General features: G+C 36.8%; 4 protein-coding genes and 1 long non-coding RNA gene across 14 annotated transcripts; 3 read left to right on the top strand and 2 right to left on the bottom strand.

The window, feature by feature from the left end:
* Positions 1-91,362: 91,362 nt before the first annotated feature.
* Positions 91,363-154,326, bottom strand: LGSN (lengsin, lens protein with glutamine synthetase domain). 5 transcript variants are annotated; one of them, XM_020583686.2, is made up of 9 exons: positions 128,479-128,599; positions 127,364-127,461; positions 122,473-122,561; positions 118,533-118,603; positions 113,031-113,110; positions 107,288-107,347; positions 105,240-106,236; positions 95,654-95,832; positions 91,363-94,015 (listed from the first exon to the last, which is right to left on the bottom strand). In XM_020583686.2, the coding sequence occupies exons 5-9, from the start codon at positions 113,058-113,060 to the stop codon at positions 92,816-92,818; spliced, it is 2,466 nt and encodes an 821-aa protein (XP_020439275.2). In that variant the 5' UTR covers positions 113,061-113,110; positions 118,533-118,603; positions 122,473-122,561; positions 127,364-127,461; positions 128,479-128,599; the 3' UTR covers positions 91,363-92,815. The 5 variants fall into 5 exon arrangements, with proteins under 5 accessions (XP_020439275.2, XP_039425967.1, XP_020439277.2 ...); XM_039570033.1 differs by having other exon boundaries at positions 128,483-128,599; XM_020583688.2 differs by lacking the exon at positions 107,288-107,347.
* A 29,982-nt stretch (positions 154,327-184,308) lies between these two features.
* On the top strand, positions 184,309-198,290 carry PTP4A1 (protein tyrosine phosphatase 4A1). 2 transcript variants are annotated; one of them, XM_039569229.1, is made up of 6 exons: positions 184,309-184,578; positions 191,184-191,733; positions 193,230-193,322; positions 193,703-193,833; positions 195,430-195,504; positions 196,684-198,290. In XM_039569229.1, the coding sequence occupies exons 2-6, from the start codon at positions 191,629-191,631 to the stop codon at positions 196,799-196,801; spliced, it is 522 nt and encodes a 173-aa protein (XP_039425163.1). In that variant the 5' UTR covers positions 184,309-184,578; positions 191,184-191,628; the 3' UTR covers positions 196,802-198,290. The 2 variants fall into 2 exon arrangements, with proteins under 2 accessions (XP_039425163.1, XP_039425164.1); XM_039569230.1 differs by having other exon boundaries at positions 184,378-184,578; positions 191,187-191,733.
* A 9,547-nt stretch (positions 198,291-207,837) lies between these two features.
* On the top strand, positions 207,838-257,541 carry PHF3 (PHD finger protein 3). 5 transcript variants are annotated; one of them, XM_039569293.1, is made up of 16 exons: positions 207,843-207,942; positions 225,156-225,231; positions 225,487-225,648; positions 226,749-228,567; positions 239,383-239,704; positions 240,751-240,928; positions 242,448-242,598; positions 242,725-242,881; positions 243,931-244,047; positions 246,102-246,233; positions 246,865-246,997; positions 247,498-247,690; positions 249,274-249,421; positions 250,519-250,608; positions 251,854-252,049; positions 253,211-257,541. In XM_039569293.1, the coding sequence occupies exons 3-16, from the start codon at positions 225,507-225,509 to the stop codon at positions 255,382-255,384; spliced, it is 5,952 nt and encodes a 1,983-aa protein (XP_039425227.1). In that variant the 5' UTR covers positions 207,843-207,942; positions 225,156-225,231; positions 225,487-225,506; the 3' UTR covers positions 255,385-257,541. The 5 variants fall into 5 exon arrangements, with proteins under 5 accessions (XP_039425228.1, XP_039425227.1, XP_039425226.1 ...); XM_039569292.1 differs by lacking the exon at positions 225,156-225,231 and adding an exon at positions 217,351-217,619 and having other exon boundaries at positions 207,844-207,942; XM_010405775.4 differs by lacking the exon at positions 207,843-207,942 and adding an exon at positions 217,542-217,619.
* Positions 257,542-258,158: 617 nt separating this feature from the next.
* Positions 258,159-1,110,998, bottom strand: EYS (eyes shut homolog). Its single transcript, XM_019287512.3, has 49 exons — positions 1,110,871-1,110,998; positions 1,012,543-1,013,399; positions 1,010,241-1,010,354; positions 977,549-977,742; positions 975,570-975,697; positions 970,246-970,360; positions 955,979-956,138; positions 940,183-940,287; positions 939,775-939,914; positions 936,000-936,166; positions 924,959-925,212; positions 912,584-912,688; positions 834,509-834,622; positions 832,135-832,257; positions 819,028-819,132; positions 795,721-795,843; positions 793,975-794,088; positions 792,682-792,795; positions 792,120-792,233; positions 776,546-776,743; positions 774,080-774,201; positions 743,583-743,704; positions 719,573-719,832; positions 709,211-709,307; positions 707,942-708,049; positions 707,228-707,373; positions 686,172-686,343; positions 685,571-685,649; positions 672,097-672,296; positions 612,045-612,169; positions 608,357-608,481; positions 604,796-605,048; positions 532,883-533,073; positions 531,084-531,175; positions 514,808-514,958; positions 483,642-483,754; positions 456,727-456,956; positions 408,960-409,124; positions 401,549-401,702; positions 369,938-370,046; positions 366,878-367,098; positions 313,298-313,470; positions 299,808-299,990; positions 294,459-294,625; positions 294,116-294,260; positions 287,653-287,827; positions 279,540-279,712; positions 270,182-270,343; positions 258,159-260,285 (listed from the first exon to the last, which is right to left on the bottom strand). The coding sequence occupies exons 2-49, from the start codon at positions 1,013,294-1,013,296 to the stop codon at positions 259,087-259,089; spliced, it is 8,853 nt and encodes a 2,950-aa protein (XP_019143057.3). The 5' UTR covers positions 1,013,297-1,013,399; positions 1,110,871-1,110,998; the 3' UTR covers positions 258,159-259,086.
* LOC109144987 lies at positions 797,401-810,870 on the top strand. The gene is made up of 3 exons (XR_002046084.2): positions 797,401-797,440; positions 808,549-808,604; positions 810,647-810,870. It is a non-coding gene; the product is annotated as an uncharacterized LOC109144987 (long non-coding RNA).
* Positions 1,110,999-1,153,433: the final 42,435 nt, after the last annotated feature.

The following is a 1,153,433-nucleotide window of genomic DNA, read 5'->3' as shown; positions in this document are numbered from 1 at the left end:
TGAAGCAAGCCAGGAGCTGGCTCTTCAATGTATGGATCTGATATTCCTCTTCCTTACCCTTTGGTAAATCAAGACGTATTTGCTTACACATATGTCGCAGGTTCGGTTTGTAACCGGGCAGAAACACCAATTTAGTGTAGTGGTTTGGTCCAAAATACTCATTACTGTTTATCTGCTGTGAGATAAGAATTAGGAGAAATGCAAAGCAGGCACCAAACTTGAAAGAATATAAAGAAGTTTATTAACAGACCTAAAAGAAGGAAAAAAAGAAAAAATACCACACCTTCAGAACTCTCCTCCTCCCCCCACCTTCCTCCCTTCTCCCACTGACAGTGTAAAAAGACAACCCTTAAGATGTTCAGTCTGTTTACCACTTCCATAATAACCTTGTTCAGTCTGTTTAGAAAGAGAAGTCTCTTGCTCATGCTATGAAAACATTATCACAACGAGACAGCCGCCCACTTCCAAATATTGTTCAGTCCATTTAGGAAGAGGAGTCTCTCTGCCTGCGTGTGAGTCCCTTCCCCCGACTTGCAGCTTTTCCCGCAACTGCTTTCAAGGGTCCACTCTTGAAGTTTTTTTGGGGTACAATTTTAAGGTTGAGCCATTCAGAAACAAAAACAGAGGCCCTTCTCCTTCCCTGGGAGCAAAGGGTCTTCATCATCTTCATCTCTAGGACTATCTCTGGGAGCATCTCTAGGGACTGAGGTTTTCTCCTTTCCCGTTTGGAGCAAAAGTCCTCATCTGGTCCATCTCTCCCTGTCCAAAACTTCCCATGAAATTACAGCTGCGTCAGCATCTGCCTTTCTCAGCGCAGGTGCTTTTGCTTACGAGCTGAACACTCCACCCCCCATATCTTCATGAAATTACAACGGGATACTCTGATATATCATAGCTTCACAACAGAATTTCAGCTTTAAGCATCTCCTCTCTCTCTTCCCTCAGGTTTTCAGCTCTTCACAGCAGTAAAAGGGTTAATCTCACCTCGGCCTTGCAGCTCTGCAGCTGGAATGTTGAATTTTTCTTATCGCAGTGGAGAGGGGGGAGAGCCAAGCCACTCCGGCTGCCCATGGCAAGGCAGTGGGGGGGATTCCACGGCTGGAACAGGTCCATGGCTCCAGGATGGCCATGGCCCAGCCCGGCCTGGCCCGAGCAGGGCCTGGCCGGGCCCGCTGGCCACCACACGGGGCCCGCAGCCACCTGTGCCAGTGCCGGAAACGAGAGAGAGCTTGGAGGGGAGTTTGTCTATTCTTAAGTGTGGATCACAGAGGTGGTCACAACTTTAAGTGGCTTAGAGAATTGTCCATATTCAAACTGACCAGCTGATAGGTTCTATCAATTCCCAGAGGAAACTGTAAGCGCCCCTTAGCAAGGACATCCCTTCCGGGACTATGCTTGCTAACCTATGACAATGTAATTGCTTACTGTGAGCAAGCAGTGGATCAAATCTGGCAAATAAGTACATACAACAAATAAGTTGTACTGTAAGATATATATACCTCAACCTGAACCTTGAAAAACATTTAAATCCGAATGCCAATCTATTATATATTAACATTTGAAAGACTGTTTCCCTGTTGGGGTAGCTCAAATAAATTGTCCTAATATAGTACAATTGAAAAGAAGAATGCTCTTATATGCTATTCTGTCAAGAGAGATTAAGAGACCAAGAGAGATTAAAGGGCAGTGAAGTTCACTTAAGACGCTCCTGGACAGTTAATGGCATTGCCTGAAGAACTTTTTATTACAAGAGCTGTCATATATGATGTGTGATGGACCTAAGATCTCTCCCTTTCCAAATATTCTCCCTTTCCAAATCTGAGCCTGAACTGGAAGGCTGAACTGAACTTTTCTGTACACATCTCCCTTTCTTTTTCACTGTACTGGGTCCTGACTAGGGAAAGGCTGCAGAGGTGCAGTATCCATGTTTATATTTATCATGTAGTGTTTGTATTGTGACAGCGGCAGCTTGATAGGCTTTTCATTGGTGACCTCCATCCCCTCTGAGTGATGCCGTGCAGCAGTGAGGTGCCTTCCCTCCCAGCAAGTGCTTTGTGCTTAGTGTGGTACAGTGCTGGGCCACTCACTGTGTACACGCTGTCTGCCCATAGCATGGGGCAGAGGCAAGACTGAAAAAAGGTTGGGAATCTGTAAAATGCTGATGGGGACAGACCCCACTATCTCTGGTGCAGGACAATTGCATTGCATCAGTCCTCGGGTATGTCACACAGAGCTGTGTCCTCATTGTGCTTGGATCATCAGTCACAGAGTAATTCAAGTGTGGTCTGCTCTTGGGCAAAACAAAAACAAGGCCAGGACACTTCCAATTGTGTAGCATCTCACAGAGCGGAGACCGCAACTATTGGTAAGAGATGATGCTTTTATCATGGTGTGTTGGAAAACTCAGTCTGAGGAGAGGAAAAAAATATTTTTTTACAGTGTAGCATGTCAGAAATTGCAGTAGGAGAACAGATAACTCAGGTCCCAGGTCTCTGTTCCTCCAATCCCCAGCACAGGGCACAGAGGCTAACAATTCATTGGGACAAACCATCACTAATCTCCTGTGATCCTAGGGAAAGGAGCAGAGATTAAGTCCAGTGAAGGGTAGATTATCTGGAATGCCAAGGATGAGTGTTTTTTTAATATTGCCACGTTACTGTCTTTTATAATAAGAATCTTGTATTTTTATGACTCCTCCTCTGACAGGGAAAAAACAGCAAGCCAATTATCTAACTGTTTAATAACAGAAATTTGCCCTGTTTTATGGTTATATCAATCTGCTAGGACTGTTTTAACTAATGGAATGTATTTTAGGCTGTAACACAAAAATAGTAATTTACTGTGTCTTTTTTTCCTGTCTCATCAGATCATCTTTCACTACTTTCTGGAACAATAAAGCTTTGACATATTTTGTAAGTGAAATCCTTAATAGGGAAGACAATTAAGAGTTCATTTCAGTAACTTGTCTGTTGGCTGATGATGTAAGTTTTAGAACTGAACAGATAATGCACATTTTCATTGTTTTTCTTAATATCTAGCTTATTTCTTATAATAGAGGCACCATGCATTTTACCCTGAAGTAAACCTAATGAGGAATTAGACACCCATCCTTGTTTGATGTTGAATATTCTGCGTCTCTTTTGACTGAATTAAACAACTATTGTGTTTTAGTACTAAAACTCACAATATTTTGTTGGAGATATTATAAAACCATGTTTCAGTTACTTTTATTGATCTGCTAACAAATCAATCAGGGTTTTTACTGAAACAAAATCTTCTAATTTTTAGTTGAAATTATAACACACCGAGCATAGGTAACAAAACAATTTTAAACTATGTCAAAAGGTTTAAGAATTTAAAAATAATCATATGGATACCTAAGAAAGACCCAAAGATCTAAATTCCTCATAGGAAGAAATTAAAAATGTTTCTAATTTAGCCAGATTAATTTTAATTCTGTTTGACCTTGTAAATTATTTCTCAGTTACATTCCTGCAAGTAGTTTTGCTGATGTGGGAGACCATGGCAGTTAAGCACAGGACTGTGCAAAAAAAATGGGTTAACGCCATGCAAAGGTCTGGAAATTCCACAAAATCATGCAAATCATAATTTTCTACAGGGTTTAATTATTCTAAAATATATGGTGAATGCGAATAAGAAGCAAATTATTTGTTGCCTAAAAAATGTTTTCCAGGCTATTTTTAATTTGTTTCTCTCAAATGAAATACAATGGACAAGGATTTGTTTATGTAATGTTCAATAAAATTTTTTTTAGTGTGTCTATTTCTTAGTTTAAGGTGATGGAGAAAATTTCTAGCTGAATGTGAATTATGAAATTAAATATTTTTCATCTACTATAGATATTTCAGCTGCAAAGAGTTCTCTCAAAACAGGGAACTACCTTGGAAAAAAGGAACAAAGCTCTTAAAAGTAAAAATGTTCTTTCAATGCAAATTCATTATAATAAAATATCAGCCACGATTCTTCTGTTGTGCTCTGGGTTTTTGATACCAGAATCAACTATCACAAACAGAGAATTGGAATGGAAGTGAAGTGTTTGGTCATGTGTAGTTCTTGTCCCTATTATATATAATTATTAATTATATGTGTGTGTGTGTGTGTGTATATATAAACTATACATTATATTTTATATAATTTTTTCTCTTTTAACAGGAGATCAGCAATGTTTTTAAGAATCTCCCTGTATTTCCCAGAGATCGTTGTATAGGCTAATACTAGTTTGTCCCTTTTCAAATGTTATTTGTCTCCATTGGTAGCACAATGCACAGCTGATCATTCTAATAACTGTTTTGCCTGTTTTTTTCCAGCCATTTGTTATAGTCTTGATATTTGGGGAATACATATTTCACTTGTTTTCTCTTATAAACTATTACTCTCATTTGCTTCTTTTATCTTTCCAAGTGTTTTTACGAGGAACATTGTCCATCACACCTGTTTAAAGACACGTTTATGCCACTCAGAATGTTGACTGGGAATTTCTATTGCCAGAAAATTTTCTGATATAGTGACTTTTTCACAGAATATGTCAGTCCATCAACATCAAAGTGTTCTGTGAGAGAGTGCCAGCAGTGGTCTGAGGAGCTTTCTCTGCCAGGAGGGGTTTTGGCTGGTTCACTGTCCAGCTGCTGCCTAATGTGATGCTGAGAAGCCCTGCTCTGCTGGAAATTAGGTCCTCAGCATCCTGACTGATCTGCCAGGCAGGATCCTGGGATCCCAAGGACCCCAGTAGCAGATTCTGGCTATATTTGGCAGGTGGACCATTATGGATCTGGGACTTGAAAACCAGGAAATTAAAAATTTTCATCCTTAGGTAAGAGGGACAAAAGGAACTGGGAAAGCAATTCTCTACATTCTCAGTAATTCAGCTGCTTGAGAAACTTGGCAGATATTCTGCCATATGCTGTGTGATACTGTTCATGGAGAAAGCCCCAAATCTCCAGAGTTTCCCATTGCAATCTAATTTTGATAATATTTCCTTATTTTATTTTTTTTTTGATAGTTAAAAATTTCTATAGCACATCAAATAAGTCCATTGCTAAAAATACAGTCACACTATTTTTTATATTTTTAGGGAAGTTTGATATTAGTGTCATTTTTTCATCCTTTCAAATTACTTATGCACTTTCTTCTCTTTCCATCTCATTAGAAGCAACCAGATTCTTGTTCTCAAAATATATTAAGTAACACTGTAACATTTTCCTTCTTTCATGCTATTTTTTTTTTTTTAAGTGTTTTTTCTTTTGTCTATTCCTATACTAATTTTACAATTCTGGGAATTCACTTTGTCCTTTCTGGGCCCTTTGCAGGTTTCACAACAGTCTCCAAATTCTGGGGCTGGTCAATGAATTAACTATGATGTTTTCATATTAGGAGAATTTTTCTTTGTTGGTGACTGAAGGGTGATCTTCAGCTTACGCATCGCTTTTTTTCCTTTTGTAGAACTGTTTGCACTTTTTTTCCCTGGGCATGTCTGTGCTTGTGTTCCATAATCTTTTATCTCAAGCATTTCGCTGCTCTATGATCAAGAGATTAGTGCATAAAACACAAATATCTCATTTTCAGGCTTATCAGTAATGCATTATGTAAAATGGAGATTAGACTAGTGCCTCCGAGTATCTGTGCTTTGTAGTAGGAGGTGGAAGTTTAAAAGATGAAACTGACCTTAGGGACAGCTGTGTGTGTATAAAACAATCTGACCCTCTGACTCTTTGAAGCTTGAATCTTTTGCTGCCTAAAATCAGACCAGCTCCAGAGAAAGAAAGGAAGTTAACAAGGAATTGAAGAAAGTAATTTTAAGATTTAGAGATGAATTAAAGACATGCCTTTGAACTGAAAACAAAGTATTTGCATTTGTTTCATAACATTTAAAATAGACTGTGTTAGATAATACTTACAAGATTTATAAAATTAGTAGATTGTTGTTACTGCTCTTTTATAGCCAAACCAAAGAGTACCAATGTACATGTTTAAAAATCTGGGAGAGCAGGGTAAGTGTAGACTTGATAGACTTAAGTTTATTTTCAGTATTTTAGTGAGTGGGGAAAACTCGTATAGCATGAACAAATGAAAGTATTTTTTTTTTATTTTCCTTTATGGAAATATTCTTCTCTTTTACTGTTCTATAAGAACAGGCTATGAAACACACTTTTCATGGGAACCTTCTCTCCTATTAAAAAAGATGGTCTCTGCTGCTGTTTCTTGTATTTTCCAGAAGAGAAGGGACGGTGTTAGGAGGAATGGGTTAAAAGCAGAACAATGGCAATGTGGAATATAAAACAGTGAAGTGACCTTGCAGCTGGGAATAATTCTTGATAAGCCTGTGTGAACTGCAGGCCAGTGATCTTCTAGCTTGGACTGAGTTACCTTGGTTAGAAAGTTAATAGAAACAAATTTACTCTGTGAGTTCTAACCATGAGTTTGTGGTCGTTCCTACAGCCTGTGTGTGTTGACACATTTGGAGGAGTTACAGGATATGGGAGCAATCATGCCATGGCTGGTGAAGAAGCTGGGGACTGGGGAGGCTGTGTCAGAGAACAGTTGGTTCTGTGGGGGGTTGTGCTCAGCCTCGTTCTTTACCTTTGAGACAGCATAAGAATCAACTACCAAACAATTGTCAGATACATAGCTCTGCTCTGGCTATGGATAAATCAGTTCCTCTGATTTCTTCCAGCTGTTGCTGGCAGTGCTTTGCTTTATCAAAGGAGCAGCCACAGTAAATGAGTACTATTCTTTTAAAATCTTGAACTTATATTTACAGCAACTAAACATCTTGCCTCCAAGTTCTACTTGATTCTGAGGTAAGTATGGTCTCATGTTTTGCAAGAACATGTCCTGTCTTTAAAACTATGTCCTTTCTTCATATCAGGACAAGAACTCATCTCTTCTTTCTCTTCTTCATCCTCAAGCTCTGACCACCTAAAATTCCTGGACAGCATATAATACCATCAAATGCAGTATGAACTACACAGCCTCCATGTGGTCTGTTACCTTCAGCCCATGCTGAAGTACCATTACCTTATGGTTACCCTTTTGGAATTACGTATTTGCATGAATTGCAAGCTTGTCTTCCAGGAGCTATATTGTTATATATAGGTATACTCTCTCTATATATGGCTTCAGAAGAATTCAGTCTGGTTTTCTAATCCTTTACCTCACTTTTTCCATTCTATTGCACTACATTTTATGGCTTTTGTCACCAATTTGCTGGCAACTGCAATTAGAATAATAGATTAATTATTTTTTTAAGGGTAAAAACATAATGATGCTAACACATAAATTTACTTCCAAAAGGTCCTTTCAATGACTGTTACCACCAAGAATCCAAGACTTTTCTCTTATTTGATGCAACCAAATATAGATTGGGCCCTCTGCTTTGTCTTTGCTCCTAAACTCTGGGTTCAAGTGCTGCAGGGCTGAAAGGAACTGATTAAGTCAGAGCAGTGGCTGGGGGTAGTGTTCTGGTGTGATGAATGAGACTGCTTACATAAGTAAAAGACAGAGATGAGACAATAATACTGGGATCAAGTCACACCCTTTAACATGGCAGCTTCAAGTAAGGTCCAAGGCATGCCTAGAAGCTGTTGTAGATTCAACAGACACCCTGGCTTTTTCACTACACTATGATGAAATACTCCAAGACTAAAGGGGTGGAAAGACACTTCTCAGACAAGTTTGCATTGCACTTCCCAAACATGTAGCACAGAGTACCATAACAGCAGCTAAATTCTGTGTCCAGTAATGTGATTGAAGTTACTGTCCAGTAACTGATTGAAGAATTTACACAGAATTTACAACCCTTAAGACCTTACAGGCAAGTCTCTATCGGATTATAAATCTACCTGTGGCAGAGGGCAGTAAGTCCCCAAATATCATGTCTACAGTGTGCTTGTGTTGCCTCCCAAAGTAATTATTCTGCAGGGATGAGAAAGAATAGATTCCCTGACTGCAGCTTCCCTGCAATGGCAGAGGCCTTGGCTGGCACAGGTGAAGCAGCACTGCAGAAGAGGTGATTTGTATTTATTACAAGGTTTGCACAGACTCTTGTCTCCCTGGAACAAGAAAGAGACTGAGAAACTCTTTACTTTCTTTTCTACCTTGTCTTTAATGGAGAATATCTATCATTCTTTCCTCATGCTGATATTCAAGTCAGCTCTCTGCTGCACTGGTAGGTACTGAAGATAATGATAACTAATGGTCATCACTGAACTCACTTTATTCTTGAAAGTGGAGGGGCAACTCATGTGCCTTTTATCGTCCGTCATAGCCTTTAAAGTTCCAGGAAAAACAAAATAAAGCTATTATCACCAATAGCAATGATGCTAAACCAAACAGAAAGCTTTATTACTTTAACAGCTTCAAGTTCACTATGGAATGATTAAAATTTTACGTATCTAGAATTTAGAACAATTAAGTTACCTGTGATAACAAGCCTCTATAAGTCTTTGAATTTTAAACATAAATATATAAAAATATAATGCTTCCTGCTTTACCAAGCTAGGCAGTCCACAACAATCCTTTATATGCTTTAGGAGAAAAATGTTTTTTAAAGCCACATCTTCCAGGCTCCAGATCAGAGTTATATTCAGTTATTCCAGGGTTTCACCCTCAGCTGCATTTCCTTTATGCAGTGTCCCAAACAGTATCTCAGAAAGCATGAGGTGCAGAGACCATTACAAAAATAATTTGTTCTTGACAAGCAGGAAATGAAACAACCTGTCTTAACAATGTCAAGTCAGTTAGTCTTGCTCCTGACACAACTACATCCAAGGTGGTTCTACAGTGTGTCAAGTGAAAAGGGATAAAGGGAAATATTGTCTGTCATTGGGGTTCAAGAGAAGTGTTAGCATGTATTAGATTTTATTTTGTGATTTTCCTTTTTAATTATTAGTCTTATTTGCAAAGATTCTTGCTTTATAAAACCAAGAATTAAACTAGAATTTTGTAAAATATAGTGCAGCAAGAAAGGTAAACAATTCTTTCACCTATAAATTCTTTCACTGGAGGTGTAAAACTATGGCAAGGACTCAGCATGGAAAAAACACCACTACACAGAATTCCTCCTTTGCTTACTACCAGCTAGGCTCCAGTGTTGAGAATTGAAGGGAATAACATTTAAATTTAGTAGCCATTCTTATAACTGGTGAAAAGCATATGAACAGCTTCAGTGATTCTGATAGAATTGCAGACTTTTCAACAAGTTTGCGCTTAGTACATTGATCTCAACATTTATGTTACTCTGGTGTGTCATTACATGGACCGCTTCAAATGGGAATTCAGCAATACCCTTATGGACAGTCTGAAGCCTCCTTGCTCTCAGACCTCCTCATTCCATTTCCTATCTTACACTTTGAGTGCCAGGACATAATATCAGCATATACTAGTCCTATTTCATATCTGGTCACAGTTTTCCTGTCTAATCCTAGGCATTTGGTCCTGCACTACAAAATGCTGGTAGGTGAGATTCTGCCTGACAAAGTCCAGAGCAGTGTGCTGAGATTACCAGAGTATTAAATCTCTATGTTTTGCTGTATCTCTAAGCAGAGCTAGCAGTACCTCAGCCTGAGGGAGTGTTTTGTTGCTGGATTTAATGAAGACAGGGTTTCTGTGGCAGCTGGTGTGGGATCTGTAGCTCAGACCCAGGAAGCCGTAACCGGTCCGGAGAGATGGTCCCACGAGGAACTGTCTTCCCGGGGCCCGTGCAGCTTTCCCTCAGCCACAGCTGGAGTGCCTGTGCAGAGAGGTGCCTGTCTCAGCAAGCTAACAGCTCCTGTAGTGATTCTCAGCTCGTGATTTCAGCTCCTGCTCTGCGAGGCAATCTCCAGGCCAGACCAGGAAAGAGCGACGAGAGGCCCATGTGGCATTCCCACATAGGCGACTTTATTGTCTTGCACCCGCGAGAGGTGGCCAGTGACGGGCTTGCTCTCCCAACTGAGCTAGCTGGGCTTCTTTTATGGGGAGACGGAGGTGGGTGTGAGAGGGTAAAAGCCAATGGGTTACAAAGGATCTACATAGGATCTCCCAGAGGATCACGGTTCTTTGTCCTCTCTTGCCGTAACTGAAAGGTGCTGCCTTTTCCAGGGGGATTGTGTTGGGAGGTTATGCAACCTCCTTATCAGTAGGCCTCCCTCCAGGGCAGGGGCTGGGCATATCCCACAGGTTTCAGTCCCAACCCACTGTGTTCCCCCAGTTTATAATGGTCCCAAAGTGGAAGGGCTCAATCTTACCGCTGTCCGCCAGCAGAATAATGTAGTGCCAGCTCTAACACTGGGTTAGGATAGTAAGGACCTACTTACTTCCAGTTACTTCTTCTAGATCTGTCTGATCATCTATACCAAGATTCCTTCAAAAGGTCAGGACATTCCCAAGTAGAAATAAAAGGTTAAAGTCAAGAACAAACATACATCTTAAATATATAATTCTACTAGACACAATCAACTGCTTTAGCACCTTGCTATGATCAAAACTAATAGATCCTGCTCACAACTCTTCTTCCTTCCTTATGGGAAGAGTGGGAGAGATGAGATGTAAGGAGGAAGGAAGGATGAGACCTTCATCCTTCAGCAAAGCAGACAATCTGATCAGGGTAGTTGCTCAGGCAACTGCAGCCCTCAAAATCATTGAAGGTCTTGTTCTAGGGAAACCTCTAAGGAAATTAACTTTAAATATGTCTTTCTATGATGCAAGCTATTTCATACACCTCTTTATTTAAGACTATCAATATATATGCAAACATGTATATATGCATATATATATATACACCTCTCAATAAATAATTTCATTTACCTCACTGCCCATGAAAACTTTATTGGTGTTGTCATGACCTTAGAAATACTCTATAGAAATCTTTGATATCAAAACAGCTAAGCCTCATAGATTTGGTAAATATTAAAATATGCTGACTGTCTCTGACCAACTAAGACTTTTTCAGCTATTCTAAACACCTTCTAATCCAGCAACTTGCTTAATTGCCTTGCTATTCTCTTAAATTTTTTGCCTATTATTCTCTTAAAAAACAAATGCATTGTTCTCTACCAAAGACAATAAATTTCTAGTTTTATCTCTATTAAGCCAAAGATTCAAAGACTAATGAGGGTGTGGGGTTTTGGTTTGTGGTTTTTTTTTCTAGAAAAGCTGAAATGTGGAAATAACATTAATAAGGGCATTGATCATTGGAAAAAATGTGAAAAGGACATTCCAGTTTTACCTGTGTTCTGTAAATACTCAGCTTCACTATAGACCAATTTGTCAATTATTGTAAATTTATACAGATCCATTTAAACCATTTTATGTTCCCTAAAGTTCTTTTCCAAAAAATGTTTCTGAGAACTAGTGCAATTCTAATACATGGCCTGTCATCCACAGAAAGATTTATAGAAAGTATTTTGTCATGACACTTTTCTGAGTTTTTCTTTTACCCTAAGAAAGACAAGCTACAATTAAAATCTTCAAATTAAACAGCTACTCTTATTTAAATTAATCTAACAAACAAAAATAAAGTACTATTTGCAAGTACAAGTGAATGAACAAAAGTGAAGAAATATCTGTTAATTGGTTTTGTGAATTAAAAGAGTGTGTTCTTTGTACTTGAAGGAGAAGCAGAAAATTGCAAACATTGATTTCAGAATAGAAGCTATTCCCTTTATGGTCTGGAGAGTACCCATCAGAGAACAATAAATTTCACTCAGAAGGATCTCTTTGCATTCACGTCAAAAACAACCCAACCCCCTCCCCCCCCCAAAGAAATCTAGTCAGAAAATAGACTTCTTTGCTATGCCTGTATTATCTCCAGTTTTGAGGCCTCTTCTATGTTTACTGAATTCTGAAAATTAATAATAATAATAATAATAGTAATAATACTGTGGTAAATAACTTCAAAACACCCACAATTAAATATATACACTGTTGAAAGTCTAGAAACTATAAAAGCTGGTCTGTAAAACTGTCAAAGTATTCTGGGGAATGTAATCAATCAGGACATTGATTAGTTTTCCCTTTGCAACCATTATCTTCAGGTAAAGAAATTTGGAACTTAATGAGCTCTTTAAACCAGAATTTTGTACCCAGTTAATTTCTGTTAACTTCAGTAGTGGTGCCTGATCATGGGAATCGACCTGTGTTCACTTGATTATCTGTTTAGAGCTATGTTGGCAAAAGTCAAAATTATCTATTATAATAAAATAATCTAAAACAGAAATAGTGCTTCTGTATCCGAGTTGCTCTAATTTACAATGGCATAGTCTTCTCCATGCAGGGCTGTGACCACTTAGCAAGTTGTCCCAGACCAGAAAATACTGAAAATACACATTAAACACCTATTACCTGATCATTCACACCCAGAAACTCATGGAACCCTAGAATACTTTAGGTTGGAAAGAGCCTCTGGCACTGAACCCATTGCTCAAAACAAACTGCAAAGCTACATCAGCTTGCCAAGGGCTCTCTTCAGTCAAGTGCTGAATATATTCCAGGGTAAAAGTTTCACAGACTCTCAGGGCAACCTAGTTCAGTGTGAAAAGTGCTGTTCTGAAATTAAATCAGAATTTCCCTTGCTGCAGCAATCTATTCTCTGCCCCTTTCCAGGATGAGTCTGCCATCTCTAAAATTGTTATGTACTTGCAGACAGCAATTAGATTCCCCCTCAGCCTGTTCTTAAGTTGCACAAACCCAACTCTTTCAGTCTCTTCTTTCATTCTGCACACGACTCCTATAGTCACTGTGTTTGCACCTCTTCGGATTTTCTAAGCCTTTCTTGCACCAGGAAGCCCATAGCATGCAGCAAATATTGCAAGATAAAATTCTTCACCGATAAAATGATGAGAAATGAAACATTCTACCCACTGCACTCACTCAAATGTGCCTGTGCTTACTCCCTGTGGAAGTAAGTACCTGTAAAACAGCATTCAATCAGCTTATTTCCAGAGTTCATCACAGAATCATCATATAGCTCAGTCTGGAAAGGACCTCAAAGATCATCTGGCCTACCCTTTCATGGGAAAGGGAGTCTAGATGAGATTTTCCAGCACCCTGTCCACTCACTTCTCTAGTTCAGAGTATCCCCTCTGCTAAGCCTTGAAAATGAAACTAGACCAAGAGAAAACTGGCCTTTCACACTCAGGAGCAGGTGCCAGTTTTCATGTGAGTTCACTACCAAGGATGTGAACTGTCACAGGCTGTGACCTGGAGACATTGTTGGGTTTAGCAGCTATGCAGCACAGAAGTGCTAAAACTTCTTACGTTTCCAGTGTTAAACATGTTCTTACATTTCCAGCATCGAAACTCCATGGACAGTAAAGTAAGAGATCATAATCTTTTAAATAATTCCTTGAGGATTCACAGACAAAAGTGGAGCACTTCATCTGTCAGCTTCACCCTCTGTCAGACAGAGGGTAATGTGATCTCTTAGCAGCCTCCCAATATTGTCTCACTTGAGCTTTCTGTTGGGGTTGTTCTGAAGTATATGTGAAATGCAGAAAAGTGAAGTGCAGGAAATTAGCTTAGATACATGACTAGCAGGTAGTTTTAAGTTATTGTAATTTTAAAGGAAAAATATTAATTGAAAAATCATCAGCTTTCTGCTTTCAGCTTCCAGAAGGAGTTTCCTAATCATCCTGTTTCCATTTCAGGTCCACAGATGATAAGTATAATGTTTTAATTTTAATCCTGGCAGACAACTTGCAGAAATGTGATTTGATTGAACTCTGTTGTGACTGAAGATCTCTTTTGAAGATCCAGTGCCTTACTGAGAATATTGAACTCAAGTGAATAAATAAAACACGAACATCAATAGGAATGAGGAAACTCAAAGTTAAATAAGATGTTATAAGAAAACCACAGGGTATTTAAAAGTGTAGCACAGATTTTACAGTGAAAGAAGAAAAGAATGTAATTATTTTATAACCACAGAGGCTGTTAATAATTGCAGGAGGCAGAAGAAAAATTAGTTGCCTGTTTTAAAAATGTTTTGTGGCCATGACAAGATAGGATAAAATGATGCTGTGCTGCAATTGTCATCCTGATTTACCTGACAGGAGGATCTGCTGCAATGTTTTGTAATGCTCACAATGTATATCCTACAGAATTACATTTGACTGTACACTAAGAGGCAAACTGAGAGGCAACTATATTTGTTAGACCACTCAATGTAGCTGGAAATAAATGGTCTTGCTTGCAGGTCCATGAAATCATCTTCAGGCTTTTTAAGGAAGTCATATCCCACGATAGTTGCATATGGAAATACAAGGTACTCAGCCATTTTGACTATGCTTCTGGATTAGAATAAGATCATATTTTGGGTAGGACTGCTGCCCCTGCCCATGTGAAGCACAGGGCTTGCTTTTCTCCTTATCTCATTTGTTTTGTCATATGCAACATGAGTTTCTGTTGTTCTTTACAGAATAAATCTGTGCAAATGACACAAATTTTTGCAGCTGGATCTATGCTTCTCCTGCCTTACAAGCAATCCAGAAATCACTTCTGTTTCATTTTCCTGTGTACAAGTTTTTATTTACAGTGTATTGAAAACAACCATAAAATATGAATCAGATATATTAAGATTCTTCCATACACCAATAAATTATGGCCCTGATCCCTCTGGAGGAATGACAAAAGCTGTTTTCTGTGCTTCACAGGGAATACATGGAGAAAGAAGTAGATTACTAACCACAACTGACTAACATTTTTTTTCTTTTGGTAATCCAATTTATTCTGAAATACAGAGCAATGACCATCACTGATACTTTGTCATTGTCATCATGGCTGAGAACATTTTTTTAAAAAAATACATCTAGTTATTCCAATAAATGCAAGAATATTTATGGCTGTCTGCCTCATTCTTGCAATGACCAATGCCTGATGGGACTGGCATTTTGATGTAAGATTTTTGGGATCTTCCTTTGTAATTAATTATGATGAAACCTCCAGTGGAAGTCCCCAAAAGATTTGGTAGACCTAAAGGCTGCAGTCAAGACAATAAAACAATGACTTGCAAAGGATACCTGACACCATACTTACATTATAAACACCTTTAGAGGCAGAGTGGATTTAGGACTGTAACACAACTGCTAGACAGTTTTTGATCCTAGAACATATCAGATGTTCTAAGATTAAAAAAAAAATGTTAAATGCACCTCTGATCATCCATATAAAATATTCTAACACTTTATGATAATATAGCCACAAATATTATCTGAAATGTCAAGTTTCATCTGCCTATAACACACATACTCATCCATGAGCTACAGAGACCTTTTGGCTGCATTTCACACAGCACTTGTTTCAATGTACATGAAGTTTCTGAAAATTGCCTTGAGACAGTTGACCTAGGTTAGGGAATTGTTTTGACATAAAAGTGTTGCTAAAACATGATGACATGCCAGGGGATATGCCAGAAACTGGAAGCAAGTCTGAATTGCATAGCACAGCACTTGGCTAAGGATCAGCTTGGGGGCAAAGCTCTGTAGCTTGACTGAAGTGCTGGCAACCCTCAATGTGCTCTGAACTTAAACCAAGGACCAGGCAAGCCTGAAGTGCAATGAGACAGATGAAGGAGGACTTTCATGTAGATAACTTTAACACCAAGTTAAATTTTCCAAGGTGGGATTCTCCCCTCCTCTAATGCTTAAACATGAACAGCTTTATTCTCCAGTGGGAATTTAGAAATCCTAAGCAACACAGCCACTAGAACTTCCTCAGATTTAACAATACAGTAAGTCTAAGTATCCAAATTATGTCTAAATTCAGATAGCATGAATGCTCACCAAAGTTCCTTTCCTTTTCATTTTTGCTCACAGTAAGAAAGAACAAGTGATGCTCAAATATTGCTTGTTGAGGCTGGGAAGGAGGCTTATAAAGCAAAATGAATATTTTTCCAGCTTCCTCACCACTTACATTTCCCCCCCACCCCCCGTAAACCCCAACCCCTTAATTCCCAAGATTTATTTATCCATACTCATCCTTCATGGAAAAAAAAAATTGCATTGATTCTCCTTTTTGCCTTTGTAGGAAAAACTGGGTTTGTGTTTTTACACTAGGGTAAAACCCCATGGCAAGCAGAAGTGAACCTGATAAGGTTAACCTCAGGTAGTACTAAAAGAGAGTTTACCAAAGACATTGCAGAAGCTTTTTGCTTTCACAATTTTTTTGCAAACAAGCCAACAATTCTCTTGAGAGCAAAACCTGTCTAATACTGATCTTTTTGGTCAGTTCATCGTGTAACAACAAATGAACATTATGTTGACATTCTGTGCATAGTTATTCTCAGTTGTTGATATTGTCACCTGCTTTAAGGTATCATGCTGAACACAGATTCAATTTCTAAAGCACCTGAAGGTGCTGTCAGTACTGAAGAAGCATGTTAAACTTGCTATCAAGTAGACTACAAAAAAAGATGGTACAAAGCTGGGCTGTAAATCAAAAATTAGGCATCCTCAAAAATGTTTGACAGGAAGTAATGCAGCTGCAGGGTTTTACCCAGCATAAAATCTGCTGTAGCAGTCACAGTGAACATAGAGGACCAGAAAGTACATTCTGATTGTGTTCACAGAGGAGATTTTTTTATACAATATATTGATTCCTTCCTGGAAAATATTTACTTTTTTATTTCCTGAAGACTGCCACAGAAAACAGTCAGGTTGCCAGTCTGGGGCCCACTTGAACTATCTTTATGCCTTAAGAAGGTTAATTTAACTATATACATCCCCTGCCGTGGGGATATCAGTGTTTCCCTCCGTAGTGTTTGTTATTTTATAGAAAAGGTGTGATATTCAATCACATTTGCTCTGAAAATATTAAACTCCTCCTAATCAAATTTTCATGAATTAACAAAATTCTAAGCAAACATCAATGAAGCATTTCAATTCAATTTAATGCTAATGAGGATATCCAGTAGAACTTCTTTACCTTCTTTGGCTTGCATGGATTTAGTATCAAAAGAAACCCCATTAAGGTACAATGTATACATATGCTTTTATTATTTTGTAAAGGCTTATGTGATGAGGGCTTGACAAGAAAGCATTACAGAGATCTATTACCCTCATGTCCATCATTGTTTCTATTAAGGAATCTGAGAGCCAGCAGGAGGACAAAGGGTACTGGAATGGTATGCATATACTTGTATTTTCTTTAGTTAAAAAGGTAACTTGGCATTAGAAAAGAGTTGTTTTATGGTGTTGATTGCTAAGTACATCTGTAACCTCTAGAAAAGATAATTGTATCAGCAAAGGCCACTGTAATTCTTTTTTCTTAATGTAACTCAAATGACCTGATAATTACTATCTGACTCATGGGATACTATTATGTATTATGTAGGCTACTCAGTTTCTAATAGTAAATATTCATTAAGAACGAAAAAAAAAGAAAGAAAAAAACCTAGCATATAAACATGCAATAAAAATTGCTGCTTCATAGATACCTTTGCAGGTTTGTCATGGAAGCCCTTTTTACAGACATCACCCTTTTCAGATTAGGTTTACTTTACTCTGGGCACAGTTTTTTAAATAACTCCAAAATTAATTAACCTTTTTATTTTTAATTTTTCTTGTTTTTTTCTGATGTTGTTCTGGATCTGTGCTATGAAGTGAGGAAGGGAAATGTAAGGCAAACTGAAGCAGGGCAGCAGTGGGGTGGAGCAATTATAACCAAGAATATAAGAATGTTCTTTGCACGTGTCCAGATAAAGCAGTAGAGTGTCAACAAAAAGCTCACAGGATCTATAGTTCAGTCTGAGCTACTGCATTAAACAGAGTTTATAAGAAATATGAGACATTGTTTTCTTATTTAATGTCCCCAATGGACTGACTCTCTTGTAGTGGAGTAACTCATAGTTCTCCTAGAAACAGGTGGGTATTTGTGCTAGGAACACCTGATGGACCAAAACTCAGGCTGTGTCCTGACTTACATCTGTCTACAGTAAGATGAAATATGCTGGAAAGTCAAAATCAAAGCAGATAAACTCAGAAATTGCCTTTTGCAGAATAAAATATACCTGAGCAGGAAAATAGGTCTAACTGTTGGTACTGATCATGCTTTTATAGAAGCAATAATTTTTCTACTTAGTTGTTGGGGGTTTTTTTAACAGGCTTGCAACATAGACCTTATTGCAGCCAAAAAAAAATCTTTATACTGCAACATCTTGTTCAAATCTATATATACAGCAAACACCTCAATTTCTGTGATAGATCAATGTTTCATATGTTTCATATAGATTCACTTCATAGTCTAAGTGCAGTAAGAAGACAGCTGTTGGAAAATACGTTGATCTTACAAACTGTGAAAGCGTAGAAACAATAATTCAGGATTCTTTTTGGTGTCAACAAGATTCCTCAGCACTTCAACAAATCTGTTCTGCCTTCTGCTGATCCTTGCATTTTGCTTTGACTTGCTAAATGAAAGCCTTTCCCTCAGTGACCAAAATGACCACAGTACATGAGTGATGCTTTTTAATTTCTCTCTGTTACTTTGGACATGTATTAGAAAACAAATGGTTATCATTTTACACTTATGGAAGCATAAATAAGTGTGCCACTTACACAAGGAACATCCACAGTGAATAGCTTTTACTAAATTCAGCAGAGCTTTTTGACCTTGGAAGCAAGTACTGCGCTTTGTAAGATAACACATGAAAACAATTTCAAAAGAAAACATATTTCCAGCTCATCAAGAGTGAAAAGTCAATCTATTTAAAAGCTGCTCTTTTTTTGTTTTGTTTTGTTTTGTTCCTCTGCACAAACCAAAAATACACATGTATCAAAAATATGTGTGCAATAAAGAAAGGTGTAAGACTTATGGCTTTGTTTTCCTACCTTGACTCCAACAAAGACCAACATGCTGTCTTTGTTAAAGACTATTATTAAATGTATCCAGTTGCAAACATAAAATGTTGGTTTTGTTTTTATTAGGGTTATAAAATTTTATAGGTTAAATGGAACATAAAAGTGTCTCAGCGACTCCAACACATTTTCTTGGGAAGAGTCAAAACGAGCCCAGTATGCACCAGAAAGTAAGAGCCAGCATTCTTCTTCAGTTGTACATGCAGCTCTGCTATTAAATATTCTGCTTGGGTTGCTTAAGTCTTTCCAACTGTCTAGGCATACATAGAAAGAATGTGGTAGAAAAATGAAGCTGTATTTTAACATATTTGGCTAAATTCTAAATCAAATACTATCATCAGAGAGTTACATCTTGCTGTTAGGTTTGATGAAGACAGATTTTGGATCATTATAGTGAGAATTGGTGCTTTTGGTATCTCACTTGCAGTCCTGACAGGTAAGTAAAAAACATAAGGGCCCACAATTTCAAAGCTATTTGGGCTCTGTGGCCTACTGAAATGGGTAAAAAATTTGTTAACTAATGTCTAGAGAAATAAAAAATAGTATTTTATATGTATTACCATGCTGTTCAACCACAGTATACTAATAATGATGTGTAGATAATTCCATTTTTCTAGTATATAATTTTCAGTTCACTGTTTCCCCCTTTTTTTTAAGGAAAAACTGTCAGTTACCCACCACCTTCCAGATCATCCAGGTACACATGTAATTTAGTGGACTTGTCAACACACATTACTGGGAAACTGAACCAAGTTTTTGTTCATTTTCAAGTCGTGTACCAAAGGTGGAAAGACTAATGTTGGCACAATAGAAATAGAGAAAACCAGCAGAACTGTTTTATAAATTTTATCACCAGAAGGCAGAGCAGCTGTTACTACATAATAGCTCTGCCTTTAAATTCTTTAACATGCTTTTCCTTATATGGTAGGATATTTACTGTATCCAGACTGGATATCACCACAAGATGAATGTTTTGAGCCCATCAAATGTCACTGCAATGTACAAATGGACAACAAAATACAACAAAGATTTTCACAGATGCTGTGATGATAAACGCTTACATTGTAATTATTCTGTTTTCCTATTTTGCAGTTTTCTCTTCTGCTTTCTAATTCCATGTTTCTTTGTTTCTGTAATTATGTACAAAAGAGATCAGACACAATGTACAAAATAATGCATAATAATCCATTTTCTTCACACTTGTGTGTTCTTCTTTTTCTTTTTTCCCTTTGTATAACCTCTATATTCTTTTAATACAATGTGTCCTATTCATATATCTATATATATGTATATCCAATTTGAAAGACTTCTGAGAAAGGTTTTTTTTTAAAGTTGGTCAACTGGATTAAATTCTGTTTTCCTAAACCAGTTGTGCAGGTACACTGTGTAAGTGTAACTATATCACATTAAAAAAACCCTCCAAATACAACTGTACAACATATTCAGTGGTTTACACTGGACTTCATGTGTACCTATCGGTGAACTGGAAACTACAACATGAGAAGTTCACCAATATCTTCAATGAAAAAGCAGATTGTCTATAAATTCTTCACTCTAGTTTAGTTGTAAGCCATGCTCTGTTCCACTCCAGTTGTTAAAACTTCAAACTGTGATTGCAAACAGAAGAAAAAACCATGGAAGAGTGTCACAGAGTTAAAGATTTTGAACTGAAAATAGCCAATTATTTGACATGCTTTTGAGCAGTTCTACAGAAAAACGAGGAAAGCTAATTGTGGATTTTAATTGTGACAAACAATTTATGGAAACACATCTAATCTAACTAATTCAATTTGATTTAATATTATTATTCAGTGTGATTGGAAAAAAACCCAACACTGTAAATATTTATAGTCTGATTTGTGTTAAGCAGTGTGACTTGCTAACAGATTACATTTCATTTTCAAAAATGAATACTACAGCATATCATTAGAGCATGCTTTCAGTACTTTATGGAAACCAGACTGACTAACCAGATCTCAAAAATCATTACTTCGTGTAAAATTATCAAAGAATTTCACAGTAGGAAAAAAATACAGTCTTCCAAAGGAATCCTCCTCACTCCAGCATTTTTCAACACCTTCCATTTGATAGAGCAGTATCTCCTCCTCAAAAGGCTGACTGTCATTCGGATCTGAGCCAGCTGAAATAAGGGAGAACTTCGATAAAATTGTCTTTTTCCAGGAGCATGCAGCCCCATGGAAGACTACCAGTACCAGTCCTCAGCTCCTCCTGCTTCTCCCTGCACCCACAGTATGAAGCCTTAGCTGCATAAAAGTCTCATATTTTCTTCCTCTTTTCCCTCCACCATCCTTTCTTCCTTGAATTGAGTCTTTCTTTGGATCTCCATATTAGGAAGCAACACTCTAATGAAGAAGTAATTCCAAATTTTGGACAAAACTGTTTGAGAACTCTCCGGTCATTATAATTTAATATTTTAAATAATATTTCTCTAATTCTGAAATCTCTGACCACAGAAAGAAAAAGGATCCTCAGTCTCTCAGCCAATTTTTCTGCAAAAATAATCTTACTCAAAAGAGATATTTTATCTTAGTAAATAGTATTATATTGTCTGAGCTTTTCTCTCTCTCTGGTCAATAATCTCCAGGGGTCCTTTGGTATAGGTTAGGCTTCTGAAACTTAGGAGGACACTGAGGAGAGACCTAGTTACTAAACAGTCTTCTGAGTCTCTGGAGCTACAGCCTGGTAGTGCAATACAACCACTTTGCTGCATTTTAATGCAATGTACAGCGGCTGCCCTCTCTTCTTAGTATTGCTGACAATAAAGTGCACCTCCCAGTTTCCAAGGCTGAATGACAAAGGTATAAATGGACTTCAGCACTTTTCTACCCAGTCCAGTATGCATTGCCAGTTTGCCTGTAAAGTGAGGATTTATTTGAGCACAAGCCAGCACACGTAAGTATTGTCTTTCTATTAACAAGTAAATGTAGAAGAGAAGATTTGAAGATTTTTACTTAAGGACTTTCAAACTATAAAGTAGGTATAATATATGCACTATTGACTGAAACACATTCCATTTCCTAAGGAGAAAAATATAATGGCAAATCCACCCACCACACAACGAAATTTACATCATCCACAAAAGAGAAAAAAAATTAAAATAATACATATGAAAAAAATTTAATCCATTTTATATTGTACCATTTATCATAGAAATCTAAAAAATAGTGTATTTAAAAAAAAAATCTTGTGATTTGAAAAGAAGTTAATAGCTTTGTGTTTGAGAGTATTGATTTTTTATAAGAATCTGATCCAGAATCAAGGTCTTACATTTGCTTCCAGCATCCAATACTGAAGAGAGATCCATTCCTTCAAATAAACCCTTAGATATTATTTATTACTGATGAAGGAAAGCACAAAAACATACAGCCACTAGCTACAGTAAGGAGAAAAAAAGGCAGCCACAGAAACCATAATCTACATGCTCACACTACCAATGAGATTTTAGTTTAAACCATCCATATCTGCAATTAAGGTACACAAAATGTATCTATGATCAAATCTGCACAGACTGAATCTTTGCCCATAGGCACAGCTTCATTCACATCAGTTAGCTGCTCCATGAATACAAGTATGCAATCAAACAGAATACTGTCCCTAATTCTTGAGTGAAGTCCTACCTAGACAGAAAAGAAGGTTGAAGCACAGACTACAGGCAGAATAACAATACATACTCCTCACAACCATGTATACAGTCTGCACAAACCAATGCCTTTCTATGACAAAAGGAGGAGGTTCTAGAAAGCAAAATGGGGAATACAGCCAACAGCTGGGAGTGTCAGTCACTCCACATGACACAATGATGATGGTAAACCCTTCTGATGTTATTAAAGGATGTGATTTACAACATTAAAAAAATTTTAAAAATTAAAAGAATTAAAAGTCTGTAATCTTACTTTCTTTGTAAAAAGTTAAAAATGAGATTCTTCCCTGCAGATGCCTTCTAGACCTATTTCCTCTGCTTTAGAAATTTTCTCTACATCTTCTGTAAATAACTTTTTTTTAATTTTCAATTCAAACCATTCTATGATTTATGATTTTAGGATTCTATACACCTTTGTAAGAGATACTTTCTGAAGTACAATTAATTTGTATTCTAATTCACTAAAACTGATAATGACACCTGTTAAAAACAAAAATAAAAATGCTGTGTAGCTCATAATCAACCACAGCACTGTGATTTCCTCATATAGACTAAAACTTAGCTGAGATTCTGATCTGTGCTTTTCTTACTGCTGTTAGTGCTCCCAGTAAAATCTTACTAATCATTCACCAATAGATTCTGTAGTGGATGACAAGAACAAAAGAAATGTAAAATTTACTTTTTTCATTAGCAATACTCTTGCACAATTATTTCCCACAACAATAAAAAAAATCAAAGAAATAGTATTTATGTGAGTATTTGAGGAAGGACTTAGCACCTTAATAGAATTTCACTGATTTTATGACTTCATCTAGTCAATGGAAAAATACACGTGATTGGATTATGTTACAGGGCATGACCATCTAGCCTGTTCTCCAACAAAACACAGGCTACAGAAACCCTTGAATTAATTCTTGTTTTATCTCAAGCATATTGTTTAATAAAATATCCAGTATAGATTTATGAATATTCTCCAGAGATGGAGAATCCATTAGCTGAATGCTTACTACAGACAATTACTTTCCCTCTTTCCTAGTTCTCTGCTAATAGATTTCCATTCACAGGAAATTATTTATCGATTATGCTGGGGTCACCCCCACAGACCTGTCTTTTATTAGAGAAACTGTTTGAGCTATATATTTCAGTGAGAGCCATGTTTTTCCATCCCTTCATCATTCTCAAAGCTCTTCTCTGAACCTGCTCCAATATCAACATCCTTCCTATGGGGGCCACAGTATTACAACAGAAATCACTGCAATTTCAATACAAAATACGCTCACTTGACATTTCCTCAGAATATTTACTCCTTTGTATCCAAAAGGGGGTTTTCCTCAAGCTTATTAGGTAGTTCAAATCCATTTTTCCACCACTGTCAAAAAAAAAAAAAAAAAAAAAGGGTAAACTAGCCAAGAGCCCATTCTTCTGGAACTCCATATGAAGCACATCTCAAGGTAGATATTGCTACCTGCCTTGCAGAAGTGTAAGACAGATTCAGCAACCCTATTACCTTTTTTAAGCCACTTTGTAATTAATTGGAAGGTTGTTTTTTCAGTATAACACTTATATTTCCTTATTCTCCTGTTAATCAGTGTTTATTTCATTATCCTACATTAAAAGCTAATTAATAGAACCCCATCTTAGCTCAGACTCAGTCATGTCAACACAGTTTACAATTAGCATGGTAATATTTTCCTTCCCTTTTGAATACTGTGACATCAAGTCACTTCTCAGAGGGCTAAACCAACATCCCAACATCAGCTGCTGGGTGGATGGGTACAGACCATTTAAACAGATGAATCAGATGTGTTAGGTTTCAGATGGAAGATACAGAAGACTTAAAATGTGGATAGGGGCTTAAATCAGGCTGAGCTCCTTCTTCAAGTTTTCCTGCTTAAAAATGATACAAGGAGTAGAAAATGAGTGACTTTACAGCCTTTTTATGTATGTTCTACTTTTTGCTAATAGCAATGGACTCCCATAATTTGAAGCATCAGTTAAGCAAGACATTCTGTGGTACTGAGAATTAATTTCCAGTATTTCCTATGTCAGTCATTTAAAAACCCTTTTTATTATCAAGATACCTTACACACGCTTCATTTTAACCATCCTAAAATTATATCCTGTCTCAAGTCTTGTGAGTCCATTACAAGAGGTTGGAACTTGGACTTGGTGTGAATTCTGCTATCAGAGTCTGAGAGAGCTCACCTTAATTCCCAGCAACTATAGGTACAGACAAAGCTCTGTAACATTAAGGTTCACATCAAAATTCCAGCTTCTGTCACTCTCATAGGCTTGTCCATCCCATTCAATGTTTCACATCAAAGCCTGAAGAGTGTTTTTGCCTGAAAGAGACCAAGAGATGTAAATGAGGCATTTTGTGTGCTTTCTTGAAAAGGCCAGTTTTCTGTCTCAGTCTCAAATATCTGCCTAATACCATCTAATGGCAGAGACTATAATATTAGACAGAAATGTTTACTCAGTCAGGAGTAGAGCTCATCCTGCTTTCCATGTGCATTCCTTGGCCAGTTGTGAATCTCTGCATCAGGAATACATGCGGCTCTTTTACCCCGGGGTCTATTTGCAATATGTGCCTCAAGTCAGGAGGCTGGAGCTTTATTTCTCCTTGGAAGTAAAAGTAGTTCTTTACCTACCAGTAATTGCTTTATCCATTGAACTACTGTGTAGAAGAGAGGGAATGGGACCACTTGACCTGCTATAAAAACGAATCTCTGGGACTGAATTAAATCACTTGCACATAACAGAACCTTACTAGGTCTCTTTTTAGACCACTGTAAGTTAGAGACTCCCATGCCACTGTTGGTTGAAGTGCTCTGCAAAAAGTAGTACTTGTTAAAAGGCTCCTAATTCATTTGCTAAAGCTTCTTTTGTGAAAACAGTTTTGTGACTTCCCTTGGAATAAATTGTAACAGAAAGAATTTCATATTAGCAGTAAAAGAGAATTTTTAATTAACCATTCTACCCTGCTCAGGTAGCAATATAATCTTTCTGTGTTTAGACGTTTCTGGACATTGCAAAAACATAACCTTTTCTGAATCTAATTACATCTACAAAGCTGGTAACTGAACCTAATTCTTGGGTGCATTTTTCATTATTATGGATATTAAAAATCATCCTATACTTTCAAAGATTTTTTTAATACAACTAAAAAGCAGTCCAGACCTTTTTATATCTGCTCTTAATAATCTAAAGGATTTTTATAGCTAATCTATTTCCTGTATAATTTCTCCAGACTCACTTAACTCTATTTGACAGTTGTGGAAGAATTTGTTTCTGCCTGGGACAATTTGTAGCCGTACATGTATCCATCAAATTATTTTATATATATATGTGTATATGTTTATGTATATGTATATTGTAGGTCAAAGTTGACCTGAATAGCTGGCATGGTTGCCATCCACAGTCTTTCAGAAGACCCACATGCAGGATAGCTGCCAGTGTTTTGTATTAAACAGCTGAGGTTTTTAATGTTTCACTTCATTTCCAAAATCAGGAGGTATAGGATACATAATGAGGGAAGTGACAGAAAAACAAGCCTAGAAAAAATAAATCTCAGAAGCCTGACTGGACCTCAAAAGGTGCTGTTTACAGATGTTGCTGTTCTCTCTCTGCTACCAGTAAGTTTTGTGAATCCAGTGGAGAAAAAGTGTTTCCTCGCTCTCCAGTGAGATCTCCATGTAACAAAGACATCCAGCACAGTCTGCACTCACACTGTGGTCTCATCTAGGAGTAGTTCTTGCCATTGGGCCAAATCTGTAGCTTGCAGTGGAAGAGTGCAGAGGTTTGTATTGTTCACATGGAGAAATATCCAACCCACTCCAATGGACTCTGCCACAGGGCACAGCTGACCTCCCTGGATAAGGTAAGGCCACCTCAAACCTATGGGAAAGCATATAGAAGAGATAGCAAAACACTTCCTGGCAGAGAGGAGTCAGGTTAAAAAGTGTGAGAAACAGCCCTGCAGACCCCTTGGTGTGAGTAGAGGGAGGGGAGGAGGTGCTTCAGGTGTTGGTGCAGAGATTCCCCTGCAGCCTGTCAAGAGGAGCCAGGCCACAGCATTTCATGGCCTACAGCCTGTGTGAAGGACCTAGACCAGAGCAGGGGCAAAGTGTGAGGAGGAAGGAGCAGCAAAGAGGAGCTGTTGTGGTCTGTCCACAGCCACTGTTCCCCATTCCCCTGTGCTGCTTGCCATGAGGACATAGAGGAGTCAGAAGTGAGGGAGCAAACTTCCTCCTGGGCAAGGGGGTGGGGGGAAGAGAAAGGATTTATTTTAATTTTTGTCTTTGTTTCTCTTTGTCTATATATTTTTTACTTGGAAATAAATTAAGCTAATTTTCCCCAAGTCAAGTTTGTTTTCCCTATAATGCTCACGGGTAAGTGATCTCCCTGTCTTTTGCATCCCCTGAGCTTTTTCAGCTTATCTGCCCTCTGTTCTTCTGAGGAGGGAATTGACCGAGTGGCTGGGTAGTCATCTGGCCCTATTACTAAATAAATTACTAGATAAATTACTAAATAAATTACTAAATAAAGCTGAAGGGTGTGCATCAGTTGGAAAAAATGAAGAAAATGATTAATTGTTACCTACCAGCTCAGTGAGGTAAGATTCAGTGGTGAGAAATTATTATGCAAACAAATAGATTAAGATTGTGATTTTGGGCAAATACAGAAGGACAGTGTTAAAATTGTGCAAACAATCATCATTCTTGCTCATTTTTTAAATAAAGGTGGTTTTACCATACCTTTTAGGATATCTTACAATTATCTAGCTCTCTTACTATATGTATACTATGTACATATGTATATCTCTGTATCTGTTTACTAAGATATCTGTTCATAATGCTGTTATTCTTAAATATTTATGTTATTCACATCCTTAATTTACTACTATGCCAGAACAAATATATTAGAGGATTTTTCAGTAAATTCTCTACTTCTGTAATGGAACAAATGCTTCTTTGACAGCATAATTATTAAAAGAGAGCTCTAGCTGTTTACAACATTTCAGATATTTGGAATGTAAATGCATGTCCTGCAGACAGCTAATGAGATTGTCAAATGTAATTTAACATGTCTTTGATTCTCAGAGATAGCTTCACCATGTTACTGCTATGTCTGTATACTGGAGCTGAATTTATCTGTTTGAAAGTGACCAGCTAAGTATGACTCTGAGCCACCAAGATATATTTGCACTAAGAATGCTTTAGAAATTCAGGCCTAGCACTGCAGAGGTTACTCTTCTAATCTCATTCTTTGACAAAAAGAGTCTTTCTGCAGTAATTAATTTTAACACTTTGACCAATCAGTTCTGAAGTGACTGTCACTCTAGGCACTTATCCTCTCAGCTAGGAGACCTTGCAGCTAGTCATCATTAGCTCTTTCACCAGACTGTCACTTAGCTCAAAGTTCCTATTTTTTTCTCAAACTCTGGATCTGGGTGTTCTAGGGTTTTTAACTAGCCTAGAATAAAACTGCTTAAGAGCACAGAGGCTGATTTACCTCATTTTCACTAATACATCCTCAGTACAATAGAATAGGCAATGATTTTCTTTAGCTGTGAAAGAACAGAAGAATCAAAGTTGCTGTCAGTAGAAGTCATCATTACTGAAAATAAAGGTGTAAGTAGCATTATGTTTTTACAGCAGATTCAGAGTCAGCTATTTGCAGCAGCATAGTGTCAGAGTTGAAATGAATGCGCTGCATGAGCATGCATACAGTCACATGGTTATCAGGTGTTTTGAAACTAGCAAAATGCCTTTTCCTGCTATGTCAAGAGAGGCCTTTCAGTCAGTCTTGGGGTTCACACAGAAAACTCCCAATTCTTTAGTAATCCATTCAACAGCATATGAGTACTAAATTCAGTGATTCTATTTTAAAACCTATGTGTGTCTGATGTTGCACATTTTCATTTCCTGGATCTCAGTCTGTGAAAGGTTAGCCACCTCTGCCACAAGAAGGATTTGCTCACCAGTATGACAGAAGAAAACCAGAAAAACCTAATCAGAAAAATAGTAATTTATAAAACTTCTTTGTTTCTGCTAAATGAAGGTTTGAGAATTATAATTTATTCTCCACTTACCTGAATAATGGTAATATCTTGAATAATGATTTTATGGTATGTCCTAAATCTGTAGAATGGCGCAACAGATTTTTATGAGCAAAAATATATCTAAATTAAAGGAGCGATAATACCTGACTACTATGATTGTGAAGTGAGAAGGAACTTGAATCTGAAATGCAGTTCATGAACAATAACTTCTTCCAACTTATCATTCAGTATTTGTCATATATGATTCATTCCCCTAATAGAAAGCTTAATTTTCCCGATGAGACCTGACAGTTTTCTTGAACTAGTTTCACAGATGATATATCTGCCATGAGTATAGATTGATGTGTCTCAGGTGGCATTACAGATACAATTTTCTGTTGATCTGAAAAGGAAAGAAAGAAACAAGATCACAGCTTTATAAAATGTTCATAGATTTTTTTGGCAGAAAATGAAAGAAATTTCAAACTGACCTTTGGCGTGAAAAGAGACAACATTTCAGAGCACCTTGACCAGTAAACAAACTGACACTTGTGCAATAATACCTACACTATGTACATTGAAAGATTGCTTGATGTTTAAATTGATCATCTGACAATAATATGTCAAGATGTTGTTCATAAGAATGCAGTTCATTCTGTCCAAGAGTTTTATTAAGAATATTTCAGAATTTTAAGAATAAAATTCGTAATGGGTACATGCCTGAATATCAGTACACCACTGGGCTGTTGCACATGCAAATAACTGATCTCCATTTAGAGATCAGATATGAGTTGTTAAAGAAACCAAAAATTAAAAACAAAAGGAAAAGCATAATTATATTATTATTAAAGTGAATATTAAGAAAAAATTAATTCATTTCTCTTGTGTTGGATAAGCTTCCTACGTATGTTAATAGGGCTTTTTTCCCCCACAAAATAAAAAGCAAGCACATATCAGATTGTAAGAAATGCAGGATATGGATGAAGAAAAAAAAGATGTGTAATCACTAATATTTTAACAGGTCTAGTTCTATGCTGAATTTTGTTTGCACTCAGAATCTACCATTTGCAATGCTGGGCATCTAAAGAAGCCTTGTGCTGAAACACTTATCTGAAAGATTCCTTTGAACGAGACCTTTTAAAATTTCTTTTCTTACAAACAGGGAAAAATATTACCAATCTATAAGATGAAAGAGAATATAGATATTAAACAGACGTATATCATCAGACTTCCATATGCAAAATTTAGCTTGTAAACTCCAGTTCTATACAATTATATTCCTTCAGTTGAGTAAGTTCCATTGTAGTGCTGAGTTTGAAGGTATTCAAAATATTTTAATTCCAGATGACAAATGGTTTGCAAATATAAAAAAATGTGCTTATCCTTTAAAAAAATGTAATGCTTGGCTTCCCCTGTAAAGCAAGCTCTTTCTGGACATTAGCACTCTTCAAAAACGGGATAAACTCATAACAACAATATATTCTATAATGATCACCTTGTCTGTGCATGGCCTGTAAGCTGAAATGCTAGTTTACCTCAATGAATACTTTAGCTGCAGAGTAGCTTATGTAAAATCTTGCTTTGGCATTCAGCCATATTTCTTTTCTGCATTCAGCATGAAAGCCACATTTTAAACCAGACATTGTCAAACAGCAGAAGGGCTAGATAAGAACAATAAAAATTACTAAATCCTCACAATCTACAACCTATAGAACAGGACAGTTTAGTCTGTTAAAAAATGAATGGAGAACTGTCTACAGTTGTTTCAGGTGATATAATGAAGCGAACTAGGGTCAACATGGAAATTTATAGAAGGGGCACTTGGGGTAAATAAAACTTTCAATTGAGCATGGAAACTGAAATAATTTCTAGGAAAAAGTGCGGTTTCACCATCCCCTCAGATTTAAGGTCTAGGTAAGTTGTTATTCTTTTCAGGTTTGTTTAGACATAACTAATCCTAACATGTTTCACTCCCTATCAGGGAGTGAAAGAGTGGTTCTGCAACCCAAACCAATTTGTGATTGCTGAATTGTAAACTACATTGCTGAAACAAGTCCTGTATGTTAATATCATCTCTGTTTTATGACATCTGATAACTTTGTGGCTGAATGCTTGAAGGTACTCATTAATTTTATTGATATAAGTACAAATTGCAACCTTTTCTTTTCTGGAACAGATGCACCTTATTTGACTTTTATAGCTTGAAAAATACTTAAATGTAGCTTAATGTAGTGATATGCCAGGTTTCTATACCTGCCAGCAGGACGTTAAAATGTATAAATTTGGCTAGCCTTTCAAACAGATTTGACCTCTTTACCTTAGTATTCATGTATTTCTAAAGTGTGCTCAAGATACATTAATTATCTTATGCACCTGAGATTTATGTACTTTAGATAAAGCCTTTAATTTCCTGTGAGAAAACAGAAACAAAATCAATAACTATTTCTAGTTCCTATGCTTACCTGGAAAGAACCATTACTTAATAAACAGAAAAGATAGCCCAGCATTTTCTCCTGTGATAAAATGATAAGTCTGTGTCATATATCTTTCTGAGACTATCACACCTTTGAATGAAACGAATGTAAATTCACTGCTAGGACAGCAAAGGTAAAGTCTGAGACCAAACAGGCTGAGCATTGGCAAACTCTTGTGAGAGTTATACATGCACGCAAGATTTTGCTGTTCTCTTTTCATTTATTTATATCACATTTTAAGCTAATTGCCAAAAATTTCTATGAATACAAGTCTGTATCCTTTGGTATGTTCCCATTGTTTTCTGTCATTAAGAGTATTCTGATTTGCTATTCTTCGTCTAAGCACAAGCCTAAAAGCAACTGAGAATAAAAAAAGTATAATAAATGTTATACTGCTTTAAACTTTCTGAGTTTATTTCACAAAAACCTAAAGTTCATTTTTCTTTTATGTTGGATATTTTTTCTGTTTATGACTTTTCTATTAGTGTCAAATTAAGATTATTAATTTTAGCTGTGATTGTCCATACTTATTCTTTTAAATATTTTCTAATAGATAATAAAGAGCATTAAGCCTTCTGCATATAATCCCTATTTTCCTATGCAAAAAATTTACTAGAATTTGGTAGAGACTAAAGACCACTAAAATTCTTATTTTTTTTCTTTTATTATTGCCAAATATCACATTAGAACCTAATGCTGGATTCTTTAAAGTTGTCGGAATCAGAGATGCGCAGGTTTTGATGGTACAGACAACAGAAATGTCCATTTGAACTTATGATGTAAAATACAACCATAAGACTGTGAAAGGTTCAGCCACTTTGTCAGGATTTCACTTGAAAACTAATTTTAATGTTTGGAATTCTCTTTAATTTTGTGTGGAGCAGTTTGAATTATAACTGTTGCACCACCACTGATACTTACTGGTTTGGTATTGTATGTTTTGGATTGTCCAAGCCATGTTCCAGATACATATATTTGTTACATTTCTTTTTGCCACTTTATTGTATAGTAAACTGCAGGGCTATGGCTTAATCAGTATGATAAAGCCACTAATGTTTTTGTGTGTCAGTGACATGTGTATTACAATTTTTGTGGCCTAGTAAAATGGGTGATAAATGTGTGTGAGGTTACACCAGCTGTAAAAGGGAAAGAAGAAATACAAACATAGATTAAAGGAAATCTTTAGAAGCCTTTGGAAACATTATTTGTACTAATGACACTTGAAAGAGATGATTTAATGTATGAAACTAAAAGAATGATCGATGACTGGAACCCATTTCTTACGAGAATGCATACTACCTGACATGGCACTAGCTTGGTTTTGATGAAACAGAAAAGCTGTTTGAAGTCAGAACCTGCCTTAATAAGCACTCCCAAAACCAAATAGTAAAATACTAAACTCATAAGTCTAAAACATTTGTGTCATAAATAAAGAAAAAACCAGCAAGTAGTACATGAAAGTGATGTGTTAGCCTGTCTAGAATCACTGATATAGTGAAAGCTTGACATTTTTTAAAAATTATTGTCAACAGGTATTACAGTTCTAAGAATGCTCTTTTGAAAAATGTATGTTAAAAGACTTTTTGAATATTTATTGAATTCACTGTACACAGCTCTATAAAGATTCAGCTAATGCAACACTCGTTTTCTTTATACTTTTAGCTGTCATTGTAATAATGACAGATTTTTTACTGTAAGGTAACAGAGTACCCCACACAGTCATTTGTACTCCAGAGTTTGTCAAGTCTGGTTTCATAAATGACAGCCTCGGTTCAGAAGTTCTATTAATTCAAGATGTGTTTAACTCACTGAAACCTCTAATGTTGAGTTAATTCAGACTTTGCAGCAAAAGCTGACTGGACACATGATTCCCAGAGTTATCTTGGAAAATACATATGTAGAATGTTACAGTAGGAAAATACAGTTATACAGTATTTGTGAGATAAGCTGTACATTAATGAAATAAGAAAGGTTTTTTCGATTCACTCTAAGTATCTGTTTAGTGGAAGCTTAAAGATAAACCCATCCAGTGGTGTCCCTGCACGAGACACAAACTTAATTATGGAGACTGATCTGCTCAAGCATGCAGGTAGATGAGTTCTTGTTACTTCACCTGTGCAAGGTGATGACCAAACTACAGAAACGTGGAAAAATATGCACATGGTGTAACGGGACATACCTGTACTGAATAACCAAATAAGTCATGTCCTTCATTCACAATGAAAATTCACCTACAAATGTAAATTCAGTCTCTTCTTCACTGGATATTTATTTGTGAATTCAGTTGATAAACTCTCCATTTGAAAGTAATCTTTTCTCATTTAATTTAGTCCCACCAATCTGTATGTTTTTGCATGTTTTTTAACAAGATCACATATTTGTCCAGGGATGGCTATTGAAATATTGAAAAGCTTATAAGGTCAGTATACTGTATTTGTAGAATGCTTTGTTAATGTTCATTTTAAATATGTGGAAAACTGACATCTCAGAACATGAATTTTGGTCTAATATTTATTAGCTGGCAAAGTATGATCCATTGTCCCTGCAAATAGAAAAAAAAACCCCAAAGACACAGCTCTTTACCTGACATTGGTGGAGCATTGAGATAATGTCTCATGCTTCCTCTTCTGTAAAGTTGCCCTGGAATTGCAGGACACATAAAATAGCTGCCTACAGATCCTTTCCTAGCTACTTACAGATCCTCTTAACAAACTGCTGAAATAATTCTGTTTAATATAATATATTAAGCAGAGGGTAGAAGACTGAGAGCGTGTTTTTTTATGCTTAGGAGAAAGAAACAGCATGAACCCTTCGTTCATAGACTTCATTGTGGGAAACCATCAATGTCTGGAACATAGGATCTTCTACCCTAGGTCCCCTCTGAACACTCAAGATCCATCACTGGAAATTTTCTTGCCAGAATGGCAGATTTATAATGCAGGGACTAGTAGAATTCCTTAAAGGCAGAGGTGGCAAATCCTGACTAGACTAGATGTCAATGTACCCATTCAGGTGTACATGAACCACTCAGTTTCTGGGGAAAAAAAAAAAAAAGGAAAAAAAAGACCTTCTAATCTGTTTCTCACTGTGGAAAAAGGAGCACTGAATGTGTTGAAAAGATTTATAGTGAAAATCTGGTTGATTTCTATCTGGGAAGCACAAATTATTATTAGGAGATGTGTACCATGTTAATGAGGAAAATTAATATCTCATTAGGGTTAACTAACTCAAAAGGAAAATAGTAATCATACCAATTTTGTGAATGTCCTTTGGTATCTATAATAGTAAATGGTAGGTAGAAAAAAAGAAAAATCCAAGAGAGAGTACAACATAACAGAATGATATCTACAAAGGGAGGAAGAATAATATAACTACAGTGAAGTAACTAGTGTGATAGAAAAGAGATCAGCCTAGGTTTTTTTCATTTTAATTTTACTTTAAATCTAAATAGTGATCATTGTTACAAATGCTTAAAGTCTGTAAACTTGCCATTAGGTCACGTATAACACCACCACTGATATCAAAGTCTCTATATATGTGTCAGAGGACATATGCATTCCAAAAATGCAACTGTTATATTTATCATATTAGAAGTCTTCAAAATCAATGAAGAGAACTCTGTGTTTAAGAGGGAAATTAAGAAAAAAATACAAGCAACATCTTGCATACTTGAAAGGCAAATGAAAGACTGAGACTGAGCAGATTTTTCTCTAATATGACTGCAGATTTTTCATGTTAATCAACACACAGCCTGGAACATTTTATTTTTGAGACCAAATTTTTTGCTTTGCCAGATCACTGAAGAACAAATGACTAAACCTAGTTGAATCTTTGCATCATTACAGTCTAGTCTCAACAACTCAAACAAATGCAACAAAAACATCATTGCAAATTTAGGTGTTAGAGTGGCACCTTAAAAAAAAAAAAGAATATTTCTATTAAGAGAGTAAAACTGGAAAGAGGGGACTTTTTAGTTGATCCATGCTTAGGTCTGTTAGACCAACATCCCACCTGACTGCTACAAAACACTAAGGAATGTTCTTGCTAAGCCCAGAGCCAGAGTAAAAAGGATAAATGCATGAGCTGTAGATGCAAAGTAAGGGTTAAAACAAAATCCAGAAGACTCTGTAGTCATTGTGATACACATTTTATTTTCTACTACATGTTAGCATGAGTTCTTCACTTATCTGGAAAACATAGTTTGCTTTATCTCATTGTTTGGAGTTCTAATTGTGAAGAAATAACAATTTCCTCCAGTCTGAATTCAGCTAAAGTTATGCCATACTATGTATGTATTGAATCTATTTCCCTTAATATACTGTATTCTCTTCCTTCCTTGCATCTGACAGAAAAAGCTGCAAAACTGAGTCACATCCTTGCTTTTTGTGGGTAAAATACTGCAAATAAGTATGTGTGAGAAAATAAAGGTTAGAGAAATATTCTAATAAACAGGGTCATTGCAGAGGCAGAGTTCCTCAGGAAAGTACTTAAAGTACAGAAAATCTGTTTTATTTTGATATTTTAATGACAAAGACACTTAAATATAGTTGATCTGGTATTAATAACATTATCCCTTAGAAACAAACAAGAAAAATAAACCCCAAAAAACTTAAGTTGAGCACAAAAACCATTGGGAATATACACTCAGGGAGTACCAATCCTGTTATAAGAATCCTTCCTGTCTTGTAACCTGAAAGTTGGTCAACAGAGTTGTGAAGAAATTACTCATCTCATACAAAACAAATTATATTTGTCTTCATTTAATAAAGCATTAAATCAAAACATTGCATGCAATTGGAATGGTCTGGGATCTCACTCTCAGTGTAACTAGTGACACTAAGGTTGTTGAACTAGATGTACGAACAATAAAAAGAAAGTCCTTGCCTCAAAGAAGTTAAATCTACATTTAAAAAAATAGGAAACAAGCTGATGGAGCATGAAAATACAGACTTAATGAGGCAAAGAAGAGACTGCTTCATGTCTTAACATGTGAGAAACAGAACCCGCTCAACAGGGATGAGGAGTAACTTCTTGATACTGATCCCTGAATTGCACACATAACTATTGCCCAACATAAACATGCACAGAAGAGCACACAGCAAACTGTCAGCAAGTCAGCAATGATCAGGAAGGACAAGCAGACTGAAGGAACAGATTACTAAGAACAGGTTACACACCTGACACACGCCTAGGCTATGTGAACATTTTCTATAACTGGACAGTAAGTCTCTCCTTTGTCATACCAACAAAGCATCTAAGCAGAACTGACAAAGGTGAAGCCAAAAGAAAGATGTTATGTGGGTTAGAGGAAAAGAAGGAATATATCTAATGAAGAGTCTCATTCACTGCTTGCAGTAAATGCAAATACTCTTAATGACATTATTTGGAGGTTCAGGAAGGTAGGCTAAGGGTAAGCACAAATGAACGCTGAAGATCATATGAACCACGGTACTAAGCCTTTAATTTTGTGAGAGGCTTGCTGGGGGCAGAACAATTGGTTGTTTCCCATTGTCCCACACAGTGAACTGCTTGCAAACATCAGTTTACAGAGAAAAAAGCTATAGGACGACCTGATCCATGGTGTTGCCCCTAAATCTGAGATCTCAGATATTATTCTTTAAAAGATACAGGATTGGAACTATTTCAGTAGAGTGTCTCAAGATTTCCTGCTGAGGAGCTGAGGTTTGAAAGCATGGAAGTCATGAGAATCCCAGTTAGGTGCCAGGCAAACACTTTCCAGGCCTCTTACCATGAATGTGGCAGTCACAGGGGCTACATCATACTGAGTCAGTTGATAATGCTTAGGAAAGCAAGGAAGTGAAATTTTTCATCCCACTCATAAAAGCTAAAAGTCTCTTCTGAGGCTCTATTTTTTTTAAATCTTGACTTCTTCTAGTAATTTCTTCATTACACGCTTTTGTACAACTTACTTTGCTGTGATTTAATTCACAATTGCTAATACATCAAGAAAAATTTCTTTTAAGAATGTTTTCTTTTGGTGAGCTGTCCTAGAAATAGGGCTCCTCTGATGTCCAATCATGTATGCACAGTGCTCATTTCTATCATAAAATACATGAGATCTCTAATTTCAGCTTTGATGCATGACTGTAAAAGTACTAAGATTTAAAAGCCTTGAGGTGATGTTGAGTTCATTATAGGAAGCTGGCAGCACTTCTTCCACCAGATAAAAGAAATTTAATTACTGGCATCTACAGGAGACAGTTGTGTTGACTTTGAATGATTTCTTTTATAATCTAGCTATTTATAATTTCTGTGCTGCGCATTTTCCCTGAATGGCTCTGGTACTTCAGACAAGGTTTTCAGCAAGAAACCATCATAACAAGAATATCTTTCCTTTATTTTCTTATCAGAAGAATAAACATTAATTGGATGTTTGAAAGGTTTCTGAAGCCTAATGGCAGAATTTCAAAGGTCTTATTTATTAGAGATTTTCAGCCAAATTCCCAATGTGTTCTCTCATTCCTGACTTTTGGCTCATGTAGAGCAAAATCACCAGCTATATAAAATGTTGTTTATTCTGTATATAAAATATTTCATCAGATTGAGGTTGCATCATAAATGGGTTGTAAAATTTTGGGGTGACATATTCAATAAATTTTTTACCAGACTTGGTTATGTCTAAGAAGAGTTCTGTAGTCTATCTACTTCTTTTAAGGAAAGAGGGAAATATATATATATACACAAAGTCTGGCTGGCCTTGTTGCACATATTTTTGACTACTGAGTCTCAGGAATAAACCCAGCTATTGAAAGCTCAGCCAAAGAACAACTCCAAGTGCTGGTATTGAGAAAGAAGGACTGTATAATAATTTCTTGCAAGCCAGAGGGTAGGGAAAAAGTAGAACTTAAGCACTCATTTTGGGATGTGTGTATATATTTGCTTTATGTGGCATCTTTCGGGAACTTAAAGCATTTTTTGGCCTCAGTCCAGCAAAAGCTGCACAGGTGTTGAATAGAAATGGAGGTATATTGTTCCTTGGTTTTAAATATGATGCTTTTCTGAAATGGACCTTTCTGAGCACGATGTGAATATTGATCAGACTAAAGTTATCACTAATTCCTAGATTAAATTTCTATCTTTAACAATATAGGTGGAATTTAAACAAAATCTGTTGCTCTGCAATGGGAATGGCATGCATACTGCCAGTCTTCACAGCCTGTTGGTAGCTCTATGTTGCAGCTGACAAGCCAATTTGGGCAATATGCTAATTTATTTTAATGGAATTTTTGCTTGTTTAAGAATGCAAAATGATTCTTATTATGATTAGTGGCATTCTGAGTACTCATTAGATGAAAGCATTAAAAAAGCTTAGAAAATAGTTTTGAGTAACACCTAACAACTGAATCAGAATCACAGAATCACAGAATGGATAAGGTTGGAAGGGACCAGCAGTGGGGTCATCTGTTCCCAGCTCCCTGTTCAAACAGGGTCATCTTAGAGCACATTGCATGGAAAAATACAGCCACTATCTTCCGTACTGGATCTTGGACACAAGCATTCAGATCAACACAGAGCCTATCAGAGAATCATAGAATCATTAACGTTGGAAAAGACCTCCAAGATCATCAAGTCCAACCTTTGCCCAAGTAACACCATACCCACTAAACCATATCACAAAATGCCATGTTTCCTCATTTTTTTGAACATTTTTTGAACAACCCTACACAATGTTGGGATTTGAATTTCTTTTACTGTTTCAAAGTAATTATTAAACCAATGAAAGGGATTGGGACTGCTTGGGGATCAGCTAATTTTATTTACCATCTTTAACTATTGCTGTAAACAAAGGCAAATTTTTCAAAAACTTGTAAAAATCCAGTCTCTTGTTCCTGGTTGATAGAGTTAATTCAAGGCCCATTGTTTTTTGTGCAAAGTTCAGGTTACTTTTCCCATTTGCACACTTTGGGTTTAATGTTGTTGAATTTTATTACTTACTGTCAGAGATCCTGTGCAACTGTTCTAGGTGGTACCTATTTGTATCATTCCGGATAAGTTTGCATTATCAGCAGAGTTCTCCAAGGAGAACTTTCTAAGGATATTAAAGGATTTTTTCTAGGGATACTAAAAAACAGGCTGTTACACAGACCCCTTGGGGTTAAACTGGTGTCTCTCCTTCACTGAAAGAACTGTTTGTCTCTTCCCATCTTTTTGTTAGCACGTTGCAAGTTTGAAGGAAGTGAACTTGGAGGATGGTATACAGGCATTTTTGGAAGAGTGCTGTTTTGGGATATGTCTTGAACTTTTGAAAGGGTTTTGATGTGATGTCATTGCCTGAAATGCATTAACATTTGATCCATGCCAGAGCATCTGGAGGTAGAATGAAACTAGACAGTAATATGAAATGGAGAAGCAGATGTTAGATGGAAGAGTAAATCACCATCTGTAAGAAGAGCAGTTAACACAGAAGTACAAATGTTCTGGAGTTTAATAATGAAAGAGGTAAGTGCAAAATGTGAACCAAGAGGGTTGCCAGATGTAATAAAGTCATGGATGGAGAAGCAAATCCACCTTTGCAAAAAGTCCAGTAAAAAGTAAGAGACACTAAGTGTAAGGGCTTGGATAAGGTGGGAAAGACTAGAATGGAAAATAGAATAGAATAGAATAGAATAGAATAGAATAGAATAGAATAGAATAGAATAGGATAGAATAGGAGTAGAATATTGAAGTTGGAACAGACCTGCAATGATCATTGAGTCAAACTACCTGACCACTCCATGAATGATCAAATATTAAAATACATTATTACAGGCATTGTCCACACATCTCTTAAACAGTAACAGGCTTGAGGCATTGATTACCTCTTGTAAGACAATCCTGTTGATACAGAAGTAATTCCTAATATCTAGTCTAAACCCCCTTGGATACCAGGGACAAGAGAGGAGCACCTCTTTCTCCATATCGCCTTCTCACGAAGCTGTGGAGAACAATGAGGTCACACCTCAGCCTACTTTTTGCCAAACCAGACAAACACCTAGACAAAATGGTCTAGGCCCATTCAGCTTGGAGACAGACAAACTGGGGGCAAGATTGTAAAGGAATAGAATATGATTAAGTTCATGGATGAATTACTAGGGAAAGATTTTCACTGGTCATAACTCAAGATTTAAAGGAGAGCAAGTAGATTTACAATATTTTTAAAATTGTTTTTCATACAATGTGCCTTTATTATGAAATTCAATGCTACAAAATGTTACTGATGAAAGGATAAAATTAATTTGTCAATTGCTATTAGACAAAAATGTGTAGATGTAACCTCTGACTCCAGAATCCCTAGGCTTGGAGGCCAGCAGACAGAAGTCAGAGGCTGGCCCTGTGCTTTAATTTTTCCCCATTGAAATTTCAAGTGTCTGTTTTAGAAGATGAGATATTGGGATAACTGAATTTTGATTGGATGCAAATTTTCAAGATACGGAAAAAAAATCTTTAGTGTATTAAAACTGAGGAAGTGTTTGATGTTAGTGAGAATTGGAAGAGTTTTAAAGTGAAACTATAATCATTATTAAGAAAGTCAGACAGGAAATACAGGTAGAACATTCAAAACGTTATCTCAAAAAAGGAAAATTAATTATGTGCACCATTCAAATGAAAGGAATACAAAGCAGATGATTTCCATCATGCTGTATGTCCCATTACATTTCTATTCAGTTCCAAGTACATTACATTCTGTCCTTTTGTCACTTGTTACATCTTTAGTTGTAATTGTTTTTCTGTTTCAGGGGATTTGTAGGGCTTTTTCTCTGTCTGATTGTTCCTTTACTTCACACTCTGTCTCTTTCACATTGTTTTATCTTTCCATTGCTCTGTTTCTTTTCTCTCCTCATTTAAATAATCCATCAAACAACGGCATTACATGTGACCACTATTTTAAGTTTGATATTTTTATCTGATTTTAGCTCATGTAGATGCAGTCACCTTTGCACTGTTATTTGACTAACTTGCTTCCTGACAAGTACCATAAGAGAACTACTCATCTTGCTGTGTTTGGGCATTTTTCTCAAGTCCACCATTTACTTTTTGAAATATTTAGGGAAAAAAATTTACTAAATATATGAACTACTATGCATTAAAATTTTTTTATATTTAAATTTAGAACAGATTTTCAAAAACATAATTTTGTACCCACAGATTCTTATTCCAGTGGTTTAATTTTACTGGGTGCCTACCCTCTAAGTGTATTCAGGAGAAGCAAAGGTTTTTTTCTGTAGAAATGGGTTTTGACAGTTCCTTTCAAGTCAGAGTGGAAAAGAAAACAAAATTAAGTATTGCAAGGTGTGAGTAGTTTTGCTCAAACTATTTCCCAAGATACAATACAAACAAGTTAACTTTCATGAAAAAGCTCAGAGTAAGCCTCTGAAACTCAAAATGCTTGATAAATTTTAGGTTTATTTGTCTAAGGAAAGGAAGGAGAATACATTCGTGAATTACTGCAATGAAGTTAATTTTGTCGGTGTTCCAAAGAGTCTCTATTATACACTGTACATATTGACCATCTGCTGAAATCTCATACCTAGTTAAAGAGTAAGATTAGATCAATGAGTTCTTTTATGCCCCAATTAGATGGAGACACAAGTTGCATCTATCAACTTCATAATAAATAGTAATAACAAAGAAAGAGCCTCAGAGCCTCTAAGCTGTGAAATAGAGGCTCCAATATTTACATCCAAGAGGCTGTGACTGCACAAATCTAAAAATCAGAGTGCAATTTAGCATGAGGATTAGCCCCAAAATCAGTAGGTGATTCCAAATTTGCAATAAAGTGTACAAACTTTCCATGGAATAGATTTAGCCTGGTCTAGTGATGCACATTCCTTAGCTGGGGAACAGAATGGTAACTTCTTGTGATTAGAAACTTCATATCTACTTTGATTTAAAAAGTCTTTTGATTCTGTGCAACCCAATGCTTGCATTTGCAGTTGTAACAGCTGGATGCCCTGAGGTCATATTGGGCTTGATTTTTTAATATGCTGTATCTGACAGAGAGAATTAACAATTTAAGTATTTTTTTATTTGAAAGAAAAATGATTGCGTAGTAAAGTGACAAATTCCTACCAAGAAGTACTTTTTATGTGCTACCCCAATATTTAAGCAACAAAACCCGTAATCAGCCACTCACATAAAAGTGATCCTGGATCTTGGTATCTCAGCAGAGAGCAGAAGATGTAATGATAAAATGAAAAAGGCAGGCTTGGGTTGTGCGAACCTTTAGAAAGAGGAATGTTCAGGAGATCTGGATCTGTAACATCTGTTAACCTACTCAGGATTGCTACAGAACTAAGAGTTCCCAAATTCAGGAGAATTAAAAATGAACCATTTGCATATTGCATTGCTGAGAAGCAAGTGGGAAATCTAAGGCATCACTTACAAACACTTTCCATATGTTGATTTAAAACAATATTATCTTACCCAGTGGCATAAGGCTGGCTCAGAACACACTAAACAAATACTACTAGTTGGCTGTAAATTGACCTACCTTCATGTTTCTTTTTTTGTCCTGAATAAGCAAACCTCAATCCTTAGCAGACAGAAATCAATCCAGGTCTATCACAGTATTTTGGATGATCTTATATCCAAAGAGTGCTATAGCAGAGAAGTCAATAGGAAATGACCCTAATAGTAAAGAAAGAGGATTGACACTGGTATTTCAATATCTTAATGACAAATGAGGAAGAACTCCTAACAAGGGAACACTCAAGGATACAGCTGATAAAGTTTATTCTACCAAGGAGGCTCTGGGGCTCAATAGTAAAGCTGATAAGGATAGAAAGGCTGAAGGTTCATCAGTCTGTGGAAGTCCTTGGAAAGAAGCAGCACTGCCCCAGAACTCCATCTTTTCCAGAGACAGAATTAGCTGATTTAATCTGTCAAAATTTATCAATGAATAATTAAGAGAAAAATGCATATAGAGATATATTTATATCCTATAAATTTTGAGCTGAATAAAAATGTTTTCTTCTGAAGATAACAGCTTTTATCACTGTAATCAGACATTGACAATACCCAGAAGAAAAGAGATGCAGATGCCAAACTATGTTAATCATGTTAATTTGTCTGAGAATATCACTGCACCTTTGAGAAAGGAGCAACTTGGTCTTGGGCTGTTGCATTTGAACTGAATCTGAGTGATGCAAAGATTTAAGAAGAACCTTACAGCTCATGCTCACCCCACAATTATGGTATCGTTTCCTGCTCCTTTCCAGACCAGGACAGTCCTTTTGATTTTTTTGTTAGATGTGATGTAATTCTTGGGTTCATTTTGGGAGCCTTGATCTAGCTGGTTTTGTTCTGCATATGAGAAGAGAGGATCTCTAGTTCTAGCTGTTTGGGGGGGTTTGCCGTAGAAGCATAAAGAGTAAATGTGGTGTGAAATAGAAATACTGGACAAAACACTGGCATATAAGAACAAACTTTATTCAGAATGGTCAGAAAAGTTCAAAAAGTGACGCCTTAGAGTAACAACTATGAAATCTTTTCTATCATTTATAAAACTGGTCCAGCTCTCTGAAAATCCCGTGAGTTTAAAGATAATTTTTTGTACTGAATCATTTTGCATATTACTAGTTATAAAACTAGAAACCATATTATCAACCGTGAAACTAAATAATTAGTTTCTTTATGGACCTGCAGTTTTTGCCAGATAAAATAAAAACTGTCACCAAATGCAGACGCCATTACGAATATGACAGGTCATTTATGGAAAAAAGGTTGTGTAGAATAACATTTGATAATTTGCTGGGAGCATTAGCATATAGATGGCTATGGAATGTGAGAAATATTATCAGAAGAATTCTAATCTAAATTGCTGCAATGTCCAAATAGGATTTAGTGTTTTGTTACTCTAATGCTCATAGCAATTCAGACTTAAACAATTTATAGACCTAGCATTCAGCTGTGAATAAAACCATGCATTCTTTCTCCCTGTTAAAATATTGAAAGCTGTTTAGTTGAGAGCATAGATTATTCTTATTATACAAAGATATGTGATCTAATGTTCAGAAGTGACTAATAACCCTGAGGAGAAATTAAGGTTTTTTGCCCCAATACATTTGTATAGCAGAAGAAACTTTTTTTCTAATCATATTTTCTAATCATGTTTGACTAAAACTAGTAGGAGTGCTTTTACAGTTCCTGCATGCAGAAGATTAGGTCAATATTTCCTGAAAAGGAAGTATTTTTCTGTAACTATGCACCATTAGGGATTATGTTAGATAGAAAAAAACCCCAAACCCTACTTATCTGCAGAGCCAGTGTCTGTGAGAGGGACATAAAAAACAAGAGATGATACCATTTGATGTGTAAATGGAATGGTTTTATGCAGGCCACCCTCACCTATGGATGAAGGTGATTCATTGAAATGGAGACCAGAAATTTCCTGGGCCTGAAATCAAGATTATACCCAACCCAATAAAGTAAAGGAGCAGTAAAAAGTTGGAATTCTCTTCCTGACTGCTCAGGGAACAAACATCCTTCATGTCTCCCACTGCTCGCATGGGCAGTGTAGTTCTTGTCAATTTTGAGCTCAGTGCTAGGAGCCCTTTGTCAGATCAGAGATAACACCTAATTTTTCATAAAGATGCTTGAAATTCTTTCTAAGAACTTCCACAAGAGCATTTTTAACAAAACCAGCACTCTTAAGAGCTGCACATGTGTATAGTACTTTGATATCTTTGTTCTAACACTCAACATGGGAATGTAAATTCCTTTGCCCAAATGCAAATGTCTTTCACAAAACAGTAAACTTGAAAAATCCCACAGTGCATGGAAGTTATAAAGATTACGAACTTCACTTCTGCCTGTTAAATAGGTTGCTCTATCTCCTCCAAGTTTATGATTTCTAATTAGAATTTCTCTCCATGAGTTTGTTTGGGTTCTGTAGGCCTTATATTCAATACTAATATAATTGTATTCCTTGAGTTTTAAGGATTTTTGTATTCTTTCCAATGTCTGCAAAGATATAGGGAATATAAATTTCTGCAGTTAAGCACATCTTGAAAGAGCTGCAGAGTAAATATAAAGAAACCAGATTCCTTCCAGTTTATTTAAAAGAAAACTCTCTTTAATCATGCCTTTCAGTAATGGGAAGTAAGGATTAATTCCTCAATAAATGAAGTAATTTTACTTATTCTTGCACGTAAGTGGGTCAGAAAACACATGTAATTTCTATGATGGGCAGGATCTAATTCTGAGATGATTTGGAGGAAAATTAAGCTTTTAATTATGAATGTAATTTACTGTGAAAAAATGTAATATCGGCTTCTGATTTTCATCTAGATCAAAAACGAATAAAACAGTAAAAGTTTTTTTCTATTACTTCCCTTATTTAGGACAGGAAAATTATTTTATGGAGGAAAGACTGATGAAAGATACACGCTGGTTAGATTTCTTTGTTTAGATTTTTGTTTTTAAGAAGGTGGTTAATTATGGAATTAAGTCTTGCAAGAGAAAGAAATATCACAATTGACCTTTGAGGCATGCATCTCAATTACAACTGGTATTTGTATTTCTGGAAAAACACCTACCTAGATTACAGCTAGAAGAGCTTTCAACTCATTAAAAATCCAAAATGTTTTAAAGACACTTCTATAATTAATTAGGATCCCAAAATTGCTCTTTTTGAAAATACTGGGCTACAGTGCCTGTTCTAAATGCATGGATCCATCTTTTTGGCTGCAATTTATCAATATCTCAAACAAAGCAACACCATGTGGTCTTGGGAAAAAAAGACTCTTCTCTAGAAGTGCTGTTGTTTTCCTGCAGCTGTAATGTCTTAAACTGTGTGTCCTTCTCTACCAGGTAACCTGAAGGAGTACAAGATAATAAAGCTCCTGTTAATTTGAACGATATTGCATGCTCTCCAAATTCCAGACATCTAATGGTGAATCTGTATTATATTGGGAATAGGGGAAAAAGGTAGCTAGATACAAGGAATTGTGAAGATGAGACACCATTGCGTGTTCAGTCCTCAAAGCAAGCATAAAAATATAAAATGAAACAGCTTCATTCCTCTCTGAATAGGTCAACTAATCCCACTGGTTAAATGTTAAAATGAGTGTTAAGTGACTTCTCTTTCAAATTTTCCAATGCAAGAGTAACAGAGAGTCATTTGACTTGATTACCTGCTGTATTAATTGGTGTTTTGAGCATTTGAATGTGTTGATTTATTGATTCAATTTAAATTGTGACTTTGATTATCACAGTTATGGGCATCACCCTCTGCCACTTTTAATTAGTTCTCTGAAACTGGAGTGCATCAAATTGAGAATGTGTTTGTTTAGTTTTAGTAGAAGGATGAACAAGCAAATATAAAAACCATAAAAACCATGAGTTTGGATTTCCTCCATCAAATTGACACATGGGTCATGTAGTCAATGGCAAAGACAACATTAATGTACTTGCAAGCTCCTTAATTCACTTTCTAAATGAATATTTAGTCACTCATATTTTGACTTGGTCAATAGAAATGAGAGTGGAATATGTTTCTTTAAAGATTAGATCATGTATATGAAATGTTAGATGTTCAGATATTTTATGATGTGTTCTTTCATTGTTTTAAAGCAGCCTGGTTTTGGACAAAAGTTTTTTTCAAATAAAATTAGCATTTTAATAAATTTTCTTTTTTTCTGATCAAGCAGAAACTAAAATGAAGTTATCTTTGGGTAAAAACTCTGAAATCTCCCTAAAACTTGCAGAAATATCGGCATCAGATTTGAAAATCACCATTGTGAGTACTTGGGTTTCTCTCAGAAAATAATACACTGTACTCCGTGATGTAATGAATCTCAGGAAACAGAAGCTGGACTTTCAGGCCCACTCAAAACAGTATTTTAATCCATCAATATTGCTCTTCTACTTTGGCCTCATTGTTACTAACAAGGATGTTATGTCTCCATTGCATCTTCACAGAGCATGGCCATGATCCTCAGGGAATAGTCTAAGTTCACTCCAGTAACAAAAGAATCTTTCTAACTGGGAAATCACAACTGTGAGTAATCTGGCTTTAGGTGCCAGAGGTGAGCTGGGGAGGATCTACTCTGTGTCCTTCTCCTGTCACTTTTCTGAGACATGAGGGTTGTGTGAGGAGCAGGAAACCAAGACTTCAGAGTGCCTGATGGGTTTGCATCCTGGTCTCATGCAAGAGCACAGTAAGCACAAGTTAGCAGACTTCTTTATCTTTTTTCATTTACTCAAATATTCATTTAAAACTCCCAGCTGCAACAGATAAAATAGTGCATCTTATTTCAAAGCATCTCAGTGTTCTTCAACACCACCATTAATGACCTGGACGCAGGACTGGAAGGGATACTAAGCTAGGTCACAGACTATAGAAAACTGGGATAAGTTGTTGAGCCCTTTGAGGGCAGGGATGCCTTGCAAAGAGACCTCGACAAGTTGGAGGACTGGGCAAACAGTAACCATATGAAATTTAACACGGGAAAGTGCCATATTCTGCACCTGTGATGGGGCAACCCTGGATGTACGGACAGACTGGGGAATGAGATGCTGGAAAGCAGTGCCACAGAAAGGGACCTGGGAGTCCTGGTTGATGGCAAGTTGAGCATGAGTCAGCAGTGCCCTGGCAGCCAGGAGGGCCACCCCTGTCCTGGGAGCATCAGGCACAGCATTGCCAGCCGGGCAAGAGAGGGGATTGTCCTGCTCTGCTCTGCAATGAGGTGGCCTCATCTTGAGCAGTTTTGAGTGAGCTTCCCTGTGGGAAGTTTTGGGTGCCACAATATAAGACAGATATTAAGATTTTAGAGAGTGTCCAAAGGAGACCACAAGGTGGTGAAGGGCCTTGAGGGGAAGCCGTATGAGGAGTGGCTGAGGTCACTTGGTCTGTTCAGCCTGGAGAAGAGACTGAGGGGAGACCTCATTGCAGTTACAGCTTCCTTGTGAGGGGAAGTGGAGGGGCAGACACTGATCTCCTCTCTGTGGTGACCAGTGACAGGATGTAAGGGAATGGTCTGAGATTGTGTCAGGAGAGGTTTGGGTTGGATATCAGGAAAAGGTTCTTCACCCAGAGGGTTGTTGGGCACTGGAACAGGTTCCCCAGGGCAGTGGTCACAGCACCAAGCCTGACAGAGTTCAAGAAGCATTTGGACAATGCTCTCAGTCACATGTGACTCTTTGGGACAGGGCTCTGTAGGGCTGAGAGCTGAACTCAACAATCCTTGTGAATCCCTTCCAACTCAGCATGTTCTGTGATTCTGTGATTCTGTGACATGCTACCAAAGAACAGTTTATGGTGACCACCTCCCACTGCTCTTCCCACCCTGCAAGGGGTCGTGAGGAAGCATCTGAGGATGTATTTCAGCTGCAAATGATGATGGGCCAGGGTCAATTTCTAACAGGCACCTCAAGATTTATCACTTGTCAAAGTACAACAGCACTGTTATTTATTCAAAGAACCCTAATATTTTGCCTAGTTGTTAAGTAGGCAATGCTGCATCATTGTAACATCATTATGTTGTAGTTTTGTTTACAACTTTTGGCTGGATTTCAGACTGAAGACGAAAAAAACCGTTGTTTCTGAAGACATTAGTGAGGCTATTGAGCTATTCCTCTTCTCTGTCCCAGTGACAGGGCCCGAGGAAGTAGTCTGAAGTTTTGTCAGGGAAGGTTTAGGTTGGGTATTAGAAAACGGTTCTTCACCCTGAGGGTGGTTGGGCACTGGAACAGGCTCCCCAAGGAAGTGGTCACAGCATGAAGCCTGACAGAGTTCAAGAGTGTTTGGACTATCCTTTCAGGCACAGGGTGTGATTCTTGAGGATGATGCTGTGCAGGGCTGAGAGTTGGACACAATAATCCTTGTGGATCCCTTTCAACTCAGCATATTTTGCGATACAGTGATTCTGTGGTTCTCCTTTCTTTCCATTAATTTATATTATTGTATTATGCAGTGCTAAAGCACCAATTAGAAAACTTCCAGATTCTCATGATCATTAATCTCTACTTTTCAAAGAGCTGAGCTACTGTTGTGTAAACCCAGAACATTATTCATGAGGCTCTGGCTGAAATGGCATTTCTTTCAGTTTTCAACAAGATCAACTGTATCCTTAATGAACAGGAGCAAATGGGAAATAAATCCAACAGAGGATTTTGATATTGAATTTGAACAGACTTCAGTCTATCAGTCTTGGCAAGAAAATTGCATAAAAAGAGAGAAATAATGTTTGAATTATGCATGCTGAAAAGAAAGAAGGAAATGTGTCCTAGTTGCATGAGAACATTAGGAATATTTCAATGCTCAACTTTGCTGTATAAACCAAATATCACTAGGTACATCATTCCTACTTCATAGCATATCACATCAGATAAATATAACTGATTATTATGACTGCAAAAAACCTTCAAATTTCCATGAAGCCTTGCTTTGTATCCTCAAATAAAATCTCATTGATTTTTTTTCCCCTTGGACCCTCTAGTATGTTTAGAACATTACGCAACAAATCTGAGACAAAAAATGAAAATAAAACAATTTCCCTCATCTTAAAAGGACAAATTTAGGCATACTTTTTCATTACATTCTTTCTATTAAGCCAATCTTTGCTGGGAGATGGTGAAATTCATGATATAATAGGAAAATCTCCTTTTTTCTCAAATTCCTTTTCATAGTAAAAGTGAATCTGCCTCCATGATGACCAGTTTTCCAGGATAGGCACCATACCATAACACTAGACTTACTCACTGCTGTTAGTACTCACCAGTAAAAAGACAGCAGGTCTTCGCATCAAGTAGCAGCCAGGTTGAGAGGGTCATTGCTGTTTAGTGCTACCCTCCCACCCAATATACACACGGAGTTAAATCCTTGCCACCAATATAGGAGTTCATAGGAAAGCTGGGGAGGCACCACATGCCCCTGCAGGGCTGCAGCAGAGGTTTCTGTCCCCCTCACTCTGGCAGACAGGTGCCCCTTCTGGAGACCTGAAGCTTCCATAGTCTCTGTTCTGGCTGTACTGGACTTTTCTGTGCTTCCATGAGAAATTTACCACTAAGCACCTGATCTTTCAGCAGAAATAGAGAAAACCTGGCCACATCTTTCAGCTCCTTGAATGCCTTTTTTACCATACTAGTATTCAGCAGCAACTGGCTATTCTACATTCCACCCAAAATACATTAACACGTCAACCACTTTTTTCTGTTAATCGTCTTTTCTCTGTACTACGACAATCACAGCTCCTTTATGTTAGTCACTGTGTATTTTTTTTAAGGTCTATTTACTTGAAAGATCTTGCCACGCAGGCATAAAATAAGAAATGGATAGCAAGAAGATCGGAGAGTCCTGAGGAAACAATGAAGTTATTATAATTAAGGAAGGAAAGATGCTAATGTCAAAACCAGCCATTAACCCAAGCAGCTAATTTGAAGTCTGAAACCATATAAAATCTGCACATGAGGGGGGATCATACCTGCAAGATTCTGCATGCTGGTTTGTCTGAGAGTGTGTTGCTAAAACTGTATTCCCATCCCTCTGTAGACGAGTAAAGTTATTTTAAAAGCAAATTAAGTTTTCATAATTTTGAAGAGATGAAAGTGACTGAAGAAACTAACACACATAGAAAGCACTTCTGTCAGTTGCTGAATCTGCACCTTTCATAGAAAAATTTATTTGGGGCCTAAAATTTCATTCTGTTGGCAGAGTTACTCTGGCCACGGACATGACCACACAAGATATTCTTGCACCTCACTCAGATTTGTCATCTAGAGCAGAATAATCCCTCATATCTGATTTGGCAAACCACCAATGAAGGCTTATTCTCAGAGATGTGCAGTGAATTTATATAAACAAATAATTAAATAGATGTGAAATAAAACCAGGAGACAACATACATGCAGAGCTGTCACCAGCTAGATTCACTCTGTGGCATTCACAGCTTCCTAAGAGGTTTGGTTTTTAATGGTCTTAGCATCTATGCTTAGGTAGAGTATGTTACTGAGGCACTATTAAGAAGAGAAAGAAAAAGAAAACTTCTGTATTGGGGGATTTTAGTTCCAGCTAATTTGTGCAATATTGCCACATCATTTGTACCCAATTCAGCGACAAGCTCATAAAGGGACTTTATTACACTCTGTGCCTGCAACCAATTAAGGGAAAAAGAGCCTTTGTTCAGCTAATCATCTGAGTGTTATCAAAATGATCCTTCTGGGCCCCATTTAAAAGTCTAAATACCTCTGGCAGTTGAAGTGTACTGCATGTAAATAATTGAAATTATAAATATCTCTAAACAAATGAAATTGCTAGTGATCTGGTAACTTGCCAATAAACTCTTGCTCAGTGAATTCACTGAGTTGAGAATGAAAAAAGAGATGTTGTAATCGGACAGCATACGGCAAAGTTATGTTTAAAGTTTCCAAGTAGTGTTTTGTTTGCTGACTTCTTTTTAAATGGTGTGCTATGGAAACTGAGGGTATATAATTCTGCTTGTGGTAGATGTTCCAGGCAGCAAGAAATTAAAAGAATATTCTTCAGCTGTCTGACTTTATGTTTTTCTTTGTATTTTCAGGCCCCAAAAGTAATACCTCAGGTGTCGAATCTAGAACTTTCAGTAATTTACTGCAAGAAGTAATTTTACATTCTTTAAGAGATCACACCTTCCGTTTAAAAGAATCCAAGGAACTTAATGAATTAAACATTTTACAGCTGTAGACTCTCAATTTTTGTTTACTTGTACTATAAGTAGTAATAATATCTTTATATGCAGTAATATTTGATGTACAAATATATCTGTTTATTTATTCATCATAAATAGCCAGAGCTGAATTAAAATCAAACAGGCAAGCAAAGGACTTTTCACAACATTTATGAGATTGTTATTTGGTCTGGAGTGATAGTTTATGGGTCCAAACATTTTTTTCTGTGCACTATTTGGAAACATCTGTGGATTTTGGTATTCAAAGATGTGAAAATTCACTTCCACTTAAAATGCTTTACATTTCAGGTGCTTGAGCACCATTTTAAATAATTAATTTCTTTTTATATTTGAATGGGATTTTTTCCAAATTTTTTTCTGTGAAATTTAAATAAACACACTATTAGTCTCAGAGAATAAAGAAAACCAGACCCCATTCACATATCACTTCATTTTTGTGCATCTTTGATTAGAAACAGTGCTTGCAGAAATGAGATTTACAACATTGCATCAAATCCTGGTCACCTACCAATGACTGTACTGGATGAGAAAAATGACCCCCCATTATCCTATCCCCAGCTGTAGCATTGAACATGAGTTCTAGGGAAAAGAAAAACAGCGCACATTTTTGGTATCTCCCACACAGCCTTTGCCTGTTTTATGCTGAGAGGGGTTCACGAGACTGATGTTGAATTGTCATTTAGTTCTCTTTATTGGATGTCTCTTCCAAGAACTTTTTAAGTATCCTGTGATTCTACTTCCTCAAAATCCTTTGGAAAGGATTTCTACCGGAGCAACACTCTCTGCAGTGCCCCAGCTCTTCTACTGACAGAGGTAATGAACAGCTTCTAACCCTGCTCCCTGTGTCTCCCATAATTCCACCCATCTCTTTCATATCCCCTCTACATCAGCTCTGGGCTGGGCTGCAGCAGACTCCAAGTAAGTCCTGCCTCACACAGAAACTGTTTCCTATTTTTGATCATTCCCATCAGCTTTCTCTGAATCTCTTAATGTGTCTTTTACTGTGATAAAGGGATCAGAATAGCACACCATGGGCAGGGTGGACGGATGGGGGGCAGAAATAAATAAATTTATTCCCATGGCATAAGTGATCTCTTTTTTCCAGAAACTATAAGGCAGAACCTCAAGTGTCCCTCCTAAGTGCTAACAGCACATTTCTACCAATGCATTATTTTGCATAAAATGGATTTGCATCTCTTATTTAACTACCTAATCATAATATTTCATAAAGTCCTTGGTAATTCTTCACAACCCGCCCTGGTCTCATTACCCTGAATAATTACAAATTACCAGTATACTTCCTTCCCTCACTTTACACCCTATTTTATAGATCATCACAATGTAAAATTTCCCTAGACTTCTTCTGCCCAAGGTGATATGACAGTTTATGATGGAACAGGTTCCCAGATCTGTGTTTTTCCAAGTCGCTTCCTAGCAATACACTCTCCCGTCACCATTTGCTGTCTGTTCTCCTAGTTATTGTTGGTTTTTTCTGCATAAGGTCAGCACATGGAAAGGAAATATATTTATCAGGCTGACTGAGAGGAATCTTCATCCTGGGCTGTAGTGATGAACGACTTTCCAATCGCAAATTCTTGCAAATTTTGATACAAAATGTATTTGATACATTAAAGTCACACTTACAAGTCTGGGAATCTTGGAAACAAATTAATGAAATCAGATAAAAGTCTGCCTTTAAAACTGCAGTAAGACAAGTGTGATTTCTGTTATTGTGGAAATGGTAATTAGTTACATTACATCTTTTAAGCCTTGGACAAATTTTGGTGCCATTGGTTGAGACAAAATGATATTTCTTGAAAACCTCTGAAAGACTATATGCTGGAAGGGCTGCTATTCACCACTATTAACTGTCTGAATTAGCCTGGCCAACATTCATATTTATTTCTTTGCTTCACAGGATTCTTCAGACTGCTGATAAGATTATTTTTCTTGTCTCTTTTGCTATCAGTATGACAAGATAATTTTATTCTTTCTGTTTGCTTTTTTTGGTGCTACTTTTATTACGTGAATTGTTTTCTGTCTTGTCTGTTGGTTTTGACAAACATTGACATCATTATATGGGCCAAATTCAGTAAATATTTTTTTTTTAAGTGGAGACTATCATAGTTGTTTACATCTCTGTGTATGGTAGAATTAGGTAAAAAAGTTTTATCACACTACCATTAAAATAGAAATACTGGGAAAAAAATTAGATAAAGAGTTCTATAAATGTAGCCTTTGCAGGGCTTCTGACTTTGGTTCTGCTACTGTTCTTACTGTTGTTGCAATTTTATGATACATTTTAGCTAATTAATTTTTTTGACTCTGTAAACATACAATATTCAAATTATCAGGAATATGATAAGGAAAGAGCCCCCTATTTAAAAAAAAAAAAAAATTGGTGAAATAGTTCCTCCTTGACATTTTGACACCGGAGGAAGACACTGGTTTCATCCGTCATGAAATAATAACTCCAGGGGTCACATCAGATGTGACAGAATATAAAAGAATTCAGTGTGACTTATTCATCTCATTCCTTCAGAAGCTGAACAAATCCATAGGTCAAGGTTTTCAAAGCAGGGTTACAAAGGTCTAGTTCTGATACATATATATACGAATGTATGCTGAATAAAGGTCTTTGACCTTGTGTCCTAACTCCAAAATTCCACAAAGAGTTACTGAACTGAGGAAGAGGTTCCAAGCAGACCACACACAGAAATGAAGTCTTACTGACCTGCTTTTCAGAAGATTATTGGTTCAGAAGTTCCCACTGAGACCAGCAGGGCCTGCTGAGTGCTTGGCAATTCTGACAGTGCCACTTTCTATGGATCCAACAAGAAGTCAGGAGTTACATGAAAGACCTGATAACACATTCCCTATATGCAAAGAGAGGATGTGGGGATTTCTGATTTCATTTAAAACATCTTTACAGATGTTTCAGAATTATTTGCCCATACTGCACACAATTTTCATTTAGTGTGTTAACTCTTAAAGCTAGATTCCTCTCTTCATTTCTGCCAAACACTATTTTCATTCTCCTAATCTAAATTGAGCTGTGTGATGCAGCAAAGTACATTTCCTCAATGATAACTGCAGACTTACATAATTTTTCTCACATCCTAAAGTCTAATGTGAAGGATACATCATGAAGCACATAGATGGGAAAGCAAAATTAAGATGAAAATGTCATTACTTCACTTCTGGAGAGAATGTAATTGCAAGACTTGAAGAAATTTGAATATTATTTGAGAAACTGGATGACTGTGTGCAGAGCTCTGCAGGACATGACAAATATACTTGTAACTCTCTTCCCATTGAAAAAGGCAAAAGGAGTTGGCCTTAAAGTGAAAGGCATCTGGGGTTCATTTACATTATTCTTACATGGTTCTCCACCTGACCATGATGACAATAACTGTTTTTTTTCCCTGGAAAAAACACCTACTTTACTTTAAGTTGCACAGGAAAAGGAAGTTTAATGACGTTCAAGACAAAAATTAACAGGAGTTTAAGTAGGCAAGGGATAGAAAATTTCAAGAGCCAGGCTTCAGTACTGGGTTCAGAGACAGTACTGACCTACCTGTTTAGACAATAAATCCTTATTAAGCTGTCATAACTACAGTCTCAAGAATCAAAACTGATCTTGTATGTATATGTCAGTGAAAAATGGAAGTAGTTTCTCCATATTAAACAAGTAAGGAACTGAGTAATGGAGAGGTTAAAATGGCCTTCCTAAGGTCACACAGGGCATCTGAATAGGGACTTTCTCATGGCTCTTCTTTTTACTGTTTAGGCTAAAGTCTATTTGGATTAGGTGCTGAGGGTTTTTTTCTAAATCCTACGTATGGCCTAACATAATGTGACCTTAGTGCATGTCTGCACTTCTGCTCAGCATAAAAAAGGTGAAATCCTAAATAATGTAATTCATCAGAAAGTGAGAGCTAAGGAAGTACTGTAGAAGAAAACTAGAAGTCTTGATTTAATTTTAAATGTTTTTTCTTTTAATTACTCAAGAGAAAAATCAATTTAGGCCATTCCACACTTCATTTGCTTTGGAGCATGTAATTTTAAATTCTTGGTTTTGTACTTTGTCTCACTTTTTGTATTACTTCTACTGGAAAAGTATAAAACATAAGTTAGAAAAAATATGAAAATTACTTAAACTTACCTTGCATTGTTTGAAATTTTTTCATGGAAAAAGAAAGAACACTTTTCTAAAAGTAGAACAGAAAAGAATTATTTTTCATGGAAAAAGAAAGAATCTACTTTTCTCCTTAGTTACAGGTTTTCCAGGCTTTCTAGTAGGAAAAATTAAGAAAAGGGAAATTTGAAAATACTAGTAATAAAATTATCCCATTATTACTAGCAACATACATTTTCAGAATTTCTTTATCAGATGTGAAAGGCTTGCAGCCTCTTAAAGGGACTCCACTTGTAGTCTGCTGCTTCTGTGAACTTGTTTGGGGACAGGCAACAACAACATTTTGGAGTCAACTTAGAAAGAACGACAACCCTCCCAGATGTCCCCAGTTTTGCTGAGTATGTTATCCATTCCTGGTGATTGCTAGCACCTTCAAAGGACTCAGGATAAACAGTTTACAGAATAACACGTTACTGATAATAAAAAACCAACAGGTTAAGGTTCGATGGTTGCCATTGATAGTGACTGACTGCAGAAATGGATTTATCACAATATACAGACAAGCTCTAATCACCAGTGAGTTAGCTCAAGGTAATAATTTATGGTGCATGGAGTGAGGTTCTTCTTCAATAGCTGTCCCTATTAGGCTGGGGGAGAGGCCTGAGGAAGGGAAGAAGTCAGGTTCAAGCTGTCAACTAATCCCAGAAGGTATGATTGAGTTTTCCTTAACTTCTCCCCATTCTTAGATTACTTTTATACTCTTTCTTTACATTTAGGTGGAACCTGAGTGACTCTGGTCTTACATACTTTCGTTACTGATTGTTGTAAACTTCTCTCACTTCAATCACAAGATATAGTCAAGAAAATGTGGAATGCATGCTCAGGGAGGGGTGGTCATATCTTGCAAGTGGGTAACTTTGGGATGGAGCTCTGTGTTAGTATTACAATTTGGTTAAAATGGACCAAGTTCACCTAAGAGGAGCAATTTCACCTCAGTTGTTGATTCAGCAGTAGGACGTCTCCTATCTCCCTTGGCTGGCAGGTACTTTGTGGTTTTTTGGCTATGTGGAAACATCAAGTTCCCCCCTGAGAGGATTACAACAGAGCCTGGCCATGGTTTCTCCACTCTGCTCCACCCTCCATCCCATCCCTCTAAACAGGTGCTTAATTTTGCAGGCTGTGTTGTGTGGGGAATCATGGTGGAATAGACTTTGTGCACGCCAGCTGCGTTCCATCCAGGAAGCAGCAACTGCATTTCACTGTAACACCTGTACTGTTACAACTACTGTTAGAAAGTGAGTATAACTGCCCAGTTTTCTACCATTTTACCACCAGTCATCTTCCCACAACATGAGACCATCATAACATTAGACGTGGTACAGATACATGGAAATAGAGTTCTTCCTCTCAGACTACAACCCTAACATTCTCCTTCATCTTAGCCTAGCAAGCATGCTGAATACTTTTTCCCCAAAATATATTTTTATATGGAAAATAATTCATTTATCTGTAGAAGCAAATAAATTATTCTGCCAAACTGATCTATGGAAAGGAGAGCCATGAAAAAAAAATCAAAACAAGAAGCAGTCCCAGATTTCAAACACTTTTGAATACCAAAATAGTCCAATGAACATAATGTAAAAGCACACACCATCTGCAAAATTCATATTTCCTATAGACTGATTGATGTAGAGAGTGGATACTTGGTTCCAGACCATGTGTGAATGGGTGGCAGGTTTTGTTCTCTACCATATATTTAACAAAACCCACACTGACATTTTCTAGCATTGTCATGTCAGCACATGGCATTATGAATAAAGATTAAAAAACATTTAAGGCATTTAACTGACTCAATTCCAGCAAATGACCTTTGCTGACATTACTTCAATGCTGTTTGACAGTGAAAACAAAAAATTAGGTTCAATTGTTTGCAGCCTGTCAGCATTTTAAATTACTTCAGGAACAAATCTGATTTTTAGAAAACTGGCACCTTTCCCTCTGATGCCTGAAGAGGCCACCTAGAAACAGAGACTAGACAAGAATAAGGGAATAAAGGTAGGCATTTATTTGAAAGGCCTTCAAAGGTACACCCTGGGGAGCCAGAGGCTATTGCCAAGATGGACCCCAAGATGGACGACAGGTCACGAGTTCTTCACAATTTATACTTTTGGTTCATTTGCATATCAGGGTTAATTCTCCAGTTAAAGCTTCAGTTAATTATGTAATTCCCCTCAGCTTGCCCCCTTTTAGAGGCTTTGGTTTACATTTTGGGCCTGGGACGGTCTGGGTGTCCTTGGAGAGCAGGCACGGAGAGGCTTTGTTATGTCTGCCTAGCACGAGTGAGCAGAAGTTAACAGGCTACAAGAAACTTCAGAGTTACACACTGGGCAGTACAGGATTTGAAAAATATGAAAGTTAAAACCTAAGGCATCACCACTGGCCTGGATAGGGAGCTCTTGAACAACCTCAGGCACTGAAGGAGCTAAAGGAGATGGTGATAATGCTTTATCACCATCTCCTTTATACCTTTACCAGAGGTAGAGGTATATTTATCTCTTTTTAATACCTTTACCAGAAAGGTTTTTCTCCATAGGCTGACTGATCTGCTGTCTTCTAGCTAAGCTGAAACTTCAACATGCTGATACTTTTTTTGTCAGAGACCCAACTATATCTCCAGTTTTTCTTTCCATTATTTTTGGTCTAATACCACCACTTGACACTTCCAGGTGTTTGTCTCAAGCTATGTAACAACACAACAGCAAGGTGAAACTTCTGAGCTCCTTCTCCTCCTGTATACTACTGTGTTCTTACATGGAACCTCCCACTTACCATAACTACTTTTGTTTCCTTATATTTGCTTGTTTTGAACAAGAAACCATCATGAATAAACACCAATCCAATTTCTCCTGGCATCCTTCTGCTCCTTTCACTTCTGGCCTAACAAACTTGGAAGAGCCCTTTTTTCTGTTTGTACATTTTCATTTTCATCTCACAAGTACTTAAAATATGTTTTTAAGCTTTAAGTCCTACACAGGTTTACCTTTCAGACTTACATTAGAATTTCTGTGCCTTAAGTCTCATTGACAATTAATATTTTTCTAAATTTGAATATTCTTGTCTGCAAGGATCAACGAAGTTGACTCACACAGCATCAACTTGCATTTCTAATACCTGCACAGGTCATTACACATCCTATTTAACCCCTAATGACAATGATTTGTGTGCATGATCTTCTTTTTCATTATCCTTGCCCATCTCCATAAACTGTTCTGTCTTGGTAGAGAGCTGCCTGCTTCAGTAAAATTTTCTCATATAAAACTAAAGAGAATTTAATTTATCATATTATTTTAAAGAAGGATTTGGGCATGCAGAAAGATGCAAATTTTCCAAAGAAAATTAAAGACAATCAAAGGCATGATGATGTGCCATCTCCCTATTAGTCTTTTGCTAGGAACAAAACTGGTTTTCAGCTAAAACAACACTAGCAACATGGAAGGTCTAATACATCACTGTAACTTTAGAAGTGTTTGTTTGGGCTTGTCTCTCAATTTTCTTTAAAATTTAAGTTAGAAATTAGAGTCTGTTAATTTTTAAAAGATAATTTAACAAAGAACCCTCATTTTTAGTTTAAATGAGAGCCCTGCTCTGGTGGATGCATATCAGCAAAATGGAAGTCCCTTTGTACTGACAACAGCTAGATGGAAATGCAGAGGGGCTGATTACTGATGTTTGTATGCTTTAGGTTTGTTAAATGCTGCACAGCAGCTCGGCATTAATAGCTGTGCTGCCTGGTAGCTTTGTCTTTGTTAAGCTCAAGTTACTGTTAAACGTAGTGATTTTTCAACTCCATGGCATTTTTAAGTGTGAGTTGGTACCAGGACATGCATCCTCTTTTGAAATCTGTATGGGATCTCTCTCTACCTGCTGTGCCTACTTTCAAAGCTCAATGCTATCATTAGGAAAAGAAAGTTGTTTTCTCCTTTGTCTGTGTGCTCTACTTCACATCAATTTCAGCAAAAACCTCTCATGACTCTTGCTATAAATTGATCTTGTCAGCCCTGCCTGACCTTCAGACCTCACAAAGTTGTATTTTTTCAAAGTTTAAAACCTTTTTTTATGACAGATCGAATAACCTGGGACACATTTGGACCCATTATAATTCCATTGAAACTATTTTATACCCAAAAGGAATGAATTTTTAACCGAGCAGTGCATTTCTCTAGCAGTCAGTACAGCCCCGCTCGCTGCAGTATTGTACAGTGTGCAATCTGCTTTTATCCATTGGCTGAAAAGAAAGAAGGAAAAGGAGGAAAGTAATTCCAGGCCTCACCTGGTGGTTGCTGCACAGACAAAAGTACTTTATTTGACACTTCTTCAGGTGGCTGACTTGGAAGATTTGCTGGATTTGCATGGACCTCATAGCTGTATACAGCCTACACTGTTATATCCTGGAATCCATCTTGCTCTTCAGTTTGTCTTATTCTGCAATTTATACTTTCACACTTTAGTGGAAACATCTGTTTATAATACCTGCTCCTGCAAGAGACAATTTTTATATCCTTTTCCTAATGCATGCCTTCTTTAGACTTCTAATTGTAAGGTCTGTTACTTGGTACAGCTGTTCATCAGTTTTTGTTAATAGAGACAAAACTGAAGTGCTTTTTTGCCACTCCCTACATGTCTTTGATAAGCAGTATACTTAGGTACATTTCTGTATTTCAACTCCAAATTGGGATATTTCCAATCTTAAATACAGGGTTTGGGCTTTACCTGTTACTAGGAGAAAGGTATTTTTATGATTAAATAAATATTATCAAGTAGTGGTTTTGCACAACATTTTTTTAGAATATATTGTTATCAGATACTAAATATACTGGTAGGCAAAAGCAGAGTAAAAAAGGGGCTGAACAGAAAAGAGAGGGTTCTTGAATCCCAGCACAGGCACAGTAGCTTCTACAGCTCCTCTTCATGGGACACAAGCTGCTTTTGTAACGTTAGAAAGCAGTGACTTTATCAGTGTTCTCCTAATACCTCCTGTGAGCCCAGCATTCCTGGAAGAAAAGAGAAAATGCAGCCTGCGAGGCTCTTCAAAAATACCTCACACTGTCTTCACAAAGAGGAAGAACATTTTTGACCGGTTTCCAGAATGTTTCTGAGTAGCTCTGATTTTTTATTATTATTGTTGTTGTTGTGGTTGCAATTACTAACTTTCTATGGTTTCTTATTTGTTTATTAGTATTATCTCACACAAAGATTATGTCTGAAAATATGTCATATGTAAGAAGGGCATCTGTTATAAAGACGCTGTTAAAATAAAAATCCTGGAGTTTCTTCAGATGGCTACGTAGTGAGTTTTAGAGGTTACAATCAGACAAATACCATTAACTTCATTGCTCTACTTCTTTCACCTCACTCTGCAGGTCTGTTTAGACAGGATTTCAGTGGGAATTTCTCTGGAACTGGAATACTGGAGTCATGCCCGCTTTCTCTGCAAAGGCAAAAAGGCGCCTCAGATTACTAAACACGTCCATTCATGTACCAATGGATCCATGCAATATTTGCTCTTGTATTTGCTTTGAGAATGTCACAGTAGCACAGATGGTGCTCATAGGTGCTTGGCTTTGGTAAGTTGCACCTGCATTTATGTTCTTAGAACATAATGTCTCTGGCCATTTTATTTCTTGAAATAAGTTTTCAGCCGGTGGAAAAGTACTTGCTGTTTGCATTGGGGTCCTTTTATGGCAGCAAACTACATCTCTACAGGAATTTGGGGCCACTTTTTGATTTACTGATGCTAATGGGACCATATGACTTTTACTGGCAGTTGGAAAATGAGGCCACAGTCCGATGTGAAAAACAAAATTGCATTTTGTACTCAAATGCTTTTTCTCGGTGAACTCAAAGAAAGCCTGCAAAGACAAATGTTCTGGCTAGTAATGACAATCTATCTTTTTAAATTAAAATAGAACATGTGTTTTATAAAGGAGTTAAGGAAAATAAATGATAAAATGTGCTAAGTGCTGCAGCTAAATTAAAACTCTTTTTTCCAGGTGAAGCACTTTAATTTATTTCCCTAGACTACAAGGACTTTTTGACTGCCTTCTGCTATCAGCTAAGAAAAAGGAACTTTTTATTTTCACAGTGGCACTCCAAGCTTTCCCAGATCTCTGGAATGAGTCATCCAGATGTTAAAGGACACAGCAGGACTCAATGGGGTTTGGAGAAGACTGGCAAGTAGGTAAGGTCATAGCTTAAAGAGCAAGGATGAGTCTGTCTAAGTTTGAGAAGACTTAGGAGCTCCTATAACTAGAAGAAACTTTGGCAGCCCCTGGATAACTGCTGAATGAGCCCTTTTTCCAGGGGAAACACTCAGATTTGGTGCAACTACTGGAAGTAAATGTCTTATGGAAATCCTGCTAAAATTTCCTTTCCTTTAGATAACTAATAAATAATAAGCTTTTCCTTAGTGTAGTGTCTTTTTCCCAACTCAGAGAATTTTACTGTGTCAATCAAAAGACTTTTCTAATCATATCTCAACCCTCCACAAAATTCTGAGAAGTATTAATTATAGTCTATTAAAATGTAAAATGTAAATTAGAGTTAAAATAGCAATCAGAAGGATCATATGCATGATTTTTAACACACCTTGCACAAAACACATTTAAACTTAGCAATTTAGCAATTAGTTAAATTTAGCTGATATTTTAAAGACTGAATTAATAACAAAGATCCCTCTTTCAACATGATTCCTTTGTCAGTATATTTAAAAATTGAGACACTATCAATGAAATCATATAGCCTTTTGTCTTTCCATTTTTTCCTCCAGTTCTTCAGATGTATATATTCTCTCAAAAGTTTTTATAATGCTTGAAAATTGTACAGAACAAAACATACATAGTTGCCTGATTTCCATTTTGAACAAGCATATGCAGCATGTGTTCAGATTTGTACTCAAGTGTTTAATCTCTCCAACACATTCAACTGTGGGAGTTATAGCAATGGATAATAGGGAAATGTAACTTAAAATGCAGAGAAAAAAAAGTGTCTCATGTCCAGCTGGTAGCAAAATTAGACATGCAGAATATAAAAACCTCTGTTCTTCCTTTTTCTTTTACATCTGCCTCCAAAACACACAAGCAGATCAGCAGTTTGTTTCCTTGCTATTTCTCAGACCAGCTGAGTGTTCTTTCAAGACTAACTCCATGCTTTCTTGTAGTTTACCTTGCACCCTAATATCTTTTCATAGGAGGATCATGTCTATTAATTGCTTCTCGGAATCAGCATCCACAAAACACACTGCACAAGCAAGTCCAAATCCACAGAAAATTAAATATATATCAAGTTATATCAAGTTACAGACTCAAATGTAAATGGACAAGGGAAGAATATCCAGGCCTCACCTCTTAAATGAAAATTTGGTAAACCACCTATATAAAAATGTGTTCTCTACATGTGTGTGCATGATATTTATGTATGATACCTTTATATTGTGTTATATGACTTCTCAAGTGTTTATGAATGATGAGCCAATTAGCCTGTCCGGGGAAGTGGACATCAGTGTTTTTCCACACAGTGTGAACTGCAGATATATTTGTTTTTTCAAAATAGAAAAGAATTATTTTTTTTAATAGCCAAGAAACATAGAAGTTATAAATAGCCATGCATGTCATAAATCAATGCATCTAATATGTTATTGGACATACATGTGACCAAAACACTCCCCCTCCTCGACAGGAAAGGGTGAGAAAGTAGATGAAAAAACTCCTTGGGGAGGTAAAGACAGGGAGGTCACTAACCAGACCCCCTACTACCAACACCTTGACAACTACACCAAGTACAGGATGGTAATGTGGAACAGTGTGTGTGAAGGGACAGCCAGACCCCTCTGAGAGAGCCTTCCCCTCAAATTAATAATGCTATGGATGAACTCCAAGACAACCGTGAATCAGATCAAACAGTAACTACAAAATTAGAGACAGATTATTGAAACTGTCTGCAAAGCACTATGAAAGAAATGGAAATTTCTATAAGGTGTTGATAGAGGCCTTGGAGCAGGAAAACTCTGATGGCACTGCCATCCTCCCAAGACATCCCCGTCCTTGGGCTGGGCTCAGCAGGTCCCTGTGGGGTGTAGGAGCACCTGCACCTGGCAGTGACCCACAGTGAGGGGGCGTGGGGACACCCCTGCTCAGCAGGCACATCAGGACACCGGGGTCACCTGTCCCTGGCACCACCCATGGGACTTGCAGCCACACAGAGGGGAGGGAGGTTGCCTGTGCTGCCAGAGGGTGCAAGGGTGCATGCAGATATAGGGGGGCATTACCTATGGAAGGGGGTTTGGAAATCTGTAGGGCTGTACTAATGATTTTCAAGCATCTGGAACTGTGGTTTATCTGTTTTGTCACCAATATTGATCCTGAATGTATAGTTCACTGATTGCCAGTTCACTGATTGCCAGTTGCAGTTACCTCTGTCATTAATAAATCAACAAAACACTTTAATCTTTATTTGATTTAAACCACATGAGATGAGTAGTTTTTCTCCACGACACATATGATCTATTTCTATACTCATTCAGAGGCCTGAGACCCACAGAAGAGGATACAGGACCATGCTTATGTCCATAAATTAATAAAGGTTCTTAGCTTAAATTGTCCAGCAGTGGCAGGGTTAAAAAATAGTGGAATATGGAGGATATTATGATCTAGAAAACAGAACTTATAACTCTATTGCTAGGGAGAGCAATATGAGAAAAAATTACACAGTATGTTTTGCAAACAGCAAGACTCCATATGTTTAGTAGTTACTATTTTTTCAATTTATTGAAATATCACAACTTCCACCTATTCACTGTTGATTTATAAAGAAGTTAAAACGTTTGTGACTATTTTGGCTTCTGCAAGCACAGAATGGGTTTCACTTATTATTTTTGAATGTCAGTGCTTTGTTGCTGAGTGTGATTTCAAACTGGCAAGTTTGGTTGTCCAATGCTACATGGAGATGCAATGGTAACCACCATGTAGAGCAGACAGATTCAGCTTTCCCTAGGAAAAAACCAGTCCTGCAACAGGGCACAGAGTCAGCCCAACAGAGACATTAATGAGGAGAAAAATCTGAACCATGTTTCTTACTCAGAAATCAAATTTATATGAAGAATTGTCTGAATATTTATCAGACAGAAGAATCAAAAAGCCGAGAAAGATAACTAAATTTTAGAAAATACTAAAACTGATCAAAATTCACATGGAAAACTTCTGCCCTGAATCATCCCTAATATAACAAACTTTCATGTGAACAAAGTTTCTCAGTGCTTCTAGAACACAGAAACAAAGAGATCCTTATTGACATCTCAGATACTAAGTAAATATTGTGGGGATATTCAATAGTTATTGAATAATGAGACCTTGTGTCTTAAAACATCCTTCTGTCCTACAGTAGGCTTTAAGAGAAATGTTTGCATGAAGAACAAATATTTTCTGTCATTACTTTGTCAAAAAAAAAAAATTGATTCTCTCTGCAACCCAGGTAATAATTTAAATCTAGAGCTACCAAACCCAAAAGTGCAATAGTTTTGTTTCTTGCACATATATCTGTCGGTAATTGTGACCCAGAGTATTCTACATGAATATAAGAATATAAGACATTTCAATTTAGAAATAATTTAATTTCATAAATTTAGTCTTTAATAAATGCAAGATAAACATTCAAACTTGAGGGGTTTTTTAAGCAGTAACATCCAACATTTCTATTAAATAATTAATAAGAATATTTGCTTTTATTTTGGACAGTCTGGTTTTGACAGATTCGTAGGGAAAAACATATCTGTAATTAATATTTTTTCTTACCAGTTTAGTTCTGCTGCACTTCAACCCTAGATAAAAGAGCTATTCATTGCCTGATGTGCTGAAAAATCTCAGTTACAAATGCCATCCCTCCTTACAATCTGAAATACTATAATTAATTAGTTAATATTAGAGCAAGATAAAAAGGTTTGGTATTCTGCTTACATTCAGATGTGAAAAGAGGTGGGTGTTTAATTACAAAAAACACCAAACAACTGGAAAATGCACAACTGGACAAGATTCTCTTGTAAAGGGGCTTCTGAATGCAGTTGTAATACTTCTGTCTAATGCCTAAGGTAAATAACAAATTTTGTTGGATTTTGACATCTGGATTCTGCATAGTGCCTCCTACAGAGTGAGAATTTTAGAATTGCTGATGTATTCATACAAATGAGAGATACTCATAGCTTCACCCCCCCATCTGTTTCTATTCTGATTAAAGTAGAAAAAAAAAAAAAGCAAACGGACAAAATTACTTGTCAAGACCAAATTTACTGTTATTCTTTATATGCATGACAACTGCTGATGAATCTGGATATAGCTGCCACTGATAGAAAGCTGAATAAAGTGCCATTGGAACGATGGGCAGTATTATCTGTGGCATGTCTGCAGGCTCTCTGGTAAATTCAGTACCAAAATGCTGTAAACTAATTCAGCACCTTTGTAGCAAGAGAAAGGTGAAAATAAAGTGTCAGAATAAAAATGAAGTACTATGTCTAAAAAAATTGGTCCCTTTAAGATCAGTTGGCTGTTCTGAAGAAAGCTTAAACTAGTTTAAACCAACTTAATCTCACCTTACACTTGGCCACAGGTTCCCAGTCTATTCCTTGTGTCAGTACAAGACTTTACGCAATCAAGCACATGGCTACATCCTACTGGCCCTACTGAAAGAAACATTTTTCTGCATTAGCTTTTAGCAGAATGAACTGTCTGAGCTGGCTGACTGGAAAGCTAATGTGAGTCATGCTGGCAGAAGTGCACAGCAGAAACACACCGTGGAGAGCAGGCTGAGAAAAGTCCACTCTGAAATCCCAGCCAAGTAGACCAGCTGGAACCAAGTTGGCTTTTTAAACTGGCTCTGCTCTGGACTGTGTAGACTATTGTATCATCCATGTCAAGCAGCTCCTGTGATAGTGTGATAAATAATATGAACAAGTAGGATAAATGTATTATCCTCTGTCATGATCTGCTTAAGAACTGAACAGTATGTACTCTATAAAAATAGATCTGGGAAGATGGAAGGGTTTTTTGTGTCGTAAAAACAGTTGCTTTTGAAAAGAATTGTTGATGAGTATGCTAACACAGCTGAGATTAGGAGAGATCTTGTTAAGAAAGGAACTTTGCAACAGGCTGAAATTTTGTATTTTTATTTTTTTAGTGTCACTGACATGTGAATCTGCTTCTTAAAGAGCACAGGTTTCAAAGAGCTCTCCTTAATTGTCTTATTCAATTCCTTGCCATTGCAGTCACCCATTCTACATAGTTGCTTTCAGTGTTTATCAAGATGAATTTTTTCAATAAATTTGTTAGGTTTCTTATCCCCAATACTTCTATGAGGAGAGTTTTAGCCTAGGTTTCAGTGATAACTAACAGTAGACAAAACAACTGAGTATGTTCACATAGTTCTCAAGTATTATTTTCAAGCACCAGGAAAAGATACCTCATTCTCTCTTCCAAATCACAGTAAGATCTCTCATGCTGACATTCTTATCCTTCCCTACAGTTTCTGTAGTTAAAAATGTCTCTTCTGTATTTCTGTTTCTTGAGCTTCTCTCTTATAATTTCTTTTAGTTCTTCCAGAATCTCAACTTCAGTGATCTTTTTTGAAAAATCAGACTGGAATTTCTGAAATATGTAATGTAATAAATACTGATGATCCCATCAAATTAGAATATGGCATCAGGATATCACCAGGCGATTCAACAAAGGTTTTTCAAATGAGAGTTTTAGAAGCAGTTTTAGAAGATTTTCAAAGAAATATTGTCTTAATTTTCTCAGATACAAATATGTACATCAATATCAGAAAAATAATTGTACAAGTGCATGTTCTTGAAGCTAGCAGGAGGTATGGCTTAATCAAAATTGATTATCATTTTGATTATCCTTTCACAGACTGTATTTCCGTATCAACATAACTAATAGTATGTAATACTAAATAATTGGATCTATTTTGCAATTTAATCAATCATAGAGTCAATTATTTAAATCAAATGTATCAATTTCTTCTCCAAAACACTTAAACTGCTTGAAAGACCTGCAGAGAAATGGTTACAAAAACATGAAAAGGAAAGTAAGGAAATTCATATATGCTATACATCACCACATGCATGCAAAATGGTTCAAGATGTTTGTATAGCTCATGCTGAGCTATACAAAAGTCAACAAAATCCACTCCTCCCTAGAATTATCAGTGTAGCAAATAAAAGAAAAATATGCAATAAAAAAAACCCTACCAAAAATATAGCTATTAACCTCATTTTAGTACAACAGAAATTACTTTTAAATCAAATTTTACTTTAATATGTAATAGTGGCATTAGATACTGCTAGACTGTTATGCAATGCTTCTTGTTATTCTGTAAAGTGTGTATCCGAAAACTGATATTCCAGAATTACTCAGGAAGAGAAAGTAAAAAATATGCACATTGAAAGAGAAATAGTCTTGGTCAGAAGAAAAAGTGGAAATTAATCTTCCTGAATACCACATCTCTCTCTTCTATTTGCAATCAAGCCAGCCACTAAAGTGAGTTCTTTTAAGGCTTTTGGTTCATAATTTATAGCACCGACTATTGTTGGCTCCCAGGGAATGTGAAAAGAAAAAATACTTTCATGGCATTTTAAAAGAATAAGTTGTGTGTACTTTGCTCTTCTGCACAGTCTACGAGAGGATTTTCATCAAGTTCCACAGTCCTGAGCTACTTTGTACACCCATTTTTGGAAGCAGAGCATTGCACCTTTGGAAGATGTAATTTCCAAAACATTTTGTCTTAATAAATATGGACAGTTAATTTACTGTCCATTTTATGACAATGAAGTTCAAACACTTGAAAAGCATAATTCATAGCACAGATTTCCCTCATCCTGCCCTCTACATCATCTACCTTCTTCATCCATGCTTCATCCAGGCATAACAGAATGCCAAGCTACTAAAATTGTAATTGTTTGAATTTAAAAATCGACATGAATCTTGACAGAACAAATAAAACACGTTATCTCTATGAGGTGTACGTTTCAGCCAACTTAAAAGAAATAAAACCTTCAAAAGCTGCAATGCATCTTTCATACCTGTAAGAGAAGCATTACACTCACACCTCATGGGTGAAATACTCCGTATTTATGTTGATTCATTCAGGCATACTTGGGCATTCTGGAGTGACAGGGCTAACTGGACTATTTTTTTTCTCAAGCACATAATAGAAAACAGAGCTGAAACACAGTGAGCACAAACTGTGATAATTTTAACTGGGAATTCAAAACCTATGCTGCAGTGGTGTTATGAGCACCATGACATTAACTAGGGAAGTGCTAACAGCAACTTGCATGTAGCGTGGTTATTTGGATGCCTCTGCTGGGTTTTGTTTTAAAGAAAAAAAAGCTGAATTCCACATTACATTTTGGCAGTTTGCTTCATGTCCTAGACACTTAAAAATAAATATAGATCTTTAAATTTGTGTTTATCAGTGTGTGAAGTATTAAAAATGCAAAGAAGATGTGGTGGAAGATACAAATACTTACTTTTGCATTTTTTCTACACAGTAACTTTTTCACTTCCTGAAAGAGCCTAGATGTGTTTATTTTTCATGAACTACCACAGAAAAGATACACATAAGCAAACCAAATCACTCTTTAATGAAGATTAGTCAGCTTTATGTTGCTTCAAATCATTATAAATATTAAGAATAAGTTTCTGGACAAAGACTAATGAAGAAAAGTGCACTGGAGTGCCTTTTCTAGCTGAAAACCTGAGTATTTGGAAAACAGGGTGATTTTCAGCCTTATTGCCTTGTTAATGTCTTGTCTGACATTTTTCCAGCAACACACAGTAGAAGATTATTTAACAGGACATGTATAATCTAAAAAGAAACACACTTTTTATTTGAATTGCCATTATTGATCCAAATATCAGGTCTCCAGTCTGAATACATTTAGCTTTGTAAGGAAAACTATGGTATCTTACATGTGTAGTAGATAATTCAGTAATGAACAAGTGCTAAATAGAGTTTGCTGGAGTTGAAGTGGTAGTGACAGAGTTTTTACACATTGGTTTCAGCAACTGAGTGTAACAGCATTATTCTTGTCACATAGATAAGGCATAAAAAGTAGATTAGACTAGCAGGATTAATCTGTCCAAATGAAGTTGCCTACAGTATGAATGTCTGAATTGGAGATAGACCTTTTGGGATCTCTTTATAGTGAATGGAGAGAAAATAAATGCACTGGAGTGCAATTGACTTAATGCTGAACCTAAAGTCAGCACGTTCAGAACAGGTCAGATGCATGAAAATCAAGAAGGACTAGGAACCAGCACAACTATATTAGACGTAGACACAGGCTTTGTACTCTAATGTAAAATGAGATTATTGATGTCCACTTCATACAGGAAGGACCAAGACTGACATAGTCCAGCCACATGCCTCAACTTCAGCGAAGATAATGCCCAGCAGAATTAGCTCCATGGAGAAAAGACATTACTCAAAACAGTTCCATCTGAATTCTGGGAGTTATTGATTCCCATACAGCTGGGTTTTTTAAGAGAATTCAAAATTAATTTAAATCTAAAAGAAAGTAGTACTAAACAAGAGAAGAAACATAGACATGAAAAAATATTACTCAGATTGAGAAAACAGCTTGGCAAAAGAAAATATGTTATATGTCAAATGAATACTCTTTCAATTGCAGCTTTCTTCCACAGGTACGCAAGAATGTCCTCTGAATTACACAGTTTAGTAAACTGTGATTATACCGTCCCCAAATCAGGAAATTGGGAAAATATGGAAAAATGTCTGAAGGCATATTGGAATGTTTATGAAAGAAAATAGAAGAGAGTCAAATTTCTAGTGTGTCTATATAATGGTAAGCCTGACAGGACATAGGACCCACTTTTCTCATTTAGAACTAATGAGCAAAGTCTTTTATGTCTGGCTAGACATCGAGAAATTGGGACCAGCAGAAAGAGTTTGTATGTTCAGTAGTCTCACTGAGGATAGATAGCATCAGGTTCTGGGCTAAGTCTGTGAAAAAAGATGGCTGGGAATGATACAGATAAATACTGAACCCTTTCACTGAAAAGAGAATCTCCATCTCAGCCACCGATGAGGGAAATTACTGTCTTTGATCTTGTCAGTAGCAGTTCAGTCTGCAGTTAGTATGTTCATGAAATACTGAGAACCAAAACACAGATAAGGACACTATGGCTCCCAGCAGGGTATATTATGTCAGTAAAATAACATGGGAAACTATTGCTCATCTCACATGAGAAATATGTGTTAGCAGAAGATCTGATGTAAATTTCCTTAGGCAGAAACCCTGCATCACAGCTCTACCTGCCAACCTGAAAGTCACTGGCAAAAATACTTAGCCCTAGAGTTAAATACTATGCTTTTTCATTCAAGAAATTTCTGTGATGTGTCAGAAGTTAATGTGTGAGTGTGTTTGTACACATGGTTCTTTCGAGAGAAGGATTTTGCTAAAAAAGCTGTAAAGGGAATTTATGCTGGCAAACCCTCAGGAGGAATAGAGGGAAAAATATTTATACAATACTAACATTAGTTCCATTCCTGTGCTGGGGTTTGTGGGTGTACTTTAGTGAATAAAGACATTGATAAAGTGGTACATAAAGTCCCTGGATTGAAAGCATAATGTGATATCACCAGGAACAGAAACATATTTGAGATTCAACTTTTCTAACACACTTATTAGCATGATTCTTGCAAAAATTTCAATATGAGAAACACTGACCTGAATACAAAATTATATAAATAAATTTATTTATTTATATTTTTATTAATAATTAAAATTATTATTTTATAGTTTTATTAATAATTATTAATATATTTTTATATAAATATATATAAAATAAATACAAGTTTAGTGGCTATTCGTCATTATCTTGCTCTGTCTCCAGGTTAACCACATGCAAGGAGTGAGACTGTACTTGAAAACACCTGGAGAACATATGTGTTTTCAAGGAACAGCACAATTAAGCTCTCTCCTTTTATCAGCAAGAGGCTACACTTTTACTGCATAACATTCATATATAGCTTTTCTTTTATGATCATCAAAAATAGTGTACAATGTGCAGAATCTACCATGGGAAATATGACGTGTGCATTCCCCTTCTTCACTGAAGAGATTGGAAAGAGATGGAAATCCATCCTAATTTAGAATCTGCTTTTGCCATCCTCAACATTTTGCACTCCATGTGCTGTAACTCTTGCTTTAAAGCCTGTCAAGTTTGTTTACAGAAGCATCACCCCTAGAGCAAGCAGGATAACCAAAGTAACCTGGTCAAAATACAAGGAAGAAAAAACCTCAAATACAGGATGTTGGGGTTCTGCAGAGGGAACTTGGATTCCTTAATCACTCAGTATTGTTTCTCAGGGGAAAGTTTCTCATCTGTCCCTTTTTTTCCCCCTCTTATCCACAGATAGAGCCCCCTTGCCTTTGCATGCCTACTCTTTCCATCCTTCCCTGCTCAGGCATTTGAATGCAGTTCTTCTGTAAAACACAAGCAATAAACTCGGAGGAGGGGGAAAAAACCCCGACAAATATAGATAAACAGGAATATTCAATTTTCTCAAGCACTGCACTGATAATTTTCCCTCAAATGTCTACTTTTTGTTCTGTCTGTCCCTGGTTGCTCTCATGGTGTTGTTGAAAACTTTCTAATTTGGAGCCAAAGAGGAGGCCAGCTGACTGCAGGCAGGGCCTCACCTCCATCTGCCTCCTGCAGCTTCGGCCTTCTCTCAGAGAGGTGGATTGCTTAATAACAATTATGTTGTGCCAGTGTTCGCCTTTGCAAGTGTAGCAACTTTTGGGAGAGCGCTTTTCAAACATAAGGGATAAGTACAATTACAAAATGGAGCAGTCTGAAGCATTCTATTTAATTCAATAAGACGTAATGGCAAATGGTATTTTAAAAAAACCCCAACTTCTTAAGAAGGTATAAAAAAATCGATGGAAATCTATTTCCCTAGCTCTGGTTGCATCATTAGAGAAGCTATGCTTTTTGGATTTCATATCTGTGCGGCTTTACTGGTTTGATCCCAATTCAATCTTATACTATTCTTCCTTGAGGAAGGAAATAAAACTGACAAGGGAAAAGAAAAATTCCAAAACCCCCCAAACAAATCCCCAAAAAACCCCAAAACATCAAAGCCCACAAAATCTCAGAATATGATGTTTAGTTTTGCATTTCCGTAAAATATTTGCTTACTGTCAAGGCAATAAAGGTCTAATAATGAGAGACATTAAATTTCAAAAGGTGTATTTTTCAATGGTTATATTACCTCTTTTCTTAGTTATTTTGTCAGGTAAGGCAAAAAAATATGTCTGATAAAAGATTTGAAGCTGTAATGCCCCTATTAACATGAAGAAAGGCAGAATATATAAGCCGTATCCTACAAACAAAAAAATTTTAAAGGATAAAGGAAGGAAAATATCACTTTTTATTTTACTGCCCTCAACATGTCATTCAACACATGATATGAAACCAGCTTTCAAACAGAGAAACCTACCCAGATCTGTGAATGTGTTTGTTTACATTTTCAGAACAGAGCAGGGGAGCCCAAGGCCATCAGGCAGGAATGACAGGCGTGCCATGCCAAGAGCCTTGCTGCCACACTCGAAGTCCCTTAGCTCTCTCTAGTGGATGGAAAGGAGATTCTGCTTGCTGGGCAAAAGTTGCTTAGTGCTTTTGCTGTATATTTGAATACAATACAAACACCTTCTCTTTTCACTTTTAGTGTAGCTATGCTGCCTATAAATTGATTCATGCAATAGCAAAACTGGCTGTATTATTTTATATTACTTCTGTTTTACTCCTCTTGCACAAAAACAGTGAGGTGGGATTATAGAGAGAAATAATATTTTATTAGGCAACTGATATTATTGGACAAAAGCACAAGTCACATAAGTTCTTTGGAGTTAAACAAGAAATTTTATGTTTTGGACCAAACTAGATCTTTACTGAAAGGTATTATTTTCCTCTTTTCCCCCCTCTTTTTTCTTGCATTATCAGTTTCTGGTTATGAATACTTTGTTTACAAAGATACTGCCTGTCTCCTCTACACACAGTCTTGCATAAAAATCATAATGACTATAATACCAACATAAAAAGTAATATTTTTAAACTTTTCTTAAGGCAGTTTAATATGGCATCTTTGTCGTAATTTTTACATATTATACCTATTAAGACAAAATGAAAGACAATAGGAGATGAAAATGTTTACACATCTATTAGCTAATAACAGTGTTCCCTCTTGAAACTTAGCTGTAAATCCAGTCCAGGCTTCCACCTACTCCTTCCTGCAAAAGCTTGTGCAAGGAGGAAGACCTGCATGGGGGTTGCAGCACTTGCTGTGGACTCAATGGATGCCCAAAGGCCTGGCATGAGGTGAGGGAGAAAAATTTTAAGAGGATCTCCTAACACTACAAGTGAAAAATCACACTTTTCATTAAATTTGAGAAAGGGGTTGAAACTAATTGTTAGGTCCCCTCACAAAAGCAAGAGGAGTTCAATGAGATTTCATGGGAGGTCCCCTCTATACCTCACTGAGCAAGTATGCTCACCCATTTCTTAATAAGATATTTGCCAGACTGAAGGATGTGAAAGCTCAATTACATTCTTCGTTATCATCACACACTGCACAAATTTATGCGTATTTAGGGTCTCCCAAATGAACCGATGAGATGTTTGCCATATGAGCTATTTTTTAAGGCTTACAGGGAATTTATGCTTGTGCTGAATGTAGCTGCCAACTTGCTTACTGGAGTGAGAAATGTCTTTCTCTTCCAAGAACTCTTGTTTAACTCTGAACAATGTTCAGCTTTTCCTTTTGATCAGTAAATCCCTCTGTAGTTGAAACTTTCTTCACTGCCAAAGCACTGATCTGCTGAAACATCTTGACTAGCTTCCTTTAACTTTTGCACAGAAGAGCTTTCAATCTAGAAAAAAACCTCATTTGAGAGGCCATCAACTTCTTGGTGTATTGTGATTTCAGCAACGGACCAGCATTGTAAAAGTTTTGGAAGTATAACTGCAATAAAAATTACTCAAATCTAAATAGATCAGGACCATGTCAGGAAAGTAAAAGAGAAGTGAAAGGAAATGAAAGATCATTGGCTTAGGTAGATTAGAAGAAGATATGTTGTAAGAAGAGACAATCCTAAATTAAACACACCTTTAGGCAATGTAACATATACACCTTCACTCCAACTAATTAAAATGCACTGGTAAAAATCTTTCTTTCCCCATGTTACGATCCGGTTTAAACCCAGAAAAGCAAAGCAAGCTAAATCTCTGTGCATAAACCAGAAAGAACTTAGAAGGTTCAAAATATTCCCAGAAACGAGATTAAAACCAAACGAGGTTAGATGTTGATGCCAAAAAATGGATGTTTTTTATTTAATAGTAAAAGAGGCAAAGAGAAGGGAAGAGAAAAGAAAGAAAGAAAGAAATGGAAAAAAGAAGTGCGCGTGGGGGGTGGGGGAACAGGGAGAGGTGATGGGTTAGATGGAAGCAATCACCCATCCGAGGGTCCCAACGAGGTCTCGTTGCTCCCCTCCATCCGGTCTGCTGGTGGTGAGGGTCCCCCGTCGCCTCCGTGGCCACTCCGCCACACGCTATGCCACGCCACCACACCCCAGAGAGTACAGAATCCTGTGCATTAATACGTGTTTTGGCCAGGTGGGAATGCCCACGTGTCTCCTCTTGCAGGGGCCGGTTTAACACTGTCCCTTGCAACACTGAGGGTCTGTTGCATCATCTCTGGTGCAGGGTCTGGGGACCCCTTTGAGGGGGCCCCTGTGCTGGGCCATGTCACCCTTTCTGCTGTGGATAAGCTTCCCCCCCACCCCATCAAGACCCCTCAGCTGGGCTCCTCTGCACAGTGGAGGATGGGCGGTCACTGCACCTCTGACCAGGGGCTTTTCCAGGACACCCAAAGGCTCTCCTCCCCCCACTCTTTTGGTGCAGGGAGTCTATTCGAGCCTGGCAGCTGATAGCCCTGGGGCTGTGGTCTCCATCTTGGAGGTGTTAAGCCTGTGCTTTGTAAATGTCCCCAGCCCTGAGTTGTTACTTTATCTTATTCATCAGGGAGCGGTGTAAGGCCTCAGTCAGGGCACCATTCAGGGTGTGATAGTCTTCTCTGCAGCTTTTGTAATACAGTCTTAAAAGTCCTTCAAGAAAATGTTTAAGCCATAAACTATAATATTTCAGTCCCTGACACCCCAGTATAACTGTGCTTACATAAAGATTTACAACAAGAAATATAGAAAACTGTACTGCTAAGTGTTGTGACTTTTTTAGTTGATACAGTGATTTTTTTGGCTGAACTGACACAGCTTTATAAAAGTAGACAAGTTTTATTTATTGAGAATATATGTCATTAATTTTAACACAGAAGTATTTCTAACAAAGATACTCCTCCTCCCAGGCTTCATACCCTTACAACCTGCAACTAGAATCACCATAACATAAAAAGGTTCTAGCATGGACCTAGCTTTAAATCAATACTTTTTAAACCTTTCTTTCCAAGTGTTTTTCAAAGTATAGACACTTTGAAAGGTCTTTCAGCAGAGATAATGGTTCCTGTAAAGCAAATTTCACCTTAATGTCCTTAATTAGCTTTAGCAGACCTTTGTTTAGACCAAAGATCTTGAGAGTACCATGGAAGCACAGATTTTAATTAAGTTAATCTATTTTGAAACAGTAGACATACACATCATAGTTTTCATAACATGGAATTTTACCTACAATCAGTCTGAAAAATTGCTGAAGGTCAGAGAGCAAGCAACTGGCAGAGATGAGAAGAGGCAGTCCTGTTTAGTGCTTAACTGTACACCACTCAGGTCTTATCATTAATTAATGCTTTTGCCTGAAGCTGAAGAGAATGTCAGAGGAAGTCTGGTGAGAGCGGAGCACAGTCTTGGCAAGAGGGGATGCTCAGAAAAAAAATGTACTACAATTAAGATATTACTATGCTGGGGCTGGGAACATTTCTGGGCTTTTTGGTGCAAGACAGTGATCCACTGAAATAATATCAATTCTAAGATATTGTGATATTTTTGATAAATACTAATATTTATCTGTCCCATTAATATTGTATACACTTTCAGGTCTTGTTGATTTAGCTTGTTTCCTAAATCAAAAAATATATACCCATTTAAACAGTTGATGTTACATAAGCAATTAGCTGAATTAAAAGCTGGAATGAAAATAGGAATATTTTCACCATTTTGCAATTCAATGATTTCACAGTCAAAACGCTACAACATGAAGAAGGATTGTACAACTGGACACCTTAGTGTACTTTGATTAAAACTTTCAAAATTCCTAAGACTTTTTTGTCCCTTGGTGAATTTTCACAGAAAACCTGAAAAGTCTAAATATAAGTAGATAACAGGATTTTTTTCTACAGAGACTGCCACTTAATTGAATGGTAACTAGCATAGTTGCAGCTACACCTTTAAAAATGAGGAATGAACCCATCAGACTATTTCTTCTAGATTAGGAAAAAAGAAGTTTAAAAGCCTCTACAAATCCTCAGTCCTTTTGTCTACAACAGGAAGTAGCTGTGCATAATGCAAGGATACTGATGAGGCATTTATTTGATATACTGAAACACTGCTACTTAACAGCTTGCAATGTATCAGCCTCCCAAATGGAGGTTCAAGCTATGATGCGTCCACATAGACTAATTTTATTTGCACATTTTGAAAATACTCACTAGAAAACTCCCAGGGAGGTGAAATGCTCCTGGTCTTCAGATGAGGCATTTCCAACATTTATTTCTTGGACCTTTATATGACTATTCCTTACATTGCTGCAGGGATATCATTTCACCTCCACCTTTTTAAATTGTATAAATAGCTACATAGATTGTAACCCATATATTCCTGCCTCCAAGTGCTATCTCTATTGCACCTTGCCTATTAGGATTTAGTCATTACTAGAGACCATGGGCTTCATTCCCAGATTGTTTGTGACTGCAACTTCTCTTCATGCTTGCCTCCAGACACACAACTGCAAATACAGTAAAAAATAGCTGCATTTCTTACAACACTCCCTTACATCTCTTACTGTCACTCTGCTTCCAGTTGTAATTCCTGATTTGTAGACTACTGCTGCAGGCACTCCTGCAACACAAGTAATGAGTCATGCAGAGAAGTACAAAGTGCCCCGGCAAACAGGGGAGATCAGTTACACGCTCAAGAGCGCTGCAGCCAGTCAGGCAATATGTAGAATTTAGACAGTGGCAATATATCTAGGGCATAGCTGAAGATATAAGCCTAGCCTCTTTCACCTAGTCATAGCACAGCTGGGGAAGATAGAATTCATGACTGGAGCCCGGGCCATCCCAAGAGGGCAGTAACAACAAATCAGCAAGAACAGCCTGCCAAAGGGAAATCAAGCATGGGGTCCCTGTCTAAAATATGCTAAATGAAGGGAAAGAGCACGTGGTAGGGATTGAATCCCTTGCATTGAAAAGGAAACAACTCAGCAGTGAGAAAGGGGAAAAAAGGAAAGAAACTCTCTTTTTAAGGCTCAGTATACACGTGGAAGTTGATATATTGGCACACTTCCGAGTTGCAATATACATGGAAAAACTAGCATACCTGATTCCACCCTCTCTCTAAGACAGATGGTTATGCTAGTGAAGGAACAGCTGCCAGTGTGCCTCAGGCACAGATGTGCTCTTCAGGGATATGTCTAAACTGCTAATTGCAAGAGATCTTCTGGACACCGGGACCTAGCCCACACCCTGTGCTGTCCTTTACTGGGATGAATATTGATCACAGACTGGTTTGGGTTGGAATGCACCTTTAAGGGCCATCCAGTGCAACCCCCCTCAATGAACACTGACATCTTCAACTAGATCGAGTTGCTCAGAGCCCTGTCCAACATGACTTTGAATTTTTCTAGGGACAGGGCACCTACAACTTCTCTTGGCAACCTGTTCCAGTGTTGCACCACTCATTGTAGAAAACTTCTTTCTTAGGTCTAATCCAGATTGACCCTTGTTCAGGGTCAATCAGTTCTAAACCATTACCATTACAATGATGCACACTAGCTTCCTCTCATCCTGTTTCACCTGCGTTTGTGTGAAGGGATGGAAACCTGGGCATCCACTGCCAGTAAAGATCCAAACAAGTTATACTCTTTTCCCATTCTGGATAATTGGGGAACAAAGATTCTTTTCCTGTTGATTCTTGTAAACACAAACATATATATGTGTCATGACTTATATTCACTTAGCTCTTAATGGGAAAAATGTAATCTACTCTGCTAGTAAGCACAAAAATCACTCTTCATCACACCTCTGACAACATCACTGTGTTAGTAACACCTTCTAAGACATTATTTGTACAGTGCTGGTTTCAGAGACCCAGGGCTTCCCCTCAAGTGCAACAGTATAAAAGATGAGTCTGTATCATAAAGGGTGAGAATGCCAAAGCCTGTTCTTCCTGAGAGCCATAACTTGCAGTAGACTCCTCTGATTGTATATCTTCAGGTTGCTGTGTAGAAGAAAGCAACTAAGTAGACCACACATGAGGATCAAATTAAGGGCTGAACTGTCGGAATAAATTCTGTCATCACCATGGTGTAATTACAGAGAAGCTCTACTCATGTTGGTGGATTTAAACTGATATAAAACGAAGGTAAGTAAAACAAGGGGCAATGCTCCAAATAATAAGGAGTCTTCCCACTCCTTGGGATAGTATTATGTAAAATTAAGGCATGCAAGAGCTGAGTGTGAAAGAAAAGTCTCTGAAGAAAGAGTGCCCTTGCATTTTCACAGTATAAGGTCCGATATGCAAAGAGCTGAGATTGTAGCCTACTATGTCAGGAATGGGGTTTAAAATGTCAGATGAGCTAGAATAAATCTTTTTAAAGATAATAATTTCTTTAATTGTTATTATTTACTCATCAAAATGATGTCTTGATTTTGAAAAAGCAGAATGGGTGGGGTTTTTCCACTTCTATCTTTAAAAATATAGAATCTTACAAGGCAACAGACAAGAGTTCAAAGAGGTTAAAAGATATCAAGGACCAGAATGCTGTGATTATTTGGGGTCATTGCACTAATATAAGTAAGATTCCATGTTTCTCAATGGAGGTGAGATTTGTTTTCTGTAAGAATATTACGGTTTTTTTCTTAATAATAGTGTCTGTTCAAACTGGTTTTAGAATTAAATACACACAGATTGTGTCTACACTATAACAGGTGAAAGAAACGTGATATTTTAAAACAAAACAACATTTGTGTCAGACAGAACTAAAAGCTATCTCTGTCTCCATGCTGTAGTGAGGAATGGCTATGCAGTACCTCATTGAAAATCCTGAACAAAGATAAAAAAATGTCAGCAGTTATTATGCACTTAGTTGGCAGAACAGCTCTTAACAGCAGAAATGACATGCAAGAGTGATGAAAAGAGGATATTTAAAAACCTTTTAGTTTTACATAATCTGTAACAGAATAATTAGTCATAATTGTGATAATTAATAGTGCTGATTTTAATTGGTATTAGAGAACATATAAATATTAAAAAATTCTGTTCTTGCATGGGAGAAAAAAGCATGTTTAAGACACAGTGATCCACACACAGAAGACTACAGAAATAGATTTTATTTTTCTTCTTTCCAAGACCAGGATCCAGCAAAACAGAAGGAAATTAATGAGAATAAAAATATTCTTAAAGTTCTTTCCTGTCTTAGTAGGTGGAAATTACATTTCTTTTTTTTTAGACTTAGTACTATGTTGCTTAATTATCCATTTATTCATGTTCCCATCTCCACTTGTAACACTGCTGTAGGGAAAAAATTTTATGGTTCTGTTCCAAATAGTCTCACTTGAATAATTTGGTTTTACTTAAAAAAAAGGTAGATAGATATTAGCAGTACTTTAAGTTTGCAAGTCAGCAAGAAACACTGCAGAGTTAAACCTCAGACTAATTTTTCTTCTCTTACCCAAGAATCTTTAAAATAAAAGCCTCTTCTGTGTTCACCATTCTTGGAAGTATACTTGTAGCCACCAGGAAAACTAAGCTGGATACAAATGTGAATGCCATCAAATATGTGAGTCTGCTCCCTCAAACACTGAAATCTGGTCAGTAAAAACAGCAAATTACCCAACTGTATTGTCTTTTCATTAGATATCTCACCTAAGAAACAAATTTCATTGGATCTTTTGGGAAATGTTTCATTGCTTCAGGAATTGTGTGCTGTATCCTGAAATTTGCTGGATTGACATTTGGCAGTTTGCACAGGACTGCTGGGATAGTCATCTATTGGATGAGACAAAATTAAGATGGTGCCAATATTTGACTGTCAGCTTGTATGTGTGCTGTTTGGAGTTTCCCAAATTTAAATCAAATTTAAATTTGATTATTGAAATATGTTTTGCCCTTTGAATAAGATGTGATGTGACAGAAGCAAGCTGTATGGACTTTTCTTCCATTTATTTTGCTCTGAGTTTGTGGGCATTTATCCTGTGTATGGCTCTGTAGGAAGAATCTGTCCAACTTCATTTTTAAAACAAATTATGCATATGATGTGTGGGGAAGCTATACTGTGCTGGATCCAGTGGCCCAAGAGAGGCTGAGCAGAGACACCCAGTAGGCACATACACACAGAACACAAATATGCACCTCATACATACTCCTGGAACAGTCCTGTGAGGGGCCCAGGGAGAGTGTCCCTTCCTCTGAGTCCTTGTGTTCCAGTATGCCATGGGGTTCTCTCCCCCTCTGGGGTTGTGAGGTAGGCTTGTGGTGAGCTGATGAATCCTGGATAGCCCTAGAAGGACCCAGAACAGGGCATTATTTGGATTTTCCTCCATGTACCATTACTTCTCTGTGTTTCTGTGTATATAGAAGAGCTTTTGTGGCATAACATACAGATGCTGGTGCTTACACAAACTAATTTTGTGTCTAGTCTTTGATCTGCTTCAGGAAGTGCCACACTGAGGATGTGTGGAAGACAGAAAATGTTAGAAGAATTTGCCTTTGGGATCATCTTTGACAAAACCAATATTTCAATACCTCTTCCAATGTCATTTCCACAAGGTCATGATTTTATGAAGGAACAGGTTTCCAGCTCACACAGTGCACCCAGAGAGACACATCCTCTGGTGTCACAGAACAGTGGTTGCAAGAAAATGCAAGGAAGATACTGTGTGATTAATTAACTGGTTTCAACAAGACAAAACAGACCTTTTTTTTTGTCATTTGTGAAGGTGCATAATGCAGTACACAAGCAGTATGAGCTGCATGGTTGGTTCTGACAGGATCAATGGAGATATCTGTCCCACTGCAATCAGGCTAACAGGTGATAACATAAATTTCTGTTCATGAAAGCAGCAAGGTGGATAGTGCAGACTTTTCAACCATGTATTTTCCTCTGAGCAAATAACCCAGATCCACGTGATCCTCTGATGCTCTGTGGCATCTCAAGAATTAATTAAAATGATACAAGATGACATTGGCATTTCCCTCGTCATGCCACACAGCTCCTTCTGAAATCAGTACTGAGCATTTGGTTTTAATGGTACAACAAGCAAAATGACAGCACAGTGATGTTGCTGGCATCCAAGTCTTGCTATGACAAAGGCTACCCATGGGCTCCCAGAAATGACCTGTACAGTTTCTAAATTTTAGGAATATATTAATCCCTTTTATTCCTTCAGAAGAAAGCAATAAACAATGTATAGATCAGTGGACACTGAAAGGGACTTTGGCTGAGCCCTGATCCAAATGATAGGTTACATTGTCATTTCTGGAGTCAAGCACAGAGGCAAGGGGATGACAGCAGCACTTCAACTGTAACACTCATGGGACAGAGCAAGGATCTTCAGGCTTCTCAGATCCAGCAGTACTCAGCTGAAGCAGCAGTCGAGCAGATGGAAAACTGCTATCTGCTGGATGCCATTTTAGTACCAGCCTTTTTTGGCTCTGGTGAGTTAGGAGAGATCACACATCGGTCCTATGGCATGCAGTGACTCTTCCAGAGCTTTGAGTACTTGGAACTTTGACCTCTTTAAAGTGTCAGATTAATTCATCGCTTAAGTGTACAACAACTCTGGAGAAGCCAACAATTAACTGAGTGACCACTGGTCTCTATGTGGCTTCTTTAACTAATATTTGATGTCTCAGTGCAATGATACCATTTGACACTGTTGGTCATGTGTACTTCAAGGTCAAAAATATGCTCTGAGTGGGGAAGCTCCATATTAACCCTGATAGGTTAGTTGTTTACAAAGTAGCTTTGTAAGCTATCTCCAAAATAACTTCCACTTGGAAACTGCCTCTAGAGGCATCCTTCACAACTACTTCTTTGTTGATGGGTCATGGCCAAGTATTTAGTTGGATGAAGGATGAAGCCTTTTGCCTGAAGCAGCCACATGGTCTCTGTTTTCTTTTGCTTTTCCACAATCAGCATCAGCTTTTCTTTCTCATTCTTCTTATGGTTTTATTTGATGCCTGTACATGAATGTTCCCTTTCCCCTTCCAACCCTCAGCACACTAAAATTAGAGTGCAAACAGTTCTGTGTGTGTATATCCTTAAGAGCACTGCCCTAAGTTTTCAATGAAAATATTAGAAAATATTAGTCACAAGAAAATGTGACTGATCTGAAGCTATTCGTCAAAACAAAACTAAGGTAAGTTTTAAACTGATGTTTTACAGAGTCTCCTGTGAATGCTGTTTTCCTGGTGTCTAGTGAAGACTTCATGGAATGGTAAAGTATCCCCACAGGAGAACTGAAAGTTACTTTCAACTATTTACTTAAATGCATATGCTGTTACAGCAACCTACAGAGCCCTAGGATTAGTTCATCCTCACTGTCAAGCAAGTTCAGCAGGTCAGCAGTGGTGGAGCAATGTGCAGAATACCTGTGCTAAAGAGACCACCTCACGGCCCTTTGATGTTTAAAAATCTTTTGTTCATATGTCCCTGTGTGTTGCAAAGCTACCACATTTCTAAGCAGATTTATGAGCATCCCAAAGGAAGGGAATTTGAATCAGTAATAGGTGGCCACATTCCATGTACATCCTCAAAGTCAAACTGATTTACCATTTTACCTAACTCTTCCTGTCAATGACAGATACCCCCATATCACTACAGCAGTAGTAATAATAGCCCAAGTAAAGCAAGGTGCTTGCTGGGCCTTGCTATAACTTAGTGATTTATTTTATATTACATGGGAGCTTAAAGGTGAACCTTATCGTGAATCTCCATGATTTAGCACATATTACAGAGACGCTTAGCATGTAATTCTGTTGTAAATTTATATTGATTTGCTGTACAATATATAGAACCTTATGATGTAGCTTCATTGTGAGGTTCTTCTTGCTCACTTCCAATATCATGCAGCTGTGACTGTAGCTCTGGTGTGAAATGCTCTGATTTACAGGGGGCACAGACGATTTCACTGTGCAGTTCTGCTGTGACCCTCAAATGATGTGCTCACTGAGTCCCACTGGAGGATAAGGCTGGACTTTAACAACCCACTGATGCTACCATATGGCAAAGTATCTGAAGCCAATGAAATACTTAAATATAAAAAACAGGTTTAAGAACATGGAATCTGGATTAAAGCACACTTGCTTCTGATCCAGACACTAACAAGGTGTCATAAAACATGACTTGTTCACCTTTTCCACAAAAATCCTAGTATCACCAACACTAAAAATCAATTACTCCCCTCTCCAAAAACTCCAAGATTTTTATCTTATGCACTGTCTTTCACCTAGGCTTGTCTTAGGCCAGGGGCACAAGTGTTCAAGTGACAGTTTGTAGGAAGTTGACTGCAGTCAGCAGCTAAGCAACCCCACAGCCGGTCACTCACCCACCCTTCCATCAGGATGGTGGAGAGAATTGGAAGTGCAAACACAGGAAGAATTTGTGAGTAAAGACAATTAAACATGTACAAGGAAAAAAAAACTCAAGTGATGTAAAGAAAATCACTCACCACCTCCCACAAGGAGATCAGTGTGCAGCCAGTCTCCAAGCCACGACTACTTTGAAAAGGCTCCGTAATAATAATAAATAATAAATCCAGATTTATTCCTGATCACGTTATATTGTCTATGATATCACTTTTGTCAACTTGGGCCAGCTGCTGCAGCTCTGTGCCCTCCCAATTTCTTGTCAAGCCCAGCCTACTTGCTGGCAATGCAGAGTGAGGAACAGAGAAAACCTTGATGCTATGTAAACCCTGCTCAGCAGTAGTTAAAACACTGATGTGTTACCAACACTGTTTTACTCACAAATCCAAAACATGGCACCATATGGGCTCTTGTGAAGGAAATCTACTCCATCCCAACCAGACCCAGTGCACTGTTGTACAGTATCTAAGAAAGCAAATTTCAGTATAATTGTCATCAGCCTTAATTTTGAGAATTAAACAGTACCGTAAAAAAAGAATGGAATATTTTTTGCCCTTTGGCAATTTCTATCTGTGGCAACAAGCAACAGCCAGAGGTGCATGGGAGCTAAGATCCTAACTGAAGTGTGCCACTAAAGTGCCTAAAATTCTCTGGGGTGAGTTTGAGCCAAATAGCCTTGAATTCAATTTAATATTCTACAGAAAGTCCATGTAGAGTGTGTATGGAAGAGGCACAAAACAGTGTCAGTATTAGCTGTGATTCTGTAAGTGGTAACAGCAAAACAAGAAACCCAAAATGAAACAACAACAAAAGCAAAAAACTAAGGACATAACATTTACCAGGACAGAACATCATAGCCAGTGTGAGATGGTAGGAGGCTCTCTTTGTGGATGTTGTTATGATGAGAGCTTAGCATCAGCAAAGAAATAAAAAAGCACTCTGAAATCACAGATTAAATTGAACAATTGTTATTGTATACCTTCAATCAAAAAAAATTGCTCTGTAGTTGCAAACTCATCCAAGTGATGTCTCAACTTCAACCAGTCATTCTTCATCCAGGAGCTGGTCTTTTTTCTCAGGTGATGAATTACAGTGAAAGCATTCTCACCTGCTCAGTCCTCTGCACATCTTTCTCCCATTGCTCAAGACTAACACGTATTTAGTAGAATTGCTTGCAAATAGTTCCTCTCCTCTTTACTTCCTTTACTGCCATACCCTGGGACCACATCTGTAGATTTTCCACAGATGGTGTATTCAAATATGCTAAAACAGGAGAGTTTCAGAGCAGCTAAATTAATGCTCTGCAACAATCTTGCAGGATCAATTTTTATTTCAAGCATTTGAAGACTTTTGAACATAATTGAGCTCTTTAGTTAAAAAAAACCAAACAAGTGAAACCAAAAAGCCATGGTGTTGCAAAGAAAGCTTTGGAGGAAAAGGATTGCTAAGACTGGAATACTGCAACTTTGTGAAGAAATTCAATATTGAAAAATGTGGTAGCAGGCTTGCAGAGCAAAGCCATATAGATATATATAGTCAGAACCACTGAAAAAATGGCTATCCCATGTGCTGACAGATATCTAGAATGTGTATCTAAATTTCAATAATTCAGATTCTGCGTAAAGTTATGTTTCTGCTCAGAAATAGAAAGGTGGTTACAATAGGTACATCTAGGGTGTGTTTATTCTCTATGCATTTACAATTTTCCTCCAGCAGACAGGAAAAAAATAACACAACAGTATAGGTAAAATGGAAGTCCCTATAAGCAAGCAGACTTCCCAAAGTGTTTGAGTAAGATGGAAACATGAAAGAAATTCCAGTGATGGCCTACATTAAATTACAAAAATGGAATACTGCCATTAAGTGACTTGTACTTTTGTTGCAATGTTATTAAAGATGATACACCTAAAGATGATACACACACGTGAATGTAGATACAAGCCTTTTAGTAGATTAATATTTAAATGCTGTTATCAAGAATGAAAACCATTATTTTGGATCTCTGGTCCTTTACTGAAAAGTCCATGCAAATTCAACAGATAATTAAGCTTAGCTAAACAAATGACAAAGATATGCATTAGTTTTCAGCTGCCACACTATCTTTTTTAAAAAAATATTGTAAGTACATATATGAAATATATGGGGTGGATTTTAATGGGGTGTTTTTCAGCACGACAGTTTGAGATCCCAGAGGAACACTGCACGGTGCACTGCTGCCCTCTGGCTGGAGCCTGAAAGAATAAAATTTGAATACTCACTTACATACATGGTTTCATCACCTTGACATGCTGAAGACATATTAGCTAATAAATTCAATTCTCTTTTCACATCTCATGAAACCTGAAGTCTGGTTAGAAACATAGCATTTCCAAATTGAAAATAAGCTACTGTATGGAGGTGTCTGTAGTTTTTGTATTATTTTTCTGATCCTACATCACAAAAGAGACCAAGTCATGTTGTGTAGCAGGGGTATGAGGTACCTTCATTTTTCATTGCATACTTTCAACATAAAATTTACCTGATCAATGATAGTATAGTGTTTCAGTGCATTTTCACTGTGTCCCTAGTGTTCCATTACATGATATGTCTAACTGTAGTTGTACACCAGTTTTTCTGGCTGCTTTGTTAGTCTGTGTCTTCTGGTCTGTTTTCTTCTGGCATACCTTCATTATTGATAGATTTTTTCCATTAAAAATAATGTGATTTAGCTAATTTTTTATCTCCTAAAATACATAAAGTATTTTCCCTTCCTATAAACTCAGCTAAGACCACAGTCTAAGAGTCAGTTCAATGATCACACAGCAACATGAGACCCAGCAAACAAGGAAAATGAGCCATCCTATTATACCTGTAAACACTATGAAGGTACCATGCATCAGGATATACTATCTCAATATATCATAAGTTACCCTTTGGAGTCCCTTATCAAAACAATGCCACTTTCCACAGACATCTCCCTCGTTCTAGTTTCATTCTCTTTAACACTCTGACATATTCCAGACTGTCTAATCTAAATCTTCCTTGATGAAAACCTGCTGTTATGTTCTAACTGCAATGGACAGGAAGAAAAGATATTATTCTGCTCCTTAGCTACATCTTTTACATGCCTGGAAACCATTAGTAAAACCTATAGTCTGTCTCCCCTTTCTGAGCTGCACACAATAATTCAGTTATTCCTAGTAAATAGGTCCTAGCTAGATGTGTTTATTTGCTTAGGTCCCCAGGATTTTCTCCAATAAACCTGAATGTGTTTGAAGTGTGTCACCTCATTATCAAATCCTGAGAAGAATTTAATTGAGCAAAATGATCGGGTTTTTGTTCTTGCAAGCTTACCCTTGTTAATATTTCCTCATCTGCCTCTTCAGTGAAATTGCTGAGCAGGTGAAATGAGCACAACCCAGACTCCTCTCTGAACAAGCAAAAACTGAGGCGCTTCACATCTTTGTCTCAGTGTAGTGTCCTGCATTTACTCTTACTCAAGTACATATTTTTCCCAGAATGTTGTTGGTAACAGCCTTTTTTCTTTTTATCTTGCTCCCTGACACAAGTAGCAAAACCAAAAACAACAACAACAACCAAAACCAAAGTTTAATGGTTTCAAAGACAGTATGCCTGTTTCATTATCTGTGATTAGAGAAAACAATGAACACTAGACTGCAGGACAGATTCCCATTGAATCCTATTTTATATGTTCTTCAGTTTTGACAAGTAAATATTTTATATTTATCCATTTATCTTTTTACATTTTTTCTTTAAAATTTACTTCATTTCTTGTTCCACTGAAATCTAACACTAAATTCACTAAATCATGTTTGCTACTAGTTTCAGACAAATTGTTTTTATTAATAAACTACTTGTGAAAAATATCACTTAAATTTATCTCTCTCTCAGGCATACACTTTCTGTGGAAAAACTCCCACTTCACATTATAAGCAAGACTGGTAATGATGCAAATGCTAAATAGGAAATACAACTTATGGGATATGGAATATTCTTTCATAAGAGCTGATATACCCTAGATGTTAATTATAGTCAGGGCTTCTAACTTTTCTAGAAAAAAGTTATTTCACTACTCTGAATGATATTTATTTAATGACTATTATTGGTATTGATCAAAAAGGCTTAAGTAGCCCAGGAAGTGTTTAGTTACCTGCATTTATGGAACCACAAATTTTTATAATGCCTTTAACATGCTGGCATTGTGAAACCTACCTTCCAGAATGTTAGACAGCTTACATGTTTATAGAAGTCCTCCTTGTAATTCTTCTGTGTTATGGAATGAAAGCTGGCACAGGAAAACATAGAAAAAGCAGTCATGATGTAGCTCAATGTCAAAAGTACTCCCACTTTGCCAACAAAGATATAAATACACAGTCTGCTTAAAAAGATTTAAAAATGCTTTATTAATATCGGGAATTTCTTATTTCTTTTCTGTGCAACCTCTGACTGTAGTCTACAACCAGTAAGTCAGCTTCATAGGGCCCCCCACTTAAATGCCTCTGTGCCAATGTACATAGTGTGGGGAATAAATGAGAAGAGTTAAGGATGTGCACATGCCTGCAGTGCTGTGATTTTATTAGTACCACAGAGACATGGTGGGATGGCTCCTGTGACTCTTTTAGCAGAAATGGTATGGGCTGAATTACATAAAAGAGCATTTGTGTACAAAAGCACCACGAGAAGGACTGCTGGTGGGAAGCTCAACACGACCCTACGCTTGCAGCCCAGAAAACCAAACAGCCAGAAAATCAAAAGCAGCATGGCCAGCAGGCCAGGGGAGGTGATTCTCTCTCTCAAGTCTGCTTTCATGAGACCCCACCTGGAGTGCTCTGGGGCCCCAACATAAGAAGGGTATGAACCTGTTATAGCAAGCCCAGAAGAGGCCATGAAGATGAACAGGAGGCTGGAGCACCTCTCCTGTGAAGACAAGCTGAGAGGGCAGGGGGTGCTCAGCCTGGAGAAGAGAAGGCTCTGGGTAGACCTGACAACAGCCTTCCAGGAAGGCTGGAGAGGGACCTTTTACAAGGGCATGTAGTGATAGAGCAAGGGGAAAGGCTTTAGACTGAGAGACGGTAGGTTAGAGTACATACTATGAAGAAATTCTTTACTGTGAGGGTGGTGAGGCACTGGAACAGGTTGTCCAGAGAAGTTGTGGAGGCCCCACCCTGGAAGTGTTCAAGTCCATGTTGAATGGGGCTCCAAGAAAACCTTTTCTAGTGGAAAGTGTCCCTGACTATGGCAAGGGGTTTGGAACTAGATGATTATTAAGATTCCTTTTAACTCAAACCATTCGATGGTTCTATGATTTTATGATCCTGGAAAATCATCAGGAGCTTATGCAAAATTACAGATGCCTTGCTTTTTTATTTTATAACACTGCACATATTTGTATTATCTAACTAGCAATGCTCTAGACATTGACCTCAAACCTGTAGAAGAGTGAAGAGTATTTTCAGGCAACACTTGAAGATGAAATGTTAGTGATACAACAGTCAATAATAATTAATTTCAGTTGAGCAGAGTGAAGTAAATATCTTTTTCTTGTGGTCTTTCTAAGGGACATGCATGAAAACTTAGTTGGGGATACATGCAACTTTAAAATTCATAACTGCTCCTGTTGAAATAAATGTTTTAATGCTTTCCCACAGAGTTGGAGTTACTTTATTTTCACTATATAGAATATATTTAAGAAAAAATATTGAACAATATATTGACAAAAATTTGGGGCACACTAGCTTCAGGCTCCATCTGTGAACTTTCTAATAATAAAATAAGAAGGGTATTCATTTGCCAGAAACAAGGAATGTTTCAATTTAATGTCACTGTCATCAAGTCATCAAGTCACTGTCTTTTCAGAGTCTATGTCATTGAGGACTACTTAGAAAATACCTGTAGATTTATTTTATTGATTTACCTTATCTTGCTATAACTGTTTAGAACTTGTAAAGCACCAGTTCTAGATAGCTGGGTTTTTTGTTTGTAGATAATGTCTTTCTATTAATCTAATCAGGTAGTTGGACATATACAGAAAAAGGTTTAGGTCTGATGTTGATAAGAAAACAATATGGATAATATATGTAGTATATATCATAAACTTCATGTTTATTAAATTCAGTTACAGAAGTCCATTATATATTATCTTTTTAAAAGTGAAAGTATACAGTGGCAGTTAATTATAAATCCAAGACAAATGAAAAAATGTCTTATAAGGCCACACCAACAAATAACTGTAAATCTGTATGACTGCTGGGACTAAATATTAAGTATGGTAAGTAAGCTGTCTGAGCAAGGAAATAATTTTTATGTGTGTCTTCTGCCAAAACCTGGGAAAATGTAAGTAACCAGAAAGAGAAGAGAGAGGACAGAGTTCCAGAGCCCCTGAAGTGTTAGGGAAGCAAATTAGAAGAATTTTTTTCAGAATGGGAGGTTCTGCTTAAATGCAAGGCTAGACCTGGCCAATGCAAATTAGCCTGTAGCAAAGAAAAATAGTCCTATATATGCCCCAAAATTGCTCATTCAAAAAATATATCATGTGAGTAAGAGAGAGAATCAAATTCGCCCACCAACCAAAGACTGAGACAAGGGAATTCATCATGATTCTTTAGATTCTTTATTTCCTCTTGCTACCTGAGTAAAAAATGAGTTCTTTGGAATCATACGAAAAGCTTTAGCATACCAGGTGCTACATTTGAAGTATAGGACTCTGTAGAGGAAGAATGGAATATCCATCAGTAGGCAAGTAGAGCATTTCTGTTCACACCTTTCTAATTCTGCAAGTTGACAGAGGCATTGACTGAATCTTGTTTTTACTCCACTGGTGACCAAACTCTTCTACTCACAAATTCCTACACATAGATCAAAATATTGTGACAAGATAAAGAACACCAGAAACTACTGGTAATGTGGAGGTGGTGTATGAAACAAGTGTTATCTTTAATAATAAAGGATGAGAGTAGGAGCAAAAACAAAGAGCAAATCTAAACCCCACCTCCTCCCTTTCCTAAAAGATTATTTTTCTTTATACCAGCTGCCATTTCTAATTTTAGGATTGGGTCTTCCGTCCCTCTGTTTTAACCACAATTTGTCAGTCTCTGAATTTGCATCTTCACTCTTTCTTTCTGGTTTTAACTTACTCCTTCTGCTCCTCTCTTCTCAGTCATCTTCTGCATACTTGATAAAATCAGGTTTCCCAGTAAAGTACAGTTTAAGCTCTAAATCCTTAGGGTTTTTTGCCCTTTTTTCCACATTTGCCTTTTAACTCTGAATTAACCCAATAACTGTCAAAACAGACATAAAATGAGCTAATTTTTTATTGCACAGTGGCCTGACACTGCTGCCTTTCTATGAATTATTTTGTCTTCAAGTCACCATTTGATTTCTTTTAGTATCTTTATTAACTATAATTCTTGAAAACTCCATTCAGCAGCAGAATTCATGATTTATAGGTTACTATATAATCCCTCTTGTATTTTTTATTTATGTCCATTAAGACACTGATTCCTGCCTCTCAGGTTCTACAGCCTCAGTCCTTTGCCCCTCTCTCTACAATGCTCATTGTTCTAGCTTAGGTTTTAAATCAAACTCAGATTCTTCTTGTTTAGCAACCCATCAGTTACTGAATAGGCTGGGACAAATCCCATAACCATGCTGAACAAGAAATTCCCTGCCTTCCTCAGTTCTAAACCCCACCCCTCATCACTGTCCCCACTACTCCCACTTTTCTGCATGTTATAGTCCTATGACAGTTGTGTAGTTGCTCTTCATTTCACCTTCTCTTTTCTTCTTTTCACCAGCAGGTCTGCCCAAAAAAACTCCACCTGTTTTTTAAAACCGTGTTAATATTATTTCATGAATATATCAGCTTTTTACTGAAGACCATGAATGTACATGGACAATAAAGTGTAATTACCATGTACTATACAAAGGAGGGGGGAAAAATCCCAAAGCACTAAAACATTTTTAAATATATGTCCTAATTTCAAGAATCTTAACCATTCACTGTATGCATTTACACAGCACCACTACAGAAGAGTGCTCCTTCTAAATAAAATATCCCAGGCATTTATTCCTTTCACTATCCATTTCTTCAGTTTCTAACTCATAATGTTTCATAGCAATAAAGTATCGGATAAAAGTTTCGCCTAATGCTTCCTTAATGCAAGAATCTTTCTCAAGAGCAACCAGAGCATCTTCTAGTTTCAGAGGGATTGATGAATGTTTCAGATCACCAGTGTGATTTTCTTCTTCAAGCATGTCATCATAGCTAAGTCCTCTCTTTACTCCATCTAGACCTGCAGCAATAGTAGCAGCAAGGACCAGGTACGGGTTTGCTGCAGCAGAACTTAATTTATTCTCTATGTAAGTGCCTTTTCCACCATGACATTTGACATTAAAGGCACAGCTGTTATCATTATATGCCCATTTTGCATTTACAGTCTCTTTTGATTCTTTACTGTATTTAGAGTAAGGCTTACGGCAGCTGGTGGTAGGAGCCATCAAGCAGCTGATAGCTGCCGTGTGTGCCAGGAGACCTGATAACCAATTTTTTCCAAGCTCTGAGAGCTCCTCAACTCCATAACCAGCAGAAAACAGATTCTTCTGGCCATTCAGATCCCACAGGCTGTGTGATAGAGCCCCCGAATTGTAGAATCCTGATTCTGAGAAAAAGCTAGCCACATAGTTATACTTCTTAGCCACTTCTTTAAGGCCTGTTCTAAACGTGAAGGCACTGTCAGCAGCATCTAGGCCAAATGCTGGATGAAAAGTGATCTCCATTTGCCCAGGCCCACTGGAAGAAGAAAAGCTTTCAATGTTGGCACCAGCATAATACATTCCTTCAATGAGCTCCTGAATGAAAGTCTGATCATGGTTATTTAGTATCGTGGCTGCAGGAAAGGATATTGTCTTTGAGTTTACAACCTCAGTAATGCCATAAATACAAAATTCGTAAGTGAATGCAGACTGCAAAGAAAAGCCATTGTCCTGAAGCTGGCTCAGCTGTCTCTTGGCAATGTGCCTTGGGGAGGTCATTAGTGGGGTGCCCAACACAGTGAAGGAATCACATATCACTCTCGCAGTCTGCTCAGTCCAGGGTAGTATTCGAAATGTTGATAAATCAGGGTTCAGGATTATGTCACAATTGAAATTGGTTGCATTTATGTAATCTAGTTCATTATCTTTAGGATTCAGCGTCAGTTCCAGGTAACTTCTGGGCATGGCAACACCATGAATTGCTTTCTCCTAAACACAGAGCAGAATGACATATTACCAAATCAGAAAAGAGCTCAGTGGTATTTTTATGTATATAAAATATATTAAATTCAGATTCCCAGGTAGAACGACAACATTTTCATAAAGAACACTAAAATGCAATGATCACTGACATGAAGGGTAAGAGACAGTTACTGTGTCCTTATAAAGCAGAACAACTTTCTGCAAGATTGGTATGAAAACTATGGCATCAATTATCACAACGATCATTTTTTAACTTTCCATAAGGAACTAAAAAAATGTTCAACACTTTTCTTGCATGGTCTTTAGACATTTATGGGTATCACCAGTTAGGTGCAAATTTTGCAAGTCAAACTTTTATCTGTAGTTAGTCTATTTAGCTTCCACCCTCTGGCCATTTTGTTTACATAGATGCAAGTGACCACAAAAGACTCATATTGATACAGTTCAGGCTGTAACTTCACTTTGAATGCCATAACATGCACCTCACTGTTTTTCAGATGCAACATTTAGCAGAAAAATCTCACTTTCTGGACTTCAAAAGTTTGGGGTAAATGCAGGGAAGCACTTCCAGGTGAGAAAAACTCATAAATATACTTTCTTCTCCATTTGAATAGAAAGCTGCAGCTGATGAAAATGAAATGCAGGTAAGACCCCAAGGAAGGATCATCTACCTTCAATCAAGCACCTTTACAACTTACCTTATGACCAAGTATTTTTCTGATGAAAGCTGCAATTAGGCCAAGTTCCACCAAGTGAAATTTGGCTCCGGTTTACATCTTACCTTTATTCTTCTAAGCGAAAAGGTTGCCATTTGTGTCAGCAGAGGAGACAGAACAAACCTAGAAAGGGGCAAGCTCAGAGCTGGAAAAAACCCAATTTTGCATATCCAGATGACAAACTGCATATGGTAGCTTCTCTTAATATGAATGAATGAATGAATGAATGAAGTCTGTCTTCTCTTAAGCAGGTGGCAGTAAACGGTATCAGTATGTGTGACACCCAAACCAAAACTGCACACTCTGGTGAACTCTGTTCCAAGATGTCTAAGCTGTCCATTTGGCACTGAAAAAGGTGTCAAAGGTGACTACCCTATAGCAGTACTTCTCCCTTCTCTAACCCTGCTACCTAATTTATCCTGCTTCCTAATGTGATTTTTATTTCCTGAATCATTACTGTGGCAAATATTGCTGTTAAGTCATCTTGCAACTCAGTGATATTTTCCTATGTGATTGATAACTATAAAATTTCTCATAACTAAAATGAACTTATCTTCAGTCATTTTATTTCTTTCAATGTTTACTCCTTTCTTTTTTTGCAATTTAGAGATGTTCAGCAAACTAAAATTTTTATAATGTATTGAATCTGAAAAGATATTTCTGAGGGAAGAGATGATTAGAACATCAAACAACTGAAATTTTTAGCTTTACCTAATTAGATTACTATTTGGAGGAAAAGAGGAATAAATGATTGGAATGATGAAAGAAGTCTAGATCCTTCAGGAACATGAGCAAGAGGAGGGAGCAGATAATTTGTTCTAAGCTGGAGTTGCTGCCTGCACGATGGAGAAAATATAATTTAAGGATGGGGATGAAAATACATAAAGGTTAAAAGGAAAACACATAAACTGGAAACAAAAAAACTTACGTGAAAAAATCGAGAAGGAACATTCTTTGATCTTGACACACCATGGAGGTCTATTGATTCAAATCTGACAAACTGCACGTTGTCCCTGGCCATCTGCTGCTTAATAAATTCAATATGAGAGAATAGGTGAAGGAGAGTTGGGTTTCCAAGGCCGTTTACATCAGGGTCTCTGTTGAATGCTAGAAGTGAAGAGGAATGTTCACGTCAAACAAAATGAAGAAAGCTGGAATACGGCTCTTCTCCTAAAAAGTGCAAAAGTGGGAAATTGTGGCATAGAGTGTAAAAACAGAAATGAGAAAAAGATATGGAACGTGAAAGAGATTTTTAAATAAACACATGTATTTTTCCCTGACATCCTGTATAAAATCTCTTATTTTTTGGAATGGTCTGTAATTTAAACTTTTTTCCATGTTAAGAAGAGAACATGTGGTAAAACCAGGAGTTTATGAGGTTTGTTGAGTGGTTTTAGGAGCAAAAGTAGTAACTGGATACCTATTTCCCATGGAAAACTGACAGAATACAGGTGCTGTTTCTTCTATGACTTTGTAAAGTGCGTTGATACGGAAACATGATAAAAAGGGCACTTGTCTTCTACTAAACCTTTCTTGAGGCCTCTTGAGGAGGATTGCAGTCTCCTCCAGTACAGGCAGTGACTTTCAAGGGAAGTTTATGCATTTATGCATTTGGTGTTATGGAGTTATCTTCTTAACTGTATTGCAGAAGCTGTAGGGCTCTATAAACTTCTTGACATGAAGGTGATAACACCTGAATATAACCTCTATAATGGAACAGAGAGATGGGCAAAGTAACTTCCTTTCACCAACCTCTTGATCTCTCAGCCTGCTTTTCTTTTTGGTATCTAACTATTGTTTTTACTCAAGTTAAACTACACACAGCATTAACTTCCACTTAGTACAATAAACTAAGCAGACCAAGAGTAAAATTTTATATTAACATGCAATAAACTGTGAAAAATATATTTCTTTTTGCATTTCTGGGAGAAAAGTCCTCCATTCTTCCTGAGCATGTGGTCAGATGAATTTTTGCAGGTATTTCAAAACCACAGCGGAAGATCACCAACAGCAACCATTCACCACCAGCCTTCAAGTGGAAGTTTAAAGCTTCATGCTGAGGTACTCTGAAGGTTGGTGGGGGCAATCCTCATCTCTCTGGTAGCAAATTACCCAGACTAGAACAGGTCTCCTCTAGCAGTAGCCAGTAGGTACAAACACATCTTTTTAACCTCTCCTTTGGGGCAAGCAGGACTGCCAGTTGTGGGGCTGTAAGAAGGCTCACAAGCTGGCCCAGTACAAGGCTATCAGATTATTCCCTGAGAAGGCCACAGATTCAGTTGTAGTCATAGATGTCTCAGAATCCTTGACTATTGCTGGATATTACTGGATCCTCCAGCTTCAGACGGCAAGGAGGATCCTTTAGGACAGACAAGTAAGAAAAAGTTAGTAACTGTGCTCTCTGAGGTATGGCAGCTGAAAGTACAGAACAAAATTCAAGTAAATAGGAGAACAGAGTAAAAATTGAATAGACAAATCTAGAAAGCAATTCTGTCATATCTACTTCTCATGACATCTTTCCCTTTGGTCTGTTTCAGCTCTAAGCTCCTTATGGAAACAGTTTTTTTTCCAAAAGTCTTCTATAAACACTGGGGCAATATGTCCTTTAAAAGATGAATATCAAATAAGGAAGCCCGGTTTAGATGTTTTGTGTAACACTCACGCTGTTACAGGTGCTGCCAAAACACAATAGCAAGCAGGGAGGACTGGTCTTGTCTTGCTTATGCCACCAAGTAAGTTATTTGAATACCACTTCAGTCATCCTGTAATGTTGTTTTACAGCATAGATGTTTGCTGGCATTTACCAGATTCGACCTCTTCATGAACATGACATTTATTTAGAAGTTTAATAACAGGCATAAAATGTGACTGTTCAGTAGAGTAACAGAACTTTAAAAGATTCTGAAAATCTTCCAAATTTTATATTAAGAGAAGTTTTTTTTCGACTCCAGGGACAGAAATCTGAGGCTTTTACCTTTAAAGCAGTGATCAATGCCTTATTCCATACAAGTTTCATTTCCTCTGCAAAGATGGTAGACATTTCCTGTCAACCACCTGTCGCACTGAGATTTTTATGTCTTTGTGTTATTCAAAGTGAAGCTTGGCTGACAATCATTGACATCAGTCAGCTTTTGATGTAAATCTTGCAAGAATTTCTTAAAATGTCCTGAAATGTCATCTGTTAAATTTCCATCTACTGAACAAATATTTTTCAGGTAAAAACATACAACTCATGAAAAAACTGTAACTTTAATTCTGATCATATTAATTCTTTAAAACAGTATTCCTAAGAGATATAGATTATATAAATCAGTATCTAAGAAAAACACAAATGTTACAGGAATTCATATTAATGCTGCATAAATTCATTTAAAAAATAAAGCTACAAGTATACTTAAACATCTGCCAATATCAGGTAATTTTCCAAATTTTATATATATGTGCTGTCTTTGAGCTAAAGGTATTTGAATAAATATATAATTACATGATGTGAACAAACATTAACAGAAAATTCATAAACAGAAAATGTTTCTAAAGAAGATTAAGACGGAAAATATTAATAACTAAAGAAGCAAGAAATTTTCTTCTGCAGTTGGATCTTTTATGATCAAAGATATATCTTGTTAAATTATGAGACTAAATTATACATATTGGTCTAGTATTAGATTAAAATTAATCTATATGCCAGTGTAGACACCCTGCTAGTCAAAAGACACTTATTCATTTACAAGAGCCTTTTCCCAAAATCTTTTAGAATCAACAGAAACAGTCATGTAGCCTTCACATACTTTTTAGAGTTCGTCTTTTATATCATTTGCAGATTAGCTTTCTCATTGAAATAATGTTTCTGTAAATTGTATGATAGATAAAAATGTCACCCTGACTTAATATCTCTGATTGATTTTGGGAATATGAGAGGGGATTTGTTTCTGAAGTAATAATTACTGAATAACTAATGACTATTCACTTTTCTACAGCACAGGACCCAAAATATATTTTCTTTGGAGCCACTCAAACTGCATCCATGATGCCAATAATTATTTAAGTTTGGAAAGGCATAGGAGGGAACTGAGTACTCTGTCTTTACTCACTTCATATAATCATTATCCAGAGCATTAGTTACTGTAGGTAAAATAGCTAATAAATAAGTATTTGACAGGCCTTGCTGATTTAGAATCACAGTCTAAAAGTTTTATATTCTTCTGAGGGAGGATTCTGTTCATGAGTAAAACTTTTTCTCTAGGTTTCTGGGCCTCTAGGAAGAGGGGCATCTGCCTTTTCATTTCAGAAAAATCTCCTTAAAGAAACATGTAAATTCAACAAGATGCTCAGATTTTTGTTCAGATTTTCATTTTAAAAATCAAATAAAAATCCAGACTGGTCATCTTTCTTTAAGCAGATCATTAAATATCTATATCAGTTTGGCAGGACACAGAAAAGAACCTAATGTTGGTTTGTCTATGGTTCTGTCTGCATTTCCCATTTAAGTTACCATTGAGAAACAATTGGTAATATTCCTGTTTCTACTGTAATTAGTACAAAATACCTACAAACTGTCTTCACATATTTAAAACATATTAATCACACAATGAACTAAAAATATTACCAATAATAATGATAACAATTACTATTATTATTATTACTATTATTATTTATAGAAGAGTGTCATCTTTCTTAGATTATTAATATCGAAATCACCCAGATTGCTAAGAGCAGCTAGGGCAAATAGTTGACATCAGCTTTCCCTTTTCAGCAACAGGAAAGTGCCAAAACAGAAGAAAGTACACGTCCCAGATCAATCTTGTTTTCAACTTGTTCAAAGGAACCCTTTCCCGTGATCCCTTAATAAACCACATCACAACTAAAGTACAGTGTCTCGGGCCTAGAAGAGGTGACTGTGTTAGAAATCCAGCACAGGGTGCTCTGAAGATCTATACTGACCCCCTTTATAAAAACAGATACCTTGTGTTGATGATACTCACTAGTGAAGAGTCCCACAGGGTAATCACACAACTACACTTCTAAATCCTATGGAAATTCCTGTCAGCACTAATTTGAACATGTCTGTCCTTCCTTACAATACTCTGGTTTTTATATTTAAGAACAGTCAGTTTACTTGCTTTGCACAGCATGTTATTTACTGTTCTCACTGTTGTCTTCAAACGTTAACCACCTTTATTTCTCAAACCTTATATGACAGCTTTTCCTATGCCAGATATCATTCTTACTGCTACTTTTCTATTCCCATCTGGTTTTTTGACATGGTAAGTAGACATGAGTTGCATTTGAATGCGTTATTGATGTGAATAGTGACCAGAAGCGTCTTCAGTTGAAAAAATATGCAATTTCAATTTCTTTCTCACCTAAAAAAAAAGCTGTGCCAAAACTGTTTACTCATTTGATTTCTGCAGTCAAGTACATAAAAAGTTATTTCCTACGTTGTATTTTTACTCACCTATAAGACTCTTAACAGGGGCATAACTATGTAAGCATACTAGAAACTCCCAAAGGATAGGAGACAGTTAAAATATTTCCCTGATCTGTTTGACAATGAAACTTTCAATGTGTTTTCCATTCATTTCTTTGTCTCATGACAGTCTGCTTTCTTTTCTAAACTTAATTGCAAAGCAGGCTTTTTACCAGCATGACCATGGAGAAACTCAGGTTTTTCTTGAGTTCTATAGCTAATTTAGAGACTGACATAGAGCTTCAATCAGTCATGAATTATTCTTTCCAAACTGGATGACAACAACATGACACAGCTTCTCAGACAAGATACATCTTCAAGAGTCAAATGCAAAGTAAGTTTTTATCTCTCAATAAATGAAAGATAAATAAATAACCTATATTTTTGTACATTCCAGGATATTTTATAAAAATGGCTCTTCTGTAGTGATGAGAAAATTGTCACAGTTGTAGAAAATTTAGAGGATTTGAAAACAAAATATGCAGGTGTCTGAAAGAAATTTAAGTTGTGTAATACCCAATAGTACTACCTAACAGATAATCCTAAATAAGATGAAACTACAGTGGCCTATCTTTCTTCAAAATCAAACAGAAAATTTGGATTTATGGAAGGAATCACTGATCAAAGTTGCGTGAAGCAAGGCATACGCTATTGCAAACTAGGAAGCCCCCTCTGGTCTAAAAATATTTGTCCTATTTTAAAAAAATCAACTGAGAATCATAGAACAGTTTGGGTTGAAAGGAACCTTAGAGATCATGTAGTTCCAATGCCCATGCCATGAGCAAGGACACCTTCCACTAGACCAGGTTGCTCAAATCTCCATCCAGCCTGGCTTTGAACACTTCCAGGATGGAAGAGATCACTATGCTAAATGGGAAGCAAGGTTATTTAGGGAAGAGATTTTGTACAGTATTGAAGGTAAGGACTAAACTTTTCATGAATATACTGTAGAAGGAGAGGCAGCTGGCAGACATAAAAAGCAGAGAATACATTTCCCTTACATTAGGTCCAATCTAACTGTTTTTGCAACCTATAACTATTACTATAAAAAAAGTAAGGATCTCCAGTGGGTGGGAATTATGGTCAGAATACACACCTCTTTCTCACACAGAATCACGGGATGACTAGCTTACTACAAATACCAGAGATAGATGAGTTGAATCTCACCTAAAAGAAGACAAAATAGATCAGAAAGACTGGATAGAAGTCCTGTCTGAGCATTTTTATTTTATATAGATCAAGAGGAAAAATGGGAAATCATGCAGAATCACATAGCAGGAAGATTTCAGCTATTAGTATGGAAGATAAAGGACTAAAGAGCTTTTGGTTGCTTTGGTTTGTTCTTAGAGTTTGTGAGGTAAAAAAAATATGATGAGTTGTATATAGCTCAGTTCAGAGAGAAAAGGAAAGAAAAAGAAAAAAAAATATGATGTTTTTTCCAACAGAAAATAAGTGCAAACAAGAGGCTCTAGAAAGGAGCTGAGCTTCAGCCCTGCTATGCTCAAACTCAGTTCAAAATATAGAAGAAGAAAGAAAAATGTTGTTGGCATAAGCAAAGAACATGAAAGAACAGTATGGCTTCGGTTCTTCACCTTAAGAGAGCCGTAAGAATGGCACAGATTGTGTAAAATACAAAGCGGAAAAGGGTACCAAGTGAAAAAGATAGGCTTAAGTCCCAAAGTAAGACATCGTTATGGTCCAGGAATTAGAGCAGAGGCAGTGACTATGAAGTGACCACTTATATCTCCTGATTGTCCACTTACAGGTCCCAAAGAGCCTCCATTTCTATTTCCTTGTGACTGACAAGATTTACTGAGCAGAATCAGTTGGGGCAGACATGTCTCCTCCAGGTGTGCACAGAGGACAGCCAAACCACATGGGGAGTTCAAATTTGGTTCAGAGTATGTGAGCAAATTTTTGTATGTCAATAGAGAAAAAAGCCTAGGTTATTTCTTTGTTGAAGGATTCATCATTCTGTCCCTGGCTACTATAGTATTAATATTCTAATTTAGTAGCATGCAGAGCAGCACATGGCAAGGTTTGAGTTCAGAGAGGTCAATATACACCTACCTTACATGCTCTTTACACTATACATATAGCACACGCATGAATTCATCCTGTGTGCATGTACATGATGGTTATTTAATACTACATGCATGAAATTTCATCTTATTCTTTACTGTTTGGAATCATCCCTCTTTGTCCAAGAATGCAGGCATTGAACAGCTTAAGAAGCACCTGCCAATTAATGACTACATATCAACTTGCAGAAATGTGCATCATTATTAGATATAGACACTTAGGCAAATAAAATTCCTAAATTCATGTTAGTGCAGTCAGTGTATTCACCTAATCAGCTGCATGTGTTAGTTTCTATCTTTCCGTGGAAAAGAGCTTAAGAGTTAAGAGCTTAAGGTTAAGAGTTTTAGCTTCAGCTCCAGTTTCTCTGACACTGTTCAAGTAACATTTTTTTTACTAACCCAAATATCTGACATGTCTGCTTCTTTTCTATTATTTTTTTCCCATGTCCAAGCACTTCTTTTACAAAAGAGCTGACAAGAAATGGACAAAATCCACATACAGTAATATTTCCACATTTTCCAATCAGTATTTTAGAAAAAACATATGGATTTATTATTTTGGAGAGATGTTTACCGTGTTACTAACATGACTGTATATAAATCCTCTGAATTACTGACACTCAGACATATGTTTTAAACTTTCTGCTGCTGATCTCTAGAAATTGTCCCTTAACTCTGTACTTTTAACAACAATAAAGCATATTCCTGTTTTGGCTGTATCTCAACACGTAGTAGATCTGATATATAACCTCTTGTAATTTTTCCAAACATTTTGGATGAAGTCTTCTGATTTAAGCAAGTTAAACTATTTGAAAACTTGTAAATTATTGGGGTTTGTATTTCAGATCTACTCAGTGTTGAGATATCTTTAGATCCAAGACTTCAGGCACTCTGGTAACTGAAATATTTAATGTAATGTTTTAGTAAAAAAAAAAAAAAATTTAGGACTTGATCTTATCAATCAATAAATTACCATGGACAGCAATGAAATACTGTTTATGCAAAGGCTCATTAAACACTGCAGAATTTTATCCAAATGTTTCTTTTCTTCAGTTAAGTTACTGAACGTCTTCAATGAAAATTAATTTTTGAACACATACCATTCTTATTAAGTGTAAACTCCTGTGCATTCCATTTACTAGTAGAAATGCACAGTGAGCACTACAACTTTTTTGGTCAAACCCAAATGGAATCCAAATCTCATGAGTTTCCAAAACATTTGATATGGAATACTTTTCTCATGAGACAAAACAGTTTTCTCCCAGCTCCCCTCATAGTTTGCTCTCATCTGTAGGTCTCTTACAATCATCACTACCACCAGTGATACAGGGCAGGATTAATCCCAGGTAGCTTTAGGCATCTCAGAGTCAGACAAATGATCTAAGCTAATCATCATGGGGCTTCTTCCCCACTGAGTGGAAACACACTTCAGAGGTCATTTTTTCATCCACCTCTAATACCTCTTTGAAGACAAAATGCCTGGCTTTACTGACTAGGTAATAAGCTTGGATTAGTTACTTCGTGCTGAGTGGCTACAGCTGAGTTGAAATCTCCCTGTGGAATCTACAATTAATCTCATCAGTTCCCTCTACCTTGTAAATAGTGCTATGACAAAGAATAATTACTCCTGTGTTTTAAAACATATTTGCTGGTTTTGCAGACAATGAGAAAACAGTAGTGTTATAAATTTGATAATCATTTCGCTCACCTTTTAGAAATGTGAAAAACAATGTAGTCCGGAGAGGGAACAGCATCAAGTGTAGGCTGCTAATTAATGCTCTAACCTTTTTATTCTAATAGATATGCATAGAGAATGGTTCGAGCGAAAAATATCTTTTCAAAGCTTTGTATTTCTCATGCAGTGCCCCGAGTAAACACTGATAATGTTCATGGATATCTTGTTCAGACTCGGTCAAACTGGGTAACACAAAATGTCTACCAAGAAATCCTGCAGTAGCTAACAACAATTGACATGTTCAGACTGATTTTTTTCAGAGTATGCATAGGTGGGTTTCTACCGATCTGTCAGGAGACTTGAAAAAAGCAGGATAAATTAATATTATTGTAAACATTTGATTGTTATTATTATATTTTGTTACATAGTTAATGATGACTAAAGTATTTTATCAATTAAGAGGTTGGTATTTCTTGTATCAGTAAGATAAATCAAAAAGAAAGATATCTATCCTGGAAAGCTGATAATGTGATCTCAGACTGATGCTCATGGAAATGTATTAATGTGATATCTATACAACTGACAAACTGGTGTTTTTGTGCTTCCTGGAAACAGAACAACAAACTGTTCAAGCCCATTACATTATCACAGCTAATAATAGTTTTTGGTTTGTTGATCCAGCTAGCCCAGAAGCTTTTACAAAGAAATCACAGCCTATTAGTAGCAATTAATTGTCTCTATAAACACTTCCAAAATGGACTTACTGAACAGCATGAAAATAAGTGGAAGTTCTCTCTGCCTCATTTGCTTTTTTTCCACTATAATTTATAAGAGATGTTTTTGCATTCCAGTCCTCTCACAGGACAAATAATTGAAAACATCATCCCTACATGGGACCAATTTCTACTGCTGGAAATGTTAAAAAAAAAAGGAAATGTTAAGAAGCATAGATGCCATCAGAGCTTTGCAGTATCTAGCAGACTTTCGGGAAGTGCTGCCTGCACTCAGTTTAAATGAAGAAATATTTCCGTTTTAGTGAAAAAGACATGACCAGTTGTGCATGGCATTTTTTGGCAGGCAGTTGGGCTTTATAAATGCCTTACTTCAAAAAAATTTAAAAGCAGCATAGATGTAGAGCACAATATCCAATCCATCCTGATCACACAGAAACCACAGGTGTCAGTTCTCTTGTGCACTAGCTCTGACTTAAGTTTGCAGCTTAGCAAAACACCACAAAACAACAGGAGCATTTTGTTTAAGAGGAGAGCAGGTGATGTTTAAGTATCCTTACCGGTGTGGCCTGTGGAGGAGTCAAACTGAACCTCAGGAGCTGTGCTTTCTGCAGGTGTAGGAGCTGCTGGTAGTCCCAGAATAAGTTGATCCACATTGCTTCCCACTGGTTGCTGCTGATCAGAGCCAGCAGAGCTGAGGACCAGGACGGTTTTGCTCTGCTGCCCCACTCCCTCTTTGTGGAAGCTGAGATACTTTTGCTTTTCCTCTCCAAAATGGGGAGTAAAAGTCTCAAAGGGCCCGCCCTGTTTGTCAGCTGCTTTCTCCCGGGGTTTCAAATTTTTCTGAGCAAAAGTGCCACCTGCCTTGCCACAGAAAATGGACCCATGAGAAGGCAGATGACCTTCACTAAGTAGGTTTTTCAACTCTTGTAGACTTCGTTTAGAAATGCCAGGTGCTCCTGTGAGGGACTCGGCAGTATGGCTCCCTGGCATGGATGCAGCACTGCCCAGGGAGCCCATCTTTGTCACATGAAACTTGACAACTTTTTCTTCCATCCCAGACTGTCCTTCTGGCTTACCCCCTCTCTGCTCACTGTCCATTGCCCTCTGTACAGCCTCTGTGCAGCCACCTTTCTCTGCACACCTCGCAGGCTGCACACCTGTGGACAACTTCATCTGAGCTGCTGTATCTATTTCCTCGTTCATTTTTCCCACTATTCTTTTCCCAATTTCAGCATTTTCCTGGGTTTCTCGTGTTTCTCCAAACCTGTCTTCTTTACCATCACTGCCAGAATTGGAATTGTTGTGACCTCCTCTGTCCTTTTGTACTGGAGGAAAGGTAGTGGGGTTTTGGAGAGACTGGTCTGATGGCAGTTCTGAGCAACCAGTGGTTCCTTTAAGGGGACAAGGATCTGGGACTTTTGAGGTGCGGGACAGTTCCATCTTCTCATTTTCTAAAGGAGGAATATACTTTGTAGGACCTTTGTTTCCCTTTTTCTTTCTGAAACCACATATATTGTTGCCATCAACTTCATCATTGTCACTTTCAGATGTGTTCTGTAACCAGCAATAAAATATACAACCAAACAACATGCATGAATGACACAGAACATGGCAATGGAGTACTACCACCAGCTGCTTCCATTACTTCTTGGTGATGGAAGCCTCTGTGAACACTTATTTTGAGCTTTAAAATATCTCACAGAATTCTTTTTCTTATGTTTTAGAACAAAATTGGTGAAAATACCTTCATAATACTGTTTTTAGGCAGATTTAGCATTGTAAGACATAGTACTTTGTGTGACATCATTTGCCAAACATGTCCTTTAAATGTGAAAGAAATGTATTTTAGTACTTACAATTAAGTATATTCCTGTTCATATTAAAAGTATTTGTATTTATAAAGGAAATTTATTGCCCTGAAACACAGAAAACTGGCAATTCTTATAAATGTGAGGACTGAAACCTTAAAATAAGCAACTTTTAGATTAATTTCAGGACCTAATTTGGACAAATAACTGAACTTAGAGCAGTAGTCAAAAGGAAAAACTCGTATTTGGATGTTTAAACAGGAAAGAACCCAATGTTTACCTTTATATATGACATTGATATAGTTTATATTGCAGGGGTGGGAGCAGATTTTAAAATGGATGTAAACATGTGGAAAAGGTACAAAAAGGAACTACAAAAATTAATGTGTTTGCATTATCCCCAAAAATATCAAGAAGTGTCTGGATCACCATCCCTCCTAAGTATCCTAATCCTACCTGAAGATTGATTAATTTGATGGTGACAGGGAAAGGGACAGGAAACCAAAACCAGACACTTGCAAATTAAAAAAATAGCACAAATTTCAATACTGTGAGTGATTATCAAGGTAGTGATGGAATTCTCCCTCTCACAATGTCTTAAAAAAGACTGCCTGACATAGTTTAACCAAAATCACTGCATAGCCAATCCCAAATTATTATATTACTTATGAATACCTACTCAAGTATGCATTGGAGAAATATTAACAGTGCTTGGTTTGCTTGGGTTGGGCTGGAATTAGCACCTGTAAAAACACTGGGAAATCAAGGGATAGCCTCTGAATGAGACCATTCTTTACCTTTTCCACAAAGGAATAATCTGCACTCTCTCCAATTTCTGATTTTCCAGAAGAAGGGATCTGCACAAAAGCAAAGTGAATGCCAGTCTGGATAAGGCAAAAGTGATTTCTGTTGGCAGACAAAAGCACGTAGAAGGAAAGGCAGCATCATCCATTGTGCATAGGGAAGGAAGCAGCTACACGGCCTACATTAATTTCATTAACAACTCCCTTTTTCCTCATTATTCCTCCCTTTCTTCACTATTTTCTCACCATGCTATTTTCCATTATTATGTAGTCAAAAGAGGTTTATGGCTTCTCTCCTAATGAAGAGCTCATAGAAATGTTTCCTCTGTCTCTCCCGCCTGCTCCAAAATTCCATGGCCGGCTGTGTGTACAGCTGCTTCGGGAGCTCACTGGGACACTGCAGTTAGTGTGGCAGGCAGCTGGCCAGCAGCCCTGCAGGGAGGATGAACCTGTCACTCCCATGCACGTATCCTGACAGGAACATGCCAGTGATGCCCACTTGCAATCTAACACAGTTACTGGCGCATTCACAACAGAAGTCCTTGGCTACCCCAGTTTTAGCCCTCAGTGTTTAATAAACCCATTTCTTCACCCAAGGGCTTTGGTTTATTCCCACAACACACCCCATAAAATAACTCCGGGTGTTTGCTGATACCCCTATACATTCACCCATGTAGAATAGACCTAATTCCTACAGCTCTCTATCATTATGGAATAGAAACGTAATAAAATAACTTCTTTGACAGGCAAAGTGAAAAAAACCAGATTATAATTCAGAATTATAATTTTAATACTTTCCTTAGTAATTAAAAAAGGGAATGCCACTGGGGGAGAAACAGTAGGGGTGGAGGAACCAGTGTCTGCCAAATGGAAAACCACAAATTTTCAAATAAAAGATTCATCATATTAAATTTCTAAGCATATAACATTATTTTTTGACAGAAATAGGGAAGAGTTCCAGCTATGAAAGTTACAGTCATTAAAAAAAATGTGTTTTGCGATTTATGACAAATATTTCCTGCCATTTTGTGGCAGAGCCTGCCATCATCAAAATATCTTGATTTAAAATTTATGAGGTTTTCAGAATTCATCTGTTTCCTTTGAATAACTTGAAACCAGTAACATAATCATAACGCCATATGCATTTCTGCTTTATAATGTATGCTGACAACTACTGAAAATTTTAAAGTTAGGTTAAATTTTTGCCTGCTATCTATATTTTAGATCTCTGAAAAATGTTCAGCAAAATGACCAAAGGAAAGTTGAGCACATCCTTTTTTAGGACACCTGTACTGAAGTCAGACAAAGGATTGTTCATGTGTCAAAAGCAAAATGTCAGAAAACTGCTTATTCACATAACTAGCCATTCCAAAGGATTTCATGAACACAAGGTACCATCCCCACATTATAATCCTTAACAAAACAAATTCCTTCTGAATAGAGGTGAGCAGGATAAGGACTGATCACTTGTAAGTTCTTTAATGGAAATGCTCCTTCGCAACAAATCTCTAATGATGGATGTATCTATAGATGTTTGCAAAGGGTATATTTTCCATGAAGAACTAGGCTGTGGTACTGCAGTTTGATTATAGACCCAAAAGAAATACTGCACCCATTACTCTTAAACAAAAACTGATCAGTTTTACTTTCAAATAAACAAAACTCTTACAGTCATACAGAGAACAACCTATGCATTACTTTGGGTCCTCAGCAAAAGGCACATTGTGATTTTTTGCAGGAAAATTACTCTTAATTTCCAAATAAAGTCAGACTTTATGGATTTTAATTTAGAAATCATTCACAGTATTTTCTGCAGTGAAACAAACATTTCTTTATTCGTTGCAAGGTACTGCTACAGCATCTCTTCATATTAAAGACAGTCATATGCATGAGCTATAACACAGACTTAGATTTACTTGTCTAGTAGTTTATGTGGTGTCTGCAATCAGAAAAGGCTCAGTACCTGGGCACAGAGGGGAAAGCACTCAGGAATAGGACTTATGAATTATGTGTTTAACTTTTTGTTTCTTGAAAGGTTTTTTTTCCCTACAGAAGATGGAGACAGTTCAGAGAAATAGTGCCTTGTATGAGATACAGTGCATGTGAGCTGGCTACAAACCATTACTTAATTTAATTGAACCATGTGTCATGCTGTGCTGAAAGCAAAACAGTCATGGCATTAATACAGCAAAAATTTTGACTACTTTTACATTCCTTCCTGAAAGTTCCTACATTTTTGTTGCTGTGCAGCAACAGTACCAGTTTTTTTACCCAACATTTGTTTCAGCATCAATTAGGTTTTTTTGCTGATTTTCAAATATTTACTTGCAACTTAAGTCAGAGGTCTTGGCAGTTTTGAAGTTTGCTTCTCTGTCTTAGCAATTGAGCATTTGGGCAGCAATTCAAACATTCCTGCCAGAAGAATTAGGTCCAAAATATAAAGAATGTAGGCTGCATTGTCCAACGAATCTGAGATTTAGGTTTTTCTTTCTAAGGTTTTATCTGATGCTATTTTTCATTGATATTTGTTGGTACTTCCCCAGGTTCTGATTTCTATTAGGACTACTTGTCCCAGTGCTGCAATTTGTGCTCATACATCGATCCTCTCTGCACTGGAGTTTGCACCTGGTAAGGCTTCAGGTAGAGTGGACCAGTGCAAGTCCTACAAGAGGCAGGAAGAGTAGGGCTGGATCACACTTAATTTCCCTTTATGGATAATCTCAACTCATACAAATAACAGCTTTACTTGCCTTCGCTACATGCCTGCTGTGTCACTCTGAGTACACAAGAGTCTGGATGTCTTTGACTATCAACAGATAAGGGCTACACTTAAGCTTTGCAGTAGCATGTTAAAGCACCATTCAGGTAGGAAGAGGAGAGAACAGAGGACAGTAGCAGCAGGTAAATATTTTAGCACTGTGCAGATGAAATTGCTTGCTCTACTTAACCAAATTAAGTTCCACTTCTGGCATGTGGTCAGGATTCTGCATCTGAGGGACATTTTATATCTTGTGGTAACACAGAAAATATAAATCTAAAGCAATTCTTCTTAATCAGTTTGTGTTCATTTTTAGGCTTTGTACAGCTTTGAAGTGGAGCATTAACTATATCATGAAATACAACACTACCAAAAGGCTGTTCATCTGTAAACCTGCCCAGCTGAGAGCATTGGAAATGTAAAGTGTTGCCTTTGGGAGGAATAACAAATACTGAGGTTTGTGGTGTGTGAAACAGGTGAAAATCCAGGGCAATTCTTGAACTTTTGCCTTAAAATGATTTTATAGGTGACTGAAAATATATCTGCAGTGTTCTGTGTGGCAAATTCAGATGCTGCAGAAGGGACCTTCCATTTTTCTCCTACTTTTTGTTTGTGTCATGACTTCAGGCAAGACGGCAAACACTACTGCGGTTTATAAACCTCTCTCAAAAACAGGCTGACAAAAAGAGACATGGAAATGAGAAAAATAAACTCTCAGTAAGGCATTTGAAAGGGGAGAAAAAGAGAGAAACTGAGTTAGTTTAAAATGTGCTCTGAGTAACTGTAGATTAATAGCTGCTGAAGGGTTTCTATCAAAGGAAAAGGTGAAAGAGGCAAGCTGCAATTCTAGCAGGAGCTTTAGTATATCTAATCAACAAAATAACTCAATGTTCCTGCTACTGGCTACCTAAAAAAGTGATGCAAGAATTCAACAAATTACGATAGGGGCTCACTCACATTCTCTTTTTTTGTTTCATATTGTTAACTGATTGTTAAGAGGTCCAATTGTGATGATCCTTCCGAGTTGGTGCTACAGATTTTTCAAAAATGAAAGATTATTTTTGCAAAGAACATCAAAATGTCAAAATCTGGTAAACCTAAGAAGTAGAAAAACATGGGAAACTAAAACAAAAGTCAAAAATATATAAGGTTTCGTTGACTGAATTTTCTATATATGAAAAGTTAATTGCTTCACTTATGTTTGGTTTGTTTGGTTTTTTTTTTGCATCATATAAAACACTGTTGAAAAACTGAAATTAAATGTTTCCAGTCTAAAAAAATGTAAAAAATATTGTTCAGGAAATGCTGACATGTGACATTATTCACATTGTTTGAACTTTTTTCCAGTTCTAATTCAAAAGTCAGTTTTTCAGAGTTACTGAAATACTGTCATACTCTAAATGCTGAGGAACTTTTTCTGTCCCACTCTAGCTGTTACCAGGTTACACTTTAGAGCACCCCCAGGTTGGTACATCAAGTTTATTTAATCTTTTTGTGTATTCAAATTTCAAATGAATTTCAAATACTTGAAGCCAAGTCAGCAGGAGGTGCTGCTTAAGACCTCGTGCAACAGTACCCATAAAGCAAGTAGTTCTGCTTCCAAGTGCTTTCCCTGCCCCTTTCCCTGGCATTGCCCTGCTGCTTACCCAGCAACCAGGCAGCAAAGGAGCAGAGGATGCAGGAACAATTACCTACTGCTGGGAATTAATGCAGCTTCACTGGAGTCACTGGAGTTAAAGATTTGAACCAGGACAGAATCTGGCCACGGAGTTCTACCAAGGACAACACAGATATATCCAGGGACTATCTCCAAGCACAGAGGGGGGGTTTGGCTCTTGGGTGCAGTGCTAAAACAAGGCGTGTGATGATAAACAGACACTGGTTGTTTGTAAGTGAGAAACATGAGGATCACATACTTTGTCAAGATATTGCTGTGACTAATTTCTCCCTCAGTGACCTTGTTTGATAAAGTGGCTCTTTAAGAGTGATTTACTGCTACAGAAACCTCACTGTGAAGGATGCGAAAGTGGCATAAACATTAAGTACATCTCATTATTTTGCAGTTGGAGAAGTTGAAGCACAAACTTGCCATAGGTCAAGGGAGATGTGTGGACATGTGAGGAGCAGAAAAAGTCTCCTTCCTTCTTTGAAACTTTTAAATATACTCAAGATTGTTAGCATCCTCCACGTGAAAATGAATGGAGTGAGGCTCGCTCACAATATCACGCTACTTATTTTCACATCTGACACCTGCCTTTGTCTGTTACACCCACTCAAAGCCTTCATACTACATACACAATTACCAGATGGGCTTCTCAAGGTCACTGATTATCTTGCTGCTTCAAAGCAACAGAGTTGTCCTTGTAACAAGATTATTTGTAATTACTTTCCCTTGACTATGCCACCTGCACTGTGTAAAAAAAAAATCCCTAAATAAGGCAGAACCTCCAAATGAATAAGCTGATCCTTCCTTCACAGTGGTTTGGGACCACAGAAGTACGAATTCAGGACCAGAATCTGCCAAAATGCACTTATATAGAAACTGAGCAACTTCGCTTGGGTCAGTAGCCTGACTCAAGAGTGTCACTTTCTAATCCAGGTCAGATCCTGATCCACAGATTGTAGTGCTTTCATTTACATTAATGAAGTCAAAGCAATGTGTTTCCCCAATAATATTAATAGGATCAGATTTAATATATCTATTTCTGTTACTTTTGATAAAATTATGAATGAAACCAATAGGAAGTTAAAATCTGTTAGAGTTGCTTCTTAAAGCAAATGGGGTTTTTTCAGCTTAAGCAAGAAGCCTTTCTTTGACCTCCATTTCCTTCAGAATTAGACCATGGTCAACATACATGCATGAAGAGCCTTCTACATAATTCACAAGGAACAGGCACTCACTTGAAATCTTGAGGTAGGTGCAAGAAGTATTTTATATCAGTATATCTGCTCGGAAATCATTCATGATCAGTCTCTTACCTGCTGAGTAAGATCTTCCTTTTTGTTCATGTCCACTTCATTCTAGTTCAGGTCACCATCAGAAATGGCCTAGTAAAAATCTAGTAGAAAGATATCCCATATTTATAGGCACAGATACAATGAAGGTTAGTTCAAACAGAATTGCTGTAAAGTTCTTTTCCCAGAAGGCCACGCAGATGATGAACCATGAAGAGCAACCCCAACGAGTCATGCCCAAGAGCACTGCTTTCTGGAACAGGGCTGAAGTAGTAAACTGACAAACACACATTATTAGCTGCCTGCCTGGAAACAAAGACAACTGAGCATGAAACTGGTTTGCTCAACTTTTCTCCTCACAAAAGGCTTTTGTCCTGTAACAAGCCATTCCTGTTCTGGAATAGAAGCTATTGTTAGGCTCCTTAGAGGTAAAACCTACACTGGGCATTATAACAGCAGTATGTTTTTGAGGCACATGAACAGGGATTTGAAAGGCACAGCATACTGCAAGAACAACATGCAGCACCAGCCTGTTATTCTGGTTTCCATGTTCTAAATTAATAGTGGTGCATCTAGTTGCGTTAGAATTGGGGAGGAGTCTTTTTTGCATTAGATCTCTAAAAATATTTCAAAGATTAGATAGTTAAGATTGTCTTTTTTTTTTTATTATTATTTTTCAGGTTTCATATGTATTCAAAGGACTGTTTTTAAATGACATTTCATTCATTCAAGTTCCTTTGGATGACATAACATTAAAGGATGGCCATATTGTTGTCCTTACAGCAACCCTACCTGACAAACCATCACTCAATAAACTCAAGTAAACATGATGTTCAGATTGGCATTCATCTATGTGAAAACTCAAGTTTGGCATTTTTTAATACTCAAAAAAAAAAAAAAAAAAGTTTGTTAAAATTACCCCAAAATAATGACTATGCATTGGGAGCTATAATTCACAAAAATCTTGAGCATCATTGGTCAAATGCATGAATATAAGTGCCCAAGTCCAAAACTGGGATTCTGAAAATCCTTCCTTTTCTTGTAGCCCAGAGACCCAACATTTGTGAATCCATCTATGCAATTTCTGTAACTGCCCCATTCTGAACTGCCCCACTTGTCACAAACCAGAGCAGGCAACAGCTGGAAATTTGCTAGTATTCAAGAAATAGGCTTATTTATAAGATTTGACCTTTTGTCACCCAGACATTAAAAAATGTCACCCAGACATTAAAAAAGTCACCCAGACCACTCAACAGGACCAGGCTCCTACAAGACAGATGGGATGGAACTCAGCATTTTGCTTTCAGAATAGTTCTTTCAAAAATGTTCACCACAGAATGCCATCATACCATCAGTAGGCACAATTGCAGTTTCTTTTCTAGGCAATGGACAGGTGTCATAGACCTACAGTTTGCCAGGGCAGAGTTGCTTGTGAGTCTATGTTAGGATGAGCTATGTCCAAAGGACACTTCTGAGCAGGACTACTCACACCAAATAGTCTGAGAGGCAGAGGCCAGACAGCAACAAATCTTCTGGCTTCCCATTTTTACCATTTTGAATACAAGCAGGAAGAACCTCAGTTCTTAATTTGAAAAATACACATTTCAGGTTAAAAATCTCATTTGTCAGGGCAAGAAAAATATTCTTCACAAGAACAGTGGTCAAACACTGGCACAGGTTGCCCAGACAGGCTGTGGGATATCCATCCTTGGAGGTATTCAGGATTTGACTATACAACGCCCTGAGTAACTTGAGACATGTTCAAAGTTGGCTCTGATTTAAGTGGCAGATCAAGCTTGGTAACTACCACAGATACTGTCCAGAATAAATTCTCCTATGATTTTACATCTGATTAATTTATACATATTTTTATTTACTTCATTACATTCTTCCAAGTACTAAGCACCTCTGGCACACTTTGCATTCTCTTCTACTCTGTTCCACTAAACAGATCATAAAGACAAGAAAGAGCAACCTCTGCCTCAAATAGTGTAGTTTTTGAGGCACCAATCTTGCAAACACCATTAGCAAGAAACAATATTTTCATTACTGCTGGAAGAATCAACTATTTCCATCTCAAGTACTTATTAGGTCCTCCTAAAAATTGTTGTTTTGTTTTGCTTTGTGAACAGAATGAAAGAGGAGAGGGAGGGGGTCCTCTGTCAACATGTCCTGCTGCAAGATGCTGCTGGTTTCAGAAAAACTGTGCTGGTTGGAGAATCTGAGAATTGGATCCAGAAACTGACGAAGCCCATTTCAGATCTACCACAACACACAGACTACTGCAAAGAGCATTGTTTGGTCAGTAACGCTCATCATCTTCCCACTTTTGGGAAATAGGATAAATCAAGACAAATCTACTGTATCTCATGAGAAAAATCCAGGCGTTTATAAAAAAATGGCTTTTATAGATACTTTCAGAAAGGCAGTTTCTGTAACTGAGCTTTTGCAAAAATCTACTTTCACACAGATGTGGGAGTATTCTTCCTAAAACAGACCTCTCTACAGTCTTTCAAAAAAAAAATTCCAGAGGAAGGCATCCTAAGAGGGAGAAGTATTCTGACAATAGAGACAAGGGAAGATAAAACTAATGGAATCATGTTTATTTTACATTTTTCATTTAATTCTGCATAAGAAACATTATAAGTGGTGAATTCCAACTTCCTGAAAACCTAGTTTAGCATTGGCCACAATAACAAAGGGCTAAAAAGTATGGAGTAATGTTCACTTCTTGATGAGGAACACAGCTGTGAGAAACAGCCATGCCATGCTCATCCACCCCTTGTTTCCAGGCAGATAGATGGGTTGGAGCAGACCTACCTCTTAGGCTTGTCCTAAAATGCTTGTCCGATCTTTCATCCCCTCCTCCTTTTCCACTTCATTGCAGGAGAACCTTTTCTAGTCCTTAAACCCTTCAGGTAGGTACAGCAAAATTCATCTTCCTTGCTAAGTGGCCTTGAGATGGTTTCAGTTTGGCATTAGCATAAATGTGCTAAAAATGTTCTTTTTCCAGCTATACTGGCAAAAAAACAGTTTTTAACATCATTGTAAGTAAACCAAATTCCTCAAGGGCATGTGTGGTGCAGACTAATATTTTCACAGCTATATATTGTTTGTGGCATCACAGAAAAGGGAGCCAGAGAAGAACAACTCAAAAAGGTGTTTTCTGGAGGAGAAACAAAGATTTACCCAAAATAATCCCTTTATTTTAGAATGTAGAACTGATACCATGAGTTTGCATAATTATTTAATTTAAATAATTAAATTGAAGCAGGGCTTCAACCACAGTTGATCAAATACCAATATAAAAGTCTGGACACTTCAGAAATATGACACAGAACAAACATCACAAAAGTGGTTACTTAATACTTCAACTACAGATACTTTGTATGCGCTATCTATGATGAATAAGTGCTAATGAGAAAGTGCAAGCTGCTCATTATCCCATTAGTAGCTCTTCAGCAGCTAAAAAAAGGGACTCAGCTTCTCTGGTGACAGCTACTGTGGCAAACAACTGCCACCTCAGGGGAACGATCAGTGGGTGAGTTGATGGCAACCTTCAGACAGACTTCACCATCATCGTGGCTTATAACTACTTCTGATTTCATCTACTGACAAAAAGGTGGGTTTTTTCATGTATTTTCCAACAAAAAGTTATCACTGCATGTACTCTCCTCCCATTTAATTTGGTTCTCCAAGGGGGAAAATTTCTGTATATTCTGAATTAACATCATTTTAAGCAGCAAAGAATCAGACTTTGAAGCATCCACCAGGAAATTGCTTTTTCTCCTAACTAGTGCAGGTTACGTTGAACTGCTAAAAAATGTTTTTTCCCATTTCAGAAGCCTTCAAAATAAAAAGCCTATTAAAGCTGTTTAGCATTCTTATAATGTGGAGATTTCCAAATGGATGCCAGCTGACTAGTGCCAACTACCATCCACACTATACAGTACTGTACAGATATACAGGTTACAGTGGGTTTTGCCAGACCTATCACAGGAGCTTTTTTAGAACAAAGACTTTTGAGCTCTCCAGTTCCAAGGCTGGCAATTACACGGCCAACAAAACGAGGTGTTCACTAAGTCTCTCCCACACCATCATAAATTCAAAAAATTCTGAACTAATACCTAAAGGCTGGTATTACAAAGCCAGAAGAGAAATTTGAACATTGAAATTCCTTCAAGAAATCTAACCTAATGTGCTCCTTCACCAACAGGATATATTTCTTTTACTTCCAACCCTGTGCATTGCCATCATTACTAAAGAATACTATAGCTTCTATTCAGTGTCTTTTTCTTTGCATTTTTTCACAGCTGATATATTATTCAGCATCAAGATTTACAAAAGATTTCAGCTAATTAAATTCCATATTGCCACCTAGTAAAACAGATTATTAGACCTTAGATTTGCACTGATCCATCTCAATTATTGTAGCTATGTTTCTCCTAGGTCCCCTTTTAAATCCTCCTCATACGGTTTTCCCTTCCTGCATTCTCAAAAGGTGGGCACAAATGGTGCTCACATTGAATTGGAACCAAAATAAGACCATGACTAGAAAAAGAAATCCTGTACCCCGAGCTCTACCCAATGCACCTTCCTTCTCCTCCTTCACCCCTGTGGCGGCAATGTACGCTCACTTCCCTGGCAGTCATGCTTTGCCACAGTGCAGCTGCTGGACTGGCTGAGCAGCCACAGAGCCATGCAGCAGTCTGAGACTTTTGTCCTATTTTCTGTGCCTCTTCCAGCACAGTAGCACATGGGAAGGCTGCCTTGCACTGTGGCCCTAAGCAGAGCTCATCACCCCACGTGGAACCATGACCTGTGACAAGGTCTGGAGAGGTGCTCCAGCAAGCAAGGCACAAAACACTTCTTCCAGTGAGCCTTGTGGCTGCACCTGGCCCTGCAGACTGTAATTAGCAATTAATATGGATTACAGTAAATCCAGGTAGTGCTTGAAATTCCAGTCCTGCAGAATACATCATGTGAGCATTAGTACCATTATTCCAGTTTTACAGCTACCCCTGTAATTCTGTCTCACTATGACATGCTCCCTGAGGTGAACTGCAAGAAGCTGCACAGCAGAAACTGCATAACAGAAGCCCTAACACCATCTGTGGCAGCTGGGATTTTCCACATTAATATACTGTTCAAATTCCTGGCAGATGTAACAGACCTTACTTGACACATCAACGCAACAGTGTCACTGGCTGAGGTTCTGTAACTACAGATCTTGGCACTCTCTGTAAAGTCTTCATGATTTAATCTGGAACCACACTAGTTTGGGAGGCTGTGAATCCATGCTGGAAGAAGATTAGATGGTTGCCACTAGTTGTCAGCATGGACCGTGACCAGTGCATCATCATTCGATTCTTGTTGCCTCTTGTTACTTGCCACCACCCTCCATGTATATATACACTGAGTCTTCAAGAGCCTTTTGATATTACGCCTACTAAACCCCTTTTAGCAGAAGGTTGGAGAAAATTCATGGCATCTTATGGTCTTACTCACATGTCTTGCATTTCTTACCTCCAGGTAAACACAGCAAGGTGTCCATCACGCCTCAATCATTTCAATTTTTCCAGGATTATCCCTGCTTGCTGGAAAAAGAGGAGAAAAATGTCACTTAATAGACTTGGCCTTTTACTTAGACTTAAGAAGGGAGTTAAGATGTGCCTCCAAACAGTTTCCAAGTTGTCTCACTTTAAAGCAGATGGCCAGCTGCCATTAAACTGCATTAATGTTACAGTGAAAGGTGGTCCATGGCAATACAGCAACAAAAGGTGAAACATCCCTCAAGTACAATGGGATCAGACTGACCCAACCTCTCTGCAGTGTGAAAATATAGCCTGCCTGGTAGATGATTTGTCAAGTATTTTTCCTGAGGAACTATCAGTGGTTTCTTAGTACACAGTTATCTGTGTATCATCTCTGAAAGCACTATGTAAAAAGAATCACTGAAAGCACTATGTAAAAAGAATGAAATTTAGTATGCAATCTGAGTATACTAACAATATTCATGCCATTCATTCTCCAATCCCAAATTTTCTAATTATATGTCCAAAAAGAATAAATTTATATACATGAGATAAATAATGATAAATTAATAGTGTCTGTTACTTTGATTTGCACTTATAAATTGGCAAAATCAAAGAAATAAACAAAAAAGTACATATTTGCCCACATTATATACCTGCTTGTAAAAAACTCTTTATATCCACTAACTTTAGGGTCTTTCTCAGGTAATTCTCTGGAATCTTAAAACAAGTCTAGAGGAAATTATCTTTAAGGTTCTCTTTGCAATAACTTTTAGCATACTACAGCTGAAGAGGAATTCCGCACTGGGTGTTATGCTTACTTTTAACTTTAGTATTTCTGATGATTAAAACTTGACACAAGCTTTATTAGCCTAACTATCTAGATCTTTTGATATATTTGTGTTATTGCACCACAACTCCAGTTTTCTTTATTTTATTTCCTCGGTAAATCTGTTTACTCTGGAAGTAAATTCTCCTTTATGTTGTCTGCATGCACAGAACACTCTGGTTTACTTGTATTCATACTCCTTTTTCCTTAGTAGATTAGTTACACAGAGAGCATATACTCTTCTCTCATTCAATAAAGTGTACTTATCTAGGGTACAATAGATATGGTTTGAAATCAGCTTGTGCCTGGATGGATTTAGATATGTAATTCTGCCCCCTTTACTGACTCCCTTAATAATCATCTTGAAAGGCTTAGTGATTCAAAGCCGTAGCAGGCGAGGTTCAAACTCAAAAGTAGGAAGCATTTCTTTGCCAAGAGGGAATCAAGCACTGAACAGGCTTCCTAGAGAGGTGGTCCATGTAACTAGACTGTCAGTGTTTAAGAGGCATTCGGGGAATGCCCTCGATAATATGCTGCAACTTTTGATCAGTCTTCAAGTAGTCAGGCAGTTGGACTAGTTGGATTGTACATCACTTCCAGCTACAACTATTCTATTCTATTCTATTCTATTCTATTCTATTCTATTCTATTCTATTCTATTCTATATTATGCTAACCACTGCTGTTGCTAAATGAATAGACGACAAAGGTGCTTAGTCCTCCTTGTTAAAATTGTTCTGATTGATGTAAACTGACTGAAAAATCATTGGGTCAGATAAAGAGAAGAAATATAAGCTTAAATCTCTATCACTAGTGAAAGATTCTTCCAGACAGAGGGAAAAACGTGTTTAATCTCTGCCTTGGTAAAAATTATATACTTTATGTTGAGGTTGTCTTCCAACTACTTTTTCTGCCAGTCAAGTTTTGAATGCTGTTAGCATAGAATAGATTCAGTGGGGTAAAATGAAGAATCTCTACTTTAGTTTAAAATATGTATTTCTATCATGTTTTCAAGGAAGCCTTGAAAGCAAGCTAGTGCGAGAAGAAACAGAAAGGATAAAGGAGTACTAAATTCCTAACCTTTCAATCCCTGCTGGTAATTTAACAGCATCAAATAAAAAGTAACTGCCATGTTCTCTAGTTACATTAGGTGGCACCATCCTCACAGATTTATTGTTTATGTAAAAAAAGCTTAAAAACATTAATTCTGAAATTATGTTCATTAATTCGAATATGAAATACCTTGATAAAGTTGATGCCTGATTTACAACTAATAGGAACATCTGACATTATTTAGAGAAGAATGAGTATTCAGTTTCCATGTAAAAGAAATCTCCATTGCTGAAAAAAAGGTGCAAGGAATAGCTAGCAGGAAAGCAGGAATGCTGATGGATTTACCCATAAACCTTGCTCTGTAATAGGCTTATTATGAAGCCCACAGTTCACTCGTCATCTCTGAACAGCTTCTGTTCCCAGAAAAACAATAGCTAAAACCCCCTTATGATTCAACTTACTTAGCTGGGTTATGATAGTTTGCCAGAACCTTTTCATTCTTCACTTATTAATGGAGGAATTTCTCAAAAAAGTTGAGAATTGCCAATTTCACGTTCGCAACGTTCATCACTTTTACACAGTGTGGCTCTCCTTGTGTTAAAATGAAGTCAGAACTTTTAGAAATGGAATGAAGGAGAGGGTAAGTGGTGAGAGCAACCAACATCAAATTCAATTAAGATCAGCCTCTTCTCAAATCATCTCTATGGCAGGCAAGGCATGGACTTAGACATGGATATCCAGTGTCTCTAGGTTGTGTCCCAAAACCAATGGAAATAAGTAAGAATATTTACTGTCTTTTAAGGGAAAAAAGTAAAAACAAACCCTTCATATATTCTTAAACGTGTTTCTGTTAAATGTTTTCTCTTTGATGTATTTCAGCCCTTTGTAACAGTGTTCCAGGTGCCTGTAGTCCTGTTTCCATGCTGTTAACTTGCCATGACAGTTGAAAATCTCATTAGAAAGAAATTCTTACAAGACTGATGACACTAGTGCTCCTGGTCATGAGGAGAATTCTTGTAAGAGCTAAACTTTAAAACTTAATTTTTAGTTTTACCAAATTTGGAAAATTACATACAGTCCATCAGATAGAAACGGATGTGAACTGCCTAAGTATTTTAGGACCTCAAAATAGAAGTGACTTTCTGTTTCATTGTTCCATCTCTAGGTTAACATACTAGGAGCTCATTGTCACTCTTTGTCATGGCCTGAGTAGCTAGAATCAAATTTATAAAGGCAAATGATGCTATTTGAAGTTTTCTTCCACGTACCTTACTGCTCTTATTGCTGATGATCCTCTGATACCAAATTTCACCCCAGTGTGAATTCATGCCATTTACCAACGCTCACAGAGATAGGTGACCCAAACAACCTGTGATGAATATCCCTCCACTCTGTTTATGTCAACACAAAACAGCAATGACAATTCAAAGTTATGACTTTGGGTTGGTGATTTAGGTAGAAAGCATGTTAAAGTATGGAAGGCCCTAAATGCCTAGCCATGAAATTATTATTAAAGCTATCAGAATATTTAAGTACTAAGTAAGACTGGACTGATTATAGGACACACACTCTGTTTTCTTGCACATATTGCTGCTTCAGAGCTGAATTAAGGATGACTGCTCTATTTATTTAAAAAAAAAAAAACAAGAACTTGTCTCAAATAACAGAGATAAAGGTTAGAAAATATTGCAAAGTAACTGAGTATGCTTCTTCTATTTCTCCAAAAGAAACTACATTGGTGTCACTGTTAAAGCGTTTTCAAAGATGTGCAGAAAAATCTTGCTGAAAATGCTTTTAGACAGCAAGGGTTACCAGGTCACCCTAAAGTATCCTTCTGAGTTCCTACTGTTTGTAAGAGCTTTTACAGAGCAGGTATAATGGGATTTTCAGTCAGTTGGAGAATGGTAACATGTAGCTGACTAATGCATGGCATTTATACAACTTACAAGTAATCTGGATGTATTTTCAATAGAGCAAACCATAGTAGTCCTGGAAAACTGGAAAAATCAAAAGATTGACTCCCAACACCTGTGTATTTCTTACACACTTACTGGGGTAATAACACAGCCCAGACCTAGAAGGCGGAGGAAAGAATCAGAGGCTTGTTCCACAGTTTATGCTGCTGGGACTGTATCTGCAGCTGTAAAAAAAAGGCTTGGCTATAAAAAATCAACTACATCAGTTAAAAGGAGTCAACACATACAGCAAGACATACTGCAGTACAGAATATAGTGAGTGTTCTTCTTGCTGCAATTTTGCACATTTACTTGAGCCAGTTAATAGAAGTTGATTTCACAAATGTCATTTGTCATTTGTCCTAGTGCTTCAAGCAAACATCCTTGAGGCTGAGCCACTGAGTGAAATACTCACTACCTACTGGAGGTAAGAACTGGACAAAGTGAAGCTGAGTGCTGCCTCTGATACCTTCTAATACACACATTAAGTGCTTCTACCTTAACCACTAAAAGACCACTGAGTCAAGGCTATACAAATAGATTCATACATTGTCATTACTGTTCTTTTAATCCATGGGGATGATTTAAACTGTAACAGGTGTTCCAACAATGGTATGGAAACTTCCATGTGCACAACGGATGAATGGATTGAAGGCACACCAAAATCAGTTTGGGAGGCCCTCTAGTAGTGCACTCATGGCCCATCATCCTTACTTGCCCATAGTGGACTGTGTTTTGTACATGCTCGTGTGCCAGGTGGCATTCAGGGCTCAGAACAGGCCAGGGACCATTTCTAATAAATGGTTTAAACATGCCAAACCTATTTTGGAAGGCATAAGCTATCAAGCATGAGAGCATGAGTCAAGCAGTTCCAATCAACCTGAGGATTCAAGAGCTGTTCTTGGCTGTACTTATGTACTGATTTACATTTAGTCTGACAGCCCAGTGTGGGTAAAGGAGGAGATGGTGCAGCACATAGGAGGCTATCAAATGAGTGGCTCCTATGAGCTCTGCCATGACCCTTTAAAAGAATTTGGTTACCAGATCAGTTCCTGCACCTCTGATAAGAGCAGTGAGGGACTCGCCCCTCTGTGCCATAGTCCAGAGGTGATCACTTAGCACATTTTGAATTTCTGTAAGCTTTTTGTAATAAGCTGAACAACACTGGTATAGATTGTTAAATAAAGGCATTGTGTAGATGTAATTTCTGACTGATCTTCCTCACTGCCTTATCAGGCCAGTTCACACCTAACATGTCTTCACCAAGCAGATTAGTTGCAGTGCCATAGGCAAGTTTTCTTTCCCATATCCAGTCCAGTGGTTCAAATTTCCACTCACAAATAAGTCCCTCTACCCTGTAGATATTTCTAATGATGGATGAATACTTTTTGCAGACAGTTTCATCTTCAACAAGTACCTGACCTTCCAAATATAATCCGGAGAGATAATGAGGAAAGATTCCCTATCTGCTTAGATGAGAAGGTGCCAAATCCCCACTTCTTTGTTATTGATTCAGTGTAATTTAGAAGACAATTTTTTTCCCAGTGATCCATATAGCAGGTTGATCTAGTCGAGCATAAGAACTCTAGATGTAGGAGCCAGAGGCAAAAGTCATTACAAAAACAGCAAAGAGGAGCCTGACCTGCATTGCAGTGAAGACTCCAAGGCAAACTGCATGGGCAGAAGTGCTCTGCAATTCTTTCTTTTTCTCAGCTAAGCACTACTCTATGTTGCTTCTAGGCACAGAAAGCCAGTATAGGGTTAAAAGTGTTCCAAGACACGGAAAGATTTTCTGAGTTCCCCCAAAGTCAGTGACAGAAGCATATTTATACTGTGAGAAAAGTACACATTATACACCTGATCAGCCAAGAGTAAAGCAACAGCTTAAAGTAACAATGAAGTTTGCAAATTTCTGTGGAAGATATCTAAAAAGCTTAAGGCTACAGCTTTCTCACAACTTTTCTGGACCTGTATGAATTGCAATTGACATAATCATTACGACTTCAAAAAAAAATTGGGAGGATTTTCACAGGCAGGAAGGAAGGCAGGCTTATTTTTGACATGAGAGCTATCTCTCTGCCAAACTTAAAATACCTGCAGGGTGGTGCTGGAGAATTTTACAGAATAGATCTCAAAGTATTAACATGAGCAAAGTGGCATTTTTTTTCCTAGGCTCATTTATTGAAGGAGCTGAATTATTTGGCTGAAATATTCTGGAGTTCAGTCAGAGGCACAGGAAAGATACGAAACATTTTGGCTTAAATTTGGTGCTTCAGAAAGGTATGAACAACTAAAATGAGTATTGTATAATGGGAATGGAGGCTGTTTTCAGCGGTGTCTTCAGTGGTGCATACCAAGTGGCGCTGCTTGCACTATATGTAACAGACACACAGAGTTCTCACCCTGGTGCTTCACTTTCCATTATTGCAGCAGGGAAAATGATATTTCAGCAGAAATACCAGACTAGCGTAAAAGGTCATTAATGACCCATTCTATATAATATTCATTTATGCTCCACTTAGCATTTCATTTTAATTAGGAGCTCAAGAAGCAACCAGGAAATAACCACCATCTGAGGGCATTCGTAACATTACTCTCAAGGACATCACCAAAGTAGACCACAATCCTCCCAACAGCCTAAGAGACAAGAAAAGATTTGAGAAGTTAGAGGTGTATATCAGTCTTTCCTGTATGCCAGCTGAAGCTAACATGATGTACATGCCACTGTGACTCAGCAACACTAAACCTGCAATTTCCTCAGGCTTTGGGCATTTGACATTAGAATGACTCATAGTCCATATGGAGAGTCAAGGAGTCATTTGTACAACTGCACCAGAGTATTTTGAAAAGAATTTAGGGAAATAACTGTAGTTCCAAGGTGTTCTTTTTCTTATAACTTTTCTTAGTTATTTCAGTAACCTCTCTGTGGTTGTTTCTACAGTGAGATACAACTCCTGGTTGTGGCTCCACAACTCTTACAAAACAGTATTGCATCTCTTCTTAAAAGTTGTTACGGAACTATCTTTCCACCAGATCTTTGATATTTGGCAATACTAAAACAACTAACACACAACTGTGTTACTGTAGGGGGTCATCACTGAACTGTGGAGAAAGGGAGCTGAACCATATCCTACAGGCCTGGGCATTTCACATGCCTAGGAATGAGAAGCAGATCCCACTGCACCTGAAGAACAGCCTACCTTCAGCACTGGAGCAATGCCACGCTTCCTGGGACAACCAGGAGCGGGCTTGAGGACCTTCCAGCTCCAGTGAGGAGTTGAAATTAAAAATACATGCTAAAACAAGCAAGTCTCTCCACCCATGCTCTGAAAGGAGGCCACAGCTATCCATCCTCAGTCAAGAAGTGCCACACAGAGCACAGATTTATTCCACAGAGCAACCACTGTTTGTTACTCTTTCTCCTTCATAAGGGCATCTAAGCATTAGCACATGGACTAATATTATCACAAAAAAATAACAGACCCTTACTGTCCAAAGATCACCTACATCAAGCTTTGACATCAGTGATGTGAAAAACAAGAGGGTTCAAATCTGATGGAGGTTCTTAAACTGTTACATAACAAAAGATTTCAGCCACCTTTTCAAACCAATAAGGTAACTAACTACAAAACTAAAACGTGAATATAATATCACTTAGGTTGCAAATTCTTTTGCTGTCATTTACAATTTTGGCTGTACAACTACGGGACTGCAGCTGGTGTGTGATCATCCATTGGGGAATGCAGGCTGAAAAACTGAGGTCTGACACTGGAAGATAGGAAATACCAGATAAATTATTTCCTGGCAACCTTTATTCTGTTTCTTGTGTATTTGTGTTTCAATACAGTCTTTAATTATGTAATCATATCCTATTCTTCCCCTTTTTCTTTGCCTTTTAACACAGAAAATTAATTCCCACTGTAGTTAAATTAAGGTCTCAGAGGCAACTCTTGGTTGTGGTGATCCCTAGTTTCTGTGCAACTTGATCTTTCATCCTAATCTATATTTTTTGCAGGTTTAGTTTTTATTATGTGTGAGTTTTTATAAACAGATAACATCAAAGTTAGGTGAATTTTGAGTGTCTTTTACCACAGCTCTGCAGGTGGCTAGCAAAGGCACTTTTTGCTTTTTGTGCAGCCCAGGCTTGAATAACAACACATGTGAAAAGTTTCAACGGTTCATTGGTCTGTTTCCAGAAGAAAACTGTTTCTACTAAACAGTTAAACATGAAAATTTTTCATGTGGGATATTGCATTTTCACCGATGATTGTGAAAAAAAAAAAAAATGGGATACAAGCAGCTGAGCTGCAGTTCCCACAAGACATGAAAGTAACATTCAACATAAAATCCCCATAGTTTTAAACATAAAAGTCTGAGGTTGAAAATTGATGAGGTTGAGCTCACACCTGAAGCATTCAATATTTCACTGAAAAGCCAGTATGTTCTTCAAGGGAACAAAATCAATCCTCCTACTAAGTCTGATTCTAAGTGTCAGCCTGCATTATGTGAAAATGTTACCAGGCAATGACAAGACAGCAGAGAACAAATAAAACAAAATTCTCTTCTCAGTGTACTTTAGCTTCCACATGAATTTTAAGAGAAGAAATTGTTTGTAGCTTTGCTTACTTGTATCAGCTCCTTTCTTTGTAGTTATAATGAACTTTTAGGGGTGGGATGACCTCCCTGAAGAACACTATGTTTCTGTCCCTGCCGGTCCATGTCTCTGAGTATTGGAAATACAACCTTTTTTTTTGTCTTGGCAAAGCAAGAAAATTTGATATGTGCTGTTTATGTTCAAGGCCAGTTTAAAAGCATCTTTTCCAACACATCACTGTTTAAAAATCCTGTAAGCTTTTTTGCATTGTCCTGAGGAAGTTCATTCATTCTCCTCTAGTCTATGGATAATACAATCCAGGTCTCAGGTTTGCACTTCATTGAACTGTGTGACTCAGCTGTCATGGCTACTTTTATTTTGGTGTGTCCATACCTTCAGCCTGTGCTCCTGGGTTTGCTGCAGTGTGTGTTTGGCTGCATTCAAGCAGATGCTCTTCATTTTGGCTTCTCTTCTCAGTCTCATAACTAAGCCTAAAGTGAGAACATAAAAGAAACCAAATACTCCAGGATTGTGATGAAAAACTCTTAGATGTCATTAACCTGTGAACCTATTTAATCAGTCAAGAAGATTCGATGCTCCCATGGAACTTGGGAATAATTTGAGACTTACAAAGTTTTATTATGATACAAACTTTTGGCTGATGGGCTTTTATATGAAATTGTTTTACAAATATTTAGGAAAACAGATTTTTCAATGTACAGCTCTGAGAGTTTGTTATGGCTCACACCAGTTATCCTGTGCCTGGAGCTAATAAATAGCTGCAACAGCAAAATTTAAAAGGCAATACTGTAGATTCTTAAGGGAGTCTTCCTTTCCAAAACCCCTTCATGCTACTGAAATGCCTTTTTCTCCACTAAAATCAGACTTTTATCAGATGTCGTTTGATATAGATTGCCTATACTATCTCATTGCTGTATTAGTTTATGGGACAGGGAACCTACTGCCCGCAAGAGGCACCTCTAACTAATCTGTTCAAGAAATGGCAATTAATAATGGCTTGTGCTTGTCCTTGTCAAATCCACTACTGTGCACTAAATATGACTCTTTCAGACAATCTCTGTTACTTTGTGGAAATATTTCTTGAGAAAAACATTCTTTGTGAGGGTTACAGGGTCATTTTGTTTTTATTATGGATCTCAATTTTATTATTATAAAAATAGACATATGCATGAAAGCAGGATTTTTACTATTTGAGGATTATTCAAAATGCCACCGGTTTTTTTGCATTAATGTAATAATTTTTATATTTGAAGAGCTATAAAACATCTGTTAACTATCTACCATAATATTAAACCATAATTCTTTTTGGTTTTTTTTCCATGAACATCATAAAGGTATATGAAACATTGCATGAAATGAAAAATACTATTGTAACACACATGTTTATGATAATTTTATATGGGAAATAACTGCATGCCAGGAGGTGAACTTTTACACAACTGTTTTTAATAAAACTGAGGAAAAACCAGCAAAGCACAAAAACTTACTGACTTTTTCTGCCTTCAGACAATTGTTGTTTCCTGCAGTCCTTCTTTGGAGTTTTAATGTCATGTGTAAGTGAATCTAGGGCTCAGGAATAGGAATCCTGCTTGCAGAAGATAACAAAGGAAAAAAAATATTTTACTAGCATACTTTTGCCATTGCAAAATTGCCACAAAGAAAGAAGAATTTTTAGAAATTAATTATCTATGAGAATAAATCATATTGTTAGCTTTTAGTGAACAAAACATTATGAAAATGACTCCATCTTTTTTTGTGCCTAACAAAGCATCAGACAGTTATTAATTTACAGAGGTACAGCACTGTAATCAAAGCTACTGTCCCTTTAATCTTTACTTTCTTATAATCAAGGCCTTGAACCCAGTTTTTAATTTTCTAGTATAGTCTTCTTTTTATAAATACAGACTAACTGTTGTCAAGGACGTAAGAAGTACAGACCACATCATGTATCCTCATTATGATGTTTCCTATCCCTCAATACGAGTATAACTCAATCACCTTAAAAAAGCCCCAGTTGTTGGTGCTTGAAATCCCCATGAAAAATGGATCATATGTCACAAAATAGTGTTTTCTTTACATTGATCAGTACATCTTCTTACCTATAAAGCAAATATTTCATCATTCATGCTCTTTCCCTTTTCTTTACTAAAGCATGATTTCCATGTAAAGAATTTCCACATGATTTAAAGTATATTTTGGACTTTTCACACAATTCCTCAAAAGCTTGCCAAACTCCATGCCCCCAAGCCAAGTTTCAGGGGTATCATAGAGGAATCTTCTAGTTAATTCTTTCTTCCCCACAGGAATGCATAGAAGTACTTTGCTTCTATGTGCTTGAAAAACTAAATAACTAAAACCATTTTTGAAAAAACCTACAACTTCTTCTGGTACTGGCCCTCTGAAATTCACCTGACTAACAATTCTGCCTTTCAATTTTGAAGATAGAAAATAAAATTAGTGCAGAAAAATAGCTATTTTTTATAGAAAAAAAACCAAAACCAAACATATTTAGTTCTATGGGAAGGTAAAAATTCTGGAGCACTGAAATATCTGTTTCTAAATGTTTTTATTGTCATGTAAATTAATCTTCTTGGCCATCTCTGGTCAATGTACCTTCTTTAGAAAATCTTCTGCTGTTGGTGGTTTGCAAAAGTAATTTGCCTACCAAGTTTGAAGGTCATGGCCAAGTCACCAAGCGGTGCTTTCCTGCTGATTAAGCTGTGGGACACTTTCCAGTGAGCAGGTCTGAAAGCACATGCTGACCCTGTCTAAATCTTTAGCCAGCTGAAAACTGGGAACACCTCAACTCCCTGCAGCCTCCACCTGAAGGCAACCTGGGCACCTGGTCCAGGATGTGGTCCCTCTCCACACCAGCAGCACCCCAGCCTGTGCTGTGGGTCCTCACAGGAAATGCTTCTTCCCCCTTGATCAGACATAGCTGAAGCCTATGCACACATACGAAGGAGGAATTTTGTTAAAACAGCTTTTCATGACAAACAGAAGTTCTGCAAAATCTGAAAGCTCAATTGAAAAATTATTTTTTAATGAAAAACACTGAAACATGACAATTCCCTTTATCATGAACATAAATGTTTCCTACATAATGAATTCTAACTATGTCTTCAGGAGCCTTGTGATCTAGAAGCTGTTGTTCCCCTTTGTCTCCTATGAAGCTTCCTGGACAGATTACATTTCTCATGATTAACTGGAAACATCCTTTACTATAGTGAAGAATGGTATTTCCTTATAAGAACACAGATTTCATTTGATGAGGTTTTAATTCTATTCCTCTCTTCCCCCCATATTACACCCTGTTTCTGAGGTGGAGAACTGGGACATCAAGGTCTGAAATTCATTCACACTTTACAAAGTCTTCAGGCACTGCTAGGACTTTGAAAGACATGAGCTGCAGATTGATGTACCTTCCCTACAGTAAATTCACAGTATCAGTTGAGCACCCTGTCATCTTTAGAAAACCCAAAGTGGTGCCTTACCCATAACACTGGATATAAAGTAGAAAGCATACAACACATTTTCTATGACTTCCGCACACCACCCATCGGGAAGTTCTGGATCCCTCAGCTCAGGCACTCACCTGGAAGTCTTGGATTACTTACAGAGAACAGCCACACAATTCCCCCCTTCAAAGAATCCAGAACCCAGGAGCCTCAGAAAGCCAGCAGAATATTTTGACCGGAGGCTCAGGTCCAGAGATTAAGAATACTGATGATGGGCAGAGATCACTTGCTGGTTTTCCTGCTTAGGAGCATTAACACAGAGAATGATAAAATCTGTTAAAATGTATTCAATCTGGGCAGGCTGGGTAGATGGGCTGAGACCAACACTGTGAGGTTCAATAAGGCCAAGTGCCAGGTGCTACACTTTGGCTGCAGCAACTTCAGGCGGTGCTACAGGCTGGGGACAAAGTGGCGGGAAAGGGGCCCAGTGGAAAAGAACCTGGGTGTGCTGGTCAACAGTGGCTGAACATGATCCAGTGTGTGTGCCCAGGTGGCCAGGAAGGCCAGTAGCACTTTGGCCTGTATCAGCAATAGTGTGGCCAGCATGACCAGAGAAGTGATTGTCCCTCTGTACTCAGCACTGGTGAGGCCACACCTCAAATGCTGTGTCCAGTTCTGGGCTCCTCACTGCAAGAAAGACACTGAGGGGCTGGAGGGCGTCCAGAGAAGGGCAACAGAGCTGGTGAAAGGTCTTGGGGGTAAGTCCTATGAGGATCAGCTGAAGGAGCTGGGGGTGTTTAACCTGGAGAAGAGGAGGCTTGGGGTGACCATATAGCTCTCTGCCTGAAAGGAGGTTGCAGCCAGGTGGGGGTTGGCCTCTTCTCGCAGGCAACCAGTGACAGAACAAGAGGAAATGGCCTCAAGTTCCATCAGGGGAGGTTCAGGCTGAAAGTCAGGAGGAATTATTTCACAGAAGGGGTTGTTAAACAATGGAATGGGCTGCCCAGGAAGGTGGTGGAGTAACCACCCCTGGAGGTGCTCTGAAAATGACTGGACACGGTATCCAGTGCTATAGCCTAATTGACAAGGTGGTGTTTGGTCAAAGGTCGGATGCCATGATCTTGGAGGTCTTCTCCAACCTAATTCTGTGAAATGCAACTCCTTTCACTCTTTAGTCAAACTACTGTTAGTTCAGTAATATCCACTTATCTTCTTAATGGATGACTCGCATCCATGTCTGAATTTCCACATATTTCAGTCTGACTCATCACAGTTTAAGTTGGAATTCTTCTGTCTCACAGTTTTTGCAGCTACACTGTTAGTCTCTTCTTACTCACATTAATAGCTTTGCTATGGCCTCATGTCTCCCCCCTCTGTACTGTTCCAGCATCTGTGGGCACAAGCCAATTTTTTTGTCAGAGGCAGACTGGAAAACTTATTGCCTCCTCCATGAAAGAGGAATCTTTGCTCCTCAGAAAAGCCAGTCACAGATTTATCACTACTTGCTGCTGAGCGTACACTACAGCTGATCTAAAAAAGCCTTGGAAGGTGCTTGAGAATTAGAGCTGCTGGCAAGGCAAAGAAGTGGCAGTCACTCCCCGCCGCCTTCATGAATTCACATTCTGCAAGGGGGTTTTTCCTCTCATTTAAGCCTGAAAACATTCCTGAGAGGAACAGTTTGTCCTCAAGTTGGCATAATGTTGCATTAAACATTTGCCACTTACTGTTCTGCAAGCTGTTAAGCTTCCTGTGAAAGCAGTAAGATACCACAGAAGCACTCTTTTGTAAACAGAGTCCTACATCATTTTATGGAAGCACTGTGGCAATACTTATCTGGGAACAAAACAAGGGGAAGTTGCATCACTCTGTGGGCTGCAAATGAGGCAAGGGGAATTATTAGCCTAAATTAACACAGGAAAACAAATTATATTCAGCCAGGAAGTGCTTCACAAGGAAGAACATGTATTAAGGAAATATACAACTTTAATGCTAAGCATAAGAGATAGGACATAAAGATTAAAAGAGAGGAAGGGTGTAATTTGAGTTTAGTCCTGACTTGCAGTTACAATGCGAAATAAAAAGAAGAATACCAATGAAAATTTCCACATGCTCTGAAAAAGGCTTAGAAATAAAGGAGAAAAACTTACTAAAAAGATTCTGGAGAACATTCCAAGTGAGCAAGAAGTCCCTTCTTTTCTAACTGCACAAGGACAGCAGCATCATACTTAGCAACACGGGCCCTTTGGTTTGCTAAGGCCATTGCTATCCTTACTCAATAAACTGTAGAGCTTATTTGGAGTCTTGAATTATAACCCTAATTGCTATGTGCTTCACAAGCTCCCTACTGCTAACAATCCAATTACAACACAAAAATTAACAGATAAACACAGATGAACATCATCCAGTGAATCCATGTGGTACTTTCTAGCTTAGCAACTTCATAAAAATGGGAAAACATGCTGGAACTTTCTTATTCCCCATGACAGACATTGGTTGAAAAACACCTGCATCCTAACCACTACTATCTGCACTCTAAACGCATTTCTTGCAGGTTTCTGTTTTTCTGAGTGGATCTCAGTAAATGTAGTACAATGAGAATCCTGTACTTGTCCGTATCTCTGCAAAAATGCTCAGGCTGAACCTGCTCAAGACGTGGCAAATAAACAATGTAATAAGCAGTTAAAGCACTGCACTACTTCACAGAAGATTAAACATGCCCAGAACTTTTTTTCTACTGAACCTGGCTATACCAAAATGTCCAGAATGTCAGCACTAATGACCACTTTGTCTGCAAAGCTTTCAAAATGCCTAGAGGGAATAGTGTCTGTTCTGTACTAACTCCCAAGCAGTGCCCAAGAACTGCTAGGAGGAGTCTGAGCTGATCTGGCCCAAACCAGGGACAAGGTTAATGACCTAGTACTACAGGCGACTGAGTTTATTAAGGTGGCAGATTCAGAGTAAGAGACACCTCCCATGGCACTAAACTCAAGGAAGTCATGAGCAAGAATTAATCAGAAAACAATGGTGCTTTCAAGGATTTACTTCAGAAGCACTTTAATTGGACTGCACCTCCTGTATGTACCAGATCAATACTCCAGAAAGCAACCTCCTAAAGGAGCTCTTGTTCAGCAGAACACTGTTTGGAAGGGCAAACTCAGGACTGTAAACTCAGAAACGATCTTCTTTTGTCTGTTTCTACAGCAAGGCAGTTGAGTGCTGCATCAGGGAAGGCTGAGGAGGAGGAAGACAAGGGCATCCCTATTTACAGGCAAGATTGCACCAGAAGTGCCTGACTTACATAAGCAATTTGTTCTCTTGTTTGTGTAAGCAACCCAGCTAGACCACAAATACCATCCTGAGTGCTCAGGTGAAAAGTACTTGCAAGTCATTGTTCTGAGAAAATGCTCTGAAAAGCAGAGCCCAAGGCTGTGACATCAATTGCAGACCTCTGTGTACCATGACTGGATGCTGGTGAGTCATGGCATGCATAAACCAGCAGCATTTGAGAAGCCCTTCATAAGCAGGTCCAGTAAAATTTATTGTTCTTAATTTGCAATTAACTCATCTTAAATTGACATAATTGGAGAATCTGACTCACAGCCTTTTTATAAGTGTATTTTTAAATCTCATTTATAAGACAAATGCATCTTCTGTTTCTGAAATGACATAAATATTACTTTTTTTTTAAATGAAGCTATGCTTCATTTCACCCAGTAAAGGAGCCAAACTCTAGTTTGTTAGTACAAACCCTAGTTTGTTTGTTGGTCTATGTCTGGCTGAGAAATGAATCAATACCCTTAAATCCTACCCTAAATGAACTTTTGTGCAAAGTTGTGTCACAGCACAAGTGACGATTTACATCAACATGCTGACTCAGATCCTGCCTGGAGCCACAAATGGGTTTATGTTGCTGTTAGAGAGACCAGAGTCTTTCTTTGGCCCCCTTCCTCTTTCTTTTTTCATATAAAACCACCAACTCTAATTCTAATCTGGACTGCAGAGCAACTTCTCCCATGTCAAGGGAGCTGGCCTGGGGTGGAGGTGGATGGGGCTGCACGAAGCAGCAGAGGCAAGAGCAGGCGCTCGCTCAGCAGCGTAAGGAGGTGTCGCTAGGCAACGAAAGTAACCATGGATACCTGCATCCCCAGCGGCCCGCGGGCTTCTGAGATTAGTCACTCATCTGGAAAAACACTTTAAAAAAAATAAATAAAAATTCATGCGTTACAATGCAACGCTGTCTCTGCATAAATGTTGTTGTAATGATGAGATTCAGTTTAATAGAGCTTACTTTACTGGGACCTGATGTTTGCTCCACCCCAAGACTCGGAGAGCTCTAGGTCATAGAATCATAGAAAAGTTTGGATTGGAAGAGAGCCTAAGGGTCATCTAGTTCCATGCCCCCTCCCCCCCCCGCCGTGGGCATGGACAACTTCCACTAGACCAGGTTACTCAAAGCCCCATCCAGCCTGGCTTTGAACTCTTTGAGAGATGGGGCATGGTCACGCACTTTCAAACATTTTGGGCTGCAGCATTAGTGGCAGAACCAGATCTCTGGCCAAGGGTCACACGTTTTTAAATCCTTCATTAGGGAAATACCCCGAAGCTTTAAATGCTACAAGAAAAGCAGTAGAGCTCCTTTACATATGAATTGCCCAGGGAGATTGACTGTCCCCTCCCCAGAAGGCTGGCATTGGTGTTTGGTTGGTAGGTATGATTTCTTGCTGATTAATGTCAAAGTTGTCAGTAATCATGTGCCTACAACTAATGTTTTCCCATCTTTCACATGCTGGAGGTTTCCAATTAGCAAAGGCAGCTCAGAAAGAGCAGCATCCTGGAGACCACAGCAGCAGGACAAAGAGCAGCCAAGGTCACCAACCACCTTCTTTTCGGCTCTTGCAGGAATGTGATTGTGTAAATACACGCGCATGATTCTAGCAAAGCCAGAAAACCTCCAAAATCCTTGGCAGTCTGTGGCCACTACACCCTGAGCAAAATTCCCTCCCAGTTCCAAGCCTGGGAACCCATTCAACCCTACGCTTATGTGCCTCATTGCACACATCACCTGCGATACTGGTACTACCAGTCTCTTTCCTACCACTTCTTTCACCTAATTCAGAATACTTGAGTCAATAAAATCAATCTGTAGTTAGCACTGGCATTCACAGGAGCATGGATTTGTCCTTGCACAAGGGGTGTACTCAAAGTGATTAGTTCAGTCATTCCTGATGGGGTCTTATAAACAAACGATTGATTCCTGGGTGTTTGAGGGATGTTGATTAGAATTAGAATTTACAGCAACAGCTCAGTCTTACTTCATCAGAAGAAATTGTAAAAACATAAGGAGATCAGCTGCTTAATAAAATGTCATCTTTCTTATCATCTGATAAGATGATATGCTGGCTATTTAAAATATGAATGTAAAGGAATAAGCAAACCAGACAATGATAATACACATGCTACATATATTACCTATCTTGCCTTAATTAAAGTAGTTTACTTTGTTTACCATTGGAATGAGGCAGGCCATGTGACCCACAATCTGCTTATTCAACTTCTTTATTAAAATCATGCTTTTCAGCTGTGATCACTAAGCCAAATAATACACAGTATGAGCAAAAAGCTTATGAAAATCTGTATAAACTATTTTGATCAGTCTTAACCAAAAGTTGAATTTGGCTTCAAACAATGAACCTTTTTCTCTATGAAGCCTTTTAGGAAATCCCACTGCAAAAATTCTTAAGCTTAAATGGTAGCTACTGAGGATACCATTTGCTTGCTGGAAACATTTATAAAATTTGATTTACTGTGCATGGTAGAAAAACAGAGAAAGGAGAAAAAAACCTTTTTACTCAGTTATATATTTGTGATACTGACACAGTCATAAACTACACTTTGATCAATCTTGTGGTTCAGCTTCAGTGATGTCAACTTCCTTGGACTAAAGCATTTGTAAGTAGCTCCATAATTTAATAGATTTTTCTTCATGAAGCCTAAATGTATATGCACATATATACAATGTCCTTGCACTCTCACATGTACTTGCACAGTTAGCAGAGATTCTGATTTAGCAAGCAGGAAAAGGCCTTTCCTCAATCAGAGATGTGAAGAAGGAGCAAAGTGGTTGAAGCCCCAGAAACAGGGGGTTTCATTGTAAATGATGCATTGTGGAGAGAGAAAAGTCTTAGACTAGATAATTAGGATTAATACATTTTATATAAAGGTAACAGCCATCTAAAAACAACCCCAAAAAAGACTGGAACAAGACACATTATAATGGATGCATATTATCAAAACCTATTTGATTTAGTAGCTGGGCTACAAATCTCATCACAAATTTATTTTCACATGACTGCCCAGACTTTCTGCTTTAGCCTGGCTCAGAAATGCCTTGGCCTTTCTCATAGTGTTACTGAATTTCTTCTCCCAAACCCAGTCAAAATCACATCAGACTGTAAGAAACGAAGGAATAGATTATTTACTAAGTAAAAAACCTATATTCCTAAACATTGAAGCTGATAAAGCCTGTTTCCCTTACAAATCTGTGCCTTGAACTTGTTTGATTTTGGCCAGACAAGGCACAGGAAACACTGCTTTTCACAAACTGTGCTGCCCAAATGAAGTTTTCATTCCAAGCTTCAGGCCTTCTTTTTCATGCACATTCTAATCGAGTATACATGCTTGGTGCAGACTTTAATTAACAGACTTTCTCTCCTCTAACTGTTCATTTATTTGCATGAATCTTGGGGCTTAATTATCTTTGAAACGTCTACCACTTTGAAAAAAGTAGTAGAAATCAGACAGAACTTTCCAGCTATTAGGGAGGATTCGAAAAATCACCATACATGCAGAATTACCTCAGCACATGCAGTGGTATAAACCTCATTTCTTTTTGACAAACAGACAAAAAACCCAAACCTAAAAAAAAAAAATTAGAATTGTGAATTCCAAGATTGGTTTAGCTGCATTAATCTGAAGGTTGCTACATAAGACTGCACTGTAAAAGATGCAGATCTGTACTTAAAATGTGAGGAATTTCTGGACCTTACAACCTGGACCTGACCACAGGAACTTACAAAAATTTTATTTAAATCTGGTTTAGTCTTCTTTGTGCCATTATCACCTGGGAAGGTTTTGAAGACCGATTCTTGGTTCAGATTCCCCAGTGATAGCTATTAATCTCTTCATATCTAAACTATCTCTTAAAGGATGGAAAGATTCTTTCTCCCATCTTCTCTTCATTATTACCTATTCACAGAAGTGTTGGAGTTGGTTCTGAATGATAAGGAGAAGCAGCACCTCTTAACTTGCTAATGAGGACAAACACAACATCAATACAACTGTGACTAGCTTTAGAAGAATTTTCTGAGGTGATAAAACTGTTTCTTTACACAAAAAGTTGTTGAATTTTCCCACAGGGGAAAAGGTTGTATATGTGTTTCTTGTACGTCTCTGCAATATTTATTTTTGAACACAGTGTTGGAGCATAGACTTCATACAATGTGATCAAGTCAGTGCTTTTACATTTCAAACTGCATGAAATGGACTGCATTTCACCCCTGCTGAGCTTGTGGCTGAGCACAAAATAGATTTCTCCCCAGGAGAATGCCTGGAATTGTCTGTTTTTCTTAATAATTTATTTCACTACTTAATGTCCTTCAATTTAATAGGCCAGTATCTGTAATAAATTGCATTATTAACATCTGTTTTCACAACATTTTCCTCATGGGCTTCAATGATGTCCAACACTATGGCACACAGTTTGTGAAATACAAGAGTTCATGGACAAATTCAAGCACACTAGAGTCAGGGTGGCCAAAATTGATCCCACCCACCTATAATCTGGATTTTGGGGATGAATGTGCCTGGACCGGAAGCGACCTCTCATGCTGCTGAGATTCCTTCACTTGCAAGAAATATTACAGCTGCTGGACACAAACAGGGCCCTCGTTTACACCTCATCTATACCAAGTTTGTCTACATTTGGTGCCTTAGAGTGTGCAGTAGCCTGGGAGGGCAAACATGAGGACACATGTGTCTGCAGCCTTTTTTAGACAGTGTTTTCCTAGTTCCTGATCTGAGCTCTGCAATACCCATTTAAGAGACATGGGATAAAAAGCACAAACAGTATTGGGAGTACATATTTCCTCATTTTATATGAGTTTTTCTCTTCCTGGGTCCATGAATTTGTTTCAGTCTTTTTGGCACAGTGGTGCAACTCCATCTGCACTGTTGATTGTCTGGCAGCCTGGTTCTTCCCCAGACTCTGAGACAAGGAAGATGTGGTATCATCATCTCCCAAAACAAAGGTGATGGCCAAGGTCTTGCATTTCTTGGGCAAGTGCTCTAATTCCCTATCTGTTGAACAAAACCAGGGATTTCTTCAAATGCAGCTCAGGGCTGGGAGACTCCAAGGTGATGTACCTGCTTGCAGTGAGTCCCCCCATGACAGTGCTCCAGCCACTGAACAAAGTGTAGTATAGATGACCAGGCTGTGTCTAACGTCCATCTTGCTGAAAATAGTTTTTCAATCTCAGGAAACCTCTAACTTTTCTTCAGAGGTAAAAATCAACTCTGGCTTGTTGCAGCGGGGATTACTGCAACACGCATATATCAAACCAGGAGTCTCGTGGAAAGCGAAGTATATATGGACAGATTCGTGGAGAATGTTTCAGAGACGTTTATTTCTCCAGCCGCATGGCCGGGGCTCTGCTCAGGAACTCTCAGTCACGGGACCCGAGGGTCCTTGGCGTTATCAGGGAACCCAAACCAACCAATGGGGAATGAGGCTGACCAGGGGCAGGGAAACCCCATGTCTCCCCTCAGGGCCCATCTCCCAGGGCTCCATGGCAGGGGAGGAGACCCCAACACTGGCTCACCTAGCAAACACAATGGAAAATTGCCAGAGCTTGGCTCCTCAGTGATGGGCCTGCTATAGTGGAAAAGTAACAACCCCCCCTCTAAGATATTTAGAAACAATATGATCTGGCAACAAATCAAGAGTGGTCTTTTCTGTCCACTGTAAAATATTCTAAAACACCAATCAATTCTCAATTAGACTACGGGGGGAAAAAAGCTTAGAAAAAATTTGTTTGCTTTGTTGATTGATTAGAGTTTTGTAGCTTTTTTTTTTGAGGCTTAACTTGTGTAGGTTGCTGACCTTGGCAGGAATGTAAATGGCATCTTGTAGGAGTGTCATCTGACTTACTTAGCTCTGATCTTTTCTTTCTATGTGAAATGCCAAACAAACCCAACAACTAAATCAAAGATTGACCCCTACGAGAATTCACTGCAAAAACGTTAGCTAACATTCTGAAATTCTTTTTGTCTGTGTAATTCACTTTCAACTTCTATATTCACTAAAAATAATACTACTGCATCATCACAAATACTACCTGCCCATGGTAGCACACGCCATCTTTCACATCTGTAGGACTGTAAACTGAATTGTTGTATGATATCTTCCATCAACATAAAGCGTTAATGTAACTTAACTGAAGGAAGAATTTTTAAGAAATCATAGAATCTTAGAATCACAGAATCAGTAAAGTTGGAAAAGACCTCCAAGATCATCAAGTCTGACCTTTGGCCAAACAGCACCTTGTCAACTAAACCATATCACTAAGTGCCATGCCCAGTTATTTCTTGAACACCCCATGGGATGGTGTCCACCTCCCTGGGCAGCCTTTTCCAACATTTGTTATCATCCTCAGTGAAGAAATTCTTCCTGATGGACAACCCAAATTTCCCGGGCACAGCTTGAGGCCATTTTCTCTTGTTCTGTCACTGGTTGCCTGGGAGAAGAGGCTGACCCTCACCTGGCTACACCCTCCTTTCAGGCAGTTGTAGAGAACAGAAAGGTCTCCCCTGAGCCTCCTCTCCTTCAGGCCAAACAACCTCAGCTCCCTCAGCTGCTCCTCATAGGACTTGTGCTCCATTGCCCTTCTCTGGACACCCTCCAGCCCCTCAATGTCTTCCTTGCAGTGAGAGGCCCAGAACTGGACACAGAACTCGAGGCGTGGCCTCACCGGTGCTGGTGCCAAACACAGGGGAACAATCTCTTCTCTGGACCTGCTGGTCACACTATTGCTGATACAGGCCAGGGTGCCACTGGCCTTCTTGGCCATCTGGGCACACACTGGATCATGTTCAGCTGTTGTTGACCAGCACCCCCAGGGCTTTTCTGCTGGGCAGCTTTCCAGCCACTCTGCCCCCAGCCTGTAGTGCAGCCTGGGGTTGTTGTGACACAAGTGCAGGACCCAGTACTTGATCTTATTGAACCTCATACTGTTGGTCTTGGTATATCAACCTGGTCTATCCAGATCCTACTGCAGATGATAAATCAGATTAAATTTTCATTGGTGAAATGTATGGAAAATTTGATATCTGTCCTGATATTTTATTCGTTATAAACACGAGTGGAACACAATAGAGACAAGCAAATAGTCTACTTTTGTATGTCAGTATCAGATATGTATTTTTACATATCAAGTACTCATATACACATAATGAAAAAGGAGGTTAAAATATTTCCCCATCTAGCCATCTTAAATTAGGAGTCAGGCTCATACATTTCACCAGAGATGGGATATTGAGAATCCTGGAGGATGAGCAATTGGCAGTTGAAATTTACTTCAATCAAATTGCAAGATAACTGTTGTTTAATATTCTTTTTTGAAGTAGCTTATTTTCTGCTTGACACATCTGTTAAGCTGTAAATTCAGAACTGTTCTTAGCGAGTGTCTGAGAGCACGGATTACTCATTACCACCTGATTTGCTATGGATCACAGGAAAGTACATTTGTATTCCACTGTATTTACACCACATCTGCAACATACATATTGTAGTTTGGGTCACCACGTACATGACAGTGAAAAGGTAGCATTACAAACCTAATGAATTAGACAGCCATGCTCTTTTGTTAGATGGTTGAAAACATTGGCAGTCCCAGGCTGGTCATCTGTCTGTCTGTCTGTCTGTAGGAGGCTGTTGGTGAAACATGTGAGCAATCCCCAACTGACTTCAGGCAAAGGTGTTTGGGCTGATATCACCTCTGTCACAGGCTATCTTGTCAGTCTTGTCTGAAAGTGGATTAGAAATTGAATGCACAAGTGTTTTGATAGCCAAGTCATAAAGAACTAGATAGCACATTTGGGGCCATTAATGGCTTCAGCTGAGACAGGTTTAGAAGAGACATTTTCCCACAGCCTGATTGATGCTTTCATGTAATTTATGTTCCTCATCCAAAGAGTCTGAGTTTTCTGAAGGCAAAAGATTTGTATTGGAATGTGTTTTGAGTACCTTTCTGAGGTCAGTAAATAAAACTTTTTTTTTTTTTTTTTTGTTAAACAATCATCTCCCTGTAAGTTTTCTAAATACTTTTTCTTGGTTGTTTAAAGCAAATGGGACCACATGTGGTCATATTCATGGGCTGTGACAGTATATGGTACAAGGAACTTCCCTTCCAGGAATTAAATGGTGGTGCAATGTCGGGGTATCGCTTTCTAAGTCACCTGCACACACATGACCCCATCAGGCACGGTGCACTCCAGGGTTTATGGCAGAACAAAGCAGCCAGACTTACTGACACAGAAACGGATTAGCAAAAAGTAAAACAGTGCTGAAGAAACACCACTGCTTCTGGTGGTCAAAGAAATCACTTTAGAGCAGCTTTCCTCATCACCGAGACCTGAATACTGAACTGCTTGTAAATGCTTCTGCCATAGCCACATCCCTGGACAGCATACACTGAGCTCTGCAGAACACTACTCAACTCATTTTATTACAATTTTTATTACTTTTTTCCTTTCAGAAGGAAATTTTTTTTTTTTAATCTAATGTTTAAACATGACAGTATTAGGTTATGCAAGGCAAAGAATTAGTCAATAAAAAGTGGCATTTAAACGTTCTGTGAATAAAACATGCTGACTCTCTTTTCTTATTTTTTTAAAACTATCCATAGACTATAATCTCTGCAAGGTTGCCCTTTTTTATTTTGCAATTCTGGCAAAAATTTCCCTTTGAAATTACCGGTTCTAGCTACAAACAGAGATGAAACCTTTGCTCAGGCACATTGAAACACAGCCAACACAGAAAGGTGAGCTGGAGCCCGGGGTGGCCCCAGCATAGGGAGCACCCCATCAGTGGAACACAGCCCCGTAGGAGCTGGGAGCAGGGTTACTCAACAGCCACAGCCAAGCACGGGATGTGCCAGGCCCAGGTGCACCCAGGGTACTCAGCCAGGAGCAAAGGAGACAGGCTCAGAGAGGCATCTGAGGGGTCCCTCCCAGGACATCAGCCACCTACAGCAGAGGTCTGAGGTCCATCCAGGAGACAGGCACACCTACACCACAGCTCAGGATTAAGGAGAGAAATAAAGGGCAGGGATCCCTGAGGAAAAGGGTGAGGGTCCCAGGGAAGGCTCATCAGAGCCATTAAAGTCAATTCATGCTCTCAGGGCCCTGAAATGTCTCACCATAAAGCTGCAGCAACACTTGTAATAAGTCTTTCTTTATTGCAGCTTTCCTACAAATAAAAAAATCAGTCCAAGGGCTACACCAGTATCAGTGGTATCAAAAACATTTCTTACAAGATTGAGAGTAGGAAGTTTTATCTGACATTACATTTCATCTATCTTGAAAATCTTCTGAATGACTATTTTATATCTTACTACTATATGTATATATATATATCAACACTGGACATAATTTCTTGTCTTGCCATGTATTAAACTATTATTATCTATCCCTTACAGGTGTGTCAGTTAAGGTCTATGCTGCTGGTGCTGTACAAGCATAGAAAAAAAAAAGAGAAAGCCATTTTCTACCTCAGCAGAAGTTAGTTTCTGCCCACAGTAAACATAGCACAAGGCACTATAATAAATACAGTATAAGAAATAGAGTAAATTGTAGGGAAAAATGGAAAAGGAAAGACAAAGCAAGTCAAATTGTACATTAACAAAAGGCAGCAAAATGAACCTGCATAATTTTGGTTTAATTCTTCAGTTGAGAATCATACCTAATTGTCAGAAACCCCCTTTGGATGTTTATCTTCAGCGATATTTCTGGAACACTTTCAGCTCAGTGTAAAATTCAACTCACACAGTTACTGTTTTATTTCTTTTCCATCAAACATATTCTAGTAATAAGAATTCCTGGTACTGCATTTAAAACAAAACTATTTTCTTGATTGCCCTAGGATCTGACCTGGCGTTACTCAATGTCCCCTCTGCTTACTGGCTAAGGCAGTGTCTTGCAATAATGGAAAATGTATACAGATCTGCTGTTTCTGAAGAGAAGCAGCCAAGGAATGTGAGTTGTACAGCAGATACTCTGCTCTTTTGAAATGAACTGGGAACACAGATATTGCTGAGATACTCTCAAATTCTACAGATCTATGAATTTGGGGGAGGAAATATATATTAGCAACAAATGTTTAACTTTTATAGAAGATAAACATTAATGTTCACCTTAAGCATCTGATCACCACAGTAAGTACCTATTCTGCTAGATACCCTGAATTTGTAAATAGCCTATAGAAAAAGGTAGCAATAGAGAAAATGGAATCACCTCCAACCCCAGTGTACAGGCTAAAAAGAAGTTTTCTAAAGTCAGCCAAAAGGAGCCACTTGTTTCTCAAAAAAAGGGAAGTCTGGTCTCTCTTTTGGAGATTTGATTCCTTTCCTAAACCAGCAGTTAAGTTCATCTATCCCCAGAGATCAAAAGCTGAGAATTATCCATGGATGGCTTGTATTTAAAGCCACATTTTTAAGAACTAGGCAGTGAAGCTTATATTTAAAACAAATGAAAACTGAGTACAAAAAGCTACCCTTTAATTTTTATGCATGAACATCAATTTGATGCCACATTTCTTTCAGCAAGGTGGAGGTGCAACCTCAGCACCCTCCACTACTTGAGGAAATTTAAGCCCAAATAATTTCGGATTGTACCTTAAGCACCAAAGAAGGGACTAACTTGATAAAAAGGGTACTTGCCATCATTTTTGCTCTAGTTGTCGTTGTACACAGAAGAACATCGTCATTTGGCCACAAAACACAATTGCATGAGGGAACATGACAAAGTAGGCATAAACACACTTTTGGGCAAACGAGAGCAACCAGAGCTCTAAGCACTGATACTTTTCCAGAGGTGTTTTACATATATTACCTATGATGCTCTAATATCAACATTCATCACAGAAACACCTCGAAATTCAGGTCACTCTTCTCCCAGTGTACAACCTAATTATGAGGTCAAGATCTCTACTGTCTTCAGTCTTCACAGCCCAGTGAAATGGTCTGCTTTCATTCTCCAAATGCTTTATTTCCAGAAAAAGCATGAGCAGAATAATTTGTTGCTCATACCACTGTCCACAGTGGGCTGAAAGCAGACTGCAGCAGAACAGATAGAAATTATCCTATCCTGGGATTTGCACATCTTTTAGACATAGTATAGCATCAGGCCTACAATAAATTGAAAGATAACAATTATTATAAAGAATATAAATAAAATCATTAATAATAATAAATTCCCTGAAATCTGAAGTGGAAAAATTCTGACTGTTTTTGTTGGAACCTTTACTTACTTTATGCTCTTGTGCTCCTATATGTGTAGGCCCTTTCCACAGGCTAAGTGGGTCTGATCTATCCATAGCATCTGTACCTGACCGAAGGACAGGGAGCTTACAGCACTGCTTCTCACAGAAGGAGGAAAATTCCAGGCAAAAACAAGGCATTTGGACCCTTAATGCCTTAGCCTCTATTATAGTTACTTTTGGCAGGAAGAGGATAAAGTGTACTTTAAGTCTTGAGATTTACTCATCCCAGAAATAAATATAAGGCAGTCAAAGGTGTAGCTCTACAGAGTCCAGGCCAGCACAGTCATGGATGTCAGCTGATATTAAAGAAATCAGGTATCCCTAAAGTCAGCTTGTATCCTCCAAAAATATCAGTAACAAGTACAAGGGCAAAAGTTACTCAGTTTTAGATTCAAACTATTGCAGACTGAACTGCTGAGCTGCTTGTGTATGCAATTGGGTTAGAAAATATTCCACTGTACAAACTTCTGGAATTCTGTATGCTTTTCTGAGAGAACAATATATGTGAATACTTACAGGTCTCCAACATTTTTTCCTGTGTGAATCAAGCATACTGTTTTTCCCTGTTTCGCTTCTGAATTCAATATGCACATCTACTTGCCTGTCCAAACCCTGGGCAAGGCAGCCTGGCAGCCTGCACTAAAGGAGAGGCAAACAAAACTCCATGGTGCATGGCTGGGGACTTCAGCCTTTCTTAAATGAACATGGCTTCTCTCAAGGGAAGAACAAATTGTGGCTGAGTTTTTTTATATCAGTTAATCCTTTCAGAAACTGCATTGAAAGTCAAGAAATAAAACTGAATTATTATAATTATTGTATAGTTTTTCTCAAAGAAATAGCTCTTCCTTGTAATCATCATGCAAATAACAATACAAGCGATTGCTGCAAGGTAGAACAATAATTGTTTCTAATAGGAGGTTCAGCTGGTTTTCTAAATGTGGGTTTTTACATAGGAACTCAAAATCTGCATCTGACATACCAGCAAGTTTTCAGCAAATTATGCTAGGGTTTCTTTATCCTCTTAATAACTTTTTTTCCTCTTATTTCTTTACTGTCTTTTCAGGGAGAGCCATATGTACATGCAGTGTTTATTAAAATGGAATCTACAGTTTTTCCTCAGTTTGTGTTGCTCTTCACACATATGCAAAGGACTACAGGTTGATAAATCAAAAAGAATTGTAGATTCTGAAAGTTTAATAAATTTTTGTGTGAATTATGATTCAATTAAACTTTTACTGAAAGTATAAAATTTAGTCTTCCCCTTTCACTTTACTCTTCATAAGTAAGTATGTCTTTCAACCAGGTAGTAGAAACAATATCTCATGACTGCAATCTCTACACATTCTCATCTATACTGATACAAAAAGGAAGATTCTGTGCTTACTGGCCAGGAATGTTTAGGGAATAAGGCAGAATTGGGAATTGCCCCAAGTACTGGTTGAACACAAAACTGGTGAATTTCCAAATGGCAATTTTCTGATTGTCAAACACAGTGACTAGAAAAATATTAGATGCAGCGTCAAAGACAGCACTTTAGATTACAGATTATTTTTTTAGCTTTATTTGTGAAATATCAGAACATTAAATATGTTTGAATAAGTTAGGATTACTCTGGTGACAGAAGCAGACTACATTTGTCCTTACGTAACAGAGACCTTATTTAACAAGGATGCCGCTATGTCAGCAAGTCCTTATCTGTGTAAAAGCTAACAAATGCATCTCATGAGTTTTTATTTTATTATTCTAATCTCAAAATTCAGTGTTGAAGTCCACAATTCCACTCTATTCCTGTAATGAGTTCTTATCTTGCATAATGACTTTGAATCATATATGACCAAATTTAGGTGCATAACTGAAGTCCAAATGGTAAAGCACCACCATAGCGAGACTCCAGAGGTTCAATAGAGTTAATAAATAAATATCTAAACTTGTAAATATTACTTTTATGTTGAATGATAGTTTAAGAAGCAGTGCAGCTTTACTACATATCTCTATTCAGATATGTTTTCTTCTATAGATAGTATTGAATTTCAGCCCCTTGAAACCCTCATTTTTATTTATGAATATTTTAGTACAGTACACCTTTAAGAAAATGCCAATTACTGATATTTGCTTTGTACTGCTAAGATGCAATTTCTTATGGATCAATCTCCAATTCCTGTTCCCCATCTAAACCTTCCTTGAGTATGATATTTTTCACCCAAGCATTTCTACACATAAACAGCTGATACTTGCACAATATACTGGCATCTTTTTCTAGACAAAGAAAATTCAGTCTCCACAATAAAGACGGGTCATAGTAAAGTTTGTCTATTGCTCAGAGATTAAAATCTTATTTCCAATTAAGAATGACTATCAGGCAGTAAAATGAGAAAAAAAAATTAGAAGGTTTGGCAAGATTTCATCTGCTTCTTTGATTAAATTTATGTATTCCTTAACTTGTCATGTGTCACACAGTGAAGCCAAGATACATTTGGTACCTATTTCTGGTAACCTGCAGTTAAGACCATATACATGCACATTTTGTGACATCTCTGCTTGTCTGTTATCCCACAATCCCAAATGGACTACTTTTATCAATGTGCCCCAGTATGTCTACCCCATAAGGTTGAAGAGGAATAAAAGACATCAAGAGAGGCCTACAGGAGAAAAAAGTATCTATATTGGGTAAACACAATATCTTGTGGAGCCAAGAATATAAAATATAGAAACTGTAGTTCTGGTGTCCCAGAAAATTGGAAGAGATTAATCAGAACCTCAATCAGCCAACTTCCCATAAGTTTGCAGAGGCTATGAAGCTGATCAATCTTAGGAAACTACTTCTGTCAATAATCGAGACATATTAGTTGCGGTGATGCACACATGGACATTTATCTCTGCTTACAGTGATAGCCAAGTCCTCTAAATTGGTAGTTACTGCAAATCTCTAGACACTTCCTATCTGAATTGTGATTTTAAAAAATAAATTTCCCATCTTTCATCCTCCCATGTTAATCACCTACAGGGTTGCTTGGCCCACGGAACCACAGACAGGTTATCAGCTGAATACATTGCTTGGAGATACTCAAAAACCAGCTTTCTGCTACTTCCTTGAGCTTTTCTTCATGATAGAATAGAGACTGGCTGGTGGCAAGTCAGGATTTTTCAGAAGTGTAAGCGTGGCTGAATTCTACCCCCATGGCTGAATTCTACCCCATAGAACTATAAATTATTTATATTGTAATGAACAATAATTATCTTAAGGAATCAGTATTTAATCTCCTCAATGAATTTAGATTTTCAAGAAGCTTTTGAAAAGAATCTGTCAAAAAGGCTCTTTCAAAAAAGTTCAGTGTCAAGAGAGGAAGAAGAAAATTCCTCTCATGGTAACTGGTCAAAGAACAATCAACTAATATTAGAAAGAAATGGTAGATTTTTCACAAAGAAGGAAGGCACCAGCAGAGTCCCTCAGGTAGCTGTGTTTAGACATATGATACTAAACTAATTCTTAAATGATCTGGTTAAAAAATAAAAAGTGAGGGGAAAAAATCTCCAAATGGAACAAAATTAATTACAAGAATCAGCACTGGAAATGACAAGTTGCAGAATGGTCTTATATGCCCCCTTATCTGCGTGATAGAGGGGCAGTTAAATTCATCATTCATGAAAGGAAATCCATACCTATCATCGTGAAGGGGAACAAACCATAAGGTGACAAACTTAAACTTATAAATACTAGACCTCAAATGACCATGAGGAAGGTGATTCTGGAAGTAGATCTTATGGAAAGTTCTCTGAAAACATATTTTCAATATTAAGAAATGATCAAAGCCAAAAATAGAATATCAAGAACTATTACGAAACCAGTAAAGAATCAAATGGAAATAATCCATCACAAAATGTGATTCTATCCCAAAGAGACACAGTAAAATTAGAAAATAAGTATAATTGGAGATTTGGAATTAAATAAACTAAGACTTATGGGGAAAAAAATGAGGAAATTGTAGAAAATTATGAAACAAAAAGAGGAGGAAATTAGAGAAGCATATAGAAACTGTTGAAGGCATAAGAGAGGGTGGATAAGGAATAACTATTGACTGTTTCCCATAACATAAAGGCAAGGTGGACCACAATGAAATTACCAGGCAACTGGTTTAGAACAAAAGGAAGTATCTTTTTGTTTGACATATAATAACACTGTAACATTCATTGCTACAGGATGTTGTGGATACCAGAAGTATAAATAGGCTCAAAAAGCAAGTAGACAAAATTAATGGATGAATTAATGCAAGATATCCATTCTGAAAGTCCCAAAGACTAAGACTGGCGAAACTTATAACCACAGGAAAAAATAATTATGTCCTTGCCTTTCCCAAAATATCTACTAGTAGCCATTGTCAGAGGCAGATCAGTGAGCCAGACAGATCTAACAAAGTTGTTCTGACACAAGAATTCAACTCTTTTTTTATTGGAAGTATGAACTTCACTCCTATTCTAAAGTGAGCATTTTTTAAAGAAAAAGTCAGACTTTCTTTTCTTTTAAAGAAAAGTTAGACTTTCTACTAGTGTCTGGATAGTGGTTGGATGGTGGTTGCAAGCTAGTGATGAAATTACTGGTTTGATGCTGTCTCAAGTCTGGAAATGAGTAGAAGCTTCTGTCATTTGATGGCTGATTTGTATGATGGGGTCAGTCTGATTCCCAGAGATGAGATCATTCCATCCAAAAACCATACTCACAAATAAAACTCCAAATGAAAAGCCCATTAGTTCAGTATAATTCAGCCCTCTTCATTAGCAAGACATATGGATTGGGGTACATCACAAGGCTTGTCCTGACAACCTCGTGTGTAAGGTTGGCACAGGCAATCTTGTATGCAAGATCTCAGGATGTGCTTCTGTAAACCCTCAGTAATGTAATGGAAAACTAATTTTCCAAAAATTATTGACACTATTCAGGATTATTCCCTGCACCTACCAGTTTTCAGGACTGGGGCCCTTGTCTAATTTTAAGCAGTGTATGGAATGAAAATTTCAGACTATTTCTCCTTTCCATGGAAGAGCTCCAATCTAGACCATAGCAAGTGACCAGACAGATATTAGTGGAGGGAGTATGAATGGAGCCCATGTTAAGAGACTTCATTACTTTCAGTGATGAGGCTGAGCTGCAGTTTTGCCTACTCTTTTAGTATGTGTTTTCCTAGTAGATAAGAAGGTATTGTGCTGTTGAATAGCCATGGGAAGGTGATGGGGTAGGCAGGAAAAGGAAAAAGAAGCAGAGATTCTTTCACATTTTCATTACTAATGCTTAGTTTATACAATGCTTCCTGAACATAGTGAAGGATTTAGAAACTATTGAAAATAAATCATGGAATCACAGAATATGATGAGATAGAAGAGACCCACAAGGATCATTGAGTCCAACTCCTGGCCCAGCACCGTCCCCAAGAGTCACACCATGTGCCTGAGAGCATTGTCCAAACACGTCTTTAACTCTGTCAGGCTGGTTCTGTGACCACTCCCCTGGGGAGCCTGTTCCAGTGCCCAACCACCCTCTGGGTGAGCAGTCTTTTTCTAGTATCTGACTTAAATCTCCCCTGACACAACTTCAGGCCATTCTCTTGGGTCCTGTCAGTGGTCACTGCCTTTGGACGCCCTCTAATAGTTTAACATCTTTCTTATATTGCAGCGACCAAAACTGCACACAGTACTCAAGGTGAGGCCACATGACTAGTTCAGAAAAGACAGTACTACTGAGGTTTCTTGCTAATAATAAACATTTTATTTTTTCCAAGCTGTGTAACTCTGTTTTATTTTTCTGCATCTTTTTCATCAGAGTGTGCTTCCTCCTTGACTATTGTGAGAAATTTAAATATGGTAATAATTATTTTGTGGAATATAATTGTTTTTCATCAATGTCATTACATAGTCTTGCTCGGAAGACAGGCAGATTGCAGGATGTGTGGATTCTGAGGTGTATTGTGCTCTGCAGAAACCATCACTAGCAGCTCATGGATGAGAAACCAGATACAGACACGGAAGAGATTTTAGATAGATCAAGTTTAGATGGTTTCAACACTGACAAATCCACACTGACAAGGTTCCATGAGAGCAGAACAAATAAGGCTGTTTAATAACAGTTTAGCAAGTTTAAGTTGTTAAATATATTGAGAAGAGACAATCCCTTGATACCTGTTAAATTCCAGATAGTCTGAGATTTGACTGAGATGCTTTCTGCCAGTTTGTGCTTACTGCACAGCATCTTTGTAATTCAGGCACCAGAAAGTTGTAAATTTGTCAACAATGTCAAATCTTTACTTACTGCTGAAATGGGGCTATAAAATCTGAGGTCCAGAAGAACAGGCAGCAGTGGGAGGATGGCAGGAACTGCTTGCACAGACATGGCATGGGGGTTACATTTCACCGTGATCAGCATCTGAAAGACATCAGGAAGCAGCTAATTGTCTATAAATGACTGTATTTACCAGTTCAGCCAGGCAAATTCTAACCTAATGATACTTAAACTCAATAGTGTGCTACACAGTCAGACAGACTAAAAATAATTTCTTTTAAAATTACAGCTTTCTCACAACAAAAGTAAACAAATATGAGAGAAAATAATATTTTAATTTGTAGTGTTTGCACATTGATGGATTTCTGAGGTTTAGATTCACTCAAATGCCACTTAACCCTTCTGCACTCAAACAGAAATGGATTGATTTAGCTGAAATCTTGTAAGAGGTTTTCACTCCAGCTATCCATTTCTGCCCTCTCAGGAGATAACTGCTTACTTTGCACAAAGTTGCAAGACCAGCATACCACTAAATGTTTTGAACATATTTTCTTAACTCAGCTGTTTTTCTAGTTTTGCTTTTACTTGTTACTTAAAACTGAAGTGCATCTGCAAAAGGGGTTAATTCTGTTACGCAAATTTTTGGTAGGCTGCTCCATCTATAAAATAGGAAATAACATATTTAAATCCTATTTCATATTCTCTCTAAGGATATGAACACATCACTTTCCATCATACTTCTGTCTTGAGCCTTCCCCATTGGTCTGAAATAAGCCTGTTCATCAGTTTTATATTTCTATCCTGCTGTGTCTTCTATACCTCGTGAGGCACACAAATAAACCGTTTAATCTTGTAAATACCACAGAAGTGTTTCTGCTTCTACTTTGGCTACACTTTATTGCCTTTGCCATGTATTAATTGCTTATTCAAAATCTTTGCAATGATGTTTCACATTCCCTGAGCAAAGGAGTAAGGCAACCATCTTGCCTCCCATTTTTTTCCTGTTAGGTTTTTAACACTGAGTTTTTTGCAATTACAACCTGATGGAAATGTCAGAGCTTATTAGACATGAAATACTTCACTGGCAAAGCAGATCTACACCAAACATTTTGATAAACTGCTAATAAATGCATTCTGATAAATGTAAGCTTACATCCTGAATAGACAGTAAATATAGTAAGATATAGCTGCACGTTGGTGTCTTTCAGATGCTGATACCTCACCTGGAACACCTTCCTCTACACAAGTTCCTTGCCTAGGCACAAGTGGATCAGGCAAACCACAACAGTTCCCTGAGAGCTGAATAGCATAAGCTCTGAGATACAGAGCTGGTCTAATGGAATTACACACTTCTGCTGACGCTTTTTATCTGCATCCCCTGTGAGATATTAAAGCTGTATTCAGGGTAGTAACTCAGTGCTCTTAAGTGATGCCCTGAGTGCAGCAGAGGATTAAATGAATGTTTGAAGCTGTGACTAACTTCAGCTGTTTGCCTCACTCTTTCTTTGAAGGACCACCATGGACACCTGATGATGTCAGGAAAGAAAGGGCATTTTAAAGGTTTGCGGCAAACCCTATCAAATCTTCCAGATTATATGAAAATGGCTTCATCCTTTCTGGGGATGATGACCTTGTTTCTGGCTTTTTTAATGACTTTTCTGAAGGGCACACAACCATCCCCTAATGTGTAAGGCTATTTGCTACAGCTGAAACCAAGGAAAATTACCTTCAGTGTCCATAGGGAGCTCTACGGCTAGCCCAGGTGGGCAGCACTATCGCTCCTCCTCCATGAGTATGCAAGGGTATCAGACTGTATATGCTTTAGTTTCTAACTTTTTTCCATTTTATGGGCACACAACTGGGCTCTGGGTGTTCTGCAAACAGGGACATCTTACTGGTTGGATTTAAAACCCATTCTGCCTCAAGAGATATAATTATGAAGCTATCACTATGAACTCCTGGCCAGAATTCTACCTCAGGTTCCATTTTGTCTATGGAACTGTGGCTTGTCTGCACAAAGACCACACATATCCCATGTATCAATGTCCCTGTCACATTACAGCCATTCAATGACTGATTTCACAGATTGAACACAGTCTTTCCTTCATGTGCAGGCACCAAGCTTGTTCAAACAAATCATCACTCTCTTCCACTTGACCTATCCTATTATCTCTGCAAATTTCTCACCCCAACCAGAATCAGTTAATCTCCAGGGAGCAATAACCCCCTCCTTGCAGAAGGATTTCTAGCAGAAAGAAACCTATTACCAATCATGGTAATGTGTGGTATGCACACTTTGAAAAACTTTGCTTTTCCAGTGACACCATATTCCAGATGGTACTATTTCTTGCCTGGGTGCTTGCCTGTCCTTGCAGTATCATGTTTTGATACACTATTAGACAAATTAATCCAGTCTTCTCTTGGATTAAGCAAATGGGTGTTTTCATATTCTTACCTGAAACAGGACACTTGCCTCCTTTGCTGTGCTAGGGTTCACCATGGCCTTAGGTACTCCAGGATACCAAGGTCAAAGACACTCCTGAGCTCACAGCAGAGCATGGCAGGAAATTAAACCAATTCTCCAATACCTAACAGAGTCTCAGGTAAAAAATTTCTAGCACTCAGTCTTTCTTCCTTAGCATGTGAAACATGGGAATGTCATTGTCCTCATTTAAAACTTTTGCATCAATTCACAGTCATTACAGCAAAACTAACACCCATTTTTCTCTAAAAACTCAGAAACTGAGTGGAATGAGGATGGGACCAACACAGGTGGTGATGAAGCTAGCATGTCCCAGCCAGCCAGTAGGTCTGGACTGCACAATTTCCATGCTCTAAGTGTCCCACTGAGCTCAGAAGTGATTCAGAGGCTGGGCGCATATCAGTACTTACCTGCGAAAGTCCTTCCAGTGCAGTGTTTATGCTCTCACTCCAACCCAGGTGGGAAGTCAGATAGAAGCAGTTGCTACATCTGGTAGACTCAGCTTCCAGTGCAGCTGCCTCCTGGCACAGCACCTGAGCTCTGAAGCAAAAAGCATATAAGAGAAGTGCTGGATATGGTAGATTCATGGAAAGTGAATAGAAGATTAGGGTGTTGGTTTTGACTGGGACAGAATTAGACACAAGACAAGAATGATCACATGAAATACACAAGATAAACTAGCACAAAATCATAATACGTGATTTTTCCAAGGCAAGCAGTGACCATTCATGACCTGACCTTGCAAGTGCATATTGAATGGGTCCTAATCTGCTCTACCAGATAATCTGGCTCTGCACAATAAAGCATAACTGCTCTTATCATTAAATTTCGTATCTATGTCTAAAATCAAATAAACCATATGTTCTCAAACCTGCAAGTTTTATAAATTCATATTCGAATTCCCCCAGAGAGAAAACACAGACTGTCTTGTGTAATAGAACACCAGATTAATTTTTTTACCACTTCCTGAAAAGTATAATATGAGAAAGCTTTTGCTTTTATATCTATTTTAAAACACCAATTTGAGAGCTTTTTCCCTGACTAACAAACTGTGTGTTGACTAACAAACTGTGTTGCCCAGAGAGGTGGGCAACACAGAGTTCAGAACCCCATCTAATCTGCTCTTGAATACTCCCCCATCCCTGGAAGTGTTCAAGGGCAGATTGGACAAGGCTCTGAGCAACCTGACCTAGTTGAAAATGTCCCTGGGCGGGGGGGTTGGATGAGATGGCCTTGAAAGGTCCCTTCAAACTCAAACCATTCTATGGTTCTATGAGAAACAATAAAGCAAGAGCTAAAAGAATGGCTTGTGTTGATGGCAAAGAACAAAACTGACAGCAACCAAACTGGAAATGACTGAGGTTTTGTCAAGACCAGAAGGTCTGTTGTCTGATAACAGAAGAATGGCAATAAAGATAACATCATGTTGTATGTATCACTCCTGTTATTCTAAAAGGAAGGCAGACTGTAAGCTTAAAGATACCTCAAATGAGGAAACATATACGAAGGGCAACCCATTCTCTAAGAATTATGAAAAGAGAAATTAAATTCTGAAACAGAAGAATCACCCTGAAACAATGTTTGATTTTGAAATGGTATTGAACAGCAGTCCAAAAACCTGTTTGATATCGCCAGTAAGTAAAAAGGCAAGAGACATAGTGAGGAATCAACAACCACATCCTTTGCCATTGACATAAACCACTGATGATCCTTTCCAGACCACTTAAACATATTTTTGCTTTTATGTGGGTATGAGTGAGTGAAAATCTAGGGTTGACTGAAATCAGGGGGTTTTAAATAATTTTCTCTAAGTTCTCACTAGTAGTTTTCTCCATAAATTTCCCACAAAGCCGAGGAGAAAAACCATGGCTGTGAGCACGTTAGGACATCAAACACCTAGATTTAAGTATTACAGGTATCTAAGATGTGGAACTATTTTATTTGCTAGTAAGGTCATAGCCTTAATGTCTGCTCTCAGGTGAACTAAATTGCTTTTTTGACTCCAGCTGTGTTGATTAGATTTCCATTTACTATAATGGGGCCATAGGCATGTCTATATGCATCAAAACATAAAAAAATCTAAGTTGAAGGGTCTTAATATCTAGCCCAGTATCATTGTCTTTCATATGTCTTGTTCTAGACGCCATCTGTATTTTTGTGTGCCTCTAAATCACAGTTCAGCAATGCTTTTTTATTAATGTCCCTCTATCTTAAAGTACAGACAACATTTTTAATGTGAGCAATTAGTATTTTTTATGACTTTGTTCAAGTGACAGCATTAAATATTCTCAATCCATGCTTAAATTATGTATTTCTTGAACTTATGTTTCATTTTGTGCAGTAGAACTGTTTCACACATTTAAAAATTGACATATTCATAACTGCTCTAGTTCTTTGGTGTTATTTATGCTTAGTACAAGAGGGTTAATGTAGCCTGGGTTAATATTTTCTGAAAGTTTAACAATGTAAAGATTATGTAATGTGAAATCCAGTATATCTGGAGCAATTATTTGCTGTTTAGCTCACATAGATTTTCCATTTTTCACAGATAACATGCCATGGAAAAATGTTCAGGTATTTCCATTGAAACAGATCAGATTGCATTTTACTTTTTATAGTAAGAGTAAACTCTTGTTCTTGAAAATTCTGACAACAATGATATCTGAAATCTTTTGTTTAGTCACATAGCAACATTCATATCTAATGATAAAGTAAATTTGCCCCTTATTTGGCTGGCGATAGATCCAGTGCTGAATGAAATACTCACAATTTCAAAATAATGTGATTAAAGCTCCCCTTTTTTTCATGGTATTCTTGCCAGCTCACTATGACTATACAGTTGTGAGAGTACACGTAGAAATCAAGATGTTGGGGTTTTATTAGCCAATTTTTACTGTACCTGTGCAGTACCTTAACTTTCATTTCTGTTTCTTTGTGCATGGTGTTTATTATACAGTCCAGAATCTCAGATAATTCAGTATGCAGACAAATTTTAACAAGTCTTGTAGTTTGTAAAATGTTGCTTTTTAAATCTTATTTACCACAGTTGATTTTAGAATGAAGCCCAAATCACAGAATGTGTCAGGTTGGAAGGGACCACAGAGGATCATTTGGTCCAGCCTCCCTGCTCAAGAAGGGTCATCCTAGAGCACATTGCACAGGGTTGCATCCAGCCAGACCCTGTGCCACTGATTATAACCCTCTGTGACCTGCCATTCAGCCAGTTCTCAAGTCCTGATTATTCTTCTTGCTGTTACACACAAAGACCCTTCAAAACTTCATTTTGATTGTGTTTATGTTTGTCTTGATCTGTGTCACTTTAGAGAGCTTCAGGAAGGAGAATCTGCTTTGCTCCCTCACAGTGGTTGTGGTATGAAGCCAAAGAAAGAATGCTGCACTGGAAGTGCAGGAGAAATGGGAATGCTTCCTCCCAAAGAGGCACCCCTTTTCATCCCTTGAACTGGAGCTAGAACCTGTGGAGTTTTCCAAAAGGCTTGGCATCATTTCACCCACACACCTTTGACAAAGCTGATCATGGATGGGGCTCTGAGCAACCTAATCTGGTTGAAGATGTCCCTGCTCACTGCAGAAGGGCTGGAACTAGATGACTTTTCAAGGTCCCTTCTAACCCAAACCATTCTGTGACTCTACACCTTCTCTGCTGTTTATAGTGCTATAGTCTTGGGTATTCCTGCAGAATTTTGGTAAAATTTTATTTCTTTTTATTTACAGAAAAGAAGCAGATGTCTAAGTGCAAGGGAAATGAGCTCTAGAGGTAATACAAGAAGCCTTCCACTAGTCCACATATATCCTGACCGTGGTATAAGGCACACACAAATTTTAGAGTCCCATAATTATTTTTTCAAGTCTGTCAGGAGATGTATGATGCAAAAAACATCTATGGAAAACGAAAGATGAGTGGCAGAACACGAAACTCTTTTCTTTCTTGGTTACAGTAACAGATTTGGCTTATCCTGTTGCCATTTAATTTCGCCAAATATGCCAAAAGTCACTGTGTAAATTACCCTCAAAATGAGTTGTCCTTAGCCTAAAGTTTGAAGTGATTCTTTCGCTGTTTTGCTACATCGGTATCTGTTAATGTTTAATATCTGCCTACTGTGATTTTTGAAATACATGATTTTTTTTAAAAAAGTAGATTTTATCCTCCATAAATTGTTTTTTGTGGTTTGCTCCATTTTGCCAAACTCAGTGTCTTACTTTTCAAATGGAAAAATATAAAGTATACTAAAACTAATCTAATGACTCTCTTATATCCCAGTTTAAATATGCTCTGTTGTCTTTTCTCTTCAAACAAGTAAATAATTATTTGATAACCTGAAAGTGTTTCTATGTGTCTTTTTCTCTCCTAACCCTAACCCATATTCTGTTGATTAAAGTGCTCTCACAGAAAAGGGGAAGACTGTTCCAGACCCTGATATATTAGAATGAAAATTTAAATATACCTTTCTTTTTTGCCTCCCATATAAGTGGGAAAAAAACCCAACATTGCTTTTGAGGGAATTAATATATCCACTTCCACATAGACAGTGAAAGTTTTTATATCATTCATTGGAAATTGTATGAAAGCATCCTCTAAACTGGTCCCCTAAGAAAAGATAGCTGAGAAGATGCCTGGTTTGGCAATCCTGCAGGACATAGTTTTCAGTGCAGGTCCCCAAGCAATGCAGTGATATCCAGTGTAAGGTGGCAGAAGCAGGTCGGTGGCAGAAGTTCAGATGCTACATGAATTGCAGGATAATGCCTCTGCAAAGTTGAAGAAGTTGCCTCTACCTGAAGGAAAGACTTTTACATTAAGCATCTTTTGGTATTAGACATTAGTGCCTCAGATAATGGAGAGAACCATTATCTGCCCATCTTGCAGGGACTGTGGGGAAAATCCATGCCTTAAAAATTGCAAAGCTCTGAGTCCAAAAGATAGTCATTCACCTCGCTTTCTAGGATAACACACTGTGTTCAGGACCTATGAGAAAATGCTTAGTCTAAACAGATGGACAATACAAAATAAGGGGGTGGAAAACTTACAGATGGCACAGAAATATTCTGAGGAATGAAGCCAACATTTTCAAGTGTAAATTCTCAGAAACCATGCACACAGTGAAAGAAGCACCTTCTTTGAAGGAAGTTGCTCAGAAGTGTTGACTCCACCAACACAGACTGCTCCTGGTTATTTATTTCAGGTTTAATTTTAGTTTTAGGACTTAAGTGAGCATTCAAGCTTGAAAATGTTTGTCTGTTGCTCACTTTAATGCTCCAAACTAGGAGTAAGGCAGGTCAAGCAAGTCATGCCATGACTATGAGTCAGTCATACAGCCTGACTCCCAGGTATCAAGATAATTTTCATTATCTAAAGAAGAATTAGAGCATCCAGCACTTGTTATGCACGGGCATCGACTGATCATTTTGGACAAAAATTTGTTGCAGGAAAACAGCAAACATAACAGTGTATGTTGAAATAGAAAAGACTTTACTGCAAGATTCTCTTCTTTTGGTTCTCTTATTTTGCTCTATTTAGTTTATCTTTTCCATTTTTCTCACTCTATTTTTATCTCATTTAACCTCCTCCTGAAACTGTATTCCCAAATAAGCCTCCTATTTCTCTAATCCTCACTCAGTAACTCCTACAATGGTGTAAACAAGGCTTTGGAATCAGTGTACTGAAATTCTTCTGTGATTGATGAGTCAATGGATAAAGTGTATTCAGATTTCTGAAGGTGGTATTTCCTATCTCTGACTGACAGAATGAGTTCAGGACAGATGATTTTAACTTCCTCTCTATTTTTTTTTTTATCTTTTAACCTAGCTTGGATCTTTATTTTTACTCAATGCCTTACAGGACTAAAATTTCTCATTTCTCTTCTTTTCCTCTTCCTGTTCTCTTTCCCAGTTGTCTTCACAACCTTATCTTTTAGCTCTCCTTTTTTTCCTCTTTAAGAAAAATATCAATTTAACTTACACTATATCTTTATGGTTTTTATTCATATTTAAGAAACAAAACACCCTGATGGTGCAAGGAAGGACTTTTTAAACACAGTCATACTTTTTAAAAATTGATGACAAAGAACCACACAGTATTTCACTTAGTTTATGTAGTTCACAAAACAATGTTATGCACTCCAGAATATGTACCAAAACATCTAGTTTATATGTACACAATGAATAGACATATGCCCATATGGAAGGACGGGCAGGTATGCATGTCTGTGGATATATATTATCATTTCAAAAACAAGACTAGGAATATAAAATGGAATTCTGTCATAAAAACACATAAAGGGCCCAAATGGCTGAAGTTTCACTTTCCAAAAAGCAACTGGTTTATGATTATTTTCTGCATTTATTCAAATGAAATAGAGTGGTTATTAAGTTCTACCTGTAAATTAATGCCTTTGAGTTTTTTTCTGTGCAGGTCATATGGCAGTGCATTATTTCTTTGTGAAAAGAAGACAAAGGTATGAATATCAAGAAGATGTCAATATTTTCCCAAATTTGGAATAATTTTGCTTTTGCTGAGGGTAAATTCCATGTACTTTCAGTAAAACTTTTCCTGCAGAGTTGTGGATTCAGTCCCAGTATTTCCAGTGTCTCACCATGACAGACAGAGTACATTGCAGTCATAAATAAAGCCATCTAACTAAACCCTTTACATTTCTTAAATCATAGCATATTTGAAGGGTGCTTAATTTTCTGTGCCAAAGCATTATGAACATATGATCCTTAAAATGGATTCCCAAAGTAAATTTAGAGACAGACAATCATATCATTTTGTGGAAAGAACAAAATTTTTCTAAATGTTGTATCTTCTATTTTAAAGCCTTTGACAGCATGTTTAGAATAACTACATGTCAGACAGTTATTTAAAAGAGAATGAGAAATCACCAGTGTGTAATTCAGAAAGGAACCAGAATACCACTGAGTTTGCAAATCCAGAGAAGAAAGCCCCTCTTCCCAACCAAGTTTTGCTTCATTCACAATTGCTACACAGCAGTACTCCTTCTCCTGGGCAGTAAAATAGATTTTTATGGAACAGTTGGTTGAAATGGCATTTTCACCTTTCCCTAACTTATGATGAAGAAAGAATTGTTTATTTAAAACTACTCATGTAGTAGTTTAAAAAACTTCCTGCACTGTTTTTCTGAATCCACTGTGGGTCTTGGGCAAGCAAATTGGAGGATGGCTTTAGAAAATGCCAGGATAGCACAGAGAGAACATGTATTCTCTTGACAGAAGAATCCCAAAAGGAGCAGCAGAGCTGACATTTGACACACACTGGTTATTAAACTACATCTCAGGGAGTGTAACAGAAGTGGATTTGCCAGCCATGCCTCGGTTAATAAAGATGAACTGCAGTAGCTACTGTACTTAGTAACTCTACTGGAAAAAAGTTAATTAGTGAGATTATATGGAAAACAATTCCATTTGCTAATAGCTTTTGAGATCACTTTAATTTAGATGTAGAATGGAAAGAAAAAAAGGTAGATTTTTTTTTTTCCCAATGAAATTCTGTCGAAACAGCCCTTTAAATTTCAAGAACTCAAGTGCGATCACTAGTAATAATTAGAGAACCCTGCCAGAGATTAATCATGCTATTAAATTCTGCTGAAGATTTCTGAAAATGTACACATCTGAGAAATATTCCAGCTATGGTAAACTGGATATTTCAACATCTTTCCATTTTAATGAAAGTAGTTCTTGTTATAATGTAGAAAATTAACATGAATGCTGCCACTCCTCTCTTGCAACAGTGCAACCACCTTAGTAACATGAATCCTATTTTGCAACTTCTATAGGAAATTGGTTAAAAGGAATAGGAAAAAAATGCAATGGAGAACAGAGATATTTTGTGATCCTCTTTTCTCCTGGGTCAATTCAGATCTCTTGTTTTCAGAAATTATAAAATTTTTTAATTTGACGTTACTTTTATTATTTGCTATCACTTTTTCACTGATATTATTTTGAAAAAATGAAAATATTTTGGACTTGTACTGATGCAATTTGAGGCAGAATGAAGCCCTTAGATTTACAGGGAGGGCAGGTGGCTGAGATAACCATAGCTAACACTTTCCAGCAGAAGTTGGATCAGATAATTTAAACTTGCCCAACACCAGTTGTTTAGGATAATAGTTTCCATGCTGGAAATCTGGCTGAGCCTGAAAACTTGTAGAAAACACTAGCAATAATACTTTGATTATTTGTGAGAAGGAAATAAGGAAACCCAGGTTGTTTTCTACATAATAAAAAAAATCTGAGGTCTTGGCAATATTTTAGCCCTATCTCACTCTTCCTGTCTTCCCCACTTCCTTACTTTGTGCCACAGTTTTGAACTTGAGCAAGATATGGACATTTAAAGGATGAACTTGTCATTGTCCCTGTGAAATACCATCTTAAATGGCCACATTGTAAACTTAAAAGTATCACTGACACATACCCTCAGAATCCTGTGAAAGAGAAGTCAAAATCCTTAGAAATTCCGTACTCACTGAACACACTTAAGTTATACAAGACTTGGAGTGATGAGTAACCTGTTCCTACACCATCTTCACAAAGTGAATGATTTAGCTCACACGCACATTCAGAAATTTTTTTCATTTTCTTGGCTGTCTCAGCTGCTCTGCCTGGGACAAAAAGTGAAAACTGCAATGTTATAACTTGTTTCTTTAAGTATTAAGCACTCACACTGTAACAGTTGTTAGAGGAACCTCTGCTCTAGACATATGGCTTGCTAAAAATACTACCTAATTTGAAAAATGAGGCCTCAGTCTTCTCAGTTAGATACATGAAATTAAAGGATCCCTTTGACCTTAACCTCTCCATACTTCAGCTTCCTTCAAATTAGATAAGGATAAAATATTCCATTGTTTCACAAGGCATAAAGTAATAAATCAATGAATTTTGTGGTGCTTCCAGATGCAAGTGATACATCTCATAGAAAAATCTGTGAGAAAGGTAATGATTCAGAGAAGAATTTCAATAGTATGCACTGTCAGCTGTAATGAATTAGGTAATATTATAAATTTGTGCTTCTATGTCATAATACATAAGCACTGGAATGCCAAATTAAGATTGCAGAGGCATTTTTCATTTTGGCATTTATGAACTTTTTAGTGCTTGGTTTCTCAACCTTACTCACATTTTTATGTTTGTGCATATGTTTGTAGTCTTTAAAACAGTGAATTTTGCTGCTGCAGCACTTTAAGTCTGTAGTTTATGTTAAATTCTACAGACTCTGGATAGAAAAGGACTTATTTCTGAGTGCCACAATTGTTTCTCCTTGTAATTGTTATTAATCACTACTGAGAATATTTTGTATTTACAGTTTTTCTCACTGTATGACCTGCCTTGCATGTTTGCAACTCTTGTGTGAGCTGAAAAGTCACTGAAGAGATAATGTCCCTTACTGTTTTGGAACTTAATCTTTCAGTTGCTGACCATCAGGAAAAATAAATTATCAATACACTAATGGAGAAAGGATTCACTCTCACTACAGGCTATGAAATCACATAAATGAACAGCAGAACAGATAAAAATTTATCATTTCTTGCCCTGTTTCACCTCTAAAGGACATTTTTACTGCCCAGTTGGTTTTAGCATCACTTGACTTTGAAGGTTTGAAATTTTAGTCTGTGCTACATGTCCACAGACTTTATAGCATTTTTAACTGCTGCCAGCTAAAATCAGCCATACAAATATGTCCTTGATGTTAAATCTAGAGATGTGAATGGAGTTAGCAGGAATGTGAATGGGAGTAGCTGGAATGTATTTTCAACTTTGTCAATTGCTTACTTTTACAGGGGTGGCTCTCAAGTAATAAAGGAATAGATTAACCTCGTAAGAAAGTGCCATATTTACAAAAACAGTGTCCAAGGAAAGCCACAGCTTGATACTTCAACTAGAATTGGAATACACTAGAAACTGCAGTATTCAATATCTTAGAGTTGATAGAAAGCTGTATATTCACTTCAATACCAGAGCTAAAGCCACCACAGAAAAACACCAAAACTAAGAGATGCTGTGGCAAATATTGCACATTGTCAGAAGAAGACTTGAAATGTTGTTTTATTTGTATGCTGTTCAAGCAGGCAGATTTCTAGAAACAGCCTTTTAAAAAGTGCGTAGCCAAAAAGACCGAGTCTGGACATAATGACAGCAAGTAGGTCACCAAGAAAACAGCAACACAACAAAAATAAAACAGAAATAATCTGAAGAGGAAAACTACACACAAAAAAACCCCAATAAACAAACAAACCAAAAAACCCCACTCAGGGATATAGCTGAAACAATCATTTAAATCCTAATGAAAAAAAAAACAGGTTAGACAAAATAATTTCTCTAAGAGAGGTCACGATAAATCCAGATCAACAAAGATTAAAATAGAGACAGGAGAAATTCACCGTAGCAAATCACTTTTACAAAGCAAAAGTCCTTTATCTCAGTGTTAAATCAGAGACAAACTAAAAGCATGCAGGAGAAAATCATATAAAAGAATAACTGCAACCTTTGGTGTAACATATCAAAGTTAAATCTGGAATACCATCCATATTTTAGTAAATGTAAAGATCAAAAATATGAAGAGAATATGAAACTTTTGATGAATCCTGTACGTTAGAAATATCCCAAAATCCCAGACAGAAACAGAGTCCTGTGCACAAAGAAACTATTCTAAGCAATACAGTATGAGCAAGATACAAACTCAACTTGTTTTATTCACTGGAACTTTTCCAAGAAATATGATGGGGTTTTTCAATAGATTTACTTTCCTGCTGCAAACTTATCCATAGTGAAGGTCACACAAATTATGGGTGTTATGATAAGATACATAAACATGTGTAGTAGGCATTAATTAAACACAGTAAGCTTCTAGGGAACAACTAAAACACCACAATAAAAGAACAGCTTTTATACATTACAGTCGAAACTTGAAAGAAGTTAAAATTCAATTAACTGCGCACTGCATTGTGGTTCCCCATGTTATATCAATAATGGCAATGTTTTAAACTTTCCTACAAAATACGTAGAGATTTTGTAACTAACTGTAATCAGCATTACAGTTAGAAGAGAGCTTGCATCCAACATTTTAAACATTATAACAAAAATGTTCTATTTGGTCTCCTTCTAAATGCTTCATCAGAATTCCCAAAAGATAAAAGGAACTTTAAAAATATATTGAAAGATAGCAGGACTATGCCATCAGCATTATTCTCTATAAATTCCCTGTAAATACCAACCAGCCAGATGTGCTGTTGCAGACCTGACTTGATCACATTTCTAATCTGCCTGTACTTTTCCAAACCTTCCTCCAGAGATACAAATGGTTTCATTTTGTCAGAATATTATCCAAAAACTGTTCCTCCTTTACACTTTTCTATTGGATATCTGAATAAGATAATGATTGGGATTCCATCAAGTAAGTGTAAAAATGTTTGCAACTCTAAATAGCTGCCATCTTATGACTTCAATTAATGAGAAGGCCCCTTAGTATGGTACAGAATTAACAGAATTTTGAGAGAGGGAGAACAATTGTGAACAGCACTGGACCAACTCAGCTCATGGCGCGACAAATACTTGCAGGATGTAAATCTTCTTCTCCTTTTTTTTATAATCATTTTCTATTTACATCCTATTGATTGAAATACCAAGGTCCTGTCTCATTTAGCGCTGACCTCAAGAGAAAACCTTCACTGGATTATCTGTACAAAGTTTGCCTTGAGTCTTCAAAATCAATTTAGGGACAAAGCATGGATTGTCTATTCTTTCAGTTACTCAACGATTTATTTAAAATTATGCTGGTCTTAAAATATATTAGTATTTTCTTCTTCCTCAGCATACAAATGATTCAGCCTTATCTGGAGGCATGGAGACTTTAGGAGCAAGGAAGAGGAATACAATACATATACAAGCACTGGTATGTGAAAGATAACTTTAAGCTAACTTGGGCAAGAAGTCTACAAGCTGTCAGTACTTCACTTCAGTGCCCCTAAGGCCAGTAGTAAGACTTGCATTTGATTATGGACTTTGGGTTGAAAGAGCACTTATAGTTGGATTCTAGGCTTTTCCAGCCACTAACAAAGGTTTAGGAGGTCTTTACCTGCTTAAATGCTAATGTAGGTGAGCAATCTGTAGCAAAGAATATAAATACATGCAAAAAATTGCTGAACTTTTAGAATACTCTGTGTATTTGTAGCTTTAGAATGTTAAATAAGGGACTTGATTTCCTTTTACCAAAGAAGAAAGAAGGTTAGTTTCAACATGGCATTTTTACACACATAAACAGTTGTTTCTTGTAGTACAATCTCTGGGATTAAAAAAATTCTCAGTAAGGAAGTTTGCTAACTTTTTAATTAGTGTAGCTTCTTTCACTGTTAATGAAATATTAGCAATATTAACAAATAAAGTATTTCTTTATATACCTATTGGAACAAAAACAGCTCTCTGTGAATATCAATATTTGTTAATTTGTATAATTTACTTGCAATTAGCAGATAGCAACATCTTTGGTTTCATTTTGTAATCATATGAGAATACAAGTTTACTTAATCTTCATGGATATAAAAAAGGAAGTTTACCCACTTTTTTTTTAACTTCATGTCTTTATTCTATTTTTCCATTATTTCTCTTGACAATGCACAGCTGAATTGAGTATCTCCCTTTGCCTTTCTCATCTCAGATCTCCAAATCACTAGACAGTGAAAAAAGGTGATTGTCAATTATTAACAGGGAGTTGTCTGTATTTGTTTTACATTTTACAAGTGCTGTATAAGTTGCATTATTCTTAAATGGCATTTTGCAGAAATTGAGAAGCTATCATTTTCTTAACTATGTTTTCGCAGTCATAACCATGGAAGAGTTAAAACCAGTAATTACTCTGGTGCTGACTCACTCTTCACTGCCTCTGAAGACACTTGTGTTAAATGAGTACAAACAGTATGTTTAAAAGGTATTTTAGCCATGAACTGAGCAGTAATGCATTGATTTTAATTTCAGTTCAAAAAGTTTGCAAATCAAAACTGCAAACACTTTTTCCATAATTTTAAGAAGAGAATAAGGCAGGTTGTACTGTTATTTTGCTGCTCTGCTCAAATGAGAGACAAGTATCTTGCCAAATCTGAAGAGTTTTCACTGATTCAAAAAAATTTTTCTTTTGAAAATATAAAATTATATCTTTTAAATACTGTTCTGTAACATCTATATAGCAAAAGTGGGTTGCAGCTGTCTGTTCTAGGAATAAAATCTAATAGTTTGGTAGGAGCTCAAATTGATGCTAGGTCAATCTGCTTCTATCAACTATTTCTACAGCATTTTATCCCAGTGCATCCAACACACATGAAAAAAAACCTTTTTTATTTTCTGCTTCTTCTTTCAAGTCAGCATTTGCCAGGCAATAATTCCAGGCCAAATTGCTCCAAGCCAAACACCATAGCTCTTAGTGGCATATAGGCCAGAGAAGATTTTTCTAAGAATTTTCTACAATAAACCTCTGCAATGGTATCTCCGTTTGCAAGAGCAAGTAAGACTGGAAATTTTAGGTTCCTCACTCCTTTGTGCAGTGTCTTTTTTAACCTACAACAAAAGAAAGAAGAAAAATAATATTTGAGATGGTCATTTGGAAGCATATGCAGACCTGCTAGAACTGCACTGAATTTTCTACCATTGCAAGGTTTTTGGAAGACCTGTTTTTCTCCCTTAATGCATCTAACCATTTCACCCATGTCCCTACCCTCTTCTTAAAACAACTCAGTATTGTAACAACCATATTGTAACAACCACCTTTTGGCCCTTTCTGGTAAATGGCCTACCAACTAATTTCATATTAAAATTAGAAGCCAAAAAGCTTTACTCATCTTGGCGTTAATAAGAAAAAAAAAAAGAGCACAGCTTTTTACCATAACTTTGTTTATTTTTACATGTGAGAACACATAAATTACATGAAACGGAGCCTGTGTCCATGCGACTTCAGTCCCCAAAATACCAGCAGCATTACAATCATAAAAATAGGACTCTGTAGAGGCCACCCCAGTTTAGCTGAAGTATTGCTCTCCTGACACTGTCATCCCATAAACACAAAGCTCTTCCTATTCTCAGCTCCCACTTGCAGTTTATAAATAGCTGTGGTGCTTTGTACATAAACAGGTTGCAAACAAGATGAAAAGAACCAGCACTGGGAAACAACCCACCTTTTTCCTGGGGTCTAATTGCTGTTTGTACTGCTGCAATGTCCAGAGTCAAAGCACTTCAGAGTCCTGTGTGCTTTATAAATGAACTATGCCCTTTCCCTCTTCTTCAGGACTTTGCATCATTAAATTGGGGTCCATTAATGGTAGGTTGATCATAGAGAAGTTGAAATTTAAAATCATTTTCCTTTTTTTTTCTCCATACTACCACTCCTTCATGATTCTTAAGGCAACATTTCTGACTGGCACAAAGACAGGAAGTGAAAGTTTGGTGGGATGAGGACAAAGGGGTACATAACGTCATTACAGTGATTAGGAGGTACCCAGTGGCCCCAGTGGCAGCAGGAGTACAAAGAGGATCTACCAGTTACAGGCACTGGCAAACAGCCCATGTCATCTGGGCTGCCTGAGGAAAGGCGCTATCAAATTAGACTTTGTCTGGCCAAGACTTGTGGGACAAAGAGCAATTTATATAGGAAGCCATGATATTAAAAATCCCAATAGAAAAATGCTGGACTTCTGCCAGTCAGTGTATTCAGAGCTTTGGGAGTTTTCAAAGTGGTAAATTTCCCCTCGCAAGGGAACTGCCCTCCACATGTACTCCTTTGCTTTTATTTTTCACAAAGATGCTATTAACCTTGCAAAAATCCAGTAAGCCTATAGTCAGACAGTTCTTCCCCCACAAAGCTCAACACAGTGTCTACCAGATCTGCTCTTAAGACTGAACAGCACCTGTTTTTCCAATACAGTTTTGCTCCTGTGCCCTCCCTGTCATTGATATTTTCAACTGGAAACCCTTAGCCTAAAATCCCATTGCATCTTCTATTCAAAGAAGATCTGAAAAGAGACCCAACAGAAATATTCAAACAGCTGCTCCCAGGAACAGCTTTCAAAACTGAGGATTTGGCAACCACATGACATATATAGCACATAACAGTACGTAAGTGACTCAGAATGACAACACAACAATGTGATACCCTGCTGCCCAGACAATAAAAAATCCTAGGATAGTGACATGTGTGAAATCCATCCTGTCCAGAAATGTTGTGTGTCATGCCAGACAACATGCCAGACAGGCATTCCTGCCCCTTCATGATCCACAGTCACTCAATTCTTGCTTGAGAGTAGGCTGGATCTGGATTTATTCCTTTCCTTCTACACTGCAGTGAAATGGCTCCTGCATAACTGCCTTGATGTTAACACACTGTTAAGGGAGGGAATGTCTTAGGTTTAATATTTGTCTTCAGCCTCAAATGTATATTTTCTAGAGAATTTCCTAATTGACATGCTAAATAAGGTTCCAAAAAGAATTCTAACAAATATTAAAAGGAGGAATAGAGGTAATTAGGAATTTACAAACCAGTCAGCCAACTGCAGTTCTCAGAAAAATATTGCAATAAACAAGCAAACAATATGAATGCCTTTAAGGGATAGCCTAAAAGTTTTTTAGAGAATCTCCGGATTTAATCCAATTTAATCTCCTTCTAAACCAGGTAAAGATCATATGTATTAACTTACAAGAAGTTTTTTGATACTTCCATATGACCTTATTGAAAGCAATCACATAAAAGTATCTTGATAAAACTAAAGAAAGAGGGGTGCAAAAACACTTGGGAAACCATTTCAACTATTTTCTTTTAATTAAAATTAATAGTTCATTGTCCAAAGGGAGAGATGATTGAGTATAGAACCACAGAAATTTTCTTTATACCAGATACTACTGAATAATGTGAATAACTAAATTATCAAATAAAAGAGTAATTTATTACCGTTGTATTTTATATTAGGTTTTGGAGGGTGTACAAGATTGAAAGGCAGAATCAGAATTTGGATGCTTGAATAAATTGAAGAATAGATTAATAGAAAAAAAAAAAGAAGAAGAAAAATGCAAAGTATTATTCTGTTTAGAGTTTACCAAAAGTACAACTGCAAGATGACTTGGCAAAATTTCCTCAAAAAAGAACCTGCGAGTCACTGTGGTTCATAAACCAAAGTGAATCAACAGTGTCTCACCATTGTGAAAAAATAAGCCATACTGAGATGCACAGACAACAGTATTGCAGACACTATATTTGTAATATTTAACTAAATTAGTAAATATGTTTTAAAAGATCAGTTTTAGCCTTTATAAGTTAGGGGAATATTTACTGAAAACAAAGGCATTTATGCTGCATGCCTCTGTTTTTAACCAAATGACTAGCTGCTACCAACAGGAAGCTGGGCATTAGCAAAGTCTTCCTTACACTCTTTAGTTCAGAAGAAAAACTTTGACAAAAAGTAATTAAAAACAATTCTTTAGCTATTAATACTCAATTTAGACTTTTTAAAAATTGTGCTTCCAATTTAGAAAGGCCTTAATATAAAGATCAGAAATTATCACATACCTTGTCCAGTGAGCAGGAAAACTGTTTACTTACATAAAGTAAATTTAATTTTACATTATTATTTCCATTATTATTTATTATTATTCCCTCCCAAATTACAGGGAGATGTCAGACTTTGATAATCAACAAACATAATTTATGAAAGGTGTCAAAACGTGTGGAAAATGATGCTTCCTAAGGTCTGTATTTCATGTTAAAAGGCCTGACAAATGTAAACTCTTTGTCCAAAATCATGCCTGAATTCTTTTATTTCAACACCATGTGTGGTTGAAACCATATTTTCGAAATCATATTTAAGGACTGAGCTATTGAACCTTTTAGATAAGCAGAGGAAAAGAAGGATTCAATCTGAACGCCCCCAACAGAAGGCAGTAAACAGAACCTAAATTCCTTTTTGTTTCACACTAACTAACATTACATCCATAGTTCGAGTAAATTCACAGTACAGAGCTCCATTAACCCTACAGTTGAGGGATTTGTACCTTCTAAATTGATATTAATCTCAATGCTAGCCTTTTAGTGTTCTGTTTTATATTATGCCAGATTGCTTAAAATGTTTGAAATATATTAGACCTTCTTGCCTTTTTAAATCCAGATATAAGAAATAAATTACTCATTATTAATGCACTTTCCTTGAATGTTTGAGACTTCGGTTTAAATCATTATGCATTAAAAAACTGATGTAACTTCATACTCAGGATAAGAAGATCAGCTACTAGAATTCAGAACAGAATTTGTGATAGGGGCAGCTGGTGTACTGGACCACTGATGACACTGCTCCATTATGATTACAAAACATAAATATCAGTGAGTCAAGGACCAAAAGAGTAGTAAGGTAGACAATTCACTAAGAGCAAAGGTTTTTTATCTTGTTGGAGAGGCTCTAGTCACTCATTATATACTGAAGACATGGTACAGTCTGAGAATTAAGGGAGTCTTCTGAGAGATGCAGATTCAAACACCAGAAGATAGATGAGAGGATTAAATTTAAGGTCTTGCACTCCTATCAAGCACCCTGACCTGCAGTATTAGGCCTATACAGGGACATAGTTGTATTTGAAAACCATGTGAAGCTCTTTTTTTTTTTTTTTTAATTTCCTTAGAAGTACATAAATCATTTAAAGTCAAATAACCTTTTAATGCTGAAAAAATGAAATGAAATTATGATGGATTCTGTTCTTTATGGTTTCTAAATCTTCTCAAGGTAAGGACAACAAAAAAATTAACCCATTGCATAGGACAACTCAAAGCACCAGTCCGAGTATGGGAACAGATATTGTTCGGAACTGAGCCAACACATAGCATGGTTTTAGACACTGATGGGGTAATTTTTTTGGATAGGTGATACATTAGAGCCATTGGTTAGGAGAGTCCATTGCACTCTAGACTAGTAAGATTCAGGTTACCTCGCTAGCAGTTTGAAATATAGGTGCTTACTCTAATTGCCCATTCTTTCTCTACAGTCATGATAAATACTGCTGAAAAGCAATTTATCCCATCTTTAATACTTATGTCAGAACAGGATTTATCAGCCTCTAGAACGACTTCTCTCTCTCTCTCTCTCTGAATTATAGAAAAAGCCTAGATCACTCTCTCACATTTGACACCTAACTCATGGTGGCAAAAGGAAGCTGGATGTCTCCTACTATGGTAGGTTTCTACATGAGGTGCAGTCCAAAATTAGTTAGTCTGGTTTTTCACTTGAAGGGAAATTATTCTGATTTAGCTTTAGTTAAACGTCTGAATTTGTATAAATACCAATTCATAAATTTACTTCTGATTAGGGTATTTTATCATTTGGTTTCCTGTTCTCTAACTTTTATTATGCAGATTAAGGAGTTTCCTTGTAAGTCTCTCTTAAGGCAATGATAGTTACTTTGAAGACAACATTTTACATAGTTTTTTTTCCTAATAATAACATGACAGAAGAGAGAACATAAAGATACAAATATGTAAACTGGAAAGGACAGCTCAGCTCAGACGAATTTTGTAAAGACATTATAGGAGAAATAAGGAGCATAAGAGAGAAGACCAACTGATCCCTAAAACTAAATGCAAAACTGTCGTCCTGATAATTCAGCAGGGGGAAATAGAGCAACATATTTTCTGAGGTTGAAAACTGTAATCCTTGAAGAATGTTCTAAAGAAGACTGAAGTATCTGGGTGCACAAGATGCAGGCTTGAGCTCACAAGAATATATAAAACTAAATATGCAGTCTTGTGGCAAGTAAGATAAAGAAAACAATATTGCTGGTCCCTACAATGCCAGCAGAGAAAAAGCAGAAGGAAGGGGTTATCAAACACAAGAAAGTGAAAACCCTTAAAAATACAGAACTCGTACTGCAAGTAGAGAAAGCAGTACACAAAAGCAGTTAATTCATAATTGTATCAATGAAGAATGTTTAGTTTCTAGAGAATGAACGGATTTGAGTGAAGCAGTGTGTGAACAAGAAAATTGTAAGTAGGGACCTTTAGGACCCTGTTTTTTCATTATTATGATGGATAAGTAGATAATTTTAAAAATTAATTTTGTTAAAGCCATGTTATCCTCATAGTGTTAGACAGGTTGAAAAGCGTTTATCAACTGACAGGAGCAGTCATTTAGTTCACTGATAATTTTCTTCACCTTCAAGCTGTATTGATATCTCTTCCCTTTTTGTGTAACTATTCAGTATTTTTAGAAATATTTTCTCAGAAAACATAGTATCTTTTTAAAATGTCTTTCTCTTTAAAAAATATAAATTTCCTGGTTATGTTCAAGAACTTTTATCTCATGTTTGCCTATTTTTTTACCTCCTTTTTACTGCAGCCTGGCTAAAGAAAGTCAACTTCATCCTCTAAGGGTTGGCCAAGCTAATTTAAGTTTTATTCGTCTCCTCTACAGTTTTTGTCTGCTGTATTTTCCAGTGAGCCATGCTGACTCCTACTGATTCCATTTTTAGTCTCCTAGTCCTTCTCATGTTTTGAACAGGAATCTGTAACATGTAATTAAGGGTGTAAATTCCCTTATGCTGGAACTGTCTAAAGTTGAGCATCCCCAAACGACTATTCCCTTGGAAAACATGACTTATGCTCTAAAATAATATAGATACTTTTGAAAAGTAATCTTTTAAACTAAAGGGCAGCTTCCAAAGGCAAAATATACTTTTTGTTTAACTGTTTGATGAGGGATGAAGTCATAGTTATTTGTTTCCAAAATTAGTATCATATTAGATTGCGCCTGAATAAAGCAGAGCATAATCTTTCAGGCTATTTACTGAAACAAGACTAAGCTAGGATATCATTCTCCCCTAAATAAGGGTAGTGAAATTACATAGAAATTTGGAAATAGTATAGTAAAAAAGCCCCAAAATACGAGCAGTGGAAAAGTATTTATGGCCAGTTTTATTCATAATGGTACCTTAAAAAAAAAAAAAAGTCAAGATTCCTGCATTACCTTGCAATGTATTTTATTCAAATTGGAGAGAAATTGGTAGCCTTTCTCTTGTACAAGCTGTGCTTAGTTCTGAAAGCTTCTGTTCAAGTTGAGGCTTACTGGATCACTAACAGGATGAGAGGCTTCAGAGAACGTATGGAAGAGAGCTGCATTATGAGCCTAACAACAATGACAGCAGAGCATCAACTGAACAGCATAATGAGCTTGTTTCCAGAGGCTGTCTCCAAAGTTTGTAGTGTTAATCCTTAGGAGCAGTGTCTCTAAAGCTCGTTGCCTAGACATTTGAAAATGTCTCCAGACTACTTCTTGCTTGCTTGAAAATGATTAAGTAAAATTAGATCTTGAAATGTACATTGGAATTTTATTATTTTTTCTACAATGGAGTTTATTTAAATACTGGAATTTCTAATAAAATTACAATCTACAAGAACGATGTCAGTAAATTTTGGAGTCTGGTTTCTTTTAGGAGTATATTTTATGTAGAGAAAATGCAAGAGTCTGCTTCTAAGCATCCTTAGTTATCCTAAAGTACTGCAGAAAAAATTATCAGTTTTACATTAATCTTGTCTGCATCCTAAGAATTTTCTTCTAATAACTAGGAGGCCTTTGCATCAAGTTCCTTTTGATATATTGAAATATTTCTATATCTGACATACTGAAATCTTTCTGTATCTGACAGAGAGTCTGAAGAAAATAGTGGTTCTACTGACATCTTGAAGAGCTTCTTAACTTTTTTCTATCATCACAAATACTGTTAATCTGAAATACTTGTTCAGACCTATTTAGTAAGACTAAGCACTTAGCTCTATATCTTTCTACTCCTTTTCCCTCCCTTCCAAAGGTCAGTTTCAAGGATATGAGTTTCACTACATACAATTATCCACAGTGGGGTTTGTCACACGACAGAGTTTTCACATCTACTCAGGCAACCTTAAACCAAACTATCACCAATTATTTACAATTCCATAAACCAAATACATCCTGAATATACAGTGGTGCACTTGCTTACTTCAATGGCTATGCTGATACTCTCCAGTTTACGTACTGCCCTTCTGAGTGGTGTGTCTCCAGAAACAAAGCAATCAGATTATTTTTCCTTTCTGGCTCTAAGAACAGGGGTTATTTTAGCTTGCCACCACACACACCTGAGGTACTTCTGGCCCCTATAGCTCTGACTATTCCCCGCTTTCATCACAGACACATTAAACATGCTGCCCCAGTTCTAACTGTTTATGTTATGATGCAGGCATCCAAGCGATGTTTCATGTCTTTTGGACAGTACCAGAATGTGAAAAGAAATTACCACCATAATATTTTCATGACAAACTGGGCAGCCATGGAAACTGCTGGAATTGTTACTCTATCGCCAAGTATACAGCAGTGTTTCAGGCAGGGACTGTGCAATTCTACAATGGGAACATTTAAACACAGATAGGGAATAGTTGCAGAGGCTCCAGAATTTTGCATCTAAACAGATGTAGAAACAAATGTGTCCCACTTTTCTCGGTGTGGAGATGTTAACTCTCATTACTAAAAAAAATTATCCATGTGGCATCAGAAACATGTTGAAGTAATAGTTTCAGAGAACAGAATTACTGCTGAAATGCATATGCCTGCAGCTGGTAGTGCTGAGAGAACATCTGAGTATGTGAACTGCAGGAATATTAGACAGGAATATACGGTTTTGGGCTCAATGGCAGGTTCAAGAACACTAGTTTGAAAAATTTAAAAAGGTGCATGGCACTAGGGGTAAAAAAGCGGCAGTTCTGCATCAAGAATTTTGCACAAGCAAACTACAATGTATTCAGTTATATTTTCAGTGGGGTAAAGCTCCCTACCATTAGTTTGGTATGTATTATTTTGACCAACAGTCTGCTGACCAAAGTAATATTCTGACTGTGAAACCTTGGGAAAAAACCAACATAATCATACACATAGCAAAGGCTGGTGCAGAGTTCATCTGGCAAGTTGGAAGCAAAATAGCCTAAGACCTGGAGTACCATTGGAATGTCATTTATGTCACAAAAAGTACATGTTTACTGATAGCCTGACACAGTGTACCTGCTCTAAGACACAACAAAAGTCTTTTTTTATTACAAAGACTTAGCGTATTTTTGATTTGCTGGAGCAGTTTACTCAAGCAAAAGGCAAAAGAAATTAGGGATCCAAAAGAATTCCAGCACTAGATCACGAAGGCTGACAGTTCTCAGATGCTTTCTTGTTTAAATCCAAATACAAAAGCCACTACATATTTTTAGGCCATTTTGATAATTACTTTTCCTTACAGCTTACAGCTTGATTTCTAAACATATGTAATTTTCTTCATTTAGAGCAATACTAGTTAATCTCCCTTGTTTGTGAGCTTTAGATCATAAGATTACACATACTTTGGTTTCCAAATGATTTGTTTTTCCTGTTAAATTGAACACAGGTATATTCCTTTTCTAATACACCGGCAATTATAATACTGTAAAAAAGAGAAATGTTCACTAATCAAAGAAACAACAAAAGCACATGTATACATACTAAGAAAATGTAATAATTTATATTTTTTATGACACATTCTAAATTTCCTTCTTGTATAGTAATTTTGTCATTTAATGGTATAAGGTCATATTTGAGCATGGAATACAACTGCAACAGATATTCCATTACCAACTTTAGCTTCTATTTTTCAATTTTTAATTCAAATATCAGAAATAAAATGAAAGGCAATGATTTTTAACAATAATGGGATTCCAACAGTAAATGACAAGAAAAACTTTGAGTCTAGTGACAGTACAGCATATCAGATGACAAAAGAATATAGTGAGTTATACAAGTGGATTTGAAAAATTTTCCTGTGTCAATAAATTGTTATTTTGCTGCACAAAACAAAAAAACCAACAAAACCCACAGAAAAATCAATGAGCATTCCTCCCTAGCAACAGAGGGGAAAAAAATCCAGAGTGGTGCGAAGAGGATGCTGAACAGGCAGTAAGTGACTGATAGCTGCAGTAATATGAACAGACTGAGCAAAGGGATGTCTGTTTATTTCTGGCTGCAGCACTAATAATGCAAGGCAATAAAATATGTGCCTTACATTTTAGAAACATAAATGAATTTTCACCCTCATCCAAAGTAACTTCTCAAAAAGGAAGAGTTACAAATCCCTGTAATTGCTGTATGTTCTTGTAATTGCCATTAACATCGGGTATTACCATTATCAGTTTAGCAGTTTTCATGGATAGCATTGTTGAAAAACTGTAACATAAAAAAAAATATTGCAGTATTTTAACAGCAGCTGTATAGGATCCTTATGACAAAATTTCTTAGAAAGTAATAGGAAATATGGAAAGCACTATTAGCACCAAAGGCCCTGTTTGTCATTCCTGTGACTAGGCTCTAATTTGCCGCTAACATACTTGAGAAAATATTCCCAGGCCATCAGCTCAAACAGCTTTCTGAGATAAATGTTATGATATATCCAGAATGTCAAACCATTGGACTGTTCCAAAAAGGGTTTGGAGAAAGCCTAATTAAATGAAATCAAAAATGTCCAGTCTTCCTAATGTACAGGTGTTACGACCCAGTTTAAACCCAGAAAAGCAAAGCAAGCTAAGTCTCTGTGCATAAACCAGAAAGAACTTAGAAGGTTCAAAATATTCCCAGAAACGAGATTAAAACCAAACGAGGTTAGATGTTGATGCCAAGAAATGGATGTATTTTATTTAATAGTAAAGGAGGCAAAGAGAAGGGAAAAGAAAGAAAGAAAGAAATGGAAAAAGAAGTGTGCGTGGGGGGTGGGGGAACAGGGAGAGGTGATGGGTTAGATGGAAGCAATCACCCATCCGAGGGTCCCAACGAGGTCTCGTTGCTCCCCTCCATCTGGTCTGCTGGTGGTGAGGGTCCCCCGTCGCTGCTGTCACGCCGTCACACACTGCCACACGCCGAAGAGTGTAGAATCCTGTGCATTAATACGTGTTTTGGCCAGGTGGGAATGCCTCTCTTGCAGGGGCTGGCTTGACACACTGTCCCTTGCAACACTGAGGGTCTGTTGCATCCTCTCTGGGGCTCTGGTGCAGGGTCTGGGGACCCCTTTGAGGGGGCCCCTGTGATGGGCCATGTCACCCCTTCTGCTGTGGATAAGCTTCCCCCCCACCCCATCAGGACCCCTCAGCTGGGCTCCTCTGCACAGTGGAGGATGGGCGGTCACTGCACCTCTGACCAGGGGCTTTTCCAGGACACCCAAAGGCTCTCCTCCCCCACTCTTTTGGTGCAGGGGAGTCTATTCGAGCCCTGGCAGCTGATAGCCCTGGGGCTGTGGTCTCCACCTTGGAGGTGTTAAGCCTGTGCTTTGTAAATGTCCCCAGCCCTGAGTTGTTACTTTATCTTATCTTCATCAGGGAGCGGTGTAAGGCCTCAGTCAGGGCACCATTCAGGGTGTGATAGTCTTCTCTGCAGCTTTTGTAATACAGTCTTAAAAGTCCTTCAAGAAAATGTTTAAGCCATAAACTATAATATTTCCGTCCCTGAAAATAGGCTTTATTTACTTCAATGGGAAAAACTAGCAGATATGTTGAAAAAGAGCCTAACAAAAGAAAACTTACTAGTAAGCAATATTGTGCAAATATTTTCTGAAATTATTCATCTTTATAATTACTCCTGTAATACTTAAATACCATCTACTCAGATTATATGTTGCCTAAGGGCCAATTATGAATGTTAAACCTGCCAAGTGACTATTTCAGCATGTGCCTGTAAAGGATCATAATTTCTTCAGTCATGAAAAATCCTTCTTTACCACATCTTCAAAGTTTTAATACAAACTGGGCATTATGAAGACAATTATTTTTTCGAACAGGCAGAAGCAATATGAGAAATTCACCAATTCTTTCCAAAGAACAACTGAAAAAGGCCTTCACATTGCTTGTATTTGTGAAGTCTCAGTAGTAGTTCTCTAATCCCTCTGACCCGTCCATGGCCAAGGCATATAATCAGGGTTCCAGAAAGAAATTAAAATTACTTTCTCTTCAAAATACAGAAACCAGTTTTGGAGCTGAAAATGGAAAATAATTGTCATTATCACAAAAGCAAATAGACAAGATCTAGCCCAAGATCATGATGCTATACCAGAAACCTTTAGCATACCACAGCTTGTACATGAAGTGCTCATTTACATTAATAGTGAAAAAGTCTGTGTTATATCCTCACAATGAATTCAGAGTATTTTTTTATAAATATGCATAGCTGAGGAAGCCAAACAGATATTAAGAATCCACTGTAAACTCTTTCAGTTTTGATAATGTGCTAGAGTATCACAAATAGATCTCCTACAATAAAAATTCTGTATCCCTCTTCTAGCACACCAGCATAGAAATTTCCATAGCAGAAAGGTTCCTCTCGAGTACAGGTCTGTCCCACCAATCTCACAGCAGAACAGTGTTCCTTAGGTGCTATTTGCCAGCAGTACAGGGCTCCATGTGCGCTCTGACCACGTGGGCCCAGGCCATGGAAACAGTACCGCGTCCTGACTGTGCTATTGACTGAAACTTGGGACATAGGAGAGAAATGCATTAATGGTTAACAATCATGAGACTTTTTAAAGAACCAAAGAAAAGAAAGAAGCTTGAAAAAAGATTTTGACTGAAGACATCCATCAAAAAATAAAGAGGAAAACATGCTAGAGCGAAGAATAAATGAGACCAAGCTGCAGAAATGAAGCTGACATAGTAAGAACTGACAACAAGAAACTCAGTAATTTAGAGGGTTTTTATACACACAATGAAATTATAATCAGTGGAAAAATAAAAAGCACTCAGTTAAATTACTGATATTATTAAACTTTAGAAATATTAAAAGCAGAATTTCCAGTTAAGACACAATATAAGAAATTCTACAGCTTCATTGAAATAAAAATGCCATAAAGAGTTTGAACTAAAAAAACCTGAAGTAAAGCATTTTTTACTAAAAGTCTTCTTTTCCTGTTAAATTTGCACTTCAAGATGTAAAAGTCTGTATTTTACAGTTTATGATCTGTACATCATAGCACAGGAAATTTCACCCAGTAATTCCTATACTGAAGCCAGTAACTTGTATCTTCAGTAACTTCAGACCAAGTGAATTTGTCATACATTTATAAACCAATCTATCTTACTCTTCAAATTAAAAAACCTTTAGAGGCCTAGATTTTCTCCTTGTGAGATATCACTGCATCTACTTTTTGAGTTAAACAGGAAGAATCCTTATATGTCTCACTGTTTCCAGTCTTTGAACATTTTCTGCAGATTTGCATTCTCAGAAATTTATCACTCTCTCTTCTGTGACACAGCTGTGGACCTACCACTCTCAAACACAAATTGACACTGTCCTGCAGACCCTTCCATCCATTATCCTGTTCACCAGAGGATCACAGATCCAAGAGATGCCATGGCACTGAACATAATCTGAAGAGGGAGGCAAAAAAGGGTTAAGAGGTGGAGCAGTAAATATAAACAAAGGAGCAGGTAACAGGGTACATGAAAAATGCCACACACAGGCTCTACACAAATTGGTTGGGGTTTTATGTATATCAGAAGATCAGGTAAGGTCGGTGGTCAGATCTGCACATGGTAACTCAATAGTTAGTACTGATGTTATTAAAAAAAAAAATCCCTCTACTCCTCACAATTTCACATTAGACATCTAAGGATCACATAATGATCATTTTTATCGTTACCAAAGCACTGCCCTGGGTGTTCATATTGACTTGTCCATTATAATCCCTATACTCCTTTAAGAGTAACAAAAGTATTCTTGAAAACCTAAAAATCTTGCTTGTGTTTCTTGTTCTAGGTGTATGACTTTGCAAGTGTTGGTACTAAAAGCACATTTTTGAGTGAATGCAAGCTACTAAACAGCCTAGACTACTCTGAAGAACTATGCTGGCATCGTCGCTACTTGCTATTCATCAGTCTTTGCATCAGTGACACTTGTTTTTTAGAGTGATCTTTGATTACACTCCTCTGATAAAACTGTTTGAAAACATGAACATTTAGTGTTACAGTATGCAGTTACTTTTATGCCAATCTTGTAATCTTATCAAAGCGTTAAGTCAGCTTTCTTGGCAATAGCTGTTTTCCCTAGAACTACATTGATTTGCATTAATTACATTATTTTCCCTTAATTATTTTTTTGTTTTCATCTGCTTAGTCATGTATGAGTTTTCTATTAGATGGCAGTCTAACCCAGTGACAGTCAACTCACTTCACATTTTTACACACTGGCATGACACAGGCATTACCACAGCCTTCAGAAACCTCTACACAAAAGGCTACAGTAAATATCAGCAGATCAAAGATCTAACCAGTAGAACCTTAAGTGCATACATTAATTCTATACATATAGACTAGTAATAGACATGACATTGATAGCTATATAAAATCCCCAATTCCACTGAAATTTAAAATAGGAATAGTCCATATAGACACAATGAAACTACATCCAATTGAACAAATTCAGATTGTGACATTTCTTTCCAGTACACAACAATTAGGTTTTTGCCCTAATGTTATGTCACAGAAGACCCAGACAAACATTAGGAACAACTGACTGACTTTTAGAAGGACTAAAGAAGTTAAGTGTCTGCAAAAAACATGCATATTAATTACCAGTACTTTTATTTAGTCTTTGAGTAATATTTATATTAGTTGTTATATAAAGATACATATTTAAACCATAAGAGTAATATTTTGAAGTTTAACTTTCATGAATCCCATAGAAGTAGCATTCTCAAAACAGAACACATTTAGCAGCAATAAATTAAAACCACTTCAAAGTGATACATGGTCTTGGTGAGACTGCATGTTGAAAACTACTTCCTGTTCTGGTCCCTCTGACTAAAAAATAATATAATGAAACTTTTATAAGTACAGAAAGGTTGACAAAGATGATCAGAAGTAAAAAACTTTTCCCTAATTATATTAAGATTCCCTTTCTTTACAAAAATGGCTAGCAAAGCATATAAAATATTTACACTTTTACATAAAGAGTGTGAATAGGGATTTTTTTTCACTATTGTACTTAGGAGAAAAGAAAGCAATCATAAGGTACAACCCACCATTTTGATTTCTGAAACTTTGTATTCTTTAAATTGACTGCTTTACTGCACAACTGCCTACTAAAACTTTCAAAAACTCTTGAGAATAGACAACTAGGTAAGGACATTCAGTCTATGCCCACATTTTGTTTTTCATTCCCACTGCTTCAAAAAATGTATTCAAGCTTTTTCCTATTACAGCCTCTTATCATAAAAGTTGTATTTATCTTCCTAATACCACAATGGTGATGACATCTTTGCTTCTCCTACTGGTAGGATCAGTCTCTTCTGATTATAGCCCACAGATTTCTCTTTTCAAGCATTTATTTTTTTCTTATATTTAAAGTTCCTTAGGAGTCTCATCTCTTTCTGTTTCCTCAACCCACTCTGTTTCATCAGTTCACTAATTGGCATCTTTTAACTATCCACTTGTCTCTCTCCCCTACAAATATCTCAGATTCCTGCCTGTATTATATGAAATAGGAGACTATTGTAGTCTCCAAGCATCTCTTGCCATCTCAGATCATAAAATACAGGAACTGCGTGACAACTTGTATGACATAATTAATCACATTAGGGGGACCACATAGGGTCAATCCAATAAAAATTAATATTAAATCATTAAAATTATCCATTGCATTCTTTACTCAAAAAGAATAAATCCTTTTAGACCAGAAGTTTTCTGAGCTAAATCCTTTCTTCTTTGGGTATATAATTTCAGAGAAACTGCCAGACTTATTTTCAGAGTAAACTACTGTGCTAGAGCACTCAAAGGATGTTGCAGCAGAAAGTAATTTGATTGTAAAATCATGATCAGTTTATTGTGCAATGAAACAGTAAACAAAAGCTTGCATTGTTGGAGGAAAAAAACCCAAACACAAAAACCAAACATGGATTAAAGCAGGTAAAGAGCTGTTTAATCACAGAACTCTATTCAGAGCAAATTCCTCAAACTTTACTAACGATAGAAGATATGTTGACTTTACTTCTTTTCCCCTAAAACCTTCCTATCATTGCAACCACCAAAAAGTAAACAATATTCCAAGCAGCCATTAACCTTGAGATCATCTTATTTTATAGCATTCTGAGCACGTTTTCAAGAAGTTTTATATGGAGAAGTGGAAACAGCTGCAAGTTCACCAGACACGTGCCCTAAGTCAGTAAATAGAAAACACAATGTAAATACAGCCTAGATCTATTTACAGCCCAGAAAAGCTAAGTACATTATCCTAGCAGACACATGGCTCCTGGTTAGAAATTAGTTTATGGCCACCTGAAGCCAAGTGGAGGGAAAGATAGTACAGACATGTTCTGAACAGGACGTCTCTCACGTGTCAGATACCATGAAAACCTCCTTTGGACAAACCACGGTTTATGCAGGTTATACAAACCCAGGACATCTGGGCAAAATCACAAACCAGCCATGCCTTTGTACGGGGCAATACTAACTTGAGGAGGCTCAGATTGGAGCGGTTTATTTTTTAGATCAAAACCAACTTCTGCAAGCTCTTATAATCGGTATAGTAGCAATAAAATATCATGCAGAAGAAAGACTTAACTAGTTAAATACAATTAGAACAGTTCCAGACAAACTCAAGCTAAAAATAGGCTGTTATTTCACAGAGCTGGCACTGACCCACACTGAAATGTTTCCCCGGTTGCCGGTGTCCAGCCAGGGACTGCCGGCCGTGCCGCTATCCCTGAGGCACTGCAGTGATACCGTCGGTGCTTCCCACCGCCGGCTCCACCTCCTCACGTCTGCTTTTCGGGAACCCCTATGCCCTGGGAGACACTTTCCCAGGAGCGAGAGGGAGCACAGGGCTAAGCGAGCCCTGTTGTTTCTCACACCGCTTCTGGCGTACTGGGCTGAGCTCCCATCTGCAACACCAGAATCACGGCTTTTATCTCGACTTAAAAGACACGGGGTAATCTGCGGGCAGAACGTTCTAAGAGCTTCCTGTCGGTATTAAACTCGCCAGAGCGGTTTTGCAGCCCGCGGCCGAAGGGGCCGACAGATTAAACCCACACGGGGCCCGCGTCGCGCCACCCCGCGTCCCACGGCCGGCGCAGGAGCGGCTCTCCCCCCTCGCCCCGCCGCGGCGGGCACAGGGCTGCGGAGCGCCAGCCGGCCGCCGCGCACCGGCGGCGCAGGGAAGAGTCTGGAACTCTCCGTCCCGGGGGAGCTGGGGCTCGCGCCAAGCGCTTCCCGGCGAAGCCGCCTCCACCGGCCCGAGGGGGCAGGGCGCGCGCGGGGTGTCCCGGCGCGGCCCCGGGGGCCGCTCCCCGCCCCGTCCCCATTCACGAACCGGTTCCCGCCGGCCGCCTCCGCCTCTCGCGCGCGCCCGCCCGCCCCGCCTCCGCCGCGCCCCCCGCGGCCTCGCGCCCGCCCCAGACGCGCCGATGGCGCCTTTGATTGGGTGGGCGCGACGCTCGTCAGTGACGTTCGAAAGGCGGGGCTCGGGGCGCTCGTGCGGGAGGCGGCGCCGAGTGTCGCTCCTGGTGCAGCCGCGTCCACCCGGCGCCGCCCGCAGAGCCGCCCGCCCGCCGCAGCCGCTGTATGGTCCTTCCCCGCGCCGCCGCCGCCGAACCCCCGCCGGCAGCTCCGCGGCCTCCAGCGCCTCCTCCTCTTCCTCCTCCTGGTTCTGCTCCTCCTGCCCCCGGCGGTGGCGCCCGCACCCCGGCTGTATGATCAGGCTACAGTCTTCAATGAGTAACCATATTCCTGTGAGTGCCGCCCGCCCGCGCCCCCCGCCCTGGCCCCTCGCTCCGCTGGCCTCCCAGCTACCGCGCCTCTCCTCCCCCTCTCCCCCATCTCCTCCATGTTGTCTCTTTGTTCTGTCGCCCGGACCACGCCGGCTGCGGGTGGCTTCTCGAAGCGCCGGGCTGCGTCTCCCGTCGGGCGGGCCGCTGGGGAGCCGAGCCCTCCCGGCTGCGGCACGGCTCGGCCCCCCTCCCCCTTGGTACCCCTCTCCTGCCCCCGCCTGCTGGCGCCCCTCTTCCCTCCTCTGCCGAGAAAGGAGGAGGTGACGACCTCTCCGCGGCTCCTGGGCGGCCCGGCCCGGGTACAAAGCCGCTTTGTGAGTCGGGCTGCCGCTTACCCCCCCGCGGGGGCCCGACCTTCTCCCTGCCGGGCTCTGTGCGGTGGAGTCCGCCGAGCCGGGCCGCCCGCCGGGAAGGGCAGCGCCTCCGCGGCCGTGGCTCCGCGCCCTGGGCCGTGCCGGGAGCCCCCTGCCGGGGGGAGGCCGAGCCGGGCGGCGGCTCCGGGGGACAAGATGGCTCCGCGTCGGGAGCCTGATTGAGGCGTGATGCGAACCTGTGACCGCCGCAGTCGGGGCGACGGCCCGGCCTGGCCCGCGGAGCGCTGTCACGGCCGGGACAGCGTCTCCGCGCTGGGGAGAGATTGGGACAGACAGGCCGGGAGCCCGGCACCCCGCGGCTGCGGGGCAGCCGTAGCCCGCGGCTGTCCGGGCAAGCCGGGGCTTGCCCGTGGGCGGCTGGCTGCCAGGCTGGTTGCCAGGCTTGGCTGCCGCGGCCGGCGCTCGCCCCCCGCCATAGCCCCACGTGCGCGGCTGCGGCCGGGGCGAAGGCGGCTGGGCAGCTGCTTTGTCTCCGCCGTGCTCGGGCGGAGAGTCGGTGTCGGCTGCGAGCGAGGACGTGAGTCCTTTCCAAAATGAGCTCTATGCAGTAGAGGTGGGGTATGCCCGAACTCGGGTGTGCAGCCGGTATTTTTCGGCAGGAAAAGTCCGCAGAGGAGTCATTTAAGTACACGTTGAAGCAGACATTTCTGTAACAATCTGCCTTGAGCCTCAAAAGCTCACGAATACAGTCAAATACCTTAATTTTGACTGAAACTGCTTTCAAGACCTTGCCATCTGTCTTTTCAAGGAAGGCATTTCTTTCTGGAGGTGATCACAGTTCAGCTTCGGAAGGTTTTACTTGCCGGGTTGTGGTTTGTTTTCTTTTTTTAACTCCCCTAGTAATCTCAGTGCCTGTGCTGCCTAACATCTGTAACCACAGAGCACAGTGTGTATTTAAGCAGAAAAAATCAAACAGTGTATGGCTTGCTGGTGGTAGTACGCCCTCCAAAAGCAGGGAAGCAAAAAGGACAAAGAATTAACAAAATCAAGTCGTCTACGACGATAGAAGCTGGTAGCCAGCTATGCACATTGCAAGTGTTATGAGCTGTACAGTTTGGTGGCGTGAAGGTCCTGTAATCTGGTGTTCCTTACTCCTGCTGGAGACAACTTTCCAATATGTCTACCTGCATCTGGTGAGTCTTTTGAAAGCAGTGACTCAGAAGTATGAAACCTGTCTCTTTGTAATCTCATAAAACTGCCAAGTCGAGACACCTAAGATTACACTTAAATGTCAGCTCATATTATTCCAGTGATGGAACAGCAAAGGGTTTTGAAATTGTCTTCAGAGTCATTTCAGGGGGCAAATGTAGAAGAGGCAATACAGAAATTACACATCCATGAGAGGAAATGTGAGAATGAGAAATAAAAATGAATGACAGATATAACAAGAGCCAAAGGAACAGGATGTCATTGTCTTACTGAAACTAAATGTCAGTAAGATGGGAAATAAATAGAACTTAGCCTTATCTAATAACTTCTATCAAGTGAAACTTTCCTGTTCTGACAAAATACATGCTACATAAGAATGTCGGATCTATCCCAGCATGTTGGCTGACTGTAAGTGATCACTTGTTTTAAACATTAACCAGAACACCCAAATAAGGATATTAGTGAACCATAAACTAACAACAGATTGTCACCTTTTTCAAAAAATTAAAACTCACTCTATTGGATCAATACAAGAAATATTTCTGTGTTAAATGGAAGTCCTTACTGCTTTCTTCTCAGTTGCAACTTTTTGTTAGGCGTTCATGGCTTAATTAAACTCGATGAGATACATGCAGACAGTTATTGCTGTGTGTGCTAAATTTCTCATGTTATTGCTTAAAACATAATGGAATAGTTTTTTAGTAGAATGACAGGATTTATGTAGTTTGCTATTGAAGTGACAGTGTTAAGTCATTTGGAGATTCCTTGCTTTTGGAAACCCAGGAGGTAGTGCTAGACAAGGGGATGGATTGGTTTCTGTGATGTCTAATTTTCTCCAATATCTGTTAGAGCTTCTTTGCATAATGTTTTTGTGGTCCAAGCAGAAGAACTTTGAACTGAGTCACATGGCCTCAATTTCATCATCTCTAAAAGCTGCATTGACTTGTTATACAGGAAGTTTTGAGATAATTTTTTTTTTTCCCCCTTCACTGCATACTTGAACCACAGGAATATCCTTCCGGCATAGAGCATGTCGCAACAAATTTGTGATAAACCTTTGGTTTCTCCCTTCCCATTGGTAAGATGTGAATGTGTTTTCATAGGCAATGGGTCGTCTGTAGTCTAAAATGGACAGTGTTATCACTGTGGATATCATAAGACAGGCATTTATGTGCCCAGTAGATAGGAGGTACATCTTGTCAAGAGCACCTTATGAAGGTGTGCCTCTACCTTGCATAATGACTTCGCAGTTTGTACCCCTTACTCTCCTGTTCTTCCCTGACTGCCTTAGCAGTTGCTGCTGAGGTCTTGAATAGTAAGAGGAAGTCGGTGGTATTTGTCATTCAGTATCTTTTTGTTGGGTAGTAATTTAGAACAATAAACTTCCTTGCAGGTGTTCTCAAATTGTCATGAAACTTAGTTTATTTTAGTTTTCTAGTTTTAGTCCTGTGGTTTCAGTAGGTGAGTGTGTGCCAGGTCTTGACTTAAGAGAATGTGAGACCACATAGTTGGTTCTGGGTATAAATGTTTTTGGTCTATGAGCAGGTGGATTGAGCAACCGTGAACCATTGTGCACATCTTCTGAAGGTAAAGGGTCATTTAACTGTGTTAACAAGTGCTTTTGTTTGCATCCCTTTTCAAGATGCTACCGAGTTGTGAACCAGTATGTCTACAGCGTGGCATAACCTTGCACCTCTCTGTTTTCCCTATATCAATAATGATCTAATAGATTACTTTCATAAACCAGTTTTATCAAACGTGAGTGACTGTTTCAAACCCCAAATTAACATCCATGTGAATCTGCTTGTCAGTGAAGACAGGTACTTTAGCTTTCTGTCCCAGAGAGGGGCATGAATTTAAGCCTTTCCTTTCAAGATGCCATCCTTCTATATGAACAGGCTATTTTCTAACTTCTCCTAGCTTGAATTGTCGTAGGTCATACGATCATAATTAATGCAGCTATAATGGACAGGTTACCACTCAATAGATGGTCCTGGTACATTAACTTTAGCTTTGTTTTCCAAGTTTATTTTGATGGCTCTAACAATCTAAATGTTGGCCTTTCTGTTGGGATGGAAACTGCTACTTTTTCCAAAATCTTTCAGTGTTAAATTTCCTCAAGGAAAATTTATATGTAAATTGAAAAGAACGTGCTGGGGTACCCAACTTGGTGCTACAAATGATGAGTTGGTGTTACTCTGTTGAAGAACCTTCCGCATTCAACACTCTGCATTTGAATCTCACTTATGCAACTTTTTGCTTTCATGCACTATCTTGACTGTTTTGATAGCTTACCTACCAAAACTCTGAGACAATATAGTAATTTCAAAGCTGTATTTCCAAGGCTTTTGAAAGCTCATGACATCGTTTGAGTTCCCTCAAAGTCTGATGTCATCATAATTACTGCAACACTATTTTCACAGCTGATTTCTCATCTTCCAGGTCTTTTTGCTGAAGGTGGGTGAAGCCTTGTACTCTGGCTTAATGCTGTAACACAAACAGCATGCCCATGTACTACTCATCTTTAATTTTTATTTGACTCCTAGAACAGAATGAAACTAGGTTGGCAAAGCTGTCTTGGGATAGTTCAGTGTGTTGCTGCCTTAAGGAGTTGGTCTGCCTATGAAGCTTTCCTGTTAGTGTTGGTGAGAAGTGATGGCATTCACATCAAAGGAAACTGTGAGCTTTGGTCCTTTATAATGTGGCAGCAGTAGTTGCCAAGGCAAACAAAACAGTGAGGCTTAAGTATGTGCTTGGTTAGGTCCTTAGTTGTGTGAATTACTAAGGTTGTGATGTGTCTAATACTGACTGTTAAGTCAGTAATTAACAAAATGAATTCCTTTGTAAGGGTTAATAACACATAGAACTCAAATGTAACATTGCATAATCTACTTGCTTCTACTTTGTGTAAGAACTTGACCTGTGCACCCAGTTTCTAAGATGTCATTAGCAATATGCATTAAAAAGAAGGATTTTTTGCTTAACTAATTCTGTGCTGCCTGCCCTTTTCCTTGTTTACTGGTTTGTCTGGTGTCTTGAGTACTCCTAGTTGCAGACTAAGGGCAGCCTGCCTAGAAGACTGGATAAATCCTGATTACTTCTTTTTACCTACCCACCCTGGTATGGCAACATGTTAAATGTGCATTTCTCCCCAAAATTTCCATTTTGCTGATTGAAAGATTTTCACTCTAACAACTCCATTCTGTGTGCTCAAGCTCACTTGCATGCATTTATGTTTCTGACAGCTTCACTCCCTCATCCTTAACCAGGGCAAGGATCTGTCTGTTACTCTTCTTAGCAGCCTTAAGAAGAGATCAATATGAGATCTTCCGGTGCAGTGCAAAAAGCAGCACAAGACCTTGTGCAGCTGTATCTGCCTAAAGCCGTCCCATCCCTTTTTGCTGTTCTGCTTCTTAAACTAATTGAAAGTGACTTTAAATAAGTTACCTTCAGTTCTTTTTTTCAGTTTGTATTTTAGCTATTTTCTGGATCTGGTCCTAGGAGGCTTTTAAATGCACACCTGCCACCTTGCTAGGGCATGGCTGGTGAGTCAGATGATGACTCTTGGAGTTCTTCCGAGTCTCAATTCTCCTGGTTCCTGTTACTCTGTTGACCTGTGACTTAAGAGGATCCTTCTTACTCTTTTTCTATGCTTATTATACTTAGAGTTCTTGCTGTCTTGCAAGTTGTTAAAGATAAAAACTGAAGTAGCTTTTTTACAAGAGCTGGCAAACTTATTCCTGTAGTCTACATCACTACCAGGTGATGGTAGTATCTCTGGAGTGGCAGCAAAGTGGATGTGAAATTGTCATCTTAGTTTCTTTCTTTTAACTTTTTTCTCGTGTTTATTAGCAGGTTGGGGTTTTCTTGTGTGCTTCTTTATTTTGTTTGTTTTTTACAAGTCATGCCTGTGACATAACACGCATGTTAAAACTCTTACCAGGAAGCTGTCTGAAAACATGAAAATAAGTTGACTAATCAACATAATTTTTTCTGCTAAGTATTTGTAGGATTGATTATGTTTCTCTCTAATACCTAAGTATATTTAGTGGACATGTGGTTCGACTTGTACCTCTCTTCTGGAAAACAGAACTTGCCTCTTCTTCCCACCTGTTCCCTAGGCAGGTATAAGCAGGAGCACTGGTAAAGTAGCTGGGCACAGAATTAACGTGTCTGCTGTAAGGGTTCCACGGTGCATACAAGTACATATGGGTCGTTCATTTGCAGCATCTGCAAATAAATACACAATTTGGAGCACTTAATTTGCTATCTTAATTCCTGGTTGCATCTTGCAGTAATTATATATATAAATTTAACCGTAGCTAAGCAGCATACCACTGGACAGGAATTATCTGTTCAATAAACTTGCTATATATGTTTTTAGCTAGGCTATTACTGCTATCTCAGTATATTAATGAAGTCATGGTGTAAAAAGACTGTTAAAAGCATATAAGGTTGCCATTGATCTTCAGCCTTTAGTGTGTGAAATGTTTCTTAGTTAGAAATCCATGTGTCTCAAAAGCCTCTGTTCAAAAGCATACATTGTATTGCTAGGCCACAAAGACTGCATTTGCTTTCAAGGCCTCCTGTTTGAGTCAGGTGGATTTATACGCATTTTTTTTTCTGTAATTTTAGGCACTGTAACTTTAGTAGATGTTGTGATGTCTCCCATTTCAAAATGGAAAAGGCAGTTGTATGGGTATCCTGGAAGAACTATTCTTTTTATAAATATGGGAGTTCTTAAAACTTGTTGCTATGTTAAGCACAAATGAAATTGGTATTTTAATACATTATGGGATTTGGTGTTGCAAAAACCCTACATGGAAACTTTGTAATAAGTAAATGTATTTATTTTCAAGTAATCCATGTTAAGAAAGGTAACAGGATTCTTACACAGACCTAATTCTTGGAATAAAAAATAAACCTTGTGAAACTGCTTAGTCGCTGTGTTTTTATTTTTTCATTTTGTAAAGCTTGATGTCTTAAAAATAACCTTGTTTCACCTGTACTCATTATGCTTTCCCTCCCCCCCTCTTTTTACAGCAGTTCTGTGGTGTTCTTGGTCACACATTTATGGAGTTTCTGAAGGGCAGTGGAGACTACTGCCAGGCACAGCACGACCTCTATGCAGACAAGTGAACTGTAGAAATTCATTACTACTCCACCAAGAAGCCCCCCTAAGAGTGGTTGACCAGGATAAGAAGTGTTGAATTGAAATTGGCAGAGCATTTAACAACGGAATTCAGACCTGGATGGGGTAAACCTCAGTGCACTGCCTTTCTTTTGCCTCAGTATTACTGGATTGAAGAATTGCTGCTTCTTGTTAGGAGGTTCATTTCATTTCCCATTGCTCCCAACTTCATACTTCCAAGCACTGAGAATTTCACGTGGAGTATAGTGAAGTAGACTTCAGTTTCTCTACATCACTTCTGTATTGGAATTTTTTTTAATCCTTTCATAATCTTGTTGCATGTTTAACTAAATCAATATGGCCCGAATGAACCGCCCAGCTCCTGTGGAAATCACCTACAAGAACATGAGATTCCTGATCACACATAATCCAACCAATGCAACCTTAAACAAATTTATAGAGGTAAGGCCAGTACAGAATTCTTACTGATGTATTTTTTTAATGCTTGAACAGCATGCTGTATTTAAAATTTCCTTTACTAGATGATAACTGGTGTGAAAACCATATGAGGAGATACTGAGGCTGTATATTGATTTTTTTTAAATATTGGTGCTATGCTTCAAAGATCTGCAGACAAATCTGTTCATGTATACTTTGGCCTCCACAAACATCATTCTGAGAGGGAAGCAAAGTAATAATTATACTGTCTAGTACATGGTACATTAAGTACATTGTTTAGGTTTGAAAACAGGAATTATCTAGCAGAGTTATGTGTAGAACAACACAAATATCTCTTAGTGGTAGGAGCTCACATTCAGACTAGACTGAAGTGGTGTAACATTTCCTTGCACTTGCTGCATAGTGATACATATTGTGGGTCAGAACCTTAGAAACAAGTAACAGGATTGCAATATGCTTTCACTGCCTAGCTTCCTTCACTATTAGCAGATCATGGTTTTAGTGTCGCTTAAGAGGATCCTCTGTGTCATAGCATCTACTTGAGTGAAATTTGTGGCATCCAGAGGCTTACTCTGCATCCAGAGCTGCTGAAGCTACTTTAAGTGCTTTGGTACATGCTACTGACTAAAGCCAGTGGCTTGGCATATATTGCTAGTACTGAATTTATCATCTAAACCACGTATTTAGCATGTTGGAACTATAAAGTGCATGGTTGTATAAAGTGTGTGTGTATGCTAATAAGTTCCTTTCAAAGCTACTTTGTGGGAAGGTCCAAGATTGCCAAGTCCCTCCTTAGTAAGATTTTAGGTGTACTACAGCTACTTCTGCATTTGGTGCAGGATTATTTACAGGAAACAGTGAGATAACATTTGCTTGCCTTTATACTCTCACAAATATATTAGGTATGCTTAGGCAATGCTTTAGTCATTACCGTGCCACTTGCAGTGTGACTGATGGGTTGGAATGAAGAGGGATTGCTTTTTCTTTTTTTAATGTAGGGTAACAGCAAAATGGAAAGCTTAATTTTGTTATGACAACTCGGGAACTGGAATAATTCATTGTCCTGTTCTTGTAACTCTTAACATTAAGTGGTCTAGCAAACCTGTTGTTTTAAGCAGAGAGAGAGAAGGGGAGGACTTGAACTTCGCTCAGAATGCTTTTAGTGAAGTATGTAGCTTTGCAAACCAGGAAGCTTCCTGTTCCTTTAAAATGAATGATCTTTTGGATCTGGATCTGATCTTAAAGGAAAAAAGTCTGATCCAACATAACAAAACTTAGTCTGCAGATTAAGACTATGTTTGCAGAAAACCTTAAAGTATTTGGCATTAGCACCCAAGATTTTAGTCTTTTCAGCTTTCTGTGTTCTTTGCAGGATGTTAAGCATTTGCATGAGTTTACTACTGAAAATTTTGGAATGAGTTATTAAGTTAGCTTATCAAGAAAATTAAATGGTAAGTGAAGCTACTTTACTCTTACAATTTTTTTTTTTCACTCCCTAGGAACTTAAGAAATATGGTGTTACCACAGTGGTAAGAGTGTGTGAAGCTACTTATGACACTGCTCCGGTGGAAAAAGAAGGCATTCAGGTTTTGGTAAGTAGTGTAGAAGCAGGGTTCAAAGCCAACCTATTTCCTGCTTCACCCTGCCCCCTTCTCCAAAAAAAGATTATTAGACACCACCTTGTTAATTCTTATGAGTGTATTCCAGCAGCTGATGGAGGAAAAAGATGTGCAGACATCTTTTCTTGTAAGGAAAAAAGGTTCAAGTTTCGATCTAAATCATATGCTTAATGAGAACTGATTAAAAGGAAGGTATTTGTAATCTTGCTTATAGTTACACTATTAGAGAATTGTAGGTTTCAGTGGTTTCCTTAGCTGTCAGCTCTTTGTCCATTGTGTCCCTGTCTTTTTTTGCCTATGCATGCAGCTTACAAGAATTCTATCTTTTATGTATTTGCAATCCCGTTCTCTAGGACTGGCCCTTTGATGACGGTGCTCCACCATCCAACCAGATTGTTGATGATTGGCTAAACCTCCTTAAAGTTAAATTTCGTGAAGAACCTGGTTGTTGTATTGCTGTACACTGTGTTGCTGGTCTTGGAAGGTGGGTGAAGCTTTAAAGATTTGTTGAATTGTCATCCCTGGTCAGACTTGTTAAGATCTAGTGCAAAAGTTTATTTGAGGCAAATGTAAAACAGTCATGTATCCAGTATTGGAGTGACCTCATGCTTAAAAGTAGTTAAGATGGCAGGAAACTTGTATGTATTTATTAAAGGTCTTTAGGTCAAGAGATGATGCTTCTGTCACAGCTCTCACAAAGTCTACAGAATTAAGTTAACAAGTATGTTCTTGTACCCAGTATATTGATGAGTGTCCCACTGATATTTTTGTCTTTTTTTCCTAATGGATTTGTTTTTTGGTGACTTGCCTGCTTCCTCTCCATCTCCATTTCAGTAGTATTGCCAGTATCCTTGAACCAAGGGCATTGTAACTGTTAACCGCAAACAAGTGGGTGGTTCTGGCACATCAAGACCAGCTTTCATCCACCACCTATTTGGGGGATGAAAAGTGTTTTCCAAAGTCCCAAAGCTGTTTGTCTCATTGCTAAGTGACATGAAAATTTCTAGGGATAATGCTAAATATTCTCCTCTTAGCCCTGTTTTTTCTTTCTGCTGGCACTATCTTAAATACAGTTCAACAGATGTGAGAAAATAATGGTTTTTCTACTGTTGTTCAAGACTACCTGGGAACTAGATCTGATCAAAAAGGAGCTGATATATTCTAGCCATGGATTTCAGCATGTCCAGTATAAAATTGAGGTTTCTGGTCTTGTCCATAAGCCTGGCTTATCCACTGCATTGTGGCTTCACACATAACAAAGTTCACCGTAGTGATGAATGTTACCAAAACAAGTCCTCTTCTGCTGCTTAGAATGATACCAGTTGGTTTTTTGTCAGAACTGGGCAGGTAATTAGTTGAAAAGGTGGTCCTAGCTTTCTAGCATGTAAGTTTTCTTTTAAATCCCTGAACATACAAAACCACTTACACTTACCAGTAGATGCACAAGTCTTTTGCTAGTGTGTGGCATGAGGTTTTGCTTTGATTTTTTTTTTTGGAGTCATAAATTGCTAAGGTATTTGAGCTTGATTTAAGTCAAGCTTTTCTAACTGAAACTTGATTCTGTCAGAGGAAGAACACCGTGGCAAACAAGGAAATCCTCAGGGGAGTGCAGCAGCCTGTGGATTGCATCTGTTCCTAAAACTTGTAACGCTAGTTCTAGGATTTGTCAGTTCTTATTGAACTCAGCCCCTCTTCTGACTTCTGCTTTGGCATCCTGACTGCTTCTAATGATGACTCATTGTGGAGAATAGAAACCCATATGCAATTCTTCCTCAGAATCAATTGATTTAAAACAAATGGTTAAAGATGACTTTCATTTTATTCCTGTTGTCCTCTCCTGTTCCTAAAGTCAGAAGAATGAAGCTAAGGTGGACCAGAGTTAATTTAAACCCCTATTTAAACGAGAATGGCTAACTCAAAACCAGGTGATTTAATGTCTCAATGAATGGAGAAATGCCTTCTGCCTTTTCTGCTTTCCCAGAGAAGAAACTTCAGATATGCGGAAGAGAGAACTGGGTAAATTGTTTTTCTGAGTATGCTTTGACAAAAGCTAAACTGATTTTATTTTTTTTTGAACCAGAGCTCCAGTCTTAGTTGCTCTTGCACTGATAGAATGTGGAATGAAGTATGAAGATGCAGTGCAGTTCATAAGACAGTAAGTATGACGCATATAGCTATTCCCAAGATTCAATATGTTGATACATCCTTGGGTAGTGAAGGAAATTCTGAGTGTTACTCTTGTCTTTGATGCCTTTTTTTTTTTTTGGTAAGGTATTTAATTTAGTACGTCTGAAATTGTACTGCACAGTCAGTGTTGTAGGACTTGGACCTGTGGAATGGGTATTTTCCTGGTGAAACCAGAAGCGGTACATAATTATTTGAGGAGGTTTTATAAAAAACCAAAACAACCATTAACAAATCTAACTTTCAGTTAGATTTGCAGAGTTTTCTTTACTTATTTTATATATGAAAGACAGAATACCTGTGGAATTTAGGTTCTGTTTTCTAGCCAGAACTAATACTCGTTCATGTTGATGGATCCTTCCTTCTTTATTAGATCAAAGTGTGCTGTGAAGTTCTTCCTAGTCTTTTCTGGTGGTCTGCTGAAGGCAAATAATTCCTTGGATTTTTTTAATCAATGTATATAAGTTGGATGAGAACAGTTTTAGTCTCAAAGTTTTAATTTCTCAGGATTCAGCTATCTTTAAAAGAAGCTGCATCCATTATAAACAGTAACAGAATACTTCTTGCATAATTGCAGGCCTTTGAAGAATTAAATTCAGCTTGTACTGGTTGTATATGAAATGAGGAATAGGAAGCCAGGTACATACTCCAAACGGTCAGCCAACATGTACCTTTTTTTCACATATTTATGGTTTGAGAAAACAAAGCTTAATTTCTGTTCAGCATCTTATTATGGGAACTTAAAATATTTATTTACTTTCTTACTATTGTAGTATTCTTCATAATTATTTTAAGAGAATGAATAACTTCAGCTCTAAAGAAGACCGTCTTGTATCTGCTCTATAGCTTCCTTTTAAAGTTTCTTCTAAAGATCTTAATGTAAAATCTCTGGCTTGTGCTTATCATAGGCTAGAACACTGTCCAAAATGGTATGTACTCCTTCGAGCCTGTGGTCCAGTGAGGTATTTGTGAAAGGAAGCTACCACCCTCTTTCCTGGCACTTAACTTCCAATTATCCCTGTTTTGGTTACCGCCTTGACTTAAAGGTGGCTTTTTTAAGTGACCTAAAAATATTTTTCTCTGATTGGTGATACTATTTCATTGGGCAGTAGATTAATGTTCTGTTTAAAATCTGTTTTTCTCCACCTAGGAAGCGGCGTGGAGCTTTCAACAGCAAGCAACTTCTGTACTTGGAGAAATACCGCCCCAAGATGCGTCTGCGCTTTAAAGACTCCAATGGTCACCGAAATAATTGTTGTATTCAGTAAAGCTCAACAGCCTATAGTACTTCTTTGGAAATAAAGGATGGAAACTAGAATTAAGCAGACTGCATTCCAAAGACATCAGTCTGGTATTTTTAGTAGTAAAGGAAGCTTCCTTAGGAGTATTTATTAGGCTAAAGGCTCAGTAGAAATGCAACTTCTACGTTTAGATAAATATCTGTCTATTTGGAGACCCAGTAAATGTTTTTGCTGTACCCTGTTTCTGAGCTGTCTCCTTGTTCATTAATTATCGGATGAAATACCCTTTAGTCATGCCATTGAGTCTTACTGACCTAGTTTCAACTGCTAAAAATTGGGGTACTAAAATAAATCAATCTGTAGAGAGATTAGGTGCCAAAACACCCAGCATATCAGCTACATGTTTCTCCTTAAAATGAGCATAGTTCTAATGATGTGAGAACTAGCAGCTTATCTGGACCTTACTATCTTTTTTTCAACAGTCATTTCAATATTGAAGAATATGGCCTCTAAAGTAGTCTTGCCTGCTCACTGTATGTTTTTGTCTCCCACAATCGCACTAGAATTATCAGGATTTGCACAGTCTGTCTTTTTAATACTATGAACTACAGCAGTTTTTTACCCCTGCATCTGTACTTTTCTGTTACCTGAACCTCTCCATTTTACAAGTCATTACTCTAGTTATTCATGTAGAAGATCTTTTAAATTGTACAGAAGCACACAAGTCTTTAATGTCTCCAGACAAAAAGCCTTACAGTAAAATTAATGTTGGCACTTCATGTGCAACTTAACAGAGGGCCTGAAAAGGTTGGGAGGGGCTATTTAATATTTCTAGTAAAATGTTGCCTTTGTCTTGTGCAGGAAGTATAGAATATGCCCTTTACTTTAGTAAATATTTTTTTAAAATGTAGAAATGCTTTGTTATTGTAGCTAAAAATTCTTAATCAGAAAATTTCTGAAAAATCTTGTAGTTTTCTTTTACTGTACCTATTGAGAGTTGTTTACCAACTATTGCTTTGTTGAAAGTGTGATCTTTTTCTTTTCTTTTAGTTTTTCCTTCTTGAGTTTCTGCTATGACTTGGGCAGACCTCTGTAATATTTTGTATGCCTTTCAAGCTGCGTAACTTAATATTTGGATACTTGATAATTTGTTTTATTATGTAATTGATAAAATGGTGATGTGTATTAATGTTAGTTCAACCATATATTTATACTGTCTTGGGAATGTGTGGTTATAGTTCTGTGGGAGAAATACTTTTGCCAGTGTTCACCAGCTTGTAAAATCTAGTGCGAGAGCTTAAAACATCTAAATAAATACTGAAATGCACTTACGAAGTTTGCTGAAATGCTCATCACTTTCACTTATTTTTGTGTACTTTGTCAGCAGTCGAGGTGCCTAAATTCAGAATCTAGTCAGGCATCTGTTTTCTTCTTTTTTAAATCTAGGCCTGAGTGTTCCCTTTGCTGTAATGTTTGCTGTTTGTTTTACTCATAAATAAATGTGGACAAATATTAATGGCAGAAAGTACAGTATTTCTTAATGTAGCTTACTTGTGACTTGCTGTCCCCAGTACTGAAACAGGTTACTTGCTTAGTGTTCTTGGAGCTGTTTTTGCAGTAAAGCAGAAGAGCATATATGCATCAGTAAAGCTTGGAGAATGCTTAAATCAGTACCATTAGAATTCAGGTAAAAATAGTATGATAGTGTGCTTCATTTGTCAAGACTGAAGCTGTGTACAAACAGATGATGTCCCAAAAATTGTGTGAGCAAACACATGTTATGTGAGTTTCCAGAGTGGTGACTAAATTTCCTGACGAGAACTGGAAGGTGCTCTTAGTAGCCAGCTGAGGTGATCAATGCTCATATCTGCTTAAACTATGGTTATACATCTCTTCATTTCTAAACAGTGAGGTGGGAACATAGTACCAGTCAATGAGATTTCTGAAGGATTGCTTCTGGAAAAGTTACAGCCTCATAAAGAGCACTGTATTATTTAAAAATGCCTGAAAGAACATAGCGCAATCTTTAAAGTAGTAAAATAAACTTTGGATCATCTTTCCTTTGGAAGCTGAACATGGTTTAAAAGGTATTTTGTTTAATGGAATACAGCTTCATTTGACTGAGGAAATTAGATCTTTTGGAATGACATCCAAAGTCAATGTTTCTGTTGTCAAGATGGACTAGATTATAGGAACAATGGCAAAGACAAAATCTTCACAAATGCTGTAACTTGTCAGTACGCTGGGCTGATTGATATAAATACTGGTTTAACACAGATTAGTATCCAATTCAAGTTAAAAATCCTGATTTGGTCACTCATGAAAGTAGGAGAAATCTGTAAAACAACTGCAAGTAAAATGCCTGGAATTTTTTTACTTAATACAATTTCTGTACATAGATCATATTTTGCTCTGTCTTTACAGAATTCATCATGGGTAAGGAGGGTTGTGTTTCACTTAAGAGCTCTAACACATTAGTGATGGAAGTTTGGTTCATTGAACTCTAAACTTGAGACTGAGCTTGACTTCAGTTGATTTCAGTAAACAAGAGGAAACATTTGCATAAGCATGTGTCTGTTTAAAGCAAAGAGTCAACTTCTGAACTCTCCCTGTTTAGCCATGACTAAGGAACAGAAAATCTCTTCCTCTTTTGTAATAATACTGGTAGTTTTCAACAGTACTTGAATTGTGAAGATAAGATAGCAGATGGAACTACATAAAACAAGTTGAATGAAATTCCATGTAATTTGTGTATATAATTTTTTTTTTTCACAAATTCAAGTGAAGAAATGCTTAAACTGTATTTTAATTACTGTATCTTAAGGCTAAAGCCTGGCATGGAAGACAGACTTTAATGTAACATTTAATTTTGGATGCTTAGAATGAGTGTATAACTGCTTTGCCCCCTCAAGAAGTATGTTGTAGTACATTCTTGTCATCTGCTAGACTGGTTTGTGCTGGGGACTTAATGGCTTATGTAAGGTGGTTTGTAAATGGTGGTAGTATTTACTGGATTCCTTAGCATGTAGCAGAAATGTTCATGGGAAATGGGTGAGAGGGAGAGTTTGCAATTAGTGCAGCAGAAAATCGATGAATTCCCTATATTCTGTCATGTGGTTGCTAAAAAATGCTGAGAAAAGGTAGTCAGACAAGGTACTTTGTTACTGATTATCCAAAATCAGGGATAAAATTGAATGTAATTTTCTTGAATCTGATTCTCAAAACTGCTGAGCAGTCAGTTTCAACTTAAGTCTGTAAATACTGTACTTAAATATATATGAAATGATGTAGAACTGTGTTTCAGACTGTACTCAAAACTAATTAATACTTCTGGTTGTTAATCTCCCTGTCTTGAGTTCTGGGTGCATAAAAATCCATTCTAGTCCTTACACTGGTGGGGCAGTTGGGGAGATAAGCAGTAATTTCTGAAGTAATCAGATCCATCTACATTATTGCAGAAGAAACAGTGAGAAAACATGTAATTCGGTATTGAGGATGCATCTGAGGTCAGGATCTTGGGCAGCAAGAAAAGTAGTAAAGCACTGCCCATTTACATGAGCATTGTTTATCCTTAAAAATGAGATGGGGGGAAAAATCTTCTGTAATTAAATAAATGTATTTGACAGGGCTAAATTTGAGACTGAGGGTTCATAGATTACCTTACCTTAACCGTTTTTAAGATTCTGAGTGCTTGACTGCTGCATTAAGAACATTTTTTTTTTTTTTAATATGTGCAGCATGATTTAAATAATTACCGAGAGATAGTACTCAAAACAGTATTTTAGATTTGCTGGGATTTTGCTGTATCATTAATAAGTGAGTATTTTCTGTCAGTATTGGGAAAGTTAGCAAACCGGAGATAATGTTGTTCCAAGTAGATTACTATTATCTTTTTGTATGTGTTTGTGTAATCCCACTGTAAAAGAAAAAAATCAGTTATACTTCACAAGTTGAACTCAAAACCAGGCTGAAATTTTGTGGGCTTTATTAACAGCTGGGAGGCACTTAACTGAAGAAATACAGATTTTTACACATTTACACATAAGATTCTCTTAGTGAAAGGAATTTTGCAATTCACAGGCACATGCTTAAGATCTCCTACACTAAGAGATACCTAATATAGGTTAGATGAAGAGCTCTGTAAAGATGAGAGTGTAGTCTGTAAAGGGAGTGCATGGGATGGCAAATTCAGTTTGCAGTGTTGGTATCTACAGGTAGATTAAATAAATTTCACCTAACTTCTTAAAGTGCAATAGTTCAAAGTGTCAGGTGAAGTATTTCTCTCCACATACCCTGCTTTTAATGTGTAATAACCATCGACAATTATAATTGATTTTTTTATTGATACGGGTTTATGCTACACATAACCACAGCAAGTGGCATTATTTTTGTCTTGATGGTCGTGTGCATGACTGCTGTAAATTCTGATACATAATGTCCTAATGCATTGATAATTATCTCAATAACAACACAAGTTCCTTATCGGTGGAAAGCCTCTTTGTGAGGTAATAGTGTTTAAATAGTGGTCTGACAAGAAGCGATAGGGACAGTGCCAGAAGATCAAGTTGCCTGCTTCAATTTCTGATTCAAATGAGAACTCTTAAAGTTTAGCTGAAGAAAATCTGATACCACAGTGTTTAGATACATAATGCTCAAGACAGAAATACTCAGAATGTCAAATAGACATTCCATCTCAATACTACATGTAACCTGTGTCTGTAACAAAACCTAAATGTATGGAATGGGTATTTTCTAGTGGGCTGGATTGTAGGTTTCGGATGGTCGGTGACGAGAGATCTCTATAGGCAGGTCTTGGGACACAGTCGGTTTATTGCAAAGGGCGTGGGTATAGGGGCACTGCTCAGAGCTGCCAGACTCAGCTCTGAGCAGGCCCAAGAGAGCAAGAGAGTAAGCGGGTAAGAGAGAGAGAGAGAGAGTGTAAGAGCAAGGAGAGTGAGGAAGAAGTAGTAAGAGTAAGAGCAAGAGAGGAATGGAATGGAATACTGAAGTCCTGGTTACAATACAATAAATCATCTTCTGTACTGAATATTCTAATTGTCACTAACCAATCTAATACAAGATACAAATCCTATAGCATTTACATACAGCCTATAAGAGTTCTTATATTACCATAGAGTGTTACATCTTAACTTCTAAAAACTACTCTTTGGACCCCTTCTGCTGAGCTAGTAGGGTCTGCTCTGACCCTTGGACCTGCCTGCAAGCAGGGGGTATTGTTCAATCAAGAGGGGATTACCTTCAGTCGGCCATACCATTGTTTTCCAGTTGTTCAGTAACTAAGACTTGGTATTTCAAAAGTGGCTTTCATTTCGATGTTGCCTGTAGTTTTCATATTCCCAAAATCTTTTGTCAGGCAATCATATTTATAAGTCTTTCCTGTTTCATCTTCCCCAACACTGGATTCTTAATTTCACTTTGTTGGTGGAGGCGCAGTTGTTGATTCTTATCCTTCATATAAATTTACTGATGCTTGTTCTGAAAAAGACAGAACTTGAATTACATTGGACTTTAGCAAGAATTGAAGGTGATGAACTCTTCTTCCCTATTCATAGAATCATAGTTATGATAGGATCTGAACAGGACAGTGCAGCTCAGCATTGTCATGCACTTCCACAGTGCTAACAGGAAGCTACATACATCTTAGTTTGCTTTCTTAATTCCCCTGTAAACCTGTGTGTTTTTAGGTAGGGCATGCAAACCCTGAACTTGCCTTTAAAATTTCAATTCAACTCTGTAACAACTTTCAGTTCATCATAGTAAAAGCACATAAAGACAAGGGGGACATAGCAGATGTGCAAAACCATGGAGTTCCCTCATACTGCAAATAAAGTCATCCCTTCGCACTTGATACAGGTTTTCCACAGTAACACATCCCCTGTCTGTGTCAGGGATGGGCTACCCTACTCTCCTCTCCACGTCTTTGTAAAGCAGGACTCTTAATTCTTCCTGCCTTCTAACTGAAGTTCCTTGTAGGATGCTATGCAGGATGGGTACCTGGCAGGAGTTATACACCCCGATGCTCTCAGATGCTACCTCAGGCCACCCTACTTGGAGTATTTCTGCACTATGTCTTTATTCAGACAGAGTTTTGCTAATGAGCAGACTTTTTTCTAGGCAGACACTTGGTGGCTGTTTCCCATTTTAATCTAATCAGTGAGACAATTTTATAATATCCAATTACTTTGTGTTGTTAAGGAGGTTATCCTGATGGAGAGCATGCAAACTTCCCCATTATTTGTGTTGAATTACAAGCTTTTTTATTTCTCCCATTCTCAGGCTTGATTCAGTTGTCGGATCTTGAGTTAGCTCTTTGCTGCATAAGGTTTATTTCATACCTTGAGAGTCTTTACCTCCCAAGTTCTTGACTTTCTTATTTTGTTCCTGTTTTCCCTGTCCCGAAATTCTTGGTAATTTCTATTTCACTTGTCTACTTCTCATCAAAACTTCCTTCTGGACTTCCTTAATTGCAACCTGGTTTTCTTCACTGGAAAAAAAATTAAGTACTATTCAATGGCACTTGATGTTTACATTCCTGTCTCAATTGTCTTTCACCTACCAGAGTATTTATGCTACTTTGAAGTTGGATCTCAGCAAATTCTGTTAAATGGCAAGCCCTTTGCCTTGGAAGAGGTTCTGAGCCAAGTCCAGGAAGGGAACTCGAGAGAATTATCATATATTATTGGGTTTTGAAGCATTAGGATATTTTTGAAGGAAATCCCCTGATTGTGCCATTTAGAACATAGAGTAATTTAGATTGGAAAAAACATTAGGAGGTGATCTCATCCAATGCCATGCTCGAAGCAGGGATAACTTCACAATTAAATCAGGTTATTTAGGAGCCCATATAGTCAAGTTTTTAATATCTTCAAGGATGGAGATAACAGCTCCTTCCCAGTATCTGCCCCCCAGCTGAAAACTCTTCCCTTGGAAGCTAGTTGGAATCTTCCCAGATGCAATCTCCCCGTTTCTCACATTTTTTCACTGTGACCTCCAAGACACGCTGTCTCTTCCTCTCTACATTTATCTTCTAGGTGACTGAGACAGTGGAAATTTCCCTGCTCAGTCTCATCGCAAGGGTGAACAAGCATAGTACACTAAATGCTCCAAGCCTCTAACAATCTCAGTGATCTTCCACCAGGGTTCATTCCAGTTTGTCAATATTTTCATGTACTGGGGAACTGGAGACACACTACCATATGACTGCCTTCACAGAAGATAAAAATTAAGGTAAATAGTACTGGAGTGAAATATCAGGTATTCAGAGAATTAGTAACTAGCAGCAGTTCCATAGATAACTGCCCAAATTAGTTTCGGACATAAGTCTAAAAGGCCTATTTTGTGCTGGCTATCAAAGTTTGTTCTCCTCTAGCACTCCAAAACTTCATCTGAGCATTTTTTTTCCTGTTTTACACCAGTCTCTGCAAAAAAAACTGCAACTCTGTCTCATTTTTTGGGATAACGTGTCCTTTTCTCAGTCTTGAATCTGTGTATTCCATTGAGTAATTCTTAATAGCTTGTAGCTTCTACACCTTTTACCTCTCTACAAATATCTGCCCTTAGTCAAAAAATCAATGGCTAAACATCCTTTGTCTTCAGAACCTTGCCTTTGTCTACCTGGCTGTATGGTTCATTTTAAAAGCCTCAGTCCCTTTCACCTGTGGAATTGAATGTTTTTCTGCTGCTTTCAGAATAGGACACGCAACTTCTGTTTGATCCAACAACCGGCAGCTGCTAATGAGTCTTTTTGTGGGGAAACAGGATGGTCTTGTCGTAAATTTGGTGAAAAGTGTGTAAGGGGGCACGTATTACTGTTCCCGTACTAACTAAAGCAAGGAAAGGAAGGCAATTAAAGGGAAAATAGTGTCAAACCAGATATTCTTAATCAAAAAAAAAAGGATTTCCATTATGGGACTAGAAAATTTTAGATTATTGGCTGTCATTGTTCTGCATTTGAAAAAGTCAATTCTTATTACACAAGAAATAGAAAAGATCTGAGGAACTAACAGTTTTAAATTTTGCTGAAAATATAATTCACAGTAACTTAAAATAGACTTCAAATGAGCTAACTATGGAGCCTCGTGAACTAGCGACACTGGCAAATCCTAGGTACTGTGAACAGTGTCTGCTGTTCATCCTGGGAAAAATCATGGCAAGTGCAGTATGAAAAGCAGTTATCTAATTATTAAGGGGTGTCAATGTAGTAGACTCTTTCAGAAAATAGTCATCAGGAAAAAAAAGAGCTTGTTCAATATTGTAAATTCAGCAGATAAATGCAACTGGTGCTGTAGCACATATACTTCAATTTATTTCAGAAGTCTGACTCTGCTTTGTATGACATTTTAAGTTACACAATTTACAAAGTAAATGCAGCACTTGGGTCTTAGAATCATATAAATCAAGTACCTTGCAGACAAAAGAAAGATGTTCCTGTGAGACATTGTTTGAATAGTTAATGGCCTACTGCTGTAACATATCTCAGCTTTTTCACAGTAGCAAATACTGCCCTACAGCACGGGAGAAAACCTGTTTGTCCACCACCAAACCCAATACATTCTTTATCCAGGTAAGTATATGGAGCAATCTAACTCCTTTCCACATTTTGACAACCAAACAACTAGTAATTAACACTCAAAAGCAAGCCATGTGTAAGACCAGTGTGATCATAATCTGACTCCATATAGCATATTTGAAAAAATTCCATTTAGAACAAAAAACATGGAAAGACTCTAAGGAATATAATTCATGAACCTCTTGGGAAGAGTTGTGGCTGAATACAGACTTGGAACTATAAGCAAAGAAATTACCTTCTGCTGCTTTTTCTTGCGTTCAGGGCACTAGGACACTGTTCTGTGAAAATAAATAGGTTGCTTTCCAATGGAAACAACTTGCAAGATCTGGACTACTACCAAGTAGCTCATGTGTAAAGGGACGACATGATAAAAATATTACTAGGAAAGATAGCAGATGGTACAGTTGTAATTGTGTACACCTTGTCTGTCAGTGTATACAAAGACCTCTGTAATACCTATGAAATTTGCTATTGGGGTGCGTTTGTCTTTTTTATCTCTTTATGCTAAACTGCAACACAGGTGCTACAGATGGGCAAGTTCATTACATAAAGGGAGTGGTCACAGCAAAAAAAAGTGCACAAACTCTGTTAAACCGAGATAGGTCACTGGAGTTATGTGACTTCTGACAGTGTAAAGAAAAAACTCAATAGAGCAATGAACAATGATCAGATTACCAGCAATGCTTTCCCTGCTGCTTGTGTCAAAAGTAATGAAATCAAAAGGGCTGAATGCTGGAAAATCTGAGCAATGTAAATTGTGTTCAACTGAATTTTGCGTCAGAAAGTAATTTCATTTCTTTGTAAAATGTCAACAGTATTTCAGAGGGTTAGCACCTTGTTGAAAGTCTGTGCCTAAAAAGCCTTTGAAGAAATTAGTGTAGCCAGCCCAGTAGCTCAGTTCTGTGCCATCATAAGAATTCAGGGTTTTTTTTAAAGATGCTTGCTTTGGAAAGGAGAGAGTACCTTCTGAAACTGGGAAAGTACAGGTAGAAAACTCTAGAAAGCCAACTTGTGGTAACGTGCATAATTGTAACTTTGGAAGGGCAGGGAGAAAAAACAATGTTGAGTAGGTTAAAAACTGTCCTCCACTTCAAAACTGTTTTGTTGCAACTACCTTGTGTAGTGCCTGTAAATACTGCTGTGTTACCATGCCTTCAGTTTAATGCTTCCTTTCTTAGTGTGATGGTAGCAGGAGAAGTATTTAATGTATTTCAGCCTTCATGGCACCACAGAAGGCCCTAGAGAATACAATCTCACAGACTCAAAACAGAATTGAAAAAAAGAAATTAAAGGAAACACAATCCATTTTAACTTCCTCATCTTTTTTTGTCCATACATCATGTTTGCATTTCATTACAAAATACTAGGAATACGTAAAGGCAGTGCTGATATAGTAATTCATAAGATAATTCCAAATTTTATTTTTAGAAATAATATTAAAAATCGGTTTCTCTTTTGGATGCGTTAAACTTGGTATATGCAAGAACCAGCCTGCACTGCACTTTATGCCAGCCACCAGAACTCAAAGCAGTGTAAGGAATGCTGCATTCAGCTAATGCAGCAACACAAGTCAGGAAAGACAGTCCTGCTCTTTGATTATGTGAAGACCAAATTACTCCAGATGCTGATGTCCCAACAAACACACACCGTGACAGCCCCTTAGGTGACAATTTGTATGAATGTGCGCCAAAGCTCCTGCAGCGCACACGGAGAAACTGTTACGAGGAAACGAGAATAAAGGAAAACGCGCCTGCACCAAAAGGCAGCATGAGACATGTCTGCCCAGGACCGACCGACTGCGGAGACTTTTCTGTTCAATATATAGGACCGACGAACCTGGCACATCGCGAGCTGAAGGAATCTGCCCGGGGCCGCCGGCGCACAGGACAGATTAACAAGCAGGTTGTGTAACGGGGCTGCACCGAGGACGGGGGTGGCAGCTGCTCCCCGAAGACAAAAGGCCACATCACTACACACGCATCGGTCACACCATGTGCGTCCCCAGCCAAAACCCTCCCGGCCGGCCTTCCATCCACCCTCCCGTGGACCCGGCCCAGCCGGGCCCGTCAGCACGGACAGGCCCGCAGTTGCCACCGGGCGCCTCTCGCTGTTGCGGCCCCCGACTCCACCAAGGGTGCCCAGGACACCCGCGGCTCAGCCAGGAAGGCTGGTTCTGCTGAAGGGGCCTCTTCGGAGCCTGTCAGGGCCGGGGCCACCAGCACAGCTCAGCACCGGCCCGGCCCGGGGTCCCGCGGCTCTGCCCCGCCCCGCGCCCCCGGCCCCTCCCGCCCGGCGCCTGCGCAGCGCGCGCGCCCCCGCCCGCCCCCATCCCCTCCCTCCAACAGCGCCGTCCCGTGAGCGGCCGGGCCCGGCGCGCCGGACGCCGCGGGGGCGCGCACCGGCGGGGCAGCGGGCACGCGGCCGCCACCGAGCCGGGCCGAGCCGGGCGCGACCACCTGGGCGGGGGCAGCCCCCGCGCGCGCCCCCGCGGAGCTGCGCGCGCCGCTCTCCCTCCCTTTGGCGCGGCCGCCGCGTCTCTTCCCCCGCGGCCGCGGGGCAGCGCTGGGCGGCGGAGCGGGTGAGTTATCGCGGGCTGCGGCAACGAGCGGGGCAGGCAGGGAGGGAAGGAGCGGGGCCGGAGGACCCCGATGCGCTCCGCGGCCTCCCCTAGCCTTCTCTGCGCTGGGCAGGGCTGGGCTGGGCCTGCGGCGGCGGAGCCGCGGCCTGTGCTGGCCAGGCCCGGCCGGGTGGCGGGGGGCGGCCCGGCGGGACGCGGCTGCTTCCGCCGTGGGGCCGCGGCACGGGCTGTGCGCGGAGGCGGCGCCGCCGCCGGCCCATGGGTGCAGGCGACCTGCGCTCCGGCTGCGGGCCCCGGGGCCGCTCCCCGGCCGAGCCCCGGCCGCCCCGCTCTGCCTGGGCGCGGCCCCGCGGCGCCGGCGCGGTTGTCGCGGAGGCTGCGACCTGCGGGCCCTGGGCCGGCCGGTCCCGGCTCCTCGCCCGGCCACCTGGCATGGCGCTCTGGCCCCGGCCTTGCTGCCTGTGGCGGCCGCTTCCGTGCCGTGTGCGTGCGGGACGCTGCCGCAGGCTCTTTGGTCGGAGCCGTGTTGCTGCTGTGAGGTCTTCCACATCGCCTTGCCTGCCCTGCAGTTGCTGCGTTTTGACCCTTCTACTTTTGTCCCTTCTCTCCCCATGAGCCGCCGATGCTTAGTTGTCCCATATAAACCAGAGAAACAATTACCAATTTAGACCCTGCTGTTCTTGCTCTTGGTCTGACCTGTTCCGGTGGCCTCCTCCCGTCTCCTAAACTTTGCATCGCCAACAATTTCTGTGTTCAACTCCTGTGTATAGTACCCACTGTAGGAAGTGCGAGAGAAAATGTGGTCATCAGCAGTGCTGTGGGACTCGGTGGCCTGGTGGTATTTCCACATCCTGATCTGGGATGAGGTTCTCTTTCTGAGGCAGTGAGCTTATTGCTTGCTACTGGAATGCAAATAATAGCTCTCAGGCTTTAGAGGAGCCGTCTTTCGTGTGATTGCGAGTGCTCACTCTGTATGGTGTGCACAAGGGAGACCTGTTAGAGCCTTGCGGGGTGCGTTTGGATGAAGAGCACTCTGTGGCATAGGTTAAGTTAGTAAAAATAGCCTGTAGAGTGAAGCGTAAAAACCAGTAAGGAAAGATAGGAATGGGGGCTGACAGGAGCTATACCATGGAAATTGTAGTTGTGGTGTCCTTTACGTAGTTGTTAATTCATGATGTAATTTTCATACATTTGCTTTTATAAAAATGGACACTAACATTGCTAAATAGTGGAAATATTTTAGAATTAAATGCAAGGATGATAAACATATGGTATCTCTTTAACACCACTAATTCATGGTTTGTTTTGCTTAATAAATTAATCTGTTATGGTTTGGGACACAATGGAAGGGAGACCTTGAAAATGTGGGTTTTTATACTTAGAATAATTCCAGTGGTGTTTATACTTAGTGTGTATCCCTCAGTGAAACTCTTCTTTTTGCTTTACCAAGTACCTTCTGCTTTTAATTGCTATAGTTGACTTTAAAGATTACGCATATAATTATGGAGTTCTGAACACCTACATCTTTTTCAGCTGTTGGTGCCTGTTACTCAGTCATTCAGTTTTTATGTGCATTTTACATTTACAAACTGAAGGGGTACCTAACTACAAACCGTGGTGGGTAGAGTTAATTCAACACAGTTAGCTGAGGTAATTCAACACAGTGATAAGGTGCTTTGAGGAAAACAGAAACTCTAATAATTCTCACCTGCCATATTTCTGCAACCTCTCTCTTAAAAAGAGGCTCACCTCTACCACCTGTGTTGTGCTAAGAGTTGAGCTGATGAATTTTTTTAGTTGTTATTGTAATTTTTTTCCATTAATTTTTCCTGGTCAATTTAAATACTGTTGAATCCAAGCTTTAAGGGGAGAGCCATGTTATAGTAGAAGCTTTTTTTATAGGAAGGGCATATTTTTGAAAGGTAATATTATGAAGTAGCAATGATAAAGCTCACTGAATTGGGAGAGTTCATTTTATTGAGGCAAAAAGTGAAAAATACGGACAGCTTGTCATATCCTCCTGAGTGGTGTCAGTATAGCTACATGATGAATGGCGTATTTCTATGAAAAACTTCACAAGGCTTAGCCATTAAGCTTTTAACTCTTGCTAAAAAAAATCCCAACAAACAAACCCTAATTCTAATAGGTGTTTCCAAATGAATCATTATGGGAGAGACACTGACAAATTCGAAAGGTATTACAAATGAAATTATTCTCTCGGGTGACTGACAGATAATCAGTGTAACCTGTTACACAGTTTAGCATTTTATACTATGTTCCAGCTGCAAATACTTGAAACAAGTATTCAGGAAGCTGAGGGTGGAAGAGTTCAAGAGAATAGCAGTAGTAATGGAAATATAATCTGTCCTCATCTTTTTCTTTTCAGTGAAATGTCTCTTGGTAGTGAGCTTACAAATTCCCAAGGTATATGCAGCGATCGAGAGATTCATAAAATTATGGATGATCTTTGATTATGCCTAATTTTTGCAGTATTCAGGAGTGTTCATTGGTGGGACAGTCCAGCAAAGAAAAACAGATTGTGAATGTTTCACAATCTAAAAACTTTGCATTTCACATTTTACATTTGCATACTCCACATTTCACAGTGTAAAAATGTTTTTTAACATAACACAAGTTTTAGTACAGCACTGTGTACCTCTTTGAGCTATAAAGTGAGGGTCAGAAAGGTATTTTTTTTTGAGGAGAGGTTATACTGTTCAAAACATAACTGTTAAGATGATTTTTGATGGTACAATATGATATTGTATGATTAGGAAAATGTTTCTCTATTCTTTCTGCATTTCTTTGTCTTCTAAGTGAATACCTTGTTTGAAATTTATTTTTCCTTTCTGCTCACTGAAATGAGGTACAGTTATGGCGGGTGAATGTGTTTCGAATAGGGAAGGTTTAATAAAGCAGGTATCTTGAGCTGTCTTTTCTCTTACATACCGCGATAGCAAGTAGTAAGAGATCTGCTCTGTCAGCGAGGGGAGCAGCACATAACTTTAGATTCTAGTTAGATTTTGGGAGGTGATTATTATTTGTTATGTCTGTTGAGATTTTAGTAGCAAGGGGTTTGTGTCAGTTGGTGTCTGAAGACTTCAGAATGAGGTCACAAAAACAGTGTAGAAGAGCTTCTTAACAATGAATGAAATGCTCAGATTCACATTTTCTGTTTTTTGGTCTTCAGCAAGGCTTTGTTTTGGCGCCACTAAAAGCTATATCTTAAATTTTCAATGAGGGATTAAATTAATAAATAATAAGTCGGGGATTTACATAAGGGAACAGGTGGTGTGTGGATACCTAATGGGTTGATGTTTTGGCATATAAGTTTGTCAGTGTACCTGGCCCTCCTTTACAGCAGTATTGATGTTTCGAATAAACCTGTTTGCCTACATGTTCCTGTTAGGCAGGTTTTTGCCAGTGTCCTGTTTTTTTGGGAGATAGGTGAATGAGGAAGGTTAAATTTGATGATGCTTAAAGACTACTCAGTAAACTGTATTCTATACAAGTGTTGTATCTGCTTTTTTTTTTTTGAGAAAGGACACTGAAATCTTCTTTTAACTGTTCAAAACAAGTTTTTCTGGCTAGATGGCAGTTCATATGCTCGTAAATCACATTGCTTGTTCTGTCAAAAATATTTTGTCAGTTAATTTAGTTCTTGAAGACTGCCCCAGATTATGGGATTTGAGCCAATAAGAACCAGATGAGAAAGCACATTGGTGTGAAAGTTGTAAACTCACCAAAAAGTTGTGAAGTTGATGTCTTCTTACTGCCACTGCTACTGATGCACTATCTGGTATTGATTTTCTGTTTAATCCCATGATGTGTTTGTACTGTGAACTCTACTGGTAAAATCTCTTGCTACAGAAGACGTGGGTCTCAGTTCTGGCTTTTGATGCTGTAATATCCATGAACACATAGTGCACGCAGCTTCTAGTGCCTAAAGCGTGGCAACAAGGACACCTGGCAACTTGCCATTAATTTTCAATTAGGTACTTGCAACCTTAAAGTTTGTGTAGGAAGAAGGAGGAGGATGGTAGTAAAACGTGCATCAGGGCTTTGAAGTAATATTGTTTGGTAGGTGGGTTTCATCAAGGTATCAGTGAGTCCAGGGGGTGGTCTGATAGCACGGTTCCAGTGAACAAAGGTAGACATTTCATACGTTGAGTGCTCCTTTTGGGTACAGTAGTTGCCACACAATGTGGGCAAGGGATTTTTTTTTTAAGCTGTCTGTGTTATTAGCTAATTGCATGCCAATTGGTGCTGTTCCCCTCTTATGATGGAAAGTTTTTGTCAGTTATTGTTACTTACTGATTCTTCTGTAATAGTGCTGAGTCAAAACATTTGTTTTGACATCTAAGGTGCTGGTCGTCCGAATAACTTGTTCCTTTTGTTTACTATCCTACCAGAGTTTACTACTTGAAGAAATAAATGTAATATGGGTATTTTTAATGGAGTCTGTTACAGTTGTTATGACTAGTGCTTGCTGTTGGTCATTTGGTGTGCATAAGCACAAGGTCCAGAGACCAAGTCTTGTGTTTTGAATGTTGCAATGCATCCCACATCATCCAGTCAATAACTAGATGTATAAAAGCTTTTAAAAGCACTAGACAGATTCAGCGAATTGGAAGCGATAGACACTATTCAGAAAGGTACTTCAGTGAAATGGAAGGAATTGTAGCATTTCTATGCTATCTTCAGCAGTTTCAGACTCACTTATTCGGGCAGGTCAATAAAGTAGATAGGTTATTCAACATCTGGGATTTTTTTTTTTCTTTTGTTGGGTTCCTTCAGGTTTTTGCCTTGCCTTGTTCCCAATTCAGGCAATTCTTTTTTGGTTAAATTTCTTTGTAGAAGTGTTTTATTTTTTTTGAAGTCCAACTGCTGAGGACTTTCATAAACCAGATTTATTTTTAAATTGACAATCGTTAAACATATAGAAGCTTCTATTTTATGTTACTAACTTTATAAGCTAAAATATGAAAGTCAAGTTTAAAAGGTAAACTGATATATTAAATTCACCCCCTGGGCAGAGAGGGAAGGAAAGAGTGTAATTACAGTGAAACCTAACATTTGCTTAGTAAAATAAATGATGTGGGAGTACTGTAAAGAGAGAACAAAATGTATGTAAAGGAAAATAAAGAAAAATAATAAAATATCAAGACAAATGTATCTAGAATATATCCAAATATGTAGATGAAAAATGAAACACTTTTGCATGCTGACGTTTAAAGGAGACTTAATTTAAAATGGCAGTCAAGAGTATGCTCAGACTGTCTGTCAGCTAAGTAACACACAGGATGCTTGGTGGTAAATACAAATTGTAATCACCCCTGCCTGAGGTGGATTTTAGATAAGATGATAGAAACATGCGGATGCAGTTGGATATCTCCACTAAATTATTATTCTCTGCTGTGATTAAGCAAATAATACAACAGGAACTGAAGTAATTCTTTGCCTCTTTCACAGACAAACTAAGCAATGAAAAAGCTTAAAGATGTACAACATCTCTTGTCCAGTTTCTAGTCTTCCTTCCATTCTAAGATTAGTTTGGAAGGATATGCTTGTTTGAGATCTCAGTTTCTTTTCTTAGCAAGTGATCATTCTGGTTATTTACCTTTTAATTTTAGAAAGTCATTTAGAACTGTTAAAGGTGTGATGAAAATATGGTAAATGGGGAAAAGATAAAAATCTGCTGTGGCAGATCCTATAGCATATTTATTTCATACCAGATTTGTTGGGATTTGAGGCAATAAATTTAATAAATTTATAGCTTAATAAGCTAATTCAACAATGGAAGAAATTATTTTTTTAGGCTGAAAGACTCAGACTGTAAAAGAAAACAGTGTTGAGAGCATGACGAAATTTTGTCGTAAAAATGTGGGGGAAATTCTGGAAGTCATATTTGATTGTAGTGCTTTCTAACAGGGTTGTTTATAGTGTTGGATCGCTTAATGATGACAGGTGGTTGATGAGTTACTTTGTAATTGTTGCAGTGTTACTTCTGTCACTGTTGCTCCTGTTTTTGCAGTGGAGGGGCTGATAGAAGCAAATCAGTTTCAAAAGTGTAAGAGAAATGTATTTAGGGAACTGAGGAGAATGCTCTCTATACTTTAAGCTTTTCTTGATGGTGAGCTCTTCTTTTACCCAGACTCCTGTATGTTGCTGTGCTGCAGTCTCAGTTCGTGCCCTGATGCTCCAGGAGCCAGAGGGTGGGAGAAGTTTCACTGAGCCTGGCTGGGACTTGCTCCTTTGCCTCATTTATGAGCCCTCCTCACTGGTTCTGCATGCATAATACTTTTCATATTCTGTTGCTTCTGATTAGCTACCTAGTGGGAAAGCACTTGTGAGTTACTGAATGATGGGAGTAGAACTGGTATGTGCGCATCTGCCGGGAGCGTTGCCGAGGCACTGGCCATTAGGGCTCGAGGACACAGCTGTGTTCCAGTGGAGTAATACATTCTTCCTTTCAGGGGTTAGAATTGTCTTTGGAAATGAGTGAGCATGAAAATCTTAACTGTGATTTTACCTGTACCTCTGGCTATTTTTCCTGATGTTCATAGTGTTTTAAATGTAAAGTAAACCATTCAAAATTTATACACTTAAGGCATTGTGCAAGGGAAGATTTTTTTTTTCTTGCAGCAACTGTTTCTAACAGCCAGTTGTCTAGCTAAAGAAGCGTATCTTTCATCCTCAGTCCCACAGATTCTACACTTCTATGATAATTAATCTAGTAACGTTAGAAATAATTTTCTAAAATAGCTTGGTAGTGTATGAATTATGAAAAGAATCGCACAATGGTTTTTTGAACTAGGTAAAGCAAAATTTTATTTTCATGTGTTTTGCTGGCATAAACTTTCCATTTTAAAAATGATAGAAAGAATTCTTTTTGATTAGATTTTCTGGTAGTAGTATTTTTATGTAAACCCGCTGACTTTTTGATGCAAAATTTGGATAGAATTTACACTTGATCATAGGCTCATGCTCCAGAAATAAAGCTTTCAATAAAAATCCTCTTTAATTTTCTCTACTAGCTACTTAGGTGTCGTTGAAGGTGGCTGTGGCCACTGCATGTATAGTTGCTTTCACATTTACTTTACAGTGCTTTTAGTGTTCCGAATGGCTGCATGGTAGTCTTACAAAACTGTAGGTAATCTTTTTTTCTTCATCACATCACTGAAGACAGAGGTTAATTTCTGTCAGGAGGGATTTTTGTAGCAAGAGAAAATGTTCTTTTCCGGTTTTGCTACTTAACATTGGTTTTAATGAAGTGGTAATCACTGCTTTGGGAACAACAATATTTGAGTAACAAATATATAAATGTTCTCAAATCCAGAAGAAAGCTTGGGGTATGTTATTGTAAATGTTTTCAAAGCCTCTGCCACTTTAATGTTGGATGCAAAAGGTTTCTTGCATTTTCACAATATGTAGAACATGTTCTATTGCAGTGTCATTGACACTTGTTAATGAGTGTTCACCATAATTTTATCCTGTGGCTGTTACTCTTGTGCTCATGTAATGCTAATATGAAAAAAACCCTGTCATTGCAGGAAGGTGCTTTAAAGTACTGTATTGGGGCATTTGTAATTATTTCCTTATTGGAGTCACTGCATCTCTTGTAGTTTATCCTGTGTAGTATCAGATTGTTGTAACTACTTGGCATAATAATAAAAACAGATTATACAGTGCAGCATAGTACTTACTCCATTAGTTTACTTGTTTATTGACAGATTTGGAGCTTTAGAAACAATGTTGACTGCTGTAGGTGTTAGTTAGTGTATACGTAGATGCCCTGCATTGCTTGATAAAACAGGTCAATTTTTTTGGTGAGGAAGCTTTCAAATTATGACTTGCTGCTGAAGTGTATTACCTGCTTACTAAATGCATGTGATTTGGCCGAACTTTACTTCTTGCTGTCTGGTCAGTAGGACCTTGTGTAGTGGAGTGCTTTGTTGTGGTTAGTGTGTAGAAATTGGAAAGATACCATGCTCTGCAGAGACACAGTGCCATATCTCACCATTGTTTTCTTCTGAGCTGCCCTATGGGAGAAGGAAGAAAGACTGTCATGTTTGAAAATAAAACCCCAACAACCCAAAACCCCACAAACAAAAAAACCCTAAGAAACCCCACTCAAACAAAATGAAACATTGTTCGTGTCAAACCTGTAGTTTCTGTAAATTTGTGAAATGAAATAAAATAAATGGAATAAATAGGGTTGAAATTGTAACAGAGCCTGTATATGTATCTGGCTAGGGTATTCCCAGTTGATTGCTAAAATAGAATTGTTCTGTTAATGTGTCTAACAAAAAAAACTCTCATGTGGGAGGAGGATGATGAAAGAAGGAGCGGGAAAGTATGTGTGTCCTTTTTCTGTTTCCAAAAGTTTTAACAGCCTTTTGTGTCAAAACTGATCTTTCAGACTATCCAGTATGCCAAATTAAGCCAGGCAGTCCAGCACTGCTCCTTTTTCCTTACCTGTAAGATCATATTTTTTATAGTTATCTCTCTCCACGTTGAGTATATGCTAAAGCAAAGTGTTTTGCTGACTTTTTTTCCATTCTGTTGTTTAGTTATACATTCTTATTAGTTAAGTCTCTGCTGCAGTAGTTGCACTTCTGTTGCATTGGAAAGAAGATCTAGAAAATAAAGAATTCATCTTTGAATACAATTAGTTAGGTAGACTTCTAGAAGGGCACCTAAACTTCTTCAAAACTGAAGTTTCCAAAAGGGTCCAGCTCAGAATTCTCATGTACTTGATTGAGATCAGATTTTCATATAAAATTTCTGTAATTTTTTGACTGTACTGATAGGTGAAAAATAATAGCAATGAAACCTTGCTGTCTAAAAATACTAGCTTGATATGAAGTACTTGGTGGTTGCTCTTTGAACAGAAATATAGTTCTTCTCAGTAGTATTGGTAGTAGTAGTATGGCAGGCTCTGGAACCTTCTCAGCTCCACTTTTGTTAGTGGAAGCTGACCTCACATTTTTACATTTAAAAAGAAGAGTCATGCTCACAGTGCACCTATCCAGGTCCACTTGTTCTTGATATCCTCTTCCTCTGGTGTCCTACCCCCTTGGGTTGGTCAAGGTTTAAACAAATTTTAGAAAGGAGTTTAGTTACCTTTGTTATACACACTCTGTAGAAGTGTGTGTAGAAGCACTCAGGTGCTGATAGAGTAGATTATATTAACCTAGCATGGAATTTCTTTTAAAAATAATTAGGGAGTTGATTTTTAGTTATGCAGAGGGCCTTACTAAGCCACAAGCATTTTTTAGTTTTTAAAATTCTAAAATACCTTAAGCATTCTTTATAAAGCACAACAGCCAAAAAATTTGCTGGTGTCTTAGGTGTTTTACAATTTGTAGCTTATTTTCTTATGGTATTTTTCTTGTCTTTCTATAGGGCTGAAAGACACACAGGAGTCTTCATGGATATAGTTGATACATTTAACCATTTAATTCCTACTGAACACTTAGATGATGCCCTATTTCTAGAATCCAACCTGGAGAATGAAGTCTGTGAGGATTTTAGTGCAAGTCAAAATGTCTTAGAGGATTCGCTGAAGAACATGCTCAGCGATAAGGATCCTATGCTAGGATCTGCAAGTGCCCAGTTCTGTTTGCCTGTTTTGGATAGCAATGACCCCAATTTCCAGATGCCTTGTTCTACAGGTAAATCTTACAATTTTTTAAGATTACAATTTAAAATACAGTTTAACTTGAGTACCAACCCTTTTTCATAATGTAGAAATAATAAACTGGGATCTCTGTTGCCTTGCTGCCCTTTGTAAGCATGAGCAGGTCTTTTTAGTTTTGTAGTGGAACAGTAGAGGAAGGTTCCTTATGTGGATCAGAAATAGCTTAGGCTTTGTCTCTCAATTATTCCCAATGAAAGTCAAGATTTGTTTAGATACTGTGCTTGATCACTGAAGTCTCTGGTTGGCTTAAAAAAATACTGTATTTCTGGATTAGCAGTAGGAGCAGGAGAGTTGGACAAATTACTGCTCTGATGCCAGGGTTATTCTGTTAGTGCTAGGCCTTCTGGTACTGAGCTGATTCTGAATTCTGGGTGCTTTGCTTTGGTTGGCTTCAAGACCCTGGAATGATAATAAAATTCTTTTTTTACTGTTTGAAATACCTGATTTGAAAACAATTTAGAGCGAAGTTTTAAATATAAATAATCTCAGAAGTTTAGAAGATAAAAAAAAGGATGATCCAATCCCTAAAATTATTAATATTTATGAATATTTGGAATAATTACACTGAATTTGATGCAAGAGACAAAAATATACTCTGTTCGTAGTAGTGTTCTTTATTTGACTGGAAGTTTAAAAAATACAGTTTTTAGGCTCATTACTGAGAAGTGTTGTAGATTAATGCAGTTACATGATTATATCAATGTTTAATTTTTTTTTTAGTTAAGTGTTATGAACTGTTTCTGAAAATCTTGATAATTTCCTTATATAATATATATTTTACTAACAGACTAAATTCTCACCTTCACTAAATTAGGTGGTATTACATCATGGAAAACTGTAAATCAAAGATTATATTGATTAAGGCAAGGAAAAAGCAACCTATCAAGCCAAAAAAAAAAATTTGGGTTTTTTCTTCCTGCTGCAGTAGATTTTGAGTGTGAGTTTGTTTCCTGCTCTTTTTCTTATTGCTGCACGGGTGTTAGTTTTTGTTGAGGGTTTTTACAGGCCTGATCCAAAATGGTTACTCATCAATATGTTTTGCTCAGCTTTAGGGTTTATACTGCACATCATTCATCAAGAACTAAGCTTTTTATTAATACTAAGCTCTTTTTATGGTGAGTTACCTGATACCTGACTGTATGTGATGGATGCTGGTAGCAATTGACTGTATGTCCTTTAAACAGTTCAAGTGCATGCCTATAGGAAAACACATAGATAGACACATCCATCCAGAAAATGCAGGTTTGGTAAGTTGAATTACAACTACATGTCTTGGGGAGAATAGTAGCATAGAATCATAGAATGATGTGGTTTGCAAGGTGCCTCTAAAGGTCATATAGTCCAGCCTCTCTGCAATAAGCAGGGACATGTTCAACTAGACCAGGTTGCTCAGAGCCCTGTCCAATCCGACCTTGAAGGTTTCCAGGGGTGTGATATCTACCTCCTCTCTGGGCAACCTCTTCCAGTGTTTCACCACCCTCATTATAAAAAAGTTCTTCCTTACATCCAGTCTGATTCTAGTTTAAAACCATTACCCTTCTCTGTGTCGCTACAGGCCATACTAAAAAGTCTATTCATGTTTTTCTTATAAGCCCCTTCTAAGTATTAAAAGGCTGCAATGAGGTGTCCCCCTATTCTCCAGGCCAAACAACCCCAACTCTCCCAGCCTTTCTTCAAAGGACGGGTGCTCCAGCCCTCCAGTCATTTTTGTGGCCTCCTGTGGACTTGCTTCACCACGTCCATGTCTTGTTCCAAGTGTCTCAGTCAGCAGTACTAATATATGACAAATAGAAGGAGTATGACAGTAGATGTTTGTTGCCTATCTATTGATAGGCAGAACTATATCAGTACCAATAAAGCAGTCTCATGTTTGTTTATCTCTTGGCCTGAATCCAGACTGCAGGATTTAGATGGTTTCTTTAGTTAGGAGACGCTGTTGGTCAAACAAAGACCAAAGACAGAGCAGACCAAACTTGCTGAGCTTGCTCTGTAATTGCCACTGAGTAATAGAATGGGGTTAGAGTAATAGAATGGGGTTATCTTTTTAGCTTTGATTGAATGATTACATATTTAGAGAAGAGAACAAGATTCTTTGCAGGTGATCCTGGTTATGGCTTTGAGCACATGTAGACGTAACTCTATGACTCTCACAACTCTCACGGGCTGGATAGGGTAGAGGTGAAATTATGCTGAAATCCTTATAAAATGTGTTTGTGTAGGGTGATTGCTAAACTATAAAGATGTAGTTAGGTTGCTGGTTTATGAACCTAGACTGAGGATATTGCTGGTCTTACAACACACAGTTAAGAAGTTTTGTTACCTCTCTGAATCAAGGTGCAAACTATCCACATCTTACTCACTGCAGCTCATAGGAAGTTTGCAGTTATGGAGGGCTCTTCCTGTCCTGAAGTAGGTATTAGCAGAAAGACCTCATGTTGATAGTAGAAATTGATATAATTGTTCTCCTTGCCAGTTAAAGGACAGAATTTGACAAAATCAAACTTTGGAGAAATAAATGAAATCTAAATTCATGAAGCAATTAGAAGTGCCCCAGGTCATGTTTTAGGTGCCTCTCTGCTTCTTTTCGTCAGTTTGATCAGGTGGCTGTTCTTCCAATCTGTGCATGGCCAATGCAGAAAATTAGATTGTGTAGAGCAGCTCTTGGCCATCTTAAATGTTTGAGTGGTGTGAGTGGGTGTGGAAGCATGCTCTTGGGGTTGTGTTGATTTTTTTTTTTTACCTTATTGAACAATTCATTGATGAGAAGTGGAAACTCTGAAGTTTAGAATATGACCTAACTCAAAGAGCAACACACTTATTTCAACTTTGAATGGTACCCTGGTGATAGGTTTTCTGTTTTGTTCTGTTCTTGCTGGAAGACATGCTGGAAGCTTATCCACCTGTGAGCACAGCAGGTCATACTGGTCACATGCCAGTGAGCTAAGCAACTTAACATTCATACTAAATTGCTACTTCTTAGCTATCACAAACTCTGTAGCTTTTCAGGATGTCATTTACTGGGGTAGTTTGATTTAGTATACATATAATACAGGGAATGGAATTATAATTGCATATCATCTGGAGACATTTCTAGATTTCATATTAAAATCAAACTTTTAACTAATTTAGTTTATGGGTATGTTTATTAGATCAGGTACTTACTATAAATGATGAAGACTGATGCTGTAAGAATATACAAATGTGTTAGGTACATGTTTTTAATTGCCCTTTTTTTCCTGTCCCTCTGGATTGCTTCTGGGTGTTTCCATCAAGTGCCATCTGCTTTTCCTGATTTTAGCCTGTGTTTTCATGAGTGTTGTTAAAAGCAGCATTACTTCTGCTAAAATCATGATCACCTACTGAATCTTTGGAGTCAAACCAATTTTTCTGACTACAAATACTCTTTTCTTTAGCTAGTGTGATGTCTGGCTGTATTAGGCATTTCAGCCTCTTTTCACTAAAGCCAAATGTACATGTATTTTTCTTCCTACATTTGAAGTAATTTGGAATGTAACTTTGAGATTCCAGCCCAAAATTTGGTCTTCAGTTGTTCTTACCTCTTTATTGCCTTCCTTCCTCTGAGCTGTCCGTGTGAACAGTTACACAGTGTTTTATGACCAGTAACTTTTCTGTATAAAATTTAATTTTACTGTATTGGTATTGAGAATCTGGAGAATGCTTATTTTGTGCCTTTTTCTGTTTGTAGGTGGCAAAATACCTGTGTTCCCCAGCTTAGGTCCTCCTGAAGTATTTAGTTATTTATGCCTTTGGATCAGTTTCATGGGTGGAGAGAGATTGGATCTGTACTGATTTGCAAAGCAATTTAGATTAGCTCTATGATTTGTAAATATGTGAAGACTCCCTTCTTAATAAAAGTAATTAATTTACATTAAAGTACTTGGTTTGGTGCAGTGTTTTTACTTTGTTGTTGAAATTTGTGCTTTACTGCTCCTTATTTCCAGAGTAATGGGCTTGTGTCACTAAAGAACCACAAATCAGTAGGCTTGTGATGTAGCTCCATCTTTATAATAAAATGGGTATGCGGTCCTCTGTCAAGATACATGCTGTATTAAGTTTATTAATCCTAGTTGATTTTCGTATGTCTTTATTCTAAAGACTGTAAAAATACCTCTTTACAACACAGACATTAATGGAGAAAGGGAGCAAATGTTTAGTTAATATTTCATGTTACTTACTATGATTCTTTTTTGCACTGGGGAGTCAGCTCAAGGTACTTGCAGGCCAATTCTCAGTTCATGGGGTTACAGGCAAACTTTAGTAAAACAGTTGGAATTTGATGTTTACTTATGTAAGTTATGTCATCAGTCATGCAATTTCTCTTAAAAATACATATTTTTTTAACAAAAAGTATTTTTAATCCTGTTTCTTGAATATATGCATCACAAATGTCAATAAGGGAAAGGTTTTTCATAGAAAGTATACCATCTTCGTTTACAATCTTGAGACTTACTGACAAAATATCGCTATATATGTTTTGTTGCTTCACTGGAGTTTATTGGCTCTTCTGCAGGCTTACCTAGGTGTGTTAGTTACTGCTTTAGAATGTAACTGTTCTTTTCATTGAAGCATAATGTTATGTCTTTATGTTGTTATTCACATATAACATAGTAGAAATTCTAAAATGTTCAACCATTTCCATATAATCTGTGATGCTTATATGGAAATTGCTGTGGACTTGCACATCCCTGCCCTTAGTGTGATTCAGCTGGACATAGCATTTTACAACAGTGCAAAGCAGGAACAACAGCGATGTTCTGTTCGATGTGCTTACCTAAGCAAAAGAAATCCAGGGCTAGCATCTACAGGAAAGAAATTTACTTCTACACTTGAGACTAACCTTGGTCAGTGTGTCAAGAAACTGAGTATTTCTGTCTTAGTTGTGGCTGAAAATAATCAAGGGAGGTCTTACATTAATAAAGATTTATAAATGTCACAGTTTTTGATGATGTATTTAGGGGTGTTTTCTTCTCCTTACCTCCTCTTTCACCAGAAAGTAAGGCTTATTTTCTTCAGTTTTACATTGCTGAAGAATTAAAAAATGGTCATGGTTTTGTTTTAGCATAGGGAAAACATTGCTTTAAATTTGCAAGTAGACTGTTTTTACTGTGTGTTATTCTGTTACGGTATTAACATATATAAAAATGAGTCAGTAGTACAACACAGTTGTTTGGAAATTTAGATACTTTATAAGTAATGGAGAAACTCAAAATAGTAAGGTGAAGGTCAGTGGTGCCTTTTCAAGTATAAATATGTTGAATGTGACTCACATTTTTCTGATTTGCAGTCTGTTCAATTGTACACTGGTGTACAATTCTTCCTATTCAGATATGTTTTTTCTTTATTTTTTCCTTTTTTATTTTTTCCTATTTTATTTTTCTAATTTCTATACTTATTGCTGAGATAATCTTTAGATATTTGTTACTAAGATGATCTCTTTTTGTTTAGTTCTTTCTGATTTTGCTTTTGTTGGTTTACTTTTCCTAAGGTTGTTTCTTTACGTCCACTTCTCCTTCATAATTTATTTTCCTAGTCTTCTTTGTATCTATTGCTGTTCTCTGCCACTTTCTCTCTTCCCAGCAGGGTCTGTGTGTGGAATGCTCCTCATCGGGGGCCTCATGAGGCTGTCTGTACTAGCTGAGTTGTAGCTCAGGTGGTTTGAAATTAGCAAGATTCTGTGCTTCAAATTCCTCTGTAAAATTAAAGCTACAGCACAGAGTCTTGTAAGTATGAAAATACTTTAATATTTCAAACTGAATGTGTCCCTTCTGTTATTAATAAAGGAGAGTGTAAAAATTCATTAACTTGAGCAAGAACATTGTAAAGCCCAAGGCTCTAATGTCAGCCCTTAAATATACTCCAGAGTTGTTTCAGAAGCTGTCCTAGTAGTTGTTATTTTTCATGTTGTCTTCAATAGCTTAGTAGTTTAGTTCTACACAGAAGGAGCAGAAGTGGATCTGAGTCTCTTTTGTCACAGTCTGTTCCCAAAAACCAATTTCGTGTTTTGTAGGAACACTATGAAAACACAAATACCAAAGTGCAGAGCTGCTGGGAGGATATAATCTTTGAGAACACGAGATTGGGCAGCTGGAGTTAGGGTGAGGGTCCATCTCATTCAGGTTTCCATCTTGGACCGTGGCCGGTATTAGATATTTAAAGAGAAAATAATGTCTAATGGGGCAGTTACAATGTCATTTTTTTTTGCCAGTATGTCCACTATGTAGCTTATAGCAAATAAGTGATTAAGGAACACGCTTGAGTGGAGTAAGACCAACTTTATCAGCCTCATGCACCTTGTGTATGATATCTGTATGTTTGTAAACACACACAGATGTAAAGGTGGTCCTGTGGATTGGAAAGTGGAAGTGCACGGTAATTTCCACAAACACTTTTCCTTGTAACTGATGTGTACCATGCAGTTACTAAAAATTACGGTTAAAATAAAATGAATGACCATAGATTGTTAGCTTAAGAAAGTCCAAGCTTTCAGCTCCTGGCAGCCATCTGATTACAGAGGTTCAGAATGCTGATTGCCTGGTGCCATGATCAGCCTTCCTTAAGAGGCCAATAAAAAACTTTCTAATATTTGAACTTCTAACAGCTTGCTTGGTTACTTTATTTTTTTAATTCTTCATGGCAGGTGATTGTAGATTGATAGACTTGGTTACTGTCAGTCTTTGGCTTCAGCAGTGTTTTACAGCTTCCAATTTTTGTTATTTTAAAAGTATGCTTTTTATCGTAGTGCCTTCACAAGGGCATTGGTTTTTTTTTTAAGTTGCAGTAATATCAGACTTGAAAAGGACCAGGAATTGACAGATTTTCTGAGCTGGTCTAAAAATTCCAACAATTTTTAATTTAACTTCTTGCTTTTTTGACTTCTGTGATTGATGTATTTATTTATATCCATTATAAGTAAGCAATTCTTAGAAATTTGTAGCTATCTTATATGTGTTGTGTGAATTTTTCTTAAAAATTCTTCAAGGTAGGTGTCTTAATAGTGAAAAACAGGCATACTTGATTATTTGGAACCTCTGGTATATTTGTCAGACCTTCCTATGTGTTTTGTAAAATCACTTGGGTGTTTGGCTTGGTCTCACAAATTTTGCATCCCATGGGGACCAGCATTCACACATAGGAACTTTGGATAGGAGAGCCTACCACTGCAAGAACCTAACTTAGAGCAAGTGAGGAGAATGGCTGGTATAGTGACCTGACTGCCTCTTAGCAAACCTGTTTTCAAGAGCAGCCTCTGGGATCTTTCTCAGGTTAGTGGAGGGTAGGAATTCACCAAAGACAATGTTCCCCGTCTCTCCTGGGAGGTTACTGGTTGTTGCACCTAAAGCTCTTCCTAAAAGGCATTAAAGATGCAGATATGTGGTATGGGTGGGGCTGAGAGTTTTAAAATGGTATTCTGAGAGAAAACTGTGATTTTTGAACTCTGCGTTTCTGGATCAGCTCTTTCTGCTGTTTACCTTTCTTCACTTTTTCTTAGGTGGGAAGGGACAGTGAGGGGCAGCTGATCCTCTAAGACTGGGGACCTTCCTGTGGCAAAAAACCCCAATAAAAATGTGAGTCCACAAACAAGCTGTAAGGACTATCTACAGAAGTTTTAAGCTTTGGGTGATAGCTTCTACACTGAAACTACCTCACATGGGAATTTTCTGTCCTTCATTTCTTAATTTTTTTCCCCTGTTTTTTGATTTTAGATGGCCAATTTATTTATTTTTCATTGTGTCTTCCCCCGTCTTGCTCAGCATTATATCTCCAATGCTTTTTGACCATTTTAAGTTTTAGGCTTTTTCTTGTTTGTTTTTTTTTTACAGTTATTGGTCTTGATGATACTATGGATGGAGAAGGAGTTAAAGAGAGTGGTAATGACACCATTGATGACGATGAGCTTGCTTTACCTAATAGGAATTTGAGAAACCGTGCTGAAGAAGCATCAGTCACATCACCAAGGAAATCACCACGTTTAATGGCACAAGGTGATCGTAGATTGTGTTTGCACATTTGAAGTCAATTCAATCTTTAAAATCCCACCCCCAACAAATTATAAATTTAATTTGGTTGTGTGAATTCCAATATAGACACTTCCTTTTTTATACACTGCAGCTAGCACCTGGCATTCATAGGGTATGAGTCAGTTAGAATTCCTCTTTAATAAGTATTTAGTGTCTTCCTTATGGCTTATGGTCATTAAACTAATATTTCAGATTTTGATCCTTTTACCTACCAAAGATTAATAATGTGGTTCTTCAACAGCAAAAGATGATGGAGTTGCAAAACAGCATTGGAATATTAGGTTAGCATGTCTCTTTCCAATTAAAGTTTTGATTCTATTAATTTTTATTTGCATATTCTCTTTTTGTTTTAAATTAGGTTATTATAATTGCAGTCAGAACATCTTTAATCTAAATATCTCAATATACTTAATAAATATTTTATTAAAATATTTTCATTGTTTGTAGTAACTAATTGATTATAGCTAGGGGTTTTCTAACTTGTGGAAGTGGAATTATTTACTGCTATGCTTTTTTCCCCCTGTAGAGCAGTTTGAGTTAGTAAGATAAAATTACTTAATATGGAGATCAGAATTTAAATAAGAGCCTGTGGTACAAAGCTGGTGATTATGCTGTTTAGAAAGGCACTGGAATGGTTGCTTATTTAGAAAATGTAAAAGTTGTCATCAGGTGAGAATGTGACTGGATCTCAGATTCGTAGACTGTTCTCTAAAACACTTTTAAACTTCAGTTATACTTCTAATCACAAAATAGCTTGTGCAATTTTTGTTTGAGGTAGAAAAGTAGAGTTGGTTTTGATTGTCTTTCTATCATCACTTGCATTTTGTTCATACTATTTAGAAATTCCATAACCTGTAGAATAATGAGATTTTACATCCAAACTATGTCAGTTTGAAATTGGAAATGCAAGTAATTTAGTTTTGGGGAGGTTTTTAAGTAAGTTTTAAGTTCTCTTTGTAGCCAGTAAGCTAAATTGGGGTAAGTCAGTTTTATTCTAGGTAAATCTTGTATTTGCAAAGAGAAGGAAGCAGAATAGCTAAGAGACTTTCTTTTTTCCTTCCTAGAACCAGTACGGAGTCTGCGGCAGAGCACGCTAGCCAAGCGTTCGAATGTTGCTCCTCCTGTTAATACCAAGAAATCTTCTGTAAAAAGTGGATCTGCTCCAAAAAATGGACAGAAACAAGACAGAAGTCCAGTTAAAGAGACAGATGTTGCTGCACGCTTGAAAACGGAGCAGCCTAGGGAGGTTAGGCGTAGTACAAGACTGTCAGGACAGGTAGAAGGAGCAGCAGCAGCAGTAACAGCATCTCAAAGTAAGACAAAATGTCTGCCTGGTCCTGAAGATGTGAAAGAAATAAAGTCTGAAACCCCTGAGCAGGCAAAAGTTGAAGAAACATCCCAAGAGTTAAGTTGTGCTAATTTAACAGGACCCTGTTCTCCTTCTCCTGGGGAAACAAAGGAAATAGCAGAGGTTGCAACAAAGACTGATTCTGGGAGTGCTGAGTCTGTTTGTTCAGTATCTGCAGATACTGAAATGATTCCAGTTAAAAATGAAACAAGTGATGTGACTGATTCAATGGGCTTGGAAAATTCTTCAGAAGAAAAGACTGGTAATAAAGCAGAGGAATCAGAGAAGAAAACAGAAGAGCATAATAAAATTGAAGTAACTGGAAAAGATAATGATTCATCTAGTGCTTGCATGAATACAGATGAAATTTGTGAGACCTTTTCAACTTCTTCCAGCTCTGTGAAAGAGGGGGTTGATTGCAGTTTAGGTTCCCACAATGTGGAAGTTCCTGATGAAAATACATTGTCAGGAAAGGAATTTGTAACAGAGGCTGGAGGTGATGACAAGGGAGTGGAGAAAACTGAAGCTCTATCAGAGAAACTATTGGACAGTACAGACTGTGATAATAAAGACTTGAAAAGCAAAGAATTTACTTCTGCTGACCCTGGAAATAGCATTTTAGAAAGCACTGTTGTTGACCAGTCAAGCCAAAATGTGCAGCAGCAGATGAGCAGTGCTAAAGTAAAAGGCCCAGAGGCATCAAAATTTCAGGATGATGAGAAACAAATTGGTATTTCAACAAAATGTGAAAAGAATGTTAGGCCCCGGCATAGTAAATCTGTAGTACAGAATAAACAAAACCTGACTGCAGGTACTCGGCAGAAGTCAGGTACAGTGCAACAAGAAATGGTGCGGTCAAGAACGAGAGCTGGTGTTGCTGTTTCAGGCCTTCACGGTCCCTCTTCTGCAAATCTGAAGCGAAATGCGGATGAGCAAGAGAGTCATCAGCATCCAAATAATCCAGTTAAAATTAGGAAGAAACAATCTGATCTGGGTTTGAAAGCAAAGAGTAGCATTTCTGGGGTGACTGTAAAAAAGCAGACCAACACAAAGCTGAAGAAAATACCCCGAGTCCAGGCTTCTGGGCAAGCCCAGAGGTCATCAGTTCAAAAAGCAAGTGAGAAATCTCCTACTCATCAAAGCAGTTCTAAAGATACCCACCACTCTGTGCATTCATTGTCAGGCCATGTTTCACATCCTGGTCAGAAGCAAGCCAGCAAACACCAGCTTGCAACTGGGCTAAAAGCAAATAGCTCCACAAAGGAAGAGGGAGAGACTAAAGATCCCCCTGTTGTAGAACATCTGAAGGAGGATGATAAAGAAAAAAACAAGCCAAAAAGAAATGATAAGAATCTCCAACCTCGCCAGAGAAGAAGTAGCAAGAGTCTTTCACTTGATGAACCCCCCTTGTTCATTCCAGATAACATTTCAACTGTTAAAAGGGAAGGCTTGGAACATACCTCTGCTAGTGAAAGCAAACATATTTGGGTGCCCAGCAAGCAGTGTGGCTTTTGCAAAAAGCCACATGGCAACAGGTGTGTGTGGCAGTGTGTCTTAGGAATTTATTACTGGTCTTGGAAGATAATTTTTTTCCTTTCACCAAATGTTTCATGCTGCTCATGCCAAAACAGAAAGTCACAGTTTTGCAATAGAAGTCTGTATGTCATACAGTCAGTTAATTTCCTTTGCACTCATACACTTTTTTTGGTCATTTAAATGGAGCATTAGAAACTAGTTTGGCCCAAAAGTTTGAATAGAAATGTTTTACTGTATAAATACCTATTTTGATAAATGTATAATTCTTCTATGCTGTTCAATTATGCGCTTTAAACCTGACTTTTTTTCGTAGAAAAGAAATTAGATATCTGTGTTCCAGGTTGTCATTTCCTTCTTTCCAGAGACCTCTTACGTGGAAGGATCACCATCAACCAAAAAAATTAAATAGTTGCTTACATGTGACTTTTATCTGGTACAGGTGCAATTCTAATACTAGAGATACTGAGGGCTTTTTCACTTTGTGTAATCACTGCAGTGAGGTTTCATGTAACAGTAATTAAGTAGTTGACAGGGAGGGGAGAAAGAAGAACTTGAAAAAGCCCCATTAAACTTCCATGTGGGCGTATCTGAAATTGCCTTTAAACTTAATAATGAGATTGCGTCCGAAGTTGATAATATCCCTCTGTGACAAAAGGTACTCTACACTGTAAGTGAGCTGAAAAAGACGGTAGGGTTTCACTCATGATCTCTCAGTCCAAGAATAAGAATGCCTTTATTACCCTTACTGTGTTTTAATATTGAAGTATTTTTTTTATTGCTGTTCTACCTGCTAACCTACCTTTTGTTTTTTTAATATCAAATTGAAGATATTTGTGATTAGTCGTTTGCTTATGTGAGAGAAAGTTTTAATAGTAAATTTTAGACACTGTGCTTTAGAACTCCATACATCAGAGTGAAATATAGAACAATTACCTTTGGCACCTGGGATTTTTTTGGCATTTGTTTGTATTTAAGAAGCCCTTCCGAGCTTTATTGACTCATTGTATCATGTTTGAAAAACAAATACATGAAAATTCATTTACTGTGCAGCTATAATAACTGCATCATTGTGGCCTACTAAAAGAATTTAATAGTAGCTTTGCTCTTCCTGGTTGCTGAGGATTGCCTGATTGAAGGGGTGCTCAAATTTAGTTCCATGCGGTTTTATTTAAAAAAAAAAAGAATTCCTTTTATTTTTAAGACTCTACCACTTGTGTCTTTGTAAGGGTGTTTAATTTTAAGCAGATTGCATTTCCTTAGTTTTTATCATCTTGGGCGTTACCACGACAGCAGAACGGTGTGGGTAGCCTGTATTTCAGTGAATTGTTTACGTCTCAAAAGGCTGCTTTCTGGATACAAAAATGCTTCTTTGAATATTTTTAAAGCAAAATATGATGTTTGGAATTTAAACTACTTGATAGCTGTTAAAAATGCAGCTTTGAGTTGAACTTGTCCTATATTCTTTCTGTTTTTGCTAATATTTTGAAGCATTCTATGGGTTTTCTTTTTTCAATGTCGTGTTAGAGTTCAGAAAGTCTTGATTTTTTTATTACTAAATGGATCTAACCAGTATGGGAAGATGTGGCAGTGACTCAACTAAATCTGCTTATTTTAGTTTATAACATCAAAGTAGCATTACAGGAGATACAGGGATACACAACAATATAGGATTCAACAAACCCAGTTTTTCATTGCCAGTTCTTACTGCTGCCAGAAGAATAATATAGTGTATGAATCACTAGCTGAGGTTGGATTGAGACAGCCCATGAGTTGCCACAGATGGTGATTAAGGGTATCCTCAGGTTTGTAATGTCAGTCTTAAGTGGTTTAGGGTTTTTGTTTTGGAAATGTGTTAATTTATATGTTTGCATTGCAAAGCTGTTGATACAACCTGCCCTTTCAGCAGAAGATAATCAGATTTGCTAAATGTAGAAAGATTCTTAGCACATAATCACAGAATTTTTGTATATAGAATGTGACTGAGACACAATAGTGGTATAAGGAAGCTTGCAGTATTGAGCCTCATGCCTAATAGCAGAAAATTTGACTGTCAGTGCATCACTTTTTATCATCACTAGTCTAAGTAATAAAGTTCTCATTTGTTCAAATTACTTTGTAGCTGTATGCTACAAATAACTTAAACCTTGTGGATTCACTTGCTATCATTAAGATACAAGAGGGAGCAAAAGTTGTATCTCAAATGCTTTGGCATTTTGTCCTTGTTTAATTATTAGTGCAAGAAAAAGAAAACACTTTTAGTACAATGCAAAAGAGAAGAAGTGCAAGATGATTAATTTGAGTTCTGTCTCTTGGAAACAGATCAAAACCATCAACATTTATGGTAATGAAAAGGGGGTTTTAATTTGCTGTTTGGACTAATTTTCAAGGAATTTTTGTTTCCCTTTTGAAACCAGCTAGATGGTCACTCTTACCCTTTTTTCTCTGTTCATTGTATTAGAGAAAATGAGAAAGTGTAAGACACAAATGCTATCAAATTACTGTTCAAGAAATATCAAAGGCAGAACTAAGATCTGAAACAACATTTGTATTTATATCTTGCTCTATAGTTATTTCAACTTTGGAAATTTTTGTCAATGCTGTGGTACAAATTGCTTATAGGAAAAGAAGTTAAACTGAAGTTGCAGCCCCAAACAGGGGAAATAATTTGCCAAGAGCTTTGCAGGATGTCATGTTAAAGTAACGTACTTAAAATTCAGGATGCAGAGTAGTAGTCACTTGAACCTTTTGTATTCCCTGTAACAAATGCAAAGTCACTAACTTGTTGTTATTGTAATACCAAGCTTGGAGAATTGATTCAGGTTGAAGATAATGTGTGGAAATCGTGTAGTCAGCTTTCTTTGTGTACAGAATTCCCAAAGGGTGATGCTTACATAGGCCTTACACAGACCCAGGGTAATTCTACTCTGCCTGCTAGAACAACAGTAGAAGAATGATACTTCAGTGTTGTTTTATTTCAGATCAGTGTGTGACGAATGGAGTCAGTTTATATCTTGAGGAATACATGCAGTGATTTGCTGGCCACATGCAAAGTCAAAGTACGCTTACCTTGTACTGCAGATACAGTGGGTTTGTCTGGGAAAGGGGGAATCCTGTTTTATAAACATGAGATTTGCATGATCAAAGAAGTTTACAAGTTATACAGCATCTTTCTTTGTAAGAGGCAACGCTTGCTTGCTTTCTGTTAATAGGTCATCATTTGGCACCTGAGCTTTGAACAATGACTTCATGCTCTCTTTTCCATTTGTCTTGAAGTTTATAAGCTGTAACCATCATAGCTGTTTTATATATATTTTTTTCATTACTCACAGAATGGGTTGTCTGTTTCGCTTTAGGGCTGTCTCAGCCTGTTTGCTTGATGTATTGTGATGTACCTTTGCTACATAACTAAAAAAATAGCTCTTTCATATGAAAACTAAACCTTGTGTTTCTGCACAAGTCAGGTAATGACAATTTAACTTTCTGTAATTTTCAACACATCTGAAAGGGTATTTTTTCAGTGCAGGTTTGAATTGTTGTTACTCATAGTATTGTTTTCAACATGTTTGACTTTGCCAGTGTTTTCCCATATTACTGTCACATGTTTTCTAATCAGCTAATAACAGAAATCATATGCAAAAATTTTCATTCATCTGTCTGCAGATGAAACATGTATGTGTATGGATACGCATATCACATCAAAAAATGTTAGGCTGAAGTTACTACTCAAATTCCTAATGAATCCAAGCAGTGTTGAAAATACTAAGCTTTGTCACAAACAATAGTTACTTTCCCAGAAGACAGATTAAAGGTCTTTAAAGATAGTTGAATTTTAAAAATAATATTTAATTTCTTGGCATAGTGCTAGAGGAAGATGGTAGCTCTGCAGACATTGAGAAATATAAGATTTCTTGTAACATCTGTCTGATGTAAGGGCTCGTGTTGTAAATTTATCTGGTTTTCACCATAGATGTTCAAATTCTCTGCAGGCTGGAGGGCTGAACTGGTTTCTTGCTTGTACAAATAGACAAAACTTAACAGATATTTTTCAGATTGTCTCCCTTGTCAGCAGTCTGTCTTCTTTAACAAGAAGGCGGGCTGAACTGGTTCCTTGCTTGTACAAATAGACAAAACTTAACAGATATTTTTCAGATTGTCTCCCTTGTCAGTGGTCTGTCTTCTTTAACAAGAAGTTCGATCAATTTTGGATGAATAATTCATAAAAGACAACTTGAGATACTCTGTTTCTAAGCAAATGTTCTAGAAAGCATTATCACAAAGGAAGTTTGTAACTTTAATTTATTACTGGTGACTTCCTCTTGATTTCAACAGTTCCAAGTAAGATTTTTTTAATAGGCTGTGGGAGTTTGAGGATTCTCTTCTGCTGTTGTTTTGTGGGGGCTTTTTTCTGGTTTTGTTTTGTCGTTGCTTTGGATTTGATAATCCAGTTTGAGTGGTCAGACACAAACTGACCTCAGGCTTCACAGAAAAATTAAGTGATACAGGACTAGATTTTACTTAGGGTATTCCTTTCTCCCCACATTTCAACTATGCTTTAATATAGAGGAAAAGTTAGTAATGTTGTAGAAGGTAATTAGAAAGTGCTGGAGTTGATTTAGCAAAGGTATTCCTGGTCTCTTGCTTACACATAATTCTTACAAAATTTCTTCACAACTGTAGTACAGAAGAGTACTTTGGCTGATTGATGCAAACTGTTTTTACGTGTAATAAAGATTATTATTAGCTCATTTGTATTTTGAAAAAAGTGCTAATTGTCAGTAAATAATATTGGATCCGGGTTATCATACAGTTTGCACAGCCAATACAGAAGAGAGTGGTTCAGAAAGGAGCTTAAGGCTCCAAACTTGTAGCCATCCTTAAGTTACAAACACGTATTTTTTTTTTTTTTTTTAGGGTGGTGGTGCCTGGCATCAGTGGATAGTATACACCAAACAATTTGTTGTGAGAACATTCTTCACAAGGAACTGTAATTAGAATAATGATGGTGCCTTAGTTCTAGTAAATGTTCATTAAATAGTATGACTATGCTCAACTATAGATGATGCAAGATATCATCAGTTTACAGTAACGGATGATGCTTTTAAATTTTCTGCCTCTGTTACTGCTTTCCTCCACTTTGAAAAGCCTTGCAACATTAAAAACTGTCATGCTTGTCCACCCACAGCTGTGGAAAAACAGAATGACATTATAAACAAAACAACATTGTAATGTATAATTAACAAATGGAAGGACTCCACTGTGATTTTTATTTACAGTTACATAATTGTATTAGTAGGTTTTATACAGATTATATTACTATGCTGCAGTATTGGTAGGATTATTATTAATACCAGTAGCATTAAGGAATCAAGCAAATGGATACCATAAGTTGTCTAAAATAGTTATAAAAAATGAACATAAATATAAACTGCTTATAAATGCAGTTTATAAAGCATATGATGCTTATCCTGCAACATGCAATGTGTGTAGAATCAACTGGTAATGGAGCTTCCCTTAATGATTTTATATATGTATAAAATTTTTAGTGCAGATTTGTAATTAACGTTAGGAAATGTACTCATTTTTTTCAGGGTTTTGGGGAAGTTCAGTGCTTTAGGCTTTGCTGTCTGGCATATTTAATGAATTCATCTTTAGTTCAAAAAGCATAGGGTTGTTTGTCTTCCTGCTGCTTCGTTTTTGGAGAGGCTCCTGTAATATGAAAAGCAAAGAAAATTATGCTTTTAAGAAAGAGAAGAACCGTATATGGGATAAAATATGGGTTATTGAAATTTAGTACTTGGGCAATAAGTTTCCAGTGTCTCTTTTGTATGCTGCAAATTCCATGTAAAGAGATCTGCTGATAGTGAGTGAGATAGGTTTGTGGGGTTTTTTTCTAGAGGATCAGAACTTGAAAAATCATGTCACTTGTGTTAGACTTTGTCAAAAAGCAAACAAGTGGAACTGCTCATGTCTCTGTGCTCTGACAAGGTAGTGCAGATTTTTTTTGGTCATACACACATTTCAATTGAGTTTTATATCAAGCCATGCTACTTCACTGATGTGGAACATACACTCTGCTGAAGCTGCCATGCCATGAGTATCTTGTCCCTGCTTCAATGTTGGCCAGACTGTAGCATCAGTGCAGCAGAGAAACAGTTGTAATGTTAATGCAAATGTACAACAGATCTGTAGAAGATTGGTGAACAGTGCTATTAAGGGACAGAAATGGAGATGGGGGACTTGCTTTAAATACTGAAGTCTTAAAAAATGAACAGTGAGTTTACTCCTCTTAGATGAGTTTGGGGCTAGGGTGTTGTTTTGAATAGTTTGGCTTGGGATTTTTGTTTGGGGTTTTTTTGGGTTAAGATTTGAGTCCTGTTGTGGTATTTTTTCCAATTACTATGTACTACAAACATGAAGAATTCAAGAGAAGCAATTGCTTCCAAAATAAATTATTTTTCTGTGGCAATGCAACTTACATTATTAATTAATTTTAAAATGCTAATTACTGGCCTGGACTGAACTACTCTTGACAGCTCCTGATTTTTTTGTCTTTAGTTTTACTCATGTATAGCTTTACAGTGAAAAACTGTGTTATGAATAAGGTGGTTTCTGCTCATTTTACAGTAATGAATTTCTCTGTAAGCTTGCTGCTGTTACATAACTTGAATGTATGTAAGTTAATTTTAAAACATGGCCCATATATTTGGAAAATTAATTGTCCAAGCCTGAGTTTTTCATCTAACAAATGAATGTAGTTTAGTACAAATAACACACCAAAGAAACTCTTCTGATCATAAGAGAGATGGTGGCAGGATTGTGTTGATTATTTTGTCTATTTTTATGTTTCATCTATTACTTTCTGATTTCAAGGTGTCTCTTTTCATGCTGAGATGTGGACTACCAAGGGGATTCTTTAAAGGAATGACACAGTAGCATACTCTATGCAAAAGTCCCAATGAGCTATAGTACTGTCTGCTGTCACCTGTCAGTTATTTTTAAATTTTTCTTCAAAAAAAATTTTTATATTAAATTCCAATGAAAGCAAGTCTTTTATTGAATGTGGCATGATATAATATTTTAAAACATATTTTTCTTTCTCTTTCAGCTTTGCATCTTTCAGTCCAGCCTTACAACATGGGTAAAAGTCCTGCACTTCAAATTTGAAGCTATCTGCAGTCAGAAACTTTGATGTTTTACTAGTCCAAGATATCAGAACCTCTTCAGTCAAAAATAACAACTGTACAAGAGGACATCCTTGATCCTTCAAATCAGGCTTCAGTTTTTCTTGACGCCCCTATTTAGTCTGAGCCTTGCCCATTACCCAATTATAATTGTTACAAATCGTAGTTGTTTTGTGTGCAGATGAGTGAAACAGACAAAGATGTAAAAGTGGCCTTATGGTAAAAAGGATTATTTATATTGCTGGTATCAAAATCAGTATGTTCTCTCCCAGCCTCAAAAGTTGCAGCCTTGCAGTTGACTAGTATGAAAAAAAAAAACCAATTAGTAGAAATAGTGAGTTTTTTTAAGCAGTCAGCACTAGTATTTTTATTACTATTTTGTATAACTAGGTTTAAACAAAGCATTGTAAACAATACATTCTGTTTTATACTACAGGCATCATGGACATTTCCTGATTCTCTTTGTAGTCTTGGTTTCTGAATCTTGAATTCTGAAGTTTTGTTGTGTGTGTTAAAATATAGTGTAATTGAAACCTTGTTGTGAAGACTGGAATGAAGCCAAATGAATCTTCCATCTTCAATAGTTTGCTTGAATGACGTCTCTCTTGGTGGTAGTTTTAGTGAAGAATGATCTCTTCTGAGCCGAATTCATTGTAGGTTTTTTGACTTTTAAAATTTTTATTATTTATTTGATAGACCTGAAAATAAAGATCTAAGACTGGATACCTATCCTAGTGCCTTACTTATACACCATCTCTATTACCCTCTTAATATGTGTGAGCTAAGGTAAAAAATTCCATGTGCTGTCGGTTTAAAGCTGAGGATGTGCAGCATCTTGTGTATTTTAGTTTCATCTCTTCAACAAGTATCTCTTTTCTAAATATTAATCAAAAGTTTATTTTGGTTACTAAATGCTGCAGTCCATCTTCCTCATTTAACAAATTGGTCTCTGATGCCTGAATTTACAAACTGAGGAAAAAAATACATATATTTTTAATAAAAATTCAATTAATGGAAGTTGTGGCTTCATGATGGTGTATTCTTGGTTTCCTTTTATTTTTGAGCAACAGGCATTAGTTCCTTAGGACACCAAAACACCTTTTAAGCATGATGCTATACTGTATGCGTTGACCTTATTTCAGCTTTTGCAGAAAATCTTACACGGGGAATTTTTGTAACCAGTTTCAGTGTTCCCAGAGCTTTACTAGTATTTTATTGCAGTGCTACAAGATGTGTCCTATGTAAAGCACCCGCTGTGTGGGCCCTTGCAGTTGTGAAATAAACACTCATATTTCCTGCCTTTGCATGTTTGGCTCTAGGCTCTTGGAAAGGAGCAGTCAGCTTTGTGTAGAAGTCCTATCGCTTCTTTCTTGTTTTTCTGTTGTGTTTATAAATGCTATGGTATTACTCTGCTGAGACCATCAGAAGTAATTGCCCCCTAACATTACCTTTCTTGTTTTGCACTTTGCTGGAACATGAACCTGAAAAGACTGAGATACTGACAAAATATGAAGGAACCTCTGCCTTCCTAATTAAAATTATGAAGTAGATGAACAGTTATTGTTTGGTAGTGACAATTAATACTATTAATGTACTTGCAGCTCAGAAAAAGAAAATTAAAAATGAGAAAATATTTTTCTTCCCAAACTAGTTTAAAAACCAGTTTCTTCAAATCTGTCAAACATCATCTTAGGCTTTTTCTTAATCTGATGGACCTTTAAAACTTCTCAGATTCATTTTGCATCAAAACAGTATTTTCTTCAGCAGAATGTAATATTTTGAGTAGGGAAGGACAGAACATAAAGACAGATTTTTCTTCTGTTCTCTTGTCTCAAATGTCTGCTCTTAATAAGGATTTTCATCTCTTTGAGATACCAGTAGTTTTTGAATACAATACTTCCATCAAGCCACCTGGAACATTCATTTACAGTTCTGGAGAATGAGGGTTGTTCTAAGCACATCCTGTAATTATATGGTTTTCCAAAGTAGGTAAGTCAGCAGATAGCAGATCCTAGCCTGAGTAGGGGCATACATATGTTAGGAATCATTTGCTTAGAATCATCTTATGGAAGAGATCTATAAGGTATTAGATTAAATAAATAGGGTTTTCAGGTCACTGTACTTAGCTTGTTAAATGTATTGCTGAAACAACCAGGTTTTCCTGAATTACTTTTTAAGTCAGGTTTGTCTTCTGTTAAATTCAAAACCTAGGAATTCAGTAAATAATTTTTCAGTATTAACAAAGAACTTGCACTTTCCTTAATACACTTGCAGTCTTTCTGGATTTTCATCATCCAGACTATATGTAAAAGTACATATCTTGAACATAGTTTATGTAAGTATAAAACAAAATGAAAAGAAGAAAGAAATAAAAATTAAACAAAAAACCCAACAAGCAAACAAAAATGCACACACAAACCAACAACAACCAGCCCCAGCCCCCCTCCCCCCCCCTTCCAAAATATAAAAGGGGAAAGAGAATGTAAGTGGATATTGCAAGAGATCTTCCTACATCATTTGAAAGCTGTTCCTTGTTGCCAGGTTCAGTATTTGAAAAAAATAATTCCTACCATGTAAGTCTCCTGAAGTAGACTTTTTTAGCCTGTGGAACTTTAAAATTCCACATTCCCAAATACTTGGACTAGAAATTGTACCTATCGGTGCAATTTGGTATTCATAATACCTGATGAAGTTTTCAAAATGCTTCCACTAAATGGTCAGAAATTATGCTTTTAGATTAGACCAGGTGATCTTTACAATGCTTTGAAAATACTGTCTGTACCTAAAGTTGATTCTGTTTTTAAAATAATGCAGTTAAGTGACTTGTGAGTTGAAGGGTATCCTTTAAATATAGTCATTTTGGTGTTTGAAACATTCCTTAAATAACTATTAGCTCTGGATAAAATAGCTGAGTAGCACAAAAGTGTGTACCTTGTTTAAAAGAAAACAGTCACTGCAAGCTGACAGGTGGTTTTGGAAGCCAAACTCCTGGCCCCATATTCACCAGTAAAGAGAATGAAAAACAACTTTCTAGAAATAATTTAGTAATAGTGGTCTAAGGAATGAGGTTTAAAGTAGCAACTAATTTAGACTAGGTTGATACGCCTGTACCCATTGTGTTTGTCAAAACATTTAAAGACCTCATACTGCTGTGGAAGATTGCAGCTGCTGCTGTGTTTGTGATGAATGATGACAATCATATTTGTAGGAAAGTGAAGGTAATATTTTGCAAGAAAATTCTCAGGTCTTTTCAAACAAGTTTACTGTTTCTGAGCATTTTTTGGTTTTCTTTTTTAACATTCTTTTTTAACATTCATAAGAACATACATTAATAGTAGTCTGAAAAGAAAGTTGGTAGGATTTAGAAGCAAATTAGACGAACAGTGAGGTTTTGATAGTCTCTTGGACTACTGTAAAAAGCAAAAAGGCCAAAAAAATACCTCTCAGGAGGATCATACCATGTCGTAAGGCTGGAGATGGATGTAAAGCACCAAAGAAAATCGCTTGCTAGGTAAGAACAGATTGTTGAGATGCACAAATCAAAACAAGTATGGTATATCCTGCTGAAGGTGCTGTATCTTTCATAGTCCTCTTTCACAGTTTTCACTGACTTACATCTTATTTTGCTTTCAGGTTTATGGTAGGTTGTGGTAGATGTGATGATTGGTTTCATGGTGATTGTGTTGGATTGAGCCTTTCTCAAGCACAGCAGATGGGTGAAGAAGATAAAGAGTATGTGTGTGTGAAGTGCTGTGCTGAAGAAGACAAAAAAATGGAGTGTTTTGATCAAAATGTACCAGATACACAAATGAAACTTGAGCATAAAGAAGAAAAAGCAATTGAGTGTGAAAAACTGGGGGTATCGAAGCAAACAGCTACTTGTAATCAAAATACGACTGAAAAAACAAAGCAAACGGAGGACATTGGGAAGCACAAAGTCAAAATCTTCAGACGGGTGAGTCTTAATGGTTTAAGTTCTCTTAATTACTGGGGTTAGAAGGTTTCTGCCTGTCCCACTGCCAGTTAATAGACCATGTTTCAGATGTCTTTGTGAATCTAATCTAAAACTTAAATTATTTGCAAAGTTACTTCATTTTCTAACTGGCTTGACTCTTTCAAGATGGTATGGCTAAACTCTTCTTACATCGAGCAGGGATATGTGCATGTGACATGGATATAGAACATCCCGAGTTGGAAGGGACACATAAGGATCATTGAAGTCCTACTCCTGAGTGTGTATCTAAACCTATACATACAGGTGTATGTAGAAATGGTGAAGAACCTAACGCATTTTTCTTCCAGATTTCTAAATGCATTATAGGACATCTGTCAATTTGTTGTATGTTATAAGCTGCAGATATTTAAAGTATCTGTAAAACAATATGATAACAGTATTTTTAGTTAAACCTGTTTTTATTTCAGGTTGTATGTAGAAAAAAATGCCTAGTGCTTTGATTGGGGCCTTTCTACTTTTTATGTTTAATTTTACTAACCAAAGGATAATTTGCAAAGATTATTGAGACAGTTCTTTAGTGTGTTAGTATATAATGTCATATTCATGATAACAATCATCAGTAATCCTATCTTATTTCTGAGTAGTAGTATTGAAATTCTGGAATGTAAGCTGTTCTTTTTAATTTTGGTTTACATATGCTTTCTAAACATCAGTGACCTCTGTGGCTAAAACTGGTTAAGGGATGTTCATTGGTATCCCTGAGTTTTTTAGAATAACTGCAAATTTAGTGGTTTTCCAACACAGAGCTTAAATGCAAATTGCCTGTGCTGTATCTTGAGCCAATATTTAAGAGAGATTGTTAAGCAATGCTTGGCAGTAATTTGGAATATTTTTCAGTAACTCTTTAGAAAATTATATGGTAGCACATACATCCAGGGTATACATTGTACAGTGTAAAAAGGAAAAAATGGGAAAAATGTGGTAATTACGTAGAGGTTGATTGTAGCATTCAGTAGCATGCTTACATATGTAAATGTTTATTTCAGGAATCTGGGGATGGGAAGAACTTACCGGAGTCCAGAGACTCAGATACTAAAAAAGGGCAGCATGTTCCTGCTCGGAAAGGATCACAAACTGCTGTAATTCCTCGGCGGTCCCCTGAAGATAAAAATGAAAAAATAAGTAAAGAATCCATTAGTATAGTGGAAAGGTCCACAAAATCAGGTACGAATGTTTGGGGATGTCCTCCATGCTGCAATTCACATCTATGTAACAGTAAAGGATGATAACTTTGTTTATAGCATCAGTTTTTCAAATCACATGCCATAGTGGAAGTGATGATGATCTGAAGAGCTGTTTGTTCCCATAACATTTATGATCTTTTTTTCTCATTTCTTTTTAAGTTTTTTTTAGTAGGTAAATGTGTCCTAGGTAGATGTGTGTTTGCTGTTTCAATAGTAGAGGATGCTCACATAATCAAAAGTGGGAGAAAAAGTACATCGACCTCTCTGTGCTAAGCTTTATTTTACATTGCATGAGACTTTGAAATACTCTTTCATAAAATACTATGAAATGCTTTGTATATATAAAACTGATTTCAGTGCTGTATAAATTATATTTTGACTTACTGATGGCTTTTGCACAAATTGACAAATAATTTTATCAACTCATTTCAAAGGGGAACATTATATTGCTTGCTGAGTCATCAGATTTTCATCTAAACGTCATTCGAAAAGTTGAAGGGACATATTTTCCCTCACAGCAACCTCCATCCTCTCCCCAGCTTCCTTCCAGGAAGGATTTTTCTTCTCAGATCTTTGTAATGTGAAGTTTTTGTCATTTGGGACAGAAATCTCAGCAGCAAAGCTAGTGAGATTTTGTGTGAGAACTGTGTCTTTACTCTGAAACTCAAGCTTTGAATTTTTGTCTAAAAATGAATCTAATTTAGCTCTTCTGGTCTTTGGCCAATGCTGATGCATTCTAGAAATCTTTATCAGTCTTCAATTTGTTCCTTTTTTTCTGAGTATAAAGTGAAAAAATTAGTATTATTTATTTCCCATGCTTTCCTAAATAGAAGGGTACTGCTGGAAATTCGTGACATGTTCACATGCTGACACAACTGAGCTTTCAGTTGACCCTCTGAAAATTAGTAATTTGGCTTTAATAATTTTAGTTTGATTAGTTATCCATTATTTTTATTATGTATGACACAAAACTTAAAATGACCTTGAGTGTTACCTGAATCAGAAGATGAGATAATTGAAATAATTTTGATGGCTAACAGATGCAGAAATGCTACGTTTAATGTAAAATGGTATTTTAAAGTAAAGCTTATTATGCTTATATGTGCTTCATAGTATATTATTTCTCAGTTTATTCATTGAAAAATTAATCTATGCTGTTACAAAAATTCAGAGTCAAAAAATCATCCTTAAGATCAAGCTAATAAGCACTGGTCATCTTGGTTTAGTGTAGAAGAAAATACCATAGGTCAAAGGGCAAACCCCCTGTTTCTGCTAAGGAAGTTTTTATTCTGTATTAATCTAAGTAACATAAAATCCAAACCAAAGAAGAGAAAAACCCCAACCAAACACAAACCATCCATCCTGGGGTCCACTCCTTCTTGATGGTCAATTCTTAGCAGTTTAGAAGTAAAACTTCATGAAAGTAATTCCATCAGCGACAAAAGTTTATAAATAAAGTTACTTCAGATTCTAGAATTTTTAACTGTGTGTTTTGATAGGTATGCATGAGAAACAAGAAGTTAAGAAAAAAAAAAATGAGAAAGGATCCATTAGTGCAACACACCTGCCAACTGTGCCAGCTTCCAAACCTTCTGCTGATCAGATAAGACAAAGTGTTAAGCAATCTCTTAAGGAAATTCTGATGAAAAGGTAAAGATATATTAAGAAATTAAATTACTAATTTGTGTTTATGAATATTTTCATTTGGAAGGCAGAGGAAAAACTGTTAATTATTTGGATGTATTTTGTAATTTTTGCCATTGTGTTCTCTTACAGATTGACAGACTCCAGTTTAAAGATTCCTGAGGAGAGAGCGGCAAAAGTTGCCACAAGGATTGAAAGAGAGCTGTTTTCTTTTTTTCGTGACACCGACGCAAAGTATAAGAACAAGTACAGAAGTTTAATGTTCAATCTGAAAGATCCTAAAAATAATGTATGTGTGATTTGTCTGTTGTCCTTTGCAGAAATCATTGATTTGCTGTAGATTAAAGGAACAGTTTTCAATATAGAAACATTATAAATCCTCCTGCAATTTAACCTGTTCAGGGAGTTTTTTTAGGTTTCCTTGTTTTTATAATTTTGTTTGCTCTTTGGGCACTCAGTGTCCTCTGTGTTCTTCCGCATTATTAATTCTCCAACTCCTTGCTCCCAGTGTACCTTTTTTTGTTTGGTTTTAAAGTGTAGTAGATACAGCCTGCCTAGTTTGTGTTTGTCTTTACTACTGATCCGTTATTTAGATATTCCTGTTCCCCCCATAATTCTTTGATGTTTACTGCACTTACTGTTTTTCTGTCCAGGATCTTCTCACTGTGTTTTTTCACACCCAGATTTCTCAAGCTTGGTCTTCACTCTCTATTCTGCTTTCTATGAACCCCTTGTTCAAAATCATACCTCCTCAGCTTCTGTCTTTTGTCCTTTATCCTTTATCAGTTATTCTGATCAAGTTGCTTTGTTTATAGTATTTTGCCCTTACAGGTAGCCAACTGTAAATTGTAAGAACTTCTATGTTAACTTTTATCTAACAGCTAACTTCTGTTTTCTCTTTGCTCATACTGCTAAATTAGTTCGTTGTCTTTTTTTTACCCTAGGACTTCATTTAGTTAAGAAGCACAGATATCCTCTTTGGTACTTTCTTCTCTTTCTTGTATGATGCAGAGGATTTGCACCTTTTCAAAAAAAACAGCAAAATGTCTGAGTTACTGCTGCAGTGGGCATAAACTCTCTCTTTTGAAATGGTAGTTAATTATACATTGGATCATTAAGGGTATATGTAGATACATTGTTATGTAGAATAAATGGAGCTCTGGAATGAAGCTTTTTATGTTATAAAATCTAGTACTGCTTCCTGCAGTGGAGATAATTACAAACCCACACACTCCATTTAACTGTACAGAGCATGTTGCATGTTACTTCTCTGATTTATTTCCTGCTTCAAGCTGTTCTTGTCTTGATAGAAATAGTTACTTTTCTTCTTTCTTCTAGATATTATTTAAGAAAGTACTGAAAGGGGAGGTTACTCCTGACCATCTAATAAAAATGAGCCCAGAAGAACTGGCTTCGAAAGAACTGGCTGCTTGGAGACAGAGAGAAAACAGACATGTGAGATTTGTCAACTTATGTAGTTTATTTTATAACCTAAGCATGTTTAACTTCTGTTTGCAGGTTAAGTGTATGCAGAAAGAACAAAATGGATGTTGCACAAAGCAGCTCTGACCAAGCAGGAGGATGTCTATAATTAATTTAGTATTGAAAATCCAAAGATGTTGTTAGGACAGAAGTGAAAGTGTAGTCAAGAGTTTGAAAGGAGGAAACCATGAACTTTCCGTTGCCTTGCAACTTTGTTGCTGCTTGCTCTTTCTTTTTTCTGTCTCAAGAGTGAAGGCTTCTTTGTCCTTATTTTCCGCAAGATTTTAAAGCTGTTGCTGGAGCTTTATAAACACCAGTTTCTTAAAGAGGGAGAGAGATCTTTTTGGACAACCCAACCGAAGCAGACTGATGTTGTTTCTAACTTACTGCTGAAGCGTTACAAATCAGCCCCCAAGAAGTAAATCCAGAGCTGAAAACCTGATTTGCCAGTCGAAAAAGCAGCCTAAAGGGACAACAAAGAAACAAAAAAAACCAAGAAAGTGCAGGAAGTTTACTAGGTTAATTTAAGCATGACTTCTTGAAACAGAAAGTCACTCTCTAAAACTGTGCTGAGAGTTTAGAAGGAGAAACAGGAATAAGAGGACCTGTATTATTTTTATAGAAAATTCCTTTTTGCTAGACATTGCCCCATTTATTGTGCATTTAGTCTGACGATAACTGCAGCTGCTTGGAAATGATCATTAAAAATTTTGTAGTTTACAAAATGTGGATTTATGTTGACAGAATCTTTGGTATTTATATTCCGCATCATAGAACCTAAAAGCACGATATTTGACTAGTGTAAATTCATCTGTGTGCTCAGAATGAATGTTTGGTAATAACTGATAAGGTAGAGTGGGATGCTGTTTCAGAGACTGCAGTGTGCATTGCAGTAGTAATTATTCCTGTGTTTTTTCCTTGTCATTGCACATTGTGGCTAGACCTGTTTATGAATCATGATAACTTTTGGTACTTTCTATGCAAAAACAGTTGTTGATTATCTTGAAGTTGTTTCAAAGACCTATAAAGAAGGAAAAGTTTGTTTATTCTGTATCTATCCAAAGCCCATTTTTTGTAGTGGATCTTTTTTACATTTATTTTTATAAACATCAGGGAAATTCTGAAAACAGACCATGCAAAATACTATTCCACTGCTATGAGAAATATCTTCCAAACAAAAGTGTATGCTGCTCAAAAGATTGCTGAAGGATCCCAATTGTTTCAGAGAAATGCTTCAAAATTACTATAAGCTTGTAAAATAAATAGGAATGTATCATCTGATGGTATTTTTCATGTTACTATTTAAGCAAGGCATTGAGACTGCTACTCACTATTTTTTTTTTTTTTCCCCCAGGATGTTTAAAAGTATGTTGGTATTTTTCGGGCAGATAAAACAATCATAGGATCCTTGTTTCCTTAGTAAATCAGGCTTAAGATATTTGGGACAGCCAGCACAACCCCTTCCTGGTGTAAGAAATGGAAATGTGCTTTAAGAGGCAATGTTAGAAATAATGCTTTATATATTTTATTTTATTGCAAGAAAGCAAAGCAGCAGTGCTGATCAGAATTAACATCTCCATTATTTTTAAGAATACCTTTAGATTTTTTTTTTGAGGTGAAGCATTAGATTTATGTACTAAAAAGAAGCTCTTGAAAAATGATACAAATCTGCATATATTTATATCTTACCTTGTCCCTATTATTATGGGGAAAGAATGGATGTATTTTTTCTTTCTTATTTAGTTCTTGGGAAATCAGAATTGCCAGTACTTTAATTTAGGGTTGAAGGTTTGTTTTATGACTTATTTAAATGCATGCCTGGTAAGTACTTGCTTCTACACTGTAGGAGAAGTTGGACAGGCTGCTTGCATGTTTCCTTTATGAAGCTTCTTGACACTTGCAAAATAAGAATGTCTTACTTTTCTTCCTGGAGGGTTTCCTAATTGCAATACTATTAGCTCTTATATTTCTGGATTTCCAAATTTTACTGTATGGGAATAATTACACATAACTTCTTGTTTTCACAGACAATTGAAATGATTGAGAAAGAACAGAGGGAGGTTGAAAGAAGACCTATCACAAAAATTACTCACAAAGGAGAAATAGAAATAGAAAGTGAGACACCAATGAAAGAACAAGAGGAAGTAATGGAAATTCAGGTAGAAAAGAAAGCATGGCACTACAGTGTATTTAGTTCATAGACAACATGGTTATAAAGTGTTTCGTTTATGATTTTGTTGTTCAGGTCTATAATTACCTGTTAGGTCTGGTTTGAGTTTAATTTTTCTTTTATCTTCTTGGCCTGGTGATTTTGTTGATTCCCTTCCTTCTATGTTGTGTCTGTGACTGTATGATGAAGTAGTAGAAAACAGAAAGTAGAAATTAGAAAATATTCTAAATGTTACCTAAAGATAAAAAAAAAAATCTTCACTGAAATAGTCATTGGGCACTGGAATTATCTGCCCAGGGAGGTGGTGGAGTCACTGTCCCTGGATGTGTTCAAAAAAAGACTGGACATGGCAGTCAGTGCCATGGTTTAGTTGATGAGGAGGTGTTAGGTCATAGGTTGGACTTGATCTTACAGGTCTTTTCCAACCTAGTTCATTCTGTGATATTTGAGAATACTGATTAGTTATTGTAATGCATTTGTAGATTTTGTGATAGAACTTTACAGCTGAAGGAAGTTTATGTCTGAAGGGAGGATAACACCATAAACGTTTTAAGGAATATTAGGAATATTAGAAGAGGGATAAAAAAAAGGCTAACTGAAATGTGTTTGACTTTTCTTAGGAACCTAATATGAAGTTATTTGAGAAGTCAGAGGAAGCTGAAAAGGATAAAGAAATAAACGAATCTGCATCTCCGGACACCACAAGTCAACATAAAAATCATCTCTTTGATCTAAACTGCAAAATCTGCATAGGTAATTTGGGAAAGCACATGAAAATAAATAGATCATGCTTCTATAATTTTCAGTAATAAATATCAATATACCTCAAGAATTAAAATACATGTGAATTTTTACTTAGTTTGCTGACAAAGTTATGGAAGTAGTGTTTTACTTCATAATTTACAGAAGAGACTATTAAAAGGATAGTCTATTGGCATAAACTTGTCTTCTTTTTTAAAAAAATCAGCTTCAGAGAGTGAAATCCCTATAGTGGATGTACATACTACTGTTCATTCCTCATTTCTTTATCCTATGCCATTGCAGTGACAAATTTATGTTTAATACTGTATAAACATATACAATGTATTAATTTATATATTATATAAATATATGTGAAGTATGTGAGTTTCTTATCCTATCCCACTTCAATGGCAATATGTAGTATTTCTGGTGTGTCTTCCTTGTGTTCAGAGGAAGTCCTCTTTTTGTTTCTTTAATAAAAAATGAAAGCCGTTGCACTTGCTTTTGTGCAGGCCGAATGGCACCACCTACTGATGACCTCTCTGCGAAGAAGGTGAAGGTGTCTGTTGGGGTTGCACGGAAGCAGTCAGACAATGAAGCAGAGAGCATTGCGGACGCACTCTCCTCCACATCAAGTATTTTAGCTTCAGAATTACTGGAAGATGATAAGCAAGACTCATCAAAATCATTCACACCTCTCCCAAAGTAATATAAGCTGTAGAAACAGTATTTTTAAATGAAAGACATTATTAATTGTGTTAAGCTACTACGTCTAAAGCTGCTTTTTTAATGGCATTTCATTAATCCATTTGGGTACTTGAAGTTGTACACATTTTAAGAACAGAGTTCTCTGCTGGAGTAAATGATGTGCATTTATATACATAATGCTACATACATTGTTGTCATTGCAAACTTCTAATTACCACATAGTTTACTTTCCCCAAGAAAACAACGTTTTCTGGTGCAACAAGGTTTAAAAAGAGTTCATATTACAAAAAAAATCAGTATATGGATTTCATATTGCCTTTTGCTGTTAAGGCATGTAGTATGTATAATGCTTCATTTAAATGAGTGTGCCTTTGTATATGTGTATATATAAATTCAGGGAATTTGAGATTGCTCTAAACAGAGCATTTACACTGATAAATCAGGCTAGTTTCAAATTCCAAATTAGTGCTTTTCTAGAAATGACGGGTAACAGCAGCTTGTTTGATGTTTTGTTGTATTTGCTGTCAGCTCTCTCTTCATTTTCTTCCACACTCTGCTACTCGCTAAAAAGGAAATTGCAGTTTATGAGACTTTCTTTCTGGTTTGAGGGAGGCTTTTTTAGAAAAACATAAACTCCCAATTATTTAGAATTGACCAGAGTTCATGCTGAAATTTTGCCTTAATCAGGGCAGCGTGATCTTTTACTAAGGACAGTGAACTTTGGTTTTTGAATAGCTTACAGCAGATTCAAGGTAATTTCCAGTGTAGACAGAAATAAACGTAGGTTACCCTGTTACTGTAACAGCACAATATCTGGTACTACTGAGCAGCTTAAAACTGCTAATAGCATGCCTAGTATATTTTGATAGCAACATATTGGGAAATGTTGAAATGTGTAATCTTTTTCATAAGGAAACACTCAGGTTGAGAAACACTCTCCTGTGAAATTATTTAAGTCATCCCATTAATTTTTTCAGCTGCTTTGTTGACAAAACTGAGGCTTTTTTTCAAAGGGAGGAAAAATGGTTTTCTATAGGTGGAGTTGGGAGGAGGCACTTACAGGAGGTGTGGAAATGATGCATAGGTGAGAAGACATGAGGAGCCAGTTTGTGGGACGAGAGAGTAGGGTGACATAGGCGTTCAGGTGGTGGACTGACAGTGGTGGCACAAAATGTAGGAGATAGAAAAACAGGATAGGCCAGCAGGCAGTGTGTTGTCATCTTGTCCCTAGCAGGGGAAGATACTGCTGTCTCTGCAGCACCTGTGCGTGTTTGTGTCCTCTTCAGTAGCATTTGATAATTCTTGGGCTAAACAACTCCTCTGTTTTTAAAAGATAGATTAGTGAACTAATGTGCTGCTTATCTGACTGTCCTTCCTGTACCACAGAGGTACTCCACTGGAAGATGAGAAACATGGTTGACTGCTGGTCTCTTTTTGTTGACCCTCAAATATGCTTAACTGAAAAAGAAAATTCTTGATAATACTGCATTTCTGTGATAAAGAAAAATGATGATTTACACTGTCTTGCATGATATATCATGTTGTAAACCAAGTGGGTTTTTGTTCGTCTTTTTTTTTAGGTCAGAAACACCTGGTACTGTGGAATGTGAAAGTCTGTTTCTGGCACGCCTGAATTTCATCTGGAAGGGCTTTATCAATATGCCTTCAGTAGCAAAGTTTGTTATTAAGGCTTATCCAGTTTCTGGCTCCTTTGAATATTTAACAGAGGTATTTACATTTATTGCAAAGAATGAACAATTCATTTATTAATTTTGCCAACTTGTTTACCTTATACCCTAATAATAGTATAATGACGGAAGACAGTGACGCATGACCGTTTTACTGAATAAAGTATTTGTGGGAGGACATAGGTTAAGGTCTATGTTTGTAAGTCAAGCATTCATTACATGAACCTCTGGTTCATTTTCCCATCTATAACAGAAACCTGCGTAATGGAGTTTATTTTTTTTGCCTATCTGGTGGCAGTTCTTGTCCTAACCTTGCGTTGTGACTAAATTGTCTCTAAAAAAAAAGTTTATGTAATGTTCTCTTCTGTGTCTGAGAGACAATAAAAGCATGCAACTGCTTATAATAGTTGTCTTCATGTCACAAAATATGGATCAGAGAGCTTATAAGGCTCCATTTTTCTTCTTGACAGCTACATAGGATGCATCACCTTTCTAATTAAAGGGGCTTAGGTCTTCTATTAGTAAGATTGTCTTTACTTTGCTGTAGATCTTCAGGGAAGTGCAGGCCATGCAGTAATCCTTAATACTAAAGGATTGTTATATGAGTATGATGCACTTTTCAAAACTCTTCTGCTTTATTTCAAAAAATTATTTTTGTGAAAGTCTGTTTCTTTTTCTTGGGAACAGTGAACTCAATAGTATCCATGAAGAATTTACATCTGTATATACATGCACATGTAGGTTATGTTTTCCCCTCATAATGAAGATGTTGAAAGTTTATTATATACATGGGTTGGAGCTCTCATTGTGGTGTGATCTTTTGGATAGTTTGAGTGTTCCAGAGCACAGTATAGTTACGTTTGCAGTTAATGTTACCAGAAGGAATAGTTTTGGCAAGGTATAGATGAACAGTATTGAACAATAACTAATTTAGTACATATCATTGACTTTGCACTGATATCTTAAAGGTCCAGAGTTTAAATTCTTTTTTCTGTTGTAACTTCTACTGATATTTTTAAATTATAATTTAAGAAACAAAAGAACTAAGTATGTTTTGAATTTATGAAACAGATACTGGATGAAGGACTTACCACAATATTTATGTTGGATTCATATTTCTGTTGTCCTTTCTCATAGGATTTACCTGATAGCATTCAAGTAGGTGGCAGGATATCTCCCCACACTGTCTGGGATTATGTAGAAAAAATCAAAGCTTCAGGGACCAAGGTAAGAATTTTACGTAGTAGACTTGCTGTTTAATATGCATCTTAGTCATTGTAAAGACTTGGTTTTTTTCTCTCTGAAACATTTGCAAAATAGGTGAACTTTAGGAATATCTCATGGTTATGTTGAATGGGATGGGTAGCAACTGCTGGCATTTACTTTCTTCCTACCTAACCTTAAACTGTCATTTGCTGTGTGAGAATACTTGTCTTCCTTTGACACAGTAACTTGCCATGAATGATTGGATACAACTTCACATCTCAAGTGTTACCCTTTCATTTTCAGTAGAGTTACATTGTGCAAAAAAATCCAGCTTTTTGCTGGACTTGTCCCAGTGTGTGCCAGTTGTCCTTGTGCTGGGAAACGTAAAACTAGGAAGTCTTTTCCAGATGCTGTTTCACAAGTGCTGGATAGAAAGGAATAGCCATTTCCCTTGGTCTGCTGGCTACTTTGATTCTGACACCAGATTGCAGTTGGCCTTCTTGGCATGGATACATCACCCGTTCATACTCAGCTTGTCCACCAGGACCCCCACATCATTTTATGCCAAGCCGTTTTCCAGCCAGTCAGTTCCCCAGCCAGTCCTGGTGCATATGGTTACTCCAGCTCAAGTGCAAGATGTTGCATTTTGCCTTTGCTGACATTGACAAAGGTCAGCCTTTTTTTTCAGCCTCCTGAGGTCCCTCTGAATGGCCGCCAGTCCTTCAGCATGTGCACCACTGCCCCTGCTTAGGTGCCGTCTCAGTTTTGCAGAGGGTCTTATGTCCAGACTTCCAGGCTGTTCATTAAGCCATTAAACAGCATCAGCATCATCAACTCCTGAGCTGGGCTTTGGGTGTAATTCTGGGATCTGAAGACTGGTCTTCCACTATTATGAGTGGATATCTTGGGCACAACAGACTACAAAATGCAGCTTTCTAGTAATGTTTAGGGTAGGGAGTAGAATACTTCATTGGAAGCTGGCAGGCTTCCCTAAAACTTGTTATTTAGCTGGCTGTTAAAATATTGTCTCTTTTGTCACGCACTTCAATTAATTTTTTCATCCTAAATGCTTTCTATTTGTTTTATCTAGTTCTGAACTAATTTTGGCCATGTTTCTGCTCCTTCTGTCTCCTCTGTTCTCTGCCTTTTTGGCATAGCTTTTTCTCCTCAGCACTGCTCTTTTAAATAAAGAGCAGTCAGTAAAAAAAATAACATTTCACAGAAAAATATACTTGACCATCTTTTTCTCTCTCTTCTTGTAACCAGGAAATCTGTGTGGTTCGCTTTACCCCAGTAACTGAAGAGGATCAGATCTCCTATGCATTATTGTTCGCCTATTTCAGCAGTAGAAAACGTTACGGCGTAGCGGCCAATAACATGAAGCAAGTGAAAGATTTGTACCTCATCCCCTTAGGTTCCTCAGATAAAGTCCCTCATCATCTTGTGCCTTTTGATGGGCCTGGTAAGTACAGCTTGGAAATTGGAACTTTATTATTGTAACGCTACTTAAAGAAGTTGGCAACAGAAATATAAGAAGAAATAAAATTTTAAAATGCTAGCTATTTTGTTCAAATATGTTATGAGTTTTCCATAGTATTATTATATTAGTTTCCTTGAAAAGACATTAATTACCCCTTGCTAGATTATTCTGATATTTCAAAGACTAAAAGATTAGTGTGTGCAACCTTGTTTTATGTCTGCTACCCTCTTTCTCTAATACAGGTGGCTTTGTAGGTTTCAATGTCAGTAAACTCAGTCACACAAGTGGACTATGGTAGAAGTCATGAGTTCCAAATTGATACTCTCAATTTAAAATAGTATTTTTCATTATTTGAAACATACTAACCTTTTTTTCTAAAGTATTCCAAAGTTCCTTACAAAAAATTCATTGAAAGTTTAAAATGTAGATGGGCAAGAAAGAAAAGGTCTGGAAATGGCTCTCAGTTGTTCTGCTTACACCTGAGTTATTTTGCATCAGTTTATCTTGGTTATAAAAACTTGTAGATGATCTCTCTTTTTGAGATAGGCAGAGCCAAAATGAAGAGAGAATGAGCTACAACTCAGTTTTTTTGCAACTATAAGAACAAAATAGATAGTGAAGAGATAGGTAATAGTGTGCCTTGAAGCATGGTGCCTTTCCTGGAATGAGGGAAATGTTTCTGAAATTTGCTCTTGGTAAATCTTTGAAGAAGTATGTCTAACACAAATTGATGAGGAGACTTCGCTTTTGCAAGTGTTCCGTTTACTTTTTTTTCCTATTATACCTTGCTACCACTGTTAGCATGTTGTAGCTATGTTAGACTAACACAATGTTTAACTTCTGTGCTGTTTCTGATGAGATTAGATGTCCTATATAACTCTCTTGTATTTTCTATTTGGAAGTTACAGTGTATGAAACAGTTTTAATTGGCAGTACTTGAAGTCATAATTTCAATATTGGAAATACATCTTTTTATTATTTTAAGTGTTGTTAATGTTAACATGACAAGCAGAACAATTTCAAATACCATAAGATTATTACTTTCAATAGTACACTGTACGTGTATGGGGGTTATTTTTGTTAAATTTATTACCTTAACCACAATACAAAGAGATGATAAATTGCTGTTACAATTTTGTACAGGGATTGAAATACATCGACCAAATTTATTACTGGGATTGATAATTCGCCAGAAAATGAAGAGGCAGATTACTGCTGTTTCAAGTGTTACCAGTAGTTTTGCAGATGAAGCTGCTGAAAGTACCTTGAGTAGCTTGCCACCAGAGAAGAAAAGCAAGCCAAGCAAACCTGAAGTCTCTCATCATGATTTGGCACTAGAAGAAGAAGAGGAAAATAATTTTTTTAATTCCTTCACAACTGTGCTACACAAGCAGAGAAATAAACCACAGCAGTCTAATACAGATGATGCTCCAGCAGTTATTGAACCATTGGTGGAAAGTACCAAACATGAACCACCAAAGCCTCTCAGGTTTCTTCCTGGAGTCCTGGTTGGATGGGAAAACCAGCCTTCTACTCTGGAGCTGGCAAATAAACCGTTGCCAGTGGATGATATTCTTCAAAGCCTGTTGGGTACGACAGGGCAGGTTTATGAGCACAGCAAGTCAGAAGCAGGTCCTAGTGAAGACATACCATTATTAAATGAACAGGCAACCTTGAAAGAAGAAACCATGGATGTTGCTGATGTAACTGCTGAAGTTAGTGAAGCAAAGACTGGTTTGGATGATCCTCAAGAATCCACTAATGCTGCTGTAACTGTGGATGCAGCAGTTGTAGGGACCTCAGGTTCTTCAAGAAGTGCTGGTTCTTTGATGGGGCTGAGTCTTAAGGGAAAACCTCCAGATGTCTCCACAGAAGCATTTTTAGCAAATTTGTCTGCTCAGTCACAGAATAAAGAAACTGAAGAAAGTAAAGAAAATGACCCAAAGCGACAGTTACTGGAAAAGGATAGTGTTGCACAGGAAGTTAGAAGGAGCACAAATTCCAGCTTTTCTTCCTCATCAAATTCAGGAAAAAAACCCAATGAGAACAGTGTTAATGTAGGCTCTGCTGAAGGTACTACTGCTAATACTTCTAAATCACCACCATTTATTAATCTTAAAAGAGACCCACGACAGGCAGCTGGACGAAGCCAGCAGACTAATATTTCAGAAAGCAAGGACGGAGATATTAGCAGGAATGAAGACCGACAAAATGCTTCAGGAAATGATCAAGGAGAGTCAGAGAATAAACAGCCTTCTGGAGAAGGGGGCTTAAACATGTATCAAAGTGATGCACAAACCAATGAAACACAGTTCAGTTCAGCTGCAGCTAAGGCAGATAACACAGTTGCATCACAAGCAGAAGATACCAAACACTCACAGGAAGATGCACTGATGCAAAACATTGAAACAGTGAACTCATTTAGAAGAGGACCAGCTGCAACTTCATCTCATTTTGAAACTGAAAACTCTTCTCGTTCTGAATTTATTTCCAAAGTCCCAAGCCCTATTGCAAGTGGCAGCTTCTCATCTGTTGGACCTCCGCAGCAGAATTTTCAGCATCCTAAATCTAATCCACCTGGATTTCAATTTCAGGCTCCTGCACCTCATAACTTCCCTCCACAAAACAGCCCTATGTTTGGATTTCCTCCTCATTTACCACCTCCGCTTCTTCCTCCTCCTGGCTTTGGTTTTCCTCAAAATCCAATGATGCCATGGCCACCAGTAGCTCATTTATCAGGTCAGCCACCACAGTATGCCGGACCCATTGCACAAGGGCTACCTGTGGCTCACAAACAATCAAGATTTTTGGGACCAGAAAATTTTTTTCAGAGTAAAGACAGTAGGAGGCCAGAAAGACGCCACAGTGATCCGTGGGGCAGAGAAGAACAGCATTTGGAGAGAGGGTTCAGCAGAGGCAAAAATGATCGACAAAGACTTTACAGTGAAACCCATCCCCAAAAAAAGGACAGACATGAAAAAGAGTGGAGCAACGAAAAATACTGGGAACAAGATTCTGAAAGAAACAGGCGCCGAGACAGAAACCAGGAAAAAGAGAGAGAGCGGAAGAGTAGAGAGGAAGGACAGAGAGACAAAGAAAGAGTGCGATCTCCACACAGTGATAGAGCTGCTGATGGAAAAAGCCCCCGAGAGACTAGAAACCCAGAAAAAAAGACAGAGAAGCCTAAAAGTGATGAACAGGCTCATGAAAAAGATAAGGAGAGGGAGAAAAGCAAAGACAAGCATAGAGAACGAGAAAGTGAAAAGAACAGAGAGAGACATAGGGACCACAGTGACAGAACTAAAAGCAAAAGGTAAAAAGATGCAGGCAGTCTTTTAAAATTATTTCAATAAACTGTTAGAGTAACATTGTAAAACTTTGTATGACAAAAAAAAAAAAAAAAGAGCCTGCTAGGATTGTGCCATCTTTTTTATTCCGTGTTGGTGTTTTGCAGAAACAAGTCTGTGTTTTGGTACCACTCAATGTACCAATACTCATCCTTTTTTTCATTATACCAACTATCGCTAGAAGTAGGAGTTTAATATTTTTAAGAATTTTACATTGCTGTATATTCAAAATTTTAAAGATTTCTTTTATTAATATGCAATAAAGGCTTAGGAATTTTCTTAGCTGAGGAAGTTGGCATTAGTAAAGTCTGCAATATAGTTGCTGCCTTTGGTAATTTGTGCTCTCTTCTGTTTTAAGATGCTCTGATAATTTTAAAGGTGGTTTTCATACAATAACCTTCTTTTTAAATTGCACTGTTTTTAAAGACTGCAGCAAAGCCTCAGAATCCACACATTACAACAAAACATAATATGCTCGGTGGTGTGAAGAGTTTGGGTTTTTTTTTAAATTATTCAGTAGTACAACAAAAAACTCAAATGTATTTCATTATATTATATTTCAAGTATTTCCTAAGCATCTGAAGCAGTTTGTGACCAGAAATTGGAAGGCTGAGCTGCTCAAATGTTACTCCTTTAAACTGCACTTGTTTTAATAAGAAAGCATTTCTAACCTAAATTCTTGAAAATTATTTGTAGTAGTAAATTCATTTCTCCCACCATTTTCCATGCTTCAAAAACTTGAATACCTAAGCTTGTACATTACTTTGTGTTTTGCTATCCTTTTTACTGTAAAATGTAAATATTTTAAGGGATATTTTGATTCTAAAATGATAAAACTTTCTCACATACTGTGTGTGTTTGATTTCATAGCTGTGAAACTGTAGGCTAAATGAATATAGAAGGCTGAGTCACAGAATGCCACATGTGTTGTACACTTCATGGCTCGGTTTGTTTTGAGTTCTGGAGAGCAAAGAGGGGGGAGAAGGGCAGAAGTGTTTGTACCCTTGGAACTTCTGGTAACTTCGTATTTTGTGGACTACCATTCACCAATGCCAAACCACATGCAAACATGAAAACAAATCACCTACTCTTATACTTAAGAGTATACTTATTAAAATACACTGGGCATCTCATTGAGTCTATCAGAAACAGCAAAAATATTCCACTGTATAAAGAAAAACTGAGGTTTATTGTTTCAGTTTTCAGCATTTTGTTTTTCCATTCTGAGTACACAACCTTACTATGCTGCTGACAGAGCATTTTGCACTTTGCTGTAGAAAAGCCTCTTCTTTCCAGAAAGGTCTTCCCAGTTTAACAACACCTTAATTGTTGGTTTTAATTATGAATATATTTTAAGGTAAATTTTTACTTGTATACCTTTCAAGAAACCTCACGGTCAAATTGGCTAAAAATCTTGCACTGAATGAAGGAGGTGGTAGACTTTTATTAAGTGATGTTTCTTAGGCTCACAGTTGAGAAGACTAATTTTAAAAAATCCTCAGTAACTAAAAGAAATATTCAAACATCTTTAAAATAAAATTAGTCTTTTCCAAATTAATTCCATGGTCTGTGTAGCAGTAGTGCCATTGACTATATCTGGTAGTATTATACATGTGTTTTGTTGTTTAAGTATTTACACCAGAGTTCTGTAGGCACAGAAGTGCACCAAAGCATTGTTCTCATTTTTGGAGTAAGCTTTAAATTGACAGTTCTGCATGTGAAGATTTTCTTTCAATCCATTGAAAAGTAGTCTACTCCAAGTCCACTGGTGATCTGCCTCTCACATGTGCATCCATCTCTGCTTTGAAAATAAACTGGAAGCAGTGAAAATTGCAACTGCCTGTATGGAAGGGATGGGAATGCTTTCTGCCAGAAATACCAGAAATAATTTGTTTAAAAGAATATGTAAACATTTTTCAAGTTTGCTGAGTGCTTTGCTACCTGCCTTGTGTATGTAAAACCTGAAGAGAGCCACAGTAAAACAGCTCTTGAGGGAGAGTTTTGTTAAGTGTTTAAATTAACAAACAGCGACAGTCTCCAGGATTTGTTCCTAGGATGTGAGTTAGTGTAATGGGAATAAATCCTGCTACTACAGGAATAAAGGATTTTACTTCTCCATGGCCTTCAGTCACTGTCCTTCCAACATTTGTGTTAGCTGGAAGTACTCCGATTGCTTGTTCCTTGTTTTACACTGAATCACTGCTCAGATCACAAAAGGCAATGTGAACTGCTTAGGAACTGGCAGTACACCAGAAGCCCCAGAGAGAACAGGATAAACCTTAAATATGCTCCCTTCTCCAGCATCACATGGTCATAAAAGGCCCTACTTAGAGAAACTGGAAGAGAAGAATCTGGGGACAGCTCAAATGCCAGGTGGGCTTCATGAGCTGCCTTTTGGGAAAAGGTGCAGAAACTGTTGCATCAGGCTGATCACTTGAGGGCTCAGAGCAGCTGAAGAAGATAGAATGAACCTCCCAAAGATGTTTGCAGATGCTTAGTAAAACATCTGGGGGTAGCTCCCATGCACTTTAGTTATCTTTAAGTCACCTGCAACTGACTTGACAGTGCTTTCATTGCTACACACTAAGTATGGTGATGTGGAAGCAAACGTGTGTCACCTAGTTCTAGATGCTTATGGCCTTTGCTCCATAATGCACACCCCATCCTCACCTCCCTCTCCACCCCAAAATAGTTACTTGTTTCTGACAGGTACATGCTGATGACTTGCTTTCAGAGAATTTCCATGCAAGGAGGTGATGGTTTATTATGTGCTTTTGAGCAATAGTAAAGTGAAAAAGGAAAAGATAGGAAACAATCACTATTATTTTTATTTAATAATTTTACTTACATACTAAGCCAGCAATGAAATGAGAAATGTAGATGCCATCATACATCATGGGTGTAAGCACATTAAAATAGAACTTGAATTTTTTTTTATTGCTTCCTAAAGTAGAATATAACACAGCTTTTTGAGAAGGAATGGAATTTTTGTATTTATGTATGAACAGCTCTATTTACTTTTGAGATTAAAAATTAATGAAAAATATATTCATAGAAATTTGGTTTACTATGACCAAAACCTCTGTCTGTTAACAGACTCAGAAAGGAGGGAGAACAACTTCATTACCTAATTAGTCTTTGTGGGCTTAACAAGTAATTACAGCTGTTAAGATTTTAAAAATTCTCTGCAGTTAATGTGCTTTTTTGCTCAAGTACACCTTTTCTTCCCCCACCAATTTCAGTTTTTACACTTGACCGTAATATTATAGAACTATAAAAGAAACATTCTAGTAAAATTTAAGAGTTGGAGAAATAGGTAACAGTTGTCTGTTCTCATAAAGCAACAAACAACACTTGAATGATGGTTGGCTTTATAAGCTTCACTACCTCTTTGTTTACAAAACTATTAGCAGCACAATAAAGAAAAAAAAAAACCTGCAGACTTTCCCATTATTTTAAAGTAAATGCTAAAGAGTATGTATAAATAATTCTAGGAGTAAAACAGTTGATCATATTTTATATGCTATTAATACTCCACATAAATTTGTCCCTTATTACTTTTTAAGTGCTTTCTTACATTGGTTGCTGAGTCATACACTGCCAGCTAACACAATAAACAGAAGGAAAAGGAATTTTATCATTTTTTAAAAGTGTCTTGGACAGTTTTTTCAATTAATTTCCAGAATTTCCATCATAAATGTTGTACCCTTCTGCTTTCATTAGCTGAATCTTTTTAGAATCTTGGAAGAGCACAACATCTTTAATTTTACCAATGAATTCCTTCTGAAAAAGCCCTGTAGTGACTGTATTGACTTTCCTGCCAATTTCAAACCCACCAAAGTAGCAAATGCCACCGTAGTTTAAAGCAGTGTATTTCCTTTGTGGGTCAATATCTTCAAAAAGGATTAGTTCCTCATCAAGATAAACCTTAATACAAGTTTGGTTTTGGACTACAGTAATGAAATGCCATCTTCCAACAGAACAGGTAAAGTATTTGCTATGCATTAGAGGAACAGAGATTCTTTCTCCAAGATTAATCACAACTTTTAAAGTTCCATTGGCAAGACCAATGGCAAGAAAGTCATTATCTTCATTTTCACTTTTTCCCATCCATGCTATTAAGCCTTCAGTTTGATTGGTAGTAAAATTTAAAGAAAGGCGGCTGTACTGGAGATCTCTTTTTCCATAAAAAGGATCTGTGTATTTAATGTAGGAGTTACCAACAAACTGTGCTATATAAAATTTGATTTTGTTATCGCAGTACTTACCTGTCCAGCCTAGTGCACATACACAGGTATATGAAAATGAAGAAGGTTGAGGAATACAGAGCGCGTGAGACCCACACATATTTTGTGAACAGTGAATAGATTGTTCACACGTGGTCCCTGTCCACTCTCTTGGGCAGGAACAAGAAAAGCCTGAGTTTTCAACTAGACACGTTCCATTATTTTTGCACACAGTGTAACCACAATCTGTTCCGTCACAGTCACCAATGTTGGCTCCACCTTTGGGGTCAGTCACAGTAAGCTTCAGTTCCCTGTTGTTTATAACAATTTCTCGAATACAACCAGTGAAACCTGTGGGTTCATTTTCTATTGCCATTGGATTGACAAGGTTTAAGGAGGACACCCCTCCGACAAAAAAATCTGTGTGTGTGTCTAGTGCATTCATTCCAGGACTAGCTTTTTGAGTAACGTTTACTCCATCCAGGTCCAGGTAGCCTTCATTACCAACTCTTCCTGCACTGAGTGAGTGCCATGTATTTCCATTTGCATGGACCCTCTGAAGGGTCTGTAGGATGATGGTTTTGTCTCCAAGGTTGTAGCGTAACTGTGTAAATCCATTTGCTAATGATATACATAGAAAGTCACCTGTAAAAAACAGTATAAAATAGTTTTAATTTTTAGAGGGGTTGCGCTGAAGAACAACATATTCATAATTCTGATGCTTTTGTGCCTACATTTCCTTGGACCATCCTCATATCTAAATCACAAAAAGGGAAATGTTCCCTGATGAACTGCTCTTGGCCTTTTTTTTTTTTCCATTATTGGAAACTGAGCTCATATTTGCCTCAAAGTAAAAAAGCCCAACCTTCTGAAAAGCTCTGTTTTTGTGCAGAGACTAGGTAAGTGAGGTAGGAGGAAACAGGATCACTTTGGCATCCAGGAAATATGAATCGGTGTTCCTGATTCCACTCTCCCAGTGGAAAAGAATAAAGTTTTGGCCAAATTACAAAGGCAGAAATACTCTCAATATGCTGAATAAAGGCTTGATGGATTTGTCAGTTTAATGAACAGGTTTGTCTGTACCAGACATACTCTGCTTTCCCTGAAAGCTCCTTTTCACAACAGGGATGTTTTGGGGTTAATAATCTGACATCTGGAAGAGCAGATACTCTTTTTATTGCATTGTTCTTCTGGAGGCCTTCATGACCTTAGAAGGGAGTTATCTCTTCTTGTACTACCAGTGTTTCTGGCCTTACAGGCAGTGCAAAAGGGAGAGAGAGTACCACTTCAAACTGTACTTTCAAGCATGAAGAAGGAAAGCTGGGAAAGGTTAGGAAATGAGAGCTGGAAAAGTTTGTAAGAGCAGCAACGGAGTCTAATAGGGGAGGTGACAGGGAAGCAGAAGAGGACAGCAGAAAAGTCTGCAAATTAAAGTTATATTCTCAAATTTTTTGAGGTCTGCCTGTGCAATTTAACTTTTATTTATTACTTTTGGAAATAATAGACATCAGGTTGTTATCAATTAAACCAGTATATATGTTTGTTAAATTTGAATGCAAGCTTTCCTAATAGCTAGCAGTCCAGTTTTCTTAAAGATTCAACATTCCTAAGGGTGGACCTGTCAGTAGAATGATGAAGTTTGCTCTCATGTGTGTTTAATTTCTGAGTATTTCTAATCCTTGAATTACATTGCCTGTAGTGAAATTGAATGGCCTAATTTACTGGAGGCTTGTGAAAGTTGCTAAAATTATACCTCCCTAATCAAGAGATGTTCAGGTTGCCATTTAGGCAGGGTGGGGCTGTTTCAGTTGTATTAGAGCACGTTAGTTCATGCCTCACCTTCCCTGCTCCAGATACCCATGAAAAGAACAAGAAAAAAGCTCTTCCTTCTTTCAACTCTGGTGATGGCAGAGCACTTGCTTGTAGCTTGCTAGTTCCAGTTGTGATGATCTGGCTCACTTGCCTGTATGTGGTGTTCTTTTCAAGGACCTTGCTTGGTTGTTTTTTTTTTCCAAAAAATTAATATAATTTCCTTCACTTGTGATTTCTCCTGCTTAGTGATGTGGCTTTAAGTGTGCTTGATTTTTCAGTGCATAATTTGAATGCACTCGTTTTGTTTCAGCAATGTACATAACCTGCTTGTCTATTTCTTTTATCAGGCCCTCAATCCTAGGGTAAGAAAGGAACATGAGGAAAAGTTTCTGAACTACCTCTTTGGCAGCCTTCAATCCTCTCTCCTACCCAGACATGCAGACTTGCATAAGGACACAAGTACTCATATTTTGCTGTCTAGGAAGAAGGAAAACATCTGACCAGGGCTGCTGTTGCATCTGGCCTGTAATCAAGACCCAAAGAAGCTGGCAGTTCTCCAGGACTTCTGGCCCGCAGGGAAGGGTTTTGGTAGCTTTGCACATTTGATGATGATCTGTCTGTTTTAGAATCTTTAATCTTATCTCAAGAGCAAATCTGTGTTACTGAATCTGCTACCTACAGTGTAAAGAGGTTATCGCTGAGTACTCTGTTCTGGCACAAATTTGAAGCCTCACTTCAAATTGGAGTAACTTCTGCTCCTTATGAACAAAACAATTACTTTCCAGTTTCAACTCTCCCTGAGGCTCTTGATGTACTTTCTTACTCCTCTGGTTAGACCCTCTCTTTTCACAGATGGCTTGCCATTTTAGTCTTTGGCAAGAGCAACAGAGTGCTGAGATAAATTTTAGGATCTGAAAGTTGATCCTAGGGTGCACTCAGTATTTCTCCATGAAGTTTATCATATCATAGGTAATACTAGGGACAACTGGCTGAAAACATCTTACAACTGTGATGTATGTTCAGTGTCCAAGAAACTTCCTCCTAAAGTGAAGGATGAGCTTATCTTTGATCCTTTTCATTTTAGCAGCCAGTAACATTTTCAGCAAGGGATCTCCGTCTTCCCTGTCTCTGAGGGCCAAGTTGCACAGCTGGAGCCTGTGCAGGCCAATGTCATCATAAGAATTGTATCACCAGTTTAAACAGATGTCATTCTTGCCACTGATTTTCTCTTCTTGGCAGTCTCGGTGTAGGAGACAATGAAGCAGGGTGGTTTTTCACTATTTCAGTTTCATCATTGCTCAGACCTGTCTCATATAACCTGTGGCCAGAGACCTTTCTGAGGAAGTCTACTTTTGTTAAGCATGAAGGAGATGACATGCTTAGTTTTTCCAGCACTAGACTGTATAGCTGGTCCCCCCTTTCTTGAAAATACGACCTACACACAGGACACACAACTTTGCTTCTGGCTTTTCAGATTAGCATCTCATCTAATATGGGCTATTCATCTCCATCAGTGGTGTCACAGAAAAAGCAGAGACTCCTGAGGTAGGCACTCACAGTTAGTCTTTTGTTGTGCATGCAAGTCTTTGCCCAACCTGTTGGATGCAAGGAACTGTAAGGCAATCTGTGTCAGTAAGGTTGAATCTCCTTTAGAAATAGACTGTTGTAGCTTAGCTGGGCCTTGAAACTGCAACATGTCAAGACTCTGGGTGTTGAACAAAATTATTACTAGCATTCAGTTCTGTTCTGATGCACCTTCCTTCCCCTGTCATATTCCCTGTTTCAGTAAAACAAAAAGTGTTTTTTTATAGCCCAAATGCTACAAGATTGTTTTCTTCTCAAGGAAAGGGAATTTTGTAGCAGGTATTGCCTTAAGGAAAGACCTGTTCTGAAGATAAAACAGCACTTCTACCTGCAAATCCTAGTTCAGGGTTTTCACCAAGTGACAGAATGTCAAAGTTGCTCTGCCTCAGAGTGGATTGTCTCTATTCCATATTAGCAGCCAGAACTCCAAAGCAGGTGTGAATTTTTCTTTGTAACCTTATTTTCATGGTTTTATTATGTGCACAAGTCGCACCAGCTGCCATATCGGATGTCAGAATTCCCAGAAGCCTAGTCAGCCCTGTGTCTTGAGCAGTTAGTTCCTAAAAGTGGGAGTTAATGAAAAGTCTCCTGTAAGTACATCCAACTGCTACTGCGAGATCTGGATTATCTGTGATAGTGTCTTCTTAGGATGAATTCTGAGTGCATCACAAAATTTTTCAGCTTGCTACTACTATGAAAAAGTATGTAAGTCTCTTCAACAAATTGGTTAGTCACACTGTCAAATTTTAAATTCTTCCAAATGGTGACAATGCCCTTCCATGTTCAGTCTTTATCTGGACATGCAGGTGTGTCTGTATACCCCCATCCAAAGAGGGGATCATGCTCAAGCAATATCAACTCTCCATATTTCTATGTTACCATAGGAAACTCGTGTACATCATAATTTGTCAAAACTTGGTACAGTTGGAAATGCATTCTAGGAATATTGCACTCTACTTGGAGGTGTCATATTCAGGCCAGAAGCATCACCAGAGTAAAAAAAGTGATAATATTCAATTTACACAGCTGTGTTGGGCAAAGATCTCTGCATTTACTGCCTATACTACCAAATATGCCTAATACGGATGTATTTCCTAGGAGGGCTGAATACAATGTCAGAGGGTCTCAGGATGACGCACTGTGAGCTGGGATGGCATCCTGGATGGTATTTTTAACATTTCTGTTTCAAGGTCTCTTCTTTAGTGACTTAAGTCTACCCTTGTGCTCTGGTGTGTGTGTGTGTAAGGCAAGGCCTTTATTACCTATTAAAAGAGTACCTGAGGTTTTTCCTACACTCCACTGCAAATTAAGACAGATTTCCCACTAGTTTGTATGGCCAAAGGAGCTTCCAGAACATACTTTTAAATAACTTTTGAAGTAGTGGATGCAGTCTTGTAGTCAGTTCACTTTTTTGCTGCTTTTATCATCGTCCCAGTGATAAGAGAGATGCAAGTGTCCCTGAAGGCTCCCTGTGTGCTCAAAACTCACATTAGTTCCTGGGACTGCTGAAGGTCTAGGTTCCTTTAAGCCACGTGTTGCTTGTCTTTTGTCTCATCCTGTGTTACTGAGCAGAAGCCTCTATGCTAAGCTGGGGACAGAGGCTTTGATGAGCTCAGTGCCTCAGCAGCTTCTGCAGCTTAAGTGTCCCAGGAGTGTCACTGTGGTTTCCTGGTTACTGAATATCTACAGTCTTGGTTCCTTTAGTTGTTTCGGAGCCCTGAGACAGCATCTCTGGATGTATGTTTGCAGTCTCTGCCTTCTCTTGGTTTTTCCTCACCCTTCTGCCCTCTGGCTCAAGCCCAGAATGCCAGTTTCTATTACTGTGGTATTGAGTAGCATTTCCTCCACTCTCCTTCCACCTTTTTTTTCAGAAGTTGTTATTGATCATTGGTGCCATCTTGGTGGCAGAGCAAACATTGGAACCTTTTATTCTCATAAGCAGTAACATTCATGGGAATCATTCCCAGTTAATGAAACCTTTTACTCAGCAGAACTGTAGGTTCTGCTACGTGCTCATCTTCACTCTAAACTGACCTTGTTAAGCCACCATAGTGCAAGGCCTGTGTCTTGAGCAGTATTACTGCCTCGTGTTGGCATGATGCATCCTATAACCATCACAGCTCCAAGAGGTATCTGCTCACTGCTCCTTCCTGCCTTGCTGAGCTGAGGTCGCATTGCTTTCATTCTTTTTTTTCATCATTCTGTTCTTCATGTTTTCCTCTCATCCTGCTCTCCTGTATGATTTTACATGGACCTGAACCACATCCTCTTACCCTGTCACCCCTTACATATTCTTCCAGGAGCAGAACTTTTCTTATCTAGAAGGGGTTGAAATAGCCCTATCAGCCTCCAACTGAATGGCTACAATCTGTGGCCAAGGAAGATGATGCACTGTGGTGTCCACCTGAGAGGAAACCTGACCGGTAGTTGTCCTTCACATGCCTCCTGAGCATTTCCAGTAGCCAGTCACCCCAAGACACCAGAATAAGGCCCAAGGCCAAGGAGAGAAAACAGGGAAGAAGAGGAAGAGCTATAAATGGATAGAATGAGGGAACGAAGAACAGAGAAGAGATGAGCCTTATTCTCACCCTTCTGCAGCTTCTGCTGTTAATTGCTAGCTGATAATATGTCAGCATGGTTGAAACTGCCTTCCTTTAAGTATTTTAACCTTAACCTTGTCTTTGCCCTTGTCTGAGTGTGTGCATGCAGTTAAGTATCAGCTGGCTGACAATGTGAAGGAGCTTGTTGCAGCTGTTGTAGCTTGATCTTTTACCTCGGGGTGACCATAGCCAGTACCCCTAATGCACACTTAGAGGAGCTACCCATGGATATGCTTTCATGGATGATTATAATTTATTCTGCTCCATGTATGGAGTTCCATCTCACAGCTCATGCAAGACTGAAAACTGGTGTCAAGCCAAGCCTGTATATTTTCAAACCATGTAAAAAAATCAGTGTGTCAATAGGTAGAGTCCAGCTTCAGTTTGGAGCACCATCCCATAGCAGGAAGGGCATAGCTGGGATCCAGAGCAACCCTACAGACCGTGATGCCCATGCAGCTGCAAGGCGTGGGCAGTTATCTATTTGTAGGTCAGAATATTCAGCATCACCTTTCCAAAATGTGTTTCTTCTTTGTGAAGAAATTTTCTGTGCTTCCTTTAGTCACCACTGTTAACCTGGCACATTTTGGCAGCTGGAAGAGCCACCTTCCTTGAGCAGCCTCAATTTGCCAAACTTTTTTGTTTTGCTTGCCAGTGGCAAATGGGTAACAATAATATTTCATATGAAACAGATTTCAATTCAGTGGGGATGTCTGTTCTGTCACACAGCTGGCTGGCAGTTCTGCTTCCTACACTGCTGATTTAGTCCATACAAATAATTCCAAAACTAGTAACAAAGCAGAAATGATGTCCCTGTCAGCTAAGGAAATATGGCTGCAAAGAGAAAAGACTCTAACCACTGAACTTCTTGTTTTAAAAGTGGGTGAATAATCAGTTTCTTTCTGATTAGGAAAACAACACTCCTGCCTTTTGGGTATTCTAGAAATTCTGAATATTTCCAAAAGATTTTAGTCCAGTTCCATGATTCAGTTTTCATCATAAGCAATGTTTTAGAAAATCATACAGACATCACACACTTGTACTGGCATTCTCTTATTTTCATGTTATAGATTTATAAACTGAAATGCCTTAAATATCAGGAGTTAAAGTTTTTAGGTTTTTCAAACCAGGTAGGTAACATCATCTGGCTAGAGACAGAGAACTGCTGTTGCAAATGTGAGTGTTAAATTTAGCATGAGTCATCCCATTCTGTTTATTAACCTGACTTCATTCTTAGTCACCTAGCATGGCTGTTCTTTCTCATCTCTTTGGGGAGCAAACCTTTCCATCACCCTGGCCTGAACTCTGCAATAATGCAGGCAGTCTACGGCACATTCCACTTTTGTTAACAAAGGTAAAGTTTCAGTAATGCTATGACTCAACAAAAAAACAAGGCTCCTTCTAAACTGCCTTTTACCCAGAGTGCCAAGGCCTCCAAGTATATAGAGGGGTTGCTGTGTAAATGGACTGAATTATATACATTCTTCAAGCACTTGGTGGGCATCCAGCAAGCCCTGTCTGAATTAAAGGCTGTTTAATCATTAGGGGTCTCATGCTTTCATTGGTAAAAATAGGATACACTGCCCTTGAGAAAATGTGAAGTGAGCTGGCCTTCTACAGACAGTATGCTGGACTCCACATGAGTTCCGTAATGTTTGCAGAGACCTTGCCCAGAAGCAGTGCATAGAGCAAGTAGTCAGAGGGGAAAAAAAATCCCCTTGTAATTCTATCTTCAAGTTTCTGAACTCAGCTCACTTGTTGGGTTGGGTTATATCCCCAGCTTATTACTAATATTACTAGCCACATACATTTTTCCAGCCTTTGGAAATTATATTCTTAGGGCCTGCAGAAATCGGTAGTACCAGACTTAAAGTCATGAGGCAAATTCGGAAGGAGTTGACAAAGCAACAAAATGGATGACTGGCAATTAGAGGAAATTATGCTAATGGATTCACAGGATGTTTTCCATTTCATGCCAGTTTGTGAGGTGTTTAAATGTGTGTACTAGAGTAGTGATATTTTTAGAGGAATAGAAGCTGAAACTGGCAGATCAACTTTAAAGTAAGGAGACTTACCCTTTCTAGAAAGTTCTGTAATGTTCTTTGGAAAGAACAAAGCTGGAAGAAAACGTTTCAGCAGAAGTCTCATGTTTTTTTCTTCACCTACTAAAGATGTGATTTTATTTTTAATGATGGGAGGATTATTTGATGGGACATGCCCCTGAAGGAAAAGTCCCAGTGTAGTGTTTACATGGGTGACTAACCAAGCTGATATATAACTGTGCTACTCAGTATCATTGCTAAATTAGCTAGTCAGCTCATTTCTTTTAAGAAAACAGCACTGGCTAGTAAGGAAAAAAATTTCTAATTGTTTCCTATTAAAAAGGAGTTTTAGAAACAAAATCCTGTGATTTCAGCAATTAATTTATTGAATTTTACATAACTGTGTAGAAGAAGCTTTATTTAAAATGCTTTCTAAACTAATCCTCAACAGAAAGCTCTATCTCATCTGCTGGCTGCTAAGAATACTTCTGAGTCTTTCATCAATCTAATTCTGCCTGGATTTGACAGGATTATATGAAGGCAAATATAAAAAGCCAGATGATTAGCTTTTCCTAAATTTTTCAAAACTTGAGGACAGTGAAAGTGGAAGTGAGAAATTTGTAAATAAATTACTCTATATAAGATGAATTTTATTTTGAAATGGAATTGCTATGATTCTAGAAAGGGATTGAAAGATAGTATTCCTTCCTGTGCAAACGAAACACTCAGGAACGTCAATAGAATGAGGGCATGCTTGAGCTAAACCACTCCTGGCCCAAGTTAAACATACTTAGCACTCTCTTTGATGCTTCCAAAGAGATACTTAATTTCATTATATGCTAGCTGCTTCCATGACCTCTGACTATACTTTTTGAGAGAGATCCTTCTTTTCTCTCTTCTATTTTTCATGGCCCATGTAATGCTTTAGTTTGTGCAGGAGAGAACTATTCACCAAGAATCTCAGAACTTGGCCTGTAAGGGATAGAATTATAAAAGATTGATTGTAGAAGAAAGAGCCCTTTGCTAATACATGTATTTTTATTACAGATGCTCCATATATTTTTCTTTGAAGCTTCTTCTCTGTATGTGGTTGCAATTAGAGTAAGGCAAACTGGAGGTGCCAGCAGTGTATGATGCATTGTCAATCTGTTGAAACATCTGTGTACACGATAAGGTGTTGGTACATTGGGCATGTGTGTGATAATATTAATTTGTGCCTGAGTATGTTTATTGAAATATCTCAGAGCTTTAGACTTTGCACAAAGGAATGTAAAAATACAAGATCAATAGTTAATTTGTTTTTTGTCTAAGATGATGTTATGGATGACACATAATGCTTCTGTTTGAAAATGTGCAAGTCATCATGTAAATGCAATTGAGTATGGTAATAAAGTAATTACAAAAAATGTACACCTTAAAGACTAAATTTTAGGATGTACTTACACTATCAAAGTATGTTTTCTTGACATGAAGTTTTAGGAATGTTAACTTAGTAAAGTTTAAAATAATTCTATGAATATTTTATTTAGATCTATTTGTCACTCTGCATATCTGGGAAATGCAAAACTTGGATGTTTTACATGCTGCACCAGCACACTTTTCAACATTATATAATAAAAAGCTACACTTCTGAGAAGCTTCATTCGCTCTGTTTACTTTCACTTGTTTGATCAGTTTTTATATTGCTTTGGTTTTGGTCATTTAAAACACTGGGCCAACCCCCCAAACTGAAAATCTTAGTGTAGCTTATAAGAAGCTGTCCGTGGTCACTTTTCAGGGAGAAGTGCTTTCCTGAACCATTAAATAAGTTCATTATGTACTTGCTGGCTTTGGACTAATCTAAAACTTTGATTTTGCATGTTCTTTTCTTATGAACCTAATTATTCACAGTTCAAAACAACTGTACAATACAGTTCTGGTGTCCCCAGCATAAGAAGATATGAAGTTATTGGAGCAAGTCCAGAGGAAGGCCTGGTAAGAGAACGGGAGAACCTCCCCTACAAAGACAGACTGAGAAAGTTGGGGCTGCTGAGCCTGGAGAAGAGAAGGCTGTATGGAGACCTTACAGGATCTGGAGTGGGCTACAAGGAAGTCAGAGAAGGGCTTTGTCAGGAACTACAGGACGAGTAATGGGTACAAACTGAAAGAGAGGAAATTTAGGTTAGATATTAGGAGGACAGTTTTCACTGTGAGCGTGGTTAGACACTGGCACAGGTTGCCCAGGGAGGCTTGATGCCCCATGCCTGGCAGTGTTCAAGGCCAGGCTGGATAAGGCCTTGAGCAGCCTGGTCTAGTGGGAGGTGTCCCTGCCCATGGCAGGGGACTTGGGACCAGATGATCTTTGAGGTCCCTTCCAATCTCCTAACATTCTATGATTCCATGATAAAACCCAGCCAGCATGAGCAGTGAGTTACAGAGACTGAATGCCTGAATGACTTCAATGTACTGCCTTTTTCACAGAAGTACCTGGCTGTATGATAGCAGCAAGCTGGAATCCCCTTACCTGACTGAGTCCCCAAACGCTGTGCAGTGTAGAACAGGATACCATCTGGAGAGAGAGGCTGGAACTGCAATTTAATATGGGTCTTATGCCGGATATAAAAGGGTGCAAATGACATCCATGATGAGTCATTATTTCTGAAGGATGGATCACTAATGGAAATATCTGAAAAATACAAGAGGAAATGTCTTCTGAAACATATTTTGGGAGGACTGCATTATTATGGACCAGTTATTTTGTATAGTACTTAAATGCTGTACATAATACTTCCAATTCTTCCCTTTCCACAGAATAAAAATAACCTAGATACAGAACAAAACTTAGATAATAGCAAAATACCATTGTCTTCTGGATGCCTTATTTTCCTCAACAATCAAGGCTGCAGTTCTAATGCAAAATAAATGTGATTTTGTTAGCATTCATTTTCAAATAAATATAAGTGTAAATTTCACATTGTTTAAAAATTTAAATGCAAGATAGTGTTGCAAGAGTCAAAATAAACATTTATTTCGTCACCATACAGAGGAAAATCCTAGTATTTGTAATGAGGTGCTTTGTGTGTCCTAAGAATGTACTTTTTTAAGTGGGAAGTGTTCATTAATTGTTGCTGAAATTTGTTTTTAGGATAATAATACTGAGATGTTTGATAATTCAAATCATCCTATCTTATTGTGAAAGAGAACACACAGAATTACAGGGAAGATACAGTGTACACTTTTGAGCTATACACAACTTAATCATTATGTCTTACCTCTTCTCTCAGTGCTGATTGTTCATATACCCCTACAAAATCAGTCTGGTTCAACTGCCTTCAGCCAACTGACAAATTATTATACTTTTCTATACTGTTTATGTGACTTGAAACCATTTCCAGTTTTTCCCCCTGTAACAACATTTCATATTGGAGATATAATTATCACAGAATCAAAGAACCACAGAATGGGTTGGCTTGCAAGGTGCCTTAAAGATCATCTAGATCCAGCTCCTGTGCTATGGCTGGGGACACCTTCCACTCCAACCTGGTCTTGAGCACTTTCAGGGACGGGGCATCCACAACTTCTCTGGGCAATCAGTTCCAGTGCCTCACCAGTCTCAAAAGATTTTTTTCCTAATATCTAATCTCAACCTACTCTGTTTCAGCTTGAAGCTATTCCCCCTTGTCCTGTAACTACATGCTCTTGTAAATAATCTCTTTAATCATGTTAGTTAATAGCTAATTCATTATCATGTAGTTGTTAGTTTACTGTATTTTTGGGTTCACTGGAATAAATCAAGCTACTTAGATGTGCAGGGTGTATTTAGACCTGTGTGTGATAAACCCTTTTTACTATTTAGTTAAACAGCAGTATTAAATGCCTGAGTTGTAAGTGTTCCCTCCTCACTTCTCAGTTTCCCAGCTGAAGCTGTGCTGTTTCCCTTCTAAGAGGTCAGCATCTTTCCTTGTTTTGGCGCTCCCAATTTCATAGTTTTATACTAACTTGCTCTCAGTCAAATATACCTTCAGGATGTCCTTGAAGTGCATTCCGAGATACCTTTTGCTATCTTTCCACACTCAAGTTTTCTGAACAGCATCTGCTGGTGAACCCACTCACCACTCAGCAGCAACTTGCACTGCCTATCACAGATGGGCCTCAGTTATTAGGCTGGAATACAGCCAGCATGCTGCAAGCTCTTGTGATTTGTCTATTTGTCACACCACCTCCCTCAGAACAGGGTTCAAGGTGTTCCTGGTGGACTGTGTCCAGCAGGCAGGTGCATCATTATACAGGATCCAGATCTCTCACCTGTTATCAGCAAAACCTGACCATGCCTCTTGGATGGGCAGTGACTGCACAGCTGACCTTTTTATTAATTCCCCAGTAGATTACAGATAATACTTCTGAGGAAGGTACATGGATTTGATGGCACAAAATCTCAGTAAGTCTAAAAGTAAGTTTTAATTATTGGAATATCAATTATAATGGATTATTAAATGCTTGAATGATCATAATCAGGCATTTGATGAGCTGTTATTCAATCTATATATATATTCTCAAATCACTCCCATCCTGAGTATTGTAATAGCTGTTACGCATCCTATCAAGGCTAGGCAGTGTCTGTAGGAATATATTACATAATGTCAAAGGTATGAAGTTCCTGGCATCTATACTCAAAATTTGACAGAAATAAAAGTAGTTTTGAGAATAGCAATTACCCTGGAAGATAAATAGTAATAAAACTTGCTAAACAGATTTGGTGATATACTTTACATCACTAGAACTTATAAACACTATCAGGGACAAAAGACAGAGTAATACTTATTATTCCATATGGATTCCTTTTCAGTAGATAAGGCCCTCCATTAGTAGTTAAGATAAAATCTTTACTTTACTGATGTCTTCATATTTAAAAATAAATCAGTAATAAGAATTCATTTTGTACATAGACATTTTTTCTTCATGCATCATTTGTAAGTCAGTCTCCTCTTATCAGATTTTTGTACAGTGAGACTTGCATGTGGAGGAACTGTGCCACAGTGGTCAATCTTACATGAAAATATGCTGCTGATTAAAAGGCTGCCTTAGGCAAAGTGTATAATGAGGTATCCAAAAGTCTCTATGGCAGATTCAGTTTACTTTGTCAATGTAGTTAATTTTTTGCTGCTTATGGAGGAAGCCTGTACAATGACTAGTGTGAGAGCAAAATCAGCAGGATTGAAATGCTACACTGCTTGTCACTGGAAGAAAGGAAGATTGCTTTGATAAAAAGCCTTGAAGCAGAGAAAGAGAACAAGGATAAAAGGTGATTTTATAGTATCACTCAGAGAAAGAATTAAATCCATGGTTTCTTATTACAGATAGAGTATTAAAAAATAAGACCCACAGCTTCAGCAACAGATGTCAGAATTCTTTACTAAGGAGGTATTATCCTGATTTATAGATATCAAATACAATACTCTATTTAATATACTTCATTCTGAAACTTCTAAGATGCAAATATTTTATTTTCATTATCCTTAAAAAGTAGGCTTATTTCCAGTAAATATATCTTACAAGTGTCAGAAAGTAACATATTTTGCCACAATGCAGCAGGAGTAACTATAGGAAGTACTAGAATGATTTACAATTTTCTTGTAAATGTTCTGTAGATCTTGCAAGTACTGATGATATGCATGGAAAAAAATCTGACTTGACAGGTGCATGGAACCCATATGTGCACCCATATCCCAAACCAGAATGCATTCACTCAGCCACAGTGCACAGAGGTGAGCAGTATGAAATTTCATTTTTGCAAAATTGTTTCTATAGACAGACAAACTTTTAAGGTGAAGAATATGACAATTTAAGCTTTTCAATTTGCTTTCATGGCAGGCATATACAAAGCTAACACATCAGAGGCTGAGGTACTCTAATGCTGTTTTCTAGGCAGCAAACTTTTTTCACCTAAGAAAACAAGTTGTTCAGCTAAACTTGCACAAGACAACACCTGTGTTACATATGCTTACTCCCAAGAAACTCTGCTAAAACAAATGAGGTAAATGGATGCCTGTGCTGATCCTATAAGCTAAATTGGTAGGACCTGTGCTGTGTAACTGCTGCGTTACTCACTAGAACACCCAGCACTGCGGGATGCCTTGTAAGTGCAACAGGCATTTAAACAAATCCTTCTGTTCTGTATCCGATTAATGGCTCGGTTTTCTAAGCTGAATACTAGTATCTGATGATGCTACACAGCACAGTTGGAAGAGACCACAGTGGATCACCTGGTCCTACCTCTCTGCTCAATCAGGGTCATCCTAGAGCACATTGTACGGAATCGTGTCCAGACACTTCTTGAATATCTCCAGTGACAGAGACTCTGCAGCCTCTCTGAGCAATCTGTTCCAGCTTCCAACAAGAATGGGAAAGGAAATGTGAGTCACTGCTCAAAGGAGTGAGGACCTAATAACAAAAGACATAGAAAAATCCATGTCTGGCTCATTTTTCACTTGGTAAAGCCTGATCAAGCCTCCCAAGTCCCCACGCCTGCTTGCTGAGCTTGAGCAAGTGAAACATCAGTTCCACAGTGATGAGGCAGGTGTTAAGGTCAAGCCTGCAAATTAGTCTGTGAGTCAGGGTCCAGATCAAGTGGATATTGATGCTGCTGCAGTGAATTTCAGCGCACGATCAAGGGGTACTTGAAGTTACTCCTCAAGCAATGTAGGAGGAAACTCCTGCTGGGGCTCCTCTGCAAAGCTGTCTTTGAGACCAGACACCAGCCCCATCCCTCCGGGCTGAGAAATGCTCTCATATCTTTAGGCTCATAATAGGAACTTTTATATTGAACTCACATTTAGACACTTAAATCTAGCTGCTTTGCCTTTAAAACTAGTTCCCACCATTAGCTAACTAACTACCTACCTGACTAACTCTGAAAACTTTCACAAAGTAGGGCGGCAAGCACATTTCCAGCAAATCATTCATGCTCATAGAGGAAGTCTAAGTAATTTCAGAGTCATCCTGCTAAGTGCTAGTTAGCTGGCTGTATCTTGTTCTTACTCAGTTGGGTGACTGGAGGGAATAGTAAGTAGATGATTGAATTTTTATTGGAATATCACATTCCATGATGACATGGCTGACTTGGTGTGAGGGTATTATCATCACCTTCATTTTATCATACATGCATTTATATATGATGTATTTAAGTAGGTAACTCACTTTATTCTACTTGGTGTTTTAAATTATACAGATAAATATTACAAATGCATGTTCCCTTGTGCTTGCCATGAATATTAAGTTTACTGGACTGTTAATGATAAAGCTGAAAGCTTAGATTGCTTTTCAGGTAAAGTTTAGACAACACTTTTTATCCTTATAGGACATGAATGCTGTAGTTACTATTTAAAGATTTTCTCATGTTGCCACAAGTTTTCAAAAAATATCAATGGAAACAAAGCATGATGGGATTGGCATTGCTTAAATGACTAAAAGACAATAGTGACAATAGTCACTGTGACTCAATAATAAATTGTCATTATGGTTAAACATAGAAACAAAAATTTCCAAATGATAGCTATGAAATAGACTATGCAAGTCTAACTGCATTGTCAGGTAAACCCAACATATGTGTACATGTATGTGTGCTTGACTGTGTATATAAGGTATCTTTTCCTGTAAAAGTTGATTTAAATCATACTGTGAATTAATTTGTGTTACAATAGTAGTCAAAATATGTCAAGTAACATTCTATACTACGTAGAAAGTAAAAAATATTTATAGTAAAAATTATTTCAAAAGTCAGGGTTTTTTTTCCTGTCAGTTTATCAGGTATTTTCAAAAATTTTCCGTACTTTTATATCAAAATAATAGAATTTGACATCAAAATAATATCTAGAAAATTGACTTGAGCTGAATAAACATGGCTCAAGGAAGTTGCTTGCCCTTTGTTCTTCAGGGAAATGGCTTTATTGCTTGACAAGTATCTCATTAAACCAAGGACGGAACAATGAAAACTCTTTACATTTCTTTCAGTTCTTCAAGAACTGTACATTGACAGGCAGTATTTGTAGCTATGGAATTCAGAGGCTAATATACAGTTGAAGAAATCTATTTATTAAATTGTTTCTTTGTGAAAAAGGCAGTAGCATTCTGTTATCATGCCTTGAAGTCAAGAAAAAATATCATAATGGATTTTATGAACGTATGTGGCACAAACTATTCCTGCGAAAGAAGACTGCTGAATAATTTCAAATTCGTAGAAATACTGTGATGAAAACCCTGTTTACTTTCACCACTGGCAAATGTTCTCCAATAGTGCCATCTATAGAATCTTTCAAATATTACATTGCTGTCCCCTGAAATAAGAACATTATCAGTCTCTATTATCTCACAATTAACTTAATCTGGAGTTGTAGGTCTTCTTCATTCCTCTACTAAATTATCTGGGAAATAAATACACTTAGTACCTATAGAAACTCTATCTTACGTGTAAATATATCTCAATGTGTAATGGAATGTCAGAGGAACTTTACTGACTTAAAATTTATTTTTGTTTAAGTTTTCAATTGCCTTTAGTGATACTCTTTATGCCAGGGTTAGAGACTTGATTTAATCCATTAAGATAAATGGCAAGAAAAAAACCCAAACGGTAAGCCATAAATGTTTAGATATTAAAAGAGTGCTTCAGGGAGATGTTGGATATAGTTGCTGTGTTAATTTTTTCTCTAAACCTCCATTATTGGCCACTGCTGGAGACAGGATTACTGGCCTCACACAGAGACGTGGTTCTTATGAGAGGAATAAGTTGCTAAAATAGAATTTAGTAGAGATTAGAATATAATTGCAGATGGTATTTATGGATAATGTCTGTAATTTTAATGTTCACATCTCTTAATAATTACTAGTTATGTAAAAGATATTGTGTGTTCACGTATGTAATAGTGTCCTGTATAATCAAACTACCTGCAGCAAAAGGGTGTTCCTTCTTTCTCAGGAAGAATCATCCTCAACATCTGGTCTTGGCCACTGCTTCTCACAGTAATAATCACAGTGAAACTAACAGGTCTACTATATACTTGCAGGGAAACTGAAAAAAACAGGTCCTTAGAGACTTCTCCCTCTTCAGAAACCCTTTGAGACATCTAATTACAAAGGTATTCATTGGCACAAGTGGAATAAACTGGAATGTGGCATACAAAGCCATGCAGGAGACTACCCAGACAAACTACTGGAAACTCTTGTTTGTTTTGAATATTGTGTGTTATTGAAATAACTAAATTATATGCTGCTCCAGGCTGAAGCTTCACTTCTTAATCAGAAGGCAAATTAGAATTGTCTGGTACTTCAGTTGCAAACTTTTAAGTCAAATGACCAAAAGATTTTATTAGCATCATGTTTTGGTGTTGTGGAAAACATAGCTACTTTTAAAGAAACCCTAGATAAACTACTCTCCCATATTCCTCATCCTTGTGGTTATGGCAGTGCTAACTAAGAATTGACACTGTGCCAGATCATGGCAATGTTCGGTTGCCATTTATGCACTTCAGGAGCTGGGCTGGCTTTGCTGTGTTACTGTCACAGCTGTGACCTTTTCAAACCAGTGGAACAGCATTATTTGGTGCTTCATGTGTCATGAACAGTCTTGGAAGTGGTTTGAGTCCAAATGGCAATGTTAACACCAAGCGAAAAAGACTCCTGCATAAATCCTCCACTTCCCTCCCATTTCATTACAATCACTCTTGTTTCTTGGCTCTGACATCTAAAGCTTAACCATAATGTACCCTATGTCTGTGCTGACAGTCACTGCATCCTTGGTGGCTTGAGCTGATGCTCTAAGCTGGACACATCACAGTTAAAAACAGCATTGTCCTCATCTGCTCATATGCCTTCATCTCTCATCTCTCAGGTACATAGTTAATAAAGAATCTCAAACATTTTTAGTGTTTGCCAGACAAGTTAGTGCTTGATTATTGCCAGTTTATGCCTGAGTACCCTTAATAATTGTGTTCAGAATACTCTTGTTTATTATTGTGGTTCTACCCCTATTGCCCCATTTATTCACTTCACGTGTGCTGTTCCTCTGCAAACCATACTGTTGTACTGTCTTTACCAGTTGCTATTATCTGGTAAATCCCTATTTGTTCTTACCCTTTGTTATTCTACTCTGTGCTTTTTTTGCCTCATAAATCTCTTCTCACACTTTTTTCCTTCTTTCTTGTACATTCATTAGTCTTCATCCTTTAATTATCCTTTGTTTTCTCCCAGTCCCTTGGGCTGTTCTTTGCTCTCTGTCTCTTTTTCTTTTGGCTCCAATAACCACCATTAATCTAGAGATGAGATACTCAATCTTGATAAGCAGCTGTTTTTTAGCAATTTGCCACCCTCTAAAAGTGCAAACTGCTCTTTGAAAAATCTCATGATAATTCATTACTCTGCCACAGAGTAAGGTGAAATACAGGGCAAAAGGTTTGGTCAGGATCCATAGTACCTATTCATAAATGGAAAGCTTTTAAATAAAACAGAGAGGAGCCCTCTAATGTGTTTACCAGGTGAAGAATTACTAAAAGGAAGACAATCTGTAAGAAATACAATTTTCTCTTGCTCCAATATAAGTCTTGTACTGGTAATGTGGCCATCATAAGAAGATCCAAATGTATTCTGAAACCTAAACACAGGAGTGTTTACCTGATTAATTACCTGCTTTATATATAGCACATGTCCTGATGATCAGTATCCTGAATCCAGATAATATTGCTTTTGAGAACCTCACTTGAAATGAGAATTCAAAATTGAAAGTTCATATAAAGAGCCTTGAACAGTTGTTGCAGCAGAAGCAATAAAGCAAGCACATTCTTGTATGGAATAAGGAATTCAACAGTAACTTTCCAGAAGCTATATTCTTTTTCATTTGAGCCTACCAATTCCACGTGTAATGGGATTTTAAAACTATCCATCTATAGGGTGAGGACTGCAAATCAGGTCAAATGCAGTTCAGCTTGTCAGTTTCGTGCTTCAAACTCACACAACAAGAGAGGCTGGATCTTGACAGGCAGTTTGGAAAGGCAGCTATTTAACAGTAACTGGAGTTCTCCAAAAGTTGTACAGAAAGCTTCCTAACAGGAAGACATAAATTTGTACAAAATTAACATGAATCTAAGAGCTGTGGAACAGAGGGTGTGGACTGTTCAACACTTCCTTACACACAGAGGCACTTTGGGCAGTTGCAGGAAAAGTCTCTGAGCTTGTAGTACCTGTGTATCCACATTGTTGAATATTCATTTGTGCAATCTCTCAGAGAAGAAAATAAAGGATTCCTTTACATGAGGGTAAGAAATGCAAAACCTGCAAACTGAGGACATATTTTGAGGGTGACATGTTGAAAGAAAGCTGGGGAGAATAATCACTTGCAGATTTTTACAGTGATGTTTGCATCTTTTATCATCGTTATCAGTGCATCCCTACCCAGTAGCCTGTGAAGTCAACAGGAACCTCTTCATCAGGATCAGTAGAAATTGGATAAGGTCCCAGATGCTTCCCTCCTCTGCACCACTACTGAAATCTCAAGTGTATTTCCCATCATACTTCATTATGGTGAGCTTGGGAATTGATATAACATTGCTCTGCAATGCTTCCTGTCCCCTTGGTGTCTGACAAATCATGCTTGTGAACTTGGTTGAATGATTCGAAAAAACGGAAAGAAAAAATGGTGTTTAAAATAAGCAGAGTAAGGAAAAATATCTAACAATTCATAGCTTTAAATTACTTTTTCTAACAGAAAGGTGCATGACTTTCTTAAATCTATTTTGTACTTTGTGTCTCTATGCCACATTTAATTGATATATTGCAAAATGCCGTGGTTTTACATCACGTAATTGTGTGTACAATGTACTGTGCATTTGACATACCTTGTTCACAGTAGGTACCAGTTGTTCCAAGAGGACAGTGACATGTGTAGCCATTAGGCAGTGGCACACAGGTACTGCCTTGCTGGCACAGATGCGGAGGATCATGCTCAGGTTCACACACTGACACAGTTTCTGTGCAAAATGCACCTTTCCATCCAGTGAGGCAGTCACAGCTACACAGGGCAAGTGAAACGAAAGAACGCAACAGTATTATCAAAAGAAATCAACATGTCAGTAGCAATCTAATCAAGACTTTCAAGTTTGGATACCTATATTTAATAAAGTGATCCAAAATGGTTAACAAAAAAGAGTATTAACGAAGTTTGACACTGATTGTGCCGTAATCAAACCTCTCCTGATGGGAGAGAGTTTTTAAAGTCCTTGCCAGGAGTTCCAGAGACAAATGGGACTCTCAGCCTTTGCTGCTTCTTGATAGTTGTTTATTAAGTCTTATCAGAGAAACAGAGTCACTAGAGTGATCCAGACATAGCACAAAGCAGAGAATAGAGGAGAAAGCCAAACTATCAAGATTACACTGCCTTTTTAAAGGTAAATCAACCAATGGTTATTAAAAATGTACATTATTTTTACTTTTCTACCAATTATTTAGTAACACAGCCAGGAACTGCGGAATTCTTCATCCAATCATCCCAAACTACTGTTACTGCAGAATATGGAGTAGTAGAAGAAGAAGGAGAAGAAGAAGGTTTGGAGAACAACAACAATCCTCCATTTTGATGTTTTTTGCTCTATTTACTACATTAACAAACCCAAAACCTCTATATTTTTCACCCAGTGACAATCTTACATAGTAGTCTATCACCTAATTTACACTAGTGTAGTTTCTAGTTCTTCTCTAAGAATAGGCAGTTTTTTCCACGGACAGAGGTCAAAAGCTGTGTTGTTCAGGGGGGTGAAACCCCTCAAAACAGGCAGAGAAATATTCTCTGCACTCTGGGTTCCCACACAAGTCCTTAATTTAACTTTTTGGTATTTTCATTTTATTATAAAAGAAAAATGTACTTAATAGGAAACATTTTATTTTAAATATTAACATTACAATATTTACATCTGTAAAGAAAAAATAAGAAAGAGGCTTGCAGCTTTTGTGTGTGAGTTTTGCTCTACAAATAACTCCAAAAGGCCTTGGCTTTATAAAGTAGGAGTTAAAGCAGACATTAAAAGGGAAAGGTAAGCAGCAAAAAATAGTCATAAAAATAAAACCAGCATAAAGGAATTGCTAACAATTTGAAATTTTAGCTACTAACAGGAGCCTGTCAGCAACTGCCTATCACTTAGTCATTATTAATTTTCTAAATTCTTATAACTGGCATATCAGGTGTAGGTTTGTTGAAGCACTTGATGGAAAAGAGGATAGTGGATCTGACCATGAAAGATGTGGCAATCTGGGTTTCATGTATCTATGATTGTAAATCTATACCATAAGTAAATTTTCTAAACTGACTGAATCTTTGGACTTGTTAATGTCTGACACTCTTTATGCCTTTCTTTCATCTAGGCTGGGGAACAAATGTAAAAAATTCACACTAACTTGTAAATTTAAAATTAGTATGAATTCTATAGAAATTTTTAAATACAGAATACACTTGGTATTGATGTTTAAAATACCCTCCTTACTAAATAGTTAAAATTAAATATATTAGACCTATTTTTATGCTAGCATTTAGTATCACTTTATGATTAAAATTTTTTCCTCCTGAATAAAAACACTTATGGATTTTTCCCTGGAAGCTTTTTTTCCCAAGGCTAAGAATGAAAACTCATATATTTTGATTGGGTTTTGATTGGTTCATATTTTTTTGGTTTTTTGTTTTGTGGAAACTCTTGAATTTTTCTTTGCACTGACTGAACTACATATCCTCCATTAATCTGCCCACTGTTTCTGGGTAAAACATAATGAGGAGCCAGTGAAACCGCTGTTTCACTAAACCTTCAGATCAGACAACATGTAAACAAAGCACAGCCAACAAACCCTTCAGAGTGATAAACAGCTATTTGGAATGAAGGGGAAGAGAGGACAGGACCTTGCAAAAGCAAAAGCACCTCAATTCATCAAAGTCAGCATGAGAATGCTTTCTGTCCCAGCTATAAATGTTATGCTTTGATGCATGAAAGATACTGAGAAGGGGAAATGATTTAACTCCCTGAGTGCAAACAGCAGTGCCCCTTCCTTGTGCCACAAGGGAGGCTGCTGGAGCTGATGCTGCTGCTCTTGGGCATCACACATGAGGGTTCGTCCCCTATCCCTGGCTTGTGTCTGCATATATCCATTTACATTTCTTCTTGTCTTTTATGACCTAAGAGAAGTCAGGTTTTTAAATTAACTGAAAATCATTTGCACAGAGCTGACCATGTTTTCTGGCCATTACAGTGGCAATGGTCTATCAACAAATGAAGCCTATTTAACACGCCTAAGCAAGTTCGACTGGTATTGAGAAGCTTAGATCCAAAATTTCCTAATCTTTAAAGAGATAAAGGAAAAGGCAATGTTTCAAATCTTTTCCATCGTGCAGCCTGCCATGCTGGTCTAGTTTTCTCTATATCTTCTTGATTTTGGTTGCTTGTTTTTCCAGACCAGGAGAGCCCAATAGCTTGCACTAGTGACTTGACTCTCAGGGATTTAAAGACTCACTCAGAATCACAAAATACATCCAGGTGGAAGGGACTCATAGGGATCTTTGAGCCCAACTCCCTGCTCCTTGCAGAACTACCTAAAAGTAAATTGTATGACTAACAGCATAATCCAGATGCTTCTTGTATTTCTTTAGGTATAAGAGGTGAGATTCATTCTGAGATCAAGACAGTTAATTTTATGTTACATCAGGTGCCCAGCTGGCTTCCAGTTGCCCTAGAGGTATATGAGAGAGGCAGCTTTTGGCCAGGGAGACAAGTTTCTGACAGAGACCACTGAATGCTCAAGTTTAGGCAATAGGAGCCTTGAGTAACTGCCTGAGCTCATATGGTAATCAGTGATGAACCAGTATGGAGAGGCAGTGGGGAAGTCGAGCAGAAAGTACCGCAGGTGTGGATATCTTGACCTTAGTGGGCTAGAAGTCATGGGAACGGCAGGCAAGTAATTGAAGGATTGAGTAGAAGGAACGTTATGTATTACATTGTGCTTTGCTTAAGAGAAATCATGAAAGATGGTAGTTAATCAATGTTGCTAGGAAACATGAATGTTGCTGTTTTTTACTAAGGTAGTGGAAAGTTTTCTCTGAAGGCTGTAAGAGTATATAAGCCATGCTGTAGAAACAATAAATGGCTTTTGCTTGCATCAAGCTACGTCCTGTCTCTCAATCACCAACAATCCAATGGAAAGAGTCTCAGGAACTGGAGCACTATCCATCCCACAAACCAGCACATGCATGACCCTAATGATAAAGCCCTGCATTCAATTGCCTCAACACAGACTAATTGTATTTGCCTCCTGATCCATGGTGTGTCTGAGAGACGTGTGAGCCAGCAGATAAGACAGAAGAACTGTGGAAGACTTGTGCTCCTCTGGAGTCCTCCTTTTCTGCGCTCCTATGAAGACCAGAAGGGTATCCCAGGACCTGTGCCATTAGAATGCCAGTGTTTAGACAACTGGAAAGGCCTGGATCTCCACTGACTGTGATAGGATCCTACACATTTAGCTTGCCTGGAGAAGGTTTATGTGTCTTAGAAGATAATGTCACTGCAACACAATTTCCTATTTTCAGGCGTTTTGAAGAACATGAATCAAATTAATTCTTCTATACTTCAGATACCAGTATCTCAGGAACAACCACCAAACTGTCTTTTTTTTTTTTTAAAGCATATTTTTAGGTGGGAAAGGATAGAAAGGCTTTCAAATACAACTTTGATAGTGTGTCTGAAAACTAGCTGTATAATCTTGAATCTCCTAGTTTTGCAAAGGACTCTTAACAGGATGCACTCCAGAGTATGTACAGGGCAAATTCAGCCAGCTCAGGATGCAAAAGAAACTCACTTTCAATTCTGGAAATTCAAAAACCACTTCAAGTTCTGACATATTAGTATTTAGGAAGATCAAGAATTGTTTAATTTAATGGCTTTTTCTTCTTTGCTTCTTGTCAAATGCTTAACAGTGTCATGCAGTATTCATAGAATGGTTTTTCAGGTTTGAAGTCCCTCACCAAAGCCAAAATTAGCTCTCAAACAAATAACACAGTTTCTACATAACCAAGGACAACAAGTGTGTGTCACTGTTGGTTATGAACCAAAACACAAAATTTTTACAAAAATTCAGGCAACATTAAAAAAATTCATGAAGAGTAACCTTACACATGAATTATGTAAGAAATGTGTCTGTTTGTTCCTACACAAAATCCTGATCAAACTAGAAGCATTTCTTGAACTTTGTAAGGAAATAACTAAAGGTCCTAAAGGATTTGCAAAGAATTGGAAAGTTTACTTAGATCCTAAACTAAACAAAACCCATTCTTCTACTAAATATAGAAAATATATTGTTTAAAATGTCATTTCAATGCTAGCAAATATGGAATTTCCCACAGTTATGCAAATGTGGTGTCAAATCAAACAAGTATCTTATAGCAGAAAAGGAGGTGTTCAGGTCTGCCCATTCTGACACCTGAATTTGGGATTCTATATGTAAGATGGGCATATACTCAATGGAGATCAGAGGCTTAATTCATTTATCTAATTAGTTAGACCAACTGAGATTAGGCAGATGTTTAGTGACATCTGAAACTTCTTAGGGTATCTTGTCGGACCGCCAACCACTTTTCCAGGAGGAACTGAAACATTTTTCAACATCATATAAGAATCTCAGATAGTGCAGGACATCTCAAATTCATATTGGCATGTATTGGCCCCATCAGGCTGCCCAGTCCACTGGGGATTTCTGGATATAGTTCTTGAATTTGTTTTGTAGTGGAACTGAGAGATGCTGAGGAAAGGAGGAGATCCCTAAATAAGAGTGGTTTTAAATTCACGCTGTGGAAAAACAGAGCATTAACAAAACACAGTCTATCTTCAGGCTAGGAGGTAAAAATGGAGCCTGAAGAAAATGAGATTGGAAGACAATCAACTGTGTCTAAACAAAGAGAATAATGGAATGCTGCAAAAGTGTCCTATTAAATAAGGCAAATTGGATAAAAATTTTAGATAGCAAATTCACCCCCAAAACAGAAATTTGTATTGTTTTAAACCAAAACAATTAAACAGGTAAATATCTTTTCCCTTATAGAGTATGAAAGTATGTCCTTGTGTTACAGATTGATTTTGTCCTTGCACTGCAAATTTATTTTAATTGAATCTAGCCCAATAACGAGACTACAGCAGCTCCTTTTATGGGGCACCCCACACATATGGGGTATGATTTAATTTCTGAAATCTGAGTGGCTATTGCTCTTTGAAAGCTATAGAGTACTGAGAAATCCACATGAAGCTTGGAGATATGACAGAAAATTCAAGTCCCAAGCTCTTCTGAAGCAGCAGCTGATGGCCAAACGTCTACCCAGGAGTGTCTAAAGTGACACTATGTGCTTACATTTAGCAGACGGAATCCTCTCCATTTTGTCTGATGTTCTGTTCAAACAGCACACAAGACACACTTTTTTCTTACTTCACCAACAAGAAGTAGCCATAACACCTCACAGACAATCTTGTTATATGCAATTTTCTATTTTCTATGATTTTGTCCCATAAATAAAAGAGTAGGGGATATTATTGTCCCTTGAAAATGATATTCTTTATTTTATTATTCAAGTACTTCCCCTTTTTTTTGTTAAAACACAGCAGTTGTGCTCTGTTGCTGGCCAGAATGTAAAGATTAATGCAGCATATTTCTGTTTCTATTTAAATCAAAGCATTATCCCTATAGCAACTGAGTCTACAGCTTAACAGCACTGCACACTTTCTGGCAGGGTGGTGAAAGCAAGACATAAAAATAGCTCAAAACAGCAACCAAAACCTCTGGAGAGATCTCATTTCAGCAGAGAAAATATTTGAACACAAATCCAGTTCCCTCAAGGATTCTGCTCTTCAAAAGAACACACATGATTTGAAAATAGAAAGAAGTTCCCTCTGAGAAAATATATTGAGAAAGTATTGACAGCGACTGTACTTTGACAGAAATTATTTGTAAGCTACATCCGTGCCTCTTTGGCAATGCTTCACTTTTTCTGTGAGAGGAAAAAGTGACCATTACTGGTCCATGCATGCACATATACACAGTGTGAAGACCTAGCTGTCCTGAAATACGGGGACAGGAATAGAATTCAGTAGTAGGTCACTATAAATCAAATGCAAACAAGCAAACAAACCCCAGAAAAACCAAATCACACCACCACCCTTCTCCCCCCCAGTGCCCCCAAATTTTAGAATAATCCCTAAACTAATCTGGAACATGAATTGTAATGATGAAAAAGAACATTGCCTATAATACCAAGCTCACAATGTTTTTCTGTCACCAGCTGCCATTCTAGCCTGCCACCTGCTTTCCAAATGTGTTCTCGATGCTGCTGGTGGTGGTTCACCTTACAGATATGAAGGTTACTTAGCACAGCTGAGTAAGTTGCTGAAGAAAGGATTTAGGTGGGTGGATGGGAGTGGGATGCTTCAGACCACATTTATGAATTTTGTCTTTTGGTTTTGTATCTCCTCTAATATGGTCATAAGGGGAAAGAGGGCCATTATCCTTTCTTGTTCCTCAGAAAGATCAAATGCCAAGGGTTTAACAGCTCTGGGAGGATCCTGCAAAGTGCAGGAGTTGGGACATACAGCAGTGCAACAATCAGAAAGCAATCCCAAATCATGTTTTTTTTTAAAATGATTCCTTCATTACTGTATTTAAGAGAATATAAATACACTTATAGGGGAAATGGGGATCAATCTGTGTGCTAATCTTGGGGTCAATTTTCCAAATTTCAGTACAGCTTACTAGCTTTAGAAGCAGGTTTTTTTTGTACCAGTTTTCTTACAGGTGAAGATTTGTGTCACTGGCAGCACAACCAATTACCATATAATACTCTCTCCAATACAGAGTTAGCAGATTGTTTTTAGATTGACAGATATGCAAATGTTTTTCTTTGTAGCACACAGAACGACAGTTTTTTGTTGTTTTAAGAAGCATCATACACAAAGGCTTCACAGTGCAAAGCCTGTTTTCTCATTCTAATCTGTCTTGCTGTCTGCAATGTTTTCAGCCAGTATCTTAACAAGTTTTAAATCAGCACTTTTCTCTTTTTAAAAAATTATGCAAATATGTGGAAATAAGTGAATATATGTGAAAGCACATAAGGGGAAGTGAGTATAATTAATCTTGGCAGATACTTTTAAAATAAAAAATGCTCATCAGCAAAGGTTTTACATCTGTGTTACAAAGTGTTTGAAAACAAGATTTATTACAATGGAAGTGTTGACACTCAATAGCAACTTGGAACTGCAAATGTACTTCCTTCTTCTGTGCTTTACAGCCTGGGCACTCAGCTCCATCTACACTGAGAGACAAGGCATGAAAGACCAGAGACTCATCTTCTGGGGAACCTCTCATGGCTGCCCCCTCTTATGCCATGGATCAGCCAGGTGAGCAGCTTATAGATGCACTGACAAACTTCAAACAATGTTTGGACCTCCTACAGATTTAAACTGGCTCCGAACTTTGTGATGTTGGACAGTCAGTGGTTTACCCCACAAGGGTTTTTTTAATGGAAAATAATAATTTCCAGGAAAAAAAAAAAGTTATCTATTTTTGCCCCATCAACCACATTTGGACATTAACACAGTCAAGCTCTCCTCTTCACTACTTCTTCTCTGCTATCCCAGCCGCTCACTTAGTTTTAAAAAAATGTCACATATCTAATTCTTCCTATGAATTTCCTAGTAAGTTTGGATGCCTGTGACTCCAGTGGAGCAGAACCAGCCCATGGAATTTCTTAAAAAATTCCCCAGAAATGGTCCTAACATAACGTTAATATTTTAATATTTTAATGTGTTTGTCTAACTGAATGAACTTTTATCAGCTTTCTTTCCTTCTTATAGCCTCCTTCTGTTATGAACACACTAAAATAACCATAGTTATTAGTCTAGAGACAGTCTATGCTGTGTCTAAATATATATATACACTTACTAAACAGTAGACCCAGTTTCTATGCACTTCCCACCATTTCTGCATTTTATTAAACTGCATGGGGAATCTTCACATTGTCCAACACTGCGACCAGAATTGGGGTGTCCTTCTGGAGTTCCTGGTGATTTAAACCCTTGATTGAGGCTGGTGCGAACTTGAACATCAAAAATGCAACCTCAAAAGTAGAAAGAAAGAAAGAAATTAGCTTTAAAACAGATAGCAAAAGTCAAACCAAACCTAACAGCAGAACAGTGTCAACCCTCAGTGAATGGGTTCCACCAGAATATCTTCAGTGAATGGGCAACCATACCATCTACAGGAGGAAAAGGTAGGCCAGCTGCTTTCTGTTCAGGCAAATGAGCGGATGATCAGAAGTCCTTCATTTAATGGTGGGTAAAACAAAAGAAATAATTTCTCAGGGAATAGACAGATTATAAAGTCAGTGACTAGGTGCAATTTTGTGTTTACACACTCATGCTCTTACAGGAATGCATCTACATCAGATAAAAGAAGTCACAAATCCCAAAAACACATAAAACACCAAAAAAAAAGAGAAAAAAACAAACCAGGAAAAAAGAGAAGAATATACAGCAAGATCTGCTTAATATAAAATATAATACAATCCAGACAGCACCAAATAATAGAATGCAAGCAAGGAATGTGGACTTGAATTTCTGTAGGCTGAAAAGGACCCCTTCAGGTAATGACTCAAACTCTTCCCTTCTCAAGTCCCTGGTACATGCAGATCATGTCACACGTGACATTTTAAGGTCGATGTAGGCTGCTCCTTCAGGCCCTTAATCTCAAAAAATAATTTAAAAATGTAACATATACTAGTAAAGTAAACACTTCTGGGGCTGTAATAGAATTGTTATCAAACTTTTATTACTTTCCGGAACAGTACAGCTGCATGCAGACTACCACTGGGAAATGGTCCAAAGATTATTCTAAGCCCCTAAACACATCAAAGAATTGTTTAGGAAACCAATAATTGTCACAGACCAAATGTTTGTCAGGGAATATTGTAATAATTTATTTGTAAAGACGGTTGAGTGCCAGTCCCTGGATCTATGCTCTGATTTTTTTTTAATTTCATAATACCTTGGTATCCTGAGCAAAATGAGGAGCTAAAGCTTCAGAGTGAAGAAGAGGTATTCCCTGCTTGCTACTTCCTAGCAGCTCCTGCTTAGCCTGTGAGCTTTCCATGGACTGCCCCTTTGCAGAGTCTTTGTCACAGGTGGTCAGCCTTATGGGTCCAGCTGAAGTCATCAGTATTTCTGAATCATGTTTATGGATCCATGTGCTTATTTCTATACTGAAAAACTGAAAATGATGCCACAGAGTATATATTTTTGGATCAAATCCTAAGTGACTTTTCAAAATATGCCTCAGCATCCAAGTGATGTATAGCCACATTTAAAGGTAGCCTTAAGCAATTTTGAAATGTCATCCAGATTTATACATAAATATATATATAACTTCAAACTAAAAATCAGGTTTTAAACTACTTTAGTTATACTAGTACATAAATGTATTTGAAAATGCTCATACCTTTCTAAACCTGATTTATAGAATTTAGCTGAGACATAGTGAATTCCCACAGTGACTGAAATCACAAGAAGAGCTGGTATTCAGCAGTGCATGCCAGAGGCTCTCTGCTTAATATTACAAGCAGGGAAAGGATATGATATGGAGATTGTAAGTAATCATTACACTGATTTTAAAAACATCACTTAATATGAGTTTTTGCACGATTCACTGAAATCACATAAGGAAAAGGCTTGCATCTGAAAAACCCAATGAATGTACAATGAGATTTTTTTATAGCCACTTAATTTGTTTGGAACAAAATATAAGTAATATCTATAGCAAGATAACTATTTAACTACAGTTTCATGTAGTTGAAAGTAGCTTTCTTCAGCTATTTCTGTATTTCACACATTTTGTAGCTCTGTCTGTATTGACATATAACTTAATTCAGAAACTCATAATAAGCAATTTAAAAATAACCTACTTTGATGATTATTTGCAATCTTTGTGTTATTGCTTTTTTGCTTTTTACAGGGTTGTTTTTTTAGGCCACCTTATGCTTGGTAAATCCTAACTAATGTTTCATCTCTTTTTCAGTAGCAGATGAAGCATGTTCTGTTCTCCTGGATCTTACTGGAGTGCTAAGAAAAAGCAGCCCAGAGCTCTGCGTAAACAATGGAAAGCACAGCGAGTCCCGAAGGACTTAAAGGTCATCATGGAAAATAAGCTGGCTTTTGTGTTGATGATTAGTTTAACTGTACCAACCACAGTTTAACTGTGCCATCTAGGTTAGAAACACTTTTTGAGTGCTGGTAAACAAACCATGTAACAGGTACAAGAGTGTTTTGGCCCAGCTTTCTAAGTTCAACTGAATCTTTTATTTAATGAATCACAGCAGCAATTTGAGCCTGTTGTGGCAAGCACTATAAAACCTTCTGCAGAAGGATCAGCTGATGAATGTGCCTTCTTTCTGACCTGAATTCCCTTTGCTTCACCAGTTCTGGGCCCCTTTTAATGAGAGACTGCCAACTATTCTGAATAATGGAGAGGTTTTCTGACACAGCCAAGTTTGCAAGAGGAACTCAAAGTTCCCAATTTTGTGAGTTAAACTTGGCATGAGTCTGAACATCAGAGTTTTATGCAAGTAAACTGAAATCAGATACCAAGACTGTACACCCACAGATGGTATACTACCTTTTTGTTTGCAATCTTTTGAATTGTGACTCCTTAGACCACACCTAGGCCTTTCTATTATTGACCTCTTTTATCATCAATTTCTTTTATAGCTTTCACCCCAGTCTAGCAGAGCTCATAAACCACTAAAGAGCCACGAACAATGGATTACATAAATTTGATGGATTATCATATAATATATTACTTCACTACTCTGCTTTACTTTTTCTTTATTTCTTCTGAGATATCCTTATCACACAAAGATTTTTTTTCCATAATTTCTTGCTAGAATCCCTTACTCGCTTGTAAGCACTTGGTACTAATTTGACTAAAAAGTACACAAAGCAGGCATTTTCAAGATGTACTAAAAATGCAGCAAGAATACTGACAGAAATAGACACATTGATAAAATATTTTCTATCTGAATGCAGTACTGAATTTACAGATTTCTTAAATCCTACCTATCCTAAAATGCTTTGCTTTCCCCTTGTTTTTCTTTGCTGTTTGTGAGTAGTGGGCTGTTGGTCTAAAAGACGGCCCCCACAGTGACTCCTCAGGACTTCTCAAAGCTGTGACCCAAACACCCAGAGGGCCTGTGTGGATCATACAGCACTGACTAAAAGCTGGTTCAGAACTCACTTTCCTTCTGTGACATCTGTGGTGCAGGAACATAAAGATAGCCTGTCTTTAACCCTGACAGGCTTGCAATGTATTCTAACTTATTATGAACTTAAACTTTGACTGAAAGGCTATATTTGTATCTTTTTGGAACTCAACTGTGTTCTGGGTTTACTCCATGTTTAAAAAGTGACTGCAGTACCTGGAATTTTATTTATTTTGCAAAATCATTTATGTGAAGAGGTGGCTCTTTCAGCATGGAAGAGGTTCTTCAACATTTCAGATTTGTGGTAAGAGTTTCTTTAGCCTATTTACTCCTCCTTTTAATAGTATTTGTTGTCAAACATCAGATTACTTCTATAGCCATGCTTCATCCTGCTTATAAACAGGATCACAGGAACAATCAGTTGCTCCTCTTTCATTGCTCCTCACTTATTTCTAGATGAAAGCCCTGTCTCCATCAATTGCATCTATGGCTAGAGACTGCATCCTGTATTCATGATAGCACCAAACATGAAACCTCAGAACTCTCCCTCTTGTTTTGTCCCTGACACCAGATTTCTCTCTGCCTCTCTCAGAGATGGAAGGGTTGGAAATTCAGCTGTATCTTCCAGCTTTTTCCAAATAATTCTCTGTCTCATTTTGTGTAGGTGAGTCATAGTGCTGAGTTGTACATGAACATGAGTCAGTTGGTTTTATAATCCCACTTCAGATTGTCCATTAATGACCAGTCTGAGTCTCTTTGGCCACAAGACTTTCAGCTACCTACACCCCACATTTTACTTTTTAGATCATCTGCAGTGTGATCAGAAAACTCACAACATACCTTAATTACACTGTTACAGGAAATGAAAAAAAGCTAAACAGTTAAGTAAACCCTCTCATTTACAAAAGGTTCCTGTAACCCCCCAAGGAGCCTCAAATTCAGATGAAGCACAAAGGACCTCAAAGTCCACATGAACTTGGCTGCTTCATCTGACCTCTACCTTTACCAGTTTCTTCACCTTCTCATAGGCACTCAAAGAAATTTTGCAAATTGCTTACAGTACCATCAAACATCCTTCAGCCTTTCAAAAGGATCTCTACATGCTGATTCACACGTCCTAAATTAAAAATTCCACAACTTTTGATTATTAAATGACAATTTATTAAATAAATTTATCTTCAGTTTACTCCTCCTCTATGGAAATTACTTGAAAAAATGCTAAAGGCATGCAGGTCAGGGAGGAAATGGTCTGAAACTGTAGTTGTACAGAGTAAAAATCGTAAATTATTGCACACTGACACTGGGGACATTTAGTCTGCAGCTGTATGGCTGGCCTCAATGTTTCTTCATCCAGTAGTGATTTCTTACAAAAGGAGAGGTACACTCTGGTATTAGAAGCAAAATGGTTTTAATAAATCATGTCTTTAAAAGCAGCCAACAGCAGGTTTCCAAAAGTCTGAGTGGTTTAATCAACTATGTGCTAGATAAATTTATCTTGGCTGTCACTTCCAGGGTTTCTTTGAGTTCCCTACAGCTGTAGATTGGCTGAAGTAAAATAGTTCACAATTTTCCTCTCTGTCAGTGGTATTGCAGTTCCCACTCTGGAGAAAGTCTATAGAGGTTTATTTCTGAACTTGAAGATCCTGAGAGCTGAAATTTGGGAGATTTCTGAGCTAGAAGAACAAATGAGATGCTGACTACTTAAGAAAACATCATAAGAAATTGGTCATAGGGAAGTGCAGATTCCTTGAAAGTCAGTGTGCTGACAGAGACAAGCTACTGCTGGGAACTGGAGCATGGAATGAATTAGCAAATGTAGTAGACTTAATACTGTAAATGATAGGGACAAAGAGAAAACTGTTTATGTGCTACATTTGCCAAAATTTTGCAGTAAATACAAGAAATAGTATGGTAACTAACAGTACACGGGCTTTCTGGTTTTTTAAAGATTATTCATACTGAATTTATAGAAATTTCGTCATTAGAATGTATTTGGAACATGAGGAACCTGGAAAATTCACGTTTGTGGTTAAAGTGAAGCACCAGAGATTCCTATTGGTCACCCCTAACATTAGCATGTTTATAACACTCAAAAGTTCTTCACATATTAAAGTATGAGTATTAAAATACTCACATAGACATTATGCTTTATGATATGCCAATTTGCAACCTGCTAAGAGGCTATGAAAGGTATAACTACACAATCCATACTTCCTGAAAAGACAGAGATGGATGAAATGTTAATTCATATGATATTCTGAGTGAAAAGTTGACTATAGGATATGAAATTGATTTTGAGGAAATTTCAGTGTAAGAAGAAAAAGTAATAGCTGGAAATTAAGTGGTTACATGATCTTAATGGAAATGCAGAGTTTTAGTGTACGAAAGTGAGTTTTATTGCTATGCTTGCCTTTCATAATGTACCCTCACTTTCATAATTGAGAACTCAAACTCTGCTTTACTATTGCAAAATGTTTTCTTTTCAATCGAAAGGCTTTCCAGTGCTCAAAATGAATTGAAATTTTACCTTGCAAATATCAAGCACATTGTTTCTTTGGAAGCAAAGAACAAAAATAAATTGTTATGAACAAGTCTTTTGCTTCATTGCTGATCTGGTAGGAGCTGAAAACAGATTAACAAAGCTTCAAATATCACTTCTGAGGTAAGAATTATTATCTGCTAGATAAATATTTGCAAGAGGAATTAGCTAAGTCCTGTCTAGAGACCAAGATCATAATGCCAGGAAAAAAAAAAAAGATTTCTTTCAGAAAGAAATTTTCAGCATGAAAGATATTACCCAAACTAGCACTGCCAGTCACATTGGGAGAAGAATCTAAACTACTACAGAGAAAGGAAGCCCTTTTGAAGTGATGCTGTAGAACAGGGACACATAAGAAGAGATTACATGGCAAACATTACAATGGCAAACTTCCATTTTAGCAGAAACAGAAAGTATTAAAATTATTTAGCAAAGCCTCTTTTTGCATCGTGTTTCTTAGTTATCATAGTGAAATAATGAAAAAGCCACAGGAAATTCAGCCAAGGAGGTTCTAGTTTGTTTCCTGATAAGACAGAGATTGTTTTGGTTGCCTATGAAAGGAAGATCTACAATATGATGCATGTATTAAAAGGAATTGAAAATGGTGTAATCTTTACCTTGAAAGCCGTTCTTAAATCTGGGTCCCTTTGGTAGGAGTTCTGGAGTATACTCATGATAGCCTCCTAAATAAAACTGACTGAAGACATTGAGTCCAACCAGTCTCCCAGGAGATGTGACAGTTTTATTCTTCTGATCATCCACCTTTCAATGAAACATTAATATTTGTTACAACAAAGGAATTTGCCTTTTTTTAGGAACTCCTAGTGAAGACAATCCTCCCAGCTTTACAGGGAAGCAGAAAAAAAAAATTAGATTTTCTATATAAAATGTGAAAAAACACAGAGAACACTTTCATCTAAAAGCTATCCTTCTATCCTTCTAAAGGAATTGCTTTTTTACCTTCAGCCAGCCTTTCTGGAGATTTCTGCCAAGATGGATGACATGAATATTGAGTGTCAGATCAAGTGGTTTGCTAATGATTGTTGCTGTGCCAGAACCTAGATTGTAGCTATATACCATTCTCCCATTACGGAGGCCTAACTCCAAGAAATCATCTCCATTCACACCTGAAAAGACAAAAAAAAGGATAACTACTTATTCCAGGATTTAGTGAACACCAATGTGTAAGATATACTCCAAATCCACTGAGAAGTTATGTTTAGCAAAATTTTAGCCAGGAAGGTTATTAGTTTCCTATATATTTCTAATATTAATGGTTTAACTTGTAAGATTATTTCCAGTATTCTTGTGGATTTAAAACAGAAACTGCAGAAATTTTAAACATTTATAGGCTTTTTGGAGCAAGATCTTTTTCATACTACAGTTAAGTTAGTGACATTGACAAAACCTGCCAACCCTGGTGGATTTAGCAGTCATTGCTGTTCCTTCTGCCTGGAACACGAATAAATTTTAAACTTTCTCTAAAAACTTGAAAAAAAAAAAAAAAAAAAAAAAAAAAAAAAATTGAAATTTCAAGTTGCATGTGAGAATAGGCCCTGACTTAATCCTATTCCAGGATGCTTTCAGCTATCATTATAAGTACTTCAAGAGCCTCAAAACCAGAGGCCACCTGTTGCTCTGAGGCGAGGGGAGTAACAGGGGCATGGGTGTGAAGAAGCTCTAGCAGCTTCTGTCAAGCTCCTTCAGCTGCCCTTGACTCAACAGCACCTGGAGACTTTATTGCACCTGCCCCCAATTAAGATGGCTCTAGGATGTTCATTGATGGAATTTCCTTGGTCAGCCAAGCGCTTTAATTCTTTAAGCCTTCTTTACTTTCAGGTTAGAACTAATTAATTTGCCAGTTTGCCATAAATAATTTAATTTCTTTACATTTAGGCTTGCATGCTATAAGTGTTTGTGCTTTTAGTAACTATAGTGTAAAATCTCATTTGAAGGATTTTAAATCTGACATAAAGCCCATGAGTGAGAGTTAAATTCCTGGACCTATTCCTGGTCATCCAAATAAACACATTTTTACACTGGCATCATTAAAGAGAATCCAGTCTCTCTTCTCATGCAGGCAAGAGAGGAACCACCACTGCTTAGACAAAACCTGATCAGCTTGTGTCTTTTTATCAACCCCAACCTTTCTTCGGCACACACATTTGGTATGGTAAAAGAACCAGGATACGAACAATGGTGAAAATGAAGAATGTTCTCACTCCTGCCTTAGGATGTCCTGAATTGAAATTCAAAGCCATCCATTTCTTTTCCAACTCTCCTGGGAATTCAAGCAATTCAGTGCTCAATTTCATGCCTGTACACTGTATTTCATTTGATATTTTCTTCTGTTTTCATAAGGCTGTCTTATTTTGTATTTGTTCCAGGGAAGGTCTCTTCCTATTTGTTCTTCCAATGTCACATGGTGGCCCTTATTTCAAATGTGTCTTGATGCCCCTGTTTCAAATTCATGGGAAATTTTTTTCATTTGCAAAAGTCAAACTAGGCTTTTCCCCAGGAAACAATGCTACTTGTATTGTCCTCCCACTGAAGCTCTGTACACAGCTGCTTCACAGACAAAACTGCCGTATTTCCCTTATCTCATATTCTGGAAGTGAACATGCTGTACACCATGCTTTTTCTATACAGAAGTTTGTTTTTTCTATAGAGTTACTATTTTGGTGCAATGGGAATATATAGAAAAAGAAAAGGAAATTCTTATTCCAAAGGATATGAATACACTGCCTCTGTAGAAAGTGTGCAGTTGCATCCAGCTGTATAGAACACAAACACTATTTATTTTTTATTACAATGATTTGTTCATGACTGAATGAAATTCCATTGCTTTTAGTTACACTGGCACATTACTGGTGAAGGACTTCCAAACTGAAAATAACAATTCTTTTTACTCAAGTTTCTATTTTCAGCAGTGTCTGCAATGTACTTCTGTGATCTGACCTGCAAAACTAGAGGAAGCACATGAAAGACAAACTGTTATTTAAAAGGGTTTCTGAACTTTTAAAATGCTTTTTCAGAATTAAAGTGTATTAAAGAAGTGCAACAGTGTCAGCACTCTACAGAACAGACTTGATTTGAAGTGAAAAAAATTGAAGTGAAGATAAGCATAGAATCATAGACTGTTGAGGGGTTGGAAGTGACCCCAAACATAATCTAGTCCCAGCACCCACTGCCATTGGGGACGCCATTGATTAGATCAGGTTGCTCAAGGCCTTATCCAACCTGGCCTTGAACTCTGTCAGGGTTGGGGCAGAATAAAATAATATTAATAGTCTGCATAAATGAGACAACTTTTAACTTTAACTGTTTATTGGGACAGAATTTCACAGTAACTCACAAGAGGTTAGCCATGAAATTGATGCCCATGGTTTGGGCAGAGACAACATTGGAGGGGAATCAGGTAGGGTGCTGCAAGAGAATGCTAACTAAAAGAAATGAGATGAAATGGAGAAAGGGGAAGATGCAAATTAAATATTAAAAATACTTCCTTACTGGAAGATCACTGGCTGTGAAAATCCTCATGCTCCTCCTGTTGAGAGCATTATTGTTCAATACTCAGTAAATTTTTAAAACAAGAGCACTTTCTTGGTGAAATAAGTGATATTCTTTTGATAAGAAACTGCTTTCTGGTAGTTCAAATGTGGGGTGCTCAGTCTCCCCAACAATTTAAACTAATGAGAAAATAGCAAATTACCAACAGCATTTTAGCATCACCTCATTGCTCTGTGCTTGCTGAGTGTTGCCCTTGGCAGGAGCACTGCTGCCCACCCATCGTTGGACACGGGGCTGCAGAAATGCCCGACTGCCGTACTGCAGTGTTCACACACATACACAAATGATATGCAAAGTAATAAAAAGCCAGGTTTCTGCCTGACAACTGCATAATAAACCCAGAATGCTAGTATTCTCATTAATAAAAATGACACCAGTAAGACCTTTTTTTTGAACTCAGTTCAGCCAAATATGATTCCAAGACCTACATTCCACAATGACTTTTGACAGTACGGGGTACACCCTGCAGGCAGGCCTCTGAGACCAATGTTAGTGCAATGTATCTTTTATATTTAAGCAAATTTTTTTGTGTTCTCTTTTGATTATTGTAACTGAAAAAGAATCAGATTATTTCATACCATTGGTGTTCTATTTTTCATGTTTGCATTTTCTCCATTCTGAATAAAGACAGTGAATTAATTGGTATAATTTTTGTTTGGTTATACTTCCTACAATTGGAAATGTTTCAAACAGGTACTTGAAATTCAGTTCCCAAGGTTGCAGAAACATGACTGAATGTGGTGGCTCGTTCATGTCATTGAAAAGAATGTTCTAGCAATTTCTTTGTGTTCGTATTACAACAGAGCTTCTTATAAAAATTTAATGATGCAGACACAGGCTTTTGAATGCTCTTTTCTGAATGATTAGATGGAAAGGTTTTAGGTAATTTCAACTCTGTGCGCTGTTTCTACTCAGCTACCCAAAAAAGAAAGACAATATTTCATCCATCCACAAAAATAAATGATTAGTGAGTGAAAAGAAAAGCTGCCTGGGAGTGAACTGTAACAGCAAGGGAAAGGAAAAGCTGCCTGCGAGTAAATGGTGTCTGTCACAGAAATAAAATGTGGCATGGGGAGTTATACCTGGATGTAGTTAAAATAATGTGAATGTAGTTCAGTTAGCAGGATCAACCAGGTCTGACCATGTCTTTTGCTGAAGTTTGGAAAAACTTAGCAAATTCTGATTTCCACACAGATAGAAGTAGAGTTTTAAATGCATTCAGAGTGGTTAATACCAATTTGTGTTAGGCTAATTTGGGTAAACAACCTGATAAATTAAGTACTAGGGTCTCATGGCACACTAAAGTGCAGCTGATTTGCTGAGCTGCGCTAGCTAAATTTGACAGGATCTTTGCAAATGAAAAGCAGCAGACTTAATTATATCATAGATAAACTGCTGAGCTGTTCTAAGCTAACAAGTTTTAGTTTGCATTGCAATAGACTAACAGTCTGACTCCTGGAAGTCTGCCACAGGGAGAAAGGAGAAGAAGCCCCAGAGGGTATAGGAACTTAAGTAAAGAAATTTAATAGAAAGGAAGACCTAAGAAAATATCAAATGTATTAACATAGCAAATGAAGACATCCTGTAAACTACTGATGTGATATCCTGCAATTGTTTTGTTAGATATATATGTAATTGCATAATGCCTCCCCAAAATTGATTTCTAATTATGCATTTTGGGAGCTCAGTATCTTAAAACAGTAAATAATAATTTCTCCCCTCCTTCATCCTTCTGAAGCATTAATTTTCTGATACTGTTCAGCATAAGTGTAAGGTTCCTGTAGGTCAAGGGCCATTTCTGCAAAACTCATGTGATGTTTTAGATATGGTAAAGCGTCTACTATAGTAGTTGAGACTTCTATTAACATACCTAAATCACTCTCCTGCTCTGATGGGTCATCACCCAACCTCCATCCTAGGCTTCAACAATCCCATAGGACAGCTCCAAACCCAAAAAGTTAGGTCATGATCCAATGGCAGAAACAATTAAGATAAAAATAAGTTACTTGCTTCTTTTGAAGTATCTATGATCTATGACTGCTTTATGTCTGTGTCATATTATATAAAATTTTTCTCAGCTTTCATCAATATTATGGCTTCTGTTTGGAGTAATGCTGAGATGGACAGAACACAAGTAGTATTACTATTTTAGCCCATGCCATGCTGTGCCATGCAGCTTGCTGCAGAGGGGTGCTGTGAGGAGATACCTTCAGTATTGCTAAAATCTTAGTACAAATGCTGTAAGTAAAGCTACATGACCTGCTTCTCAGCTGTGTTAATCAGACCAAGTTGAATGCTTTGCTATACAGACTGTAGCTCAACTTACTCGTAGATAGCCTGGGTTAACTTGCACTGAGAGATCTCAGAGTTTAGGGTCTCCTGTTTTATGTAAATAACACAGAGCTCAATGATCAACAATGAAATTTATGTTTACAACTGAAAAAAAGGAACCTTGACCTCCTGGTTTCCATTTATTGTGTTCAGAAATATACTACGTCACATTAACTGTTGACTTTAATTACTGGAAGCAATTATATTTCTCATTAATGAAAAGAAACATTTATACAACCTGATTGATTACTCTGTCTTTACAAAACAATACAGTTTTGAAGAAATTATTTTCCCACTAATGAAATTATATCCTAAAAATAATCAAGAGAAACCTGTTCATATTTTTATCCTACTTGTTTAATGAGTATTTGAAAGCTTGTAAGGATAAGTAATACAAATAAAGCTTACCTTGGCCCTTCTGTCCAGTGAAAAAAATCAGGTTATCTTGTAAAGCTGAGTGGTGGTTTGCCAACTGAAATTTCAAGCGAAATTCATAGTAGAAGGTGATATTTGGGATTGTAGAATAAGCTAGGAATGAGGTATAGCCAAAGACATCTGTGCCACTGAAACTTGGTTGAGTAATATTAATAGCTGGATAAAAAAATAATAAATTCAATGTTAGGGAAAAATGTTTAACACATGTATTTACAAGTTCTACTTCCTAGTCTGGTTTAGAACTTAAAAACTTATAAATGAAACTAATAATTTGATATGTTATAATATTTTATACACATGCAGATATAGTTTGGCTTTCCTCTGAGGATAAATATCTTTACTTTTCAGCTTTTGTAAATAAGCTTATTTTAAAAAATGAATTATTGGCAACTACTGCCATCTTCTGGATTCTAGGTAACATTGTTACAAATAAAAGTACACTGTAATATTTACTCACGACTCAGACTGACAAAAGAAAATACAAAAAGAAATTTTCCTGTTAAAAGAAATGCCATCTCTGATAAGCATTTGAGTGAAAGTGAGTATAAGGATGTGCTGTTGAAGTTATGGAATAATAATTCTTCACAGGTAGAGGAAATAATAAAAAGAAGCATCATAAAAGGATGAATTTTCAGCACAGTGAATAGGACCTACATGAATTACAAGTAAAATCAAGCCTATACATGTCTGTACAGAAAATAGAGAGCTGGTGCTAAGTACCTACATGGCCCTGAGGGCTGGCACCCAGTAGCCAGGCTGCTGTAGTCAGTTCCTGGAGCTGATGCTCAGAGATCACACAATGCTTGTATTGACAATATGGTTTAGTAAAAAGAGGAGAAAGGGGACTGACAGCTTAATCCTGAAACTGGGTATGGGACTAGATTTAAAAGATTCGAGCAGTTACCTCCAACCAACCTGTGTACCAAATGTAGCTGGATACAGCTTTATTAATGAAGGCAGGATGAGAGACGGGGGGAGGAAGGAATATGGAGCTGCACCATGCACAAACCACACTGGGAAATGCTGGTAAAGAATTATAATACTCCCCAAGTAAATCTATACTAGTCTAAGTACATCCAAGCACCTGAATGTTTACAGGGTGGGAGAAACAATAACACATAATTGTGAAAATGCTATCAACATCTCTAGACTGCGGAATCCATTTCTAAATTTGCAGCCTTGGAAACCTGCTGTACTGGCACTGAAGTGGCAGACACTGCCTTGGTACCTGCATCTGAGAAAAGGTGCAGGCACAGGCATGGCAAACCTTTTCTAGCACAGACTGGGAGTTTGCAGCAGTACAGAGTGTACTGTCCAGTTTATTAAGCTCTACTCCATACATGTGGCACATTATGCCTTGCTCTTGATCTTAAATGGGAGACAGGAAATTTCCATATGGAGCAGTGATTTTGTCCTTATTAGAAGGACACTGGCAATGAGTCTGACTGAACACAACCTCAAGTTTCAGACCTTTGTGATTCATGTGCTGCATTGGAGGCAAAATGCAACTCCCCCATATTTAAATCTGATGTTAGTTTTTATCCACCCATATTCCCTTAGATTACTTGAACATGATTGAAGAAGTTTCAAATTCTGTATTTTTGCTAACTCAGGAAGCTATGACACATAGGCAGCCTTTACTGTGAAGTATTCTTCCTTTTTTTTCTTTCTTTTTCCCCCCTTTTGTTTGTTTCTTTACATTTATTTAATAAACCACAAAATATTTAGGAGACAAGAAAATTTTAAAATAAAGGAGTCCTTTGTGTTTATTGTCTTTTCCTGCTTCGGTTTATAATGGGAAAAGCAAACTCTCTCATGCAGCTCCACAGAGCCAGGTAATTTGGTTTGCTGGCAGAGATCACTGAAGAGTCTATTCCTGACAAGTTATTCCCAACAGGGAATAACCCTTTATCCCCAGCATGAAATACGCCATTGTCTCAGCTGTTTCCTTGGAGCTTTCTGACTGGGGAGTTATTTTCTTGCCTTTCTACTCGCTCCTTCTAGCACTCCATATAAAGCTGGATTAAGATTGGCAAAGGGCCTCCAATGCAAGAAATGTATGGACCTGTTGGAATAAATCCAGAGGAGGCCACTAAGATGATCACAGGGCTGTAATACCTCTCCTATGAAGACATTGGAGAGTCTAAGAGAGTTGACATTGTTTGGCCTGGAGAAGAAAAGGCTCTGGGGAGACCTTGCAGCAGCCTTCCAGTATCTAAAGAGGGCTTACAAGAAAGCTGGAGAGGGACTTTTCACAAGGGCCTGTAGGAATAGGACAAGGGGGAATGGCCTTAAGGTGAAGGAGGGTAGTTTAGATTAGATATCAGGAAGGAATTTTTTACTGTGAAGGACATGAGGCCCTTCAAGAGGTTGGCCAGAGAGGCTGTGGATTCCTCAGGCTGGAGGGACACTGTGGAAGGTGTCCCTGCCCATGGCAGGAGGTTGGAACAGAATGACCTTTAAGGTCCCTTCCCAGCCAAACCATTCCATAACTCTATGATTCTATGATCTGTGACATAGATGTCTACGTAGCAGCTGACCACCTAATGTTGCACTTTATGTCAGTAGAAAAATCAAGCACATTTAGGATATGATTTCACATAAAACACCTTCCTTATACAGGACAGGTGAACGGTATTCCAAAATGCTTACTTCACCCCACTGAGTAAAAAGGTAGCATTGGGTTGTAAGTCAAAGTATTTCAGACTTCTAAAGATAGGTGGGCTGAAGTCTACCTGCTCTGTATCCTGAAACCCCTTCTCATTCTGCATGATCTTTGTCTCTGGTCTTCACCGCCATAAAGCTAAATGGTTGTGAAATTCTGAACTCATTCTCAGTGAAATCAAGGAAACACTTTTTTTTCTGATTTTAAAGACTAACCCTAGGACACTTAGAAATGAAATAATTTACAAAAATTTGCAAATATCTGGGCAAACAAAGACTTACATAATGGTAGCTTATCAGAAGGCCGGCAGTAAGCAGGGCACATTCCTCCAGAGGAGCAACTCAGACCCACAAACAGATTTAGGAAATTTCAAATTCTCTGGTTGGACTGTCCTTATTTGTTGTTGACTTGCAAAAGCACTACCAGCATTTGTTAACCAGATGCCATATCCCAGCCCTGCTCCCCTCCATGCTGGTCCCTCCCTGTGCATGCACGGTGTTTGGATCCAAACTGAAATGGTGCATGAGCACCACATGGAGCTATACCTCTATCAGGCATGTGGTCCTGAAAGGGAATAATACTTTCTAAGGCAATAGGAGTCCCACAGGCACTTTTAATGGAAATCATTGCACATTATTTTGGTTTACTTCTTCACAGTTTTCTCCACTGCGCTGAAGAAGTTTCTCACACCTAGCAGAAGTCAGATGCAGTGTCTAATTAACCACCCTATCTTTAGCAGGTAGGCACATGCAGTAAATGTTTGCAAATAGTCCTCCCTATGCTGGTCTATGGAGAATAAAATGTATTTAGAAATGTTAATTAATACTGAGTAAAAAGCTTATATTTCTGGCTAACTCAATCTATCTAGCTTGACAGCTAACTGCCACTTATAGATTTTATACCACATTTTTAATCATGTTTCTTCTTGACAATAAGTATTACTTATTAAGAGATCTTTATCCAATCACATAAAAAAGTGAAAGTCATCAGTAAAAGTGCATCACTGTAAAACAGTCTTTGAGATTTCTTTCATGTAATGACCTTCATTAGTTTGATTTTAATGCAGACTAGCTTGCCATACTCTTACATATTTTTAACTTAGAAATTGAAAAAAAAGTAATACTCCTGTATGAAAAATACAGTGATTGGCAAAATTGTTGTTTTTTGCTTCACCTTTTCCTTTTATTCTCCATCTTTTCATTATAAAGTTATGGGGCCAAGACTGCAGAAAATTGTATAATCTTTTCCTTGAAACACAGTCCTTTTAAACTTTATTTGTAAAATGTTTGGGGCTGGTTGAAATAGTGGAGGGCACAGCTAACCTCACTGGGTTATTTTTCATTTCCTGTCTGGACAGCATCCAAACTGATTCCTACTCTTGCTCTTGCAGTGCACAGTCTGAAGAGGTAAAGAACGGAGACGTGTCCCAATGTCTTTGATTATGAGCCTTGCTCACACACTTCAAATTAACACCGTGCTTAAAATACACACTGCTCTGACAGAGTACTGAAGTCTTTTATCAACTTTTTGTCCTTGATCTTGTCCTGTGTCCCTCTGCCAGTTCTATGCCATTCATCATTGTGCTTTTCTGCGTTCCCAGTATTGAAGAAGTAATAACGTGTGATATGTCCCACTGACTCACAAACAAATAACGGCAAGTTATCCCCTTATATAAATGTATCAATATGGTTGATTACTTACTTCCCTAATGTTGTACATCTTATCAGAGCTGAGCACAAAAAATGGGAGTTAAAAAAACCAGCTATAGTTTGAAAAATATCTTAAAAAAGAGAATAAAGTGACAAAGAAAAAAGAGAATAATGGTTTAATTATCTTTGAATTTACTGTTATGAGTTAAAATTAATGTTCCTTCAGCATTCACTGGCAATACATCTTGGACCACATCTTTACAATACACTGCAAAAACTAAGACAGATTAAAGGGATAGAAAGAGATGAAGACTTCAGGCTACAGAACTGCAATCAGATTATACACGTTTTTTATATTAACATTGTCTACCTGTGAACAGTTGCCAGCTCAGTATCTGGCTCCAGGATCAGCAGCCATATACAGTGTGGGATGAATAGTATGCAGTTCTCCTAAAGATCTACTCATATTTCAGAGAATCACACAATTATAGAACCATCAAGGTGTGGATACAATATTGCTGCTAGCAAGAATTTTCTTGCTTCTTTCTAAGCCCGTGGGATACTTTTCTCTCTCACGAAGAGATTAGCAGAACTTCTGTAAACTATGAACACCTGCGACCTTGTAGGACTATGTTTATGGTACAGTACATAATATTTTGACAACAGATGTTTAGGATTTCTAGCCAATCCACCCAGGGGGTGGCTGATCCTTTGTCCAATTAGACTATGAAGAAAAAGGTCTATAAAAGAGTTTGTAAAATAATTAAATAAATCAATCTTGCTGCACAATTCCTGCCTGCTGGCTCTTCTCTCCTCTCCTCCCTACGGCTGTGGGACACAGTAATATCAAGGTCTGAAGAGACCTTCATAATCATCCAGTCCCGCCAAAAACCCAGCACCACCACAATCACCGTACCCCCAAGTGTCACAACCAGATGCCTCAAACACTTCCAGAGATGGTGACTCCACCACCTTCCTGGGCAGCATATTCCAATGTCTAACTACTCTTTCAATTATATTTTTTTGGTAATATCTAATCTGAATCTCCCATGGTGCATTTTATGGACATTTCCTCTTGTCCTGCCCCTTGAGACATGGCAGAAGAGGCTGACCCCGACCTCGCTACAGCCTCCTTTCAGGTAGCTGTAGAGAGCATCACTAGCTTCATTGCCCTTCTCTGGACACATTCCAGCACATCAATATGTTTTTTGGTGAGAAGCCCAGAACTGAACACAGCATTTGAGGTGTGGCCTCACCAGTGCTGAGTACAGAGGGACAATCACTGCCCTGGTCCTGCTGGCCACACTATTGCTGGTATGCGCCAGGATGCCATTGGCCTTCTTGGCCACCTGGGCACACATGGCTCATGTTCAGCCAGCTGTTGACCAGCAACCTCAAATTCCTTTCATTTGAGCAGCTCTCAAGCCAGTCTTCCCTAAGTGATACACAGGCCTGTTGCAAAGACAAATTATTTGCAAAGACAATATTGAAAAAGGAATGGAAATTACTACCAAGTATTGTACTTTACAGTCTTCCAAGCTGTGGTGGGTTGACCCTGGCTGGACACCAGGTGTCCACCAGAGCAGCTAAGTCAATCTCCTCCTTAGATGGACAGAGAAACTAGAATAAAATTTTGTGGCTTGCGATAAGGACAGGGAGAGATCACTCACCAGTGTAGCAGGGCATTGCAACCCCCACCAAACTTATCTATTGTTACTTAAACCATCAGATAACTCAAGCAGGGCAAGCTGTCTTGTAGTGAGTTATTTTGGCACTATGGGGTTAGCACTGGTCTGGCACCTCCCAGCTGCCAATGAACATCTTGCTGTTGAAGTGAGATCTGGGAAGATAAGCCAGATTTCTGACTGACAGACACCTCACTTTATGACCATAAAAGCCATTCCAAACTTTCACAAAGAGAAACCTGTACATTTTCCTGGAACTGTGCGGAGTTTCTCCTGTGAGTAGGGACTCTTCACAGTTACTCCCCAGGGATTAAGTGAAGGAATCTGTGCACATTATTGTCATTCCAGTGGTAAATTACATTTGACTCCTAATCAATACTATTTCTTTTGCTAGTTTTAATGTAGGTCCCTTGATGTAGTGCACTGTTTTATGTTATGCTGTAATCTACTAGTAGTTCTTTAGCTTTATACTGTGTAGAAAGTAATTCTGATTAAGATCTTTCACCTGTTGTCTCTTGTCTGTTTAAGAAACTATTCATTTTATTAATAGATCTGATTTGCCATAATTAGAACTTGTAGACCAGAGTGATTCCTTAAATTTAAACTGCTGCTGAATTCTGAGGCTAAGGCAGGGCTTGTCTGTGCTCATCCTGTGACAACCAGTTATTGTCATGGGAAAAATAGGCTTGACTTGGGGAAAAACTGCCAATCAAATGAGAGTAGGGTAATGAGAAATAAAACCAGTTTTTAAAACATTTGCTCCTGTCCCTTCCCTTCTTCCTGGGTTCAACTTCACTTCTGAATTCTGAATTCTCTACTTCCTCCTGCACGACTGGCACAGGGTGATGGGGCATAGCGGTTGTGGATGAGGCCTCTGCCACTCCCTCCTCCTCAGTGAAAGGACTATTCATGGTCTTCCCCTGTTCCAGTGCGGGGTCCCTCCCATGGGAGAGAGTCCTCCATTAACTTCTCCAGCGTGAATCTTTTCCAAGGCTACAGTTCTTCCCAGCGTGGGTTTCCCACAGGGTCACAAGTCCTGCCATCAAACCTGCTCCAGTGTGGGCTCTTCTCTTCATGGGTCCACAGGCCCTGCCAGACCCTGCTACAGTGCAGGCTTCCCATGGGGTCACAGCCTGGGATCCTCCACAGCCTGCAGGTGGATATCTTCGCTATTGTGGGCCTCCATGGGCTGCAGGGGAACAGCTGCCTCACCATGGTCTTAACCATGGGCTGCAGGGTAACCTTGCCATGCAAACCCACTTTTTTCACTAGAAACTCTGGGAAGTCCAAAGAGGAAAAGATAAGGGGTGCTGGTGCAGGGTGGTGCAGTGCAAGATGAGGTTTCAAGGTGGTATTAAAATACTCATGAAGTCAGGAAGACTGTTGTATCAGGAGTTAGTGATCCACTTAACGGGTCATTCAGTTGTATGCCTTCCCCTCCCCACCTCCAGGACTTATGGATTCCTTTTACTTGTCCTGTGGCATCAGTAATCATGGAGTCATCAGAGTTATACTTTGGGAACTGAAATTTGAAATAATAAGTGATTTCACTGCTAAGGGATGAAAATATGATTCTGAAAAACTGTCAGTAGAGCAGTGACATTAATAGTGTGTGAGTGTGCCTATGCATGTTTTTTACAATTTTTCTGACATTCCTCACACTGGAGGGGTGGGAGAAATTAAGGCCCAGTGAAAACAAAATGACCTAGAAAATAAATTCTCTTAAACAGTAAGAAGAGCAACTCTGATTAGCATTCCCCAAGGTCTTTTATCACTGACCAGGAACCTTGAAAAGCAGATTTTTTTAGCTGAGGAAATTCCTTTTGGGCATCTGTTGTCACCGAACTGCACAATTCAGTCTGCAGACCCAAACAACTCTGAAGGTGACATTGTGTGCCAAACATAGCTGCATGGAAACAATTCGCTTGCAGGCTGATTTTCACTCTACAGAACTTGAAGCAAGTGACTATTCCCACTTCAACACTTTGAAATGAATTTTATACATGGGGGAATACACCCTACAGAAAACCTGCTGGAATCCTTTGGACTGTGAAACATTACCATAAGTGTTGCTCAGAAATGTTTCAAGGAAGAACCTTACAGATTGCTGTGAATGTGTGCTGCGAATGACCCTTTTCAGGGTGTGTTTGCTAAATACGGTGTCACAGTTAGGACTCTGCTTCATGTTGTCACATATGTGAACATATGTGAAACTAAACCACTGAAGTTTGGTCGAAACACTGTAAATGACACAATTACTCATCTTAGCAATGCACATGCCTTTGAAATCCTTCTCCCTTCAAATTTGTATTTGTACTTACAAACTGCTTGCTCTTGACTCTTGGCATAGCAAAAGGCCTCATGTTATGACCAACAGCTTCCCAGAAGAGCTCCGTTTCTTGTGAGACATATAATTACCAACAACATAGACAGTTTAGAAGTCCAGGTGTTCATTTCTGGTCTTGGTGAATGGAACATTCCTGCTTCACTTGCATTTACGAGGCCATTACAGCTTCACAGTACAATGATATACTGATATTTACTATTTAAAATTTCTGCATCTTATATATCAAAATTTCTTGCATTATATTCAAGATTATATTCATTCATTATATTATTTCTTGCAATATTTCAAACATACTGATCTTATATTTGACTGTATCAATTTCCTGTACAAACCAGGAAATGCCTCCATTCTGTGTTTAGATAGAAGTGGTAACAAAAATAGAAAAAAAAAAATAAATAAAGGCTGATTACAGAGATGGTAGCAATTTAACAACTGTAATCAACTCCGTGATACTAAACACTGGAGGAGATTTATAGTCAGCAAAAAAGAAAATGCAAGCAACTTTTTACTAATTTAAATATGAAAGGAAATTTATCAGACTAAGGGCTTGAATGCTGGCTGCTTTCACACAAATCTACTGAAAAGCCAGAGCTCAATAACTGGACTCAGTTTAAATGATATAGATCCCTTTATCTGCAGCTTAAAGAAACAAAGTCACTTGGGGGAATTAGTCAATCTGCCCATGTAGACAAAGTCTCTTTTCCAAAGTGTTGCATATTGATGGTGTTCTCCTCCCCTCCACCCCACCCCCCCAGACAAGCTGGAAGTCTCGGAGGCATTTACCTCCACAAATCAGCAGTCAAGTCCCAGCCCTACCCCAGGAGCCACCAGTCCGTCACAGGTCCATCTCCATAATCCCAGAGGAGCACAGAGCACGACAGCAGACAGGAACCCAAATTAAGGATTCAGAGGAAGGAACACCTTGTCCAGACCCCTCCCAGGGCTCTCAGGCTGCCTTCAGCCCTAGTACCAAGGTGTGACACACCCCATGATGAGTCAACACCGGATCACCTTTTGGACAGAGGGGTGTAACTGCCATGGGGTGTGGGACAGATTATGAGATATAGTGAAGAGCATTTTGGAGTAGCACAGGATTTATGGATGTCTAAAGGAGGAAATTAGGTGATTTTGTGGAGGAACAAGTGTGGAAAATAGAGAGATACAGAGACAAAAAGGGCCAGTCCCATGTAAATTGTTGGCTGGTCAGAATGCTTGTCTGGCCCTGTCCTCCACCTGACCAACATAGCCTGTCCTCTTCTGTTTTATATTGTCAACCCTCTCCCCTTGGCCCATTACGCTGTAGCTGCAGAGGTTCTTGAGAGACATTTCAATGTATAATGGTCAACTTGCAGTCAAAGTAATGTGGTCATCTAGTGATAACAGCAAGAAAAATGTGTAGTGAGAGATAATGCATCTTGCTGTGTATTTTTGGAAAAATGGACATGCTTTTAGGAAGCTTTTATTGATGTCTGAAACAAGCATAGTGTGTTGCAGCGGCTAAGTCCACTTTACACCCCCTATGTTACTTCGAAGTGGTGTCTCCGTAAACTACTGTGCTAGAAAGTTCTCCCTTCACCGAGATTCCACTGGCTACCGACTCTCTCCCCCCTCCCCTCCCTTCTCCCATTGGTCCCTGTTATGTCACTCACCCTTGCCTCTGCCCCCTGGCCCTCAGACCATTGGCTTCTGATGCTCTGCCCACCCCTGGGACCCTTCGGGATAAAACTGGCATGGGCTGGGTTCTTGGTTTTTTGTCTCTGTTTCCCTTCAATTGTGTTTGCACCATTAAACACCTCGGAATCGCATGCAGAGAACCCCTCTCGCCTCCCTGTCTCCGGTTCGTGCACAGACTGTGTGTGAGGGGCTGTTCGCGACCGCCTGCGAAGGTGAGATCGTGGGCACGTGTAGGTGCTGGCAGAGCGCTGCCTGAGCGTCTCCATGAGGGATCCTGTGGAATAAACGCGGCATCGAGCCACCGAAGCGCTCATTCCTTAGCACAGCATAACTCAGATAAACTCAGAGCCATTGTTACCAGCCTGCTTAGACTGCAGTATGTTCCATCTGATGCAGAAACGTAAGAAAAGTCCTTGTTACTCCCAGACCTTGTCTATTTTTCTGTATTTGTATAGGTTTGTCTAACAGAAGATACTATCTGTCCTTCCATTTTTGCCTCATTTGTCATATTTTAAATAGTCCTATAGTTTCCTTCACTTTTTGAATGTTATGCATTTCCCATAAAATGATGTATTTTTAACTTGTCATGTCAAGCAATTTGGTTTTTCTTCTTTTTTTTTTTCTACTTTTATTTTTTTTTCATGTAATAGTGGCAATAGTTTTATTATAACTTTTCCTTAAATACTTCTAAAGATTGCTGTTGTTCTTTGTATTGACTTCCAAGCCTTAACAGATGGCAATTGGAGCTCTGATACGTGCAAGATCTGTATCCGTGAGCTTCTTTATGGCTCTGTCCATATCTTTATTTATCTTTTGTCTTTTGTAAATAATCTCTACTGGTAGGAGCAGCCAAGATGGCATGAAATTCCAATTCTATTTGGCACATTAGTTATATTCATTTTATTAAATAATCACTGTGACATCTTGCTTGTTTTGTGATGATGAAGACCAACTATTATTTGATAAACATTTTGATAAACAGCTTTTCTTCAGTGTTTCAGACACAAAGTAGCAAGCATTAGGTTATAATCTGAATAGTAGAGACAATATTATTTCATACCTTAAACAAAAGATGACTCATTTAAAATGTGTCCTTCTATGCCTTAGTTTTTATGGACCACTTCTTTCTATTAAATTTATTATCTGGGACACACATTTTGTCATAGTAAACAATTAACTTTGCCTTCTGCTTCTAAAATAATTTAAATTGTTCTACCATTTTAATTAGGCAATCTATCATTATCTTCAAATATCTCCCCAGAAGTATGGCTTTGATGCTGCTAGGGATATCCATAAGGGTACATCCAGCCTCCACTGCATTGTGGCTCTCTTTCTCCCCTCTTTGTTTTAGAAAATGTGATGAAGGGGCCTTTTGCAGCTCATTTTAAGACTTCTGTCTGTGCTCAGTTTATTTCTATTCTTTCTAAACTCTTAAGACACAGTTCAATAAAATAATTTTTCATATTGCAATAATAGTTTCTTATGTTGCGGGCTTATTGCCTTAGATTTATACTCTGTCCTACAAAGCTGTGTGTTCTTTCCCGTTTTGCTTGCTTATGGTGATGATCCAGACAGTTTTCCCTTTCCACTAATTAAAATTAATTCTTTCTGCGCTTTCAAAGACTCCAGTTTTGTAGTTTAATCAAACTACTGAATTTCTGTAGTTTCTCTCAGTTTAGGCCCTCAATTTTTATGTAGTCTCTTAATTTAGAGACAGTTAAATACAAAGTGTTGCAGAAGAGCCTCATTGAACAAGTACTGGGAAAAAGCATTAGATGATACTCAGTGTTGACAGATGAAAATTGGGTTAGATTACAGGAACAGTCCTAGCCTTAAATACAGAATGGTGGGCTCTGACCTCACCATCAGCATTCAAAGGAAGAGGTGTTAGATGTTTTAATAAGCACTTTCATGAATACATCAGTGTACTCAGACAACAGAATGGAAGAACTAGTTAAGTAAAGGGCAGAGAGTAAAACAGAAAAATGTCAAAGACCACTGTATAAAGCAGTGGCATTAACACACCTTGAGTATATCACCTTGAATCAGCTCTCAAGCCTCATTTTAAAGAGGATGCAGTGGAATTGAGAAGGAACAAAGAAATGCAGCCTGGATGACTAGAAATACAGCAAATGAAGTCCCAGTATATTGCCACTGCAAGCTAGGAAAGGTTGCCAAGAAAGTATCATACATATTTCACATACTCACCTGTTCTATTTGCTATCAAGTATCATGGTTACATGAAAAAAGATAAAACATAAATGTTCATCTACTGAAAATTTTGGAAATAAAAAGTTTACATAAGACTTAAATATTTATATGATATGACAAAACCAACCTGATCATTGTTTAATATTTATTTGTAAAGGCACTTCATGTGCACCACTGAATAAGCTCAGAACCAGTGACTATTTTCTATGTGTAGGTTTTTCCATCATTATTTCTTGCTACATTCATTGTTAGGGGAAAAGAATACCTTGGATGTTCACACACAGGAATTTCTGACCTAGAACTATCATTATAATCAATGCTTAAGGAGTAAAAGTCCTTCCTTTGATAATCTTAGTCAAAGTGACCTATTTACTTTGCTTTATTTTCTTTTCATCCCATCTCCTGTTTCATTGCAAAGCATTTAGTAAATGTTAATTTGTCCTTATTTTTGACCTGAAAAATTAATCAAATTACGGTACATGGTGGTATTTTTATAATCCAGAAAGTATTCTTTATACACTGCATTTTTATGCAAAATGTACAAAGTAATGTGTTACAGCGAGGATTACTGCAACACGCATATATCAAACCAGGAGTCCCGTGGAAAGCGATGTATATATGGACAGATTCGTGGTAGATGTTTCAGAGATGTTTATTTCTCCAGCCGCATGGCCGGGGCTCTGCTCAGGAACTCCGCAGTCACGGAACCCCGAGGGTCCTTGGCCACCCCGGGGAACACAAACCAACCAATGGGAAATGAGGCTGACCAGGGGCAGGGAAACCCCGTGTCTCCCCCCCAGGGCCCATCTCCCAGGGCTACATGGCAGGGGAGGAGACCCCAACAGTAATGCTTCCCTAAGCAGAGGAAAAATCAAACTACAGGAGAAATCAATTTCTTCAAAGGAGCTCTCACTTGAATCTCTTAGCTTTTCTCCAGGTGATTTACTAAAACATCAGATGCTACCTGCTGGTGTTTCCCAGCTTCTCTGAGTAAGGTCTCAGCTTCTTTGATCCCTCTGTCTCCCTTTCCCTGGCTGGAACTTTTATGAAACAACATATGGGAACAGTGATCAGCTCAGCCATTCTTTGTCTGTGATTGGATTTTGGGCTGGTTTTAGGGGGGGAGGTGGTGACTTTCAGTGTTTTACCTTCAAAACATTTGACATGTTTCTTACCACAGCTTCTACAAATGATAGCAATTACGACCAATGCATGAAGGAAATGGTTCTTACCATCACTGCAGAGGATGCCAGACCTTCCATATGGACACAAGCAAACAACATCTTGCCTGGACTTTGGAAAACATGTAGCACCGTTTCCACATGGATTTTCATCACAAGTTGCAAACTGGCAGAGTTTTCCAGTGTAGAGTTTAGGGCATTCACAATACCAATTTTCTTCATCACTTGCAAATTTAAATTAAAACAACAACAAAAAAAATATAAGTACCAAAATGCACTCAAAACAAACAGAATAGGTTTTACACTTACAGAAAATCTGTCGCATCTGACTTATGGTTGTGATAGATCTCTTTATTTTTACTGGTGCTTCTGGCATTAGACATGCCTGATTGCCTTATTGGTGACTTGAGTTGACAGTTTCTTTTGGGTTTAATTTGATATTTTAATTTATCTTTCTTTTTATGGTGAGGTATGTGACTTTTCTAATGTCTCACTAGTTGTTTGTGCTGCTGCTTTCATAGCATAGTCAAAATAACTGCTACAGGAAAACAGATCTTCTATTATGTCTGAAAAAATGAAAGTATGTGAGAACGAAAAATGAAGGCTACTAGTTTATTTTGCAAATTGAAACATCATTTGTGTATTCAGGTACTACATATAGCTTGAATGTATACAGTAGGATGTAAAAAATCCTGAAATATGAACACTTGAAGTAGTGATTATATTGAAATTGAAACAGAATAAACAGGTAATATCTCTGCTATCATATAACTTATGTTCTCAGTCACAGAAAGAATATTAGAATAGGCAAGGGTAAAAATAAGTTATAATCAGTCTTGAGGGGTGAAAAAACCAACATTTAGAAATGTGCATATTCTGGTTGTACCTTTTTTTTTTAATAGTATTCAAAGATAGCACAATGACAGATAAGGTAGGAAAACCAAAAACAGATAGGAAAACAAGAGTCCAAGACGTTTCCATCTATTCCTTACTATAAATATAATTTCACAAAAGGTCTTATTTGATTTTCTCCCTATATTATGGCCGAAATTAGATGACAGCTAGATAGGTCAGTTCATGTGATTGCTCAGTATTCATGTACATCCTCAGTATTGAACAGAAACATGTCTGCTTTATACTTTATAAGGTCACATGTGCCTGTGGGTATGAATGCAGAAGACATGGTGTATATTGTATCAAATCACAGTCATTTTGGTTTTCCAATAATGGTATAAACACTAGGATGCGCACTGAGAAAATGTCAAATACATGTGATTTCTAAAAATCCATTATCTGCTTATAATATCTACGCAATCAGGTTAAAGAAGACAATCTGGAGCTGAAAGAACTTCTGTATTTTTAGCAGAGGGAAATTAGTAAGTCTTGTGACAGTCCTTGTGCAGTTGATTAGTGTGTTCCTAAACTGACCACCCGCTGAGCTGGGGAGTGAGGATCTCAGCTTGAGAGTCTACCAGAATGAGTCTCATGGATAATGCCTCCAGACACCTTGGCAAATGAAAATTGCTATCATCTGCAATAATAAATTTCTGTGTGTAGCCTATTCTATTTATAGATCTGCTGCAGACAGCAGGAGAGGAATGTAAATGAAACACTGCATTGCTTTCATTTGTGCAGCATTGAGAATCATGCTTTCAGTGGTTTTAATATCAACATTACACAGTTCAGCTAATTAAAAAAAAGCATTAATAAACTGAATTCTTCCTGGAAACCTACAATCATTGGTGATGATTTTTAATTATCAAATGTATTTCAGTTTGTTTATAGAAGAAAAGATAGATCACTGCTGCTGAGTGCCATAAGACACAGACTTTAGTCTTCACCTTTAAAGAAATAATTTTCATACATTCTTTCAATGACCTGTATATGCCAACATTGGCTGTTTCTTTTTATAGTCTTGCTTTTGCTGTTGTGGAGAAGATTAAAAATAACAGGTTTCACAACAAATTGTGAGGAGTTTATGGTTAACAAAATGAGCAATGTTATGACATTTCACTATTGGTGCGGTAACATTCTAATAACAAAGAAGCGTGATTCCTGATGAGGCAGAGAAAACGGTTTTTAAAAAGTTCTACAAAATAATATGAAGCTTGAAAATATAACAGCAAACCACAGAGAAAACAAATTATCACAGACATTTCACAAGGACTAGTATATAAAGTCACAAATTTCTTTCAAAGCACACTGTCACTGTACTAGGTTAAGAAAAAGACAGGGTCTCCCATATTCTACTGAATTAATCTCAGATGGAAGGAACACATAATGCTAGAATGACCAGGAACTTCTCCCAGGTAGATTTCAAAATTTCATGATAACCTGCTACTCTTTATAAATGCAAGAAGCAAATGAAAGGGGGTGGAAAATCAGAACAGTAATATCTTTTGCCTGTGCTGTACACCTGTGAATGACTCCAAGCAAAAGTTACTGGATAATTACACACAAGAGCAGAAGAAAGTGAAAAACAAGGAAAGTACCAGAATTTTGAAGCTGCAAAGCAAGAAACAAATTTGGAGTGTTTTGCTGAAATGTGTTATATGACTATATTAGTGTTTGAGTTCAGATCCAGAGAATGCTTTTGAAGAAAACCTCTTGGCTGTCCCCAGTTGGAATGCCTTGTTCCACATTGTGTCTCTAGAGTACATGAACTGAATTTCTTTCTGATGAACCTACACCAGAAGATTGTCTCACACTTCAGGTGCTTCAGATGTATGGATTCGGCATTCAGACCCAGACCAGGTCTAGTGTGAGTCAAAGCTTCTTGCAACGTGAATAATGGGGATATTGGGTCCTCAGCACTATTTGATTTGACCTGCAAATCTATGCCTATTGAACTACATTACTTACTAATATGGATGCAGATTTATTAGCCATCAAAAGAAAATCATGCAGCCATGGTATATGTTACATATCAAAAAAACCTCCAGATTTTACACGAGAACACTGACAAAGTCCAGGAATAAATAGAGAAAAAAAACCCAAAACTGTAACTATTCAGAATCGTATGAAGGAAGAAAGACATAGTGAGAGAAAATGGGAGAAAAGACAGAAATAGTGTAGAAAAGGAATGGAAGAGACAAGAACAGTATTTCTAGAGCACCATCACCTCATGTCTCCAGGCTTATGATACAGGAAAAAAAAGTGTAGGGAAAATGAACTATTCTCTGACATTCTTATAATCATCTGAAATGGTAAGGGACATATTTTCTATTACCATTTCCCATGTTAAAATATTCCTTTGATCATTTGTCTAGATACTAGATTGGAAAGAAAATCACCAAGAAATATTTGCATGATATGACATGGTATTGGTAATTCAGTAACACAATTTCTCTCCTTGAATCACTGATACATCAGTGACTTGATCTAATGAAATCAAAGTTTTGTATAATATTGACAGCTTTGGGATGCCAACACGGGTTGTGGTGAATTATTTATTTTAATATTGCACAATACAGAGGAGACTGGATTGTAATACATTAGTAATACGGTCACAGCTGTATTTAACCAGCTGGTAAAACCCTTTTTTTGACTTTTAAACCATTTCTGTTTTTAAAAGATTATAATCCCTCTTTACAATGTGTCACAGACATCATCTGTACTCCAGTGACACAGTGTATTGTTTGCCCAAAGCAGAGTATAATTTTCTATATTCCTGTGCTTTTTCCATTTCTAAAGTGGGAGTACAATGACAGCACTATACATGCCCTTTGTGTAGTTTTATGCAAGAGGGCTTCCCTGAAAAGAAGCACACTCAACACCCTTTAATCATGATGTTTAAGGTCCCTTCCAGCACAAAGTATTCTATGATTCTATGATTCCATGGTCGTACTGTGTGTCACAATGGGTTCAATATTTAATGACATAGGTTCTTTTAGTGCCTTCATTATATTATCTGCAATGAAGCTGTGGAAGTTGGAGGGAACAGCTCCTTCAGTCAGTAAGTAGCAGATGTAATTCAGTTTATTTTCAAGTTGTTACTATTATTTTTTCCTAGTACTCTTTTGTTTTGAATTGCTGGAAAATAAAAGGACCATCATACTTTTTCAGTTTAAGCTTTAAGTTGAATTATACTTCATGCAAAGAGTCATTAAATTGCTTTCCAGAAAACACCAGCATAATGTAAATGCAATTACAGCCTTCCTTTGAAAGCTTTGTGTAATAGACATCCACAGAAACTCATGGCGGCCAGAAGGATAACCTTATCTCATCAATAATCTTAAAAATAGCAAAAGACAATATATAAAGGAGGTGTTTCTTCCTTGTGCACAGCAGGTGTTTTTTAGTATATAATATATCTGCCAATCTTTCCTTGTATTATACAGCTCCCAAAAATCAATTCAGCTTTCGTGCTGCTTTAGTACTTTTCACTCAGGTTTCCTCAATTACGGTATCTTGTCTAGCTCTGAATGCTTTTGTTATCTTTACTGTTTCGAATCCTTTTTCCCCCGTATGGAATCATTATTCTGCAAGTTCTGTCAGTTCACTTCAATTTTCTTTTCCTTTCACTGTATTGGGTTTGTGTGACCAGGTTTTGGTAGTGGTGGGGTCTTACAGGGGTGGCTTCTGTGGGAAGCTGCCAGAAGCTTCCCCCATGTCTGATAGAGCCAATGCCAGCTGGCTGCAAGATGGACCTGCCACTGGCCAAGGCCGGGTCCCTCAGCAGTAATTGGAGTGCCTCTGGGATAATGTAGTTAAGAAGGAGAAAAAAATGCCCTGGCAACAGCCCATGCTGGAGCAGCATCCTGGCAGGACCCATGGCCCCATGAAGAGAGGAGCCATGCTGAAGCTGGTTTGTTGTCAGGACTTGTGTCCATGTGCCTTGGGACACACAGCAGAGCAGTTCCTGAAGTACTGCAGCCCATGGGCCTTCCCACACTGAAGTTAATGTAGGACTGTTTCCTGTGGGAGGAATCCCACACTGGAGCAGGAGACGAGTGAGGAGCCCTCCCATTGTGGAGGAAGGAGCAATAGAGACTTGTGATGAAATGACCACAACCCACTCTCCCCATTCCCCTGTGCCATTGTGAGTGTGGAGGTAGAGAATTTGGGAGTGAAGTTAAGACCAGAAGGAAGGAAGGGATGAAGGGAAGATGATTTAAGATTTGGTTTTATCCAAATCTTTTGGTTCTTTGCCCTACTCTGATTAGATTGGTAATAAATTATTTTTCCCAAAAGCCAAGCCTGTTTTGCCCATGACAGCCTGAACCATGAGCCTTTTGTTATATCTTCTCTCCCTTGTCCAGCTGAGGAGGATAAGAGCAGCTCTGTTGGGCCCCTGGTGCCCAGCCAGGCTCAACCCACCAAAATTTTCCAAACTGCTTTTCTTTATATGAAGGCTCTCTTTAAACCAAGACCAAATCACTTGTGAATTAAGTTGGTTTAGAAAACTCATAGGGAAAATGTTTCCAGATTGGTTGCGTGCACTCATGGAGAAACTATTTGGCTTAAAATTTTATTTGGGGCAGACTTAGAGTTATACTGGTTCTATCATGGACTAAATAGGCCCTCACTTTTAAATGATGCTTCTGAATTATTTGATTGAGATTAAAATATTGGAGTGGGAAGTGGGATTCCAGTCCCACTTCAGAAGGAGAACATGAGTGACAAAGTGGTTCCAACACCTTGCTTCCCTGCTATGAACACAGGAGAAAAAGACCGTTGTGTACAAACTGATCCAACTCTAGCAGAAAATTAATTTATAGAACCCAAATAATGCTGTATCCATCCCAGTCAGGCAGCAATGAGCATCTGCTCTATCCAATCATTATGCATGAATTTTCTTGAGCAAGAATATACTCTTTAAACAATCCCTAAACTGTGGGAAGTTTACTGGACTTGTTTGAGTTAGCTGTGATTTAAGAAGGACAGAATTTGATTTATGGAAACAATGAAGGAGGAAAAACTTGCTTATTGGCAGATTATCTATTTCAGACCATCAAAAATGCCATTATTTTCAGGAATTCAGGATGTTTTTAATTTATTTTGCAATGTACTAATTGAAATGACTAACACAGTACTAACTTTTCAGGATCATGAAGCCTATTCTGGAGTTTTTTATAAGCACTCTTTAGACTCTGTTTTCCACTCACTTGGTCAATAGGCAGGTGATTCCCCATCCCATGAGGGGTACATATCCATTAAAATGTGTGATGCATAAAAAGTTCTGCCCTGTAATATGTCAATTATGACCATTCCTGTCACAAGAGGATACACAGTTATGGTATCAAGCACTTCTAGATGCATGACACTTAATGACAGATGCTTAAGGATCCCGCAGAAAAAGTACAGCAAGCAGTGGTTGGTGAAAACAATCTATCTGGGCAGCAATCCGTTCCCTGGCCCCATCTAGGAGGAGAAATAATGATCTGTCAGGCTGGATCCATTGCAAGGGCTGTAATTAGCTCTGACATTACCCCTTTCCCCAGTCTCGGTCTTTTCAGTTAAATCTGCATTTTGTCCTTCCTTGTGTTGTATGTGAAAAATAGTAGATAGATGTTGACATATGCTAAAATGTATTTATAAAAATGATTTTTTAAAAGTTGAAAGGCTATGGTTTTGATCATAAAAAAATAGCACGATATGAAACATGTCCAGGGAAGCATATAAATGTTTTCAGCAGCATAAGGTTGAATGCAGATCTCCACATCTTAGTGAAATCACATGCAGCCCAAATTCTCTTTGTCCTTCAAAAATCTATCATAATTCCTTATGACAGAAAAATTCCAATTGCTTCCAGCAGTCCCTAGGGCTTTGTTTCAATATCTCTGCTCTTTGCAGCAGGACTCTTGAGTACCATATCCAAAGCAGTGACACTGAACATTGGTCTGCACCGTATTGCTTGTTGCACTGCTTTCATTAAACTTGCATTGTATACTATTACTAATTCCATTAGAAATTTAAAACAATCTTTAAGCACAAAAACATTCATTACTGCAATTTTAGATTAACTTATAGGTTGCAGAACTACATGACTCAGTATTTTCCAAGACTTCACCCTCATTACAGAGCAACTTCAGTTTGCTACAGTAATCATGAGGAGACAGATAACAAAATAATTGCAGAACAAAATCTTTAATAGTCTGTGAAATAGCAGCATTTACTTTAAATACACAACATAATAACTTTGAACTATAATAGCTATATTCTAAATCCAGACCTGCCTACCTTGGAAAGAGAAAAAAAAAATAGTGCAAATCTAGGTGGTTCTTTCTCTCTTTATCGGTTTCTTACTAATATTTTTTTTTCTGTTTCTAATAGAGGTTTTTTATTTATGTATTTATGATTTTGAACTTCCATAGATGCAAACTATTCCATTCAGAATTCAGCTTACAGAAAGAAGCTTCTATAACCAATTCTTCATTGTGTCATCACTACTACAAATTTGCAACTCTAATAATCAGTGGCTCAGTCCCTCTTTCATATCTATTTAGGACCTGTTACCTTTTCTGTTTTAAAAACATTCTGAATCACAAGGGTTTGATCATCAGTACTTCCTTTTAAGCCTAGTCTATACACATGGCTGGAAGACATGAATCTCTTAAGAGTTCACATAAAAGGGTAAGCAAAGCTTTGAACTTGCAGGGCATCATCACCTTCCCATGGTGATTTTCCCTGTTCATACAGTTAATTTCTGGTACCTCTTGTTAATTCAAACGTAAAGCCTTCTTTTCAATCCTAGGAACCACCTCATGTCCTTTTAGTTTCAACTCTGTTTCTAGCTGAACAAGGTGGAGATAATTTTACCATATGCACATAACCCAGTGTAATATTTACAGATAAGAATCTGTGTTTATAAATCTATTAAATGTATTCTAAGCTATGAATGAAAACAGCAACTACTGAAGGCTCTATAAAAAGCTGACAACATCGTAAGTGACGAGGTAAACAACAGCTGCTTTGGACTGACAAAACCTTTACCATTCACTTTGGATACTCCCTTTTCTAACTATCCTACAAATACCACAAGAGAGAAATTCTGAAGGAATGAACTTCATGGAGGAAAACCTGAATAGAACCTTTCTTTGAGGGTCCATCTTTCCACATGAAATCTTCAACCTATTTTTCTCGGTGATTGCCAAAAAACCTTTGTATGTTGCTTGTTTATTTCTTAATGAAAACACAAAACTGGGTGCACAGGCATGTGCTCTGCTTTTCCTCTGAACAGCTAACAGAGCCACGAGGTGGGTCAAGAGCCACAACTGAGACAGAGCAAGTCCCCATGGATAATGGTTTTCCATGGAAGGGAATGACTATGAGTCATACTTTCACAACAGTATTTTAGCATTAATGAGAAAGTAGTATCTCTCCACTTTGGCTGTAAATCTTGTACGTAGTTTCTAATATTTAAATTCTATTAGTTGCCTAACCACGGGCCTTGGGAGCTTTTGGGTTTTTTTTTTCTGATTCTTTAAGTTAAGAAAGGAGAAGATAATATTCCTCCACACAAATCATGCCTCAAATCAGTAAACTTTTGTGGACTAACATCTGTGGCACAGTAGCCAGTGAAGTGTAACCCCTTGTTTCCCCTGAATATGCATCACTGTAAATATTATTCTTTAATAACATATACTAACTTATATTAAAAAATGTACTTTTACCATAGTAATTAACGTATTAAAAATGCACCATTGATATAATCAGTAAAAATACCACTGCAGAACCCTGCCTGAACTCTAACACATTTTTTGAAGGAGTATTTAAGCTATAACTAAAAGTCATTTGTCTACAGAAAATATTTTTTCAACCTCATTTTTTCAACCTCAAATGAAATTAATGACTATACAGCATACCAGACTGTAGCCTCCAAAACATCAAATCCTAGCAGTGTTGTAGGCTGAGTTAATTTCTATTAACACCTGTATCTAAACCTATTAAGAAGCTTGAGGAGATGCATGAGTGACACAAGCAATTGTATTTGCCATATATTCTACAAATTCATTGCTTACAGAAGATGGTAGATTAGCCAAAATTCCTTGGATGGCACAAACTAGAAAATGTAAGTTTCCTTACCAATGACCAAGGTGATTTCTTTGCCTCAGAAGGTAATTCACACCTCTGTACCTTTTCAATCTCTGTAGTCTCTTTGACTGTCCAGAGCTTTAAGTCTAATACAGATAAGTCCTAGACATTTAAATAAGACTCTGGGACTTTGCCAAATAGCTTTGTACAGCCGTGAGACTAACACATCATCACTCACATGATGTGACTGAATTGGTAGGTCACATTTGAAGAAACTGGTTTTCAGGAATCACCTCACAAATACTGGTACATAAAGTCTAGAGTTAAATCTTATCTCAGCCCAACAGTGGTGTTTCATCATTGGAGAAACATCTAATTACACTGTAAGCATGGAATGTGTGATGCTGAAATCCAGAGAAGGAGAAAAAAATCCAAGCACCCCAGACCTTTGTGTTTCTGTAAAAAAAACTAGTAAAAATTGGCCTCCATCAGGCACTGCTAGCTGTGCTAAGTGTAGTATAAAGACTTCCCACAAAAAAAAAAAAAAAAAGCATTTTCCTTTACTTCCAAAACAAAACATCTCTTAAAGCTTCTGGGTGTCTATCCCTTTTCTGTCTCTTTCTTATCTCTTTGAGATTCACCATGTAGTTCAGGTAGTTTCTTCTACTCTCAGGAATAAAAGAGGAAAAGAAAGCCTCAACACTGTTTTCTTGTTCATCCTTTCTCTGGAGTAACACCAGCTCTCAGGAGCAAGAAATTCCTGCAGCCTAGGATTTTTGTTTATACTTTAACTGAAGTGTAGGAGGTTAAGGAAAACTTCATAGATTCCATTTGTCCATGGCTCTAACCAAATTTCTAAAATTAATTCAGATTAATCTATTTCTTTAAATAACATCAAAGGTAGGTCATAAAAACTGAAAACAAAAAGCAGCTAGAAAAGTAAGTGTGTTGGAAGGACCAAACCTTGGCCTCTCTGTCACAGTTTCGTCCTCCTAAAATGAAAGGTAATGTATAGGAGAGTGCACAAAGCTTTTACAAATAGTAATTGCTTAAGGTTGCACAACTAATTGAACCATGAGAGGGGCAAAAGAAATGCTGACTACTAGAACTGCTGAAAATATTGTCTGAAGTGAAAAGTTAGCAATCGCTGTGTGCTTTCAAATATTTTACAACATGCCCTTTATCAATAGCTTGAGTTGTTCTGTCTTGTAGGTCGACCTTTTACTTTGATTGCTGCCTCAGCTCTGAATTTCACATGTTCCTGGATGATGGCTATGACTTATGAAGGATGTAAGATGCCCTAAAAACTGTAAAATCAAATACTATAAAACTGATTGTTGGCATTTTTCACATGTGCAAGAGCTGTAACTGTTGTGGTTGTCCCATTGCTGAGAATTAGCACAGTCGAGGACACACCTGGATAAGCTGATCCAAAGTGCAACAGAAGAACTCTGATTCACAGCTGATATAATCACAGTTTATAATTGGTACAAAAGGCCATTTGTGTACCATTTTCTCAAAGAGACCTACCTTTCCATGCTGTGAGATTAGTGTCTAGCTTGTACTCAAGAGGACAGATGAGTCAGGTCATCTGACTTATTTGCAGCAAAAGCTAAATTATTACCTTGAAAAAAGTAAATTATAGGAGAATATAAAATGGAAGAAACAGTTACATCATGAGAGTACTGTTACTTGCTTCCAGATTCCCTTCAGAGAAACAACTCAGTTTCTCTTGATATCATGATGCTCACCCATTTCTTTACATTTATGTAGAAGAATAACAGGAAGTTACTCTGTCAGTCTGGCTCTATTGGCTATCTAACCTTGCAAATTTTGGGGAATGGAAATAAGCTGTTCTTTTAAATAAGACACTTGAACTTACAAATCAATAACTGAAATAGCCTAAATTAAGATTAGAAAAACATATGTAACAATCTGCATTTAATCATAGAGGATTTTAAAGTAGTTTTCTGGATAAAGCAGATGACAGATTTCATGTTATTTTCTGGATATAAAGTGTCTATAACTAAGGCTTAGCAAGGCAGTGCCTATGACAATATAAACTTTTGAAAGTAAATTAGTTTCTTCGCACTTTCTGAACATTTTTTATTTTCCAGTGTGCATCAGTATGATGTCTGTCCATGTAAAATGAAAGTACTCGAGCAATTGGTAGTAACAATCTGATATTACACTGTCTCCTTCTAATGTCTGAATATTTTACAGGTAGAGATGTTCACTGCTGGGTGGAATAAGTGGTGCTTCAGCCTCTAATTCATGTTGTACTCTTCTGACAAAAACACTTCTGATTCAGCAGCAAGGATGGTGATTTGAAAGGTGTATCCATATTTTTGCCATAAAGTTTCAATGTGTCTGTGTCTATGTAGCAGAATGAAGAAATCATGAAAGTGGAATTAGATATATTTGACTTTAATATAATTAGCACTGCTACCACCTGCAGTGAGCACATGATGGGATGTTTCATTCTGACTGTTAATTCTTCAAGGAAAATGGTGCTTTTTTTCAGTTTACTAGCATGTATTGATATTACTACTCATTTTATCTTCATGGAAACTGTCTTAGTTGTGCCTTTTCTTCAACCATTATCTCTGTATTTTGCTTTATAGGCATGTCCGCTATGTATCCATAGAAACAAGCACAGAATGAACTGTGATGCCTTGTGGCCACGTTTGTTTTGAAGTTACCACATAAAGGAAGCGAGAGTGCCTTATTTAAATAAAAAAAAGAAAAAAAAAAAGAAAAAAAAAGAAAAAAAAAAAAGAAGACAGAGCTCTAATGCAGCCAGAGGAAAGAGTACATTTTACCTTTTCTGCTTACTTCCTTTAGTCAATTTCTAACGAATATAAGTTACAAAGCCATATTGGCTGCAATATTAATGAAGGAATTTCTTCCTTCCACTCCTTCCTCTTCATTGATATCAATGCTCCTATAAGTGAAATGCACATTAGAGCTAGTAAGGGCAACTAACACCTTAGTTAGTCTGTGAAAGAAACAATCTGCTTGTGGTTACAGAGGGATTTAACAATTAGAGTAGGTGCTTGGAATTTTCCCAGGCTTTCAGGTTCACTTGACCTAATTATGACAGCACTACTGAAAACAGGTGCTCTTGAAAAGTCACAGCTTTTCACACACTGTAACACAAATAGCCGTAATTAAAATCAGAAATTTAATTAAAATTCTCAGATAAAAGCAGGTGAACTGGAATTCCATTCTCTACTTCTGGACTGCTTATGCATGAATGTTGGAGATTTATTGACAAAAAGTAACCTTGGAGTACCAACTAAACCTTAGTTCTCCTAATTTCTGCTATACGCCTCTTCAAAGGTAGGGGCAGATTATACCAATTATTCTGATTATACTGATTATTCCTGGATCAGAACAACAGACTTTTTCACTCTTCCACAGCTGGCTTCAAAGTTCCCAATTTTTAAAGAGAAGGTGAAAAATGCTCCCAGAAATCTTCCAAGACACTTGGGTACTTAAAGGCTAACCTATAACAGGGCCTGCAGTCCAAAAGTTGATTCAGACCTGCACCATAACGTTCCCTAGGATGGTGAGAACTTGATAGAATCTCGCGTTATGTAGCATTTTTATTTTACAAGTGTAAAATTTAAAAATACAAATGTCATCTGTGCTAGCCAAATGAATTACACAACTCAAAAGTGAAAATATTTTCTTTGTTAACTGATTCAATTTTCTGATGTGCTTTCTACAGCCTTTTTAAGAGATTCAAAACTGGAAGGTAGTTCCCTGGAGTCAAGGTCCTACTACATCTGAATAACTTTCACATCAAAGAATATGCTTCCCTTGAAACTCCCACCTGTAACTGAGTTTCCAACATAATAATCTTTAACGTGTTGAAAGGTCAGACCACGGTGTGAATGTTCAGCTTGTCTGAACCAGATGACTGGTTTCATGAGAATCATAATCTTTAGCACAGTGGCAGATGCTTTAATGCAGACAACGATCTCTGTGAAACCACTTAGGAACTACAGAAGCTGGTAAAACAGCTGAATTCTTTGATGCATGTGCTTCTTCTCTTAAAAAAAAAAAAAAGACAAAAAAGTTCTTGCTTTACTCAAGGTCATGTAATCCTGAAAAGTTAACACTAAAAAACCTACTGTTGTGTGACAAATCAGGATGTGATGGAAATCAAATGACTCCAAAATCAAAATAAGAAATATTATATTTGCATGCAGAGTTGATAATTACATTTTTTGTGTGTTGGAGATTGAAGAAAAGGGTGCTAGAAGGTGGGAAATCCTACTGATGCACAGCTACCATTGAATGGTATACTCTGCCATGTATAGCTTCTATACTAAATTGATGGGCATTCAAGGGTAGAAAAGCAGTAAATGAAATATTGTCATCAAAAAAATACATAGTTTTTTATTTGCTTTCTTTTAAAATGTTTTAAATTTAATGTGTAAAATCCTAACTTTGTTAACATTCACCTTGAACATTTTATATGTGATCAGTGTAATCATGGAATATCATAACCACTAATATAAATATTGTCAGTTTGACATTGTATCATATGTGAGATAAGGTCTTTAATAGATCTTTAACTAGAACTGATATAAACCATAGTTGATTATAAACACTTATTAACCATTTTTTTCTACTGGACTATTTCAAACATAAGATCAACACTGGAGTTAACTAGTATCTTCTATTATATGATGAACAAATTGCTTTAAAACCTCACTTTCCTATTGTACTTATGCTATGATTTCTTTTTAAAGGTGTTAAAGAGATGACTAACTGAACCATTTTAAAATATGTTAATATTCATAATATTTTCATTTGTCAAACTGCAGTAAAAATTATCTCACAGTGGTGTTTGTGGAAAGGGGATCTCTGGCATAGGTTTCTGCTAATGCAACTGAACATAGAGTATTTTCTTTGAGATTGAATCTGCATTGTAATTGTGGAGAAAGCAGAGTAAGAGCAGTTTGTGTTGCAGTTGTTGGCTTGAGTCCTCCAGGATTTTACAGTACACAAAATAATTTCTGGCAGAAATTCCTGTAACTCATGTGGCTACCCCTAAGTGTATTTTCTCTGTGTAATATAATTCTATGTCTTCTAAAGAAGTGTTTTTGCCAAGGTATCATTTATGTGCTTCCTGTGTTCCAGCACTTTGGTTTATGTTAGACTGGAAATTGCAGTACTGGAGGAATGGAGTGATTTATTGCTTGTGTGTTTCTATGGTAAGATTTTCCACTGCTGTAATTGTTCAGCTCCACAGGTGGTAGCTATGGCAGCATCACTTGTGCAGAATGAAAACCATGCAGCTTCAGATGTTTTAAGGAAGGTTAAGTTTCTTATTGTTAAAAGCAGTACTATACAGCAGACCACCTACATGTGGCATTAATTACACTGTTACTGTTAAAGCCTAGCTGATGCACAGTGGAATCATCTGTAATAAATGCTAAAACCAGAAAAAATAGATATGGCGTGATTTAGAAAACAAAGAATACTTGAAGCTGTATGAATAGAAGTTATAAGTGAAGGATACATAAAAAGTAGTTGGCATGGCTTTAAAAAGCATATAATATATACAATTGCAAGAAAGATACTGGTATATTTGTCCATTTTATCTAAGGGTCACCTTTATCTTCAGAGTGGTGCAGTTATGCCCCAAACAGGCAAGCTAATCTGTTTTACACAGGACTCCATAAATCTCAAATTTTAGGTAAGACAAGCCTTTATGAAGCTCCTTTAGCACTCTATTTGTTATTTATCAAATATCTTTTTGTATACATAGCTAAGCTGATGTGATTCAGTAAGATGCAAAGAGCACTAGAACTGAGAATTCATCTATGAATCACCAGCATAAATCACACAGGATCACAAAAGGTACATCAATCACTCCTTCCTCCTACGTCACCACCTGCCAGGGGACGCCTGCTAATGTGCACTCTCTCATTCTTAAACAGTTTCAGGCAGTGCCTGAAATAGTGTTATGTTCCATTTTATGAAGGTTAAGTATCCTGGAGAAAAGGCATCATCCTCTTACTACCCAAGCTGTTAAAAAGCCTCATCCCTTATTCATCATAATTTCAACGAATACATTGCTCTGTAGCCATCGTGCACTCCTGCCCAACAGGAAATGCAGCCCTCTGAAGACGAGAGCGTACCGCAGCACATTCATACCACCTGTCACAGTGCAACAGCAGAGCTTTGCAAATGCACGCCAGAGACCCTGTGAGAAAGCCCCCAAACACAATTTATTGCAGCCAATCTGATGACAAGAAAAAAAATCCCTTCCCACTGTCCCAGAATAAATTAACTCAATGTTCATAGAGGCTCGCAGGATGCACAGCTGTGCTCTGACCTATCAATGAAAAACAGCGATCTCCCAGCAAGGGTTGTGGCTGATGAGGTAGTATCACACATGCTTTGCTTTATGAGATATGAAAAAGAACTGGTGATATATCTGAGTCATTTTTGACCTGGCTTATCAACTCACAGGAGAAACTCAGAACCCTTCCTCTGGGCAGACAAAGCTATACTCCCTTTTAGCTTATGTGACATGCATTCTTGAAATGGAATATTTTTGCTTCAAAGAACTGACCTGTGGCCAAGCACAGTGACACCAGGCTATGTCTTCTCCCTAAAACAGTACAGGGTACCAGAAGCATTTGCCATTTTTTTCTTTTACTACCCTGGTAATGTTTCCAATTTTGCACTATTATGAGTGGCAAAGATAAAGGAGGTGAAAAGAGATGGAAAGCCTAGTTATTAAAATCCATCCCATTCATCAGCAAAATAAAAGATTCCCCCCCCCTCCCAAAAAGTGTTTGCAATTAAAAATGCTGATATCTTTAAAGATAACTTTTATTATTTTTATCCAATTATTGTCACCATGACACTGTGAACATTTCACACTGCCGAGATGGTCTGCCTTATGACAGATATTAGAGAAAAACCATAGTTTAATGTTCTTCTGAGTTGAATTTCATGCAGGACTTGAAAGACATGAGGTTTTTTTTGGGAACTAGCATTTGCTGGAGACTAGCTAGGTCCTGCTTGCATTAGATTTAGGTCAAAATTTCTACTTCATTTATTTGTAGTTTCTTGCTCCCACCAAAGAAGCCAATTTCTGCTGAAGGAACAGTAAGGACATTCTCCTTGTAACATCTAAATAAGACAGGTGGATCTGGACATTATTTATGATTTTATACATTGACCTATAACTGAAGTGTAATTCTCACTGCTGGATATTTCATAGTTCACTGCTGTTGCAATAGATCAGAGAATTAGGTTCTCAACATTTATTCCAGCTAGCTGTACTGAAAAGTGTTAATTTTCTTCAAAGCAGAAGGTGTGGTTCTGCATTGTGAATTTGAGACTGAAACAGCGTTAAGGTGTCGGTGTTTTAGATACTGCAAGCAGTGCTTACACAGCATAAGGTTTTATGTTTTCTCACTCTGAGTAGGCTGGGAGTGGGAAAGAAGTTGGGAAGGGATTTAGTCAGGACAGCTGACCTGAACTGGACAAAGGGAGATCCCATACTCTAAGGGACTGTGCTCAGCAGTGAAACCCGGGAGCTCATCTTTCCAGAGTAGCTGTTGCTTGGAGACTGGCTGGGCACTGGTCTGCTGGGGTAAATGATTGCTTTTGCATCATTTGTTTTTTTCCTTTGTTTCCCTTCATTTATTAAACTGTCTTTATTTCAACATGCCAGTTTTCTTGGTCTTGTCTTTCCATTTACTCCCATCCTTCTCGAGGTAAGTGACTAGCTGGGCTGGGACTTACCTGCTGGCCAGCGTGATCCCACCCCACTGAGCAAGTGACAAATTCCAAATGTGTCTGGGAGCTGCTGTGTCAGGAACTGCAATACAGGCACTCTGCAGAAGTTTGCAGTTGGCTAGCTACTCAAGGACAAATGATCTGGCCCAAAGACTGGAAAATCTGGACTTTGCAAGGGACATTAACTTCCTGCAATTCTTCTGTGTTTTGATAACAACAAACATTTGTCAGAGTGAGTTCACTAGCAGGTCAAGATTTGTGTGACAACCAGGCTGCAGCACATTTAATCAAGAAACAGAGAGTAGAAATGCTGCATATCCCTAAAGGCTTTCATACTTTAAATCTGTTCCTGCTGGTCCACAGCAGACTTCTTGCCCAGGTTCTGTGATGGCAAAGGCAGAAAACCCACTCCGTGGAATCTGTACAAATCCCAGGAGCATTCACACCAGGTGGTGAATATGCCCTCAAAAGTGACACTGAGGAGGTCTGAGCAGCCCCCTGGACCAGAAATATGTGGAGACTTTTTTGTTTTTCCTGGTGTAGTCCTTGAAATCCAGGAACAAAAAGGACCACAGGGGAGAGAGGCAGAATGTTATCAAGGGATTCACCTAAGATAGGGAACATGGACTATTATCAAGCCACTTAGCAACTCTTACCTTTGCTTAATATCAATGATCTCAGAATAGTTCTAAATGCTCTTGCACAAAGAAATACAGGTGAGTGACAAGAGAATGGACCAAATCATACCATGAACCTGGTTCTGTGGGGCATTTTGTAATACTTACAGATACTAGTTTTGAGAAGGAGGTAATATTGCTTCACATGCCATTTATAAGAGTATTTCAGAGCTTTCAGAATTAGAAAATTGCTTCTACTATTGGCAAAAGATGGTCAGACAATGTTCTGGACTTGGTGATCTGCACTGGGTGCTAGGTGTGTCTAGTGTTTAGGACAAGAAGTGTCTAAAAGCATTTAATATTGTCTCGAGATTTTTAAGCAGACCATCCAGCAAATTACAGGGACTTGCAGGGAGAACCACAGAGAAATGCTGTACCTGGTGCAATTATATAGGAAGATAGGAATGTAAAAGCAGTTACACCAGGTCAGAACAGTGTGCATGTTTACCATTATCCTGTCTCTGACAGTGGACAAAACTTGCATCTTGCAATAAATGGTAGTTTTAATGCAACATTAAGTGATATTCATCTTCTCATGACCTGCAGCAAAGGATGTCTTGAGTGAGATATATTTCACAGTCCTCAACAGATATTTTTCTACGTGAACATGTCTGATCACTTTCTAAACCTATGTCAACTTTGAACATCTACATTGTGTGGCACTATTCCATTGCTTATGTATGAAATATTTCTTATGCCACTACCTCTGCTCTCTTTGAATTTCTGTCTCCTTTTCTTCACATGATGTACACAAATTTTTCCATTAGAAGACAAATAATTAATGTCTGTTTGTTTTCTTTTGTCTCTCGTGATGTTGTAGATATATCACTCTTCAAACATCCTTTTTCCACACTAGAAAACATCAAAGTAATCTGGAAAAATTCAATTTCTTCAATCATCCTTCTGTCTTCTTTTCCTTTAACCTCATCACTATTCTTTTTGAGAATAAAATGATAAAAAAAAAAAAAAGATGAGGAGTAATGGAGCCTTATCAATTAGTATTTATGCATCATTATTTTCCCCCCTCCTCACTTTCTAAGGATTTGCTCTTTACTTTCATAATTGTTGCTGAGCACAGAGCTGGTGCATTTCATTGATTATTTAAAAATTGTTTCAGAGAATATTAGAACCTTTGAAGTTCCAAAACCTTTCCTGAAGGGTAGCTGCTCGTTGAGATCCCCATCCTTCCATTTGGAAAGTTAAGATCTTCCACTCTTTTAATGTGTTTTACTTGTCAGTGTGATTTACTTTCTTTATAATCTATTTCCATACACACTTATTTATCGTTCGGTATTGTGAGAATTGTCATACAATTTTTCACAGTCATCTTAGATGGCCGTGGGTCAGCCTTTAGAGGTAAAGGATTGGGTAATATCAGCAAAATGTTATAGTGGACCTTGAGCAGGGCCAAGAACCAAAGTGCAGTGGAAAATACTGTAAGGACGGCTTACTTACCATGAAATTCAGGAAAGATAGCAAACCTCTGTATCTAGTAAACCACATGACCTAATTCTTTGGCATAAGTGGAATAAGGGTGGCTTGGTTTTTTTTAATACTTCAAATTTTCAAATATGAAGGAGAACAAGTAAACAATATCATTGCACCAGACACATGCTTGTGCTGGGTTAAATGGTGTGTCTGGTATAGTGTAGTTGCAATTTTGTAAGGACTTAAAGAGCACAGTTGCCTGTCTCAAACACAATTAAGGCCCCAGAAGGATGCTGCCATGAGATAAGTGCAAAAAGGAGCAACAGGATAGTGCTAACTCCAGGCCTGGCAGAAGCAAGATCTGGTTAGCACATCCTGGGTAACGCATCAAGACAAAAATTCCCACTGTGGCAAACTGTGCAACTTCTCGTACGCCTATCACCAGTCAAACAAAGGTCACCCTAAGTTACAGGGCAGATGGCATCTGTGACCACCAGTGACCACCAAAGCCCCCTTGAATATGCCTCTCTGGATACCTGGAACCTGGACTGTAATTAAGCCACCACAGTGGGAACTTGAGATAATATAAAGGTCTGGGTATTATCTCAGACCTAGGGGGAGGCTAACAAGATTGGAGGAGAAGAATTTATCAATGATAATGGACTCAAAGAATGCAGAATTTACAGGGCACAAGCAAAGTCAACTCAGGGACTGTGCTGAATCAGCTCTGATTGGTTTCCATCGAGGGGAGATCATGACCACAAACTCATGGTCCAGTGACCCAATAATGAATTAGGTCAAGTTAAGAAAAGGCTACTTTCTGTATAGCAAAAGTAGTGAAAATTAAGTCTTACTTATTATGAAGCTGTTTTACAAAGCTTCTAAGTATAATCTAAGATGCTTTGAAGTAAATAGTGAATAAAATAATATTAAGTCTGTTTCCAAATGTGTTTCCATTCAAAGCAGATTAAAGCAATGTATCTCAAAGAGCTGTTGTGCAGAGATGATGAGGTTACAAACACACCCTAATTGTAAAGGGCCATTGGCCATTTCTGGAATATTAAGGAAGACATGAATATCAGTTAAGGTTGAAAATTATGATAAGAAAACATGACATTCACCTGGAATTTTGTATATGTACATTTCCATCTATCATGTCATTTTTTCTAGAAATCAGCTAATAGAACTGCCAAGGCAGACACAATTGATAACATGTAACACAAAATTTCTGCTGTCTAGTCTCAAAGTGTCAGTAGCAATACATTCAGTGTTAAAAATTTTCTAAAGGCACGAGGGTGTCTTGTTCTGATGATTGTGATATGTGTAATTTCTCATGATGGGCAGTTGCCAGTGAAAATCACTTTTTAAAACCAGTAAGAAAGCAAAGAATGAAAACTACCAAAAAGAATGAAAACTATCAAAAATGCAGATGGCTGCTGGTCATCTGCATTTTGAATAAATGCTTCCGAGGCTCATTACTGTTCACTTTCTGATAAGTCCTGCTGTACTGATGAAGAAGATAAAGTAGAATTAGAATGTCCTACAAGCTGTATGGGAAAAAATACTTGCTCTTGCTCAGATTTTCAGGCCTTGGGGAAATCTCTCAGATGTTCTCACAAAAGAGCATACTTAAGACAGCAATAGCTTCACTACAACATGCCACCTGCAAAGCAACCTGATGAGATCCCTCTGCTGCCGCTGCCAACTTGAGTTAAGAAAACACCTCCGAAAATTTTTATTAGTAAAGGAATTCAAGTTAGAGGCTAAACACAACTTTGAATCTGAATAATTTTTCAGCTAATGCAAGACAGGGTTTTTTTCAATGCTAAGGCTCTTCAGCTGTGAAACTAGTATAATTTTGTTTTTCTGGGTGGGTTATGAAGATCAGCATGAAGCACTGTGGAACTATGATCCAGATGAGCCCTTAATGCATATTTTAAAAAATTCTGTTATAACAACTTTTGTTGTTTGCTCAAAGACCATCCAATAGCAGTGATTCAATGGAATGAACAAATATTTCTTCTTCCATTTAGCAACATTTTCTTCTTGGCCTTAGTTTCAGAATCTTAGTGAACTGGCTGGAGAGAAACACTATTTTATTGTCTTTCAACAGGGAAAGATTTCTGTTTGCAATGAAAAGCTGAAAATTGCTGAATGCAAAATTACCCTTTTTATTCTGAATTAAGAAAATTACTATGATTACTTTTGTATTTGTGTTTGAAGCCAGGCTCTTAAATGCAAGCTTTCAGAAGCAAAACCAGTAATATTGTAGCATTCCTAATGTTTTGTAAGGAAAACTTATTAAAGGCATTTTCATGCAAATGGATGTGTGACTTCATTAGCGTGCTGAAAATGGCCTTAATGCCAGCCAACTAGCCAAACACCAATGGTGTAATAAGGGCTTCAGAATATTCTCTTACAAGCCTGCCTGAGTTCTAAGTATGTTCCTACACTCCCAGAAAGCTTTTCCTTTAAACTTTATTCCCTTCATTGAAGTCCATGGCAAGCTTTTCTAGCTTTGACGTGTCTACTTGTTTCACCACAATAAACTATTGTTTTAGAAAAAGCATATTTTTTCCCTAAAAGAATGGGAACTGGAGTTAATAGGAGCAAATTAAAAAAAAAAAAAAAGTCTTATATAGAACAAGATAGTCCTGCTTATAAAAAAATCAAATGCAACTCCCCAGTAGTCTGAGACTTTTAACTTCAAGCCACTGCTGATATCTAGGTCAAATCAGAAGGGACAAAAAGGATAATAACTACTCGACAGGTATCACTATTACAAGCAGACATGCAGGCTTATCAAAAACCCAAGCAGATGAACATAAGGCTATACATGATGATATATACTGGATGTAACATCTTAGGAAAAAATTCCCTTCCACTGCTTTTTTGAATAGCTGTCAGTCATTTAAAAAAAACTCACAAGGGTAGTTTGAAAAATGCCATATATCCTGAATGCAGATGATAGCAAAACCTCTATAAAAATAACTTGCAAATAAAGGTTGACACCCAGCAAGTGGAATAAAAATGGTCACCCCCTGGAAGGATACCAGAGTTTGTCTTTCAAAAGTTTTAGTTGGGGAAATTCAAAGTAAAAATGCTGCTGGAAGAAATTGGCTTAACAAGTCTGCTTTCAGCTTCTCAAAACTGACATCAAATTAGATGTGAAAGACTGTAAAGTCAACTAAAATCATTGCAGTTTGTATGGGAATGTCAGACTTCTACCTACTTCAGGTTTTCTCTCGAGTCCACATGAAGACTGTTGGTACCATGCCCATTTAATTCCCTCTGAGAAAACTGTGAGATGGTATGTGCCATAATAGCAAATCCCCCTCGTAACAGCCTCTTAACATTGTTAAATATTACTCTTTATGCCTTCATTTTCTTTCTCCTTTTCCAGATTTAAAACAAGACATGGCCCTTTCCCACTCAATCTGAAGGGGTGTTTCTGTGAAAGTGTGCTAACACTATAGGTTAAAAACTACTCTGGCAGTGCCTTGTGAAACCATTGAGGATTGGGTCCTGTTATAACAGATATTTAACACACAGAAAGAGTCAGATATGGGCAATATAATGTCTGAACACCACGGTAATGGATCTTTTTGAGCAGTTGCTCAATTATGGGGATCTCAATGACATAAACAGGAAGCCTGAGTATGTCAATAGCTTGGTAGCTTTTACAGTTCATGTGCTTCTTTCTCTGTAGGCTGGAAAGATGCAGGGATTAATATCTCACTGCTGGCCCACTCCTCAGATTTGTGTGTAAGCAGGAGTGACATACCTCACCCCTACATTCCTTAATACAGTTCATACTGCTAAACATTTTTTTGCATCTCTTCAGTGTTTTCCACATCCCAGAAAGATTTGTACCTCTAGATCATGATCTGTAAGATTATTTCCTGATGCTTAAATGCTTGAAAAGTTAAAGTCTGGTAATTTCATTGTAGATACAAATGAGGAATGAACCTATTTAGCAACTGAAAATCTGTCCAGCCTGTTACAAATGCTTTGTGCTTTTGCAATTTGTTATTAGAGTATAACTGACTGCTTCTGACTTTGGTATCCACAGCTATAGACCAAAGTACAAGGCAGCACAATTGAGAGCCTTCATCCATCAGGTTTCAGGATTGCGTTATGACAATTTACAATGTTTATGATTCTGGCAGCTGTCTGTAATGCAAACTTCGTGGTCATCTAAATAAAATAATGTTATTTTACTAATATGATAAGGCAAAACGACTATACAGAATTTATTACATATATTATGATGCCCTTGGTTTGGCATTATCTTAATGTACTCCACTGCAATAAGGCTGTGTACATTTGCAGTAATATACTGCAATTTTATACAGTTACATAAAAGCTTTATTGAAGTAATACTGCACAGCTTTTTATGCAATTCTTAAAATAGCAGAGGCATAATGTAACACCAAAATCACGGGCTATTTAATAATGCATGAGTTGTTAAAATTATGCCACTTTTGTATTTTAAATTGTCCTTTTTTCTTCATCTTAGTGTCTCAGATGTTCTCTTCTACATGGTGCTACTTCCCCCTTCTTCTCTGATCTTAATGCAAAGAAGTATCATTTTGCAGCATACTAGTGTTTCGTTTTTCCTACCAATCTGTAATGCATTATAAGAAGCTGTCAAAGAATAAAGGACTTCCTTTTGCCCTGCTTCTCAAATTTCTTTGCTTCATTTGCAAACATTCAGAAAAAGCTGGAGTAGCCAGCATGTTTATCTTTCTGAATGTTATTTCAGACCTTATAAAATCAAGGGAATTGAGGGGTGGTGCTAATCTCATACACAGTTTTATTGTCCTTTAGACACCCTTAGATGTCAAAAGCTGTGTTTGTAGAAATTAGAGACTTTATCTGCAAGTCTAGGAGTCTGTTTTTCAGGCAGCATAAAGATATTGCTGACATCGGTGTTCACACAGTTTACCAGGAGGAAATACCCTTTCCTCTTAACTCCTGAAGTAGCCAGGCGTTATCTTAATGGCAAAACACATTTCAGTCACAAGGCGACCCTAAAGCAGTGCAATCCTTTTGCTTAGCAATATCAAGCAAGCAAGATTAAAAACAATTATCTTTCTCCTATTTTCCTAACACTTGTTAGTTTTCTAAAATATCCACAGGCGTTTGTGACTAAGCCATACTAAGCTTATATCCAGTATGATTTTTTTTCAAAATATGAAAATGGCACGTTTATGAAATCCTTTCATAGAAGTACCAGCCATTATCAAATGTTTAAAATTACTAGACTTGCTACTAAACCAGAATAATACACTTAACAAAAAGCAGCTGTCAAATTCAGATTCCTTAAAAAATAGAGGAACCAATATTGCACCAGAAACAGATTTTATTTTTCAAAGATGAGGGAATCAGAAAATGATTGAGGTTGGAAGGAACCTCCAGAGGTCAGCCAGTCCAACCCCTCTGCTTGGTCACCTACAGCTATCTCCCCAGGACCATGTCCAGAAGACTTTTGTGTAATCTCCAGGGATGGAGGCTCTAAACCACCCAGAGCAATGTGTACCAGGAGTACCTTTAGCTAATAAGGTGATATGAAGCAAATTATACTCGCAGACTGTATTTTATTGCTCATTTCTCTCCTTATTAAGATAGCTATAAGGAAAAATCAAGACAAAGACAGACACTGGCAACCAGACAGACAATCACTTTAATTTCAAGAAAAATTTTAGCTGTTAATAATTACAGCAGTCAGTTAAATGGAAATTGCTTACACAGGTGAAGTAACATTAGATCAGGCCAAATGGACAGTGAAGGATATTCTCTGCATTTTGAGCATTTTCAGTGATGAAAATGCTTACTTGTCAGTTGGCTAACTGGCATTCATAATCAAATTTTCAGACTTGCTGTGCCTTGGAAACAAATGCCAAGCAAGATATATTTTTCAGAAACTTGAACACCCAGCTATTGAACTGAATGCTCCATTTTCCTAGCATTTTATGTTTATCAAACAGTTCAAGTTATATTATCTTAGATTCTACAGGAAGATTTAAAGAATATTCATGAATGTATACCTAACAAGATTGCCCAGATCACAGTCTTAGATTAATCTAAGATGCAAAGAAAGGAAATAAATTCTTTAGATGAAGCAAATGATGTTGAATAAAGATGCAGGGTCAAAAGAACTGAAAAATGCCCAGAAGATTATTCAGCACATAGAGAGAACTACGTTACACAGGGAAAAAAGTCTTTACGGTAGTTAAAAATGTATGCTATTTTTTCTCCCTTTTTAATGATAAATGTCAACACTTTCAATGGTGTGTCCCCTCTTACAAGCATTTCCAGTTTAGCTCGGCTATAGGCTATAAAATACGCTAGATGGCAGCAAAAAGCAAGAGAAAAATCCATACTGCGAAGGTACAGAGATGTGGATCAGACAGCCTGTATGATTCCAACGCGGAATGAAGGTGGAAGAAATTCCTTCATTCCTTTGGTTGTGCTTTCCATTAAGTAGTGCAATGCCTAAGCCAGTTGTCCTCTGTACTATTTATTAATCTGTGTCAAAACTGAGGTGTTCACAATTGCTTTTCAAATGGGATGAAATGCAGAGTCAGTACGTGGCTCAGTGCAAAAAAGGTGGGTAACAAACTCAGTGGTGTTCATAGGGGCAGAAATGACCCTGACATCTCAACACTTTGGGTCAAATATTTCAGTTAAAATGATACTCCATATTTGAATATAAGAAAATGGTGAGAACATATTCCAATGTAAAATTTTCTTTTCCAAATTATTTGTACTGTTGCCTCCTCTTTAATATATTTGAGTTTCTATAATAAGGATTTCAAAATGCAGTCATGCAGAAGATTCTCAGAAGACTTATGGATTGACCAGTACAATCTGATTAAAAGTGGATCTCCTCCCTAAAAATCCAAACAACAAAAACCTACATAAAGCTGTACCACCTAAACCTTGTCTAAAATGGTTGCCAGAATAGTGGGTATAATACAGAGGACAGCTGTAACATTACACTCTGAAAAACATTTAGAAGCTGTGGTATCGTACTTGCCATGGGTCCCTTTAAGGCTGATTGCATGCACTTAACTGCTTGCCTATACCAAGAGATGCAAAAAGTTGCAACTAATTTAAAAAAGAATAATACAATTCTTGCTATTTCACAAGAGGGAATCCCTTAAAAATGTTTCTCTACTAAAGGAAGCAGGAAACCTGCAAATAGAGCAAAGGTTAAGAGGGAAGCAATACCAAAGTAAATATGTAAAGCATAGAACTGGCTATTTATACAGATTTTTAAATTTTTATCTCTTCATATCTTCCCTTCTATCATGGTACTACAGACAATGAACCATTTTCAGTAGCTCACAGTTTACATCCCAACTCACTCTCCTGCATACTCTTCTCCCACAGGGATTGCTTTGTTTAGGAGTGGAGGAATAGGGAAAAAGAAAACAGAACAGAAGGCTCTGTTTAAAAATCATGACTGACTGATTGAATTTCAGTTTCTTCAGTATATACTTTAACAGGTATTAAATAATCTATTGAATAATTCAGGATCAGATATGATAGATCTTTGTCGCAAATTTGTATAATTTAGCAAATTCATCATGTGTAAGAACACAACAATTATGTTGAAATTTTCTCTTTTGGTCATCATATAAAATCTGAATTAACTTGTAGACTGTATATTTAAACTACAGATCCTGATGATTATTCTGTCAAAAAAGTAACAATACATAAGAAACTAATTTCAGTCCCAGTGTGTGTGTAAATTAATAACTGATCTTACACATAATCTTTAATACTAAAGAACATAAGTTTGAAACTCCCATTAGGCTAATGAGGGTAGCTCTTCATATCCAAAGAGGGATTTAACCTGTATTTATTTATTGTAGCATTTTTCATCAACATATTTCCACCCTTAATACTGTGGTTATCCATTTTTGTTTTCAGAAAGGTTGATAAAAATTTCCTACAATATAGACAAAACTGTTCTAATCTGAACAGAATCAGATGGCTTCTGGCATCTCTGTTTCCATGCATGTGGATATACACCTATGTTCTCTGTTCCTGCCCTGCAGTTTCTATACCTTATGCCATGTACAGAACTTGCTCTTCTCTATTTCCCCTTCCCTCTATTTTCCAGGAAGGAGCTTCTTGCTGATGCAATTTTTGCTGAATTCAACAAGTTGAAAGGATATTTCTGTTGAAATAAGCACACACAGAAACACACATCCATGTTTTTTCTAAATGGCTTCTAATTAAGATTAATTTTCTTGAATTATGTGCAGTACAAACTGGCATTATTTCATTTTTCTTCCTGGAAATCTAGTTTTTCAGTGAGGGCTGAAATCTATAAAAGTTTTTACAGAGTTCTATGTGAAATTTTCCTATTTTGAAATGGTTGTTGTGCCTATCTGGATGAAGTTACACTCTCCTCTGGAGAGATGAAGATTACATTTTCTGCCAAAGGCTGCCATGAATTCAGAATCACTAAACACAGCAGATGATGGTAAAGAAATTATTTGTGGATTTTGAAAAAACAAAAAGTTTTCTTCAGCTGATGCTCAAAGGAAGAGAATCATAGCCAGTTACAAAAGGGAAAAAGTCAAAACCTTTTACTACCACTTCTAAAGAGAAGTAACTGTCCAAACACAGTCAAGAGGGAAGATTTCAGCAAGTTTTATCTAGCTAAGAGGTTTTGCTGTATTTGGAAAAAGTGTTCCAATATAACAAATGACACTTCTCAAAGGGCCAATTTTAAAACTACTTTAATTAATACATTTAATTTACAAAAAAAAAACCCAACAAAAACCCCAACTGAACAAAGAAACAAAAAATTCACTTTTAAGTACTCAAGGTAGGGATACAAATTTGGTCATAAATTGTATTCTGACTGTATTCTGTATAATAAAGTGATTGAATGCCTTACTAATGTGTGAAGCTCATCATGACTTAAACTATGGAACACCAAAGCACAATTTCTGAAGTTAATAAATAAAATTGAAAAATATCCTTAAAGGATCAATTTCTGTACCACTGAAGTGTGGCTTTCTTTAGGAAGGAAAACAATAGTGGCTGAATGAGAACTGAACATTTGGACAGGAAATGATAATTGATTTGGGTGTTGCAGAACTGCAACAATCTATCTTGTTTTCCAGACAGTAGGTTACTCATGTATAAATCTGCCATGTGTATTTTTGAATCTAGCAAATTTCTAGCAAACTTCCAAAAGTTTAGCAGCTAAGGCCAGTAAGACTCATGCCCAAGGTCTCACTTGAAAGAAAATTGCCATGTCCCTTGGCATCAGAAAAAGATATTTAACCAGAAGTGATTTAGGGAGATGAGTGTTCCTTGGTGAATCAACAATGATGTTTCTTTGCCACCTGGGTCTTCTGAAAGTGTTTTATATTTGAGCACTAAACCAGCATCATGTAGCTTAAGAGTTTTGACAGTTTCCCTGCAAAACAATATGCCCACCGAACATCTGGACCTCTCATACTACCCTACAACGCTTTTTTCTGAAAGGCAATTGTTTTTCTGCTCCTCTGCTTCCAATTTTAGGTAATGTGGAACTTGTTAAGATCCTTTACTGATATACTATTGCAAACCACAATGTCTGCTCAGGTAAACACATTTATAAATGCAGCTCTAAAAATGCAATGTCATTTTTTTTCCACACATTTCAGAGGCTTCATTGGAAAGAAAGTATATAGGCCTGGATTGAAGAAAATTTATTTTTCTAATATAAAAAATAAATTGAAAGGAAGTTGTTAGGAGTGATTTTATTATCATCCTTGAGGCAGAAACTATTTAGAGCAAAACTGGTAGCATGCAGGCTTCATACAAACTCAAGGAAGCATTAAGAACATTTATGATTGTTGCAGTAGAAGTCCAATTTACATTGAGTTAAAGCATGACTTGGAGTTACCAAGTGTGCACATAAATTGAGCAAGTCAGAACAGGATCAGTGTGACACCCTTGCGTATGTCAGATGTAATGTGTACTAATGCATTATTTAAAGGATTTTAATGAAAAATGAATCAGATGAAGTGAACTGTTTCTAATCTGATTTTCACTGTATCAGGCTCAGCCCTACTCTGAGATAATAAAGCCCATGAAAACTAAAGAAAAATAAATAAATAATGATCAGCAGAGTGTAAAAAACTTCAATCAGCAGGACCGTGAGTCAAGCAATAACTTTCTGTTATTAATTGATTCTCAACTTGCCAAAAGACTTACACTTTCAAGGCAAATTAGCCACTGATAAAAAAGTGCCACTTTTCTCCACCAAGAACTGTCAAGAATTACAACCCCTAGTTAGGATTTCTCAGGCAGAATACACATTATTAGTTTCTTCTCACCATCAAATACTCCCTCAAAACTGGCACTTCTCATCTGTAATTAACAAGCAGAACACAAGGTAAAATGCCACAACTCTCAGTGGTGCAAGTAATGATGTGAAATTGTTTCCACAGGCTTCAGGTCCTTCGAGAGGAATAAAAAGGCTTCGCTATATAACCCTCTCCAGACCATTTCAGACTCTAATCCTGCTTCTCTCCTACAACACAATCCTCTGGGGCACTGGAAGATCGTGAATTAATAATATCGATTTCTTTTTGCGGTCTCCAGTTGATTCAGAAAACTGCATCAATCAAAATCCCTTTTTTTCCTATGGTCTGTTAGTAGTTCCACAGACATTTCAAACAAGTTGCTATGAAGAAAAAATAGCCTCAAGAATGCAACTACATTATGCATCTACATCTTGGCATCTACAAAATAAAAATATGTTTGCAACCTCGAGTTAACATTTGGCTACTTTCAGCCAAGGAGCAATCTGACTTTACTTGACCTAGTGACTTCACAGACTGAGACGTCTAGAAATATTTTGCTTGAACAGATCACTGACCTTGACTGGTGAAAAACATATATTGATGGCAAAATTCCTTGCAACATTTCATTTACCAGTTCTAAATTTTGAAACCTTTCTTGCTGTAGTCAGTAAAGACAAGGTAAGACTGAATAGTGTAGGTACCTCCAACTCTTAATGCCTTGTCTAGTCTTAGGAACTATATTCAGAATGTTTCTAAATTATGAAGGAAACAAAATCTCTCAGTTTCCCAAGGGCTTCAGTCTATATTTTACACTAATCATAATTTGTCTTAGACATTTCCTTCTGATCTGTTATGCTGGCTTGTCATATTTCGGCATCTTCTCCCATCAGCCTCAGAGAAGCTGATTCAACCTTCATGTTTTAGCACTACGCTCTTTTAAATGTTGCAGCTGGAAACAAGACTTCCAATTATTTTTATGCAAATGCATATGACAACACCCCATGTCTATCTTACCTCTCACTAATTAGATTCTAAGTTTTTAAAAGCATTTTCAGCTTTCAAGTTTTGCACCATGCTTGAAAAAGTATTATTTCTGTAACATTGGTCTTCTTCAAGCACTGCAGCTCACTCTTTCTAATAGTTTCCAGATAATTCCTCCTTGACATATTTCTGCTGTATGATATGTCTTTCCCTCTGGGCTTTTTTAAGGAAAAATATTCTCTACAAGAAGCTCAGGAAGACATTTACTGCATAGCTGCAACTGCCAAAAAAATTACTATTACCATATTGCTGCTTCTACAGAAAGAATACAGCACTTTTTTCTATAAACTCAGACATGCCAGTTAAAACTTGAATGCCCAACTTCATTTTTATGTTATTATTTCTTTTCTGTTTTATTGTCCTTGGGTCCCAAGCTAAAGTTTGACCTTGTTCTACATATTTATAAATGCATACCATATGCAGTGCCATGAATCCTTGATGACTATGTAAAAAAAAAACCAAACAACAAAAGCTCATTAAAGTTTCACAACAATGGCAGCAATTATTTAACATTATATCTGTTGTATCCATAGTTTCCAAGAATATTTACTGAGATTTAAGAATAGTACTTGGCACAGAAAAGACAAGGATGTCATCCAAGGCAGCCAGGATGGCTCTACTAAGGGCAAATAGTGCCTGACCAATTGGGTGGCCTTCTATGGCAGAGTGATAGCAACAGTTGACAAGGGAAGACTGACATATGCCATCTATCTAGACTTCTGTCAGGTCTTTGACATAATCCTTATCTCCCAGCTGGAGAGACATGGATTTGATTCATAGACTGTTCAGTGGATAGGGACTGGCTAGATAGATGCAGCCAGAGTCTATGGATGACCTGGATGACTACAACCAGAGTTGTGGTCAATGGCTCTGTGTCAAAGTGGAGGCTGGTGATGAGTGGTGTCCCTTAGGGCTCTGTCTTGGGACCGGTGCTTTTCAGTTTCTTCTTCATTGACACAGACAGTGAGAACTGGGCACCTTATGAAGTTCAACAAGGCGAAGTGCATGGTGCTGCACCTGGGTGGGGGCAATTTCAGACATGAGTACAGCCTGGGAGAACTCAGTGACAGCAGACATGCAGAGAATGACTTGGGGGTTCTCATGGGTGAAAAACTGGACATGAGCCAACAGTGTGCAGTTGCAGCCCAGGAAGCCAACTGCATCCTGGGCTGCATCAAAAGAGGCATGGCTAGCAGTTCAAGGGAGGGGATTTTCATCCTCCCCTATGCCCTCAGGATTACTGCATCCAGGTCTGGGGTCCTCAACACAAGAAAGACATGACCTGTTAGAGTGGATCCAGAGGAGGCCACAAAGATGACCAGAGGGGAACACTTCCCCTGTGACAACAGGTTGAGAGAGTTGAGGTTGTTCAGCCTGGAGAAGAAAAGGCCTTGGGGAGACCTCACTGTGGCCTTTCTGTACATTAAGGGGGCCTATGAAAAGAGGGGAGAGGGTCTTTTTGTATGGGCACATAGTGACAAGGACAAGGGGCAATGGATCTAAACTGAGAGAGGGCAGGTTTAGACTAGATGTTAGGAAGAAATTATTTACTCAGAGGATGGTGAAGCACTAAAACAGATTGTCCAGTGAGTTTGTGGATACCCCATCCCTGGAAGTGTTCAAGGCTGGGTTGGATTGGACCCTAAGCAACCTGGTCTAGTGAATAGCATTCCTGCCCATGACAGTGGGGTTGGACCTAGATGATCTTTAAGGTGCCTTCCAACTCTAACCATTGTATGAATGGTCTTGTGATTTCCAAGCTATACATTTCTATTTGTGCACAGAATTTCAACAGTCAAGAGACCAGCTTCAGAAAGCTATTTTCTGAAATATGCCATCTTATTTGTGTGCCTTGGAGAGGCACTGCACATGTGTACTTGGACCAAAACCACCTGAAAACAAGTGGCACATCTTATGTGATAATTATCTTGGGTTCTGATAATTGAGAAAGGGAACAAACCACTGAAGGGATGTCATTATGTACCAATAAAAACCAAAATTAATTACCCAAACTTTTATTCATTTCATTAACTAAATCTATACCACTAAGATGTAAATCTTAAATGATGTTCAGGAATGCAGGAATAAATTCTTCCAGCTCCTGAGAAACTATATGGAAGTGTCCAGTTATGTTGCCATTATCAAGTATTAAAACTTAACTGCAAAATGCAAAATCCATGAAGGTAAATTCAGGTTTTGCTTAACAAAACAGTAAGGTTTGGCAATAAAGATAGCTCAATGACTCTGCAGCATGTTAAGAAATGTAATTGTGAGCAATTCATTGGGCCATCAATTTACCCAATATTTAGCAATAGCAACTCAGCATGACCAGTTAGCATGTTTAATGAAAAGAACAGAAATATCTTAGAATATTTTAGAATATACAAAGATGGCAGAAGAAAGGACTTCAACCTAATTAAGAAAAAAATTATTCTCTTCAGTTATACACTGACCTCTGAAACCCAGTGCTCTCCTGTACTTATGAGATGGAACACTCATTAATTTTAATTTATGAGCCAGAAGAGTAAGAGTCAGCAGCTATCAAACACAACACTGTGTTTCTGACACTTGTTTTCCAGCAAAGAACAAGAACCTTGCTTAGAACATACTGTGCAAGAACATACTGTGCAAATGGGCAAGAAAGAACAGGATGCAGCTGGAAAAAAGGGCCATGCGGAGATAGGGCAGCAGTTTACTGGGACAAGCATCCTTGTTCAGGCTCCTGGAGAGAAGCCTAGCACAGTACAGCTCAAGCACAGGAATGAGGTCAAAAAGTGGGCAAGGCAAGTCGAAAGGGGATAAGACCACCAGAAACCTCCGAAGCCCTCTGACCCATTCCCAAGAAGGTCTAGAAGAATGTGTGCATGATAACTCAGTTGCATGGAATGTGAGAAATGTAGCCTTCAGGGTGGGGAAAACTTATCTGTAAACAGCCCTGGTGGAACCCCCTGGACCCTGGGCATCTTGCTGGCCAGACTGATGTTGCACCTAGGACGAGTGATGTCCTTTACTCTATGTCTTCTCTCTTTTTTTTTTTTTTTTTAATTCTTTTATTTCTATTGCTACTAGAAGATAAAGAACTAACTTATTCCAATTTCCATGCCAAGTGTATAATTTACTAATAAAACATTGTAAGGTTTTTTTTTTGACGCTCTGGCAACCATGGGCATTCATGAACCCTGGGTGCTCCCTTCCTCTCAGGAGTGGAACAGATGTGTAGATTAGAACAGAATTTAATTTCATATCAGCTACTCTCCCTGTTTCACATTATATGAAACAATACCAGACCATATTTATATGACATCCTTCTTCACATTCTACATGAAATAATTAAACATTATTGTCAGAAAGGAGGAAAAACAGCAAGGCAGATGCAATCTTTCTTAGCAGACAACAAAACCTCAGCTTTCAAATATAATGCTGAATTGTATTTACTGAAGTTTGAAAGAAGAATGAAATGTGATGCATCATCAAAAGGTTAAACCCTTGGCTACACCAACTGCCTCGAGAGAAGAGTGACACTGCTCTATCTCAGGAAAGAGAGAGGTATATTAGTGAATTTCACTGACTGCAAATATTACCAGTCAATACATTCTTGCTGCTAAAGTGTCAGAAAGCCAAAGGTATGCTGGAATAATTAAAAGGACTGGAGGCATTTTACGGGATATGGTACAGATAAACCAAAAATAATAATAAAAAGAAACCTAACAAAAAACTCCACTAAATCTAGCAAAAAACCCCAACAACTGCAAGGGAAGGTAAATTACTGTCCTACTTCTCTAATCTCTGGCTTTCATGTACTTCATTATCAGTCAAATTGGCCAGGAGTCTCAACCCCTCAGTGTCAGTACCATCCCCTGTTGAAGGCAACACCACCTCAGGACAATCACTAGTACAGCATGGCTAACCATGGTTCAGTTGCTTCTTTTCACAGATCAGTACCTCAATACAAATCCACCTGGCTCACAGTAAAACGCCAAACTGGGTGATGAGATGCAGGCATATATTCCTTCATCCAACACAGGAAGTGGAACAGACAGCTTGAACAGGCACTGCCAGCATTATCTGTCAGAGCGTTGAATGAGTTCATCTAGAACTGGAAATTTATACCAGACAAGGGCAAGTTTATGTGACACCTTTCTTTTTGAACTCTCTGTGTGTGTCTAATTGGGAAAACAAATATGACAGATACCTTAAATAGCCCAATAATGCTTATGCAAGTGTATTTGGTTACAGTTTGTCTTAGAAATGTTAAATTATCATTTTCTGCATGCTTTCTGCAGCTATACATACATTATTTAATATGTCAGACTATGTTTCTCTGGTCCTTCTTGTGGTAGTGCATTGCACCATTAAGCTATATGTGATGCTTTTAAAGTCTCCTTCGAAGTTATTTTTAAACAACGGACTCTGATGATCAGATTTGTTCATAAAACTTGATCCTGTACATACTCATTTTAATCTTCATAAACAATTTTTGCAGCTCCTCTATTAATTGTTAAGTGCAAGTCTTTTTTTTTTTTTTTGCTGTTTTTTAATACTTCAAAGAAGTATTAAAAGATATTACTTCAAAAGTGACTGAAATGTTACCGAGATGCCTTGCTTCCAATGTTTTGTATCACCCACATTGCTTCACTCACTACACCATAAAAAGGGTGGGAATTCTCTTTTTTAACTTGAGTTGTCTGAAAGTTACACAGCTAGACCAAGCCAATAATTACCTACATCGGACAGTCAAATATGCAGAAAAGTAATTCCAGAGAAGGATTTAGAATCATGGAATGACCTGGGTTGGTTGGACCTTAAAGAACTTCTAGTTCCAACCCCCCTGCCATGGCCAGGGACCTTTCACTAGACCAGGTTGCTCAGAGCTCCATCCAGCCTGGCCTTGAACACTTTCAGGGATGGGTCATCCACAACTTCTGTGTTCCATGGCCTCACCACGCTCACAATAAAGAATTTTTTCTTAATATCTAATCAAAACCTACTCTACTTCAGATTAAGACCATTCCCCTTTGTCCTGTCACTACATACTCAGCATCCCCATCTCCACAAGAGGGTCTGCATGTGGGAGATCCACACTTTTCAGTGTTTGCAAAATCCACACTGCCTGTGAGGGACTGGTGTACATACCCCGTGTTTGGGTGTGTATAAATAAGTTACAGAAAGTTGGGAATTTGGAAATTTGTAGATATTTATTAATATTATGCAGTGTCTGGTATCGTGGTTTATCAGTGGCATTGCTGATACCGATCCTGAATTCTTAGTTCATTTATTGCCACTCTTCATTAATAAATCAATAATTAAACACCTTTAAAAAAAATCAGTAAATACTTCTATCCCATCAATTAAGCAGCTTTCCTCTGTGAAAAATATCTGTAAAAATTTGAAGATAGGAAAAGAACTGCCAGTGTAGCCTGCATCTAACTTCTTATACTACACAATTCTGAACACGCACAGATTGGTGTGCTTATGCATTTAGGAAAATCCATAAGTCAAAATGAATGTTCCGGCTAATTTTACACACCACTTGGAGCTAGGAAGGGCTTGAAAGCAAGTTATCTGAATTACTGTCTGAGACAACTTAAAGTTTGTCTAAATTGAGAAAATAGGTGGAGACAGAAAAAATTGCAAATGTGGACATCCAAATAATTATTAATATTGCACTGTGGCAAATTTGTTTCCAGCTGCATCAAACACAGATGAAAGCACTTAATGGGAGAAAATCTTTGAAGCATTCAGGTGTCTAAAACCAGATGCAAAGGTTCACGGTGATGTTCTCTGTAGAATAAAGGAGAGCCCTCCCTCTTTCAGGGACTCCCACTTTCCAGAGAGAATTAATTGTTTATTACTTAAATCTGTTCTCTGAAAATAATCAAGCCACATTCTTTCTTTTTTCTTGAAAAAGAACTGTATTCAAACCAGAGAGAATCAGGCAAACATAATGCTATTTGCCAGTGGCTATAGTGACTGCTTGTAAGAAAAGGTAAAATGTTCACAGATGAAAGAGAAAACCTTCACTGTCTCTTCCATAGAATAAAAAAGAGCCAAACAAAACCAGTTAATTTGTTAATATATATTTCTTTACCCAAGTAAGCAGAGTGGGAAGGAAATTAGCTTCCTATAGTTCAGTGCATTAATTGGAAAATTGTTCTAGGAAGAGTGCTGTAACACTTCAGGGATGCTATCATGATATCATCTCCTTGTGCTAAAGATTGCTGTAATAGCTGAAAGCTTTGTAATAATTAACTCCTTCCAGAAAGCAGGAAGATAGTGAGGAGGGAAAATGTTAATAATTCATGAAAAAATCAGTATTATTGACACACTATCATCATAAATAATTAAATCAAGTAAGTCTCCTCTCTGTAACATATCCTTGAGATGTTGGATTCTTGTACATATTGATGTGGGTCTGTGACATAATATTGATTTAATCATCATTATTAAATTATTAAGTCAGATTGGGAAAACTGGCCAATTTTATACTCCTCTATGTATTCATTCTTAAATACGTGTTTATTTGCAATTGCCCTGTTTGCACTGCACTTATTCAGAAGCCATTTCAAGCTGGAGCACAAAAACATTGGTTTGCTTAATCACGAGGTAGTATGTATTCAGCTAACAGTGGGCTCTAAGGAGCACATCAGTGCATTGTATGTCAGCTACATTAAATAGATCTTAATGCCTAAAATATTGAAAGACAAATGTGACAGAAGTGGCTTTATATTAGTTTACAGCTTACAGCCTATCCCTGCTGTTATTCATCAGGCCTGTGTGGATCCCTCAGCCACTCTATAGTAAGGGTTGCAATGTCATCTCATGATGAAAAGACTTTTTTTTCAAAGGATGAATTCTCAGACTTCTCAGCAACACATACATTTATCTATGACTGCTATCACTAGAGGTAGAACAGGTTTTGCCCTTTTCTTTGTTCCAGAAGTGGGAGGCAAGTGGATATCTCTTTTTCCTGGTTTCACTTTATGTTGACATCCACTGATACGACACTCATGCCAGTAGCAGCAAGCTAGTGACACCACAGCAATTTCTGTCTACAGAGAATTCATCTAGCAGTCAAATAGTACTTTATTTCTCTGTTTTCCTTCTCTTGTTATACCACCCTGTCTCTCACCTTCTGGCTGGCTATACTTCTCTGAAAGGAATAATTAAAGATCAACAAATTTTTAATCAACAGGACTGTAGTGGTTTTGGTGGTATCCCCCTCTGCCCCAACTCTTTACCTTCTATCCATAGAAACAAAAAGTTCAAGACATTTTTGTGCATGCTTCTGATTGCAGGTTCTTCATTGATTTCTGAGGATGATCAAGCCACGTCTGGCAATGAAACAAGCACCTTAAGAACTTTTACTAGGTTCTAAATGAGACACTGTTTCTCAGATTTCCTTCCTGTTGTTTTATGTTCAGTTCTATAATGCAGATCAATACACTCCAAAGTTATTCTGGGTGAACAAAAGTTGTTGAATGTATCCAGCTGTGGAGCTTGATTAGATTTTCATTTCAGTGGTATAAATCAGAGTGACTCCACATAAGGCAAGGAGATCTCAGTACTCTCAAATGATGTAATATCAGAGGTAAAACCAGAACCAATTTCCATTTTCCTGCTTTTTCCACTGGCAGTGTTACATCCAATTCCTGCATCAGAAGATGAAACTCCTTTACATGTAAACACTGAACTGTACAATTACTAATTATTAATTATTAATTATCAGAGTATTTAGATGGAGAGGAATATGCTCTGATCATCCACTGTCAAGAAAGATAATTGGAGATGCTGCCTGAAAGAATATGTCATTCAGCCTCTGTGACTCAGATATCAGTGCATAATTGCTGTTAAAAGAAAGGTAAGTTTTCTAAAGAAATTCTGGTTATGGGCATAAGTTAGCTCAAACAAAAGGCAGGCTGGAGGATGAAGGATGTCTGGAATATGTTGATTTTATTTCTTTAATACCATAATGTGTTCCTGCAGTTATTCTTATGCCCATTCTGCTTTCAAAAGTGAAAACCAGGTCTCAAGCTTAATTTCAATACTATAAATGCAAGATAAAAAAATCTGTTTTCTGTACTGCAAATGAAAATAAAGTAGCAGTGCCATGCAGGCTCTTGCCTATGTGCTTACACACCTCCCTATGAAAGGATACTTCCATGAACACAGCATTTCTCCTAAAGTACATAATTTGCTAAATCTCACTGGGACTATTTACATAAGAAATCCTTTATGGGAGTGAAGTAGCCTGATTGGTCCACACAGAGCACTCTTCTTCATTGTTGCATAGAGAGTGAAATCAAATCAGGAGAGCGCAGGGAAAAAAACCCTCAGATACCACAGCAGTAGTGAAAAAAGATGATACACTCAAATAGAAACAAACAACAATTTTCCATCCTTCCCATGCACACAGAGTTTGTCATGCCAGTATTTACTAGGTTAAGCAGAACAGAACAATTTTTAGACTGAAGCAACTCTGTATTTTCCTTATTTAAAAAAATACTACAATAAAGCTCAGAACAAAAAATGTTGGTGCAGTCACAGAAAATGGCACACCACTGCTGGGCATTATTATTCCTGCTCTCCTGAGGTCTTAATCTAGAGAGTGCTTTTTTTGTTTTTCTTTTTAACAACTGGAGATATATAAATGCAGTGGGAGGAGGGACTGAAGTTATAGGGGACAACATTCTAAGCATCTTAAAATATTTGCAAAACACAAAACCACAGTGACTAAATATACTCCAACAGAGTACAATCTTTCTCTTTTTTTTCTTTCTGGTAAATCTCAGAGCATTTCAAATGTTAACTGACACAAGAACTGTCAGAAGCCGAGTTTTTTTCTCCTCTCTATGAAATTTATTTCTGCAAGCTACTGCCAGTAGGAAGATGCTTTTATGAGAAGCAAATTGCTTGAATATGCTACTGGGGGATTTACTTTCTCTGTACCCCTAGTTTTATTTAAATGTCATAAAGAGCTGGCAAAACCCAATTACTACCAGCTCAGCAGAGTCCTCCTTCAGCTCACTTCTGTGATCTACTGCTTTTTGTTCAGAGGGGCTTTAGTGCAGGGTCCATTTCTCTGGCGGGGAGCCAGCGGTACTCCAGCTGTAGGTGGCAGCAGCCCACAGCTCTTCTCTCTCACAACCTGGTGGAAGCCTAAAACCAGCCCAGGGACGCAGAACAGTGTTTTACTCAAGAGGCAGCAGAACAAAATATGGATAATAAGGATTTTTCACAGCCAAGGATTGCAGGATTTTCCTGGCAAAGAAAAGCAGTTTCTGAAGCACCCATTTACTTAAGATTTTGTTTGTTGGGGTTTTTTGTTTTGTTTTGACTTTTTTTTTTTTTTTTTTTTTTGTGAAAAGGGTTATTTTGCACACACAGGCTCTTGGACAGTGTGTATAATTGTATATTCAAATTTCTCCAGAGCATAAAGATGAGATTTGACACAAAACCAACATTTCTCATTTTCTATTCAATTTTATTTTTGTAAGTTTGAGCAATCTGTGGTGGGCAGCCTTGGCACGCTCTGTTTTTTTGGGTTGGTGGCTAAGGGTGCAGTGTTCTTGTCTAAGGAAAGCTAATTGCACAAGTACCTGGATTCGTAGTGTAGCTTGATAGAATACATATGTGATCAGTGTCAAGGATATGAGAAATACATGTGTATTGCCCAAGTTACTAAAAACACATATTATCAAGGCTAGCTTACAGAAAATGCTCGTCAATTTAAACATCCAGGAATTGGGAACTGCCCAATTCATATGAAAACAAGTCCACCCTAAAATATGGGCAAAAACATATTGATAAACAAAACCAATATATATGCATGTATACCAATTTACCTATGAATACACCTTATAAATATATTTTCCCCTTTATACATATTATAAAGATATAATAATGCCCAACTGGTTTTGCTACTACTCAAATATTTACCCATAAAAATTGATCAAAACTGAGGTTTTAACTACCTTAGTAGGCAGACAAAAAAAAAAGATACGTTCATTTGAATTACCACTTTTTACATATTCTGCATCTAGCAAGATTAGTTCCTAACCACAAATTTCATCTTGTTCATATTAAATCACAGCATTTTACATCAAAACACAGAAAAAAATGCTCTCCTTTTAAAACTAAGTATTATAACTCGACATCTGCTCTTAAATCATCACAACAGCTTTATAAACCTGCTTGAAAACAAACAAGCAACTGTCTATAAATAAAAAAGTGTCCAGCTATTGAATCCTGCTCCATCTCAGTATTGACCCTTGCCTTGCAGTAGCTTCTATGTAAAACATGCTCTCCTACAGATGGAATTCACTCGTACTTGCTATTAAGTGAAACACAGCAGGACCCAGAGAGCATTTGCTGAAGCTGAAAACCGACTTTAGAATTCAACCTTGAATTTTGAGCTGGCATAACTACCATGTTATAAATCTGGATGCTAAGTCTCAACACTTTTAAAGCTAATAAAATAAACTCCTGATTGCTTTGTCTTTTTCATTGCAGTTTGAGCATACATAATAAAGTTACATTTCAATGCTAAAAATGTTTGTCCACTCAAAGAATTTTAATGCCTAACAGTTGAATAGGTATCTGTAAAACAGTTTGTCTACCTCATTGTTCTTTAAAGCAGGGAAATAGTAAGGATACTCAAAGACTGCAGCAGTATTTAAAATATGAGTGGCTACATTTAACTTACTGTGAACCCTAATGCATGTTTATATATTGCATTCTTGCTCTATGATCCCTGAAACAGCGACAAGCAAGGAGCTGTTTACTGTGTCCTGTGTCCCACTTCAGCTGTGCTTCTGCAGTTTAAGTGAATCTTAAGTAGGCAAATTTCACCCTGGGGAAGATGAGAGTATAAGAATTGTACTTACTGAATCAGAAACCTAGAGATAGCATCAGGAAAAGGAAATGGTTTGTGACTCCTTTTCTGTGTATTCTCCAAGCTGGGGAGTGGGTGGTTGGCATTTAGACCTTCTGACTAGTTTACAGGATTGGTATTAGTCACCAGGGAGGTTTTTTTTTTTTTTTAAATGCCATTTTTTGGATAAAAGGAGAAGAGGGTTGTATCAGGTGTGACCTGAAGGGAAAAAAAGAATTCATGGAATTATCAGCTCTAAATGTATCATAAAATGTAGAGTAAAACCACCTTATGGACTGTGTGCCTGAAGGAGCAGAATGGGAGATTCCAACCATTTGGCAAATTTTCACTTTAATTTCTGCATGAAATCTACTTGGGGAAAAGCTAAGAAAAGTTTAAAAAAGGTAATCACCTTTACAATACACAATTTATTTGTTAATGGTTCTTAACTGCAAATGATTTTCAGTCCAATTTACCCTAGGTTTTTCTAAACAATTTGTTCTCTCCACTATATTAGTATTTTTTCCCAGGTAGTGACTCTGATCCATGTAACAATATCACGAATACTAATGAATGCAAAGCAAAAAATCTGGCTTGCATAAAATGATAACATGATGAAAATGAGCTTAGCATGAATTTTGGGATTTAAATCAATCTCTGAATATTTTGGTAAGGTGTGATGTCCATAATTAATCCCTGAAGGTATCCAGGAAAGAGCTTAAATCTGGGTTAATGAACTACCATGCTTAGTTTTCAACCTAGAAATATACTGCACTATTTCTGAAAATGGTTTACGGAATGGAAAAATAGATAAATTATTGGGCAAATCTGAGAACTGAAATACAATTGTGCTATACTAACATATTATGTTCTACTGCAAAAAAGAATAATTCTTGGATAATATTCAGGCTACAGATAGCAGTCTTCATGTTTTATTTTAAGACTTGTGTTCAAAATGCTAACCACTGGTAACTCAAACCCTCTTGCCGTGAAGAATTTGTTTAGATTGAACGTCTCTGTTATTGATGATATACCATTTTCTAGCATATTTCTGTGTATTTTCCTTTTTCTTTTCCAGACTCCATGATATTAATAATCCAGAAGAAAAAAAATTAAATTAAAGCTGTGAACAGGAGCCAGTAGTATGCCCAGGTGGCCAATAAGGCCAATGGCATCCTGGCCTGGATCAGCATAGTGTGGCCAGCAGGACCAGGACAGGGATTCTTCCCCTGTACTTGGTATTGGTGAAACCACGCCTCAAATCCTGTGCCCAGTTCTGGGACCCTCCCTCAATACAAGGACATTGGGGTGCTGGAGTGTGTCCAGAGAAGGACAATGGAGCAGGTGAAGAGTTGGTCTAGAGAGTAAATCATAGGAAGAGCAGCTGGGGGAGCTGGGGTTGCTTAGCCTGGAGAAATGGAGTCTCAGGGAGGCCTTATTGCTCCCTATAACTCCCTGAAAGGAGATTGTAGTCAGGTGGGGGTCGGCCTCATCTCGCAGGGAACAAGGGACAGGACAAGAGGAGCTGGCCTTAAGCTATGTCAGGGGAGATTAAGTTGGACATCAGGAAGAATTTCTTCACTGAAAGGGTGGTTAAACATTGGAACAGATTGCCGAGGGAAGTGGTAGAGTCACCACACCCGGAAGTTTTCAGGAAATAAGTAGACATGGCACTTAATTCTATGATCTAGTTGACAAGATGGAGATTGGTCAAAGATTGGACTAGATTATCTTGGAGTTCTTTTCCAACCTTAATGGTTCTATGATTCTAATTACTGTCATTGAGAAATATAGGCACTCACACACCTTGAACACATGCTGTTCATTTATATTTCATTAACAGAATTCATTCCCAGTGTACTTCAGTTCACGTGTCTTTTTGGGATTTTACCTATTTTCTCAGTGTCCTCATCTTTACAACTGGGATGAGATATGAAATAAAAAAAATCGCCCTTAGCACCCTCACCAATAATATACTGTAAAACTCAACAGTGTAATGAAGACAGGATGATTGTGAAGAAAGGAATACATACAGCACAGCTATAGTCAGCATATATAAATTGTTTGAGTGCACATGTATAAACGTGTTTGTGCATATTTGTGTTTTCATGAATTCCTCATTATTACAGCAAAGACCATGATATGGTGACTAAATTATGAAACTTCACATCCTATTAGTAGCTTCAAAGGCTGTTTGGAAACAGAAAAGTGATGTCATGACCAGAGCTTCTGAAACTGAAGGCTTTACACATCCCTCTGCAATCCTGAGAAAATTTGCTGGGGAATGTAGAAAGAGAACTCTAACGTAGATAACGGTGATCTAAGTGATCAGTGACAATTGTGATCTAAGTCAATGACTGTTGGGGTGGATCAGCCTGCTCTCGGGCTGAAACCATCAAATGTCAGTCAAACCAGGGCCATCCACTGGGTGGATTTCCCCACCCAGGACAGTGGATCGGAAGGTGGACCAGACGAGATCACTGAGGTCTAGGTTACCTCCCCCTGGGTGGCTCCCAATCCTAAATTACCTCCCCCTGTTCCAGAAAGTTCTCCCTTTCTTGGTTATTAATTGGTTCTCTGTTATGACTCCTGCCTCCCTGTTTCCCCCATTTGTTCTGAAAAATTGTATCCTCCCCTCTGCTTGTACCCCATTGGTTGTTTTCCCTTTCCCTGCCTTACTCCACCCCCCCATAAAGGGGGCTAGCCCACGTCTCCTCGGCGCTTTTTGCTGGTTCCTGGTCCCTCCTGCAAATAAACCTGTTGGAACTCACACCAGAAGCCCCTCCCGCCTTCTTTGCCTCCGGGCTAACGCCAGCCTGATCATCGGCTGCTGGATGTGCTTCCTCTGAGGAGGAGCCAGCGCACGCACCCATCTCACGCTGATTCCACTGAGCCGTCCAGCGAGGACGCTGTGGAGGCCAACGCTGCGTCCCCTCTGCCCGAGGGCACACCGCGGCTTGCGATTACAAGCCCCCGGTTGCGTTAAATGACTAGTGCTGGACCAGAACAGGGGTGACTCATCCACACTTAGTTGACACGAGGGCTCCTGAAGTTCGTCCCAGCAAAGTGAGCCTTGCTACTGAGCTCCTCCTCAGTTTTCAGCAGCTGGTTGTACTTGGCCAGGTGCTCAGATCAGCGCAGGGCCCAGTTTTGATCTGACCAGTGCAGAGACCCACTGCCAGGTCAGCAATGAAGGTGTCTTCTGTCTCTCCAGAGCAGTGACGCACTATCACACCCCAGCCACTGGACTGGGTCAGCTTGCCAGAGGGGCCCTTCTAACTGTCGGTTTCAATAACTATTTAAAACAAAATTTCTGGTTCTGAGTAACTGATTTCCATCTGGGATTTTCACCTTGGGGGATTCCTGAGGAGCTCACTCCCACTAGAATTTTTCAGAACTTGATCTCATTTCTATTACAACCTATTCAACCTCTTCATAAGTGTGAAAACCTGCTAGCACATGAGTTCTTTTATGTACACGGCAAAGTAAAGTACTCATTAAAGTATTCTATGTGTTAACATATATTGAAGTGTTCCAGGTACAGATATGAGTAGGATGTCCAAAAACTCGTATGACTATGACATCATATATATGATGCGTATCTCTTATAATGACATGAGCTTCCAAGGTGCAGTGGTGTAGTGATTTGTATTGTTCCACAACTAGTCTACAACAGTCTGCACTAATTATGGAGGAAACCAATGACCCAGGCCTTGTGTTGACCTCTTCTACTGTGAAGTAACCTGAGGGAGGTCCTGGTAAAGGACAAAAGGATCTAGGGTTCTTTTGCCTTCATATTTCCAAAGATATAGATTTCAGAAAACCGGTCTTCAAAAGCAGTTTTTTCATACATATTTTTTTGTCCAAGACAGTCTTGCCTGAAGAGGGATGTACTAATTTTCTAGCAGGACACCAGGTAATTCTTAAATCTCTGGATGCTTTGAGAATAAAATAACATATTGATCTTCTATGCTCCCTTTCACTTCAGAGTAATACACAACTTCAATAAGTCTTCCCTGGTGAAAAAAGAAAGCCCCTTCTTCACAACATGCAAAACTAATATATAATCTGATATAACTGGAGCCAGTTGTGAGGAAGACTGTATAAGCACCTTGGGTATTGGCCCATTCCAGTGGGCAGTGAGAAAAAAATGAGGTACTAGTGAGGTTACCTTTGTCTTTGAATAGTCAGCTGGACAATTATGGATCTTTTGGCTACAGGCAGAATATCTCCTCTGTTTCTGTCTTTATGCTTCCTAAAAGCTGTCTTTTAGCTAAGTTTGGCTACTTAAAAGACACCTTATCTAAATTCATTATATGCATACACATGGAGCATGAAGATCTCATGACTATAGGGGTACCACTACTTGTATTTACCTGTTCAGATGATCACAAAGTTGGCTGGTTTTATTAAATCAAAAAACCCTGGTTTCCCATAAAAGCCCATTTTTTATATATCTAAAAGACAAACTTAATTAAATGCTTTCTGAAAAAGAAATAAACTAACCAATCCAAATCTGGTGACATGATAACCTTCTATATCAAGATGATACTTCATATCTAGACTTCTCAAATTCTGTTTGAATATTAAGCATGTTCCTGGAAGCTAACAAGATACCAAACGTGAAGAAAGTTTCTCTAAAGCATAACCAAAACCCGGGGGTTATGTAACCCCCGATAAGCTTCATTGTTTTCTTTCAATGATAAGCTCCCAAAACAAGGTTTCAGATCAATGAAGTTCTAATCCATTCAACCTCCATCAACCACACTAGTGGTTCTCCATTATGCAGTTTTCATTACTTGAAGAGTAGAAATCTGTAAATAGTAAGTAGGTGTGTATGTTAGGTCAGCAGCAAAGGAAGAAATGTTCTAACATGTATTACAGATACTGCAGATTATCTGATGGCTTGACCACTTCCCTGGGCAGTGTGTTCCAATATACAAACTTTTTGGTGAATTTTTTCCCCTTAATATCCATTCTAAACCTCCCCTGCTGTAACCTGAGGCCATTTCCTCTAGTTCTGTCACCTGTTACTTAGGAAAAGAGGGAAACACCTTGTTAGGACCTCCTTTCAGGTTGTTGTAGAGAGCGATAAGGTCCCCACTGAGACTAATTTTCTCCAGGCTGGACAACTCCACCTCCATTGCCCTTCTCTGGACATGCTCCAGCATCTCAAAGTCTTTCTTATAATGAAGGACTCAAAACTGAACAGAGGATTTGAGGTGTGGCTTCACCAGTGCCAAGTACAGGGGGACAATCCCTGTCCTGCTGGCCACACTACTGCTGATCCAGGCCAGGATGACATTGGACTTCTTGGCCACCTGGGCATACACTGGATCATGTTCAGCTACTTTTGACCAGCACCCGCAGGGCTTTTCTGCTGGGAAGCTTTCCAGCCACTCTGCTCCCAGCCTGGAGCTCTGCACTTGGGTTGTTGTGCTGGACCCGACACTTGGTGTTGTTGAACCTCACACAATTGGCCTTGGCCCATCAATCCAGCCTGCCCAGGTACCTCTGCACAGCCTTCCTGACTTCAGCAGATCAACACTCCCACCCAACTTGGTGCTGCCTGCAAATTTACTGAGGGTGCACACCATCCACTCATCCAGATCATCAATACAGATATCAAGCAGGATTGGGCCCAACACTGGGTCTTGGGGAACCTTGCTAGTGACTGGCTGACAACTGGGTGTAACTCCATTCACCACCACTCTCTGAGCTTGGGTCCTTAGAAAAACTTATACTGAAAGGACTATCTGTGGAATTTTGGAAAACCATTAGTACAATGAATATGACACATTAGTCATTTTCATACATATACTACATGATACAACTTATAGCAAACAGTCTCAGCTATACTATTTGTCAGGATTCATAGTGAAGTGAAATTCTTGCTAAGAATCTGCACACTGTTTCTCCAGTTTGAGAAATTTACATGAATAAAGTTTTGAGTATTTCTATTTATGCTTAGACATCTCACTTGCCTTGGAAAAAGCTAGTATTCAATTAATTTTGCTGCTACGTTGTATTTTAAAGCTTCAAACTAGATACCCTTTCTGGAATTAAAGCTATCAGAAATGCTGATTTGGTTGTGCTGTAATTCTCAGAAATAATGCTACACAGTGTTTCTAGGCATTCAGTCAAAACATTCTGAGATGACTGGTATAATGATGGCATTTACTGGTATTTCAATACCCACACTAAAATTTTAGCAATGGTAGTTTCTCTGATTTAAGCAAAATTGAATAGAGATGATATATAACATGACGTGTAAAAAATTTTGTGCATAGCTTGCACATTATCTAAAGAGTCAGGAATTTGAAGCCCTATTTATTTTGGATTCTTGATTTTCTTACAGGCACTGTTTCAGTGTCACTTTTCACACTAATCAAATACTAAATCTATGGATCTGAGAACACAAAAAATTGATTTTCCCACAAACATTTTTAATAGAACCACCACAATACTGCCTAAATTAGAAGCAGAATGGTTTATGGTTTGAATATCACTTTTCCTAACTTGCTTGTTTTGATTATTTTTCAATTGACAGAATTTGTTATTATAACAATATTTCTAATATAAAATTATGTTCTGAAACAAACAAATTCTGAAGAGTGTACCTAATTTTTACCACCAGTAAAGAAGTTGTATATTTTAAAAATGCTTGTTTAAAAAGAACAACAGTTCAATACTCTCTCTATATATATCTGTATATCAAATAAAATTTATGAGTTTATATTTAGCTATGTCCCCATACATTATCATCCTAAAATTTCCTGAGGTCTTACAGATGTTTTGTTTAAAATCTAAAATACCACCACTTAATGGTGTTGGCTTAATGGAACATGGCTTTGATTTCTTTGTCAAATCTCTCCTTCACACTACTATAATCTGAGGAATATAGTGCCCAAGAAATTAAGTATGATAAAATGGGAATCTGTTTCTGATGCCAAGAGTGAGACACGCCTTGTTCAGTGAATTCAGTCTTGAAACAGATATACAAAACTGTAGGTTAGAAAAATTTACTGTCTAATGTTCAAGGGCTAGAAGGCATTAAATTTTAATTTTCTGTTCTGATTTAAGGAAAACTAATGTAGGAGAAATGCAGATTTTATTCAGAAAAAAAATTGTGCAGAGGTTTTTATATGGGACTTAAGCCAAATGCAATTCCCTCCCCCACAAGGCTCAGCCTGGGTAAATGAATTCTCTATCTGCTAATACTTAAAGCTAGAAAAATTGGAAAAGAAATTTTCTTTTTTGCTTATTTGACTTTCTTGTAAAAATATGATGCAACAAACACATACCTAACAGTATTTTTGGTCATTATGGAATTATCTTTCATCCTCCTCAAGTATGATTTCTTTTTCTTAGTAAGAATGGCATTACTTTTTCCAAAGATCATAAGGAACCTAAAAGGATGAACAATCTCTCTTCCAGAAAAAGAAAACAGCTTGGAAATAAATATAAATTAATTCTTTTCTTCACCAAAATTAAATTTGAAGTAAGCAATAGAAAAAGCAATAGATTTCCAAATGCGAATAACTTTCATAAATACCAAACTCCCACTATAATATCTAATCTCATTAAAAGAACAGGACTCCAAAAAATCAAGTCCCCAAACTAGTCTTCCTAAGTAATGGTGTGTGTAACCATGAATAATAATAATCATCATCACAACAACATTTAGTCTCTGGAACTGTAAAACATGACGATCTTTGGTATTGAGAGATCTGCCTAAAAAGCACCCCTTTAAAAGGAAGTAGGTTATCTTCTTCATACAAAGCAGCACTGTATAAGTGCATTTTTTATAAATTCTGAAAAGGTGTGAGAATACACAACTCCCATCTGAAAATCTACTTCATTTGAAAATTAACTAAGATGAAATTTAATCCCTTCGGTTTATCTTTCTGCAAAATGTGAATACAGTGGAAATTGAAATGTTAGTTCTGAACTTAATATGGATGTTAGTGATGTGAACTAGGATTTAATTTTGTAAAAAGCCCAACAAACTGATGTTTTAGATAATGTGTTGGCCTTAGTCTCTTAGTCTACAAGACATACCTATAAAAGGTTTCTTGATATATGATCAATTCTGTTATTTCTGACTAGCTGGTACCTTTCTTACCCAGAAACACTTACATCTAAAGCAGTGATAGAAAATCCATGAGCAATTCTAAAAATTTGGTCTGAAATACTCTTGCTAGTTTTGGGAGATGCTTCAGTGTTCCTTAGTTTGAAAATGGACACTTGCTCATTCTAGAGTAACAATCCTATCTTTAGGTCAAGAAACACACAAACCAGATTTTGCAAGCTGGAAGCAGACTGCAGCTCTGTGCTAGAAATGTGAGAAAAGAATTAATAAAGGCATGCAAGCCTATCCTTACATTAATACCTTCAGCTGAAAACTGACATAACTTGCAGTTTTGGCTTATGGGCACAAGCAAGCATAATGCATTTTTGGCACATGGCTGGGAAAGGATCACCGGGACTAGCCTTTGAAATGAAAAATGAGATGTAACAAATGTTGAAAAGAACATTTTAGTGTCTCCAAGGTCTACGGTTTAAGCTCTTTCTTTTTTCTGCTAAAAATTCACATTCATAATTACTCTTTCTGCTGTTTATTTTAATTAATATTCAGGATATATACTAACAGGACACCACAACATTTGTTAAGTCACTTCATCTGGTCTCCTCAGCATCTACATCATAAGATAGTCTACCACTTAACCAAGTACAACTGTAAAATTATCTTGTACTTACAAGCTAACCTAACCTTTAACTAATTCTCTATTTTTTTTCTTCCTAAAAGATGTTCAAAATGTTATCAGACAAACTTTAGCAAAGAGGTTGAATGGAATTTTTCATTTAGTGATCTGTTCTTAAAGGCTTAAGAGGAATTGCACGATTCCCCAGGATGCAGAAAACAGACAGTTTCTGAAGTGTGTTTTAAAATATGCATTTTTCAATTTATAGCCAAAAAGGTACTATTCAAATGAGACCTACATGTCTAGGAAGGTATCTCTTACATTGTCAGGAGATGAAAATTGAATATTTACATTCCTTGTATATTTTTGTTGATTAGAGATACATGGCAGTTGAAATCTGAAGATAAGTGTCTCTCCATTGAAATTTATTGCTAATTGAGTTTGATTTTTCAGTCTTGGTTAATTGATTAACATTAATGGACCCATCTGCTGCATCAATACATGGGGAATAACAACAGTAAGAATAATCACTGTGAGAATAGTTTGAGACACTGCAAACATGATTGTTTGTGGAAGCAATTAACTTTGAGATTGTACTCTACACTATAAAAGCTAAGCTTGTGCATGTTTACATTTTTTGAGTCTTTATACATTTTAAAACAAATGTATTAATCAACTGCTACAGGTGTAGTGGCTGACATAATTGTCAAATCATTGGTGAGGTAATTTTGTGAGTTTATTTCCCACACACAGATGTGTCTTCTTAATTAACACTAAGCTTGGTTTGCAACATCTGGCTCATATGATCAAGGGGCCACACAGAATATTAAGAGCTTCCTAGATGTCTTGGGGTGACTTTGTGATGTGTATCCCCTATTGCTGCCCTATGCCCAGAAATTAATTTTGTGCCTTTCTGTGCCTTTAAACTGAGCCTGAGAGGGGGGAGAGGAAAAAAAACCTGAGCAAGCTTCTCAAAGTGTTGTTCAAGAACACAGTGATAGGGACTCCTCTGCATTCTTCTAACAGCAGCGGTGGGAGCGGGAGGAAGCAGCTTGCTTGCTTTTCAGCCAGCTTTCAGCTACTTTTTCTCTGGAGATAAGGGGAATACAGAACTTTTGTTTTCCTGGGACTTTGGATTTTTCCCTTTTTCTTTTTCTTGGACTGTTTCAACATCAGGAGGGCTTTCCACCGAGGCCCTGGCCCTGGAGGTCGGCCTGTGACCCAGCTCCAAGGAGAGAGAGAGACCTATGGAAGGACTCTAAAATTTTCCCAGGTTTTCTCTCCACAGCGAGAGGTATTATTATTTAGCATTATTATCCTTTTCCTGTGTGTTTGTTGTGTTTGTTTTTATCTCTTCCACTTTCCTCCGAGGAAAAAAATTTTTTTTTCCCGAACCTGGTGGGGGAGGGCTGGTTGTAACCTGCCTTCTCTCAGAGGATATTTTTCCTCCAAATTTGTCCAAACCAGCACACTAGTTAATCTTTCCATGCCCATTTCAAACACATCCAAATCCAATGAGCTTTGAATTCCATAGAATTATGGGGCATCAAACCCTTAAATTTACTGAATAGTTGTCATTTTCCCCCTCCCAAAATAACCAGTCTCTGGAATTCTACATTAGTATAAATTCAAAGTGCAGTAAAAGAGCTAGGGAACTTGAAAAAGTGCTTTTTAAAGGATTAGAGTATTTACATAGGAGACTACTTTGTTTTTTAATCTAATACATAATGACTATGTAAAGAATAAAAAATTTTGATTTCTACTGAACCATTCATCTGATGCAACATATGTTTAAATACTCTTGAAACCAAATGGGTTTTGTACTCTGATGATGAGAAAAGGCAAGTAACTTTCTTTTAAGAACAACCAAAAAATGTTTCTTAGGAAACACACCTGTCTATACTCAGCAATATGCATTGATAAACTCCAGCCTTCCTTAAAAAACATGGCAGAGAGATTTGCTATGTAATAGTTCATGGTCTTTCAGAACAAAACCCACTAATTAGTTGCCAAGCACCTGAAGAATAAAATGCAATGAAAAATGTATTTTTTTCATTTTGCCACTAAGGAGTGTAATTGAAACACCTGGCAAAAATCTTGCTATGACATCAGATCATTCCCTCAGCTCTCATGTGTGAATCCCATCAGGTCCCATGGATACACGTCCAGTTGATTTAAAAGTTCCCTAATCTGATTCTTGTCTACCAAGTGACAAGAATTCCTTTATTCAGACTTTCTCCAACAGGATAGGAACTGGAGGCCAGTTATCCATGAAGACTGAGGCAAAGAAGGCACTTCAGTCTTTCCTGAATCCTTTTTCACGAGAACTTTTTCCCCCTTCAGCAGCAAGCCTACATTTTCCCAGGTCTTCCTTTTGCTGCTGATATCCTTTCAGAAGCTTCTGGTTTTGCCCTGCATGTCCCTGCCAGACTAATCTCCAGATGGGCTTTGGCTTGTTCCATATCTTTGTAGCTGGATATTTTCTCTATATTCTGCCCAGATCACCTGGCCATGCTTATATCTCTTGTATATTTCCTTTTAATGTTTGAGTCGTCAGAAGCATCTTACTAATATATTCAGGCTTCCTGACACTTGATTTCCTGCTCATTAGAATGAATCATTCTTGGGTTTGGAGGAGGTGATCCTTGAAAATCAGTTGGCCGTTGTAGAAAATCATGAAAATAATGCTACTCCACAGCTGCTTATCCCTGTTTTGCACATGCACAGTCTTCCATGATGCCTCTGGACAGAGGAGAAGTGACCTATTTCAAAACAAAAGCATTTCTGAAAAAGGCCCAGGCCAGCAGTTGGAAAGCAGAAAGGCAGGAAATTAATCCAATCATCATGAATTATTCAGGACACAAATTCAAATGAAACAGTATTCCATAATGGCAGTTGACAGGGCAAGCAGTAGAATGACAGAGATATAGTAAAGACCAACAGAAGAAAAACAGACTCATTACTCTGAAGTACACCCTCAATTTCACCAGACTGGTAGGCAAATTGTGTGTTTTCATAAAACTGCCTTGCTTTCATTTGTGCTCTAGTCAAACAAGACTTAGAGATCAAAGACTTGTTTGGTGTTCTTTGTGTGTTCGCATCAATCAAGAGAGGCAGGGAAGCCCCTCAAAAATTTGTTCAAGTCTCCTCAGTCCAAGAAACACACAGTGGTCCAGAATATCAAAAGGACTTTAGATTGTTCTGTTCAGTATTTGCCTTGAAATATATTTTTTTAAAAACTTGGCAAAAAACGTGCTCCTACTGAACCGTCATTGAATTGAACCATCATCCTCTGTTCTTTTAACCCATATCTCTTTCAGACTCCATTTCCTCTTTCAGCAGGATGCACCTTAACTTTCAAAGGTTCTTTGACAATACTTTTTCACACATGCTGAAGGTGAACAGGAAAGTCACTTATTAATGTTTTCATAGCATGATGATGAACATTTTTTACCCAGGAACACACCATGAAGATATGTGAGGGTACAAGACAGAGTAAAACATGGAGTTAGGCAAAAGAATGACATCTTATGTGCCTTCTGTCCAAACAGTCTATACAAAGGTTCATATTTAGTCTTCTAGCAGAACTGATCTAGTTAGTTGCAGAGGAATTCTGGCATCAATACAGTATATATCCTGTGTGGACAATGTAATTATATTTTATACCACTTTTCATGCAAACAAACAAAATATAAAATCTCTCTGGCTGGCATGAAGATGTCACATTTTCTATTTGAAATTATCAGGACAAAAGATTGGTGATTATTTCATTACAGAGAAAATTATAGTAATTTTTCATTAAGAATGAATGATAAAATGGGTGAGGTAATAACTCTTACCTAGTGCAAGTCCCACCATTGTGACATGGATGATAATCACATATTGGAACATTGCAGTTCTCAACATTCCTTCCTTCAAGAGCCTCATCTATGATGAACAGCTCTTTGTGGTTAACTTGAAAATCCCTAATGCATCCTTTAAAGCCATATATCTGCCCAGCACATCGATGAACCTCCTCATGAACAGGAACCTTTCCAAGGAAGATTGATCCAAAGGTGATCTGCAGAAACAAAAAGAGAATTGTCAGAAAAAATGTGATTTGTGATGTTAATGTAAACAGTGAAAGAATAATAAATACTGATAAAGGAAATAGTCATTACTTGAAAATGGCCAAAACCTCTGGCACTTCCTGAAGGGATTATTTTAAAAAATGTTATTCTCTTAAAAAAAAAATTCCTTACAAAGAGGATGATTTAATGTGTTTTTGTATTTTCAAATATGTAAGACAACATACATCCCATGAAACACAAATTGGAATTTCCAGCCTTAGCCACAGTGAACATGGTAAGTTTTTTACAGAGATGCCCTCATTCTATTTGATAAGTTGTATGATAGAGGTTTGGTGTAGGAACACAGGAGAAGCTGTAGACTTGAAGATATTTCCTTTAGAACCTGGGACCTACGACCTACGGGACCCCAAGATAAGGGGAATACAGAAAAAAGATTTTAGTTTTTTTTTATGAATGGCAGAAAACAGTCTGCTGTACTGAAGCCCAAGGAAGAAAAAAGGGAACTTTTCAAATTTTCAAAAACCTAGAACATCCTAATAAAGGTGCAAAGAAACAACCACAACTTTTTCGCAGTTGGACTGACCAAATCATATCAGTGCTCACTATGGTAATTCCTCTGTTGCCTGACCTAGGATTCAAGCCCTTAATCATCACATATAAAGGATCTGTGACTCATTTAGCACTCTGAATTCCACTCCTCAAGCTGAGGCCTGACTTTCTGGAATTCTGACATGGGGCTTCATCGTTCCTCAGCTCATTTGCTACATGCCTGCCAATTCTTAGGAACTGAAAAAAAAAAAAAAATTCATAGTTGTGCTATGTGCAGTGATGCTTTTATTTGTACAATACCATTAGTCCAGGAAGAGGGTGACGCCTAGCCCATTCAAGTCAAGCAGGAATAAACCAATGGAATCAGAAATATATCACAGCATGCATAAAACATGTGAGGGGGTTATTTTTAGTGAAGAGGCCCTTTACTACCATATTCAAACAACTGTAAAGAAGTAGAAACAGGAGGAAAACATTCCATTGATTTATCTGGAATTCACACATCCATACGATATTTGCTTTGCTGTTTCCTGTATTGCTTTTGTCAGTCCTGGAGATATGCTGCTGACAATTTCAAGTGAAATTTGGCAATACAATGAATGTGAATACTGCCAGATTATCCTCTAGTTAGTGTCTTTTGTTTTGAAGGGAAAAAGAAAAACACCTACTTATTTTAGAGCATGGATAAAATTAAATCAGATTTTTCATATCAAAGTAATTCAAAGACATTGGCTCTGCACTTGTTGAATTCATTTCAGATCACTTGACTTTATCCCCTTTCAAACAAAGCCATGAAGCACTGCAATGATAGAAAAGATTTGTAAGTAGTGTTCTCAGACATTTTCTCTCTGCTTGTGAATCTCTTTCAAGAATTAAGCAAAGCATTGGACTGCATAATAAAGTATCTGTCATTAAGAACAGTGTTTTAAACACTGCTCTTGCAACACAGTCTCTTTTATTATTTGGCTTATTTTACAAAAGCACTAACCTTGGGGGCATATCCAGTGTATCACAGAACAACTTCAGTAGGCTTTGCTCAGTTTGTAGCATCACTGGATTTTATCATAAGGTATTAAATGTTCAAGCTCATGGTAGTACACCGTAACACACATTCTTTCTATAAAGCTCCTGTTCTGAATTTAACTGACTTAACCAGAATGTATTTTAAGGAGGCACAAAGAAAGAATTCCTGTAAGTCTTATTAATAACATAAAAGGCCTAATATAGCATTATATCAATAACTTATCTAACACTCATGTTTAACTTTTCAAATACTAATTTGAAAATATCCTTCTTCGTTTTGAGCCTGAGTGGTAAAAAGGACTATCTTGGGAAATAATGGGAAGATATTCATTAGTCCTCTTAGAGAAAAGAAATGTTTTATTTTCTTTCTTTGATTGTGTACTTTGTAAATAGAGGTTCTGGCAGATTAGGAGCAGATCTGTAAAATGTAATAGTTAATCATGAGGATTTGACATTCATATTACATACCACGCAAGGGAAGAAATTCTGTTACAAACCAGCACTGCGTACTGTGAGATGCACATCAAGATTAGCATCTCTAAAGATAACTGGCCTGTCTTCTAGTGAACAAACTTTTAAAGCAAGCTGTCAATCACAGTTCAAATTCTCATCTAATAACACTTTAAATGTTTCATGCAGAAATAATCCTGTGATGAGAGAACACATAACAAAGAGAGGCAATAAAATGGAGACAAAGAATAACTGAAAAATTCAAGATTTGGGAAAGCTGGTCTTTCGTCCATTCAGAATGAGTCTTCTGATACCAGTTTCAAAATGGAGACAGACATTTTTACAGTACTATTCAGAAGCCAAGTCCTAGCAACAATACTGACACCAGATTAAATCACTGATGATTCATAACTGTCCTCCACTAGACAGTGTGGCATGCAACTAAAAAGTAACCAGAATTACTGCTTAACAATATCTCAGTTCTTTCTAATAACCCCATGGCCTTAGGTAAATGACAGTGCTAATATATATTTTTTTAACTCTCAGAGCATCTGTGTCCTTTTCATGGACTTTGTGCAGCTGGAATAGAAGTTTCAGAGTCAAACTAAGAAATTAATGAATATAGAATGGATGCTGGATGTGAAAAGACCTACTAAAAAGAAACTAGGTACATATAATGATATCTGAAGAGGAATTACATTTCATCCTTTAGAAGAAGCTAGAGTACAAATATTCTCCTTCAAAAATAACTCTAGTGCATATGCTGATGAAATTTTCAAAGAAAATATCTATGTTTTGCAGACTCACCTGAGATGCTCGATGTGAGAAAGAAAGTCTGTGCTGTACAGGAGGGTTTCCATCTGCAGCCATTTCAATCATGCAGTAACCTTCAGGACTGCCCACAGGCAACACATAGCTGTAAGGAAACAGAATATCCCATTGCTGTTTATACTGTTGATCACAGAGTATTCAAACCTCACGTGGCAAAGATAGGGTGAAAGAGATATTCATGCCTCCATAAAGGATGAAAATCTTTGGACGCTACTAATTTCAGTTTCATGCCTACTTGAACTACCCAGGAGACAAAAGATGTAAGTTTCTTCTGCTAATGTCCCTCCTCTATTTGCTTTCTTGCTATTCTTGACTAGTGTTTGAAATACATACAGAGAAAAGAAGAAAGCAATCTTTAAATACATAAGTGGGTATTGATAAATTTTAAGTGCTAACTGTGGTTAACATACAGTCTCCCTAGTGCAGAGGATTGTTGGACTTGTGACATGAATATTGAATGATGCTGAACAGCCTAGGTCGGAATTTCCTTTTCCTGACCTACAAGGGGAGCAGAAATGGAATAAGAAATGAAAGGCTGCATACCTCTGAGCAGAAAAAGTACACTGCGATGCAGTTATCACTACTTGGAAAATGTGTTAGTGCAAACTCTGGTATTGAGCCTCAGAGATAAAGAAGAATGTAAGGTTAAGGGAATTTGTGAAGTAAATACTAGGGGAAGTTCAATAAAGCACTGAGAATTCTTCAGTTTCTTTCTGTTATGAGATTTGATAAAATGCTATTAATATTATCAGCAATAAAAATCCAATCCAAAACCTGATGATTTTCAAAAACAGTGGTTTTATAATTAGAGAGAAAATTTACATAAACGTTATCGTAGCGAATGCAGATTAGGACAATAGTAGTTCACAGATTATTTAAAACTGACCTCTTCTATTTCTGTAGAACTTCTTTCCAATTCCATTTTCATGTGCTTTAAAAGAGAATGTGATGGCTCCCTTTTTGGGAAGCATGTTAAGGTTTACTGACTACATGTACTCTGCACAGGAAGCTCTGCTCAGCCAAATCACCATAATCAGGTTTCCGGAGGATGGCTTCTAACAACAATAATGTTACATTTTTATGGAATATTTCACAAATGTTACACAACAAACGTTAAAAAAGATTCTGAAAAAAATTTATATATTTATATGGGCTGCCAAATTTTCCATTTCTTTTAGCTGAATAAATGACAAAGGACAATGACAGGAATCTCATGAATTGTTTTGTGTTGGGATAGATGAATTTTTATGTTAGGCTATAGACATATGAAAGAGTTAAAATATTTTAAAGCCCATTATGATCTGTACACTAGAAGCATACACTGCTAATCATAGAAATTATTTCAACATTGACAAGGACAAATTTATTCCTGGAGAAAACACATCAAGACGTACCATAGTCTCAAATGGTACCTTTTTATATATCACCACCTGGTTGGTTGTGTGCAGCTGCCATGGCATGATTTATTCCAGGTTATGCCTTGAGCTTTGTGTTTCTGCTCTTGTGTCTAAAGTCTTACTATTTCATCCTCCTGTCTGTAGATTCATTATGAAATATAGAGTCTCAGTTTTCACCTCTGAAGTTGCTGGGAACATGGTATTGACATAAATAGATATAGTTTTAGCCCCTAATGAATATTTATAAATTCACTGCAGTGCAGTGATTTCTAAGAGACCAGCGCAAAACCAATGCATTTACTAACTTGTCTCATAGCCAGTACATCCACATCAGCAGCTGATGCACACATATTAATAAATCCCACCTTTCCAATGGTTATATCACTGCTGGTTCACAGCTAAATCAATCAATAGCAATTCATTGACTTTTCAATGTACTCTGCTGCATGAGGTTGAAATGTGCTAAATTATTTCTACTTTGTAAGTATAAAACACTTTTATTATTTTTGAATCTTTCTTTAAAAATCTGAGATATTTGAATGGCATTTTCTATTACCACCTTCTGAAATGTGATCTAGACTCCTAGACTATTCAAATGAGTTTGAAAAATGTTCATTTTTATTTCTAATTTTAGGTCAAAAAAAGTCATACTATTGAGGTATTTTCAACTGCATTCCTTCTTGAAAACTCTAAAGTTAGCATAATGTTTTGATTTTGAATATAGGAAGCCAGAAGCAATGCCTGTGGTTTTGAAGATCATCTGATTTGTACAATTTCATTATAAATTATGAATTCAGTAAACTGAAGTTTTTCTGTAATGAACAATGGGTATATTGACAGATAGTCTGTCTCCTTTTTAGGTATTTGGAATAAGGAAAATTTTGGAAAAAATACTTCCACTACTGCGTCTTCCAACCAATTCTTGAAATGTAAAATATTCTTTGAATTTGATTTTTTATTCCTACTCATATTTCAGCTGCTGGGAATTATCTAGGTGAATCAGAGTGTATAAAGGCAACTTTCTCAAATAAAAGAAAATAAGCTCATTTAAGATTCTCTCTTGGGGAAAACAAACCCATAGCCTTTCCTTGATGCTTTCTACTCTGAGTGGATACTGTAGTAGAGACCTAACACACGCATGGCAAAGCCTACACTCGACCCCTGCCTTGTCCCTGCTTTTCAGGAAGATTTCTGAAGTCTGCTTCTGTTTCTTTTTCTAAATAACTCCTTATATCACATATTACAATGGTCCAGCCCACAAAGAACAAAAGTTTAAGTGAATTGGCAAAATTAATAAAGAAGAATATAATCTAATGAAAAATAAAATACCAGTGAGGTCTGTGTCAGTTTGACCATCTTCAAGTAATTAGCCATCCATTCAGCATTATAAACTTTCGTTGCAAATGCCTGGTGTACACACATTCTCACTGTTTTGCACACATAGTTTCTATTGTTTTGATCCTTTACTAGAGGAAAAAAAGTGGAAAATTAAATACAGGTGCAACTAAAATAAGCCTTGAAGACTGCTTAATACTGACATGGTCTTCACTTAGGTATTTTTATTTTGACAAGCCCAAGTATCATAAATTCATTTTGACAATAACACAGTCATCCCTACTCAGGCATATCTGGTAACCCCTTCTACCTTTAAAGAAATATGTGAGAAAAAAAGAAAAAAGAAAATCCCCCAGTATCTATAAACAACAGCTATTATACAGTGATTTGGATCATTAGATCTTAACTTCACAAAGGACATAGAGTTTGCTTTTTTTTAACATGCAGCAATGAAATCTCAAAGAACAGAACTGATTTTTTTGATGTCAGCCAATAGATTAGTGACCAAGTTGTGAGAATAAAACCACAGGCTACACGCAGGAACCTACTTCCCTGTATTCTGGAGTGCATGTTAGGAATGCTACCACTGTTTTCGTCAGCATTTGCTTCTTTCTCTGTAAGGATTTCCAAGGAACTAATACTTGAAATTTCTCTCTGTCTTGTCATAGAAAGGAAAATCTGTCATTTGAAATGTGAACAAAATGGATATTTTTCATGCTTATGTTACCACAAAATTGGGATGGTTTGAATTTGCTAGATTACTTAAATATGCCTAGAATAGCTTTTAGAAAGAGACAGAGCATAGAAAATTACAGTCCAAAAGACAGTTTTCTTAGAAAATTATAAATGTATGAAAAAATGGCAATTAAACCATAAATGCTGTCTCTGTCTTTATTATAGCATTTAAACCAGAAAATGCTACAATATGGACACATGAAAAACTTAATCATATTAGTTTTTTAAAACAATGATGGAAAAAAGGCATTTGAAATATTCTGTGACAGAAATGACCTGAACTAAAATACCATTCATGTTGCTCTATAACCTGGTTATAGTTTTATTATAATCTATGTTTAAATCTGTCTTAATCTTGCAACTGAATAAATGCAGTTGTATTATTTCACGCACCTCATAGAAGACTGAAATCCATTATCCACATTGGAAAAGAGAAAATGAAACTGATGATTTATTCCCTTGACATTTTTTCTTTATTTTTCTAATTAACCTCATATTATGAGATACTGACCTCACATTAAGAACACCCGAGATGAAAGTGGCTAATCACTGACATCTTTAAATTTTGAAGTATTTTTAGTTCAGTGGTGCTTTTTCACTCGTTTAGATGCTGAAGGCATTTCAGTCCATCTGCCTCGCATCTCAGTGGCATATTCCGGCTGCATTTAAAGCCAGCATATTTTTCCCTCCAGAGACAGTGACAGAAGAGAATGCAATACGATCCCTATTGCAGGATAATTTTGTCAGGCACCAGAATTCTGATTCATGCACATGACATTCATAATGATATAAAAAGGATTCACAGGGGATTAAAGAATTGGGTGTGTGAGTAGTTATGGGAAATGTGTATACATGGAGGACATTTGGGCATGCTATGCACAGTAATCTAAAGAGGTCTGGAGCCATGTGAAGCCCAACCTGTTACTGGAGATGCTAAGATACAGGCCTGATGCATACAAATATTTATTTCCACAAATTTGAAACAAGAAGATGTTGAGCCTTCTTATTTGCTCTTGGCTTAGAATAATATGATTTTTTTTCATAGCTGCTGTGGACTTTATATAAAGTTAAGAACTGGAATTACAAAGGATTTACTATTTTTTTACAAAAGACTCATGGACCTCAACAGATGCAAAACAGAAGTTATGTACAGTGTCATTACTAGTTGCATCTTGATTAATTATGTGTATGAACACTGGATTTCTAACAAAGTGCAATGTGTACCTCACACACTCATAACACAATTGTGGATATTAGGTATTGGATTAATTTAGGTCTGGAATTGATAGTCAGAGAAATCCTCTTAAAATAGCTAAGATTGGGGCACCTCTAAATCAAGTGTTACCTGGTATGGTCTTGCTCAAGTAAATGTTTTATCTTAAATTGTCATAGACTACTTCTCCAGGTGGAAATAAAATCATACATTTTTTTTTTTTTCCTTTCAAGCTAGTCACCAGGTGGCACTAAAGGAGCACAGTAGAAAGCATGAATGCAAAGTCCTTACTAATGTCTCTTCTAATAATTGGAAAGACTGACTTAAGCTCTAATTGATAGCATGATTGCTTCAGCTTCCCGTTATATCAAGGGAAACATAGTAAAGTATCTTAAACTGATTACATATTTGACAATATGGATGAGAACAGGTCCAGAGACTGGAACTTCTGGGAGACTTTTAACTGCTTTCATGCATTATAACTACCTAATGTAATCATGTAAAAATGGTGCATTCATGGTTATGTAAACATACTTAAGAAAATTTAGTTTTTAGCAATTATATTTTTTATATAATGCTGAAGGTGCAGCCGTATTTCTAACAGATTAAGGAGAGGTATAGCAAAATTAAAATGTCATATCAGCAGGTATAAATATCCCCAGGCATTATAAAGAGAACCTTTGTTTTTATCCAAGCTAAATAATCATGGTAAGACTGTTTCTGAATAAAGACCTCACACTGCTAGCAGACCAGAGTTTCTGGTCTTCTGAAAAATTATTTTATAATTTTATAAATTTTATAATTCCACAATTGGAGGATTACATTTAGAACTACTTGCTATTTTTCTCCCTACAATCTGAAAAATGCTAGCCCAGATTAACATAGGAAAAAATCCCCACAAAAATCCCTTTGCTAAAAAAGTATTGATATTAAAGACACAAAAGAAAAGTGTCCTGCAAAACACTGAAATTGTGGCTTCATTTGCTCCCTTGATTAACCAGACAAGTTGTCAAGGAAACATCTAACCAACTGTCAAGTACTAGAGGATTTTTTTCAAGAATGGTGATTTTACTTTTGACTGAGCATATTCAATTCACAAGTGTGAAAATATGTATTGTTCCTTGCAGTTTTAATAATCTCTTTGTACTTTTCCAAAATTCTTGCACTTACTACCTTTTTTCCCCTTAAAAATATATTTTTAAAAAATTAATTGTTATAAAAACTGTATCTTCACTTCCCAAAAATTACCTTTCAGCATACTTCTTCCATGGAAATGTTGGCATGTCTCTTTACCCTCTTCTATTTCATTAAGGTCAAATTTTAGTGTTTCTTACCAACTTCTACTGCAACACTCCGAAGTGACAATTATAAAAATGAATGCTGCATTTTATGTCTGACATTTTATTTGAAATCAATGAAACATATTTCATAACCTGCAGAAATTCTACATCAATTCTCAGGTTTTCTAGGTGCTGTAAACTGGCCAAACAGTAAAAGTGTTGTGAGAAAGAGAAAAGGAGACCAAGGAGAGGAGTAGATAAAAACAAGGAAGATGAAAAATCCCAAATTACTTTGACTCCTAAACTCCTAAAGTGTCTTGCAGTAGTCCCTTGATGTCCCTTTCTTTAGGAAAAAAAAACCAAACCACACACAAAAAGAGGTATGTGAACTTTGGGAATGCATTAGGGGATGATAAACTCCCAGCTGACCCTGAACTTGTTTGAAACTTGCTGCTCCAGCTGTATGTACATAAATCTCTGGGCCCTGATGGGACTTATCCCAGAGTACTGAAAGATGCGGCCAGGGTCATCACAGGATCTCATTATTTGTCAGTGGTCTTGGGAGTCTGGAGAAGTCCCAGTTGACTGGAAGCTGGCAAATATTGTTCCAGTTTTCAAGAAGGGAAAGAAGGAAGACCCCATTAATTATAGGCCTGCCAGTCCCGCTTCAGTGCCTGGTAAAATTATGGAGGAGTTTATTCTGGGAATTATTGTAAAACATCTGAAAGACAGCACCATTATTGGCTGCAGATAGCATGGGTTAATGAGGGGAAATTCTTGCTTAACCAACTTAATCTCCTTTTAGGACTAGATCAGTTGACCATAAAAAGAGAGTAGATGTGGTGCATTTATATTTTAGCAAAGTTTTCTGTACTATTTCTCACAGTATCCCCCTGGATAAAATGTCCAGCACACAGAGAAGTCCATAATACATTGGCTGAGCAGTTGGCTCAGAGATGTAGTAAATTGGGTTGCATCAGGTTGGCAACCAGTGGCTAGTGGGTTCCTCACAGCTCAGTTTTAGGGCCAGTGCTCTTCAATGTTTTTATAAAAGATCTGGACACAGAAATTAAATGTACATTAAAGTAAATTTGCTGATGACACTAAACTAGGAGGAGCTGTGGACTCCTTCAGGGGCAGAGAGGCCTTACAGAGAGATCCGGATAGACTAGAGAGTTGGGCAACTACCTACCATATGAAATTTAGTGAGTGCCAGAGTCTGCACCTGGAATGGGTAATTGTGGTTATACATACGGACTGGGGGATGAGAGGCTGGAGAACCGCTCTGTACGAGAGAAATCTGAGGGTTTGAGTTCATGGCGAGTATGAGCCACCAGTGTACCTTGGCAGCCAAAGGGGACAACTTGGGTTGCATCAGGCACATCATCATGAGCCAGTTGAGGGAGGTAATTGTCCCACTCTACTCTGTAGTGGAGCAGACCCATCTCAAGTACTGCATGCAGTTTTGGAGATCTCAGTAAAAGGATATCAACCTCTTACAGTGTGCCTGAAGGAGACTGACCAAGATGGTGAAAGGCCTCAACAGCATGACTTAAAAGGAGTGTCTAAGGTCACTTGGCTTGTTCATCTTGGAGAAAAGAAAGCTGAGGAGTGACCTCATTCTCAAGGGGAGCAGTGTAAGGGGAGATCCTGATCTCTCTCTGGTGACCAGTGATAGGACACAAGGAAATAGAATGAGCTGAGCTGCACCAAGGGAAGTTCAGATTGAACATTAGGAGAAAGTACTTTACTGAGAGGGTGGTCAGTCACTGGAACAACTTCCCCAGGAAAGTGGTCATAGCACCAAAGTGTCAGAGTTCAAGGAGCATCTAGATGATGCTCTTAAGTATGTGGTTTAATTTAAGTAGTTTTGCAAGGAGCAGGGAGCTGGAATCAATAATCCTTAGGGGGCCCTTCCAATTTGAGAAAGTCAAACAATATCTTTTTATCATAGAATCATAGATTAATTGATTGGCTTGGTTTACCTTGCCAAATACTATCTACTTTGCACAGAAAATGTAGTTTCTTTACTTAGTGTTGGTATACAGTTTTTTCATACATTATACAGAATCTAAAAAAAACCCCAAATCAATGTTTTTGTAGAAGCATATTAGTAGCTGAAAATGGTAATATCAACATTAGGTGAAACAGATACTGTTTATGTTATGTTCTACTTAGCTTGGTTTGTGCTTCATTTACTCCAGTTCTGCTAGTCCAACAGTCAAGTTTATGATCCTTTAGTAGACTGGCTAATGGGACTCTCTAGTGCATATATTGCCAAGAATACTACAGGCAGCATACACCCAAGGATCATTTATTTCAATGGAATGCTTTTCTTCAACATATATACTTTATGAATCATGACTTTAAAGATATGTATTCCCAGGCTGGATCTTTAAAGAAAAGTGTGAATTCTGCTTTTAATCATATCTCTGCAATTCCATTGACTTCACAGGGACTTCATGGGTGTGAACAATACATCACTGTGCTGTGACAACCAACTGATAGACTGTGACACTTCCATTTCACACATGCAAGAATGGGAATAACACAAAAATACTGGAATAATTAGTACTAACACTTATGCAGGGTTTTGAAGTTGCAACAAAATTGAATTTTTATCATAATCATTACCATAGTCATTATTGTTTTTGTTCATGATCATGACAGTATTGGAAGAATATATTGTTACAAAATTGATCCTGGCAGTAAACGCCAAGTCCCACAAAAACCTTATGTCCTAATCTGATTTTCAGGACACCCACTTTGTACATAGAAGAACACAGAATATATAGTGTGCTTGCTTTTATGTCCTGACTATTCTCTTGGATCATAGCACGCTTCATAGTATATTTTGTGGGTTTTTTTGTCTGTTAGATGAATTAATTGAGATTTCACTGCTGATAAAAACCCTGTGTTTCTAAACCCAGTAATCCACCTTCAAGACTGAATACAGTTGCTTTCTCCTGTTTCTGATTGCACTGTCTCAGGTTCAGGTACCAACTGGGTATCTGCTGCACCTGAACAAGGCTGTTTTAATTTTCATTATGGCTACCTTTAACTTCTCTTTGAGCCTACAATATAACAAAGAGAAAAACTTCTACTCTTCTATTCTTTGGCGCTCCAGAGATGAACACTCCTTAGGGAAGGTGCTAGTAGTCTTTTGCACTGCTCATTCTTGCCCTCTAATCTGGCTTCTCTAATTCACTGATTTTTAATACAGATGTAATTGCATTCTAGCAATTTTATTAAAAATTATATAATGTCAGAAAAGAAAGTTGGCCTTCCTCTTTCAGTAAAAAGCCTCCAGCTAAAGCTTATGCAACAACTAATACAAAATATGTAAGACATGAAAATTCAACTATGATCTTCACTGAAAGAATATTCTGGTGTGAAAAGAGTAAAACCCTTTTTATGAAGAGCCTTTAGATAATAAGTTCTGACCAGTTCTTCCCTTAAATGGAGATGAAATAATTTCAGTGAACAAAATGGCAGTGCTCACCTATTACCTTAAAAGTCATATGCGTTCCTGTCTGAGAAATGGGAAAAAATTGTCTAGGGATAATACGTGATACTAGGGTATTAATTTAGAAAAAGCCAAAATAGTCATCAAATGCAATGATGCAATATTATGCTGATGAAGACTGGAAGAAGTTGGAAGATTTCTGTTAAATAAGAAATAAAATTTGATTTCATGGAACATATGAACACAAACTTTAAAAGAGTACCCAAAAAATATTAACTCAGAGATGTTTTACTCTCAAGAGAAACGTGACTCTCTAACGACTATCAAGCATTTCCTCCTCTGCAAGTACAAGATCACTTGTAGGTAGAGTGATTTTGAACACAATGGAAAGGAGTCTTGTATCGTGTTTCTCTTTAAGAAAAATTTAATATCAGTAGAAGCAGAGTATAACTCCATACAAGAAATATTCAGTATTACCTCCTGGTGAGCAAATTAACACTGTTGTAAGCCTGGCAAAATATGAAAAAAGCACTTGGTAAAACTTCAAACTTCAAAACCTGTCTACATTGTTGCTCAGGTATCACATCTTAAAACTATTTTTATGTCACTTATCTACCTACCAGGTAACTGAATCTCATGCATATGAATAGATTGGTGAAAATAAAGAGAAACAAGAGAACAGTTTATGTACATATAGAAGCAATAGTCTCGTGTGAAGTGGCTATGAGATACGAAGTTTGAAGAAAATATACATATACACTTATTTCTGACAACAACCAATGTTCAAAAATTTTTCTTATGCATACACAACTTATGTATGCATAAATGGTGCTTTATAGAATGGTTAAACCAGAACAAGTAAAAGAATAAAGGAAAATAATAACATATCCAAACCACCATATTTTGAGGGGGGTAAATTTCCCTGAAGATAATTAAAAAAAAAGGTAAAATAAAAAAAATGCTGAGGGTTCAATTATCCTAACACCTCACCAAGAAAATGCCACAAAAAGCCATTGGAAATGTGCTTGAAGAGAGACATAGTAGGCAATGTCTTCAAATTATGTCTCCCTTTCCCTGAGGAGGGCTATCACTCCCAGCAGCAGAAGGACTCTTCTGGAGCCAGCAACAGCTTGGTATTGCACTGGAGCATAGGAATGAATTATCATGTTTAACCACCTTCAGATAAAATCTTCCATTTATTGTCTTACATAAGTCTGATCCTATGAATGAAAATTAGGAAGCCACTTGACATGTGAATAAAGCTGTATCAATGCAGTGCTGTACAGATAATTGCAATACTACAATGATCTCCAGTTGAGGATCTTTTCTTACCAATTACAGACAGAAGAAATACAATGATCAGTAACATATATTACTTCTACCAGACAGCACTAATTAATTTTCTTTTGCATACTCTGATGGTCTAAAATGAACTGTTACCTCCCCTCCACATGGGAAAACTAAGAGGAAAATAGGTTAAACAATGTGGTTAATGAGAAAGTGACTCTTCAATTTGAATGCCAAGAAAAGGAACAATTTATATACTAGTACAGAAAATCCTGGGTGGACTAGAGAATAAAGTCCTTCTATTGCCAACTAGTGCAAACCCTGAGGTTGAGGCTGGCATATTTGCTAATACTCAGGACCAAGAGAAATTCTGCTGTATTTCAGTTTTACACATATAAGTATCAATAAAAAAAAAGTGTTTTGCTTTCAGACTCTTTAAGGTTCATGTCCTCTAATCCTCTGTAACCTTAAGTCTTTGGACTTTGGAGCTACTCTCACATTTCTCTACTTACGACTTAGGCAAGCTTTATGTGCCAGCTTCTCATAGTGATAGTCAAACAGCCTGTTCTTGGTCTCTTCTGGTGACATTCCCAGAAGCATCCCAGTAGGAAAACCAATATAGGCAGACACTTAATCTCTCTTATAATTCAGCAACTACTGCTGAAACAACTATATCCTCCACTTGACTCTTCAATAATTGTCTATGAACATCTAATTCAGTTGAATTACATTAAGATCAACTGAAAATATGGCAAAAGAATGTAAGACATAATGTAAGGGCATACAGAGCTAAAGGCAGCCTCCTAAAACAGGATATTTAGATCCCCACTGTATTGCTTAATTCAGAAAATTATTATCTTGTCTTATTGAAGGTGCAAACATTTGTTATTGCCAAAGAAATGTTCTCTATTTATGACAAGAATTATCAGTAACATATTATTTGTATTAAGCATTACTTATGCTGTCATAAAGAAAGGGCCAGGGACAACTGCAGGGAAGGGTTATGCACTATTTGAAACCCAGCTAAAACTGGGAATGAATAATTGATCTTAGTGTCTTGGGGTGACTTTATGATGTGTATTCCCTATCGCTGCTCTATGCCCAGAAATTAATTTTGTGCCTTTCTGTGCCTTTAAACTGAGCCTGAGAGGGGGAAGAGAAGAAAAACGGAGTGAACTTTTGAAAACATTTTCTCAAGGACACAGACACACTCTCCTCTGCGTTCTCCTGCTGCAGCAGCAAGAGCGGAGGAAGCACCCTGCTTGCTCGTCATCCTGCTTTTGCCTCCTTTTCTCTGGAGGGAGACGGAAAGTTGAACTTTGTTTTTCCTGGGACTTTGGTTTTTCACTTCTCTTCTGGACTGTTTCAACATCAGAACACATCGGGAGAATTTTCCACCAAGGCTGTGGAGGTTGGCCCACATAGACCCAGCTCTGAGGAGGAGGAGAGAGACCACATCTAGAGAAGGACTCTGAAATCTTCCCAGGTTTCTCTCCACAGTGAGAGGTTTTATTATTTAGCATTATTATCCTTTTTCTGTGTGTTTGTTAAGTAAATAGTTTTTTTATCTCTTTTACTTTCCTCTGAGAAAAATTTTTTTTCCCAAAGCTGGTGGGGGAGGGGTGGTTGTAACCTGCCTTCTATCAGAGGATATTCTCCTCCAAATTTGTCCAAACCGGCATACTTAGTAAGCTGTAACACCAGTCAAGAGAGTTATCTCTGTGCCTCCAACCCTCACCAACATTGTGTCTCTCCTTTTGATGGCATCAGTAAGAAAGAAGGCAAGGCCTTGTCATCATAATCCCTTCAGGCCCTCTTCAGTACGGGTAAGAATAACTGATTTTTGGAGAAATGTGAGGCATCATTGCTAAAAGTGCTGGGCATGTTACAAATCTACTTTCACAAAGCATGAGCAACTCACCTGAAGTCAATAATACAAGGCAGAAATTACTCCCACTTACCAGATTTAAGATTTGTTGATTTGTGAAGTCTAATGGCCACACAATGTAACCAATTCATTGTACTTTTAAAAAAAATTGTTTCTTTATAGATACTTATTACTTTGAACACACAAAGGAACAGAACAGGGCAGATCTCTGATTTCAGAATACATGCATAAATACAGAATTGAACAGAACTTGAAGCTTACTGTTGTTATCTAAACTGATTAAAGTTCTCTACTCATCTTTATCTGGACAAGACTCATTAAATGTTTTGTTGCAGTCTGCTTTTGATAACACATATGCTGTGGTTTTCCCCATCAGAATGAAAGTATGAGCTTTAGAACTGCTCTGTCAAAGAAATTAAGATTCTCACAATAATTTCATATGAATTTTGTACTTGAACCTCTCTAAATCAAAGCATCCAACATGAACAGCTAAGAACATTTTATCAAGCTATAACCATCTATTTTTAAAGAAAAAAGAAACTGCTTTATGGTGGTATGTTTATACACATTTTAGCTGCAATCTTGAATATACATGAAAGTACAGGATTATGATGCCTATTACTTATTTGAATATCAAAAGGTAAAATATAGATTATAATGTCAGTTGTATGTGCTTCAAGAGAAACTACCTAAATAGCCAGATGTATGTCTCCTAGTGCATTACAAATGTGTCTCCTGTTTTTTTCAGTCACTTTGTTCAGTGATATTTTTGAGCTGAAATGTATTATTTGGAAAATAAATACTGCACAAGATTCAAGAATATTAACTGCAAAAAAGAAAAGCAAGGTAAATATAAGACATTTAGCTTGTATGTGTAAATGCGTGTTCACAGGCCACCTTTCAGGAATTTTTTGGTTTTTTTTAAACAAGATAGATTACATTCATCAGACTGTAGAAACAAAAAATATGAGGTGTTCATGGAAAAAGCCAATCTTGTATGATGTGAAATGTGCCACATTTCTTCATGGATAGTCAAAATCATACATAGGCCCTTTAACAAGATTAAATTTTGTGAATGCAAGTCATTAAGGAAACTGTGGAAGTGTAAACAAGCACCACAATGCCTGTTACTGTGCATGTAAAATCTGGTTTTGCTCACAGATGAGGTTCTTTATTTCCTGATTTTGATGTCCAATTTTCCACTTATATATTATAAATGCAACTACACACATACTGAATTTGGAAATATTAGAAATCATTTCACTACAAAACCACCCTGTGATTAACTATTTCATTTCAGAGACATGCTTAGTGTTACTAACCATGTAGATAATTTAGATCAAGATTCAAGCACTGAAAAATGTATCAATTTATCAGAATTAATATTTCTAACTGACAAAAATTAACTTCAGATTAAGTTGTCTCTAATTAGCAACAAATTAGGTTTACCAATTACCAGTTATATTCTCTTCTTTATAGTGTTAGCCCTAATGAAAAACATTTTAAATCAGAATTTGCAGAGTGGAAATCTCTGCAAACTGGGAGAGTTAGTGTTCATTATCCTGAAATGTAGGGAACTCTAAAGTGTGGGATCCAGGCCTGTCTCATACTCTGTCCTGCTCCCTACCAGCTTATTCTAAATGTTGCAACTCACCACCTGAGCGTGTCTGGCAGCCTCTGCAGTCAACAGTAAAAATAAACAAATTGCTGAAGTGGCCGGAATGACCCTGAAGGACAGACAATTTTTAGGCACTCTAACACCCAAGTGTTCTAACAGAGTGTTAAGAACAGACAATCTTCTATTATGGCCCACTATAAAGCCAAAGCATACACTGATTTTTACATTTGACACAGAATCACTGAACGGGCCAGGTTGGAAGGGGCCACTGGAGGTCATCTGTTCCAACATCCCTGCTGAAGCAGGGTGCCCTAGAGCATATTTTTTGTGTTTGCATCTGGATAGCTTTTGAGTATCTCCATAGAAGGAGACAATGCCCACAGTCTCTCTGGGCACCCTGTTCCAGTGCTCAGCCATCCTCACAGTAAAGAAGCTCTTTCCCATGTCAGGTGGAACTTCCTGTGTTCCAGGTTCCGGCTGTTGTCTCTTGGGTGTCTTCTGTATGTTTGTATTCATGATTATAGCTGATCCCTTTACAGCATTGCCTTGCCAAAGGTTATTTTTTGTGGTTTGTTTGTTTGTTTGTCTGTTTTTTACTGCAATAGATAAAAGAATACTGCACTCTAGAAAAATGGATGGTAGTGTGATCTCATAGTGGATATCATTTGGCTCAGAGGATTCAGTACTGATCAGTAATTAGGTTTCATCAAATAGTCTGTAAAACAAGAAGTCTTGCTTTAGAATGAAATAAAATCAAAAGAGTTGTCTTTCATTTCAAGTCACTCTTTAAATCTTCAAACACCAAAAATACCAAGAACAAACCAAGCTTATTAAAAACTGATCAAACTAAATATATCAACATATCCCAGCCTATATATCAGATACTTGCAAGGTTTGGAAAAGAAAGTTGTCCTTCAAATTTAAATAGAAAAAGAAAAATGGAATAATTTCAAATAATTTTGTATAGCAAAAATACTTCTAATGTGGTCAGAAGAGCATCCATGAGAGTATACTTCAGACATGCCTCTAAGGCAAACCCTAGGAGGTTGTGCTGGAAGATTCTTTTCCTCTGAAGGGCCCAATGAAATACTTATTTCCCTGGGTCACACTGAGAGCTAATGAAAGCCATGAGTACTGACTGCCAGATAGACAATGCAATGCTGACCAACAAATTTTCTACCCACTTAGCTGGTCTGGATATAAGGGTATTAGGAAAGCCTTGAAAGGAATGTTCTATCTGAATGGCACTGTATTTTAGGAAACAGCTTTACCTATCCAATATAAGTTATCTTTAGAAATTACTTTAGTCTTCATCTATGCACCTCAGAACTTTGTGACTAATAATGAATTTTACATAAAAAGGTCTCTGTAAGTCTTGTATCACAGGGAAAAAGCTGAAGCAGATGGAACAGACTTGTCCAAGATGTTGTCTGAAGAATGCCAAATATGTCAGGCAATGAGTGCAAGTTCTGTGATTGTCATGCTTTTATTGATTGTACATGAAGTTAGTAGAAATTAGAAAGAATTAATCTAAACAAAACTTGCTTTTAAAGGACATACCCATTGCACTTACTAAATTGCAGCAGTCAAATACTTGCCTGTTTTCAGTCAATATTAAGTGCTTTGGTTAATGATGAACCTGGAAAACTTTGCTTGCTGTCCATCTGCCTCTCATTTGTGTGCCAGAGGAAGAGAGTTGGCAGGAAGATAGGGTGAGCAGCTATTGCACTGTTTTTTCAAATTAAAACAAAAAAACCAAAACCATCTTCCTCCCCCCCCCCCCCCCCCACCCCCAAACCAACAAAACAAACAAGCAAGCAAACAAAAAAAAAACCCAACCAATATAGGCTACTATTTGGTCAGGAAGGAAAAAAAACCCATACACCTGTGCCTGACATATGAAAGGCAGGACACCTGCTGATGATTCAACTATAATATGTGCTGCACATAATTAAATAAACAGAATAAATTGCGTGGGGAATCAGTTACGAGAAATCTACTTCATGACTACTTATGTTTTAATTTACCCTGCCTTCCTTTTGTCATCCTTTTTTATTCAGGAAAGGTTGAGGGAGCAAAGGAAGTTCTGTGTTTGTCCACTATTTTCACTGCTTACAGTTTGGGTAGGAAGGGAAGAAACAGACCTTATTTGGTTTGAATCAGATACAAACTCTACACTGACATAAAAAGAGAGTATGATTATTTCTAGAGGGAAAACTGCAAAGGAAAGAGCAAAAAGCTTATTAAGCAAAGTCTTTAATTCTCATTTTTGTTCAACTGAACATTTTGGAATCTACTATCCATGATAATGATTTAAGGCACAGTATTTTTTATAGGAGATGCTCTTTGTAGCTCATAGAAAACCATCCTCAGCTATATGGGATTAAAATGAGCAGGGATACTCTCAGCTACGGACATGTAAAATATTTCAAACAATTGAATATGCAGTTTGGAAGAATAAAATATGTGAATTTTTGTCTACTTTTTGTTTAAAGGTATGCAATGAGATTTTAAAAGTACAGAATATGTACATGAAGTTTTCCCAGTTACTAGGCAATTTAATTTATTTCATCCACTGAAGATGCAGCAGTACTATGCCATGAAAGTTGCAGGTCACAAAATGTTAGTTCATGTTTAGTTCAAGAACTTGTGTAAGGTGAGATGAAATACACTAGCTTCTTGAAGCTCATCTTGAATTTAAACAGAACAATTCTGTGCTGCTTCATTTCCTACTTAATGCAGCTGTAAATGTTTTTGGCCATTTGGTTTTCTGTATTCAGTACTCAACCTTTGGTGTACTTAACTGTCTTCCTGCTCATAACTGAGAAAAATGGCAACAGATTTTGAATAGTTTAAAAATAAAAAGTACGAAAGGAAAAAACACAAAATATCATAGCAAGAATTCTAAGTGAAAGCAAAAATACATGCTCAGAATTTAATCACTACTATAATACTACATGACAAAGGAGATAAAAGCTACCAAAAAAATCCCACAATCTTGCTGCCAACTTGTCAGAAAACATGATCAGCTATAATAAAATTTTTATGGAAAATTACTTAATTACTTTAAATCACAAAGCAATGATATGAAGTGAACTAATTCTGACATTTTTGGATACATTGCATAATGTTTGTCTTCTACACATTAACTCTTCAGAATAAGAATTAAAGGACTTTCCAAGACCTAGGCCTCTTTTTGGATCCAACTGCCATATTTGCTTGAGTCGTAAAATATTTCATATTTTGTAGCATCTATTGTTAATAAGGGACAGTTTTATTCAATACAAAAGTGTGCTGCTACCAAAAATAATGGTGCCCAATTGATGAAACTGTCCAGGGAGTGTGACTAGTGATCTGACCTGACTAAAAACAAAATTCCCAAATCCCCCAAAAGATAATTTTTCAGTCAGATCAGCAGAATTTCTACAGCAGTTTGCAACTAATAAAACCAAATTAATCACTCTTCTGTTCAATTGCTTGCTTAGTAAGACTGACATTATCTTTCTGAACAAAAAGGGCTTTAATAACAGATATTAATTCCAAAAGCTGTAAGATGCTGACTAGTGTAAAATGCACAAGAAAATAAAATATCACAGATATTATATTGTCTGAAAATACATTATGCTGAAATGTAACATATGCAATATTAGACAGCCATTTGCCATTCAATATGAATGAATATTCTTGTACTGGAAAGTGTGAATACCTAAATACCATATGATTACTTTTTAGATTCTGAGACTTTTTGCAATTTTTATTAGAGACAAAGCAAATGGTCATGCTGACTGAATTTGTCTATTATTAAATAGAGAATTTCACAATGATTAAAGATGGGGTTCTGGAAAAACAGAAAAGAAAGAAAGAAACAAAACCCCACAAAATAAACCCAAAAACTTTCTGGCTCAAATTTGAAGTTTCAAAGGAAACATGATGAATTTATATGGACTTTAGAAAGCATTCATAGCCCTTAGAGTGGAGACTGAGTACTTAGCAAGACCAACAATACAGCATTAACCTCAGTGCTTCACCAAACTGAGTTCTAAAATTGAAAAACATGGATATACATCTGGCATAGGCTGCTGCTGAGATTATTGTCTGCATCAAGCAAACAGAAACTCCACTTATGTGTCACCTTGAGTCTTTTTTTTCTTACATATCCCCACCTTAAATTTTCAGTAAAACTGCTTGTGTGCCTGCTTCTCTCCATGGGAATTGAAGAAATGCCATTTACAAAGTGGTAAGATAAAAGTTCCACATTCACTACTTCCATGAAATACATTCAGAAATCTCGAAAGATTACAGGGTTAAGTATTTTGTTGAAAAAAATCCATTAAAACAAAGTGATGTGTTCTTCTCTTTCATTAAAAGTGAAGGAAAAACTCACAGTCTTAATAATAATCAGTGTCTTCCTCTTTGGCTGGTTGGGAAAGAATGCTCTTCGGCCAAGGAAAGAAATGGTCAGAACATGCCTTGGCTTATGTCAGGCACAGGCTGGTGTTTAGTTTTGTATTTTTCACAACATTTGCTGTTGAACAAAACTTATACCTGCCCCAGAAGGCAGGCAAGCATAATCCTGTTATTTTCCAGATGGATGAACAAAAGAGGTTGCAGAAGATTGTTTCTGACAGTGTTGGGAACAAAACCCAGGGGCCAAACCACATGTCAGATTTACATAAAATGTATTCAAATCAAGAGAAAATGTATTTTCTGAAGGTGTTTTGAATGGCTGCTGAGTAATTTAGTAGCGGCACAGCATGCTACACTGTAGCTCTCACATTCACATCTTTCATTACTACTGGTCTGCTAGGTGCTGGCAGCTCTGACAAGACAATGTGAACCGTAGCAGGGATAAAACAATTTCTGTGACAATGTATAGATCCCTAGTCCTGGTGTTCTCACTAAAACCCTTCAGTGCAGCAGGAAGTCACATCCACCGTCACTGCAAGCAGCAGAGCACTACTGCAAATCACATATAAGCTGCAGAAGAAAAACCACAGGGACATGTATCCCAAGGCACAGATGTGAATTGGTGCCATATGAACGCCATTACCCCAAACAGGGAAATGTACAGCAAACATGTGATACTGCACTTGAGCAAAGCCTCCAGAAAAGGCAGTCAACAACCTGAAGAATAATTTTATTTTAATGTACTCCAAACATCTAACAGTTACATGTATATTTAATACAGTTCACTTGAAGTGTGAGCTCAAATGCAGATTTGGCATTATATAAAGTTTTGCTATTTTATAGCAAAGCATAGGGTTTCCACAGATCCAGAGAATCTGTCTGCAAACTGTTAAAACAGTTACTTTATCTGGAAGTACTCTCTAATGCAGCAATATTTTTCACACCTCTGGAAAGACCATAGCACCAGCAGTGTGAGACAATAATTGCTTTTCTATGTTACTATATGCTAACACTTACCATGTGACTACAAGAATTCTACAATATACTCATATTTACATTCTGTTGAACAACAGAATACAGTCTTATCCAGCACAAGACAGCACTACTTATAATTTAAATAAACTGAAGAGGTCACGTATCTGTTACAAAATTTTGACTGCACAACTACACTTGGAACGAATGCAGGAAAATCATGTTCAGTATCACTTCCCTGTTCCTTCTGAGGTGGGTTGACCTCAGTCAGCTGCCAGCTGCTCACCCAGCTGCTCTCTTGCCCCTCCTTCTCAACATGACAGTGAGGGTGGGGAAACATGATGACAAAACTCCTGGGCCAAGATAAAGCAGGGGGATCAGTTACCAATTATCATCGCAAGACTGACATGGGGAAAATTTATTTAATTTATTGGCAATTAAATAGATTTGGATGGCAAAGAAACAAAGAGAAAAGTTAAACCTCTTCTCCCTAACCCCCTTTATTTCAGGCTCAACTTTTCTCCGTTCGCAACTTCTGTATCTCCCCAAAGCAAACAGTGCAGAAGGAGGATGGAGAATATGGGTCAGTACTTAAGAACCTCTCTCTGCTGCTCCTTGTCTCTCACACTTTCCTCCTTGTCCAGTGTGGGGTCTCCATGAGTCACAGTTCTTTCATGAAATTCCCATCTGCTGCAGCCCCCACTGCCAGTGCCTGGGCACCTGCACTCTACATCTTCCTTCTATAACCTTTGCAGGCACTTTGATAAAATATTAAGTTATTAACATGTGGACACAAATCTATGAGCTGAAAAAACTGTTCTATTGCACAGCTTGGTCAGTGCCAGTTTGATAATAATGCCTTTGAAAACTTGTCCTAGATATTTTAAAATATCTATTTTTTTTTAACTGCATGATGTCATACTAGTACAAATCTGCCTGTTTCTGGTGAAGGTCTCTTCTCTCTACTTTCTGTTATATTTACCCACAGCTTAAATTACTGTCTGCAATCAGCCTCCAGTGAAGTGAATTTTGAATAAATTCTGTATATTTCCAGCCAAGGAAAGGACAAGATCAAGTAATGGTCACAAAATGACAAAGCATCTTTGGATGAAGGGGATCACAGATATAACAGCAGCATCGCTAATTCCATAGAAAATAGATCAACAAAGCTAAGGAGCATGGGATAGATGGCAAGTGGTACACGATGGTGAGCAAGCAGAGAAGAAAGTTTCACAGGCACTTCATGGTCTAAGAAAAAGCCAGGTTAATGCGTGCTTCAAAGAATAATTTAATGACAGTGACAATCTAAGAGGTGGAGTAACTTCTCCCACCTGAATTAATTATACCAAAATAAAAATTCCTCACAGAATCGATGTACTACAGTTAAAGGAAGAGAAATACCTTCCTTCCTATGATGTGTTCCACAAATAAGTTTCTTGCAGACTCTCAGAAAGATGCAGTGGATATTTCTCTCTTTCTCTCAGAAAGATGAAGTTGACATCTCTTTCTTTTTTTTCCTCTCTCTCTCATGACTATCAAGGAGTAGTATTTAATACTTGTATGTGTGAATTTTACTCAATATTCTCTTTAATCAAGTGACTCAATTTGCAGCACCAAATTTTCTTACTGCTAGTATGAACCAGCTAGCCTGGAAAAAATTGGCTGCATGATGTCCTGTTTTGTTCTTTCTTCTCTGCATATGTGAAAACCATATATTAAACATTTGCCTGAAATTTCTTTAGAAAGCAAGAATTTAGAAAAAAATAAGGTTATAACAATTAAATAATAATCATTGCTCTTTCTTCTTTCCCTTAACCCCCATGAAAAAGGTTATCCAATGAACTGTATGAAACAAATATCCCCAATATACCTGAGGTCCTGTGAAAATTTTTGGTCACAGAGGTGGATTGAGTATAGCACAAAATACAGATCATGCACCAGAAGCTCAATGTCACATTTTTAAGACTTTTTGCCTCAGAACATTCAGTCTTTCGAATGTTTTTTGGAGATAGGTAAATGCTACTCCCACTTTAGAGTTGTGTGAACTAAGTAACAAGCTAAGACTAACCAAACTTTTTGAAACCATGGTGAAAGTTTGCTGATGAGCTCAGAGCTGGTTACCTAGACCAAGAAGAACTGCTCTCTTCTCAGCACACAGGAGAAAATTCATCTTAACCCCACAGCACTCTGGACTGCATGACTTCTCTGCCTGTTTTGTTGTTTGTGGAGCCCTGCCTTCTGACTCTTCTGCTGTTATTGCTGCTCATGAGAGTAATCAAAGAGAGCCAGACTGGCCTGTTGAGAGACACATACATTTTCTTGCCCTTCCCTCTACCACTGCTTTTTTGGACATTCATGCAAAGGCTGGCTGACTACTGCTTTTTATTTTCTACTGATTTTCAATACCTACAGAGCAAATAACACTTCCTATTGCTCTCAGCTAAAGCAAACCCATAGAGAATTGCCAACTGTTACAAGCACACTGAACCAATTTTGTTTCTGTATTGATCTTTCACATACAGAACAACAGGCTTGAGGAAGAGAATTAAAAAACTGCTTCTTCTTCACAGTTTTATTTTGTTGTTTAGCTCTTCAGAACTCTCAAATACAACAGTGTAAACTACCAACTCACTTCTCAGGAAGAAAGCAACATGGCACCTTCATAATATATTTGGCTCTATACTCCATGTGCTGTGCCGAATTAACAGAAAGGAAACTGTTGTCTGAAAAGTCCCCTGTGTAAATCGCTGGGTGACCAGACACAGATGATGAATTTTAGAGAATTTTATATACATTAGAAATAAATAAATAAATAAATATTGAAATTATAAAAATATTGAACACTATACCAGATTATCTTGAATTTTATTATTTTATTATTCCTTCTGTAATCCAGTGACTCCTTTTTTCCTTCGTGTCACTGATATCTGCACTGTTTCATGCATAATGCCTAGTGTCCCTTCAGCAGTACTGAAATCCCTTTGTACTAACATGTATGTGAAATAACTGCTCTTCCTTCCAAGCAGATCAAAAGGGCCACACATCCCACTTCTTCCCTGGAACAGCGGGAGTAGCCAAATATTTTGAAATCTTTGCTATGTGTTTCACACAGCCTGACCCAGACACAAGAAGATGGAAAAGTGAATCATAGGAGATCACTGTCTATGTAGAGAAACTGCAGTGAGTAAGCAATCACATCAACAGTACTTAGAATACAATGCTTTATGTAGCACACAGAAAAAACAAGACTATGCACAATTCTGCACCATTAAAGCAGTCTCCTTTAATACAGAAAAGGAGAATTCTAAAGAACGTAGCAAATTTTGGAAATTTAGGTTAAATGCAGTTTAGAATTTCCATGGTATAAAAAAAAACCACTTAAGTATGCTTTATCTGCAGCACTGCTGAAAGGCGAATAATATAATTTTCAAAGCAGATGTATCCAGAAAATGGAAATTGGGTTATACAGACTATTAGAACTTTATTCTTCCTATTTTTCTTGCAGAAAGCCAGAGATTTTTTGAATATTGGAATTTTAAAATTATAACACACGGCCAAATCTAAAAATCAAAGATAATGAAATGCAATTCATTATACTTTATAATGTATACCTTAATTCTGGTGAATTCACAACTTACTGTCTTTAGAAGACCTAATAAATTGTGGCATAGATATTCAGTAAAATCTCATAGAGAAATAACTGCTGTTAGCAGCATCACTCACTAAGAAAGTAATAAATAATTACTGCAATTTTCAACAGTGCACTGAGACTGTTTCTTTAATGTGATTATTAATCTCACACTTTCCTTTGGAAAATGAAATTTTCTGGTTATTCTGAAAATTACACTAGCTATTATTTTGTCACGTTTGATAAGAGGGTCTGCTAAACAGGAAGGTTTTAGAATGTTCTGAATTATACAATATTTTAGTCATGCTTTGTGAAGGTTATAGCATGAAAACCTAACAATCTATTCACATAGAGTCTATTCACATAATTACCAACATATTTGTAATGCGCTTAACAATGAAATAAAAAACATATATTAGAGATTACCATGATCATTAAACGTCTTATCCTGTTTAAAGACATTAAAATTGACATGATGGTGTTTTTAAGCATTCCTCATTAGTCCTTTTCATTTTACCACTTCATTTCTAGTAGGAAAAAATGCAAAGAAAATATGCTGTCTTGAACCACTTGGGTCAAGCGGACTTCTTTAAACTTAATAACTGGAATCAATGAAATTCAGAGTATGAGTATGAGGGTATTACTGAAGTGTTTGACTTAGATAAAAATGGACATAATAAAAACATTGCTCCAAACTGATAATACCAGCCTTTATTATTTTCAAGTCTGGTCCTCTACATTAGAGAGGGAGAGTGGTGGAAGAACAACAAAATATTTTGGCAGGAATGCACCTTAACCACAGGAAAGATTGATAAAACCCTTCCATTCTACCACTAGACTATACAGGAACTCTCACTGGGACAGTCAGTATATAAAACATAAAGCTGGACTCATGTCAAAATGACCACTGACATGACAGAATTTTCTTCAGAACTGTGAAATTTTTTTGCTCACCATCACAAAACATTTTTTGTATTTCTTGCAAATTAGTCGAAAGTTAAATCTTCAAGTCTTTGTGGTGAATGATTAATTATTCTGCATAGCTATGACACAGTTATGCCTTTTAGGATGAATTAATTAATCCTACAATAGTAAAAACAATCCAAAATACTGTGAAAGTTAGTGCCTTTTTTGTATGTTACTTGATTTTGCTTTATTATGCTAAATTGAACTTGCTTATAAATACAAATACCCTTTAGCAACACTGGTAATTCAAATGAAATATGTTACATTCTTAAAACAGAAAATATGGTTGAAAATAACAGCTATCCTTTTTCCTATAGGAAATACAGTCATCTGTAGCATCTCTTATTCTACCAATTAAAAATTTAAATTCTGGTGGATACCTTCAGGAATAGAGATTAAATGATGCAAATGATGCTCTCTTATTTTTTCAGGACATTGAAGGGCAAATGAGAATTTACTATGTCAATTTCAAGCTCATGATTGGAGCATCTCTTTAAGCTAAAATCAGCATTTACCCCCAGACAGAATTTGATTTAACAGAATGCCAAATTTGGCATAAAATTTAAATACATAAAATTACCAACAAAATTTAATTTTTCAAATTCCATGTTCAACAGGAGATTGGAAGGTGTGCCACGCTAACAGGACTTTCCAAATAATACTTTCCAGTATTATTTTCCGTGCCACTAGAGACATTTATAAAATATATTTCTTTTATCATTAAGACTTACAACAACAAAATCTTGAATTTTAAGTAGGTTTGAAGCTGCAGTAATTGCAACAGAAAAAAGGGGTTATCAATGGGATAAAAGATTGTGAGAAACAAATAAAGAGTATTTTGCAAACCAATTCTTCTATTTTTTCAGCATGGTCACCATTTAACACTGACCACTGAGGAAGGTAACCTAAAGACAGACTGTCAGCTTTTATCCTAGTGAGCAATAAGTGTCTGAGTACTGTACGAATTTTTAATTTTTGCCATAAATCCACGTACTTATACAGGCAAACTCCTTTAGATTAATACCTTACTTGAAAGTAGGTGAGATTAGATGGAGTAAATATGATTCATCAGCATTTTTCTTAAAAAATGTAAGTAATCAACAGCCTCATATTTTTTCAAATCTATATCTTTGAAATATGGTAAATATACATTGCTTTCTTATGTTGCTTCTATGGTTTCAGGTAGGTCTGAGTCACCTGTGACTCAGAGCCCAGTTCAGCATGGAGGTCTGGATGCCTGCTCCTTCAGGAAAGGCAGTTGACAGTGTTGTACTATTCTACTGCGTATTACTGAACTGTTAATACAGTTCGCATTTTAAAATTTATATAGCTATGAACATCTTCGAAAGAGGCTGAAGTAAACTCACACCCAGCCAGAGAACCCCAAACTTTCTTTGATGCATTGAATTCAGTCAGTAGTTTTAGTTTTTGGAATACACATCCTTGTAGGAGCTCAAATAGCATTTACTGCAACTCTGTAAATTGTGCATAAGAAAACACAGCAGGTATCACTTATTTTGTGAAAAAGCCTTTTCATCTAAGATAAATGTATAATGTTACCCTATGAATTGGAAGATGAAAATATTATGATGCCATATACTATGAACTGGTCTGTGGTGAGCCACTTTGCAATAAACCATCCAAAATTAGTTAATGATTTTTTTTGTGTACCTCCTTACAGACAGAGTATGAGACGCAAAATAACAAGCCCTTGACATAGGATAAACATGATTTAGCAACAACCAAAGCATTAATGTGTTATCAACCTTACCCTCATACTGAATGCAAAACAGCACTATACCAGTTACTGAGAAGAAAACTCTATCCCAGCTGGAACCAGGACACCCAGCTTGGGCAGGAATGTTGGAAGGACTTCAAGAGGTCCTTTCCAGCCTAAAGAATTGTTTGATTCTGTCTTTCTGTGTTCTTGAACCGTTCCTGTAAAGTCAGTTAATGTAAGAAAATCTAGTGTAAAACCAGAGTGCAAAGGGTACAGGAATTCAAACATCTGCTCTTCAAGTCAGTAGTTAATGAGCTTGAACAGCCATAGCAGTTGGTTCGTTGGCTTTGGCAGATCACTGATGAAATATTGCATAGTGCTGATGAATGAAAGCAAAATAACTTCAGAAAGTGGCTTATGTTTCTAAACACACTGAATGTTCTGTTCGTGCACAAAAGCTGAAATTGAAACAAACACAAAAGGTAATCTTTTCTATATTCTTTATGAGAATCCATTTTCTTATTTGAGTTATTCCAGATAGCATGCCACATGGAATGATTTAACTAGCTGATTCCAATGTTCCAAATTTTTGTTTTAAATTTTAATTGTATATACAAGAATTTGTATTCACTAGCTTGATGCATCTCTTACGGGACTATTTTTAAGACTGAGTAACAGATGTAGTGATTTATCTGTGTAAAACTGTAACAGCTGGATTGATGAAACTAAGATTAAGGCTTTCAGAGTACAAACATTACATAAGCATACACTGTAAAAACATTCCTACCTTATAGTGGCAAATGTGATAATTTTATGAAATTTTCAATTGCTATAGAAAATGCAGTAAACATGAAAGTGTGTAGTTGTATATATGTCCTTCTAAAAGTAATCAGAAATTTTCTTCAAAATTTATAAAAATTAATATCCTTCAGTATTTCCAGTTCTATGAAACAAAACATCTACGTGGGTATAATTCATATATGTGCTGACTTAAATTCAAAATTAACATATAGAGTATGTAAAATATTCCTTTTTAAAACCACATCTAAACGTGTTTTTTTAAACAATTTTATAAATTCATTTAATAAAATAAAAATCCTTAAATCTATCCCAGACTTCTTTCACTGTCAATCTTCAAACAATTTTGAAAAGATGAGGTGCAATAAGATGACGGCGATATTGCATGGAGCTGTCTCAAGTCATTTACCAAAACACCTTTCCATTTCTCATTCATCACATAATTGATTATGTTGGAACTCAGTATTGCACATATGAAAGTTAAGCTACACTATATACCTGATACCTGCTGAGATACAAAACCTGCTGCTCAGATGTTTCCAAATCATCAAACAAAAAAATCCTATATTCCTAGGTAACTGGTAAGGTTGGAAATGATAGCAAATCATCAGAAAATTAGGGTTTGGTTCTTTTTTTTGTTTACTGATTTAATGTAATTTTAAGTAATACTTTCATACTATGCAGAATATCCAACACCTGTAAATAACAATAAAAATATGACTTAAAACGTAGGCACTGTTATGAAAACCTGTATATCTCTGAAATAATGAAATGAAATAGGTAAAGGCCATGACTCATTCTGAGTCAACATATTGTATGGATAGTGATTTACATATTCTTTTTAGAAACAAATTTTCAGAATGCACATAGAAAAAAAACTTTGTAGAATAGTTCAAGCAATGATTTTCCTCTTCTGTGTAAAGAAAGGAAGTAGAAGCATAGGTAAAATCATGGACACTGATAATGTAATCCTGTAGCTAGTACTTAATACATTGCATCTTGCCAAAGTTTCCATGTGAAGGTACAAAAACATGTTGAGGACTTTCTCAGTTCAGAATGTGCCATCTGCTTTTGAAGCTGAAAGACCCAATGATAAACTTCAGCAGCTTCTCTACCACTGCCTGGTCTAGGGGAAAGTTGGCCAAATTAACTGGATAATGTATTTAACAAATAAATTCTTTTAAGGACAGCTAAAGGTGCCCTTCTCAGCCATGAGTAAATGCTCACATCCATACTACTAATTAAAGTGTGACAGGAAACTGGAAACAACTGCTTTCAATATGTTCACTTGGAAAATACATGAAATATAAATGTACGTAATATGATGATATAGCTCAGTGGGGATGGGCACTATGTTCACTGAATTCCAGAGAAAAATTCCGAAAGTTCTGCAGGTAAATAACATGGAAAAGAGTGATGCTACACATACAGTGAAGATTTTAATTAATGCTTGCCTGGAATCTCCCGAACAGAAAAGGACCTGCTGTATCACATCACTGTATAGAACAGATAGAAATATAATTCTGAGACAAAAAGCCTAAGATGCCAAAAAAATATCAGTACTCATATTCTAAAAGCTAAAATCCACCTTTTGATTTTCTAGAAAATCAAAATCCTGATGACCTGATTATCTCACTACCTTTCTTGTTAAATTTACCTTCCTTCAGCCAGTGAATTGAAGAAACATCCTTTGCCCCCATGACAGTCATATCACTTTAACCACAAAGTAGAGCAAATTTTACATCAGGCAAATGCATTTCAGAACCCAGTCATGGAATGAAATGTGTTCGAATTAATGTTCTTTGAATAACTTTAAAGAACAAATCCATAAAACCAATCCAAACTACATCTCAAGTATGTGCTCAAAGCTTTAACTGAAAAAAACCAATACAATCTCAATTATGAAATCACAAAAAAATTAAACTCGAATGCACATTTTCAAACCAGTAATCAAATCATCCTAAAATAAACAGAAAAGGAAACAACAAATGAAACTGCATTAAAACAGGTTTCTATTTTCTTTAGGCAAGGCAAAAAAAGTAAGCAATCAGAGCTTTATTGACTTTCTTCTATAAAGTTGCTGTTTCACGAGGACCATAAAGACAATGACTGAACATTTAAAGCACATTTAATCTTCATCAGGTTTGAGAAAATGGCCATATCTAAGGAAACTAATCATACAGTTAAAAGAAAGCAGTAGCTCTAAACTATGTGAATGTATTAGTTTCCTGCACATGTGGATTTAAAAAGAAAAAGTTTGAAAAGAGAAAATCTGCTTCTATAGGTGTTATTGGATGTGTTAATTGTGGTGTTTAACAACTGGAGTCATAGCTGCATCCAAAACTGGAATTACTGTCAAATATGATCTTCAAAATTTATTCAAAGTCAAATGTAACAAATCTATTGCTCCCCAGTTGGAGAGCTTTGAAACAGTAACAAAAAATGATCATTTATTCTACTCTTTGCCTCTTTTCCTGCATTATAGGGAAAAAACCAACACATTAATTTTGCAGGTAAAGCATACAGATAGAATTATCTATCTCCAACAGCCACTGAGAACACAAATCAACAGTTTTGTCATGGATCCATATTTTATATCTTATGATACAAGATCTTGGGAGGCTACAAATGCCTTGTCAAGTTTCCTTTTTCCTTTGACAGAGGTTAAGGATGACTGCTGAAGGATTGCAATTTTATTGCTGCTTGGTGAAGGATATACTGCTCTCTCTACATTTTAGAAGGACTCACAAGAATAATCACAAGTCATTTTGAAGGCCAAGCCTATAAACTCAATTTCATGTAAATCCCTGCCAGTCACAGTCTACAATCACACCTTGCAAGTTATTTAGTATGCCACTGTTTCAAAGATAGCAGTATAAAATTCCAGTAAACAAAGGAAATGTGTAAATTTAACTGATATTTTTTAGTGTAGCAACAAGGAGAATGAGGCCATAAATACAGAGGAGTTAATTTTTAGGTAGAAAAAGAGGGAAATAAATTTTTCAGTGTAAACTTGAACTCTATAACTAGAGTCAGTTTTGTCATTGCCATTTAGCTGCATTTTTTGCTAAGATATTATTAGGCTTTGAAACCTGTACAGCGTTTTAATGGCTTAAGTGTATGAAGCAGAGACAATGCTACCACAGCTGATGCAATGGAGACAGTTATCTGACCAATGTCTCACACAAGAATAGTCTCTGGCATTAAAAAACAACATAGAATAGTTTATTAGTATTGAGCTGTATAACTCTATCAGTAAGTTTTCTGAGAAAAAAAAATCTCTTTACCTGCTAGATCAAAAGGAGAGGAAGGGATATAATTTTCTTTTTTAAACTTTATATACTTTTACAGTCTGTACAAAAATCCTAAAATAAATACGCTGTCAGCTAATAAGATTTCAATATGTGGTTTGTATGCTATGCGACTTTGCTCCATTAATACTAGATGTTAATACTAAGCATAAAAGGAAAAAAAATCCCTGTTTTAAATGGAGAAAAAGAGTAATGCAGAGACTGGTGGCTGAGCAGGAATATAGGATGGAAATGAAACAGTTTCTTAAATGGCAGCTCCTGTTAGCCCTCCATATATTGAAAAGAGAATTTATGTTCTAACAAGTTGGTTTCTAAAAGAAGTGGTAAAGCTTATGGGGTAAGCATACAATCTAACAAAAAAATGCTGAACAGTCTCTTCTCCCCATATCAATCTACTCTATATACTAAGATCATCAAACCACTGTCATTTTAGAATTTATCAACATTTACATCACAGAGAAACAGCTCAGAAGTAAAACAACAAAATTTTCAGAATATGCTTTGATTTTCCTTTTTTGATAGTAAAAGGCAATTTTGAGAAGTCTAATGTGCATGTTTCATGGTGACTTTTGCAGCAGTCTCCTTCACATACCATCTTCTAACAGCAAAAATAGTCCTGGCTAAAACCTCCTTTATTTTAATGATTTGTGCACTACATTCCCTCACATCACAAATGTTTACAGTTCAGGTGCAGGAATTATCTCTAGCACTTAAGCTATGTGGAAAAAAAAAAAAATCTTCATTATAGTAATTTGATAATTTCTGTGGGTGTCAGAATTATTTCTAAAATGTTTCTGAAGTAATGACTGAATACTTACCATTATTTAACATTACTGATATAAATATAACAAAAAAAATCTGTATTATTTCTGTTTTACTTCTTACCTAGCTTGCACATATGAAATTCCATGACTGGAAAAGAGCTAATTTGTTACCAAAGCATGATACCAATACCCTTCTTAAAATGATAAATGAACCATTCTGAAAACTATTGTTTTTACAAGATGAAAAATGACAGTAGTGACCAGCCACTCTTGTATAATACTGATACTACAGTGGCAAATGTAGATATGACAACTTTTAAAATCATAGTTGTTTGGATAAGACTTTTAAAATCACCAAGTCCACCCTGCATTGTGAGATGTTGTTAGCATGCCCATTTTTAATTTTTTATCTTAAACAATAAGTTAGTTTTATATTTAGCACTAAAATTCTGATGACAAATCTAATTCATTCTATGTGTTAATTAATAAGCATAAAATATGAGTCCCCCATTTGTAACCTCCAAACTTATGTTTAAATGGTTTCTCTTCTCAAACTGACTTAATCTGTCTCTGTAAACGTATTTGGACTTTGAATGATTCATAAGTTCTCCAAAGGACTGAAGTAATCTGTGTGAACTAAAATGCTCTTTCAGTCAAGGAGACTACCTTATGAAAAAGGTTTCCAAGTTTGCTTTCCAATATGACTTGTCTTTTTATTGTCAAAAAAGAAAAGTGAAATCACATTTTATTGCTCAATATAGATGACTAAAACTCTTAGTGTAAGCCAGTGGTAAATTCTTACCTTATTGTGATAGGGACAAGTATACCCTTGGTAACAGATTGGTTGAGGGATACAGTCAGAATGTTCTGAGAGTTTCCACAGCCGAATCGAACTGTTGGTCTTCCCTCCACAAGATACAAGTGAAGAAACTGCTCTCCAAAATTTCTTTCACCAGCTTTGGAAACAAAAATGGAGACAGTCACACTTCTGAAAGTGTAGGACCTCACAGAGCTATTTCACACTACTGGAACATCATCACCAGACATGACACCTATGTGACATTGAGGACTCTTCTGTCCATATACAGGACTCTTTTTGAGTGACTGGGAGACAAAAAATCAGAGTCTTAAGTCTCTGTATTTAGCTGATAACAGTTAAGAGTAAAAGAAAATAACTAAAAGACAAAATTGACTTTATACCACTGCAGTTGCATCTATCTTACAGAGATCATTAACTGATCTTTTCTCTATATCCAGCAGTATCATTAAGGCAACAAAGGTGACAATAAAAAAGCCAAATCCCTTTCATTCAGCTTTTCAAATAAATTATAGAAAACAAAAATTATAGGAGAACATCTCTTATAATAGATTTAAAGATTGTGAAAAATTCAGCTTTCCCAATTATTGATATATTTCAGACTTGAAGAAAAATTATTTACAGAACATCAAACATACTGTTACTTCCACTCTTAAAAATATACTTAAGGTCACTTCCACTACATAGTATATTATAAACTGCAAAAATGACAGCAAAATATTTATATTTAAGTGGTGAATGATGCATGGCTCTTCTACAAAAAAAGGACTGACACCTACAGTTTCAAATTATATTGGGTGAATTTGCCCTTTGAATTTAACTGTATTTACTTTTCATAAAAGGTAAGAGTTCCTGTTTACAATTTTTGTTCCCCTTTAACACAAATTGTTAAAACATTAATCTGTTTCTTTCGCTGTATTTTACTATATTTAATTGAAGTAAAAAAGACTCAGTAACTGGGTCACAAAATTGAATTTACTGCATGTATTGCTTGACGTACTATTGCCTCTGAGTAGGAGACCCTGGATGCTGGCATGGGTATCAGATAGGCAGAAATCTTATGCTTGCATTTGGGGGACCCTCATGTGTGGAGTGCCTGGCTTTGGGTGTGTGAGTCTTGAGTGAGTCTGTCCATGACCCATGAGTAGGAGTCCCCTGAAGTGGGTCAAAAGGGTTGGGATCTGGGCTGGGTTTCAGCTGATAGGTAGGAGCCTGGAGGGGCTGGGTAGGAGATCCCAGGCCCAGACCTTTTGGAGGGGGCCACAGGTCAGAACATCCTTTAATAAGAACGAGGGTATACTTGGGTCTTAGAAAACCTTTCATCTAAAGATGAAATTATCAACTTTATTTTGGAGGACAAAACAAAAGACAAACAATGATCTTTTAGGAGACACAGAGAAACAACAGTGCTTGCAGCTGCCTGATCACTTCCTTTTGTATAGTTCCTAGCACAAACAGTTCACAACATAAACTCCCTCCTTGAGAGCAGCTTTCTAGTCAACATTGCATTTCTTCAGTCTGTTACAAATCTGGTGACCTACTGAAGTCTTTTATGCTTAGACATATTTTGTATTCTGAATACCTAATTAACTCCAAAGCTATTTTAATTTGACTGGATTTCATGCCTTTGGCTTTTACAATTTCCTTCTACAATAGTCTGATAATTCTCTTTCAAAAGATATTGCACTATTTCACTGTTTTTTAACCCTAGCATAGCTGATATATGCACATATTGCATTATTTGTTTCCTAATCTTCTCCCCTCCCTGTACATTCTGTTCTTGGCATTTCCAATTTCTACCAGTAAGTAGATCTGTAAGTCACATTGATTCAGAGAGAATGAAATGGGGGAGGGTTGTGAATGTGTATAACATATCTTGAAAGAGTGAAGTTACAGAGGAACAGTTTGTTTCTCTTCTCCCAGTGACTCTGTCTGTTCACATTGCCCACCAGTAAAAACTTGGAAGAAGGTCCTCATTATTACCAGTAAAGTAAAAAATCTGGGACAGCTCTCCCAAAGGCAGCATTACTTCTTGAAACCTCAGTGAGTGCTGCTGCTTGAACTTCAGTCTAGGGAGTGCTTTTGAGTCACACTTAGAGGTGACTAACAGTATTCTTCATATTATTTTCTAGGTGGTATGAAATCCTTTGAAAGGACAATCCTTTAAATCTTTCTACAGTGAACATGAGGAGGTGGGGAATTTTGTTCTGGCAATGTGAAAGAGCATATGCTACCTAGTATACATGGATGGAAGTTGCCTTCATAGGAAAAGCCAAGTCTTAAGCAAAACAGACAGGTTCTGGGAACAGACAGAGATCAGGAAATATCTAAGTAAAAAATCTTGTTGGATATTAGGGGTAAATTATCTGGACCTTATTAGAGATTATGTGAGGGGTTCAGGCTAAACAAACCAGATCTCAGCAATCATCCTTTCACAGAAAACTGCTAGCTGGAAGGTTATTTTTGTACATCAGTATGACAAAAAGCAAGTGGCCACGGGGCTTAAATGATTGCCTATCTAAAAGCCAGATTTGAACTCCCAATAAAATATGGGATAAACTTTATTAAGAAAGAAAATATATTCTCTCACAGAGGAGGAATACTGTGAAATGCTCTGCTTGAGAATGCCAGCTGAAATAAGAGACAGACTACAACTGAAATGCGTGAAATGCCCATATTTAGTTTCAGAAGGGTAAGTAGAATATGGGTAGATCTGGGGAAGAGAGCTTCTGAGAGAACAGGAGATAATTTATGAGCACAACTTATGAAAAGGGAGCTGTTGTCCTTAAGGAATGCTATAAACATGGGCTGTGGTATCTGAAATCCAATTGTCAGAAGTTATAGGATACCATATATAGTAGAAGCTAAACAATCTCCCCTTGAAGAGGTTCTGAACAGCATTATGCTGACTCTGTTAAAAGTGAAAATGATGAAGTAAAACTTTACAACTGTATCAGGTTTTTATGATCTCTAACAATTTATTTTGCTTTGACAAAAATTTGCTTTGACATGTTGATGAAATTTAATCATGCAAACAAATAAAATCATTAAGGAATAGAAAAGAAATTTCATGAAGGCATTCTGTATTCAACAAATAAATGTTCTCAAATGATGGCTAATCTTTATTGGCACAAATGTAATTGTCACATTCTATCAACAACTTAAACATAACTGCAAAAATTCCAGACATTTTTAGTCCATTTACTGTTACCGTTCAGATGTTTCTTAAATACATACTGAAATAATTAGGGAAAACATCATTATCAAGAATGTAAGTAAATTTTTCTTCGTATTAAAACAGATGAAAGTATAGTAATATATAAATCACACATAGAATTCTATGACATCCTATCTCTTTTCCCATGTTTTTAACAGACAATCTATTTCTGGCAGCCTCTACAAGTCCTTAGTACTTGTTAATTTCAACCAACCATTGATAAAATTCTTGCTAATAAAGGCATCAAATAGGAAAATTATTTTTAACAACAGTATGGTATGATTTAGTGAAGTGACATGCCTAGCACATGTAATGATTCTCATATTCTGCCTATTGGTTAGCCTATAGCAGGCTTATTTGTTGTATTTTTTATATGTATTTTATTTGCCTTATTTATATTTGCATATATATAATTGCACTAACTGCTAAAAGGTGTTAAAATAATGCAATGATACTTTAAGTGTTCCCTTCTCTTTATTTTAAGGCATGTGGACATGAAAGGGCGAAGAAGGCACAGATCTTTTTTGTTCTTCACTGGCTAATGTACCAGGTAAAGACAGATGCAAGTTTTCATCCTTTTATGTTATCTTTATGATTTTGACTTTACTATTCTCCTTATGCATGCTTTCTCATTCAAATTCATTTGTATATCAGTAGTATCTTGTCTGAGATTTCTCCCTGTAATTAAATGTTTACTAATTATCTGCCAGAGAAACAGATGTAACCTCACCACCACCTGGTAAAAACAGGTGTGTTTGTAAAATGTGTGATCTGAAGGTGGATTAATTTAAAAAAAACCTAATCAAAATGTGTAACTATTTTCCAGTAAAGTTCATCTGAAAGAAGCAAATCACTGTGATATTCTTCCTATTTAAAAAATTATTTTGGCAAATAGAGAGGTTTTTGCTTTATGAATATGTGAATTTTATTGTAACCATAATTATGAAACCATTGCTAACGCGCATATATTGACAGAATCTGAAAATGTTGGGATTATTAACCCTTAGAAGTGTGTGGTTCTTGTACCTAGTGAGTGCACTAGCCTCAAGTTGACTTTCTGCTGACAGGTCATTCCTCAGATGTTTGATGGTAACACAGCTTCAAAAAAGCAGCAGTAGAAGCAGGAGTCGTAGTACTATTAAAAAGGGAAGAGCTGACAACAGCAGCTTCTCTTTTGTAGTCATTAGAAGCGTGAATGAAAGAGCAGGGAGAAAAAAGTGGAGGTGAAGGAAATACAGAGGGAGCATATGAGGGAACTCACAAAGGATATTTATCTGACAGAAGAGCTTTGTGTCTGCATACAGAAATAATTTAAAAATCCTGAATATTCTGTATAGGCACATGGTGTTCATTCATAAAACACTGGAGAGATTTTTATTTACAAATTGATATAATATTTTATTTTAAATTAATGTAAAACTAAATAAGGATATTGATCTGAACAATCATAGCCAACATTTGTAATGTTAGGAAGGAATCTAATTACCAGGGAGATACAGAACAAAAAAAGAAAGAATAAAAATGAGGAAAAGAAATTGGTGCTGTAGCAAGAGGGGCAGAGATTGATAAAGCAGAAATGTAATGCAAAGATGTATCTAAACTTAACACAGTATCAGAGTTCTACAAGATATAGACTCATCCATTACTTTCTGTGTCTGTGTTCCACAGCCAGGCAGAGATCCAAGTTTCATTTATTTATTTATGTATTTATTTAGCTTAACAGAAATCTAACCTTAATAGAAAACCTACTGGTCACTAAAAGAGTGGAATATTGTAAATCAGTTAAAATTCCATTGTAGGGGTAACAAAGGGAATGAGAATGCAAGTATGGCATGGTACTGAGAACCTAGGAAGAAAAGGTGAGTTTTCACTGTGTGAAAACATGCAAAAATTATCCCAAGTTCCTGGTGTTACCCCAGCTCATGTTAGGGTGAGAATTGAACTCATACCACTCATCCTGACCCACCCTTCCTTCTTTTTGGGTGCATGAAGGGGCAAGAAGTGAGTTGTGACACATTCCATGGAAAGCTCAGATATGGGTAACTGGAAAGAAAAAGCTTCATGGTCTCCACTAATGCCATTCTATCTTTCCAGAAAGCAGAAAGGCATATTCTAAAGAATGTGAAGTCCTCAAATACTTCTGTAACAAAATCTCTGCAAACACCTGAAAAACACCATATTAACAATTTTCCATAGACAGCATGAGCAAATCGCTCAACAGGTTATTAGTTTTTAATATCTAATTAGATTAGATGCAGGATGAGTATATTATCTAGAAAAGAAAATACATAGAGTCAAAGAATCATAGAAAAGTTCAGGTTGGTCATCTAGTTAACCCCTTTCAATGAGCACGGACATCTTCAACTAGATCAGGTTGCTCAGAGTCTTTTCAATCCTGACCTTGGATGATTCCAGGGATGAGGAATCTACCATCTCTCCAGGCAACCTATTCCAGTATTTTGATCCCCTAATTTTAAAAAAATTTCTTCTTTATGTCTAGTCTACATTTACACTCTTTCAGTTTAAAGCCATTACCTCATGTCCTATTGCAACAGACCCTACTAAAAAGTTTAGCCCCGTATTTCTTATAAGCCCCCTTTAAATACTTAAAAACTGGGCTGTGGTCTCTCCAGAGCCTTCTCTTCTCCAGGCTAAACAACCTGAACTTCATTAGCTTCAGAAAACACCACTTCCTCCTGGGTATAGCAGAGAATCTTCAATTTTTTTTTTTTTTTTTTTTTGAGGGTTTTTGAGGGTTTTTGTTTCACAGAGACACTTACTCAGGGCTTATGTGTAGACAGCGAGATTAACTTTGGCTGGAGCCAAATTACTTTGTAGTGATGAAGCAAACAAAATCACTAAGTGCCAAATATATTCAATGTACTTCCAATAACCTTCCTTGAATTCTTCTTCAAGGGCAAATAACTCCTCTCTTGAAATTGAAATAACTAACAAGTATAAAACATTTCAATATAAAGAACTGCCACATCACCACTTATCCATGATCCTTAGCAAATTTTGCAGCACTGTAGCTTAGGCAGCTGCAGCAACAGCCCAGATATAACATACAAGGATGTGAGATACTATTTTGAAAAGCAGTAAACATTAATTTTCAATTTGGGGCTTGAGCATTTCCCATCTAAATAAAGAGTAGTACAGATAATAATGAAGGGCGTAACTAAATATTGCCACAAAGCTTATATTACTTTTAACCCTGGCTTATAAGTAAGTACATAGTTCAGGTGAATTCACATACGCTATTATCAGATTAATATAAATGCAACAAAATTTAATCAAAATTATTTATGGTGTATCAACAAGATTTCTTTGTGTAGAGAAACCCTAGGAAGCTGAATTGAACAGAAAATGCTCCTAATGATTTTATATTTTTGGAATAAATCTATCAAATAATCATATTTTTCTAGCTCTTCTTGGGTTGGGGAAGAAATCACCTCACTTTCCATGTTTTCCATTTGCAAGAAATGGCAAGATAAAATATATAATGAAATACTCAAATGGCAGAGAAGTCTATTTTTTCTTGCTGACTAGTGAAAAGTGTACTTCTGTCTCAGAAGTTTATGCCATATATTGAAGAATGAAATATGCAGGCAAGAAGCAACTTTTTAATGTAGTATTAACAGGCATACATCCAAGTCTGCAAGTATAATCTCTGGGGATCACAAAAGAATTCTCTGAAGTGTGAAATCACAGTACGTACTTCAAAATATGGCAAAATTGCAGAATTTAAGATAGTTCTATAAATCAAGAATTTGGAACCAAGATCACAATTATAAAAAGCAAGACTCAATCCAACTATGGAGAAGCTGTTTCTCTATAATAAATTGTTCAATACTTCTTCAACATTTGTATTTTAGAGCTGTAACACTTACAACTAAAGTCATATGCTTGTATGTTCTTTCTTGTCAGGAAGCAGCATTTTCTGTTGTAAGTTATGTTTTCCTCAGTGAGTCATAAATTAAAGAACTTTCCAGAGGAACACCAGGAACAATGGTTCGAATTTTATAATGCAGCATGCATTAGAATACCAAAAGGCTTCTACTGCACTTTAATGACTCATTTTGCTGTTGAAGAGGAAATGCCAGCTGATGTACATTAAAGTTAATAAGGACCCGAAGGAGCTAAAACTGATACTTAGCTTCAAGTATCTTTGGTACTCACTGTAAAGAATTGTGCCATTTAGAGCAGTTGTTTTCACTGTCAAGTACAGAGTTGTCAGATTGCTTGTTTCCTGCCCAGATGCAGTCCTGGTCTCAGATACAGATGTCAGAGAAGGTAGTTTCAAATAAGAATTTCCAGTGAAGGATGGAAAAAACAGTGCCGTGTCTGAAATGAACAACAAAAAGCTAATTTTATTAATTTATTACAAAGTAAAGTAATAAAATGCAAGCACATTTAAAAATATCCTTTTTTCCCCCATACCTGTCAATAGCATCATCAACCATATTATTTGCTGAGCATGCATATAAATTTATTTAATTTCAAATATTCAAATAAAATATGCAGAAAATGAAAAAGTTCTAGCATCTGCCTATTACCAGAAGTGAAAAGACCATTATAGGAATGACTACTGCCAGAAGATGCAAGTTCAAAAGGCTGTCACAGATTTTCATCTTTACAGATGTGCCAGTGCAGAACTTTTGTCCTATGATATGCCTGTGGAGTACTTTTCATTTTTATTTCTAGACAAGAAACGCAGTTTTTCTCAATTTTCAGGATACTCACATTTTCTGGGTTTGAAATTATAAAGAGGATGTCACTGGGCAGCATATGCATTTTTCCACTACACTACTCTGGAAATGAATAATTGTTAAGAGAAAATTTTTAAGTGTGAAGGCGTAACATTTACAATGTTGATTGTATTCATTACTCTAGTCGTTTTTTTTTTTACCCTGTAGACAAGATAATAGTATCATTAATGCAAGAAAAAATAGACTAAAACTAATTGAGGTTAGGCAGCAGGTCTTCCTGATGCCTTAAGCATCCTATTTAAGCAAAACACCTTAAAGATTGCTCAGACCGATCACCAGGGATATGAGTAAGAAAGAAGCAACAAAAAAAATACTTTGAGTTCAGGTAATATTTTTGCAAAGAAGTTTTTAGTTTAATGAACTATAGCTATACAATGGATCTGTGAGTGATGATTACACATAGGCATGACTAGTACATGTTTTTGTTTTTTTTTTTTTTAAATTTGTATTCATGTTATTAATGTTTTGTTTGTTTGGGAATTTGACCACTGTTTATCCTCTGCTGGTTTTATTGGGCTTAAGAAGAAAGGACAAAAGGAAAGGCCTAGCTAAACAAGCACATGTTGAAGGACAGTTGTTAAAAAGACCCCACACCTTGACAGCAAAAGAAGGGCAGGATGGAAAGCAATTACTAGTTATGTTTATAAATGACAGGTCTGGAAAAGTTAGAATTGTTGGAGAAAGTGGAAAAAACTATGGAGTGAAAAAAAGGTCAGTGGCATTGCAAATCAGAAGCAGACCTACATGATTATGAGAGTGTTGTTTGCCTAATTAAATTCATACTTTCAAGAGAAACAGTACTAGGAGATCTAGCACTGTAGTGCAGGGCCACAAACATGAGTGAGGGGCTGGGTCCTCTTTCACATGAGGAAAGGCTGAGGGAGCCAGGACTCCTAAGGCTGCAGAAGAAAAAGCTTGGATGGATCTTATCAATGTCTATAAAGACATTGGGATGCAAAAGAGGGAGCCAAACTTCTCTCAGCGGTGCACTTAATGGGCAATGTGTTGGGGTCTCCTCCCCTGCCATGGAGCCCTGGGAGATGGGCCCTGGGGGGGAGACACAGGGTCTCCCTGCCCCTGGTCAGTCTCATTCCCCATTGGTTGGTTTGTGTTCCCCGGGGTGGCCAAGGACCCTCGGGTCCCGTGACTGCGGAGTTCCTGAGCTGAGCCCCGGCCACGTGGCTGGAGAAATAAACATCTCTGAAACATCTACCACGAATCTGTCCATATATACTTCCTTTCCCAGGACTCCTGGTTTGAAATATAGGTGTGTTACAGTAATCCCTGCTGTAACAGCAATGGATACAAATCAAAACCCAAGAAATTACACCTGAACACATGAAAACTCTTTTTGACTGTGAGGATGGTCAAACATCAGCATAGGTTACCCAGAGAAGTTTGTCAGGTCTCAATCCTTGGAGATTTTTCAAAGCCTGACTGGGCATGGTTGTGAGATACCTGTTCTAGGTGATCCTGCTCTGCTTGAGCGGGTGGTTGGACTTGAGGGTCTCAAGATGATGGTCCCTTCCAACCTCAACAAATTGGTGATTCTGTTATCCTTCGCAGAGAGGTGCTGTGCAGTCAACCTTAATTATTATTCAAGTGCAGTGCCTTTAGAAACCTCAGTGTAGTTCAGTATTCACAATATAGTGGTACACTGAGCAACTGAAGCTATTAAAAAGTCTTTTATTAGGTACTTTAAAAAAACCCCAAACAGTCAACTTGGAGAGTAACTGTCCACAATTTATATTCTAAGTTAAAATTAATCTGTGAAGTTTCTTTCAGCTAGGTGAAGGGAAAGGGGAGATGAATGAGGAGGGGAAGGGAGCATGGTATATCTGGGCAATCTTGAAAGGAAGGACAATCTCATCAGTCCTTTAGGAAGGATAGCTCCCTTCAAAGGAGAGACCTCCCTTAAAGACTTAAAACTTTCTGGGGAGTCCAGCACCTTGCATCCAGAAGTCTATGCATTAATGTATAGGCAAAATTACTGAGAAAAGATGGTTTTTTGAGTGTTGTGTTTGCACCTGAAGTGCTGCGCCCAAAGCATCCTAGGCCTCCATCACCACTGCTGTGAAGTCCTCTCAGAAATCAGCAGAAGAGACACAGAAAATACAGGAACTGCATCAGAAACAAATGCATACCTGGCCAAAAAAGCCACCCAGAAATGCCAAGATACAGAGAACATCCTCTTCCCTATGGTGTGCAGGCTATTAGCCTGCTGATTCTTAGCAGCCATTTTCTGCCCGAAAGCTGTACAACAGCTGCAAGCTGTTGCAAGCCTACAACACCAGTAAAGAGGTCACTGAGAGCACAGGGATTAGTTTTCTGTTTGGATGAAGGGCCGAAGTGGGAGAAAACAGATTGAGTCTGTGTATTAAGAACCTAAAACCTATGGCTGTGATAAAGTACACAGATAGAAATCTATGGGCAAAGCTGCTAGTCTGGACTAAATTTTTCCACATCCCTCATTCTACTAAACTCTTAATTGGCAGAAATTAGAGTCCCATGCAGCACTGACCAAGACTGCACACTGGTAGGATCCATGAATCAGATGCAAAGAAGGGCATATGTTGAACCACAATGAGCTAATTCTCTACCGCAGTATGAGAGTATTTTAGTACTGCTTTCTAGCAATACTTACAGATCTTCATATTTTAAGATGGTTGCTGGCAATAAATAATTTTGTCTTTAATTCATTACACAGGACAGGCTAACAAGAAGAAATAGTTACTTTATTCTACCCTGGGTCCACTATCTGATGCTGTCACCTCTGTCCATGATCACAAGGGACTGCTCTCCACTGGGGCAGTGGTCTCCAAAGTGAGTGGAGTGCATGTATCCTAAAGGGTTCTCAAAATAATTAATTAGGACCCAGAAACAAATAAAAAAATACTCACATTTTAAGAGTAAAGAAGATTACAAATAATTCAAGAGAAAAAATTTGCAACAGAGACTGCATGCTTGAATTATCTGACAAACACATATTGCTAAGAATTATACTTTAACAATTTAACTGAAGACTCAGATTTTCTACTGAATTAAAAAGGTTTTCTGGGATATTATTTATGACAACTTTCACAATAACACATATTACAATGAGAAAATATTGAGAAACATTGACAAGTTTCTATTATATCCCTACTTGACTTTGTCTTAGTCAGGAAATAAAGAGGAGTAAGGGGAAGAAAAATGCAATGCAAATGCAAAATTTGGAATCAATCTGTTACCAATCCTGCCTCTAATTTTCCCTTTGCATTCTTTGTTTTTATGACAAGTTTGGCTTAGCACTGAATTCTATTAAATTCAGTGGAATTCCATTTAAAATATTTTTCAGTCCTGAAGATGTTGACTCATCAGCTGCACCAGCCATCACTAAATAAATTCAAATGAGAACTAAAAAGACTTTTAACATCACAAAATCCTAGAAAGAGAAGAAATGTATTCATCTTCTGGTAGGAAAATCAGACCAAACATCTGACTAAACTTGTCTACAATCTACAGGGTAGATAACTTCATTGAATGTCCTTGCTCCTCTTCAATAATGAAAATAAATGGGTAACACTAGGATGTGATTATCCTCACCCAATCATGACCTAAACCTGCCTATTTCTCTCTATTTGCTATAAAAGAACTTGAGGGTCAATAGTTTAGCTGTAAACATGTACACCAGCAATATCTGAAGACAGGAACAATTCTCATTCTTGTTGCTTGTACATCAGAGCTAGATGGCCTGCAGAAGCATTTTCTTTAGGCAAAAACAAATTAGTACAGTAGGTCTGAGTTGAAATGTTAGAGATGTGAACTGAAAAGGATGTCAGAATATTTAATCAGGGGTTTAAACTCTGAATTTGCTGCTTATATCTTTCAATTAAAGTGGTAAACATCCTCTGAAACTTATGGACAGATTCTGTGCTTGTTCTTTTCCATCACTCAGAGATATAATAGAAGCACAGGTGATAAAAACTTTGTCGAGCAGTGCAGCAAACCTTTTCCATATTATCAAGAATGGAGGGGTTCCCAGCAGGCAGAAAGTCAGTTAAGCAGCAATATCAAGGGTCTGATGAATACATGATCTGCTCTATCCATCTCATGCTCACAGAATATCCCAGGGAACCAAATTTAACCACCTTAGAGTAATGCATTCTTTTATCTCATGTTCATGGTGTGAAGAAAATCAAAGTGAAATAAATATTCAGAAAATTCCTAGGGATTATGTCTGGTACATATGAAATCTGACTTGAGTGCTTCATAAAGCATCACATGCACCTCCAACAGTACAGAAATACAGTAACTATTTCCTATGAAATAATTGATTAGCTGAGTTCAGCTGTTTCAAGACAATAAAATATGAAACCAAATAAATCTTACCCCTGCTGCTGTCACTCATTTGTCTCAATGCACAAAAGCCTCCTGCCTGCTGTAACTGAACTCCTACATCACAAAGCAAAAAATCCTCAAAAAATAAAATGCATGGCTTCCTTTATCAGGCCAGCCTGGTGCCTTGTTGCTAATGCTCTCTGCTGTCAGCTGGGAGGTCTGAAATCAGATCACTGACTTAATCTCTCACTTTGTAGACTGCTAGGGCCTTTAAATGGCGGAAAGACAGCACATTTAATTTGTAGTTTATTAAGACTCAAGAGGAAGCACTGAGAGGCAATGGGTCACACAAGCAATTTAAGAGCAGGACATCAATTCATTTTCATTGAAGTAAACTGCCATACAAGTGGAGCAGTAAGAGAAGAAAAGATTTAAAAAAATTTAGGAAAATAAAGCAGATGATATTCAGCAAGCATGCATCTGCAAAGGTACAATGAAACAAAGAACAGAAACAGGGATGATCAAAGGGTTGGCGTTGCTTCCAAATGGAGAAAGAGAACAGGCCTATTCACCGTGCAGAGGAAAACGGGAGTAAGAAATGGCAGCTCCATGTCTTGGAGCACAGTAGGTAGGGGTACTCAGTTACTCAATTATTGTTACTATCAGGTCACAGGCTTGAAAAACAAAAGGAGATTCTTATTAACGTTTTTCAGAATGTTTGGTGTAATTTATTGCCAAAAGATATTATGTGGGTCAAAAGTATACTAAAAAATAATGAAAAATTAAGAACAATACAAGAACAAGGGAAACTAATCCACCAGACTAGCAAAAATAATGGAACCACAGGTCAGGAAATCCTAGTCTTGTTGATTGGTGGAAGCTGAAGTAATGCACTTGGGGGAAAATCTCAGTTGTCCTGTTTGATATCTCCTTTTCAAAGAGCAATGGTTTTTCCTCTGAGACAGGATATTGAGCTCAATGTCCTCCTGGCCTGACCTGACTCATGATTTTTGTGTGACTTGTTCTGCTCTGCGTATCAAGACTAAGAGTGCGTGACAGAAACTAAGAGATGCAGACCATTGAACATAAAGGAAATTAATGATTTTGTAGATATCTGAAGCATATAGCAATTGTCATCACCTAGTGCCTAGAGTTACCCTCCTCTTTTGACAACTGTATTGCAATAAGCAGATCAACCCAATGTAAATATGTTATTAGATTTATTTCAAGAAAAAAAATAGTTTATAGCTCTAGCATTCCTTAAATACAAAGAAGTTGAAGAGTTAACGGCATGTCTGACAAAACAAGATCATAGTAAAACAGTCTGATGTTAATGTGCTTTGTGAAAAAGAGAGCCACAAAAAGAAGAAAAAAATATTTTCATATTCCTATTTTGTAGGTCTCAAAATTCCTCTTCCAATCTCAAATTTTAGGAAGGCAGAATCACTTTTTAAATTTTTTTGCCTACACTCTCAGTTTTTGTACATCAGCAAAGGTATAACTGCATTCATTTATAGAAGATGAGAATTTAGTCAATTCTCGTGTCTGTGTGAAAGGATGAAAATGACCTGTGTCAAAATAAGAAGAAGCTTATTCAGTTAATGGGCAACAAACATTCTAAACTGTCCAGATGAGATGTGCTGTGTAATTATTAAGTTCTGTAACTTTTTCTGGATGTTGCATAGACACGTAAAGTCCAGATGTGTCAGCAAGTACAACAGGCTGACATGAAAAAGAAAAAGGAAAAATTTTTCATTCATATTCACCTCAAGATTTTGTGAAAATAGAAATGACACCTCAACAGAAAAACAAAAAATAGCGAAGATGCTGTGTGTTGAAAAAATCCCAAACAATCTACTTATTTTTAGCCCAAATCCACAAACAGAATTAGCCTCTTACTGCCTGTTTTTTGATAGTTTTGAAAACAACACAGTGATTTGTCTTTTTCTGTTTGATTAGTTTCATCTCCAAAATTTATTACTTTTCTCCTAAGTGCATTGGATTTTGAAGCGGAAAGAATGTTCTTAATTGATACTTGTACCTCATCAGATGTATTTTACCACCTGCATTCAAAATGATGCATAAGTGCTTCTCTTTTCCTGAATTTGACATAGAGGAAATTGGGAAGCTATTATCTAACATTTTTTCAAGCTCAACATATTTGACAGGAAATATGATCTTCCTGCAAAAACACCAGAGTTTTATCTATTTTTAAAAAGCACCCCATCTAGGAGGGAAATGAATGTCCTTTATATCTTAATTTATATATTTCTATCTTTCCCAATTACAGGAGAAAATCTAAGGCAGACTTTTAATATGAAACCAGAATTTAAACTGGAGTTGTCATATTGCACTACCATATTTGATGCTGAAATGCTGGTTGCTTTGAAGGTCGCTATGATACATATTATGGCAAAATTTAATGAAGCAAGGCTTGTAAAAATCTTTTGAAGTTCCCTCATTAATATATTTGTTCTATAAAATATCACAGAAGATCTACTTGAACATGAGCTTTCACAGTTTTGATTCACATCTACTGAACTAATAAAAGAAGCAAATGAAATAAAGTATTGGTTTTCAGTGGGAAAAGAGGCAGCTGTCATAATATGTTTGAAAAACTGATATTTTTCACAGAAACTTGATGTACTAGAGATCATATATTACTCATTGCAATGAGAACTGTTTGATTCCACAACTGAATGGGTCAAATAACTTAACTCTCTATTGGTTTGCAGTGAGCCTCAGGTAAATGTGTACATATTTCATTTGTACGTTATAATTCTTATGTTTATCAAAATTCCAAGGCTTTTTTTTTTTTTTTTTTGCTTTGTTTTATGGGATATCAATGTGTTTTCAGTCACTTTAATTTTATCTCTGCCATCTAAGTTTAATTTTATTCTCTGCAATGGTGCTTGAACACATAAACAAACATTCCTATCCCAAAGGATCTTAGAAATACTTGAAGAGTAATTGGCTATAAAAGTTTAATTTGGAAAAATATTCAGATTTTTTTCAGTGTGTGTCATATTTAGTCAGTTGAAGAAGAATCTTCTATCTGGATAACATTGCAGACTAATTTGTCATATGGTTGACACCAGATATTAAATGATCAATATTAAAAGTGAAATGCAAGCTGCAGTTTTAAGAACACTACATTTAATGTGCTCATATAACTAACACATTTATGTATTGCTACATTGTGTATGCAACAGATTTTTATTACTTTTCTGGGAGATTTTGATGAAATTTTGATTAGAATTTCCTGTTATTATTTAGCTCTATAGGTACATAATTTACAGAATTGTGTAAATCTAATCTAATCTGAACTTGTTTTCACAGGTTCAGGATGCAAGCAAAATAGGAATATGAAAGCAATTTCTTCTCCATCTCGTAATTATATTAACATCCTGTTATGGCTTCTTTTGGGAACCATGTAGCTAACTCAAGGGCTTGATGGAAAAAAATCAACAAATAACAAGCAAAGAAGAATATTTAAAGGACAAAATTATTAACAAATTAAGTTAGTATAAGAGCATGAATTAGAATACCAGATATTTCACTCTGTTTGCCCTTTCCTTTGAGGATTCAAAAGACAGAAGTTTTTTGCCTTCTGTTTTGCTAATGTAATTTATTTATTTTTAACCTAAATTGCAAAACTATAAAATGGAGAAGTATTTATGTAGACATCTAACCTATTCCTTTTATTTATTTCCTAACATTTAGCACTGTAATATTAGTTAGGAATTATAAAGCTAGAAATACCACTTACATATAATGATCACTTTAGACATTTACACTAGACCATATGTAATGCTGGTCTTAGAAAAGTATTTTGATTCAAAATATTACAATTGATTTTTAATATAATTACTCTGTTAATATTTAACAATAACAAAACAACAATAACAAATCTGAATTGTAGTAACTTTGATTGTTTTCTTGGCAGTTACACGACAGCAACAATTGGGGGAAGAGTGTAAATTTGCAAATATTCATGTTTGCTTAATCCCAACATCAATAATTTCAAAGTATTTTAATTGGGCTCAGCATTGTAGGTGCACAAACTAGTTCAGCCACATGAAATTTCAAAAGAATATTACAACCAAGTAAGGAAACTTATCTGAATTAATGTAATGAGATGCCCAATTGAAAAGGCATAAACTTGAACAATTCTTAATCTTTTAGCAGCCTTATTCAGCCAAGTTGCAATACTCTCTTGCATCTTAGGTTTTATTTTGGCTACAGTCTTTAACCGTAGTGCCCTCACTCTCCCACTTCCAAACATAACTGGTAGAAGTGGCAGATGAGATGGGTGTTCAGTATTAGAACTTTCAGTTCATCTGCTTGCTTTTCTTCCACTGATTTGGTGTGACAGTGTTAGCAAACCCTGTGGGTGTAGGAGGAACAAAAAAGCAATTGTTCAATATACCTGTACACTGCCTTGTTTGTGCAAACTCTGGCGTGGATTTTTGGGCAGGGCTTTGAGCAACTTGTTTTATTTAAAGATGTCGCTCCTTTTTTTAGGGAGAGTTCAACCAGATGACTTTTAAAGGACTCTTCAACCCAAACCACTCGATGATTCTATGATTTTATTAAAGCAGAAGTGACTGAGCAGTAGACAAGACACTAACTTCCTTTCCATAGCTGCTGCCTCTTGGGTCAGTGTAAATCCCTTCTGAGAAGAAAGGAAGAAAGAGGGGGAAGACTGTTTTCCCAAGGAACAGTAGAGCAAGCTCCATTTGAAGACAAAAGAAGCCTACAGTATGGCTGCGAACACAGCATCCCCAAGCCCATTTTTTCTCCCTTTCTATGCTACTTGACCAAAAATGCCTGCCTAAATTGAGTCCCAAAGGTAATAAAAGGCCTATGAAGAAAGCCACTCCTCTTGAACAGGTCTTTTTGCAGCCCTTTTTTTCTTACTTTGCATTGCGGGTCTGACTTTTGTCTATACAGGGAGTTAGTAATTTATGTTCCATGAAGGATAATTTTAGACAAAGATTTCTTTCATATTTTGAGGTTCTGTCTGAAAGAGCAGGAAAACAGCTCTTCGACTCTAGCTTTACTTGGGAACCTGAAAAGTGGTTACTACCGACTAAAACATCTTGTTTCAAAATCACTTCTGGTACTCTTTTCCTACTTACTGCAAAATATCACATGCCTATTTATTTCACCACATGCTAAAATCTTCCTTTTGTTTAACTGTACAGAATTAGATTTTAGCACTACTATTACCCTCTTTGCATTGGTGTAAACTCCAGCAGGTTGTTGAAATTAAATTAATAGCAAGGTGGTCAGTGAAAGGACAGAAATAATTTTATCCTACAGAAATGTATGTGCACACAAAATATTTCCTTTTCTCTGTGGCTTACTGCAGATTTGAAACACATGAGTTTCAAGATAAGCAAAACTTCAGCTTGATAGCAGTTCAAGTCCAGGTGTCCAAGTTACAGCACCAGGATATAGTTTGGAAAATGCACTAATTGAAATGACAAAAATGATGGAAATCAAATGACAAGTTATTTTCCAGCATCTGCCAATAATTAAGAAACAGTTTCTTGTGTACCTGGATATTTCTGCAAAGGATCCCAGGAGGTAAATAATCATCTCTTCCTGGCAACAATATGAATACAGAAACATTTGTCATGGACTAAAGTAATCCTTGTTCCTCAACACAATGTAAAAGAGAATTTCTTAATCACGGTATGAAACAGAAATAGAGCTCAAGTGAACCTAGCTTCATTATGAAAGACAGACAGGTACTATTAAAAAATTGCTTGATTTTTTCTATTGTTTTAGTAATTGTTGAGCTAAGGAATTCATCTTGTGGTATCTTATTTTCAATTAAATATCTATTTTTAAATAATGTGTTGCATTCTCTCATAAATCTTTAAACTATTTGTTTCATCAATGTCAATGATTTTCTCATGTAGTGGGATGACTTCCACTTTACTTTTAGGGGGAAAAAGTGATATTTCTAGGAATTTTCCATTATGAGACCTGTTTAACATTTGAGTAGCAATTACAAAAAAAGCCTCAGCACTGCGAAGCTGATATTGAACTCTTTGTGGAACAGAGAGTGAACTTAAAATTTAAGATTTTAATGTAATATAAAATCAAGACAGTCTTCCCCGCAACTTGGTAATAAAAAGGATGGGAGGTAAGTAATCATTCTCTTACAGAATTTAGGAAATTATACGTATTTTGGAAGTGAGGACAAAGTAAACAATATGCATTTGAAATATGGATGACCCTTTCTGCTGCATTGTCAAAATACTCTTCCTCACATTAGTACAAATGCCTGTGGATGGTCTGAGAAAAAAGTCCATCATAATATGCACACTTTGCTACTGGTAAGTATCACATCTGAACTCATAGGACAGCAGTATGTTTTAGGTAAGAGATGCTTAAGTACTGATTTACACCACGTGAAGGAATTGTGCTCCCAGCTAGAAGGACAACTGAACTCCCAAAAGAAAAGGAGAAATAATAATTACATTTAAAACATGACTTTTAAAAAGCCCTCAGACAGGCTTCTTAGGTTTTCATCCCCCACACCTGTCCTAAAAAGTTACCTACACGGGGCTGTCCCCCTGTATCCTGGGTTGCAGTGTATTCTATTACCATCCTCATGAGCTGTTGAAACCAGGTGGGGCAGTGTTTCTTTGCCTCCTCCCCCCGGACTATCTTGCTGTTAATGGCCCATCAATGCCATGCATGACTCAGAGATAACTCCCTCCGGACTATCTTCTGTTAATGAGCCTAATCAACACCTGCCTCATGACTCATCATCCCCATTGTGAGATGCTCCACCCAGAGGGAGAACCAAGCATTCCATCCTGGATATAAACTGAGATTCTGAACACCAGAGAGAACGCTCTTCCCACTGGATTTCCAGAGGACAGGAGCTACACAGCCACCATTGGACTTTCTGAGGAAGAGCAGACTCTTTTACTACAGGATCACTGCTTCGACAGAACCACATCCACCACTTCAGGAGGACTGCAGCCACCATTTTATTGGACTGCTACTGCCACCCTGACTAACAGGGTGTCAGGTTGCATCCTGACTCTGTCAGTTTGAACCACTGTTTTCGGGGTTTTTTTGTTTTGTTTTTTTCCTTTTAATTTTCCCATTAAACTGTTATTCTGACTTGGTGCCTCCCACTGGTTTGTTTTCAGAGTAGTACAACCTGTTTCCCCAATAACCCAACAGAGAACAGGAAGTATTTGGAGTCTGTGCTGTCCACTAGGTCAGAGCTCCAAACTCCTTACTTGGGATCCAGAAATCTTCAGATGCCATGGTGTCCAGGTCTGAGGAAGGAAATCCTACACTTCTGGACACCCATCACATCATCCAGGGGTTTACAGATTATGGTCTACTTGTTCCAGAGACTGATGAATTTCTGCAAGACTGGAGAACCACCTGTGTCAAGTTTGGAAAAGCCTTGACGAGTTTCTGATGGTAATAATCTCAAAGTACTAGGTCTCAGTAATCATCTAATTTTGTTTTTATTGCTCCAAATTGAATTTAGAAAAAAAACCTTGAAACTCCTATTTTTTTTTCCCCCACAGTTGAAGAACATATTTCTCCAGCAAAGCTTAAAAACTATCCATGGAACACATTTTGAAAGCACCAACTTTTTTTACTTGTAGTTTTTTATGTTATTCTCCTTTATTTATTACTTCGTCACACTGCACATTTCTATATATGCTGCTTCCAACAACCAGGAGAAGATAAAATAGTCTACTTTTTTTTTCATTCTTGTCTTAAAAAGGAAACTTTTGGCCAAAAGTTTATATAGGAAATACAGGCATAAATCTACCTGGTACATTCCAGTGTTAAAGAGAGAATGGAATTGACCATAAGAATTTATACAAAATACATCAATTTACTTTCCATATTTAGACAGAAATGTTTTAGAAGCTCATAATTATAAATGATTTCATTATCACATCTTTCTGAATAGAACCTTCTCAAGGATATCCAGTGAGCTTTTTTCAATCGAATACATTTGTTTTTATGGGACATTTTAAAATTCAAGCTTAAAATCTGGTATCAAATAGCATAAGAAAAATGGCATTATAATCAGAGCCAGGAATTTTGAGTCTGGATCCATTTTGTAGATGTGATCCAGAAAAAGAAAAGTAATGAAGATAGGGAGAAAAAGCCCATAAAAAAAGTATTTTTTACTCATGGGTAAAAAAGGCACCTGGAATCATCTCTCAAGCCTGAGTAGGTAAAAAAAAGAAAAAAAAAAAAAAAAAGAAAAAAGGAAATGGTTTCACTTGAGTGAACTGTGTAGATCACAACCAAATGGATATTTTAAAAGTATGAATCATGTGAAAATCTACTCTTCACTTCATATGACCCTATGGAACTGCAGTTCAAAAGAGATCTGTATCAGGATATTGTATCAAGAATCCACATCACATCAAGGACTCAAAGAATTTATTTCTGGTTACAGGTGAGTGGAGCAATTGTCTGACTGAAGATGTTGAAAACTACAGAGTCCACTTGTTCTGAGACTTCGTGGTCTGCTGTTCTCTCATGTGTGCCTGCAGTATTCAGCGTTTTTCTTCTTTACTGGTTTGGATCAATATTTTGTACAATAAAACACTGTGGCACATCAGAATCCAGAGTCTCAGAACAAGTAACTTTATATTGTGCTTGACATTTGCATACCTACCAATTCCTGCATCCTTCCTGACAGTCCAAAAATAATAATTTTATGCAATTTTGTCACATCCAAATTAGAGGTTTAATGTTTGTATGTCAGACATTCTCCCAACAAATTCTGAAAGATCATTTCAAAATGAAGATGCTGATTTTGTTGCAACACTTAGGCTGCCCCATTTTAATAAAATCAGAGACAAGTCAGAAGAAAAACTCCATTGTAAAGTTAGGTATTTATTTATTTAAAGTCAAAATAAATCCACCTATATATTTCACTGGAATATTACTTCATTGTTACACATGAAGCTGGGAAATCAGTAATATTTCGTAAAGTAAACTGAGATGCAAACAGTTTCTCAGACTGAAGAGGCAAGCATACTTGCTGGACAAATACTAACTTTTCATTATATTTTGTGAAACTATTCAGGCTTCAATTTGATGTATTAGAATAAAGAAACAAAGGAATGAAGTAATGCCTTCCCTTTCAAAGTAAGCACTTCTGATTGTCTTATCTTCCTTCTATTCGTCATGGTTCCAGAACATATATTCTCACCCATTTCAAGACTGAGAGATTAATACTTTGCCTCATGTTTGGTGTCAGTTTTAGATTTAGCTTTGACAGTCTTACAGTCAGCTGCCTACTAAGGCAGACAGAAATACATGAGGCAAGATGTTCATCAGGATTACGTGATACCAGAAATCCCAAAGTACTGGAGCTAGAAAGTCTGCTACCCTCACTAATGGAAAGCTAAAACCACCTCCAGCTTCTCAGCTGGAGTGTTTCTATTTCTGACCCTAGAGTTGCTGACAAAACACGTTCTATGCAAGAGGGCTGGTCGCATTTTTTTTTACTCAAAAGCACTGATGTCCACACTGCAGCAGCAGTTTATCAGCAGAGAAGGTTTGAAACCCAAATACTTCTAACTATGTAATATGGTATAACTGACATATAGCAAAATAAACCTACACTCTGATGTACCAATGGTAAAATAACAATCTTATACAGATTGCTATTTTCTACTTTGTTCCATTTATCACTGACCTATGGCTGATACACGTTAAATAACAGTTTATCTACCATTTTACACTAACTTATTTCTATTACCTAAGATATTGGAGCATGCTATCAAAATATAAAAAGATTAAATTTGCTTTTGTGTAGCTAAATTAACCAATAATCTAGAATATAATTAATTGTTCAGTGGGCCAGTCTTCTGCCATGTTAATTAGAATGTGTACAAGTTTGAAAACAAACCAGTGGGAGGCACCAAGCCAGAATAACAATTTAATGGAAATTAAAGAAAAGGAAAAAAAAAGTAAAAGAAAACACTGATTCAAAATGTCTGAGTCAAGGTACAACCTGACACCCTGTTAGGCAGGGTGGTGGTAGCAGTCTGATAGAATGGTGGCTGCAGTCCTCTGAAGCAGTGATCCTGTAGTAAAAGAGTCTGCTCTTCCTCAGACAGCCCAATGGTGGCTCCTGGCTGTAGCTCCTGTCCTCTGGAAATCCAGTGGGAAGAGCGTTCTCTCTGGTGTTCAGAATCTCAGTTTATATCCAGGATGGAATGCTTGGTTCCTCCCTCTGGGTGGAGCATCTCACAATGGGGTAATGAGTCATGAGGCCAAGTGTTGATTAGGCTCATTAACAGAAGATAGTCCGGAGGGAGTTATCTCTGAGTCATGTGGCAGGACAATGATGGGCCATTAACAGAAAGATAGTCTGGGGGGAGGAGGCAAGGAAACACTGCCCCAGCTGATTTCAACAGCTCATGAGGATGGTAATAGAATACACTGCAACCCAGGACAAACGTCAAGAGCTACTTCATGAAGTTCAGTACTTTTCTCGTTGTTGCTACTTATAAAGTTATTCTTTCAGTTTTAGACATCGGATGTTCCACAGTAAATTTCAATGGCATGTCTGTACTGGTTTTAGCTGGGATAGAGGCATAGCTGTGTGGTGCTATATTTTGGTCTTGTGATGAAAACAGTGTTCCTCACTTCTACTTTCCAGTTCTCTTCCCCACCCCACTGGGAAGGAGGGAGGGAACAGCTGTACTAGATTGAGCTGCTTCCTGGGCTCCTTAAACCACAACAGTGTTCTAGGAAAAATACTTTCAGACTCTCTAGAAAGCATTGCAATGCAGATTGCTGTCATTTCACAGAAACCAACTACTAATAACTCTGAAAAGAAGGTGAAGCTCCTTGCTCACCCTTGGATACTGGAAATAATAGCTGAGAAGTATACATCTGCCTAGAATCCCAAGACTGAACAGCAAACTTTCAAAATAAACAGTAAAATCTTCATTGACTGGTAACTGCAAACATTTCTAAAAATGTCTGAAATGTCTGAGGTAACAGAGTTCAGAACAAGAGTTTCTAGATTAGAGTTAAATGATGTATCACTCCCTTGATAGTCCTCTTTGTACACCAACTGTTCTTTTCCTCCGGCAAAATCTAAAACGTCATTTTAGAATGACAGGCTTGGCAAAATGCAATGCAAGGGATTGAAAAGGAGAAATAGAGGAGGCAGATAATATTTCTGAGAGTCATTGCAAAAACAAAGTAAATCACACCGTTTTAACTGCATCACTGGTGCAACCCAAGAAGAATAGCTAGAGGCTGCACCAAGAATTTACTATATTCACTTTTTGGTTCACAAGCATAGTTCAAGTAACAGTTTTAATTCTTTACCTCCAGAACTATGGTCTGGGGATCTGTTAATCCATTGCTTTTCCTATTTCACATGTTCCCCCTGTTCCCTGCCCTGGCCTTGGCCACTCCCTTGGTTTCTCCCTATTTGCTCCTGTACCCCAACCCCGCCCAGGGACCGCCCCATGGCCCCTGACAAAACCACCCCGCACCCAGCCCACATGGTCTCTCTACCTCTGAATAGTGTGGGGACAAGATGTGATTAAAGCCATCTCAAACCCTCATGGGAGACCCTTTTTGCCTTCTTTACCACCACTGCATTGTAACGCTGCTGGCTGCCGGAGCCAGATCGAGGGGCTGTCTGAAATGGACTCCGGGATGCGACTGATCACACGGCTCTAGGAAAGCCTCGCTGAGCTCTCAGGGAGCAGCAGCCTGCTAGGCAGAGTCCAGCAGTTACAACACTATGGACCTGAACTGGGCAGAGAGGAGCCCAAGCTCTGCTCTTATATAACAAAGCACAGTTACTAACAATTCCTTTCTAATAGGACATGGTACTTTAGGATGGGAAATTTTATTTAAAGTAATTGGCAGGGCTAGAATTAAGTTTCATTTTGAGAACTACCTGCACTACTGTAATATCAATTTTCTCTAATTTTTCCCAATCTAATGTGTAATCATAAAACAACCTTACAATGTCACAGCTCTGCCACTAATGGCACACAATATCATGGTTCTCTGGTACATGAAAAAGTAAACACGAAAGCCGTGAATAAAACAATACTGAAATCATATTTACTGCTACTTTTAAATACACATTCCCCATCTGCCTTACTAATATCTGCTAGGCTATAAATAGTCAGGTAGGAAATTACTTGTTTTTCTAATCATAGAAGAAAATTTGGTGTGAGAGGAAAAAAAGGTTTAAGTGAACTATCATTCAGCATAGCTCAGATGCAGCTTAGAGCAGTGGCAGTGCTGATTTTTTCTTTTGAAAGAAACACAGTCTCAAGACACACTGAAAGGGTGATGAAATCAAAATATCTTCAGAAGGACATGTCCCAGAATAAGGAACACCTGCCCTTTTAACTTGTGATATCTAATTATTAACAAAAGTACATTCTGCATTTTAGTGCTGTTTTTTTGCTCTTTGAACAATACTTTACGTGAAGTCACACCTCAGACATTTTTTCCCTAACAGTCTCAGTGCTGATGGATTTCATATTGGAAAATGTAATTGCTTTTCTGGGTGTTACATTCATTTGGTTACAAACCTACTAAAAAGTACTGCAATGGGTGAACTGCAGGTAAATTATCCCACACATCTTTAATCTAATTTATCTGCTAAATCACTTTCATTAGTTTTGGACTGTCAGCTATTACTTCCAGATTTTTAAAACAAAAAGATGAATGAAAACACTTATTTAAAAAAAAAAAAAATACTCCTATTCACTTTCCTCAAGTCAAATAACCTCCTACAAATTAAAAAAACAAGTAGAGAAAAAACCTCATGTCATTAGTATAGCACTTCCATTTTATAACTTGGATGTAAGGCACAAAATAACTAACATCTGTCATTTTGCAAAATGCTCTTTACCTTTATTGTCTAATGTCTAGTAGAGTCAGACCGTGAGCAGTCTTATTTAGACTGATTTAAATTCACATTTATTTTAATTCATGCCTATAAAATTTGAAATTTCCATTTGGCTTGTTTTTCTGCTGTGCTTATTTATGTCAGACACAGTAGTATAAATCCAAAATAGAGTCTGTAAAGCAATGTATGATAGTGACTACTAGCACTAAGTGTGGGCAACCGTTATTAAAAATATAAATTATCACAAAAATAAGCTTAATCTCTTTTCATATCTTGGACCAGAAGAATGAAAACTTTCTTTTATGGTTTTTCTTTTATGCTCAGCATGTAAATAAAAAATAAATGTTTAAAACCTCATTATATCATGCATGCTGCTTTGTTTCTGAGCAGCAAATGTTTTGAAAGTAGTTCCATTATGATTATAAAGAACAAATTGTGTGAAATAAGTAGAACATTTTCAAAATTATATCCAAATATAAAATGAATTTGTAAATCATGCTGGCATTGCTAAGAGCACACAGTGGTGGTCGTGCTGAGAGACCATGTTGGCTTCGTTAGGCTTGTTTAAAACTGTAGAAGAGGAACAAGAGAGAAAATTGTTACATGAACATAGACTAGTACCTTCCTCACCCACCTAAGTCTTGCAGGCTGACATAATTGCTTTTTAATCTATGGGAAGTTTTCATATATATTAAGAACTGTGTGGCCTCATTCTTTGGCAATAAATGAATTTAACTGCTGCTATGACTGCAACTCTGCCATGGAACAGAAAGTGTGGTGACTAAACTGAAACTACTGCTGTAGAAATGTATTGCCTGGTCTTCGATTAGATTCTCATATCTACATAAGGAGTTTTCTGGAGCCAAAACATGTTGATCCTTCTTTGCTTGTGTTTACGTATCAAGGAGACAAAAAACCAAAGTCCTGATGGATCAACAAAATAAATTAATCATTTTTTCTCTTCACTTGGATAAGAAATCCTTCTGTTTTCCCAGGAGGAGTGGGAACCAGCATCTACAGGTCATAGATTAAAGCTCTGCTAAGAGAAACATCAGAAATGGGATTTCCAAATGGAGAAATATGAAGGAGGGATCTGAGATATCGAAACTCCAGATACGAGGGATCTGAGGTCAGAAATATCAAGCTGCTGAGTCTGTTCTCAAGTGCTGAACCCTCCAACTGGGATTTACATATGGGGCAGGTAAACACATGAAGAGACTGTTATAACCATCCCATTAATTTTTGTGGCTAGAAATAGCCAAGCTGTAACATAGATGGAACTTGCACACGAGTTGAGCTGAAACCTTGGTGTCAAAAGAACAAGTTGTGCAGCCACAACTAACCCAGGATTCTTTTTATGACAGGGCCTGAGTGGATGCTACAGAAGACAGAAACATGGCAAATACACAGTGATGCTTCTGAAAAGTTTTCTGCCAGCCTTCAATGATTTGCAACTCGTGGACTTTGCGAAACAAAGGTTTTGTCTTTGCATTTAATATCTTTTAAGGAACCTTTATCTCATGAATTTATATGTGATGCTCTTTGAACCCATGTGTAGTGAGTTGACCCTGGCTGGATGCCAGACACTCACCAAAGCCTCTCTATCACTCCCTTCTGCAGCTGGACAGGGGAGAGAAAATGTAACAGAGGGTTCATGAGTGGAGATAAGGACACAGAGAGATCACTCACCAAATACTGTCATGGGCAAAACAGGCTCTAATTAGAGATATTAATTGAATATTACAAAAAAAAAAAATCAGTGCAGGATAATGAGAAGTAAACTAAGACCTTAAAAATACCTTCCCAGCTCTAACTCCCCCCCCAGTAGCACAGAGAGACAGGGAATGGGGATTATCATCAGTTCATCACAAGATGTTCCTGCCACTGTTCAGGGAGAGGAATCCTTCCCCTGCTCCGAGGTAGGGGGTCCATCCCACAGGCAACAGTCTTCTACAAACTATTGCAGAGTGGGTCACTCTTCCATGGTGTGCAGTCCTTCAAGGACAGGCTGCTCCAGCGTGGGTCCCACATGGGGTCACATGTCCCACCAGGAAACCTGCTCCAGCATGGACTTCTCTCTCCATGGATCTGCAGGTCCCTGCCAGGAGCCTGCTCCAGCACGGGTCTCCCACTGGGTCACAGCCTCCTCTCAGGCATCCACCTGCTCCAGCACGGGGCTCCTCCATGGGCTGCAGGTGGATCTCTGCATCCCCTGGTCCTCCTTGGGCTGCAGGGGCACAGCTGCCTCACCATGGGCTGCACCATGGGCTGCAGGAGAATCTCAGCTCCGACACCTGGAGCACCTCCTGCCCCTCCTTCTGCACTGACCTTGGTGTCTGCAGAGCTGTTCCTCTCACATGTTCTCACTCAGCTCTTCTCTGGCTGCAATTACATCTGAGCAATAACTTTTTTTCTTCTTAAATATGTTATTACAGAGGTGTTACCATCATTTCTAATTGGCTCAGACTTGGCCAACAGCAGGTCTGTCTTGGAGCCAGCTGACATTGGCTCTGCTGGACATGGAGGAAGCTTCTGGCAGCTTCTCACAGAAGCCACTCCTGTAGCCCCCCTGCTACTGAAACCCAGCCATGCAAACCCAGTACATTCCACCTGTCACCGCTGTGAATCACATATATAAGAATTATCAGCAAAACTCCACATTCATCACAGAACATGCACTCACATCAACAAAACTAACCAAACAAAGCAAGACAAAAATTCTGCATACAAAAGCAAAAGAACATCATCTTAACACTGAATGAAAATGGACAATTTACACAAAATCCACCCCTTGCCCCTTTGGTGCTGTTACTCAGATGTCATGTCACTCACACCATGATGTAACTTCTAGTATCTACAGTCTCCTACAAATAAAAAGTCCCACTGCTTAGTTGCACTACATGAAGAATACAAGCAGAAGAATCCCAAATGATTTCAGTTAGGCTGAAGGTTTCTTTCTTCTCAGAACACAGAGTCTTTAAAAAGTCAAAACAGTTCAAACCTGTGGGAAAATATGAATTCCATGAAATAGTTCTTTGGACATTCTTCTGGCAGTTTGGCATTGCACTTCAAAACATTAATTCCGGAACTGATTTTTTTTTTCCTGAAAAACTTCATATTTATCTTCAGAATCTGAAAACTCAAAAAATCTATTATAACTTTCAGCACATTTCCTGAGGATAATGATAGAAAACAACCAATTCTACTGTTGCCAATTGCAAATTAAAAAGTCTTGATGACTAAAAAGTATATAGGCATAGCAAAAGATAACAAATTAGCATTTCTAATGTCAAAAGAAATAAAAGACAATATCATCTGTTATGAAAATGGTTTCTACCAGCATAAATTTACAGTCAGAACTCAAGAAGCCCTGAAGCCTCAATTATTTCTTCACAGAGTGTGCATTCTGGTGTCATGGGAGACATTCCTGGTCAAAACTCTCATGTTCATCCAGACTCATCTGTTCTTCATCTCTCTATCTGTAAATGTAATTTAATTAATGCCCCAATTTATTGCATTTTTATTATTCTCAAAAAATACTACCATCTAATGAAAGAATTGAAGTTTAACTAACTCATCTGAAAAAGAATATCAAAGGACATACACAGAGAGAACAAGAAGAACTTGTTAATTTTAAAATGACAGAAGGAAAATCTTTTTCCAAATGAGCTACAATTTTAGAAATAGTGCAAAATGCTGACACTATAGTCATGTTCATTTATGAATTAGATATAGTAGCTTAAAATGTTACTATTCAACTGCTCATTAGTGTGCCCTCAAATAAGATCTAATCATATCAATGGTGATTCCTTTCAGTACATTTCAGTGCACAGTAAAACATTTTCATTTAAATCATCTTACAAATGAGAGTATTGCAGAATCAACTTTTATCGCCACGGATTACAGTAATATCCTAAATTAGGAGAAAAATTAGACAGTAGACTTACAGTTTACAAACTCTTTGAAAAATATCTAAAAATATGCCCCTTGCTTCATGCACTCAATTTTGTGCTTCCAAAAGCTAAATAAGCATTCAGTCTTTTAGAAAACAGAAAACTTTGGAGATTTAAAATTTTACACAAACCATTAAATAAATATTGCCTCAGGGAAGGCATGTGGAAACCATGGGCTTCTAAAGAACCAGAACACCCGTCACAGCTTCATTAGCCCCAACTAAGAATAATGATAATAACCCCTAACACACACTCAGCAGAAGCTTCTATGGTCTTTGTTTCCCGTTCTTCCTTAATTAATGCTTTCTGCATTGGATTATATTTTATATTATTATAGTACAATGGCTATCATCGCTAAACTCAGTTTTTTAAGAGTTCTTACTTTCTCATGCATAAGGTATTTTGGCATGATCCTGATCAGAATTTTTCATACAAAATAAATAACTCTCAAATATGATGAGGTTTGCAGTGGTTTTATTTCAGATAATCAAAATAGTACTATATTTATGTGAGTGTACTGTCACATAAAATAACAGGAATAAATTGCAACACTTTTTTTTCAGGATTCTGTGTTTTACAAAGAAATTTTAGTAGCATCACCTTGTGTGAGAAAGTTTCTGTCATAGTTACGGGACAGTAGATGTGGCACTCCAGCCTCTACAGATATGACATTGAATATTGATGCAGACTGACCACTGAAATTTGATGTAATAAATTTTGTAACAGACTGATTCTATTTCCTTACCTCTACCTTATACATAGAGGTGGGCTAGATATTGTATCATGGTATCAGTGGGGTATTATTTCACATTTACTAAAAATAGAGTTTCAGTTGCTCAGCACTTGGTTAAATAAAAAATACCTGAAAATTTTGACCATGTAAAATCTGACTCATGTCCAAAAGATGTTACTAGAATGCTAGAATTTAACTGTAGAGATTTACAGGAAAACAAGAAAATTAACATTCACAGATTAAGTCTGGCTAGACTCAATTGGCTTTTATTCCTCAGAAGTAATAACCATCATCCACACTTAGAATCATAGAATGGCTGGGGTTGGAAGGGGCCTTTAAAGATCATCTAGTTCAATATTCATCACTTGAGTGAGAATTGTTGAGGGATGTGCAGACAGTTAACATTTCCATGTTGTACATGAGGCAGCTGGGAAGTAGACTGGGCAAGACCATACCTTCATGCTTCAGGAGGTAGAGCTCTGGTTACCACACACTCACAGCACCAGGAGCTGCCCAGTCTCAAGCTGCTTATGCACACCAATTAACCACGTAAAATGTGGCACTGGGGACATCACTGTGAGATTGTGAACTTTCAATGATCCACATAAAAATAAAACGATTTGGTGGTGCTAATTTCTGATTCAGTGTCAGTACCACACCATAACAACTTGTATTACGAATAATTTTAAACCCATCAGTTATCTTGGAGGCAGATTTGCCATGTGCTAGAGATAAATGCTTTAAATATTACTGTCAGTAATTGACTAGGATGCTAGTATTGATGGAGCACCTGTTAAAAGTGCTCTGCTCATTCAGAGAGAAGAAGCGGGGAACTTACAGTTTTGCATGAGACTTCAATCCTGAAAATCAGCCTGCCATTGCAAAGGATAAACAAATCTTAAGAATGATCTGTTTCTTAAATATCATCACAATTTCTTTTCTCCATTTTTTAAAGAAATCCGCTAAGTGCACCAATTTTATAATTAACAGTGAAGCCCAGATTTCTGTCACATAAGTATATGGCTGTGCCAGAGAAGTAGTAGTTAGGACTGGAATTAACTGTTCAGCTTGCAGACAGACACTGCCAAAAGCTAGTGAAGGTGCACTTAAAACTTCTAATAGATTTTCTTTTCAATTTTCCTTCTTTTTTTGACCAAGATGTTTAGTCAACTCTCGTGGCAGTTGTATTAGGCTGCAAAGTTAACTGGTTACAAACAGATTGCTTCCATTCCCATCAACAGAACAAAACCTGCATTTGTTCCTGAAGAAGAGCATATATTTTTGCATCAGTACTCTTTTCAAATTATTGACAGATCCCCTGAAATGGAACCTAAAACCTAAGTACACAGTCAGTAGAATCTGTGCTGACAAATTCTGCTTTTTTGAAGCGTTCATCACTGTAATAAATAAAATACACTTTACCCCACCAAATAAATAAAAATTGCATTATAAGGCAGAACTGATGATGCAGAACTGATGACACAGAGCACTGAAGACAAGTGGAAATAGAATAATATGGAAAAGCAAAAGACAGAAACTGGCTCTGTCATTTTGTCATTCTGTTAAAGGACATATTTAATGGATATTTTAAACATAGTTACTTTTATCATAGTTACCTTTATCATAGTTACCTTTATCACTTTATAAGTGTTAATTGTTAAATCATAGGCAAAATATATAAATAATTAAAAAAATATGGCAATTTATATAAGAAATATATGCAAGTTACCACAAACACTGAGGTGCCTTATTACAGCCAGTGAGTTTTGAGATGCACTCTGCATGACAGTAGTTTTCTCTTTTTCAAATGAGAGACTTTTCTACATATTAACAGCAGTTGGGGATTCTGCAAAGTTTTTATGATTAAGTAATGGTAACAGAAGGCACACCATAAAATCAGTTACAACATATTTCATGGTACATCATTTACTGGGAGATAAGAGGCAGTTTCCTCCTTGAGTGGAAATCATCTATGGCTGGTGTTCTACTGCAATAAGTTCTTTTATTAAAAACTCCGTCAAAAAAATTACCCAAAAAGTGACCAAAGCAAAAGTGCACCAAGTTTTACATCATAAAAATGGGGCATTTAGTAAGAGGACATTTAAAAAGATGACTGTATCACATTCCCCAAAGGATTCGAGCAAAAAATTGCCTATGTCCAAGGTTCATTTGATCGGCCTGGGTCCTAAGTCAGCTACAATTTTTTCAGAATCAGCAAATCCTTCATCTGCATGATGGTATAACCTGATATATCCACATCTTAAACTAGAGATCCCTTCATTAGTGATGGATCTGTATTTTATCCTTCAACCATATATTTCCAGCTGTTCAGAACATTCTCTAAAATGTACTTGTCTAGCCAGAGTGAAAGTTTTCTGCAAACATGCAATATTATAGTCTGTGTTCTTCTTATCTGAAAGCAATTTGGAAATGCTGGTGAAAGGATGGATTCCTTTATGAAGTCACACACAGCTAGATAACTTTGGCATATTTATAAGGTGAAATGTCACAGAAACTTTATGAAAAATAGCAGAAGATTCAATTATCAATGTCTGTTATTCACTTCCTTAGTGGAGGGGTTGCCAGTAGTAATGAGATATAAAATAGGTGTAAGTTTATGTGGGATCATGAAGTTTTATATAATCAAACACAGTATTATACTACAGTATACTACATCCACTTAATGAACATTTTTATTTAAATCCTTTGGAAAGGCTGTCATTTGCTGACAATATGTTGAAAAGGCCCTGCAGTAGAGGATACATGACTGAAATAGCAGCTAAATGTATTGTTATCAAATCCAGTGACAGGCACAGCTCCTTAGGCAAATAGTTTAGGGTAACTGGAATCTGAGATATGCTAGTAATTGATGCTTTTGTGGAGAAAATGACTTTGCAGGTATTGAGGTCTGCCAAAATTGCCTCTGTTATATTCAGACCTCTCTGGTACTTCTGAAGCATGCACCTTGTCTTGAAGAAATCATGTATTGAGGTTTCAATAAAGTAGGCTGCAATAAGACTTGAAAGAAGGCTTAGGTATACTAAGTTACCATTACCTTAAAAAGACTGTGTTCTGAAGTTTTATGAAGTATGGGTGGCCTCAATAAGCAGCTGCTCACGAAATAATTAATCTTTATTATTATTTTTCAGAACAAACACAAGATGATTGCACTGCAACTAGTGCTGACATATAATAGCAGCATACTTTGAATATGAAAATGAAAGAAAACTAGAAAAAAACCTCTACTGTCTATGAAAAAACAAGTGGAGATGTAAGAGTCTCCTGTATCCATGGAGGGAAAAATGGTACAACCACTGAACAGAGACCAGTGATCCACAGGGTTTGAAAGACTTCAGTTTTGTTTGGGCTTTACTATAAATGGAAGATTGGCACTGACTGTAAGTCAAAATTTCCCAGCAGCAGTTGCATCACCGTGGGATAATCTAAGCCTGCTGTGTTTGGCAGCCTGGGCTAGAGTGACAACAAAAGGAAAGGGCAGGGCAACTGGAAGAAGTGCTTTTAGAAGTAAGGTGAGACTTAAGAATCATGTTATATAAAATGGTTATAAAGCACTTGTAAATTATCTATCTCTTTTTATTCTTTTGTATAAATTAAAAGCTTAAATTTTTATCAGAAATTTATGAGTTGTCCTTTACATGACCCTCAAGCATGTTCACAACTTTCTTTATCTTTTAATCCTTCTGTACATCTCAAGTCTTTAAAGTGCATCTGAGGAAAAAAAATTTCTTGTTTTCCTGCATCTTTGCTTCTATTCAGTGTTAGATTAAAGTAATAATGAAAAAATTTCTGTTGTTTTTGCCTTAGGCTGATGCTGCAGCCTCAGTGAAATGAGGGCTCATTATAAAATTTCCTGGTTTATTATTGTTAGTGTTAAAGAAATACAAATAATGTTGATGTGAAATATATGCAAATACTAGCTAAAAAAAATCCAGTGAAATATAACAACATTCACATGTGAGTTTACCATTTCAGCATCATGAAACAATAGAAAATTGCCAAATAATCCTCTTAAATAAGAATAACCTTCATTATATAGTGGAAATGCAGTGTTCCTGCTCAAGTGTTTGCACTCATGAAGAGCAATCAGGGAACCTGCACCTTCAGCAATGGCCCAACACACTACTGTCTGGATACAACACACTGCTGTCTGGATAAACAATCAGAACTCAGATTTTGATTTTAGCTTTGACTTTGACTCTCCAAAGGATGGGTTAAACCCTGTTGACTCTCAGACAACCCATTCTGTCCCTCAGTGCTAAAGGTGGTTTCATTTTTATCTGGCTGTGGAGAATCCTCCAGAGGGAGAGGTGGGGAGTGGCCACACAGTGGCCACCTGTAGCCGTCTGCTGTAGCAACTTGGCTCAGTCAGAGCCAGGTATTCCCTCTCTGCTCCTGTGACTGACAGGAGCTCTGGTCACTGAGGGACAGAGAGCTTTGGGACTCTGTCTGGCTGGGAATGCCGTCCTGACCTGTCCCACCTCCCTCCTAAACATTATTGCCTGGACACCTCCACCACCACTGCTATTGCTGCCAAGGGGCCAGGGTTTTCTGTGAGGAACCTTTACCCTGATCTGCCAGCCTCCTCTCCCAGGCTGTCCCATCTCCCCCACCATGGGCAGGGATACTGGTCCCTCATTAGTGGTAAAGGCAGGTCTGCACTAGCAGTGTCTCTGTGTCTGAGTCCATTTGGTCTCCATGTGTCAGTTCAGACTCAGACAATTTTATATCCCAATATACTGGCTGTTTATAGTGCACCCAAGGAAAGGCTACTAGAAAAGGACTTACTGACAATTATAAAGCGATTGCTTATACTGCACTGATCATATTAAGTTCTAACAAAATGAAGTTCATTGTAAAGTGTGTTTTACAGCAAAGTCCATGGCCAGCGTGGAATCACTACAGACGTTCTTCTTTGGTTCAAAACCAGATTCACACTCAGCCGTCTCCATGGTACAAGCCTGAGTGTAGCTGTAATGGACTGCATAGACACATGCTGTATGTAATACTGTCAAATGAATTATTTTTCTTTAAGGAATAATAATTTAGAACCATATAAATATTTTCAGTGTTTGAGCCTGGTTTTTAAATCTTGATTTGAACTTGTCTCCCATTCTATTTCTATAGTTTTCTGTGCAGATGTCTCACAATTGTCTTCCCTCAGGCTGTTCAGCAGAAGAGTGGTTTCAATCACTGAAGACTCTGGTCTAAGCCTTAATGATCAAAGTCTAACATCTTCTGGAGTAGTGTTCAGTGTCCTGCACTGTTAAAGCTAAATTACATTTACAGTTTCTGTGTTTTCAGATTTGAAAAGAGTATATATAGACAGACACGTAAATGAACATCTTTACTCCCACTTTTTTAGTCACGATGTCCATGAAAAATAACCCTGTGGTGATTTAAGACTGAGCACCTTCATATTTCCTAAATTCCTTTAGCATCTTAATGCTCTTGTAAAAAATATTTCCTCTTCTTTTGTACACCTCTAGGGTACAAATATAGTGATGAATCCTTTCTGCCAGTGGCAAACAATGACAAAAGTATCCAATCAGGCAAGCAAGCAAACATGCAAGAGGGTGTTAGGGCAGTTACTTCAAAAAACTCCTCAGTTTTAAGGATTTTAAAATTGTATTACTTCCCAGAGTAGCAATGCCTGCGCACCAGAGAATGAGGAAGAGAAGGAAAGAAGTGTCCTATCTGCTGTCCCATTTTGGATGGGCACTGAGCCATTCAGAAAAACTGGCTCTGCCCAGTGATGTGTGAAGTCAGAACCATTAAGTTTACAGAGGCTCCAGAACAACTGAGACTGCAGTTTTGGTGATGCAGTGAAATAGGAAGGGCATAATCTAGGAGATCAATTACTGAATATTCCTACTAGAAGGTAAGACAGAGGCCTTACAGGCATATAACTGACTACAGCAGGCTTGGAGTGCAGTATGGTGAATAAAGTACCTAAGTAGCTATGCAGAGATATGGTGGATACAGAAAAACACAATGTACATTCTTAATTAATTGAAACCTGTCTTTTAGAACTGCATGAGCAGTGGGAGTAAAGTAAGAAAGTATTGCCTGCAACTTAACACTAGTGTTTTACTATATGTTTGTTACCAATCCAGCAGGTCAGGCTACCTACTTTTATGACAAATTACACATTTGATCCAAAAGAAGGAAGCACTTGATTTTTGAACTGTTTGAACTAAGAAGTATGTAAAGTTGTCAGAGATTTGATCACAGGATGCTCATAAGGAGACTGTATAGGAATGTATGCCTAAAGGTTCATCAGTAATTTGTCACATGCTTAAAAATGTCATCACATGGTTTCTGTTACTGTTTGCTACATCAATACAGGTATTTACATCTTGTGTCCAACAAAGATGCAACTGATATAATTGTTATGTTAAAAAAATGAAATTTTATGCATACTAGGGAAAAGTGATCCAATAATTTTTTAAATACGCTTTTTCAACTCTTGTTAATTATTAGTTTCCTGAATCCTTCATACCTTGAAATACAAAGACTTGAAATATTTTTCTTGCTAAAAGAGTCTTATTAGGAATATGATTAATATAGGAAAGAAGTTGCAGTACATTGCAAGGTTAGTTTGATCAATTGGTAGAGCAAGCACAGCCTTCTAGCCAATTTTATAGGCTGGAGATAAAGAGAGAGACATTTTTCTTTTAAACTTACAGACTATAGCCTCACTGGATATCAGCCACAAGAGATAAGTCATGTGGGCACTCGCAAAACACCAAATCTTAATTAGTAGAAGAGACACCAACACACATCACATATTTCACTCTATGTTCCCTTCAGTCTAATATAAAAGCAGTGCAACCCCAAAGCCTGTAAAGACCTCTTGTTTCATATGTAAACAATCTGTAAGATAAATACTTGCTCCTAAAATGCTAGGAAAATGTGCTGTCTGGTTAAAAGCTAGTCTTCTCCCATTTTGGTTTTTTTTTAAGAAGACAAATTTTCCTTCCTGTCAGGATACATAGCACTGCACATCAAATAAAAGCATAATTAAAAGGACCGTGGCAGTAGTGACAACTTAGCTGCTTACTCTGCTGTCAAGTTTTGCTTTACTATCTTCAAACTGCTGTACTTACAAAATTGCTGGAAAAACTGCATTACTTTATCTGCTAGTGAGTAATGTTTGCACTGTTTTAGTTGTCCCATGCTCATGCATCTTTTTTTGCCTAGCACTCTGGTTAAAATAAAGCACTCCTATATGGTTTTCCAATGCAACTTTCCATTTTTACTAGTTTTTTAAAGGGCATGCTCTCTCAGGTAATGGATTTAAGTGATTTACTTAGTGTTAGACCAGGGGGAAGAAATCCCTATGTCCCCCAGAGCAGCCACACTTTTAATCAAATATAACTCATAAATCACATTTACAATTTTCAAAGCTCAATCAATACGATACTTTATAGTCTGTAAAAAATTATCTGGAAAGTAGTTGAAGTACAAGAGGAATGTTACTGAGGAACCACACACATCTAGGCTCTGCACACTGTCTGTCTTTAGGGACTACGCTGCCAATTTTAACAATGACTGATTTGTCCCAAAACTCTAATGCATTTATAAGCAATGCATAGTTGGCTGATAATGAAGCAATCTAGGAGGCCATAATCAATAGTACCAAAGCACAGTAAGTTTCCTGTTCCACTTTACCCTAGTTTGGTGACTATTATAAATACTTTTCTCATCAAACTTTACCTAAAGACTTTTGGGCAGAAGTTTTCACGGCTTTTCTCTGAAGCAATCTCCAAGTAAGTTACAGAATACCAAGGGCTTCTCAGTGCTAATTCAGTTACATGTCTTCCTGAAGTTTAATTTACATATTTAATACAGCAAATTTTTCATCAAGTGTTTAATTTGTATACATAATACTGAACAGTCTCCTGTAGCAAAAATTACCCTATTACACAGTACTTCATCTAGGACTGATACATAAGTCAAAAGCAAGATCTGCAAATTACTGCTCAGATATCTGCATAACTTCAATTATATAGTAGATAACTTTCTCATGATTTCTGGACCATGCATTAGAAAATAAGAAATTAATCACCTCATTTTAGATACTTCAAAATGTGTTTTGAATGTTGCCTATTTATATATTCCATTAATGACTCAAACATACTGTGTATATTTTGTATGAAGATTTATTTCAACTTTTTTTCATGCAAAAGGCACCACAGAGTTCTTGCACTCTATGCTAAGAGAAAAAATAACAGAGAAATATTATCTCAACCTCTTGAAGATCTAATGACAGCAGCTTTCATGAAATATAAACAGATGCCTGCAGCTGTTGTATCAATATTCAAATTGAACACATACTCCAGTGATACCAGGGAGTGCTGGAAAAGTGACTTCTGAGTGATAGACTACTCAATAGCAAGTTTTAATTCAGATGAAAATGATCTTATCAGACTGAGTTCAGACAGCTTTGCCTTTCATTCCTTTTTGAGACATCTGCAGAAAGTACATGCAAATATCTGGATGATTTCAGGTTTTAAAGCCAGAAGACTAGAACACAACACAGTATTTAAGAGCTGTTACCAGCTCTTACAACACAGAAAGCAAAAAAGTAGGAAATAGTACTTATACATTAAGACTTTGCATCAGAATGTATTTCTGTTATTACTTTCAACAACTTAGATGTAAATTTCTTGTAAAGATAAGTTATAAGAATAGTGCAATCACAGCTCAGAAATCTATTTTCTTGCCAAATTGCAAGTGACTTTTAGGGTTAGGTCTATGAGGGATCATGCTGTCACTCATTTAAGACAGTTCCATAGGCTAAAAATGTTAATTAAGTTCCTAGCTGTGACCGGGTCTTTAATAGCTTTAAATACTTATCCTTTTAAATAAAAACTGCCAATAATTTTACTTTAACAGAGGAGGGGAGAAATTTTTTTGACATAAATAGTGAAATTGGTAACAGCCAAACAATCTTTTACCAAATTTAACGCCAAATTGCTCTATATCAGTTTTAATAAACTCTCTATGATGGAAGGTACCAAAGTCTCACTGAAATCAGAAACCTACTTGAGGTATCTCCATAAAAAATGTGAAAAGTATCCCTTACACTGCAGGTCCTATGGCTTTCTGATGGAGACAAGTGAACCTGTTTGTGATGTTTGTAAAAGGTTGTCTATTTATAGAGCTTCTTTGTTTTGTGATCAGAGATTCAAGTGGAATAGCAGAATGCTGAGGAGGGGAGCTGAATGGATTTGAACTCCAGAAAACAACTGTTTGAATCCTGCATGACATCCATGTTTTAGGAACTAATCAGAGCCTAAATATATACACACCTAAGGCTATGTCCAAGTATTCAAAATATATATTGTCATATGGAGCCTTTGATTTTCCACTGATGGTATGAAGAGAGTATGTCTGCTAAAGTTTTCTACTATGGTTTTCTGCAGACCCGATGGGTGAGTCAAGGAAAACATGATCTGGTTTGGGGTGGTCAACTTCCAGACAAATCCTCTACTCATCCTCATGGAGAATACGGCATATAACAAAATTACTGTATTTATTTATATATTATCATACTCAGAGTCCTCTGGTATGTAGTCATATATGAAAATGTTGACAATAATATATTTCTGGTATTCAACAATTGGTACCAGCAATTGGATGGATGTACAGAGGCCTGTCTGCATGATCTTGTGCAGAAAAATACTGAGTAATTCAATTTCTTTTCAAACTTGGCAGGGCATGAATCAGATCTGATCTACAAGGCATGATGCTGCACTGATGCACACAGATGGTAGTAATTTCCCCAAATGTGTGAATTCCTATGCTAATAAAATCACATTATTTATGATTTCTTCACACACTGCTTCAAGACAACTGATTTTTCAGACAAAGTCAGAGCATGACCATCTGTCACTGATCATAAGGACATGCATAGAATGGAGCAATCGTGCAGCATCTGGTCAAAGTATGAATCAAAAGGCTAATAAGGAAACATAATCTGGAATATGATATGATAAAAGTTATCTTGTCATGAAATAGACATATATGATAGCAAGCTAATTAACACTTATAGTATGGGACTTGGATTTTATTTCACTGTAAGAGTCTGAAATCTGTACCAAATGAGATAAACTCGGAATTTAGATTTTTCTCCAGAGAAATGACATATCAGAGCTTCTACAGATCTCTTAACATGTTGAAGAAACTGTGTAACTGTGTATCCAACTTGAAAGATGATGTTTTGTCTTGTGTCAGCCAATCACCAAGGAAGTGTGCACCAAGATAAAGACTTTTAAAAATTATTTGTGAGACTGATTCCATTGAAACTGAAAGAAAGTGTGTTTATGTAATTACTAGACTGACAGGCATATTTTCATTAATAACAAATAGGATTTGTTGCCAAGAATAAATTATGGATCCTTGATGTATATGGAGAGTGCTGATATGGGAAAATATGTATTTAAAACTGTTCAGTGCAAATGAATCCTAAAGTTACATTTTCACATTAATGTATTAAATTTTAAAATCCTTGAGGAAAGAAATTTTCTTCTGGGAAAAGAAAGAAGGGAAAAAAGTCACTGATGACCTGTTCCAAAGAAACAAAATTAAAAGCTTGTGTTCTGTGAAAATATATAATGAATCAGATTCTCTGCAGCTGGTCTTAGATACTGGGCAGTGGATTTAAAACTGGTGATCAGAAGTATCTGTATCCATAATCTAATGTTTCTATTGACAAGCATTCTCATGAGAATGAGTTTGTCTGTGCTGACTGTTAAGGAAAATGGGTTCTGACTACAAAAAAACTGACTCCCTCTGGGTGATCTGCTAATCCTTTGCAGAAAAAAGGGTTTGGAAATAACCTTTGTGGAATTTGATTGCTGTCAAATATGTTTCATTTAATGTATGAGACCTGACAGATTACAGCACCTGCCAATTCACTGAGCTTCCTGCTCTTTAGGGTATTGTATTAACTTTCAAAGGCAGCTGATCTAAATTATTAGACATCCCATGATTAGGAAAGGATGTAAATAAGGACCTCCTTGAGACAACCCTAGAAATTTTAAAAGCCATCTAGATAAAAATGGACAAGGGAATTACCAATTAAGAAGTAGAATCACATCATCATGCTCGCCCCCCAAAAAACCCCAACAACAACAACAACAACAAAAACTACAGAAGAAAGTGCAGCAAGAATTGCAGTGAGGGAACAGAATTCCAAGGTCACACAGTGAGTCTAAAGCTAATTCAAGAATATAGGTGAACTTGATTTTTAGTCTCCTATGCTATTAAAAAGTACAGTTTCTGTGTCACACACTGAATTTTTCAGACTACAATAGAAAAAAAAATCCATAACTGGAAAATCAGTTTCTTGCAGAGCATGCATTGAACTGCTTCTAGTGTCCTGACATATTCTGCCTAAACTGTTCCTAGGGATAGGTTTGTGTCCTATGAAATGGCTGTAGGTTTACTTGGAGGTAGAGGCAAGGATGGTCTTTTCACTTCTTTATCTGGTTGCTCTTTCTTTCCTCAAATACACTCTGTGTTGACTGAGAAACAATTGCATTCTTTGATTTGTGACAGTTCATTTTACCTTTCTTTCAGTATATTTGGCTTTGTTATTTCTTTCCTTACACTGAACGTTGTCAGTGCAAGTACCTCTTCCACTGTTAATATCAAACAATTGAATAGTTTGCTTCAGGAAACTAATTCTGCAATGCTACAGAACATCATCTATCTCCAAAACTTATCTCTTTCAAGTCAGACTCTTTCTCTGTATAATCCAATTTAGTGAGGGTATTTTTCTTTACTACCTTTGATTCAGCTCTGTAATCCACTACGTATAGCCAAAGAAAACTATTTTTGTGGTCTCTGAGTGATCCAGTTCATCTCAGAATATATGTACTCTTCCTCCTTAAATCCTTTCCCTGTTGTAGCTCTGTTCTGAAATGTGTGGAGCATCAAGTTACCTAGGGTGGTGGATTTTATTCTCTGCTGTATCATGTGTGTAATGGTCCAGTGGTCACAAAAACAAGGAAAATAAGCAACAAACTCCTGCAGATTTCCAGAGGAGGGCTTATGGAACCATCAGAACAACAAAAAGTATGGGCCATAGGTTTTATGGTCAAAGACAGAATAAATAAACACAGTGACTCCTAGTGTCAAATTGTAACCCAAGTATTTGGATATACTTTCTGAAATAATCTGTCTGATAGCAGTGACAGTATTCAGCTTTTTATTCAAATTCTCCAATTATTTCCTAGCGTTGTCTCTTTAGGTGGTGCATGTGCTAACAAAATTTCAACCCCAAATTTTCATGGAATTTTCCATTTCACCTTTACCATGTTATATTAATTTTGATGATTGCAATGGCTGCTAATTAAATAAAGCCCCTTGCTTGCTATGATATGATATTGGCTTTTGTGAGCCAGTGCTCTGAATGATCAGACATCCCAGGGTTAGAAAAGGAGGTAAATAGGACCTCACTATACTACATAGTGAAGAATTGATTGGAAATCTCACTGGTTTTTTTCTACATATGTTGTCCAAACCCATTTTTTTTCCCCAAATAAAGAAAGAAACTCCATAGTTCAGTCTTCATTCAGTGATGATTATAGGGAAACATTCAAGTACTTTTAAGAAAAAAGTCTAAGTAGGACTTGGACTAAATATTACTGGTTCTGAAATTGCACCCAGATTTGTACCAAAAAATACTACCAATATATAACTGAATTCAGGTTTTGTTTAGTAAGTATTATCTCATTTTCAAAGTTATTTTCATTATCAATTATAAATAACCACAGATAAAACAAATTATGTGTAGATAGGACATAAAAGGAAGGAGAATATTGAGGGAGTATTTAAAGTAAAAGCATTTTATCTGCTAAGCATTCAGTAACACAGTGTTAGTAAAGAATCTCATTTTCACTTCTTGTCTCACCTGCATTCCCTATTAAATGGGGTACACAACCATTCTACTGACCTGACCTCCCCACCACAGGGGCCACTACAAACACCTATAGCCACAACCACTGTGAACACCTTTACCACAGAATGCATCTTCTGCTGACTCATGCAAAATGAGCAGGTTAGTTCAGACAAATGCTTGTCTAGGTGGGTGCTGCATGGCTCAGACTGCCTCTGAAAGCAGTGTGCCAGCAGGTACATAACATATTCACATATGCTTTGCTGCATCTGTAAAATTAACTTGATCAACTTTTAACTATTTAATTAAACTGGTCTGGACTGGAAATCAGAAATGTTTACCACATAGCTGGATTGGAAGAAGAGTGATGCAAGTTTGTAACAGTGGCCAGGTACCAGGAAGAAGACTTCCACCTAAGTGGGAGAGTGTACACATGTAAGAGTGACTCAGCCCTCGTACCTGGAGTAGTGTGTCTGGTTCTGGGCTCGTCAGTACAAGAAAGACAAGGAGCTACTGGAAAGGATCCAGCAGAGATTAATTGGGGTCTGGACCATCTCTCTCATGAGGAGGGACTGCAAGAGCTGGGCCTGTTTAGTCCAGAGAAGAAAAGACATAGAGGGGATCCCACTAACGCATGTAAATATCTTGAATGCAGGTGTCAGGAGGATGGTGCCAGGCTCTTTTCAGTGGTGCCCAGGGAGAGGATGAGAAGCAGTGGCCATAAACTAAAACACAGGAAGTTTCATCTCGACATGAGGAAGAACTTCTTTACACTGCCCTCAGATGTACTGGAACAGGCTGCCCATGGAGCTCATGGAGTCTCCTTCTCCGGAGATATTCAAAACCCACCTGAGTATGTTCCTGTGTTACCTGCTCTAGGTGACCATGCCTTGGAAAGGAGGTTGGACTGGATGATCTCCAGAGGTTCCTTCAAACCCTAAGAGTTCTGTAATTCTGTGACACAGAAATTGCCAAATACAAGATGATAAAAATGTCCCTTTATTTGTACTGGGGTTCAAAAAAAAAAGGATGCTGAGTCAGCCTCTTTTATTTCTGTTCACACTGCCCTGGGGGGGTTGGCAAGTCCAAAAGGACTGTAACAGCTACAACAAGAAAAAGGGAGAATAAACAAACAACAAATGGTGGCAGGAAAAGATACAAAACTATTATGAAGTTGAAATATAGAGATTTTTTGTGTTTTATACACATATTTACAATAGCATATAAATAGTTTATTGCTATTTGGGAGAACAAAGCCACAAAATAAATAAGGATATAATACAGTATTATGTGGCCTGCAACATAACATTAAGGAAGAAAAGGAGAAACAGCATTGTTCAGGGTCAGTGAGAGCTGACATTTCTGGTTTTAACAGTCTACCTTTAATGACATTTCACAGTATTGTCATAGATGCTTTCGACATTTTTCTCCCTCAGTTTTTGTTTTTTAATAGGCAGACATTAATAATAGGTTATTTTAGAGACTCATGAATCAAATGTTTAGAGGAAAGACACTTTTTTTTAGGGAAGCACCTCTTAAAGCAGAAAATGAAAATAGCCATGCTCTGAGCAAAAAATTGTGGCATAGATAAATGAAGATCTTGCCAGAACTTATAAAAACCCTAATGTCATGCAGAGTGACTAAGCCTTATTGATTATTACAAGTTAGCATCATCACTACTCATAGAGTCCTGTATGTTTTTGGCAAGTTGTTCATGTGAAAAATAAGACACAGCAATATAATAGCATAGCATTAATCTACTGCTTCTGAAACTGTAACAATGCAGCAGGATTTCAAAGTGCTACTACTGGAGCGAGGAGAAAGAATGAAGAATGTTGCAGTTCTGGAAATGCAGCAAACATGATGTACTTTCACAGGTACCAGAAAATGCAAACAGATGCAGGGGTTGGTGGTAAAGTTCCATTTGAAACCTCATTTTAGCAACAACAAAGTAGCATTCCCTGCACTGATATAGGATGATTAACACTGCAAGCTGAAAGAGTTTGTGCAAATGGAAAATATAAAACATTAATTTCCTTCCTTAGAGAGTTCTGAATTTTTACTAGCTTTCCTTTGTCCAAGAATATTTTCTTTATCCTTTTAAGAGAACTTCAGCTGGATTAAGTATAATGCTGCTATTTCTCTTTATAACTGCTCATTTTATTTAGCTTTTCTAGATTCGTATTTAAAAAATATTTTCATTGTTCAGCTGCCCTATCACACGACCTCACAAATCTGTCCTGCCTGCTGTTAAGTAACACAGTAGTAATTCCTTTATCTTGTTCCCTCCTCCTTTTCTTAACTGTTATCAACATTGTAGCATATCTAACTGGGACCAAAGGCTTAATAACCTTTTTAATGGACCTAAAATCCTAAACAAAGCAAAACAAACAAACAAATCGGGGTGACCCTTGAAACAGACACATTTTGAGCCAATATTTTGGATCCAAATGTTCAGTTCTGACAGAATTTATTGTTACTGTTCCTTTTAAATCTTTTGCCTCCCCAGCATCTCTGGATAAATTTTAGACCCTCAAGCATCAGCAGCTGGATTATTCATGGGAATGTTCAGGCTTTAAATCTGGGCTGACATTCTTTCCTTTATTCTCAATTGCACTCAGGTTCATCTCCAGAAATGTCAAAAAATGGGAGATTGATTCTGATCGTCTAGAAATGAATTTCATATTCTCAATTCCTCTCTTGAGTCTCTCTGAATTCAACTTTAAAGAAGAAATTTATGCAGCCTGCTGGATTTCAAAGAACAATGAATGAAAGATCCCTTCATACTCGATTTTTTTAATGTGTGGAAGTTCTTGATTTTCTGCACCTTTTTTCTGCATTAATATTTTTATGAGTGATTTAAAATGTTTTTATACCAAGAGCACAATTAATGTAATAGGTTTTCTGTAAAACTCCTACATGAGAACCTCTGAACAGAGAGGGTTGTGTAGTGATTCTACAATGCTCTTAGCTAGACACTCAAGGAAGCACACATGTATTTAGTAAGATACTTCCATCTTATGGGGTTTTTTTCTATTAAAACAAAACCTCTGTAATTTAAACCCCAGACAAACCTGCAGTGATAAGCCTTTTTAGTTTTGCAACTGTGTTGCATAAAACCCAAAACCCAGTAGCACACTCCCTTTTATATGAGAAAATGCATGGGAAGACACAGGTGTACAACAGGAACTGGGCTTCTGCTGTCAAACTCTAAAAGAAACTTAAAAAGCTTGTGGCTGTACTTTATCACATTGTATATATTTTACTCATATAAATCTTTGATTGATTTATGCTCTTTAATTTGCTGACATTCACCAGTTGCTGAAACCAATTGTACACAAGAATAAAAAGAAACAGCCATTCATTTATAATTATTTCCATAAGATAGTGTTAAGAATAATGCTATGTGATGGAAAACAGCTTTGGAAGTCACATGAATCTATAGTTTTCCATTTTGTTTGGTAGAAGCTAAGCCTTGCCTTTTTTTCCCTTGGGTTTATCTTTTATATTTGCATATTTTCTATAGTATTCAATATGCAAATGTCTTTTATTATTTAATTATAATACAGTAGTTTTATTTTTGCCTTGTTTAGGGCTAAAGAATCTATTAAAGAAAATTCTTGATACAGGGAAATACAATTCACGCAGGAAAATTGTTTTCATTTATGGAAGCCATTTTCTGAAGTACAAATCTAACAGTGTCTGGACAATGTTGTTGTAACTGCTGGACTCTGCCTAGCAGGCTGCTGCTCCCTGAGAGCTCAGTGAGGGTTTCCTAGGGCCGTGTGATCAGTCACATCCTGGAGTCCATTTCAGACAGCCCCTCGATCTCGCTCCAGCAGCCAGCAGCGTTACAATGCAGTGGTGGTAAAGGAGGTAGAGAAGGGTTTCCCATGAGGGTTTGACATGGCTTTAATCACATCTTGTCGCCACACTATTCAGAGGTAGAGAGACCATGTGGTCTGGGTGTGGGGTGGTTTTGTCAGGGGCCCAAGGGCGGTCCCTGGGTGGGGTTGGGGTACAGGAGCAAAAAGGGAGAAACCAAGGAAGTGGCCAAGGCCAGGGCAGGGAACAGGGGGAACATGTGAAATAGGAAAAGCAATGGATTAACAGATCCCCAAATCAATTCTTTGCTCTGTTTCATGATGTATTCGGTATTTTCAGTAATTCAACTAAAACACAGGGAGACTACATGCTCACAAGCTTTTGAACCTCTCCATGTTCTTCACAGAACTGATTTACATCCATTTTGAATTTAAGTAGATGAGTATATTGTGCTACTAGGAAATTCACCTTCTGAATACTAGATTTCCTGGGTAACTAAAATGCTAAACAGCTAAAATGTTTTTGTTGTATAATTTTTGCCTATTTTATCACCACAAACTGTTATTACAAAAATATAAAGAAACTACAATGGTGGAAAGAAAAACTGGCTTTTTATATTACATAAAAGGAGTGACTTCCTCAGAGGGAGGCTGGAGGCTTGAGGAGACTTGCAAGAGTAACTTCCTAACACCTATATAATAAATTTTCCTCCTCTTTAAACACCAGCAGTTTAAGATTTTGTATAAATGCAGGCACCAGTGTTCCATGAAGATGCATGGAAAGGAATGTGTTAGGCACTCTTAATTAGAAATAATATGGGGTTTCATGCTTAAGTCAGAAATGTATGCTTAGGCCAGGAAACAGCAAAGCCATTTTCTATGTAACCACGTTATGTAAGTACCCACTATCCTTCCAAAATGGCCACTGGCCTTGGGAGGTGACATGAAAGGATGGGCCAGGTGACATGGTCCTGAGCAGGACATTTTACTGAGGTCTCTAGAGAATCCTGATGTTCACTCCCTCAGCTAGCTGAAAGCTCCTGAGTGTGGTCTGGGAGCAGATGCAGAGCTGCCCACCTTGTATGCAGAAACGAACAAAACCCCTCTGTTTTTAATCACAGCATTCTTGAAATCAAAATGTCAAGGCAGTAGAACATACTGTTATCTTAACTCAGTAACACAGATGATTTCTAGCTAAGGACTAAATTGACTGTGCTGTAAAAGCACACACAGTCTTCTATGTCTCTTTCTCACAGGTTACACAATAAAGCTCAAAAACATTATTTAATACCTCACCTGCTTTATTACACGGTATCTCCTGGGGAAGAACTCAAGTGAGTCAAGCTCAGAAAACAAGCATTGCCATACTGCCAGGGGAGACACATTTTTGCGGATGACTTGATTATCAGCAAGCTAGCACAACAGAACAAATGGCTGCAATTCAGGAGATACTGAAAGAAGATTTTTCCAGAAAATGCCATAAATACAGAAGTAAAGGAAGAAAAAAGTAAGTATTTGTCACTTATGCAACAATGATTACCTTCAAATGAAAAAGGACTCAAAGGACTGGGACATTAGCAGCTTAATATGTTGCAAGCTTTAGAAAGGATAAACTTTATACTGACATTTTCAAGTGGAAAATGAAGGGAAGAAAGCTTGTTCCCTGCAAATTGTAAACTCACCATTATTTCATTTTCTGCTATCTGTTTTTGCCCAGAATAGACTTTGTTATCAAACTGTTACAATTCTCCTAAGAGACAAGAAAACATTCATTCACATTAAAGAAATAGTGATTCAAAAGACAAATGCTAGAAATGGCAAAATTTCATAGGTCTGGTCCATTTGATGAGGAGATGAAGACTTTTCTACTGCTTTTATCAATTGTTTTTTCCAGAAATGCTCATTCATGCAAGTCCTTATAGCAAACTGCTACAGCTATATCAGTTTTAATAGAATCCAAATCAAAATAAACAACTTTAAACGACACTTAAAACCAAGCATTCTTATTTTAAATGGCTCATGACTGGATGTGAATGGATGTGAACAAAGGACAAAAGATGTACCAGCAAACTGACGACTTCATAAAAATTTTCTATAATTATTAACTTTTTTCACCGCAATCTACCAAAGCAACTTATGCCCAACAGGCTCCATAATCTGTTTCACAGAACAGACTTGTGAAATATATATTACCCCTCTGTTAAATAAGAGAACCCTATAGCTCTACAGTATAGCTTATAGCTCTAGATTATATGCTATAGCAGTAGACCCTACAGCTGTTCTGGAACACATTGGTTGTGGGTAGATGGCAGCTGCAATCATAAATAACTATACAGACACCAAGGCAGCAGTTTTTAAGAGTTGGTTGGTGCTTTGAAGAGCTCTTTCCACATCTCAACACACTCTCTTTCTCATTATCCTATCTCTAGGTATAGTTAAGGTGCATCTTAAACTCCCATTTAATCACATATTCAGTCTTAACAGTCATAGAAAACTGTCACATCCCTTTACAACTTTATTAAGTCCTCTGGAGGAATTTGAGATGTAGGCTGATTTTAAGTGATAAACTTACATGGATGACCAAACAAGTAACAGAACGGAGGCATCCTAATTCAGCATCTGACATAGCAGAATACCTGCATCCTGAACATAAATCACATGAATCACACAGATTCCTTAAACTCTTAGAATTAAATACATGTAAAGCTTACATGCTTCACTGAATCTGGGACATAATATCTAAATTAGATGAAAATGAAATATTAGGTTGTATGAAAGCTCATACTGACATTTGTTTTTGAAATGGCAAAATTCTACAAAACTGTTCAGGAGAGCAGAAGAAGGATTAGTTTTGTTTCACCTCTTCCTTGTGAACTCAGCTTCTTTTCCCTCCTGTTTTCCTGTTTTCCTTTGATTTCAAAAACACTTCAGCGAATTAACCTACATTAAAATAAAATTGATAGAACAAGATGCCATTGGATTGGAGATATTTTAGACATCTTGAAAAAGTCTCCATAATTTTGTGAACTAAGAAGGAAAAAAAGCAAGGACCATATGCTAAATCCAGGTGATTGTGTAGCTAATATGATTACTCACAGACACTGGGTATTACGGAGTGTTAACAAGTTACACGTCACAAGGTTTGTCTTATCTGATATCAAAGTGCAAAATTATATCCACAAGTGAAAGTGCAGAGAAGAAAATTAATTTATATGACTCCCTTTTTCATTTCTCAGGCAAGTAATATTTCTGTTGAATTTTATTGAATGGAATAACATGTGGGAATGGCTAGCTATTTCCTATGAAAATTGCTATAATCTCAAATAGTGTATCAAATCCAGCATACAAAGTTAACTTCTGTCTAAATCCTTGATAGTTCTTAACTAGCCTACGGTGTTCTTAATTTTCAATCCCATCCCCTAAAACAAAAAATTAAGTCTGAAGGGAAAACTTCCTTCTTTTTTTCAAATCTAGCCCAAAAACTAGAGAATTCATTCGAAAGTTTTACATACACGAATACAAATCGTGGGATATCAATAGGCATCTCATTAGTCTAGACATAAGCTGTGGTTAATGACATCAAATTAATGACTGAGCTAATTTATAGCTATCTCTAAACACGTTATTTTTTTCCTGCTCACAGAGTTCTACAAGGTATGAATCATTTTGAAGGAGGACAAAATGAATGAAAGAACCCTTGAACCCTGGAAATCCAGAGGCTTTGGGGCAACCACATCCCATTTTTTCTTTCTGGGTACCTCAACCTGAAACTTGAATGTGGTGATGAAAGGGCAATTGTCCTTCCTCAACCTCTTTATATCATTTTCACTGGCTCACTTTTCTTTTTGATGGAAAATGTCACAGACTTGTTTTAAATCATACATACACAGTATAAATGTTATTAAGCAGATAAATAGTTCTACTGGAGACATGAAATTGTTCTAAATATGGTTGAAATAACAGGAATTGGACCAACTACATTTCTTTTCAAAGCCAAATACATAAAGACAAGACCCCCCAGACTTGTCTGAGATGAATGATGGTAGTCAGTGACGCAAGTTAGAAATGTTAAGTTGGGAACAATGTCTAGAAAAGTGTCTATAAAAGAAACTTCCAGTGTTCAGGGTGATATTATCAAGTATTCCTGAACAAATCAGGAATTCAACAAGTATATCCTGGGGAACAAATGTAGCAAAGTCTTTAGTGTGACTGTTCCAACCTAAATGCCTGCAACAGCTTTCCATTTTACTGCTATTTTTGCAGCTTTGTCAAAGGAGTTGACCTTTAAGTAACATACAGAATATACACGGGCAACATATCAAATTAAACAGATTTCCTGGTTTTAACACATGACATTTAAATACTCTTTTTATTGAACAATTTATAAAATTTTTACAGAATACTAAAAATATAGAGACTTTAAAAATGTTAATCTTATAATTAACAGTCAAGGACATACTCTCTTCGCACATGCAAGACACTGATATTCCAAACCTATCGCTATGAACTTTCCAGTAATACACCACCATCTGCTTTTGTGCTAAAGCAGAACCATTGCAGTTTTTTCCACTCATGCAGACAACACAGCTTAGCTAATAAAGAAAGATTGTTACATTTCATGTGAAAGTGAAAAAGCTTATTTATACAGAAAGGTAAAAGAAAAATGGGTAGTGCAGAGTACACTATCTTCATAGTATTCCCTATCTATAAAATCCTCCCTTTCTATTGTATGAAAGCAGTCATGTAGCACTCACCACTGAGTAATGAAGATTAATTTTATGTGACAAACAGATTTTCTATGATGCATTTTAATACAGTTTTTAAAATACATCTTGTACTAACCTCTAATTTCCAATTAACTTCGATAATTTGTAGTTTAAAAACAAAATGAAAAAGGGAAATACCAAAAGCAGTATTAAAGGGAACTGAGGCCTCAGATGGTTGCCCTTCCATGCTTTATACTAAATCCTCACTTTGGCGCTTTGGTATATAACCAGTGTGGATAACTTCAGTTTGAATTTGTCTAACACATTGATTTGAATGCATACATTTCTATTTCCGTAGAAAAATTAAGATAAACTTCCACTTTCCAAAACTGTCATTTAGAGATATTTCAGAGGTATCTGTTTAGAGTAAGTACACTGTGTATTTAGATAAACTGGCTTGGTCTAATATAGCCGTTAGGATAATTGTGACTTGAATGTATTTCTTGTAAGGGCAGAACAACTGCTGGAGTTTACTAGTCAAGGAACAATTGAATAAAAACACGAAATTACATTTAATAACACTCATCAAGTTAAAACACATAACTGATAATGACATCAGTTGCTTTCACTCTAGAAGGTGTTCTTACACTGTAACAAAAATAGTTGTTACTAATAAACAGGGTATCTTACTTTAGCTATTAAATTAGCAAATACACCCATTCTGGTGAAGCCAAGATTTCCACAGAGGGTTTGTATGTAAGACCCTGTGCACCCCAGGTGGACTGTTAATATGCCAAGTGTACGATGAGTTTTTCGCAGAAATTTAGTTAATAGTAGGTATAAGGCAGATCACAAAGAAGATTAATGAAAATATATTGCTGAAATGTACAGGTATACATAATAGCATGTCTAAAACAGATCACAGCTACCTTTAAGGAGTCAAGAGAAAATTTCCTTGACTGGAGCACAATTTCTGTACTGCATGCATGATAATTTACTTTCTCCATTGGAAGGTCTATAGTAAATAATTATAAAATTATTGCAAATGCTCCTATCTCCTGTAATTATAAGGTCTCTGCAGATTTCTTGAAGAACTGGTCTTTGAATATCAAATGATGATTTATAATATCAATAATATTTGATTTGATTATCAATAATGATTTATAAAAAGGCAATTTCTGGTTTCATTAGACTAAGTTATCAATCTCATTGAAAATTAAGGATTAAATAAAATCACACTATGCTGCAGTTACTTTTCAGCTACTAAATACAGGATACATCAAGTCATTTTCTGATCTATAAAAAGATGCAATGTGACAGCATGAGCTCTGGGATGTAGCTGCCCCAGTGAGCTTCCAGCTGATGAGCATGTCAGATCCTGCAGCCCTGGCTGACCCAGGAGCACTAACAAAAAGGAGAAGGCCGTTCCCTGTATTGAACCCTGTATTGGAGTTTTAGAGGGTAAAAGCAGAGCTCTGTGAAAAGAGAACTTATTTCATCTTCTCCACACAAAAAGAAAAAGAAAAGAAACGTTATTCTTCCAGTACTAGAACTATTAGACATCCTATGTGAAAATACATCATGTAAGCTGCAGAAAAGTAAAAGGCATCTCTTCCACTCTTAGGAAAAAAAAATAGATATCTCATGGAAACTGGGTGTTTGACCATTAAAAGGATGATATGATTATTCAGATGAGGTTATGTTCTCCAAAGGAGCTACTTGTTTCCTGGTTTCTTTAAAGCTTCTATTCTGTTTTATTGAATGGAATGGCTACTGGTGTATCTCATGTAGGGAGCTTCAGTCCTAACCCTGGTTACAACTGCAACTTAGTCCAAGGGTCCCCTGCTTTTAATTTGCTCTTTGGGTAGTCATAATTCAGTCATATTTTCACACATGATTTTTGAAACAAGATCACAGAAAGAGAAAGAGAAGGCGACCCCTTCATTTACACAACTGAGATAAACTTCCTTGGAAGACAAATTTCCTTGGAAGTGTAGCTGGAGGTCAGCTCATTCCACTCTATGAACTCTGCTGGCCTGCACTGGTCAAGCTGCAAAGGAGAAAATGGCTTAGAATGCTGTATTTTTGAATGAGCAACATAAAAATATCTTTTCTAGTCCATGAAATAGAAGGTACTTCCCCCAAAGTCTGTGGCATGTGGAAGTAAGTACTCAGCCCAGACAATATCATTCAAACACAGATTGTGTCAGTTATCATTAAAAACACCAAACCATAGAAGACCCCTAGAGACGGACAGATCAGCTGGAAGGTCAGAAGAAAGCAGCAATCAGACACTGGTGGAAGGAACCAGAGGAGTCTCACAGAGTGGTTGTGCACACATGCTGATAATGGCCTATTACCACAGGACGTCTGTCAGACTCCTGCTTAAACTGAACATTGCTTACTCCTGGCATAACCCTTGGAAAAAGCCAAAACCTGCTCTCATTCAAAATACCACAGATGATGCTGATAAAAAGGATGCCAACTGCATTTTTGGAACACAGAAGGAAATTCTGCACATAAAATGCATGTAAATAAATAAAAAAACTTTATTGAAAAGTTGAAAATAATTGAAGCACTAACTAAATCTTTTATGCTTTATGGAATCACCTTTTTTTAGTTTTGTTATTTTATGTTGCAGTTTCCACAGCTGCAGTGTATTGTAAGCAAGTGCAAAGACTATGCCCAGATACTGAATATGTAGAAAATACTCATGGGATTCAATCTTAACATTGAAAATTTTCAAATATATGATTTATTATAAATTTGAGAAAGGCTACATGGTAAAATATTCTCTGATGTGTAAGCAACACATGAGAATTTTTTTTTGAGCTGACAGTCAGTGATTGTTTTCACATGTAGTGAGTGCAATGACATATTTTTAGGCAGTAATACAAGGTGATGCTAGCTCAGATTCACTGGCAGTCTGGCAAGGGCATTTTTAACTGTATTTACTTTTACTTCATACCATGGGAAGTTCATTAGGAGGATGATACTGTTATATAACAACAATCTAGAAAATTTTTTTGTTCTTTTCCTGTACACCAGTAATGCCCTTTAGTGCTATGAGAATTATCTACTGCAATCCATAACCCACGGTACCTTAAAAGTTAAAACAGTTTTTGAAGCCAGCTATGAAATTTATTCTAAAAAAAGAACTTTCTGAAAAGCAATAATGAAAAGCAATTATAATTACAAAACAGAAATATTGATCAGTTTGTCTTATAGCCTTGACTCACGTTACAAAGAAACCAAAATTACTAAAAGAATTATTTTTATTGAAATTCTAATTAAAATATATTCATTTGATTGATCTATGCTTTATGAGCAACAGTAGTAGAAGTATAAATGAGTTACAGAGTAAAAAAAAAAGCCTTTTTCAACAAAGTATCAGACACAGTGATGAAAAAAAACCACTCTGTAGAATGTAAAACATAATCTTTTGAGGAAATCTTCTCCTTATTTTCATAAGTTAACTTTCTTCTGTCCCAGAAATAACACACTGAAAACCATAAATTAAAACTCTGCACAACAATTTTGCACAAATAGCAGAATGTTTCTTTTAATTAACTCAAATCTGCAACTCTTAGGAGTGTGCCTGACTGATAATCACTTAAATTACACTGCAAACAAGTATTATTCAAATTGCCTCAGTGAATTTGCTCCTCAGTTACCAACAGTAACTGGGATGAAAAGCAGAGAAATATGACAATCAATACTTCTTCCCCTTTTTCACCTCCAAAGCAGAATAAGACTTGCATTTCATAACTAATAGGGAAAAAATTAAATGCAATTACCTTTCTCACAGAACCGACCAGTGAAATGTAGTGGGCAGTCACACTGGAACGAGGTGGCCCCGGTAGGCAGAGAGAGAGGATGACATGTCCCTCCATTGTGGCACAGTCCTTCCTGGCATACAGATGGTAATTCAGGGGAAATCTGAGAGGGTACACCAGGGTCAGGCAAGTGAGGCACATCAGAAGAAACCACAGGGAATGCTGTTGACAGATGTGTGGGTACAGAGATTCTGAAAGGAGAGAGACAACATATCAAAGGGAAAAAACCCATGAGATCTAATTTTGTTACTGCACTTAAGCTTCAATTGGTATTAAGTTGGTTTTTTTGTTAATAGAAATTCAGGCTAAACTTAAGAAAATGTGAATACATAAAGAATTCTCAAATCAAGTCCCCATCCAGAAATCTAGCAAAAACACAGTGAAGGTATTTTTTCCTGGGAGGGAGCAAGAAATAGCCTTCATGCAGGTAGCATGGTTTGCACGTGCTATGGTTATTCATTTTTGGTGGGTGTCAACAACGGTTGATAAATAAGCACAGGCTTCACCTATTAAATATCTTATTGCTTGAAGTTACCAAAATTTTTAAGGCAGTTCTAGAAGAGAAGACTTCCATTCAAGTAGATCAATCATGCACAGCAGAAGGGAAGAAGTTGAAGTACAGAAACAGTATCTTTTAATTCACAGAAATGTTGGGGAGAAGGGGGAAAGGTGAAGAAAAAGAGAGGCTCTTTTGGTTTAATACCACCTGTTTGTCAATCTTGTTTATTACTCTTTTTTGTTTCTACCAGAGAGCCAAACTTGTGACTCACTAAAACTGTGCAAAGGTAAGGCTTCCAATTTACCAAGCACAACAACTTATGTGCATGACACAAGTTACTATGGTGAGGGCAAAGAAAAAGGAATCAAGAGTCCCAAGAAGATTCATGACTATTTAATAAGCATTATCACTTAAAAAATAAGTTCTCACTGAATTTTACATAAGAAATATACATTTTTCTTTCATTTTCTGAAGTTCAAGAGATTCTATTTTTTTCCCAGACACCAATTTCTAATTCTGAATTCTAATTTGGAAACTATAACCTAATAAAATATCTTACTATTTATACCTCCTTGGTAATTTAAATATTTGTGAATATTTCTCTTGTTTTAATGTTGTTCCAAGAAAAAGAAAATAATTGGAAGGCTGGAGCACCTCTCCTACAAATACAGGTTGAAAGACTTAGCCTGGAGAAGAGAAGGCTTTGGGGAGACCTAATTACAGCCTTCAAGTACCTGAAGGAGTCTACTGGAAAGCTGGAGAGGGACTTTCTGTGAGAGCATGTAGTGATAGGACAAGGAATGATGGCTTTAAACTGAAGGAGGGAAAGTTTAGGGTAGATATTAGGGAAAAATTCTTTACTGTGAGGGTGGTTAGGCACTGGAACAGGTTGCCCAGAGAAGTTGTGGATGCACCATCACTGGAAGTGTTCAAGGCCAGGTTGGATAGGGCTCTGAGCAACCTGGTCAAGTGAAAGGTGTCTCAGCCCACAGCAGTGAGGTTGGAATTAGATAATCTTTAAGATCCCTTTTAACCCAAATCTATGATTCTATAAAATGGAGATGAGGTTGAACTGAAATGTCATTAACATTTTGGGCAAAATAGTATAGAAATTAAGTGCTTAATACAATGGTTTATAGGCACCACAGTTGGCAAAAGACAGTATTTTTTGGCAATGTGTTAAACATCAATAGTGAAATTCATACTTATTTTGGTGAAAATGGTGGCATAAAGCTGATTTATTAAAAAAAATAAAAAGACCCTATATTGTCCCCTGCTGTGTCCTTCCCTTTCTCTTTGTCACCCACTCTTGTATCAGCTAAAACTTCTGCTTCGCCATATTTTAGAGTTGGGAGTACGTCTTAAAAAGAAGCATTTGAAAGTGATGATGCACCAGTAGATTGCAACTGCAGAAACAAGATAGATGGGGACGCATTCAGAGTGACATTGCATTCACCACTCCATGCATCTGTCTATCTTCTTCTTAAGTCTAGCTTCCAAATTGTTTACATATCCCATTTACTTGAAAACTGATTTTAATAATTGACTTTTTTTGAATCTGTATTTTAGAAAGTACTAAAAAACTTCATAATATTCTGAAAAAAACCCCACCCAACATAACACATCCAAAGTAAGTAAGTTGTCTCTTAATGTCACTATTAAATACTCAGCTCTCTAAATTATCAATACAGCAAAAAAAGGATACATACCCAGAGTCAGTTAGGAAGAAAAAGGAGGTGGACAGAGGAAGGAGACAAATAATTCAGGGCAAAGTAAATCTCTAAGGGAACTCAAAGAAAGCCACAGTAACTGAGAAAGGAGTGGAGCCTGGGAAAGAACAAAAGGGACACAGGGCTTGTGTGACAGTAAAGAGGATATGTGCAGGGCCTTAATAGCAAGGAAAACATTAGAATGGGATACTTATGCAGGGATGCAGACTGCATCCAAAACACAAAATAGCCAAAATACACATACTGTAGTGCTTAGGAATGAGGATTTCAGGGCAGTTAAAAGCTATCTACTTTATATGAGAGAAAAGCATCCAAAAAAAAAATGGCAGTCATCAAGACGGCTGTAAATAAATCCTTAAAATATTTTTGAGGCTGAGGACTTGCTGATAAAAGACCTGAAACTTTAAGAAAATAAGTGACTTACTGTTTATTTCCATTTAGATGAATAGAATAACAACATTTCCTTTTCTATAAATACAATGAAAGCAATGTAATTGCTGGATTTATAACAATAGTTTTCTCCTAAGGGAAATAACTAACATGAACTTCATGTAGGGTATTCCATTCAGAGCAGCATTAAGGGTTCACTAACGTGTGTTATCTTCCACCAGGCTAGCACAGCAAATTAAAAATGCTTAGTCACCTGCTGGGATTACAACCTTTGATTAAAACTAAATAAACCAAAAATCTTGATTTTGTCCCCAAGCACAACCTAAATGTTGTAGAAACTCTGAACTAATAGCAGGTTTACAGAAAGATTTAGACATTTACAGAAGAAATTTATTGGAAGAAATTACTGGTATTTGTTGATTTTTCTGTTACTCCTGAAAAAAAAAAAAGCCAACAAAAACTACTTAAAACCTGGGGAATGAACACGGTAAAAACTAAGCTCTTACTACTAGCTATTAGAGAGACCATTTTTTTAATGACAGCTAATCCTATCTGACCACTGCAAAACTTACTCCTCTGAACGTGGTCAGAGCTACTGTCAGATGTAAAATGCTGAACAAGAGGGAGAGCTGTCTGACTGGCAGGTGCATTCTTGTCTCCACTGAAAGCACTGGTTTCCAGCTGTGGAAGTTTCACATCCCCTTTCTGATGGGAAGCTACTATTTTTCTCTAAAATAGAATCACAGCAGTGTGCTTTAAATGAAATTTTATGAGCTCAAGTAATGCAGCCTTGCTTCATTTTTTGGTTGACATTCTAATCTGCAGAGAAGAAAGAAAGGAAAGCTCTTTGGTAGGCTGATTTCTGCCCGGTTCATTTGCTAATTTTTCACAGGATGTCAGCCTTTGCAGTGTTGTTCTGGATGTTTTGCTTCTAGATGGTGCCTGACTGTGTTCGTGCCAGCACTGCTTCCAGGCACCCCGCAGCTCCCTGCCTTACCACAAAAGCAGAGGAGTTTGCTGGGGCTGGTTACTGGGGCAAACATCTGCAGCTGCGCTCACAAGCCGTTCAAGCTGCTGCTGTGAATAAGCAATGACCTCGGCTCAGTGAGTTTTAACTGAAGCATTATTTGAATAAAGAGCTGGGAAGCATTTAAAGTAAAATAGTAATTGAGGTGTTAAAAGTTTTGACAAAGTGTAACAAAAATATATCAAGCAAAACTTGATTCACTGTTACTGCACAACAAGGCCACAATTTTATATTTGTTTTTTTTTTTTCAGTTTCCCAGCCTGTCACCACCTCTCAGGTCCACAATGCATACGAAGATCTTCTAACTTGCTGCAAGCACCAACACATTGTTTTTAATCTTAAAATGAGCTCAAAAAGCTGAGCTTTAAAGGCCTGTGAGCTAATGTTTCATAGCTGAGTGCATGTAAGCTTGAAATGCTTGTCTAAACACATAGACGTTAGTGCAATTTGAAGCCTTGTTTATTTTATATTACATTGTTTGCCACTCAGGGGGATGTATGATGAACTGAATGGCAGGAATATAGTACTTAGTGGTCATGTTCGATGTTATGTTATTAAACCAAAAACACACATACCCAAACCAGCTGTGCTTCCCTGTGCCATACACTCTCCTCTGTTCAACAAGAGCCTGAAACTATTAGTGTGTGGAGTTAGAGGCACTGCAGTTTAATAAGTTAACAAAACCTCTGGGATGACCAGCTCTGCACTGGCCTGGCAGTGAGGGGCTCAACCTTCAGAGGGGCTTACCTGTTTGCTGCCAGTTTAGTCCCTGCACTGGGGCAGTGACCTGGGCCATGAGAGTTGTACAGCCTGAAGAAAGGAAGTTCTGGGGAATCTGGTCAAGTTGTATAAATACCTGAGGGGGGAGGGAAGGGAAAGGATGGAAGCAGATGCTTCTTGCTGGTGGCCAGGACATATGGCAACGGACACAAACTGAAATGCAAGAAATTGCACCTAAATATAAGAGAGCCTATCTTTTTTTTTTTTTTTTTCAAGGAGATCTATCTGTATAATGGATTTCAAACTGAGACCTGCAAAGAGAGCAGAGTAGTCCCCCAAGTAGTTCATTATCAGGCTGATGGCAGATGTGTCTACAGAAGCACTCTGACATTTCCCATGAAGCAGGCTGATGAGACAGGCAATGGCATGGGAGTCCCAGTGATATGATAACATCTCCACTGCCTTTATCTTCTGGTACTTACACACTTAACATTTTATTACTGGAGTAATGGATTTAGCCTTATCTGATATGAGTGGGATAAGGAAGTTTGTATTTTTATCTTGTCAATAAAATAGTTTGTGCTGAGAAGCAACTGCTTTTATTTGCAGTTTTCTTCTGTGGGGAAGTGTGCATCTGCCATTTTTCTTAGGTTGTGACAGAATATTATTTCAAGTGAATGTTTTAGAATTTGGAGCCAAAAGAAAGATTTTTCAAGAGCATTAGCATGCATGGTATAATATAATTTCAAAGCTTACAAAACTGCAAACAGCTGCACTTCATGGAAATGTTGGTTTAAACAGGAATAAATACCTAGCACCTTGCATGTAATTTGGCAAGAATTAATAAAGACTTTTGTAGGCTGTTTATTTCACTGTTCACAACCAGGTCAAGCAGAGTACTTTAAATGGCATCTCACCGATTTCAATGAATCCACAGAGCAATATATCTGTGTACTAACCCTCCTGGAGATACCATTTACAGCACTCAACACAGTAATTGTGAAAAAAATTCAACAGTTTACCGGATATGGATTATTTATATTCTGCAGTTTATATGTGAATCTGATTTCCTCACTCATAACAGTTTTTGTTTTATTTGGAAGAGTTGGGGATCAGTTTTCAGAGTAGAGATGATTTATGCTCAGGCATATCTCTTAAAAAATTAAATTTTCAATGTGTGTTCCAGACTGTGAGCCCTGCTTCCACTCCTACAAGCCACAATATTTGGTAGCAGAACTAGATAATGTAGTTGCAGCTTTCCATTAAAAAAATTGCAACTGGAATAACATCATTATTTGCAACTGCTTTTGCACATACAGAATCTCATTTAATGGTGCAAACTCTTAGCAATGCAAATAATATTTCAATATACAGTGCAGCAAAAGATGTGAGAATGAAATTAACAGATAGAATGAAGTTACTGAAATCTCTGTTTACAAATACAAAGCAAAAATTTCAACTCCAGGATGCATAGCAGTGCTAGATATAAGAAGAAATGTCAGTTACAGACAGATGAAAGTAGAAACAGGAAAGGGAAATACATGTACTAAGACATATTCCTGTTGTTTCCTCTAAAGTATATAGATTCCATGAACTTTGCAATGGATAAATAAGTTATTGCAGCAAAAATACTTTATGTTGAAAGTTCATAGCAAAAACCTTTCTAAATTAGGCTTTAAATGAGTGTTCTTTAGATGATATCTGAAAAACATTCTTAGTCCCTAAGTTTAGGACAATTGTTAAAACAATAGTTTTGCTAAAACTGAAGAACTGAATTTCTGTACCAAATCCAGTCATCTTTTTACTTGGTTTGCTTGAAGAAATAAAGGAGCATTAAATCTTTCAGTTGTTCACACTGATCTTTACTTAGGCATAAAACATTACATGTACCAATGATCCAAACATTAAACTCAAAAAAAAGGAGAGGTCGAAGTACTGAGCACTTGAGTGGACCAATATGCAAATCTTGCACTTTCTGAAGTTTAAACAAATCTCAAATCTGTCTGAACTTCAGCTTTCTCTTTTACATTTAGTCAACGATCACAGTTGGAAAACCTCTTACTAGTTTCATCTTTGCTGTTTAGAAAAGGAGCACTTGAAAGGCCTAAGTACTGCATCTTTTTGTTGATTTCTGCAACTAATTTTGTTTCTTGAAACTAGTGGTTTTGAAAGGAAATAAATACTTTCATTCTCTCCTTGATGATTCTTTCAGCAGATGAAAAATGTTATTTTGTTTTTTAACATGACACTGTACTTTTCCTTCTGAAAAGGCTCTTCAAAATTATAATATAACCATTCTGTTCCAGTCCTAAATGGCTGAGTAAATTGTACTAGATAAATTGAGTTCCTGTAACGGAGATGCTATGAAAACTATCTCAAAAATCACAATTCCAGAATGGAGTCACTATTGTTTACCAAAGATTCTATCTAAGTTCAAGAAGTAAAGAAATTCTTCCATCTCATTGATGCCATCTACAATTTAGAACCCAAAATGCATGATCAACCTATGCAATAATAATGCACAATGTGTCTGTCTGTGAGGGATAAAAGAGAAGCACTTCTAGATCCTGAATATGCAATTGATTTCCTAAGCAATAATTCATTCAGGCAAGACTTTTGCATTGTAATTTTTGGGGCTATAGTAGCCAAACTTTGGTCTTTGCCCACAGTGAATATTCTCCAGATGGGTAGTGCCCTGCTTTGACAAGAAAAAACCCCCTGAAATGCTTCAAGAGATATATTTAAAAACCAATTGATACAGTGGAAAAATACAAATCTGTACTCAGGTAAATATTTTAGCCCAAGGGATGGGGAACCATATGTGAACAATTTTCCTTTCTCCATTCAACCCAGCCAGTGCTTATTCCATGCAGGACAGAACAGACAAAGGGACTGGTTTTGGGGAGTTCTTACAGCACTGCTGGAAGCTGAGTGGCATGTTTATAATTCCACCAAGCTAAGGACAGAACTGAAGTCAAAAATCTGAAAAACCAGAAGAGTGCTCTTATGACTGGTCTTAAGAATAAAAACAGAAAGAAGGGATGTACCAACACTGGACTTGTCTTTTACAGTCTCATCTCAACTTTTTCTGGGAATATTTAGGAGATATTGTTCTCTCTGAGATACACTTATAAAATAGAGGCATTCTCAGATACTAACAAGTATGAGGAAGACTCTTAAGAGAAAATGCTTCCAGAATGGCAGGCTGGAAATTCGATGTGCCCTGATTACATTACAGATAAAGTGCAGTTTTGAGAGTACATACTCTGCTTTTAGATGTCTCACATAAGAATAGTTTAGGCCTTTAAATAATTTTTACAGACAAACTGCCTTATTTCTTTTAGGATTAGTTTCCCCATGTGCTGAAAATATTTCTTACCTACTTAATAGAAGTAGGGAAGATCTACACTTATGGTTTTGACTGGGATAGAGTTATGGTAGCAGCTGTGGGTCTGTGTTTTGGATTTGTACTGAGAACAGCATTGGTAACACAGAGATGTTTCAGTTACTGCCACACAGTCTTTGCACACAGTCGAGGCCTTCTCTGCTCCTCACCCCACCCCAGTGAGCAGGCTGGGAGTGTACAAGGAGTTGGAAGGGCACACAGCTTGATCCCAGCTGCCCAAAGGGACACCCCATTGTGTCATGCTCAGCATATAAAACCAAGGGAAGAAGAAGGAAGAGGGAACATTTGGAGTGATGGCATCTATCTTCCCAAGTCAATGTGGCAGGTGATGGAGCAGCGCTTTCCTGGAGATGGCTGAGCATCCACCTGCCTACAGGAAGTGGTGAATGAATTCCTTGTTTTGCTTTGCTTGTCCATGGCTTCAGCTTTACCTATTAAACCATCTTTATCTCCACCCACAAATTTTCTTACTTACACCTTCTGATTCTCCCCCCATCCTACCAGGGAGAACTGAGCAAGTGGCTGAGTGGGGGTTAGTTGCCAGCTGGGGTTAAACCATGACATTTTAAAAATATTAATTAGGATTCCTGGATAGAAAGCTTTTTGCTATTCAAGGACTGTGTTACTGGAGAGAAATAGGAATAAAAAAAAGCATTCTGTATCACGCACTATAGAAATTACCATAAAAGCTGTCCTGAAAGCAAGATGAGACAGATACGTTGAAATTTTTAGTACAGAAGGAGTTAAAAATGCAGAGTACTGTTATGTATCATCTAGTCTTCCTTCCAGATTTAATTTCTAATTATATCTTAATGCTGGAGAATGGCTGACATGCATAAACACAAACATCATTTATTCATCAGTAATTTGGCATTTAATTAAAATATTACTGCATTCTCATTGAGTGCATGAGAAAGAGCATTGTAAATATGACAGGTCAAAAAATCCCCATAATATTTACTAAGAAAATGGAAAAAACACAGTACTTGAAACTCCCAAATAGAATTTTACAAGGTAAAAGATAAGGAACTAAAACAATAGGCCTTATGTAATTCTTTTCTGGGAGGAAAAAATTATTTTATAATCAATAAAGTGCATGACGCAAATGAGAGACTAAACAACAGCCCATAGTTAAACTGGGTATTGGGGTTTACTTAAGAACAGATGAGATTAGAGCTGTTATCCTACTTGTTTGTCTCATGCACTCCCATATGCCCTCAGTCCCCCCATGCCCTGTTATGTTCACTGGGTTTCCACTTTCACTTCTAGCAGGGAGGTTGCTGCTGGTCTGGGAAGTTCAAGTGGAAAGTCATTTTGATTCACACTGAGCTGCTGTTTGTTGTAATTGGTCTTGACTGTTACCAGCCACGGTCCCTGTGCATCCCCTGGTATTCATCTCCATGCACCTCTCTTGTCTTCAGTACCCTCCTGCACTTCCAGGATCTTTCTTCCAGCCTGCATGTTTACCTTCTTCTTTCCTGGTCCTCTTCTTTTGTCCAAGACTATATCTTCTTTTCAGGAACTCTTATTCTTCAGCACTCACTTTTTTCTCCAGAATACCCAGCACCCATCTTTCCCAATAAAAACAGAATCACAGAATCAAAGAATAATTATGGTTGGAAAAAGCCCCCAGGACCATTGACTCCAACTTTTGACCAAATACCACCATGTCAACTAAACAATAGCAATGAGTGACACATCCAATCGTTTCTTGAACTCTTTCAGGGATGTGGAGTCCACCACTTCCCTGGGCAGCCTGTTCCAATGCCTGACCACTCTCAGTGAAGAAATTCTTCCTTATGTCCAACCTGAACCTCCCCTGGTGCAGCTTGAGGCTGTTTCCTCTGGTCCTGTCACTTGTTACCTGGGAGAAGAGGCTAACCCCCATTTGGCTTCTAACAAGGTGTAGAGAGTGATAAGGTCTCCCCTAAGCCTTCTTTTCTCCAGGCTAAATAATCCCAGGTCCTTCAGCTACTGTTCCTATGATTTACTCTCTAGACCCTGCCCCAGCTTCATTGCCATCCTCTGGACACATTCCAGCCCCTCAATGTCTTGTATTTAGGAGCCCAGAACTTGAGGTGCAGCCTCACCAGTGCCGAGTACAGAGGGACAATCACTGCCCTGGTCCTGCTGGCCACACTGTTGCTGGTACAGGCCAGGATGCCATTGGCCTTCTTGGCCACCTGGGCACACTCCCAGTTGACCAACACTCCCAGGTCCTTTTCTGCTGGGCAGCTTTCCAGGCACCCTGCCCCAAGCCTGTAGTGCTGTATGGGGTTGTTGTGACCCAAGCACAGAACCCAGCACTTGGACTTGTTGAACCTCACAGCTGGCCTCAGCCCACTGATCCAGCCTGTCCATATCCCTCTGCAGAGTCTTCCTACCTTCCAGCAGATCAACACCCAGATTGGTGTCATCTGCAAACTGACTGAGAGTGCAATTTCCTCATCCAGTTCATCAAAAAAATATTAAGCAAGACTGGTCCCAGTACCAAGCCCTGGGGAACCCCACTAGTGACCGTCTGTCACATGGATGCAGCACCATTCAGCACCACTCTCTGGGCCCGGCCATCCAGCCAGTTCTTAACCCAGTGATGAGTGCAACTGTCCAAGCCCTGGGCTGCCAACATCCCCAGGAGAGTGCTGTGGGAGACAGTATCAAAGGCCTTACTGAAGTCCAGGTAGACACATCCACAGCCTCACCCTCATCCACGGGGTGGGTCACCTGGTCTATAAGAGCTCGGTCAAGAAGGACCTGCCTTTCCTAAGCCCATATGGCTGGGCCTGATATCCTCATCCTGTACATGCTGCACAGTGGAACTCAAAATAATCAGTTCTATAACCTTCCCCTGCACTGAGGCCAGGCTGAAAGGCCTGTAGTTCCCCAGATCCTCCTTCCAGTCTTTCTTGTAAATGGGCATCACACTCGCCAGCCTTTAGTCATCTAAGACCTTTACATTTAGCCAAAACTGATGATAAATGATAGCGAGTGGCTTGGTGAACTCTTCTGCCACCTGTCTCAGTGACCTTGGGTGAATTCCATCTGGCCCATCAGACTTCAGAGTGTCTAAATGGCTCAGCAGGTCACTAATTACTTCTTCCTGGATTATAGGGGGTCTATTCTGCTCCTACCAGCTGAGGCGGCTGGTTGCCCTGAGGATAACTGGTCTTTCTGTTAAAGACTGAGGTAAAGAAGGAGTTAAGTATCTCAGTCTTTTCCTCTTTCTTGGTGACAATGTTCCCCTCCACATCCAGTGAAGAACAGATATTTTCCTTGTCCCTCCTTTTGCTGATAATGTATTTATAAAAACACTTTTTATTTTCTTTCACAGCAGCGGCCAGATTGAATTCTAGTGGAGCTTTTGCCTCTCTAATTTTCTCTCTACATGACCTAATGATATCCTTGTACTCTTCCTGAGTTGCCTGCCTCTTCTTCCAAAGGTCTTAAACTGTCTTTTTGTCCTGAGGTTTTGTGAAAGCTCCCTGTTTAGCCAGGCCAGCCTTCTTCCCCACTGGCTCATCTTTTGGAATACAGGGGTAACTTCCTCTTGCAACATTTAAGACTTCCTTCTTAAAGTAAGTCCAGCCTTCCTGGACCTCTTTGTTATTAAAGACTCTTCTCTAAGGGACTTTCTGAAGCAGAGTACTGAACAGGCACCCAGAATCCACCCTCCCTAAGTCTGAGGTTTAGTTGATCTCCTTCCTTACTTCACTGGGAATTGAAAACCCTCTATTTCATGTTTGCTGTGCCCCAGATGGTCCCCAACCACCAATAGTCTCTCTCTGCAGAAATACAGTGTGAGATCAGCTCCTAAATAATGCTTTTACCTCATGTCACTTTACTGACTGCAGGCTTCAGGATGTGCTACTATTGTTTGGTCCAGACATTGTCAAAATGTACAACTACTGGTATTGATTGAAATAGGAGGTTTCTGTTTAAGAATTAAAAATTCAATTTGGATATTCTTATGTGTGTCCTTTTATCTGCTGGCTGCTATTGCTTACAATTTAATGATTTTTTTTTCCCCTACATCAATATCATATTTTAACGTGTCCCAGTGTAAGATGCAATGCTGTAGATGACTTTTCCTTCTTGGAATGACTGTAAGGGTACACTAAACAATGTTATATTCTTACTAGTGGGATTTTCCTAAAGGAAGACTGTTAAATGCCGGAGTAAGTAATATTTATCTTTCATGCAATTGCAAAGCTATTTGAATTTTGGCCCAAATGTGTTTTTGTAACAAACACTCTCACTTTACCTGAGAGTGTACAAATACTGTAACAATGATGTTGACAGCACCAACAAGAACCATCAATAACAAAATAATTAAGAAATTTGATACTTATGACCTCATGTTCAATCTCTTTTCCATTCCTAATTCCCCAAGACATCAAAATGCTTCCCCAAATAGTCTTTTCCATCCTAAATATTTGAAGAAATTTCATCTACAAATAAAACTCTAGGACAGAATTCACTTTGTCAAACGGTATCTGCATAAGACCTTTGAAACTTGCCTGAACTGATAACCTTGGTTCTGCCTGTAGATGACCTATATGCAGAGAGAGGCACCTCCAGCTCATCACATTCTAAGAAAAGTAACCACCTTTCTCTGTCGACTAGAGATGGTACTAAATAAAACAAATGTGATGAGTGAGGAAAAATTCCTATTTCTACTCACTGTCACACTTAAAATCATTTGTGTTTTGATTATACAGCTGAAAAACCTCCCAAACCACTTTTATGTATTGAAAACATTTTCTAAAAGCATTTCCCATAAATCACATACCTTTACAGCAAAGAATCATGTATCTTTTACAACTGAAATTAATCTTCCTAACAGTTTAAGCAATTCAAGTTTGCAATTAAGAGACTGCTGTTACTTTAACATGTGTAACAGAATGTGACTATAACTTAGGAAAATCTTAAAATATGGAGACATAGTAACAGGCAGCCTTATCAAGACTGAATTTTATTTTTAGTGTGAGGAACTGAAAGAAAAAAATAACAGTTCACAAACAAGAAATAAGGAAACTCCAGATGCCTTGTCAGCAGATTTCTGTCTTTCAACATGTGAGCAATATTCAAGACTGCTCAGGAACTAAGATCAAGTGGAGAAAAAGAACATGCCACTGCTCTGCATTAAACTATTGACTTTTGATTAGGATTATGAATAATTAAGGAATAGTTAAGGAGTTGACTTGTCTTGACGTGGATTATTTAACAGAAAAATGTTATAACTGGATTATTCATACCTCCCATCTTCTTATCAACCTAAAGGCTATGTGACAGGGCATGATCATAGAGAGGTAGAAAACATAATAAAATAAAACTATGTTATATTGAAATTAGGAGGTGGTCATGCTGTTCCAGGGTAACATTGGAAGTTTTGGATGTTTTGCATTCATTGATCCTAAGAGCTTCTCATTATCTTAAACACTACCTGGACCCAAATGCTAAGTCATTGATGATTTGGGTACTGGGCTATGACTTGGCAATAGGCAACACCACTTGCAAAACTAATTGGTCTTTCCAACTACAAAAAAAGTCTCAAAACAAGAGTAAAAAAGAAACCTGAGGCAAAACTGGGAGATTATTCTCAATGGCAGAAAATACTTTTCATTGTTACCTTCAAACTGAAACATGTTTTTCAGCCGTTCTTTCTTGAGTAACTTTAAATCATGAAGGGCAGATACATTTAAAGCATTGATATTAGTGATTTAAGAGGGTCATTATATCAAAGCAAGTCAGATTTAAAAATATCAGCCAAACGTTCATCATCATATCAATAAAACAACTGTATGAATGCAGTCGGAAGGTTAAAAGATATAAGATGTTTGTGTAAGATATGTCTTGCTTACTTTCTTAATTAAAAAAAAAATACTTGGTTTCTTTGTGAAAAATTTAGACAACTCATTTAGTAATCAAGACTTAAAATATCTAAACCACAGATTTAAATTATGAAAATAAAACCCGCCAAGGCAAGTAGATTATGCTTTGCCATCGGCAAAGGGTTTAGTGGGGCTTAGGAGGTACAAATATACCTTTTAATGCAAAAAATAGTAATTTTATTCAATTAATCAAATTTGATGAAAATCTGTTAAAGGTTTCATGGCCATATTCCCAAATCAGAGAACTTGCCTTACTCTGTTTATATTAGAAATTTATTCTGAGGGGAAAAAGTTATTTATTGTAAATAAAACTAATCTCACTTGCAAACGGAACTCTCTCTCCACTTAAAAGTTCTGAATGCTGCCAAATTTCTTTCATATACTTTAATTCAGTCAAGAATACTTTATATCTTCTGGTTTATGAAATGGATTTTATAATTGATAAATGCTGGAAGCCAGTTACTTATGTCACACTTGTTTTTATAGTGCCCAGAAGAGATTTAATTATTTCCTATCATTTCCATATAATACTTACTCAATTTTACAACATCAGTGAACTATGTTAGACAGTTAGTTCTAAGAAATTAATGCATTTTCAATTGACTAATGTCATTTGGCCTCCAGCCTTCATCCTTACAGATGTAGAAACTTCATATTGTAACCTGCTATTTAAATAAGGAATTATTTTGCAGATAAGGAATGCCAAGTCACTTTTTTTTTTGTGAAGTAGGACCTAGTATGGGTTCTAGCAGTGCAGCATCATCTCCTATTTACCTCTTAATTTTAGCATGGGTGTAGAGACAGAAAATGGGGAAATCTGGCTTCAGAAAACTGGTCTGAAGCATGTATATCTCAACAAATCTATTCACTGCATAGAGATAGGTGTTTTCTTAAAATTAATTTTTTTTATGTTCATGCCCTCCTTTTGGCACTGTTTGCAATTTTAACAGCTCATGGTTTTACGAGCTGAAAACCTTCCTTCTCCCCATACATAGATTAATTACTTTAGATTCCTACTACTGCCAACCATTGCTTCATTGAAACTTCAGAGTTTCAAAAGAAATCTGTATACCCATAGCTAATGCTGTGTCTAGAAATTTTCCAATGACTTTGGAAATATGTGTGTAGGAGCTGAATGAGAGGAAAAAAAGCTCAAACTTATCTTTATATGTGTAATTTTGAGCAAATTTTCAAAAATATACATGAAAATGCATGAATACCTACAGTTTAGCACAAAGGAAGCAGCATTTCTCCATTCTCTGAACATTCTACACATTACAGAAATTTGTCTTCTGAGAGTCAGAATTTCTTTCTTTTTTATAACTATTCATTTTAAAGTTTACACATATATTCTGAATTTCTTATGCTTCTGGATTCTGCTTTTCATTTGCCACTGTATTTGAATGTTAAAAAAAATACTTTTTATTCTCACAAATATATCAAGGTCTGTCTTGAATTTTAGGTTACATTTCTGAAGAATTTTTTCTTTACCCAAGAGCTTTGATTTCACTTTTAAAGAAGGAAGGATAAAAAAGGAATGGATACCACAGTATTTAAATCTGTTCTTTTTCTGAATAGTAATTTCAACAAAGATCAATAGCATTGGGGGTTTTTTTTAACTTTTATACTAGTGTTTTAAGGCTGCAGGGGGCACTGATGCACTGTTTACCTACAGTACTGCAGAGCAAGAGTCAGACAGGATATGATTACGGTTCTGAAGGTTACAGATTCCGAAAAAAAAATATAAACTATAATCAATGTAGGTCTTGAGAAATTAGGTAATTGTAAAATATCTATATGAATTTTGGAGGGAAATTCATGTTTCTTTCACTGGTTAATATATTTGTTTTTCTGCTGCAATCCAGGGGTTGTAGGGATAAGACTGTTTTCTTAACTTTAAAACCAAGGGCCTTTGAAGGATGATATATCTTTCTAGTCTTGCATTACTTAATATTACAACCTTAAACAAACAATCCCTATCCTGCACAGAAAATAAAATTCTGCTTAGCAGCTCTCCAGAGAAGCCCATTTATTCACCATAGAAAATAACTTCCTCATATGTGAATCAGCCAATACATATACTACCTAATTTACCAAGTCGTTTAAATAAGAATGTATTAAAATAAGAAATTATTATATTTTTAAAGAAATAATTACATATTATTTCAGTTTATTTAATATTTTATATGACAAGACCTAGGAGTGAGGGCATCTAAGACGCAGAGATTTCTTGATAATAAGAATGTAAGACAACTTATGACTCAGCAGCAGACAGTAGATATGCAGCCATGTCTCATCATATGTTTTGCATCAATTGGTAGTTTGTACCAATTATCATCATTTATACTACAGCTATTTTGGGGGGTTATTACCAATTCAGACCTTTAGTTACAGCTTTCAGCCATTGGTTCTAACATGCTGAGCTAAAGAAACCTAGTCTGCATCCTGGGCTTCTCTTCATTATACAGTGTGTTAATAAATGTGCTGCCTCTGCATACACCATAATCCCCACAGTCATACTTCAGTAAAAAACCCGAGACACTGAATTACCAAAGTATCTTTCTGCACACCTTTTTATAAAAAATATCACCAATTTCTCTGACGGTTTTTGAATTATATCTTTCACCTTTTATGGTTTCTAGGTTCTGCTACATTGCACACCAGGACACAATGAAATACAGTGCAACGAATATCACAATCAATAGTGTACACAGAAAGGAATGTTCCTCCTTTCTTGCTCATACACACAGAAATCACATTTATCATTTTGCTCCAAAGCTTACATTGAGCTACTTGTCTAATTAACTAACAGTAACTCTTCACGACATTGCTCTCCCTTTGTGGTTTGGCCTGTTTAAAGTAATTCAAATATGAAGCTTTGTACAAAGTTAATTTCAAAAAAGTTACTAATATTGCCTTTTTACAGGCTTTTCAACTAAATCTGCAATTTTTGAACAATTTTAGGCGAGCTTCATTTCAGTTTAAATACCTCCTATTAAGTTAATTGCATATTAATATATCAAATTTTAATTTATAGGTTCACAATACATAACATTGTAAAGAACATATTTTTGATTTCAAGAATATAAAGGATATCTTTAAAAAAATCCTGGTTTTGAAATTTTAATTCCTGATGATTTTTAGATTTGAAACAAACCACAGTTATGAAAAGCACTCTGCCAAAGAGAAGCTCAAACAGTCTTTTTAATTGTAGAAAACATACAAAATAGTGGAATATTATATGTAGTGGATTTTATTTTCTATAGAATCACACAGGGTTTTATGATGATTATTATTTCACTTTTAGCTTTGTTAAATGAGATTTTTACACACCCACAAATACTTTAGTCATGAAGTCCATGGTCTATTCACCAACACAGTGAAGGGACATAGAGTGGACACCAGAAGAAAGTTGCCAGTCAGAATAAAACTGAATTTCCAAACTTTTCTCTTTACATTCTGGCTGTTAGCAGTTCAAGGCAACTGTGAAGATTTCTTATTACTTCTGTATAAAATTCTAAAGTCAAAGAGAAAGTATTATACCAATTCAAGTTTCCAGTAGGCAAATTATTTCTTTCAGTGTGACTTTCATTCTTACTTATTCTCTCTAATATGCCTCTCTTCACAATGCAGTCTGGTATAATAACAGGAGCAACTACAGCTCCATTACATGGCACTTTCTGCACATAACTCAGAAGTCATGGAAACCTGCTCCAGAGTTTAATTATTTCTGAGTATATAACAAAACACTTCTTCTCTATTTCCAGGTTTCTGTAATTGGAATGACAGCAATTGCTAGTACTAAAGTTGTGTGACTGTAGTTCAATACAGAAAGCATGCAAGATAATTTCTTTTACCATTTGATTGGTTTTAGACAATTCCTCATCTTATATACTTAGCTTTTCTTAATCACTGCTCATAATACATGTTAGACTAGATACATAGGGAAATATTCTTAAAGCAAAATTTTGTCAAACAATACATGCAGCCATCTTTAAAACCCATCAAGTTTTAGATGGACAGAACAAAACTGAGATTATTTTTTCTGTTCTAAGAAAGTAGAAGAAAAGGATTTTATTATTCACACAACTGTCTGGCTAGAAGCCCAAGTAATTATTTCAGGAAGCTACTGAACCCTACCATTTGATGTCCTGTGTCACTAAGATAACTTTTCTTAAGAATTAGGGTAAAGTTTCCAAAGAGTATTTCAATGGCTATGACACATGATATTATTAATACTGTGAAAAACATATTAGGTAAAATTTTAAGAACTTTGAAAAATGGCTTTAAATTTAGCTTCTATTCTGCGAATCTGCTCAAGTTTTGCAGGAAAGTTGGTACATTCTCAACCTTTTTTTTTTTTTTAAATTCTAGGGAATACCTTCTATCTTCACATTAATAATATTATTTTGATTTTGGGGGAAGTTGTGCTGAAATCTAAAATGAAAAAGTTACATTAATTAATGAAAAAAAATTTAAAAATCATAAATCTTTAAAATATATTTTCTTGTGCTTTTTTATGCTTTTACATTTCAAAAGCTAATAGTGTTCAAGCACAGTGCTTTTTTGAATGAGAGAATTTCCAGGGAAGAATAAATATTCAAAGCAATTTGGCAAAAGGAAATGAACCCTGTTGATAACCTAGAACAACCCAAATGTTGTGGCAACTTGTAGTGTTCCTGGAACTATGATCTTTGATGTAAAACACTCTCACTTGCTGGAGCTAAATATATACAGCTGAAGTCCCACACCTTTCCAACCACTGAATAACCACATAATCCACAGGTAAGAAAAGCTGAAAGATTGCCATATGGCTTTTAAACTATCTCAGCAACCTTCTGATTCTGATCAGTCCTGACAGTGAGGAAGCTCCAAGCATGGAGGATTCACTGTGCTGTCCTTTGGAGTGTAATGCCTCCCAGAATTTCCCCATGCTGGTCCACTGAGCTTTGTCACATCCTTAACTCTCTTATCTCCTACGTAAGAACTTGTGATGACCTACTGAACAGGCATCTGACAGGCAATCTCTCTCAGTTCCATGCTTTATGAACATGCTTTAGATGGATACAGCAACTTTATACAGTAATCACAGTTTGTGGGGCTTTGAATCTACCACTCAATGTAAAGAGGCCAGAGCAGATAGAGACTCTTCCTGTAACAGAAGTCTTTAACACATATTTCTCCTTCCTTAAGTAGTTAGAATCTGAGTCATAGAAGGATTTGGGTTGGAAGGGATCTTAAAGATCAGTTAGTTCCAACTGTCCACTGCCATTGGCCAGGCCCTCCCACTAGACCAGGTAGCACAAAGCCCAATTAAACCTGGCCTTGAAAAGGTGCAGTGATGGGGCATCCACAGCTTCTCTGGGCAACCTGTTCTGGTGCCTCACTACCCTCACAGAAAAGAATTTTTTCCTAACACCTAATCCGAATGTACCCTCCTTCAGTTCAAAGCCAATTTCTCTTATCACTACATGCCCTAATAAAAAGCCCCTCTCCAGCCTTCTTGGAAGCACCCTTCAGGTACTGGAAGGTCCAATAATGTCTCCCCAGAGCCCTCCTTTCTCCAGGGTGAACAGGCCCAACTCTCTCAGCCTGTCTTCATAGGAGAGGTGTTCCAGCCCTCTGATCCACTACATGGCCTCCTCTGGATTTGTTCCAACGGGTCCATGTCTTTCTTGTGTTGGGCACCCCAGAGTTGGACGTAGTACTGTAAATAAATTTGGTTCTATAGTATGAGTGTTCTGCTAAAAGTGATGCACTCTGGTCCCTCCTGGGCTCACTCATCCTGTGTTTCTGTGATTCTGTGATTCTGTGATGCATGAAGGATCAGTTTATATGCAATGGTTTAGCATTTGAGGTGAAAGAAGCTTTATAAATTCCTTTAGTAAATTTAGTAGTCTAGAATAAGAATCACAAGTAACTGGAGATATTAAATATTATATGAATGAACAAAAATAGATCCAAAAGTGTGACTTGAGTGCAAAAGCACTCCATCAGTGGAACCTTTTTTTTAGCACATGAAATCAATACCTTCTAAAATAATAAAGTACGCAGGAGCAGTAGTGGAAAGACAATTACATTAAAAAAACCTGTGAATCTTATTCACAAAAATATTACATTTTTGCATAAATCGACATATATACTTGCAAATGCCTCCTTGATGAAAAATGAAAGGAAAAAATGCATGGTATCCTTTAAGACTTGTCTTATTAGTTTCCGTGCAAGTACCTGGCAATTCCAGCAGACATTCTCATTACAATTGTTCATCACAGACACACACTAACAGACAGTGATCACCAGTGAATTCTGTTGACAGAATGAAGAAACAATCTTTTGGTAGAGTGCATATACCTAAAGTTACAAAGGGATGAGTAAGGTAAAGATAAACATCACCAAATACTATTATTAATCTAGAAATAGAGAGTTTTTCCAAAGAAGATTAATGACAGTTTTGTGGTATGCTGATGAGAGATAATCTTTTCCAGAAACAAGCAGAGAAATGTAATGTTTACAAACACACATTATCTCAACTGCATCTATTTGACACATGGATTTATCTAATATCCATCATATTTTCACAGAATACTTCAAAAGACTTGTATAACATTTTACAGTGATTTTGAGGATTTATAACAGTAGGGAAGATTACTTCTGTCACTTCTTTCTTTCTTCCTGTTTTGTTTTTTTTTTGAAACACTGAAGTCTATCACTGGAAAGTCATTATCTGAACAGAAGTGCCAGAAGAGGAAGAAAAGGTAACAGAAGAAGAGAATTCATGTGCACACAGAGAGCAGAAAGGAAATTGTACAGAACAGCAAAACTCACAGAGGAAAAGAAAATATTACAAACAAATGTAAAAGATGAGGGAAATCAAGAGGAGCAAAACAAGTAAAGAGGATGAAAGCATATGAAAGCAACCCAGGCCATGGAAAAGGAGTAAGAGGCAAACACACGGAAAATGTTATCAGCCAGCAAAAGCAATAAATGAGAGAGGAAAAAAATAACAAAATATATGCATAAAGAAGATCAAATGCTTGTTATCACTCTCTATGTTAGAATTGTACAGAAATGTTATTAACATAATATCAAGCATAATGTATATGGTGAATACAAATGAATGATCTTCCTGAAGCTTTATCTTCAGTTCTGTATTTCAGAAACATTTAGTGCAATCTCCATGTTAATCAGAGAAAACTCATAAAACCTGCTGAATAAATAAAACTAAGTAGTGTCAGTATTCTTCATTTAATAATTTTCTTCCACAGTGTTGATGGGCACTATATATTCCTTTTTTTTTTTTTTTTTTTTGTGTTTCAGAATTAAGCACATAACTTTAAACTGTTAAGGAGAAAATACAAATGCAAGTAAAGTAAGAATTGATGTTGGGATGTGAGAATTTAACTGGTAGTCTCTCACATATAACAGAAGCTCAATGCTTTTTATAGGATCTTGGATTTATTCATCAACTAAGATGTAAGTGGGCAGAAGAGTTTAAGCTTGGTAATCTTAAGCTTAAACTGTGATTTCTCTTTAGATTTTAAGCCAGCTTGCATGTTTGATTGACTGCAAATTTTTCAGTTCAGGTGGATTAATATGAAGAAATTCTTTAAGACAACCTGAGCCTTGTATGGACTCTTAGGATGAACTCTAACATACAGTATGCACCAACATAAACACTTTCCTTAGAAAGTGGAATGGTAACAGTAGGACTTTCACAACTGACTGAAAAATAACTTTCAGCAGATGAACTTTCTGCTTTTTAAAGTAGGCAGTTCATTCCAAAGACAGAAGTCAAACACCTTCAGATGCTTGGTGTCAGATGCTCTGAGTTGTGATGTTTTACAATATACTGAAACCCAGGAAATTCCACAGTGGAAAAAATGCTGAGAAGTAGCACAGGAGACTGACTTCACAAAGGTGTTGGGATCTGTGGAGATTTTTGTAAAAATATCACAGAAAACTGTAGAATGGAAAAGGGAATATTCACACATGAGGAAGGAGATTTGGAGCTTGTTGGAAAGTGCATGAGTAACGAGAAAGTGGAACTGAGGGCTTACTGAAAACATGGAAAGTTCTCCAAAGTGTACTGCATAGCTCCTGAGAAAATTGCCATATATTAGGAAACCCATCAGTCCTCTTGATGGAATGGAACTTGAGTAATGCACTTTCAAGAACCTCTTTCCAAAATGCAAATAGCAATCAGAGTCTTTGCTGAAATAAAGCTCAGTTTCAGCCTGGAAAACACATATTGAGATAAAATAATAAGAAAGTAAAATCTTTTAAAAAATCTACCAATTATCTGTCCAATGGGCAGAAATGAAGAACTTAGCTTATTAGCTCCTCTCTGAGAGTCCAACTCACTCTTGTACATCTGCATCCATCAGTAAAACTTCTCTTAGAAAAATAGTAAGCAGTGTTTTTCTGTTTCATAGCTAGGATTCTTTTTTTCTTTAATGAAAAAATCAGGGCTGGGATAGGTGCAGGTATATATGTATATCTATATATTTTGTGTGTGTGTGTTTGGAACCTTTGAATTTAGTACATGCTGTAAACTGTTACAGTAAACTCTTACAGCAATATATAGCAGTCATAGCTCCCAGACACTAAAACAGAAATGAACTGCAGTAAACACCAGCTTTTAATACTGGCACTCAAAGCTTCATTTATATCTGTCATCTGAACTCTATCTGGAAGTGATAGTCATTTATCCTGCGAATCTATTCCAGTAATATTTTCCGAAACACTTAAAGAAGCTTTATATTGCATTAACACAACACAAGTATCTTCCTATAGGAGAAGGAAAAAAATGAAAGAGATTTCATTTCTTAAAGAATGTTATCAGATATCCGTTATTTTCAATTGTCCTTCTACTACTACTATTGGTCGTTATATAATCTCTTTCAAAATTGTCTATATATTCGTATCTCTGAGACAGGTATAATTTAAAGAGAATCTTAAAATAAACTTTGACAAGACTTACATAACAATGTAGTCTAGCATAATTCTAGAAAACTACTAATTGATACAGTTCCATTATAACCTCTGTTGAAAGCCAAAGCTACATAGCTGAGTACTTTATGGCTGCCAGTCTGCTTTCAGAGAGTTAAACTCCTTCTCCTGCCCATACCATTATTCTGCCATTTCCTGTTTCATCTTGGTTACATTTAATGGCAGGAAGTTCAGATGAGCCCTCAGTGCAGTACATCCCTCCTACCTGCTCTCTGTCCTTGTGGTATCATGTAATAATGTACCTATGAACTCTATGCTTAAACAATGATGCACATGAATAACAGAAGCATCTGGGCCAGATTAACTGAGTTAAAGCCTCATGTCTGAAACGTCAATATTTCTGAGAATGCACAGAAATCTTGCATTTTTCAGAATGAAAAGGATTATTGCAAGTTTTTGGTCTTTGATCTTATCCAATTGTCTGGTGCTGCTTGTATCAATCATCTTCTTGAATTTAAGCAGAATTTAACACCTGCTTACAAAATGACATGAAAGGTAGTTTCCATGTTGCCCCGATCTCCAATTTAGTTCTACCAAATTAAAATAATTCTCTTTCCCTTGTAGTGTATGATATTTGCATTAAAAGTTATGAATTTTAAAGTAACAAATAGCATTCCTGCTCTAATACATTTAGGGCATTTTAGACAGCAGATAGGCAGACAGGTATGCCAGTGAAACTAATGTTATGGTGCAATTTAAAAAAAATTTCTTAATTCTGAACATTTTTTGAACAGGAATATAAATCTTTGAGATAAGGAACATGCAGTATATAATATCCTATGAAAGGTACTGTCTTGTCCTGAAGTATTAATGGCAATGGTTTTGAAAAGGTTAACGAACGATCTCTAAAATATGTTTTTGAAAGCTTTCTATATTCCTTGCACATATTAGATCATACTTTTGGTATTTTAAAATACAAATAGATCCAGTTAGAAAGATGGCAGAACAAATTTAAGTAAATTTCAATCCTATTAAAAAATCATAAGCTTAAAATTTACTCACAGACCCATACATTTTAAGAAGTGTCAGCATGTCCACAATAACGAAGTAATCCATGCAGCTGGGGCACCAAGAAGGGCAAAACCCAGCAGGGTAAATGAATGCCACTAGAGTGCGCTAAATATGTAAAAGCGGTGCATTTGGAAGGATTAGAAGCCTGCAAAGAGGTGATGATAATAAGTATAAGGTCAGTTAAAGAAAAACTACCACAGTAAGAACAGAAACAGTGCCACTGAGTGACAAATACAGGGATGTTCTTGCAGAAGGAATTGGATTGCTTTGTTTGCCACACTGCAGAGTGCTCTGCTACTATTAGGCAGCTCCTACTGTAGCAATATTGCATCTACAGAACCATATGAATTCTGAAAATACAATATAAATTACACCATGCTTTCTAGTATTCACTCGCTACTCATATTTGCAAAGTATATAATCCATTATTTCCCTATTAAACAACTTTCTTCAATCACTTTGTCCTTCCTTCTCAAAACAAATCCATCTCTCCCAGAAGCCTGTCGTGCAAAAGGGGAATGACAGCTGAGCTTCCTAGGTGCTTTTAGGGAAGCAGACTGTATTTAAGGACTGATGGTGTCAAGATGAATGTGTATTATACCTAAAGTGAAAAGCAAACAACAATGTTAGCTGCCAGGTGTGAGCAGGTATGAAATTCATGTGTCACTGAGCAGGAATGAGTAAGGAGAATGTCTGCCAGGCTTCCATGCAGTCCATTCCTACCAATTTCCCTTCCAACCAAGGGGAATTCAGAATAAGTTCAATTATCTGTTGAAATTACTCTGAATTTCAACAGACCAAGTACAACAATTTCCATTATTGAAACTCAGCTTTTCACAGACAGGAATAACTGTGATTTGAACTAGGATGGTGCCAGGTCTGTGTGGACTGCATGAGGCTGGACACTGTTAGGTACATCTACAGCATTCCGAGGAAGCAGGGAGGTAAAAGGAACATGTTGCTTAGCATAGAGAATTGAGAAGTCCCAACATTCTTCCAACATCCTTTTATGTAAAAGATTATATCCACAGTTCATCTATAGAAACAGTCATGTCATTTTACTCACCTAATCCATAACATATGCACCATAAGTATTTGCAAGAAACAGTCCTAGACTGTAATCACTGAGTTCTGATTCAAATAAAGCAATCTTTAATGTCTATATTATACCATATAAACCATATTTGTATGCTAATTAACTATGAAGGGGAGTATCAAATCAATAAAAAATTCAATAAATCTTGGTATATAATTCTATAGATTATAATAGATAATATAGAATTCTGTACTAATAAAAATTTAAAAGGAACAAAGCTAATTTTTTTACATGTCACCACTTTCTTGTCTATATCCCTCTCTATGTTACATACACAGACTGGGCAAAGCTGTTCTCATTGGTCTTTTTGCTTCTTGAAGGCTCCTGATACTTAATGGAATGGTAATATAAACTTCAATGGGAAAAACAGTAAAAAAGAATGGTGTCCAAAAGCTCAAGGATGTAAGCACTTGTATCAGTGACAGTATTATTAAAGAGAAAGAAAGAAAATAGAAAAGATGCTAACAGTCCTGATTTTTGAGTTATCCTGTTTTTACCTAGTAATTTAAAAAACAGAACTACCTTCTTGCCTAGGATTTGGGATATCAAAGCTCTAATGCATATGCAAAATGGAGAACAATTTCCTAATCCAGTAACCAGAGACACCAGAGATGATTTATGATCCCTTTTTCACCATGATTACTTAATTTCTAATGCATAAATACCTCTTGACGTCAAGATTATTTCAACCTATGTTAATACCTGAATGAAAGACATGAGGCGGCTTCCTCACTTGCTTTCAAGCTTATGAATTTCTGTTTTGCACAGAGGCATAGTTTCACAGACAAGAGTACGTGCCCTCATTTTGAAGGACACCATGGTTCTGACTAGGAAAATTTCTGATGAAACTGTGCAGAAAGACAATAAAGGAGACATTGCTTCTTGCTTATCTGGGGTTCATCACAACAGAGGCCAGGGTTTTCTTTTTTGTGCAGGATTTAAACCCACGACCATTTCTTAAACACACTTAGAACATATTCCAAACAAAATGCTTTGGGGAACTTAAAGGGTGCAAAGATTTATTTCTTCATCAGCTTTGGACGAAGAGATGACACTGACCTGCTGTTCTAAATAAAAATGGTGGCAGGTCTGTGCAGAGGCAACAAACTCAATTTTGTGTTCAGAGTAAGTGTTACTGGCAAAAGCTTAGACGCCTAGGACTTGGGACAGGTAGTTCATTAGACAGTGGGTTTACATGCTTTTCATAACTTTGAGTGGGATGTGTGTAGGTTCTTTAAGGGGTTAGTGGTAGCGCTGAGCACAGAGTTCAGATCTCACAGATCTTTAATTAATGATCTAGCAGTTTACCACTAGCTTTCGAGGATAGTGTTTAAGTAAGCACATGAACATTAATTTAACTATTCTGTAAATTTTAGGGGAAAAAGTCATATGTAAAAAGCCATATATAATGTTCTCCAGTAATATAGGACATGTACATCCCACGACTGAAATGATACTCTCTTCTGAAAGACTTCATTATCTACAAATGCAATTCACCTCTGTTTTCCTTTGCTTTCCACTTTTCCATGTTCAAACCTATTATATTACAGAACAGAATCCTAATGTGCACCACTGCTCCTGTATAGCCTTTTATTTCAATCAATGCATGACCAACAGCAATGTGAATATGCAAAACTGAATTCAACCGGGGTTTTTAAATGTATTCAGCAACAATGCTTTCCAGCATTTTTCACAATCTCTTGTAGAGTAAATGAGGCACCAAGTCATCCATATTTGTAACAAGACTAATGGAAGTCCCAAAGTCATGAGTAAAATCCAACCAGCACATCTCCTCACTTCCCAGTCCCATATTTTCCTGCAGATCATCTTTCTTAATACACTGTTTCAGCATTCGGGGACTGACAACTCACTCTAAATAAGCTGTCAAGCTTAATTGAACTACTCTGCAAAAAATACAATCTTTCATAAAGAAAATGCTTCAAAAGCACAAAAGAAAGCAAGGTATCTGTCTCTCTAGGGGTTTTTGTCTTTTTTTTTTTTTAACCATTGTTGAAATTATCTAAAATGGTCACCCAGTGAAGCAAAATCATCACAAACAATTTCTTACAATTTGGAAAGGTATAGAGGGCAGTTTACCTGCAATTGTCAACATTACTTCTTCCCACAGCGTTAGAGAAGCTGAAAGGTCCGACATTATTGATTTCTGTGACTTTTATACAGCCAGTGAAATTGTAGACAGGTCCAGAAATCTACAAAGGAAAAAATGCACACAGTTCTTTTGCTTGTCATTGTGATCAATTTTAAAAATAATTAAGTTACTATAAAAATATTTGTAGGATTATTTTACCTACTCCTGAAAAACCCTCCTTGTCTCCATTTTTCCTCTAATGAAATTCTACTAAAAAAAAAAGAATATGAAAAGAAATCACAGCAAGGTAAACAGTACTGACTTAAAAATAAAGAATAAATTTAAAAACAGAGTTCGGAACATGCAGAGAGCACTACAGGTATTGTGAAACACCAGTGAAAAGTGTGTTTCACTAACTTAGAGAACAATTTAATCAGGTTTTTTTTTTTTTATGGAGGAATACAGGCCATGCAGAATGGTAAACAGGGAAGATTTGAAATTTGTAAGTTTACTATTTCCCTGCTCAAAAGATTTCTAGTATCATTAATCATATTTCAAAGATGCCTAACGACCTACTAAAAATGGGAATCATTGCAGGGGCACTGAAAATACAGAAAACAGTAAGTTGTTATGCACTGCCAAGGACCTGTTTCTAACACTAAACATGAAGTCAAGTTTAGATAGTTGCAGAAAGAAAAGTAAAAATATCTTGAGGAACAATTTGCTGAAAGCATGATAGAAAGCATTAAGTGCTTTTTAAAGCCCAATGGGAGCATTAAGCCTGCCAGAAAGGCTTTAGGGCTAATAGACCATCTAAGTATAAAGGGAATGTTCAAAGAGACAAGGCTCTAGCAGGAAATGTAAATGACTCAAATCAAAATTTAATGAAGAGTAGTTCTGGGAGGTTCTCATGACAGAACCTCTTTTTAGTTGGGGGACATCAGAGATCTGTCTCAAATTGAATTATTACTAGAAAATGTTAAAAATACCTAAAAAAGTGAACAGTGGCAAAAAAAGAGAAAGATCAAATAGTGTCTGCCTGGGATTCCTATGGGAAGTTACTGTGGTCATCACTTAAGATGGCATCCAAAACATGGGAATGGTAGATATGGATTTTTTGGGAGAGGGGAGGAAGGCTTGGTTTTTTGCTTTGTATGATTTTGAAAATGGGAACAAGACTAGGGCATGCAAGGACACATCTCAAACTACAGATCACTAAGTCCCAATTCCATTCAAGACAAATGATTATGAATTACACTGAAGAACAGAATTAACAAATATGTAAATGAACTTAATGTACAGGGGAATAGTCGAGATGGTTTCTGAAAAGGGAAATTGTAACTCACAGGAGGAACCCTATGTGAAAAACGATGCCTTGGCACATAGCCTTTGATTTCCAAAGGATTTCAATAAGTTTCTGTGTTGAAAGACTAAAGTAACTCAGTCCCCCTGGGATAATAAGGAACGCCTTCAATAAATTAGGAGAATGGTAAAAACAGAAGCAGAAAAATTGTAAATAAATGGTGAGGTTTCTCAATATAGAGAGCCCCTAGAAATTCTCTCTGCAAATGTGTATTAAGGTCTGTGGTCTTCAACATATTTAAGTGGCTCAACATTTTCTGCACTACTCAGGATAGCAAAACCAAAATCCTGAGAATAGGATTTCACAACATATATGCACAATATGCAAAAATGTCACAATATGCAAAATTATAAGGTATGTAAGGGCGACGATACATATGAGAGTTTCTGAACAGAGTGACTCTATAGACCAGGAATCTTCAGTCAGGAAAACTCACTGTCAATGAGAGACAGAACAGAGCAGTGTGCAGATGAACAAAGAGTTTTCACAGTTTCTCAAAATACAGGATCAAAAGGACATGAAATGACATAAATCAGTGCGAAGATGAAAGCAAGGTAAAGGGTTTGCTTTTCATACAACTCAAAATTAAGTTGTGGAACTCTGCCATAGCATGTTGTGGATGGTACAAGTGTAAATGGGGTTAAAAGTCAACCATATTAAAGGCAAAGAAGAGCTGTCTCCCTCCCAGCAGACAGATAGGCTGCACAATACAGTTGAAGCAAGGAGAATGGCTTTTCTCTGCACTGCTCAACCACTCTGGAACATAAGACACCATGCCATGCCATATGCTATAAACAGAATGAACTGGCCTTCCAACCCATGGGAGGGCTCAAAGACTTCACTAACAGTTCATTGTTTATTTCCTTAGCAGCTAAGGCTTACAGGAAGTTAAGACTTTAAAAGAGATATTATTACACAGCAACAACGTGGAAAGTCGTGTACCGTCTATAAGGTGGCATTTAAAGCGAACAAAATTCAAGTGTGGCAAAGGGAAGATGGTTTCTCTTTGGAACAAACACAGAGGATTACAATGAAGCTTCCTGGAACTCAAAAAGAAACAAAAAACTCATTCAAGTACTGGATGTGAATGCTCTCCTCTAAGTTAACTTTGTTGATATGCCACAAGGGCTGGCAGAGGTTATTGATGTGGATTACAGACAATAGAACACTCTTTCTCTTCCTCCTTTGCCAGCCACTCTGGCACGGAAATAAGTGCGATGGACTGCCAAGCATTGCAATCAGCAGTCTGCTTTTGCTGCCATCTTCATAACAAAATATACCAGGTAATCTTTGAAGATGTGTTGCCCTACTAAACTTCAAATTTTAATTTTTATAAGAGAAGCTTGTTATTTTTTTCTCTGCCTTTTATAAATAGTAAATAAAATAATTTTCAAATTAACAGGATGCAGGATCTGTTGCAAATTTATTATGAACACAGACAGAAATGGCTACAGGATTCTGAGCTGGAAACTACACGGGACCTGTAACATTGTCTCCTCAGAAATGAACAATTGAAAAATGTTTTAATATTCTCTGTATAAATCAACTTGTTAAAGCTCTTCTGCTTTTTTCTCCCTGAGCCTCTTATGATTTTCTCAGTCATGCCATGCATGTGTTTCAACAAAAGCCCTCTTTCTTGGGATTGTAAAAATGAACAAACAAAAAAGAAAACAAAAGAAATCAATAAATGCAAAGGTCATATACAATAAGATTTTATGATAGCTACTGTGCCAAGTTAAGTTCATCCAAGACTCTGGTATAGGGAAAATTCACTATGTCAACCTATGATCCATTTTGCAGACTGAAGAGCACATTAGTCACTTGGTTTGGAAATCAACATTTATCTGCATATTTCTCCAAACACTATAACATTGAATATTTTAACAACATGGTTTCCTTCCCCTCACTACTGGCTGGCCTCCTAATAATTTCTCTTACATTGTTATGTGCCTATTTTGAAGGTAATGCATTCCTCTAAAGCAATCTTAATTATTATTTTTTTAAATTATAACCACATTATAAACATTTTAGTTAAAAAATTACTTGCATTTGTTCTGCTACGCTATCTATAAAAAAAAATAATATCTTAGAGATATAAAGGAATAACAGCTATTGATATATACAATCAAAAGTAAGCAGCTTTTATTCTGCTGTTTTAAAGAAAAGATCCTTTTTGTGTTTAGCAGAATATTAAAATGTAGACTTCACATGTAGTTGAGTTCCCTTCCATTTACAAAAATACATTAATATGCTGACAAGTTGTAACACTTAAATTGCCTGAAAATGTCAGAGCCAGAGCAACATCAGAAATTTAGTTTAATAAAATTCACTATTCACAATCTATTCAGATATGTTTGACATATAGTAACCATGCTCTTTAAACGCCCTTTATACTTGACAAAAATGAGTACAGATACTTACCTTGTAGGAAAAGTTCACACATTTATGCCGAATCATTTATTAACATCCTTTACTGACTAGCCCAAATTAAGCTGCTGTTAGATAGAATTAACCTAGAATGAGTTCCTAATGAAATGAACTTACATGCTGTCAATTCACAACAGATTCATAAATAATACAATGAGGTTTTGGCTTATGATCTGAGCATTTATTTAAAAATATGAATAACTGGAAAGAAAAAAATCATAGCACAATCTTTCCTCATTTGTCTCCACTCAAGATAAATTTTATATATCTTAAAAATTCTCACTATAGATATTACAGTGTACCAGAATACACTCTTTAGTAGTCTTTCACATCTTTGTGACTCCTGAAATATGTCTGATTTTGTAGTCTGATTAGTAGAATTCTCTTCAATAGACTGCAAAACTTTTCAAATGCAGCATTTCAAACTTAAATAAAATAATTACAGTGCACAGTTTTGAATACTCTAATAAAATTTTAACTGGTGTTTACTAAAACCATGGTGGACCGTTTGGAAATTAATAACGCAAAAAACCCCTCAACTTAGATAACAGCTTCTTTACTCCAGTTTTGTTTTCTGCTAGTGATTAGAATCATGTGAAACAATCATAATGAACTCTGAAATTAAGTAAGCCATAATCTCAGCTCTATATTCTCTTCAAATTAGACATACAAATTTGGCTAACATCTCAGTTTTAACATGCTTGAAGCCTACTGCAACTGAATTTCAATATCAAGCCCACTAAAAAACTTTCTGAAAACCAAAAATAACATTTTAAAAAAACAATACAAAGCCACACCTAAATTCCATGGGTTGTGGTGGTGATGCTTCCCCCTAAAGAAGAATTTGTTCTTTAAAAATGTCATTTTACAACCTATTTTCCTCTCTTAGATACTGAATTACATGCAGCACAAATTAGAACTACACAGACGATCAAATTAGCAGCAAGGCAATGAGAATGGGCTTAATCCAACAGGACATTATTCCATCTTTATATTTTACTTATTGAACACTGAAACTTGCCTGCATTCAAGGCAATATGCTATATATGAGATATGTACTTTCTTCAAGCCCAAAAGTTTTCAAGGCTTTGTTAAAAATCGACATTAGTGACTCAGACATCATATTGCCAAAAAATGTTATACTTTTGTTCTTGTTGATTTAAATTTTTTTAAAATCAATTAATAAAAATTAAACCTTATTCATTTTAACTCTGGTAGTTCAAGCAAAATGGACAAGGTTAGTCTGGTTATTTTGTATAACTACTAATGAGAGAGAAATGCACCTCCCTTTGAGAAGTCCTGCTGAAGTAGACAGTGGCAGGGGAGTGTGTGTCTGTGATGTACCTATGCTGTTCATAAATACTTTCTAATATTTACTTTTAATAAAACTTTCCGTACTCAGTTGAAATTTTAAATCACAAGCATTTTTATTGTTAGATAATGGAGTATGAGCCAAAGAGATTAATGACATTTCAAAATGTGTAAGAAAATGAAAAGTAGTATTAGCTCTCAAACAAAAGTAATAAAAGAAAACACTTAAATATGGGAGAAGGAATATTGCTTCAGCTTCTGTCCTGGTACTAGTATAGAAATGGGAAGGCAAAATGGGAATATATACTGGTAAAATTGCCTACATGCTGACATATAAATAAATTGGGTGAAACACCAAGGAACTGAAATTTTTTCCATCCTGACTCATACTGACTATGAAATGAAATACCGTATAAACCTATACATAACACCAAAAGCTCGTTCAATGAATATTTTAAGGTAATAGAAGATTTTACACTGACACTGTGATTCTGAGCCAAATATCCCAAAATAATTTTGATTATGTTATAGTAACACAACTAAAAAGGGGTTCAAGAGGTGAGTAAAATCCAGGGGTTTTTTTCATCTAACTACCTCTACTGTATTTTAAAAGAATTTACTGTTATTACCCTGAATCTGCTTTTACTGTATCTGCCATGGATATTGAATCCTATTATTAGACTTTCATGAAACAAGAATGGTAAAGCATAATAATACAGGCAGAAGAGAGGGAGAAAATAAATCCCCCAAACTGCCCAGGGTGGTACAGGTTTACATTTCTGCTATTCAGTTCTCATTTGTTCTAGCCACTCAAATCAGGGCTTGTAAAAGTTGCAACCCTGATGGTTTTGCTATGGGAAACCAGCAAGCCAATAGTTCTTCCAGCCTCCTGTGCTGTAGTGCAGGTAACTATCCTCTCACATTGGATCTGAACTGGCAAACCCCCTCCTGCATTGTTGTGCTCCACAGTGGAAACCAGATAGGTCATCTGCCTGGTCCCAGACTGGGGGGAACCAGTTCACGGTATAACAGACATTCACATTCCTCGTGCATCATTTCTTCGCCTAAATTGACTGGCAGTCTAAAAGCTGAGCATGAGTGCTCCAGTGTCAATTTTCCATGATTCTGGCAGTTCTAGCTCAGCATGGTTCATTAAACCACAAAGGATTAATTAAAATCAGTAAGTCTGAAAGATTCAAGAGTACTGAGAAATTCCCTTACCATTTTTATGAAAGTTCATCCTTGGCCACGATCCTTACTTTTTAAACTTGCTCTTGGCTTGCACTTAAACAAGTGCACTGTTGCATTTCAGAACGGATGTGAAGACTCTGATGTGAGGAAGGACCTCCCTAAGCTTTATGGCTAGCAATGTCTGCTCCTTTTCTAAACAATTTCAGTGTTTATACTTATGAACATAATGAATGATTCACTTACTGCATTTGCTATTGCAATTCTTAATAAGTTCAACAACTGTAATTTATCTTTTTCAATTCTCTGTGTTTAATGTGGTACAATACCTTGCCCCTGAGAAAGATGGAAAATATACTGGCCTGAAAGGACTAGAAAATGTAGAGTGAAATTTGGAAAATGGACTTACCTGTCTTGTACAGTGCAGACTCTATCAACTGTGGAAATCAGCTCATCTCCCTGCACTTCACTTTTTCAGAGTGACACTGAAGTTACACGCTGAACACCATGCTAACACATTACAGTATTACAGCACTTAGAGAAGGGTGTTCAGAGTCCATCACCATGAACTAGTTTTCAGTCCAAGTCAGTCAACTTCTGTAGTTCTGGTTCTTGTCCAATCCATAACCAATCACTCAAATCTACAAACATTTAACCCAACAGATGTTTGAATCAAGCATATGTGTTTATATGCTGATGGATTTGATGATTCTCATGTGTCACTTTCAAGTCAGGATAGTCTATATCTAAAGTAAGATTCAGTGTGAAACATGTCTTAGTGAATTACAGATGCTGAGTTACAAAAAAGGGAAGAGTTCTAGCAAGAAGTTGTACATCTGTCTGAATTAGAAGAGATAATGCCTTATCTAAAACAAAGACCTCCATATAAAAGGGTGTCTTCAGAATGAAAAAAATGCCCATAAAAATGAAAATTTTCTGATACAATAGGCTTTTCTTTAATGAACATATATGGTATATGGTATATGGTATTCAAATGGGCCTAATTTTGCCAGACTCCTAAGAAAACTGAAAATTCTCTTCTGAAGAACGGAGAGAGGAGGAAAATTTCTTCATAGATTTTCATGATCTGTGCTTTTCTTATATCATGCCCGTACACCTTCTAGAAACATATGCAACTGGTTTGTCTGGTTTTTTTTACATTTTAAATATGGTTTTTTTCCTTATAGGGCAATTTCTTAAGACAAGAGGTGTTTCAAGGTAACAGAATATTCCTCACGCACTAGGTAAGGCATATGTCAGCTGGCTCATTATGCCTTTCCGCAAATGCCTTCACTTCCCCAAAATACTCCAGAGAATCCAAGGAGGCATATATCAGGACCAGGTGAGAAGTAGTGGTTTGCGGTGTTAGGAACATGGTAACGAGGAGTGCTGCCTGACACATAAAAAGGTTTTTAGGAGCATGTGGGCATTCTAAGGTTACCAAGATGTTAGTCACATGTACTTATGTGATCAAAGGTGTATCTACAGTAGACAGATCACATAAAAATGTTAACCATGATATGACAAGAAGGTGATGAATCCAAAGACTTCCAAAATGCATTTGATTATCATACTATTGTAAAACAACATGAACTGTTGTGTTCTAAACCAATTAAACTCTACCAATAACAAAAAATTTAAAATTTTGGTTAAATTTTAGTGAAACAACTGACAGGTTACTACTCCTTTTTTGTCTGCTCTGTCTTTCAGTTAGTTGTTAGTGCCCCTGTGACAAATGTAGTAGAACATGAAAGTTCATCTATAATTCATCATAATAACATAGATTTAGATTAATGGCAGTTTAACTTGGCACAACTGAGAAGTGGACATATAACCTGGTTTTTTATCTCTTTTGAGGAAACAAAAACTTTTAGCAAAGGAGTGAGGCAAGCTGTTGAATTTGGTTACCTTATTCTTTGGTTTAGCTTGAATTTCCATTTTGAGACATGCAGTTCTGAGAGACTTATGACAATATGTGTTTCCCCAGAGCTTTGAACTGTATTACCTACTCATTGCCAAAGATTGATGTTGATTTTTGTGGAGCACTTCCTTTTGGTCTACCTCTAAATTTTATTTTCCCCACCTTGACTTGTATACTATTCATAAACTTGTCAAAGGACACACCTAATCCTGAAAGTCTCATACTTGCCCTGAGTTCATGCTATTAGACTCCTTGCCTAAAGCATTTACAAATTTTATTTGGAATTGATAGTCCCCAGGAAAACCAGAGTAAACAAAAAGATAAGATTCACATGAAACTACATTATGCAGTATATGATCTAGAGGAGAAATCAAACCATGTTCTAAAAACTGGAAGTTCAAAGTAATCTTCACTTATAAAAAGGAAAACACATATTAAAATAATTAAACATTCATGGCAGATTCTAAACTGCTCCTTTACTTGCTTCCATCCCTCAGATCCTGAAAGTGAGTTCCCTCCTCTCCCTCCATAACATTGCTTTAAGTGTCAATGCTCACCAGTTCTGTTCTTCTCAAGATGAAATCTTACCTCTTTCATTTTTATTATCAACATACCTCAGGCTGTAATGCAGGACAAACACCACAAGGTCAGCCACTTTCCCTTTTCAGAGATTTTAATGCATTTGTATTCCTTTCCAAGCATATTCTTTCTTGTTGAAAAAAAAATTCCAAAAGTCAAAAAAAGTCAACACTATTAAAAGCCCTTTGAATGAGGTTAAAAAAAAAAATCATGTAATATGCATCCTACTAAGATAAAATAATTTATTTTTCTATTCACTCTTCACAGAGATTACAACTGTCATTAATAACAGTATGAAGAGCTGATACTCAGAGGATTCTGAACCCTCCCTTCCACTATTCTGCAGCCATTGAAACTTCTACAGCCACATCAAAGTACATCTGACCATGTGAATTAATTCAGGTTTCTTCTCCTACAATTCTCTTAGAAACAGAAATATTAGACAAGGGTAAAGTACCATCTTCACCAGACACTGAACCTGTATCCTATATCTCCAGTAGCAACCAGTACAGTATGCTAGGAAAAAGAACAGTAACAGATCTCAGCATGGTTGAAGTTTGAAGGGACCTCTGGAGGTCACCTTGTCCAATTCCTCCACTGAAGTAGTGTCACCTAGAGCCAATTGCTCAGGATCAAGTCCAGACAACTTTTGAATATCTCCATGAATGGAGACTGCCATACAATCAGAGCAACTTGTGCCAGTGCTCAGGCACCCTCACAGTGGAAAAGTTCTGATATTCAGATGACACCTCCTGTGTTTCATCTTGAGGCCTTTGCCTCTTGTTCTGTCACTTGGCACAGCTGAAAAGAGCCTGTCTCTTCCCTTTTTGCATCCTTTCTTCAAATATTTGTAGAATACTGGTGAATTTTCCTCCTGAGCTTTCTCCAGTCTGAACAATCCTGGCTCTCTCAGCCTTTCCTAACAGGAGAGATGTTCCAGTTCCTTAATCAACTTTGTGGCCATGTACACAGTAGCTCCATGTCTTTCTTGTATTGAGGAGCCCAGAACTGGACACAGCACTTCAAATGTGGCCTCACCAGTGCTGAGCACAGGATACAGATCACCTCCCTCAACATGCCAGCAGTGCTTCTCCTAATGCAGCTCAGGATACCCTTAGCCTCCTCTGCTGCAAGGGCGCGTTGCTGGCCCCTGTTCATCTTGCTGTCCACCAGGATCTCCTGGTTCTTTACTCTAAGGAATCTATAAACTCTTTCCTGTAAAACTGTAGAAATCACAGGATGCCTGATGATCTCAGGCATTTCTTCATTCATGTTAGTAGTTGGCTATTGGAATTTCACCAGCCATAATGAATAAACTTTCTTATACAAATACACACATACATGCACATGTGCATGCTCACACACACAGGCACACAGAGGTTTGCATTCATGCACTTATCTGTGCAGTTAACCAGGAATCTCTTTTAACTAAACATCTGGCTAATCCAAATTCCTCTCCTCCAATCCCATTAAAGGATTCAAAAGTACTCTGCTATATGGCCATACAAGATGGACAATAGGATTGTAGAATGGACAAACAATTTTCATTTTCACAAACTGATTGTAAGACAGTATCAGTAGCATTATTTTTCAGATCTTTCTTACCTATGAGCTCACAAATGCCAAACAATATAGGCTATGTCAATAGTAAAGATATTATTATTTCAGGTTTACACTGGCATTTTATCTTATATTTAATTTGTGCTATTTTTAAAAACATTTTATGAATGTAATTGGTTTTAATTTTTTCTCTCTTATTTTGTTTTCATAGTATTCAGTCTGTGCTGTAAACAATTGTCTGTAAAGCAGCATTCAGTAACCTAGTACAAGAATCTCTATAATGAGACACGACACAATCATATATTGCTTTTTTCTGCTACTATTATACACAGAGAAAACAACTTGCTGTAGTTGTTTATATGGTTCTCAGAAATTTGTAATTGCAAACACAGTAAAAGTAAGTAAAATCCAGGCAAACAGAGAGTTTTAAACCACAAAACAGGGTGACAGGCACCAACAGAGTAACTCATCTTTACCCTTTTTGCTTTCAAAAAAATTACAATTAATACTAATAAAATTGGCATTGATACTAATAAAATTGGAAATTAAAGATTTTGTGCTAATGTTCCCCACAATTCCATTTCATTAAATGATTCCTCCTCCTCATCTATTCTTTCATTTCTAAATCTCATTTCATTTAGATGAAAGAGCACTAAATAATAGTTGCATTTCCAATGTAGAACAGATGCCAGTTCCTCTGTTCCTCTTTTTTTATGCTGCACACTAAAAATCACAAATTTACAAACAACGTGATCATCATGTTCCTCTCTTAATAATGACTCTTTATATTACAGCAGCTTAGTCAGCCTCTAACTTCAGAGCAGAGTGCATTCCCTGCTGTCTTGGCAAATGTGTTGTTTGACCACTTTTCAGGCTCAGATGTTCCCTGCATGCCCAATAGGTACATTCAGATACTTAGTTTAGAGTGAAGCCATTAAGCAAACAGCACTGAAAGGCTTATTTGCCAAGGATCAGTAATGGCCTCCATTTACTATAGTTTTCTATAAAATCTGCCTCTGCTACATTGTTTGCTATTGGGAAAAGGAATGAAATAACACAGCAAAATGTCAAAGCTGTCAGGAAACACAAAGTCAATTTATTGTTACTGAAATAATGGAAACTTCTATGTAGAAGATCAATGAGAATGGAAGATCCTGTACTAAGAATGAATGCAGAGAAAGATTGTTGATATTATTAGAGAAGTAGGTTCTAGGCAAAATCACATAACTGTGAGCCTAACTTCGCATGCATAATAGGAAACCAAATGCTTTTGAATTTGGTAGTCTCTATTCCTCAACAACACGTTTGATATCTTTTTATTCTCAAATACACAGCCTAAAAAAAAAGCCCAACAAACCTTACATTGTAGATTGATAAATGTCAAGGACACTACAGAAACACTAATCACCTAGATTAACTCTGGAAAGAGCAAACGGGAATCACCATAATTTGAACAGAGTCTAGACAAACAGAACTAACACTTCAGTGATGGCTTTCCTTTTTGGAAGGAAAAAATCACGAAATTAGAGCTCAGATAAAGAACTGAAAACATCAAAGATAGAAGGTGTGAAATTTTCTTAATTAAAATGGCAGGAATGTCTAGCAATCACCTGCTAGAAGAGGGTACTGGGAATAATGAATACACAGAAATCCACACACAAAGAAACAGCAAAGAATATAATATATGCTGGAAGTCGAAAGCATAAAGATGAAAAAAACTTGCCAAAAACTCAAACTGAGCTGGACCTTACACAAGTTTCAAACACATGGAGAAAAGAAGAGTGACAGACTACAAGTGAGAAACAGGACCAAGTTACAAATACTGCAGCTGCCACTAAAACCCTTTGTCTTATTAACACTGGAAAAACAGTGTTAAAACTTCTAGGGTTTTCCTAGACAGTCATGTATCTTAATAGGCTGCACAGTTAATTTGCTTCTATTTTAAAATAACATTATGCTCCCTTAAGCATAAAATTTACACTGGTAGAAAGATAAAATATGATTTATTTCCATAATGAGCCAAAGAGTGGGTTCTGATTAAAAAAAATAAAAAGTTTCTAGGTAACAACCCAGATGGAAGACCATAGGTATAGCAGGGAAGTAGCAGACTGCAGCTTAAGCAGAGAAATTGAAATGACTCTTAGGAGAACAAAGCACAGAATCTGGGCTCAGAGATAATGAAGAAGGAAGCAGGACCAAACAAGATGCAAATTCACTAAATTTCACAAAGGCAGTGAGAGACTAAAAACCTGCCTGTAAGATCATGGTGGGAGGGCAAGGGTTGTGTCTAGCCATTTTTCTTCTACTTTGTCTGACTTCATACTAAGCTTTTATTATTAAGAGGTTAAATGTTCTATTTTCTAGTTTTTTTCTACCAAAACCTGAGATGTTACTTATTTTGAAGACTTTTGGTCTTCTTTGGTTAAAGAAAACCATGCAGATTATCATGCCCAGATAACTTCCTGCAATCTAGGTCAGATCAAGAGTCTACCAGCTGTGAGGGTATTTATGCGTCCTTTTGTTAAGGTTCCATGAGAAAACCCCAGATTTCAACATCCATTTCACTCAAAGATTAGGAGAGGTATATAACTTCATATGACTATTTTCATATAAAATACATAAAAAAAACTTTCTGCTAGCTGTCCTAGTATTTCTTTATAAAGAGATTGCTAGTTCCTTGTGGAAAGAATGGTTCCTATCAGCTGGTCAAGCAGGGGTCTCACTTCTGGAAATACCTTTAGCACACCGAAAAGTCTGCTGCAGGCCTACAAATTATCAATGACAAGTAACAGAATTATAAAAGTGTCCTGGGTTGCAGTGTATCCTATTGCCATCCTCATGAGCTGATCATTGAGATCAGGTGGGGCAGTGTTTCCTTGCCTCCTCCCCCCAGACTATCTTGCTGTTAATGGCCCATCATTGTCCTGCCACATGACTCAGAGGTAACTCCCTCTGGACTATCTTCTGTTAATGAGCCTAATCAACACTTGGCCTCATGACTCATTACCCCATTGTGAGATGCTCCACCCAGAGGGAGGAACCAAGCATCCCATCGTGGATATAAGCTGGGACTGAACACCAGAGACAACCCTTCTCCACTGGATTTCCAGAGGACAGGAGCTACACAGCCACCATTGGACCTTCTGAAGAAGAGCAGACCCTTTTTTCTTCTACAGGATCACTGCTTCAGAGGACTGCAGCCACCATTCTACCAGACTGCTACCACCACCCTGCCTAACAGGGACTCAGGTTGTATTTTGACTCTGTCAGTTTGAACCAGTGTTTTCTTTTAGTCTTTTTTCCCTTTTCTTTAATTTTCCCCATTAAATTGTTATTCTGACTTGGTGCCCCCCCACTGGTTTGTTTTCAAACCAGCACAAAAAGAAAACACTATATGTGATTCTTTGTGAGCACATGATACAAATTAGCCACAGAGCTCCCTCTGAGGTGACAGTGCAGTTGAGGGAATGTAGTGGGTAGAGTCCAGCTGGCAGATAAGATCCCTCCACTCTCTTGCTCCCACCCCCTCATCAGTAGAGAGAATAAGGGAATATGTGAGCAAACTTGTGGGTTGACATTAATCATATCTATATTAGCAACACTTCTTGGTTCACCAGTCTAAAACACAGCACCATACAAGCTGCTGTGAGGAAAATTAGCTGCATCCCAGCCAGACCCAGTAGGGAGAATCAATACACATTGACACCTTGCATTTATCATACAATATTTCTCAGATACATTATAACAGTAGTTGATGCAATGCTTACAGCAAGTCAGTGTGTGGAAACACAATTGCCACTAAAGGTGTTGTTGAGGTATGTGAAGTCATACAAACACTAATGAAAATGGTGACAGAGGTAAGAAATAAAACCCAAAAGTTACTGTACCAGAATACTGTAAAAACACAGCTGTGAGAGCAAAGATTTTTTTATTGTCAACAATTCAGGAGGCACTACGTGGTTATGGAAAATTAAATAAACTACCTTAGTTTACCTCATAGCAACATGGACGTTTTTGGTTACTGAGTTTGTATTTATCAGAAATGGCAACAATTTGCTCCACTTGCCATCCAAAGCACAGAAGTTTAATCGGTAAAAGTAATTTTCAGTGGGATTTAGCAGCAAATTGTCTTCTTTTTTTCTGAAGAGAAACTCATGGATTTGCATTTTAATAGGATGAAGTTATACACCCAAAACTTCATGTTTGTGGCATAAACCTCTCTGCTGCTGAAAATACTTTGAGAAAAATCACACATACATAAAATAGGAACAGATGAATATTCAGATCATTTTTTATCTATTAAAATGTGAAAAGAATTTTGCATAACATGCTTTTTTTCTCATGTAGATTGAGTTTTGTGTTTCGATTGCTACAGTTGACAGCTCAAAATTTACCTTTATCAAACAAAACCAAGTTAATAGACGAGTAAATTGATAGTTAAAGGAGATCAGCTCTTGATTTTAGCTTTGGGTTGAGAGGAATGCATAAAGAAACTCAATGCAATATTTGTGCAGACTCAACAGTTGCACAAAGAACCAGTCCACAAGAGATGAATCTACAGTTACCAAATACAGAAGGAAAGAGCGGGAGACAAATCTAGGGAACTACTGGTTGAAAGGGTCATTTGGGTAATTGCATGAATTGCTTGACTAGTACATATGTGCTGTCAAATATATCTCTGCCTTGTCAAATATCTGGCTTCTCCTGAAGTGGAAAGGGTCCTGCCTAAACTACATGGAAGTAATTGCTCTTGCACAATCCCCCATTCGGTTTATACCATCAGGTGTATCACCTCAAGAACTACAAAGGAAGATTAGAGGCCATGACCTGGTACACGCTGGTCCACGGTCAGCACATTACCTTTTCCAGGGGATAAACCCTAGCTCTTCTTTGTTCTTCTTCATTGCCTATAGGGAGTTGTCTTGGTTTGAAAGACAGGTGTCTGCCAAGGAAGGCAGGAGTCTCCGTTGGAACGGAAGGAAAAAAATTGCAACCCCCTTCCCTCTGAATTATTATAATTTTGAAATTAAGGGGCTTTCAGGCAAAGATATGAGGAACAGGAATAACAGTTCTTTACTATTATATAGCTATATGTGTATAACCAGTCAAACAAACAGCAATAACTATGGCAGTAACAGCAAACAATCACAAACCCAGTGCCAGCCTTCTCGGCTGTCGGGCCCTTTCCCCTCGGGTGCAGTTCCGCTCGCAGCCGGCAGGGGCGCTGGCGGCTCCCGGTGAGCAGGGCAGGTGTGATGGTTCCCCCGCGGCTGCAGGGGGCGCTCCGGAGCGAGCTCGGGGAGCACGCGGCACCGGTGCCCTGGGATCCCGGGAAGGGATGGAACAAAGGCTTCACAAACCCCTGGGCAGCCGATCCCGGTGTCCGGCCAGACCCTCAGGAACAGCAGGCTGGAACAGCGGGGATGAGCACCAATTCCAGGTGGCAGACGGGATCTATCCAAACTCAGGAGCTGCGGTGGGAACCCCCCGGAGGTCTGGGCAGGCAGGGCGTGACGGGGCTACAGAGTAGCGAAGGCTTGAAGCAATGGCAGGGGCAGGGTGCCCGCAGCCCGGCTCCCAGCAGGGCAGGGAAGGCAGGCTTGGGATCCCGGGGTCTCTCCAGTAGAAGGAAGGCAGCCGAAGAAGCAGCCCCTCTCTCTATGTCCAAACGCCAGGAACTGACTGCCCACAAACCCAGGTGAAAGAGATGCACCCCTCTCTCTGTGGCCAGGTCCTTTGTTTTTCTTATGCACCCAGTAATTTGTCCCCCTGGCCACATGTTTGGGGAAAATTCCTTTAAGAGAAAAAGAAAACAGGAGGAGAACTAAAACCCCAACAGGAGTGTAGTGGCCACTATTCATGACTCTTAGATATAATTCTACCTTGAAAAAGAGAGTGAAAGGAGGGGGTAAACCAGACTGATAAGCCATACAAATTTTATGTGTGAAACCTTTTTTTTAGGAAGAAAGTGTGCCTGTATACATTTTCAGTCCAAGTAGATAGTCTGCCATCAAGCTTGTTAGAGAAGATCCCAGAGTACACTTATTCAATGGATGATTACAGCCTTTCCTCCCAGCCTTTGGGACCCTGCTTGGAAACAGTGCAATGTTCAAGTCAGTGTCTGGAAAGAGCTCAAAGTGTTTAGATGACAGACGTCTGGGATGCAAGCATTGAAGAGCATTGTTGCATTAATTCACTTCAACGTAGTTTAAGCTTTGCTGGAATGGACTGATACCAAACACATACTCTAAGGGCTCATGAAAGTTGTCTGCTAACTGCTCAAGCCTTACTTCTCACTTACCATCTTCACAGATGATGCCATCTGTTGAGATCCATTTCTTCCAGAAAAACAGAAATTATTTCTTTTTGTCATTTGTACAGCATGAATTCATAAACCCATAGCTACAACTCTCAAAGGAATATACATTTTAAATTGCATCAGCTTTTAAAATATCAATGTGAAGGCATAGATCCATCAAACACTACAGATCCTGTGTAGCAGGCTGCTTGAATGTGCTGTCCATCCCATAATGCTGCCTGCTGCCAATTTCAAGATAACAATCACTTTATAAAAAGAGCTTCCAGAGTGGACCATGAATAATAGGCAAGATAAAGTGAAGTACCTGATAAGCTACCTGAGAAGGTGATATGCACATACACACCGCCACATTTTCAGGTAAATCAGGAAATTTGGGAACATGAGAAACGATTAGATAAAAAAGACTGAACATGCTCAGCAGAAGGAATCATCCCACATGTCTATAACTGTCCTGGATTTTGCACACTGAATATGAAGAAGAAAAAATTGGTTAATGCAACTAAGGGAATCACAGCTGTCAAAGACTGAAAGCATCACAAAGACACTGAAAATTTTATCCCAGGACAACTCCCATAGCAGCACACACACCAAGATAAGGTATCAAGGAGATGTCTTGCAAAAATGAGCTGTAGCTGTTGTCAGGATCCTGTGGTAACATGCAGGAACTGTGGACTAATTAAGTGTCAACATCAACCACAAACTGCAGTCCTTAACATCTAGTCAACCTGGCAGCTATAGGAAAACAAAAATCCTCACAGATGATAGACAAAATCTGATCTTGCAGGCCTGCCAATATTGTTCAAAGACAAATGATCACCTGGAGTTGAACTTGCAAATTCATAAAAGCAACTTGCATGGAAGTTCAAAACAATGACATCCCTTTCTAAATTGTTCTTCAAAAGAAGGAAATAGAACCATAGAACAATAGAACAGAACCATATCTTTGCATATCATCAAATCATACCTTTGCATACCACCAAAACAGCATCTTGTTTCTGGTAAAATTAGGGTACTTTTGCATAGGGTAGTTGTGAGGGTTGATGAAGAAAAGGCCTGGAGTGATATGATAGGAAGGCATCAAAAAACCAAAAGAACTGTTGCAGCTCTTTCAGTCTTTTCTGATATGAGAGGTGTTTCAAGCCCTTGATAATCTTTGTGGCCCTCTATTGGAGATGCTCCAGTAAGCCCAGATGTTTCTTGTACTGGACAGGTACAGAACTGGTCACATTAATTCAGATACAACCTCACCAGTACTGAATAGAGAGGATGAATCCCCACCCATGTGCAGTGAGGGTGAATAACTGGCTTATAGACAGCTTGCTTCCCACCAGAAATCCAAGGTTCTCCTTTTCCAAGCTGTACTCCAGTCAGCTGACACCACAATGTACTTGCACATGGGATTATTATTCCTCAATTGCAGGACTTTGCAATACCCCTTTTTGAACTTCATGAGATTTCTGTCAGCCCATTTCTACAGTCTATTGAGGTCCCTCTGGATGGCAGCAAAACACTGTGGAGAATTAGCCACTTTCCAGTTTTGAATCAATCTAAGAACTTGCTGAGGGTGCATTCTGTTCCATCATCCAGGTCACTGTTGAAGAAGTTGAACAGAATTGGACCCGCTAGTAAATTCTGGGGGACCTTACTAGTTACTGGCCTCCAACCAGACTTTGTATCACTGATCATAACACTTCAGGCCTGGTCATTCAGACTTTTTTAATCCACTTCACTGTGAACTTCTATATACACCTGTACTTTGCCAGTTTTTCTACGATAATGTCATAGGTGACAGTGTCAAAAACTTTACTGAAGTCATGGTAAACAGCATCTACTGCTCTCCCTTATCCACCAAGCTGGTTACCTAATTGCAGAGGCTGTGTGGCTTGTCAAGTATGATTTCCTCTTTTAAATCCCTGTTGATGACTTCCAGTTACTTTCTTGGCCTCCATGTGTTTGGGAATTGTTTCCAGGAGGCTTTTTTGCATCACCTTCCCAGTGGCTGAGGTGAAGTTGTCTAACCTATAGTTTCACAGGTCTTCCTTTTTGCCCTTCTCAAAGATGGTGATATTTGTTCTCTTCCAGTCTTCAGGAACCTCTCCTAATTGCCATGACCATTCAAAGATAATTAACAGTGACCTCACAGTGGCATCAGATAGTTTTCTCAGCAGTCCTGGGTGCAACCCACCAAACCCCCGAGACTTACATATGACCAGTGTGTTTAAGGGATCCCTAACCTAGTCCTTCTCACAGAATCACAGAATTAACTAGGTTGGAAAAGACTTTTGAGATCATCAAGTCCAACCTATGACCTAACACCACCTTATCAACTAAACCACGGCATTAAGTGCCACATCCAGTCTTTTTTTAAGCACCCCAGGGACAGTGATTCCACCAGTGGTAAGTATTTCTTGCTCCAAAGTTTTCCTCTGCTCTTAGGGACCTGGGATTCCTGAAGGCTGGTCTTATGGTGTCCTGGTTTTGGCCAGAACAGGGTTGATTTTTGCAATAGCTGGGAGGGGGCATGGTCAGGACCCTAATGTTATTCCATACCATCTCACATCATTGCCAGGGGAGAGGGAAAGGGACTCTCTTTCACTTCCCAGGAGAAGGGTGTTCCTTCCAGTCGTAAAAGCTCGTGGGGCAGAGTGGTCTGGCATTCGTTTATTGTTGAGCATTTCAGCTCAGCACAGTGTGAAATGGTAGCAGACATTCTTGTGTTTTTCAGGTTGACTAAGAGGAGAGAAAGAGCTTGAACAAACTCCCTAGAGGCACTGGAATAGAAAAAACTTCTGGTATCACACAGGAATACATGATTTGCACTTTTCATCAAAGAGATTTTTTTACAGTATATCTATTCATCTGAGCATGCCCACCAGTTGCCTTTAAAAATTGAATTATATCAAACTATTTTCCTTTCAATTTATCTTTTGATTCCCAAAGCCTTCCTTCCCTCTAGAGGAAATATTAGTCTAAAAGAAAAGGAAATATTTCTTCCATACTAAACAGAAATCTGAATTCAAATCTCTTATTAGATTCTCCAAATTCAGAGTTTGTTTACATCCCTCTACCCCATATGTTTTTTTAGAAATGATCTCAAAAGAACAAGACAGAGAAATTTTCAGTGATGCCTTGGTGTTAGTCTTTTAACTTGCTGAGGATGCTGTCTGGTTAGCTTCAAGCATTTAGTACACACAAGTCTGAATTCAGCCACTGAAATTATGAAACAATTAAAATGCTTTTGAGAAAAATACTTCCGTAGAGCCAGATTCTGAGGGGATTCAGTGAGAAAGTGGCACAACCATCAGCATTTAAGATCAGCAAAAGACTGCTTTTTTCTTTTCTTTCAGACTCAGAATCTTCTGGAGTTTGATTTCCCCATGCACACAGAGCTCTGGTTATTTTTAGCTGCATAAAAGAGCTTCTAGAGAACACAGTTAAAGCCATGCATATCAAGAATTTAATGTAAACAAGAAACAGGAATAATCTATTTGGCTCAGCATCCTGATTCTGCTGAGAGTTTTGGAGTGCAAACTCATTGCTTTTAATGTTCTGATTCAGTGTGGCTGCTTTTAGCCAAGGCCTGTTGCACAGATGGCCCTGGGCCATGAACTTCTTAAAGTTCACTGGCTTCTTTTCTGCAAGAATACAGTGCAGCTAAATTATCACTAGTTCGGGTGATCTGTAGCTCTGCAATAAGGATAATGATCTTGGTATTTTATCATTATCTAATGAGAGTGAATTACATTTTTAATCTTGTTTATAGTAATCAGTTTATATTGTGGACCGCTGATATATATGTGGAATGCAAATGCTTATTTTTTAATGTAGAGATGTTGACATTAATAAGATTCTTTCACTTTTGTGAAGCACAGCCTTGTCAAAATGATTCAATTTATGTAATCTTAAGTGTCCCCTTTAATTTGATGCAGAAGATAATCAGTGAGAAAAAACCTTGATTTCTCACCAGCAATACTTTCTGGTCTGCGTACTTAACACAGTGAAGATATTTCTTGCTTTCTCATTTGAAGTTATTGTGTTATGGTTTCAGGAGACTTTATTTAAAAGTTTAATAGACATTCTATTGATATAATGTCAGTATTTGCATTACTAATATTACTATTTTTATAATATTAAATACATGCATATGTACATACACGCATTTGTGAAATTATAACTTCTCTAAACTAACTCTAGTGAAATTTAAAATAGAAGCAGTAAAAATATCACAGAATACTGCTGAAGAAATACACATTTTCACAATCAATAAGTCTGAAATTATAAACTTCAAAAATACTTCTCTAAATATCTTCCTAATAAAATATGAGGTGCAACCTGTAACTAACAAAATCATGCAAATTAACATAACTTTTCAATATAGACTTATCAAGAAGCATTCAGGAAATAGTATTGAAAATCTTTATACTCATTTTATGTCTCCCATTCTACATTTTTAATATTATAAATTTGAAATTTATTAGACATACTAAAAACATTTATTGTATATTTTGATTATTTGTCTAGGTTTAGATTTTACTATAACTAGCAAAATTCAAGATTTCTGTGATCTGTATAAGCTGTTCTTGTTTGGGTTTTTTTCTTAAAGGATCACACAGTACTAACAATTATCTTCAGCAAGAATTCAAACTTGTTTCAAGTAGATAAATCAGTAATGAATTATCCAAAACACATACATGAACATACTCAGATATAAGAAAAAGAATTAACAAATCAATAATATGACTATAAGCATACTGATTAATCTAATCAGAAAAAACCAAACAAAATGTGTCACTCTCCATTATAATGCTCCTTGTGCCTACCTCTTTCCTCTAAGTTACTATCTCAAATGCTGCAGTGTCCAAGATAATCATCTGCAGCCTTTTCAACACAGATTGACTTAAAAAGAATAACACAAGACAGCAATACACTGTTACAGGAACGTTTTAGCTTTTCCTTGATGATATCACTTCTCTGTATTGTCTAACCTTGAAGACCTAACAAGAACATGTTCTTAGATAGTAAGGGCTACTGACACACTACTGACAAAGAATCCTACAGGGCAACACTGGATACTTTCAGCAAAATATATGAAGTCTCATACGTATTTCTTTTTCGATCGATGGATTAGGCAAGACTGTCTATTATATAGAAAGACATAATTACAGTACATTGAAATTAGATTAAAACTGGTTTACTGATGTAATTCCATTACAGTTTTCTCTTTACCTGGAAAAACCTTTTCAAAAAAATCAAAAATTCACATTCAAAATATAAGTGACAGAACTAAATAGGTTGCAAAAATTGTAATATGGACATTTGTGTAAGCACAACTCTCTTTCTGCCAAACCACTAAACCATTATTTATTTTCAAAAGAAAAGAAACTGCCTATGGAAAAACACCTGAATTCTAAAAAGGAAAGAAAGTAGTAAAACAATAAGAATATGATAAGCATCTTCATGGTAGAAATATAAACACTGGGATACTATGATGGAAGAACAAAAATCATGTAAGGCATAGGCTACCCCAGAAAAAGGCAATATAAAAAAAGTAGTCAAATAAATATATACAAACTGGCACAAATATTTTTGCACTAAAATTTCATGCAGAAAGAAAAATATTATATTTGAGCTATAATATATATCACCAAGGTGATGATAGCATTTGTTAAATCCTAAAGCAGGTTAGAAGGTGTAAGGCAGAAAAGATGGTAATAACAGAGTTTAATTACTCCCAAGCAGTCTGGTAAGAAATCATGACAAAATATGCTGAAGGGACTACATTTGTAGATACTGTAAATAATGGTTTCTTGGAACCATTAGAGAAACTACAAGAGATATAACTCTTGGTTTTACATTAAGCTAGGCAAAGAATATGCTTCAATATTTCAATATATACTTATTAAAAAACCCCCAAAACATTAAAAACACTGACCATAATATACTCAAATTCAGCATTCTCCTGGGAGCAAATCACACCTAAAAATCCCCCAGAAGGTTTAACTGCATCAGAACAAGGCTAGCAAGGATAAAAACAATTGGAAAGCTCAATGGGAAAAATGCTTGCATGTTACAGAAGAACACTCCCACAGAGTTCCATAACTACATATGATCAAGTAGGAAAAAGTCAAGCATAACTTTAAAAAAAATAGCAAATAAAAAAAGAGAGATTGACTGTCAAAGCAGCAGAATAAAGAAGATGGTTAATCAACATTTTTCAGGCCAAAATATGGGTGAAGATTTAAAAGTAATATCTTGTAAATTAAATCTACTATTATGCATATTTAAAAATGTTCTGGGATATATTTTATTTTAGGCTGAAAAAAGTGCTTAAGCCATAAAATCCATAGAACATCCCAGGTTGGAAGGAATCTCACAAGATCATCTGGTCCAACCTTTCATGTAAAAGGGAATTTAGATGAGATTATCTAGCACCCTGTCCAATCCCATATTGAGAACCTCCAGTGAAAGGGACTCTACCATTTCCCTGGGAAGATTCTTCTATGCTCATCAAAACTTTCTATTATGTGAAAACTAGGAAGTCTGGAATTGTGCAAAAATGTTATATAGATTTTTAATTAAATCATGTTGTAACAATACAGAGGAAAGTGGCAAATACAATACTGGCATTTCAAAAGGGACAATGAAAGGCCAAAATGATTGAGGCAAACTAAAGCCCAGCAAATCTATATTCAGAAGAAAATTCCAGAATGTTGTAATAAGGAATGTAAGTAGCAAAAACATGGGACAATATGACATAAAGAATCTAAAATTTTGTTTAAGGAAGTTATGCTTCCCTAATTATTAGTATCCCTTGAACACTTCAATGGTCCTTTATAAGAGGGTCACCCAAAACCTGAGCCAACCTAATTTCCAAAAACGTTTTGACATTGTTCCCAAGCAAAGGTTCTTAAATAAAATTAGTAATTGTGGGAAATACAGGAAGGGGTCTTTTTGGGTGGATGGTGAACAAACTGGATAAAAGAAAAGACAAAAATTGCCAATACTAGGGGAGTTTACACACTGGTTAGATGCAACAAATATTGCCCACTGAGTCTTATGCTGTTAAACACATTTGCAAATTATCTGACAACGTAAGAAGTACTGATGCTAAAAAGTGTGCTGATCAAAACAAACTATTCAGAACAGGCAAAGCATCTCTTGAGCAGAAAGACAGGACCCCTGATTTCAGGGTAATAATTAATTATATAAGAACAGAGCCTGTAGACCATGACCTATCAATCTAAAGAAGAACAAGTACCAGAATATGTGACAGCAGCCAATGAAATATTGACATGTTGAAGTACTTTTGGTGATGGGACAAATATTTATTTAGTGTATAAAAGTGCATAAATATATAAAATAACTTGAGTAACAGTAAGTGGTGCTCTTAATTAAGATAAGCATTCAGGTGATGCAAAGACAGAGTCAAAGGATATCCTAAGTAGGACAGCAGAAAGTAAATACTTGTCAGGATCCAAGACTGTCATGTCAAGATTCAAAAAGAAGTCAGATGCTCTTCAGGATCCAAAATTCATTTCAAATCAACAAACACTCTGAAATACCCTTTCTGAGTACTGTAAATCACAAACCTGACAACAGAGCAGACTTAGAAGATGTATAATGTGTGTAGGGAAAATCAAATTAAAAGGGAGTAGCATAAATATAAGGACAAAAAATTTCTTCCCATTTTTTGAAAAATACAGATTCTGGAATTGATACAAATGGGAACAACTCACAGTTACAGGAACAGCTCACAGTTTCAGCAACATAGCACTAAAACCAGATGAGAATCTGGATGACAGAGTCAACACTGCTCATTTTCATTTTCAATTTCTGTACAACAGCAGAACCTTAAACTCTAGTGCATAGCTACTACAAGCTAAACACCTGTATTTCACTATACCTAGAGGGAAGACTAATGCTTGGTAACTGGCTTACACTTAGTCTATTGTGAGCTAGAGCTTAAACTGATGGATCAGATAATTCTTTAAATTATATCAAATATGATATATCCTTTGGACAATTCCTAGGCAGATTTATGATCTAATGAAAAAAAAAAACCCTATAACCAGTCTGCCTTGAAAATGATTTCACAGAACATATAATTTTTAATAGTTAAATGTGAAAATTTCAGATATGTTGTGGAACAACAGGAAAGTGTGGACGTTCAAGAACTGGTCCCTCTAAGGTTTCAAACTACCCATTCTTGGTTATACCACTATAGCAAACAGTTGCAGCCATGTAACAGTCTATTATGCCTTGCAGTCCTGTGACAGATTGGATGTTCTTTCCTTTGTTGGCTTTCCCAGGAATCTTCTCAGGCTGAACACTGCAGCCCAGGGAGTATTAATTGGGTCAGGACAACTGTAATTTGCTTACATCCAACGATTACTGGAGCAGGATGTTAAAGAATCATGTACATATTATATTATTATAAATTATAATGTGAAAGATGCTGTCAGAGCCCAAGATTTTTCAGATAAGGTGAATGCCAGATAATCAAATCTAAAACATTGTGCACAGATTGTACTAAATTCTCCCACTGCTTTGCAATGCTCTGGCAAGGGAAATGGATCATAAACTGTTTCTAACTAGACAGTTACAGAGGGGTTACTGTTGTGTTAGTCTATGGAAGCACAGCAGCTGTGACATAGAGCAAATTGCTTTTGGATCATTCCAAATTAAGGGTCTGATTCTATATTTTGTAACACCTGTTTCACATTGTCCATTTCTTCACTCAATGCCATGGAATTGTGGATGAGTTATTAAAAGAGAAAGAATGTAATTTTGTATGTTTTAGCAGTTGGTTATTAAAATGTTTAAAACATTTTTATCTACATATGTACATACTTGAGAATATCTTAAAATTGAGAGGTACATATGGCCGTGATATCACATTATCTCTTTTTCATAGGAAAACTATATGTGTTCTTACATCTGCACAGTGTATTTTACATATTTGTATTTTAAATACAAGTCCACTAGACTATTATGGTCTCCTAGTCTGAGTCTTTAGGTGTATAATGATTTCCATCTCACCTTAGTTACAACATTAACACACTATGATCCTGAGCATATCACTCAATTATCTGTTGCCATTTCCCCATTGGTAACATATTGATGCCCACGTATATATTTGCACACATTCCACCTAATCTTTTATCTTTATTTAGAAGATTACTCTCCTGGTACAGAAGCTTCCTTTCCTTCTGAAACTTCCTTGTTTTAATACTTGCAAAGTTTAATTATAGAGAACTGCTTCAGTTGAAAAGGAATATGAAGATATAATGACATTTCAAATTCTCAATACTAAAATACTATTAAGTCTAGAAATATAAATTACTGGAGCAATTATAGCAGCAGAAATAACAGTATTACTGCAATCAACTGCTGCTGTACGTATTTGAAAACAATCTTTAATTTCACTTTGAGTGTACCAATCTTCTCTGCAGAGAAAAAGCTATTGTAAACAATTAACAATACTAAAGCTAGCATGAAATTAATTATTCTGAAACATGCCTTGAGATTTCAAAAATAATACCTTTTTTCAACTTCTGATCAAAAAGGGTTTTTTTCTGTGTGTAATTTGGTTTCTCTTCCTTTGCTGTTGATTTTTATGTCTTAAGAAACAGTGATCACTAACAGTTTTAAAACCCCAATGTTTTAAAAAGATGATGCTGTTTAACTGTTTAGCTGATTTTGCCATTTACCTGTGGCAAGTCTGAAGTATTCCCATCATATTCTTTATCAAAGAAATAGGATAGAATATAAAAATAAGTAATAAACAAAGCTGGCCCAGAACTGAGGGGGATTTTTTTCACTGTGTAGAGACAGCAGGACAAGATGTCTGCCAGCCAGCTATTTATAGTTTAGCTTTCATTCTGACTGTTCAGCAATGCCTTCGTACACTGTCAGATGAATCCACTAAACTTTGCAAAGAACAGTTTACAGTCACAGAAACCATTTCTTGTTGTACATGAAACAGATTGCGGTGCTTGAACTTGGATGAATTCATTCAAGCTGTTTCAGTGCATGTATTTGTTACCTTGTTTGCTACCCATTTCTTCAGATCCTTCAGAATTCACACCAAGTCAAATACTTTTTCCATCTTTGGCCTGTGGATAGCTAAGAGGACTGTAGATGTGTAAGAGGAAGAAGTGGAAGAGACAAACTGTTATGGTCTGATTATAACCTCCATTTCCCATCTTCCTGTGCCACTCAGAGACAGGAGATGGAGGAGTTGGGAGTGAAACTCTGGGACACAAAGGAAGGATTATCCACTGCCCTCCCCTTGCCCACAGAGCCAGTCATCTCAACAGGGAATGTAAACACATGGGTCAGGCAGAGTTTCCCTTTGGTAAATCCAGGCTGGTTGTTCCCAAGGACCTGCTTGTCCTTTTGTTTCTGTATTTGTCTCAAGAACATAGTTGTGACATTGACCTGATTAGCTCATGCTTACCCATCTTCTGTTGCAGTGCGGATACTGTAACACGCATATATCAAACCAGGAGTCCCGTGGAAAGGAAATATATATGGACAGACAGATTCTTGATAGCTGTTTCAGAGATGTTTATTTCTCCAGCCGCATGGCCGGAGCTCTGCCGAGGAACTGTCCCAGTCACGGAACCAAGGGTCCTTCTGCCCGCGCAGGGAACACAAACCAACCCATGGGAACGAGGCTGAGCAGGGGCAGGGAAACCCCGTGTCTGTGCCCTCAGGGCCCCTCTCCCAGGGCTACACGGCGGGGGAGGGACCCCAACAATCTTCCTCCTTGGCTTTTAAGATGAACATGACCTCACATTTGTCTTTTTCCCTGTCATCAACTCTAGGCTTTCAGAGGTAATGGAGAGTGGCCTCGTGATAACATCAGCCAGGGGTGCATGCTTGTAAGCATCCTTCTGGATCCATGGCACTTTATATGTCTGGTTTACCTGAGTAGTCCATAACTTTATCTTACTCTAGTGTTTCTTGTCACCAACCATAGACACTAGGACTGTGATCTGGGAGGTCTGATATCTTCTGAATAGTGAAGAAATCTATTTGGTATTATGGCATTGCTTCCCCAGATGTTACAGATATTCTTTTAAATACTTCACTGCTTGAGGGCAAGGCTCTGATCTCCTGAAGAGAGCTGTGGCAAAAACTAGGGAAATCAGTAGAATTGTTGCACCTTGCCTTACCTATTGAGGGCATTCTGACTCTAAGGAATACTAAATAATAACGCAGGAAAAAAAGGAAATATGTGGAAAAAATGCCTGGATATTTGAGATCCGATTAAGAAAATGTGTAGGAAATCATCAGGAGACAGTATTTTACCCTGAGGGCTTCATAGATCATCTCAAACTTCAATCAAAATGGAAGGAAGAGGAATCTAGCCTAGAAATTAATCATTTAACACGAGCCAATTCCAGTAACATGGGACTCCAATGTCAACAGTTTCTGGCAGCTAGAAGTTCCTGTTAGAAACTGAAGGAGCCTGGGGTCTGAAGTCACTGTTCTCTGCAACTTCCACGGTATGGGAAGGTAGGAGAGCCAACAGCAAAGTGAACTACTCCTTTGAGAGAAGGACCTAAAGCAAGACAATGTATTATTAGGTGAAGACTGTGGATATCACAAGGGTCATTATCCAACTTGACTCCAAGAGTGATCAGAGCACTTGTCAGAAAAAGCTGAGTCTCAGCTGGAGCAGAAATCTCCCTTGAAGCAAACTGCAGGACGAAGGTCAGAAACAGACCTGTTCTCTTTCAGGGATGATGAACGTTTTACAATAGAAGACTGACTGCCTGGGTCTAAACTGATGGGAAAGAAACTTTCTGGAGTGGTTTCCTACTGCTGAGATTGAAAAGCCCACATAAAGAGTACTTGGACAGGCAGTTCTCCATTCCCTGACAAAAAGGAAAAACCCAGCCTTTATAGACTATATTTGTCTTGTAGCCTACAGACTTTGACATGGAAGCCAAGGAAAATTGAACTTCCCTAAAGCCACAAAAACATAAAACTTAAGCAAAATGAGATGCTAAGATCAAAATGAACACAAAAATCTCAAATAAGTAAAGAAAATTAAGTGAAATAAAAGGCTGATGTAATCTCAAACAGAAAGAAAGCTGCAAGAAAGCTCACTGGAAAACTAGAGAGGACACTGAGAGTAGAGGATATATTTTTGCCTTTTTGGGGAAATTATAGGAATGTATGCTTTCCAAGTACTAATAGAGGTTAAGTATCACTAGCTTAAGCACTTGTACATGTCCCACATCTATTACCTAATTTAGATAACAAGCATGAACTGCAACATCTCACCTATTAATCCTGCATTAAGAATAGACTTGAACTGCAACATTCTCAAAAAAAGAAAGCCCATGTTGATATGACAATCTAACACATGCAGGCACATTTTTTAGCAGTAAATTACCTTTAAACCATTGCATTTCATACCTATTTGAACTTCCCTAAGGTAAATTTATTTTTATGGATTTTATTTGGCCTTCAGCTATTAAAGAGCTATTTATCATCTCAAAATTCATTCTCATATACACATTACTACTATATTCCTCAAATAAATTGCTTCTTTACCTGCTCCAAAAAACACTACATCAATTGAACTTCTCTAAGCCTTCACTATAAATTCTTTGGGGTATCCCCCAAAAATTTCTCTTCACTTCTAGAAGACAGGTCATTTAAACACTGAAAATATAATTTTCATATATCTCATTAGTATAGAACATTTCTTGAAGATACATTTCTGTAGTAAATAAAATTCTATATACAACTCAGGATAAAATATTCCAGATGAAAGTATAGTTTGTGTATGAACATTTGAATTAAGGGAAAAGTTGTATAACTACGAATATTGCTTGATGTGTTCTTTTAATGTCAGTATGAGCTACTTAGAAATACACTTTTTTGCTGAATATTTTACAACCTAAAAAGCACCTACTCACAAGAACTTTTAAGGTGGATTTCAACAGTCTTGTCACAGCATTGATTACTGTGCAATTTATTATAAGGTGAAAGCAATCTAGAAATGCTACATTACAGCAGCATCAAAAACACGCCTGTGCTTGAAATGACTCTATTTTCCTCATGATAAGATGACCTTCACTTACTGAAGAATGGAACAGAAATAAAAAGGTTAAATCAATTGCACAGGGTGAAGCCTACCTGAAAGTGCGGCATAAAATGTGAAAACTGGACTACGTATGTCCAGTTTTTACAGTGCATTGGAGAAACAAAACCCCTGCAGACTAACTTTGCTACAGTTGTGGGGTGACACGAATCCAAAGATCCCTGTTCAGATAAATGAGATCTGCACTACACCAACTCAGCACTAACAGTGTAATTTATTTCTCCACATGTGGAAAACATACAAACACTCACAGATAGTCCTTGTTATGTAATGGTGAACAGTTTTACATTCTGGAAACACATTTGGGAATGAGACAAGAGAGTTAAATAGTCCAGGTAGCAACACAGGTTGGCTTTAGATAAGTGAAAGACAGAGACTGACTTGGAGCTTTATGACTAGTGAGGCCACCGGCATCTTATGTCAACAATATAATTTTAAAAATTTATACATAGCTAGGACAATAGCCCCTTAGATGCAGAGGTGCTCTCCATACTCTGACACCTGACAAGATGCAGAAGGCTGAGCCAGCTGCATTGCGAGCTGCATTGCACAATGGCCATGCTGCTGGGAGCTGGGCTGAGTGTGCCCTGGGTGTATGGTGCCAGTCTCAAATGAATTACAGGGCCTGAGTCTTTGATCTGTGTTAGCATGAAGAATTTGAGTCTCATAAACTGGAATAGAAGTTCCTAACTATACTCATCCTGATTTGGAAAAAAAAAAAATACTGGAAATCACTTAAGTGATGTGTATCTGTTATTGTGACTACTCTACCCCAAAATCCTTGTCTCCAACTCTCTGCATGACCCTGTGGGTATTCTTCTTCCCTTGCTCTGTACAAGCCCCACTGCATATTACTTCTCATCCCTGCATTCCGTGGTTACCTGAGCTGCATACAGATGCTGACAAATTCAAGCTCCTGTGCTATCTCTCATTCATTAATGCACTTTCACAGGTTAGCTTTCTCTTGCCTGGTCTATTTTTACACATACCTGTCTATGCCAGCACAGGATGTAAACAGAGCCTCCTTCATTTTGAAACAGATTGCAGTTAATACTTTTCACGTCTTCACAGAACTAGCACCTGAGGTAACAGGTACCTTCTCTAAATTTGATCATATTTGCTTCTTTACTCTGACTAATCAAGACAATCAGGATTTCAGATAATGAATTTAGACCATAATGCTCTTTTTGTTCACTTTTGTTCCCCACATGAGAAATACACTGCAAGGGACCATACTCATCCCTTAGATGCAACTCTTAAAAAGCTGTAAGTAATTTTTATTTTTTGCATGTTTTAAATCTCTTCAGTTATATAATATTCAACATGCCACTCCTAAAAATAATACAAATTTAAATAAAAATAAATAATAATAATAAAAAATACCTGTTTTGCTGCATAACGATGAGGCAAACCACCAACAAATATGGATCCTGTTTCAAGCCAATAAGAACTGGACCAGATATTTCTAGTTATACTTGTATTTGAAGATATCTTCAGGACTGACATTTCTGCTTCACATGGTACCATGCCCTGCCTGCACAAATTCAGAAATAGGCACATTTTACCACCACATATTGTTTACATTACTGTCTATCTGACAAATTAATTAGGTTGTTAGTAAACCAACAAGGAAAGAAAATAAAATAAATGGCTGTTTTATATTATAGAACTATAAATATAAAAGAAGCTATTTAACAAGCTATTTGACAAGTCTTTGGGGTTTGAAATTCCATTAAAATAAAGCCATATTGTAAATCTGGGCACTGCAATTGCTAAAAAAAGCCAAAGCACACAAATGACTGAATAAAAAGAGTTAGACAATTTTTATCAATACCAAGAAAACTTTGTAATTTGAAAAAAATACATCTATTGAACTGAAATATTTTAAATATCGTTCTTTCTCATCACACACACAAAATACAAACCCCTAAAGCAATTTAAAACAAGCTGCATTTTAGAAAGTGCAGAGGTACTATAACAATCTGTAATACTTATCTTCAAAAGCATCATTCCTAAAGCTGAAGTTGGTAATATTAGGCCCTGAAATTAATATATACATTCCCATTACCCTCCCCCACTCACATATCCTCTTAAAAGTGTTGCTGTTAACAACATGCATAAATTCTCAACAACAAACAGAAGGTACCAGGCAAACAATTTGGTTTCTTTCAATTTTTTTTAATGATGTAAAGGTCATTTGCATTCCAATGACCAACTGGCAGCAATCACTTTATCTTCATGTAAGAAAGGACAGTAAAGAAATATCAGAACTAAACCAGTCTCTCATGGAGGAATTTCTTCCAGCCTATCCTTCTCTCTGTACATGAAACAAATGAGAGTTCAATCAGCTCTATATTTAAAGATATTCAAGTGCCTTTGTAATATGGGTGTCACAAAAAATCTATGTGAAAGTAGTACATATAAAAAAACCCAAAAAACCCAAAACAAAAAAAGCCCCAAACCACAAACCAACAACCCACAGCTCTGTAAAAGCAATTTGGGTAGGATGCAGTAGGTAAAGTATGAATTCAGCTTATCTCTGACAATGTAAAATTACCTTCTGAAAATTCTTGCAAAAAAGAGCATAAAAAGTTTTCTTAACTATTTTCTGTCAGATAGTAATATATGGATTCTCAGACATTATTTCATAAAGTCCTCCATGTGTTTTTAACTGAGAGAATGGAGAGTTAACGTTAGTAACATTTGCAAACAGTTCTCTATGTTTTCCATGTAATTCTGTTGTGAGATACTTTCAGAACAGTATGCAAACATAGTGATATGTATTTAAAGAAAGGCCTATAAATATTTGTGTATGCAAAGTGGCTTGTCCATCCTATAGCAAATAACTTCAGATGAAGAATAAAAAATTTTGGTTTGTGGCTAAAATCAAGAATGAAGAAGAAATAAATTGGGGTTTTGATTCTGTGGACTGAAAACTAGCATCTTAATGGATCTATGCAGGGGATTTTTTTTGTTCTCCCCTCAATATTTTTTGAACTTGATAATTAATAGCTAACATGAATGTGAAAAAGGAGCTAAATGTATCTAGAATCAAGGAAAGAAATCTTTTTCCTACCATGCTTTTTGGATATTATACAATGGCTGTATGTCTAAGCACACACAGAAGGTTCTGCAGCATGCCTTTTTCATTAATGGCTTACAAAGGAGGTTTGCTGATAATGTGTGTAACTGGCACAATCATTCTCTGTAGCTCTATTTGCAATGGTCAAGAAATTTTTACTAGTGCTCAGTAAAAGTCAGTGTGACATTTTGTATATATCATTCTACAGAAAAGAGTGGCAGTGAGACTCAAAGGAAAAAATATGATTTTAAAAATACCTAAAATTTCTTCTTTTCCTGATAAAATGATATTGTAATTATGAATAAAAGCATAATAATAAGATAATATTTCAGAAATATGTTAAATCAGACTTGTTTTAATACAGAATAATTCTTAAGATGGAGTGGAAGAGGGTCAGGGAGGGATTGACAGGCTTTTCTTTTTAACTATTTAACAGATGTGCTAAGTGAAGTACAGCTGCTCAAACAACTTCTCTTCTGTTTTTCTCTTAATTACTATTTCTTCTGCAGGTTCTGAGATGTTAATGCAGTAAGTAGTTACATGACCATGTATGTAATTCTACCACACAAACACCATATTGATGTAGTTCTTTTCACATTAGCTTTAGATATATTTTTTAGCTTGTCCATAACAGCTTATATGATTGATATGTAAAATTATTTTTGTGTGCATACATTAAAAAAAAAAAAAGAAATTAATTCCCAGTATTTGGTGTCAGAAAACAAGTTAATACAATTCAAAGCATGAGCTGCCTTTGCCCTAAGCTTGTTAGAATGTCAGCCATGCACCTCTGATTGTGTTTGATTGAATCTAGCAGGGTCTGGCCAAATTAGAATAATGACTTTAAACCATTATTTTTTAGCGTTTGCTGATGATACAATCACTGGGTCATATATGCACTCTATGAATTTTCCATCAGGATTTTAAAATACTTTTTCTACAATCAGCACACTGGGTGCTTTAAAGGTCAAGTAAGACGACAGGGCTTTTTGCATAATTATAAATGTGGAAATACATACAGCAACTCTGAAGCACTTTTGCTGGGTAAGCTACCAGTAATTGTGCCTCAGTCCAAGCTAGCAGTAATAGTTCACAGTTTCCTCATTTGTAATCACACAAATGTAGTGATTAAATACTGGCCTATTAATTATAACCCGAAGATGAATTCTGTCTAAACACTACTAAATCCATTGCTCAATGCCTCATGGGTTAGAAGGATGGAAAGGTCAGACAATAATTTGATAACTGTTGATATAATAGTCCCTAAATATGGCAATGTCTGTATGAAATCCAAGTCCCTTTACATAATATGTTCACTTTCTGACATTTTACAGTGATGATAAAATGACATTTTTAGGATTATCATAAAATGGTAAAATGGTAACAAAACAAAGGGAAGAGGAGGAGGGAAAGGAGGATGTTCAGAAAAAGTGTTGTGTCAGTTATGCTATGCAGCCTTGTGGGGAATAAAAATTCTTTAACCTGTTTTTTTCTGATAGGAAAGGAAAATATTTTGTTCGAGAAACAAGACTGAAACTTTCACCTGTCTCTAGAAATTTCACTTGAATGTGACCATGCTAAACAACAATAAATAATTCACTGATACCATTGAACTGTTTAGATTGTAATATTAGCATTCAGTCTATTAAACAAAAGCAACAAGATATTTGAAACATTTATACCAAACACGAGTTGTGAACCACCAGAAGTAAAGAAGTTTAGTTATCATATATTATAAAAAATTTCCCAATTTCCCCAATTTTATTGAAGGCAATTGTTTAATTAAAGCTGACAACATATTTCACTTTAATTATGTTTAATTATTATTTATAGATTTCTTAGCTTAAAAAAAATACAACTTGCTTTTCACTCAGTATCTAGAGGTTTACATTTTCTGGTTTCATGCTTAAACTGCTCCTTGCAGTACAATGTTTATTTTTGTAAAACTATGACAAAACAATAAACCTACTGTCACTACAATCAAGAGATACTTTTTATTAATGCACATTTAAAAGGTGGGATCAATTTTGACCTAGCACTTGTTTTGAAATCTTTAAGGCTTTTCAAGGGTGTTTGAGACGAATTTAGGAATGGGACCTCTGGACCTCTCTACTCAGAGAGTTTTGCAGGTGTCAGCATTAGAGGTTTTCAAAATCTGACTGAATAAAGCCCTGACCAACCTGTTCTGACCTTGTCTGGCCCTGCTTTGAGCAGGAGGTTGTGCTAAAGACCTCCTGACGTCCCTTCTGGCCTGAATCACCCTACAATTCTGCAATCCTACAATCCTGAGACACCTTCCTTCAGCAAAGAATACCCCTGCAATCCCATACTAGTAATATTTACAGAATGGGGCAGAATCTCTTGTTACCTGCAGTAGATTTACTTAGATAGAACATATACCAGTTCACTCACAGCCATTACATTTTCACTCTGCAGTAAGATGCATAATTGTAGACTGCTCTCATCTGTTGGTGCTGATTTTGCCCTACTGAGACACCAGGTAATACACACTTTCATGTTGCAGATTAACTAATTAGTCAACAACATATTTTTTCTCATTCGCTCTGACAGCAGACTTGTATTTCCTGAGCCTGAAGCTGATTTCTTGGTCTGGTCCTAGATTTAACTATAACTATGATTTAACTAAACAAATAAGAACAATGAAGATAATGATATAAATTTATAATGCAAGGAGGGGAGAAAATAAACTTTGTTTCGTATTCTAAGAAATAAATAAATAAATAAATACGGCACCTCCTTTTCACAGAAGTTACACTTACACTACTACACTAAATAGGTCCACAATTTGAGTTCAAATCCTGGCATGGAATCATCCCTATTTTTACAAAGTCATCACTGTTTCTGTTACAGTTACCATGGAAGTTAGGAACTAGCTCCAATTCTGAAACTCATAAAGTTCTCTTGTTAGTGCAATTCAGGAATCATTTCAAACTCACGTCACCAAACTATTTTACTGTAAGTGATTTTAAAGACTTGATCTGGGACCTGCCAGTTGGCCTCAGTCCAGAGACCAGACTTCAAAATTTTAGTTTAATTTACTACTGTAGATATAGCTAAAGAAAAAAACATTATCTATTCCTCTGGCCCTTTCTGTCTTTGCAGTTTCTTGCTTCTAGTTTCTTGCTGCTCACATCATAGCAACCACAGATACTACTTGCGGAAATTAAACTTAGAAAACTATATGCACGTATTTAAACTTGAGTTAGATGTAAGTAAAGTGTCACTTAGTGAAAAGCTTGGCTCAAATTAGAGTACTATACTCAAGTATTCAGGCAGTAGAAAGTAGAGTTGGACCTAGACTTGCAACACTGTAATTTTAAGTGAAACTTAAAGAATGTTTCTAATAAGAAGATAGTTACACCGTGGGAATTCATATTTACATTGACTCTGCAGGTAAGAGTCTCTATAGCCTATCTGTGTTCTCCTTAATGTAAATTCTGTGCTTACGACATGTGGCCAAAGCAGCCATAGAACACTGAGGCCACTTTTAGTATCCATAAGTACCCTTTGATGTTCCATAGAAAATAATGCAGAACAAAGTCTGATGTATTGTTATTGGCCTGTTATTAGAGCCCTATTTTACTGTTTTTATGTTTCTATCCTTGCGATAAGTTGTTTCAGAAGATAAAGTAGAAAATTTTCACTCTTATAAGTGACACTAATGATCTCTTTTGAGATCCAAAGCAAAATAAAGTAGCTATGACAGAAACATTTTTAGCATTTTTTTAAGTTAAACAGTCTGAGCAAGAAAACATCACTATACACCACAGACTTGTCACTTGCATGACTCTAAATTTTAGTGTCTGAGTGTCTGCTTTGATGGTAGAGTTCTGAGAATGTGTAGACTGTGATTTGCACCCAAGATGTGGCATGACTAAGTAAGCTTTTATCTTAAAAAGAGGCTGTAAAACAACAGTTTGTTTCAAACTAATTGGTGGTATTAAATCACTATTAACTGTTATTATGACCAATTTAGTATAATTAAATCCATTGCATTCAATGACATTGCCACGAAAAGGCAGTTGTTTATTCTCTATTGATTCATAAGAAGTTTGTGAAAGATAGCCTGTCTGGAAAATTAAAAAAGTATGTGCAACATCTTAAACTTCGATTTTGTAACGGGTTTTGATTCCATTAAGATTTTTTTTTTAACATCGCATTGATGCAAAATAAAATAACATTATCTAGCTGCAAAAAAGTGCACTAAGTTTTAAACTTTTGGTTTTTTTTAGAAGGCTTGATCAGTGCAGGTTAAGGTTTTTCTCCTGTACTCAGACAGCTATGTAAGCAGAAGGTCTACTTTCACTACCCTCAATTTCTGAAAACTAAGTGCAAAATATGAAAATATTAATGTCAAATTTTTCTAATATAACTTCTAGGCTTTGTCCATTTCCACTATTCCTTTCTCCTTGAAATCTTAGTTCTGGCTGAATGAAGAAAGTAATTGCTGTCGTGACTTCAGAATGGCAAAAGGTGTTCTGCCATGTTTGGCAATGCCAGACTGAGACGGTTCAAAAGGAGTATCATGACGTAGCATCAGCAGTATAACCCCATGATTGTTTACTGATAGAAATCCTGCTTTGGAAAGAAAATTAAATTGATCATTTTAAGAAGACAAGCTTCAACCTAACATTTTAAAGAAATTCTGAAGTTAGTGGAGGGCTGTGAATATGTATAGCAGATATTGTGGAGCCTGGATGATCTCACTGGCATTTCTTATATAGTTATAGGCATGGTTTGACTGGCAGCTTAGGCAAAAGACTCTATATGAGCCCTGGAATCATTAGTGAGGAGCCAAAAAAAAGAAAGAAGAAGAATAAAGTGGTTTAAATGTGGAAAAAACAACCAAGCCTTTTGAAGCCAAAGGTGTCCCTTTGAAGGCATTCTGAATTTTCTCCCTTTTGTTAGAGTGACTTACCCAAACAGACATGACGCCCTTCTTTAAGGAAAGACTTTATTTAGCACACAAGATAACTAGCTTCTTAAAATGTTACTATTTTTAGTAATGAAAATATAGCAGTAAGTGTGATTAAATAAAAGCCTTGAAGACAAATTTATTCTCTGACTTGAATACATTTTCTACCAGACACAGTTAGTCCTAAACAAAATCTCCTTTCTTCCATGGCCTTACAAGGCTCACCTTAGTGCTGGCCACCTATAGCAGGCAGACTGCCCTTTTTTCTCCAGGGTTTTCTCAGTCTGCACTGTTGCTGCAGACACTCTGCAAACTCCATCCTGCCCTTCAGGGAGAAAAAGCTTATTTGCTTTCAGAAGAGGTGCATCTCCCTGCCTCCAGATAACTCTGACTGAAAGGGATTCACGTGGGATAAAGTAGAAAGCCGGCTTCCTTCTTACTTAGTAGGAGTTACAGTGTACAGAATTCACACAGCACTGTCTGAGTAAACAAGACTGCTATACTGCTTGTCCTGTTCTTTGCATCTTCCTCCTTTATTCAGTAGAGAAAAGGACTGCTTGCATCATATCTGATGCAGTATGATGACTTTAATAAAATTTATGTCTTCAGGTTTCTGGATGCAATGTAAAGTGCCTAACAGCATTTTTCTCCCACTACAGAACTGGTTAATTATTTTCATTTCTCTATTTTCTGGGACATGTCTCAAATAACAGAGTGGTGAAAAGGTATCTAGCAGATAAAAAGATCTTTGAGGTGAGAGTGAATTACACCTCATATGTCTGTGCTCCTTGCACAGTCCTGGGCATTACCTCAAGACCTGCGATGTAGGGTTAGCAGGGTCAGAAGTGAATCTCTACCCACCTTTTATTTTCAGCTTTTTACTGAAGTACTGGATGGGGTTTTCCAGAAAGAATGAAGTGTATATATAAACTGCCCACCAATGCTGTGGGTTTAGGAAGAGGTGACCAGAGTAAAGCATATCATAGGAAAACATTTAAGAATTAGAAGGGCTTGATTTAACTGAAATCTGTGTTTTTCATAGACTTCAAACAAAATATTGATCATTTAAGACATAGAAGAGGTCAAATTAGTGGTCTCTTTGTGGTCAAATAAGTGTTCCCTTCTGCCCTGAAAATCTAAACCCAAGAAATTTTAGGAATTTTAGCTTAGATAAAAATGTTTGCTTATGTTACCTTATGCTGCTGCGTTCAAATCACGTCATATATTCATCCATAGAGAGGAAAAGAAGTTCAGTAAAATATTTTTTTAAACCTACAGTGTTTGTTTTTCACTAAGCTTCCTTTGTGATAGCTAGTATATTTACTCTTTATTAATATGCATATATTGTATAAAATATATTGCATGTGAAAACCTGTGTTCTTAAAATCACTTTGATTATGAAATCAAAAAGCTCAGTACATTTAAGTGTATAAGAGGAAATACTGGATTGTGTGTACTCTATATGTTAGGTCTGCTTTCTTAAAACCAAAATCAGTTCAGAAATAGAATACTGTTACAGTCTATTAGTTTTTATAAGGAAAAAATATTTAAAATGTATTAAAAAAGTCAGTTGATGATGTTACTACTTTACTTTTAAAAATAGCAATCTGAGTTATTCTGGTAAGAAAATTTTTAATGTTCTGTGAAATTAATAACGTGAACAATAGAGTTAAGAACTATTGTATAGATCACATGGGATAGAATGGGATTTAAATACTCTTTAACAGAGAACCAGCTAAAGACCTGTCCTGAGGAAAAGCCTCCAGCAAATACATAAATGATGGAGACAATATCTCTAACAGATTAGTGATATACAGCAGTCAGTAAGAGAGACATGTTGTTTCTCTACTTTTTCTAATGAAGACAGACAAAGAAAGGCAATTTCTAGCAAGGTAAATGAATAATTTCTGAATCTAGAATTAAACTATACTTTTGTTTTTCACATAAAGACACTTCAAAGAACAGTAGAATCATTAGTTGTGGTACAGTAGTTCTACTATTGAAGTCTAAGATGTTCTCTTAAAAAAAATTCACACTGATATTTTAAAAAATACCTAAGATTAATAGAAGATGACTGCAGTGATACACTGTACTTGTAACTTATTTCTGGTATTTGTGCACAAAAATGATCTTCAGCTACAGAAATCTATGCTTATTCACAAAGGAAACTGGGTATGTCTAAATTCACAGATGGTCTATCTCTTCCCTTAATAATTCTTCAGTAGCAGATATAATGAATGCATTCTCAGTATTCAACCTATGTATGGATCAGTTTGCTTTTCTGTGTTTTTTAGTGAGATCCTGTTATTCCTCTCTAGCATCTACAAAGTCATTGTTTCCACAGTGCTCTAAGCCATTAAAATGGCAGAACTATCATAGAATAATAGAAAGTTAGGTCTGGAAAAGACCTCTAAGATTACCAAGTCAAACCTTTAACCTAATATTGCAAAGTTATCACTAAACCATGTCCCTCGGTGCCACCTCTAAATATTTCAAACACCTCGACTGATGGTGACTCAACCACTTCTTTGGGCAGCCTTTTCCAATGCTTAACAACCAATCCTATGAAGAATATTTCCTAATATCCAAGCTAAACTTCCCCTGGTGCAGCTTGAGGCGATTTCCTCTTGTCTTGTTACTTGGAAGAAAGGACTGACCCCCACCTGGCTACAACCTCCTGTCAGGTAGTTATAGTGAGCAACATGGTCTCCCCTGAACCTCCTTTTCTTTCAGCTAAACAACCCCAGCTCCCTTAGCCACTACCTGAAATATTTGTGCTCCAGACCCTTCACCAGCTCCATTGCCCTTCTCTGGACACGCTCCAGCCCCTCAATATCCTTCATGTAGTGAGGGGCCCAGAACTGGATACAGCACTTGAGGTGTGGCCTCACCAGTGCCAAGTACAGAGGGACAATCACTGTCCTTGTCCTGCTGGCCACACTATTGCTGATCCAGGCCAGGATGCCACTGGCCTTCTTGGCCACTTGGACACACTCTGGCTCATGTTCAGGCAGCACCCCCATGTCCTTTTCCTCTGGAAGGCTTTCCAGCCACCACAAGCCTGTAGCAAGGCCTGGGGTTGTTGTCACCAGCTCATGCCCAGGCTCATTAGGTTCTTGGAAAAAAGTATAATATAAACTGAAAACTGTTATTGATTGAACATTTATTCTTAAGAAGCACCATAATTTATTTTTAAACACTTGACCACCAAAAAGAAAAATACATTTAAATTATAAGGTATTTATGAGATAAAGTAAAAAATAAAATTAGTCCCAGGAGTGAATATTATTGTCTTGGTTCCCCCTCTACTTATCTGTGAAAGGATCAAGATCAAATTAACTTTCTCTAAATGTACTGTGCATGTTAGCAGAATGAACTGCAAAAACATTTATTCTGACTAGCAAAATTTCAAAACTTTTCCTCTGTTTAGTGTTTTTTGATTCTTATTTGGCTTCACTTTCACAGTTCATAAATCAGAATCTTCTTTGATTCTGTTGTTTCAATCCAGCACTACCATTTCTGTGGTAATGTCATGCTCTGCTAGTGGACAGTAAAAGTGTCACCATGTAACAGAAATCTTCAGCCTCTAGAAATTAGTTGCACACTTTTTGAGCTACTTGTGCCAAGAGTCAGTCTATGCTGTTACAAAGTCAGTATCTTTTTCTTTTCACAAGTATTTCATAATACCCTTTTTGGGGATATTGTTCACTTTTCCTGCTCACCTGAGTGATAGTTACCATAAGAATTTTATGTTAAATTTCTTTATCTTTGTCCAAAATCCCCAAGCCAAAATGAAAAAAAAATCCTTTCAATTTTCTTCATACTTCATGACCAACTCATTCCTATTTTCCACTTTACAAATCCAGGTCTTGACATCAGTATCGATGTTTCCAATGTTTTAATTATTTTCATTCTGTATTAAATGAAAAGGCCTCTATTTCTAAACTATATTCCCAAACCAGTTTGTTTTCATTGACTTAGCATCTCTGCAATGTATATTGGACATTAAGGAGCAGATATAACCTACTTAGGACTTAAGATACAGTGAAATTTAGAAAATACAAAAGTCATTTTATTACCAGTGTTAATACATCATAAATAAATTGGACCAAGTATAAACCTGTACTTTTTCCAAGTAAGCTCCATTGATCTGGGAAAAGCTTCAGACCATATAAAAATTAGAAATTATTAGATAAGTCAGCACTTGTATTTCATTCACCCCTAGTTTTACACCAGGCACTTTAGGAGGGACTGAAAAAAAGACCAACACAACTGTGGCTAAGAAAATATGTTTGTGAGGACCCTGTCAATGGCCAGTTTAGAGGTCCAGAAACTTCCTAAACCTTTTGTATTGATAACAAATATAAAACAGACTTAACCCTGCTGTGTCCAAGTACCTTAACTTGTAGCTAATGCAAGTCCATTGACAGATTTCTTGGGAGAGGCCAAGAAAATGAAAAGACCCTGATTCTATTTTATATCAAGAATATATTTCCCACTGCATTTTATAAATATTGAATACACTTCTCTAATTAAGCAGCAGCAATTGCTAATAATATCTTTTGACTCACACTGGTTTTTGAGGATATGGCCCATTAAGTATGTTTTCATTAAGTAGAGTATGTGACATTTACATGGTGCATGAAACAAGAGATGAATGACTTCTTCACCCATATGCTGTTATGCTAAAAATGAAGGTCAGATTTCTGCACCTTTGTGATAAAATAAAAATAGGAATTTACAATAAAAGTGAAATAAAAAGAACAAAAGACAAACAAAACAGAGAAGCATCTGCAGGATTTGCTAACTACTTTATCATCTGCTTATCTTACCTGTCTGAAACCCTAGGGAAAATATGAGGTTTGTAGCATGTTGTGAAGGATTATAAATACAACATACTTTGCACCATATGGATTATCTCAGACCCCCATAAAAAGCTGTCAAAACCAAGCAATATACAAGCTCCTGAGTGAGCATATGTTGCATTACGGCATGATTAGAAAGATCTTTTTCTGACTAGAGGAATCAGAAAACTTTTACATCTAAAAAAGGAAGACAATCAATCATCAAAAGTCCTATAGGTAACTAGTGCAAACCTCAAATTACAAACAATAGGAGTCAAAGGAGAGGAATAAGACACTCAGAAAAGCAACTGCCAGATTTTGCAGTTAGTTTCTAAACTGATGGAGCACCCACACCAGATATTTAATCCTAATGATCTTGGACAATTAAAAAATTTCAAAGTGGATAGACTCATATTAAAGAAGTTGTACTCATGACATCTACTGCATAATCAATTTATAAGTGGACATATTTGCAAAAGCAATTGACAATTCTGATCTGAGACTAAAATGAAAGTAAGAATACTTTTCATGTAATTGAGGAAACTATTTTTATCAGTACTGAAATGGAGAATAGTGGACCAAGAAAAGGCAAATTTCTATATCGCTGCTGCAGTTTGGTTTGTTTCTGCAATTCATGTTATTTTATCAACTTGTTTTGATGACAAAGACTGAAGAAGAAACATCTTAAAGTAGTTAATGGAGGCAGTTTTATAAGTGCTGGAATGAGAAGATTCTGGTTGAACAACCCCTGCATTGCCAGTAAGAAAATTCTATCCTCTCTACAAAACCAAACGTGTAAACCTTCCAGTGCTTGAGTCTAACATCTCCTTCCCTTCAAAATATCCTGCAGTAATCTAGTCCCTGTGGAATATTGCCTATATCTATTTTTCACTGTAGCTCTTTCACTTCCCTGGAAACATTCTTAAGAAAACCAAAACAATAGTCAGAAATGTGAATGAAATATCTGCAATGAACTTTCATTAACAGACTTAGTACACAACTACAGTAGTTTACACGTAAAATGGAAGTCTCAGGCACTGCTCTGAAGCAAACCTTGGCTATGTGTTGCTTTTAGCAGCCAACGCCATAAATTAGACGAATCTGATGCAAAAAGTTATATCCTAACCCAAATTATCCAAGTTATGTCTGATTTTGATGCAAATACGGTCCTTATATTGTATCCAAATTTATTAAATTATTACAGTTTTTTTAGTCACAATATTCCATCATCATGTGCTTCAGCAATGCTGCTATTTTACTTTCAGCATGAATAGTGTGTTGAGCTATGAGAACTGGATAAAGGACATTGTCTGACAGTAATACGTGTGTTTATTTGCAAACATTAGACAGTGTGACATTTCTTTTATTCACATGATGAATTATTTCTGTGGGATAAAGGAAGAAGTAAAATTTTCTCCTGTAAGCAGAAAAGGAAGATCCTATCAGTAATTTTCACTGTATTTAAACTTGTATTAAACAACACTCACTTCTTTTAAGTCTACTTCTTTAATTTAATATGATATTGTAGAGGCAGTATACTCTTTGAAGATGTCTTATCTTCAGTAGCTGAAATGCATTGCTTTTCCTGAATTGAAAAGACAAAACCCTTTCCATCACAGGATTACATCAAAAGAGCTCCAAACAATTAGGATTACATTAAATAGTAAGAATTAGCATTTTCTTTACAAAAAAAAAAAGTATTGTTATTACCTACAATGTCTGTTCATAATACTTAACATATGCACAACAAAGTCCCGTGTGCATATACACTGTTACAATATGCAGTATCTCCTATGTTCCCATTTAACTTTGCCAATTTCCCAGATACCATTGTTCAAAACTTAGCTTACTTATCTCACTGAAAATCAGTTCTGAGAAGATTAAATGTTTGCAAACCTCTAGAAAGTTGCTGAATACGTTACAGAATTTTTTCACCAAAGTTATTTTAAGTTTTATTATGCTGTATTACACTGCAGTTTATTAAATGAAATGGTAACTTTATAAAACAATTAACAGATATTTCAAGACTGACTCTATCAAACTTAACTGTCAACAATATATATTTAATTTTCAATAAAGGAAAAAAACATGTAAAGTATATATATCCAGGATACAGACTTTTTAATTATCTCAAGCACATGTGAAAATGCATGAGATGACAGTGAGAAGCAACTTCAAATCTTTCTGACATCTACATCATTAAGATTTTAAGTTTTAGAATTGTAGAATCACAGAATTGTTTAGGTTGGAAAAGATCTTTAAGACCATCAAGATCAACTGTTTAACCAGCACTGCCAAGTCCAACACTAAACCATGCCCCTCACTGCCGTATCTACATGACTTTTAAATACCTCCAGCAATGGTGACTCAGCCTCTTCCCTGTGCAGACTCTTTAAGTGTTTTACAACCGTTTCTGTGAAGATTTTTTTCCAAATGTCCAACCTAAACCTCCCCTGGTGCAACTTGAGGCCATTTCCTCTTGTCTGATTTCTTGTTAGCTGGGGGAACAGACTGATCCCCACCTCGCTATAGCCTCCTTTCAGGGAGTTGTAGGGAGCTATAAGCCCTTCAGCACTTTTCCTCCCAGCTAAATAGCCCCAGCTCCCTGAGCCACTTCTCATAAGACTCACCCAATTGGCCTTGGCCCATTTGATTCAGTCTGCCCAGATCCCTCTACAGAGACTTCTTACCCTCCAGCGAATCAACACTCCAACACGACTTGGTGTCATCTGCAGAATGTCATCTTAAAACAATGTCCAGAACTATTTCCAGTCTTCTAAAGCGAGTAGAATGATTAATTATTAATTGCTCAGTAACTAGCCTGAATCCCATAAACAGTACACATTCCTGCTTTTTCAGCAGCATAAATAAGCGTGGCTCATTTCCTGAGCTGTCCTGAAATAATTTCCTGCAAATGAAAGAAGGCAACTCTTCCTTCCTTTCTTTTAAGCTCAAAAGGAAAAGCAAAATACAGAGATTAGGTTGGTTTTCTTCTGTCAGGGGCTATTGTCATGGGCTGATTTACAGACTCAAGTTATTTTCTGCTTGAAGGAGTAGGGGGAAAATGCATAGAATAAGTGCATTTGCATCATGGTAACTAGTGGATCTCTGAGGGATGAAAATGACATGGCAGTCTGAGTGCTTCAGTGCCAGGGAAAGGCTGTTTTTCATAAAGATTTCCACGTTACTGAGGGTTCAGGTACTTGTATTTTTGTTATCTTGAGGATCTTCTATCTTTCTTAAAATGAACAAAAAGGAATAACAATTGAATTCCAATGGATTTAAACTATCTAAGTAACTAGATATTTTATGTCTCCACCCCTTATCCTCTTTGTTTGTGTCACTTGAGATTTCTATGGAATCCTCTCTTAGTTGGACTAATGGACTCGCAGAGTACTTGAATATTTAGTCATATTGAATATTTAGTCTCTATTCATATAGAAGCTGCTTAACGATTTTGTCATCTTTAGATCTCTTCTCTAAAAATTATTTTCCAATTTACTTTCTCTATTTTGATATTGAGAGGGTGTCATAACCAGGAAATAAACATAACTCTGTATGTTATTAGATTTTAGAGAATCTCACTTTTATCAGTGTCACAGAGACTGCATTCTATTTCTTCCTGGTCACAGAGGAGCTTACAATTGCTTTTAACTTCCATTAGCATGGTTTGGTATATGGTGTTCCTTTCTGGGTGATAAGCACAACCACAGTGGATTACTGTCTTTTGCTCCTTGCATTAATTTGTGTAATGCTACTGAGTAGTCTGGACCTTGAGTGTGGTCTAACTTGCTGGAAAAAAAATATGATAGCAATGGTAGCTGAAATGCAGTAACAAATTGTGGTTCTTCTCACTGAGTACTCACTGCCGCATCTGAGGGATCAAGGTACAGTATAATGGATACACACTCCACTACATTTCCCATGGAAGGAAAGGGACACAGTGCTGCCCTGCAAAAGTTCTTCATTTAACAATATTTGGACAGATATAGCTATACAATTCCTATTCCATTAAAAGGTTTTTGTTCCTTCTGCATTCCTCCACAAACTTTTTAAGGACTAACTTAGTCCTGAGAGACAAGCAGACAGCTAGCTTATTTTCTTCTTGCTGGACAAGATGATTGGACCTACTTTAAGCTGCCTAATAGGAGCTAGGCACCCAGAGAGCTCACTAGGTGCCTAACTTTCCTATAAAGTGAACCCAAAACTTTCATTTTCACAGTCAAGGCTGCGGATTCTATGAGCACAAATCTTTGGTCATTAGATACGTTTATGTAAAAAACCATGGAAAGCCTACCACAGACCTCATTTTCTTTTCATTTTATTGTCCTTCAGTTGCAAGTATTGTTACTTCTACAGGAATTATATATCCTATTATGAGTTGCAAGTCAGTGACACCAATGAAACTCATGGTGCTGTTTCTGCCTATCTATTTCTTTTCCAAGATTTTTCTATTAGTCACACTCTCATTGTTGGAAATTCAGCTATTTCCTAGGCTGAGTAGCTTGGACCTACTGCACAGCATCTTCCATGACTGAATGTTTATGTCTGCTACAGTAAATTATGTCAATGTGAATAAGTTTATTTCCACATCAGGGATGTGATGAGCACTGTCCAACTGTAGTTATAAACATTCTTTCCAAGGATAGTTGTGGCCCAGACTGCCATAAAATGATTTTACTGTACATGTTCAGGTATCACTCATACTTAATGAGATATAATATCTGTGGAATTTACTAACTGTTCAACCTATATGGTCTTTGAAACAATTATAAAAACAGTCAACAGTAAACTTACCTAATTTGCACATTATACCAGTGTCCATCGTCCACTCTAGCAGTGGTAGTGATGTTTTTGACTTCTGTGGCTTCATCACATAAATACTGGTACTATGGAGTGGGAGAAGGTTTTAATTACATTATTTCTAATAATTAAACAGTTGCAGCCTTAGAAACTTGAATTTTAAAATCATAAATTATTTCATAAAAACCTAAAGGATGTCATGTGTATCAAGAAAAGTTAATGTTTCATTAAAAGTGCCGGATAAGGAAGCCTATTGTACCAGAAATATAAAAGTACACATATATGCTTCCTAGCCTGCATGAAAATGCTTTAATCTTTGTGTATTGTATAATCAGATATTATGGGTCTGATTTGCAAAGAAGTTGACCATCTGCAACCCATCTGAAATTAACACTGGCCACGGGTGAATTTTACTTACCATTTTATGGTTTCCTTGCACTTACAAACACGTAATGTAGTGTGCAGGCTTGAGCATTTTGGAGCACCATTTAATTTCCTGTGCTAATGTGAACAAGCACTTGATTTCATGGTTTGTCTCCTTGTAATTGTAGCATGATTGTGAGCTTAGAACCATTTGTTCATTGGGCTTTAAATCTACATTTAATTGACCAGCTTTGTGAATGATTAAGTGAATTCAATTAGTTTTAACATGGCACACTGGGATCTCTGAATAGATTTGTGTCAATTAAAGTACTTTCATATTTTATGGTGCTTATGATATGTTAGAAAAATATTTTTCTGCATCATTACTTTACCATGAATACAAGTAAGATGAACTTAAAGCCATCAGCATTTTCTAAACCCTGGCCTTCCTGCCCGTGACTAATCTCATTTTTTCTGGACAAAGATAGTCACAGTATAATAAAAGACAAAAAAATCACAATATAACAAAATAAAGTAAAAGGTAATTTTCTTATTTTTCTGTTTATCTTCAGTTTATATATCTGTTTAGTATGGTCATGGTCTTTAAACATAAAGGAAAATATAATACAAATATGCTGTTTCTAACAGACATTTCATAGTTCTTACAGAAGAATATAATTACAGGTACTTTGGGAAATTTTTAGCAGGAAAGTGGGAGATCTGCTATAAGAAAAGTAACTTTTCTTTTAATATCTTTTTACAGCCTCTTTGGTATCTGCCTATCTCTTCATAAAGCTCATTATCTCTTCCTCAGAAAAGATGGAATAATTTGCGAAAGGTAAAGATATACTATGATACACATTTTACTCCTTTAAGTCTATAAACAAATATATTCCTAGTTAGTCTGTCCAAAAAGCCAAAGAAATGTTTTGGCCTTTTTTTTCTGATCCCGTGGGACTGTGATGTAAATAATAGATTAAGTAAAAGGTTTCTACTCAGAGATACATGGTAACAAAGATACCCTCTATTCCCTAACATGGTAACTTTTCCTATGACAATTCACTGAATTCCACAGCCTTTCTGTAGTGGTTTGGTTTTATGACAATTTTAATGAAGTTCCACGTGCGGAAGTTCAGTTAGTTTAGGTATAAAATGCAGTAACGTAATTTATACCACATGGAAAGACAAAACCTACATTCTTTATTTGTGTGTCTTAATGTGTACTCTTGTGAGTCATATTGATCATATTAACCAAGAATTGGACATGACAGATAGCAAGTTTGACAACTGTTTTCCTTAAAATACTGAAGATGTCAAGAATCTTTGTAGTTTTACTATATTCTACAGTAAGAAAAGGAAAAAGTACTAAAATTTTTACAGATTCTAACTTTTATTTACTTCTCCTTCAGTGGGAGATTTTGATGCCTTACCTGCAAAGTACCATTATTGATGACAAGCTGAATTAAAAAATGTCGTATTGTTTCTGGGCTCTGTTCAATATTTAGGAGAAGTCCGTGAGGATTATAGGTCTTAAATTCCAGCTGGATGAAGTTTTCCATGTTCAAATGTAAACCTTGAAATTCCAGGTAAGAATCACCATAGTAGCGAGCATAACTAAAATCTGTGAATAGAATTTTGAGATGTGTAAGGATATAAGCACATTTTTCTTCTTCACACACTGCTTTCTTTTTCTGGTAGGGGTAGCAAAGATATAAGATAATTTTTTACATCCATCAAGGATTCAGATATGAGTCAGAAAACAGATGTTTTCTTCTGTCAAAGGTTAACACTTAGTTGATAAAACTAGACACAAAAGTTTTAGTCAAATTCTATTAAGCAGGCATATAAATCAATGCATTTGTAGCTAGGCTACAAAGATGAAAGCACTTGGTACATATCTACCAGCTTTGGCTCAACATTTTTTTCAACGTTAGGTTTTTTAACCAAACCTAGATGCAAGAATGAATGAGTTTGAAGTCTTTACAGAAACCACACAGTATGGAAAGGAAGGAAGACATTCTACAACCTAATTATGAAATTGGCATCCTAATAAATATGTCAAATATTTTGTGGTGCTAGGATGAAAGCTGAAAATTTCCTTTGTGACTACATCTAGTTTGTCTGATTTATCTGGAAACCTTTTAACATTCAGCACCCTGTGCAATACCTGGCAAGGGCAGATGCAGCTCTTATTTAAATAGAAAAGATATGTGAATACATGGCCTCAAGCCTATCAGATGACATACGACTGCACTTAAAAGGAGCTTCTTTGTATTTTTTATTTCTTCCTATCCCATTCTTTCTTCTCATCTTTCCCCTCCCCTCCCCTCCCCTTCCTGCCTTTCTCCTCTCTTTTCTCCTCTCCCCTCCTTTCTCCTCTCCTTTCTCCTCTCCCCTCCTTTCTCCTCTCCTTTCTCCTCTCCTTTCTCCTCTCCTTTCTCCTCTCCTCTCCTCTCCTCTCCTCTCCTCTCCTCTCCTCTCCTCTCCTCTCCTCTCCTCTCCTCTCCTCTCCTCTCCTCTCCTCTCCTCTCCTCTCCTCTCCTCTCCTCTCCTCTCCTCTCCTCTCCTCTCCTCTCCTCTCCTCTCCTCTCCTCTCCTCTCCTCCCCCTCCTCTTCTCTCCTCTAATTTATATTTGCTCCTTTTCTTTTTTCCTATTTTCTTTCTTTCCATTTTCTTCCTTTCTTTTCCTTTCTTTGTTTCTTATTCCCTCTCTTTTCTCTCTTCTCCATTTTTTGCTGCCTTTCCTTCCTGTTATTTTTTTTCCTTCTTTTTCTTTCCCTTCCCATCCTTTTCTTTCTCTTTCCCTTATTGTGTTTTTACAAGGGAAGAGTATTCAACATGCACATGGGTACCTATTAATACACAACTGCACTCTTGCATTTTGGTTTTTTCACTTGCCAGTATTTAAACTGAGAGCACTACATTTATCTGCTTATAAGGACTTAAAAATGTGGGTCCTCTTCCATACATGTAACATGAGGAGTTAAGTATTTTGATTTTTGTAGAAGCAGGTATATGCTTTCATCTCACAGCATATAATTATCTGTTTGATCAGCTTCATGAGACTGATAAAAATGTAAAGAAATATTAACAATTCACCCACCTTGTGAAAAATGTTGGTGCAACAATATGAACCTGGGCACAATACACAACACATAAGTGAATTCTTCCATTTCACTTTGATCAAATTTCACTGAATCCTCCCTACAGGGGTTTAGAGTATCTCTGAAGGTCACAGATTTTTATTTATTATTTATTCTCTTTTTATTTTCCAAAATGGGTAAAATTTTAATCTGTTGTGACAACAACTCCAATAGCAAATACCTCACTATATATGCTTAAATTCTGAACAAAAATTGTTACAGTGGGGATTACTGTAACAAGTATATTTCCAACCAGGAGTCCCGTGGAAAGCGAAGTATATGTGGACAGATTCGTGGTAGATGTTTCAGAGATGTTTATTTCTCCAGCCGCATGGCTGGGGCTCTGCTCAGGAACTCCCCAGTCACGGGACCCGAGGGTCCTTGGACCCACCAGAGAACACAAACCAACCAATGGGAAATGAGGCTGACCAGGGGCAGGGAAACCCCGTGTCTCCTCCCCAGGGCACCTCTCCCAGGGCTCCATGGCAGGGGAGAGGGACCCCAACAAGAAATGATACTGGGATAAAACAAAAATTATTGATGTTGAACTTTTGTACATCAGTGTAAGAGTATGCTGAATTTTATCCTTTCATAACTTTGCATAAACCTATTTACAAAGAGTCACCGTGGTCAAATCTCAAACACAGATCTTAAGAAATTTTTACTACTATATAAGAATCAGCAACATATGCATACACACAACACACAGTAAAATAGACCAAAAATTTCAAGCAATACCAATCAATAACCAGTACTGCAATAAAAGAGATTTTACAATTTTAAATATATCTAATTATTAAAAGTTCTGTTTTGAACTATAAGTCTGTAGGTGTAAATTTCAGAAAATTTAATTTAAAAAATTTGCACAGAAAGTTTTTTACATTTTATAGACAGGACAATTTCTCTAAGAAAAGGCTTTAGTGAACTATTGCCAATCCCTAACCCTTGTTTGTTTTCCTTCCTGAGCTAGTCACTGAGCTCTAAATCTTTCTCTCATCCTGTTTGCCCTGAATTGCTCCTGAATAGGTTTTGCTTATCCCAAGGAACCAATCAGTCATCCCCACACTCCTGAAATACTGATATCTAACCATCTCTTTTTCTTGATCCACTTAGGAGATCAGCCTGGCTAAAAGACAGCAAAGTTGCACAGAATATCCCCTTCCTGCAGTCCTAAATCCTTCTGCTACCTTCCCAATATTTTGGAGGTGGATTGTTTTTATTGTTGGGTTGTTTTTCTTTCCCATGTTGTTCAGCATATAATAAAGTTGACATGAGAGAACAGGTCAAAACTATGTCAGTTCTTCAGAGCTTTGCTAACATAAGGCACCTGAGACTCTGGATCTCACAGAAGAGTAAAATCTGTAATCATGAGGAGAAAAAAAAAGGTAGGTGCAGGAACAGTTTATTCATGATTCCTGAAACTTTAATTTAACTCTGGTAATTGAGGTCAGACTGAATTATCTACTAAAATTCAAGGAAGACCACAGGCTAGTGGCATCTACCTTTAGCTCTCTGTATGTAATTGTAGCAAGCACACAGAGCACTGCAGACAAAACTTGTTACTTTATTCTGACTGACATTCATTTCTTTTTATCTTCAAATGGCAACAAGTGATGATGCCTTGCAAGAAAATACACTCCACTAGTCCATGGATTTGAGTCCAGTTTGGGTTCATCTGGGAAATACAATTGTGCTGCTAAACAGAAAACTTTTTAAACAAATCATCTGCAGTAAAATTGCTGCAATTGTCTTGTGTCCACAAATATGGAAAGAGTTAATGAGAGAAAGCACTGAAGAATATCTAGCAGGCTCCAGGTTTCTGTAAAACCCATAAAAACATTCTACTTGAATAACAAATAGGCTATCTACCTTCCCACAACAGCTATTAACATAAACCACTGGTGTGGTTTTACCTATTAAGATTCTCACATTGTTTGTAACAGTACACAATCTCATTTTATAGAACATAAGCTTTGCTTATAATCCTTCTATTGCACTTGGAGGCAGTTTTCTCATTTGACCTCTAGAGTTGGCTTCCTAGATTGCTTTGTGTCCTAAAGGAGAGTACTCATCATCCAAGCCTTTAGAACAAAAAAAAAAAGGAAAAATTGAAACTGTATCTTATCTTTCTCTAAGAATGCCTAACAACTGATTTCCTAAGAAACAGGCAAGCCCTTTGGCCTATAAAATCCTCTCAGCTTTAGCTTGCTCCCCTGTGTACATACAGCTCTCCATGGTTTGGTGTTTACTAGACTTCATATTAATATCAGAATGTTAAAAGGTTTGAGATTCAGCTGTAATGGTAAGCAGATACACAGGCAGGTCTGCAACCCAGCTGATAGGCAATCTTCATTAACTTTTGCCACTCCCTACTGATTTTCTCTATTCCAACAGGTATCAGCTGCATCAGCTTCAAAATGGAGGCCTGAAAGTGTAAAATTTTTTGAGAGCTGCACAATTGAGTCTTGGTTTTTAAAGGCAGATAGAGAGATAATAAAAACGTTTAATATGTTCAGGAGCATGTGCTCCTGATGGTTTTGTCTCCATATATTTCTGTGTCTAATGCACCCCCTGTAGTTTGCATGGACTCAGACACAAAGAGGACTATAATAATGCTTTCCTTCTTTCTTCTGCTATTCTTTTTTGTTATGTTACACCTTGGAACAAATTCATCCTGCTAAAGCTATTGGTGTTCCCCTTTTCATGGACATATATTTCACATCTTTTGTTATTTTTTTTAAATTAGAACTATCTTACAACATTCAAAGAGAAGTCATTGTTGCCTATGGAAAGGACCTGTCATGAAAAATCAGAACAATGAATTTGCTATTTGAAATTTGTATTTATTTTTATTAAGAAGGAACACATTTCTTAACAGTGTAAGACTGTGGTCATAAAAACCACTTATGTTTGTTTAAAACTGGATAATGTCAAAAGACAAAAAAATTAGAGAAGCAAAACAAGAAAGTCAGAGCAAGGACTGTTTCACAGGGCTGTCTAAAGACCCCTTGAGCCCAACAGCTGACTTCCAACAGCTGCCCATGGCACAGCCTTACACAAACAGCATGCAAGGAGCAGTGCTTCCCCTGGGACAGCCTGTCAGCTTCCAGGGGAAAAACTGCCATGGTTTCCTCAGCCAGGGTATGCTCATGGCCCATCACACTGGGCATCCAGCCCTGCTACCACCTGCTGTGATCCTGGCTGGCAGGACCCAGTGTCCTGGCCCTCCAGTGGCCACGCCATCAGCTGCTCTGTGCTCCACAGTTCCCTCCCCCCCTCTCTGCTGCTTGTGGTGAGGTCTCTCTATGTGCTCTGGCAGCACCTCTGTGTTGTCTGGTGGGGAAGTTGTCGGGACAGACAAGGGAGCTGCCACCATCATGGAAAATTTTGCACAAACACGTGTGGAGAAGAAGCTGAGCCGGACAGAGAAAGGGAGTAGGAATGGCCAGAGGCCATGTTCCCACAGGTAGGGGTGGGCGGGCTGTTGAGACAGGAGAGGCTGGAAACTTGTGATTGACCAGTAGACATGCAGCTGCTCAGGACATTGCTGAAGGCAAATAAGATTCTTCAGGAGCCAGCTCAGCCCAGACCTAGTATCTGCAGAAGGGGCTAAAGAGAAGTGACACCATTACTGAAGACTCCCTTCTGCGAGATATGGAGTCACCAATACATTAGTTGTGGGAGACTGGAGGAGATTGTTGGCTTGAAACACTTCAGGCACTTGTATGGGGAAAGGAACGAGCCAAGTCTTGCCCTGGAGAGGTGATGTCCTGCTCCACACACCCCACACCCCCAGGGCCTGTATCCCAGCCCCACAGCGGGGTCAAGCCCTGGCATATGGGAGGCAATGCTCCACACTGTGACCGTGGAGCCTCTAACCCAGGTCCTGAGTGGCCAAATGACCAGAAGTCTCACCTGGGGGAGGGTCCAGAAAAGCTAATGGGTGCATAAGACAGAGCATGAGGTACACACAGGTATTGACCTTACCTCCTTGTGGACTTTCTTTCAGGTGAACACAAGTGGAACCAGGAGTGGTGGCTATATTTGTTCTTCTCTATATCTCTTCTCTCTTTCTTCCAATTCCTTCTTCTCAAAGTTTGAGTAACTTAAAGTCAGATGGGTTGGTTTGCTAAGTGGAATGAGCTTAGAGTTTGCTAAAATAATGCTTTGTGAAATGCTTTATGTTGATTTAATGTTGCTCTAAACTTTCGCCAAAGTTCCCAGGTTTTCTGAAGTTTACCAGTAAAGTTTTTATTTGTTTGCCCTCTTGAGAATATCTTGTCAGTGTTTCTCCCTTGCACCTAACTCAAGTTGCAAAAAATCATCTTAAATCCTTTTAAGAGATTCATTGAGCGAGCTCTGGGGCCTTACACCAATCCAACCTGATGTTCTCAGAGGCTTGTCTGCCAGCTTGGCTGTCTGTCAGGGCCAGGATCTGGGATTCTACACAGGGACCAGCAGGCTTGCCCAGCTCACAGGTGGTTAACCCTTGTTACTCTTCCCTGTGGTTATCAACAACACTGCAAAGGTTAGCCCAAAGCACTAAGAGTGACTGCAGAGTTCTAGGTGTTGGAGGAAGGCATGTGGGGCCCTCAGTTGTGCCATCAAGGGGGAAAGTCTTATAAGGAGTTTATTGAACCTCCAGGCAGGCTCTTTGTAGATATTAATAACAGAGGGAAAAGAGAAAATATTGTTAAACTGAAACAGGTATCTTGGTATCCTAACTACAAAGAATTCATCTCCCTATTTTTAATTTTTTTGAAATTTCACCGAATATAAAAGCAGGGTTAAAGGGTGATATTAGTCATATGATGGTTTTCGTTACCACTTTTAGAAACTTCTGTTTCAGGAGGTAGGACTGGGGTTTTTTTTTTTTCACTCTCAATGTACTGAAAGTACCTCAGCTTTCATTCTCCTTACATTTGTTTTCTCTCAAAAAATCTAATTTCTTTAAAGGTTCTTATTTAATACGTCATGTTAATCACTCTCTTTTGCATTCTCAAATAAGGTCACTCTTACCAGCAAATCCTGAAGAACAGCCACAGCAACATAATCCATGAGTTTTATTCTTTACTCCCTTAAACACAATAATCCACTTAATATTTGTAACCACCATTTAAAAGGCTTTAACTTATTTTCAAATGAGTCTCATTTAATTCCATACATTTCATTTAGTCTTTTCAGCTGAAACACCTTAAAGGCAGAGCAGAACAATGTTCTCCAACCATTATTTCTATTTACAGTTGCAAAGCTATTTTACTGAGATGTGCTTCACCTTTGGTTCCGCATAACAAACCCACAGTTACAGTGAACCCATGTTTTATGCTGTCACAGAAGTCTGTGCTGCATGACTAGCAGGGAATTATAGTTATGTTTTTCTCTCAAAGTTGAACTGTTCTCTAATGTGGCGTGTTAGACAACAATAAAATGTGGTTAACATCCAGAACTGTTGCCAGTGCAGCCCACAAGTAGCTTTCAAGCAAAGAAAAACAACAGTCATGAATAAATGCTCTTTACTGTTACTTTTTCATGCTTACACAGAGCCACAGATTTGAGTAGACTGTGAAATTCTTCTGAAAGGAAAACATGACTGTTTTAGAGCTCCTATTATTTCACAATATCTTCACTTCTAGCCTAAAGATACACATATACACATGCACAAACACATACATAGAATTCAGGTGCCTTAAAGGTATGGACCATCAAACCCTAAATCCCAGGAATCTCCTTCTATTTTCCTGAAATTCTTGTGTCTTACCTTTCCTCACACATGCTTCAGTCATGTCTGTTGATCCAAGTTTTGATTCTTAACTCCTACATGTCCAACAGCCAGTCTGCAATGCTGTTGGTAGTGAGGTCTATACTCACCTTCCCTACTCATTCCATGAAGGGGACAGGAGGCTGCATTTTCTATTAATTTTCTGTTTTCCCCTCATTCTGTTCAAGAGTTACAGTTGGAAACAACAAGAAAACTATACAGATAATATTTTCTTACACAATGAAGTTTTCAGATTTTTTTAAAATAAAAATGCTGATTGCGAAGAACTGAAAATATCCTCCTTGAACTCAAGGAAAAGGGGGGCAGAGTCTCCTAGCAATAATCCATTTAAATTATAGGAGGCACCTGGAATGCAATTAGTGCAGGAAATTGTTTTATTATGGACAGAAAGCTATTAATAGTTTCTAAAGCAGGATTCTGTTTCCTGCTGAAATGTAGATTTTAAATTCAAATCTACTGCCTATGTCTATTAATTGCAGTAATAGCTTAGTGAGATTAACTGATACTTGTGTGACTACTGCCTGCCAGTCCCAGAAGGGATTTTCCATCATGTGGGCTAGCTCATCAACATACGGATAATGGAAATAGGTATTATGTTCATGGCAGTCAGAAGTGAATAGAAGAGATTCTCTCACTGAAGGCATGAAACATAAATATATATATAAATCAAGACAAACATCAGCAGTGTGTGGTTCTGCTTCAGTGAAACACTGTGTTTTTTTCCTTTTTAAATGTCCTATAAGAGACACAGAGAGGATCAAGTAGTATTAGAGCAGAAATAAGGAACAGCTCTTACCTTGGGGATAATTTGGCTTGCTCTCAGCAGAACTTCACAAGCCTTGCTAAAATCTTTCTCCCCTGTTGCCCTTTCTACAAAGTGCTGGCACCTGGCACACAGGCAGCACCAAGCCCAGTGCCACTGCTTGCATGTTGATAACCCCCATGGCTAAAATGCATTAGAGACACCACTGGGAGAAAAGCAGTTCTATCCAAATAAACCAAGTTTTTTGTCCTTTACTCATAAAGCAATATGGTTTTTTTCAGTCTCTTACAACTAGACTTTGAACAAACAGAACTGAACTATTTTCAGCAAATAATGACTATTTTAAAGATTACAACAATATTGATGGTCAAAGCAAGAAGTGTTCATAACATGAACTTAATTAAAATATCCGTTATAGTACTACAGGCTATTCCAAAGGAAGTTATCTTCCCATTATTCAGAATAGAAAATATAGATTTGAATAGCAAGATAATCAAGATCTTGCAATGTATTGCAAGATTTGCGCACCTAAAGCAGAATTTTTTAAGCCTAAAATACGAGAAAAAACACGTCAGTAATTATCCTTTACCCCCAATACCAAGTCAATAATATAAGCAAGATTATTTTCTGACTAGAAAACAAACAAAAAAACCCATTGTGACATCCAGAAAAAGACAATATTTCTATCTGGCCAAATCCACATGTAGAAGAGATGGAATTTTTGTAATTTGTTTCATGATATTCTGTTTTTCTATTGCAGTCAAAAAATCACCATTAGGAAGGTGCATGGACTATCCAACCATAGGTATTGCTTTAAAGTGACACGTACAATAATGTTGTCTATTCTGTGCATGGTATCTAGCAGGAGTATAATGGAATTCTCTGAATAATTTTTTCTTGTTCCAGAACCAAATATTCAGAGATCCAACATTTTGCTTTAGCAATTCAGCTTGAATTTGCTTAAGATCATGCAGCTATGGGAGAAGTGAAATTCAGGTGACTTGCTGACAAGTATTTCAGGAGTGTGCTTCTTCCTATTGAAGGTTGTTATAGAACTTCTTGTGAAGGCCTTAGATTCAAGTAATTCTTACCATGAAAACCACATCTGTCAGTCACTGATGAAATGCTGTAGCAAGATGGCAATGTAAGCCTTGTGCACTAGTTATGCTTGTTCCTCATAATTTATGGTAATTACTTTTACCTGTTAATTGTGCACATGCCTCACTAAATTGACAGCTAAGTTTTATCTGTTCTGCATTTATAAGTAAGTATGCTGTATTTACCACAGCTGTGACTTTGCATAAGCTCATAATTGCCCAGTGAGTTGCAGTTAAAGCAGTCAAGTGCATGTTTCTGTCTTCAGTAGGCATTGTTTTGGTCACAGCTGTATATGACATCTCTCGGGGTGGTGGCAAATTGACAGGCTAATATCAGCTGCTGAATCTGTCTTCATCTCAGACACCTGAAGCCTAAAAACATTCCCAACTGAAGTTGTACCTTCAGACATGAATAGTATTAACAGTAGTACCATATCAAGCTGTCTTTCACAAATTGGGATGACACTAATGACCCTGACAGCAAAGCCATGGTACTCTGAAATCATACTTCATTCGCTCCTTCTGGCGACTCTTCTGACTAATATCTTACCTATACTACTGTGTTCAGTATTTCTGTATCCCTCTGCTTTCCTTTCCTGAAAATAGTGCAAATATGCAGCTGTCTTATGAAAGAAATATTAAAGCCTCAATTAAGAGTATGGTGAGCATTATTCCTGCTTCCTTCATCTTAAATAATGTATTGGAAGCCTGCACGCTTCTAATGCATTCTTTTCTTGTGCATTTTCCAATGCATCCTTATTCTAATAAGAATGCACTTTTTTCTTACTTAACTTGTTCTAATGAAGACCTGCATGCCCACAAAGCATCAACAAAAAAACATTCAGCGGATGTTAAAAACACGAACCATTCATGGTATTCTTCAATGATGTCCAATAAAGAAGGCAAAAGATAGATGCATATGACATGTCCCTTTCACTTTCTGAATCCCAGTGGTCTAGGATCTGCTAATGTGTATGAGACCTATGGGAACTAATGTTGCCATGAATACTAAAGAATACAAATAAGGAGTGAATCATTAATAACACACCAAACGGACATTCCAATACATAAAAATCAGTGAATGTTTTCAAGATCACACAAAAAAGCTTTGATTAAAAACAGGATCAGAAAATTTAGTAGTTATCATTTATGACACATAACCTTGTAGAGAGAACCTAAACTCAAAACTTTAAAATAAATGGTTCATAAATTATAAATATAATATATAACACTGGCTGCTTTCCCCCCTGTTTTGTATGTGCTTTAGTCCCTTGCAACATAGAAATACAAAATTGTTATTTGGTATCCTTTTAATATGGGAACTGACAGTTCAAAGGATGGGGAAGATTTAGAATGACAGTGCTGCTTAGGTAATTTATTTCAAGGTATGCATTTGAAGTAATTTATATGCTGAAAAATTCAACTTTACATTTGGAGTCCTAATGTAAGCACTGTGGAATAATTTCCCCTGTGTAGAAGAAGTTACTGTGCAAAAGCAGGCCTTCACACAAATTTTCTATAGCACAGATTCTGCATGAACCATGAAGAGAAAATTAAAGTGTGCAGACACGGGACATCTTCCAAAATAACTACATGTATGGAATTTGTTGGTGATAATGAAAAATGAGTAGCTTCTTGTGCTTCAGAGCAAATACATGTGTTTGTATAGTGCTTGACTAGTGTCTTTAGCTAAATGCAGTTTGGACTCTGAAGTAACTACACTCTTGTTGAGATAGGGGCTTTCTAAACAAGAATTTGTTCAAAGATCCCCACTTTTGATTCTAAGATCAAGTTAAACAGAAAACTAACTGTAAACCTAACTGAGGGGATATGGCTGAAAGCTAAATGACTTAAAAATGCTGCGTAGATAGCAATCAGGGCTGCAAAACAAGTAAGTTACCCATACACCTTTATCTGTGATGGAAAAAAAAAGCAAATAGGTCAAGGTGTCTGTTATCAAGATGACACAGGCAATTAAGGTGACAAGAACAAGACTTTTTGCTTCTGAAGAAGCCATGCAAAATACATAATATTCAACTATGTTGAGAAGGCATATACTATATATGAAGTTTTCCTGTGCATTCAAAAATAAAGATGACAACATCAAAAGCTGGAAACACTGATCAAATTTAGAATACATTCAAAGACACATATGGAGCAAAGAAAATGGTGGTAGATGATAACAGGCTCCCCTCCTGGCTGTGTGTACGTGAGTTGACAAACTAGGAATATACTGCAGTTCAGATAAGCAAGTAACAATGAAGAAAGCACAGCAAAGGATCCTAGACAGTAAGTGAAAGAGAGCAGAGAGGAGAACTCAGGAATGAATAGTAATAGAATCAGTCACTAAAATGAGTGGAATGTAATTGTTAAGAGCTTCAGAATAAAGAGTAATATGGATGGCATTTCTGAAATTGTGAGGAAAAAAAGGCAGGATTGTGTGTGATCAGAACTCAGGCAGAAGTGCATTCTAAGTGTTTACACTATCTGACTATCTGCAACAACAGAAGAACTAATTCAATATGCAGAAGTCCTTGCCAGCTTTATGCTTATAATTGCACTGAAGTAAGATGAGGCAAGTAGGGGCAGATTTAAATTTCATGTCACACATACAAAACAGCAGTAGCTCTTCTAGCACTCATGGTGTGGTTTTGGCTCTTCCACAATGAAGAGGAAACCAAAGGAATCTCTAGAAATTCTAAGACGTTAATGAAAGGTCTAGTATTTAAAAGGATCTTTGTCTGCAAAGGGTCCTTAAATTTTCCAAATAATCTGCCTAGTACTATTGTTCAGATGGATGTATTCAGATATCTTATTCAGATTTAATTCAGAAATGTCATAAAGTAATAGCCAGAATAGAAACTGCCATACTAAAATTTATAGTTAATTCTACTTAGTCTGGAATTACTTACTTTAAGTGCAACTGCTGCATCTTAGAATCAAGATGGAATTAAGAAGATTATTAAAGACAGTGCCTACACTTGGTACTGTTTATCTCTAAGGTAAAAATGAAAAGAAACCTCAATTCCTATTTTGCAGTGAATATGATTACTTTTAGGTCCATAATAGAAAAATAACCCAAAGCTTTCACAGAATCACAGGATGGGCCTGGTTGGAAGAGACCACAGTGGGTCATCTGGTGCCATGTCCACTCTCAAGCAGTGTTATCCTAGAGCACATAGCACCAGATTGTGTCCAGATGGTTTTTGAATATCTCCAGTGATGGGGAAAGAAGTTCTTCCTCATATTCAGGTGGAACTTCCTGCGCATACAGTTTCTGCCCATTGCCTCTTCTTCTATTGCTTTGCACCACTGAGAAGAGCGTGGAAAACTCCTGACACCCTCCCTTCAGATTCTCTTAGACTTTACTGAGGTCCATTCTCAGTCATCTCTTCTCGAGGCAGAACAGGCCCAACTTCCTCAGCATTTACTCATAAGAGACATGCCCCAGCCCCTTAATCACGCTCATAGCCTCTGCTTTGTTTCATATTTCAGCTCTTACCATAAGCAAAATGTCTTCTTTATATAAACAGTCTATCTTCACATATTAGACATCTACAGTCATAGCTACTGTTGTGATGTACACCATTAATTTCTGCTGAATATTCTACCTAGGGGATGCAACATCAACTTCTCCACCAAGTTTTCCCACACATATTTCATTATAAAACACAAATTAATTTAAAATATAAAAAAACACTTGTTCTTTTGCTTAGATTTTGTGCTGACTTTTTCCAGAGCTACAGCAACACTCTGGTGATGTTCTTATTAATCAGAGTCATTCTCTTCCTCTGTTCTAGTATGGATCTAGACCAAGAAAACTTTCTAAGAACAGAAAGAAAAGCGCAAAGTTGCCATTACTGGAAAGATTCTAGATCACTATCTTATCTTGGTCAGTTGGGGAATGACATGTCTCTATATAGAAAGTGGCTTGCCCTAGCAAGAGAGCAGGGTGTTTCGTTTAGTTTTATAAATCTCTGTGCATGCAACAGCAATATCACTAAAACTGCAGTCTGCTTTAGGAAGGTCTCCTTACTGTTGTGAGATTGAAAGGACCATATGTCTGTAATTTCAGGTCAAGTATTTCCTAATATGCCTTCATCCTTTAAAGATAAAAATTAGATAACAATAAGCTGGTTACAGAAAAAATGCTGTTTAAAATGTATTTTTCATAACTTTTATATAATTTTCAGATGATGATTGTTTATATTGTTGAAATTTATATAAAGTAGGAGTAAACCCAATGTATTTTTTACATCTTGTGCATAGCACTAAAAACAGACTCTATATTTATCTTCTAACAAATAAAATCTTTGTAAACAAGGTGAATGTAAAGCACCAACTAACTTGCTTTAGACATCTCCAATATCCATGAAATGTAAACAATCAAGACAGAAATATTTGAGGAAGGACCGAAGTACAAAATTACAATTTGTATAGAAGCTGGAAATAGTCTAATTTCACAGACAAACCTTTGCAGAATTCTTAGCTGTTGCTTTTCTGTTATTTAGTCTTCTGTGTAATTTGGCAATATGCCAAGTACTTCCATCTAAATGTATTTGTTAACTTTCTCAGAAATTTAAAATTCACCTCTGGTAAGCCCATGGTTTACATGGCCTATATAAAAACAATTTAAGAAAAAACATATTGTCCCCAATGCCTCCAAGTAAAGATTACTCAGGAACATCAAACCAAAAATACTGACTTATGCTTAAATACCACATAGCAACAGTCACTGAGAAATTCTTGGCAAACACTGAATTCTGTTTTGAAAAAAAACCAAATCTGCAAAAATGCATTAATTGGGAGCTAGAGCACATTATATTCACTTCTTTTGAAAGTTAGATGGGAATTGTCAGCAGATATAGATAACAATAGGAAAAACCCTAATTTACACCAAATAAAATTTGGGAAAAATGTTTGTTGTAATTTTGGGTGCAATGACATTTCATTCACTCAACTATGTTTAAAATTCTCTTCCAAATCCTAGTTTGATTAATTAGAAATGTTAGGCGCAAAAAATGCAAATGACTGAAACAAGTAATTTCAGACATAGAAAATATAAAAACTAAGAATAGCTGAATCTTACAGCTATTTGCATGATAGATATGATTTTCACCAAAAATATTCATGTGAAAACTGCTTGATTAAAGAGAAGCACTATAGTATTTAAGATTTATTGTTTTCAATCTTTAATATGCCAAAAGTAACAAAATAGTTGCAGTATATTTTATAATGACAGGAGCATGAGCTGTGCACACTTTGGAGGGAAACAGATATTAATGAAAACCAGAAAGACCCTGGAATACAAAAGCTTTGTCCTGAAAATTGATATTAGCTCAGCACACAGAAATTTAGAGCGGAATCTATTGTATGGTGGTATGCAATGCTTGTATTACTTAGGATGGTCATTACAGTGTGTCCTGGGTTGCAGTGTATTCTATCACCATCCTCATGAGCTGTTGAAATCAGCTGGGGCAGTGTTTCCTTGCCTCCTCCCCCCAGACTATCTTGCTGTTAATTGCCCATCATTGTTCTGCCACATGACTCAGAGATAACTCCCTCCAGACCATCTTCTGTTAATGAGCCTAATCAACACTTGGCCTCATGACTCATTACCCCATTGTGAGATGCTCCACCCAGAGGGAGGAACCAAGCATCCCATCGTGGATATAATCTGGGACTGAACACCAGAGACAACCCTTCTCCACTGGATTTCCAGAGGACAGGAGCTACACAGCCACCATTGGGCTGTCTGAGGAAGAGCAGACTCTTTTACTGCAGGATCACTGCTTCAGAGAACTGCAGCCACCATTCTACCAGACTGCTACCACCACCCTGCCTAACAGGGACTCAGGTTGTATTTTGACTCTGTCAGTTTGAACCAGTGTTTTCTTTTACTTTTTTTTCCTTTTCTTTAACTTCCATTAAATTGTTATTCTGACTTGGTGCCTCCCACTGGTTTGTTTTCAAACTAGTACACAGTGTTAGAGAAATATTGATTCTAACTGGTGATGCCACACATTGTGTCTTCATTAATTGGTTTATAAAGGTCCTCTGTTTCTTTCTCTTTATAGGATAGGAAATTTATAGTCAATTTGGTTAACTTAAAATTTCAAGCTAGCTAATATTGACTATGAAGTGAATTTCTTTAATCTTATAAATAAATATTGGAGAAATAATTTTAAAAAAATCCAGAAAAAAGTCAGAAATACTCTCCCACAATTATAAAGAAGAGCTTGTGTCTTTTATAGTCCACTCCTAAATTATTATTTTTCAATTTAATACTTTTTAATTATTTGATGCTATGTGAACCAAAACATCAAAAATTCATCTTATGTCTTTCAAATGTTCAAATTTAAGGCTTTACATGAAAGTAAAATCTCAATATCACCAATCACTAGTAATAAAATGTACATTCTCCTGAAGAAAACTTTGTGGCTTATGTTTTCATGAGGTTCATTATGAAACTTTTCCTTCAGTATAGTTTCAAATCTTATCAACTTTCTAAGGACAGAACCAAATATGGCCTGATGTATATAAATTGACTGTTGCAAAGGTCTAATGAAGATCAGCTTCCCACTCTACAGGAAATGTGTTAACACAGCACTAAATTAATCAGCACATTGAGCTTTTTCTAAGGACTTAAAATCGTCTCCCTTATTTAAAGTACAGAGCAGGCTTTTCCATCCATAAGGAGCACAGTGCTAAGCCCTCTGAAGGAATTAAAAGCATTTTCTCCTCTTCTATGTAGCAGGCATATTGAATACTTGACAACAATTTGCACACATTTACAAGGAAGGTAGAGACATATGTATTACAAAACCCCTCTGCCTGGAGAAGTTTAACCTGCAGCTCTCATCCTCCTTAGACATGTCATGGATCATACACGTCTCAATAATGCCATTCTGCAGAGGTGAATGCAAAATCCCATGGGACAGAGAAAAGGAGGGAGATGTGCAAGACATCTCACTATAGCCTAGTGAATAAGGCTGTCACCTGGCTAAAAACCTCAGAGGACTTGTGTATTGTAAGAGGATTTTGACTACAACTGTATCACCTATACAGAGAAGAATGGAATTTAGGTAATCTTTTAACACTAAGAAAATCTATGCCATAAAAAGAATGCATCATTTTTGTATGGGAGCTGAGAAAATATTTGTAAGAATCAAGAAGAGGAGATATATTTGCAAATGAAGTCTGTGAAAAGCAATGGTCATTTATATCAGTTGCATTATGCCTAGAAAAGCAAAAAGAAAAAAATAACATGGCTTTAGGGGCTTAAACCTCTTACTTAGTCTAAAAAAAAAAGTATAATCAGATATACTGTGCTTCAAATAATCAAAACAACTGTAAAAATACCTATCTAAAAATTCAGTTTACTAAATAATGAATATCCTTTTGTTTCCTTATATAATTCAGGGAATTACTGATTAAACAGCATCTCCTCTAGAGTGATTGTGATCAAATCTCTATACTATGTCTTTCTGCTCCTCAAAATGGGATCAAGAACTATGTAGTAATTGTGAAATTAAGCATTTTCAAGCAATAAAACAAAATCTGAAAATGAAGCAGGAGCCTATCCAACGCTAGATAATAGAAATCAGGGAAGACAGTAGCCAGGACACTAAGCCCTCCTCAGCTGCCAGGTACCTGATTAAGGATTGCACGCAGATCTGGAAACCTGGATGCTGAAGACCAGAATTTTATGCTGTGTGTTGACATGCACAATTGCACTTTCAAAGAACTAAACAGGGATCATTATTCTCTTTTACAGCAGTTCCACAAGGGTGATGGTAGTGGCACTGTTCATCTTTTATGCTACAAAGCAATTATTATACTGCTCAGCCAGCAGGACACCCAGGTTAATTTTTTTCCTAGGTCTAGGACTCAATATCTGTATCTTCTCTGTATTAGTAAATATCCCAGGTACTAGATAGAAAGCTAGCCCAGAGGGCATTTTGTCCCTTGGAGTGGCAAAATTCATGAAAAACGTAAGTGAGGAGGAAAGTATAGATTTTGTAGCCTTAGATGAGGGCACTTATCTGAGAGAAGGGAGACATGGGATGACTCAGATTTGCTTTATGGTGGATGGGGAGAGGGGAACTTCTCTAACATGATTTACCTGAATAATTTTAGATGCTTTTCTTGAGATGAATCACACCCTAAAAACATCTATTTCTCTGCATAGAGACAGTCTAGTGTCAGATTCCATATTCTGCCATAGGCAAAAGAGAAAACAGCATTTACATGGGGACTAGACATCAGTGTTTTAAAGGTCTCATAGCACATACTATGTAATTAATGTGGAAATGCTATATTAACATTAAAATTGTTACATAATAAAGTTTTCCTGTTATCTATCCCTTTTCTTAGCTATTATGCTCATCCTTCCTGTGTCCTGCTGGGTCCTGTGGTTGACTCTTCAGCCTTCCTCAGGAGTGATGGGGGTGAGAGGTTGCAGGGGGTCACAGTCAGCTGTCAACATCCTCAGGTCTTCACCAGAAAAAGTGTCACATTTCTTTCTCCTCAGGCTTGGTCACTGCTTTGGGTTTTTTTTAAATGTTTCTATGTGACAGCCCTTTTCCTTCTCCCAGACTGCCAGCTACAGCCTGACAGTGGCCTCCAGCCCCACGCACACAAAGGGCTATGCATTGTCAGGCAGTGACAGGCAGGGGGGTGTCACCCCTTCCCCAGTGGGGCCACTCCAGAGCTGATGCTGGAGCAGGGGAGGTAGCAGCCATTGGCCCCAGCACAGGGGTAAAACCAGTGACATCCTGACTAGGCCAGAGTGAGTCTAATCCCCCAAACTGCCAGGTCAGGGCAGACAGCATATTTACTGGGCTGCACTGATTACCTAGATCCCATATGGATATCATTAATCTCCAAGGTAAGTCATGATGACATCTAAAGTCTTGCTAAGGACTATAGACTCTTAAAGATCTCTTAATGATCGAGTGTAAGATGAGCAGTATCTATTGCAAATTTAGTCAGCAAAGCTGACTTGTCTGATTTGATTACTAGTTACCTTAAATGTCCTTGAAAGCCAGGAAGAGAAACAAAAGGAGCTGCCTGGGGCAATGTTAGCCCTAAAACTGGTAAAAAACATACAACTGCAAGGTTCTGAGAAGCATCTCTTCACTCATGTGAAGAATAAGAGAAGCTTAGCTGAACTAAATCTTGACCTTCATATTTCTTCACAGTTCCTCCAAATCCCCTAATCTCTCAGAGGAGGAAGCTTCAAATTCAAGGAATGAGAGATGACTCAAATCCAATAAACTTAAGAAATAAGTACTATGGTTTTCCAGATAAAATAAAGAAGTAAGTTGTACTACTGCTTTTCTGGACATTGAAATAAAGAATGCAATACTCAGTTTGTCTCATATATTCATTCAATACATTCCTCCAGATTTTATATCACTGATTCCCTCACCCCATTCTTTGCTGTTTATTTAAAATGTGTCAAAAAACTTCACTCTATTAAATAAACACGTTTTAAAATTGCTAGTAATGCCAAGGTAACAAAACAGGTCACTTCAGTCCTGGAAGATATTTTAGTACATGTTCAGTTTCATCTACAGATCAATAAGGAAAAAAGGCTATTTTAAAGTTAATTCCAAGCTAGCAGAAAACTCAAGAAACCACATATTTTATAATTTGACTACACTGGGTTTAGTGTTGCAAATTGTCTTTCAAATCTCTCTTTCAGGTTTGTCAAATCTGTCACAAGAACTGCTCAGAGGTTTGAGGATGATGAGTCCCAAATTTTATCTGTGTTTTAATCTCTTATGTGATTCCTAGTAGAAACCTAATCTAAGTAAAAACACAGTCTGATTAACCAGTGTCTCATTAGTTTGTGTAAGTTAACATATCTACTTTTCTACTATTAAGAAAGCAGCCTTCTATAACTGTTTAGCGTTGACTTTAAGTATTTTCCATCCTGTAAAGGGGAAGGATTCATACCAAGCTATATAGAATTTTTCTCTATCCTCATCTATTGCTTAGTTTCTGACAGAAAGATAGTGTCTCAAAAATGTCATACATATAATACTGTAACAACATTAAATTTTGTCACAGAAACCTTTCATTTGTGCATTCTGTTGCTCTTTGGACTTTTTCACACAGATTGTTCAATATGGAAAATCTGTAATGCTGAGGAGAACCATAATAAAGAGCTACATTTAAGATGATGAATGTTCTCACAATTAATTTTAAGGCAAGAACAAAAATGCAGTAGTAGTTCATATTGAATACATGTAATGAAATGGCTGTGGTTGCTTGGCAACCAGGATCAGGCTTATGGCAGAACAATAAATACCTACAGTAATCTGTAGAGATTTTCCTATAATACAAAGAGGTAGCTGATATTTTTTGACAGGTTTGTTAACGCACTATGCAAGTTCCATCTGTGTGTCTTTTAGCGATGAAAAGTTTGAATTTACCTGTTTAGACTAGTTGATAGTGTTATATTCACTTTATTTCTTCTTCTCAATCTGTATTGGCAAACAAGCAAACTTCAGGTGAATCTGTTGAGCAGATCTTCTATCCAGCTTCCTGTATGACTTTGAATGTTTTTTGGAGCACTTTCATTTGCTCAATCAAGAAGTAACTAACTTTGGCCACTGTTGCTGGGGAGACTTTTTCAGAATGATGTCTCTTAACGGCAGTGTAAAGGCTTCTGTTTGCTTTTACAGCACATTTCAGACATTGGTGTGTAAAATATACCCAAGTTCAAAACTTTCTGTTTTCTGCACTGTGAGGACCAAAGGACATTGCAAGGTCCAGACTTGGAGATCTGCAGGGGACTATAAACAAGAAGACCTGCATCATTATTAAGCTTAAACCAAAATGTGAACTCACCTTCAGTGTGAAGGGCTGCGGTACTTTGTGCCTGGTCTATGTGGCACACATTTTTGTAGCTTCTGATCTCCCCAGTATGAAAAAGCCCTGAGCTTGTCTGCTGCAAAATTTAATGGGAGTGGTAGACAGTGCTTCTTAGGCAATATCTATAGCTGTTCCCCAAGAACAGCAGCATGCCTTAAAGAGCTGAATCAAGAAGACTGTGACCTGAAACTTCTTCCTGACCTAGCATTCTACCATTAGCATAGATACAACTTTTCCTGTAAAGTGAGCTACTTCAGAGTTTTGGAAGAAGAAAAAGAAACTTGCTCTCAGGAGAAAATACAATATATTCACTTGGAATAACTGCAAAGATGCTCCACTGCTTCCTGTGTTCCAGATGATGCAGTTAATGTGCTGGTAAAGTATTCTCTTCCCTGAAGTAGCAGTAGATCATTTCATGACAGATTAACCTTGTAGCTGCTATTGGGTTTGTCAGGTGTGATACAATTGTGCTTACATCTAGAGGTATGAACTTCACTGAAAATGTGGAGGGATTTTCTTTAAAAAAAACGTAACTCCCTCTAGACTAAGTTGTCATCACCAGTGCAATGAAAGCTCAACATATAAAGGTTAAAAAAAAGCAATCATGGTACAAAGTTAATTTTTTTTTTTTGGTTGACGTTCATTTCTGTAATCAAATGTAGCCAACTCAGAGCCAGTGTCTATCATAAAGTCTTCCCTCTGTTTTATCATTGAAAAGAGCTAATTATTCAGAGCCAGCAAGGATGATAAATCTACCATGGTACCCTGGTACTGGTAGGTAAACCCTAACTTTATTCTTCCTTTGTTTACAGAAGACTGTTGGTCATATAAAGGCATTTGTTCTCTCACAGACCTCCCTTTCAATTTTCACCTTTAAGTTACTGTCTAAGGTTCATATTACTGTGTTTTCAAGAAAGATCCTTGAAAAGGAATATGAATATGGTACCACAATCATAAGAAGAAGAGAATTAATTGAAAACTTACAGCTGTAACTTTCTTTAAGAGAATTTCCTCAGCAAGTTAATGTTCCCGTCCTGTACACAGGTTATCTAATGATAAAGGACAGGAGTTTAAATAACACATTTATTTCTCTTAGGCACTGAGGCAAAACTCAGTAACTTACAAGACTAAAGATTCTTCAAAGGGATTAAAACCAGACACAAAAGTGTAAGACACTGCAGAATAAGCAAGAGAGGGTTTTATTATCTTCCACCTGACTACAGTGGATGAGTAAATCTAAGGTAATGTCATTTGATTTAACTGTCTGTGGAGAATAGTATGAAACTAAAGGAAGCCATAAAACAGTAAGCAAAAGTTTTAAGTTCTCTAGTTATTCTGACACATACCCAGATATTCCACATTTCATTAGTGCATGAATAAGATTCTGGTAGATATGCATCAACACAGACCTTTCTTTTCTGTTCAATACTCTTATAGCAAAAGTGTTTGCCATTAACGGGCACATACAGATGGTGATACATTCCTTATGGCTGTTTACAAGAACAGAACTATTGATGGGAAGTTCAGAATTAGTTTCTATGTACTAATTCCAAATAATACTCTAAGTTTTTATTATCTCCCTGGAGTTCACTCTACCTTTGGTTCCTCATTTAACATAATATCACTGAGCTGTAATACTGTTCCACATATGAGAGGTTCAGCAATTTAACTGCTTTAGTGGTCTTAAAGTGATTATACCTATAATGCAGAACTAGAAAAAGCCTTCTGATGCTTAACACCTATAAACCCGTCATTGTAGATCACAGAAAATCTATTATAGCAGTGAACACTTTCTGCTTCAAATTGAGATGAGCAGGCAAACCTTTTATGGCAATTTAATGGTGTGAATCGCTATTCAGAAGCTTTTTATACATGTATTAAGTCCAGTATAGTACCTGAGCTTAAGAAGGTGACTAACATTAGCTAATAATTCTGTCACTTCATAGATTGTACCAAGTGCTAAGGAAAATGGCATTGGAAGACTTAGCAGAAAACAAAACAAACTATACAATAGCTACCACATGCTGTCATTTTAGAACATCACAATTAAATGACATATTAGAACATTACAGTGCATCTCAAAAAAGGCAAGGAACTGTTAAAAAGGACACTGGTTAACTTTGGATTAATGGAGGTTGAACATGGCCAGAACAGCAAGGACAGATTGACTGGATCTGCTAGATCAACTGGAGAAGGAAGGCTTACAAGGTTGTGACCTCTTTTTACTCATTGCCAGTAGTCTAAGGGGTGCAAGTTCTATTTCATGCAATAAATGAGATTGATTCACAGAAAGCTCTAATACAATTATAGATGTAAATTGCACATCAGTAGCTAGAAGTACACCTGTCAGTTTATTTCTACCCCCTACCTTCAAAATTTACTCTAAAATACACCAAATGTACTTTTAAAAAAGTGATAGTTCCCTGCATAATTTTTAAATGTGTAGCTAGTGTAAAAATATCAGTTCTTAGTTAACTCAACAGATCAGAATATCAGATATCTATTCATAGTTCTGAAAGAGCTGTTAGTTGTCCTGTAGTTTCCATGGTTTTTCAAGGCATTTCACTTGGTGGATGTTCCAGTTTTGTCTGTTACATTTGTTGAGAGTGTGGTGAAACACTCCTTAAAACAGCAGTGTCCACTGGGCCTTGAGGTCACCTCAGTTGACAGAGATTTCACAAGCTCTGAGAGCTTTTTCACAAGAGAGAAGAAATATATTGGGGATAGGATCCAGTTCAAGATGTAAATGCCTAAATGAAAGTACAGACATTCTAAATTCTCATTATTATCAGTACTAACCACATTTCAGTCACTTGAAACTGTTAGCAACACCCTCATTTACTTTTCAAAATTGAGCTGAATCTCAGTCCATGAATCTCAGTCTACAAATTCTTTCCTTTTATTCCTAGACATCCTAAGAAAAATTAGTTTAGACCTTAAGTATGATTAAATACAAAACTGAAAATCCTTTAAGCAGAATCCTCTTTTCTATTTGGAATGTCTTGATTAAATGTTGATGGTGCAATATGTGATCTCTGTTGATATACACAAGGCTACCCTATAAACAGATTTTTAGAATAGAGAAATGAATACTACAAGCATCTCAGTGAAAATATATCTATGGAAATTGAGAGCTGTCACCCTTCCTAGATATTCTCTAGTAATTCTCAGAGTTAAAATATCTTTTCACACTGAAATGTAAAACAGATTAAATCTCAGTATAGGAGGTCTACCACTCTCATGCAAATGGATTGGCTCTGCACAGTGCATCATGACTATAGTGTCAAGAATGCCACTGATGTTTTAGAGCTACACAGGGCACTGAATCATTGTCTCTGCTTATGACTTTCAGCTAAAATTGCAAATCATTATTTTTGAGACATTTAAATCCAACCTGGTATTCATGGCAGAAAAGTTTCCAGTTTCCATTTCCGACCCCCTATTTCTGAACCTTTCTAATCAGAAATGTTCTTGAGATAGATACATAATACAGAAAGGCTGAATTCTACTTGGAAGTGTTTAGTTTCTATACTTAGCTCCTCTCAGTGATGATGTACCATTAAAATTCAGCATTTGTAATAGTTGACATCTGAGGCTATCAATGTTCCCCCCGCCAATATTTTTCTCAGTAACACATCCAAGCCAGGTCTATCATATGTCCATACCATCTATCCCAGAATGTGTCCAGAATTTTCCATTTACATTGAAGAATCTCAGCAGCATCCTAAGATATTATAGGCTCAATATCTTGTCTTACTAGATACCTGATAGCATTCAGGAATAAATCTGTTCAATCAATCTACTTTAGTTGTTAGACTACCATAGTACCATAGTAGTTAAGTATTAGTTGACTACTATTTGCATAAATATATAGAACTAAATCAAACATATAGAACTAAAATCTAGGCCCCATTGTCTAAAAGAAATTCTTCAGCTAAACGAAAAACTTCATGAACCTATCTGAGCTACTCACAATTAGACAGGAATTGTATACAGAACTAACATTCACTCAACTGTCCCAGTTTCTGCCTGGGTCACGAGGATCAGCAGTTTCATTTGATGGCACAAACTTGTTCTGTCTTAGTGAACAACTGTCAGCCTTATTAAATATGTGATGAATACTCAGGGGTAAATAAATGTAACTTCATGGAAGACTGTGTGCAAAACAACATCAGAGAGATGAAACTACAACCCAAGATGAACGTAGGCACAGAAAAAAAAATTAATCTCATAAAGGTGGCATTAGTTGAGGAACTTTCTATTCTCAGCATTAAGTGAGCTCAAGCAGGACTCTGCTGTAGTGACAGACACCACTATTTGTCCATCTGTAAAAAGGGATGCTCAAAGAATGCATGGCAGGAAAAACCCCACAACTGATAATTACAATGCAATCCACGTCCCATAGTCTTGCACCCCCCTTCTCACTTTTGCTAACGCTGTTTTCTGGCCCCCTTTTTTTTCTGATTTACAAGGCAAATTGTCCTTTACTATATTGAATGAGTTTGTAGAAAGCATGCAGTGACAAGACCCCTGATATAACTAGTTAATATCAGTGTTATAGAATATATTGCTTCAGGAGGTGAACTGGAAGGTTGATTGAATGAGTGTAACAGCAAGTACTTAGAAGTGCATCAGGATACAGTGTTGAAAACAACAATAAAGCACTGCTGCCAGTAGACTGTTTACACACCTCTCAGGTGCCATAAGAAACATGTAGCTGGAGAGGTTTCATAGTTGCAAAGTGTAATATTTCCCTACCCAAGCCCTACTGCTGGGGTTAAAATTAAATCTAAATTCTCCTCAATTGCTTAAACCATGATGTTTCAATAATCATATTAGTCAGTAAATTGAAATACTTAGAAGCAACAGGTTGAGTTTCTTATAATTGTAATAGCAGCAGCTTTCCTTTATTCATCACAGTTTGCATGTTGAATACCAATCTTTTGATAGTCACTCATCTACATGTATCAGAAAAACTAGAAAAATAAATCATAATTTTCCAGTTGAGCAAAGGAATAAAAAATAAGCTGGGCTATGTCCCACAACATTAATGCCTTGAAAAAAGAATGTGTTGCAAAATTATCCTCACATGTACACAACTTTTACTTTTATCAAAGATGATTTTCTTGTGGAAATTAAATAATGCTTTAAAAATGGTCAATATGATCATGATAGGTTGTGAGGAAAAGCATAGTTTTTACAGTGAAGAAAGAGGAGGAAATAAAATTCTGTCATTGATATGCACATCATTTTTTTGTTGAACCTGAAGGATTTTTTGTGAAGAATGATGTGCACATCCACAGGAGGGAAAAAAAATCCATTTTACTTTAGTGTGATCGTCCAGCAGAGTAGTACCTTTTTCTTGATAACAGCATGTTTTAAAGTCATGTTGCCAAATGTCAGGTTATTTTCATGACCAGGATACAAAATGAGGAACTGAAAAACCATACCATTCTGTGAGAGACTGAAATGTCAATGCTTAATGACTCCAAACTCCATTTGTGGAGGCCACAGGGTGCTTTTCTGAGGCCAGGTTTGCACCCCCCAAGGGGAAGAGGTGAGTTTTTGGGTGTGTAGCAGCAAGCTTCTGGTCCACATATGACAGAGGGGTGAGCAACCACTGCCAGAGGCCACAAGCTGGGCTTTGAGGCAAATAAGCAGCAGATCCTGTGAGGTGGGTGGGATAGTGCTTTTTATCATGCCAACTGTTGTCCCTCACACCTCATTCGCCTCCTTGGGGAAGGTCACATTGACGCAGAACATTCACATTCACACGTAGGCCTGATGTTATTCATCCTTTCTAATGTGACATAACCTGAGCTGATCTGAGAGGCAGCTGTCAGGTGTCATAACCCATCAGAGATGCCCAAAGTGCCCCCAGACTCATTTCTGAAGCTCTCTACCAGAGAACTGAAAGCTCCTTCCCCCAAGGGTGGTACCTGGGTGCTCCCACCGAGCCCGAGTGTATATTAACCCATTGAATTACATATTTCATGGGCTTCCCCTACCCTCCACAGATCAAGACCACAACCTTCACATCGACAAGAATGCAACCATCACTTCTCAACAACCAAGTCTTATCACAGATCCATGGGTGATGGTATTGTCTACTCGTCTCTTTTCTTTCATATATTTTCTTAAGTGATATTTTTATGCTTTTATATTGCTATATTACTATAGATAGTAATAACCAAAATGGCTACATATCTGCTTTTTATTGCAACTAAATTGTTCTAAAGCAAACCTTACATATGTATATATATATTTACAAACACGGATCATTCAGTGTCCTTTCACTCTAATCCGCCCCAAGGGATCTATTAACAACAACCTGGGTTATGCTCGCCTTCTGGGGCTGGTCGTAACACCATCCCTGGAAATCTCTCTTTTCTTTTCCTGTCCTAAGTTTGCTGATCTCTTGTATGTGCTGAGACATTTACTGCCAGCGCTGTGGGGAAACGGGCCATGTTTACACGTGTCTGTAAAATGCCAATCTCACTTAAGAAGCTGCACAGGTTACAGGGAAAAAAGTCACTGCATCATGTCAGTTAATTGAGTTGTATCCTCGAAGTTTCACACTGTAAGACAGTTGCAGCTGGAACCTAAAGCAAGCAGCTAAAGAAGCCAAAATATATGGGAGAGGGATTTAGAAAGAGGAGAAAATGTGCCCTCTACTACAGTGTATCCTGTTTCAAAGTTTTTGGGGTTTGTTTTCATTTTTTCTATAAAAAGACCCTACAACCAAACAAACCCCAAATATCTAAACAAACAACAAAACAAGTTTCTACAGAGATCAGGGTTATAAGTTATCTTTTATTGAACACTTCATTATGGTATCTCTCCTTCTAATCTCTTTTATCAATTTTCGTCTTCTACTTAGACATTCAACATCTCAACCTATATAAATCCATTCTCTCAGCTAAATGATGGAATTATTGCATCCCCATCTTTCCATGGTTTAAAGAAACTTGGAAATCACAGCTCTGTCTAGTCTAGCCCCCACCCTATGCAACTATGTCATGATTACAACATACTGTAAAAATCCCAAAGACCTGCTTAGGAATCCACAGTGACTCTTTTATCCAACCCCTGGACATCTCACCAAGCTTATAGATTTACCCATCATCTGTAAGTCTTGCAAAATGACTGCTTTTGCCACGTTTGAGTCTGCAAAATTTTCCTACAGAAATTTCTATTCCTATTTTCCTTACTAAATACTTTCTCTTTTTCCTAAGCCTGACTGGTTCAGGAATTTTTTTGCTTGACTGTATCAGTATCACATTTACAGGAGACAATGAGGCAAGAGACATTACAGACACTCATAAATCCCATGATTGTATCCTTGACGGAAGAAATGATAGCAGCAATCACATGAGAGGCACTACATTTTATGTCTTTCTTAAATTCAGCAAACCCTGAGGAGAAGTTAAACACAGGTAGTTTCAGCATTCTTGATCTAACTTTCAACTGAAATAACTGAAAACAGGAGCATGTCATTCAGAGGGATTGCTGTATGCTTGCAGAAGTCCCCGCAATCACTGTAAAAAAGCTGTGTATCCCCAAAAGCTGTGTATCCCTTTACACACACACACACACACTGAGTTAGGCATGCCTGCACCTCAAAAAACTCGGGCCATTCTTGACAACAAAGATGAACTGAACTGATGTAAACCTAAGCATCCCACTTGTTACATTTTATTTATGGCACAAGGTCAGATCACTTGCTTCCCTTGCTTTTGCAAGGTGACAAAGGCTGACTGCTGGGAGAATCTATTCTGCCTGACCAGTCACTGTAATGCACTAATGGATTACAGAAAATACAGCAAAAAATCAAGAGTATACTAGAGAAATCTGAACAGGACTTATCTTAAGGATATGAAAAATCTGCAGCAAGGACACCATTTCCTTTTTAACTGTGGTGGGAAAACTTAACAAATCACCATGGGTAGTGCTTTTGTCAAGACAAATAGTTTATAAGAGTTCTTGGGAAAAGTTCTGGATTTTTTTTTGTTTTATTCTCTAGTTTTAAAAGGAAGATCTTATGGGAAAAATTTTTCTCTAGGCAAGATAAGACATAGCCAAATGCATCTTACAACCTATTTACATTTAAAATCTATTTACATTTTAAAAGGTTGAGATTCTGTGAAGAAATAAATAAGATCAAATCCTTTGTAATGCAAAATGAGCTTTTAACAGCTAACAATCTGGAGATGAAACAAGCATCAGCAGAGAAACAAATCTTTGCATGAAGGTTCAAAATTAATATATTAATCAGGTTATGAAAGAGAACTGATGCAATTAAATGTAATAAATGGACATAAAAAGACAGAAGAATGAAGGGTAAATATGGTTTAGGATGAAGAAAACAGGTAATAAAATGCAACACAGTAATGTAAAGCTGTTGGAATTCAGTCTAAAGCAAAACATGTCTATTCTGATATCAATTTTTCTGATACTAACAGGGCACCTGAAGTGGACATGGAGGTAAATGCACTAGTAAATTGCATGTAAAAAAAGTGTACTCTTTAATATACTTTTAAGTGTCTAACCTAAAAGCTTAAGAATTTAATATAATTTAGCTTTAAACCTATGCTATTTAGCTAGACTAAAATAATAAAATCACGAATGCAAAATATGCAAGTACATGCTACACATGCACTTTCAGATAGCTGAAACAATATACATGTTAAATTTCACTGATCCAAAAACAGATTTATTAACTCTACAGTCATTTGTAAGCAAGTGTCTTTGAAGCAGTGTCATGTTTTCTAATTCTGTCCATACAAATTCTTTCTACAGAATGTATGTATATATATACACACACATATACACATATATCTCCACTATATCACATCACAGGGTTTATCCAGAGCTGACACATGCAGATAAGTGCCTCTAGTGTAACAACAAACTAATTTTACCTAAAAAGGCAGAATTTTGGAATATGTTGTATTGGTTGTTTTGAATACAAAGATATTATTTCAAATTTTGCTATTATGAAACCTATTGGATACATAACTAATTCTCTCTTTACAGCAGTACAGCTCTGAATGTTTTGGGATTGACATGTAGAATACATATTGTTCCCAAAGAACACCTGGCTGGGAATATCATGATGTAAAGCACACTAGTACACATTATTTCTCTTGAAGCCTGACAATCTTCTAATGATTCTATAATAGACCAGGAACAATTTAATTCAGAATGAATTTCATTAATTGTGGAATTTTATTAAATGCTCTGAATAGTTACTGATATGTCATCTGGAAAATAATAACTAAAAAGTGGATATATCAGTTTCAGCCACATTTCCAAGCAAAAGGCTTGGGTTTTTTAAGACATGATATTATGTGCAGCTTTATCAGCTCTGGAATGCATGTGTTACTCAATTTAGTACTTACGTGCATAGAAAACTTAATTTCTCCTCCTCTTAATGCTTATTACTTTGTTTCAAATTTGTCTCAAATATACTCATAAAACACATGACATCTCCTCACAGGTGTATAAAGGTGACAAAGCAGTATTGTAGCCTTGCCTTGACCAGGACTACAATGTGAACAAAGGGCAAATTTTGGAACCCTGTTCAAAAGAACACTAGGAAAAGGACATGAGTACAATGACCCTCAGCATGTGCCACTGACAACTGACAGGAGAACGGTATCAGAAACTGCTGGAAAGATGCATCACTATAGTTTTCTACAGTGCTTCGATTGATAGCCTGTGCTAAAATCTGTCTATGAAAACACCACATACATCCCTTGACATCCCGGTGATTAGAGAGCTAAGCTATAACAAATTACGAGGATGAGAGAGAAACATTTTTACGTGGATGCGGAGGACCTGAGGCACAACTGTTTTGTGTTTGTGCCAAGCTGCTGGCTAGAGCCAAGTGCTGACAGTGGCCATGTTCCATGTTTTCTATCTTGTAATATTTTTTTTTTCCAAAGGTGGGAGAAAATAACTCTTTACATATAAAAAATCCAGAGGAATTAAGAACAGGAACTTGTTTACTTCAGTTCTCTTGTGCTGTATCACATATAAGCTCCCACAAAGCACAAATAATTAAGAATATGATGCTCTGACAACTTCTGGACATCCTGAGAGACAGGAAAATTTCTCTGTTCTCTGCCTGGAGAAAACAAAGCTCTGGGAAGACTTTGTTGTGGCTTTTCAATTCCTAAAGGGGGCTTCTAAGAAAGATAGGGACAAACTTTTTAATAGGGCCTGTAGCAATTGGACAAGGGATAATGGTTTTAAACTAAAAGAGGGCAGACTCAGACTAGATACAAGGAAGAAATTTTTTTACAATGACAGTGGTGAAACACTGTAACAGGTTTCCCAGAGAAGTGGTAGATGCCCCAACCCTGGAAACATTAAAAATCAGGTTGAATGGAGCTCTAAGCATCCTGATCTAGTGGAAGATGTCCCTGCTCATTGCAGGGAGGTTGGACTAGATGACCTTTAAGGATTCCTTCCAAGCCAGATTATCTACTACTGATTCTATGACTCTGCTCTGTTCTGAGCCCAGCACTGCGACTTCAATAATGGAACTAGGTACCATGTATCACAGCCATCCATACAAGAAATAATGATTACCTCTATATCTCCTTTGTAACAGTAGTTACAAAAATAGTCACGGGCTCATCAACTGCAGTGAAAAAAATATCAGAAAGGTTTTTTATAGGTAGTGCTTTCCTTCCAAGCACTTTCCTTTGATAAGGAGATACGCAATAACAAGTTATTGTGTCTGTTTCTATTACCAGATCTCAAAGCTCTTGGCTGGCAAGATCTAATATATTAGGCACACATTCTACAGAGAGAGAAATGGACACGTGCTAAAATTACTTTTATGAAGTCAACACATCAGAAGCAGGGACTGAAAACAGAAACAAGATGGAAACAATTGATGTTTTCACTGAAAAATGATTTATATGGTCTTTTCTGAGAACCTTAGTAAGGCAGCTGAATTATTGGCTTGTACACTGTAGGATTTCACTTGACAGTCCTCAGATATCACAATTTCTATGTGGATCCATTCATCCACGCCTCTTTTCCCTATGAAGCACAACACATGTAAGAGCGTATTCAATCATGACCCTACCCCAGCCACCAATACAACACATGAGACTCAAACGAGAATTTTTTTAAATGAAGCAAATAAAATAAAATGACTGCACTGTCAGACACCATGAATTTATACTTATTACCTGCCCAATTTTTGTGGAATAGACTGCGTTGCATAGTTTTACTCTTTTTTTTAAATACATCTTTATGGAAATCTAATTTCTCCATGGGTTGTTAAAATGTCTAGGAAAAAAGTTCTGAATTGTTGAAACATGCAGTTATATTTTTATTTAAAAAAAACCCAAACAAACACCTCCAAACTTTTTTCTTTTATGTTTTTTGTAAATTATGTACTTAAAAAAAAGAAAATACTATGAGCATCATTTTCTCAATTTAGATATTGAATATGCAGGAAAAATCAGTAAAAGTTGGACTATTTGTGTTTGCCAGTAGGAAGGGGTTTCTGGCTAAAATTAATTAAATTAATGCAAAAAATATGCAGCTAATCTATAAACAGTACTTAAAGACAAGCCTAGCAGTAAAGTAACACCCGTTAATCAGGAGTTAGTGAAAAGAATTAGGAACTGAGTGGATAATACAAGGTCTTATTAATGAATCTGTTGATTACAGTTCATGATCATGAGAAATCTTCTGAATTAGTAATGATTTAAAATTTGTACCCATACTAAATAGCTAGAAAACAGAATTGACCATCAAATGAGCTTTACTCTCTTTTAAATTTGTTCTCCATATAGACTGCAGCTGAAGAGAGAGTGAAAGTTATAGCATTGAACTACAAAAAAATCTAGAACTAATTAATCATTCCTGTGGTAGGTCTGCTGTGCTACAGATATCACAAAATTAAAAATAAAGAAAATGTGTTCACAGGGAGGATTTTCCCCTGGCAAATACAATGTGTAGTTTATACTCTTGTGGGGTAAAGGTAAATTTGTAAATCTTTGAGGGAAAAAAAACCTGGTTAATAATATTAAATTATTTAACACAGCAACAAATGAGCTTTCTAAAACTTATAAGCAAGTATTAGTATCTAAAATGAAAGAGGGTTGGGGAGAATGGAAGCAGCTTAAACAACAAACACTTTTCTCAAATTACTCAAGTGTCTGCCATATTAATTTTTTTCATTACTTTAACTTTCTGCTGCTTGGATCCTGCACTTGAGGTGGACTCTACAGCTGTATTTGCACTCCCCAGCTGTCAGTAAACAAAATATAGGAAGATCCTGTGGGTGTCCAATAATATCAGCCTCATAAACAGCTATTTTGAAATTGAGATTCTCATTATAAGGAAAAATTCCTATGCATTTCATATTCTCCTTATCAGATATTTTTACCCATACCTTTTAATATGTTCTTTGAATTGTAAATTGTTGTGGTGGCTAAGTCCACTTTACACCCCCCAAGCTACCCTAAAAGTGATCTCTCCCTACAACACTGTGCTAGAAAGTTCTCCCTCTGTCTAGATTTTATAGTGTCAAGGAGAAAAAAAAAAAAAATAGAGAACATAGATAAAGCTTCTAAATATCAAATGTCTTAACTGCCAGGCTCCCTTTTTCTTGAAGACAAGAAGGACGGAGAAACGTTAGCATGGATGAATACCTATATATAGGTTTGTATCCTTTACTGATGGTTAAAAGTAAGCATGAGAAAGGAAGGTTTAAATAGGTTGCCAGGATTCCACAGGCCTCCTAATATATCAGAAATTTGTCATCTGTCATAAAATTTGTCAGCTGGCTACTGTAACATCTTTAGACCAGCCACAAAGGATGCTATTAGTCCCTACTGCTAACATTATTCTCATGGATCCTGGTATTTCATGGAAGAAAGGTTTGTAGTAACTTTTCACGTGTATGAAAGCATGCTTAGCGTTATTAATTGGTCCTGACACAAGCAGTATTTTTGCTGTATACAATTGAGCAAAAAGCCTTACTCAGTGAAAAGCTTTCATCAAATTATCTACCAGTGAAAGCTGACAAGCTGATTGAAATTGTCAGCGAAAGGGGGAGGTGATATATAACAACACAATTTTCATCGCACAAAGTGATATTTTTAGCCTTTGCAATTTGTACTGAAACTCATTATTCTTCTCCATTATGGGTAAAGGGGAAACTCTGTAAGTGCCCAAGTCTGTGAATTCTCTAATTTTAAATCTAGCTCAAATGACTGTTTTCTGCAGGGAGATGACTAAGTGATATACAGCCACTCACCAGGCATTTGTCTCCTGTTCACATTCAGGGAAAGCTATCAAGAACTAAACTCTGTGCAGCCATTACACTGGTAAGAATATTAAAGCTAGGACTGTGCTGCATTAGATGAAACATAATGAAGGACGTTGTTGCATTGCAGTCAGTCTAGAATTGATGTCACAGGACAGATGCCTGTGTCAGAAACACAGAGAGCTACAGCGCCATAATTCGGTACCTGCTCTCGGTTGAACATTTCTTGACACAACATGATCACTTGCCATCCTTTAGCCTCCTTTTGGGAATCCAAAGAGGCTGATGGTTTTTTTTCATCCCAGCAGGATTTTATGAACTGCCTGGACACACCTGTGCATAAAATGATCTAACAGTACTCATAATATGTACACATATGAGAAAACTATACTAGCAGCTGATGGGAACATGTAAAATCATTTGAAAAATGTAAGATTTCTTTTTTTTCAAAGTTAAATCAAAGTATCCAAGTGGTAAATTCAAACTAGTAAAATCAAATCATTCATAGAATCACAGAACATCCTGAGTTGGAAGGAACCCACAAGGATAAATGAAGGCCAATTCCTGGCCCTGCACAGGACAGCTCCAAGAATCACAACATGTGACTGAGTGCGTTGTCTAAATACTTCTTGAACTCTGTCACGCTGGTGCTGTGACCACTTCACTGCGGAGCCTGTTCCAGTGCCCAACCACCCTCTAGGTGCAGAACCTTTTTTTAATACCCAACCCAAACCTCTCCTGACAGGACTTTGGGCCATTCCCTTGGATTCTGGTCACCAGAGAGAAGATAGTAGTGCCTGCCTCATATGGCTTCCCCTCTAGGCCCTTCCCCATTTTCCTATCCTAATGTGGACACTGACCATTACTGACCTTTCTTTAGTTTGGGGGTTGTTTTTAGTGATTATTATTGTTCTTATTACTATTATTTTATATCTATGTGCTAGAAATAAATTCAAATCAAGGAATTTCAGACAAGTGTTTTCATGAAATTATATTTCCCATTGCATAGGCAATGAAGCACATATATGAATTCTCTATTTAACAAGACACATCTAGGTACAACAGATGCCTTCAATTAAGAATAAATCATTTTTTTAAAAATTAAAAAATTCTTTCAAAGTAATTTTAATTTATTTCTTCTTTATTTCAGAGTCAGTTATTAAAAGTATTTACTTTAAAGTGACATTATAATAAGACTGTAGTGAAACAAAGAAAGTAACAGTTTTGACTCTGTAGCACTTTTCAGAGGATAATCCCCTAAAGCCACATGGCCATAGAGGACAAAGAAATATCTTATCCAAGGTTACACAGAAACCAAGTCCTGTACCTGACTTTTAGTTCAGTGAACTCTTTGCTAGACTGTGCATGAAAAAAATTCCCAGACTTTCTAATTCACTTAGAAGCAAGAAATATTGCAGGGTGTGGCATACAGTGACAAAGGTTTTCCCTCTGTGTTCCTTCATCAGAGCCCGCATTTTTGTCTCAAGTTCCCCATTATAATGCAAAGTGAACTGAGATATGTCTGTTCAACTGCAAAAACAAAAATGCTTTTGTGTGAAATGTACCAAGCAAAAAAATAAGCTTGCTACTTTCCCTCCTCTAGTTTTTTCTATATTTCAGGGTTGAGACAATTCAGAAAAAGCATATACAGTCCAAGGTTAGCAGCACACACAAAACAAATTCAGTAATTACCAGAAAGAAAATAAAACAACAAAGGTGTAAGTCACACTAGAAGCAAACTGCAGCAAATTCTTTAGAAACCAATAAATTCCCATTAGAAACTAGAAATTTTTTTAGCAAGAAACAGAACCACCTGTCCTCTTTCTCCAGGGTAAGAGAGTATTAAGATCTGAAATTGCCATTGAAAACTTGCACTTGGGACTCTTGTTTTGTAAGGGTGAATTTAAAAACATGTGTTTTCCACTGATGATCAGAGAGTCTAGATGGGATCTTTACAGACCCTTTTCTTGACATCTATTCAATGCTAACAGCATTGTTTGATCATTCCATAAGAATATTGGAACTCAAATGTTTGTCTGCTGGCTCTATGCATAAGTAGACCATTTAGAGATAAAAAAGCCTCCCCAAAACACTGAATAGCAGGACAAAAAGTAATACTGTGTAGCTTCCTATCTTGCAGAGGTAGAACTGAAATTCCCTGCATTGGTAGACAGTGGTCACCTGGTGACTGAAGTCCACATAACAGGGACCAGCAATTCTACCTCAGATATTGCAAGACATGGTTTTTATTCTTGAAAGCCAGAAACTCACCATGCTTTACACCTATAGAAAAAAAAAAACCAAAACACTGAATCATGAAATGGAAATTTGGTTTAGATTATTGTACAGATCCAGAAAGCAGTTTGTGGGAAAAGCCAAATCTCCTTTGGCTTTCTCCCCCTTTTCTCAGTCCGTTGGCAACATTAAACTCAAAAGAGCTTTGCAATACCTGTCACCCTAGCAGGCACTTCAGGCCCTTAGAACAGCTCTGGCCAGAGTCACTGAGGGGATTGACTGGAGTAATGGGTTGTTGGTTGCTTCTATCCCAGTTCTGTGCTCATCCTCAAAACACAGTCCGCTGTACATAAAATGCAGAGATTAAATATTTAAAGCTATTTAGAACTTCATGGAAATTTTATACCACATATGCAAGTTATCCTGCAGTAGTTTGTGGTCATCTGAGACCTGTAAGTGGACTTGAGCCCTATGGCATTGCATTAAATATTTGGCTGAAAGAGCACCTTAACCCATTATAATGGATGGACTTAGATGTAATATGAGAAGAAATAAAGACACCAGAACAGTGTAAGTTCAAGATTTTCACAAAATCTACAACACATTATTATTATTATTATTGAGTTAAATCATTAGGTCAAAGCATTGCCATTTAGAAGAATGTATCATTTTGTTATGCATTTACAAAACTGACTCTAAAATTCTGAGCTGAGCAAGTATCCTTGCTAGATACTAGTATGAGGTGATGGCAAAGCAGCACACCAGTTCCACCTATATCTACCTCACTTCATATTTTTGAGTGTTTTTACCAGCAAAAAGAAAAAAAGCATTGCAGGATGGTGAAAAACACTGGCTGCACTTAGTTTAGTTTTTCTTATTTCATAGTGTACATTATTATTCTAGTCTTGCCTGAAGACTCATACAAGTTGTACTTGCCATTTTATTAAGGTTGATTAAAAAAAAAAAAAAAAAGGAGACAGGGGAGGTATACTTCAAAAACAGATGGCTAAATTATCTTGTAAATTCTGTGCCTGGTGGTGCATGATTGTTCAAAAGTTTGTAAGAAAATTATTTCCTTGGTGGAAAGAGGTCAGGATCTGAAAGTCAACTTGATACCTAATCAAGAAAAAGAACAAAATCACTAGTAATAAAGTTTCTGCAGGTCAAGCATTTCCTTGGGCAACTTCTATGGAAGCTGACTATTCCCAAAATAGACTTTAAATTACATCTTTACAATTCTATTATCTTTCGTATGGTAGAATTTGAGGATGCAATTTGATGAGAAATCAGTTTGATAAAGTACCCTGCAAATAAAATGGAGTTCTGATGACTATATACAAAATAGTGTTGATTATAAAACATCAGACACCAATTCATTGAAAGTGTGCCAGTAATGTACATGGGAGCATATAAACAAGTAAACATAAAAGTGAGTTCAATGACTTTTTTTAATTATAGTCATTTCAGGTCTGAACTATATATTGAGGGAAAAGAAGGGCTTTGTATTTTCTTTCTCTTGTTTGTCCTTTGTCCCAAGTACTGGGCAAGGATTGCTCAAAAATATTGTTACTTATCTGTGGCAGGCAGTCTTCCAAATGAGAGCGGTAAGGTACATACAGGTATTCATACAGGGGGTTAAATAGGTGAGGTTTTTTAATCATCAGCATGTTTTAATGATAACAGAATAAGCCTAGTCTTGAAAAAGAGGACTGAACAAACAAAAGCAGTTCTTAATGCCATTTTATGACTTCATGTACCTGTAGATATAGATGAACATGAAGGAAGACTTGGTAAACAACCAAAAAACTAAACCAAAGCTAATTAAGATAAAAGAATGCAAAAATGAAAGACTGCAGCCTAAGAACTGTAGATAAAATTTCTCTCCATTAATATAAAAAGAAAATGAGAACAGTGACAGGAAAAAAAAAAAGTAAGAAGATAAGAAAACAAGTAAGAAAAATAATGTATGTCCGGAACAAAAAGGAATTGAGTTGAAAAGATTAATAACACAATGGCAGAGTGTCAAAGACAAACTTTCTAGGGCAAGTAATTAGGTAATTCAGAAGCATTTGTTCTCTACCTTGGAATCCTCTGGCAGAAATTGCTATGCATCCTTAACAGATCTTTCTGCTATCTCTGGGTGCATTTAAAAAGGAATCAGTATATTGGTTTTGCTGTCTCTGTCTCAGAACAGTTTTCTGTTAAGAAATTCTCAATGAACTCTCAATGACAATGAAAACTTTAAAAAATGGAAAATATTAATCAATGTTAGCTTGTGAATTATATTTTCCAATGTTTATTTACCAATGGGTGTTTTTAGGGACTTGATTGACAGTACTATTCTAAAATTCAGAAATTCCATATTAAGTCCAAAGACTACTTTGATGATTTTACTAACTTATTGTTTTGGTTATAGAAGTAAAACTGTACAATCAAGTGAAATCACTGTTTCTCAGTACAACTTTGCTTATTCTGTCCAAACTAAGAAACTGTTTATATATCTATATCTATGTATTTATCTTTCTCAAATTGTATTAGTACATGGATAAAGTTAATGGATACATTTAAATTTCCAGGTTGAACAAAATAACCACAAGACAGACCTGGAGCATAAATATATCTATAGACTTTATTGACCTCTCCAAATTTAAAACAGAAAAGAGTAAACTATTGCAAGCAAATCAACTGAACAAGAAAACAAAACAAAATAAAACAAACCTCAACAAACCAAAAGCAGAGTTGAAGGAGATAATACTAAAAGTAAACTAGCAGAACATTTAAGAATACCAAGATCCTGGAGAGGTTTGAATAGCAGCAATGATTTAATAACAACAGGCAGTATTTCAAAAGGAAGTAAAAATGTGCTCAGAATATAGAAAATTTATTAGCATGCTGAAAAATGGCTGTTTAATAAATTACTAATTCTAAAGAACTTCAAAGTCATAATTTTTATATCTTCTTGATTTCTGTTATATCAAATTTACTTTATTTTTAGATTTCATTGGTAATTATTTGGTGCCTTTCTTATGGGGCAATGCCATAAAGGATCATTAATCTGGAGAGCTCTGGTACTTTTTAATTTTCAACTTTTCTGAAAAAAATAGAGTATTTTGTTTTCCACTTTGTCTTTTGAAGTGGAATAGCTTCTACAATATGTACCATAGTGGACGTATTGCAAAATAACTGTATAAAAATCCATGAAATAATTAAGGATTTCTGCTCCTATTTGGAAAATATGCTTTTCTGTCACACATAAACCTTTTAACAAAAAACACTTGGATGAAGATTCAGGAATTGAGATTACATGGAAAAAATATGCAGAGAAAAAGGTCAATTTTGTGACTGAAGGATGATATGCTCTTCATGAGCAGGCCACATGACCTGAACCCAAGCTCAGAGTTGCTTTTGTTTTGGGCCAGTGTGGCTCCTGAACTGCCTTAACTACCTTTGCAGGTTGGTGGTGAGGCCTGCCTAACCTCTTCTGGCAAGAACTAGATGTAGCTGGAAATTTGCATCTGTTTAGTCTCAAATCAGATCGTACAGTACTGAGTGGCACTGAAACCCACCAGAATTTTGATCTCTAGCATGACCATAGAAAGGCTAACATATATAAGACTAAATTGTATCTTTTCCATTAATTTTGTCACTAAAATTTTTATTATTCTGTATTTGACAATACAGAATATCACTGATAATATCACCAATAAGACCTACAATGAGCACCAAACTTCTGTCAAGTCAAGAGACAGCAAAATCAAAGCTGTTTTTCATATAATTATTTTCTAGTTTTGGGGATCAGGCATTGTCTCTTCACCTTTCCTGATGTTAGCCAGTTCTTTCTTGCTGGTTACCTTTGGTCACTGGAGGATTGACCCATCCCATACAGCTCTCAAACCAGTAAAACACAGCCTTTGCAGATACACACCATGATGGTGTGGAACAATTTCTAGGAAATGAAAAAACCTTATTTTTAAGGATTTCCACACAGTTAAGTAAACTTGCATGCAAGATGAAGGCACAGGTGGATAAGAATTGCCAAGAGACACTTCTTACAGAGAAAATGGAATAGAAGTTTTAAAAAATGAGCCAGATTAAGTATGAAGGCCTTCCTTGGATGTTTCTATATGTTGAACTAAAATTCTTTTAGGCTTAAGGTGTGAGAAGAGGTATGTAAAGGCTTCTAATACATGCACAGAGTTTTCTTTCATCTTGTGACAGCCCAGTTTTTCAGTCTGATTTATTCTGGTTCATGAAAGTCTTCTTTTCTTCTGTATTTATGCAGTAACATTACTATGAGCTTCAGCAAAGTATAAGATTATATCTTTTCCTCTTTTCCTTTTGTAAGAGTTTTGATTAGGATTTTGTCATTTCACTTAATGTACAGCTCATTCACTCTGCTTGCTCTCTTCTGCAAACACACTCTGTATTTGGAGTTTCCCAAAATAATTTTTATAATCATCTTAAGAGAGAATTTCTCTCTGTGTGAATGAATCTCAGAAAGATAACACATGAAACAGAAAATTTTAATATTCAGAAATGCATCCTAGGTTGAAAGAAAAAATCTACCCATTTCCGTGTAAGCTTACTTTTAAGCAATCCTGCCAGATTTGGGACACTGCCTTGGATTCAGTGTCCCTTATAATGAAACTTCAAATTATTCAAAGACAAGTTAGTGATGTTAAAATTAGCAGAGATCTTAGTACCATGTCCACAGCTGTAGACTATTAAATCTCTCTACAGTGACTCAGGTAACAGCACTTTAAAGCAAGGGCAAGAGAAGAGGATACAAGATATTACAACCTCAGTACAATGAATTATCAAACCTTAAAATGCTCAAAATTTTGGTGTCATTTTGATACGGACAGAATTTTATTCTTCAGTAAGAGGCAGATGAAGCCATTCTGTTTTACAGAAAATTGAGTACTTTTTGCCAGAACAGTACAAAAGGATCCAAACCGGCACAATTTTCTGTTTCATCAGACTGTAGTGATTTCACTGGAGTTTCTTGTCATATATCTATACATATAAACCTCTGGGGGCTCATACATTTAGCTTTAGTCTATAGAAGATTTTCTCTAGTCCCTTTCCAAACATGGGTAGCTGCTGATGAATGAAGAAGATTCTGTGACAGTTACTATCCTATTTAAAATGTCATGTTTATGATTAGTTTCTATTATGCATCAAGATACACATTTCATATAGCCTGACAAGCTTCTCAGAGTTGTACAGAAGCATTTCTTAGAAATTATTTTGTTGCTTAGATTCCTTTTACTAATCTTCTGGGTTCTTTCAAAGGACCAGATTCACAGAAAGATATAATCAACTACCCATTTGACATGGAACTGTTTAATGTTTACCTTTCTGGTCCCTGGCACAGAACCCCAATTCTCTTTGCAGGTAAATGCTTTACAAATGCCCCAAGTCAATTAGTAGAAGAATCACAGTTGGCACTGAAGAGGATCAGTGCAAAATTCATCTCCTGTCTCATTTTGTCTAAATAATGAAGTAGTGACCTGAGACTGAACACTGGAAAATCACTGTGATGCATTTTTGCATTCATCATTTTAACCTTAACTGATGAATTTCTAACAGATTAAAATATAATTGTTTTAATCTGTAGAGAAAAGTAGTTCTTAGTGAAACAAATTCAAAATAGAATTTGGAGTAACTGACAGAAAAGGTTCTGGTTTTAAAGCCCTTCAACACAACCTGCGGAGATCAGATACTGAAGAACTACTTTTACCTACTCCCTACTTAATATGTTTTCAAATTTTAGAATTAAACATGAGAAGTGTAAGGGCCTGTGAGAGCACAGAAGCACCTAGCTGTATATGGCCGTACTGATGGGGCTTTTACTAGGACTACTTATTTGAAGAAATCCCAGTTTGCCAGCCATCTCCCTTAAAATGAGCACTTTCTCATTCCAAACTATATTTATAACATTTTTATTCATGCTACATTGGAGCATGCTTTCTTTGCACTTCCTGCAAATTCAAATTGGAAACACCAGTTTTCTGTGGCAACTTTACATGTCTTTTGTGTAGATCCAGTTTTGTTCCATTACATATCCCCCATCCCAAGAATATGACTGATAAACAGTTTAACAGGAATTGTTCAAGAAAAGTCTGACAGAGCTCTTAGGTTGCTGGTTGCAGCTGCCTGGAAAGATTTTGCAGCTGTGGTAGAATAGAGAAGCTACTGCCATTCAGAGACCAGGAAACTGCAGGAACGAGCAAAGACAGATTGTGAACATGGTGACATTTCTCATGTAACCAGCCATTGGGGTCATATCATTTGAACAGAAAACCTCCAGTAGGTAGGTCACTATATTTTCAGAATTTCCTAATAACAGAAGCCATTATAGAGAGCTTAAGAATGGTGTATGTGGGTTTGTTTGTTTTTTAAACTACGGTGTGCATTAGGAAGTCTAAAAAGTAATGGCCAACACATTTATTAATAACCACCACATTCTGAGAGTGCTTTCCTCTCCTAAAACAAAGAGGGAAACCTTTTATTGTCACAAGAGGGTATAAAGCTGTCTGTAAGCCACGCATCACCAAAACTGTAAGTTATGTACATTGCTTATAGCTCTATCTTTACCTTTTACTGTGATTGACTGCCCCTCTTTTACCAACACATCTTTTAAAAATATTTCTATTGATCAAACTTTGCCTTCCCTTTCCCTCTTCTAATGAAATGTCAGACTTTTGTTCTTTTCTTTCAATTTCTCTCTGATCATAATTGTCTCCTGCCTCATCACACTTATAAAATTTTCCCTCACGTGCTTCTTGCATATTAAATAGATTGATATTCTAATTGTTTATACAGTGATGGTGCTGTTTTACTGGTATTAAATGCTTTACTGGATCTAGTCCTTGAACAAAGGTCCATGTTTGCACTGAAGTTCATTCCACAAAGCTCATGAGAGGTCAGGCATCAAAACACGTTCTGAAAATTGATGTACTGTGATTGGTAGGATAACCAGAATGTACAGGTACTTTTGATTTACTGCTGCTGAAGGTCGACTCTATCTGTCAGATTCCTTCCTGAAGAAAGGGGTCAAGGTCTTCCTCAATGTACTTGGTAGTTATTTTGTTCTTTTTAAGAACTGCAGTGCTAGAAGTACTGTTGCTGCTACCCACTTTTCATATATTGCTCAGAGTTTATGAAAGCAGATTTCAATCTTTGTGAACTGAGAATAACTTCAGAAGCTTGAAGTTATCACCCAGAACTAGAAAGAGAGTAGCCAACTTTTGCGAAGACTCAAATCTTACTGATGTGTGCTAAGCTGTGAACACAAAACTGACTGTATCCAAGAGAGTAGATGAAGAGGAATGCTGGAATCATTACTTTTCTGCAGTGTGATGAGGACTAGCCACATACTGCAAAATGCTCAGTGCCAACTCTGGTACAAAAAGAAACCTAATATAAGTCTTTCATCAATTTGAAAAAGAGCAGTACTGAAAAGTGGACCATTTTGAAAAAAGCCTACAATGAAACACTTCTAGGGATGAGCAGACATCTGATTCATGACTGGAGGACATACTTATATAAAACACAACAGGGCTGTGATTTAGTATGTTCCTATCTTCCAGTGGCTAGACATTGTTCAACACTAGCTGTATTTCTCTCTTTTTCAAAGAAGCTAGAAATCCTATCATTGCCTTCCACAGCTTCACTTGTGTTCTGGTGTGAACCTTTTCTCTTGGAACTTTCATTTGTGTGGATGTAGAAGAGGGGAAAGAGGCACAAACATTCTCTCTAGTTTTGTTTTTCAGGGCAAGATGTCAGTTGCCGTAATTGAAATTTCTCATCCTATTTAGAGGCTGCTTTTAATTACAACTGTATGTGCAAATACCCGCATCAATACTGATTCTGCCTTTTTTCATATTCTGAGAGCTTAGATTTAAATCCCACTTTTCCTGGGACATTTTTTTCTCAAAATAAAGAATCTCATGTCTCTCCTGCCTCTAATGAAGACCTGGAAATGATGAAGACAGTGACTGAAAAAAATGTTCTGATAATGAGAGTAAAGGATCAAGAGTCTTGACTGAGAAGAACCTGAGACTGACAAAAAGCCTACCTTGTGTATTGTATTCTATCCTTCTGGAGGCAAGAAAAAAATCGTTTGTCTACACATGTGCACACATACAATTTACCTAGATTTATAATAGGAACTATGGTTAAGGAGAAATTCGATCATAAACAGTGTGCCCAGTGGAAAGTCCTGATGTGCTCTGATGTTGAAGCAGTCCAGTAGAAAAGGGAAAAAATCCGAAATTCCAGGGAAGGAAAAATTCAACTCTCAGTCTCTCTCCAGAGAAAAAGCAGATGAACCACTGGCCAAAAAAAACTGTCCCAGGAGCAGCAAGCCGGGTGCTTCCTCCCTCCCCTGCTGCAGCTGGGAAACAAATTGCTATCTGTGTGTGACCTTGAACAAGCTGCAAACTGCTTTGAAAAAGTTTTGCTCAGGTTTTTTCCTTCCCCCTCTCAGGCTCAGTTTAGAGGCATAGAAAGGCACAAAAATTAATTTCTGGGCATAGGCAGCGATATGGGATACACATCATAAGGTCACCCCAAGACAAACAGTGAGATACCTGGCATAAAACAGTTACTAAACTTATTCCTACAGTGAATGGTAATTTATACAGTGCACTCAAAGTCACAGTGACAAAAAATAACCATACTCTTTCACTTTATTCTGTTTTTAAGATCAGATGCCCACTATGACTTTTCAGCCTTCCTGGTAAAAGCTAAAATAACTCCCTCAAACCACAGAGCTACATCTACTCCTTCAGTATTATCAATTGCTTAAGTTTCTGAGCTGATGCTTATAACACCAAGTGAACTGAAAATAATGCAGAAGGCTTTTGCAATATTGACTTACAGAACAACAAGACAAGGAAGCAGAAAGGTCTCATTAGGCTTACATACTGGTACCAGTGCTATGAATACTCAGTCTGGTCCAACATCTCATAGATTGGCAGTGTAGAACTGGGAAAACATAGAAGGATGAACACCTTCTTACTAAATAGAATAGGAAGAATGGAAAAATTGTAGGACAAAGGTCTAGAAAGCTATGGGTGACATGAGAAATGGTAACAAGGCATTCACCATTTCCCAACAGAAAAAGCAGAGGCAATATTTTAAGTCTATATTTGATGATCAAGACAAACTAGCAGGAAATACACTAGTTTATTTTTGTTTCCACATTTTTAAATTTTTCCAATCAATCTATACTTTTCTATTCTCCTAGGATAGGACTTGTTATGGTAGATGTTAAAAATTGTCTTTGGGGAGATGAGGAACTTTATGTTCTTTGTTGAATCTAAGTGACTGAGCAGTGCTTAATAATTGCCCTGAGCCCATAAAGAAGTATATTCATTTTCTTTTTTTCAAATGCACTTGAAATTTAAAGACTATGAAGTGCCTTGAAAAGTGGTACAGAGAAAAAATTAACAAATAAATCAGTTTTTCTCACTTGTGCAATTAAGAAGCTGCAGTTACTAGTCTTTGAAAGCAATAAATATTCCACTTTTATTCCAGTAATTTTCTTGAAATAGAACCTGTGCACTCTTTAAGATGAAGCAATGCTGTCATATAACCACCATTGCACTGAGAAGCCACAATTCCAAAGGGTGAGGGGGAAAAAAACCACTGAAGAAATACTTACAATCTGAGCAGTAATGGACAAAGACCAGTACATTATGTACATATCAGAAAATTTTACCTCCAAGTGTGCAGACTTAGCACATGCTCAGATGAGCAGCACTCCTTGGGCATCCTTTCTGGTGCATAAGCTTTACCACAATAGCCATGCAGTTTTCATCAGGAACAGCTCACAGTCCTTATAGGTTTTTCATGCTTATGATGCTGCTAGCATTGCCTAGAACATGCCTTGATCATGGACAGGTGCTGCACAGTAACTGGTTAAACGGTGTATGTGCATTTTATTGGGTTCTCTAATGCAAAACAAAAGATATACCTGCTAGCTTGAAAAAAGGGGAAAAATGAAGTGGTAAGAATCCCATTGGAATTTTCTTCCCAAAAGAACCCATCATAATGACACCACCAGAATTTGCAGGAAGATGGAGATGAGAATGACAGCACAAGAACAAGGGAAACACACCACCACCACCACACCTGTGCACACTGCTGGCTCACACGCAGCTTGCAGACACCCAGGTTCTTCTCAGCAGAGCTGCAGCCCAATCTGCCGGTCTCTTTTCCTGCTACAGGCTCTAACAATAATTTAATTCCACTGTTTCTACTTCACACACACCAGCACATTAAGTCCACTGGCAGCAATACTTCTTCCCAAGTTTGTGCTTCTTTTGGGTTCTTGTATTCTAACTCCTTCCTGACTAATCTAGCTACCTCTCTGTGACACGCAGACATCTTAATTTACACAGCCCCACCTTTCCCTGTAATTTCAGTGTTTATAGCAAAACCTCCTCAAGTTTAAGTCTTAATTTTGCATTACTTGTATGGTTATGAATTTACTTCTCACAATTTTATCCCTTTTTCAAATAAGAAGATTACTTGGTTTGCTCGGCCTAGAGAAGAGGAGATTGAGGGGAGACCTCATTGTGCTCTTCAACATCTTCATGAGAAGAAGCAGAGGGGCAGGTACTGTCTCTTCACTCTCATGACCAGTGACAGGACTCAAGGAAACAGCATGGAGCTGAGTCATGGGAGGTTTAGGTTGGATATCACCCAGAGGATGGTTGGGCACTGGAACAGGCTTCCCAGGAAAGTGGTCACAGCACCAAGCCTGAGAGAGCTCAAGAAGTGTTTGGACAACGCTCTCAGGCACATGGTATGACTCTTGGGGTGGCCTGCACAGGGCCAGGAGCTGAACTTGATGATCCTGATGGGTACATTCCATCTCAGTATATTCTATAATTCTATGATTTCTCTAATTCTAACTTCTTCTGAAAGCTTCCTGGACATACAAAACCTCCCAGAACTCAAATATTAAGCAGACTGACCACATTATTTATTACACAAAATTATTCTGTCTTTTAAGCTGTAACAACATGTGTTAAAACCACGTTTTTCACTCTGACTGCATGTAATACTATCACCTCACTTACAAAATCAGCAGAGCTTAGCAGCCTGTTTTAATAAAGCTTATGCCAGTCTTCTGCATAATATCCCACAGATGCTTAGACAGCTTATCCTCTGAGAAGGGTACCTCTTTAGTTGACTAGTTAAACCCTGAATAAATATGCTCTACTTGCAGTCAGAATAACAGTCGCCTCTGCCACAGGAGGCGCATAAAAAATTTTAACAATTTGTGTACATTGATTTGGTTTCTACTGTGTATATTTGCAACCAGAAAATTGTTGATTGGGCTACCGCAATTGCAGTTTCTCAGATGTTGTTCAGCATCACTGTGACACATATTTCTGTAGGAATGTTCTTCTCTGTTGTAGAAACTAGAAGGTAGCTGATTGCTCCAAAATGTGGGGATCTGTTAATCCATTAATCCATTCCTTTTCCTATTTCACGTTCCCCTTGTTCCCTCCCTAGACCTGGCCACTCCCTCGGTTTCTCCCTATTTGTTCAGTACCCCAACCCCGCCCAGGGACCGCCCTTGGGCCCCTGACAAAACCATCCCACACTCAGACCGGGCTGTCTCTCCACCTCTGAATAGTGTGGGGACAAGATGTGATTAAAGTCATCTCAAACCCTCATGAGAGACCCTTCTCTACCCTCTTTACCACCACTGCATTGTAACGCTGCTGGCTGCCGGAGCCAGATCGAGGGGCTGTCTGAAATGGACTCCGGGATGCGACTGATCACACGGCCCTAGGAAAGCCTCGCTGAGCTCTCAGGGAGCAGCAGCCTGCTAGGCAGAGTCCAGCAGTTACAACAACAAAACCTCAGGACAATTATGGCAGAGGCATTATGGCCTCTGCCTGCATGAAACCACATCTAACTTTCCAGAAGTAATCAAAGCCACAGATTCCTCAAACATCCCTCACTTCTTCCTGGGTCTAAGCAGTAGCATGGCTATTCTCTAATATGTTAAGCTTTAAAAGATATTTTTAAAAATATGGTAGCATGTATTCTGAGAAAAAGAGTGATGAACTGCAATCTATCACTCAGATTTACAGAGTTGCTGCATGTATTATATGAAGCTGATTTTAAGAAGTTTGAAAAGTTCTCCTAAATACATTTCTACTTGTATTCCTTTGCTAATACTGGAAATAAGTACTTTCACCCCTCCCCTCCCCCCCACCCCCCTCCTTTTTTAAAAGCAATAACTAAATTACAGAACAGCTTATGTTTCAGAATTTTGGATCTACGAAGTATTCTTACATAGGCATACTAGCAAATTTATGTAGGTTTGAAAATCCTTCTCACATCAGATGCTATAAGTTATCACATATTACTTGAGCTCTGTTTAGATTCTAAAGATGCTGAGATCTACTAGAGTGATGAATATCATCTCATATAGATTGAAAGAATAGTAAGAACTAGAGTTGCTTGAGTATTCCTTTTCTAATTCATTCTTCTGTTGTGAAAGGGAAAAAACAAAGGTACTGCTTGCAATCGTAATTTCTGCTTTAAGTAAACAAGAAATGACAGAATTCACAGAATGTGATGTTTGGGCTATAAGAAGGGAGGTTTGTTTCCATCTACCGGTATAAAAAAATAAGGTAAAAATGAATTCAGTATATATTAAAATGTTTTCCGTGTTCTTTGTTTTCTATTAAAAGGTAGATGCTACCTGGAAATTAGGTCAAGTTAAAAAATCACAAACAATAAAAAAGCCCTTGCAACTTCATGTTCTTTTTATGGAATTTTACTGTGTTTGCCAAACAATATAATTTACTGTCACCTAAGATTGACATAATCTTAATTCTTTCTCATTTCAGCCAGTGATTTTGAAATGTGAATAACTAAATCTCTCTGGAAATATGTAAGCAATTGAAATGTAAAATGAAAAAACCTAAACTTCAACTCACTGGTCAGTGTAAAGTAGGTATTGGCAACCAGTTGGCTGAACACTTTCATGCAATCCTGTTGTCTCTGTTAAACTTTTGCATTATACATACTTTAACATTACACAAGAAGCACTCTCAAAATATTATTTAAAAACTAACAGAATTATTAAAAGCACTATTCAGGTGCAATCACCATGCTTTTTTTCAAACAGCATGCATATGAGTGGATTTTTTCACTGTTTAGATGTTTGGACAAATGACAGTTTATCCTTTATATACAAATATACAAACAGAATCTGAATATCTGTACAAATATTCTTTGGTCAGATTATATCTACTGACTTTCCATAAAGCCAATGGATATTAAAGAAATAAAATATGAAGGTGTTTTCTGCTTGATCTCAAGGTTACAAGATAGATATCAATATTTCATAGCTCTGAAATTAACTTTGTGTAGGGTTTTTTGGGTTTTTGTTGAATTTTTTTAAAGTTGTTGACAATAACATTTCAATCTTCATTTTGTATGGCACTTTACAAACAGTTACACTTTGAAGCATTGTTGCACAAAGAAAAGAATGGCATTCACATCCTGATGCTAAAATGTGCTTCAAAATGAAAGCCAATTCAGCTGACTCTTGAAGGAGGACCACTTATTTATTTGCAACAGGAGTATTGGTTCATCAGAATTAGAAATTATGGGACTTTAAGACACATTATACTGTGAATAAATTGATTCACTTTTGGTGAGACAGTTGTAGCAGAAGACAAAGAGATTCAGAGAGACAAGGGATAGAAACACTGAGTAAAGCAGTGAGGAAGGGGGGAGGTCTAAAAAGCCCATACTACCTTTTGTTTCTCTGCCACTTTGCCTCCACTGTATCTGCCCCCAAAACCCACTCGTTCATTCGATCTATTTGATAAGTTTGTGGGTTGATAAAGCACTTAATACTTGTCCTTGATTTCAGAAATACCACTGAAGACATCCACTTCAGAAAATATATTGGCTCAACTCATAACTTCTTGTAAGTTAAAACACTATCTAATTTCTCATACTTTTCACTCTGCAAGATCCCAAGAATACTTAAATTTCTATATTTTGGAGTATTTTCCACAGTGATTGCTTACATGAATAGATTTTTCCATTTAAGTCAGTGAACATTTATCCTCTTTCCCTGACATTCACTTTGTCTCCCTTCCCTCTCCACCTTCAAAAGAGTTTAACCAAAGTTTACTGTGCTCAAAGACAGGCTCTTTAATGCAGAGATTAACTTAGTGGTGGCAGAGGCTTTATCTTCTTTGTTCATAGTTTATCCTTGGAGGGATGACTTCCAGCAGCAAAGAGGAAATACCCATTAGCTTTTGCCCTTCTACTGCACTACTAGTGAGCAGAAACACTCAAGAAAGGAGGAGAATGGTCCTTCCTTCAAAGCAAACCTACCCCATTGGGATAAACATACCAAGATTTACTACCAGGAAAGTTTGTGACAACAGCAAGGACTGAGAAATATCTGGGAAGAGCAGGGAGCAGGAGCAAAGGTGTATTTCAGCAGTGATAGTGACTTTTTTTTTTGAAGGGACTCAGTACAGACTACACAGACATTTTTGTTGTCAAACCCAGCATCTAAGTTTTAAAATAAATAAGACTTAGAGAATGTGAAAGTTCACCGTCCTTACATAATTAGCTTATTTTCAGAGAGACTCTGATTTATAAACCCAAGCATTATACAACTATGCTTTCAAGTAGTCTGTTATCTACTTATATAAGTAGTATTATGGCTGGAAAAATGATGGACGAAGTCCTACATCAGTAATAGCAAAAGCACCTCTAGGTTTCTGGTATCTTAATTTTGCCTCATGACATATAAAAGTTTCTTTTCCTCAGCATAGAAAAAAAGATCACAGTCCACCTTCTCTCTTACACGGGTACTCTCCTTATTCTCAGCCTCTTGATCACCTTCTATTTTATACCAGCAGAACACCACTTACTCTCACTCCTGGCAAAACATCTGGCATATTAATAAATTCTCCGTAGCAATTATGTAATGGAATAATTGTTCTACTTATATTTGCAGAGAAGACTATACTCATTGTTCCAAGCTATCAGTAGACCTCATTTTTGAAGAAAACTCAGAGAAAGGGACTAGAAGGGGCTAAAAATATCTTGTTTAACCTCATAAATATTATTCTTCCATAAATTTACAAGTCCATAAAAGGCCATGCTTTTAGCATTAATTCTGCTCAGTAAAAGTTAATCTGCCCATGATCAAAGAGAAAAATTTGACAGTTATATGAAAAAAAAAAAGGCACCAAAATATATAATAAGAATAAGAATAATATGCTGTCAAAAGGTCCTGCTTGCATATCCTACCTTGTCTTTCCTGCTTCCTGTTCACATGAGTCTTTGCTCTCCTGCCATTTTCCATGATGGTTGCAACTCAGGAGTATTCCCCACTCAGATCTCCACTACCAACCCCTGCTTCATCCCATTGCAACCCTTATCCAACTTCTGTCTTTTAGCCCCTTCATTTTCTTCCACCAAAAAGCCAGGTGTTGTTTTGTCACTTTGTTTCACAATTTAGCTTTCTTATTCTCTTCTCCATCAAAATTCCTGTGTAAACTTGATTTTCCTCTCTGTATTTTCCATCTTCCCTCTACTCCTCCCTGTTGAAGTCTGCAAAGGCTGCATGGATATAAGGAAGATCACAAACCTTTGCATTATGTTTTAGACAGTTTCCTGTGAAGTAGGGTTTCATAAGTTCATAAGTACGGTTTCATAATTCAAAAACCCAAACATACAAACAAAACTTTCTGGATCCAGGAAGACAAGAGCTACTGCTGAATGCTTTCCTGGGGTTATGGAGCCTTCATGTTTTATGTTAAGACACTGTGAGCTTTCCCACATGGTTTTAGTTTACCCATAAATATTTTTTCCACAAATAAAGCCAAACAAAAGACAACCCTGTGGAAAAAAAAATACTAAGAATTTGGGTCTTCATGAAACATTAAAGCTATGACAACTACAGAGTAAAGCAGTATTGCATAGCAACACAGAGCATCATAAGAAGCTTTCAACAATTCCCAGCAATAAAAGAACTTTGTCTTAAAATGTAGGTCTATACAGCAGGTATTCACTGCCATATAAAGGTGCTGTATTTTCAAAGCCTAAACCAATATTTCTATGTTGAGCAAAATTACCCATGATCTTAAAAGGTCAACAAACAAAATGATTCCACATTTCTATGATTTCACTTGAAGTATTATTTCAATGTAACATAACATTTAAGACAAATTCAGTTTATTTTTTACCTTTCTGATAGGCAACAAACTTTAATGGCATATCCAGAAATATAGCATAGTGATGATTAGGGTTTACTACACTTTTCCCCAGCATACATGAAGCCAATATCACAAACTACTGCTATCTTCTCCCCATGAAAGATTTTGTACTCATTCTCTACTACTGTATGGACCTAGAACTATTTACATTCTGAGCATTTTCACATTCACACCTATATAAGGGGTGAAACAGAGTAATTACCTTGCAGATGTCTCAGCTTGAATTGCTCATGCATTCAGCTAATTAGCCATTAGTTGAATTTTAGCCCACTTATAACCTTAAAGTATCGAAATATATTTCTGCTGCCTGTTAATGATTAGATTATAAGGATACTTCCCACCTGTCCTATGAAAGACGTGAAACTGTTGTAACACAGAATACACAATGAACTCCCTTGTCAGGTTAGAAAACACTAAACATTTCAAAGAGTAATGCTCTTTAAGAGTTTACAAGGAAAGATTAAAGAGTTGGCACTACAGTCTGGTTGCTAAGTTTAGAGAAGAGAAGACTGAGAGAGGACCTCGCTGAAACATATAAATATCTCAAAGGCAGGTGCCAAGAGGATGGTGCCAGACTCTTTTTGTGGTGCACGATGAAAGAATGAGGAACAACAGCCATAAACTAAAACACAAGAAGTTCCACCCCAATATGAGTAAGACCTTCTTTACATTGAGGGTGTCACAGCACTGGAACAGGCTGCCCAGAGAAGTCATGGAATTTTCCTCGGTGGAGACATTCAAAACCCACCTGGATGTGTTCCTGTGTCACCTGCTCCAGGCAACCCTGCCTTGGCAGAGGGATTGGACTGTACGATCTCCAGAGGTCCCTTCCAACCCTAATGATTCTGTGAATCTGTGGTTCTGTGACAAGCAGAGACACATTATGAAATAAACATAAAAGACAAACTGGAAAAAAGTAACTTTTCAAATACAAAATAGACCAAAAAAATCCTTGAAGAGGGAGAACACTGGAGTCTGTTTTATTAGGTGGGGATACTTTATTGGTTGTTTTTAACAGCTACATTTGCTTCTCATTTTCCAAGTGATTTTGGTAGAAATCCTGAAACCTTGAAGAACAAGTTTGTATCTGACTGAATAAGCCCTTTTCATCTACAGTTCTGTAACCACCCTGAGGGAGTTCAAAATGCTCATAATGATTTATATAACCAAGTTTACTCACCTCAGCTGTCAAGGACAATTTCAGAACAAATAATGAAACCAGCATAGCTACTGTAACTTTCAAACCTGAGACTGATTTTTTTTTTAAAAAAGCTTAGTTGGCATATTACATTTGTGACTTTAACTGACCAAACATATTCAAAACTTCCATATGGTGCAATTGTTTCATTAGCCCTGCCTTAGTTAACTCTCTGTATTCCTTTTTCACTACACAAACCTGAAGGATTTTCTGCAGGGAAAGAGAATATCAGCTTTTTTTGACATGTACAGTATCTCAACAGCTGTCAAGACTTGGGACAAGTACTGCATTCTTGCTGTCACAAGGAAGCCAAAATTTTAAGCTCTGTTTCTCTAACAAGATCAAATTTTTAGAAAAGGAAGTTTAAATAAGTCCCAGGTTTCATGACACACTTTTCAGTTTCTTAATCATTGTGTCAGTTAAGAACAAGACTCCTAGAACACTTGTTCCAAGTTCTTGCAAAAAATACCTCTTTCCTGGAAACTTCTACTCCAGGGACTGTGAGAGAGTAGAAATCAACTTGTGAAACAATAAGGCCATATGCCCTTGCATGTGAAAATCCCCATTTCAGAGGTTATCTCTTGGACTAGACTTTAACTGATTTTATGCCTTCTTTGAAATACTCATGGAAAAAAATAAAGGTAGGGGAGAGGATAATATAATCAATTGTTCATAGTAGGGTTGCAAGGACCTTAAAGGAAGTGATTAACAGACTTTCAAACAAGTCTTTTTTAAAGTAGAAGCAAAACTATAAAACAATTAATGTTACTGTAAAAGGGCCAGACTATGTTGGCATTTCAAGGTAAAATAAATCAACTACTGAATTGCACCTGGATAAGCCCAAAATGGTTTGTTCTTATTTTTTTGTTTAACATTGATTTATGACAACCAACCAAGAGTTTTGTCATAATGAGGATGGAACTCCAAGTTCTATCACATGAAACGTGACATCCCACAGTGTCCTAAGACTCTTTCTTCTACAGTTCTTCAACAGATTAACTTTATTTCCTCAGTGAACTGCTTTTCATTCCACTGATTATTCCATTTTCAAGGCATTAAAGAACTAACTGGCTTGTAGAGTTTCACTACCCATCTTCAGCTGCAATAAACATTTACTGTTTCCTACCCTCTAGTTGTTCCCTTTCCTTAAAAATCTGGTTTATGGAATTCAACAGCAGCCTTCTGGAAATTTAGAAAGCTTCCATCAATCCATTATTCACACAACAGCTAACACTTCCAAATCTTACAAGAATTTTTTGGGTAGAATTTCTCTTAAAAAATCCCCAAACCAGACATGTTGCTTGTTCCTAGCTAGGTAATATTTAGCTGTGTGCTCATCAATTCTATTCTTAAATATTATTTCCATTACTTTACCTGATACAGCAGGGCATCAGTCTTATGGCTTGTAGCTTCCTGGAGGTCTCCTAAAACCTTTTCTGTCACCACAGTTAATGTCTTGCCTGAAACTTTGTCATTGAAGACATAAAAAATGTCTAATGCTCATTTTCTCTGTTTATTCAACTATCACTCATGCAGTTTATTTTCCAAAAAAGATTTTTTGAAAACTCACATTCAAAGAAGGAATCAACCTAAATATTTTCTCAGTTTCTTGTAAGTGAAGACAGAATTAAGTACAAAAAGATGTAAAGACTCATTTCAGTTTTTCTGTAATATCCCTGGCTTCTCTGTTTTTAAAAAATCTTTATTCATCAACCTTGCTCATTGACATCCTGCTCTTGAAATACAGAGGAAAAATGTGTTAATAGAGAAGACACATTGTGCTAGTTGTTCTCCAAAGCCTTTTTGACCTGCCTTATATTTTTGTTTTAGAATTTATCATCTTTAATTTTATTCATTTAGACAATACTTAGCCATATTAGTTTCCTCTAGCACTTTTTTTAGTCCATTTCTAAGTATTCCACAATAACAGATGATCATCTATCATGGCTGCTTTAGATCTGTAAAAAAGAGCACTAAATACTCAGAGAGGAGGGCACCCAGTTTTCTAGTTCTGTGATTGGAACAGCCAGAACAGACCATTGGTTTCCATCCCTGCTTCCAGAGCTGGTCCACAAATCATAAACATATTTTAAATGCAAGTGTGAATGAGATAAAAAGCGCAGCCAGATAAGCCTTAACTGATGAGGTTCTATTCTCATTCCTTCCCTGGCATATTCCAGCATGTTGCACTGCATAGGAGCTCCTACATGCTTGTATTCTTTTTAGGTGCAAATTTATTACTTGGTGGTCTGTGATACTTGATATATGATAAATAAAGTGACAGGAGATTAAATCAACACCACAAGGCATCACAGTTGGTATGCCTTATAAACAATAAAACATCAGGCAGACTTTAGCTAATTTGGAGACTGGGCTTTGATCATATCAAGCAGAGGAAAGTTATAAGGAATGTGACAAATAAATTATGGATCCTGGCAGTAAAAAACAGTCTCTCATTAAATCCCTTGCTTTGCAAATACTTGAAAGATGTGTGTATTTTACTTTAATTTCATAGCTAACTGCCTTTCTTATATTATTCAATAAATATACCTTCTATTACATTTACTGTTTCTTAAACCATATTTTTTTTCTCTGTATTAGAAAACAGAAAGTATGTAAAATAGAAAGCTATCCTGATGATAACTTTGACTGTCAAGGAATTGGTACCACCATTGCAGAACCCCTGGCTAGGTTTGCACTTTTCAGCTCAGATATTGTACACGCTTCTTTGCAAACATTTTCAGACTCAGTAAGAATCCAGGAAAAAAGGCAAGAGTTTTTGTTAATTGGAACTCTCTAGTAAAATACTGAGACAGTCTTTTTAAACTATGCATTTGTGCTTAGATCATTATCAGAAATTAAGAAAATCTATACATTGCTACTGTTTGCTCTTTTTTTTCCTGTTAAATTTAAGCATTGAAGCATGAAGGATGAGAAATAAATTCAGTAATGAGGGCTGGTATCTTGCCTAGGAAAAAAAAAGTTGCTGATGCTTCTTGTTAAGGAAACTGTCGGGCCCTCCAGGAGCCCCTCTGTCAGCCACACTTGCACACCTGAGCTGGGACGGAGGCCCCTTCACAGCTACACCCCCACACTCACACAGTCACACCAGGCTTCCGAGCTGGCTCGACCCCAGCTTTCCCACAGCAGAGTCTCAGATGAACCGATCTTGGGGCAATAGCTAAATAACAGAAAACCAGCTTGAGCTGCTGCTTCCAAGGAGGAACCCCAAACAAAGGATGCCCTGCACTTTTATCGCTGCACAGTTCAAAGGACCCCCTGGGCTTTTATCTGCACAGTCTAAGCACGAGTCTGGAACCCTAGATTCCTGCCGTGTCTCTGAGTGTCCAGTCCCCTGGCCAGGCTACAGGTCCCTTAGCTGGGCCACAGGTCCCCAGGCCTTTGTTGGGCAAAGGGTTGGCAATTCCCTGCCCAGAACTTAACCTGCAGCTCCCACTGTAGCTGCTCACTGAGATACTGGCAGTGAATGGATTCCTCAACACTTCTCATCAGGATATTCTTCCTTTTCTGAAACAAACTCAAAACAGTTCAGAATGAATTACAGTTTGGTTATGTAGCCTTTTTTAATCAGCTTCATAAACAACCTACAACTGCATTTTCAAGGGCAATTTCTCTTCTCCTTCTGTTTCATACATTGTCAGGAAAGAGTAACTTTCTGGCATTGTGGGTGGTGTACTCAGAGAGTTGATATAAAGCCAGGGACATGAAAGGCAAAAGGGCCAAGTGAAGAAACCAAGAAACCACAGAAGAACTAGACCATCCTAATACGAGAAGTAAGGACCTAAAGGAAATGGTATCACCAATATGCTTAATTATCTTGTATAGATTTAAGTGGAAAAAGCAGAATTTCCCAGTTTGATACCATGACATAATGACATTGTCAATAGATTTTGCTAACTGACAGGTAAATCCTTATTCAGCAAAAAGCAAAGAAAACTCTTGTACCATCCAGGCAAGAGATGTATATATGTTTGATAACAATTAATCTAGAGAAATTTTTTTCAAAGGATAGTGCTAAAATCTCATCCAAATTTCACAAACAACTCCCTCTAAGAGAGGGACTACAGTATCATTTTTAACTATTGTTAACATATGTAATGTAATGTCTATGAAAGAGCAGATTTTAAGATTCCAGTAAGAATTTTCTTAATGGGCCTACACCTATACATTTTTTTTTGTTTTGTTTTTATAATGGAAATATTAGGAGACCAAATGTTAACATGCAAAAAAAGTGATCAATCCTATCTCTCATGTTAGACACCACAATTTCAGAATATGTGGTAGGTGTGACATGCAGGTTTATTGCAGTGATCTGTAAGATCAGATGTTTTATTCAGTTGTAGACTCAGGTTTTATATTTGGTGTTTAATTGCAATGGTGCTTCCACTTAAAAAATAATTTTGCTCATGAATAAAGTAAAAGCCAATGTGATTAATTAATGTAAATACCATTGTATCCATTGTTCTGAGAAAGGACAGGAAAGTCTCTATTTGATTACTACAATGTCGGGGGTTTTGTCCGCTTAATTTTAATTTTACATTTAGAAGCATGCATTATCTGCCTAAGTAAAGCCTGTTAATCTAATTTCAAGTAAAATGTCAAGAAACCAAAAGCAAAAGGAATAGTGAAAGTCCCACAATATTGAAAGGGAGTTTATTCTGAAAAGTCACTCAATGTAGCTCCTTGGTTTTCTACATCTCATTTCAAAGGTTTCATTTCAAAGTCTAGGAAATTCTGACTAGGATCTGAAGGTAGAAAAAAAAAAAAAAAAAGTTGAGTTCTGACGAAGCATTTAAGAATATTCCAGTTTCAAGCCCTTTAATGGCACTACTGCAAAACCAAGGCAGTGGAAATGGCTGTACCCACACAGCAACTTTCTGTGTTGATGAGTAGTACTCTATGCAGTTTGTTACATTAGCAGAAATCAATGTCCTCTACAGGCAGAGCAGAAGAATAATTTCATGCAAAATCTGACCTTAAAAATAACATTTGTGAAACACATATATTACAATGATGGTAAATATAAAGTTATCACCTGTTGCCAAATAGAAAATGCTATTTCAAAGCTTAGTTAGTACTTATTTATTTTTAATTTTGAACCTCACAGTTACACATCTGAATTTAAAGGAATCAAGAACAGATGAATAGAAGGGTACATTAGAATATTTTTTCCCCTTGAAACTCTATGCTGTTTTTCTTTTGAGCCTGCTGGGACTTTCAATTATGAAATCAAATCTCACCTCATCATCTGTCATCTCCTGGGAAACAAAAACACCTTGACCTTACCTCCCACTGCATCAAAGGATGAGTCATTTATTTGCTTCATTTCCACAGATGCAACGCATCTGCGTAAGCAGTCACATTTTATAGGCCAATGTTGTGTTATGCCCGGCAAATTACCTTCCAAGGGATTACTCTATGCATTAGGCAAACACTTCAGTACTTGAGGATTTGCTATTGCTTTTCTTGTCATTTTTACTGTGTTTTTTCCTAACACAAATCTGAATGAAATAGTTACCAGTAACAACCTAATCAAGCTTGTTTCACACGTGCTTCATAAAGGCATTTTAATTGATTGGTAAGTGAAAGCTGCATATAATAGTAGCCTGTAGTACTACAAAACCAAACCAGTTTTTCAAGTAGGGCATTATCTAAAAGCAAAGACTCAGAAAAAAAGCATTCAGAAATTTTATAATGAACTTGTTGATTATGGGGGGATACTTTGCAATCTCAAGGTAATGTTTTATTAGTATAACTACAGTTATTTTACTGCAGTAAATGTTGGTATTGAAAGGTTTTAATTTTAAATTAGTAAAAAGCAATGATTAACCATCCATTAAAAATTTAGCAGAACAAGCTTTAATAGTTCTAGAACATACAGAACAATGTTTATAGTGCTGGAGTTCAGTGAAGTGATTATTTAAACAGCTTTTACAAATTAAGTCTGAGAACATCTGTATCATTTGTATGACCCACGCTTACGCTGCAAACGGGGCATGATACTTTCAGCAGTTGCTATAGCAATAACAGTAATGATTTTTAAGTAGCAGAGAAGCTGCTTCAGTAAAAGTCACTTAAAATATCCTTATCTAATGATAACTCACTGAAGCTTCATTTTCTTTTGTTTTTTCCTTTTTTCCTAATTTAAAAAACTTACCTTTGATAAAGGCAATTTTTAGTTAACCACTCCAAGGCCTTGAAAAAAAAATGTATGTAAGACTGTTATACAGTATACATAAAGAAAGTATCTACATTTTCCACAGGAAAAACTCCTAGACCCTACAAAGATTTTAAAATTGGTGTAACAAAACATATACAGCTAGCTGAGGCTTAGATTCTGCAACTTGCATGCAGCAAAATCAAGTTCGTGACAGGAAGCATTACACCTAAATGCTTGTAGGATTGTACACAGAACTTGCTTTCTTATGAAATGTATGCCCACAGAAACATGAATATTTGTAGATATTTATTATGTAGTCTTATCATAACACTGAGGAGTAAAAAAAATGCCCTTTCAGCTGAGAATTCTGCTAATGACATTGAAGTAGTATCTTATTGTTAACATTAGAGCTCATGTCACAACATTGCTTATATCTGGTGTTATGGATATGGTCCAGAGCAAAGCAGGCACAGAAAACCAAAACAAGAAACCTGAATATAAAATTAAAAGTACCCCAAATGAATGAGTGCAACATCTGCCTTGGGTGGATGCACCAACAAACTTTTTATGCTTACTACATGGGAGACTCCCAGAAAAAAAATTCACTCTGGGAATATTATTTATTTACTAGATGGGAACTGGCAAGTTTAAAAGTATATTGTAAATAATCAGAACAATTAAAATCAGTACTGATTTTTGTACTTGTGCTTTCGAGACATGTTTTATTCATCTATTAAATGGAAGTCTCTCACACACAGTTGTTCCATTTATGTTCAAGTCTAAGTAAATATTTTAGTGAAGTCAACTGGTTACAAAGAAACATAATTCTTAAATGCAAGAGATTTAACTACAACATTATTTAAAGTTGAGAAAGAGCAGATAATAATGGGTACATATTTTTCTCTCATTTCTGAGCCTTTACTAACTTTCCTACCAGTGCTGATGAAGTAGGTTCAACCCAGCAGTTACTGAGACAAGTTTAGGAATGTATATTATGATCATTATTTTTCAGATGTCTGAAATATTTTATAATATGGTAGAGAAATTATAAAGAAAGGAGGTTCTAGCTATCTTAAGAAAACATGCAAAGGGAAAGAACTATTACTGCATTAAAGGCGTGGTCCTGTCTACACTTACCTGCTGTATGTTTCTGACATTCATTTTACAGAGTTACACAGCACTACTTAGTGACTCACTGATTTAAGAATCAAAAAAAGAAAGATCTCCAAAGTCCAGAAGAAATATAGAATATAATGTAACTGTAATTATAAAAACTGAAAGGATAAAAAGAATTCTTTTCAGAAGTTGTGATGCTGGACTTTGCAATATTTTCCAAGACTTCAAAATTCATAAATGTGTTAAGATACCCCAAAGCACAAATTCCATCCAAAAGGTGGAAAGCAACAGCACTTTATTTTATAAAAACTCAAGAATTTCTGAGTCCCAAGATGTCCAAACAATTTATTTGTTCAAGTGCTTCACTGTGCTGCTGTGTCAGGCATGTTAGTATGCTTTCGAAGAGAATAGGAAACAGAAAGGGCATGATGTTAAACTACAAGGGAGTCTACAGCCATTTCTTCCCCATGATCTCAAAGACCCCTCCTGTGACCCCAGCAGTAATTTGGGGATGTAAGCTGGAGTAGGCAGACAAACATAAACCCAAAGATGATAAAGCAGACATAAAATGCAGTTATGTTTCATTCTAAACCAAAATTCAGTGCACACAGTTTCTATGCCAGTAGTGCCCAATCCTGATCAGCTATACTAGTTGATGAAAGAATAACTGAAACAAATGATCTAACTCATTATGTAATATACACTTTGTCCGTAGAAGCAGCTCAAGGAAAATACATTGAATTTATACTGAAGTGCTTCATACTCAGGTACATTCAGGTACAACTTTCACTGCATACTGTGGTTGAAGGATTCAGGTGGCTTTATTCCTTAACCAGGAGCTGGCAATTCTAATACATATAGCATGCTGTTAATATGAATAATCTAAATCTTAAAGAAAAGTTTGAAGGCTGAATTTCTAACCAAGTAATTCTTATGTTCTTAATTATGTGAGCTACTGAGGTTCATCGCCTGGACTATTGACCACATAGGAGTGTAAATTCTGAAATGTTGCCAAGTCCTTGTCATCACATATTATTTTATACAATTCCTGAAGCTACTATCTTTGAGTGAATGGAAGATAAATAACAGAGTTTAACAGTTCTTTACTTGATCTTGAGACAGTCTATTCAATGTGGAAAAAAAATCCAGTGAGGTTACAGTGAAAAAAATCTCCCATAACTAAGGAATTTTGGATGAGTCAGTATTCTAGAACTTGGCTCTATTTTTCAGTCTTGAACAGGAAACTATCTTTCAACATGATGGCTGTCCAGTAGTCGTAAATAAAACTGTAAGATTTAATGGTTCACAATTTCAGAGGTGGTCAGGATTGTAACTTAACAGCAGAGCATCATTGATAGATGATCTACTTCCTTTGTACATTTGAGGTTAAGGAAAAAGGTGGACTATAAAAGGCAAATGATTACTAGAAGAAAAAATTAATGTATCTTAGAAGAATTAATTTAAGAAATAAGTAGAAATTTAAGAGTAACTTAATTTAAGAATTTAAGAGAAATTTAAGGAGTAATTTAAGAAATAGATCTATCTGCTTCAAAGCATGATATGGAAAAAAATCCCATCACTTCTTTCCCAAACTGCTTTTTGATATAGACCAAGGAAAAAATAAGTATAGTAAATGAAGTCCATTTCTAATCCTGGCAATGAAATTCTTAATTTATATGCTTTAATTTTGAAATTCAAGATTTTTAATTTAAAAATACTAAAATAAATTTAATAAAAAATAAATATTTATGGCCTGAAAAAACCTGTGTTGTAACCACATTCACATAAATCTAGTCAGCATGTGAAGCTTGTTTACCAGATGTCATATAGCCACAGCTAAAAGCTGCAGTTGAGTGTCTAAACAGATTGAGTGTCTAAACTGATTCTCCCTCTTCCAAATATTATGAGGACACATGGAGAGATAGGTGGGCTAATCAGATGCAATGCATGTTGGAAAGACCAACATATGGAAGAGTCCTATATTTTCAGAGGCTGACTGTCTTTCAGATTTGGAAGTCATGATCTTTCTAAAGGTCTGAAACATACTCTACTTGTATGCAAAGGGTTTGCAGAAGCCACAAACACCAGAATAACTGAAACACCTGGTGCCAAGGTTAAATTTCAGAGGAACTACTAGAGCATTACGTAGTATGAAGTTTGAAACATGCCCTTCAGAATAAAAAACATGTATCAGATTGTCCAGTATCAGAGACATTTTTTCTCTCTTCAATAGAGAAAAAAAATTGTTTACTGGATAGTTCTTACCCCTCAAATCAAATGCAGATACAAACAGTCATGCTGAGGTTAATTCTTAAAAGAGCATTTAAGGTATCTCATTTTTTATATTGAGGTGTATAAAAAAATCTGTATTTTCTTCCATACCACTAATAATTCTATCTTTCATTTAAAATTCCACTTCCCTCAGAGTGTTTCTATGTTAAAGTATAAAAGCAATTAAACTCCTCTCACCAATAAAAAACCTATTCTTTTTACTAATATTTACAAAGATAAATATATTCAAAATAATTCATTAAAATTGATGATTTTCAAGTGGTCTTTGGAATCCAGAGAGGTCCCAGTTGACTGGAAGCTGGCAAATGTTGTCCTGGTTTTCAAGAAGGAGGACCCTGGAAAACACAGGCCTGTCAGTCTCACTTCAATGCCCACTAAAATAATGGAAAGTACTATTCTGGGAAGTATTGGAAAACACCTGGCGGGTACCACAGTAATCAGTCACGGCCAGCATGGTCTCATGAATGGGGAGTCTGGCTTAACAAGCCTGATTTCCTTCTATGACAGGATAACTCACCTAGTTATCTAGGGAAGCCAGTAGGTGTAATCTTTTTGGACTTCAGCAAAGCTTTTCATACTGTCCCTCACAGTATCCTTCTGGACCAAATGTCCAGCATTCAGCTGGAATATCGTGTTGTGTGATGGGTCAGAAATTGGCTCCAGGATTTAAAGACACAGTGCTACCCATGATAGAAGCACAACACTGGAAAAGAATTGCTGTTTGGTGTAAGGAAAAATATTCTGATTCTTTCGTTCCTACTTATATCGTGAAAGATTGGATAGGAACTCATATTTCTAAAGTGACTATCTTCAGCATATTTTATCCCCTCCAAACTTTCCTGACTTAATTACTGTGATAATAAATTCTGCAGAGAGAATAGTTCTAAATGGTCATTCTCAAATTATTTTTTTAGAGTTAGTAGCGCAAAACCTGCTTGTGATACACACAATGACTGAACTGCCATATGATTTAGTGCCTGTGATACTTTAAACTGCAGCATTTGTTTGGTATTTGAATATATGACAACTTGCTACAATCCAAATCATGATGTAAGTAAAGATTAACAGCCTTGCACCTGCCCAGCCTGGAAGAAAAAAAAAGAACTTTTACAATAAATCATGCCAAGATCAGCTAAATCTTCTTTTTTTTAGCCCACAACACAGAAAATAATGACTGAAAAGCTTAAGTTAAAAACTTGAGATGGGAGCAGCCTTTTCCAGCCAATAAGAACAACAAAACATTTTTCATTTGGTATATTTTTGATCTATTTAGATATGGAAAATAGGCATAGCCTTTTTCTTCTGCAAACAGGCACTTAGCAACTGTTGTACATAAACAGACAGTGCTAGGAACAGTCATTTAAAGCTATTTAAGGCACCTCTAATTACTGAAGCAGAGCTGAGAAAACAAAGACTTGAGAGAAATTGCTCCAGCTCCACATTGTGTACTTACTAATAGTGAAAAATGTGTTGTGCTTTTCTTCTCGAGAAGAAAAAAGAAAAGCTATGTATGAAAAATTGCTGGAGGCCAAGCCAAGTCACAGGGCAGCTTACTGTTAATCAGGCACAATTATCTCAAGAGTATTGAGTAATCAGTTTAATCCTTATGACAAATTGACCCATGTGACATCAAAAGAAAAATAGGATTGGTTTATGAAGTCATTTTATGTTTTCCATAACTGCACATAAAGATTTACTGGCTACCTGAAATAAGACAAACCCTCTGGTCAAAGGTCTGAGGTGCAGGACCCACTGTTGCTCACAACTCTACAAGCCTGTTAAAATTTGAGGTAATGAGAGGGTAAAATGGTGAGGCAACATGACACACTGTAGTAGTGCTACTGCTCTACTCGTGAGAAGATATTACCTCTTGCTTCCACCAGGGTAAATATGGAAATTTTTCAGATTGATACATTGTCAGAAGCTGAGGGGTACCTAGGAAGAGTATAGGCACCTTAGTTTTCTCCAGGCCAATAACATGTACTATTTCAAGTCTTGTTCCTAAACATGCCATCCTGAATATCCTATCCCCAGTTACCTCATGGTGTACACATTTGTTTTGTCTTGTCCTGACCCTACAATGTTCCCCATCCATCTGTCATATGGTTTTTCCTTTTCACCTTCCCCATCCTACAACTCCCTTCATTGAAAACACATATCACAACATTTTGGAAGATTTTCTTTTCCCTTCTTTTATTTTCCAAAGCACACTAGCCTCTTTACATCTGTACAGATATGACTGAGAACAAAACCAAGACTTATAGATAATGGTTAGCCAACAGTTCCTCTATTTTACTGTAATGTCCATGTAAGCAGAGACCAAAGGAAAAAAAAATGTTTTCCATTAGATTTTTTTTTTTTTTCTGAGCAGGAATTCACATTATTTAAACTTCAGTATAGGTCAAGTTTGCTAAGATTTTGAACAATTTTTTTCAATTACAGGACTAGAGACCTTGCACTAGAATCCAATAGTGAAACCCTCCGACTGTACTCCTCTCTTTGGTTAGATCCCAGATACTATCAGAACTTACCACTGCTGGTGAGCAGTTACTTGCTCAAGGGAATCATACAGGAACCTCTTTACTTCCTTAACTAAGCTGAAGGAAAAGCTGAACTGACAGTGTTTACACTTCCTGAATGCTGCTAAATCATCCCTAAGGATAACTTAACTCCAGGGAATGTAACAGTGTCTTTGAAGAAGAACATTTCAGATGCTTTTCATATTATACCAAATAATAGGTTTTTTGAATAAATAACAAAAGAAAGACTTATTCTGAGGTTCTCATTACTCTAAAATCCTTTGTTATTTTAAACTGCAGAAGTTGATCATTATGATTTATTTTGAATATATTCAAAATAAGGTTTAAGAGCAAAGCATAATTAATTCAGTAATTGCACAAACCGCTCCAAAATGTAAAGGGAAAATGTGAGCTGCATGGAACACCTCATATATTTTATTTGATATTCTTCAAAGAAAAGTAATACTAATGGTTTTAGGCTCCTCAGAACCCACTACACAAATGATATTTTAATATTTTCAGAACATTACATTTGCTATGCTGATGAATGTTAGCCCAAATATTACGCAGTTCAGTTGGTTCAAAAATCTACAAATTAAATCAATCTTAACATAGAATGTTGATAGTATTCAAAAAAAACCAAGGAAAATCTTTTGAATTACTGGAAAAATAATAACTTCCCTAACCCAGAAATACTTGTACTAGTCAATGTACCTTTTATTGTTGTTTCGTATTTGTTTGTTTTTGTTTGTTTGTCTGTTTGTTTTTTCCAATCATAAAGAAGGTAACTATGCCTGTAGGAAGTTTCTTGGAGTACTATTTTTCAAAGACAGAAGATGCGATTGAGGATTTCTCTGTTCCAGGAATAGATGATGCTCATAGATCTCACTGGCTTTGAAACTCTAAATGACAAGAGCTACTGACTGGCACAGATACTGTTCTCATACCTGAAAGTCAACACCATACCTGAAAGTCAACATCTGCTATCATTGGCAGGTATGCCAAGAGTTTTATTCCCAATGTCATGATTCTTTCTCCTTCAATGTAGCTGGGAATATCAAGAAAAATGAACCTCTGTGCAGATGGACAATGCAAAGCCTAGAAGACAGTTAAATACTACTAGAACACTTTTGATGGTTAGAAAGCAGAAGATTGTTGTCAGCTCAAAAGGGAATTTAAATTCATTTTGATACAGAAACCTAGAAAATATCAAATTGTGTAGTTTTAAAATGAAAGGTTTAATTTATTTTTAATTTTTTTCTTGTTGTGACAGCCATTTACATAGAATTCCCACAGATTTTCCTACATACCTGGCTTGCTTAGAAGTCTGAGCACAAAGCAATAAGAGTAAAAAATACACTTAAAAGTTACAGACTATCAAAATGCTTTTGCCTGCAGGGCAGCAGGTTGCACTTAAATAAAACCAAAAGCAGGCCAGGCTTGCATTAACACTTCTACATCTTCTTTACCAGAACTCTAGGGAAAATGACTGCTTGTGAAAGAGGTTTGGAAAGTTACCAAGTTCAAGCTTCTAGCAGTTAGAAATATAACACAAATAATGGATCAGTGTTCAAAACACTCACTTTGCATGAAATTCCATGCTAACCTACATAGCTAGTAACTTCACTATGTTAAAAGTAATTCCTGTCTTGATGTACCAGATACAATGTGTTTAAAAACTGCATATGATTACAGATACTGAGAACAGAGAACTTAAAATAGGATGAAAAAATAATATTCTGGCAGCACTGATAAAAGACAATAATGAATAATGGAATAATGAGAGTGATGACAAATCTAGTGAATATAATATAAAAAATTCAATATGATAAAGCATGACTAGAAAGCAAAGGCATAATTTAGTTTCAACATTTTTTAGAAACCAAGTGTACACTTTTTGCTATAATTGAATAGAACTTGATAAAGGAGAAAGCTGAAAAAGCAATACATTATGAAGAAAAACAGTGTGCAAAAAACCAAAACCCTGAGTTTTGCTTTCTGCTAGGAATGTTTAACCAATAACTTAATCAAATTTTGAAATTTTGCAGAGCAAGATTTTAAACAAAAATATACTGAATATGAAGAGTTTTGCAGTCACTTATCAATTTGAGTATTATTAATATTTTCAGAACATATTTCATATGTTAGGCAGTCTTAAAGGAAATAATGAAATATTGAACACATTTTAGGCAGAGAAAGTAGGTGACTTAATAAAGGGATGAAAATCCACTTCAGCAAAGTATTTGTTTAATGTATGTAAAGTAAACCTAGTTAGCTGCTGTGTAGTAGCAGATGTGTTGTTAACATTCATATCTGGTTCCACTGGGTTTTGTCTTTCAAATATTTTTGTGAGCTCCACAATCCACATACACTACACAAACAGAAAAGTCAAAGAAATATTCAATTGCTCTGCCAAAAACAAAAGTACAAAGAAGCAGAATAGTATATATTAAGGAAAGGAGAAAAGTTTGCATCTTATCCCAGAATAGACATCTAAAGCAGATGGTGCCATTTTTCTTTATTTACTACAGTGATATAGTTTACACAGATTAATTAGTGGATAACTACAGGTAAGATGAATCCCACTCTGGGTGACTACCTTGATTCTTGCAGAGAATTCTAAGAGTTTTTATAAACAATGTCTGAAAGGCCATTCTGTCCTAACAATTAGAGGGCATCACAGAATCCCAGAACAACTGAGGTTTGAAGGGACCTCTGGAGTTTATCTAATTTAACCTCACCTGCTCACAGTAGAGTCAGCTACAACAGGTTTCTTAGGACATTGTCCAGTTCAGTTCTAAGTATCTCCAAGGATGGAAACTGCAATCTCTCCAGGCAAGCTGTTTCAATGCTTGGCTGCCCTCACAGGAAAGAAGGAAAAAGAGGGAAAGAGAGGAAGGAAGGAAAGAGAGGAAGGAAGGAAAGAGCAGAAAGAGAGGAAGGATAGAGAGGAAGGAAGGAAGGATAGAGAAGAAAGATAGAGAGGAAGGAAGGGTAGGAAGGATAGGATGGAAGGATAGGAAGGATAGGAAAGGAGGGAGGGAGGAAGGGAGGAAGGGAGGAAGGAAGGAAGGAAGGAACAAAGGAAGGAAGGAAGGTTGATTCCCTGCATTCAGGTTGTGTCAATTGTTGCTTATTGGGCACTTACTTGCTGGCAGAGCATGGGAAACTGAAACAGTCGTACAAAACTTTGCAGAGTGCTAAGAGACATAAGGTTAAGTATTTAGATCATCCCCTCTGGACACATGAAAGCATTTCTATAACTATATATATATATATATTAATAATAAATGTATTTACAGAACATTATTTGCCACAAGCAAAGGCATGGCAATGGAAAAGCACACCTGGAGACCAGATCAAAGAATGTCTTTCTGCCAAATATATCTGATCTGTCATAGTCCTTTTCTAGAGGTCCCTGCTACTCTAAGCTACCTTAGAACTTGCTATAATGTACCTACTTATTGCCAGATGATAATAACTACCCTAAAATATATGAAAAGTACATAGTAACCATTTTGCAGAGAGTATAAATTATATGGGTGGGTCATCAGTATTTTTTCTCAAGTTTTAGTAATGCAGGTTATTAACAAATACATTAAGTCTGTAAGTATAGAAGAGTACATCAGGTTTAACAGCTTGACACGTTTCTTCTACTATGGATACACCAGCGTATTAAAGATCTTACTCATCCAAGAGCATTTCTCACTTGACTTTGTAATAGTCCTGTGTCTTCCAATAAAAAAGACATAGATTTGCTTACGCATCAACATAATTGCAGCTATTATTTTTGGGGATACATTGTTGTTCCTCATCTATTTTTCCCACTATAAAACCCAATCAAAACACAACACCCCCCCCAAACAACAACAACAACAAACCCCAAACAAAATTCCTTTTAGGTCATATCTTGATCAGCTGGAAATCCGCAATGGTATGCTTAGACAACTTGACCTCTTGAGTACAGGCACAGTATCAGGAGGCACCTCTGGCAGTATAAATTTCATCTGTGTATTTATGTATGCATACTGAGAATGAAATCTATAAAGACAAGCATTCACAGGAAAACAATTTTATTCTACACCCCACAAAAATGTTTTATTTGTCTTCTGGCACCTTTATACATATCTTTCCTGATCTAGAATACTTTTTTTTCCCCTAAGGGATTTAAATCAATGATATAAAGCCATTTTTTCCAACACAAGTCCCCAAGCAAAGAATGAAAAGCAAAAAAAAAAAGCAAAATACCTCTCATTGACTTTACGGGCATTCATATTGTTTTATAAACATATAGTATAAAAATGTAGACGAAACTAATCAATATTCCCTAATACTTAATTCCAGAATTCATAGGTTTTCCTGTGTTCTTTTAATTCCCTGAATTTATTTCTGAAATGTTGTAATGTTCTAAAAATACTGCTGCTTTTAAAAAACACAGCCATCATTTTTCTCATTTTGGAATGAGAAATGGCAAGTTAATTATAATACATACAAAAAAATTTTATCTCAGGAGATATACATTTTTCTCTATACCTATTTTACATTCAAAAATGTTAATTATACTTACATACTACAGCTATAGAGATACCTCCTGAGTTTATATGTAAGTGTGATGAAAGGAACACCTGAAATCCTGAAAAGACTATTGTAGTGAGGTGAAACTGTTCAGTTGCTGATCTCCTGTCAGCATTGTAGCAGCCTTCAACCTGCTTCTGTATTGATCTATTAGCTTGTGTGGCAGAATGTGAAGAATAGCCATCTGTGTCAGGTATGGCAGCAGGTGCCATATCAGCTGCTGCTGGATGACAATAAATCTCTTTCAAGCACCTGGGAACTTTGACAGACACTTTTATCTTTGTATAAAAACACCCCACCACCTCAAAAAGTTCTCTGAATAGAAATGAGAACCTCAACAGATAACACCAGCTGATAAAGGCCAGAAACTGACTCCACTGCAGATGTACTGTGAAGTCTAGGTAACAGGGCTTACTCATGAGAAGTTCTTTATCATGCACAGCAGTCATTTGTCTCAGTACAGTATTGCTAATATACTTGTATAAGGCAGAACTTGGAGTAGGATAACAGGTATGTAAAAATAAATGGTTTGTCACTAAAATTTTACAAATTTCTGTTTGCACAGATGTGACTTGTGCCAATAAAACCAAGATATCATCATTAGGGGATTCAAACAATGACAACATTTCAGCGTATCCATCAGTAAGTCTATACCTGGAGTAGGAAGAAGATATATATAAGAACACTTGATCCGATTGTTTTCAAAAATATTTTAAGGGTCTCACCTACATTTATGAATAGATGTGTTTTGAACTCAGAACTACTATTAACTATATTGGTGAAAAGTAGTTCTTGAGAAACACTACTCTGCTGAATGTTACAGAAAATACCCTGACTTCACCAATGACAGATCTCCATATATGGATCATGAAGTTTTTTCTCCAGTATTAGCTGAACTTTCTCTGTTGTCAGCTGTTTAACAGTAGCTTATCATTTTGTCAAGTTTATATTTGTCTCTTTAAAGAACATAAGTGATGAAAATGATGATTATAAACAGATGGTCTTTGAAGGAAAATAGTCAGACAATATCAATCAAAAAATGGAAGATGAGTATGTGATTCTTGTGAAGGAAAAGGCAGAACAAGCAGTTCAATCAATCAATCAATCAATCAATCCCAACAGATTTCTGTATACCAAATCCAACATTCTCTAAAACTCATTTACTCGTTACTTGTTTATCCAAGCAAAACAGGACTCTTGCTTTTTTTTATACAAGTAATCACTTTGAAGAGGTATATAAGCAAAAAATTCTGAAACTGTCTGTAAAGAGAATGCCTGATACATGCTATCTGTAAAATAATATTTTTTAGTAAAGTGAAGAGGCCATAATGAAGGTACAACATTCACAATAAAATGCTGCACTTCTGTTGCTTTTGACTTTTCTGCAAATGCTTTTAAAATAACAGGATAGGCAATTTTTGGCTTCCCAAAAACATCACTACAAACAATTAGAATGGCAGAAACTTTGAGAGTTTTGTCGAATATATTTTTAGTCAAAAAACATCTAGATGCACAGAAGAAGAAACACTCAGAAAACATGTGAACTAGGAGAAAAGAGAATCAAAGTCCCCATGGAGTAAGGCAAATTATCTTTCTCTCCTGCTGACTAGCCAAGGAAGAAGGGAAGATTGGCATTAGGGTCAGAGATTACTGAACACAATATGAGGCATATAAAATTGTACACTCTGGAAAACTAAAAACCCAGCTAAGAGAAAGTGCAATTTTCCTTACTGGATGTGAAAATGCTGGGAAAAATTCTTTTGAGAGAAAAAAGTAATTTTACAGTTACATATAAATGCAATTAAGAAAGGATGTTGGAATAAATAAAAAAGATATAGAAGGGAATAGAGGAAGTAAAAAAAAATTCTCAATAATTAAAATTAATATATTTCCAATATTCTTACCATTTTAGAAGAATTAACAGGGAAAGCAGTTTGACATATATGTTGTTCAGAAGCTCTTTTTACTTACCTTGGGACACCTCTCCTGTAGGAAAATCAGGAGAAACATGTTTAGACCAAAGTTCCATAGACACAGCCAGGGCTGATGGAAGGTCATTGTCTAAAATTTCAGCAGGAAACACTTCAGCCATTTCAGAGCCAATTTTTTTGCTTTGGGGCATAGTAGGTAAACAGGTGATATTGTTTATTCCATCAACACAAAGAAACCCAGTGGAGCAGGAGTGTATAAGACAATCATTGTAATTAAGCTCACAGCTTCGTCCCTGAAAGAGAGTTTTCAAAAAAAAAGCCATTTTTGAAGACAATTTATATTTCATAGTGATGTTAGTTACAATTATTACTTTCTTTTGATTCTAAAATATTGTTTGCTTATATTAAGCTGTTTATGCTTTCAAAAGGAAATATTATGTGGAAAATATTCCTCAACTAATTTAATAGTGTAGTTTTATACATTAAATTTTAACTAAGTGATATTTTGAATCTGTTTATCAATAAAAATAATTTCCCCACAGATTACTAATTGCCAAGAATCAAAGACAGTATTGTCACCAGTAATAAAAACTGGTTAAAATAATAATCTTCAGTTAGTAAGTAGGTTTACAAAAGACTATTTGCAATGGACCTAGCTGTCTAAAAACCTATGGTTTGCTCTGACTTGCCAGCTAATGTGCTTTCTTTTTGTACATTGCAGCCCATTGTTTGTTGTCTGCTTTTACCAAATCCGCACACAGCTCCCTGTTAATACCTTGCATTCACAGATAATGCTTAGAAAAGGAAAAATATAGCAGCAATCTCAAATTGGACCAGGCATTCACTTCCTATTTTTTATCAAGAGTAACAATTCATGGGAAGTCTGAAATATCCTCCCTAGTAATAAAGTAAAAATGTTCATATTCAGTGGTCTGTAAAAAAGGCAAGAAATAATTATGTGAATTAAATGCATTCTTGAAGTGTGAAATAAATATATGCTGAAGTCAGGCTTGGGTTCATTTTATTTTCACTTCTGTTGCAATGAACTAATAGCCTACGTGAAGACAGACAGCTAACAGCTACCCTAGAAGGATCCTACATATTTGGATAACTATTTAAAATAGACCCACTGTCATCCCTGAAGACATACATCTCTGACAATATATCATCATGATATAATTTTGGAGTGAAGCTCCTCCTGCAACTGGGGCACATGTAAAAAAAAATTCAAGCCTTCTCTAGAGCTCAAGAAGCATGTATTCATTCCACACTTTCCTTCAGACAACATGCTTAAATAATCTTTCATGTCTACCTGGCTAACTATTCACACAGAACTTGGGGCAACATATATTTTCTGAGATCTCTGTCAACTCCATTATACTAATTTATGATATTAAGAAACAATAGGAAGGACAAGAGAGAGAGAGAGAGAGGAGGAAATGTAGACATGAAAACTGAAACTACTTTTTTAACAAGTAGTTTAAATTATTCAGGGTTTAAAACAGAAGAGGTTAAATTGAGGGTTTTTGAATGATTTAGATACATTCATTCTTGTTTCAATCAACTTCTTAATTCGTTTTGGCAAGCAGATGAGCTATCTGGTAAATTCATGGCATCTTATAAAATCACTCGCTGTATCGGTATTCCAAAGCACAAAGGAACAACAGGCCAATTTATATGTCAGTTTCAATGCATTTCCTGCTTGCTCTCTTCCAATTCCACACACAGAACAAATGATCGGTTTGAGCACGATCATAATCATTCTTAATCCTATAAATTTACGTTTCCTTCTGACTTTCCCGTGACAGATTAGTACATTTTTATGACTACTACATTTAATGACGAAGAGCATTTGATTACGATTTTATGACTCATAGAAACAAAGCAGATGTGGATAACCTCCAGTGTGCATGAAGGGTACATTAAGTAGTCATAGATAAACTTGATAGCATTGAAAATGACTGTAAATGCTTTAACAGTTTCCATGCAGGTGGATGGAATCATTTAGCTTGTGCAGATTTGTATTTAAAAGTAGGTATATGTCTACAGATGCTTCCAGTTAAAAAGTAAACACTTATTTCATATACCACTGGATATGCTTTTCTTCTCAAAATTTATGAGAGATTTCACGACCCATACTTTATGATCCATACTTTGGGTAGCAGTACAGACACAGACTACAGAAGATTTACATACACACTGTAGCTGGATTTCCTTGAATACTTATTTCTCTGTGAGTTCCACTATTTCCACTCCATACGTACTCATGGTTAGGAACCAGAACCCATTGGGACCTAACAAATATACCTCTTGAGGTGTTTAGACCTTAACTTCTTATCTTTGAAACTGAAGATAGGTATGCTAAAAATCTTTCTATGTGGTGCTTCCCCCACTGTGTTTTCTTACTTTTATATTCCTTCCCAAAGCATAGTGGAATTTGAGGGACTGAAGATGGAACAATGAATAACAGAATAAAAGCAAAGATGATGCATCTTAAATTTCAGCTGCTTCAAAGGTTTGTTACTTTTCCTTCTGTAAGGCCTTGCTTGTTCTGCAATGCACTGTACAATTAATATTCAAGCTATGTACTAATAGAAAAGCTGCTCCCATGGGTCAAATATCTATTTAGCTCCATCGTCAGTGAGCTATTAATGAATACTTGGGGAAGAAAACAGGAAGAAAACAAGCAGAGCTTGCATCTGGTAACTCACCAAATATACCTTTCCAACTTTTGGCAATAAGTAAATCAAAGACTCCCTAGACCATGGTAACATTCAGAAGAGTAATTTGAATAACAATGAATCTATCCTCCTTCTAACCCATTTTTGTGCTTATTTGTACTTCTGGTCTCTACAGTGTCATGCAACACTGACTTGTACCAATAAACTTTGCACTAATTGGAAAAATAATTTCTCTAAACAAATTTTAAGCTTTCTTTCTGGTGCTTTTATTTGACATTCAGAAGACTTTTTTGGGTGAGACATAAATGCTAAAAAAATCGTGTAACTGATCTTCTCCATTACAGTTCATGTAAGATAAGCATAAATATTTAATGAAAAAAATAAGATTATTGTAACTGAGGGTCTGACTGTTTCCCATATAAAAAACTGTGTCCCTCAAGTGATATGTCCCTCATCATCACTTGACATTGTTTAGAAAGCCAATCTGCTTTAGAATACAAAAAGAGAGCAGTTACTGTGGTCTGTAGAAAGTTTCAATGGTATCCATTGTACTCTGTAAAAAACACTCTACAAAAATAGTATTCATTTTTATGACATAGTTTTTTCCTTCTCAGGATAGTTTCTCAGTAAATTTAGTCTGATTATTTGCATTTTTAAGATGCATTTTTGACCTACCAAAGCCTTATGGTAAAAAAAACAGACTTTACAAAATTGCGGGCAAAGAGTCACTGGAAAAGAGGGAAATTCCTCATGAATTCCTTGAACAAAGCATACATCATTCCTGTGATTCCACCTAATTCAAGAAGTATATCAACAATTCAGAGCAAGGTTAAAAACAAAAAGGTTTACATACAGTATTTTCTGTGCAATGATGAATAGCCAGGTAAAGGGAAAGGTAAGAAAGATTTTCAGCATCTCACCACAAATCCTGGTTTGCAAAAACAGGAATAACCAAAGCTGGGCTCCTTCTGAACACAGATACCATGTATGCAGGGGTTGGATATGCACTCATCAACATCCAACTCACAGTGGAGGCCTTCCCACCCTGTCAGAAAAAAAAAAAAAGCAAAGCAAACCCTAAAGCGAGACTCATTAAAATCTGCATCCATTTACTGATTGTCAGTGGAACAAAGGTATGAGTAACTATCACCCATTCTCACATATATAGAGATATATACTATGGGATGAATATGAACTTTTTTGGGCTATGGCTTCTCAAAGTAGGAAAAAAATAAAGAAAAAGAGTTAAAAAGATAAACTCTGAGATTACTGTACCAGATTAATGAGGAGGACAATTTCTGAGCAAATATACTTTTGTGTTTGAACACCTTGAGATGCTGTCTCCTTACAGGTTCTCAGATTACTAGAAATTTTATTGATATGCATTTCTTATGAAAATCTCCTTTACAAGTATACCCATACATTAGAGACTAAATACTCATCTCAAAGCTGTGTTTTAGATCATGTAATTGAAGCCTGTCTTGAACTTGCTCCTTGGAGGCTAAGCTGAACTGGAAGCAGTCCATCTGCTTGGTAAATATAAACCCAGAATTCTGTAAAATATGGCTAGTTATTGAAGAACACCAGACCTTCTTGCCATGACATTCCCACCACCCATTACAGATTTGTTTTTTCTTTATTTTACTATTTCTAAACAAACTGACAAATAAACCCAACAGCACTATAAGCCCCCTAGGAGTCCTCAGCTGATACAAATCTAGTTGCTACCGTTCAGATTTTGCCTCAGACTATACATCAGATGGATCCACTGTTACATTCCAGTCTTGCTTTAGCTGCCCTGGTAGAAGAGCAGCCTGCCCAGCTAAAGACTTCACATCCATGAGCCTGCTATTAGTTCCAACAGCTGCTGTTGCTTTTGAGCTGTCTGAAGTGCAGTTAGAATACAGTTTACATCTCTCCATGCTGCTTCTGCACCTGAACAGCCCGAAGCTGCAGCCACAGAACCTGAACGTGCATCTATTATTCTAAGGGTATGGGGCCTGCTACTGGGACAATAGCTGACAAAATTCATGATCCATTACAGAATGCATTTGTCAGAGCTAAATCAATTCCCTTTCCTGGTATCACATGCTGTCACCACATGCTTCACTTTGTTCTCTGGAGGTTTTTGGAAAGCTGCAATCATCTGCCTTGTTCCTATTTCAGTCCTGGTACTATCCCTTTTCCATTTCATTAAATTACAACAGGGAATCTGTTGAGGCGTATATCAGACTATCTGCCCAGTTCTTTCCCATTGTTGCCTTTACAGACCAAAAAATCCCCAATCCCAGCTCCATGTTTCTACAGAAGCTTAGAAGAGAAATATAAGATTTATTATATGTGAACAGTTAAAGCCTGCCAAAAAAAAAAAAGCAGATTTTTTTCCTAAGTATTTCTATATTCTGGATGATATTTTTTTCTTCTAATCCCTTTCTTCAGTTGTGCAACTTTGAAAAAAGTTACTCCTCTCAAAAGTTCCCCTGCCTCTTCAAATTCACCCCTTTTCAGAGCTGTAACCTTATCTCTTCAGCTATTTAAGAGCCTCAAATAACAGTTGAAAATATGGTATTAATTAAAAAAAAAAGTAAAAATGATGTATATACTTAATGCATGTGGTTCTTTCTCTGTGTTTTAATCTGGTGGACAAATAATTTACAGCTCTTTCACCCCTACTAACGAATGATATTATTAAAAGGAATATAAAAGAAAGGTAGTTTATGGTTGGGTTGGAAGGTGTTTAAAGCATGTTAGCTGTAGGAGTGAGTTCCAAGGCCCCACAGAAGTTTCTCCCACTTATACCAAGAATTTCCATGTTGCACAGAGACAGCAATCACAGTCCTTGGCTAGTAAGCAATTCTTAAATGCCTATTCAAATATCTTTGTTGTATTATTTTAATAAGCTTTAAAAATGAGGGAAAAAATTGGACTTGGCAATGTATTCTATGTGAAGCACTTTAATGACTAAAAAATGCATCTTTTAAGTTTTTAAGTAACTAATATTGATGGAGGGGTATATGGCCATATGCAGTAACAGGCGCATATATAGTACTGAAGTTAGGTCATGACTCAGATTTTTTAAGATCAGAAAGATCTTTATTATCATGAATTCTGTATGACAAAGTCCAAAAATTTTTCACTCCTTGGTTCATACATCAAAAATATAGTGTTTTTCTGAATTATCAAGTATCTTTTTGACATTAAAAAAAAGTTGCTAAAAAAATATTAAGCTGTAAGCAACATAGCTCTAAGCAACATGTAATTACTCTCTAGTAAGCCAAAAATACTTAGTCTTACATTTTAGAGTATCCTTCCTTATTACCAATTAAACAAATTAATAAACTGCCAAATTGACTCTCATTACACATGTATTTGCTTCAGTATCTTCCATACTTTTCTGAATAAGATCTCTTACATATAGTTTTGTTAATTGCCCTCAGAAGAATTCAGAATGAAAAAAAAGAGTAAAATATATTAATATTCAATTCACTATGTGCTTTCTTTTAAATGTAGAACAAGAATGAGTAGAAAGACTCTAGAAAAGTGTAACATATATATGGTCACGACTTCAGGAGAGTTTGGTAAGACGTTTTTACTTGTAAATCAAAACAAACAATGTGAACATACTTTGGCACAAAGAAAGTAGATCAGATGTATGGAGATAGCATGGATTAACAGAACATTTATCATCCAGAATATATCTAAACAATCTCTAAAATAATTATTAAGAAACGTTGAGTCACTACTATCACAGAAATTATTCAGCAGTGCTAGTCAGTAAAATAGTAAATAGATTTAAACTGAAAAATTGAAGTTCCAGGAGGCAGGTACTCATATAATTCTTAATTTAAGAGTAACTTATGGAGCAGGATGCTACTTATGTATAGGGATCAGAAATCCTACTTACATTGACAAAAGGATTTTTATTAGCAGACATGACAGGAGACTGTGAGTAGTCTTGAACAGATTAAATTTGTGATTGCAAGACAATGCAGGCTGATTGTGACTTTTGCTTTTGTGTAAATACAAAATCTCTTATATTTTCATAAGCCACTAGACCTGTTTTAGTTGATCTATGCCAGAACTAGAAAACAGTTCCCATGTTTTAAGAAAGTGCCATCTTTCATTCTATTTATAATGTTTTAAAAAAATTCTTTTAATCCCAGCAAGCAGACATAAGCATGGGTACGTCTTACAACAACAACAATAAGGATAATAATAAAAATGTTAGTTAAACTGCTCAGAATTTCTTTTCAGTCAATCTCATTCTACAGGTAGTGAAATTATTTTGCTGTTAAATAGTGACTATTTGACTGCTTGGTCAGTAAGTTACATTAGTAAAGATCATACACAATAAACCTGTCTCTAATAATACTTCAGACTGCCTCAATGAGCTGATTTTACTTTGAAGCCTTTCTAATATGCTTACTAGAGTAGTTAATTATCTTTAGATTTCATTCAAAAAGCTTGACAAAAAGACAGTAAGTTTTTTTGTACCTTATAGTCCGTATACAACAAAAGAGCTTGATATGATTTGCCAACTTACTCACTAGTAACACTGATAATTCAAAACTATCATTGTTTAAGATTGCTCTGTCATATGGCAGTTACCTTGTTGACATTTACAAGTGTATCCATTGATATGATCAGCACAGGTTGAGCCATGTAGACAAGGTGATGAATTACACTCATTAACTTCTATTTCACAAAATTGTCCAGAAAATCCAGCAAGACACCTGAAGCAAACAACATTCCAGAGTGTTATACTATGCATAAACATCATATAAAATAGACCTTGTGTGGAAACAATGTGTCCAAAGTATGTGCATTAACAAGACATCATTTATTATTTTCTGTTTCAAGAAGTATTTTACTGGAACACTTCCAAGTTTCATGTTGTGATACATGGTGATCTTTTAAGGGATTTATGATGGCAAAATGCATCCAAAAATTTCACATCTGGATCATAATCAAGCATAACAGTCTCAGTTACAGTGTACTGGTTCTATCAATGTGAATACAAACCTTTCTTAACGCACTCTTGGGAGACTGTCTACTAAAATAATCTGGCTAAGTAACTGCAGTCTATGTTTGAAAACCTGCTTGTTGACAAAAGTGTACTATCAAATGTAAACTACAGCATAAAAGCTAATCTTCAGGGATCATGCTTTTATTATTATTCTAGGTATAAAATATTAGTTTTCTTGAAAAAACTCTTCTGTATTTTTGTGGTTGTAAATTCTATGTGATAATTGTTATCAAAATAGTCCCATATGATTTCAACATATAGTTTACAAGACTCACAAGACCTTTAATGAAGTCCAAAAATCCTACTAATCTCATTAATGAAGCACATCTTTGCCTACATACACACAGCTTTATGGATATACTCAAATATGTTCTAAAAAACAGGGTCCCATAATGGTATTAATAACATTTACCCTTTTGAGATGTGTTGTACATGGATATATTTCACATGAAACAATGTTTTCAAAAACTCCTTTTAGTTACCGGCTGGTGCATATCTTGTACGTTGTCTTGGCTCTAGTGAAAAGCATAAAGGTTTATGCCTCACTTAGAAGGAGATGAGTACATTAACAAACTACCTTTGAGTAAATCCAAGTAGTCATGTCACCTGCTCCTCAAGGTGCTACATTGAGTGAATACAACAGATATCATTGGAATGAGGTACCTGCAGTGTCTACCTTAGCTTTCCAGATCGTGAAGCAAAAGAGGAGGATGGACCATGAAACATGTATGTGTGACACCTCCTGAGGGATCATTACACTATGCACCAGGACATATATTTTGGTTTATTTTTGCTTTAACTATTAGACCATGTTTTTTTCATTTTATATCGAATACACTCCAGGTAATGGCAATTTGGAATCTACCAAAACAATGACAACAGAATAGATTTGTCAGTCTGCATCAACTACAGATGACAGCTATGGCACATTGCTTGGAAAATGTACAAACTGGGGCACACACTACTATTTTTCAAATATCTAATAATATATGAGAGAAAAAACATGGAAAATACACCTTAATGAGTGAGCCATAAGCCCACATGTTTTTTGGTTGAAAAACATTTTAAAAAATCCACTGAGAAGATACAGTTTGGTCCTTTGATCTTATTTGTAAATGTCGAAGTCCAGTAGTTAGAACACAACTTCACATACCCAACTGTAATCACCCTAGCATTCTCCTATGCTCGGTGGAATAAGAGATGCAAAGGATGATTCTGCTCACTGTAATCTTAAATAATTTTCTTCATATACCTTTGTCTTCACACTGCCTACATAGTGTATTAAGAAAAAAATATTTAAAATAAATAAATAAAGACCCAAAAAAACAAATTTAAGGGAGGAAATTCTCCCAGATATGAAAAGGGTGGAAAGAATATTCTACTAGGAAAAAAAGGCAACTAGACATAGGGAATACTGTGCCAGTTTAAATTCAATTTATATTTATCTTTATACTTTGGTGTAATTATAAGTATTTTAATAATAAAAAAGCATTTACAGAATGAACTGGAAGAAATATAAAATTATGTAAAATATCTGGACAGGACAACTACACATATGTGTATCTAAGGTGTGTGGGCTTGATTTTTTTAGTCTGTAAAAGTCAAACATTGAAAAATGCTTGAAAAGTCTTTTTAAGAACTCTTCTGTTGGCTGCTTCGATTTGGCACATTTTGATATGTGGTGTGTATACTTGCTGAGAAGTAGACACCAGTAAAGACTAGAGCAGTTTACTGAGCTCCTGTGGTCATAACTATTTGGAGCAAGAATGATTAGTGGATTAGGTTGCTATAACTCCCATGGAGAGAATCAGTAGTACTCTGTGTAATTTCCTACTCAGAAAGGCTTGAGACTTCAGAGACTCAAGGCTCTACAAAGCCTTGAGACTTCAGAGATATAAACTGTGTAACCATGGGCCTAACTCTATAGACACTGAGGTAGAAATATATATGTATATATATGTATGTATAAATGTTTGGCAAAATAACCTATTCTGTACTGCAGGCTTTCCAAATATTTATTAAGTGTGTAATACCATATAGAGTGATTGTGACACCACCAGAAATAGAAAAGTTATATGCCTTCAAATTGAAATTTAGATGGAAGACATAAACCCATGAAAGCACCTAGATATCCAGTATATCAAGTCCGACATATATCAATATGTACAAGGTACTGTTTTTCCCATGTCAGACAATCATTCAACTTATAGAATACTTTAAAATATTGGAAGCTTTTAACATACTGACATGTTATATTTTTTTGGTAAAAACTGGAATATCACAGTATTCAGTTTGCTTCTGTTCAAAAAGCATGATGAGATGTAAACGATGCTTCACAACAGCGAAGACAGCAATGCTATTAACTAAATTATTCTGAGCAATTATGAAACAACTAGAAGAAAGCTAAAACAACATCTTAGTATCAGCAACTTTCACAGATTTCCCAAAATTGCAATAAACTTTATGCTTTATTAAGAGTTTTAATGAAGTTAGCACTTCTTAGGATATGACAAGCACTTCAATAATTTCTTAACTTTTTGTTCACTCCCACCTTCCTTCATACCTACTCCTTTTTTAAGAAAATTGAATTTTTGTTCTGCCTCTTCACATTCTTACTTCCCTTCTGCCACTTCTTTTAGAACATTAGAAGGGACAGAAACAATAGAATTCAAATACAACTGACATTAGAAAGGTTAAGTAGGTATGGAATACACTTCTTGTGCTATAAATAGAAGTAAACCTAATTGAAATACTTTGGAACTTATTTCTGTGTGGTATTTGGGATATGAACATTCTGCAAATGAAAAACAGGGGCTCTTAGATAGCTTTCATATGAAGGTATGGTCACTGCAAGTCTTGTCTGTTGATTGCCATCTAGTAGAAAGCAATTTATGTCTTTATAAGTAAATGCATATAGGTTTATCAGCAAATAACTCCTAGAGCTTGTCTGATAAAGTAAGATAATGCACTGTCAAGGCTGAGCTTTTAAACTTAAAGAAGTATCAACATAAGATCAATAGTTTGGTACTGAAAGGCAGAAAAAAATAGTGCTAATTTGCTGTAAGAATAATGCATTCACAATTTATTTATGACCTGTTTTTGGGATGTTGGCAAAGATCTTTTTCTTTTCTGTCATTCCCTGCAGATTTTTTATCTCAGATGCTGACATACTGTGGTGCAAATATAATCCCTTTTGTCTTGTGCCTTTATATCAATCATTATCAGGAGTAATTATCTTAATTTCAGCATATGCCAATGCAGTATCTGAACAAAAGACTGAAAAGAGAGAATTAAATGAAGGATTTTGATCTATAACAATTATGGCTATTGTCACAGTAAATTTTTTTGTTAGTAAACTTTCTGACTCAGAGAAAATCTACAAGAATCCAAATATCAGCCAAATTTTTCTCTACAACACTGATTTATATCCTCTTGTAACTCACCACTCTTTGAGTCTTTGTATCTCATCTTTTGAGTCTATTTTTTTTCCCTGTACCCTTTTCCTTCTCTCTCCCTCTCTTTCTTCATCTGCCTTGTGACCTTTTACAGCTTATGAATAATTTGTGAATCAGTGAGATATGAGAAACAGAAAAAGCATGGTTTCTACAACAAAGAAGTTTATTAGGTTTATCTGGGAGCAATGATTAACAGCAATTGTATTTAGAAAAGAACGCTTATGCTGTAACCTTTACCTGCCTATGTGACTCAGACAACCTGGTAAAATCAAAGAATTTTGTGGACCAGTATGACACTATGAAATTTTTTTGAGATACCAGTTTTTCTTTGTAAGTATTAACCTCGATGACTTTGGTAATGTTTTGCTGATACCTCTCGGTTAGGTAAGTAGGATGTTGGGCAGAATAACAGATCAATATGAAAAGCACATCTCCTGAGCAACTGTCTTAGCTAAAATAGTCTTGTAAATGTGCAGTCGCTTTTGACATAAGTCATGATTTTTTTATTTTTCAAATCTGCATTTTCTGTCCAAAATAAATCTAGTTAACTTCTCTACTGTAACAGGCCAGATCTGTCACTGCAAATTTACACTGGGATTGCTATACATTATTAACAAGCTATGAAAAGTCACTGGCTAAATGTCATGGACGCTGAGATATAGCAGCACCTTGGGATTCATATAGCAAACAGTTTAGTTTTAATCATCTTGGATCACAAGGTGCCTTGACATTTGCAAGGCAACTTTTTCCTTTTTAACTTCCAGTAGAATCATACCTCTATTATCTCAACCATAATTCTTAACTTCAAATGTGATAGAAAGTTTTACTGTCTAAATTAAAGAAGTGAAAAATCGATCAAACATGAACCTTATCATTCCTTTAATCGATGCTCATATGCCAGCTTGGAAAGGAAAAAAAGAAGAGCAAGGAAAACCAGATAATTTAACCAGCTTCAGGATTATTAGAGACATTTCCTGTGAAATACATGACCCTTATCTTAGCACTACTGAGGCATGGCCTTCATGAGAAGTTTTAGCACTACAAACTTCTGCAGAACCTTTTTAATTTTAAAGGAAAAATGAGTAAGAGCACAGATTCTTTTTAAATATACATATTATTACAACACGATTTTTTAAAGCTTTAAATTTTTGGCACAGGGGAAATTTTTCTACGGTGATAAATAGAAATTCAGTCTTTATCATACTTTACTCTCTAACAGCTAACCTTTTGGATAGTAAATTTCAATTTACTGGAAGCCAATGCATCATTTTTGCCCTTTTAAGTAGGGTTATTCACAGACAAAATATAAAAAACCAAACATTATTTTATTTAACTGACTTTTTTTTCTCAAGATATACAAGAACAAACCAAAATCCTGACATTACCGACATTAGTTTGAAAAGTGAAATGTCTCATTTGAAAGTTATGGTGTGATGTTCATAAAGTTTTGAATGTTCAGATCTTTTTATTTCTTTCAAACTTAGCTGCTCTAATTTCTGTGTGTCCTATTTTCTTATCTTATACATATGTCTATCTGTATTAGCTCAATACAGACATGAAAAAAAAAAGTTGCCTAATAAATGAGTATTTATGTAAAGTACTGTCAACAGGTTACACAATGAATGACCACAACCCCCCATTCCTCATTACCCCTAAACCATGTAGGGAAAGGAGAAAGAGGTACAGGAGTTGGGACCAAGAAGTGAAGTTAAGCCTGTGAAAAAGAGATTGATGGGATCATGGGGCAGAGATGTTTTTTTCTGACCATGCTATTCTATTTAAAATTAGCAATAAATTAAATTGTCCCCAAGTCAAGAATTTTAGCCAGTAGTTTCCCTGTGTTTATTTAGACCCCTGAGCTTCTCCATCTTATTTTCTCTCCCCATCCTACTGAGAAGAAGGAGTGAAATTCCAGCTGGGTGGGCATCTGGTAACTAGCCAAGTTTAAGCCACTTCTATGGTTCATGCTTTTCCAATGATTTCTACACAAGTACTGAAATTCTCAATTTATTTTTACCTCAAGAATTCTGTTTATGGCAATTAAGACAAGGACCAGGCCTCTTCAGGGCTTGCCAGAACCTTGCTAAGGAACCTATCTTAGAAAATAGTAATATAACATGAATTTACTCATGAATTGATCTGTATTTTAAGTATATTCTGTAAAAAAGCAACCAAAAAAACAAATAGAAAAACCAAACAAAAACTTTAAGGCCCAATTATAAAATATAATTCTCAGGTAGGAATGATTTTGGTTTGTTTTTTCCTTCTGTTTCTCACAATACTACAGTTGATGACTGTAACATTGAACTTATTCATATAAAAAAACTATTGGCAGTAGAATCTGTTATAGAATTCTTGTTTCGCTTAGCAGGTTGCTGAAACTTTTGCTATATTTGTTTGATTAAAAGTGAGATCAATAGCTATGGGCATGTTACTGTGAAGCTGATAGAATATTTGGAGAGGAAGTTTTTATAATTACCTAAAAAGGCCAAGCTCCTCATTGCTTTAGAATTAACTTCTATGGGCAAATCACTTCAGCTTTTTTCAAAAGTTCCACTATGTAGGTACAAAAATGCTGTTAGTGAGGATCTTCTTGTTATTTTTCTAAGTCCATGAGAGAATTTTCTCTCTCACAGAAGAGGTAGCAGGGAATGTAAACAACCAAGCCACCTGCAACCTTGGAAAGTCTTGTTTATGGTATAGTAGAAAATTTTGATAATGGATGTTTTAGGATTTTGGCCAATCACCCCCAAGGGGTGGCTGGTCCTTTGTCGCAATTAGACTATGAAGAAAAAAGTCTATAAAAGAGTTTGTAAAATAATTAAATAAATCAATCTTGCTGCACAATTCCTGCCTGCTGGATCTTCTCCTCCTCCTCCTCCCTATAGCTGTGGGACACGGTGATATACTGTAGGAACCAGGCCTGCGGTAATACCATTATTCCAAGCTTTGCATCATGAATTTTAAACAACTTTCATAGTGAGCTTTACCATGGCCTTCAAAGAACACAAAAAATGTGGGTGCTGGACAGATCACGTAATCAGCTTAGCTTGGTAGAAACTGTTCCATGCAGGTTTTACTGGCTACAGATTTTGAGCTTTTATCATATTAATCTCGGATGCAGGAATTTCCTAAGGAACACTGAAAAATGAAAGTACCACATAAAGTAGATTGTCTGCTGTGTGGTCATCCATGTTGTCTGAAGGTTGTGGATGCTGCTGATGAAGCAGCATACAGCCCAATCAATGTGTATGATGTTAAATAAATAAATAAATAAATAAATACATGTTCTATCGCTCTTGGAATCTGAAAAATTGATAGGATGTAAAAAGACCATTGACTTATGTCTTATTGACTTATGTGTGCACATCATGAGTGCATGTGTGTGAACTCTTAGTGATTTCTGGGATCCCACGCTGGATCAGCATAGATCTTTCTGGTACTCTGGTTTCACTAGCGGGTTAAACTGATTGTCTTCATAAGCCAAAAGACTGAGTTGAAAGTAATATCACTCAGCTGCCTTATCACTAATACTACTGAAAACTGCTTCTCCTGATGTACTTTGAAGCATGTTTTTATGGAGAGAACTTGAGAAAGCAGCCACTAAGGAATTTACAGAAGTATCCTGAGAGCTTTTCTCAGATTATTTTCTCTAAAACCCTTCCCAAAGGTGAGGCTGTAATTGTTAATTTTAGAACACTGACAATGAAGCTTCCCTCAAGCTACAAGTATAGCATATCATGTTGCTTTTTTTATTTCCCTTCCCTCTTCTGTATTATCCTTGGATGTACTGTCTAGAATGAAGCAAGTTTATTTACTCTAAAGTAAAATTCCCCATAGAAGGAAGTAAAAATAAATTATAACTCTCCATGGTGGTGAGGAAATGTTAGTTCTATTTTAAAGAATACTAAATGTGAATCAAAAAGGAAAAAAAAATGGTATTAGCACACTTGAATGTATATTTGATTTTAAAGTGTATTCTTCTACTTTTTCACCTAAAGTTCTGTTCCTATCATATCAGAATCAGAGATCTATAACCTGAAATAACAAGTCATCTTTTTCTCTTTCTGCTTTTTTTTCTTAGATTATGGGAAAAGTAATTCAATGAATAATATAATTTAGAGTGGTATGAAAATAGTTAGAGAAAAATTAGGTTGAAAAGAGCAGTAGCATACATAGTCCAAGAGTTCCAAGTTCAGATCTTGTAAATTTTCTGATTCTTATAGTCAGGAACTTCTCCATATTCATCACTTGTTTATATTGAGTATCTTTGCAAAGGTGAAATGAATTTAAAAAGGGTAATTAATAGTGCCATCCTCTTGGAGAACTACTTTTAGAACAGAAGCTACAAACCACAAGGTTGGGACCTTATCCAAATGTTAACACTAACAACCAGAACCTACCATAGGCTTACAGGAGTCTCTGACTGGTTAAAGACATCAGACATTTGCCACTGGGTTTTGACCCCATCTCTACCCCTTATTATTACCTATGAATTATATTCACACTGATAAATGTAAGGAAGAATGAACTGATACATCAACACTTTCTAAAGAATGAAGGAAAGAGAAGCAGCTTATCCTTTATCGTCTTGGAAGAGTGACCCTATCAGCACATTGAGCTGCATACTCCAGTGCAAGGCATCCTTCTTCCCGGAGGAGGAATGTTGCATGTAAAACCCCCAAACAGATTCAGATTGTTTAGACAAGATAGGAGCTGGAAGCTTTGCAATTTTTCAGCTTTCTTCTGTGCTTGTAAAAGAGTTAATAGAACAGAGAACTAATTACCTCTATAGAAAAGAAAGAAAAAGACCATGGAATCATAAGACAGTAAGGACTATATATAGAGCTTTATTCCTGACTATAATAATGTAAGTGCAGTGTGGGCTAAATAAAACTACTTTTTAACTACTTTGGACACACAGTGTTACTCTGGACATTGTCTACACTTTAATTAATGTATGTAAAATAATGTTCTTTATTCTCAAAGAATGTTTTGGGACAATCACAACTCATACTAAACATTTGCTAATAAAAAGTTCCATTCTTTCTAAGGTCATTCTCATTATAAGAGACCTTAAACTTTCTCAGTCCACTTGGATTCAGCCTTTATTTTCCCTATGAGAAAAGTAGATTTTACTGCCAGTAAAAGCTCCCACTGTGCTTAACATGGACGTTCTTATTAAGTGATAAATTATGTACTTGCTAAATCACAGTTGGTGGGGTGTGACAGTGTTAAAGGAAAGGTTAATCTGTGGAATATCAGGCTAGAATGAATACAGTAAAATAACCAGAATGACTAAGCCTTGATGAAAATATATTAGAGTTAACACACTCCTTTCTTTATTTTATTAACCTACCCAATTGCAAAGTATATGCATTTCTTCACACATCACTAGTGTGGGCAGAATTAAAGGAGGAGCAGGAATGTGTATGTGTGTGTGTGTGCACGTGTCCTTGCAGAACTGATGAAAAGCCACCATTCAGCTGTTTGCTAAAATAATCCATATTTGCAGTCAGATTTCATATAGAGGAAAGCTATCATCTGGTCAATCCTTTCTCAAACAGAAGTTTCTCTAAGCTTTTTACTAACAGTTCTTCTACATAAAGGAATAAGTTAAGACAGGTCCTTAGCTGATATAAACTCTTAAAATATCCATTGATATATCTCTCTGCTATCCAGGCACTCATTCAAAATCCTGGATACAGCAAAACAGATTAATATCAGACACCATTTTCCTATTCTTCATTTACTTGTCTAATTTCCTTGGTTTAAATTAGCTCCTGTGTGTGTGACTGTGTGTACATGACTGTGTTGAGAACCATGAACATGAAAATGGAAGATTTTAATTAGTAGAGTTTACAAAATAAGTTAAGAGTTTACAAAATGCTACAGGAGATGTTACCCAGAGAGTTAACCCTTCTGATAGAAAATGTTCTGTACTACTTCAGTTTAATTTTTTAAGTACTATTTAAGACCTCTGTACTTCCCAACTCTGATAATACAGATAAAACATTCATAATGCAGAATTGTGAGCACCTCATTAGCAGGCTGCTATTTACTGTCAAGACCAACCTCCCTACTCCCCATAGTTTATTGCTAGAATCCCCAGGGATCATTTCACAGTGTCTGTCTCAGCTGATTCTTAGTGTTAGTCATTTTGGCTGTGAATTGTTCAAAAATAAGTGAACTGTAACAAATTCCATTTCAGAATATATTCTCAGTTTTACAAATAATATCAACACAGTTTGTCCTGTGTCTCACTTTTGTAGTCCTTTAGCTCAGTAAATATGGTATTGCTGAACAAGAAACCACAGGGTTTGTTCTAACACGGCAAGGCTGTAGACTGGGGCTTATCAAGCCTGATTTGTCTGGCCTTGTCTTACGCTTGCCTGGAGCTTTGTTTTAGCTTTTTTAGGTCTAGTAGACTCTTATCTAATTTGTTCGAGTTTTGCTTTTCTTTGTACAATGGTGTGCTGGTATGTCTCTTTTTATAATAATTCCAATATAGCTCAGATAGTGATAACAAGTACTATTCCAGTGACACATTTTTTTGCGCACAGAATAAATTATGTGGTGTTTTAGAACACAAGTACTGCATAACAGTTGATGCCTTGAAAAATATAAACACAGGATGACAGATGAAGGCTATCAGAAAATGATCACTGAATAACTACTGATCATTGAAGAGATGATACATTTGAAGCTGGGTGAAAATGTCTTTAGGAGTAACAAAAGACAAGCTTCCAACATACATAAAAACACCACTTACATAAAAAAATGCAGATGTAACACAGAAAAACAAAAGAAACAAGGTATAGGACATGTTAGAAAATGCTTAAAAGTGTCCCCTAGTATAAGCCCCTCAAGTACCAGAAAGAAGCAGCCCGCGCTGCATTCCCTGGGCAAAGGATTCAGTATAACAATGCACCATAACCCTTTCTCCCTGAATCAAACCAATGGAAGTATAAAGTTTTTTTATCAGTTTCAAGCATTAAACTATTATTACCATGGTTGAACTTCAGTACTTGGATAACTTGCATGGTAAGCCTTAGTACTTCTCTAACTAGATTAATAATACATTTTTGGCAAGACTTTTGATTCCAATTAGACCTATAGTAAATTCTTGACTTTACATACAAAGCATGTCTCTTTTCCAGTTGAGACACTGAAGTTTTAATGTGACATACTGGGACAGGCAAATGGACTTAAAATTTAATCAAACCTTTTTTTTTCCTCATCTCTCTCTAATATCTCTAGTGCATTCTACACCTACAGGCTCAGCCAGGTACTTCTAGTATCAAGCACTATGAAATTCGGAAACACTGACAAAAACCAATCCCTTCCAAACACAGACTGACTTACAAAAGTGAAGCAATAGTGTCACCTGGAAAAAATGCTACTTCACAGAATACCAGGTTGGAAGCAACCTGAAGGATCATCTAGTCCAACATTTCTTGGCAAAACATTGTTTAGATAAGATTCCTCAGCACCCTCTCCAGCTGAATCTTAAAAGTATCCAATGTTGTCCAATCCATCACTTCCCCATCAAGATTATTCCAATGGCTGATAGTTTTCATTGTGAAAAATTTCCCTTGTGTGTCCAATCAGAATCTCCTCAGGAGCAAGTTCTGCTCATTACCTCTCATCTGTTCCATGTGACACCTTGAAAAAAGTCTCCACGTTCTTCGTAGCCACCCTTTGGATACCAGAACATAGTAATATGGTCCTGCAAGCCTCTCACCTAAGCCTTCTTTTCTCAACTGACCATACTCAGTTCTCTTAGCCATTCCTCATAAGGCAGGCTTACACATCTGTAATCATGACTAATAACTGCTACTGTTTCTTTGGCTGAAGTGAGAAACACTAAAAGTTTTCCCATGGTGGTGATCAGGGAAGAAGGCTGGTGAACTACCACAGCAAGAACAAACTGTGATATATAAAAAAAAGCCCTTCATGACTAGGAAAAACTCATTTGAAATCAAACCTGTTACATTAGATTCCCCAAAAGCATGATCAGACAATATTGAAACCTGTCCAGATTACTGGCATCCGCAGCAATTTCTGCAGTGCAGATATTTTAGGAGAGCATATAGCTTCATTTAATAGTAGTAGAGAACACTGTTAAGTCAGTTTATTTATCAGGGGACACATTTGACTGCCCTCAATGTAGCTAAAACTTAAAAACAACATTTCCACAGCAAGTCAGATCATCTTTTTGAAAGGATGGACAAAGCTATAATAGTTCTTGGAGAGCTAAAAACACAATAAAAGAAATCAATGGGAAAAGAAAGAACTGTGAAGAACCATCTGTGCAAACATTCTACTGACTCTGCTATTTGTAAAGCATTTATTCTTTATTTCAGACGACTGTTGAAGAATCATGTAGAACAATACTACATGCTGCTTCTTGGAAAGATTGCATAGGTGTCAATGGGGATGAAGCAAGAGGTGGTTTTTAACTAAGAGCTCCACACAATACTAGAACCTTAGTTGATTTTCATCTTATACTGTGTAATTACAAGATCCTGCATAGAAACAAAAAAAATCTCTAGACTTTGTTACTAATACATACCTTCCATAAAAAATGCACAGACAGTAAAGTTCTTGGTAAAAGTAAAAAACTAAAATAGATATTAAGGATAAACAAGAACATGTATAGAAACTGGTACTCGCAATTTCTAGTGTAGATGAAATAAAAAATGTCACTTTTTTCCCCCATATTTTGACATCTTTCTTTTTTCTTAGCACAGGATATTCCCCTTCAGGGCAAGCATACCTATTACATATGAGAAGGGAAAATTTACATTTTACATTGTCTAGTGTCTTACAAATACTAATGACTATCTGTGCTAAGTTACCAACGCTGCTGAAAACAGATCACATCTAGCTCCTGATTAAAGCTAAGAACTGGATTCCTTTTCCCATTCCCACTTTTTCTCCCCAAAATGGATAGAATGAGCATAAGCATAAAGATGGTGTTAGGTAGTGCTCAGTTATAAACTGTATTTGCAAAGTTTTTTGTGGAAATAATGTATTATCTATCTTAATCCATCCCTTTTCTGTACCTTTGATGTTTATCTTCCCCTGTCTATTTAAAACACTTCTACTACAATGCAACTACTTTCCTATCTTCTTGGACTAAGTTGGAGGTTCTTTTCAAATCCTTATCTGCCTAAAAAGTGTATCTCCAACCATGAACGTGTGCCTTATCTACTCAACTTTGTACATGCTACTTCTAAAACTGTTTAGAACATTTATACTGACTAAAGGTTTCATTCTTGCCATCTGCAGTGTGTAGTGTATTGTGCTTATTTTTGTTTCCTGGTGTTTGGTTGCTAGCTATAGTGTTATGGATGGGATTCAGTCACCTGCATAGAGATATCAAGGAGCCATTTCAGCAATCTAATGTATTCCATCAGGCTTCCTGCTACTTTTCTGGAAGTGCTTAGCTTTCCCAGAGGTCCCATACCATAGTTACTAGCCTCTGTGTGTCTCAGATTCAGAAGGAAAATAACAACTACACTTAACACCTACTGTACTCCAATGAATGTGATCTGTGCCTTTAACAGTAGAATACAGGCCCTATATTGACCTGACACTGCAAGGTCTCAGGATTTGTCTCAGCTTCTTTGGGTCTGAACTAGATTTGCTTTGTTGGAGCGCCCATGCTGAGCTCAGTGACTGCTGCCTGCCCCGTTCCAGCTTCAGCTCTGGGGATGGCCCCTCTGGGGACAGTGTAGTACTCACTTCCCAAGTGACTGCCAGACAAGTCATAGCCTTTTGTGCGTGAGTGGCTGCATTAAAGAAACCCAAGTGCACCCAAACACTCTGAAGGAAGAAGCCCCCGCCACCAGCATCACGCTCCTCTTCACAGAGAAGACATGAGCATCCTCATGGCTCCTCACAGCCTACACCACATTTTGTATAAGGAAGACTTCAAATGTCAGCCTTTATTTTATGGATAGACATTGAAAGTGTGAGCATAACACCAAATAAAAGACCAACACTTAAAAAAAAAAGGAAATTGTATAGACAACTCTAATTGCATTTGCTAATGTGTTTTTCTGCAGTAACTAAGCAATTCAGAGCACCAGGATGCCAAAACTAGTTCATGGCTCCACTATATATCTTGTGTTCCGCTTTTCCTAACCCAACACTGATTGCAACCCTTGCTAGACAAAGAAATGCCATCAACAGGACAGTTCCCATGCCTTCAGTCACTTCCACTGCACTCCACAGCTCAACCCACAGTGTGAAATGCCATAGACTACACCTGACTTTACTTGATAAGGTAAAAAGTTTGAAGCTACTGTAAAACCTTCTCTGCAAGAAGTGATATTGGAAGTTAAGATCTCATGATTAAGTACTCAGGAACAACAATCAGCACTTACATTCAAAGGTTTGATTTAACTGATTTCCTGTACTTTTATTCATTCTTTCCCGGCGCTCACAGAGCTATCATAAATATCTGTTAAGAAAGTTACCCAACAGTGCTTTTATTTATTTTATAACTTCTTCAGGCCTGAGTCTCTTTGAGTCAGCCATGTCCCTGGTCTGCAGTGCTCCACACCATGGCTGCTCACAAAGGTGAGCCCTTCTCAGGTGCACCATGAGTTCACAGCAGGCAGAAAAACATAGGGATTATCTAGATCTCCCCCCTAACATTCGGGAAAATGCCCTTTAAATGTGTCATGGTGTTGTAATGAAATGTATCTTATTTTATGAGTAGCAAGTTTGACATTTGTCTCTCCACTATAAAAATCTGCTAACAAGGAGTGAGGAGGGAAGGGGGAGACTTGGAAAAAAGGGGTAACTTCCCTACCCCACCAGCTGACCTATCAGGGAACAGCGAACAAGCAGGATCCCACCAATCAGGTAGCGGCTTGCAGAAGCCATTAGCTGCAGAAGGCCCTGGAAGCTGCCAGAAGGGATGGATAGCCACAGCCTGGATCCAGGACACTGCTAACCCAGAGCCAGGGATAACCCGCCTCAGCAGCTGCAGGGGTTGGGAAAGGCTGCTGGACGAAACTTAAAACAAACAAACAAGTCAACCTGGCCCCCAACTCAGCTCTCAAAATGAAAGCACTAAAGCATACAAAAAATAAAATAAGTATAAATAAAAATAACCCCCACAAACAATCTGGGAGGAACACAAGGAAAAAAAAAGAGAGAAAAGGCAAGCAAAAAGTTCTCTGGGAAAAATGCTATCAAAATAAAAAAATATCCACAAACTGCCTGAGAATGGGACCTCCACCCTAAAAGCTGCTGTAAAGAGGGGAAAATCGAACACAAACCTACCAAAATAATTCCCTTTCTTCCTTTCTCCTGCACCTGGAAGCACTGCATGGAGCACATATATGTTGAGCCCATGGTCAGGTGCATCCCCAGAGGAGTTCTCAGACCAGATGGCAACAAGAAATTGTAAGAGACGGTCCAAAGATCCCTCATCTGCCTCACGATCATCGCCGAGGGCAGAGACTGAACACAGATGTCCTAGCCCTGCTGAGGTGGGATGTCTGCCAAGTGTTGCCTGCAGGTGTGCCCACTGGGAGCTGGTACGCATTCCTGAGGAAAATTAGTGCAGGTCACAATGGACTGTGCCGTTCTTGCTGCCCAGGTGGGAAGGACTGCACTGAAGCGGAAAGGAATGACCTGTCCTGTATGCCTGTCCTGTACACCTGTCCTGTACCTGTTTCCCAAAGCAACGGACCCCATAGCAACGGCTGTAGATTTCCCCGCCTCTTGGCCAGCTGCCCCTTGCTTCTGAAAAGGACTATAAAGGGACTTTCTGAAACAACTGAGCTCGAGATCTCCCCACGGAAAGAAGACAAATCTATTGGCGGAAGACCACGAGGACTTCGTCTCATCTGTTGGTAGCTATTGCCCCTCCCTTTTTCTCCCTCTCTACTTTGTTTTTCTTCATCTCTCTCTCTCTCTTTCTCTCCTCTATCGCATTACTGTGTTGTGGGCACTTAATAAAGGTGCACTGTTTTGATTAAAACTGAAATCCCTTGTGTCCTTTTACACTCTGAGATCTATAAACAAACCATCACGACCCCCGCTTGTATTAGCGGATCGTGACAGAAATGTCCTACTTTTTCCTCATTCTGTACCAGGGCTGAGCTAGGTCAGTAGAGACTGAGTAAAATTCAGACACTGTAAAGTTTCTTCTGGGATTACCACAAACATAACCAGTTTGGGGAGATGTTTTGCCAGAAGATGACGCTAACCTGTTTCTTCCTTCTCATGGATTTTGTCAGTGAATCAAATTACTGAAAATCATGTGTCCAGCTCTAAACTTGAACACTTTTTGTCCATATAAACCCCACACCAAACTTCGATCTCTCCAAGCCTTCTTCAGTACATTTTCCAGTAGTGTAAAAGAGGCCACAGACACATATTTTATACTTTTTACTGACTGACACTGTCAACCTTTACAATGTTTATGCCTGCCTTATGCTACTGCTCTCTTACTCCAGTCAATTAGGAATGCTGGGACCTTGCACAACTGAACTAAGTGGCTTTCTAAGCCCAATCTGCTTGTTCTTTTGAAGTCAATAACTACTCACTAGATAGAAGTTATAAGTAATATCTTTCTCTTTGTGCCTCTTGCTGACAACAAGAAAAACATTAATTTAACTTCTTTGGCTGATTGTGAACTAAAGCCTTAAAAAGAAGATGAGTGACTCAAACTACTTTGCTGCTGTTGCCCTGCAGTTCTCAAAGAGAAATGAAGTACTGCAAGGATTCTAGAACAGTGACTTTCACAGGAGAGAATAATTTCAGATACAACGTGCCAAGCCATAAAGAGATACTAGTTCAGCTTTACGCACATTATGTCCCCTTGACCCTGCTCAATTCTTAAACATATACATATATTTACAGGACTTAACAAACACTTTGTTTCCAGCTGATTTCTCTCTGGCAAAGAAACCACTATTGAGGTGTTACTTTTTTCCCTAATGACTCAGAATCCCACCACTGATACATTTATTGTTGTCACTGTTATTATCATTTGTATGAATGTAACATCAAAATAGCCAGTTCACGATCAGTAAGTCTGTACACAGGATAAGAGAAAATGCTAGCAATACAAATAGATGAAGCCAGAGCGATGGGAGCACAGTCAGAGAGAAGTGAGACACTCAAGGTCATACAAAGTACAAGTGAGAAAGAACTGAGGTTTTATCCCCATAAAAATTCCTGAAGCATTCCATATGGTAGCCTTTTTGAAAGTAACATAAACAACTTGCCAAATTAGAATGATCTGAATTTAGGAGGTTATTCTACATAATGTAATGTAGCTCTAGCTTAATTTTTTTCAGTGAATCTGTAGTACACTTGCTAATCTGATCTGATATAAACACAGAATAATCAGAAGTAATAATCAGTAATTGAATAATTCTGATGTTGGTGTATGATGATTTATATATCATAACAGTGCCTTATAGAACATTCAGCAGTGATGCAAATGATTAACCAACATTAGAAGAGGGGACATTGTTGTGAAAATAAACTCCTGCCCTTTTTTCAAATTTTCTTTTTTTTACATATATACATAATAGCACAATAAACAATTAACTAATTCAGAACTGAGTACATTTATTAAGATATGTAATCATTTCATATTTTAACAACTGCTTTTCTCATTCTTATTATGAGGAAAAATTTAAGCCATTCCTTGTGTTTTCAGGCTGCCTTTCTTAAAAACATTCTACAGATGGCATTTTTGACTAGTGCTCTGCAGTAATGATTTATAAAAGTTGCATAGAGGCTTATGAGACCCAGTTAATATTTCAAGCCTGCTTTCATTGGCAGCAGGAAATGATCCATCTATGCCAATAGTAGAAAATAGCAGCAACAAAAGTTTCCTTGGGAGGTCTGCCCTTTTGAGCACAGGGCAGTTCACATGTCTTGTAGTGAACTGTTCAGTGGGTACCCTGGGTGCACAAAGTGCCTCCTCTTTTGTTTAGACTCTATTTATCACACCTCAAATTTTCCATATATCTTCAGTAAGGGCAATGTGGTTAACCTGTGTGATACTTTCTACTCTCCTATCCTCAAGAAGAAATATCTCAAATTGCCCTGATTCCTGCTTGTATTTTTATACTTTTCATCAAGAACAGTGTTGAAAATAGCTTAGGTCTTCTACAAGTTTGAATACAGAGTATACACATTGAGATTTTGGTTGAAGAAAAAACAGAAATTGGGTGTTTAGCTTGGCAAATATCTCTGCAATCACTCTTTTACATCTTTGGCTCTTCTAAGTCCAATGTCTCAGTTGAGAAAGACCCAAAATTCATTTTTCTAAATACAGGTGTCATTCTATATTGCTATATCTAAAAAACAGTCAACAAAAATTAAAATATAGTATGGGATAAAATACATTTCTTGCTACAGTAGAATTCTACTGTCATATAATAAACGTTGATGTGTTAAAGACAGAAACTAAAGATAAATTTTAAAAAGTGGAAGTTTCGTATTTTTCAGTGTTCCTTTTCTCTTTGAGTAATAAAAAATCTTATTCATAAGTGAGCATGCCTACACACACACACAGGCTTTTAAGGTAGAATAAGTCCCTGCAGGTACATAGGCTTCTTCAGGTAAATATTCTAAAATAGGAAAGTGATGAAATTTTTCAAGAGCAATCACTTTCTTTTTTTAAAGCATAAGCAGAAACTATATCTATTTGTATACATTATTAATTCTGTTTCATTTTTAAATACATATGTGCACTTACATCCATATAAACACCTCTGCTCATATTTAAACTGCCTCTATAGAAGAAAACTGATTTACCATTATAAACGCTAACATTTGCAGATGTCTGTTACAATTTTAACACTATGTGTCAGAAGAAGTCCATTTGAAAGAGTTTATTTTCTGTTCTGAGTGTTGGCTTCTGAATGAATTACAAGTTAACATTCTATGCAGATTCTCCAGAAAAGATTAAGAAAGCGCCTCAAAAATTTTAATACTTGGACATATCCAGACATTAAATCTTGTAAATTCATGAAACCTCTTTCTAGGGCAGGCACTTGATTTATGTATGCAGATGTCTGCAACTTGAAAAGTGCATGTGTGTGTTTAAGCACATGTATTGTTGCTGTGGCCAGATGCTTTGATGTAAATTGAATGCTAGATGTTCATTTGCTTCTGAATGAGGAAGTTGCAGAAAACCAGGCAGCAGTTGTCTAAAAAGGCCATGTAAAATGCAGCTGAGATGTAAATCGGCAGAGATATCAGTCTCAAGCACCTTTGCATACACAAAGAAGAGACACTGCTGTGGTTTTATGACAAAAAAAACCAAACAACGTAGACAGTTGTGTTAAATCTAGCAGTCATCAATTATAAAGTTGCAGATGTTTCAAAATCTGATTAGGGCTCACAGTCCTTTTGGTTTTAGGCCACTAATTTCAAGTGTTCTTAGAGATTTGCTAGAAAGCACAGTGTCCAAATCTATATAAATAAAAGTGCTGGCAAATTGCTCAGGATATTAACTAAATTCTCATAATTCAACCATTTTTTTTCTGGGGAAACAAAATACTTGAAGTTTTCTATGAGGCAGGGCTTAGCAGAAAATAAATATTCTGTAGCTCTCTTTTTTAGGTGGAATATTGAAACATATGTATTTTGCATTTATCAGAAATTATTATTTCAGTGTTATAATATGCAAGAGTTCTGATTGTATGGCCATGTAGAAAATAGTAATGAGAGTGGTATTATAATATTAATAGATATATAAGGCTTCAAAAAAGAAAAAGGAGGTATGGTTTAATTTAGTAATTCACCAACACTTTTTTATTTTTCCATCCTCAGTATCACATTAAATTTTGGTAATAAATAATATTTGCAAAATATTAAGTATTGCAAAAAATTAAGTTACAGGTAATTCTTTGTCAGGGAAGCTGTTTCCAGGTTTCTTTTCTTAAAGGGAAAGAATGGATGAGGAAAAAACTATTATTTGGACCTGAAGAAATAGTGAACATGTGTATAAGAAAAGACAAAAAGCCAGAACTGAAGTATGAAATATGGATGCCCAAGGAAAAAAGTAAGTTTAGCCCTCCTTATTAATATTTTGACCTGTTAAAGATATTAAAGAAATTATTGTCATACTAGGAGTTGAGTATATCTAGATTAAAATATTAATTTCAACATGGATCATAATCCCTAATTACATTAGCATTGGACTGTTTTCCTTTCTATCCAACCTTTGCTGTAGCCCTGCAGACTAATGTATTCTAAACTGAGAGGGATTGCAGCCGTTAGCTATTTAGATCTGCGGAAAAAACCCCAAACCCAAAGCAGATCATAAAACTGCCTCCAAAAATTTATTTATTAAGCCTATCAATTTCTATCTAAACAAATGTGTATATAAAGCCTCATTTTTAAAAATATCATGTGTTGAGTTCACTATTCTGCCTTCAGCAGCCAGAAGGATCACTGTTTCAAGAACCTGTTCAAGCTTCATGGTTACAGACAACTACATGTTTTAGAAAATTCCTTCTTCTTTCAGCTGGTTTTCTTTATCACTTGTAGCATAATGTACAATTAAACCTTCTCCTTCCATCTTAAAAATGCAAAAATACTGTATATTATGTTTTAAATTATATAAATCATTATGCATGTTGTTTTAACTTGAGTACTCATAGACTCTGTTCTGATCAGCTAATAATGTATTCTGAACTGCTCAGGTGTTTTATTCTGCTAGTAATGAAGAATCCCAGAGGAAGACAATCTTCATTCAGGTCTACATCCTCTCCTGAGCAAGGGTTAAGCCTAATTTAGTTATTTTGCAGTGCTAATAGAAGTAACAGACAAATAGATTAGTGTTTAAGTATTCAATGAGGCCATATAGTTCTATCTTCAATATTAAACTGTTTGCCACATAACCTGGGTATAGAAAATATTTCATTTATTTCCTCTAACCTTGTGGATACTTTTGTGGGTGTTCAGGGAAGGAGCACTAAGTTGATTCATGACTGTGACTAGCAATAGAGTTGGTAATGATGATAGATTGCTGATGAGCCATCAAATACGCTAAAACTTAGTTTTGCTTCTATTTTCATTGTATGTTCAATTCTGCTATACAGCAAGTACCTTACGTCAGTATTCAGAAGGAATCCCTCTGATGGCTATAAAATGTTACTACAAAAACCATATGTGGCTATACATATAAATATAGGGGTATATTTCTCTGTATACGCACACATACACATATATATATATACATGCACACATATACTGTGTATGTATTTACACACAGAAATTCAAAAAGGTTAGCATAACAGAGAAATGTTCCATATATAATTTACGTGGAATAAATATATCAAAATTTAAAAATAATCTATTAATAGATAAAATTTATTTCTTTATCTGAAAAAAAGTTTGGTAAGTAGTGTTTTCCAAGTGTTTTATGTTCTTTCTGCATTTAAAACACAGATATAAAATAATTGCATTCATTGTATGAAATACTGACTCATTCTCCACAACTGCTTGTGGATGTTGGTCTCTTCTCCGGGAAGAATCAATGGGACAAAAGGAAAAGGCATCAAGTTGTACAGGGGAGGTTTAGATTGAATATTACGAAAAATTTCTTCATTGAAAGGGTGGTCAAGCATTAGAACAGGCTGCCCAGGGAAGTGGTTGAGTCTCTATCCCTGGAGGTATTTAAAGATGAGTAGATGTGGCACTTAGGGAGGTGGTTTACTGGGGGACTTGGCAGTACTGGGTTTGGCAGTGCTAGAGTCAATGACCGGGAAGTTATGGCTTATTGGCTTAGGTGGGGAGAAACTTGTAAAGATTTATCTAGGATGACTTGACCAGCAAGGCCATTGTCCTAACCATTGAAATTAAAAAGCAATGAGTAGTGAAAACAGTGGTCCCTTGGGGGAACATGTTTGCAAACACGTAAGGCTGCAATGATGGTTGAGCCCGAAATAGAGAGCGTCAGGTAAAGGCCAGACTGCCAGCCAGGACTGGGACCAGCCAGGAGTGACTGTTCTGTTACCCCAGCCAGGTCCATGGTGCTGGACACAACCACACCAGAGGATCTGGGCCCTTGGTGAGTATGAATCTGTGTGCGCGTGTGCATGTGTGCACACTGTAGAGTAGGAATTGCTGTACAATTGCTATACTTATCCCACAAAGTAAATTAATCTTATATTTTATGTTACTGAAGAGTGTGGTTCTGTTCTTGCAGCCACACCAGCCTTAATTCCCCTGTTACGATCTGTTCGGGTCAATGCTACACCAACAATCAATACTAATCAAAAATGCAGCTTGCCTCTATGATACAGCTTTAAATCAGTGTTAAAGAAGGGTGCCTAGTAACAGATGGTATATGGACACTGGTAATTAACTTTTTTTTAAAAGCAAAGTCTGATTACCAAACTGAGGAAGAAGTTTTTTATAAGGTCCAGTATAGGTCAGAGTATCGATTATAGCATACAGAGTCTATAGCTCTTAAAGCTGTTAACTTTTTTCACAAAACAGATGCTATAAAGTTGTTGTCTCTAAGATGTCTCCACTGCCTTCACAAATTGAAGTATGCTTAATCCAGTAGGTAGTGTATACTTGGTATTAATATATAAAGCTAGGATCTAAATTTAGCAAACAAATATGCTTGTGCCTAAGGCTCAAACTATGTTGACAGGATGTGATCTGATAGAAGAAGAATTGAAGATCAGATCCTTTGATTCTGAGGATCTCATATTCTTACTGTATAAATTTCATGATTTTCTTCATTTTTTTAAACTTTAAACTAGTCATGATCTAGTCCTGTGGGCAAACCCATTGCATTCAGAGATGTGGTTTTGGAACACATCTTCTGGTTTAGTTTCATCAAAATTAATACTATTTGTGTACTTTTAGACTACTTAATTTTATGAATCAAAGCATAGTAAATCAGGCAATGAAAAGATACTTCAAAAGTGCACTCTACATAAACGAAAACATAATGTATGCCCTTCCTTATATTCCATAATATTTGATAAGCACCTAACCAGCACAATTAGTGAACCAGCTTAGAGAGAGATACAGTTTACTGTCCTTAGGGAAATGAGTCAATGACCCACACCCACTGCTTTAGACGTGAAAGACCCAGGCTTCTACCAGATCTGCCAGAGATCTGATAGGCTGTTTCGAAAGTTTTGGATACTCTAGGGCATTTGCAATGGCATTTATATGAATGCTTAGGCAACAGAACCTGGGCAAGTGAAACAGACACTTGAACTCCAGGTCTCCAGGGAGGGTTGATTTGCCTTTCTGGCTGCAGTGACTGCACTGTTTTTCATTGACTACAGTAGCAGCATAGACATCTGGCTGGCTGTATGTTTACACCTATACACAGGGACATGTGGAAATTTAAATGTATATGTTTTATTCTACAGGTAATCCCACCAGCTGTCTCCATCACACTCAAAAAGACACATCACCTGTAAGAGTGTCTTGACACTTTAAGTACCAAACCCAACATCGTTAATATGGCAAGCTAAGTTTTTTTCATACTAAATGGCTGGTCTTTGCTGAGAGGTAGAATGTTATTGCTAGGGTGATATGCCTGATTTCACAGAATGGTTTGGAATGAAAGGGACCTTAAAGATCATCTTGTCCTAACACCCCCATTGTGGGTGGGCAGGAAGGACCAGAACGGGCAGGAATACCACCCACTAGAACAGGTAATTCAGGGCATCATCCAATTTGGCCTTGAACTCTTCTAGAGATGAGACATCCACACATCTACAACTTCTCTGGGCAACCTGTTCCAGTGTCTCATCATCGTCACAGTGAATAATTTCTTTCTAATATCTAATCTAAACCTACACCCTTTCGGTTTAGAAGGAATCACTACATGCTTGTCCTGTCACTACATGCCCTTGTAAAAAGTCCCTCTACAGCTTTCTTGTAGGTACTGGAAGAGTTCTTGTTATTACTGCCTAGTCTATCAAAGCACAAAAGACTTCTTCTCCAGAGAAATCTGCCTGACTGAGAAACAGCATATGAATGACAATAGCCTTTACAAAGTGAAGTTTGTGGCGATTTCATGCTTAAGTTAATGCAGAAGTGTTACCAAAGCACGGGGCTTCAAATAAGCTGTAGGGGAGGGTGGAGGGGAAGGCTGTGCTCAGCACCTTATGAGAAACACTTCAAATGGATAGATGACATAATTGGTTCATAGCACCTGTGTTTAATCTCTAGGGGTCTGGGTTCAAACACAGAACATCAGTAATGGAATGTGATCCTGAACTAATCTGTAATTGAAATTAACTCACATTTGAAAATATTATAGAAGCACTTATTATACTTCAGTAGAAGCAGGAATTTACTTAAAAGTGCTGCACCCATAAAATAATTTGGAAATAAGAGAGTTATGGAATACTGCTAAGAATCACATGAAGTCACATAATATTAATCACTGGGAATGTTGATGTAGACCATGTGTGGAAAAATGTGTATATGATATAAAACCTATTCCTCTGGATGGCCATTTCTAATGGTCTTATATAAGAACTTACGGCGGGAATAGTAAAAATAATACAATTTAAACAGAAGTAGAAAATGTCTTGCATTGGGAGAACATAGATAAACTGCCCCTTTTATCTCAGCATTGATTCTTTTATGAGGTTCTGTTAAAAAAGTAACAGAGATGGAAGTTTTCAGTGATTGAAATAGATTTTAAGAAGCATTAAGTAGTTTCCCAACATTCTTATTTTTGTAGTGAATATTAATATTTCCATTTCCCATGTTCAGAAACTTTTATTTGCCTTAATTCATGTGGTTTAATAAAACCAAAGGCGTGATCTGTTATTGTCTTTAGGGAGAAAAATTTTATTTTAATTTTTCAGTTAATTCACAAAACGAAAGTGACATCTTTTATAAAGCACTCTTATATAAGTTATTCTGAAGTTAGCATTAAAGTGGGGTGAAAATGAAAGGCTTCTCTGTTGACTATCCATCTATAGCATAATAATTCAAAGCATATTATTTCTTTGTTCTGCCTTTCAAAATTATAGAAGCCTGGTAGGATTCATATACACACACCAGAATTATATGTCTAGCTAGTTATCTGTTAATGAATACTATACTGCTTTCCTATTCAAGTCTACAAAAAAAGAAATAGGCTTGTTTTTTGAGTTTCTTTTCATTCTTCATGCAATTTTTGGATGGCCTTTTGTTGTTAGTGTTTTCTTTAATAGGAATATAAGTAATATCTGTAGTTCTGTTAAAAACACCATGTCCATTTTAAAACTCAGGTAATGTGTCATGGAGTTTTATTTTCTTGACTAAATGATTATTACATGTTTGTCTCAATATATACAAATGCAGGGAGAGGCAAAGTACTATTAATAAAGAAACCTCAACTATTCCCATTAATCTTCAGTACAACTGTTCAATTCTGGACATTAGTGGAATTATTCCAAGGCTACGCTACCTCAGGATTGGCAGAATTTCATCATAATACTATATGGCTGATTGGCATGGTAGTGGCAGAGATTTAAAGATACTGATTGTGTTATGTGGTTTGTAATTTTATGATCGCACAATGTGGGACTAATTTTAATGCCTGATTTTCTATGATCCTGAAGTGCTCATTGGTTTCCTTGAAACAAGTATTGATGAATTTGCATGTACTGATAAATCTTCAATAACAATTATGACCCTTAAATCTTGTCTTCCTACCAGATGTAACACATATCTTCATTATATATTAACATCTAATAACAGCCACATTTAAACTTACTAAGCTTGATAGACATATTTAACTACTCATTCAGCTATTTAAAAAGCTGTTCATCCATTCATATCAGTGGAGGAGTATTAAAAAAAAGAACCAAAAAAAGAAAGAAAAATATTTGGGTCAGAATTGGCACCATATAAAAGGCGTCTACTTTCCTCCCTCATTTCTATATGTAAGGAATAAGCTATAGAGAATTTGTTTTTTGGCTGTGATTATTCATCCTGATCACAGTAAATTAAAAATCATTATAATATATTGATGTGTCTTAAATCTAGCAGGCTTTAAATCTGTGTCATCTAGTTGTGACTCAAGAGACAAAGGGTTATGTCTATTTTGTCCACTTAAATTTAGCCACCTAGAAAATGCCAAGTATTTTCTCCTGTATTGAATATACTTGTACCTTTAACATAATGTCTAATGCAAGGCCATTTAAGTATGATTATGGGACCATTGTTTCCAAAGCATCCACCCACAGCTAATCGAATTTTGATACATTGGCATCTTTTAGAGATTTCTGAACAGTGTAAAATTTTTTTCTGATCTTTGCATTTTGCCTGTTCAATCTTTGAACAAATATCACGTAGTTTCCTCCTAAGCCATCCTCAGAATGCAGTAAGAGAAGATTTGGTATAACCCTGTCTAAAGCATGCAAATCATAGAAGACAGACAAAGAAAATCCTAGGCTGAAAACATCCTCTGAAGATCATCTGGTCCAGGCTTCTGCTCAAAACAAGGTTGCATAAAAATTGATCCAACTTTCTTAGGGCACTCAAGTAGTATTTGGCAGAGCTACAACTCAGCCACTGTGTCCCTCACCTGCATGGATGCAGGAAGTCAGTCCTACAATCAAGACTTTGCATTTGCTTCTGTTGTAACCCATGAGGTTCCAAGAGCTCATTCCTCCAGTTTGTTGAGCAAATGCTGCCCCTCAGCTTATCAGCTGCTCTCCCACTTTGGTTGTAACATGGTAAAATGTTCTGAGTGGGCATTCTTTCCCATTTTCCAGGTCCCTTCAATCTGCGTTAAATTTTATCAGTCCCAGTGTCAAACCATAAAGAAACTTCATTTACAACAGTTGCCAGCAACAAGTGAAACTACTGTACACTATTTTCTGAGACGATATCAAGACAGTTTTCCAGACCTCTCTTAATCTACTCATCCTTTTCATGTCCCCTTATTTTGGCTACAAAGGTGCTGTGGAAAACTCTTTTGAATGCTTTTTAAAGTCAGAGTGAATAACATCACCTGGTCCCTCACAAGGATGGAACTGGTGAGCGATGACAATCAGCTTAGTTAAAGATGGTTTGCCTGGGGAAAAGGCAACCTGGCTGTTCCCAGATAACCTGATTTCTTTCTATCGGAAATATCTTTCATGAAAACTTAGTGTACTTGGTCAGCTGGTAGGGGCTGATGAATGAATGCCTTTACATTTTTTTTTTTTTCCTCTCATACCTTCACTTATTAAACTGTGTTTGTTCTGACTTTTTGGATACAATGTTTTTGACTGGTTGGATAAAATTTTTTCAGGCTGGACTGTGCTAACTTACTGGAGGGGCAAGTGGAGCAAGTTGCAACTAACTGCAACATTACATGCGTGTGTATGTGTGCTGTTGAATGTAAACATGGCCCTGACACAGCCTCTCTCTCTGGTTCTCAGTGGTGCCTCTGTTCCACCTCAGTCCTTTCGCTTTTACACAGTTTGGCATGTCTGCAATGTTTTGCACAGGTCCTTATTACTGTTTTACAAACAGATGTTGGCAGGAGCCACAGATGAAATCAATCTGCATTCTTATCATGCTACACCATTCCATCAGTTTCAGGTATTGTTCTCCTGTCACTTTTTGGTCCACTGCTTTGTTGTACCAAAGCTAACAGTGTTCAGTTCTTGTACACCTTGCTCATCACCCATTATGGTCAATTACCCAGCTCCTAATCAAGGCAAGGTCGTGATGTCTCCTGACAGTTACTTTGTTTTGCTTAAATTCTTTCTACCTCAGTATTAATTCTAAGTTATTTGTTTATTTGACAACATTTTTTCCCCTAATTTTACATTAAACTGGGTTATTCTTTCATGAATTCTGCTTCTTTTATTCATTATACTTTTTTTCTTGTTCCCAACAGGAAGATAACTCTTCCATGGAAGAATGGTCTCCCTGACAAACAGGAAATTTCTATGGTCTGATTTTTAATTATTCATCCTGCTATAACTGTGTTTCAGTGTGCAGATGTTTTAATTAATGCTGTAATCCTCTTGCTTAATGTCTTTTGGAATTTAAAGACCAAAATGTGAAAAAGGAACTGGGTTTGGAATTGACTTAATAGAACATTGAAGAATCTTTAATTTTTAAATAGAAAGTAGAATAGATGGATTTCAAGTGACGTACCTTGTGTCTAGGATTTGGCAACCAACTTGATATTTCATTGTCAGGGTTGTCGTGCCAGCTGCATGATGCTTAGCAAAAGACAATAGGATGTTATATTTAGTTGTCTTGTGTCTTCAAGCAGGCATTATTTTCCTAAAACTGAATGGGCTATTGAAGAAATGTGCCTAAACATTTAAATAATTTCCCAGAAGACTGACCCTTAAGTATAGATCTGTATTGTCCACGGAAAATCAATATAGATTTCAGGTTCTTAAATTAAAAAACCAACCAACCAACCTCTGGAAAAAAAATAATACACATATTTTCTGTCATAATCAAGGAACAGTTCTCTAAGTGCATCTGAGTGCACAAGATTGTGAAAATAGCAGTGACCTAAAATTGCTGAATCATAACTTACATTTAATGTCTGGGTAAAATAATGGAAGCCTTAGTTTCTTTCATAATGTGACAGGGATGTCAAGGGACAGCAAGTAGGAAAAGAAGACTTGTCAATGTGGCCCTTATGTTCAACTGCTTTCCAGAGATCATGTTACACTGTACTATTGTTTTTGTCTTGCAGTGCGTGATCTGAGAAACTGTCTGACTGCAAACTGACATGTAAATCTTCACAGATGAACTTGCATTTGAACCACCAAATAATGCTCTAAAGACTGTTCTAAGGCTGCCTGGATCTATTTTTTGACACTCTACTTCTGCAAAGCAGGTCTATGCTAAAGAATCATCCTGTGGGGTTTTCCTCAAACAAGTAGGTCACTAACTAGAGTAACAGGAGCTCTAATGTGCCACCTCTTTGATTTTGACATAACGTATACTTATAACCCAGTAAATCCCAGTTTTAAGTCTGTACTGATGACTAACCTACTCTCACAGAATTAAAAATCTTGGAAGCCCCAACATATCCATTACAGGCCAACACAAATTTTTTTTTCATATCCTTAAAGTGGAATTTTCACAATTTCCCTCCGAAGTCACAATTGCTATTTCTTGGTATAGTTTTAAGTGACTCTTTTGGTTTGTGTATTTTTGTGCACAGCCTCTGTATTTTCTATTTTCCTTTCTTTTTTTTTTTTTTTAAGGATTGATGCCTTTAGAATCTTTTCTTGATAGAACATGTACCAAATGGGGGTTAAATTCCCTTTTTAGCAAGAGTATCAAGGGGCTAATCCAGTGTTACCAAATCAGCTGCTCTGAACCACCTCCAGGAAGCACATACTTCACATTGTTATGAACTGTATAAAGTAGTGTGAACAGCTCACCATCTCACTCTACTTAAACAGACATCATTTTTTTATACCAGAAAACTTCTACATAGTAACTACATTTAGTTTTGTTGCATCATCATCAAAAAAGCCTTCATAGATAAGCTACAACAGACTGTTTCATCTTTGTAAATCCCACAGTAAAGTATATAACAAAATCAGTGGAAATATTTAAAAGCTTCTTTCACATAACAGTTTGACTTCCCCAAAGACAGTAATTTAAAATGAAATTTATTGATTTTTCTCTATTTGGCTATAAATTGCACCTGCCTGTGCAATGTAAATATCATTCTTTGTACCCGACTCAACCAGTTCAGGATACATGAAATACAGCTAGGATAGACAGAATTAACAGAACCTAGAACTATTTCTCATCAACTCACTAATGTAATACATATTTTATCCATTAGTTTCAATTGTATTGGTCTTAAATAGAGTTTAAAAAACAGGTTTGGTTTTCTTCCTTGGCAGTCTATATAAGTAATAGAATATAGCAGTAATAAAACACTGTAGAAAATTCTGATAAGGAAGAGACAGATAGCAGAACTAATTTGCCAGGTAGCCCATAATCCATGACAGAGCCTTTTGAACAGAAAGACAAATAAAACAGTAAAGGAGTTAATATTATGGGAAAATAAATCTGTATTGCTCTACAAAATATATTTTCTAACACAATACATTGTGTCCTGTCAGACAGTTTTATCAGCTCTTGCCTCACCAAACACTCACAAGTAAGTGTTTCATTCTCTTCATAGAGTTGCTTTTTTTAATATGTAACACAAAACCAAGTTACTTTGTCTTTTCTGAACTATTTCAAGTTATCAGCTAAATAATTAATAAATTTGTGATAACTAGTCTCCTTTTTTTTCTTTTTAAAACTTCATCCTATCTCCAAATTCACCTATTCTCCAAATTTTCTATTCCCTTCTAAATAAAATATTCCAACAGGTCTCAATCTCTAGGTATGATGAATCAAGGACCTGCAAAAAAATTTGATGGTGGGCCAGATGAACACAAAGACAACTCTCTACTAGCTCAGGATTTTAGAGTCTGAGTAGAAATTGAGCTTTTTCTCTATGTATTTTTGTAAAGTGCTTGCCAGAGCTTAGAAAAGACTTTTGTAGCATGAGATCAGTCAGATGTAAACTAAATTTTGCAGAAACAGCTGCAGGTAATGGAAATGCAGTTGAGGGTATATGTATCATTCCATATGTTCCTGGTATTTGACCAGGTAGACACCTCCACATGAGCTTTGTGAAAGGTTGCTCTCTTGGATGTTCTCCAGGATGCGCTGGCATCCATTGTCAGTTGGCTGAGAAGTTAAATTTCACAGCCCATTAGTATGCTACATCTGGAGGTTGTTATGTACATTCTACATAGTTGTATTTGCAGTCTACAGATGGGGCTAGAATAAAACAAAAGAGGAAAGGTCCTTGTTTTTCAGAATGAAAAAACCGAGAAGGACTAAAAACTCACTGCCATCTTTGTTTGGGACATAGGTACAGGTAAATATTTTAGCATCATAGAAACCAGGAAGAAATAGTGATTTTTAATTAAAAACCCCCAAAACAAAAAGGTTAAATCCCCTCAATATAGGCAGTGACTTAAAATGGTGTAAAGAACTGGAATAATACAGAAAATTGAAAGAACTCTGCTTTTGATTCACTGTACTGCAGTCAGGTCATTGTGTAGGTGCAGGGTCTATTTGAATTCCCACGGAATTGTCTCCATGTCAGTGCTTGCACAGATTATTCCCACTGGCTTTAGTGTGTATACTATTCGAGACAAGTTTTTCTTATTGGCTCGTGGCAAGTGCCACTGAGCTCAAAAATTGAAAAGGAGCTCCAGTGTAAAGAACCAAATCCTTTCTAACTTATGGAATACATAGATGACAAATCTAGCTCACTTTCTAAAGACACAGTTATTTACCTTAACCTTTTAATAGAAAAGTATTGTTTGAACAAAACCAAACCCATCCTACTTTTATTCATACATACAAATTTTTCCAAAATATACCCTAATTTTCTTTTTAGAAACATAACTGTGAAAAATAAGCCAGAAAAGGTGCCCTTATGGCAAAAAATATTAATGTTATCCCAGGTTGCATTAAGAGGAATTTTGCCAGCATGTCAAGGGAGATGATCCTTACCCTCTGCTCAGCACTGCTGAGGCCACACCTGGAGTTCTGGCTGCTGTTCTGGGCTCCCCAGTTTAAGAGAGAAATGGACCTACTGGAGAGAATGCTGTAAAGGGCCACAAAGATGATGAAGGGACCAGAGCATCTCTCCTATGAGAAAAATCTAAGACACCTGTGGCTGTACAACCTGGACAAGAGAAGGCTCAGAAGGGAGTCTCATCAATGTCTATAAATACCTGAAGGGAGGGCGTGTAGAGGATAGAGCCCGTCTCTTTTCAGCAGTGGCCAGTGACATCACCAGAGACAATGGGCACAAGGTGAACACAGGTGGTTCTGTCCGATCATTGGGAAACACTTTTTCACTGTGAGAGTGACTGACCACTGGCACAGTTTCCCCAGAGAAGTTGTGGAGTCTCCATCCATGGAGATATTCGAAACACATGTGGACATGGTTCTGGCAACCGGTGCTACGTTACACTGCTTGGAACAGGGCCATTGGACAAGATGGCCTCCAGAGGTCCCTTTCAAATTAAGCCATGCTGTCATTCTGTGAAACCACTATAGAGAAAAAGCTGTGTTCTGTATAGTAAAAATTACAGTCCCAGTCTACACTAAATAATACAACTATTTTAGCTATTACAATTAAAAAAAAAAAAAATCCCAAAAACCCCACAAACAAACCCAAACAAAAAACCCCAACAAACCAAACAATTCAGTGCCACTAATGTCAATCAAGTTATAGGTAAAATACAGCTGCTACCATTTCAAATTTAACCCAGGGAGGTAAATGCACTGTAAGAAGATGAATTTTATGCTTTGAAGGCTCTATGTTTTGAAAGACTATCATTCAGAATCTTAAACAGTGTGAATCTATGCAATCCCCATTTTAAGGCATTTTTTCTTAGATAATGTACAAGAAAAAGAGATTCAAACCAATAGAGCACTGATGTCATTCATGTTGGTCATGCAGATATGATAGGCTGAATACCAGTTTAAAGTCTGAAATCGAAACTGGATGAACACTGCAGAGTATACAGCTTCACTTGAAACTTGTGACAAAACAGTTGTTGAAATTAGTTTCTTTAATGAAAACAGATATATTCAATAGTAGATTCGAAGCAGGCAAATAAAGACTAAAAACCAGAAGGTATTTCAGTTGGTTCAGTGAACTTCTCTATAAACTAATCATAAAAAGAACAAAAATTGTAGGATTATCATTCAAATGCTTAGCCTTATCTTTACCAAGAAACATGCAGTCATGCTACTGAGGGCAATAACCCAATGATCATGGGGTTTTTTCAGTAATTTAATGCATGAAAAAGAATTCATACAAGATGCTTACTTTATATGCACACTGGAAATTCTCAAGAAAATATTGTAAAGCTTCTTGAAAGAGCCACTCAAGAAGCTCAGGATTTTGTAAAAGACAGCATGTACTCAAAGTACCTTCCAGGTACAGCACTGACAGCATATTACAAACATGATCAGGTACAAAAATGATCATGGGATAGACTATCAGATGTCTCGTTCTTACACTTTTATGAAGCCAAAAGATTTAAACCAAAAATGGTCTATCTCTTTGTATTATGCCCTCCATCCCTTGTAGAATATTTTCTTTCTTTGGTTTTGTCTTTCCATTTGTTTCCTTTTCTTTCAGTTGCAGTATGAAGGAAAAGAGAGACTGTCTGTAGCAACTTTATTGACATTAAATAGTTTTGCATTGATATCCACATAGATTGGTAGCTGTCTGATTATTTTATGGAAAATATTAAAACAATTTTCATGAGGCTTAATGCAAGATCTGCTCTCCAAGTAGTAATCTGAGAGAATGACTTTTACAACTGCCATTAGATCTAAGTCTGGTCTTAATGCCATCAGAGAATAATTTAGGACAATATCTGAGCAAATAACAAGTTGAAAATAGCTATTCCATACCTAGGGAGAGACTCAACCACCGAGATGCTATGAAAAGACTGAAACACATATAAAAATAATTAAGCTTCAAAAATGAGGCATCTCCAAAAGATGTAGCAGTTATTAGCTATCCATTTCATAAAAGTAAAATATTAACATTAAAAATAAAATAAATCTGAGTTCTGTCTGTTGGAAAGGTAAAGAAAAAACAGCTAAGAACCATAGCAACTGAAAGGACAGGCTAGCAGTAAACCATTGATTTATTTCTGTATGTAAAATAATCCTGATAGTAAAGATTATCTTACCATAAACTTCTTACACTATACATAAATAAATTTATCTCTGAAGATTAGACTGTCAAATAGGAAACTTTTTATAGTCACATTTACAATGTAAGGCTTGTTGACTATGCCCTGCTAAGTGAATGGAAAAGTAAGCACTGACTTGTACAGAAGCAGGATTAAGCTGTAGTACTTGAGGCAATATGTACCAATTCTATGGGGATAATTCAAGTGAAAGATTATTATAGCAGGGGGAATACAAATTCTTCACTGAGCTTTGCTGTAGGCCTGTGTGGTTCATTTAAATGTAGCACAACTCCAGCTTTTGTAATATATGTTCCCCAAGTAAAGTAGGGCATCAGTTCAGAGTGAAGCTAAAATGTTTGTCATGTGAATTGTAAACAACAAGCAACAAGAAGAAAAATATAATGGAAGCAAAATCACACATCTCCACACTCCAGTCTGGCTACAAAAATTTAGTTTAAGCAGAAAAATCACTCACGTTAAACAATGGAGACTATCTAATAGAAACAGCACATATTAATACTGTCAGTGTGACAGATGGCTCTGCAGTACATAATAAAGTAAAAGACATTCTGACGAGAAAGAAGATGTATCTGATAATTTGCAAATCAGAATCCTGGCAGCACAGCAAGGGGAAGATAACTGAGTGCACTTTATGTTGGTGCATCTTTAATGCTTCACATTTCAAGACAATAAAATAATGGAGGTGAATACAAGTACTTGGAGAACTGAAAGGGGAAACAAAATATGTTTATCTGCTACTAATGATATACACTATAGCAGATTCTGGTTTGAAAAAATAATTCTATGTTTCTAAATAGCTCTATATTATCTATATGTGGGTATAGGTATGCATTGAAAATATTCTAATGAGTAACTTTATTCTAAAAAAATCTTTAAAGTTGTTACATTTAAAAAGTCAAAGGTTCCAACTTAGGAACAAGTAAATTTAAAACATGCTTAATTACAAGAATTTCTGTGTCTAACACTGTTGTTTTAACTTAAAACATACACAGAGATGCTCAGGATTTTTAATCAGTTTTCTCCAAAGGAAATCTCTTCCCCCAAAATATCAGATAGACTTAAATTATAAATTGTACGTTCAGATAGCTAGAAATGATTACAGTTAGTATATATTTTTACTGCATAGTATATAGCCAGTATATATCTTCCGTCTTCAATGAAAAATTTCAGGGTTTATTTCTTCAAAATGTACATTAGCCAGGGAGATTTTTAAAGAAGAAAAAATGCTGTGCACAAAATATTTTGTCTGTGACATATTTCCTAAAGTTATAAATTTGTACTAATGTTTAGTAAGTTTAATGGAGTTCTATTTGACAGAATTCTTTCCAGACTAATCACTGAGACTCAAGAGAAACAGGCAACAATGATTAACATTCCCCTAGTATTTTTGCCAACATCTGTACTGTTTTGTCAGTAGACATATACAGGTATCTAGTTATGAACATCTGCTATGGACATGGATGATGAAAAATGGTCACATCAATGAATTTGGCTTTTGTAGTGAAAAAAAGAGGACAAAAGGGATCAGAGAAGTTCAATAAAGTTTCTAAAATAATTTTTTTTTAAATTGTGTGTGTATATACATGCATTAAAAATAATAAATAACTGCTGGCAGTTGTACAACAATACAGAGGTAAAAAATACATAACCTCAGAAGAAGACAGAAACAGCTGCTACTGCGTTTCTGAATGCTGTGTACAGCTCTCAGAAAGATTTATGTTGACATCTGAGACTGTGAATTTCCATTAGAGTCGGACATGGGGACACAACTCTCATTTACTCTCCGTAAAAATGTATGAGTCCTGCTAAAGACATTTCATGTATCATAAGGATATGCAATAAAGGTGGTCTGAGAATTACTGCTCACTTGACCATTTTATGATTACAAACTAATGGCAATTATTGGGCTGTGAACTTGTAGTTACATTTAAGTAACTTATAAGCTGAACATTATGAAGTGCTGCTCTATCAAGCCTGACAAAAAGGTAGAGATGGTGTATCTCTACCATCTGAAAAATATTCAAGTCAAGACTTCAAGAAACATATATTTGAAGTTAGGTCTCTTAGTTTACATTTGGTCACTATATAAATGTACATGAAGCCAGTAAGTTAAGCCTCTAGGATCCAGGTCTCTATGCACATATAGACACCAGAGGTGACCCATGGATTTTTTGTTGACTAATACTTTTGTCACAAGTATCTTGAGAAACACAAAGAGAAATGGATAGCACTACAATGTGTAATGAAAAATTATAGAGAAATATATTGGGTTTGTATGGGCAGGTTTTGCTAGCCATGGGGTGGCTAGCCAGGGGTGTGACTTCTGTGAGAAGCTGCCAGAAGCTTTCTCCGTGACTAGGAGACCCAATCCCAGGCAGCTCCAAGACTGCTGCTGGCCAAGGCTGGTCAATTAGAAATGATGGTAGTGCTTCTGTGATAACACATTTAATAAGAAAAAGAAGTTACTGCTCAGATGTGATTGCAGCCAGAGAAGAGCGGGGGGAAAACACGTGAGACGAACAGCTCTGCAGACACCAAGGTCTGGAGAGAAGGAGGGGGGAAGATGTGCTCCAGGTGTCAGAGCTGAGATTCCCCTGCAGCCCATGGTGCAGCCCATGGTGAGGCAGCTGTGCCCCTGCAGCCCAAGGAGGAGCAGGGGATGCCGAGATCCAACTGCAGCCCATGGAGGAGACCCATGGTGGAGCACGTGGATGCCTGAGAGGAGGCTGTGACCCCATGGGAGACCCATGCTGGAGCAGGGTCTTGGCAGGGACCTGCAGACCTCTGGAGAGAGGAGCTCCTGCTGGAGTAGCCTGTCCTTGAAGGACTCCACCCCATGGAAGAGTGACCCACATAGCAGCAGTTTGTGGAGAACTGTTGCCCATAAGATGGACTCACATTGAGAACTCACATGGAGAACTGTGTCCCATGGGAAGGACCCCATGCTGGAGTAGGGGAAGGACTTCTCTCCCTGATCAGCAGCAGAAACAACTTGTGATGAGCTGACCATAATGCCCATACCCTGCCTCCTTGCACCACCAGGGAAGGTGGTAGAGCAGCGAAGGAGGAAGAGGTGGGGGGAAGGTGTTTTCAAGGTTTAATTTTACTTCTCCTTATCCTGCTCTGATTTTGTTGGTAGTAAATTCAATTAATATCTCTAATTTGAGCCTGGTTGGCCTGTGATGGTATTTGATGAGCAATCTCTCCCAGTCCTTATCTCAACCTGTGAATCCTTGGTTATATTTTCTCTCCCCTGAACATTTTTGGAGGGGAGTGATACGTTTTGGTGGGTATCTGGCACCCAGCCAGGGCCAACCAGCTACAAGAAGGTACACACTAACTAGATTTAAGTGACTAAGTTTAGAAGATAGTCTAGTGAGACAAGTGACATAAAGATACAACAAAAAGACAATTTAAAGCAAGAGCCTGCCAATTCCATTTGACAGCATGTAGAAGCTTGGTGGAACTATATAATTTTAATTAATTTCTTCAAGTAATCTATTTTCTGACATCAGACTTTTCAGAGCTAGGAATTAATACTCTAAGTCAGAAATGCAGTAAGAATGGCTACATACGTCAGGTTTAAAACTTTGCTGGAGGTTGTATAGACAGCTGCTGTACTGGTTTTAGCTTTGTTAATTTATGTCCTCATAGCTATTATGGTACTATGTTTTGGATTATTGCTGAGCAGCTTGCATAGCCTCAGGGCCTTTTCTGCTCCTCCAACCACCCCACCAGAGCACAGGCTGACGATGCTCAAGTAGCTGGGAGAGGACACAGCCAGGACCACTGCCCTAAACTGACCAAACGAACATCCTGTACCGTATGGTGTCATGCTCAGCAATGACAGCTATGGAAAGAGGAAGGGAAGGACATTTGGAGTGATGGTGTTTGTCTTCCCATGTCACCATTACATATGATAGAGCCCTGCATTCCTGGATATGGCTGAATACCATGCCCATGGGAAATGGTGAATGAATTTCTTGGTTTGCTTTGTTTGTGTGTGCAGCTTTTTTTTCCCCATTAAACAGTCTTTATCTCAACCCGCAAGTTTTCTCTGTTCTACCCTTCTGTTTCTTTTGCCATTCCAACCCAGGGTAGTGAGCGCCACTGCGTGAGGCTCAGCTGCCTGCCAGGACTAACAGGCAGAAGTTACAACAAAGTATTCTTCTCCAGTAAATATAAATTAATTTTAAATGGACTGCTTTTTCATTTAAATTTACTATGGCACATAGAGATATTTAAAATTAATAGTAGTAAAGCTACCCTTGAAAATGTGTCCATCAGCCTTTAGTATTGCACCCAGTACATGATAGCAATTTACTTTTTGCTAATGAGTGAGATAAAGCCAGTCAGAATCAGTCAGATATAAATCTAACTGGTCAGCTCACTGATTTTTTCAATCATTAGATTTTGCACACCGTATGGTATTAGCTAGTTCCATGACTAGAAATCTTCCTGTTTCTGATTACTGTTTCTAAAGAAACAGCCTTTATCATTAGTATTTCTTCCCATTTTTGGACTAGAACTGTCATTTGATTATCTTTTTTTAATGGTATTTCAAATATAAAATTACCAGGATACATTGGATTTTTTTCAGGATTTACTAGAGCTGATGCCAGCATTCTGTATTGTCAAGAATACAGTGATCCAGAAATAATCTTACAATATATGAAATAATCTTTCAAGACACTGAGGCATGTCAGTCAGTGAGTAACAGCATTAGCACACAAAAAACTCACACAAGGAGGTGAACATTTTTGCCAAAGAAACAAATCAAACATGAAAAATAGGAATTAAACTGAGAAAAAGGAAACATTAGAACCATAAAAATGACACGTTTCTAAAGAACTGGCTGGTCTGTGTAGCAAAGCATTTTCTCTCCTAAACGGAAAAGTTAGTTTTGCATAGTCCTGTGTGACAAGTTTTAAGCTTAAATATCAAACACTCTAATATATGTATTTTAACTCTTTGCATCCTGGACTTCAATAAAGAAACCAAATTAGAGTCTATGTATAGATAAGTCCTAAAATATGGTATTTGATATCTTTGTCAACTATACCATACTTGTGCTAAAGGAAGAACATTAAGAAACTAGCTACGTGGACAAAGCATGAGTAAGTAATATCCAGAACTACAACTCATAGGACTTAAACTCTGAATGTGTAGGGAAGATGCTCCCAATGTTAAACATAGAATTTTATATTTCCAGATTATTTAATCTCTACAGCAACTGATTTAAAATTTTGGTTGTAGTTCTAACTATACATTTAAGCTAAGTTTTCTGTTGTCATCAACAAAATATCACAAGTAAGCACTTGCAAGTCAGTCCCCACTTTCCACCACATACACACACATGATTCTGGGGTAGATTTAATGATGATAGGGTGGAACATAGTTCAATTAAGGGTCAGGAAAGGTATTTAAATGAGCAATTAACAGTTCATGAACTGAAAAATTCTTCAGATAATGAGCAATTCTGAGAGAAAGATACTCCAAAGTTATCTAATGAGATGACCTTACCAATAAAAGTGATGGTAATACATACAGGAGACTAAATATGATTTCAAATTAGAAATTTGAGAGAGAAAATAGAGAAAAGATAAGAAAAAAATAGAAAGAAATCATCTTAAACAACTATGGTGGTACTCTACTTCCAAGGTATCCTTAAACAGAGGAAATAAAGCAAGCTTTTAACATTTGAAGATGTTTGTATCATTTATATAGTTTGTCAAAAAGCTTGGGCTTAGGATACATAACTGTGCTGAAAATCTAGAGCAAAGACAACAAAATAATTATTCACTTGACCTGTATTAGAGGAGAAAAGACTGTGAAAACCACTCATATATATACAAATCTACTGAAGACCAAGCATCTAGAAGTTCTACAGTAATGCAGGAGAAAAACTATGAGATATTTCTCCAGTATTTTTCTAGTGTTCAAATGCTCAAGTTAGCTGAAAAGATGGGTTGTCACTCAGTTGCAGGCCATGACATCTATGTGTGTTTCCACCTAGGAATTTGGTTTGACTGCAGGAAGATCACCTTACATTAACAGCAAGGGGATAGTAAGCATTAATTTCAAACAAGCAATTACGATAATTTCAAAGATTTATGAAGAAAAATATTATTTATTCTGTAATTAATAAAATGTGAATTTGGCAGAAGTACAACTACAAGCCAGATACTGACTGAACAGAGTTATTTTGTCTTCAAATATATAAAGATAATAAAAGCATCCGCTAGATTTATGAAACAGATGAAATAAATACAAAATATAAAGTAAAATTAAAATATATTGATTTTGTGCTTTATTTATCTTTGACAATGAATTTAATATTTTAAACTGCAATTTTACAATTTAAGCTCAGTCTTCCAAGGAATATCTGCTTTTAATAATTAGGACCAGGATTTCTTCACTTTTAATATTAGACATTAAGCTGTGCTTTCAAAAACTTTTACCTGATACAGGGAGGTAATCACCAAGGAAATGGAAAGGGAGGAAATTAATCATTCAGTCAATGAGAAAGAAAGAATTATTCAAAGACAGAACCCAAAATTAAATGCACCTGTCCCCTTCCCCATGATTCTTGTTTTTCAGAAATGCAAGCTAAAAGGATGAAAGCAAGCTGTAGTTTTCCTCATTGCTACTTGAATAATTTGTTCAGTGGTGCCCTGTAGTATCATATTTGCCTCAACACAGTATTTGTAAAATATAAAAACACTGGAAAAATACTCCCGGTACTTCAACAGCTTTTCTGGCCTTACAGCTTAGTCCAGGAACTATACCCAGTGTTTCAAATGTTCCTTTCTACCCATAAATGTTATCCTTAATAACTAATGACTTCTTTGGCTTTTATATTCCTGCAGAAGCAAATGATTTTTAGAAGAGCTTAAGTTGGAGAGGAACTGAGACTGAACTAGATGATCTTGTTTAGTCAGCAAAACATAAGAACTAGCGCTCTCTTATGACACTAAAAAATACCTCACTTTGGTTTAGCGTAATACTGTATCTTGTGGCAATTTATAATGAAGTGAAATATTTAATGTTTAATTTAAAAATATGTATTCACAAATAAAAATATGTCTTTACAAATGGAAATAATTTTTTCCTGTTTCTGTCTTCTACAGATATATTGTGTTTTCTAGTGTTTGTCTAATACTCCAAGGAGTTGAGAAGAAACTAGAGTACAAACCTGGTCATTGGAGGGGCCATAAATAGAACAGCTGACACCAAGTGCTTCTGTTGAAAACCACCCAGTGTAACTATGAAATGAATTGCCAGAAAACAAAGAAGAAAATCTCCCTCAGCAAGCAGTTAAAGGTAAGTAATGATAATATACCTACTTATTGCACCATTTTCAAACTGATCAGGAACATGCACAGCTAATGACACCATGATTCATTTTCTGCTCCCACAATGAACAATGAATGTTATTTATGAATAAAGTTTTTAGATGTGCAGCAATCTTAATTCCACAGCTGCATCAAATGTATTTGTTTTTTGCTCTTATTATTTGAAATATGTTACATAACTGCTAATTTGCAGAGAAAATTAATGTTTTTATCAATCAGAGGTAAACCTTTGGTCAAGTATAGACCCATTTAAATAATTCACAAACAAGCTTAGCTCAGGATATGGGTTAGCATCAACACAGGAGGTAAGAACAGGCAGTTATTTACTGTGAGGGATCTATGCTTAGAACTTATGTGGTTCACTTTTCTTCTAAGAGATTTAATAAATATTTGAACAAAGAAGTGTGATGAGTATTTGACTTGAGAAATTCATAACCGAATGGTCCCCCAAAGAGTTCTTAATGAATAGATCAGCTTCTTAAGAATGAAACAGCAAAAAGATTCTATTGAGCATTTGGTGATGCTATTCTGTCTACTACTGTAACTGCTGGATACTGAGGCAGTACTTGGTTTTGTGGTTGCGAGTTTACCTGATCACCATGTAAATTGAAAGGGAGAACAGCTAAAGTGTTGCCGTGAGTCCTGAAAGCAACGCTGCATAGTGGTGTCAAAAAGATGGGGATAACAGTGAGCATAATTTGAACTGCACAATCTTTAAAAGTGGAAATAACTTGTGACAAGATAAAATGCAGCTGGACAAAACTTCATATGGGCCCACATAGTGCAAATGATCTCACATGAGTTTTTAATAAAATTGACCATACACTTTGAAGAAAATGTGGAAATCAGCAGTGTTAAAATTTCAGCAATACTTCCATATTTGTATGTTTCTTTTGCTGTTTCCATTTTCTTGAAAAAATTGTTTCATAGCATTGCTAGTGATGATCCATGTCACAGAAAATGCCATAGCGGCAGTAACAAGTGCATATTCTAGTGGGAACATTCTTACTGTACTGATGGCTACTTCACACAGAAGGGAACTACTTAAATGTGAATGCATAAACATCAAAGACTAATAACACAGCAGGACTTGTTCTTTGCACCACCTTGTGTATTTAAAAACCGCTATTTCATTATGCTAATCATTTAATTCCATCTGTTGAATTCCTGCCAGCCACATGTCTAACATAATGACAGAATTTGTACTTCAGAGTGTCATTCACATGTCTACCGTGCCTACGAATTTCTTCAAATGGATAATGCTATAGATGTATAAAAAAACTGTAATGCATGTCAAAATGGTAGGTGAAACATACCAATGGAGAAGGTATATCTTTTTAGGAGAAGTGACACAATATCTTAAAAAAAAGAAATAGGCCTGTGCCAGCTCTGCAGTTAGAAACAGGTGTCTCCTCCCCTCAGCAAGTAAAACTGCTCTGGCAACTCCCAAGCACTCCCAATGCAACATATGCTGCTGCTGCAGGTGTTCTTTGGCAGCTCTGTGAGCTTAGCTCTTAAAAATGTTCTTGCTTAGTTATCATTTTATCAGATAGCCAACTTTCTTCCTGAGGAGAAAGACAAAATGGCTGAGGCTGAACTTCAAATGTTTTGCTAGCATAGATGCAATAAATGTGGGGAAAAAAACCCTCACATTTCCAACCAACACAACTAGGGGCACAAAGAAATCTGTGTCATTCAAGAAGGCAGTAATTCTGGTAAAGAAGAAGTTCCTTTTGCAAGCACATATCTCTCCACCAGAGGGCTTTATTGGTATGATTATCCTAAAACTTCTTGCAGTCTCTTCCGCCATAATAGACTGGGATTTTGTAAGACAAGAAAAAAGAGCAGAGTTTTGTTCTTACTTAGCTTTGAAGGCTCCTTCAAAATAAATGTATTATTAAGGTCAAGATAATCTCTAATAACATAATTTGTCAGTTTAAATGAAGATGTTGATTTCCATGATAACTTTATCACATATGTATATGAACATGTTCACAGAGCACACTCTTACAGATTATCTGTACAGAATAGTACAGATAGCTGATATTCTAAAAAGCACAATGTCAGCTGCTCAGTATCTAAAGTGAGGATTTAAAGAGATTATTTAAACATTAGTAAACTTTTTAATATTTTTTTTCTTTATAAAAAAAGGGAGAGGGATTTTTTTACATGGGTAGAGAGTGATACGGCAAACATTTAGTTTAGGTGGTAAGAAGAAATTCTTTACTCAGAGGGTAGTGAGATCTGGAACAGGTTCCGCAGAAAAGTTGTGGATGCCCCATTCCTGGAGGAGTTCAAGGCTAGATTGGATAGGGCCCTGAGTAACCTGGTCTAGTGGGTGGCATTGCTGCCCATGGGGCAGCTGGGGGAGTTGGAACAAGATGATCTTTAAGGTTCATTTCAACACAAGTCTTTTTTTTTTTTTATGGTTCTATGTTGTATTGCAAAGGGAGCTAAACTGAGAAAATTTCTTTATGAAGTTTATGTTTGCTTCTTGTAACCTTTTCTTAAAATTTCAAAATGAAAGTATGTTTTCTTGCAGAGGTCTCTAAGATTGGATAGAACTCCCTTCCTCTCCTCTCTGCATATCTGTACACTCGGGCTCTGTTAGAGGGAACAATTTGTCCACCAAAGTTCAATACTGGGTCCAATATAATTTAGTTTATTCATCAATGACTTGGATGAAGGAGCAGAGGCCTCCTCAGTAAGTTCACTGAGGACACAAAGCTGGGGGGAGTGGCTGATACCCCAGAGGGCTGTGCAGCCCTTCAGAAGGACCTTGACAAACTGGAGAGATGGGCAGAGAACTGTCTGAAACACAACAGAGCCAAATGCAGGGTCCTGCACCTGGGGAGTTCCACACAAAACTTTGTTACTGTGCAGGTGACTGAGCACTGGAATAGATTGCCCAGAGAGGTTGTGGAATCTCCCTCACCGGAGATATTCAAGAACCATCTGGGCACAATCCTGTGCCATGTGCTCTAGGATGACCCTGCTTGAGCAGGGAGGTTGGCCCAGATGACCTTCTGTGGCCCCTTCCAACTTGACCCATTCTGTAATTCATGCTCTGACTTCTATTCTAACCCCCACAGTGATAAGCGAGGAGGAAATAGGTAGGAAGGAGTGGAAGCTTTGACAGTATATCAGCTACTATTCCTGAGTCAGGGAGATGAAAGGATGCAGCCTACACTGCAAAGTATTTGTTCACTACAGGACTCAGGATGCTTCCCTGTGTGAGCAGAAAAAAAATGCATATGAATGGTATATAATTTATGTTGGCATTCTAGCACCATCCCAATATATTTTTCCTTATTTGTGCTAGCCTCTGAACTCAGACCATGGCTGTGAGATGTATTTCCTGTAGCATTTTCTTACTATTTTTACAATTTTGGATTAATTGCAAGCTTTTATTTGTCTGTATGTATCACATAAGTCTCAAAAGACTGATGCTGCTACATTTTAAACAGAGCACTATATTGTACGTCCCATAGTTCTATTAATTACTGTGCTTTCACTTTCAGTTTATGTTGTTTCTGAACAAGTGCAAGGTTCAGAGTGTGGCCTATGCTTAATAATTTCAAAGAGCTGCCTCTAGAAAATTCAGTGAATAAAGAATCTAAGTTAATGAAATGTATAAATAGTAAATGATAAGGTAATGCATGAGAAAACTGGTGAGTGCAGAATAGATCTAATCATGGAGATACTAAATGCTTTCAGAGAAGTACCCAATATTCAATAGTGCTTATCTTGGCTGAAATTCAGTCTTTGATACCTTTTACAATAGTATGATCGATCAGTGCTTGTAAGCCTTCAAGAAGTCTATTGAAGAGGCTTTGTCCTCTTGATTGGTGCTTTTTACCTTTGGCTATTCAGTATATTGTGTGAAGGATACAAAGTCAAACTAATAGGAACTTCTGAAAGAAACAGATAGATCCACTTTGCTTGGGGGAAACATCAATTCAAACTGGAAACAAAGATGAATGAAAATTGTAACAGAAATTTACAAACTTCAGTATTATTTAAAAAACGAAATATTAAATGTGTGTCATGTACATAGTGGTAGTGTTAAATGGTAATGGTAAATGTCAAATATTTAACATTTGACATCCTCTTTCATACCACCTATATCATAGAATCATAAAATCAGAGAATGGCCTGGGTTGGAAGGGCCCTCAAAGATTTGCAATCCCCTGCAACAGGCAGGGACACCTTTTGTTAGACCAGATTGCTCAGAGCTCCATCCAACTTGGCCTTAAACATTGCTGAGGATGAATCATCCACAATATCTCCAGGCAACCTGTTTCAGTGCCTCATGACTCTCACAGTAAAGAATTTTTTACTAATATCTAATCTAAATCTGCCCTATTTCAGTTTAAATCCACTCCTCCTTGTTCTGTCACTACATGCTCTTGTAAAAAGTCCCTCTCTAGCTTTCTTGTAGGCTCCCTTCAGGTGCTGGACGGCCACAATTAGGTCATGCCAAAGCCTTCTCTTTTCCAGGCCGAACAATCCCAGATCTCTCAGCCTTTGCTGATAGGAGAGGTGCTCCATCCTTCTGATCTACTTGGTAGGCTCCTCTGGACTCAGTCCAACAGGTTGATGTCCTTCCTGTGCTGGGGACCCCAGAGATGGATGCAGCACTGCAGGTGGGGTCTCACAAGAATGGAATAGAGGGGAAGAATCACCATGCCATGCGATTTCAAAGTTATTATACATAAAATAAATAGTGACTGTAAATAGGGACATTGAAGAACCATTGACATCTGAACTACCTCCAGTTTATGCTGTTATATTTTAATGTAACATTTTCAATGCTCACATTTTCAAAAATAAAATTCAGGAGCTCTGAATTGAAGACTATATATATTTTCTGAACACCATGAAAATTTTTTGTGTATCAAGTGTTGTGCCCACATATTCATAGCAATGTACAGAAGCCATTAGTCACCATTTGCTTCAGGAAATAAATTTATTTTTCCATGTAAAGGCACATTATTTTTTTACTTCCAGTGATAAGGCTTAATATAATAATTTAAAACATATAACCTAAACTCTGTTTATGCAGTATTTAGTATTGGAAATGTGGATTATTAATTTATTTTTCCAGATAAACACTTATTTTGCAACAAAGTAGTGTATATAAATATGCATATATATGTGTGTATAAATATATATATATATAGTCTTGCTGGTGCCAGTTTTTATTATGGGATTTTACTGTTGGAATCATGAGAAAAGGAGATGTCTGAAATAATATACCAAAAGCAAGTGCAGGATTCCTCCACTCCCTGCCAGCAATTGTTGGTCTCCTATTTGAAGGATAGATGCAGCTTGGAGAGGATTTTCTTTATTGTTTTGAAGCAGTTGGCTCTGAGTCTGAAGAAAACATCATGCTGAGCTACCAGGAGCTGCATTCTTTCTCATTTGAAAGCAGGTCATGCATTCATCTTTTCTCTCAATTTCTGAATAACCTCAGCAATATGTGGCACACATGCTGCTTCAGCCCTCTGAAAGGACTCACATTGGTAGCATCCCTTAGCACACTTATTAGTGGTCTGGGCTGGTCTTCCTTTTACTTCAGATTCTAAGTTTCCACAATGAGGCAATTGTGAAGTCTGCCTATGTCATTAACTGATTTTTTTTTTTTTCAGGTAGAAACACTCAGCGTTTCCTCAAAACAAAGTGAAAAATAGTATAATCACTGCAAATTCTGTTATTCAGAAGGCATCCACAGATTTGAAGCAAAACCAAATGAACTGTCAGCATAGTACTCAGAACAACAGATTTAACAGTGTATTTTCATCTTCAACAGGAGTTCCATTACCGAGAACTCAATCTGGGAAGCTATTTAGATCCTTTCCCCAAAGGTGTCTGTTGTTCTGTATCAGTCAGTGACATACTCAAAATTAGTACCCAAAAAGCTCTCAAAATTAGGAAGCATCGATTTTTACTTTTAGGTCTTTTGTTTCTGTACTGTACATCAAGAAAAGAGGATTAGCAGCAGCAAATGGCAATTTAGCTACATATATCTAGTATATTGTACTGTATTCACACAGCTCTAAAGAATAAATTCAGGGAAGACAATGCAAATTGGAGGCCACTAAAACACCACACAGACTACTCCATTTTTCCCAATTTGATTGTATAACAATTACAGCAGTGATAATCAGCTAAGGCAGTATGATGCTATTATTTGATCTCTTCTACTGATAGCAGCTCACTGTAGGTGTGGCTGTGCTTGTGACTGAACTACAAGACAAAGATCATGTTACTGATTTTACCACTCTATCCAAATAAAGTGTCTATTCAAATATTTAGAGATTATCCAGCTGGATCTTATAGCATGGGAAATTAACCTTTTCTAGGATCTACAACCTCTGCAATGTTAAGCAATCTAGAAAATGTTGGAGGCAATCTAGAAAAGACTCAGAAGATGGACAAGAAGGAGACAGCAAGACTAAACAACTGCTTCTGGAAGACATGCTTTGGAGCAGCCTCTTTCCAAACACATCTATTAAATATTTAATGAAATAAGTGTCAGACAACAAACAAAACAAGCAAACAAAATCAACAAAAATAAACAGCAAAAATAAAATCACAAACCAAAACAAAACCATCCAAAAACTGCCAAAACAAGCAGTGGCTGCCAGACTTCAGAATAACACAATGGATTCCTTTATGGCAATTTATAGGGAGTATTACCCATGAATCCAAAGAAAATAGTAACTGACAAAATTCACTTTTCCTTTAAGAGGGATACTACCATGATCATTTGGATTGCCTTCATTTGCTGTTCACTAACCAATAGGACAAGGGTAGATGAACTGTGCAGCTGCTGTAAGAGCATAATTTATATGCTGGTGTGTATGGGATATTGCTACCATGTGTTACAAAGATTGTCAATTTTTTAAAAGTGTGTACCTAAAGTTTCCTAACTGTTTCAGTGTAAATGAAAGAATCACCAATGAAAGTAGATACTTCTCTATTTTTCTTACATCAGTGGTCAGCCACCCACCATCAATTAAGAAAAAGAAAGGTAATTTGTGAGGAAAATATATTGGCTGTTTTAGTACTTATAACAACATGGACATTTAAAGGTGTCAGTGGCCTTGGGTGATTTATTAGCTGGAAAAAGATTAATATTATGTTTACCTTTAAGAAGACAAAGTGGAAAGGAAGACTGCACACTATAGGCCAATCATCTTAATCTCTGTGCCTGGAAAGGTCATGGGCAAAGTTTCTTGGAACCCATTTCCAAACATGTAAGGGACAGAAAGTTAATCAGGGTCATTTAACAAGTAATTATGAGCTTCTCAACCACTCCTCACTGGACTTACTCTCTAGACCCTTTACCAGTTTCTTTGAGCATGTTCCAGCACTTCAATGTCCCTTTTGTCATCAGGGGCCCAAAACTGAACACAGAATTCAATGTGCAATTTCACCCGAGCTAAGTACATGGCAATGACCCTTTCCCTAATCCTGCTGGCTGTGCTACTTCTGATACAAGTCTGGATGTCATTGGCCTTCTTGGCCACCTGGGTACGCCGCTGGCTCATGTCAGCCAGTCGTCAACCAGCACCTCCAGGACCTTTTTCACCGGCAATTGATTCCTCCAACAACTGTTCTTACTGATAAAGTCTGAGGCAAAGAAGGCATTAAGTGCCTCAGCTTTCCTCCGTTTTCACTGTTTCACTGTTTCCCCCCTCGCATCCAAGGAAGATTCTCCTTATCCCTCCTTTTGTTGCTAATGTATTTAAAGAAAAATTTGGGTTTTTTATGCCACTAGGAAGATTAAGTTTTACTCAAGCTTTGGTGCTTCCAATTTTCTACCTGCATAATGTCACGACATAGAAAATCATAGAATGGTTTGGGTTGGAGGGGGACCTTGAAGATCATTTACTTCCAACCTCCCTGCCATGGAGAGGGACACCTTTAACTAGACCAGGTAGACTACATCCTTGTAGTCTTCCTGAGTTGCCTGCCCCTACTTTGAAAGGCCACAAAAGGTCACAAACCCTCCTGTTTTTTTCCCGAGTTCCAACCACAGCTCTCTGTTGATCCAATGTAGTCCTCACCCCCAGCACATCTTTCAGCACATGCACAGTATGAGACAGTCTATCCATTTGATTAAGATTATGAATAGAAAAAGAAAGCTTGCCTTTCTTCAAAACAAGTGAAAATAACAGTATTTGTTACCAATATTGGTGCTCATAGAATTTGTTCCACTGTCTGATTTTCCCAACTATCTAATTTTTATTTTGTCATTCAACCAGACTGTACCAGAAAAATTCTCAACAGTGCCTAATGTACCATGTCTGGTAGCCTTCCCATTGGAAAGATTGCTGGGATTACTCACCAATAAGCTATAAATTTTATTTCTCAGTTCAAACTGTTTTTATTTGCCAAACCTGGCAAGACCTAGAGTGAAAAACAGATGCTTCTCATTTTTTCCCTAGTGCCTGCAACTTCTCTATATTACAATATATTGCAATACAGACTATATTGTAATATAGAACATATTGTAATATAGAATATATTACAATGATACAACTAAGGCATTGCACAAGATTTATAGCATACTGTTTTTTTAAAAGTTTATCATTCTAAGCTAACTTCAGTGCTTGCATTGCCAATGTAGTGCCTAGAGTGCCACCCTAATTGCTTAATCTAGCTAACTGTAGATACTTAAAATTGTTTAGAGGTGTACAAAACATAACACAGAACAAATGTTGTTACCAGCATGCAAGTAAAAGTGGGACAGAAAATAAATCAGTTTAATATTTAGAATAAAAAAAAAAATATTTTCATTCCAACAGACCGCTGGCAGTGAAGAATTATATTTTCTGCTCCTTAATTTCATAGCTTTGCAATTAACTAAGTTCTCTCAGTCCTCTACATTTACTTGGAAAGCAAAGATGGCTAAGTCTGTTTCTTGAAGTCTTTCTGTTCTCTTTATTTATTGTTTGGGACAAAACAGCAATTATATTTCTCACTGTAAGGCCATCACAAGAAGACTGTTGATGAGAAATGAGAAAAATAATAGGAATACTTAGTAGGAACCAAAGTACCTATTGTCTGAAGTACATATTCTGTAATGCTCACTGAGAAGACAGAGCACCTGCAATCATGCAGGAAACTGTTTGGGGGACATCTATCCAGAATGACTAATACTTGTTTTGGATAAACTGAGTTCTGGAAAAAATCAAAACAGAGAGACATGTAAAGCAATACACATGACTTGCACACCACTGTTAGAGATCACACCTATAACAGATGAACAATTTTTAATGGCAGACATGTGAAGGAAATATTGGAAAGGTGTTGAAATGTTACGGATACAGAAATATCCATATTTAATGTAAAAATATTTTTAAATAACCTTTGGGAAGGATCTTGAACTTACGCTTCATGGCAATCACTGCCTCCAGCCAGTTAAACTGAGACCTACCCATATGTGGTGGTAGATGAAGAGTTGGGGAAAAATATATTTTTCTACTGAATTCCTCAAGCATTCCTCTGAAGTCTGGTTACAGTACAAGATCAGATGAAGAACAAAATGAGGCTGAGGTCTGACCCTAAATGACAGTTCCTATGTTCCATTTTCTCTCCCCCAGTTCTCTAATATAATAATGAGTACAAAGAACTATGTTTCACTATTAGACAGAAAGTTATTGAAAATTATATCAAAAATGAAATTAAAAGTTTTACTTGAATGCTCAAACCCTGAGGAAGATTATTTTACAAGAGTTATGTGTCTTGTTTCTAGCATTAGTGCTTCCTAAGATAAGGTACTTCAGCATGAAGTAATTAATGTGTACACGGAGGAAAAAAACAAGTCTATAGCTGGTACTACCTGGTACTATATACTACATTATCTTCTGAAGGGAAAATGCTGTTTTCCTGTGTTGAGCTCCTGGGAAAAGCACCTAATTCACCAGTGCAGGTGAATGGAAACTAGGTGAACGCTGATCTTTAGCTGTGTCCTACATAACTGAAATTGAGATTTTCAGCATGAAATCTTCAGGAAATAGCAAAGCATTTCAGGTAAACCCATATAAAGAAAGAATATGTAATTCCAGTTACATTAATATACACAATTTATGACACTTTAGAGAAATTCTAGTAGAATTAAATTGTGAGTAACATTCAGGCATAGAACACAATGCCTTATATGTGTATTTTTAAATTTGATTAAATAGTATTTGTAATTACTAAATGGCTTTATGTATAAAAGTATCCTTCCAGTATTACTACTCAGTCAGATGGACTTATTTATACTTATTTATAAACACAGAGTCAAATTCTAAGGTAGTAACTAATCACAGTCATGCATACTGGCATATACATGTGCTTGTAAAAAATTGTATGGCTCCCCTGGAGACTAATTCTGAAATGTCCATTTTCAATGCTGAACTTAGATGGAAAAAATATTTTTTTGCTTATTATTTTGGGCTTCAAAAATGACCAAGTTACCTGGATAATACCCTCTTTTCCCTTTTTTTCTCCCTTTCTTTTTCCCTTGTCTATGCCCTTGCCCATCTCTAAAAAGTATCCATCTGTACATCTGAAAGACAAAGTAAGCTTGCTCTTTAAAAAAAATTCTAAAAAAAAGCTCTAATTTTTTTAGACTTCATTTTCTCACCTTTTTAAATGCAGGATACAGAAGAATGAAATAGTCCTAAGCTACCCTTTTTCAATAAATGCCCTTCAAAAAACAAAACCCAGTCAATCAATCAATCAAATAAAATCTGCAGAAATTCTGTTGTTTTAAGCAATGACCCGAAATGGAATGTCTTTCAAGTTCTTTATGCTACCAAGGTCAATGGACAAGTGAATGCAGCTTAGAAAAAGCCTTTTTTATACAGACAAGTTGAAACACTAGTACTTCTATCTTGGTCTTAAAATAAGGAGTAATATTTTCCATTGCTTTTTTATATTTCTTGCAACTATTTTTATTATAAAAAGTGAGCATAGCCATTTAATTATTCAAAAATACCCTCAAGGATTCTAGTAAACTGTTGTCTTGTAGTCCGAGTTAGCAGATTTCATATGAAGCACAGCCCTTTTTTTCAAATTGAGGGCTGTCACTCAAGATACAAGGTAGTAAATTTCTTATTTTTGTAAAATGCCAGTAGGTTTCAACTCTGCAAAACAGTAAATAAGGGATTTTAAACCATAACATAATAAACATCTTCAACTGCCACTTTATATGACTTGTTAACTTAATATGACCAAATACAATAATCTTATTTTTAAATGATGTAAATTCTGCGATAGGTTTCTTGCTGCTTTTGTAAACAGCCACTATAAAATGCTAAGTCAGTTCACTCTCAGAAGTATATTTTTCATTTGTGTACATGTACTTGGAAGATACATTTTAGAAAGAAAAAAAGAATGCCAAAAATATGACAAAGTTTTGAAGATTAACAGCAAAAATATCAAAAGTCATATATCTTTGAACCACTTGTGTAATATTCTTTAGTATTTCACACGGTATGCTGAATAAATAAGCAGCATATTATATCTCAAAATGCTGTGAAATTTTAAATCTTTTTCTAGGTCTTGGATTTTACTTATGTATTGATGTTTTGGTTAATGTTGAATTAAATATTCTCTGTGTATGACTAGAAAAAACCGAAATGTTCTGTTACAGGTAGATTCCCACTTGTTTAGTCCCTGCATCTTGTATAGTGCGGATGTGAATGTGATTCCCACTAGCTATTTTTATTTGGCTTCTGTACCATAAAGTCACAAAACAACTTAGCTATAAAAACAAAACCAAAACCCCAAACCAGTATATAGATAAAGGCATCCTATGTCTTTTCAGGCAATGAATTTTTAAAAGGTTTGCTTAAAAAAGAGAATATAACAATTGGCAATAGCTGTTCAGAGGTAAGATTTAAAATGGTTTTATTCTGGGACTGGGCAGATGGGTGATTTGTATTAGATTTGTGTTTTGCTTTTGGGTGTTTTTTTTTCTACTATATTTTAGTGCCTCATTTCCAGACACTGCTGTCTGCATTTTTGTAGACAATGCTAATTCTCTAGCAGATTGCACTTTACTGTTGAATTTTAGAACAGTAAAACTATAAGGAGAGTGGGTAATTTTAACTAGATGGAGTGCTGCCATTGTAAATATCACTAGTAAAGGGTGAAAAAACATAAAGCATGCATTTATTTAAAAAACCCCCATATATATAGACATGTTTGGGATATGTTTCTTAATGCCTTGCCTTTCTTCATGCTCCACTTTAACAGCTTCTAACCATTTTCAATTTTCCATATTTCCCTTTTGTTATTTAATTAGCTAAATATCACAGTGGGTGTTTTAAATTTTTTGATATGTTTGCATATCAAAACATATAATCTACTTAAGTGACAGAACAATAATTTTTCTCTACCTTTGCCCAGAAGGTCTAGGAGACAGGTATTCCATCAGGCATAATGTATACATTAAACATCTTTAGATACATTATTTGCTTGGTTTACATATTTATTCCAAATCCTGTGATTTTCACCTTCTGGTTAATTTGCTAATAACAGGCACAACTCCTCCAAAACGGATCTGTTGCCTCTTTATGACTATGATAGATTCCCTTACCCTTCATGCAACATCATACAAAAAGAGCAACATATCAATTTGATATTCTTCTCAAAAATACTTCTAAAAAATATTTCTAAAATAATTCAGAAAAATAATTCACTTGGAAAACTACTATTTTTTTAATTTCACGTTAACCTTCTTATGATTACAATTCTGTTTACAGTTGAATGTATAGAGATACGTTAAGACTAACAGTAAATGCAGTTTATTAAATTAATTGTTTATATTAGCAGCTAGCAAATAAAGACTATGATGGGCTTGTGCTTTTTTCCCTTATAAGCTTGTCATGTAGGTAAGAAAAATACAGGCCAAGATGTGCATTTTTATTATATTATTTCATTTGATAGTGTTACAGTTAGTATTTTTCATACGAAGACGCATTTGTCATTATAAAACGGAATAAATAATTATAAATTGTCATGAACATAATTACCTATTCTTATTGATCTGACAGTAAGAATGAGATTTTGATTTTAAAAAAAGTGTGATGTAACGAAAAATCATGTATATATACATTTATACGCCTATATACGATATATGATATATTGTAATGACACATACAGTAGTATAGACACGTGTAGCATGCCAGCTTTAACTATTCTCCATGGAAACTACATTTTATTAATAGCCAACTTAAGAGTAATACTGAAGCACCTGTGTTCCCTTTCCTCACAGCATCAGTGAAAATTTAGTTGCTGTTGTTACCGGAGTGTCTTGGGATGACTATCAGAGGACGTTCATTTTGGATGTTCCTCTGAATTTGTCTCAAACCAGGACAGGGAGGAATAGAGAAGGAGAAAGAAAACATGCCATTGTATAAATCACAGCATGGCCCATAGCCTGGATACTGCGTGTACTTCTCTTCCCGTTGTCTTAGTAAAGGGAAAGTAGGAATTAAAAAGCCTTGAAAAAGGGTGACAAGGATGACTAAAAGTTTATGATGGCTTCTGAAGGAGGAAGGACTGGGAAAACATGAAACCTTTACCCTAGAAAGCAAGGGGCATGGGGCAATGTGGCAGTGGCCCACAAAAACAAGGGAAGTTTGGCTTGGAATCATCTTTTCATTCTCCTTTTCCACACTAGACATGGGATAAAGCTGGCAGCAGCAGTGATTAAAATTTAAAATAGGGAGGTATTATTCTATGCAACAGGTGAGACCTGTGGGTCTGTTTGTTCTACCATATTGGCACAGAACAGCTGATATGGGCAGGGATCTATGGGGATTGGGTAGTCAAAGCCCCCTCCTCAGAAGAAAGGTTTATATATGTTCAAGGGAAGATGGTGTAAGTAAGACTCACTGACTTCTATTGAGTGAATCAAAACAGGCTGAGGAAAACCCTCATTTGAGAGAACATGGGAGAATACTGGAGGACAAATAACGTGTGCACTTTTCATACTTTTTCCCAGCAATCCCCTTAGGGCCACTGCTAGAAATAGCATACAAGATTTTATGGTTCTTGGCTTGAATCCATAAACACCTTCTTTTATTTTCATGTAACATATTATATATATAAACAATGAAAACATTAAAACATTCATGCTTCACTAAGTGTTAAAAACTAGGCAGTCAATTATGAAAATAGCAGAATCCATCTTGTTATCTACATATAAATGGAGGGGCATCTGTTTTCATAGATGAAACAGAGCGTACTGCATACATATTCACAGTTCATACAAATGTGAGAACCTACTGTTTTATGGCTTGCCAGTTTTAAGAGATTCAAAGGATCCATTGAAGTTGTTTCTTCCATATAATAGAATGACTCGCTTATTACATTTATTGCAGTGCTCTGAGAAATTTAGATGCATAGCTCTGTGTAATGTGTACTCTGCAGATTTGGTCAGGCCTTGCAAGCTGTCTATCACCATCTAAATTAAATGAAACTTTTCAATTAGCAATCTTCCAGCAGATGCTTTTACTGTTACCCAGCATGTAAGACCTGAGTGAATCTCAAAACAAATACTTTACCATTAAGTCACTTTTTAAGTTCATGGGGGCACACAGCTGTGTAAATGTTCCCCATGCTAAGCCTTTCAAAGTACAGGAGAACCTTTTGTATATCACCTGGAGAGCCAGCTGACATGAACAACTTCAAAGAATAGTTCTATTCCCTTTGGGGTAAAGGACACATGTACAGTACTGATAAATTACATTTCTGTTTAAAAACACTACCAAACCCTAAACAAGTGTGATTCTTCAAAAAAAAAAATTTGTTACAGTTGCCTAGGTTGCCCTACAAGACTGCACTGCTAGGGTCCCCCCACAACTATTTGCTTCATACTAGTAGTATATCGTTTACCTTATACATGCTCTGCATACCACAGCCACAGAGTAATACGTCTTCCAGACTCCAGTTTTGTGCTCATACAGCATCTCCATGCTTGAATTGTTTTAATCCCTTTCCTAGATCCCTGGAGAGGTCCTAGCTAATTATGAGGCCTCCTGCTCCTTGCTCAAACAGATCAAGAAAATTAGAACACAAAGGTGCTGGAAACAAGATGCTCTAAAATCTAACCTTTGCTTCCTTATCAGTAGAATAAAAGAATAGATAGGTAGACATCATAATGAATGTTTAAAAATAATCTCAGTTTATTTGGGGGAAATGTAGAATAATATATTCCTATTTTAGATTTTTTTCTAAGATCTCATGAGCTGAAAGGAAAAAAACTTGGCATTTTTTTGATCAGTAATTCTGTTGATCAAATATTCACTCTTACTGTCTTGAGTAAAAAATAATCTTGTAAAGATGCTGCCAAAAAAGCTTCAGTTCTGAAACAAATTATATAGTCAAATATAATCCAAAAAGTGCATTTAAAAAGCACCAGTCTTCTTTGTGAATCAAAAGATAGGGTCAAACTTTCTTGTGACTCATCACACCTCTCAGACCCACAAACTTAAAGCAATAAATATATTTAAATTATGAAAAAATTGAAAAAGACAGAATGACATCAAAAGTTTCCTCTGTTTTCCCTAAAAAACCCAATTACAAAGCCCATACGTGCTATGAAGTGCTGAAAAAGTACAATGAAGCTATAATATTAAAGAACCTGATCTAAGGCAAGACCTGTACTGGGGCTGTTGACATTATTTTCACCTGATCAGACTGAAAGCACTACCCAGATAACCCTTCCAAGACACTATGTCTTCTCAACGTAGTCAGCAGGAAGTACCTGAAATGCACATTTGAAAAAGGCCAATACAAGAATGAGTGAGGAAGGAGGAATATTTTATATTATTATCATGCTTACATTTTGAAATTCCAAGCCAAACATACTGAATGGTCAGGGACCAAAAGATGAGAAAGTGTGGATGAGCCAACTGTGGATCAAATAGAATGAGAAATTTCAGAGTATTTTATGTAAACAGTTTCTTTTCTTCAGAACACTTGGAACATACCATGAAAAGGCTTTGGAATTCCTATTACATATTCATTATATCAATCATCTGTATATTGGATTGAATTGCCTTCTGAAAGGCCCCCTGAGCCCAATGTTATGTTTATTATTAATTTGCTGATTCATATAATGTTTATTGTTGTGGCAGCCAGCACCTTTAATTAAGAAGACTGAAATACAAAGGAAGGTAGGTGGGCATCCTTTCAGATGGTAATCTGTTTCCTGAAGCACAGATTCAGTGGCAATCTGCCCAGGATAGAACTGAATTACAACTCCCAGCATCCCTCTCCTTTCCAATGAGTTGTTTTATTTTTATATCAAGGGTTTGAAGACAGAAAGATATTTCAGATAACACACAATTCAAGGACTATCCCAAAGGGTATTTTTCATATTCATTTCAGGAAGTAGCCTGTAGGGTTGTTCATGTAATTAATTCACACGTAATTCAAGGAAAGTTGAACTGTTCATTGTACTACTGAGTAAAATATCACATACATCATAGCTGAAGCTGGCAGTGGTGCTCACAGTTAAGGCAGCCTGACACTTGCCCATTACTACACCATTTCAACTACTTCCTATTTCCTGATCTACCAGCCACAAAATTGAAACATCCCAAGACATATCCTCAAAACAAGAAGACTCTAAGCAATATTGGATTAATGTCTTTTTGCTTCCTATTCCACAGTGTGTAACAGGCATTACGACTCATTATGCATTTGAATGTTTGTGGTGTTTTGCTAGAGTAGGAGATCTTTCTCTCTTCCTTTTTTTTTTCAATTCCACTTTTCCATCCTCCATGTAACTCCTATCCTCCAGTCTGTACATGAGCATGGTTCAGACTGCTTAAAACATGTGGACAGAAGGGTCCAAAAGGAGTAGGGTTTACATTGTAACATTCATAGTACAGGAGCAAACCTGACTTTATGATCTTTTTATATTTCTTACTTCTACTTGTACACGTTACTTGGAATGGTAGCACCTGCTGAAGGATAGGAAAGGGAGTTACATTTTTTTTCTAAAGCATATCAATATAGGAGAGGAAATCAGCTGAAAAAGTCCTTTCCCTGGTCCCCATCAGAAGAAATTGATGTATCAAGTATGTCACTTCTTTTTGCAGGATCATAACAATACCTTACATCAACCTACCTTACTGTAGTCTTACAACACTCCTGGAAACCTTTGTAATCTTGGCAACACTAAAAATTCTGATTATAATTGCTTCCAAATTCCCTGACTCTGGTTCCATGATGTCCTCCTGATGGTCAATGCTGGGCTCAGAAGCAAGTGCCAGGTAAATACCCTTACAATGTTTGGCATAAGCTCCCAAGCAGAAAAGGAGAGAAATAAAAGCAATTTCATTTAATTCAGAGGATTCATCTGTGAAAGAAGAAAGGATGCTGTAGTACATAAAACTTGAAAAAAAGGAGTTGTCTTGGGGTGACTTTATGATGTGTATCCCCTATCGCTGCTCTATGCCCAGAAATTATTTTTGTGCCTTTCTGTGCCTTTAAACTGAGCCTGAGAGGGAGGAGAGGAAAAAAAACCTGAGGGAACTCTTCAAAGCAGTTTGTTCAAGGACACAGAGATACAGACTCCTTTGCTTCTGTGGCAGCAAGCAGCAAGAGCGGAAAAGCACCCTTTTTTTCAGCCAGTTTTTCAGCTCTTTTTTATCTGGAGGGAGATGGAGAGTTGAACTTTGTTTTCCTGGGACTTTGGTTTTTTCCCTTCTTCTCTTCTGGACTGTTTCAACATCAGAACATTTCGGGAGAGTTCTCCACCGAGGCCCTGGAGGTGGGCACAAGACCCAGCCCCGAGGAGGAGGAGAGAGACCACATCTACAGAAGGACTCAGAAATTTTCCCAGGTTTCTCTCCACAGTGAGAGGTTTTATTTTTTATCATTATTATCCTTCTCCCGTGTGTTTGTTAAATAAATAGTTTTTATCTCTTTCACTTTCCTCCGAGGAAAATTTATTTTTTCCCCGAACCTGATGGGGGAAGGATAGTTGTAACCTGCCTTCTATAAGAGGATATTTTTCCTCCAAATTTGTCCAAACCAGCACAGGAGTCTACAGTGAACATGAGCCAGGAAAGAAGAAATAGGAGAATACACAGGATTGAATTTTCAAACTGGTGATCAAACGAAAATGAGCAAAACAAATTATCAGACATCTGAGTCACAACAGAAGTCTTTGTGCAGGTAGTAGCCCACTGCAGAATTAAAAGAGTGTGAATTACTTTAGCACGTATTGAAACGTTTGAACCAAACCATCATATTTTTGAGTTGGCATAGGATAAACACTATTTAATATCTTCATCAGTGACATACATAGTGGGATCAAGGGCACCCTCAGCAAGTTTGCATATGACACCAAGCTGAGTGCTGCAGTTGATTCACAGGAGTAAAGTACCCCGAGGGACCTTGAACATATGATTGTATAGGAGAAGATATTTGTTTCCTTCTTAGGAATGTTTATAAAATAAGTTCTTAGTATTTAATATTTCTACAAATGTAGCAATTGAAAAGGGACTTGGATATTAAGATTTGATACAATAATGTACACAGTCTATAAAGTAGCCTAATTTTAAAGCTATATTAGAAGTATATAAGCTATAAAATTACATGTATTTAGGCAGAAGTCTTTAACAGCTGGAGAATGATGATGACGGATCTTAGGAAGTTGCTTTGGATATGTGTATGTGCACACATAGTATATAAATTACCTATCATCTAAATTTGATTGCAACTTAATTTTCCCTTTGAGTACAAAACACATGAGTACATACATATCTGTAAACATAATAATTTTAAATATTTTAGTGTCACTTTATGTTAGAAATTTCCACATATGATTCCAAAAAGCACTTGAAGATAACTTTTCAGATAGAAGGGTCTCATGTTAAGCAGTGAATGGTTTAAAATAACATTATTTTTGAGCATTAGACTGAGCACCAAATCCATTTGAGTTCACAAAGTGCACACAGTATCAGTACTGCCCTGAAATATTAACAAATCAATTTGTATTAACTAAACCAATTATATGACAGTATTTATACTTACCTGCAATGAAAAGTTCTTCCAGGTCCATCAACACATACACCTCCATTGTAACACAGAACTGAGTTCAGTGTAGACTCACTGCAAACATCAACATCAACTTCACAAAACCTGCCAGTGTACCCACTCAGGCAAGTACAAACAAATGCATTGATGGCATCTTGACAAGAACCTCCATTAATGCAGGGAGCAGATTCACATTCCTGAGAAAAGAAATAATAATAATACATTGATTACACATCTTTAAAACACATTAGTTACTCATTCATCTCAACAGCAAGAGACTGAATCTGCAGATTAGAAAAAGTATCGGACTTTTTTATTGTCTGATAAACAGAAGTCTCTAATTTGGGACAATTTTTTGTTTATATAGAGATCCTTTGATTACAACTCACACTCACTATATTTGTTCCTACTCATTAATCTTGCAGAGATGCAAATATAGCTTTATATATGCAGTCTTACAGCCAAAAGTATGCAATTCCACTCATAATTAAATTTTTAAAGCATGTTTTTGAGCCACAGTCTATACAATTATTTCTTCTAATTTTTTGCATTAGGGCTGACTGCTGTAAAAAAAAACACATTAGCAAAGCAATTCTGGACAGAATAAAGAATTATATAAATGAATGCACACAAACCTTTTATCAGGATTTCCTGAAAAATATTTTCTCATTGTCAATTAATGCATAATATTGCAAATAGAAACGTGAAAATGTTTATGTGTTCACATAATAACAATTTCCTCTGATAAAGCTAATGTAAAAATCAGCAAATTCAAACCACGCAAATTAGCAGCAAGTTCATATTTCTCCAGAATTACAGGAGAGTTAGTGCAATAGCCAGTGCAAAAAATGTGGGTTTGCCCTTGAGCACAGAAACCTACGTTTAACCTGTACCTGAAAGGAGTTGTATTTTGCAGCTACAACCCAAATAATCTAGCTAAATCCAGTATTCTAAATTTACTTTCACACTCCCGTAACTTTAGAAGGTTTAATTCTTTAAGGATATCCAAGGGCACTCACATTTCCTGCAGGTACCACAGTAGCTTTGACAGAATGTAAATGCAGATATCCATGGGGAATTGTGAAAAAACAACTTATTTTCCTATAAGCTCTCCATCTGGGTGTATATAGGATGATTTATTAGTGAGCATTACATAAGCTAATCGAATTATATATCCCACAGGAAGATGGAGATAGTCCTACAGACTGCCAAAAATCCTGTGTCTAGGTTCTAGAAGTAGTCTTTTGCTATATTAATTACATTTTTTGTTGGCAGACAGTAGTGTCCTTTTTTTGTTTATAAAAAGATCTCAATTCTCAGTTCCAACTCCCTGACTTTTTTCTATTCCATTAACTTGTCTAGTCTTCTTAATTTGTATTCACTAGTATTCTACACTAAAAACCCAAAATTAATTTATTCTCATTAGCAGAATAAATTAAATATATATCAATTAATGGATCAAATATGATTCAAAAGTTAAAGTCCAAAAAATACCAAAATCATCAAAGTAACTAAGGATAAAGCTCAGACAAATGCTCTCAGCTTTCATTCAATACACTATCACAGTTGTACCAAGTTGTGAACAATGCAAAACCTTTTTATTTTCTTTTGTGAAATGCATTGTTCTTTTAAGATTTTACAGTAAGATAAATGTCAGACAGTTTTTAGGAAAGAAATCACACCTATCACTTTCCAGTATATTCTGATGTGCTGCAGCTAAAAGTTCATCATTAGACTCACAAAAAACCAGAATACACGATACCCAGAGACTTGCTAGTCTGAACTGCTCTTAACTCATGAAAGAAAATTTGTGTCAGTGAAAAGACAGAACTATGTTAAAAATGCCACAGATAACTTTATTGCAAAGTTCATGAGCTACCACACTACCAGCAAATGCTGTAGTTTGTAGTTTAAAGAACAAGGACATGAAATGACAAACTGAAGTTGCAAGATAATTGTTACCAAGTCTTGCCTGTCTTAGATCCCATGAGAGACCAATTTTACACAATGACATTAGGGAATAGCTGACTGCAGAAAATTCCCAACTACCCTGATTCTCTGAAGATAAGCTCACTGAAACACCAATGCTATTTTCACTTTGTCTTCCTTTATATAATGGGAGATTGAATCTTAACTATGACCCCAAACCAGACAGTTGCCAAATCAGAACAACAATTGTAGGGACTCGTGGTCCTAGAAACATTGTCTCTCTTCTTCAGTACAGTAGGAGAAAAATACTTTCTTGATCACCTCAGGTGCCCAGTTCCCAACCTAATAAGATATTTTTTAACCTTTTCTTGCTTAGAAGTGATCAGATAAATTATTCATAGGAAAATTGTCTCTGAATAACTAAGAAAAATGAAAACTACAAGAATAACATTCACAAAGATGGGTCATTTTATCTTTTGCAAAACACAAATTTCTTGATACATAGGAGTGTCACAATTACTGACTTATTCATCCTTAAATTTGTACGTTCTTATATTCATGGGGTCTTTTCAATGTTTACTAAATCTGAAACTTTAATTTCAGTTTGAAAATGCATAATTTTTCATCTTCAGAGACAAAATCTTAATCTGACAGCAAACCTCTTAAGACTTTGTTCAAGTTCTACTAACAATTTGCTAGCAATAAATGTTTAGGAACCAAAAAAAGAACCAAAGACACATACACAGACAAAAAACCCCCAAAACCAAAAAATCAACCAAGCAAAAAACCCCACCACAAAGTAAATAATACCAAAATGAAACTCCCCTCAAAAGGCACAAAATTACTGTCAGCCCTGTGTTGGAGTTCTCAGCAGAATTATTCCATTTAGAAAGCAGAGAACATGCTAAGACCTCCAGGTCCCACTGAGCAGTCATAACACTGAGAGGTCAAGGGGCAACAGTGTCAGCTTTGGTCTGCAACTTGTTTTCTTCCTCAGAACTTTCTACAAACATTAAGTACTCTTTTTAATTACTATCTTTCAGATATCTTAATTTTTTTCAAGCCCTACTTTCATTTTTAGTTTCCTCTGACAACACAGAAAATCTCACTGTATGATTGGGTTGCCTTCGGCTCACCCAGCTGCGGCCAGGAGACCCAAGGCCTCCCTGTGGCCATGGCAGCATTGAGGCCCTGTGTGCATGTGCCGGACTCTCCAAATTCACACCCACCTGGCCTCATCACTCTGGCCCAAGCAGCAACACACTGTTACGGGCCTGGCAGACAGCTTTGTTTAACACAAGTCATTAAGATAACTCGGGTATCTCTCTGCTGCAGTCTTGTTAAAATAGCTTAGTGCGGCAAGGTTTTGCTTGCAGTGGGTGGGGGGCTGCAGGGTGGGGCCGCTTTGTGAGGGGAGGCCAGGGCTGTGCCAGCCGGACACAGCCGGTTCCAGCCGGATCCAACCACCCACCGCAGGGCACGGCTGAGCCCACGCCCGGGGCGGGGCAATGTGTTTAGAAAGGGTATAAAACTGTGCAGAAAATCATCAGAGACAGGAGTGAGAAAAAAAGTGTGAAAAAAACCCTTGCAGTCATAAAGGTCAGAGAAGAAGGAGAGGGAGGCGGTATCCACCAGGGATCCCCAGGAAGGTCCTGGAGAAGACCATTGTGAAGCAGGTCGGCCCCTTCTAGCCCACAAAGGACCACACAGGAACATATATCCACGCTGCCATGGGTGTGACACCACACCACAGCAGGGGGATGTGCCCCAAAGGAGGCTGCAGCCCATGGAGAGCCCATGCTTGACCATGCTCCTGGCAGGAGCTGCAGCCTGTGGAGAGGAGGCTCTGCAGAAGAACGTGTTCCAGCAGGTTGGAAGGAAAGTCTTTTAGTTTTTCATTGACAGTAAATTAAATTAATCTTCCCCAGGCTGAGTCTGTTTTTCTTGTGACAATAATCGGTGACCATGACCAATCTTCCTGTCCTTATCTTGACCCACAAGCTTCCTTTCTTATTTCCTCCCTCTCTCCTGATAAGGAGGGGGAGTGCTGGAGTGGCTGTGTGGATGTCTGGTAGCCAGACAAAGGGAACTCATCATATCTGGGTATTCATAGGCTGTAAAACTTTCTTTTCTGTCCTATTAGAGCAAGTAACCTGTCCAAACAGAGCTATAATGCCTAGCTTTCCTGTGGCCGTCATTGCCCCTTTTTCTTTTTCCCTTTCTGTTTTGTTTGTTCTGTTCAAGGGCAGCTTCAGTCAAACCAGGGCTACAGCCACCCACAGCCAAGGAAACCACAACAGAAAAGCAGCTCCTAAGGCCTCATCTTCTCATCTTTTTCTTGTTCTGAAGGGGTTTGTTCCTTCCACTGTCACCAAACAAACCCAAAAAAACTCCACCCTTATTGACTTCAGTTGGGGTGCTCTGCTTATTCCTCAACCTTCCTCACATCTTTTAGAGATGCCCACTACTCACACTTTACAGCCTACCATTGCTCCCCTTCCCAGCTCATCTTTAAAAGCATGGATGGCTTTAATAAGCTCCAACGTAAGGAAATGATTCAACAAAATAGAAGTTAAATAACTGTAATTACTTGTATAGAGTTTTTAGCAACTCTTCATGAGTCTGACACACTTTATACTCATTCAAGTATCTTTTGAGTTTTCTCATATCTGACCTCGTAGGAGTAAAGCAGGAGGGGTCCCTTTCAGTATGCATTTGTTATTCTGAGTTTGGTATTTTTTTTCTGTGCAGCAGGAGCTTTCTCCATTTTGACCTAACAAGGAATCCTTTGAGTTTATGTGTTGTTAACAAGTAATGACCTTGGAAAAGATTTAAAAATTATAATGGACAAACTATCAGCATGAACTCCTGTTGGAATGCTATGGAAAAAATTGCTAATTCTACCCTTAAATCTTCAGAGAGGGGAACTATGACTTACACTATAACTTACTAAGACAGGTGATTATTTCTCTTTTTATGGTTAGTGGAAACTGAGATATTGTGCCAAGTTCTGGAATCTGTTTACTACAAAGGGTGTCAAAAAATGTAGACTATTTAAGTACTATCTAAAATACTTCACAGTAAGTTAAATCTAAGAAAAATAAGACTTAACAGAATTTTTAGGATAGGATTTTTTTCATAAACATTATTACATCGTATATATAATTTTCACATGATAGTGCTAAAAACAATATATACAGGTTAAAAATTATTAGAAAAATTTATGGAGTAAAGATCTGTTTCTAGCTATTAAAAGCAATAATCAGTGTGAGTTCTTTGCTATAAGAAGTCCCAGAATTCTTGATGACTCTATGAGTGTTCTCAGGTTTATGTAATCACCAAAAAAATTGAGAGAGAGAGAGAGATAGATAATGGCTGTGCACAGTTATTTTCACAAGAACTATTATAAATTAAGTATTTAACTCCCAGAGAAAGTCAGTACAAAAATAACTACCTGGATTCCCCAAATCCAGATATATCCAGCAAGAGATAAGGTTCAACTTGACTGCTGAGAGTCAGTCACTGTAAAACTTCCTTATATTTTCAAATAAAGGCTCAAGGCATCTCTAAAACATATGCTCTAGGCAAATAAAATTCAAATACAAGTATTCATTTCCATGGAGGTGTAAGTAAATGGAATATACAGACTTCTGACAGGAGAACAGAATGGCAATTTTCTGGCGTTATTTTTACTAACTATTTTTACAGTAAATATAAGTCCTTATTGATTTTCCTAGCATAGCAAAGCAATTTAAAAATCAAGGCAAAAAAATGAAAGAATATTGAGATTTCTAGTTATGCAGGTCTTCTAAGGGTAGATTTTTTTAAAAATCCTTAGTTCAAACAATGTCATACAAGACCCACTACATTTATTAGAGCACAATAATTTATTCTTCTCTGTATTTCCTGTTCCTTGAATGTCATGGTGCAGTAAATCTTGTTTTTTCTAGGAAGAAAATGACTGTCCCTTAAGAGGGTCCACCTGGCATGGCACAGTTCACTGCTTCTGCTGGCATGGAATTGTTCTGAAATCTGGACTCTTAACAACTGACCTAGAAAGGCACTTTGCTCAAGGCATTCTACTTCCATATCCAAATCTGCAGGTCCATACTGACATCTGTCTTTGGAAGTGAGGTTGGTCAGTCTAAGAAAGCCCAACCTTCTACATATCTCATTATATTATCTCCAAATTCAGAATCCATAGCTTGAAATAATTGTAAGGGAACACATTTTGGCAAACTAATAAAAAATAGTGAAAATCCACTATTTTTCCAAATAATGTTCAACACTCTTTCTTAAAACAAAATCTAGAAGTACATTTTGGAAGTTAGGATTTTTTTTTTCTTTTCTGGCAGGAAGGACTTATTTTCCATTAGTCCTCCTTGGAAATGCTGATTAGAAATCCAAAGTTATTTCTAACTACACTTTAAAATCTATTTCTATGAAGGAGATTCAAGGCAAAAAAAAAAAGTAAATGTAGACTTATTTTTATTTAAGTGACGTTTTGCTTCATATCAAAAAGGTAGCTATAAAGTGGAATGATTCTTAAGATAACTCATGCAAATCCACTATTGGGATGGGGGGCAAGGGGACGAAAGAAAGGGATAAGAAAGGAATTTAAAGATATATATTACACCACAAAAGAAAGACGCTTTCAAGAGGCATGCTTGCATTCATTTAATGATAGGACAACATTATTCTCAGCTCAAAATTGATTTTTTTTTTTAATAAGCAAGAGCCATGTGGCTAAGGGTTTGGAGTGAAATAAAAAATAAAGCAGGCAGAAAGTAAAAAAGGCTGTAGATGAATGCTTTAGAAGCTAATTCAGATTTTAAAGCAAGGTTTTTTACATACAGAAGATAGTATGCATATTGTTTTAATGAATACTGAATCCAGATTTTGAAAAAATAATCTAATTTTACAGTGTGTATACTTTGGGTTAAATCTTGATAGTGTTGATCACATACAAAAGTATGAGATGAATGCTCCAGATGTATTTCTATTTGATGTTTAAAAAAACTATAAAGTGTATTTTTCTAATGAGTAAAATTATTACGCTATTTTTTGCAGTTAATATAATAGTGAATACTTTTTTTTTAAAATTATTAACTTTCTCAAACTTTTTGTTTTGGTAGATTAAATATATATATACAACATCTTGAGGAATGAACTAGGAAAACTTGTGTCTGTACTTCAGAATGTTGGATTTATCCAACATATTTCAATTCAAAAGGAGTTCAAAATGATAAGAATATTTCACCTTGAAATTTTGGATTCCAAACACAAGGAGAAGAGAAAAAATAATAAAAATAAACCTAATTTTGAGACAATGATACAAAGCAGGAACATACTGGATCAGACCAGTGCTCCATCTGGTCCAGTATTCTGTCTACAGTAGTGGTGGAGGGAAAGCCACTTTAGCAAAATCTATGTCCCATGCATCCTCTCTTCAGCAAGCAGAACTGTCTAATCAGACATGATAAAGTATATTTCCCTGACTGGTTTATTTATCATTCACTTATAGACCTGTTGTCTGTGATGTGCCTAATTTTTCTGAACCTACTAAGAGATGACCTGACTCTCCAGCCTTTTGGGGCAGCAAGTTCTAGGGGTTCTCTGCTTCCTCTGAAAGGAAGTAGTTTGTTTTCTTCCAAATATTTCTCTGTTTATTTTTTTATGTCTCCACAGATTATTTCATTACAGAATTTGCAGAAGAGATTTTCCATTTATCTTCCAGTGCAGTAGTCTTCTAAATCTTGATTACGTTCCCTTCAGCTTTCCCCTCTTAAAAGGGAATAGCTTCAGCCCTTTAAATATCTCCTTATATGTCAACTTTTCAATTCACATAGTATTTGTTATTCTCTGTAGCTTCACTAACTCTACCTGTGTTCCTTAAGGTGCAGGGTACAGAACCATGCACAGTAACCAATGTATGAGCCCACCTCGGTTATGTAGCAGGGAAATCATGTCCTCTGTCTGGTTCCTCATACTCTTCCTGATCATGCTGTAAGAGATGGTCCGAAGATCCCTCATCTGCCTCACGATCATCGCCAAGGACAGAGACTGAACACAGGAGTCCTGGCCCTGCTGAGGTGGGATGTCTGCCAAGTGTGGCATGCGGGTGTGCCCACTGGGAACTGGTACGCATTCCTGAGGAAAATTAGTGCAGGTCACAATGGACTGTGCCATTCTTGCTGCCCAGGTGGGAAGGACTGCGCTGAAGCGGAAAGGAACAACCTGTCCTGTACACCTCTCCAGTACACCTGTCTTGTACGTCTGTCCTGTACCTGCTTCCCAAAGCAACGGACCCCATAACAATGGCTGTAGATTTCCCCGCCTCTTGGCCAGTTGCCCCTCGCTTCTGAAAAGGACTATAAAGCGACCTTCTGAAATAACCGAGTCCGAGATCTCCCCACGGAAAGAAGACAAATCTATTGGCGGAAGACCACAAGGACTTCGTCTCATCCGTTGGTAGCTATTGCCCCTCTTTTTCCCCCTCTCTACTTTGTTTTTCTCTCTCTCTCTCTTAGTCTCCTCTGTCGCATTACTGTGTTGTGGGCACTTAATAAAGGTGCACTGTTTTGATTAAAACCTAAATCTCTTGTGTACTTTTACACTCTGAGATCGATAAACGAACCATCACGACCCCGCTTGCATTAGCAGATCGTGACACATGCCCAGCAGGTTTTTTTGCTATGCTTTGCTGTGGCTGTAGATTGACACAATGACTTCAGAGAACTGTCAATGGTCGTTCCAAATCTTCTTTCCTGAATTGTAACTGACAGTTGAATTCAGTTGTAACTGACAGTTGAATTCAGTTGTAACTGACAGTTGAATTCAGTTGTATGAGGCTATTTCTCCCTAGAATGTCACTTTACACTGAAGCTTATCTGCCACCTTTTCCCTCTTTGTTTTGTGAGGTCCTCCTGGCAATTGTCAAATGCAAAGAATTCACTAAGCTTCTCTCAAACCCTGTTTGAGTACACATTTTACACTTTCTCCATCAAGCAATCCCACCAATTCCCTACATCCAGACTTTGATAGATGTGAAGAAATTTTTAAAATTTAGAGTGCCCTTTACAAGACACTTTCCAATTTTTGTTTTAGGTTTTCGGGGTTCCTGACAGCATTTGAATTAATATGTTCTAAAATTTTTTTTTATTATTTCCATGTAGGCAAACTCTCCATTTGTTAAAATGCCATTTTTTCCTTGTGACAGCCTTAAGTTTCTGCCTTAAGCCACTCAGGGGCTTTGAACCTCTTTGTGTTCTTCAGCTGTAGCACACATTTTACCTGAGCTTTTAACATTATTTGTTCAATAGCCATTAATATGCTTGTGGGCCTCACTTTTATATAGTTTATTTTCCTGAAACTAAGTAAAATAATTTAATGTTCCTGGGGTTTAGGATATACTCTGTTGTTTAGTATACATACTATGATATCAGTTGATAGGATTTTCTCATACAAGAGATTAGAAACATGCCTGTCAGTTGAATGTCCTCACAGGACTTAGCACTTTGGGGGTGAAATTCTTCTTCAACATTCTTGTAGGTCTCATCCATTTCTTTAATTCTCCAGTTTATATTATCTATTTTTCCTATTACTTTCTATTTAAAAGACTCTAATTCAGTCACTCTTAAAATAAACTTCCTGTCTTATGCCCAGGAGGTCTCTGAAATGTTACACACACTGAAATTGTCCCATGGGTCTGTAACTACAGATACTGTGCTTTGCAGAATAAGGTGGATATCTCCCTCTCCTCCTGCTCTTAGATTTACCTATCTGCATCTTGTACATAAACCACATTATTTTTGGAAGTTAACATGAGTTTAGTTTCTTTCAGGAAATTTACCCAATGCTTTTAAAACTAGTTAGCAATAGGTAAAAATACTCAGGAGTGTGAAAAAGTCTCAGAGAGGCATGAAGAGCATCCACCTTATCTGAGGGTCTTTGTACATCCGCTGATGTTTGCCATACCCGTATATTTTGTGCAATCTGGCTAGTCTTGATGAATAAATATTTGCTTGAAGTAGCCTCTGCATGTGCATAAACTGTGGTGCCTTTGTGCAGAAAATTAGTTGATTTTCCTGATTTACCACTTGTTTCTATCTTTTATGAAAACAGAGAGAAAAGATCAGTAAAACCAGATAAAAAAAAAAAAAACAACAACCCTAGCATGTAGTCTGATCTATCAGATCAGCTTTCTATCAGATACAGCTTTCTATCTGATACAAGATGAAGCACCAACAAGCTGAATATTCTCCTGTGTAAAGACTCAAAATGTTTTTTGCTTCCTTTTTGACAGGATGAGACAGTGTTAACTGAGCATGGAAGAAGCACATCTGTCAATCATGTTTTATCTGCCATAGCAAAGAAAAAGAAGCCAAAAAGAGTAAGTAGTAATGTCTATTACTAACCATAATTGCTTTTACTGCACATAGTATTAATCCATGTTTGTCAGAGAGAAAAGATCAATTTTCCATTATGTACATTATTTTACCATTTCAAAAATATGCAGATGTCAAAGAGAATCATGTGCGTTGAAATTGATTCATATAATGCATATATTTCTACTGTTACTCTTTTTTGAGTGAATTCCATAAATGAAAATGCAATGAAAACTGTAGTAGATAGGGAAGTTCCAATATACGCACTCCATAATAGATATGCAAAAGTTATAGGCTATAAAGATATAAAGTGCTTATTTTGTACCTAAAAGTATTAGACAACCAGAGAAAGTTTTGAAGTGTATTTTCTTGAAAACTTTATAGCAACATAGGTGAGGATGAAAAAATCAAGGGTAAAAAAGTAAAGAAAAAATATCTAAGTATGCCTAGGGAAACACACATGAATATATTTTATTTTTAAACTGGTTATTTGAATCATCTTAGTTGCTGACCTTGCAATGACTACCCAGCTATTCTCTCACTCTCCCTCCTCCTACATGACACGGAAAGAAAATTAGATGACGGAGCTCCTAGATTGATAAGGACAGAGAGATCACTTACCATTTGCTGTAACAGGCAAAACAGACTTGACATGCGTAAAATAATAATTTAAGTTCTTGGAACTAGAAATAGATTTTGGGCCAGCGAGAATCAGAAAAAAAAACATAAGTCCACACTGCACTTCTTCCCAAGTTCAACTTCACTCCTCTATTTTGAAGTTTTCTACCTCCTCCTTTCACCCTGAGAAGTGCAGACAGGGTGGGAGAGAGGGATCGTACTTTACATCAGCTCCTCTCTGCTGCTCCTTCCTTCTCCCACTTTTCCCCTGCTTCAGTGTGGGTCCTCTTTATGTGCTTCAGGGTGAAACTGCTCCTGCATGGGCTCCTCTCCATGTGTCACAGTTCCTGCCTACAGCCTGCTGCTGTCTGGGCACTCCATGGGCTGTAGCACTTTCAGGACATAACCACATGTTGCAGCATGGGGTCTTCTGTGGGATGCAGTGCAGATGTCTGCTCTGTCATGGTTCTCTCCATGGACTACTGGCAAATATCTACTCCACCATAATTCTCTTCAGGGGCTACAGCTCCTACAATCCCTGCTGCAGCACCTCGAGCTCCTCTTCCCTCTCCTTCTTCAATGACCTTGGATACTGCCTGGTTGTTTCTCACACTTCTTTCCTCCTCACTCTGCTGAGCAGTGTTTTGTACTCTTTCTTAAATACATTTCTACAAAGGTGCCATCATCTTGAGTGAGAGACTCAATTCTCCCCCGCAGATGGTTGGTTGGATTTGACTCAAATGTGTTGGTCCCAGCATGGAGCAGCCCCTGACCTATTCTCATGGAGGCCACTCCTGCAGACCTCCTTCTAGAACAAAATCTTGGCTCCTACACCAAATGAAATTGCATATCCCTTAATACAAAGAAATGTACCTACAAGTGAATTATCTGGATTACATCATGACTATTTTTTAAAACAAAGGAAGTGGCTGAAGCTAATTTAGAAAAAAACAATTACAGAGCATAAGCCTACCATGATTATTGTGATGTGCATACCCCTACATAGTCAGAAAGCCTAGCTGACCACTGTAAGAGTTGCATAGGCATGATCTATGTCTGAACAGGATGAATGCAATGATAGAACCTGTAAAATATGACCCTTGCAGCATAGTGTAATCTGGGAATCACATTGCATGCAAATAGAATGACTATCAAAAAATGAAGCTGTTACTCTGACAGTAATCTGTCAAAGGTATATGTATATTGTTTCTTCCTATGAATTTCTAATCTATGCATTTTCAAACACCTCACTATGAAATATGATTATCTTTTGAATATAATTTTATGATGTTGTCTACAGGTCATTTAATCTCTCGTTCTCTTCAAATGGAGAAAAGTGTAAATCATGGATGTTTCTAGACAAAATATTACCCAAGGGTATTCTGTATTAGCATTGGCAACATCTGATAATCATACAGATTTGCAATATCATATCATATCATGATGGGCACTTTGTAGAGCTGGATTACTTATTTTCTGACTTTTTCATTCTGTAAAGGAAGTTGGAACCTAATATTCCAGCTAGATTTACTCCTTGTGTGAGACTTTCACGGATTTTCAACAGAAAAATTATGGACTATACTTCCTTTATGTAGCATGAGACATATTTAGTTATGTAGTACCTTAAGCTGTAAATAAAAAAATTATGAAAAGTCCCTGCATTCGTACATAAGTCAAAAAGAAGTTTCTATAACATTTTGGAATGTTTTTTGACAATTCAGTAGCACAATATTAGAAGCAGATAGCCTGAAGGAAGGTTCATGCCAGACTTTCTCATGAGACCAAATGCATTTAAAAGGATCGTATCCCAAGATCAGATTAAACTCTGTTTGGCAGAAAACCTAAAAAAGTCTAAATCAATTCAATACTTTCTGCAAAGTGTAGTCAATATCATAAGCTCTGTTCATTGTTCTGCCAGATGTAGTCACTTTCTCCAAATTGGTTTGCTGACCATGGGAATCTGCACAGCACAGACTTGCATATATGGATGCCTTCTTGTCCACAGCCATTCCTCATGAGAGCATAAAACTATTAATGAACTTCAGAGGAGAGAGAGGGCTGTGTATTTAGTACCCAATGGTTTTGTATCATAGAAATCTACCATTGCCTGGATTTTGAAATTTTAGACAAGTCAAGGCAACTTTCAGTGTAGAACATTGCAACTTGAGGTTTACTATTCAAATATGCAGCTAAACTACAGCAAATGAGACTCAAACATGCAAATTAGGTAATTATACTATTCATCCTGAATGGAGGGAGAAATGATTTTCAAGTAATGTTGGCTTAGCTTGCTGTGGCTTTTCAGATTTATCATTCACCCTTCACCTTTAAACTTTTTTAGACGTTTTGTTAATGGTCTTTTCTAATGGAGCGTCATGTAAGCAAAAAATAATACACTTTTCAAAATGGATTTTAAACAACAATTTCTGTCATGCATTTCCAATATACTTACTTCAGAGGTTAACTAAATAAAGATGAGTTTCAAGTGACCTATTACCCTTTCCCCTATAATTAAAAAAAACATTTTGAAAACATACATTAATATTTATCTCACATCTTGAGCTGGTCCATCCTGGTTCACAAGAGCATTGATACCCATCAATGAGATCTACACATCTGAAATACAAAACAGTGTTATTCAGATGAAGCTCTGCAATTCCAGATTCAGCACTAGTAGTATCATTCCATGCATTTCAAAATAGTGGTCTGATGTAACCTTTTGTAATCCACGGTACTTTTCAATAGTTTTGTAATGGATTTCAAATGTGTATACTATGGGTGCTGAGGCATTTTGTAAGGACTCTGATTGTTGCATTGGAAGACGTCTTCCAATTTCAACTTGTTGGCATGTAACAGCTAAAGATTTGCTTTTAAGTATATTAAACACTAATTAATCCACACTTACTGAATGCTAGTTACAGTAATGAACAAAAATGAAAGAGAAATTGAGATAATGTAACTGTACTACATTAGCTTAAGCAGGAAACATCTGTCATCTTTAAGTGAGCTTGTACTCTTACTTTATGGAAGAACGTAATTAAAAGCATTTTCATCAAACTTCCCATATCATTAAGTGCTAAATATTGCTAGTTAGGTATATTATCATGGAGATAACAATAGTTAAATAAAAATAGGCACCTTCCATGAAGACAAGGATTTGGCAAGCATTCATTAGCATTTATCTCGCAGTTTTTTCCGATGAAACCTCTCTTACAGTGACACTTGTAGGAACTGATGCCATCAATGCAACTTCCATTGTTGAGGCAAGGAGAAGACATACATTCATCTATATTTTCTTCACACCTATCACCTGTTTGAAAATCCAGAAATGCAACTAAGCTTTAAATTCTAAACTCAAACCAACTAACAGTATATTTATTAATATTAATATTTCCAAATAATTGCTTTTATTTACATAGATTGTTCATATAGTTCATGATATTCATCAATAAAGAATATCCAGCTGGAATTAGCTAAGGTGTAAATGTCAAAAAGGATGGTTATATTGAAAAATATATGATGATAAATGACAAATATAAAATGATGACATCTGTAATTGTGGCAAGGCAAGAAGGCTTTAAATACCATCCTGCAAGCAATGGAGAAATTGAAATTTCAAGATTAAATTTGTTACACAGTTAGCAGGAAGTTGAATAGCACAGGTTTCCTATAGGAGGAATACAGAACTAAAATGGTATGTCTTGGTGGTGGCCTAACTATAATACTTATTTTCTCAAAATGAAATTGAAATGCAGGGGCTTTTGATAAATGATGCAAGACTAAAAAAACTTGTTCTAAAAAACTCTAAATAAAACTCTTTCATATTGTTTTTTCAAGACATTCACTAGGAATGATATGGTGGTGCACTTTTATGCTTGTGCGTGCCACAACTTCCATCTAACTATCTTAAAATAATATTAGTATTTTACAAAATACTAATTGACAAACAACATGTGCATAGGTCTCTTTGTAGGCCTGCCCGCTGCCTGGGAGGCAGCTATGCACCACACAGCCAGCTGCTTGTGCCCACAGTAGGATGGGGGGAAGAAACAAAAGGTAAATGTGAGAAAACTTGTTGATCAAGATGACAGTTTAATAGGTAAAGCTAAAGCCACACATGTAAGCAAAGCAAAACAAGGAATTTATTTGCTGCTTCCAATGGGCAGGCAGATGTTCAGCCATCTCCAGGGTCTTGGTTTGGGACAATTTAAAAGAGAACACTCTGGAATGAGTTAAAGTAATCATTGACAATTATTACATATTCACATATGCTTTCATTACAACATAATCTGCTGAGAAACTTATAATTATATTTCCTTTCCAACTTTGTGCCTAGTGTATTCAAAAGACATGTATCATGAGATATAATTAGGATTAGATTCTGCCAAGGCTAACTCTGTTGGAAAGAACAGGAATGCCTTGTGATGGTATCTCCATATTTTTCCCGTACTAAGAAAGGATTAGCAGTATTAATAGGAAAAATGAACCTTTGCTCCTGTCAGTGCTAAAAGTTTCAGACATCTCTAGAGGGTAAAAGTCCATTTTGTCATTCTCACCCTAGAAAGAATTTCTGAGATTTTCTGTGAATAAAAACTACAATCATTATAGTAACTATGGCACAATAGGTTTAAAGATGAAAATGAATACATGTATCACAGGAAAATTAATTACATTTAAAAAAACAACTAAAAAAAGGGGTTTTTTAGGTATTAGTTCTAACAAAGAAAATAACATTTTCAATATTAGGAGCTCACGTGTTCTTGCCAAAATGCACAAACTCAAAATATTTTACATAGTTCTTATAGAAAATAATTTACATTCAGATGTTAAAATTTCTTCTTTAAATTCAACATCCATATTCTAATACCCCCTGAACAATACATCACTAATCCATCACTAATATATCTCTAGCATTAATCCCCTGGGATCACTGGATTAATCCATCCTGATATGAATAAACATTTTCATTTAAATTATTTCCAAGAACAAAAGGTACTAAATTTGCAATTTGTTGCACTGCAGACACAAAAGGCTGGAAATTGGTTATGACTATAACCTAGACAGTCTGTCAGTCTCTTCCAATGTGACTGTCATTTAATTTGAAACCTGCCTTCTTTTTTAATCCTTTTTCAAAATATGAAAACTTTTAATTGAAATAATCTTGCTGAATACAACCAAATATTCTGTAAAGTTGGTGTGAGACAGATTATAATACTACCTAACAAGCACTTTGCTTAAAATGTTGCCCGTAAACTTTTTCATAGCTCAGACTGTGCCAGATGAGTTACTGTGCTTTGAGCTCTGCTTTACAGACCATACTTACCTTGCTAGAAATAATTCCTCCACACATAAAAGAAAGGGGAAAAGTACCTCACACATGCCATGTGGGGGGGGGGGGTGTGTGTCAGTGTATTAATGGCTACCTGGAGGCTCCCCAGCATGGCAGAATGCTGCAGGAGGCAAGGAAATGCCATAGATGTAAGACTAGTATAGAGTAATAACAGTAACGCTAAGATGAAAAGAAGACTTAGATGAAACTATTCTCCTACTCTTTCAAATCATCCATTCATGGGAAGGATCAGTCTGTCTCATAACTTAATAAGGAAAACTCAGCAGCCTTTTCCAATTCCTACTTTATATTCAAGCCACTTCACTAACTGGCGATGCCTCAGACGTTCTTGGAGCTCATTTGCACAATTCTACAACTGCGTTCTAATCTAGAGATTTTCACATCTTCTGTCAAGTCTTTCACCTGCATCTTGAATCATGTGTTCAGTGTTGGGTCCCCAACTCCAGGAAAGGGCAACAAAGCTGGTGAAGGGTCTGGAGCACAAGTCCTATGAGGAACAGCTGAGGGAGTTTGGGTTGATTAGCCTGGAGAAAAGGCGACTCTCTAAAACTGCCTGAAAGGCAGTGAGGTAGGGGTTGGTCTCTTCTCCCAAGTAACAAGTGGCAGAATGAGAGGAAATGGCCTCAAGTTGCACCAGGAGAAGTTCAGAGTGGGTATTAGGAAAACTTTCTTCACTGAAAGGGCAGTCAGACATTGAAAGAGGGTGCCCAGGAAAGTGGCGGCATCCCAGGACTTGATGCTTGAAAATACTATATATTCTGGCTTGTTTACTTCCTATCAGACTCATAAGAAGATATAATAGAACTTATAAATATATATTATAAGAATATGTAAAACCTTTATATACCAAATGTAAAATTACTTCATTATTAGGCTTAAAGACTGAGGAAGATGAAGACTCTTCAATTCTGGTTTTTTTTTTCTTTTTTTTTTAATATGAGATAATAAAAAGATTTGAGTGCTGTTTGAGAAGATTAAAAATTCAAGATACCAATTTATGAGAACATACTTGTTTGAAAAGAGGAAAAGGAAGAACACAGAATTTTGTGCAACAATAAAGTCAAATATGTTCTACCTGAAAAGAAAAACAAATGCACGATGAAAAAGCAATTGATTGCTGAGAGCATACTCAAAAATGGAAAAGAATAATAAGTTCGAATGTTATACTAATTTATATATGATATAGAAAAAAGAAAAAGAAAGTTGGTATTTCTCTAGTAACTGAAAATTTTACATCTTCTTGAAAAGAGAAAGAACTGAGAGAAAAGGAGAGATGTTCTTTCAGAACTGCTCAGCAGCACCTAGTTCCCTTGTTGGAGCCAATTTTAGTATCAAATATTATAAGACTATTGACAACTACTTGTGACTATTCTATGAGATTTCATAATAGACCGATGTTAATCAAAAGATCAGTTCATAGGTTTCTCATATGTATAACCTATAATGAAGACAATGATGTATGTAAAAAAATTGTATAGCATAAATCTAAGGAATGAAAATTAACAAATTAAACATGAGCAGAAATACTACAAACCATATTGCAGAGCATATTCCAGTTACAGAAAGAAAATTAATTATTTGTTAAATAATTTCAGCTTAAGACTGTAAAACCCTAAAAGAAGCAGGAAAAGAGGAGCAAGAATATTTTATGCCTATGTATCTTAGAAATTTTTAATTACATTGATAATCTTGTGAAAAATCTTTCCATTTTTAGATTGATTTTAGGTCCCAGTACCATGTTTACATAAGTTTATAGCGTTTAATTAATGGGGGTTTTTAAATTCAGTTGTGGTTTGTTTCTTTTTTTAAATACCTTTTATCTAACAGTGCTCTTCATTACTGCTATAACTCTAAGAAACATTTAACTGCAAGCAATTATAAATCATCAACAGAAGTTATCATCAACACACTGTAAAACAATACTTAACACTTAGTTATTTACATCTTCATTATATATCTTCCATAATTTGGATAGGTATATATTCAAAAATGTTCCATTTTGACCATGATTGAGCATGGCAAATGATCACTCTTGGCTGACTTTCTGGTCAAGAAAAAACCCAAGAACATAATACAGAGCAAAAAATATTTCAGCTGAGCTATCTGGGATCAAAAGTGATGTAAAGACAAACTGGTGTATGGAAAAATAATGTAATAGCCTGTCATAATTAAAGAAGAAACAAGCTGGCATGAAAACGAGGTGAAAAAATTAAGGTATTTCCCCTATTACAGAAAGATGTAGAAAATACATCTTGAAAAAAATATATGTAATAATTTCTACCAGCTATTAATTTATTTCCACAGCTTTTAAATACTTTGTTATAAATACATTTTCTGAATACAAAACATAATATAAATAAATGCTTTTGTCTCCATAGAAGACACTTTTAAGTAGAATTTGTCTTTCATATCCAATAAATAACTTTGATACAGCGTATTTCAACCATCATATTCTAAAGCAACCCTCTTACAAATCTAGAAGCATACTTAAAAATAGTAACTGATGGCAAAGAACAAGTATTCATTTTGTCACATTGACATTAATCTTGTGAAAAACACAAGGTCCTTTTAACATCATTTTAGTATTGTCTCAGCCTGTTATGAGTAAATAATCTGTTAACAAAAGTTTTCTATGTATAGTACATGGAAAACTAGGGCTGATAAGGTCACTGAGCTTGTTTTGGTTGATTTCATCTTAAGTAAGATTTATTATAGCTTAGTGACTAATACCAGAGATTTAGAATTTCTATTTCTATCGTTCTTTGTGTCAGTAATAGATTTATTTCAGGCAATTATTTCACCTATTTCAAGTCAAGTTAAATTGGTGTTGATTGGACTGCAGAAAATTCGAAAGGTTGCCACCTATTTTGAAGTACCTTTTTCTTTGTTTAGACAAGGTTTGATTTCCACTTTGAGTGGGAAAGCAAAGAGAACTTTACAAGATAAGATTAGACCACAGGAAACAAAGTAGTTAAAACAATTTAAAAAATTAATTTGTGTGGTCTGAAACTTTGACATTTTTCTTCATTAAATATCAATTTGGGACCTTAGATATGCATGCATGGCTCTTGAGAACTATATCTTCCCATTTAATTTAAAAGTCAGTACAAGAACCAGAGGGATAAAATACAAAAACATCACCTGCAGCTTGCACTGTTATTGAGATATTTGAACTTTAGACTGGAGCATGATTTCTTTCTTCTCTTTGTTTGATGGAACATGATACTGATACTTTCTTGTTCCCCTAGTCTTGAGCTCTGCTTGGGTTTGCCTTTATACCTTTCCTGCTCCCAGGCTGCCAGCAATAACCTGGCAGCAGTGCCCAGACACCCCACCCCCTTAAAACCCCATGCTCGCAAAGGGCCATGGTTTGTCAGGCAGTGACAGGTGGGGCCACTCAGAGCTGAAGCTGAAGCTGGAGCAGAGCAGGCAGCAGCCACTGGCCCCAGCACAGGAGTTACACCAGTGACCTGATGAGGCCATGGCAAGGTCGAGCCCTTGCACTGCTGGGTCAGTTCACAGCTGGGGCATCCCCCTACTGAGGGCAGAAATATTTACTGAATTTAAAAAAGAAGAAATCAAGCTACGCCTAAAGATATAGCAGTTAAGAATTATGATTTAGTTGACAGTTGAATAAACTTACAAAAAGGGATATAGAACAAGATAAACCTGAAGACCGCGCAGTAAAATCTATTAATTCATGTCTGAATACTGGAAACATCATAGGAAAAATAACATAGTTGTCAATATTTCCAGAGAAGGCAATGTGACATTGTCGCACTGTAGCTGGGCAAGCTGCAAACATCAATTAAATATATATGACACCTTAACTTTGATTTTAACTACGTAGGGTTTAGTGTGATCAGTTACTTTATTAAAACTGAGGAAAACTTTTAAAACTAAAATCTAACTGAAAACTTGTAAGTGAAAGATAAATTTCTAAGAAACAAAGTATCTCTCATTTGAACTAATACAGTTCAATATGGAGAAAAGAATTTTATTGGTATATTGCACTGAATATAATATGTATATATTTTCTATATTTTCTATATTAATATAAACACACACACAGTCTTACAGATAAAAAAAAATGTTTTATCCAGTCTAGTCACTGTTCATTATTTTAACAGTGTGATATAAAACGGCATGTAAAATAATATTGAAATAAGGGAAAATGGAAGAGCTGTACCATGTGTTAAAGGCATAAAGAAAAAAATGTTCTATCATCACTCTAAAGCAATATATAAATAGCTTTGTGTAAAAAAACATTCATATTTAATTCCATATCAGTCTATAACATGAATGCCTCCAGGATACACTAATATTAAAATTCACTATTATTATTATTATTATTATTATTATTAGTTTTTATTTTCTTCTTTGTTAGACATGTTTTATGTTGTATGTAATGGTCTTATTTAAAACTGAAGCATTTTAATGGATTTTTTAGAGTGAAATGACAATAAAAGACAGTTTGCTGTTCAGCTAAAAACTCAACTTCTTTTCTTCTTGGGACACAAGGAATCACATATACTATGAGTAAAGTAATGTATTATTCACATTACAATTTAAACGTTCCATCAAATATGAGAACAATTCTGTGCTTGGAGGTTTTCCAGACCCAACTGGACAAACACTTGAGCAGCCTGGTCTGACTCCACAGCTAACACTGATTTCAGCAAGAAATTGGACTAGAGACCTCAGAAGGACCCTTCCAACTTGATTTATTCTTATTCAATAATGAAATTTCCCCTGTACAACTTGACCCAGTAACCTGGTTAATGACAAAATACATGGGATCGGAAGTATGACATGCGTGCATGGAAGAAGATGAAACCGCAACAAGAACATGATGATGGTATATGAAAAATTACTTGTGACTAGCATGTATTTTATTATAGCCTCGTAATTTTCCTACACTTTTTAATAAAACTCTGGTCAAATTCAGCCTCTCCCAAATAAGTCCAAAAAGATGCTACCATGGCCATGTTTTTTGGAAATAAGAAGCACAACTTTACAGTAACTGTTCTAACATATAGCATGTTGTGCTCTCCAAAGTGAAACCATCTGTCAGAAGACATTGGTTTAGATATTTATTGCTGTGACTGACTGAAACGTCCACAGGTTTTTACGTGATTAATTGTTTGTTTCTATCTTACTAGTTCTATCTGATTAGTTTGCTTCTTTCTTTCTAACTAGTTCCCAGTTGTTGTGGTTTAGGAACGGTATTCCCCAATTTAGTGCTGCCACTGGAAACATGCTGCTGCTTCCCTTCTGCCCTCCAACTGGAGGCACAAAAGGCAAAGATCAAGAGTTGAGATAAGAAAAATTTACTGGAAGCAGCAATGAGATAAGGAAATTAACAATAACAGCAACAATATTAATAACAAAAGGTATAAAAAAAGAAACTATTCGCATGGAAAGCCCACGACAATAAACAAATACTAGACAGTTTTCCCTGCCAGGTTTTCTCAACTAGAAGGAACCACTTCTCCCCAGAAATGAGACTCCCTGTCCTCCTGCTCCTAGCAATGACCTGAAGTGGTATAGAATAACATCCCAGCCTTAGTCATACCCTTTTCTAGCTACTGCAAAAATTAACCCTGTCCTGCCTGAAACCAGTCAAGAATTTTTTGGTTCACAGTAAAAGAAACTGCAGCATGAGAAATAGTTATGGAAATATTCTTATATAATTTGAAGCTTTTTCTTTATAAATACTACAATAATTTAATATAAAAGATATTAAGTACATTTACAACTTACACAAAGCTCAAAGAAATATCAAGGAATCACAGAAGAACAGACTGGTGTTATGATGTATAATGTTTCTTTGTGGTGTTCTGACATCAGAGCAGTTTAAAAGTTCCTTTGTCGTCGTATTTGTAGAAGAGCAATTTGTGTGGAAATTGAGTTTTCAATCCCCTGGTAGCTTTTACAGAATAGAGACTCCTTTAAAGTATGCACAATGACATACTTGAATACATTCAAAGATCCCTCCAAAGTTATACTGGATGAAAAGTATAAAGACTCTCCTAGCTAGCAGTAATAGTTAGGGAACAACTCTAGGAGTTGTATCAGGACTTTCTCCAATTTGTTTTAGGTATAATTAATGTGAACCACTGATTTTGGTGCTAGTAGCCCTAGATAGTTTAAATTCTTACCTCATAGATCACGATAATAAAATCTAGATATAATCACTTAGAACTGCAGAATCCTTAAGGTTGGAAAAGACCTATGTCATGGGTTAGCTAGCATAGTCCCGGAAGTGATGTTCTGCAAAGGGGCGCTTACAGCTCCTCTGTGCCTGATAGAACCTATCAGCTGGCCAGTTTGAATATGGACAATTCTTTAAGCCACTTAAAGTTGTGACCGCCTCTGTCATGCACACTTAAGAATAGAAACCCTGAGGCAGACTTTCTCATTTCCGGCGCTGGGACAGGTGGCTGTGGGCCCCGTGTGGGGGCCAGTGGTCCCAGCCCAGGCCCTGCTCAGGCTGGGCTGGGCCGGGCCACGGCCATCCTGGAGCTGATGGGCCCTGCTCCACCCATGGAACCCTCCCCACAGCGCTGCTGTGGGCAGCCGGAGCGGCTCGGCTCCCCCGCCTCTCCACTGCGATAAGCCACATTCCAGCTGCAAGGCCTAGGTGAGATTAACCCTTTTAGTCCTGTGAAGAGCTGAAAACCTGAGGGAAAAGAAAGAGGAGATGCTTAAAGCTGAAATTCTGTTGTAAAGATATGATACGTTGTAATTTCATGAAGATATGGGGCGTGGAGTCTTCAACTCTCAAGCAAAAGCACCTGCGCTGAGATAGGCAGATGCTGACGCAGCTGTAATTTCATGAGAAGTTTGGACAGGGAGAGATGGAAGCGATGAGGACTTTGGCTCCAAACAGGAAAGGAGAAAACCTCAGTTCCTAGAGATGGACCAGATGAGGACTTTTGCTCCAAATGGGAACGGAGAAAACCTCAGTTCCTAGAGATGCTCCCAGAGATAGTCCTAAAGATGAAGATGGGGAAGACCCTTTGCTCCCAGGGAAGGAGAAGGGCCTCTATTCTTAGAGATGAAATGCTCCCAGAGATGGGTGAAGAGAACTTTTGTTTCTGAACAGCTCAACCTTAAAATTGTACCCCAAAAACCTTCAAGAGTGGACCCTCGAAAGCAGTTGTGGGAAAAGCTGCAAGTTGGGGGAAGGGACTCACATTCGAGCAGAGAGAAACTCCTCTTCCTAAATGGACTGAACAAAGTTATTTGGAAGTGGGCGACTGTCTTGTTGTGATAATGTGTTCATAGCATGGGAAAGAGAGACTCCTCTTCCTAAACGGACTGAACAAGGTTATTATGGAAGTGGTAAATAGACTGAACATCGTAAGGGTTGTCTTTTTACGTTGTCAGTGGGAGAATGGAGGAAGGTGGGGGGAGGAGAAGAGTTCTGAAGGTGTGGTATTTTTTTTTTTTTTCTTCTTTTAGGTCTGTTAATAAACTTCTTTATATTCTTTCAAGTTTGGTGCCTGCTTTGCGTTTCTCCTAATTCTTATCTCACAGAAGATAAACAGTAATGAGTATCTTGGACCAAACCACTACACTTAAATTGGTGTTTCTGCCCAGTTACAAACCCAACCCGCTACAAACTCTAAGATCATTGAGTCCAACCATAAACCTAGTACTGCTCTGTTCAGTGCTAAACCATATCCCCAAGTGCCACACTCCCATGCATTTTGAACACTTTCAGTGATAGTGGGTCCGCTGCTTCCCTGAGCAATCTGTTCTAATGCTTGACCACCCTTTCAGTGAAGATTTTTTTCTTATATCCAATCTAAACTTCCCCTGGCACAACCTGAGACCTTTTCCTCTCATCCTGTCACTTGTTACCTGGGAGAAGAGACTGAGCTGCTCCTCATAAGGATTGTGCTCCAGACACGTCACCAGCTTTACTGCCCTTCCCTGGACACGCTCCAGCCCCTCAATGTCTTTCTTGTAGTGAGGGGCCCAGAACTGAACCTAGGATTTGAGGTACAGCCTCACCAGTGATGAGGAAGTGCTCACTTGCCTCACTTTACCACAAGTTCTCAAATGTTCTCACAAGACAGTCCTACCCTCTGAATTCTTCATTTCAAGCAAAAGCGTTTCAGGAAAGGATTCTACATATGCTTTAACATTAGACACTGATCTCATAGATTATATTTATGCTACCTGTTTCAGTTATTATCTGTTTAGCTGGGCATTGTCTCAGTCCTATTAAATATTTCTGTTCTGTTAAATAATATGTGTTTGTCCTAAGAAAGATACTTACATAGTAAATACAGCATCATGATCTAAAACATAAGGCAAACCACAAAACATCACAACATCACTTCCATAATTAGGATACAATGTTTAACACTGATTCTATTTTTGTGAGGCATGGTTTCCTGAAGGAATTCTTGTTGTTGCTGTTGTTGTTGTTATCATTATTATTAACATTGTTGCAACAAGACAGAAATTACAAGAGCAGTGTCAATATTCTTGAATGCCTAAGCAAAATCCATCATTTTTAGAGAGGTAACCATCCTTTCCATGAAATCCATAAGGAAAGTTAGGTGCTGAAGGACTTCAGAAACTAGAAAACTGAGGACAGAACTATCAGCATTTGTCTAGGTAGTATAGTGCATTAAAGAGTTAGAGTCTCTAGGAAAGATATTCTGAGCAGTGAAACTGCTTCAGCCATGTCACAATGACTTTACTGCCATGCCTCTGTGGAGAAAAATGTTACTCTGGGGCTGCACCCTTCTGATACAGCCTTTTTTTTTTCTTCCATTCCATATAGCTTGCAAATTTTGAACTGTGACAATAAAATATGCTTACCGCTGTCAGTTGTATGAGTCTAACAGATCACCTTCCTCCATTTTCACTAATGAATTAAAAATTGTGCTCAAATATTTCCAGACCTACTTGAAATGGAACAATGTTTCACATAAACTGACACAATGAATAGATGTCTTACCAACCGAGTATCTTATATTGAAAATATTTCTTCTAGGATTTTGGTTTTGTTTCTTGCTCTTTTTTCAAGTTTTCTTGCTTGTTTTTTCTCATTTGGTATAAATTATTGTTATTATTAAGCAGACTAGGTACAGAAAGAAAGAGAATTTGAGGGAGAATAAGTCATCATAATCTTACATTATATGCAAGAATTGGTTTCAAGGCTTTGTTCTGGTCAACATGGAGTAACGTATGCAAAAAGCAGCAGCAGTTGTTTGAAACCCCTTATTAATTTAGTAACTATGAACGAGCAAGAAACTTGGAGGAAAGTGTGAGACTCAAATTGAGATTTTCTCCCAATCCATGACACCGCTTTAGGCAGTGGGTACAATGCGAAATGGGTCTAAGCCCTGACATGCACATGAGTGCATGAACAGTGTCCATTTTATCATTATGAACTGGTGTTCCCTACATAGCTGCTATTCTTAAAGAGAATTCATAAATAACTTGCTGTTTCTTTTAAGCAGTCAAAAATAGAACTTATTTTATTCCTCTTTTACTGATTTCTATAAATCCAGAAAAGAAGCTGGTTCTGTTTGAAGATAAATAGTAATTAACTGTAGAACACCTTGATGAAATCACCTTAGAACTGCTATACTACATACATTTAAATTAGACAATAATGAGGAACAAACACTTCACATTTAGATATTCTTTGCCAAAATTTATGGAATTTTCTCCATAAAGGCACAGATCTGTAACCCAAAACAATTATATTTTACTAAACAAGGGGAGTGTACTATCATCCAAGTTCCTAATCACAGGTTTTATTTGTATATACAGTGAGAGTTTCTGTTGCCAAATACTCATTATGAACAGATTGCATATTTTGAGCATAATCTCTATAAAAAATTAGGTAATCATTGACTTTGTCTCCTTAAGGACCAGAGACTTTTTATACACTATTGAGACCTTTCTTCTTACAAATAAGATTTTCAGCTGTTCAGTAACTTCATTCCTCTGAAACTACACCTTTCTCTTACTAGTTGGAGGTCACTGCTATTTGGTATGATAAGTTTTACAGACCACATAAAGTCATTGTTTCCTCAAATAAGAAAATATGTTCTGGACTACCTTCTCCTGTTGCTAAAGCTTACTGTAAACAAAATATTTGAAATCAATTTATGAAAAAGTCACATCAAAATAGTGAACTTGGGTTAGACACAATAATCTAACTTGGTTTCTGTTGTAGCATACAGAACACTGGGCCAAACAAATTTGTTGTAGTGAAGGTCGAAGAACCAGAGAGCTCTGGTGAGACCACTCGCTGGCGGGTTAGCGAAGTATAAATAACTCACGGGACTCAGGGTACAAGAAAACTACCTCTCCCATCTGCCTATGTGGCTACATGCTTGGCTTGGTCCCCCACTCCGCCCTTTCCTTCTTCTCATTGGTTCCCTTTCCCTAGTCCTGCTTTTGTACCGCCCCTGTGCCTTCAGTTCATTGGTTTGGCTCTAGTACAAAATTCTGGGTCTGCATTGTTCGCCAGCTCTTGTCCTTGGTCTCCCTTCGTGGCTGGGTGAAATAAACCTCATCCATGGAAATGCCATGTGGGAGAGCCCTCCTGACTCTGTGCCTCTGGTAACTCTGAGCTATCTGGTGTGTGTGTGTGTGAGATCCGTGCCTAAACAGCCACGCGGGGGGAAGGGGTAAGCTTGCTGGAGTGCTGTACTGCACCACCTGAGTGATCTCTTGCCAGGGACGCTTCAGGGAAAACGCAGTGATCTCCCCACCGAACCGCACGCACTGCATTACAAATTCTGGTACTCAATTCTTGTATTTATTTCCTGTAATTCAGTACCCTATGGGCTGAATCTGAAGGTGCTGAGAAAACTGGCTTATGTCCTTGAAAGGTTATTTGCTAATATGCCTGACAGACATAGAAACTGAGGAAGGTACTCAGCGACTAGGAAAGGAAAACTTTGCACTTATCACTCCAAGAAAAGCTGAAAGGATGATCTGGGGAGCAACAAATCTCAGTTTAGTCTGATCATGGAGACAATCCTGGTGGAAGCCATTTCTAGGTAATAGAAGAGCAATGTGAACAGAAACAACCACAGATTGAGAGTGGCCCTGCAGAGAACTTGGGAATACTGGTGGAAGAAAGATTGGACATGAGCTGTCAATATGAGCTTGCAGCCAGAAAGCCAGTCGCATCCTGGGCTGCATCAAAAGCAGTGTGGCCAGCAGGGTGAGGGAAGGGATTTTTCCCCTCTACTCTGCTCTGGTGATACCCCACCTGGAGTGCTACACCCAGCTCTGGAGCTCTTAGCACAGGAAAGGTGTGAGACCTTTTGGAGCAGTTCTAGAGGACAGTCATAAAAATAATCAGAAGGCTGGAACACCTATGATGAAAGGCTGAGAAGCTGGGGTTGTTCACCCTGGAGAAGAGAAGGCTCCGAGGAGACCTTATCACAAACTCTCAATACTTAAAGAGGACTTAGATGGGGAGAGACATTTTAATAGAACTAGTTGCAATAGGAAAAGGTGCAATGGTTTCAAACTAAAAGAGGGCACATTCAGACTAGATATAAAGGAGAAATTTTTTACAATGAGGGTGATGAGGCACTGGAACAGGTTGCCCAGATGTGGTAAGTGCCCCATCCCTGGAAACAATCAGATCCTGGCTGGACAGGGCTCTGAGCAACCTGACTGAGTTGAAAATGTCCCTGCTCATTGTAGGGGGGTTAGACTAGATAATCTTTAAAGGTCACTTCCAACCCAAACTGTGGTTCTATTCGTTTATCAAGGGACAACCCTGCCTGAATAGTCTGGTTGCAGTTTATGATGAAATGACTGGTTAGTGGAAGAAGAGCTGGAGCTCTTAGCAGTGTATGTCACTTATCCTGAGTTTAGCATGGCTTTGACTCTGTCTCCCACAATATTCCCGTACCCGAGTTAGGACTTTATAGTCTGGAAGGGTGGACAACTAGATTGGTAAAAGGCTGGCTGTGGTGAATTGATCATATTCTATCAGGAGACCTGTTAAAAAGGGAGTATCCTCAACTCTGTCACAGGCCTTAGAACCCTGGGAGGCTTAAGACTGGTCTTAAGTCATAAAACCTGAGGAAAGAAACCCTTGTACACCTCAGACTCTTCTATGTCTTTTGTTGCTAGGTCCCCCTCCTCACTGAGAAATAGGTCCACTTTTCTATTGGGCTTCGTTTTGCACCTAATGTATATATAAAAGGCTTTCTTGTGGCTTTGCACATTATTCTCAGGTCTAGTTTTTCTTTTCCTTTCCCAATTTCTATTACTGCAGGCCTGGGCCCTAGGGTATATCACCGTGTCCCGCAGCCATAGGGAGGAGGAGGAGAGACGATCCAGCAGGCAGGAATTGTGCAGCAAGATTGATCTATTTAATTATTTTACAAACTCTCTTATAGACTTTTTTCTTCATAGTCTAATTGAACAAAGGATCAGCCACCCCTTGGGGTGATTGGCTAGAATCCTAAAACATCCATTGTCAAAATATTTTTCTACTATACCATAAACAAGACCTTTCAAGGTTGCAGGTGGCTTGGTTGTTTACATTCCCTGCTACCTCTTCTGCATGAGAGAAAAGTCTCTCACGGACTTAGAAAATAGCAAGAAAATCCTCGCTAGTAGCATTTTTGTATCTACAAATTTCAATTCTGCACACTTGGGTAATGGCTTAATATTTCTCCTAAGTAGCCCATCCCTGCTCCCTTCACTGGATGTGTGCTTCCTTTCTGCATCTGAGCTCAGTCAGGTGTTTCCTATTCATCCTGTCGGCCATACCTTCTTGAACACTCTCTTCAATGAATACGGAGGAGCAGCAATGGAGCAAAGCTGCTACCAGACTAAGATTTAATTGTTTAAAGTATGTCTTAAGGCTCTACTTAGTAGGCCATAAGTCACTTTGAGAGGAAAAAGAATGTTTGTGTCCTGAGCTTCTCTCCCAGGAGAGACAACCAGCAGTCCAGACTTGTCACTTCAAGCCAAAGACTCAATGAGATTACACTTTACTGTTCTAGGTTCTTTCTGACCTAGCAAATCTTTGCTGAATAGTGTTCAAGCTCAACAAGTCCAGCAAAAGTGCCCCCTCCTTTCTTTACAAATCAGACTAACTTACAGCATGGACATTATAGCACTTCTCTGGAAAATACAGAAAGCAAATTTGCAACCTTCTGATGGTGTGTTTGGTGTGTTCACCAAACCTAAAGTTCCTAAAATTCTCCAAACTTACATGAATGCTCTAATATTTAAACTAAAAGGCAGACACCACTAACTCTACATTTAGCACAGAAATACAGATCTGTCACTCTGCATGTTGGATTTGTTCTCAGTGTGCCAATCAGTTTTCACCTCTTTATATGTAAGCTGCTTTAACATCTCAGGGAGCGTGCCATTAGATTCCTCTCCAGTGACTAAATAAGTAGTCACTTCAGTTAGTAGTGTAGTTACTCTTCTTCCACTGGATATCAATAGCAAGAAATGCAAGCAGAGGCTTGAGGAGTGCAGATGCAATCACTGCCAGAGCTGACTGGCAGTATAAAGCTGTAAAAGCAGCTGGGAAGGTCAAAAAGATAAAGTAAACTTCGCTGCCTTTTAATCTATTAGATTTTGTGGGACTTTTTTGTTAGGTCAGCCTGTTGTATAAAAAGTAGAGCAGAGTTTTCATTGTCACATAGACAAGAAGAACAGCAGGTTCTGAAGCCGATGATAAGGAAGACTGGGCCTCAAAAATTATCTAAAAGATAAAAATACAAGCTGTTATTTAAGCCAAGGTTTTGACTTCATTTAACATGAACTTAAGTACACACTTAATCACTTCCAAATGTCTGTTTGTACTCATCTCATAGAGAAGATAAGACAGAAAGGGTAGATCTGTGCTTAACTGAATAGCTATTTAGACCTAAGAAATAATTGCTGCTCTGCAGAAATGACTGAAATCAGTGACTTCATGGTACTTAGTCATTTTTAGGCATCTTTTGGATGATAGCCAATAATTGGCAGCTGGAATGAGAATTTTGAATTTGTATATCTCATTTTAATACACATTCTAATTTAGCCATTGAAATCTTATTTTTAATGTTGACTGGAAGTGAGAAAGTGTTAATGGAGGAGCTGCAAGGCACCTTCGGTGAGAAGAGAGCAGGGATTGCCTCATGATGGACACAGTTCCCTCTTTTAGTTTAAAGCCATTCCCCCTTGTCCTATCATTATGTGAAGTTTAAAAAGTCCCTCTGCAGCTTTCTTGTAGGCCTCCTGTATGTACTTGAAGGCTGCTACCAGGTCTCCCTGGAGCCTTCTATTCTCCAGACTTAACAACCCCAACCTTTTTGGCCTGTCTTCACAGGAGAGGTGCTCCAACCCTGTCACCATTTTTTGGTGACCCTCCTCTGGACTTACTCCAAAGGGTCTGTGTTGTTCTTGTGCTGGGACACCTGAGCTGGACACAGTACTCCACATGGAGTCTCACAGGAGCAGAGTAGAGAGGGAAAATCACCTCCATCAACCTGCTGGCCATATTGCTTTTGATGGAGTCCACAGCATGGGTGACTTTCTGGGCTGCAAGTGCACATTGCCGTGTTGTGCTGATCTGACCTTCTTGTCAGCCAATAGTTCCAGTTTGGGATTGTCCAGACCCACATGCATGACCTTGCACTTGGCCTTGTTGAGCTTCACAATGTTCCCACAGGTCCACCTCTCAAGTGTGGCAAGGTCCCTCTGGATAGCATCCCTTCCCTCCAGCATGTCAGCTGCACCACACAGCTTGGTGTCATCAGCAAACTTAGTGAGGGTGGACTCGATGTTACTTTCTATGTCACTGACCCATGAGTCTTTTCATCTCTACTTTCTTTTCTTATTCTGTTGATGAGAGGGACTGACAAAACAGCTAGATGATCAGCTGGCGGCAGGACAAGGTCAACCCAACACATTTAAAAAAACACAAACTCTTTAGTCTTTCAGAGACCTTTAAATTCTTAACCTCAAATGAAGAAAAACAGAAAGTAAAGCCTTAAGAATGATCAAGTCTTTCAATGAAGGCAGTCACAATTTGGTAATCCTAGAATCCTTTCAATTTAAGCAATTAGAAACTAACAAAGTTCTAGAGTCAAAAAACTTGTATTATTAAATCCATTTTGCAGCAGAGTTGATGACCCAGACACTTATGGTTTATATTTAAATATAAAATAAATTTTTCATGAACATGAAAATTACTTCACTTGAGGCATGTCTGAGTCATCCGCATTATATTTTGATGTAAGATTATTCAGATGGCAAGATTTAGAAGTCATTAACACCTCCGTCATGAAAGTGACCTTCAGGGCAAGCGATTGTAACACATTGTGTTTAATTACTTATTCCTGCTAAAACTTTATACTTAGGATATGAAGTGAAATTAATATCGGTGTTTTCATTAATATTTTTTAATATCGAACTCATTGAAATATGGAGATATATATTTTTTCTAATTTTATTCTTGACATAATTGTGTAGTTGTGCAGTCAGAATGCAACATCAGACCATTTTGTATCAATGAAGATACAGCTGTACTCATAGATTATATTTTGCTTCTAGTTTTAGTTTGCTGATTAAATTTCATTTGATTTATAATTCCACAAACAGTCATGAGAGTTCCACTTGTTTACAGTGTATCTTCGGATTCCCTAATGAAGAACTTTGGTAACCTATCAAGCCAAAATAATTTTGAGATAGCCTTAGAAGTCCTTAGATTATGAACAAATGTATTTATAGTAACATTTACAAAATCAAAGGATTCTGGAATCATATAGAGAAAAGGAGTCCCTGACTAAGGCTATATTTCAAAGGCTATCTTGGTGTAAAAGAAGACTATGGATGCATGGTGTTTTCTTACTCAAAATGCCTTTCCTCTATGGACCTTAAGTCTCATAGATGGTACATTACAAAGCAAAGTGTTTCATTGATTGTTTCTTTAGATTTGAAGTGTAAATTCAACAGTTACTGTTATAACCACTAACATTCATTACTCCAGCCAACAAATGGCTGTTCAGAAAAAGCAAGTTTTGGATTCAGTGACTCACAAGGCATCTTCCATTTTATGTTTTTATATCTAACACTCTGGTACCACCAATGTACAAGCAGTAAGCAGTAACAGCTGTCGTCTTGAGTAAAGAGCTATTCTACTTAGGACTTTCAGAACTGCTTTATGAAATCACTTTACTTCTTATTTTGGTCCAGGAAAAAACCAGTTTCTTACATGCCCAATCATCAAAGATCACCAAAGTTTTATTCTCCAAAGTATCTGGTATAAGGATTTTAACCAGGGTGCATTAGTGGTATTTAGATCTTAGGAAGACTATTGTTGCTGCCAGTGAAATCATGACAGAATACACCTGTGCATTTTTAATCTGAACTGTGAGAATCTCTTTTAAGAGTCTATGTGATGTGCAAAGCATTAGATTTTATATTAGCAGTGTGGAGAAAAAAACCTATATTTTAATAGTTAAAAAATTATTTCTAATGTATTTTTTGTTAAACATCTATTTAAAATGAAATAAAGTTATAAATCATGTAAAATAAATCCAACATAACATAAATTCACGGAGAAATTAAAATTTTAAGACATGCATTATATGCCAAAATTTTAGAGGCAACAGAGATCAGTGTCTAAAGACTGCCCTCCCTAAGACAGTAAATTACATGATGACCAGAAAAAAGTCAGAATGTCTAATAAAAGTTAATAAATTTAAAATAAGATTTAATAATAAAAAGAAATATATTACTATAATTTGGACTAACCATTTCAACGTATTGTAATTTGTTTCCAGTTTCCATTCATTTATAAGTGTATGATACTTTAATAGTTAATGATTAAAGTTCTGGGTATATTAAAATATTTTTTTAATTCAACTGATCATTTGGAACAATTAACACTGTCATCTATCTTTAAAGGGGACTGGTCCTTGACAGAAAAGTTGTTCCTAAATTGATGAAATTAAGGAAGATGAAAGTGGAAGTACAACTATCTTTCAAAGATTTAAATGAATTACTCTTGCTATACTGTTATAAATTCAGTACCATAAATACTACTATTTTGTAGTTAGATAGTGTTTTCAAAAACTCAAACTTTCAGAGAACTAATTTAAAATTCTGTATGTTTGCCAGGGAAACAAACACTCAACATATGCGCTTTTTGCTTCATAATCCAGAAAAGCAATGTCTTGCTCTGAAAATACTTCATTTTGAAGTCAAATTACTTTCACTTATTTCTGGGCCTGCTAACACTGCCTCTTCATTTTAAAACTTTAGTTCAACTGCTACACTTTTTACTGCATGAATTATTCTGGACTTAATCTAAGTGGTGCAATGCATTGTAGTTGTCCAAACAGTGTCAGTTTAGGGAGGGAAAAAAAGTTACTGGTTATAATTAAGTGATGGGCAATCTGTCACTAGAGTAATTTTTCAGTGTTTGATAGACACTTTGATATAACAGTACCCTTGTTAGCAAATAACTAACACTAAGTAGGAAACAACTATCCTTGTAAATATACTAACAGGATTTGGACCAAAAATATCTACTTGTAATAGTCAACAATTATTACAGCTAATTGGAAAAAAAGAATCACAAAAAACCCCCAACAAAACCCAAAGTCTTATCTTTGTTGGTTATATATGTTAGGGGAAAGCACTAAAGTCAAACTGCTTTGTCAATAATGAAGAATCACAACAGAAGCACACCTGCAGATTGCTTGTTCCTTTTCAGATTACAGTCTCCTAAGTACTCATGTGCAGGTGCTTTATCTTTTATGTATATAACAAGGAATTCTTGCAGAAATGTATACATAAAAGTTAAGACATCTCTTTTAACATTTATTAATTAGAAATTATATCTGCAGCACCACTGCCTAATGAACAGAAGCTTCTCTTGACACCCAAGGAGTACTACTTAGAACAGAGGCCATCTGAAGAAAATATTGCAGAGGGAGGCTTTAAAAATGTAGGCAGGAAAATTATATAGATTTTTCATTTTTTGCTGAAATTTCAAGGATAATTTTGAAGAACAGTGCACAAGTGATACGTGGACTAAGATTTGTAGTGAATGAAAGGATATACAGCTATATATATAGTCCCAAAACTGTACTTGTTCTTTGTTCTGTGGAGAATTACATTCCTCTCAGTTCAGTGGATGCAAATTGCATCCTTTTTTATCTTGTACATTATGTGACATTCATCACAGGCTGGAATAGATAGGAAAAAACATTTTATGCAGAAAGAATGCAGAAATGATTCAGCTTGAGGAAACAACTGTAAATATTTCTACAGTCATATGATTCCGTGTGTTTTCATGTTACTTAAGACGGATCTATCAAAACATTATGTATAAACTAGTTCAGCAGCAGACTGAGCATTTAAGTAAAAGTCAACATCATTTTAGAGAAATTTTACTGCATCTCTAGCCATTGAATATTTCGTCATTATTCTGTAAAAACGTAAAGATTAACACTAAAGGCAACGGTGTTGATCCAACAGGTCAAGGTGCTGCTATGGTTCTGTGCAAATTCAAATGACAAGGTAGCATTTCATTGTTTACAAAATTTACTCTGCATCTATGGTAATAGTTTTTTTCCTGGCTGAATTAAAAGGAATACACATTGTTTTTCTTTGTATTATACAATAACTCATTTCAAATGAATGTATGGGTGTCTTAATACAAATAATCGAGCTACTTCAAAAGAATTAGATAAAATTCTATTTAAGTTAATATTGACTTATGCTCCAATAAGGATATATTTTCTTTTTTCTTGCTGTATTATTAAAATCATGTAAAACCCATGAAATAAGCTTCTTGGCTGTGGTAAAGAGTAGATCATACCTGTGAATCCAGGTAGACAGAGACACTGATACCCTCCAAGCCTGTTGATGCAGCTTCCTCCATGTAAACAAGGCAAAGTTTCACACTCATTTACATCCATCTCACACAGAGACCCATAGTATCCAGGTGCACAGTTACAAAGGAATCTTTAGAAAAGGGAAAATCAGGTATGTCAACAGAAGTAACAGTGGGATCTATTGCAATATTTTAAAGCCGTATGTATCTGCTGATGCCAAGTTGGTGTCCCTAATCCTCATCCATATTAAAATAATGAACAGACTTTTCTCATTTCCATGTTTCTGAAGCAAAGATGGTGATTTACTTTTTGTTAAATTAATAGAAAAATTTGGCACAGTAATTTTAACTGAAGGTATAAGGAATGACTTAAGGGCTAATGATCTACTGGCACAAGTCTCTGAATAACTTGTGAAGTGCTGTTGAACAAACACAGGGCTTGTAGCAGTCTAACTCAAGATCAATTTTCTTCTATTTCAGTCTTTTTCCAAATGAAAAAAAAAAATAAGGAGGAAAAGAACAAGTTGTGATGAAGAAATTTTCCCATCTGTCTTCCTTTAAGGTCACATAAGAAACAAAAAACTGAGTCAGTAGCATTTACTTACTCCATTTTAACTTGTCGTGTGGTGAAGGTTCCATCCAAACCTAGAATTAACATAAGGAAATCAGGGAAACATGTTTTATTTAGTAGTAACTAACCTGTTTATGAGATCCAGGCAAGTTCCATTGTTCTTGCAGGGTCTTGATAAGCATTCATTAATCTCCACTTCACATAGGGTCCCAGTAAAGCCATGTTGGCATGAGCATCTAGCAAAAAGGATGTCACTACATTACTTTTTAGGTCATTGTAAAGATTCCAGAAAAACATGGCAGATGTTGAGGGGTGTTAATTAAATGGTACCAAAATCATGTTTGCTTTTTACTGATAATTGCAAAGTGCAGTACTTTAACAAGCACCAAAAAGTCCAGCACCTGAAGCCCAGTAAATAAGATTTTTATTATTCTTAGCTGAAGGCCACAGGCGTTGACCCCGCTGTGCTAGGGCTTACTTAGAACTTGCCTTGGCCTGAGCTGCTTTTCACTTGTTTTGACACCTGCCCTGCAGCCAACTGACTGATACGTCTCATGCTATCCCTTCAGCTCTGGAATAGCATCTATGGTGAGCATGTGAGACCCTGAGATGATCATGGTATTACAAATACTGGCCTTTTGTGTTCCACTCCTGAAGGATGGGATGACATCCAGAGGGACCTGGACAGCCTTGAGAAGTGGGCCCGTGGGAATTGCATGAGGTTTAACAGGACCAAGTGTGAGGCGCTGCACCTGGGTCAGAGCAACCCTTGTATCAATACAGGCTGATGACATTGAGAGCAGCCCTGCTGAGAAGGACTTGGGGGTGCTGGTGAGTTAGAGGACCCAAGAAGGCCTGAGACTGAAGATGAGAAAACCCCCACTGTGAACATCATAGTTCTCCTGACAAAGACTTCCAGATACCAGTGACTTGCAATAAGACTGCCAGTTCTTCTTGAGAAAGAACAAAATCACTGATCATAGGATGCAGACAGACGTTGTGAGGGTAATCATAACCAAAGAGACTTAACTGCAAGATTTCTTATGTAACAGCTATAACTACATCCTTCATGAAGCTTTTCTATTAATTTCAACTCTGACTGATTGTACTGTTGTAACTGGGCTAACAACAACTGTTTGCTTTTTAAAATTAGATTCTTATGATTTCAATTGGCCCTACAATAAATTCTTGGGGTCATATTTATGGTGTATATGTATTACTTTTTGCACACAAGAAGATTTAGACTATAATGGAACTGTCAAACACATTACACCCCCCCTCCCCCCCTTTCACTGAAGGTCAGCAAATATTAGACAGGCAAAGTACCAAAGGAAAAGCTAGATGATAAAAATCCATGTATCATACTGTGTATCTGTTACTCAAATAATTTTCCTGACCTGTAGTGGTTGACCCCATCCACACAGAGACCTCCATTCTGGCATGGGTGGGAGATGCACTCATCACTGTTAACTTCGCAGTAAGTACCCTCAAATCCTGAAACACAGATTTCATTAACTGTGAATGAATGAAATCTACTACTTGATGTAAATAAAAGGGTCACAGATTCTCTTGGAGGTTTGTCTATCTGAGCCCAGGACTAACTCAGACAATGAAAGTGGCAGGCCTGGGAAACCTGAGCTGCACTCAAAGCTGTTTAAGAAAAGCCTGAGAGAAGCATCAGCAATGGCTATCTCTTCATTTTAGAGCATTTAAGCTGAAGCTCTTTGCCCTGGTATCTGACTGAGCTGTGTTGCAGCCATGGCCAGTGCCTAGGCATGTGCTGCTTACCAGTATGCTGACTTTGTTCTACATACAGGCTCCCTGGATTGACTTTGGATCTGCCCCATTCCCTGTAGGCTGGACCGGCGATCTGGCATACTCTGCTGTTCCTGGACACAGCCAGTGGCCCTGCCCTGCCTGCCTCATTCAGACACTGCCAGACAGTGAAAGCCATGACAGCCTGGCACTCCTGGATGACCTTTGCTTCTGGAGGATCCAGCCCTTTCTGCTCATTGACCCTAAGATCAGGACTACAAGTAGAAGTAACCCTGAAAGTACTTTCTCTGATTATTTTTGTTCCTTAGCTTCAACAAGTTAGTGTCCAGACAGTATATGAAGTCATATTGTACTTTAATGAACCAGAGAGAACAGATTGGGATAGAGCACCTAGCTAAATATACTGGGGAAATGTAATCCATTTTAAGGGACTGAAAAGGCTTTCTTGGAGAGTGTGGGACAAAATCAGAAACTAAAAGCTAATTCAGTAATTAGTATATTACAGAGAGTAGTGGAACTTAGAGGGACCCCATTTATTCAAAGCAGTCAGTAGCTGAGAAAGAAAAACAACTGGTTTTAATATTTAAATGAAGAAAAAATGTGATTAAGATCTTATCTGCACAGTACATTACTTGCATAATACATTACATTTGCCTTTGTAATAAGACGCTTTTCAGTGACACATGAACCTTATTTCTGCTCTTAGACAGCATACTACATCTTATAGCATTTGCATAAATAGGTGTTCTGCTAAATGCATACTTGTGTTAAAATTCTATACATACAGTGGAGACACTAGAGCTAATTAGTTGAATTTTGCACTAATTCAATATATTTGTTTTCAATTCATGGAGAAATTAAACCATTGCAATGAGCAAACTATTTGCATTGTATGACTAATATGCGAATCCTGATTGCAGGTTGAATAAAGACCATTAATAGGGTTTAATAAAAAAATTAAATTAAAACAACATTTAAAATAGCCATTGAAATTCAGTATATATTGGTATAAATATGCCAAAGGTTTTACAGCATTTTTTGTTAAAAAAATAAGCAAAAATTGTTATATGTACTTTTTTAGATACCCAAATAAGAATAATATTTTTTTTTTTTAATATTATGAATTTGTGATTTTCAAAGTACTTAACGAAGGTGGGGAAATAATGAAAGACCACTGTTAGAATAATACAGCTTCTTTTTATCTAGAGAAAATCATTACTGGAAGAAATAAGTGTCTTCATGAGAGTTGCAGGGAAAGCTGTAGAAAGAAATCTCTGCTGTGCTCCAATATATGATCTAAACATGAGCCCACATCAAAGCAGTTGGTATTTTCTTCTTATCAGGATTATTTCTATTCAATAATTTTTGGGGCTAGACCTGACTGAAATGAGGTCTTAATATTTGCTGAAGGTTTCACAGCAATGTCTGCAACAAAGTGGGAAAAATAAAGCCTGGAACATATCTCAAACTAACCTTTCAATTATAGTCACTTACGCTGTTATGATGTCATTCTCTTTTTCAGAAATTTCTTGAGCATGAAGGGATACCCTCGTTTATTTCCTATTTGTAGGTTTCACAAAAAAACCCCAAAACCAAACCAAACCAAAAAAGCCCAAAACTAAACAAACCACCAAAAAACCACCAACCCCCACCCCCCCCCCCAAAAAAAAAACATTAAAAGAATTGTCATAATAGAGACAAAAATTCTGTCCTACTGTACAGATTTGAAGTATCTCCCTCAGCACAGGCAGCTTTGTATTCTGAATGGTTTAGTTTGTTATGTGCAAATGGGCCTGAACCAGAGCAACCATCCAAATACGTTTCTTAGCTGTAGCATGTGTAATCTGCATTTTAATGCTGCTGAACCTTCATCTATTCCTGCCTGTAGTTTGATTAAGGAAAAAAGAAAGGTAACAGAACTGTAAACTAGTACACCACAGACCAAGTTAAGTACTAGGCCTGGTTGTGTGAGTAGACAGAAGTCACTGACACACAAAATATTCAGTAGCTGTTCAATACATGCCATCCAGTGCCACTGAGTAAGGGCAGAAAAGATGATAACATGTTTCTCTAACTCTGGTTTAATTAAGAAATTGGGGGACGTAGTGAATGTAAGAGACTGGGACTCACAGGACTATTTGTAGTCAACTTCTGCATCTGTAATTTCTCATTTATTTGTGATGCTTGGAATTTCTAAAACTAAATTTGATTACTGAGTGGAAGGCTGTGTTGATGGGCAGGGAAAATGGAACTTCACTGAAAAGCACACACTGAAGGTAAACCAATGTAACATTATAAATATACATATAGACATATTTTAGCTTTATAAGGTAATCATGGAAGGGTTGTGAAGATAAAGCAAAACTGAAAAAAATGTTAACAGTTTTTATACAAAATAGCTTCTTATTTTTTTGTGATATGATAGAATATTTAAGCAAGTATCTTAAAAAAATACCACAGTTATCAGATTAGAATACATAAAATGGAAAATGGAGGCATTGCTCATTCTACTTTTGCCTGTCATCCTCACTGGTTATGAATGTTTTATGGTCTTTTTGAAGTAAATAGTACAGAAGGGAATATACAAAGCATTATTTAAACACATTTTTTGAATGCAGTAGTACATATTTTTCCAGCCCATAGCAACATATCAATGCCTTGAAAAGACATAAAATAAGCAAACATATTGCAGGCATTATATTTTATCTATTTTTCCTGTGAATGGAAAAAAATAACATTTTCATCACAAAATTTTACTGGCTATCTACTACATTAAGAAATGAGCAATCTAAGTATTTACTACGCTATTGTCTTATATCTACTGACGAATTATGTCAGTAGTTTTTTATTAAAGAAGTCATTATATTTTTTTCATAATGACATATACTATTAAAAATTACAGGCAACTACTTAGATGATATTTTGATCCCCAATGAAACCTTGTGAAATAATGCAGTGACTTTTTCTAAGGAATTTTTAGCATTTCTAGCAATTTTAAGAGAAGATTTAATGAAAACCTGCTTTCAACTAAAATGTTTATTCAGAAACACACAAATCTTCTTAAAAGGATCCCAAAATATTTCATTCATATTTTCTGCATGTCTGTGTTGTAGTCTATTTAGAATTTATGAAGCTTTTAGAAAGGATGTTTCAATAAAAGCATATGACAGTAAGCCAACTTTAATTCAGACCTTAAATATGTTTTCAGAGTAAATTACAAAAAGAAAGCAGTGCTACATTGTGCACACCTCTTGTACAAACAGAAGAGGTCAAACTTCAAAACAAATACTGCTGTGTTAGGATTAAGGTATTAATGAAATATTTATTTTAGGGATAATCTTGAACAGTCACCAATTACATTACCTTCAAATTCAGAAGACTAGTTAAAACGCTCATTCCTAAGTGGGACTGGTTTAAAAAAGAATTGGTAGTTTATTTATGTAGTGCTGATTGAAGATGAGATACTTCATGAGTCTAACAGATAAGGACTCTTATATTTTACATGATATCCATACACAATTTAAAGGGCAATTTAATACATTAGGTTATTTTGTATAAGCTACAACTGCTGCCACACATAGCTGTGATCTGTGATACTTAAACTAAAATTTATATGGGGGTGTAATTTTTACAGAAATGCAGAGACATTTCCAAGTTGTTTCATGTGTTGCAAGAGTAAATAAAAAGACAATGAGGGGAACTGCTCTAAAATGTTTAATATGTCAAAAATATTACTGTATAAAACTATTTTGGAAATCATGACATTACTGGCATGATAACAGGCTTACTACTGTAAAATGGTTTTTATTTGTCAAACATATTTTACTGGTTTTTTATGTCACATTAGAAAAACTGAAGGTGTAAACAGAATTTTACAAGTATTGCTGGTATCCAAATAGGTTTTTTTAAATCAATGGGATACAGGAATTAGTTTAAAACATTTATTTGTGAATGTATTGAATATGTATAAATATATTTGAGGAAGTATCTCATAAAGGTTAACAATTTTTGTAGTAACAACATATTCAAGACTTTCAGAAATTAACAGAGATAAAAACATTTGAAAGCTATTACAATTCTTTGTGTTTAAAAATATAGTCTTACTTCACTCTAATTGTTCAGATGGCATGAAAGTAACTTTAATGTTATGAGGTCAAGAAACATCTGGAAAGCTGTTACTTAAGATGAGACAGATGCTATTTTTACTTCTGTTTCTCTGAAATATAGGAAATCCTGTATTTCTCAACTTTATCTATGGGCCTTCCGGGAGCTACAAAGTGATGGAATATGCAGAGTACAGAAGCTAAATATCTGCTGTCACAGTTATGGTAATTTTCTCCTTATTCCCTTGCAGAGAAATACTACAGAATTGACCTCTGCAGGTAACATGATTCTAACAGGATTCTTTTGCCACAAGCTCTCTACTGTTTTGCTCATCAGAACAGTATCATGGATATTTGTCTCCTTACCATGAACTATTTATGAACCAATGTTTGCAAACAGCAGAGATATCATAGCAGCCCCATAATCATTAGTTCAGGTACTTAGGTTGTTCAGCATTACATAAGTAGGTACATAAATCAAAACCAAAGGTGTGTAAAATATTAGGCACTGTAAAAAGGCTATTTCCCTCTGTGAATTATGTATGTGTGTGTCTGAAAAAGAAACTGGCACTGAAGGGCTCAGAAATCTGATGATAGCAAACTTCAATTGAAATAAATTCTGGTTTTCATCAGCTACTTATTATTTCTGCTTGGTATTATAAAGTTTGTACATTATGATAATTTTCACTTAGCCTTGTTTCAGATGTGGGCTGAAACATATTTTGCTTCAATTCAAACTTCTAGCTGTTGATGCCTTTCCGTGCTGGGTCCTAAAGTCCTGGTCACAGTCTTAGATTGTTGCTCCGGCCCCTCTGTAATTTGCTGGCAAAGAGACGGGCAAAGCAAGATGTGTTCCAACCCAAGACTGCGAGTTTCAAGGTCTTTAGGATCCCTTCGTGGTCGCCAGCAACTGATGCCTTTTCCTGGTCTTAAAATCAAGAGGCATACACGGTTAGAAGGGGAAAAGGGATTTTACCTTGGTATTTATTTTAAGGATCCTTAGGTGTACACGTCCAGGTCATATGCATCGAGATGCACCCCGCCGAATCTATCTCTGTGTCCGTGTCTTTCTTCCCCGTCCCCCCCCAACATTGGGTATAACATTATAGGTTTTACTAATTAGCATATCTATCAAAGATTCCCCAATGAGAGGCTCAAGTGAGCCCCCCTCCCCAAGGAACCTTCCCCTGGATGGTTCTGTCTTGGTTTACAGAATGTGTTCTGGAGAGGACCTTGGGGTCTGGGGCACACTGGTCCCTAGCTACGAAGCTTCTGTAATGTTTAGTCTCTTAGCTTAACAAACAAGTCCAAGAATGTAGGCAAAAAGCACTAGGAATACAGAAGCTGTAAAAAGGTATAACAGGGGTATAAAAGAAAAGGCAAAAAATCTTCATGGCATCACTGTAAGATGCAATAGAACAAATAAAAATAATCACTAGCATCTAGAACAAAGAGTAGGTGTCATAGAAAAGAGCTATTGAGAATAGACTGATAAAAGAGGTGAAAAAGTCCTGGAAAAAACTGTTTAAAACACGGACTTCAGAAATTACCTTGAAGCATCAAGAAAGTATTGCTTTTAGAAAGAATACATGGATATTTTATGGATATAAAGAAAAAATAGAATGTCTAATTCCAGTAAAAACTGTGTCTGTTGTTTTGCCTTAAGAGATGAGTCCTCTTCATAGATTTCCCTGGAACAATACACGTAAGTTTCCTACACCATAAAACTGATGGTTTTAAACTTAAGTCCCACGCAATTCCTTTTGCATAAACCAGTTTTTAAACTTCTCAGCTTCTACCTTTATATCTTTAAAGCTGCAACGAGCACAAATAAGGTGACAAAACTTTTGTGTACTTGTGTGCTGTAGTGACATGTTGCTGCTCCCTGTTCTTTTTACTCCTCTCTAAAACTGTGTACTTCCCAGAACTATGCAGATTAAAAAAAAACCCAAACAATTAAAAAATCTCTCCAGCAATAACAAAACAGCAAGAGGCAACTGGTAAAGAACTTAGCCTGTCTACCACCTGAAGGATTTATCCTAAGCTGCCTAGATAGTTGGCAGAGTGACATAAATATTTCTATAGCATTAGCCATTTGACTTTGTATGTCTGCTTTTGCGTGAAATGAAGTACCTCAGAAAATAATACCTCCTTAATGTAATACTGTGGACATCTAGATATGGTCACATTAATCCAGACATTTCCAGGTTTTCTTTCAACAATACATACATTATTCCATTGCTCTAATATCCCTTCTACCATAACTCATTAAAATGTTACAAATGCTGGCCAAATAATCCCTCTTTCTGAAAAGAGTATGTAATGCTTTGATATGAACACTCTCTATATGTATGCAATACATAATGTATAATATGTAGCATGTCCTGATAATTTTTCTATCACAACCTAACATGTATATGGAAGATTGCTTCCATTGTAATAAGGAGGCTGCATAAACATCCTGAGCTCATCCCATCATTACTTGGACTAATGAGGGAAGTTCTACATCTAATTTTACAAAGAGATTCATTTCTACCTTCTAAGAAGCAGGAATTCTAGGAACCATTTGAATTCAACAATCTTGTCCTTCCCTTCCTGTTTTTATGTCAGCAACAACTCTATCTGCCATTCCTACTAGCTTGCCTTGCTGCTATACCTATATCTACTAATAGTTCTCATAAAATAATAAATCATTGTTAAAAAAAGTCTTATTAGGAAAGCACTAGGTATTTTCTGGCCCATAGTTTATGGCTGCAAATTATTTTATCTTGTTATTCTCTGCAATATTTATGTGCTGGTAGTTACACAGGTTTCACACTTTGTAAAAACTGTTAACTTTTATCTCCCATTTCATCATTAATTAATTAAACTTGTTTTTCACCAGTCCTAGCCAGAGAGCTGATCTTGCACTCTAGTTGTATGCCATCTCATAGTTTTCCTTGATTTTGAATACATTTTTTCAGTAATTTTTTTTTGTCTTGGAACACAATTGTTATCAGAAAGCTTCACTATTTTTACCAAACTGTCCTATCTTTCTTTTGGGTTGCCTCTACAAAATTTAGAGTTTTGTGCTTGCCATTATCTACAAGAGCATGGTCTAATGCCTATTGCTCTTTGGATCTTTTTCATGTAGACTTTTTGGGAAATTAACGAATAGTGGCCGAGGCTCAGCTACAAATATTTCAACATTATTTAAATTCTGTAGTTTTGCTTACATGTCCTGCCTTGCTCTTCCGTTACACTAAATTTTCATTTCTATTATTAAGATTAATTCTAAGGATGGAATTCTCCAATACTGGAAAAGCATGTTGAAAAATTAGGCAATAAAAATTCTGCTATTTGCCCTAAGTTGTTCATTTCCTCCTGTTTTCTTTGCATTTAGTGTGTAGTATTTAAGGAGATTCAATGCTGGCTATATGATTAACAGCTCAAACCCCCATGTCATCCCATTTCCTTGCTCAAACTCTTGCTTATCAATTACTGGCAAAGTATTTGAGAGCAGTTTTCTGTACACCTCTTGGGAAACTTGTTCAACGTCAGTGATTCCAAAACTCGTTCTACAGTAGTGATTCCAAAGCTTTTGTAATAATGGCCCTCCCTACAACATTCTTGCAACTTTGAATATACCATCATGCAGTTATAGAGATCATAATTTTTTTAACTGTTTAAGCTGCTTGTGTGGACAATTTAAGTCATGGTCAAACACTGTTCCATGATCTATGATATGAGGGCCCAGTTTTGTTACACAAATATTATAATCTATCTCCTTGGAGGAAGAAAACCTCTCCATCTAGGGCAAACAGCTCAAGAGGAAGTTTTACATTAATGGTATTTATAGAATTTTAGAAGTCTTTATAGCAAAATCAGACAACTGTATTTCCCTAATGTACATACGAGAACAAAGATGCACAGTTTTGCTTCATACTACAACTAATCATGACTTCATTACCTTCCTACCAATTTGCTGTGCTAATTACATCCTAACATCTTACATCAACTTTGATTCTGTCCAATTCATATTCTATCAGCTTTTGTCTTCTCTGACCTAGCCCAGCTCCCTTTAGTCAGTGTATATTCTCTTTTTCTTCTAAATATGTACCACCGTCAGTAGTATAACTTATGGTCCTGTTGTACCAGATATGGTGTTCTAGAGGAAGTTGTTAGAATTTGGTAAGCACAGCTACATTTTGTGATTCCTGCTACACCAGACTCAAACTTTCTAATGACTGGACTGTTAGCTACTGGAAAGTTTAATCCACATGCCATTTACTACTAAGTCAAGTGTCTTGGAGTAATCTACCTATGTCAGTGTGATTGTCATTTGTGATCAGCTCTGTAATCCTGACAAGTTTATCAGGAGAAAAAGGGAGGAACATGCAAGACAAAAACGGATAAATAATGGAAAAGAAGACAACAGAGGAATTAGATTTCCTCAAACTTTTTTCAGCTAAAAGTCAGTAATTTTCTGTCTCTCCTTTTTTTGGTAAGAGTCCTGAATAAATGGTTACATTTTTCCTAGCATGAGTGATCAACTCACTTAATGAATTATGCCTTTTACCCCTTCACAATGCTGAATTTTCGACTTTCCAAGATTTGTTAGCAATGTATGTTACTGATTCACATAATTCCCTACTACTTCCCAGAAGATTCCTAGGCGGCAAACTTCAAGAATTCTTAAAAAATCTATCAAAGCTCCCTGAGAATCCTGGCTGCATGCTTTTTTGATTCTTTAGAAACTGTGCACAAAAATGTTTGGAAAAGACAATTTTTTCTGAGGAACGTTAAGAGAAGACTTGAGTTACATATCTCTCTATAGATTATTTCTGAAAATGGTTTCAAAAATCAATATCTTGTGTCAAAAGCTGTTTTTGAAAAACAGCATTTCTTAAAGATGCTTCAGTAAGCAACTTGCATACCTCCCCAGTGATGTTTGGATTTTTTTACCTTAGCAGCTTTTGGTAACCTTTACCTTAACAGTAAAAAAACCTCAAGGTATTATATACTCCTGATTCCTAGATATTATATCCATATCTTTGTAGTTTAGTAAATTAAAAATAATAGTATTGTCATGTAGCACTTGAAATTAATATATTTGCTATCCCTTGTCCCTAAGACACCCCTACTTTTATAGGCATAACAGTGAAGACTTCAAAATCCTGCTCCAATTCCAGTTTCAGTAATTGTACTCCCCTGCTACTTAAATTTTCTAAATTTTCCGTGTAGTTGTTAATTAGTTAATGTATTCTTCTATTCCTACATGGAAGTGCATAGCAATGTTCTGTACAGTTGAACTGTTGCTCCGTTCCACCTTAGTAGTTCCTGTACGTTGAGGGAGAGATTGTGTCTTTTAAGCCATAGCCCCAGGAAGCTGTCAGCACCTGTTGTGATTTGACTTATTGTGCAAACGGGGAACAACCCACTATATATTACTTCCCTGATGCGCTAGGCCTTCCTGACAGCTTGGCAGGAAAAGAAACCATTTCCAACTTGCTCCAGTTTTTGTACTTTCAGCAGTTTGCATATATTTTTTTCTAAATCTGCCTGTTTTGTCAATTTAGTTTGTCTCTGCTGGCCAGGTGCACGTCTATCTCTATGTCATTGTAACAAATGACTCAGAAATACTAATTCTGAGTGCTGAATCTAAACCACCATAGATTTAATAAGTATTATCATATAAGAAATTAATAATAGGTAAACTGACAGCTATCTTTCCAGTCTTTTAACACAACTGATAGACCTGCTGCAATTCATGATGGTTTTATGTTCTTTGAAACATATTCTGTTCTACTTACATTAAAGGTAGCAATAAATTCAACATATATTTGTAACTTTTCTGCAGCACAACAGAAAATGGAAGAAATTAATTATTCCATTTCTCACCTGTTTTGCAAATGCACATTGGATTTCCATCTACTTGTGCCAAGCAGGTTGAATTGTTTATACATGGATTGTAAGGCAGCTCACAGGGACTGAAGCGCTGGTGGCAGAAGTCACCAGTATAAAATGGAGGACAAATGCATACAAACTGCCCCGGCTTCACAGATTCAAAACAGGTGGCTCCATTCAAGCATGGTTCAGATTCACATTCATTTATATCTTCACTGCAGTCTGGCCCTGTCCACCCTGCTGTACATGTGCATCTGGAGGGGGGAAAAAAAGAAAAAGAGCACTGGTGTGGCAGAGTAAAAATTAACAACTTAGCCCAATCACTTCCAATCATTTCTATTTAAAAAAATAAAAGAAAATTTAAAGCCAAAATCAATATTATTTTTCTGTGAATAACTTTTCTTTTCCTGGTAATTGTATAGAATGCATTATGAATAAAAGTTATATTCAGTTTCTTCTCCCACAATTTATTTGAGCAAAAGCAAAAATTCAAGTCCCAGTATCACTTGGAGAACCATCCGGTTTAAGAAATGCAGACAGAATTGTGTTTGGACTTTTTTTTAAGATGAAACAGCAACACAAATTATCAAATATGAAAAGTAAGTTTTCTAAATGTTAGGGATTAGAAGGACATCTTTTCGTATGTGTGAAACTAGTAAGTACTTCAACGTTTGGGATGAAATGCATCAGGTAGCATATCCAGTACACTTAAGAAAGCAGGTAGGAGGCATGAAGGATCCTAAATTCATTGTGTTCTTTCTCTTTTTTGTAAGCTTTTGTGAAGATCTGTTAGAGATAACACAAAAGACAAAACTTCAACCAAAATCTAAATTACATCTGATTGTAAAGAACCTATCTTCATGAATTAGACAATCTATTTTTATTCACAATATAAATATGAGGTTCTGTAAATTCAAAGAAAACAATTTGCTAATGATTTCAAAGTTTGCAGAGCCAAATTTCTTCACTAGCTGCAAGAAAAGAGGCCTCTATGTACTTTAAAAGTCATACATTCCTGTTACTTTTACTGAAAATAAAATTGAATTCAATTTTATTTTTGCAACTATTTGGCAGGACAAGAGACAATATGAAAGATGAACTATACCAGCTCTTGTCCACTTTGATAAAGATTGATTTCAGGTATTAAACCATTCAAATATATCTTCATAGTTATAGTTTGGTAAGAGGAATTGTTCTTAAATAAGAAATAGGTCGTGTAATGCAGAATTTGTTATGTAGTTCTTTTCTGTAAGGCACCGGTATTGCTTGCCACATGAATCGAGGGAAATTTTGCCCCTTAAAAAACCAGTCTTTTCTTTCAAATTTTTAGTGTTCTGTGTTATTTATTTGTGGAATACAATTTCCATGTAACATGAAATGGAATGCATATTACAAAGGAACTTTCTAATTTTAAAGGCCTGAGTATTTTAGCATTATGGATTCAAAGAATCAGTTTACTGTATTTTTCTCATGTTAAAAACTAATAGCTATTACTATCAAAAAACATTCAGACATTCTGAAAATAACTGACAAAAATCACATTTCAGGCCTCATCAGTTATGATACTCAAAACATACTTTTGGAAATACGGTTAAAAATAAATTTGTTTTGTTATTCTGTGCTTATGCACAACAAACACACCTGCTTTTTCTATACATGGCAGAATCCATTTATTGTCTAGAATCAACATCCACTGAATAACACTGCCCCCTCTAATCAGTGCTTTACTAAGTTTTCTCTTAAGTAGTCAATATATAAAAGCATCAGACTCTTACAAATTAAGCATCTCCAAATGTCTCACACTGAAATAGTAGAAGACTCTGACCCTACAGATCAGAACATAGATGTTAATTGTTTTACAGCTGCTCATTTTTTTTCTTGACTTTTTTTTATGAAGCTCGGAATAAATTACTAGTGATGCACTACTACAAATTGGTATGTAGTAATTGGCTATGCTCCATTTTTAGCTTAGAAAGCTCATTAAATGGAGAGCCTTTCACTTTGTATTAGGAGAACATGGTTGAGTTCTGACCTGCTTCGACTTTATGGACATAACTGAGGTGCAAAAGAGCAAACATTAAACATGTTTCATTCCCTTTTTTTCCCCTAATGAATTTCATAACTGCCTTTGAGTTATCAAAACTATTCTGTATGACTACAGGGAGCATTAGGTCACTAAAACACAGCAGCTATCTACACTACACAACTAGCCACTCCTACCCTGGCTTCATGCCACCTACCAGCTGAGATGCAAGAGTCAATATTAACACAAATGAGACAATTAATAACAGATTTTTGTACTCCTTTCTGGATTATTAAAAACAGTTACTGGAGTCCTCATTAAATGTGAAAAAAAAAATACATAGAAGTGTCTATCCTGAGGCCTCGCTTTAAGAATCAAGACAAAATCTTGTCTTAATGAGAACTGTTATTTCAACAAGGTAAGGAGGTGTTAAGACTATTAAAAGTACATAATAAATTAAGCTACTATAGCTGGTATTCTTGGAAACTATCTAATCAAAAGGAAAAAATGTAAACGGACTTTTTCAAAATGACTAATTTTTTTTCACTCCATTAGAAAAATCAAGGTAATTCCTAAAATTCTCAGGGAAAAAAAAAAAAAGACTGTTATATGCTTTTAAGAGACCATATAAGGATAAGATAGTCAATGCTGAACTTCTTTCCATTGTTCTATCAACTTACCTACAAAAATATTTTCTTCCAATAACCAAATCCAAATATTCTCATTGATATTAGAAAACTGAATCATGACTCTTATGTAGACTATTCCTTTTCATAATATAAGCCCCACATACTGCTTTGTGACGTGTAGAACTACTCCAACACATTTAAGCCAGCTTCCATAAGTATTATTTATTTACTTTCCATACACCTCTCCATAAATTGAAAAGCTTTCTTTACAAACACAAACAAAAGGAGAAGACAATGAAAATACACTAATTGTATTCATGGTTTTGTATTTTATCGCCCATTTTAACATTAAAGTCAAAATTAAAAATTGCAAGATATAGTCATGAATTGTATCCAGAAAAGCAATGTTGATAAGTTCCTCTGTCTCTGTGTGATGAGTTAAGTATTAAATTATTTGGTTCTTACCTTCTTGAAAACTGCCCTTCTACTCCTCACATTACAGTGATATATATAGGTATCACCTGTCTTATATTCTACCTGTCCTGGGTTGCAGTGTATTCTATTACCATCCCCATCAGCCGTTGAAATCAGGTGGGGCAGTGTTTCCTTGCCTCCTCCCCCCAGACTATCTTGCTGTTAATGGCCCATCATTGTCCTGCCACATGACTCAGAGATAACTCCCTCTGGACTATCTTCTGTTAATGAGCCTAATCAACACTTGGCCTCATGACTCATTACCCCATTGTGAGATGCTCCACCCAGAGGGAGGAACCAAGCATCCCATCGTGGATATAATCTGAGGCTGAACACCAGAGACACCGGCTTCCCACTGGATTTCCAGAGGACAGGAGCTACACAGCCACCACTGGACTTCCTGAGGAAGAGCAGCCTGTTTTACTACAGGATCACTGCTTCAGAGGACTGCAGCCACCATTCTACCAGACTGCTACCACCACCCTGCCTCACAGGGTGTCAGGTTGTACCTTGACTCTGTCAGTTTGACAGTGTTTTCTTTTACCTTTTTTTTTTTCCCTTTTTCTTTAATTTCCATTAAATTGTTATTCTGACTTGGTGCCTCCCACTGGTTTGTTTTCAAACTAGTACATCTACCTTAAGATTTTTAGGAATTAAATAACAGGAAAGAGTCTTAAGAATACCTGAATTGTTGATTTTTAAAAAAAGTTTCTCAGGTTAATCTAGACTCCCCAGCTCAAAACAGGTACAACTAGGTTTTTCTCAGGTCTGTTTCCAGCCTGGTTTTGAGTATCTCAAAATATGGAGGCTCGCACAACCTCTCTGGGCAATCTATTCCAGCACCTGACCAACCCCACATTAAAAAAAAAAGAGTATTTTTTTATTTTCATGTGGAATTTCATGTAGTTTACCTTCTGCCCGCTACATCTTTTCCTGTCACTGGATACCCCTGAGAAGAGTCTGCCTCCATTTTTCTCACTCCCTTTTATCAATTATTTGCATACATTTGCAAGAGCTTCACTGAGTGAAAACCGTTTTTTCAGCATGCTTACTTGAGAGGCAGTCTCTCCTGAATCTTAAGAGTTCTAAAGTGGCTGTCTATCAACTAGAAAATCCTGTTGGTGGGTTTGTTCCAACTAAGCTCAGCTAGAAGCTCTGGAAAAATACCAAAGCTTAACAAAAGCACATGGTGTGACTCTTGGGAATGGTCCTGTGCAGGGACAGGAGTTGGACATGATGATCCTTGGGGGTCCCTTCCAATTCAGCATATTTTGTGATTAGCAATAATGTAGATGAATATTCCAGAGCAGAATAAATTTCAGAAGAAGCCACTTTTTGCTTTTAGAGCTCTTCCTTCACAGCAGAAAAATACAAGAAACCGGTCTTTTTAGTCCTCTGTATGAAAAACATTTCAGAAAACATCAGTTAGAGCACTTACCTTTGCCACAGATACAGGTGGTTTTGCAGAAAAAATTGCCATATTTAAGAAGCAGCAGAACTGCTTTTTCCTCAGTGGTTCAGTCAAAGCAACAGGAATCCTAAACTGAACCCTCAGCTACAGTGTGCCCATCATTCAACTGCTTCTCTTCTTGATGAGAAATGGCAAGACATGCAGTGAAGTTTAGGTCAGCCTGTTAGCCATACAATACATGCAACAATGGGCCATTGTACAGTAAGGATTTATGTTGTTTAGTGCATTCAGTCAAATCAACTAACAGCCTGAGAAACTACAGTACTCAGTGACAAATTCATTCCTTGTAAGCTGGAGGCTATTGGATCATCTGAAGTAGTGAAATGAGAGCTTGTTTTCAATACATACACAGCTTGAAATTTAGGGCACCAACACACACCACAAAGCTCCAAGGACATACACTTCCAGTCACTGCAAAGGCTTCAAATACTCATGTTTCTATCTCTTTCCTCCTATAAACATATTTTTTTTCTTTCATACCCGGAAAGTTTAACATGTTCGTTGTTCCACAGACAGTTACCTGACCTGTTTCACCATCTTCGACGTGCAAAAGCTGTCATGATTTTATCTCTGAAATTCTTCTGGTGCTTCTAGTTCTCTGCTCTCATATGCCACCCCTACATGGTCTCCTCAAATTTTCACCTATGCCTGTCTTCCTCTCCCCTAAATTTATTTGAGCCTGCCTTTACTATCATTGCCATTATTCATTCCTTACTTTATTCCTAGAGCTCTCCATTTGTAACCAATCAAATGTGACACCAAGTAACTAACTAGAAAAAGCATTAGCCTGGGCTGCAGTGCTTATGCCCTGATGGATTTAACAATCTTGAGAGATTTGGAACAGCATATGAGTAGTCAGGACTCTGAATTTTAGGAGAGGAAACGTTTAGCCGATTAGCAGTTTAGATTAGATTTCAGTCCCATTTCAGTCCATGGGATCCCCTAGGAAACTGCTTTCAGGGAAAAGGGATCTCAACAAAGCTGGCAGCTCTTTTAAGACATTTATTTTAGAGCACAGAAGTTCTTGATTTCCCCACATAGGAAATCAGGTAAAGAAGGCAGAAGACCAGCACGGCTTAGTAAGTATCTCGTGGGTAAACTGAAGTGGAAGAAGGAAATGCACATGCAATGAACAAAGGACATTTATCCTGGGAAGAATACAGGATGTTGTCTGGATATGTATGAGTGGCATTAGGAAAGCTAAGGCCCATTTGGAGCTTAATTTGGCAAGAGCCAGAATAAGAAGGGATTTACAGGTATGTTGTCCACAAAAGTAAGATTAAAGAAAATGTACCTCTGCAATAAATAAGACAGGAGAACTGGCAACAACCAACAGAGAGAAGACTGAGATATTCAACTTTTTTTTTGCCTCAGTTTTTACTGTTAATCTTGCTTCCCACATCTCTGAAGCTCGTGTTAGGTACTGGGGAAATTAAGTCCTTCCTATCCTAGGAGAAGGTCAGGTTTGAGGAACCTGAATATACCTAAGTCCATGGAACTCCATGAGATGCACCCCAGGGGCCTGATGGGATTGGCTGATGTAGCTTTTCAGCCAGTCTCAACCATAGATGAGAAATGATAGCAGTAAGCAAGTATCTAGTGTGTGGAAGAAGAAAAATATCATGTGCATTTTTTAAAAAGGTAAAAAGGAGAACTGTAGGACCTACTGACTAGTCAGCCTCACCTCTGTGCTAGGGAAGACCAAATGGAGATCAGTAACAAGTGGGGTCCCTCAGGGTCTATATGGGGACCAATACTATTTAGCATCTTCATCAATGACATAGACAGTGGGATTGAGTGCACTCAGCAAATTTGCAGGTGATTCCAAGCTGAGTGCTGCAGCTGATTCATTGAAGGGAAGGGATGCCATCCAGAGGGACTTTGGCAGGGTTGAGAAGTGGGTCCATGTAAACCTCATGAAGATCAACAAGTTCATGTACAAGGCCTTATTCCTGGATTAATACAATCACCAGCATCAATATAGACTGGGGGATGAATGGATTGAGAGCAGACCTATTGAAAAGGTGGTGGTGGATGAAAAATTGGTTGTGAGCCAGCAATGCTCACTTGGACCACAGAAGGGCACCTGTATCCTGGGCTGCATAAAAGGTAGCTAAGTTGAGGGAGGTGATTTTGCCCCTCTACAGTGCTCTTGTGGAACCTTCCTAGAGTACTGCACTGAGCTCTGGGCTTCCCAATACAACACAGACATGGACCAGTTGGAGCAAGTCCAGAAGATGGTCATAAAAATGCCTATAGGCTGAGGGAGTTGTAGTTGTTCAGCCTAGAGAAGAGAGGTTCTGAAAAGACTTAAATGGGTTTTTCAATATTTAAAGGGAGCTTATAGAAAAGACAGAGATAGTTTTTAACCGGATCTGTAGTGACAGGACAAGGGAAGAGTTTTAAACTGAAAGAAGGTAGATTCAGGTTTGAGATAAGAAAGAAATTTTTTACAATGAGGGTGGTAAGACATTGGAGCAGGTTGCCCAGAGAAGTTCTGGATGTACCATTCTTGGAAATGTTCCAAATTTGGGTTGAACAGGGCTTTGAGCAACTTTATCAAGTTAAGGATCTCCCTGCCCCATGGCAGATGGGTGAGTTGGACTAGGTGATCTCTAAAGAGCCCCTTCAACCCAAACCATTCTAGGACTCTGTGATTCTATGACTTTTGCCACTACTTGGATAAGGCCCCCAGCTGGGTGCTGACCCGACAGTTTGGGGGCTTACCCTGAGCTGGGTGTCAGTTTAACCCCTGTGCTAAGGCCCAGTGATAGCTGCATCCTCTGCTCCAGCTTCAGCTCTGGTAATAGTCCCTCTAGGAAGGGCTGATGCCTCTGGTTCCTTCCTGCTCTCACTGCCTGAAAAACCATAGCCCTTTGTGTTGGGGGGGAGGTTTGGGGCCACGGTGCAGAAAGAAAGAAGTGGGCTGTGACAGGGAAATGGCCAAAACTGAGGATGAAACTAGCTGCTAAATCTGTTCTGTATTACAAAAGTAATATTATTTTTTATTGTAGTCTTTTTTTGTTGTTGTCTTTAATTGAGACATCTATAGTAATCTTTATGAATAACAGTGATGGGATAGAATTTCTAAATGATTGAGGCAAATTCATAAGGATAATCATGACAGGGACTAAAATTCCTATTTCTTTAATTGCTGTAGTTAAGAAGGCAGGAACAATTAACTCCTGAAATAAAAATGCTGTGTTATAAACCTGCTTATTCATTGACCTTTTTTGAGGTGTGCCAGAAAACTTTTGATTACCATGAATAACAGGAAGATCTTTTCCACACCAGTGCTTTTTACTTCATGCTCCTGAACTGAATCATACAGTTCAGCTCAGGGATACAACCAATCCCCAAGGTCCCCCTGACTGTTGTAAGGAGTGCTGTCCACTGTGAAAGCACTGCAGTATTGGAGCATAGGGGACCATATTTTTTTTTTTAGGATTGGTATGTCTTGTTGCCTGAGAAACTCTTAAGTTATTAACTCTTAAGTTAAAATTAAATTCTTAATTAACTCAAGTAAAAATAATAGATTTCATTATAGTTTATATAAATTCCATCAATGATGGCATGTCAGGAGGTGAGGTATAAGACTTTCAGCTTTGCTTTTGAGAACTAATAGGACATCATTATTACAATTAATTTTGATTGGATTTGAGGATCTTAAAGGTCCTTTCCAACCTAAAGTGATTCTATGATTACAATATCATCCTTCATTATTACAATTACTACAAGAGTTATCAACAATTTTTTGTAAACTAAGTTACCAGCTTGAGCACAGAGACTGAACTATCCTCTCATCTTCTCAGTTTGATGCAAGAAAGTGCTATTAAACTATCACAGCTTTGGTTAGTCAATAAGGAAGTTCAGTTCCTTGGGCTGTCAATCTGACCATGGGAAGTGTGCTGGTTTGGCCAAATTTAGAAATATATCCTCTGAGAGAAGGCAGGCCACCACCTCTCCCCCACCAGGTTGGGGGAAAAAAAAATTTTCCTCGAAGGAAAGAGATAAAAACTATTTATTTAACAAACACACGGGAAAAGGAAAATAATGCTAAATAATAAAATCTTTCACTGTGGAAGAAAAACCTGGGAAAGTGTTAGAGGCCTCCCTTTGGTCTCCTCGGGCTTGGCCCAGGGCCAGGCCCTCTCTGCTCGGTGGAAAGTCCTCCCAATGTGCTCTGATGTTGAAGCAGTCCAGCAGAAAAGGGAGAAAATCTGAAATTCCAGGGAAGGAAAAAAAGTTCAACTCTCAGTCTCTCTCCAGAGAAAGAACCTGAAAAATGTGCTCTGATGTTGAAGCAGTCCAGCAGAAAAGGGAGAAAATCTGAAATTCCAGGGAAGGAAAAAAAGTTCAACTCTCAGTCTCTCTCCAGAGAAAGAACCTGAAAAAAAACTGGCCAAAAGCTGACTGGAAAACAGCAAGCCCGGGTGCTTCCTCGCTCTCCTGCTGCAGTTGAAAAAAAAAGTCTCTATCTCTCTGTGTGACCTTGAACAAGCTGCAAACTGCTTTGAAGAAGTTTTGCTCGTTTTCTTCCCCCCTCTCAGGCTCAGTTTAAAGGCATAGAAAGGCACAAAATTAATTCCTGGGCATAGGGCAGCAGTATGGGATACACATCATAAAGTCACCCCAAGACAGGAAGTTTCTTTAGTAGTGAAATAAGCAATAGCTTGGTTTGATTTCAGTGATGAAGTTCAGGGCAGAAAAAGATTAAACAAAGGAAAAAATAGCTAAAGAAGTTCATCCATTATCATGTGGTTTTGATTCCTCAATACACTAATGTCTGCCATGACCAAGTGATAAATAACTGTCCAAACTCTGTACAGTAAGAGAATGGCCACACAGGAAGAAATATCTCATTTTACCCTCTCACCTCTCTCCAAAGGATTAATCAGTAAGTAAGCAAAGACCAATTTGTCCATCACAGAGTAAATTGGTAGGTAAACACATTGACAGGTGACTGCACAAATTACACTCAAAATAAAGTCCACCTGCCTTTATCAGCTCTTAGAATGAGGCTAGGAAGCTAAAATTAAGGAAAACACAATTGCTATCTTTGTCATACACACACATACCATTTTTAAATTTAACCAAGATGTAGATACTGGCTTATGGGAAGTATATACACCACCTGCGGTCTACAAGTTGAATCTGAAGTGGTGGCTGAGAAAGCATATATAAAGTACTTGGGGAATGATACCAGGTAATAGCAGACATGCACCCCAAACTGGAGAAAAATTATTTGGGAGGTATATTGCTGGGAAAAGAGATAAAAAGATTAAGTTTCTGCTATTTTAATAGTGTTTAACTGTGTCTTTTGCATGTTTGATGCAAACAGGAAACCTTCAGAGGGCTTACATAGTTTTCATTCCCTTCCAGTTCACTTGCTTCAGACTTTTAATCATTGTTCTTTTTCTCATTTTTAAGATATACTTTCTTTGTTCTGTATACTTTACTCCCATAATTCTCTGCTCATATTCTTCCCTTTGGTAACAGTATCTAAAATTTATTCCTGATATTCTGTGTATTCAGGAACATTACACTACAAAAAACCCCAAACAAACATATTTTAGAGGAACAGATAGAGAAAGCTGTATTTGTTTGTTTTCCATATATTTCTTCCTTAATCCTCTATTTGAAGCTATGAGTTCACACAATCACAGGGTAACATTCAGTTCAATGAGACAGCAAGCTTTATTTCAGCTTTTACTTTGAGCTCTGTTTCAGCTGCAATGCACACATATCTGTTTCAGGGAACAGAATTTTACATCCTACAAAGGGTATTTATACTTTCAACTCCCAAATTTTTAATGCTGCTGTTTACTTTTTTCCATTTTCCTGAACCACAATATAAGATACATCTTATGTCAGGCTGGATGCAAATTTCGGACTACTGGACCCCAGAGATGAGGTACACACTCATTTTTGTTTTGGATAAAAACTATTTCCTTATTTACGTCAATAAGAATAACAGCAATTCATCCTATCTCTAAGGCCAAATAAAATTATATTGTTTTCTGTTCCAGTCAGTAAACATTAAAATAATTAAAAATCACTAGTAAAACTGTCTCATTAAAAGGAATGTTTGTGCTTTAAAAGCACAAGTACTGAATTCTTTGAATACCTTTAATTAAGAAAGACAATAAAATAAGTAAAAACTGTAATAAGTAAAACTGAAGATTATTGCTGTCATATGGCAGGATCACTTGGGCCATATGGCTTGGAACCAGAAAATAAAACATGGTTTGGTATCAACAGTCTTGTTCATAGACCATGACCATGGGGAAAGCTGTTGCTGAAGTTCCTTCCCATCAGTCTTGCCTCCTTAAATTCCTATTTTAGATGCAGCACAATTTCAATAAAATACAAAAAGAAATACTCCTATGTTTTGGGAGCATTTTTTTTACTCCTGCTTTACAGTTTTGGTTATTATCTAAGGTGCTAGAAAAACTGTTTACCATGTTTAAGTTTTTTAAAACAAATTGTAACAATATTTAAAAACACTGAATCATCCCTTAAAATTTAGGAACTCCCATCTCCCAAACTTCCCAAGACATAGAAAAAGGGTATCATAGTCATATGAAAACTTTGGAATGCAGCTTAGCAAATTATCACAGAACACAAGGTGAAGAGAAAGAAAGGTCTGTTTAAATTTGTGTTCTGTGTGTCAAACGATTTTCTGAGTAGTAGCATTAATTTCTTGAATTACTGCAGATTCCCACAGAGAATGTATATGCATTTTGGCATGTGAAGCTGCTCTTTTGAGTAACATCCTCTATTAACTAAACCCACATTAGACTTTCTTCTGTTCCTGACAAAACACAAAGGGAAGAGAACATAAATTCCTTTTTATCTCACCATCTCTTGTCACTAACATCAAGAGTTGCATTCTTTGCCTATGTGCCCTTCATCCCTCACTTGAACAACAATCAGTACAGCAGCAGCAAGGTAACTCAAGATTTCACCATGCAATCTGAGAGAAAATATGTATTTTGCAGCCTTTTTAACAGGCATCATCTCTCCAAAGATTTGTCAAAGAGAAAATCCTTAATTTGTGAAAACAGAGCATCAGTGAATCAATGCTACAATCAACAGTAAGTAAATGATCTGCCTCCAGTACCTTAGGTGGTACTGATTGCCTTTGGTAGAGAAAAAAAGAAGTGTTATTTCATTGTTTCAAGAATCAGAGGGAATCAGTTGTCATGTGGTTTCCAAGAATTACAGCAAGTTAATCTGTTAGACTCAGATGTTGAATAGTTGAATAAATCAGTAATCTGGATGACTCCCTATCTTTCGAGGATTTTGAATAAAAGGCTTCCATCTCCCAAGTTGCCTGTTTGCTTGTGCTCCTCTCTCTTAATGTAATGCTGGTCTTTGATGACAGCTGGGTTTATTGCTGCACCTGTGGAAACTGGTACCTTCAGCATTATTTCCCCTTGGAAATCTCTTCCTCTGCGCAAGATTTCAGCTTAAAGAGCCTAGTTGTTATGGAAAGCAGCTCAATGCCTTTTCTCGGTTTTTATTGCTCTGATATTTTCTGAGAGTTACAGGTAACTCTTACATATTTTAGTATTGATTTTGAGACAAGTCCTCTTTGACCTGAGAAAACTGAAAGGAAGAAAAATGCTGCACTGAAAAAGCAGAAGCTATCGCCTGAATGCAGGTAACAGCCCCTCCAGGGGAAACATTTGTTAAATTTGGGAAGTTTAGCAATGCAGCACTGTCAATTGACCTCAAAGCTCTTCACCCCATATACAGAGATGGCACTGATTACAGAAAAGAAAAATGAACTCTTTGGGTAGAGTGCTCACAGTGGAAGGGACTTTTACTCTGCAGGAGTAAAGGAGATCTTTCCAGGTCTGTTCCTTCCACCACAGGCAATCAAAATAGGCCAAATAAAGGTAATTAAAATTGCAATCTTTATTAACAATAATTAGCATGGCGACATGAAGTGCTAGATAGCATGCTCCAACTCTGAAATTTTATGAAGCGCAAACAATACAAATCTAGCCCTGAAGATAGATTACCTTGACATTTGGAGAATTTGACATAAGAAACAATTGAACATAATACACACCAATTCAGAAGTCTGTGCAAATGACCTCTGCATAATGATTTGAATGGATGAGCAAAGAATTATTTGTCTCCCTCATATTTCAGACTGTTTTTGAACTCTGCAAGTCATTTAAGCAAGTTTATCAGTTTTGCAGGGCGGTGGGGAGGGTGTTTCCAATATTGTATGGAAAATTTTTCAGAATTGTTGATTGATTTTTACTTTGGGTCTACTCAAGCTCCAAGGAAGAGAATCACAGAAGAAACTGTGTGTCTATGGCTCAGGCTGACAACAAAGCACTATCTGATTCAAGAATAGAGGCAAGGGAATAAGAGAATGTATTTGAACAAATGGACTAATGTATTTTTTTTTTTTATTCCAAACATAGAAGACATTGAATTATTTATGCCTAGAATCAATTAGATGCCTATAAAAAACTGATAACCAAGGGTAGATATAGGATTTAGTATGGCAGAATATATCAGATGATCATGACATCACTTAACCATATAGTATTTATGTTTATATATTTGAAGAGAACTATTGAAACATTTTCAACACTCAGAAGCAGTCATACTAACTTCAACATTATAAATTCAGATTTTCAAAGGAGCCTATAAAAAATAAAACATTTGGAAAGGCTAGAGTGTGTCATAATTAATAGTGGAAATCTAGAAAATACTTTAGAAATAGGTTAAGAAGCAGAGGTGTCTCTGTTTTCACATTTGTTATTAGAATAAGAGAAAGAAAAAAAAAGGATTTGAACAAACTGACCATCATTAATATGCCAAATTGTAATCTCTTACCATTCACCTAATAGTGACAGAGGCAGTAACATTTCATCTTTCAAGACTAAATTTACCAAAGATAACCTAACACAGATCTTGATTAGGTTAGCCTAAGAATAATTATATAAATAAACCCTTAAAATTTTTTTTCAAGGAATGTTTAAATTTCCAAATATGTAAATAGGAAAAAAACCAAAATTAAGCATCTTCGAGTCAGACAGTATTTCTCAGTGTTATAAACAGACAAGCAAACAAACAAATATATCTGCACTGCTCAAATGCTGCAATCACACATGCAGTAGCTATTTCTCTACTGCAGATTTTGTTAGAAAACCAAATTTGATTTGTCATGTCCTGCCAAACAACATTTCAAAAAATAGCTCTGTCCTTATAAAGATTATTGTTCTGATATAAGCTATAAAAGCAAACAACAAAAATTATTTTCAGTTGATCTGCAAGAGTCAGTTATGTCTTTATCTTCCTTTGATATCTACTGTAATAAAAACAATCCAACTTTCTTCTATGGGTGTCTCACTGAGTTATTTCAGTAGAGCAAACCTATGAAAATTTTATGACTGTCCCTTCCAGATAGGGAATGAACAAGTCCAAGAGACATACATATAACAATGCTTATGGATGCTCACAGAGAGCTGTGATTTTTGTATTTGTGGTCCCTTTTCTCCACCTGTGACCTTCAAAGATAAAGGCTCCCTTTTATAACTCTGATGGATTTTTTTCATATATCCAAACTGGCATTTGGTAGAAGAAAATGTGATGGTTACTGCATTAATCTGCTTGCTATTGCTGAAGAGTGAGCACTGGTTTATAGAGGAGCTCTAACAATGTACAATCTGTAATTGCAGTCCAAATAAACTTCTATAATGCTTCTATTGCTCTAACAGAGCACACACAGTTTAAATCCCAAACAAATCCAAAAAGATTATTAATTAAAATTTTGTTACCTATAGAAACTAGTGATGGGGAAGCCAATGTTGATTTTCTAATTGTGTATAGTTTACTTATACTAGAACCATTTAATGTATAACTTGTATATGTGTACATATATTTCATATTGTAGTGTCATATATAAGCAATTATTTCAAAGATGCAACTGTTTCAACTGAATAACTCATACTTTTTCACACTTGTTTTTTCTAAATATACAATAATGCCCTTCTCCAAAACCAGTTTTGTAGCTCCTATCCCATTCTAATTTTTTTTAAAGAAATTATGTTATGCTATGAAAATAATTCTCTACTTCAAAAGGAAATACCTCATAATTGAAGATGAAACCTTGCTATTGTTTTAGCTGTGAAGTTATTTCAAGACAAAATAAACACATGTAACATCTTAACATTTAAACTGACACAATTAATTTACAAAAATTTTGACCCTTGATCACTTTAGAATTACTTTAAGAACATAGGTAAAAGAAACAGTATCTATGAAACCAATGAAATCTCTTCCAAGAAGTGAAACATTGATTTTACTAATGACCTTTCAAATCAAAGGAAAAGGTACTGTTTTTATAGTAATGAGAATGGGATCTACACCCTGTCTTTTTATGTGCAACTCTTTATTACTGATTCTCCGTGGTTCAAAAGGATATAATGTCAGCAGCAATGCCCATAATCCTAGAAAAATTTTGTTCCTTTGTGCATGTATTACACACTGCTGATGCATGAAATATCTAATCTGTAGCTAACAAAGACAGATGGTTTTACCATTGATTTCTAATGAGCCATTTTTAAAGTGTCAACAGCATTTTTGTTTCTTTGCTTGTTTAAACTTCCCATTTTATTAAGGTTCTCCAAATTAAAAATGTGAATGTTCTTTTAGTGAGTGGTTAAATGAAGGGCAAAAGAACAAGCAGGAATGAGTCTATTATGAATCATCTACAACAGAAGCATTATAATATTAGGACTAGAAATAATGCGTCAGTGAAATCTGTCTTGAAAACTGTTTTCAGACATTCTTTTTGTGCATTGTCTATCTTATTTCAATCCATTCTACTTTTGATTCTCACCATCCCACACATCATCACATCCCACCACATCCCACCCAAAAATACTTTGTGGTGGCAGCATTTTTGTTATTGAACAGAACTGTAGCTACAAAAGACAAGCCACTGAATTTCAGTTTTAATATCATTGCTATGTAACATGATGAGGGGATGAATTATGTTGAATATGGTCTTTGTGTCCAGCAATTCAGCGAGTTTTGTCTATGAAGATGCTATGGTAGTGTCTGAAGTCTTGCTAAGGTCAAGAGAAAGAGCATCCACAGTCCTCTCATTAGCTGTCAAGCTAGTCATCTCATTGAATGCTATCATCAGGAATGCTTTCCCCTTTGTGAAACCATGCTCCTGGGCACCTTCTTTTCCATCATGTGTGTGGAAACAGTTTAAAGGGTTATTCATTCCTTCACCTTCCCTGGGACTGGGGTAAGGCTAACTGGTCCACAGCTGCCCAGATCCTCCTTCTTGCCTTTCTTGAAAGTAGCAGCCACATTCTTCATTCCTAGCCTTCTTTTTTTCTGCCTTTTCCCATTCTGTTCTCTGACGTATTTCCATTTACTGTCCTTTTTCCAATACTTAGGAACCTCTTCTTGTCAGCAAGATCTTTTCGAGATAATCAAGAGTGGCATCAGAGGGACTTGAGCCATTTCCTTCAGGACTCATGATATCTCCTATGAGGATTCTGTAGCAGAGAATCTCCCAGTGTTTGCCATCACTCATCCTTCCTTCTGGTGTTGCCTCATGACTCAGGTTTAGCTGATTTGGATGCTTCACTGGACAGAACTTCTAGTTTCTCCTCTGCTGTGGGTCACTGAGCCTACTCTGTAGTGGCAGAGCATAGGACAGGAGGCCTCATCCTGTTGTCAAGCTTACAAGCTTCTAGCCTTCATCGTAACTGGAGTCTCCATTTCCAAAGTCTTATGCAAAGACTCTTCCTGGTTCTCCTTCACTATGTCGCGGAGTTCAGGTTCCTGTATTTGTAGGGTCTTGGAGAGCATGATACTGTTCCCATCTCAGCTTCACAGCGTGCTGACTGCCTCCTGAAGCTCCTTTACTTGGCAACACAGATCCTCCTCCAGCTACAAGTGCTTCCTCCAGGCAAGGACACTATCATAATCAGACTCAGCAATAGGTTCCAAACATTTCTGCAGCTCCAGGCCTACAGAACTGCATCCTCCCCAAGGAGCTCAGTCTGGTTTGAGGTCTCTAATGGGCTGCTCTAGTCACTCTGGTGGATGGTCAGGGAAAGTGCCCTGCCGTACCTCACTATCTAAGCACACAATATCCTCAGTGGAATTTTTGGCCTCTTCTACTATGTTGGCTGTGCTCTGGGCTTGGCAGTTACATACACTCTAGCACTTGTTGAAAGGATGCTTGGCTGTCCTTAATGTGGAGTCAGCTGGAAACAAAAAGTTTGAAGTCCCCATAAATAAAGAAAAGTTGGCAACAAAGCTTGTGGGACACTGAACAGCTTATTAGCAGTCACAGACTTCTGTAGCTATCTCTTCTGGGGAGCACCAGGCACCCTGAAGCTCTTCAAAGGTTCGCAGCAGTCCTCTAATGACCCCAGGAGTTCCCAGGAAACTTTAGCATATTCTAAGCCAGAGCCCATAAACTGCTGTGGAAACTGCTTTGTCTCTTAGCTCATGTATTAGTGCATTATTTGCAATGTAAGTGTTTAACTGCCCTACAGCAACGATGAATTTGGATAACTTATATTGCATTTCATACATTCTCAAAGCTATGCCTGAGGCGCCTTATTATTTTAGAAACTGGTTTACACTCCCTCCATTTAACCTGTGAGTTCATCAAATGATCATTTTATGTCTCTTTGGGTGTTTGTAAACAAAATACATTATAAAACATTTATTTAAAATATATCACTGAATGATTAAATATGCCAGGTGGAACGATGGTACTGTTCATGAAGAAAAAGTTGATGAGCTAATTTTGGAAGGGGAGAAGTATTTTCCAGGTACTTACTATGTTTGGTTTCAATTTTTAATGTTTTATTGAGATTTTGAATAAAAATGTTCTTGTCCTTTGAGAAGATTGTTGAATTATGGCTAAAATATGCCCTAAAGACTGCAGAATGTCAGTGACTTCTTGGTAGATGCTGCTGAGGTGGCACAGCAATATTTTCTTGTTTGCTAATGGCAGTAGAAACCCTAAAGCTCATTTCAATGCATGATAACAAGAAGCACACTACACGTTTCCTGTTTTTGTTAGCAGTATTACCAGAGAGGAACTATAAAACCCTTACTAGGTGTGGAGGAAGCACTTGTTTGTGCCTTCACACATTTCTTTATCTAATTCCTTAGTAAATCCATATAAATCTTTTAAAGATGGTTTTGAGTAAGAAATGCATACATAACTTGGTACTAGGAGGAAGGAAAAAAACCATACAATTCTGGATAAAAGATAAGTCAGAAGTGCAACAGACAAATGTTTTGGGAAATGTCTCTGTAGCAAGAGAGAAAGAGTTGGCCAAAGAACCCTGAAGAAATTCCAGATAAGAGTTGCTGCTTGCAATAAAATGTTTTGGCATTTGGTATCTGGGATCATTAAATACTGAGGTAATTCCCGTCTATGGGAAAAGCTGCTTCTTGCTTCTGGGAAAAAAAAAAAATTAAGGAAGAGTATAGCAGTAGTTAAAAGGAATGTCAGTAAAAACAGATGGCAGACCAAACACAGAATTAAATTATAATCATATAAGGACTTTAGAATTCCATGACTGTTTAAAACTCATTCATTTAAGGAGATGGGCATATCTTTAAAATACACTGTGTAAATAGGCATGCTTTTACTTACAGATCTTTCAGATGTTCACACATCCCTAACTTAGGAATCACCTGCTTCTACAACTTGGCACAGAACAATTCATGCATATTTCTGAGAAAATGTGGAGGCTGATTTTGACTTTGCTTTTCCAAATAAATCCTTTGCAGAAGGTGAAAAAAAAGTGAAACAGTATGCTGATTTTCTGTAACAGTACTGCAATTAAAATATGCATGACACTGAATATATCCTAATGACATAAGACTGGTCTTTTTTATAAGAGCTTAGCACAGGTAGATGACAGTTACACTAATGAAAAACTATTTTATTATTCTGAAAAGATGTGGCTTCAAATGCAAGGGAGCAAAGAGGGAAGCAATAGGGAAGATGTTGTACTTGGAAATGTACTGAGAAAGTAACAAGAAAGAGGCAGGATAAGTCTAACTCTGGTTGACAGTATGGTTATCCAAATTGTCAGCTGGCATAAATCATTATCTAAGTAAAGACAAAGAAAGATGATCATGGCATGGTTACTAATTGAAGAAGTATTGTTAAGAAAGACTAGCACAGTTTGAGATGAGTTCTGAAATCACTCAAAATACTCTCGTCTACAAACACAAATCATTCTTTCAACTGGAGTGTAAAGGGAGGTGGGAAAACCATGGCCTCTTACAGGACAGGATAAAGGACAAAAGAGTTTAAATTAAGAACATTTAAATACAGAGAACATTTTTGCACATCAGCAATAATTTCTCAGAAGTGCTTAAGGAACTCTAGCCTCAAATTTTAAGGTGACATTGGCAGTTACCAACTTTCATCCCTGCAGAACTTAATGGGAAGGGGAGGTTTCAGCATTTTATAACACAGCCATGTTTATAATAGCTGTAACTGTGAAGGGGTAAATGGAGACCTGTGATATAGTTGCACAAACAGGGTGTGAGAAAACATGCCAGAACCAAAATATCAAGGATAAGAATGAGCAGGCAGGAAAAACCTCTGCCTCCAAAACAAAAAAACCCAAACAAATAAACTAAATAACAAGGGATCCTGTTTGCAAAAGTAGTATGAAGGGGAGTTAAGACAGCATGAAGAACTGGACTTCAGTTTACACTGATATAAAAAGTTTTATTAGTGGATGGATTCAAGTGCTGACAAGGAAAACTTTTCTGTAGTGAATGGAAGCAAATACTGAACCTGTCATAAAACATAAAAGATAGATAAATGACATAAGAAAATATACTTAGGTAGGTCTAATTTCCTGTTTAGTATGGAGAAGTCTATTTGTACGTTATAAACAGAAAAGCAGCAGTAAGGCACCATTTTTATTCTTTATAAAAAACTCAACAAGAAGTATTGACAAAATGGTAAATAGCATGAATATCTGTGATTTCATGTGAATATACAGAAAGAACTGAGTACTTTGGAAAGGCACTTGATTCATTCTCCAAGTTCTAATATCATAATGATTACAGCCAAGTTCCAAACTATTCTACATCACTAGAAACTCCATTTCATCCATAAAGTTATGTTGCCTTTTATTTGGCAAGAAAAGTTGAATAGATTTTCACTTAAATGTTGGTAACAGCAAAGGAGACACAGGGGCTTTAATTAGGTGTCATGGGCTAGCAAAGCATAGTCCCGGAAGTGATGTCCTTGCAAAGGGGTTCTTACAGCTCCTCTATGACCTGACAGAACCTATCAGCTGGCCAGTTTGAATATGGACAATTCTTCAAGCCACTTAAAATTTTGACTCCCTCTGTGATCCACACTTAAGAATAGACAAACCCCGGGCAGAGCTCTCTCATTTCCAGTGCTGGGACAGGTGGCTGTGGGCCCTGTGTGGGGGCCACACAAAGCTGCCCACCACTGCCCGGCAAAGATCATGTGACCAACAGCGATAAGTGACATTCCAGCTGCAAGGCCCAGGTGAGATTAACCCTTTTAGTGCTGTGAAGAGCTGAAAACCTGAGGGAGGAAAAAGAGGAGATGCTTAAAGCTGAATTCTGTTGTAAAGCTATGATGTATTAGAGTACCCATTGTAATTTCATGAAGGCATGCGGGTGGAGCGTTTAACCTGTACTTGTGAGCAAAAGCACCTGTGCCGAGATAGACGGATGCTGAAGCAGCTGTAATTTGATGAGAAGTTTGAACAGGGAGAGATGGACCAGATGACGACTTTTGCTCCAAATGGAAGGGATAAGACCTCAGTTCCTAGAGATGCTCCCAGAGATAGTCCTAAAGATGAAGATGAGGAGGACCCTTTGCTTCCAGGGAAGGAGAAGGGCCTCTATTCTTAGAGATGAAATGCTCCCAGAGATGGGTGAAGAGAACTTTTGTTTCTGAACAGCTCAACCTTAAAATTGCACCCCAGGAGCTCAAGATTGGACCCTCGAAAGCAGTTGTGGGAAAAGCTGCAAGTTGGGGGAAGGGACTCTCACATGATGGGAGCAGAGAACCAACCCGAGCGGCTGTCTTGTTGTGATAATTTCTCCACAGCATGGGCAAGAGAGACTCTTCTTCCTAAATGAACTGAACAAGGTTATTATGGAAGTGGTAAACAGACTGAACATCTCAAGGGTTGTCTTCTTACATTGTCAGTGGGAGAAGGGAGAAAGGTGGGGGGAGGAGAAGAGTTCTGAAGGTGTGGCATGATTTTAATTTTTTTAATTATATAATTTTTATTATATATTATATATTATTATATATTATTATATATTATTTTATTTTATTTTTCCTTTTTTTAGGTCTATTAATAAACTTCTTTATATTCTTTCAAGTTTTGTGCCTGCTTTGCTTTTCTCCTAATTCTTATCTCACAGAAGGTAAACAGTAATGAGTATCTTGGACCAAACCACTACATTAGGGTTTGATGTTACTAGGGCTAAACCTCAGAATTATCAATACAATAGAGAAGAAATAAAGAATTCAGCTGATGATAGATGAATCAGTCTATAAATGTTCAGAGCCATAATTTGAGATTTCATGTTATCATGAGAATTAAAGTCACAGGTTCTGGAAATATATGCATGAAATATATGCATGAAATTTTTCTAAATTAATTTATTTGCCATGTGCCATGTGCCAAACTGAAAACTGAGAAGGAAGAAAAAGATGTCTCTCATTTTATCGGCTGAACATAAATTAACTTGAATGAAAGGGGGCTAATGTTAAAAACCATTCACATTCAACAATTCAAGCTTGACTACTGGTTCAGCACCTTTCTTATCTGATTTTTTAAAATAAAAATATGCATCTGAGAATATTTGATTTTTTTTCCTGTTGGAACGTGATTTATTTTCCTATGATGGAATCCATAAAGAAAGATATTCATTTCTGGAAGTCTTGTTGATACTTCAGTTTTTCCAGATAGTTTTCACTTCAAGATTCAACAACTAATAGCCCCAGGTAAAGAAAATGAACTCAAAATTGAAGTTTTAAATTGTATTTATGGTTTGTATTATTATTGTGTTATCACAGATTTGAATTTGGCAGGAAAATGTTTCATTTTGCATTATATTCACTTTTTTCCTATACAAAAATATATTTTTAAGCTGTTGCACAATAAATTACTTTTTTTTTAAAGTAACTGATGTTTTCAGCTGGACTTGCAAATATTTAAGAGAAAGTAAACTAATGAGGATTACCAAAGCATAAAAGAAAGATAAATTTATCTGTTCTTTACATTAATTTAAGTTGGAAGTGATATCAAGTACCAGTCATGGTGTGGCCAACTTCAAAGAAATTCAGAAAATTCTGAGTATTGCTGCCAGCACCTCAACTTATAGCAGGAAAATAAACAGTGCCAAAACGGCCACAGGCTAGAAAACTTTATTGCCTATCACTGTTGGATTCTCGGAGCAGTTGCTGGCCTGACTTTGGTCCAGACTAATGCCTGTCCAAAATAATGCATGGGCACAGCTCGAGAACACCAATGATCATTTCTGTTAGGCAACTATAATCCATTTATCCTGTTTTGAAAACTACATTTAGTTTTAAAGATATGGCTGGATGTCCTGAGGTTCAGGTACCAGTTACTGCCACTCCTTAGCTCCTGTAAGAGAAATACTTTGTCTTGATGTAGCTTTTAAGAGAAAAGTATTTACAAACCAACACATTTTTTAAATTAAGAGTAATTATGGTCTTTTAGCATCTGTGTGTACAAACAAGGACAGGTCTAATGATTGAAATGAAATTGCTTTATATTATAAAAATAAAACACTAATTTTACTTGGTGTTGCCAAGTCTCAGAGTCACTAGGTATCTCTGAAGATGCTGTTTTGTTTGGTATATCATGCCCCCGTTATATGATGATTCAATCGTATGTCTGAGTTTCCTGTTCTGTTATGTCAGCTAGGACAAATAGCTGAGAAAAAAAATACGTGTGGTGTTCATGGTTCAAACCAATTTTCTTGTAAACATTCTCTGTAACAGTTCAGTATTTGCCAAATCCAGAAAAAGTACTTTTTGAGAATTCTAACTTTCAATAAAATATAGAGAATCCTTGGATTTGTGCATCCAGCTATGAATAAAATCAGAAAAAGCCCTGTTACTTTCTGCAATATATATAATGCTTCTAGAGGCTGAAAAAATTGGCTAAGTGTAAGGACAGGTAAGGATTCATGCCTGCAAAATATCTGTCTACCTAAAATTGACCTTGAGGGTGGCAGACTACTAAGAACTACAAGCATCAGAAAAATAAGAATCACAGAAGTAAAAATATTTTAAAATTGTTTTATGTCCCAACAGACTTTAAAAAGTGAAAAAAAAAGGCAATTAAAAAGATTTTAACAGGTTTTCTCAACATTGCTATACTTTCTTTTATTAGAATAAAAATATTTTATCAAACTAGGATGTTTAATACCACAAAAAAATACAGCTCTAGGACATCAAAACCATTTTTGGTTAAGTTCTTAACAAAAATTAATTAAATGAAGATATTATATTATACATACTATGTTATTTAACTTAGTCGTGTTTGGCTATTTGGGGAATTATTTCCCCATTGTCAACTGTGGTAAGTTTCCTTTCTGATTATTGTCTATATTACCAGGAATATAATCACTGTACAACCACTAGCCTATGTACCATGTGCAATTATTACGCCAATCTCTATATGCAGACACATCTGTGTCTATTAAGAATTTACAGGACTCTTCTACTATTGGCATCATAATATAGACAAACCCTGGCTTGATGGAGCAGAAGCTGATTACTAGATTGTGTATGCTACTGAAATAAAATAATTTTTAAACCATAAATGCATGCATGAAGTAAAGATTGGGGTTTAAGTTAAAATTAATGTGGTTAGTGTCAAATCCTCATGCTTTGTCTGAGGGGATATAAATTTTAGTTAAATTACTATTTTGTTGGTATTTTAAGCCACAAGGTGGCAGCAATGATATGATCTCTTCATCCAACTGCCCACTACCACTACTTTTCCTCTTCAAAGCATCTCTTGTATTTATAGGGCAAATATGAAAGAAAGGGAGACTATATTTCCTTTGACAAAGTACAGCTCCAAACTGTGTTGCTTGCTAAATGTTTTTAAATCATGCTTTTCTCTTTTCCTTTTTAAAAAAAATTTACATGTACAGTTTATTATATCTGCTGGCTTGACATGAAAGTACAGTGAAACACTGTATCCATGACACAAGGTGTTTGTCCATTTGGATAATAACATTCCTTCCCAAGCTGAGAAACAAAACAATAGCTGGATGCACAAGCCTTCCTGGAACATGACCATATAGTGACAAAAGGGCAATGCTTACTGATAGCTGTTGAAAAGGTCCATGCAGGTGCCATTGTTTCTACAAGGCTCTGAATTACATTCATTTGATTCCTTTTCACAAAATTTTCCTTCCCATCCAGGCAAGCAATCACACTGGTATTTCTGTAATACATTAAGTAAAATAAACAATCTGTTACTCTTTGTATTTTAATGCAATTACAATAGTATTATTACTAATTGTTGGAAAACATTAACAGTCAACAAAACAACTTTAGGAGTTTTTTTAAAAGCTGAGTGCATAAATAAATTACCACAGGATGATAGTGAAATGTGTGATGCAGAATTGTGGCATCTACTGGTATTTAGAGTCTGCAAATAGCATTGCTGCATTTTAGGTTTTTTTGTTATTAAAATTTGGAAAGAGAGACAATTATGTTTCAAAGATATATGGGCTATGAGCTTCATATAAACAGCAAAGAGAAATTATTTAATTTCCTAATACACTTTAAAAATATAATAAATTAAGAGTCAGAACTCGGAAGGGAGTCCAGATTGAGCAGTTGACCCAGACCTTTCTGTAATGATACTCTTACCCTCTCCTGCCAAATTAAAAGCTTAGAATATTTTATTGTTGCAAAGATAACAAAAAAGAAAGGAAGTTAGTAATTTGAAGTCACACTAAGTATGACTGTCCTGGAGTGTGAAACAGCTCCACTGATACCAGTACATCAAATGAACTTATCTACATGTATATTCTACTATATCTGGTCAAATGAACATTTGCATCAACCAGCATAGTGTATTTGTGATTTATATTTTCCCAACTGCATTCTGTTTGTTTTGTGCTCATGTTGATGAACATCATTGCTACATTTGCTTGAGACACACCCATGATTTCTGTGACATAGATTTTCTAAATCCACTGGGATAAACTTTAAAAGTCAGGAAATAAAATTGAAGGGTATCTTTCTGATTTAAGATAGGGCATGGAATATGGGCAAATGGAACCAAGTTGAGTAGGAATGTTGGTCTGCTGGAGGGTAGGAAGACTCTTCAGAGGGATAATGGACAGGTTGGATCAATGGGCCAAGGCCAGTTGTGTGAGGTTCAACAAGGCCAAGTGTTGGTTCCTGACCTTAGGTCACAGCAACCCCAGGTAGTGCCACAGTCAGGGGGGAGAGTGGCTGGAAAGCTGCCCAGCTAAAAAGCCCTGGGGGTGCTGGTCAACAGCCAGCTAAACATGATCCAGTGTGTGTCCAGGTGGCCAAGAAGGCCAATGACATCCTGGTCTGGATAAGCAATAGTGTGGCCAGCAGGACCAGGGCAGTGACTGTCCCCCTGTACTCAGCACTGGTGAATCCACACCTTGAGTGCTGTGTGCGGTTCTGGGCCCCTCACTACATGAAGGATATTGAGGGGCTGGACTGAGTCCAGAGAAGGACAGCAAAGCTGGTGAAGGGTCTGGAAAACGAGTCCTAGAGGGAGTGGATGAAGGAGCAGGGGTTGTTTGGTCTGCAGGAAAGGAGGCTCAGGGGAGACCTTATGCATCTCTACAACTTCCTGAAAGGAGGTTGTAGCAAGATGGGGGTTGATCTCTTCTCTCAGGTAAGAAGTGACATGACAAGGAGAAATGGCCTCAAGTTGCACCAGTTTAGGTTGCATATTAGGAAAAATTTCTTCACTGAAAGAATAGTCAAGCTTTGGAACAGGGTGCTCAGGAAAGTGGTTGAGTCACCATTCTCGTAAGTGTTCAAAAAACATGTGGGTGTGGCACTTGAGGACATGATATGGTGATGCACATGGTGGTGCTATATTAACAGTTGGACTTGATGATCTTAGAGTCTTTTTCAAAATTAATAATTTTATGATTCTATAGGAGACAGAAAGATTTTGTTAAAATATTTTGTTCTTTTGATATGTAATACAGAGAGGTGAACTTGGAAAGAGAAAATAATTTTCTGTGATTTGTGTCAAAGAAGAAAAAGAAAATACATTTGAGACAAATTACATTACTAGCCCACAGATTAGTGTTTCCTATTACATATTGACCCTGAGATTAGCTCAGTTAGTTACAGCATGGTGCTAACACCAAGGTTCAATCCCCATATGGGCTATTCACTTTGGAGTTGGACTTGATGATCCTTGTGTGTCCCTTTCAACTCAGAATATTCTGTGATCTGTGATAATAGCCACACTCAAATATCTCAGTTCTCTGCATATTTATCAGTATCAAATGGGAAAAAATGAGCACTACTAATCCATACCCATAAATAAAAATCAGACACCTCTTAAAAACTGTTCTATCATCAGGTTAGGTTTTTGCATATACTAGGAATGCGAGATAACTTGTTTCCAAAAAACTGTTCAGGAAATGGATTACAAAATTAGAAGTGAAAGGAGGCTTGCCAATAGTTTTGTTTAGAAAGCAGCAGTATTTTTCTAGTCTCACTAAAATTATCTTCCAATCAAATGCTGAAATTCTGTTGTTTGCAGATTTTTCATTACATAAGGATTGTCACATCAAGCACAAAATATTACTCACATTTATGTATATCATGCACATGTGCAGAATAAACTACAAATTCTTACACATTATTTCTTCTCTGTGTAGTTTTATGGTAACTGAAAGTGCAATGTTGCAATAAACTATACACAAGTGTAAGCAGATAAAAAGGGTTTTGATAGATACAAGTCTTTACAGAGAAGAAACTGAGTCCTGGTGGACACCAGGTTGGACAAGAGTCAGCCATAGGCCCTTGTGGCCAAGAAGGCCAAGAGCATCCCGGGCTGAATTAGGAGGAATGCTGCCAGCAGGTTGAGGGACGTGATCCTTCCCCTCTACTCAGCCCTGGGGAGGCCACATCTGAAGTGCTGTGTCAATTCTGGGCTGCCCGGTACAAGAGAGATATGGAGCTATTGGAAAGTGTCCAGCCAGTAATATTATTAAGAGATTGACAAATCTCTCAAATGAGGAAAGGCTGAGAGAGCTGGGATTGTCAGTCAGGGCATACCATACATGAACAACATAAATGACAAGAAGCTGCAGTAGAAAGCATGCAGTGGATCAAGCAAGAGACTGAAGGAACAGAGTTGGACACCTATTTATATGTTGTTCCACTTTGTTTGTGCTATGTATTACTATCCACTGGAGACAGATTAAAATAAATGGTACCTTTCAGTTCCTGCAAACTGTCTTTTGCTTGTCCTCTAAAGAACACAATAAATGCATAAATGACACTACAGTTACTCCTTGTACATAGCTTTCCCTTGTACAATATATAGCACAGTATGCTTAAGAAGAGTGGATTTTACCAGCTATAACAGGGTCAAAATTTCTGATGCCTTGTACACATACCCAGAACCACATATGTACATGAGCATGTCTTTATCCAAGTAACTGAGTATGTTGTAAGAAAGTGCCATTCAAGTGCATTTGCAAATTTTCCTTTCTCCAACACAGTAAATGAAGAATTAATCATTTCCTTAAGCCCTAGTCAATGCTACTTTACTAGGAAATGGCAGCTGAACACCTGTAAACAGAAACTACAATGAAAAATGTTCATCACACACAGCAAAGATCTGAATTATGAACAAGGCAAATCTTCAAGCCTGTCCTTTGTATATATAGGTTGAGCAGAATTTTTATCATGCAGATATACACTCCAGATATGTTTTCTATGCCTAGAGAAAAAATGGAAGCAATTTAATTTTTAAAGATACCATGGGGTTGAAGCATTTTTGGGGGCATCTTAAAGTTTTTAATTCACAGAAAGAACAAAAAATACCTCACCTGTAAACAGAAACACACAAAAGGAAACACAGAAGTTTGTTTGAAGTTCTTCTGCCAGACCAGTATTTCATGGGGCACAACTCTTTTTCCATTAAGGCCAAAAAGGATGAACATATTGTAAGACTACTTATCATTGGCACATAATGTGAGATGTACTCCAGCCTCAATAGAAAGCTTCATCACAAAACCCTTGCCTGTTGGAAGCAGGGCTTTTTTTCCTACATAAAGACCTTCAAGCAACTTCATTTTGTTAGTGCTAAGAGCAGTTCATTTAACCTTGTGAAATAAATGTGACCATAAAAATGTAAGCATCTGTGAAATCATATTTGCAATTGCTCTACACCATATTGAGATCCTAACATTATTTATGCACCCATTTTTGTTAATTTGAGGGTCTTTTCTGAGTTGCTACTTTAGGGCTTTACTTTTAAGTTATTATTTATTTAACTATTTGCATAATCATACATATTCACTAACAAAATTAGATTCCCATTTGTCATTATAGCATTGTATTCATTGTTCAGGTCTGTTTGCACTTATATCCTAAATAAACAAGCTTGTTTAAAAACAAAACAAAATAAAGCAGAACAAAACAAAACCAGGATACCTGTTCATTTTCATTTGGTTTAACACTTACTTTCAGTTTTACTATAGAAGTCTGAGCTAAGACAAGACCTATGCAGAGTGAAGTCCCACAAAAAACACTACTTTTCTGTCCTCTGATAATGAATTATTTACCTGTTCTTCACAGGTTGTAGGAAGAGTGAATGTATTAACAGTGCTACTCCGCAAATTAAGGAAATTTTACTTCTGACATGAAGAAAGTCTGCAATTAGCTCTGTAGTTGCTACTCTAAAAGACATACATGGCTTGATCAAATATGAGTTAGTATCTCTGTAATGATTAGATTGCCTAACTCACAGCAAAGGAACACCTTTGGGGCTGAGTGTCATGAGGTTTGCCATATGGTTATTAATACTGATGTTAATTGGAAGAACAATTATAAAAAGTGGCATAAAAGAATAAGGTGAAAAAAGTATGAAACATGGACTCAGAATTGTTGAAAAATAACAATTAAAAATCTAGTTTCTAAGCGGTACAGATTGGCTTTGATAAGACTACTATTTAAAAATCACCAAAATTAGTTACTGAATCTTATTAGAATCACTAACTGATGTATTCTTATATATTATTTTATTAAAAAAGTCTTTTTTCTATTTTACTCTTCCTATGTAAGTTACAAAGCCTATGTGGGGTTTTTGTGTGTTAAGCACTTAAAAATGTAAAATACTAGGGTAAATACCTTAATATTAGGTACTAGTTATCTACAGAAGTTGAGGTAGTGTTAGGTAAAGTTAGATATTTTTATTTATTTTATTTTAGATATTTTTTAGGTATCTTTTCCTATATAGTTATATCCTAAAAATTCTGATCAGTATATTTATTTGTTCTTCCAAACCTACTTACATTCTTTTGTACCCTAAGTTATTATAAATTATATATCATCTGATGTAAAGGATAAACCAGGATTTTTTTTTAAATTTAAATTTTAAGCGAGGCTTACAGGAGAAACAAAGAATATTTTCAATTTGCTTATCTCTCTAACATTTTAAATAATGTATAAGTTAAATTAATTTATATTTAAAACAGCTGCTACAAACAAAGTTTGGAAAGTTGTAATGAGTTTTGTGTTACATTGTAATAATTCTGTGTATATTGAAAGCATTTAATAAGTATATGCAAAAAAGTAAGATTTTCATCATATTGAATAGCACACCAGTAGTAAAGAGAAACTTATGTTTTCATTCAGTGCAAGTTCCAGCTTAAAATATGGCTGGTATCTAGACATACTGCGTCTTTATAACTCTAAATGAACTGTACTGTAATTTGTAACCACAAAGAAAATTATCTTAAATGGGAACTCTTTATTTGCACTGCAGGTCTCTATACACAACCACTTCATAGAATGGTGCTTTGCTAAAAAATCGTAATTATTGCTGCATTTGATATTGATAATTTTAAAGTGACATTTTTTGTAAAAGTATATTTTGGTGAAAGTTTAGTTCTCTTAAAATTGAATCCCAATTAATGCTAGTAACAGGCTTCTCTTAAAATTATTTTAGATTTCATGTAACATTTAACGTGCAAATAAATTCTGGCCTATGCCTTCACAATTTAATCAATTATCTCCATCACTGCTCAAACATGATGGTTCTCACAGTACAATGTAAATCTTGTTGGGCTTAGTTTTCTGTGTGGAGATTCATCCATAACATGCTGAGGCATGCAAACATGCAACATGGCTGTTACTAGTAGTGACACAGATATTCCATTTGAGCATGGCCAATATTAAACATTATGTATATATTATGTTTGCAGAAAAAAGGAAAAATATTCTATTAAAAATACAAACTTCTGTGAATTTATATATTTTAGTAAATTCAAAATTTTATTTTATGAGATGCTACAAGAACTGTGAACATTAGAAGACCCTAAGAGGTATTTAAGAACAAACATTTATATAAGTGAATGTTACAGTCAAAGTGTTTTAAAATTTGTTGATGTGAATAAGGGAAGATTTTTCTTAGGAAAGATAAAGGATTTATGGGAGAAAAATAAGATTTGATGCTGGCCCAGTCCAGCAATAATTTTATGACAACAAATCAAATTCAGTTTGAGACCTCTTACATAATTAATAATTGGTGATGGGTCTTTTTTTGTCTCTACTTCCTGACCTCTGCCATTTTTTCTGTTTATACCTTTCTTTTAGTCCTCTTGTAGAGAGCCTACAAGGAAGTGTGCCAATCAAATAATCTTCAACATGACAGGTGCTGAACAGTACTGGAAAACTAAGGAAAAACAACAACAGCCTTAAGTTGTTTGTGCAAAATAAACCAAATAATCTATCTAGCGACAGACATTTGAGTATCAGCCTTTGATGATGTATCTGGTTTGACGTTTAGCTCAATTGTTTAATGACTAGTGAAAGGTCATGAACACACTCCTGTTAAACCGAAGTACTGACAGGAACTTGACCCCCCTAAAAGCTTGTCCAAAGCCTTCAGTTTGCCCCTAGATCTCAGGTAAGAGGAGAACTGTGGGGAATTAACTGTGGTATTCCAAAGGAATAGTCTAGATACTGACAGTCAGAAATAACATCTTGCTTTTGAATTACAAACCTGGTGTTGCAGCTGGTAACTTTTTAAATAAAGTAAGAAAATGCAGAAGAACAACTACTGGTTTCCATAAAACAAAGCTATCTCCTGCCTTAACATAACAGCTCATTCAAATTTAGATCTTACGCATACAACTATTATCACATCAGTACACTTCAATCACCACAAAGTGGCATTTTCCCAACCTCAGGCTCAAAAATAGAGGAAAGTTAAAGAAACAGGCTGTTCCAAAAATACTTCAAACTAAATATCTTTAGAAGGACCCAGACATTCAAAATATTATTTCATGTCAAGTCTCCTCTTTTGAACTTTCACTCATCTCTGCTTTAAATTTATAGAACATTTCAGTATAATGAAGCACATTCCAGGAAAGTCATTTGGAAGAAATAGAACATGGATCCACACTCACCTTAATTTGCAACTCATGGGGCTTGACTGTACTCATTTTCAGAGATATGCCATCATTCTTCACTTTTTAAATTAGAACAATATGCACAGAACTTTAGTAGAAACCTCCCCCACGTAGTTAGCTCATACAGCTGGACAGTTGCTAATGCCCAGGAGAACTAGGCTACTTTGTGAAAAATTTCAGCATCTTTTCTGTCGAGAGTTTTGTCATTCTGAACCCAGTGTCACAGCTCCTGAAGGACGGTGTGTGCCTGAAACTAGGCAGGTTGGATTCCCCAAAAGAGGAATTCCAGTGCCCCCAGATTCTGAGTCACTAAACCCAGCACAATTTTCTAGAATTTATCCCAAGACCAAAAAAAAAAAAATTGCAGTGTTTCAGATGTTTGTGTTTAATACACATCCTCTGTATTGGAAATTAAATCTCAGTGCTCTTTTCATCTTTTCTTCAGTACGGCTTTCCATTACCAAAACTAACAGTATGCAACTGCTTCATAATGCATAACTGAAGTTGGTTCATACACTAAAAACTTGGATCAGTCTGTTTATCAGGGTCACATAGGGATAGATGCATCCACACATGAAAAATTCATAGCAGCTTCTGATTACAAGAGAATTTCTGTAATACTTATGGTCTCAGAATGGCTTGTTATAAGAATCAATACTTTCTCGGAAAAGCACAAATTGTGTCCAACAGTCTAATTCACTTGTTGCATAACACAATTTAGAAATAAGTCACCAAAAGTCAAGTACAAGCACTCCTTCGAAATCCAAATTATTTAATTGAAAAATCAATGAGAGTTTACTTTTGAGGTTTTTTCTTAAAACTCTACATCACTTAAAAAATTAATAAAGAGGTCGTAGGACAAGAAATAAAGGAGATCAATTTTAATTTGCTAAGGGTTGCCATCATTTTAAAGATGCAGTTTACTAGAAGGAAGAGAGAGAGAAAGAAAAGGGAACTGTAAAAATGGAGACATCCCAGATAAATTGAGGGATAAGAGCATGTCCAGCCCTCCCCATTTTTATAAAATTATTCCAGTCTCAGGTTTTTCCTCTCTGCTTTTGAATGTCTTTGTCCTACTTTGTCTTGAGAATCAGATCATGATTTTAAGAGCACCAGTTCCAGATTTCTGTTTCTCCTTTTCCTGGAAAATGCAGGTTAGTTATAGATTTTTAAGCATACTAAAGGACTGTTGAGAGGGAATTTCCATTATGAAACATTTATACAGATAAGAGGAAAGGGAATAGTATTCTTACAATAAAATCCTAACTTAACATTTCACATTCAAATGTTAAGAACTGTCTTCCCCTCTTTCTCTATTTTCCTAACACATAGTTAAAATGAGTTTTAATATTATTTAGGATGAGGCAATAAAATATCAATCATTTGTGCTGTAAGATGACTATACTGTGAGTTTAGGGAAGTAATACTTTAAGAAATTACAACTTTGGATTTTATGGTTCTAGCTGTATTTGGTATGGTAGAGGTTAACCACGCTTTACCCATTAGCTCATATTTCATAAGAGAGAAAGAAAAGGCTTTTCTCTCCAATAGCAGGAAATTTAAAGACTTTCATTCTAATCTTGTAAGGCTGTAAAAATATTTAATCTTAGCTATAACTTTTTCTGTCTCATTTCCACTCCCTGGGAGAGCTTGATCTTATTAAGGGCAATCTTTAGCAATTTGCATTTTGCTGGCCTTCCTGCAGTTTGTATCTTATTACTTTAATGAAGTTCTATTTCTGGATATTGAAGGTGCTTGCCTACAGGACTTCAGGAGGCTCACACCTTTTAATGGTATTGCAAACACTGTACCCACTAGCCCTATTTATTAAACCTATTACAATTTATGATGCTGGTGTGTTGTTAGGTCTTTTCTTCATGCTTTGGATTTCATCAGCATATTGATGAGACCAGCAACTCATCAATAAGCCACAATAAAAGATTATTTGTGACTGAAATTTTTGTGCAAGTGTGATAAATTATTTTTCTTTTCCTATTGGTGTGATTGCAATTGTGTCACTGACTCTCTCTTTCTTTTTCTCTCTTCATTCACTTCCCTCTTCTCTCTTCTCTGTCTCTTCTCCCTCCTTCTCTGCACCACTAAAGATGTAGCCTGTTCTTCTACTGATGGAATTCTATCCACGCCCTTGCAGGAATTGGATGAAGGGTTGGATTTGTGCAGCCATTGCAGCTAACAGGACGATTCTGAAGGCTACTATAAGCCAATAGGAAAAAAACCCCAAAAATCAAACCTCAAATTTGAAGTGCAAACCTGATAGGAATGTGAGGAGACAGTGGTTGATCCTGGAGGGATCACCTAATCATATAGATTTAAATAGGTGAAAGGATTAGAAAAATAGGATAGGCAAGACAAATAGGGAATTGAAGATTCAGAGCAACAGAAGCATGAAAGGACATAACCTCTGACTAAGCAATCTTTACTAGCATTTGTAGATCTTTATCAAATCTGATTTTTGATCATCTTCTGTTAATGGGTTAAATTAAGAATTGAGGGATGCTGTGGAGAAATGTGTTTCCTGCAGACTGAAAGAAGAAGACTTCAAGAGCCCTGTGAGAACTGGAAGTAGATCACCACAGTGTATTTTCCACCAGCCATCTCAGGCAGAAAAATATATGACCATGGTTTGTCAAGACACACATGCAAGATCCCTACTCTTCCTTTTTCACCTACAGTGTCTTTTTTCTTTTTGTTCTTCGTCCTGAGGTACAGCAATGTTAAATAATTTTAAAATGCTAATATCTGGAAAATCAAAACACATACATGTATTAAACTATTAGAGAGAGTCCAAAGGAGGGCAATGAAGATGGTGAAGGGCCTTGAGGTGAAGCCTTATGAGGAGTGACTGAGGTCACTTGGTCTGTTCAGCCTGGAAGAGAGGAGACTGAGGGGAGACCTCATTGCAGTTACAACTTCCTCATGAGAGGAAGAGCAGGGACAGGCACTGATCTCTTCTCTGTAGTGACCAGTGACAGAACCCAAGGGAAGCTGTGTCAGGGGAGGTTTGGGCTGGATATTAGAGAGAGGTTCTTCACACAGAGGGTGGCTGGGCACTGGAACAGGCTCCCCAGGGCAGTGGTCACAGCACCAAGCCTGACAGAGCTCAAGAAGCATTTGGACAATGCTCTCGGGCACATGGTGCGTCTCTTTGGGATGGTGCTCTGGAATGCCAGGAGTTGGACTTGACGACCCTTGTGGGTCCCTTTCAACTCAGCATATTCTGTGATTCTGTGATGTACAACTCCATTTGGCTTAATAAGCAGGAAGTTAATTCTCTCAATGCAGTCTCAAATAGAAGTTATCCAAAGAATACATTGCTGTTAAATATTAGTCTCACAAGTTGCTTCTTTTTCAGGAATTCCCCAACATTTTCTGCTTCACCATTTGCAAACATAATAACCAATGCCAGGGTACTCTTTTTACAGAACTTTGGTATGCAGTGCTTGCTGAAACTCATTCCACTTGTTTGCAGCTATATAGTTTCAAAATAATGTTTTAGACCAGAGGAAGAATGAGACCGAGAGGATCTTTTTTTCATGTACAGCATAACTTTTCTTAAAATATTTTATTAAGGATATTGTGATACAAAAGAGCAAACCCTTAGCTGTCTTCTAAATAAATAACATTGCAAATTCTTTTTATTTTATATATATCTCATTAAATTATAGGTTTGCATATTTCACTTTGACCAGAAGAATGTAAAACTGCATATAGCATATAATGCAATAGCATATAATTTAATCTTGATATGAAATCAATCCTATTCTGGGTGTAGGTTTTTTGGTTTTTTTTTCTTAACTTTAACTGAAAACTTTAGTATATCATTTTAAAAAGTGTAGTATCAGGGTTAACTTAGTGGGAAAAAAACCGGACAGGTTTCTTTGAATCAGATGTTTTAAAAAGGAAGTGTATAGTAGTACAATTGTTAAAATACAAATGTAAATAACTTATTTATCTCCAATTAAATGGCTGTTTCTGAAAAGTGTATGAAGAGCTAGAAAACATAATTGCTTTAAAACCCTGAACATTAAAAGTAACTTTAAAAATAAAAATTATTTCAAGGATTGTTCCTCTCTTTTTAATTTGCATAATATGTGCATGTTTGAAAGATAATACAGCTGAAGAAAACATAGCAGAGGTCTGTAACATTCTGTACATCGAGAAATCATGAGATAATTGATAAGAAGTGCACCAGAACATCTTGCTGTTTTGGTATTTCATTAAGCATGCATACTCTGAACAAGAATAAAGAGTATTTGTTTACTGATATATAAACTGATATTTACTGATATTTGTACTGATACGTATGGAGAAAGACTATATAAGCACTATTCTGGATTAGCTGCCACAATTGTACTCAATAATAGATGAAGAAGGAGGTTTCAATTTTCTAAGACAAACAGGATGGTGCTTATTTGGAATACAAACCCTTAATTCATAATGTATAGTCCATCTAAAACATGAAGATGAGAAGCAAACTGGTACTTTTACTTAAATTTAAAAAAAAAAAAAAAAGCAAGAAAATGTTCAGAATGACCATTCCATTAGTAAGAAATTATAGAATAATAAAATACTTGAGTGATGAAGCTGGTGAAAGGTCTGGAGCACAAGTCTCATGAGGACTGGTTGTTTATCCTGGAGAAATGAAGGCTCGGGGGGACCTTATCACTCTCTGCAACTACCTGAAAGCAGGTAAAAAAATCAGGGAAAGGGTTATCAAGTACTGGAACAGGCTGTCCACGAAATAGTTAAGTCACCATCCCTGGAGGTATTTAGAAGTTGTGTAGATGTGGCAATGACTGACACAGTTTAGTCTCTCAGGACTTGGCACTGCTGGGTTAATAGTTGTACTTGAACTGTAGCTGATTCTATGATTCTAACCATGGCCTGGAGACATTCCCAATATACAATTTCTCAGCTATAACCATGTAAGCATTGCTGTGACTTTTATGTTTCTGGAGAATGACATTTCTGAAGTGTCCTAGTTTTGGATGGGATAGAGTTAATTTTCCTCCTAGTAAGTGGTACAGTGCTGTGTTTTGGATTTAAGATGACAATAATGTTGATGACTCACTGATGTTTTAGTTGTTGCTGAGCAGGGCTGACATTAAGTCAAGAACATTTCAGCTTCGCATGCTCTCCTGCTACTGAGTAGGCTGGGGGGCACAAGGCTGTAAGAGGACACAGCTGACCCCGATTAACCAAAGGGCAGTTGTGATGCTGTGCACAGCATATAAACTTGGGGAAAAACTGGCCAGGGGTCTACTGCCTGGGAACAGGCTGGGCAACAGTTGGTTGGTGCTGAGCAATTGGTTTCATTTACATCACTTGTCTTCCTTGGATTTAACATCTCTCTCTCTTTAATAATTTCATTTAAAGAATTAAACTTTTCTCAGCCCCCAGGTTTTCTAACTTTTAGCCTTCCAATTCTCTCCCCCACCCCACCAGGGTGTGGAGTGAGCAAGCAGCTCTGTGGTGCTTAGTTGCTATTTGGGATTAAACAGAAATTAAGTCTGCAGTGCATTTTTCTCTCAGCTACAAGTTAGAGACAAAAAGAGATAACAAAGATATACCTTTGGTAAATAAAGACTGTGTTTGATGTGTGTTCTGCTTGACAGTTTAGAAACGGAAAGAAATTTTGGGATGGAAAATCAAGAGCATCATAAGAAAAAAAATATACATCTGACAATTGGAGTGAAATCATTGGGGCAATTAAAAAAAATAAGAGAAGATTTAGACAACTATTGTAAGGAGGAGATATATTCAGTAAAGACAGGTGAGGAAAGCCTAAGACTTTGTAAAAGTCTGGGTTTTCTTAGCATCCATGACATTCAGTACACTTCAACCGGATCAAAGCTAGTATTATATTGATGCCATGAAGATTTTTTGCCTTTTCTTTTATACCCCTGTTATACCTTTTTACAACTTCTGTATTCCTAGTGCTTTTTCCCTACATTCTTAGACTTGTTTTTCAAGCTGAGAGACTAAACATTTTAGAAGCTTCGTAGCTAGGGATCAGTGTGCCCCAGACCCCAAGGTCCTCTCCAGAACACATTCTGTAAACCAAGACAGAACCATCCAGAGGAAGGTTCCTTGGGGAGGGGGGCTCACTTGAGCCTCTCATTGGGGAATCTTTGATAGATCTGCTAATTAGTAAAACCTATAATGTTATACCAGATCTTTGGGGGGGTGGGGGGGGGGGCATTTCGGCAGGGTGCATCTTGATGCACATGACCTGGACGTGTACACCTAAGGATCCTTAAAATAAATACCAAGGTAAAATCCCTTTTCCCCTTCTAACCGTGTATGACTCCTGATTTTAAGACCAGGAAAAGGCATCAATATCAAACAACTATTGTGTATTAGTTACCTAGTTTAAAAATAAATTTCTGAATATTTTTTCCTGATATGCATTTATTTGAGGGTTTTTTTGTCTAACCCCAAATTTAGTCTAAATTTGTATCATGCAAAACAGTTGGGAATGAAGACTCCAGAAACTCCTCCTAAACTGGTGGTGGTTTCAGTACATTTCTTGATTCATTCTTCATAATGCTGAAAGACGTGATTAGTATTACAGTGTCTCCGCAATCTTTTTTTTTTTTTTTTCTTTTGGAAAAGGGATGTTTTTATTACTAAAAGATCACACTAAAAAGCTTGTTTCATTCACACAGTTCCTTTCTGTCCATTTGGTCATTTACAATCAGTTTTACATAGAACAAACCCAAGATTTTTTAATCTCTCTTAATGGATTGCATGCAGGTACTAATAGAAATAGTAAAGATTTTCTAATTGACAAAGGTTTAGTGGAGAAAAACTGACAGTCTGGAAGGTAGGAAAATAAACTGGGAATACAGCCAAAACCAACAGCGGTAATATAAAGCTGGGAACTTGGAAGCTACAGGTGTACATAATGAAGGCTGAGGAGAAATATCTGAGTTTCTACATGGTAGCAGGTACTGTGAGAAGGTGTACTTGGCCTCCTGTTCATAATTATAGTTATTAATGAAGTTGACATATTTAAAGCATGTAAAAAACAGTGTCTCAATTACTGTTCATTCCTCAAGCATGAAACAACTATCACAATATGACTAAAAAGCATATGTCCACAGCCAGAGGAGACTGGGAATGTTGCCTAGGTAATAAAATGAAAATGCCAGACTCTTTGATACGCCTTTTGTGTCTTTCCCCTGTGGGTACACATGCAGAATGTGCATTATTGTTTTCTATAGCACTGGGACTTTTGCTTGCAGATGCTTTTCAGTTTTGGACTTATTCAGAAATCATTTAGTGACAGTCATCCCAGATGTATAACTAACCAGCAAGTGGCAACAGAGTAAACCAAAAAGTGCATTGTGTTTTCCTCTGCTGTACAAAATGTAACATTGTTTCTCCTAACAAATGAAAAAAAAAAACCAAACCAAAATTAAAAACCCCAAAAACCTAAATTAAACAAAAGAGACCAAACACCCTCTCACACCTCTCCCTCCCCCTTCCCCCCCAAATCAGGTCAATATTTGAAACTCAGTCTCTTACACTATATTTGTATTTTAGTAATAAGATAATTTTAAAACGAAGTTTGATATTTCTGAGCTTAGTTTTAAAAAATACTGCATATATTTTATTAGAGTCTGCAGATATTAAAATCAGAAATCATCTTATAATATTAATCTCACATGAGAAACCGCTAACAGTCTTGCAGATCCTAAAATTGTTCTACAAAGTTTGTAAAGTGCAGATACTTGTTTCAAAGGATATTTCAGATATAGCTAATGCACTCACAAACTGAAAGAAGCCAGACCAACTGAAAACTTTTGCAATTCCCACCAATGATCTTTTTCTTCCTTTCTTTTTTCTTCATTGTTTTCATATCTCAGTGATTGTGTTTGAGCAAGGTTCTTGAATACTACTTAGCACCTGATGCATCAAGGAACACATTTCAAGAAACAAAATATCTTTGTCCTTAGTACTCAGAATCAAGGAACTGAAAATAACTCCTTACTAGGTTTTTATTTCCTATCACTAACTGAGCTACATCAAGAGAGATGTTACACTGAGATATAAGTCAAGCTCGTCACACAGTGAGTGAAGCTACCTAAAGCATCTAGGCACTCACCTCTCAAAGAAAATGTACCTTCTATACTATCTGCCAGTGCAGTGCTAGCAATTAGCTGGTTCCCTCATGGTTCAGTGCAGAGCTAACAAAGAGCTGGTTCCTTCATGGTTCATTTCAGTTCATAGTATACCTCTGCCAACAGGCAGATTGTCAGTAAGAACAGTCTAAATCTAGTTTCTGATGTCTTTTAGGGCTTGTGACAATATGCAGAATTTTTTTGAAGCACTAATGCTGAGTTTCATTGAAGTGGTATGATATGCACTGTTATGGACCAGTAAGAGTTAAACTATTTCAGTCACTTGGCACATTTTGTCTAGCTCTGTTAAATGGATCACTGATTTTCTAGTGGGCACAAAACCAGACAAACATATGGACAACATTTATAGGCAATCAGTACATTTACACTTAATTTGAGTATCTCAGATGACTAATGAGGGACAGACTTAAAGCCAGAGATTTCCAAGCTGTTGTCCATACTGAGATACCAAACTGCTGTTTCAGAAGACTTGGCCTTTATGAATCTGTTGCTCAAAGCAATTTAAAACCAACCATGTGTTCATATGTTTCTTGTTGTCATGGTTCTTATGGTTCAGACTCATTAGTGTTTTAGTTTAGCCCAGGACTAAGCTCTGGACATGAATTTCTCAGTCATCCTCACTTAATTGTGCTTTGCCTTACAGTGGTCTCAGTGCACATAAATCTGATAATTTTTGAAAGAAACTGAAACAGCAAATGCGCTAATGCTCTCCATAAGTCCATAAGACCTAATGCTCTCCATACGTCCAAAAAATAGCAAGCCGCTCCCTCCAAACAAATGTATAGTTTGCAACCAAGTCTCAGTACACATTGTTTCACTATAGGGTTATCTGTGTTGCTTGCTAATGTAGCATTACCCTTAGTTCAGATGTGCTATAAAATATGAGTGAAAACGACAGAATTTTTCCTTTTTTAGTTTTGGAATCTGAAGTGGATTTGGATTTCTGAAGTCTTGTGCTCTGATCAATGCATACTATATTTACATGAAATGTCCCCACTTCGGACTTCCGGTGAAGTACCTGCATAACTAAATTTACAGATCCCTTTACAGAACATTTTTTTATTCAAGTAAGAAAAGCACAGAAATGTGACCTAAAGTCAAGTGTAATCTGTCACTAGTAACTAAAAGTCTGATTCTATCCTGGCGCAAGTCAATCTTAAATGTTTTTACTCCAAGATTGGATCAAAAGAACCTGAGCTTCCTATCCTTGTACACTCATTTGCACTCAAGTCAAATGAGTGTTAAATAAACTACTGACGCATTTTCTAATGGAGATATTTTAGTGTCACTTTCTGCTGATGTAATTTTCTCTACCTAAGTGATTTCAACAAGTGTGAACTACCTTTTTATCAATTCTCAATGTATAATATTTCTGCAATGCAATTCTAGGACTCTATTTTTGTTTTTTCTATACCTTTAAACCATTCCCATAAAGATTTATATCACTGTAGTGAAAGGTACCTATTAAACTGTAGGTGTTTTGATCAGTTACAGGTATCCGTATTGCAAAATCATACATAAGTAGACACTGGGAGGGATCTCTGGAGATTGGTTAGTTCCCCCTATCCTGTTTACAGCATGGTCAATTACAACAGGCTGGTCAGAATCTCATCCAGTTGGGATTTTGATAAACCCAAGGATGGATACTTCATATACAGGCAACCTATTTCAGCCTTACCTTTAGAGTAAAAAAGATATTATTTACATTTTAATGGACTTGGCTTTATTTCAGTTTATGGCCTTTACCTCTTTTACTGGGGTCCACTGTGTAGCGAGAAAAGTCTGGCTCTGTCTTTACTTGCTGGGGTGCAGCAGGGGTTAATGTGCTGGCACCTCAGATGGACACACAGTTGGATTAATTTCTCAGAAAAAGTGTGATAGTTTTCTCCATGATTCTGCCCTCTTTACACCTCCTTATTTTTGTGTATAGACTGAAGAGGGCCCTCTGCAGCTCTAAAATATTTATCAGAAGGTCTCTCTAATCTAAATCTGTTGCACCCTTTGCTTGACAACTGAGTCTATCACTTCTTCACTTGATTTTGGTTGGTCAATCTGTTGTCAAAGATACTTCTGTCCCTTTTGATCAAGTCAATACCACATCTTCCTAGCCTCAATCCTGTGAGAGGGTCCCATGGTCCTGAAATATGGAATTCTGTTATCAATACCAGTTTTGTAAGCAGTTGTTGACCAGCAGGATTTATCCACCCCCTCTCAAGCACTTTCTCTCATTGTCAGGATTGTAGAGAAAAACACTGGAGCACCCACGTCCTTTATCATGCTCCTGGAGACATGAAGTTACCTGTGGTGTGTTCCACGTCTGCACTGGCCATGTCACCGGTACCTACATGGAAGAGCAGCAAGAGATGATAGTCCCAGGGCTGGACAAGCCTTGGTAGCCTCACCATGGCATCCCAAATCCAAGCCCTTAAGCAATCCTACTTAAACAACAGGTAGTACTGGCAGAAGGGGGCCTTCATTCTCAGCATGGAGTCCCCTGGTACTGTCACTTGCTGTTCTTTGTTGTGCTCCTGAGTGCCTCAGGCTCAGCTGGTTTGGACACTTTTTTGGCATAACTCCCAGTCCCTCATCTGCTAGAAGGACAGTGAACCTGTTCTGCATATTCATGAAATTAAAAAATATGATAAGATTCATAAATTCTTTTCAAGTTTTGTTGCTTCTTGGTTTCACCTCAGGGGGAGTTCTGGTGGAATTCTCTTATAGTTTTTTTCTTGGTTTGTTTGTGGTTTTTTTTTTATTATTCCCACTACAGAAGGTCTAATAATTCCTGCATAAAAATTTTGGTATTATTTGGCATTTCCTCAATTAGAAAAAAAATAAGGAAATAAAAAAAAGAGGGAGAAAACATAGGCGGAATGCAAAGAATTACTTCATGTCACCTCTGTATCTCAGTCATTCTTGTTCTCCAAACATTCGATGGTTCCACTGATCATGGGTGAATGAGTGAAAGCCAAACATGAAATTCAGTATTTTTCCCAGGGAAATTGCAGTGGAATTTATACTTCAGACTACATTATATGTATTTGTTAAGAAAGTGAGTCTACATTAATATGGTGAAGCTTTTACTTCAAATAATATGCTTTGCCTATAAACAGACACATATTTCTATATGAATTAACCTGAAAAAGAGTACTAGGTAGAAATATGAGAGATACAGAGTCTGACTAGAACAGAATTACTCTGGATGGAAACACATTGCAACATTCAGGGAATTGCTGGCTGGTGTTAAAGCTGTACTGAAACAAACATAGTAATGCATTTATGCAATATAGCCATTCCAAGTCATGAATTATTAAAAATGTTAGTAGAGAACTCTAAATAAGCTTTCTTTAGGTATAACAGATTGTAGTGGGTTGAACCTGAGTTGATGGACAGTCTTTTAGACTAATGATGCTTCTCACAATTTACATATTTAAACCGTGTGGAAAGGCGGGAATTTCCTTTCCTTCCAGCTCGCCTCCCGGAAGGTGGGGGGGCCTTGGAGCATCTGGGCCCCGCCGGGCTGGGCCGGGTCCCGTCCCCTCCCACCTTTTCCCAACTCTGCAGCACGGAGCCTGGGTCACTGGGGGGGGGAACTGTCCCAGAGCCGCAGGCGGCTAAAACCAGCCAAGGACTGCCACACAGCTCAAACCAGCCATGGACTGCCACACAGCTAAAACCAGCCAAGGACTGCCACACAGCTCAAACCAGCCATGGACTGCCCACACAGCTAAAACCAGCCAAGGACTGCCACAACAGCTAAACCCAGCATGGACTGCCACACGCTACCATGGACTGCCACACAGCTAAACCAGCCATGGACTGCCACACAGCTAAACCAGCCATGGACTGCCACAGCTAAACCAGCCATGGACTGCCACACAGCTAAACCAGCCATGGACTGCCACACAGCTAAAACCAGCCATGGACTGCCACAGCTAAACCAGCCAAGGACTGCCACACAGCTCAAACCAGCCATGGACTGCCACACAGCTAAACCCAGCCATGGACTGCCACACAGCTAAACCAGCCATGGACTGCCACACAGCTCAAACCAGCCATGGACTGCCACACAGCTAAACCAGCCATGGACTGCCACACAGCTAAACCCAGCCATGGACTGCCACACAGCTAAACCAGCCATGGACTGCCACACAGCTAAACCCAGCCATGGACTGCCACACAGCTAAACCAGCCATGGACTGCCACACAGCTAAACCAGCCATGGACTGCCACACAGCTAAACCAGCCATGGACTGCCACACAGCTAAACCAGCCATGGACTGCCACACAGCTAAACCCAGCCATGGACTGCCGCACAGCTAAACCCAGCCATGGACTGCCACACAGCTAAACCCAGCCATTGGACTGCCCACAGCTAAACCCAGCCAGGACTGCCACACAGCTAAACCAGCCATGGACTGCCACACAGCTAAACCAGCCATGGACTGCCACACAGCTCAAACCAGCCATGGACTGCCACACAGCTAAACCCAGCCATGGACTGCCACACAGCTAAACCAGCCATGGACTGCCACACAGCTAAACCCAGCCATGGACTGCCACACAGCTAAACCAGCCATGGACTGCCACACAGCTAAACCAGCCATGGACTGCCACACAGCTAAACCAGCCATGGACTGCCACACAGCTAAACCAGCCATGGACTGCCACACAGCTAAACCCAGCCATGGACTGCCACACAGCTAAACCAGCCATGGACTGCCACACAGCTAAACCAGCCATGGACTGCCACACAGCTAAACCAGCCATGGACTGCCACACAGCTAAACCCAGCCATGGACTGCCACACAGCTAAACCCAGCCATGGACTGCCACACAGCTAAACCAGCCATGGACTGCCACACAGCTAAACCAGCCATGGACTGCCACAGCTAAACCAGCCATGGACTGCCACACAGCTAAACCAGCCATGGACTGCCACACAGCTAAACCAGCCATGGACTGCCACAGCTAAACCAGCCATGGACTGCCACACAGCTAAACCAGCCATGGACTGCCACACAGCTAAACCCAGCCATGGACTGCCACACAGCTAAACCAGCCATGGACTGCCACACAGCTAAACCAGCCATGGACTGCCACACAGCTAAACCAGCCATGGACTGCCACACAGCTAAACCCAGCCATGGACTGCCACACAGCTAAACCAGCCATGGACTGCCACACAGCTAAACCCAGCCATGGACTGCCACACAGCTAAACCAGCCATGGACTGCCACACAGCTAAACCAGCCATGGACTGCCACACAGCTAAACCAGCCATGGACTGCCACACAGCTAAACCAGCCATGGACTGCCACACAGCTAAACCAGCCATGGACTGCCGCACAGCTAAACCCAGCCATGGACTGCCACACAGCTAAACCAGCCATGGACTGCCACACAGCTAAACCCAGCCATGGACTGCCACACAGCTAAACCAGCCATGGACTGCCACACAGCTAAACCAGCCATGGACTGCCACACAGCTAAACCAGCCATGGACTGCCACACAGCTAAACCCAGCCATGGACTGCCACACAGCTAAACCAGCCAGGACTGCCACACAGCTAAACCAGCCATGGACTGCCACACAGCTAAACCAGCCATGGACTGCCACACAGCTAAACCAGCCATGGACTGCCACACAGCTAAACCAGCCATGGACTGCCACACAGCTAAACCAGCCATGGACTGCCACACAGCTAAACCCAGCCATGGACTGCCACACAGCTAAACCAGCCATGGACTGCCACACAGCTAAACCAGCCATGGACTGCCACACAGCTCAAACCAGCCAAGGACTGCCAACAACAAGCTAAACCCAAGCCAAGGACTGCCACACAGCTAAACCAGCCAAGGACTGCCCACACAGCTAAAACCACAAGGACTGCCACACAGCCTAAACCCAGCCAAGGACTGCCACACAGCTAAACCAGCCAAGGACTGCCCACACAGCTAAAAACCAGCCAAGGACTGCCACACAGCTAGGACCCATCTGGTTGCGGCTTCCTGGGACTGGCAGCTCCCTCTCCTCTCCACGCCGGGGCCAGCGGGGAGCCAGCGGAGCCTCCTGTCTGCAGCCAGCACACCTCGTGCCAAACTGAAGAGGGACACCATGCAGCCAGCAGCACAAAGGGAGCGAGCTTTCTCCACCGTAAAGCCTGAACAAGGACCACTCTTCAACATGGCAGTCTCAGAGTCAGAGAGGAAGAGAAGGTGAGTCATGTGAGAAGCTGAAAATGGCGACGGGAGAAAAGAGGCGGTGCCGCGATTCTCATGTGTAGCTTAAAAAACTTCTTGCATGCCATGGTAAGAAACTGTGATATCACAGACTGTTTGTCTCTTTAATCCATTTGGAGTACATGGGGGGATGGAAAATTCACGTGTGGCCCATGAGGATTGTGAAGAGTGCCTATGCCAGGCTATATAGAAGCAGTAAGAGGCTTTTAGAGACTTGTGGCAAAGAAAGCCTTTGTGTTCAGCCCAAAAGAACTCATCCTTAAAAAGATTAATAACCTCATGTCATGGGGCTCCTGTTTTGCACTGTGAAGGAACTGTGAGATTTTTCCATGGGGGAGATGTTTTACACCACAGCAGATTGTTTCTTTCTGGGCGGGTCTGCTGTTGGTGGCAGTTTGGGAACCACGTGAACCAGAAGAAAACTTTTTTTTCCTTAAGTATAAGAGAGAGACTTTTCAAGAGCTGCAACACTGACTAAAATCCCATGTTCTGTTATCCTTTGTGCGAGTTGGGTAAAAGGAGAGAAGTGCTGGAAGTGGGGGGATTTACTTTTATTTCTTGATATTTCTTTTTACTTTTAATTCTATTAGTAATAAAACTCTTTCTTTGTACTGCAACCGTGTAAGTTTGAACCTGTTTTGCTTTCTCCTAATTCTTATCTCACAGAAGGAAAATAAGTAAGTAATGGATATTTTGAACCAAACCACTACACAGATCCAAAAGAAGATGAAGACGCCTAACTACTTTTGAAGTCTTGGTATCGTTTCTCAAAGAAGCAAATGCGTATATAATTACTGCTTCAGAACACTTCTGGTTAACCCCAGGTTCTGACGGGCGTATGTGCAAGTGTGTCCCTGCCTAGGGCTTCAACAGCCCTTACAAAACAAGTATGAAGGCAGGACTTGAAGTAATGTGAGAGAGTAATGAGGAAATAATCAAGGGCTATCATGATTATTTTGAAAGGAAATTTTGGTCAAGAGTTTGATTTCAATCAAACCCATATCTGGTATAATCTTGCATTTTCACAATTCTGTAACAGTCTTGCAGAAATCAATTAATATGATTACTCACTGAATGAATGAAATATTTTCCCAGTACTTTCAGAATCAATTCTTCTGTAAAAGGATAAGCTATTAGAATTAATCTTGAAAATTACTTTTTCTGGGAAATATCTCAGCATATTTCAGATTTTTATGTTATGCAAATAAAACAGATCCTATACTACCACAGTATATCTTTAATATAATTTGGTTTTTAATTTTTTTCTCTGAAAGAGGATAGCTAAGCAACAGAAATAAGAGCAACTGACTCTTACAACAAGTAACTCAGTGCCTAGTAGCATAGGACCTGGCAAATTGTCATGGGTGTTTTTCAGCTTCCTCTTTTCCATTGTCATGAACAAAATAGGATAAGGGTCAAATGATAATGAACAAATAAATAAATAAATAAAAATTGCTGCGAGATATGGACCCTGGGTAGGGTCACCTTCCAGTGGTTGTTTCCAGGGGTGGGGCATTCACAGCCTCTCTCAGCAACCCGTTCCTGTGATTCATCACACTCACAGTAAAAAGTTTTTAGTCAGAATCCTTTGAACAGAATTTTAAAATCTAAAGGAGGACAGATTGCAGAACTCTAAAGTTACTAAAAGAAATGGGATAAAAATTCTTCCTCTGGGCTATTTTCCCTTCCAAGTGCTCTGTAATTTTCCCAGGCCTGAAGGTTTTAAGTAGAGGTTAGCAGCTAGAGAGACCTAGTGAAACTAGCAAATGACCTCCTAGCCTTTGGATGACCAACATTAATAGATAACTTACCAGTTGAACACATTTTATGTGAATTATTTCACATTTTTTTAATACAAACAGAAAGAAGAGACTGTTCTTTATTCCTGCAGAACTTATCTTGTTTTGAAAGAGACAACATAGCGTAATTCATAATTGATGGAGTAGGAGTAAAATTCACATTTTCTCTAGAAAAGCAAACATTCAGGTGCAAAACTATTTCATATACTTTAAGCAAAAGAAAATACCTTTCCTACTGTATGGAGAATTTATTCTATATTTAATTAATTCTTCCAATTAATTCTTGTGTGTTGTGTGGCAAGGACATATATGCAGCAAGCTTTCAGAGACTGATTGATGACCTATGAATTTCACCATATAACTTATTTCAGAATAATTTCTTTGTGGACCCATACCTTTCCATGGCCTTCTGCTCTATAAATCTGCTAAGTACATACAATTATGTACTTCTCTGCAGCTAAATGTCCTTTTGTAGAATTCTCTTCCTTATGAAACATGCCATTTTTTGCATTTCCAAGTCTCTGTATTACCACTGCCAGTCTTTTAATGCCTTCAAAGGTACAAACTCTTCATTCCCCACTTCAAACATAATGTTAGTCTCCATATAGTGCACAAATCAAATTTAGGGTTATGCTTTCCACAAGTAGGCCATGGTTCTCCAGCTTCTTCCTTATGTTGTGAAGTTCTTCACTTCTTTCCCTGCTGTCACTGATTTTCTCCGTCCAGCCTCCTCACTGTGGGCAAAACTTAAAGTGCACCATCTGGGACTACCTTCCTGTATCTTTACCACATTGATTTGCCTTCTGTTCACAAGTCTCACTGAAAAGCCAGTCTTTAACTTCCTCTTAATCTCCATTTCCTCCACTCTGTGATAGTTTTATTCAGTTCTATAGAGTATTTCAAATTCAGTTTATGAAAAAAAAATGGCTTTCACTCTTATGGTATTTACTGACATTGGTGGTTGAAGCTACAAATTTTTATATATGTCTGCACCTTCTTTCAAAAAAATCAAATTGAAGCATGTTAAAATAATGTCATAAATAAAACAAATAAATGGAAATATGATACTTGTTTGCCAAAATCAACTTTCAATTAGATGAGTAAGGTGTAAGATTTCATAATCACTCTGTCCAAGTAATGTAAAATATCACAGATCAATACTAAGGACATTATCCTAAGTCAGTAAATCAATAGTTAATTTTGTGTATTCCAATGTCTTTGACTCAATTGGACTTATTAGAGCATAAAGGAGTACACCCAATAATGACTAAGTTTTCAGTCTTTTTACTGTTATAGTCACTGTAGTACAAAACAGAGGAGGGAGGCATTTCAATAAATCTTAAAAAAAACCCTTTTATTGAAGGACTATGAAGACTGTTCCTTTTTCTTTTTTTTAGTTAAATATAAGTGGAAGATGAAATATCTCAGGGATGGCAAGTCGGATCTTCAGGGCAGCACAGGGAGTTGTATTAGCAGCAAAACTTTGCCGAAGTACTGCTGCAGTTGCTAGTTTTTTAGGTGAACTACAGCTGCTGTATAGCTCTTTTCTGGGATGTGTAATTGGCAATATGAGACTTATTTGTCCAATGGCACATTCACAGTTTCACCACATAGTAGTTCAATGAAGTCAATGCATAAATTTAGTCACATACAAGTCAGCTTGAATTTATTTGACCTGGGAACCATTGAGAGCTTATCATTTGTTATGTACGCTGTATGACATTCATGTTACGTGGTCTGACTTTTAGCTAAACTGAGGTTTCAGAACAACATCAGGGGCAGCACTTGGTTGCTTTATTGAGAGCTAAGAGAATTTCCACTCCCATAGAAATCTAGAAACTTCATTGATGCAGACCTATCTAGCCTTTTATTTCCTTGCGTCAGACCACCTGCTATCATCACCTAGGAAGAAGATCCTCCTGAAGCAACTTGAGTGTCTCTTGATGTTTTAAAATCAATTATAGGTTTGGGAGATCATTCTTTTTCTTTTCTCTATTTAGCAGAAAGTACAGAAAATTCTGTTTTATGAGGAACTTAACTGTAGAGTACCAGTTTAGGAAATTGTTTTAGGTTAGTCCAAAGACCTGACTAATTTCTTTTTGGGTAACATAAGCTGTTAACAGTTAGCTACTATGTACTTTAGTCCTCAATGCCAGAGTTCCTTTCAAATCTTTTCACAATTTATGCAATGAGCTAACCTACTTGTGTGTTATGTTCTTGAAATTTAAACCATGGAATAGACCTCCTGTCTGTCAATTCTATTTTTTTTGTTATAAATAAAAATTTAGTTATAGTCGCTCTCCATCCTTCACATAAGCCTTCCCTACAACCCAGACTTTTAGTTACTAAAAGACCTGAATTACTGGATTTCACCTTGTTTTAAGTACTCTTTTTGCCCCTACCAATTTAAAAACAGAAATCAACCAAGAAAATATTTCTTCTTCTAGTTCAAATTGGCATTATTGTCTGTTATTTTATTGGAGAGCTCATTTCCATAACATTAAATTTTATTGAAAGGGAAATAATTGTCCTTTAAATCAAGTAGGGATAAAGAGTTAACCATAAGGAGGACAAGCATTATCGTACAACTGTAACTTTACCTACATTTTATATATTTTGTTTTACTATGTGGTAAGTACAGAGAAATAATAGCTTCCAGAAACAAAGCTCTGAGGGAAACATCTATTATCATTTTCTGCATGGATATCCACATGCACTAAAGTGACAGGATTTGCATTATAATTTGACATACAGAACAGCACCAGCAAAAACTGAAGTCAGAGCTATTGTGAAGCTATTATTACCTTTTCTTTTTTTTAAATGCAAACCCCAAAGTAATGTTTTATGTTATGTAGACTATATACATGATCTGATCTCATATAAATCATTAGGGACAACATATCTTTGTGTATTGTCCCCCCAAAATACTTTGAATTAATTATTTTAATTTTTTAAAGAAAAATTTGCAAATTATTCTGATGAAACCCTACCATAAAGTAGCCATTATTCAAATGGCTGGGCATCAGTATACACATGGAAGATGTGAGTGATTTCCTTTGAATCACATGATTTGTTTTATTCTTTCTTCCTCCCCTTTCCTTTGCTCGTTAAACGGTTTCAACCCACAAGTTTTCTTCCGTTTGCTCTTTTCTATTGTCTTCACCAATCCATGGAGAGGATAGAGTGAGTAAGTGTCTGTGTGGTCCTTAGCTGGCAGCTGGATCAACCCATCAGGAATGTCATTTCTTGTGCCTGTTCTTTCTGATGCATTCTAAAGATAACATTTTTATCTAATTTTAAGGCTCTATATTATACCATATTACCAACACAAAAGATGAAGGATACATTTTGCAAGTGTCATTCTGACGATGGTAATTCACCCTTACCTAGAAGAATGCATCAAAGGTATTTGACCTGCTGGACTGCAGAATGGAGCTTTTATTAGCACACGGGTAGCTGATTAATTATTCATGAGCCACCAGAGGGTCTAATATGACTGACAGTGGCTTGTACTGTCATAAAATAACTCGCTGGTATGTAACTGTTGGGTAACTGGAATTTTCAGATGCAGTAGGAAATCAGAATCTCCTTATGCTGATGTAGTTGTGCCATTCAACTTTGTATTTCACCTATCCTGATCTTCCACCAGAGAAAGTTTAGATTGGATATTAGGAAAAATATCTTCACTAAAACGGTGTCAAGAATTAGAACAGGCTGTTTAGGGAAGTGGTTCAGTCACTATCCTTCTAAGTGTTTAATAGGTGTGTACATGTGGCATTCAGGGACGTGGTTGAGTGGTGAACTTGGCAGCGTTAGGCTTGATGTTCGAGTCAATGATCTTAAAGATCTTTTTCAATGTAAATTATTCTGTGATTCATCCTACAGTTCAGTTGTTTAATGCCACCCACTGCCTGGAGAGCCAAGGTAAAGTCTCTGAAGTATATGTTGCAATTAGAGCATATCTTGGAATTCTTTCTCGCATTCAGATCTTTGGTCTTTGACTTGTATAATAAGGCTGCTGTAATATACCTTTGGAAGAAAATAGTATTTGATGCAGAAATTATGAAACTCCTGCAATCTCCATCTGTTTGTAAATCTCTCTTCATTATGCTTCAGTTGCTTCCTATCCTCTAGTTTTTCACCTTTTAGAGGAGGATGAAGACAGCCTGTATTGTTAAAAAGTAATTTTCTAGGGGATTGTTAATTCAGTATCTGTTCTTTTACAGCTGTTGTGGCTGAAGAAGAAGGAATGGGTCTTCTTCCATTTTTAGGAATATATGTTAATTCATTAATCCTCTTTGTTGATCACTGAGGAATCTTGATGTATAAAACAGATAATATGATGTGGAAAAATTTCAGTACTCTTTGATAATGAATACAATAAGAAGGACATATTATGTGGAATAACATAGTCATATATAAACTGAATAATGCAATCACTTAGTGAACAAGTCTTTCAGGTCCCTTTCTATGTTCAACTTAAAAGATGATCCACATGAGAGTTATTTCAGAAACTTATGTAATAAATGTTAGTTTAAGAAAATATACTCTGGAGAAGAACAGAGAAGGAGAAATGTAAATATTTAATAGAAATGCATTATTATTACTATAGCAAAATAATACAAGAAATTCCCTATTTCTTTTCAAAATAACTTTTCCACTTTTCAGAACACATTCTGGTTGGGGTATTTTTTAGCGAAATAACAAAATTATGTTGCTCTCAAAAATGCCAAAGAACAATCTTGTAATGAAAAAAATACTGAAGATTTTTTATCTGTACATTAGCCAACATCAAAATTAATCCTTCCACATAAATTATTGCTGTAATGTTGACAACATAGTTGAACAATTTTGAAAAGGCCTGAAAGGATCAGAGTCTAATATGACACCTTGCCATTAAGTTTCTACAGTATTTTTTCACTGTAGATACTAACTATATCCTCACAGGTATTTTGAATGTAATTTCTCAGAAAGAGCGAGTTTGTATGAATTTCACTGATTTGCTGTGCTGTCTTCCAAAATGGCATAGGTCTGTGACAAACAAGGTGAGAAATATGTAGGAACTACAGGACAAAAATAAACACAAATAAATCAAGAAAAAAAAATGGATGAAAGATGTGAAGAAAAAACTAGTGTTTGAAATTGCAGTGAGCTACCATTCTTTGTCATGTTAAATTTTGCCCAAATTATTAAATCAATACTTCAACTCATTTGGTGAAGCATAGACAAAACTCTCAAGGGAACAATATATTCACTTTATTAAAAATCCATATTTTTCTCCATTTCTAATACCTTGTTTTTGGGGGAGAATGTTTTTTAAACTGCATGTACAACTCTATTTTGTCAGTCTCAATTAAAGGATCAGCTGCACTGTGTTGCATATGTTGTTGTAAGTTAGGTTACATGTTAGGTTATACAGGCAGTTAGGAATAGCACCTGCATTGTAGGCATGAAATTTATTTGTGGAATGCTCTGTAATCTGATTTTAAGATGGCAGTATGTGTCCAGTATGAGATTTTGAAATATTAATTGCAGTCTACTGGTTGAAAAATATGCATTTACAATAGCACCCAAAGGCAGTAACAAAAGTGTCACAAACTCTGTGGTCTCCATATCAAGCATTTGATTTTGTCCAAGGTGTGGCTAGTTCTTGAAATATGTTAAAAGCCCCCCAAAATACTATACAATACAGAAAGTGCTCTAACTGTGAAAAAAAGAAACAACTCTGGAAATTAGAGTAGAGAATTTGAGAAAATTCTGTTGAAGCAGCTAAGTTTGGTTCAAGTTTAGGAAATAGTGACAATTGCAGTTTACCCTCCGGATTTGTCAGAAAGAAATGCAATTTCTTTATGCATGTACTAAAAAAACAAGCAATCAAAAACAAACAAACAACCGCAAAAAAAGACAAATCAACCAAAGAAACCAACAAAGCAAACCCCTCAAAACCCACACCTCTCATACACTTCAGGGTTTCTGGAACTGCAAACACCTTCAGGAATAATGTAGCAGTCAGTGGTACCTACAGGGTTGTTCAGTTCTCCCAAAGTGGAGATTCAAATGATGGGCAGCTGAATTGTGGACTGTGCTGCCTACATCCTAAATGATCTTTGGTTGGTGCTTAGATGCTTAGCTCATACCATATAGAGACACCTACATTTAGGCTTTGTAATATAATTTGAATTCTACATTTATCAGTTTAGTATTCTCACAAATGTGCTGGTAGCAACTAGAATAAGAAAGAAAAAGCTGTCCTTTCTTCCACTTTTTTTTAACTGATAATTTCTCTGACAGCCTGAATGTTTCTTAAGGAAAATATTCTTACTGTATGGTCTTAGTGTCTCCGTTGAGTACATTGAAAACAAATTGCTCCCTGACACATTCCTGGAAGGAGTGACAGAGAACATGGGCCACCCCTGGTGTTGAAGTTTACACAATGTCTGTCTTCTTTCCTCTCATGGAGGAATCAGGTGATAGAATGATTTAATTTCTGAGAAGATGTAAGTTATTTTTAACACATTTCATATCTCAGGAACTAATATAGCTGAAGAATTTTGAAAACAAATGCTGAAGTACTTGAAGTAAATCAGTTTTTTTGGGTAAGATACTTTTTAAGTCCCTTTGAAGTCAGAGCAACTGGTGTAAATGAGTATTCCTGTCACTTATAATGAGGTAATAAACACACCTAGTAGAAAATTTTCTGTGCCTTTTGAATTCCCTGTATAACCACATTGACGCAATAACTGCTTTTAAATGATAAAACATTCCTCTTTCCCACTGCCTATAAAATTAAAAATAAACAAAAATACCAGTGACTGGAAAGCATGATTATAAAGCACTTGATATGTGGATGTACGGATCAAGAGGAGGTTTAGAACTCAGACAATATTGCCTTAGATTTTAGAAATAAAACTTAACAATCGTTTTAATTAAAAAAAATATTGCTACTTACCAGATGCAGATCAACACATGTAGAATTGTGTTCACAAGCATTGACTATGCAATCATCAATGTCTTGCTCACATTTCAGTCCTGCATATCCTGGGTTGCACAAACAATAGAAGCCATCGACAACTGCAACAGAGATAATACTTCAGTACTAAGAGTCATAACAACTAATGTAGTAAAATTAGTAAGTTACAGTCATGAATACTATCTGGAAAATATTAGGACCAGCTTTACTTAAATGTGCGAACATGTTAAAAAATCGAAATAAATTAAATGTGATCTCAAAATATCTTTTAAATATGAAAGCAGATTCATGCACTGCATTTTACTTAAACAATGGAAATATTTTGATTCAAGAGTTATAAATAAATGAGTTTAAAAAGTTACGTAATTTTACAAGTAATGAGTAACTTTCCATCACAAAACTGTCACAAAATATGTAAGATTCTATCTTTTAAATTATGTCTAAATGAGATGTGGCAGTTAAATGTTTGGTTTGTTGGTTGTTTTTAATGTTGTTGTTGTTGTAAGGAATTCCTCATATTATACCACTATATTAAGGGAAAACTTACTTGAGTTGAATTTTTCTATGATGCATTTCTTAACAAGATAATGATAGGAATCCTGTCTCTTTTTCATCATTAGTGATCCACATGGAGAGGAATCTTTGGAGTGCTCCATCCATATATGGAGTTCATGACAGCAGTAATTGCACTTCTTGCAGGCCTGCATTTATTTTAACCTCAAAGGGGTCCCTGGATTCTTCATTATCGCTGAGATTTACCATAGAATCTATTCTGCCATTGTGTCTGTACGCACAGCTGCTACTGTATTCATTAAACGCTCTAAGTCCTTCAGCACAGGAGCATTATTCATGTACTAAAAGCTTCCCAGCTTCCTTAGGATTCCAGCTTTCTGCAGTCAGTGCACATAGGGTAGAGGAACTAAATGTCTGCATGATAAAACTCAAGCCTGGGGCACCACAAAGACAAGCTGTTCCCCAAAAAATTGGCACTTTTTCAGCATGAAGAACTTTTAATACATCTCATCTAAATTCCAGTTCAAAAATATCTCTAAACCAATGTAGACCACATAGAAAACATCTGTAAATGTAGTAGGAAATAGTCTTTACTAGATAGAAGATGAAGTCACTCACCTTATTGCCAGATAAGGAAAGACAGTCTTTTTAAGATATTTTATTGAACTGATTTTTATTTTTATTTTAACTAGGAGAGTTTTAGAGAATGATGTATTTAGTAATTTGGGCTCAGTAGGTTGATTAGATCTTCTGCAAATTTTTCTAAAAAATTGCATTTTATGGAAGTTCTTAAATCATCATTCTTTTTCTGAAAGAGGATGTGAGAAAACAGGAGAGAGATGTAGAAGAAGAAAAACACAGTTACTTAGTGCTTAACGTGTGGACCCTATGAGGAAAAGTTGGGTCAACCAGGCTTGCTTTGTATTAGACCTCAGGGAAATGTTAATAGTGAGAGGGCTATATAACAATAACTTTAAGGATAGTTGCACAAATGACAAAACTGAAATCCTCTTAGTAGTGCTAGGAGGTATTATGAAGCACTGGCCAAAAGTTACAGCTCAGGACATTTGGATGGGATTGGAAGAGGGTGAGCATCACCAGGGTAGTTAATCAGTGGAATAGGCTGTCCCAAAGAGTTTGAGAAATCTCTGTCCCTCTTTGAAGGCTTTCAAAACTCAGCTAGAAAAATCCCTGACTGACCTGTTCTAGCACTGTTAATAGCCTAGCTTCATGCAGGGTTGATTACATGACCTCCAGATGTCTTTCAACTTTCCAGTCAGCATTTTAAGATTCCCTGAAAATTACTACTTCTACTTTCCCTTTTTTTCTTTAACAAGTGTAGGAGGTGTCTGATATGTGGTAAGAGTCTCATAAAACTTTCAAGTAAGTACTCCATACCTAGATTGCTACTAAACTTAGCCTGCCAATCCAGTCAGAATATAGTAATCAATTGTTTCTAAAGTATATCTTCTAATGAAAGAGCAAGTTACACAGTTATGTAGCAGAAGGTACTTTATAGTAAACAGATACACCCTTTTACATTAGTTTGAAATTAAACAGAATTTCTTGACTTATTAGAATTATGACATATAATGCCTAAATGCTCCATGAGCTCTTTTTCAGCACCTGAATATTCTCTCATCAAATGCACAATGTAAGATGTTTCTGGCTAATTTAGGTATCAAAGGAGACAGCACAAATCTCATTAAAATTTCTCATTAACTACAATTCTGGCCCCCTGAACACAAAAACCCTAGTGCCGGGAGTTGAGGCATTTTGGCAAAAATAATCCTTCTGGTACAGGCTGTGGAGCTTCAGACAAACTAAATTTCAGTAAATTATCCACTGTTCTCCCCAGAGCATCTCAGCAGCTACAGATGCTTCAAGAGAAAGACTACTCTACATTAAAGTGAGTAACCAGACTGAACTCACTGTCATAGCAGTATCCATGGAGGCAAGGGTTAGAGCTGCACTCATTGACATTGATCTCACAGCGTGGACCTGCAAAGCCCTTCACACACTGGCAGTGGAATCCAAGGGGAAAAACGTCCAAATTCATTTCTTCTATGCACACAGCTCCATTCTCACAGGGATTACTGGCCTCACAAGGCCTAAACTCACAGTTCAAACCTGAAAAACAAAACAGCAAAGCTGTCAGTGTTAAACTAATGAATATATCCCTGCAGCTGCTGACTATTATGGGCTTTATTTTCTTTATAACCCTGGTTAAAATCGAGTTGGAGAGTCTCAGAGGTACATATAAGTATATTACCATGCAGAAACATTTATTTGCTTGACAAAATTAAAAAAAAAAAAAAAACAAAAAAGGACAATTTATGGTTTTTTTTATATTGGTTTCTGTGATACAATATATTTTAAAATTTTAATAGCCATCTCATTGATTTTGATAGATAGGTATCTCTTATAGCTTTTGTCTTTACTCTTGTGCTTCAAATGGCACAAAAATGGAATTTTTAAAAATGTTTTTAAAAATGATTAATGTATTTTGATTGACTCTTCCTGCTATTTTATCTTGATAAGCTGTTGCCACAACTACCATGTGAACTGTTCATACATTAACGCATAATACTGAATATGAATTAAATATATGTAACATTGTATAATTGTTCTGCTTACCATTAGTGACTGAAAACAAATTATTTTAGTGAAAATATGTACTTATTTAATCATGAGTGAATGCCTCCATTATTCATAAAAATTCCATACAATAATTAGATAAAAAGAGATTTAAAGGCCCTATAGAGTGAGCCTTAATTTGTTAGAACATAACCTAGACTGTTTCATGTTTTCCAGTACTGAAACTGGAAATGAAGAGGACAGAGACAACTGAGATCAAATGGGTTTGGGTTTGGGTTTGGGTTTGTAAATCTGCCTGCTTTTTTCACTCAGTGTTGCTGGAGGCAACTCTGTTCTTTCAGGCTTAGTTTCAGACAGAGCTCAGTGGCTCTCAGGGCTGCAGCAAACAGTGCACAAGCCCCTCTGAACCTCTGTGAAGCCTTTCCATGACTGCTGAAGCTGGGCTGTGTCTATGCTATGCTTTCTGGTGGAGCTTCCCAGGGTTTGCTCTACTCCATGCCTTCTGCACCCTTCACCAGTGCCCTTGCCCCAGCCCTGGTTGCCCAGCTGTTCCTTTCTGCAGCAGTTTTTCCCTGTCCCAACAACCTTTCTGTTCTTCAAGGAGTCTGTAACCTTAACCCAGTGATGGGCAATGTGACACTACAAGATAAAACACCTGGGTAATCATGTGGAAAATATAATCCACACAGTTACACTGCAGTGGGTTGACCTTGGAAGCTAACAGATGCCCATCCAGCCACTCTCTAACCCCTCCTCAACAGGCAGGTGAAAAAAACAAGATAGAAAACCTTGTGGACCATGATAAAGATAGGGACATTATTTACAAATTACTGTCATGGAAAAAATAGAATCAACTTGAGGAAAACTGATTGAATTCATTGCCAATTCAAAATAGCATAGAATGGTAATAGAACCCCACAAAGCTAGAACCACCTTTCTCTACCCCTCTTTTCTTCCCAGACTCAACTTCACTCCTTCACCCCAGACTCCTCTACCTCCTCCTCACCCATGAATAGCACAGGGAGATGGGGAATGGGAACCGTGGTCAGTCCATGACAGCTCTTCTCTGATCCTCACACTTTTGCCCTGCTTCAGTGCAGACCCCCCACAGGCCACAGCTCCTGCCAGGAGCCTTCACAATAATGAAACAAACACTGTCCAAAATGTCAGCAGGATTGTAGGTGAGTTGACTGCTTACTGTAAGGCAGTCATCTAAGGGCTGAATTCTAAAGGCTTTTAATAACAAGAACAACAAGCAGGAACACAACTGAGGTTAAAAAAAATCCAACAACCCTTTGACCCCAGTAATGATGCAGACACAAGAGGAAAAAACAACACAAGTTGTTCCCTGTCTTTATGCTTATGATCTCTCTGATGTAGGATGATCAGCCAACACTCTCAGATCTGGAATTCATGAAATTGCACAGCAAAAGAAGCCATATGGCTCATTGAGATTTTGCCCTGAAGTTTTCATATTTATATCACAACAGCTTGACATGAGTGAAAACCCTGCTGATTCCTAAAGTGGAATAACACAAATAAGCTTAACACATGGCTCACAATCCTAAATGGAACTGTCAGATGATCCAGTAATGCAGTACTTAATTTTCTTTACCTGGAGAGGTAGTTTTACCTTCACATCCACCTTCTGTGCACTTCCTTTTCTCTTTACACTCACTCAGGAGTGCCCCATTTATCTGTTTTTCTGCCACACTTGCTTGAGTTCGTGCACATTGGAAAGAACTGTGCTTTGAGGAATCTGTCTTTTAAGATAAATCAGTGAGCTCAAGACAAATCCTTTTTCCCTTCTGTGCAATCTCTAATGGGAGCTTGCCAAACAGATTTCTGAGTGAATGAAAACTAGCTCACTGAAGTTTGGAATCATTATTACGCTACTTGAATTTCTCATTTCTCTTAAGATTATGAACTCTATCATCTCACTGTCATTATTGCCAGAGTTTTTTTCACCTCTACATCCCAAACTTCCTCGTTTCTTCACAAATATAGAATACGGTTAAATACCTACCACTAGTTGTCTCACCCTGCAATTGTTTAAAAAATTTGTCAGCATGGCCAATTATTTGTGTCTTTCCATGTTGTCTTTCATGGTGTGGTAATATCTCAAGGAGAACTAATGTTCCTAAGTCTTTTCCCAGTTTCCTAAAGATGACTTCATAAACTTTTCTGGATCAAGCTATCTGTAGCAGACATCCACCACAACATATCTTTAAATGGTTGCCGTTCCATTCTGCGTCATCTACTTGAGTGATGTATCAATAAAGTCTTGCCTGTGACATTAATTACATAGTAACCCCCAGGATGCTTCTCTTACTATCAGCAGCGCTGGGAAAACTCTATCTGGGCTCCCCACAGCTTTTGCCCCTGCTGCTAGAGTCCCCTAGTCACCTTTGATATGCTCTGGGTTGCTGTTGGCATTGCCATTGGTGCTGTCATGGACGAGCAGCAAAAGTAAGCAAGCTCTGGTAATCACCCAAACTCTTTCCCACATTGAGATTTCTGACATGCAAATAAACCTCCTCTGAGATCAGGTCTGGTTGACTGGTACCACTCTCCCTCAGAGAAGTGTCTTATCTGTTGTCAACCACTGCTTTATTTCAGTGGTACTGGTGAGGGTGGATGTGTCAGACTCAGACAGCTTACTTGCCCTTCCAGATAAAACCTCTCATCCAAGTAATCAAAGGAATCATCTTCCAGCCTTCACAGTTGTAGAGTCTCTTTCTCCCCATGCCTGAGTGTATCCTCTACCTACCCTGATCTTCTCCTCCTATCCTGCTGTTGTGGATATCACGCTTTCTCCCTTCAGGGTCTCTAAGAACTTCTTCATCTTCCATTTTGTTATCACTGATCCTGTGTAGCCTGTTCTTACTTGCTAGGTTCTTCCCCTGGCACGTGGAAACTAAACCAGGATGCATGACAAGGAGCTTATGCACCTTCCTCCCATGGAGTTCTGCAAACAGGAACATGATTCTTGCTCAAGCACCCCATAAGGCTATGAATTACAGTGAATTTTGTGTAGATTTGAAATTACACCAAAATTATTTCCTGAAAAAATAGATTTTCCCTCTTTTTAAGGAATTAGGGAAAACAAATTACTTCTTTCATTCTAACTATAGTAAAGTGAAATGGCACAAAGAAAAAAAAAATTAAATTATCCTGAGATTTATAAAGAATGACAAATTAAAATATGGACATAAAGTAGTTTACCAAAGGAGGCTAAACCACGTGGAATGATGTTAGTTGCTATTAATATTATAATAATTTTCAGTGCCTTATTTCAAACAATAGTCAACACTCTTTAATTAGATAGTCAGTGCCTTTTTCCTCCCACCCAGCTTTCATGCATATCATTGCATGAAAAATCTTTTCTTCTGCTGCTATCAGAAATGGCAAAGGTTTCATTCCTATTCTTACTGGAGGATTGGTAAAACAAAAGGTAATGAAATAATAAGACTGTGTCCATCCCACTCAGTCCCTTCCCCTGAATCAATTAATTTTTAACTCTCAGTGTTAAGAATTAATAAGTAAAAAGACTATTCCCTTACTCAGAGAATCACAACTGTTTGTATCATTTTAACACATTTCTGAAAATCTTTCACTGTTAATTAATTAATTCTTAATGCTAATCAATACAAAGAGCAAGAAAGTAAGAAAATTGGATGAGTTAATATAGAATTTTTTTTACAATTCTAACATAATAACAACATTCTAGCACATCCACACAAAGGTTAAGGTTGGATGGTAGTAGGCACTGGTGGTTACACATTTGCAAAACAAGTTCACTTGCTACTGTTGCTCTTACACCAGCATTTTTTTACAAAGCTGTAAAAAAGATATATGACTAAGGATAAGTCAAGTAGCAAACAGGTTATAGGTTGAAATTTTTTCTATAAAAGTAACTTAATCAGAAAACAGTTTTTATGTTTTCAGCATTTTCTGTCTCTTCTAAATATTTGTTGAAGAATTTCTGTACAAACATTTTTGTACAAATGTTTTACTGTTGCTGATTGATTTCAATACATCTATTTTGTACTAAACATATGAAGCGTCTCACTTGATCTGAAAAGTTTCTGAAATAGCAAGTCTGTGACTGTTGACAAAAAGGAGTGGTGTGCAAGGAAAAGTTTATAAACTGTCTTCTCTCACTGACTTATCAGAAATTTTAAATTGGCCATCACAAATTAAAAAGGTAATGTTCACTACACAGCTGACAAAAAAGAGAATGCCCAACAGACGAAATGTGAAAGAATCCAGCCCAGAAATTAATTAATTAAGTTCAGATGATCTTTACAACTATGCTTATTTCCATTAGACAGATTTAACCTTTTTGCTTGTTTGATTCTTAGCTACAATTTATTAATTACAATAATAGATTGTCTTTAATAGGCAACTAAAGGCCTATTAGAATAAACCTGAACAAACCCCAAAAGTATACGCCAAAATGATTAAATTAAACAGTCAGCTGAAGGACAATTTCCTTTACAGTTGCACAATATATTGCATTAAGTATTATACTTCTTTATCTACGTATAAGCATACACTCATAGCATATAGTATGCTTCTCTGTTAGCATACGATATATCAAATAATGAATATTTATTTGGAAACCACTTTTTTTTTAAGGAGCAAGAAGCATATTGCATATTCAGAAATTTCATTCTGCTGATATTAATGAGTTTCCTTTTCTACTGTATTTGCTTATAATACTTCTAGGGTAGAATTTCTAAATACCATAAATGAACACTAAAAATAGATTTTACTTTGCTGAAAAGGACTGTCCTTTTTAGGCTATTACTAAAGGTCAAAAGCCTAATTTATAAAAATGGCATGGAAAATAAATTACCTGAGATAAATTTCCATTTCTTTATGTGAAACTATTGATATTTGTTTGTTTTATTTGCTCAGCATAAATATGTACATGAAATGTTTTGATGTATAGTACTGAATGCTCCTATAATCAGAAGTGACATCTCTTCAATGTTGCTATTTTTTAGGAAAATAATTTAATAAATAAAACATTTGCTACTAACATTTTAAGGAATTAAATCTGACAACAGTTTTCAAATTCAGTATTTAGCTGTAAAAGTATGGACTGCAAAATATATCTCATTGCAGACTGCTGGCACAATTATGACAATATAGTGAAAATAAAATATCTACCAGAAAGACAAAAGTGTGTCATTTGGATGGCAATTTCCTAAATTACAACAAGTAGTCTGGTAATGGTGTTAAATATGCACTCATGAGGACAAGAAACTTTCAAGAACTACCAAGCAGGTAGCAGCACCAGCACTGTGATTCTGTGATCATAACACCACTGCAACAGCATTGTTTCAGTCTTTTTTAACTTACCTTTTATCAACAGAGCTAAAATGCACTTCTAATGTTGAAATAAATCACTACCATTTTCCAAGATAAATTAAGTAAGTTGAATACTTTACAATAAAAATTAAAATGCATTTAGTTATGGGAGATAACCCAGTGTGCAAAAGCACTATAAAGCTATATAAAGACATGCCTCTCCACGCCCCCCAAACCCTGCCCCCAATCTATATGCAACTTACTGTTTTTCCAAAGATAATCCTTTTGAAATGAATGGATAAAACAATTTTAATTCAAAAGTTATTTGATCACTTTAGAGAAATATGTGGGGTTTTTTTCATCAACTTAACACGGATCAGTAGCTCTTACCCCCAAAGACTTTCATAGACTTACCATAAAATCCCAGGAACACTAATGAGCAAGAAGTTAAATACCTAATAGTTGAGTTCCTTGCAACTGTAAATATTAAATATCTTAATGCTAAAGATAAAATTGTCTCTATTAAAAGTTCAAAAACTTGAGAAGCTTAGATGTACCTCTAAGCTTGCCATTATTTTAAAAACTGCCTGCTTATCTTGGTCTGCTATGGGACATAAAAAAAGAAAAGATCTCCAGAACTGAGATGATTAAAGACTAATAAAAGTAAATAAAAAAACAGAAGTACCCTGGATGTGGGTAGGAAATAGAAAAATAACTGAAGCACGCATATTTTCATATTACTTGAAATTAAGCTGAGTATTATAATAACAGTTTAAAAGCATAACAAGTATTTTCTTACACTTCAAATTTATAGAAAATCCATTCTTTTCTTTGGAATCCAAATTCTAATTTCCATTAAAGGAATTGCTTTGAGATTCTGTATATAAGCAGTGGAAAGGCATTTTCTCTGATATCCGTACTTGAAAATTGAAAATCATATACTTTGGGTTTTTTTAATGGAAGGATATTTGAAAAACAATACTTAGCATTTTTCAAGTAAAAATATATTTTCTTCATTATATATGATAATGCAGAGCATGCAAGAGTGCTGAAATAGAGTATAAGACCCACATCACAAATTTTAAAATGAAGATCACACAGAGATGTATATACTTCTCCATACCTGTATAAATTTCTGTAAAAATATAAAAAAGAAGAAGTTGAATATATTATTTAGGTGCATTTTTTTTCTTCAAAATACACAAGTTTGTAATGAATAAACAATGAAGATATATCTGTATCCACATCTGTGAATTTCACATTTCAACATGAAAACATGCTTCACTCTTTCTCAGAAACCAAAAGAAGAATTCCACTAAGGAAAACAACAAAAATTTATTTCTACTGAAATATATGGTAAGGCTTGTGTTTTCGTTCTTTATTTTATCTGCATCAGCATTCAATTTAAATTAATAGTATGTGTGGCAAACTTACAGAAAGCTTGTATCAAGCTTAGGTTTTCCTTATGGCCTAGAACTTGTGGGTGTCAGTTTGAGTTGCAATAATGGCTACCTTTAGTTCTGGTGGTTAAACTCTTCTGAGTTCTGAGATCACACTTTCATTTTCTTAAAATTGGAGTGATTTGACCGATATTATTTATAGCAATTGATATCAAGATTATTAATCTATTACTTTTATTTTTTCATAGTGGCAGATGACCCTATGCCAGAAGTAGGCTCACTATATAGAAAAATAAAGCTAAAAACATTTGCATCAGTAGTCAAAAAAACCCCTCTGAAATTTGGTAAACTTTTCTTTGAGCAGCAGCAATGCCTTCATGATTTGCAGGGCAGCCCTGGAAAAGGTAACCATGTTTTAAGTCTTTAAAAACAGTAGTTTGCACATGCTTTCTGGAAAACTAAGGGCCAGATTTCCATTTGCAATGAAGATAACTTGTATCATCTCCATAACTTAAATATGCTTCCTGAATAGAGGATCTTGTACGCCATTCCCACAGAATAACTGATGAAATTCAAACCCCTTATCAGCTGGAGGTGACTGGATTTACATATGAAGTATTCCCAGATTACTCATGGCTGCAAAAGCTTAGAAAATTCTTCTTGTGGATCAAGATGTGTCCCAAGGTGCAAACTGAAAGCAGAGTTGAATCTACAGCACTTACCTCACTGAATTTATACGGACAGAGTTAAGCAAACAAGGCTTTTAGAAATGCCTTTGTGTTCTCAGCGCTGTTCTGGAAGGCCACAGCTCTGCTACAGACCTTGTCATGTCTGCCAGACCCTTGTGGATATCTAACATAACCAAAAGCACCTAAATAGACACTAGAAATGTCTAGGAAAAAGCCTTTCTCTCTGAATTCTTTCATTTTGGAGACAGAAGCAGCTGAATTTATTCATCTAGTTGTCAGCTTTTAGGAACAATACAAAACCCAATAGAAATATCAGAAGAAATTCCAAAGTCCTGCAGTGACTTCGTATATGAGCCAACAGCAGGTCCCAGCTCATACTGATTTCCATTTAGGCATTATATATCCTTCATCGTTCAGAGGCAGTGCATGTTTTCTAGGTGATTTAACCCAAACATGGACACTCTGCTTCTCTTCCCTCAAAAAGCTCCTACGTGATGCAGAGTGCCTTTCATATATCTATGCATCAGTTTCATTTTTCCCCTAAATAAAATTTTATTTGGCTGTTCAATGTCAAGAGAGTTGCAAAACAAGATAAAACCTGATGTTGAACAGAATATAGTGGTTTGTGGTCTAACACAGAGATATGCTAGAAAGAGCCACAAGTCTTGCAAACCTGCCTTTTCACATGGGGCTTGGCACAGGAAAGACTGAGGTTTGGCCTATGAGCACTGGAAAAGTAATTGCTCCATTATCTCTACTCTAGCTTTTTGCCTTCATGAGCACTTATATTTCTTACTTATTATCTGTTTTGTAATTAGCTGTTCCCATAATAGAGTGTCCTGTGATGAAAACTCCATTATTACTCTTGTTTTCCAACAGACTTAAGCATTTTTTTTCTGCTGAGTTGCCTTTCTTACTAGTTTACTTTCTTTTGCAACGTGTTTGATGGTCAATTACCATTTTTGCTTTAATCTTAATTGGAACACATTTGGAGACATGTGTCATTAAGGCTGCAAGATATAAGTAGACATTTCCTCAGAACTGAATTTCAATTTTCCTCTGCAATTGCACATATTTGATTTAAAAGGTCATACCTATTTAGCAACATCTAGACAAAATACATACAGTGCATTTTTTGAAATGAGTAATGTAAATAATTTGGATCAAAGGATAAAAATCTTTGCTCCATTCATTAAAAACAAGTTACTAAACAACTGGTGTTTTTTTTCCTTTATTTTTTAAGGAAAAAAAAATCATGTTAACTCTCATAGGACTATCATATATCCAATATAAAGTCTTTAATTGAAACAGGATTTTTAATGCTTTCTTCCTTCTTGAGCTTTCTTTGGAAACAGCAGATTACTGGCTCAGTCCATGTGTCACAGAAATGTTGTTAGTTAGTTTCATCTTTGCCTCAAATACCAGTGTAGAAAATGGGGAAAATTTGCAGTTCTGGTGTGGGAGTGCAAGATCTGTTCTTAGCTATCAATAGTACCAAATAAGAAAAAAAACAGCCTTATAAGTCTTACTTTATCTTCTGTAAAAATGAGCTGGTCTAGAAATTGTAGTGAGAACGTTCACCTTTTGCATGCTAAGAATTCTGAAAAGCAGCTTGCCTGATACAGGGACAAACTCTCTCTGCTACATTCTCAGCAGTGACTGCTCTCTATTAGTTGTGAGTAGCTTCATTGATGTGGCTATGGGATACATTAAAATGTTGGCATTTCAAAGCTGTCAACAGTAAGGTTCCATTTATTGCTATGAACTTGATTGTTAAAAGAATATTTATTATACCTCAATGCTCTTTAGTACAAAACACTAAAACCACCAATACAAACAGCATGGATATACATCTAGATGTTATAACATTTACTAATTGCAGTGCTTTTGAATATGTTTGAATTTTTAATGGGACAACACAGTATTTTCTGATAGAGCCATGGGAGCTTTCATTCCACCTTTCGTGAAGCCATTAGGACCCCTAAATGAGATACTGCCTCACCATATGTTTCTCACTCATTTTGCTCTCTGCCAAAGGACTTAACATCAATTCTGTAATAACTGTGATTCTATTATAGAAAGGCTTCAATTTTAGAATCAATATCATAATAGAAAGGTTATTACAATAATTTCTCAGCTAGGGTACTGTAACGGAATCAAAGTCTTGATAATATTAAGAATATTAAAATACTTGATTTGTCTTGCACTCAAAACACATTTATCTTCCTTCCTTCTCCCAGTTCCAGTTGCTTTGTCAGCAGTGAATACAACAGCTTCTCTCTTCTCTGTTTCTGAAGAACTTCAGAATGTCCACTGATACAAAATGTCCCATATACATGACTGTCACTGTTGTACCTCAGTTAGGATAGAAAACAGGTGAAAGTGGAGACATTCCTAAAATGCGTATTTGCAGGTACAAATATATTACAACCAAGCAGAAGCAACTGTACCAGACATACTAAGGTTAAATACTATATGTAAAGAACATCACACTGCAGTATATGTAAGTGGCAGCATGACCATTTCAGCTTTAAAGCATGAGGTGTGATAATGACTTGTACCATACAGGTTAGTGGCAGAACACTGCTGAAAACCAACAAAAACAGAGAACTGGACTTTTATAACTGGGTTGTCATGTTTGATTAATTAGAACATATTCACAAACACATACGGTACTTCTGGCATGGATAACTATTATAAATGGAAAAGCATATTATACAGACCTAGATGCTATTTTTTTCTCTGTTTAGGCTTAGTCACAGCACAGGCTCAGTGGGTCTCGGTAACTTCTAGGATTACTGTGGGTTTACACAAGAATCTCTTTCTCTAACCAGATTAATAACACAATATGGTGTAGATTTTCTTCCATTAATCAAGTCTTGAGCTTCTCCAAACCAAGGTCAAAAGAGTTATGGTATAAAAATATAGGGACTTTGAAGTTCATTATTTTGTACCTTTTTGGGACTACAGGTAAAACTCCATGATTTTGGAAAACAGAAAATCAATTTTCAACTCCACGAGGACAAGGAACTTGGCCAAAATAGGATGGAAATACTTCAGCTATCATATTTATTAAATAGAACATTATTAGATGTTGACAAGGATGTTGTTTTATATCCGAAAGTCTTATAAGTTTATTCCATTTTCTCTTGAATTACACATAGGTGGACTGCTAGTATACTCAAGCTGTTTGTCCGAACATTTGGGAAAAGTCAAAGGTAGTAATTTCAGTGGCCAAAATTCCAATGAAACACTAGAACTTCTAGAAAGACCGTGATCTGCACTACATGTGGGGAAATCTACTCTCAGAAGAACACTGATGGAGAGGAATGCATTAGTTTTACTAAGGTTACACCAGCAGCATCAGAAGATAAAATTCTCCAGTGCTCTCTATCCACTTACTTTATGAAAACTGGATTTTCTAAAAAAGACTTGGTGCCCCCAGGAGAAGTAAAACTTCATTCACCTATCAGACTTGTAGAGTTAATATTCACAACCTGGACTAGAGACATTTGAAGAAAAATCTAGATATATGTCACTGTCCAAGCATCATTGTTCTTAAAAGGCTTTGATGTCTTCCATTATTCTATGAAAGCCAATGGAAAGAATTAAAACATTTTTTCTAAGTAGACAAATCTGTGCTTTAAAAAACCCAAACAAACAAACAAACAAGCCCACTGCGCCTTCCAAGAAAAATACAGGAAACTATGAGTACAGAATAATACTTTAATTAAATTTCTGATGACTTTTCATATTTATATACAACTAATAAAAAAGTTTTTAAATATAAAAAAGTACCCCTTCAGGATATTATAAAAAAATGAAAATGAATAGCATCTTTACTTGCTCCCAGAAGTCTAGAAATGTGAAGAAAGCAAAAATTTGCTTTTTCCTTTTTAAAAAAACATGAGAAAATGAGGGGAAGAGAAAAGGAAAAAATTAAAACTTTCTGGTCATAATCTTCCTTAGTCTCCTTGTCAAAATAAACAAAAATAGTCAAGGAAATAAACACAAAAGCAAGATAAACATATGTAAACCAGTTTCTATATATAGAATCAGTTTCTAGCTTAATCTGACAGGCTATCTTTTGTATGAATGCACCTGAATGTCCAAATCATGCTCTGAATTCCTTATTTCCACAGTCTGTATAGTAGAGGTCTGCTGTACATCTGATCTGCTGGTACATGTTCCTGATATATAATATGTTCCTAGCAGTAGTGCATGCCCTTCAAGTCAGATATTGTGATGGAACAATCAATTCATTGCAATATACTATGGAAATACAACTTCAGATTGCTTTCCAGGTAAATGACAGCATTCATCATACAGCATTTATGGTTTTCCACTGAAAATATCAGAAGCAAGAAAATCTGTGAAAATACTCAAAACCAAAGCAGGTGTTCCTATATAATTTTTACCATTAACATAATGTTTGTACTTTCTTAACTAAGTAATTCTGTAATCTTTAATTAGTGCACACAAAGCTGTTCATTAAAATAACCTGAATATAGCCACACAATTAGAAAACATAGTTTAACTAACCATTATGTAGGCTTACAGTGGATCTGTTAAAGGCTACATTTACAGAAGTTTAATACTAAATAAACAGATGGTGTGAGACAGAGTAGAGTTTCCATATGAAACTAAGTCTACTTTTATTTATACCCATATAAATCTAGGTAAAATCAGTATAAGAATTTGATTTTGGAAGGTGTTGAATAAAGCTGTGAAGAAGTAAACAACCTCAGACATCCTGTATGAAAAATATTATCATAGAATAGAATAGAATCATTGAATCATTAGGTTGGAAAAGACCTCCAAGGTCATCGAGTCCAACCATTGACCAATCATCACCCTGTCAACTAAACCACAGCACTAAGTGCCAGTCTTTTCTTGAACACCTCCTGGGATGGCAGCACTGGTACTTCCCTGGATAGCCCATTCCAATGGTTAATCACCCTTTCAGTGAAGAAATTCTTCCTGATGTTCAACCTGAACCTTCCCTGGTTCAGCTAAAGGCCATGCCCTCTTGTCCTGTTTCTTGGTGCCTGGGAGAACAACCCCCACCTTGCTTTAATCTCCTTTCAGGAAGTTGTAGAGATTAATAAGGTCTCCCCTGAGCCTCCTCCTCTACAGGCTAAGCAACCCCAGCTCCCTCAGCCACTCCTGATATGACTTACACTCCAGAACCCTCACCTGCTCGGTTGCCCTTATATGCACATCCTCCAGCACATCAGTGTCTTTCTTGCAGTGAGGGGCCCAGAACTGGACACAGGACTTGAGGTGGGGCCTCACCAGTGCTGAGTACAGGGGGACAGTCACTGCCCTGGTCCTGCTGGCCACACTATCGCTGATTCAGGCCAGGATTCCATTGGCCTTCTTGGCCACCTGGGCACACTCTGGCTCATGTTCAACCGCTGTCAACCCCAGGTCCTTTTCTGCTGGGCAGCTTTCCAGCCACTTTGCCCCCAGCCTGTAGGGATGAATAGGGTTTCTGTGACCAAAGTGTAGGACCCTTCACTTCGAACCTCATACCATTGACCTTGGCCCACTGAATCAGCATGTCCAGATTCCTCTGCAGAGCCTTCCTAACTTCCAACAGATCAACAATCCTGCCCAACTTGGTGTCATCTGCAAGCTGCTTGAGGGTGCACTTGGGCCCTTTATCCAGATCATTGACAGACATTAAACAGGACTAGCTTCGCTACTGAGCCCTGGGGAACCCCACTAGTCACTGGCCATCACATGGATGTGAGTCCATTCACCACCACTCTCTGGGCCTGGCCATCCAGACAGTTCTTAACCCTGTGCAGAGTGCAACTGTCTTAGCCATAGATTACCAGCTTCTCCAGGAGTAGGCTCTTGGAGACAGTATCAAAGGCTTTGATGAAGTCCAGGTAGACAACATCCACGCCCTTCCCATCATCCACCAGGTGGGTCACCTGGTTATAAAAGGAGATGAGGTTGGTCAAGCAGGACCTGTCTATCCTAAACCCATGCTGGCTGGGTCTGATCCCCTGGTTGTCCTGTTGGTGTTATGTGATCACACTCAAGATAATCTGTTCCATACCCTTGCCAGGTGCCGAGGCCAGGCTGACAAGCCTGTAGTTCCCTGAATCCTGCTTCCAACCCTTCCTGAGAATGGGCATCACACTCCAGACAACCTCCAGTCATCTGGGACCTCCCCAGTTAGCCAGAAATGGTGACAAATGATGGGGAGTGTCTTGGTGAGCTCTTCTGGCAGTTCCTTAGTACCCTCAGGTGGATCCCATCTGGGCCCATAGACTTGTGAGTGTCTAAGTGGCACAGCAGGACACTAACTACTTCCTCCTATAATGTTCTCGGAGAATCTCAGTTATATTTTATGAATCTTGCCAGCAGGGCTTACCTTTTCCATTGAGCATATGAGACACTGCTAGTCTCTTGAAAGATGGCTATAGAAAGGTTGATTTTTTTAATTTTTAATTAGTTGCTGAAATATCTAAATGAATACCAAAGTCTTCTGGAAATCTGGCTCCTTTTGTAAGATGTACTCAAGAGACTAGTATTTCTAAACATGTACTGAAAATTATTTTATGTCTTCCTGCACAGAGGCAACTCTGATACTGCAATAGTCATTTACTTGTTATTGTACTGGATTTTATTCAGTAGAACATAAATTAAAACTAATAAAAATGACAAACTAAATTTTGACCATTAATTAACATAATAAGCACAAACATGAGTGTTTGTTCATGAGCTCATGAATAATGAATTTTATTCAACCATCTTCCCTAAAGGGGAAAAGTCCTGCTGTCTCACCATACCAGGAAAATTGCCTTTTAATGATTATTCTGGAATCCTAAGTAAGTATCATTATATTGAACTGCTGGAGGAAAAATGCATTTATATTTAATTTATAAATCAATAGGTGCTTTTAATTGAGACTATCACTTGAACTAGATTTGTTCAAGAACATCACACAATTTGTTACTTTAAATTATTTTAGCAGTAAATGTTTAAAATTTAACCCCAAAATTTCTATGAAAAAGGTCACAATAACCCTTGAAATTTAAATGTATTTCCTTTAAAAGCATCAAGACAAATAATCACACACATTTTCTGGATCCAAGATAGCTATAAATTGTTTTCTAAAAATGATAAAATAATTTAGAGAATGCCTTGACCAATAAAATTAGAGACAAAACTGTTTAGAAAATCAACCAATCTTTGTGATGGGAGCTTAATGGGTATATACCTCTTATTTTGTAAGCAATTGTGTTCTGTTAACAAACTGATGTTAAAGTATCAATTTTGTTTAACAAAGAAACACACCCAGCAGATGTATAAACAATATCCCCTTCACTTTACTTGCATCCTAAGGCATATATTGAAAGCTTTGCTTGAGAAGGTGAAGGACTATTAATGCTGTAGGAAGAGTGAAATGCATTTAGACAACTGACAGAAATGCCTTCTGAAGTTAATTATGTTTGCTTTCCCATCTCCCTTGGTGTTCATTACCTTTAAACGGAGCCACACATTGGCAGAAATAATTACCAGGTTGGTCAATGCAGGTGGCTCCATTCTTGCAGGGAAATGAAGCACACTCATCTATATCTGTTTCACATCTTGCACCTTTGAAAAGATGAAAGATTTGAATACTTACTAAAAAATCCGGTGCCAATTTCTAATTCATTTGCACCACAAAAATCTGAGGTAACTTGTGAAAATAAGCTAACATACATCAGCAGATAAACAGCCACATTACTAATACCAGCATTCATTTAGTTCTAATCAGCACAAATACATACCAACTTATTTCTGAGTTCCTAAATGGTAACTAGTCTTCCTTGTGTGTGTAAGCTTTGAAGGCCCTTTTATATGCAGACTAATTTATCTTGTGCTATGTAGTTCACAGACACAGTCAGTGTTCCAGTTTGTTGGAATGCAAATTAAACATTACACCAGGGCAGATAAAGAGAAATGAGAATAAAACACAAGCAAATTAGTCAATAATGTCTTAATGGATGCTTTGTGGACTATCTGGCTGTGGAAAACAAGGCTTGCTATGAAAACAACTCACCGGTAAAACCAGGTAGACAGATGCATTTATATTCACCAATAAGGTCTGCACATGATGCATTATGAAGACATGGAGAGGAGTGACATTCATTTATATTTGCTTCACAAGTTGTACCTATGAATATAGAATCAGGGAAAGGGGAAAGAAGTTATTCCATGGCACATTTAGGTAAATACCAACATTTATTTTAACTGAATATAATTCACATATCAGAATCTATTTGTAATCCTTTTTATATTCAAATCTGGGTGTCTGTGACAGATGTTCATCTTCTTAATGTTTAAGTTGTTCACTAATTTTTCAAATACGTTAAAAGTACAGTAATCAAATATTTTACTAAGGTTTAAAGCAGAAAATTTTCTTATTATAGAAATACAGAAGAACAGAAACCAAATGACATTAAGTATAATAGACTGCACTGCAGTAGTGTGAGAGGAAATATTTCTTGTGTTCATGATAAGGCAAAAGATGTATTCCCAAAAAACTGTGAAAAAGAAATCTGTTATAGACAAGAAGAAAATTTATTCCAATCTAGACCATAAAAACTCCACATAACTACTCAAAGTATAAAAATACTTTATTGCTAATATTTTTCACTGAACCTAATTTCTTATCATTTGAAGAAAAAATGAAAAATTACATCAATTGCATGATTTGGGAAGTTAAAAGCATTTAAAGAAATATTTAAATTTAAAAATGCAAGTGATAATTGTTCTCAATATATGAGTGGTAGAATTGTAATATTTTGCACTGGGACATTTGAATTATGGATTTATTTGTATTTTAATGATTAAATATACATGATGTTTAAAACAGGGCTTTGAAAAGAAAATGGATACACTTTAAATTCCTGATCTAAGCTGAAAACATAGCTGCAGCTATTAATTCATCCATTTATCAAAGCCATTAAATTTTTTATATAAATATTCCAAATATGCCAAGAACAAAACTTTTACCACACAGCTGTTTTATCCCCTCAATTCAGTGATATTAAAGCTTCCAAATATTAAAAAACTTGCAGAAAACAGTATTTCCTATTTTCAGAATTTCACTGAACCCCACAGATCCATTTTCAACAGCCAAGACACCAATTAGCAGAAAACACCTAGTTCCATGCTGTCATGAAAACAGAACATGTAATTTAGTCAAGATACACTTTTTCTAACTGACATGTTTATGACTTCAGATGACACCCTTATATGAATACATGCATCTCATCTGATATGTTAAAAAAAATTGGTGTAAAACTCTGAGTAAATTTACAAAGTTATCGTTCTGTGGATTTTTTTATACCTTCAAATCCATCCTGACAGATGCAACTGAAGGCATTCAGGCGATCAACACAAGTAGCTCCATTGTGACAAGGGTCACTAAGACACTCATCCACTTCAATCTCACAGTTATGACCTGGAGGCAAGGGAAGGATTCATTTCATTAGGAACACACCATTGGTGAATCATCAGTGCAGGCAGCAACAACAAAATGAAATAACTGAACTTAAGTACAGGGAGCTCTTGCCAATGAGCCATAAATTGTCTTTGGGGAACTCATTTCTTGGTGATTAAAGGAAAAATCAGAGTATAGTGTTAGTCAAAGATTTTACAGATTCTTTTACAGATGTACTCAAAAAGTTGCATATTTTCATATTTTAAGGGCAATAAAATCTTGAGTTTTCCTAAAACATCACAAAAGTGTAAATATGGTTTCTATTAAAATAGCACAATCTTTCTCTGTAATATTATTTTTTCGTTAATTTATCAATTAAAGGGGTTTTTTTAAAAGATCTCTATGGGACATATTGGGAAATGTTTTCGTTATGGACAAATATTTTTCATATTTTTAAAAAATGAATTATCGGAAAGTTAGATACTGACTTGTATTTGTAAATGTGCAGGGGAAAAATATTGATGCTGATTTCTAGTTGTGAACGATGTAGCTAATATTTTTTTCTGGCATCAAATTCATTATTACTGATTCTTAAAGATAGACAAAGTTCCTGACTCCTTCTGAAGGATTTTGAGGGTTTTAATTGACTAGAGAAAAACTATAAAAATACTAATCTAGTGTTATGTAGATATTAATATAAGAATTTAAACAAACATTTCAATTTAAAAAGATCTCACCAAGGATTATCACAAGTAAAATCATACAATTTTACTTTATATTTTTATAATATTACTAAAATAAACCAACCATAGAAACAGGATATCGAATTTCATTGCATTAAAGACAAAAATACTACAGCTATTAAATTACAGATTATTTCATCTAAATGGATGCCTCTGTAAGGATGTAGAACAGCAAGTTAAGAGGTATGCAGTCTTCTCAAGATTTCAATTCCTCTGATTGTCTCTGTCGTCCTTGATTATTGAGGGAGATTTTAGTGTATTCTTATTCCTGCTTTAGGAGCCCTGTGAAAGTCCCTGGAGTTAGACAGGATGGATCTGGGTAGCAGAGCTGATCTGCCACTCAGGGAATTCCTACTGCCCTTGATTATTTCATCATAGAGTGGATCAAAAATACCTGCATATGTATCTAGAAAGATTTTTTTTTTTACACTGTAGTTTGAAACACCATGTCAGTATGCTGACATACCCAAACTAGTTTTAATCTAGTCAGTCTAATGACAATCGACTGAAGGGTAGATGCAAACATGAGTAGTTAAACCTGCCTAGGATCTTGGATGCATGTTTGGCAGTTGAGGCCCTTGTTACTGCAGCCTTATTGTTACAGAGAGCACAAAGGAGATAAATTAAGGCCGACTTGCATATGGCTGGGAGTTCAAATCACATCAGTATAAGACAGACACCATGTCTAAAATAGTATAAAGAGTAATTGGAGTGGAAATATTGTAGTCAGTATTTTGTACAGCTGAATGCTCTTACTCAGCCAAGTACTTTTGTGTGCCAGGAAACAAAATTTGTTTCTGCCTGAATCTGAGGCACACTGCTAAATTATCTATTGCTGTTTTTGAACAAACATCTTTTCTCTGGTTTAGGACTGACAGAAACATGTTAAACAACACTTCTATGAACTCACCTATAAAGCCAGGTGCACAGAAACAGAGATAGCCACCCACTATGTCTTTACAGATGCTGGAGGCTCCACATGGTTGTGATAGGCAGGCAGCAACATCTGTTTCACATAACTCACCAGTAAAGCCTGGTGAAAAATACAGTAACAGAAGACTTAAGAAATTTATTACATTTAATGTGAGAAAACAGACAAGTGATAGACAAATTTAACATATACTTTTCTTATGTTTTAAAATCTTATTTAGGATAGGGTAAAATATTCCAGTTTCCTTGAACATTTCAGTTTCACATACAAAGCCACTCTAAAGGGAACAAAGTAATAATGATAAAGTCAGTGATAAAGATGTACTTGCAATTATAATAAAAACCATTCAAAATACAGTGGGTCTTCAAAAAAATCGATAGAATATCAAATTCTTTGAGTGATTTTATGGAAATACTCCTGTTTCTATTGATAGATATAACAATAAGCCCACTGTTGATACAAGCCTTCTCATTTTTAATATGATGTTCTGTAGCCACACTAAGAAAGCATCCTCTGTTTCTAAACAAACAAGCATTGTCCAATACATTCTGTTATAAAGCAGGTATTACAAGGACAGGTTTGGCAGCATATTGGTATTGAGTTTTTGAACCAGTTCACTTACAGTTAATAAGAAATCTAATCTTGTGAAAATTAAGCATCTCTTTCCTATTGAGTGGTACATATGCACAAAATTTAAAAAATAAATTTCAAAGATAAAATATTAACCTACATTTTACATTTTAGGTTTATTGGCCATGACATAGTTTATTAGGATACCACGTGTCAAGGAAATCATAGTTTTCATTGATGACAGCACTTTTATTATTGAACATACACAATATATCGTTGCAAGTAAATATTCTTTGTTTGACTGACTTGTTTTTTCAAATCAAATAAATATATTTAACTAAGTGATATAAAGAAGTTGAAAAATCAATCCATGTGTGGGGAGCTCATACCTAAATGTTGAATGTAAACGCAAAGTTTCAAATTTTAGAGATTTTGGTTTGGTCATAAAAACTTAGTGAGCTAAGGTACAAGAAGTATGGTTTTCTGGTCTCCTATCAGCTGAGCATTTAAAATTTTTCTAAATATTTTTAGTCCAACAAAGATCAAAATAGACTGGACCAATTTATTATAATTTAACAAGTGCAGCATGAAAAGCCACTAAAGACTTAAACCAGAGATTTGGTTCAGTGAATTAAATATAATTAATTCCAGTGTCTTACAAACTTAAATACCAAGTCTGGCTGAAGATCTGAACTTCACATTTGTCATAGGTTAGCAAGCATAGTCCCGGAAGGGATGTCCTTGCTAAGGGGTGCTTACAGTTTCCTCTGGGAACTGATAGAACCTATCAGCTGGCCAGTTTGAATATGGACAATTCTCTAAGCCACTTAAAGTTGTGACCGCCTCTGTGATCCACACTTAAGAATAGACAAACTCCCCCCCAAGCTCTCTCTCGTTTCCGGCGCTGGCACAGGTGGCTGCGGGCCCCGAGTGGGGGCCAGCGGGCCCAGCCAGGCCCTGCTTGGGCCAGGCTGGGCTGGGCCACGGCCATCCTGGAGCCATGGACCTGTTCCAGCCGTGGAACCCCCCCCACTGCCTTGCCGTGGGCAGCCGGAGCGGCTCGGCTCTCCCCCCTCTCCACTGCGATAAGAAGAATTCAACATTCCAGCTGCAAAGCTGCAAGGCCGAGGTGAGATTAACCCTTTTACTGCTGTGAAGAGCTGAAAACCTGAGGGGAGAGAGGAGATGCTTAAAGCTGAAATTCTGTTGTGAAGCTATGATATATCAGAGTATCCCGTTGTAATTTCATGAAGATATGGGGGGTGGAGTGTTCAACTCGTAAGCAAAAGCACCTGCACTGAGATAGGCAGATGCTGACGCAGCTGTAATTTCATGGGAAGTTTTGGACAGGGAGAGATGGAAGCGATGAGGACTTTTGCTCCAAACGGGAAAGGAGAAAACCTCAGTTCCTAGAGATGCTCCCAGAGATAGTCCTAGAGATGAAGATGATGAAGACCCTTTGCTCCCAGGGAAGGAGAAGGGCCTCTGTTTTTGTTTCTGAACGGCTCAACCTTAAAATTGTACCCCAAAAACCTTCAAGAGTGGACCCTCGAAAGCAGTTGCGGGAAAAGCTGCAAGTCGGGGGAAGGGATTCACATACGAGCAGAGACTCCTCTTCCTAAATGGACTGAACAATATTTGGAATTGGGTGGCTGTCTCGTTGTGATAATGTTTTCATAGCATGAACAAGAAGAGACTTCTCTTCCTAAATGGACTGAACAAGGTTATTATGGAAGTGGTAAACAGACTGAACATCTCAAGGGTTGTCTTTTTACATTGTCAGTGGGAGAAGGGAGGAAGGTGGGGGGAGGAGGAGAGTTCTGAAGGTGGTATAATTTTTTTTTTTTCTTCTTTTGGGTCCGCTAATAAACTTCTTTATATTCTTTCAAGTTTGGTGCCTGCTTTGCATTTCTCCTAATTCTTATCTCACAGCAGATAAACAGTAATGAGTATTTTGGACCAAACCACTACAACATTTAATTTAAAAATATATTTATAAAGTAATGCCATCCTTCAGCAGCACAGGTACTGTCACGACAGATTCCAGTGTGCCATTGAGCTGCCCCATATCTGCCATTGTGTTAGTCAATTTTTAGATGAAAAGGAAGACTCTTTGGCCAAAGATGTTCAAATAAATCTGTATTTCTACAGTATATTGTGATAGTTTTAGAAACTAAACATAACCTAGTTTTAATAGTGTTTATAAAGTGCAGATTGAGTATAATAGATAATTACAAAATTTCAAAAGCTCAGTCCTCCTTGGACAATAGTCTTCAAACTAAAGGAAATGTAAACCATATTCTTAAGGCACGACTGAAGAGTTCCTGATCTGGAAGATTTTTTAACTTTTGTACATCTTGTTACATGAGGGTAAACAGCAACTTCTGACCATCAGGGTAAATTGCTGGAACACGCTGCACCTTACAAATTCTGGCTTGTTGAACAACCCTTTGAGGCATAAATACAAGGCAATGCATATTAAAACTGCCCTACACATGCAGTCATTTTCATTTCTAAATCAGTAGATGCAGAAGGGTGTCTTTAAGCTATGTTTCAATTCCATCCTAAACACCAGCTGTGCAACATTCTTGCACAGCTGAAGTTTTCCTCCTTGTTGATTGCCATTAAAAATTTAAGTCTCTCATTTTTGCCTTTGTAAACAGCTCTTAACGTCTGTATAATGAAGTACTACATAAAACTAACATAAAAAATTATGATAAAGAAATAAAATTGAAACATTGATCAATGATGGTAACAGCTATGCACAGATATATGTGTAGCTGTTGCATGTGGTTATATGACTGTCATCTAAGTACAGATAATGAATATAGAAAAGCCAACACATTTTTTTCCTTGATGAAATAAGAATTATTATTCATAATAACTTCATAGATTTGAAATCTATGAAGAAATAAAATCCTTTTATTTCTGTGTTTTAACTAATTATCAGAGTATTACAGCATGGATTATTGGGCTTTGAGCAATCTGATCTACTTAAAGAAGTCACTATACTAAGTTGAAGAGCAAAAGGTACTGGATTCAGGACTCAATTTTAATATTAAACATCTAGTTATGTGTAAGGCTTCTCATCAAAACAGATTCAGTTGCAGTACTTAAGAATATGGTATTTCCTACAAAAAGAAATGAGCAAGTTTTGATTTTTTTTTTTTTGTTACAGATATCCAAAAGTACTTCATAAGTTTAGATAAGGAAAATTTAGCAACAGAATATTTAATTTTTTTTTTTTTTTTAATGTCCCATTTAGATTCTTGAGACATTTCTTTTTGACAAATCCAAATGCCTCATGACAAAAGTGATTTTTACTAGTCAGACTATGGCACTTAAACTCTCCAGGGAGATCACTGATTTGTGATCCATTCTGACATAGTCCAGCCACACAGTGATTTATGGCAATTTCACTACATGGCTCCTTATATTCTGGATGGCAGGTACATCTGAAACTATTAACTGAAACCTCACATTAAGGGTTATTGTCAGAGCCAGCAGGATTCGATGTGCATTCATTCACTTATTGAACAAATACTACTTCTGGGGGAAAAGTTACATGGTTCCTGTAAAAATTACATCTGAGAAAAGCTTAAACAGACTGAAAGAAAGAAATCCAGAATGTAATAAATTCATTCGAAACCTGGAGAATATTTTCATTGTCATTAGGGTTCTTACATAATAATGAGTTGCCAATTTCTCCTTATTTGTATTGGATGTGATAATAATTTTATAAAAACCGTTTCATTAATTTGATTTTTTGGATAGAGTGTTTGCAATGCTTTTTGTCATTCAACACCTATGATAATGAAATTCTGCTTTTGCTTGGGTCCTCTGGAATTTCAAATGCAAAAATTGTACTTTTTGCAGAAATGATACAAAATGTAAAAATTGTAAAAACATGCAATTAATAATAGCAGTGTTGAACAAAATGGAGGAAGAGTAATAAGGAGGAAAAATCATCATCTTTGCATGTGTATTGGGTTTGCTTGGCCAGGTTTTGGTAGCAGGGTAGGGGCTGCAGGGGTGGCTTGATTTCATGGATGTCATTGTCACCAGGGAAAAGCGGGGTGAGAACATGTGAGAGGAACAGCTCTGCAGACACCAAGGTCAGCGCAGAAGGAGGGGCAGGAGGTGCTCCAGGTCCCAGAGCTGAGATTCCCCTGCAGCCCATGGTGCAGCCCATGGTGAGGCAGCTGTGCCCCTGCAGCCCATGGGTCTCCTCCACGCTGGAGCAAGGTGGATGCCTGATAGAAGGCTGTGAACTCATGGGAAACCCATGGTGGAGCAGGCTGCTGGCAAGGAGTGGCAGACCTGTGGACAGAGGAGCCTATTACAGCTGGTGGTGGGGTCTGAGGCTGTGACCCAGGAAGAGATGACCAGTCCGGGGAGATGGTCCTGAAAGGAATCACCTTCCCGAGGCCCGGTGTCTTCCTCTCAGCTGCTGGCAGAGGGGCCCTTGCAGAAGCTGTCAGCTCTTTAGTGATATCAGCTCGTGATTCCAGCTCAGCTCTGCAGGGCTGCCTCTAGGCCAAACCAGACCAGAGAGAGAGACGAGAAGACCCGTATGGCTGGTTCCGCACGAAGGTAGCTTTATTGTGGGTACCCTCTGGTGAAGGGAAGGCCAGGGACGAGCTCTCTCCTCTACAGAGGCGAGCTGGTCTTCTTTTATAGGGATACAGGGGATCAGCAAGGGGACCAATGGATTACAGAGGGTCTGGGATAGACCAATGGGTTACAGAACGATCTGCATAGGGTCTCCCAAAGGATTGTGGGTCTACTTTTCCTCACCATGACTCAAAAATCCTTTCCAGGGAGTCCTGCTGGGCGATCTTATCTCAGCAGACATCCCTCCAGGGCAGTGGCTGGGCATACCCCACAGGAGCCCACTGTGGAGTAGGTTTCCTGGTAGGACTGGTGACCCAATGGGGGAAATCACACTGGTGCAGGCTGTCCTTGAAGGACTGCATTCCATGGAAAGGGACCCAAGTTTGAGCAGTTCATGAAGAACTGCACCCCGTAGATAGGGCTCATGCTGGAGTTTACAGAGAAGTTTTCCATGGGAGGGACCCCGCACTGGAGCAGGTGAAGGACTCCTTTCCCTGAGAAGCAGCAGAAACAACCTGGGCCATAACCCCCATTCTGGTCTTCCTGCACCACTGGGAGGAGCAGGTAGAGCATGGGAGGGAGGAAAGGGTGGGGTGAAGGTGTTTGTAAGATTTTGTTTTACTTCCTCTTTTCCTGTACTGGGTTGGATTAATAGTAAATTCAGTTAATTTTTCCAAGACAGGTCTGTTTTGCTTGTGACAGTAACGTGTCAGTGATCTCTCCCAGTCCTTATTTGAACTCAAGAGACTTACCTTATATTTTAACCCCCCTGTATTGTTGCCAAGGAGAGATATAAAGTGTCTTTAACAGGTTCCTGGCATCTAGCCAGGGTCAGCCCACCACAATACAAAAGGCAGGGAGAAAAATAATGCTCTTGTCTCAGACAATACAAGAGGAAAGTGTTTTATTCTGACCATCTCCTCTAATAAATAGATGTGATAGCTGTATTGAAGTAACCAGTCACAACTATAAAAGACACAGCAGAAGATGCAATTTTCTCTGTTGTATCCTTCTTACATATATGGTTTCTGCAACTCAGATAACAAAACCCAGTAATTCTCGGTAAAGACAATTCAAACTTCAGCAATTAGATTAGTATAACAGTTGCCCTCTGAAAGTTTTAGAACTTCATGTTCCAAAAGGTAAGAGACTGAGAAATCATGGCAATTCAACTTTAAGAAAGTCTTTGTGTTTTCTGAAGACTGCTCATTTTCACAAGTAGACTTTCTGATCTAACAACAGCAGCAAATTGAAAAATTCAGATTGTTCTGTTCTTGCAAAAAAATCAGCTGTTTTATTTCTCAGTTGAGCTTGGGGACAAGTCAAAAGTTGTGTTTATGTACACATAGTCTGAAAGAAAGTTAACAAGTTATAAGAATGTACTTTTATTAGTACTGAGGGTGTTTGTACATTAGCTTTTTTCCTACATAGTCAGTTGTGAAATAAATAAATAAATAAATACTCTAAGGCAAAAGAATTTCAAGACTAGCAATTCAATTTTCTGTCAATCAGGTTTGAAGTATTTCAAGAGTTTATATATTTTGCAGTTTTTTCAGCTAAGTAATAAGTGAAAAAAATAAATCTTCTAGGCCAAAAGTCTGTTTTTATCCCACAATGTCAGCAGTTTCTGATAAATAATGTTTCATTGGATATTCCTCAAAAAGCTCTACTGGAAGCTGAAAAGTAATTATTACAAGTTGGTTTGAATTTTGTATTATGATTTTCTGATCAGAAGACTGAAAAATATTTTTTCAGAAAAAACTTCTGTGCATCATTTAATCTTAATTCAGCCTGGAGAGGAATTTAAAAGAGCAGTCAGTCCCCCTTCTGCTTACCACTAACTCAATTTGGTATCAACAAATACATGTACATTTTAAAATATTCTGGATATCCCAGAAGTTCTGCCTCAGCCATATTAGGTTGTTTACTGTAAAAACTAATATGACAATGATGGCAAGCCAATGTACCTGACATAGGCAACAAAAGGTGATTTCCTATAAGCTACCAAAGGATTTGCTCTAGGATCAATTCTGATTCCAACAGTTCCCAGGGAACAGACCTCACAGGCAGAGCTTACAAAGCCAGAAGCATATCTTGTGTGGGCCTGAATCCACACCCCTTTCTGGCCCTCTTCTGGGCTTTTACTAAACAGTTACTGTTAGCCAATTTGTCCTAGTCACCTCTGTGCTAAAGCAGAAATTCTTGGCACAGGCACATTAATTTCCCTTCACTGATATATTTGCAGGGTCTGCTCAACCCTGGAGATTAATTTTTAGCTTCAGTTATGCTCCAACACAGGAGAGTTAAAGGGCATTGTTATTTCCATTTCAGAATGCAGTCCATCATGGAATCACTGTGTACCCAAATATAAGTTATCTGACATATTTAAAAATTTACAAATTGTCAGATTAAATTGAATTCTTTAGAGGTGAGAGGCAAGCTGTTCTCTAACAGTTTGGTCACTACTTATTGAACACCAGTGTTTTTCTGATAATAATCGTCATTCACCAATAAACTCTAGCAATATGGATAATAACATTTTTTTGAGATATGTCATGATCATACCTACAGCTCCAGTTAGAGGCACAATTCTTTTGGAAAAATAAATATTAGTAGCCTTTGTGAGATAGGTAATGGTTACCAACACAATCATAACCTGTGCTGACTCTGTATGCAGAGTATATGTCTTCATACCATATTTTAAAGTACTGTGTTCAGATAGCTTTAATTTAATAAATTTAATCAAATTTTCTTATTCCTACAGATCATATGACAGCAAAGTATGCAGGGCACAACTCACTGACAAGCAATACAGTCCCTCAGCACCCAAATGAGAAAAGCTGAGCAGGTCCATTGCTGATAACCAGCTCTAGCACAGCACTGTGATGACCTGCAGTGGCAAAGTAGGTTTGAGAAGAAGCCTGGAAGTCAAAGTCAGCAAGGCAAGGTCAGATTGGCAGCAGCCTGATGGTATACACTGGCATACGACAGGGAACTACATCACTTCTTGCACAAGCAGAACTCTTGGACAAATATTTCAGGGTGGAGATTTCTTTGTCCAGGGCACAACAGCAGTACATGGCTCAATCCCATTCAGCCTGAAATTTCAGGATGAGTTTTTGCAAATTGCTGCCCAGTTGTTTCCAATTTTCTATGAATTTGTTTATGACGGCCAAAGTGGTTTCATCTTTGCTTGGCTGAACCTCCTTTCTTTTCCAGAACACTGCTAGAGTTTTTTGCCTGTGTCTCTCCCAGTTTGGTGCCATCTGCACATTCAGGCACAATATTCCTAATTCAATCATCCAGATCATTGATAAGCAACATTAATGAAGAGCATTTAGTGGACTCAAAATACTTCCACTAATGTTCTTTTCTACACTGAATCACTATCAGTTTTTAGTACTTTTTTCCAGTGGAGTTACATGTTGTTCAGTGGTAGTTTCATTGAGACACTGTTCCTTATATTGAGACGCTGGTTTCCTTATAAGAATGATGATGCATTCAAGATATATAGAACCTTCTTCCTTATCCCAAAAGTTTATTACCACCTCACAACAGAAATTGCAATGGCTTCACACATTTTGCTCTTGAGAAATTCATGTTACCTAGTGACTGTCATATTTTTGTTGGCTTCAGATGCTTATAAATAGTTCATCTCCACATTTTCTCTGGTATTTTTTCAAGAATTCAAGTTAGACCTCACAGTTCTATACTTCACTTCTGCTCTTTTCTACCTTTCTGTTTCTTGGTCTAACCACAGGCCTACAGCTCTGAAATTGCTCTGAATCCTTTCTAAATGCCACAGCTGAAGTTGTAGCCAAACAAAAAGATTTTACAGTGTGCCTTTTCATTTGAGCATTCTAGGCTCTTCTCTGACTGATAAAATCTTGAAGAATATTATTCTGGGAGTTATAGAAAAACACCTGAAAAAAACATCAGGAAAAACAGGATCCTTCTGGACAGGATGTATGGGACACATCTGGATAAACACATCATGTAATGAGTGAGCAACTGGCTCACAGGTTGGATGCAAAGGGCAAGAGTGAATGGGGTAGCATCAGAGTGGTGACCTGTCATTGGTGGGGCTACACAAGGCTTCATCCTCAGTCCTGTGCTCTTCAAAATACTCAGAAATTACTTGGACACCGGACTTAAAGGAATACTATGTAAGTTTGTCAATAATACTAAACTGGGAGGAATTGTTGACTCCCTCAAAGGCAGAGAGACCCTGCAGAGAGACTTATACAATTTAGAGGGCTGGGCAATCACTGACCACATGAAGTTGAGCCAGGGAAAGTGCCAGATTCTGCAACTGGTCCAGAGCAACTCTGGATGAATGTACAGACTGGGGAATGAGATGCTGGAAAGCAGCACTGCGGAAAGGGATTTTGGGTTCTGGTTGACAGAAAGTTGAACATGAGTCATCAGTGCCCTGGCCAACCGTGTCCTTGGGGGCATCAGACACAGCATCACCAGCCGGGCAAGGGAGGGGATTGTCCTGCTCTCCTCTGCGCTGGGGTGGCCTCACCTCAAGTTCTGTATGCAGTTTTGGGTGACACAATACGAGACTAATATTAAAAAGTGTCCAAAGGAGGGCAACAAAATGGTGAAGGGCCTTGATGGGAAGCCGTATGAGGAGTGACTGAAGTCACTGAGTCTGTTCAGCCTTTTGCTTTTTAAGGGTTCTTTTCTTCTTGAATATAGACCAAAACAGCAGGACAGAAGTTCTGATCTACAAAGTTCTTTTAAAAGGAGTGAATCTGACCTTTCTGTAACTTTTTCTGTTCATTTCCCGCCATCTAGAATTTCTTTCTGCCACTGAGGGCTAATGAGTGCACCTCGTCTCTTTTAGCTACTTGACTTCAATAACCATTTCTATTGCTTTGGACAAGGTGGACCTTAAGCCATACAATTTAATGAGAAGATGTAGGAGAACTATTGCCCTGCAGTGTTTTTTCCCAAAAAACCCCCTTAAACCTAGGCAAAGGGCCACAATGGCTAGATAAATCTTCCAATACCGTAAGAACATTGTTGTCAGTTCAGCTAAAAGATGGGTTAGAACTAGAGAAAAAGGATTAAGGAAAAACAGACACATACTCTATACACTTTACAGAAATACACCAGAAGACTTACAGCTATTAAAACAGAAGTTTGATTACTGTACCACAGCAGGCAGCTTCAGAATCTCTATTATTTACATTAAGAAGACACAGAAGAAGTTTTTATTCTGACTGTGCTTACTGGCTTGAAATGTGTCAAGCTATCTTATAATTTTGTGGTACGATGGATTAAAACAGCTCCTAATGCTGTTTTACAACTGCAGAATAAAATAGCCACAAGGGTAGAAAAAAAAAAAATAAAAGCCCTATGAAATAATATCTGTTATCCATTTTCATTTTCCCCTGAGGAGTGCAAAGTTGTTAGTGTTTGCTGCTTCTTTTGGGGTGATGTCAAGATCTGCTGAGAAGGTGATATGTATCTTATGACATAGCTTGATTGTTACTAGGAAAAGGTAATTTATTACCCTTTCCTATATAACATCTTCCTGTAATTGATATGCAAATCCTGTGGCATTTATAAATTCCTTTATGGATAATGAAAAATGAGAGTGAGCAGTTGCTTAATTGAAATAGTTTACCCCAGTCAGATCTGGGGTAAAATCGCTGCTGCTAGCAGATCAGTAGGAAAAAAACCCCAATAAACAAAAACAATGACAAAAACATAAGCAACAATATCAATAATTAATATGAATTACCTAACTTCTGAATTACACAGATTTTCAGCTTAATATCTCTGAAAAAAAAGAGCAGTGAAATACGAAGCTCCCAGTAAAATCAGCACAAGCAATGGGGCAATGTTGCTATTGTTCCTCAGTTACATCTTGCAGGTATTGCATGATTTGAGATTTCATGTGTCAAGAATAAGGAGATAAGAGGATGAGCCGCTCCCCATTGTGCAATACAATACTGGATTAAATAAAGAGCTCTTAAGTTTAATATTCTTATTTTAGAGATGAATTAATTTTTTACAGAAACTAAGTTTGATGACTTTATTAAGAAGAGAATGGTTTCTGAAGTGCCACATAAATTCAGGCCTGCATTTCCTCAGGAGTGTAAAGGTTTCTTAAGCAGAATTTAGGAAGACAAATATGAAAATAAAAATAAACATACTTTATCTTGCTGTTCATGTCCTTTATGGTATTAAGATTGGCAGGTAGTACACAAGCAAAATATTGGGATGAACTATTTCTTAGAATTTGCTGATAAGCAATCTGTTGGACAGAGAGAAAGTACATAGACGTTCCCTGTCATCCATCATATATTTTCTAGTCTTTTTGTAAATTCTAAAGATAATATGAGATATAAATATGATCCTTCATTTCTCATCTGATTAGAACTCTATATGCTAATAGAAAAATTGGGGTGGGGGGGAAAGTATTTTTTCTAGAAACAGGTAAGTAAAGGGGAAAAAAATGGTGATTAAACCACATAAAGCAACAGCAACAGACTTTGTTGAAGATCTGGTAAGGCAATTCTCTTACCTGTCAGGAATTTTATACAATATTTTTACTCCTTACTAATGCAAGTAGAGCGATAGAAAATGAAAACTGAAATTAATTATTTTTTAGTACATTGGAGGACCAGAAGATTAGTTGGAAAGTGAGTTGTCAAAGAAGGAAGTTATTTTAGAGGAGGGTAGAAAAGCATAAAGACAGAACAAAAACATAGATGAAGAATTAAATGAGTGGAAATTTCAAGGAAAAAGACAAGCGTATAAAAATTATGTTTAGTAGACACAGCATACTAACACCAAGAAAAGGCCGTAGTTTGATTATCACTTTAAATTTTCAACAAAAAAAATGATTTTAATCTTATTGACCAAACTTTTAGGTGTCTATAGCAGTTTTCTGGAATGTGGTGTCTGAAAACAAACGTTATTTGCATTTCTAATGTCAGAAATGGAAAAAGATAGCAAGGAGCCAGAGATTACATCATTGTAAATCTTATTAATTTCTTATTAAATGGGAATGGGCTCATTCTATAACCAAGAGGCACTTAATCATGGGAACATATTCCAATAATGTATCAGAAAATAAAAAAAATATAGAGATATCAAACATAAGAAGCAGAAAATTAAAAATTAGTCAGAATTGTCAAATTATATCCTTTATAAAAGAATATAACTTTGGTAAGTTGTGAAATACAGCTATGATAGTTTTAACAGGTCTTTAAAACAGCTGTTTAGTATCGACTAATCATTCCTTTCCATCCTGTTACTGCCATTACAGTACTTTTAGAAGTTAATAGACGCAAGCTAAAGGTTGTCATAGAGATATTTCCTCACCTGGGGGATTTCTAATGGGTTATTGCAGTATTCCTCAAGACATCACTCTTTTGTGTCCGCTTTTGGTAACAGTAACTCAATGTCTTATTAGACACTTTGAAACAAATAGTGTTGTTTCTATTAAAAAAATGTCAAATTTGTAAGTCATCTGTTAGGGTTGGTGGATTGAATTGACATTACAAATGAGCTATTAATCATTTTTTTTCCCTGTATTTTAGCCTTATAAATGACAGCACATAATAAGAGAAAGTCAGCAATTTTTTTCTTGTTCTATTGCAGGAAAATTTCATTTACCACTGGCATGAAGCACTATACTGGTAAAAATAGGAACACAGGTAAAAATTGGAATTATAAAAAAGAAAGTAACTTTATTAAGTTATTACACCTAATAAGGTATCTTTTCACAATAGCAAGAAATTTGCCATGTGGTCTCTTCACCATGTTTACTTTTTCTTCATCACAGCCTGCCTAAACAGCAAAGTCTTGTAAGAGACTTTTTAATGAACTTTGCAAAGTGTGTTGCTCTTCTCATTTGTCCTTTCCTGTTTCCTATTTTCACATTATATTTTTGGATTCCGCCTTTTCCTTCTACTACACTTGGTTGCAAGTATATATACATAGTATGTGTTGATGTATAATGAATGGTTTTCAGTGCCATCCAGTGAATTTTCTTCTTCCTTCTTCATTTACTTCTTTTCATTTGCTAAAACTGTAATTAAAAGGTATATCTATTTCAAGACTTTTTAAAATCATTGTGTCTGGTTTTACATCTTCTTAATTTATCAATATTCTATATATTTCAGTCTTTCAGTGCAAAAGCTCACTAAATGTTTATTGCTATGAGAATAATATAATGAAATCTCACTGAAGTAGAAACGGCAGAGTTTTATTTGCTCTTAATACCTTTATGTCCAATTTTTAACAGATAATAAAGATTAGGTTTAAAAGTTTAAATCTTACTGTTCTTCTGGGAACATTTTGAACAAATAGAAGGTATAGATTCCATTGTATTACAGAATACAAAGTTGTATATTACATCATAGTGAACACTTTGAATAAACAATGTCTGAGCAATTACATGCCACTGGAAGAATGACTTATTATGCACTTTTTCAGCAGCATTTTTATTTACATAAATCTCAAAGACTTTTGTTTGCATGAAACATGTATATTAAGGTTAGCATTACAACTTAAAACATGTATGACAACTTAATCCAAAAGTATGATAAAGTATGACAAGTGAGGAAACTTAAAACTTCTCTGCCCTGTCATCTTGATTTTCTAATGAAAAACATGGAAGTAGAAAGAGGTATGTATATCTCAAAATTTGATTTACATAGAAAATTGGAAAGGCAAATTTGAGGAAACTGGTGAGTCATGATATGAACAAATTAGTGAGTTATAAAAAAACCGCCAGAAACCCCACCAAGTAATGCAAAGGCAGTCACTCTTCACCTCCCCCTAATGGCCATATGGTCTCTGAGCAAAAGCTACTTTAGAAAACTCTTTCCATGCTTTTATTGCTACTATATTATTGCATATGGAAGATAATTTCTCTTTGGTCCATTGGGGTCAGCTGTCCCAGCTTTGTACACTCTCAGCTTTTTGTCCACTCCAGCCTACTCACTGTCAGGGCAAAAGAGAAACAGAGATGGGCATGATGCTGTGCAAGCACTGCTCAGCAGCAGCCAAAACATTCCTGAGTTATCAACACAGCTTTCGTCACAAATCTAAAACACAGCACTGTAACAACTTCTATGAAGAGAATTAGTTCTATCTCAAACAGACCCAGTACACAGATCCAATCAATTCTTTGTTTGGGGGGAATACCCATTAGAGATTCATTTTCTTGTGTATTTTCCAGTCTTTCTCTGCTGATAATGACAAGATTAGGGGCTTTTTTCCATTGTAAAAAAGAATGGCCCTGGAAGATTATTTTTTCTGCTTCATAATGTTGAAAATACTGTAGAATACTTCTGAATTCTTTTTCTTTATGAAAGAGGGCTCTCAACTTGTGCCAATTTTAGAATTGCTGCCTTTTTCTGCTATGTCATTTATGACTAAACTGTTACACATAATGTAAAAAACAGTTGCAGTTTAACTAATATTATAAAGGGCTCCATGAAAAAATGTAGCAAACAATCAGACCTTCAGTGGTAACAAATGACTGGACATGATCAGGAACATCTTTATTAGAAAAATATCTTAATACACTAAGATTCTCAAAACCACAGAAGAATTACTGGGGTGACTCAAAATATATTTAATGTTTCACAAATATCAGAGGCAAGCTCTAGTGTATGGATGAGCTATAAATGTAAGGAAAAACTCTTGGTAAGGACCCCTAATAATGTTCCCTGTCACTCTTTCTTTCCAGATACTGCTTTTGCAAGGGTCAGTAAAAGTGGCAGGTCCTGGAGACCCATCCGCATTAACCTCTGCTTCTCCAACATCTCTGACTTTACATGGACTCAGCCGTCATCCTGGATTAAGAGCCAACACGTATCATGGATGTGACTGCCTACACTGACGCCATGATGATTTTTTGCCTTTTCTTTTATACCCCTTTATACCTTTTTACAACTTCTGTATTCTTAGTGCTTTTTGCCTACATTCTTGGACTTGTTTGTTCAGCTAGGAGACTAAACATTTTAAAAGCTTTGCAGGTAGGGATCAGTGTGCCCCAGACCCCATGGTCCTCTCCAGAACACATTCTGTAAACTAAGATAGAACCATCCAGGGCAAGGCTCCTTGTAGGGGGGGCTCATTCAAGCCTCTCACTGGGAAAACTTTGATAGATATGCTAATTAGTAAGACCTATAATGTTTTACCACATCTTTGGGGGTGTACATTGCAGTGTGCATTCAGGTGCATTCAACCTGGACGTAGTGCACCTAAGGATCCTTAAAATAAATACCAAGGTAAAATCCCTTTTTCCCTTCTAACCGTGTATGACTCTTGATTTTAAGACCAGGAAAAGGCATCAACAGAAGTCTCAGTATTAAGATTTTTCAAATGTATTGACCTCTATTTCCCTAAAATATTGAGTCCACTAGCTACTGCTACAAGCCATTCTGTAATCTTTTGCTATATGAATACTCAAAGTATCTTCTGTTTTAGTCTGCAGAGCAACATTTCTACAGCTGATTAGGTGGACTTGTTTAGAAAGAATGCTATCCCAGTACCAGTCAGGATGTTAGGTAGAAGAAACACATGACTTACAAATTGTGTAAGTGAATTGTGACTTGAAGCAAGAAATCAGTAATTGGAATGTTAGGCTACACATCAGGTAGTCTTTTTGGCAAGCAGAACAACAGCTTCATGTTAAAAATGCTGCACTTTCTTATCAGGCAGCTTTGAAATCAAAGCAAAAAATATCATTACCAATTCTATGTTAAGCATCATTGTGCAGCAGCAGTGTGAAGAACTGAATGATTTTGTAAACTTTTTCCATCTGTTATCTTGATGATTCACTTTGTTTTTTGAGTCACAGCATGCAACTGTTTTTCTAAGGTCTCTCCCTGGAGTAAAAACTTTCATGTATAAGCATCTACTTCATAACAAGGGTTGCCAGAAAGGTTTGAAAGAAAGTACAGTCTTATTTCATGGTACACTAAACTTTAATAACAGCAACACCTTCCAAAAAGGAAGAATTTGATTTACGATTTCTCTGTGTGCGTGTTTACTCTTAATCAGAAGTACTGCTCCTTTGATTCAGTGTATTAAGTTGAACAAAAATTGATTTTAGGTTGAGTCCATCAACTGATAGGATTTTCTGCTTCAAAATCAGTCTCCTTTAGCAATCATGCTAATCATCCAGTAATCCCATCAAAAAAAAAGAAGTATTTATGTATTCAGTTAAGTGTAGCTGGGATAATACATCACTGAGGCACAAACAGGGATGGGAAAGAAGGTGTGTAGTAGAAGTAATGTTTTATAAAAGAGAAAAATTGTGCACCCAGCCTAGAACTGTCTGAGAGCAGAAAAAGAGACTATTTAGGGAGAGATTATTAGTATAGCAACTTCCAGCAATCTGTTCCCTTTGAAGCCTTCAAGCATTCAGAGGTATTAAAGAAGTCAAAGGATTCTTTAGTATTGACTTACAGACTTTTTGGTTGTGAATTTGTCTAATCCTTTACCAAACCTTCCAAATAAATTCTCTAGTTATATCACATTCTGTGGTAAAAAATAGAGAAATGAAATGTCATCTGTTAAAAGTTATGTTTCTAAGCTTCCCTCATGCTTGTCTTCTACAAACTTAAAGGGTCCTCACTTTTCCATAAGGAACTCACTACATTCCATTGAGCAATTTTGATGCCTTTCTGAATATATTGAAAAAATCCAGCATCTTGTAGATTAAAATTTCCTTAAATATCACACAAATATTGCCTGTGGTCACGTTATAAATTTTAGAAAGAGATTCCTCCTTCTTCCTCAAACTGTGCTTCCCTACTTGACCATTTCAAGGAATGATTTCCAGATGACAGACTACTGTTGTAGTAAACTATAGCTCTTTTTGTTAATTTTGTTTGCCCCCTTTTCAAAATTCAATATGCATAGGTAACCATTTTCTAGTGGAAGAATAAATTAATACTCATGAAAAAAATGATAGTTGATAAATTCTTGAATATTCATAAAAAGTTTGGCTTTGGAAAAACATTGCATATAAACAAACACTTATTCTTTTCAGCCACAAACTTGATAAAATTTAACACTGTAATTAAGATTATGCAGAACTTTTTTAGATCCGGTCAAAATGCCTACAGTCTTAAAGACTTTGTGTAGGTACAGGTAGTTCAATTCAAATTCACCTTAAAGTATTATATTGATACAGTAAAACTGGGCAAATATTTCTTATTTAATAATAGAATCACAGGACAACTTAAGTTGGAAATGATGTCTTGAGGCCATCTAGTCTAATAGTCACTCATAGTAACACCAGCTAGATCAGGTAGCTAAGGGAACTGTCCTGTCAATTTTCGAATATGATTCCATGGATGGGGATACCACAAGCTTTCCAGGAAATAAGTTCCAATAGTTAACCACCTTCATAGTGCAGCTGGTTTTGGGGTTTTTTTCACCTTAATGTTGAATTTTCCTTTATTCTGACTTGTGTCCATTGACTCTTGCCCTGACAGAATTCTGACCTTTAAGAAAAACCTTGTTCTGTCTCCCCTGTATCCTCCCAGGAGGTAGTAGCAAACCGCAATAAAATCTCTTAGCCTTTTCTTCAGGATGAAGAGGTCCAATTTCTTCAGTATCTCCATTTTCATGGTGTGGATATAAATACGCTGCTAGCAAGAATTTTTCTTGCTTCTTTCCAGTCCCATGAGATACTTTTCTCTCTCACAGAAGATATTAGCAGAGTTCTATAAGCTATGAACATCTGTGGCCTTGCAAAGCCTTGTTTATAGTACAGTAGAAAAATATTTTGACTATGGATGTTTTAGGATTTTAGCCAATCACCCCAAGGGATGGCTGATCCTTTGACCAATTAGACTATGAAAAAAAAGGTCTATAAAAGAGTTGTAAAATAATTAAATAAATCAATCTTGCTGCACAATTCCTGCTGTTGGATCTCTCTTCTCCTCCCTACCACTGCGGGATACCGTGATATCATGGCACTTTGCTAGATTTGCCCCAGTAAGGCAATGTCCTTTTAGCAGAGAATGCAAAAGTGATACGGTACTTCCTACACAGTTTCACAAGTCTGTAGTAGGGCATCTCACCCCCCACAAGAATTTATCTGTTGTTTGTTAACTGGTCAGATAACTCAAGCAAGACAAGTTGTCTTGTAGTGAGTTATTTTGGCACTGTGGGGTTAATGCTGGTCTGGCATCTCCCAGCTGCCAATGAACATCTTGCTGTTGAAGTGAGATCTGGGAAGATAAGCCAGATTTTTGACTGACCTTTTGGTACCTCCCTTTATGACTGCAAAAGCAACACCAAATTTTCACAAAGCAGAAACCTGTATATTTTCCTGGAACTGTGTGGAGTTTCTCCCGTGAGTAGGGACACTTCACAGTTACTCCCCAGGTGTTAAGTGGAAGAATCTGTGCACATTATTGTCATTCCAGTGGTAAGTTACATTTGACTCCTAATCAATACTGGTTTTTTTGCTAGCTTTAATGTTTGTCCCTTGATATGGTTTTAACTGTTTTTTGTTATGCTGTAATCTGCTAGTACTTCTTTAGTTTTATACTGTGTAGTAAGCAGTTCTGAGTAAGATCTTTCATCTGTTATCTCTTGTCTGTTTAGTAAATAGTTCATTTAATTTGTAAATAGATCTGATTTGCCATCATTAGGACTTGTGGGCCAGAGTTATTCTTTAAATTTAAACTGCTGCTGAATTCTGAGGTTTGTCTGAAGCTTCCACTCATCCCATGACACAAGTCACGAGTAGAAAAATAATCATCTCCAGACTTGCTAGCTGCACTCTTCCTAACACAGGCCAAGATGCTTTCCCACAGGATGCATGACTGGCTCGTGTTCTACTTGTTGAACACCAGGAGACTCTCAGGTCATTTTTGCAAAGCTGCTTTTCAGCCAGCTGGGCACTAGGTTCTACTGGTGCATGGGACTATTCCAAAGCTGAAGGACTTGCATTTCTGTTTGTGAGATTCCTATAGGCCTGTTTCTCCAGCCTGGTAGTGTCTCTGAACAGAAATAATAGCTTTCAGCATATTGTAATGGGCCAACCCTGGCTGGATTCCAGACACCCACCAAAGCCTATCAATCCCCACAAAAAATGGGTGGGGGAGAGAAAATATAACCAAGGGTTGATGGGTTGAGACCAGAACAGAGAGAGATCACTCACCAAATACTGTCATGGGCAAACCAAACTAGAATCAGAGATATTAATTGAATTTATCATTAATAAAATCAGAGCAGGATAATGAGAAATAAAATAAGACCTTAGAAACACCTTCCCCCACCCCTCTCTCCTTCCCATCTCTACCTCCTACCCCAGGATAGCAGGGAGACAGGGAATAGGGGTTATAGTCAGTTCATCATACATGGTTCCTATCACTGCTTAGGGTGAGGAGTCCTTCCCCTGCTCCAATGTGGGGTCTTTCCTGTGGGAGACATTTCTTCACAAACTTCTCCAAAATGATTCCATCCCATGGGCAACAGTTCTCCACAAACTACTTCAACACACGTTAATCTTCCACAGGGTGCAGTTCTTCAGGCATAGCCTACTCCACCACGTGTCCCCCACATGATGACAAATACTACCAGGAAACCTGCTCCACCATGGGCTCCTCTCTCCAGGGGTCTGCGGTCCCTGCCAGGAGCCTGTTCCAGCACAGGCCTCCCATGTGTTCACAGCCTCCTTTCAGGCATCCACCTTCTCTGGCATGGGTCTACTCCATGGGCTGCAGGTGGATCTCTGCACCCCCATGGTCCTCCTTGGGCTGCAGGGGCACAGCTGCCTCACCATGGGCTGCACCATGGGCTGCAGGGGAATCTCAGCTCTGGCACCTGGAGCACCTCCTGCCCCTCCTTCTGCACTGACCTTGGTGTCTGCAGAGCTGTTCCTCCCACATATTCTCATCCTGCTTTTTTCTGGCCACAATTACATCTGAGCAGCAACTTTTGGTCTTTTTCTCTTCTTAAATGTGTTATCACAGAGGCATTACCGTTATTCCTTATTGGCCCAGCCTTGGCCAGCAGCACGTCCATCTTGGAGCTGGCTAGCACTGGCTTTCTTGGACATGGAGGAAGGTTCTGGCAGCTTCTCAAAGAAGTCACCCCTGTAGTCCCCCAGATCCCAAAATCTGTCTATGCAAACCCAGAAGGGTTGAAGTCCTCCATGAGGACTAGGGTTTGCGAATGTGAGGCTGCTCCCATCTCTCTACAGAGGGCCTCAACCATTTGGACTCCTTGGTGGAACAGCCTGTGGAAACTCTCACTGTAAAGTCACCTGTCCCCGCCCTTTCTTTAATCCTGACCCATAAGCTCTTGGCTGACTCTTCATCCATCCCCAGGCACAGCTCCATGCACTCCAGCTGGACATTGAGATAGAGTGCAAACACTGCCTCCTCCTCCTCCATTGCCTTGCCTGTCCTTCCTAAAAAGCCTGTATCCTTCCATTTCAACACTCCAGTCATAGGAATCTTTCCACTGTGTCTCTATGATGCCAATATCATAGCCATGGAGGCATGCACACATCTCCAACTCTTTTCATATATTCCCCATGCTGTATGCATTTGCAGAGAGCCATTTAAACTGGGTTCCTGATGAAGCTGATTTATTGGCTGAAATTCCTCTGTGCTGTCCTTCAGGTGCTCTATTGCCTTTCTTCAATCCCTAAATACTGTGTAAACCATTGATTTTCATCCTGCATTTTGCAGATGGGTAAATTCTTCATGAAGACTGTATCTAACAACTGTTCAAAATAGTAGTAGAAAATGTTTACAGTCTGAGATTTCATATGTGTACTTCTTACAGCATTTCACTATTAATTTCATGCATATGATCTCGCTTTTTAAGTGTAAAAGGAAGATGTTTTCATACTTATTGTTGTGTTTGTGATTTCACGAAGCTGACAAAATGAGATGCGACACTTGGTTTATCCCCAAGGAAAGAGTAACAAAATATAGTCACAGTCTTTCAATCAGAAAAGTAAAACTAACTTATTGCATCAACGTGTAAGAATTCAGCCTTAAAAAATTATCCAAATTAGTAATAGTACTAATACTAATACTAATACTAAACCCTTCAATATTCTGCATCTTGAAAGTCTATTGTAAGACTCTCATGTCTAAAAAAGTAGTATGCAAATGTATATGTATGCACATGTATAATATGCACATACACATACTTCTATATATAATAATATCCATAAATATTATACATATATTCATATTATATTCATGCTGATATACTGTTACTTAGTGGCAGTGCTGGCTGTGAGTTTCTGTATTCCACACATCAATAACTTCCAAGCTATTTGTACATTAGACTTGAAATAGCTCGTATACATTTTTAAAACATATATAGCTCTTATAGGGACACAAAAATTTTGAACCACTCCTTTTTCCTATACCCTTTAAGTAAATGCTTCTGTCTAAATACAAGCTTGATCATCTATCCTTACATTGCTAACTTGACATTGTATAACAAGGTTTAATGCAATGTAACTGACTTAGGAGTATTAAAAACTGCAAGTGAAAGAGTATTATCACTTCATGTTTTGCTCACTACTTTATGATTGGCTGACAACAGCTGGCCCACAATAAAGAAAGCAGGGGTTAAAAAAAAAGAGTCATATTATGCAAGCGTCACATATTTTAATTAGCTGGTTATATTAAAAGATAGTACATTCCAATGTGTAAATGCTGGCCCATAGCACCAATCCACACCGAAAGGCCACACTGCAGCATATAAGTTCATATCTCATTAAGATACTGTTTATTTATTGGACTCTATGATCTCAGAGGGCTTTTCCAACCTAATTGATTCTGTGCATCTGTGAATAAAATTATGTATGCTGCATAAAGGCAGAAAAGTTGATCTACTCTTACTGACAAATTCAGATATTGCTGGCTTCTCTCATTACTGCAAGCAACTGAACTGGGTTTGCACAGCAGTGTTTCAGTGGGGGACAGGTACAGGGGTGGCTTCTCTGAGAAGCTGCAGAAACTTCCCTCATGTCTGATGGAGCCAATGCTAGCCAACTCCAGCTGCTGGCCAAGGCTGAGCCCATCACTGACTCTAGTAGCACCTCTGGGATAACATAGTTAAGGTGAGGGAAAAAACTGAACTGGGCAACTGTAGCCAGAAAAAAGTGTGAGGATAACAAGAGAAACAGCTCTGTAGACAACAAAATCAGTAAAGAAGGAGAGGGAGGCGGTGCTGCAAGCACAAGAGCGAGATTCCCCTGTAGCCCGTGGTGCAGTCCATGGTGGGGCAGCTGTGCCAGTGCAGCCCATGGAGGTCCATAGTGTATCTGAGATACACCTGCAGCCCATGGAGGATCTCATGAAAAAACAGGTGCATGTCCAAAGGAGGCTGTGACCCCTCCTGTGGGGAGCCTGAACTACAACAAGCGTGTGGCAGCACCTATGGCCCCATGGAGGAAGAAGCCCATACTGGAGAGGGTTTCCTGGCAGGAGTTGTGACTCTGTGGGGAACCCACACCTGGAGTGGGCTGTTCCTGAAGGATTGAACTCAGTGGGAGGGACCGATGCTGGAGCAGTTTGTAAAGAACTGCAGTCCGTGGGAAGGAACTTATGCTAGAGAAGTTCTTGGAGGACTCTCTCCCTTGGGAGGCACCCCACACTGGAGCAGGGGAAGAGTGTGAAGAGTCCTCCCCTTGAGGAAGAAGGAGAAACAGAAATGATGAGTGATTAACTGCCTGCACCCAGCTTCCAGCCAGGGTCAACACACCGCAGTAACCCGTATGACAACTACTGTATAGCTTGTCCACATTTTCTTTCAGAAATTAAAAAAAATAACTTTTGCCAGTAGAAAAGAAGGAAACAAAATCATGCTACTAGCAGAGTTGGTTGATTTCTAAGGCTTTTTATTCGTCGGTTTGGAAGTCAGGATTTTGGGTATACAAGTTATATTCTGTAAACAAATTCTGCTGACACCACCTGCATAACAATTGTAGCATATGCTTAAAGAATACCTGTTCATCCTTCTCTTTTCAAGCAAAATAAATTACTACTTAGTCATATGCTTATGAAAAATTCTATTTCTTTCTTGAATACAACAGAACATTTCTCAACTAAATATCATGTGACTTCTTACCTGGCAAACAGCTACAGTAAAATTCACCAATCAAATTGTGGCAATGGCCTCCATTTTTGCAGGGCTTGGAGGAACATTCATCAATATCCGTGGAACAATTTTTGTCTGTCCGAAAAGAAAATTAAACATTAAAACTATAAATCATTCTGGGAAAGCAGAAAAGCTGCTTCACGGTGCAAGTGACAACTGCATAATTTAACTTTTCCAGGTTGGAAACACTATTATATTTCTGCTTGACAATTTTAAAACTAGAGATATTCATAGATCATAGCTGATAGTTAACAAATTAAATATTTTAAAGAAATAAATATGAACACCATTTGCAAAAACATCTTTTGTATATTCTAGCATCACAACTCAACGCCATAATTACTAGGGCTATATGCCACTTTGAAAAAACTGTTTTAGAGATTTAATAACATTACTAACAATAGGAAGAAAAAAATATTTCTCAAGGTTTCATGCATATTTCCAGATGAATGAAGCAATTTCTCAGATCTAAAGAGAAACCCACGAGTTCATTCAGCTGTTCCTTCATTTTTCTGCTTTTAAAGAGATTTAATTGAGCTGTAATTCAAACTTATTCAAATCTGAAACAACAAAAATATAGGTGAATATACAGAAGATACACAGAGGGAAACATTTAGAAGACAATGGAATAGGTGGCTTATGAAAACAATTAACTCATTGAACATGCCAAACAAAATCCACTCTCCTGTTTCTCTATTGTGCACTGCATTAATTTAGAGAAATCCATAGGCTGTTATAAATAATACTGGGATCTTTCTGAACAAAAATTGATCAAAATTAGTGGGACAACTGTATGGACTAGGAGCTCTCATGAATACCAGAAGTTAAGGCAGAGACAGAGGGAAAACTGTAACTGTCACTGATGTGAACAAGCAAACTTTTGTTGGTGTTCTACGTAAAAACTGATGCAAGGTTCCTTGTATCACTCAAATCAGACATACCGGATAGGTAATGCATCCCAGGGACCTCAGTCTAGGGAGCTGAATTAAAGGATCATATGAGGTTTCTGGGGTCCCTCTTCGACAAACAGACCTTAGACAATTCTAGATTCATTGCAACAATAAATGCATGGCTGGCAGATGGTGTCACCTTGCAGTTTTGTCTTCCTTAACTATATGGTGTACCTTCAGCTAGCACGTAAAAACAGTATGTACACAAAAATCAAACTAAATGGGCAGGAGAGAGTGAGGAGAAGACAGAGGAAGGAAAAAACCCAACACCCACCCCTTTGTACTGTTTTTCTAAAATAATTGTTTAGAAAAAAGTTTAAGGGGCTGGAAGCAGAAGTTCATAGACAAGGATAAATAGTAGGTAAGACTTCAAAAATTATGTGGAAAATACTGCACAGTCACATAGTATGCAGGATTTAATGATTAAATACAGATCACAAATCCAGTAGAATCAGTTTAAAGAAACATTAAATTTTTTATAGCCAGTGGGTTTTTCTGTTGCTGTTTTGTTGGTTTTTTTAATATTTTAAATAGATAAAAGAACTAGCAGAATACTTAAGAACACAAGACTTGGATTGATAGGGTATTTAATTACAAAACCATAATTTTTGAAAGGAATAATCATTCAAAAATTCAGAGATATTTGAATGTAGTATTGGTAGTGGAAAAGGTAACTGCAAGTTACTTGATTCAAAGTTAAAGGGAAAAGTACTCTCTGATTATAAAGAAAGAAATGTGAAAAACTTAGCCGAGAGCAGTCAAAATCCATGGAAAGGGAGAGGAGGATGAACAACATAATAACAAAGGAAATCAGAAAAACTGCAAAGAATGCAAAGTTCTCATTTGAAACCTGATAAAGAGTGAACATCTTACCTTTAAAAGGTAATTAAGAAAGCTGCTACTTTCTATAAGTACACAAGTAAAAACTTCCTTTTTGTGGGATATTAGGAGATCAACACAGCACTACCTGGTTTTCAAAGCATGAGCAAGCCCAACTGACAAAAAAGTAGGTCAAGTTGCTAAGGATAACCTAAAAAGTACAACATAAATATCCAGGCTTGAAATCAGACCAGCAAAGGCATGTAGTTATTAGATGGTCAGGGTAACAAGAAATTATGCTGTATGTACTTCAGTATTAAAGGTTAAGGAAAGCTATGGATTTCCATGCAGTGAAGAAGGATGCTCACTGATAATGGCAATCATGCAAAATTATTCAACACTTCTTCTGCCTCAATCATCAGTAAAAAGACCAGCTGCAAAGTAGGACATTATCATAATTGATACCTATGATTAAAGGGCAAAACTTTGGTGTTGAATAGAGAAGAAAAGCTGTAGAATTGTCAGATAAGTTAAATATTCAGATAGGCTGGTCTGATGAGCTAGAGCCTTGAGTACTGGGTACTAGTGGACAAAATCTCAACAGTTTTCTTTATAAGCATGTGAAAAATAGGTAAAGTACTCGAAGACTCAGTAACATCAACCTTTAAGAAAAGAATGAAATACAGAGACATGAAATTATAGATCCATTTGTGAAACTTCAGTTCCTGGAAGAAATATTAGGAAAAGTTGTTAAAGTCTTTACTTGCAAGAACCTATAAATATAAAATATTTTTTTTAAAAATGAGCCTTATATAAACAAATTGGTTCCCTCCTACTCTAAATTTACACACCTTGTGGATAAAAAAAAGCTGGCAGCATATGTCATGCTCCTTCTGTTCACTAATGTTTCTGCTATCTTTTGTGAAATCCTCATAATTGGTCTAACATAGAAACTACAAGAGAATATTATGAGATAATTCAAATTTTTTGGAGATCCATATTCGTACATTAGTTATCAGTGGTTTTACTACCAGACTGGATCAATGAATTGCATAGATTTTGAAAGAAATCTACTGCCCATTCAGTTCCACTCATTCTTTTTCAACAATCTAGATGGTGGACAGCAAAGCTTGCTGATGGCAACACAAAAAGGTAAATTGAAGAACAGGATTAGAAGTCTTCATAAATTTTAACAAATTGAAGATGGAATTTGAAGTAACAAATGTAATCCAATCAGAACAAGTGGAAGATACCATACAGAAAATCATACGTAGGAACAAACCCCAGAATTTTGTTTTAAAACAGTTTGCTGGGATACATAAAAAGGGACATACCCAGTTAGAAGCATAGAATAATCCTTCCATTCTCATCTTACTGGAGTAAAGCTGCAGTTGGAGTACTTTGCATTGTGCAGTGAGGTGCATTCAAGAAAATTGTGGACCAAATGAGAGTCCATATGAGCATGTTAGGAATGACAAACAGCTCAAAAGCATGACCTCTTAGTATGAACAAAATGAATGGGCCTGTAAAGTCTAAATAAAGAAAATTTTAATAGAAATGTGATGACAATCATAAAATAAAAAATGTACTTTTGCAAAAGTCATCAGTTTGCTGTGTTTGTAACAGACAGGATGAGAAGTAATGCATTTAAACTGCATTGAAATATTAGACAATAGGGAACTCCTTCTAATAGTATATCACACTGGAAAGATTCCCCTAGAAAATAAGGCATCCTTGGACTTAAAGAAGATACATGGGTGAGAAAGCAACATAGTATGTTATGTGGTTTTTGCTGGGATAAGGATGGAACAGATTATAGCTATTATTTTGTTCTAGTGTTGTGATTATATAATTTACAGGGCATACACTCTGTTTATAACACTGAAGGAGGCCCAAAGACTTACGTTTGTGTAGTGAGTTGGATTGTCTGGAAACTTGCTTTGTCTCATGGTAAAGGTCATAAGTTACTTGCTGTGTGATAACTGAGCTCTGACTTTGGAACCTAGTGCTTCTATCCAAATCTCTGTCTCTATTTCTCCATTAAAGCACATTTCTGCACTAGTCATTTAAAAAAGAGGTGAGTCCGGGCTTACAGCAGACGAGAGAAACAGGATAAAAGTGTTAACACTAGCAGGAAGAGAAAAACACATTCTTCATGCACACCATAAATGCACATGGTTGAAATTACAGGGGGACAGATACAAAGGCCTACCCTTCCAAAGAAAGCAGTATAGCTTTTGGCACATTCAATCTGAACTCACCGCTCAAATCCTTCTCATGAGAAAACCATAATGAGACAAATGAGGCATTTTATACTTCACTGAGTCTCTTTTTGTGTAGGTAAATGTGAAAAGTCTTTACTCTATTATTTCAACAATGACTTTTAAACAGGTACTTCTGTCAGAGACTGAAATATTATATTTTATGACTTAAACATTTTCTTAAAGGACTTTTAAAACTGTATTACAAAAGCTGAAGAGAAGACTCCCACACCCTGAATGGGGTCCTGACTGAGGCCTTACACTGCTCGCTGATGAAGATAAGATAAAGTAACAACTCAGGGCTGGGGACATTCACTGAGCACAGGCTTAACACCTCCAAGATGAGGACCACAGCCCCAGGGCTATCAGCTGCCAGGCTCAAACAGACCCTCCAAGGGGTGGAGGGAGGAGAGGTGCTGGGTATCTTGGAAAAGCCTCTGGTCAGAGGCGCAGTGACCGCCCATCCTCCACTGTGCAGAGGAGCCCAGCTGAGGGGTCCTCACTGGGGGGAGAAGCTTATCCACAGCAGAAGAGGTGACATGGCCCAGCACAGGGGCCCCCCAAGGGGTCCCCAGACCCTGCACCAGAGCACCAGAGAGGATGCAACAGATCCTCAGTGTCGCAAGGGACAGTGTGTCAAGCTGGCCCCTGTAAGAGAGGCACGTGGGCATTCCCACCTGGCCCGAAGTGTATATTAATCCACGGAATTCTGCACCCTTCGGCGTGTGGCAGCATGTAGCAGCGTGGCCACAGCGGCAACGGGGGACCCTCACCACCAGCAGACCGGATGGAGGGAAGCAACGAGACGTCGTTGGGACCCTCAGATGGGTGATATGCTTCCATCTAACCCATAACCTCTCCCTGTTCCCCCACCCCCCACGCACACTTTTCTTTCTCTCTTTCTTTTTTTCTTCCCTTCTCTTTGCCTCTTTTACTATTAAATAAAATACATCCATTTTTTGGCAACAACATCTAACCTCGTTTGGTTTTAATCTCATTCCTGGAGATATTTTGAACCTTCCTGGTTCTTTCTGGTTTATGCTCAGAGTCTTAGCTTGCTTTGCTTTCCTGGGTCTAAACCGGATTGTAACAACTTCATTTCTACTCTCACTTCCTTTCCTGCATCTCCCTTTCACAGGAGACCAAGCCTATGTGACAACTGAAATCTTGTGATAACTTTTGTTTAGCTGAACAGTACATTTTTCAATGTACTGCAGGTCACTTCTGGTCACTTGAAGTTTTTAGATACAAGCACAGAAAAAACCACACAGATTATAGCTACTGAACTGTAGCTGAGCTGTATGTGGGGAAACAACAAAAGCAATTTGAAAAGGACTGCTGAAGACCTCAGCATATGAGCCCTATTGCAGTGCTGTGAGAGAAAAAATCCTCAGATGTATTTAAATAAAACAAAAAAGGAACATTGATGTGTAAAATACCTCTGCATAAAACATTGATTAGAATGTTCCATATTTAAAAATAAATGGGGAAGATGCAGGAAAACTACACAGTTTATTCAACAACTGAATAAAGCATGCTGTCAGTAAGGGCTTAAAGAGCTCCATCTGTTTCATTTAGAAGAAACTAAACCAAAAAGTGACTTGATTACAGAGTGTAAGTATCTTTACAATGAGAAAATACTTGGGTAGCAAGAACTTTTTCATTTTGTGTAGAAAAGGTAATGAAATGCAATAGCTTGAAGTTGAAGACAAAAATTTAAATAAAATATTTAATATAAACTTCTAAATCTGATGGTGATTACTACTAGAAAAAAATGCCAGTGAAATTCTGGCTTCTTTTCATGCATTCAAATCAGGATTGAATCCTTTTGGATTCATTGTGTGCTTTAATCAAAACTAGAGTAATTAGGTTCAGTACAAGGTGGTTAATGGCCAACATTAACTGCCTTCTGGTATACAGACCTAATATAGAGCATACAACCAGCAATCTATGGATTGTTAGAAGACTTGCAGAATAAATACACTCATCTTTTAGCCCTCTCTGTGTCTTTCTTGGGAAAACATCAAAACAATTTAGTGAAACAACTATATTTCTGTGACAGCAATAGCCCACCCTGAGGCACCCAGGCTCTGTAGCATCACTGTCATCATGTGAAATGCATATATCCTGTTCTTGGAGGTTTTGGAGGTTACTAGGATAACTAGGTGTAAGGTGCTGCTCTATTGTTACCAGAGTAAATAGCCAATGCTGTTCTATTTCCTGCCTGGCTACAAAAAAAATTAATTTTTATGAAATTTTATTTTATAAAATGGCTTTTAAAACATCATTCATTTAACACATTTCCTCTCCTGCTTCAAGACTCCTCAGTAGTCTTTGGTCAACTTACTATTTATGTCAAGAGAATCAAGCTGTGGTATGATGTTCCCACTATCACCACTGCAGCCCTGAGGCCCAGTACACATGGCATTTCCATTGCTAGCATTGGGCCACTGCCCAGGTGTCAAGCTAAGAGCAGAGGCCTCGGGACTTTGAAAATCACCTTATAGATCATCTAGTGCCAAGCCCCCTGCCACGAGCAGGGACACTTTCCATGAGACCAAGTTGCATAATTCCCCATCCAACACATCCTTGAACACTTCTGGGGATGGGGCATCCACAGAAAATAAAGAAAAAATTCATGACAAAGAGAAAAGCCAAAGCGTAAAGAACAAAAAAAAGTCAACAAGTTACTAAAGATGGCACCAAGTAAGAGTCCTACTTAGTGTGGTCATACCAAAACTGAGAGATCATACCTTTTATAGTATGGCTCTATAAAAGCAAAGGATGTCAAAAGATAATTACCTCATTGGCTAAAAAGACAACCCAGTATATACTGGGAAATATAATTTAGTATCAAAACCTCCAGTATTATGCTAGTTGGTATTGCAAAGGCAGTGTTGCACAACAGAATTTTTCCAATATCAATGATTCAGTGGATTTTTTCCAGAAGAGGAACCATATACTAGAAAAAAACTAAACAAACCCAAGATAAAACCATTCTTATCTAAGATGCCACTTCTGTCTCTCAAATTCATTAACAGAATATCTGGAAGGGATCAAAAACATGAGCTGGGGAAGTTGCTTGGAGATTGATTTTTTTATGTCAGGGTTTATTCACTGATTGCTCAGGTCATAACAGAAAATTAAGTCCTAACAGGTTTCTTGAGGCAGTTATAATAAAAATTTTGATTAAAATTCTGTCTTGATATTCATATGTTATTTTCCAGGTGTACTCAGATGTAAAAAGTAAAATCAATGCTCACTGTGCTGTCATACTACTGTTCATTGTATGGTGTCATCCATGATATTAACATAGAAAAAATATGGCATTAAGGAAAAATGAGGTTGATTTCCCACTCAGGAAGACTAAAAATTTCAGCCACGTGTTCCAGTGTCTTCTCTGTGTTTTAATCACTGTATGAGCTTTTCTAGACATGATTGTTTTTCTTTTTTTTTAATTTGATAAGACCCTCCTAGCAACCAACATTTTTAAAATTGAAAATCAAGCCTATTCATATAAAATGATTATTTTCCAATTTATCTAAAAGTAATTAAGTAGGTAGTCACACCCAGAAAGATGTTAATGCTCTTCATATGTCATCCATATCAGTTGGAATCACTACTAAAAAAAACAACCATTATATATGAAATAAAAGGGATAAACTGGAATACAAAAATAATCTCATAACACCTTCAGAAGAGCAAAGATAAAGTAAATTTAATACAAGCTAATTAAAGTTTTGATTGAAGACTCAACTTATCTTCTGTCAGGTGGTTCTATTATTATTCACCCTCTAATTTAAACCAATCATGCTTAGCATTTGCAGATGGAATACTATAGGAGAAATGTGCCATTTGATTTCTCACATAAAAAACCCAAGCAACTTTGCTTATATTTAAAGTGACTGGAAAAAAACAATTTATTTTCTTTTCTTTCATTATCTTTCAAGTGCAATTCATTATGTTATTTTATCAAAAATTTTATATAATGTAATTTGCAGCATGATGAAACAGACTATTCTGCACTCTACTGAATTCTGAATTTTTTTCCCATTCAAGTGTTCTAACCTGAATTCCTTCCAAGGAAGGCAGATACACTTACACACGACATGACAATAAATATTCTCCAATAACTCAGAAATACATAGGGAATACATTTCCATGTATGCATAAATGCTGTTTATTTTCCAGCATGTTAACTTTGCACACCCCACAGTGGGAAGCCTGCCCTCAGCAGCCTGCCATTTACAGTGTTTGTGGCAACCAGCAGCCCATCTGGACTGTTCCAGCTGAGCAGAGGCAAGGAAGTCAGCCCTTCACTTCGCCATGGCCTGCTATGAGTCAGAGCTCTGCTGGCCAGGAGACTGGGCAACCATCCCTTTCTGTAGTCTTCAGCTTCCAGGTTTTGTTTTGGTTTGAAAAACATGAACGCTTTGACTAGAGATCAGACAGAGGCATGCTGTTTAAATGAACTTGATCATTAGGGGATATCACAGAAAAAAACTGGCTTTTGAGCTCCTTCTGTGAGGGCCAAAAGGGATGATTGATGTGGAACAATAAAGTGACACACGAGATGCAAGCAAGACTGAGTTTCTGTGACTGAATCTAAGGATGGGTGAGCATCCACAGATCACAGAATCAATTAGGTTGCACTAGACCTCCAAGATCATCGAGTCTAGCCTTTGACCAATCATCACCATGTCAAATAAACCATAGCACTAAGGGGCATGTCCAATCGTTTCTTGAACATCTCCAGGGTTCCTGACTCCACCACTTCTCTGTCAGCCTGTTCCAGTGCTTGACAACCCTTTCCATTAAGAAATTCTACCTGATGTCCAACCTGAACCTCCCCTGGTGCAGCCGTGTCCTCTTGTCACTGGCGGCTTGGGAGAACAGGCCAACCCCCACCTTGCTAGAACCTCCTTTTGGGTAGCAGTAGATCTCTCAGGCCAGTTTTTTCCTTTGAATTGTTTGGGACAGCACTTTTTATGATTAGCACAGAAAAGAGGATGTAGTAACTCAATAATTTTGTACTATGCAGCTGTCCTGATATTAACTAAAAGCATTTATGTCAGGCAAAACGTGGCTAAAATAGAATGGCTTTTGTAGGCTTACTGAAAACGAAGCTTAGAATACCATAGAAAAGGAATACACAGGAAATATTTTTGAAAGCCAAGAGAAAGGTATTACCTCATGTCTTGTGATGGGTTGAGCTGAGCTCCAAGACCTTGCACCTTGTATAATTTTGGTTTTCAAATGTTTGGTGTTGAAGTACCCACTTGCTTAGCCACAATATCTACTACAGAATTCCTAAAGCTCAATAGTATGAGACATGATAGAGGAAACAATATAGATTTGAAAATCTATTTAAATTTAACATGCTTCAGAAAGTATATTAAAAGGCTTGCATATTTATTTATTTTCTTGTATAAATTTAAGTCAACGTGTGACTGATGGTAGATTCTGACTGTTGATTCATACTGTCTCATTGTAACAACAAACATTAATGAGACACAGGCAAAAATTAGAGGAAGGATAATTTTACACATAGAGAATTCATATGGACCATGATACAAGTGAGAAAGTCAGATTAAAAATTTCATGCATATAAACTACAACTACAAAATTCAGTGCTAATTGATGAAGTAAAAATCACTTTGGAATCATGTTTTCTTTTACACAGTATTCAGTGGTGTCACCTTACTAGCATAGGGATCACCCACATACATCCACAGTTGTGAAATTATTTTAAATAATAATTAATTAAATTAATAATTAAAGCAATCTCTTCCAACATTTAAAATAGGCAAAGGGTTTCAATGGGCAAAATATAACCCCATCATCTTTTTAAGATTAAAACCCATGCCTTCTCATCCCAAAACTATGAATTACAAAGTTCTCTACTTCCAGTGACTTATATTACCAGAGAAAATCCACTCAAATAATGAAAATGGTCAGTAATCACAACTCATAAAACTGCTTCTTCCTTCTGTATCATTGATGAATTCAACACCATCCCACTGAGGGCATTTGAGAGCAAACTTTGATTGAAGAGAAAGTATTTACCTGGTCTTTCTCAGGAGCTGATTTTCTTGCCAGGGTAAAGGAAACTCCATGCAGCAGGTTCCAAAAGCAGCCAGAACTCTAGCGCTCACCCTTTCAGCAGCAAACAATTCAGCTGGCAGCAGAAGCTGCAAGACATCTCCCTGTTCCTCTCAGGACCCTCTCAGTTGTTTTGGATGTTCGTGTCCTGCTGGCTTTCCTCAGCAGGACAGAGTTGCTTCCACCATCCAGCCCTGCTCCCTGTTACACACATGGCACTGCCTCTTCCCAGCTCTGTTCCCAGGAAAGGACAAAGATCCACTATCTCCAGACCACCATGGCCAAGGCCATTCAAGGCAGCCTTCCTGTCCAATGCTGCCCTTCCATCAGAGCTTTAGTGCACAAGGAATGTGATTCTAATCAGGATTGATGCTGCCACGCACAGATAGTGAACAGGAAAATAAACAAACAACCACGCCTAAGACAATTTTGTACCTGACCAGCTCAGATGCTAAAGTTTTATTGGAAATTGCTTTTAATATGATAGGAAAACAAAAGTGTGTTTAAAAGAAAATAAAATGTAACAATCAGTCTTATACGTTTAGTGGACTTTTTCGAATGTTACTTCCTTGATCAAGTCTCATTAGAATACAAGGTGTGATTGACAGGGCATTAGACAGATCTGTTGAAGAATTTTGTAACATGTGCCTTCATCAGAGCTAATTGTTATCAACTAACTGTGCTGTTTATGGTGCTTTTCTACATTAATTATGCAATTTCTCCATTGCTTAAATATTAAATATTAAGTGGATAAACAAAAATTTTATATATGTTTCCTTTAGCCCTTAAACAGCTTTTGAGTTTATCACTGCTACTGTAGCAATATCTTTGTGCACCATTTATATAAATCTTAAAACTCAGAAGAACATGGAGCACGCTTTTGCCACTGTTTGCTTTTCTATCTTGTAGAAGATAGAAGCCCAAATATCAGTATTTTGCATCAAAGACTCTTTCTAAAGAGGCTGAAGCAGTTGTTGGAAGGCTTGGAGAGAGCAGACCTAATGAGATCCACAATGACTGACTGTGAATTAATTGTACAAACAGCATGAGCACAGGCAAAAATATTCAGTGTAATCAGGAGGATTGTTGTCCCTACTTCTAATTCCAGTCAGTAGGCTGGCTTATTTTTTTTCTTATGGGAGCTGTCCTGTCTCACAAAAAAAACCAATATGAAGTGAGATCAATAGCACATTCGTGATGAGAAGTCTCTCATGTAGGAAATGCAGGAGAAAATTGAGTTTTTATCATAATAGCCTATTATGCAGTCATGTGAACTTCTATGACTGCAATATAGGCCTCAAGGTATCCATTAAAATCTACTTATAACTCACTTGTAACTGTTTTACTGTTGACAGATCCTGAATCCTTCCTGTCTTGGAGTGGACAGGGATGTTATTGGCAAACTGTTGGTATCAGTATGAATCTAGGATAAAGAGTTCCTCCTAAGGAAGACATACTCTGTCCCAGGCTTCCTTGGTGATGCACACACACATTTATTTGTAGTTCTGGTTCTATAATGTGGATTCTATCACATCCCAGAATAGTGTAGCTGTATTTTCAAATGAACAGCTTTCCCTGCATAACCCAGTTCAAACTGACTGTTAGTAATCTACTACTGAAAAGTTAAGACATTTTCCATTTTGGTTCTAGCAGCATAGGAAAAAGTTTTAATAGCTTCCTCTTTTAAAATTATTGCATTGAAACTTCTATCTGTAGTAACAAATACTTTGTAATCACCTCTGTTATTTTCACAATTGATGCAAAATAGACATACTGTGCAAACTCATAACAACAAATCCAGTTACCAAAGTAAAAAGGAGAGGAAGATCTGACAGGAAATAGATCACATCCCAGTTTTGTAATGCTGAATAATATAAGAATATGTTTCCATGGATCAAGAAAACTCACAGATGTTGGTGGGAATTACAACTATCATTACTTTCACAGATTCTAAATCTCTGTATATTGTCTTACATTCCTTATGTCCTGTCTTCCTTCTTTTAACCATTGACAAAAGATGAATGAAGAGCTTCTAAACTGAATGTCACTGGTGTTACTACCAACCTGAAATGCTCTATTTACAACTAACTTAATTTTGCCTCCTCATCCTTCACTGTTCTACTTGCTTCTTTGACCTTTCATTTCTCCATAATAGAACGCTTCCATTTTTTTTTCCTTTCTCTCCACTGGTCTCCACACATTTTGAACTCTCCAGACAAATCTGATTGGCTTTTTATTACAAGATCCACTAAGTGTGTATGATTTCTTAGACTACCACTGCTTGTTTTTCTGTTACTCCTTATGACTAATGCTGCTACATTTGCCTCTCTGAAATCAGCAGCTGAAAGTCAAGGTGTTCAGTGCCTGACATAGTTGTTAAGATGAAATATTTTTGGAGACAGTTTTACTGATTTCCCCATGATCCTGTTAGCCGCTTCTGGCAGAAAGCAGAGCCTTGAAGACTCTTCCTGATGCAAGAGCTATTTTCTTAAACCTGTTAGACACGCAAATAATTGTGCAACTTACAAGCAATTTATTACAAGGTTCTGATGGCACTTTTCTTAAAGAGAACAAAGTATCATTTACAAAAATTGTGTTCTTGTTACCATCTCAATCAAGTATTACTGTGATAAAATCTTCTGAAAGAAAAAGAGCACCAGCTACCTGCTCACCTATGTTTCATAGACTAGGTGTTTTCTGAAAAACTTTTTTCTTCTATGCAAAATACAGTTTTGCTTTCCATTAAGTAACCAGCAGCCTACACACACTGCTTTCATTTTTATCATATTAAGAGGGAAAGTAAAGCAGATTATCAATTGCACAGAACACTGAGTTGATTTTATTTTTATTAATGCTAAAGCACTAAAAAAAATGCTATTAATTTCAGAAAAGAAAATAAATATGTTAACTATTTAATGTCTTTTCCAGGTTAAAAGAAATCTTACCAGTGAATCCTGGAGGACAAGCACAGCTGTAGTCTGCAACCAGGTCTACACAAGTTGAATTGCTTTTACAGAAACCATAAGTGCACTCATCAAAGTTGATTTCACAGTTCAGGCCTTCAAATCCTTGGAAATAAAACCAAAGAGCGATGCATTATTCAGCTATATCTGTGCCTTATTTTTCTAAAGCATGTCTTTAGGTCCCTTGTTTTCAATTTACTCTTGTAAAAAACGATCTTGAATCCTTATGAAAAAATCATTCTAAAAGTTTTTTCTGCTCTGTCATTAGTAGGAAAATGCGTGTTTTTCTGTCACATATACTTTAAAAGGAGTCAATAAATGAAAGCACAAATTTAGGATGCGGTATGTTCATTAATCTAGTTGAACTTTTAGTTTAGCAGACATGAGAATTTATGTATCTGCTGCCATTTTGACGCCATTACAGATGAAGCGATGCTGGGATTTGGACATCTGCTCTCAAAATAAAAATCAGCTCTTAAAATCTCTCTTAAAATCAGCTCTCAAATATTTGCTTCTCTACTTTTTCCTTATTTGTTTTACAGAATCCCAAAATTATCAAGGTTGCAAGAGGCCTTCCAGGTCATCCAGTCCAACCGACAACCCAGCACCGCCACAATCACCCCTGAACCATATCCCCAAGTGCCACATCCAGACACCTCTCAAACACTTCCAGAGATGGTGAACTCACTACCTCCCTGGGCAATTATTCCAATGTCTAACCACTCTTTCAGTGACTTTTTTCTTGTTTGTTAATATCTAATTTGAACCTCCACAATTTAGGGACATTTCCTCTCATCCTTTCGCTAGAGACATGGCAGTAGAGACAGACCCCCACCTCAATAAAACCTCCTTTCAGGTAGCTGTAGAGAGCAGTGAGGTTCCCCTCAGCCTTCTTTTCTACAGACTAAACAACCTCAGTTTCTTCTGTCATAATGACTTTTAGCAAACTCAGAGGTCTAACAGTGGCATTGTTTGTAGCTGAAATTGCTAGAGAATCTCCTCTCCAATATCTGACATTTCATGCTCTTGTAAATGTATTCTAATGCATGGTCATGCTACAAAATGAGTATCATTAGTGCTGTCACAGGCCATGGCTGCAGGAAGACCATGACTAATGCTAAGCTATCGGAACCCTCAGTGCAAGGCATATTCCCATAATTTCTCAAACTGACCATGGAACCAATTTCCACCGATCCTTAAGTCATAAAACTTTAGAATTACCCTTAATTCATTAATAATGTATAAAATAACAGTTCTTACTTGCATTTAGAGTTTAATCAGACCCATGTCTCGCATGTAACACCTAAGCCACAGAATTACCAATGTGGATGCTAAGATTTATTTTTGTATAAGTTGGTTGGGCAAGCTTAAACAGCAAAATGATCTTCTCCAAGGTTAATTTCCAGCTAACTTCCAATATCTGTTTTGGCTTCTAATTTAAGCTGACTAATGACAGAGGCTGTACTTATGAGAATTATTTGTGGCAATTTCATCTCTTGTGATGAGTTTCTGAAGTAATCACCACTGGAATGACTGTATTAATATATACATACCAGGAATATTGTCAGCTATTAAATCTGCTACCATGAGTCCACATTTAGAAAATAGTATAATTTGGAGATTAAAATAAAATAAATTTAAAACATAGAACATACTAGGTTATAAATCACAACCTTGGTTTTATTTTTAACTAAAAATCCATTTAAAAATATTCATAAAAAACCTATTTGTGAAAGCATTAAAGAAAGAAACTGTAATTTAAAATGTTTTCAAACATTTTAGGTTTTCTTTGACTAATATTTTATTGAAATCACTCATTTTTTCATACAGTACTGATAACACGGAGCAGTGTGCATTTTTAAAGACAGACCACAGGTGCTGAAAATCATATTACTTTTGTCTGTGAAAGTTCTAATAGATTTTTTTACTTGTGGCTTACTAAAGCTATTATGAACATTGTAATTTGCTATGATTAGTCAGAAATCTGCACATTATTAATGAAGGTTATTGATGACACTGTCCATGGAATTCATGTACTACCCATTTGTGTTTTCTCCACTGCTTCAGACTTTGCTAAAATCATGAAGTTCTGATTGAAAAAAGCTAGCACTTACAAGTTTATCTGTCTCCATTCTTAATCTGTCTCCATTCTTAATGACTGTGGTTGTTTTGGTAGACACATTGACTTGGTGGACGAAGATAAAAATGAGACTTTGGAAAGGAATTAATAACTTCCATAGAAAGGAAATTTTGGCTTTGAATGGCTTTGAAGCCTGTCAAGAAGATGTTTTGCAAACTGCAGGCAGTTTTGAAAATTGTCAAAGATAATAAAAATAAATTATTTTGAACAACTTACCTTCAGGGCAAAAGCAATCATAGCTGTTGACATCATTCTGACAAACAGCACCATTCAAGCAGGGAGCTGAATCACACTCATTCATTTCTGTTTCACAATACTGGCCTGAAAAACCTGCAAATGAAGTAAGATAAGCTTTGATTTTCTTTGTCATTATGTATGCTATTAGCATGAAACTTTTATTTCAAATAGTGTTCTTTAACTAAACCAAAATGTCTTAAGATCCATAGTCCCCTGGAAAAGGAAACTTTAAGTCAGAGCTTCTGTATTTTATTTACAAAGGGTTAAATTTTACTCATTTCTTATTCCATATTACAAATACATCTTTTTGATGGAATAAGGCAATAAACAAAGTAGGAGATGCTTCCAGAATGCAAGAAGACATTCATAGCTGTATGAAAACAAGGTAGAAAGTTTCAGGTGTTTTTCTTGTTTAGAATAATTTTAGTATTTTTGTGGTATAAGAATGTTTTGGTTTGGACTGACCTTAAAGATTAACTAGTTCCAAGCCCTCTGCCAGGGGCAGGGGACACCTTCCACTAGACCAGGTTGCTCAAAAACTTTTTTTAAAATTTTGCCACATCAGTATAAGAAAGAGTACATCAATTATCTTTCATCCACTGTGTTGTCCTTATTACTGTGGAGAGGAACAAAATACAGAGTGCAAATATACTGAGGCGTAGCAAAGATGTCCTGTGTGAGTCCGGTCTCAGGACATGGAAAGTGCACGGCTCAGATACAGTACATAAGGCTGTTGGGTTTGTTTCTAAAAGAAGGAAAGTGTACATCATTAAAACAAAAATCTGAAGACTAATTAAACTTGCATAAGGAAAGAGTAACTCAGTTTTCTTATTTCTTACAGGTACTTTGAAACACTGTATGGCGCACAGGTGGCACAGTGCCAGCAGTGGGGGCTGCAGGGGGGTCCTGTGAGGAGAGGAATTTGGGGCTAGAAATTTTTTAGTAGATCTACAAAACAAAACAAAACAAAACAATTAAATTAGCTCTCACTGTGGGGAAACAGGGCAGAGTTACCCACTTGCCCCTAACTTACATGTGCTAGATGAAGACAAGATGAATCGGTATTTTTGTAAATAGCCACCAAAGGTACAAGATTTAATCTGAAGAATAATGAAGAATAATAGAGACCTATATATTTAAATTTGTTTTGATGATACTCAATATTGAAGAAACTTGGGAGGGGGGAAGAAACACCAATGAAATGAGCTCATGCTTTATACATTTAAAATGTAAAATTCAGAGGAGAAGAAAATAAGAATAAAAATCTGTTTTGCATGTGAGAACTGAAGAGACAAATTCCTTTTGCTGTGCTTTAGAGCATTTTGACCTTTAGGAAAACAAAAGTGGTCAGGCATAGCTGACAACCTACTTTAATTTAACTGTTACAGATTATTTTTTTAAGTTTTAACAAGTTAGAATTGTTTTCTAGAAGTTATGTTCTTTTGAAAATGTTAGCGTTTATAACCTATAACCTGACACCTATAAGTGAGAAATAGCTACCTAGTTGGAAACTAATTCAGATTGAAAACTTAACTAACTGCAATCTGGCCTAAATAAGGTTTGGGCTGGTGGTTTTTTTTTTGGTTTGTTTTTTTTTTTTTTTTTTTTTGTTTGTTTGTTTGTTTGCTTGTTTGTTTTTTCATTAAAAAGACAAAAATTAACAAGTACAGAAGGACTGAGAACAGCATCTTATTCTTAAAAATGGAAAAAAAATACTTCTCCAAGCTGTTCTTTTTTTCTTTTTTTTTAGCATTTATCCCTATTCATAAATTATTGAAAACATCACCTTGTAGAGAGCTTCTTAGAGGAGTTACTGGGAAGTTTATTAGGTCATTTTTGAAATAAATACTGAGCAATTTTATAGGCCTTGATGATAGTGTTAAAATGTTTTAGGAACAACTGCTGCCATTTCAGGATCAGAAAAAATCCCCACATTTTGATCCTACCATGTGAAACAGTCTGAAATCTGAAAACAGAAGTGACCCATGATCTCCCAGCTCTCAACAGGACTGGTTGTGATGGTGCAACAACTCCTTGTGATGAGTCATGACCTTGTCACCCTTTCTCAGGAGTGATGTAAATATCCAGCAGTTGTATTCTGACATTCTGAGGATTTTTGTTACAGAAGGACTAGAAGGCAAGGGAAAATATCATAGGAGCAAATACAGAGCTGCAGGTAGCAGAAGCTAATTTGTAAAGGTTTTCATTATATAGTTTACTTCATTGCTATGTTATAAACTTATGGATTGGAAGGGAAGAAATTAAAGACATAAGTAGAATCTGTCTTTAATAGAATTTGGTGCATACAGTGTGAATTATCCATTCTGAAAGAGCTGAAAGGAAAACATATTGATAGAATTTTATTTATTCTTGTCAACAGAATATGTCCTGCAGAGAGAAAAAAAATTAAATTTAGTTTTTATCCCAATTTTTTTCTGCTGAAGTAGAATTATTCATTTTTAATATAATAATATAATAATATAATATAATATAATATAATACAATATAATATACTGTGATTATGTTTATTTCTTGCTGATCAACATACCAATAAATGACGCTTCTTTCACAAACATTAAAAAGCTCAACAGGACTGGTTGTGATGGTGCAACTTAATAGGCTGAAGGAACATGAGGAAAAATAAGCTTCATTTGTATTATTTTTAAATCAAGAGTGAGTTGAGGAATGCTTTTAGGTACATTATAATCCATGTATTCACACTTAATTACTTGTGATATAATAACATTAAGTTAGGCAACAAAATAGAAGAAACTAGTAAACTAAAATATAAATATTTCTGCATTTTTGAAATCATACAAGTTAATCAGTTCCATACATTTGAAAATATGAAAATAAATGTATCTGTATAAGTGCTCCAAACCTTTGTGCTCTACCCTCTGACCTCATAAGATGACTTTGGCAGACCCAACACTGTGCTCTAGGAACCAGGAAAATATTCTGTTCCTTCATCCATCCAGCTCCTCTCTCCATTAGCCAGTGATAAGGGGTATCAGAGATACACCTACTCCTGAATAAATATTTCCATGCAGTCAAGTGAAAAGCACGTGTCCCATAAATCCTTTCAAACGGTTGAGAAAATGTTTATGGGAATCTTTTATGTAAAAATGTATTAATGTCATTGTGGTTTAATCTAGAGTGATCCTTAAAAATAATATAAAATGATATAGTATACATGTAATATACATATATAGAATAGTATAGTACTGTATCCTATCATATCATAAGTAATTTTATCATAAAATAGTGGGTTTATATTTGTATAAAATAGGTAAATTGTGATCTCCAAAAATATTTTCATATTGCCTTCACTGAGTGGCAAATAGCTATGATCAGAGCATATAATAGATGATGCAGCTGTTCCACGACTTTCTCTATGCTGAAAACGCAAGGGTAAAACCCATCTGAGAGATGAATTAGAAGTATTAAACTATCTTGCTTCAATTATTGCAAAGAAGGAATTCATAACTCAGAATTTCTGGAGTCAGAACTGGAAAAACCTGTCATAATTATTTACTAAGGATATAATTTCATTATTTTTTGCCAACACACATATACATAGCAGTAAATATTTTCAGCTCTCAAGATTTATATCTCTTTATTTGGACTTCCTCCTCAGATGAGGATGAGATCTTTATTCCACTGGCGCTAGTCATAGTTTCCTTTTCTAATATAAATAAAAGAGAAAGCGTAAAGAGTCAAGAAAAATAATAAGATTTACTGGAAAGTAATTTTGTGAAAGCAACATTGTTTGCAGGACTCTTTTACATATATGAAGTTGCTTTAAAAATAGACTAATTTTCATAGAGTTGTAGATATTCTGTTAAAATATATATGCAGACATCTGACTCATAAACATATTTCATGTGTCAAAGCCTTAACATTATTTTCTTTCCTGTAGCCTAATATTAAGGAATAAATCATATAAGGAAAAATATTTTATGAGTGTCATAAATAATCCAAGAAACTCTAGGTCAAATCTAAAAAACAAAATAATTTGTTTCAATAGAAATAGGAAATAAATATAAATTTCTAATATTTGATACCTGAGAGTTATGATTCCATATTCTCACTCCTAGCAGAAAGTTCTTAGTGAAAGAAAAGGGAATCTGCATTATGAATATGTCAGAAAAGTGGGATACATCTTCCCTGGATGCTTAAATCTACCAGATCCAATTCTTGCTCACTAATGGCAAGAAGTCTTTGCTATGAAATTTTATTTTTAATAATACATGTATTTTTAAAAATGAAACAACATATGTCTAACTTTTGTATGGCTCTATTAGTTTCTACTAAATTTTATCAATAGAAATGTGGTCTAGGATCACCTAGGAGTTTGAATTCAGACACTCTACATCGAAGTAATAGTTTTATATAGTGGTAAGACTCCTAGACATTTTTCAGGGATGAAAGCATAAAACTGAAAAGTATTTTATGTTACAGTCTTTAAAGTCTCAACTCTTAAAATGTCAGGTTAAACCAGTTACTAAAGTAGGTTATATGTGAATCTATTGCACAGAGATTACGCATTGAAAAATAAGGCACATTGCGAAACTGAACTGTCTACACCTCAAGTAATGATGTGTGAACTCTCCGTGTTGAGATCACATTTTTTTATTTCTTTGTTCCAAAGGAAGATCATTACTTTATTAAAAACCTTCTCTGAGGTCAAACAGAAGCTCAGTCCCCAGAACTGGCTGGATTTTAGGCAGACAAATGTCACAGTAAGTTCTATTTTAAATGCATATTGCCAAAACAAAAGGAAGGATCTCATTAGAGAAAAGCACTGTATTTTCAAGAAGATGTAAGGAAGATATGTTTTACCTTGAGAACCCTCACTGGAACAGCCCCCCAAGGGACATGGTAGGTTTACCATCACTGGAGGTTTTCAAGAGCCAATTGGTCAGGGTGCTAGATACTCTCACCTAGGCTCCCTTTCTAATCAAAGGTTGGACAAGATGATCTTCTGAGGTCCATTTCAACCTGGGTTTTCTATGGTTCTATAACAAAAACCAAAGCCTGTGAAACAGGTTGGTAGAATGACCAGGGAAATAGAAAGCCTGACACAGAACAAAGGACTCAGAAATTTTAGTTTGCCTGGTGTAGCAAAATGTAGGCTGAAAGGAGATATGAGTGTTTCTGCTCTTTGTCAATGAGAAAAATCACCAAAAAAATGTGAAGAACTATTTAAGTTAAAGAATAAGTATCACAGGTATAAAGTGATATTATCACAAAAAAATTTAAATTACATAGTAGAAAACCTTATCAACAGACAGATTCTACTTATACATACATTCATTGGAGGTTGTCATAGAAGCACCTATCATTCTCATGAGCTTCTTAAATTTGCATAGATGAATTGTGATAGCATTTAAAATTAAAGAGAGGATATAAATTCCATGCACAACAATTTTCATATGATAACATGCCAGCTTTGTATTAAGAACACATATTAGCAGCCCAAATGTGATTTAAAAAAATTCTCAAAAAATCAAGATTGCATTTATAATTGAACTATCATTGCATCAAATATTATTAATAATAAAGAAGTCTCCTCAACTGTTAGAATCCAGCAAAAAGCAGAGAAAGGAGTTATTACATCTTAATCTAAAATTTTAAATAGTCCTGTAAACAGAAGACACAGCCAGTATTCTGGAATTTAACTGACACGTAAGAATATTGGAGTACATGTATAGAAACAGCATAATGTAAGCAAAAAGATTCACCTTCAGATTATAGTGCAATTACATAGAGAGGAACAGAGATGGTACAGGAAATTACACTGGCAACATTAATTCTGTCTTTCCAGATACTGAAATCTTAATCACTCTTTTAATACGGTTTGTGGGCATATACATACTAGGTGCATTCAAGTACTAAGAAGGAAATAATAAAGTCATGCAAGGGATACAATATAGGCAAACTGTTATGCTTTTATGAAATTCCACTGACCTAGATTAGTCTAGAAGAGTTAAAGAACAAAACTCATCTACCAGATGTTTCAGTGTTCTAAATCTGCACATAGATGATTTGTTTTACATCTGGCCACTCAAGGTTAAGCCATTACTATCTCAGTGGGGTGAAGAAGAGGAGGAGCATATCCATAATTTAGTTATCTTGTCTTCTGCAAACCATCCTGCATCTGTATATGATTTCATGTAATAATTTTGGGGTTTGAGCCCTCAGTTGTCTAAGCCTAGTATAAAAAAAAGCAGAAAACCTCAGAACAAGGAGAGAAGAGACACATTAGAATTATCTTGTACAAGTGTTAGAATTATTTGTACAGGAGATAAAGCTTTCTTGACAGCCAGTTGAAGATTGCTGAACAAATTTCAATAGGAATTAAGAACACCCATATAGCAGAGAGTACATGTATTCCATTATTAAAAAAACCACTAACCCTGTATGATTTGCACTTGCAGAGAAAAATAAAGACAGCCTTGCAGGTGGGAGACACTAGTCATACAAACTGTACTGTGGGTCTGAATAGAAAACCATGTCCTCTGACAGGATGGTTTTATAAAAACTGTGCAAGCTGAGGCTTGCTGATTTTACTTATGCTACAGCAGGACGTCTCCCAAGCTTTTCTTTCAATCTATTCTAATTTTCCAATGCCCTATGAAATTTTTGTTTAAAGATGAAAAGCATCAGAGTGGTTTCTTACATTCCTGTAAGAAAAACTTTCCTTTCTTTGTTTTTTTCTTTTTTTTTTCTTTTACCATTAATATCTGTCTCTTTGAGAGGATGTCATTATGGCAGAAAAATTTATAAAGCCACATCAAAACAAAGGGCATAGGAACAGCATATGGATACCTCCCGCAGATAAAAAGCTGCCATGACAGGACAAAGAGTTCTGTTCCAAGAAAGATGCTGAACATACCTGTTACCTTGGGTAGCACAGGGACAACTATTGTTTCTTTTATATCTCTAGGCCTGAGGAATCTCTGCTTACATTTGTGATTTTCAGGACTTACAGCTCGAGTGAAAAGAATAGCAGGATTTATAGCTCAAATAAAAGGAAAAAAATATATGAATTTGTGGAAGCAGTTGTAAGAAAATACAACACATTTATATAGTCAAAATTTGCCTTGGTGAAAATGCATTAGAGGAAATATATTTAAAAATACTTAAGGAGCTGTTTTTGCTTTTCATTCTTTCATTTGGGTTTCTGTTTTCCTTTCATATTGGGGTTGTTCTGTTCTTTTGTAGAGATGTCTTACTCTATTTTTCTAACGGATTTTAAACTGACATCATTATAAAATATTCTTGATCAATCCACTGAAAAAGAAATAGAATGGAAAAATGATATTAGAAATAATAATTGTACATCTGGACTCTAATAACCAGATGGGCACTTTTCTGTCAGAGACTAAAATTCTCATGCAAGTAACTGTGACATTCTCACTGCCCAGCAGATGCACAACACGGATGTAATTTTTTTCCAGATAAGTATTCTCAGGGGACACGAAGCATTGTTAATTTCTTTTAAATAATTCAACAGACAATTAAAAAATTCACACATCCTTAGATTCCTAAGTCTATTTAAATTAGCTGTCCTTAAAGCAAACTATTCAGGATGCAATTTTACCCTAGTAAGAACCCAAACATAAGTTTAGAAATAGTCTGAAGATTAACCTTAAATCTAAATGACAAATAGTTTATGGCATGTAACATTTAAACTAAGTTGAATGTTAATTTTAGCCTCTTGCTGATAAATTCTCCATAAATTCTACAACATAAAGAACTAATGGAAGCCCCCTAATTTTCCATAATTAATAGAGGCAAAGTTGCTGAATATGAGTCCCAGTGAAACTGGTTGAATTGGCATCCCTGAAATTTGGTAACCACTCCTCAAAATAGAAATCCTTAGTGTGACTATCAGAGGGGGGAAAAAAGCTTAAATCATAAATTCTAGAAGACAGTAGATAATTAGGTATGGGTAAACATCTCAAGCAGAAGTCTGCAACATGTTAGCTGCACTTATTGCCTGGCCTTATTGTAAACTTTGATAACACCATGACCAAACAAATGTTGCATGTCTTAAATCTTCCAGTTAAGAAGACATGAGAGCATCATCCATTTAATCAGATGTTTAGACTGAGAGAACTGGGAAGGGGAGGGCAGTCCAAGCTTTCAGAGAGAGTTGGTGCTGAAAGCCAGTAGCTCCTGCAAAGAAGTGGTGTTGTAGAAAAGAAGAGTGGTAAGAAAGAAGGTAAACGTCTTGACTGGAAGAAAGATCCTAGAAGTGTGGTAGGAACCTGGAGATCAGAGAGATGTGTGGAGGAAAAAAAAGCCAGGGTATGCACAGAGACTGTGGTTGGTAATGCTCAAGACTGATAACTTTGAGCAGCATTTCAGCGTGAAGCAGCATGCCTTTCTACCTGAGCTTCCCACGAAATCAAACCACGGCAGACGTAGCACTGAAAGGGCATGAGTGGGATAACCAGTTGCAGTAAGAGCTCTCATCTGGTTAGTTCTTAAATAAACCCCGTTGTCCAGATTCATTGTGGACAGTCATTTGCATTGCTGCCCATGACCATGGCTGGATTGGCACATAATATGACATTTTGAATAGACTCAAATTATGTGACTTTCCTTGACAAATAAGGTTGCTTTACTTACAATGAAAAAGGAGCATACTATATAATACACTTACATTTTGCACTCTTAGATTTGTCATTAATATACCAAATATATTTTGTTTGCTAAGTGCTCAAAGATAGTCCAGCTCATTATCATACCTTTCTGGTACAGGTAGATGGTGCTTTCTAGTTGCTTGATTAAAATGGGAGCTTTTATTAAATAAAAAAACATTTGGCCTTAGAGCCAAACAACTTGAGTCAGTGTAATTTTTTCTCTTATAGCAGCAGGATAATAAATTTCTCTTCCATCTAGGACCTCAGTGAACATGTGTGCAACTATGTATGGTCAGGATAAAAAAAAGAAAAAAAAAACATTCAAAAAGGCGTATCCAAAAATTTTCAAAAATTAAGTAAGTGTCCTCTGAGGGGAGCAGCTGAGCTGTATTTAATAGGAGAAATTAAATAATCATAAGTAAAAGAAATTAATGTTTAGAGTATATTTAAAATGGCTTGAAAATCAGGGCAAGCTAAAGTACAAAAGAAAAATAAATATTGCTGCAAAATTTAGTACTGGGGTGGTAAAATGTCGGTATGATCAATTTGAGACAGCTAAACAAGCAAAGAAAATGGTTAATCTCTATGATTGCTTACTACTGAAAAATATTTTCCCCTTCTTTTCATGAATAAATGAGCAATCTGGTTTTACAGAGCCACTGAGTATGGGCAATGAAGTAGTTATTTTTCAGAGCACTCAAGATGTACTGTCACCATTTCCTGAAACAGAGGATTTTAACAATGATGTGACAGTTTAATGCAAGACCATGGAGACCAACTGCTTTCAGTGCTGTTACAAGGTGAGATAACCATGACAAAATGATTTCTGTATGCGTCTATAGGGAGCCCATTATGAGTCTATCATTCTGGCACTACAGTGTGAAATTATGATGGGGAAAAAAAATCATTCAAATTTGTACTGCATGGCAATGATGCTCCAGCATGAGCTAATGATATATAGCAACTGAAATGCAAGTCTTTTTTTTCCCTGTATACTGAAGAAAACTCTACCTAACCCCAAAGTGTTTATTAACATGTAGTGCAAGAGAACTGGATATAAAATAAATTATCAGAATTACCTTCAGTTGATCTCTACTAAGTGTAAAAATTCTGTCTTTAGGCTGAATCAAGAGGTTTCTTTGTAAATTTACCCACAACAGAAATTCACCTTGTACAGATAAAATATACAAACAAAATCACATAACTAGAAATCAATTATTTGAGTCCCCATAATCTAAAAAACATGAGTATATGCTCCTCATTTACTCAAATTTCCATTTGCTTTCTCCAATCCAGTAATTCTTACACATCTCCAACTTGGAGTTCTTTAAACAAAATAATTTTAAGCTTGCTCTTTCTGGTGTACTAATATATGTATTTATGCCTGTATTCTCTAATATGTCATTATTTGCCCTTCATGAACAGTGATTTTCTTTAAAGAACCATTAATTCTTTACTTAAAGGCTATTTTCTTTTTTTTTCATAAAAGTCTGAATTACTCTAAGTATGTTTAGTCAACATTATAGGTAGCTAACTTACTAACAGACCTATTTTTTCTAGGACTTTCAATTAAAAAATGTGCTTCATGCTACTTCTAAATTGTGGATTTTCTTGATCACTTCTCTGTCCTTTTCCATTTTTCTAGAGTTCATTTTAAATTTCACATCTTTGCGTAATTCATATTTGGCCAAATTTCTTTCTGCTGTCTTCTCTTAAGTGAAACACTAGCCCGAATGTCCTTTTTTACCAAACAACAAAGAAAAAAATGGTAAGAAGTCTGTTTGTTCAAGATAAATTTACACAGCATGAAAGCCTCATTCAGCATTGTTTCATATCTCTTGTGCCAGGTAACAAAGCAAATTTCTGATATTGTCTGCAAGGATTCTTGTTTCCACAATAGGTATGGGAATATGGCAGAAAGCAATGGAGTTTGAAAAGCCAATACTTCTCTATTTTCCTAGTCATGTAGTTAGAAATTTTTCATTTAAAAAGTGAGCCCAATGCTGGTAAAGACATCAAACAAGCATTGTCCTAGAATACACGCACTTAAAACAGGTACAATGATATCCCACAGGCATCGTATATGACGTGAGTCATTCAGGCTTTGGAGGAACCTCCTTTGAAAGTTAAATTTAGTTTCATTTTCCAATAGCTGTTATATTTTATTATTGAAACAGCCTAGTGGGAAAACATGGCATAGTAAATTAAGAAGAAAAGCAAAATAAACATCTCCCTGGTAGAGTACCAGAGAGAAAAGGATCATTTGAATGCTAATGTAGCTTTGGGATGTGACAGATTAAACTTAGCAAACTGTTGTCCACACACATCCTACAACTAACTTTCACTTTAAGTTTAGCATTCTAGGTGAATTCATAAAAAAAATATATAGTCCAAAATGCAAACAAAAACATCTTCGAATTGTAACCAGTTTTGGCCTATGCAAACAGAACATGGATTCCTATAAGTTGCTTAACGATTTCTGAACATATCTGTCATAGGTTAGCAAGCATAGTCCTGGAAGGGATGTCCTTGCTAAGGGGTGCTTACAGTTTCCTCTGGGACCTGATAGAACCTATCAGCTGGCCAGTTTGGATATGGACAATTCTCTAAGCCACTTAAAGTTGTGACCGCCTCTGTGATCCACACTTAAGAATAGACAAACTCCCCCCCAAGCTCTCTCGTTTCCGGTGCTGGGACAGGTGGCTGCAGGGCCCGTGTGGGGACCAGCGGGCCCAGCCAGGCCCTGCTCAGGTCAGGCAGGGCCAGGCCACGGCCATCCTGGAGCCATGGACCTGTTCCAGGCATGGAACCCCCCCCGCCACTGCCTTGCCGTGGGCAGCCAGAGCGGCTCGGCTCTCCCCCCTCTCCACTGCGATAAGCAAAATTCCAGCTGCAAGGCCGAGGTGAGATTAACCCTTTTAGTCCTGTGAAGAGCTGAAAACCCGAGGGAAGAGAAAGAGGAGATGCTTAAAGCTGAAATTCTGTTGTGAAGCTATGATATATCAGAATATCCTGTTGTAATTTCATGAAGATATGGGAAGTGGAGTGTTCAACTTGTAAGCAAAAGCACCTGCGCTGAGATAGGCAGATGCTGACGCAGCTGTAATTTCATGGGAAGTTTGGACAGGGAGAGATGGAAGCGATGAGGACTTTTGCTCCAAACGGGAAAGGAGAAAACCTCAGTTCCTAGAGATGCTCCCAGAGATAGCCCTAAAGATAAAGATGAGGAGGACCCTTTGCTCCCAGGAAAGGAGAAGGGCCTCTGTTCTTAGAGATGAAATGCTCCCAGAGATGGGTGAAGAGAACTTTGGTTTCTGAACGGCTCAACCTTAAAATTGTACCCCAAAAACCTTCAAGAGTGGACCCTTGAAAGCAGTTGCGGGAAAAGCTGCAAGTCAGGGGAAGGGACTCGCATGCGAGCAGAGAGACCTCTTCCTAAATGGACTGAACAATATTTGGAAGAGGGTGGCTGTCTCGTTGTGATACTGTTTCCATAGCACGAGCAAGAAGAGACTTCTCTTTCTAAATGGACTGAACAAGGTTATTATGGAAGTGGTAAACAGACTGAACATCTTAAGGGGGGTCTTTTTACATTGCCAGTGGGAGAAGGGAGGAAGGTGGGGGGAGGAGGAGAGTTCTGAAGGTGTGGTATGATTTTTTTTTCCTTCTTTTAGGTCTGTTAATAAATTTCGTTGTATTCTTGCAAAGTTGGTGCCTGCTTTGCGTTTCTCCTAACTCTTACCTCACAGAAGATAAACAGTAATGAGTATTTTGGGCCAAACCACTACAATATCCTACATGAATTTTGAATATGATCACCCTGATAATATGGTTCAATTTAAGAACTAAAATTAGGTTGAAGCTAATAACAGGTATTAGAAAGACAGTAGGTATTTCTTCATGGAAATGTTTTGGGAATCAGCTAATTTCAGAAGCACCATAAGTCACAGAAACATATAACTGTCAGGAGCTACTGAAGTAATTGAATCAGTCGTCGCCTCTTTTCTCACTCCTGAAACCTTATGACTGTGAAATAAATGCTTCTTTTGGAAGAGTTAACATTTTCTTCACATTTCCTTCAGAAATATTTTCAGTACACTGTCATAAAATTAGGACCCATGACAAAAAATTCAATTGCAGGGGGAAGGGAGGACAGCAGAATTTAAAGGTCAATAGGCTGACTAAAATCTCAGATATAGCAACAGCAGAGAATTTGTTAGATAAAATGCTGTGTGCTACAGATAATAGCTAGAAATATTTAACATTTATAAAAGAACATGACATGGAAGAAATATTGAGTACAATTAATAAACTAAAGTACTTAGATATGTGATGTGTGGTGTTACTTTAAGTAAAATATGGTAGTTCTTCCCCACCTACTTTGTGAGGGCGAAATCAGCTGTTTAACTGCAATTAACAGTCAGTGGAAATCAGGCACTTATGGCCTTAAGGTGCTTTGGAAACTATTACCTGGAAGACAGAAAAATGAGAGGAGAACTTTGTCATACTTAAGATTTCATTGAAGTACTTTTGATAAAGTAAATTCACATGGTTAGATGTAGTACTAAGACCGTAGGAAAAAGCAAGGATCAGCTACCCAGGATAGAGCTAGTGTCTGTTATCTATATGGTTTTAAAAAATTTATTTTGAGAATTACCACTATGGTGTATTTGAAAATAAATGAAACATTAATAACGCAAATAAAATCTGAGGTCACGTCAGGAACTAGAACCCACCCAAAATGAAACACAAGAGACCTGCCAGCAGATAATTTATTTATTGAATCTTTCTCACAGGGTTTGAACCATATTAAAGTTCACTTCCTATCACTGTGCATCTTATCACCTGTGCAAGAAGAGTCAGTCTGTTATACATATAAAGTAGAAAACCACTGTATGAGATACTAAGATCTGCTTCAGTTCCTTTGTACTTCCATAGTCTAACAGGATGTAAGAATTTAGCTTTGTTTTACAAGGACTTAAACCAAATCCCTTACATCCCTTTTGCTGATTTCCATGAGCATTGGTTCAGGCATAAAGTTTATATTTCTGATTCCGAATTTTTTATTCAAAGAGGGTATACTTCAACATACTTTTCAGACAAACATTTCAATAACCTTTTCTTGTGGATGACAAAGTGCTGCCCCACAACCTGACCTTTATTTCCCATAACTCTGCTCAAGCGATAACTACCAGTAGCAGTTGTGATGGGTGCATCAGACTCATAGTGTATTTGAGGGAGACAGATAACAACACAATAGATAAGAGCTGATCTGAGGTCACTCTTGTTCCACAGAAGCACTGGTCAAGATCTGCCTCAAACCAAGTGTGGTAGAAATTAACTTCTGTGGTCAGCATGCAGATATGGCTATAATTCAATTATTTTCCTCTATAAAGAGTTGAACTCTCTTGCATGACAGTGGACTGCACATCAGGATGTCCCCCTTAATAGGGGCACCTCTCAAGATTACTCCTTGAGTTTGAGACACTCCTTGCTGCAACAGATCCTTGGTAAGTGATTCATAGCATGCTAAAATTTAAAATTTTAACTGATATAATTGATTGATTGTGCACATATAAACCTTTAGACATAAACATTCAACAATTTTGGGACTAATAGAGGAACCAATTGCACCCAAACTCCTCTTTAGGAAGAATTTTAGAATTCAGGGGTGCCCCTCCTGAATCAAAGGGGATATCTCCCTGATTATTTTGTCTGACTTTATTGTCTATATAATGAATAGACAGCTGGAAAAGCTGGCAGCCCACAGCTTGGACAGGGGCACTCTTTGCTGGGTTAAGAACTGGCTGGATGGCCGGGCCCAGAGAGTGATGGTGCATGGTGCTGCATCCAGTTGGCAGCCAGTCACCAGTGGTGTCCCTCAGGGATCTGTGCTGGGGCCAGTTCTGTTCAATATTTTCATTGATGACATGGATGAGGGTATTGAGCCCACCATCAGTAAATTTGCAGATGACAGTAATCTGGGAGCACATGTCAATCTGTTGGAAGGTAGGAGAGCTCTGCAGAGAGACCTGGAATGGTTGGTTGGATGGGCAGAGCCCAATAGGATGAAGTTTAGTAAGTCCAAGTGCTAAGTCCTGCATTTTGGCCACAATAACCCCCTGAAATGTTATAGGCTGGGGGCGGTGTGACTGGACATTGCCCAGGCAGAAAGGGACCTGGGGGTACTGGTTGAAACCCAATTGAACATGAGCCATCAGTGTGCCCAGGCAGCCACAAAGGCCAACGGCATCCGGACCTGTATCAAAACCAGTGTGGCCAGCAGGAGCAGGGAAGTCATTCTTCCCTTGTACTTGGCACTGGGGAGGCTGCACCTTGAGTACTGTGTCCAGTTCTGGGCCCCTGAGTTCAGGAAGGACGTTGAGATGCTTGAGTGTGTCCAGAGGAGGGCAAAAAAAAAGGCTGGTGAGGGGCTTGGAACACAAGCCCTATGAGGAATGATTGAGGGAGCTGAGGTCATTTAGCCTGGAGAAAAGGAGAGTCAGAGGTGACCTTATCACTCTCTACAACTTCCTGAAAGGTGGTTGTAGTCAGGTGGGGGTTGGGCTCTTTCTCCAGACACCAACTGACAGGATGAGAGGACACAGTGTTAAGCTGCGCCAAGGGAAATATAGGTTGGATATTAGGAAAATGTTTTTCATGGAAAGAGTGGTGAAGTACTGGAACTGTCTGCCCAGGGAGGTGGTGGAATCACCATCCCTGCAAGTGTTTAAAAAATTATTGGATGTGGCTCTTGGTGCCATGGTTTAGTTGAGGTGTTAGGGCATGGGTTGGACTCAATGATCTCAGAGGTCTTTTCCAACCTGGTGATTCTGTGATTCTGTGATTCTGTGAAATAATCAAGTGTACCTTTGCCACTGAATCTTGTTAAACCACTGTCACTTTTACTATCAAACTTGGTTAAATTGCTCTTTTATATCAATAAACATATTGTTACTTCTCTCTTATGAGTGAAGCCACTCCATCTGTGACGTTGTCATATCAGGTTTTCTGTAAAGGGGGTTTTGCACCTACTGAAACAAACAGGAGACCCTACTATTTTTAATGAACTTTTTTTCTCAAAAGCTGTATTTTTTCATTCAAAGACAAAATTTATTTGTGGGGAATCAAACATAGATGCCTACTTCTGAGTATTCCTACCACAAACTTGAGAGCAGTTGTGACTGGAAATTGCTGCTTTGTCCTTCTCAGTAATCCATTCCATCAAGAAGTGCTTAAACAGTAACTGACCAAGAATGTAATATTGGCTTAAACTGCTCTTGAACAGGTGTTCAAAATCTTGTTGGAATAGGTGATATTTATTTACTTAGAAGTTAACAACACAGATGCTCTCACCCACTATGCACATTCTTTCTTTTCGGCAATGATTTAATGGTTTCTTGTACAGAAGTCCAAGACAATTAAAAAGCTAATAAATAGTCACAGTGGAGGGTAAATTGCCTTTCCTGCTTTCAAGAAGCATGTGTGCAGCTATAAGATAAAATGTTGTCAGTCTGTTAAAATCTCAGCATAATCCTTCCTCATCAGATGTTTATAGCATAGTGTAACTCAACTTACTAGAAGTACTGAAGGTCATTCTTCCATGTAGTGTCATGTCCTGAGAGCATAAGCAAAAAAGTATTACTTGTGACACTACAAATACAAGGAATCATGTTAAAAATCTATTACTTTAGAATTGACTAATATATCACTTTCAATTCATCTAGGTTAAATTACAAAGATGTACAACTAAGATTAATATTAAATTAGTAATAAGGTAATAACAGTGAAAATACTGAAAAGGAAGATGTTTTAGATATAGACACTCTAAAAAATGATCTTAAATGCATGCCAACTTATTTTTCCCTATAATTGTTAGAGCATTTGTTAAAAATACTGTAAAACTAAAGAGGCAAGACCAATTTTTACTTTTAACTTATGAATTAGTCCTATTTATACAGTAATTATGAAATACTGACTATTTCCTTAGGGTTACAGATAACATTAAAGTGCAAGTATTCAATTTACAACTTTTATAGTCCTGGGAGATACAGAATCTTCATTCAAGGTTATGAAAAGAATTACCTGAGTCATCCCTGATAATTAATATTAATTATAACAAAACTTAGAATAACATAAAATCTTTTGACATTTGAAGGGAAGAGATATACATTTTGCTGCTACATTAAAAATCCCAATAAGAGGGCTCTTAGAAATTTAAATTTGTTGCCTTGATAGTATGTCCAGAAAACAATTAGAGCAAGCTTTAGAGAGAACTTGGAGACAAATTGAAGGACAACAATATAATTGAAATAAATGATAATTTTTTTAGGAAAATAAGCAATATCAAATAAAATTGACATTTATGGCATCATCACAAGTACAGTTAAGAGAAAGCACAGTGACACAAAACCATAATAGAATTATTAGGGTTGAAAGGGACCTTAGTTCCAACACCCTTGTAATGGACAGGGAGTCTTCCAGCAGAAATACGTTTCTTTTTTTGGTTTTTTTTTGAGCTTAGGAATGTAAAATATTCTGGAAAACATATCAGTGCCATCCAGAGTAAGGGGTCCCCAGATTTACTGAAGTTAAAATTTGCTTACTGAGACACAAGTGATTTTGACTGTAGAACCTCTGTACACCAGAATTTTTTTAGTTAGGTATGGAAGAGATCTTTTCTTGGTCTAAAGATGTTATGTGTTTTAATAATAAAAAATATAAACAATTAATAGCAAAATCTGCACTTGGAAGTAAGGCTGGAAGAGTAATAAATATTGATGCACACATACAGGTCATAAAATTCCACGGATTTGTAAGATGAGTGTCTGAACAAACTGTTCCAAAATCAAATGCTTAAACTAAGAAAGTAGGCCACACTTGAAGGTAAGGTTTAAAACTTAGTCCAGAGATACCTACAAAGAGCTTTCGTATAAAAAATGTGATGTTGTGTGTAGCATGTCAATGTATGAAGTGAGAGATGTTAAATGTGAAAAGGAAGGTACCAGCGAGACAGTTATAGCCGTCCTCTACCCAGTGCGCTGGTTGGTATTTTAAAAATTATTTGGGAAGTTTTCAGGTCTTCAGAACAATCTTAAGAGCCTCAGTCAATCTAATCGGAACAATTTAAAATATTGCATTCAATGAAAAGATTAAAAAGACACCTCTAGCAGGAGACTTCTTCTCATTTATACTTTTTGCCCATTCCAGTAGTGAGAATAGCTTTTGATTATTACTGATTCTGTTTACTTTTAGCTATTTATTTCTAAGATGGAAATTTGTAGTTCTGCCCTCCAGCCAAGCAGCAATTCTTGCTTGGATTCATAAAAGTGGCAGTAACAGTAAGCTGTATCGTTTTCTCCATGTTTAAATGAAATCTGCATAAAATTCCATTATAATTAATCTTAATTCATACAGGACTATGTAGAAAAATATTAATTGAATATGTCCACATTTGTAATGAAAACAGGCTTCTCAAATTATTTAAAGGGAATCAATAGACATATTAAATTATACTTTGTTTGTTTATAATTTTTATTAATATGATCCATTGACTCAGCCTGACCTCATAAAATGAGCATGCATCTGAGATGTGAAAGTTTTAGAGAAATACACCTTTATTGTTATATTTCTCTGAAATACAAAGTAACACATTTTCTAATGACAGTATTTTGGGCCTGAATCCAAAAAAGCACTTAAGCAGGGGTACAATTTAAGTGTGTGAGGAATGTTATTGATTTTAGTGGAGGCACTTATATAATTAGAGTTACTTGGGTGATTAAAAATTCTACTGGACTTGGAGCCCATTGGCATGGCATAAAATTCACCTTTATGCAGAAATTCATAGTCAACAGAATGAAAAAAATCTCATAAATCTTTCAAAATAGGAACTCAAGTTAGTTTAAACTCAAACTTTTCATTTCTGGAGAGAGAAAAAATAAATCACATGGCCAAAGAGGGATGTGGCTGAGCAGCACCTCTTTTTTTAAAAAAAGCCACATGGTTTCCCCCATAGTCATCTTTCAAGCAGGCCACTCCCAGTGTAAACCAAAAAATAGTCTTCACCACTGAACCTGCAGAAGACACTGAATGAGTGCAGGAAACAGTTTTATTACATTTGAAAGTGGGAGATTTCATGTTTTGTGTTCTGGGAAAAGGCTGTCGGTGGGTAAGTGGGTAGGTTGCACACTAGAAATACAGATGTGGGTGCCCTTGAGAAGGTGCTTATGAGGTTTCTCTGAGATTCAGTGAGGCAGTAGCACAATGCCTCAGATTTCTACCAAAGAGACACAGCATGTCACTCAGAAATGGGGCCAGAAATCCCTATGTGGCCCCAAAGACTGGAAGGGAGGATATCCTGTAAGTCTGTACAGAAGACTAGCATCAGAGTGGTCTGGGGCAGGAGCTGGCTGTTTGAACCTTGCCCACACTGTGTGGGACTTGTTCCATCCTCGTGTTGAACAGCATAATCAGTTCACCATTTCTCCTCATCTAATATTCATTCTGGTTCAAAGTGGGGCATAAAGCTATAGCATAGACATTATAGCAATTTGCTGTCATTTGACATTACTGAAAACAAGTGAGATATCTGTGTCCTAGGTCTTACAACTCCGTGTTAAAAGTGTATGCTAAAAACAGATCAAAGGATTTATATAAACATTATTAGTGGCATTAATTTAGAATGCTGTGGCATTTTAGCACATGCCTGCTTATAGGGCTTATGAGTTACTTCAGTATACATGTGTAGAATTGACCCAACAAGCTTCCCTCTGAGATTACCAGAAAATCTAAATTATTGGGTTTTTACCCAATCTGATTCAACCTCAAATGCCTCCACCTTTTTTCTTCTGTTTATGGAAACACTTGCTGAATGCTTTATGAAGTCAAGCAATTGTTGAAGCAGTTTGCTGCAGCAGACTCATTTAAAGTTAAAACATGCTTTACAATTCAGTAATTAAATTGTTCCGATATTTTTGATTCTTGTTGTTATAATCATAACTAATTTACATAATTACATAATTAATTATATGAGAAAATTGATCAGCACTACTTCTTTAAATTGTTATTTAACACATCTATAGTTCTGGAATGCAGACATACGTACACTGGCACTAGACTGTATTTACTCTCATCTAGTCTATATGCATTTTCCTTGTGAGTCTAGAACTGGTCTAGAACAGAACTTAAATATCTATACTTTTGGAGTTTAGTGATTTCATGCTTTAATTTTTAGATCTCTGCATTTAGTATTTTGGTGTTAGAATAATTTTCTGAAATACTTTTCATGAAGTTCTATTCAAAATACATTATCACTCAAGGATTGATTAGAATCCATTCACTCTTCCATTTTTCTTTTTTTTCAGTTTTGCACCATAATGTGTATTTCTGTTGGTTTTTTTAAAAAACTGCCAAAACTGAGGAAGTATTTTTAAAATTCTTCCAGGAAGTTTTCACATCCAAAGAAACAATCTTGTTGGTAAGATATTTTTGAGTTTTGTGCATGTTTAACTTTTCTTTCTCTTACAATATTGCTTTTTCATTTTTAGTTAATCATGATGCCAATTACAATTTTGTTCAGATGTTTAAATTAATTTCCCTAAATCCAAGTGATATATTAGGAAGAAATTCTTTACTGGGAGGGTGATGAGGCACTGGAACAGGTTGCCCAGAGAAGTTGTGGATGTCCCATACCTGGCAGTGTTCAAGGTCAGGTTGGATGGGGCATTGAGCAACTTGGTTTAGTGGAAGGTGTTCCTGCCCATGGCAAGGGGTTGGAACTGGATGATCTTTAAGGTTCTTTCTAACCCAAACCATTCTGTGATTCTATGGTTCTGTAGGTACAGATGGCCCACACAAATATGGCAGTTCTAGTAGCTTAGAACCCACACAGACAAGACAGACAAAAGAGGGAAATGGAAACAGGCACACAAAAAACAAACAATTTCTCATATCTTGAGCAGATTTGAAAAGTCAATCCAAGCTTCACCTGCATTATTCATCGCTTTGACTGTGTTAGTTCTTGTTTTTACGAATGAGAAATGAAATGAGAAATGCAGTACAATGGCTTCAGAGAGAAAAGAGGAATCTGAAAGCCAGTAGGTTGCACTGCAGCTCATTAACCACTGATGATGTTGCAGCTGAATATCTCTGCAAGATGCATAAACATAAGAGAGGAAGCAAAAACAGTTTGCAACTCCCGTAACCCAAAGATGAATGAGAAATAGTTCAAATATTATTGTCCATGCCAGAGTTTTCAGAAAGGCAGTATTTAATACCTAGAGATTTGCAGCTGGACTCTGGACTAGAGGTGGCTCACAGCTTTATGCAAGTGCCAATATAAACAGTGCCTAGAAAAAAATCAGCATTTATCAATAAATTTTTTTTAAAAATTATCTATAGCTAAAACAACTATTGCCTTTCCTAACAGCTATTGGTCTTAAAATTAAGAGCCAAACACAGTTAAGGGAAAAGGGGTTTTTACCTCAGTACTTAATAAGGATCCTTATGGTGCACCACTTTGTCCAAGTGGAATGAGCTGAAATGCACACACATATTGGATCGCATATACAATTTATAGACCTTACAAATTAGCATATCTATCAAAGATTCCCCAATGAGAGGCTTGAATGATTAGCATGATATCCCCCCATCTGGAGGAATTCCCCCCTGGATGGGCCTATCTTAGTTTACAGGATGTGTTCTGGAGAGGACCTTGGTTTCTCAGAGTAGCATAGGGCTTTCTGGCCTGCAACTGCAAGGCCTCCAGGATGTTTGATCTCGTGGCTTAACAGAATATTAGGACTATGCTAAGTTATCGGACTTAAGGAATTGCAAGTATGCATGCTAAAAGCACTGAGGATACATAAAAGCTATCTAAAAGGGTATAGAAAAGGTATATAAAAGAAAAGGCAAAAAATCATCGTGGCATCACACCTAGATATATAATGTGCCACAACTGGTTTTTATTTGAAGAGAAGAAGAAAGGTATGTTATGTTGTTGTGTTGTATGTTATTAAACAAGGAGTGCATTCTGTACAGGGCCAGATTTTTAAAAGATTTTACAGCATGTAAGCATTACAGAGTCTGTAGCATAGCTGAACCAAATGTATAAAACCATTGCACGGCCAGAAAAAATGCCTAAAAATGTAGATATTATGGAAGTAAAGACTGAAGACAGCCTTATTCAGTTCATTGACCTGTATGTAATTTTCTTCATTACAGGATTTTCACAGCTTTATTTTACAGTGCTTTCTCTTCTACATATGTCTACCTACATCGTTGCTTAATGCTGGTTATCTACAGTACAATTATCTTTCTTCATTTTTACTTTCTATGTTGCAAATGAGTAGCATATCTGGGTTTTCTGAAATTTTGTAAGGACTTCTATGGCATATATTTTTTGAACATTGCTTTATAATGGAGCCTTACTGCTTCTACTAAAATATTTACACTCATTTTAAATTACTTATTCTGGATATAGCTATTTCTCCAGTCAGATCTGTCACGTTTACTCCCTTTCCATTTGTACTTTAGCTTTTAGTGTTCCTTTTACTCTATTTTATTGCGGTTAAAATCAGAGTATACACAGAAGGAGATGCAGGCTATAGCAAAGTAGAACTTTAAGTTTTAAATGCTTAAAGACCTTAAAGTCTTTATAAAAAGAAGATTTAAAATTTTATCTTGCTATGATACTGTACAGTTTGAGATAATTATAGATAGATTTATAGGTAATTATATATAAAGAGCGACTGACCCTCTGTACTTTGTTCCAGTCACACACCAATGTGATGGATTGTAATGTTGGATTTAGGGAACACAGTCCTCAGATGTATCAGAACAGCTATAAAATTAATATTGTTGCTATTTGGTAACAAGTTTTATAAAGACAGAAATATTAATCTTGGTCTAATTCCATGAACATTCACAAAAAACCAGTTTCTGTTACACATATTTTACTGTGACTAGCATACATTTTTCCAGTTATGCTGATAAGTCATTTTAGTCTATTATTATGTCTAAGCATCAAGCAGTTTGAAATGACCAGAACAAATCTCTTAAACAAAGACAAAAGCAGGAAGGTCCAACTATCTGAAGATTTTAGATAACTGAAAAGAGTTTCTAACCTGAGGCATATAAAACCAGAAAGCAATCCAGCAGGTTTTTGATATATTTATTTCTATTGTCTATGCAAGAAAACTGACAAAATTACTCTGTCTGATAATTCCAGTGCCAACTGGCTTGTGAGTGCCAGCTGGATGGTTCTGCAGGAAAACTACAGCTCCAGCCTGGACAGAAGTGGATGCTGCAGATAAACTGGCTGGCATTGGGGTCCTTTAGGCTGCTCTCCAAAGGCTTGATCCCACTAAAGTCAATAGGATTCTCTCTGTTGGTTTAAATTGGCTTGGGCTCACATCTTAACTTCCCCAAGCCAAGGTCTCCATAGTGAAGATTTCACCTGCTAGTCTAACAGATAGCCAAAGCTCAGGATGACACAGTACTTCATTGGGTGGTATTTGTTAAACTTCGGATAATAAGTACAGTTTTCAACTTAAATTTCTCCACATTATAATCAAAATAGCTACAACTGTGCGCAAAATCATCTGTCAGACTATCAGGTATTTCCATAATTAAATGTTAGAAGATGACTTGTCCAACCATAACTGCTAGACTTTTAACATTTTCCACACATTCTCATATTTATGACGCTTCCTGTGATAACTTGTCCTAACTCGTTAGGTGGAATGTAGTGAAGACTAAATAAGATATAGGGAAGTTAGCAATTAAATTAAAAATGACATCAGAATAAGAGGATTTGTTATAGAAAGAACTGGTCTATTCTTTATTCATAAAACTTGTTGGAAGGGTCATTATTTGTGGTGGCATATAAATGCTCAATAATACTTACACAGATAAAAATTCACTAGCGTTTGCTAGAATATTAATTATGCGAAGAAAATGACACTTCAACACTCTTTTAATGACTATCTTTGCAAGATACATGCCTCAAAAATCAAAATATAAACATTGTAAGGTTTTGTATCATGACATATCTTTTCTGATATACCTTATGGATATTTTATGTTTAAGACAATAATTTCTTCAGTTACAATAGTTCAAGTATTTTAGTGTCTTCTCTATGGGTATCAACAGAAATTCATCTTAATTCCTCCTGACAGCTCAGTAGCAGATAAGAATCTAGAATAATCACAGCTTTTGTGTTTTAGGGCATTGTTCTGGATTCCCTGTTCACATTCCTGTCTATTTAGGTCCCTGTTGTGTAAAGACAGTAAAAACGGTTAATTAAATATTTTGCCAGGAATTCTTTTTTCCTCATTCAGTTTTATTTCTGTACTGAATGTGCTTAATCAAGGGTGAAAAGCATTTTGTGAAGAGATTTATATTAGAAAATCAAAAATATCCAGAAAATTATCTGCAAAGTGGGTTACACCAATTGCAAGTCAGAGTATAAAGTATGTGCATTCAAAGATAAAAAGGAAAGAAAACAATGAAAAGAAAAATCTCTGACTATTTACCTTCAATGGGTACTAGGAGGATGTGTCTTTATTTAATTGTTTGTATGAGGAAAGAGGATAGATGACTGCAGTATGGATATGCAGACTGTCAGATTTGCTTCAAGCCAAATGCATATAATAAATACACTGAAACTTTATTTATGAATTTTGTTGATCTGACATTAAATCAGGTGTTACAATTCACTAAATGTTTCTAGTACATTGCATTTTAAATAATGTGTGAATAATTATGTAAACCATATGGCTAATGACTTCTCTACTGTAAGTATTTAGCACATAAGATACAAGGCTTTCAAACTTTTAATGTTTAGGACTAGTAATCTTTATTTAATAGGCAATAGAAGCAAACATTATTATCAATTCATAAAAGATAAGTATTCTAGAAAACTCTCCACTGCTGAAAGTTAATGGATATCCTTTTTTGATAGTGTTCTTCTGCCTATTTCAAACAGATATATTTTGATTTGTTTTTAATTCTAATTGCATTTAAATTTTTACCTCATATTAATCAAATTTTTTAGCATTATGCTAATTATCAACATGTATTTTATCTTGATGCTGTTATTATAACTAGAAGCTATAAAAATAGGTGTATATGTCTTTCACCAATGTGAATGAGAAAATCTGCATTTGAGTTACAGACCTGATCTGAATTTAAAGTTGACTGGGGGCTCTTGTAAAATGTCAGATGTCTTTATACATCTGGGTAGGCTCTGCAACAGAACAGAATTCCATAATGGAGATCAGCCATGAACAAATCCCAAGAGCATGTGTGTGGAACATCACTAATTTCAAAGGGCTCTTCTGAGGCAAAGGGCTGTCAAAGGTCATCACGGTGTAAACAGGAACTAATCTCCTGCTATCAGGAAGCAATATAATTGCACCTTTGTCAAAATTATGATAAGTATTTTCTGTGGCATAAATTAATTTGACAAATTAAAAATTATGCAAGTTAGATTTATTAGTCAAGCTAAGCAATTTAGAGCGGTACAATGACCCTTTATCCCTGCGCTGCTGACATCAATTTGTGCCTAGGTCACAGGATGGGAACGTGTCTGTGCTCCTGTTGGATACGCTTTCCCTACACAAACAGTTATAGGTGAGTTACAATGGCATTAACTTGTGAGCGTGTAACTGGAAGAGACGGCTCCAAACATGTGGACAGAAAAAACTAATATGTGCTCACTTATTCTGGGATAAGTTATCTGGAATTTCACTAAAGTCAACCTACAATTCTGAATGAGAAATATGTCTCACTCTTTACGAGTTATCTCTCTCCAGATAGTCCAGATCTCTTTGTCGCTACATAAAGAAAATATGCATAAGGTAGAAATCAGTTCTACCTTATTGATCATAATGAAGGGCAAGTAGAAAGCATACTGCATTGTCACCAATACCTGTAAAGGTGGGGGAAGAAAAGGAAGGACCCCCATAGTCCTTGCTCCTCCTTTTGCTGTAACCGTGAGAAATACAGGAAAAAAATAATGCAAAAAATGAGGAACTGTGCAAAAATGTCATTCAGCCCTTCTCTCAACTCTTCTGTTTTATTCAGTCTTGTTCCAGCCATTGGGGTCAGACCACAGCAAAAGTGATGGCTTGGGCTGAGACCGTCTCTGTGTTTAGGAGCCCAAGCTGATAAAACAAGGCTCTCTAAACTTTCTTCCCTGCTTTTCTACTTCATACCAGAAGGTGAACTGAACAGGGTGAGGAAAAACTTGCACAAAGACAACATAATGGGCAGTCTGTGGACCACCTTAATGCAATACTGAGCAAGGATCCTTGCTGGAAGATGATTTTTTAAGGATTGTTGGTATGATGGGCAAGGTTTTGTATTGTGGAGGATGACACAAAGAAAACTCTGAAAAAGTTCAAATAAGTCACACAAGATGCTTCATAGGCACTGAAGATCATAGAAAATCTGCTCTGGAAGGGAGCACCATGTCTGTGGTGAGAAGGGAGACAATTTGAAAAATTACAAATTATGCAAGTTAGATTTATTAGTCAAGCCAAGCAATTTAGAGCAGTACAGTCACCCACCTGCCCTGCTGACATCAATTTGTGCCTAAGTCATAGGATGGGAACGTGAAGGGAGAAGGGAGATACTGGCTGGACACCAATAATGTCAGACCACAGCAGCTGTGGAATTGGAATATATAAAGGAAAGTGATATGGATTGTTAACATACATCTTGTTTGACTTTTTACTTCTTTATTATAATAAAGAAGTAAGGAAATCTACAAAAGATGATATGATACCATCACATACATGATGTAGGGGATACATCAAATCTCTTTTGTATATTTATGCAATTAAGACTGAATTTTCATTTTTACCTGAATTGTAAACAGAATTCTGTTTACTGTGAAACTAATAGAGAACTTTTCTATAATTTCTAAATTCAACTTTTTCCCAGGATTTGTTCATGCTTCAGAACTGCACAGAATTATACTCTCTACAGAACTGAGCAAAAAGTCCTCCATGCCATCAGAAAAAAACCCCACAACATTATTTAACAAAGTCAGTCTCAGGAATCTTGAATATAAACCCAAGGGAAAACAGCTGATGTCTTGAAGCCAACATCTGGTTGTTTCTGTTGAATGCTTCAAAGCAGGGGGAGACTGAACATAATCAGGAGCAAGGACAGAGAGGAACCTTGAGCCTTTTTTCTTTATAGAAGCATGATTCTCACTGGTTTAAAATATATTAAGGAAAATACTATACTGAAATTTAAAGCCAAGTAAGTTAAAACTCTTCTGGTCAGGACAGTGTTTGTGAATCAATCTTCTCTTGAAGCATATTCTGGTAGACAAACCCCATTTATAGAAATATTTCAGTAGAGTTAGATTATTTTTGAAAGAGACAAAATATATACAGTCCATTTCTCCATAAGTTTACTGAATTTTCCATAAATCTGTGGGTACTCTGTTCAAGGCAATGTAAGTCTCTCTTGGTTACATTGCATAGATTCACAAGAGAAATCAATTTCACAATATTTTTAAAATTTTAAAGCAAAAAACCCTAATGTCCAGGTTGCTAGAGACTAGTTGTGCCAAACTCACTGAAACCATGCAGTCCAGAGTACCGCCAAGAGCCTTTTATATATAATTTTTCCACATATATGTTCACAGAAAGACATTATTCTTAATGTATAAAATCTCAGCCTCAGTTAAAGACTGTTCGAGATCCTTCCTACCATTTTATTCCCTGGCTACTTACTTTCACTCCTTCCAATAAATTAGGTATTCTTTAGTCAGATTCAGGCAAAATATAAACTGGGTGAGGAAATTATAGAAAGAATAAAGGAATAGTTGACACAGAATAAGTTGTTTAAATGATTGACCAGCATCAAATTTCCTTCATATTCTCAGAATTTTAGTTTGAGGGAAGGCGTTGAATAGGCATAGAATCGTAGAATCATAAAATATGCTGTATTGGAAGGAACCCATGAGAATCATCAGTTCCAACTCCTGACCCTGCACAGGACACCCCAAGAATCACAGCAGATGTTGTCTGAGTCCTTCCTGTGTGTTGCAGAAGCAAGAAATAGCAGTCACTGTCTTGAAATAATACAGTCTGCTTTACTGCTGGGATGTAAATGACCCAGGTCTTCAGGAAGATGCAGCAACAGAAGTAAGGCTAAAACCTCCTGCCACATAATCTTAACTCCATGTAACAATCCAAGAGGTATTTTAACAGTGAAACCCTTTACCAAGCTCTTCCATTGTTGTTTCGCTCTTGTTTTCAGAAGAATCTTCTAATCTGACTGCTTTGTAGCTCCTTTACTGTTTAAGTGTTTGCTTAGTGAGACAGCCAAGCTGCTGTGATAATTCTGTTTTCTATAGACTTTGTTTTGGGAAGAGGTACTGGCCATCCTATCTGAAAACAGATCACTCTGCAAGCTGAAGGAAGAAGGGTGGCATCAAAATACCCATCCAGCCAAATCCACTAATTTCCCAATGACCTCCAAAGGGATGGTTCATATTCTTTTGTTCCTTAGCTGTGATCAAAACATGGACAGAAATTTATATTAACTGGAACTGGATATAGTATAGAGTAGACAGAATATGGAACGTGAAGCACCAAAATCCTCTGTTGCTGCACCCACAAATTAAATCCTGTATACATACTAGTGGTATGGTTGATCATTGGATTTGTACTTAAGAAGAAATTTTAATCTATTCTGCATTGCCAGGGATGTCAAAATTTGTCAATATTCTTTTACACTAGCTTTTTTTTTTTTAATGACACCAGAATAATATATTCCTTTTAACCTGTTTACATAATTTCAGGAGTTTACACTGTTTTATCTACACATTCCTTTCTGTAAACTGTCCCCTACAACCGTACCAGAGGACTGTGATGTTAAATCTTACTGACTAATATAAAGAGTAGGGTGGAAGATATGAGTTTTTAATATAAAAGTGGAAATAGATGTTTTGATGATACTTTCTGGCATAAAACTCTGTATAATATTTCTTCTTCACCGCCTTCTCACATAATTAGAATAAAAGAGAATATCAGGAACATTTGACAGAAACAAATCTCTTAGATCATCACTCCCACTTGATTTATGCCTATCATCTCTTTTGTGTAAGCTTATTCTCATTTAAATAGCTCTCATGTAAGTGGTTTTGTGCACAACTTCCAGACTCCTGCTTGACACTAAAGTTAACATTTTAAGTTGCTCTGGACATATCTTTGACTATTCCTGTAACATTTGTTTTCTTTTTCTTCTTCTTTTCTTGGTGTTTTGTTTCTGGGTTTTTTAATGTATTTGATATACATATTTTGTGCTCAACTGTCTGCTGCCAATGTTTTTGAGAGGAAAATAATTTTTGTTTTACAACTGTAAAGGCCATCTGAAGTACAGATGCCAAAAGTTAAGATTGATAATCTGCCTATAGAATCCTAGAGTTGTTAAGGTTGAAAAAGACCTCAAAGATTGAGTCCAATCATTAGCCTAATTCTGCCATCTTCACCACTAAACCATGTCCCCAAGTACCACATCTAGGCATTTCTTGAACGTTTCCAGAGATGGTTATTCTACCACTTCCCTGTGCAGCCTGTCCCCATGCTTGACCACCCCTTCAGTTAAGAAATTTTTCCTAATATACACTCTATCTAAGACTGATCCCCTTCATGAACCATTTGATGTCACTCAAGATGATCTGCTTCATAACCTTCCCCAGCACCAAGGTCAGGCTGACAGGCCTGTAATACCCTGGGTCCTCCTTCTGGTCATTCTTATAGATTGGCCTCACATTTTCTCATCTCCAGTCACCTGGGATCTCCCTGGTTATCCAGGACTGCTGGTAAATGAAAATGGCTTGGTGAGCTCTGCCAGCAGCTCTATCTGTACCCTTGGGTGGAAGCAATCCAGACCCATGGACTTTAGCATATCTAAGTAGTGTAGCAGGTCACTGACGGTTTCCACTTGGATTATGTGGGCTTCATTCTGCTTCCCATACCTGTGATAATTTATCTTGAAAAGAAAAACAGAGTTATCTTCATTCAGTTTTCTATATTTGCAGATATATTTCCATGAATACTCTTCAGAAATATTTAAATTTGTCTTCATCACAATTTATTTCAATAGTATTAATCTTCATTTGTCACCTCTTTGTCCTGAATTCAGACTCTTGCAACCTTGTTTGCTGCCACAGATACGAGGATATGTGGCAATTACTATTGTGAACAATCTTGCTTTTTCCTCTAACAAAACTTGAGTGCCCCTTGGCAAGGTCTCTGCATTCAAAATGTTGTTCAGCACAAAGTGAACTTGATTATCTATTACTTAAAAGCTTGTACAGTCATTTCTACTTCTGAAAAACGTGTATGATGTCCTGAATTATTTTACATAGTTTTACAGGGACTATATTACAGGGACAAGATCTTATCACAGATAAAATATGTTTAGTACATGCTGTAAAAAATTTCTGTTTAAACTGTAAACATTAAAAATTGAAAGGTGATCAGTAGAAAAAATTAAGAAAATGTTGAATAGAAGAAAAAATATCTAATAATTGATAACAATAAAATATTAACACACTACCTAGGTACTGCTAGTATCATAGAATCATAGAATTATATGGCTTGGACGGGACCTCAAAGGATTATCTAGTCCAACCCCTCTGCAGTGGGCGGGGACACCTTTCACTAGACTGGGTTGCTCGAAGACCCGTCCAACCTGGTCTTGAACACTTCCAGGCATGGAGCATCCACAACTTCTCTGGGCAGCCTTTTCTAGTGTCTCACCACCTTTGTAATAAAAGACTTTTTCCTTATATCTCATCTAAACTATTTTCAGTTTAAAAATATTATTGCTTGTCATATTGCTGCAAGACCATGAATAAAGTCTCTATTTACCTTTCTTATAAGCCCTCTTTAAGTATTGGAGGACCACAGTAAGGTCTCCCTGGAGCCTTCTCTTCCCCAGTCTGAACAATGCTATCTTTCTCAGCCTCTCCTCACAGGAGAGTTATTTCAGCCCCCTGATGATACTCATGGACAGCTCCCAACCTGTTTTAACGGGTCCGTGTCCGTCTTGTGCTGGGGTCTCCAGAGTTGAGAGTACTCCTTTTGGGTCCCTTCCAACTCAGCTTATTCTATGATGATGATTCCATGATTCTATAATATTCCAGGAGAGTACTCCAGGTGGAGTCTCACAAGAGCAGAGTAGAGGAACAGAATCACCTACTTTGGCCTGGGGACCACAACCCTTGGTTTGCAGTCTGGGATCATAGAATCATACGATAGCTTGAGTTGGAAAAGACCTTTAAAGTCCAACTTCTCTGCAGTGAACAGGGACATCTTCAACTGGATCAGATTGCTCAGAGCTCTACCCAGCCTGACCTTGAATGCCTACAGGAACGGGGCATCTACCAGCTCTCTGGACAGGCCGGTCCAATGTTTCATCACCAAAAAGGATACAGTTATCTTTCTGGGATGCAAGTTTCTGCAACATTCCCATTTATTCATCCATGATTATCCTCAATTTGTTCTCTGCAAGGCTGCTTTCAATCCATTTGTCACCCAAACTGTACTGATATAGTTTGAAGACAATAACTTATGTCTCTAAAGAAATCTACATATTTGAAAAATATTTCTGCTGGTAGATACTTGACCTCGAACAAGCAATATTTCAGTATTCACTAGTTTGTTTTAAATTTTATCTTAAAACTAATTAATTCATGCAAAATAATTTTGAATTTCAACAGACAATCAATTTTAATAAAATTATTCAGTCTATAGCTGAGAATAGAATATAGGCCAAAACATCCATAGGGAAGTAGTTTTGTATCAGGCAGGAAGATGAAAAGGAAAGCAAGAAAGGAATATCAGAATGGATATAGATACTGATATTCCTTAACATCATCTTATACTGCTAACTTTATTGAAAATAAACATCTCTAGTAATTGTAAAAATTTTAATGGCATGGATACTTTTACAACTGTTTCCACAATGAAAATCTTGGGTTCTTTAAAATTAAACACAATACCCTCATTAATTGCTGATATATGTGAAACTATTTATGCTTGGCCATAAAGATATCAATAAAAGAATCTGAAAAATTTTAAATAAAACAAATTACAGGACAAATGCCATAAGGAGATAACATACTTTTTTTTTTTCTTTAAAATTAATCCAGCTCATTAAACTAGAACATTTTCTGTATCACTGCAGTTGCAGGTTTGAAAGTTTGTTTGGTTTTTTTAAATTTAATATGCATTAACTCATTTTGATTTTTCTAGTGGGTACTGAAAAATCTCAATTTGCAAGAGCCATCCAAAAGGACAAAAAGATCAAGAAGAACAATTTGTCAATAACATGCAAGGAAAGGGCTGTTTCTCATACATGTTGAGAACAAATGTCAGCTGTCAACTTAATAGTTGCAGCCACAAGGCTTGCCAAGGTACGGTTACCCATGAAAATCAGGGAGCACTGAAAAGTCCAAGCTAGATGCAATGTTCTGGTGCATTCCCTGACATCTGTAGATTAGATAATTTAGCCTCCAATTTCTAGTTCAGAGATAAAAATTCTGAGTTACAAATCTGGAGTTTCACATGAGAAGGTGAACTGCAGAAACCACAGTCCTGCGAGTCTAGGACAGGCCACAGAGCAAGGCTAAGTCCTGCACAGGTGCTATTTCTGAGTTGTTGTGTGACTTGAAAAAACCCTTCTCAGTCTTTTCTCTGTCCCTTTTCATTTGATTTCCTTCACATGCAAATCAGTGGGTTTGCAAATGCACTTGATGCCTCTAGCCATAAGGAAAACAGGTTTAAGGGCACTATAACAGCCACAGATATTATTTATGTGCCATAAAAAAAAAAATAATAATGGGGCAATTTGCCTGTGTAAAAGTATTGTGGCCTGGAAAGAAGCTCAAATTCCAGGCAACACGTGGCAGGGTTGGACAGACAGCCTAAGAAGGGAGCAGGTTGACAGCTGATGAGTTAGGTCACACTGGATCATAAATGGTCTTGGAAGATAAACCAATTTTAAAACCTATGGAATAGAAAGCCTGAAAAACAATAATTTGGGAAAAAACTGCTCATTATGCTGACAACATAATAGACACTTCTGTTCTGTGAATGTTTTCAAATGAAATTCATAATCTTTTTCATTACAGACTGTAACAATTATTAGATGATGTAGCTTTCCACTCCACTGCAAAGGCAAAGGAACCTGGATGCTCAGTGAGGTGGGATGAGAGGTGGGGTATTCCATGGCCATCCGGGGCTTTCTGACCTTGGGATCTCTTTTAGGGCTTCTGGAAAGCCCTGCAAATTCAGTTCAAGCCACAGACTTTGAAAGATTTGGATTCCAGCAGAGTGGAAAACCTGGAGAATTCCACAATTACAGAGAATTTTGTTGAATTCAAGATATTTCTATGAAATATTTGGCTTCTACAAACCAGAACAGAACACATAAACAGACCTTTGCCAGGTAATTTCCAGATAACTCTTATGGTGATTAGGCTCAAAAGTTGAGAGCCCTTCAGTATCTAATTCCAATGTCTTTTACTTAAATTGAAAGAATTTATAAAAGTTCATAATTCCTTGGTTATGGTTCCATATATAGTCTATCTAGTAGAAATAAAAAATAATCCTTATTTTGTAATAACAACTCTCTGTTTTTGTGTTAAATATTTATCTCTTACAAATTGCTCTTGGGTTCTCTGTAAAAGTGTTGTAAAAAAAATTATTCAGCTTTTCAAGATGCATTATTCTGAACCCTCACACAGTGAGAAGTACTCCTTGTCATCATATACTGCATATTTTCCTTGAAATTAGCCTTTTCATTTAAAGTACTTTATTAAACTTCATAGAGAAGACCCAACTGCTGGTATTTTTCACCTTAAGAGTCAGATGAAGATTCTAAAAAAATAAGCTAAACTCTCATCTTGACCATTTTCCAACTGAGATGTAAAAAGCACAATTTAAGTCTCTGAAATTTATAATAATACCTCGATCAGATTATTAGTTATATTTTTTTTACTGGAATCTGTTTTAATTCAGAATTTATCCCCAAGTTTATTCTGTGGGAGACAGCACAAATTAAAAAGCAGCATAGATCTGATTTAGTAAGACTGTCTTCAAACATTAAAACTACAGCAAAGTAAGAATTGAATTGCAAGCAGAAAAATTATTCTAAGTCAATTTGAAAATTTTAGAAACTGTATCACTGACATGAAAAGTCATTTAAATGCCTCCTGCCCAAACAAACCAAAACCAAAATCAAAACGAAATTATTTTCTCTTGTAAAATGACACAAGCACATAAATATACATCAACTTATGATGATACTTAATCAGTCAAGACAGATTTCTTTTAATGAGGTTTCATTTTTTTGCCTAAGGTTAATGTGAAGGTCATTCCTTCATAAACGAAAAGTGCATATTCTGAAGCTCTGACTGCTTACCAAAGATTGTTGAATCCCAGCCACTTTTCAGGATAAGAAGATAGTAGTGAATTACCACAGAGAAATAAGTATCAGATAATACCATTACAAATCTATGGCTTTACTTTGTAAGGCTCCTCCAGTGAAATATTTGAAGCGTTAGCATGTGAGATGCATAATTTGGAAAAGAGTTCACAAAGTAGCCCTTCAAGCTTTTTAAAAAATTTATTAAATAGAAGAGAAACAGTGATTTCATTTTTACTCACATCTTATAAGCTTCATTACAGCTAAAATACATACTTCAAATGTCACATAAAACTCAAGGGATGCTGCAGAAAATACAGTCACATTTGTACGAGAGCAGCAGAATCTAGCCCACTGTGTCTGCAATTTCAGGCAAAATAGAAGTTGCCTCTGATTCTCATCAGGTCAGATACAGTTAGTCCTATATTTTTGTGCTATGCATTACACTGAAATGTCTTTCATTACATGCTTCTGTAGTAGCTTAGAGTAGATAATTTGATAGATATGGAAAGCTGAAAGAGCTGCAAACAGTCCAGAAAGTCCAGAGATTATCTTAACAGACCTTCATCTCTGCAGAGAAGGATGAGGCTCGTATAATTGAGACACGTTTTTCTATTATATGCCCAAGAAAATAAGTAAAAGGCTACTTGGAAACTATGAACAATTTCATCATATGCTTGGCTCTACCCTTCACACTCTACTGTAAATATGACCAGAAACCTAGAGAAGCAGCAGCTATCTTTTCTTAAAGTAAGTTTCACTGTGTGTTTTCCAGCTGCTATTTGGACTTTATATCCACGTCAGGAAAGCTCCAGGGCAACAGGCACTTTAATAGCCCAAAGAACACTTAGTCTACCTGTGGGGTGCAGTTACAAAGTCAATTCAGTTGAGATTCATTGAATCTGAATGAAAAAACACAATAGGAAACCTTATTGGTAGCTAAAACCAGCTACACAAGAATTAAGTGTAAAGCCAAGAAGTCCATTTGCTCATACTGACTTACAGTTGTTTTTGTCATAAAAATAAAAGAAAAAAACCCCCTAAGTTTCTATGTGATTAGGATGCGACAAAGATTGAGAACAGTCTTCTGTCTCCTTGTGCTAAATCCATTTATTTATTACAGTGCTAATTTGTCAGCCTTTTAGTTTAGCTGTAGGTAGGACCAAGGTATAAATTAAAGACCTTCATCCACGAGAGTGATGTTTATTTCTCTTTGTGAGAGTCCAGTTTGACTGGCTCAGATGGCTATATAGAGTACTGGTAAAATGCTCATCCATCCCTGTCGTCCCTGTACTTAAAGGCAGCATCTTACTGAAGGAGTGAATCATTCTGGGCTGCATGGCAATATGCATAATTATTCAGGCTGTTCTGAAGTACTTGGAGTGACAAATAGGACAAGGTTGAGAACCCTGATTTTTTGTTTTGTTGTTTGCTTTGGGATTTTTTGGGTTTTTTTCTGATTTGTTTTGGGTTTTTTTGCGGTGTTTTTGTTGGTTTTTTTTTTGTTGGGTTTTTATGTATACAAAGACTTAGGAAACTGAGATAGAGAGAAAACAGAAATTCTTGTGTAGAGTTTGACAAAAGTAGACCTTTAAGGGCTTGGAAATTTAGCATTTTATTACAAAATACATGCAACAATATGTTTTCATGACACACATACTTGACAATGACTGGTGAGTTTCTTTTATTCTGATTATAATGTTGACAGGCAGTTCAGGAGAACAGCTCAAAAGTTTGTTTTAAAAATGTATTTAAGCTATAGATTCTGAGAAAAAGGGAAGGATCATTAACTGACTTCGTTATCATGACTTGTTCATGCTGTGAACATATGAATGAGTCTTCAAATGTGCTATTGCTTACACTGTGTAATTTGCTTTTTGGTCTGTATAATATTCTGTAATTTTCTTTGCTTCAGAAAACCCATTTTCTAAATGTCTCTTGTTTTGCTTTGATGATATGAAAGATAATGAAAGTGATGGAAATACTTCTCACTGTTTAATTATCAAAAAAACCCTTTAAATAACTCCCAAAACAAAAAAAGGAAGAGTTAACATAAATACCATTAAAATAGTGCTGTCTTCTGCTCATAAATATTATGCATTGCTGCACACTGGTATATATTTCTTAACAGTTAAAATTAGTTTTGCATATATTCAATGTGTTGCATATGATTGAATATAAAAATATTTTGTAAGTAACTTTACCAGAAATGAAATACTGGAGCTTGATAATAGGCAAATTTCTTAATGGAAAAAATAATATTTTTAAAAGATGGAATTATTTTAAGTACCAGTTCTTCAGTTTTATTTGACAAGAGCACCCTGTATGTCATACAGTATAATTAACACATTGTCTGGCAAGGGCTAGAGAGACAAGGGTTGGAGAGACAGCAAAAGCAATCTACACAAGAGCAGTATTCTTAATAGCTACAATGTGTAACAATTATAAGGGCACTTTGACAGCAAAATGTTTCTTTTTTAATGGCTTTATATTTAGTTCCAGGTACTTAATTCATTCAGTTATAGGTAGCAGAGTATTTATTACTGTTTTGAAAATAAAATTCTATACTAATTTCAAAAATAAAACAATGAAGGGAAGAGATAAAGACAAGATAAAAAGTAATTTAGGAAAAAAAAACCCAAATCAAACCAATATAATTTAAACCACACTGTTCCCATTTTTATAATTTATGTCCTACAAGCTGAGTCTCAACAAGGTGAATAAACATGCTTTTCCTGCTGCTCTGACTATGGCATGTCTTGAGATCAGGATATGGATCTGACTCTTCTGACTGAACACTTTAATGTGAAACCACTGTTATTTTCGGAGCTCCTTCCCCTCCAGCATATTCCTGAATCCCTCCTGTCTTCTTCCAGAAGTAAATTGCACAAAGCCTTTGACAGAATAGAAACTGAAAAGCCACAGTGCCTTCAGACACAACAGCTTTTACCAGTCTTCAAAATCAACACACCTTTGAGGGTTATTCTGATGAACTTCATTGTTTTTCTAATATGGCTTTTTAATTGTTATGTTTTTTGCTTCTTTTCACCTAATAAACATTTAATGAGAAACAGTGACATAAGACCAAACATTTCTATTAAATGTTCTAACCTTCACAGTAGCAGTCATATTCTCCTCTATCTCATTTTACTTTCTTTACTTAAAATCTTTCTCTCAATGTCAGCTGAGGCAGCCATGGTTCCCATTCCAGTTCCTCCAGAGGCTAGGACATGCCCTTGGGAAACTAGAAGAGGTTTACAGGATGTCTAGAGTTCAGTACCTGCAGGTTCTTGGTTTGTTGCCTGGCCGTCTCCAGCAGGGTCTCCCCAATCAAGACTCAGGTTTAATTGTTGGAGCAATTTATTCCAGGAACTGCTCCCAAAAAGCAAAGCTAGTAAGACTGAACGTGTTTTTGCTCTTTCAGCCCTGCATAGTCCTCTGTAAAAACACCAGAAGACTCTGCTCTCAAATGTGACCCCATGCATTCATACTGTATTCTAAGTTAGGTAATACATATTTCCAATTTCAAGTGATTGTGCTGTATTTAGGCCACAGAATTTTGTCTGGTTAAAATGCAGCTTTTAGACACTTTAACATGAAAAATATGTCCTATACATGAAGTTTGACAAAATATGGTCAAGTGCTGCGGAAGAAGCCTGTCTATTTTTACATGGATCTAGACTCACCCAGAGTGGATACAAGTCCATCCATGGTGCACACTATAGCACCAAAGGTAAATCTGGATCAGGTGAGGCAGCAGTTGCTAGTGGGTGTTAAACCAGAGACATTCAGCTCAGGCCATGGCGAGGCTGTGCCCCTGCACTGCATCCCCCTGATAGAGGTAATAATCATATTTACAGGGTTACAACCTGTGTCCTGGCACTGATCTTTTGTTATGCTAGCAAAACATCAAATTAATGAAGACACATTTGTTTTCATAGACCCTTTCTCTGAATAAATCCCAACACATTTAATGATTTTTCAATTTTTATTGAATGGAAACTCTTCTATCTCCTAAACAAGTTATTTTGCTTACATGTGGTAAATTTATAATGAGAATTTTTGCCTTTTCTTTTTTTTCTAATTTATTATAAGCCATGGATTTGGGTAATATGAACTCTGTAAAACTAAATAAATATAGGTGACATATATGAGACCCACAGTACGCTGCTGAGTAAAAGTAATAGATAACCAGTGTTGGTATAAAAATAATCTAAACATCCTCATGTGGATGGTTTTTGCATTTAAAGTATGCTCTGAGGGACAGAAATAATAATAATTAATGCTTTGCACTTACATGTGACCTATTATCTGAAGATTTTGAGTTCTGCACATTATTATCTCATTAAACCCTACAACACCCTTGTGAGGGAAGAAAGTGCTTTATTACAGGTATTTTACAGAGGTATTCATTTAGGAAAAAACATGGAATCTCAGTAGCAATATTAACCCATACTGCCACATGAGTTAGAAACCAAATGCCAAAATTTTGCCCATTAAGAAAGGGAAGAAACAAATAAAGAAGTGATTAAAACTATTCTCCTAAAAAGAGGACATTTAAATTAGAGTTTAGTAGCTTTTAATAGTACTTTGGAAGGACTGTTTAAGAAGGCAAAGACAGAGAAAGGGTTGCCCAGAGAAGTTTGAGATGTTCTATTTTAGAGATTTTCAGAAATTTACTGCACAAGATTCTGAACAACTTGCATGTAGCTGTTTTGAGAAGTTGGAAAAATTATCTATCTCCTAAAGGTTTTCTCAAACCAATTGTTTTGTGATTTTTTTATAATCAATAATACACTCCAGATATTGAACTCTCAACTGCATAACATTTTTTAATAAAAATTCATCTACCATAGCCATTTACCAACTACACAAGAGTAAAGAAATAACCTATTACAATTTTCACTCCAAGGAGAGAATAAATCATCGATTTCCTACAGGGCTACAGTCTCCTTTGGGCACCTCCACCTGCTCCAGCATGGGCTCTGCTCTCCTTCCGCAGGCGGATCTCTGCTCCCCTGGGCTGCAGGGGCACAGCTGCCTCACCGTGGGCTGCACCGTGGGCTGCAGGGGTTTCTCTGCTCCAGCACCCGGAGCACCTCCTCCTTCTCCTTCTGCACTGACCTTGGTGTCTGCAGAGCTGTTTCTCTCACTTATTCTCACTCTCTCTTGCTGCAATTGACCCTGCACAGTAACTTTTTCCTCTTGTTAAATCTGTTCTCCTGGAGGCACTACCAGTCTCACTGATGCATTCAGCCTTGGCCAGAGGCAGGTCTGACTTGGAGCCAGCTGGCTTTGTCTGACGGACACAGAGGAAGTTTCTGCAGCTTCTCAGAGGTGCTACCCCTCTAGCCTCTCCTGCTACAAAAACCTTGCCACACAAACCCTAGGCAAGTCTTGTAATATAAAATATTTAATTTAGGCTTAGGGTTTTTGTTCATCCTTTTAATTTTTTTAGTGTTCTAGCACACATATTTTTGTTAGACCTTCCATTTACCCACTTCCTACCTATATAAAACTACATATGTGCACTGAACTGTTTGATTATTGATTTTTTAGAAAATTTATAAGGGTAGTGATAAATAAATTATACCATATATAGAGTTTATTGACAGAAGGGGCTTCAACCTGTCTGTTTCTCTGTAGACAAAAGATCATTACCGTTCACTTGGTCCTTCTAGAAAGACATATAGCCCTATTTACAGATACAAATAGAGAGTACACTAGATACACTTGTATCTTCATCACTAGAGACCACTGCTGCCTGTTCTCTATATCATAGAATTTACTTACAAGTTATGACACAACCCTCCATTATTGCTTCCTGATAAACGGAACCCTTACATCTTTCTCTATAAAGTGTTCAATCAATTTTAGACATTCAGCACTGTCCACTCCAATTTTTCACCAGATTTTTAAAATGAGCAGACAGTGTGCTGTCCTGACAATGTCTCAAGTGTAAGGGAAACTGAATGTCCATACTAAACAGGCTTTAGTTTGTCTATCTTGCCTAGACTAATACTTCTAGTGGATTGGAGAACTTCATTACAACATGGCTGTGCAATGGAGGCACAATAACACACAGTGGAGGCACAAATAACTTCCTTTAGCCATGCTAACTCCATCTTCAGCATTGGCTACTGGCATTATTTAAGTTTTGATATGATGTGTATTTTTAACTTGTCCCCATTCATTACAGAAAATAAAGGAAAAGAAGTTGCCATTGTTTTAAACTTTTTTTAACAATCACATGAGTTATTTATTCTTTAAAAAAATGAGACAAAATAGAGCATTAGATCACACATTAAAAAATTCAATCCTAAAGTGAGATTTCTAAAATATATTTTCCTGGATAAAACTCGAGCTTCTAAATTACATAAGTGCTTTTGACAATTGCCTTTTTAAACACCTTGAGATTAATACGCTTATGAATTATTCATATTAAAAATAAGTTTGCCTGTGATAGACTGCTCTCTTAAAATTGCTGTTAGCCCAAGTGTTTAGGCCATAACTCTGCAAATACTTCTCTCCCCACCCTAGAAAATAATTTTTATAGGAATATAGGAAATGAGAAATTTTATTAATTTTGAAGAACTTTGAAGTACCTACAACAGCAAATGGATATACCAGGTTTATATTGTGAGTGTTCTTTTCAGTACTGCTTTTAACAGTGTCAAAGATTAATGCTAATGTTACTCCCAAAGTACTAAGACCAAGTGAAAACAGGTAACAAAGGGAAATACAGGCTAGTGAAATTAATCCAAAATTAGAATTCAGAGACTTCATAAATACGCCAAAAGCTCTCCTAAAACTATAAAATAAAATATTTTAAGGTGTCAAATTTTAAAATGGGCACTCAATTGAAATTATTTTCTTATCCTTTTTTTCTTCAATATGGGTTTATTTCTACAATTTTCCTCAGGGACAAGTAAAAACTGGTTGTGGAGGTAAAGACTAGGAACATTTGGCAGACAGAAAACCTTTTTTTTCAGTTATTTAATATCTACAGGTTTTTTGTTTTTAACAATTTATTGTTAAAAGTGTCACTGATGGGGAATCATACTCCAATGACTAAATTATTGTGTAGTCCCATATGAAATTCTAGATACCCTTTTCTGACTCAAACTAGACTATATAGATTTTTAATATGATTATTTTTTTTCAACCTGTCCATTAGACTCAGTCTTGAAGCCTTTAAAGACAGAGGAACTTATCAAAGATTCACATAACAAGAAAAAAATAAGACAAAAAATGTCTTTTGTGAGGCCCCAAAATATAGATTAAAAGACATTTTACATGTCTACTGCTTAGTTTCTGACAAAACAAGTAAATTATATATCTTAAGAAAACTAAAACTCTTCAAATAAAACTAGAGTAATGAAAATGTAAATGTATAGTTTTCTGTACTTTAGATTATCCTGCCTACTAATTATCAAAAATGCCTTAAATTGTATACAGATATTTTTTGCTGATCATGTGTTCTTATAGATAAGCCCAGTCTTCCAACTCTAACCACCACCTATACAAGTTCTGAGAACACCAGTGAATGAGATGAAGGTTCCTTAATAATTCCCTTTGTTCCCATTATTCTTATTTTTCTTTCTAGGGCAACATTGTTAAACTGAATAAGAAGAAAGCTACATTACTTCTACAATAAAACAAACAAACAAACAAACAAACAACAAACCCTATCCAGTCAACTTTCTTTCAAATGAGTTTTGACACTGCAGGAAAGAATAGAAGAAAAGACTGATGTGACAGGAAGGTCACCCTCATATGTCAGTACATATTACTTCAGATATATTTATTCTCTGTTTTCAATTACAAATGTTGTATATTGAAACTATTGAATATGTGTATTACTTTTAAAATAGAATTTGATTGAGGTCTAGGGCTTCAACCTATCTTGTTGCTGACTTTGAATAATCTGCTTTTTTGGTTAACGATCATATGAACAGAATAAGAAGTAAAAGGTAATATAATTTACCATTCTTCTTTTTCATTGTTTGCTATACAGTGGAATTTTCTTTTCTTCTTATTTTAAAATGAGTTATGGCTTGATCTAAACCCTTCTGAAAACAGCCCTTGCTTTAGAACAAAAGGAAGGCAAGCTAAATTCCATTTCATTTAGTAACAATCAAAATAATAGAGGTCATTGTACTCAATTTCAGCTCCCTGTCATGATTGAACAGAAGCTTAGAGGCTTATGGTACTTTCTAAGAATTATATAGCAAGAAAAAATCTAGTATATAGATTTGGCACTATGGGAGATGAAAAAGTTTAGACATAGATAATACAGTCTCTTATAAATCTTGGAAGAATCTCTCTCATCTCTATATAAGGTTGATATAGCCCTTTGGGTATTTACTGATATTTGGCATAAGAGCAGTAATTTTATCACTTTTAGCATGAGCTATTTGACCTTCTTCTAAACATCCATATCTTAATACATAAAGATGCAGTGAGATAATGTAAGCAAACAAAATTAAAGTTGTATTACTAGAAACTATCTTTATGGGCAAAAATCTCAAGGGGTGTTGTTAACGACTCTTTACTCGTAGTTTAAAAATTCTTGACTATATAAAATATTCTGCTAAAACAGAAAAGGCTAATTATAGAGGTAGCTTATAACCAAGATTAATAATGACACCCACATAATGGGTTTGTATTAAAAAGAGAAAAAAAGTCTATTGGGCAGCAAGAGCAAAAGGGAGAAAGCATTATTTCAAACAGAGATTACACTGAAAAGAGCATTTGACATTTATAAAAAATTGATAGGTTTTAATCCCAAGCAGACTTTGTCCTTTTTCACATAACAATATGACATTTTGTCTGACCATTGCCTTCTCTTTGCCAAACATATTTTCTTGACTGCATAGGCATGAAACAGAACTAAATCCAATATGTATTTAATAAATTTGTGTTTGGGATAGAATTTCCAAAAAAATCTAAATTTCTAATTCTGAGGCAGTAGCAATTAAAAAAATTTTTATGATCAATCATTTTAGCTCATGAGTCAATTCTTCCACAATCTATATGGAGTCAGATGAGCTTACTAATTAAAAAGAAAATAAGTCTGAATTCTGGCACAAAGACAATTTCCTAACTCTTGTAAGTTAATGCATTTAAAATGTAAGTTATACATTTTAAAAATGTTTCATATGCTTAACTTTAAAAAACTTTACAAAACTTTTCCAGTATTTACAATTCAAACTAATTTGCAAAGTATGCAGAATTAAGTGAAAAGTTTGCTGTTGTTACTAGTACTTCACACTTACTTTGTCAATTAAAGTGACACTGTTTTGTTTGAGTGAATGGAAACCTTAGTCTTACTCTTTTTTTTTCTTTTTACCACTTAAAACTAGAAAACTGCCTCACAGTTATTTTAGAACTGAGTAAATGTTTGTGGGGGACAATGATCACAATTCTAAATTTTGCAAGATACCGCATTGAACTGATGAGTACCTCAATGCAAAAGAGTTCTATTAATATCTAGAGTATTGCTTATTGGAAGTTAAAAAGTCAAACCAAATCAAAAGACTGATATATGTCACCCCAATTCAAATTAGAATATTTCATTCTTGAGTTTATAGTTTTTTAAAGTCATGTTCTCAACTATAATGAAAGATAACTGTGAAAAAGAGGTACTTTGACTGCCTTTATTCTGTTCTTGGTGCAGTGTGACAATTTGTGTGTATCTTCAAAATGCTCACACTTTCCTTCTTAAACTGTAGATTTTTATAAAGTCATCTGTTACACAGTCTAATAAATTACCTTGTTGTTAAACTCCTGAAGTGAAACATGAGAGTTCTCATACCACTATTTGGGGTGACATTGGTACCGTGAATAGGTAATAATCATACGCCAAATGGGAGATCACCTGGAACTGGATGATAAGAAATATCTTCAGAAGACCATGCCTTGAATTCTTTTCATCCCTAATATCTGCCTCCAACCTCTTCAAAAGTAAAGCCTGGAACCATTTATCGAGAATCAATACCTCTACTCATCTTTCAGTGTTTTAAGTGGTAAGACACAAGAGATTGACAGGCATTTGTCAGAACACTGTGGGCACTAATAGCCTTTTGTGACCATGCTCAGCCTCCTTGATGCTTCCTCTGGTGCTTTGACATGGGTCCATGAACCCCGTTTAATCCCAATACCTTGTTATGGTCATGCCATAGTAGAATGTTTCCAGCTGTGTCTCTGTGCTGTCTCCAGGATGGACTTCAGCCCTACACTGTAGGCACGTGCACCCTTCAGCCCTACTCTGCAGTCTTGTCTGCAGTCTTTCCACTAGCCCCGTTTGCTCCTGGTGAACTTTGTTAATGAATTCCAGACCTGGTTCATGCTCATTCTGTCTGGATTGCCCTCTGCTATCAGTCCCTTTCACTGACCACAATTTTCAGCCCCTAATTGTGTAACACTGTCTGCACTGCTCTCTGGCAGAGTGTTCTTTTTACTTTATAGCTTTATAATTTTAATCATAACCAATTACATGAAAGAACCTGATTTACAGAGGTTCAGATGCTGAAGTTATTTGCACTGATATAATCTATTACCAGGATAGTGTCCTAACCTCAAGGTCATCAGATATCTTGTGAAAGATTCAACCTTCACCTTTTTCTCTTACTTGGTGCAGAAAGAGTACACAAAATAAGGTAAGAAAATGTGGAGATAGAGACAAAAATGAATGGGTTTAGCTTAATGATTTATAAACTGTTTAGAGAGAGAACTCTAATGGTTTTGACAAAACTCATGTCTTTGCTGGAAATCTATAAAAAAACCTTGGTGGTGTGAGTCATCCAACCACAAGGTGACAAAAGCAGTCCACTTTGTTTCTCAGGTTATGCAATCTCTTTGAAATTCCACGTTGTGGCTGATGTGCCCCTATTTTGATTGAGTCATGCTTTAAGATTTTTGCAGAATTTAAACTGTGAGCCAGCTCCTTGTATCATAGGATCACAGAAAGGTTTGGATTGAAGGGACTTTAAATCTGATCTAGTGCCAATTCCCCTGCCATACTTGGCACCAGCATCCCAGTGATACTGTGAAATTTAAGCAATATAAGAATGGAATTGCAATAAAAGCAGAAGCTGTTTTGCACACTAACTGAACACTCAAGGTGGAGCAATTTTAAGATCAAGCCTAAAGGTTCTCACTTCCTTCAAGGATATTTGAAGTCTTCCAGGTTAGCCTCTTACCATTTTGCGTCTACAACGGGTATCCCAGATACCACATATCACAGTGTACTTCAATGTAAGAGGTTAATAAAAACATATTAGCTTTAACATGCAGTATAAATTACTACCTCTTCTAACAGGTCAGCCATTATATATGATATAACAAGTTCAAAACAGCTTACAGTATCAAGTCATTTTTACATCAAAAATGGAGGTTCTTAATACTGTATTAAATTGTTTTCTGTGCACTTATATGAGAACTATAATGGTCTGAAAACTGCATATCAGTAAACTCACAGAAAGCCGAAAAGATATACATTACAGGCAGAAAGAGCGAAAGGGAGAAAGAGAACATCAATTTTATAATGCATTTGTTTCAGAGCAGCAAATGTGTTAGTGTTTACTGATATGCTGATAAGCATGAGGTATTCCAGTTTAGAAACAGAGCAAAACACAACTGTGTCTGCTATTCATGCATATACATCCCTATAGGTGCAACCTTTTTCTAATCCATAGGAAAAATTAAAGTCTTATGGAGAAAATGCTCCTTTTCTCAGAAAATCCCCTGTGAAATTATAAATCCTGCAATATTAATATCTGCAGATAGAGAAGTGTGGAATACAAATTACCAAACTCAGACACTAGCTCTAAGCAACATCAGCTAGCAAATCATCCACCTAAGATGCAGTGGTAAGGACATAATTTCAAGCTACATTGAATATTGCATGGCATAATACAAGCCATTTTGAAAGAAAATTAGATGCATAATTTCCTATACAGACTGCATGAGAAGTCCAATCAAACGAAATTTTTTGTTCTACTGACACATTTTTGCTATACGTAGTGTCAGTTTCCTGCAATGTTTTCCTCCCACTGTGTTATTATCTTTGGTGAGGAAGAGTGCCACAGAGCCATGAGGTACATCTTGCACAAATCAATATATCAGAATAACAGCTATGAAACTCATTTACAAAAAAGACTACATAAGTTTGAAGAAGAGACAGTAGTGGGCAGACCCATAAATTAAAATTTGTAGGACTGTCTCTCACTTTTCTCATTTGCCTTACATATATTTTAACTTATAACAAAGGGAGAAATTTCATGAGATACAGACGATTGAGACATTTATAATCCCATATTAGTAATGCCAGAACTGAAAAGGTCATATAAACAGTACAGTCCTCATGAAATATAACAACAAAAATATCTTTCTATCAGACTTTCAATTCCTATGTCTTCAATATCTTTTTCTGATAAATTTTATTATAAATTCTGGGATCGAATTTTAAAAATCATGTTGTTCCAATAAATCAACATTGTTTTAAACCAAATCAGTATGATTTTTTCCCTCTCACACATGAATGTGCACTTACATAATTTGAAAAGACTTCACTGAAATTTACTCAAATTATGTTCTCTTGTTTGTGGTGATAAATATTGTGTACTTTACACTAAGCATAGTTAATTTCATTATTCATTATCTTCATAGCTTTCAATAACCACAGTTATAATCACAGTTATAAATTTTATATAAGTAAGCTTGCACCTGTGGACTGAATGCCATTTATCTCTGTGCCCTGTTTTCTTCAGATGATGTTCACTGATTATTTTCTCAAGGGGTTTTTTTTTTGCTTGTGGTTTGTTTGGTTTTTTTTTTTTTTTCCACAGGGACAACAATAACATGTTATTCTTGAGTTTTTCTAGGCTGAGTCTTTGGATATCTGAACTTCCTCAGTCACACAGGAACCCACTGCTCAAAGCTGTGTCTTACCCTGTAAGCAGGAATCAGACAACCTGTAGCTCTCAGAGTTCCAGGCAGCTAGTTATGAAAACAAGTCAGTAGGAAACAGGAAAGTGATTTCTCTTCAGATATAAAAGTTCCTGTGTTGAACTGAGATGTGTATACCAGAATGTGAAAGACAAGGGCTGAAGTAATCCCCTCTTTTAGACGGAAGCATATACTATGTTTATGCCTTATACAGATTTGTAAGAGAGCACTCATGGGGACAGGGAGAAAACATCATGTCCCTTCTCAGCTAAATATGTTTAAACTTTACTGTTGCAGTAGCAAGCCCTGTACAGCAGGGTTACTATGAGATTCCTGTACTCTGCTTCATTCTGGGAATGAGCAGCAACAAATGCAATATTTGGGAAATAAAAATCGAAAATATAAGCTTTTGGCTGATGGTTCACACAGGGTTTTGACTATACCTGTTCTAGGTCAGACCTAGAACAAGTAGAGTACAGAAACATTCTTCTGAACAAGAGCTGAAGGCAAGTTCATACTCTCAGTGGGAACATATCAGCATTAGACTGCTGAGACTTAGTGCAAGCTCTCTTGCATGCTTTTCTCACACTGGTGAGCCCTGAATCCCCCACTGAGCAGTGGTAGGTTGTTACAGAAAGGACTTATACATCTTGCCCAACTCATACTCTAGTCCAATAAGTAGGGCTTGGCATTGTTGTCAGTAGTGGGAGATGTAAGCTGAGCAGGGAACCAAAACCTTGTATCCTTTTTCTGGATGAAAGGATGATTGTTTTAGTAAATTGTGCTGTTAAAAAAAAAAAAAAAAAAAAAAAAGGTACTATTGCTCTCTTTTCTATAAACAGCAATGGAAGATGCCATTTTTCTTTGATGAATGTTTTCAGTCCTCATCCATCAAACCTATATCCTATCTGTGAACATTCCCAATGCTACTGTCTAATTAATAAATGAACATTAAAGCAGCTGAAATGTTAAGAAGGGACTTCGCTTAGAAATTTATTGCTTAGTCTTTCTGATAGGAACAAGAATATTTGGTGGTACATATATCTGCCTAATAGGACAAAAATTGTACAAGAATATTTTTGCCAATATGATTTTCTTGTTAATTTATTTCTTGCCATTATCTTTTTCATCAGCTGGGAACCAATACCAAATACACAAACACATAAAAATCATGAAAGGAATGAAGTTACACAACCAACGGCTATGGTTTTTTACAATAAATACTGAGAAATTCAGTGCAGTGATTCACTCAGTAAATCACTAGATGTACCTTATTCCAAATCTGGCAGTAGTTGATCTTTCTTTATTCTTTTTGCCTTTATTTATAGACTTTGCTTCTATGTGTGTCACATTCCTGTCAGAGACACTTTGCACCAGAGGGAAAATTCTTCATCTGAGGTACTATATTCCAGTTTTCTGCTACAGAATGTGTTAAATTGCAATCATTCATCTAGTAGTGCATTTTCAGTTTCTGTTACCTAACTATGTCTTAATTATATCCAGCAAATGACCAGCTATACAGTATGGTTCCTTATCACCAGACACACAGAAGCAAAATATCTTTATATGTACATTGTTCTCTTCTGACACCCCTCACAGGTCTGATTTGAAACAGATCTCTACAGGGAGTCTAGAGAGATGCTAATATAATTGTTTGCAATTGGAATGTAAAGAAAATTACTAATAGGTTCATGGAGGCTGCTCATAAAATGACTGCACTTCTCATTACAGGATTCAGCATTTATGAATGTGTTCTGACCTAGTTTGATATACTGAGTTTTCAAAGCAAGAACTGTTATATAGCGGTACCTTCATTTAGGACCTACAGGTTGAGATACTCGAGCTCGTATGAAACATTATATAGAACTCACTGCTAGGAAACAGACTGGAATACTATGGTTACCTTTATGTAAGCTTTAAGATATCAACCAGGTATCACATGGCTGAACCAAGCATCAGCTGAAGGGACTGTGTGATGGCAGAGCCATTTTCCCCATTCTGTGCCCAGGAATAAATACCTTTTGAAGAGGCAACACAGGGGAGATACATTCCCTAAATATCCACAGGTGTCGCCCTAAGAAATATTCTGTAGTTTGATTTTCCTGTATGCAGAATAGACACTATGAGAATGAACATTCTTTAATCTTACTGCTCTTTTGCTGAATCATAATTGAAATAAGGGCTCTATTATCTATTTTCTACTGAAAGGGGCAGTTTGTGAGGTAGCATCTGCATGTGTCCTTAATACATTTTTCTTGTCTACATTTGCATGGATACCTAAGTGGATTCATAGGCATGCTGCAGCATAGACAAGCCCCTCTTGCTGAAATCTAAATTGCAACACCAATATCCAGTTCCTGAAATTTGCTGTGTACAGCAAGATTAAAGCATACACAATGTTTTCTTCCTTCAGCACACCCATATAAAAAACAAAACAAGTAATTCTGTACAAAGAATATATGCACATGTTAAAAAATGCAACAACATATCTGCAATATATGTTGCAGCACAGTGAAGTATGTGCACAGGAGTACTACTACATTTCATTCTAACTCTCAAGGGGAGCAGGCAGGCTGTGCCTAGCCCAAGCCAGCCCCCACCCAACCACATGCATTAGCTCCAGCCATCTCTAATCTGGGTCTAGGGAGAGTATCCATGAGATGAATCCTGGCTCTGTGTGCATGTGAAACAGTACTATGCTTCTGTGCCAAATGAAGCAAAACTGGTAGATCACCACACAGCACTTCTTTCTTTTACCGAATTTCATGCAAACCCCGGTTTCATTTTCTATGCCTGCCTTTTGGGTTTATTCTTTAAATCTGAGATGTTTTCTGGGTTCAGTCATGCATGGACAAAATGAAAATATATTAAGACCACTGGGAGCTCTATACTGATTGAAACAACAGCCATGTAGAACTCTGACTGCTACGAAAAAAACTGTTGATTTGATTGCCTAATGCTGGCTGAGCAACTCATTATGTTGTAATGACAAGTCTGCGCCCCCTTCACCAGAGTTCTGGATATGGAGCATTAAAAAATTGTGTAAATGACAATGAAAAGACATTTCTCCATTTCTTGGATGCTAATGAAGGAAAAGTGGGCACCTATTGTGGCTATTACACTATTAATAAAAGTTATGATGATAATATTACAATAACTTCAAAGGAAAGAAAAGCCTACCATTTAATTTTGTTTACAATTACATGTGATAGGCACCTTGCAAGAATACATACAAGCCACTATTCATCTTGAGAAACAAAAATGAGAACTCTGTGAGTCCATACTGGACTTTGTTCAGTGCTTACTTCACAAACCTGGTATCCTTTTGACTTTGGGAAGAAATAAGGTTTGGGGGATTTTTAAGTAGGATATCCATTTGCTTCAGAGAACAAATATTGGAGTTTTATGCCTGTTTTACTAAGCCTTCTATCTGCATGTTTATTAGAAGAAGCCTAGTAAAATAAAATAGAATTCTAGCAAACTAATCCATATCAATATTATAGTAGCAATCTGCCAAGAACAGGCACCATAGATATACGGCATTTCCTAAGGAACTGTTTCCACCAAGCCTTATTCCTCTGTACAGACATTTTTTTAAGGATGCACAATCCTTTCTACACTTCCTCTCCTTCCCCTCCCCTCTGCTTCCCTCATTTTCCCTTCCTATACCTTTCCTATCCCCTTCCTCTCCCCTCTCCTTCCCTTTCTCTCCCCTTTCCTTCCCCTGCCTGTCCCTCCCGCTCAGTTACTCTTCTTAAATGTCTAACCTCAAGCTTTACTATATATGAGCATATACACAATGTTGAAAATTAAACAAATAATGTTGACTATCAGAATTCCTAACCATGCAGAACTGAATACACAGATCCTTTAACGCAAGTATTCTGAACACACTAAAAAGATTAATCAAAAAGGGATATATTTGTTACTCCTGCCTGCGTGGTTTATTTTCTCCTATATAGTTACACACTTATTATGACTGAGAACAATAATTTATTATCACTCTCTAAATTCTGTGAATGGAATAAGCATGTGTTTCCTGGATTTAATTTACCACTGTCAAATTGAAAAGGTATGTGAGATTATAATGGATGCATCAGAGACTCCCTATTACGTGAATAAAATCCCAGCAAATTAATATTGGTATGATGAATTAATGAATATTTACATTGCCCTTGAAATTGATTACGAGAATAAATAATCATTTGTGCACCATTTATCAAAGGAGACAGGTGTAAAAAGATGATAAAACGTATTTTTATAAATATAGGAATATATTTCATTGCAACATATATTACAAGACACCATTTTCTTATTTTGACTAGAAAGCCAAATTTTCGTTTCATAATATGTCGATAAACCAGGCAAAAGTAAATGCCTTGCTGAAATGCAAAGTCAATGAAAACTGTAGAAGAGATGCTGGAGCACCCAATATGCAATTATTCTGACATATAGCAAAATAAATATGTGCTGAATGTTTTACAGTACAACTCAGTGGAGTTTATCAGATAGAAAACAACATATTTATAAAGTATATAAATGGCAGCACTGTATGAAAAAATATAGCTGTAAAGTGCATTTTAAAAGTATTTCTAAAAGTCTATTTTTCTTGGAAAAGCCAGAAGTTGAGTATTTGATGACAAATAAATAAAACAGGAGCTTTATGAATTAAAATACTTATTTACTTCCAAGAATTTGGAAAGCTAATGAATTATGTGATGCATAAGCAGGTAAGTAACATATTAAACATACAAAAATCATATCTAGTTGATGTTTAGACAAGAATTCCAAGGAACTCAAATTCACTGACAGTGGTTAGATTATAGATTAAATGAAAATCACCTAGTGGAATCAGGAATTGATTCCTCTGGCACTGCCTTATGAAACTGGTCATCTACAGACAGGGTTTTCTCAAGAAGCCCAAATCAGTTCACCTCTTATTGCTTCATCATCTATGAATTATTATATCTTCAGTCACATTAATTTCACAAACAATTCTCTTCTTCATACGATGCCTTGTGAGTTACACAAATTACATATATATATGTGTATATAATATATAGATATACTTTTTCCTGTTGTACTAAAAGGCATAATTTTTTCATATATATGAATCATATGTATGAATCTTTTAATATTTAAATATATATAAAAGGTTATACTTTTTATGTTAACACATAAAAAGTTTTGGATTTTTTTTTTTAAACAAGAGGTAGAAGCATCTAACTATGCATTTGTATCACAAAACATAGATCCATTTAAAGAATAGTATTGGTAGACAAATAAAGTGGAACAAACTGGTTGTGACAGAAAAGAAATAGGGTTGCAAGCCATCAAAGTGATTGAATTTCCATACTTTTAAATGTAATTTCATTGATGTACTGGTGCATGGCCAGGTTTTGGTAGCAGGGGGATGCAGGGGTGGCTTCTGTGAGAAGCTGCCAGAAGCTTCCCCTATTTCCAACAGAGCCAGTGTCATTCAGGTCCAAGAAGGATCAGCAACTGGCCAAGGCTGATCAGTGACAGTGGTAGTGCCTCTGGGATAATGTAATTAAGAAGGGTGGACAAAAACTGCTTCAAAATGGCAACAGGAGAGAGGAGGGAGAGTATGTGAGCGTAACAATTCTGTAGACACCAGGGTCAGTGAAGGGGAGAAGGTGCTCCAGGTGCCAGAGCTGAGATTCCCCTGCAGCCCATGGTGCAGCCCATGGTGAGGCAGCTGTGCCCCTGCAGCCCGAGGGGGACCATGGTGGAGCAGAGATCCAACTGCAGCCCATGGAGATGCACTGGAGATGCTGAATGCCCAAAATAGGCTGGGAACCCACACTGGACGGAGTTTGCTGGCAGGAGTTGTGTGATCCCCTGTCCCCCCTATGGGAGATTCACACTGGAGCAGTCTGCTCCTGACAGACTATACCCTCTGAAACAGACCTCTGCTGGAGCAGCCCATGAAGAACTGTAGCCCATGGTGAGGACTCACATCAGAGAAGTCGTATGCGAGACCCCATACTGGAGCAATTAACTCATGAAATGTGAAAATGAAGGCAATGATAGACATTTCCAATTTCATGTTGTGTGTATGCAAAAATAAAACGGTTTCAAGTATGATTGTGAAAAATATGTTACTTCTTAAAAATAGACCCAAATACATAATGATACAGCTCATGGGTAGTCCAGTTTAAACTGAATCAGTGACCTGAATTACTCAGCACAATTTAAGTGAACTCGTAATTTACTCCAGTATCTGGGATACTAGCAGAGCTCACAGCTACCTCTCCTTGCATTTTCATTCCTTGACATTTCACTTTTTTCCCAGACATTTTCTTCTCATTTTCTCTTCTGTCTAGGTTGTTTTTTGAACTACTGGTTATTCCACATAACTGAATTGGCTGACAGGCAAGTCCAACCCATTATTTTAAATTAAGCTTTGTTCAAATTTCACCTTAACATCACCACTTCAGCGCATGATCTTCGAAGAACAGTATCTTTTCAGGTTGCTAGTACTGTCTGACTCTCAGCCAGTAATGTCAATATATTTAGACCAAGTACATTCAAATTTTTTAAACGAAATTAGCATGCATGATTTTTGACATATAAGGTGCATTTGTAATATGATTTTAAATGGCTGAGTTACAAAGGTCTTGGAAATTAAGGTCAATAACGAAATCATGGAAAGAAACTTGAACACAGCAATAGTACATACTGACTTCTTGATACATAAAAGAAAATTCATGTTCTCTTTTAAAAATCCTAATGATTTTTCATTATGCTTTCTCAGTATCCTTAAAGTACAGCTTCATACCCTATGAAGTACCATCTAATAGAGGCTTCATTTTATCACTATTTGTCATCACTTAGAAGGTGTCTCAGGAAAGAATATATTAAAACCTCTTCAATTCCTCTCACTAGTTCGAACCTTTTCAGAAACTAAATTTTACAGAAATTGTATTTCAAAAAATTTATATCTGCAGTATTACAGCATACAAGTACTTTACCTCAGCAGGTAGCAAATCCGAATGACTCATATTTACTTACGCAGAGGTTTCACTTCAAAGATAAAATGACAAGGAGTGTTCTTTTATTTTCTTAGCTCCCTTTCAAGGAGCTTAATAAAACCTTTCTTTTTTCCCATTTAAAAAAAATAGTATCTTTAAATGCTACAGCAGAAAAGTACTAACTTAAATATGTTCCCTGAAGAGATATCAGTGCAGGTAAATTAATTCTGCATTCAAAGCAACTGCCTGTTAACTCTATCTGGGAAACTGCATGAAACTGCTGGGTTTTGTACTAATTATATTAAGCAGATCTGTTACGGAAATAGCATCAGAAAGAATTCAGAAACCTTCACAAGAGACTTTGAGCTCATGTGTTTACATTCATATTCTAAATAATTCAGGTAAGAGACTCTTTAAATAAAGAAGACAAAAAGATCACAGACAGAAATAAATCATGTCTTTTCTTCCGAACTGGTTTAGTGGGTAATAGGGAGAAGAAGTAGACAGAAGTCTGTTGAATTGTGAAGCAATTTAGGTTAGAAGAAGGGTTATTTAATTAATCCTCCTGCTTAAAGCAGGTTTGTTTTCAAAGGCAGCTAAAGATACTTAGGACTGTGTGAAGTTGTATTTGTGAAACTCCAAGGATGAAGATTCTGCAATCTCTCTGGAAGCTCTGCTACAACTTTGGGCTAACAGCCCCTGCCCTTTTGTTGTACATGCCAGGGAAAAGTCTGCTCCACCTTCTCCACTGGACTGTAATTAAAACCTCACCTGCCTGACTTCTCTCCCCTGAGCTAAACAAACAAAGCCTCTTCTTGTTTCCTCTCAAGTTATATATTCCATCTGTCTAACTGCCTTAGTGATCTTCTGATTGATTTGCTCTCCTTTATGAACATATTTCCTTCCCTGGGACCCAGAAGGAGACATATTACTTCAGCTGTGGCCTCCTCTGTGCAATAACAGCTCCCCTCAGCCAGCTGGCAATGATCTCACTAATACAGCTGTACTGGTTCTGCCTGTCATGGATGTGATTCCCTTCATAACATCTCCTATAGTGCTGTTTTGATTTTCTCACCAAGACAGTGTTAACATACAAGTACTGCTGAGCAGTGCTGTCACAGTGTCAAGACCTTTTCTTCTTCCCACTCTGCCAGAGACAAGGCTGGATGGGCACAAAAAGTTGGGAGAGGACACAGCTAGCACAGCTGACCCCAATAGAGCAAAAAGATATTTCATGCCACATGACATTGTGCTTACCAGTATAAAATCAAAAAAAAGAAGGTAGAAGTGGGGCATGGGTATTTATGGTCTTGGTGTTTGTCTTCCCTACTAACCATTATGTGCTGAGGCACTGCTTTCCTGGAAGTGGCTAAACATCTGCCTGTGATGGGATGTGGTGAACTAATTTCTTATTTTGTTTTGCTTGCACAAATCAAGGTTTTCCCACTTTCTCCTTTCTGATCCTCTCCCCCACCCCCTTGCAGAGGAGTCAGCGTGTACACGTGAGGGGACTTACCCGTCAGCTGAGGTCAAACCATAGCAGTTGTCTGTGCGTTTAGCCTTTATCACCACAAGAGTGCAGTCCCAGCTCATGCTAATTGGTTCAAGACACACACCAAGGACCTTTCCTGCAGCCCTTTTCCCAGCACATCAGTCTCAGCACTGATGCAAGAGGTTTTTTTCTTTCTCAGTGGCTGAACTTCCCATTTGTCTTTGCTGAACTTCCAGAGGCTCTATTGCCTCATTTCTACATCTTTATTAGCTACCCTGACTGGCATCACCTCCCTCCAACAGCTCTTTCCCCAGTTTTTGGTCATCCATGAACCTGCTGAGGAAGTCAGATACAGTGTTGATCCCTGAATTACCAGAACAGGTCACTCAGAGGGGCTGTGACATCTCTGCCGTTGGAGGTTTTCAGCTTTTTACTGGACAAGCCTCTCAGCAACTTGATTTAACTTTTAAGTTAAATGTTATTCTGACATAGATGATCTCTTGAGATCCTCCCGCAACCTTAATTATTGGTACAAATAGAAAATACAGGACAAAGCCTACTTTTTCTCAATTTTATAAATTTGTATCAGATCACTAGTTACAGAAGGAATAATTAACTATTTCAAAAAAGAATAATCAGCTTTTCCAATTTTGACAATGCTTTGATTACACCTCTGGGTAGCTTTTATTCATATAAAAGTGATTTAAAAGAGATAAGGTTTGGCAAATCCCTGTTTTCTGAGAGAAAAAGTGTGTTTTCTAACAAGAAGATAGAAGAAGTAAGACTCCATAATAATTTGAGAAATGCCAGATATTTCAAATGTTACATGAATTCCATTATATGACTGTGATGAACACCACACTGGAAAACAAATTATGTTATATACATTATGCTGTCAGGAGCCTTGCATTCTTCAATTTCTTCCTAAGTTGATCCTAAGGATAAACATATACTGGGTATAACTGCTACTGGTATGCCAGAAGTTTTTAAGCCTCTCTGTGAGTTCCCATCACGAAAAAAAATATTTTCAATTCAAAACTTCCTTTACAATTAAAAATCATACCCAAAGGTATGTGTATTAATTCTTGTTCCTCTTTCACTATTCAGAGATGTTAAGAGTTATGGTTTTATTAATGAAGGAAGGGGCCTTATAGCTCAAAGGATATTCTTTGAAATTCTTTGAGTGGCTCAGAGATTGAGACATTCTCAATATCTGAAATAATTGGCTAAATTGCACACTCTCTTATCTTTGCAGTCCTGTTCCAGTGCAATGGAAACCCAGGGTAGTCCAAGCTGAATTATAATTTCATGTCTAGCACACCAACACAAACATGCAGGAAGCCTGGGAGAAAGTTCAGATATACAGAAGCAGATAAAATTATTTGCTTCCAGACATCTATATTTTCTGAGAAGATGCTGTTCATGAAGTTTTCAAATGTGATTGATTTAATACAAAATAAACATCTAAAAATTATTAAATGAATCATTCTCTAAAAATACCTCTTTTCCCCTGCTTACTGTGCAGCTATGTAGTTTATCCATGACTATTTCAGAGAAAGGTAGCTCAAGATGAATTAAATTAATACCATCTCCAGCTGAGGAACTCGTATTAGGTACTGACAAGATTGCTATTAGAGAGTCTCCACATGCTTCCACCTTCTAATCTTATCTAGAAGGTCTGGTGTTCTTTGGAATATTTCACAGGGTGAAAGCCTCATCTTACTGAAGATGTCTGTATTATTATCATTGCCATTTCAAGAAATTCCAGCAGCAGCTAAAACACCTGTTTCTTTTTGAGAGAATCTGGAATACTTGTTTCTAGTACACTGTAAGACAAATAGGATGCCATGGGCCTTGATACTTGCAGTTTGCACTGTGGCTTAAACACATGCTTGCCCAGAATCTGATTAAGGAAAACTGAAAACTTTTAACTCTTAATTTTAAAAACCCTGCCCTTTTTTATATAATGTAAAAAGACTGAAACTGTTCATAGCTCACACATTTAATACACTCATGTTAACATGACACAGTCAAGTACTTGATAACTTTTTTTTCATCACAGTACTTGAAAGATCAAAGTATCTTTCCCCTGCTCAAAACAAAAATTATTTTACAGTCAGGTTGCCTGAGAATTAAATTTTCAGGAAGGAGTTCAAGTATTGTGACTTACCTCTGAATTGCCTTGGCATAGTTAGTTACCAATAAAATTAGAGCAAGAGCTCAAGCATTCACAGGTTTATGCACAAAATTTTTATTTGTCTTGGCAAGATTAAGAAAGCCATATGTTATTACAATAACACCCTGTGCTTTTGTTGATGATAGCGTAAAAGTTTGGATGCACTGGTTTCTATTTCTTTTTCTTTTTTTTACAATTCCCAAGACTAGAGTAAGAAAAAGAAAAGCCTAGAAGTGCAAGATTCAATGCAAAAAAACCCCCAAACACAGATACACAAAACACCCCTCTAGCCTGATCTCAAAAACTCCCCATGTGTTCTAAATGGTTTTTTCACCTCTATGAATAGGAGGGGAAATTGGTTTGATTTTGATCTTTGGCTGATTTTCTATTTCCCATGAGGGCTGAAAAGTCTCTCCTCATGGTCTAGACAATGCTACAAGCTGAGATGTTGGGATGAGAGACACTATGCAGACAGAACTGGGAGCAGATACTGATGGCTATACCAGAACTGGCCTGGCTATGCTTGAACTTACTTGCACAGAGAATTCCTGGCAAGTGCAAAGACTTCTTCTTGCTGAGCCCTAGGGCAAAGCATAAATAGTGATAACAGATGTGACCTGTCTGGTAGACTACTATAAGAGCCAGTCTTGTATGTGGAACAAATACTTACTGTACCTGCTTTTTTTCCATGTCAGTTGTAGCATTCCCTTCTGCTTTCCTTTGTTTATCATTAAAAGAAAAAAATCAACATCAGCATAACTATTGCACCTACTTTGTTTTGCCTTTTCAATTGAGGAGTTATGTTGGGTCCTTCCTTTATTAGCAGTTTGGAAAAGGACTGAGGCACAGGGAAGGGGAGAAATGTATCTCCTGCTGGAAGATTAAAAAAGAGAAAATGTGCAACTCAACCGTTTCTTTCTATATAGAATGTATTTCCCAGCTAATGCAATGGAAAATATTGTTACTCTATTAGCCTAATTATTTGGTATATTTCTTCATTCATATTTCTGTGAAATTTGTGGACTTACATACATTATATATAATGAACAGCCAGATTATCAGATCCTCACTAGGAAATGGCTCAATATAGAATGCACTAAATGATTAATTCACAATGATGATGTTTATCCTTTATGCCCAGTACTCCTTCTTCATCTTTTATCTGTATTACTGAATTATTGTATAACACTTGTATTGTCTTTAATATGCTCACTATTAAAAAATCAATGAATTTAAATAAAATTGATTTTTCAAATACAGCCTACAGGGTATTCTGTAAGAAATTACACCTTGTCTGCAGATTTTTTTCACGCTGCTTGGCTAGGCATAATGTTTGGAATTTTGTTTTTAATAAATAAATGTTTTCATTAGTATCTTAACTTTTGAGAACTGACTTCTAAAAAATACTTTCTACTTTTCATCTTCTCCCAACAAAGAAAGATTTCTTTCAAACAGAGTGAAACTAAACAGCTGAGTTGAGAGTTTCACTATCTTTTTTATCAGACATGAAATCTTCTACTTCTAGCTCAGGTTTGTTCTGGCAGACTTTTACTACAATATAGTGTGTTAAACCCATTTGACTATTATTTTTGGGTAGTGCATAATAATTGACCAAATTTCAAAATTGTATAGGCATATATCTTCAAGATGATAGTGATATTAGACTAACATTGGGACCACTCAGTCAGAGCTGCCAAACAGGCAGAAGTAGCCCACATCCTACCTGTAAACAACCTACAATCAGCATGTCCAGATGCAATCAGTAGTACAGAATCATAGGAAAGCCTAGACCAGAAGAAACCTCTGGTAACCACCTGGTCCCACTTACTGTTGATAGCAGAGCCTTAAAATCAGTTTATCCAGGGCTCTAACAAGCAAAGACATGAATATGTCCAGCAAGAAATATTTCACCACTTTGGATAATTTACACCAATGTTGAATTGTTCTCATGGTGCAGAATTATTTTCCTGAATCCTGATAGAATTTGTCCTGAAGCTACTTATGCCCACTGCCTCCTCTGTCACCAAGCATCCTTGTGAAAAGAATACCTTGATGTCCTCTTTAAGTACCTTTTAAGTGTTGGAAAACCATTTCTTAACCAAATTGTCAGAAGGGATGTTGTGGGACACTGTACCAAATGATTTACTAAAATCAAAGTACTAAATTCACAGCTCTCTTATAATCCAGTGAACAAACTGTTTCATCATTGAAAGCAATCATGTTGGTTAAACCCAATTTACCTTTTTAAATCTGTGTTGGCTTTTGCCAATGAATCTGGCACATAAGAATATAAACCCACACCACTCAGTAGTCAGTCTGTCTACAAACAGCAGCTAAGCTTCCAACAGGGTGAAAAGCTGTGGCTGTCAGTCTGTGTAGACAACAAATATAATTGAAGTGTTGGAGGCAGCCTCAAAGATTATTTCAAAACACCTTATAATCATACATATCATATGATGGGTTTATTTTAAAACCCTAAATTACAATTCTTCACTTTCACTGAAGTGGGGAAATATTATTTAGGTAGTTATTCTGTACCTCAATTTCTTTCATACTTCTGAGAATTTTATTGGGGCTCTAGAGAAGTTTCTTGCCTTGTGATATTAACCCTCAATTTTTGAGGCAGAAATTAAGGCTTTAGCATTACTTTCCAAATATTGCTGAACACTATGATCAAAATTTGGTAATAATTAAATGGTAAAAGTTACTATACTATAAACTTAAAAAAATTAAACAAAGACAGCAAAGAGGATCCACTTCATTAAAAAGTGGTTAATAAAGCAACCACAAATTAATAAAGCAAATATTTTTTGCATAGTATTTTAGAATATAACTATATTTTAGACCATTCCTATATCGCTCCATGTCCAGGCCAGCATGTTCCTTGGGAATTAATCTCTTTGTTCTGATGCATATGTCCTCAGATCTTTACTTGCATTCAAATATAATTCATTATGTTCAAATAGAGGTAACTCAATATATTAAGGGTCAGACTATTGATCCTACTGTCCCTGTGTGCCAGGCAACCAACTCTTTAAGTTACTTTCCATATTTTCAAATACCAATTGAATTCTGTGAATAATAATATAATTCATGAGTGATGGACTACTAAACATGGTGTCAATTATATACTGTGATTAAGTAATCATTGAAACTCAGCTAAAAGAACAAAATTTGCTAATAGCACAAAATCCATTTTGATTAATGTCCTTAGCATTAAGGATACATGAACTGTCCTTTTAAAAATGTGTGTAGCACCCAGTTTTAAGGAAATGCTGGAGCAGTAGGTTATTTTAACTTTTTCATCATGGCTAGTTAACAGCTTGATCCATCTGTTAACGTGAAGGACACCATAAAGCAGATGGGAAATAAATTAATTTTCAACTGATCTTAATAAGGATAGGTACCAAAATATACAACTAGAACCAGAAATATCTGGGGGAATTTCAAGGTTTTCTTCATTGCATTTCTCTTTTCAGGCATTTTATTTTTGAATAGAGCATGCATCTCTATTATAACTTATTGTAATTATGTTTGTTTATTTCATAAGCTATATTTATTAAAAATATTATATGTAACTGATATATATTGATATACATATGAGGAACAATCACTTGAATGACAACAGAGCTTTTATTGTCAGACTCTTCTGTTGGCCATTTAGACAAAAAGAACATTTACCAGTAAAACTGGATGAGGAGACAGATCATTCAGAGGAAATCAGAACAGGTATTCTAGAGCAAGAAGACTACAATAACAGAAACAGTTCTGTCTGCAAGATGCAAACTATGTAGGATTTAACTGATTTCAAATATTACAATTTCAGTTATCTTTCCTGTTAATACATAAAAATTTTGACCTGCATCTAGTCAGTGTAGTCACTGACTGAGCATGCTAGCTCCCCTTACTGCAGTACAACATTATCTGGCTCATAGTCTTATACTTTTAACAAAAAAATATTTTGCACTCTATTTTTATTATTACTTTCCTTTCATGTTCTTTCCTTCTCTTGAGGAAAGTTATTGTATTGGCTTCCTAGTTCTAGTACCTTTCCCAGCTGAATGTGTTTTCAGTGTTAACATGCTTCAGCCTGGCCACATCTATCTGCTGATGGCTGTACAGTTCTATCTGTTCTCTGACTCAGTGCTCTGCTGTTTCTTGAGGCAGCTTAACACCACTTCAGTCAGACTCATATCCCAGGATTTACACATATTATTCACATTCTTGTCACTCTTCCAAGACCTCTCAGTTGTCCTGTACTGTTTGTCCAGCTAATTTCTCACTCACCTTTTGACAATAGAGAGTTCCCATTTGCTTCTGTCATTTTGTCAGGGCTAGCATTTCAATTTTAACACTCAATTGTTTCAGCAAAACAGCCTAACTTGTTAAGAAAGTTTGACTTCAGATTCCAAGAGGTAGCTGTGAGACTCAGAAGATGCAACATGTATCTCATAAAATATGAAGACTATAATTTAGCTTTGAAATACAATCAGAGATTGTAGGTTATGAAAGAAATAAAAGGGAGCACAATTTTTTTTGCTGCTGTTGTTTGTTTGTTTTAGTTTTGGCCAAAAGGCATTTTTATTCCAAAACAATTTTTTTCTGTTAAAACATTTTTTTTCTTCTCAGAAAAATACAGATGAACTGAATGCAGTTTGACAGCCAAGATGACATTTAAGCATTCCGATATTTTTCCAGTGATTCCAAAGCTAGCTGTTCATAAAGTATACTCTTTTTCAAAGCTATATTTACCTTGAAAAAAAATGCATGATTCACTGTAAATAACTGCTAAAGTCCATATGTTTCATCAGAGTCAAGATTTCAACTTGTCTTTCTGAGGCCTTTCTAATAAGATGCCACTTTGTAGCTACACCTACTTTTTGAACAGTTACTTCATTTTTCCCACATAAATATTTCAATAAAAGCAGTTACCTACAGTACAAAAAAATCCCAGGACTTGGGAGCATGACTGTGTTACTTGGTCTTCTGTCATCAAGAAACTCCCTTCTAATATTACTAGGGATTGTTTTGTTTTTTTGGGGGGGAGTGAGACAGGAAGGAACCACATATTGCAGAGTAATTATAATCTTCATTATTTCCTATGGACTATTCTTTTGGAGAAATAGTTTGAGAAAAGCAGACTTTTAAATAGGTTTCAAGTGTTTCAGAATATAGAAATGAAAAGCTGGTAGGATCTTTCTGACATTTGTGATATTAATTTGAAAATCTGCTAAACCACATAGCACTATAGATGTAAAGAATAAAAATTCTAAAAGTCAGTTTCAACTTGACAGTAGGTACATCCTCAAGAAATCTAATTAACTCACTGTTATTCCTTCCACTGCTTTTAGGGTTGTTCTTCTGAAGGAATCACATGCATTTCACTGAGTAATCAAGTTTGGTTGGTAATGACTGTTCTTTTGATGATTTGAAATACATTAATTCTTTTGTGCAAAATGAATAATTAGAAGACATTTAGTGTAACTAATTAATTCTCTGGATTTCATTAAGTAGAATAAATTATTTAATTGATCACATGCACAGCTAGCAAGTGCAATTATCTGATCAATACACTTTCATAAATGATAGTGACATTATAGACATTGGGAATTTTTGCTGATATTCCTTGAGATGTTCTTAAAACCATCTGCCTTTATAAAAAGCAACAAGATAATTAGTGTATTCAACTTAATAGAAGTCATGATAGCCTATCTTTTATAATAGGTATAAATCTTCCTGAAATGTAAGATTTTTCTATTTTTTTCTCTAGATTATAATAAAAATTTTTATGAAATATTGTCTCATTATTTCTTGAAAGTCTTGACAATTAATTTCTCCTTCTAAAGCCAGATAATATTTCGTATGCTAGAATATATACAAAAATCCATTCTTTTTAACTTGGTAAAAAGTTCTGTCCTTGCTATAAATTTGTCAGATAGTTAAAATTAGAAAATGGACACTAAGAAATGATACCTTAAACATTCAAACACTTTATTATTATTATTATTATTATTTATTATTATTATTAAGCATTTAAACACTTTATCCTGATACCTTTAAAAAATAAACTTTATGCGACAATATTATTTATGAGGTTAAGTTTATGTAATACAGCTTTTTGTATGCGAAATCTCATTCAATTCACTGAATAATTTCAAATTCAAAAAAGTCATAGGCCTAAAAGTTCTATTTCTATTCCATGGATGCTAAAGTTGTGTTCTGATGCTTCTAATGATGAAAAGCTTTGCCATTAGCTCTCCTTTTCTATCACAGTGGAGAATTCATGATAGATTTTTGTCTTAAGGTGGCTAAAATTGAGCATGTTACCTTAAATGTAGAAAAATTGCATCTATGATAAGGAAATCACAATACCTAAATATGTAATTACTACTGTCAGTCTTTCATCTCTCAGTGATAACCCACGTTATCCGTCCCAAGCAAAAAAAGTGGAAAGTGAAAACTATTCCAAAAGTATACCTTTCCAACATATGTTCTTAAAAAAAAAAAAAAAGAATAAGTAACATCTAAGAATGCGATTTGTGTTATTAATCATTAATATTTACAGGACACATTTACATCATACAGCTGATCTAGTCTTCCTTCTTGAGGATGAAAATCTGTACATGAGCCAGAGTGTGCATTCACAGCCCAGAAGGCCAACCATAAGAAAAGACCAAAAAACCTGTAACAAACCCCAAAACCTGATTTAAAATAGGAATGGACAGTGGGCCAAGGAAGGGTATTATCCCCCTCTACTCTTCACTCTTGAGGATCCCACCTGCTTTCTGCGTCCAAGTGTGGGGTCCCGAAGACAAGAAAGACTTGTTAGAATGGGTCCAGAGAAGAGCCACGAAAATGACCAGTGCACCTCTCCTATGAAGACAGGCTGAGTAGTTGGGGTTGTTCAGACTGGAAAAGAGAAAACTCTGGGGACACTTCATTGTGGACTTCCTGTACCTTAAGGAGGCTTATTAAAAGGAGAGAGAGACTTTTTATACAGGCAGATATTGACAAGACATGGGTCAATGATTCTAAATTGAAAGGGTCAGGTTTGGATCAGATGTTGGGAAGAAATTCTCCACTAGGAGAGTGGTGAAGAACTGGAACAGTTTACCCAGAGAGGTTGTGGATGCCCCATCCCTGGAAGTTTTTAGTTCCAGACTTGATGGGGACTCGAGCAACTTGGTCTAATGAAAGGCATCCCTGACCATGGCAGTGGGGTTTGAAACTAGATGATCATTCAGATTCCCTCCAACCCAAACCATTCTCTGATTGCATTATTTCAGTGCTGCATTAAATCAGTGCATATAAGTTTAAGATGCTGTGTTCAGTTTTTTCAGTTAAACCAGAGTAAGTGGAAAAAAAAAATTCAAGAAAAAGGTAACTGTAGCTAGTGATGCTAACCTCCCCGTGTTCAGTTCATAGCTATGGCTACGTACTTTTACCACAGCAGTGGATAAAGGTAATCTCTTTTCACTTTGAAGAATACCTAGAATTCTTTTATTACAGCAAAAGTCCATGGGAATGAAATGAGTATTAAATCTTGTAATGTGGAGAAACTTCAAGAGAGGGATGCACTCTCTCTTGCAGTAGAGACTCTGGGTGGCCATGGGTGGCAAATTAGATATGAGTTTGCAGTGAAATATGACAGAAAAATACAATTCAACAAAGGTAACAAGTCATGGAGGATGAAGACAGTTGTCATTCTATACAGCTCATGTCGTATAGAAACACCCAAACATGCCATTCTACTGCATGTACCTTGACATCAGAGAAGTTGTTGATACACAATTTGAGAAGATAATTTGTGTTGAAGGACTGTATATTAGAAGTAAAACAAAAAAAAAGATAATTAGAAAGATGTAGATGGGTGGACAAGAGGATTTTTCACTGATAATTTCCTATATATACCTGAAAAAAGAAAATAACTGGTGGGATTAACTATTTGTTGTGCTACTGGAACTAACAGTGCTACTGGAATGCTACTGCAGCTCTGCAACAGCAGAGCTAAATTTATCTCAAAGCATACCAGACTATGCAACAAATTTGTTTCACTAAAATGTTGATATATTAATGTCTTTAATAATCTTTATAATATAATTGCATCTTATTTTATGGAATGAAAACAAGGAGGAAAAGATATGGTAAAGTGATTAGTTAATGCCAGTGGGCAGCTGAGCCCAACACAGCTGCTCCCTCAGTACTCCACAGTGGGATGAGAGAGCGAACTGGAAGAACAAAAGTAAGAAAAACTCATGGGTTTGGAAAAAGACAGTTTAATGGGGAAAGCAAAGCTGTGCACGCAAGAGAAGCAAAAACAAGGAATTCATTCACTGCTTCTCATCAGAACTCAGGTGCTCAGCCATCTCTAGGAAAGCAAAGCTCCATCATGCCTAACAGGAAGACAAACGTCCCCCACTTCCTTCTGCCCTCAGATTTATATGCTGAGAATGACATCATATGATATGGGATGTCCCTTTGGATGGTTGGGCTCAGCAGTCCAGCTATGGCCTCTCCCAACTCTTTGTGCATCCCCAGCCTACTTGCCAGCAGGGCAGTGTGAGAAACAGAAAAGACCTTGTTGTGCAAACACTACTTAGCAAAAAACATTGGTATAATAACAACACTTATTTTGTCACAAATCCAAAACACTGCATTATATGAGGTGCTATGAGGAACATTAACTCCATACCAGCCAAAATCAATATAAATTAAAAAAAAAACAAAAGTAAAAGTTTGGTTTGGATGACAAGGAACTTAATTTCATGAAGAGGAAGCTAAATGAACACGCTTGAAAAAAAGAAACTTGAATTTGACCAAGAAGTTCAACTAAAGTTTAACTAAATCCCAGTTAGCAAAGCTGAATAATTCTCTTGGAATTGTGTGCAATCTGTACTATGCTCTGTTTCTCTCCTGGCTGATGTACAGACTCCCCATCCAGCTGTCAAAGCATGCTTTTTTTCTCTGAAAGTCCAGCTGACAGAGTTGGCACAGTCTGAGTTACAAGCTTAAGGAAGAAAGCTGCTGAATCCTCTCCGGGAGTACTTGCAGATTGGTTATGGACTGGATTCCTGTCTAGTAAGTAGAAAGAGTAACCAGATAGCCAATTTCCTCTTTAACCACAGTTTATGCAAAATAGACTGGAGAGAATAACCATGCCTAGTTATGAAGGCAGACTAGAAGTTCAGACAGGATTTCTGCACTGCTAACTGCAATGGATTAATATTTCATTGTGTGGCAGTGCCCATCAGTGATAAATTTGTCATTCAAGCTTGGTCTGCAAGGATATCTTTTATCTACAAGGATAAGAATCTTTTCCCAGCCCTTTTATCAATTTCAATTCATACACAGTAAAGAAGTAAAACACATGTGGTAAGGCTGCATCAAGGTATAGGATTAAAAGAAATAGTACTAAAAGAAGGCAGATAAATTATACAGAATGATGACATATTCCCATGAAGTACAGCTTGGTTTATCATCCACATTCAGGTAAATAAGATCATATTTTTCATTCAATTAAAAAATATTAAGGAAGACAAGAAAATGATGTGCAGGGTAAATAAGTAAGTTTATGTGGAATTTAGTGAAAGAAACATTTCATAAAATCTGTTGATGAGAAAAATTCCTACAAAAAAGATAAAAGTCAGTTTCTTTCTCAAAGTCTTTCTAGGTCTAAAAACTTTCTATTTAAATGTTTTCCTGAGAAAGTACATATGGACCTTTTTCATCAACCTATGATTTTGTTTGTTAAATCAAATAAATTTCCATAAGCAATTTTGATTACTTACATGAGCAATCACAAATATATATTAATAACAGGAAGCTAGAGAGATGTTATATGTATCTTTTAAAATGAGTTTTTGTTTTTACAAATATTGCTTTATCATTGATATGTAAATTGAATTTCTAGGTATCATAAGAAATATGCAAAGATGAAACTGAAGCTACACATGTAACCAAGAAAGTTTACATTTAACTTATTTAATAAAAATGTCAGTAAGATGCAGTCAATGGCTCAACGTCCAAGTTGAGATCAGTGACAAGTGGCATTTTTCAAGGGTCACTATTTGGACCAGCATTATTTAACACCTTTGTTGGCACTAGGACAATGGGATTGAGTGCAGCCTTGGACCACTTTGCTGACTGCACCAATCTGTGTGGTGCAATTGAGATGCTTCATGGACATCCAGAGGGACCTTGACAGGCTTGAGAGGTAGTTAAAAAATGTGAAATGCAAGATCCTGCACCTGGGACAGGGCAATCCCAGACACAAATACAACTGGGCAGAGGTTTAGCAGAGGTTTGGCAAGTTCGGCAAGAAGCCTTGAAGAAAAGGACTTTCAGGTATAAGGGTGTGTAGTGAGAGGACAAGGTGGGGATGGATTCTAGTACCTAAAGGAGGCTTATGAAAACAAGGGAGAGGGACTTTTTCTACAGGGAGATAGTGACAAGGAAAAGGGGCAATGGTTTCAAACTGAAAGAGGGCAGATTTAGTTTAGATGTTGGTAAGAAATTCTTTACCATAAGGGTGGTGAGGCACTGGGACAGGTTTTCCAGAGAAGTTGTGGATACCTCATCCCTGGAAGTGCTCAAGGCCAGGTTGGGTTAAAAAACCTAGTCCAGTGCTAGGTGTCACTGCAGGAGTGCTGGAACTAGAGGATCTTTAATGTCTTTTCCAATCCAAACCATTCTATGATACCATGCAGATACAATGTTTATAAAAATATCTGCACCAAAAAAAAGCATACCCAGTCACAGGGTGCATACATGAACAGGTTGTCTAAAGTGTACAGGCTATTTAACAAAAGACATACAGAAGAGTAGTTGACATAACATCCTAGAATTAGAGAAAATGAAAATATTTTGTTGACGAATCAATTAACCTTGCAAAGGGATCCCAACTCAATCATGTAGATCATCATTAAATTTGATCATAACTAGGATCATGGGTAGAGCTGCCCCTACATTTGATACACAATGCTGAGTTGTGCAGGTGCTCCTTTCTTAAGAAACAGTTATGCAAAACTGATAACTGGTGGCCTTTATGTTATTGCTAATTACATCAGCATTGCTTTATTGTTTTTAAAGTGAAGTGTGTGAATCTGGTCTCAGGACTTTCTGGTTCTGTTTGGACTAAGTACCTGACTTGAGGACTGCCTATGGAGGTTTTATGCAACAACAGATTAATAATGTGGGCAGCCTAGATTCTAAGATGGCTGCAGCAGAACCATGCTATTAATTAATTTAATTTTTTATTTTTAATTGCTGGAGTCATTACATATGCAAATAGGGTGCAGTTTGTCTCAAACAGCCTACTTCAACAATTCAGGCAGTAGCTTCACTATTTCAGCCCTGAGTTATCCTCTAAAAAGGACTGACAATTATGTTGAACTTAACAAAATTGTGTGGTGGCTTTTGTGAAGTTTCATTTTATTGAAATTTTTAATTGTGCTTTATTACAGTTAATTTTCACTGTTTGTACAGACTGCAATTCTGCCCTTATCATCCTACTACACATATCATGCTTCATGTATTTTTTTGATGATTTACATTTAGTTATAACACATACAGATTTTCCACTTGTCCTTTTCAGAATGCAGGCAGTTAAGTAAAGAAAAATATTGTGCTTTATTAAAATAGATGAACTGTTTTAGGAATCTTAAAGGTATAATGTGAAGAATAGAGAAGAAAATTATGTGAATAAAAAAAAAATCCAAAATTCATTTATAAAGATGAAAGAATGGCATCAGAATAATGCTAAGGAGACCTCTGTCCAGTTTTACTGCAGGATCTTTAGTCACAGAGTAAATCACATCAGCTGGTATTCATCTCATCTCATCTATCTTCTGCTGCTTACAATTTTGTTTTCTGAATGCAAGCTCCCTCAGTTTAAACTCTGATACAAAAGACTGGTACCTCTAGCAAAATGTTCATCTCATCTGTATTAATGTTGTCTATACAACTACAAAATAGGAAAATTAAACCACAAAATATACAACTATTTCCTATTTTGTTCACAACAATGACGACTGCCCTTAAAACAAGCAAAGAAATAAACCAAAACCCAAAGCCTATTGAACTCTCTGGATCATATTAATACTGAAAATGAAAACAACCAGCAGAAAGCATGTTATATAATTGCTCCTAATATAAATCATGCATCATGACACTACTATAAGACAAATATAACAATACTTTCTGTCACATGTTTCATCTGATATTCTATATGAATAAAATGGAAATATATATCAATTTAAATAACATACAACAAAAATGATGAGCAGCAGAGGAGTAATGCAGAAATGTTTTCTGAAACATAAGAAGGGAGGTCGTCATGGAAACAGCTGGGTTAGAAATCTTTTTGGTGCCACAATTTTATTCAGCTGTTGCTTATTTTTTATGTTATTTTAATAAATTAATCTTCCTGAAGTCATTCATGATTTTAATTTTTTCAGAATAAGGTGTTATGTTAAGAACTTTTCAGATGTAAAGAAAAGATTAATGGCATATTCATCTACACTGAAACATACTAAAATGAAAATTTCCAGTTTAATCCTACTTTCATCTAGCTGAAAGACTAAAAGAAAAAGGTGAGTAAAAGAGTGAGTCATTCCCTCCAAAAAAGGCTATCATGGCACTCTACACAATGTTTTGCCTCAAGCAACCTAAAGGAAGAAGGAAACCTGTAAAAACAGTCTCACCAAATTTGAAATATTTAAATTATTTATCCTACATGAATAAAACAGGTGAGCTGAAAAGTTCAACTAACAGAACTCATCTAAAAAAGTAATTTGAAAACAAAGTTTAAAATTAAAACAAGTAAAATAAGTAAGTACCAGGTTAACCAGAAAAGAAACACAAGTTCTGAGTGACAAAAGAGAAAAAATCTTCCTAACTAGCCTGTCTGCAAGAAACAGGAATTTAATTAGTCTATATGAACATACCTGCAATAAATACAAGTTTCTAAATATTAGTTTTCATAGAGAAAAAAAGGTGAAGTACCAAAGGAAGCAGAATGGAAAGGGTAACAAGTGTCATGTCTTCAGAAAACAACCTGAAGGAAGCAATATAAAAAAACCTTAAAAACAAACCCAAAGAATTAATAGTGTTTCAACAAGCAATATAAGTAGACAAAATGAAAAAAACCACAAGGGACTAATAAAAATGATCTGAAGACTGAGCCACAAAAAAGAAGAAGAATGTACAAAGAAACTATAAGGCAATATAACACAGAGGGAATGAATCCAAGAGTTTGAAAATGTACATGTTATTTCTTGGAACAAGAGCTGATCTAAGACTCTCCATGGATACTTTTTTCCCTACTAAGTATGCTGGTTCACTGATAGGTAAAAAGTTTTTTGAAAACATTAATCTTAACAAAGGTTGGAGCACAACACAGGTCCTTTAGGACTTTCTCATCAGTTATCTTCCCCTCAGTTTTCTGATAGATTGTGTGGAGAATTACATTCACTTTGTATTGAGCCAACACCATGTTATTTCCAACATCACATATTAAATCAAGTATCAAATAGTAGCTGCATATGTATCATCACTTAAATTTCCTTGGCCATTGCTTCCATTGCTGAAGATGGCATTACATTGCACTTTTATTACACTGAATTCAGAATACATATTAATCAATACTGATCAATCCTCATGCTTCTAACAAGAAAGATCACATGAGGACAGCAAGTGATGGTAAGAGAGAGTGCCCATTGTTTTCCTCAATATTTTTGGTTCTGACTGGAGGTTTTCTCTTCTCCAAGGAAAGAGGCTGGAGTTTCCTCCAATAAAATTGATGAAAAACATCAGCTGGTGTTATTTAACAATGTAAGATACCTTGCTATGTTGGAAAGCAGGTTTCAGTCTCCTTGGAATACCTTGCTTTTCCAGTGCCATCTTCCAGACATAGCAGCTATAGGTGCAGCACTTGGCTTTATCCAGTACTGAGCAGACGGTTTGTTTAGGGCCTTTCCACCCTGCTTATAGGACTTATTTTTGTGGCTCTTTCCCCATATTTCAAGAATCTTATAAAAATTTCCTTATGTTAATTGTATCAATAGATAACCTGAATTTAAATATTTTAGAACTTTCTTGCTACGAAATTCATCCTTTGTTGCAAGACAGACTAGAGGAGGCTAAAATAATGAAGGCTCCTATTTTTACTTTTCTGTTTCTTAAATCTGCTTGATGCCTTAGGTTTTAACTTTTATATTTTTCAAATCCTGTACTGCCTAGTGTGTAACTCTGAAGTTTCTTGTCGCCTGTTAGCTGCTGTTCTCTCATGCTGGTTAGGCATAACAAGCCTCTTGAGGTTTCCACCTCAAGGTAACCAGGCCCCAAAATGTGTAAACTAAAATCCTCAAAAGGGGGGAGGCAAACTTGGGGTAATTACATCATGAATGGAGGTTTTAATTGGAGAATTAACCCTGATATGCAAACAAACCAAACTTATAAAAATGTGAAAAGCCTGTGACCCAGGGTCCATCTTGGGTGTAGCCTATTGACTGCCCAGGGTGTACCTTTGAAGGCCCTTCAAATAAATACCTGCTTTTATTCTCTTAATCTTGTCTAGCCTCTGTTTCCAGGTGGCTTCTTCAGGCATCATGCTGATTCACAACACTGATGCTTGTGGGTGTGTGGTGGGTTCATCTTGGATGGCTTCCAGACCTCCATCCAGCTAGTTGCTTCCTTACTTCCTCTCCTCAGCAGGATTGGGAGAGAAAATTAGAGGAACTATCTTGTTGGTTGAGATACAGACAGTGAGATCACTTACTAGTGCGAATTATGGGAAAAATAAACTCAACTTGGAGAAAATGAATTTAATTTATTGCCAAATAAACCTAGAGTAGGAAAATGAGGATAAAATCAAAAACTAAAACATCTTACACTTGTCCTGACCTGCCTAAAGTTCAGAAATAATGCTTGTAAAATGTCCTGTATAAGGTCATCAGAATATAGCACTAACCAGTCACCCAAGCTATATTATTATACAATTACTTTCCTGTCAAAAACTTTCAGAAGATGTTTGCAATTAATTGTCTTGGGGTGACTTTATGATGTGTATCCCCTATCGCCTGCTCTATGCCCAGACATGAATCCTGTGCCCTTCTGTGCCTTTAAAACTGGGTCTGGGAGAAAGAAAAAAGCCAGGCGACCTTTACAAAGCAGTTTTGTGTTCAAGGACACAGAAATAGCTGCTGCTGCTGCAGAGCGGAGGCAGGAGGCAATCACCTTCCTGCTTTTCCCAGCTCTTGGCTCCTTTTCTTGGAAGAGAGAGATAGAGAGTTAAACTTCTTTGCTTCCCTTTGGTTTCTTCTTGATCTTCCTCTTCTTCTTCTTCTGGACTGTTCAACAACACTGGAACACACTGCGAGAACTTACAACGGCCTGGAGGGTCGTGTCCCCCCCTTCCTCCCCAAACTCCAGCTTTGGAGAGAAGAAACCCACACCCACAAAGGACTCTGAAATGTAACCAGGTTCTCTCCACAGAAAGAGGTTTTACTATTTAGCATTATTCTTTTTCTCATTATGCATTTTGTTTGTTAAAAAAATAGATTTTTTCCTTTTTCACTTTCCTCCGAGGAATCCTCCCGAACCTGGTAGGGGAGGGGTGGCTGTAAGCTGCTTTCTTTGGAGGAGACGTTCCTTCCAGAGCATTTCCCTTAATTTGTCTCAAACTGGGAAAACAGTGTCCACCTGCAAGCCACTCATGTCTTTTACCCAGAGAGAAAAGGACTTAGGTAATTATTTCATACAATATCTAAAGACATCGTCTGATTCTATTTGATCTATTTGTATATTACTATCTCTTATCTTGAGATGCAAAAATACAGATCACGCTCTGTCACAAAAATCCACAAAAGTAGTCCCAGAAGAGTCCATTACTTAAAATAACCTATACCTTTTGATGCATGGGCGTCCTATGTTGTGTCAATAAAATTAGAATATAGTACAGGGAAATTAGAAAAACAAAACCAAAGGGAAAACCACCAAGCTGACCAACCAACAGCAACAACAAACCCACTCCCCTCCCAAAAAAAACCCAAAAAAACCCCAACATCAACCAAATTGTTTAAAGCAAAAGAATTTTGTCTAGTCATGTATTTTTAAAATTTGGCTCTAGTTATTTCAGGTTTCCAGCAATGCTGAGATACATTTATGTGAATTAATGATCTGTATGATTAAATGACCTCATTTCATCCTATTTAGTGACAATATCTTATCAACATCAGGATGGACTACTGGAATAATTTCTAAGAAATATCTCAGCTGTATTACAGAGAATTTTAATGGATTATTTTTAAAGCTGCTGAAAGGAGATTTGTCATATAAAAATAACAGGTTTTTTGAGTATTAAAATTGACCACATATTAAGAAATTGAACTACTTGAAAGTAATTAATAAAGCATAAGATATATTTTCATAAAATTAGCTCATCAATTAAATGCACATAGATTTGTTAAATATATAAAGTTCTGATTTCTTAACAAGAAAAAACAATTGTGCTTCTCAAGGATGAAGGAACACTATATGAAAGTTTGAAAACTTTAAAAAATCCAAATTTTGGGTCATTTTAATGAACTGTGTAGGCTGCAGAAGCATTTGGGGCAGATCTGGGTAACTCTCTAGAAGAAAAAACTGTCTTGGAAAGTTCATACAGACATAAATATGTCAGATTGATGATTACCTTAATATAGCACAGGTCACATTGCTCATTCTATGTGCTTTTCCCACTTTAGTCTCTTCTTTAAATAAAATAAAACTGGAGGACCACAAGTCTGAATCAAAAGCAGTTTTATCAGTCTATGAATCTTCTCTGACAATTGAATTCTCTTAATTCCCCCCAATGGCAATGTGCTAGTTTCTCTGCATTTCTTAAACACTCTATAAAGACACACTATCTGAAAGATCCTACTTAGTATCAGAAGCAGCCTAAGTGTTACCATAATGTTCTTGTTGAGTTAATGAACCTTGTTTTTTAATCAGGCTAATCAGCTTGCTTTCTTCACATACAACAAAATATCTACAGCATACAGTACTGTGAAGAATCCAGCCTTAAATTTTTCATGTTCACATTCCCATTGGCCCAGTTATGCATTTTCCAGATGCAACACTGCATACCATGTGTAACCAGACTAGCTTTTGGAAAAATGTATATCTTTATAATAAAAAGTGCTAATCTTACATCCACTTTGCGCCGAAATTCTATAAAACAAAAGATAAAAATCACTCTTTCCTTTCAAAACATATAGGTTTAGTCTATATTTACTATTATACAGCATCTCTTCACTATTAAGCCATATCAGGATCATTCGTTAAACCATCTTCATCCATTGCCAAGGCAAAGCTCTTTGTGAGTCTTTCCAGATCTGTCTTAGCTTAGCATTCATGTTTCTAAAAGAAAAACTAAACATAAATTAATCCTTTCCTTCTAAATTGTACCTTAAGAGAACTTAGGCTCTCCTATACTCAAATGGCACTACTGTTATGTCATAATTTGAAGAAAAAATATTCCATGAATTTTGATCTATACAACTCCTAACTGTGAACACCCTTTTAATGTATACAACTCCTAAATGTGATCACTCCTGAATTTTTAGTCAAAGGTAAAAAATAGTGGTGCTCACTTTTGACATGGCAGAGACCTTGACATATTTCTTGCCCAACAAAGTTATCTTAAGATGTATCTAGTAAAATGGAGTTACAACTCCTCATAAAATAATAATTTAAATAAAATTAGATAAAGAACCTCCACTGAAGATAGAGGAAAGATCTTTATGTTCATTGTAGCATATTTGATATTGAAAGGTCAAATTTGAGAAGACATCATTATGCACCTAAAATAAGGTGCAGATGCTATTTTAGACAACTGTGGCAAAGCAGAAAAGTGCAAAGAAAACAGCTACCCACCTAATGAATAAAAATGTTATTGGTCTAGTCAGACAGTTACAGATACAAGTTTTTTCATTTACAAGAACTTGATCGTTAGGGCATATCCAAATTCTCTGTGTTCCCTTGTTTATTACTATTGAATACACGTGATTTATTCAATATTTTTATTCTTTATTTATTTATTGTTACTTATTTGCTAAAAAGCCATCAACTACAGTTCCTCTGCTAAGCAGAACTTATTTTTTTCCAGAAATCCAGTAGGACACTGGCTCTCAATGAAAGTATGGAAGTATAAATTGACATTTTTACTTAAAGATTAGCTTAAGTCAGCTGTGTTATCTTTTGAAGTGATACCCTTGCTAGAGCTGAGCTAGCAGTAAAAATATCCAGTAATGTAGGTACTTGTGTTTCAGGCAATTTACAGACATTATTTAATCATAACAATGTATTTGTGAGATGGTTACATTTGTTTATCTGCACCTTCACCTAGAGGATATGAACTAGGATATTAATTAATTTAGCTAAGGGCACAAATGGAATGTGTATCACATTTAGATTAAAATTCTCCTCTTTTCAGCTCATTGTTAGGTGTTCACCTCAGTACACAATTTTCCCCCTCTCTAATTCAGTTTGCTATTATATTAATAATGTAGCTGCAAATTGTGATATGGCAAGTCTTAACTCTTTTCAAAAATAACTGATCCTTTCTACAGATGACCCCTGGTTCACTATGAGGTTTTTTTGATCATTTGACAGATGATGATGAAGAACCACTGCTATGCACAGCATTTTATTAGGGTCAATAGAATGAAACTCATAATTTCTAGTATATATTTCCATTACATAAACTTCATTGTTCCAGATGACACACACAGAGAGAATTGTAATAAAAATTAATTGGATAAGGAAAAGTTTACAGAGTGACTGGCTTTTCTTTAAAGAAAGAGGCACAGGCAATTACTAAGACAATGCCACAACAATTTTGTTTCCTGTCACTGACATGCATTCTGCTGTATGAAAGACATGTCCTTTTAGATCTGCAGAAAGAGATGCAGGATGCTTCTGTGTAAAATCCACTGTAGACAAAAGTTTTGGTGAACACCAACAAGAGTCAAACATATGATAGCAAAGTGGGACATTGAATGTGAAAATCTCCATCTCAGAAGAACAAAGGAGATAATGTTTGTGTTGATGTTTTGTTACATCCTTTATTCAGTAGAACACTTGACAGGCTTACATGTGTCTCAGTGAAGCACCAAACTTGAAAGAATCATCTTACCTTTGAAGATATAAGTCAGTATTGTCTTCAGTTCCCAACTCAGTAGAAACTGCCCTTAAGGCACTTAAGGATCTTGTGTTATTAAAAACACTAAAGTTCTCTTAAAATCAGTTGCTCAGGTTGAGAAGGTTCACTGGAGACCTGTATTTCAGTACTCTGACATTTCCAGGCGTTACTGACCACCATCAGTTTATCTTCAAAACACCACAGTACTATAAGTACTTCTTAGCCCATAACTGCATAAAATTAGTTTTCTTGACCTTATTTTCCATAGTAACAATGAGCTTATAAATGCACATGTCAAAACAAAAGCCATTTTTAGAATTTATCAGTAATTTATCATCCATATTTTTGCATGAACTTACAAGTTGCAAAATCAGTACCCCAGGCTCCTTTGGTCAAAGGACTTCTAAGGTTAGGAATTTCTAACCCACCCTTTTCTATATTTCCATAGTCAACACACAATAACATGTAAAATCATGAATTAAACAATGTATATATAATTAGCAAAATCTTCAGCATTATATATCTTTCTCCCTAATTTTGATTGGTCTTTTTGTGTTGCTCTTAGTTCACTTGCCACCTGGCCTGATGCATCTTGGGTGACACTTAAATCCTCTAGCATATCTTCCAGCCTTATACATTACCTTGGATACTTCAGGACAATTCAGATGCCACAAAGATCAGGCAACCAGATTGAGGTAATACAAATTTTACAGCAATGTTCAGGTCTTTTAGGAATTAGTAATTTGGCCAAGTGGAATAGGACTTGAAAGATTGGGGGTTTTATGTTCGCTAAATTTCAACATTTTGCTGCCTAAACCATACATTTTTTGAAAGAATGTGTTGCTATAAGGTGTCTATGCAAATATACACTAAATAATTTAAAATCTTCAGTTCTGTCATATTTCTTTCCCAGTATGTTCCAGTACTACAAGTACTTTTTTATCTAAGTAATCTATAATTTATAAGAATTTCTTATGATAAATTAGAGAAAAAAAAATCTTTTTATTAGTCTAAATAACTAGCTCTGTACATTTCAAAATGCAAGAAGAATGCTTTCACTGTACAAGACTTTATAGCGCTTGAGTAGCAAATGTGGGACTTCCATACTATGCCAACTTAGCAACTATATAAAAAATATAAATGCTTACCAAAGGGGCAATTGCATCTGAAGCCACTTATGTCCTCTTCACAGGTCCCTCCATTCCAACAGGGTCTGTCTTGACACTCATTGATGTGAACAGAACATGTTTCTCCTGCAAATTTGAATTAAAAAAAAAAGGACAAATATGCTGACATGTTCAAGTCATAGAGATATATTTGTAATGAGAAAAATCTCTGGGATTTTCACAGTCTACATGGTGACTCCACTGGCCATGGTACACTGAGTACACAGGACTACTGCTAGACTTCCTTTGCGTCATGAATTTTTCTGCTTCATTGGTTACAGGGCAGTCCATTTTGACAGGCAAAGTTGGAAGCATTACAATCAGGAAAATAGAAAGCTTTCCTACTGAGATTATACATAATGCTGAAGGTTTTTTTCCATTATACAAATCTACAGCATTCAAGCAATTTTTGTCCAGTTTTGTCAATCATTTTCTTCCATTTTGCTCTCTGACACCTTTGAAAAAGAATTTTGAAGTATCATTGCATATGAAAATCAGGTGAACACTAATTTACAGACAGTTATGTGTAATAGTACAGTTCAGCCTATGTTCTACAGCAAGTTGTCAGTACTGTAATATTGGACATTTGCTCCATGTAACACAAAGGAGGAGTATGATCAAATCACTAAATAACATTTAATGAGGCAAAATGCAGATAAGAGAAGATTAAATAATTAAGAACAAAGCTAGGAAGTATTTAGTGAAATGTAGATTTGTAATCTACAAAAGGGGTAGCTTTGATATATAACAGCAAAAGCTGTTTCCAGTGTATTGGGTTTGTATGGCCAGGTTTTGGTAGAGGGAAGGACACAGGAGGGCCTTCTTTGAGAAGGTTCCAGAAGCTTCCTCCATGTCCAGCAGAGCCAATCCCAGCCAAGTCCAAGGTGGATGTGCTACTGGCCAAGTCTGGGTGGGCCAATCAGAGATGGTGGTAACACCTCTGTGATAAGACATTTAAGAAGAAGGAAAAAGAGTTATTGTGCAGGTGTAACTGCAGCCAGAGAAGAGCTGAGTGAGAATATGTGAGGGGAACAGCTCTGCAGACACAAAGATCAGCGCAGAAGGAGGGGCAGGAGGTGCTCCAGGTGCCAGAGCTGAGATTCCCCTGCAGCCTATGGTGCAGATCATGGTGAGGCAGCTGTGCCCCTGCAGCCCATGGAGGACCACGAGAATGCAGAGATCCACCTGTAGCTCTTGGAGAAGAACCATGCTGGAGCAGGTGGATGCCTCAAAGGAGTCAGTGACCCCATGGGAGACCCGTGCAGGAACAGGCTCCTGGCAGGGACCCGCAGACCTGTGGACAGAGGAGCCCATGCTGAGCAGGTTTCCTGGTAGGACTTGTCACCATCTGGGGGACCCATGCCGGAACAGCACATTCCTGTAGGATTGCACCCCATGGAAGAATGACCCACGCTGAAGTAGTTTGTGGGAAATTATTGCCTGTGGGATGGACTCAGGCTGGAGAAGTTCATGGAGAACTATTTCCTGTTGGAAGGACCCCATGACGGAGCAGGGAAAGGATTCCTCTCCCTGAACAGCAGGAGAAGCCACAGATAATGAATTGACCATTATGCCTATTCCCCGTCTCCCTGCATTGTTGGCGGGGAGCAGGTAGAGCTGGGAAGGAGGGGTGGGTGGGGGAAGGTGTTTTTAAATGTCTTATTTTACTTCTCATTATCCTACTCTGATTTTATTAGTAATACATTCAATTAATATCTCTAATTCTAGTCTGTTTTGCCTGTGATGGTATTTGGTGAATGATTTCTCCAGGTCCTTATCTCAACCCATGAACCTTGAACATTATATTTCCTCTCCCTTGTCCAGTTGCAGAGGGGAGTGATAGAGAGGATTTGTTGGGTGCCTGGTATCCACCCAGGGTCAACCCACCACATCCATAGGAATGGAAGTATATTATACATAGGAATATGGAGGTAAATCATGTTCAGTAGTGGTTGACAGTGTGGAAAGTGTGCTGGGCTTTCTGTTTATTTTACAGCAGACGATAAAAAGAAACCAAATGCTGATATACCTCTGAATTCTTTGCATGGTGAGAATAATTTGGTCTCTTCCCTGCTGCACACCTACACGCCCTCTCATAGAATCATATGAACCAAGACTGTTGGCTCTCAAAATCTGTATCTGCTAGATACAAAAGGTCTTCCTTGGAGAAATGAAGCACCAAGATTCTCTTCCACACATAAACTTGTGATAGAAGGGCTCCTAATGGGTTTTTTTCTGCCTCTAAACATGCTCTGCATTTTCCATAAGGTTTGAAGATATATGGATGAACAGGGGGAGAAAAAGCACAGCCCAGGGAGAGTTCAGGTAACTCAGTAAACTAAAAAGCTTTCTGCTAAGAGCAGCTGCTGAGTGCTGCCTAACGTGTCATGGCACCAGTGAGGATTACAGCCAGGAGTGGCCAACATATAAATTAATGTCTAAGTTCTTTAATTTTTCAAGAATTTTCTTTGAAGTGCTGATAAGGTAACGGCACTACATACAACTTTTCTGATCTAATTCTGGTATTTTGCATTCCTTATGCTTTCTAGTTCAGATCCCTGATTATGGTGGGTCTCTTTTGAGGGAGAAAAATAAAAATGCATTGGCATCTGTTCTCTTCCTCTGGATAGACAGGTGGAGGGTAGCACAAATAGCACAGAGTTTCCTCCAAAAGTAAATTATTTGGCCAACAGCCATAGGCAAGCTGAAACATGTACTAGAAAAACTCCTTGAAACAGATTTCACCTCCCTCGAATTGTTAAAGGTTAAAGCAAATTCAGTTTTAAGGGAAATAATAGAATGAGATCATCCTCATTTACTGATGCTATCCAAGATATCATGCTAGGGAAATTTAGGAATTCATGTTCTCAGAGTACAAAGGTAATATATGGGTAGTATTTCAAAAATATTTCAGAGAGAATCAAAGGATCTGTGAAGCTACTGTGAGACCATATTTTCTGAGTATTTAAGACATGAAAAAAGCTGGACAGATAAAGAGAAGCCTTTTTTGTTTTCAGTACGCAGCTCCTCTCAACTACCCATTTGAAATGTATGATGAGAACCTTCTTTGAAAACCTGATAAAAACTGTTAATTCTCTACAAATTACTTTCAACATCAAAGTATGTTAACACAAATATTTTTTTGGTTTATGCTTTTAAGGTTAAAATTATTACAACACATCCAAACATAATTACTAATAAAACATAATATTTAATTAGCTATTTAATAAATCATAGCTCAAGGTCTAAGTTTCTATACATTTTAAAGGCATCATGTCACCAAATTCTGAAGTACAAAGAGAATGTTAAAAATTACCATGAGCCAGCTCTACTTCTATATGCTATAGAATATTTTATGCTGTATAAAATTGCAGTGTTCTCGAACATACAACACACAATTACAGGAAAGTCTGTCACTCCTGCAAATTGCATTGCCTGATCTTTAACAGCAACATTTTCTACCAGCACATTGATGATACACAAGACATTACTCTGCAGGAGCACAAAGGTGTTGAGAATAACCTAAGGACCTGAGTAGGTGAATGCTAAAAAATTAGCAAAGATATTTCATCCTCCTCCAGTGCTACTGATATCACTTACTCTGTTTAAAATAGTCATGTTGTTTTAGCAAATGGAGAGACTCTGAAGTTCTCCGGTAAATATAACTGCAGATGAAAGACAACAAAAAAATTAAGTTTCATAAGTCTTATGGATGCAGCCTCATTGAATATTCCTTTCCTTGAGAAGTGCAACTGTGTAAAATCACTAGACTGAAAGTTTGCACCTTTCAAACTTTGGATATTTTTTTTTCTGCTTAACTTAAAGATATTAACTTTGCACTTTATCTGAACTTATCAAACCATCATTAGATTTTGCAGAATATCCACAAAACTGAGGGTTTTTTTCATATCAAAATAAGTTTAATTTTATACAATTCTCAAAGATAATATTCAGACATTAGAATAAAAGCCTGAAATTCAATCAGAAATTAGAATAAAACTGAAATAATTTGAGAGCTTATTTTCTTAATGTAATACACATTATATTTAAAGTATCTCTTATTAAGTGCCACCACCACTATAATATTTCTGTCTGAATCACAAACCACATGCAAGATGATCAAAATACAACGTTTCTTTTAAATACTGTTTATACCAACTTTTGTTTTATAGGTAAAATGAAATATAAAGTTGGACAATGAAAAGGCACAGAGAATGACCACAATTAAGAAAAGGATGTGTAAGAATACTATTTTGAAGTAAAACTCCTCCCTTGAGGAGATATTCAAAACATAAAATGAATCTTTCTATTCCAAGATCAGATGAAAAGTAAATGATTTAAAATTCTGCTTAATGTAAACTTAATGAAGTACTATTAAAAAAAAAAAGAATTATGAAAACCACAAGGGTTTTATAAAGTACAAGAAGTAGCCAAAATATTAACAATGTATTTGAGGATTGCCTTCTCAACACTCTTGTCTTACTGTCCACCATTTTGTAAAATGTGTAAAAGTGGAAAGCATTCCAGTCATGTACCTGATAAAAAATTGTGTAATTTTGTTTCTTGCTAAGCAACATAAGTTATTCTGTTAGATAAGAGATGTATCAAATTGAGTAATCCTTCTGCTTATTTTGAAGAAAATGCAGTTATGAAAAAGAAAGACAGACGGTCCAGGTGAGGCTTTAGTGAACTCGACAGACATTTCTTTTTCTCCACTTTGTTGTTCTACACACTTGGTCATTTTTTCTTTTCTTCAAGGTCTTTTCTGTGTAAGATATTGTAGTAGTCAAAAATCCAAAACAAATCTAATTTTATTTATGTCTATAGTGTAATTCTTTCTGTGAACGCCTATTACAGACTGAAAAAAATGTATATGATGTGTGAAACAACCCCACCCTCTTAGCTTCTCTGGAAAGAGTTTTAACTCAGAGAAAGTCCGTGACACTTCAAATGTAACTTCCCAGAGCCCAGCTCATCTATGGGATTACATTGTACATCTGACAGGCTGCACTGGTACAATGTCCCAGCAATAATCACTCTTCCCTAGCACAAAAAAGCCAGCCAGAGCCCCTGAAAATGTTGCACTACCTAGTGCCCTGAGCTACATACCCAGTCCAGCTTTGTTGTGTGGTGGAAAGGTGGGAGCAGACATGTGCTGTGCTTCTGGGACAGCCTTGTCCTATAAAGACAGGAACTGCATGAATGGAAATGGAAGGAGGTGTTTCAAATGCAGAACGGGTATGGGGAAAAAAATGAACCTGATTACCTTCCTTTGTCAGCAAAACCAATGATTTCATTATTCCAGATGATTCTGCTTCAGGCAATTCCTATAAAGCAGCTGTCAGAGCCCTGAGAGCACTAATACACCCAAGTTGCCTGAAGTAGCCCCACCTAGGTCCCTCTTACACACCCTGTCTGTTGTCAATGAGGTCAGCTGTGGGCACCCTGATCTGGCCTGAGCTATTCTGTAGATGTTGTAGTTTCCAATCCTGCCTCCCTCCCTGTATCAAGAGTGGTCTTGTAAGTTTTTGGGAGTTTTTTTGGATGGATCGCTTGTATGTACATTACAGATTTGTCTCTGGTTCTGTCTCCTGCTGCTTCTAACTTGCTTTCATAGATGGACCCTGGACCTGGTCCATTGTTTGTGCTGTCTGGGGCTTGTCAGGGACCCTGTTACCAGACACTGGTTCTGACTTCCCTGTTTAGATGCTGCAGGACTGTGCCTTGCTTAGTGATGGCAATGCCTGCAGTGGGGTTAACCTCAGATTTTAGTTTGTGATTCCTCTCATGGAGCAGCCTTGATCTGGCTGCTACCTGTAAACAGGTTCAATCTTCATAAGGTGTTAGGATGTCCATCAGCTGTTCTAGACTTGATTTGCATAAGGGATTAAGTCTTCTTAAACTTACTTGTGTCAAAAAGGATTGGTTTTCACATAACTACAAGTACTTTCCTTCAAGATTTGTTTTACTTGACAGCATGGAGGATATACTATTCACATCTATTACAGAAGGGGGAAAATATTTGAAAACATCCAACCAATGTAAAATCAATTAATAATGTACTGAAAGTACAAACACTAAACACTTCCTCAGACTCCAGATATCACATGGACTTCTCCTGTGTAATTGGAGAATAAAAATAAAAACAAAGCCCAGAAATTTAAAGTAATGGAATGATTTCAAGAAGCCCACATGCCATTTTTCTCTTTTGGACAAAAAGAAGAATGCTGAAGAGAATGACAAATAGAATATATGAACGTTAAACTCAAAAAGTCACTGTAAGGCCTGCATTAGTGATGAGCTTCAATACTGTTATTTGTTAATTACACACGGGTGAAGCAGTGATGGACCATATTTTGCCATGTGGGGTACAGTATAAATTCAGAATAAAAAGATTTCCCAAATCTGAACTCTACAATCAATATTATATAAATACAAACCCTCAAGAGAAACCAATGATGCAACATTGCCTATCTGCTTAGAGTTCCCAGTAGCTGCCTTCACATTTTTGTGGGCATCTAAACAGAAAAGAGTTTTAACGAAGGACATGTTTACATAAATACAGTGTTTTTCCCAAATAATTCCAAGAAGGGCTTCCTTTAAACCACAAATAAACAGAGTGCTATTTATTTAGACATACCAGTCATCATGAAAACTGGATTTATTTGATGTTGAACATTGATGTATTGAGATAGAGTTAACAGAAAGATATGGAAGAAAGGATAGACTAGGAATTACTCTGAATGTCAACTGGGAATTACTCTGAAGCATTGTGCTACATTAGAAGGACTGAAGCAGAAGAGGACAATGTAGAGGGTTACCACACAACCAAAAGTTTAAAAAGTTTAAAAAGTTATTCATTTAATTTTTGAAACCATACTGCAAACTTCCAAGTTTGACATGTGTGAAGTTCTCTTATAAGCAGTGGAGAGTACACCAGACATTAACAAAATATCTCTAACATTAAAGTTTCAATCACTAGTAACCTTTACAGTTCAAAAGGAACAAAGTATTTGGTTTTATTGTGCAAATACTCAAGCCTTGGATTTTTTATGAACTTGATTTTAAAAAATAAGATCATGTTTTTCATGTTGACAAATCCCATTACACTGCCTAAGGGGGTCCCTAGCTAATAGAATGCAAAACAGTAGAGAAATGTTGATAGACATTAGAATGATCAATCAACTGGACATAGGAGTTAGATATGAATTGTCTATTTAACATTTTACTTCTGAAATAAAAACTGATTCTAATGTTATATTAAAGATAACCCAGGGACTCACATAGTAGCAGGAGAGACAAGAAGTCACCTCCCACCTAGTAAGTGGGAGGTTGTTTGCAATATCTCTGCATTCTAGGACACAAAGTATGATAGCTCCACAAATACATACAGACTACTGAGCAACAATAGCTTCTGTTTTGCTGTTTAGCTTATTTACTATTGCCTTTGATATTTCATCTGATAGTGAATTTACTATTTATGAAGAAAAATTGAGTACATCTGGATTTGTTAAAAAACTAAATTAGAAACAACGTAACAAGCACACAAACATGAGATAAGAATAAATGTGGGGTTTTTAGTTTACACTGAGATAAAAATCACTGATTCATAACATGCAGTTATGACTGAACTTAAAATCTGTTTTGTACTGGAAAATATCCCAGGATCATAAACCCTCAGAGACTATGAAAATATAATTGATAGGGTAGTGATAACATTTTTATAAGTTTAAAGAGCCTTTATTAATTGTTTGTGGTTTATACTCAGACAAATCAGAAGTCGATATATTCAGTACATGTAGTAATAAGTTACACCTAATGGGTAATATTATGATATTTCTTTTTCTTTAAATTTGTTTCTATGGAAATACTATTATATAATACCTCATTGTGTGATAAAATAAAGAAAAAAAAAATAAGCGTTTTCCAGTAATATATAATTATATTATTTTTATAAGCAAGTTCTCACAGTAACAGTCACAGAATGGTTGAAATTGTAAGTGACCTCTGAAGGCCATTTTGTCCAACACCCCTGTTCAAGCAGGAAAACCCAGAGCCAGTTTCAAGGAACCATGTACAGATGGCTTTTGAATATCTCCAAGGATGGAGACTCCATAAGCCCCCTGATCAACCTGCAGCAGTGCTCCATCACCCTCGCAGTCATAAAGTATTTCTAGATGTTCAGACAGCAACCTCTGTGTTTCCCTTTCCGTCTATTGCCTCTGGTTCTGTCACTGAGCACTACTCTAAAGAGCCGGGCTCCATCTTCTGTACGTCCTCCCTTCAGGTGGGATGAGAGCTGTCTCTGAACCTTGTCTTCTTCATGCTGAAGGGTTTCGGCTTCCTCAGCCTTTCCTCATAGGAGAAATGCTCCAGTCCCTTAATCATCTTAGTGTCTCTTTACTGTGCTCTCTCCAGTGTGTCCATGTCTCTCTTACTGGGGAGCCCAGAACTCAACACAGCTGTACAGGTATAGCCTCAGTACCAGTGCTGAGTAGAGGGAAAGCATCACTTTCCTTGACCTGCTGACAAAAGACCTCATAATGCAGCCCAGGCATATGCCTTCTATGAACAAGGGCACACTGCTGTATAACATTCAACCTGATGTCCACCAAGATGCCCAGGTTCTCCTCTGCAGAGCCCCATACCATCTGATCAGCCCATGGTATCCACTGGTGCATGGAGTTATTCCTCCCCAGGTGCAGGATGTGGCACTTCCCCCTGTTGAACTTCATGAGGCTCATGGCAGCCCATTTCTCAAGCCTGTCTTGGTCCCTCTGTGTGGCAGCACAATCCTGTGGTGTATCAGCCACTCCTCCCATTGCTGTGTCTTCTGCAAACTTTCAGAGGGTACATTTTGCCCCATCAGCCAGATCACTAATGAAGAAGTTAAAAAGGACTGGATCCACTACTGACTCCTGGAACACACCCCTGGTTACTCATGGAAAGCCTGACTCCACGCATCATCTTCCTCTGGGCTTGGCCACTCATCCAGTTTTCAGTTCACCTCACTGTCTACTCATCCAGCCTATACTTCATCAGCTTTTTCATTCAGGACTAGCTGCTCCATTACCTTAATAAGGATCAAGGCAACAGTGAGCTGCTTGAAGTTTCACAGGACTTCATTTTTGCCCTTATTGAAAGGTCATGTTTGTTTCCTCCATTCTTTGGGAGCTTCTGGTAATCAACATGATCTATTAATGTTAAATGACAGTTACTTTGCAATGACATCTGCCAGCTTTTACCATATTACATATCCAAAGAAAGGCAACAAAACTGGTGAAGGGTCTGGAACACAAGTCATATGAGGAGCAGCTGAGGGAGCTGGGATTGTTTAACTGGAGAAAAGAAGAATGAGGGGGAACCTGATTAACTTCTTCAACTACTTGAAAGGAGGTTGTAGCAAGGTGGGGGTCAGTCTCTTATCAAGTTACAAGTGACAGGATGAGAGGACATAGCTTCAAGTTGTGCCAGGGGAGGTTTAGAACAGATATTAGGAAAAAAATCTTCACTAAAAGGGTGGTCATGCACTGGAATAGGTTGCCCAAGAAAGCGGTCATATTGCCACCCCTGGAACTGTTCATAAGCATGTGGATGGGCCACATGGGGATATAGATGAGCAGTGATCATGGTGGTGCTATCTTAACATTTGGACAGAGTGATTTTAGACATTTTTGTCAGCTTTAATATTTTATGATGCTATGATTTGTGGGTGCATCCCAACAGGGCGCATGGGCATGCATATATCCAACTTGCCTAAATATTTCCTGACGTGAGTCTCGTCCATCAGGGGTGTGTCCTTGCTTCAGACTTTTTCTCTGGTCTCCAGGATTGTGGATTTTTGAAGGACAGTCTTACCAGTACAGACTGAGGCAAAGGCAGCATTCACTACCTCAAACTTTTCCATGACTAGTCTCATTAAGAATGGTACTGCATTTTCCTTTCTCTTCCCTTTGTCACCTACATACTCACAGAAACCCTTTTTGATGTCTTTCACATCTCTTGTAATATTCAAATGCACTTGACCTTCCTAAACTTAGTGCTGCATGCTCAGAGAGTGTCTATTTCCTGCCAGGTTACCTGTCCTTGCTTCCACCCTCAGTCAATATCTTTTTTTTGTTTATTTGTTCGAATTTGGCCAGGACTTCTGTGATCATCCATACAGGCCTCCTGGTATTTTCTGTCTGCTCTTTGAGACAAATAGCTCTTGAGCTTGTAAGTGGTGATAGATTTTCTTAGGCCCTTCCCTCAAGGGTTTTATCCCATGGGACTCTTCCAAGCAGATCATATACTCCACAGTATTGTCCCTGTAGAAGATATTGGGGTGGTTGAAGTTCCCTGTGAAGTCCAGCAAAGTACAAAATAAGGCTTGAAGTTTAAGCAGCAAGATGGAAATGCATTGTGTTAGATTTTGCACAGGTGAGCCAAGTATTGTTTTCTTCACTTTTTTCAGACATGCAGTTCTGCTATCATAATGGAATTTAAGTCATTTCAGGGACAATCCTCCATTTTGTTGCACATTTATTAATAAATGAGCATGAACAGGAAGTAACATCTTTTATTAAATGTATAATCAAATGACCAAGAGATTATATACTATTACAGCTGGTGAAGGGGTCCGAGGCTGTGACCCAGGAAGAGATGACCGGTCCAGGGAGAAGGTCCCGAAAGGAATCGCCTTCCCGGGGTCCGGTGTCTTCCTCTCAGCTGCTGGCAGAGGGGCCCTTGCAGAAGCTGTCAGCTCTTTAGTGATATCAGCTCGTGATTCCAGCTCAGCTCTGCAGGGCTGCCTCTAGGCCAAACCAGACCAGAGAGAGAGACGAGAAGGCCCGTGTGGCTGGTTCCGCACGAAAGTAGCTTTATTGTGGGTCCCCTCCGGCGAAGGGAAGCCAGGGACGAGCTCTCTCTCTCTCTACAGAGGCGAATTGGTCTTCTTTTATAGGGATACAGGGGATCAGCAAGGGGACCAATGGATTACAGAGGGTCTGGGACAGACCAATGGGTTACAGAATGATCTGCATAGGGTCCCCCAAAGGATTGTGGGTCTACTTTTCCTCGCCATGACTCCAAAGTGGTTGCCTTTTCAGGGAGTCCTGCTGGGCGATTGCAAAATCTTCTATCTCAGCAGACATCCCTCCAGGGCAGTGGCTGGGCATATCCCACAATATACTCAACTAAAATTGAGGACAACAAATCTGCAAGTGTATGTCACATACATAAACGTGTAAAAGAATATATGTAAATGAAATATGTAAATGAATATAAACATATTTGAAATTAAAAATGTTAGTGCTTAAATATTAAAAGTATGTGTAGTTAGCCAGAATGTATAATGAGAAAGTGGCAGTGAAGTTCTAATTACTTAGTAACTCAGCACTTTGGCAGTAACCCAGAAGGATCCAAATAAATGTGTTATCCATCCCAGTGGTTTAACTGGGACTTAAAAATCTAGTACTACACACACTCTCTGGACTGGAGCAAAAGCCCTCACCAGCTTGGAAGAAGAAGCTGTAAGTTAATGTTTAGTTAGTAAAAATGACACTGTGCATACTATGCTATTTATTTTTGCCTTTGTTAGTGATACCCCAGATTATCAATAGAGAAGTATCTGGAGCATAAATTGCCTGTTCTTGATGATATAGACTAAAGGCTGGAAATGCAACACTTTGGTATTGCTGGATTCAAAATTATTTTTTGTCTCCCACATGTAGTCTGAATTATTAGTATTATTCACACAAAACAGAAATTAGTACAAAAAGAAATCATGGTATCAGGTTGTGCAGGATTTATCTAATGCAATGCAGAAATCTACAGCCCATCTCTTCCTAAAAAAGTTGTCTAGGACAGACAAATGCTCTATCTCTAGTGTATAGAAGGGGAATCTGAAAAACTCACTCAAATATAGCTGATTATATTTTATACATGCAGAGAGATAATACTGCTGGTCTCATTCCCCTCAAGCTTAGATTTTCCTGTTCTGTACCAAAACATTGCTCTTATCAGCCTGTGTATCAGTGAAGCCATAACACCTAAGAGTTCATAACTGTGAAATTAAAATAATACAACTAAAATTGTGGGTTAGAACGTCATCATTTTTTTTTTTTTGCCAACAGAATCAAAGCTAATGCTCAGAACTGTACATTTAGTGGAAAGAAGGTCTGCTGGGGAAGAGTTAGGAGGCACAACCTAAGAATGTCAATGCTAATTCAGTTAAAACTCTTGTGAATCATACAAATGCAAATGTATGCATATTTATATTTATATATAATTGTGATTAAACAGTTGCATGAACATTGCTTACATAGAGTGGGACAACCATATCTGTAATACAAGGCACTTCAAAAGAACAAAACTTACCTTTGAACCCAGCAGTACAATGACAAGAAAAGTGACCACTTAAATCTATACAAGTAGCTCCATTTTTGCAAGGTGAACTTGAGCATTCATTAATTTCAACTTCACAGAAGGGTCCTTCGTATCCAGGCACACAGTAGCAGCTGTAATTATGCAAGTGGTCCTGGCAGAATCCATATTGAGAGCACTGGTTTCCAATGCAGTAGTCTATATCAAGTTCACAAAACGTGCCAGTGTAACCGAGGGGACATATGCACCTGTTATTGAAATGAGAGGAGAGGAGACAAGAAAAGAGGAGAGGAGAGGAGAGGAGAGGAGAGGAGAGGAGAGGAGAGGAGAGGAGAGGAGAGGAGAGGAGAGGAGAGGAGAGGAGAGGAGAGGAGAGGAGAGGAGAGGAGAGGAGAGGAGAAAAATCCAACAAAATCAGTAGTCTGGAATATATAGGTCAATAATCACTAATAATGTTAACAATACTCTCCCTTTGAATTACCCACAAATAAATCACAATTTATTTTCAATCTTCTTTCTTCACCTTTAATTAGTCACTAAGTAACTTCATTTCACATGTACTGCTAGAAATAAATTAAAATCTTAGCTATTTATGTAGGTCAAACTAGAAGCTATATTAATATTAAGCTGCAAATGAACACATTGAAAGAGAAAACTCTTATAAATATGAGTATCATGCATTTTATTTTTTTTTCTGTAAAAATGGTTACTTGCTACAATATCTCTAGGAAGAAACAATATTAAAACCTGTTTGGGTATAAAATCAGTGTAAAAGTGCTTTATCATTAGCAACAAAAGTTACAATTTCTGTAACTAAAAAAAATTACTGAAATTAAAAATAAAGGAATCTATAGAATTCTATAGATATTGGTCAGTATATTTTATAGAAATAGTTCAAAATATTTTTTTCCAAAATATAGGCAGACATCTAAATTGTATAAGACTGGAGATGACTTTTTCATGTTACCCTTTCTGCCTTTTTGTTTTCTTTTGCTGTGTGAATGAAAACAAATCTGGATTATTTTATAGCTGACCCACATCTCACAAAATTAGAAAATTGCTTGTACTTGGCAATATATTCTTTGGCTGATCCTCTCCTTATCATGTCCAGAGGTGTCCTCACACAGGAGATAATTTGACAATAATCTTACATGTTCTTTATCCATAGAGATGCTATCCAGAGGATGGAAAGAACTAACAAGTTAAGAGAGTCTTGACTATAGTAATTTTCTCTACTGATCCATCTGGCAGAAGGAGTAATTTTCCCTTTATTTTTAACTGAAGTGAATGCTCATGTGGCTCTTTGCTTCTGTCCTTGCTTACTATGCCTGTATTTTTTTATGGTAGACATACGGAAACTAAATCAGGAGCTGTGTGCCTTGGAGTACAGCTAATGGACACCAACTGCTAATGGGCTTTTAGTCCATAGACCAAAACAGAGCTTGCTTGAAGTAAGCCCTCCATATCTCATACAGTGTGGTTGTGAGTTCTTCATCACCACCATTCTTGCTTTATAAATCCATTGCTACTGCAGTAATGATTCAAATAGATATAGCTGCTGTATTCTCTCTTCCAACATCAGTCATTTCCTAGCAAATGAGAAATCTTTCCCTCCTCTTGAGAGCTTCAACTGATTCTGTTTCTCATTTTTTAAATCAATGGAGTACACAAAAATAATCTCATACAGTTACTTTACTGCGCTGGTTTTGCATGAGGTAATCTTTGCAGTGGCTAGTACTCATATTTTTTTGGTTTTAATGTACTGTTTTGGATTTTTGCTGGAAAGAGGGTTGATAATATAGAGATGTTTTTATTCTTGCTGAGCAGGGCTTGCACAGACCAAGGCTTTTTGTGCTTTTCGCACTGCCACACTGGTGAGGAAGTTGGGGGTGCTTGGGAGGCTGGGAGGAGACACAGCCTGGACAGGTGACCCAAACTGACCAGAGAGATATTCCATATCACATGACATCATGCTCAGTGTATAAAGTGGAGAGAAGAAGGAAAAAGTGAGGGACATTTTGACTCATAGCATTTGTCTTCCCACGTACCTGTTATGTGTGATGGGGCCCTGCTCTCCCGGAGATGCCTGAACACCTGCCTGCCCATGGGAAGTAGTGAATTAATTCCTTGTTTTCCTTTGCTTGTTTGTGTGGCTTTTGCATTTCCTATTAAACTGTCTTTATCTCAATCCATGGGTTTTCTACCTTTTACCCTTCCAATTCTCTTCCCCATCTTGATGGTGCATGAGTAAGTGAGCGACTGCGTTGGGCTTGGCTGCAGGTGGTGTTAGACATTTATAGCTAAATATAAATCTTGACTTGCATAAAATTTCACTATGCATAAACATTAAAAGCAGGTGTGCTTTTAGTTACCTTTAGTTGCACATTTGCTGAATCCACCTACAATAATATGGCAAACAACCAGTCATATTAATCTTTCTGGTGCAGTTAATCACTTTATTTCCTTAATTTTTTTTTTACAGTAACAATTAGAGTGTGCACTGTAAAAATGCAACTATTCAATCATTCTTTGAAAATGTGGCTATTATCATTAACATTGAATAGAAAATTTAACTTAGAGCTCTCCTTAACAAGAAAGGGTGGATGAAGAATTTTCTGTCATTTCCTGACTATTACTAGTTTGTCGCAGCGGGGATTACTGCAACAAGTATATTTCCAACCAGGAGTCCCATGGAAAACGAAGTATATATGGACAGATTCGTGGTAGATGTTTCAGAGATGTTTATTTCTCCAGCCGCATGGCCGGGGCTCTGCTCAGGAACTCTCAGTCACGGGACCCCAGGGTCCTTGGCCACACAGGGGAACACAAACCAACCAATGGGAAACAAAGGTGACCAGGGGCAGGGAAGCCCCGTGTCTGTGCCCTCAGGGCCCCTCTCCCGGGGCTCCATGGCAGGGGAGGAGACCCCAACATCTCACCTGTTTTATTTTAATAAAAGGAGAATGAAAACAACTGGATGAACATAACAAGAACAGTTTCAAGACAAAACAAGCCACCCTCCTGAGTCTTTAAATGTCCAAACAGATTCTGTGGAACATCTTAGGGCTGACACAAGGGAGACAGAACTCTCCGGGCATGCTTTGTGGGGAAACTGAGGCAGGAGAGGGTTTAATTTCTTCCCTCCCCCTTTTCATCCCCCCCTCGGTACCGGAGAGGAATTGTAGGGAAATGGAATTGTATAGGGAAGCCATGGGGTGAAAAACGGATTAGGAATAAACTGGGGATAGGGTAAACTTAGGAAAGGGTTCATATTGGGTATAGGGTAAAAGGGGGAAGTAGGCTGTGGGTAGGGAAATTGCTGGGATGGATATTGTTTATAATTTTGTGCATAACGGCTGCCTTTGACAGGAATACCCCCAGGCCCAGTAACATTTGCTGCTTGTAAACCTTTCTTTCCTTGCACTATATCAAACTGTACAACTTTCCCATCTCCTACACTTTACAGGTAATTTTTAGGGTTATTCCTTTTAATGGCAGTTCTATGGATTAATAGATCTTCCCCTGTATCATCTCGTGTTATAAATCCATAGTTGTTTTTTACATTGTACCATTTCACAGTTCTTGTGACTTTCGTTGCTATAACTTGTCCTATCACGTGCTTGCGTGTTTGTCGTGGCTGCCGGTCCTGTGTGGCCGCCGCCTCGCCGACTCCGACGTTTCGGCCGGGCCCCCGCATTGCGGCTGCTCTGCGCTCTCCGAGCGGCGCTGCTCCGGCGCGTGTCTGGGCTCTGCGGGGCCCCGTGTTGCCATCGCCACCAGTCCCATGCCCTGTGAACGGTTCCGCTCCGCAAACTCCACGCTGCTTTGAGAGCGGCCCTGTTTCGGCTCGGCACTGCGCTGCGCGGCTTCTTGTGTTGCTGTGGAAACCGCCGCTTCTCCCTCCACAGGGCTCTCCGAGCCGTGTGCTCAGAGCGGCCTGCCACGCCGATGCCCCGTTCCTGGCTGCTCGTGACCCACGACACCCGCGGCGCCTGCGGCATCGCTCCCTCACTCACGGCCGCGTGGCCGGGGACCCCGAGACAGGGATGGGGTCCGCCATAAGGCACGGGCTCCCGAGGGGGCCGGGCGCATCTAGCGCAGGCACCTCCACCGGCACAGCTGCAGTCATGTGCTCCCGGGATGGCGGCCGCGCAGCCTCGGCCATGGGATAAGTATGATCTTGTGCTTTAGGGGTAATGGGACCATACAAATGCTCCTCAAGAGCTTCCCTGATTATAAGGTATGCACGGAAAGCTTCTCTTTGATCCCATACTTTATCCCATATCTCGTCCCAGAAACACCCCTCACAAGATACAGGAGGTTCGATATTAAAAAGTAAGTCTCGAGAAATATCGGAGAACCTTTTGAAAAGCCAGATGAAGAAATGTTCTAGATCTCCCGGTTGCAATACTTTTTTGTTTTGTTGTTCAAGGATTCCTTTAACTTCTAGGTACATTTCCTTCTGTGGCTCAGAGAGCCCCATTTCCCACGATTCTTCCATAGTCCAGAGAGAATACCCAAACCAAGATGAGAAGAGAGAGGTCTAGAGTGGTTATTTTACTCACGAATCTTCCTCAGGGATCAGTATCTGGCCCGCATTCCTCCACCAGTTGTTACAGCGGGAATTACTGCAACAAGTATATTTCAAACCAGGAGTCCTGTGGAAACGAAGTATATATGGACAGATTCGTGGTAGATGTTTCAGAGATGTTTATTTCTCCAGCCGCATGGCCGGGGCTCTGCTCAGGAACTCCGCAGTCACGGGACCCCAGGGTCCTTCCCACACAGGGGAACACAAACCAACCAATTGGGAATGAGGCTGACCAGGGGCAGGGAAACCCCGTGTCTCCCCCCCAGGGCCCATCTCCCAGGGCTACATGGCAGGGGAGGGACCCCAACACTAGTTGTATAGCTTATCTTCAGAGACCACAAAAGAACTACACAGGAACAGATATGATGCAGAATCTAGTTTCAGTTTCATACTTCTGATACCATACTACAAGCAATGATGTCATGAATATCTTAATTTTCAATGAACTGGTGTCTGAAGAAATCAAAAACAGGTAATGAAGAAATGAAATATGCTTTGTTTTTCCTAGTGAAATTATAATGCCTTTTAATTTAGTATGGGTCATCTCCTACAATAGCATAATTAAGTGCTGTATTATTATTATTATTTATTATAATTCAATTCTTTATTATTATCTTCAGCAATACTAAAATACTGAGCATGATATCAAAAGATTTGAGGCATGGATTGATCTTCAGTCTTCATTTGTTTCAAAGCTAAAAGGTTTCTCTACAATAAATCAAAAAAGAATTTTGTGTACAGATATATACAATACCAGAATTTCCATTTATAAGTGTATTTCTAGCTCATGGACCATGTATTTTGCCCTTATCAGAGGGACGACCTGGCTGTGCACTGGCATCTCAGCACAAGGGCTCAGCCTCTCCACAGCCTGTCTGGGTGTCACTCCCTGTGCTGGAGTCAGTAACTGCTGCTTCTCCTGCTCCAGCTTCAGCTCTGGGCATGGGCCATCTGGTGTGTGTGTGTGTGTGAGAGAGATCTCCCAGCAGAGACCAGGAGATGCTAATGACACTTCCCCAGCCTCTTTCTTAAGGAGGACTAAAATTTCAACCTTACAAACTGGGGAAAAATTGAAAGCAGAAGCATGGCACCAGAGAACAGCATATGAAAAAGTTTTGTATTAACATTAATGGGAATAACTATACTTTCTTAGCTTCATATATGTCCTCTTTCATCCATAGCAAGATTTTGAGGGTAACAGATACCAGGAGAGAAAACAAATACCTCAATGCTTTTGCTACAAACATGGATTTTAGTAGTGAGTAGCAAACACTAGCCATTTGAGTATTACTGTGCTCCCACACATATCATGCAGATGATTGTATGTTATGACTCCAGAGCCTAAACCTAGTTAATGCTGCACAATAATTTGATATGCTTGCGAAATGAATGTTAAATGGAGATGCAAAGACAGGCAGGGAATTTAGCCAAAGAAGGAATGTGTTGCTAAAATGTGTATGGTTGTGGCATAGGTGCAATGTGTTGCTACCGACTTTTTATCATTAAAGGTCTCCAACAGCAGGTGTGTGGGTAAGTCAGTTGGTGCTGGTTAGTCCGGGCAGTGCAGCTGTCCAGGTGTCACCATGGACTGCCTGCACTAAAGATGTGACTTGTGTTGTTGACTAAATAACTGTGTACATCAAATGAATCTTTAAAATGACTGGAAAAAAGCCAAAGACCAGACTGAAGATGTGTCTATGCTAATCTGTGCTAGGAGATGACCTATTTTCTATATTGATACAAGACGTATAAAGAGCACTGAAGCCTTGCATTAGCAAAGACTTTTCAGAATCCCTCTACTTTGTTTTCTTAATATTTATAATTCTTATATATATATATGTTTATTAATATTAGTCCAAGCATATTAGCTGCATTTATTCAGTATTAATTATCCCTTTTTCCCCCTGAAATGTGAACTGTACACACATTCATAAGTGGTCTAAAAGGTTATTTAGTTTCACTTTGACTTTTTATATGCATCTCTATTCTCTGCAGAAAAACTGTTGTAAAATTTATTGCAGAGGTATTCCCTAAGAAATTGTGACATATATTCACCTATCTTCTGGAGTTGTAGAAAAGTGAGGAAAAGTATTTCTCCTCATTCTTTAGTGGAAGAAGCATAATTTTACTGCAGAAAACTGTGTATATCACAGTACTAACATTATATGGCACTGTCAACAAGGTCCTGCAATCAAATTGCATATATAGTATAGCATGAATAAACTTTAAAAAGAAAATTAGATATAAAAAATTAATATAATCAAACAGCTCAATTTACCCAGCTGGAAGAAAATGGAAAAAGCTGAGGACGAATAAAATAATAGGAGCTTTAAATTTTGTGATACTCAGAAATTATCTAAATTATGTTTACTTTTCACAATCTTGCTGGCATCATGCAAAGAAGTGTTTCATATTTTACATCATTTTACTCTGCCATGTGTCACTTTACTCTTTTGTACTCAGATTAATTCATTATTTAATTGTATGCACTGAAATTTGTATAGTGAATACTGAAGAATGTGTTGGCAATTCAAGTTTTACCATATACCAAAACTAATTTCTTAATGAGACATTTTCTTGCATAAAAACAAATGCAATGCTGACACCAGACCTATAGCTATTGACTAAAATACATTTTTAAACTATATTACTTCATCATGACCTTTTAAACAGTGGCAAATCCTACAATACAGCTTCTTCAAAAGTCTCAATCTAACAGTTCTCAGATCTTAAGGGGCTTTTCTGGGGTTGTGATAAGTGTAGGGCTTCATCTGAACAGACTGGACTGAAGAAATGGGAAACAGGACAGGCAATGGAAACTACACTGAGTTTTAAATTGTATCTTTTCACTCAGTTGCTCCTTTTCACTGAAAAGACTATAGTAAATATCTGCTATTATTAACTTATTTCAGTTAGGATCTTGGTTGTCCAAAATGTAATGTTGACAAGAAAAGAATCTACAAAGGTGAAGAAAACAGAGTAATAAATTTCCCCTTGGATTTCAAAATAGGAAGTTATACTCCTTGAAGATCTCTTTCACCTTAATTATTCATTAAATTGCTTCTCAATGAGCCAAATTAAATCAGTTCTCTCTCTTCTCCTACACAGAACATAATCAAACAATACAGGTTCCTTAGAAGGGAAAAATTGTTGGTTTTTTTTTTAATGTAGAAACACTATCTATTTACTGAGGTAATGAATCTCATCTGTCCTTTTTCTCTCAAGTATCTATAACCATTGGTCAAGAGATTATTTTGGCATGTGGATACAATTAAATCTATCGCATGGTATCTGCCAGATTCATAATGACATCTACACCATCAACCCAGTGGCAGGAGCAGTAATTCTTTGAAGTTATCATTTTAAATAAAAGCTGATTGACTTACTTTATGGTATCTCAAACAGCACAGACTCAGCTGGTAGTCAACAATTAATTTGAATTAATTACAGGTTTTGTGTTAGTGTGATTGGGGCCACTTAGTTGTAAGAGAAGGCTCACTAAACCAAAGGAATACAACTCCTAAGAGTTCTTACTGTAATTATGAGCCTCTTAGTATACAGCCTTGCTGAGAATTATACTGTATAAAAGTTTAAAACTCACCCTCCTTCACATAGAGCAATTCCCCATTCTGAACTCAAAGGAAATTCTCTGCATATATCTATAAATATACATCTATGTGACACTATAGTCTGGAAGAGTAATTTCAAAATAGGAGGACAGAAAGAACAAGCCATGGCAAGGAGACAGAAAGTTAGAAACATTTCATTCAGGTGAGGACTTATTTCTTATCTGGGAAAAAATGATGGGTTGCAAAATGAGAGATCTTAAAAGAGGAGGATGTGCTTGAATCAAAGCTGGATATTTTCCATGGCTTCCTGTGGTGACCGGTTAGTCTGTGGTACAAGGAACAGAGAAAGTTCTTGGGTAAGACAGTCCCTAGTACAACAAAATTCTCCCTAGGTCAGGGCAAGAAGAAAATCCTCTCCCCGAATGCTTTGTTCTGTTCTGTTAATGTACCCCAGGCCTGTGTTCCTGGTTGGCCACTACACCGCCCCACCCCCTTGCTGCCTTATATGTTCCATGCCATAGAAAGTTCTCCACTCCAGGTTCCCCCCATTGGCCTTTGCCCCTCGCCACTCCCCCAGAGCTTCCCCACTGGCTCCCATTCCCTAGTCCTGTCCTTGTACCGCCCTCGTGCCATGGATCATTGGTCTCTGATACGCCCTCCTCTCCCGTACTTAAACCTGGACCCTCCGATTTTTTTTTCCGTCTTTGCCCCTGGAATCCTTCACGGTGTGGAAACAATGAACTGCTCCCATGGAACTCTATGCAGAGATCCTTCCTGCCTCTTTGCTGTTGACCCATATTACTACGCTATCCATGCGTTTGTCCATGCATTCATGTGTGAGTGTGTAGCTGATCCTGTTGAGTGGCTTTGCTAATGAGACGCTCTTGGAAGATCGCAGCACCTCACGCTCTGGCACAGAAGCTGCAGAGAGCTCAGGATAGCGATAGTTTCCTTGTGTTAGCATTACTATATCAAGCTACCACTAGAAAAATACATTATGACCAAAGTTTAATAATTTAGAATTTAAGATTTCTTAACTAGGAGAAAAGTCTAGATTTTTACAATAATTTTATGTAAATAAAAAACTAATATACTAATATATAACATTTTGGCATATCTTTATCTTCTTCATTTATTAAGTAAGGTTTTGAATGGCTGCAGTAGTTTTAAAAATGGATGTCTGTAGGGTTCTTAATGGGACTTACACATTCGATTCTCCATATATTCTGCTGACAGTTTTCTTATGTCTTCCTGAAACTACTTTGCATCAAATACAGCTTTTGATAAAAATATTATATTTTATAATATTAATAAAAAATTATACCCATTTTAGGATAGAAATGCAAATTACAAGTCTTTAGACTTGTGCACTAGACTTAGGTGCACTTACATTCAGCATTGCCTCTTGTACTCTTTTGTTTTTAACCATGTATTGGAAAGGGGAAATTATTTTTGTTTCACTTGCTAACAGTAACTTGGGAAACATCATTATTTTTAAGGCAGGCAGAGTTTATTTATTTTAAAAAATGCTTCACTGTCATTGAACAACAACCATGCTCTTTCAACAGGCAGGTATTACACAGTAAACATGCTACATTTTGACTTGACAAAATAACCAGTGTTGTTCTTTTGGGGTCAAGTTGTCTGCTAACAAAACCAACCATCTGAGATTCAGATCTTAATGGTATGTTTTCCTGTTCCTTAGATAAACAGACTGATCTGTCAATTTAATTTGTCTTTCAAAGACTGAAAAAGTAAGAATTAAGTGTTTTCTGTCAGTAAACTGAGTCTGGATTAGCGAGTTAAAATCAAAAGTTCTTTATTGCCAGTTGTCTTCAGAACTACTAATTTCTCAGAAAATGCTAGTGGATTTTTGTAATGTAAATACGGCTTTGTAGTTCTATCAGAATTATTTTCCTGATAAAGGAAGGAAAGACAGATTTATCAGTTTAAAAAAGTGCCAAAATTTGATGCAGTAATTTGATACAAGAGTCGATTGCAAGCTGGTAAAAAGGAAGGATGTTTACTTTGTAAGGATTCTTTGACAAAAATTCCTTGAACTCTGGTATACTGAGAATCAATCACTTATCTCCATTTGTGTGCTTATTTGGTAGTTTCAGTTATTTTTACAGAAGATACTTTAAAAATAGAGGTGAAGTGGAAGAAATCTTCAATTGCTTCTATTTTAATTTTGTACACTATTGCAATCTTTTTCTAAATAGAAACACTACAGCATACTAATTACAGTGCTTCTAAGTAGGACATGGCACAGGATAGAATAATGTCTTTCAAAATACATTCACAAACATTATGGAGAAGTTTTATTTATTCTGGATTTTGTAGAGGAAAAATAAATAATTCAAGTCTGATAAGAACAGCTGAACTCTGCTTATTGAAGAAAACCTTTCCTGTTTATTTTTTCACCATATTTTATAAAATCTCATTTTCAAATATCTACAGCATGTTACAGCTCACTAAGGAGAACACATAATTCATGGTTTTGTCAATAACTGAAATGAGAATAAATTATCATTCAAATTTTAATAAGACACTCCATGACACAGTCCGGGCTCATAAAGTGTTTGCCATTTAATAAAATAGATTATTTGTTTATGTGAGATTTTGCATAGTTGGTTTAACTTCTTTGACCAGCAAAGAGGAATATATGTGATTCCTTCCTGTGCAACACTTCAGACTACACATTTTTACTGAATGCACATCCTTACTGAAAATTAGTACTCCGTGGCATTTTATAATATGATAATTATATTACTGCATTAATGACACCCTTTAAAATTCTTTCTGAAAGGAAAAATATCTTCATATGGCATGAAATACTTTATGAAGGCTTGTAGAGAAAGGAACATGTTAGTACCTGTATTTATTGATTCCATCTTCACATGTGGCTCCATGTTGGCACTGGTTTATCTCACAGTCATTAATATTCTCAAGGCATGTGTTTCCAGTCCATCCCAGAGCACAAACACAGTGAGATCTCTGAATTTCTTCATCGTAAAAGCAACTACCTCCATTTGCACATACCTGAAGATGAGAATTACAAATACATTGTATTGCAATCAGTAATTTGCATGGTCAGGTTCTGGTAGCGGGGGGTGCTATAGAGGTGGTTTCTCTGAAAAGCTGCCAGAAGCTTCTCCATGTCTGACAGATGCCAGCCAGCTCTGGGATGGACACACTGCTGGCCAAAGTCAAGCCCAGCAGTGATGGTAGTAGAGCCTCTGGGGTAACATAGTTAAGAAGAAGGAAAAAGCTTATTTCACAGAAGTAATTGCAGCCAGAGAAGAGCAGAGTGAGAACATGTGAGAGGAACAGCTCTGCAGACACCAAGGTCAGTGCAGAAGGAGGGGCAGGAGGTGCTCCAGGTGCCAGAGCTGAGATTCTCCTGCAGCCCATGGTGCAGCCCATGGCAAGGCAGCTGTGCCCCTGCAGCCCGAGGAGGACCAAAGGCATGCAGAGATCCACCTGCAGCCCTTGGAGGAGACCCAAGCCAGAGAAGGTGGATGCCTGAGAGGAGGCTGTGAACCTGTGGGAGACCCATGCTGGAGCAGCCTGTTCTTGAAGGACTGCAGCCTGTGGAAGAGACCTACGCTGTTAACAGTTCGGGAACAACTGTAGCCCTTGAGAAGGTCTCACAGGGGAAAAGTTTGTGGAGGACTGCCTCCCATGGGAAGGAGCCTACTATGGAGCAGGGGAAGGACTCCTCTCCCTGAGGAGGAAGCAGTGGCAAAAACAAGTGATGAACTGACTATTCCTCGTATCCCTGCACTGCTGCAGGGAAGAGGAGGTAGAAAATTTGGAATAAAATTAAACCCAGGAAGAAGGGAAGGAAGGGGGGAAGGTGCTTTTAACATTTGTTTTACTTCTAATTATCCCGCTCTGATTTTGTTAGTAATAAATTCAACTAATTTCCCTAAGTGAAATCTGTTTTGCTGGTGACGGTAATTGTTAAGTGATCTCTCCCTGCCCTTATCTCAAGTCATAATCCATTTTCTCTCCCCTGTCCAGTTGCAGGGGGCACTGATAGAGTGGCTTCAATGGCCACCTGGCATCTAGCCTGAGTCAACCCACCAGATACTTGAAGAGTTTTTTCTTTACATGTTGGATTTTTTCCCCAAGAAATGGGGAAAAAAGGAATGGAACTTAATGGAATAAGCCATTGGTATTTAATCTTTTATGTTGTAATATTAAAAAAGATACATCTCCAAGAACCTAAAATACTGAATGGTATTAAATCAATGTACCAATTTATTGTTTAGTTGGTAAAAGGCATTTATGTTTTAATTTAACTGTAACATTTTCACAGTTGGCTTAAAATGTGATTGTTTGGGAAGGACAACAGTGAACTAAACTGTTATTTTTCCATTGAAATAGTAGAGCAACTGTTCCTATGCTGTATAATTTAGCTTCATATGTGGTTATCAGGAAAAAAAAAGAATTTTTTTTTTTTCATTTTGATTATAATGCTGATTCAACCTATCCTTGAATCTTTATATGTTTATAAATTACATCTATGCTGTGGGAAAATAAGAAGCTTCTTCATTTTCAATTTGTAGGTATTGAAAAATTGGCAAATTTAGACTGGACCAGCTTTTTTCCTTTTTGTTTTCAATTACTAATATTACTTATTAAACCAGTATTTCCTGTGTTGTTCAAAAATACAGGAACTTATACATCTGAGTTAATGCTCCTTTCCTCATTTTACTTTTCGGTTCCATTTTCATTTCCATGAAAATTTTGCCAGTATGAAGACATATAACTACATATTCATTTCAAAGCAATTAAGACCCCTCCTGCTAATCAATTGGTTTTTAAAGAAAATGGTGTCTAGAAGATGAGTTAATGCACTAGTACTTCAGTTTGATTGAGTCTGAATCTCTTTATAATGTCATTAAGATTTGGAATAATAACAGTCCTTGGCAGAAATATTCTAATATTCATTTGTCTTTGATTAAGTTTTAAATTGACCTTAAAATGAAGAAATTTTTGTTATGCTCTCTGTACTGAATTTTAGACTTACCTTGGGGTACTTATTCAATATGACAACATCTTGAAGAAATGCAGTTCAACAGAAATGCAAAAAAACAACCCTTCTATGTGTATGGTATAGGAATTGTTATTTTCTTTTCTTATTATTTTTATTTGTTTTCTTACTTTTGTATTCATATGTTTTGGCTGGATTTTTTCTTGACGCTTACTATTTTCTCAAAGCTCAAATAGGTCAAATAAGCTTATACTCAAGAAAACCATCCAAAAACCTTAGGCAATTAAGAAAAATATTTCAATATTGCCACAAGATTATGTTCATTATATTCTTATGTCATTTTGATACTTCCTACTGTGAAGAAAGGTGCTACGCTTTGAGATGTTAATGCAATCTAAAGCAGATTTGAATTGAAAAGAAAGATATGGAATGTATTTAAATAACAATCTTATGTTTCAACAGACCATAAACAAGTCTATTCTTGTCAGTCTGACCATCATACTTCTGTCTGTGGCAAGTACTTTAACACAAATCTGCCTTTTTATGTAGTCTTGATGAAATGTAAGAATCACTTTCTTCCAATATCAACCAGGAGATTTTATTTCAGCTAGGGAATATAATTAGTCCTTAGAGGACTTTATTCTTCTCCTATCTTCCCTTTGCAGGATTTGAGGCATATAACCCTACTATATGTCTGTATCTTCTCTAAGTATCCTGTGTTGTCATGGACTTCAAGGTGACATAAATATTGGTTGTTCTTTGTAAACATATTGCCTACTATGCATAGTATATTTTTATGGTGCATATATTTCAATAAAAGAAATGATAATACCTTTAAAACACTCATTATCAAGTTTGTGTAGCTATTTAGAAGGCTATATAGCATTATTTAGAGAGCTTTTAAAATAACTATCATAATAAAAAAGTGCAACAGTATTTTACTTTAACCCATACCAAAAACTCGAAGTCCACCCTGATATGAATGAATCCTACCCAAATTTAATTGAAAAGGTCACTAAAGGGAAGTGAGAATGATACAACAAATAAATTTCTTCTAGAAAACTTTGAAAGCGCAAAAGTGGTACTCATTTCTGTATGCTGTGGCCACTGAAGAGTAACTTGCAAGGCGAATTTAGTTTTTTTATAACCACATTTTCATCTCCCATTGAAGTCTAATTAGTCTTGCTTTTTTGTTGTTGAATGTGGTTCTTATTTTTTTGTTTGTAATGGAAATGAAACTTTTGTCATTCTTTCTCTGCATTGCTGTACCATCAGCCTTCTATCTGGTACCTTCTAAACACATCAAATTTTGCAAAGAGACTTTGCCTAAAGTTCTTCAAGTTTCATAATATAGCAGCAGCAAGTAGGGGACAGAAGGAGACATCAGTGAGTAAACCTATAAAGAACAAGAAAGGCATAGCTCAGGCATTACACGGTTTGTTGTACAATGACCAGACTAGTCGCATCATGCACCTTTACAAGCATATGTTACACAGGAAAAAGGAATATTAGCCTGAGAACATATCAAGAATGAGTACTATGTTTAGGAAACCTGTGGGAAATGAGGCTTCATCAGCTCACTGCTATTAGAGTAAGTTGTTTGATTTCCCAAAAAAATGCTGGGGAGGAATATATTGCTTTATCCTACCTCTGCGTTTCCAATACATGGTGATAAACATGTGTAATTAAATCCATGAGATTTATCCATACACAGTGCTCCTGGGGCACAGCTTATATTGTTGAATAGGCAGGCATCAATATCGAGTTCACATCTTTCACCTTCAAAACCTGCACCACAAAGAGAATGTTTAATCACAGTTCATTCAGAATATTGACATTATGTCTGTTCAGGGTGTTAGCAGTTAACACCACTCTACTAGAGTTATTTGGCAGTTTTATTTCCTGAACAAAGAGAAAAAGTGGGTTTCTTCATAAAAATGTTCACTGCATTTGTTGAGATACATTGCTATTTTTATGTCGCTATTTCTTAACATAAATATTAGGGTGATATTTTATTTGTTCTGTTAGAAAATACAATAAATTTCCAATGGCTCACCTATAGGGCAAGTGCACTTAAAATGATCTTCATAGACAATACATGTTCCTCCATTTTCACATGAATTGGAACCACAGTTATCAATGTTAACTTCGCAGAATTCTCCTGAGATAGGAAATAAAAAGTCCTTAAAAGGTTAGGAATTAATATCACATTCTTAAAGAAACACCATAAGTCATATTAGTAATATTGATAGAATAACTTTCTTTAAATAAGATCTCTGGAATATTGGTTAAAGATCTTGTGTAAGTTTTCAGACTCTTTTTCTCTCCACTCATACATATAAAAAATAGATCTCAGTGGTTAAAAAAAAAGGCCAAACCAAAAATAGTTTTTCAGCATTTGAAACAATTTTAGAATGTATCCAGAAGGGGATACAGAGCGAAGAGGGTGGATTTTCCCTGGAAATAATTGACTGAAAGGGGGTAATGCCTTTGTATTTTCTTCTTTTTCCTGCTGCGTGAGTCAATTCTGATATCTACTCAAGAGTTTTGAATCTATTATATACATCTTTCATTATGTATTTTCTGAGCTCTGTTTTGGCTAGGAAAGGGCTAGTCCACACTTATCTGAGGTAACCTTTATTGTCATTCACTGAACAACTTGCTCATTTAGCTAAAAACTGGTTTTAGCCCAGCAGAAAGAAATAATTGAACTTGTAACTGGACAGTTCTAAAAAAATGTACTGAAGAGAAATCTATCTCTGGCAGCATGATATGAATCAATAATGAAGACTATCAGGTTTACCATTAGTCTTGGCAAAAATGTAGATTTGACAAAAACAAGACACTTTCACTTTTTATTCTTTTTGGTACTGAAAACAATGTAATGAACTCTGTGTACACATTCTTGATTTTTTTTCCATGTTATTGATGTTCTTTGGGTTTTTTTCCTTGATTTTTTTTTCTTAATTTACTATTTTGTCAGCAGGAGTTTGGGGGGAGGGTGGTTTCCAAGTCTCAAAAAGATAAAGAATAGATAAAAGAGAAAAAATCTTCACTGCTGAGAAAACTTGAAGAAGGTGCAGGAGTTTTGAGATATTTCAAAGATGAAAACTTCAGAAATACAATAAGTGTAAATTACTGATGTTTTTACCACCAAATTGTTTGAAATCAGTGTTACTTCACTTTATGGCTTAAGCAGAAAACATAGAAGAGCTGTACAGAAGGAAAATGTCTGGGAGGAATGTAAAAGAAATGTAGATAATTTATTAAATCAGACAATATGTTCTGTAAAATTTTTGTCAGAAGTTAATATTCTATTTGAAATTCTTCATATGTCAAAAAAAAGGAAATAAATTTACTTCAAATAACGAAATTGTTTTAAAATTTTTAATCATCTCTCCTTTCTATCTAGAGCTAGAGACATCAGGAGAACATAAATTAATAGGATAACATTTGGTAAGAAAATTACTATGTCTCTCCTTCCGTATTTTCTGCAAATTTCAATCACTCTTAATATGCTAGAATGGAGTGCCATACTAAGAGCTAAAGACTTTTTTATGGACTTCTGTAAATGCAAAGAGGAATATGCTGTGATTTGTTGGACAAAAATCTCTATTTTGGGCCAACAGGTGCTGAACCACAAGTGCAATCTCATTCATTTACAGACAGGTTGACCAGCATGCTTTTAGTGATTTTTTATAATTATTTTATCTTTCACTCCTCAGTTAAAAATTTCCCACTGATAACATCTATCAAATTTTTAACAGCCAAGATTATATTTTACTGTAATTTATAAAGCTTGCTGAGTTAAAATATTTTTAAGTAATATGTAAATAATAGAGAACATAGGAAAATAGGAAATTAGATACTTCTTGCTGTTTATTATTATTATAATATGTAATATTACATGGGAAGGTATGGGCAGCCTGACCTTATATTTACAAGACTCTCATTTGCTCTGTTTGTATTGACTCTAATGGTAACCCAAAATATCTGCATTTCTGGGGAGATTCCATCATGATTAATACTTTTAGAAAGCCATTTTCTGTAATAGTGGCCGGCAAAAAGTCATGCTAACACATAAATAGATATTTTAATTCCAAAATCAACTGAGTGTGCTGAGGAAGTTGCAATCTCCTAGGAATTGTGGGGTTTGTTTTGTTTTTCTTAATGAGGCTTGGAAGGCAAAATCAGGAGGAAAAAAAAGCTGGGAAAAAAAGTTCATCTCAATATGTATTTTGGATCATTTTTTTTTTCATGTTTATTCATGAGGATGGAATTGTCTTGTCCAAGAAACCCTTATGAATAAATATTAGTGCAACCCAACAGGCTTTAAGAATTATTTTGCTATAAATCTGCAATTCTTATAGTGGCTGTATCCTTTAAGCAAACTTTATGACTTTTCCCTGCCACAGTGAGGTCAAGAAAACCTAGTAATTCCAAACTGTTATAAAATTTATTGGAAACTGAATACTGCTGAGAAATGCATAATTTATGGTATTAAAGTCTGATTAAGTGATAAATGGATATCAGGAGAGATCTCCACAGTAATCCACTTAGCTTTTAATGCCTAATTATCACTTCATAGTGAGTAAGGGCTGAGTAATTGAGAAATGCAGTACTTAGAGAACTCAAACAAGACTTTTGTGCACAATTAAGCATGTTATTCTTCTATCAGGAATAAGTTCAGCAGGCCAAGGAACAAAGGGGAAAAATACAGAAATTTTACACTAGAAGGAGGGAAAAATTTTGATTAAAGACTACTGTTGGACTGTTTATTTTTGCAAATGACCCTATATATTTTTTATATAAGGATATGTTCTTAAAAGTTAAATTGTTTAATTATTTTCCTTAATTTTCTCTTTCTACCAATGTATTTAGAGGGAACTTTCTTGTCCTCCCTGATTCTTGCTCTTTTAATTTCCAGCTTAGCTTTAGCTTTTCTAACTCCATCCATACACACATAACTAATTTCTCTATGTTCCTTTTATGCAGCTTCCAACTTCCGCTTTCTGTGTACTGTGGGATGAGACATTTAATTGCATTAACACATTAACTAAACCTGCAAGAATATACCTTGCTTCTCATCTGTGTGTTTGTTAGCTTAGAATCCATGATGAGCTAAAGCAACTACATAGCTCTGGGGTTGGTACCAGCCAGCTAAATAGATAAATTAGCGTACTTATGTCTGTACCTGATAATAAACTTACTAGTTTACTTAAATAAATAACCACAAATAACTCAATCCAGGTAAAGTTCACCTAAGTATTCTAAAGAGACTAAAACATGACATTGCTGAAATAACATCAGTGGAGTGAAGAATCTTTTAAATGGACTTTGGGGCCAGAAGAAGGAAAGTTGTCAAATTCAATACAAATTCTAAAAGTAAACTGAGGAGTTTTTACCTGTAACCCTGCAAAACAACACTGCCTCTTCTAGCAACAGACCATAAGTTTTGCACTGAATTTACAAGGACTAAGGGTCATCAGATTTGATCTGTCTTTCCTGCAGTGATGTTTTACTTGGCCTAATTGTGACAGTAGTTTTTTTCTTCTGATCTGCTTTACTTTTGTTTATCTTTGCATGGAATAACCGTAGTTTTAATGGGAACAAGTAGATATTCTAAGTACGATCATATTTACTAGTCTAATGCAGTGCTGTATACAAATACAGGGCTGGTACCTGTCTGTAAATGTCAACCTGTCTGTAAATGAATGAGATTGCACTTGTGGTTCAAAAGACCTTGAGAAGTAGAGACACAGGATGTGATGTGAGGAACACTGGGGTGATCATAGATGGGAGACTCTGTAACAATAGACATTTCACCAGTGCCCAGTTAAAGAATGAAGATCTCTAACCAGACAAAACTGGTCTTAAGGGTAACAAAAAGAACAAAAAAACTTTAGACCCACCATAAAATGTAAATTAAGATCCAAAATAGAACTACAGTCCAATGAAGAAAAAGTATAAATAGACATATAGAAATGACCCTAAGTGGATCCTGGAGATGCAGAAGAAATCACCAAGTATGAATGTCACATTCCTTCCAGTGAAGGACTATAGATTCTGCAAGACTGCTCCCAACTGCAACACTATGAAACCATTGAACTTAAGAACTGGAGGAGGGGGGATAAGAGTGAGTATGATATCATAAAAAGGGACAGAAACTAAAAATTGTGTTAAAACTGCATTTTGACTCATTTTCTGCAGTAATTAGATTTATCCTGATAATGATTTTAATTTTAATATTTCATTTACATTATCAGTACATTTTTGGCTTTACTGCATATGTGGTGTGCTTCTGCCCTGCACATAACAAAGATTTTCAACATAATAGAATCGCCTAGAGGCTTATGTACCATAAAGTCTGAGTTTATCAAATAGCTTCCTGAGGGTTCTTAAAAAGAGTATAACTCACAGTTGCCTTCTCTATTGCACAGTGTAGTAAAGCCAGCACTTCTAGTGTGTTTTATTTTTAACTGACCCAAACATTTTAACCTATAAAAACAGAATTTGCATTCCTTAGGACTTGGGCTGCACTTGTAGCTGCTAGAGATATTTTTAATTTTATGTGATCTGCTCTAGTCTATTTTTTATTCTGCTCAAGTCTATTTTTGTACTTCCGCTCTAAATTTAATGTTATCTTTTTTTTTAGAAACTATGTAAGTAACAACTAGTGTGCTAATAAAGAGAATACAGAGATGATCTCCACTAAACATTTTCTATTTGCTATTTCATATGGCAACAAGTTTATCAAACAAAATATAATGCATGACCTAACACTTCCGTGCACAAGTACTGGATGGTATCATAATTATTTTTAAAATTATTTTTACATTATTTTTCTCTAAAATCAAAGCAATTTTATGAAGTGAGAACTCAAGACTTTTTTTTGTTATGTTTTTTTTCCCCTGTCTTTGAAGGCAGTTATAACACCCAATTAGATTTATTGCATATGTGCACATGTGCACATGCTGAAATACTCACAGAACCATTACTTTTAACCATTTGAACCAAGAAGCTAGTAGGAACTTCAAAAACTCTTTGGCAGAGCACGGGCAGTTAAGGTTCACTCTCTGAAATATTGACATTTACATCCATGCTATTGCATTTTAGGTCATGAAAAATTCCACTTTTTTTTGTATGATTTGCCTCATCCTGAACTCAGTCCAAAAAAGGTCTTATGAGTAGAGCTCTCTAAAATTTCCAGTTCTTCCCATGTATCCTAAAGAGAGCACAGAGTGACAAGCCTGGTACAGACATTGTAAGCACTTAAAATCTACACATTTTATTCCACGTCCTGGAACTATAAATTTATTTATTTTGAAACACACTCAATCCACTTACAATAATACTTACTAGAACCACTAGAAATTCAAAGATAGGTTTTCATGGATTCCGAATATTTCCTCATTTTTCCTTGGAGTTGTGTAGAACTTAGCAGTAAAGGTATTCTTAGATAAATCTAGGTATAGTGATAAAACTTTGTGGTTTTCAAAATAAATTTCAGTGAATGAAAAAATAATAAAAAAATAGTAGAAATAAAGAACTCATCTGACATTCACACATGTAGGTGTTCAAAGTTCTGTCTGACAGTTGATCAAGCTTAAATTACTTGCTTCTGACATTAGAAAAAACCCTTTTATGAACAGTTAGCATAAATATTCAAATGAGGATTTATTTAAGATTAATACATGTGTTTTTTCAGTCTTCTTAGAACAAATATAATTGCATACTGATAAAAAAAAGTTATTCTTGACTATCTACAGCCAAACATTAAAAAAAGGATCATGTTATTGTTCTCATTGGTGGAGGCATTTTAGCTATAGTTGGGTTGAGGAAACTTAAAACTGGACAATCTTCAACCATAGATGAAATCTAGACAGCTTGTTTAGACTAAATTATTAAATTTTAGATTTCTAAAGTACATCATACTGAAATAGCTCACTCATTGATTATCACTACCATATCCCTGTATTTAATGAAAAAAATTAAAAATAATACAGACATCTGAAATGGCAGCTGGCATTAGAATGAACATATTTATCTACAGTGGTATTTGAAAAATAATTGAAAAAAAATTTTTTTGTCAAAGTTTGGAGGTTTAATTATATTTTTTGAGTGATTTTACTTCCCAAATTCCTTTCTATGTCCATTTTTGGATGGTGTTTCACAAATCCCTGTGAAGAAGAGTTATTCTACTGAGAGAAAGAAATTAAATAAGTTAAATCCAAGAAAAATGTGATAATATTTTCTAATGACACAGCTTTTCTAATTAACATATAAAGGGGATAGTTTCCATTAGATCACAAAAAACAAGAATTTACTGGGGTTAGGAATAACAATTCCAAGACTGGAACTCATCATACACTAAGTCTGATTAAATTTTGATTAGTGTAAGTGATTAGGCACATTTACACCATACCGTGGACCAATGTTACAGAAAACTATTTCCTTTTTTAGGAAACCAACATAATCTTTTCCACATAAAGACTACCATGTCCTAATAGGTAAAGCAGCCAAAGTCAAACACCCATGTTCATTAAGTACTGTCCCAGCTTCACAGACTAAGGGGACACAAACTATAATATGGACATTTTCCAGTTCAAGTAAACATTATTATGCTTATTCTCAAAATTCATCAGCTACCATAATTTATTTACATAGAGCTGAATTTCAAAAAGACTTCCACTGACCACAGTCAGCTGATGTTTTAGTGCAGTTGTCTACTACTGCATGAATTATACACGGTCATATATTCTCAAATGTTAAATATGCAGTTAAAATTCTACCTTCTCCTGGCTTAGAATGCAATTAATCATGTAAGGGCACTTAAGAATAGTCCTTTCTGAAACTTCCTCTGCAGCTGTTGTTTAACCACAGTCTTTAGCTGAGATCCTTTTTCAGAATGTCTTTAAATTTGTTTGAGATATATTTTAATAACCTTGGCTCTTAAATTAACTCATTATTCTGGAACATGCAATTAGACTTTTGACCATTTAATAGATTATCTGTCCTTTCTCTTAGCTGCATTCAGGATTTAGCTGGAAATCTGGTCATAAAGATTCATCTCTTGGCAAAGTCTTTTGCAGACCTCTCTTTCAAAGAGTCTCTTATCCTCTTGTGAAGGTTTTGTTAGTTTCTTCTGCTGTTGTTCCAAGTGCTCTTTATATGTCTTGTTAAAAAATCTCGTTCATATAAAAACCACAACAGGATGTTAGGACAATATACAAAACAATTTTCATTCCTGGAACAGAGAAATTTCGTCTAGCTTGATCCTTTTTCACTCATCATATGTGAAATATGAGATAATACAGAACAAGCATTCACAGAGACACAGAGAGAGGGTAAATTCCATAAAGAGCATCCTACCCAGCCCAGATAAAAAGCACCATACTTGCCAGCTCCTCTGCTCTCTGGAAGACTCTTGAACATCACACTTGGGTTCCAGAGAGGGGGTGGAGTTTTTTAAGTTTTAGAAAATAATCCTTGGCAAATTGAGTCTTAATTATTCAGATACAAAGATTCTGAATTGAGAATAAGATAATGGGTTATGAGCCTGGAGTAAAGGTAAATGTCAATGCACTGAGGCAGCAGTCCAAATTTGGGTGGGTGAGAGAAAGATTGATTGTGAGATAAGAGAATAAATTGGGTTGAAGGACACCTTTAAAGATCATTTACTCTAAGCCTCCTGCAATGAGCAGGGACATCTTTAACTCAGGTTGCTCGGAGTCCAGTCCAACTCGTCCTTGAATGCTTCCACAGATGGGGCATTTATAACATCTCTGGGCAACCTGGTCCAGTGTTTCACAACTCTCATTCTGAAAAATTTCTTCCTTATAGCTGATGCAGCCTGCTGTGTCGGCCGGGGGAATAAGCACTACGTCTTCCCCGAGTGTCCTTGAGGAATCCGGCAGTCTCAGAGAGGCCAATCCTCATTGGAGACACCCAGGAGGAGCTCTGGAGCTGCCATGCAAACACCCACAACTACCAGTGCGATTGAGAGCACAGTCACACACACAGGCACACCAAAATTGTTGACCACTGATGAAGGAGCTGAGAGGGGTCTCCAGCATGGTTATGCACAGGTTTATTCCAGGAAGGGTCCAGGGATGAAAGACCAGGATAGTGGAGGGTCCAGGGGTTTTATAGGGGGATGAACAACCAATCAGGAGAGGGCCAGGGGGCGGAAAGGGCACAGACTGACAACCAATACACCAATAGGATGGGAGAGGGGAGGGACAAGGGAGAAGGGGACCAATGGGGCATCGAGAAACAGGGAACATTCTAAAACTTATACCTATTAAACAGGAAATATACATATTGACAGGGACATACAGAAAAGGGGGTGGAGGCCCAACGGGCCAACCAGCAATCATTGATCTACCTACGGAAACAAAGGCTTGTGGGAACTCGCCATGAGCTAGAGGGAGATGTTAAATCTTGGAGCCGGCCCACCACGAGTGCAAGGCTGCACTTGGGCCTTCTGGCTCTCTAACCACTCCAGTGGCGGCCACAACTGCTGCAACATATATCTAGTGTAAATTTATTCTCTTTCAATTTAAAGTCATTACCCCTTCTCTTAGTGCTACAGACCCTTGTAAAAAGCTCCTTTTCAGTTTCTTTATAAGCTGGAATATTGAAAGGCCTCAATAAAGTGTTTAAAGAATCTTCTCCAAACTGAACAACACCAGCCCTCTTAGCCTTTCCTCATAGGAGAATTGTTCCAGTCCTCTGCACTGGCTCCATACCTTTCCTGTACTGAGGGCTATAGGACTGGATGCAGTACTCTGATGTAAATTCCAATATCATTTAATATTCTTATCTGAAATGTTCTGATCTGAAAAGTAAATTAAACCTCCTATCTGGAATTTTTACTAAATTGGTTGTAAATGCTGAGGAGAAAGGTATAATAAAAACAAACCTAAAGAAGTCAAATATTTTGAAGGAACATGTGTCTAAAGTGATATATATCTCAGTAAATAGAAATTGAAGCAAGTATATTGCAGAAAAAGTAAACCTGACCTATTCAGAGAGTCCCAGAGTGAAGACTTAAGTTTAGAAGTTGTTGCTTGAATGTAAGTTTCTGATGTGATTCAGGTTAAAAAACCCAAATAAACAAAACAAAGCAAAAAAAGGTCTTAAAGTGCCTAAGAAGTCTGCTTATGTGACAAGAAAAATACACATCAATAAGAGACATCATTAACACAGATTAAGCCATGTTTTAAGTCTGTAAGAAAGTGGTATTGTATACCATATTTCAGAATTCATTTGGGTTGTTTGTTTTTTTTTTAATAGAAGGAACAACTACTGAGCACAAAAGTTGAGATACAGCGTAAGCAAGTCTAGAATATTTAGTTCATGTATTAAAATTATTCCAGCTTCAGTGGAAATACAGTAGACTATGTCAGCTAATGATGGTGTACATTGTGTCTGAGAAAAAGTAAGCAATATGCAGCTAGCCTGATTATCCATGCTTTAAAGAGGAAAGCTGATATTCAAAGCTAAAAGATATAAGTCTGAGGTCTTTTAAAGAACTAAAACAGAGCTACGGAGATCAGCTTTGTAATGAAAACTGTCACTAGATCTACATTATAGTGTTATTCATCTTTCCAATGCATTATATATTTTTAAACATGCTATAATTATATCTACACTGCATATCTTATCATGTTTTAATTAGCATGATAGGTGGTTTATAATACAGTTGAAAATTTTTGTACCTTGGTAAGATCTAAAATGGTGTACTTGGCTGAGTGAACACAGGTTCAGCTGACAAGCAGAAAAGAATGTTTCTATGGTTATTATAGATAATTAGCTTTTTCAACCACTTCAACTTTTTCAGAAGACTTTTTGACTGATTTTACATAAAAGGCCTACATCCCTCATGTTTCCTATTGATGTGATTTTTTTTGTGGGTGTGATATATAGCTATTTGAATGTTCACTATCTATCCAGCTACCTCTTTGAATTTTTAGAGAAAACTGCAGTTTCCCTTGTCACTAAGAGGAGCTTTATATATTTGGGAATGAGAATGAATAATGCAGTGGTGTTCTCAATAAGAGTCTTAGAAACTATCCAGAGAGAAAAAAAACCTTTTAAGTTTTACTCTGAATGAGTAAAACAGGAAAGGATAGACATCAATAGCTGTAAACCCAGAAGAGTCAGACAAACTAAAGCAAATCAGCACAGTTCTAACTCCCTGACAGGTAAATCTGGGAGTTGTATGCCTTAATAAAATGAGGCATGGTAGGTTGGTAGAAGTGAGAAGCAGGAGAATAAAATGGTAGGTTGTTTTATATGCACCTGGACTTGAGGTCAGACTTTCACAGGAACACATTGTGAATAGGAAACACTACTGCTAGGTCTCTGAAATTTTGCTACTTTTAAAATATTCAGTTAATGATGTAAAATGTCTCTTTTGTTTGAGTTCTGGGCTAATAGTCCCAGAAAGTCAAGTAACTCGTACTTCTCTTAAAAAATACAAGGTTGACAGAGGTGGGTGGAAGTCATTTTTGGAGTTCATGAGCAGGTGTAGCTATCTGGAGGGTTCCACATGCCAAGTTTAAGGATGTATTTTAAAGCATGTCTTCCAGGTGAGAACTTTACTAATCATATGCTTAGAAATCCAGATCTTAATGCATCTATGCTTCTTAGAAAACAACACCATCTTTAAGTTAACTGTAACTATTCTTGATGAACAAAAACTCCATCAAAATTCTTTCTTATTCAAATGGGCAAAATATATTGTGCACAACAAATTAAACTAGAAACTGAACTACTAAGAAATAGGAACATACTCATAAATATCCCCCTGCACTGAGAACATTTTATTCCATTTTAAAAGCAGGCAGAACTTAAATATTGATATTACATTTCTCTATGAATTATCATGTAGAATATTTTCATAGTCTTCCGACTTTTCATGCAATTGCTGCATGCCAAAATAATAGAAGTATTTTCAGCACAAAAATTTCAATAGCCTTAGTATTTTGTGTGGAAATCAAGACCTGAGAAAAAAATTGTTGGCTTGAACTACTGTAGATCACAGTCTGCTTGGAATAACTACAAGTAGGCTACAATATCAGACATTAGCCCTAGCCCTCATTTACTTTTTTAGGAGTTCATCTGCTTCATATTAAATATTATGCCAGTATGGAGAATGTACCCTTTTTATTTTTTCATTGCTTACTTCTCTATCCTTTCATTGCAATTAGTACAGTCAAATGCCCTCCATGAACTGAAACTGTTGTGTTTCCATTTAATTCAGCTTCCTATCGTCTTAGGTGAGTGGTCTTTGTAAGGATTGGTGTCCTTACAACACACCTTCTGGTGAGGCATCACCTTGAGTCCTGGGTGCAGTTTTGGGCATCACAATATGAGATGGTTATAAAGCTATTGGAGAGCATCCAAAGAAGGGCCACAAAGGGCTGAAGGCCTTGAAAGGAACCACATGAAGAGCAGCTGAGATCACTTGGTCTTTTCCGAAGAGACTGAGGGGAGACCTCATTGTCATCTTCAACATCCTCAGGAAGGGAAGAGGAGGGGTAGGTACCAATCTCTTCTCTGTGGTGACCAGTGACAGGACTCAAGCAAGTGGCATGAAGCTGAGTTGAGGAAGGTTTAGGTTGAGTATCAGGAGAAAGTTCTTCCCCCAGGGGGTGGTTGGGCACTGGAACAGGCTCCCCAGGGCAGTGGTCACAGCACCAAGCCTGACAGACCTCAGTAAGTGTTTGTACAATGTTCTCAGGCATGTGGTGTGATTTTTGGCATGGTTTTGTGCAGAGCCAGGACTTGGGCATGGTGATCTTTGTGGGTCCCTTCCAATTCAGTACATGCTATCATTCTGATTTCTAGAGTCAGTGTAACTCATGTTTTTTCTTGGACTTTTACTGGCATTGGGAGACACCTGCATTGGGAGCAAAGTTAAAGGAACAGGCTAGATAAAATGATTTTCCTTTCACCCTAACTAATGCTATATAAACACACTTCCTAAAAGGCATTTTAAACAGCAGGTAATGTTTCTGGGTATCTGCTGAAGAGGATTAGAACAAGAAGTACTTCAGTTGTTATTATTGCTTTCTGTCAGTTATCTCTGAAAGTTCTTCTTTAATAAAAAATTGAGTCTTCTGAAAAGCAACAAGCTGTTGCCTTTTTGTTCACCTATGAATGTAAGTATTCTGAGCAATTTCCTGTAGCAGTACTTAACAAGTGACTTCTTTTATTCTGTTATTTTACTACATGGTTGCTGATGTTTGGGATCTATGTGCACTAACCATTTCTCTTTCAGAGGTGACAATGGCAATAACATATAAAGTGCAATGAACAAAGCTTAAAATGGCATCATCTGTTGCTGAGACAGATACTGCTGTGTAATTCCAGTAACGCTCCTGTGATATAGGGACCTCCCATGATGCTACAAAAGTTCCTTTACTTGCTCACCTTTACTATAGGGATTAGAGCTGTGAGAAAAAAAAATATTACTTTTTTTGTCTATTTGAGTTTTTAGACTTAAGAGATTACCACTCTACTTTGACATGAAATAGAGACCTTCCCCAAATATTCTAGAAATGGCTGAACTCCTGCCTGCTAACAGCGCGTACTGAATGGATTCCTTATTTTGCTTCACCTAAATAGCCAGAGATCTGCCGGGATGAGCCACGCTTCTCACAGAGATATGATGGAACTCCGTTTATTCTATTGTTACACCCATAGTTATACTCTAATTCCCCAAGCACGCATAAATAAGCAAGCTCCATACTACTGGCTTACAGCTACTGTTCACGCAGCCTTTAATAGCAAGCAATTGGTTACAGATTAATATGCAAGCAACTAACTAACATAAGTTTTTCTCTTTCTATGGTCAGCATCCCCCTCCCCAACATCCTGTCGGCTTGCCACATCAGCATTGCTCTTCTCTTTTTTCCCTAGTCAAGGACAGTTCACTAATATAGCTTGGATTGTGCATGTATACATGTCCCTGTTCACTCAGCTGTTTCTCTACACACCTATGCACTTTTGCTTGACCTAATGATTTATCTTTATCTCAAGTTTTCTTACTTTTGTGCTTCTGATTCTTTCCACCACCCCACTGGGGAAGAATGAACAACTAGGTGTTTGGTACTTAGCTGCTCACCAGGGTTAAAATATGTCACCACTGTATCCTTGAGAACAAAAGAAATTAAAAATGTGGATTTGACCAGAGAGAAGGATTTAAACTAGGCCATGTAATTTCTTTGTTCACTAGTATAAATATTGCCTTACTTAGACTGTGAAAGGTATAGGATCTTTTATAGCCCGTATCTTGTTCTCTGGGACATTAGTTATTATGCCAGTAGAGATACTTTCTACAGAATACTGTTTCAAGTATCCTACATAGTTCAATAGTGCAATCTCCATCAAAGTATGTTTATATACATTTCCCATATACCTGTAGAAATTGGCAGATCTATCTCAACTCAATAAAACAGTAAAAGAGAAAAATTATGGATAAATCTGTGAACAATCTTAATGAGTGTTGAATTTTCTTGGGATTCAGTTTATTTTAGCAGTAGTAAGATTATTTTAATAAAAGGACTTTTCTGTGAAGTTAGAATGAAGTGTCTAACATGCCAAATCAATCCCTGCCAATATGAATGCTCTAGGAAAAGATAGTAATAAATTTGAGGAAGTTTATTCAAGGACAATTGGTCTACTGTGCAGGACCTGAGAAATTGCTGATATGGATTGTTGAGATGTCATAAACCATGTTACTTACAAGCACTGTTGTAGATTCAAAGGTTTTTATCCACTTTCAGAGAAGAGAAAAATGAAAATGTAGAAAGAAATTGAAAGCACAAAAATAATGACACCTATTCAACAAAAATAACTATATTTTATAACCCTTTATTCTCCTTTGAGCATTTAAACCAAACGTGGGTATATTTTTCTCAGTAAATGACCCAAAATGCTTTTTACATACAAACAGAAACATATAGTTTAAAATTGCATGTGTATATGTTAAGTTTCTACAAGGTTTTCTTAAAGAGTATGGAATCAAATTGAAGTAGGTTTATTACTTTTTAAATCAAAGTTCTGCTTTTCATAGCTGAGAATGTTACATCATGTCATATTTTGTGTTCCCTAAGATATCTGTTCCAAGCATGATTTAAATGTTAATGCAAAAGCTACAGCTGTAGTGTTTATAATTTTAAAATACAATTAAGAACCAATAGATGTGAAACTACAATAGCTTTTCTGGTTGCAGAAACTATTTAATTCAGAATCAAGTAAATGTGCCAAAATTGCTACTACATTTCCCTTCCCTTTTTCCCTTTCCAAGCACATAAGTGAAACAATAAACAGGTATAAATGACATTTTTTATGGATCAAGACTGAAAAAGTAACTGGTTATTTAAAAACAGAAAAAGTAAAAAAAAAAAAATTCTATTGCAATATATAGAACTCGTACAATGAGACTCCACAAGAGAAAGAATCTTGGCCTCATAGCAAGATGTCCCTGAACAACAAGGTTGTTTCCACTTGAATTTAGTCATGACTCAGTGTTTAGTAAGGTTTAATTCTATTAATTGCATATATTTATTGCCATTTATTGTAACCTGTTAAACTTTTGTTTCATTATCATATTGTACACTAGAGACCTTAAATGATCTCAAAAGCCGTAAAGTATTGTAGTGAAACAGTACTTTTATTTACAAATCCATAATTTTAGATGTCACACCAATAAAAAAAAGTCAAGCATAGATTGAAAAAATAAAACCCTAACAGTGATAATAGAGAAGTGAAAAGAAAGGTTGATAGTTAAACCTCTGGGTTATTATCCTATGATTTCTTTTTCAATGGTAGTAGATTTAAAGTCTGTTTTCTCTGTGTATCAGTTCTTTAAATTAAATTAATTTTCATTCTTTGGGTAATAAACATTGTTTCTATATTTCAACTGGTTATTTTTTAAGTTCTCTTAATATTTTTGGCACTTATCTTTAAATTGATGTACATATGGCTAATATCTCTTTCCATAATATTAACCTAAACCTGCAGCAAATCACATTTGAATCTTCTCTTTCAGTTCCCTCTCTAGAAAAAGATTAGTGAAGGATTTTAGGATCCACCTTCAATGAGCTTCTATTTAAAGGATAAGGCTGGAGGAAAAAATCAGAAATTATTTTCTTTGTCACTTAAAAAACCAATGTGGTTAATATAAGCTACTCTTTTAGGCTTCTTTTCTAATTAAAAGAGAAACACTGCTGAATAAATTGTGTCAATGACTAACAAATATCTGACACAGTGGTTATAATCCTCCTCTGAAAAACTGACTTACTGACAATACAGAGATCCTTAAAGACTAGGCTTTAGTTAAATAAAATGAATCAGTTAATCCCACACCAAATTAAATTAATAAATCACTGGTGGTCCACTAAGGAATTAAAATAGGAGGTGGAATTCAGCTCTCAAAAAGTAAAATTATCTGAGTAAATACAGGCTGATACAAACTAACAAACATCCTGAACTCCGTTTCTCTCATCAATTAGGTATCCAGGAACTATAATTAGCTGTCAGACATGTAGCTCACATGCAGGACTTTTATACATAGACATACACTTAGTCTCAAACTGAAGCTGAAGCTTATTCTAGGTCTATTCTTACTGTAACCTTAATTGGAAGATTCAAATTAACCTGTAAACTCCATTTAGATTTCATAGGCAACACAGTGGAGGGCAGGAAATGCAGAGAGGTGTAATTACTCCTCCAAATATTTCTCTATCCCTTGTTTCTTTAAAATCCAGCATTCTTATATTTGAATATTTGAAAGGAAATGAAACTACAAATTTCTACATGATTTTTATATGCCTTACCTGTAAAGTCACGAGGACACAAACACTGAAGCAAAGGTTGTTTTCTCAGTTGACTCATATCAATGCAAGTTGCTCCATCAGAACAATTATTTGGGTAAATTAAACATGCATTTTCAGCAAATTGGCAAAATTCTCCTGTCCATCCAGGTGCACAGAGGCACTAGATATAACAAACACACAAACAAACAAACAGAAAACCCAAAATGAAAATGCAATGTGAAAGTTTGTAGAATTTTCTTTGAGTCTCGTATTTTAATACCAAGTAAAAGTGTGGTAGAATGCAGAGTGTTGCATCCAGCTGAGACTATTATTCATGCCTGTATTTGCACATGGCAAAACAGTTGAGAGAGGCAGAACTCATCTACCATATCTGTTGAAAAATTGTGGGAAAAAGGGACACATGAGGTGGAGGAAATGGCGAGATAATTACTGGTTGTAAGGGATAAAAATGCCAGCAGGAACAGAAGAACTGAGTGTGTTAAAAGGATTTTAAAGGCCTAGAGATGAAGGAGAAATTGGGCAGTGATGCTAACAAAGCCTACAAGAGAAACAGTCACCAACCAGTAATCAGAAAATGTAGTACAGGGTTTCTGTTATACATGCACACCCTACCTTTTAAATAAAATAAATTAAAACGGTTTATTCAGAGGAAAGGGGAAGATGTGAAGCTTATATTAGCTTCTCAGAAGAGTCCTTTGAAACACATACAAGTGCCCTGACCAAATATAATTAATAGTAGCTTCTCTTGAATCCCATTATGAGGGCAATAAAACAGTATAGCCAACAGTAGCATGCAAGTATTTTAGAACAGTGGAATGGTGTATCAGGTTCACAATACATAAACATTTTATGTGAGTGTCCTGGGTTGCAGTGTATTCTGTTACCATCCTCATGAGCTGTTGAAACCAGGTGGGGCAGTGTTTCCTTGCCTCCTCCCCCCAGACTATCTTGCTGTTAATGGCCCATCATTGTCCTGCCACATGACTCAGAGATAACTCCCTCCAGACTATCTTCTGTTAATGAGCCTAATCAACACTTGGCCTCATGACTCATTACCCCATTGTGAGATGCTCCACCCAGAGGGAGGAACCAAGCATCCCATCGTGGATATAATCTGGGACTCTGAACACCAGAGAGAATGCCCTTCCCCCTGGATTTCCAGAGGACAGGAGCTATACAGCCACCATTGGGCTGTCTGAGGAAGAGCAGACTCTTTTACTACAGGATCACTGCTTCAGAGAACTGCAGCCACCATTCTACCAGACTGCTACCACCACCCTGCCTAACAGGGTGTCAGGTTGTACCTTGACTCTGTCAGTTTGAACCAGTGTTTTCTTTTACTCTTTTTTCCTTTTCTTTAATTTCCATTAAATTGTTATTCTGACTTGGTGCCTCCCACTGGTTTGTTTTCAAACTAGTACAGTGAGTATGTGTACATGTGACCACCAAAAGCATTGTAGTGACTCATATAAGTAACAAGAAAGTTGCCAAAGAACAAGATCATCATAAGGCACAGAAAATAGGCAGAATATATTGCTGAATACAGAAAAAAAATACTGTAAAGACACAAAAAGCCTCAAGGCAAGTAATACCAGGAGGAGAGTATTGTTTTTTGAAGGGCAGGGGGAGTTTTTTGTGGGGGACATAAAATATCACAAACCGTCAGATATGAAGAGGAAGGACAGAGACAGAAGACAAGCTCAATTCAATAATGACTTCTCTCATCAAAGAGCTCACAAGACAGATTACCTTGACCTTGGTTAAGAACCACCAGGTATCACAGCTGTCAGCACTAACTCTTCGGCATCAGTTCCACAGCATTGTGTGATCACAGAGAATTTAGAATGTAAATGTTAGAGTAGCAGTATGTAGGTGTACTGACAATTCCTAACCATCTTAAAAACCACTAGCATTAAGTATGCTGTTTGTGAATTAATGCATACAAGTTTGTTTTAAATTTTAAAACTGGCCTGACCTCTCAGTCTTCTAAACATTCCCATTACAGTGATCTCTGATTCCCTGACATACATATTTTGTAAAAATGAACAGTACTTAGGTGGTCAAGTGAAGGCTTTAAGAGAACTGCACTGATGAGAATCCCCTACTGTGAATGTCTGCATTCAACTATTGAAACAGCAGATAGCTAAAATAATTCCAAAGTGACCTAGGTATAAGAGGAGTATGATAGCCTACAGAATTAGTGCAACTTACCTTCCAAGGCCTGGAAGAACATAGTTCTCCAGCAGCTGTATACTCGTTTGTATTTTCTGCATTTTTATCCCTGCATCACTCTGTTGTGACAATACCCATCTATGTCCCTGCCATTTCCTGATTTCCTTCCCCTCAGTCTCCAGGAACACCTTTCACTGCTGTGTACTGCCCTTATCCTTGATGTTATGTTTGATTAAATTTGGCACTACTAGGTAAAATCAAGAAGGCATGTTTTAGGTAACTGTATCTATGGCTTTGTCTATCTTTGTTAGTCAGTACACAGTGCTTATCCCAGACAAATGTATAGAAACATGATCTATCCTGTTTGTCAATATATTTTACATTCATAGGACTCCAGAATGATTTAGGTTAAGAGAGATCCTTGAGGGTCATATAGTCCTACTCCTTCTTCAGAGCAGGTCAAATTTTAAATGCAAGCTGCTTGCTCAGGATCTTGTCTACTTCAGGTCTGAATATCTTCAAGGATGACGATTCCACAGCCTTCCTGGGCAACTTTTTGCAGTGCTTAAGTACACTCCACTACATTATGAACCATTTCTTCTTAATAGTTAGCCATAATTTCCTTTGTTGCAACTTCTGCCAGTTGCCTGTCACTCCAGTGCTGTGCACTTCTGAGAAAAATTTGGCTCTGTCCTGTTTATCATCACCCAATGAGGAGCTGAAGAAAATAATTATATCCCCATTCAGCTTTCTATTTTCAAGGCTTAAAAAACACAGATCCTTCAGCCTTTCCTCATACATCATATGCTGCAAAGTTTTCACAATGTTGATTGTGCTCTGCTAGACTTGTTACAATTTTGTCAGTCTTATTTTTTGTTCATTGAAGTTCTACACCTCACAGAGTACTCCACAGGTAGCCTATCAAGTGCTGTGCAGTAGGGACTGATGACTTCACTTGATCTGCTCTCTATGCTTTCACTAATGCAAGCCAGTACTAGATGAAGTTACCTACACTTTATCGTGATCTGGTTACATTGGCCCACTCCTTCATCTTCTACAGATGTATCCTGTCAAGCCCTTTGCCTATGTTGTTCCTGGTTTGGAATTTCTCTTTCACTGATAGTATTTCATTCCTCTAAATTTTGCCACTTGGTGTGGGACTTGGGAAATTTGAAAGCAGATATTGTAAATAAAAACCAGAGCAAAGACACTGAATGTCATCCGCCTCATTCAGCAGTGGGCATACATTTTCCTTTGTCTCATTTTTTTCTGCCGCTGTACCTATACAAATGGGATTTATAAGATAGTTCCTCCTTTATGATTATTTTTCATGAGGACATGTTTGGAAATTCTCCTTGACTAGACTCAACCTTTTATCTGCCCAGTCACTAAACATTACTATTTATTGGTAAAAACTGTTTAGCCAGTATTTTCTTTCTTTACATATCTTAAGTCTATTCTGCAAGAAAGAACTTCAAATAAGTTCACTGAAGTGTAACCCTATTTACAGTGGATACATGTTAACTTAAAAAAAATGTTCTCAGAGATGGAATTGTGACTGTAGTTGTGAAAACTACATTTAATTTTCATCTAGCAAAGTCACTTTTCTGCACCTTGGATGAAATGTATTGCTGGCAAAACAGCATTCAGGAACTGAATCACTATTTCCAGACTATGTCTGAATCATTTTGAGGATAATTGAAGGACAAGTCTTAGGGATGCTTAAGCCAGCACTTTCCACAAAAATTAAGCAATTTTTTAAAGCTTAATTGTAATAATCTCCGAGCATACTGGTACAATAACCTTTCTTTTTTTTTCTTCCCGGTTTTCAATTGCCTGGTAAGAGGGCTTGCAAAATGAAGATGTTCATGTGTTAGGCTGCTTTGCCCCTGTTAAAGTACATGGAGAAAATTCAAACTCAACCCAAAATTTTGTCATTAAACTAGGTATGAATGCTTTCAATTTTTGATTTATCTTACATTATTCTGTTGTGTTGTTTATTCCTATGCTCAGATTTTCTTCTTTTCCCACCCCTCCCTGCTGCCTCCCATTCCATAAATACAATCTGAGTTATATGTAGATCCTCACAGGTGTTTATATTTTCAAATTTTTCTATAGGTGTTTTTGGCATTAGGAACTGGAGTGACTGGTTTATGAGAAAAAGGCTTCAAGAACCCAGAAGATGCTGTTTGGCCAAATGACAAAAAAGAAATAGTATTTATTTTTTTCTGCACTGATGGAGCTCTGAAAATTGTTTAAATGAAGAAAATAAAATTCTGCTTACATATTTTTGTATGTAAAGTGCATTCCTAACTGAAATTCTAGAAGTCACTCACACTGGAAAAATAATAACTGCAAGAAATATATAGAGATTTAGCTCATAGCTAACAAACGTGTAGCTTCTTAGTGGATTGAGGAACTTATTTGGGGAGTACATTTTACTCACTTCCTTATTCGAATTGATAGGTCTTAAAACTTACAATATTAATCTTTAACCTAAAATACACCCAGGCACATAATTGACTTTTAATTTTAAAAGACAAAATTAACTGGTCCTAACTTACTGTATCTGCCAAATTTACAGATGACACCAGACTGAGCAGTGCAGCTGACACACCTGAAGTATGGGATGCCATCCAGAAGGACCTGAACAAGTTTGAGAAGTGGGTCCCTGGGAACGCACAACAAGGTTCAGCAAGGTCAAATGAAAGGTCCTACACATCGGCTGGGGGAATCCTGGTACCAAGTGGGCTGGGGGAAAGGGACTGACTGTTACAGCGGGGATACTGTAACACGCATATATCAAACCAGGAGTCCCGTAGAAAAGAAATATATATGTGGACAGATAGATTCTTGCTAGATGTTTCAGGGATGTTTATTTCTCCAGCCGCATGGCCGGGGCTCTGCTCAGGAACTCCTCACGGGACCCGAGGGTCCTTCCCACACAGGGGAACACAAACCAACCAATGGGGAATGAGGCTGACCAGGGGCAGGGAAACCCCGTGTCTCCCCCCCAGGGCCCCTCTCCCAGGGCTCCATGGCAGGGGAGGAGACCCCAACATCTCACCCGTTTTATTTTAATAAAAGGAGAATGAAAACAACTGGATAAACATAACAAGAACAGTTTCAAGACAAAACAAGCCACCCTCCTGAGTCTTTAAATGTCCAAACAGATTCTGTGGAACATCTTAGGGCTGACACAAGGGAGACAGAACTCTCCGGGCATGCTTTGTGGGGAAACTGAGGCAGGAGAGGGTTTAATTTCTTCCCTCCCCCTTTTCATCCCCCCCTCGGGTACCGGAGAGGAATTGTAGGGAAATGGAATTGTATAGGGAAGCCATGGGGTGAAAAACGGATTAGGAATAAACTGGGGATAGGGTAAACTTAGGAAAGGGTTCATATTGGGTATAGGGTAAAAAGGGAAAGTAGGCTGCGGGTAGGGAAATTGCTGGGATGGATATTGTTTATAATTTTGTGCATAACGGCTGCCTTTGACAGGAATACCCCCAGGCCCAGTAACATTTGCTGCTTGTAAACCTTTCTTTCCTTGCACTATATCAAATTGTACAACTTCTCCATCTCCTACACTTTGCAGGTAATTTTTAGGGTTATTCCTTTTAATGGCAGTTCTATGGATGAATAGATCTTCCCCTGTATCATCTCGTGTTATAAATCCATAGTTGTTTTTTACATTGTACCATTTCACAGTTCTTGTGATTTTTGTTGCTATAACTTGTCCTATCACGTGCTTGCGTGTTTGTCGTGGCTGCCGGTCCCATGTGGCCGCCGCCTCGCCAACTCCGACGTCTCGGCCGGGCCCCCACATTGCGGCTGCTCCGCGCTCTCCGAGTGGCGCTGCTCCGGCGCGTGTCTGGGCTCTGCGCGGCCCCACGCTGCCATTGCCGCTGGCTCCACACCCTGTGAACGGTTCCGCTCCGCAAACTCCACGCTGCTTTGAGAGCGGCCCCGTTCCGGCTCGGCGCTGCGCTGCGCGGCTTCTTGTGTCGCTGTGGAAACCGCCGCTTCTCCCTCCGCAGGGCTCTCCGAGCCGTGTGCTCAGAGCGGCCTGCCACGCCGATGCCCGGTTCCTGGCTGCTCGTGACCCACGACACCTGCGGCACCTGCGGCATCGCTCCCTCACTCGCGGCCATGTGGCCGGGGACCCCGAGACAGGGATGGGGTCCGCCATAAGGCGCGCGCTCCCGAGGGGGCCAGGCGCATCCAGCGCAGGCACCTTCGCTGGCATGGCTGCAGTCACACGCCGCAGGGATGGCAGCCGTGCGATCTTGGCCACGGGATAAGTATGATTTTCTGCTTTAGGGGTAATGGGACCATACAAATGCTCCTCAAGAGCTTCACTGATTATAAGGGATGCACGGAAAGCTTCTCTCGCTAGTCCATGTTCTGTTTGATCCCTTGCCTTATCCCAGATCTCGTCCCAGAAACACCCCTGACAAGTTCCAGGCGGTTCAATATCAAAAAGTAAGTCTCGAGAAATATAGAAGAACCTTTTGAAAAGCCAGATAAAAAAATGTTCTAGATCTCCCGGTTGCAATACTTTTTTGTTTTGTTGTTCAAGGATTCCTTTTACTTCTAGATACATTTTTTTTCTGTGGTTCAGAGAGCCCCATTTCCCACGATTCTTCCATAGTCCAGAGAGAATATCCAAACCAAGATGAGAAGAGAGAAGTCTAGAGTGGTTTTTTACTCACGAATTTTCCTCAGGGATCGGTGTTGTGGCCGCATTCCTCCACCAACTGACAACAGCCTGGTAGAGAGGGTCGGAGATAGTGGAGGATGAAAAGCTGAACCTGAGCTGGCAGTGTGTGCTTGCAGCCCAGAAAGCCAATAGTATCCTGGGCTGCATCATAAGCAGAATGACCATCATGTCAAGGGAGGTGATTCTGCGCCTCTACTCTGCTCTGGTGACACTCTACTTGGAGTGCTGCATCTGGCTCTGAGATTATCGTTACAAGAAAGACATTGACCTATAGGAGTAGGTCCTGAGGAGGGCTACAGAGGACTGGAGCAGCTTTCCTACAAAGACAGGCTGAGAGAGTTTGGGTTGTTCAACGTGGAGCAAAAAAGACTCTGGGGAGATCTCCCTGTGACATTTCATTAAAGAGGGCTGTGGAAAGATGGCTGGCTGTAAAATTAGAGGAAACTGTGAAGTTATATCCACATCCTAACAGAAGTTCGGTGTGGAAATTACAGGGTAAAATACAGTTGTTGCTCCATGGATAGAATGCAGTTGACATGCTCAAAATTTTACTCCAATCGGTGACAAAGGTATGTATGACTAGGGTCACTCAAGCTCCACCTAAACATAGAGGAATAGTATAAAACTAAGTAGACAATGGGGGAAATGTTAGGGAAGACTCCATTCTGACTGCTGGGATCAGTTGACAGGCTGAACCTGTCTTCTCCCCTGTAGGGGTGTCTATTGGGTAAGAACTGTACTCTATCTGGGCTGAATATTTTTATCGGGGATCTTAGCTTGTCTGCGTATTGCTTTGAATATGTTTTTGCAGTCAGATACTACCACTGATGATCCTTGAAACTTAACCTTTCACAATTTTATATTAATAAAGAATGTTATTCTGTGAACTGTTGGTATGAGTCCTTCACAGGTGCTGGCAGTCACCAGCAAAGGGGAACATACTCAGATACAGTGGAAGACCCAGTGAGGGATCATAAAGTGGGAAGACTCACTGAGGGATCTCCCTTATGGTATTGGTGTGTGTCCCTGAATGAGTCAGTCAAGCCATTCTCTGATCTAGCAGGACAGCTCAGTGAAGGATACCCATAACGGGACACTGACAGACAGGTTGGGCACAAGGGTCTCAGCTTTCCTGGGGTGCTGACAGACAAACAATAAGGGCTGAGTAAATCTCCCCACACCAAGGGTTGAGGAAATCTCCCCTTTTCACATGACAAGGGCTTATAAGAAGGATTGGGACAAAACTTTTAGCAGGTTATATAGCAATAGAAGGGATAATGTTTTTAAAGTAAAAGAGGATAGATTCAGATTAGATAGGAGGAAGAAATGTGTCACAATGAGAATTGTGAAACACTGGAGTAAGTTGCCCAGAGAGGTGGTAGATGCCTCACCTCTGGAAACACTGAAGGTCAGGCTGAATGGGACTCTGAGTAATCTGAGGTACTGGAAGATGTCCCTGCTCACTGATGGGGAATTGTACTAAACGACCTTTAAAGGTCACTTTAAACCCAAACCATTCTACGATACTATGATCTCTGATATGATATGCTCCCTCATATGAAACCCTGATTTCAGGTAAAACAGCTATGGGTCTTGGCAGAAATATGTCATGGCTTGAATTAATTAATTACTTTTAATAAATATTATATTCTTTCATTTGTCAGGTGAACATATAGTAAAAGAGAAACTAGAATACTATCCATGCACATCTGGTATAGATGGGGGAAGATGAAGTTATCTTTTGTGTAGTTTGAGCAGGTGCCATCTCTCTTAACATATGACTTCATAAAATAATGAAAAATTTTAAATATTTAATTATAAATTAAAAGGCAAATTAAGAATGTTCATTTTTGAGTTTTTGGTAGTAGATGACGAAAGGGCAAATACTGAAGAATGAAAAATAATCATCAAGAAGCTCAAGCTAGAAACTTACTGTACAGTATGGGAAACAGCTGCCAAAGACACCACAAAATTTATACAGCAAATGGAGAATGTGTGTCTGATCTTACTGGAATTAATAAACAGGTAAAAAAATTATTATAATTTTTAATATAAAACATATAAGTGATGTGCTTCAGAAATACACAGTGTTGAGTTGGCTGAGTGAAATTTTATGGACTCTTTCTACAAACATTCTCCTCATCTCAAGGGGCCAGTCCCTTATTAGATAGGGAAGTCAGTAAAAAAGAAATTTGGGGAATTTCTGTATCTTTGAAAAGTGGTTTAAACTTGAGTGCAGGCTTGATTTTAACTTCTCAGAAGTTGCATTTAAAAATAAACCAGAACATTTCTGTTGGTTATATCTGGTCTGTTTTGCTGTTCATTTATGTTTAATTATATGCTATTCTACTATATAAATTCAGATCCATTGCATAAAGATATATGAAATTATTACATGATTAAAGTTTTATTTAAATATTTTTCATTACATTTGCTCTTCAAAAGAAGGATATTTAGTTTATTACCTGAAGATTTCTACTGTTTATTAACTTCTGTACAGCTCAGAGATAATTAGCAGCACATATGAAAGCACTAGGGTGCTTTGATGCTGTTTATTTCAATAGAATAAGAAACGCTGGAAAATACATTTTGATAAAGTCCAAATTAAATACTGAAGGGGGAAAAACCTGTTTAGGACGTTTTAAAATTTATGTGAACTCTTCTGCAAAATTACTGTTGCTGTGTGAAAGAAAATTGACTAATTAACTTGTGCAAAACTAGCCGCTAATGGAAGTATCTGACTTTGAACTACTGCTGTTTTGAACACCCAGCTGGAAGGACAAATACAGGAGAGACATCAATAGAATTAATCATAGTGGCAAAGTAGCTTCACAGAGATGAGACTATAATGTTCTCATATGGTCCGTGGGGACAAACAGTAGGAGAGACCATAGGTTTTTTTTAAAAAGGAAAATGAAAATAATCTATTTAATATGTAGTACATAAGTATAAAAGTTGCATCTGAGAGCAGTAGATTTTGCAGTGCCAATTTTCATTGCTTCTAGCATTGGTAGTATATCTGTTATAAATATTCATAATAATTTTATCACTCTAACCAACTGCTTTAATATATAATATGCCATATATATTAAATTTTATATATATATATATAAATATATATTTATTTGTTTCCTTATGCCTTTTTTATACTCAGAAAACAAATGGTGATCGATACAGCACAGAAGGCTTTAAAAAAGCCCTAGTGCATTTTTTTAAAAGAACTGAATTTGTTAAACAAGTTAATGTTTTCTCTCAGCTATATTGCCTTTCAGTTCTGGATACGTGACCTAGAAGTTATTTCTTCTCTCACACAATAAATACAAATGGCTTCTCTAAGGATAAGTTGGAGGCCTTCTTAGGGCTATGAGATCTAAGCAGTATGACATAGCTCCATTTTGGAGATTATTGCTAATTCTGCGTAGAGATGCTTTGCTTCTGGGTTATAAATTCAGCCAGATTTCTAGGGATAAAGTGTTATCAAAAATCGTTAGGACTGAAAGTGGATCCTCAGGGAAGAGCTTACCAAGAGGACCAGAGCAGCAGACTTTCCACAACGGTTTTTCAGGGAGGCCTGTGAGGCTTGGCACTGCTCACTGCTCTTCTGCAAAGGTGCAAATTGATTCCCAGCCTGACAGCTGGCTGATGGGCCTGGTTCTGCACCCATAAAGGCAAACTCATCTGGAAGGGATGAGACTTGGACCTCTGTCTGCCTGATTGTAATTTCTGTACAAGTTCTGCTGAATGATGGCCACATACCAGCTTGACACGGGGAAAAATCACAGGACAAAGAGAGGTTCCCTCCTCTCTCCTCCTTCCCACATCACCCCAGAAGGAATATATTAACTTCAGTGAAGACCATTTTCTGTGTTAGTATACAAGTCTCCTGCTTTGCTAGAGAACACAGTAGTCTTTGGGCAGAATATGTTTGCTGGGCTTTTTAACTTCAACAGTGTGCCCCATGGTGTTACTGATTATTAATGTATATTCATAATTTTACTTTATCAACCATAAATCCTCTTGGTACACACTTTGTTGTTGAAATATCTCAGATTCACAATAAAGTTCCAAATGTAAAAGTCATAACTTTGTTATATGGATGTGAGAAAAAGACCAAAAGAGTACAACATTAACAACCACAGAGCCATCTGGAGGGCAAGGTTTTAGATACCAATCTTTTCTATTATATTAATTTTTCTATCCTCTTACAGTGAATCATACTATTAGATAAACAATATTAAGCATGCATCCATATAAGAAAGCAAAATTCTGGTGACTGGGGAACAATTTCCTGAAGTGAATGCATCTGTGTACCTATTCTCATTAATTAGTGTTCCCCAGGCAAATTACTTGTCGAAGTTAAAACCATCACTTCTTTTTGCTTAGCTTCACTCTCCCTTAACAGCATGATCTACTTCCACTGCACTGTAGGAACCCTAGTCAGAAATCAGCAGCATTTCCTGTTGCTCTTTTTGAAGGCACCAGGACATCCATTGGCAATGATTCCAACATAAAATTTCACATACAAGTGTCAGTACAGCTTCTCAGAGAAATTTCAAATATTTTCTTTGAATGACCAACAGTAGGTGTAGTGGTAAAACCCAGAATGATAACAGAGATTTTTTTCTCTTTCTTTAATGCTGCTCTAGTGTGTATTTGCTTGCCAACACAGCTCTGCTGCTCAGGCACTATGTATAATTTGTTTAGACCTTGTCTCAAGTGTAGTGCTGACAAATGGAAATGGACCTTACAATGACATTGCTTTCCCTTCATCTTTCAGCTTCAGTTTTTGTGTCTACATAATTCAATTTCTTTGTTAGCTGTAAGCACACAGCCTTGCATGAATCAGTGGTTTGTCAGGATGATGGGAGAAAGGCATGTTGACAAAATAGACTTGGATTCACTATGCAGACCATATAAGTTTAAAGATAGTTGTTTGTAGCATAATAAGGAGCTGTTAGGCAAAAAAAAAAAAAAAAAAAAAAAGATGAATGAGCATTTTTACACCCTGCAAGAAGTGGAAAGCATTTTTAATCTGCGTGCCCTTCCATAGGAAGTGTATGGCAGATCACAAATGGGAGAGTGTGTAGCAACAACTGTAGAGCTGCACTTTCTTGTCCCTCAAATGCACTTCCGTAGGTAATCATAACTGCCCTGTAAATTCTGCATTTTTATACAATTTAGTGGTTTCTCCCTAGAAAGTAAAGACAGCTAGTATGCCAAAGACTTGACAGTTTTCATACCTCAGCTTTCCCACTATTGTGTTTTCAAAACTGTGCTCATTTCCAGGCTTCCAAATTACAGTTCTGTTATTCTCAGAATTTGCACTGGATTAGTTTAATATGTTTTTTCAGTATCTCTGTTTTGTTTGGTTGGTTTTGATTTTGAGGGGTTTTTTTCAGTTTAATACTAATGATTCAGGAAGAAATAGGGGATCTTAAGCAGAGATTATACTTTTTGCCATTATCTAAGATACTTGCTGTGGATAAATAGATAGTAGTGCTTGATCCACCCTTGGGACCTAGAGGAAAGCTTCACATCAACAAGTGATTTCTTGTTTGTATGCTCTCTTTGTCGGTTTTTACTGCACAGTCTTGTGTCAGAGGCTTTACTGGCGCCATTCTAAATCACTGGTAGAACTCTACACAAACCACTCCATACCCTGAGGCCGTTAGCACGTGGCAGTAGTATGATAAGCATGAAACAAACAACAGCTCTTTCTTCCCTGTCACTTGCCTTTTGGGCACTGCTCATCTTTTCCCTGTCTTCAGGTAAAGATAAGGAAAACAGATACCTACAGCCATAAAGTGTTTAAGATAATCAGATTAAAAACAATGAGAAAATACTATCAGCTGCAAAGCAAGAACACTGACTTTTCACTTATAAAATCCATTTAAGAAAAAGTTGCCATGAGAATTGAAAAATCTATTGAAAAGTGTGTCTGTGGGCAGATTTTTTAAAAATCTTTTTAAGAAGCAGGTTATCATATTGTCATAATAATGTAGCTAAATATTTTTATTGAATGAAACTCTGCTGAAATCTGAAATTGGTTCACACGTCAGTAATTGTATAAGTATGGTTTATGTTTAAATGGTTTTAATTTAATTGTTTTCTTAAAACAGTGCCTCCTGTCTTCTAAGTAGGTGGAGTTGTTATTATAAATTTGACAAACCAGTACAACATTAATAAAAACACTTTCCTATGGTATGGATATAAAAAAAAAAGTGCTGTTATATTTTCTTCAGAATTTTAGCAGTGACTATATTTACTTATAGAAGTGGTTCCAACATTGCAGCTGCAAGGCAGGAGAAATTCAACAGCACTCTTATTGTAATAATTGATAAATCAATAGTAAGGAAGAGAATTTTTCATATCAGTATTTTTTGAGAGAGGAAGGTCTGTTCATGTTCAAGAATTGTGTTTGTCACCTGTTAAAATTATATGTCCAAGATGTAATGTTTTCAGCAAAGCTCTCGATATTGTCTCTCACAGGATCCTTCTGGACCAAACATTAATAACCAGGTTACATTATAGGCAAGCAACTGGCTCACAGGTCAGGCACAAAGGGTTACAGTGAATGGGGTGACACCACACTGGTGACCTGTCCCTGGTGGGGTTCCACAGGGCTCCATCCTCTGCCCTGTGCTCTTCAACATCTTCATTAACAACTTGGACAAAGAACTTTAAGGAATATGATGTAAGTTTACTGATGTCACTAAGCTGGGGGGAGCTTTACACTCCCTCAAGGACAGAGAGGCCCTGCAGAGAGACCTTGACAAATTAGAGGGATGGGCAATCACTAGCCATATGGAGTTTAACAAGGAAAAGTGCCAGATTCTGCACCTTGCTTAACATTTTCAGGAGCAATTTAGAGAGTTAAAACAAGCAGATTTAATATTTTTTTCCCAAACTGTCAGTTGCAATGAACGTCACCACACTACAGTTTCATCATCAAAGTTTTAAGTTTGTATTAATTTTAAACTTTATGTGGAGGTAAGTAACTTGATTCTGGTTAAAATAATGGCAACAGATGATCTTAATTTAAGCAATGTATTTTTAAAGGCTGCGACACAGCTGTGATTATCATCTTTGTGGGTAATGACACTCACCGCAATTAGTTATATATTCTTTTTACTATAAAAATACCCTTCAGTTATCTTACTTGATATAGTACTAAACACGGTCTCAGTAGAAAAGTAATAAAAAAATCCATATTACCCAAGTGAATTGCCCTTGTGTTATCGATTAAAATAAATAAAACCTATAAAAGTGTGCCACTCTTTTCTCTTAGAATAATGCATGCATTTCAAGTTCTGCTTGTCTGAAGCTTTTATAATTTGGAACACTGAATTAGTTTAACATGTATTAAATTACTTACAGTGAATCCTCCAATTATATTAAGACACAATCCTTCATTCAGACAGTTGATGCTGAGCAGCCTGCAGTAGTCAATTACTTCCTCACAGTTCTTTCCAGTGAATCCTGGCATGCAGCTGCAAATACACCAGTGTATTTTAGAGAACTTGCATTTTAAAAGTTAATTGTATTTAATTATGTTCCATAATTCTATTAAATAATGTTCTTGCAGTAGCAAAACAGATCTCTTATGTTATTTAAAATACTCAGAACATGTTTTCAAGAAATTAAAAATCCATTGCATTTTTCTGGATAATTTTGCTTTTTCATAAAATAATTTCTTTCCTCGATTAAAGTATTTTCACACCAATATTTCATATAATATTGCAGAAAAAAGACCAAACACCCTAGAATAAGGTAATATTTAATAAACAGTTATGGACAAGGTAACAAGGTTTTGAAAAACTATTAGAAAGGATAGGCCAACTAAATCATAAGAGAGGAAAAAAATAATAAATATGTGGTAAGTGAGAAATAAACATCAATCATTGCTAATGATTAAAGAGTAGTAAATGATGACATGCTTAATTATGTAAGGAACAATGTAGAGAACAATGCAGAGTTGTTTTTGTGCTAGCTTAATTGTAATTTAGTGTTTTCTTTAATGAAGAAAACTAGCATTCAATTTTTGTGACTGTTTGCTAGTTCCATGTGATGCCAATAGAGCGATGGATAACATATATAGTAAAAGGAACTGCAGAAATTTCTTCTGATTCATGTCAGCACTTAGTAGGAGAAAATCCTTTCCTGATGTTTCTCTACCATGTTTAAAAAAAATCTCATATGCACAAATAAAAAAGATGAGATTCAAATGGATAGTAAAGAAGTCTTATTCAAAAGCAATAATGGAACAATGTAGAAAAATATTTGAATATTTGTATCTTGATAAATAGATAATCCTTGTCAAACTATCTCACCATGTTCTTACAGAAACAGCATGTTCCTCTGTCTAAAGGCTATTTCTGGTATTATGGAAAGAAATGATTTAGGAAGAGAAAGGAAATGGCCAATTAGCTGAAAATTTGTGTTTGTGAAGGAATCAAAAAGTAATAGAAGGGAATTTCTTTAGCTGTTTCTAAGGGGTAGTTTTTCAAATTATTCAGTCCAGAAGTTGGAAATAATGAAGATTATACAGAATTGCTTCTGGTTTTCCTACGTTCTTGCTCCTAATAGATATGAGATCCAGAGTGTTGCATATGTTTTCTCATTTAAAGAAAAAAACTATCCAACCCCTGGTTTCAAAATGCATGAAGCTCCTCACAGTTAAGCAGCATACTACAGTAAAGGATATATTTTCAATAGCAACTACTTAGGCAACAACTTTCAATAGAAAGCATCTGAGTTAGCCACACTTTCTAAATCAGTTAAAGATGTCTATCAGTGGGTATGGCTCTGAGTCCGAGGAATGCACAGACACATGTAGCATGTCCAGAAGCTTAAGTCACTTATTACCTTAGTTAAGTGTTAAACTGGTTGGATTTAATCAGAAATCCCTGGAAACCAACCACAATTCGTGCAAAGGACCATTTGGACAGAGGTAGATGGATATGGGAAAACCTTCTGTAAATGGTTATATGCTTTGAGGCTGGTATAGACACAATCACATGAGGACACTCTATGCAAGTAGCAATGGACCACATAATCCTCACCCTCCTCTTGAAAAAGGTGCTGCCTGCAATTATATTTCTACCATTTCAAGTACTTGGCTTCAAGATTCTTGCAAAGTCTATCCTTAAAAAATTTCTGGTTCAGGTATTGTAGCTAAAAGGAGTTTTTCCTAAAAAAAATTTCCATGTGAAAGGAATGTAAAATAATAATAAAAAGGGTTTTTTATATTGTCTTGCCATTTATTTTTTAAATAACATCTGAAACCAAATCAGAGCAACTCGATTACGTTTGTTTTACTGATTTGTTTTTACCAATGCTCTGAAGTGAAAGAGTTCCTAGATTTTTTTTCCTTCAATCTACAATTGTTTCATTAACCAGATAATCTAGTAAACCAATTTTAGAAGCTGTTCCTTCTAAATTTTGTATTTGCTCATTTTTTCTGTTCTTGTTTTTATTGTTGTTTTGCAATAAATGTATCAATGTCAGGGAAAGGAAGTGTAAGCTAGAAGAAAAAAGGTTGACAGTAAAGTTCCAAAGATGGTACTAACAGAATATATTTTCTCAGAACACCCTTTCACATTATTGGTGACTGTTTATTGTCCTAAAGAACATGGATAATAGAAGAAGATATAAAGCAAACAATCATAGTTTATTGTGATGGATATCCTTGTTCACTGCCTATTTGAATTCACCCTAAATTTTGACATTTAAGAAAAAATGCAACTATTAGATTCTTAGCACAAAGTTGTGTATGATACCAAGATTGAAAGGATGGAATTAGGATACAAGATAGTCATACATCATAACTGAAGTGGAGAAAATTAAATTGATTCTGTTTGTTACATGTTTAGAATGGAAAACAACTGCTTTCCCAAAGAAGGAAGGATGCACTGAGAAGAAGCCGAGATTGTGTAGGATATAAGGATATAGGATATATGGATAGGCATAAGGATATATATATGTAGGATATATGCTTAGGCATAAGGAGAACAACATAATATAGAGGGAAGCAAAATAAACTGTAATGAAGTAAAACGGTCAATTCAGCTATTATTTGAATTTGTATATGCATCTGACCTAAACACCATTACATTTATTTATGATATTAAAATGCTCTAAAAGCGTAGTAGTATTACATGTAATGTTACACCAAATGCAGTATGAAACACATGGAGTTTATTGTGGAGTGACTAGACAGAGATATCACATACAGTATTTGACTACGATTACCAAAAATGAATCAAATCTTCTCTTAAAACATTGATGAGCATCTACAAATCTCCCAAATTAAGGCAACATTGTTAATGGTAGATTTCATTTGGCTAAAGTGAATTAAAACATGAATCACAGGCAGAAAGCGTCCAAGTCTGTGACTTTAGAAAACTGAAACTGTCTAACCACTGTTCTTACAGGTCTTCTGAAATCCTGTTAGTCAAGTAGCTAATGCAGGACATGACTTTAAAAAGAAAATTTTTAATCCTTAAAATAGTAAAGCCTGCTAACTGTTGGGCCTCTCTATCAGTCAACACCTCCTCTGCACTTCAGCACTCTGGCAAGACTGCAGCTCTCACAAACAAAACTACTGAATGTGATCTCCTTGTGAAAAATATGTAACTCATACTTCCTCAAAATGCTTTCTCTCACCTAAATGCCTCCTTTCAAGTACAGAGGCATAAATATACCCAGAATTTATATTTATTAACTATTTCAGATTAAGTGGTGGACAATTGAGTTTAATTACACAAAAAAATGAGGACATTATTTTTTGTTTATTATTAACAACCATAAAAATTATTGCAATCATTAAGTGAAGCCTTTTGGGACTGAAAGGCAAAACTAAGGCTGAATACTGGAGATTTTCAATAAGCAATTGGACAGGGTACTAGATAATCTTGTCTAAACTCCCTTTCTCTTGAAAGGTTGGACCAGGAGATACTTCAAGGTCTCTTCCACCTTGGGCTGTTCTTCAAGTCTCTGTATATTTATTGTGTTCTAATATTCTGTGATTGTATTGTAACCCTCTACCTCTGTACAACAAAAACTGTGAACTTGTGTAAGATGTGTCATGTAACCCACCCTGGATATTTCTCTCTGGAAGATATGAGTCACATTCTGGAGTTCTCCTCCTTCATCAAGAATGTCTGGTGTGCAAATTGGTTGCTAGAGTAAACTGTGGCTTGAACACTATTCACAGTGTTCTCTCTAGGTTGTTTGTTCCCTTTTAGGGCATTCTTAGTGCTAATGAGTTTATAACCCACTGCAATGTAAAATGGGTTCTTAATTGCCCATTTTTACGTTCTGTTATATTGATCTAAATAATTACTTCCATGCTTATTCTCATATAATATTATCAAAGGAAAGACAGTTAAACTACAATGTCTTCCCACTGACATTTTTATTAAACAATTTCTATGGTACAATGAGGGTCATGGTACAGACCATTTCTACCAATACTTTGTGGAATTATAGATTATTCAATATGAATAACAGGGCCAGGAAGTTTTTTTTTTTTTTTTTTTTTTATTTTTTTTTTAAATTTTTTTTGGTTTGGGTTTTGTTAATAAAGGCAATCTACATCTGGATATTAATTGTTTATGTTATGCATATTTTTAAATGTAAACTTCAACACATTGTTTTATACTAATACATGTATATTGTGTGAAAGACTGGTTATATAATAATAAATTATTAGCTTATATCTCGGTTTAAAGAACTGGAAAATGAACTGTTGCTCTGGGCTATACATATCTATATGGGAAGACCTAACTGTATATGAGCTTGCATATGTGTGTTTATATGTATATCTGTATGTAGGAGTGAATAAGAATGAAACTTAGGATTTTCTTCTTTGGGAAAATTGTAAACAGTTCTACTTATATTTTAATTTCAAGTGTTCTTAATTGAATCTCTGCTGATGCACTGTAACTTTGTGTTCTATACTTCTGTTATATTTTTTGCAGATTCTAAACTCTTCATAGTATGTTGTCAGGCTTTTGTGTATCACAGCTTTCAATTATCTGCTTTTATGAATATCCTAAAATTTGAAAATTGTTTACTTCAGTAATGCTTATCAGAACTTACTCAGGCAGCAAGATAAAAGCCAAGCAAAGGGGAACAGGATAAATTGTACTCCTTACTGACATAGAAAATAAAAATCTTAAAATCTATATAAACATGAAATTAAATTATACATTGGATCAATTCTGGTATTTTCAAATGGATAATTTTTAATGTGGCCTTTCTCAATAAAACAGTTTTCTATATGCTGCTTGAAGGATCAATTTAAAGTCTACTAATGCCTGTCTGTGAACTAGAAATTCAATAGGTTGTCTTATCTTTTCAGAAAAAACATAAACTTCATACACCTTGAAAGGGAGTGGCACCTGTAGTATAACTGTCTCAACTGTCATCAATGCTTTAAAATTTATAGATTTTATTTTATAGCATTAATAATTAAACAATTTATAGCCCTTCAATTCCTTAAATCTTTTTGTATCGCTCCCAGAGTTTACACGAAGCCTAACAGAGTAAAGCACAAAAGATAAATACATTTTTTTAAAAAAAAGTTTATAGTTTTCTGTGTTCTCTGTGAATGATGATGTCTTTTCTTTCTGCAATCTGCAGGATATCATCAAGTGAACCAACAAAGTACTGAAATACATTAATTTCCAATCTTACCGGCAGTTATAGTTTTGCTGCTGAGTTATGCAAGTTGCATTATTTAAGCAAGGCAGTAATTCACATGGATTCAGTATTCTCTCACAGAACTTGCCAGTAAATACTGGCATACAGATACATGACACATCCTATAGAAGAGAGGGATATTGGAAATAATTATTTGTTGTACGCAAGACAATACAAAATTTAGTGGTTTTAGTGTTTACATCCATTACTAGAGAGGCCCTAACTAGGACAACTTTTCACAAAGACAGCAAAAAAAGCAGTTCTAGTCTCAGATAGATTACAAACTTGATTTAGGACAAGTAGAACAGGCCTTCCAGCACAGATTATACTAGACTTGAGTTTGCTAACTGGAAATATACCAGCTTTAAAATTGGCAGTTTTGTGATCTCGTAACTGAATCAAGAAGGAGTTTTATAATTAATTTAGGGTTTTTTCCTCATTTCTGATTTTGTTCCAATGTAATGTTTGCATCTGTTAAGCAGTAACAATACACAAGGTACATCAGACACCAAACGGTGGCACTAACTAGAGGAAGAAAGATCATGGGTATCCTTTTTCTACTTAAATATAAAGCACAGAATCTATGCTTCTCTTTAACAGTGAAAGTCATCTGTCAGTTCTTGCAATCTAATTTGAACAGTAAGAAAAATAAATTATTTTACAAACTAAAATATTTCTTGGAGGTGACACTCCCACCCTTATTTTTCTATGCTCATCATGGGCCTTTTGAAGTCAGAAAGTAAAGGAAACGGTAAAGGGGTTTGTTCCCCTAATGAAATAGGAAGTGCTTAGGTGTTTCTTTTGAATTGGTCTTAAAGGTATAATCAGGAAACTCCAACTCCTATTGAGAGTTTTCTATACATGTGAAATAAACTACTGCGTCTGTTTGTCTACTGCACAAAATAGTATGTGCTAGTATATCCAGTAGACAAAATATTTAGAAAGGTTACATAACTTAGAAATCTATCAATTTATTCAGCAATTTAGATGTCTCTGGTTTTCTCTGTGTATGAGTATGTATCACCGGTGTGTGATAACTAAGCTTTTGAACTCTTCTTTTACTGTTTTGATTCTGTATAATCACTGCTATTTGCAATAGTAATGCTAATGAAAGAACATCAACAATTTATTTTGACATAATACCAGGTATGACTTTATTATCAAAACTTTGTGAGTCTGCATGAATTTATTCTATTTTACAAAAAAAAAAAAAGAAAGAAAAAAAAGGGAATTAAAAAACTTATAACGCATGAAAAGCAAGAACAAGATAATCACTAGTTAATAAAGATCACATGATGCCTCATGTTTATATCAGATGATTTTATGAGGGAGAGGAAAAAAGAAATAAAATAACATGGGTAGCTCCTTATGTGGTCACCAAGCAACCGGCATGAAATGGGGAATTTAGGAGTTTTTATAATAAAAATATTATAAACAGGACACATTTAGACAATGCTATGCTTCTTCATGAAGCATGCAAAGCTACTTAAAACATTTACATTAGTATTAAATGTTCTGACACTTTCATGTAACAGATCCTCCTGTAAGGTATGTGAAGGCATATGGATGATAGGAAGGTGATTAGAAACAGACAACATGGCTTCACAAAGGGTAAATTATGTCTGACTTATAGTGGCTTTCAATGATGTAGTAATTGCGTTGATGGATAAGGGAAAAGCAACTGATAACACTTACCTTGACTTCTGTAAGACCTCTGACATCATCCCATGCATCATCATTTTTGCTAAATTGGTGAGAGAGGGGGAAAGTTGTAAATGCCCCATCCCTTGAAGTGTTCAAGGTCAGGTAGGATGGAACTTTCAGCAACCTGGTCTAGCATAAGGCATCCCTGCCCACTGCAGAGAAGTTGGAAATAGATGACACTTGAAGGTTCCTTCCAGCCCAAATCATTCTATGATGCTGTAATTCTATGATTCTCTGTTCAAATAGGGATTTCTAACATTTATACTTACATTTGGCAAATCGATACATGTACCTCTGTTCTGACATGGCCTTGAAGAACATTCATTGATGTCAATTTCACAGTTGTTACCAAGGAAACCAGAAGGGCAATTGCAAACATATCCAGACTGGTTATACTGGCATATACCTCCATTTAGGCATGGCTGAGAGGCACAAGGATCACCAGGTTCCTCACAAAATGGACCTAAAAAAGAAATAAACATTAAAAATTACAGTGTTGGAGTGAAGCTTGATATGTTCTTTGACATTGCTTTCTTACTGTGTTGTGTTTCCTGGTAATTTCTCTCACTTTTTTTTTTTATTATTTTATTTTGTTGAGGGATTGAGAGGCTTTTATAAATTGTGCTTTTCTAAAATGGTTTACACTATGAAGCTCCAATTACTGACTTGGACATCTGTAAGCGATCACCATTTATAAAGCAAAGAACTTAACATATTCCTGTATGCTTTGTTTGTTTTAGTGAATTAACGTGGTAGGAATCCCTGGGAGTGACTAACCTGATCTGTAACGAAGGAAAGATGTGACTACAGTGAGATGCTGAACAGTCACTGAATATCTCACAGCAGTTATTATTAAGGGAAGCTAAATCCAGTGGACTCCCAGACCAGGAGGGTTCTTCTCATTCCTATTTACAGATATAGCCAGTACTGAACCTGAAAGTGCTCTCAGTAAGCAAACACACACACACACACACTACAAACATGCTGTCCATGTGAATCAACCTGAAGAACAGTGTCTTTTCCCTTAGATAAACACGACCAGCAGTCACATGAGCGTAAACATCAATGATGGCTCAAATTTTTTCCTCATCTCTGGCTAGCTAGTATTGAAGCTCAACAATGAGCATACACACTCCCTCATTTTCTAGATACAAAGATAAACCCTCATTTGTGAATCCCTCAGGAATCAGCATAGATTTTAAGTCTGTCTGATATCGGTATCCAGATCCTGAACCTCTTGTGGACTTGCTGTCTCAAAGCTTGGGTTGTTCCAGATCTGGATGTCACTCTGGTTGCTGGCTAGTCTAGTTTAAATGTCTCTCACTACCCACTTGGAGAGGTGTTAATACAGAAGTAGCAAAGAAAAGAGACTGTTTACTAGGCTCTGTTGGCCTTGCAAGAAAATAATCTGTAAAATTTCCCCAAATCACCCTCCTTTATTACCTTTGAAATTTCCATATCTCTCACAAAATTCTCCCTTTACTCTCTGTGAAATTCAGTGCTTGTTCATGGTGGTCTGTGCAACGTTTGTCAGCCACTTGCCGTTATTTGTCGAACTCAGTAATTTCTCACATTATATCCAATAGCTTCCCATGTTCTCCTAAATTCTTGTAACCCTAGGCAGGACTTTACTAATCTGCCAGCATACCCTAACATTTATGAACTGCATAAGTATTTTCAACAATTAACTCTTTTTAATACTGTGATGTCAAAGAATTATAGCATCTAAGAATTTATTTTCATTTACTTCTGGAAAATTATGTATCAAATATGCTTTTTGCATACACTGTACTTTGGTGCTCTGATTCAAACCACCTCCCTAATATATACTTAGAAATTACATCAGAAGATTTTTTTAGCAATTTGCTGTAGCAATAAAATAGCTTCATAATAAATCCCTTCTGAAGTAGTAATATGTATTGATTCAACATTTTGTTAGACACTTGGATACACTGACTTAAAAATAGACATTCATAAAAGAATAAATTATACTTTACAAAAAGACATATAATTTTGAAATGGTAAACGGAATACTTTTAACTCAAATTGTAAACTGCAGGATAAACATAACTAATTAATTATAAGCCACTTAACATATAAGTATATGAACCTCTAATAATTTAATTATGAATAGACTAGCTATTTAAAGCAATTGTAAGTATGTGGAACAACATTTACTAGAAGATTGAAATATCACACTCTGTCTCTATTATGTACCAGAACAGCTGATACGACAAGCACTATACAAGAAAATCCCATCAGCTGAAAAAGGGTCAAAACACATTTTCCTTTCTATCATTCAGTTCAGTAGAAATAGTTATTCCAATAAGCCAAAATGAATTGGATCTATCTTTTATGACAGATTATTCACTTCTCCTTAGCATCAGAGGACATTCAAAGAATCTATCAAAAATTTTTTTGCTATCCCTCATCACCATAGTAACCAAATCACAGTATATTGGAACTTCCAGATGTTAGGTCTTGCTCATAGGAAAAGCTAAGGAGGCCATATCTCAGAACAAGGCCATCAATCTGTATTAGTGCATATAGAAGAAAATGTTTGCAACATGAAGTGAGGGGGATTGGTCAATTCTTTCTTATTAGTCAATTACTATCTAGCAGTCCTGTTCTACTTTGGTGTAGCACTGTACCCCAGCAGTACTCATAGATGAGGTTATATAATGCTTACCCTATTTTTTCTCCATTATTAGTCACATTTGACAAGAATGGGTGTTCCTGTCCCATCCACATTTATAATCAGGAGAAGGAAAATAAGCAAAACAGTGACCCCACTTGCTCTACCCAAAGGAAAGCCAGAGACTGTTGTCTCAGTAGCTGAATGGAATAATGAGTTTTTCCTGCCATTGCTTCTACCCCTGAATCCATTCACTCCTTCACATTTTTTGTGCCACCATTACCAAGTATTTATTAGCTTTTTGTTAAAAAAAGGCTCTCAATGGGATTATTAGAACAAGGAAAGACTAAATGAACAAAATAGGACAGAACAATGAAGGCCAGTGGGGAAAACCAGATGAAAGAGTTGCCTTTGGTAATGTTATGTGCATTTGTATCTAAATGAGGAAAAGGGTATTGTTCTGCCAAAAAAAAAAAGTGATAGTGCAACAGTCTTTTAAGAGAAGGCTAAAGTAGCTAGAATAGGAATAGAGAAAAGTCTGAGAGAGGATAAGGAAATATTATCAATCACACCATGAGAAATTCATCAAGGAAAAATGCAAGTTTCAAGGATGGCAAAAAAAAAAAAAAAAAAAAAAAAAAGCATATTTAACTTATTACCCTTTTCTCCTTGGCCTCTCTTTGCAAAGGGAGCAAAATAATTTTTCTGCTGTTAATTTGGAAATAAAACAGTGCATTTGCTGGAAATTGGTATCCAATTACCTAAGTAGGTGGAGGAGTATTAACTTAAATGAAGATACTGACTCATGGTCTAAAACACAAGTCACATCTAGCAATGTCTTTTAGAAAGAATTCAGTCTTGAGCTGGAATTTTTCCATTAATTATGTCTTTGATATTCCTCTACTTATAATTCACCGTATTCAGCATCTTATGTGAAAAGCGAGAGCAGCATTCTTTCACCTGAACATCCATGCCTGATGAATTTGACAAATCAAGTCAATAAATGGAATTCTGGAGAATTAGTGGTTTGAGATTTTTATTCTATCGTTCCCAAACCTGATGTCACACTCAATCTATTTGCTAAATAAGATTAAAATGTGACTTGATTACAGCTCTTGGATGGGGAAAATACTAAGCACTAAAGGGACCATTAATTCAGAGAGAAGCCTGTAAGAAAAGCAAATGACTGGAGAGAAGCAGAAGAATATAATGTGAGAAGCACCTCACACAGTTTTACCAATGAGATATCTTTACCTGACTACCATGAAAGAGTTGAATTCTATGGTTGCTGATGTCTTCACATCAATGTGTTTTGAAAAAAACTACATACAAGACTTAACTATATAGAAGAGGACATATGCAGTACAACCAGATTTGGTCAGAAGGGACGAATGACTGGTCCTCTAAACTTGCAAATATATTTATCTACTTTGAGTAAAGATGAATACAAACCCTTTTAAAGGTTGTGCAAATCAGGAATTATTTTGAAATTCTTATTTTAAAATGTACATATTTTTGTCATTATCAGTGCCTCTTGTTCCAATACATTTAAATAAATACTTAAATTCGTATCCACACTAACATTTACTGACCACTTGAATGTTGTGGTTAGAAGCAAAGTAAAGAGGGAATAGGATAAAAATAGATCTTTGTAATCTGATATCAAATGCAAGCCCCAGAAAGAAGACAATGTTTAAGAAATGAACAGTGCACCTGGGATCAGCACATCAGTCCAACTAACACATGCATATTTGAAATGTTTGTACATCTTCTGAAGACCTGAGACTTAAATTGAAAAAATAAAAAAAAAAGCAAGGCAAATTGCCATAACTGCATAGATTTGATACATAATCTTTTTTTTTTACTTTGATATCAATAAAAACATGGTATAGGCATAGTATGTGCCCTAGATGCTGTGCATTTCTGTTGCCAACAATTTCAACAGAAGTAATTTTTTCCTCAGTCAGACCCAAAAAGAGACATTTGCTGAAAATATTGAAGTCCCATTAGTGCTCACTGATGAATAATCAGCTACTCAAAGCTTATTCAAATTCTCAGGAAGATAAATGCAGAAACCATGTTCTAATGGGAGATGGTTAATTCTGGAAACTTCAGTATGAAAAAAAAATAGTTATCAGCTTGATTGAATACCCTGATTAAAGAGGAAATTCCAAGAAATTAAAAACATCATCAGTAGGATCAGTTCACCTTCGTCTTTCAATATAATGAATTCTTGTTTGGTTTACTTCAATAAAATAAAAATTGTGGCAGTTTAAAAAGCAGGAATAGATGAGTAAAGATTATCTGATAGACCAATATGAAAGCTAATGAATTTTAGTTTAAGGAACTGAAACTTATTTCCAGCATTTTCTGTTTTTACACATGAAAAGAACAAAACCCTTCACCAAACCAAGAATAAAACCCTTCACCAAACCAAAACAAATGCCAGAAGAACCCCAGCTCTTCCATGTTCTATTTAACTGTACCCTGTCTAGTCTTCCTTTCTATGGTTTCACTGCCTTGTTATAATGATAACCCATTTAAGGAAAAGAACATTCCTGAAACCATTGATAAACATCACTCAGTTTGTTAAGATACCACATAGTGACATTTACATAAATATCTGAGGTTACTGATTAAAAAAAGAAAAACTACTGATAAGTAGTTTCTATTTTTAATTGCAGCATTTCTGGACTTCACATTTATGCAAACATTTCTCTCCCCAAGCAGCAAAATATGTTAAAAATCATATTAGCTACTACACTTCAATATGATATAAAAGTCTCATTTTGTTGTTCCTCCAATGAAAAGTCAGTGTTTTCTAGAGCAGTTATGCATACAGCAGAGTAGACTGGTTCAGGAAACAACATAAGTTACATTCAATTATTTGTACTTGTGTCAGAATAGAGCAATAATATTTCAGGGTTAGGATAAAAAATGAAGTATTTAGTGGGAGAGAGATTTATTTTCAGCATAAATGAAGCAAGTGACTGCCACTTGATACAACCAAGGACCAGGATACACAATAGGCAGTAAACAGAATAAAGGCTCAGTATGAAGACAATTATGAAAATTTAATTGTTTAAACTATTGTTAATATTTTAATATGTTCAATTTCACATCTAGAATTATAGAAACCCACACAATGTCCGTCTTATATATCATTAATATGTATTATGCAACAGAACCCTTGTTATCTTAAAACTAATTATTAAACACCTCTTTTAATTTGAGGAACATCAGATTTCAGTTGATTCAGTTATGAAAAAATTTCTATGATTAACTAATCCCTATCTTTATAAGCTCCTTAAACAATTTATTAAAATTAGTCCAGTCCAGTCCACTACTTTTTTTTTACCTTCATGAGCTTCATCAGATATCCTTCCTTTTAAATGTAAAACTGAAAAGTGTTTTAAAAAGTTGTCTCTGTAAAATGATTTTAATTTTTCTGTTTAAACACATCACTGAATCACAAGTTCTTGTCTTATTTATCTAGATCCTGAAATACATCAATATTTCTATCAGTGCACTAAAATCATTAATCTTTTAAATACTAATACAGTATTTGCATCTTCATATACATTTCTAATCATAACTAATGAATGATACCTTGTTTTTCCTGTATATGAAGTTTCAGTAAAGTATGAATCAAAATTAAATCTACTTCAGGTACTGTGAATCTGGGTCTTTTATGGAGTACAAATCTCCATGAAAGATTACAAGGGTTATAATTTTAATTTTAGACCAAATAGGCATCATCAAAGCTCACTCATGTGCTTTACAGAAAAGCTCCAATCAGCATACTTGAAAATAGACATTTTAGAAGTAAATGAATGAGAAGAACATTAGCTTCCATCAGAGAGGCCTATTAGAGAAAAATTACAGTACTGCTGGAAAAACTAATCAGGAATCCTTGCAAACTTTTAGTTTTACCTCTTATCTTGGCTAACCACAGTGTTCAAAAAATAGTGTAAGCTAACAGAACTGGGCTGATCCTGAGCTGATGCCACCCTGGATACTGCTATGGCAGTGTGCATACGCTGTCCTTGCTTCTGGAAGGCTGTTATTCCTTGGAGCAACAGCAGGGCATTACCCTAAGAGATCATATACTATTCCTTGCCTAAAATCACTTCCTAGTGCCTGTTTGTTGCAGAAAGGGATGTTCAAAATGCTACTGGGGGCATCAGGATAATAGCCATAATGTTCAGATTGACAGTTGTGACTTTTGTCAAGAACACCAATGCTGCCCACTCACAAAATGTTTAAAATGGTCTTTCTCTTTGCAGCCAAATGATGGTGTTCACCACACAGAAGAAAACCTGAGTGTGTCTGTTAACAATGAATTCACTAATACTTCATGGGTTTTACTACAGTAAAAATGATATGATTTCTTTCCAAACATCTTTTGGAAAGGTGGTTTTAGAAATGTAATGATTAAACAGTCTTTTCTCTGAGGCAAGTTTCCTTAGAATGTATTAATTCAATTCCTCAACTGCTCATCAAGTGATAAGACCTTGTCCATATTCAAATTTAAAGCATGTTCCTGATGACTCACATACTTTTGTGAGAAGCTCAATACTTCTGAATTTTGAAAAATTACACCTCTTAGAGATGAGGTCTCACCTGGGATTCATGGACTAGCATTGTGCATGAGGTTTCTCAACATGGTTTCTAAAGGTATGAATGGGAAACACACTTCTGATTAAAATCCTAAGTGAAAACAGATCAAGTCAATATACTAAGCAGGACAGACATTTTCTTAATTAAAATTAAAAAGTCAATGTGATTCCAAACTACAATAGGTTGATAAATAAAAATTTTAGAAAGTAGAGTACATATGCCAACCATATTTTCTTTTAAATTATTGTTAAATCTGTGATAACAGGTTTACTTTGCACAATAATTTGTTCTGAGTGCCTTCTTGACACACTTTTTTGGGGGAAGTGATATAGGTTATATTTGTTGCATTATTCTTAATTCTTAATTATTCTTATTATAATAATTTGTTCTGAGTGCCTTCTTGACACACTTTTTTGGGGGAAGTGATATAGGTTATATTTGTTGTATTATTCTTATTCAAAATTGCTGTTTTCCATTCTTTTGGCAATAATATTTTCAAGAATTCCTCTGACAATAGGATAAATTAAAGATGAAATATTTTATATATTGACAGCGGGCAGTTCAGTTAGTTATGTGAATCCAGGAGGAAGAGTCTTAAATGAATCAGCCACTGGAAAGTTGGTACTCTTTTATTTCTCTGCTAATATACTTTTTCTAGAACAGATGACAGGTGATTAACTTTCTCCTCTCTCCTTAGTGTTACCACAGCCAGCTGAGTGATGATGAAAGGTATGTATGGGCTTAAAAATCATGTGGTTTCATAAGAATACTCAAACACTTTCCTTCATAAGAATTTATATAATGTGTGGCTTGGTCTTTTCTCTTGTTTGTAGTCAAACCTGTGTGAGAAGACAAAAAAAGATTGTATAAACATGTACCAAGCCACTTACAACTTTGTACATTGCCTCTAAATAAAAAATATACACCTATGGGCAAATGCAGCTCACTGCATTATACACAGCTGCAAATATTGAACTTAAAAATATTGACAAATTTTCACTACTTTCAAATTTTCAGATGGGAATATACAGTTAATTAAACCCTTTAATTCCCTCAGACAGCTTGAACCTTTGGAATTCGTATGAATTCTTATTCCCTTAACAAAATTATTTTCAAAATCAGTTTCAGGGATGTGAATAACTGAAGCCTGTGATTCATTTGTCTCCCTAGTTTCACAGTTAGTTATTAATTATTGTTAAAGATTATATATCTTCTTTTTCTAATCTGTGGTAGTGTGGAAGCAGGTATACAATTACTCAAGAAGAAAGAAATTGACATAGGGAATAGTCCTATCAAAAGATAACTTATTTTTCAAGTTTTGACAGAGGAGTCTATTCAAGATATATACATTTACTTTTGTTTTGTCCTCAGAAATCACAACTCTAAATGACAAGAACCTGCTGTTACAGTGAAAGAGGATTTTGGCTGAGATGAATTCCTACTAAATTGCTTAACAATATTCAGAAACATGACTGTAGGCTTGAGACAACTACTGAAGATCTGGGAAACAGATCTTCAGGAGATATAGCCACTTGAAATTCAATAACTGAGGTAAGGGTTGAAAAGAAACATAAATGATAGGAATATATTCTGGGAAGGTATGCCCTTAGGCAACTGCAGAGTCTGGGGACGTGTGCTAAATAAGGGGAAGCCTGAGACAGCAGCGGGGATTGAGTATATTGAAGAGAAAGAGGACAGGCAGGGTAATATAGAAAGTGAGAGCAAAAGAAGGCTTGAATCTCAGGATTAGAAAAGTGCATCACAGTAACACAGAAGCAGTAGGATGGGCTAAGTAGTTACCATTAGACCTGTTTTGATACCTTCTGTATCCTAGGAGGGAGAGAAAAAAAATGTTGAGGATAGTAGTTTTAAATAAAAACAGTTTATAACCTATATGTTGTTGGTGAGGAAAATATGTTGTTGTTTTATCTTATTTTGATATTGCTGATTTTTTTATCCTAGCTACAAAATCTTAAGCAAATTGATTGCCAAAAGGTCTCAAGGGGGCTTAGTTGGGTTAATGTCTAAAATGGAGGCTGGTCCAATGGATAAAATGTGTGGTATGTTGCCAAGGGACTACATGACATCATCTCATAATCCAGATTTATCTTCTAGGTTATGCATTAATTTATTGTAAATAATTATTCTTGAGAAGAAAGCAAATCCCTAGGAGTACTTTTGGAAGAAAATCAGAAAAAACAACATAAGTATTAATTAGAATCAACTAAGTTTTGTACATCTGTACATTCTATTAGAATTGTGACAAAAAACAAAAGGTCTGCTTACTGTTCGGCTTGTAACATTATTAGACTCTGAGAACCAGCAGAATATTATACCACTTGCAAGAAAACCAACCATTGAACATTCAAAGACATACTCAGAACGGTAACTTTTAGCCTCCAATGACCTTTGGGTACACTTGATTTCCTGAGGCCAGATTTGACATCCATCAGCATTATTTAATGGGACAAACTGGGTGTATTCAAATCCCTGCATATTGGTCTGAGTACTGCAAGCACCTGCCAATTCTGGAAGCACTGTAGAGGTACAGTGCACTCAGAGCTGGAATAAACGCCAAGGCACTAATGTTGAAAGAAGAGTAGAATGTGAGAGTCTCTATAAACAGATTAGTCATTCTCAAAAGCTGATAATATCACCATGGGTTTATGGCTCTAACACCATGATGTCATTTAAAGAAATGAAGGCCTGGTACGGTAAGAGACCTTGAAAATTGCAGACACAGCATGCAGTATATGGAAGTACAGGCATGGAATATCAGGAGGCAAGGCACATTCTAGGCTGTGGAGACCCCACAGCTCCAGTGAGCAGTCAAAGAAATGCAGACCTGGAGGTGAACAAAACTGGCCTTAAGGGCAACAAAAAGAATAGTATCTAACATCCATAAACCCCACCACAGATAGGAAATTCAGGTGTAATTTGGAATTACAGCCAAATGAAGAAAAAGAAAGGTATATAAGGATGTTAGCAAACACATAAATATGATCCTGAGTAGATCCTAGAGCAAGAAATGTAAAACCATCAGCACAAATGTCATATTTTTCCTGAAGAAGGACTACAGATGCTCACAGGAACACCCACCATAACACACCCTGCTGCCAGTGACAGTAAAAGGAGCAGGGTAAGGGTGAGCACAGCATCTTGGAATAGGGTTGGAAACTAAGAAGTGTGTACATATAAGAAGTTTATAAGTATTATTATTGAAATATTTTCTGCACAGATTAATCTTGAGATTTCAATTACACTGTAATTGTTTGGCCTTATATTTACAGCATTTTCTCCAGAATCCTGTGTTTAAATGTCAATACATAATGATACATAAGGCGTAGCAAGATAATGCCAGGAATATAACAAACACAAATCTGATGAAATCCAAGGAAAGTGAAAAAAAACTATGAATTTAAACAGAAGACACTTTTTGGGCTAATGAGAAGACCCCTTCAGTAGTAAGAGAAAATTCTACAGAAGACTGTGTTCTCTCTCACCATTTTGGAGATTTGTGCTCTGTAATACATAAAAAAGCAAGCTCATATGACCTAACTCAGCAATTTAAAAACTAGATGTTCACTGTAATCCCTGTTAGAACCAAGAGTTTAAACTGGACACCTTTAGAAAGTGGTTCATTGTTGGAACCCTGAGTTCTGAGAATTTCAGCCTTTCAGTGCTGACAGACAGTGATCCTCAGAAGCACACTGCATTTGACCTGAAGCCTTGGGAAAGGCTTCCCAGATTGTGTGATAACACTGAGGTTGTTGCTGTGTAATTAAAAGTTATATCACTGGGTGGAATATGTAGAGATGTAGAAAATTAGGTTTATGGGATATATGTAACAATATGGAGGACTTTGGGTGTGGATTTGTTCTTCTTTTCTCCTTCTTCACAAATCTGGGTGTTCTGGTATTGGGTCAAAAAACCCACAGTGTGGATCATGAATAGTTAGTCATTGGATTATAAGTAAAAATGGATTACTTGGCATTCCATAATCGGGTAATTTGAACCTTAAAAGGTCTTGGAAGTTAGAACTCGGGGCCATTTTCACCTTGTTAACTTAGAGGCACACTCTGTGCAGCTGTATTATAGATAAGATATAATAATCAGATATCTAAGTCCAAAGATAAATTCCCAGTCTCCTGCATCTTAATTTGAACTCTGAGTAAAAGAACTCACAAAACAAAGGCAAAGAAGAAAAAGAAACAATAAAAAGAGAAAATTAATAATGGAAATTAATAACTGGTGCCCATGTGTGAGGACCCAAAGTTTGGAAACAGAGAAAATTAATAGTTCATTCCATCAAAAAAAACATATCTAGGACTGATTATCCATGGGATGCTCGCTTTTCTTCTAACTAAACATGGCAAACTTAAGAAGTATTTCAGGTTAGATACCAAACTCTAGACATCTGATGTTGCATAATATGCAGTCAGTCAATGAAGAATACCTCAAAGTTTGCTACACAAATGGATTCAAGCTAATCAGATAATAGAGTCTTTACAAGAGATCTCTTCAGAAGCATTCCCATTCTAGCAATCTCCAAAGGCTAATTGATAAAAATAAGTTTTTTGAGTCTGTTGATTTTACTGCCAAAGTGATAAAACATATTTTGAAGTGACTGATTACTGTTTGGAAAAAAGTCCCACATCTCGGAAGAAGAGCAACTTCAAATATGAGGTATTCCTATTCATTTAGGGATTTCATTCACACATATACTAACCAATAAATTAAAATGGACAATGCTTATGCAACCTTCCATTTTTCATATATGGTGGTTTTATTTGCATCTAAGATTTTGATTCATTTTGAAAAATGCCCTTGATTTAAATGATCTAAGTTTGCTTTTATTAAGTTTGAACAATTCAGCAAATAAAAACTTTTATTTTTATTTATATTAAAGGGATTTAAATCTATCAGCAGAACAAAGGAATTCTCAAAGCTTTCTCTAAGGCTTGAAAATCTTTTGAAATAATGACTTTTTTTCATAAATTCACTGGTGGTCATTATCACCTTGTAAAATAAATTTGGCTTTTGTCTATTTAGTAGTCTGTAAATCATGGATACACAGCATGGAATTCCTTTAAATGAAGACAGACAATATGTTACTTAAATGTTTGGAACCATATTGATTCTATACACTGGGTTTTATCCCTACTGGAGATAGTGATATTGTTTGTAAAATTCTGCTTTGTTGCTAATTCCATAAAATAAGCAAATGAATCTTACTAAATTTGAACTGTGTATACCCATCAGCTTTTCAAAGTGAACAAAGAACAACATGCAATTCTTTGTGTTTTCTAGTGTTTGAATTTCATTCATTAATTAAGTAGATTAGCTACTGTGTTCTGTTGACACATGGTATGATGTCAACAAACATTCAGCTACTTTCAAGAGACGTTGTGTCAAAACATCGATTTCTAGACCTTGAAATAAATCATATTATGTTATTTTAGACTGTAGGTCCTATTGTTCTTTGTATTTTAATTAATTATGAAAAATATTCTAACAACCACTGAACTCACACAATTTTGAATTGATTGCCTGCCACAGAGATTTTCTTCCTTCAAAAATTTAAATGAAATATTTTTAGAAATATCTTTGCTTGCTTTCTTGCATGTAAATGTTAGAGCTACTTGCTTTCTTTGTGCTCATTCAAGTCAAGGAACTGAAGACTGGAACTACAATAACAGTGAGGAAAGGGTACACTATGTTACCAGAGTACAGCCTTGTACCTCAATTCACACATTAGTCATGTAGTCACCAGTTTCCTTGGATGTTACCTCTGGGTAGGTATGGATCTGAAGGCATTCTGAAGTACAGAGGAGAAATTTGAAGATACTCTTTAGAGTGGGAAGACAAGCCAAGTGAGGGCTGGTCTTGGGAAAGTGATCTTTGATACGATGACGAAGTTTGACTTGCTTCTAGTGCACTGTGGTGGCATCACACGTCCCACAGTATAGTGACCCTAAGGTTTCAGGACCACCATTCACTTCAGTGAATGGGCTGTATTTTCTCAATAAAGCCTACAAACTGTGAAAAGCCATAATTTGTACATAAATGTAAAAGACCCACTTTATATTCAGTGTCTGCTATTATTAAATAATGCTGCATTTGCTGTGCTTACTTTTAGAAATGTATTCAAAAAGGTAGAAATTACCTATTTACGTATTTACTGAGCAAGAGAGATTGTGGATAAGACATGAGTGAATATAGCCTTGTTGTCTGGTGCTTAGAGAACTCATATAGCAGCTCTGAAATGCATAATGTGGTCAAGATTCTTTTCCTTTCACAAATAATGATGAGGATTTTGTCCTTTTGTCCAGGGTCCAGAATCAAACATATCTCTTTTCCTCTGTAGTAATAGTTTCCTTGGAAGATGAAGACACTTCAAAGCATCATTGTAAACAAACTCACTTAATGTAACTGTAGATTGCTCTTAATGACACAGAGTTGCCATTTGTTTTATTTTTGAGTTTATTTCTATCTTGAAACTAAAAGTGGTCTATAATCTGTTATTCACACTTAGTTTAAGATAATTTCACCACAGATATCATAGGATGTAAGGGCAGGGACAATAGGAAGTCTGTAGTTCAACCTCCGGCTTGAAGCAAGATGAAGTCAGGCCAGGTTTGTCAGGGCTTCATCTACCCTACTCTTCTAAACCCTGTAAGATGAAGCCTATAATCTCTCTGGGAAACCTGTTCCACTACAGGATATCCCACTGCTTCCTTCCCAACTCTCTTGAGCACTCCCAGACTCCTTGCTGGTGGGGTGGTGCAAGAAGCAGAAAAGGCCTTGATGCTGTGCAAGTACTGCTCAGCAGAAACAAAAAAACTGCTCTGTTATCAGCACTGTTTCCAGCACAAATCCAAAACACAGATGCATACCAACCACTATGAGGAAAATTAACTCTACGCCAGCCAAAACTAATACATCTACATTTTATGTAGAGATGGGTGCTAATGGGCCCTGCCATAGGATCAGATTTTGAGCCAGGACTCCTGAAGTCTTGCATTTCCAATATAAAACTGCAAGAAATACTGAGGGTCTGAAAGGTATCATTTGTAAATGGTAATGGTAAATTCAGATGTGATGTGGAACTGCAACCATTACCACTAAATAGTAAGTTAATTTGGTTTTTATTTATATTACTTAATATCTTGTACTAAGACCTTTATTTTGAGATTTTAAACATATTCATCTTTCTCCGTCAATCCTGAAGAGTAAAGAAATCTGTGGAATGAATTCTAATATCCTTTTTCCATCAATGGTAATTAATCACTACCCTGGAGAGAAAGATTAGTATACTCAATAGTGGTGTTATCAGTCCTGTGACTTTGTGTCTGGAAATATTTCCCAAAGCACAAACTTCTGGTGACATGTCATTATACAAAAAACTTAACTTTAGAAATTAAAGGAAGTTTGTATCATAGGTGAAGAGAGTTCCAAGGGAAAAGGTTAAGTACTTGTTAGATCATTTTTTTACTAGATATAAAATGTCAGTATAAGTTAGTATACATTAAATCATTTTTTAAAGTATGTGAGTAAGCAGCATAAAGGAATGCCATCTGTCTTAACTTTTACTGTCTACTGCAGTATAGATTAGATGGAAGCTGCTGGAGGAAAGGGATAAAACCACTCCTGAGTACAACCAAGTTTGCAGGAATCCAGGCAGAACTTTGAGCAACAGGGTGAGCGTGAAGCAAAGAATTTGTGAGAAACAAAGAAAACAGGGAGCTAAAGCACCATGGCAAAGGGCAGAAAGACATTTTTCCTATGGTCCCACGAAGTAAAGTATAGAAACTGTTTCAAACCAGGGAACTGGATTAACAAAAGAGTTGGGGAAACTGATAGCAACATTGGAGGAAAAGACACAACAAAGGCTTTTTATTTTGACTTTCTTTGTTATAATGTCTCTTTTAAAAGTTCATGGTTCTCATTATTGTTTTATAAAAAATAGCTTTGGCAATTCAAAGCCCTTCCATACTAGAGTGAAAATGCAGGCAGGTCCAATTCAAAGCTCTGGTTGTTTGTGTCACTCTTGTTAACACTATTTTTTCCACTTCATAATGAAAACAGATATTATATTCTAGTATAGAATATTATTCAATTACAAATACACTCAGCATAAGTTAGCTTGAACAAAGGGGTTTTGGCTGGTCTGCTAACAAAATGTACTATGCATCCTATTCTTGACTTGAAGGATCAGAAAAACATTTAAAAACAGCAGAATTAAATATTTGATAATATAGAAAACAAAACCAAAAATCTGGTAGCACTAGTGAATGGACAATTCTTCCCGAATACTTTGTTTATAGCTGTTTATCTGATTTTAAAACTACTCATATTTAAGAGTATTAGTTTAGATTAGATATTAGGATGAAATTCCTTACTGTGAAGGATGGTGAGGCGCTGGCAAGGTTGCCCAGAGTAGTCATGATGCTCCATCCCTGGAAATGTCCAGAGCCAGGCTGGATGGGGCTTTGAGCAACCTGATCTAGCACTCATGGCAGGGGGCTTGGAAATAGATGCGCTTTAAGGTTCCTTCCAACCCAAACCATTTTATGATTCTATGATTCAGACTGAATGAAACCAAATGCAATCTGAATTAGTGAATTCAGCCTTATTCAATATGCAGTATTATCAGTCAGGACAGCTCTATTCAATCTGCTATGTTATTTTCCATTGTATGAATTTTTAGAAATTAACTCTGAACTGTAAAAATTAGCTAAATGAATTCTTGAGCTATTTCAGTGCTCCATGATTGTATCACTGTATCTCATGCCACATGACTAGAGGTACATCTCCAATGACACTACTCTTGAAGATGGAACCAAACAGCAAGAAAGTTTCTGAATACTTTTTATTGTCTCACATGTTATTTAATAACTAATGTTATCCTTTTGCTGGTGTTTAGGCTGACGATGAACTGGGATAGCAAATGGTGGAAGTAGTATGGATTTAAAAACAAGAACTAAAGGAAGTAACAAAGTGGCATAGGGGACTCAGAGGTCAGTATGGTGTAGACTACGACTTCTGGATTAAAACTGTGATCTTTATAGAAGGCATATCTTCCTCCTGTGTCTCAAGTCTAGAGTTTATTTGTGTGTGTATTTTGTTGTTATTGTTGCTGCTGTTTGTTTGGTTGGTTTTATTTTCCACTACTATTTTCATTTTTGTTTTAATGATATTTTTCTAATCACAGATAACTTCCTTTCTCTGGACTGCCAGCTAAAGCCTTATCCCTCAGGCACCAAGAACTATTTGCCTGGCAAAGATTGAAGGATGGGTGGTGTGCCCTTCTCCTCAGCAGCCATCTCCAGAGATGAAGCTGGAGCAGGGGAGGCAGCAGCCATGAAACCCAGCTCAGACAAAGGTGAGTCTGAGACTCTGCACTGCTAGGTTAGTACACAGCCTGAAGCCTTCTACTGTTAATAGCAAAAATCACATATTCACTGCACTACACAAGCCTTACAGTCTCTCACAGGTGCAAGAAACTGCCAGCCAGCAGTAGTGTATTTACCCTCTAACTGGCAAAAATAAAAAAGGCAATCAGGTGTATATATACTGAAGAATTTATTGTATCCTCTTTAGAAAGCACTTTAGATTATGCATCAACCTATTGCCTTGCTATCCAAATCTGTATCTTCTTGATTTTATTTATTCTGCTATGGAAAAATTTTCAGTTGTCATTTTACGCAGTGCACTGATTTACAAGATAAAGAATCTTGTAAAGTTTCATCCATCCTCAAAGCCCACATGATCCAATAAGCCAAAAAACTGGGGGGATTGAATCCTTTTACTTCATTCTGACATATTTTCAAATTTTGTCTTCTGTTCTGTCTTCATGTCCTTGATTTTTACTCAATTAAAAACATATTCTGCTTATTTTTTATTCTTATTTTTTTCCAGGATAGAGTTATTTTTATTCATAATTGTATATATGAGGCTATGTTTAGGACTTGTGCTGAAAAGAGTGTCAATAACACATCAGGGTTATAGTTATTGCTAAGTGGTGCTCATAGTGTCAAGGCCTTTTCAGGCTGTGCAGAGAAGTTGTGGCTAATCCATTCCTGGAATTGTTCAAGGCGATGTTAGATGAGGCTTTGCGCAACCTGATCTAGTGGGAGTCGTCCCTGTCCATGGCAGAGGGGTTGGAACTAGATGATCTTTAAAGTCTCTTCAAAGCCAAACCATTCTATGATTCTATGATTCTAGTATTCTAAAATTCACACAATGCCCCATCAGTGAAGAGGCTGGAGGTGCACGAGAAGTTGGGAGAGGACACAGAGGGGACAGCTGACCCCAACGCACCCAAGGGATATCCCAGACCATATGACATTGTACTCAGCAAGAGCTATGGGGAAGAAGGTACAAGTGGGGGGACATTTCAAGTTACTTCATTTGTTGTCCCAAGTAACTGTAACATGAGGGAGCCCTGTTTTCCTCAAAACAGCTGAACACCTGTCCCCTGATGGCTACTAGTGAATGAACTTGTTTTGCTTTTCCTGAATGCATGTTTTTTTTCTTTTCCTACTGAACTGTCTTTATCTCATCCCATGAGATTTTTCACTTTTACTCGTCCAATTCTTCCTCTACTTTCCACTTGGATGCCCTGTTTCTGGGCTTGATTTCTTGGCTAACTGTTCAGTCATCCTAGTTCCTAGGAAGTTCTTTCCAACACCACTGACTCATGTCTATCTGATGCTTACTCCTCTCCAGCAGTCTTTTTCATAAGTTGCGGAACACTGCCTTTTTCTCCTCTTTGTTACATTGCCATGTGAAGGCTTCTCCCCCAAGTCTGCTCAGTTTTTGATTGTGGAAGAAACAATCTTTTGTATTTTTTTTTTTTTAAAGGACATATTAATTGAGATTGATAAACAAGAGTGTTTGTTTATGTCACCTACATTTTTTAAGTGCTCTGATGGATGGGTGCCATTATCACATAGTACTCATTTTGTTATTTTAAAATGATGCTACTGGTGTTGGTAACTCTGACTCATTTATAGTCCACTTTCTCTTCAACCTGGCCTTTGATGGCCCTGTTGCATAGTATGATTAAAAATTTGAATATTTGAATACCTTGAATGCTACAAAAATTAAGAAGCTATTGCTGATCTTGCATCTGTCTAAACATGAGATATATTTACTATTAATATTATTTCTATTAATAAACATATGGAAGATGTTTTTTAAAAGAATATTCTCTTTATCTCTCTAAATGTTCTATGCCCATAAGAGAGGTTTGTGTGCATTTGTGTAGAGAGGCTGTAGAGATTCTCTTAAGCAAAGATGTAAAAGTGCTGTAGGTATTGATGCTGTCCCACAGCCAAGTATATAAACTGTGAAATCTATTTATGCATTTGCAGGTATATAATTGTGATTAGGGGGTTATACTTATGAACATTTAATAAATTGTGATTTTTTTGACTAGGTAGATAACATATTGAAACATTTCTACTGTTAATACACTTGACAGGTTTTGGGCTCTAGGTTCAAAGTTATAGTTGCTTTTCTGTCATCATGATCAGTGTGCTGGAAGGCTTTCAAGGGATTTACATGCTCAGAACACTGTCCTATTATGTTTATAAATCATTGTGAACAAAAATTAAAACAAGAACTGAACTCTTTGAAATGTATCAAAATTCCCAGGGTCTCTTTCTCCCTGAAAAGTGATAAAAGATCTCCTGTATTAGTGGCTTGTTCAGAACTAGTGGAATTATTCTGAAATGTAAACTAAATAATCAATCAAGAATCATTATCTGCCCTGCACTGAACTTTCTGTCTCTTTTGCAGGCAAGACCATCAATGTCTGGGATGGATTCCAAATGAACCATGGGTTAAAAGCCATTTGCAAACTATTTAAACTTCTTTATTTGCAGCTCCCGACATAAGCTACTGTACAGAAATAAAATGTGTAATCATGACTATATAGACCAACAATCTGTCCACATATTAATGGACAAAGCATTCAATTCTAAATTGAAATGGCATGGTAAAAGACCCGAATGTATTACAGTCTTTAATCACACAATGCTTCTTTAACACCATACATTTCTAGAAATAATAAATGTAATTCCTTTCATTTGCATTTATTTGCAGGAACGCTGGTCTTTCTAGTTGTATATGCAATTAGCTTTTTGAACACATAAACTTCAATCAGACTTCTATTCTTCTGAAAGGATGTGAAAAGATTTTTTTTCTAATGACTGACTGCCTGATGTAAAAAGATAAGCAACATTGTTTTCTAAAGGCACAATTCTATATTTTCATGACCTTGATTCATTACTATGTCAACAAAGTTAAAGACAAGATAGTGCTGAAAGGTGCACTATCTGTTAACTTCAGAGTGATTAATGACAAGACAAGTTATCAGGTATCTCAGAGTTGAGAACCCATTAGCTTGGGAGAAAGCTGAAAAGCCAGGGGGAAGAAATAAGTCATAGTAATAAAAGGAGATGAAGAAGAAATGCAGTTCTCTTGACTACAGATGGATACGGTCTTGTAGCCATACTTAGTGCCTAAAGGAAATTCAAATTACTGCTTATGTTCACTCCAGCTTTATATTCAAAAAAACTACCACAAGTTGACCAGTAAGCATTAAGTACTTAGGTAAGAGAAAAATAACAGATGCCAGAAGCAAACTAAAGAAATTATTCTCTAGAGTGAGTTCATAAAACCAACAAGAGCAGTTCAAATATAGGAAAAAAAAATTTAGTAATTTTTCCTCACTAACATAATTACAAAAAGAAACCTAGACTGTATTGAATAGAATTGGAAGTGTACAATGTAATTTAAATCAATAAAACATGTACATAATTTCTTTTTCTTCAGACTCTAGAGTTCTTCAGTCTACTCAATGTACTGTCTTAAAACTGTTACAAATTTGCCTTCTGCAAGGATATCCATCGAAGAAAAGGAAAATATTTAGAATGAATCGATCTCAAGAGGAATTGCATGGAATTTGCTTTACATTTCTAGCTTCTCTTTGTTTGTAATAATCCCCATAATAATAATAAAAAAAAAATTCTTCATACAGCAAAGCTTTTTTTTTATAGGAATGAACTCCATGTATGATTTCTTGTGCTAATACGCACCCACAGAAGTTTCTGTGTTGTACAATAGTTTAACATAGTGTATAAAGGCTTCCTGTGTTTTGAATAAAAATAGTTTCAGGAACAGTTCTGGTTATGTTTCCTTTTTATAAAAAAATAGCAACAAAAAAAACCAATGATATAAGCAAAGCATTCTTTAGTTGTCAAGTGTTGATAAAATGGTTCCTACTAAGTGATACTCTATGAAATTAATTGAGTAAAGACAACCTGCTGGCTTTAAATGCCAATAACAACAGTAAGAAACTGTGAAACTGCAGCTTTTTGTACTGAACACTTATTAAGCTCTTTATTCCTGCAGTGAAATAGATTTCTTTTGGACAAACCAAGTGAAGAGTGCATGCCTATGTTCTCTCTCAACATGCAGTCATGGAACACCTAAGGGTACAGTGATCAGGTCTTTCACATGCAGATCATGGCAGTGGCAAGTCTAAGCAGGGAAGACTCAGTGAGTATGGAGAGGAAGCAGGCACTGCACCTTAGAGCTCATGAAAGCTTCTATATTGATGGCAGGACTTTGAAAAATAAGTGGTCTCTACCCAAACTGTGATAAAATACCCTCTAAACAAATACCCCCTAATCATCAAGGCACTCACACTCTATAATGATTTTGATATTCTATAATTGTCTAACATAAATTTGACATATTTAGACTCAAGCCTCCCCAGTTTGATGTCTTCTCTGCCTGTCTTCATTGGTGTAACTGAGATAATGGAGTTAAATTATATTTATTAACTTCTACTTGAAGTAACATACACCAAGGACATCAGCTTATTTATTTTTTGACACACTACATACACACATGCTACATACCCATGCTAAGTGAAGATACAAGAAATTGGAGCCTCTCTAAATTCCCCCAGAAGTTTGACAGGATATAAATGATGAAGGAAAGTCATGCCTATCAGCCAGAAAGAATTCACTCCATGAATTCTTGCAGCAACAGTTATGGGACATCACAATTAATTTTAATAAAACAAAGCTATACCCACTTATTGTAGAGAAGATCATATTAGTTTCACAAAAACTTACTACACAATGAGTGTATATTAGGTCATGACATTTTGCCTTGTTGTTAAAACATATATATTCAGAAATATCTTTATTTAGAAACAGAATTATAGTGATCCAATACAACTGGTGGATTTGAGACATAAGTGAGGAACTCAATTGTTTTAAAAAGACAATGATTAATAAATGTATATAATTAAATCCAGTTTAATCTGTGCCAAATAATGAATCACAAAGTAAAAAACTACATTGTAAATGTGAGTAGAGAGTGAGTAGATGTGGTTTGCCTATTTTGGTTTTTATTCATAAAACTAAATAAATGCTAAAGCCTTTTGTTCCTCTTGCCCAATAAAGCCATGATTATCTAGGAGCTGCAATTCAGTACATTCAAAACATTTATTGCATTTCTAAATGTGTACTCATTTACAGAATGCTGTTTGACTTGGGGTTTTCAATTTTTGTAAATGATCACTGAAGTAAATCCATAAAATTATGTTGGTCACACTGGAAAATGAGTCTGACCCAAATGAGAGTCTGTAATTACAAATTATTGAAATTTGTTGGGGACAGCTTTTTGCTAGGGATGGGTTTCAAAATACTACAGAAAAATAGGATGAAATCCAGTGAAATGTGCAGAGTCTACAATTATATAAGAATACTCATCTATGCAATAACTGACTAAATAACAGTATTTAGAAATTAGTTTCATGCATTTAAAACTTAACAATCAAAATGTGAATCAGTAATTTTTTTTGCCATTGCAAAAATTATTTGTTTAAATGGAAATACTTTCCTTATAAATAAAAAAGAAAGTATTTTCTGTAACCCATGACATGCATTTTCCTCTACGTTTTTTCCTTTAGGTATAGATTCTAATTTGGGGGTCATCGAATCATAGAATCTTAATTGGAAGGCTTTGGGTTGCCAAGCTGAAGGAAGAAAACCAACAATATGTGACTACTGACAAATCCATTCTGTACCTAAGGAACTGGTAGGCCAGACTGGTGTTACAGAGAGGCAGATGGTTATTTTACTACTATTAAAGGTAATATACTCACTATTGATGAAAGACCAAAGGAGATCAGAAAACTGTATCTTTACAGTGTCACAAAGTTGATGGCATGAAATGGCAAACCCTTGAGCTCTTGTTTAAAGAAAGGACCTAGATAAACATACGTCTAGGATAGAAAGTAAGAATAGTATACTACTGAGTTTCAGAACACTGGTCATCACTACTGTGGTACTTTAATCAGCTGAGAAGGAAAAATTGTCTTCTTATATATGCTAGGCATAGCAGTTTTCTATTTAGATCACTGGGATGTAGTTTAGAAGTTTCAGATGTCAGAATTACCTATGTAACATGCAGTTTGTTTGCAGGTATCAACCTGTAGGTTGCTACATGTGACAGGATGCCTGACAAGTGCAATTTAAAAACCAATAGTAACACATCAAAGGGTTCAGGTTCAATTACTCAGAAAAGCAGAGAAGAAGAACATAATGGAAGTCATTCTTAATGTTTAGCTTTTTAAAAGCTCAAATGGAAAATGTCAAGTAATCAAGCTATTTGCAAATACCTGGGAGACAATAAAGATACCATAAAGTAGCAAAAATAGACAACATGAGTAGTAAGTTACAAATCTTGTCAAACCAGTCTGTGTTTATAAAGAACAACAAGTATTTTAATGACATTTATATTACATTTATTGTAATATAGCATTTGACTTTTTAATTTCATAAATAGTTGAAGAAAACATATTCTTATTCTATCTCAGATTACCTGTTCAATTGAAAAAAACAATGTAAAATAGAAAGGGAAACATTATAGAAACTCCTGCTTAAAAGAACAAGAAGCATCAAAATTTTAATTAACAGGATTCACAAAGACAATTTGAATGAACTTGAGTTCAGTTTAGGGAAAAAAAACCCCAAAAGTTTTGGAATAACTTGATGGCAGCTTCCAAGTGCAAGGAAGATTTCAAGATTTTCCCTCTAAGAAAATCCTGTAGTAGCTTGAATGACCGAAATACAGCAACCCTTTCCATAGACTGAGTCAGCATGGAGGTCTGCGTGGTGTTTGGAGGACTGTTCAATACAACACAATTGGGGGTTACCAAAATCTATACAGATATATAAGATTATGTATACTATTATTGTTATTATTACTATTATTATTATTATTTTGCTACTCATTATAGATATATTTTTAGTTTAGCATTTAGCATAAGGCTTTGGAGAGCCTGAGTGCCTTTATTTTTGGGGTCCTAACAGATTAGCACCTACTGGTAAATAGTTTCATGCTAGGAAGTGTACAAAAAAAAGCTGAGGGACGATGACTAGAAATCATGTAGTGGTTATCTTGTTGCAGCCTAATAAAAGGAAATATTTTTTCTTGTAGGGAATGTTCTAGGTATCCAGCAGTGGAGAAGAGGGATGAAGTAGATAACACTGACATTAATTTAATATTACATTCTTTGATTTTTTTCAGCCAGCATAGCATAGATGTCAGGCAGCATACACTACCTCAGAGGAAGTTCTTTGCTTTGTCAAAGGCAAATGTGAGATGCATTTGGGTTCTTTTAAAAATAATTTCACCAGAACACTGTTTAAGTATAAATGTAGAACAAAGCTAGAGTAAAATGTAAAAACTGGCAAATAAACAAGCTGCTCACCGTAAATGAAAGTTTTAAAATGATAATGAAGGAAAGTATAAATGTCAACAAAATGCAAAATGGTATCACATCAAACATCTTTGCAGTGGCTTCAAATTATATATGTCCCTATGATGGTGCTATTGCACAGCATTTCAATGGAGATGATCAAATTCTGTCAACTGATGGAAAAGAAATCCTGAATTCCTGGTGCAAGGCGAACAATTCACTACCATTAAATCATTCATCTATCATTCCTGACAAAACGCTAAATGAAACTTAAGCTACCCATCAAGAAGCAGATAGTAGCAGTACCACCTCTGTGATATGCTTAAAACTACTTAACAGCTGCAATAGAGTCATTCAACAGAAACTTGCAGCATTCCCACCAAAATACAGAAATATAGGAGACATTACTGACTCAGAAAGACTGTGCTTTTAACGAAGTTCATATAAAGAACATTTTTTTCACTTGAAAGATAATGTTCACCTCTTCAAATAGAAAAACGACTTCTCACAAATGATAATGACCATACTGATTCTCCCAGTGATAAAAATATTATTAGGAGAATTATGCTTGACAGTGCTGATCCTAATAACCTTCTGGATAATCTGTTCAGTTTCTGATTTTACTGGTTTTGTCTGGGATCAAGTCAGTTTTATTCACAGTAGTTAGTATGATGCTGTGTTTTGGATTTATGATGGAAGCTGTTCTGAAAAATCAGGCATGTTTTAGTTTTGCTGACCACTGCTTACACACAGCATCAAGGCCTTTTCTGCTCCTTCCCCCACTCTACCAACATGCAGGCTGGGGGTGCAAAAGGAAGTGGGAGGGAACATGGCCAGGATAGCTGACCACAACTGACCAAAGTGATATTCCACACCATATGGTGTCATGCTCAGCAACGAAAAGGTGGGAAAAGAAGGAAGAAAAGAAGGACATCTGGATTGATGTTGTTTGTCTTCCCAAGTAACAATTACATGTGATGGAGCCCTGCTCTCCTGGTGATGGCTGAACACCTACCTGCCCATGGGAAGTGGTGAATGAATTCCTTAGTTTGCTGTTCTTGTGTGAACAGCTTTATCTTTACCTATTAAACTTTTTTTCATCTCAACCCATGAGTTTTCTCACCTTTACCCTTTTGATTCTCTCCCCCATCTCACTGGTGGGGAGTGAGCATGGCTGGGTGGGGCTTTCCTGCCTACTGGGGTTAAACCATGACAATAATCAAAGCTGGTATGATTTCTACAACAAAGGAAATTTTAAAATAATACTATGAATCAATACAAACCACTCAGTACTATCAGCTATCAGACTGCCTGAAGGCTTCAGGAAAAATTCATAATACAGGCAAGGTTTCAAATATATTATTTTATTTCATAATGGGTGAGACACAGGTCCTTGTTTAAAGCAGACTGTTTATGTCTTCCAGCGATAAAAAGCTACAATGCGGTAACTTTTCTGATAGTACAACCTGTAAGTTGTACTTAGTTGGCAGAAAGGAATCTGTATTTGTCAGCATATGTAAGAAAGAGATTTTGTGCTAAATCAAGATTTATATAATTGTTGTGCTACAGACTGTTCTTAGCCAATCATTACGTACATATTAGGATATATGCCATATATCATCAATTCTTTTGATCAAAACAACAAGAGATTAAACCTTAACATAAACATCGAGGAAATTAAGGTCCTCATCCATCTTCACTGTACTGAAGAACTAGAAAATGCTGAAAAGTCAGTTAGATCTATGCATTGCCACTGAATAACTTAAAAATCTGTGTTAGGATTTAGCTAGGCTGACAATATAACTGATAAAATATACATGGATGACAAAGAGATGAATTCATGTTCTGTTTTGGGACATTAAAACTCATCATTCATAATTTTGAATGCAAGTATGTTCTATTCATTTTTTCAAAACCAGTTTTATGTAATGTGCAGAAGTTGAGAAACTTGCAGTCATCAGAATAAGCATCTCAGTGCTTTCTGTATGAGTCTTTATGAATTATTTTGCTGATATAAAGTGACAGAATATAATTTTGACTACTAAGAAAAGCAACACAGCTGGATGCTTTTTTAAGAACAAATACACTTGTCCAGGTGTCTCTATGTCAGGTAATAGACTGCTCCTGACATAGAGTCAACAATGACTGAAGTTGCAGAAAGAATTAATGTAAGGGTGATATTTTCTATTTTTTTCAATTTTGCAGTATTCCATCTTATTATTTTTGGTTTTTTCCTTCTTGTATGAATTTCATAAGCTATTATTATCAACCCACTGTGAAATAGTAACAGTAAACTTTTATTTTTGCTTATAAACTGGGGATTTGATTCCCATTTTTTTTTCTTTTAGAAATTTTTTACTTGCTTAATGCTGAGAATTTTAAACACTCTGCTGTTCAAAGTGTCAGTAACTTTATTGGCTATGTCACTTTCATTATTTCCTGCAGAACTGTGTCTTTTTTCTAGAAAGACTATTATTTTTAATATTTGCTTTGTCAGTTTGTGAGACTTCAGTATGCTCTCTAAACTTTCACATCACCTTGTGGGTTTTATTTTTTTCCTCTTAGTAAGTGTAATTTATAACTCTGTAAGTGAAATGGAAGCACAGGCAGAACCAAAAAGAACTATAACATCTCTATTTTTTCATAAATATTAAACCAATATATTGCAATGTATGCTTTTTCTTCACCAATACAACTGTGATTGCTAAATATGAATAATGACAGTCAAACCATGAGCAATCTCTGTTTGTTGTATTATCCACCTATCTGTCTATTCATCCATCACCTCACTATCCAATCACTTCCATAAAAATGAATAGTGATATAAGTGATATATTTTATGGACTTAATGGAGCCTTTGGCATGTCTCCCATTTCAGGCCCAGCACTGTGCTGAGGTAGAGAGAGTTCTTTTGTTCTTGGTATTTGCTGTGACTTATGGTTAACAAAGAATGCCATATTTCAGCAACCTTTCATTCATCAGCCTCATTGACTACCCTAGATTCCCAAACATAACCAGTATTACGAACACTCACTTTTGCCTTTTTGCAAAGAATGTTTGTGGTTTTATTTCAACTACTTCCATTCCTCTTATTTTTTGTTCTTTTATCTCTTCTTTTGTTTCCAGGGGGTTTTTCCCCTTTGAATACTAATTAATAAACTTAAGATGTCTTTCTCTAAATCCTCATTTCTATTCAGTTTATTAGCTGATATCACCTTCTGAGCCCATCTTCTGGTGAAGTATCACAAACATTCAACTCAGTTTTATAGAAAAAAGTTTCTTTTTCCTGTTTTTTCTTTTTTCCCCACTCCTCCACTATGTCCTCTTTTGTGGTGTCATCCTATCTTCTTAAGTTATATAAAAAGTTATTATTAAATCTTAGCTTTAAATGCTTTGAGTTCTACACTGATTATAGTTACATGAAACTGAGTCTGGATAATGTATCTGAAAAGGTCTATTAAGAAAAGAAAATACATGCTCACTTCTGGCCCTATGGAAATGTTCCTTCTGCTTCCTACTGCTTGTCATATTTCATATATATATATTTTATTAAATAATGATTATTACACTGGTTTGTTTTAAAGTTGTAAGAGAAGCAGCATTACCTTTCCCAAAAGAATCTTTTACAGAACTGGCTACTTCATTAGTGAATACTATTGACGATATGCCCTTTCATAAAGCACCTAGCAGATGCTGAAACAATAAGCTAAAATTAACAATTAGCTAGAATTTACATCCAAACATTTTCTCATTCCCTATTTCCCCATTTGTTCACACCTTTTGATTAATCCCCTTTTTATATGCTAATGAAATGAAACACACAATTTCTCCATCATATTTTAGGCATTTAACTGAAACATACAAGTTACTATCTTGCTTACTGCGATATCTCTGTTGTCAGTGGAGAGACAGACAATTCTAGGGCAGACCAAGTAAGATCAAAATGAATGTCTCTGCTGACTTAATTTTATGATTTTGCTAAATCTGAAAAGAACCACAGTTGAAAACATAACAAAAATTCCAATAGTGACTCAGATGCTAATAATAATCATTTGAGAAAGTGATTTATATACAGTGATAAGTTTTTAAACACCAGTGATTTTCATTGTAAGCTATTGCAGACTAGACAGGTATGTAAAAGTGAATAATCATAAGACTGTGGGAGGGGTTCTGGACAGTTCAAAGCAGAGGCTTTGAAAATACAGAAAAAATCAGACTGCAGTGTGATACACACTACTGGCCAAGTAATGATATAAAATTGTGTAATAAGCTCATGAAGCTGTCCATAACTTACAGCATGTCTGGAAGTGTCTTTAAAGCATATACAAGGCTACAGGCTGATCACTCTGTTATCCTGCAACGTATTACTACATACCTAAGTATTGTTCTATTGTCATTAAAGAAAATTTTATTTAGTATTTGGTCTGAAGCTTTTCTGATTCATTGGTCTCATTATCCATTTTTAATGCGTGTTTAAACCAGATACAACATTTTAGATAAGTAGACTCAAAATCATGTAGCTAATTTTATCTTCTTCAAAAGAAATACAAACATCTAGGGAATTTTTCATCTGTCATTTTCTCTGCTTGGTACACCAAACATATTAATACACCTGTACTCAGTGCCATTCTGAGTACACCTTTTCTCCTCCCTTTCTTAGGTCTCAATTCACTCCACTCCAGACTGCTACACTACACACCCTGCAGGGAAATACCTGCTCCACCACATTCTTCACCACAAACTGCAAGGGAATATCTGTTCTGGTGCCTGCAGCACCTCCTCCCCCTTCCTTTACTCATCTTGACTTCCACTGAGCTGTTTCTCACATATTTTTTGCTTTATTCCTCTATACCTGTGCAGCGTTTTGCCTTTTCTTAAGTACATTTCACCCAAGGTGCCCCCATCTCAGCTGTGAGCTTAGCCATGAGCTGTAGTAGGTGGGTTGGAGCTGGCTGGAACTGTAGCTTGAACCAGGCACTCTGTATGATGATAAATATGAATAAGCCCCCTGAAGAAAGGATATGGAGTCTAGATTACTTTTGGGTATCTTATCCTCTTATTTTTTTTTTTTTTATATTTTGCATCCTTTTAAATAATAATGGTATCAAGTAACAGCCCCTTCTTTTGCATGCATGAAAACTCTTTGTAAAGATGGCATTTTCTTTTCTCCTAGCTAAATGAGATTCTTAGAACCATATAATCATAGAATATGCTGAGTTGGACCCATTGGGATCATTGGGATGCAAAGGACAGCCCAAGAATCACACCATGTACCTGAAAGCAATGTACAAACATTTCTTGAACTCTTGGTGCTGCGACTATGTCTCTGGGGGAGCCTGTTCCAGTGCTCAACCACCCTCTGGGTGAAGGACCTTTTCCTGATATCCAATCTAAACCTCCCCTGACCTGAAGCTTCAGGCCACTTCCTCAAGACCTGTCACCAGTCACAAGAGAGAAAAGATACCTGCCCCTCCTCTTCTCATAAAGAAGTTGTAGACTGCAATGAGATCTCCCCTCAGTCTCCTGAACCCAAAGACCTGGGAGTCCCATCCATCCAATGAATGCAGCTGCTGCTTTCCTGTTTGCAGGCTCAGCTAGCAGCCAAAATGAACATGTATGCCAGAGATGCACACATGTAGGAGACACTAATGCAACCATCTACGTAGACAACCCACAGATAAGGCATTGCCTTTAACATCACCCACCCAGAATTCATATGTACAAACAGCCAAATCCTAGTCCTCTTCTCTGACTGATCAGGACTGAAGCTTGCTAGTAAAGATACACAGCCTCCTTACCCTCTATTTCCCAAGGACCAACACTTTTGTAAACCCCCTCAATAGTAGTGTGGGACCTCAGCTCATCTAAAATTGATGCCCAGATCCTGTGCCTCCTACTCACCAGATAGTGCAGCTTGAAGTGTGCTGATGAACTGCACATACACACATGTGCACATGCACATATGCACACACACTCAGAGACCAGCTCAGAGGAAAATATAAACATTTTATCTTCCAAGTGGCTCTATCACTCTTGCTCTGCTCTCCACTTGCTGGTGCTGGGACTCTCACCTGCTCTGACTGGCACCAGGCATGGGAGCCACCATTGCTGAGTCTGATGCCTTTTGCTGGCATTAAACTGACTCCCTTCAGACAAACACTTCTACAACCTGTGGTCTCTCTTCAGCTTGCTGATGCTGAGACCCTAATTTACTCCAACTGCTGGCACCAAAGACATTAGGCCCATTATCACCAATGGTCTAACTCAAATTAGTGACACCAAATTCAGGCACTTTTTTCTCTCCAGTTCTGGCACTGGGACCTTAGAACACATAGATGGGGAGAGAGTAAGATTATGTGGAAAGAGAGTTAAGAAAAGATTTAATAAAAAAAATGGATAGACTACAGTGATTCAGTGCAGGTCTCAGTGAGACAAGTACTGAGCAGCAACTGCTTGCACACTTCCATCCTATTTTTCCCTCCTTCCTCTCTGTACCCACCCCATCTTTGTTTTACCTGTATTCCCTTTCTCTAAATGCTTCTTAATAAGTCTAAGGGTGCAAATTCTGGTATGAATTGGAGTATTCAATCATAAGAATAATGGCAAACCTAAAGCTAGCTGTTTGCTGTTATGTTAAAAGTCTTCTTTCAAAAAAGAGTGAAGAAGGTTTTGAGAGATCAGTGAACGAACTAAATAATTAATAAAAAATCCCCCACATAATTGACATGAGAATTTACATTGCTTGTCTAATAGATCCGTTCTATCCTTGCAAACACAACTTGGACTCAGCAATCTTTACTTATTTTGAATAAATGCTTTTGAGCATTTTTAGTTTATTATAATTTTATTTGCATCCCATCAATATAGAGTAACAAGTATTTTTAATATTTTCATTCAGATCATGTGAAGTAGTTACTGCCAGTCTTGCCTCATTTTAGAAAAAAGGTAGGACAAAGTTTATAAAATCCTAAACATAATGTGCACAATCTTGTTTTTATGTTTTGTTTTCTGTGTGCAAGTTCAACATCAAGACAGAAGAATGTTTTGAGTTTTCTACCAATTTCACACAATTAAAATAGTATACAACTTACAAGATTCATAATTACACAACTCACCTTGGCTGAGAACACAATAGAGCTGCAACGAAACAACAATAGGAAATTGTCTGTTTTCCTAGAAAAACATTTGTTTTCACATGGGTAGTATTCTTTCAGGAAGCTATTCTTGAAATTGCCTTTGTACTAGCAAATATCTTTACACAGGACCATGGGAAGACATGTAGACTTAAACCACCACATTTGGTGAGAAAATAATTGTAAAATTATACTGTATGTTAGTCAATCAGTACTACAGAAGCAGGAAAAAAAAGTTAAAATCCTTCTCCTTCTAAGATACTTATGCTTAGAAACAAAAAAGGATTCTCCATTTTCTTCTAGCTAAGTGAAGAATAAAAAGGCAGCTAGTTACACTCATAGTCTCCTTTTCTCCTTCTCAATCCTTAACATCTACTTGGAGAGTAGGTTGCAATGTATCTTGCCCTCCAGTAGTTTGACATGAAACTATTTTCATGTCGTTATGGGTTTGGATTTACTGCATCTGGAAGGGTGTTCCTGCTGTCTCATTTCTCCTCTCCCTCACTATGTCAAAATTGAAAGGATAAAAAAGATTTTTGTAGAGAAAATTTCAAGAGTGATGTGCCTACAGAATTTGTGTGAAAGGTAAATGTTCTAATAAATGTTCTAAAAAGATATGGACTGGGGGGGGGGGGGGGGGGGGGGAGGGGGTAGGAACCAGCTCCAGAAAACTTTACTAATGGAATTTTTTACTTTTAAAAAAGAGGTGCTTTTTCAGTTTTCTCAGAAATATGCTGACCATGATGCTTCTACAGTGAAAGAAAGAGAAGAAAATGAGAATATAAAACAGATTTACTAGGATTTATAATTCAGCATGTCTATCCCAGTTTTTAAAAATATAGTTCTATACAGACTTATTTAAAATATCAACAAGGATCTTCAGTCCTTCACTATGAAAATAAAGATTGGCTCTTTGATCCCTCTAACTCCAGCATGCTTATTTTTTTTCTTTTAACTCTTCATCTCAATGTAATGATTTCTTTGTATTCTATAATTGACAAGGATAAGTGATGCTTCCAAGAAAGAGACATTTGGAAAAGTTTTACTGTCCTTGGATATTCAAGAGCTAGCTTTATACTTAGCTCCTTCTTAAAGAATGTTCTTGTGAATATTAGTGCTTTTCTCACATCCATACAGTGAACTTCTGCTGTGAAGCACAAGAATAAATAATTTTTGACTCCTATCCTAATCCCCCAAGAAAGTGTTTACATAGGATGGTTTCAGATACATTTTTCATACAAGCTTCTCTCAGGAAAACATCTTATTTGTCCCATATATCATAAATAAACCAATTAACCCCCTTCTTTTTAATCAAGTCACACCCCTAAATCATGACATTATTGACTCTTTAGATTATTTCCAACCTTTATTTCTAAAACATCTATAAGAGGATGTTGAAATTATGAATACAAATGTCATGACCATTCAAAATCATTCATCCAGGAAGAGTTCTGATTCTTGTGAATTCTGTATTTGAGAACCAGTGAGTCAGTGATTGAGAGTCTTACTCTGTTATACTGCCAATAGAAGAAAGGTACTTGTGGATGGGATCTGATTGTGAAAAGTTTCTATCATTTATAGAATGTACATGAGTTCTATCAGTACATGAGTAATTTGGAAGTCTAATTTTTATATTTTACAAAACCTATTTTTAAAAAATCTAAGGATATGGCAAACTGTGCAATAATCATCTAAAATCACTGTTTTAATAAAGCAAAAATTCATACCATTATTACAACAGATAAAATTGTTATTGTAAGACAGGGAAAAAAGGTATTTCCTACCTGTAAAGCCCTTGTCACACTCACAAAGAAAAGTGTTTGGAGTAACATTGATGCAGTTACCATTGAAACATGTAGAAGGCTGGCACTGTCCAACTATTTCTGTACAATTTTTACCTATGTCAAAGGAATAATAGGAACATTGAATTTTAGTAAATATTTCGAGGGGTTGGTGAATGTCAAATTTATAGCTACAATAAATGTCAAATTTATAGCTACAATATAGATATGCAAATGGATAGATAGGTATTTGTGCTAACATTGTTCATTAGTTTGCTCCAAACTTACTGAAATTCTAAGGCAAGTCAGAAAGATATTAATCTGCTTTTATATGAGCTACTGTGCTCAACCTCACCTAATGTATAGTTACAAATTCACATATAGCTTAAAGTGCAGAAATGCTACTAGAACTGTGGTATTTATTTCTTTTAACATGAATCTAACTTACAATTTCTTTCAGCATTGAGAACAAAAGATGTTCTCATGTTGAGTGGAAATGTGAGAATATTTTTAATATGCAGCTTTCTGGAAATTACAATTTCAGTTATAAGTTGTTTATGCTATTACAGCATACAGGTCTAAATACCATATAATTATGCTTGCCTCTTGAATTATTGCTATGGCATTATTCACACTTCAAAAAGTTTTCAAATTTCTAATACACTTTATATTAAGGAAGGCATCTTTTCCTCCCTCACTCTTTTGTAGCCGTGCACATAATATATGGTTGTTTAGTCTCCTAACTCTTCTTGTTTACATACAGCTTATTTATGGACCAGTATTGTCAGTACAAAATGAGGGCATTACCTAAAACTCTCCTATATAGGCTAACAAAATGTTTTAAGCATTGCTTGTTGATAACATTAAGAATGATGATTGCTTTTAACAAAATTGCTTGCAAATTTTTTCATTAATTTGAGTTTAATTAGTACCAGACACTTTTGGTATTATTCTTTTCAAAGAATTTTACACAGCCTCCAGTAACAATAAAGGAAATATAAAACACACTGCATACCATCAATGTTTTCTACTGTCTAATTGCACTTTTAATAATTACAAAAATATTTTTCTCATAACATTGACTTATTCATACCTGCATAATCTATTGGGAAATGCATTAGTAACCAAATTATTATGCACTTTGAAAAGCAATTAAAAATAAATTACAGCAATCTTTATGCAACATAAGCTTCATTTGTATGAAGTGTGTTCTATGAACCTCACTCATTCCTGAGTCATCAGCTGTGCTTCATAGCATAGCATTGCTATAATGAGACCATAGATGTTCAGTCCAACAGAGGAACATTACAAGAATTCTGCTCCACAAGTACAAAAAGAGCTACAAAAATTCTTTTTGTGATGAGAATGAATGTTTCTAGTACTTTCTAAAACGTACCCAACCTCTAGTGGTCTGAATGCAGGAACAACATCCCCAAAATTTCCTTAATTCACTTTTTTTTTTTGTCCATGAAATAAAGATAATGATTAGATAAGAATTTACCCAGTCATGTTGTACTCTCTGGTATTGTAATCCGAAACCAAATTCAGTTTCTTCAATGAGTTTTGGGTAAGTACTGCAATATTTCCTAATAGGATTACTTGATTTTTTCTTTTTTCATTTGTGACATATTTAATTTGGTGATAACAGTTTGTTTAACAAATTTCCTTTGAAAAAGACTTTAGGGGACAGAAAAATCTGGATGAAAAAATTAAGTATTTTGTTTTGCATATCATTCTAATTTAAGGTTTGACTTTTCAGTTAGACCAAATTTTGATTTTAAAATTTCACTAATGTAATTTGAAAGGTCTTTAAACTGAAAATGGAGGGGAGTTTTGGCAGGTTGAATGAAATGCTCATTTCAATGAAAGCATTTACTTTTTTTCATCAGTTTGGTTAACTGGCTATTTTTGGGGAAGCTTACTCCAAATTATTTATGTTATTTGGTCTAAGAACCTGAACTGCAGAAAAAAAAAGAAAAAAACCAGTTACTTCTGTAAGTCAACAAGTACTTATTAATGTCTCATGCTTAAGTAGGAAAGAAGCATGATAAGAACTTATTCTGTTTTTCTCTACAATGCACTTATGAATGTCAGCAAGTACAAACTATCTTCAAATGCCTGCACAGTCTCCCATAAGTGACTCCATGTAAAAGAGACTCTGCAGGTGTGGTAGCAGCAGTGGGCAATAATATTAGACAAAAGCCTTGCTAGTATTGTTCTTATTGTTTTACAATCTATTAAGGAAAGTGTATGATCGTTTATACAGTGTATGACAACACTTATTCCTAGAGGAGAAAAGGAATACCTGAAAATTTTGGAGGACATGTGCATTCGTAGTAATCTCCAGAAAGTTCTGATTTCTCAGTGCAGGAGGCATTGTTGTGGCAAGGTTTAGTGGAGCATATATCAAACTTCTGGCAGAATGTTCCTGAATACTGTGAGAAACAATGGCAATTATATGCCTTTTCCCAAACATGGCTTAGACATTTTCCATGCCCAGAGCATAGTGGTGCATCCAGAGACTGTTGGCAAAACTGCTGCTTCACTGTCACGTTCAGACGAAGGCCCATGTTGCACAATAGTGGACCTCTCTTGTGAAGTTCTGCAAAATAATGAGTTCCAACACCAAGCCAGTTAGGGTCCACTTGCTGCAGTCCTCTTATCTGGCAAACAAAAATCAACTGCTCTTGAAGAAAACCAGCTTTAGGGCAGTTAATAAATTCTTCCTTGGAGACATTTACCAAATTCATTCCATAGGACTGAAAGGATGGCTCAGAGGAGATGAAGAGACTATCACCTAATTGAAGCTGTAAAGGGCATATCTGAGGGATACTGATGTTATGTTCTTCAGAGATTTTTCCAGTAATACTTTTATTCATATTCCAGCATTCAGTGTAAAAGTCTGAACAGATATTTTCCCTCGGTGTCCATTTTATTACGGTAGGTTTTGGTTCTGCTCTCCATTCAGTAGTCATTTGCCTCTCACATATTGCCTGCCCATTCACAATGCAAAGTTGAAGAAAGCACACTATCATGCAAAATGCTGATTTCATAGTCATCGTTTCACCTGACCAATGGACGTTTTCTTTCACATCTGCTTCATTCTGAGGATAACTTCAGAACACTTGCTCCTTAAGGTTCACATGTATTTTCCATGGCAGCCTAGGAATTCAAACAGAGGAAACTATTTCTGTTTCCACACCAAATACAGTTGAATATTGAAACCTCATTACAAAACAGAAAATGTACAACAAATCAAGGGCAACATCTAATTAGTAATGAGAAACTGGATTAAGTCAAATGAACTGATCAGAACTGCAACACTGTAACAAAAGTCAGTTTTTTCCTATTTTTATTCCTGATAAATATTTTATATGTATTTAGTGCATTTCATTGTACTTGTGTGCAGAAGAGAAAGAGCTTAAAGTCATACTTTTCTTGTTTGCTCCCTCTGTTGACAAAACTAATGCTAATAAAGTTGAGATAGGACATCTGAGGCAAAACAAGGAACTAAACAAGAACATCTAAGTTCTACTCACAAGCTTTAACCAAAAATATTTTTCTGATAATCATTTAACAGTTTATTATAAAAGTAGATATTCCAAAGATGTAGGCCTGAGAATTTTAACTTTATGAAGAAAATATGCAAAGACAACTCTTATATGTTCTTATACATTCAACAAAACCCTTCATTAAATCCTTACTTTTCAAAGAATATATCTGAAAATGCAAGGTCCTTAATCATATGCTTGAGACTTTTGTGTATTACAGTCAAAGACAACAGATTACAGAGTCCTCCAGGACTATTTAATTTATAGATTAGCCTTTTCTGTCCCTTGAATATATCTAGCAGTTCTTATTGCATGGAGATGAGTGATTACAGAAAGAAAACCAAAATAAGATCACGAAGCTTTTGCTTGGAGTCATAATGAAAATGATGAAAACACAGTATTATGTTAAATACCTTAGAAATTTTCATTAGATTTGCATTAGTTAAATTTGTCTTAAATACCATTTTTTTTCTCTTTTAGTCTTTTTTCCCCTCAGCATCCTTATCTGACACTTTCAGATATTTAGATTCCCCTTAAAGATGGTGGCTCCTAAACTGATATTTACAAATGAGAAAATTATTCTAAAGAATAAACTTTATCTTACAAGAGAAGCCATTCAATGTAAATAAACAATAGCATTTATAGTTTGATGATATTTGCTCACATTGTTCTCATTTTTACACAGCATGTGTTAAAATCATGTGGATGCATATTTTTCTACACCTGCACACACATAGTTGTATTTGGTTTGCGTGGCCTAGTTTTGGTTGGGGAGGGCTAGAGGGGCGGCTTCTGTGAAAAGCTGCCAGAAGCTTTCTCCATGTCCAGCGGAGCCAATCCCAGCCAGCTCGTAGATGGATGTGCCACCGGCCAAGGCTGGGCCAATCAGAAATGGTGGTAAGAGCTATGAGATAACAGATTTAAGGAGAAGAAAAAAAAGTTATAGAGCCATTGCAACTGCAGCCAGACAAGAGCAGAGTGAGAACATGTGAGAGGAACAGCTCTGCAGACACCAAGGTCAGTGCAGAAGGAGGGGCAGGAGGTGCTCCAAGTACCAGGGCTGGGATTCCCCTGCCGCCCATGGTGAAGACCATGGTGAGGCAGCTGTGCCCCTGCAGCCCATGGAGGAGACCCATGCCAGAGCAGTTGGATGCCTGAGAGCAGGCTGTGAACTTGTAGGAGGCCCATGCTGGAGCAGGCTCCTGGCAAGGACCTTCAGACCCATGGAGAGAGGAGCCCATGCTGGAGCAGGTTTCCTGGTAGAACTTGTGACCCAGTAGGGAACTCATGCTGGAGCAGCCTATTCCTGAAGGACTGCACCCCATGGAAAAGTATCCCTCACTGCTGCAGTTTGTAGAGAACTGTTGCCTGTTGGATGGACTGACATTAAAGAAGTTTGTGGAGAATTCTCTTCCATGGGAAGGTCTTCTCTTCCATGGGAAGGTCTTCTCTTCCATGGGAAGGTCTCCTCTTCCAGAGCAGAGGAAGAAGCAACCTCTGGTGAACTGATCATAATCCCCATTCCCTGTCTTCCTGTGCCTCTGGGGTAGGAGGTAGATCTGGGGAAGAGGGAGGGGTGGGGGGAAGGTGTTTTTAAGACCTAATTTTACTTTTCATTATTCTGCTCTGATTTTGTTAGTAATACATTAAATTAATGTCTCTAATTCAATTTTGTTTTGCCTGTGACAGTATCTGGTGAGTGATCTCTCTCTGTCCTTATCTCAGCTCATGAACCCTTCATCAGGTTTTCTCTCCCTTGTCCAGTGTGGAGAAAAGTGATGGAATGGCTTTGGTGGGTGCCTGGCATCTACCCAGGGTCAACACACTTAACACTGATTTATCACAAAAGTGCATGTGGATTATGATACTGCTTTAAGTACATGATTTCCTTAAATGTCCTCATCTTCCCCAAAATTTTTCAATTGAATTTTGGTCCATACTCTGGGCTAGACTGAAATATCAAAGAAGAACAGAAAAGATACTGTTTGAAGAAACCTTTAGTTGAAGAATTTAAAACAACTTAATGACCTGCTGGAAATTATACGATAATATTAAAGGGTCATATTCAGTCTCTCCTATTTTTATCTAAATTGGGATGAACATCTAAAATGTAGCTATGTCCCATCAGTAAATTGCTGAACATGTGAACCTGTCCCAATGACCTTTGTGCAACAGAGTGGCCAGCACTATTCAAGCCTTTGAAGATACCAGGAAAGCGTGGACTATGACTAACTAGTAGTAATAACAGGAGACTTGGGGTTTAGAATATTAAACTCAGAAGGGGTAGAAACTAGATTGTGGTACTTCTCCCAGAATAGTTTTCATTTTAATTTAATTACTGAATCCCAATTCTGCCTTCAAAGAGTTTCAGTAACTCTAGCCACATAGCTCCAAAGCTAGGCAAGTATGTTAATTTCTAATTTTCTCTCTCTGACTCTGTATTTTCACCCCTGGGAGTTAACTCACCATAGAAAGAAAGAAAGGACACAGACATGCAAGAAAACTACTAGTCTCGTTGCTAAATACTCATAGTATTTCTATTTTGAGACCATTCCATTATCTTCAGAATCTCAAGATGTTCAAAGATACCATTAGATAATGGGGTATCAAATATGTAGTTTGGGTCATTTAGAATTTTGTTCTTTTAAAGTAGCAGTCTTGAACTATTATGTTGATTATAACTGCTATTACATCTGTCATTGTTATCAGGTATAAAAGTCTATGGTCTATATTACTGCATAGATTTAGAAATCCCACATTCAGCAGCCCATCTTTTCATACCTATTTCATAATAAGATTTTCTCAGGTGTTACTCAAATAGACCTTTACAAATGGTTATTTTTTTCCTTTTAGATACTTCAAAAAGAAAGCTATTGCATGTCTAATGCAGAAGAGTTCTTGCCCACTTACATTTTGTCCTTCATCCATGTAATTATGCATCATTCTGGTGTCAAATACAAATTTCATTTTTATTGGTAATAAAAATGTGCTTCCTCACAATATTTATATGGGATAAATATGAACTATTTTAAAATAAATGGTTGGTAGCATTTTAAGAGTTGTTATTCTTCACAAAAATAATTATTAGTCTTTATGTAGCTAAAAAATTATTATGGGAGCACTATAATTAATAAAATTAAATAAACAAAAACAACCTGTAAAAGCAATGAAAAAACCCCAAGTCAAGAAGACATTGTTTATTTAGCAATAAAATCATGAAGGAAAAAATGTTATAGAGTGAAGAGTATAAAAAGTAAAACGCTGTGCATGAATTACATAATATAGTATTAACATATATTACTTAGAAAATCAGCAAAGAAATAAATAACTGCAAAATACTGATGCCATCTCATGAGATAAAATCATGTCATGAGATGAAATTTGAAAGGGATTATGATAACTGTTATACTTTACATCTGCTTTAGGCAAGGAGAAAATCTTCCTATTTATAAGCCCAGCTGGTTCCATGTAATTGGTGAAGACTAAGAAAAGTTCAAGACTCAGATTTGTATGGACAGAGAGATACTTGAAGAAAATATAACTCTTAAACTTACATAAGGCTGGGTGAAAAGCAGCACAATGCTCTATTTTGCACTAGAGGAGAATAAAGCAGGTAGATTTATGGAAGACTCCGTCAAAAATTAATCCCAAATTCTCTGCATTCCAGTCCAGCATTTTGAGGATTGTGTGTTCTTTCTATTAATAACTGGTATTACATACTAATAACAAAAATACAGTACATTGCAAGTGAGATTGGAGAAACACCCACAGATGATATATGACTTTAGCAACTTGTCAGGAAAAAACAATCTGTCAAAGAAGAGAATAAGCCAGGAGATGTTTAGTAACATCATGTCACCGTGTTTTGGCCAGGAATGAACCTCCTCTTTCCACCTTCTCACGTCACGTGAACACTTTGTTGAATTCTTGCCCGTGCTTGAGCAGCTTTGGTAGGATGGGGCTGCAACCTTGGATCAAAATGATATGAAATAACTGAGAGGGTGCTGTTGGGGTGGGGGGGGGGGCTTTCTGGGTGCTCCCTACCTTCCTCAGGAGCAGCATTTAAGCTCAAGGTCTGACCCTTCAACCTCACCTGGGCTATGCCGCAAGTGAGCTGGTACTTGACCTTATACCTTGATTACTTGGGCCTTGACCCTGACCTAAATATTTGACTTACTCTCTTGAGCTCAGAGCCTGTCTCCTCTCTGTGGATCTGTCTGGGTACAAGTGGGCTGTTGATTGCCTCTGAGTGCCATCCCCAGACACTCTCTTTCCTATATAGTTCCTATGGGATGGTGCCTCTTGTCACTGATGTCACTGTTACTCTCTCCTTCCAGCATTCTACTCTTGCATGGCAGCCTATGTTTGCTGCTCCCCGGGACTGTGATACTGTGTTCACTTTACTTCTGATGTGTATTTAAAAACATCAAATTTAAGCATTACTTAATAGGTACATATAATAAAGGAAAAGCCATATATTACAGTGCCTGCAAAATTTGACTTCCACTCTCTGTGTTTCCAATATGCACTAATTTTCTCAATGACATACCAAGTGGTCCTTTGTACCTTTTTACTTTTCATCACAAAATGAATGATCCTTAGGAAATGATGCATTATTTATGCCAATCCTAATTATTTGCAAATGATTCTTTCCTTATTTACTAGGCACCATTTAAAACATATGGCATTTGCTGAAGCAATATTGAACATGCTAGACAGTGAATTTACCTACACCTCAAAATACAGAACCCTTATTTCTACCTTATAGTTGTACTATAAATATAGACAGAGTAGTGATGCAGACAGTGCTCAACTTGCTTATCAGGGTTTCTGGTGGCTAGTCTTACTCAACAATCCCTACAAAATGATGTTAGGTATAGCAGTATCAAGCCAGGGAATTTTACTTTACTCTAGTTTACTATTAGCTGCCGTGGTTTAACCCTGTCTGACAGCTAAGCCCCACACAGCCACTTGCTCATTTTCTCCCGTTGTGATGGGGGAGACAATCGGAAGGGTAAAACTGAGAAAGCTCATGAGTTACAATAAGGACAGTTTAGTAGGTAAAGCAAAAGTTGTGCATACAAGAAAATCAAAACAAGGAATTCCCACCTTCCCATGGGCAGGCAGGTGTCCAGCCATCCCCAGAACAGCAGAGCTCCATGACATGTAGCGGTGACTTGGGAAGACTAACACCATAACTCTGAAAATGCCCCCCTTCGTCCTTCTTCCCTCAGCTTTATATGCTTAGCACGACACCCTACATGGTGTATGGAATGGTATGGAATATCCCTTTAGTCATCTGGGGTCAGCTGTCCCAGCTGAGTCCCCTCCCAACTCCTTCTGCACACTCAGCCTCCTCATTGTGGGGTTAGGAGCAGAAAAGACCTTGGCTCTGTATAGGCACTGTTTGGCAATATCTAAAACATCACTGTGTTATCAACACTGTTTTCATCACAAATCAAAAGCACAGCCCCATACTGACTCCTATGAAGAAAATAAACTCCAATCCAGTCAAAACCAGCTCACCAGCCAGCCTAAAATTCTGTTTAGTGATTCTGATAGTGAGAAACAGGATCACAGAAATAACATATACATAAGCAACCTGTACGCCCACACTCAACTGTCTGTTTGGAGTCTGTCCCATTTCCTCCAGGATAGTCGTAGGAGGCTTTGGTGGAGTATGTAGCAAACTTTTTCTGCTGCTCTGTGCTTAGTATTTGTGATACTCATTCCTTAATGTCCCTGGTATCAGTTGACCATGGCTGAAGTGTCTGGGGATGTGCATACCCCTTTGTTGTAGTGTCTGCTCCAGCCTGTCTCCAGCCCCTATCAGCTACCCACGCCTTCCTTATATATGCTTGAGCAGGGCCATGAGTTCCTCTGGCTTGATGACACCTTTGCACAGATGGGTTTCCCCACCCAGAGACTTCAGGAAATGTCTATGAGGAGCAGAAGGTAGTTGGTGGCCTGATCTCACTAGAACCTACTACTCAAACCCGTCCTCTGTGCCTGTTTCACCCCACACAGCTCTCATTTACCTCACTCACAGTTTTTGCATGCTCAACACAACAGCATAAGGACTAGACATCTGCCAAAAAGGCAGTTGAAGGAGTTATAGAAGAAAAACAGATCTAGAAAAAGTGTTTCAAGTGGCATAGTTTCACCTAAATAAATCAATCTATAAATACACACTCTTTTCACCTGTTGTCTTTATTGTAGTTTTCTTTCTAAGACCATGATGAAGCCCCTGACCATGTGACCGTGACTGTGGCCTACTTAAGTCAAAGAGTCTGTGACTAAAGAAAATTATCAGTAATGGGAGATTGCAGCTACGATATACACTGGGCAAATAGCACAACACGGTTTAAATAAAGATTAAATTTCTATGTAGAATCTCTTAGTGTTTCATGGAGAAGTAGGTTGAAAAACACAAAAGAAAATCAACCTCTGATGTGATTCTAATTAAGAGTGTCTCTCTAGCAGTGGCCGTCATGTACTGGGATTCAACATGCCTGCAGAAAGAATTAAAGTGAAAAAAAAGGTCAACAGTTGTCTGTGGTAACCTGTTAACCCCCTGATTCTGTGACGCCATGTTCCCCCTCTTTCCTGCCCTAGCCTCAGCTATTCCCTCGGTTTCTCCCTATTGGCTCCTGTACCCCAACCCCGGCCTGATAAAACCACCCCACACCTAGACCACGAGGTCTCTCTCTCTGCCTCCAAGGGCGCCAGGACAAGATGTGAATAAAGCCATCTTACCACCCTCATGAGAGACCTTTTTCTACCTTCTTCATCACCACTGCATTGTAACGCTGCTGGCTGCCAGAGCCAGATCGAGGGGCTGTCAAAAATGGACTCTGGGATGCGACTGATCACACGGCCCTAGGAAACCCCCGCTGTGCTCACAAGGAGCTGCAGCCTGCTAGGCAGAGTCAAGCGGTTACAACAGTTGCCCTCGGTTTCTAAAGAGAAACTAATAATGAGTTAATTTGTTAAAATAATGCTTAAAACAGGGCAATGCTGTTAAGTGCTCATAGGAAAAACAAAGATTACATAAGGATAGTGTATTAAAGATAAATTAAAAATTGTGTACCATTAGTCAGGGCTTAAAAATAGGTAAAAAAAGAGTTGGTATGTTTAAATTTAAGAGTGTGGAAGGGAAAGCAAGAAGAAGACCTTACAATGTGAAATTTCCCATAAATAAATGAAATAAAACCTTCACAGACTCTGGCAGATTGAATGTGAAAACAGATTCATATGGAAACAGAAGAGGGAAGAAAAGAATTCAAAGAGCAAGTAACAGTATCAAAACCAACAACAAATCTCTAAAAAGACAGCAGTAACAGAAATCCTAACAGAGACCCTCCATGACCAATAGACATTTTAATGATGAACTTACTGTTCAGTTATGATACAGTGTCATAGTGGATCATATTCACACTCAGTGAAAACTGTGGTTGCAATACAAACTAGAGAAGAAAAATACAATGTCACAAGCTACTGAAAATTACATTCTCTCTAGTCCCACTGACCACTCTGCTGAATTTCACAGGTTTGTTGTATTCACTCATGATGCTTATGATGCCTGGGGATTAAAACAAATTGCTAGAAACAGTAACAATGGAAATTGTTAAGGAACACACTGCTTTTTGTGGTGAAATTCCTTTCTAATGTTTCTTAATCTACATACTAATTTATATTAATCATATTTAGTTAATTGCACTACAGCTCTATTAAAAGAGAAAAGACAGAAGTGGTTTGAAGTGGTTTTAAATGTGTTTTGTCCTTTAACACTGCTGTACTTGACAACACAAGGTCCACAACCATGGACAAGAAACCTTGAGCCCTTACTAGTCATAGCACAATCACACAGAACAAGGTCCTGGAAGTGACCATCAAGGATGATGATAAAGAGCATTGACATTCATTGAAACATGTATGGAGTGTTTACTTCAGTTACATTCCTTCGAACTCTTTGTCTGACTAGTGTTGTATGAAGAATGGAATGAAAACAGATGGAAGAGGATACACATTTCTCTTGTCCATCATCACGCTACCTTTCATTTGGTTTTTAAACTTTGAAAATATTTAGCCATGACAGTAAAACATGTAAAAACTTTTTTTTAAAGTGGAAACATGATTTTCAAGGAGAATGCATGAAAAATATGATGGGCAAAGTAAAAGTGCAAAATTATTCTAAATGCAAAAGCTAAGTTTACTCTATTTTCTTGTCGTATATAAAAGCAATATGTATATTTGAACTGGATTATTACTTTGTTTCCATTTCTTTTGAGTTCCTACAGAAAGTATTTCAGAGGTGCATTTACAGTAAACTTTTTGTTAAGATCAAAAATATGCTTCTGAAGCTAACTTAAAATTACCACCACTTAGCATGCTTTAGTTCACATAAGGCAGCAATCTGACAAAAAGAGAATCTTCAAATGAAACAAACCTGAAAGAAACACTTCAAGAATGTAGCTAGTACACCCCAGTCACTAATGGATAGTTGATCCATATCTGTAAGGCTAGTCTGCAGTAAAACCCCCAAATGAACAATAGTGTGAATATCATTCAGCAGTATCAGGTAGCTTCACAGCTTCACTGCTTCACTTTAAAAATCCTCTCTTACCTCACCACACTGCTTGAAAACATAGACAAATCTGTGAACCGAATGTGAACTGAAATAGAACTAGTTTCCTAACATATTCAAGGAGTTCAACTATATTGTATTCAATAGAATTGGTCCTTAATTAGAGCAAGGGAATTAAGACCAATCTCTCTGAAAAATAGCATAAATCTTGGAAAGAAAATTAATTTTCATCAACTCCAGATAATATACGTTAAGTGAATTCCATTCAATACTCTGTTAGAGAAACTATTAGCTTGACTTGTTCATGCTTAAGGAGACATATTATTCAAGTATGGCTTGACTATTACAGTCCATGGTGTCCAACTTTAGCTGATGATAAATAGAAAGAAAGAACAAGATAATTGGAGACTCCTAGATGTCATAGAATCAAATAATGCTTTTGATTCGAAGGTATCTTAAGGATCATCTAGTTCCAACCTCCCTACCATGGGCAGGGACACCTTGCACTTGCCCAGGTTGCTCAAAGCCCCATCCAGCCTGGCCTTGAACCCTGCCAGGGTTGGGGCATCCACAACTTATCTTGACAATCTCTTCCAGTGCCTCATCACCATCAAAGCACAGACTTTCTTTCTAACATCTAATCTAAACCGTCTTCTCAGTTTGAACCCATTACTCTTTGTCATATCACTGCAGTTCTTGATGAAGGGCCCCTGTCCATCTTGTAGGCCCCTTTCAGACACTGGAAGGAAATTATGAGGTCTCCATGAAACCTTCTCTTCTCCAGGCTGAACAGCCCCAACTTTATCAGCCTGCCTTCATAGGAGAGCTACTCTAGTCGCCTTATCATGTCCCATGAAGATAAGGGGCTAATGTGCATGTCTCAAAAACCAATAGTCAGATGACTATGGAGACAACTAGGGATTGTTGGTAAGAACATGCTGTGAGAAAGAACTGAATGTGGCTGGAGAAGGAGCCCATACAGAGGTGGGGCAGCACTTTTCTGGGACAAACTCCGTGTATTGGCTCCTGGAGAAGAGCACAGCACAAGCTGCAGGTTAAGAAGCAGGCATGGACTGTTGACCAAAGACAGACCCAGTAGGAGGGGCTCAAGACCACCAAAAACTGTCTAAGCCCTCTGGCCCATTTCCAGAAAGGTCTAGAAGAACTGACTGCATGATAATGAATTTGAATAGAAAGCGAGAGACTCAGCCCCAGGGCAGGGAAGACCCGTAGGTGTAAAAAGGCATCCAAATGAAGCCCAGGTGGTGTATCTACATGTGGCCGTGACTGATACAATGGCCATGTCTATAGTAATAATCAAGCATCAATTTATTTTATCAGTTCTGGAAATGGGAAAAAACATTAATCTTCTATATTATTAAACTGTTAGGCTGGCTCTTGGAACATTTGTGACCATTACCGAGTTGTAATTTAAAGTCAGTTCTCTAAGAAAATTTTTCAGGCCAAGAATCATTCCCAATAGGCAGTCAGAGTGCAAACACATTTTCTGGAGGCTAAGAAAAAGCCATAGGCTGGATAGGTCAGCCAATCCCACTAAGCCTCAACACTAGACAACAGCGTCTGAAAATATTCAGTTGTTAGAAAAATGTCTTCAGGCCTTTGATGAAGGATATGCTTGTAATATTTCAGGGAGTTTGGAAGCACAAGACAAAGACAATATCTATGTCTGTCTGAAAAACTAATTGCCCAGAATATGAAACCCAGAATAAAGGTTTAGAATATATGAGTGCTGTTTTACTAGTATTTTAAAATCTATATGATAGCAAAATAATTGAATCTGTGAATAATGATAATAAATTAATTTGTATGACTCACAATATTAAAGGGTTTGAATGATAATTGTCAGTTCAGTAGTACTGCATTTTACTTAATCCTAGACATTGCTAATTCAAATTCAACAAAGAGATTTTTCTAAATATTCCATAGCTGCCAAACATGCACTATCAGCAAATGAAATATGTTAGAAAAACAACACAGAAAAAATATTTAGTGATGAAATCTCATTCTTAACACCATGTGTAAACAGAATTGTAGAATCATAGAATCATTTAGGTTGGAAAAGACCTTTAAGATCATCAAATCCAACCATAAACCTAACAGTGTAAAGTCCAACAATAAGTGCACACACAGAGGGAATGCATACTCACTATAAATAACAAGGTTTATAATCTATGTTCCTAATAGGCCTCTTGGAAAATTACTAATAAATTTGACAGAAGCTGCTGTTTAATGATAGGATTAATAAAGTCATTCCGTAATTTAATATATTTTAAATTAAATGTACAGCAGTATATCTAGGACACAAGTGAAATTGAATAACTGGTTTATTGTTGTTAGAATTTTTCAAGTTAGTACTTTGCAAGAATTAAATCACCACTGTGCCTCCAACTACATTCTCCCTTACGCTGACTTGGAGGGCTTGTTTCTACTGATAGAGAATTTATCTAAAGCTTTTTATTGAACTTCTTAGCCACATTCTTAAAAGAACTAAAAAAAAAAAAAAAGAGGTAATTAATGCTGCTTATTAGAGATATATACCATTTTCTGTGGTTTTAGTTACCTCCATCATAATTCTTGCAGGAATTCACAAAATAAAGATTATGGGACAACTATATTTCAGGGATAATGAAAAATCAGAAAGCTCACAATTTTCACCAAATGTATTTTGAAAAACCAGAGTAAATAGGCAAATGAGTCAATCCTTCTACGCCTTTGGAAATCACTTTAACACTGAATATTAGGCAAGTCCTGTCAGTAACCCGAGTTCTAGCCATCCGAGTTAAGCTGCAGCAGGTACACAGGGAAAATCTTTTTCACATATGGCACAGAAAAACAAAGTAAAACTCAAAGCCAACCCTTCCACTAGTCAAGATGAAATTAATAGAATTTCAATATAAATTTTGAAGAACATATCATGTGGCTTGTATTAGAGAATTTCAGTCTATGTCAAAATGAAAGAGCTAACAAGTATAATAGAGAAATGAACTTGCAATTCTCCTAAAACATCAACTAAAATGACACTTGGGTAGTAACCAAGACTCTACAATAATCCTTAAAGGAGGATTTTAGCTGATGGTGGAAAAAAAGCAAACTGTGGACAGGAAAAAAAACTGCATCAACATTATTCTCCAGACTCTCATCACAAATAATGAACACAATGTGTTATATTTTGCTGACATAAATGTCTTAGTGTTCCTGAAAGAGTATTCAAACTCTCTACTTGTGAGGAAGCAGGTATCGTCACCTGGTTCAGTTGCAGAAAAGCAACATAGCACAGAGAGTTTTATAAAACTGATGATGTTGTGCTTGTATTTAATTGCCTGTAAAGATCTGGTTTGGACCTCATGCTGCTTTCATTCAAGTGACGATTTTATTCAACTATACTTGTGTTAGTAGACAAAGCAGAAATACTTGTAGGCTCAGAGGCAATAGGATACTGATGCATCAAAATTAATTTACATTGGTATCTGAAATTCGGGGGAGGTTCTCTTAAAGCAACACTGCTGTAACAGTAGATTCTGGATCAGTAAAAAACAAAAATTTTACTCAGAATCTCGTAATAACCTCAGAAAATTAATTTCTCACACAACTGTGAGAGATTCCTTGCTGTTCACCTGATCATTCATGGAAAAGGTGCAGAGCTTTTAGCTCTGAGGGAAGCATGCAGACTGCAATTTTCAGAGAAAAGCAGAAACTGGCTCAATGCTTCCTGCTGGAAGCACTTCATTTTCCCAGTAGGCTTTGGTAAAACTCAGTAGAGCTCAGGGGGAAAAAAAAAAGGAAAACAAAACTCTTGGAACACCTGACAAAGACAAAAAAAATCTTTCCATAAATTGTAAAACTAAAAGCTGATAGATGGCTGCTGACCCCAATGCACTTGCAACTTTGAAATAGATACAACACTTTTTCAGGTTTTTTTCAGGAATGAAATGGCTTTGAATTTCTAGGATTGCTAGAACAGGATATTTAGAAGTTAGAGTTGATCAGACAAGAAGAGAAGTATTTTTAAGCAGCATCACTAATACCCCTGTGTAACTGAATGGTATGCTCTTTCCTGGGGTCCAGCAATTTTCAGAGGTCTTTTGGATTGAAAAACTACGCTATTGTCTCTAGATAAGTTAAAAAATCAGTTTTTCTTGTAGTCTCTGAATCCTCCTTCTATTCTTTCCGACACCTTCCTGTCTCTGTTCATGCTTGACAGTCCTTGCTACTGAGGTTCTGCTCACCACCTGCATTGTAAGAGCTTCTTCAAAGCTCAAACTGAGATGCAATTAAACAAAGCAGCATCTTTTCCTCTTTCCATAGAGATATCTGTATGCATCCATTAGGGCAGGGAAAGCACATAACTCTCTTCTCTACTGCCCAGCCACACTTATTTTTACATATGACATAAAACAAAACACAGTGAAAAAAATAAAATTTGCATCATCTTTCAGAAGCTGATGGAGACAGAAGTAGAAACTTATAAAATTAATTTGTCAAGCTGAGAACTATGTAAGTCCTAAAAGCAAACCAGATGATATACCGTCCACCTCTTGATAAGAGTGATTGAAAGAAAACATTTATTCCAGACTGTATAATTTAAGTACTAGGGGAAAAGTTTCTGGGTTTTCAAGTTTTATTATACTTATTTTGGCATTAAAAATTTTATGCAACATTTGTAATGAAAACATTGGAATTTTTTTTCCTAAAGTCTAGATTTTTTAGCTTGAGTTAGTAATAGCATCAGTCATGGTGGTGCCTTTAGCATAGAAAGTCTTTAAGAAGACTTAAAACTGATGTTTAACATAGAGCAAACTTGGAATATTGTATTAACAATTATGTAAGTAATATCTAAAAACTCAATTCAACTTATGGTAGGTAAAATGTCTTCCAAAGCTTTTCAGAATTTTGTATCAACATTCTAGAAGCTATGAAATATATATAATTCACAATAATTTCTTTTCCACAATTACGTAATGAAAAAGGTATTAGTATAAGGTATATTCATTAACTCATCAGGGAATTCACCTCACATAATTGAGATTTACAATCTAATTACATTTTATTCTCACTTCTGTGTCTTGTAAGTTTTCTGCTATTTTGTCAGCTTGTTTTGTGCATACGCATTCTTATTCAAAATGCAGGATCTGTTTAAAACATTTTGTCTGTTGAATTCCATAACACATTGCAATTCATGAGCTATACTTGGAGATTTGAATATCCGTTTGAGGCATTTGCAATTACTTTTATTTTATGTATGATTTAATTCATGATCTTGCATTTTGCAATAGCTTTACTCTACTTTTCCATCTGTGAAATTCAATTGTCCCAAATTGTTTTCACTTCTTATGGTCCTTTATCAGAATTAAGCATCACTGTCTCTTAAAATCTGCACATCTGAACAATATTTCTTATCTCTTCTCTCAAAAAAAGTACTGGTTTTGCAAGTTATTTTATATAAAATAAAGCTGAATTTCTGCATTATACAAATAATGCCAGCATATATATTTCTCAAATGTAGAAAACGTGATATTTCAGTATGCCTAGTCTAGAAGTTGCCTATTCTTTTATTAATCCTTCTTTGCCTGCTGTCATGTGTTGCGTAAATGTAGACAGAAAAATTCCAAAGTAAACAGATTTTTAATTAATACCTAACTCCTAAGGATATTTAGACTATTTTGTGAAATTATAGCTGAATTTTCATTGGTCTTAGGTCATCTGGAAGATTGAAGTGTTGGAACAGATGAATTATTTCATTGCAAATCAAGATCTGTAGCACCTGGGCTTGGCTCCTGTGGAAAAGACCGGCTATAAAAATGACACCTGAGATAGGGAATCAAAGATCAAAGTTGAAGTATTACAGTCAAGGAAGTGATACTTATGTCAACCTACAGTTGTAGGTTGTTGACAACAAAATATCCAGTTCCAGCTACAGAAGTGTCATTTGAATTTAGAGTTCTATATTTGGCTTTCAAAGAATCTCAGAATGGTTTCAAGGAGCCTCTGGAGACCATCCTGTCCAAAACTTCTCAAGCAGAGCAGGTTGATGGGACTGTGTCCAGTTAGGTTTTGTACACACATGGAGGGCTTTCACAGCCTCCCTGGGCAAGTCTCCCGAGTGTTCGACCACACTTGCAGTAACAAAGGGTTTTCTTTTGTTTAGATCGTTTCCACTGAGGACTGGTGAAGCCAAAACTAGAATTCTGTGTCTAGTTCTGGGCTCCTCAGTACAATAAGAACATTAAAATACTGGGCTGGTGCAGAGAAGGGCCACTAGGGTGTTTAAGGGACTGGAGCAGGTTAAGTTGAGAGCTGGGGATCTACAACGTGGGAGCAAGAAGGCTCATGGATGTTCTTATCTATTTGTATAAACACCTGATGAGAGGCAATGAAGAAGTAGAAGACAGGTTCTTCCCAGTAGTCCCCACTGACAGGACTAGAGGGATCATCCACCAACTGAAACACATTAAAACAAGCCTCACTGAGGTAACATTGTTAATATTACATTAGCCTACACTGGGGAAAGCAATTTATAAAAGCGGTATTCCTTAAATAAATAAACAGTATTCCAGGGGTGAGCTGCTTGTAGATGATACCACTTTTAGGTTTGGGGTTACGTTTCAAGGTTTTGGTATCAGCGGAATGCAGTATTCGCTTCTGTTTCATCACTAGAAGTTTTCCCTGTGTCAGGGTCAATTCTGGCTCCAAGGTGGACCTGACACTGGCCATGGCCAAGCCCATCAGCGACAGTGGTAGTTCCTCACTCCATTAAGAAGGAGGAAGAAAATTGCTGTACAACAGCAGGTGGAGAAGAGAGGAGTGAGAATATATGATAGAAACAACTCTGCAGACAACAAGGTCAGTGAAGGAGGGGAAGAGGTGCTCCAGGTACTGGAGCTGAGATTCCCCTGCAGCCTAGATTGAAGACCATGGTGAGGCAGCTGTGCCCTTGTAGTCCATACTGGAGAAGTTCATGGAGGATTATTTCCTCTAGGTGACATCCCATGCAGGACTAGGGGAAGAGCATGAGGGAGCATCAGAGACAATTTGTGATGAACTGATAAGAACCCCCCATTTCCCATCCCTCTATGTTGCTTAGGGGAGGAGGTAGAGAAAATCATATTTCTCTCCCCCTTTCACCTGAGGAGGGTGAGTGATAGAGTAGCTTGGTGAATATATGCCCTCACCCATATCATTCAGTATGATTTAAATACAGACTCCTCATTTTACTCTGCCTTATGAAAAGAATATTATGGATGTTAAAGAATGTTATTTCTCTGAAAGTCTTGAAAATAACTAAATTAATTTTAATTTTAATTTTAATTTTGAACAGAAAAACATGATGTAAATCTCATGCAGTTTTTTATTTTAATTTATGCATTTAAAATTTTTTTTCTAACTTAGTATGTGTCTTCTCTGTGTCATTACATCAATTTATCTCTACTCGTTAAGTATGAGGCATATTATACCTATAGGAGATCATATAACAAGATTCTAACACAGTGACTTGCACAAGTGTAGAAAAAATACCTATTGCCACATATTTTAACTCAATCTATAAATCAAAAAATGTTAGAGAAAATACTTATAGCAGTCAGAAAGTTACTGACTTTTCTAGAAAGTCATTAAAAATGTATTTACCTGCAGACCTTCAGTATCTTCCCCCTTCGCCCTCCCCCACTATTATTTCTTCATATTTTTTCATTTGGCATATCTTATTCTCAAAAGATTTCTGTAGTCTCACCATAGGTTGAAAGCCTCCTAATTTCCTTACTATGTCTTACTAATTTCCCCCATTTATAGTTGTAATAGACTTTCAGCGAGTGGGGTTTTTCTTTTATTTTTTTTTTGAGTTGTAAATTTGCTATTACTCTCTTCTTAGGCCTTGCCTTGCAGATGCATATTTCAACTTCCTTTGTGGATATACTATGTCATTACACAGGCACACATTTAAAACTCTTGATGGTTTGACTTCTAAAGCCAAGAAACCAAGATGTGACAGAATTAAGGCTGGAACTCTGGCCTGACATTGGCCTCTTAGTATAAATCCAGCCACACAAGTAATCCTCTTAAATAGTTTCGTTTTCCATGATCATACTTGTAGTTCAAATAGAAAATTATTTTAATCCTTTAAGCATTAGAAGTACATTAAATTCAATTCTTTCAAATTTATAGTGAAAATATGCAGATATACAGGTTAAGTGAAGGAAGGGAAACCACCTGATCATTTATTACAGAGCCACTTCAATTTTTTTGCCATAGGTTGACTGCAGTATAGAATATTTAGAGCAGTACTGACACTCTCTAGAATGAAATGGAAACAAATGGACTTCTTAGAGACAACAGTCCAAAAATTTTGGTAAGTCATGGTTAGTAACATATATTCACCTGATTTGTAAGCAGGGTCAATCAAAAATTTTTTTTTAAATTATTTTAAGACATTTAGAGGAGAATCTTTTTCGATAAATATTGTTAATGTGTTAGTTCTTTTTGCATAAAAAAGGAAAACTTTTGCAAAAAATGTAAAAAACCCCTTAAAATATACCATTTCTTAGTATTTTCCTTTTTCAAATATTTGTTTTGGTTTTGGTTTTTTTGCATTTCTTTGCCCCTTTGCCTCCTTGTCCCTTTAAAAGGGGAGAAAAGAGAAAAGTATATGAAAAAAAGTAAAATATTTTTGGTTTTCTATATATTTTATTTTCTTCTATTAATGAAATGACAATAACCCTTCCCAAAATTCCATTTTTGTTAATTACAAATCATTAAATACTTCTGTCGGTATTTTGCATGTATTTGTTTTCTACTAGCTCATTCCCAAAATTGTCATTGGGTTCTAACCATCATCTCAACACCACACAATCAGTGTGAAGCTGAATTAATTGAGAACTGATGTATCTCTACATTTTTCTTTGCAACACTTAATGTATTTACCAACTTTTTGTATTGGATGTTTAATATATTTTTATTATAGGACAAAATTTCCTATTAGTTTTTTGCTTTTTGAATATTTGAGTAGAGAAACAATTCATATGGCTTCTCATTTCCTTTTTGCCAGAGCTTACTGTACTTTGCCTTGGCACAATGCACTACCTCTGCACATTAGAAAACAAGTAACTGTTTTAGAAGTAAATGAGCTATCCTTACTTTGAAAGGCATGTAAGGTTATTTAATATTCAAACAACAAACAAGCCAAACCGGCCAACCAAACAGAAAAAAATACACCAAAAAACCCCAAACAAAACAAAAAACCCCAGCCAAACAAAAAAACCAAACCACCCAAACAGTCCCTTGAAATCATTCAGTTTAATAGTATAGTAAAAAATGAATCTCCTAAATTTCATATATCATAATATCTTGCTGACTTCTGCATTAATTATTGCATTCTCCCATGCCCTGTTGTCTTTTTTTATCCCACCTCCATTTCAAAAATAAACAGACTTGTGAGAAGTCTTTTGATGTTCTAAAACAAATTTTTGAAATGGGTATTTTTTTCCCAAGTCATATTCTTCTTATATTCAATTTTGTGTTATTTTCTTTTTATAGTATCATTCCAATGTGTGACATAGAGCTTGGTGTCTATGGAGCACATTAACTAAGCCAGGCAGCTTCTCTAAAATAAAGCTTTGTAGTAGAATTATATGTAGGCATATGTTCCATTTGGAAATAATCTCAAACTGATGCTCATTATCTTAGACTGAACATTTAATGCACTCAAATAACCCTGTAACCTTTTCATTTGGGCTTACTGAACAGATGTAGTATTGCATTGTCATACCAGACAGAAGCTTTAACTTGATTAATAACAATAATAACAGTATAGAATTATTTGTGGCAGTTCATATTTTGACAACACAAATGTATACAATTTAAATTTTTCCAATTCTTGAACTTCCATGGATTTTTCTTACAGAATAAGTAATGTAGACAGTATATTCTTCAGTGATAGTAGGGGAAAAAAACCCAGAAATTTCTATTTTTCTGCATAAATAATTTTACAATCATAGTTGGCAATCAATGGACCATTGATTGCCAACAATGAATCATAGAAAAAACCCCAAAGACTACTATATGCAAGTGTGCTGCCAGCTAACTGTCAGAATAAAGTACTTCAAAATATATTTCCTCATAAGATAGTTTGATTAAACATCTAATTATTTAGACTTATCTGTTTGATAGTAATCGTTGTTACAGGACTGGCCAGTATATTATATTCTATCTTGCTGTACGTCTTTTTTGACTGAAATAGTCAAACATAAACTTAAGACCTATTTTAAAACTCTAATTAGGCTGAGAGTTGGTTTGTGGCATGCAGCAGACATTGCATAAGGGCAAGCACAATAGCTACTTAGAGGCATTTACCATATAGAATCCCTATCATTTCTGTACTTAAAATGGAATTCCAAGAGTTAGGAACTTGGTGTACAGCTAGTAAATTTCTGCAGAAATATATCTGTGTTGCGCTAGTTTTTCCTACATTTGCTAAAGAGGGCAGCAAATGAAGCCTATGTGAATGAAACTCTCTAAAAGTAAACATGGAGATTTACAACATAGGAGATTTTTGTCTGGAGAGGACAAAGCTGTAAACTTAGATGTAGAATACATATAAAATTAATAGGAAGAAAAAATGTCCTTTAAGAAAAATCTTGCTCACGTAAATGCATTTTGTAGTGTGCAGTATTTAGGACTATGTGTTTACTGGTCAGGTCTCCCATTTACAAATCTAGCAGCACCAGCGTCTGTCCGTCATCATCTCAGCACTTGACCAGAAAGAGAGAAAGATTTATGCTGTTTCAAAACTGTTTATTCCAGCCTTTAACTGAGTAAACTACAGGAGAAGCAAGCATAATCTTTACAGAACTCACTTTCTCCTGAATGTCTGAAGGAGTGCTAATGATGCCTCACACATACAGGAGATCACTGTAAAAGATGAGTTTACAGAGGTAAGTTATAGGCTTTGGGAAAATGAGATTTGATCGTTCAAGCATTTCAGGTGATGATCATGAGAGCAGTTAATGAATTTGAAAAAAGGTGTTAACTCTCCTGAGACAAGCTCCAACTAGCTGGGAGGTAATGATACTTATTTGCAGAAGCAATTGTGATAAGGCATAGAAAAGTAGAGTCAATTAAACTAATTATCAGAAGAGTTCATATATGTTGCTGTACAATAAATACAAAATTATATTATAAAAATTTTAAAAAGAAAAAAAACAAAAAAAAATTTGAGGTTTTATAATTTATTGTCTTAAAAATATATATCTACTTATAATGTTGAGGTCATGTGTTTGATCTCCAGGAGCCATTTATTTAAATGTTGGACTCATTGATCTTTGTGGGTCCTTTCAAGTCAGGTCATTCTGTTATTCTGTAATCTTTTCCCATCCAAGCAAAAAATCATTGCAGGAGTTTAATTATTTTTGTTAATAGAATACAGGTTTCAATGTACTGTGATTTCAGAATAATTCTGAATTCTTGGGTAATCCAGACTCATTGATAAGACTCTTGCGACTGTTCAAAAATTTCACAAATTTTAATAACTGTTCATTTATACTCTCTGTTTATGGAACTAAACCGAATAAAGAGGTTTAAATAATAAACATTTTATTATTTTTCAGTCACAAGCTTTCTGATTCCTATAACCATGGAGGTGGTAAAAGTCTAGTGTTGAAAAGAGGGTGTGCTTGCAAGTTTGCTTGACAAAGTAACAAAAAGATAGAGTCAGATTCTGAAGAGATTGTCTGCCAAAAAAGTATTCTTTAAATCCATATGTGGAAAGGAAAATGGCCTGATTAGTTGAAGCGTCATGGCAACTAACAATTGTATCCAAGGCTCGATTAACATACAAAGAAGCTCAAACTTAAGAGATACAGTGCTTTTTTTTTCATGTTATCAAGAACCCAGAGGTATTGATTTCCTGTGTTTCTGGACAAATCCACCTTTCTTTTTCCTACTGTGTTAAGCTGGAGTGCCTGGCTAGCAATGATCGTCATTCAGCTAGGTTATATCTTGTCCAGAGACTACTTCTAAATTTCTCATTTTTACAGGGTAACTGGTTACCTAATGTTATCATAGTTTGCTCCAAAATGAAAAGCTGCAGCATTCCCAAAATGTTGCATATTCTGTTCATACCCATACTCTATAGCAAAAACATTTCTTATAGTTGAGCTCTCAGTGTACAAGACATTTTTGCACTTGTAAGATAGTCCTTGTCATGAAGGTATTTACATTCTAATGACAGAGAAGGAGAAATTAAGGGGGAAATTACAGGCTAAAATTCACAAATAGGATAAAAAAGAAATATAAGTTTACTAGACTGCATGCCTTCAAGCCTACAGAATAAAAGAAATGGCTCCTTAGAAGGCCTGAAACATGATCAGATCCTGTGGCACAGCAAGCCACAGGATCAGGTGCAACATATAAGGAACTGAGTGAGTGAAAGCATGGGGAGATTCTGTGAGGAGCTGACAAACAGGCAGTCAAGGGTGACAATCTTAAAACTGAAGATGGGAACTCTTTACACATGGCTGAGCAAGAATAAACTTTGCAATGAAATAAATGAACTGACAGGATCTAGATGATTTTATACATGTTTTTCATAAATAACATTGTTACAAAATGTTATCTAATTAAAAAAATACGGGGAAAACTGTGGGTAACATATTTTTGTTTTTCATAGCTTTTAACTACTTGAACCAGAGTGGAATAGGAATTAGTGTTATTTTAATAATAGTTATATTATTTGTCTGATTTGCTAATACTTTGCTATACTACTTTTATTTTCTTTATTATCTTGTTCAGAAAAAACACACAATTTAAAAGAATGCATGCCATTTGGTAAGCATTTGACACAATTTAAACATGTATTACACATACAAGAATAAACTTGCAATCCTAGATTCTGCTTTGAGTAATGAGAAGAAAATTTAATTACTTGTTTTTGCAAGCTTGAAACAGATTTGATTTTGTGTTTGGATCTAAGCGCCAAGGCTTGAAAATTATTTTTTTTCATCTTCATATAATCTTATAAATTATTTGACAGGTAAGCCTCATATGTACAGGCCTGGAACACTGGCATTTTGGGATTCTCTTTTTTTAATATATATAAAAAGTCATTTTCTCATAGAAGTATTTGACAGGAATTTCTGTCCAGCTAATTTTGGCTGGGGTAGAATAAATTGTCTTCACAGTGGTCTTTGTTTTGGAATTGTGCTGAATACAGGGTTGATACTATAGAGGTATTTTTGTTACTATTAAGCAGAGCTTACACAGAGCCAAGGCCTTTCTTGCTTTTTGTAAGGCCATGCTGGCAAGGAAGTTGGGGGTGCATGGGAGGTTGGGAGGAGACACAGCCAGGACAGGTGACCCAAACTGACCAAAGGGATATTCCATATCACATGAAATCATGCTCAGTATATAAACTGAAGGGGAAGAAGAAGAAAGGGGGTCATTTGTCGTCCCAAGTCACTGTTACCTGTGATGGGGCCCTGCTCTCCTGGAGAGGGCTGAACACCTGCCTGCCCATGGGCAGCACTGAATTAATTCTCTGTTTTGCTATGCTTGTGTGCAAGGCTTTTGTTTTCTCATTAAACTGTCTTTATCTCAACCCACAAGTTTTCTAGTTTTTACCCTTCTGATTCTCTTTCTGATCACGTTGGTGGGGGAGTGAGCGAGTGACTGTATGGGGCTTGGTTGTTGGCTGGGGTGAAACCACAAAAAAAACAGAAGTCTATATAGAACATTCCCTAAAGCCAACAGTGAAAATGACACCTTTCCACACAGATAGGTAAAACAGATTAAATATTTGAAATTTAGATTTTAATAGTGCTCACTTTGAAAAATATTGTAACTGGAAAAGGAGTTATTTAAATAGGAATGACACTAGGGACCAGAACTTGGTGTAAACTCATTAGACACTGACTGAGATTCTCTTTAGCAACTACTAAGGAAAACCAGCTGCTTCTGCACCTCAAAATAGACGTTTTCTCTGCTCAGTGTGACAGGTAGAGCAGCTGTTGAAGGACAGTAGTTTCCCTAGGAGAAATCTGATTACAGAAAAACATGTGATCCTAAACAGTCCATGACATATAACCAAAACTCTCACTGAAGTGTGATCAACAAAGTCTGCAAAAAATGAACAGGAAATTCTGAGCATTATTGCGTAACTTTCTACTGCACCTTAGTCAATTATAACATTTAAAGCAAATTATATCATTTTCCCTTGTTCAGATCCAGCTTTTCACTGTAAAATAAATATGTCTATTTACATCAAGGGTTTATTTATGTTCATTGAAGTATTAGGAGAAACAAATAAAAATTACTATTATCTGTATTTCTGTGAAAAGCTTAGCCTAATACGTTTGATCAGCAGTCTTGAAATGACAATGCCATTCTGTGGTACCTGTTGAGATTCATCCTGAGGGAGCTGGCAGATGAAGTTGCTAAGCCATTATCCATAATTTTTGAAAAATCATGGCAGTAAGGCTAAGTTTACAATGACTGGGAAAAGGGAAACATGATCTCCATTTTAAAAAGAAGAAAGCATAAGACTCAGGGAATTACAGACCAATCAGTTTCACCTCTGTGCCAGGCAAGATCATGGAGCAGATTCTCATGGAAACTACGCTAAGATGCAAGAAAACAAAGAGGTGAATGGTAATAGCCAACATGACTTTACAAAGGAGAAATCATACCTGATGAATTTGGTGACCTTCTGTGATGGGGCTACAGCATTGGTGAATAAGGGCAGAGAAACAGACATTGTCTACTGGGATTTATGCAAAGCATTTGACACTGTTCCACACAACATCCTTGTTGCTGAATTGGAGAGACATGGATGGATGGACCCCTTTGTGAATAAAGAACTGACTGGATGGCTGCATGCAAAGAGTTATGGTCAACAGCTCATTGTCTGCATGGAGACCAGTGATGAGTGGTGCCCTGAGGGGCTCAGTACTGGGGCCAATACTGTTCAACATCTGTGTTGGCAACATGGACAGTGTGATCAAGGGCACCCTCAACAATTTTGCTGACAACGCCAGGCTGTGTGGTGCAGTTGACAAGGTGAAGGGAAGAGATGCCATCCACAGGGACCTCGACAGATTTGAAAGATGGGCTGATGCAAACCTCATGAAGTTCAACAAAATTAAGTGCAAGGTCCTGTACCTGGGTCATGGTAATCCCAGACAGCCCCACAGGTTGGACAGAGAAGTAACTGAAAGCAGCTGTGCAGAGAAAGACTTGGGTGTGATGGTTGATGAAAAACTCAACATGAGCCAGCAGTGTGTGCCTAGAAAGTCAACCATATTCTGGGCTGTGTCAAAAGAAGCATGACCAACAGGTCAAAGGAAGTGATTCTCCCCCTCTTCTCTTGTGAGACCCCACCCAGAATACTGTGTACAGTATTTGTCCCAACAAAAGAATGACATGGAACTGTTGGAACAAGCCAAGAGGAGGGCCAGGAAGTTGATGAGAAGACAACATCCCCTAAGAAGACAGGCTGAGAAAATTGGGGCTGTTAAGTCTGGAGAAGAGAAGGTTGTATGAACACCTCATAGTAACCTTCCAGTACCCAGAGGGGGCTACAGGGAAGCTTGAGGGGGACCCTTTGTCAGGAACTGCAGTGATAGGACAAGGAATAATGGATACAAGTTGAAAGAGAGGAAATTTAGACTAGGTATTAGGAAAAAAATTCTTTACTGTAAGACTGGTAAGATACTAGAACAGGTTGCCCAGGGAGGTGGTGGATGCCCCAGCCCTGGCAGTGTTCAAGGCCAGGTTGGATAAGGCCTTGAGCAACCTGATCCAGTGGGAGGTGTCCCTTGCCCATGGCAGGGACTCCTGGGACAAGGTGATCTTTAAGATCCCTTCCAACACTTCACATGCTGTGACTCTATGATTCAGTGTGTTTTGTTAAGGCTATTAATCCTTATAAACACTGCAAAGAAAAGCAGCACTAATAAGAGTTTAAATGTCCATGTTTTTAATCAGAAAACCAAATCAAATATACTCCATGGCCTGAATATCACAGTTACACAATAGAAGTGAAATGTATTTAACTAGCCCTGCTTAAAGGCACATGATATATTTGAAGTTGAATTTTATTTGCTTGCCTTCATGAAACACATCTGTTGATTTCTACTTTTTCATTGAAAACACTCCCATCTGTTTTCCTATTCTATGCTAATTCATAAAAGTGATCCAGGAAGCCAGTGCCAGGAAATAAGCCACCTCCAGCATTTGTTGACCGTGATCCTTCTGCATTGGATTTCATGGGATTTAGAAGACAATGTCATAGTAGCCAGATGTATTTATTCCATTTTACTGGGGGTGGTGGATGGGTAGGCCCACTAAATTTGTAGGTTGCTCTCCTTTTTCCACAGTGTACATAAAATAATTGATGAACTGGGATATGATCATTACTCTATGGCATCTGCTATCAGTCTTTGTATTGACAAAATAAAATTTACTCAATTGATAATTAGGCCAAGATTATCATATTTTTCACATCAAATATAAAGTGACTCTTGAGAATGATATCATACACATGAGAGATTTGGTTTATATAATTTTAAATATTTGTTGTCATCTTTTCAGCAAGGTGTTCTGCCTTTTTTGTGGATAGTGGACTGAATATGATAATGAATAATTGGGTGAATGGTAAGAATGTCAACCTGATTTAAATCTTGGGATAAGCAAAGGTGAACAAAGCTGATACCAATCACAAGCCAATTGTAGAATCAAATCAAAACACGGGTGAATCATGAATGATAACTTCATTTTTAACACACCTCATTTGCTATATGGTTATTTAATTTTGTGTAGAGCAATATGCAATAGCCCTTGGGTAGATCTATATGAATTGTTTCTTGATTTTTGTAGAGGCCAATAATAAATACTTAGGAAACTGCCCATAAACAGGGCTCTTTTTGTTATCCCAGCTTTCAGAGACATCCAGCCAAGGACCAGCATGAGCCGATAGTGATAAACTTTGCATCTTGCAGCTTTCAAGGAATTTATTGACTTATGAAAGTAACTTTTTAGCTCTTCAAGACCTTCCTAAAAAGATAGGCACATTTAGATATACATGAATTTATAATTTTATAATACTCCTCTCTTCTTTCTTTACAGTTTCAAATGGAACTAGTTCTACACTAAATCTCTCAGGAAAACATCAGAAAGAAGAATATCAATGTGTAAACAAACTAGTGCTTTTTGAGAGTCAGAACATTTGCATCCCAACATAAAGAGCTTTGAAAATAAATCTCTTTATTTACCAAGGCACAAATACAATCAGAAACTCCACACCTTTTAGATACCTAGTTACAGTTACAGAATTTATATGCCTGAACTAAAGATAGAGCATTTCCTGAAGAAACAACAAGACACAAATATTTCATTTTCTTCTGTACAATCTACAGGCTTCATACACTACATTTTAAACTCCATTCTAAATAACTAAGCATGTAAGTTCCTGTACTGCAAGAGAAATCAATTCTGAATTTAAATCTGAAAATGGGATGCACAACAAATATATAGTCTTCAGTTAAAGGAAGTGTGACTGAAGACAGGAAAGAAGACTGTCCATTTGTTTGGCCCAGACCTTCACATCCTGCATGAAAACCTTCCAAGTGTTGCGGCCCTTCCCCCTGCCATGTAGTCCTGGGAGAGGGGCCTTGGGGAGGGAGACACAGGGTTTCCCTGCCCCTGGTCAGCCTCGTTCCCCATTGGTTGTTTTGTGTTCCCCTGCGCGGGCAGAAGGACTCTTGGGTCCCATGATTGCCACAGTTCCTCGGCAGAGCCCCGGCCATGCAGCTGGAGAAATAAACATCTCTGAAACATCTATCAAGAATTGGTCCATATGTGTTTCTTTTCCACGGGCCTCGTTGTTTCATACGCGTGTTGCAGTATCCGCTCTGTAACAAATGGTGGATGATGCAAGCAGAATGATCCCTGATCCCTACAGCGACTGATTTGTGAGTAAACGCTGAATTTCTCTTCTTGTTTTTGTTTTGCCATTCCATATCTAAACTATGGAGGAACCGTGGAAAGAATCTTGGCTCTCAGAGCCGCATATGGACATTTATCTTAAACTTGAAAAGATTCTTGAACAACGATTTGTAAATTTTAGCTTAATTCAAGCTCAAAAGGAACTGAAACACTTCCAGGCATGGTTGTTTAAGAACTTTTTCCATGTTTCTTGGGGTTTAATTCTTACCAAAGACTTTTGGAACACCGTTTGGACACAGTTAAATTTTGAGTCAAAATATATGCCGATGGAAAAATATTTTCATGAATATTATTTAATTACCGAGACTGTTGAGCAATGTCAGCTGTGTCCTGGCGAAGGGAAGCCTGCCTCAGAGTCCGTGCAACCCAGGCCACGTGGACTGAGTGCTCTCCAAGCAGCAGTGAGGCAGTTCCCACACACGGGCGGAGCCACATGAGCTGCAGTGTCGGCAGCAGAGCGAGGCGCGGCAGGAGCGGCGCAACACGGTGGTGCCCGCCCGGCCCCACGCAGTGCGTGGTGGAGCGAGCCCCATGAACTCCCGACTGAGAGGGGCGGCACGCGGGCGGCGGCTGGCGGCGGTGGCGGCGGAGCAGAGCCGTGCCTAGCCAAAACACACGTTGGAGCAGGGCGCGGGGGGGTCGCCGCTCGGGGACCTGGCCAAGATGTGGGTGCGGTGCCAGGCAGCAGCAGCACAGCTGAGAGCAAAGGCGGTGGAGCGCAGAGCTGAGCCGCGCAGCCCGGCCCGGCCCGTGTGGCCCCGAAGAGCATGCAGGCACCAGCAGCCCCGGCAGTTACAATGCAGGTGCAAGCGAAAGTGAAAGAGAACGCAAAAATGCAGCGAGACAGAAAACAGCAGCCACTCAGAAAAAGGAAAAAATCACCATAGCTAAGGTTTTAAGAATAGTAAAATGGTAAAATGTTAAACAAAATTATGGTTTTATAACGAGATGTGACAACCAAGAAGGCATATTCGTTCATAGCTCTGCTATTAAAAAGAATAACCCTGAAAAATACATCCCAAGTTTAGGAGATAGAGAAGTAGAATTCAAAATTGTGCAAGGTAGAAAAGAGTTAGAAGAAGCAGAGGTCATTGGTGTTTCTGTAAAAGGCAGTATATATGCTAAAAAGCGTAGTCATGTTAGACAATATCTCCATTATAAGCCCCCCCTACAGTCTCCCTTTCCTAATCCCACCTTTCCCCCAATATGAACCCTTTCCTAAATTTATCCCATCCCTAGTTTATTCCTAATCCATTTTTCACCCCCTGGCTTCCCTATACAATTCCCTTTCCCTACAGCTCCTCTCCGATGCCAAGGGGGGGATGAAAAGGGGGAGGGAAGAAATTAAACCCTCTCCTGCCTCAGTTTCCCCACAAAGCATGCCCAGAGAGTCCTGTCTCCTTTCTGTTAGCCTTAAGATGTTCCAGAGAATCTGTTTAGACATTTAAAAACTCAGGAGGGTGGCTTGTTTTGTTTTGAAACTCTCCTTGTTGTTTTCAATGTTAAGTTTTAAATCTCTTTTGTTAAAAATAAACGGGTGAAATGTTGGGACCCTCCCCCTGCTGTGGGGTCCTGGGAGAGGGGCCCTGGGGGGGAGACACAGGGTTTCCCTGCCCCTGGTCAGCCTCGTTCCCCATTGGTTGTTTTGTGTTCCCCTGCGCGGACAAGGACTCTTGGGTCCCATGATTGCCACAGTTCCTCGGTAGATCCCGGCCATGCGGCTGGAGAAATAAACATCTCTGAAACATCTATCAAGAATCGGTCCATATATATTTCTTTTCCATGGGCCTCGTTGTTTGATACGTGTGTTGCAGTATCCGCTCTGTAACATCCAAGTAGTAAATTAGATTGAGCTCATTGGAGAGTGCACAGTTTCGTAAAACCTTCTATAGGTGGAACAGTGTGTTCAAGAAGAGAGCTTGCAATAGAAAGGACAAGGATACACAGCTGAAAACAAATTCATAGCTAAGTCTCAGAAATTATGAAAAGAAAGAAGCTTTTGAGGGGGTACATGACCACACATTTTAGCATATAGAGCCTCTAAATTGCTGAAAGTTTGTTTGGAGAGCAAGAAGGTCAGATTCTATAAGAGGAAAATTATTTTCAGAATTGAAGCTAATCCATTTCAGCCATAGAGATGAGTATTTCACTATTTAAAGTGTCAGCTTTTTCCCATGTATTGATCTCAGAAATCAGAATCATACAGTTGTTGCTGTATGGTTAAAGGTTGTAAGGGACATCATGACACCCAGAACTCAGAGCCAGCTAGTTAATTTATCTGATGATATTACTAAGGTTGAAGGCATGCCTCAATCTGTTGAGGTGGGTCCTGCTATAGAATGAAGATTTTGGATCATGTTTATTTAGGATAACCTAGGATTGATGACACAGGATTAATTACATAGTGTAATCCCCTTTGAAAACCTCACATTTACTCAGAAGGCGCTTGAGGGACAGGTCCCACCCATGACTTGAGTCGACTCCATATGGTCCTTTAAGAAAGTGAAACTGAACAAGTTATCAATTTGCAATAAAAATAAAAAAAGAAAAATTCCCAGTGCTGCTACTGCTGAAACATCTCTAAAGGGGATTAGTTATGCTTCTATACTACAGTTCTACATAATAAAAATTTAGTACTTTTAATCTCAAAAGTGAAGTCTGTGGTCTGTTCAGGATCGCAAATGTACTACTGAAAAATATCAAAATATCTACAGAAATATTTGTCAATTATTGTCCAGAATATTCTGACAGAGGATGTTAGGAACTTCAAAAATTATATCTTAGATTTACTATTAGCAAGAGTAGAAAAAATACTTTCTCAATTCTTCAGAAGTCTGATCCTCAAATCTTTAAAACACTTTGTTTCTCCACTCTTGCTTTGGCATTGGAATTCGTATTATACATTTAATCTTTGCATGGAAGCAATGTTCTAGCTAGTAGTTACATATTCTGCTCTCTCCCTTCAAGAAAAATATCTGCATCTACTGGGAAAAAAAAAAAAAGAAAAAGGATGTCTATTGAATAGAGCATGTAAAATCTGCTCTCAGAGCTAGTTTTGCTACCCCTGCTAAATTACACCACATTGTTAGAAGTCATACCAAAAGCATACTTGCTGTACATTTATGAATAAACCAGCCTAGATTTCCTTGATAATAGGACTTTGGGGGGGTAAAAATTAGAACCAATTCTTATAATTCTTCAGATTTTTTATCTCTTAAAATAATTTTTCCTATTATAAGAGATATAAATAGAAATACTATAAGTAAAACATATTCAAACTAAAAATGTAAAATGAAGATAATATAGAACAATTAAATCAGAAACAGCAGGAAAGCATAGAATTTTTTTCTTTTTTTTTTTCTTTTTGAAAAGTAATTTAACCTACACTTACTGAAGAACTGTCACTCACAGATTGTTCCAGTTAACAGACTGTCACACTGAACACTATACGCAGTTCAGCAAAACTGGCACTGCTCCATAACTGAGAGGATGGGTTTTTAAACCTCTTACAATTACATAATATCCTCAGAGTCAATAATATAAAAGCAGCAGCTTTTCTCATATGGATGAGAACTTTTACCATGTCCTAAATTAAGTAATAAGTAACAAGCTCTTGCATTTTAAAATCCTCAAAAGACAAGTAACTGGATTAACTGTTCTTGCAGTGAGATTAATGTGGATCAGGTCATAAAAGTAACAAATGGGTTCCAGTGTATTCTTCGTATGAACAATTTAATGGATTATATATCTCAGATGCAAAAAGCATACCTAGCATAATTTAGTTACTCTGTATTTGGGAGATAGTCTATATTGAAACCTTAAAAATTCTTTGTCTGCCCTCATTTCTCAATCACATTTAATCAAGAACTACATTTAACAAATCCTATTTATATGAAATTGAAATTAAGAAATAAAGTACTATATGGGACATTATAATTCATGCTCAAAAAAATAAAAGGTGCCCAATTCAAGGAATAAACTTGCATATACATATCAGATGGCACTGTTGAAGCTATTTCACATAAATGACTTCTACTATTGTCAAAAATTAGGTGCTCATCCTGCTTCTGAATGTACTGCTCATTTCTCTAATGTTGCTTTTCCCAGAAAAGTTGTAATGCACTGGTTATTTTTTCTTAAACTCTAGAGATATGATACAAATCATATCTCTAACACAGAGCCACACAGCGAATTATTCAGAAGTTGGAGAATGAGGGCTGCAGTTGTAAGGAGTTTTGCTTCAGACTGAGAATAATAGTATTGGAAGGGAAGCCACCAGGATGAAAAGTAAATTCTTATCCCAGGGATCTCACTAATAAGAACAAAAAGGTAGCAAAATGTTAACATTTCCATAACTCAAAATATGGAAAGCATCACTCATAGAAAGAATCAGAACAGGAAGAACTAACTCTGAGGGAACAGAAATGGAAATGGAAAATGAACTATATTAGTATAAAGTGCATGATTGCTTATAATGAGAGTTTTTATGCATGGAGATTCTGAGTTGGAAAAGGCAATGAAGGACAAAATCCTGTCTGTATTAATTCATCAGCTAGCAGTGTAATGGAGACATGGAAAAGTAATTTTTTAGTTTTGTAGGACTGATCAGGCCATGTACTTGTAATAGGTAAGGAGCTGGGCCAAAACACAAGGGAAATTTCACCTGGAATATTGGGAAGAATTGCTATGACCTAATTTTAGGTTTCCAGTTGTAACATCATTATTATAAGAAAAGTTTGCCTATGCAATTAACAGAAACAAATAAGCTCCAGACTATGTCATCAGTACTCTGAATTCTCATTCTAAATGGCCTGCTTTACAGTTTTATCACATGAGAAAACTACTTTAGATTCCTTAAACAAATAATATGGGCAATACTTTGCTGTATACAGTATGGGTAATTGTTTTAAACAGATTTATTCAGATGCAGAAAAGGAATTATCATGAAAATAGTCAAAAATACTAAAACAGATTGACTTACTTATCCTGGTGAAATGAAGGATATACAGGTTTATAATTTCTCATAAATATATTACAGAGTTAAAATGCAAAGTTGGCACAAGAACAAATTGATATAAATGCAGCAGAAATAAATTTAGGAGAAAAAACCAGATACTTCTAACATTCAATCTGCCAATGGTCAGTAGAGTAAGTGGGACAAAAATATATTGCTGATTTTATTAAGAAGGTGAATCAATTTACAATATGGTTGCTTACATTATCAGGGGACTGGGTTCAGTGACGTGTAGAAATGTACAACTCCTCCCAGAATATGAGAGACTTAACCTGAATAAGACACTGAATGACTTTCACATTCATTTTGTTAAGAGTAGTGGAGAACTGTCTTTTTTAAGTTTATGACATAGTTTTAGCTAATATGATTCCTATCATTTCCTATTTCCAGTATTTCAAGATAAATGAATTTGTACAAGGCTGATTTTTCTTTTCTAGTCGTATATAAACTTCCACAATACCCTTTGTCATTCCAAGGAGGTAAAATGAAAATACTTGTTTTCAGCTAATAAGTGGTTGACATATGTAAGAGCAGTGTTGGATTCTTTTTTAATTACTATTTTTAATTATTACTATTACTTAATCATCTTATTAAAACAGTAATGAGGAGAATTTTCATGAAAAATCTTAGTAACTAAATAGTTTTAATTTACCTTTATGGACATTAGAAGTTAACCACTACTACCTGTTGACATAAATAGCCCCATTCTTTCAGTCAAAATGTAGATCTAGATGAAAAAAAAGGACCCAGCAACTTAACATGCCATCTCAATGTTCTGACTGCATCATAAATCATTCATTTTCTCATTCTGAGACTATACTATTCTTTCAAGGACTTATGAGAAATACAGTTTGTACCTGATAATTGTGATGTTGCTTGATAGTTTGAACTGCCAGAAGGGCTGCAAACCACAGCTATTCAGAAGAAAGCCCTGAAGGTACTTTAAAAAACGTCGATTTCTTTAACATATACTACGCTAGGAAATGTGTGCTTAGGAGAGTCTAGAAGAAGTCAAAGTGAAATTAAAAACCAACAGGCTACAGTTGTTATGTTATAATGGTGCAATTATGCATAATTTTAAAACTGTAAAGTATATAAAATAAACATGTGAAATAGCATTATGACAGTTTCCCCATATTAACAACATTGGTCAAAGTCATGTGTTACTATTAAGTAGACATTAGTTATATCAGTATTAGTACTATTTCAGTCATGAAAGTTGAAGGATGCAACACAAAAAAATTTCTAGGAAAGGAGAACATAGTTTTTGATCCTATTTGACATGCCTAAGCTTTCTCTGTAACCAGGTATAAATCTTTGTATAGCTGAAAACACTGCATCTTAGAGAATTATGAAAAAAAGAGAAGCAAGAATAGATTTCAGACACCAAATGATCAGCCAGAGTGGGTATACTGCTCAGTCCTGCTGCAACAAAGCTGGATCAGCCTCATCAGTCCCTGTTAATTTGCTGTTTTCCATGACTAAGTACTCAGACAGCCTAACCACTCCCCGCCAAAACCAGCTTCATTGCTGCTTACACGTTGCTCCAGCACAGGAATTGTGCTTGAACTGCTTGACAACTGTGTGCAGCTCAGTAGCTCAATATTATTTCACTTTTAGGGCTTATATATAGCTTATAAACTATTAAACTTACAGTATGTGTGTGTTTGTGTTCATGTGTTTATTGGCGGTGATGACCTTGAGCAGCTGATCTGCTATACAGATGATTCTCAGATAACTGCTGAACTAGAAAATAAAGGTAGGGTTTTGAATGAATCTCTATTTCATGGGTTCAGTAAACATTTAAATGTTTATATGCAATTATACCCACCAGGCTTTATTCACCCAGTAATCCAAAATGGGTGTACAAAGTAGTCTTGGAAAGGAAGGTGATTTAAACATCTCAGATTTAAAAAAAAAAAGAAAAAAAGTTCTACTTTCTAGGTGAGTACTTAGACATATATAATTTAATGGCAGACCAACCAATAACAGATTTTTGAATCTAGTCCCAATTTGCCTTTGCTTTTCTGGGTAAGATAAAATTTCTTAGCCAATTGAGTCCTCTAAAACAAAAAACATTCTATTTTCATTTCTATTAAAAACCAAAAAACAAAATACTGTTTCTGCCTCAGCTGATTTGATTAAAAAGGATCAATTGCATGTGCAGCTTTGACCTTTACTTGGCTTCCACTCCTTCTTTATTTTTAGTTCCTTCAGGAGAGTAAGAGATTGGTCATGTCTAGGATTGCATGTGCAAGAAGCACACAAGTCAGTTTTCTGTAGTTGTTGTTAGGAGCTTTTTGTGTACGCTAAATGAAGCAGGAGTCATATTTTTATGACTAAATGTACTGCTTTGGCCATCATTATTTCTTAAAAGTCATGAATTTAATCTTAAAATCTGTCATCTGCATTTGTAAGTATACCATTAAGGCCTGTCCCATTACCATTTGTCAAAGTGTTGACTTTCAAATAATATGTACAATTTTTCCAGCTAAAAGATTCAGTTAAAAAGAATGAGTACTAGTCATTGATTTATTATGCTGTTACTGGTTATATTCATTCATCAGTAACATGCTGTTAATTATCCTATGTCAAAGATTACCAATCTGTACATAAACTACAGAGTGTTGTAACCTACTTTTCTAATGTTTATATTGGACAAAATTTTGTGTTTAACAGTATTTTGGACTTAGTATCTCTCAGGTCAATTCAACTGGCCTTTAATTGACTAACTTTTCTTTCCCGAGCTCTGGTTTAACATGTATCTGCATATATCTTATGGACTGAGAGTGTGTTAATTTGCATCCTCTTCAGTCACCTTGATTTCAATTGAATTTAGCTTGTTGACTTCAGTAAAAAAGAATTTAGGAAAATACATGTGGACAAGGAGATTTCTCTTTAGTCTCCTGCTCTTTTGTAAATGATCAGAGAATCACTTTTCTGTTCTTCTGTGAAATAATCTCAGGTTTTTAATGGGACCTGTGTGGACAAATCCATTATAGCTGGTGAATACCTTCACACTACGATAAGGCACAGGTTAGCCAAAGAAGAGTGGAGGACCATTTTACAAATATAAAAAACAACCGTAAGCTACTCTTTCTTATTTAATGACTCCCATTTAAATGTTCTTTTACTTGACAATTTAGTTTCCAATTTCTTTACATGCTGTCAGATGCCTTCTTTTCCACAAATATTTGAATTTATTTTCCAATGTTTTATTTTGCTATAATCAAATTTTTACAGTAATTGCCTCCATTACAACTTCATAAATGCCCTATTTTCCTCTGCAGTTCAAACAGGCATTATTTAATTTCAGCCCATTTTCTCATTTCTGATACATTTTGTTTTGTTTTGACTAAATTTATGATAATTTCTTTCTTTTTATCAGAAGACAAACACCGCTCAGGTTGATAATATCTAGAATGGGTGAAACATTGCTTGTTTCTTTAGTTACTATTGCATTTAGTAGTCAAAGTCCACATGGTTGCTCAATATGTATATAAACTTAAAATTCAGAAATAGATAATGACAAGATACGTTGACTTTTTTTTAAATTAAATTACAGTAAAGTTAGGAAGATAAACAATAAAAATGAAATTGTATTCAAAAGCACTTTAATTGCCACTCAGCCAGCAGATGGCAAGTGATGTTCAGTAAAGAAACACAATAAGGCTGTAGATCTTGCTTGTACTATGCAAATAGTCTATGTATTGAAGATCCAGACAAACCTTTTTTCTCACCTATATAATTACGGAGCATACTCTGCTTTTGTTACTATGAGGAGGAAAAAGACAATATCTTATGCACCACAGCATTCTCAAGGTTAAGATGTTGAAGTAGTAAAATGATTCCTTTGTAGTGAACCTGAAGGGTATTTTTTTTTTTTTCATTGTTACTGGATGCCCCAATCTGGAATGGATTAGTTTGTTTATATTTTGGAGTATCAATCTCTATTATTTGCCTGAGGATGCTGAGGGAGATGCAATGTGAAAAGAGAGAAGCATCAGCAATTACTAATAACAAATAAAAATAATACCTATAAAACATTAACACTTCAGCAAGGAATTACCAAAGACAGAAAGCATAGCTAGAGCATGAAGTAAATGCTGTAATAAAAATGACAAGTGACCAGAAGTGTGGTCAAAAACAATGTAGAAAAAACATGGATCAAAGGCCTTTTTACTTTTTACAATCCAGCAAATTCTATGTTAAATTTAATGTTGGTATTAGAAAACAGCTTTTGACCCTAAAAATATAAATTGCCCTAAAAATACAAAATGTTTGATAGTAATGCAGTTTTGTCTTTCTTGGTGCATTTTTTTTATGCCATATAAAATCACTTTTCAAGAAAGGATAATGTCTTAAAAGGCATAAGTCAGTTCTTCAAAAAAGTACCAGGAGCTTCTACTCTGTGTGTGACCAAGCACACTGCAGTATATGCTTACACCACACAAAAAACTTAAGAGAAAGATTTTCACCAAAAAAAAAATTCCCAACAGTGTCAGCCAAACAACCGAAGAATCATCTACATAAAAGCATGTAGTATTTTAATTAGTTCCGAGGAACATGAAAGTTTTCACCTGACTTCTCCCCACATTTCTCAGAAATACTAATTAATGGCTAGGGGTATAATGTTCTCTTGGCATTATCTATAGGATGCTTGATAGTCCTCTTTTTTAAAAAAAAATGCAGTTAATCCTAATTTTTAAACATTCTTCCTAATAGAAGGCATATTAGAACTGCATAAATAATTCCCATTAAGTTATATGATTAATTAGCTGAACGGAATCAAGGCAGGAGATCACTGAAAGAGAAAATATGCAAATTATTTTATTGTTCATTGTTAAAATAATTTTCAATTTTTTCCTTTTGTAACAGTTAAACACAAATTCTGATGTGAATACAACAATAAACTGCATGGAGTCGAGTCAGAAGACTGAAAATTTGTAGAAAATTGATGTTAATTGGCTTAACAAACTTTTGAAAGCAATTAAAGCAGATGTGGGTGGTTTGAGGATGATGCAGATCTTTGATGGCCCATCAAAATTAACACAATCACAGACATATTTTGCCTGAGTAGCTCCTGAATGAACCACCCACACAGGACAAAGATTTCAAAAAGCCTCTGTTCAAAAGATTGCAGTGATAAGTGAGTCACAAGAGAATGAAATGTTGAACATTTTTTGGCTTCTAGCACTGGATATAGGATAAAAAACTTGAAAACTTTCACTTGTAATTTTTTAAAAGGAAATGAGGAAGGAATAAAAAGTCTTTTTGTTATGATCAGTAATTTTAAAAAAAAGTTATATTTGATGGATTTTATATATGCTGCTTCTAGAGAACCAAGAAAGTAAAAGCAGGATTTTATCATTTATGTATTTTTGAAGCACAGTTTACGTTTTAGTCATATTACTTCAGTTGTCTTTGACTGAAAACAAACAGCTTGAACTCTACATTCAAAATTTTTTAAAATTTATTCAATTTGTGCAAAAAAAGATATCAAAGCAGAGTTATTAACACTCCTGAATCAAGCCACTCTACCAGTAGCTGTAGCAGATGTCAGAATCTATCTCAGCTACTTAAAGAACTTGCCAACATTTGCACTTGCTTCAGTTTCTTTATTCCCATTCTGTTTAAATAATTTAAATGAAAATGTCTTTGCAATGACTTCAAACACTGAAGTGCAAATATTCCATTAAAATATTTCAAAACGTTTCTAGCCTTGTACAGCGTATTTTTATTCTTTAGTATCTTGTTTTAAAATCCAAATTTATGGCCTTTAACATCATATGTAGAGAAAAAGGAATTTAGAGTTTGACTTTTGGGCCATATTTTTTCTTTATCTGTTCTATTAGTCATCTGGTTCGAGGGCCAGATTCTTATCTACTGTAAATCAGGAGAGATTTCAAATGGTTTCCTGAGTCCAAGATTTTGAGGGGAGCATTATTTGTAAGTTATCAGCGCTCTCTTTTTTATGTGTCTCCTGCATGGTGTATCGTAGCACTGTAAAAAATACTTTGAACTGAGCCTCGAGCTAGCTTTATACTGAAAAATTTTAATCTTAATTAAATTTTAGTATTTTTGATTTTGTTTTACTAAAATGAAAACCTCAGTCTTTTCGTCCAGAACCATCAAGTCTAATAATCAAACTAATTATCCACAAACAACCTGAGAAATTCTTTTTATCTGTACATATTTAATGTAAAAAGTGTAAAACTCAGATAATTCAGTAAAAAAAACTAATTTTCCTCAATAAAATTTTGTGGCTTGTCTTTTTTGTCCATTTGAACAGAATGAAAGTAGACCTAGAATCCTAATATGTACTGGGATCTTTATCATGCTGAAGATAATACAAGCCCTCTCGCATCAGAAATTTCTTTAGTTGTTTTGGTTTTAGTTTAAATTTTTTTGACAGATTTTTTGACAGATTTTTTCCTTTTTTTTTTTATTTTAAAATAGAATTCACCCATTAACTATATTTTATATGACATTGCATGCCTACATACTACTCCTTATTTCTCATCTTTAGACTGTGAATTATAAAGATGCACAAAAAAAATCTGGGGCTAAATACAAAGAGAAAATATAGTTCTTGGTAAAAGTAGATAAAGCTGATATATGCTGCACAATTATAAGATTATCTGTAGAGAAATTATTGAAAATCCTTTGATCTAGATATTTTCCCAAGCACTTTCTTTTTGAGGAAGGGTACTGTTCTCTCCTGTCAAGTGCACTTGTTTGATAGCTGCATTTATAGTTGCACATGATTAATTTTTTCTAAATAAGCTTGCAAGCCTATGTGAAAATTGTAATTAACTTTACTGAAGCACAACAGTTTTAAAGGTACATGGCGTTGAACCAGGATTTTTTGAAAAGAGCTGGAGCTCAGTTTTGTCCACCATTAGTAAAGCTTTTACTGTAGTCATATCCGAAGATTTTACCCTTTTTCTGTCAAAGCGATTTAGCTACATCTCCATTTCATGAGGCCAGGGATCCTGAAGCAATCTCTAACCTGCTGTAACAAATAAATAAAGTCCTACCATTTTACCAACTAAGCAGTATAAATTACAAAGTTAAATCACATATTTCTTGATGTAATGACAGATGAAGTAGCTTTTGGTTTTTTATTAACTACTGCATACCTGTGAAAGCTTGATTTTTTTTTTCAGCTTCTTTAGTGACAATGCACTTCTGACATCTGCATCCCCAGACTTTACATCATATTCAAACTCCTTTAATTATGAAATGTATAAGTGTAGTGGTTTGGTCCAAAATACTCATTACTGTTTATCTGCTGTGAGATAAGAATTAGGAGAAATGCAAAGCAGGCACCAAACTTGAAAGAATATAAAGAAGTTTATTAACAGACCCAAAAGAAGAAAAAAAAAAAAAAATTTATACCACCTTCAGAACACTCCTCCTCCCCCCACCTTCCTCCCTTCTCCCACTGACAATGTAAAAAGACAACCCTTAAGATGTTCAGTCTGTTTACCACTTCCATAATAACCTTGTTCAGTCCATTTAGAAAGAGAAGTCTCTTCTTGCTCATGCTATGAAAACATTATCACAACGAGACAGCCGCCCACTTCCAAATATTGTTCAGTCCATTTAGGAAGAGGAGTCTCTCTGCCTGCATGTGAGTCCTTTCCCCCGACTTGCAGCTTTTCCCGCAACTGCTTTCGAGGGTCCACTCTTGAAGGTTTTTGGGGTACAGTTTTAAGGTTGAGCCGTTCAGAAACAAAAAACAGAGGCCCTTCTCCTTCCCTGGGAGCAAAGGGTCTTCATCATCTTCATCTCTAGGACTATCTCTGGGAGCATCTCTAGGGACTGAGGTTTTCTCCTTTCCCATTTGGAGCAAAAGTCCTCATCGCTTCCATCTCTCCCTGTCCAAACTTCCCATGAAATTACAGCTGGGTCAGCATCTGCCTTTCTCAGCGCAGGTGCTTTTGCTTACGAGCTGAACGCTCCACCCCCCATATCTTCATGAAATTACAACAGGATACTCTGATATATCATAGCTTCACAACAGAATTTCAGCTTTAAGCATCTCCTCTCTCTCTTCCCTCAGGTTTTCAGCTCTTCACAGCAGTAAAAGGGTTAATCTCACCTCGGCCTTGCAGCTTTGCAGCTGGAATGTTGAATTCTTCTTATCGCAGTGGAGAGGGGGGAGAGCCGAGCCGCTCCGGCTGCCCACGGCAAGGCAGTGGGGGGGGTTCCATGGCTGGAACAGGTCCATGGCTTCAGGATGGCCGTGGCCTGGCCCGGCCTGGCCCAAGCAGGGCCCGGCTGGGCCCGCTGGCCCCCACACGGGGCCCGTAGCCACCTGTGCCAGCGCCGGAAACGAGAGAGAGCTTGGAGGGGGAGTTTGTCTATTCTTAAATGTGGATCACAGAGGTGATCACAACTTTAAGTGGCTTAGAGAATTGTCCATATTCAAACTGACCAGCTGATAGGTTCTATCAGTTCCCAGAGGAAACTGTAAGCACCCCTTAGCAAGGACATCCTTTCCGGGACTATGCTTGCTAACCTATGACAATAAGTCACAAAGGTTTCATATATTTAACTAATCAGTTAAAACAGGAAGCTTAGAAAATTTAAAATGTACGTGTATTGCTGAGATCTTAAAGACTTTTTTCTATATTTTAGCAGTTTTTCTTTGCTAAATTTGGGGTGGTTTTTTTTAAATGGATGCAACAAAACACAGTTAGACCTTTGATGCAAGTGTCACATAGATATTATGACTTTGTACTTTGAATCTATTTTGGGATGTGAATGACCATCTACTTATCCAAATAGATTTCCTTTCTTTTACATCGGATGTGTTAGTTAAAGCTAAAGAAGAGGGCAGTATTTTCATGTATTTACTGTTAATTTCTACTACTTTAGACTAAGTACTAAAGACTAGGACTGAAGTGGTTATACAAACTGGAGTCTGTCAATCAATAAATTGCTGTCAGCACTCCAAATTTTTATAGTTCCTAACTAACCTTTCAACACCAATTGGTTGCTACAATGTAGATTTTATATGGTTTTTATGGGAAAGGCAGGAAATAACATCGTTGCTTATTGCTGACCACAGTTTGAGAACTGATGATTAGACTCTTGTGAATCTTTTGAGTCTAACATTAATGCATTCTTCAGCAAGATGGATAACATGAACCTCCTAGATGGCTTCTATGTATACAGTTTTCATACCTCTAGAAGGAGTATCATTTTGAAGCCCAGCTTTACCTGTGAAGGAGTTTAAAAGAGGTATAAAATAACCTCTTCCTCAATCAGTATTTAAACACACAAAATTTAAGCCTTCCTTTTTAGGAATACTTAATTTCAATAGATTGTCTGTTTATTTTTCTCTCCTGGACATGAAATGTGGAGTGGTTGAGATTTTTTCTTTTTCAATGACTTTTTTTTTAATTACAGTGTTATCAAATAGTATTATGACTGCAACTTTACCAAAATTCAGCTTTTTAGCTTTACATCCTGTACCTTACCTTACCTTACCTTAATCTGTTTTACAACCAGCTAAGCTTACCTATTTGTTGGTGCAAAAGATGCAGAATGTCACTGCAAAGAGAATTATTTATGAAACTTCAAAAGCTGTTTCCTATGAAGTCTGTATTCAAATGCACAATGCAAAAAATAGGTAAGTGGTAGAGGCAGTGCTGTCATTCAGAGCCACAAAATTACAATGGTTAAGTAAAATCTTGGAAACTCAGAACACTTTCAGACAAATTTCTTCTGCATTTAGCTGGAACACCTAAGAGTCTTGACATTGCCTGCAAAATGGTGTCAGTCATTTCATCATCATTGCTGGTAGAACATACCATGTGATTATTTTCTTTTTTTTTTGGTTGTTTGTTTCTTGTTTTTGTTTGTTTGTTTTGTTGTTTGGGGTTTTTTATGCACTCAGATTAGGATCTTGATGAGTAAAAACAACCTAGTCTTTCTGGGTGATGGTGGAAGGTTGTAGCTTGAAAAGAAAGAAAGTCTATGTTGACATAAATATCTTTGCATTTTCACAGGCTTCCTGCTTCTGACATGGTGCCAGATTCTATTAAAAATTTCTATGAACTGTTTCGCATCTACTTGAAAGGTTCACCATCTCCCACTCCACAGAATGCTTTGGGAATGTAGATATGTTAACATGTAAATATTTTTTACTTTTTTTTTTCTAACATTGCATTGCACCATGGCAATCATCCAAATTATACAGTAGTAGCTTGATAAATGTGATATTTTAAAATACTGAGCATTATTTTTAACAATCACTGACCGGTTTTTTACCTACTTCCCTTACTGTCCTGGAGGTAAATTTAGAAAGGTAGATGACCATGTGGAGACAGCTTCCTCACCTTTAGTTGTAACAGCTTGTTTATTCTTGACAAGATACAGATAAACCATTTTAGCTCACAGATGAAAACCAGAAGGAATTATTGGTAGGAGAAAAGGAGAGGCATAAATGATAGAAGACAATGGGAACCTTCAGCTAAGAAGATTTTGAATAGATTAATGCAGAGCCTTAGAATACCTTTTTTTTTCAACTCCTGCTCAAGTATTTTAAGGTGATTGCACATTATATGATTTTAATGAGGGGAATAAGATTTATTACTTCAGCACAGGTACTGAATTGTACTGAATTGGTAGTACTGAATTGTAAAGAGTGTATTGTAACTCAAGTGTCTGATGTCAGTAAAGCCTAAAATTCTTACTTCCCAAAAGAAAATGTATTAACTTTGTAGGCAGTAGACAACAGTAGCAGTTTTTGAAGCGGAAATACAAAACTTCATCTTTTCATCTCCAAAAACCTCATAGCTTAGTCCTCTGAGCTTCATAAAATTTCTGCTTTTCTTGTACATCAGCCAATATAGAATGGAAAAAAATCATATCCAAAATGTTCTGATTCTGTATTTTTTATTTATGCTCAGATAACGAACTTTTTACTAACTTCTACTTAAATTGTGGATACAAGTGAAAAATAAGAAGACATGGCAGTTTGTAGAATAAGTCAAACTGACAGAAAAAATGAGTTACACAAGTCATCTCTATCAGCGATTCTAATGCTGATGTTAAGGCAAATATAATAGCAATGAAGCTAAGCAACAGTGTCCTTCAGATCATTTATTGAGACTCCTGATTAAAAAGTTAAAATAATACCCACCAATAAAACCCACCAATAACCAGATTAAGGGTTTTTTTATGGCAGAATAAATCAAATCTCAAAGTCAAGCTAATTTTTCCTCATGTTTACACAGACTGAACTACAGAATTACAGGCCTCCAATAGCAGTCCTAACTGTATTTCTAGTTTATCTGAAGCACAAAGTATTCCCTGACCCAATACTCACCATTAATCCTTAATGTAGCCAGGTCAATACATTGTTATTTTTCCAAGGGTGAAAACCTTGTTTTATCCTACAGGTTACATTTAGACATTTTTACAAATAGTAACAAGAGACAAAAAAGGAGAAGCAATATCTCAGGAAAAAAAGCTGTTTAAGATATGGGCAAACAGGATAATCCACTACCCGAAATATTTGTTGAAAAATTCATAATCCTGAAGACTATTAGTGCCTTCTCATTGTGGAGGTTTTATTCTGGGTTTTGGGATGATGAACTGTGTGTTGTTCAATTTTACTTAGGTTTGTGGCTTAGTGACCTCAACTTTTATTTTCACAGTCCATATCTTCACACTTTGAGCACTGGTTTCTATTTTTAAAGGGATTAAATTTCTGTGAAACATTATTCTGCTTCCAACATTTTTATCAAGACTAGAAAATGGATTGGACCCAAGACATTCCTGCCTTCCCTCCTATCCATCTTCCTTGTCCTCCTCCCTGAAGCAGTTTCTGTATTCCAACTAATGATGCAATTAAAACTTTTTTGCGAAATCCTACAATGGTGATTAAAAGGTGTCACTAGGCTCTCAGTGGTCAAATTACAGGGATAACCTATTTTCTTTAATATCAAAGTATTTCAAAACCTTGGAATGATGAAAGGAGTAAAGTGAAGTATGCATGTATCTATCTATCTATCTATTAACAAAAAATCCCCACAAAAGATAGAAAAAATATAAGCAATTAATATTTTAAGGTCTTATTTTGTCCTGTAGGTTAATTGCAGATGCTTGTTCTATCATATGTATCTTTCGTTTGATAAATTCTGTTGTGCTAATTTAATGGTTTATTAAGAATTTATTACTATGAATTTCTATTATAAGCTAGGGGTTCTTAAAAATAAAATGGCAGAAGGGAAAGACAAAATAGCTAGATTTGTGTGTCATAGGATGTTTAAGAGTCAACTATACAGTATGACAGAAAAAAAAAATCGAATTTTTGGATGTGCAGAGTAGCATCTCCAGAAGAAATGGATAAGTAATAATGTCATTGTGCAAGACCTCAGCTGGCATATTTCCTCAATAATTAAGATATAAGTCAGGAAAAGTTAATATAGAACCCACAGCTGTGATCAAGGACACAGGAAATTGAACCATGAATGGAAAATCGAGGTTAGTTTGTTAGTTTTAACTTAGGAAAATAAAAGCTGAAAGGGATATGATAGATGTTTATAAGCATGAAGGTAAATATTAGGCAAGATAAAGCTAATTTTGGAAATAGATATACATGTACTATAAAAATATTGAAGCAAAAAAAAAAAAAATTAAGAGGAGTAAGAGGACAGCCTTACCAGCACAATAGAAGAAAACTCAACAGGTGTATGATGGAGCTGACATCTTCATTAGATTAGAAGATGCAGCTGGATGAGGTTTCTCCTGGTTTTATATTTCTCAGTATTGTTATCCCATTTTCAAGTTCCATTAGGAAACCAGCATTACATCTTATACAACTTCTCATTAATGTTGGAGCTGTATCAGAGGTATAAGAAAACAGGATGATCTTGTCTTTAGTCTCAATTTCTGATGTGTAGAGTGCTCCCAACATGGTCTTTTAGGTCACTTTGTAGACAGTTCTTTTTAAAGACAAAAATCCTATCATATTCAGATTCCAATAATGCATCACCTTTATTAAGAAGTTTTGAAGGAATCTTACCTAGTTTCTTGTATTTGACAGTTTGAATTGATATTTCCTGCAAATACACAGTTTGCTAAGCATTCACTTGGAAATATGTCAATCCATCACACTAGGGAAGGATTTCTAATAATTTCAACAGTAAAGGTTTAGATTAAATTCTAAAAACAAGTGGAAATTTTGCCAGATTTCTATGTGCAGTAATTGACCCCATCGTTTTCTTTATAATTCAGTGGAATTTCTTTCTATATATTTATCCAAAAATATATTTAAAAATCTATTATCGAGGTGGACCTTTTCTGAGTTTCATACTGACCATAAACTTTGAAACTATGCACAGTACCAAACCCACGATGAAATAAAAAGGATCGTTTCAAGTAAAATTAACCCAAGGGTGAACAAGGAATGTCTGAAAAAGGAAAAGATACAATGGAGGACTGCATTGCAGATGATACTAAAAATACTAAAAAATATCTTAAGAGCAATTGTAATCTCCTAAAACATTCTCATCCTAAACCAATCAATAATATATCATTTAAAGACTCTGGAAAATGAGTTTAGCTGCTGGAAGGAAAGATTTTGTAATCAGAAAGAAGGTGGATAACGGTGCAACAGTCATGAGCTCTAATGCTGTTTCAGAGAAGTAAAGTAAGGTTTTTCCATCCCTAAACTAAAAAATCCTGTGACAGGTCCAATACAATCTTTTGCTTCAGGTGGACTCCTTTTATTTCCATTAATTTGGGATCTTCTCTCTATAGAAGACTATTAAGATATATTTTTAAATTTAATTATTACTTGGAATGAATAATTATTTCAAAAGGAAAGTGTCAGATGTTCAATGAAAAGTTCCATCTCCTGCCTGGTATTCACATTAGCTCTTTTAAGACAAGTTCAAACTTCTGAAAGAACAGAAATGTCATGTGGGGGTGGGGCAAGGCAGGGAGAAAGAGGAAGAGGAGATATTTGGAGTGATCTCTCCCAAGTCACTGTTAGAAGTCATGGGGCCCTGCTTCTGTGGGGATGACTGAACTCTTGCCTGCCACCTGGAAGTGGTGAATGAATTCCTTCCTTTGCTTCACTTGTGTGCATGGCTCTTGCTTTCCCTATAAAACTGCCTTCATCTCAACCCAGGAATTTTCTCACTTTTATCCTTTCCAGTCTCTTCCCCTTTCCAGCCTCTTCATCACCCTGGAGCTAGTGAACAAGCAGCTCTGTGTGTCTGAGATGCCTACTGGAGTTAAACAATGACCATCAGGCAAATGTAATGTTAAACATTACAATCAGCCTGAAACTATTCATAACTATTCATCCCTTAGGCTACATAGAAAGTATGTACTTTTAGTCTAAAAGACATAAGTTATATTTAATTTTATATACAATATAAAGGATAAGCAATAACGTTGCAGGAAGCAAATTAAAGATGCCTGTAACTAGTATGGTTAAGAAAGTTTGAATGTCCTATTAAATTCAATTTAATTTCAAAGGCTATCTGAAACATAACTGAGCAAGTTAACAAATACATTAAATGATGGCTGTTTACACTTCTAGAATATTTACAGAATGACCATAATATCAAAAATAGGAGTGAATAAAGTATTTTTAAATGACACAATTCAGATACATGTTTGGACTGACTTCTTCAAGTTGGTTTGAAGGTGCTTCAGAAACCAAAATACAGTGCTAGGAGAATGCATGAAGTAGAAGCAGTCAGAAGTCTCATAGCCTCAGTAGTTCTGATATCCCATTACTTTTATAGAAACAAAAAGGGGTTTTTAGACAGGTAACTGAAAATGATACCAAGACAAGAAATATTAAAAGTTCTTTGTATTTGACCACAATGCAACATCACTTCAAAGATGAAAAGCATAGATTTATTTTACTGTATCCAGTTTATGTTTGAAAAATATATCTATTGCATAAAAGAAATGTGCTGTAGAAAATATGTTTATTGGAATTTTTTTTTCATTGAAATATACTTCCCAGACAAGTTATTTTGAACTCTAGGCTATATAGGAAGGAATTAATATTTCAGTAAATGTTCATTAAAATACCTTTTTATGAGGCTTGTGATGGTAAGACAATATGACACAAGGGAATCCTATCAACTTGTGTGAATTATTTCTTGCTATTGTTACAAGACTTTTAAAGGAAGAATGTTAAACCATAAAATGGAAACTCAGGGAATGAAGTAATTGAAGTCTATGTATACAGAAAAGGATATGATTAGTAATAAAATATTTGCCCTTTTTGTGCCAATGAAAGTTATTTTAAAAACCTATGACTCTGTGCTGTACTTTTCAGGTCTATATTGACCTATTATTTTAATGTCTTAGACATGTGACTTTAAAGGGTTTTTGTCATAAGCAACTATATTCTACAGTTACATATATGTATATTTAACTGTAATTATATTCTCTGTAGCCAGCACTATGTACAGATGTATAATATTTTATAACTTTAAGCTTTTACCACACCTTGCTAAATAAGAATGCATGTTGTTTTCAAATAATAAAACAGAACCCATAATATAGATTGATAAATGAATAAGGATCTCCATATACAAAATTCTTAAGTGCTGGTTTCCTAATCCCTGCCAATGTGTTACTATTTTCTTTGCACTGTAAAGTTTAGGTTTTGTCTTCCATAAACTTTCAATCATTGGCACCTTTAAAAACAATGTAGTCTCTGGATTCCTAAAATGCTTACAGGACATCAGGGATCTTCAGATTACATGGGTTTAATGTGGAGCAACTGAAGAGTGACTAAAAGTTAATTGTTCATTACTTGCAGAAATAGAGACATCAAATATCATTATGTTTCATTTTGAAAACAAACAAAAAAAGACTTAATTCTACATAAGTATTGAAGTACAGCTAAGCACATAAAAGTTTGAAGGCTTGGTAAAAATTTTTGTCATCACTAAAATAGTAAAGGTAGTAGAATTGGGAAAAATGTTTTTATTTCGATTAGATAGGCAACTTTTTGAACAAAAAAGTAGAATATTTAAGTTTGAATCGAGATGACTACCTAAGATGGAGTCAAAACTTACATCAATGTGAAAGGAAATAGATAACAAATAACAAATTTACAAAAAAATAAATGAAACTATTAAGAGTCTTTCAGAGCTTACATATCTAATATGCCAGACTTGAAAAAGTTCTATATTCAGTTAAAATACTCAAATACTTAAATATTAACAACAGAATTTACTTTGGAGATGTATTGGGTCTGGCTGAGGAGTTCATTTTCTCCATAGCAGCCCTCACAGTGCTGTGCTCTGCATTGGTGGCTAGAAAGGTGTTGATAACACATCAGTGTTTTGGGTACCGCTGAGCAGTCCTGGCACAGCATCAACACTGCCTCTCCATTATTCCACCACCACCAGCAGGCTGGCAGTGGGCAAGGTCTTGGGAGGGGACAGGACTAGGACAGCTGACCCAAACTGACCAAAGGGGTATTCCTATATGATGTCTGCTCACATATAAAATCTAAGAAAAGGAGAAGGAAAGGGGGGCATTCATTATTTATAAGTTTTGCTTTCCAGAGGAACTGCTACACGTGCTGAAGCCCTGCTTTTTGGGAAGTAGCAGAACACTGCTTGCTGATGGAAAGTAGAGAATAAAGTCTTTAGCTTTTTTCTTTGCTTTTGCAAGTTAAATATTTTGCTTTTGCTTTATTAAACTGCCTTGTCACAATCCACAAGTTGTTTTCCATTTTGTTTTTCTCTCCCCTGTCCAGCTAAGAAGGTGAAGTGATAGAGTGGCCTTGTTGGGCATCTGGCATCCAGCCAAGGTCAACCCAGTACAGAAGATTAATTTAATTTGAAACTTTTTTAAATGATGTAATGTGTATTCACAATTTATGGGAATTAAGTATTGTTTCATTTCATTATGAATCAGAAAAGAAAATAAGGTCATTGTCAAAGAAATTTCAACATTGTTTTTATTAAAACTTGGATTTTACTGCAATCAGGAGCATTTTGGAGAGCATCAAGCTTTTATCCTGTCATTGGAAGTGAAATAGACATATTAATGTTTTTTTTAATGGCTTGACAAAGTGGAATTACCTCTAAACATTTCTTTAAGTTGCTTGTTCAGTATCGTAACATTGCTTAGTCTATGTGTAGACTTAACTGAGAATGTAAACTAATTCTGTAATATATCTATAGAAAAAATAATTACTAGCACAAACTGCTTTCAATGCAGTAAAATAAGACACTATCCTTAATTGTGCATACCCATATCAACTGACTTATTGAATTTATCAAATGTAGATATGTTACAGATTAGATACTTTTTAATTGGTATTCAAGTCTCAGATAATTCCTTGGGTATTTACCTTCTTGATTTTGTTTCTATTTATTTTCCATTACAAAATGACAGCCTAATGTCTGAAGTGCCACAACCTTTAGTATTTACAAAAAGAACACAGCACTTAAAAAAAAGATACTAATAAACTCACACAAACACAAACCTCAACCACACAGCTCTATACAAGATTAACAACATCATCCTCCTCTCACATGAGTGACCTATACATGTCTCCTTAAACATCTGGGAAAATAGATAGAATTTGTACAATGCAAAATCAATACACTATTAGTTCCTTATCCTGACCCACTGTCACACCATCAGGACTGATATAACTTGGCCATGAAGAGAAAATCCTAGCTTCTGGACTCTATATCCAAAACAAAATAGCTTTTATTTTCAACTTTTCTGAAACCCATTAGAGTTAGATACAACAATCACTTAAACTAACAATCCTATCAGTGCAATCGCATACATTAATTTCTGCCCAAACTAAAATCTTCTTTCCACCATGGCAATGTGTTACTTGCTCAAGAAAAGGGGAAAACTGTTTCTGCTTCTGCCTACCTGCTCAACTTTGTTGATTAATGACATTCATTTTTTCTCCCTTCCAGATGAGATTAAGCCTATTTCATACAGTACAGTGGGGAAGGTTCCACTTCTGCTGATATGTGCATATTTCAGGATAAAGTGAGTTTTTAGTCTCTGTGGAATATATTTAGAATACCCTCTGAACAGTCCATTAACTAAAAAGTTGCATCCATACAAATATTTTAAATGGTAATGTTTCAAAGACTAACTTCAAAGGCAATGGAAAATTTTGTTAATATACATTAAATAGTGACATGAAAATGTGGAAGATGAAGCTTCTGTTAAACTAGATAACAGCATGCAGGAATTAAGATATTGACCTCTGGGAAATTTTTAATAGCATATTGCTGTATTTTATGCCATGTATTCTCCATTGCTCAAAAGAATGGGAATAAATACATGGAACAATAAATTTCTGCCTATGGAGACTGAAGGTTTTTCCACTTTTTCCCTTTGTTTTTCTCCAAGATGGATTTAAGGTGCAATTACATGTGGAACTAGAAAATGTGTTATATTTCCTCACAAACTGTAATTCTTATGTTATTTATGATGTTCCATGAGTAAGCCGGTATAATAGGTAAATGATGCTGTAAACAGTAAACTATGCAAATTAACTGTATTTAATTAACCACTGCGGATAAAATATATACATCATATAAAAGCTGTTGGTATTTAAAAGAATTAGAAGGATAGATGAATTATGAAGTGTCTATAACATATGATTAGCTGGTGCCAATTAAACAGAAAGCTAAACCAAATGAGTAGACTTCAGAACAAGAAATGAAGATGATATTTACAAATATTGCATTTATAAAATGCATTGACTTTGGAAGTAAGTCAGAATACAGAAACAAATCAGAATAATTTTACACAAAATAGCATGGACAGAGAGTGATTTTCCACTTTTAAGTTTTCATTAATTTTTTATGACCACATTTTTCAGATAACAAAATTCAGGAAGGACTGCAAGTAGAAGCACAAGACATATAAAAGCAACGAAGAAAACACATATCAAAAGACTTAAATGAATTCAACTACTTCAGTAAGAAAAAAATCCAAATTAATCATAGTTTTTAATATGTTTCACCAGAAAAATCAAATAAAACCAAACAAATTCTAAAGGGCTTCCTAGTTTAGAGAATGGTACAAAAAGAATCAATGACTTTAACTAAATTCAGATATATTTACTGAAGGAAACATATATCTAATGGCTAACTGATCCTTTATTAAAAAGGAAATTAATTCCATACACTTTTTGTATAAACATTACCTGAAATATGTTTGCCCCAGTAAAAAAAAGGAAAGTAGTTAGCCCTATGCAAGTGTAAAAAAATCCATTTACTACATTAATAATTTTCCAGCAACTTGAAACTTAAGCCCTCATCTTTTCAGAAACATATGCATACATACCTACATACATACCTACGTACATACATATATAGTCAGCACTTTAAATTCTACCTGGATCATAATATCACATAGCAACATGTCGATTATGATATACTGCTATCCAATATAACGATTAATAGGGGGTGCTAGAAATAGACACTTTTGTCACTGGAGGCTTAAATTCAAATCCTCATCAGTTCACAAATTAAATTCTATTTCTTGAGCTTGTCTTAGTCCCTGTGTGTCTATATCATTAGAACAGTATGTTGCCCTGAAAAATTGGTTTTGGAGAAAGGAACTTGAAATAATGAAAGTGACAGTGTACTTGTCAAGCTACCTATTCTCTACTGAACAGAGTAAAATAGAATAAACCAGAGAAAAAATGAAATGTTTCAGGTAATATTTTGCATAGAAATTTTTTGAACTACAGTGTCATGTACATCCAGACATTCTCTTGTTACAGCATTGCTTTGGCATTTCTTTTAAAAAGTTGTAATCAAAGTTCTGGGGTTTTTTTCATTTTATATATATGTGCAGTCCTTTTTAATAGTATGATATGACAAAGTCAATTCTCATTTGTACCTAAAATTATCATATCAATTATTGTTGCAGTAAGTATCCAGCTGTCACGAAAAACAAAATTAAGCGCAATGTGATAAGTGTTTGAAAAGCAGTAGTTTAGTATAGATTAGAAAGCAGATATGGGATTGAGCAGTAAGAGTTAGAATCCCTGTGGTAAGGATCTACTTATAATGTATAAATTAAATTAATAGGAGAAGATAGATTAAAATAGTGGCTAAATTGCTGATCATTTGTAGTATCTATTAAAAGATAATCACTGAATCAGAGAATCAGTTTGGAAAAGACCTCTGAGATCATCGAGTCCAATCCATGTCTGAACATCACCATGTCAATTAGACCATGGCACTAAGTGCCACTTCCAGTCTTTCCTTAACACTTCTGGGGACGGTGATTCTACCACCTCCCTGGGGAGTCCATTCCAATGTCTATTCACCCTTTCTGTGAAGAAAATCTTCCTAATGAATATCCAACCTAAACCTCTGGTGCAGCTTAAGACTGTGTCCTCTTGTACTGTCGCTGGTTGCCTGGGAGAAGAGACTGACCCCCACCTGGCTGCAGCCTTCTTTCAGGCAATTGTAGAGAGGGATAAGGTCTCCCCTGAGCCTCCTCTTCTCCAGGCTGAACACCCCCAGCTCCCTCAGCTGCTCTGCAGAGGACTTGTGCTCCAGACCCTTCACCAGCTCCGCTGCCCTTCTCTAGACCCACTCCGGCCCCTCAATGTCCTTCATGTAATGAGGGGCCCAGAACTGGACACTGTACTCGAGATGTGGCCTCATCAGTGGCAAGTAAAGAGGGACAATCACTTCCCTAGTCTTCTGGCCAACTATTTCTGATACCATCAGCATACTTGGAAAGGGAATCTGCTAAGTCAAGAAATCCACACCACTGACTGGAAGGTAAATACTGTCAGGGAACTTAAACTTGATATTAAAACTGCAAGAGAAACATAAATAGGTTATATTCTATAGGCAAAAGATTAATGTCTAAGTCCTGGAGATCCTGAAAGATAGACACTGGGACTGGGAATATCATGAATTTGAATGGGGCTTAATTTTCAAACTCTTCATAAAGAGATGGTCCTCCTATTTGTGTTGCAAGAACGCTCTTAAAAGTTGTGTCCGCTTTTAGTGATCCTGAATACGAAACCACTGTGTCCCTTTTACACAGACAGAAGCAAGCAATAAGAACCCAAGTAATCCATGGAAATTTTTATGGGAAATCTATCTCACTTATAAAATACTAACATGTTTTCTCTGAAACATGATTGAACAAGTTTTAATTATTAGATGCATCAGAGTTCTTACTTAAAAATTTTAGGAATGCCTCAAGACAATATCAAAGTCATAAAGATTCCAGTTGTTTCTTGTAATAATAATCAACAAACTGTCAATCAGGCTTAAAATAAATGTTTACACACTAGATTTCAACTCTTCCTTTCAGCACCGAGTGTCAATGAATTTCTACCAGTAAAATGCTTGAACAGTGATATAATTTATTTTAAAATGCTGGGTAGCTATTTAGAGGAACTTTTATGTACTGTTGATATTATTCTACAGATTTGTGAGAAATTTAATTTTTTTTCCTGTCCAATGCACCAATTAACTAAAGTGAAAACTAAGAATTTTACACATGATTTAGTGATTTGAAGATATCAGTTAGCTTTATCAATTTTATTACTATTCTTAAAATAAATAAATTCTTGAAAGCACAAACCTTAGGAAAATACTAATTTTTTGATGTCTCTTCCAAGATGTTCTTGGAAATAAGAAATATTTTCTATATACTCAGATATATGTATATACGTACATTGAGAAACTAGACTTTTTTTTTTAAATTTGGAAAATACAGATTTCTTTTACAAAATTTTCAGAGTCCTAAACGGACATAATGTCTAGTTAGATATTACTGCCACTGGTGTAAAACATATCTCTAACTGAAACATAAAAGTAACTAATTTTAAAATTATCTATTATGTACATGTTTAAATTTAGGAAAATGCAAGACCAAGCTTTCTCACTGCATTTCACTTAAGTTATCTGAAAATTAGCTTTCCAGGTAAAGCTAATCCTGCTGGATGTCCATCATTAATGTAAATAAATAAATGAATATCCACCTCAAGAAGGTGCCTAACTTTTATCTTGGACATTTACATCAGAATGAATTGCTCAATAGAGGTGTCTCCTAGCTAAACAACTTTTCCACAAGCTTACTGACTGAAAGCAGCTGAGGACAAGAAAAGCCTGAGTATACAAACTGATCATGGAATTATAATGAGCTAGCAGTGTGGATCAGTGGCTGCAAAATAATTCCAAGGTACTTCAGCTAAAACTTTCTCCATAAAAAACCCCAGTGGTTCAGCTTTCATTATATTCTGAAATGCTGAATATGATTCTCTTTCCTCATGCTCAAGACTGATAGCATCAAACTACAAAAGCTGCTGACAAAAGCAATGACAATGATAAAGTGAGTAGGGAGCTAATCTTAGAAGAAGAAACGGAAAAAACATGGCTTGTTCAGTCTAGCATAGTATTTCTAATATACTGCCAGGAGTCAGAATTTCAGTGTTAGAAGCAGCTTGCTATACATATGAAATGTATGGGCTTCCCATAAACGTTTACATTAGCCAAGGAACTACTATTTTGCTAGAAGCTAGGCAGTGAAGTTCTTTGAATCTGAAGCAATCTAGCAAAAAGACAGAGAAGGAGTATGATACCTCTTTAAAAAGAGATCAAGATTAGAAGCATCAGAAAATAAAAAAATACTGTTTAAGCCACAAGTCAATACCAACACAGTGGTAGAGATTATATGCTGGCTGTGGAAACATTTGAATCACAAATTAGAAAAATGTCTACTAGTCACTAAGTATGTCTAAGCAGTGGTCTAATAGAAATAGGGTTGGCAACAAGAAAGAAGGGAAAAAATCAATATAAAGGAAAACCCAACTGTTTTAAATCTGGGAGGTGTGAACACTGTAATCACACAGGCTTTAGTTCTGAAGCCCAGAAGTTCCTTTGGAGAACCATGTTTCTAAATGCTTGCTGAAAACGCTATCTTCCTGTATCAGGGCTTCTATTTTCTTGAACAAAAGCCCTAAACCAAATCCTTTTTTAGTTATGCTGTAAATTTTATTCTTGTACTTTGATTGTGTGATGCAAATGAATTCTCAATCTTCTTAGTAGCAATCTTCTACACTTCAACTATATATGGAGACAAAAAATGAGAACAATTGTAGACAAGAAAAGAAAGAAATAGTCTTATAAATGGAAGCTATGCAACACATCTGCAGTTGCTTTAAGGGACATTCTTAGTGCACAAACTCATTCATAAGACAGTACAGCAAACACCTGGAGTTATGAGTTAAATAGTGTAATATACTGTCATTTCTTAATTATCAATTGTCATCATTCATGCCAAGTAACTGTTAAGAACTCATTTTTACTGTAATATTAGCCTTACAGTCACAGGTGAGAAAGTGATCATTATGCATAGGCATTGTACAGAAGAAAGAGAGGTGAAGATAGCTGCAAAATAAGCATTAAAACTATTGAACTTCATCTGCTGTCCACAGATCAATCACTTTTTATGGTATTTGGATTTCTCCAAAGACTTACAAAAATACAATACTGTTCATTATGACCATCTCTAATACTGTCTCCATATTAAAACTTGTAACTGATTCATCTTACTTGATTAGTTTCTGACTCAGATGTTCTAAATTCTATCATAACTATGGTACAAATCACGCATGTTATAAAAGTAAAACATGTATTTGAACCCAGCTCTGCCTATGGATAGCATTAATCAGAAATTTTCTGAAAAAAAATGTACTGTTAAAAAATTCTAACACTAAGTTGGAAATATGTTATATCTAATCACTTTTGGTCACTTGAAAATAGGACTTCAAGGAGCAGAACAGAATGTAGCCCAGACAGATCGAATGTTTTACTTGCTGGAGTGCTTTTGAGAGCTGTAGCCCAGACCATCCAACCCTATTAGTATTTCAATCTCTCAGTTACCAGCTTTTATGATGATCTCCTTTGGGGGAAAAGAGTGAGATAACATTTATGAAATAACTTTTTCCACAATTTCCAGTGTTTTTAAAGTGAGGGTTTTGGTTTTGGATGGGGTTTTTCATACTTATACTTCATATTTAAATTCAAAGTTCTTGAGATGATTAAAAAAAATTCTTCAGATCATTTTCCAGGTTTTCTCAATACTGTATTTCATAATGACTGATTAGCATTTTTTGTGCATGTTACAAAACATAGGTCTTAAAGCCAAAAATAAGTATGACCTTAATGTTTTAGTCTGTATCATCAGAATAGTTATTGACTGCTGACATACTGATAGTTAGGGATACATGTGGGGAAGTGAAATTCAAACTTTTCTGATGATATACAAGAATTACTTTGCAGATAACACCTTTTTGGCAAAGAAGACTAACTAATAGATTCTGAAAAAGAAAAGGAACATAACTTACTAAGTGTGTAAGAAAATGAGAGAATAATGGCTAAGAGTCAGACTCCAAGATATGTGTTTTAGATAGCACAAATTATTTACTGCTAATAACCTTTCTTCCTCTCTGAATTCTACAAAACAACCTCTTACCACCAAATGCTGCACAGGCATAGGTGAAAAAGCAACAAAACAGCCCTAAAGGTATTAAGTATTTTCATAGTTTACACTTAAAGATTGGCAGACATTCTTCGTCATTTTGCACTATGCTGAAGGTGCATTTTACTGCTAGAGAGAAACAATTTACTTCAAAGCTGAACTCAGAGGGGCTTACCTTTCTGATTGGTAACATCTGACCTGTGGTCAATGACATAGAAATATTAAGTGCCGCCTAAGACTTTGCTATGCGCCTGCCATATCTAAGTCATTCTGAATTAGCAGATTAGAGCTGGTCTCAAAATTTCTGAAGGAAAAGTTTACTTTCCTGCTATCAACATGAAATATTGAGAAAAAGAGTGAATGATCTTTTAGTATCTCAAAGAATTTGCTTTGTAGTAATCTCACTAGCCTGCTGAAGAATGAAGAGCCAGGCCTATGCTATCTGGCTTTTCAAGGCTCACTTATGGATTCCTGGAGAACAGATGCACCTAGAGGGGTCCTGTTGGTATTAATGAGTTCTGATTTCTGCTTGAATCTGAGGGTCCAGGAATTGGAGGAAATCCCTCTAGGGAGAATCATTGGTGCCAATATGGTATTCAGATAGGATTTCTCATGCAAGGATCTTCAGATCCAATGTATCAGCTCAACTTCTCTTTGCTCTAGAACAAATACAGGGCTTGAATGTGTGTTGCTCAGTAAACATTCTGTGTGAAAACTTACATTACTATGGGCAATTGTAAAAATCACATTTATCTAACTAGTTAGTAGATGTTGGGGATGTTTTGGGTTTTTTTTAGGTTGGTTTGCTTGTTGGTTCTTGGTTTGTAGGGTTTTTTTTTCTTTTTCCTAATGGCTAATAATTTTTCATTTCTGTCAGTCTTTGATATGCTATTTTCCCTGGTCTTTGTCTAGTCAAGATTTTAATGTTCTATTACTTGTTAAGTACAATTTGCACATTAGGTCAAATATTCAGTAATTTGCAGAGATGTTCTTCTTCCTTCTTAATTAACTATTTGACAATTCCATGGAATCATAGAATAATTTAGGTTGAAGGACAACCTCAGAAAGTCATTTAGTACAACCCTCATTGGCCAGGGTGAGGCCAAAATTTTAAAGCAAAAATATATGACTGAATTTCAGAAAAACCTTTTGTGACAGGGTAACAGGTGGGAACAGAGGCAGGAAAAATGCAAGATCACTTTTCCAGTACCTGGGAAGGAAAATAATATGAAATAGACAAGCCTAAGTTTAAAATATACAAATGGGTGTCAATCTAGTTGTTTAAAGACTAGACTAAAAAGATCTCTGTACCATAAAGCCAATAAGGTTGCATAATAGAAATAAAGGTAGTGGTACAAATCCTGTTTAAGAGCTCAAGATAAGGTAAAAGTAAAGTGATATAGCTGTGAAGTGATGATGCAAAAAGAATGTAGCAGATTCATAATGAAAATTATCTGGTATTCTTGTGATTTACACATAGCTGGAATTATTTGCTAATATTCTAAAAGAAATAAATATATGAATAACCATATTATGATATGCAAATGGTTCCAGTTGTAGTCACATTGAAGTAAATGAGGTTTTGATGAGAAGGGTTGTAGTCTGTCTGAAACACCTATGCCCTTTTTTTAATCCATCATTCTATATTCTATTTTGCTTTGAAAAAACCCCAACAGAATAGAATTTGACAGGAAAAAATATAGAGAATTTACTATTATCCTTTTATAATTTCTGATTAATTCCTAACAGCTATATAGGTGAGTAACAACTTTGAAATATACTATAAAAGCAGAAAATGTAAAGATTTCCTGGTCTAAGATATTTGTGGTGTTAAAGTAAGGCTGTTAATATTTCTTGAGTTGTTCATAGCAAGAGATTCTGCAAATAACCAGAGAAAATGAAAGTACTGAAGAAAGTGCAATGCGCATGTTAATTCTTGTGGGGTTAAAATTGTTTGTTTTTCTCGTTATTAATTACTTCACAGAATAAATATAAAACTCCATGAAAAATTAAGAAAATAATATTCAGCTGAACAGAAAAGCTGAAATATTTGCAGGTACTGAACACGTTATAGATGCTGAATGAACTTAACAAAGGATGCCTAATGCTTTCCTCCTTTGAAAATCTAAGCAAAAGCTTTCTTAGACTATCTTATTTTAAGATATTCTTATTCTTATCTTACAGTGCAATTTATGAGTAAAAGAGTAAATTTTTTTTTGTATGTATATATACTTTCCCTTAAATTGTATTTGAAGATCTCTCTGATTTACTGTCTCCTCAAGAATAAAGAAAATCTTTAAATGCATAATTTTTTGTCTGACTGACACACTTTAGGCCACTATTTTTTGGATGATAGCAACATTTATAAATGTCATTAGAAAGTATGTTTATTTTAGCTTTAAAATACAAAAGAATAAATTATAAGACCCTTTATCTTTGGAAGCAACAGCAATAAGGATAGGATATTAACAATAATTTCAAAATAATCTATTTTTCAAAGGAAACCATCAGTATTTTTAATGTTTGGATAATAAATAATTGCATTATTGTATGGGCTTGTAATTCTGGCAGAATAAATTCCTCACTAGAAAAAATGTCTTGGGAAAAAACATCTACATAATTAAGTAGTGTTATCTCTTGACAAGGAATTAAGGAAGATGTTTCTAGCTTCTGTCATAGCTTTGGTAGATCATATACCTTTACTTTGGTGGTTTTTTCTTTTTACGGGTTATGTATCCAGGTGTGCAGTATAATCCACAACATTACATCTGTTGGTTAACAAATGGAAGTTTCTGAAGAAAAACAGCCCAACTTATTCCTCACAAAAAGAAGCAAAATTATAAAGTATGTTATATTCTACATTGTTATCTTCTTTCTTATTCTGAACAAGAGACATTTTTCTGGGTCATCTAAAAATACTTGACAAGCTGCTCTATTATGAGTGCTTCAAGCTATACTAATTAAAACTGTCTCATTTTTTTTGTGTCTTTTTGTTGGTGACAGTGGTCTCTTCCTATATTCTCAGAATTTGGGGCAACCAGAGCTCTGCTGTTTATGAAAGACAGGTGTACTGAACCACCTAACATGAGCTCTGCACAGATAATTGAAGTCTTTTACACTCCAGAATGTGGCTTCTTGACACACTGTACACAACACAAACTGCTCAAAATGTTTTATTTTACTAATTATGTTTAAAAATATTCCGTTTCATTCTTTTCTTGCCTGTTAACAGTATCAAAGAATAGTAATAATGTATGACAGTGGCCGCTCACCTACTTATTTTCAGTCAAAACAAAACCGTGATTTGGAATATTTGAAAACATTATGGAAATAACAAGTAATTTTCCAATTTACATATTTTACATGTAGTCATACAATGGAAATTTTCATTTTGAATAAATGACAAATGTTGAGGTAATCTTCCTATTGCATAGAAAACTGCTTTAAATTTATGGTATATTTCTCAGATAGGGATGAAAGATGATTTAAATTATCTCATTTTGTTTACTTATCATTTAAAATATCAAGGTGTAACGCAGCATGTGTGGGTTCGTGAAGTGTAGCTGCATTTCTCTGAAACGTCCCTGGCAAGGAATTGTTCTGGTGGGTGGAGTATCGCACTCCAGCAAGCTTACTCCTTTCACCCGCGTGGCTCTTTAGGCGCAGACTCACACACACACTCAAGCCGCATTGCTCAGCATTACCAGAGGAAAAGAGTCAGGAGGGCTCTCTCATGTGGCATTCCAAGGACAACAGTTTACTGCTGTGTACTAGTTTGAAAACAAACTAGGGGGAGACACCAAGTCAGAATAACAATTTAATAGGGAAATAAAAGGAGGGGGAAAGAAAAAAAGTAAAAGCGGATAACACTGGGTTAAACTGACAGAGTTAGGATACAACCTGACACCCTGTTAGTCAGGGTGGTGGTAGCAGTCTGGTAGAATGGTGGCTGCAGTCCTCCCAAAGTGGCGATCCTGTCAAAAAGGGTCTGCTCCTCCTCAGAAGGTCCAATGGTGGCTATGTAGCTCCTGTCCTCTGGAAATCCAGTGGGAAGGATTGTCTCTGGTGTTCAGTCTCAGATTATATCCATGATGGGATGCTTGGTTCCTCCCTCTGGGTGGAGCATCTCACAATGGGGTAATGAGTCATGAGGCCAAGTGCTGATTAGGCTCATTAACAGAAGATAGTCCAGAGGGAGTTACCTCTGAGTCATGTGGCAGGACAATGATGGGCCATTAACAGAAAGATAGTCTGGGGGGAGGAGGCAAGGAAACACTGCCCCACCTGATCTCAACAGCTGATGGGGATGGTAATAGAATACACTGCAACCCAGGACATGCTGCATCCGCAAAGGAGACCAGAGGCGAAAGAGAGTGGACCACGCAGGGTCCAGGACTTAGGTACAGGAGTGGACAGAGCGTCAGGGACCAATGATCTGAGGGTGCGGGGGCAGTACAAAGGCGGGATTAGGGAATGGGAGCCAGTGGGGAAGGTCTGGGGGCGTGTAGGGTAACAAGACAGACCAAGTCTGCATAGCACCACAAAGCCTGATGGGAGAGGCTTTTCCTTTCTCACCATGAGATTTGGGGATGTTCTTAAACCTATGAATCGGTCCACCAGCATGCCTCTGCTATTTTGGGGCTCCTTTGGCCCCTCAGCCATCACAGCTGCTGGCTCAGCAGCTACAACAAAGGTGTTTATCTTTTGTTTGAAAACATCATGCACTATGGCACTGATATTGAACTGAACCTCCTGAAACATGATCTGTGTTCTTAAATATTATGAAGTTTTGCTTTGCTCCCACATATATTTTCTCCTAAGAACAGTGTTGAATACCGTGAACTGGTAGATAAAAGCAGAACACCTGACATTCTAGCTATAAAAAGATAATGCCTGCTAGCATGCAAAGCAGCTTTTTAAAGAAAAATGAATAAAATACCTTAGTTGTTACCCTTTCTTAATCAAAAATAAGGTGTTTCCACTAACTTTGTCCGAAAGTTGTCATGAGTGCTTTCCAGGAACCTCCTGGACTGTTTGTGCTTCCCTGTGTGGCTTCTCCAGAAGATGTCAGGGTAGTTAAAATGCCCCACAAGAACCAGGACTTGTGACTGTGAAGCTGCTTCAAGCTGCCTGTAAAAAGCCTTATCCTCTTCCTGCTCTTGAATCCTGCAGTGCTTGACCTAGCTGTCTTATGACACTGTTTTACTTGTATTGTGTGTGCATACTAACGCATGTATCAGAAGTACAGAAAGGTTTATTGTATTGCTGCCAAGGCTACATAAAGCTCTTACATTCTAAAACTATCATCTTCATGGTTAGTTAGAAAAAAACTACAAAAGACAATGTCTCTGATTTGAGAGAACTTGCCCTTCTCCTTTTGGTGTTCTGCTACTAAAAGGCAAGTAAATATTGCTTAGTGAAAAAAAAAAAAAAAATTGTAGTACTATTTAAAAGTACAGATGGATAGTTATTTCCAGTGCTCTAGTTTCATTAAAAGAGTTAAGCAACTCTTTTAAGAGTTGCCTTAATGTGTAGTCCAATAGAAGTATGCCTCTGTTTTGAGCCAGCCACAGATTTAAAGCCATGTCTAGGTATATATATACAAAGTCAAATACTAAATATGTCTTTTTTATAGACAAGATAAATTCAGGCATTAAAATCCAAAATACAATGAGTATTTTTTCTTCATTCTTACATTTCTTTGTCCCGATAACACTATGGAAATATTCTCTGGTTTAGGAAGGAAAAATTGCTTTGAAAATGAAATAAGAACAGTGAAATGTAGAGGCTGAGTTTAGGAAGAAAAACCTGAATAAGTGTGAATAACATATTATCCTAAGTTATGTGGTATTTCATTATACAGCCTTAAAAACATTGATGATAAGGATTATGTCCCATTTTGCAAGACAGCTCCCAATTGGCCTCAGAGCAATTGAAGAAAATTTCAGAAGAAAACAATATGAATCTTCTATCATTTATATTTGCTTAATGATAATTTTTCTATATTCACTGCCTACAACTGTGGGTTTTCAGTCCATAAACAAAAAATTAATTTTACAAATAGTACAGTATAATGAGACCTTTCCTATAAACTTCCCAGAACTAACTGTAGTGGCAGGGGTTTTCAGCTAATTAGGCTGTGCTAATAGAATGCATATGCACATTTGCAGTAGCTCAGCTGGTGGGCAATAGCTTGTTAAACCGCCAGCACACAGTTACTTTTGTCCATGTCAGAGCCTTAGCTATAAAAGCATTAATTTCCAAATTTGAGATAGAGGATTGTAGCATCTGACTCTCATAGAATCATAGTGGTTAGGGTTGGAAGGGACCTTAAAGGTAATCTAGTACCTGCACCCCTGCCATGGGCAGGGACACCTTCCATTAGACCAGGTTGCTCAGGGACCCATCCAGTACTTCCTAGAACACTTCCAAAGGTGGGGCATCCAGCACTTTTCTAGGTAAATTGTTCCAGTGCCTCTGATGCCTTATGAGGCCTCCTAGAAACAGAGACTGGACAGAAGTAAAAGAATAAAATAGAATATTTTTTAAAAGAATAAAATAGGTATTTATTTGAAAGGCCTTCAAAGGTACACCCTGGGAGCCACTGGCTATTGCCAAAAATGGACCCCAAGATGAATGACAGGTCACGAGTTCTTCACACCTTTATAGGTTTGGTTCATTTGCATGTCAGGGTTAATTCTCCAATTAAAGGTTCGGTTAATGATGTAATTTCCCCTCCGCTGGCCCCCCTTAGAAGCTCTTTGGATTAAATTTTTTGGGCCTAGGATGGTCTGGGTGTCCTTGGAGAGCAGGCCTGGAGAGGCTTTGTTATGTCTACCTAGCACGAGTGAGCAGAAATTAGCAAGCTACAAGAAACTTCAGAGTTACATTCTAAGCAGTACAGAATCAGGAAAATATAAAAGTTAAAACCTTGGCACCACCTCAACATCCTCATGATGAACAATTTCTTCCTTATACCTAATACAAATCTACATTCTTTCTGTTGAAGCCACTACCCCTTGTCCTATCACTACAGGCCCTTGTAACAAGTCCCCCTCCAGCTTTCTTTTAGGACTCTTTTGGGCACTGGAGGGCTGCTATAGGGTTTTGCTGGAACTCTCACTTCTCCAGGCTGAACAGCCCCAACTCTCAGTCTGTCTGCACAGCAGATGTGTTCCAGCCCTCTAACCATCATTTTTGGCCCTCATCTGGACTTTCTCCACATCCTTTTATATTTGGAACTCCAGAGTTGAACTCAGTAGTCCAGGTGGGGTCTCAGGAGAGTGGAGTAGAGGAGGAGATTTCACCTTCTTTAACCCACTGGCCACAATTCTTTTTAATGCAGCCCAGAATACGTTTGGCTTTCTGGACTGCAAGTACTCATTGCAGAGTCATGTTGATCTTGTTGTCCTTCAAGACCTCCAAGTCTTTCTTCTCAGGGCTGCTCTCAATCCATTCTCTGCCCAGCTTGTACTTGTGCTTGGGATTGCCCCGACCCATGTGCACGACCTTACACTTGACCTTATTGACCTCCATGAGGTTCACATAGGCCCACATCCCTTCTCTCCAACATGCTGATTGCACCAAAGAGTTTTGTGTGGTTTGCAAACTTGCTGAGGGTGCATCTGATCCCTCTGATGATGCTAAGATAGAAATGCCATTAAATGAGCTTAAGCTATTGAAGTGTTTGATAATATTTATTTGTTTCCTTTTAAAGCAGGAATCCAAATTAATTATTTACTGTAAGTCAGTAATAAATAAAGCCACATAGATTTTTGAGGAACCCAGGGATACTGGAAGACAGGGAGAAAGGTCACAAACTTTTGTTACTGGATGCAGGACAAAATAGATTTAAAGTGGATATGGAAGTCTATATATTGCAACATGAGTAATACAGTGAATACTTCTTAAGGTAGGCCAATTAAGCTTTGATATGATGAGGTTACTTCTTTATTGGTGATTTATAAATCAAGGGGTTGTTTAACAAAATTATGTAACCCAGTGTGCTGGGTTGACCCCAGGTGGGTGCCAGGTGCCTACCAAAGCTGCTCTATTAGTCCTCCTCCTCAGCTGCACAGGGGAAAGAATATAATGAAAGGCTTATGGGTCAGGGTAAGGACAGGGAGAGATCACTCACCAATAACTGCCACAGGAAAACTAGAGTAAACATGGGGGAAAATTAACTGAATTTATTCCCAATCAAATCAAAGTAGGATAACGAGAAATAAAAAACTAAATCTGATAAACATCTTCCACTCACCAGTATTTTCATCCTGGGGTTAACATCATCCCTAAATTCTCTACCTCCTCCACATAAGCAACATAGGGGAACAGGAAGTGGTGACTGGGGTCAGTTCATTGCACATTGTCTCTGCCTCACCTTTCTCCTTAGGGAAAGGATTCCTCCCACCCTTTCCCTGCTCTAGAAGCCACTGCTGTAGGCCCCCCATTACCAAAACCTGGCCATGCAAACCCAATACATCCAATCAACACAAAAACTATGTCTATATACTCAAAGTTTTGGGACATTAAAATATAATTAATTAGCAATCATTATACAGTAATGAGTGTTTGTCAGTCATGGTTTTTAGAAATCGTTTGTTTGTTTACACACCATTCTTCATCATGCTTTGCAAGCACCTAGGATGGACATCTGTATTAGGAATGTCCACGAAGTATGCTTGTACCCTGCTTATGATGTTGCAGTGTGTCTCTCTGCTTGTCTGTTCCTCTCAGTGCTCTTGGTATTTCAGAGAGACCTCTAAAAGCAGAAAGGAGAGCAGAAAGGGGTTGTGCATTTTGAAAACACATCTTGAAATTCTTCAGTTTAGTAGAAAGTAACTTTGTGTTATTAATCAAAGGTTTGTACACGTTTACTTGTACTTAATGGTTCACATCACATACAGTATGGACATGTTAACCTAGTGATTTTAAAATTCAGAGAAAGAAAAATCTCTAAACAGTAAAACATAATTTCTTAGAAGAAGTCTGAACCCTGGATGTCTGAATTTACCTCTGCTGTAGCAAAGCAGAACACACAGCCAGAAGATTCTGAACAATTCTCTTACAATACTTGTGGATTTCTGGAAACCAGGAGGGCCCTAAAATTAAGATAATATAAGACTCATAAAAACATGAAAGCAATTTTGAAGCTAAAGTCTTTATGTTAGGGAACACATAATGTTGTAGAACTTCTAGGAATACAAAAAATTATGATCTCAGGTATTCCAGGACAAATTTCTCAGGATTCACAGAAACAGGCGGTAGTTCTTTGTTTAGCTTGTTTGTTTTTTCTTGTAAATGTCTGATTTTAAAAAAAGTTCAAGATTTGAGATAAATTTTCTGTTGCTGAAGAAAAGAAGTAAGCAGTAGGTACCATCATCACTGACTTAGTGAAGCTTAGTGCTCAGTGAGGATTACAGTCAGCTGTTGCAGTGAGGATATCAGCAATACTGGAGGCGAAGTATAACTTAAATTTCCTTTAAGTATGACTGTTTGGTCTACAGGCATTGTTTCAAAACCAGGTGCCAGGCTCCTTAAACAGATATGTCTTCACAGTCCCTGGGATTTGGAAAGTGGCTTTCTGCAGGGTAATGAAAATGGTAAGGCACATATGATGGAGATAAGAAGAAGCCAGGCTTGCTACAAAGATCCTCTGGCATAATTAAGCCAATGTAAGTTGGATGTCTCTTAAAATAGGTCTGCTCTTCCCTGTTTCAGACATAGAGAAGAAATGAAAACATAATTCATGGAAGAGTGAAGCTATATTTAGAGAGAGGCACTGGCACAGGAAAAAAAAGTTTAAAATAAAAAGTTATGAAGAGATCATGTAATCAGAATTGATCTGACCTTTCCTTTCCTGCTTCTTAAAATGTTAATGAAAAGGATAATATCCAAAATAAATATAAAATAAAGCATGTCTCTTGCACCAGTAATCTAAGTGAAGATAAACAGGAGAAGGAAAAATGTGAGCACAGTTTGAAGAGTTGTGAGGCATATACCTAGAAGGCAAACATAGACTTGAAAGAAAAGAGACATTTGCTAAAGGGAAAGTCCCCAAAGCTCTATATGTCATAATAGCTTTATGTAGCTAAACAGCTTTTCAACTACTTTATTTATAGATTAAAAGTGTGGGGGTTTCAGTCTGTAAATTTGCTCCACAGGCTGTCTCCTCATACATCCATCCAGCAATCCATCATACAAGATTCTGGTGAAGACACATAATCTCAACACAAATTGGTCGGACAACAGACTCTGATAAAGAAGTAGTTATCAGAAATTAGTGTTTAAAAGTTAGCCAGTCCTACTCTAGAAGTCATATTTTATTGCCTTGAAAATGTCAAAGATTACTTGAAATAAATATTTACTATAATGTTAAAAACATGGGAAATCAATGTAGTTCTACTTATTTCCTTTGTGTAGTACAAAAGCCCCTTGAAAATTAGTATTTGGAAATATGCTACTGCTGATATTAAAGAGCTATACAACATTAATCTGCTTTTATTTAATGCTTCCCTAACATGGTAGGTACATTTTCTTTGCTACTACAGATGTTAATCTTTGTTCTAACAAAATCTTCCCACCTAATCAGCATTATATCTGCTTTTAAAACTAAATCAAAGTTCTTAGACTTTTGGTAAATCTCCATAAATTTAGATTTTATATATGACCATTCTAAACAAAAAGCTGCACTGGAAACTGGTAAATGCATTTTCAGTGCCTCGTAGAAAACAACTGTTCTTGCCTTTAGTTATGAATTCTGAGAATTTTAATATCAATCTATATGAAATTTATTTTTCATTATTAAAAGTTAAAATTTCTGTAATTATATATACAGAAATTATGAACGGTTATTTAAACATTTCTATAAAAAAGGTTTAGTGTTAAAAAAATCCTCCTTTGACAGCAAATAGTTTAGTTAGCAGCAAGATGACAAGCTTATATAGCTAAAAAGAAATCTTTAATATTTGACTATCTTTTTAAAATAATCAGAAGCACCAATTATTTATTAATCGCTGTAAGAACATAAAACTGTTGTACTATTTCCAGCAGTGGGCAGAATTAGACCTAGGAAAGATCAATTAAATAAATAAAAAAAGTAGGCATATGGCAATGCATTGTTACAATAATCCCCTAATTCCCACTGCTTTGCAGTCACGAACTTGCTGAAACAGAGATCATAGCATAGCTGTTATGAAAAGCCATTTCTATTACTAAAGTTTAAGTAGCTGCCAGGTAAAAATTATCCTGCAACTTCTAAGCTGTATTCTATTTTCAGGAGGAAAAAAATCCTGTGCTGAGCAAATTTTTTTAAACTCAGTTCTCTTACCTACCAGGTCTTAATTCAGTCTTTGAGTTTTACTCCTGTAGATATAACCTTCTTTTAAAACTGAATCTGTAAAAAAATAACTATTTCTAATCTGTTTCAAGTGTTGAAGATTGTGACCGCTAACCTAATGCCTTGGGAGGTAATTGAAGATGGAGTTGATCTGAAAGTCCATTAAATAACAGAGAAAGAAAATGAAGAAAACCATCTGTTCTCTTGAGCTTGCTCACATGTAAAAATAGAATATGTGCATGTGTAAATACAAAAGTTAATCCACTCTTACATTAATTAATTACAATTTACATGTATATATGTATGTGCAGCTAAAAGTCCATTTCCGATTTTGTATTAGTGTGTGTTATGTAAGCCGTGGCTATTTAGCAGCCATTCAAGTAACAATATTTGATAAAGAAGACTGCTAAAAAATTAAATCTTCACTGCTACACTAGGAAAACCTGCAGTAACAGGTTTCAGAAAACAAGGGTGTTTCATTGTGGGTGTTGAAAGACTTTCATGACAGAATTATTTGAAAATAATCCCTCTAGGGTTTTTTGCGTAATTGGAGGCATTTTTACTCTGTCAGTCTAGTTTTAAGTTCAGGTGGTCAAATCAGGAAAAGCTATGGTCTCCAGACTGGTTTTCCTGACTTTCTCACCTTTCTTCTGCAAAATTAAGATGAACTGTGCTACAGAGAATTACTGAGTGAAGCAAAAATAGAATCCCAACTATGCAGTAATGCAATTCTTCCCTGAAATGGGGCATTTTCCCTTAAAGAGTTTTTCACTCACTTGCAAGCTTTATTTGGTTCCCAGTTATAGATGAAACATACTAATTTTACTAGTATACAGAAGTCTGGCCCTACTATTTCTTATATACCAGTTAATTTGTGGCAGTATTGTATGTGAGTGTGTATTTTTGATTTTGTAAAAAAATTTATTTATTCTCAGAGGAAAGAAGCAAATAAATGTAGATCAAAACCAGAAAGCTCCACTTTCCTGCCCCCCCACCCCCCCCCAAACTTGAGAGACTGAGTGATTTGACACAGTTGAGTTGAGAGGAACTTCACGTGAAAGCGTAATTATTAACCTATCTACTCTTGTGTATGTACACTGACATGATCATAGTTATATTTCCACGCTGAATATGAGGTTGCAAAAGGAATTTTTTAGCATTATTTTATGATGTTGGAGAATGGGACATGACATTAAAAACAGTGATACAATACAAAGATTTTGTTTGCAACTTCTGTTCTATTTTCTTTTTCTGTTTTTCAGATAGTTGTTGCTTGGAAATTGTTTTGGCTTATTACAGCTGGTGATGGGGTCCGATGCTGTGACCCAGGAAGAGGTGACTGGTCCGGGGAGATGGTCCTGAAAGGAATCGCCTTCCCAAGGTGCAGTGTCTTCCTCTCAGCTGCTGGCAGAGGGGCCCTTGCAGAGGCTGTCAGCTCTTTAGTGATTATCAGCTCGTGATTCCAGCTCAGCTCTGCAGGGCAGCCTCCAGGCCAAACCAGACCAGAGAGAGAGACGAGAAGGCCCGTGTGGCTGGCTCCGCACGAAGGGAGCTTTATTGTGGGTCCCCTCTGGCAAAGGGAAGGCCAGGGACGAGCTCTCTCTGAGCCACAGGGGCCCATTGATCTTGCTTTTATAGGGATACAGGGGATCAGCAAGGGGACCAATGGATTACAGAGGGTCTGGGACAGACCAATGGGTTACAGAATGATCCATGTAGTGTCTCCCAAAGGATTGTGGGTCTACCTTTCCTCTCCATGACCCAAGAAGTGGTTGCCTTTCCAGGGAGCCCTGCTGGGAGATTGCTCAATCTCCTTATCTCAGCAGACATCCCTCCAGGGCAGTGGCTGGGCATACCCCACATTGGCTGGTAAATCACAAATGTCCTTTGAGTATAATGCTTTGTGTAGTGCATTAGATTATATGGACACAAGTCGCACTGGATTAAAAGTAAGCCTTATAACTAAAAGCCTTGGTCTTCTAACTACTAAAGAATCTAATACCTCAGTCAATTGGTGTTGTCTCTATTAAACTCCTTATCGATTTCTTAGATCAGAGAGCTTTTTGAACTACCTTGGGATTTGTTTAAAATATTAAGTGAACGGGTAGCCTTTGTAACTAAGAAAGGAAACATAGTTAAATCTCTTGCTACAGCATTCAAACTATCTTAAAATCTTTATTTATAAAATCAATCATTGCACACTAAAAATCTGGTCTAACTTATATACTTGAGTACATTTAAAGTATGAAACCTCTGAGCTCCACATATAAAATGTATATTCATCTATCTTAGTACCAACAATAACAGCAGTGGAGTTAATGTAAACATCAACTGAATAGAAACTGCTTTCTTCTAGCTTGTTTTTCATCATCTGGATTTAGCTTTAACAGTTAAAGGAAAGGAAAGGCACCTGAGTAAGAGTAAACAGTAGAAAGCTACTTGATACTCACAGCGCTTGTCCTAATTTCCAACACAATACCAAGAACTATGTTGCAGAGATGTTAAAGATTTTTCTGTCAAAAAACCACATGCTGTTATTCGCAAGAAATAGCTTTATTTTCTATCTATAAATACTGTTACCTGACACCTTTCTCATGAAGATTATTTTCTTTTCCATTTGAATGTTTTTCTGTGGCAAATGACTGGCATCTTCAGAAAATTACTGGAATCTTATTCTTTCAAATGAAAAGTTTCTTTAAAGTTTTCTAATAATCCATGCAGATTTAAAAGAAAAACTGATATTTGTGGAAGAATGGTGGCGAACCATAGTGCTTTTGCATTTAAAAAAGTAGTTTTTTCTGCCTCTGCTTAGAGCTATGATACAGAAGTGTTTGATACAGAAGTGTTTGATACTGCTGTACCACAAGCAAATACCGTTGAAGTAATCTGGGTCCAAATCAAAGCCAAAAATCAACTAGGATATGTGAAAGCACAGATTTACATAGTAATCTCTTATGTGAATATGTCAGTAAGAAAAAAAATCTAAAAGTAATATTTGTTAATTATGCACAAGTATAGAAATTAAAACTCTAAAAAAGTAGGCAAAAAAGTAACAGATACAGTATATGTTTTCTATTCTCTATTTTATAATGAAGAGTGAAAAGTAAGGGACCAACATATTCAGATTTCCACTGGTCTTATCCTCAGTGCTGTGTGTATACTAAAGGAATTTAATTCTTGCTATCCAGTCAGAATACAAACATAACATTGCTTTAGAGAACACAGAGGTCATGACTGGACACTCAGCTGGCTGTCAATGCACAACCAAAAAATCTGTGAATATTAAGATAATTTATTATTAAAAATTATGTTCTATCTGCTTTCCCATTGAATCAGCATAACTTATTAAATACATAACAAAATTAATTTGCCTAGTCATTGTAGATATAGTACTTGATTAGTAAATAAATAAGCTAATGTATCACATTTTTAAACAAGTAAGTTACTTTTGAACTATGCTACAAGTCATTTAATTCTTGTCTCTTGTTAAGAGGCATGAAATATACTTTAAAATTATAAAAAGAAAATAAATTCAGTTTATTGAAATATAGCTAGACTGAAAAAAAGTTTCCTTGTGCTTCCTGAAGATTAGTCATTTATGCCACATAGTAACTTTTTTCATGCAAATAATTTTAATAACCCTAAAAGATGATGTTATTTATGTATCTCCTACAATAGCACATAAAAATACATGTTAGTCCAGCAAACTCTTCTTTTTTGCAAACACATATTTTAAAAAATTTACAAATACAGTTACATTTGGAATTTCTTCTAGAAGTTGTGCAATTTTTTTCAGGTTATCTAAGTCACTGTTTAATTCCTACATACTGAAAATTGTTAAGGAATATGCTCCTATGGTGTGGGATCAAAAAGACAGTTTATTGTCCAAGATCTTTTTTTACAATAGTTCTTTGGTACCCATTGAACATGATCAACTTACCTCTCTTTGTAGAGGTAAAGGGGCATTTTTAGCTACTGGGAGAAAGAATCATACAGAAAGTATATCTAAACTAATTTGAACACGAGAAACTCTTAGCAAAAAGCAAGAAACACATTGCTTACAAACCAATTTACAATAATCTACTCAGTACTTTTAGAAAATTTAGAGAAAGGGTGGCAGGACCTATCTGTTGTGGTGGTTTGACATTGCTAGGCCCATTAAACAAGAAGGAAAAGCAACTTCTCGCGGTCTCTTCTTTCTTATATATGTACATCACAGAGGCGTTGCCAGCTTGTTTAATTGGCCTAGCAACCTGCCCGTCAAACCACGTTTCCCTAAACTGCTAAACTACCACAATGGTCATTAGTGGGAATTTAGAGCTTAAAGACAATGAAAAAGAGCTGACTAAGTCTGGAACTATGGAAATAAGAGTTCTTCAGAAGGAAAAAAAACCATGACTGAAGCAGACTCAGATGTCATAAACTGCAAGATAAGCACAAGTTTTCTAGTCCCTCTTATAAAACCTGGCTGAGAAACTTAAGTAGATTACTTCAGAGTTCAGCTTCTCTTTATTATTAATACATCATTATACTATATGTATGTATTATATTGTTATGGGTTAGCATAACTTTGGAAGTGATTTTCTTGCAAAGAGATGCTTACAGCTTCCTCTATGACCTGACAGAACCTATCAACTGGCTAGTTTGAATATTGAAAATTTTTTAAGCCACTTAAAATTTTGACCACCTCTGTGGTCCACATTTAAGAATAGACAAACCCTGGGAAAGCTCTCTCTTGCTTCCCGTCTTGGGACAGGTAACTGGCCTGGCCCGTATGGGCCTCAACGGGCCCGGACTGGGCCCTGCTGGGCCCAGGCTGGGCCAGGCCACAGCCATCCTGGAGCCGTGCAGCCCTGTTCCACCCGCGGCCCCTCCACAGCCCTGCTACGTGCAGACAGCGTGGCCCAGCTCCACCCTCCCCCCAAGCCCCCACCCCTTCCAGTGCGGCTGAAGATTGAGCTGAAGCTGCCCACTGTCTGGCAAAGATCATGTGACCAACAGCGATAAGCGAATTCCAGCTGCAAGACCTGGGTGAGATTAACCCTTTTAGTGCTGTAAGTTTCCTCCAGAACAGATGAAGCCTGCAGACATTAAGTAAAGAAAGAAGAGCTGAAAACCTGTGGGAGGAGAAAGAGGAGATGCTTAGAAGCTGAAACTCTGTTGTAAAGCTATGGTGGTGATCGACTATGATATATCAGAGTACCCGTTATAATTTCATGGAAGCATGGGGGGTGGAGCATTCAAACTGTACTTGTGAGCACCTGTGCTGAAATAAGCAAATGCTGAAGCAGCTGTAATTTGATGAGAAGTTTGAACAGGGAGAGATGGAAGTGATGAGGACTCTTGCTTCAAAGTGGAAGGAGAAAGACCTCTGTTCCTAGAGATGCTCCCAGAGATAGTCCTAGAGATAAAGATGATGAGGACCTGTTTGCTCCCAGGGAAGGAGGAGGGCCTCTATTTCTAGAGATGAAGATGCTCCCAGAGATGGGTGAAGAGAACCTTTGTTTCTGAGCAGCTCAACCTTAAAATGGTACCCCAATAGCTCAAGATTGGACCCTTGAAAGCAGTTGTGGGAAAAGCTGTAAGTCGGGGGAAGGGACTCTCACATGTGAGCAGAGAACCAACCCGGGCGGCTGTCTCGTTGTGATACTGAAGCCATGAGAGAATTTCTTGTGGAGATGTCTCCATAGCATGAGCAAGAGAGACTCCTCTCCCTAAGTGAACTGAACAAGGTTATTATGGAAGTGGTAAACTGACTGAAAATCTCAAGGGTTGTCTTTTTATATTGTCAGTGGGAGAAGGGAGAAAGGTGGGGGGAGGAGAAGTGTTCTGAAGTTGTGGTCTGATTTTTTTTTTCTCTCTTTTAGGTCTTTTAATAAACTTCTTTATATTCTTTGTGCCTGCTTTGCTTTCTCCTAATTCTTATCTCACAGAAGGTAAATAAGTAATGAGTTTTTTTGGACCAAACCACTACATATATACAATAGGCATATATATAATTTTTCATTTCCTCAAAGGCAGTATATATTGTATCTCACAACTTTGAGTACTGAATCTAAAATATTTAGTTCTGTCTTTAAAACAACCATATATAATTCCTTTGGACAGAAATGAAAAAGTCTATGCTACTTGTGGTGCTTTCTAATACAATAGTTAACAATGATTTCCACACATTACATTTTTAAAAAGTTAAACATCTGTTTTGTTTTCCATAAGTTTATATGTACCTCCCTGCATCATATCAAAAGTCTAAGTACATAATCTTTACAGTATGATTGCTAACAACTATATGTTTTTTCTATAGCAAGTTCTAACAGATAGAAACTTAAAATTGTTAAGAATAAATTATTTTTCAGATACTTTTTTTCTAGTTATTGTTATTTGGAATACTTTACAGGTTTTTTTTTTAAAGAATTAACATGCAATATAAAAATAAAATTAATTTTGATAAAATATCTCATTTGAAATGTTTAATACTATTGTAAGTTAACTCCCTCCAAGGGCTTAGAAAAATATTATTTTTGTTGCATTAACAGGTTTTTTATAAGAACTAGCAAGGATATGAAAACAATGAAGGAAGCAAGAGTATTACAGAACTGTGGCTCATATATGCATGGAGAAAACACAAAAGGCTAAAACTCAATTCGAAGTTGAAACTGGCCAGTGTTGTGTAAGACAAGAAATGCTTTTGTATTGTATTCATTGTGAGTAGAACTTTTTTCCCCACGTTATTTTTCCACAAACCTTAAATTGTTTTAAATAAAGCTAGGAATTACACTAGAGACCCACAAAGAGGACTCACCTTCCAGAAATAATGATTTGAATAGGAACTTTATCTCATTTATGAGTATTGATAATCTCAAGTAGGCCACAGACCTTATCAGAAATGTTGTAATTGTGAACGGAACATTAACAACTGAAAAATGCAAGAAATTCCATTATTTGAAGATATTTAAGTATTACAGATTTTATGCTTAAATGAACACTAGTTTCTGTAGTATGCAATATTTTCTGATAATATTATTTCATATTTTATATCAGCATAAAATGATTACAATTTATAGAAGGGATGGAAAGTTTATGCCTTTAGTAGGTGCAATGAAAATGAACACAACCAACTATAATTTCAGAGTACACTTCATTTACATCAAAAGTTCTTTGCTTATAATGAGACCTTAATCAGGTATTTATCATGTAGCCATGATTTCAGCGTATGTTCTATAATTTTAGCAAACAGTTTTATTGGGTTAAATATTTAATAAGTAATAAATTTGCAATAAAAATTAGTACAATCATTCATCTACCTATATAATTACTTTCAATAACCTGAAGTAAATTCTGTAATCATGATTAATACTGATTAGGCAAATTTATTGGTATGGTTTGATTATATGGAAAAGATGAAACAAATGGATTTGATTTTGTAAAACACAGTCCTCCATGAGTCACACTATTTTTTTTTGTACTATTATTATAATTATTATTGTTATTATTACTACTACTACTACTACTATTTTCTGGTTTATACCTTTTAGAATAGAAGCTAAATTCTCTTAAAACCAAACCACTAAACCACAACAAAAACAAGTGGAAAAAACAGTCCACTCAAAAACCCACTACCCCACCCACCATGTGACTCTATCCATATCTGTTCATGTAAAAAATCATTAAATTGCCCAATTTCTTAATGTCATCTTGCCATACATTAGCATTAAAGTGGCAATTAAATGACACATTGATCTTTGCTTATTTATCAGAAATACTGAAAACTTTTGAACACATATTCACACCGGATAATACAAATGTGCATGAGTATTAAAGATGGCTGGGAATTTCACATGGAATATTCCCCACATTGGGTAAGATATATAAGAATTTAGAATTTTTCTGAAACAGCTGAAGCTTTGTTTGGGACCACTTTAGATAAGTGCAAGTGCTACTGGCAGTATGCAGCAGATCTGTTTACCAATGTAGAAGTAATAGAAAATGTCATTTTATGTGCTAAACTTTTCTAACAAGTCCCTAGATTATTTGCAATGAGTGACTGTTTATTTCTCTGTCAGTTCTAATAAGCTGGAGGCATTGGATTTATTTTGTGTATTGTCTACTTTCATCTTGTTTTACCTACTTTTAAGTCCTTGAATCATATTATTCCAGTGTTATAAAAATGAATAGTTTCCAAGTTTCATCCCTATTTGCAGAAAGAAAATAGTGATGATGATCTTCTTTGCAAAAGCTCTTTGAAATCTGAGTTCTCAAAATATCAGCAGATATTTTGCATTAGTAGTGTAAATATACTTGTGTGTATTGTATTTTTTATCACAAAACATTCTGTTGGAAATGCAATTGTTTGGGCTACTCATATTTTATTTCTTCAAAATTAGTAAAACCCTGGCTTTGCGGATGATCAAAAACGATCATAATTTCCATTCTCTCATGTGGTATGAGACACTTTTCTGCTAAGCATAACAATGTCAATGAAGGTTATTAAAGGGGAAAGCCCTGAATATTGTGTTTATTTTGGAGTTTTTCATCACGTAGCATTAAAATGTGCATAACATAGAGTATTTTCTTCAAGCACTGCCTTGTACAGTGAAGCTATTTCTAATTATTTTTTGTACAGACACACTACAAAAACATCCCTTATATTATGGTCTGACTACACATGAATGTCAGATTGAATAGTCATATATGTAATGCAAACAACCTCCTTTGACAGCTGTGAGTTTAATATGCCACAAACAACCATGTCTTTAGTAGTATCAATATGCTATTAATTATCAAAACATGCCTATGCTTCTAGACCTCAGTGAATTTAAATTTAGGAAGACGAGAGGTTACTGAATATTCTAACAGCTGATTTTCAAAGAAAGTGATTAAATCTTTTTTGAAACAATTACCTCTTATAATGAAATCACCCGCTTGTGCATGTAACATCATTCTTACCTGCTTAGTTAGAAGTTAAATCTTTGTGAAAATGAAAGCCACTATAGTAAAAAAACTTACCTATCATTCATTACATAAATCAAAATCTATGAAAAAAATTAATAAAGGAAAAGTTGTCATCAGTTTTCTTCTGTACTGTGCTAGTCAGCAATTAAACAAGATTCCTGAAAGTCTAAGTATTTGTGTAATAAATATACTAATAATTTTATATTAAGAGTCCAGGGGTCTGCAAAAAGTGAAAAAAAAAATCAGGCAGATGACCACAGACAATAGTACTCCAATATGCAAGAGAAAAAGAAAAAAAATTGTATGAAGCTATATTTTACTCTAAATGAAAAGTCATTAAGCTTCTTTTCCGTTTCTATTTTTATGTGTATGGAATGCTTGTTAATTAACAGACATTATGAATACAATATATTCAACAGATGTAGTTTCTAGAGAATCAATTTGTCTCATATTGAAAGTAAATTCTACCATCTGAGATAGAAATAGAATCATGCTGTTCCATGCAGCAATTTATCTTGAGAGTAGCTGCACCTCTATAGTCCTTGAGAGAAGAACATCCTCAATGTCACAGAAGCAACCACTGGACTTTCTTTTCAAATCAACCTGATCCCAGACAGGTTAAAACAGAATGAGACAGCCAATCCTTGCATAAGTGAGCATGAAATGCCTCTGTTCTTCCAGTTTATGGATATGGCACCAGCAATGATTGTCTTTCATGGTAATACTTCAATGTGTAAGCAGTAGTCATACAGTCAACATTTTGCCTTTTTATATTGTCTGAGATCTTACAGTGATCCAGTTTGATGGAACAAGTTCACAATTACTAGGAAAATTTTTTCTTGGTATTTGTATCACAATAGTGTCTTGAAGCTTCCAGTCATTAGCCAGAGTCCCATCATACCAGCCCAAATGAACAAAATTAAACAGACAGGTAGGCCTTTCCACAAAGAGCTCGTGACTGAGGGATCATTTGAATAAACCACATAGATGAACAAAGGCCTAACTTGAACGCAACTGTTTTCACCTACAATGACTACTCATTTAAAAGGAAGACAAAAAAAAATTTTGGAAGATGCCTTTCAAGTTGACACAGAAATGTTTTCTCAATTCTTTCTATCACCTGACACAGTCTGTTTCATTTGAGTCAGATTACACAGCAAAGAGGAAATTTGAGCAGGCTGTAGAGAGGATTTTTTTTCAGTGGGCTCTGAGGTCAGATCCCTTTTGCTGAATGTGCGTCACAAATTCCAGGGAAGAAGACATTTCTCCCACTTAAAGAAATATGATTTGTGTTGGTCCTTAGTATTTTGGGATATGAAGGCAAGGTGGAAGAGCTAGGCAAGAAGGTAAGGACATCAAGAAGGTTGCAAACATGCAAGAGCTTCAGTGAGGCAAAAGTTGAAAGATGAATAACATCTACAGACATTGAGTGCTAAAGTCTTTGGTAGACATTCTGATTCTTTTTAATCAATCCAGCTTTAACAAGTGGGTTATGTAATTCATTGGCATCTATCTGAGATACTGATAGTTTCAATTATGTGTTTATTTTTAAAATATTATATATTAGCATAAATATAATACCTTATGTATAAGAACAAAAATGTTCACCCTTTCACCCTTAAAGAAATCTAAAACAATAGACTGTTTGTAGGTCTAATTTAGCATCTCCATCTGTTTTTCAAATGTTAGCTAATTAAAACCCATTTATACCCAGGTGAAATCTTTCTACTTGATTATTTATCTAATATAAAAATACATATTCTGTACCTAAAACCCTTCACATATAAGTCTGGTAAATTAAGATTTTACTCTGCATTTTCTATACAATATTTTATACAAGAAAGCAACACAAGTAACTGGAAGAAATAGATAATATTATGTCTATGAAAACATTGAGATCATTCTCAAATATACAATGAATAAAGCATTTGTAGCTTATTTGGTGTGTGGCGACAGCCTCTCTCTTCAGGGGCTTTGGAAGCTTTTCAGCTCTTTCCTAGAGTTTTTATGTGACACATCAGATGTCTTAACATTACTGGGTTTTTCACTTAAGTAACAATTTAATTCTAATAAAAAGTCATAAGTAGACCTGTAATGTGATACTATATTGAATATATGAAATATTATATCAAATATCTCTAATGTCATGTAAAAAAGTTGTTTATTAAAGAACAAGTAGATATTTGTTTCTATTTTAAAAACAAAAGCTTTTTCTGTCCAAAAAGAAAAACCCTACACAATATTTTACCAGATTTATCTCTGTCTGAAGTACACTACTTTAAATTAAAAGCGTGTTCCATGCATTTCAGAAGAGAAATTACCTCTTGATCTTATGGACAATCATAATCCTGCATGGATTTGTGCCACATTTTACTGGGGAAAGAATATGAACTAGTCTTATTGGTAAAGTTGCTCTGTCAATGGCTTCTGGTTAGTCTGTCTTGTGTCTTCAGCTGATTTCCATTATTTAGTTTGCAAAATTAGAGACCTAACAAGTCTTTTGCATAATTTTCTATATATTCAGTAAAATAATCTAATATCAAAATGTCTGATATCTAACATTCAAGGAGAAATTAAGAAGATGGAAAAGTGACTTAGTATTTATACCTTAGTATTTGGGAGAATACTAAATTTATTTATTAGAATACTAATACTTATTTAAATACCATTTTAAAATAGTTTCATGAAAGAGACTACAAAAAGGTTAAGAACAGTTACTATTAGCCAACCAAAACCATTTTGAGCCTTTTGTGTTTGCGTTTGTCCAGGAGTTCCTTGATCATCCACACAAGGCTCCTGCTGGGTTTTCCTCTTTGTTGAGATGCATTTCTTCCAAGCTTGGAGCAGAGCTTGCTGTGCACTTTCCTCACTGCCCTAAGGATCTTGGACTCCACAATTTCTCGGTAGCTTCAGCTCAGGCTGCCCTTGAGCCTCACATTCCCCACCAGCCCCTCCCTGTTGGGAGAGAGAACAAGGTCCAGCATAGTGCCTTTATGCCAAAGCAGCAGCAAAGTAGGTCCAGGTTCTGCTTCTTACTCCCAAATGCAAGTTTTATATCTGATGCCTAATTAATCTACAGTCCCTTGAGCAAGGACTCCTGTTTCTTTTGAAACTCTGGCTTATTTCCAGGTAAGTAACTAAAAACAATGAAAGCAGAGAGGACAAGTGGGCGACAAGTTTCCAATACGGTAATTTAAATAATGTGTTTGTTCTTCTTCTTTTAAAAAATTCTTTATATGCAAAATAAACAGACAAAATCTTTATCATGTAATAAAGGAAAACCCATACTGTAATATGAACTAGAAGCACAGTAATATCTAACTGAAAGCTATCTAGCTTCTTGGGAAATGCATAATATAGTAGTCAGGAAGTAAAACACCAAGAGAAAAACAACATGTAGCAACAAAATGATCTCTTTCTACCTATCTTTTAGCTAAAAGATTGATCCAAAAAGTGAAGTGGAAAGAACTAAATAAATTAAAAGAGGCTCAAGTTGGTTTACAAGCTGATTATCATAAATAAATGCTATCACTAATGTTTCAGGTTTTGTTCACAATTTTCTGTTGAATGATATGAAATATGGCTTTATTATATTCTGTCCTATACTGATTAGAACTTCCCTAGTTCATCAGCTGTTTAGACATGACCTGAGAAAATTACCAATAAAGGGAGAATTCCCTTTTCTGATCACTGTTTGTGCTACCATTTAACTTTTTTGACTTTTTAACTAACTTAACTTTTTTAACTAATTTAACTTTTAATTGCAGCCAAACCAAAAGACACTGAAGTAGGTATAAAGATGCAGGCAAAGGTAAAGCATTCAGATGACTTTTAAGAGTATTTTTGTTTCTAAAAAAGAGCTACCATGTCTTTCAAATTAATTTGGCTGCTAAAAATTTATAGAATTCAACAGATTTTTTCCATATTCAGGTTCTGGTATAAGCATTTCACCTGTGGTAGTTTCACGAACTTTCTATGGATACCCAGTACATCATCCTATTGAATGGTCATGTTCAATCTTTCTTAATAAAAGAATAAGGACACTTCCTTACATGGACAAAGGGAGTTTCATACATTTCCATACATTTTCAAAGCAAAAATACATTCAGGTTGTAAGACACGTAATTTCAGTGTAGTTGTTTTATACCAAAATAATTACTAAATATACCATCTATATATCTAATATGAAACATAACTACATTATAAAGAGAAAAATAAAACCAAAAATTAAACTCATTCAAATGTGCTGGTTCAAAATTATAGTTGAATAGTGTAATGATTTATCACATGAATGCATAAATTTATATACGCACACTAATGATTGTATTTTTCTTGAAGTACTGTCTTTGCCAATTTTTTAAAGTTAAAACCTGTATTTCACTAAAATGAAAACATACTGGATTTTAATTCTGGTTGTAATCAATACATTATTACTTATTTTCATCATTTCAGTGTTTAACACACTTATCTGTGCTATGAATTTGGGGGTTTTGTTATATATTCCTACCTTTGTATGCGTAGGTAAAACTAGATATTAACCTATGTCACTTTTAAACTATTCACTAATGTCCATTGGTATTACAGTTCCTTACTTTCTACTGTTCTCGCTACAGATGACAGCAAGAAAAAAATCTTCATATTTTTTCATCTTTCTTGTGCTTTCTGTGCTCTACTGTTATTGCATTAATAAGCATTACCTAGGGTCAAACTATCCAAACCACCAAAACCAGTTTGAAGCCTGCAGGGCTGTAAAAGTTTTACATGCTTCTGTGAGCTCAATAGGACATGAAAAATTTGGTGCCCTGCCTTTTTGACAAAGATTAACAGGAACAGAAGATGGCTTGGCATGAATCCATTTTGTGACAAAAATTGCCATGAGAATACAAAATAGCACAATATTAATTCATTTTCATTAAAATGATGGTAATGAAAATGAGAAATGGCATCAGCTAAATCCATTTTCATTACTCTGTTATGATTGCAATCTTGTAGCTCTCAGCTAGTGGGCTGAGTGAAGAGATCTATATTTTAATATTTTTAATGTCTTTGATGAGAATCTCCTTGCCATTATACACCATTTCACTCTATACTTTGAATTCTTGCTTTAAAAAGATTTTAGATCAGTTTCAGTTATCTAAACTTGACAGCATATTTATTAATGATCCTTAAACACAGTTCATAGAAAGCAAAGTCATGGAGCTCTGAAGAAACTGGCATGTCATGACCCAATTTGTGAGAATGCAGAAACCTCCATATTTGTAATGAATTTATGTAAAAATGCCAAAGCAGGGCATAGAACTGTAAACGCTCAGATCAAACTGGTGTTTCTATAAAAAAATTAAGTGTATTGTTAGGATTCCATCAAATTTAAAAGAATTGTGTTACAAGTGAAAAGATTATTTATTACCAGCAAATTTCCAAGTTTATTCACATGGAATTATTTTTAGTTTCTTTTTTTTTTTTTTCTGAGTAAGCATAGAAATATTTTCTCATTACTGTAATACTTAACTTTGCTTGGTGTGAATTAGGAAGAAACAAGTCAATACATGACATTGCTAACTATAAACCTATTGTTAAGTTTTTGTATATTAACACAGAGAAATTTAAAATATATACAACTTAATATCCAGAAAGATCACTCAAAAGAAATCTCCAAAGAAACACATCCTAATTTTAACTATCCTACTTATTAACTCTATTTTTTCCCACCAGCTGGTTTTGTACAATAAGATTGCTTTGGCACTATCAATAGTTTTACTTAAACTTATGTCAGCATTTGGTTTAAGAATATAATCATAATAATCATGGAATTATTATTTATAAAAGAAAAATACTAGCAAAAGGTAATTATCAATTTGTATGCATGTCCCACTCTTTAATATACTCACAATTAACACATTTTTAGCCTTACACTTTTCGCGCTTGCATTTTTGCAAAGCTTATACAACTCCCTCTGCTTTGAGAACAGGATTGACTACACTCCGTAAATATGGCCCAGTGTTTCAACTGAAAAAACTGAGTAGTCTAGCAGATGCACAGCTAATTTGAGCATTCCAGCTGGAACTTGGGCATTTGTTTTTTGGCTTTTTGAATGACCTTCCCTTAGTGTTCATGATCTCTAAGATTTCCCCTTCTGTCACTGCAGGACAATCTCTGTAAATGAAAAATCCAGGATTTTCAAATTCTTTCTTTGATATTTTTTAAATAGAGAGGACAAAGTGCCTGACTATCAAATTGCCTCAGCATATAAAATCTTGTTTGTGATTATGGCTAATAAATGCCTTCCAAATACAGGGTAGAGACATACGATACTCTCTTTTCAACGTTCTCCCTATAACATCAAGAAATTTGGTGACCAAAAGCTTTTGATAAAGTGTTAACAAGGACTTTCTGCCATGACAGTGTATCACAAGCCTTCCTGAGACCAGGTAACACAAAAGTGAGTCAGGTCTATTGCAACCTGGCCATCTCCTGCAGCTCCTTTCTGTCTGACCTGCTGAATACAAACTGACCAACATGAAAGTCAACTTAAAAAGCAGGAAAATAGACATCAGCCAAAGACCTGTGTGGAAGGTTTTTCCATCATGCATTAAGCTTGTGAAAACACAAACACCTTAAAGTTTTAGAATACAATTTTTTTCAGGAAAAAAGATATTTATTGCAGTTGCAGTCTGGATCCATATGCTCTTCTACCATCTGCTTCCTTTTTTATAAAAATAATTTATGCAAGTTATATTCTTAAAAGTTAAAAACAGTATAAGTCATTGCACTATATATCCATGTCTTTTTGTGTGTCTGAATTTAACTTTCTTTTTCTTTATGATAGTTTCTGTGAGCTATAGATCATTGTATCAGTCAGATTTTCTTATTAGTCTGAGTGCTGTCTGCCTTTTCTGCAGTTGAAAGTGGTACATTTTCATCAAAACTAAATACAGAAAAACAGGAGAAACGCACAACTTTTAAAGTGATTTCACGTAATTTATTGGCTATGCAGTTCTTCAGAGTTCTCATGACAAAGAACCGGAGAATAAAACCTAACTTATTAATTTACTCATTTCTCAAATACATAAGAGTAAAAACAATCTAAGAATGATTAACATAATGCAATATTGAATTAATCTTATAGTCTTGCCTTGTCCCATATACCTTATCCTAGAACATTTGATCTGACTTTTCATCCTGAAATCCTAATAACATTCAGAACTGACCCATTATCTTCAAAGTGTAATCACCGTTACTCTTCTTTTTTCCTCATTGCAGTTTCTAAGTTTTAAAGTAAAAAAAGCAGATAAAGTCTATTGATTCAGAATGGTATTAAGCAATAGCTCTGCTCTGTACTTTATATCATCTGAGTAATTATCTATTTTTCAAAAGAAAGTTGTTCCATCTTCACTTGAGAAGTAGTTTACACATTCAATTGCAGTGACTTATCAAGCAAGACTAAAATTCTAATACATTATATAATGCCCATTTCAAACTTTTATTCAAAAAGACCCTTGAAATATTAGCTCCATTGGCCTTTGTCTCTTTTCTTATCCATGGAGCATTTGTGCCATGTCTAGCTAACTATCTGCTAAAAGATGTCAGGATGCTGCCTCATAGGAGCTAGCTGATACAGTTCCCCTAATGAAAAAAATGATCTCTCCAGGCAGTGACATCAGACACTGTCTTCAAGGTGATTCAGGCTCTTATGAAGAGTTAGTGCTATAAAATTGCATATATCATTTCTTGAAAGTCATATCTAGGGCAGTTTTTGAAGAGAGCTGTACCAGCATAGACAGCAGGGAATAACAGCACTCAAATCTCAACGTAGTTAAAATAGAACTACTTGAACCAAGCAAAAGCTGAGTGGTCTGGGCCATCTGAAAATTGGTCCTGAACACCCAGATTCTCTAACTGAACTTCTTTGTGTAGGTTCAGTGATTTTTCCGAGGACAGATGCTATATTAAGTTGTAGTGCCCTTCACAAGGTTGCTGTGAATAATACTTGACAAAGTACCATTCTTCTATGTCCACTGTGCATTTTAACACTCAGCTGGTAGCCAGGAGACATGATGGCTCCTGGCTAAAGAATTCACAGGAAACATACAGTCTTACAAGTGTTGTGATGATATGATTGAAAGAGAAGCTTAGAAATGGTTCAGTTACTAAATCGAAAGCATTTAGCAATAGATGGACTTAGATCTGATATTAAATAAAAATCTAATCCCAAAACAAGAACCAAATGAACAAAATAAAAGAGCAAATAATATATATATAAATACATAAATATACATATATAGAGAGAGAGAGGAGAGAGAGAGGGGATGAACTTTAATTTTGGAACACAAACTCCCTTAATCCTCATTAGGAAAATAGTATTCTGTATAGAATATAAAAGGCATTTCACTGAAAAGGAATTACAGGGTATACTAATAACCTCTTGCAGCAATGTTTCTTCTTTAGCAGATATTAAAAACTAATTTCCATATCAAACTTTTTTTTTTTTTTTTTACAGTTTGGGGAATTAACGCGCATATGTGCATGTGATTAATGGTTTCTGATGTAATTAATTCTTTGTGTTGTTTTCCTGTTCTCTGGTCATCCATGTTTTCTTAGATCATCTGTTTTTCCATTAGAAACAGAGGAACTGCTAGTTTTATATGACTGAATAAGGCTGAGTAGGCTTTGCGTCAGTGAAACAGTGAAACAGGTACAACACAGCAAAGTCACTGGTCTGTAGGAAAGAGAAATGAGTAGCTGTGTGTGTTTACATTAAACACATGTAAGAATGTCAAAAATATCAGAACTGAAGGAAATGACTTGTTGCTTTTGATCAAAAGCAACTTTCCATTGTCACTCTTGTTGAAAGTGATGGGAATTGGTCAAAAGTTTAAAAAAAGACATCGCTCAAAGGGAATCCAAAGAGTCAGGTTTCTGTTCACCTTGAATTCTGTAGCAGTGTAAATACAAATGCAAAGGAAAAGGAGGTGATAGTGATATACATATATACTTGACCATTTTGGTAGATCTGTAAGTTTCTTGAATTGGCTATGAATGCATATATATATATATATATATATATATATATATATCAGAAAATCTACTGCAAAACTGTCTACATAATACTGTTGCACTATATCCTTCCCAAAAGCTTCAAGCAATATTCTAAGGTACCAAGAAAAATGGCAATGCATGTGTTTTGCTACAGGACAATTTCTGTAATTCTTTTAACTTGGGGATATTGTAGATTACTGTTTCAGAGTCTGACACAGGTAAAAACTATGCTTTATATCTGTTTAACAGCAACTGAAAGGACTGTTCTTAAAAGTGGCAGGCAAATGATGTCCTGTTACACTGGTGACAAGATCTCAGAGACTTTTAGTTGCTCTCTGCCCTGGTTTTCATCACTGAATCTCACAATTGCTTTACCCTTAGCTGCAGTAGTGTTAGAAGCAAAACAGACCTTCTGATGATGAAAAGCAGCCTTGTTTTGCAGCTTCTAGTACAATACAGTGCCTAAAGTAGTGTCTATAAGAGTACGGTTTCCACAAGTATACAAAGTAATTCCCATCCTGCTGATGTGACGGGTATAAACAATTTACACCTTGGTCTCAAGTACTACCATTCTTAGAGGTCCAGAAGTACACATACCCTCTTTGAATAGTCTCATAAAATATGCACACAACAAAAAAGCCGATTTCATAAAAGCAGGAAAACAAAAAAAGAATACTATACCAAGTGGCATGACGTGAGGGTTGCACTAACACCACTAATTCACTGTGTTCAATTTGCACCTGATACAGAAATGGGTTAACACTGACATATATCAACTTTTATGTCAACATGAGCTGCTGCCAGTAACACAGCATATAGACATACCTTAAAACACGGTGTAACGAACTTCCTATATAAAAGAAAATCCAATAAAAGGAAATAATTCAGTATCCTGCCTTAAATACAGGACTTCCTTGTGTCTTTATTTCTAATAAAATACCTTTTGTGTGCAATCCCTGTATCACACAGTTTCTGACTTAATGTGCAAGGCACTTTAGTATGGCAGCCTTGCAGCTGTGGGCCAGCACTTGGTCAGACTGATATGTTCTTAGCAGGTAGCTAAGAACACATAACACTTTCAATTGTATATTCTGACTTTGGGGGTTTGTTGTGGGAAAAAACCAAAAGTTCAGCAGTGTAGAGTTTGATCTGCTAATCAGTCACAACCTCTGCTTTTAGAAAAGGGCAGATTAATGACAGTTTTCAGAAAATGCTGGTAAAGTTTACAGTGGTTTGGTACTCTTTTATCAGCTCCACACTAGTTCTTATAACTAATACTGATTCTCATGACAATTATTGTAATGATAAAAGAAAATGGCACATCATGAATTTTTTCTTGTGATAAAGATTACTGCAAGAATTTGTCAGGACAAAAAATTAAACCCACCCACTTACTAATCTTGAAATTGTCTTCTGCTGTCTGCTTCAAATGCCATAAGGGAGGTGACTGCTTGGACATTATCAGTCAAAAATAAAAAGCAGGCCTGTGCTTCCTTCAACATAGAGCATCATCATTCACAGATTATATTGTAAGTCATAAAGGCTGCTATTATGCAAATTAATAAACAGGCAAGAAATTTTTAGTTTAAAAATTTTTTAATCTTTTAGTTTAACTAAACAAGAAGGGGAGTAGGGATGAAAAGCAGACCTTGGTCAAATTGGCATGTTTGGTAAAAATTTCTCTTCTTTCATATTGAGATGAAAATTGTGTAGTAGATCAAAATGAAAGATGCTTCATCCTGCCAGTCTAAGTTTTAAAAAAGATTGGCTCTTTCCAACATGTGGCTGTTTTTCACCCTCTTCTCTCATTTGTTATTAAGGCTGCTACTTGTACTATGTTACAAAGGAAGTTCAAGAACAGTTTTTTGTTTGTTTGAATGAAATATTTTGGCAATTAGTGTAAGAGACAATATTTCCTCAAGATAAAGAATATATTAAATTATTCCAGTTACTAATGTTACATGCATAACATACCACAGTCTTTTGTAAACTGGAAGATAAAAGTTCTGCAATTTAGAAAAATTTCATGGCATAGAAAGTATCCTTTATGTTTTAGTCATGGGCTTTTAGGCTGTGCAGTATTGGTCAAGGAGCATAACTTAACTCATTTAGTCCTGTTGCTGTACTGATTGATTAGGATGCATTAACACCAATGGGCTAAATTTGTAAGAGCTGATAGAGGTGGTTCACAACTGAGTTAGCCTGAAATGAAGTTAGCTTGAAATGAAGCAACTGAAATGCAGAATTGAAGAAGAACTTGACTAAATACACCATTTGTTAAATGATCATCCAAGTATTGCTTGAAAAATGGAAACGGAATATCTTTTCTTTCTTTGTTTATGACAAATGCACATCTCACAGGACTATGGAAAGCTAGACTAATTTTCCTGTACATCACAACCTTTACGTAAGCAGCATGTATGTTTTTCATCTTTACATACAGGAAATGGTTTTTAAATGCAATTCATAGTACTTAATATGAAAACCAATATGTTCAAGATGATATTGTTGTTATATCATGCTTGTGATTACAGAAGGGAGGACATTTAAGAGCAAAAGAAGAAAGTAGAGTTTTATAGCTTTTTTTATACATACATTTTAAGACTATTGTGCAAATGAGACACAATAGGCAACTCGAGTTTCAGGGTCCAATTGCAGAAAAATCTGTCGTCTCTTAGGCTAAATAGCAATATTATTATCTATTTTAAGAGCAAGAGAACCATTCAAGACTGTGACAAGGTCATAATGTCCTAATACTTTTTTTCTTTAGATTATAAATCACTATTTAATTTTCACAACATAGATCCAGCCTGTACAGATGCAAAATCTGACAATGAGTGAGAATAAATTATTTTCTGGGTGACAAGTGGGGAAAATATGGACACATTGTAACAGAAAGTGATTCATCCATGTAGTTGTACAATGATAAGGACATACACTTTTAAATGATAAGTTAGCCTAAAGGTGTCTTCCTTCCATGTACATGAGTATAAATAGCTAACTGCTTCCAGCAATGCATAATTTATCTGCAAAGGAAAAAACAATGCACTGTAAAGCAGCAGGGTCAGAAAAAAATTCTGATCAATAACTTTGCATCAGAGCTACATTGTGTTTTGCAAAATGTCAGGAGTGTCCAACCAGGTTTTTACCTAAAGTGAACATAGGGTAGTACTGATACCACAAAGAGATGATGAGAAGAGCAGTGTCTCTTATGGATATCTTTCTATACACCAAGTTTAATCCCCCTTCCACGGACAACAAATAATAAATTGATGTTAATCTGATAAATATAGAGATCATTATAAAGACAAAAACTGATGTTCTTATGCAATGACAAGCTTTTTGCTTAATTTTTTTTTTTCTAGGAAAATTTCTAGGAGGTTTTCTCCCCAGAAATTGTAAAGATTTGCAAGCCCCTGACTCCTATAGGTTTCATAACCTTTCCCAAGAATGCTGCGTTGAATAAGCACAACTGAAAAGGATGAGATGACTAAAGAAGGAAATTACAAAGGTGTGGTAATGTATTTGCACTCGTCATTTTCATTGCCTTTTTTTTTTTCCCACAGTTTCCCCAAAACTTTATCCCATGGACAAAGCTGCAACAAATACAGGGTGAGAGGGATGTAGTAAAAACAGGGGCAAATATGTGACTTCTGATGACCATAGCTGTTAACTATCTACAAGTTCATGGAAAAAGAGGGAGCATGGTAACAACTAATAGGCTCCAGAATGTCTCTCTGCAGCTCTGCAAATAAAATTTTACAAAAAGAATATAGATCAAACAGAAGGATGTACTACTCAGTAGAAAGACTGCTCAACTCTTCATTTTGGTTTCCTAAACACAATTGCAAACACGGTGTCATAGGTTAGCAAGCATAGTCCTGGAAGGGATGTCCTTGCTAAGGGGCGCTTATAGCTTCCTCTGGCACCTGACAGAACCTATCAGCTGGCCAGTTTGAATATGGACAATTCTTTAAGCCACTTAAAGTTGTGACCGCCTCTGTGATCCACACTTAAGAATAGACAAACTCCCCCCCAAGCTCTCTCTCGTTTCCGGCGCTGGCACAGGTGGCTGCGGGCCCCGTGCAGGGGCCAGCGGGCCCAGCCAGGCCCTGCTCGGGTCAGGCAGGGCCGGGCCACGGCCATCCCGGAGTCATGGACCTGTTCCATTTGTGACCCCCCCCCCCCCCCCCACTGCCTTGCCGTGGGCAGCCGGAGCGGCTCGGCTCTCCCCCCTCTCCACTGCGATAAGAAGAATTCAACATTCCAGCTGCAAAGCTGCAAGGCCGAGGTGAGATTAACCCTTTTACTGCTGTGAAGAGCTGAAAACCTGAGGGAAGAGAGAGAGGAGATGCTTAAAGCTGAAATTCTGTTGTGAAGCTATGATATATCAGAGTATCCTGTTGTAATTTCATGAAGATATGGGGGGTGGAGTGTTCAACTCGTAAGCAAAAGCACCTGTGCTGAGATAGGCGGATGCTGACACAGCTGTAATTTCATGGGAAGTTTGGACAGGGAGAAATGGAAGCGATGAGGACTTTTGCTCCAAATGGGAAAGGAGAAAACCTCAGTCCCTAGAGATGCTCCCAGAGATAGTCCTAGAGATGAAGATGATGAAGACCCTTTGCTCCCAGGGAAGGAGAAGGGCCTCTGTTTTTTGTTTCTGAATGGCTCAACCTTAAAATTGTACCCCAAAAAACTTCAAGAGTGGACCCTCGAAAGCAGTTGCGGGAAAAGCTGCAAGTCGGGGGAAGGGACTCGCATACGAGCAGAGAGACTCCTCTTCCTAAATGGATTGAACAATATTTGGAATTGGGTGGCTGTCTCGTTGTGATAGTGTTTTCATAGCATGAGCAAGAAGAGACTTCTCTTTCTAAATGGACTGAGCAAGGTTATTATGGAAGTGGTAAACAGACTGAACATCTTAAGGGTTGTCTTTTTACATTGTCAGTGGGAGAATGGAGGAAGGTGGGGGGAGGAGGAGTGTTCTGAAGGTGGTATAATTTTTTTTCCTTCTTTCAGGTCTGTTAATAAGCTTCTTTACATTCTTTCAAGTTTGGTGTCTGCTTTGCGTTTCTCCTAATTCTTATCTCACAGAAGATAAATAGTAATGAGTATTTTGGACCAAACCACTACACACGGTAATTTATAAAGCAGTGGGAAAGTACAGGGCTAAAGCTATAGCTGAAGGAAGAGCTGTGCTACATAGTCTTTACTGTTGGAAGAGGAATGTGGTTTTTAAGTGAGTATCTTGATTGTCCCTCCTTGCAGGACTTCAGATCACATCACATAGCACATGAATAGGATTCCTTTCAAATTAAGTTAAACCAGAACATGCACTCCCAGTGTGTAACTAATAATCCCAAATGCTAACAGGCCTTCAAGTCCCCAGGTAGAGACTAGAGCTAATCCAAAATAAAAATCCTGAACTGCATGACGTGAATACCAAGTCTTCCACATGAACAGTTTTGTTGCCAAGAGCCACTTAAGTTGGGCCACACTACTTACTGTGTTGTACTGAAGCTTGCTGGCCACTGCTACCAGAGACACAAAAAGGAAGAATGTCTGACGTTTTGCATACCATTCCCAATACTCTTCCTAATTTCCTTTGAATAACTGTTGTGTTGCAATCAGAAGAACAAATATTACTCTCAACCTTTATGTTTCCCTTTAAAGAGCTGTGAGTAGGACCAGACAGAATTTGAGCTGAGACATTCAGAACTCTATTTAATTTCTAATTTTTATCTGACAACCTCTATTGGTGGCACTTCTCCTCTGAATACTCCTTTTTGTACCTGAGCAGTAACTCTAAAGTATGAAACAGATTTTCCTATTTTACCTTTGAATTTTTATCAGTTTACGCTGAAAATTACCTTACATAGTGGGCTAAAGTAATGTTTTCATATTAAAAAATGTCAAATATATAAAAATTCTGAAGATATTAACAAAATATCATTGATTTTTTCCTTTCCCACCCATGGAAAAAAATTCTTGCTCTTTGTGTGAACATTTTTTTCAGGGAAGAAGATAACCTTATCTGATCTCCTGTTATGTTGCTTTACCTTATATTTCAGTGTGTCCTTAGAGTTGCCAAAGTCACACTTTGTAGGAAAAAAAATCCTGTCCTGTGATGGGCATCAGGTACTGGAAACCCCATTGCTTCCATTTTTTTTTCCCCATTTTCCATGTTCTAGCTTTAGATTCATAGATATATATCAATTTCTATGTTTTGCATTAACAAAAACTGTTCTACAGTATGTGAAAAATATTTCACAAATGTGAAATTTTTCTGTTAAAATAATTTAAGGCAACCATTCAGTCTTTCATTTGAAAAGTTACATTCACAAATTCTGTGTCACATGCAGTTATATTTTTGCAATTCTCATCAACTCCCTTTCCAATGTTCAGCATAAATGAAATTATATTATTGCTCTCACCAGTGAGAATGCTCATCATTCTGATCTATTTTCTTTATTTGATCGTCAATTACGGTGTTATCTACTTCTATTTAAATTCCACATTGGACAGATATATTTTGAATAAGAAATTCTGTATTTTAAAGTATCTCACTTTTTCTATGACATTTATATGATAATCACATCTATTTATTTAGACATATTATAAAACAATCATAAGCACTTTCAAAGATAATACTGTGAAAATATAAAAATGAAATATATAATAGTTTGATAATACAAGCACTGATGTCAAGTTTACACTTCTGTCCAGTACTATATGGCAATAGAATTTTGCAAATCATAGACATGTAAGTATCAAGACTAATTTCATTGACAGTCTGCAAAAATAAAATTACTTAGAGATTTAAGCATTTCACAAACATTGTATTATTGAAAATTTTAAATTTCCTGGTAAAATATGTAGTTAAACAGGACTGGAGGAGCATTTGTCCAATTTGCTTAATGTAGGTCTGAAAGAAGTGGAGAAATTATTTTGTGTAAATTAAAAGAAAATACATCACTGATCATTTATTTAATTTTCTTTTTTTTTTATGTGAATGGAAACATTCTTTTTTCACCCCCAAGAGAAACCCCTAATTTTATCCATTTTAAGACTGAGTATATAATTTCTACTTCAAAATTTGCAAGGTAGATGCTATTTCATGAAGGAGGAAATGTAGCCTTTTAGCCTAAGTAGCTCAGGTGTTTTCTAAATTTTCTGCATCCTTGTAAAACTATTTAAATAGCAAGATTTGAGGTTTTCTGGGTATCTGGATAGAGTTAACACAAATTTTATGAAATACATATGCTCCATTCAGGGAACAATAAGAGGAAGGCATACCTAAAGGCTAAGGCCCTACTGAAGAAAGTTCAAGAAGTAGCTTAGACCTTGCAGGAAGAAGAAAACTCCTGCCATGTTAATTTCTTGACTATAGAAGAGAAACAGCTTCACAGTTTCAATATTATTGCCTATTCCGGAAGAACCTATTATCATTCTTTTCTTTAGAAGATAATGTCACTTTAAAATCTTCCAGGCCCTTTAAATTCCCTCTTCTATCTTGGATGAAGGCCAAGATACATCATAGCTCTCATTTCACACCTAATTTCTTTTTTTTTTTTTTGTTTCATAGAACCCACTTGATTCCTTTGCCTAGGAGTGATAGTATGCACTGGCAGTGATCAATCTGTATGCTGTTGGAAATGCAAGAAGCATCCACTCAGTCTGTGAAGCAACTGGTGTTTAATGAATGAAAAAAAGTCCATATATTACCTACTTTGCAGCCACTTACTTGCGTGAGCAGCTTTCCATAGCCACTGCTTTCAGGCTTCGTAGCATAATTACCCTATTCAAGTCCTGTTGTATTCATACATAAAATAATGGCAGCTACTGTCTTCCAAAGAAAGACTTCCAAAAGAACACAGTCTGGGAGTCATACAGAAGTAGGAAAGCTAGTGAAAGACTGGGGGATCAGAAAGGTCCTACGAACACAGCAGCAGCTTCGCAATGTAAAGTATGCCAAGGTATTTTACAACCTTCATCATTGAATATTTTTCACAAAAAAAAAAAAATCTTTGTCTCTTTTGATTTAATAAATAATTATTATGATTTATAATTGTTGCAACGATTGGACCAATCCAGAAAGTCAATATTCAAGATATATTTATAGCTAATAACAGCTTCTTCATCGTGTACCTTGGAAATCTTTATTAATCCTTAATATCTTTCACACTTTAGTATGAAATTTATATTAAATTCATTTTAGGATGAAGGTGACTTTTACAACAGTTCTTGTCTGAGGAATGCTTTGCAATATACACATGGTCATCAGCACTTTGAGTGACAGATTATTATCTTATCTGGCATTCCATTTGCACAGGCAGTTTTCCAGTAGATTTGACATTGATCATCTGTCCATTTGATTTGTTATCTTCATAAAAAGTGGGATTTTTTTTACAAAATGACTAAAAGCTTGCAACTCAGTATAGAAATGCTGTTATTTTATATTTTACTTCATCATAAATTTGTTTTCCAGAGAAGTGGCTTTGGTTTGTGAAACTAATGACATTATTTTTCTTTCTCTATCAACTCTCCACAGCTAAGTAAGACTCAGGAATTTGGGGTTCAAATGTGATTAATTTGACTGGCACAAGAAAAGGGAAGCAAGACTGACAGCATGGGGAGATAGTAACAAAGTGCATCAATATGGACATGAAATCCTCATGTTACTGCATCTATGACAGTCAGGTCCTGTCTGCATGTTTCCCCTATAATAAATCTAATTTTCTTAGATCTTCTCTTTATCTACCAAATGTTTATGAAAAAAAAGAGAAACCACAAATCAAGACAATGTATGATACTAGAAAGAAAATGAACTCTCCCAAATGGTTTTGGGAACACAAAATATCTTGGTTTATGTTTTTTGAATGTCATACTATCTAATTTTTAACATTCATTACATAGCATTTTCACAAAGAGGTTGTCTTTTTAAAAAAGGTAGATATTACAGCCTACCTATTTCTTCCCTATTCATGCAAAAGCTCACTGATACTATTTAGGAATGTGCATAAAAGTGGATGAATCTGTGTGCAAATAGCCACACATTTTCTGCAACATACGTGCATACAGGAAGTAAAAAAAAAATCCCAAATTTGGCAAATGCATTCATGATTCCTTCAAATTTGCTCATAATTCTTTTTTAGTTTGATTGCTTGCCTATAATCTAAAAAAAAAAAAACCAAAAAAACCTAAATAGTCAAGATTAACATCAATGAGACAGGGAAAATTAGACCAAGCAATTTACTAATGGTGAAAAGAATAAATTACATCTCCATCTAGCCTCAAATACTCAACTGTGTTCCTACAAGAAAAATTGTTTCACCAGAAATACTTTTTTAACTGGATCAGTTGCTTTGTATTTACAGTAAAATGATTCAAGGGCTGACTAGGCACATTATTTTATAAAAATGCCTCAAAATATTATTATCAAAACATTGATTATTTTACTGAAACATCACTGCTATAATAGAAAATTGCCAACTCCCTTTTGAAGAAAGAAAATTTTATTAAAACAGTGAGGGTTGATTAACTGTGGCCTGAGTTCTACAACTGGTTCTGCTGAGGCTGCTGAGTCCAGAGTGCTGCCCTATGCTGTGAGGACATACAGGAATTTTTACTAGTTTGGGTTACTTAGGACTGTGTTTCATTTTTATGTATTCCATCTATGTGTGGTCAAGATGTGAGGACTTTTGGGATGTGGATTTTCTGCCACTCTTCCACTACCATCTTCATATCATTATTGCAAAAGAGTGATCCATGCCGAAGATCTGACAAGTGTGGATTTTTTCCATTCCCTGTTCATCCTCAAATCTGTTCCATGCTACTGCCAGCATAACACTGTGTAGTAAAGGACCTGCTTATTTCCTACTCTCTTTCTTGCTGGAAAATGTACTAAGTAGATACCTCAACTACATAAACTTCTCTAGTGGGTTTATATTACTTCCCTACACAGATGCGTAAAAAAGGATGTGGTGTTTTGGTTGTCAACTGTTATAAACCAAAAATACCACCATGTATAAAGAAGGAGCATGTGTCTTATGTTTAAAAAATTTCAAATATGTCATATTATAGTCATATTGTATCTTTTAAACATACTGTTAGTAAATGTTTACATGCTTTTCCCGTGATTATCCTCTCTCTCATGTCACACAATTTTTTAGCAAAAGCCAGCTACCACTGATATTAGTTGGAAAAGGCCCTTGGAAAATTACCATGATTGTCCTGATTTCTTCAGAAAAGAGGTTTAACCCTGAACTAGATGAATATTGTATTTTAATGAAATTTCTCAAAGACTTCTTTCTAGTCAGTAGAATTATTTAGCAAAATAATTAAAAATTAAACATGAAATCATACTTATAATTTAAATGACTTCCACAGTTATATAAAAATCAATCTAACCTGTAATGGTATTATTTTAGTACAAAACAAATATATAAAGAAGTCATCTCTGGAGATGCCTCAAAAAAAAGGCAAAAAATATTGATTCTGTGAAAGTGCTTGATACTTGCTACAGTATCTGTTCATCTCAGAGATGTCCCATCTAAATAAAATATAACTAAACATATTCTTGTATGTGTATAAACGAAAATGCTTACTATACCTGTGTTGCCTTTTTTCTTCAAATCTTCAGAAGTATACGGTCACAAAGTCTGGGTTTCATTTGAGCAATAAAGGCACAGTAGAAGCTGTTTGACTGAACCTATGTCATAGCTTTCATACTTACTGTGATCAAATTTTGTACACCAAGAAATGACAGTAATTTAAGCTTATGTACGACGATGTTTTTAAAATGTATCAACTACATTTTGAATAGATATTGCTTCCATAAAATGGATACTGTATCTAAGTAAAATTCCTTAAAACAATCATGCATGTTTTGCAATCATACATTGCAACAACAAGATCATAAAAATATAATGAGAAAGAATAGAGAATTATTAAAATGAAACTCCAAATTCCTCTGATCTGGAAACTCTCCATGCTAGTTGGTTGGGCTTTCTAATGGCTTTCAGAAAATTTGTCTGCCTTAGGAATGAAAAAAAAAATATTTTTGAAAGACAGTTTCTTTGGTTTTAGTGAACACAGAAAAGCTTTTATTTAGAATATGCTAATAAGTACAAACATTCAATTCCTAAATTTCCTTCAGAAACATTTTGCATTTTTTCTATAAGAAAGCCATACATTATTTCTGGTCACAGTTTTTAATTACCATTGCATATTTTGAGTCAAAGACAGTTGTCTGTTCTGTGAACACTAACTCCTAAACCAAGTAAACTCTACGTGGCCTGTATATGATTTGCGGTCGTCAGCCTGGAGAGGGATAAGAGTGTGAAAACAGTAACATCAAAACTAACTTTAAACACCTTGGGAATATGTTCATCCTGTCACATCTATAATCAAATCAAAGTAAAGATTTTCAAGATTTGCTATTTTAAATAAGTACTAAAAGCTATTATGCATTACAAAATAAACTCTTAAGCGGGTGTGTAGTCCTACATATAGCCCAGACTTTATCTTTCTAATCTGGTGATGAATACAGCAGGCCACCATCTGGTGTGCGTGTACATCAACAACTACAATACAGCCCTACAATTTAATAATCACAAACTTTAACTGCTACTTACCACTTACTTCCAGCTACTGAAGGTCTGTGATTAAATCTGTCAAATAAACGTAGAAAAACAGCATAAGATTAACTGGTTTTGTTCCAGGCTGGGTTTCAGATGCAGACAGTGAAGCAGGGAGAGCTCTGCTGTTGCTACGGAAACCTGACGCTGAGGATTTAATGACAGCATCAGATGGTATTGTACTAGAGATTGTCTGCTTGAGGAAGTAGACAGCATGCTGCTGATAAGAAATAAGAATGGATTCCAATAGTTTTCAATTTTCTTTATCAGAAGAATCCCTCCATTGCCTCAAATATATTAATTTGATAGCAGATACAAAGAATTTATATTAATGTTAGAAAAATATGTGAAACATAATCTGCCTGAAAGCTCTCAATGCAGGTAACTAATCTTCCTAAACCCTTATTCAATATGTAAAGTTTATAAAATTAGTACTGTATTTAAGTCTGACAAATATTTAATTCATTTATATATATATATGATTTCTCAAATAATTTGTCTTTAAACTGAAAACTTCTAAAAATGAAGACTTTTTGAGTTTTTGTGTTTTAGCTTCACTAATTACTGCTAAAAAAGGATCCAGAGAGGAAAGATTTCAAAAAAATTCCAGATTCAAAGAGGCCTGGAACTATTAAATTTCAGGGATTTATTTCATATTCAGTCATTTAGTTTGGTAAAATTTTTACTTTGTGATAAAAATCATCATGTGCAAAACACAAATCACAGAGAGGCTGAAATTTTTTTATATTAATTTGCACTTTTAATCTTTGTGACCTATGGTATCTTGGTATCTTTTTTTTCCATCTGATTTTCAGAGTGCATGTGTCATAAAGGGTTAGAATGGCTTTATCATCTCTGTAAAGACCAGGAGAACTCACACCTTCTTGAAAGCAACCAGGTATACTTAGACAATGTCCCAGAGACTACAGGATTTTGCAAAAAAAGAACATGAAAGAGTTACAGTGAGAAAGTGGAGGTCTGAATTTTATTCAGAGGCTGAAAAACTGCTGAGAAGACTGAGAAGCACAAAGGCCTCATAGGACACAAAGAGGCCAAGGGAAAATCATGCAGATTTCACTAGAACTCAAAAAGTCACTGAGCAGCTGAAACTAAGCTTAGGGAAGAGGAACTCTTAATGGTGATATGCACAAAAAGGGGCAGAGCTGCTTATAAATACTTCCCAATTCTATTCTCTTTATGAGTTTTTTTCTTACTCAAAATATTCAGTATATCAGAGACTTTTTATTAATATCTTGTTCTTTTTAGCTGATAGACATTTGTTGTGGTGGTGTTGTCATTGTTGTTGTTTATGAAACTCCTCAGTCTTGAACATCAAAGCCTGAAGGATCCTGATGTAACTGTTAGGTGAAATTCAGATCCTTGTCTTCAGAATTTTACCAGCAATGAATGCCATTATGCTTTTCTGAATCTAAGTTAATCATTGCATTCTTGCTTCAACTTTAAATATACCATACATAACTGTAGTGGGACAGTGAGAAATATGACATTTAAAAATATGCTGGAAAAGGTATGACAATAAGGCATACTAAAACATTTTGGTTCTTACTGTGAATATTATGGCTGGATATCATGGCTGGAACGTAAATTGTCCTGCTTTGAAGAAACTACTATTGTTTATTTTAGATGAAAGACCATTGTGAGACACGGTAAAAATCTCAGAGTACCACTGAATTCATATTGAAAAGGATGAAATGGACTTTGTTAAAATACGCAATCACCTATACTGTATGACAGAATTGTTCTCTTTTAAGAGTATTGTACTGCGTAAAAATACATAAAAGAAAACCTGAAAAGTTATGTTGAATAACTTTAAATATGATTTAATCATATCTTGGAAAACAAGGATTGTATCGTATTTTCTGAATAAAGTCCAGAGGAGTACCACCAAGTTTATTAGAGGGATGGAGCACTTCTCCAATGAGGAAAGGCTGAGAGAGTTGGGATTGTTTGGCCTGGAAAAGAGAAGGATTTGGGGTGACCTAATTGCAGCCTTCCAGTACCTGAAAAGATGGAGAGAGACCAAAGTATGTAGTGAAAGGACAAGGGAGAATGGCTTAGAACTTAGAGACAGTAGATTTAGATTAGATATTGGGAAAAAATTCTTTACTGTGAGGGTGGTGAGGCACTGGAACAAGTTGCCCAGAAAACTTGTGGATGACCCATCCCTGGAAGCATTCAAGGCCGGGTTGGCAGGGTCTCTGAGCAGCCTGGTCTAGTGGAAGGTGTCCTTTCCCATGGTAGAAGGGTTGGAACTAGAGGATCTCTAAGGTCCTTTTCAACCCAAACCATTCTATGGTTCTGTGATCCTCATATTTGGCTCAATTTACCAAGATAGTTAGCATTCCAAGCTGTGTGAGTATCCTAATGTTGTCCTCTTAGGAAATTACTTCACTATTAAGTCTTATGTGTATCATGTTATGAATTACTATCATTCAAAAACTTCTGATTAACTGAATCATTTTCTCATTCAGTTTCTCATTTAGAAACTTTAAGGAATTCAGAACTACTACAGCACAGTCATACTAGCTATAGATTAATGTAAAAAATTAAAGTAATAGAGGTATAATCAAACTTCCAGGATAAGTAGTATCATTCAGATACTTCAAGTTTTGAATATGTAGCAGCAGATGATCAGTAGTTTGTGAATAAGACCAATCTTCTGATCTAGAAATTAAACTTGATTTTGGTTTATGTGTTTCAGCTCCATGAGCACAGTCAAATATATCGAGTGCAGTATAGTAGACTATAGTTCTCTAGTACTGAAACTCACAGCAAGTGCTATATTTATTATTCATGTAATTTCAACTGTTATAGACTCTATAGACACTAAAATAGATGCTAAATTACAAGTGTGCATGTGTATACATACTACTTACATTTGGTCAGAAAACTGATAAATATATTGTATTTATACGTAGAATTACAAATAGATCTTTATCAATCTACAGGCATAGTATGTATGTCAAATGAATGGATATATTAAGGGAACATTAAATCCTTTTGGTTGAATACTGTACCTCATGGATAAAGTGGGGAGATATGTAACATCTAAATATTCTCACATGCATAACCACTTTTCTGAAGTCTACCTCCTTATTGTTACAAAAGTGATATATAGATGTATTTGGTGTTTCCCAATTTTCAGTCCTACCCTTGGACGTCTCCTGCACTGGGTCCTAATTAAGTATGATGTGCAAATTGTGCCCTTTTTTTCCCTCCATACACGTGTGCAAATTGTTTGGGGTTTGAGTCACTCTAGTGCCAATGAGACCCGCAGGTTGTTTATACATCAAAGAAAAACGTGGTTGTCACAAGGATCATTGAATGACCAGTGTGTTTCAGGTCTGCCATTGATGACCACACAGAACTCTAAGCAATGAAAAACTATCATTCCAGCTTCCCACTGAAATACCACATATTTCAACAAGACAGAAACATCCAGTCCAAATAGTTTACAAACCATTGGCTAATATAATAATAATACTACAAAGATCTCCCATCCTGGTTAAGTCACGTTTCTGAATAAATAAGCCTGTAGTGTCTACTCTGTTAATTCAAATCGAAAAGAAAGAAAAAAAAAAAAACGGCATTCTTTTGTTTTGGGGCTCAGCTTTAACAGCACATCAATAAGAAGCAGCATATCAGTGTAAATATCATATGAAGAAAACCTCAAAAATTCTCCCTGCCCATCCATTCTGCAGTCCATATTGTCAGTCCTGTGGTTTGCAACAGACATTACTTCTTCCATACACTTCTCTCCCTTTAAGCTCCCTTACTTCTCAAAAAACCCCACACCTGGACTACCTATAAGTAATTCTATTCTCATTTACTATGCACAATTTCTGTTTCTTTGTAAGAGTTGGTCTCTTTTGGGCAAGGACCATATATTATCTCACTCCACTTTATATGCATATATTTGAAGCTACATAAAAATGTTAAATAATGAACAATAGGAAGCAATTCAGAACACTCTCTTACCAAAACTTAAATCTGGCAAGATTTCAAGGAAACATTATTGGAAGCAAAGTGGGAACAGACATCAGTGAACTATCTGTAGATTTATCGTTGGTAGTAACTTAGAGCAGACAGCTCTTTATCTATACAGATATTATTTCATCTCATCTCATCTCATCTCATCTCATCTCATCTCATCTCTGTCCTTCAGTATATATAAATATATATGAAGTATAATAAATAAAATAAGCACTTCAAGGAACCTTGGTTCATGTTATTGTATTCTGCATTGTCATACCTATAACTCAGACATTGTGTAACATAATATAAATCATAGTGATATAGTATTTTATATATGTGGTATAGTGATTATCATTTTTGTACTCTATTTAGTAAGAAGTTGAAGATCTGATAACTAGCTATCACTTTATTTATCTTGCAGTAAATAGAGTTGTACTTTTTCATGTACAGCCTGTAAGACAATACTGAACATTTTGCTGCTGGACAGGATTTTTCATCACTGGATTGCAGTTTGGTTTGAGTTGGATTTTTTTACAAAAAAAACCCTATTGCTATCATTTAAATTTTACTTTTATTTCCATTTCCTTCAGAGAGACTTTGACAAATTAGAGAGATGGGCAATTACCAACCATATGAAATTTAAGAAGGGAAAGTGTTGGATTCTACACCTGGGATGGAATAAAACCAGCTTCTTCTAGGTGATGTCTCTGTACTTTTAGCACTGAGAAAAGACTGGAAGTCTTCTGGAGCTAGGAGGTGGTACCCAGATATGATTTTGTACCTTATCCAATGTCACTGGGGAAGTGGTTCGCAACAGAATGAATGCAGGCTGAACTTAAAATATACATTCATTTGTCATCGTCTTTCATCTAAGCTCAGTTTCACTTGGGATGAATTCATTTGATTATCTGTTCAGCCCCAGTCATTTCAAAACAGAAGAGAAAATGTTATTTTCTGAGAGGCTTCATTATTGTTTTGCACTTCCTCTAGTTCAACAGTGTACAATACAGCCGTGTAATAAAACTTCCTGTGATTAGAGTTATATTTTGTCTGTTAAGGTATTCATATTAAGAAAAAAAACCCCTATATGTTTTTTTTTTTTTTTTGCTAGTTAATTTATGACTTGGCATCTGGTTAATGTATGACTTTACAGAAAATAAAAGAAAAAACGCAAATACTCTATTTACTGAACAAAAGATGTAAAATAAAATAAATTGTAAAATGTGATAATTAACATTCATCGAGCACTATTTTAGCAATCCAATTTCAAGCAATATATGCTTGAATAACAACTTGAAAATGTGAGGGTAAAAATGTAATAGAACTCTTTATATATAGCACTTAAAAAGAGTGACCCTGATATCTAGAAGATTATTCTCTCTTTTCAAATCAAACCCTTGGACATTGTTCCAACTGTGAGGAGACTTGAGTGACTACCATTAATGATTCAATCTTAAAGAGTACCCCACTGTTTTGGAAGGACAGGTATATTTCTGCCTCATTTTCTCTTTTTCAGTTTTACCTCTTGGAACCATTATTCTGGCCAATGGTATTAGGCTACCTGCAAAGAATGGTGAAATATAATAAAGTGTCAAAAAATTCATGCATATTTAAAGCTCAAAAAGCAAATATGCAGCTCATGCACTGATACAAATAGTTATAATTTTTAATTTAACTTTTAGCCCAGAGGACAGAGTATTTGGTCTCAAGGATATTTATTTGTAAAGAGATATTATGCCGTTGTAGACAGCAACATCAGATTATTTTTTTTTTCTTTTATTAACTTAACTTCAAATTTGCTAGTAGAACACTAAAAAAGCCCAAACTAATAAGAAATTTTATATGTGCTTTCTCATGCAATCAATGATATAAAATACATTATTTAAATTTTTTCTTGACGTTATTCCTATCTATATTTTAATTTTTGCTACTAAAAAAAAAGTGCTTATAAAAACCATGGTCTGTAATTTTGAAAGCTCAGATTTGTAAGATATTCTGTCATGTTGCTGCTTTAATTCTTCTCTGACTAGTCTTAATATTTTTAAATGCAGTAGGAACTATATGAGACATATCTCTTTTAACATTATTTCAATCCTTCTTACAATAGTTCATAATTCTTCTGCTTTCATATCAGATCTCATAAATGAAGAGTCTTTTTACCTATAGGCATTGGTCCATTAATATTAATAGTAAATACACCTATGCAAGAAGCAGAGAATATAAGCTAAATATTTTCTTTCTCTCTCTAGAATATATCTCTGTAAATTCACAGCATACAAATGTCTGGTTGATGAACATTTCATTTTAAATTTAAGTGAACTAGTGCTATATCATGGGTTTTAGACATCCATATAACTGTCAGGAGACTGAAAGATTTTTCCAAGGTATCTTCTAGCTAGTGGAATCCACTTCCTGTCTCTTCTGCCTGCGTGTTCTTAAATATGCATACATAGCTCCTGAAAAAGGGAGTTCAGATTTCAGTTTAGGTTAGAAATTCTAGTAGGAAAAAACCCCAAAGTATTATATTTGTTGTGGTTATTAATATTCAGTAGGGAACATGAATACATAGCTAAACACAATTTGGAAAGTTGTGGTTTTAGTGACAGATGAAGCAAAAATGGCTATGACAGAAAAATCTAAATAAGCAAACTTGGTCATGCCGTGATTCTTGTGCACATTTTCTGGAGCCAATTCTTCATCATCTTCATGTCTGGCTTTGGTCACTGTGAAAGGACTGAATATACATGTCTAGGTTGTAATGAAAGCTTTATCTCTCCTTTTTATTTTGAAGCATCAGCTGAGTAGACTATTCGTTGGCAGAAAATGTCATTTGCATTTTTCCTGTGGGTGTATCTGAAATAATAAGGAACAACTCACAGGTGGATTCCTCTACAAATTCTGTTAAAGACCTCAAAATCTCAAGAAGTTCTTCCATGCATTTTACCAGAGAAACAAAGTTTTAATAGGAAAAAGAACTGGACATTTTGAAAATGTTTCCTCAGAATTAAGGGGGTGGTATGGTAGTGTGTGTGTGTTTATAGAAATCTGAGTTCTTGATTAAATATTTCATAAAAAAGAAAAAACACTTTGATATCAGGAACAAGAGAAATGAAACCCAAGAAAGAAGCATTTTAGTCTGCAATCCCTAAACATCTATGTGATAGCACTGCTGTCAAACCTTAGGAGAATTCTGTCATGGGTTAGCAAAGCATAGTCTCGGAAGTGATGTTCTTGCAAAGGGGCTCTTACAGCTCCTCTATGACCTGACAGAACCTATCAGCTGGCTAGTTTGAATATGGACAATTTTTTAAGCCACTTAAAATTGTGACCACCTCTGTGGTCCACATTTAAGAATAGACATACCTCGGGCGGAGCTCTCTCTCGTTTCCGGTGCTGGGACAGGTGGCTGCGGGCCCCGTGCGGGGGCCGGCGGGCCTGGCCCAGGCCCTGCTCGGGCCGGGCCGGGCCAGGCCACGGCCATCCTGGAGCCATGGGCCTGTTCCACCCACGGAACCCCCCCTACAGCCCTGCTCTCTGCAGCCAGAGTGGCCCGGCTCCCCCTCTCCAGTGCGGCCAAGATTCAGCTGAAAGCTGCCCACCACTGCCTGGCAAAGATCATGTGACCAACAGCGATAAGCCACATTCCAGCTGCAAGGCCCAGGTGAGATTAATCCTTTTAGTGCTGTGAAGAGCTGAAAACCTGAGGGAGGAGAAAGAGGAGATGCTTAAAGCAAATTCTGTTGTAAAGATATGATGTATCCGAGTACCCGTTGTAATTTCATGAAGGCATGGGGGTGGAGCGTTTAACCTGTACTTGTGAGCAAAAGCACCTGCGCTGAGATAAGCAGATGCTGACACAGCTGTAATTAATGAGAAGTTTGAACAGGGAGAAATGGAAGCGATGAGGACTTTGGCTCCAAATGGAAAGGAGAAAACCTCAGTTCCTAGAGATGCTCCCAGAGATAGTCCTAGAGATGAAGATGAGGAGGACCCTTTGCTCCCAGGGAAGGAGAAGGGCCTCTAAGAGATGAAATGCTCCCAGAGATGGGTGAAGAGAACTTTTGTTTCTGAACAGCTCAACCTTAAAATTGCACCCCAGTAGCTCAAGATTGGACCCTCAAAAGCAGTTGTGGGAAAAGCTGCAAGTCGTGGGAAGGGACTCTCACATGATGCGAGCAGAGAACCAACCCGAGCGGCTGTCTTGTTGTGATAATTTCTCCACAGCATGGGCAAGAGAGACTCCTCTTCCTAAATGAACTGAACAAGGCTATTACGGAAGTGGTAAACAGACTGAAAATCTCAAGGGTTGTCTTTTTATATTGTCAGTGGAAGAAGGGAGAAAGGTGGGGGGAGGAGAGGAGTTCTGAAGGTGTGGTATGATTTTTTTCTTTTATTTTTCCCTCTTTTAGGTCTGTTCTTTCAAGTTTAGTGCTTGCTCTGCTTTTCTCCTAATTCTTATCTCACAGAAAGTAAATAGTAATGAGTATTTTGGGCCAAACCACTACACTAAATTGGTGTTTCTGCCCGGTTACAAACCGAACCCGCTACAATTCTAAACTCAGTGCCTTGGACTGTCATTCTCCTCCATGGATGAGGTTCTCCAGACTAGCTGTTAGCCTATTATCAACTGGATTTAAGAGAGGAAAGTTTCATTTTTCAGTAAGAAAGTTGCTTTATTTTAGTGCAGAAATTTATTGCAGCTTTCCTCCACACAGTTTGCAATTTCTTCCCACTATCAAAAACCCATCTGAACCCTATTTGTGTATGCCTTTTGTTGATGGCAGTGTTTTTAGAGCTGCTATTTAAAATGATCTGATTCACTGCCCATGTAAGGCAAAGGAAATCACCTTTCTACAGAGCTAAGAAAGGTGCAATATCTACAGCCAAGTAAAAAAAAGAAAGTGTTTTGGGTGAGTTAAAAGCTGTCTCTTTTTTTTTCTCTCATTTCAAGATGCATTATTATCTGTAAAGAAAGAAACTACAAACTACTTGGATAGTTCAATAATCTACCCCTTTAATATGTCTGGTAACAAATACAGATCAAGATGGAGCTAGTAAACTCCAAGGCCAGGTTGGATGGGGCATTGAGCAACATGGTCTAGTGTGAGGTGTCCGTGCCCATGGCAGTGGGGTTGAAACTAGATAATCTTTAAGGCCCCTTCCAACGCAGGCCATTCTATAATTCTGTAAAACTCTGTATTTGCTTTAGAAGGATGGCTTGTCTTCTCCATCCCTCATTCCTTTTTTCCACACAGGCATTTAGTCTAGTGTGATACAAAGTATCTCCACCAATATAGAGAACAACGTAGAATTTGTTATTCTCATACAGCTTCTCAGAAATCAGCCCTTACTTGATCCTCTTGAACTTTTGCTGTGAGGGGAAGGGAATACATTAAAATGATCTTTGAAAGCATCAGTCAAAGTAAAACCATCTCTAAACCAGATGCCTTATCTGAGCCTCATGTACATGTCTGTTTTTAACTTAAAAGATAAGATGTACAATAGTAGGCAAAAGAGTTTTAGCACAAACACATAGAATTTTGTACCCAAGCTCTTACCCTTCATCTTAGGACCTGGACATCTCTCAGTTTGTCAACACATTCCACTTTCAGGTGAGGAAAGGAACTTTGTCACAAATAGTCAGCTAGCAAATGACCTAAAAAAAATTCAAAGGCAAAGAGTTATTTCTAATTATAAAAAGGCAAATATACTCCATAGGAATCTCACCTGCCTCAATCAAATGTTTTAAATCCTATTAACCTTCATTAACATTACTTTTCCAGGCATATTTTAAAATCATGATCCAAAACACAGAATGTAGAGTAGGTGTGATTAATACTGCCTTGGGTATGCTACAGGCATTTGTTCACACTCTCATAGTCTGTTATCAGTCAGTGCATTTCCACCGTTGGCATGCTTTGTTGCTTGCTTATTTGACCATTCTTCCTGCATTCCTTTCTATATGTACATTTATATATTTATCTAACCAGAAAAAGTACAATGCCACTGGCCAAATTTTCATACACATCCTCTTTTAGAAAAGATTTATTTCTCTTTATAATTAGTAATTTTACTGCTCGCTCTCTATTTCAATACAGAATGCTTATCCAATTAGTCTGTTTCCAGCAATATTTGCTGGAAGTTGACACTAGTTAGTCACAACTGTGATCACCAGAGCAAACTACTTACTGTAATATTCCAAGTAAAGATGAGGAGCCACCCATAGGCTCTTTTGCTTCTTTTCATGCATTCCAGCATAGTTAGGAAGTGGAAGAAGAGAAAGAGACTGAGATTGGAGATATCATTTACTGTTCAAAGTATAAACTTGACTGAATGCTTATCTAATGAAGACATAAATTAGATGTCTTTAGATGGATGAAAGATTATAAAAATAAAGTAGGTGTGCATCAGAAGAGGGCTCCTATAGATTTGAAAAAAAATTGTGTTAATTTTTGTTGCCTAAAACTATTATGGTCCTACATTACCTAAAAATCTGTTAATCTGACCATAATTTTACAGTGCTTTATAATTTGATTTCTCCTCTCCTTCTTTGCTCCTTTGCCATTGTCACTCTCATTTTGACTATGGTAACTTCAGAAATATATATTTGGGGGCGGAGGAGGATTGGGAGGATGAGGGTTTATTATATAATATACTGAAAATCTCAAGGAATATTGCTTTATCTTTCTGTGTATACAAAACGCAGAGGATAAGGACTCTGGATCAGTTGCTGGATTACTTACAGTGTCATGAATTGTAAAGATGAAAACAGCCAAATGACAGCTTTGTTAGGGTAAGTGAAAACTGGTTCTGAGCTGAAGCTGATCAAACAATATAGAAACACAGAAGTCTGGACTATTTTATAACTCCCTGTAATTCATTTTACCACATTATTTTAGATGGAGATAAATTTGTAACTTATTTTCCCAACAAGCATCAATTGGGTACTCTGTAGTTTCTCACAGGCTCACTCTGAATGCAATTCAGCCTGTGCAGATGGCCTGCACAGGGATGACACGTCACGTAAGTCTCAATTAGCTTCTCACTGCAGAATTTAAATGGATTATGTGATACATAAAACCTCGCTGGCACTGTCTGAAAAGTGGTGATCTACAGCCTCTGAAGTTAAAGGCTAAAATGTAATGAACCAGCAATTTAAGTCCTCTATCATCTTTTTTTTTTTTTTTTTTTTCCCCCAAAATGTAATTATACTGGAATACAGTCTTTTCTTTGAAACTTTATTGAAAAATATTTTGGCATATTCAGAGAGAGAATTCTAGCTCTCAAAGTCTGGCAAATGACCAGAAGTATCACATCCTTACTGATATGATTCTAATCTGTTTTGTTTGAGAGGCAGGCATTTGCTCTGCAGTTGTAGGCTGCAACATATTAGCTTTTTTTCTTTTTTGTCTGTTATGGTATTATTAACCCACAAACAGCAAAACTGAAGGCATTAGATTTTGCCCAACCAAGATTAAAGATCAGTAATGCTAGCTGAAATGTTTGTTTCATGTTCTAGTAAGGATATACATCTCCAGTCATCAAGATAACGGATAGTCTTATGTTCTTTCTAGACTGCTTTACTTAGACACATAATAGTTGCAGCAAAAGGCAAAGACTAATTAGCAGAAAGGTTTTTCTGCATGTTACATTTATAAAATGGCAAGAGTTCTACAAAGGCACCAATGAAAAGAGAACATTTCTATTCATTGGAAGCTGGATAATGCATTGATTTTTAAATTGCCCTCCTTTCTTACAAGATGCTTTACAGATGTATTTTATTGACTGTCTTTTTCCCCATATAAATAACTTGCCCCTCTGTTGAAGTCTACTGAAACAGAGAGATTTACCATTAAACCCAAAAAAGAAAATCTGTTAGCATGTTCTTGTGTGGTAGAAATGTTTTCTGGAGGAATTAAACTACCATTAGGATATATACACCTGTTTAACCCTAACCAACAAAGCCTCTATCTCTGCTTCCTTTGAGCCTGTGATGTTCTCTTAGTCTTGTAGGTTTATTTTTGGTGCAAAAATCTCTAGTGGTAAACATGTTTTGAAGAAAGTTTCTAAAAGAAAGAGCTTGTCAAATGCTATGTGCTAGAGAAATTCCTTATGCAGATTATCCCAGTTGGTAAAGTTATTGGAAGCAGAAAGTCCATTAGACTCTAAACACTACACTAGCTTTAATTCCTAGTTTATTGGAGATTCTTGCTTTTTGTATGTGAAGAAGAGTGTCACAACACTTTGGGTAAAAAATATCAAGCTGACTTTCTGCAAATGCTTTTCATTTCAATATAGTCAAATGGACAGTGAAAAGACATTATTCTGGAAAAGGACTTAGAAGATCATCATGGAAGATCAACTACACATGGCAGCATCAACAATAAAAGATTAAAGGGATCCATAGAATTATGAATGGTTAAGCAGGAACAAAAAGGAGATGTTACATGTGTACTCTGCATTAATAAGATCCCTGTTAGAATTTCACAGTCAGAAATTCACTTTAAGGATTGATTGAGTTTGGGAACAATTTGCAAAAAATGATACAAGAACTAAGATGCAGTTTCACAAAAGTTTGGATTTAGCCCTTGCAAGTTGGGTTCCATTGGATACAAGCATGTACAGTTGAGGTGTCTATAATGCAGATGTCTACAAGTGAGCTAAATGATTAAGCTTACTTTATATTCAGTATGTATTTTAGGAATGACTGAATTATCTATGTGTATTGCCCTCTAGGTATCACTCTAGGTGGTTGTGTCTCTCCTGCAAGTCCTGTGCCATTCCAGAATGGGTATCTCAGATGCCTTAGGGTGTTTAAAATGGCATGAAATACTTATAATTGTGCAACTGGTCTGGGGCTTTGATCAATATATTTGATGCATACAGAGAGACTTTTAGCTAATTCTAAAATAGACACATCTATATGAAGACTTCACTAGGAGTATTTGTGTTGATTAGATCTCCACAGACTGTGATGAAAGCTTAGACATCTATCATAGATACCTACATTACAGATATCTGGGTACAAATGCCTGAGTCTAGAGCTGGATTTCACCCACAGCTTTCATGGGCATTTAGGAGAGAAGATGAAAGAATCATAACCTATCTAAAAACACATAGAGGAGAATGCATCTGTGAGAAGACTTTTCAAAGCAGAATATATGAGCAATAGCAACACAAGTATTGCAAAGTATGCAAAATTAATTTAGACAAAAATGAAACTTGAAATTAGACACATTTTAAGAGTTAAAACAATAATTCTTGAGCCAGATAATAGACTCAGAGGGGAGTGATACCGGATCTGATGGTCACCAATGCAAGTGAGAGAGGGGTTATAGAGATTGGAGCTAAGAGGGGATATAGAGATTGGAGGCAGCCAATGCAGTGATCATGTGTTGGTGGGGTTTGCAGTCCTAAAGAATAGGGGTCAGGTAAGGAGTAAAGTTAGGTCCCTTCACTTTAGTAAAGCAAAATTCCAGCTCTTTTAGGAGATAGTCAATAGGATCCTGGGGAAGACTGCCATCAGGGACAAGGGAGTGGAATAGAACTGACAGATCTTTGAGGAAGTTTTCCATAGAGTGAAAGAGCTATCAATCACCAGGAGCAAATGCACAGGCAGTAGAAACAAGAACAAGCAACAAGGAAGAGTATAGAGGGGAAGTTCAGTTGTGTAAGGAGGGCGTGAGAAGCTGGAACTAAACCTTACAAAGAATGCAAATAACAGGATTCTACAGGTATGTTAACCAGAAAATAAAGGTCAAAGAAGATGTACCCCTCCTGAAACAATGCTGGAAAACTGGATGAGGCGAAGGCTGAGGCACTCAACAACTTTTTGGCCTCAGTCTTCAGTGGCCAACTCTCTTACCTCACCTCTTGAGTGGAGGGAGATTGAGGGAGCAAAGTGCTTCCCTTGCAAATAAAGATCAGGTTCACGACCACCTGAAGATCCTGAATGTACATAACTCTATGAGACCTCATGAGACACATCCCGAGTCCTGAGGGGACTGGTCAATGCAGTTGCCAAGCCACTCTTTGTGATATTTGAAAAGTCATGGCAGTCAGGTGAAGACACAGTTACTGGGAAAAGGGAAACATTGTACCCATCTTTGAAAATGGTAGAAAGGAAGACCCTAGGAACTACCAACCTGTCAGCCTCATCTCTGTGCATGGAAAGATCATGGAACAGATCCTCCTGGAATCTATGCTGAGGCACATGGAGAACTAGGAGGGGATTCAAGACAATCATCACAACTTAAACCTCACAACTTTCCTTGTATGTGAATTGGAGAGATGTATTCAATAGGTGGAGTGTTACATGGATAAGAAAATGATTGAATGGTCACATCCAGAGTGTAATGGTCAACAGCTCAGAATCCCCATGAAGATCAGTGACAAGTGGTTTCCCTCAGGGGTTTGTATTGGGACCAGTGTAATTTAATATCTTCATTAATGGCATGGACAAAGGGATAGAGTGCATGTTCAGCAGATTTGTAGATGAAACGACCTGAGTGGTATGATTGACACACCTGAAGAACAGGACGTCATCCAGAGGGGCCTGTACAAGCTCAAGAAGTGGCCCATGGAAATCTCATGCGGCTTAACATGACCAAGTTCAAGGTCCTGCAACTGGGTCTTTAATTTTCCTTCTAACCCAAGCCAATCTATGATTCCATGATTCTGTGATTTCATGATGCTATGATTCTATGATTCTATGATTCTATGATTCTATGAATAAAGAACTCAACAGTCGAGGCTTTATGGTACTGTCAGTACTGGAAAAAACCTGAATCAAGACTTGGCAATTTTTTGCAGATCTCAATGGTTTTGTAAGAAATATGTAATAGATTAGTAGCAAAAATAATGAATAAAAAATTAATTGCTTGTTGTCTAAAGGCCAACATTAGGCAAAATGACAGAGTGAATTATCATAACAGGGTTTTTGGCCATAAAGTCTATTGCTACATCAATACAAGTTAATAAACAGGGGCATGAGATTGAGTTCTTGGCCATGACTATCCATTTCTTTGTTAACTTAATCTCTGTCACGTCTTTGCTTCAGGCCAAATAACACTTTCCCAGACAATGTGGAGAACCAGTTGAGGAAATACCATATGTAAACCCTCCATTTCAAAGGCACATTTGTGTGTATTAAACATAGGAGTCTAAAGCGTCTAATTTTTTTTTTCCCCTGCAGAAGTCAAATAACAACAGGTCTGTTACTTAGCAGTATTTCAGTTTATGTATCTTCCTTACCAATTTATATTTTCCACATAACTACTAAACTGTTTTCCTCCAAAATGCAAACTGTCTTCCAGCAGAACCTGTAGCACATCTTGTAGCTGAGATGCAGCAGAAGTAACAGTGTTCTATCTTTAAGAGTCAGGATCAAACAGCTCTAATGGCCATAACAAAACATGAACTGGTGATCCATGACTGAAGTTATGATAGATGCAAGAAGGCTAAGCCTAAGCAATGACATTTAATGAATTTCCTAATTTCTAGTATTGCCAGGTTTTATATGAAAAATATAGAAAGTGATATATTTCTCTTAATTATCAATATAACATACTTTGAGTCTAAGACAATATTTTACCTGAAAATTGTCCACATGGTGGATCTGTTATATTATAAAGAGATGCATTTTAGCATGCATTTTAAATTATAAGTGTTGCAGTTTCTCTGTAAAATATAAGCATTTCATGCTTTAACAAATGGTTTTCATTACACAGTGTGTATAACTTCTTTATGTGTATCTGCTACATAATGTGATTTATGATCTTAATGGCATCTATTTTCATACTCTTCCTTTCATAAAATCAAATCAAATACTATCTGTTTATCTGTATCTGTTTTTTCTCATAACCAATAATAATTGGAAGATGTCACACAGGTCTGGGAAATCTCAGGCTGTGCTGCTCTCACACATTGCTGCATTTGGATCTCAGCATTTTACATCTCTGTATTCCTATGTCTCCTTCCTTCCTGTGTTTTGAATGGACAGGAGCAGTGCTCCTTCCTGTCACCTTTCTGCCTGTTAATCCTTCTCAGAAGTGAGACCATGATGTTTCTCTGCTTTTGCCCCTCAAACTAACACCTGTGTAGGAGGAGAACATGAGCTCTTGGCTCTGCAGTGGTTGAAAACACCCCACTGTGTCCACAGCTGCAGCTGGTGAGGGGAACACACAGCACCACTCCTCAGATATAAATAAGACAGGGTGGAAGCTGTGAGGAATAGGAGATTTGGACTCATGGGGGGAGATATGTGGGAACATATGAAAGGAGAAACAAGCTGAAAGAAGTGAGGAGACACAACAAGGAAAAATGTGAGAGGGAACATGGACAGAAGCACAAAAGAGAACACCAGAGGAGAACTGTGAAGAGGCAGAGTTTTGGAGAAAATTAAGGAGGAAGCAGAGAGACATGGTGGAAAGGACACTGTTGGGCTTACAGCTGGATGCACAGTCTTGGAAGAAGTTCCATGCCATAAGGACAAATTCTTCTGGGAGGACTGGAGTCATGGATGACCCACAACAGAGCAGGGACACCCCTGAGGAGACTACAGCACATAAAGTAACCCATATCAGTACAGAGGAGCTGTAGAAAGCAAGGAACTGTAGAGGTGTATTGGTTTTGAGTAACAAGGTTTTGGTAGTGAGGGGAGGCCACAGGAGTGGCTTCTGTGAGAGGCTGCTAGAAGCTTCCCCCACGTCCAGCAGAGCCAATGGCAGCCAGCTCCAAGGTGGACCCACCACTGGCCAAGTTTGACCCCATAGGAGACAATAGTTGTACCTCTGGGCTAATGTATTTAAGATGGAGAAAAAGACCCCTGTGGCACAAACAGTAGCAGTGAGAGAGAGGAGAGCAAATCTGTGAAATCAAGGGTTCTGCAGACACCAAGGCTAGTGAAGAAGAAGGGGCAATATGTGCTCCAGACACTGGAGCAGAGATTACCCGTCAGCCCGTGGTGATGCAGACTGTGCCCCTGCAGCCACAGTGGAGCAGAGATCCACAGAAGACTCTATGCCAAAGCATGGAGGGGATGAGTGTAAGGAGCATCAGAGATAACGTGTGATCGTAACTTCTATCCCCCATCCCTCTGCATTTCTGTAGGGGAAGGAGTAGAGAATTTGGGAGTAAAGGTGAATCCAGAAAGATGGAGGGGTGGGAGAAAGGGTTTTAAGATTTAACTTTTATTTCTCATTATCTTACTCTGATTTGATTTGTAACAAATTAAATTATTTTTTCCCCAAATCAAGCCTATTTTGCCCATGAGAGTAACTTGCAAGTGATTGTTGGGGTACCTCCCCTGCCATGTAGCCCTGGGAGAGGGGCCCTGAGGGCACAGACACGGGGTTTCTCTGCCCCTGCTCAGCCTCGTTCCCATTGGTTGGTTTGTGTTCCCCTGCGCGGGCAGAAGGACCCTTGGTCCCGTGACTGGAACAGTTCCTCTGCAGAGCCCCGGCCATGCGGCTGGAGAAATAAACATCTCTCTGAAACAGCTATCAAGAATCTGTCTGTCCGTATATATTTCCTTTCCACGGGACTCCTGGTTTGATATATGCGTGTTGCAGGATCCCCGCTGCAACATAATGGTGGAGAATTGAGGGCAGAACGATCCCCGATCCCTAAGCGACTGATTTGTGTGAGTAAACCCTGGAAACTTTGGATTCCTCTTCTTGGTTTTGCTTTGCTATTCCATATCTAAACTATGGAGGAACCGTGGGAAGACTCTTGGCTCTCAGAGCCGCATATGGACATTTATCTTAAACTTAAAATGATTCTTGAACAACGATTTGTAAATTTTAGCTTGATTCAAGCTCAAAAAGAACTGAAACACTTCCTGGCAAGGTTGTTTAAGAACTTTTTCTATGTTTCTTGGGATTTAATTCTTACGAAGGGCTTTTGGAAAACCGTTTGGACACAGTTAATATTGGAGTCAAAATATATGCCGATGGAAGAATATTTTCGTGAATATTATTTAGTTACCGAGACTGTTGAGCAATGTCAGCTGTGTCTTGGCGAAGGGAAGCGTGGCGCAGGGACCGTGCGGCCCAGGCCACGTGCACCGAGCGCTCTGCAAGCAGCAGCAAGGCAGTTCCCGCGCGCGGGCGGAGCCACGCGAGCCGCAGTGTCGGTGGCGGAGCGAGGTGCGGCGGGAGCGGTGGACGCGGCGGTGCCCGCACGGCCCTGCGCAGCCCGTGGTGGAGCGAGCCCCGTGAACGCCCGGCCGAGACAGGCGGCGCGCGGGCGGCGGCTGGTGGCGGTGGCGGTGGCGCGGAGCCGCGCCCAGCCGAAACGCGCGCTGGAGCGGAGCACGGGGGGGTCGTCGCTCGGGGGCCCGGCCGAGATGTGGGTACAGCGCCCGGCAGCGGCAGCGAAGCTGCGACCAGAGGAGGCGACGCCCGGAGAACTGAGCGGCGTGGCCCGGCCCGGCCCACGCAGCCCCGAACGCGACCCCGGGAAGAGCGCGCAGGCACCAGCAGCCCCGACAATTCCAACACGGGAGCGACCAAAGGAGAGAGCAAAGGCGCAGCGAGACAGAAAACAGCAGCCACTCGGAAAAAGGAAAAGATCATAGTAACTAAGATCTTAGGGATAGTAAAATGGTATAATGTTAAGCAAAATTATGGTTTTATAACAAGGTGTGACAACCAGCAAGACATATTCGTGCATAGAACTGCTATTAAAAACAATAACCCTGAAAAATGCATCCCAAGCTTGGGAGATGGAGAGGTGGTGGAATTTAATATTGTACTAGGGAGAAAAGGGTTACAAGCATCGCAGGTCACTGGGCCTGATGGTGTTCCTGTAAAAGGCAGTATATATGCAAAAAATCGTAGTCATGTTAGACAATATCTCCATTGTAAGCCCCCCCTACAGTTTCCCTTTCCTAATCCCACCTTTCCCTTTTACCCTATGTCCTATTACCCCCAGTGTGTTCCCAATCCGTTTTTTTACCCATGGTTTCCCTCACAAAACCACGCTTTTGCCAACTGTTTCCCCAAAAATCCCTTTCCAATGCCGAGTGGGGGATGAAAAGGGGGAGGGAAGAAGTTAAACCCTCTCCTGCCTCAGTTTCCCCACAAAGCATGCCGGGAGAGTTCTATCTCCCTTCTGTCAGCCCTAAGATGTTCCACAGAATCTGATTGGACATTTAAAGACTCAGGAGGGTGGCTTGTTTTGTCTTGAAACTGTTCTTGTTATGTTTATCCAGTTGTTTTCATTCTCCTTTTATTAAAATAAAACGGGTGAGGTGTTGGGGTCCCTCCCCTGCCGTGTAGCCCTGGCAGAGGGGCCCTGAGGGCACAGACACGGGGTTTCCCTGCCCCTGCTCAGCCTCGCTCCCGTTGGTTGGTTTGTGTTCCCTGCGCGGGCAGAAGGACCCTTGGTCCCGTGACTGGAACAGTTCCTCGGCAGAGCCCCGGCCATGCGGCTGGAGAAATAAACATCTCTCTGAAACAGCTATCAAGAATCTGTCTGTCCGTATATATTTCCTTTCCACGGGACTCCTGGTTTGATATATGCATGTTGCAGGATCCCCACTGCAACAAGTGATCTTTCCGTTTCCTTATCTCAACCCATGATTTCTTTTACAATTTTTCCTTCCCCTTCCTAACGCAACCGGGGGCTTGTCAGCACAAGCCCCGGCGTGCCCTCGGGCAGAGGGGACGCAGCGTTGGCCTCCACAGCGTCCTCGCTGGACGGCTCAGTGGAATCAGCGTGAGATGGGTGCGTGCGCTGGCTCCTCCTCAGAGGAAGCACATCCAGCAGCCGATGATCAGGCTGGCGTTAGCCCGGAGGCAAAGAAGGTGGGAGGGGCTTCTGGTGTGAGTTCCAACAGGTTTATTTGCAGGAGGGACCAGGGACCAGAAAAAAGCGCCGAGGAGACGCGGGCTAGCCCCCTTTATGGGGGGGTGGAGCAAGGCAGGGAAAGGGAAAACAACCAATGGGGTACAAGCAGAGGGGAGGATACAATTTTTCAGAACAAATGGGGAAAACAGGGAGGCAGGAGTCATAACAGGGAACCAATTAATAACTACAAAAGGGAGAACTTTCTGGAACAGGGGGAGGTAATTTAGGATTGGGAGCCACCCAGGGGGAGGTAACCTAGATCTCAGTGATCTCTTCTGGTGACTGACATTTGATGGTTTCAGCCCGAGAGCAGGCTGAGCCACCCCAACACCTTCCAGCTGAGGAGGGGAGTGACAGAGCAAGTTTGGTGGGCACCCACTGTCTAGCCAGGATCAACTCACCACAGGAGGAAAATAAGTAGGAAGGATTTAACAGAAGAAGGATACAACTAGGTGCAGACTCCAACTCCTGTGCTGCCAGTCACCTCACCAAAGGTTTTGAGGGGCTGAGCATAACACACTCTGAAAAGAGATTTTTATCAATTTGGGACAAACACGGTAAACAAACATGTTAGGAAACAGAAAAATGCCACTTTTTTATTATCCAGACTTGGGGAGGCTGGGGAAGGGGAAAAAAAAAAAAAAAAAAAAGCCTGTCTTTTTTCTACCAAAGGACTTCACCTGGAATAACAAACTATTAAAGATCAAGAACTTTGCTGCACTAATTCCTGCATTATAGAGTGGTGGGATTTCAATCTAAAGTGGGAAATACAGAACTAGAAGTGGAATTTCTGGTTAGACTCTGAAAGAAGTTATGAGTCCTCAGTATCACACATAATTCGCAAATTTTACATAGAGAGGTTCCGAGGAAGAACGTTAATGACTCTTTAAAATGGAGCTATTCATTTTAGTAACACTTTATGATTTTTTCTCAGAAAAAAAAATTAGCCAGAGACTGAATATTTCTCTTAATTTTGATAAACCTGCAGTAAATAAAGGCTGCAGCATTTGACTTACTATCAATTTTTTAATCACTGCACTATCTTTCTTCCAGCATACCACTGTGAATATAGTAAGATTTTTTTCAGAAGTTTTGATAGCAACTGGTTACCTTTCATTCTCTAGAACAAGTTAAAAACAACTCATCTGACTTCTAATGAACAATGAAGCATCTTTTTCTTTAGAATTGTTTTTATTCAATGTGGATTAAAAAATCTTGTGCCTAACTGCAGGGATTTGACTTAAAAACTGTTAATCAGGAAGCTGCAATAAGTCTTTTATATTCAGAACCACTAGTAATAACAGTTTGAGAGCCAGTGTGAAATCATAAGTTATTTGATCAAATTAAATGACTTTGATAAAAAGAAATGCTTGTCAGAGATGAACAACAATGGTGTATCATTGATTCTAATGCCATAAAAGAAAATATGAAGGAAAACAATAACATGAAATTGAAACAAAGACTTGTGAGTTCTGTATCTTGTTTTCCCCATCAGTAACCAAAGGAGGAAAAGAGCCTCAGGCCTTAAAGCTACACATAATATTTAAAGCTCAGCCTTCTAACAGCTCAAGTGTTAAAGCTATTCTTGTTCATCCTACAGCAAGGAACAAGGTAAAATTTTCAGAAGAATGAGAGTGACTATGGAATATATTTGCCACTTTCAAAAGTGAGGTCATGCCATATTTTAAATGTATTTTAAAGACATTTCTATAAAGTTTATATAAATACATACATTTGAAAAAAAACCATTTCTTAGACATATAGATATCATTGCCGTTCAATGAGATTGAAGGCAAATTTTCAAGGACACACTTTAATTTCCAGGGTACTTATTTTTTGCAATGCAGAGATCATAACACCCAAACTTTTGGTACATTTAATCTCTCATAAACTAGCTATCTGTCTCTTTCTTATCTTTGGTCACTAGAAAAGAGAAGACGGTTCCAGCAATTTATCTTTGATGAAAAATAAGGAGAAAGTTTCTATTTTTTACTTCAAAAATAGTGGAAGTCAGAACAACACAGTTATATTAACTGCCTTAAAAAAAATGAGAGGCAATGATGAGCTAGATAAGAATAATTTAAAATAAAATCTACATGCCAGGTTTTTCTTTCATATTCTGTCTTGCATGTGTTTATAATGGCATTGACTGTAAAGAAGAGGAGAAAGTAACTTTTGAAAAATACTTGTTAAAATCACTGAAAGATTTTTATGAAACATTTAAAAAGAACTGATTTTCAAAGTTAAAATATCAGCCTAACAATAACAGAGGGTTAAAATGTGTTGTGACATTCATAATCTTTTGAATCCCATAAAAAGCTATGCCTGCACACATATACACATGGAAATTTTATAGCTACTTCTGCTCAACACCTGCTAAAACATACCTGCTTATTTGCATATGATCTTTCATACTCTCAGGTCCTTCATTTAGTGGAATATGCCTTTTCATAAGATAAATGATATTCCATGAAACAGTATTAGCATGCAATCCATTTTCAATACTTACAACACATTAATTTTTTCCCAAATAATTGACATTAACATATATTGGTTTTCCAATTATACACACCGCTAAAAGAGCAACATCAGAGGGAGGGTTTTTTTTTTGCCAGGACCTAAGTATTTGTGAGTTTTCTCATAGATAGAGGAAAGGTTCTCACTGCAGATTAATATTTTTCATATATTGCTTGCCAGCTCTTCTTTCCAGTATATAATGTGGTTCTTCCCTAATAAGATTTTAGGATTGTACCTTGAGCAGAGAGATCCTATTTAAAGAGCTATAATTTCAGATCAGTATTATGCAGGACTGTGACTATATTCGAAATACAGCCCTGAAGGGTTTGCTTTCTTCCTGGTCTCCCTAGTGATTTTGCTTCTTATACTGACAGTGGTTCTTTAAGTCACAACCTTTAATACCCTATACTTTCAATAATTAGGTATGTCTAATACCAAGAAAAACACTTACAGGGTCTAGTGAATCACAAAGCTTTCTGAAGACCTGACATTTCTTTTTTCTTGCTAGTATAGACTATTGGTAACTGCACAGAACAGTAAATGCTATGCTACTCTCAAACTAGAGCGAAAGCCGACTCAAACACAAACATCTTTCAAAGATTCTCATCACCTTCTTTATATCAGACATCAAATCATGCCCCAGCCACTACCATTTGAAACCATTAAATAGCTAGTGGGATTTTCCGTAACAGTAGGTGCTTTAACCGCAGTGTCCTGGACAAGTTCCAACACAAGTAATTACACTGTGCCAGTAAATCCCCCTGCATTTTATTTGGACGCTCCATTTCTTTTTCTTCTAGTAAAACATTATGTGAGGTTTGCTGTGTATTGTTAAACAGGTGCTGAGTTTTATCTAAAGTGTGTTCATTTCAAGGATATGTGAAATGATCTCTATAAGATGCAGTAAGGGGTTTGCATATGAATTTGGAATGCACTTTGGTACCCTCTATATTAAACATTATATGATGTAACTTTTTAATTATTTTATTTTTATATTTATGCAGATGAGTGCTAAAGAAACACAATCATCTTAAACAACTGTAAATAGAACATGTTAAACTGTTCTTCAGCAATTCTTTCACTAATTTCAAATTGCATTGGTCTGACGATTTTCTTTCTCTGTATAACTTCTCAGTATCTCAACAGTATTCCTGTTTTAAAGTATAATAAAGATACTGTCTGAATAATTTTACTTATAGAAAATAAGAGCGCATACATGCTAGAGCAGCTAGTATCTTACAGAGAAGCTTACTTTCTCATTTCAGAGACTGGCATTCAGCTTTCTGCTTATTTTGAACTAGAGTAAGGGCTTAATCTCCTCTCACTGTATCTCTTAAACTGCTCAGTTTGCTCAGTTATTTAAGTTCTGGGTATTAGTTGCTCAATTCTGAGTTTAAATCTTCCACCCTGCAAAAAGCCTTGAGGGGGTAAAATTCTAAGACCTACATATTTGGGGATATTTTAGGGGTTTGTTTTGTTGGTTTTGTTTTTTTTTTCATTTTTCTGTAACCAGCTTTATCCTCAATACTGGAATTATTTACCTGTGCTAAATATTTTCAGATGCTTTATAACTGTTCTGCAGTATTAACAAAACAATTTCAAATTGTTCTAAGCTTGTGTAGATGCAACAAATGAACTGCTCAAAATTTGTTACCAATTAGTTACTGTTCACACAGTGCTTTGAGTATATAAAATACTTTGGAAATTATAGGCATTATTACACAGGATACAGTTCACTGATGCCTTAAGAGGCCACCTAGAAACAGAGACTATCAGGAGTAAGGGAATAAAGGTAGGCATTTATTTGAAAGGCCTTCAAAGGTACACCCTGGGGAGCCAGAGGCTATTGCCAAGATGGACCCCAAGGTGGACGGCAGGTCACAAGTTCTTCACACTTTTATAGGTTTGGTTCATTTGCATATCAGGGTTAATTCTCCAATTAAAGCTTCAGTTAATGATGTAATTCCCCTCAGCTTGCCCCCCTTTCAGAGGCTTTTGGTTTATACTTTTTGGGCCTAGGACGGTCTGGGTGTCCTTGGAGAGCAGGCACGGAGAGGCTTTGTTATGTCTACCTAGCACGAGTGAGCAGAAGTTAACAGGCTACAAGAAACTTCAGAGTTACACACTGGGCAGTACAGGATTTGAAAATATGAAAGTTTAAACCTAAGGCATCACCACTGCAGAGATAAAAAATGCTTTTACTGTGTGACCTGTGGTCACAATCTTCTGTAGCAGCTTTATATTGCTGTGCAAGAACAAGAAAGTTTGTATGATTTACAGAACTACCTCCTGAATGTATTTCACTGTATCAAGTCTTCAAATCATGTAATTCCTTCCACTTTGACAAAGGTAAGTCTAGAATACCAATTGTATAGAAATTAATTTATAAATGTTACAATCCCATAAAATTTTGGTAGAAATCTTTTCAAGTAAGGTGTAGTTAGTTTTAAAAGATTTTTCTTTGTTTCTTGCTTATTTTCAGGCAGAAGTGACAATAAGAATTTCAGAAATCAATGAAAAATAAATATTTCAGTGAAATTCTGAAAAAAACAAAGCAGTTATAGTTTGTGAACTGGCTGCCTAGGTGGGCTAAGAAACAAGCTCCATCCCTGCCTCCGCCTCTTGCTGCTCTGAGGTTCTTTCCTTCTTAGTTGGCTTCAATTATTAAAATCTGGACTCAGTTTCCAGATTCATGACTCTGGCTGTTTAGTGATCTGAAACATAGATTCCTACTCAGTGGATACCTACACAGGACACTGCTGGGTCCTAATTCCAGCTACATGATCAATTCCAGGACTTTCTAAGTTAAACTACGATAAATTTTTATGCAGTTTTCTGGTGTGCTCAGTTGATTCTGAGAAACACACAGTTTCTGCTATTTCTTCCTCCTCACACTCTTAGCCTGCTCTAGGGTGGGGTCCGCCCCATGGGAGACAGCCCTTCAGGAACAGACTGCTTCAGTGTGGGTACCCCTCAGGTTCACAATTCCTGAAGCTAACCTGCTTCATCATGGGTTCCTCTCTCCATGGGCACACAGGTCCTGACAGGAACCTGTTCCAGCTCCATCTTCTTACAGGGTCACAGCTTTTTTTTGGCATCTACCTGCTCCACCACAGACCTCCATGGGCTGCAGGGGGTCAGCTGCCTCGCTATGGTCTTAGACATGGACTGCAAAAGAATCTCTGTTCCAGCGCATGGAGCAGCTCCTTCTGCTTCTTCTCCACTGACCTTTAGGTCTGCAGTTGTTTCTCACTTCTGAGAGAGTCTGAGTTATATTCTCACTCCTCTCTTGACTGCAATTGCTTCTGCATAGTACAATTTTCCCTCTTTTTAAGTATGTTATTCCAGAAGTGCTGCCAACATGGGCAAACTGATGGCCAGCAGTTGGTCTGTTCTGGAGTCAGTTGGCTCTGTTGAACAAGGGAAAAGCTTCTCGCACATCTAGCGGAAGCTCCCGCTGTAGCCTCCCCCTGGCCCCTCTCTCCCTTCCCCCCATCCACCAAAAAAACCTTTACCACCCAATTTCAATACAAATTTGAACGTCCTGATATTCTGGCATGGTTGGAGGGGGGCAGATGGGGAGGCATAGTCTTAGCAGTGAAGTAGTTCTGGGAGCATTTCTATGTCTTCCAAATGAGGCACAAGTTTGCACTTTTTGATGTAAAAAGGTATTGGCATACTTCAAACTTTCTTATTCACCCCATGTTTGAACGAGTTTTGTGAATTCATTTTGGAGTATCTCACAGAAGAGGAGTATGAAGTTTGAAGAAACCTCTAAGTTCTTTTGAATTTTATCTAATTAAAACTAATTTTTAACCAAGAGTCATTAGGAAACATTTTCACAGAAATGTGCTGTGGATTGAAACACTTGTTAGCTGATACACAGCCTCTGTATTTTTCCTTTTTATACTCTGAAGCATGTGTAAGAGATGTATTTGCTTCTCCCATTTAATAGTGTGATGTAATTGTTCCTGACCACGTTTGTGTAATACTCCTGCGTGCATTCTTTGTGTCAACGTCCTGCAGGATGAATGCCTGCAGAAAATATCACATGTCCACTGCTTGGTGTACTCTTTGATATGATCATGTAGTTTACCCCACTCCTTTCATTCTATACTCAGGAAAGTGTGATGCTGGAAAATGGATTTTTGTCCTCAGTGTTTGACCTCTGAGGTTTCCTCACGCACTTTAGTAAAGCTACTACTAAGATTATTATTACAGCTGTGATTACTACCAAACACAGCCGATTTAGTAAAATGCAAAGCATGACTAAATAATTTAGTGTCACAGTACGTTGCATTCTTGGAAAAAGGTAAAGAATTCCAGGTCCTCTTAATTTCTTATTTATTTTCATTCTGCAGGATCTTAATTCATCTATACTGTTCAAGAAAACAAGATCAAAAAAACAGACTATCTATATGTACAAGCAATTATATTTCAAAATATGAATATACAGAATTGTTTGCCATCAGCTGCAGAAGTAAATTAAAATTCACATTTGCCAAAATTCAATACTTTTCTTACATGAATGTGAGTTTTAAATCTTTAGAGCTGTCAGTCAAAATGAAATAAAAACATAGACTTAATTTATGAAGTCATAATGCATGAAGAATAAATAACTTGGGAAATTATTTATCAATCAAGGAAAAACATGTCAAGCATAAATAATGGAAATTTTTTATTTCTTCCATACAACATAAACCAAGTGCTCCCATTAATTAAGTCTATTGTTTGATGTAATCTCCTCTTTTAAAAGGATATTTCTCCATCAAGGTGGAATTAAAGACTTCCCAGCAAGTGAAATCCACCAAAAGGGTTCATTCCACTTCTGACAGACTTTTTCAAAGTCAAGCAGAAAACATTTCTACCATTTTGTTGCTGAGTATAGTTATCTGCCTAACTTCTTCTACTTAGAGGAGCTCCTTTATATACGTATAAAATACATAATTTACTTAGAAGGTTTTCTACATGTAGCCTAGCCACAAAAATCAAAATGGAACAGGAGTGACTCCAGAGTGGATCTGGATCCAAGAGCCAGTTTATGAGGTTAGAGAAGTGTAGCTCAGAAATTTCAATAAGCTTATGCCAAGCTACACCAGCTGCAATGTTGAAAACCTAGGAATTCTCACAGTGAAGTTTGAAAGCACTCCAAGTAAACAAAAATAGCAGAGTAGAGTATAAACAGTTATCTAAACATAATCATAGATTTAACTAGCACTTCTTTGAAAGAACAAAGAAGCATTCAAATATAATTGTAGTACCTCGTGTACATTTTATGCTGTGTTTATTACTGTTGATGTGCTCAAAGTGACTCTATATTTTGAATGTCTTATACTTTGATCTTAATATCTGTTTTTATTGCATATTCAAATCATAAAATTTCCTTAAGTGATTTTTCTTTCTCTTTCTTTGTTCTTTTTTTTTATCCTGACTATTTTAAAATGTGTTTTATTTATCTGGTAAAAAGTAATCTTGAAAATATGAGTAGATAATTCCTCTTGATGAGAAATAAATTTTTTCACCATTTCAAACTCTCTTTAAAGTTATTGGAGGTGTGGGATTTCTTTTAGCAGTGGAAAAAAATTATCATTATTTTCTTTTCATCTGTACTTCAGATTAATTGATAAGAATTAAGTTCATTTAGTTCAAACATTTAGGAAAATGACTTCTCTTACCTTGTAAGGTCATTTATAGTCCAATACATTTTCTAGGTTATTCGTTTAATTCATTTTAATTTTATATTTTTATTCTGTTATTCACAACATGGATGGTAATATCAGAAGAGATGCATTCTAGGATAAGTCTTAAAATAGAGTGGTAAATGTAAATAACTTGCTCAGCATACCTTAAGGTGAACTGTGAGTATCACATTTAAGGTATGCTGTTGAACTGCGTACAAGAAACTAAGAAATCAATTATTATATTTCTAATCAAAATAACCTGGAAACGCTTGGGCATAGTGAGAACATTACCAATTACAAAGCTGAATATTGGTCTAGCTTTTCAAATCATTGAACTCTGATAACTCTCTTTCCAGAAAAAAAATAATAGTGACAGAAGTTTAGGAAGCTCCTTCAGAGGATTTCTGTATCAGAGGCACCCATACAGTAATTAATCATTATGACAGCATCATAAACAATGACATGGTGAAGCTGGCTGACTCACTGAAGCATTTGTTACAAATTTGAAATTTTCATAACCATGGGATACAGGCATAAGAAAATCTATGCATATACTGCTGTACAAAGAAAAAAAGTGTGCTCAGCAAAGCTGTTGAATCTTTTTATGTATGTATGTGGCAACCCAAAGGGAAAAGTTCCTGTGAAAACAAAAATGTTAATGTAATCTCATAGAGACCCTAGGCCATTCTCCAAGTCTTACCAAGTACAAAATAAATTTTACAACAAATAGCATTTGTGGTGACAACAAGTATTAAACTATGGTAAATAGAATCAGAGTTTAATTTTAAGACGTCTCATATGGCATGACTATAAACTATGGTAAATAAAGTCAGATTTTAACACATCTCATATGGCATGAATATAAAAAAACTATAAATTTTATAATGCCTACTCAAAGAAATACCTTACTTCTGAATCCCAGAAATATTGTAGACAGCGTTCTCAAAAGTACCTAATTATTTTTGTTATTGCCATTATGTATATGAAGTGACATGGTATTTTCCTTTGAGATTGAGTACTTGGATTTTTTTACTAAAGAACTCAAAGTATATATAAACTGAAAAATATTCTATTGGAAGTAATAGTACCTTACAAACTCAAATTTCATAACTAAAATTATGTGGAAGAATAATTCTCAGTTTGGTGTTACACATATGTTATTCCACTGGAAGTCAGAGACAAGAAATACATATTTTTAGTAGTTATTTATTCATGTTCAGCTAAACATTCTACAAAATTTAGCAGCATACTTGACTTATTTGGTGAAGATTTGGATGACTATAACCAAAAGCTTTGATTGTTAAGGTTATTATTGCAATAATTAACGAAAAATTACTTTTGGAAATACTGTTAGCAAGGCTATATTATTCTCTTGTATAGGCTACTACAGTGCCAACAAAAACCCACAGTGGGATTTATTTTGCTGTATGGGCTAGCTGTTTGTGGCACCCTTGCTTCTGAAATCAGTTCAGCTTCTGAAATGCTCTTTTCAGTTAATTTTGGAGTATTTTGAAACTACATTTTACTTCTTCAGATTGGAATCTCCTGATGAAATTTAGCATGTGACAGAATATGAAGATTTATGGTAGTATCGCTCACTAAAGAAAGTCTTATGTAGACATAAATTCTGTCAAAGTAGCTGCAATTCCAGTGTAAGTAATGATGCAGTCTCAAACTGTCCAAGCTGCACAGTATTCAGGATACAATATTAAAAAATTTGCCCAATTAACCAATGTATCTGCTTGGTCAGAAAAAAAAAACCAAACCCAAAACCAAAAACAAATGACCAACCCAAACCTGTTTTACTTCTCAGGGAAACTGATTAACAGCATGGTTGGCACAATTATCAAGGGTCAGGAAAAAACAAACTAGAACTTTCTGGTTGTTATTTTTTGCTAAATCTCCCTCAAATTACAGCAAACAACTAGAAGACTTTTCTGTTGTCATTACTGATATCCTCTCAGCCCCACATCTATGTGGCTCTGTCACGCAGTAGGGTAGTAACAAGATAATGAGGAGGATAAGGCTCTTCAGAAATCCATGCCAGCACGTACTAAAATGTAGACCAGGCACTGTAATTGATACAACTCTATGTCCTACTGTACATTGATTCCTTCTAATTGTTTTCCAGTCTTGTCTTAGGAAAGGGGATATAGTTACCTCAGTATTTTCAGTGTTACAAAACACATAAAATAGACCTGGAAAGGAACTTGAGGTATCCTGTAATTGAATTCTGTGCCCTAGGACAGAATCAGCTGCAGACAAGGTATTCCTAACTCATTTAATTTAGCTGTTTTTAAGAAGATGTCAATTATATGGATTCTAAAAGCTCCTTGGACAATGTATTTAAAAGCTTAATTACCCTTAACAATAGATAAAACCTTATCTTTTTTTACATCTAACTTAAATATCCCTCTTTGCAAATAAGCCCATTACTTTTGGGCCAATGAAATAAAGAACAGTTAATTGTCTTCCTTTTTTCCAATAGCTTTTTATTTACGTGAAAGCTGCTACCTTGTCTCAAGGTCTTTAAATTTTCCTGAACACAGAAATAATATAAGAAAATAGAGCTATGGGGCACATTAAAAAGTAAATTGTTGAGTGAGTGGTGAAGATATCTTGGAGTAAGAAGTAAATTTTCTATGCATTCACTGTGCTTGACTAAACAGTTTCTTGATATGAAGGGTTAGTAGGTCGAAAATTATACATACACATACAGACGTCAAGGGAGAGTCAATTGTATTTCACTAAATTACTAAATATATTATAGAGAGTCTATCCTCTGTAGAAATCTTCTATCAGATGGAGGTAATTTGTGATGATGAAAGGATACACTGGTTGACTTAATTATAGTTGCATTATTGTATTTCATATAAGGGAGACTAAATTTAAGAATACTAATGGAGAGACAGGTTAAAAGGAAGGATTTTGTTCTATTGCTCAGATGAGAATAATTCTTAGAACACAAATAGAAGTAGGTTTGAATTTTGCAGTACTAAAATATGTTATCAGCAACATTCTGTTTTTAAAAGTTTTATCTGAGTAAAAATAATTCTTAGTTTATGAGGAACATTTTTAAATGCTTGAAGTATTTTTAAAAATAGAAATTAAAAAAAAAAAAAACCCTCAACATGGAAAGGCTTTACTTGTTGACTGGATCTTCAGAAAAAAATTTTTTCAAACTGTTGTTTTTTATCTCAGCTTTGAAATCATGTGTATATCCAACACATTGTTTACCTTCTCTATCTATATCTCCCTGAACAGAAGTAGAAACAAAATATTCCAGAAAAAGCTTTCAAAAGTCATATCAGAAAAGCTAGGACAATAACCCAGACCTGAACAATAAGCAAACCAAACAAATCTAAAGTAGAAGAGTCATAATAACCCTCCCTTTATTTTTTCTTAATTGTAATGAAAAATAAGGAACACAATGTAGTTAGAATTAGCATTGATATCACAGGCAAAGTGGTTTTTTAATCACCTGACGGAGCATAGTTTGATTTGATTATCTTTTGTATTCTTAAAATTACAAAAAACAGGGATTGGAACACTCACCAGGTCATTAATATGAACCAAATTTTTTTTTCCCCCCTCAAATCATGCTTTTACTTTGTAAGTGTGAAGAAACTATCACATTCACTGTATTTTAATGTACTTTTCCCTTTATTTTTATTAATAATCAGAATGACTGTAAAATCTTTTTTTTTCTCACTGATTCCTTCAAGACTTTTCATACAGAGTTGATCATGCAAGTCTTACTCACTAAAATCAATCAAACTAAGGACCCATTCCTTAAGAAATTCTTACTTTTTTTGATTGCTCACAACTAAGTTTAGTTGGTGTCATTAACAAAAAAAAAAAAAGCAGAGAAAATGTGGATGAAAAAAACTCTTTCATCTGATTGAATATTAGAAAATTTAGCTCAAAGACAATAAAATATCAGCATGATGTTAACAATCTTGGGCTTACTGTTGTGTGCAATAGAAGGCATGACTGAACTTCATTACAGATGGTGCTTTTTTAATTGTTCTTTTCCAGTTTATCTTTTTGTCTGTTTGTTTACTGGAACTTCAATGCTTACTGACACACAGCTTCATTGACTAGCTATGAATGTAGAAACAGTGTTTCTAAGCTAAAAATGATGGATCTTCTAAGCAGCTGAACTTCTGCTAAGGACACACAATTTTCTCTTTGCCTAAATCACATCTGAGTTTGACCCCAAGACTTTTCATCCATAAAAAATGCATTTGATCTGCAGGCTGTTACAACTCCCTATCCTAACAAAGAAGAGCTATGTGTGAGGTACGTGTTAAGACATGAAACTGCAATTCAAAGGAATTCTGAGTATGAATCCCATGGCACTGTGGCAGCGCTTAAAAGCCCCTGTTCTAGAAAAGGGGAAATGGTAGGATTTTTGACTTTCTTTAAATCAAGATCTAAAGCAAAACATGTTGGCTTCTCTCAAGAGGCTTCATTCTCCTATAATTGGAAGAATTGATGGCTATAAAAGGTCAGCGAGGACAGGAAGTGTGTGATGAGGGCACTCATCAGGGAAATACATACAATGGTATTTGTATTCCTGGTCCCAATATCAAGTAAGAAGTGAAAAAATAACACACAGGAAGCATTTATTTGTTGTGCTGTTTCCACACTTAATGCATAAATCAGTGAGCACGGCACATCAGTAAGAGATAGAAATCATTAAAGATGTGATTATAATCAGACAGGGAACTGTGAAAACCCTATGTGGTACTTCATACTGGCTTGCCTTCAAAGGCATCCCTATCAAGTTTCCTTCTGTTTGATTAATCTAGCTGCTGAGCCTGTATTTCTTACTTGCAACTTCAGCTTTGTAAGTTTTCATTCATAATCTCCACAAGGCTGGCAGCTGAGTGAAAGATATGTTAAGCATGTACTAACTTCCTCTTCCTCATATGTCTTGGTCTGGAGCACAGCCCTTAAAAAGAAATGTGTCTTGTCACCTCATTGTGATCAATGCAAAGCCTTTGTTTTGTCATTTAGTACAGGAAATAATTGATTTATTGTAGTCTTCAAACATGATCTAATTATTAAACCAGAACTGGTGAAAGGCGAACAAACACAGAATTAGGGAATATAAAGAAAAACCGTATTACATTTAGACAGTGATTTTTATAACTTTTAAGTTATTTCAGCTTCTGGTCACCCACAGATTTATCAGAAGCAGGACCGAAGTATGTGGGCCATGAAGTTTGGAAAGGTTAAGAATCAGGCATACTACGTGTTTTTTGTTTAGTCTAATTCCAGTGTAATTCAATGTGGTCCGGTGGCAAAGTCCCTCAGATCAAGGGAGGCAAAAGGGGCACAAGTTATACACTCAGATGTTGTTCACAGATGGCCGTGAAACTTTGTCACGGCACTTACCTGGTTGGGAAATATCCATGGTAAGTGTTGGGACAGCTGAGTGCAGATGTAATTACAGTTCTTCCTTCTGGAGTTGTATGGGATGTGGGTGTCCTGGCACCGTTAGCGGGGGCTGTGTGAGGGTAGACCGGGGCTGCCCCAGCCGGATCCAACCACCCACCGCGGGGCGCAGCTGAGCCCACCACTGGGGCAGGGGCAGCGCCGGGATGGTGTGTGTAAGAAGGACACAGGGAGATATTAGGGGGGGAGTAAATAAGAGTGAAAAGCAACAGAGGGAACAGCAAGGTGAGGGAAGAAGGAAAAGGAACAAAAAGTCAGCGGTGGAGAGTTCTGGAGCAGCAGAAGGGAGAAGGATGGACACGCAGAGGGAAACTTCGGCGTCCTGGGCACAACGCACCTTGTGCCACCGGTTGCCTGACAGAGGGACCGAGTGCTACCTGAAGCAATATAAAAGGAGAAGAGGTGCCTGGGGTGATGTGGGGCCTGGGAAAAGAGGAGAAAATGTGCTTTCCCCAGCTGTGAAATGTTTTCTTTTTTCTTCTTTTTCCCCTTTGATTTCAAATACACGGATCAATAATTAAACATTTATATTAATTAACATAGTAATTTGTAAGAGCAAATATACCTTCACTAAAGACCCTTCTTGGCAACAGTTAGTCTGTAATAACTCTTGAATTTAGAAAGCTGAGTTACCTGAGGCTGAATAGAAATGAAAAAAAAAGAGAGAAAAAAATTATACTTTAAAAATAGCATTGGTACCAAAAATACTGGAAAAATACTTTTACAAGTCAAAAATATATGCAGAACGCTTCAACTTCGATAGGAGACTATATAAAGTGTAATAAAAGTAAAATAAAATAGTTCAAATATTTAAATAATGATAAAAGATTAAATAACTTGTAACTCAGTTTCTGAAAAAGAGATAAGAATATAGAATATAAATTCCTTTATATATATACATAAGATACAGAAGTATAGATATTAATATGACTCATGTAGGCAAATGCGTGGAGTATATTATCAAGTAAAAGGACAGTGGAAATGGAACACAATCATTTTTACTAAACTAAGATGATAATTTGAAAGAGAATTGATCCAAATCTATAACCATTACATAATTTTTTTATTAAGAAACACATTGTGTATTCAATGAAAAAAACAAAACCAAACAAAACAAATCCAACTTTTAATGTTTCATTAATGAAAATTTTGTGGCATTGTAATTTGTAAGGAGGGTTTAGATAGATAATCTTAGCTTCCCAAGGGTTTGAGATGTCCAGAATCTAAACCAAACAAGCAGGTTTCAAGTAACTTTTCTCTTAGTAGCTACTTATTTTAGAATGTGAAGGTAAAGCCTCAACATCAGTTCTTTTGCAAGGTCTCTATGACAATAGTAAACTCCACTAAATTCTGAAGTACTTCAAATAGGGCATTTTTTTAATGATTTCCAGCTCTTCAAAGAATAAGCCTTTCCTGACCTGAAAGTTCTCAGAAAGCTTTCATATCGTAAACTAGCCAGTTTTTCAGGGAGCCTCTGGCAGCAGAATGTGGTTAAAAGGGGTCACCTTCAAAATATGGAAAAATACAAAATCAATTTCAGGTGCAAGAAATTATTCCAAAAATCCCCTAACTTATTAAATCTGTGAGTACAAATTCATCTTCCTTTCACAGTAACCTGCTCACCCACTCAGGAATAAGAAATGTTTACATGGTAATGAGGTAGAAATAGTTTCCCCAAGGGATTCTCAACAATATTCTTTAAGCAGTGTGAATTTTCAGAAAACAATTTCTCAGTCAGAATAAGGGTTGTCCCATATTTATACACCTGGCAATTTAAAATGAAACAGTATCTGGAAAGGACTGTTGAAAATCCACATAGATGGCAAAAGAATAAGCCTAATATAATTTAAAAGCATAAATATAAATAGAAGTTCTACTGTCAAGTTAAATGTCTGAGACTTGCACAATAAAGTTTTCAAGGGTATCTCAGTATGAAAAGTAAAATAAATTAGCCTTATACTCTTATTGCCAAAATTATCTAAATATACCAATAAGGGAGTGTGTGTGTGCATGTAGAAACCTCTAGTATGAAACAGATTTTCCTGGTAAAACAAGGATTGAGAAAAGGAGTTTAAAAGTACTAGAAATTCCACTTGCTAGGGTAAGAATTATGTATTCCTTATTATCATGTGCTCTTTTTATTCTTTTGTGAGACAGTCTCTCAGATCAACAACAATAGAAACAAAACAAGAAAAGATCAGAAACCTTAAACTCTGCTTGATACCAAATATACTTAAGATGTTTTGTCTGTGGAAACTCAAGGTGGATAAACAGCATAAATTACTTAAAGAGAGGAGAGACTACTGTTTGAGAGGTGTGATTTCCTACACAGGGCTATAGAGCAGGTCAGGAGAGAACCCTGCAGAGAAAAAAAGGTATCAGATTGTTAGTTTGCATTGTTTCAAATCAGGCTAATTTAATTTCCTCTATTATGACTTACAGCAGTGCATATAAGAGAAGGATTAGGACTTCTGTTCCATGGCAGGAGGATTGGAACTAGATGAATTGTAAGGTACCTTCCAACTTTGACCATTCTATGATTTAACATATATTCCCACTCAGCTATATGGAATCTCCCTTTACCTATACATAACTCTTTTGGCTGATAGACAAACAGCCTTAAATTAGTGTCATATGTGGGAATGAACCTTGCAAAATTTTGAGTACATAAATGGCACTATTGAGGTATTTCATAAACACTGATGTAATTAAGATCCTCATATGCTGACATTCAAAATATTTCTTTGCATTCACATCTGTAGAATATGAAAATATAAATTTCCTTTTAAACAAAAAAAGAATTAAAACATGGAAACAGCTGTTGGGTTGTGTTCCTTCTCTCACAGTAACATGGTACAGTATTCTGTGTACCACCTGCATTGGGGCCTTTTTAAATGCGGGTGGACTTTTTTGAAGGATCCTAACTTGCTGAGTGGGATATATTGGTATGAACAGAAAAGAGATTATGGCTATTTCCTCCCAGAGAAAGGAGAGAAGAAATTAATTAAAGTGATCCTTCTGTTTCCCTTTTGTTGCATAGTTTCAGACTTTGGAAGAAATCTTCTCTTTCCATTGACAATAATTAACAACATTAAGAATAATCCCTAGAGAGGGCTTTTCTAATTGAAAAGACCAAATTTATGTGGAAAGAAGGTCAGTTTCAGGTTTTTGGTGTTTGTTGGTTTGGGTTTTTTAATGAAAGCATGCATGTATGGAATTCACTTGGAGAGTCTTTTTCTGTATGTCAAATGTAGTACCATAAATCATGGTGTTACTCTTCTAAAATGGATAAAACTATTGTTTATCTTAATTTTGTGACAAAATCAAATATACTGTGTAGCATGGAGTATATTAAGATAATGATAAATTATGCATGCTGAAGGGAAGAAAGGGGGATAGTATCAGGTACGGTTCTTTGTATAGACTCAGAAAAAAGAGACCAAATTAAATGACTTCCCAAGCATATTTAAAATACAGATCTCTGTGACAATGTCTCCCTGGAATGATACTGGCTTGGTTCCTAATCAATAGAGACTGTTGGTATCTGATTGATGTACTAATCTCATTCTTGTGAAATTGGTTTTAATTTGCTGAGGATTTAATTGCATTTATTGTATGATTAATTGTGGCAGGGTGCTTGGAGCTCCGGACAGGCTTTTGTAGTCATTTACATCTGATTAAAAGAAAAATAAATTAATAATATTTTAAGAAATCAAAGAAATTCTTGCAGTCTGGGGGAAAGATTGTATCTCTGCTCTAGGAAGGCTCCTCTGTACAAGAGACATGAAGCTCCTAGAGCAGATCTATTGGAAGGCAACAAAGACGATTAGGGGACTGGGGCAAATCTAATATGAGAAAGGGTTGAGAGATTTGGGCCTGTTCCGTCTTGAGAAGAAAAATCTGAGAGAGGACTTCATCAATGTCAATAAGTATCTGAAGGGAGTGTGACAAGAGGATGTCTCCAGGCTGTGCTCAGTGGTGCCAAGCAATAGGACAAGAGGACACAGGCAGAAACTGATGCACAGCAAGTTCCACCTGAATATGAAGAAAAACTTCCTTACTGTGCAGGTGACTGAGCACTAGAACAGATTGCCCAGAGATGTTGTGGAGTCTCCCTCATGGGAAGTATTCAAGAACAATCTAGACACAATCCTGTGCCATGTGCTCTAGGATGCCCTTGCTTGAGCAGAGAGGCTGTGACAGATGACCCACTGTGGTCTGCTGTGGTCTTTTCCACCCTTACCCATTCTGTGATACACATTGTTAAGGAATTATTTTTAAATTATTTTTTTAGTGTAAAGGTAGTAGCAAAGTCTGTGTTGAAATATTTGCTGCAGAAAAGCTATTGCTATTTAGGAATCATTGAACTAGCATAATGTTTTCAGGAGTCTTATGCTTTTTAGCCTTCCTTCTACATATTTATTATTCCCCCAGTACTTTAAATTGTCTTTAAGTGGAATGACTCTGCCAAATCAAACATGAATTCAGAAATATGCATATGGCATCAGAACTGGCTGGGATGGGGTTAACATTGCTCAAAGCAGTCCATATACTGCTGTGCTTTGTATTTGTAGCTGAGATTATGCTGATAACACACTGGTGTTTTAGCAATTGCTGAGCAGTGCTTGTGCAGCATCTAGGCTGTCAGCACACACACCTGTACACACATACACACTATCACAGGCAAGCAGGTGGTGGGGCAAAAGTCTGGGAGAGAACATGACTGGGACAGTTGAGCCAAACTGACTGATCCCATACCATATGATAACATTCTCAGCAATAAAAGCTAAGGGAAAGGAGTAAGAGGAGGATCACACGACATTTCGTTACTAAGGTGTTGGTCATCTGAAGAAACTGCTACATGTACTGAATACCTACTTACCAGAAAGTGTCTGGATGTCTCCTTCTGATGGGAAGTAGGTAATAAATCTTTTATCTTTTTTTTTGGCTTTGCTTCTGTGGCACCTTTTGTTTCCTTATATTAAACTGTCTTTATCTTGACCCGTGAGTTTTTCATCTTATTTTCTCACTTTCTCCTGCTGAGGGCAGGGAGTGAGAGAGTGGCTTTGTGGGTGTTTGACAGCCGAGGCTAATCCAACACGTTGGTCAAAAAACCCCCCAAAATCCCAAAGTAATATCTACCTTTACTTCCTACATGAAATTTACAGATTTAGGATTACCCATGATATCAAAAATGGAGCCCTTTGAGGACTAGTGGGCACAGACTGTCCACCTACTTTGTTCTGTTTACTAAACACATAACCCTTGAAATCATCAGAAGCAGCCATTTATGGAATTGGAATTCCACAGAATACTGTTCAAGATAGGAAAATTAACCACAAGACTTTAAAATCCCTGCCATGTCCATTCTCTTATGTCCTGGTTTAATACAGCAGGCAGCTAAACAACACTCAGCCACTCATTCATTCTTCCACCCTTCTGTGGGGTGAGGTGAAAATTGGAAGGAACAAAAAGTTATACTTACGGTTTGAGATAAAAATGGCTTCATAGGACAGAAAATTGAGGGAAATAATGATAAAACAAGCGGAATATACAAAGCAAGTGGCGTACAATGCAATTGCCCACCACTCACGAGCTGATGCCCAGCCCGTTCCCAAGCAGCAGGTCAGCAGGCCCTGGGTCAGCTTTTGCCATAGTTTATATGCTGAGCATGACATCATATGATTTGGAACATCCTTTTGGCCAGTTTGGATCTGCTGCCCTGGCTGTATCTCCTCCCAGCTTGTTGTGTACCCCAGTCTCTGCAGTGGTGGTGTGGTGGGAAAAGCTGAAGAGTCTTTGACTTAGTGCAAGTCCTGCTCAGCAACGACTGAAACATCAGTTTCATCAACATCGTTCTCATCCTAAATGTAAAACACAGCACTGTACCAGTTACAAGAAGAAAATTAACTCTATCCCAGCTGAAACTAGGACATCTGATCATACCACAGTCGCAACGTCTTCAGGGAAACCAAATCTGTTTGTCAGTCTCTCACCTTCATTCTTTATCTGTGAACCCATTCTGACAGCCAGATGAGACTGATTGTGTAATCTCTTCCCACCTGTATCAAATGAAATAACCAAACTTTTCAATTATTTAATTATTATCAGTGCAGTTAAATCTCATTTTGAATGAATATCAGATCTCCATCAACCCATCGAAAACATAGTTAAAATATTTTTTTTAAATTATCCCTTTACAAAAGTAAATAGTACATACTTAATTTCAGCACAAAAATATACAGAAAACCCTACATGGATTCCTAGAAATTCTGACAAGGAATACAATATTTATGATTGTCATGCCATGTGAAATCTCTGTACTGTTTGATTTTAGGACCAAGGCACCTACAGTTTAATCCCTTGAATGCTAGAGACAGAACACACTCAGTACAATATACATATCTCAAAATTTGTTGTTATGCACACTCATTCACTCAGTTTTTCTTCTTGTTAACTTTCCATAACTTTTGACTCACATTCTTTATTTTTTTTCATTTTTAATGAAAAATACGCTGTGATACAATGTAAGGCAACAATTTTGCCCAGTCTTCCTTTTGTTTGTAAGAATAGTTTGATGTGTCCCTCCTACAGATCTCCTTGATATGGGTTGCAGATCACACTTGTCACTGAAATCATTCTTCCAGTGTTCTATCCTGGTGTTATAACATGTATGGACATCACATGTAGAGTTAAAATAAGAGGGTAATAAAGACACTTCACTTTAGTGACATTTCCCTCCTAAACCCCTTTAAAAAAAAAAAACAAACTGAAAAAGAAAAAAAAAAAAAAGACCAACCCAACAAATGAAAAGAACCCCACAAAAATATCAAAAACATAGGACTAAAAGGACTCTACAGAAACTATGAAGAAATTAATACAATAGTAAGTAAAGAATTCAGATTTTTTTTCTTCAAATACCCACTATCTTCCATGTATTTAATTTTAAAATCAATTTTATTATAACTTTCTTTGTTCTGCTACCATTTTATGTGATGTGTTTTTTTCTTTAGCTAGACTTTACCCTAAAATCTTCCTACTTTTTAAAATGGTCCTTTTGCACAGCATTATCGTAAGTCTTTAACAGGGTATTAGTTCACGATCGGGCTCTTCCCTAGTCTCTAACATCCAACCTTTTCAAAGTTAGGTGAATTCTTTTACATAATGGCCCAAAGACATCTTTCCTATGGGTCCATCTCACTACTAGCTTTGTGAATCCTTTCTCATCTTGATCATCTAAAATATTGTTTCCACGTACCTTCGTGAAATGCAACCATGCCTTTCTGATAGGCAGCCAAAAACCTAATACAAAGCTTTTTTCCTAGTCTGTCACTTTAATTTTATAACTCTTCTTCTATACTGTCCTATTGGCTGTTTTTCTGACAGAGGAATAGAAACCATCCCAGTCAAGGATCTTACAGACTGTATCAGCTCCCAATTACTATCCAATATCAAGGGGATGATTCTTGTTTATGATTAGCAGTTTAGTCTAGCTTCATGAACTTAGAAAAAAAAAAGGAACAATGATAGTTATTATGACAGAAGCTACAAGAGTTCCAAAAGGAGGTGGGAAATTACTCTAACCTACTTTGTTGATGTTTTAACAAATTATTCCTATGAGCACCTGCTAACACATCACATAGACTAACACAGTAATGGGTTTGACTTTCCTTCTGACTAATTCAGTTTTCATGAAATGGGAAATAAGTCATAAAAATATGCCAGCTCTTTGTTAAGTAAAATTAGTTTAATCTTCACCTACTTCAACTGTGGCAGTACATGACCTATAAGATAATGTTTGCTGAAAAATGTTTCGTTTTCTAAATATACTCTGTGAAATGGAAACTCTTCTACTGCCATCTTAGAGGAAAAAAGAATTCCTGGAGGGATTGCTGTAGTTATTTTTCCTGTCCATTATATTTTTTATTAATATTATACATTTAATCACTTATTTAAAGAAATCTTTTTTTTTTTTTTTTTTCCCTTTCCTTTGGGCTAATAGACTAGCATAAAGAACTAATGCCCTTTATCCACACAGGCAAAGTGCTGATTGTTGACCATGATCATGTGCTAGAAAATATTCAGGTGCTGAAAGTATTTTACCCTTGAGATTTAAACTGTCAACAAACTGTATCATCTGTGTACCAAAAAGAAAAAAACAACCGAAAAAGCACACCACCCAAACCTACACCCCCAAAAGTTGCCTGAAATCTTAAGAAAACCCTGGCACCAAATTTACTACAAACACAGAATACAGACTTTTAGATCATTTGTCATCCTGGTGACTGTACAAATAAGGTAATTTTAACAGAAGCAGTTTAACAAAGAGCTACTGTTAGTTTAGGGTAAATAGTAATAATATTTAAATATTGAAAGGCAATGGAGGAAAAACCATTCTTACTGATTTTTCTTAAACAGAAAGAAAAACCCTCTCCATTTTTTCTTTATTTTGGAAATCATGTAATCCTAGAACCACAGAATATCTCAGGCTGGAAGGGATCCATGAGGATTGTCAAGTTAACTGCCTGTTCCTCACAGGACACTTAACACTAAACCATATGACTAAGACTGTTGTCCAGACACTCCTTGAACTCTGACAGGCTTATTGACATGACCACATTCCTGGGGAGTCTGTTCCAGTGACTGACCACCATCTGGCTCAGGGAAGAACCTTTCCTTAATGCCTGAATACGGATAGAGTAGCTGATATCCTACTTGTGTTAATCTGTATAAAATATTCTTAGATATTTTTCTTGTCTTAGCTGGATGTTAACTAATGAAGATAGGTCTCACAGCACACAGAATGCTTTCCACACTACTCTATTTAATTTTTAAAGGTTTTCACTCCAGTAGCTATTCCAGATCTCATAACTGACAAGCAGGCAACTGACCCATTCGCAGGAGAAAAATACAATTTTCATAACTACTGGAAAAATACAATATTTTTTTCCAAAAATAGTTGTTTTATGAATTACACATGAATTATTATAAATATGGATTTAAATGCTTTACTGTAACTGCAGCAATTTTTTCTTAAAATTGAAAAATCAC

This window comes from Corvus cornix, chromosome 3 (assembly GCF_000738735.6).
Source record: "Corvus cornix cornix isolate S_Up_H32 chromosome 3, ASM73873v5, whole genome shotgun sequence".
NCBI classification, from domain to species: Eukaryota; Metazoa; Chordata; class Aves; order Passeriformes; family Corvidae; genus Corvus; species Corvus cornix.
The sequence above is the reverse complement of the archived record's forward strand: the minus strand, read 5'-3'. Positions and strand labels throughout refer to the sequence as shown.

Excerpts from the sequence above, each read along its gene's own strand:
- PTP4A1 (XM_039569229.1), top strand. The coding sequence starts at position 191,629 with ATGGCCCGAATGAACCGCCCAGCTCCTGTGGAAATCACCTACAAGAAC. Across the intron at positions 193,323-193,702 it reads AAGAAGGCATTCAGGTTTTG|GACTGGCCCTTTGATGACGG; the intron begins GTAAGTAGTGTA and ends CCCGTTCTCTAG. Across the intron at positions 193,834-195,429 it reads TGTGTTGCTGGTCTTGGAAG|AGCTCCAGTCTTAGTTGCTC; the intron begins GTGGGTGAAGCT and ends TTTTTGAACCAG.
- LGSN (XM_039570036.1), bottom strand. The coding sequence starts at position 151,454 with ATGCTGATCACGGTGAAATGTAACCCCCATGCCATGTCTGTGCAAGCA. Across the intron at positions 95,833-105,239 it reads CTCCTCCACAGGCCACACCG|CATTCAACAGAGACCCTGAT; the intron begins GTAAGGATACTT and ends CTTCACTTCTAG. Across the intron at positions 94,016-95,653 it reads TTCCTTCTCGATTTTTTCAC|GAGAAAGCAATTCATGGTGT; the intron begins GTAAGTTTTTTT and ends CTCTGTGTTTAG.
- EYS (XM_019287512.3), bottom strand. The coding sequence starts at position 1,013,296 with ATGACTATGAAATCAGCATTTTGCATGATAGTGTGCTTTCTTCAACTT. Across the intron at positions 612,170-672,096 it reads GGAAGAACTTTTCATTGCAG|GTGTCTTGCTGGATTTTCTG; the intron begins GTAAGTATAAAT and ends TGTTTGCTTCAG. Across the intron at positions 514,959-531,083 it reads TGGTATAATGTGCAAATTAG|GCAGGGCATGGTACCATGTG; the intron begins GTAAGTTTACTG and ends GAATTTGTGCAG.
- PHF3 (XM_039569292.1), top strand. The coding sequence starts at position 217,376 with ATGGATATAGTTGATACATTTAACCATTTAATTCCTACTGAACACTTA. Across the intron at positions 228,568-239,382 it reads AAAAAGCCACATGGCAACAG|GTTTATGGTAGGTTGTGGTA; the intron begins GTGTGTGTGGCA and ends TTTTGCTTTCAG. Across the intron at positions 244,048-246,101 it reads GACAGAGAGAAAACAGACAT|ACAATTGAAATGATTGAGAA; the intron begins GTGAGATTTGTC and ends TTGTTTTCACAG.